General features: G+C 40.2%; 3 protein-coding genes and 2 long non-coding RNA genes across 16 annotated transcripts; 1 reads left to right on the plus strand and 4 right to left on the minus strand.

Annotated features, from left to right (window-relative positions):
- Positions 1-16,300: 16,300 nt before the first annotated feature.
- EXT1 (exostosin glycosyltransferase 1) lies at positions 16,301-287,933 on the minus strand. Its single transcript, XM_044780760.2, has 11 exons — positions 286,146-287,933; positions 51,462-51,555; positions 49,796-49,903; positions 44,703-44,822; positions 37,263-37,395; positions 34,861-34,979; positions 33,666-33,761; positions 28,743-28,832; positions 22,549-22,709; positions 20,167-20,338; positions 16,301-16,840 (listed from the first exon to the last, which is right to left on the minus strand). Exons 1-11 carry the CDS (start codon positions 287,105-287,107, stop codon positions 16,655-16,657), a joined length of 2,241 nt encoding a protein of 746 aa, XP_044636695.1. The 5' UTR covers positions 287,108-287,933; the 3' UTR covers positions 16,301-16,654.
- A 63,916-nt stretch (positions 287,934-351,849) lies between these two features.
- Positions 351,850-735,776, minus strand: SAMD12 (sterile alpha motif domain containing 12). Of its 4 annotated transcripts, none has more exons than XR_011493306.1 (6): positions 735,638-735,776; positions 696,602-696,780; positions 565,744-565,873; positions 517,434-517,574; positions 484,997-485,273; positions 351,850-359,933 (listed from the first exon to the last, which is right to left on the minus strand). XR_011493306.1 is itself a non-coding variant. In XM_070481510.1 (6 exons), exons 1-6 carry the CDS (start codon positions 735,648-735,650, stop codon positions 359,873-359,875), a joined length of 675 nt encoding a protein of 224 aa, XP_070337611.1. In that variant the 5' UTR covers positions 735,651-735,776; the 3' UTR covers positions 351,850-359,872. The 4 variants fall into 4 exon arrangements, 2 of the variants coding, with proteins under 2 accessions (XP_070337611.1, XP_014684248.1); XR_011493305.1 differs by lacking the exon at positions 484,997-485,273 and adding an exon at positions 504,250-504,503; XM_070481510.1 differs by lacking the exon at positions 484,997-485,273 and adding an exon at positions 473,435-473,585.
- Positions 735,777-735,827: 51 nt separating this feature from the next.
- Positions 735,828-967,503, plus strand: LOC106823216 (uncharacterized). Of its 9 annotated transcripts, none has more exons than XR_011493315.1 (8): positions 735,828-735,933; positions 826,003-826,140; positions 843,875-844,010; positions 870,894-871,036; positions 931,998-932,069; positions 952,130-952,168; positions 953,138-953,381; positions 961,442-967,503. It is a non-coding gene; the product is annotated as an uncharacterized lncRNA (long non-coding RNA). The 9 variants fall into 9 exon arrangements; XR_011493307.1 differs by lacking the exon at positions 735,828-735,933 and adding an exon at positions 735,951-736,087; XR_011493310.1 differs by lacking the exons at positions 735,828-735,933; positions 870,894-871,036 and adding exons at positions 735,951-736,087; positions 877,224-877,361.
- Positions 967,504-990,863: 23,360 nt separating this feature from the next.
- Positions 990,864-1,017,981, minus strand: TNFRSF11B (TNF receptor superfamily member 11b). The gene is made up of 5 exons (XM_014867701.3): positions 1,017,765-1,017,981; positions 999,566-999,935; positions 995,729-995,920; positions 993,826-994,050; positions 990,864-992,081 (listed from the first exon to the last, which is right to left on the minus strand). The coding sequence occupies exons 1-5, from the start codon at positions 1,017,792-1,017,794 to the stop codon at positions 991,693-991,695; spliced, it is 1,206 nt and encodes a 401-aa protein (XP_014723187.2). The 5' UTR covers positions 1,017,795-1,017,981; the 3' UTR covers positions 990,864-991,692.
- Positions 1,017,982-1,041,205: 23,224 nt separating this feature from the next.
- Positions 1,041,206-1,088,957, minus strand: LOC139039855 (uncharacterized). The gene is made up of 5 exons (XR_011493061.1): positions 1,088,804-1,088,957; positions 1,083,083-1,083,212; positions 1,080,230-1,080,335; positions 1,055,243-1,055,346; positions 1,041,206-1,041,654 (listed from the first exon to the last, which is right to left on the minus strand). It is a non-coding gene; the product is annotated as an uncharacterized lncRNA (long non-coding RNA).
- Between the last annotated feature and the right edge of the window lie 38,368 nt (positions 1,088,958-1,127,325).

A 1,127,325-nucleotide genomic window follows, 5' to 3' on the forward strand; every position in this document is an offset into this window, starting at 1 on the left:
CAGAATATTGTGCTTACCTCATTAAGTTCTCCTTTCCTCAAAGTCTAGGACCCTCAAGTCCAGCCTCCCTTGAAAGCTCTCCCATTTCTTCAAATAGATTTTTTTGTGCTTTTCTGCTCATTCTTTTTTTTTTTGCTGAGGAAGATTGTCCTGAGCTAACATCTGCTGCCAATCTTCCTCCTTTTGCTCGAGGAAGATTCACCCTGAGCTAACGTCTGTGCCAATCTTCCCCTATTTTGTATGTGGGTCACCACCACAGAATGGCTGCTGACAAGTGGTGTAAGTCTGTGTCCAAGAACTGAATCTGAGCCGCCAAAGTGGAGCATGCTGAATTAACCAGGCCACGGAGCCAGCCCCCTTTTCTAGTTAGTCTTGATGGTAGGTTTGGTCCACTGCAAGCTACACCACCAAAGACAGAAATGGAAGTCCATAGCCTTTGATTTGAATTATGTGCCCTGACTCACCTCTTATACCACTGTAGGTTCTGTTCCTGATTGTCCTATTCTCTTACCTTGTGACGTATTTTCATCATATGGAATTTTCTTGGCCTTTTACCCACTCTCCAGTTTTGACATGGACCATGATGCCCCTAGTCTGCTAGGACCATGATATTCCTTGTCCTTGGTGTGGACACTATCTATGCTTCTTCTGGCCTCCCTAGACAAATATGCTGCCAGAAGACGTCTTGTCCCAAGCCTTACATTAAGATAGAGCTTCTTTTATACCTCACCCTGGTTTGTGGAGCAGGACCAGGGTATAAGTCACTGTCAGTGTCCTTCACAGCCCACCCATGGCAGCAGACCACGGTGAAATATGTCCCAGAGCAATCTAGAAGTCTGTGTTCTGGTCTCATACGCTGATTCATAATTCATTGCATGGTTTTAGGTTTCTGCTTTGCATACCAACTACAAAAATAGGAAAAAAACTAACCTCTCTAATAGTAATAAATTGTTTCTTTTAAAAAAAACCCATCCATACTCACCCCTTCCTCTCTCCCGAGTACAGTAATTTTTGTTCCAGGTTGCTAAATATATCAGCTGATGAACCACCACCCATCTGGTGGTATAAAGAGGAAAGTAAATGTCAAAAACAGAAGAGGCAAAAGGGCCTCAGCTTCCTGCTTCACCTGTTAGTGTTCTTTCCTGAGTGCTAGGCTTGCCAAGATTGATGTTAGATGCAGCCTCAGAGCTCTTCTGCATTAACGGAAAGCAATGGAGTCTCAGGTAAGAAAATCTTTCCTTAGTGACACCTCCTGCAGCCAGATCTAGTTAATGTGTGTGTGCGTGTACATCTGTGTGTACTAGTAGTGTGGCAGATGAGAAAGGACTTTATAATAGTTTTAATTTTTGCAGTTTAAGGACTTTTTCTAGAAGAGGATGAGATAGTCAAGTGTTAGTCCCTACTGATAGGCACTTCACAAACAATTTTTGAATGAATAAATGTGAATAAATGAATCACTAGTGGAGCCATGCATGCCTTCTTTAACGGAAACCAAAAAACAAAACGAAACAAAAGACCAGCTCTTCTAAGACTAACATGGAAGGGAGACCCTCAAGCTGGGGAATGGGAGAGAGAAGAAAGTATCCATTTTAACCTTCTGACCTCCTTATAGATTCTGCCCTTGACTCCTCAGAGCACAGCAGAAACAAGGGCCAGTATGTTTAAAAATTATTTTACTAAAGTTGGAGGATAACAAAAGAAAAATGCAAGAAGCATGAGATTAGATATTCTGATGGGCAAGACACAGCGTCCTCTCTGTGCTCAAAAGTTAAGTTCCATTAACACATAATCCTCAGGAAAAAAAATGCTTCCAGCTACCTACTCTGCTTCCATGTTTCAGAGGGTATATTTAACCATCCCTACCTAAATGTCCCTTCCTAAGCCTTCCAAATTCTTCCAAGTTATTCAAGCAACAAATATTCATTGAGTGTGAACTCTGGGTCAGGCACTATCTAATTACCGGTACACAAAATGACGAAGATATTCTCCTTGCCCTCGTTCATCTCCCTACCTTGTGCCAGACAGGCACCTAAACAGAAAACTCCAGCATAATGTGGAATGTGCTGTGAAAAACTATGCACAGGATGCTATGGTAGACAGGTGAGGGAACCTAATACACTTTGGGAAGGGGACTGGGAGAATGGATCAGCAATTCTGGAGGAAGTAGTGGCTGAGTTCACTCTTGAAGAATCATTGAAAAATTACCTAGTACAGGTATGGGATGGAAAGAAAATAGAATTCATGCAGGAGAGACAGCATGAACAAAGCTAAGGAGGCTGAAAACAGCAACACATATACAGGTAGAAATAAAGAGTTCACTGTCGCAAAAAAAAAAAAAAAAAAATAGAGGAAGCTTAGAAGGACACAAGAGGCTCACGGGTGAGAGCAGGGGAGACCCAGCAAACCATGTAGAGGAGTTTGAACTTAATCACCCAGGCAATGGAGGATCATTGAGTGGTTATAGGCAACAGAGAGATGTGATCAGACATGTTTAGATGAACCACTCCACATAATTTTTGTTTGGTATATATGCATTTCTCTAAGAAACTGGCCCACAGCATTCATCAGATTCTGAAAGGCACAAATGACCCAAAAGAACTAGGAGACCTCATATAGGAAATAATTCTAAATGTGACCATGTATCAAAATGTCTAGTCATATTTTAAAATATTGACAGATGGTAGGACTCACCCCGGCTTATAGAGTCAAACTCTGGTCATAGGCTTAAAAACATATATGTATATATATATATATATATATATATCTCCTTTAGCGGTGCTGATAGGCAGATAAGTTCAGGAACCATTGGTCAGGACCAAGAGAGCTAGACTCTCACTCTTGCCTAGCAAGGACTCACCCACACGGCTTCTATGTTCTGTCTCTTTTTGTTTACTCATATCATAAATGACCTTATCCCTCAAGTGAGGTCCTAACTTCACATAACAATGTGGCTTAACTCTTGAAGATTACAATAGAATAATCATAACTGAATGAGGTAATCCCAATTTTCATGCAAGAGCCATGACCCACCCTGAATAATGTAGTGGGGTAATTCTCCTAGATGACCTGTGACCCATGCTAACTTAGCTTTGGGGTGGCCATCTTGAGAATATTTTTTAGCCTCCGTGTAGAATGCCTAAGGTATTTGCCTAAATAACATGAGGACAGTTGTTTTCGTAATTAAAGATTCAGTGATATACTGCAGATTTGTTGCCTTTAAGCAGCTTGAAGCTTTATTTTTATAGACACTACAAGTTGATGGGTGAGGACAAAGGGGCCTCAGAATAAAGTATTTAGACAATGTTATGCAAAAAATAGCTGAAGGAATTTGTTCCTGCCAATATCTAGAAGCTATAAATAAGGAGTTAGGGAATGAGAGGAAGAAACTAGTGTGCAATGCTTCTGAGATATGCTTGGCTTAAAGAGACTTCTTTTCTCAAAAAAGTTGGAAACAGATTGGTTGTAGATCTGATATTCAGTGAAAAATCTAAATGTTCTCTTCCTTAACTAAGGATGAGGGTGGAATACCATACCCCTTTATTGGAAAAACTAGGTCAGATTACATCCATTCATAGATAGTCTAAGCTGAGCTAGGCAGAGGGTTTGGGATCATGAAGCAAAACAAATTAATTAGTCACTGATAATTTTCCACATCTGTCAAAAATACAAAATGTTTACCATGCCATAGCCCTGGCCTCTCGTCCCATCTTCAGAAGCACACATCATGGTCATGCAGGAAATTGTTTCTACCAAGTGGTTCTGCAGCATGAATCATATTCTTGGTAACATCTACACACTGGTTGATCCTTTGACTCAGAGTGACTTGAATTTAGAAGTACGTTCATTTTCCCAGCGAGAATCCTCAGGCCAATGAACTCAACCTCATTTTAGGACCACAGGTAATTGATAATTTTCATTAACCTCAGGCACTCCCACCACTTTGGATAGCAAAAAGTAAGCAGAAGATTTTGTAGGATTTGACATGCTATATTTAATGGAAAGGTCATATAAACTAGAGGATGAAATGTTCTTGCCAAATTGAAATCCAATATTTGGAAAGACCACTTAAGAAACATGGCTGTCTTATTTAGTAAGTGGTGGCGGGGTGGGGGGTGAGGGGGAGGCCGGTTCTTTGTGCTGTAACTTTCTCTGGCTTTAAGGATTTAGGAAGGTGTTTCTTATCCAGTGGAGTTCTAGAAGTCCATGGATAGCCTTCAAAGAGTCCATGAAACTCTTTTATAGTGTATCAAATATTGTGTGCATGTAGCTTATGTATATCCCTGGGCCAGAGATCACAGCTTTGATTGAATCTCGAAGGCGTCTGAGACCCAAAAAAGCTGAAAAACAATTGCATTAGCATCCCATTGTAGCATAAAGCCTACATTCCTAAGGTCCAAATGTCTCACTATGGGGCACCCACTCTTCTTTTAGGAAAGGTGCTGCTTTGTCTTCTCATTGACTGGTATTTGACATCCCCATTAGCTAGGTTTGGAATATTTACATCTTATTTTAAAATATTTTCAAAACTGTGTATCTTTTGTTGCTGGTGAATTTGCATATTCTTAAACATTTTAAAAATTGAGGTATAAATAATGTACAATAAAATGCACAGATGTTAATTGTTTAATTCCTTGGCTTTTGTTGATGACACACTACCCTTCCAAATCAACATGTAGAAAGATTTCCGTTAACCTAGGTAGTTCATTCTGCTTTCTAGTTATTTCTCATCTCTACTCCAACCCAGAGACAACTGCTCTTCTTATTTTTATCACCAAATATTAGTTTTGCCTATTTAAAAATTCATAAAAATATTTTCCTAATGAAAATATTTTTTTTTGAGGAACAGGGCTTTTACGTTTGACAAAGACCAGTTTTTCTTTCCTTTATGATTGGTAATTTTTTTTAATCCTAAGAAGTTTTTGCTTACTCTAAGGCCAAGTTCAGGAAGATAGTCTCCAACCTTTTCTTAAATAGCATTACTTTTGGTTGAACTTGTTTTTTTTCCCAGCTTCATTGAAATGTAATTGACAGGGGCCGGACCCGTGGCCAAGTGGTTAAGTTCATGTGCTCTGCTTCGGCAGCCCAGGGTTTCTTAGGTTAGGATCCTGAGCGTGGACCTAGCACCGCTCATCAAGCCATGCTGAGGCAGTGTCCCACATGCCACAACTAGAAGGACCCACAACTAAAAATGTATACAACTATGTACCAGGGAACTTTGGGGAGAAGAAGGAAAAATAAAATCTTTAAAAAAAAAAAAGAAATGTAATTGACATATAACATTGTGTAAGTTTAAGGTGTATAACACAATGATTTGATATATGTATATATTGTAAAACGATTACCACAATAAGGTTAAACATATCAATCACTTCACAAAGTTACAATTTTTTTTTTATGAGAACTTCTAAGATCTACTGCCTAGCACCTTCCAAATATACAATATAGAATTGTTAACTATAGTCACTATGCTTTACTGTACATCCTCTGAACTTATTCATCTTATAACTGGAAGTTTTTACCTTTGACTTCTTTCACCAATTTCCCCACCCTGCACCTCCATGCCGCCAGCCCCTGGTACCATCATTCTGCTCTCTGTTTCTATGAGTTCAATTTTTTTAGATTCCACATATAAGTGAGATCATACAGTATTTGTCTTTCTCTGACTTATTTCCTTTAGCATAATATCCTCAAGTTTCATCCATGTTGTCGCAAATGACAGGATTTCCTTCTTTTATAAGGCTGAATAACATTCCGTTGTGTGTGTGTTACCTTGTCTTTATCTATTCATCTGTTGATGAGCAGCTAAGTTGTTTCCATCTCTTGGCTATTGTAAATAATGCTGCAGTGAACATGGCGGGGGCGGGGGGTGATGTGAAGAGATCTCTTCAAGATAGTGATTTCATTTCCTTTGGATATATAACTAGAAGTGAGATTGCTGGATTATATCATAGCTCTATTTTTTAATGTTTTGAGGAATCTTCATACTGTTTTCTGTAGTGGCTATACCAATTTACATTCTTGCCAACAGTGTGCCAAGGTTCCCTTTGCTCCACAGTCTAGGCAATATTTGTTATCTCTGGTCTTTTTGATAATAGCCATCATAACAGGTGTGAGGTGCTGTCTCATTCCATAGGTTGCCTTTTCCTTTTGTTGATAGGTTTTCTTTTTTTGTTTGTTTGTTTTTGCTGTGCAGAAGCTTTTTACTTTGATGTACTCCCACTCTTTTATTTTTGCTTTTGTTGCTTGTGTTTTTTGGTGTCCTCTCCAAAAAATCACTGCCAAGACCAATATCAAGGAGCTTTTCCCCTATGTTTTCTTCTAGTTTTATCTATGAACTTTTTTCTCTTCATCATGGGTACATTTTTCTGTTTCTTTGCATGTCTCATAATTTTTTATTGTATGCCAGACATTGTGCATAAAATAATAGTGGGACTGAAGTAAATAATATTGGCCCCAGAAAGTATCATGCCTCTTCTGTTAGGCTGCTAGTGTAAAGGCTAAATCAGTCTGATCTGTAATAGAGCTGGGTTTGGGCTTCATTGCAGCTTTAGATTCTGTTCGCCATTGGCTTCAAATATTTGAGGATGGAGAGAAGATTTTCCCTTCAATGAGCTTTGGATGTGAGTACCAACACCACCAAACTCGGAAGATATCTCTGTGCTTTCCAGTCCAACTTCCTGCTTTCCAAGTTCCATGAGATTGCTCTATGCTTTAAAACTCAGCTGCCAGATTTTTAGGGAACTGAGAAATTCCCTTTGCTTTTCTTCCCGCAGCTCTCCTCAGTTCAGGAGACCTGTTTCTCTCCAGGCTGCTGCATGGGCCCCAACCTTCAGAGAAATGCTATATTGTACTTGATGAAAGTCCTGTGCACCTCAGGGCATCTATCTCAGCTCTCCTGCCCTGCCCTCAGTTGTCAGTAAGCCACTGCCTTGCCTTTGATGAAGGCCCTATGCACCTTGAGGGACTCTCCCAGCTTTCATGCCCTGCTTCACCTTGTGATTGATGAAGGTCCCATGAAGCTCATCAGTGAATCTTGAAGGGGTCTCTTCAAGATTCACTTCAGAGGGCTCTCTCTCAGCTTTCCTACTCTTCCCCTGACCTTGGGTGGGTCACTGCCTTGCACTGTTTTGGTCCTCTACATCTCAGGATGGACAGGATTCTCTCAGTGTTCCTGCCCTTCTCTCAGACATTCCTGGACCACTGCCTTCCACCCAGTGAAGATCCAGTGTGCCTCAAGGAGATATCTCTCAGTCCTCCTGTCCTGCATCCAGGATTCAGTATCCTGTTGTATATACTTGGTGAATATCTCATGGGAAAGAATTAGCAGGTGGCTGTGGATCAATGAAACTGGGTCACCTAGGAATCTGAATCCTTCATGCCAGCCCACACATGGCTGCTAAAAGTTTATTAGCAGTTCACCTGGTTTCTCCTTACTCCACTCTCTGATGGAGTAACATTCTGGCATTGCTAGGGATGAAAGCAGGCATGGGATACTCCTCCTAAGTGTAGCTTATCAGACTTGTACTCATTGTAAAGATGAGAGTGATAATCTCCAGTTCTACATCCTAACCAGAAATGGGAGTCAATTTTTCCATTTCAAAAGCCTTTAGAGCAGGATCTTTCCTAAAGATTTTGAAAAGAACATGCTTTTTGCTACCCTATGCAGTGTCTCTGCTAAGTGCAGTAGAATCACATATGACCCACGATTCCAGTGTTATGCACTGAAACTTTTGCATTAGGAAGAAAGCAAATAGGATTCAAGGGAACTATTACTATTATTAATATTATTTACTTACTTTTTTCTGGGAGTACTTACCTTTAGCCAGGCAGTCATCCTGAGCCATGTCAAACTGAACCAACCAAATCTTTGTGTTATGATGATGTCTTTCATATAGACCTAGGCTCTCACTTTTCCTTCTGCTATATACTTTTAGAAGAGGGTGTTTGAGTTCATGTCCCTCTGTAAGTAGTGCACTTTCAATCTTTTTTTTTTTTTGGCTGAGGAAGATTTGCCCTGAACTAACATCCATTGCCAATTTTCCTCTTCTTGCTTGAGGAGGATTCGCCCTGAGCTAACATCTGTGCCACCTTTCAATCTTTTTTGTTAGTTGCTACTTACTTTAAAAAAAAATTTTTTTTTTAAAGATTGACACCTGAGCTAACATCTCTTGCCAATCTTCTTTTTTTTCCTTTTTTTCTTCTTCTCCCGAAAGTCCCCCAATACTTAGTTGTATATTCTAGTGTATATCCTTCTAGGTGAGCTATGTGGGATGCCGTCTCAGCATGGCTTGATGACCAGTGCTAGGTCTGTGCCCAGGATCCAAACTAGAGAAACCCTGGGCCGCCAGGAAGAAGAGCACGTGAACTTTACCACTCAGCCACGGGTCCGGCCCCCCTACTTATTTCTTAGATCTCACCTAAATGAATATCTTCTATGAAGTTCCCCCAAAACATGCTAAACACCTATCCTTCAACACTTCCAGCCTTGCTATACTGTTAGTATAATCTTTACTGCATTCCATTATGCACACAATGCTAGAGGAAAAATGGTACCTTCTTCCTACAAGTGCCAAGAGATGATCTATAATTGAGTCTCAATGACCTGCTAGGATACATAACTCCTCTGGAGTCAGGATGAGCAGTGGGGTCAACATCATACAAATCATAGGACCGAAGAGGGAAAGAGGGGTGCATTCCCCTTAGGAAGAACAGCCACTGTTGGTGGAGAAGAGGCATTAGCTGCTAAGGAGGATGATGTTTAAAATGCTTTTATTAAAACTTAATTCATATGGATATTACCAGAAGGAAGAAGAAAATATTTGAGAGGGAAGATTCATTTTACTCTTTATTTCAACCTAAAGACAGGACATAAGGGACATGTTACCTAGAAAAAATTTTCCGACATCCAAGAAGAGGGTTAAGACAAGTAAATTAGTTCGTCCAGGGGAAGGATATCCAACTTTTTTTTCTTACCACTGAAGGTCAGCCTTGTTAATTTTGCCTCCAAGGACCCCAACTTTTTAAAACATTTTGGCTGTGAAATTGCAACTATGATATTTTCTAGATAGCTTTTTATTGGGTAAGTTGAAATTTTCTTTCAATAGGCATTATAATATATTGAAGTATCTTGTGAATATGCAGCAAAAGCCCTTAAAATGTTTATAACATTTGACCTGCCAATTTCCTGCTTATGATTTATTCTAAGATCACGGTCACAGACGTGAACAAAGATTTATCTTCAGGAATATTTACCAGAGCATGGATCACATTGCTCAAATGTTGATTACAATATCCACCACACAATTATGAGAAATTTTAAAATGTCTAAATATCTAACAGTTAGGAATTGAGTAAAGAAAATATGGAATAGCTGTACAATAGAGTACTATATGATCATTAAAATTTGATTGTTCAAAATGATTTAATGACATGGAAATACTTTCACTATATATTAAATTTTAAAAAAGTAGTTATAAAAAGCCATGTATGTATAGATCTTTGGGGAGCCGTTAAAATAGCTTCTAAGTTTCCCTCTTCGTAGCTTAACTTTTTTTTTCTACCCTAAAATGGGATAATCTGATGCTCTCTGATTAAAGACACATTTTAGGCTTGTTGTACAAGTAGTTTTAGCCAAGGAAATCAGGTTATTTGCAGTTCAGTTTGGAACAGAAATTCCAACTTGGCAAATAATTTACATATTGGCAAGAGCACATTTTCTTTCTTAATATAATTGAAGCCACCAGAAAAGAAACAATAATAATTGGCACCCAAACTTCATTTTAGTCCTGAGCTATCTCAACTATACTCCATTAAGTGAGAATGAGAAACAGACCATTCCTCAAAGCAGTTCAGTCAGGAAATAAAAAAGCGACTTCGCATAATCTCTGCAGCTGGATTACCCATTCCTGAATGCTAAGATGATTTCACGCCGATAGGCATTAAAACACAACCGTAATTGAAAACAAGAGGAGTCTGTGACACTAGAAAGACCACAGTTTAATCTGGGTCAGTATTAATCACCTAAATGTTAAACTAAGAATGTTTCCTCTTTAACAAGGGAAAGATTCTTAAAATAAACCATTTTGGCAAAATATTAACTACTAATAATAGGTAAGAGTTACATACTTATTATCATGTACTGGGTACTATTTTAAGAACCTTATATTTGTTAACTCATTTAATCCTCATGAGAACCCTATGAGGCGTAGACCAGTACTATTCTGAGGAAACTGAGGCACAAAGAGGGCTAGTAATTTCTATAAGGTCACAGAACTACCAAGAGGCAAAATCAGGATTCAAACCCGGGTAGTTGTGTTCCAAAGACTGTGACTGTGACCAGCACACTTAGACAGTTTGTCTGAGTGAGGTCAAAAGCAAATAAAAACCTTGCATCCACTCCACTCTATCTTCTAAAGCACAGTTGAGCCTCAAACAATAGGCAACCTAACCTCATTCTTCCCCCCTACATTTTGACTTCCTGCAAATCAGAGAGACTGTACAATATTGGGGGCGGGGGGCAACGTAGAGTGACTCCGGTGTCCACAAATAACTTCTAGCCTTCTCTTGTCGTGAGTAGACTTGGTGGAAATGCTCAGACTATAAAGCCACACCATCTTTTATTTATAAAGTAGGTTTGCTCAAGGTATTTTTGCATGCTATCACATTCATCGACACTGCGAGGTAGGGTTGGACCGAATTTAAAAGTTGCTTCTCCAACGAGACTTCTCATTTGTCCTCACACTTGGGAGTGATCCTATCATCAGTCACACAGTGGGGCCAGATTTTACAAGTAGCACTGTCACAGCCATGTTCTGGTTTGGAACCTAGGACTTGACAAATTCCTTTCTGAGACTCCTCTGATGACTTGCCCTAGACTTGCCTTGTCTGACCTCACACTGACTTCCCTCTTTCTTGCTTGGGGACATGGAATAGGATTTTTTTCATCTTTATTCCCTCAGCTGCACCTAGCACAGTGCTCAGTACTATGCAGTAGCTGTTCAGAAACTATTTGTCAATAAATATTTTTGTCACCATTTTACAGATGGACAAACTGAAATAGAGAAACTTGATGGAAGTCATAAAACAAATCAACACCTGCAAATGCAATGTGGCATTTGCTGCCCTGCAGATATGTGAAGTTGGTGACTGATGTCCTTTCTCTAAAAATATCCAAAGAAAGAGGGTAGAAACAGAGATGTGGCAGAGAGGCCACTGGAAAGGGGAGAGAAAAGAGGAGAATAAGAAGGAACTTCATTACTGTCATAAAACAGTACTACAGTGGTCCTGGATCAGGGGCCCGCATTTACACCTGGAACCATTTATAAATCCTTTTGAGAAACGTCAGTCTAATAAATGGTTCCCCAGCCAGGAACTCATGAGCTCTACGCAGTAGTTGAAACCAAAGCGGGTAATGGCCACAGCTGTCAGGCTCCAGATGCTCTGGGGCCTGGCGCTGCCACGTTGTCCCAGCGTCTGTGTGGAGGAACACTGTGAACTGGGCAAATCACCACCGTTCACCCTGGTCTGCTTCCAAGAGCACCAGCTGTATCTGGCCTGGAAGGTGGCTCTTGCTGGCAGCCCCTTGTTCCCCATGAGGCTGGGCGTTGGGCTGCAGCCAGGCTGTGGGAGTTGGACCTCCACCCAGCACACAGGGCCCAACCTCATCTACCTATCTCCCCCAGAATCTCCACACAAGCTTTGTGTTCCCCCAGCACACCAAATCCTCCTGAGAAATGACATCTTTCTGTAGTCAACAGAAAAGATGGAAGGAAAACCACACAGATGAAAAGTCATGTCATTTATTAATAATTTCTTTTTTTTTCTTCTATAAATTGGAAGGAAAAAGTCTTTGGTGACACTCTCTATAAAACAATCTATCTTGGATGGCAAAACCCAGACATAGAGTTACACAGGTCAGTGAAGTAAATCAAGACCTATGGCTTCATATTCTCACAGGCTCTCTCTCACACTTCAGGGCTTAATTGCACTAAGTCATTAAGAGTCTATAACAAATGGGGAACACACTTCAGAAAAGACCTGTGGTGATACTACAAAAACATTGGCAACATATTAGAAAACTGGCCCAAATGTACATCGTATACAAAATAAGGTATCCTTTTTTTTTCCTTTACAATTTGCCACTTAAAATAGTTCCAGTTTTTGATGTCTTCCTTCTACCCCCTCAACATATCCTATACATATTTTCTCTCAAAATAAATATACAAGGTTCATTACATGGTAACCAGGTCATTTGCATGGCCCTAATTTTAGTAATAATTACAACAGAAAGGAAAGGGACGTATTCCCAGGGAAGGGCAGAGAACTATTGCAGAAATCAAACAGCCTCTGAGGCCTAAAAGGCAAAGCATTACAAAAATACAACGACTGAAAGGCTATCTTGACTTGATTTTAAACAAGGGTGAGACCATGCTCTTCTGAGGGCTTTCTGGATGGATGCCACTGTCTCTTGTTCCAGAGGATACTAGAGCCTTCTTCACCTATTTAATTGGCAATGAAAGTCCCAGATTTGGGTAGCTCATCTAGGCTTCTCATATGGAACTCAAATTAGTGAGAACTACAGATAGTCTCTGCTAAGCAAAAGTCACGGAAATAAAATCCTTTGATTTTTGGAAAGGGCAAAGATGGTTTCCAGGAGTCATCTTCATTACTGAGATTATGTTGCAAATAGCAGTTCTTCTATCCAGGGCTTCTGGACAGTGTTACTGCAGTGATGGGAGAGACTATGTTGTACTCAGAACGCTTTATCCCATTTTTTTTTAAAGCGGACTTGGAGTCAAGGAATAATCTGTCTACATGCTGAAGCTCTAAGACAGAGGACAAGTTTAGCACAGTCTGATATTAATGTTTATTGACTGAGAACTCAAGTCTAAACAACTTTGTCCCCATCAAGCATGCCTGAGAAAATGAGGCTGGGAGTAAAAGAACTTTCTTGGTTAAATAGGCCAAGAATGACAAGGCCATCGGAAAGGTTCTTGTCATTTAGTTGCTGCAAATGCAAACTAAGTAAATGAAAGCAGCAACTGATGTCCTGATGCGCAGGCTGCACGATGATCACATTAACTATTAGCAGGTGGGGACATTTTTATTTGAGAGGTCATGGTAAGAACTGGTACTTTTTAAAATTGGAGCTCTGAGATCTGAGGGAACATAAGACACTTTCAGGTCTGGGAAGTTTGCCTCCGCTTTTGAATCCATAATTCAGTTTGTCCAGCAAGAGTCTTATTCAGATTCCACCCTGGCAGGCTCTCTGCCTTCTCCCTGCTCCCGCCCTTTAAACAAGTTTGATTAAAATTTCATTAGTTCTTAAATCAAGAGCTTTTTTTTTTTAAAAACAGTATATAGGTCTATTCACATTCATTCATCTCACCCCTGATTAACTTAAAGTTCAGTAACCTTTATGAAAGGCCACTGGCATAACATTCCTTCAAGCAACCAGGTGTCCAGAACCACTAAAATAAAGGCTAACATAGCCTACTGTAAATGAAAAACAAAAATCACTCCCAAAGGAAAACTGAAGGAAGCAACCGAGATTGATCCTTCTTTGAGCACCATTGGTAACGAGAAGAAATTAAACTGGAACACACATAAGATTCCAGGTACGAGAGGTTTCACTTTCTTCTGAAGCATCCTGCTGGAAAGTGTGCTGATAGGTCCAAGTAGACCCACCCAGCTATGTGATCTTTTGTGACATGACTACAGTGATTATTTCATGGATTCTTTACAGCTTCACTTTTGGTTGTTTTCAACAAAGGTGATGTTTCACGTATATGTAAACTTGATTTGATATTTGTAAGCCTTTTTTTAAATACATACATAAGTCAGCTTAAAAAAATTATTTTTAAGATCACGCGTCTTAACGTGGAGCCAGAAAAAGATGTTGTGTGGAAATCATAACCGGCTGAGTCCTCCCAGGAGTTTCTGCATGTAATTTATTACGTGGTTGGCACTGCACTCTCTGGTTTTGGTTTCTTCCCAATTCATACTGGCCCACTTAGGGACCCCTGGTTATCATTAAAGTTGACTGAGAGAGAACTCCTGACATCCTACAGAGATGGCTATGATTTGTCAACTTGCTGCAGTGAAATATAACTCTTGCCTAAGTGAATTAAAATTACATCTTACTGCTGGGCCTCACTGATTTGCTAAGCATTGTTTAATTCCCAGCTGTATGTTCCAAATGGGAAAAGAACATACTAGCTAGCATCCCAAAGAGCTTTCCTCAGAGAAGAAGACAAAATGAAACCACGGAGGTTTAAAGTGACTGAAAAGTGTGTCAGATCCTGTTCTCATTTATAATGACTATCTTTTCTTTCAATGTCACTTACATTGTTTGTGGAGACTATGCCCTGCGAGCTTTGTGACAGGTAAATCTGGCAAAGTAGTTCCTTGAATCCATTCATGGGACCGACTGGTACAATTAGGGACACTGCTCTGCAAGCCAAGAAGACAACATAAGTTTCAAGTTGGCTTGGGGTCATTGAACAAAAGATTGCACTCATTTTTGCAAAGGAGAAAGACACAAGAATCATTTGGCAGGCCTAAAAAATTAAACACAAATTTACAAAGGCCAGATGAATAAGGATTAATTGCTAACCCTTTAAGTCACTGAGAGCTGCAGCTTCAACGGCATGAAACCTATCAGACAGGGCATTTCAAAGAAAGCAACAGGGGCAAGTACCATCGACACAAGAATTATTTTTCAACAAATACAGAAGAGAAAGTCACATCCATTTAGGAGAAAATGTCATATGTTTGAGAGTGTGCTAAGGCTGGGTCAAATTGGATGAGAGATTTAGGGAGCTATTCTGAGGCACAAGGCTGCAGAAAAGCCCCTCTTTCACTGAATTTCAATTCCCTGGGCACCAGTCACAACACGGCATCTGGACATGTGGGTGCTGGTCATCGCTCTGTCATTAGGTAGCATATTGAGTCACCTCCCTAGACCACTGCAAAACACCTAGTTGCACTCCTGTCTACAGCGCCCTCCCTCCTTACACTATCACTGCAAGTTCCTTCTCTTCCAGAGGTCTACAAAGCAAAGATGAGTTAAAGTCTCCTGGATTTATGGTTTCTGCTCACCTAAGCCAGGCACTTGAAGTTATTTGAACATAATTCTGGAATGGAATTTTCTTCTAAACCAACCCTGGAAATAAATTTATGAGATATATGAGAGTTTAGGGGGAAAAAAACAACAGTGCTTCTTGATGATTCAGCACGAGAGGTGGGAGGACCCAATAATGTCTTTCTCTTCTCTATTCTCTCTTGCTTCTTCCAAGTAGAAGAAAGCATTCAATATGAGAAGTCTCCATCTTTTATTACGGAATTAAGAGATATAGATTTTTTTCAGTTAATACTTGTAGTTTTACAATAATCAGAAGCTCAAAGCAGCATTTGCTGAGATAGAAATGTTTTTTAACAATAGGCACAACTAAACTTCTCCACAGATTTACAAATTAAAATGAAATAGGAGAGTATTCACATTTGTTTCTGATTATCTTGTTTTCCAGATTCTTCCTCAAAGCAATGTTTGACCAAAAATGGTGTCAGGGTCCCAATGGTGAGAGATACCCCCAGTTACTTCTCAGCAATCCTCATGTTTGATGGTGAGAATGGATACATTATTACTTTTTTCTGAATACAGAAGCTTCTGAAACTTGAGGTTTTCACAAACATGAAAGAGCTTGTCTTGTAAATAATGTTCCCCCAATATACTCATTCTTCCTTTGCCTCTAAACCAAAGCTTTCCCCAGCTCTAAGCAGAAGTATGTCAACAGTTGAATGTCTTATCTAGCCCACACTCCTAAAAACCATTGGGCTATTGTTGTGGATCAATCTTTCCATCTCCCTAATATGCTGGGGGATTGTCTGAATGATTTCTTTTGCAAACTGAACATTTCTTAATTATACTAGTGTTTTCTTGGTACTAACTCCCCCCACCCCCCCAATGAAGAAGGTTATCATACTTACATATCCCAAACATAATGTTTTCAGTTAGAACTGCCTACCCAGAAGTCATAATACTTTCTCTCATGCAGCGACATTTTAGAGACAAAAGTTCAAGTGGATCTGCAAAATCAAAGTGGAAAACAATTTGCACTGGCAAGGCTGAAGAATGAACTTGCCTTTACTTATGCTCAGTTATGTCTTGACACTGGGTCAAGTGACTTGTGTTTTCCATGGAGCCTGAGCTTTTGTAACTGCAGGAAACCCTGCATGACCAATGGCAATGATGTTCGTGGGAAGAGGAGTAGCAGCTTTGAAATAGTCACAACCAACACAATTTTGATTAAAGAAAGAACTCTGGTTTTTAATAGTTTTGATCATTAAAAAAGTTTAAACCTGCATAGCAATCATTTCAAAAATAATTATTTAATGTTCCATAATTAAACTGTACACAACCTAGTCTTGGGACATAGAAGCCAGTGAGGTGAGTTTGGAGCAGTCCCGTGCGGTCCCAGGAGCCAGGAGTCGAGTTCTCATTGGCCTTTTCTTGTTTTTTGTCATTCTGTCCATCTAAGTTTATTTGGATACTTGGCACAATCTGGCCCCGCTGCTGAGCGGATCTGCACTGGGAAGAGAGAGCAGCTTGACCCCTGTCCCTTCTCGCTTCCCCTCCCCCACTTGGCTGGATTCCTCAAAGTCGCTCAATGTCTCGGTATTTCTTCCTCAGAATAGAGACCTGGTCTTTAAAGAGGACGGGGTCGAGCCTCATCTGAGAGTGGATCAGCGGCATGTAGCCAAACCAGCTGGCAAACGTATTCATGCAGCTCTGTCGCTGGGCAAAGTGGTCCGGGTCGGCCCAGCGGGAAGCCCGAGAGGTCTGGGGAAAAGGAAAGAGACATGGAAGATGATGAGAAAAATGTAAGATGAGATGGAGACACTGCGGAAACCAAGTCAGACTCACGGGCGCGCAGCAGAGCCTGGCGTCTGGCCTGGGTACCAAGCTTCCCCATCCATGTGCCTGGGGAAAATGCAAGCACTGATCCTGGTTTTCAGCTTCACTAGAAGGTTTTCCCAAGATATGCTACGTTCCTCAGTGCTAAAAACACACAAATAAAGATCTATATTGACTAATTCTCTGGTCAGTGAATGACTTACCAATTGAACCTCAATTACCGTGCTCACTAAATACAAAACTTCTGTTTGCACTTGGGATCAAAGACTATGGCTAACAGTGTGTTTGTGGTTTCGACGATGGTTCTCTAAAACCTTCTTGTTTACTTGGTTGATTCTGGGTAAGTAGAAAAGATGGCTACCATCTCTTTAGCTCTCTGTGTTGCCCCTAAGATTGGTTAAATATGTTTAGACCATGTAAATGACTGACACGGATTTAGAAGAAAGCCTTAAATGACTTGAGTGCTGAAATTTAAATAGACCAACTAAGCATAATGTCTTTAAAACCATGTTTTTATGAAACAAGAAAAGGTGGGCTGCCCAATTATGGGGGGAAACCCACAAATTCATTTATGTCGTTAGGCAACTATCAAATGATGTATATGGATGTGTGTTTGTGTTCAATGTGCTGGCATCCTCACGTGTTGTTAGAAAATACTTTCATAGGAAGGTACATTTTACTGTGAGAATCACTCACAGTCACTTTAAAACCACAAGTGTCAACATACTTGAAAGTAATCATTGAAGGTAAATACAAATGTCAAGTTACCTTTGAGCAGCAGGATAATAAACAAAATACTATTTGTAAAGTGTTTTCATGAAGCTCATTTGAGCCTCACACAACCTGGTCAAGTTATCAACTCAGGTAATAACATCCTCATAGTAGAGAGGAAGTAGGTTCAGGGAAGTTAAAATTATTTGTTCAAGGCTAGAAAGGGGCAGAACTCAGGCTCCATTCTTTACCATTTATGCTAGGAGAACTCTGCTGGGTAAATCAGAGAAAGTATCAAATGAAGCCGACCACTTGAGTTCATATCAGAGCAGATGGTCCCAAATGTATCTCACTTTGTTCCTAAGTTGGTATGGGTTTGCAGGCCATTTCTGACTGGCCCACTCATTCCCAAACAGCCAGACCCCCACATCTAGGCAAGTGCTCACAAATGCAAATGGTAATACTGTCAGAGCTCAAGCTCATTCTTATTCCCTCTTACAAATGAAAAAAACAAAAAAAGCCCACTGAATCATTTGAGTAGCTCTTTTGCCTCTAGATTTTAACATTTACTTGGGTCAACCAACCTATTGGAGAAGATATCTTTCCTGTGTAATAAAAGCATAATCTTAGAGCATGACATCCATTTACTTCATCAGTCATACAAACATTCAATAAACAAAAGTGTACGATGGGTAGAAGGGGGCAAATATGGTACATATCTAACTAGATACATCTAGTTAGACCTAAGGCTAAATTTAGATTTGTCCCAAAAGATGTATAAAATTATTTCTAGAAATATGGGTTTGGTAGAAATAGATAAATCTATGAAAAGGGCATAGCACCAACCCCTAAGAAATTATGTTATTAGAGTTCCACTTCTAATTAGTACATAACCTCAGAGAAGTTATCAGACTGTCTGAGCTAACAATATTAAAGGAATGCGGTGTCCTTAAATGAGATAATATACATGAAAATGCCTGGACACACGGTAGACAATATATCTTGCTTGAATTTGAACAGCCTTTTGGCCTTAAAGATTAAAAATTCTTGTAAAGCCTCTCACCTGTTCTCTTAGTAGTTGGAGGGAAATAGAATTTTCCACTAGACTGTTTGCTCACTAAGGACAGCAGCTTTGTCATGACCTGTACCTAGAACAGTGCTTTAATAACTTGTAGGTGTTCAGTAAAAATGGAATTATAAAATTTTATAAACTTAAAATCCTGCAAATTTGTTGCTCTTACTAAATTTAGTGAATGCAAAACCATCAATTGTGTTAACATGAGGCCGGGCTAAGTTTTCCTTTGCAAAAGCTAGATTTGCATATGATTTTCAATAACTGTTAGAGCAAGGTACATGGAAACCCCCAGACAAGTGAACTGATACAACCAAATTAAAGTATGTCTTTTCAGGTTGACTGAAGTCCTGTTGGATGCTCCATGACTTAACTTGGGTAGATCTAAATGGTCTTAAGGTTTTTGCTTTCTAACATGTAGTGCTGGGCTCTGTCCAAGATGAATAAAGGTAGATGAGCTTCAGCATATCCAGATCGTCCTGGGAATGGGACCCTGGGGTGTAGAAGAACAAGCAGTGGGAAGAAGAGAGCCTAGGCTTCAACTCCTAGTTCTCTAAGATTGGGAAACTTGTAGCGATACGCTTAAATTCTCTGGGTCTTAGTGTTCTTACTTGTAAAAGGAGAAAGTTGGAATTACATTTCCCTACAAGTATCTTTAGTACTAAACTTTTTTTTTTTAAGATTTTATTTTTTTTCCTTTTTCTCCCCAAAGCCCCCCAGTACATAGTTGTATAGTCTTCTTTGTTGTGGGTCCTGCTAGTTGTGGCATGTGGGACGCTGCCTCAGCGTGGTCTGATGAGCAGCGCCATGTCCGCGCCCAGGATTCGAACCAATGAAACACTGGGCCGCCTGCAGCGGAGCACGCGAACTTAACCACTCGGCCATGGGGCCAGCCCCTAGTGCTAAACTTTTATGACTCAAAACAATATTTCTTTTATAAAATCTCTTTTACATGTTATCTCAACCCTCTGAGGTAGATTTCACCATTTCCATTTTAAAGAGGAGCCAATGAGTTTCAGAGGGTAACTGACTTGCCTACAGCTCATAAATGCTGGTTCTAGAACTGAAAATCAAGCATTGTGACTGCTGGTTTGCCATCATGATGTTCATCCAACTCCAGAGCAACCACTAGAAAGCTGTGTTGAGAGTATTATTAACTATTCATTAAAAAATCACCTACAATAAACTTACATAAATTCTTTGTAGGTCTTTAACTCTAGAGAAGATATGTCTTTCTCATGCCAACTTGTAGGTTATATGAGAGCTTTTATATTCTTGACATAAAGATACCCTTGACTTCCGTCTTCCCAATTATCTATGTGCCAACCGTACGCTCGCTCAGAGCTTTCAGATGCGGTTTTTCTCTGATATCTCCTCATTATGCTTCCTAGAGGAGCAGTGAGTCCTCATTACCTCGGACTGAACCACCCGTCAGCAAAGCAGTGGAGGAGGATTGTCCTGCCCTTACCTGTCCCATCATTGTCTCCTTATACTGCTTCTTCTGGGTCACTTTGATTGGAGGCAATTTTGTCACAGCAGACACCAGGAAATTCATGAGAATGTCCTCACAGTTGGCCAGTTGGTCCACCATGTTCTTCAGGCTGGCTGGCAGGTAATGGGTATACAGGTAGTGATAATATCTGTAAAAACCAAAGACAGGTTTCACAGGAACCCATCATTAGATTATGACAGGGGATCTTCTTTGACAGAAAACACATACCTACTCTCTGAATCCCTAAACATATCATGGATGAGGATGATGAGAGCTATCACATATGGTACTTATTATGTGCCAGATAATGTTCGAAAGTGCTTTACAAGAAATGCTTTATGTAATCCTCATAAGGAACCTATCATATAGGTACTGTTATTATCCCTGTTTTACAGATAAGAAGACAAGGTACAGGGATACACATGGATGCAGATATTGCCTGCCCAGCCTAACTTTAATATCAGGCTGGTTGGTTAGAAACTGAATCCTTAGATGGCAGGAGAAGTTACTTCCACATGATCTATATATCATTACAAGCAGCTTTACAATTTTAATTCTTGGCTTAATCAGAACTGCATTCAATATTCTCCCATAACCCTGAGTGCAACAATACCCTTTTCTATTTTTGTGGCCTATAAACCATATTTTCAACACTATTAGAGCAAAACCCTAATTAATCTGGTAGTCAATCATTTTGGAGAACCCACAATTAATCTGAATTATTTCTTACCCTACTACTCTTTTTGGAAGTACATATAGCATATATTTACAGGAAAATCATTTGAATGAATCAGATTCTTTGAGTGGTAGTGGCAGGGGGAAAGGGAACAATGAACTTTCAAGAGGTGGAATCTTAAGATCAAGATTCCGTCAGCCTAAATGCTTATACCTTGTGCATTTCCAGCTCTATCCCTGAGATGTCAAGATTCTCTATTCTTTACTAAAAAGACTAGGTTAAGATTGGTGTGTTCACCTTACTAAGGCAGAACAGTGGGGATTTCATTAATAATTTTGTCAGGAACGTTAAATATCTACACTCACTAGTTTGGCAATCTTACCCAAGTCCTCTGGCTATAAAGACCAAAAATATGCACACGACTCCCAGATTTGTATCTCCAACCCTGACCTTTTTCAACTTACACTTTAGGATATCTTAGTATGCTCAAAATGGAACTTCTGTATTTTCTTTAACATGGATTCCATCTACAGCTTTCCCCATCTCTGTTGATGGCTAGCTACTCTACCCTTCTGGTTCTACAGGTCAAAAAACTTAGACTCATCAAACTCTGTATTCAATCTGTCAGGACATCATGCTGGAGCATCTTCAAAATATGCCACAATCTGTTTACTACTTACCACCTCCACTGCTTACTTTCTGGTCCCAGGCTCCCTCATCTCTTGCCTAGATAATGCCAATCAACTCCTAATAGGTCTCCCTGCTTCTACCCTGGCCCCCTTTATAGTCTATCCTTAACAGAGCATCCTGAGTGGACGCCTAAAACATAAGAAAGATGTCTCTGCTCAAACCCCTGCACTGGCTACCCACATCACTTAAAGAAAAGTCAAGTCCTCATGATGGACAGCAAGGTCCTACATCTGGGCTCCCATGACCTCTCTCACCTACTTTCCATTCACTCCACTCTAGTCACATTGCTCTTCTTGAGATTTCTCCAACATTCTGCCTCAGGGCATTTATTGTGGCTGTTCCCTATGCCATACCACTCTCCCTACACATATTCTCCTGGCTGACTTCCTCTCCTCCTTGAAGACTCTGCCCAGATCTTACCTGCTCCAGGAGGATCACCCTGGCCACCCTCTATCCTGCCCCTTCTCCATCTTTAGCACCTCTGATCCTTTACCCTGTTAATGTTCGAATAGTTTTATTGTTTTCTTCTACTTTGTCTTTTTGCTATATAACTCATCTCCTTAACACATTATAAAATTATTATGTATATTGTGTTTCCCCTTGTTAGAATACAAGACCTGCATGAGTAGGAAATTTTTCTGTTTTACTCAATGGTAAATCCAAGCACTTAGAGCAGTGCCTGGGAGAGAGGTACTCAAGAATTTTGTTGTTATTCTAAACATTCAGTTTCTCATACACCCCTGAGTATGCCTTCACACTTCAGACTAATTGAAGATGTTAAACTACCATAATTTCTGGAAATGCAATAAGCCAAGAGGTTTCATTGGTTTCAAAGACACATGTTGGCCACATTGACAAAACCTAAAAAGGAATGCAAACTAATTTTCGTTAATGTTAACAAGATTTAGCCCAAGTTCCTATTTATGCAGTAGCCAGAAATGAATATAAGGAGCTACAGAAAAATCTAGAGGCGAGACGTCTCGATTCCTCACTTGTGGTAAATAGCAGCTCCTGTCAACACCATGGAGTAGTCGTTTGTCCACTTGGACGTGTATCCCCATCGCTCCTTAGAGTTATCCCAGAAATGGCTGCGTGCGGGGTACCCCACAATCCTCTCAGGGAAGCTCTGCCACACGGTGAAGGCAAAATCTACCTGCAGGCAGAACACAAGCCAAACAAGCAATCAACAGTGTTAACAAACGTCGACAAAACATTACCTTCCCCCTGCTAATCCATAATACAAAATCCCGGCACTGTTGCGAAACATTAATTCCACGTATTCATCAGCAAATTAAACTGACTGCTTGACATTTTGCCCCATAATTATGCACATTTTAATGTTTTCTGTTAAAGAGACTTCAGATTAGGGGGGAAATGCAAGAAGGAAAAAAACCCATTTGCTGATATGTCCTTTAGAAATCTGGTCTGTTCAAGCTAAAAGTAAGTCAGAAAAGCAGTTGCTTCCCCCCCCCCGCCCCGCCCCTTGACCCCCGAGGTGCACGTGATCCCTGAGTCACGTGAGGCATACGCACATCTGTTTTATAAACGGGAGCAGATTTCCTATAGACGTCCAGAGTATGAATATACAGCAGACATCATAACAGCACACAGCAAAGGCACAGTGACTAAAATAAGAGCATCTTCTTACAAGCAAGAGAAAAGATGTTTCAAAAGCACACAAGTTGTCACAGGAATACAGAGCAGATATCATACGGAAATAATAACGCAGGCCTCTCATGTTTGAAGACGCACAGAGCAGGGGAAACCACAAAAAGCAGCCATAGCAAAAAATTACCAAGAATAAGTGGGAACAAGGCCACGTGAAGCCACAGGATTATTTTAAAGAACATGCAGCTAAATGAGGTTCCAGGGCTTATAATACCCCAAGCAGGTACTTCTGAACCTGCTATAAACTAACATTTGTAATTAGCAAAGACTCTGTTTGCAAAGGTGTAAGCTCATTTCTGATTTTCTTTGATTATTTGATGAATGATACTATATACTACATAGAAAGTAAAAATAATAACAGTAACAGCAAACAATCATATAATGCTCATAATCGTGTAATGCTGATAATGTGACAGGCATGGTTATAGGTATGTATACATTTTAACTCATTTATGCTGTTCAGTAGGTAATTTTCTACTCTCCAATTCAGAGAGGTAAGCTAAGGCATATGGAAGTTCAAATGTGGTATGTCCATATAACGGAGTATTATTCAGCTATGAAAAGGAATGAAGCACTGGTACATGCTACAACATGGACAAACTGTGAAATTACTTGAACCACAGCAGTAAGTGGCAGAGCCAAGATCTGAACCCAGGCCACCGCGTTTCAGATTTGGTGTGTACTATCATCATAGGCTCCCTTTTAGGTGTGTCGCTCCAGTGTTAAAAGCAATTGATCTCTTATACAGGTTACACATTCACCCTCCCACCTGTGCCTATCTCTTCTTGATAAGCATCTCAGATGGAAATTTCATTTGTTCCACGAATATTTCAAGTCCTGGCACTGTGGCAGTGGCTGGGGGACTGAGGGATGCTGGCCAAGTCCAATTCCTGCCCTCTCAGAGGATCAAAAGCAGAGCAAATAACCATTCATAATAACCAAAAAGTGAAAACAACCCCATCAACTGACAGATAAACCAAATGTGGTATATCCATACAATGGAATATTATTCAACTGTAAAAAGGAACGAAGCACTGATATGCACTACAACATGGACAAACTTTGACAACCTTATGCTGAGTGCAAGAAGCCACACAAAAGGCCACATAGTGTGTGATTCCATTTATATGAAACGTCCATAATAAGTAAATCCCTAAAGACAGAAAACAGATGGATAGTTCCAAAGGCTAGGGAGTAACTTCCTTTTTGGGTGATAAAAACGTTTTAGAATTAAGATAGAGATAATGGGCAATGACTGCACAGCATTGTGAATGAACTAAACGCCACTGAATTATACACTTTAAAATGGTTAACTTTATGTTATATGAATTTTACCTCAATTTAAAAAAAAGGCAAAGCAAGTAAGCCTAGATCACTATTTCCCAAGCTTTTACCATATAGGTAACATCATCCCTGCTTATGCCACATTCCCATACCACACATTCAATGACTTTTTTCTTTAAATTGCCTATTCCTTTTTTTTTTAAATTAGCCTCATTCCAGGTAAACCTGGTGGTGAAACCCTAGGTGTGACTGCTGGCTATATTATTTTCTACCAAACATTAAGGTAAATATATAATTGTTAAAATGAAATATGCTTGACACGAACCATGCAGGACTCTTTAATGTGCACAAACCATCTTTTTTTGTTTTTTTTTTGAGGAAGATCAGCCCTGAGCTAACATCCACTGCCAATCCTCCTCTTTTTGCTGAGTAAGACTGGCCCTGAGCTCACATCCATGCCCGTCTTCCTCTATTTTATATGTGGGATGCCCACCACAGCATGGCTTGCCAAGCGGTGCCATGTCCGCACCTGGGATCTGAACTGGTGAACCCCGGATCGCTGAAGTGGAACGTGCACACTTAACAGCTGCACCACTGGGCTGGCCTACAAACCACGTTTTGAGAAACACTGGTTTAGGTGATCTGTAAGGGTCCTTTTATCTCCATATTCTTTGGGCTTAGTCAGAATTCACTATTTTTATAAACAGTCACAAATTCAAATTTTTATGAAAGTTTATTTTGGTGCCCTATTTCAATAAAATAAAACCTTAACAATATAGCTTGTTCCCCTAAACTATAACATCCAGGGTGGGGAAAAGTTGGATGGTGGAGCCTGTATAAAGAAAGGTTGGTGGGGGTGGGGGCTGGCCCAGTGGTGTACTGGTTAAGTTCGTGTGCCCCGCTTTGTCGGCCTGGGGTTCATGGGTTCGGATCCCAGGTGAGGACCTGTGCACCGCTCATCAGGCCATGCTGTGGTGGTGTCCCACATGCCAGGTGGAGGAAGATCGGCACAGATGTTGGCTTGGGGACAATCTTCCTCAGGCAAGAGGAGGAGGATTGGTAACAGATGTTAACTAAGGGCCAATCTTCCTTGCCAAAAAAAAAAAAAACAAAACGGAAGCTTGGCGGGGAGTGAGGCATCTCAAAGTTAAAAGACAGCAGGGGAGAGGACAGTATTTGACAGAAAATTGAAATCAGGTCACCATAACCTGCACATCATCCCTGGTGTTCAATACTAACGGCGCTAACTGACGGGATAGTATATTATACAGACGTTGTCAAAGAATCAGCCTGCCTGTCAGCACTCTTTGGGGTTTTCCATTATTCTTTGAAAAGGAAACACATGCCCTGGCAACTACTATAGAACCCAATGGGGTGTTTTCATCACATGAATTTCTTACTATCTCAAAGCTGTTTCAAGTCATTTCAAAAGAACTCAAAAGTAAATTCAGATAAAACTATGATTCTTGTGATAGTTCTGCTTTCATGCAGATCATTAACACATCAAAGAAGGCAAAGGTCAGCTCACAGGTCTTTTCTCTTAAAAACCAACATCTGTTTTCTTTTGAGAATTTGCAGCAACTCAGATAAATGTAAATAACTATAAACCAACTATATCTAATACCCTTTAGAGGATGCTGCTTAAAAACCTATCCTTAATACTACAGAGAGACATTTAAACAAGCTAAGAATCCTTAGAGAGGAAATAAAATGAACCAACATCTATTCACCTAAAAAAAGAGAAATGAGAAGTCCTTGTCCTGGACCTTTTGAGGCAACACAGCCACTCCACTATCAGCAGGCAAAAGTAAACCAGACTGCCAGTCTCTTAAATTTACATATCATTTCCAACCCACATTAACTTCTAATTACTTCACATACAACACATGTTCCTCCCAGCATGCACTGAGTGGCTGGAATTGCTATTCTTTGAAAGGAAATTCACCAGCACATGCATATATCATAGCAGCTGAAAGTTATTTCATCATGGGGCAGGGAAAAACAACTCCTAGAGTGAGACTAATTGTCTTGTGCCCAGGGGAAGATAAAAGCTGAGTCAATAGTTCGGGTCATAGGACAATGATTTAGGTATCTGCTGTACTTGTCACAACCATATGTTCCACCATGGCAATGTGCTGTTTTTCCTGTGTTTGTCCTTCAAGAGCCACTCTCCAATCTTCTTGCCATGCTCTGTGCCCTGGGATGATGGCATCCTATGGACGGCACAACCTGGTCCTCCTTGCTGGCTGGTGGTTGATGGGGGAGTTGCCAGCAGGAAAATGGAGGTGAGACAGAGACAGAGGTCAGGGTATTTCTTCCCTGCCCCCTCCCAGCTTTGGCACCAGTTGTCACATCCCTCCATGATCACAGCTCTTGTGGGGTAGTCTCTTCTTCCTGGTTCCATCTCTCAGGGACTCCGGAAACACTCTTTCCTTCCCCCGCTCCTTCAGGCCTCGTGGTGGGAGCTGCTTTCTGCTCGTGCTCCTCTCCAGGTGCCTCACCATCTCTGCGGGGTCCTTTAACCCCACCTAACTCTCTAAATAATTCCTTCATATGAATCACTTGATTTGAATGTTGTTTGCTGCCATGACTCTGAAAGCTACAGGCAGGAATTGTGTAATCGAAGTACCCGGCACGGGGACCAGAACAAAGAAATCTCTCAATAAATACTTGTTGAATGAGTGTGCTCTGGGGATGCCAGCTTCCCTTGCAGGAAGCAGCAGAAAAATGCACGCTGGAGTGTCCCACACCCTGTATTCCATAGCTGTCTTTCCCTTTGAACATTGAACGTGTCTTCTCCCCTCCCAGCCCTTTCTCCTGCCCACTTACACATGACACAATTGGCCGTCTGTTCACACTTTAATCCCCTCAGCATGCATCCTTCCAATCATTCATTCACCAAGTATTTATAGAGCTTGGGCTAAACAGAAAGCATTTCACCAAAGTGAGGCCCAGGACATTGTGTCCTGGGGTTATTTAGGTTGCCCTTGCACATAATATCTGTTCAACTCCATTTGATGGAAATTGGAAGCATCTATGGAATTTCAAGAAAGAGACACTAACACAGCTAGCCTAGTTTAACACCGAGTCCTGGCTCTGTGGGCAGCAGGCCATTAGAATCAGACTGGCATCCAGGAAAGTGCATGCTGGTAAGTGCTGATATTCAAATTGAAAAGAAAATGATTAATTATAAAAAGGAAAAAAGAAAGGGAAAAGTATAAGTAGTTAAGTCTCCATGCTTTTTGGCAGCTATGATTAATAATGCATTTCTGATACACTACATTTTTTGTTTCTCTTGATGAGGAAGATTGGCCCTGAGCTAACATCTGTGCCAATCTCCCCCTATTTTGCATGTGGGATGCTGCCACAGCATGGCTTGATGAGTGGTGTGTAGGTCTGTGCCTGGGATCTGAACTTGCAAACCCTGGGCTGCCAAAGCAGAGCATGATAACTTAACCACTATGCCACCAGGCCGGCCCCATACACTACATTTTTATCTAACTGACTTTTGTCCCCTCTATGGTTTAAAATAAGGTCTCAGAGATCAATACTCATTCGAGTTGTAAAAATTGGTTTTCTATCATATCCATCTTTCCTCTTCTCTCTCTCCTCCTCACACATTCTCTGTGCAATCTTATTTTTGGCACAAAAACCCGATCCTCTGAAATAGCAGGATCTCCATCTCAGCCTTGAAGTGAAATCGTTCGCTCTTGTGGGGGTGAAAGAGAATGAGCACTTCAAATCGAGACAGAAAAGCTGCCTTTAGAACCCAGAATAGTTTTCCCTAACAAAGGCAATACACACCTGCACAGGCGTTAGGGTAACTGTTAGGGGAAGGGTGGGCTGCTGGCTCTGGACAGGGTGGTCTCAAGACACTGCTAAACAGGTGTCTCCCCCCCCCCCCCACCCCTCCGCCTTGTTTCTTGTGCACACCTGCCTGCAGCCATGGTGTTTAAAAACAAAAAAGGAGGGCAGGCAGGAGGGGAGAGGTGAGGCACAGCCATACAAATGAGGAGCCAATCAGCAGAGAAAACAAAGGGGAAAGGCCCTCGTGAGCGTGCCAGGTGGTGGCTGGGTGCTACCAGGAACTGGGTTGATTAAAACCGACTCTGCAGGAATTTCTGAAAAATGTTTTCGACTTGGCCAAGGAAAGAGCAAAAGAGGCGCTGGATCCTTGGGGTTTGGGGCAACGGTGTGAAGAGGCCACTGCCCGCTCCTCAGGTGTGGTGCTTACCTCCGTGGTTGAAAGCACGGTGTCCTCGTCGAGGCTGAGCACTGCATCTGTGACGATGTTGTCATAGGGCAGAAAACGGCTGCTCATGACCTGGGAGTAAGGAAACAGCAAGCAGGAGGGAGGGAGGGAATTAGGGAAAAGAGAGGTAACTTGAGAGTCTTGTTTTCAGGAAAATTCCCCATCCTCACTTTCAGAAAGAATGTTCTACCCTCATGTCACTCCTCATTAAAGACTTCCTTATCCCATCAGTGCAGATTCATTTGTTCCACAATTACTGGGCACCTACTGTATACAGACACCTTGCTAGTGAAAGGGAGTACAAAGGTAAATGAGAGACGTTCTTTGTCTTGGAGGAGTTCATAGTCTGCGGAGAGACCCATATGCAGGTGATCAGTGCCAGCTGGATATGCAAAATGCCAGGATTCAGAGGATGCAGCAAGCAGCTGCTGGGAAGAGCAGGTGAAGGGCTCATGGCAGTGACAAGCAGGACCTCGATGGACAGGAACTCACCAGGTACAAATAGAAATGAGGCATAACCGTCAGAGGGCTCAGTGGATGCAAAGGCACAGAGGAGAGACCCAGCACTCTGAGGCCAGGAAAGAGCAGATGGGTGGAGCAGTGAGTCCAAGTTGGGACACACACCACTGAAAGGCCAGGTCATTGTAGGAGGTGTGCAGACACACACTTAAAAATTCTCCTATTTATTTATTTTAGCACAGATTAGAAAAAAATATATGTACCTATTAGTAGCTTTAGCAATAAAAAGTTGTAGTGATTTAAAAATAATTCTATTAAAATGTAAAGTAAGCTTATTTAAAGAGATATAGTAAATAAACAATTGCACATGTGGTCCATGGGTTTAGGACAATTGTGCCGATAGTATATGAATAAAGTATGGGCGACTCCAGGATAAGGCATGGTAAGGTATGTGTATGTATGTGTGTGTGTGTGTGTGTGAACGGTGAGGGCTTTGGGGACAAGGAGATCAGTCAGAAAAAGCGACACTGGAGAGACTGCTCTGTGACGGTCACAGCATAAACCTTTGTTTTGAATGTACCATAGAACAATTAACCATGAGAATGACGATATTAGAATAACTAATATTTTTTAAAGATTTACTAGGTGCCAGGAAATGTTCCGAGTTCTTCATGTACAACATCTTGCTTCATCTTTATGACACCCTCATTTGAGAGGTGAAAAAACTAAAGCACAGAGAGGTTAAGTGTCCTGCTCAAGATGGACCCACCAGCCTTTCACCTCGGATGGTGTGGTTCTATAGAGCACCTCAGCGACTATGCTGTTCCTGTCTCAGGTTTGAAAAGGACCTCAAAAGTGAATTTGGGGCACATACAGCAATCTCACATTCACCACCTTCTTCTGGAAGTTATAGTAACAGTTGTGACACCCTCTCTAAATTCACACTTGGAGACCAAGAGAAAGGACACAATTGCCATCAATTCTCAAGACACAAAGGCCAGGGAATGAAGCAGTTGGATACTGGAGACAAAGAACAAAGGGTGACACTTAACCTGGCTGCCAAGGGTATGCTGTCCACAAATTTGAATCCCCCCTACCCCACGGCCCCAAAGAAGCCCAAGCTATATTTACATCAAGAAGCCAACTCATTGGTAAGCTTCATCTCAGATTCGGTTTATATGCATGTGAAGCTACTGGAGGGCATATGACATTAAACGACAGAAGTGTCCACTCTAACCCATCTCTGGGAGCTCAAGGGATGTATCTGCAGCATAAATGGCTCCAGAGTCTGTTCTTACACATCTGTCAACTGGGTCAAGCGTTTTTTTTTCTTTCTCAGGCTTTCAAAATAAAATAAAATACAAAGCGATCAGCAACCCCACATCCACAGTGCTCGGAAATCTCAGCCTGAAGCAATTCTCCTGATGCTGTTTACATGTCCACCGACTAACACAGAAACCATTAGCTGCCAGCTTAGCAATGCCCTGACCTTTCCTTGTTAAGCCTACAGGGGAGAGCTGCAAAGACAAGGCCTATAAATTCAAGATAGAATTTCTCAGCCAAAGCTGCAAACACATCAATTTTAAATTCAGGGCTAGACATGGAGATTTAAAATGGGGAATGAAGAGGACATATGGTTTCTTCCCCATCATGGACCCAACCACTGGTTTTAAAAGGATCCATTTCCTTTTTCTGAACCTGCTTTATTCACAGAGGTTAAGAGCCCATAAGCCAGCCACTTCCAAATTATGGTGTAGAAACCAGAAGCTCTCTTTCAAATACCTTGCCACAGCTACACGGCAAAAATGGAATGGATTAGCATGAAAGGAACCAATGAGTACACAGTCAATCCTGAGTGATTTGGGTTCTCCTCGTTAGTTCATCCAAGAAATATTTAGCTACCATGTACCAGCCCAGTCCCTTCTAGAATTAACACACATGACTAGAAAATGACCAAGACTCAAGAAGTTTACTGCCTAATGGGGAAGATAAGAAATTATAATGAGCACAACAAGAGTTAACATTTATCAAGCAGCTACCATGTGCAGCCACACTTCTAAGTACATTTACATGTATAGTATTATATCGTTTGATCCTTTTAGCTACTCTATAAGTTAGGTATTATGACTGCTTCCATTTACTGAAGGGAGGATTGAGGCACGGAGAGTTAAATAACTTGCCTTAGGCCACACAAAAGTAAGTCTGACTCTAGAGCCCAGAACGCAAATCATAAACATTACAATGGCTCCCAGAAGAGCAGTGGACTTTATTGAACCCTTGCTGTACAAGAGGCACAGGGCTAAGCAGCTGTTCTGCAGTAACTCATTTGATCCTCACTATGGGCCCAAGTCTTAGCCCAGGGTCCCTAGAATACAGAGTCTGAAGAAAGACTTAAGAGTAAATGCTTTACTAGGCAAGGCAATCCCAGGGCAGTAAGAGTGAGGGAAAAGGAACCACGTGGTGCACTGGAATCAGTGGCCGAGGTGGAGGCTAGGACAGAACAAATGGCCAGAAGCCTGGTGATACATATGGCTGGGAGAATCTGAGATATCTTATAACACACATCCGATAAAGCCCATGTGAAAGATATGATTGTTATCATCATCATCTTGGAAATAAAGAAACTGGGTCTAGTTGCTGAGGGTAAAAATATAAAATCAATGAGTCTGTGCATAAAAATGCAATACTAAATACAGAAGTTAGAATGCCTCCCAGTGAGTCAATCAGACTCTATGCTTTTTGAATATCCTGACATATTCAAAGAAAGACTTATCTCCTAGAAGGAGATCTAGTCACCTATGAAGCACAAAAATCAAAGAATCTCAAAGTTCAAAGTTAACAGCATCCATCTGAGCATTGTCAGGGCCATAGGCATTGGAATTGGGGAGACAGATGTAAGGGGCTATAGGCAGGAGATTTTTGTGTGCCAGTCCGTTTTGTGAAACCATACCTATGGTGAGATGGGTTCATAAGGGTAAGTAAGATTGATGCCTGGAGGCAGGTGATTATTCTAATTCCCACCTTTTCTCATCAAAAGCTTACCAAGCAGCTCTCTGATATAACCATGTTGCTTGACTCCAGCTGTAAGAAGGCCATCACTGTAGTTGTCATATTCCCTACTGTGTTCCGACACGTTGCACAGTGCCCAGCACATTGTAGACACTCATACATTGGAACTGACTAGATAACACACTGATTATCTTGTCCACGTGACAGTTGCAATTCTCATTGCACCATATTGAACCCTATGAAATTGCCAGTTTTAGCAAGACAAATGATGACTTCAAAAGGTTCAACCTAATCAATTGATACTTTTTGTTTGGGCTCAAAGATGTTTTACTTAGTGTGAGACAACCTCTCATGACCTAACTCCCTGGGGACTGACAAAAGAAGTCTCTTAGATGACATGGCTTTGTCAATCTCAGTTTCATTTAGTAGCAACTGATTTCTTCACAATGGATAAGATCTACAAGAAAGCAACAAGCAGAAGCTAGAGAAAACAGAACTTACCTCTGGCTTCCAAAAGTAGAAGACATTTCAAAGAGGAGGTAGTATGTGAACAGGGGCTTAAAGAATGTATGGGAAGTTTGAGAACAGAGACAAAAAGGTGAGCACGGGTGGTCAAGACATACAGCAAATGGGAAAGACAAAAATTAGAGGACGGAAGGGACACAGTACAAGTCAGATAACTGTGACTGATTAAATTTGGTCAGAGGACAGGGTCTGGAGTGGAAAGCAATGAGAGAGAAGATTGGGAAGGCCAGCTAAGGCCAGATTAAACAGGGACTCAAGTGCCAATTTAAGGGATTAGTAAACAGATTCACTGAAGGGCCATGAGACGATTAAGAAGATCATTCAGTTCTAGGCAAAATGAATTGGGGAATGGAAGCGGGGGGCTGGTGAGGCAGTACTCATGAGAATCTCTGATGGAGATACCCAAACAAAATTAAGGTGAAAATATCCTTTTTAAGATAAATGTGAGGATGAACCACTAGCCTGAAAGACACAACTAATCCAGATTAATCAGCTAAGCAAACTCCATGCATCACACCACCATCACCAGCCTCATCTTCATCCTCATCATTTATGGAAAGACCACTGTTGCCAGCCCCCGAACTCATTTAATCCTACTAGCAACCCTATGAGGTATGTATCATTGTTTCGACTTTGGAGATGAGGAAACTGAAGCTCAGAGGAGGAAAGTATATACAGGGTCACAAATCTCCTAAAAGTTAGTGTTGGGACTCCGATTTCCCTGATCTGAAAGCCTATGGCTGACAAAGCTGAGAACCTTCACAGAGAGGCACAGTTTTAGAAAATACAGTCCAGGGCTAGCAGCTTCCATGAGCAGGAGAAAGACAACTAGAGCCAACACCCCATGTTGTGCCCTATGGAAAAACGAAGATTCTGCAGTCATTCTATATTTAGGTCCCCTTCAAGTCCTACCTTGTTTTCTCCTTCAATGACGATGACAGGCACAGCAGTGGCAGGCCAGCGGTGTTTGGCTGGTAGGGGCTTGTCACAATTCCATAGAACTATGATCTGAAAGGGACAGGGGATCATTAGATGGTCTGGTAAGGCTGGATTGATAGGGGCCTCCAACCCAATGTTTCTTCCCTCAGAGAAGATGGAGATTAAGCACAGCAGAATGGCAGACATCAAAACTGAATTTTAAAGTGAGTCCACCCCACACAATCTTCAGAATCTGATCACTTCAACAACTAGAGACAGAGGACAAAAAGAGTAAGCTAAAAAATTACATCAAGGGGGTAGGAGAAAGCTGGGGAGAAAAGAAGTTATTTCAGGGTTGCTGGATCTTAATAAAGTAGTGTCCTAAATTCTGATACCTTATGATGATGAGTGAGATAACAACACTGATCAAATTAAATAAAAATGTATATCGAACATCTGAACATCTGCTATGAACTGCGCTACACCAGGCAATGTGGGAGAAAAAGAGAATTCAAGATAGAACTAGCACGAGCTCATGTTTTGAATTATCCAGAATAGCTGCTGATTTTATGTGACTTTATTATTTCCGATAAATAAGTTTATTTCAAAAATGCATACTTCCACATTATTTCTTTCCTTGTTTGTAAACCTTATAGAAACTAATTTACAAATCAGAAAAACCACTGTTAAGAGTATGGAAGTGACACCGATTTGGAAAATATGTTACCGTAGATATAATCTTCTGCTATCAATTTTATAATTAGTCATGGCGGCAGTGAAAGAAAAGCTGATGCCTCTTGACACCACCAAGATTGTTTCTTCTATTGAAACTTAGTTTTATAGGTCCTCCCAGGGGCATTTCTGATGTTACTTTATAACTCTAACATTTAAAAACAAAATAATGCACTTATAAATCCTTTAAAGAATGTGTTGGAGAATATATGTATTTTTAACCTACCCCAGTGCAAAGATCTCTTTGTAACCCACCCCTTATCTGCGCCAGATTTTACTTCTAAGAACCTCTAAGTTGATGAAAAGGGCGTAACAAGGCATGACAAATGAAAGGGGAGTAACGGGGCATGACGGTAGATGGGTCCCGGGGAGTGAAGCGTGCAGCAGGTAAGGAGTGGGAATCTCAGGTCCACTGAGCTGGAGGAGGCAGGTGCGGCTCTGGCCACCCCCCACTCACCTGGGCACAGTACTGGGATTTGGCTGCAGCCACGAGAAGTTTCAACACTGGCTGGGACTGAGAGACCAGCGGGGTCACCGCATGAATGACTGCAGTGAATTTGGAAGGGGGCTTTAAACCTGAAACAGAAAGGGGAGAGGAGCCTAATGAAGCACTGAAAAACAAGACTTAGAAAATTACTCCTCCTTGCTCCATTGCCTCACCCTGGAGCTAATGCTCCCGTCTAGCATATTTTTCCTTCGCCTCTGATGTCCTGACAGAACAAAAACAAGGTGAAAAGCTGCTAGTTAACTGCTGCCTTCGTCTAGAGACTTCGATAATTTACAGCTGAACGTCCATTTCCAGGTTCTTACTTTGATATCCTTTTCCTCCCTTGGGGATGTATCTTTGATCTCCCTTCTGCTTTTTAGGTACCCACAGTGTAAATACACACACACACACACACCACTCATCACTCTCAACTCAAGAAAAGTCTACTCCAGTCACTCACATCTCAGGATGTTAGGTTTAAGTAAATGCGCTCTCTCCCAGGGTGTTTGCATATGTCTTCTTCGTAATTACGTAGTTAAGAGGGTTTTGCCTGATCAGCACTATTTCACATAATAACTGGCAAGTGGTAAAGGTTAAAAGAACAGCATCCAGAGCAAGACTGCGTAGGTTTGAGTCCCAGTTTTACCACTTAGTGGTGGTGGGATCTTGGAAAAATTACTTAACTCTGTGTTTCCAAAGCCATGAAATGGAGCTGATAGTCACAGTAGCAAACTTGCAGGGTAACAGAATTCAATTAAAGGACTTAATGCACGCAAAGCACTTCGAACAGGACCTAGCAAATAATAAGTGCTCCATATGAGTTCGCTGTTATCAGCACCACCACCACCACCACCATCATCATCGTCTTCATCAACTTGAAGAGGAAGCCTCTATACTCCCAAGAACCTCTTCTTTCAGGAGCAGTGACGTCGCTGAGAGAAAAAGTATGTGAGGCAGGCTTCTGCCAACTGTGTGCTCTGAAGTCCTATGCAGAAAGGTGTCATAAACGTGCAAAACAACCCCCGTCACCAAAGAGAAAGAAGGAGAGGGTTTCTCCCTCAGATGAGCTTTCCCATAAGAACTCACTAAGAATTTGGAGCCAGTTTAAAAAGCCTTTTCAAATTTCATTAGTTTGGACCCACTAATTTTGCATTTTAGTAGCTTAAATCCAAACAGGAGACGGCAGGGACATTCAAGGTGAGCTTTGACATTAACGGGACAGAGGTAAGAATCAGACAATATACATTAAAGAATTACACAAATGTTTTGCAGAGCAAATTATATCATCCAATTAGTACTTTAATTGCATGTTAGAAAGAAGCTAACTTTCCCGCTATCTAGACACACATTCAAGATTTTGTCAAGTAAGAATAATAAGTATGATGGTGGGGCTCCCTTTTTAACAGTGAAGACAAGTCACTGTTGTTAGATTTTCCTGTAATAGTTTAAGAAGCATCATTTACACACTTCTAATGTGCTAACTCCAAAAATCTTAATACTCTTTAAAAAATACATAGAAATTGTATCAAATACTGCCTTACTCTGAAAATTACTAAATTCTAAATGTATTTAGTGAACCCAGTGCGGACCGTTCACTGATTTTGATATGGTCCTCATAACACGTTTGGTTTGGATTAAAGGGTTCTTGACCAGTGGTTGATACTTCAGGCCATGAATCTGAATTTCTTTAAGTTTCATCTTATCAGCTAAATATGTACAACTCAAAAAAGGGTGAAGAAGTTATTGGAGACTATCAGCATTGGGTGGAAAGTCTAGAGTCTTCTTGCCATGTCAACTGGAATCTCTGCTTGAGAGTGGAGACCGTATCTCACGTGACTTTTTATTTCTACCACCTAGCATGGTGCTAACATAGCACATAAGAGGAGCACAAGAAATGTTGAACGAGTGATAAATTTGTCCCTTGTCATATATTCTTAAATCTTTCACCTTTCCCTTTATTAATTCAGTTTTTCTTTGGTACAAGATAGAGAAGTTGGGATTGTGGAAAAATATAAAAAATTAGAGATCTTGTAGCTCCATTTTATCTATGATGCGACTTAAAACCACAGCCAACCCATTCTCATGTTCAAAATGATCCAGAATTTGGGAAGCCTATTTCTCAAAAAGAAATAACTCTACTATATATAAAGTGTAGCTGTTCAGATAAGAAGGAAGTTTTTCCAGTTTTCAATGCTCTGCTGGATTTATAATTCCTGACCTTGATACACTGTTTATGACAGGGCTCTAGAAAGCAATCTCCAATGCAGGCTGTTAGGAACACCCTGCTATAGAATAGAAAAATCAAGGGACCTTAATTATGGACAAGATCTGGAGAGTAAAAAAGGGTAGCTCCCCGGAAGGAGCTCACTTACCTAAATTAGCATAGTAGTAAGGAAAATCTCCCAGATAAGATGAATACTGTGGTAGTACGAACAATCCTCCAGGATGTTTGTTCCATATTAAACTGTTACGTGATATGTGCTTGAATATTCTGTCCTGAATAATCTGGAAAACAAAAATGTAACACATGCTGAGGATGAGACCCTGATGGTATTTGACAAGGATCATGCTCAGTCCAAATTGGAGGGATAATGACACTCAAAGTAGTGACTCTACCCCCAATTCCTCACTGATAAAAATGTGTGAGACACAAAGAGAGTAACAGAGCAATGGAAAAGCGTGAGACAGAGAAAGAGACGAATTAGAGCTAATCAAATTTCCTAACGAAACTTCAGTTTAACCATAAATTCTATCTTATCTTTTCATAATAATAAGTCCATGTTGATTTCACAGTAGAGTGTGTGGACCAATTTCCTTGATGGTTGAGCATCTAGCAGTGGTTCTAGATAGACATTGGGAAGATCTGTTCTCATTGCACAGAGATGTCCATGTGGACCCTGAGCTGGCAGCATATTGAAGGCATGACACATTCTAGAAGGTGTTGAGGTTTTGATCTGTTTCTCTAATTCGGGAGACAGATTTATATGCTTGTCATAGTTCCTTTCAAAGTCAGTGGTAGGACTTTGGGGATTGGTTAGCCAAAGTTTTCTATATTTCATCTCAAAAAGTAGTGAGTTAACAATTGTTCAAAACATCCTACATAACAAGACAAGAACTATGGCTTAGGAAGACTATTAATAACCAGGCTAGTTCATTAGTTTCTTTGGACTTTGGGACCTTGCAGATCATTAAATTCTACATTTAGAGTCAAACATTTTCCCATCCTGAATCATTTGTCAGATGAATATGATTAGTTCACTGTGCAGATTTCTCTCTGTGACTTTCAAACTCCTGTAATTAGACCATCCACTCATTAAGATATGATTTGGCAAATAATTAACTTGATACAGAATTTCATGTTTTTAGCAATGGTTTTTTTCCCTGTACCTAAAAAAAAGAAAAAGCCTGCATATGTAAAGAGATTAAAGAGCTAAATCATCATTTTCCAGGTCCCCATTTAATGCAATGTGATTTTAAGTACAGACTATTTTAAATGGAGTTTTATTATTTGCTAAGGTTATTAACACTCTCATCTCATCCCACATGGAGACTAGACGAGTAATAAAGTGAGCTACATTTATCTTTGCAAACCTTATCATGTTTATATTTCTTAATGAGAGAGAAGAAAGGAGGCAAGGAGGAAATTCAGAAGAACTCAAATATCTTAGTTCAATGATCTCTGCATTTTATCTGTCCCCCAGATCGAAACTGCTAATTTTATATGGCTGGGCAGAGGTTTCTAATTTGGTAGAGATTTTAGGAATCTAGCTAAAATGTTAATGTTTACTCCTTGTGGTACAACAGAGATGTATTAAAATGCTGCTATCCAGGCATTAATTATGAGAAAATTGTCATGGTTGTGAAAAGGTTTTACATGGCTAGGAATTTCAATTCAGACACCATTTATCCCAGCTTTTATTATTTGCACCTTCCAAATCTACTGTCTACTTATTTTCTTTGATAGTTTTTCACTTAGATTCTCTCTCTTTTTGCTTTCCAAATTTATGTAGGTTCCAGTATGTGGTCACTTAAATAAGTTTGGTATTAAGACATAGAATAAATTGACAATAGGTAGCATCATAAATCTGATCCACATACAAATGACATGGAACTCAGAAATGTTACAAAATGGGCCACCATTCACTTTGGGTTTCTGGGTGGTATGCTTCTCATTGTCATAGACTCCTTCTGGTTCAGTATCACAACATTGTTATCTTTTCGAATTCAAGGATATGGTAAGTTACAGTACTCTGAAATACCAATAAGCATTTTATACTCTCTTCAAACGGATCTTGACAGGAAGATATCAGCAAAGGTATAAGAGCAATTGCAAATGTAGATTTTAACCTGGGTCAAGCAGTTTGCCACTTTTATGTCTCCCTTTCCTCATTGGTAACGAAACAATGAAATATCACATTAATTATAACAGCCTCTCAGAATTTGTTAGGAACAACTGCCTAAGTTTTCATAGTTTTTAAGACTTGATTTTCTTGTCTGTGAAAAAAATCTCGTTCCTGTATTCATTTTCTAGGCATATATTTTTCCCTTTTTTCACTGCTATAATATCATAGATAATATATATTATAGATATCTTCCCATGTTATTAATAGCATTCAGAGTTTACTTATCCTAAATGAGCAACAATAGTGCAATTTTTTTCCATGCAAAGCAATGAACATACTCATGAATAAAATTTTTCCACATTTAAGATTGATTCTTTAGGACTTTGTCAAAGAGTATGAACACTTTTAAGGCTGTTCATATGTATTGCCAAATGTGTTGTTTTTTTTCTTTTTGGTGAGAAAGATTTGCCCTGAGGTAACATCCATTGCCAATCTTTCTCTTTTTTTGCTTGAGGAAGATTAGCCCTGAGCTAACATCTGTGCCAATCCTCCTCTATTTTGTATGTGGGATGCCTCCACAGCATGGCTGATGAGTGGAGCAGGATCCAAACCTGTGAACCTGGGCCACCAAAGCAGAGTGTGCAGAACTTTAACCACTCGGCCATGGGACTGGCCCCCACCAAATATCTTTTTAAAAGGTTTATAACAACTTGTCTTCTCAAAAGTTTGAAAGAGTATGGATCTCATTCCACCAGACAGAAAGGTCATTTTGTCCCTCTTCTAACGTCCAATTCTGCCTATTGCTACCCTGAACAGCTCCCATGATCCTTTCAGGGCACTTAGTGCTCACTCTTTATTGTTGTAGAACAAGACATTACATTTAGAAGTTGGACATTTCTTTGGCTATAAAGAAAATCAATACATACACACAAACACATGCACACACATAATACAAGATTTTTTTCATTATTGCTCCAAAAAGAATCCTTAATAAGGATAATATTTCTTAACGTGAAATTCAAAGGGAAGAATCCCTCCTTATTTTTCTTTTTTCTGTGCCATCCTTTTTTTAAATAATGGACTATTGGTTATAGTCATTGTATGTGGCCCTGACTTGGTCTTTAGACCAATGCAATGTTGCCTAATACATGCAGTGCCACCATATGCCACTTTGTTTCAAGGAAAAGCAATTTTCTATTTCCATTATCTCATTGATTTTAAAGTTTCATTGTACAACAGCATCAGCAATATCATGGTTTGAGTGTGCATGGTTAAATAACTGAAGAGAAAAATGGAGAATGAATACTTCATAAAACTCCACGAAAAATGTGCTTTCCAAGCTATCATTAGCTGTTTTCATATATTATTACAATCTCACACACTTTTCTTTTGCTCACCTTGATTCTGACTGAGCTCCTATGGTTCAATCCTCAGTGCCAGGTTACTGTCGTGCAATATTCTGACAAATAATGGAATCCATGAAGGAACACTGTCTTTGCAGTGTTTTATCACCGTCCTATCATTACTTCTCTATTTGCACAAAAAAACTAAGCTCCAAAGAGCGTAGCTCTTATTAAATAGTTCTTTAACTTCAAGATGCAGAATTAGGAAATCTCAATCAGATTGGAAATACTAGGTGAATCCCAAATATGATAGAGTGCACCACAATGGAATGTACCAATACCTGACCCTGGCATTGGAGAGAAGGATGAGGCATCCTGTTTTCAATTGTGTCTAAGCATGCCCTACAACTCTAAGGCTCATAATCTCCAAAGACCAAGTAAGCCCCTACCATGGCCTAGAATCTGGCAAGTAAGGAAGAAAGAGTGTGAGTGTAGAGCATCCCAAAAGCAAGGGATCCTCAAATTTACGTTGTTGAAGGGTAATTCTGAATTGTCTTCATGTCTTGGGAGCACCAGCAGGGACTGAATGACCTATATCATCTAGTTAAGTGCGTGTTTTTGAGATGTGATATTTAAATCGTTCTTATAAACACATTGGCTTTGTTTATTTGCGTATGTTGATGGCATTTTCTGCCATTTTCTCTGTTTTTTTTTTATTTATGTTGAATTCTGGGGTAATCTGAGTTCTGAATTAAAAAGGGAAACTGGATGGTATCTCTCATGCAATCAGGTTGAGAGGTCAAATTGGTACAATCCAATCTTGAAACTATATAAAGGAGATTTGACAGTTGCTATAAATTTGAATGAAGTATATGGTTTGTAGTGTTTTCCAAACAACTGTGTCACTAAAGAATTGAATATCTTAAATCTGAAGGGAAGAAGGCCTTTCCAGGCAGAGCGATGAAAACAGCTTGATTTAAGATCCTATTCTGATGAATACAACACATCCAACTGTTATTACAGGGTAATTGAGCACTGCTAACTTAACAAGCAAGAGACCAGATCTGTGTACCAAACCACACTCAAAAGAAATGTAATTAATGAGATACTATCTTTCACCTGGCAAATTAGTAAAGTTGTGTATGTGTGTGTTTTAATTATGATCCTTAAGGCTGACAAGAATGCAGCAAGACAGGGTCTCCCCCAGACAGCTTGTGCGAGTCTAGACTGATACACCCTTTTGAAGAGTAATTTGGCGATACATATCATGAGCCTTAGAAATGCCTAGACCGTTTGGCTGAGTAATCCCAGTTCAAAGACTCTATCCTAAAGAAATAGAAACATTGTCTAAGCTTCATGTAGGAAATCATCACTTAGATAAAGACTTCTATTTCTATATCTATGACAAATAATTAGAAACAACAGTAATAGTCAACAATAGCAGATTGGTTAAATGATAGAGGTTCATGAAAGGTTGGTGTACAGGGTAAAATAAAAGAAAACACGTGGTCTGGGTATATTAAAGTAGACAACCAATAATGCAGGATTAAAAGATCAAAAACAGACCCTAAGATGCATAAAAGTGGCATGTGAAAACAGTCAGGAAAGAAAAACCTATGAAATGTATTGGGAAAACTACACAACAATTTGTCAAAAAAAAAGGTTTAGATTTTTCAACACAGATTATATATAAAAGTAAACTGGATTAAATAGCTAAATGAGAAAATTAACCATGAAAGTACTAGAAAAATCTAAGTAAATGTGTGTGTATGAATAAAATTATGGGTCGAAAAGTCCTTTCTACACAGATGAAAAGATTGCACAATCTAAACAAAATTGAAAAGCATACCACAAATTGAGGGAAAATATTTGCAATAAGTGAGTCAAAGGGATAATATTTTTAACATAATAAGCTCTTAAAAATTTATGACAAAAAGCGTGACAACACTGTGGCCATTTCTATTTCTTTCTTTGTGAGTTGCGGAAGCAAGAAATATATGAAAAATATTCATTCATACTAATATCCTAAGCAATATAAAATAAGAAAATAATGGTTTATCATGTAAAAGACATCATGCTCAATACTGGTGAAAGAGAAAAAAAAAACCTTAACAGGTCCTGTCATATAAGTTGGAGGAATTATAAATTAGTTCAATTCTATTGGAGGAAAATGGACAATTTATATTAGAAATCTTCATATTTGGCATATTCTTTGAAGCAGGACTTCGAATTCAAGGAATTTATCCTAAGGAAGTAATCTTGAACCCTCACAACAATTTGGCTCGCAGGCTATTTGCTTTGATGACGGGAATAAAAATGAAAAACCAGAAACAACAGTAATATCCCCAAAGTGGAGATTACTTTAAAAAAATTAAGTGATATCATAAGTGGAATATTATATAGTCATTAAAATAATTGTAGAAAAAAATCTAATAACATGAGAAAATATTGACAATATATTATTAAGCAGAAAAAACAGGTTATAGACTAAGTACAGAAAGACTCCTTTTTAAACTAGAAATAACAACATATTTACAAATTTGCCTAGAAAAAAACTAATATAGATGTATTGTGTGTGTGTGTGTATATATATATCAATAGTGATTTTGCATGGGTAGATTATATTATATTTTTATGCTTTAAGTATTTTCCATTATTTTCTAAAATGAATATACACGTCTCTGATAAAAAGCACTCATTCCAAAAGGCAAAAAAAAAAATGACATTCAACTTTCCTTAAGAAGGGCTAGGAAGGGTCTTGGATGGAGGACAGGATGGAAGAAAAGAAAGGTGTAGAATCTGTTACATATTCACTCTATTGCACATTCAAATCTGCTGCTATGAACAAAAGTGAAAACTCAATCAATTTTAATTGAGAAGAATGCTTTTGGAGGAGGAAGAGGAGTTTGCTTGAAATAAGGAAGCCCTTGGAAGCCATTCAGATCCTGCTGCCTTCATTGGCGGGTCTGGGTCGTAAATAGCCCTTTTCACTTAGTTCCAGGATAAAAACAATGTGCACTGTTCATGAGAGGACAGGCCAGCTAGAACATGCCCCCAGGCGAGAGCAGGACCAGGTGAGGCTTAGGGTAGGTAAATGCCCCAGTAGGCCTGGGGCATGGCCAGCATTGACCCTGATACCCAGGATGTCAAGAAAACTGCGATGTGGACAAAACCCAGTGACTTCAGTTTTCTTGGCTTTACTCAGACTTCTCAGTGTATGCTCCAAATTAGATTAGCTTTTGGAGCAGTAATCACTTTTCCAAAGCAAATACTCCAAAAGTGAGGCCACAAATGTCTCCACCTCATCATGCGCACATGCAGAATCACCTCAACGCTGTGCTTCACCAGAGCACCTCTGCTCTCCTTCTTGCAAGCCTGTAATTCATGAGTGTGCAGTTTCCTAAATCTTTTCTTAGCTTTTTGTGCTACTTTGCTGTAGCCTCAGGCCATTGCTATCTGCTCCACTTCCAAAGGTTTTAATGATCTCCATGCTCCCTTTCCTTTTTCCTTCTTGCCTTAAAAAAGCAACTTGAAGATGGGCACCTCTTTCCCTGGAAGATTTTCTGATTTCATAAACTTTAACAATTTCTGCACCAGATAGGTATAATCCGGATATCCTTCTTAACTCATCCTTGCAACAGTAATGCTGGTTGAGTTGCACATGTCTTGAGAATTAATTTTGCTGTCCCTCAATGCCATTGGACTATGGTGTCCAGGAAACTAGTCATGTTTTTAGAGTGGTAGAAGATTTTCCCCTACTTGGTCACTATCTATTTTCTAAATGGGCTCTAGAAATATGTCTTCAAAGGATGCCACTGAGTGTGAATGACAGGAGGGCTGTCATTAGCCACATGTTCCTGAAATGATGTAAGACAGAGCCGATCTCTGTGTCAAGGAGTATTATTTCTCTCCACGTCAATTTTCCTCTGTGGAGTTTGTCAGGAATGGAAGTATTTGCTTAGGTATGGCAGAGCAGGTAAAAGGGGTTTAACTGACATATCCAAGTACTGAAAATTCAGTTTTGCCCCATTAGACCAATTATACATCACCAGCAGCAAAACAAAAGGCTGAGAGAAGTGCATAAAGGACCATTATTCAAGACCAACAGCCAAGTGGTCTCACTTACCTCTAGTGTAGTTAATACAATCTTCTCAACTGAAGAAAAATAAGCCTCCCACAAGAATTGTGTCTGCTGTCTAAGTGCTAGGATTTTATCCTGATGAATAGACCTGATTGTAGAAGGAATCTGTAACACAAGGGAAACACATCATAACTGTAACTGGAAAACAATGAGATGCCGTTTGATAGAAATAACTCACTTGGGTTAGGCTTTTATTCTTCGTAGCATTCAGCTTGGAGCACACAGATCTACTAAAAACCACCAAGCCCTACGTTGAAATGCCTGTAAGAGGTGTCAGGTACAAACAGCACTTACTGCGAAGCAGCTTTAATGACTTTTAATGCACGAAAGTTAGAGTTCACCTCTAAGATTTGGTAGCAGCTCATCAGTTGCCTGGGGTATTCTTATAGTAGCAATTGCTGTTTTCCCCTCTTAGCGTCCCACAGATTCTCAATCCTGCATATGGAGAATCAAATTTCACAGAGAAAGAGCTACAGACCTTGGGGAAAGGCTGAAAGACATCATGCCCCAAGCACTTGTAAGATATGCCATGCCAGGGACCACACATTATCTACAAAAGGGCTTTTTAGGGAATGTCTCTGAGCCTCTCCCTTAAATCTGAAGCTGGGGTTAGTCATTTCTATGTGCACATCCCTCCTGCCTCACCCCAAGAGTTTTCCTGCTCCCCAGACCTCTCTCTCTGGCTCCAGCCCTTACCCCAATCTAACTCAATCTGTCAAACATCACACGTTTAGCCATCACTGCTCTCTACCAGGCTATATAATATTAAAGGAGGGATCTATGTCTTATCCTGCTACACTAAAATGTGTAGGCTGGGGGAGTAGCTTTTATATAGTTGTTATTCAAGAAATAAGAGCTGAATTCAACATAGCCATCTGAAGCCACCATAGGGATATCATTATCTTTACTAGCAATATATCTTAACGGTTAAGCACAAAGACACAAGTGTTAGACCAAGGTGGGATTCTTGGCTCCACCATTTACTAGTTCTGCTTCTTTGGACAAGTGACTCGATCTCTCAAAGATTCCATTTCCTCATTTACAAAGTGGGGATACAGTACTAACATCTTAAGGTCATAATGAAGATCATATAAGTACTTAGCAGCACCTAGAACATGGGATGCTTAATTAATATAGCAATTATTATTACTACTACTATTATTATTGATATAAGGGTGATGATATTCAAAGTTGGACCAATTGTGTAACATCTACGTGTGAACCTGCTTGGGTCTGGAGCTCTGAAATGTGCTTCCTGGTTTCTGGTGAGTTTCCTGGGTTTGCTCCCTATCTTCACCTGGAGTTCAAGGTCTATTTCATTTATGGAGTCTACACTCTTAGGGGAAATTCTTTGTGATTAGCAAGTGCCCTTTTGTGTTCACCTCTTTCTGCATGCTTGCCTCCCTATGTGTAACTAATCAGAGAGACATGGGGGCCCGGGCTGAACCAGGAATGCTCTTCGAGCTGCTTTAATAACCAAGTTACCCATGGCATTGTGACTAAGACTACATCTGAATTTCTACTGCAGGGGAAGAAGGTGGTAGCACATTTTTTGAATCAAGACTACTCTTAGAAGGTGGAATGAAACTGCTTCACAGTAAGAACAGAAGGACAAGCTCACTTGCTTTGGCAATGTCCTAAAGCAGATACTAAATCTGTGCCCCAAAGTGTGTATCTGGATGCCCAACACTGAAGAAACATGGAGGCAACAGGTGAAGGAGAAACACTGGCAGGCAAACAGCCTGAAACCAGAGCTCAAGGTCAAATAGGAGGAAAATACCCCTGGAGAAGGTAGAGAAACCATTCATATCATGGATCCCTGAGTAGTAAAAGAAAATTTATTTTTATTTACTCCCTGAGAAAATTACCTAGATTGCCAAAGCAAGCCTAGAAAAAAATTATCCTGTTCAATTTTCATAATCATGCCCTCTTCTAAATGTCAATGGTATTTTCTAAGAGTCATATAGGTTGACTTCACTGTTTTTATCATGGTCACAAGAAACCAATTCATTAGAAAAATGCTGAAAGCTATCATCACCATGCCATCTCCAGAAAAAAGAATAGGCTATGCTTATGAAAGGAGAAAGGGAACATCATAGATTAACCTACCAACACGTTCCCCTCTCTTATATAAGCCACATCTTGATGTTACTACATCAACTAAAATATATTCTACCTGTTTGGGCGTATGATGTTAAGTGTCTGACGGCACTCTGCAAAGTGCTCTGGAAGATAATTCCAATTGACTGAAAAGACAGAGTTCCAAGTTTTCATGGCATTTGGCTATTGGTTATTAATCTGCTTGTCCTGAGAGACAGGTACGGGAAAGTGATAAATTAATTCCAATTTGGCCGGATTGTTCAAAGTTGCAGAACTCAATGAAGTCTTAATAAAAGGTCATGTATGGTACCAAAACTAATGGAATCTACCAAAATAGACGTAGGAAAGCAACATTAAGCTCTCTTAGTGACACGATGACAAGAATATATGCAAATAAAAACATCAGAGTTGTTCTAAAACAGGAAATGAAAAACTGTAACATAACAAAAACATCTCCCAGAGCAGACATTTGGGCTCAGTGCCAGCTCTTTTAAAACCACTGTCAACGACAGTGCAGTCGCTGTTCAATATGCAGGCAGCTGTGCAGAGAGAGACAGCAGATGAGAGAGGAAAATCCCAGCAAGTCTGCATGGGTGTAGAATGAAAATCAAAATCTTTAGAGTCAAGCCAAAAAGTTGCTTCAGAAGGTGAAATGCCATCAACTTTGGTGAAAGGGTAAAAGGTGGACAACCACAATTAAGCCTCCTGGAATGCTCTCCATCTCCAAGACAGACTCAACTTGTGCACATCAAACTCCCAGGAACGTTGGTACGTACAGGGAGAAATTATGGCTCATGTTTTTTATTCCCTTTATTTTCCAAATTTCCTTTAATGAACATGCATTATTTTTAAAAAATCATAAAAGGAAGAGAAATGGCAACATGGAAAAGAACCACATGTATTACTTTTGCGTGGCCTTTCATGAGCAAATGTTTTAGGAACACCCCATCTCTGCATGCGGAGGACTCTGCTAGATCATGGATTCCTCTTTTGCTTCTGAGGTGCCAGGGGCCACAGAGATTACAGACCTGAGTAGCAGACAGAAGCAATGTTTTGGGAGCTGCGTTGGCTTGGCCTGCCTAATGCACAGGGCTGTCAGTTATACATATTTCACCTGTTACTTTACAGAGTGCCACCTTACTTCCCCAGTTAGCTAGCACACTGGCCAGCAGCGCAGAAGCAGAATCAAGAAGAGTTAGAAACTCGATTTTCTGGATATCAAAAAAAGCAAGGACATTAAAAATATTATTCTACAAATATCTGTGGCAGTTCAAGATAAAGTACATAATGCCACGAAAGAAAAACGTTAAAGTATTCCATAATTTTATACAGAGAACAGATTGCTGGTTACCAGAGTGGAAGGGGAATAGGGAGAGGGCGAAAGGGGTAAAGAGGTACATGTGATGTGTACAGTGACGGCTGGAAACTAGACCTTTGGTGGTGAACATGATGTAGTCTATACAGAAGTCAAAATATAATAATATAATTATACACAAATACAATGATATAAAAATATAATGATGCACATCTGATGTATATAATGTTATAAACCAATGTTACCTCAATAAAAAATAAATATTAAAATATTCTATAATTTTAGAAAAAGGAGCATTGCAATTTATGTTGATCCTAAATCATTATTGCACAAAGGGGCTTTAGAAATCCTTAGTGACTGACCATTTCTGTCCTCGGATTTCTCTGTAAGTATCCCCCTACCCAGGCAGCCTGGAGAAGTTCAAACTTTTATTAGGCACCCTTGTCAAGGACTGGTTGACTATGTATGTGTGAATTTATTTCTGGGCTCTCCATTCTGTTCCATTGGTCTATGTGTCTGTCTTTTTGCCAGTACTGTACTGTTTTGTTGACTGTAGCTTCATAATACATTTTGAAATCAGGAAGTATGATGCCTCCAGCTTTGTTCTTTCTCGAGATTGACTTGGTTATTCAGGGTCTTCTGTGGCTCCATATAAATTTTAGGATTGTTTAAAATTTCTATTTCTGTAAAAAATGACAGTGGGATTTTGCTAGGGATTGTATTGAATCTGTAGACAACTTTGGGTAATATGGACATTTCAACAATATCCAGTCTTAATTCTGCAACACAGGACAACATGGATGAACCTTGAGCAGATTATGCTAAGTGAAATAACGAGTCACAGAAAGACAAATGCTGCATGATTCCACTTACATGAGGTACATGAGTGGAATCATGGTTGCCAGGGGCTGGGAGAATGGGAAAATGAGGACTTACTCAACGGGCATAAAGTTTGAGTTAAGCAAGATGAACAAGCTCTGGAGATCTGCTGTACAGCATTGTACCGATAGTCAACAATAACGTATTGTACCTTTCAAAATTTAAGAGAGTAGATCTCATAAGTGTTCTTACCACAATAAAATAAACCGTTAAAAAAAAGAAATCCAAGTGGCCAACAATAGATTTAAAAAAAACATTTTTCCTTAAAGGCTGCTCTTTTAAATATACATCTTAACGATAACACTCGCTCAGACACCCAGACTCGATCATTTGAGCCATGATAACACTAATTATAAGAATCAACCCTAAAAAAAAGAATCAACCCTAGAGACCTCTCTCTTTCGGAAAATTAATCTCAAGGCAAATAGAGAAACCGGGGAAAGGAATATGAAGTGGCAGGATGGTACAAAAATTCTCTGGTATCATTCCTAAAAATTCTAGATATTGAAAGGGATGGATATACACCTCTTTCTCACCACCAAAGTTCATGTCCTTTACCTGCAACTTCTCCTTTTCCGAATATATTCCGTGGACCTGGGCAGATTTTGTGTTGGAAAGTGAACAATGTCATATTAAATGACTTCATATTCACCATGACACAGGCAATTTTCTCCTGATAAAATTTCTTTTATAGAGCTGACCTTTTGGATTCATCTTCTTTGAAAGTTTGGACGGGGGCAGCAATAATCCACTGATGTGTTGAAGGCCACAGCCCCTCCCTTACCTGTAATAACAATCTCTCATCGCCTATGACGGCAGCTTGGTTCCAATTAATCACTTCAGAGAATGGCAACTCCCATCCATTGCTGAGCATCACAGGGACACAGGCAGCCTGTGCAAAGAAAGGGGACTTCATGAGTGTGAGGAAAGTGGCATCAGGAACCGTTCCAATCAGGGTGATATCTGTATAAATTCAAATTCTGGCATTTCTTAAGTTGCATGGATCTGACTGCTTAGGCCAGAAGGGAAGTAAGCTTTTATGAGTTATCAAGTCCACATGAAGACTGTACGTATCCAGCCAAGGTTTTAATATTTGCAAGTCTTGCCCTAGAATGCTAAAACCCCATTTCTATTCTAGTTCATGGTTTGGCTGACCCTTACTTTCATGGAGAAGATTGGCCTCACTGGAGAAGTTTTATTGATGTAAGAAAATCATTCACCAACAAAATCCTAGCATAAAACCAACCGTGAAAATAAACAGTTTTGTCAACGTAACTGCTTCAAGCCCCCTTGCAAGTGGTTTCCCCCGATGTCATGAGCCACAAAGAGCAGAATGTGGCTTGGCATTCCTGATAAAGCATTTTGTGGACTTCACTATTAGGGCTGCTCACCTTTCTCTTGCTGTGCAAACATCTGAACCAGAAGTGTGTTCCCTTCAGTGTGGAAGGATCCCAACCACTGTTGTACCAATTTACTACCTGCACGGTGATCTACCAGCCAATAAACACCAGGCTAATGACAAAATTCTGGTTCCAAATAACTCATAATCCAAACCAGAGGATAATTTGCTCCACGCAACATCCCAAGAGGCTACAAGAACATTAGTGAAGGTATGCTTCACAGAACACACAGAACAGACTGGAAAAGACTTTCAAGAGAAGGAAGCGCTTCTGCTGGAGGACATGACAGAAGGATGGAAGTTAGGAAGCACCATGTCAAAAGCACAGATTCAGGCAAGGTGCAGAGAACAGAGGAGGAAAGAACAGAGCAGCCATGGGACAAGAAGTGGAGGAAGAGAGAGGTTGAGAGCATGCTTTCTCACAATCAAGGGAGGCCGGTTGCAACTTCCAGGTGGAAACGTGGACATCTGTCTCAACAGGTGGAGGCATTTCTGCAGAGTGAGGTTAATGAGCGGAGAGACTCCCGCGCAGGCCCTGGAGCTGCAGCCGGTCCCCTAACTACAGAGCCTCCGAATAGCTGGGCCAAATGAGTAGCACCACCCTGTTGGGCATCACTCTCAGTATTTAGAGGAACTGAGTGAAGACTGAGAGGGAGGACAGGACAGACAATTTTGCTTTTGGTAAGTCCCACCAATAAGCCATTTTCATTGCTCTTGAGACTGGCTTCCAGAAGAAGGGCAGAATCTCTGGGAGAAGCCCCGCTAGGCTGCCTGGCTGGCACTCAGCTCTGACCTGTGTTTGCAAACATGTCCCTAAAGAATCCATCGTCCCTTTCTCATGTCAGAAGGCAGGGAGGGAATCCCAATCCCCCACTTATAAAAAATGCTGCCAAAAAAAAAATGTTGCAGATCTTCTTGCAAAAACATATTTCAGTTGTTCAAGGCAAACCACACATTCTCTTTAGATCCCAGGCGAAGAGGAAAGGTTCAACCCACCCAGTCTGACTTCAGTCCTCAGCCCTGTTCTGGGAGGGGTTTCAGGGTCTCTTACCTGCAGAGCCTCCAGGAACCTGAAGGACCCAAGCCTGCGACCACGAGGAACCAGACAGAAAGTGGCATTGTGCAGCATTTCCCGATAATCATACCTAGAAGGAGAGGAGGAGCCATCAGCAATTGAAGACCCATTAGGAACTCGGGGGGTGAATGAACAGCTGGGGGTGCACAGCTGCCTGAAATTACCCAGAGCAATTCAGGAAATACACCAGGCGTGCAGTTTTCACTTTTCCAATTTGGGGTGGGAGGTTGTTGCGTGAAGAAGAAGTGTGAACCTTCAGGTTGGACAAAGCAATTAGGGTCCTTTGCAAACTGTACATAAAAGACAAGTCTGATGGTCCCAGTAACAATTTGGCTTGCCAAGCCTTTCCTTCCAAAATCAGATTTTTATGTCTTGATGAAATGTATTGTCTCCAGAAGTTTAAAACACAAATCACTGCTAGTTATTCTTTTTAAATGTCATGTCATTCAGCAAAACTAAGACTGTTGTTTCCCACCCCACAAAGCCATGCTATTAAAATCTACTCAAGAAACCTCCATTACAAGCAAAAAACAACATTTATTTTCTCCTTCAAGCTGGAGTTTCTACATTTAACCAAGAACATTCAGTTACCCCAGACAAATACTCCTGTATAAAAATGGTTGACGTGACTTAACAGGGGAAAAGGAGCTGAGACAGAAGGAGCTAGCGTAAGAAATGGGGAAAGAGGACTAACAAAAGAAAAAATAATAGTGGGGGTGTGGAAAACTGGGCTGCGAAGAGATGATTGTTTCTCTTACTCAAATACCACTTAATGGTCTTCCATTGCTTTTGCACTTGAAAAAATGCAAAACAGAACGTGAGTGTCACCTGTCTTTTTATGCTGGTGAAGGGCAGGAAAGATGACAAGCATTCCGTTTTGTTTAGGCTACCGCTTTAAAAGTGTTTCCACAAACACATTCCTGAACGCGCAGTTTCAAGTTCATTACGAGTTTAAGAAAACTTGGGAAACTAGAGATGGCTCGTGTCCTGTGAGGGCCCAGATTCTCAGAGCTAAGATGAAATCACTCTCATTTTTCAAGAGTTTCCGATGCTCAGCAGACAGGTGTGACTTTGACAGTAGCATATGTCACCAGCATTTTCTGACTCTAATAGTCTAATTTAATCATAGCCCGAAGGCACTGGAATCTTCCCTCCTCTTTTGGGATACTGATATATACATTTATATTTTTAAAGTCCACATCTATTTTTATATTCTCATACAAACTAGGCATATGGGAGTAAGCCAATTTTCAATTATAAACCCGTCATTAAGAAGAGACATCATGCAAAGGACCATTTGCTTAAACAAGCGTGTACAACTAATTTGCACAAGAAAAGGTCACCGTGAATGGATTAAGATTATCTCCATTGAGAGTAAAATAAAAACCCTTGCTGCATTAATTAAACCGCAAAAGAGACTTCAAAGTAGAAAGGATTTTTCAGAGGTCTCAAATTTAGCTAAATAAAAAATATTAAATTATGATGGTATTGGCTTCTCTTTTCCTCACCAAACACAGGGAAATAATCGACAAGTGTCTTCAAGTTCAACTGTTGATAATGTCTGAATCTCTACCTAATTCATGGAGAAGAGGGAAATGTGTACACACACGCAAATATAAGTATAAAGTTTAAACTGAAATTTTTTAAATATAAAAAGGTCAAATATACTTCAGACTACAGCAAAGTTTAATAAGTGCCCAGAATAGAAACCCCTGAGGGACTAGCACAGAAGGTCCAACATCCTCATCATTAGGCTGCTAAAAATGTAAAACCCTATTAAGGTTCTGGCTTGTAACAAGTTTCAAAGTTGCCAGTTGCAGAATTTACTTTACGGAAGGAGTAGAAGGAGAGGAAAGGCAGAAAACTGAAAAATTCAAATGACAGTTATTCTAGGGTGTTGATTTCTAAGTGTTTGTACAGGAGTATTTGCTGAGGCAGCGAATAAAGCTTACACGATTGAAGCTTGCGTTCATTCACAGACAGGTAACAGGACATGAGGGACAAGCATTGTCACAGGAATCAGCAGCCCACTAGCTAGCTGTGAGATTAGGAACAAAACTCATGAGCTTTCTGGGCCTCAGTTTCCTCATCTGCAAAACGAGCCAGTTGGGCTAGATGAGTAACAACCGTTAGAACGTTCCATTATTCTTTGTTATTTTTTAGGTAAGAAAGAAGAATGTCCTTTGAGAATATCCCACTGCTCCAAAGGTTTCCATAACCATTGTGTGTATATATATTTGGTATTTGGCTATCTGCTCATATGTACACATGTATGTTTAATGTGTATTCATATAGACACAAAGACACCTGCAGAACACACAGACACGTAACTTAAAACAATGCTTTTCAGATTTCTAACCATGCTTAGCTCATGAACCAGCCTCTCTTTTGGGCTCTAGTGACAGTGAGCCTAGGAATCACTAATGTGTTATAACTGAAGAAGTAATGATGCCCCGCGAAGGGGACAATCTTTCTATTTGGACCTCATAGGTGTTTGGTACCCTCCCAATGAGCTCTTCTGTGGACCCACCTCTCCATTTCAATGATCTCACACCTCCCACATCTACCTCCTTCCGGATGCTTAAGCTCATTTATTCAGTCATTCTTTCAAGAAATTCTATGTTCCGGGCACTGTTCTAGTCCTGCAGATGTAGTACAGGGAAGATCTTCCCCTAGTTGCTGGACCTACCAAAGAATCATCTGATAACTAGAGAAGGCTGATGAGAACTTAAGGTGTAAAATCTCCTGGGGGTATCTGCATCACAAAGTACACTATGGAAGGCTGACTCTCCAGAACGACCCAGTAGGGAACTCTGTGGACACTCTCTACAGCAAATCAACAATCTAACTGGTAAAAATGATAAAAAACATTCATTTAAAGTTTCTGGAAATTGTCCTAAGGGCATAATGACAAATGGGAAAACATTTGTTCAAGAAAATCTACCAAATCTCAGCAAGAACAGTGAGCGTCTGTGGCATTTGAGCCATGACCCCTACCAGCTCTGCCTTATGGAAGCTCGACCCCCAGTGAGTACAGTCAAGAAGGCTGTGCCCCTCTCCCACCAGCTCCCACCAAGAAAGTGAAAAGACAACCCACAGAAAGGAGAAAATATTTTCAAATCATAAATCTGATAAAGGACTTTTATCCAGAATATATAAAGAACTCTTATGACTCAAGAATCAAAAGACAAATAATCCAATTTTAAAACAGGCAAAGGATTTGAATAGATATTGTTCCACAGAAAATACGTAAAATACCAGTAAGCACATGAAAGGATACTCAACATCATTAGTCATTAGGGAAATGCATATCAAAACTATGAGATAACACTTTACACCTACTAGCATGGCTATAATTAAAAGGACAGATGATAACAGGTGCTGATGAGGCTGCAGAGATTGCTGGTGGGAAGGTAAAATATATTGCTGGTGGGAAGGTAAAATGGTGCGGCCACATCGGAAAACAGTTTAGCAGTTTCTTCTAAAACTAAAAATGGGCTTCGCATGTGACCCAGCAATTGTACTCTTGGGCATTTATCCCAGAGAAATGAAAACTTATTTTCACGCAGAAACTTGTCCATGAATGTTCATAGCAGTGTTATTCTTAATAGCTCCAAACTGGAAACTATCCAAATGTCCTTCAGTGGGTGAATGAGTCAACAAACGGTGGTACATCTATAGCCTAGAATACTTCTCAGCAATAAAATGAACTATTGACACATACAACATGTTTAAGGAAAGTATGCTAAGTGAAAAAGCCAATCTCAAAAGACTATATACCGCATTATTCCATTTACGTAGCATTCATGAAACAACATAACTATTGGGATGGACAATAGATTAGTGGTTAGGGATGGGGGAGAAAGATAGGGAGATGACAGGTCAAGTAAGGGGGATAATCTTTTTAAAGGGCCTAATTCTTATCTTAGTCCCTTTATAGTAACTTACATTACCTAAGTTTAGAAATGTAAATTACATCAAAATCATAAACTTCTTAAAAATAAGAGATAACTAACACATGATATCTTAAGCAAGAAAATAAGTAGATCAGGGAGGCAACCAATCTCAGATACTTAGACCTTTAATTAATAAGTGGTTGTGTTACCTTTTTCAGATGGGCATTAAGGTCCCTATTGCATAGGTGATGACCCAGAAGATAGAACAGTTTTCATAAACGACTACAAAGAGAAATGCAATAAAAATGACCCGACCCTGAATTTAACCTAGAAATCAGTACCACTCTATGGCCATAATAATTTTCTCCTTAAAGTTGTACTGCATAATGTATGGAATACACCCCATTTAAAATGAGCCATGTAATAATGCATAATTGAAGTCCTTCCTCTCCATATGAAACACATTTCTGCTGGCTGCGATTCAGTGCAACCCGGGAAGAGGCAGGCAGTGTGGCATAGTGCAGTGGTCCTCAAAGTGGATGCTCTCAGCCAGAAGCATCATCAGCATCATCCGGGAGCTCGGTGGAAATGGGAATTCTCAGCCTCAGCTAGACCTGCTGAATCAGAACTCTTGGGAAAGGGCCCAGAATCCTGTGTTTTAACAAGCCCTCCAGGTAATTATGATGCACCCTAAATTCTGAGAACCATTGGCATGGTAGTTAAGAGCTTAGCAATTAAGAGCTTACTGGTTAAGCAACTTTAGACACAGCCAAACCTGGGTTCGAATTTCAGCTTTGCTATTTACAACCTGAGTGATTTTAGGAAAGTTATTTAATTTGTCTAAATCTTAGTTTCCTGGTTGGCAAATGGAGATAATCCTTCCACTGTGAGCATTAAATGATACAACTTAACTAACACACAGCTACTTTATAAGCAATCCATAAATAGTAGCTATTATCATTATGGCTGAAGGAAGCAACAGAATATAACGGAAAATACAGCTGATCTGAAGTTAGAAAACCTGAGTTGAGGAATGTGGGTTCTGGATCTACCACTTTCTGTGTGACTCTATGCAAACTGTTTAAGTTCTCTGTGCCTCCACGTTGTGAAGATTAAATGAGATCATGTCTATGCAGCATAAACTGCAATGCACCAGGCAATTGCAAGTTATTGCGGTAAATTTTATCAGGACGAGAGGAATAAAAACATTTAAAAAATGTAACGATAAAAAATAGACAAAGACAGAGCCAGGGAGAAATGTGGAGCAGCCTCTTTAAAATAAAATGAAAATAGAAGCTGTGAATTACAACGGAACAGCAGCTTCTAACTGAAAGGCTTCTGCCTTATTATCAGAAGCTACACAGACAAGGACGTTGCTGGTGCTGTGTGCCCATAGGTCCTCCCCTGGTTCCCACCATTCCTCTGTAGCATGCACTTTCGCCACGGGAGCTGTGTTTCGTTAATCAAAAAGGATAGGGAAAAAGCAAGTAATCCAGCCTCTCATCTCTGTAGCCAAACAGTTCTACTCTCCCCTTGATGTTGTTACAGTTTGTCTCATGAATTTATTTATAAAGTAACTTAATATCTACAGCTGATCTGTTCCCTCCAGCCCCCATCCTCATAAGTACTTAATCTTCTTTGCTTACACCCAGGTTCGAAATACATCCCTTAAGAAAAACAACGTATGACTGTTGTAGTTCCATAAAGTGCACTGGGATAAGAGAAATAAAATTAACATCTTTGAGCACTTCCTCTGCTTTTTTTCATTCATTCAACAAACATTAGTTGAAGGATGATCATGTGTAAGGTACTATTCAAGGTAATGACAGTCCAGTGAAAAGGCAGATGTGTTGTCAAATAATTACTATTAAGTGAGGGAAGTGGTAGGTTGCGGCCTGAGGTGGGAGTTATGCAGAGAAGAGAAACGACAGCCACAACTTGGCTTTGGTGGGGAGAGTGAGAAGCAATGATTTCTCTGGCGGAAAGAATGACTCTGAGCTAAAAATCAAAGGAGAAGCAAGAATCAGCCTAGCAAAGGGCTAAGAGGAGGCGATGGAGATTTCTGGAAGTAGAGACCGCACAGCAGGAGCAAAGGCACCAAGGTGAGAGAAATCCCCCACAGTTTGGGGAGGGGGAGGCAGGGAGGAGGTGAGGTCCCACTGGGAAGACTTTGTGTGATATCTCCTGGAGCTCAGACACGATCTTGTGCGGGTGGTCATGAGTCACTGACGGGCTCAAGCAGAAGAATGACATGTTACCAGTGGAATCCTCAGGACTCAGTATAACCCAAATTCACAGGTGAGCGCTGAGTTCAGCAAGTCCAATAACCTTGCCAAGGTAGGTCACAGCTATGGAGTCACCTGGGCTCCAGCTCCAGGCGTTCCGATTCCAAAAGGCCTTTGCTTTCCACTACATCATGCTGCCTCCTCAGTCAGCCCACACAAACGCCGTGTCTGCAAATAATATTCCTTACAGAGTGAAGTCCTAAGCAGTTCATCTAGTTTCAAGCATTAGCAACAAATGGCTACCATTTAAAAGGACCCTCCCTCCTACTCAAAACTGCCCCACGTCACACGGGGAGTTCAGTCCAAGATGGTGCTCTGTTATGTACTACTCATGTTGCCTTAGACCCTTTCTTGGCCTTTACAGATTTAACACACAAAATTTCAATTATTTTTGAGAAAACTGCATAATATCTAACAGTATGCAACTGGCTCAAGGCACAGCTTTGAACTGAGAAACATGAGTGGGGGCCAATCTTTTAGCTGGAAAAGGGTCCAGCTGGCCACTATACTACGTCTATTTGTTGTCTTGTAAGCACACATCCAGAAAAGTATAGTCCCCTCTGGTGTTTGAGAATTCACAGGATCCACTGAGCCTCAGTTTCATCATGTCACCTGCTCACACAGTCTTTGTGCACTTGAATGAGCTACTATACGTTCCAGGGTCAGGTAAACGCAGGTGAGCTACACAGTGTGTGGTGCTGGGCTCTGGGCATGGCTGACCACATTGGCTGCGGCCTCGGGGACACTCAGTGCCGCCAGCGGGAAGGCACTTGCTCTGGGGAGGTGGTGCGATTCCTCACACAGGCGATTCTTTGCCTCGAGCACTGCCTGTTGCTAGAAACTCCAGGGCACCTAGTCACGCCAAGCATTAGGAATTTATTTCTTTGTGATGCTTCTCAGAATGACACCGCCGAGCCCAAGCTGTCCACTGCAGATGGCAATGCTGGGCTACAACCAGCAATAGGTATTTGTATTCACCCTTTCACACTTCTTGGCTGTCCACAGAAGATCATCTCCTTTTTATGCCCATTTAAAATCCATTTCCATACAGGGAAGGGAGAGAGGTAACATTTCATGGGCTCTGGCTGGGGCATGAGGCCCCAAAGGAGGCCCTGACTCTGGCACACACATTATTTCATTGAAGTTTCACAGTCACAGCGGGAGTAGACACGGTTATTCCTGCCTTTCACAGGGAAAAAGAGAGAGTCGGAAAGATACTTGGAGTCAAATATCCCGTCTGAACACACTGGATCATAATCCCATGTCGTGTCTAAACTCCCCCACCACATCTCTACCCTAAACAGCTACCGACAGCTCAGAACTTTAAACACATTAAACCTGGACCAGGTGGCCATCACCGCCTGCATATATTAATGAAAACAATATGAACCACATGCACCTCATCCTTCAACAGGGGTAAAAGGCCATCTCGGTTCCCGCTCATTAAGTAGCAGCTCGATGGTTAATACGTAAAAGAGGGTGATAAAAATATGATAACCATTAATGATAACAATTATAATAATGATAAGCCCCCCACTGATTACATGTTTCCTGTGGGCGGGGCAACAATCTGTGCACATTATTGCACTTTATGTCTACAGCCACACCTGAAATGGCCCCATTTTACAGATGATGAAGTAGAGTACTCAAGGTTTTGTGGGGCTTGTACAAGGAGGGCAGGATCCACAATGCACTCCGCCGTCTCTCAGAGCTGCCTAGGAGGAAGAAGCAACATGCGGCCAGCAAAGGTGAAAACGAAAGATTTTTAATACATTGTGCCAGATGACACCAATCTCAGGAAGCTGACTGAAGGAGGCGAGGTTTTGAGCATCACCTTTTGTGCTCAGCAATACCAAATTTCAAACTACTCTGACATAAATGCAATTCCAAGACACGTGGCTCTAAATTCTCTGGTTAGAATAAAGCACTTCTGAAAATGCTAAATAAAGGGCCACCTGGTTACAGGGGGAAAGAGAAGGGAGTGACAATAAAAGAGCCAGCAGCAACAATGACCTCAGGTGGATAAATGGGTCCACAAGAGGTCTACCAAGGTCTTGGCAGTGGGAGCTATCTGTCCGTGACAGGCCCAAGGGCAACTGGGGAGCCCAAGGTCATTATTTTACCGTTAACCTTTCACCAGGCTCTACGCCAAGAACCCTGGCCAAGTGGAGGAGGGCCAGGAAGCGTCAACTGAAGCTGAGAAGACCAGCACAGGGGCCAGCAGCAAGGAGCCTCTGTCCTCGATGGCAACTCCTCCTCAGGGAGAGACCGAGTCCCAGGGAGCAGGCTGTGGCTGGAGCACTTCTCCCCAACACACCTGTTCCTTCCTCTGTTTCACTCCCACTCCTGGAGGAAGCCCTATCTGATCCCTGAGTCCTGGCCAGAGACCCTCTTGTTGCTCACACAGCATCCGGGCTGATCTGTCTATGGCTCAGTCTGTATTAAGTTGTCTATTTTCTTGTTTTCCTTCCACTGGACTCCAGGAGATAGGACCACATCCTACTTTCGGTTGAACTAGCACCTACCACAGGGCCTGGCCTACAGGAGACGCTCAAAAAATAGTTACGAAATGGATGAAAAGTGCTCAACGTCCACTGATTTGCCTTTAGGTATATAGGAACCGTGAAAGCAATAGAGAGACAAAGAAGAGAGGCCAGCCCCTCACTGTAACACTATCTACTTCATGTCCGGCTCTTGATGACGCCAGGTCTTCCTACGATGCTTGCCACTCCTGTGTTTAGGCTGAGCCCAATTAAAGAATGAAAAATAGTGTCTTATTTTTTTGTCTTCCTTTTGTACATATTCTATCCTTTCTTCTCTATCTTTATTTCTAAAGACCTGGTAGCCTGTCAAAAATTTCATCTCTCTCTGTACACTGATGAGGGTGGGAAATTGTTTCACCAGCCCTGATAAATAGCATTATTTGCAAATCAAGTTAAATGTATGCACAGCGCTTTTCAAACTGAAACTTCTCCTGGCCTCCTTCTCTGTCTGAGCAGAAGAAAACAACACTGTGGAACCTCCTCCTGGCTTCTGTAATGATAAGCACTGCGTTGGTCCAAAGGCAATGATTCCCCATCCCCCAAAGATAACTGGGCTCAACCCAACGTTCTGACCACTTTCCTGCTTGAGCCAAGACATTCTTTCCTGTCCAGCCAGCCTTGGTCAGCCCTGGGGTTAGGAGGATGTTTGGAATTCCTGCTAGGCTGTTCTCGTCACCAGAGCAGGCACTGCGCAGGGGCTGTCCGGTGGCAAATCTGACATGCCCTGCATTCTTTGTCAGCGCTTAAGCCTTTCGTCTGGTCCTTGCACTTAAGTGATTATAAAATACCTTGGGAATCCAATTACAGTTAATGAAATGACGGCTGGTTCAGCTAACCTCCCCTCCCCCTCTCCTCTCCTATTTTCGCCATTCCTGGGGTCCACCTACTGACTTTGACCATCAGGGCCAGCTCACTCCCGGGCCTTTTGCACTGAACAAGCAAATGAGACTACAGAACTCTGTGTAAGTGGAGACGGTGCCTCCTCAAGAAATTATAGGACAGCAACAGACTGTGAAAGCTACATGAAGCTAGCTGTCTATAGAAAGTTTAATCTTTCCCATCTGGGTATGTGAATGTAAAAATGTATAGGCGCGTATGTGTATCCATGGGACATAAAAATTTGTGTTATGGTTAACGATCTGACACCACATATTGATTTACCAGATCACCCTTCCATGAAGGTTTGGTCACTGGAGATTGGGAAGGTCCATGAGTCTAGATTCTGCCATTTCCTTTGGGAGAAGCACAACAATGCCCCATGGGAGAGACTCTGTGAAGCTATGAGTCACCTCTCCCTCCTCCTCTGGCTGGCTCTGCTCAGCACAGTTCCCTGTGAGAAGCAGCTAAGGAGCCAGCCAACTCCTAGACGGCCTCATTTTGGGAAGAGGCTGTGGGACAGACAGAAAATTTCAGCATCTGCAAAGGGGAGAGGTAGACCAGGTGGCCCTTAAGATGCCTCCAGACCCTGGTATCTGCTCCCTGGACAGATGAATACCAAGCAGCTCCTCTGTGCCAGGTAGCACAGTGAGCACTGAAGAAACAAAGATGCAGAGACCTAAGTGGTATATTTCCATGGGAACCAGAGTATCCTCCCGCCCCCCTTTCCTGTTTTACTCCTCCTTTGGGTCTCCACCTGAGCCCGGCAACAAGAAACATACTCGGGTTCATATTAGTTTCAGGCCAGAATAGGTTCAATCTTACATGTTCAATCCACTCTCCATAGAGCAACCAAAGATACCTTAATATGTTCACTCCCAGGCCGAAAACCCTCCAACAGCTCCTCATGGCACTTAAAATGATATTCACACTCCTCACTCTGGCCGACAGGGCTCCATGACAACTGGCCTCTGCCCACAGCTCCAACTGCCCCTCTCCTCACTCACCATCTATAGCTATACCGTCCTTCTTTCAATTCTTCGACACACCACACTCATTATCATTTCCTGGACTTGTACTCGCCATGCCCTCTGCCTGGAACATTCTTATCCCAGATCTACCTCTAGAGGCATATCAGCATTCAGACAAACAGTCCTTCCTCAGACAGGCCCTCATGGACCAGCCTGTGTTCCTGGCACTCCCTGTTCCATTGCTCTGTTTCATCTCTGTCCTAGGATTTACCACTGTCTGAATTCACAGATACATTTGTTTTACGGGCTTACTGTCTTTCTTCCTAAATATAATGGAAACTTCATGAGAGCAAGAACTTACCTGTTTTTATTCACCACTGTGATCCCAGTCCCTAGACCTCTGCCTGGACCATAGTAACCTTTTAAGAAATATTTGTTGAATGAATGTTAGATCTCCTTCTCATTCCTCAGGGAATACTACCTATGAGGTCATAAAGTGTCCAAGTTGCTGACCATGTTCACGAGGATAATTCATAGGACAGATTTCTAAAAAAACATAGAGAAAAGAAGTTCCTTTTCCTTTTTGTTTTACACAACATCAGCCTTATTTCTCGGTTAATGTTAAGATTCATCAACGTCTCCAAATGCCATCTGCTATGAAAGCAAGATCTCATTAAAAATGTCTTTAGAAAAAACAAATTTTTTAAAGAATGTGTTTAACAGGTGTTTATGTAAAGCGATAGGATGAAACCTGCACAAAATCAAATCTAGAAACTACAGTTTCTGGTCTTGACTTTGTCATTACTGTTTGATTTTAAGTAGGGCACTTCAGTTCTGAATCCATGCTCATTCACAAAATGGAACAATCAGACTCATCCTGCCCATCTAACAAGGTCTACTGGGGATCTAACAAGACAGTGTGCATGAAAGCATTATGCAAACTAAAGCACTTATGACTATTAGGAAGGACCAGGCAAGCATTTTCTTGGAATGGTCTCCGTACAGATGAAGCTTAAAGAAGAAGATGTCAAAGGCTTAGCATTGTTTTTTTCTCTTTTTTCTGAGACCCAAATCCATCCACTACTTCAGAAGTACAGATCATTTTCCAAAAGATGCATCTGGAATAGCTAATTTTACCAAAGCCAATGATTAAACACACACAATCCTGTGGGGCTGAAAGGCCGGCCACGATTTCCAGTTTTCCACTGTGTTAGTCTTCAGCTATTAACCAACCAATCAGTCTGTTTTCAGGGTATGAATTTGTAATGAAGATGGCTCAGAAGTCTTGGCTACAGGGTCCTTAAAGAGAGAGCAGTTCTGTCACATGGAACATCTTGTTGCTTGATTTCCATTAAGGTATCTTGGCTTTTAAATAAACTGTCAAGTAAAACTTGGCATCAAAACAGAAAGTGAGTAACTTCCTTTGTAGAGGAGCTGACAGCTCAGCTGTGTGTCACACAGATAGCTGCTAAGAGTCAGCTCCAGAGGCGATTGCATCCTCTCTGGACAGGAGCCGGTCCCACAAACAGCCTTCCTCGGGATTCCGCCTTCCTAGAGATTAAGTCTCAGCAAAATTGAGGGAAGATCTTTATGGAAAGGTAAGCTGGCAACACCAATCAAACATATCTCTCTCCACAAGTGTTGGTTTTGGAATTATAAAAGTTTTGGAGGTGCGAAAACATAATTGGAAAACTTTTTTTCCCTGCTTAAAGGGCTAATTGATTTCACAGGTGTTTAATTATCATTTGCCGTGAGATAATACCTTGTAGTGCCATAAAAAATGGATTTAATTTTCGAGTGCTTGCAAAACCATTGCCAAAGCCAAGTTAGAACTAAAGCTAGATAATTATTCTATAAATCAAACACACTGCCTCCTTTCTTTGAAATTTTTAATACTTGGGGATAATGATATCTGACAACCTTGAAACTAACATGAAAAAGACTTTCCTGCCAAGTGCCAAGAGGCAACCATTGGAGCATTTCAGGCAGTTTGGTTCATTAAAGGTGACTCAGGCAGCCTCGGGACCTCGTCTGCGGACTTCCAAAACATGCCAAGGGTAAGGGCATTGGTGTGTGTCAAGATACAGTATTCTCCACCAAGATCAAATGGTCACACATCCAATAACGTCCACAGAACAACAGAAATGAAACCCAAACCACCCGTAGCACAAAAAACTGCCTGAAAACAACTGTTACTCTCTGAGCCCAAACTAGGAGGCCTGGAATGTGGAAAGTGGAGGTTTTTCAACTTGATCCGTGAATACTTTCCTATCGGATGCTTAAGGCACAACACTTGTGCTTTCTGTAATAACAAGGGAGAGAAATCATGAAATCAAAAAAATGTTAACAGCTGGAAGGCACCACAAAGATCGACCAGTCCAAACACCCCAGATGAAAAAACCAAAGCCAGGAGAGGTCAAGTAACTTGCCCAAGATACCACCACCGGGGCAGAAGCAAGATAAAAAGGATAGTTCTGAGCAAACAGAGAAAAGAAGAGACAGCTTGAAAACAGATTTGGAGTCCCATTCTCATCCAAAATCTAAAAATAAAAGAAGAAATTTTTTAAAAGGCAAAAAAAAGGAGAGATTTCATTTGGTGGAGAGGAGTGGCTATTTCTTCAACAGAGCCCAGTTTCCGTGGAAGTGTGAAGCTGCCTTAAATAACTGGGGGTTTTCGCTGGTGCCACGTTTCAGATTTTTTTTTTTTCTCCAACTTTTATTCAGAAGCTGCTGAAGTCATAACATGTTCCATTAGATTAAGTATGCTTAAATGATTTAAGAAAGCAGGGCAATCTGGCTGGGCACACATACACACTGTCAGCATTATTTAATTTATTTAATGCCTGTGTACAGAGGGTGCACACCCTCCAAATCACAGCACGACATGGATTTTCAGGCAGTTCAAACTGGCCTTTACAGTACTGGTTGAGGGGTTATAAAGCAAGATTTAGTATAATTGGTGCCATTCCTGGACACTGTGTTTGTCATTACAGTAAAAATCTGAGCTAAAGGCATGTGGGCAGAAAGGGCAGAAGAAAACGTGGGTCCCAGTATAGTCTGAAAGGGATAGGCTGGACAAGTATTCATAGGTACGGGCTTGGGATTGCAATGGAAACTCCTGCAACCAATAAACCTGGTGATAATAATTGCAGCTAACATTTATTGTGAGCTTATAACATGCCTAACCCTCTGAAAAGCATTTTATGTCTGTCTGGCCATTTGATCTTCCAACAACCCTATGAGGTAGATAACATTATGTCTCCTACTTCATAGAAGAAGAAATAGAGGATTATATCTAATTTGTCTAAATTCACTTAAAAGCAGGCAGATGGGATTTGAACTCAGGCATTCTGACTGTAGGGCCCAAATTATTACACAGTATACACACTGCATCCCTTCTATAATGCTTCTTGGTGATGGCCATGGACTAGCTAAGTGAGCTCTGTCTTGAAGGACACCATGAGAACCACTATGGAAGCTACTAGTAGGACTGATCTACGGTTTTTTAGCCAGAGATACAGCTAGCACTACCTCAGGTCTTTGATCTGGCTCTGAATTAGAGAAGATATCCTTCCCGAAGTCAGGCCCCATCTAAAGTCTTATTCCTAGGTCCTGGGGAGCAGGCAGAGAAGGTGAGAAACTAATGGCTGTTCATTTGCCATATTTTACCCCAGACAGGATCACTTTTGGAACATAGAAACCTCAAGACTTCTTCCTAAGAATTTATATAAATTTTACTTTCCCAATCCTCTGTGGTGCCTTTGGACCAAGACCCACAAGATGCTTTTCAGCTACCTAATAAGCTTGTGTAGAGCCCCTGCTGTGTGTGCACATGAACAGGATAGGGAAGAGACAAAAAGTAAATACTATAGGTGACAATGACATTTCATTCATTCACTCACTTATTCATCCATCCACCTATCTACCAATAATACTTGTGAACCTGTGAAGAACCAGGCAGGCTATTGTCAGGAGCAGGGTATACATGGTGAGCAAAATCCTCCTCCTCATCATGTTTGTTTACCTTACGGAATTGACAGTCTTGTTTGGGAGACTGATATTAAATAATTAACCATAATAAAATCAACAACTGTGGTGAGTGTTCCAAGGAAAGACTAATGCTTCTATCGGAGCGGATGGAAGCGGAATTTGATATAGTCAGCAGGAGGGGATTAAGCTGAGCGCTGAAAGATCCGTAAGGGTCAAGCAGGACTGGGGACGAAGATGAAGAACTGCAGGGTTGACAGCAAACCATCAAAGGTCATCAAGAAATTTAAAATACATTTGGGCAAGCAAAATACACACACCACAACTAGTCGTCTCAACAAGTCAGAAACATCTTGCTGTGCTGTAGAATAAATCCATAGGATGTTATGGAAAACAAAGTCTGGGGCTTCCTTCTGCCTGGAAGAACGAGTGTGATTAAAGACTGGATATCTGGAGAGATATGCACTTTCTGTTAAACACGTTGACTGTACTACCCCATTCTAGATTCTACACACCTGCTCAGAGCTCACGGGCAGCAGACCTTAACCCACATTACAGAAGGGAAAGCTGTGGCAGAAAAGAGCCTTGACAACTTGATTCGAGTTAGTGAAAGATACTGAGGATTGCTCCTGCTCATTTTACCTCGTCCTCCCCCAGGACCTGTCAACCCACCTATTTCAGCATTTATTTATGAGCCCCGTTTTCTGTTGCCGCCAAATTCAACAGGTTCTGTAGAGATGGTGCTGAGGCCCTAAATAATCATATTTTCACAGTAATTAAAAGCCAAATTCCCCAACTCCCTAAATGCTACAAGCAGCTTGAATGCCTGTATTTTGCCCTAACATTGAGCATCTCTAGGGTGAAGGAAAATCGTGAGAGAACAGACTGAAATGACTTAATTGTAGAAAGAGGCAGCCTCACAGCGTAGTGGAAATGGACGGAGAGGAAACAGAAGCCAGAGCTTCTCGAGCAGCCCCTGCTCCTGCCCATCCTCAGGTCCTGACTGCTGAGGGCCTGACCCGGGTCCCACAGGCCCAGAGAGGCCTTGGGAAAGCATCCTTCTGCCACAGCGATGAGTCCTTCCCGCTGACTTTAATAGTCCTTAAGGTGCGAGGTGAAAGAGGAAATTTCAGTTATTAGGGCACTAGTTTGGATTGCAACCAGGAACAAAAGAAAAGCCACAACTGGGGTTCGCCAGCAAAGACACCATTTTCATCCATCTGCTTCCCAGACTAATTTAGGGATTACAGGACCTACCCAAACCTCCAACCCAGCAAAATAAAGATCGTATTGTGAGGCCAGACCAGAGACAACCACTGCCACCTGTATCTTTAAAGGTGCTAATCCCTTGAAAAAAAAATTGGAAAAAAGCTGGGAAAAAACTCTATATGTATATTTAAACATCACAAAATATAGTTTCCATTTTTTTAAATCAAAGTCCTTCCAAGAATGAGAAAACTGATGTAAAAATCCAAGGAAAGGCTTAAAATAAAATAGAAAATAACACCTTCACATGCAGAAATAATGATAATGCTAAAACCACCGCTGCAGTTTCCAGCACACTCCTATGCTGAGCACTGTGCTATTGGACACAGACTATCACAATCTAAACCTCACAATCCAGGATGCTACTCTCATCCCCATTCTGCAACTTAACATGGAGGCAGACAGAAGTCCGAAAATCTGCCCAGAGTTATACAGCTAGTGAGGAAGGACAATTAGAATCCAAAAGTGGTCGGTCTGAACCTGAAGTCTGAGAACGTGCCGGACTTCGGGGCATTTTGTACAGGCAGCTTCTGATGTCTTAAAAGAAAGTGACACAGGTGAGATCTTGCAAAGCTTCGAGCACTGAAAATATTTTGGTGCTCACTCCAATGGGTACTTCAAATAAAGTACTAACTGTCACATCCAGAATTTACATGGAGGCAGCCATTAAAATGGCTTATTTCTAGGTTATTCTGATTGCTGCCTTCTGGATAAGTTAATGCATTCATAGTCTGGCTTTCTCTCTCTCTCATCCCCTTTCTGAAAGGGTGCTAGGCCCAGGCTCAGTTGTCTGAAATCATCCTGAACAAAGAAAAACCAAACTAAGTTGCAGGTCCATTCACTTACTTGTCACTGTGAAATCCTCTAGTCGTAAATAACTCAGTGATCAGACGTATAAACACAAAACCCAGCTACTCATTCAAAACCTTCCCCTTGGGAGGCTGAGTGGAGACTGCAGAATAATAGTGAAGAATAAGTTAGCAACTACTTAATTTTTTAAAAAAAGAGAAAAACCCTACAACTGAGAGTGAGTGGCCTTCGAACTTAAACTGAATTAAGACAGTTGCGTGTTCTTCTTGCTTCTTGTGATGTGGAAATTGGGGGGAGGTGGTGTGAGAGGAGACTCTTTTGGGTGATATGTTAGATGAGTCCTTGCAAAGTAGCAGAAGTTAAAGCCACAAAATACCCACCTGAATCCACAGTCAGACATCTGCATCCCAATGCAACAGCAGCAGCAAAGCATCAGGATGTCAGAAGTGCTGCCCGCTTAGCTCTCAGACCACAGGCCTGCTGGGCATCCTTTGCTAAGTCTACTTACAAGCTAATTCATAATTTACACAAGGTATCTAGGCATGGAAGCTAAGACATAAAACATTTATTGACAAAGGGACCGGTTTGTCATTTTGAAATAATTATGTTTCTTTAAGCAAACCGGCAAATTGCACCTTCTCCAATTTCCTTATTGAGCCTTACAGGCAATTTCAGTCCTGATTTTTTGGGTGTGTGCATGAAAGGAGAGCAAGGAGACTCTATTTTCTCCCTGGAACTTTTATCTTACAAACCCACAATCTCTAAAGGAAGACTGAAAACCGGTGTGATGCCACATCTCCTTGAGGTATCCTGCAGCGAAGGGATTTCCTCAATGCTGCAAATTTGGGCAACATAATGTACACAGGGAACAACTAAATAGAGAACACTGACGTTCAACTGCAGATTTTAACCTGTGCGCACGAGACTGAAGCTCTGACTTCAAACTGCAAAGCCCACACGACAGAATGTGTGCAACCCTGATGAAAATTTAGATACTCGAGATGGCCAAAACGTGTGCTCCGTAAGCAAACGACGCTTTACGGTTTACTTTGTTGCCAGCAGGATAATGATGTATGATGGAAACCCCAGGCACAGTCTCCAGTGCTTTGTTTTTTTTTTCAAAGATTGGCACCCGAGCTAACAACTCTTGCCAATCTTCTTTTTTGTTTTTTCTGCTTTTTCTCCCCAAATACCCCCAGTACATAGTTGTATATTTTAGTTGTGGGTCCTTCTAGTTGTGGCATGTGGGACGCCACCTCAACATGGCCTAATGAGAGGCGCCATGTCTGTGCCCAGGATCCGAACCGTGAAACCCTGGGCCGCCGAAGCGGAGCGCACAGACTTGACCACTGGGCCAGGGGGCCGGCCTGTCCGCTGCTTTTAAACAGACAGGATGCCCAGCGTTAATTGCACAGGGTATTACCATCATTAAGAATGTAGCCACCCAATTCAACCAGTAGATGGGGCACATCCACATGGCAAGTGTGCCCATGGAACTCACTTGGTGAGAAAGGAGAACAGATCTGCTTCCTCCTCCTTAGCTCCCATGCAGTCAGAAAGATACCAAATGGGAAGGCAGGGGGAGTACATATCTCATCTCTAAAAGAGGCATTGGATTATTTACCTGACTTCTCTTTCACTCCTATTACAATGTAAATAAGAGGGGGTGGAAACTAGTGGGATGGTGGTAGGTGATTAGAGTTGGCCAGCTCAGAAGAAAACAGTGTATTGCCCATACCACTTTGAATACACTCGTAAAGAGCATCATTCATTCATTTAGTCACTCACCCACTTTGGACCAACATTTACCGAGTGCCTACCATATGCTGGCACCGCGCTGGGCTGGATGCTAGATCTACAATGGGGACTCACACAGAGAGGAGAGGTGCTCCGGGGAGTTCATCATCTCTTGTGGGAAACGGAGCCTGAAGAAATGGAAACGCAAGTCCTATGTGGCTACAAATCCTGATGGGGCTAAAGAAAGGTGCTGGTGGTCAGGGAGGCCCCCTGTGAAGATGCAACAGTGAGACTGGGCCTGAGAGCTGAAGAGCAGCCAGCCTCCTAAAGGAGAATGTGAGAACAATTCAGGGAGCGGGAACCATTTGTGCAGAGCCCCAGTTGGAACATCGCTGATACACTCAACCAACAAGGGAAACCAAGTCAGCCCCGGTAGTGGTGGTGAAGGTGGAAGTGTTGGTAGAGGAAGGATGGTGAGTGATATGGCCCAGATCATTTGGCTCACAGGGTAGGAGGTGTCCCTGGCTTTGAGGCATACTCATACACTCCAGGGAAAGCACACACACACAATTATACAGACCTTCACTGTCCAGGTGCTATTTTAAATCCCTTACATATGGAAACTTCATTCAATTCTCAAAATAACCCTAAAAAGTAAGTACTATTACTATCACCCCATTTTTAGAGATGAGGAAACAGAGGCACAGAGAGGTTAAGTGACTTGCCCACGGTCACACAGCTAATATGTGGCAGAGCCCAGATTGGAACACCAGTGGTCTGACCTCAAAGTGTAGGCTCTTAGCTTCTATACTCTAACAATTCTCAGAAGCATCATTTTATTTCACTATTACTGTGTGTATTTTGCTGTGAGTATGATAACTCTAGGCTTTCTTTTTTTGCATTTTGGTTTTATTTTGGTTTTGGTAGCAGAGAGGACGGATGTGGCCCAAATAAGAAATCTACAATTTGGCATTGAATACAAGGCTAGACAGACATATCATATGTCCTCATAATCAAGCACGATTGTGTACCCCGACTCTTGCCAGACACAAGCTTCCTCATGAGTCTGGGTTCTGTACACGGGCTCCCCAAAGGACTGTAAATCAGCACGCTAGGTATCTCCACGAAGTTTCGAACAGATGTTCACCCTGTGCTTACCCTCCCAGGCTCCAGATCCTGGCTCCTTCCTCCTTCAGACCCTCAAATCACGCTTCAGACAAGTCAGCAATGCAGGCTGAGGAAGGAGGTAGAAAGGAGCAGACCTAGTGCAGTTCTTCGAGAAGCCCTGGAGAACCCAGTGGCATTTCATATATGCATATAAGGAGCCCTAAGCCCAGTCAGCATAAATCACTGCCAGCCTTTGCTACCTGGATACAATTTTCCAAAAGACGAAGTTGTTTTACAAGTTGCAGAAAAAGTGTCTGCTGCCAGTTGGGCTGGGTCCACAACAATGTATTCCAACGTCTTCCATAGGTAACAAGTTGCATAGAATTTTACTACACTGACATAGCAGCAAGACAACTCCATACCTACCCCATCTTCTCAAAAGGGAGAGGAGTAATGCTGAAAAACGGATTCCAGCAAAATGTGGAAAAGTCCTTAAGTACCTGTTCCAAACCAACTGCAAAACTGGAAAAATCAGAAATTAAGAAAAATAACAATTCCATTCTTTCCCAGAGCAAGGAATGGGTTTACATGTTTCTCTTTCTCCCCAAAGTATCCTTGACATTATCTAGTAATTTATGCACATGGATGACAAGAAACCTCAGAGGACGCGCTCTGCCATCAAGCCCCACGTGTTTTCTTGACAGCGAATCTCCATCTTTCTCCCTTTTCTCCAAAGGTCCACAGACTTTTCAAAAAGTAGCAGTTGGGGTTCCTCTTATGAATGTCCTGCCTCTAACGTTCACTCATCCGCCTAAAAGATGAAGTACCATGACAGAAGCCCAGATGAACATCTGAGGCCCAGAATGAGTGCTTGAGATGTGCTGGTGGAGCCCATGCAAACAGGCACTGATTTTGTTAGAATCCCTTGTAAATTTCACTTCCTATTTATTTGACTTTTCATAGAGGCTGGGGGGCTCCCGTCAAACCTGCCTCACCCTCAAATAGCAAGAAACAGGAGCCTGTCCTTCGGTGGCGTCTAGGCCTTGGGATTACAGAACGAGAAACATCAAGTGGGCTTACTTAGAAATTACTCACATATGCTTTGTACTTATGGAAACTTTCTCTGTTTTCTTCATCCCTCTTGGACCCCAGGGGGCTGGAGTATTTCACACTCCTTGTTCCCTATGTACCACCTTCTATAGACAGAGATAATTATGGGTAGGATTATTTATTTCTGACTGTCAAAACTCACAGCAAGGCTTATTAGGAGCAGGTATTCCATATTTGTCCCATCGAGAGATGACGGCACAAATCGTATAAATCGTGTAAATAACCAGGTGTCTGCACACACTGAACGTCTAGAAATGCATTTGGGCTGACGAATGTTTACACTGTGTTATACTGCTTGAATTTACCCTCGGTTGGGGAGAAGTGGGGATGGGCAACGTCACAATAAAGCAAGACGGTATTACTGCTCATCATTCCACGGAAGCTTCCCTTCCTCACCTAAAACCCAAATGCACAGAAAGTTAAGCCATTTAAAAATGAAAATTATTAAAAACATGTTATTTAATTATAAGATATAATTTTCAAATAAGTAGAGACCTTATCTCAAGGATAGCTGATATCCACTCAGGTACAGGGAGGTTAAGTGGTTGCCCAAGGTCACACAGCTTGTGAGGAGCACAGCCAGGATTCAGCCCAGCTCCAGGGCTCAAACTTAACAGCTACAAAGTGCCACTGCTTGTAGAGTCAGTTGACAGTCGACGGAACAGATCATTTACAAAATGGAGGGACTGTATGAATCCCACCCACCCCTTAGAAAAACCTAGAGAATCAACTGAGCCCAGGCGTGGTCAGGGCTTGGTAAGGCCAGCCTTCAAGTGGAAAGGGTAATTCTTTATTCAGGAACCAGCTATCGCTCAAAGTTACACGAATGTATGTTTTTATCTTTTTTGGGGGTATCCCTCAATAGGACATGATTAGCCATTCTAGATGATTCTGTGGGCTGGTAGAAAATTTTGTGGGTTGGTACACATCTTTCTCAAACTATTTCTAGGCTGGATGAATCTTTGTCTAGGAATCTGTTTCCCTGGCCTTCCAAAAGCTGAAGTGCATTTTGCTTGGTTCACAGATAACTCCCCTTCTTACTACCCTTGGCAAGGAAACCAAGTCTGAAAACGCAAATGACCCTGAAAATGTCCCAAGGACATTCGGTGGATTTTCCTTATCTCTCATCCACTCCTTCTTTTAAAAAGAAAGCTCCAGAAATTTATAGCCCAGGAAGATGGGTGGGGAAAAATGGTGCTATTTAAATGCAAAATCACTCCAGCAGGTAGTGTGTGTGTGTGCACGCGCGTGTGTGTGTGTGTGTGTGTGTGTGTGTGTGTGTGTGTACTGCATTGTGGTGATGAGGGGGGTAGGAGGAGAGTTGAAAGAAGGGGGTGGATGGAAGGTGGAAGGAAATGTGCATCTCTGTGGGCAATTCAATTTTTGGTTGTTCCATGGAGACAAACCAGTTAGCATGGATTGTCCAGGTGTTTTGTATGAACTGGCTACCTGCCCATTGTGAACTGGAATGGGATTAAGCAGCTCATTCCAAACACCCCGCCAAACAGCAAATGGTCACATGATACTGATTTTCAGTCACCAAAACCCTGGCCGGATCAGAGACTTGGAGGGAAAAAGCTTGCTAACCTCCCAACAATCTTTAGACTTTGATTCCTTCAAACTCAGCCACTTCCCCGAAACACATCTTTTTCTCCCCTCCTCCCTTTGTAGATTTTGCTTTTTAAAAAGCTCTCTTGCTAACTGGAAGGCTGCAAGTTCTTCTGAACATAAACATACCCATCAACCAACCAACCCAGCAATCACCAATTTGTGTGCTCTGGCATATAGGTTTGCTGGTCCCCCATACTTGCAGGCTTCAAAGTCCCGTGGTGAAATACATGACCACCCAATTTGCAAGTTTCATTCAACCCAAGGTTCTAGAACCAGCCACCTCTGAAAGAGAAGTCCTGAGAAGCTTGGGCTCAATATCGAGGGATTCTGCACATGACCAATGCCATTAGGTCTTTTAATTATTTGTCTCAACTTCGTATAACTGGCCTTTTCTCTTGTTCCACATACCAAGTCCATACTGTACATTCCAGGCTCGAGAACTTGGCTCCGGGGACCACCACTAGCTAACAGTATCTTTGCCCACACTCTTCTCCAGGCAAATGGTGCCCTCCACCCACCAGGGTGAACCACCTCGTGGGAAAGAGCCCAAGATGGATTTCAGCCCCAAGTATACGTGGCATTCCTGTGGGTTCTTACAGTGGATAATTGCTGCTTTCCTTCTCAGCATCCATATCCCCTCTGGGGAGCTACCCAGTCCCTTTGGCATGCATGGGATTGATCCCCACTCCTAGCCTTAGGGGCAGAATGTGATCTAAGCGTAAGTCATGGGGGTCACAATTTTTCAGGTATGGTGCTAGGAATCCTTTAAGCCAATCTGGCCGCTTCCTGTCGTCAGGTTCTTTTACTCAATGTTGGCAGTGTCTGCAATAGAGGTAGGAAGAACGCATCCTCGCTACCAAGTGGTATGTTACAACGAAAATATGTCTTCGAACAAATTCTGGAGTCCTGCCAAAATCCTAGCCCAGGAAGCAGGGCCTGATACCAATGTCACACTGTGTTAAAACTGACGGTAAGTAGCTGAGTGCTTTCTCGAAAGTTCTGCTCCTAGACTTCCTCCACTCCCCGGCCCGGGGGCCCTCAGGATCTCCCCAGAGCCAAGGGCCTACCAAAAATCTCACTTCTTGCACAACTCTGTGTTCCCCGCCGTGTATATTCTGCCTGGCAGGCTGGATTTCCTGCCTGCACCTGCAGGCTCCACCCAGCGTCTGCCCCACTCCAGTGGGTAAGGCTTTTCTCCAGGCGTAGGTCCTCCCATCTGCTCCGTGAACCCCAATTAACCTGTCCATGCCGGCCCGCACATTCAGAATGGGGAAGAACTGTAATGAAAGGAACCCAATGGCCAATCCATAGTATTCAAATAGGAATTCCAATAGGTGAAGCAGCTCGATTTCGCCCATAAACAGCTATTTGTCTCTTCAACCCAGAGGACTGGACGGACAAGCTGTAAGTTCATGTCTGAGTCAGGGTTGGCTAAAGGGCAATTCAAGCCGCAGAGACAGGATGCAGGGGAATGTTCTGGTCTCAAGTGTATGATGAAGGCAATTATCAGAAACTTTGAAATCCTCCAAAACATCTATCTCCCACTCGTAAACCATGCCTGGAAATTCAAATAAAACAAAGTCAGTCAATTTCCTTTTTTCTGGCAATATTGGCTCTTACTGAGTGACAGCATAGCAGGAACAGAGTCCATTTTCAATATAACATTTCATTTTACCGTATTCCTATCTTAACGTCAAACGTGAAAACCACCAGCATGTAGGTTTCTGATTTAAAAATAATCCTATTTGATTAAGCTCCATTTTAACGGATTCTGTTTGGAAAAGGAAGGTAGAGTTTAAATTCTTTTGCCATAAATATTCATTTTCCCTCACATTCAAATATATATACATATATATTTCTCCTTGAAATAAGGCTATGCTAGGTGACTAGTGCTTTTAATAATGTGGTTCTGAGAAAAATCAAATCAAATATAATAATCCTTTAGACTATGAACTAATTTTTTAAGATTTAGGAAAAAACCCATTTAGCATGGGAGATAAAGCTAGAAAATAGTACGAGGTGACATTGTTACCCCTACTGCAAGAAGCAATGGTCTTCAAGCTTGAACCACCACTGCTTTCACACGAGAATATCATCTCTGTACTCTTAAGACTTTGTCTCTTACTTTTAAAAAAAAATCAGATTTAGGAAATAAAAAAATTTTGTTTAAAAATGATCCAACTATTTATAAATTATTTCTGTGATGGCTCACTTTTCTTAACATATAAGTAAAACTAAAACTGAAGCAATTAATTGTGACAATGACATCTCTCTCAAATCTCAGGGTAAAATGAGATGTACAGTCCCATTAAAAATCCATCTTGGACCCCTAATTTTCCTGTATGATTTTCCAGGTGTGGCTCTCTTTTATTCGAACATCTGAGAATTGCGATGTCTGGGCATCTGCTCACAGTCCACATTTGCTGTCTGTTCTTTGCCAGGGACTTTTCTAGGCATAGGTGACACAAAGGTGTCCTCTGAGAGCTGACAATCGATGTAACAACTAGGCTTCAAATAGAACGAGGAAGGAGAGGGGTGGTGTCGATACATTCATATCTTGGATACACCATTTGTTTCAAATTCTAGCACACTGCCCAACAGTCTATACCAGCTCCCTTAGAGTGGCTCTGCTAACAGTGAGTTCATAATCATGGACTTGTGGCTAATTTATAATCAGTCTTTAACTCTACATCTATTTTCCTGTCACGGAACTTGCTCCAGAATGGGCTGCCTCTTCCCATTGCAAGTGCTAGGAAATATAAACCAATCTTACCATTCCATCAAGCACAGAGATTGGGAGTCTGCTGAAAGTAGGGACTGTCATTCTATTTTGCGTCCAGCATCCATCTAGGACCCAATGGGTGTACCATAAATGCTTCATGAAAAAAATGAAGGAAGGAGTAAGATGGAATCTACTTCAATGTTGATCCAATCAGAAACATCATGTTAGTATTATAAGCAGTATTTACGGGAATGCCAACTAAGTTTCCAGTCTACAGAAGAGTAAAGCTATAGAGAAAAAAAAAGAGGGAAAAGGACAAATACTGGCTGCTTTTGAACTCCAAGGCCTGAGCTCAAGCTTTGGCTTTTTTATGGTATTTTCATACGTATTGCCTATGTCTTACAGAAGTATTTAAAAGCATCCCCTATAACTACCTTTCTTTAGTTGTAACTAGATCCCTGTATGGTTTCCTGACATAATCAAGAAAGAATCAACTCTATTAGCACTTTGATTAATTGACAGTACAGTTATTTGAAAAGGATGGTACCTTCTGAGCATGTCCCTGTAATAATTCACTCCAAGGCAGAAATGTAGTTTTCCTGCTTTGTGCATAAATGCACATATCAGAATGCTCTGGCACCAACAACAGGATCAAGTGACAGAACTCTTCCTTCCGAGGGCTCAGTGAGAGGCCTTCATCCTCCGCTCTGTGAGGGGCTTTTGCACACATCTGTTTCAGCTAAGTCCCCCAGAGATGTCTAAAATCTAATTAACCAATTAATTTGCAAATATATTCTAATTTATTCAAGGCAGATTTGGGGGGTGTTAAATCATCTGACAGTGAACCATATGCAGTACACAAGAGCAGGACCTCACTGAGAACCCAAAGGTTACCCCCATGCAAGAAGGACTGCCTACTCTGGCCCACAGAAATTTCTATCCCCTAATGAGAAAATGAGTTGGCATTTCCTCCCTCCTGATTAGGTTGTATATGCTTTGGCAAAGCAGTGCTAAATGCAATTGTGAAGGCAGAGGGGAGAGAAAGCCCACTTAAGCATGTTTCCTAAAAGTGCTTCCACAGGGTCCCCTGGAGTAGGGCTGGGATGGGCATGGTTGCCTGGGGCCAAGAAACTGGAGAAAAAGGATATGACCATGTGTTTGTCTTAATCTGTTTTCCCGGGGTGGGAGAAGGGAAGTTTAACTTACAGGAAAAGTATGCTCTGTCATGGTGGGAACTAGGAACTGTTGTTAATTTGCATGCAGAACTCTGTTCTATAACAAAGCAGCCACAGCAGGTAACATTGTTTACTCCAACAATCAAGTTGTAATTTACTGAATTTGTGGATTAAAAAAAAAAGATAGGATGTTCTTAATTGCTACATTGCAACATTTTATTCAGCTCAATGACTGTATAGCTTCAGATAAGACTTGAGAATAACACTATCAAATGTTACGAGGATTACCTAATTTATAAAATGAAGAGTATCTCAGTGCACATTTTGTTACCTAAAAATACGGAGTGTGGATTTTAATATGTTTACCATGAGATGTTTGGATAGCTGCTAATTGTTCAGCATTAAAAGAAAAGCTGAATTTTGTTATTAGTATCTTATTCAAAAGATAATTTATTATTTTAATATTAGCAATATGGAAAAGAAATGACAATATCATACGATGGATGCAGTCTGACATCTAATTTCTATAACATAAATTCTTTCACTATTCACTTAATTTCTAAGATCGCTAAACCCGTGTAAATCAAATACTGAGGCAGAGAAAAAACTGAAAGGAAATGTATGTCCAGCTTAGGGTTGAGGAAGCCAAGGTGGAATTTTGTATAATACATTCTGAATTTTCTACAAAGATTAGGAAGAAGTTAAAAAGAGAAGGTTTCATAGTTCTTACAGTAAATACTTGAGTTGATCAGTTCAAAATAGTCTCCTAAAGGAGGAATTTACGAACGTGAAACTCTTTCTGAAGGTAAAACCATAATTTCCACGGAAACTGGCAGGGGCTGAGGAACTGGAGAAAATGAGCACGCACAGTTAAGATCAATATTGACCTAACTCTCACTTGTAAGAAGAGAACTAAAGTGATATCTATAGGCATGCATGCTGGCAGGACTCAGACAGAGTCATTTCTGACATTCACACAGGTAACAGTTCAGCAATACTCAAAAGGGATTCCTTTGGCATTTCCGGTTTGTTTAGAATGCCACCAAAACATAGCACACTACCACAGTCTTCCTCCACCTTGAATGACAGGTGACGAGGCAAATTTAAAGTTACAAGGTGGCCTGGGGAATTTCTCAGGTATCTCCTTTGTCCGAGAAACCTCAATCCTCTTCATCCTTGTCAACTTCAGCATTAGTTTAAGTGTAAATCTGTAGGTGAGTAAATTTGGATATAATGGTCCGGCTAGCTTGCTCTGTGAGAAATTCCTAAATTTTAAAAAATCATTCCTTTTTAACATAGAAATGACCAGAGAGGTGCAGAATGGTTTTGGTAAAATATTTTATAATGCACGATTGTGAATGGATACATATTGTCAAATTTGTTTGACAATTTAGTTTTTCAATGCTTTCCCCACTATATCTTTAAAATAACAACCCTATCCCTTTTCCCTCAGTTATTCTGGGTAATGAGCTAAATGAGGTATCATAGAGTCCCAACAACAGATATGCTAACTTTCTTACTCATGTGTCCAAAAAGTGTAGGCAGCACTTCAATGACAACATGAACTTCAAAAGGTGGCTCATCCAAATGGATTCTAATACTGATGCTTGCAGAAATGAGTAAATATAGTCCTTTTCCATCTTCCTTAGCATCAAATCACAGATACAGATGACTGCATTTTAAAAGTTACTTTACTCAGTTTTAAACATTCCTTTATTTCCTGAATTCCTTCTTTCCAATGGTCCATTAGGAGACCCTACAGTAAGGTTAGCCAGCTATTCTCTTTTCTACACATATAAGCTGCAAGAGGGAAATATTTTAAACTGTAGCTTGAGGAAAAAATATTAAGATGTTGGTCACGTCTTCCATGGATGAGACATCTAAAGACACTGTGAACAGGAATGGTGGTACTCTCCTCTATGCTTTGATATTCAGGCTGGGTACCACCTGCCTAGGATGATCGGCTAAAGGTAGGGGACTGAGAAGGAAGAAGCCTCAGTATCTGTCCTTTCCAGCCTCTTGTTTCTAAAGCAACAGCTACGATTTCAGAGCCCTCACTGCTAATTTCACATGCAAAACTGTTTTGGGCCCTGTTCCAACTGTGTTCTAGTGACTTGTCAGGGTCACTCTTTATTTGCAATATCTCCAGGATGCTTAAGCGAGCAAAATAATCAGTTGTCAAGTTCCACCTTTGGGGGAGAGGAGTTGAGGGAAAGGGAAAAAAGGACAGACAGGGAAGAATATCATGGGAAACTGAGAAACCATGATCAAGACCCAGGATTCGGGTTTCCTGCTCAACAAACACCCGCTGGCCCTTCTTCGGACATAAGCAGCGGACGGTGGCCGAGGGCTCTGCTGCAGCAGATAGAATCAGGCCCTAAATTCAAACCTCCCAGGTAGTGAAAAGGGCAATTGGCAAGTATAGAGAGATGCTAAAGACTATCAGCATCTAACTGAATCTTTCTTTAGAATATAAATAAAACTATTAAATTCACACCACCAATATTCTGCGCACCTATTGGTGCACTAAGCTAGATGCCCACCATGCACAGATGAATTAATATCCATACCTGGCCTAGAGGAGCAAGGAGTCTCACCACAACAATAAAGAATGATAAGTACTATATGCTGGAAGTGTACTCAGAGCGGATCTCTCAGGGCACAGAGAGAGAAAAGTGTCTAATTCATGAGGGGCGTATCCAGAGGAAGTCACACTTGAAATGAGTTTTAAAGAATGATAGGAGTATTGAGACAGAGGAAAGAGGAATACACATGTGCAGAGAAACTGTGGAAGAAGAGAATGCAAGAAGAACACATGAAAAGTGGAAACTTTGTAACAGAAACAGGCAGAAGCACAGAGCAATTTATTTCAGAAACAGGCAAATTCATTTGAAAAGATACTAGACCCTGGACCCACAGGCAAGGGATGGAGTCTTATAAAACTGCCTTTGAAAAATATCCCACACATGTAGACCAATGGGAATTTTGAGAAGTGCATTTCATTCCTTGTTCCTAAAATAGAGTTTGGATTATTTGCCACTTCTTTAAAAGAATTTCCTACCTGACAGTAGAAGTAAGGGCATAGGGCAAATAAATTAATTAACTGATTAAAAAAAGAAAAAAAAGGATGTGGTTTATGGTGAAGCATCTAATTCCAAAAGATCTTAACATTTGGAACTTTCTGAGTCTCTTTCCTGATATGGCATCCAACAGGTAGTAAAATACCAAACTACAGACACAAAAGTAAACAAGTACTAGTCACCAGTAACTGGAGATTCACATATCTGCTTGTCATCCATTCTTCACTCAACAAACATTTACTGAGCATGTATGAAGTCCCAGGCACTGTTCTAGGTATTAGAATGACAGCAATAAACAATAACAACAACAAACGTAAAGAAACGTCACAAGCAAACATCCACAGAGACTGGAGCTCCTAGGCTGTGGGGAAAAGAATGGCATTAAAATAAGAAAACTATATGGCCAGTCAGGCGTCTACGTTTCTATACATAGAGCCCTCTGCATGTGCCTCAAACTCACCAAGACTCTGGGCAGGTCACAGAGGCTCGATTTAGCCAGCCCTAATGACTGAGGGTAGAGAAGGTCCTGGATCTTAATTACAGAGCCTCTTTTGCACGCTGTTCTCCTTTCAGTGGCTTCACCTTTGCCCAGCACAGACTTCAATGTTTGCAATAACCAGAGGCCAGTGTAGCTGAAATGGCTAGGCCTCTGCTGGCCTCATAAGGGAAGGTCAGTGAATTAATGAGGAACAAAATGGAGGGCTTCAAAGTTGGACCCACTGCCCCAAGAAAAGTCCCAGGGAGGGGAGAGGAAGGAAGTCACGGCCAACTCCATACAAAACCTCCACAGGAAATGGAGCGCCTCCCTGGCCAGATTCTATAAAACCAAGACTTGTTCCCACTGTAGCACAACTATAGCGAAGCTGAGGTGAGAAAAAATAATTAGGTCCCAAATCTGCATTAAAACATTTTTGCAAGATTTTGTTCTTGAAGTGGAGAACTGTTCCCACAAGGTCTATTTTTAACCGTTTTATTTTAAAGAGACTAGAAAACCTCTTCATGTTGAAATTTCTCAGTGGGAAATTTTACAGTAATGTTACTTAAAACCAGCCTAACGGTGACAAAGCAGAGGAAATGAGTGAATGCGCTAAATCCTTGGAAATACAGCCAGCCCCTCCCCCTCAAATCAGGGGCATGGCTCAGAGAGGCCATAGATACAGTATGAGGGCATGTTTTATTGCTGATCCAATTCGGTTATTGGAATACTGAAGTCAAGCAGAATCTCAAATTTTGGGAAAGTATTAGTTCATAATCAAAAATTTTTTTCAACTACAAGTTTTAACTTCTTTCCCCAAAATGAGGCCAAGGCAATATTTCAAATAATTGATGACATCTTGGTTATAATAAACTGAGGTTGTGACTCCTGGGGATTTAAACTGTAGTGTCAATTAATTTAATTAAGAGAAATAAATATTCAACCTGTCTCCTAGAATCAGATTTTCTATTAGAGGCACCGAAACATAATTAAGGAATATGATTATCTCAACTATATACTTCACTAACATCAAATCAAAAGAGAAGCCCATTCAAATAAATGGCATAGGTCATTCACTCACCAAATATCTCGTGAGCATCAGTTGTGTGCCAGGCACTTGAGATACAGCATTGAAAACAAACTTCTGCCCACATGGAGGCTTTATTCTAATCTGTTGTTAAATATACAAACAATGCTCTAGAAACTAGCTATCTACTTTAAGGATGGCCAAGTCACTTGTAATTCACTTTAAAGTGTCTAGCAGGGCTAATTTGAGGAGAATAAGGGAAGGGAAAGGAGACAACACCATGAATCAGTGCAGACAGAAAAATTCATTGTTCTAAACGCAATTGGCTCAAAGCCCCCACTGCCTCCCACAGTCACACAAGCCCAGGTTTCCAATCCTTCGATGACTCCATTCTAGAACCAGAGAACTATGAACAGGTATTAGAGTGCGACAGGGGTGGCACGCCAGTCGGCTTGGCTAAGCCATGCTGTAGTAACAAACGACCCCAGCATCTAGATTAATGGCTTTCAACAGCATGACCATTGTGGATCGGCTGTGGTTTCTGCTCACATCTTCACTGTGGGACCCAGACTATATGGGACCCAGACTATAGGGCAGCTTGCCCCTGGGACATTACTGACTTCAGGGCAGATGGAACAGAGAGAATGGCAGAGCCATTCAATGGCTCTTAAAGTGTTGCCTCATAAGTGGCACAGGTGACTTGAGTTCACATTCCATTGGCCAAAGCAGGTAACACAGCTAGAGGTCAACAGGGCAAGAATATATTATTATCCCACAGGCAGGAGTGGCGAACAAAACAATCAACGATGGGTAGGTTGTAGCATTCATCAGAGTGCAGCTGACTACCAAAAAAGATCTAGAACATATTTCCAGCCCTTCAATTTTCCCAAACTTGTGATTATTATTAAATTGTGACTGAATCTTCTGAAGGGAAATAACTCTCACATCATAATTCCTCACCAGACCAGAAGCACAAAGGATGTAGAATGAAACAAAAACAGAGCCCGGAGAAGTTGCAGGAGACTAATTTTTCCTTCTGTGGTTAGATGTCAGGCAATTTCTTTTCCCCCTCAATCATTCCTTTCCACATGAAGGAAAAGGAACTCAAGAAATTGCACTGTGGAAAACTGCATTTTACTTTGCAGCTAGTAAATTTTTCCTGAGACCCACATGACACTTTACGCTGCCAGGTGGAAGGAGGCAGGCTGGGGAAGCACAAACTCCTTAAATTTTTGTTCTGCAGCAATTAAATGGAATTATGATATGGGAAAGACACTTAGCAATTCAAAGGGTATCCTAGGCCTTCCAGTTTCTTAACAACATGCTGAGGAATAAACTTCAGTATTCAGCCACAGCTGTTGGTACCCAGCGTTAATATTTTTGATGCTGATTTCAGTTACTGTAAGGCTCGGCAATGGTGATTCTATGACACTAGACATCTAGTAAACACAGGTTGTCTTTTTTTTTTAACTCTGAAAGTGAGAATGAGCAAGTGTAAGAGCACGTGCAACCTAGAGCTAAGGAATATTTCATGATTTTTCCCAAAAAACACAAAGGAGAACTGTAAATAGCTCAGTTCAGTCTCCGGTCAATCCTGAAAAGATCTGGTCCTAAAAAAGATCTAAGGTGGGATTCTTTTAGCCGTTTTGGAAACAGAGAGCATACCACCTATGATTAAAACTGTGTAAGCCATATAGGTTTTTGGTGGACAATTCTTCCAGCTTTTCTATATGTTTGAAAATTTAGACATAAAATGTTAGGGGAAAAATTGTAAGTAAGTTCAGAACTGAATCAGTCTTTGATCTCTAGGAGCAAACACTCTCCATGTACAATCATGAATGAAATTCCCTTGCCATTTAGGAATTTTTGATAACTCCTATAACCTAAACAACTAACACTACTCTACTAGCAAGTTTGGCCCCATGCATGTATTCATAATGTATGCAGCTATTCATCCCAAGGGCATTTTAAGTCACAACGTGTACCCAGGACTATGCTTATCAGTTCCAGATTCACTTGCCAAAAGTCAAAACGCCTAGCGACCAAAATCGATGAATGGCTAGTTCACCAAAGACAGCATACTGAATGAATAATTTTCTGCATTCAGCAAATTTAAGAGCAACTTGTTTCTTTAAACTATTTATGGAGTTTGCAGTAGTTTTTATATGATGAGATGGGGTGATCTTAAAAATTTTAGGAGATTTCTGAAGGTAGTGACAAGTTTCTATCTTGTCTTCATAGCATTAAAGGAATGGTCAATTCATCAAAAGCTACAGATGACTTCGTTTTCTTGTAAATGTTTAATATCTAGAAAACATATTCCATAATTATAACCATAATTCGTAATGAGTCAGCAAAAACTATATATATAATTAAACATATATTGTTTTGTTTTGACTCCTATGTGAATCTTTTTGTTTGTTGGTTTTATTGCCATTTTAACCTCTTAGGAATCTTTTATATTACAAACCTAAAAGCTTTTAAATTCTGCATTTTTCTTGTTTTGAATTAGATGAGGTGTTTAGAAACATACCTTCCTTATAAAATACAGTCACCTAGCAGAAATTAAATGCAGGTTACTAGAATGCGTTATGCTCAACAAGGGCAAGAATATTATGGTCTAGTTCAGGGGTGGTAAACTATGGGTCACACATTACCTGTTTTTATATATCAAGTTTCATTAGAACACAGCCAATATTCACTCATATACTGCTATGGCTGCTACTGTGCAAAAAAAAATATATATATATGTGGCAGAGTTGAATAGCTGCAACAGAAACAGTGAGGCCTGCAAAGCCTAAAATATTTACTATCCGGCACTTCAAAGAAAAAGTTTGCAACTGCTGGTCTATTTCATTACTGTCTCCACAGCTCCTGGAGCAATGTCTTGCTAATTTGGAAGGTTACATAAATACTAGCTGAATAAATGGATTAATGAATGACTCTTGGTTTTTAACGTTGGCTGGCCAGCATTTGCCACTCATTTCAATGTTCACTGTTCCATAACTTCATGGGCTGCTGAGGGGTACTGGTTCTTCATGACGACATAGAAGTTAAGGCAAGATGAGTCAACTGGTAGAGCAAACCACTTCTGTGGTTCCAGGACAGAGGCCAACATTAATGCAGTCAACTGGTTTGTAGCAAAGTAGAAACCAACCCACACTTCTGCAAAGAGTATACTGGGGCACTCCAAACACAACTCAGCTGGTCGGGCTCTAAAAACCCAAGTCACTGCTGTCTGTCCTTAAAAAAAGAAAAGAAAATATAGGTTGGCCAATATTTCTTTCCCCTTCTGAAGGCTGGCAGTGATTTTGTGGTTGAAGTGATGAGCTACCCTGAAAAGAAGGAAACCACAAACCACTCCCATTGCTCCTCCCAAACTACAGTTGCTGCTGCACACAACAAATTACATGTCTTCTTCCAGAAATTCCTGGGATTATCCTGGCATAAAGTAGCTCCCCGAAACGTTATTCTGTGAGAAATACTACTAAGAAGTCAAGCAGTGATAAATCTAATGGGAATTTTTTGCCAGTTAACACTTACCACAAGACTAAAGCCTATTAAGGAAAGTATAACCAGACAAAACCAAGTGAGTCGGATTTTTACTGTTGTTATTTAGTTTATTTTAAATGGCAAGTGGTAGGTTTGTTTGTTGGTTGGGGAGAGGAGATGTCTAGCAGCATGCTTTAATTTCCTATCTTCTCAGTGTCACTGCTATTAAGACCCTGCTATCAATACGCAGTTCTACCAATTCTCAATTAGCCTCAGTAAAATCGCCAGGGTAGAATAAAGACATGCATCATTACTTTCCAGCTTTAGAGATGCCGTAAGTCAACTCATTTCCTCCATAGCAAAGTCACTCAATCAGTACTTGGTGCCTATCACTGTGCTAGGTGCTCTGGGTATAGAAATATAGTACGGCATTTGACTGCTGTTTAAAGAGGTTTTGCTGTTTGGGAGAAAGAAAGGCTTAAGCCCATGAAGTATCAAGGATTAAAAAAAGAAAGCAATGAAGATAAAATATTATACCACCATTAAGTGGAGGGTTCTAACTCAATTAACCCACCCCAGAGATACACATGTTGTCCTCAGTCAAAAATAAAAAGGGTCATTGGTATGACTTTGAATTTTCCTTTTAAGTACTGCAACATTTCAAAGTGGTCCTGGACACCCAATATTTGGAAAAAAAATAAAGCAACTTTTAAGGTTTCATCTGTTCAGCATTATCTCCTGGTCAACTTCTACTTTCTTTATAAACTTCTTTTTGGCCTCTGTGCTACAATTCCTGTGATTACAACCCAATTCCAAATAATTTCAGGAACTGCTCTTCACCCGACAATGCTTATCCTTATTGCCCCTGGATGGTGCAGCCTGCGAAAGCAACAATAAAGGCCCATCAAAATCATCACAGCTATGAAATACCCATTGGCAATTCCAAAAGGTTGGTGCTAACTCTTGAGTCAATTCAGGCTTTCTTCTAAAGGCACTTCTATTGATACCACTTCTCTTTCTGGCTTTCTGAGATCTCTTGTTAGCTTCATAGTACACAACTAGACAAACCCAAACTAGAGCTGTCATCAGAAAAGTTCCCCAGCTGGGCTGGCCCCGTAGCATAGTGGTTAAGTTCACACACTCTACTTCGGCGGCCCGGGATTCACGGGTTCAGATCCCAGGTGTGGACCTACACACTGCTTGTCAAGCCATGTGGTGGTGGCATCCCACACACAAAATAGAGGAAGATTGGCACAGATGTTAGCTCAGGGAAAATCTTCCCCATCAAAAAGAGAAAAGTCCCCCAGCTAAGCAATAGTTGCAATGGTGTGTACCCCAGAGAGGCCTTTTGGAGGGGTAGGAAGTTATGCAAGTGCCTTTGTGTGGCTGTCTTTTCAGAGACCACAGATCAGCTGGAATGTAGGCCAGACATCACTTTAACAGCATTAGCAGATAAACTGCAGTCAGACTCGAATATACATTTAAAATTTTGAATTACACAGGGTAGTTTCTCTGTAAGAAGACATCAAAGTTTTCATGCCATAAAGGTGCAAATCTGCTTCTGTCTTCACCTCTGTGAGCTTTTCACCCTCTCCCCCAGCTTCTGATCAGAACTGGGGATTTGGAGAGGCTTGGAGAGAGGAAGGAAATCTTTTCTGTGTGTCTTCAAAGAGACTCAGGATCTTCGCTTATGGAAGTTGAGGTTAATAAGTGACTCTAATTGAAAGATGACCATACACTTGAAACAACAAGATTCTGCTCTGAAAATTCTTTAAATCTCTTTAAACTTGAAAAGAATAAAACTAAATATTATCATACCTCCCTCTCACTTCTCCACCCAATTCCTTGGCATCTGTTGTCTTCCTGCCGTCTAATATGGAGCAAAGAGGTGTCTTACATTCCCAAGAGTCCCCAAAGACAAATGAAGGGGGAAAGGGCTTAGCAAATGCCCCCAGGGTGTCAATGCTCGGTAAAGAGTGAAATCAGCCACAAGTCAAGTCTACCCACTGCACCCTACCCCCGCCTGCTCAGCTGTTGGCATTCGCACCCACTTGGAGGTGGCAGAGGCAGATGAGTATTTTTCCTAGATGTGATCATGAATGACAAATGTACAAGGTGGGCAGTCAGCCTCATACCACCTGTGTTAAGCAAGTCTTTTTATTCTGATGCTTGAGACATCCAGGGCTTTGCAGACTGGAAAAACTGTCCCTCCCAGGGCTAGCTAATTCCTACAGATAGTAAACAGATTGAGTGTGTCTTTCATACGCAAACCAACCGGTCCAGAGCCCACAGCCCCAAACACCTTCCCAATCAGGTTCTTATGCTTCATGCATGCCACTACTCCCTTGCCCTAATCACTCCAGGGTCAGGTACCAGACAACTAGAGATAGTCCCTATGCTCTGGAGTCTGCTGAAATTATTCAAATTAGCCAATCCTAAACATGCTTATTTGGCCTCACCCTTTCCTTCCCACAGAAACCACAATAAAGACTCTTGTCCAGGTGTTCCCCTCACTCCCTCTGCCTCCTGACCAACCCAGGTGCTTCCCCATGTGGCCCTGAATGGCACGGCATGCCCTCTCCCCTTGGGTACTGTAACAAACTAATGTTTCCTATAGCAACCATCTCCTGATCTGTCAGCTTCACCATACCTGATTAATAACAAAACCTGCCTTTTAAAACACCACCCAAGGATGAACAGCCACTTACTACAGTAAACGCACACAGCAAATTCACAAACACATTCATATTACGGTTGCGTCATTCATATATCACAGTCTGCACACGTTCCATTAACAGCATGCTGGAGATGGCCCCTGCCCCCCAAATTCTTTTCTATTCTCTCTATTGGACTGAAATTCCACTAATTCCTAAATATTCACCTGCTGGGTTGTTTTAGTAAACATACACTTAGGGGTTTGTCCAAGAAGGGGGTGGGTGTGGAACCAGGCTATATGCTGCATGACTAATAAAGAAACTTGCCATTAGGTCCACTCTCTCTCCGGCTTTTTGTAGCAACAACATAGCTCAATTTCCCTTGATTAGTACAAGGATTTGGATTCACTTTTCAAAAAGTGCTAATCAGCTTTAGCTTAAATGGATCGAAATGCAACATAAAAGTGGCTTCCCAACTAATACAGGTCTGCTGAGTTTTTTTCCCCCTGAGTGCTACATTAGAGGTGAATTTAAAAACACAGCTACAAATAGTTGTTTATTTTGAAAACATCCAGCTACCATACACTATCGAAGTACAGAGAAGAGTGTCGAGACATAGCCTATGCATCAGTGCACCAATATATTCTTCAGGATGCAGACTTAGCTGATTGAATGACCCTTTTCTAACTCATTTCAATACAGGTGGCATTATCCACTAAAGAACAAACCCAATAAATCAACACTCATCTTAAATGCATTCCTCCCAAGCGCTGTGTATACATGTAAAAGTAAATATTTTAAGTAAATATTAAAAGATGGAAACTTGCCTAGAGATTTACATGTAAATTAAACAGCAAAATCTAATTGTTATATTAAGTCAACGTTCTTAATGTCTAAAATCTCAAGTTGTTCTAGCAATATTGACATTAGTATCAGAGGCGGCGGAGAAAGGAACCCTAAAATAGATTTTTCTGAAAAGGAAAAGGAATAGAGAAGAAAAAAATCTAGATTGATCAACTCTGAGATACAGTTATGAAGATGCATGTCAACGCCTCCAAAGGTTCAAAAGGGTGACATACCAGGAAGAGGGAAAACAATCCATTTCTTGGCTCAAAATGTCGCTAGAATTCTTGACAAGACTCTTACCCCAACCAACTTGTCCCATCGAGACTTTCCTTCCTGTCCTGCCTCTGTGTTTCTGATAGCCATTCACATATTCTGAGCAAGTTCGGGGCTTCTCTTTAGTGGCTACATTATCAAAGAATTCACTCATTTTTCACCTGCCTCATGCTTCACTCTAATCCAGGTGTGTATACTTGGGGCCTTCCCAATTCCACCACCTCCCTGAAAGACAGAAGTTCTGTTGTCTTTGCCAGTGAACATTAGCCCTTTGGTCTTTAATCTAGCACCGGTAGGAGATGCTAGGGAATGGTGGGATGGGCTTAGAATTCTGAGTCCTTTGGATATGGTTTCAAATACCCATTAAAAGTTGTGTGGCTGTGTACAGATTCAACTGTGTGACCTCCAAGTCTCAGTTTTCGTGTTTATATGATGGATCTAATAATACACATCTCATGAGGTTGTTATTAGCCATGAATAAGATGATATATTTGTTAAATACCTGGCACATAATATAGAGATTAAAAAATGACAACTACATTATATGTAAAATTATACCTTGTCAGTGAGCTGGCCTCAGACTAAAGTTCTTTTGATGTTTCAGCAATTAAATCCTGTTGGGTGTAGTACAAAATGGATCACCTTATACTGCACTGAACTCAGTCTCATGGTGAATGCCAGCGACTAACCAGACTTTCAGTGTGAGTTTCTCCCCATCTTAGTGTGAGCTCTAACAGAAATACTACCCAAGTGACTTGTCAGTCAATCTGATTCCACAAATACTTGGTCGCTACCTATTGTGCCCTACATACAAAAATGAGTGTGAACATTCCTACTCTCAGACAAAGTAGCTAGGTTCTTGACTTAGTAAACATATACTAAACCAATTTGCCAGCACTACTGGACACGTGTGACTGATTCACCTACAAATTGGCTGAGCACAAAAAATGTCAAATTCCAAAGGAAAGGTACACCTTAGAGATAGAAACTAGGTATTTTACCCAGTCAATGGGTAAGACCCTGCAGAAACTCCTAGATTTCTGCCTTTGCTCTGTCTTCTTCTTCTGTGCTAACCAAGCCAGTTAGGTTCATTTCACTCATCAGTTTCAGAAGGTGGGCTTCTTACCTGCTATAAGGTGGTGCTTAAATGGGCAAATTATTCAAGGGATTCAGCCTTCCTAGTTAGAAACTCTGTATAATGTAAGCTAGAGGTTAAAAATCTTAGGATCAAAAAAAATACTTAGAATCTGAAGTTAGATTGCCAGAGCTTGAATCCCAACTTTGCAACTTCCTAGCTTGTGACGACTTTGGGCATGCTAATTAATCTCTGTGCCTCAACTGCACATCTATAAAATAGGAATGAAATAAATCATGGGAAGCATGCCACCAATAATACAATGTTTGCTTACCAGTTCGACCAAGAAAGCTTTCTTTTTATGAAAAGTGATCACCTGTCTTACCTTTGTCATATATAACAAACATCGTTATGTTTATTTTCCAGGCCATACCTCAGTTTTCTAAGACATCTATTGGCTAATAATTCTTTAGACAGATCTATCTGTTCATTCAGAATGATATTTATGTGACTCTGAGATATTTCTTTATCCTGCCTCTACTAAGAAAGACTATGCCATATCCAATCTTCCAAAACATACTGTAAGGACTTACCGCCAAGCAAAATATGTTTTCAGGAATATCTCCAATCCCTTTATTATCCCTTTCATTCAATAGTTTCTCTTTTTCTCAATACTTATCTGACTTCTCTGTTTAATCAAATATCTACAATTTGAAGGGTCCTTGTCAAAAAATTGATAACAATAAGGCTATTCTATTTAAATATAATGCCTTTTTTCAGAATACTTATTTTTAAGAACACATTAAAGGTGAAGATTTTGCAGACTTGCGCTACCTAGACAAACATATGAAGTTAGTACAAATACACGCCAAGTCACTTTCACAAAGGTTATCACTTTATGCTGTAACGAACTGTCTCCAGATTATGGAGATAATAAAAATAACAGATGATACAATAATAGATTAAATAATACAATTACATTCATATAGATTCATGATCCTTGTAGATGGAGATAGCAGGAGTCTCAGACCTTCAAAATTAGTTGCTTAACAGCTTGGGAAATAGGCTGAATAAAGTAATATGATATTTCTCATTCTGCAAAATCCTGAAGGCCATCACCACACATAGTCACACTACTATAGATAAACGTAGAAAGGCAATATGGGTTAATTAAGGGTCTTGTAAACAGTCTAGAGAAAAGTGAGTACTTGCTGGACCCCCAGGTATCTCACTATTCTCTATTCTCAGGTCGTAGCTAAATGCCCTTGAACTAGGCTTCTAGGGAACCCAGCAGCTGGTATATGTCTTTACAGTGGACTCTGTTTGGGTTCCCTATTTCTCTGCTTATCCAAGCTCCATCTTTCTATCAGGGCGTGTTGAAGTCCCACCTCCTTCCCTTTGCCTTCTTGACTGCCTAGGCTCCTGATAACACCCGTTTAAATTCTGGTAACCTCAGTTGTCAATTAGCACTTACCTTCTGGTCCCTTAACTAGTAAGTCAGACTGTATTCAAATCTTAGCCTGCCAAAGCTCCTGCTCTTTCCACTATTAATGAACCAACCTTTTTCCCTGAGGCAAAAACCTAATCTGTTCACGTGGTCAATGCAAACACTGTTCCTAGCCTTGATGCTGGCTCACCGGAGCTCCAGTAGTCCCAAGATAGAAGGTGTAATTTCTGGGAAAGGTCCTTTAAGGGAGGGGCCCTCCTCCATCCCTAGATGGAATGCAGTTGTGATAGCTGGAGCTAGGGCAGCTATCCTGGATCTCAAGGTGGAAGCTATGTGTTTAATAAATAAAGGGGAGCAACAAAACAAAATGAACCTGGGTCTCGAAAGATCAGGGAGCCTCCTTATCAGCCTTGAAGTTGCCAACATCTAGGTAATTGAGAAACAAACGTCTATCTTGTTTGAGCCACTATTTCCTTGACTTTGGTCTTACATTTGCCTGAGGTTATGGGTAATAAACTTCTGAGATTAAACCCTTAGGAGGCAGGGCATTGTTGACTCTACAACTGACAGCACCCTGAGAGCTCCATAAAAATGAAGCGAGTGTAAGTACCAGTGAGGCTCAGCCAGCATAGTGAAGCTTAGATTAAACGAGGTATTCCCAGGTCTGGGTCTTTCGCTTATTCATTTAATAACAATAGTTGTTCATGCCCACCAATGAAGCTGAAGGTGTGAACAATTTCAAGGTAACACGTCCTCCAATCTCCCATCCTGTTGTGTAATATCCAAAAGTTCTACCTAAGGCACTCAACTTTTGCTTTTTACAGAGATATTCTTGTCGTTTCACTGCAGCCACTATTGCAAAACCTACTGCCTTTAAGTTGAAAGAGGACTAGACATAAGAGAGGGCAGTTATTTCTTCCTCTTGTACCCAAGGAGCTACTCTAAGCTACTCCCAATGCCAGGCTGCACACTGCAGTCTGACTTCACATACACAACCCCTCCCATTCCCACATACTCCATCAAGCTTCTCAGGGGGATGGAGTTCCTTGGTGTTTATTCTTAAGCCATTTATTTGCCCATAAGGGCCAAATCGTAGTAAAAAATTTCCAACAGCACCATCTTTCCTGAGCTTTGTACACAAGTACACCCAAAAGCCCTACTTTCTTTTGAAAATAGGTCACCTCTCCTAATTAGAGTCAGCTTTGCTAATAAAGATTACAAGGAGGCATTACAAGCAACATTGCAGAAGGCTGCACTCAGGCAGGTCAGTAGGGGTTTTCCTAAACATTTTGATTACAACTTTAACCGCTCTAAAACACATGTAAAAGTCCTATCATTAAATTTAAACAGCCTGATGATATGCTGAACAAGACTAGGAGAACGGCAAATAAATTGCTATAATCTGCCATACTGTCACTTACCCTGCTCTTCAGCAGATGTAATTGACTAATAGGATAATAAGGTGGCAGTTTACAAATCTGAAAGCTACACTCCTTTGTTGGAAATGCCCTTGAGGGAAAAAAAAGGCTTCAAGTCAGGAAGACAGAGTGGGTGTGATCCACATCATCGCCCTGGATTCAATATATTTAAATGTGCTTCTCCTATGAAGTCAGAAGAAGTCAATGAGCCCTCCCGTACATGAGGGCAGCACTAGATGCCAGGGTTTCTTCAGCTTTTGATTAGTTCTGACATAGAAAATACTCAGAAGGGCTTTCCTCATCCCCAGGGACCCGGACTGAAGGCATTGTCCTAAGTGAGTGAGAGACAGGAGAGGCCTTCTTAGCATGACTTCATGGATGGCAGAGGCTGACCCTTGACAGTGGCCTCTGTTTCCAGTTTAACCATCTCCTGAGCTTTCGACACCCAGAGGAAGATTACAACCACCCCAAACTACACAGTCCACTGCTAGGTGTGGCCTCAGGACTTGTCAGCAAGGTCCTAGGAAAATGTCCAAAGTAAATGATCTTACAAGGATGCTTATGATGTGAGGATTCTGGCCAGCCAAAGCCAGCTTAAATCTGGTAAGATTCCTTCTCCTCCTCCAGCTCCTCCTCCTGTTTGGAGAATATGTATCAACTGGGAAACTAGTGAGGAAGAGGAGTGTTGGAAGATGACCTTGGACTATACCACCTTGTCACAGGAGGGGATACAAATACTACTGTGAGTGAGATGGGAGGCCACTGAGGATTTTGAGCAGAGGAGGGGTAAGAACTGTCTTATCTTTTGAAAGGATTCCCTGGCGGCTGCTACGTGGAGAAGAACGTGTAGTGGGGCAAAGGTGGGAGGCAGAAGCACAGAAAATGTTAGGAGGCTGTTCTGGTCTGAATGTCTGTGGCCCCTCTAAATTCTTGAAGTCCTAGTGCCCAAAGAGATGGTAATAGGAGGTGGGGTCTTTGGGAGGTGATTAGGTCATGAAGGCAGAGGCCCCATGAATGAAATTAATGCCCTTACAAAAGAGGCCCAAGGGAGCTCCCTAGCCCTTCCTGCCACGTGAGGACACAGCAAGAAGTCTGTGACCCAGAGGAGGGCTCTTACCTGACCGTGCTGACACCCTGATCTCAGACTTCCAGCCTCTAGAACTCTGAGAAATAAGTGTTTGTTGTTAATAAGCCACCGGGTCTATCGTTTTTTGCTACAGTGTTCCGAATGGACTAAGAGGCTATTGCAATGGACAGGCGAGAGGTGACCACGGCTTGGATATGGGAGGAAGCCATGGCTGGTAAGAATGGTAAGAAGTGGCTGAATTCTGGATGTCGCCTAAACCTACAACAAACAGGATGTTCCAGTGAGTTGGACGTGGTTTATGAGAGAAAGAAAGAAGTCAAGGGCAACACCAAGGCTTTTGGCCTGAGCAATTAAGAAAGGACTTGCTTTTTACTGAGATGGGAAGACTCCAGAAGTAGCACATTCGGGAGGATGCCCAGGGAGAAATCAAGAGCTGGGTTTTGGACGGGTTATCTCAAAATATCTTACAAGCCTCTTTGTTTAAAACTGTGCTCACTGTTCCCTTTCTGAATATTCCTGAAAAATTATCTAACATTATAACCACATTTACATACACACATATGTATCTCTATAAACATATGTGTGTATATATGTATATATTTATACGTATGTATATGTATACACATGTGTGTATATTGAAAGTGAGAATAGATTGATGGATGGATGTCATACTCTTCTTTCCTCTTTCTTTGAGCCAGTCATTTCTTTCAGAACAAAAATGACTAGAATATGCCATCTTTCTTAACCAAGTGAACTCTCTGCTACATAAATAACTAAAAGAGTGTAAGTATAATTAAGTAAAAGGAAAAACATTAGCATTTTCTAATCTATCAAGCGAGGCAGAGAAAAGCCATTTGGACAGAAGCAACGGTCTCCGACAACAGCCAAAGCCACTCTGTTAATGCCACGAGCTTAGACCAACCTGTTCCAGGCCAAGACCATATGGGAAGCTTACGGGGAGAATGGCACGAAGAAACAAAAGGTCCAAGGACCCTCTGAGGATTGCTGGGTGAAAATGGAATTTGGGCAGTGAGGCAAAAAGCATTCAGGCTGACCCCCGTGGGGGGCAGCAACACAAATGCAAGATATTTGCACTCAAGCAAGCCAATAAACCCCTAGTGGTGCCTAACATCTGAGCCTGTCCCTAATCCCAGGTGCCTTCTGCTATCCACACTTGGAAGTGGTGAAACACTTGCTATCCTTGCTGTACTTCTGGTTCACATTTACTGAGACCAGACAGTGATCAGAACAGTGAACACGCCTTGTAATATTTCCCTCCATGGCAGTCCTGTTGGAGTCACATATGAGGCTGGCGGTAAGGTGAGCCAGGCCACTGATTGCAGCACAAGGTTCCTGATTCCATCTCTATTTCACAATGCTGTTAAAATTAACAGAATCAGTCCAGAGCGTAGACAACAAAGATAGAAACTTATTTGTATTTACATTCCTAATATTGCTTTCTCCTTTCACCCCCACCTTTAATTCCTTTTTAAGTAATACAGGAGAGATATGTCCCTATTGGGGATGAATTTAAAGAGAGTATGACTTAGTTATGCCACATCCTTCCCACCATGACCAGGGCCCTGTTTGAAAGCAGAGAATGGACAGTGAATGTGCCTTTTCCCAAGACTGCCACCTCTGTCACTTGTAGTTAGAGAGATTTGAGCTGATCCTGACTGTGGCAAATCAAATGCATTATAAGAAACATGCTCCAAATGATACTGCCTCCTTGATTATAATGTCCAATCTAATCCTGGCACCGCATCTGGGGAGATGAGAGGACAGCAAAGGGAAATGACAAGAAGTGATAGAGAAAGGAGCTAAAAATAAAAGTAGAAATGTGTAGGTATAAGAGTTTAACTGAATATAAACAAGCTGATTGGGTCAAGCATCAACTGGTGAATACAATGTCTAGAAGCTTCATGGGCTCACTGGATCGAATTGGCAACACCTCTGGATGGGTGAACTAATCCACTGTCAATAGGAAATCTTAGATGACACGCTCCAAATGGTTATAAACCAAGGAAGGCTGTGAAGTTGCAGGCAGTTATTTGATAGCGTCCTGGCTTGCTTGGGCTAAGCTCTAATAGAATCTACGTGGGGGTTGATCTGCAATTTGGGGAAAGCACTCGACAATCCAAAAATATCAGATATTGTCTACGGACCGAAACCAATCATGACGACATGAGTTATAAAAAGGCTTTTATGTCTTGCATAACAAATATTATAATAACTGCTATCATTTATTGGGCACCTGCCCTGACCAGGCATTAGGCTAGGGCAGAAAGAAGGAAGATAATCTGACTGGCATAGCAAATAATCATATTATAAAACATAGAAGACCCAGCAGAGTCCACTCACAGCCAGAACCATAAGTAGTTTCAAGCACTCAAAAATCAAACAGTAAACAACTTCACGCAAGACTGAAGGGAAGTCATTAAGACCCATCCAGGTCTAAGTGTTATATGAAAATGTTAGTGTCGTTAATTACCTTCCAATAATAATTCAAATTACAGAAAATAATGAGAATGTTTACCCACCAGACTAATAGGGACTGATATTTTGAAGTCTACCAGAATAACCTAGGCAACAAGAAATGTTCTTATTCTCTGACATCTGGCTGCTTTCTTTGGTTTTTATTCCTTTCCTGCCGACGCACTTCAAACGTTTCATGCTGGAAACACTAATCAGGTTCTTGTTTGCCGAAGTCAGTCACACTCCTTTTGTCCTAGTGCCTCCACTTGCACCCAAAGTAATGATCATTACCTGTTACACACACACCTTTAGGAATCCACCATCATCCCCAAACATGGATGTTTACTTCTATACTGGCCCTGTCTTAAAGATCACATGGGTTTCTGGAAGACATATAAATGGCACTGAGTAAAACAGTAAGATTTTAAAATGTGAAGAGGGTTATGCATTTATTTATATTTTATGTGGAACATCATGGAAATTGAGAATGTTTCTTGGGTTTTACTTGTACTTACACAGAAAATACATATTTCAAGGAAATCATGTTCGTGCACACATATGAATGTATGTGCATGTGCACACACAATCAATAAGAGTTTATGTTTTTTGTAAAATATATGAAGAACTCACACAGCTCAACAACGAAAAATCAAACAACGCGATTAAAAAATGGCCAGGGGACATGAACAGACATTTCTCCAAAGAAGATATACGGATGGCCAATAGACATATGAAAAGATGCTCATCATCACTAATCATCAGGGAAATGCAAATCAAAACTACACTAAGATATCACCTTACACCTGTTAGAATGGCAAAAATATCCAAAACCAAGAGTGACAAATGTTGGAGAGGCTGTGGAGAAAAAGGAACCCTCATACACTGTTGGTGGGAATGCAAACTGGTGCAGCCACTATGGAAAACAGTATGGAGATTTCTCAAAAAGTTAAAAATAGAAATACCTTATGACCCAGCCATCCCACTACTGGGTATCTATCCTAAGAACCTGAAATCAGCAATGCCAAAAGTCCCATGCACCCCTATGTTCATCGCAGCATTATTCACAATAGCCAAGATGTGGAACCAACCTAAGTGCCCAGCAACTGATGATTGGATAAAGAAGATATGGTATATATATACAATGGAATACTACTCAGCCATAAAAAAGGACAAAGTCGTCCCATTCACAACAACATGGATGGACCTTGAGGGTATTATGTTGAGTGAAATAAGCCAGACAGAGAAGGACGAACTCTGTATGACTCCACTCATAGGTGGTAGTTAACATACAGACAAAAAGAACTGATTGGTGGTTACCAAGGGAAAGCGGGGGTGGGGGGAGGGCACAAAGGGTGAAGTGGTGTACCTTCAACATGACTAACAATAATGTACAACTGAAATTTCACAAGGTTGTTAACTATCATAATCTTAATTTAAAAAAAAAAAAAGAAATACCATAAAAAAAAAACTTGCACCAAAAACTCCACCAATTACCCTATTATGCAAATAATCATCTCTCATATTATAAAGTCTTCCTATTACTGTATTAACTTCTAAGGATCCTTACTGCAAACAATCGTATACACACAACTCTCTCACACATACTTTGCTGCTAAGTTCAGATACAGAGAAGGAGTTAAAAATCGGTCAAAAAGAAAACAAAAAACGCTGGGGAAATGGCAGGGAGTGTATGTGGAGCAAAAGGAGAAAGCCAGCTGGTTAGCTGGCCTTTTAAAAGGTATCAGGGAATTAGGCTCAAGGCCATTAATCCTACAGTTTTCACTCCTCTGCCAGCTCTCACTGCTTACATTACCAAGCCATCATCCAGATTAAAAACGGGTTTCCACAAGGGTTTCTGTTTCCCCAGGAACCCTCCTTTCCACCCTCCCCACCTGGTGCCACCTCACACTGCAGCAGAGTGGAAGCCAAAAGAAAAATATTAAAATCAAAGGAGGCTTTAGGGATTGGGGGACGTGGCTGGACAGAGGTTCTTATCTAAGCCTTAGCACAATATTCTTTCTTCAAAGTCTTCTTAATTACATTTGGAGAAAGAACAGGGGACAAACAGAATAGCTGCCTTCTACATTCGCTGCCCTCAAATGAAGGGTTCACTTGCACAGGTTTTATCCTCAGGGGAGAATGATCAACTTCGGGGCTCAACTTCTTCCCTCCACTGGTCCCAACCCATGGCTCCTGCCCCATCATCTTCAAGGACGGTGTTCAGTATCCTCCCTGCTCTAAGAGTGTCCCCAGCTATTCTGGCCACAGAATTTCCCTGCTGCACAACTATGTTATATTTTTCAACTGGAAAGAATACAACGCTAAGGCTGTGTTTCTATAATGCCAAAGCAGCAGCCAGTTAAAAACTGGGTAATTCGACCAGAACTAGTTGTTCTCTCCCTACTGGACAAAACTAGCTGCATGCAGCTTTTTCACCTGTAATCTACAGCCTGTTGAGAGCCCCCTCCCCCCAATATACAAAGGAGAATATTAAACCATATCCAGCAGGGCACAGAGCATGCACGTGGCCCACTTGAGTGGAGGTGATTTCAAAAATTGTCAGGTCGTCAGGTAACAGGGTGTAGTAGTGATCTTATAGCTAAAGGACAAACGAAGGGCCTGTTTTCCTCATAGAATGGAAGCTCCAAGGTAAGTTCATCTTTGCTGAGGGCCTACCATGTGCCAGAATTCAGGCTAGACACTCACTGTTTCTATATTACTTCAGTGAACACTTGTAACAAAGAATCTGTAAAGTCGAATTGGTTAGGAACTCGAGCTCTGGATGTAAAGCAAGCCTTGGTTTAAACCCCACATCCGCCGCCTTCCAAGGATGTCATCTTGGCCGCTCACCTGGCATTTTTAAGCCTCAAGTTCACTCCTCTTTGAATGCAAGAACCTACCTCCTAGGGTGGTTGTAAGAATAATGTGGAGCATAGGGCTTGGCAGATACGGTGTGCTTTTTAAACGGTTATTGTTGTTGTACCCATTTTATAGATGAAAAGTAAAGTCATTTGCCCAGGAGGCAAAGCCAGGAATGGGCTCCCTAATTTGTCTTGACTCTGAAGCATATGCTCTTTCCACAAATTCCTCTTGTCTCTCTGTGAATCCACACCATATGGAAAGAGATCAAGAGTAGGTATCTAGGCTCTTTTACAACCAAAGCTTCAAATTAGCCACATACACCCTCGGGGCTTCCAGGATCCCATATCAGAGTCTCCACTTTAATTTCCTTCCTCTCAGAAGTAACGTATGGTGAGCCAGTGCTTTGGAGGAAGGGCGTGTCTGTGGGATCCCAGGCACACTGTCCCAGACAAGGCCATCTTGGGGATGTTCTGAACATTCACTCTTTTTCCCAGTTTCAGTCTTGCAAGTTTGGTGAATAGAAGGGGTGAGGGATTTTAAAGCCACGGAAATGGTGAATTAGATAGAGGTGGCTCAGAAATACAGTCTGTTTTAACAGAAACATGGTGTTCTCACATTTTTAAGTGTGATTTTAATCATGTCTTTGTGATTCAGCTATTGTTAAATTATACCTCTATGACAAGGTGAATTCTAACTTCCTCCCCAACTGCCACCTTTGTCGGGTTTGTAAAATGCATGAACTGCTGAGGACCACACAAAGCTTTGTAAGCTAGAACATTAAACATCCTGAAAAGCACACTACTGGTCTTTCCAGGCAGAGCTGGACATAAGGGAGAGGAAAAAAAAAAAAAACCCACAAACGCAAGCAGGGATTCCAATTCTGTTTGTTATCTAGCAGCAATTTATTTATGGTAGATGGTTCCCACATTACCTACTAAACTCAGACTGCAGAAGAAAAATAAAAATGAATGAACACGGCTCTCCCAAGCTCAGAAAATGATACCAGTCAGGTCAGTAAACAGTTAGGAAACTACAGTTTTGCCAATTCCTGATTTGTTTTGATTCAAAAAACTGGCCCCAAAATGCTTTCTTTTTCTATCCTCCAAATATGTAGGTGGAGAAAAACGAAGTGATTGATAATAAAGTATTCACTATTATAACAAAAATAGTGCAATTTGAATAAGAGGCCATTTACTCTATTTTTTTTTTTTTTTAAGATTTTATTTTTTCCTTTTTCTCTCCAATGCCCCCCGGTACATAGTTGTGTATTCTTCGTTGTGGGTTCTTCTAGTTGTGGCATGTGGGACGCTGCCTCAGCGTGGTCTGATGAGCAGTGCTATGTCCGCGCCCAGGATTCGAACCAACGAAACACTGGGCTGCCTGCAGCGGAGCGCACGAACTTAACCACTCGGCCACGGGGCCAGCCCCCTCTATTTTTTTAATACAGTTATTCCATATGGATAAATACACGTTTACACTGGAGAGAAGATGGTCTTCAGAATAAGCACCTAGTAGGATGAAATTTACACTCTGTCTAAACACATACACACTTATTTTAAACCGACAGTGGGACATGTTGTGCTCACATGGGCAAACTCTAGAAAAGCAAGTTTTTTCAAGAATAGTTTTATAACTGGAGAAGATGGCAGAAATACAATTTTCTAATACTAGCTTTAAGATTTTGGAAAACACAATAGAAAAGTGACCTGTTTTAATGATAAAGCATTTATAATCTATCTTCCTCTCCTTAAGAGCTCAGTCTCAGCCTATCACTGGAAAGGAGAGAAATGTGTGTGTATAAATAATTAGGCAATCTCAAAATGAGTCTGCAGCTGCTCTGAGATGAGCGCACTGACAAAGTCACAATGACAGCTTGCTAACGTGTTCACAGGACATCAGTTTCTCTTAAAAGTTGCTTTCGAAAGGATCAGCTGGGTTCCTACCGGGTTAAAACACAAGCATTCTGAGGCAGCTTGTGTTCAACAGCTACATAAATCTATTAATCCAATCTAGAGGGATGGGGGAGACCAAAGATTATGTCTCCAAGGCAATGTATGCCCGTGTTTTGAAGAAGCAGCAAGATAAATGCAACCAAAGTAAAATCAAAGCTTATCAGCTGTCAGGGTTTTGTAGTTGATGCCACTTTTTGAGGCTGGAGAATTAGGAAAGTGCACGTCTGAGGAAAATGGTTCTCTATATGTGGCAATTTGAGCACAGAACACGATATGTCAGAATATCTCACCTTGCACTATGTGCACTCAGAAGCATTGGTCTAAATTCAGACTGGAGTTACATGAAGAAGAGATTCCTCTAATACACTGGTGAGGTTAGATCAGCCCCAGCAAAACTGATGGAGCTCCCACTTCATGCTAGGTGTTGGGCTAAAAGATGGAGGCACCAAGACAACTACAGGAAGATCTTTGCCTTCAGAGGGTTTGAGTCTTCGTAGGGTAAGCGAACACATAAGCAGTTCATTTTGACACAATGTAGTGGGTGCTTTAAGAGAAGTGCTCCATGGGAGCACGAGGAGGAGGAAAGTCCTCCCTGAAGATGAGGAAAGATGGCTGAGACGACACCCAAGTTGGGTGTTGGTCTCCAAGCACCCAGCAAAGCAGAACAACGATGTTTGCTAAGGCAACATGAGCACTGTCACTCTCCAAAGGCATGGGATTTAATACATTTTGTACACTTTTCACATATAAAACTCACATGAGGAAGCTCTTTGTTTTTAAAAGCAAGTTCAAAACAACTGTATTGTATTGTTACTATCTGGCAGAGAATAGTTGGGCGTGGTTGCTTACTGAGTTCATTCCAATTCAAGATTGAGGATGGCTGGATATGGAGCTGAGCATCATGGCTGATGCCATGAAATTCATTATTGGAGGCTTGTGTTCACCACAAGTCTAATTCTGGAGTAGGCGTCCATTCTACCCTGCAATCACTCCCGTTACTGACACACAGGGCAAACTACCATATATTGCTCAATTGCAGCTGCCAAACTGAGTGAACTCAACTCCTTTGGCTTGGAATCAGCAGAGGCCTAGGGTTAGCTGGAGACTCAACCTCCACAACACAGTCTGCCGTTCCTAAGCCCTCTTATCTCCCAACTCTTGTGTGATTCACTTTCAGTAATGGTATATTTGAAAGCTCCTAGAACTAGCAGTAAGGAAAAGTAGAAAAGGGAAAGTTCCCATCAGTAAACCAGTGGCTACCATTTATTGGTAGTTACTTTTCCTCAAGTAATCATTACTTTGGAAGTAGGTAATACCATCATTGGATTTACTGATGAGGTTCAGAGGTTAAGTAACATGCTCAGGGACATACAGCTAATGAGCAGAACATCTATGGTTCAAGCACAGGTCTGCTTGACCCGAAAGCCTACTATGCCATCAAAAGCATTCTCTGATTCCTATCGAGGTAGACTGTGTAGCAGAGAGGACCAATAAGAAGCCCCAGTGAAGCCAGAATTCTGATCAAATGAGATCTGGCAGTGATGAGTACAACATTTTCCAGAGTAATACTTGGCAAGACCAAAGCACTGACTTTTAGAATACTTGGCCACTCATTGTTAGGATAATTAGCTCCCTGGCACCTGTACTGCTTCCCAGCCAAACAAAGCAGAAAAACATATCAAGAAAACAATACAATGGACTGCTCCAGCCTCCAGGAACCCTGGGCAAAGAGGAGAGAGGACGCCTGTGGGTGAAACAATACATTACGCATCTTCTCCCATTCATTATTTCCTTTCTCCTCTATTACCAAAAGGAGCTGCTTAGTTCTTGATTTAGCACCCATATCCTTAAAGAGAGTCCTTCTTGTTGTCAGACATGGAGATGGGAATTACCAATTCACTCAACAATCTGGGTGCGGAATTTTTCTTTCACCCCTTAGGTGCTCCTTGATTTTCCCATCAAATCTCTAACTTAATAAAGGGAAGTTTGTTTTTATTCCACAACAAGAGATGTGAACCAGGATCTGTGTATATTACTACCGAGCTACACAATCTTCATTGTCATAAATCATTCATTCATTTCATCTGTATTTATTAAGCCCTTAATATTCATACGACACTGTGTTTGTTGAGAGCTACGCCTATCACCAAGGAAGCATAAGACCATGCATCTTTCCTTGTGGCTATTCACCTATTTGAGAAGTGTTTTATTACGTTCAGCTATATTTGAAGGCTCAAACTAAGGAGAAGTGGAGGTAGGAAGTTGCCAAAGCAAAAACTCCAAGACTCCTGAAGATGCTCAGGAAAGGAACAGGAGAAAGGGAGGGGTGTTAATTTAGCTCCACGGATTTCCCAGACATTCACAGAACACACTCCCTCGAGTAGCCAAAACTCCCTAATGAGTGATAGGAGGAAAGAACACATTCTCATTTTCCACTTTAAAACTTCTCTGTTTATTATGAATATATTAGAGCATTTTATATATTTCCCAAAGTGTCAGATCACCCCCAAATTAGAATTGACTCTTTAAAAAATTAAAAATCATTTTCAATCCCCAATGACCTATACTAAAACTCCCATTTCCTCCTCCTTGTTGAGACTGCTGCTTGCAGAGAATTTAGTCCTACAACTTGACACAGACGGTCTTTACCAAAGTATCAAATTAAATGGCGTCTCTAATCAAGAATCTAAGGACAGGCTCAAACCCAACATGTTAGAATTCCTGGGTTTGTAAAGGCATGAAAGGAATTAAAAATAATAAAGCAGACTCTCACTCAAAAAGGCTCAAACTGTAAGAGTTGTTCTAATGGCAGAAGTTGGAAATAGGCAAATTCTTGGACGCCCTTCTCTTGCACTTCATTTGTATCAATGCAAAGGGCATGCACAATATTTCCTAAGTACATGGGGTACTCCAGGGACAGGAATTGACCTGACGTTCTTAAAATTTGTTTTTTAATTAACTAGAACACAAAGAAATCTGATTTATCTGTCGTTAATCTCTTCGGGAACTTCTGGTGCTGCTAAGAAAACCAGTTGGAGCAGCGTCAAGCCAACAGTGTTACTAAACAAGGCAGCAAAGATCAGCTCTTACTGAGATCTGGAAACGGGAGAACAGCTTCTCAAAATATGACTTTGTCCTATTTCCAGGAGTGCAATTATCTAGAATCAAAGTTCTTCTTCAAAAAAAGAAAGAGAAGAGAAGAAGCAGTTCCTACAACAAACCTGGCGTGTCTATGCCCTTCTTCGTTAATTTAGTTTTATTTTTAAGCATGCAAACTTATGTTTAGCAAAGAGTGAAGGTAAAAGCAGGCAGCTATGGTGTATTTAAGGAAAAATGGAAGAGTGTAAGGAAATCTACCATTTACTGGGTTACTTATAACTTTGTGTAAGTCACTCAACCTGTCTGAACTTCACTTTTCTGTGTATTTGTGTATGTTGTGTAAATTGAGTATATTTGTGAAGACTGAAATGAGTGTATTCTTTAAAAAATCACAGTGCTTGATACATTCTAGGTAGAAGATAAATGTTAGAATGTGACTTGAAGTAGAATTAACTCAGCACTCAAGATTCCTGTCACTTCTCATGTTCATTATAACCCAAGTGATTCCCAGAAGACGGACACTTCAGGGCATTGTCCCTTCCACCGCAACTGGCAGCTTCACGGATGGAGGTCCTCGAGACAAAGTTCCGTGATCAAGAAGCCCAAGGGAACATGTCAGCCTGGAGGAAATGGGGAAAAAACAGGCGGGGAAGAGGGGAATAGGAGAGAAAGAAAGAAAGAAAGAAAGGAGTATTCAGAGAAAGAGAGAGAAAAAGAAAAAAGTATGCAGAAAAAAACTACTCTACGGTTAGTTTCCACTCACTTAAGTCAGAGAAATAAAAGTAAGTTCCTCTAGGTAGAGGTTACAAAGGGTATGTTCATTTTGTGAAAACTCTTCAAGGTGTACACTCATGATTTGTGGATTCTTTGTATGCATATTATGCTTCAATAAAAACGCTTACTTTAAATATCTTTCAAAGAAAACCTACGAAAACATTCTATCTCTAGCTCTGGGCAAAGGAGAAATTAAATCAAAAAGGCCCATAAATATATCACTTAACTCAAGCGTACTTCTAAAGAACTCCTGTGAAAAGAAGCCAGAATTCAAGTGCAAGAGACTAGGTTCCAACCTAGTTCTGCTAGCTGCCCTTGGGCAAGTTATTTTTGAGCCCAGGTCTTCTCTTCTGTGTAATGGAGCTAACGAGTTCCTTAAAGAGGCAGGTAGGTATGAATGGGTCGCATTTCCCCTCCCTATTCCTACTCCACTCTGAAAAATCTTCAAGGTCAGAGTCTAGACCAAGTCGTGTCATCTTAATCTGGTGCCTGGCACCTGGTGTGCAGCTTCATAATCTTTGCTGAACAAAAGACGGTGATTGATAACCAGTTTCTTACCTTCTAAGGACCTATGATCTAGAACAGAGTAGCAGGAAGAAAAAGACCATGAAAACAATTTATGTCCAAGGCCCTCTACTAGCTTGTGGCTCCCATTTTCACCCAACCACAAACAATGTCTCCAAATAGGCTAGTGGCTCACATTCCTCTGAAAAGGCCACACTGCTTTCTGTTTGCCTACACAAACCCTCTCTCCCTGCAGGAGTGGCTTCTCCTATGTCATTCTTTAGCATCCCTGATTCTCCGATTCTCCTGACTCTTGGCCTGTTATTCTCTGCTTCCTAATTCTTACAGCATTTCCCTGCCTTCCATGTCTTGTCTAATACAGTCGTGCGTCACTTAATGATGGGGATACGTTTTGAGAAATGTCGTCAGGCAATTTCGTTGTTGTGCGCACGTCTTAGAGCATACTTACAAAATCTAGATGGTATAGCCTACTACACACCTAGGCGATACGGTACAAATCTTATGGGACCACCAGCTTATAGGTGGTCTGACAATGGTTGAAATGTTGTTACTCGGCACCTGACTGTACTTCAATTTAACTTTGCATATTTGTTTTCTTTACAGTAGGTAGCACATAGTAAGAGCTCGACAAATATTTAACTTTGATTGGCCTAATTGTTGGACTTGATTTAATTCTTGGATTACTGGTTCAGAACCCATCTAAATACTGGTTTATACTAAGTCACTGCTCAATCAGTCTCTAGTAAGAGGACTATATAAACCAGTAATGGCAAAACACAAGACACGTGAATCCAAACACATGATGGATGCCTGTGGCAGACATGAGTAATAAATTTCTTTCCCATTGAATTCCAAAGTCCTTAGAATCCTCAACACAGCAGTCCAGGAAGACTCTACCAACCAATCTGAGTTGCCATCAGTCAAAATCCACCATCCCCAGGAATAAATATCCTCCCAAATGACAGCTCTCCAAGACTTTATAACCTCAGAGCACATTTCCAAAATCTGTCCTAACACATGAACTGTTTCCTACATAATTCCTCTAAGCACATTCATATCTTGTGTGTTAAACTTCTTACATCTGACTGGTGTACCTCAAAAGCAAAAAAAAAAAAAAAAAAAAATGATGTACACAACGGGCACCTGAAAAATTAGCAAATAAAAAATGTTTTTACAGGGGAAATACTTGTCTCCTTGGGAAAGATGAACGTGTTTTATATCTATTTTAAGGAGGATGATAGTGACACTGGCAGGTGTCAGATCTACAAGATCAGAAGGCAGAGGTCATGTCATACAGGCCTTACCCCACCCCAGAAGACCCATCCTATATTGTTTAGCCAATACAGAGCTGTTGTTTTTCAAAATTTGAGGAATTCCAAAAAACAAACAAGAGAAGACAGATGTTTGTTTTATCACATCTCACTCACCCTCACAATTATGATGGCCTAGACCACGCCTGACCCTATACATTCACCCATAAACAGCCTTGAATTCTCAGTAAAGGACAAAGCATTGCTCACATAATTCCTTCTTGACATCCTCCTCTCCCTGCCCCCTGCATCCCCCAACCATTCTCAGATCAAGCAAGCCTTCCTCAGCAAAGCAAATACTGCCACAGAGGCAAGTCCACCAATATCCAGATTCTTGCCAAACACAAGCAGGTGACAATGACTGCTCAGCATTTTAACAGCTAAGTCAATCAGCCTATCTAAGAGTCTAGCAATTTTCCCCCTCAACAATCCCTTTCCACCCTCACCCCTGTTTTTCAGAGCTTTCGAACCTTTTACAATGCTTGCTCTTGTTGTCTAAAATTGGAGTTGTGTGCAAATGGAGGAAGAATCCACGAAGCCTCTGTCTATCTGTTTCAGGATGAAGCCCATTGCTGGCCAGTGTTTCCTGCGCATCCTTTCACTTTTGTTGTTAGTGGGAACACCATTACCTTAAAATAACATTCTGTAATCACTTACTGCTGAGCACACTGGTGCTTTCAGCAGTGACACTTAAAAATTAAAAGCTCTATTAATTATTAATAATGGAAAATGAGATACTCTGAATGAGGAATATCCTCTTGCTTTGCTGTTTTTAGTAGCCACCAGTTCTGCCATATTATGTAGAATTAATAAAATGTGCTGAGGAGTTTACTGTCATACTACACTTAACTTGGTAAGAACCCATCCTAGGTCTTCCTGATTAAATTTACTCTTTTAAAACAAATGAACTGGTAAGTGTTTATCCACTGTTAGGAATCTCTCACTTTTTAAAGCAACCTATAAAGTTTGGTGATCAGCCTGTTAGTAAGTACAGGTATTTATAAGCCTATAAAATACACCAGCCGCATATGGGTTTTTTACAATTGAATAGTAAGATAGCATTGACTGTAAAACATTTTGGAAGAAGGCAAACGCCTACTTCCTCATCATGTGTAACATCAAGGGACAATCTATGAACACAGATTACATTTCTCTTTCTCGAGTAAGGTCTAAACTTTAAAGAAACGACTTACTGGCTCATTTTAGCCAAATATAACATTTTCACTAATTTAGGCAACATTCATTGGGTATCTACTAAACACTGTGCACCAAAAAGTCTCTTGAAGCAAAGAAATGTTGTCAATAATATAGAATTAAGGGAAATGATATTTGTTCCGTTAAGAGAACTATTTTCCGAAACTGAAAAAACAAAATTAATGAAACTTAAAACTGCTGTATCTCTCTTAAAAATCAGGGTCTAAAACATTCATTTTTCAATAGGGTCAGGCAATGATAAACACTTAGAACTAGTCAGGTAAAGGAAATTGTAGCCTAAACAGATATTTACTGCCCCCAATTCAGAAATAGCTAAGTTGGTGACAGAGAGTAGAGCAATATCCAGGCTCCTGGGTCCATATCTGGCCCTTCTTTCCAAGGCCGCTCAGTCTAAGTTCACTTGTTTTGTCAACTTGAAATAAATACAAAAGAAAATGGGAACAACAACAAAAAGACTTTTCGGAATTTACTCATCATCCATACGTTTCTCTAAATCAAACACATGTGACTCCTGCTGGCCCGAAAACAGGATCCAATACATTTATGTCTGTAATTTTTTAAAGACTGGCTTACCTCTTATTTCCTACTACCTGACCTCTTTGACCACCAGTCTTCTCATTTGTAAAATGGACTGACACCATTATAAAGATAACATGGTAGAAGTGAATTTTTTTTCTTGTAAATGAAAAGGATAGTTTTATACTTCTAATTGCATCTGAACGGCCTGATTTGGCATTTCTTAATGTCTTGCTTGAGAACAGTCACAATTACATATGTTTTGTTCATTTCTAGACACGACAGCAGGTTTATCTATAGCAGCCTCCATAAATCGTGCTAAATGAGTTGGCTAGGTAAACTTTATTTAAAAAAAAAAAATTACACAACGAAAGTCTGCCCAGCTCTCAAATAAAAGGGTCTCCATTCAGATCTAACAATATCCAGTGTAGCCGAGGGCGGGGCCCAAGCCCAAGGAAAGGAAGCTGCTGCCTTTTGGTTTCAGGCTGGTGCATGGAAGGATCAATGCACATCTTGTGCTTTTGATCTGCTGGTAAAGCCCTTTCACAGCCCAGAGAATGCGACTCCTATGACAATGGAGTAAGAATGGAGCTGTCAAAAGTAATGGAAATGTGTTTAAACCATGGCATTTTATTATCCTTTGAGGACTAATTCTACTCCAAATGTTTGGGAAAGGGGCATCCTATAACACCTGGGGGCGGGGGACCAGTTCTCAATGAAGAGGACACACCAAAAAGCCTAGCAGCAAAGCTGACATTAATTTAAATGCCTTTGAAATGTTCCTCTTTTCTGCTATCTATCCCTTACGCTATTCAAGTTAAAGAGAAAAAAGGGAGAGGCAGCTTTAACAAAGGCCCAATTAAGGTCTCAAGCACCACGTAACCTCCAATAATTTCTCGTTGACTGGGTGACTCAGGAAAGATTTCTTTTCAAATGCTTCATGAGAAAGGTAAGGACAGATTTCCTCTTCTTCTAACCATCGCTCTCAGAAAATGTACTCACTCAGTCAATATATTTATGGAGCTCCTCCTTGGATGCCAGGCGTGGTTCTGGGCCTCGGGATACAGTCACGTGCAAGGTAAGGTCCCTAATCTCCCGAAGCTCACATTCTACTGGGGGATAGAAACAACAAACAAGCAAGGGGTCCTCTCCAAAAGGCAGAGGTGAGGGGAAGAAAGCAAACCAGGGCACAGTGATTGACAGTGACATGGACGCACCCATATTAGAAAGGATGGCCAAGGAAGGCCTGTCCTTGAACGTTGGCGTTGAGGCCAAAATGGCCAGAGGATGGAAGTAGCCCTGTGAAGATTAGGTGGAGGGTGATACAGGTTGAGGAAACCACAAAACCAAGGGCCTTGAGGCGGAAGGTAAGAATGAGCTTAGGATGTTTCAGGAGGAAAAAAGGCCACGACTAGAAAACAATGAGGAGGGTGGAGAAACAGTGGAGATGAGGTGGGGAGGCAGGTTGAGGCTAGGTCTCTGAAGGCCTCGTAGATCACGGTAAAGGACTAGATTTAATGCCAAGTGTGATAGGAAAACTTCGGAGGTGTTAAGGAAGGTTTTTAATATAAGGACAATGCCTAGCCTTCCTTAACCTTTAGAGTTCATCTCCAGCTTTGGGGAAGAGGGCCGTGTTTGTGATCATGCCTGTACAGATAAAAAGGTTCCCACATGCCAACAAATGGAGGCTGGGTTCTCCCTTAACCATCACACTCTATGTGTCCCTGACATGTCCCTTCACTCTTCTGTCTTTGGTTTCCTGACGGACAAGAAAGGGTGGTTGGAGAAGACTGCCAGAAGTTCTGTTGCTTATTCTTTCAGAGATTATTAAGCTTCTCAACATTTAATCACTAGTCAAACCCTGGAATTTACTGCAGATAGAAATTCCTACCACTTAATATGCCATCCATTGAAAATGTCTTATATTGGGATGCTAAATGGAAAAATATAACTATAGTACAATAATGTTAACTATAAAACAAATTAGAGATAAGGACTGAAAAGGAGTATTAAAATGAATGATTACTGCCAATGTCATGAGAGAGAAGACTGAGGACCGTCACAGATTGGAGAAGTTTAAGGACACATGAAGACTAAATGGAATGTGGGATCCTGGGTTGGACTCTACAACAGAAAGAGATGCGATGAAAAAAGCTGATGGAACCCAAATAAAGTCTGTAGTTTAATTAATAGTATTGTATGAATGCTAATTTCTTAGTGTGAATAATTATACTACGGTTATGTAATATGTTAACTTTAGGGAAAGTTGGGTGAAGGGTATAAAGGAACTAACTACGCTATTTTTGGAAGTTTTCTGTAAGTATAAAATTTTTTCAAATAAAAGTTTAAGGAGGAAAGGCTGACTTGCCATCATATAATTGTCATGGATTTATATCTCTTAAAAACATATTTTTTATTTCTTCTGTTTATAACTTTATGGCGTTAATTTCAAAAGAAAACAATCACAATTGATGCCCTATTCATTTGCTACCATTAATTACTCATCACCACTTCTCAGATCATTTCCCTGTCCTGGAAACTTATAAAAGAATTAATGTACAGAATGTCCAGGATGGGGCCTAATATGCTTTCCCCATGAAGAACACAGTCTGCATTCCATTTCCTCTAAGGAAGGTGTTGCCACAGTGAATTCAGCGCCTCCTGCCAGACTGGCAATAGAGGCGCCATCATTTTCACAAGCCCCTGTGAGACGACACAAGCAAAGGCAGAGGGGGTCAAGATGGACCGCTGATGAAGACAAACATCACTCTCCAAAGAAAGAGAAATCAGAACAAGAGTGTATTGCACTAATTGGCCATCTTCTCCCATGATGCACTTGTCTACAATGGCAGGTTCTCTTTCCTCTGCACAACTCCAGGGAAGATGGCCCACCTGGTGTGCGCTTGGACCACAGCTTACAAACACAACAAGCTCTCCCTGAGAGCCTGAGTTGGCTGTAAACACATCCACTTCTGCTTTCTTGCTGCTTGGAACTGCAGCCCGGCAAGAGACACACTGAATTATTGGGACAGCGAGAGAGAAAAATCAGGAAATAAAGAGAGGGAGGAAGAAGAATCAGTGGGGAAAAGGAAATGAAATGAACTGAGAACAAATTATGTGAGTCTCTCTCTCTGCTGCGTATATATTATCCAGTTTAACCACCGCAACCGCGTCGTGTCATTGTCTTCATTTTACACATGAGTTGACTGAGGTTTAGAAAAGTCTAGCAATGTGACCAAGCGTTTTTGACCCGACCTTGAGAACTCTTTCTACAAGGTCATGGCAGATCCACAAGATCCTGGACTAGCGAGACAATGTAGTCAACTAGTGTTGTGTGTGTGTGTCTAAGAAATAGCTTTGCTGTTAGGTGCTACTGGTACATGTCCTGAAACCACCAACAGGCCCTTGAGGCCGAAATCTGTGAGATATCAGGCTACAGGGACGATGATACCAGAAAGGATTAAGGTAGAGGTTAGATTCTGGAATCAAACTGCCCAAGGCTGATTTCTGACTCAGACTCACTGGCTGAGTGACTGGCAAAATCATTTGTTCTCTCCAAGCTTCATCTTCCTTATCTCTACAATGGGCATAATATTAGTACTTGCCTCTGGGTGTGAGTGGGTGCTTAGTCCAGGGCCTGGCACACAGGAAGTTGTTTAGAACTATTAAGTAAGTTCCCGCGTGATTACATTTCCCCAGCTATCTAATTATACCAATGGGAGGAAAGGATCACAGATGAGCTGAGCCCCAAATGAGCCTTAGACACAGGCCAAGGCTTCCTATCTCCTGGTATACTGTGGGGCATCTGGAAAGCATGTTCCACTAGTCATCAAAAGAAAGCAGAAACTCTAAACATGATTGCTCCAACCACAATAACCTGAGAGATGAAACTTACTCGGTCTGAATGGCCTGTTCAGACTCCATATCTATGAGTAACTGCATCTAAATACCACAAACGAAGCACTTAGGAGGGGCAAAAGTCTGCAGCCGACCATTAACCAAAAGCAACCAACAACTTGACAGCCCTAACCAAATCAAGAGCAAGAGCAAATGGGCACCCTCTCAGGAAGGAAATCTGCCTTCAGGAGAAGGCAAATGGTGGGTCCAAATTTTACATTTCTCATAGACTTTTTTGGAGAGCTTGTAAAAAGCATTCTCTTTAACATCTGTTTCCTCTTTGCAACTCAGTAAAGAGTGCCAGGTTCCAGGACACCCAGAGCCCCTCCCTCAGCTTTCAGTTCGATCTGAGCTGGCCAGCCACAAATATGGTTTTAATACCACATCATTACACCTTGTTTTAGTACTCAGTTTGATGTCTTATACAGAGCAAGCACTCAGTAAATATTTGTGGATTTCGCTAATAGAATTATTTTTTCAAAATATTGACAATCTGCAGTACCAGCATACTTTCCCAAAGGGAGCTACAAGGGTTTGGTTATTTTTAGGACACCCCTATAGAAATGCAGAAGAAAGAAAACAGAGAAGAGGAGAAGGAGGAAGAAGGGGACTGGGGGAAGCAGAGAGGAAGGAGGGAGAGAGGGAGGCGAAGAGGGGAAAGAAGAGGAGAGGGAAGGAAAGGGAAGGAGAGGAGGTGGAAGATGAGGAGCAGGAGGAGGAGGAAGAGGAAGAGAAAAAGAAGAAAGAAGACAAGAGAGCCGTGCGGGGGTTTTTTTTGTGTTTTTTTTGAGGAAGATTAGTCCTGAGCTAACATCTGCCACCAATCCTCCTCTTTTTGCTGAGGAAGACTGGCCCTGAGCTAACATCTGTGCCATCTTCCTCTACTTTATATGTGGGACACCTACCACAGCATGGCGTGCCAAGTGGTGCCATGTCCGCACCCGGGATCCAAACCAGCGAACCCAGGGCCGCTTAAGCCGAACATGCGAACTTAACCGCTGTGCCACTGGGCCAGCCCTGAGAGCTGTTTTTTAAACACGTGAAGAAACAAAGACTATGAAGACAAATAGAGACACAACAGGCTCTCTCTGATCAACAGTGGCACCACATTTCAAGGGAGAGAGAAAGACCAAAACTAGGATCCCTTCCCTGGGAAAAGTTCTGCCCTCCACCAGAGCACACTACAGAATCTCATGGAAAACTTGCCAGGGCTACACACGGCCACCATTAGAGGTAACCTCAACAATTTTCAAGTCCAGAGATTTCCCCTTTAAAATTTTATATTTTGGGACCTAAGCAGGGGGCAGGGAAACTTTCACTTTTTACTTTAATCTTTTCCTTACTCTTTTATTTCCTTTATTTATTTCAATGAGCAAGTACTCATTTTGTGTTTAAAAAAATAAATTAAAATTGTGTATTTAAAAAAAGCATTAAAAAGGAAAAACAATCTACCTTCAGGGCTGGAAGAGATCTTGAAAATGATTCATTTCAGTGGACACATTTACTGAGGAGAAAACGGGTCTTAAGAGAGACCAAGCTTGGGCTAGAATGCAGGCCTCCTAATCTTGGACTCTGTTCTTTCAGCTTCTGGCACCCACCACACTGACACACAGCACTGAGCAGCAGAGGCCAAGGTGGAGCCGCAGAGTGTAATGAGTTTATTCTGGCTAGACTGGATCCTGACCCCAACTAGTGGATCATCTATCACAGTACAACACGGCCACCAGCAAACACATAAATATGGTGTCTCGAAGTCAAGGCCAATCTTAAGAAAAATTCCTTCCCCAAATTTATATAAACATCTGGAAACTTACTCTATTGCTAATAACATTGGGCAGGCTGTCATGGGAAAACGATGAGATAGGTTTCAGATAATTGAAACCACAGCATAAGAACTAAGGGAGAGAAGAATAAGCTGGTAATGGGACAATCGAGCATTTGTTAGAAGGTATCAGGCAGTCCAAGGGAACCTTTGCCCCCAGGAGGGTCTTGGTCCACCCTGTTGGCTGGCCCCTCGCCAGGAGTTAACATCAAACCACAGGGAATGCCTTAGTAACTACAGCTTGGGCTCACTTCCAGTCCTGGGGGCCTCAGTGCAGGATGGCATTTCAAGGATCTCTCTCTGTTGCTTCAACCAATCCCGGGACTCTGGGCAAAATCCTCCCCATGTGGAGGATCCTCTTGGCTATTGCCATGAGTTGAGCATAAAATCAAGAGTGGAGACTTTCTTCACCCAACAGCCCCTTTTCTAGAGAACACCAAAGGGATTCTTACCTGGCCTGGCCCTAACCTGGTTCCCAGCCAATTTATACATATCAAAGCCAACAATATATCAAATCACTATTTCAGATAAAGCCTGAAATATTCTACTTTAGTTGAAAGTAAAAACTTAAAACTATAAAGCAGGGATGTTGTGGGCTGTGTGAAAGCCAGTTTTATAGCAGACAACCACCGTCTTTTGTGGATTTCTTTGATAGAAATTGCTTTTTGGGCATTTCGGGTTTTTTTATGGAAAAGACATTATTCTGGAGGGACTAAATGATACTACGTCTTGACACAGAAAAGTTATTTATACATAAATTACAGTAACTTTATCCATGTTAATGAGGCTGTCATCCTCTCGTGTGATTTACTGCAATCTTGTAATAGAAAAGCTTCATTTCCTTGACACCTGGGTGGTAATGGGACTGATAATTTCATGCTGCAAATGTTTTCTCCTCTCTTCTACTGGAAGTGCGTAAAAATCTAGAGTGCATTTTTAGGTCAGAGTAATTCTGATACCTGTCTCCAGGGCCCAGAGCACCAGCACACACACACACAGAGCTACATGCATTACCCAGGAAACCCAGCGAGGCCTCCTTTTTCTGTTTCTTTGAGAGATTTATAGTTCTCAGGATAGAGGCCTGCACTTGTTCAATAATTTCGTTTTTGGAATGACAATGTATACATAATTAAGATGGTAGGAGAAGGTAGAGAGAAGTTTGAAATGACTGAGAATTCAAGTCGGAAATTGGCGCTTTTAACAAAAAATTCAGATTTCTAAATTTTATTAACAATGCTCTTGAAGAAAAAGCTATTTCAGAGCATAATGGATAAGAGGGAATACAAATAATTCAAGAGCACCTAATGAAATCATTTTCTTCTCTATGGATATTACCAAAATAGTAATATTAGTAATAGTATTGATAGGAAGGAAACAAAAGGAAAAGAGGTAAAGGATTTTCATAAGCTATCACAGTGTAAAGACATCTTTTCATAAGTAGCTTCCTACTGCTAGTCTTTTTAAATCTTCATCCTAATACTCATAAGAAAATCTAAAAACCCACTTATGCTTCTTTAATGTTTTCATTGTTAATATGCTTTCATAAAATTCTCATTCCAAATTTTTTAGGGGAATGGTCTAATACTCATTTGCCAGTTAATAGGCTAGCCTCAAAGACTCCAAGCTCTCCTGGGACCCGGCATGATTAGCACATTCGCACATTCTCGAGTGCAGATAACACTGATGTCCCTTCTGTCTGTCCAGTAGAATGGTCTCGGCAGGTAGAGAAGACAGAACAGGCGATGAGAGAGTGCCTGGACAAGCAATCATACAGTTCATCCCAGAGGTATTCGCTTGTGGCGTTGGTAAACAGGACCTACATTCCCTCATTGCTCTTCACTCACTCCTTCATTGTCACTCACGGATGTAGCCTTTACCGAGTGCCTAACATGTGCTCTAGGCCCTTGCAAAGACGCACAGATGACTACAGCTTGGTCAGCACACTGTGGAGGGCCTGGCAGCAAGGATCCTGCCACAGTGAACGTTAACATGGGGAGTCCTGTGCCCTCTCCAGGGATGCTACTTAAGCCACCAGTCACTGCTGCTATCTGCCAAATGACTTCCTTTGTGAGCTCCAAAGGTTCCTATAACACAGCTTTAAACAATATGAGATGGTGGAACAAAAGAGACATCACTACACTAAATGTGAAGTTGGTAGTTCCTATTTCCCAGCAATGCTGCTTTGTAAGGTTTATATTATACTCAATTTTTGAAAATTATACAGCATGTTTTTTATTCAACGATAGTGAGCTTCTGCCCTGTACCAGGCACCATACCAGGTCCTATGAGTAACATTAGGGAATACGACGGTTCCTGCCCCAAAGGAGCTCCATCTATCTTCACCTTGAAATATGGTCCGCCCTTCGCAAGTAAGGACCACACTGCACAGGTGTAATGAATGTGCTAGTCTCCAGCGATGGCCTCCACCAATTCCTCCCTTCCCTGAATGCTTATGCTCCTTCTCCCTCGAGAGGTGAAGTCTATTTCCCCTCTTCTTGAATCTGGGCTGGCCTTGTGACTTGTTCTAACTAGCAGAATTCTGCAGATGTGATGGTCTGTTTTAAGTGTAGCCCTTAAGTGGCCTGACACTTCTGCCTTTGCTCTCTAGGAATCTGCCTCTTGGGATCCAGCCGCCATGTTGTAAAGCAGTCCCAATTCTCCTGCTAGAGAGAAAGGCTGCATGGAGGCACCTCAGCCGAACTGCCACTTGAATGCAGCCACATGAGTGACTCCAGGTGACACCACGTGGAGTGGATGAACAAGCAGTCAATGCACAGGATTCTGAAAAATTATAAGTTGTTGTTTTAAGCTACTATGTTGAGGAGCATCTTATTACTCATACGAATAATCACTGACACGATGCGTTAGGTACATTGTAGGAGTAGAATGTGAGAACAAGATCCAAGGACCAGTTCCTCTAAGTGAACCATCTAAAATTCTTGAGGGGAAAAAAAAATATCCACATGTTTGCTAAATTCAATATAGGCTTATTTCTACTGTGGAGGAGACCCTTGTTTTTGTCCTGCATGTTGTTGGAGGACTAAGAATGCATCTTTATAGAAAAATAATAAAATAGGAGAACTTCTCCATGCTTTCATACTTATGAAAGTGAAAATTAAGTTGACAGCTGACTCTTAAAGAGATAACTCTTTAATAAATATTTCAAGTCCAAATTCCAAATTACGTTAAAATGGCTCACTCTATGTTAGTTAGAAGGTTGGCTAATGTGATATTTTATAAACAATGAATGTAGGTTTTAAATATTTACTACATATTAAGAAGTGTTTCTAAACCCTGGTTTATTTTTCTCAGATTAGTATGAGGCAAAATCACTCCAAAAATATTGACAGTTGATATGGGGGCGGTGATGAGAGGGAAGAGAAGGAACTGGGAAGTTGAGATGAAAGGGCGAAGGAGAGAGAATGAGAAAATAGAAGAGGGAAAAATAAAATTTCTGGTTTTTTTTAACAGCATCAATAGTGAGATTTTAACAGCAAAAGTATTCAATTAGTAACACATTTCTAAATCTTAGTCTAGAGTGTTCTTTTACCGCATTATCTCCTAAGCACGGGCAGCATTTTCACTTAAAGAAAACATGATGGAAAATAATCACACAAAATCCCCCGGGAAGTAAGAGGCACTGTTCCTCTCTTATTCGTTCCTGCAGTTCGTGTTTACAGCGTGTCTTTATACATCCAAAATGCCTGCACAATCATTCATCAGCGAATGAGACTCTTTCCAAATGCCTGGGGAAGTAGGTCAGTGTTATCATCTTAGAGATGACTTGAGGGAGGAGGAAACAGACCTATGGCTCTTAAGATAACTTATCCACAGCTGTCCCCAGATCACAGATGAGATGGAAAACTTGGAACAAATTTCTATCTTCAAATTTGTAGAACACAGGATTACAGTAACAGGTCATCCCTTAACATTTTACATCAATAAGGTGATGTCTATTTTTCTCTCTCTGTTTTAAAAATGCACTTACAGCTTATAAAGTAACATCCTGGTAGGGGTGCATTTCCTGACTGTAATGACTCGTACAGTCTTCAGGCAAAGCCCAGGAACCTGCAACTCCTCTGGCCAGCATCATTAACAACAAGGGAGCAGCTACTCAAGAGGCCCCACTACTTTCCTAATAAATACGAATAGGTGTTCCTTTTATCTGAGGATCCTAGTGCACCTTACAGATATTACTCGTTAAGTCTCACGAGGCCTCTCAGAGACAGACCCAACGAGACACACAAAGCGGCACCCCGCTCACCAAAGGGAGAAAACAACTAGTTCCTATACTTGATAGAGTAACAGCCATTTTACTGGAGGGCATCATTATGAACATTACCTAGAAATCTCTAATCTGGATGCTTTCTTCTGAGCATCACTCCCTCGCTGGCAAAATGAGAATAATAACACCCATTCAGCCAACTTCACAGGGTTGGAGTGAAGATCAAATGGAGGAACAAATGGAAAGGTGCTGAGTGAACTCCGATGTCCATACAAATAAAAGGCATTATTTCTCTTATCTAAACCAAACCTGGATTTAAGGCAGAAAATGCTGTCTCCGAACACTGTGCCCCAGGCAGGGAGCCTTTCCTCCAAACAGCTTGGGCATTATTTATACAAATGCAAATTTGATTTCTCTGTCTGTGATCACACGCCAATAGGGTACAGGAGAAGATGAAGAAGAGAAAGCAAAATGAGAGTCAGAGCGTACAGACACAACAATTATCCTTGATTGTGATGTTTGCATATATTTGACATTCAAAAAATTTTTTCATCTGCTTGGAAAACATTCACGATAAAAGAAATAGAACTACACACTCAAACTCCGCATAGGATTATGTCGCTTTACTGGGATTTGTCTTTTTTTTTTTCACCCCAGTTACAAAAATTGCAGCTTCAAAAGTTTCACTTAAATCCTTGTGAGAACAGCAAACGTTCAATTGCCAATTGGATTTGCTGCTGGAGGAGATAATCCACTGTGGTTCAGAGGCAGCAGCTCTTAGAAAGGACATGTCTTCTCAAAACTGTCATAGGTTACCTGAACCCCACAGCCCTTAGCACTTCCAGGGTCAACATTCCTTCTGGCAATTCCCAAGGGTCTCCCTTCTTAAAGAAGAAAGGGGATGCCCCCATCCATGTGAAGAGGTCAATTGATTTTATCTCTCAAGGTCTAATGTAAAAGAAACCTGGTAATTTGCTTTAAAATATATACAGTACTTTCCCAAGAGTTGAAAGTTTAATGAGAAACTAGCAGTAGAAGTCAGAACCCAAAAGAACAGAGGGGCAAGTTGCTGTGTTACTAGAGTTGGTTGGGAGACAACATTAGTTTCATTGAGAAACTTCTGCTAAGTAATTTTCCATGAGCATGAAAGTTATGGTGGACATCTGTCATCTTTTTGACTTCCTAATAACTGATTCTCCTTTTCTATGGTTGAGGAATTCTCCACTGTGAGAGTCTGGGGTAGGGGTGGGAGCAGGTTGAGGGGCAGTGTTTGCCTCTCATTATAGAAGTAGACAAAGGTCAGCTTCTCTCTCCCCTTGACCCCCTTGCCCACATAGGGTCAGACATGGAACCTAACCATGGAACCAATCAGACACAGTGTTCAGGATCCAGTTGTGGCACTGCCCAGCCCCCAGTCTATCTGTGCTGTTCCTGAGCAGGACCCTGTCAGGGTTCCAACCGCTATTTCCAGCCTAGTCCTAACCATCCTGTCAGTACTGTGAACTGTCCAATATTCCTCAGTAATTTCTTTACCTAGTGAATTCAGCCAAAGTCAGTTTCTATTGTTTGCTGCAAAGAACATGCACTGGACTTAACACAGGATAAACAGGCAACATTTTCTAATGCTAATGCTAGACGGGACTTAGGATTATCAGTATGTTTAACTGACTTAGAGAAGCAACAAGGAGTATAACGATGACCCTCTTCTCTGCTCCCTCCCTCAAGTATGATCTGGAATAAAACTCTACTCAACTGGTAGTTGTAGCATGAAGCACCCCATTGAGAACGACTCTGATGCTGTATCTTGGAATGAGCTCACCAATGAGTCAGTGTTAGGGGCGACACAGGAGGTAGAAGGACAACACAGGGACATGTATTCGCCATCACTGATGTACTGGAGAGGACTCCCAGATTGGGAGTTAAAAACAGCTGGGTTCTGGTCCCAACGCTGCCTAGCTTGTACTTAAAGGAGGCCTTTGGATCGGAGGAACTGACGACACGTGGGAACATGGTAGGTTGTATTGCTAACAGAAACTGAAAGGAAATGATCTGTTTTCACCTTTAAGCAACATCTTTCCAGATCTTCTGAGCACAAAGGCAGTCAGCAGTTACCAGTAATTACTGTCCTATGTGGGTACCACTGACCTCACACTGGCCTCCTTGGTTACATCATGTGCTTCAGAGAAAAATAACTATCACTACAGGACAACACAGAGTAAGCAGAATATCCAGAGAAATAGTGCCTTCTAAACAACAGACTTAGAGGGAAGTGGGGGAGGGTGAAGGAGAAATCTGGTCCAATATGGTTTGAAAGGACATAAAACCTAACCCAAGTCTGATAAAGATTAGGTGAAATTAACATCCCTTTATTCTGCATATTGGAGTCTGCTAGTTCAAAGGGGATTGTATATTATAGATAGGCGGTATTAATAGAGTAGACAAGTAAATGGCTCTTGAAATATATACAACTTTTGAAACATAATGGGCTCACTATAGGATGCCCAAAACTCTGCCACTCTGCATTTCCCTAATAAATTAAAACTCACAAGTATGTGTTCTGTTAATTTTGGCTCTTCAGTGATTTTCAATATAAACATAGAGCTATGTTTCCATGGAGGAAAATATCCCAAAAGATAGATCTGAAAGCTTTTAAGTGGGAAGGGATTATATTAATGCCATCCCAATGCCACAGTGGAAATCTTTAGACTAGAAATGAGAATGCATTTGGAATGTTTTATAAATACAATGTCACTCCCCCTCACCCATGGTATATATTCTATGGCTTTCCCCCTGTGATAGGAGAAGGCAGTAAGAGCTTTGAGGACAGGAGCTGTGTCTGTCTTATTTGTCATTCTTTCCACAGCATTTAGTATAGTCCTTGGCATATAAGGCTTGAAAGAATGAATGGATCAACGAACCAAAAAAATTTAAAAAGCCAAACTTATTATTACAGGGGAAACTTAGTATATTCCAGAGTTAGAGCAGAAGTCTGCAGTGAAAAGTATCTTGCTCTCAAAAGCCTGCAGACAAATGGTGCCGTAACCTGCCACCATTCCCCAAGCCTTTTCCAGTTATGGAAAGCACAGGACTCCAGGTCTATGAGAATATAGCTGAAGTAATTTGGGCTTAAAAACAAGAAATTGCTTTCATCCCTAGTATCTTGCAACAGCCATTTCACACATTGTCTGTTTTAGCTTCTTCATTTTAAAGCTAAGGAAACTGAGACCCAGAAGGTTAAGTGATCTCAACAGCGCTCTTCTCTCTCCAGCATGTTGACCCTCTGCTCTAAGGGGAACTGTGAGCCTCTTCACAGGAGCATAGTCTATAACCTCAGTACAATCCCAACGCAACTGTCATGGCAAACTCTGACCTTGTTCTTTAGATCACTAGGGTGGTAGAACTTCTCTTTTTCTCTATCCCGTTCCCTCCTCTTGTACTCAAAATATTTCAGACAGATTTATTGGCCCCTAAATGGATCTACGCTGACCACTGCTTTACAGCCTGTGAGCCTAGGAGTAAGGACTCAGTTGAGTGTCTTTTAAGACAGACGAGGTAAAATCCCAGATAGGGCCTCCTCTTCAATGCCCAACTAACCGACTGCTCTTCAGACAAGATTCCCCTTCTTTCTTTACACCATTCCATCAGTCAGGCTTTGTCATGAATGCAGGGAGCCATGGCTAGGTGCAGGGATGTGGTTGTGGTGCCTGAGAACTGAGTCCATAAGAAGTCATTAATTGCCAAAATTACCGAGTAAATTCAAAGGACCTAAATGCATTGGCTCATCAAGACAATGCTTCTAGGAAATTGGGGTGAGGGGTGGGGCAGGGTCACTGAAGCCAAAGCCACAATATAAGAGGTCAAGCAGAACAAGGCAAGGTAAGAGGGTGGACAGTTCACCTCCATGGGTTTCGAAGGTCCATACCCAACAAACAAAACTTATAGAAAAGGCTTTGCTATAAACATCTTTATGTACCTTCTATTTGGATGGATTTCTAAATTTTCCTAGAGAGTCCAGGTTATTGAAAATAACTGCAATGTTGATGTCTCTTGGTTAAAGACCTGCCAAACATTCTAGAAGAAAACTAGCAACTAAAGCCCTGAATGTCACAACGTATTTCATCAATCTCCCCTCAGAGGTTTTACCAACACTCGAAATTCCAGCTGTTTATATGTGCAATTTATGGCTCCTTCAGCGAGCCCTCTTTTGGGTTCTCTGCCACGTGGGATATGCACAGTAATAACTATCCCCTGTAAGAAAACCATTCAGTTAAAATACCACACAGAATAAATGCAGAATTATGAACCCTGCAAGCCTGTACAATTCACTCACTGATTTTCTCAGCTCCACCTCAGCTGGCTATCATCTTTCATGAAGTCCCAACTAGCAACAAAAATACTGATTTGTGTTGCATCAAAAAGGTTTAAAACAAAACAAAAACATCTCACTGTTTTAGGACTCTTCCCTTGCACCTCACCAAACAGCCCATCTTGGTTCCCACAAACACCTTCGTCAACGTTACCCTGACTTCATTCACCTCATTCAGCAAACACATCACGCCAGTTATCTGGCTGAGGGAAATCAGACACTGAGTAAGCTGTAGTCCCTCTCTCAAGGAGTTTACACTCTTAGAAGATGGGCCTAGGGGACAGTGTCTTTTAAAATAGTAATCACAGTAATAATAACAAAAATAATAACACAGTGTCCAACAGTAATGTACCCACTTAATCTGCTTACGAAATAGGAAGATACTTCTGTCTTCAGTCAGATTCATTTGCAGGTAAGGCTGGCTTCACAAACACATAACCCATGCAGTGACACAGGAACCCTGCACTGCTGTGTCTTGAAATTCTTAATTTTTGAACAAGGGGCCTGCATTTTCACTTTGTGCTAGACGGTAAATGATGTAGTTGGTCCTGCTTGCAAGCTAAAACCTGCAAGTATTAGTGTCACTGGCTTATGAACAATCCCTTTCCTATCAGCCACCGTGGTCAAATGAGACTCCTAGACGCAGAATAGGGAATGTTACTTGTTCAGTATAGGCTTGAGTTGAAAAGTCAACTTCCTCCTTATTGAACAGGCCTGATATGAATGCTGATACTGATCTTCACTAGGTAAGCACATCCCTTATCATAAATATCATAGACCTTTGGAGTTGATAGAGAACATCTAGGTCAACAGCCTCATTTTGCAGGTGAAGAATCTAGACATTTGGGTGACTCACCAAAGAATGAACAGTTAGTTCCTGGAAGATAGGATAAAACCAAGGTCATTGCTCTTTCAACTACTTTAAGTTCCATTTGATGAGCTAAATGAACCAGGGCAGGAGTTTGTCTGGCTCCTGACTGTAAATCAGACCTCTGCACAGTGTCTGGCACACTGTCGGCATAGAGTAAATATTTGGTTGAATGCATGCATGAAGGAATAAATGCACAAACAAAAAAGGCAATAAAATAAATTATATCTCACTAGACACAGGATCTTAAACTTCTGATGTTTTGTTGACTTAAACTTTCTCAAAAATCTTCGGATTTCTTTTTAATCTTTCAAGGAAGAAATGCCTACCGGAAAACATCAAACAGGGATTGCAAAATAACAAAGATGATAATAAGAACAATAACATTTATTTAGAACACAACAATTGAGGGAGGCTGAGAGATCTTGCTGGCAACTGGCTCAGATCTCACATCCAACAGAAATTGGTCATAACAAGTCTCCCTGCCTGGTAACCCTGGAATGTGTGAAACCTCAGGCCAGGGCCTGTGTGTCTGTCAGACATGACCAGAGATGCATGTACTCAGAGCCTGCAGGGTCTCTTCATACATCTGCCAATATTTCAAAAACAAAAAGATTAAACCAATGCATTACAGAGTAGGAATTTTTTTAAAGAGAAAAGTAAAAGTGAGGGCATTCCTTTATGGAACAAGTACTTGTGACACAGACTAAAATGAGCATGAAAGGCCCAGGACTTTAAGTTTTGCTCCCATCAAAACAACCCAAATCCAAAGGCAAACTGAAAATTGAAATAACTGAGCCAAGTTGATTAAATAAGGCTCCTTTATGGTAGATCACTTGAGCTGACCGAGAGCCCCTTCTGATCTTCGGCTTTGTCAAGTCGGGGGCTAATGGAGGCATACAATTCATAAGTCTTTGGGAGGAGGAAATGAGTTCATAGATGCACAGTGCAAGGAAGAGCGATAAGTATCCAGTGAGTGCTCAATAAGTGTCATCTGTTTATGGGTTAAGCCTGACCAAGTTGTGTTCTCTATTGTGGTGCCTGCAATGCTGAGCTCAAGATAAAGCTATTCCAAGGAAGGAAAAGAAACACATGTGCGGCGAAGACACTACACACAAGCTCAAAAAACGATGATCTACAGGCAGCTGGCCTACACATAGAAAGCATCACATTCTCTCTGTACTTCCCCCATCACTTCGTGTACAAATATGAGTATGAGTACCTACTCCATGCAATGCAATGTGAAAGACACAGGGGACACAACAATAAACAAACACATCCTCACCCCATTGTCCTGCTCACAGATTAGCAAGAAAGGCAGTTCTTAGACACAGAGTGGGAGCTTAATATTTGTTGTATAAATGAACTGATGGAAAATAATGACCAAAAAAATCAAAGAATTATAAGCAGGCTCAATAGATTTTTCTGGTAAGTCACCATGCCAGACTCCCCAGAACTATTCCCTATTAGGGTCACAGGGGATAGGTTGAAGCAGTGTGCCAAAGATGAGTATCCTTCCAGCAATTCCTAATTGCAAAGCTTGCACAGCCATATTAACATGCTTCTCTCAACATGGGTCTATATCTGTAACTGTGTGTTTGATAGGAGCGTGGAAGAACTGGTCAAATGGGTGATCTTGTCATTAATCAAGAAGTGCAAGACTATCTGTCACTCACTGTCACCCCCACCAGTGGGCCAGTCAACATCTTCCTTGAGATTCTCATGCACTGAGAGGAAGAGAAGAGGTATCAAATGAAATTTTGGTGTGTGGGGGACTCATGAGTGACAACCATTATTTCTCCCCAGGCTATAAAGACAGATTTAGTCAATTGAATGCAAATTAATTCTTTTATCCATATATCCAAAAGAGTAGGCCATTTACCCACACATCAAGGTGTCAAAGACCACATGGTCTTCATTTGGAGAATTGGCAGACTTATCCTTGAATACGCACATCTGGTCCACCCCCTACCCCAAAAATCATTTCTAAAAATGTCATCCATTAGGGCTGGAGGATGTGGGAGAGGAGAAGAGAATGTGATGGCAAAATGTCTATCGAGTTTTAAATATAAAGCAACATGACAAGCTGACAAAGTCTTCTCCAACAGCCAAGCAGACTGATACATAGATAGTCTCTTGGACACACATCACAGAAGAGGCATGATTAGGAACAAGGCAGACTGAGATATTAGGAATTGATAGATCTCTATAATTTATAAGCTACATTGATATGTGTGCATGAAGGAGGGAGGGAATGAGGAAGAGAAGGAATGTGTGAAGGGGGAGGGTGGGAGGGAGAGGGGGAAAAAACTACACTCCTAGGGGTAGATAGTAGTTAGATATTAAGATGACTGTTTTACCAAGTTTATCAGTCATCAAGAGATCAAAAATAAAAAGACATGGAGAGGCAGAAGATATCTATTTTGAAAAATATGCTTCCAAAGGGGCCTGACCCCAGATATACCAGTGAAGAACAGCCACACACTGCAAAATCCCATTCTTTATCATACCTATTCCTTTATGGGGACATCGTAGCTGTAACTGTATTCACCCCTCAGTGTCTCTCTTGGGGCTCAAGTCAGACCCCAAAGCTTTGTATTTATCCCATGTGAGTCCTAGATTTTTGACCACTTGAATGCCCTGTAGCTAGTTTGTAAACTAGAGTGGCGACTCTCAACCTTAAGTAATGATGGACTCCATTTGAAGAAGAAAATGCCCATGTGGAAAATGCATTAAGCAAATGCATTTACTTAAATTATTTTTACTGAAATGTTACTCCTTATGCACAAATACAAAATTTTTAAAGACAAAGAAATTTACATTATTTTAATTTGAAATTAGATTACTTTGCTAAAACTCATTGGTCTATATTGAATTTTACAGTAGAAAACTAGAGCTCTGGGCAGGTTCTAGATTGACGGTTTTTTGTGCTTTAACTTCCATTTACGTAAGCAGGTCGAACAAAAAGTTATTAGGAACTTCAAAGTTTTGTTTGTAGGTTCAGGATAATCACACTTCGACTTAACCAAATGTAGACCAGGGAGCAATCCCTTCATGCTGACTTTTCTGAGCAGTCACTTGGGTAAATCTGAAAAGGTGTTTTGTTCAAATGAAGATAAGGCTAGTTTTGAGGAATTGAAAGCTGCCTTAAATGGTATCTAATCCAATTACTGAGGGGGGGGGGGAGCTACAGCACACAACTGCTACGATTACTTCTAACAAATGTGGCAAACAGACATGTAAAAATGGAATTCTACCAGCAATATACCTCGGTACTGACTGTCTGGCCCAGGTTCTTGAGTCTGCATGCCCACACCTCAATGTCGAGGATGGCTCACTTCCCTGGCCCCTTTTACTATTCAAACTACTATAAAAATCTTCCTACATGAAGTGTGCTGTGACTTCCTTCAATTTGGCACAAGCCAACTGCAAAACCAAACACAAATAGTTAGGAAATCCACAGCTTTGCCCAGTCCTAGGATCTTCAAGATGACCCAGAAAATGCCTTTTTGACTGTTCTTAAGATTATGATCAAAATGAAAACATAAAATGAAAGAGAACTTGGATTCACATCTGCGAACACCAAAATCCAGGTTGTGGGACTCAGAGCTGGCAGCAAGGGCACGGCAGCACAGGGAGGCTGACTAATTTGTTCAAAGACACTCAGTAGGAACGTAAAATGAATACTCCTAACACTCTTCCCCCCTTGCTCACTCAACTCCAGCCACGCTGGCCTTCTTACTGTTCCTTGAAAACACCAAGCTCTCACCTGCCTCAGGGCCTTTGCACTGGCTATTCTTGCTCAGTGGCCTTCCTCAACTTCACAAGAGTAGCACCATGCTACACTCACTTTTCACCTCAAAAGTCCCCCTCACAGAGGCCTCCTGGCCTTAGTAGATCCAGTCACTTTGTAGCATACCATAAACCTATTTTGATTCTCTAGATCATCACTCTGGGATATTTTAATCTAAGCATTAGCTAGTTTTTTTAATTCTTTGTCTACTAGAATGTAAGCCCCATGATAACTGAGTCCTTCTTGGGTTTATTTACAGCTGTGTCCCACATGTGCCTAGACCAGCCTTGGCCCATTATAAGTAATCAATAAACACTTACTGAATGAACAAATGAAGCAAAGAAGAAATGCAAGGCACAGGGCATAGAAAGATGATACAGTTGTCCTTTCTGCTCAACTCTGTCTACTACCCGCATTCTGAATGTGTTACATCACACTCCTCTTCCACTTTGTTTTCAAACGACCAAGTCCAGACTCCTGATCACAAGCTCGGTGGGGTCCCGCCACCAGGCCTTGCTCTACCTGAAGCTGCCCTCTTCACAGTGCACCAGACCCTCGGCTTCTGGCTCCAGCTCTGGGACCCTCCGCCACAGTCCTGCCAGCAAAACTTCCTCTCCTGTCTCCGATTCTGGACAAAAGTTACCTCCCCATCAGGGACAGTCCGCGCCTTCTCCTTCAGCAGGCATTGCTTCTGCACAATGTTTTGTAACCCCTTCAATCTGGGCCACACCTGGATATTTTCAGAACCGCCCCCTCCACACACACACACACAGAGCAGGATCAAGGAGAGCTTGTCACGGTTTTGTTCTCCATCTGTTTCCCCAGAGTGCTTAGCAGTAAACATCTTAAATGAAAGAAAAGGCCTGTTACTTGCCTTCAGGAAGAGAAAGGAAGGGCGCCAGGAAGGCAGAGGGATACAGTGGTACACAGTTGGCTTTATAAGAGAATAGGAGGGCAGGCAAGCCCCTGGGCCTCTAGCAAGGAGAGATGGGTGAGTCTGGGGAGGTGCTGGGGGTGTGAATTGGCCCCCAGGGCTTCAGCAGAGACCAGGAAGTGATTTCTCATTAAGCTTTAGTGTGGAAGCTCTGGGGGCAATGCCCGCTGGGGAAATTCCCTCTGAGGAATGTCACACTCCATTTCCCTTGCTTCTCATCTTGATGACCCTCTCTGCTTTCCTCTGTCTCTTCAAAGGGCCCCTGCCTTTCAGCTTCTGGCTATAGCAAGAAAGCTGGAATGCAGCAACTTCACGGGGAGCCAGCCAGCTGGGCGCTCAGGAAACGCAGAACTGTTCACACCTCCGGCTCCCTCCACAGGGCGAAAGGTACCTGGATCAAGCACTGTGGTGCAGGACTGCATACTTCTGTTTATTTATTTTCTAAAAGCACAGAACCTTTTCCTCCACAAAAATGGTATGTTGAAACTCAAGATACAAAACCAATTAAGAGCAGAGGTTGGGAGTCTCAAAGCCATTCCAGCCCTTTCTCCCTAAATTGATCCCAGACATGCATCTATCCCAGAGCATCCTTAGGATTCAGCAGAACACAGCTCAAAGAGCATCGTTAGGAAGAAAGCTTATGTGCTTCATTATCAAAACAGATCTGGGCTCGAAAATCTTCTCTGTTGCTCACTAAACTCTCTGCCTCCATTTCTTTATCTCTAAAATGAGACCTGTAAACTTCTAGGATTGTGGTGAGAATTAAATGGTAATGGGGTTAAACAGGCCGACCACCCATGATGGCTCTCAAGAAAGCATGGCGGCTATAGGGGCAGAGAGCCAACACCATCATTGCCATGGTTAGGCTCCCATTTCTACTCCCCCATTCTTCTGTCCCTCAGACCTAAATGTTTTTTCTGCACAAAAATCTTGTTTAGCCACCTATCACTCTTAGAACTCCACGGCATCCAAACTATATTTTCTTGAATGTCCCAATGCAAACACGTACTTCTGTAACTCATAGCTTTATTTTATATTTTTTTAAACTTTAATGGTCTCTTAGCACAGAAAGTCACAGGTACAGACAGGACCTGGGTTGTCAAAATACTAGGTTGTAAACCTTAAAGGCAGGTGTAATATTTAATCAACGCCAACCTCTACAGCACACGCTATGTTCAGAGCTCCCTGTTTCCGGTTTATAGAAGAACACCAGGCACAGGCGAATGAATGAAACGGCTTTTATAACATCTTACCGCAGTCGGCAGAAGGGCTAAGGTAAGACGGGGGTTGTTCCTTCTTCAATTCAGTTCATCACCCCACAAAACCTGCATTTGGAAAACTTGGCACCCATATTTGCTCAAGTAGAATGGCGGTCTGACTTGGCAACATAATCCCACTGAGACCGGTGCAAAGGAAACACAATGGGTGGCTGGTTGGTGGGGGGAGGGGCTTATGCCCACAACAGCATTCTCCTCACAAACAAAAACCTTCCACACTGGCAATTCCTTGCGTGGCTTCGGGTAGGTGAGGGCCGAAGCCTGTTCTTAGTCAATGCCTCCAATGGGCTGTCGATCTACAATCCCCAAACCCCACTCTCACAGATACCACGTGAATCTACTTGGGATTTCTCACATCCCAAGCACCTCGTCAGTCAAATAAACCTCCACTGGTCAAGAAATACGGAGGCAGCTGCCATTTTTCCTCCACCAATTAAATGTCACTAAAAACAACCAAATCTAGAGAAAAGCAAAAGAATCACAGAGAAGTCAACCTAGAATCCTGACATTTGGGACTGGTGATTTACAAACAAAACACAACAAGAAACACCACTTTAGGACTGTCTACCTTCTCAATTCTTTTTATGTGAGATAAATTTTCCTTACTGTTTCAACTGTTTGGAGTTAGACAGCCTCTTACGTGTGGCCCAAAGCATTCTGATGCGCTCACTCAATCCAGCGCCTGCCACATAAGAGATCAATAAACAGCGCCATTACTGTAGCTATTATTACTATCTTCCTCCACCTACTCATCCACTGCCTTCCCCCATTACAACTTCCTCCGCCCAACATCCCCCAAAAACACCTCATTTAGCTAATCAAAAACCTTTTTTAAATTTATGCTTGTCTGGCATTTTTTCCCAGTGGCTGTGTGTACTTAATATGATTAACAGCTTTAGTCATTAAACAATGTTTTCTTTAAGAGGATTGCACGAGATTACCCTCAGGGTCTTGGGCTGAAATCATTGCACAGACAACTTGTACACAGCCGAGGTAGGGAATGGAAGTTCATCATAATGTAACAGCTTCACTCAGTACTTAATATAATGGACGACACAACCCATAAAAATATTCTTCCTAAACTAATCAAATCATTAAAATGTCAGCTTCCACGCAGACACTCTACAGCGCTCATGCCACTGGCCCAGATTCAATTCAAATGGAATCTTGCTGAATCGTCCTGATTTATGAAGCCTGTGTTTCTTCATAGGCCCCCTTGCCATTGCTCAACTCTGCTTGCCTGAATATAGCCATCCCAGCAAGCAAGTAAACTGGCTAGAGGCCAGAAGCCAGGACACAAAGCGAGCTCTTGTCAGGGGTTTCCTCATTAGCTGTTCATGCACAATAAAGACTGTAAGGTTTTTCCCTGTATTCAATGAGCTTCAGAGCCTTTTCCCATTTGTTTAAGATCTGAGGCTGGGAAGAAAAATAACTCTTATGCACTATGTGCTAGAGTGAGCGCTGGATTCAGAGAGAGAGAGACAGTATGAGAGAGAGAGAGACAGAGAGAGAGACAGAGAGAGACAGAGAGAGAGACAGAGAGAGTGTGTGTGTGTGTACACATTGGCTTGCGGTCTATAGTTTATTAACAGAGCCTGATTATGACAATTGCTTCCTGTGGCTCAGTAATCAGCCTGGTATTTCTCAAGGCACTCTATTGAAACACTGCTTACTCTAATCATAGATTGCCTGAATATTCTCTGAAACAAAACCGATCAAAATAAACAGCTAGTTTTGTGGTCCTTCCCTTCTGGAATTACAGTATCAGAAGCCTCAGGAGGAAACATCTCTCTTGCCCCACACCAACCCAAACTCTATGCTTTGCATTTGTCCATTCTCTCTATGGACATCCAAAATAACTTCCAGAATGTGGTGCTGTCCAGTGTGGTAATCCTCAGTCACGCAGGGCTGCTTAAATTTAAATTAATTGAAATTAAACAAATAAAAAATTCAGTCTCTTAGTCAAACTAGCCACATTTCGAGTGCTCAGTGGCTCCACGTGACTTGCAGCTGGTGCACTGGATGGTGCAGACTAAGGAGTGTGCCAATCCCTAAAAATCCCCAACCTGTTAAAGGAGGTATAGTGATAATTATTTTTATTTTGCAATAAGATAAATTTGGACCCAATGCCCACTAGCATTCTTTAACATAAATGCATGTTAACATATGAACACAAAAAGGTAATTCAAGGTCTACACATCAAAGAAATTCAGGAAATATTTATTGAGGACTCACTATCCACAAGGTACTGGACCCCAGCCTATCTTCACAGCTTCACCTCCCACGGAAACCCATCGAGCATTCATCGACACATCCCAAGTCCAGACCACTTGCTAATTCCCAAATAAATTATACCTTCACTTTTTTTTTTTTTCCAGGGTGTTTCTTCCTACTGGCAGCCTCTCTCGCCGGTGAAAAGTCAAGGCCTCATTCAAACGCCACCTAGTCTATGGACCCCTCCGAAAAAATTGGCCCGTCAATAATAACATTCATATTAATAGCTAACATTTATCAATCGTGCCAGGCTAAATACTTTACACGGATAGTCTTATTTAATCCTCACAAACAACCCTCTGAGGTAAGTACCGTTGTTATTTCCATTTGACAGATGGAAAAAAAAGAAGCCAAGACAATTGTTACTTGCCCACAGTCCTACAGCTAATACATAACAGAGCTGGGATTTGACTTCAGGGCCCTCTAACTTCAGAGACTAACTTCTTAACCAATGCCCTACACACTTCTTTTCCAGAGGCGCATAACCCATTGTTCCTTTGCTTACTGCAAGTGTGTACGTATCTGTCTCAATCCCATCTCCTTCCCTGGATTATAAATTCCTTGAATGCAAAGACCATATCTTATCCATTTTTTCCCTCACCCAACACACAATAAATAGAAAACAAGGAGTAAAAGATTGTTGAGTATTATTTACAATAGCCAAGACGTGGAACCAGCCTACATGCCCAGAAACTGATGATTGGATAAAGAAGATGTGGTATATATACACAATGGACTACTACTCAGCCATAAAAAAAGACAAAATTGGCCCATTCACAACAACGTGGATGGACCTCGAGGGTATTATGTTAAGCAAAATAAGCCAGTCAGAGAAAGACGAACTCTATATGACTCCACTCATAGGTGGAAGTTAGTATATTGATAAGGAGATCTGATCGGTGGTTACTAGGGAAAAGGGGGGGTGGAGGGAGGGCACAGAGGGGGAGGTGGTGTACCCACAACATGACTAACAAAAATGTACAACTGAAATCTCACAAGGTTGTAATCTATCATAACATTAATAAAAAAAAAATAATTACTTAAATCAATGACACACACACACACACAAAAAGATTGTTGAGTAAGCGAATGAATGAATGAGTGAATGTATGAATGTTTCCATTTGACTGTTAGATTACAACTGCAACTTTCAGAATCTATTTCTAGACCAACTACAAAATGGCAGCCCTTTTCAATTGCCAGAAATGATTCTTGGGTTTGCCAAAGATGTCTCAACTGTCCTCTCAACAATTTTCACTGTTGTAGCAATAAGCCATGACATTGAATGACACAAGCCAGGATTTACCAACTACCAGATTCTGAGGGGCAGCCAGAGTGTCATCCAAGAAGAGATGCTTGTTTCAACTCATCTTCCTGGGGCCCAGCCCATGCCAGCATCAGATGACTGCCTGGGCTGATTGGTGATAAAGTAGGGTGACATTCATGGGGCAGGTGGAAGAACATGCTAGCCCAGGAGAAAAACCTAGATAGGGTTGTACAGCCTCAATGGCTATAGAATTCTGGGGAAAAAGGGGCAGCAACCTGAGGTATCATTCCTGAAGAGCCCCCAAATCAGGAAGTCGTGGAAGAATATTCCATTGGGGCCAAGGCGCTAGGCAAACTGCAAGAAGGTTCCAGCTCATTTCAATTCAAAGGACCTTTACTAAATATAAATAGCTACATAGGGACAGTCCTGGGGTCTGGGGAGTAGCTATTTAAGGTCCATTAAAACATATCATGCCCTCAAGAAGAAACTTACTAGTCTAGCAGAGAGCCTGAAATTAATCCAATTCCACAGTAAGACAAGGTAGATCTTGATAAGAAAGAGCAGAGCCAATAACATCATTAATTCAGAATTAATTAATGGGGTAGAGAAAAATTCACACAAGTGGAACCTGTCTGGGTCTTGAAGGATCAGTAGGAGTTCGGATGGTGGGTACCATAGAAACTGCTGGTCTCCTGCCCAGTTCCCCCATACTGGGCCAGTGCAGTCATCCCCCAGTGTGCTGAGTGTTGGCTGCTAATGTCTCCAGAGAACTGCCCTGGTAGGTGGGGCTACAAGTGCCAACTGTAGGGGAAATGCCTGGTGCTTACCTCCCCAACCCAGAGGGCAGCCGGCAGCCTAGATGGATATGGAGGTTAAAGGCCAGCCTTCTGGCCTCAGTGGGACAACTCTGTGAGGCCATTATGCTGCAGAGCTTCTTGGGCCATGGTTAGTCTTCAAGTGAACCCACAGCTTTCCCCAGCTTCTGGCCCTGCCCTATCCTGCTTCCTTCTTGCCTTTACTGGTTTCCATAAAGAATATTCTCTCGATAAATCACTTGCATGAGAATCCCCATCTCAGCCCCTGCCTTTGGGGAACCCTACCTATGACAGTGGGCAAGATGGGGAGCAGCACCCAAGGAAGAGAGACGGTCATGTACAAGAGGTCCAGGCATGGATGTCACGGATGTCAGCTCATGGATTCACTAGACCATCTGATGAATACGGTCGATTTATCAAATGCCATGTTAAGATGTTTGGAGTTTTATTAGGTAGTCAATGCAAAGCCACTAGAAAGTTTTACAGGAAGAGAGGGAAATCAGAATTTCTAACCTGCAAAATCTGGAATCTGGAACTCAGCTAATATTACCTACGGAGGAGAGAGAAGACCTCGGGCTCGGCTCGTCATTTAAAAAACTGCTGGTCTAGGCAAACTCTAGTAAGGCTGGATCTAGGACAGTGACAATGGGACCAGGAAAGAGGTTGGATGCAAAAGGGGCAGCTGGAGAAACAGCAACACGCCTTGCCAACTAGTCACTACAGCGGCAAACCAAGTCCTTTGCCACACACGGTTAAGAAAGGGCTGATCGTAAATGAACCTTTTTTAGCCCAAATCCCATACATGCCTCCTAAGAGGGTTGGCACAGAAGGCCTCTGTTCTTATACATTTCACACCCTCGTACTAAATCCTTCATTATCCCAGAATGGGTCCTTCAGAAAGCTTCCAACACAAAACTCACTGTCCCTTTTCTTCAAGCGACCACTCATTTTCTAATGAAACACAGGGGAGAAATCACAACTTCAAGCCTAACGCCATCCAATTTACAACATACTAGAGAATGTCAAAGTGGCTGAGCAGTCCTCGCCCCCTCCCACCATGTCACTCCACACTGTTAATGCCACCACTGTCACTACCCACTGGTTCTGCTTGCCATTTACTCTGCCAGGCACTGTGCTAATTCCACAATCCGATGTCTATACATTCGCTACATATTAGCATCCTATTTCCAGATGGGACAACTGAGGCTCACAGAAAGTAAATAAATCATCCAAGGGGCCAGGATACAACCACAGGGGGAACTGCGTCCAAAGCCCATGATCTTTCCGCCACCTCAGGCTGCCTCCTTAATGTCCAAACTCATTAATTTTAACACAGAGGACACAGTGATCTATTAAACCCCAATTCCCACCTCTTTAAACTCAGCTCAAGGTTCACTCCTTCTGTTAAGTCTTGGCCCCAAATGAATCGCATCTTTCTCTGCATGCCGTCTGGACCCTTGTGCACGGACCGTAATCACACCACCTCTATTCTTGAGGCATTCATTTACCATAACTCTTCTGGGTGTCTCCCCTCTGAGACTGTAACAGCCCAGGGCAGAGGCCCCAGAGCCTAGCACAGTGGCTGGTATAAGCAAATGATAAGGAAACTTCCACAGTCAAAAATCCACCAAGTTCTGCAGATATAACAACATTTACATTTGAGAAAAAGTCAGACGGCCTGGGGTCTACTTCTAGCCCTGGCACATAACAGTCACTGTAACACGAGGTCACTGGGTTAGAAGCTCTCCAGTGATTAAAAAGATCCTTTCCAATCTCTAGTCGACATACACATTTATGCTTAAACAAGATAGTTCAGATCTAATTTTCCAGCAGCTCTCTTAAATGTGTATTTGTGAAAATATTCATGCAGAAGCCCTAAGCAGTTTAACTAGAAAGCGTAACTATGTTCTTCTTTTCTGAGTATTTTCTAAAGAAGAATTTATTTAGGCAATTTTTTAAAATGGTTTTGTTTAAATCTTTAATGTAAACAGGACATTCTACCCTGAACCATCCAGACTGAAACTACAAATACCCTGACACTAGATTGTAACCGTTTCGCAGCTATAGCTCCCTCTGGCTCCATCTTTACTAAAAGGTACAGGGCTAGAACCATAATGTCCTAATGAGTAACTGACTGTCTAATCAGTAACTGTCTCCTCCCAAATACACCAGTTGAGTACACATAACTACAGTATTGAACTATTCACTTAGAAGCAAACCCTCTTTACGGCAACCAATCCCTAAACAGCCCCCAAAGTACAGCCTCCTATTGGTAAAGACCCAAGGAGTCGCTGTACCTGAGCTTTCTTTTTCTCCTGCTTCTGGAGGATCATACTGTGCCCAGGATATTATCTATCCTGGCAGATCATCACCTTGTCATCAGAAAATTCTGCCAGGATTTAGAACCAACAATGAGATAATAGATTGAATATGTAAAGAGTTCCTATAAGAAAAAGAGAGGCATCATAATAGAAAATTAGGTAAAGGACATCAGCAGGCACTTCACAAAAGAAAAAATGTCTATGGTCAATAAACATATGAAAAGATCTGCAACCTCACTAGTAATCACAAATGTGCAAGTTAAAGCAAGGTACCTTTTTCAGTCCAACAAATTGGCAAGAATTTTTTTGTTCTTAAGAAAATTACCTGATACTGGCAAGGTTGGGGGTAAAAAGACCCATATAAACTGCTGGTAAGAAAGTGAACTGGGCGGTCCTTTGTGGAGAGCAGTTTGACTATTTATCCTTGGAAATACCCAAGGAGGTGTGTAAAGAAATGGCTATGTTCATTATAATCACAGAACCGACTATAACAATGCATACTGCAAACAACCAAATGGCCAGCAATAAGGAATTTGATAAATGAATGATAGATCATCTATCCCAAGGAATACTACATAGCCATACACAAAAATTATGTTTATAGAAGTGTATTTACTAGAATGGAAAATTACCTATAGTAGACTGTCGGGTGAAAGAAGCATGTCTTTCATATTCTTTTTTGCATATTCTTGCAAAAGAAAGTACGTATGTGTGTGCGCACTTGTACAGTGCATGTATCTGTATATGGGCACATAGATCACAATCAACGGGAATATCTGAGAGGTGGAATTATGAGTGATTTGTATTTTTACCACTTAAATTGATTACATGCGTAATAAGGTGTATATTTTGTTTCTGATTTGCCATGTGAAATAACCTTCTCTGGGCCAGGAGGTGGTAGCTAGGGCATGATAACCCCATCGCGTTTGACAGTCAGCTGGTGCTTAGCCCTCTGTCTCCTTGTGTCACCCTGCTCTGGTTGCAGGGTACCCCATGCCAGGGCCCCAGCAGGTACCCCGGCAAACCTCATCAAGCTGTATGGCTTCACCCCCACTGTCTGTTCCTTAGGTGACTGTCTCCTTATCTACTGGCTGTTCAGTTCCAATTACCTTTCTCAGAAACTCTCCTCATGTCTAATGGATTTAAGGGCGATCAGGAGGGTGCACTGGCTTTTAGTCAGTTGACCTTCCCCAATTCTACCTTTAACTATAGGAAAGGAGATGGATGCATGGAAGATAATGCCCCCGAGGCAGTATGCTGCCCAGAACTCAGTTACTTTTAGCTGTTCTCTTGCTACTCTTCAGAGCAAATGATTTGGTTTTCTTTCCTACTGGATGAATGTGAAAAAGTGAAAATTCATTAGATAACAGCTTTGCTCTGCTACAACTAAACCATGCACACAGGACTATACTTAAAAGTGACACACATGATAGGTTTTAAGACAGAACCATTCCATGACTTTTAAGTTGGAAAAACTCAGATCATAGTCAGAATGCCTACTAAGGATGAATATACATATTAAGAAAACGAGCAATTTTTATTACTGATACTATTTCTATTGTTAAATCTACTCCCCCCAAATCAAAGTACAAGTATTGATTTTTTAAATAATGAAAATAATATTGCCATAACTTACTGAGCACTTCCATGGACGAGGCCTATGAAAGGGCTATAAAATAGATTTACTGTTCCCACTTGATTGAAGAGGAAACTGAGGCTCAGAGAGGTTAAGTAACCGAGACACACAATTAGCAAGTTAGGAACTGATGCCCGAGCTCCCAATCCCTGTATAGCACCCTTCCTTATTCAAACCATCAGGCCCTGCCTCTGTGAGGCTCCATTTTAGCACTTAGAGACCCTGGAGATTTGCCCAGGCTGGACTCCCTGGAACCCCTCAGAGGCCATTTGGACAGAGGGGGCCAAGTTTAATGGATCTGGGGGACCCTGCCTTCTTCTTGTAGATGGTGGACTTTCCCATGAGTTTCTAGAGTTACAGAATATCTGACAAGAGTCTGTAAGATTCCTGTGCTATGTTCGAGGAAACTGTAATCTAATATAAAAAAGTATGATGGAGGTTTACAGGGTGTTCATTTTAACCTGGACTTGTTTATGAGGCACATTTGACTTTTCCATCTCAGTTTCCCCTTCGGTGTTAAAACCTGAGTAAGGATTTTTCGCTTTACATTAGTGCTGTGAGTGAGAACCAACAAAAGGGAATGCAAAGTGCTTGGCGCACTAGAAAGTCCTACATAAATGCCGTGTGGTGCTCTATCCCGGCACCCTCCGGGCCTGTTCCTGAAGCCGGTCACACAGAAGGGAGGTACAGACAGGCCAGGGCCTGCTGAGACTCAGCCAGGAAGTTGAACAACCCGCAGGAGCCAGCATGTAACTTGGGGTGGTGAGGAAAGCAGAAGAAAAGCTTCGTCAACAAATGGAGCAGATCCTTGGCATGAGGACCAGGATCAGGCTTGCAGGCTTGTTTCAGCAAACAACAGGCACTGATCCAGAGGAGGGTGGGGGGGCCTATGGCTTCTTAATGATTAACTTCTGGTGTTCCCATGTAGACTTCACCATTGACCCTTGGGCCATCTGGCACTGTCCTGAGGGATTTTCCACCATCCTCTTTGGGGAAAGTGAAACTTACATTGGGAAATGAAAAAGAATTGACTTCTGGCTCCTGGTTGAGAACGCTTCCTTCTTCCTTCTTCCTTCTTCCACAATTGCTTCATCAGCATTTCACAGAGGAAACTGTGGATGACTGAGGCCAGTTTCATGACATTTATGGGACGTATTTTGGAGATGTACACTGGCTACATGAGCCAAGAACTGTTATAAAGGAACCTCCTAAGTTTTAAGCAGAGATCTGTACTGTCTTGTTTCAAGGCACCATGATAAGTTATTAATTCCACTTAGGATTTGAGAGGAAAGGGCTGACATGACTATACACAAATGTGCTTAATCCACATACACTAGGAAATAAGTCACTCTTGTATCCAAGTTACAGAGGGGTAAAATGTTCTGTATTTCAGTGGCCTAAAGATCTAGCACTTGGTTCAGGGTTCAAATACATAAATTATACTTGACATTTATCCAAAGTCATCTTTTACTTTTTAATTTCTTTTCAGATAACGCTTATATGAAAAATACATAACTGCATCTTATTTTCAGGGATCAACTACTGTGAATTAAACTCGATCACCTCTACCTAAAAGGAAAAATTGCTTGTACAGCAAATTGTCTTGGGAAAGCACAAATCATCACAAAGTTCTGACACTTTCCGGAAGTTGATGACACTTCCCCCACAAACAACCCCATGGGGTTCACTTTGGGATCCTCCCCAAAGCAGACAATGTTAGGTTCCTGGGTAGGAAACTCAAAAGTTAACTTGCAACAATGGGAGATTAGTGTCTTGATCATTAACTTAAATCGTGTTCTTGCCTACTATGCAGGAAGCATCGCCCGAAGAACAATCGATAAACAGGGAGTGATTGCCCTCATTCTTAAGGAGCTCAAAGTCAACTGGGGGATCAAGATGAACCAGCAAAAACAAGGACACAACCCTCCTGGAAGCATTAAAACAGAGTGTAAGTAATTATACCTGAGTAATTAGCCTAAAGTAGTACCAGGAAGGCAGAAATGGTCTTAGTTTCACTTCGGAGGTCAGCCAAAGTCCCCATTCCTCCCTTCCAGGGCCTCTCATTTGAAGAGGGCTTTTCCCAGCCGCCATCAGTAGAACAAACACTTGGAGGCTATTTTTTTTGTCCCCCGTGATGGTTGAGGGAATACCTCCATCAGCTACCTCCCTCATTCCGTAATCAATCAACCAGCACTCTGAGATCTTGGGGAGGCATGCATTTTATTTATGGCCCACCTGCTTCCAAAAAGGATTTAAGGTAGCTTACAAGAAACACTCATATACTCAGGGCAACTTTTTAAAAAAGAGATACCTAAATACGTATATGGTAGAAGATAGAGAAGAATGCTCTGAACTGGTGACAAATAGGTTGGTCTTGCTAGGAAGCACTAAATTCGGCTGTGAGCATTCTGGCAGCCACAGTGAGGTGGGAGAAAGCAAAGTCATTCTAACTCTCCCCACCTAAAAAAAAAAAGCGAGAAAGCAACTTTAGTTAATCTTAAATGACAGAGAACAAAGTCAACAAATGTCCACATTGCTCAAACAGGAGCTTTGAATTCCTATGTTTTGGGATCAGGGACTCCAGTAAGAAGTCTAAGGAAAGTTCTAGACCTTTTCCTCACATAAACTCACAATCATATAATTTTGCATATACTCTCAGGGTTCCACGAACCTAGACTAAATACTTGCTATGGGAATTCTCTGTAAAGCTTAAATTCACATGAGGAATCCTGAATATTTATTCTTCACTGAATGCATAAAAGGCTACTAGTTGAAGCCAGACATCCTGGAGTAACCCCATGAATATAGCTTCTTCCACCTGCCATGTTCAGCCAGCAATGGCTTGTAACCATAAATCAGAATCGTTCCGCTTGAAAGGAGCTTTAGAAAAATCCTAGTAATTTGTCTTGATCTTGTGTTTTTACCTTCTTTATCTGGGGACCTGCTTGCACTCATATGCCGAGATATTTTCCCTGTTTAATCTACTTGTGCTTTTGAGTTGTAGGTTTTGAATTCTTGGCTTTCACATACTCTGCATCTTAAATTCTCCTAATTTACTGTGTAATTACAACACCCATGCACATTTGTTCTCAATTAATAGAGACAAATTATTCCCCAGTGGAAGACAACTCTATTCCAACTTGGAACTGGAAGGGCGGATAGGCCTGAATTTTAAATGTTGCTGTCTAACGACACTAATATTCTTTGTTGAGTGTGTTTAAGAGATAGGTTAATGTATCTTTGGGATACAAATATCCCAAACTCTCATTCTCACCCTCAGAACCAGATGATTCTGCAAATTCCCAATCAATTTTTCTAATCCTTATTATCATAAACATATCAGCAATTTGTTTATAAGATCATCCTCAGAAGAAAGAAAAAATTCAGTTTTAAAAAAAAAAGCAGTTGAGGGGCTGGCTCCGTGGCCGAGTGGTTAAGTTCACGTGCTCCGCTTCAGTGGCCCAGGGTTTTGCCGGTTTGGATCCTGGGTGCAGACAAGCCACCGCTCATCAGGCCATGCTGAGGCAGCATCCCACATGCCACAATTAGAAGGACGCACAACTAAAAATATACAACTATGTACCGGGGGCTTTGGGGAGAAAAAGGAAAAGAAAATCTTTAAAAAAAAAAAAAAAAGCAGTTGAAACTGGCTAACATTTAGATTGAATAACAAACATCCACTTGAAGTCAATGGATCCATCATAAGCCTACACACTCAAAGCTTTAGAAATATTTGAAAGCATTAGAAAAATCACAGTAGGGGCTCGCCCGTGGCATAGTGGTTAAGTTCCACACGCTCTGCTTCAGCAGCCTGGGTTCGGTCAGTTCAGCTCCCAGGCACAGACCTGCATCACTCGTCAGCCAGGCTGTGGTGGCGACACACATATAAGGTGGAGGAAGACTGGCACAGATGTTAGCTCAGGGCTAATCTTCCTCAAGCAAAAAAAGAGAAAGATTGGCAACAGATGGTAGCTCAGGGCTGATCTTCCTCACCAAAAAAAATAAGAAAAGAAAAAGAAGAAAAATCACAGTGGACCAAAAAGATAGCTGACATTTATAATTTGCAGGTAAATCTGAAATTTAACGTCAGCAACTTTTTTGTAAATTATGAATATATGAATGACACAAGTAGCAAGGTAGAAAAATTAAAACATTTGGAAGTTATTCTTTCAGGCTTGCTTACGAGCCGTTTGTGAAAAAAATTACAAAATAAATGGATTCAGATTACAGCTCAACTATTTTATACATAAATAATAATATGATAAAGTCCCCAATAATATAAAACAGGAAGTAGGTTATGTGGTAAAAATTTCACCCTGGGCAGAAAGAGACCTTTTACTAATTAAGACTTTTGGGGGGATGTTTAGAAAAGGAAAGAGAATAGGTAACAGTCACTTATTCTTGAGGATCTGCTAATCTGAGAAACTGTGCTAAATACTGTACTTAAAATACTTCTTTTAAGCACAACATCAATCCCACACGGGAAATGAGATTATATCCATTTTGTAGACAAAGTAACTGGGGCTCAGAGAGGGGAGACTAGGCGGCATCTGAATATCCTTCGAAAATTACTACCAAGGAAATCTCTAGTAGGATCCATAAAATCTACGACACGTCCTTGGAGAGGCCACAGACCTTCCAACCGGCAGGTAATTCACATCACGGATTCTAAGCCGGCTGGTTGCAACAGCCAAATAGGGGTTTACACTGAGACTTTGTTCAGGGTTCAACACACTTTAATTATATCAGATAACGCCTGCTGTTCCCATTTTTCCTAGAAATAGGGTATGAGTCCAATTCCTGTTTACTTAAGCTTCTGCCACAATGAACCTTTACTTTGTCAAAATATGACAACACAATGGCTAAATGAAAGTGGCCATAATAGGAAGAAAAGCTGTGTTTGTGCCAGCATCATGGTCAAATTCGAACCATCCCTTTGGGGCTTACATCAGCTTAACCTGATAGAACCAGGGAGGAGCACAGTGGGGTAAGAAACGGGATGAAAAGACAGGCATAGGAAGAGGCTAAAAATCAGTATATTGGAACATCAAATGGATGGCCTAGGAATTGTGCTCAAAGATAACATTCAAATTCACCTTGATTGGTTTAGTGGAAACCAGCCCAGAGCTTTAACTAGACTGAGCATAGCCCCTTATCATTTGTTTAATAGAGGATTTTATTGGCTCTCTACACTGTATCCATGGAGAAACAAAAATGAAAAAAGAAAAAATGTGGGTTTCTTTACTTTTAAACAAAGGGTGCAATTTGTATTTGGGGGGACAGGGCAGGGAGCCTTATTGAATTTTGGACCTTAATTAGGATAAGGGTAATGAAATCAACGTCAGAAATAAGAGCATCAATATACATGAAGAGATGGTTCCTAGTTGAAAAACCCAATCCTATTTGAGATCATTTCCTTACGGAAACCTTCCCTGAGAGTTAATAAGTTCGTCTGTAAATGCGGAAAGTGGGAGGAGAGGTAACATTTTCAAGCACGATTAGGACCAAAATTTCTTTTAAGGGAAGAGCCGAAATTCCTTGGTAACCCCGAGTCAGTAAGAATGGAAATCTTTCTAAAATGATTTGCATATTTCCCTACTTAAAGCAGCCCTCCTTCACTAGTCACTCTTCCAGATGTTATACAAAGCCTATTTATGACAACCTGTGTCTCCAGACAAACTGACAGCAGTGCAGGGGGCCTCCTGTTTTTGTGTTTCTCAAAAGAAATGTCATCCTTTATAATCCGTGACGACAAGCACCTATTGTGACATGTAAATCTGACTGATTCTTTTCTTCTTTTGTTTGTTCATTCATAGGCACTGGACCCTTGGAAATATGGGGAAGAATGAGCCCAGACTGCCCTCGCTGCCGATACCTACTGCGGGTGGAAAAAGTCAAACAACAAGAACCAGTGAAGTTATAACTGTAACAGAGGTATGTGCAAATGGCTACATACAAGCCATTCTTCGGCCTACTCCTGACTTTTGAAAATTATGCTCTTTATACAAACCACTTCCTCTGCTGACAGCACACTTAATAGTCAACTTGGGCTGCATCAGAGGTCTGCAAAATACAGCCCAGGGCCAAATCTGGTCTGCTGCCTGTTTTGGTAGAGCCTGCAAGCTAAGAATAATTTTTATATTTTTAAATGGTTGGAAAAAACTTAAAAAAAAAAAAGAATATATGAAATTCAAATTTCAGTGTTCATAAATAGTTTCATTGGAACGCAGCCACACTCACTCGTTTAAGTATTATCTATGGCCATTTTCACACTACAGTGGCAGAACTGAATAGTTATGACAGAGACCATCTGGCTCACAAAACCAAACACACTTACTATGTGGCTTATTAAAGGAAAAAGTTTGCCAACCCCTGGTCTAGATGGCTTGGACCCTATCTAAGATAAGAGTAAATTAAATCATTATCAGAAATTATTAGCATAACACATAAAAACATGGCTCCCAATGGCTTCCGAAGTGGCTTTTTTGGGGACCATCCTAGGACAATTACTCTCAAATCAGTCTTTAAGAATCCTTTTGTTGATGTCGTTAAATACACATAACCACATTCCGTCTTTGTGAAGTAGCACATGCATTAGTTGTACAGGTAATAAAGTATGAACTACTAAAATGTGATTTAATTACAAAATTAGCGTCCTATTACCTTTAAAATAGAGTTGGTTCACTTGTTCAATGCCTACTCAGCAAACACAGAGCAAGTACTTCATTCTAGGAACTCTGCTAAAGAGTGGAGATGGAAAGATGAGGACGACAGCATTCCTTAAAGGAATCTATAATATAGCAGGAAAACAAAAATCAACTCTCAAAAAATGTGGGTGAGAAGACATTCCATAACAAAGCCTCAGCATCCTCTCCCCCCACCTTCAACTCTGCATTGGCTTCAATGCACAGTAAGCCATGGAAGCTGGCTCTGTGTGCACCAGAGGTTCATCAATTTTATAGTAACGGAAAGGTTATTCATTGACTGACACACTGCAAGCCATATTTAGCAAATGACTGAATGAGATAGTTAGAAAACCAAGTATGTAGTCGTTTTACTATGACCAAGGATGTGTATTTTAATTAATTTGCCTTCTTTCTTTTCACCCACTTTCCCCACTGTGCCCCAGATAACAATTCCTTCCATGGTTTCTCAAGCCTTCCAGCAATTTAGGAGACTATTATCTTATTCCGAGCTCTAACCCAGCTGGCCCCTCAGCTGTCACTTAGCTAAGCTATACAAATCTATGTATTCCTGCTTTAATCCATCCTCATAAAACCATGCAGCATAACTGTGCCTGGGTCCCCAGATGATGGGAGAAACAGTCATTCTGCTCCCATGATTCAGTGAATGGTTTTTTCCAGTACTGTGAACCCCAATAAAGCTCACAGCCTAATCAACGCTCTGAGTCCTCTCTCAGTTGCTCTGCTCTCTCTGCTCCTCCTAGCTCATTTCTATCAGGCAGGGCCATGCTTCTGGTGACGATGCCATCCTGAAAGTCTCAAGTGCTTATGGCTCAATGTGCCAAATGACCAGTCACAAATTATCAAGACCTAATGCCACCTTTGCCTCCAGGTCGTCATGCAGCCATGTGGTTGGGTCATTCCAAAAACTGTTTTATCAACTCTCTCAGTTTTTTAATCTAACATTTATTATAAGACCAATGGATTTCAGTGCTTTCAATATTGTAATAATAGTAGCTACCATTTATTGACTATTTATTATGTGCCTGGCACTCTCTTAGGTGCTTTATATGTATTAATTCAGCTGATTCTCACACTAATTCCATTAAGGACTATCATCATCCTCATTTTACAACTGCGGAAACAGTTGTAAAGATATTTGTACGTTGTAAAGATGTGAAGCTGTGGTAAGAATCTTGATTATCACTCCAACATCCATTTCTGGCCTCGGTCCTCCCTTCTAGAAGAATCTCCACTGTGTATCTTCTCTCCTCCCAGGGCCATTGGCTTCAAGGAAGACTAACCCCAGCTCCAGCTCTGACTCCTCATCAGAGGACGGCTCCTGTCATGGTGCTGTCCTCCTGCTCGCCAGGGACTGAAGCTGAGAGGAAGTCTGCTCAGGCATTCCAGGGAAGGTCTCCCTGCTCCTAAGAGGAGACTTCCTCTAGAAGTTGCCCTGCCCTGATGTGATGAAAAGAATCAGCTCGGGACCAATACTGGTGTGCTGAGATGGCAGAGCGGAAAGGTGTGAAGTACCTGGAATCTCATGGATGTGCCTGAGCCACGGAATGAACCAACTCTGAAGTTGTCCCACCACTGTCGTCCTGGTTAGGTAGATTAATATACGTCTTTGCAAAATGAACAGAATGGAGGTTCAAACCCAGGCCTGAATCTGAAGGCTTACTTTAAATCTCACCAGTGCTCAGCAGGGTTACAATTCAAAATCTTATTACTGTTCTGCAAACTCTGCATCTGTGAAGTACTTCAAACAAATGTTCTACCAATAGCATACCACCACCCAACCTGGCCTCCCCTAGAATAATGTTCCATCCCAATGTATTCTGGGCATGACTAGTTCTCTCATTATCATAAACAATACTCAAAGAAGACGGAATCTTAAAATAACAACAAAAGCAGCAAATTTAAAAGGTAACCACAATGATTTTAGAATATCTGCTGTTTGTTTATAGATAATCTGAACCTCCTGCATCTCTTTTAAGGAAGATTTTTAATAAATAATGACATACAGCAAAAGGTCCCAAAGTGACAAGTATGGACTTTTTAAAAATAGCAAAACAAAAAGTAAAAATAGTTATTTCCTTACTACTGTTGGAAGACCCAACTCCCATCCTACGAGCAGGCACAAATGATCCCAAGGAAGTATTTTAAAACAGAGAAAGGCTGCCTTTGCTTGGCCACCTTAAGATTCTAAAGTGGGAGGCAATGGGCATTCCAAGCCAGGTTTCCTTACCACTGGGCATGTACCCTCGGTGAGGGAAGAGAAGACAGAAAGAGGAGGGCTTGTGGGTAGAAACACTGCACAGCAGGCTCACAATCCCCACCTCCATGGGGAAGGCATCTTTGGCTGGGAGCTGGAAAGCTTTCTGCCAAATTCAATCCTACAACCAAGGCACTTTCTCCCACGGTAAACGAAGTGGCAAGTTTGAAACACGCTGTTTCACTTTTCCTGGGCTGTAACAACACAGTCATAATTTCCTTTATAACCTGAACTATCTGAGAGTTCTGGAAAGTGGTTCTCCTCGCTTTGTGCCTCAGTGACAACGCTGTGTTAATAGTCACACAGAGTTACACACAAACCAAGGGAAAGAGTCTTAAAAGTGCAGAGAAACCATAGCAAATATGAAAAGCAGAAAATCCCACGTGTGAATGTTCTAAGAGTATTCTGCATCACCTCATTATTGCTGATGTTTTTCAAAGACTACGAAGACAGCAAGATCAAAGCAGGGAATTGGTTAAATGCATTACTTCTGACGAAGTTGCAAACTATTCAACCAGCAAAACAGTGCCACTAAATTAAACTGTCTAAAGAGATGCCAGGGCCTTTAATAAACAGCCAATAATTCTTTGAATGCCAATGAGTTTGTGCTGCCCCCTGCCCAGAGCAAAAAGGCTGCTCTTCATCAGCTGCAGGTCATTCCCAATGGGGCCTTAAATGGTAGGCACACCCTGAAATAGAAAACGAGAAGGTCTTGGCACGGGCCTGGCCCTGCCCTGAAGAAGACACTTCCACTCGCCCGGCCTCAGTTTCTCACCTAGAAGATGAGGGACCCAATACACTTTTACCAATCCATGAGTCTGCACTATCACCAAAGTTGTGGAACGAAAAATCCAAACTTTTATTAGAAGGGAAAAGAGAACAAGTTCTTAATAGGTACTGTGCAATGTTCTAATCAGGACTGTGTCTTACTGTAAAATTGTGCCTGCAGACCCCTAATCTTAACTGAAAAGGATTGGGGATTTGACAGAAACGTGTGTGTGTGTGTGTGTGGAGGTTGGTATAGAAATGCAAACTCCTCAAGGTCCCCCCAAATTAAGTCTTCAATACAACAAAACCCTGTCCCGCTTACGCCCTCAGAGCAAAGGTATGAGACATTTTAATAGCTCACCGCAGACTTTCAAGGAATGTGAGCATATTTGTACTTGCTTTTATTTTTTAATGGAGGCTTTGGGGGTGGAGGGAGTGTAAAAAGTTCATTCTTTCCCTTCTCTCTTTGCCCAGTCTCCAAAGCAGATAAAAATGCTCATTTCCAGCTCAAAGTTGAAAGCATATCAGTGCAGTTGAAGATACTTCCCTCTCTTGACATGGGCCTCCTTAGAGAATCGTCATTAGATACTGAAGTGATCTACCTTAACCAACCATTTCATCAGCTCACTGTGAAAATAAGACTGGTAAAGGCTGAACTCAGTGGTTCTTTTAGAAAGGGAGGGAAAGAGACAGCTTCTAATTCCTTTAACAAAACCAAACAACACCTCAAGAGCTCTTGTTAGTAAGTCTTCTTAATAGGTGCACTTTATTTTCAAAGGTTTAGGGGCGAATTGAAATGGGGACTAAGTTAAAGAAGAAGAGGAATCCCTCTAGGATTTTCCCAAGCACTAAGTTCTGTGTGAGCAATATTCCAATCTCTGGATGTTAAAGGACACAGGAGAACAAGAGTTGAGAAAAAGTAAGAAATACTACTAGAATGTGTGGTTAGGGTTCCGGAAATGAAATCTACAGAGAAATGTCATCACAGTTCTATATAGGACCCTAAACATTCTATAAAAACTTAACTTCTGAAAAGAACCAAACTTGTGTCAAGTGTGTCCCTCACACTTGAATTTAACACAGATCACCACCTCCCCTCCCCAACAGTTAGGTAGGGGAGAAACATTCACACTGAATCCACATAGAAATCAAAACAAAACTCAGTCACCAAAATATTCTCTGAATCAAATCTACACTAATAACTGATGTTTCTTTCTATTTAAGTCGTTCATTCTAATATAATTATTAGGCTGCTTATTTGCTTTCTAAACTAAAATGACAATACAATAATTAACTAAACTCAATAATCTTCGAGTCCGTTGGTTAGCAAATATTTATTGAGCATTTAACTACGTACCCATAGGCACCACTTTTATAGTCCCTGGAAGTAGAAGTGGACCCTTTTTTCAACTCACCCAGTCAAAAAGAAGTAATTTACTAAAGTTTAAATTATTCCATTAAAAACAGATTCAAAGATCTATTTTTTTCCTAAATACACCATTTCTCTCCACAAGTCTTGTGCTTACCATCTCTGGCTTCTCATTCCCATTTATTCTACATGGATGTTTCTACTCTGAAGCCACTGAGAACCAGCAATAGGATGGGTTTCTCTGCATTGATTCCATTACTGCCCTTTAACAAAGCATCTAGCTCTAACTACACAATCTGCGGCAGCCTACCAGCTAAAGGGCCCTAGAGATGAACTCTAAGACCTAACATTCCACCCTTCCAATCAGCATCACTTTAGAACTGGGAAATTGCAACAGGCTGTGCCTGGAGGGAGGGAATGCGGATGGTTTAAGAACAGCTAGTACTGGGAACGTTGTAGTCACTGGGGCAAACCGGCAAGGGACAGGTCATTTTCCTGTAGGAGACAGACAACTCTCACACCTGGCACACAAGGCCTGCCCAGGCTCCTGCCTCCTTCCCTGGCCTCACCTCTGCCCATCACTGCCTTGTGCATGGTGCCTCCATCATTCTGCTCTGCTTCGATGTTTTTCATCTTTCTGTGCGTTTGCTAGCTAGTGCTCTTTACCAGAATTGCCCTCGAGCTATAACCATGGCTGGTAGGAGTAAATGTAACTAAGGCAGTTAGCTGTAACTAAGGCAGTTAGCTGCGCCATCCTCATCCTCTCCACCACTGTCATCATCATCACCTGCTTGATGCAGGTGCCAGATAAACACCTTCCATTATCTTACTTAACCTCCCAGCCACTCTCCGTGATAACTATTCATTATCCCCAGTTCATAGGTAGGAACACTAGAGGTCATAGAGAGTAAGGGAAAGAACGAGACTGAACCCATGTTTGTCTGATTCCAGAGCCCAAGCTCATAATGAATGCATCTTAATGTTTCTTCATAATACAGTTGTCCATACCACACTGAATCAGGCATTGAAGCCTGGAGTTAGAGGTAAGGAATACACATTGAAGGAGGCCAGACGTCTAAGTTCACATCGCACCTCTGGCCTAGAAGCCCATTTTTGCTATTTACTTTCTCTATAACCATGGTTAATTTACTTTACATCTCAAAGCTTCAAAGAGACCTCACAAGATTGTTATGACCATTAAATAGAACATTAGATTTAGCACAGTGAGTACACATAATAAATACCCAATAAAATATAAAATATAAGCTATGGATTTATCTTCAAATTGAATAAAATTTGCATTTTTCATGGTAAAACAATACTATTTTGTACAAGTAATCTAAATGCACCCCCTCCAACATTTTACCCCCACTATGCCTTGCTTTCTTACAAAAACTTACAAAAAGCTCCAAACCTAAAGGACTCTCCCAGTTTTTACTCACCTAAACCAAACACAAATTATTCACCACCACCATCACCTCATCTTAGAGGTACTCAACTGAGAATAGACTGAAAAAGAACTCAGATAAATGAATGAAACTTAGGAAACACAGTGCACTTCCCTTGTACACAATTATAAGTACATGGATTTGTGCAGTGAGGAACTCTGACCATGAAAATAAATAGAGAAAAATGTGAAGGCAGGTGTGCAAAACTAAAAGTGTTTAATTACAATTTGGTTTCAACTGAATCGACTGCCTAAGGCAGCCATCTTGAGGAAGTGATAATGAGCATCCTCGATACCGAGCCGAGCCGACAGAGGATGTTTAAGCAGTGAAATTAGACATTTAATTTTGGATACTGCTACTTATGAGAAGCCTGGGGCAAATTATGCGAGTGTTGGTGCACTAAAGGGCTACAAAGAAGCCTTTGTTTTTCAAATAATAACAAAGAAGAATTCCACAGTGGTGAAATATGCCGAGACATTCTACACTCCGCCCTTACCCTGTGATTCTAGAAGCAAGAAAAGGAAACCGAGAGAGGTGCAATACTCTGCTCAACATTCACATACTTTGTTGTTTTTCTTTTAATGGTGAAATGGTCTCAACAGCATTTGCTTTCATATTAAGGAGATTCTGACCAAATTTCAGGGCATTTACTTGTCCAAAGCATCTCTAGATTTTGAAGCAGATGTCAAAGAAGGAGCATATGGAATGGAGGAGGACAGGGGGAGAACCCCAGCATACAGGCCTGAGGATAAATAGTTATCTCTGACATTAATCACTGACTTGAATATGCCTCACAATTAAGATTTATAATGAATTTAAGCAAACCCAGCGTATAGAAATCCGGATGTACCAAAATAATCATTATGCGGTGAGTTGACACTTTATGAGTCTATACCTGTGAATTCCTACAAGCTTTTAAAATGAGTTTTTCAACCTGGATGCTATTTGCAAACATGCAACTTACACACACTTATTTCAAGAATTCACAGGGTGGGCCCTGTGGCCAAGCATTTGGGTTCACGTGCTCCACTCTGGTGGCCTAGGGTTCACAGGTTCGGATCCCGGGTGCAGACCTACACACTGCTCATCAAGCCATGCTGTGGCGGCACTCCACACAGAGGAACTAGAGTGGCTTATAACTAGGATATACAACTATGTGCTTGGAATTTGGGGAGAAAAAAAAACAGGGAGATTGGCAACAGATGTTAGCTCAGGGCCAATCTTCCAATCTTCCTCACCAAAAAAAAGGTTACCTTACAAAAAAAAGTTGCATACAAAATGAGTTTCAGCTGTATTCTGTTGAGGACAAATATCCTTGAAGAAAATAAGCATTGGCCTTGCACCTGAAAGATAGTTCTCAGGCGAGCATCCAAGAGAAACTGAGGTCCCTACAACAAGGCGCACCTGTAACAGGATCTTTACGTGGCAGGCTGAGCTGCTGCTGCCTTGAAACGTGGTGCATAAACCACTCTTTCCCTTGTGATCACCTTGCACAGAATCACAGATCTCATAGTTGAATGGGGTCTTCGAGAACTCCCAACTCTCTGCGTGAACTACGAATTCCCCACTAAACATCCTTCATACGTTAGTGATGCAATACCTCTTTGGTAAATGAGGCCCGAGATATTAATTAGGAATGATCTGTGCAAGGGAAAAAACTGGCAAGGCAATCAATTCCTTCTTTCCGTTGCCTTAAATTTTGTCCATTTCTATAGCGCCACCCCAAAGTGCTCATTTGTCAGTTTTGGTCGCCGGTTTTTCCCTCATTCAGTTACCAGGTAATCTTGGTCAGGGGATCAGCTTCCTGAATTGAAAGAACGGCCACCTCATGGTACAAGAATGCCCTGCAGGCTACACAGTGGCTGTAGTAAGCCATTATCCATTTGGAATACTCTTCTTTCTAGGAATCTACGCTATAAAAAGCAGAGACTGCTTATGTTGCTTCTGTAAATGTGGCTCATCAAATTTAGCCACTGCTAACTACTTTATTCCTAAGAGTATGATGTGTGTGGCTGTTTATCCCAAACATAAACTGCTTTTATTAAATGCAACCCACCTCCCCTCCCAGCCCCTGGGGAGTCAGCTTCATTTGATGAAAGTTTCAATAATTTTGACTCAATGATTATGCTGATTAAAGCTGGTGAAAACTATAAAATATGTAATAGTAATTTTAAGCACAAACCATTGTGCATTCTCAAAGAACTTGCTTTGGGGAATTACAGTGTTTTTTTTTAATCTTTTGTTTACTTATATACTTTAAATATTTCCCCTCTATCCTTTTAATTTACATTATCGTTGAAGATAGCAATGCAAAGCAGATAAGCTTCCGTCTAGACAACCCCTCCCAGCTGATCTGAAATCCAGAATTAGTAGAATTCCAATGAAGTGCTTATAATTCTTGTCTGCTAAGTTTTTATAAGGATCGCCTGAGGTCAACTACCACATTGACTTCTGGGGTCCTGCATGTGAAAAAGAAAGAAAAAGTAACTGCCATAATCACAATTCATGGAGAAGGTAGAACTTTTGGTACCAGGAAAATAAGCAATTGTCCAGTGGGGGCAACAAGAAGAGAGTCAAAGCTGGTTCTATAAAATGCCAATGACTGAGACTGGGAGACTGAGTTTCAGAGACCTGTGCTATGATCACAGCAAACACTGCCATGTACACTGAATTTTATCTTTTCTTCCGACGCCCTTCCCAAGGTGTGTATGTGTGGTAGTTTTGCGGGGTGGGGGAAAAGAGGTGAATTCACAAAATATGATTTGCAGAGTACTTTGCCTTCTGGTTTAATTCTTCTTTCCAAATGCCATCACAGGAGGCAAAGGGCACCTTAAGAATCCCGACAACCTCCATTCAAGAGGAGCGTGAATTTCCCACAAATAGAAGTCTTTGTTTTACTCCTGGTTACATTCCAGGTGCCTAGGAGAATGTCTCCTAGCACCTTGCAGGCATTCAGTAAGTATTTGTTGGATAAATGAATGAAGCAAAAGGGAGAATCAGAAATAAATGATTTCACCATAATTTACTCTCAGTATTCGTCTTATTGAGCTTGAGATATGAAGTGTTTGAGAGTTCGCTTGACCATGGAAAGATACAGTCGGCATATCCTCTGGAACTTGAGGATAAAGATAAAAAACAGTCTAAATGACGTGCTGTCTTTCTTCAGTCTTGAGTACAGAATGATTTCGTAGTGCGTTACAAATTTTCTGGTGCCCTGAGCATCAGTCATCAGCATTAGAATATTAAAGATCAGATGGGTGGATTGCTACTGTTCAATTAACAACCTGGAGCCAAATTAGTGCTGCCAATTCGAGGACTCCCTCAGTGGCAGAGCACCAAATATCTCCATTTAATTCTTTGATGGATACAGCAAAAACAGGGAAAATTAACTTCAAAGACCACCAAAAATGATGCTGTCATATTGGGGTTAGAAGCCTCTGGTTAAACAGTTTCAGGGTCTTGGAGATAGATACCATGCAATTCAGAAGACGATACACAAACCTTAGAACTTAAAGGATAGTTTTCTGATACATATGAAATCTTTTTCTTCCTCTTCCCTTCCAGTTATTCTTGATCAAGTCGCATAAAAACTGTGAAAGCACCAGCACATTGCCAGCTATGTAACAGGCTCAATAAATATTACTCAATGAATCTCTTGAACTTTTTCTCTAATACCCCAAAATAAGCTACTTTTTTAGAATTAGAAAAAAAGAAGAACTTTCTGTCACTAGTCAATTTTTAACCCTAAGTATGTGTTAACTATTCACACAGATGGTTCAGATATGAGGAGTAACTAGAAACTTCTCCCACTGTGAACAAAAAGGGCAATGTGCAGATTTCCTGTTGGAGGAATAACCAAGAAAAGTATTTCTTGTTCCTCAAGGGCAGGTCAGTAGTAGGAAAATCTTCACAGAAATCACCTATTTTGCTAACCAAATCATCACGAACAGGTATATCTCATAATTTAATTCTCTTTAAAAGGTAAAAGGTAATGATCCAATGAGTGACACTGAAAATTGGCCACATCAGCACCGTTGTAAACCTCACATCATCCTCATATCACAGTTCCACAAAACAGCATCCAACTTCAACAGAGAACGAGATCTCTACCTTACATATATTATATGACTGTTCAGAGCTCCAAAGTTTAAAACTTTTCCCCCTTATCAGACTATTTTTAGTCAGCCATAGCTGACTTGATAACATCTAATGTTAATTTATCACTAGTCTACCATAAACATGTCTGCCTAAGCACTTTATATACATTATCTCATCTAATCTTTAAAACAAGGTCTGTTATATTAACACCCCCTTTTTGCCGATAAAGAAACTGAGGGTCAGAGAGGTTAAGAAACAAGGAGGAGGTCATGCAACTAGTAAACACGGGGACTGGGTTTCAACTCCAGGATTTGTTTGATTTCTGACGTCAGGCTTTTGACTGCTCTCGTATATCAGGGCTAACATACACCTTTCCTTTCTTACATGAGATGTCTATTCTTTCCTGTATTTAATCAAATCTGAAATAAACCAACTCCACTGCTATCTAAATGCAAACAAATTATTCTTCATTTTCATCAAGGGAAAGAGTAAAACAATACTTTTTCTGTAAGACTAAGGATATTACCCACTGATAATTTTGACGATAAAATCTATTTTTCTTTTCCCTATCTCTTTTTCATTTTTCAATCTTAAACAGTTCACTTTGTCTCTTAAATAAGGTGTTCTACTGCTATTGGGAAACCAATTTTCTCTCAAGACTTTATTGCAATATTATCAGGAAACTGACTACTTAAACAGCAGGTAATCTTTTATTTCATGCATAATTACCATGCGCTATATTTTGATTTGATCCTAATGGCCCTAAGTACATTTTAAACAAACCCTCAACCTGCCCAAATGAAAAACATTTTGCTTCCTCTGTTGCACTTGTGTGGCAATGATAATTAACACATCTTGGGAAATTCGAGCTACATCTGATTAAATCATAACACACCATAAAGGTCTTTACAAATAATCCTTTGAAGAATCCAGCTGAGAAAATCATGAAAAGAAGAATTATGAGAAAGAAAGCTCATTAAAGTTTTGCGCCTGGCACTTAAAGGTGACCCTATCAAGGTGAGTGTTTTGAATTCAGGTAACTTTCCCAGAATGCACCTGAATGTCTGTGGGAGGAGGGCTGCCTGGATGACCAGCTCTTCACTCACACACTCCACATCTCTGTTCAGTAACCAGTTCCTATTATTATGTCTGTTTGGGCCAACAGCCAAGGAAATGCTGCCCTTTCCTCAGACCAAAAACTTAAGAAGCGGTCATTAAATTGAAAAAAAATAAAAAATCCTTTCAGAAGAGGAGACATCTTCAGACTTCCATGATTAAAATTTCAACTTGGGAGAATATATTTAAAATGGGAACATTATAAAATATGGATATGAACTGAACAAACCAAATTTCGGGAAAAAAAAAAATCAAACCCAGAAATTAAGCCTAGCTGTTCCTTCCAAAGGTCAAAAGTCAATGAGAATGAGCATTTAGATAATTCAGCACAACCACCCCCTTCAATAATGGAACTACTACTGTGATTGTTCTTGCTAATAAAAATAATAGTCATTGCACCTGTCATTTATTGAGTGCTTACTCATGCATTCTGCTACTTAATCTTTACAACATGGCTGAGACTTCCTACTAACTCATAGAAGAGAAAACTAAGGTGTCCTGGAGTTAAGCAACTTGCCCAAGATCACGGAAGGAGCAAGAATCATCACTGGGGTTCAAACTCAAGCCCACCTCATCCCAAAGTGCATATTCCTAATTAAACCCTACCCATTCTGCCTTATGTAAAGCAATAAATATCTGAGTATAAACGATCTATTGTATACAGCTCTCTCTGTTCAGTAATCTGGATGGAGTGTCAGTGTAATACCAAGCACAGAAAGCACTCAAGAGTAGAGTTGAAAGACTAAATATGTATCTCTTCTCGTACCCAAAACTATTTATTAAGCAAAAATAAGTTCTATACCATGATGACGTATAAAGGAAAAAAAAGCAAAAAGCAGGCCGATTCCAAAGTGTTTGCCATCTTTATTGGGAAGATAAGACTTCCACAAATGAAATAATTAAGGCAACAAATCAAAGCAGCCACATCTATTACTAAAGGCCTTGAGGCAGGGTCCGGGCCTTCCATGAGGAGCCCCGTTACTGGGAACCCAAAGCAAAAATACGAACAAGCAGGATTTGGTCTCTTCCCCCTCGACCGCCACCCAAGAAGCATCTTTCACACTATTTTATGAGTCATCGTAAATGATAAACAAATAAAGTGAACCAGGAATTTGTTTCTTAACTGAATTGAACAGTTTTCCAAAGCAATCTCTACTACCCTTTGTTTCTCCAACATTGTATAGCAATCAGTGTGTTCAGCCTTACCAACTAAAAATGCCAACCACAGTGTGAGATCCTCCGTATTACAAACAGTGAAATGCCTCACGTTAAAATATGCACATGGATCCCAGAGATGCACTTTCTTACTGTTGAGGCCGCAGTGAAATTCTGCTTAATCTTAATGGAACTGTTTCAAGGTAGAGTTTAAGAAATCCCCTCCAAATACTGAAAGATCCACAAAAATCTTGCATAAATTATGCATGTTTGCCAGGCCCCTCCTCTCATGTTGCAGCAGATCCGGGCTGTATGGGGCGCGGGGTGTGTGTGTGTGTGTGTGTATGGTGTGTGCCTGTGTGTGAGATGGAAACCCTTTTAGCTAGCTTATTGAATCTTTCCACCTCCTACAGAGAACTTTGAAGAAATGCACTGTTTTTTTCAACATTCAAATGAGTGTGAATCAGAACAGTCGTTCTCACAGGACTCATCTTTTATGTTGAGTGGAGGGTCACTGACAGGATTGAAATGGATCCAAGTTTCCTTGATTAGCTGATTTTAAAAGGCTGGAGGCAGCAAGCTACAGCGTGGAGAGAGGAAAATGGGTTCTAGTCTCCGCTCTACCACAAATAAGCCATGAGAATTTTAACAAGTTACCTAAACCCTCTAAACCAGTTTCCTTTTATGTAAAAGAAGGAGAAAAAAACAGATGCTCTTTGGGTGGAATTCACAAACTGGCAGCTTGCAGACGTATTAGTTTAGTCACCCCTATCCCCAAGACCTTTTTTATATTGGAGCTCTCTAAAGAGGTTATATTGCATGGCTCTCAAATATAGTGCACAAGAGAACCTCCCAGAGAGCTTATACCTGGGCCCCACTCCCAGAACTTATGATGTAGTTGGTCTGAGGCTGGCCCCAGGAATTCGCATTTCAACAAGGACCCCAAGTGATGTCAAGGTATGTGGTTGACGGACTACACTTTGAGAAACAGAGGTTTAGTTGAAATTCTTGGTGATCTGGGTGCTCACATCATGATTTAGCAATTAGAAGCTTGACTGAGATGGATCCCAAATTCCTTGCAAATCTTAGCTACATGAACCGAGAACACATATGAGAAAGAGTGCGCATGTAAGAGAGCGCCCATAGCGGATTATCCTTGGAGAATAAGGGTTCCAATTCTGCCACTTTCTCTTACTTATAGGCAATGTAATCCTGGGTAATCTCAGTTCTTCCACCTAGAAAAATAAAAGCAGTAAGGATTAACTCACAGGATGCTAGGAAGGATGAGAAACCTAGGGGGATTCTCTAGTGTGGTTCTTAGTACAGACAAGGTCCTCAAGTCCTGTCATGTCCTCTTTTGCCTCTTCTCTACAGAGGTACAACAGGAAGCCGGCCAGCCAGGAAGCCCCAGCCCCCTAGCTTGCCTCTCAGGCCCTCCCCTATGCAGTCTTGCCCTCAGCTTCCCGAAACAGCAAAATGATCTTAATTTGTCTCGTTTGGAAAGGGAGTGGCCTGCAACCACCTGCCCTTATTTCAAACCAGACCACTTCACTCACTATAGAAATCCAAAGGAAAAACCATCTATTACATCTCTCCCACAGCACTATCTATCTCCCCTGCCCCCAGCGTCCGAGCAGCTGGGGCAAATTCCTGGAGTGGAAAATATGTGATAAACTTTGGCCAACCTGTAAGACACAGCAGGGGCTAAAATCACAAAATAGTTACTGATGCATCTTCCCTGATCAAAATCATGCCATGGCGCTTACTTCTCAGGGTTAAGGGGACCACAGAAACCTGAAGGGAGAAAGGCAGTTTTAAGGATAAATTAGAGAAACAGTCTATTTATAGCCAAAGGACATTACTCTTTGAGTTTTATATATTAATGAAGATTAAATTCAAAGTTTATAAACTCATCATGATTATTAATGATTTAGCTGCAAGGAAGTAAAGAAGCCATTCAAAGTAACATTAGTGATGAAGAGCTAAAGATGCTTAGCATCCCTCCCCCTCCCCCCACAAATAAAACCATTGAATGAATGGGGGGGTCATGTAAATTAGAGATGCCTAATATTCACCTGGGTTTGACTCTTTTTGCAAATGCTATCCTCTGTCTTGATTTTTTCCAAAACGATGTTCTTGAGGTCTGTGCCAATGTGTTCAGGATTACCAAGAGGACCATCCATAACATATGACAATTTGAACAACAGAAAAATGACATTGAGTTTGGCACTAGCAGAGGTTCCTGAATTTCCAGAGGGCAGCTGAAGAATCCATTGTGCGATACGCAATTATTTTATAACCTCTGCCCATTCATTTTACAGAGCAATAAACATCGTAGAGGAATATTTACTGTTTTCTACTTGAAAAGCAGATTTGTGGCAAGGGTGCTGGGCACAAATAAAATTACTAAGTAATAGGTAGACCTAGGAAAGGTCAATTGCTGGAGGAGGATATATGAAACCACTCGCGCTCAGATGGTAGGAAGAGGTGAAGAGGCGTCAGGAGTGCGACTTCATTATATTCTAAGTGCCTTTTTTCCATTCCAGGGGGCGAAAAAGCATACTCTCACAAAACACACACATGTACACATATTACGGTGAAAAATGCAAAGTCAGATACCAGTAACTTTTCTTCAATGGTTTCCATACGTCTCACCAGAAGCCAAAGAAAGAGTCTGAAAACCAAGAACAGACCCATTTTGATGTTGCCTTAAGGCTGAACAATATTTTCAGACACTGACTATGTGGTGGTGGCTGTGGAACTTGTAGAACCACTGTAAAATATTTTATTTTTGTGAGAAATTAAGTGCTGGTGCTTCTATGCTGAAGTGTGAAATCTCTCTGGATACTCCTCTTTGATCCATGTAGACATCCTCATGAAACAATGAACTGATGGTCACACATGATACAAGATAAAATGACAGGAGAGTGGAAGTCATCAGTAAGTCCCACCTCTTCCACTGCAACTGCTATAATGCAAACCCTCTTGGCTCTGTGGGCATTGGTTGACCGTCATCGTGGTTCTAACCAAAACTGTATGAGAATATGTAATGTGTGTAGATAAAGTGATGAAAACTCTGGCAACCTTTGGGATCTCCATCCCCAAATGTGTTGATGGCTATTTGCAAATTAACAGCTGTCATGCTAGTCTAATATGGGGCCTTTACACCCTAAAGAAAGTGTCTATAAATATATCTGAAAGAAAGACACCAGCAAAAACTGATTTCAGGGCCTGATTACTCAGAAGTACATGGTGTATGTGTTTCTGTTTAAGCCACACTAAAGATAACAATTCACATGAACTATTAGAACAGTGGAAATAAATAAGTGACTCATTAGGACTCTAAGTAAGCTTTTAGACCATGGAGACCAGCCCCAAGTATTTAGTCCCTCATTAAATTAAGCCTTTACATAAGGTGAAAAGTTTATCATTCTTCCCGTCCCCTCCGACCTCACTGGGTTGTAAAACTAATCCCATCTTCAAAAATAACTAGGATTGATGAAGTACATGGGAAATAAGAGATAAGATCTACATTGACAGTAGGAAGGCTTTTGGTTTATTTTTGTTTACATGTCATAGGAGTCAATGAACTAAGAAAAGGTCAACTCAAGATATACAGCTGGAGGCAAGACATTTAACTGATTGTTGTCTGAGCTAGGCCAGCTTTCTTAACTCTCCAGATTCCACCTCCTGCCTTGTCAGAGCCCTCTTCTCTGCTCTCTTACCCTCCATCCCCATCTGCTCCACGGATGTGCCTTTCTGTTTGCCCCAATCGGGCTGATACCACAGAAGATCATCACTGGATTTTGCTTTTGATTCTCCAGGCTGTCTCTCAGATGATCCTTGTTTCCATGGCATACAAGCCAGTTTAACCAATCCAGGGCTAGTCATAATATTATAAGAATAGAGTTCTTCCTCAAAAAGCACTTGGGCTTGCTACAAGTCACATCCACTGTCTCTTGCCGTATAAAATGACCCAATTTTAATGTACAATCTCTAAAATAGAAAGTTGGTTGAAAGCCAAGTCTTTAGGAAATTGAACCTCAACCCTACGAGGGTACAGACTTATTCCAATGCTAAGTGCTTTTTGCACACAACTGGCCTTTTGGAATTGATTTCTGAGTTCTCAGGCACACACAAGCTTTTGAATGTTCTCAATAGTGGTAAGGCGTAACCTTCTGGAGACAGACTGTATTTCTTTGGAACGAGCCGAAAGTGTTCAGAAGACAAATCTGGTGAGTATCCAGCTGGGGAATACCATTTGGGTCAAAGCTATAAAGTATTAAGAGTGATTTTCTGGTGTGGTTTGAAAATTAGCTCTGAAAGTCATTCCAAAAGAGGCGCTCCAGGAATGTATATAGCAAAAGCACCATCAATGGAATAAAAAATGTTTTATCTCCTAAATTGGCTACTAGATGGATAATACTATTTCATGCCTCCATTCCTTTAAATATGCTGTTTGGTCTCTTTGCCTGGAGTACAAGTTCCTCACCCCTATCGTATCTCCCAAAATATCTAAATTTTTATCTTCCTTCAAAATCTATTCCTCCAAGAAGCCTTCTCAGAGTCTGCAGTCTGACTCACACGCCCTTCCTCCATGCTCCCATGGCCCCACCCTCTCCATCCACCTCCTCTCCCCCACATCCTCCCACTCTCCCATCCTCCCTCTAAGATGCAGGGCAATATCTGAAGGTCATTTAAAACACTGGTTTTCTTTTCTGCCCCCTACTACCAAACTGTCAGCTCCTTGCACATAATGGCTATATTTTACAGTGCTTGACAGACTGATGGCTTCATACAGTGTTTCATAAACGCTTGTTGCCCAAATAAATCCATTTGAAAAATTATCCTCCTCCCTTTAGTTTTAGTTTTACCTCACATAAGTTGGCAAACTTGTCATCTGTAGCTCAACGTCAACCCAGGAATAATTTTATAAGAAAGACTCTGACAAGGTTGACCCTGGACCCACATGTCATTATTTTTCAAAAATAATCTGAATGCTGGAAGAGAAAGAAGGCTAATACAGAAAAGCGTAACATGAGCTTTAACAAGTGGGCTAGGACTTAAAACAAACAAACAAAGCTGAATTTGTGTTGAAAAGTTACCAACTTGGAGAAATAGTTTCTCCAAGAGTAACAAAAATATTCAGACCTGAATTAGAGCTATTTCTCAACTCATGGAAAAAGGTACCCCATAAAGCTTACTATAAAGCATAGTTCTCAATATCAAATTCAATCTCTCCCATTACAAATCTCATATGAATAACCTACTACTCAGCAATTCCCCTTGTGGCTCTGTAAGCAACAGAAATCAGTGTTTGTTTCTGTCAACAGATATGTACAAGAATGTTTATAGAAGCTTTGTTCATAAATAGCCCAAAGTGAAAACAACCAGAACGTTCATCACAGTAGTAATGAGTAAACACACCGTGTCATATTCATACAATGGAATACTGCTCAGCAAGAACAAAGAACCAAGACAGATAAACACAACCTCCTGGATGAGTCTCACAGACATAACGTTGAGTTATGGAAGTTAGACCCAAAAGAGTACATACATCCAGTATGGTTTCTTTTTTTATGAACTCTAAAACCAGACAGAAGAATGTACTGACAGAGAATGCACTGGGGATATTATAGGGTGCTGGAAATGTTCTACATCTTGAAACTGATGGTAATTACATGGATATCTGCATGCACAAATTTCATAAGGTTGTTCACTTAGCATTCGGTACTTTATGTAAGTTTATACTTCAATGAAAGTTTAAATTTAACAAACTCAAAGGGGAGAATTTAATCCTAAAATAGAGCAGCAGAATCAGAAGGGCTGGAGGTGAAGAGGGAGTTGATGAGCGATCCTAGTGGAGTTAGGGAGAGAGAGAGATAGGGACCCTCTTGGATGGGCTAAGGAGTGACAACAAAAAAGATGCTGTCAGGGCATTGGTATCCCCGAAGGGAGAGTGGCGCTGGATATTGAGTTTCTAGTCTTTGCATCCCTGGACACAGTGAGCAGAATCTTTTGGAACTGATCACTTCAGAAATTCGTTGTTACATAGTGCATTAAAGTTTATGATGACTCTTAATCCTAAGACTTTTCATAGAGATTGTCATATATCCAAGTGTCCCATCAGTAGGGACACCAAGTGGTATGGCAAAGTAGTAAAAGAAAGTGCTAGTAGGAAAAGAAATTGCCTGATGCTACAATGGAGTTAGAATGAGTTAATAAATTTAGGAGGTAAAGATAATATGGGGCTCACAGTAGACCACATGCCATTTTACATCTCTAAACCTGATACAAAGAACACATATAAAATGGGCAAGGAGGGACTGGCCTGGTGGCGGACCTACACACTGCTCATCAAGCCATGCTGTGGTGGCATCCCACATAGAAGAACTAGAAGGACTTACAACTAGGATATACAACTATGTACTAGGGCTTTGAGGAGGGAAAAAAAAAAAAAGAGGAAGATGGGTAACAGACATTAGCTCAGGGCCAATCTTCCTCACCAAAAAAAGGGGGGGAGGGGCAAGGAACACAGACAGTAGAAGGGGTAGAATATCTTTGCATGAAATGAAACACTGGTTAGTCCCTCAGTTGAGTTTTTGGGTCCTCTCAATCGTTGCCTGGCCTTGTCCATATGGGGGATTAGATGAGAAGGCATGAGATCCATGTAAATACCTCCATACTCAATATCCAAGACCAGTAGTTTGGCAGGAACATAATAAAGGATACAAATTTAAGGACCCAAACACTAAAGTTAGCTACTAGGTTTTCTTTCTCCAGCAATCTTAGAGAGCTACATAAGAGGAGCTATGCGTAACCCAGGCATTTAACAAAGGAGTAAATGAAGAAATAGGCAGAGCTTATATGGGTTTCATTTCAAGGAAAAGAATTCCTGACCACAATATTTAACAGTGAAGTTGCCTTAACTCAGCGTCTAGGATCTTTAAAGGAGTATCTGTTCGGATGAAGGCAAACCCAATATCCACTCTCTCCATGATGTGTAGGAGCCTCTTTGCTGATGAAAGGTGTAGGTGCTATGTGATAAACGGAAATTTATACCTTGCTTCATGGGTAACGTTGCCAGATTTAGTCAACAACAATACAGGATGCTCACTGAAATGTGAATGTCTGGCAACCCTTCGCTTACTTATTTCTGAACGACCACATCTGGCTCTAACTAAAACCACATCATTATGCTATTTTACACATACACTTATTCTAAATGGTTACAAAATAAAAACTGAGTAATGAGCTAATGACTTTTTCCCATCCCCTTCCTTTAGCCAGTACATCACCCCTTTGGAATTTTAATGCAAATACTAGGACACAGAAGAATCTAGAGGTCACATTCAACTATGTAAAAGTACTTCTTATCTGAAATTTTCACCCTAAAAATCACAATTTATCTCAACTAATGGGAAAAAAAAAACCCCAACTGGGTTATGTTTCTATATGAGGATATGGTGGGGTGGAGTGGGGAGAGATCTCCTCCTCCAGATGACATATATAGGAATAATAAACTAAACATTCCCAGGATAGTCAAGAAGGGTTTATCTTTCTTCAAATGTGTCTCAGTTGCATGACTCACACTTTTAGTTTTGACCTATTGGTACTTGCTTGAAAGTAGTGATTACCACCAGAAAAAAGAGTCTCTGGCAAGGCTTGGTTTGGTTTGGGGTATACCCACACTCCCGTGACTGATCTAGAAATAACACGAACAACCACAGATGGTAACAGAGTGGTGTGCAACTGACAAAGCCACTTCATGTTCGATGTTTCTTCTCATTTGATTTTCCCTCCAACCTGTGATGGAGGTGAGACAGGTGTTGATGTTCCCACGTTACACATGAAGAAAGAGAAGACAGAGCAGAAGGGTTACTTATATTAGGTTCTGCTGCTGGTAACCAGCAGAACTCAGCATGGACTTCAAGAGACATGCTTTTCCCGCCATCTCATGTTACAGCCCCCCAGGCCTGGACCCAAAAGGAAGATATTACTGTGTTGGGTTAACCAGATTTAGTCTCCATGATCCTCATCTACCATTTATTTCTGTCTTCATTACTGATTACAAGCACATATTTTTATGATAATTTTGCGGGGGAGGGCAGTCATGGTAAGGCAGGTAGCAAAAGTTCTAGAATTGAGTCTGATGCCAGAAGAATATCAAAAAAGAGAAAAACATACTCTAGACAATGGAAGAGCCCAGAGCATCACAGTAGACAGATACTGAAAAAAGGAATAACAAAAACATGACAAAGACAGCTCCCCTCCACAGTTTAATAACTAGACCAGGCAATATAGAGTTAACACGCAATGCATAACTCCACAAAAAAATATTCCACATTTGGACCCCTAATCTCTACATTTGAATGGATAAAGTGACTCTTTTCATCTTTCTAAAGCTCTGTAATAGAACAGAGGCCATGGAGAAACATACATACAAAACATTTATTTGGACCACTGTACCTTTAATGAGAGACATACAAAAGCTAGAAAATAAATTCCCACTTAACTAAATTGTTTCATTATATGTCTGCTTCCCAATATTTGCCCCCAGAGCCCCATGGGTTAACACAGGTGTTTTCAATGATGTATTGGGACCGAAGTCTTTAGTGCGAAGCTTGTAGACAATGGCCGAGGCAGCAAAGCTGTAATGAAGAGACCTCCATGATGCAAATGACTGTGGTTTTCTGTCTAAGAAAGCTTGGGATGCATCAATGCTCCCTATCAAGGTCCCGAGGCTTCAAGATGCTCTGCACAGAATTCTAGATCACTGGATTCTGGCAAAGACCAATCAACTTTCTCACAAGCCCATTATCACTTTCCCTGAGATGACAGAACACAGAGGAAGGAGGCAGGGCAAAGGGGAAAAAATGGCCTGAGCATCATCCTAGTCCTTCCTCTGCTCTGCCCAGTCCCCAGCACGCAATCCATCACCAAGTCTGCTGAGTCTTCCTCCAAAGTATGGCTCCAATCCATCCCCATCGACCAGCTCCACTGTCACCTCACCTCCCTGCCTCTCTCCTTCCCCTCCACCGTCCATTCTTCAGAAAAGCAGAGATTTTTTTTTTTAACTTTTTTTTTACTTTTAATTAAGATTACGATCGTTTACAACCTTATCAAATTTCAGTGGTACATTATAGTCCGTCATGTTGTAGGTGTACCACTTCACCCTTTGTGCCCACCCCCCACCACCCCTTTCCCCTGGTAACCACCAATCAGTTCTCTTGTCTGCATGTTTAACTTCCACCTACGAGTGGAGTCATACAGAGTTCGTCTTTCTCTATCTGGCTTATTTCACTTAACATAGTACCCTCAAGGTCCATCCATGTTGTTGTGAATGGGACGATTTTATCCTTTTTTATGGCTGAGTAGTATTCCATTGTATATACCATATCTTCTTTATCCAATCATCAGCTGATGGGCACTTAGGTTGCTTCCATGGACACAGATTTTTTAAATGTACAACAGAGCATGGCACTCCCTTGCTGTATAACCTTCAGTGGCTCTCTTGCCCCCTGACACTAAACCAAAACCTCTTTGAAGAACATGTGCAATGAAGTCCACCTCTCCAATCCCATCTGGTGACACCCTCCTAGTGCGCACCATCCCAGTCACAGCAGCCTTCCTGGAGTTCTTTGACTATACATACCTTCCTGCCTCAGATTTTGCATATGTTCTCTTCCATCTGGAATATTCTTCCCCTACCTCTTCAAAGGCTGATTTCTCCTGAATTCCTGTCTCTGCCCAAATTCCATCTCCTCAGAGAAGCCTCCTCTGATCGCCATATCTTAGTGTCACTGTGCCCCCTCCATGGCCTGCCCCTAGCAGGCCTATTTGTATCACAATACCCTGTAAGTTTCTTCCATGTCACATTTCTAATTTCTAATGATGAAGTTACAGTGTACAATGATGATATTTAAATTCCAATTTAAAATAATTGGTATTTTCTCTCTCACAGGAGAGCAGAAGCTCCAAGGAAGCAGAGAGAGTGTTATTTTTCACCAGTATCGCACTGAGAACTAGCCCAGTTCCTGGCACATGGTGAATCCCCCCAAATTTTAGACATCCTAAGCCAGACACTGAGCACCGATTTCATTTTAGAAGAGACCATCAGAGATGGGGATTTTTTAACCAACACACACAATTAATCCCACTGCTAAAACCTTCATTACAAACTGGACATACTGCCTTTCGGTCAGTCTCATCTGTTTTTCCCCATTGGGCCCTCTGCCAGCTTAATATATGGAAATCCCACTTGGAAAGTTTGATAAAGAACAACTGTTCTCGTGACGTTTTTCCTGTCATCTGGGTTCTAACCCAGTGGTCTGTGTTTGAACCCAGATGGTCTTTCATGAAGGAAGGTTTGTTTGTTCGGGCGGGTTTTTTCCAGGGTGAGTTCTTAAGCGGAAACTTCGCTCTAGTTTTCCAACACTGTTTTCACAGCAGCTGGAGGACAGAGGCTGCTGTCCTCTCTCTTGTAAACAAAAAGGCCAAACCGCAATCCCCAGCCGGCAGGACAAACACACACTCCTGCTGGGAGGGCAGCCCCATGCGGCGTGTGCACGGTGGCGGTGGTGGCCCAGGGAGCAGTTGTCTGCTTTCCTATTACTACGCTGTCATTCATGCAAAAGCCAGGCCATGAATGCATCAGTGGTTTCCTTTCAAAAGGCCCATTTTCATGAGTTTATTGACTGCACTCACACAGCCTCTTGTGCAAAGATGCTTCGCTCAAGTCTAAGGAAAGAGACCTCATTTACGCACATCCACTTTAAAATTTGCCTGAATAGAAAAACGTCTGTGGACATCACGATATTCATCAAAGGCTATCTCTTTATACAAAACCAGCAACACTGCGAATTTCAAATGCTTTATGCACTTTTTTTCTTTTTTAAGACTATCAACTCCAACTCAACTAACTCAGAAACTACAGTGTTCAGACCGGAGGAGAGCTGAAACTAATCTTTGTACTGTCTATGAAGGAAGGATTGCTAAGCAAATTATAATGCGTGAATAAGGTTGTGCCAAGAATAGACAAAACACTTGGCAGAAACTATTTTAGATCTCCTCTTGTACTTTGGAGCTACCCATTAATTTATAAACAGTTGATCTACTAATTACCAAAACTTTTAATTTATTCAATTAACCAGGACCTGAAGGAACATGCGACTGACACGGAACTTGATCCCAGTGGCTGTGTATATTGGCTACTCATACCTGAAAGAAGTACATTCTTTCAGAAACCAGACTGCATCTTGTTTTTAAAAGTTAAGATTTCTTTCTTCAGATTGAATCTGAATGAGATTCCCCTCTGTATTAATCTTCTATTGCTGCTGTAATAAATTACCATAAACATACAGGGTTAAAATAACACCACTGATTAGCACATAGTTCTGTAGGTCAGAAATCTGGGCATGACTGGTGTCTCTGCTCGAGGTCTCGCAAGGTGTCAGCCGGGCTACATTCTCATCTGGAGGCGGGGATCTTCTTCCAAGCACAGACGGCTGTGGCAGAATTCAGTTCCTCGTGGTTATAGGACTGAGGTCCCCATTTCTTTGCCGGCCATCAGTCAGGGGCCACTCTCAGATACTAGAGGCCACCTGCATTTCTTGTTACATCCCCCATACCTCCCACCCCCAATCTTCAAAGCCAGCCACAGAGAAGCTCCCTCAGGCAGAATCCCTCTCCTGGGGTAAATCTTATCCTGCGGAAGTGTCCAGTCCCTTTGTAAGGGCTCATCTGATTAGGTCAGATCCACTCAAGACAATTTCCCTATCTTAAGGTCAACTATTTAGGACCTTAATTATATCTATAAAAATCTTTCCAGAGCAGCACCTACATTAATGTTTGATTAGATAAGTAGGATAAGATGTGTGTAGACCATGGTGTGGAAATCTTGGGGGCATTTTAGAGTTTTGCTTACCAGCAGTTATTCAAAATTAATGATGCTTTTCACAAGACAAAAACAAATTTAAATTTGCTCCCCAGCCAGCACCATTCTCCTGCTCTTGTCTTAAATGTTCTTGACACTTCATAAAGGCCAATAAAATACTTTTATTTGAAGACTCTCCCCTCCCCATCAAACGAGATTTGTAGTCTCCTTGAAGGCAGCTAACAAGGCCCGTCTTTCTTTTCCATTCTCCCCATAAGTGACACCAGGCAGGGCAGGGAAGAAGGAGTGATGAATATTGGCTTTAAATATTACAATAAGAAATATCAGAAAACCGTAAATATCAAGATGCAAACTCAGTAACCCCAATGTCACATGCATGTTCTAAGCATCAACAAGCACTTACAATACTCTCTCTTCCCCTCAAAAAAATGGATGCAGCCCTACTACAAACAAGTTCAATAGTACAGGCATTAACAAACTAAACACCATTTTAAGGACCTTTTGGGGCAATCTAATGATTTAATGGATGTGCGTGTTTATTGCAAAGGGCTACAGAAATAGATGTTTTCAGAGTTAACAATAATATTTAAGGAGAGGTCTTTTTCTTAGTCATGATTACATACCCTGCCTGGTCCTCCATGCTCTGAATTTGTCTCTCTTGCCTTGTTCTGTTTATGTTTACGGTGTCTGTCTGTCTTCTCTAGCTCCCTTCCTATTGTAATTTTCAGAGTATGGGAAACTCAAAAAACCACTCTTCACCATGCAAAGGATACTTACTGAGTCCCTACTATGTGCCAGGACTGTTCTAGGTGCTAAGGCTAGATTAATTAGCATACTAGAGAATAACTCTACTTTTCTGGAGCCTGCATTCTAGTGGGAAAGACAAACAACAAGCAAGTGGTGATGAGGAAAAATCAGGCAGGGGTGGTGGCAGCAGGGGTGGCAATCAAGGTATGCCTCTCAGATGACTGACTTTGCGCAAAAAGGGCAGGTGTGAAGAAGGATGTAGATATCTTGCGGAAAAGTGGTCCAGACAGAAGCCCTAAGGCCGGAATGTTGGAAGAGTGTTTGAAAGGAGGAAGAAGCCATAAGAGGCTGAAGCAGAATGAGCTGAACAAGCAGCAGGGTGAGGAGAGAGGCCTGGAGCAGTGTGAGCCACATCATGTAGATGAGAAGCCAGGTTTTGAACAGATGAATACCGTGACCTGGCTTAACACACAAAAAAGAACATTCCGACGGGGTGGAGGGAGGGAGGCTGAACAGGATTTGAAAGAGTGTCTGGTAAGGAGCTGAAAGAGATAAGGAGCTTATTGGAAGTTGGCTGGGTGAATCTCTTTGGCAATCAAAAAAAAAAGTTTGTTTTAACTCCTTCTACCACCTCAAAAATTATCAAGAACCAGAAAAGCCTGGAACTGGCCCAGGATAGCTACCCAAGAAGTTGTAACATACTTGAGAATGGATGAATGAGTTCCCATAGCTCTGACTCTCCACACACAGTGGTGAGGAAAGGTCGTCAAGATGGTTGGCTCTGAGAAAGATCTGCCCACTTGCCTGGCTCCCCAAGAATTAGGAAGAAACTCTGTAACAACTCTTAACAATATTTGAACATTGCACCACTGAACCAAGGAAGTAACCACCACAACAAAAAAACCCATCCTTACCAAATCAAATCTTTGGGGACCAGTCTGATAATTTTGGAATGTTAACCAAGCCTGTGCTCACTCAGCCTGTCAGCTCTCAAAGGCACAAGTCACATATCTCTCTCCAAAATTCCCTTGTGCTCTGCACACAGGTGCCTTTCAGTGCCCCCTCCCATGGTATCAGGGAGAATGCCTCTAGTGGCACTGAGCTTGCCTGTTAACGCCTTGTAATCAGTCCCTAAATTAGGGAGGACTTCCCAGCGCTTTGCACAGGCACAAGACAATATTTGCAAATCTCTCTATTCACGGAGTTCTCTAGAACGGAACCCCTGGCAATAGAAAGTGTTGCTGGTGTGGCAAAACAGCCCAAAGAAAAGAAGCATTACAATTTCATCTGCATGCTCAGTGTAATCTAAATTAAAGACATCTTCTGCCTTTGAGGAAATGGGGAAAAAATTAAGAGGTCATTGGAAGGAAAATGTTGGAAAAACTTTAGCTGAAAAATTGAAGAAATAAACTCCATTCATTTGAGTTACTTTTTCTAACTTTAGAAACCATATAAAGATGAAGTGATGGGAATGTAGCCACATTGATTCTATTTGTTTTATTTAAGTCAAAATTTATGCTACCATGAGATGACATCAATTGCTGGCTCCTTGGCTAATTTATCATTTTTATGATTGAAACAAATCTAAAATGTTAGAGTCAATGCACAAATCACGTTCCTATAATATTGGAGTAAGTTACAGCGTTGATTGTTTTCCCGCCTATTCTTCCTCAGTGTGGACAATGTAATTTGACATTGTGTCCTTATTTCAGGGATTTTGGCCTGCAGATTTCTTCTTTTACAGAAACCTACTGTACTCTTGCCTTGTTGAAAAAGGAAAAGTGGTGGCTCCAGAGGGTTAGGCTATTCCTTTAACAGATACACTAAATATTTGATTACTGTTTGTAACCCTAAGAATTCTGATGAAAATAAGAAGGAACTGATGAACAGTCAAGAGTTGATATTCCAGACCCACTCCAGGAATAAAAGGGTATCACGGGCTTTCTGTGATGCCTACTAATCCTACAATCAGGTACATACGTACAACACACACACACACGCTTTGCTCAAAGCCTCCTCTTTCTGCTCTTGATGCAAGGTCTAGAAACTGGCCTTTCTCTTTGTCCTGGACTCCTCTTTTCTACAAAGTTCAATCTTTCTGGTGTCCTGTCTCACCTCAAAAATGCCTTTCTTTAACTCTCCTTTTAGAGAGAATAACTTTAGGACTAAAAATATCACTGAAGCCCATTAAGCCAGAGCAGAGTGGAAGTAGTCTCTCCACGGCCACGCTTCTCCAGCATGTGTGTTCAATACCAGCCCTTCAACAGAGAGAGGAAACTCCAATTAATGATGAGATAAAAGTTCTAGAGAAAGTTGTTCATTGATGATAGGCTCATTTTCTGAAAACGTGCCAGAAAACTTGATGAGTTCTTATTATAAACAGCCTGTAAAATGCATACCAACACCATGGAAACATTTGGCAAGAGGTTAACGGGACAATTAGTCTTAATTCTTGAGGATGCGAAAAAACCAAACTTGCAAATGTTTAGTGTGAAAGACCATTACATTTTAAAATGACTTTTTAATAAAGATTAGGCTTTGGCTTTTCAAGGTGGTCACAGCTCCAGTGAAGTTTAAGCTAACAAAACTGCTTTTGAAAGGCAATTGTGAGCCGGTTTGGGGCACAAGTAGCCCTTTTTTCAAGGTTCAGAAACTGAGATGCAAGGATAAAATGTTAGCAGGAACTTCTCCCCACCCATCCCATTCTAAATCATATTCTCTAATGAACTTAAAAGTCTACAACATATTGAAAATCTCTCTCCACCTTAAGGTACGTGTGAGGTCAGTTCTTCAGCAAATTCCTCCCGGGAGTTGGAAGCAATGGGAACCCGAAAGAAGAAGGTGCTATGAATGGAATGATTGATTTTTATCTTCAAACCTGCTTGGGCTGGTCCTATTTTGATGGCCAACTTTTCTCGGACACTAAGCTGGAATCACTAGGAAGAAAAAAAATACTTTCAGTGACCTCCAGACATCGGGAAAACCCCAGATTCCTCTCTTCTCACAGCCTCCCAAGAAGCAGATGGACGGGAAGGAGGACCGGGGGAAACCAAGGCGTTCACCCCACACAGATGCTGGCCCGTCAGCAGAAAATGTTCCAGGTACTGGCCCGGGATAGTACATGCATCTTGTGGGACGCAGAGCAGCGGAGCAGGTAAAAGGTTATGAGGGAAGCAAAGCCACACGATGGAGCCTGATTTACCAAACTGAATGAAGCAGAACATTCCTTAAAATAACTTAGGGTGGACGCTCAAGTCAAAATCAGCCAACTCCCAGCCTTTAATGGAAGTTAAAGCTCAATTTAAAACTATTCTGTATTTAACTTGCTATTTTTTACATAACAGGAGGTCACCCAGTGGTCAAATTTAGAAGATTCACTCATGTAATATCGCTACATTAGGGAGGATGGAGATGACAGATGATGGACAAGGGAATCTGGGTTCAAATACTGGCTCTGTAATCAGTATTTGAGGAAAGTGTTTAAATCCTCGATGCCTCAGTTTACCCACTGATAAGACAAGTATATTATTAGGATCTCTCACTTGGTTATGGCATGTAAAACACTGAGCAGCATCTCATAAGAAACCTATCGCAAATATTAGCAACTATTATGACTCCAAAAACGAAATTAAATTTTCTAAATGAGAGGTTCTCAAAATTTAGCATGTACAAGGCTTGCCTAGGTAGCTCATCAGAAAGTGCAGGTTCCTGGGCCCAGCTGAAGGGTTCTGATTCAGCAGATCAGGGGTAAGGCCAGGAGCCTGCAGGTTTAACAATGATCTCGGGTACGTCTGCTGCAGAGGATACACAGACCACATGTTGAGATCCACTGCTCTAAGGGGTAAGCACAGCCACAGTAGCTGCTAGGCACTGCAAGAAGGCAGGACTGACCAGGCAGAGGGAGGGCAACAGTGGAGGCCTGTGGCTGCCCTCCGCCCTATCCCAGCTGCTCACTTCCGGCCCCCCGCCGCATCAGGAGCAGGCCCTGCAGAGGTGGCAGCAGCGACAGCAGCATCTGCCTCTTCCCATGCAGCAGACCAGGCAAGGAAAGCAGCTGCTGCCTCCTGATGCCAAACGCCAAGCTGGTCCCTGTGGACAGAGGAGCACAGACTCCTGCTGGTCCGACTCAGAGGCCACACAGAGATAGGACAAGGGTTCTGCCCCCAAAACCAGGGTGAGCTGCTTGTTCTTGCATAACTATTTAAATAAGAACTAAAAGATACATGCATTTTTAACCACAACACTGTGAGTAAGTTTACTATTATCTCCCTTTTACAGAGGGGGAAAAATGAAAGTTTTAAAGAGAAGTTAAATAACATTGCCAAGCCACAGCAAGTTCCACTGGATCTATCTCGAAAATATAGCCGAATCCTACCTCCCCGGGCTCCCACCTAGCTCTAACTAGTATCACTAGGGTCGAGTACATCAAAAGGCTCTAAAGGGATCTCCCTACTTCCACTCCCCTTCCCCAGTCTTATTTATTTACATTTGTTTATTTCCGCTCCCATGTTTATTGTCTGTCCGCCTCCACTAGATTATGCTCTCTTTGAGAACAAAGACACTTAACTGTCCAGTTCATTCCTGTGGCCCCAGACCTCATAATGGAGTACTCATTCAATACTTCTTTATAACTGACTCCAAAGCCTATTATTCTGTTCGTTAACCACTTCTATCATGAGAAGTACTACTTGCAGTAGCCCTGTTGAGCATCATTTACAAACTGCCAAGTCACCCACTCAACCACTCAAAAGAGAAAAGCCCAGAACAGGAAGTCAGCTTGCAGCATCAATAGTCATCCCTCTGGGTGAGATGTTATCTACTTGCATTTGCTGTCAGTGCCCAAGAACAACGGACGCCATGCCCTGCCTGAAGATGCCTGATGTTTTCCCACCTACAGAGCTCATGTGAAAGCAAACCCATTTGCTCAGGTGAAAAATAGAAAAAAATCAAATGACTCCTCAGAAGCCAGGTTGGGTCTCCCTCTCTTTCTGTAGAGGAAGTTTTCTTTTTCTGCCCTTGAAGACAGTAACAATTGAGAAAAGGAGAGCGATTCTGTTTCAAAGACTCCAGATAAGAAACAACTGGCTTCATTTTAAACAAATTCCAGAGAACGGAGACCACCTGACAGCTGGGCACAGCATCTATCACACCAGATTTAACAAAAAAAAGTTGAAGGAAAAGCAGACTCCTCAGATGAGGAGACATCTTGACACAGTCCAGCTCCCTAGAAAGTGAGTGTTTATACATAGTCACCTAAATATATGCTTTCCCTGAGAGCAACATACCCAGTAGCCACTTGTACCTATTCCAGTGGCTATTGCCACAACACTGAGATCAGTGAGCGTGAGTTGGATCCACAGATCCAGTGCTGGAGGATGGAGTTTCTATTTGTGTTGACTGCCCACAATCTGATTTCCTGGAGGTCTCGGGCATATTCATTACCTTACTTGCATTCAGCAGAATCTCTCCCTTTTTCATCTCCTATTTTGTGGGGAGACGGGACTCGAGTAACTGCCCAGTTTAAGTTGTTCTGGACACCATGAATCGCATGGAGAAAAACTCTGGAAATCATTTCAGAGGCCCTTTTTCATCCAACCTGCAACATGAAGGTGGCCCTCAGGTGTTGAAAGGCTCTACAGGTGATGACAAATAATAACCACCCCTCCGGCACAAAGGTCCATCCCAGGCCGGCTGCTCGACTCACACCCTTTCCAATCTTCATACTGAACATATGCAAATGGTGTTGATTTTGCCTGCTTTATAGATGGGAAAACCAAGGCCCCAGGAGGCTAAACAACCTTCTGAAGGTCCATACACAGGATAGAAGAAGGTTTCAAACTCAGTTCTTCCAGGCCCCAAAGTCTTCAATGTACAGACAAGTTCTTCAAATATTATCTTATTAAGACTCACTAAATCTTGAGACTAATAAAGAGATGGGCTGGGCCCGAGCCAGAAGACCACCATCAGGGTCAACAGCCTAGCCCACCTCCCCCCACCCAATGTGACCCTCGCCGTTCATTTCAGGAGACAGATGTAAGCTCTGGCTTGCCTGTCATTCCTGCTTGGAAAGAAAGGTTTGTGGCTGGCATAAAACTTTTGGCAAAGCCAAGTATCTCCCCTATAAAACACACTGGCAGCTGCCGATAGGGGCTCCTCCCTTCTCCGGAGTTTCATCTCCTCACTTCACTTCTGTGAACAGTGGCTAAGGTAAATATGGCTGAGGTCTCTTAGGAAGAAAAGTCTTAGGTAAGCGCAAAGAAGAATTATTGCCCCAACTTCAGAAGCCTCCCAAACACATTATAAACTCTTCCTTATGCTATTGTAAATATTAAGGTTTGCATTAAACATTCAGGAGAGCTGCTCTGGGTACATAATTAGGGAAAGCAAATATTTGGTCAAATAAGCCTCAATGGGACCTCCTCTTTTCGACTAGCTAAAAAAATGTTTTAAGCAGATGGAGATAGGACACAAAGGCTTCGCCCCATATCTTCCCCTAGCCCTGAATATGAATCCTCCACTCCTCAGAGACCCATGAATCTTCTTAACAAAGAAGAAGCTTCCAGACTCATCCATTGGCCCTGCATTTTCTCCGAGCTTCCCCCTCCCTGGCAGAGGGGCTGTTGACACTCTTCACAGAGTCCTTTGCAGACCCTCTCTCTTCCAACAAGACAATCTATCAGCACAAGCCAACACCGGGGACATGGAGATGCCTCTCACTCCACAGCAGTGGGCTGTAATAACAATGTGACTGGGGGAGCCTAGAAGGACACGGAAACAGACAGCTGTAGACCTGGTGTCTATGAGTCTCTTCTTTGCAAGATTCTTTCTTGTCTCACAATGGTGACACTGTCAAGCAGAAAACCACCACTTTTTGCTACTTTACTGTCATCTCCCAAAGCTCAATATTTCAACTTCACAGACAGCATCTTGCTGATTTCACTTCTGTCGTGTGGCAAAACTCTTCCTTCCAACCAGGAGGGCATGCCAAGATCAGAAACTAAATTACGTTTATTCTTTGGAGACAGATGTTTTCTGCTGATAACCTGTTGAACAATTTTGAGAGAGGAAGAAGAAAGAAGAGGAGGAGGAAAGATTCCACTTTCATTTTGGCATTTCTTTCTGTTCCCCTCTTTTAGTAACTCGCTTGATTAAATGAACAGGGTGCTATGATCTGCTTTGTGTGTCTCCTGCTGGCTGATCAAGTCATATAAAAAAAGACTTGGAGAAATAAGTATGTGCACATTCATACACATATCTGTGTGAAGATCAAAAAAGAACAGAGTGAATTATCATGGATGGAGGAAACACCAGCCTTTCTCCAACTATGAGAACTAAACCTGACCACTCAGAAAGCCAACAGCAAAGGCACAGTAGTAGCAGAGGTACAGTCTCACCCTTTCCCATGAGAAGGAAGAAAAAGCTCCATTCAGGCCTTTGGTGCAGGTGCCTACTGGTTGTTACAGCTCTGGGCGAGAGAGGCTTACACTGTCCAAAGAACACACCTGTGCCTCTGGCCTGTAGGGTGTGCAATCTAGCCGGGGCAGCCCAGATGTTTATGTCCTTGAAGAGTTAAAACTAACAATGCAAACGCAGCAAAGGAAAGTTCAGACTCAAAGCACAAAGGCAGATTTTAAACTCTGCAGAAAGCCAGAAGGAGGACAGATTCATTGCCTATAACAGACCTTCAGTTTATCATCTCCTGTGGCAGAAAATGTCATTGCTTAAACCAGTATTTCCCAGAGCATGTTTCATAGCACAACACCAGGAAGTCTAAGGGGTCTGTTTAGATCAAAGCTACTTGGCACCAATGCCTCCTCTGGAGACTCACCATCCATATTAGCATCTTTATGGCTGAGAAATGCTTCAGAAAGGAAATCTACATAATTGCAATTAACTTGGCCTCCTCAAACTTCTGTGACTACTGAATCCACTAACACCTTGGTTATCTTACAGAGAACATGATAGGAAAAAATGAGTGTCTTGGCTAGCCTGATGGCCTTTTTTCAGTTCTGTTCCTCTTCATTCCCATCTCAGCCTGCCAGTATGCCAATGGTACCCCCAGTCATTTGCTTCTTTCCATAGGCTGCTGCTATAGGACAGAAATGACTCCTGAGTTAAAATACTGTTAAAACATTAGAGAGCAAAGTTCTTACAATCACCTCAGCAAATACCATTTCTTTTTTTGTTTTTTTGTGAGGCAGATTGGCCCTGAGCTAAGATCTGTGCCAATCTTCCTCTATATTGTATGTGGAATGCTGCCACAGCATGGCTTGATGGGCGGTGTGTAGGTCCACGCCTGGGATCCAAACCTGCAAACCTCAGGCCACTGAGGTGCATGAACTTACCCACTACATCAGCGGCCGGCCCCAGCAAATACCATTTCCAAAAACAGATCCTACCTCTGTGTTGCCCAATGGGGTAGTCACTAGCCCGATGTGGTTATTTAAATTTCAATTTAATTTACTTTAAGAATTGAGCTTCTCAGTTGCACTAGCCACATTTCAAGTACTCAATATCCATAGGTGGCTAATGGTTACCATGCACATTTAGAACATTTCATCATTGCGGAATGTTCTACTGGAGACTGCTGCTCTAGAAGGACAAACGTATCATCGGCTTCAAAGTAAAGCAGCAGACTTTGAAAATCTTCATTGAAAGGACTCTGCATTAGACTTCTGAAGACCTGTATTTGAAAGAAACGACTGAACCAAACCCAGCCCCATCCCTGGATCAACAAGCTGTTTTAGTCTATCTAGATCCATGGAGCGAGCAAGTCTAATTTGCTAGAGAAAATGCTCCTTTTACAGTATCTTGTACATCTGGCAGCGACGGAGATATTTCTAACTCAGTTGACAGTCAGATGCAATCAGATACAGCCAGAGCATTTTTCTATCAGTTTAATAAGAACATGCAGCAGACGGTCTGAATCCCAAATCTGAACACCAACATCAGCTGTTTGGACGTTCATGTCCAATTAAGCGGATTCTGCACAGCATTAAGAAATAGTCACAGGTCCAGAAAAACACTATGCAGAAGAGGTGACAGGGAAGAATGGTCCAAGACCTGTGGCCAGGGTAAGAGGCCCTTGGAGAGGCTGCCTTTACCCAATCTTGGGTTCTCACTATCACTTCTGCCCTTCCACCCACTTAAATATTTCACGCTTATTTTTGAGATCTTAAAAATAGATGGAGCTTTTATTCTCGTCAATCAGCACAGCTAATGGTTTTCCACACCCCAGCACTTTTTGACATCAGACTCTAACCCACTCTAGCTCAGTTCCCCAGCAGGGGCCAATCAATATTTGTTTTCAATGCTGACCATGTATTCAGGCATCTTTGTTCCTCTCTCAGAGCCAGATCTTCTTTAGCAAAGCCAGCATGGTACGAGGATTCTCTAATCCAATCCATGTTTCCTGCTGACAGCCAACTTGTCTGTAATTCATCAATGATATCCCCTTGGGCTATGGATTTTTCTGGATTGGCGACCCGCTGGGTGTGCGGCTGGTTCTCAATATGCATGGTGTGGGTGGGGACACACATGCAAAATGAAGGATGTGGTTGGTAGGGTAACTGCACAGTTTTCTTTCTTGAACAAGTAGTGTAGAGTTGAGGCGTCCCCAGGAAAAGTTTAGCTTTGTGCCTTTCTGACTTTGAATATACCTACCCTTTTGCCTAAATTACTTGTCTCTCTCTGGCAAACTCCTTAGTCAGTCTAGTCTGACTTTAAGATCCAATTTGCGTGTTTCTTCTTCAAAGAGACTCCTATGTGTTTGAGCTCATCGTCTCTTCTCTACTTTCTACATATTATCATGGCACATACCATGTTGCCTTAGAAGTACCTATGCATGCCTTCCCCCCTCATCTACCCCTTCCACTTCATTATAAGGTTCATTACTCTCAACTGCCATCCTCTAAGTAACTGGATGCCAGGTACAGAGTAGGTACTCAATGTCTACTGAATGAATGAAGGAAGGAACTGGTTACCTGGAACACCTATGGCAAATTATATTTTCCAGAAATGACTATAGCAATATTTCTAGTCCTAATGCTCTTCCAGAACCTTGCCACTTGTCATCAATAAATGGAGTCTATTGTCCCTCCTCTTGAACCTGGATGGGACTTCGTAATTGCCTTGATGAATATAACATGGTGGAAGCAACATTGTCTACTCCAACGCTAGGTCCCTTGGCTCCTCCTCTAAAGAAACTCACCCTTGGAACCCAGCCACCATATGATGAGGAAGAGCAGGCCCACATGGAGAGGTCACATAGAGGTGTTCCAAAGGAGAGAGCCCCAACTAAATTCTCAACTAGTGGTGAGTGGCTACCATACTGGGCAATGCAAACCTATAACCTAGCTATGTGAATAAGCCTTCAGATTTGTACTGTCCAATATGGTAGTCACTAGCCACTAGTGGTTATTTAAATCCAAATTAATTAAATTAAAAATTCAGTTCCATAACTGCACTAGCCATATTTCAGTTGCTCAACAGCCATGCGTGGCTTCTGGCTGCCATATTGGACAGTGCAGATATAGAATATTTTCATCATCACAGAAAGTTCTATTAGACAGCACTGTTTCAGATGATTCCAGCCCTAGGCTTTGAGCTCTTCAGCTGAGGCCCCATACATCACAGAGCAAAGACAAGTCATCTCTGCTCTGTCTTCATGCTTGACCCACAGAATCCATCAACATAACAAACGGCTGTTTATGCCAGTAAATTTTGGAGTAATTTGTGAAGTAGTCATAGCAACTGAGAAAACAATTTTACGTATTAGAATTTCTGAGACCCTTTGCGAAACTGCATTATTCCTACATTCCTTAAAGCAGGACCGGAAAGGGGGAAAAGAAAAGCAACAGGCAAAGGGTAACTAGTCATTGTTGGAAGAACTTATTGTAACACAACTGAACGCTCAATCTTTGTCACTGACCCTTAGCCCAACCTGGGCAGAGAAGTTAACATTTTATGGGAGAAGCAGCTAAAATTTCCACCAGTACCTTTGCTGGGTACAGACCAGTAGAAGACCATGTTCACTCTGGAAAACTTCTCTATGGTCTCATCCTGCTCTTGCACAGTGAGAGATAAGATGCTGAAATGCCATCAGCTTGTTCTCTGTGTCACACCCACGCTTCCTTTTATGTTGGCAGTCTTTAAACAGGGGATGCCATCTGAAGGAAACAGCGCCCCTCTCAAAATCTTCCACTGCAGTGCAGCTCAATAGTTATGGGAGAGACAAAGTCCACTTCTGCTTGTCTATATAATTTAAGTGGTGATCTTAGAAGTTAGGCACTGGCCCTCCCCTGTGTGTATGGTGGTCATTTTGTGTTTGTTTTTTCCAAATCGGCATAACACACTGGGAAGAGAAAATTCCAAACTTTCTATATGACCAACTGGGATACACTGACATATACTTCTATTTATACTCCTACCTATGTTCAGGAAGGATTCACAGTTATTTACAATAAATGCACAGATACAATAAAGCCAAAATCATTAATAAAGACCAAGTTTGACAAACTTTTTCAGTAAAGGGCCTGGGCCATAGTGTGCTGACCCCTGACTAAAAATCAAGTGGTTAATGCCAATAACTCAAACAGAAGTTGCTTTTGGAAAGAGATCAAGAAAAATAAAAACAAACTGGCTGAACTGACATTCACATTTTCCATCACTTGGTAGAGGCACGGGCTCTGGCCTTTGTCGGAAAGCATTAGCTCAGATTAGCTTACTCTGATTATTTTTTATAAGTTAATAAGCACAACTTCTGTTCCACTAATAACCCAATGCACATAGAGACACAAAACTACACAACTTTTTCCCTTCATGTCTCAAGTATGTCAGAAAGAAAATAGTTGGCTTGGATAGTTACCGGATTAATCAACCGTCCTCTCTTTTTGCTGGAAACCAAGGAAACAGATCACACAACCTAAGAGTCAGGTGAGAGCTTTGACAGGTGGGATCTGAGGCCAAGCCAACGTCCTCGCTTCACAGATGACAAAACCAGGAGCACATGGTTTTACCCAAAGGCACATGCTGACCCATTCATGCGTGTGATCATCCCAGCCTGATGCTTTTTTCATGACATCCTAGTGGTCTGTGTGGTCACACAGGATCCAAAGTCCCAAAGCAATGTATAGCCCACAGTTCCACACTCTTCCAGTTCTTTCTCACAGTTAAAGCTTGTGCCCTCCACAGACGACTGTTCTCAAGATTCAAACCTAGAATAAAAAAGAAATCCCTAACAGTGGTTCTCCTCTTTCCTCCCAAGGAACTCCGCGAGATGTAGGCTCTCACCAGTGAGTATTCCCAAGTGGCACAGAATCATCCCTCTGACCTTGGTTTTCCTCTCTGAGCCATTCAGAAGCCATTTCACATACTGCCAAGGGGGAACTCTTCTAGAAGGCTGTTCAAGTGACACATAGACTGCAGTCTTCGGATGCCCTGCCTTGTAAAGTGCATCCTTTATTATTACTCAGTTTGGCCTCCTCGACTGTCTCAACAGGTGTGGGGGATCAGAATTTGCCACTCCAAAATGTGTCTCTTTGGCTTGACTATTTTTAAGGCCAAAAGACTCTGAAAGAAACTTTGACCTTCCCCCTAACTGCCTAAAAGAATTCAAGACAGAAGGCCTGTCCCATCGCCTTAGATACCTCTGGGTATTGGTAGGCTGGGAGGGTCCTTGCTAAGCACATTTTTATCAGGTCTCTCAGGTCACACTGTCTATAGATGGCTCAGGAAACACTTGCTTATCATTGCTTTTCCATCTCCAAGTAAACTGCTTTCCTCCCCTTTGAAGTCCCAAGCACTACCTCCAACATCCTCCTTCGTCTCTAGCTTAAAATGGTATTAAAGGTGGTGGCTTTGACCATTTCGGCGAGTTACTCAGTTTTCCTGGTTTTCTCCCATGTATACATGTTATAAAGCTTTGTTTGATTTTCTCCCATTATTCTGTCTCATGTCAATTTAATTCTTAGACAGGCCAGAAGGACCTAGAGGATAACGGAATTGTCTTCCTGCCCTACACAAGAAATGATAAACTTTTCCCTTAACAAGCTAAGAAGCATCCGTTGGCCAGGATGCATGCTTTTCACTCCCTCTCCATCTCCATCCCCTTGCCCTGAACCACTATGTTTAACACAAGCTCTGGTTTATGTGGGCTCACCTTTGCTCCCCAAAGAGCTCCCAGGAGCCCCTATGCCCAGTGAAGTCGTGCTGATTGCACAGCCCTTCCCTGTAGTATCCTCTGTGCCTGGCAGTGTTATGCTTTTGCAGAAGGGTCTTCTTTGAGAGAGGGAACCCACTGCCATTCAAGCATATGGGCAAGTTCTGCATTTTCAGGGAGGGAGTTTGTTTCTGTTGGTAGACTCGTGCTGACCACACAGACAAGAAAGCAGAAATATGAAAGTGCTCTGTGCCCATCACATGGATAAAAGACGCTGAATATGGGTGAAGACTTCTAGGTCTCTGTTACAAAAGGCTAACTCATATAACCCCAAATGAGTCAGAATGAGCCCATTTTTGTGAAGCTGAAACAGAAAGATTATAGGCACAGAAGTCAGTAGTACATTCAAATTCTAATTCGACTACTTACTAACTGGGTGGCCTTGCCAAAATTAGCTAACCTTTCTTCCTTTGTAAAAGGAAGGTAATCCCACTAACACCCCAGGGTTCTGAGAAAGGAGAGAACATATGTCTTGTATGACGCAATCTCCGGGACATAGCAGGCCCTAGGTAAATGTTAATTCACTTTTTCCTCGTCCTTTCAGAAATTCTGGAATGAGAGGCTGCTACTTAGAAAACCAGCTAGATTTTAAATCAGAATGTAAAGAACCAACAGTAACAGAACAGTACCATCATTTATAAAGTGGGTTGTTCTAATTTAGTGTTTCACAGAATCATTTATAAATAATGGAATGCCTTACTTTAGGGTTGAAAACAACCAGATTCTGCACTAAAAATCCCCCATTACCTGAAACAACAAAAATTTAATCAAACAATACCCAACTAACAAACAAGTCAATATTTAATTCCGATTTTAAACGGGGCAATTCTGGTTAAACTGATATGAGAGACTTCACAATTTAACTCCTCCACGTCAATCATCTAGAAACTAGAATTGCAGAAACCACGGTGGTCACGAGGATTTGAACTCCCACCCTGACTCCCCTTCTTAACCCAGACACACTGTCCATCATCTTCGTAGATTCATTAAATGTGATTAAACAATAGAATCCAAGTGGTTAGAAAAACACATGAATTTCAAATTGTGTGAGACTCACCCAAACCTGATCCTCAATGCTATTTCAAATCCGAAATGAAAGGACTGTCTCACTCGGGGGGGCCCACTAATTTTTACTCCTCTGGGCCTTTTAGTCTGGATTCCTTGCTCCAGCCCCTCCTTCCTCATTTGATAGTTCACAAAAATCGTACTTTTTGTACACTTTAGGAAGAAATATTCTTTAAAAACTTCATAATTTTTTTTTTATTTTCCACAGCCAAAACATAAACCTCAGAGCTGAGCTTCAAGCTAAAAGGAGATTTTCACCACACAGTTCTTAAATATATATATATATATATATATATATAATTATAGAGTTTGATTTTTTTTCCTGAATAATGTACCTCTGTCATTCCTTATGCATCCAAGAACATGCAAAGTGTGCTTATATTTCATCCAATGTTATAAAAATTTCTCCTGTCTTTCCTTCGTTCAATACTAAATTATACTTAGAAAGAAAAGAAAATTACAAATAGGTTTGTGTGTATAAAGATAGATGATAGATGGATAGATGGATGGATGGATGGATGGATGGATGGATGAATGGATCAGCATTAGGACACAGGAACTGCTACATCTCACTCAGGCAAAACCTTGCAGTGAACTTGCAAGTACCTACAGAGGTTTCAAAATGAACAACCCCTACCCGCCTTGAGAAAGGCGAAGTCAAAAAATGCACAGCATCACGCACACGTCTCAAAACCTTTCTACCAAGAACAAAGAAGCCAAAGTTCTGAGAGACACATGGGACACCCAAAGCTACAAGTTTTGGTTCCATGTGCACACCTGTCCGTGGAAACGAAAGTGGCCTGAGGTGATCTCTTGTTTTCCTGGCTCAGAGGCCGTGTCTTAGCTGGTGTAGCCAGGCACTGTTTAACTTCTTATTGGTCAATAACATGCCCCAGCAAGCAATAAATACGCCCTGACCCTGCAGCTGCCCTTTAGCACTACATGCATCACTGATCTTACGGGTCACTGGGAAACAGCCAATCTGAATAAAATTAAGCAGAGGCCAAGTGCCATTTTCCAAAGCTTTCTTATAATTCCTTCGTAACTGTAACTAGAAACAGAGCACTTGACAAATCATCATAGCACGGATGTTGGAGTTAGATTATTATCTTCGTGAAAGGGAGGGAGGAGGGGAAGGGAGAGAGGTAGAAGGAGACCGACTGAGACTGCAGATACACAAAGAAAGTGATCTGACCCATAGATAGCAAAATCTCCCAGTCGATAAAATTTAAACTGGAAGTTCAGCATACCCTAGAGAAGGGGATCTGAAAGGATGGGTTAAGGAGGGAGAAATCATTCCCCACAGTAATTCATGTTTTCTTCATTCAATAATAAAAATGCGTTTCATTCATAAAACACCTACAGTTAAACATACAACGAGCTTGTTCCTGGGAGGACCCTGCCAGGTAAGTAATACACCAGACAACTGAGCATTATTACACCTGTGGGGGGCCAGCCCAGTGGCATAGTGGTTAAGTTCACATGCTCAGCTTTGGTGGCCTGGGGTTTTTGTGCATGGACCTACACACTGCTCATCAAGCCATGCTGAGGCAGCATCCCACATATAAAATAGGGGAAGACTGGCACAGATGTTAGCTCAGGGCCAGTTTTCCAAACCAAAAAAAAAAAGAAAGAAAGAAAGAAAGAGAAACCTTTGGCATTTAGTAGGATATCATCTCATATACTGATTTTCTAAATTCTCTACTGTACATCCACCCCATCATTTAAAAAACAATTCAGCATGGAGCCCCCATATCCTGGTTTATTTTTAGGAAATGAACATGATCTACTCTACCAATAAAAATATATATTATGAAATATACAAAAACCAAAAGAACAAAATTAAGATGCAATAATATTTGAAAATAAATTTTTGTATTTATTAACAGTAAAAAAATTTAGTGAAAACTAAGTGATAGAACATGCTTCATTATTTGTATACTCCGTTTATATCTCATAAGCCAATGACTCAAAGATCAGCTTTGACATTCAGGGTTTTTTCCCCAACACTTGGAATTAATAAGAATTAACGTATATAAGAAAGCTACCAAAGACATGTGAATCTAAACAGAACAAGTGCATTTGGGGCTATTTTTAAATAACTATGACCAAAGTTATAAATCCCATCCACCAGTTTCACAGAAAAGGATCTAGTGAAATTCACTAATATATTGCTACTTTTCTAATGTCTCTCAGCGGTTCTTGCAAACTTAGAAGAAACTGGATTTTTATATTTTTAACAAATTAATTTTAAAAAGAAAACTACTGAGATTCTTGTTGGAAGATTTTTAGACAAAATAAAATACTCATTTTCCGGTGCTGTTTTAAAGTGAGAAGATAGGGGTCAAGATAGTGGTTAAGTTCTTGTGCTCCCCTTTGGCGGCACAGGGTTTCGCTGGTTCGGATCCTGGGCACGGACATGGCACCACTCATCAGGCCATGCTGAGGCAGTGTCCCACATAGCACAACCATCAGAAGGACCTGCAACTAGAATATACAACTATGTACTGAAGGGGCTTTGGGGAGAAGAAGAAGGAAAAAAAAAGAAGATTGACAACAGATGTTAGCTCAGGTGCCAATCTTTAAAAAAAATAAATAAAGTGAGAAGATACAGTTTTTTGGGGGGTGGGAAGCATACATTACATTTAGCAACAAAATCTAACAATGGACATATAGCCAAATAAACTATCATTTCTCCCTAGCATGAATTCCATTCAAAAAGAATCATTTTTAATGCACCTTTAACTGTCATCTTTACATTGAAGAGATTTAAATTAAAACTGTGTATGTTTTCTCAAGTTGCAACCAGCCACTAAGAAATGAGATTTTTTAAATTCCCAAACCTTCTTGAAATGTTTGTGGGAATCTGGACTCCTTAAGAGTCAAAATGATAGAAGAAAAGAAATAGAAAGGAAAAATATCAGTTCCCTTAAAAGCCAGCTAGATGCATCACAAGCTCAAAGATTCCACCAATCATATCTACAAGCTCAAAAAAAAAAAACTTCAGTTTTTTTTATTTGATTGCCAGCAAATTTTATTTGCCCCATAACCAAACATATGTTCCCGTCAAAATACACATTACTCCACTTTGATTTCAATTTAAACATTGCTCAATGTGAAATACACCAACCCACTAGTTACTAACTTTTTGAAGAAAAATCCCACAGAAAAACAAAATTCATTTGAAATTGACCTCCAGCATAGCTTAATAATACACTTCATTTTCACATTTATTTACTTCAAAGCATATTTTCATGTTTTATGTACTTATCTATATTTTTGCTTTTAGCACAAAGAACAGAAAAGTAAGATTACCACGGCATTCCAATATGTTAACAAAATTTGGAATGAACTGTGGATCAAACCTTGGGCACTGAGACTCTTCAGGGCCCTTTAAGGAACAGTTTGAAAAGGTTCCGTGAAGTTTGAATAGTTAGGCTAGAAGTCCCTCAAAGAAGAGGAATAGAACGCACAACCTCCCAAATAGCAGAGGCAAAAAAAGAGTGAGAAACCCACAGCAATCCTAAGGAGAACAAACTACATATTTTACTGATTTTTTTTTCCCATCTTCCTCAATTAGAATGTAATCGCTACCAAGAGAGGAATTCACATGCACACGTGTGTACATGTATGTTTGTGTGTGCATGCATGCGTGTGCATGCATGTGTGTTGTACTACTGAATCTCCAGGACCTGGACACATAGAAGGTAAATAAAAATGTATTGACTGAATCGGCAAATGCTGGCAAAAAAAGAGAGGGTGGGAAGAAATAGAGAAAAAAATGAAACTGTCTTTGGCTGATGGGGGAGGAACGCTGACACTCTAAATCTTTCAGCCATTCAAGGGCGCAAACTGAACTTAGAGCACAGTGTGAATGTCCAGCTAAACTCAGTCCGCCGCTCAATCTTTCTATCACTTTGGCAACCACTTGCAATCACTATTCTTGGTCCCTGCATCTGGGGTTTCGGTTCCTCAGTCCTCTAACCACCATGACTGTGAACTCCCCTTACATCACAAACCCAGGAAATTCCTTTTCATTTAATCTCAAGCAAGGCACCCCCCTGCCTGGATGCAATTAGTTTACCCACCCTCTCCAAGTAATAGGCAATCTGCATTATTTATTGGCCTTCAGATACGCTGATGATTTTAGGCAACAATAGCACCTAAGGAGTTAGGGTAAACTATTTGATTTACAGGATCTGAAACCAGAATTTCTCATTCAGAATAATACTGAGAGCTGCTGCCACTTACTGAACACCTCCTAGGCCACCGTGCTCCTCAGGGCATTGACGAAATTATTATCCCCACACAGATCCTGAACGACAATATTATTTTCCCACTTTTACGTGGGAGTGGAGGAGACAAAGCCCTGAAATAAAAGTGATTTGCACAAGATGCTAGAGCCAGGGAGTGGCAGTCAGAACTCAAGATCAAAGCCCGTGCTGCTCCCCAAGGACACCTGTCTTTTGACAGCCAGGGGTTTGTGTGCAGGTGGCTGTCCCCGCCTCACAGACCATCAGGCACTTAATAATGCTTCTTGTGGTGGAAGTGTATCCCAGCGTCAGCAGCTGGACAGGCCACTGGGGATTAGTCTAACGCCCTCACGTTAGGGCTTAGGAAAGGGAGCCCCAGTGGGTGCCCCTTTATAGCGTCTGTGCCCACCTGTCCCTTGGCTCTAGAATCCAAGCTCTGTCTGCTGCAACAGGGCAAATCAGGAATTGGCATCTCAACAATGATAAGAACAGCAGCCGCAGCAGCCAATTCCTATGCACTGTTTCGTATGTGTCAGGCTCTGTCCTGGGTATTTTTCACAGGTAACAACTCATTGAACTTCACAACAACTCTATGGCATACGAAAATGTTATTCTCTCGGCCTTACAGAGGAGAACACTGAGGCAACAGGCAGTCATATCAATTAATCCTCTAAGGTCACACGAACGTGTAAGTGACAGAGCCAGGACTTAAACCTGGCAGGCTGGTTCTGAGTCCAGGATCCTCACCACTATACTTATTGTCTTTTGAGATAACAGGCCCTCTGGGCACATTTTCTTCTGAACTATGTGTAAGCGAAGATTGCAGGCTGATTGCAAACTCTCCAACAGGCCAAGGACCATCCAGGAAAACCTTACACCCTGTGTTTCTTTATTCATGGCAGAACCTCTACCTTACGTTTTTAATGGCTAATACATAGCACTAATTAATAGCCTCCAAAGATCACTATACAATGGCTTACAACAGGTCTCCATCAAGCAGCCATCTCTACCTGATATCACACAACACAACATCCCTTTTACTCTATAGGTGAGAATGCAGTTAAGATAATGTTAACATGTACTTATTGCGGTGTAGCCTTTATAAAGGTGCTTAAATTCTTTCAGGTGTATACAATGAGGTTCCCCATCGAAGTTTACAGAGCTCTGGAAAGCAATTTGTTACCCCTCTTAACATCTCTCCTACTTTTTCACCGTGCTCTACAGCTCCCAGACCAGTTAGTGCCTTGCAAGGAATGAGTCTCCTACAAGTTGTCTGCTTGACCCCAGGAACTTTCCACCAGTTCTGAAACAATGTCAACAATGGGGGTCCCTCCACCTTTCCTGCTTCTGTTTGGAATCAAATATGTTAGAATCATTAACATCGTGGCTGCAAAGAAACTGAGAATTCATATAGGTCTCTGTAGTTTGAGTACAACGAAAAAGATGTAGTGTCTGGATTCAGAAAAGCTGAGACCGGATGCTAGCTCTATTCTTTTGGTATGCACCTCCTTTTTCAGAGCTGTACCAAGTTTTGGTTTGCTCATTTGTAAAACGCATATAATACTTTACCAATCTCTAGCAATACTTTGAGGGTCAAATAAAATAATAATGGGAGACAACTGCAGTTCAGTGGAAAAAATATTAGAATAAAGTCAGATGATCTGAGTGCAAGTGTCACGTCATCCCAACCCAGTTCAACATGCAAACTGGGCTGATGTCATTTAACCTCTCAGTCTCATTTTCATCATTTGCGAAAAATGCTTTTCATTTTAAGAGTTGCTTTAGGGAGACAACAGACTTGAACCCAGTTCTCCTCAAGCCAAGCCAATATCATTTAGACTACAGGGTGGCCGTGACTTTAGTGGTCTAACTAGAGAGTACACGCCCCATTAAAGGGGCATCCCCCATATGGCTCCGGAAGGCTGTTGCGACATAGAAATGCAAGCCCAGGGCTGTCAGGCCTTCTAAGTTTTCCACCTAAGCACTGAATCCAGATTTTCATGTAAAATTTCCCAATTGTTACAGTTGGCAATTAATTCCATTTTTTTTTTAGTGTTTGATGGCCCTAAAAACATGTCTGCAGACAAGTCACATAAGGATAGCTGCATCCCCTAATGGTAACAATGGACAGTTATAAGAGTCCTGAATCCCCTCAGGGAATCTTCAATGTCTTTGATAACTTGGATTAAAATTGAGCCCCACCCAAGTAAGCACCCCCATGTAAATCAATACACACAAAAGTTTGCCAACAGTTTCATGGAGCTGCACAAACCCCTCCAAGACCCTCCATGCCCCCCAGCCCAGGATATCCTTTATTCCAGGATTCTGAATCTTGCCAAAACAATCTACAGCAGAAAAGCCAGACAACAGGACTCCCCCTTCTTATTCTTAAAAGTAAGGTCTCAAACGAATAAAGAATAAAATAATTATAGAGAAGCATCCATTTTAGAAAAACACTAGCAAGAAGGCCTCATGTTTTAAGATTTACATTTTAAAGCATAACTAACTCGTCACTGAGCCCTCAAATTGACCTGGCAAAATGAATTTGTAATTTGATCAAATTAGTTGAACTTAATTTGCCCAGGCTCCTTTTCTAAGAGGTGCAAAGCATCCAGAGACAGAATGAGCCAACCACAGTGGGCTTTAGAATCAGCCAGTCCTCCTGTCCCAGGTGGGGCCCTCACTCCTCAACCGTTCCCCAGAAGCCTCAGTTTCCCACCCAGGAACAATGCTAAGAAGATCTATCGTGCAAGGGTTAGTGAAATTGAATCATGTACAGAAAGTGCGTGACTGAACATCTGCGGTGGTTGTCATTTTGTTGTTGTATTAATTACGAAGTAAGCTAGTTCATTTTTGTTGAACCCATAACAGTCAGTGCTGCAGAGATTTTTATTATTTATTATTATTATTATTACTTTACATTTATTTAGGTAGTCACAGATAATACATTCAACATGGTTCAAAAAAATATCAAAGTATAGTAGAAAAACATCAGAGAAATGCAAATAAAACTACACGAAGATACCACCTTACGCCTGTTAAAATGGCTATAATCAATAAGACTAAAAATAACAAATATTGGAGATAGTGTAGAGAGAAGGGAACCCTCATACACTGCTGGTGGGAAGGCAAACTTGTGCAGTCACTATGGAAAACAGCATGCAGATTTCTCAAAAAACTAAAAATAGAACTACCATATGACCCAGCTATGCCACTACTGGGTATCTACCCAAACAATTTGAAATCAACAATCCAAAGTAACACGTGCACTCCTATGTTCATTGCAGCACTATTCACAATAGCCAAGACATGGAAGCAACCCAAGTGCCCATTGACCGATGATTGGATAAAGATATATATATGATATATATATACAATGGAATACTACTCAGCTAGAAAAAAAAGACAAATTCCTCCCATTTGCAATAACATGGAAGGAAGGAATTATGCTAAGTGAAATAAGCCAGTCTGAGAAAGACAAACACCAGATGATTTCACTCATATGTGGAATATGAACAAACACATGGACAAAGAAAACAGTTCAGTGGTTACCAAGGGAAGGGGCGTGGGGGGTGGGGACAGGGGATGAAGGGGAGCACGCATGTGGTGACATTCAAGAAATATTGTACAACTGAAATCTCACATTGATGTAAACTATTATGAACTCAATAATAATAATAATAAAAAAAAAGTGTAGTAGAAAAAAATTCCTTCCCACCGTAGTCTCTCATCTGCCAGTCTGGCTCAGTCCCACTAGAGATATCACTACCAATGGTCTCTTGGGTATTATAAAATATATCATCTTACTCCAATCAACCCCATAGACAATTATAGTATGCTATACTCTATGGACAGACTTCCTTGTTTTCACTTACTATATCTTGGAGTTTTTTTATATTAACACCTGAAAATATTCAATAATATTTTTTTATGGCTACAGTATTCCATGGTATGAATGAAGCATTACATGTTTAATTACATACACACTGAACAGGTTGTTTCCAATCTTCTGTTACTGAAAACAAAGTGTAGTAAAAAAAATTCTGGTCAAGTTACTTAATTTCTTCCTGCTTCAATTGCCTTATCTGTAAATGAAGAAACTATTAGTCCTGCCTCACAGGATCGTTTCAAGAATGAAATGAGTTTAAAACACGTAAAACCCTTTGTTCCTGAAACTAGGTAGGTGCTCAGCAAGTGTCAGGTGTGATTATTTATTATTGATTACATAGGTTATCTCATACCTATGTAAGTATATCTCTAGGATAAATTCCAAGTAGTGGAACTTCCAGAACATTTAAAGGGAAATGGAGAAAGAGTGTTAATGGCGGAAATCCCAGAAGATTGGGGAAATCAACATGTGGTAGCCGTTGGCTTCAGCACCAAGGGAGAGAGACCGAAGGTGCCCCAGGGGCCACAGCACAATAGTGACTTCAGAAGTTTGCAAATCCTTTCTGGGGAAAGTGGCTTCTAAACAGCTTTGGAAAATAACCGCATCTCGCAGATTATAATACTCTTCTCTGTTGTTCTAATAAACCACCAAAGTGTCCAGGAAACGCCAAATTCTTGGCAGCCAAACAACATTTCCCAGATTACCTGTCAATCCTGGAAGAAACATCAAAACCTTGGCCAAGATCACATATCCCTATTTTCAGGTCTGGAAAATGAGGCCATAGGAGATGCATGGCTCTGGTCCACAGAGGGTAATTCAAGAAAAGGACGTGGAGAAAGAGACTGGGTCAAAACAAGTAATGACCAGATACCAGCCAATGTTTGCAGGCTCTGTAATGGCAAGGAATGTTGCGTACACCAACACTGGGTCTGCTTCTGCCTGCGCCAAAAGTGTATTCAGTACAAAGCAAAGAGGGGAAGAGGCTGCTGAGGGTATCAAGCTGTAGGAGGAGGCCCAGAGTTATGGACAGGTTTAAGAGCTGGTGAAGGCAAATCCACGAGCAGTAGAAGCTGTAAGAGGGATGAGAAGTTAGAACAATCTTTGCCCTTCATTGTCTTCATTTGCCTATCAAAAGATGGATGCTAGGACTTACAGTTGGCAGGATCCATGTATATTTCAGACTTGTTGGTTTACTCTCCCCCCATCCCCACCTCTACTTCACCGCTCCCCAAATCTCAGCAAAATAACAAGGGAAAACAGCACTTAAACCGCCAACTGGGAAGAATTCCAACTGTCGCTGTTTACCAAAAAACCAGCATAAATTTTACTTGAATGTGTTACACTGACCTCCCGAAATCCATCTCACCTATTTAAAAAGAGAAGCTTTAGAGCAGTTACTACTGATATTAGCATTCAGGACTGTCAGGAGCGTATTTACAGAGCACATCAGTTTGCAGGGAGCCTTCCATTACCTTGGGCTGAAGGCATCAATTCTCACGGGCTACAGAGTGGCCCAAGCGTTATCACGGGCTCTATGGAAGCTCATGAAAGTTTTAAGAACTGTCTCAGCTCACATCTCACTCTTTCTCACCCCATCCTATCTCAGGCTTCAGGTTCTCTTTTTGCTAGAAGCTACTTCCGTGGCAGACTCTCATGGTGCCAAGGTTTACAGTAACACCCTGACGGGAGAGTAAAGTTAATGAAAGCTTTCTGTGGGGTAATTCAATTCTATCCAGTAATACGATGCTAGGAGGACAACCATAGAGAGAGGGAGAGAAGAGTGGTAAGGAAAACTGAGAGCCATAAAGGTGCACAAAAGAAAATTTATTTGCCATGGGGGAAAGACTTATCTGTCCGGCTATGGCTATTTGTCCACTCAAGTGTAGCAACCACCTCACCACAAGAAAGCATTATGCTCAGATCTCATCTCCTCAGAGAGGCCCTCCCTGGTCACTGTAGCAAAGGCCCTCAGATGCCTTTTTGCTGCCTGATTTTTCTTCAAGATGATACCTGACATTAAAAGTATAGTAAAGACCCACCAAAGGATCTATCAGTCAACAACAGACCACATACACATCAGTGGTCCCATCAGATTAGTACCATAGAGCCTACGCGTGTAGTAGGCTATACCATCTAGGTTTGTGTAAGTACACTCCATGATGTTCGCACAACGACGAAATCACCTAAGGACGCATTTCTCAGAACACATCCATCATTAAGCAACGCATGACTATACACTCCACCTGCTGCTTTGTCTATTAACCATCTCTCTGCCTAGAATGGAAGTGGCAGAGGGGCAGGAATCGTGTCTGTCCCCTTAACACTTGATCCCCAGTGCCTTAAAGAGTGCCTGGAATAGAGCAGGCACCCATTAAATATTTCTGTTATAGACACTAATGAATGAATAGCTGGAATTAAGCAATGGCTATTTTTTCATTTTAAAAATTGCCTATAAAGTGAGATTTCTATAAATCAAAATCCCTTTCCCACTAGTATATTATGATGTAGAGAAAGGGAAAAAAAGGGATTGAGCAAATACTGGGTCTGAGTCAGCATGGCTGGCATTTTATATACAACATTTCACTTGGAATATATAATATTCCAAGGACTCTCTGAGATCACTGTTACTAATGTTATTTCAGATTAGGAAAACTGAGGTTCTGAGAAGCTAAGACAACTTACTACAAATCACATATGTGAAAGGTGATCATTTCTGATTTGTTTGACTCAAAAATTCCCTGCACCTCTCATTTCCCACTTTTCCCCTTTTCTGGCTCAAAAGGCTTTCCATTACATTTCAAAGGATCAGACTTCCCTCTGCCATGGGTCTGTGACACATAGTTAATATTCACTTAAAGACAAATTCTGAACTGCATCTTTGATCTCACTATTTCAAGGAATCCTTTTAATCACTTAGAAACGGGAAGAGCCTGTTTTTATAAGTGATTCTAGAAGGGAGGACATTTGTCACAGTCAGAATAAGAGAGAAGACAAGAGAACATCAGAAGCAGCTGGCCCCGGAGCCAAGGAAGATGCTCACTCATGCAACAGCAGGAGCACAAGGGACCAGCGCATCAACAGACTTGCTCTTGGTCTCCACGCTTCCTCTCCACACAGCAAGGATTACCACCACGGACATGTTTCTCTTCTTTCAAGTGCTTCGTTATCATTTACTCATAAAGGGAAACGCCTAGATGTAAGCTTCCAAAAGCTATTGCCAAAAGCAGGGAACCTTTCTTTAAGTGCATGCCAGATGCCAGTTTTAAGTCCAAGGCAATTCTGCAGTCGTCAAGAGTCAAGATGGCTTGCTGGAAGCTGCCATTTCACACAGAAGACATAGGACAGGGTATCCTCTGGGTCAAGGTCTAATTCCTGAAGAAGTCACTGCGGCTTCCCAGTTTGGTATTAAAAGGTGCTTCTGGCATGATCCTGTTCCTGGGAAGCTACTCTGCCCCAAACCAGAGGGAGTAAGCTGCTGATGCCTGCAAGCACAGTCCTGATTCCTTCCTAGCATACTGGGGCAGAGCCCACAAAATCCTTCAGGGCTGGGGGCCTTCTGAGACCAGAGGGCACAATACTACAAGGCCGCTTGACATGGCGGTCTCCAGCGCAAGGGCTGTGCCCAGTTAGAAGGCTTTAGCATTTGTGGCAGCCCAGGGCAATGAAGAACAGGCTTTAGGGTAGAGACACCTGGCTGGAATTCCAGCTCTGCACGTCCCTGCTCTCAGACCTGGGGCTGTGTACATCACTTCTCTATCAGCTTCCAGAGCTTCCAACTGGGGGTGATAATAATTACTACCTCACAGGGGAGCCATGAATGATGCAGGCAAATTGCCTGGCACCTATTAGGCATGCAATCTAACATTAACCAAAAAATAATTACTCTTTTTCTCACAAAAATTTTATTCCAGGAGGTTTTTTTTTTTTTAACTCACCCTTATTGCTCTGACTCTAAGCATACCCCAAATAAAAACCTTCTTCTAAATCTTCTGTGGTGGAGTAGTGGCCTGATTCTTTCTATCGTCGCTAAGAAGGTACTTGACTCTGGCTCTTATACTTGTCTCTAAAATTAACAAATGAAAATATCATGCTATGGAGGAAGAAAGTGTGAGCTACGTCTATGGGTTCACTGATTTGAGACAGACCCTATTTTCCGCTGAGCTATGCTTTACCTACCTAAGAATAGACGACTAGGCTAGACAAGCCATTCGCTCTCACGCCAGAGGTGGGGGATTTGGCAGGGTGGGGAGGAGACACCTGAGAGTAAGACAGAATGTGGCACTCAGAAAGAAGGAGGGAATGGACTTGGAGTCAGAAGTCAGGAGGGTATAATCCTACAGCCTGAAACCCACTGGGCATATATAGGGTTGCCACAATTAGCACATAAAAATGGAGGATGCCCAGTTAAATGTGAATTTCAGATTTTTTAGTATAAGTATATGCTACTAATTTTTAAAAGTATAAGTACAGCCCACGAAATTTTTAATATAAATATGCCCCAAATACTTCATGAGCCATACTACAAATATTCATTGTTTATCTGAAATTCAAATTTAACTGAGCACATTGTATTTTATCGGACAATTCAAGCCATGTAAAGATCTTAAGTCTACCTGATGTACTAAAAAGATCATGGATTTTGGAGTTCAAGAGACCTATGTGTGAATCTCAGCATGACCACAAACTAAATGTGTAATCTTTGCAAGTTACTTGAACTCCCTGACTCTCACTTTCCGTATCTGTAAACAGTGATGATAACACCTCACAGAGCTGTTCCACAGGGTAAATAAAATAAAGATTATGATAATAACTATGAACATTGCCACTGCTCCACTTATTAAGGGATCAACAAACGTTAGTCTTTGCTCTTTGAGCCTCAAATACTCCCCATCTATAAAATGGGATTAAAAGTATTGGTAATCGGATTCAAATATATTTTCCGGTAAGAATAATACTTTACTCTTCCTCCCACAGATCTCCTGGGAAATCTCAAGAATTTCTTTTCTTTGGGTTGGCAAAATACCCCCTCTCCCACTCAAAAAAGTAATCTTTGGTCTGCCTGGTTGTGATAAATGTATTTGATGGGAAATCGTCTTGACTTTCCTCTCAAGAGTTCACATACTCTCCCCCTCACATCCCCTAAACCAGCATTTCTTTAAAATGTGGTCTGAGGAAGTCACATTAGAACCACCAGTGGTTGCAAGGGACTTTCTGGGCCCCAACCGCAGTCCCATCAAATGAGAGTTTCTGGGGTGGGGCCCAGAAAGCATCCTTCCTAACAAACTTCCTGGGTGATGCTTCAGCAGACTGAAGTTTGGATACCATCACCCAAAACCTTCAACCCCAAGCCCAGCAGCTACACAGGCAGACTCATCTTTCCCCAAGTTAATGCCTTCAAGGAAAATAAATGGGCCCTGAAGATTCTGTGAGGGAGGGGAACAGCAAATTCCAGAGTGATACAGGAATGGAAGTTTCAAAGCTTTTATATGAAGAAGAGATCAGCTCATCTAACACTCTGTTTTGGAGCATTTGTGTCAAATTGACATTCCAATTTCAAGACCGTACATAAAACCCCATTCAATTATTTAGCACTGTACAGATTTTACATAACTCCTGAAGTTACTGACTCAATTCATTTTCCTTCAAAGTACAAGACAGATTAATCTAAAATGAATTAAGACAGGCAACCAGAAGTAATGTTACCATGGCCAGAAAACAGTCTTTAAACTACTGGATCAGTAAGCTGCTTAGGATCCTCGAGAGCACCAGATGCCACAACTGCTCAACAATCGTATGCTCTCAAGCCAAGGATTTAGAAACCATGTTTGTCCACAATAACAAAAACTCAACAGAAGGGGTAATGTTTGACTCAAGGTTTTACTTTACTATTAAGTATCACTTCTTCCCCAAAACAGAGAGAGGATGAAGATGACTCAGGTCATATTCATACTCATATAATATTTCAAGTTACATCAAAATGTATAAACGTCTCCACAATTCTGTAATGTAACACTTCCAAAGATTTTTAAAAATATTTCTGGGGCCAGCCCAGTGGCATAGTGGTTGAATTTGTGCGCTCCACTTCAGTGGCCTAAGGTTCACATCCTGGGCACAGACCTACACACCAGTCATTAAGCCATGCTGTGGTGGCATCCCACATACAAAAATAAAAGAAGACTGGTACAGATGTTAGCTCAGCGTCAATCTTCCACACCAAAAAAAAAAAAAGACAAAGAAAAAAATCTAAAACACTCTAAATTATCCCTGACATCAGGTTGTTTAGAGGCCAGCAGAGAATTAAAACAAAGAAACAATTATGAAGTATGCTAAAAACTATTACAATGAGGGAGTTCCTGTGTCAAAAGAGATATCGAAGCCAGACGTTGGAGAAAGGAACATCACAGAAGACTTCCCAGAGAAGGTGACATCTAAACCAAGAAGGAGGGAAACCTAGATGTTTTGAGTTGACTTGTATCCCCCATGAAAATATCATGAAACCCTGACCCCCTTACTTCAGAATGTGATCTTGTTTGGAAATAGGGTTGTTAGAGATATAACTCATTAAAATGAGGTCATACTAGAGTAGGCTGGGGCCTTTGATCCAATATGCCTGGAGTCCTCATAAGAAGAAGAAAGAGACACAGAGAGGAGAATACCATGTGAAGACAGAGAGAGACACACAGACACAGAGGGAATACAATGAGGTGAAGGTAGCGGCTAAGACTTTAGTTATGCTGCCCCAAACCATAGCTGGGACTATGAGACAGTTGAAGAGGCCTCGAAAGAAGCCTAGAGCCTTCAGAGAGAACAGAGCCCTGCCAGCCCCTTAAGTTTGGAATTTTAGCCTCCAGATCTGTGAGAAAACAAATCTCTGTTGTTCAAAGCCATGCAGCTTGTGGTACTCTGTTACAGCAGCCCTAGGAATCCAATACCATAGGAGCGAGCCCAAGGGGATGAGATCCTGGCAAGGATGAGCAACAAGGGAAGACGTGGACGTGAAAGAGAGCCAGTCTTCGTTCCAAGCAAGCACAGGGATTCAGTCTGGGGAGGGGTGGGGGAAGGGGACAGCGGCTGGAGGGCACCGACCCTGCTGCAGTAAAGGGCATCTTCTGCTCTGTGTCATGCCAACCAGAACACTCAACGCTAAGGAGCTAAACCCAACCTCCAGCAGAGCGAACAAGAAGCAAGAAAATGCTCCCAGGAAGAAGTAACCTACAACTAAAAACACATCATGACGGAAGCATGTTCTCAAAAATCATCAATATTTACTGCTTGTAGAAAACAAACCAAGTTTTCAACACAATCACCAAACTTGAGGTTAGTGACTAGAAGAGATACAAGCAGCCTTTTGGGGTTCTGCTTCTTCATCTGGGTGTTGGTTACACAGAGGAGTTCACTTTGTGAAAAATCATCAAGCTGAGGGCTTATGAACTTCTCTGTATGCATGGTACGTTTATAAAATTTCCAATGAAAGAGAGAAAACGCAACATTTAGTATCTTGTTACCCCAGACAGACTGGTGCAATCAAATTTCCAAGGATAAGATGTCCATCGTCTTGAATTTAAAATACTTCTATTGGGGCTGGCCCCGTGGCGCAGTGGTTAATTTCACACGTTTTGCTTCGGTGGCCCAGGGTTCGCTGGTTCGGATCCCAGGTGTGGACATGGCACTGCTTGGCACGCCATGCTGTAGAAGGCGTCCCACATATAAAGCAGAGGAAGATGGGCACAGATGTTAGCTCAGGGCCAGTCTTCCTCAGCAAAAAGAGGAGGACTGGCGGCAGATGTTAGCTCAGGGCTAATCTTCCTCAAATAAATAAATAAATAAAGTACTTCTGTCCATTTGTCTGCTTGAATCCAAATCTGATCATCTTAGGATGAATTTTAAACCTCCAAGACATAACAAAATAAAATCTACCTCATTCTCCTTACACATTATCCTCTTTTGTAGGCTAATTAAAGAGCATGTCTCGGCTGGCCTGGGTTAATAGAATACTACTTCATATTTAAACAACAGATCTCACTTCTGAAAGGTTTTGTCTCTTGCAAAACCTCAGGTTTTATATGCAATGGAAGAGATATTCGATGCTTGTTTTTACCTGTGTTGCTAAAGTAAACAGTAATAAAGCCAGAATCGGGCCTTCAGCAAAGCTGGGGTAGGGATTCAAAGACACAGGACTCTGCCTCTGTATCCCCACTCACCTGGCTGGCATGCAAACACTCTCACCCGTGGTTTAGAAAGGGGATAAAAAATACTTAAAATGGGTGTGCAGTCTAAGGAACAAAACAGGTATCAGATAGAAAACGTCCTAATTGGAAGATTACATTTCTGCTTATAACCCCAAAATGGCTTTTGAAAATTACCAAAGCAACTAAATCTGCACAATCTTAATTTAAAGCAGCATAATTTGAGACTGCGAGCAACCTAATTGCCAGCTAAGCAACAGTTCCCAACCGTAATTGGCTTCACACAACCCTGCACACAATCGTGTACACACATGCCTGACCACCGGACGTGGAAGGCATCTGGACAGAACGCAGGGCTGCCAAAAGAATCTTTGGAAGAATGCAACAAAAGGAACGAGCTCTCGCACAGTATTTTCCATGCACTGGCTCAGAGCAATTTCACTTTCCAGAATGCTCCCCTGAAATGTCAAGAAGGAAATGAGTGGTGTTCCTTGCACAAGGATTTTTTGTCTTGCAACCAATTCCCACACTTCTTAGAAATTCTCAACAACCTATAGCAGAACATTGTGATATATACACACCAACAAAGACAAATCTATACGAATATGTTATGAGTTGAAGTGTGTGTGTGTGTGTGTGTGTGTGCATGTGTCCCCGCAAATTCATGTTGACGTTTCAACCCCAGTACCTCAGAACGTAATCTTATTTGGAACTAAGTTTATTGCAAAGAAACCTGTTGTAGTTAAGTCAGGATGAGGTCATACTGGAACAGGACAGGCTCCTAATCAATGACTGGTGTCCTCATAAGAAGGGGAAGTTTGGCTACACATACATAAAGTAAGAAAACTATGTGAAGATGAAGACAGAGATTGGGGCGATGCTTCTCCAATTCCCACACTAAACCACCGGAAGCCATGAGAGAGGCATGGAACTGATTCTCTCTCATAGCTCACAGAAGGAAGCAACACTGCCAAAACCTTGATCTTGGCCTTCTAGCCTCCAGAACTGTGAGGTTTGTGTTATTCAAGGCATCAAGTTTATGGACTTTGCTATGGCAGCCCTAACAAACGAATATAGTGCATATACAGCAAATGTTGAACTAAAAAGCTTGTGTCCTATTGGTATGTGCATGGACAGAGTCACCGACCAGTGAATAACCTTAAATTACTAACCCCTTGGTTGTCTGATTTGCAATAGTTGTGGGGATGTGAGGTTAATCACAGGACTGGGAAATTCTGACTCACAATCCCAAAAGGCTGAAGTTCCAAATTTTGTCACACAGCCCTGAATTCACTCCAGCTCTGGGAAACCTCAAACCCCAAAGAGAAACATGATCTGGTTTTCTCTCTCCTCCTTCCAATTCAGATGCAGGTATAATTTAATAATAGTGCCCTGCTTCCCAAGTGCAATTAAAAACGGCCTTCGTTACTCCTCTGAATGAGTGTGTTTTATAATGCTGCAATCTATGGTTCAATAAAAAAGCAACTATTGCACCTATCACAGCAAAGCTGTAAAAAATGATCAATGGGCTTTTGGTAGCTCCAGAGGCAGAGAGGAAAAAAAAAAAACTTAAAGAAATATACACAAAATAACTTGGTGCAATGTGAGTGGCTTTAGAAATCCACAGTTGTTCATTTCTGAAATCTTCGACTTCTCTAAATTTAATTGAATCCTTTCCCTTCCATTTAGGAAGGAATAAGGTCAGGCAGTACCAAAAAAGGAGGTGGAAATGGGAGAAATTGACTCAAACTTTTATCCACAGGGAGACCGAAGTCTCGAACACATGTAACTCTAAGGAGTCCTCTGAACTGTTAGACTCAAAAAAGTGTGTGTGTGCATGCACGCATGAGTGTGGGGGCTGTGTGTGTGTGTGTGTGTGCGTGTGGCAAGAGAGGGAGAAAAAGAGAGAGAGGAAGAAAGAGAATGTGAATCAGAGACAAGCTTGTCAGAACAGGAATAATGATTAATATGAGTAATCCAGCAGTAAATTGTTAGCAGGACCACAGGTAAATGGTGGGTTCAGGGTCTACTGTGGAAAAAATTCACTTCCTGTGACTGTTCATCTCACATCATCTCGACCCAGAAAAGGAATCCTTAAATCTTCATAGGAACGGTCTTCTCCCAGGCCCAACGTCTCCAGAGTCTTTGCCTTTCTTTTCCCAACATCCCCAACCATCCTAACGCAGTGATTCGAACAGAATGAAGATTTCTGTGTGCCATGCACTATTTTAAACACTTGAGATGTGTTAAATATTGTCGGCACTCCCTTTTTATGGTTGCAAAGTTAAATAACTGCCTAAAGTTACCTACCTCCTTAGTAAGTGGTGGAGCCAGGATTTGAACCCAGGCACCCAGGTTTCAGATTCCGCTGTCTTCACCACCAACAATGCTGCATTCTAATAAACAGTGGTTGAATAACCAAAAGCAATATAGCCAATGCATGAGGAATACTTGTTATAGTATCCTATACTTCGTATAGGAATACTTCTTAAAATAAGTCTCACGTTTCAGACCCCTGACTGGTCCAACATGGAAGAGAGATCCCAGCAATGTCAGTCGGCCGTCCTCATTATCCATTTGGGGGTTATTCATAGTCTCCACTTTGCTTTTACCTTTATTGGCATTTCTCAATTTAATGCCCTTCCAACAGCTTCAGAAAAAAAAACTTGTTTTGTTTTTATAAAGGAAGAGAAACTAAAATCTATATTTTGGGCTTTATTAGTAATCCTTATAAAAATGCTGGTCTGGAGAGAATTTTAATAAAATTTCACCTGGAAATGATCAACAGATGCAATCGACCCATCTGCTCTGAGTTCCTACAGCACATAAAATGCAAACAGTTCGCTCCGACACTATTAGAGTTCACTCTGACACTATTAGAGTCTATTTACAAATTTCTCCCTTTGCTAGAATCAGAAAGAGACAGCTCGTGTCTTTTCTCTACACAATGTTGCTTTTAACTTTGGTGCTACATTTCGATCCAGACCTAGTTATTGATGTATGTGTTCAAGGTAGAGGTGGTTTTAAAAGCATGGGGTAAAATCAGAACTATTTTTAATTGTGTTATCTAAAACACACTACAGATGCTAGGATAATCTTCTCTAAAACAATGCTTAGTGTATTATCTAATCAAAGACGCAAATATAGAGCTTTTTCAAATATTCAGCTACCCAGCATTAGACAAAGGGAAGAGTGCAACTAATCCTTGCTGTCATAGTCGTCTTTGATTAAAACGCGGCATATGCCCTTCAGCATTAAGCACTGTCTGAGGTTATTTCAGGACTGGCCCTGATCGAATAGTATTATATTATGGGTTAGCATGGCTGAGGGGAAAGAGGCCTGGAACTGTGCGTCATGGAGTCTGTGTGTTCTTCACCCCTCACTTGGCTATCTCGGTGACCTTCCAACAAGCGCCTTAGCCTCTCTCAACCACAGCTCCCTATAAAACCAAGACAATAATACCTACTCTCCTTCTGACTTTAAGGAGTGGTTACACAGATCAAATAAAACGATATATGTAGAAAGTCCTTCGCAAAATGTTTCAGCATCAAAGTTATTACCGAGCCGTGTGGGGAAGACAGAGTTAAACCAAATCTACATCCTTTAATATGGCTTAACTTTTCAGTGATAAACTGCTGTACGTTTTACAGCTTCCAGTATATTTTGTATATTAGAACAATATTTATGAGTTCATTTCAAAGCTTTCTAATTTCAGTTAGACTCGGCGGAAAGCTAACACATTAAAATTTTTCTATAAATCATTTATTGTACAAATATGAACTTTTATTAAAAAAATTTTAAAAAGACGGAAGCCTTAATTGGTCAGGACTGCCTAACAATACGCTTTGGGTTGCTTCTATGAACATATTTTTCATATGGCAGGCAGCTGATAATTATTACAAAGGTTTTTGTAATACAAATCCAAAACAAAGATATTGCAACGGTTTTCTTATGACCACTAAAATATGAGATCTTTAGGTTTCTCTCCCCAAAGTCTTAGGAAACTACTTCCAACCTGAAAATCCTCACTGGGTTAAGTCATTTGGTAGCTAAGTTAAAAGATATATGTATTTAATCTCTCTTTTGGACTAAACATTTAGCTAATAATTGTCAGGAAGGTTTTGACGTTAAAAATTTATGACTCAAATAAAACTTTTCTGCAGAAGTTCAGGTACTGAGCTATAAGCACTGTAAAATGGACACTTCTGGAAGATGGCCAATTTTAGGAACATAAAAATTGTTACTCTGGGTCATACCAGAAGTCTAGTTCGCACCAGACTTTATGTCTGACAATAGCATCGAAAGTACATTTTGTAGAACGGAATCATTTCTCTATGAGATGATGCACTCCAATGAGAGGAATGTTATCTGGCTGTTTCTAACTCATCCTTGAGAAGCCATCATTGGGCTTTGCCTAGAACACTCTTGAACACACAGCCCTGGCATTTCAGACCTAACAGTTACTTGGAATAATGAGCTCAAAATGCTTGTTATCCTCTGGGCAAAGACATTCCATTTCCCCTTACTTGAGCTAAAATTACCTCCTTCTAGCTTAAAGAGGTGCCTTTGTTCCACCATTCTGGGATTTGGTGAGCAAGTCCACATTCCACCTCCTTACACCCTACATATTGCCCTTCATCTTACAACTCTCAAGTCCTAATCTTTTTTCTCTTTACTTTATCTGGAATCCACAATATCCTCTTGATCGTTTAAGTTGCTCTAATCAACCTATTTTAATGAATGGAGAGAGAGATTTGCTTTTCCACCTGAAATAAAATAGAAACTTGGCTAAAACCAATAAGCTTCCCCACTCACAAAATTCCAGGTAAACTGACCATCAATGAAACCCCAGTCACAGCTTTCATATTAGGTACAGATTATGTCACCTAAGAGCAATAACTTGTTTGGTGTCTTTGAAGCTGATATATATAAATATATAATGGGAAAAACAAAAAGAAAGAAGAATGGGCAGATATATAAAAAAGGATAAATTCTCAACTTCCCTTAGGATTAACTTCCAAGGCTAACTCAACAATGTCTATAATTGTTGCTCATTATTTCAATAATTTCAAAGATTTATTACTTTCTGGAATGCAGCCGGGCAGATTAAAAGAAACAACCAATTACTTTTCATGACTAAAAGAAAGTGTGTCCTATCATTTATGGAGGTACTCGCCTGGGGAAATCAGTGAGGGTCAAATATTTTGAACCCTGGAACATTCACAGCATAAGGCTTGGCACCCAGGCATATTTTGATATGTGAGCACTTTATCAAAAGTCAAACGCCAAATGAATGAAGGGTAGGAAAAGAGAGACAGGTGGATAGAGGATTTCAGTCTGTCGCTTCCATCTGGTGTCATAAACCAAGTCATAAACCACACAAAATTTCCAGGCAAGGTCTCACTATTTCCTGGAAAATAACCAATTGTTACGTAAGTATTTGCAATGTTTCATAAGAGAGCAAAATAGTTTCATTACTCAGGATGAATTAGGGTAAAGCTGGCTTTTGCATTAGCTAAGGAAAAAGGAAGTTTGTGGAGAATACCGTAAACAAGGAGAAAGAAACAACTTACTTAAGAGAGACTGAACTATTTTTAAACACTTCAAATACAGTAACATTACTGGTATACAAACTCTGGGCTAATTATAAGTCAAGAATTCTTATTAAGAAGGAATGTTCCTGGCCACTGGCAATTAAGTATGGTGTTGCCACATTCAACACAATGGAAAATAGCAAAAAAATACACCTTCCCTGGCTCTACTTAGAAGAAAGCTCAGTCAGCAGAAGGGGAGCTTCAAAATAGGAATGGCTCGACTCCCTTGGCCATTTTTGATGCAAGAATTAGACTGATGGAAATGTAAACTGACTCCCAGGCTACAAGGAAAATGTGGGGATCATCAACTAAATCCTCAGCCTTCAAAAATGAATGAGCACCAAGTCCAGAGGCTGAGACATTCCTAAAAATTCAGCGTCCCACCCCTGCCCCAAACTCTCCCTGTTTTTTCTTTCCTTTTTTAGAGGCAACAGATTAAAACTGAAGAGTTAGATGAAAAAATTAAAAAGAAAAAAAGTGATGGCAAATTCAGGAGAAAAAGTGGCTGCAGCAGTAAGTAACACCTATCTCCAGCTCCTTATTAGGAGCAAGGCTGGAGCAAAGACACAGAGCTGTTCATTACTGATAATGTCAGTTCCAGAATTAGCAACGCCATTTCTTCCTTTCCTTCTGCCTGTTTGTTCATTGTCACATTTCAGCTCCACACCGCACATTGAGCCCTTCACTTGTGCCAGATGCTGGGCACACAGATATCTGACATGGATCTTGCCTTCAGCAGACGAGAAGCCTAGCAGTCACTCGCTTTCCCCTTCCCCTTATCTCCAATTTACCCCTTATTATCTTCTGGATGCCTCATGGAGAGAAGATGACGTGGGAGAAATTTGAAAATAAAAATAGGGGATACTTATATTTCAAAAACTAAACCACAGTGGGAACAGAACAGAGCAAGAAAAGAGAGAAAGTATAAGCTCTGTATGCTAACACCAGACGTAACAGCCAAGGTTCTTCTTGACAGTGCTTCTGCTCGACCTTTCTAGGAGGGCTGACTTCTTAGGAACCAGTCAGAAACAACAACAAAAAAATGTCTAGAGTCTACAAATACAACATGTGTTTGGACACTACAGCACAGCTGTTTTCCAAAGGCAGCATTTCCCCCCTACCCAAACGAAGCTTCCACATCACGCAGCCATTCACCGCGCAGTCATCCATTTACTTTTCTTCATTCATTCATCCATTCATTCAACTATTACCTATGGAGCCCCCACCACATTCCAGGCAATGCACATGCTCTACGGATAAAAGGGTTTAAAAATGAAAAGAAAATCAAAGCAAGGTTTCTGTCCTAATGGAACTTATAGTTTAGTAGAAGGGGAAAGACGCTATTTAAATAATGCCACAAATAGAGAATTTGCAAACTGTGATAAATGCTGTAAATGAACAGTCCAAGAAACTACAGCAGGGTAACTGGTCTAGTATGAAGAGCCAGGGAAGGCTTCTGTCTGAGGACCCAACAGAAGAACAGGGAGCAGGCGTGGAGAACTGAGGAGGAGAGGAAGAATGGTGACAGTCGAGGCTGGAGGGTCAGAGGGGAACCCATATCACATGAGACGCGTCCACCCCATAGGATCTAGTAAGACTGTCTCCCATCCAAATAGCAGGAGGGAGATGTTAGACACTGATGTGTTTTAAACAGTAGAGTCAGAAGTCCAGATTTATGAGTTCAAACCATATCTTGGATTTTGTACATGTGTGTGTGTTTCTATGTATGTGTGTGAGTGAATTCTTATATATGCATGGAAAATCTCTAGAAAGATACAAAAGAAACTGATATTAGTGGTTGACTCTATGAAAGGGAGCTGAAAAACTACAAGGCAGAAGGAGAAGAGAGACTTCAGTGTCACTGTACCCTGGAGAGAGAGTGGCAAGGAAAAGGAGTCAGTTGCTATAAAAAATTGTTGCTGAATTAGAAAGATGCACAGGACTGAGGTTGCAAAATACAACACAACCCTACGTGTTAAAGAACCAGCTCCATTCCTGGCTGATTTCTGCTGGCTTGACTATAAGGAGAACTCCAAAGCGCCGGGGCAGTCTTCTAGGTTGTAAAAGCAGCCAAAGACCTGGAGAGCTGGCATTCCAGCCAAAGAATGTTGGCTTGTAGAATAAAAACAAAAACAAAACAAACCACACCAGGTTTGAGATAACGAAAAGAGCTTGATACTATCGAAGCAAGCCCCATTCAGATGTACCTTGAAAGACTGCTGAAGGGAAAGCTTAGAAACTTTCTCCAAAGTGCTACTTTCAACTGCTTTCACCATCTGGACTAGAAAAGGCCCAAACAAGCAGAATAGAAGGCCCAGTAAATGCAGGCGCAAGACTGTAAAAGGAGAGCGAGGAGACCAGTTTGCAAGGTCAGCAAGTCGCTGAGCGGCCTAATGATGGGGGCTGTGAAGCCCAGGCAAAGAAGTTTTGGGCACAGAAAAAAAGAATGTGGTGAAGGAGCTTTGTTGTTTTTCTTTTTTTCTCTTCCATTTTTTTTTCCAGAAATACCACTTCAATCAAAGTTTTGACAATTATGAAACATGTCAGCTGATAGTGAGAATTCATCAAATATGCCATAAATGACAAGAAATGAGAAGTCGAATCCTGAAATTGGATGGGCTTCAAAAGTCCCTGACAATCACTGCCATAAATCATCCATACACATCAATCTTTAGCGAGAGGTGGCTTTGCAGACGGCACACAGGCAAGACAAAAGCTCATGCAGAAAAGGAGTGCCACACTCTGGATGGGAAAGGATGGCACTCTATTCTCAGGACTGTGTATTGAGTTACAGAGGTTGGGGGCCAGTTACGCAGAGGTACCACCTACCATCATCACCATAATGAAAGTACAAGGAGGTCAATCTCCACCTGCACAAGAGACACAAGGGCCAAAGTCAAGCCCTCAGCATCCTCAGTATTCAGTTGAGAAAGGAGAGAAAATAGCATGGCCATGGCATTTATTTCATTAGAATCCCAAGGTGAAAAGCTTGGGTTATTATTTTTTATTTACTCAGTCTGTGGTATAATACTGATAAAGAGTAAAAAAGGTAACAATTTCTACTCTTTTCTCTTTCACTCCCTACTTTACTTCTTTTAATACAGTTAAACATAACAAATCTGTGTTCCAGTGACAGGTTTTTAATATAAACTGTCAAATTTTCAAAAGGATAAAACGAATTTCTGAGATCTCTTCTTGAGATAATCAAAATATTCATCATCCTCCTCATTTTGAAGAGGATGACCCATGTTAAGCCGCTAGGGAAAAAATCCCTTGAAGAATAGTAATTAGTTGATTTCCATTTGATTTCCAGCTGGGCCACAAATGCTGTTACAGTCAACTTAATTATGTCTTGGGTCTTTTATTTTGGGGGGCAAAAATGGTGCTAGCTACTAGAGACATAGTCAGTCACTGATCCCCCGGATTGTTTGGGCCACGTCTAACACCATCAACAATCCATCAGTCACACATTCTGGACAGTGCCTCTTTCAAGCCCAAGCAGTTCCATTCAGAGAGCAGGATCTTTTTGGGCATCAGGTTGTCCAAAGTAATGACCCAATGCACAGCCACAGGAACCAGGGTTACCAAAGAAGGCACTTCCAGCCCTGAAGAATGGCTCATAAATTGACTTTTTAATTAAAAAAAAATTTTTTTAAGAGAGAAACTACAAACGCTACTCAGCGTTGGTGTTTTGAAAGAAGGTCAAGTACAGAGCATAGTTTTACAGTGATGCGTCCCCTGGGTCCCTTTGTCTCATCAGGACATTAAGAAAGGGCAGGTATCCAGGTTCCTCATGTTTAAAGAGTGCTTTCAAGTTTACAAAGTGGTTTCTCACATCACATTATCTCATTTAATGCTCCTAACAGTCCTAAAGCAACAGCTACATTCTAGAAATGTGGAAGAAACTGAGGGTCAATGAATTGAACGGATCTGGCTCAGGGGCATTCATTCAGCTAAGAGCCAGAGCCAGACTCAAGCCCGAACCTTCTGACAATCCCCATCTCTCTCTCTCTACAAGCACTTGTTGGGTTTTTTTTAAAGATTGGCATCTGAGCTAACATCTGTTGCAAATCTTCTTTTTTCTTCTCCTTCTTCTCCCCAAAGCCCCCCAGTACATAGTTGTATATTCTAGTTGCAGGTCCTTCTATTGTGCTATGTGGGACACCACCTCAGCATGGCCTGATGAGCAGTGCCATGTCCGTGCCAGGACCCAAACTGGCGAAATCCTGGGCGACCAAAGTGGAGCGTGGGCAAACAACCCCTCGGCCATGGGGCCAGCCCCTACAAGCACTTGCTTTGAGTATCAACTTATATGAAATGAGGATCCAGAAGGCAAGCAGAGTCCTTTCTGACCATACAAGGTTTGCACTGAGCCGGAACCTTCCGGGAAGCACCTGCCATTGCACTCTGAGCGCTCAGCAAATTATCTAAAGAAACATCCCATGTCTTCAATTTCCAATCACCCTTATTTAGTCCCCTAAATTTCCCAAGGCATTATCACCACTCTGATCAGTTCTCACTCATTTAAACGTAGCTGAACGACTGGCAAAATGGCAAAGGCTGGATTTGCAGCCACTTCCCAGTTCCCTTCCTGGTTGTCTTGGGAATTATTACCTTCTATTAGTGTAATCTTGGAGTTTACAGTTATCAACAATAAGCAATTATCAACACATATTAGCAAGGCTATTTGATGCTTGAGCTTACTTTTCCATTAATAGAAACGCTTCTGTTTCTAAATGAATTACAGTGGGAATTAATGGTTGCCAAAATGAGTTTTCACCTAGAAGTGAAAGTTTTACAACCAATTATGCAGTAATGGGAGAGTAAGCAAGAGAGTTGTGGCCCCAACTCTCAAAGGGCCTTGTGGTGAGGACAATATTTGAAACAAGGAAAGCCTACAACACCGGACAGATGGTGGAGGCCCCGATGCTTGGGCCTCTCAAGCAGCCACTCTCTTCCCAGAGCTACCAACACTCCACTGGTGGCCCAGAGCCACGACAGAGGAAGGGCAATGATGCACCTGACCTCAAGGTAAAAGAAATTCTTTATAAAGGCACACTTTCGGGTTAATTGGGAGAGCACCAAATATCTCCAGAAGATTGATGCATGAGAGAATTCTCAATGGAAATTCGAACATGCTTCATTCACCAAATGCTGTGCTTTTTACAGAATCAGGAATCTGCCTACTTTATTTAGGTGGGTGTCTGAAAACCTGGTGTTTTCCAATTTTCTTAAATGAAACAAAGGCAATTAAAATATGTATATTTCCCTATATACATATCTGGTTGGTGGATGAATCAACTATAAGAATAAAAAATAAAAAGAAAGGTAAAGCATAAAGCAATATGTTATACCGTAAGATACACTCACTGTAATATAGCTATATATCAATGTTCATTAAAAATCAAAATACGTCCATGCCTAGTTGGATAGACGGCATGTGCTGGGCAATATACAAAGAACTATATGTACCCAGCTTAAGAGTTTAAAATAAGAAACTTTTATAGAGATGCATTTGTAGATACAACATTTATGAATATGAAAAATAAAACTTAGAAGGAATCCTCTTCTAAGGGCCATGACATGTACAGATAATATGTGATTCGAAATGTGGAGTCAGAGAGAGCTGGAGGCAAATCTGAGCTCCTTTCTGTGAGTTGTAAGACCACGGCAGAATAACTGACTTCTCCAAGAGTCAGCCTCCCCACCTCACAAGTGAAGATCTTGACAGCTTGATGGTGCTAACCTCCTGTGTTGTACCACATGGCACAAAGTAAATGCTTGATAAATCTTACTGATTATTCATCTGTGGATAAACCTGAGTGGAACGTGACAAGCCAAGCAGCCAGTAGTGGTATTCCTTAGCATGTCAATGTGCCTAACTGAGAGTCGACGTCTTTGCTCTTCTCTACTTGCTATTGACAAGTGCCACCCAGCACGATCTTCTGCAAGCTAGAGACCTCAGAGCAGAGGCAAGTCGCTGGCATATTCCTTATTGATTCTGAGCACAAATATTTTCCCAGAAGTATTTGTTTGCTCTCCCCCAGGTTAAATTACAAGTTCAACCCAACTCTTGAAACACATTATTTAAACTTCACTAAATAGTTCCATGCCTCATACAATGTGGGTGGCCTAAATTCTGCACCCTGTCAAAACTTAAGAACGATATTTATCCAGAAAATTCCCAGGGATATTTCCTCACGAAAGTTGCCAAAGTATTTCTCTCTCAGCCTGATAATGATCAGATTTAAATCCATGGTTTTCTCTCTGAGACTCTTCGAAGCTCTCCCTCATTCCACCACCCTCAAATAAAATAACCACAGAGCGGTTCAAGCAGCTAAAAGATTTTGTGAGAAGGGTTTTCTTCTGCTCTGTATTTTCCCATACAAACAAAAGCTAAGATATAAAAGCCAACCTGGGCAGGGCAGAGTCAAGAGGCTGAGAGAAAATGAGAAAAGAAACACGGGAGTGACACACAAATAGCAGGATTCCGAAAAGAAAAGTGTTTATACCATACAAACAATAATTAAACCACCTGGAGCATGTATTCTCTTATCAGAAATATCCTCAAGATCCCAGGTCTATAGTTTAGAAAGAGAAATTAGAGGGTTCTCTGGTCTTGGCTTCTGTTTCTAGAGAGTGTAATTCCTCTTTCCTCCTCTCCTTTCCCAAAGTAAAAGGGAGGGCAGGGGCTGGCACAGTGGCATAGTGGTTAAGTTTGTGCACTCTGCTTTGGCAGCCCAGGGTTCGCGGGTTCAGATCCCAGGCATGGACCTACACACAGCTCATCAAGCCATGCTGTGGCGGTGTCCCACATACAAAACAGAGGAAGACTGGCACAGATGTTAGCTCAGGGCCAATCTTCCTCACCAAAAAAAAAAAGTGGGGGCGGGGGCAGGGGATGAAAACACTGAAGAAGGAACAAAAAGGGATACCTGACCCACTCTCACTCTTAAATTTTTTTTTTAATTTTTTTATTGTGGTCTAAATAGTTTATAACCTTGTGAAATTTCAGTTGTACATTAATATTTGTCAAACATCATATAAATGTACCCCTGCATCCCTTGTGCCCACCCTCCCCCACCCCTTTCCCCTGGTAACGACTAAATTGTTCTCTTTGTCTGCAAGTTTGTTTGTATTTCACATACGTCTCACCCTTAAATTTTTAAAGGTGATCAAATTCTTCCCTTCTCACCACTGGAATTTGCACCCAGGAAGCAAGATGCATCTTCTCCTGGCTCTCCATCCTCAAATGATGCAGAGGGCACAGCAGCGAGCGCTGCTCGGTAGGAATGTGAATGGATGCAGCGGGAACAACGTGCAGCCTGGCTGAGAGCGGGAAGGTGGTGATGAACCAGGCAGGGCCTGCCCAGTCTAAATGGGGCACAGTGCGAGGAGGAAACAGCTGCTGCTCAGCTCCAGCTAAGTGCTGTTGAGTACGAACATGGGCCTCGAGTTGCCACAGCTTACAATTCTTCATTCAATAAAAGACAGAAATTTAGATATTTTTTTTTTTGCATGTGAAAAATCTCAAAGTCAGCAACTAATTCAAAATTAAAAGGGTTCTGAGCCAATAAAACTCTCCTATGGGCAGCTAGTCTTTGACTTTGAACTACAGTGTCCACTGCCCATTGACTAACTCATCTCCATCTGACCTCTCAGGTGTAAACAAGAGTTTATTTTTCATCCCTCTCCATACCTGACCCTCGAAGAGATACTAAGAGTCTGTCTCACATAAGATTAAATTCTTCTTCCTTTTTCTTTCTTTCTTTTTTCACATAGTTATCTTTTTTTTTTTTTTTTTGGTAGTGGTGAGAATGCTTGAGATCTATTCTCAGCAAATTTCAAGTGTACAATATAGCATTATTAACTATAGTCACCACGCTGAACACTAGATTGCCCAGAACTTACTCATCTTACAAGTGAAAGTTTGTACCCTTTGACCTATATCTCCACATTTCTCCACCTCCAGCCCCTGACAACCACAGTTCTGTTTTCTGTTTCTACGAGTATGCCTTTTTTAGATTCCATATATAAGTGATACCATAAAGTATTTGTCTTTCTCTATCTGGCTTATTTCACTTAGCACAATGCCCTCAAGTTTCATCCATGTTATTGCAAATTACAAGATTTCCTTCTTTTTCATGGCTGAATAATATTCCATTGTATATACACAATACATTTTCTTTATCCAGTCATCCCTTGACGGACACTTAGGTGATTTCCAGATCTTTGCTATTGTGAGTCATGCTGCAGTGACCACGGAAGTGCAGATAATCTCTTTGAGAAACTAATTTCATTTCCTTTGGATATATACCCAAAAGTGGGATTGCTGAATATGGTAGTTCTATTTTTTTACTTTTTTTTTTGGTGAGGAAGATTGGTCCTGAGCTAACATCTGTGCCAATCCTCCTCCACTTTGTATGCAGGATGCCACCACAGCATGGCTTGATGAGCGGTGTATAGGTCCACGCCCAGGATCAGAACCCGCGAACACCAGGCTGCCGAAGCAGAGCGCACCAACTTAACCACTACGCCACCAGGCCAGCCTTTCTATTTTTAACTTTCTAAGGAACCTCTATTCTGTTTTTCGTAGTGGCTACACCAATTTATATTCTCACCAACAATGCACAAGGTTTCCCTTTTCTTAAGGTTAAACTTCAACGTGAACTTTGACACTTCTGATTCAGTTGTGTGCTGAAGGTGACTGTTCAATTTCCAGGACTTTTACACAAGGTGGTTGATGTGATATTGGTAGCTTTAAATTGGCCATGATGGGCCTATTTACACCACAGAAACTGGCAACAGTACAAATTAGGGCTGCTCCCCAACCCTACAGCCAACTGTTAACGTTTACTAGCGTACCACCTTTTATGATTTCTTTCTAAGGTGCCACAGCGTTTAAAGGACTGGCTGAGCGACTAGGTGGAGAATAAAATAAAAGTGCCAAGTTCAATGGAATACTTACATTAAATTAAGTAAACTGTTGGGTTTCCTTTCATTCAGTGGTCGTCAAAGTGTAGTCAGCAGCAGTAACATCTCCTAGGAACTTTTTCAAGAATTGTCAGGCCCCACCTTAGACCTAGTGAATCAGAAATTTGGGGGCGAGGCCCAGCAACCTATTGTAAGAAGCCCTCCAAGTGACGGTGACACACACTCAAGTTTGAGAACCACTGCTTTAGGACAATACAGATTTGTTGGAGGGTCCGTGTGAATTTTCATGACTCTCTAATAATCTGGTATCTTTAAAATCCCAACAAAGCTTCACGGTGCCTTTCTCAGCAAGTGAGAATTGAACTTTTAAGCTAAACTGAAATTTTATCCTGAGGTGTAGAATGTAATTAATAACCAGGCATCAGGGGTAAAACTTGCTCTCAAGCAAAAATTCTATGTACACTTCGTCCAACTTCAAGCTCTTTAATTATGAAACTTAGCACTTGGAAAAAGGGCAGCACAATTTCAGTTTACAGCTTATTACAAGAACATCTAAGGCAGGAGTTGCTACCCATCCGGCTGTCAAGAGTCCTTCCAGAGGTGAAGGCACTTCAGGTATCTGTGCCCACTGCAATTCACCAAATACCTGCGCCCTCCCTGGTCTCTCACACCAGTCCAGTCTACGTATCTGTAAAGCCTGTCCGGCTGCTGTAGTATTTGAGCTTGAGACCCTTGCTTTCAGAAAGACTGTCCTAATCCTTGTGCTATTTGTGAATTCAGTGTTTCTTTCCTGTTGTCCAGTGCTCAGAAATCTTTTGTAACATAAAGAATTGTTAAAATGGAGTTGGTAATAATACAACATGATATGGACCAAAACCCAGGTTTTTGTGTCAAAAAACATTACCAAAATGTGTATATTCAGATTCAGGGCACGACTTCTGCCTCTAAGTAACTCGTCCTAACATTTCAGTTTCTGACTTATTGAAAGAAAAGTTTGGATAGCCACAACGTATTGGGTTGCTCTTCTAAATAGCGCATTTTTAAAGAAGCGCCTCATCAGGTACTTTGTTAATTCTTGATACAGTTTTTGGAAGTGACCTAGTTTAATTTCAAATCCCAATGGAATCTTGCTGTGGGTGATTCGGAGACAATCCCCTAGGTACTATCAGTTTTTTATAGGAAGCTTTGGATCAGGGACATGTTTCCTTGGTTACCAGAATCACAAGCACATGTGCCATTTCAAACACTTCCTTCCAGCTATCTTAAGACAACATTTCTGGAAACTGAGCAGAGTCTATCTTCTTCTCAACGAGAAAAGTGATAAAGGCCGATAACATCCCTTCAAGTTTTAGATTGTGGACTCTTTATTCGAGGCTACATTTTTAGGCACAGAAACAACAGCAGCTGTGACAATGATGGAAAAGCAAAACGGCATTTAGATCACACAGATATTAATGTGACAGTGCCTCGGCCTCACGTGCACATCTGAAGACACAGAGCTCCTGATGGCCTATAGCATCAGGAAAGGGAGTAGCACCAGCCAGAATTCTCGCTTGCTACGTTCCTGATGTGGTCTACATGGCCAGGCTGCTGTGACATTTAGGATGACTACCAATTCAAATAGGGGACTGTGCCCAAGGACCTCTCTGATTCTACTCTCACCACAGGCTGCAGAGGCAAGAGAGATAATTACGCCAAGGGCCAAAGCATGGCACTCATCATAGTCTATTTGGACACAGGGGCTCAACTCGTCACTGGGAGAGCAAGGATTCAGTTGTCACCAGAAAAGCAGGAATAAAAACCACCGCCCAGGGCGGCCCAGTGGCGCAGGGGTTAAGTGCGCACATGCCGCTTTGGTGGCCGGGGTTCGCCATTTCGAATCCGGCGTGTGGACATGGCACTGCTTGGCCACCCACGCTGTGGTAGGCATCCCACATAGAAAGTAGAGAAAGATGGGCACAGATGTTAGCTCAGGGCCAGTCTTCCTCAGCAAAAAGAGGAGGATTGGCAGCAGTGTTAACTCAAAGCTAATCTTCCTCAAAAAAAAAAAAAAGAAACCACAGCCCATACGTATTAGCAGCAAAAGGTGGGTTTATAAAGCTAAAAAGCTTTAAATTTTCAATTAAAAAGCTAAATTAGAAATTATAAACTGCTCCATACACACTGGGAAACATGGTTTCTGACAATATCTTAGTATTATGTTAAAATAGAGTATTACAAAGGGTCTTAACAGAAACAGAGCATGAAATTTTTTGGCAAGCAGAGAAAGGAAAGGGAATGGACATTTTTTGAATACCGACCCTGGGCAGGTTAGAACTGTGCTTGGGCTTTTCATCCAGAGTGTAACTTAATCCTCAAACTATCCTGTGCAGTGCGTGTTGCTCTCCTAGCTGCAAACAGAAGGCTGAAGCTAGGAGGTGGTGAGTCACCTCCAGAGCCCGTGCGTGGCCGCTGGGAAGCCACCCCAGGCCTGAAGCCATCAGAAGTCAGCGCGCTTTCCAAAACCACACTATTTGAATCTGCCACAAATCCACGTACAAATAACACAGCTATTTTATATTTTAAAAATGTTTGCCCTTTTTTAAGTTCAAACCTTTTAAACTAGGATACCATGCTTGTCATTTCCTTCTAATCTAGAATATTTAGAGGAATAAATGAAAAAAAAATTTATTTTCAAACACAAAATTTCCCCCAGAAGACAAATGAATGCTTTCAGATATAACTTCTATGAATTCGATTCAAATACACACACATACCTCCAGTATCAAAAATCCCAAACTCATAATAGTCACAGATTTTTAGTGGTATATTTAAAAATTATCCTCCTCACCAGGCACTATGCTACTATATTTTATAAATAAGGATACACGGTGAACACATTAAGCTCTCTAGTCCTGAAAGACGAGTTCTGGGAGCTGCTCTGAGGAACAAGGGTTCCATCGTCCAATGAGTTTGGGAAATTCAGGAATTAAAGACCACTAAAGAGGCTTTTAAACGTGAAAAGAAAAAAAAAAAAGGTATCCTCCTCAGAAACATGATTTCTCTCACCACATAGCCATGAGAACCTCCATACTGGGAATCTAAATTGAAACATTTCTTTAAATTCATAAATATTGTGTATTTGGACTTTTTCCAAGTTAAAATTTAAAAAACGTTGACATGATGGCTCCTTTAGGAATTTTCTACTTTTTCCTGTATGAGAAGTTAAATATGATGAATTCATACAAGAATAGATTCTCTGTGACCTGTGAAGATAACTTCCTCATCCCTCTTCCACTGTTGCCATCTAAATGTGGTCCCTGATCTCAAACAAAAACACTGCAGCATTTATGACCGATTTTACTTTTGTGTCTCTTCACTCCCTTTCTCTGTATCTCGGGGGTTTTTTTTCATTTTCTGTGGCTTCCAAACCTATATTCCTAAATTCCAACTCAAATTCCACTTTTCCATTTCCAGCTGGCTAATAGACATCTTCATACATACATCCCCCTGGGCACTTCAGAATTGACACGTCCCCAACCATATTATCTTGCACCAGATTCCTAGCGTGCTTAATGACACCACTATCCAGCCAGAAACCCAGAGGTCCCTCTGATTCCCTTCACCTCTTTTGCTTTCCCATGCCCTATCCATCCTACCATCTAAATCTCTCTCAGCTCCTCTCTTTGTCTGCATCCTCCCTTGCCTCAATTCAGAGCCTCATTCATCCCCTGCCTGGGACATAGACATTGCATGATAACTTATCTCTAAGTTTGGGCCTTTCCCACTACATTCCATCATACCCACTGTCAGAGCTATAATTTTAAATCACTCATCTGATTCACCAAACATTTTACAATAGTAATTTCAATTGAGTTGGGCAGGGTTAGAATTATGGGAAAATTTCTCTTGGGGGATCCATTCATTCTTTAGTGTTTCCATTTTTAATGGACACATATTACTTTTGTGATCGTCCACAAGGAAAAAAAAATGTACACATTGAATAAGGTCACAGCACTGGGCCCACAATGAAGTTAAAACTCATTAGCCTTGAACACAAGGCCCTTCCTCATGTGTCCCAGCCTTTATCTTCCCCACCCTCACCACCCACACCCTTGAGTCACACAGAACCACTCCCCTTTTCCAATGCTCTTTCGAACCTGCAAGACTTTGCCAACTCTGTTCCCCAGACCTGCAGCACCCTTCTAAGTGAACTTTTATCTTATTCCTCTTTCCTTATCTTCCTGTGTGTCCCAAATTTGCTTTATCACAAGAATCACCAGAGGCCAGCGGCACACACCAGACTGAGTCAGTCAAAATCTCTAGAGAAGAAAGCTTGCAATCTGAATTTTGTTTCCCAGGTGATGTTTATATTCAAGCAAGAGAAGGACACATTGGCTTTAAAAACGCTCAAGAGAAAGTGAAAAAGTAAATTTATATTGCTATCTCAGCATCCTTTTACAGGTCAGATTTTCCAACTTTATGATCAATGTATATGCCTCTTCAGAATTTTCTCCAGAATAATCTGAGTAAAATGCCTGCGTGAAATCAACTAGTCCCCGCTGACCCTCGAGATATATAAGTGCGCGTTATACAAAGGCATGAGAGGCAGGCCATGAGCTCGCACATGTGTACACACATGAACACACGTACACGCACAGCTAAAGACACCAATGTCGCCGTCAAGTACCATTTTCCGTACAATTTTCAGATGAGAAGATTCTTTACAGCATTCCCCTCTTATGACAACCAGAACAGAGAAATCCAGGTTTATTTTCTGTTACACACGTACATACTTTAAGGATTTGACTGCTTCTAGACAGCACACACTTGCATTATTGAGTATGCTCTATCCAGGTTTACACATTAGTTTAACAATAAATATGAGTTCTCCACTGAAAATTGAAAGATTGCAAATCTATCCTCTTCTCTATGACCAACTGACTAAATATCCTTGGATGAGTTAGTTTTCAATCTCTCAATTTTCTTCCTTTGAACCAATTCTAGATCTCTCCTTGTATGAGGAAGAGATTTTACAGAAGTAAAAATAGGCTAGAAAAGAAGAATTTGAATTCTGGGTCCCAAAAATATTTTGTTTTAAAGCAGGAAACAGAGAGACATCCTAACAGTATTTAAAACAGATAATATGTTAAAAGACAATATGCTAATGACAAATTATAAAAAGAACAATTTACATGGGAGGCTTATTTGCTCCCTTCATGGATTAAATATAAATTCAATTGACGTCAACAGCTATTATTTGCATACCTGGAGAGTGCTGCTTCCTCTGTGCCGGGCACTGTGCGCGATGCCCAGGCAGAGGCCGAATCAGCACGTCAGGCAAGTGAAATGAAACTTAAGCGGTCACCAAGTCCAGCCACTCTCTGTGTGTTTGACTGTTTCAACAAAGCCTCCAGGCCTTCTCTTTGCTATTAGCGAAGCCCGGCAGTTTTACTTTTAATTTAGAAACAGTTCAGATCAGCCACGGCCCCTTCTTCCAAAGCTCTATGCATTGAGCAGCCATAAACCGGACACCTAACACTAATAATAGCACTTACCGTTTGCTGAGCACTGACTTGCCCTGGGACCCTGTGCTCGTCTTTGTTCCTTTTAACAACTCTGCACAGCAGATATTACTTCTCCCATTTGCTGAGAAGTAATCTAAGGAGCGAAGGTGAGATTTGAAGTTGGCGCTGGCTCATTTTAAACCATAATTTTTTGTCTTGGTCCATTCAGGCTCCAAAAACAGAATGCCATCAGTTGGGTGGCTTACCACAACAAAAATTGACTTCTTCCTGGTTCATAGCCAGCCCAGCAGTCTCCTCCTCCTCGGTGTGTTTTCACATGGCAGAAAAGGAGAGAGCTCTCTGGGGTCTCTTTTAAAGGGCACTAATCCCATTCAGGAGGGCTCCACCCTCATGACCTAATCACCTTGCAAAGGCCCCACCTCCTAATACCATCACACTGGGGTTTAGGTTGCAGCGTGAATTTTGGGGAGACACAAACATTCAGTTTATAGCACTGTTCACCAAACTATACTGAAAAGACCCTAATAAACCCACCCAGGCACTGCTCCCTCCATTCCAGAAAAGGATCCTCTGCATACTGACCATGACCTGATCATGACCCTCCCCACTTATCCTCTCCTCTTTCATCAGGACCATTTGTGTCTTTCATAGAACGTATTGTCTGAAACGATCTTAATTTATCAAAGTCTCTCTCTTCTCTCACACATCCTGCCCCTCCAAGAAGAACGCAGGCAGCGATTTTGAACTTCTAGTTCACGCCACTATATCCTACCCCATAAAACAGCAGGCTCAATAACTATTCGTAAGGATGAATGAAGAACTCAAGTTTTGTGGCATCATCTAATTCTGAACAGTGGAAGCACATTTTTTAAAAAACGTATGCTAGGCTAGATATGCCCAGATAATTTAGTCGCTAATTCTTTCTTTTACTCCAAGTTTAAGCCCATATTCTGTTTCAAGAATACAGAACCAGGAAGTACAATGAAAAACCTGCCAACTACTGACATCAAGTCAAAACACCAGAAAAATGAGAACTTCTGAAGAAAATGCTGATGAACTGTTTTCACTGAACATCCTAACAGGCACCAATAAGTCACATGAATTATGAGAGAAAATAAAAGGGTTTGAACTTCCTTCAGCTGGGCCAGTGAGATGGGATACTGATGGAGCAGGCTTGATGGTTGTCACCAAAAAATAAAGGAACACACAAACCAAACCAAACCATTAGAGTAGAAAGGCAGATAACAGCTAAGTCCATGGTAGCATGTGCACTGTGCATTTTCATCCTGAAGTGTGTCTACATTTCAAAACTTCTGTGAAGGCACAACTCAAGAAACATACAGTCCTGCAATGTTGAAATTGCTATTTAACGAAGAAGCTTTCTGGCTCATAAAAATCTCAAAAGAGAAGTAGAAAGAACCAATGTTTGACCTCTGGGACTTTCCTTCCCATTATGGTGAGAAGCCAGATTTTGGTGTATTTTTTAAAACATTATTTTTAACAAATTGCTCTATAGTTCATAAAAACCTGCTGGCCTAATTACCAGTCCTCAAACCACAGATTCACCCCTGTAGCAACTCTCTCTTCCTACAAGTGTTTTTGTTCCTCCGAGATGGGAATCCCCAGTATAATTAAAGTGATGGATGGTTGTAGGAAACCATCTGTAAGCATCCTTATGGAGCTATCTTTTGGTTACCTTGGGAGATGAGGGTGGGAGGAGAAGCTGGGCATAGTTGTTTGGGTTACTGATTATTTCAAACATCTTTCCCTCACTACCTCCTTCTCTCTGTCTATGTTTTTGCCTTGCTTCCATAAACTGGATACCAAGCCTACTGACCCAATGCCATGTTGGACTCTATCAATGGAAGTTTCCTTTATGTTTCCTTCAAGAACACCCATGCTACAGCTGGAACAAGGCAGAAAGTGGTGTTGTTCTTCCAGTTCCAAGGACCACAGATAAGCCTGTGAGGCAGCCATCCAAAATTCCTCTCTTCTCTCCTCTAGGCTCCTGCAGCTTCTATTAAAGCACTTACCACATTCTGCCCTATTTGCATGAGTTTTATCTTCTCCAGCACACTATGAGCTTCCTGGGGCAAAGAATCTGCTTATATTTCTCACGGCACAGAAGACAAGGCCTTAGAAAATGTGCATGGAATGAACTGTCCTTGTTTAATAAGGAGCAGCAGCAATCGCGCCTATGAGTTCTATCAGCTGAGTCACTAAATTCCAACTCTAGGGTCAGTCCAGACTCAGGCCTGACCTAGATCCCAGGACAGGGGGGTCATGCTCTAAGCTAGAAGTTCCTTAATCTGTCAGTTTTGGAGTTGGGTTGTAGGGGACCCAATTCTCATGCAAAGCAAGCATTGGGAGGAGATCGAATTAGGAGAAGTGTACACAAACAATGTTGCCAATGTATGAAATACAAAGCTATTTCTAAACGTTATGTAACTTGCCACAAATTTTTTATCCACAACAAATTAGATAATGACCAGAAGCATCTGTGTGGGGCATTCCACAACTTAAACATTAAAAAGGAGTCTTCATGTCTGAAAAACACTGGGCTTTCCTCCTCTCGGGATCAGGAAGGTGATATAATGCAAGGTGAGGAATCCAGATTTTGAAATCATACAGTCCTGATTTCTCCAGCTTCCACACAGAACCAGTATGACTCAGCCAAATAATGACTGCACTTGATGAAACCATTCAAAACCCAGCACCTAGCATGTGCCAGGCACCTTTCTAGGCATGGGAGATACAGCAGGGAAGAAAAGAGACAAGAGCCCTGCCTCAAAGCAATGGGTAAGGATAACAATAGTACCTCTCTCATTGGGACACTCTAAGAATTCCATACCAAGTATTGGAGGGGCAGCCCTTGGAACAGTGTCTAGCACCGTGAATCATGCCCCTCAATAAATGAGAGCTGTTATTTAAGGCAGAGAATGTCAGTTCCTGCAAGCTGGAGAAAGCATGCTGGATGCATTTTTTTTTTCTTGAGGAAGATTAGCCCTGAGCTAACATCTGACGCCAATCCTCCTCTTTTTTTCTGCTGAGAAAGACTGGCCCTCTTCCTCTACTTTATATGTGGGATGCCTGCCACAGCATGGCTTGCCAAGCAGTACGTGGGTCTGCACCCAGGACCAAAGTGGCGAACCCCGGGCCACTGAAGTGGAACATGCAAACTTAACCGCTGCACCACCGGGCCAGTCCCTGGCTGCATTTTTTTTTTAAAGGAAGGATACATTGGCTATCACATCTGTCACCCACTGAACCCAGGCCAGGTGAGGTGATCCAGCCGGCTGCATGCATGAGGCCCCTCCTCTCTGCTTTTCCCCAGTGTTTGCCCTGTTGAAGAAGTTCTTCTCCCCATTAAGGGAGGGGACACCCATGTGGTCTTTGATACTTAAAGCACAAGGAAGGATTCCAGGAAATCTAATTGTTGCCACTGCATCAAAGAATGTCAAGAAGTCACCTGCAATGTCACTCTGGGTGTGTGTATCAATCACCCGTTTCATGAGCCTTCTACTCCAATCCCAGAGGTCTGGCGAGAATTCCCCGAACCCGCCTTCTTCTTTAATTCCTCCATATCTTTGCCTGACTATTCCTCTTGCTAGGCATGCCCTTCCCTGTTCCCCTTGCCTGGTATACCTGATTTAATTCCACCCATCCTTAGAGACCAAGTTCATATACTATCACGTCTGAAGTCCTCTTCCCTTTGAAATAGACAGCTGGACTCTCACCCCTGCCATCTGAACCCTTATCACAGCCTCCATCTACTGAATTATTTTCACTTATTTCATGTCCATTCTGTCATAAGACTACTCTGCTTACATGGCCAATACCAAATTTAGGGCAACAGGCCCCCCTCAAATATTCCTTTCATTCATTTATTCAGAAAATATTTATTGAGCTCTGACCCTATGGCACACTCGGTTTCAATATGCCGGGTACACAACAATGAACCCAGCAGCCCAAATGCCTGCTCTGTGGGGCTGCCGCCCTCGTGGAGGAACTGCTCCTCACCTTTCTTTCCCAACACTCTTCTGGCCAGATCATCCTGACCCCCCACAACAAGAATTCCAGGCACAGGTAGCAGTTGTGTGTGGCATGTGTTCATGAATAAATAAATCCCCTTCATTTTTAGGTTCTTTGAAGTGTGAAGCAAAACCAAATGCCTAAAGTCATTATTGTCCTCATGGGCTGTCACCCCAAAGTTCCACCCTCGACATCACTGCCCTGGAGATTCGGTGCCTTGTTTTTAAAATGAGGAGACGCTTTATCCACCCAAAATCAAGCCTGATGCTTGTGGGGAACAGAGCGTCAGGAAAGAAGATCAAGAAGGAACAGAGCATTAGGAAAGAGATCCTCCCGGCCAAGGTAAACTACACTAGCAAGGCCCCCAACCAGTTTCTTCTCCATGAAGCTTCCGCTGGCTAACACCATCTGATATGACTTTTTGCTCACACTGAATTCCCTCGGCACCTTTGCACAACCCATCTGCGTCCCATGAACACGCACTCATTTATATGCTGCCTTAGTGTTGTGCCTGGCTGTGCCATGTATTTACGTATTTCTCTTCGAAGTCCACAGCAAACTCCAGGACTACTGAAACTCCCTCGGCAGTCGCAACACCTCACACAGTGTGAACACACAGCAGGCACTCAATAAATGCTTGTTACGATTCATTTCTAGAAAAAACTTTTCACCTTTACACCTCTTTAATTGGAGGGGGTGGGGAGCCCAAATCTACGCCAAAAAATGGGTGAAAGTGTAACTCACTTCCAGGAAGGGAATGACACAAAATTTCCAAGAAGAAAAGCCATCCAAAGAATAAACAATATTGGTCATCTGGAGTTTTCCATGACCTCATCAACTTTTTCTGGGCTGTTAAAAGCCAAGTACATAACTAGTTTACATCTATTCATTGTGCAGACTTGTGATCTTAAATCGTCCTTCAAAAATCTTGCCTTGCTGATCTCTCCTTCTCACTTTAAAATGACTGCCATCAAACATCAGGGTTACTGTATAACGCAGACTGAAATGGACCGTTGTTTTTTTGACTTAGCTAACATTTTCTGTACCTTTACTTTGTGCTGGCCACTATGAAAAACGACTTATATGATCTCATTTAATATCAGAATGCCCCCATGAAGCTGGGTCTTCTATTGATCGTTTTACAGCTGATAGAACACAGAGAAGTAAGTCGCACAGCTAAGAACTGGCCAATCAAACCAAGAGCTGCTGCCCCCACGGCCCACATACTACGCCAGGAATCAGAAAACTACGGCCTGAGGGCCAAATCCAGCCCACCACGTGTTTTTGTAAACAAAGTTTTATTAGAACACATCAAAGCTCATTTGTTTACATACTGTCTATGGCTGCTTTCACATTACAACAGCAGAGTTGAGTAGTTGTGACAGAGACCGTATGGGCCACGAAGCCTAAAATATTTACTATCTGGCACTTCACAGAAAAAGTTTGCCAACCCCTGGTCCAGGCTACACTGGCAAAGATAAATGTTTGAGTGTTAGCAATCTCCTAAAAGTCTCAACATATCGTACACAAAGTATACAGCTTGCGACAAAAATGAAAGCTTTCCAATGACCTTAAAAATCTAGAGTGGGAACAGTCTTTGCGAGTCATCTGCCTTCTGTTTCTGAATTATAAGCTGAGCCTGGCATTAGTAAATGCCTCATTACTCTAACTCCCATTTAGAAATAAATATACTCAGGATATTAGAAGTATTTATTGCCTGCAGAAATGTCTGGTAATAAAGAAACTGCCCCATCGGTCAAACAGCAATAGGAGATTTATCGATTTCCTATGCAAAGTATTATACTTAGATCTAAACAAACTAGGGGAAGAAAGCACAAGTTCAACATAAAGGACAGATGGGATGGAAGTAGTGGTGTGAACCTTTCTTCCTTCAAGCTCTTAAGCCAGCGGAAGTTAGATACAGAGAGATTCTACATTATCCCCAAATGTGCAATCACAGCATGTACATAACAACGCAGAACGTGGCACTGCTCTGCTTATGATGAAGTTTGCAATGTAACTTAGCCCAGAACCAAATCCATCATCCTTTTCCCATTAACAATCAGCCTCTCCTCCTGTGTTGTTCATCTGTGAATGTCACCACTGAGACTAGAAGCTCAGTCACACTCTCTCCTGCATCCACCATGCACAATACTTATCTGAGTCTTTGCTCCAAAAGCCTTCTCCTCTTTTCATTTCTGCAGCCTTCAACCTAGTTAAGGCCTTCATTCTCTCTGGCTTAGATATTTCTTTTTTTTTAGTCAAGCCAGGGTCTTTGGCTCCCATTGCATGTCACCGTAGTTCCTGCTGGATACCACAGATATCTTCTAGAAGTGTGTCTGGTTTCCCATTCAAGCACCTTCCTGACTCCTCACTGGCTACCAAATTAAGGAAAATTCTTGACCCTGTGAATTCAAGAAATAGATAAAGCCCAGTAACCTATGACTCATGCTTTAGGCCCAGCCGTGTAAGCTGAATGGGCTTAAAGCCATACACAGGCCTGCTGGAAAGCTTAAAGCAATACACAGAAGCTGGCCGCTCACACTGACTGAGCCTTCACCCTGGGCCTGGTTAGCTGTGTGTACTCCACAGGCTCTAACCGACTCTCACCTCCCATCAAAGGACTGGTATGTCCACTGTGCCAAGGAGGGCATGGAGACCCAGAGGGCTAAGTGGTGAGGCAGGAATTCAAGCCAAGGCTGCGGCCTGCAGAAGCTACCCTCCACACCACTTCCCCCTGCCTCTGCCACCTCTGACTTCCTCAATACTTTATACTCTTCTGAAGTGACTTTTAGAAAATTAAACCTAGAATTATACTTATATTTCCCTTCCAAAATTGTAAACTCCTGGAGGGCAGTGGTCTAGTTTTATTAATCTGTAAATCTCCTCAAATACCCAGCCTGGTACCCAGCTGGAGCTAAAGGAAGAACAAAGGGATATTCTCTCCTCCAGGAAGTAGAATAGGGGAATGAAAAAGAAAAGAGTGCTCAGAAAATCCATCAACACAATACCCCCAAGAGGTCCTTCTTTGTGGTTTGTTTATACTCCAACATACATTCACCAGGACTTCCTGAAAATAATTTTGAGGAAACAAAGACCATGAAAAATTAGCTGCCAGATTTGGAATGGTAAGTTTCTGTGGAGAAGGGGTAGGAACTAAAGGAATGGCCACAGAGAGCCACTAGATTTCCTAAGGAGAGTAATTCATTCTACTCCAAAAACGGGGTAAAGCCGCCACTCTCAGCCCTGGCTGCACATTAGAAGCGCCGAGGGAAGTCTGAAAAATCCTAAGAGCCAGGCCAATCTCAGACCAAGTAAATCCACCTCTCTGGGGGTGGGCCCAGGTGTCTGAGGTTTTTAAAGCTTCTCAGGGGTTCCCAATGCACAGCCAAAGTAAAAAGTGCTGGAGTCAAGGGGACTTGCTTAGGAATCCTGGCTCCACTACTCATTATGTGACCTTGAGCAAGATATTCCCCACGCATCCTCTTTCTTCAGTCCCGAACAATCCCTCACAAGCTACATGACCTCAGCTCTTTAAATGGGAATTCCCTTTAAAATCAGAATCCTAATAGTACCTAACCTTTCCAGCGTTATTTTCAGCACTGAATGAGGACACATCAAAGTTCTTAGAACAGTCAGCACATAGAAAGCACCCAAAAAACATTAGCCATTTTTATCATCTGTTGCCAATCTTCCCCTTTTCTTTTTTTTCCTCCCCAAAGCCTCAGTACATAGTTGCATATCCTTGTTGCAAGTCATTCTAGTTCCTCCATGTGGGACCCATCACAGCATGGCTTGATGAGTGCTGTGTAGGTCCGTGCCCAGGATCCAAACCAGTGAACCACAGCCCGCTGAAGCAAAGCATGCAAATTTAACCACTCAGCCACAGGGCTGGCCCCTAAGCGACACTCTCTTTTCTCATTCTTACACCCCACTCACAGTTATCCCTGAATCCCTGGTCTAACTGGAGGGGCTTCAGGATAGAGAAACCTAGGTCCCTAACATTCACCTAGGGTTGCCAGATAAAATACAGGGACATACTCAACATCAAAAAATTATTCGCTGTTTCTCTGAAATTCTAATTCACCTGGCCACCCTGTATTCTTGTTAAATCTTGCAACCCTACATTCACCTGTCATTTAAATTTAGGCTAAAATTGAGGAGGGGAGGCAGAGTGTAGTCCATGTGGCAGGAAAAAAATGTCAGTACCTGGGACCTTTACGGCTTTGCTGTCTGGTGGCCAAAAGGCATGTTACTACAATTTATAAGCAACCAGCCAGCCCCCCAACACAGGGCAAGTCAGTGCATTGTTCGGACGAACAAAACACAGGAGGAAACCATTCAGAGGCAAAGGAGGGCAAGAAGGGAGAAAGCTTTCCTGAGCTGACCCCTCTATTTTGCAGTCACTTATCTGATTCATAAATCAAGTGAACTGTAGATTTGAACAGAAACCCTTGCCTCCTGGTGGAACATGCTGCAACCATCCCACAGGGCAAAAGCTTAACTATAAATTATTCAGCCCTATAAATGATGCAGTACCAAACCCCAAAGCCACGTGATGGACTTTGAGCGTTCTATGCCATACAGGTCTCTAAGGTGTCATGTGTTTCACGTTTTATTTTGTTTAAACCCTCCCTTTACAAAAAAAGCTAAGTTTATTTTACTTTGTCAAAGCAATGTTTTCCATTAGAAGAAAGGCAGAAAAAACAGACCCGTCAGGAGAACAACTTTCTTGAAACCCATTTCACAAGGTATTTATTCTGAATTCCCAGAGCAAGGTGCCCAGGGTGCGGGGCGGGGGGGAGGGATGTTAAATTCTGAACTATGTCCACTATAATAAGTGTATATGTGTAAAAAACTGAAGATTAAAACACTACAGAAGAAGTTAAGAAGCATTAAGAGCCAACGAGTCAGCTAGTTCTGTAAGAATTGAACTAAATCGGCCACTAGATTGTTCATTGATTATCACAAACAGCAAAAGCCCTCCTGCAAAGGCATGTTTTTCAGTTCACTTGGCTAATCCCTTCTGAACAAGGATCCAAAGAATGAATATTATTTATCCAATGGCAAGCTGCACAATTAATCACACCCAAGGTCCATGCCGGCTGCCAAACACTATCCATAAAATAATTCCAGACTATCATCATAAGCCAACAAGAACTAAAGCTCTGTTACCCATCCCCCCAAAAGAAATCCCAAGTCACAAAAGGTTTAAAATGATACCCCCCACATCCCTTTACAGCCAACTAATTAAGACTAGTAGGCCACATGAAAATATTTTTAAAAGAGGAGAAAGATAGGAAGGTAGAAGCTAATTTTTTTAACTGCAAAGAAAGCAAAAGACCCAATGGGCAAAGCGTTCATCAATCTGGGCAAAATTCACAGTAAAACCCAAACTGTAATGGCCATATAGCATCAGCATCGCCCCCGGTGTACTTAGGTGAGTTACCACCTATACTAATAGTCTAAATTAGTTTGAAACAATCTGATTAGATTCTTTTTTTCCTACAAATGGTAGAAACTAACTCATTTTACTGGACAAGCAGCAGTTTCAGACAGCGGCCTACGGGATCCAGAAGCCGGTGTTGGCAGAGTTCCGACTCCGCAAGGTGGCTAATAATACACGGTTCAGAGACAGCACAAAGGGAAAGGAGGCCAGGAGGACAAGAAATGCCCCATTCATGATGCCCCGCATCCCTGGCACAGTCTATTTGAATGCTGCTCTTATGAGGCTGCCAGCTTTGAAAGTAAAAAAGAGGAAAAAAATATGTGTAACTTAAGTCGGAAAGAAGGGAGCTCTCTGTTTGCCGTGCTCGCTAAGAGACAGAGGAAGACATTGCCAAAGAACCTTCATCCTCACGCCGAGAAGCTTTTTCTTTCTTTTTGGCCTCTGGATATGCGGTTTAGAAAGCGACCACATCGGCTTAACAAGAAGCGTGTTAACAGGAAAAAAACACAGGCCTGCAGGTGGCGGTGACCACATGATGGCAGGGGGCTCCCTCGCTATCCACCGGAGAGACACTCAGCACAGGGCTCAGAATGTCACGTGTGCAACTCTCTGCCAGAGGTCAACGCTCTACGTTACTCTCACCGAGCAGTTTCTCTGAAGTTCCACCGACTGGATGTTGCCCAGCGTGCTTTTCTCTCACTCAAGGTCAAGACCAATTCTATATACCCATTCACCTCAAGGTAAAATGACATTTCGCTGCCCTTACAGGGCTGAACGCCACCAGTTTTGTGGAGGAAAGAAAGACACTGAATAAAGGAAGGAGGAGGGTGGGAGTGAGAAATGAGTCTCTAACTCTTTAGCTACTGCCAGGCTTGGAAAAGGGTATTTTCTGCTACAGTTCTGTTTAACAGGAGACCTGAAGCAAGAAAATGAACTTGCAATATTGATAACACCGACAGAGTAAGAGACAAACATTTAACTGAGTGCCAAGGAGGCATGCATAGATAGATAGGTATAGATATAGATGACAGATTATTCCACTTCATGCATACATATAGAATATATAAAGTATTATAAAATAAAATAGTACACATATATAGGCTTTACTTCATTATCTCATTTCATCCTCACCAAAACCTTCTGAAGTAAAACAATCTGTCATCATTTTACCTTGGAGGGAAAGACACATGGACTCCATAACGCCTTACTCGAAAGCTTGTGCTCCCTCTTACTCATGGTTCTCCATTTTCAATCTGCCTCCACACTAGGGGTGGGCAAACTTTTCTGTGAAGAGCCAGACAGTAAAACTTCTAGGCTTTCTGACCAAAAGATCTCAGTTGCAAGGACTCGAGTCTACCACAGCAGGGAGAGATCGGCCAGAGACAACAAGCACGTGCAGGAACAGGCCTGGGTGCCAATAAAACTTTATTTATGGACAATTACATGTGAATTTCATATAATTTTCCCACGCCACAAAACATTTTTCTCCTCTTGATCGCTTTAATCATTTAAAAATGTGAAAGCCATTCGTAGCCCGCAGGCCATAGTTTGCCAGCCCTGCTCTACAGCATTCATAGATAACACCTTGATTAATTTGGGAGGGGAGGAAAGAGGAAAAGACATTATAAGGCTCTAAGAAGTAGATGGGAAATTGAGGGAAGGTGTCCTGTGTTGTTTAATGCTGGTTAAAACCTCATCCCCACATCACGACAGGCTAAGTGTCTTCTCCATCACACCGCACAGAAGGAATGTAAAAAGAATCCCTGCCATTGACACTGGCAGAGAAAGAATAACCCCCACATGCAGATATAGTTATGTTAATTAAAATGAACTTAATTCACATATTAGCATACAATTTTGAAATTCACCGCTTTTTCTTAATCTCTGAAGCATCCCATAAATTCAGTTTGCTCCCTGGGCACAATCACCTCTCAGCTATTCTGGAGGGAAAAGAAGACTGAATAAAACCAGTTGAAAATCACAAAAGTAGGAGATGATTTGATGGGGCAAGAAAAACAAAGTAGAGAGAAGGCAGGCTTTGGCCAGAGATTAGTAAGATATATTCCAAGTTGGCAACGACAGGCTGATTTCCTAATTTTAGAGTGCGGAGTTCACTTACCAACTAATCAATGTATTTTCTCCCATGATTCTTCCCAAACACAGAGTGCTGGCTAGTTGCTGCGGGTAAACCCAGTCAGCTATAAACACTACACTAGCAGTATCAAGTAAGATCAATCATGCACTAAATTGCTCCTGAAAATATACTGTCTCTTCTGGCTTTATTTCTCCACATGGCTGGCCTGCTATTTTCTGCTATGCATTCCCAACATAGAGTGTAACCACATTTCGAAGTCAGACATGGCTTTGCCATTGGCCTTTGGAAAGGGGGTTGCCATGCGGCGTGCTTCCTGAAAAGTAAATGTATGCTCCGAGGTGGGAGCATTTCAAAGTGTCAGAAACAGCTTTGAGAGGAATAGAGGAACTGATCCTAGAAGCTGGGAGTCTTTGCCCTCTTAAGGTCTTTCCAGATCAAGGTCATAAGTGAATCATATCAACCAACCCTTACCATTGTCCACCTTTAACAATGGGAAGGGAAGTTTCAAATGAACATGATTAATGCTACTCCCTACAACTCAGAAACTAAGGTACCACAAAACACTGTCCAGGAGGTAATATCATGGGTCTTTATCTTTAGTCAACGAGCTTGAAATGTTTAGGAAAGACTGTCCAAAACATCCTCAGGACATTTCCTCGTAATATTTGTATTCCGATTTTTTAAATCTGGGTACTTTTATTTTTTCAAACCAATAAGTCTGAATGACAAGAGAAGGACAAACATCTTGCCTTTATTTCAGTGTCTGCTATTCCAGTTTTTTTGTTTTGAATTACCTGTATTTCTATTGTTTTTCTCATTTGAATCAGCTCTAACCCCAATAAATTCAGCAAGAATATCAAATAAACTGAATTGTTGGGACGATTTTACATACTTTTAAGACAACTTGACTAATGGAAGCATTGTGCTCACAGAATGATATGTTTTAGGCCACAGGACCTGCTTCAACTCTTCGAGGTAAATTAAAAAAAGCTTTAAACCCTGTTTAATATGTACCTCTCCAAAGGAACTACTGGGCCAAATGATTCTCACTTTGTTTTGGAACATTTCAAATGATGCTCCACAGCAGTTTTGATTCATGAGGTTAAGTGAGTAAAGAAAGTTAATGATAAGAAGCAAATGTTATTAAATAGCCTTGATTTAGGATAGAGGAGGCCCATGTGTGTGTAGCAAAAGCAACACAAGAGCTCAAAAATCATCTGCCTTCCCAGGACAATCGCCATAGCACTAGGGCACCTCCTTTGTGTGTCTGGAATCTGAGGAATTTGGGAGAGAATCCTAGCCTGTTGCAGAGTTGGGGAATCCTTCTTTGAATTGGGACACAATGGGCCAGCTGCCACTCATGACCTTGATAAGCCACTGCATCCGTCATTCTGCCAGGCTCTACGTCGCTCTCGCTGTTGCTGGGGTGGTGGGGAGGAAATTCTCATTTGTTGAAGCCTGACACATCCCTAAGAGCATTTCCTAATCAGCCTCTAAAACAAGTGTGTTGTAAAAGCAGCAGAAGGCTTTGCTTGGAAAATGGTCACAGAAGACAATCTGGCTATTACACGAGGTCTCCAGCGTCACTGAAAAGTCCTGGTGGCATGGAGGTCCTTTGGGAACCCTTTCATGGTCTGCTTTGTGTCTGGGATGGTCTTTCTTCACTGCTGAGAAGACAGAGATTTCTCTGAGGCCAAGGCCACTCTCAGAAGTTCCTTTCCAGCACACAGCCACTCATTCGATGACAGCCGAGTCATGCTCTTGACATCATTTTTCTACTTTGCTCAAGTTCACCTGATTCTTACACCATAACACAAGGACCTCTCCGTGGGCCCAGGGAAGACGTTTCAGCTTGAGGACAAAGTACCATTTTCCACATTTATCTCAATACCTTTGTTTCAGACTAATTTTTTCACAGGTCTTTTCAAGAGATGGCACTTTAAAAATCAACTCAAGATGGCCAGAAACAGGAAGACTCCCTTCTCTTCCTCTATACGGCTGTCAAAGTCTTGAGTAAAGGATTACGCGCTAAGCTGTTTTCTTTAAAAACAAATAATTAATGGTTCCCGTTACAACTTCATTTATTTATTCTCACAACAGCCCTATTGGTAGGTAGTATTATTGCTCCCATTTTACAGATAAGGGAACTGAAGTACAAACAGGTTATTTGCCAAAGGCCACAGAACTTGCAAGTAGTGATGCCAGGCGCTGAAGCATTCTGGCTCCTGATCAGTGTTCTGAACCACTCTACTTCTGCTCAATCTCTACAACTAGAACAGTTTATCCCATTATTGTAAACAAGCTCCAATCCTTTCTCCCCTCCAACATGGAAAAGAAAATATCTTCTTCAGGAAAGCTTGCTCTAACCACTAGAGCAGTGGTCCTCAGTGGCGCCCCCAGGGGACACTTGGCAGTCTGGAGGTATTCTTCACTGTCATGATTAGAGATGGGTGGGGGCTACTGGCATCTAGTGGGTAGAGGCCAGGGGTGTTGCTAAACATCCTACAATGTACACAGCAGCTCTCCATAACAAAGACTTGTCCAGACCAAAATGTCGGTAATGCCAAATAGTCAGGCAAGTACCCACATGACACAGGTCTTCCTCCCTCCACTCCTTTTCTCCACCATTGCCTTCAAGGCTATTGACTATTGGCACCCAAAACTATGTAGGAAACCATCTTGCCTAGCAAGTAGGCTTTCTTACCCTCCCCTACCTGAGCTTCTCCCCTACCATAAAAAAAAAAAAATGATTTACGTAGTCCTATCTCAGCACTTGTACTCAGCTTATTCCACTTCATCTAACTCCTGCACAGGTTTCAAAAGCTATGTCAAGTGAAGTTTTGCCTGAGAAGACCAGCCCACAGCCACTACTTCCTCCCCCTAGAACCGGTGCCTCAGTTTTGAGGTTGAAATGCAGCACCAGCTCACACAGTTCATAATAATGATCGCTGCCACGACATTCCTACCATGTGTCCCACACTTTGACCAAGCATTTGATATATATTATCACGAGTCCTGAAAAGAATCCTGAAATAAAGATACTGTTATCTCCATTTTCCCCACAACAAAACTGAAGCCAAGAGAAGTTAAGAGAGTTCAAAGGCTTCAGCCTAAGGAAGTAGGAGAGCCAGGTCTCAAGTCCACATCCAACTAACTCCAAAGCCAAGGCTCTTCCTGAATGGGGCCCACCACCAGGCAGGAGTAAGCTCATGTCCCACACCCCCAGACCCCCTCACCCGAATTCTCCCAAAGTGCGTACCAGAATGTTCAATAAACACCCACTGATGGATTGATCTGACAATAACAATCACTCTGGGGTCCAGAGGTCACTCTGTGAATGAGGTTCCCACAGCACGAATTTCTCTTTTATGACCCGCACACATAAAAGCATCATTATCTCTGCTTTCTCCTATTGCATATATATTTTTAAGAGCTTTATGGAAGTATAATTGACATACAATCAACTACACATATTTAAATTGTACTTTGATAAGTTTGACATATATACATACTCACGAAACCATCTCCAAAATCAAGTTAATGATATATCTATTCCCCTTGAAAGTTTCTTCACGGTTCTCTTTGACCAACCCCCCCCCCCACGCCCAACCATTCCCAGGCAACCACTGATCTCCTTTTTGTCATTGTAAATTAATTTGCATTTCTCAGAATTTTATATAAATGGCATCAGAGAGCATATATACTCTTTTTCCCTCTGGCTTCCTTCATTCAGCATACTATTTTGAGACTCATCCATGATCGTGTATGTCAATAGTTCATTCTCTCCTATTGCTGGATATTCTTCCACTGTAGCGATATGCCACAATCTAGCCATCCAAACATTGAGGGACATTTGTGTTGTTTCTAGGTTAGCAAATAAAGTTGCTATGAAGGTTCACGTACAAGTCACCATTCTCTTTTAAATTCATCTGCATCCAAAGAAAAATTTTGCCAGACCATAAAATTGTGTTAAGTTTTGAATCCTTTTTCAAAAGAAAGAAATGGAGATGACAAACAAAACCTTGCTCTCTTATTGAGAGCATGTTGCAGAAAGGGCTAGGAGGATGTTCTTCCAGGACGGATGGTCCGTCCTGGAAAACACAGGGTTATTATAAAGATTGCATACGTTGTAAACCTTCATACGGTTATTGTAAAGATTAAATAATGATGATAATCCACACACAATCATAACCCTGTGCCCAACTGTAGAAGTGTTCAACAAATATGGGATATGATTACTGTTAATATAAACATCTATTGTGAAAAATGACTAAACCTTATTATGCTTGCAAACAGAAATTCCTATTTTTTCTGCCAAATTTCTCTATATTGATTTTACCTTAAGTGATCACTCTACCATTTCAAAATCAGACAGCCAACAAATCACAATCTAACAAGTGCTCCTCAAAGCTTTTTCAACCTTGCCTCCTTTGGGAAAAAAAAAAGTTACTAAAAATCTCAGAAGAAGTGACACATTGTGCCTAAAAACACATCAAATGTAAGCTTTCCCTCCAGGTCTAATAGGACAGAACTAGTGAGAACATGTTGCAACCTTTCAACTAGCAGCTCACAGTGAGTCACCTGATTATTCATTCATCAGAGAGAAGGAAATGAATGGATTCCGTGAAACCCAACTAGTTTCCAGGAAGCCTGTGATAAATACTCTTTTCACACTGGTCTACTTATCCTGCCCCCCGATCTTCCTGGCCCCTAACATCCACCCCTTGTACCTGCACACGTGCAGACACGTCTGCAAGGGAAGTGTTCAGAAGAGAAGCAATCGGCCCCAGGTGAAGAAGAAACAGGCTCTGTAATTTGAGCCTGGGTGACCATCTGCGAGGAAGGCCAAGAAGGGATCCTGCACTGGGCGGTCTGGCCCAGACAGACAGTAGGCTTCCCACAAAGAGATGATAGGCATGCTAACTAGACATTGATGTAATCCGAAGAACGGTAGGGCAGGGTAGATTGTTCCACTAAAGAAGAGAGCCTGGGGGGGAACTTTGTGTGACTTTCCAACCTTGGCTGGGAACGAAGTGCCTGGTGGGCTTGGCAAGCGTAGCTGGAGAGCTCAGGAGGCCAACTCAGTCAGCCTGGAGAACAGCTCCTCAGGAAGAGCCAACTATGCCCTGTTACCAAACAGCCCTGGAGGTGTGACTTAGTTTCCCAAAAACGGGCCTGGGATGTGGAGCAGGAACATCCTCAAGGATGCTCTTCTTTCTGATTACAGTAACGAGAAGGCTGCAGGATAGCTTACTGTGGACGTGGTGGACAGGCCAGTCTCTTTTCCCAGTACGTCTCCACCCCAAATCCTTGCCTCCTCTAAACAGCCTTTCCCAACCCCTCTGACTAGATCCCCAATTCAGGACACCATTTAAGTCCCCTCAGAGCATTTACCACAGTAATTAATGTGTATATTTATTTGTATAACCATTTGATTACTGTCTATTCCCTAGCTATACTACAAGCCCCAACAAGGCTGTCTTTTTGCGCAGTCAGCCCAAGGCCTGACACACGTCATAGGTGCTCAGTAAATATGTACTGAACTAATGAATGTGATGGGCTGAATTCACGAGTGTTCAAGCTCCATTCTTTTGTTCTGCACCTGGGCCATAACTAGTAGCCAGTCTTCCCATTGAGTACCTAGGATGGCCAAGCACCCAGGTCAGTGCCTAGCACAGGGAGGAGTTCTATAAATGTCTGCTTTCTTAAAAAAAAATCTAAGATCATCTGCACCTGAGCCAACTGCTATCTCTACCCAGAATGTTTAGTTGTTTCAGGAGAATATTCCTTGACGACAATATATCTCTCAACACTTCTATACCACATAACTCCCCCACCCAGAGATACACAGACATAAATACACACCGGAAACATCCAATACAAGGAGGAAAAATGGAGTGGAGTTTGGTCAGTTTTGTGGCAAGGAAAACTTACGAAAAAGCATCTACCAAATTGGGAGTTGGTGATAAGAAAGAGTTTAGTTGCAGCTATAGGAAATAAGGAGGAGAAAAACCTGTTTCTGTGTTCTAGGACTTCCAAATTAATGTTCCAAGCTTTAAAAGTAATGTACCTTATCTGGTTCAGCAGTCATGCTACCTACCGGTCAAGTAGGAGAAGTAGCAAATATTTCCATAAAAAGTTGAAGTATCACCTAAAAGAAGCAGACACTTTGCCAACTTTAGCTATAAACTTACAAATGTGTTTCCCTTCACCACAAAGATTTAACGCTCTAAGAACAACTCTGTAGTCAGGCAAAGGGTGGATAAATTAGGGAGCAAGAGTTCTTACTTATCCTAGCATCTCCTCAGCTGAAGAGAAACCAATCATCTCACTAAATGGTTGAAAACAGGCAGACATCTACAACAGTTTTGAGTTTATCTTGTGTGAGAATTTCTAGAACTAAGATTTCTTTCTAAGGAGGATTACTATATCTACCTGATACAGAATACTTTTAACATAAGACGGTCAGAAACCCACAAAATTTTTCACTGGAAAGTTTTTGATGTATGTGTATATATAGAGAGATTAGATAAATATACTGTATATAAATTCAAATAGATAAAAATATAGATCTATATATATGGATCAATATGAATAGATATAGATATATAAGGCTAATGGATGGATGAATGAATTACTTGATTGACAGACAGACAGATTGTCAGGTAGACAAAACTACAAGGTAGGAGATTTACACAGGTGGGGTCCAAGGCAAAATTTAATTCAGCTTCCCTCAACCCGACCTCCAGAGTTTCCGTCTTTCTCCTCTCTGCTTCTCTGCATGATATGGTCCCAAATATCCCTCTTTCCTTCAACCCATAGGGCCAAAATTTTCCAGGAAGAAAGATCAGATAAAATAATTAACCTTAATATTCATGTAAATAGCTGATAAAATGCTGGGAGGATCCTAAACAGAAAAACACCTCCTTTGGCCTAGCCAAGGCAGAAGTCCCAAACACTGTTATTTCAGTCCCATGCTTCAGAGTGGGAAGAAGTCTTTCAAGAGGCAGAGGAGAGAATCCAGTAGTTCTCAGGAGCACAGTTCCAAGGATGTAGTCAGTCTTATTCATAGAGTAAGCTGATGGTACATACTACTGCCAACTTGGTTAGCTGGGAACTCCCATTTAATAGAATACCCTTCCCCAGTTGGTCCAGTTACAGCTGGCCCTATGAGGTGCTGGTGTGAGATTTGGAAAGTAGAAGTGAAGCCTAGTCCATTACTCTCAGAAGGTCGATGGACAGATGGAAAGTGAAGTTTAGTCCATCACTCTCAGAAGGTCGATGCACAGATGGAAGGTGCCTGATGGGTCCCCACTTGTCCTTACACCTCTGCTCTGACACCCCTTCTTCCCAATTAATGGCCCTGCTGACCAGCAGTGGCCCCAGCCCACCACTAGACACATGGCTGCAGACTGTAGAGATGGGAACTACTCAGACACAGAGGCAATGGCTTTTGGAGACCTGTCATGTGCTTCCCCTTGTGGTCCCTTTTTGGTGGCCTCCAGGTGGAACTTTCTCTAATTCTCTGATTCCTCCCACAAGACTTTCTCTTCCCCAGCTCGTCTCATATTTGACAATGGGCTCATTTCTATAATAAATCCCTTAATCCCATAACACTCACCATGATTCTGCTTCTTTGACTAAAACTTGGCTGAAAAATAGGATAATACAGAGAAAACACCTCAGTCCATAGCTTCTGTGCATTCTACCGATCCACTTATGAAATCACTTGCAACCTCATGCAACTGGACACAAGAGCCAAAAAACTGTTCATTAAAGAACATGTTTCTACAGTCCCACACATATGACCCATCTACGCACTAGAAGCACATTGAACCCCTACAGATCTTCATGGCAAACATTACTGTCATTGCAGACGGCTCTCTACCATGCACCCAGCACTCCAAGACTGCTAAGTTTCCAATAAAGAGCAAGATGAACAAACTCTTGAATAATGATGAATACGTGACTTCCTTCTGATGAGTTATGTTCTTACCCAAAAGATAAAATAAATCTTTCCCAGATTCCATTTAGTCAAGTACCAATAAGTCCATGTATCAACATGCCAGTGGTCACAAACTGGGTTCCTGCAAGCTGATTCTGGCCCACAGCTATGTCTGTTTTGGCCCTCAGACTTTTTCAAATGTTTGAATTGATTCCAATTTTTGAAAAGTGGGAGATTTCCCCTAAAATTCCACATTTCCAACTTCTCCTGAAAGATCTGATCATCTTGCCCCCTCCTACTCCAGCCCCACTTTCCTGCATGCCAACCATTCAGTTCCCACTCTGCACTCTATTCACAATACCTGCTTGGCTCCTGAGAACATTCAAGATTGCAACTACCAACCTGTACTCTTAGGAAGCCAGTGCCCAGGGGCCTCTGAGGCTCAGAGAGGTAGCCTTTATGCGATGTTCATGTTTCCTTGACTGTTTGACCCTAGGATGTTTCTTAGCTGGTGACCTGTGATTTTGAGGTCTCTGCTGGCAAGAGCCATTTACATTTGGGGTTTCTTGAAATGCCTACATTTTCCAGGTCACAGTGTAGCACAGCTCTCATATTAAAAGAGAGGCAATTAAGAAGAGGTACATACCTTGAGCAATTAAGTGGCTGTATCAACATGTCCAAGAACAAGCTGTAACACCACCAGTTCGGCTGCTCCAGGTAAAAACCACACCATCAGAGCCTGTGGAGCACGTCTACTACTCTTCCCCGAGGAGAGCAGGCTGAGGAAAATATATATCCCTGCTTTCTATTAGTAAAAATACTTTCTAGTTTCATTTTCTCTTTCTTTACATCATGAGGTAAGAGGAAAAGCAGAAATGGCTGCGCAATGGACGCTCTCAAGCGAAAAGTGATTTGCAGGCAAGAAGCCTGACCGTGAAAGGAGGAAGCAGCATTATTATAGAAACACACAGAGACGCCACAAAAAGGCCGTTTCTGACAGCTGTGGCCGGGGGACTAGGAGCAAGCTACTCCCCTCCTCACTGCCCTGGTCTGCTCATCTAAAATCAGTCATTCTAAGAGCACTGTAGTGAGAATGAATTAAACACTGCACACAAAGCAGTTGGCAGAGGGGCTGGCACACACATTCCATAAAAGCTCAAATTACTGTTATTGTTTTATTATTATCAACAAAGACAATTCATGCCAAAACTAAAAACACATTCAACCGAAACAGGGAAGGGGATTCCTCTGGCAGACACTCCAGTGAAAGGCAGACACTGTAAATCGAGAGTCTCCAAGCTGGGGGATGTATGTGATGCAGTGTGGACTTTGTTTATTTTTGGTTTGGTTCAAGTGTAACCAACAAATACATTACCTAGAAAATGTGCTAATAAAATTGTCCATCTGGGTAGAACCATAGTGTGGCTCACTAGACACCTAAAACCATTTTATAACCCACAAGGCTCAATATCCCAAGCTTTCTACCCAAACATTAAAACATAAAATAAGGTAAATTCCCCCATGACTGGCTCAGCACACCCTGGGGTGGGGGCGTAGGATGGGCTGGGTCTCCGGGGGTACTTTGACGAGCACTGTGTTCAGCTTGAACCACAAGTCATCTGAAAGGGAGCAAGCGAAGGAGAATACTTCTATGTTTAGTTGGTCCGCCAAATAACATGCCAAGATTTTAAGAGCACAGGCTGATTTCTAGCAAAAAGCCCAATAAACTGCGAGTTGTTCATCTTCGCAGAAAATTTGTAGATCAAATAATATTTCCATTCTGTCTCCCTCAAGATAAATTAATAGCAAGGACATTATCTCCATTTTACAGGACAAGAATCTGAGTAAGTCAAATGATAAAATGCTTTGACTGGATTTTAAAATTTCAAAACTCCAAAGTATTATACCTCGATAAGGGAAGAAACTGCACAGGAAAGTTGGAAAGGGAAAATGGCTTGTAATGGCAGAGGGTGAATCAAAAAACAAAAATGACACCAATTGTCAGGTAGCATTCATTCATTTTTAGAGATTAACTGAAGGGACATTACACACATTCAATGACTTTTTCCCTAACTTGCTGGTCATTATGGTCTCTGCATGTCAATAATCCTTCCCCAGTTGACAGATTGAATGACGAGATCATTTGGTGCCTGCTAAACAACACTGAAGGGTTCATTCACTGACTTGCTCAGTATTTAGGCAGAGGCCTACAATGTGTCAAACCTTGGTTAGCCTAAGGTCCAAAGATGAATGAACCATATCCTAGTGAGGGTGGCAGACTTGTAGACACAGACTTCACAAAACAGGGAGCTTCATGCTTCACAAAAGGCTTGCTCAAGGGCTCAGGAGGCGGAGGAGAAACTGACCTGACCCGGCCAGTCTTACCCGGGGCTTTATCCCAAGACTCAACAAAGTGAGGACATTTGATCTAAGTCTACATAAATCAACGGAATGTTACCAGAAGGTGGAAGGAGGGGATTTTCAGGGCATTCTTACCAGCCCAGTGATGTAAGACACTCATGAGTAATAGAAGTAAGGATGACCTGGGAAGAATGATTAAAGCCAATTTAGGAAGAACTATGCCTCGAAGCTTGATTTTTTTTGCCTGCAGGAAAGGAGCCAATACAGAAAGCCTTTAAACAAGAAATTGGCCAAAGTGGACCCGTGTTTCAGAAAGAGCAGTTCTATGTGTGGACTGAAGAAAGCAAGTATGCTAGACTATTTGTCAAAAATAAGAATGTCCAATTTACTCTGCTTAACATCTTTCTGTTACTTACTCATCCCCTCCACCCCTCAACCACCCCATAACTATTACTAGGTCATTAAAAATTCATAAACTCAAAATCATATGGATGCCTCGTTTTCCGGAGCATGAAGGGTGCAAGTCGGAAAAGCAGAGGCAGAAAATGTCTCATCTCTACTTGAAAGGAAAAACTAAATGCAAACTTTTTGACAGATGATGGCTTCTACAGCATTTTTGTTGTTTTGTTTTTTATTTAACTTGAGTTACTTTTAAAACTTGCCATCACTTACAGGCACAGATTAGCTGGAAATTCTTTTTTTTAAAAAAAAACGACTAAAGACAGTAGAGATTAAGCAACTGGCAGTTATCGTAAAAAAAATTCAAGTTCCCTTTTAAGACAAAAAAGTGCATATCTGCTTAGTAACTATAGTGCTAATCAAGGCAATCACACATCATTCAAAATGAGCACAAACCCGTATTTTCCATGGCAGTTCATCTCGGGGTTTTTGTATGAAAGGTGTGCACTTCAACAAGGCTTGCAATGTTCACTGAAAGCAGCTACTTAGTCATTTTTCTACCTCTCACAAAAGTGGATGAGGCATTTTCCTAAGCTTTCTGGAAATGCTGATCACACAATCAGGGTTTGGACAGTGTTGAAACATGAAACCGGTGTGACCACTAAGTTCACTACATTTGCTGACGTTCCTCCCACATGTAGACGTTTTGATCATTTCCATCTTGAAAACAAATTGCTTCACTTCTCTGTGGGAATACGGAGGGGTCCTTCCAACAGTGACAGACTGAAAACCCTCTCACGAATAACCCTGCGGTATTCGCGACAAGTTCTGGCCTTCAGTTTGCAACTGGATTCACCTGTGAGATCACAAACCAAATTCAGGAGACTGGCTGAAGGTTTTACTTGAAGTCTTAACTTTTCAGTTCTTACATTACTATTATTACATAGAGACAAACATCATATACTTATTAATACAAGAGCTATCCACTTTTAAATATTCTTTTAAATATGCCCCCAGAGGGAATCTTTGAACAGTCTCTCCCTTCCCCAGGAGCCAGCAGATAATATTCCAGAGTCTCTCTAAAGCGGACACAAAAACAGATCAAGTGAGAAACTAAATGGGAGCAAGAAACAGACCAGAAAAACCAGGAACACCATGATTTCACAAAGTTGTGTCAAAAAATGTGTCAATTCTCTTTTTCTCCTCTGGCTTCAAATCAGAAAATGTTTAAGGCTTTTAATTCAGAGGCTTTCCCAAATGAATCTAAGAATCTGGTACCTGTTGTACCACGGCATACTGTGTTATAGCGTTCAGGAAAAAAATAATAACCTCTACATTTGAACTGACACTTTGGGAATTTGCTAAAGAAAGAGTAGTTTTGTGTAAAGATTTTTTTTTTCCTTTTTCTCCCCAAGTCCCCCCAGTACACAGTTGTATATTTTAGTTGTGGGTCCTTCTGGTTGTGGCATGTGGGATGCTGCCTCAGCATGGCCCAATGAGAGGTGCAATGTCCACGCCCAGGATCCAAACCAGCGAAACCCTGGGCCCTTGCAGCAGAGTGCGCGAACTTAACTACTCGGCCATGGGGCCGGCCCCAAGAAAGAGTAGTTTTAATCACTCATTTTGCAAACCAAGCACAATCAAAGAAATATTTCTAAGAATTCGAGCTTATTTGTATGTAGAAAAAAATATGGACATAAAATTTCGTAAGTGGGCATTTTTTAATACTCTTCTTGGCCCAATTCTTTCAATTGGATAGTGGGGCTGCAGTGCTTGCTCTGTCACTAAGTATCTGCCTGACCTTGAGCATGGGACAGAAATCTCTCTTGGTCTCAGTGGTCACATTTGGAAAGAGAGTTCATAAGAAGGAGGCGAGAAGAAACTGGACTCAAAGATTCTATAGAACATTCCAGTTCTAACAGGTAACTGTTCTGAACTGTCTTAAAAGTTTTTCTCCCCTAGCCACCACATCTGTTTGAAAATTAGGTAATTTTATAGATATGTGTTAGATGAAGCTAAACTTGCTGAAGTAAAAAGAAAAGAGTTAAAACCTCATGCTTTGCCACCCAATATGCATTTGACAAATGTCTGCTCATAAATGATGAAACCAAATGAGAAAAAGAAAGCTGCCATCTCTAAGTCTTGGGTAGAATTTTTGCATCATGGCCTTGATAATCCTCTCGCTAAATGCATGCCCTTGAGAAGTCCCCTCCCTCACCAACTCCGGGTTTAGCCAGGTGACTTGCTTTGACCAAAAGAATGTAGTGGAAATGACAGTGCGAGACCCAAGTCTAAACCACCAGAAGCCTTGCTGTTTCCACTAATGCCATCTTGAGACCCTGCTGCCACGTGAAGAAGTCTGAGCTAACCTGCCAGGGACGTCGTCCCCTGGAGCACACACCCCCCACCAGCAGAGCATCCGGAACACGTGTTCATTAAACAGCGGTTCTTACGTAGATAAATATACCTTGCACTAGCTGGAAGGAGCAAGGAGTGTGAAGTAACACAAGAGAATGAGAGAGGGCACGCTAGCAGGATGGAGCAATGTTCATTGGCTGGGCAATGTTCATTGGCTGGCTGACTGCTTTGCTTGGGAGACCTGCTGTTCTCTGCTCTTGCCCAGTGAACTCTGCGGTGTGGACACAGCACATAACTGACCCTAGCTTTAAAGTGGATCATGCACACCACAGCCGAGGAAATCGAACCGAGACAAAGGGGTTTCATCCCAGACCAAAGCAGCAGTCAGATCAATATTAATTGGAAATTAGGGGAATGATCCTTCCCCAATTATGAAAATGGCAAAGCAACAGTCCAGAGATATTATCTCAGCCAGGATAAGGCCAGTTAAATGCTGGTTGGTTTTTAGAAATTGCACATTAAATCAGAGACCTTATCTTGACACAGGCTACTTCCGCTAAAATCTCTTTTAGCTTGCTAACATTTGTGTTGATCCACAATTCACAAACACCAGACCGTAAGCGTTGCAGGGCTGGATCAACCGAGTAGCAACTATTAAAGGGAAGTAAATCATTTATTTCCTCACTGTAGAAGGTGAGCTTAAGTCACCATCTACAAGAAGTAGCCACCGACGCCTGTTTTCAGAGCATTTGCTGTAACAGTAACAACAATTGCAACTACAACTTTCTGACTGCCTGAGCTGGGCCCCGCTATGGATTCAGATCTTCAGAAACACACACTCCTTTAATCTCCATAGTGATTTTCAGTGGAGATATTATCATTCCTATTTTGCAGTTAAGCAAATTGGTTCAGCAAGGTTGCATGGCCACAGAGCTTACGTACACCAGCGCTGCGCCTAGAACTCGGGTCTGGCTGACTTGAAAGTCCAAATTCTTAACAATTCTTCAAACGATGTGCTGCCCCTCTTCTTGGCATCTTGAAAGAAGGCTCAAAAATGTAGATACACTTCTAAAATCTTACTTGTCTTGAAAAAAGATTACATCAGGTTTTTTATCTACATGTTAAATAGTCTGGCTAATGTAGTAACATTAAAGACAAATAAAAACCAGAATTGATAAACTTGCGTGACACAGTATCTGAATAAATACTGCCTCTTGGTTTAGTTAGCAAGAATGTGTTGCAAAAAACACTTTATTCCAAGTGCACATGCCTGATACAACAAACACTCAAAACAAGTTTTTAAATAATCTTTACTAGTAAACATTTTTGATATTCACTGGACAAGAGATTTGTCTCAGATTTCCTAGAAGAGTTGTCTTCATTACCGCTATTACTGTTGTTTTCCTGCTAACTGAGAAGCCCTACAGCTTGTACTCCTGCCCTCTTGGGACAATGCCACCAAGTGAACAAAGCCAAGCTAACCTGCTGGATAGGCCTTCTCCTCGGGTACTCCTCCCCTCCCCCAAGCACAGTGTCTGGCTCATAGCAGGTGTTCATTAAACGGCAGTTCTTATATAGACAAACAGCTTGGACTAGCTGGAAGAAGCAAGTAGTGCGAAGTAACAAAAGAATGAAAAAGGACACACCAGCAGGATGGAAACAAGCCACCTGGATCTTTCTACTTGCCCACGACTTGTCTTTGTCAGTATTACATAGCAGAGGTTAACTTCCCAGATGTAATACTTTTATACTAAGTGAGGCAACAACCTGTCAATTTTAGCTGAAGCTTTCTTCAAATAGAACCAAAGGGCACGCTCATACCAGGCACTCTGGCCGGGTCCCGTCACCAAGAGCTGCCTGCCAAGGTGATTCTTGCCCAGCACCCTGTCTGCCCCTGCTTTGTTATTCTGATTCCATTTACTCTTCTCTAGACTGGGGATCTCAGAACCTCTGCTGGAGGCCAACCTGAAAAGCTAATATCCTCTCCCACTTGAAAATCATAAAATTCTCCAGGTTAGCTCAAAAGAAAGCAAAAAGTACACGTTGGCAAAATCCAATGGTAAAGTGTGCATTTGGAAGGACTATAGGTTTAGAGTTAGTGGAGAGAGACAGGGAGAGAGGTGTTACAGAAATCAAACAAACACCAAGAAAGGACATCTGGATGGCCAACTTTACCTCCCACAAACAACTTCACATGAAGACTTGAAAGATACTTCGCAGCAACGTCATGGGCATTTGCAAGGGTTTTTTAAATCTACTACTCTGCACCATGCACAGTACGATGAAATGATTCATGATAAGACCCAGGAAGAAAGCCTACCTCTCGTAATAATCTAATAATACAATGGTCTTTCCGCACAGGTTAGCCATGATCCAGGCCCACAACCAAGGTTTGTACTATGTTAGCTTTTTTAATTCTGACAAGAACTTTAGGAACTAGATGGTATCCTTCCACATCCATTTTACCCACTGAGAATGAAATGTAATCATTTTATATTGTCACTGTTGTCAACCGTAGGTATATCTGATTATATGAAGTTTAAAGCAATCATAAAAATTTTGGATTGTTTTTAAATTTCAGTAAATTTGATTTATACAGAAATGTAACGCTAATGGCATACTTTTACTCCAGGTATATACTTTTGAAAATTTTTATTTTATTTACTTCACTTTTTTCTGATAGTCCCAGGATTTGTAAAGCACATCATAAATTTGTATATGTGTTTGTGTGCATCATAAATAAATGCAAGCATACACACACACACACACACACACTCCTAGAGTAAGCATTACAGCTATTTCAAAAAATATCTCTTAAAACATTGGAAATTCTCCATGTCTCTTAGAATTTCTGTTTATGTAATCAATCCCCTCAAATCAATTAGTGTTTGGCATAAGAATTGTTTAAAGTTAATGTGCATTAAAATTACTTTTCTATTAGGAATCTCAGAAGGCCAAATTAACTGGGGATGACCCAAGAATTTGAAAAATCAAAAGTGAAAAATAACTGATTTAAGAAAAATTAAAACTGATCTCTGTAGAAAGCCATACCATCTGGGAAAAGATTCAGTTTTTGGACTCCAGTATCAATAAAAATATAAACAGTCTCTTAAACTTTCGGAGTTAAGTTCAAACAAACTCTTTTATGACTGCTAAGTGCAAATTCTTAGGAATTATATTTTATCATGTACAAATAATATATTGGAATCACATTACATCAATACAATTTGAACAGCACCTATCAATACATTTAAGCACAGAGGAAAGAGACAGAGGAGGAACTTTCTAAAAATCTCCCTTAACATAAACTAAGTTGAAATTACTGTAAATGGAGCCTAAGTTTAACTGTTCTCTCCCACCCAGCTAGAAAGGATCTCAGGAGGTCCAAGCACTAAAAAGGGGATAAAATATTTTACATAAAATATCCAATGCACATAGAAAACCATATAAAATATTAAGGATGTAATTTGAATGTTCCTGAAGCTGTTTTAAAACCTCCATTTGTGATCTGACCCTTTCAGACTAAACGCTCATTTATTTGTTTTGAAGCAGCTTTTATGAACAAAACAGCCTCTCATTTCAGTCATCTAAGTGGGTGTAGTAAACATAGTTAAGCTGCGAAAGTAAGAATTTAAATAAATAAAAATAGCGTCAATACAAAGCTACTTCAGTCTGCAAATGATTCCGTCATTCAATTTCTGTAAATTGGCAGGTACTGCATTTTGCAGTGTCTGTCAGCATTCCCATCCTTAAGACTGAATAAATAACTGAAGAATAAATAATTGTGCCAGCGCTTAGTCTCAGGGGCCATTTCTATAAATTGCCATCTAATAATAATAACTTCCTTGTGGCAATGTATTAATATGGGGTAAAATTACATAGTTCGTTGTTTGCGTTGACACTGTGATGGTACAAAGTCCTTTACTATTGTCTGGAATACAAGGCAGGGGTAACGATACGGTGAGTTTTTACTGTTAAAATCTCCACAACAGAAAGAGATAGCTTTGTTTGCTCATTTTCCAAAGAAAATAAGTCAGGCAGTGGCCGTTCCGTCACAAATGGCAGAGGGTAAGGCTATGAAAAGGACTGTTTTGATTAAGAAACGATGAGTGAAGCTAAGAATAAGTCCATTGGAAAATGATACCACTTCCGCTTCCTTCAGGAACTCTTCTGATCCCTGTCCTGTTCCGTCCTTCCATCCATGCATTCCACAAATATTCCACAAAGGCCTCACGTTGAACTTGGTTCTAGGATTTAAAAACTTATCAAGACAGACATATTCCTTTTCTGTACAGTTGTAACAAGTCTCTTTGGGTGGAGAAGGTGACAATGATATTCTTATCATTACTTGAAGAAACAACAGTTTTCATTCACTGAGCATCTACTGCAGAGAAGGCACTTAAATCCTTAAGACAGTCCAGCCTCATTTACAATTTACAAGTGCACAGGCCCATCACAGCAAAAAGAAGGAGTTCATCAGAGCTCACTTTGGGTGGGCATTAGCCCCCCACCTTGATTTCCTCATCTGTAAAATGGAGAAAGGAAGTATATCCACCTCAGAGGTATGTGGTGGCTTCAGTCAAGGTCTTAGACCAGTCCCCCAACAGAGAGCTGGTACTCAGAAAATGTTAACTACTATCATTGCTCAAGAAAGCAAGAAAAGATCAATGATAGTGAACAGCCTTGGAACGGAGGCGAGAGAACTGCATAAAACGGTTCTGAATCCCATTGAAGACATTAGAAATGTGGTAAGAGAGTCATTTTTCCCAATCCATAACACCTCCAATCTGCTCTACATAATTTAGCATTTAATTACATACTGCCTTACACTGCTCCCTAATTGTCTGACCCAGCAAGACTCCAGTTGACTCCAAGGGAGAGACCTCTTTTGTTTCTCTCCCTCCTCCCTAGTCCTCTGAGACCAGACCCTCAGCACTGTTGACTTAACATCAATTAATATTTGCGATGAAAGTCTTACTTACAGAAAAAGAGATGAACTCAAAAGCAATGGGAAATTGGTTTATTCTAGAGACGGTTCTGGCTACACATAGTTTCTGTTCTTCCAGCCTAATCACACCAACATCTGTTCACAGGTGTGTTGGGATTTTAGCAAGACATTTGACAAGATCTTTCCAGTCAGCCTTATGGCATGATAAAGAAACAGAGAGAAAAGCACTGTTGGTGGAAACTCTTACCCAAAGGGACCTACTAATGGGACTATGTCAACTCAAGACAGGTAGGTCTACAGAGATGCACCAAAGGGCTCAGACCTGTTAGTGCTCTGTCAACATAGCCATCAAAGACATGGGTGATATGCTTATCAAATCAGAGGGAAGCCTGAAGCTGAAAAGGAGTGACCTAATAGACTTCAGGGACAGGAGCCAAAATTATCTTATCAGCTGGAATTTGGGGCCAAATGCATTAAGAAGAAATTTAATATAAACCTATGTAAAAGCTGACCTCTGGTCCACCTAACAGGAGAGAGGAGGATATGTTTAATTAGTAGCCCATGGAGAACTCTTTCCAAGACTTTAGTTGATTATAACTACACTATGAATTAGTGAGATAAGGTTACTCACAAGCTAACTAATTCAATTTTAGGTTACCCGAAGAGAAATAAAACAACACTCCCATCAATTAAGCACACTGTGGTAGGCGTTCATCAGAGACAGATAAGCACTTACGAAGGATCTAGTAAAAATAACTCAGTCAGAGAGAGGGAACCACTCACATCCAAGGCCTGTCATGTTTTTCTAGCTTTTGCAGATGAATAAGTTCCCAGAAGGTAAATCTTACTCGTGTTCCCATTCAGTTCTTTCAACAGCCATGTGTACTCGTCTGGTGAGGATACTGAACTCACCAGGTAACAATTACCACTAATGTCCTCAGTGGAAGGCAAACAGGATGATTCTAGAGGAGCCGAGGGGCAGACTAACACAGGCTCCTACAGAATTAGTTTGGTGACTTTCCGTAAACCGCAGCCTATTTTTTTCACTCTTTCCTATAAGAAATAACCCCTTGTCTTCCCAAAATAAATTTGACTTACCCCCAGGCCTGGTTCCACTACTAGATTTACAATAAATTTCACTTGGAAGATGAAAAGGAATGTTACATATCTTTTAGGACACTTTGCTGCGATGTGACAAGTGTGTGCAATTAAAGGCAGGAGGAGGCACAGAGAGTTTTCATGGTTCTAAGCAGGGGAAGTGGGAGAGGTATGGAGACCAGTGGAAGTGCCAGCAGAATTCCCTGCATTCTGGATCAGCAAGAAATATTACCTTTGAGGTTTTATTAAATGTGCTTAGTGGGTAAAATCACATCAACCGGAACTAAGATGAAAGTCTGATCCAACAGGTAGAAGAGGGAATGCGGAGGACACATGGAGAAAGGGAAAAGCCAAAAAGCGAAAGTCTGAAGCCAATAAAGAAAAATACAAGTTCCTACTCCTTAGCTCTGTGTTGAATCCAGGCAAAAAGAAAGCTATATTTGCACATGTAAAAGATAAACGGAATCTAGCTCAGTAGCTGTAACATTACTCCATTCTACAATTAATAAATAAAAAAGATTTAGAACTCACATGAATTTTTGAGAACACACGGAGGAATTTCAGAAAAGTGAGTAAATGTGTATAGCAATATTAATTATAATATGTAGCTAATATTTCTTGAGCAACTACTATAGCCAAATACTGTTAAACATTTTGTATGGATTTCTCCACCTTATTCCTCTAAATTCCTTTAGGGCAGGGACCCGGAAATCCCGCATTCAAGCAGGGTTGACTTCACGAGGAGGGTGAGGGGGCTCCATCTCCCTAAACTCCCCTTCAGTTCACGACTTAACTCTTCAGTTCCCTCTGATCCTCACCTTTAGGATGCTCTCACTCGGCTGGCCCAGGAGCAGACAGAGCATAAAGGAAAAGAGAAAAGCCCGGATGGGGGTGGGGGAGACAGAAACGGGGAAATTCCTTAAGTCAATGCTGGGGCGAAGGGAAGGAGGGAAGAAAGAAGGGAGATGGTCTACGCCACCAGTGGGAAAAGCGCATTTTTCTGAGACAACCACCAAAGTTCAGAGGTTGCTCAAGCCACGGTAAACCTTTCAGCGTCTTCGAAAGTCACTTTCTGTCCCAGACATTCACCCTTTTTGCTGTTGCAAAGAGAAAGGGACCAGCGACCCGTGAAGTGTCAGGAATGCATCCGAGGGAGCCCCAGCGAAGTTGCAGAGCAGCTATTGTGCTTCCGTGAAGTTCAAAGGAAAGGCCGTCCGGGCGCCTGGGGGGCGGCCGGGCTGCGGCGCGGGCGGGGGGCGCGGGAGACCCGGGAAGGCAGAGCCCCACGCGCGGCGGTCCGCGCGCCACCGGGGCCACCGCGCCACCGGCCCGCGTCTCCAGCAAGGAGGGGAGACCGAAAGAGAGGGCTCAGGAGGAAACGGTGCAGAAAAAGAAAAAAAAAAAAAAAAACCTTGCCTTTGGGTCACGCTTGGAATTGAGAGGGCCTGGCGCCGCTTTGGGATCGGGCCAGGGGTGCGGGGCTGAGATATTCACACTTCTAGCGCGCTGAGGGCGGGGGAGGGGGAGAAAAAGAAAACAAACTGTCCTTGTCATTAAATATTCATGACAGCAGCTTTGCTAAGGCTAAGGGAAAGCATAGAAATCCCTTTACAACTGTGTTAAAGGCAAAGAAAGATGGATGAGGGTCACAGCACGCTCTAGGGCAAATTGAGAGGAATATGAAAATCTGGACCACAGGAGGTTTGGGTCTCAGGGAGAGGAGAGCTGGCTACTGGTTCCGTTTAGATCCACTCCAGTAGGTGTGGGTACCAATCCCATTCATTTCCAGTGACTACAATAAAACACTGCTTGTAAGTGGATCTTCAATGACCCCACACTCCTACAGGACATTTTTTCTCCTAAAAGTTTTTTTTCCCTTAAGTATAATGGCATGGTTAACGTTTGACAGATGTTACTGTTCTAAGTCATGCGTAAGCTCAGGTCGGAATTCTTGAAACAGATCATCTATCTTGACCAAGAAAACGGACATCCAATAATCTTGGATCTGAGGCATCTTTCCAGTGGCATCTGCAAGAAGATCTTTCAGAAAGGGTCCAAAGTCTTGGGCTCTGAGAGACCAGGCTGTGCAGTGTTTGCATCTGACAAAGGACAGAGCCAGGGAATTCTAACAGCAAGGCTTGGCTTGACCCAAAAAGCCTCTGTACTTTCAGGAATCTTGGTTGTGTTGTGTCAACGCATCTCCTAGTTCAGCTGCACAAAAGGAAGAGAGGCTGACCTAGGGAAGTGTCAGGAAGACACTGGGGAGCACAGAAGTGTTTGTAATAAGGGGATACTGTATACTAGATAATGTTACTAAGGACACAAGTTTCTCATTATTTAAACAAAGAAATAAGTTCCTTTGGAAGAAGGAGTTGTTATTTTTACTCTAGGGGGTAATGATGCTGTTTTCTTTTACATTTTATATACTGAAAAGAGAAAACAAATACACCAAGGATATGCTTTAGGTTGGGGGCAGATTTATATATCCCCACTTATATATTTATGGCTCATGGGAGAGGGAAGCATATCCCTGAAACAAAACCAAACATCATTCCAAAAGACCCTCACAGAAAAGTCACCAGTTGATAATATAAGAATTATGTGATCTCAAAGTCTCCCAAACAAAGTTGGCTGCTTTAAAGGTAAATATAAGGTATCCTCTCTGATAAGGTTTCAAGGACAACTTTCACTTTCCCCTTTACATTCCCATTCTAGGTGGGAAAGGGAATGGTGCCCATTGTGGAGTTTTGAACACTGTCCACTGTGTACTTTCATTCCAGAGAATTTAGATATGATTAGCTGCTTTGGATGAATTGGTTTTTTTTTTTAATATTTTTTGGTGAAGAAGATTGGCCCTGAGCTAACAGCTATTGCCAATCTTCTTCTTTTTTTTTTTTTCCCTCCCCCAAAGCCCCAGTACATAGTTGTATATTCCAGTTGTAAGTCATTCTAGTTCTTCTACGTGGGACACCGCCACAGCATGGCTTGGTGAGTGGTGCATAGGTCCGCACCCAGGATCCAAACTGGCAAACCCTGGGCAGCTGAAGCAGAGCACAAGAACTTAACCACTTAGCCATGGGGCCGGCCACCTGGATGAATTTTAACAACAAATGTAAACGTTAAAAAGTTTTCAGTGTGTCCTCCTCTCTCTGTTACTCTCAAAGTCTTTGTATGCACCTCCAATATCACTCAGTAATTATTCCTCCTACGAATGTGTCTGTCTGGGCCCCACTCCCCATAGTGCACCCTCCATCTTTGAGCTCTTAGAGGCCAAGGCTATGTTATTCACCATCATGCCCAGGAATAGTTTGGGTGACTTGTAGATTCCTCCAAGAGGCCCTATGTCTGGCACAAAGTAAGTAAGTACTTGGTAAACAAAAATGAGCTACTATATTACAAAGAAGTGTCTGTTGAATCAACATGGAATGGAATTTTTAGAAGAAGGAGATGACTTCCTTTTAGAAAAATCAATTATTTACTGAAATTATTTTTATCTTGCATTTAGATTACAGAATTGACTATGCAACCAAATGGAAATTATACAGTAATTTTTGTTTGACTTCATATAGGCAAGAAATCAAAAATTAGTAATAGGAAAATAAAAACAGAATAATAACAATAAAAGATTTCATATAGATTTCACTTTTGGGTTGTTCTTATTAAAATGTTTGGAAAGCAACGGTCCAATTTTCCCCCTTTTGAAATTAGAGAGAAGGAAAGGATGAAATTCAGTTTCCAGACAGAATATTCAATTAAGGAAACAACACAGAAAAGCCCAAGGTGTTGCAGTTAAATAAACAGGTTCATTTTTCTTGCAAAAAGTGCATTTTAGATTTTGTTTTGAAAAATAATGTAAACAAATGATTCCTACAATGTCCATAATTCCTAGGAGGCAATAAACTGTCTTTCAAGGTAGTATGCAAGGAATGCGAGGGTTCTGCTGTCCATGAAAAGGTCACCATGGCGTGGTTAGCTTCCGGCTTCAGGCATTCTCCAGCCTTCCACCACCAGGCTTTGCACAAAGCCCAGGGATCCAGCTGGGGGCTTCCCTACTGAAGATTCAGCTGAGACCACTCTGTGCAAATTCCCACCAAACAGGGGCAAAATGCATATTTGAACCAAAGAAGAAAAACCATATACGCCAGCCATGGCATTGTAGATGGGTCTTCATAAACTTTTATAGCAATAATAATGAGTTCTTACTACTGTTCCAGACTCTATCCTGGGAGATCCTTAAAAGCAGGCTTACCTTGTTGTATTTAATCATTGTGGCCTCAGCAGAGGCCTGGCATAGGGAAAGGGCTCAATAATTTTCGTAGAATGAATGAACAAACAAAAGAAATAACGAAATCAAGCAAAAGACTTAGGTCTTCATTATTCTGAAAAACAATAAAACCAGAATTAACATAGGGACTCTAGTAATAAATAGCAACAAAGCGATAATAAATTTACTTCACAATTCAAAAAAAACAGAGCCACCTTTCCATCTAGTATTCCTTCTAGGTCCACACTAAAGAAAATGTTTCTTATATTTTTATTAATAACCCAGCCCTCTCACATTAGCTACAATTAAAATCTGTACCTACAGACTATATTCTGATTTCATTTGTGGTTTCTTAAAAAATTAGAGAGAACATTTATAAATACCCAAATGCTTCTATCATAAATTGAATGTTCGTTTTATATACTACTGGCAGCATATTTATAGACTATTTTTAACAGTAATCATATTTTACATTTCTTTATAGTTTTATCGCTCAAGAGTGCCTCCCTAGACACTATGATCTAGTCTTGCTCATTTTTTAAAACAAAATTTGTTCTATCTTTTAAGTCATTTTGACCCTACAGGTTCTCCTTCCAACCCTTTTTTTATATAACTTACTATTTATCTGTTGAAGAATGAGGGGCATTTGACTAGATTTTCAATTTTTTTTTTTTAAGATTTTATTTTTTCCTTTTCCTCCCAAAGCCCCCCAGTACATAGCTATGTAGTTTTAGTTGTGGGTTCTTCTAGTAGTGGCATGTGGGATGCCACCTGAGCGTGGCCTGATGAGCGGTGCCATGTCTGCATCCAGGATCCGTACCAGCAAAACCCTGGGCCGATGAAGCAGAGCGCGTGAACTTAACCACTCGGCCACGGGGCCGACCCCTAGATTTTTAATTTTTTTTTTTTTTTTTTTAAAGATTGGCACCTGGGCTAACAACTGTTGCCAATCTTCTTTTTTTTTTTGTCCCCCCCGCTTTATTTCCCACAACCCCCAGTACATAGTTGTATATCTTAGTTGCAGATCCTTCTAGTTGTGGGACATGGGACGCCGCCTCAACGTGGCCTGACGAGCGGTGTCATGTCCGCGCCCAGGATCCAAACCCTGGGCCGCCGCAGCGGAGAGCACGCACTTAACCACTCAGCCACGGAGCCGTCCCCCCTAGATTTTTAATTTTTAAATGTCAATAATAAGCCTTCCTAGGACAAGACCATTTTAGAAAAAGTCTCAGCCCCAAAGGTCATTATGAAAGACGTTTTACATAATAGATGTGTAAGTCATCTTTCTAAACATGAAGGGTGAATAAAGAAATAAAGGTGAACAGGTAGTGGCCTCTGGTGAGCATACATATCACCTAACATCATGATGGAAAGATTCAAATCACTCCTATTCATAAATAGGGAAACACTGAGTAATGGACGTGTTTAGTTAAAAAAGAAATTTAAGAATAGGAAAAGCAAACCTGATACATCTCCATGTGCACAGAAAAAAACAACTCTCGAGTGAAGGACAAACTAAAACACAGATTAGACTTTGAGAAAACAAAGAATGGTCAATGGATTTAATTCAATATTAAGAAGCTACTACAAAAATTTGCTGCCAAAACAAGAAGGAAGATTTTAAATTCCATTAAAAGAGAAGTTATGCTAAAAGTATACACACTTACTGATTCGTGTTTTTGCTATAAAAATGTTACTAAAAACATGTCCCTCATCGTTAAGATTTTCCATGAGTAAAATTAACCCTATTAGATATACTGAAGAATCAGGGGACTATTCAAGTCATCATAAAAAAACTTTCATCAAATCCAATTTTGCACAGGAAAAATAATTTTAAGGATGTTAAAAGCAACATACTTTTTTTTGTTTTACAAAAAACAAAAAGCAATCAACTATAGTCCAAATAAACAGAGCAAAGGAAAGATACTAATTTTTCCACCGTATCCACCAGTCTGACTTCCCTCTGTGCCTTAAGAGTATTAATTCCTTGAAAACTTTTTGGAAAAGCACAGAATTCCTTTTGATGTCAAAAACACAGAAAGTTCAAAGGTTAGCCTGCCACTCAACATTATGACTCCTCAAAAATGTGAACAGGAAACCCCTTTCTAAACTTACCCATACAAGGTATTGCAATCCCAAAGAGAGAGCCAGGCATTGTTTCGCCCGCTGGTGTTTTCGTTCTTTGCTTAAGGATTTATTCAGAAGGGGGACAATGCCTACCTCATCACCAAGGAGAAACATTCTTTCACATACAAAGAATCTCAGCCACTTCTTCCAACACTTTCCCCCCTACTAATTACTTTCTCAACATTCTGTAAGGCTAAGAGTCTAGTCAAGTTGAATAGCCCCGGATTTAGCCCACATTATATTCTATCGTGTACTTCACAGTCCTCCAAAAATTAAAAAAGAAAAGATAAAAAACCATGAGCCACATTGGGGGTGGGGGGGATACAACAAGATTCATGTGGAAATAAAAAATTACCTCAGTAGAAATGAACAGAAATGACTAATTATATAAAAATAGTTTCATTTACAAAAGGTTACCAGGGCATATAAACTCAGGGAAGCCAGGTTTTGGCAGAAAGTGATTCATTCACTTATTCAATGAAAAGTCACTATGGCTTCCAGGCACCCTGCTTGGCACTGGATGAAAAGATGAAAGTGGTCCCTGTCCCCACAGAGCTCAGTGTAATAGGAAAGAGAGACCCCTAAACAGAGGATCGTAACAAAATGATAATACTGCACCATAATGGCTAGGAGAAGAAACAAAACCAGGGGGCTATGAACCCCAAAGAGAGGGGCCTCTGACCCAGTATGGATGGATGGAGGAAGGTAAAAAGCACTTTCTCAGAGGTGGTGCTATAGCTGAATCTTGAAAGAGATAAAAGTGAGCAAAAAATTAGGTGGGGGGTGACAAATGTGGCAAATGATGCACCAGGCCGCAGAAATAGCAAATGCTGTGATCCGCAGTGGAAATAAGAATATCAGTGTCTATTCGTTAGAGATCTCGGATAGTCACAAAACAATGCAGAAAACTGTATGGAGGACACCTCTGCTAGTTCAAATCATCTGTGCTTCCTGAGTTGTTCAGCTGACAAATGCCACTTGCCTGTTATCAATGAGAACTTCACACCATCCTGAAATTGGATCAAGTACATGTTTCCTTGAAGTACAATACAGGTCATACACTTTTTAAACACTGGGACTTCTTCTATTATCTAACACTATTTTTTAGATTCAATATATCAAGTTTGGAAGCTAACAGATGAATTAAGTAAATAATTGCCTTTTCTTTAATCTTCCCATAAATTAGATCTAGCCATCAGCAAAACACACTGAAGTTCCCTTGAAGAAGGTATGATGGACACTGAAATATTGGTTTTTAAGAGAGACTGGTTTTAATAAAAAACTCGCCCTTTTTTATCACCTGGAGTTTAAATGGGGTTCTGCAGGCGCCGGGCACAATCGTAAAGTATGAATTTTTCTCTGAAGGTAGTTCTTTTAAAACTCAGACAATAATCATGCCTTCAAAAGTGCAGGGATTTTTGCCACCAAAAGAACCTGAGCCATGGAGAACTCAAAACTACATTCTTAAATATATAAAAATCATACCTCATATATAATAATAGGGGGTGGAGGTATTGAGGCCAAATAGAAAAGTTCATACAATCTCTATGAGCTGTGTAATGCCCAGGAAAATGAGGCAGAATTCTTATCCTTTACAAAATGCAGAAAGAACAATCCCATACGATGGCAGGTGCCCCGGTCCAATGGGAAGCCATAAGATTTGGATTCTAATTCTGGTTATTCCGCTGAGTAACACATCTCTCTGGGTCTCAGCTTCCTCACAGTCTTACTCTTCAATAGACAGATAAGATCGCTCTTTTTTTTTTAGGTCCTAAAATTAAATTGATAATAAAACTAGTTAAGATTTAGGGGGGCCTTATCTTGTGCCAGGCACTGTGCTAAATGACTTCCATTCAGAATCTCATTTAATCTCACAGAGCAACTATAATAAGACGGATACTAAAATCCCCATTTTGCGGATGAGGAAATGGGGACTTAGATAGCTAAGTGAAATGAACAAAGATGCCAGGACAGAATCTCCACTACACTGTTCGAGCCTTGAAGTTCTCACTAGGTCATGCAGGTAATCAGATTCCAACTGATATTTAAAACGCTTCGTTTTCCAAAGAAAGGAACATTTTTGCAGTTTTTCATACAAGATCACCAAATGCGAATTCGGCATTCTTTTCGAATAAAAAGATGCAAAATTTTTTATGCAAAATTTTCCACAAGACTCACCTCGTAGAAACTTCCCAAGTAGAAGCAGGTTTTTTCTCGATAGGTATCAGCTTATAAAGTCAGGAGTGCTTTGGAATACAGTGCCAGAGCACCCCCTTAGGATCCCCTAATTTCATTTCCAATGTCTACAGATGAGAACAGATGTCTGGAGGCCTTTCCTTCCATAAGGTCTGTTCATCAGAGAATCAGCCCCCGGAGAAGGGAGCCAGAGAGCCGGCATCTAAGTATCGGTCCCTCTTCCCTGGCAGTCTCCCTGGTCTTTGCACCTCTCCTTTCCTCCTGGAAAATACTGACGAGTCCCAGGAGGAGAAAGACGACGGAAAGGGGCTTGCAAAGAAATCGCCACTGTCATTTAATGAATAGACACTGGAGTGCTTTTAATAGCGCCATTTAATTGTACAGTCGCATTTTCCGCAGAAGCCCTCCTACCACTAATGTATTAACAATCTCTTACCCTGCCCTGGGGGACTCCAACTGCTCCATTTTCTCCTCTTTCAACCTAACCCCTACACAACTTGCCTTCCTCTTAACACTGTCACAAAAGCTGAGAACAAAACAAAAAATTACAGGATGTTAGCCAGGTGCTACTTAGGTGTATTAAATTGTGGCATTTAACTTGCAGGGGAAGGGGAGAGAAGGGGGGTTCCTGTAAAAGAAGAGTGTGATTAAGAGCATAAAAATGATACAGCACTGCAGCCACAATTGTGGGACAAGAAATGCTAATTTTCAGTTATTTAAAAACCATAACATCATCGAGTCCATTATAGAGAAGTGACAGCCACATATGACCTCAGACGAAGACAAGTGGAGGGCTGTTCTCCCCTAAGATAACATGACAGGCCCAAAATAGCAAAATGTATTAAAAATAGTAGATGTCTTAACTGCAGCTTAGTGTGTCCAGGGGCGTGTTTACTTCTAAACCTTCACATCACGCACCATGAAACAATGCAAAAAGGACAATTCTCATGTGCTAAGTCTCACTGTTGTCCTAAGAAGCATTGTTCTTCGCACCTGGAAAAAAGATACGTTTCTAAAACTAGATGCCATGAGAGAACATCTTAAGATTATAACTGGAAACCTTTTGACTTTATTATTTGGAAAATTCTAAATCTGTTTTCCAATAATATCTATCTGCTCTTTCTCAATCATACCAATGTGAATAAAACTCTCCAGAAACAAAACCATTATCAAGTCATAGTTAAGACCAAGGAATGCTAAAACAAGGATATTTTATCAGATGCCTACAATTTCTTTTAGCAAGAAAAGGATGGGCTAATTTAAAAAACTGTGGGTGTCAATATTCTCTTCAAGAGAAAATCTCCAAAATTACAGATAATGCAACCCAACACCATTTGGGGTTAAATGTAATTACATACTGAGCTGACCACATTTTTAAAAATCCAACTTCAACTAACTTCCTCACAAGTCGCCCCTTTCCATATCACCAATGATATCTTTGCTGGTCTTGCCAACTTCATTTTCATTTCCCTCATTCATGCTAAAGTTCTTCTGAAATTGAAAACAGAGAAGAAAGAATTAAGTTTGAGAGAAAGAAATCTGAAACCTCACAAGAGCGAGGCTAGCACTAATAATTAAACTTCTCTTTCAATCAGTTTCTCAATCTGTGTTACCAGGATACGCCATGGAGTATGGTACTTACGGCTCTAGGGATTTTTATATCTCCCGGAGCTGATGGACAAGACCAATCAATAAGAGGACCGGTGGGATTTGGGGGATGGAGAGATAGACTTTCCCCCTTATTTTAAGCATATAATTTGATAAAATTTCTTCTTGGGATAAAACAATGCTGAATTTGAGTAATCCAAGAACCAAGTTTGAAATTTAGACTTTTGAATGAGCCTGGAACACAAAAAGCACTTAATAAATGCATATTCAATAAATGAATGAATAAATCTACAGAACGGTCCTCTCCACAATTAAAGAACATTTATGGAGAACACTGTACTATTTAATACTCTCCATCTAGTCCCCACTGCTCCTATTAGCTGTTATGAATATATCTTCTTATAATGTGGCCAATCACCCACCAGTCACCATAAGAGTTTAATGATCCTGGTTGTCAAAGCCAGCCTGGCCTTAATCCATACTCTGAACAGTATAAAGAATTCAAGAACTAAATCTTAGTATGATTAGACAGACAGGTCTTCTGCCTGTGCCCTGGTTGATGCCACACACCTCTCTTCCTAACCTAAACTAGTTTAATTGGCTCCTAAAGAGCCTCTCTCAGTCTGATGCCCTCACTGCCCAGCACATAGCGAACTCAGCAGAGGTTTTCTAAACTCAGGAATCGAGCACTAGTTTTTGTCCAATGTGTCTCAGTTAGAAAAGAGTGAAAGAGAACACTGTCACACGAGCCTGCTTAGTCCTCGCTGCCGCCTTATCTGTGACCTAAGAATCCTATTAAGGTGGACCCTGAGGAACATACCCATTAGTTTGGGGAGAAAGTTGAAGAAATAAACAAATGACAGGGCTTATCACCCAAGTTCTCCCAAACTGAATGAAGATTCAAGATCCCTGGCTGGGACCTTCATGAGAACCTAGACCCAGGGAATTGTAAGGTTTAGAGAGGAAAGACGTAAAGAACTTTTCTGAGCTAGAATAAACAGGACTTGCTGAAGTGACTATGTTCTAGATGTTACCCCTCTGGTCCATTGTAAGCCCGCTCCTTGGAATTATCACAGAGCACAAAGTCTACCTGCCATGGCCCGAATGTCTGTGCCCCCTCAAATTCATATATTGAAACCTAACCCCTAAAGTGATGAGATTAGGAGGGAGGGCCTCTGGGAGGTGATTAGGCCAGGAGGTTAGAACCCTCATGAATGGGATTAGTGCTCTTATAAAAGAGACCCCTTCTGAAATCCCTTGTCCTTTCCACCATGTGAGGACACAGCGCGAAGTAGGCAGTCTGCCACCCAAAAGACGGGCTTCACCAGAACCCAACTATGATCTTGGAGTTCTAGCCTCCAGAACTCTGAGAAATATATTCCTGGTGTTTATAAGCGGCCCAGTCTGTGGTATTTTGTTACAGCCGCCCAAACGGACTGAGACGCTACCACAGTACTTGTCGTGATGCATCTTGCTCAGGCTTGGTTGTGTGCATATCCATTCTCCTCACTGGACTGCAGGGGCTCAGATCTTCATTCAGCAGTTCAACAACCAAGCGAGAAACCAAGCTGGGCATGTTCTGGAATTCTCTCATTGTCAGGCCTGCCTGACGGAGCATCAGGATCAGTAGTGAAACCTTCAAGAAACAGATGTCCAGAGCCCAGCTCCTCGAGATGCTGAGTCCATGCACATCAGGGTTTTGAAAAGTCCCTGGATGATTCTGAAAGCACAGCCCAGGCTGAAAGCTAGGGTGTGAAGTCAGGGACGCATCCAGGTTTCAGAGCCCCATCTGAGGTGGGATCAAATCCTTACTCTGCCTTATTCCTTGAGTGACTCTGGGCAAGTCATTTAACAAGTCTAAGCCTCACTCTCCTGTAAAACGGAGATCAGCCTAATGGATACCAAGTGGAGCTTTTGCAAGGATTAGATGCCATAGTGTGTGTTAAGCACAGTACCTTCCTGATACACAGTTGTGCTTAATACATGTCAGTATTTAGGCCGGGGGTCCCAAGCCCAGTGCCCTATACAACGCATACTGTGCCACAACAGATGTTGATTGAAAGGACCTGGGGATAAGACTTGACTGCTAAGGAGATATGGATGTTTCAATTGTTAAGCATTACTTATCATCAGCTAGTACCCCTCATGCAACGATCTTGTAACAAATTGGTGAAAGGTTAAGGGAAAATGTTTAGAAAGACGTGAGTATATTGAACATATATCTTTAAGTTAACAAAACAAAGTTTGGATGTCAAGTTTATACAGAATGGAGACAAGGATGCTGAGGCCATTAAAATAACCTATTTGCTGAAGCATTCCTGACTGCTCTCTCTCCCATGGGAACAACGGGATCAAAGGTGAGGAAAAAGAGTAACACCTTCAGAGTTCTGCCACTATTGTATATTGTCATGTTTTTATTAAAGTAACGAACCATAGCTTAACTGTGATGGACAATATTTTGAGTGTCATCAGAAGTTTCACCAGAGAGTGTTTCCTTTAGATTTATGGCATTTAAAGGAATTTTCTTTTCTTTCATTTCTTTTTTTGTTGGTATTCTTATGTGAGAACATATTACATTCAAAGCCTAGTGGAAGACAACATCATTTCTACATAAGTCACTGGGGAAAAATAATTCACTCAATAGACATTCACTTTACTGTAAACTGTAATGGATTCATCTATTATATGATAGGGAAACAGGAGCCACATGCTCACATACACTTATCTATCCTTCATTACTCTCGTGCGTGACTTCACTTAGGCAAAAAGCAGTGTTTTCACTCAAAGAAAATGAATCCTGTTTTCTTGCAGAGCATTTAAAAAGGAAACCTTCATCCATTCTGCATTTTCACAGCCAACAAATTCTGTGTCACTGTGTATCCTCCCTGATAATCTATTTTAAAGGAACATTTCAAGCACCAGAAAAATAAAAGAATGATATCCCTCAGATGAATCTGACTTGTAAACAAGGAAAGCTATTAAGCGCTTAGTGTTTTTGGTCTCTCTATCATAAACACTATAAATAATCTTCGAATATATAGCTCATCTGGTTCTACTCAGTGAAACTTCATTTTTCAGTGAGGAGAAGCACAATATCTGGCAAATTCTCGGGCACCCAACTCTCCTCTCTTGAAAAAAATAAAATAAAAAGTGGGAGGAAGGAGGTTGTCAATCAGATAAAATAGAGTCTGAGAACTTTAGCACTCTTGTATAAGGGTTATGTATTGTCCATCATTTATATGGCCAGTTATTGTTATCAATTGCCTAAAATTTTATGAAAGCACGCCGTCGAATTTTTTTCACACCACCAGTATTTTCATGGAGCTGGGAGCCTCTTTAGGTAAACCATTTTAGGAGGAAGAGTACAGAAATAATCCACCCTGAAAATGCCTTCTATTGTAAGCACCTGGCATAAAGTTATTGTGTCCAGTGATTTCATAACGTGGCCTTCTATATATAAAGGAAATGCTCTGAACCCTGAAGACTAATTGCACATCCCCAGACTTCCCCTTTCAAGAGAGCTTTTTAATTGGGCACTTTAAGTTGCCAAGTATGTTCAAAAATGGTATTTCAAATAAGCATGCAGAGTGACTGCCGATCTAGAATTGGAATATTCAGCCTCCCTTTGGATGAGGAACTGATGCTCTTATTTTAAGCTATTCATTCTCCAATAGATGACAACATGGAGGGAGAACCAAGCATCTACATCTATTTAATTGAGCTTGCATTCACAATAATATGAATGTTTCAGTAGAATGTCAATGCAAAAAGATAATGGAAAAAGGGGTTAGACGTCTAAAATTAGAAATCACTACCCAAACTGGATATAAATATTAGCTATACATACCTTTACTTCCTATAAGCAATTAGTTTAATAGTAGACAGGATGGGCTATCTATTTAGAGGCTTAATTCTGTGTTAGACTCAGTTATTTCTGAAGCCTGCCTTCCCCAGTAAAACCCTGTGCTTTGATTCAAAGAAAAGGGTCGATATCGCATAGAAGACGCTGCAACATCACACAACCACATAAAACTGTCATCGTGAAATACCGCACTGCATGATTTTGTTCCTGCTTCTTTTATTCTTGCAGCAATGGACACACAACCTCAGAGGATGAATTTGCCACTTCAAGGCTCGTGCCTAGCGCTGGATAGAAACAATAAAAACAGTCTGCGGAACAGGAGCCCCCAGGGATGCAGGCACCGCCATCCAATCTGATGGCAAATCCACTTCTGAATTAATAATTTTTATACTTCCCACATTCTGATTTTTTCCCTTTTTTTGGGTCAGATGAGAGTATGCCTCCATTCCTAGAAAGGAGCCCAACCCTGAAATTGAATCCAATGCTACAAAACCATTCAGCAAATTTACTTTGTCACATATTCACATACTAAAGCTGAAACCTTAGCTTTAGAAGATAAGTACAGTTTCCAGAATAATTATCAGTCATAGGAAGGCATCTTTAACCAAAGATCAGGAGGTGTACAAACCGTATAAAAATGTAGATAAAAGTTTGATGTGTATTTTTCTGCAAGGAGGTTTTAGAATCCAGAGCAGTCTGTGATCTAAAAAAATTCAAAAACTGACTGTAAAATTGTTTCTTTAACTATGGGAAAAAAGTCATGAAGAAAGCTATAGTGATTTTAGAATATAAAACAGGAAGTACATATTTTCCTTCAATCTAACGTGTCTACGTAGAAGGAATGTGATGGCAAATTCTTATCATGTACACTGTAATGGAGAAAAAAGTTGTTTAATAAAAGATAAGTTGGATTCGTGCATGTAATTTAGGAAGTTTCTGTTGTTATTGTTGTTATGTATTGATGTACAAAGAGATTCTTTATTGTATGAGTAGAATTTAAAAACTGGTAAAAACAAGCCCATTCTCAGGCTTATAAAACAAGCCTTCACAGATAATTATGTTTTATTACTCTTCATTTTATGGGGATTGTGTTATATAAAACAAATACCAGATGCCTATTTGTTTTATTCATTTCAGGGAAAAAAAAAATTCTACAAGTACCTCTGTGAATAGAACTGCTTTTAATTAAACGCAATGCACAATGAGCACATAAAAATTAATACTGTTTGAAGCCAGCAGGTAGAAAGTAAATATATCAAACAGCAACTACAGAATACCCCTAACCCTCCCAGCTGAGCAGAGAGAACATTGCCAGGGTTATTGCTCAGGAGCTGAAATCGGCAAGAGACACTCAAACAAGGTCATTCATAGATTCGTTTGGGGTAAATTAAGGCCAATGTGCACAGAAATACAAAACCTGGAGGTGAAGGAAAAAAAAAAATCAACATGTTTTAATGACAGTTGTATTAAACTCGACTCACATTAGCCCTCCTTTATGAAATCAGGCAGGTCCACTCTGACCCATTTGGGTAAAGTTGTTGAGATGGAATGAACCAGGTTCATTTCTACTACATCAGAAAAAAACGCAAAGTGATTGCTGGCCTGGTTCCGACTTAATCTGCAAACACTTACCACAGAAGGACATGTTGAAGAGTGGCTGCTACCTGATTAATACAGCCATGCTTAAAAAAAAAAAAATGTGGGGGGAAACAGAAAAAAGAACAGTCAAACTAAAATTTGACAGTTTCTTCCTGACCCCAAAGAAATAAATCATATCTGTTCAACTGTCAGTTCTAATCAGAAAGTGAAAATTCAGCATGCAGCATTTTAGTCCCACAATAAGAAAAATGCGGTATCCTTTTTTACTTTTTTTTTCCCTTTGCTTCTGTTTTCTTGTTTGTTTTCAATCAAATCATAGCAAGACCCACTCTCCACCCTGGTCCTAAACGTTGATATCATCTAGCCAGTTATGATTTGCACTCACTGGTGTCAAGACAGAAAATAAGCAGAGATTTTGAAAGCACTGTGTGAAACGTCATGAAACAGCTTGCAACTCTATCTCCCAACCAACTTTCCACAAACGATATCAACGAACCTTTTCCAAACCACACTTATGTAAGGGGTCACACCCCAACTTCTACCATCCACAATTCTGAATCTCAGAGTAGCCCCGATTCGTGGAACACTTTCATTGATTCTGTTACATGAGACTGATAATCTTTTTGTTAGTGGACATTGGTCTTTAGGCTAAATGGAAAAAATAAATTGTGTATTAATTTTATAATAAAAAAGCAATTAAAATCCTAAGACTTTTTTAGCCTTTAAAATAGATTTTTAAACAGGGGTGGACAAATGAGGAAATAAAGCATTTAAACTAGTCATCCCTCCCCTCAAGAAAAGTCATTTTGCTAAAAAAATACTTAGCGGGCCAGCCCGTGGCATAGTGGTTAAATTCATGCACTCTGCTTTGGCAGCCCAGGGATTGCAGGTTCAGATCCTGGGTGACCTATACTCCGTTCGTCAAGCCATGCTGTGGTGGCATCCCACATACAAAAATAGAGGAAGATTGGCACAGATGTTAGCCCAGGGGCAATCTTCCTCAAGCAAAAAGAGGAAGATTGGCAATAGATGTTAGCTCGGGGCCAATCTTCCTCACCAAAAACAAAAGAAAAAACTTAGGCTACTGCTTGTTCTCAGACCAAGAACTGGGGGTGAATAAACAGAAAGACATAGTGTGATCAGGAGTCCAGTGCCACATTGAACACTTTATTGTAATCTAACCCCAAGGATTGTTTTCAAAACAGAATAACCTATAGCTGTTAAATTGAGGGAGACAAAAAAAAAGATCTATATGTACTGACATGGGACAATGCATGATGTATAGTTAATTGATTCGAAAAAGAAATTACCAAAGAGGAGATAAATATATAATGATCCTATTTTCAAGAAGAGAAACAAAATGCTATGTGCCTAGAAAGAAAGAAATATACACTCCACTGTTAAAGGTGGTAACGGGGGGTGTATTATAGGTCACTTTCACTTTCTGTAATGTTGAACTTTGAACCATGCTCAAGTATTACTTCTGCAATCTGGATTTAAAAAAAATTTTTTTTGCCCCCAAAACATTCACCAGACTTTGTTTTATGCTATAACGCTTGAGTGGCTTTATCTTAAAAGTTAAATGTGAAATAGAGCTTCTGAGATGAGAACCCTTATGAGCCAGAACAGCTTGACTTGAACGGCAGTAGGAGGCTTGGAGTAGGATAAGGGAGAGCGAGGGGACAGGAAGAGTGTGAGCGCGTGTGTGCAAGTGCCTGCACGTGAACACAAGCCTTCACAGGAAGGAGGGAGGGTTACTGAAAAGAGTAACTAAAAGGAAGAAGTAGGGTAGGGTGAGGTGACTCAGACTGGCGAGAGGGCTTTCGGGAACAGCCACAAAAAAGTGCTTCTGATGGTCCCTTGATAAGGCTGGAGAGTACCTAGGAGAGAGACATGCGTAAAACGCATCCTTGTCAGCGGTGGTGGGAGGTGCCAGGCTGAGGCTAGACTGTGGGAAACCATGTCCCCAGTGGATGAGGCCACAGAATTGTACCCCTGTGCCTCCTGTGGATGGTTTATGACATGGGATTAGAGTTCAGGAAAGCTGACTGCACCACAGATGGCTGGCTGAGCGTGGCACGCTGGTGCCCCATTCATCAGCAGACAGTGGGGACAGAGGTTCTGGTTCCAACGGCACAGTGGGTCCCTTCATTGGAGGGGGGCAGTTGAAGCACCAAGGGAATGAGCAGAAGGTTCTTCTGTCGTGGAGAGGCCTGGAGAGTTCCACCACAATTCTCTTCAACGCCTTCACTCTCTCAGCCTGCTCCCCAGAAGGAAGCAACAGAAACTGTACCTGGCCAAAAACTGAGGCCCGTCTTAGACAATACAATGCAGTTCAAGTTCCATAATGCAAGCTTTTAGGGATACTACAGAACTATGGCCGAGAACCTACTTGTAGCTAAAATGACAATCAAGGGCTCAAGTTATTTCAAAGCTGCAAACCATCATCTGATTTTGAGGAATCTCTAATTTCACTCCTACTGTGTAGAACCTCAAGGTGGGGTTAGAGGGATAGAGGATTCTTCTAAACTTTTTCTTTGGTTTGGTGAGGAAGATTGTCACCGAGCTAACATCTGTGCCCATCTTCCTCTATTTGGTATGTGGGACACCACCACAGCGTGGCTTGATGAGCGGTGTGTAGGTCTGCGCTGGGGATCCAAACCTGCAACTCCCAGGCTGCCGAAGCAGAGCACATGAACTTAACCACGACACTACCAGGTTGGCCTCAAAACTTATTTTTCTATACAACATCCCCTTTGGGTTGTTTAATTTTGTAAACAAAATTAAAGAATTCAAATAATTCAGTTTCAAAAGTCTTTCTCCATTAAGAGGCCACCATGACCAAAAGACACTCATTCAACAAGCATTTCTTGAGGATCTGCTATGTGCCCAGCACTGTGAATGCCAGCAAAACAGATTCAAAACAAACACACGAGTCTTGAGACAAGAGTTACCAATTTGAGTCCAAGTAGAATATAAAGTGTGAAACATCCAAGTAACTTTGTGATTAAAAGATATTTGGAGGCAAATCATAGCAAGAAAGGGCCCATCAGTTGCCTTTTCCCATCATGAAAGGAGGTGCTGCATAGTTTGATCCGAACATTTTTTTTGGTCTGGCCCCCTTGATCTATTTCTGACAAAGACATACACTGAAGAAAACTACAAAGAAGATGAAAATTTCCACAGTATGCCACAGTGTTACCTCCATCTGTTTTGGTCCAGGAATTTCTAGACTAAGAAAGGACTACAAAGAGCTCATCAAGTACAGTAACATTTAAGTAAGCACCTGTCAGGCAAACTCCTGCAGTGGGGGGTGAACTTGACATACAGAGGAGGATGAACCAGCTTGACCTGGGAAGGTGTATAAACGTAGGAAGACAAAAACTAAATAATTATAAGGCAAGGCAGAATGATCTAAGGTTTAAAACTGCCCTGAATCTACATTCTAGAATTTCTCGGGACCCTGAATGACAGAACATAAGGAGGACCTTAAGCCTGCAGGCCCAGACCCCATACATTTTAGAGGATGGGAGAACAGAGCAGGGAGAAGAGTCCCTCCGCACATGTTGGAAACAAACCCTGAGGCTACCACCTCACCTGCTGTGTGGACAGAGAAATGCTTAATGGAGGCTTCTGCTGATCAGGTGGGTGATAAGCACGGAATGCCGGGGGCTGAAGGGCAGGCCAAAAGGCCTGCTGATTTATGGTCCGCTATTTACACCCCCAAGGGGAACTCAAGTGACAGGCTTCAAATGGTAGGTCTTACACCATGTCCTGAATAGGTGTGAACTGGGAAACTTCCCAGGCCACCGACCCGGAATTCCAAAAGTGAGTATTTTAGACCTTCACAGACATGTCTAAAAAGTCCAATTAATTCACCGCATCTAATTAAATGAGTTCGTTGGAAATATCTTGCTGCTGCCTGAATCTACAAGTCAATTTACTGAGAAGAGGAAGGGCAATTTTTATTTTGTGGAGAAGAGATGAGAGAATTTTGGAACAAGGAGAAGGGGACCAAAAAAGCAGTACTTTTAAAAACAGCACCTCGGGGGACGGCCCCATGGTCCAGTGGTTAAGTTCGCACGCTCTGCTTTGCACGGCCCGGGGTTCGTTGGGTCGGATCCTGGGTGCAGACCTACACACTGCTCAGCAGGCCATGCTGTGGAGACATCCCACATAGAAGAACTAGAAGGGCTTACAACTAGGCTACACAACTATGTACTGGGGCTTTGGGGAGAAAAAAATAAAAGAGGAAAATTGGTAACAGATGTTAGCTCAGGGCCAGTCTTCCTCACCCAAAATTTAAAAAGCATACCTTAAAGAAAAATAGCACCTTGATTCTTGGTAGAAAATAATATCTGACACTTGACCAAGAAACATTCTCAGAAAAAAACAATCTGGATTTTGAATATTTACTCCACATACAAATACAGCCCTATAGTCACTAGTGTATGTAAAATGCAAACCTGCTTCCTGTGTGGAATCAAGCAATCAAATGTGAGATGAGGGCATGAAGGTCTCACTTTACTTCTACTTAGTAAATTATTCCCGAGTCTCTTTTTCAAAAGCTGATGTTAGAGAACATTCTATAAGATTCTGCGGTTTACAACAAGGATATAATCCTGTTCTAACATGCTTTTTTTTGGATGTGGTGAATATCCAAGGGACAGGGTTTGACCCATGCTGTACCCCAGTCACTGCAACGCCTGCTACAGGGTGGAATCGAGTAGGAATCAGATCGTGTTGGATTTGGTGGCAGAAATGGTATTACAGAAAAGCTCTAACAACGGGTTTGTTCATAACGGCAGCTGTGTCTCCTGGGAGAAAGAATGAAAATATACATTACGATGTATCTGAACCCTCCCAGATCCTCAAAACCCAGGGTAAAATTGGCCCCCTAATGTTCACCTTGACACTGTTATAAGTTTATCATCAGGGATAAGCACACACTGCTTAAACTTAGCTCGCAGAAATGGTGCAAAGGTCTGGGTTCTGTTGCTGCTGATAATGGCAACTTAAAGGAAAAGTCGTCAATTGTTAATAGCCATGCAAATTGTTGAAAGCAGAAAGTTATTCATTGTTATTGCTCCCTGACTTGCTAAATACCCCATCATGATGGGATGGCTCCTTCGGCTATCTGAATTGCTAGAGAAGAAAAAATAGTTTTATCTTCTCCATCTCCCATGGATTTATCTCAGAAAGTCATTTCAAGGGATCCCATTGGCACATCTGCCACCATTTTAATGCTTTTTTTCTAGAGGCAGAAACAAAAAGCCCCACGTGATTGCTCAGCTTCACAGACAGGTGGGAAACATAACACTTTTGTAAAAGGAGAATTATTTTTAAAGACATAAATTCATAATGATTTGCACCCTTGGCTGAACAACTTCCGGGAAATGAAAATCTGTATTTTGGCAACAGTTACAACAGGTGGTTGGAATTCTGGGCACTTGCCAAACCACCTTGATCTTCTCTGACTGGCAAGCGGCTGTATCATATTACACACTGCAATTATAATGAGCTGTAAACAGGTCAAATGAAAGAAATGCAATGAAAACAATGATAAACACACACAAACGGTAAGCCTGAAATTATACAAGTCTAACGTGGTTTAACGGAACAGGTTCAGGACAGTAACAATGGTTATTGATTGAGTGCTTACTATGTTACAAGCACTCTTCTAAGCACATTACATGTAATATCACTCATTTAATTCTCACAGTACAACTCTATGAACTAGGAATTATTATTATCCCCATTTTACAAATGAAGAAACGGAAGCAGAGTAGTAAGCTGCCCAAGGTTTCACAGCTAGTGGCAGAACAGCCATTCAAATTGAAGCCACTAGTTCCCAGAGCGCGTGTACACAACCTCCATGCCATCCTTGGCTGGAAGTCAAGAGATATGTGTTTCATTCCCCATTCTGTCACAACCAGCTACACGACCTTGGGCAAGCTGCCCAACTTCCCTGGATCTCTATTTCCTTATCTATATAATGTAGGAGTTACACTAGATCTTTAAGATCACTTCCATGATCTTAGTGCTCTTCCCTGCAGACAAAACTATCTGACACCATGAAAGCATGATTGAACTTTGTTCCTCTCCTCAGACAAACATATGACAGACATACAGACATATGCATGTGTGTACAGAACTGATGGCCCCAAGCAGTGATGAGCTCATAGGTCTCTGTGCAGGAAAACCAGACAAGGGAAACTGAGGCCCAAGGAGGCACCCCCCTAGAATATATACTTCATACTTTGAATTTAAGGGTGCTCACTTCTGAGCTTATTTTCATAGAAACTTAAGATTCATTTTGACAGCATTATTTACAATAACCAAGCTGTGGAGACAACCTAAGTGTCCATCAATGGATGAATGGATAAAGAAAATGTGGTGTGCATATACATATAATGGAATACTATTCAGCCTTAAAAAAGAAAAAGATCGTGCCATTGGGGACAACACGCCTGGCCCTTGAGGGCATTATGCTAAGTGAAATAAGTGAGACAGAGAAAAACAAATACTGTATGATCTCACTTATATGTGGAATCTAAAAAAAACCCACACTCATAGAGACAGAGAAGAGACTGGTGGTTGTCAGAGGTGGGGGGTGGGTGAAATGGGTGAGGGTGGTCAAAGGTATAAACTTCCAGTTATAAGATGACTAAGCCCTGAGGACGTAATGTACAGCATGGTGTCTGGAGTTAATAATGCTGTATTGTATATCTGAAAGTTGCTACGTCAGTAAATCTTAAAAATTCTCATCACAAGAAAAAAATCTGTAATGATGTGTGGTGATGGATATTAACTAAACTTACTGTGGTAATCATTTCACTATATATAGACATAAAATCCATATACCTCAAACTAATACAATGTTATATGTCAATTATATCTCAATAAAAAAAATTTATTTTGATATTTAATCCTTTTTGCTTTCTTTTATCCTACTTGAGTTACTCCTTAGATATGTCCACATCTAAAATAAGTGCAGAAAAATACTACTCCATCTTTTAACTATACTAAACATCGAGGTACTTAAATTTTATCTGAACATAAAACACTGTTCAATTTTTTTAAAAGCATGTAATATAACTCTACAATCTAAACACAGAAAACATTATACATTTCTACTCTTTGAATCAATAAAAGGCTGTCCCACATTTACAGGTTTGCAACGTTACACTTGCATACCTAAAAATGCAGTTATCATAAAAGGTGTCGCTTAAAAGTAGCTTTTTTAATGCAGTGTGAATTTTAAAGGAGCATGTAGCATATAAGACATGGTGTTTTCAAGAAAAATTTATTCTCTGCCTCTCAGTAAAGCAAAAGCATTTCAGTATTAGATTCCCTCTGATTAGAGTTTCAGACTGGTTCAGATATACAGACCTAGAAACCATTTTGGAAAATAACCATACCAAGCTTTATGAAAACATAAAACGTAATTCATACCTAATCAAGTGTCATATGATTCCCACCAAATCTGAATCGATTTTTAAGACCTAGTAAGAAGGCAAGTAATTGTGGTACAACACATCCTCTATTTTTTCTATACATTGTCAGAACTTTTATGCAATATCCCATATGATTCCACAAGCTACATAAACAAGACAGGAGATTTTAAACACAGGAAATGGAGGCCAGTAGGAGAAACGACTGCACACCTTTCCTGTGCTTTTTTTCCCCTTTGCTTTTTAATTAAATGATAAATCTCAATATGAATTCATTAGAAGCCTGATAGCTCAATTAAGCACCATGTCACTATATATCCTGGGGCTATTTTTTAATGTTAGTTAACAGAGTTTGGACATAACCTGAGAAAAACTGTAAGCCAAAAGTTAAATTCAACCCACCATTTGGGAGAAAAATTGCAATTAAGGGGGAACAAAAAGTCCCAATATCTACAGACTGTTAAAATTAAATGATAAAAAGACCACAATGGTTTCTCCTGTAGCAATAAATTCTTCAGATCTGTAGTATGCCGCAAACCCCTCAGTTCATTTTAATTGCTTTCACTGACACGCACGTCCAACAGAACAGTAAGAAAAAAGAAAAAGAAAGAAACTACCTTGGGGAAAAATAAAGTTTATTGGAAGAAACATTCCATTTGAAAACAAAAAGAAACTCTGGGTGAATCAGCATATGATCCAACAGAACTTGCAGGAGGCATGGGAAGGCCTGTGCTGTAAACCAGAGAGTGCCATCTACAGAATCCGTACTTTGAATTTATGGTCAACAGTGGCAACATTTCCATTGGTTAAATAAATGTGATTTTTTTTTTCATTTATCCAACAAAAACCGTGTGCCTAGTATGGGTCGGTCAGGCATGGTGCTAGGCTGTGAAGGACCAACAGTGAGTGAGCTCAATGTCACTTTCCCAAGGACGACTTCCTTCCCCTCCACATTTAGACTGCAAAACCCTCCCTCACTCCCACGCTTACTGTGCATTCAAATCACCTAGTGAGCTTTATAAAAACCTGGAACTTCATCGCTAGAGAGTCTGGCCAGGATCAGGACCTGGGTTCTTTGAGAAGCTCCCTAGGAGAGACCCACTGCCCTAACTCCTTTCCGTCTATCCTTCACAGCATCTAGCACCTTTTAACATATGACATAACTGGTATGGTATCAGCCTCCATCCACTAGACGGTGAGCATCTTGAGGGCAGGGACGTGTGTCTGTTTGGTTTACTGTTGAATCCCCAGTGCCTGCATACAGTAGGTGTTCAATAAGTATCTGTTGGTAAATTAATGAAAAACCAACATGAATCCTCCCCTCAGGGCCTGTACAATCTACTGGGGAGAGAGAAAAACAAACAGTTGACCACAGCTGTGGCAAGTATTAAATGTTCTATCAGAGCACACACCAGGAGAATTTGACCGAGTCTGAGGCATCAAGCAAGAGACTCTGGAAAAAGTAAGATGGAGCGGGAGGGCAGCTTTCCAAGAAAGAGAGAAGAGGGCGTACGGGGAGTGGAAGAAGGAGGAGGACCGTGGCTCTGCCATGGGGCCAGGGATGGAGAGGCAGGCAGAGCAGGACAAATGCCAACTTGATTTCATGTGAATGAACTATGAGAGAAGCATCAAAGGCGAGTTCAAGTAGGGTGGTGGCGTGGTCATATTTTTTATTAGCAGTGCTGTGGATGATTTCCACCAATCTGTCAGGGTGCTAGAATGTATACAGGAAGTGTGAAATCCATTTTATACCTCCATCCATCAGTTCCCATCCTGGGCACCCCTAGGAATGTGGAAACAGCAGGCTATAGATGTGCCCCAAACATACCTGCCAGGGCAACCCCTACGCGACAGACTAGATGTCCTCTCACCCCCTTATGGGCACCTCCCTTCTCCAATCCCCAACCTCCATATTCCACACCTTGGGCAGGCAGGCCAGCCCCAGCCCAAGGCAACTGTGTTTACCTGAGCCCACAGCCCATGTCATTGGGGGCACTAGTCAACCAAGAATAGCTAGCACCACAGGCCCACACCACAATACCAGAAAGCTTTTCATTTATTCTAACTCTAAAGTACTGCTATGTGTCATAAACCCCAGAAATACAGGTTAGCAACAAACACCAGAACTCCAACGCTAACTCAAAGGAGACCCCACGTACCCAGAGCCCTTGGAGAACTTGCTAAGCTGGGTAGACAAGTTTTCAAATGGACAGCTTATTTCTCAGGAACACCAAAATATTTTTATTTTAACCACAGGGGTTAAAAAAGTTATAAAATGCATTACTTGTTCCTCTACTTTCTTAAACAAAGGACAGTGTACACAAGTGATGGCTCATGGTCAACACTGTACCATGGTGTAGTTCATCAAATATTTACAGAAACTCTGGTTGGTGTCAGGCACGGTGCGCAGTGCTGGTACTTACAGGCACACTCCTGAGGAGTCTGTAGGACACACTCTCGGGCACTGGGCCAGCTGTTCTTAAATTGCAATGCCTCTTTACTTCTTCTAGGCGTTACATCTTATATTTCCTGGCCTGCTTCCTTCCTTTGGGTTGCCAGCTGTCCCTTCTTCCCAGATCTGTCTGCAAGAAACCCCCTCTCTTTAAATTTATTGCTTCTAATCTACTGTGGGCTGAGAAACCAGATTACCAAACTGTTGAGAACTGTCTGTTTAAAGGAAGATTAAATAAATTCTAGGTGAGAAACCCAAGTGATACTCTATAAATCAACCACACTATTGTTTGTGAGTGTGTGGTCTTGATGACATCAGTTCCAGCTGTGCAGAAGCAGTACGGTGCCCCGGGAAAGAACACAGGTTTAGAAGTCAGATGGCCTCGGGTCACATCCTAGGTGTGTGTTCTCAGGCACGTCACTTTTAAAGATTGTTTGCCTTGGTTTTGCATCTAAAATACGTATCTTCCTGCTAGGGTGGACACAAAGATTGAAGAAGATACTGTCCATTACCAGGCACACGCTATACTCTCAAGAAATATTAGTTGCCATTGCTATTATCATCATCATCAACTGGGCTCAAATATGTCAGTGCCAACAGGATATGGCTTTAACAGTGCCTGCCACAGCCAACTTCCCCTAACCACAGTCCCCTGTTCCAGGAAGCAACTTCAGACTGTTCTTTGCAAGAGGATGGCCACCAATTAAATCAAGAATGGTGACAGGGCAATCTTTTAACTGATGAGGTCACCACCAACGCCTAAGAGGTGGCCTAATATGAATGGCTCTCCCCAGAAGGAGTAATGATCACCAGTAAAGCCAATCAGGCTTGGATGAGGGCCTGAATGAGGGAATTCAGGAAAGACTGGCCAGTAGCTGGCAGATACACCCAGGGACAGACATGCTAGCCAAGGAATACATGAAGGCCCAGAGAGGGAAGAAAGGAGCCAATCCCAGGTATTATGCTGGGTCCTGAGAACTTACTGGAGCAGTTCCACTTCAGTTTCTGTCCCACGTCCCCTGCCAATCTATCCTGTGACTGAAGGTGGGCTGAGTGATTTTCTGCTCTTCACAATTAAATGGCCTGCGGAACCAGCCCAGGGAGGTTACTGAGTAGCTAAGCTCCATTCAGACAAGGTACCCCTCCGAATGTCACCCTCAACTGGTGAGGGCGTGCAAGTCAACCGCAAAAGGGAGAGCCTGCATTCTTAGAGCAGTCAAACAGGGAACTTGGAGGACATGAAACCAAGGCAGTGCCTGACTGCCCCAGAGACCCCCTCCACCTCTCCCACCCCTGCCCCATGCCACCTGCAAGCTCTAGCTTGAACGCCCGGTGGAGGTCTTTCCACAGCCCACACAAGCAATGGCTGGGCTACCAGGGCACCTACCACAATTTCCTGGGGATTAAGTATCAAGGAAGAGATGAGCAGAATTATTTCTATGCCTTAGTTAAGAAGAGCCAAGTTATGAAACTAAGTGAACCTCTGTGGTTGATTAGAAAATAGCAGGAAGATGGTTTTTAATCATACCAACACCTTGGAGAGCACATTAGCATTTACAAGGTATGTTCCCACACTCTGCCTCATTTGAACCTCTTGATGACCCTGTGAGGTGAGTATTATGATCCCCACTTGCAGAGGTGGAAACTGAGGCTGAGAAGTCAAGCACCCAGTCCACGCATCTGCGTGGGTCAGCCACTTCCCTGGTCCAGGGTCACAGTCTGTCTTCTAAAGGGCTTCCCGGAAGAACAAGGGTACATAAACCAAGTGTATCCCCACAAACCTCATTGCTGTTCAAAGCAATTGCGATGCCAAGAAAGCCCTGAACACAACTAGGCATAAACTGTCGGCTCACTCTGTTTCCTGTCTCGGTTTTAAACACTTCGAATAGGGCCCCATTTGCACTTAGAATCCCAGACCTTACCTGGATGCCCAGAGATAAAGCCACCGGCCCCAGTTCACCTCCAAGGTACCACGGAGTCAACAACCAAAGAGACATTAGAAACGAGAGCCTTGATTAACAGACACAGCTAGCCACAAACCATGACATCCACCCAGGTTAGGCCTGGGGATTCTGACATCCCAGGAAAGGCTGACCAGCGCAGACAGCAGAAGTGTGAGGGCACCTGCTCAGCAAGAGAGGTTCTGGGCTTGAGCAAAAACAAAACTTCAAAGGGAAGAGAAGCTGTGGGAGCTTTGAAGACCCCCTATAGGACCAATTAACACCTACAAATGTTTATCTAAGCAGTCACTTAATGACGGCTGTTTCACTAAATGGGTGCTCAGACTCACCTTAAAAATACCTACTCTTCCAAAAGGGATTGTGGAGGGGTGGTGGGGGGCGGAGAGGAAGTTCTGTGTTGTTTGCTGACAGAGAAAACAAGAAGAAAACAAATATTCAATACGGTAAAATTCATCACAGACTTCCTTATAATAAAAAGAAGATGGGAAACAAGGGAAACCCCTAAGTAAGAAAATGTAAATAGTTAAATAAACTATGGTACAGCTATGAGTTAGAAAAAAAATCATGCAGCTATTAAAAATCCTATTTTAATAGGATTCTCCTATTTACTAGAACAGGAAAATGCCCTGGAGTAATGTGAAGAAAAAAGCAATGTAGAAAAATATATATAAAGTCTGACTTTGACTTTGTATAACTGACAGACATGAATGGTCAAGAGTTAGTTTTGCTCACGGCAGCAGCCCCAGCTGCTTCAACACCTATGTGTCTGGCACAAACAAGGCATTTTTGAAAAATGTGCTGAATTCATCATTTACTTACTATTAATTAAATAATAATAGACATATGTATACAAGGTACTTGGATATGCAGAGAGAGAATGATATTATCATAGAGGCATATATGGGTGGTGTAACAGGCTGATGACCCTGAAGTTTAGTAACAGTGGTTAGTTCTTACAATGGAGATTAGAGAAGAAATTCATTTTCATCTTCATATCTTCTGTATTTTCCCACAAGTGCTGTGTATAACTTTCCTAATTTTTCAAGTGCCATTTTTCTTTAGGGAGCCTAAGGACCTGGGAGCAGTAGCGTGGTACTCTCCAGGAAACTAGCCCATTCGGTCAGAAAGGGAATCTTCCATAAACAAATAAACAAACAGATAAGGAGAACAGATTGGTGGTTACCAGAAGGAAAGGGGGTTGGGGGAGGGTGAAAAGGCTAAAGGGGCACATACGTATGAGGATGGATGGAAACTAGACTTTTGGTGCAGTCTATACAGAAGTCAAAACATAATGATGTATACCTAAAATTTACACAATGCTAGAAACCACCTCAATAAAAGAAAAAAGAAAAAAAAAGGAAAGAAATGGAATATTCCAATGGGTCTCCCATTTCTACTGGATCACACTGCCTAGCTGGGGCAATAGTCACTCCAGTCTCCATGTCACTCTTCACTTACAATACAGAGGCAAGCCCAGCAGGGTGCTATCAGCGAGGGCAAAGGTCACACAGTTCCTTCCTCACTTTTCTTAGGAGAGAATTCAAAGCAGAATCTATGTAGACAAAGTTACAATGTTCCTTGAATGGCAGAGTTCAATGCTTTTAGAGCCATCTTTATCGCATCTCTGAGCCCATTTTTTTCTTGGGAAACATGTTTTTAAAGGAAAGCAGGGGGAACAAAAGATCTGACAGACAAACATCTGAGTCACACTAACCCCACTAATAACTAATATGTAAACAGGCAGAAATTTTGTTTGATTGTTTAAAGTCATAACGTTTTGTAGAGGAAAGAGAATGGTGTTTGGAACCCAAGACCCCTCGTTAGATCACCACCAATTATTCACTAGATCTGACTCTGGGCTCCTTGACTGTCTCGGAGACTGCATTCTAATCTGTAAAATGGGCATTTAAGCCATCTTACACTGTTGCTGAAAGGCTTAAATGAGCTAATAAAGGTAAATTCAAATAACAGGCACTCAACAAATCTTCCAGTTTTGAGGGACTCCCTGTTTACTCAAGGCACCTGGTCACAGGTGGAAGAGTTTTAAGTAAAAACAATTAGTCATTAAGCTCACGGAAGCACGAGCTCCCATGTTCACGTCTGAACAGGGAACGTGTTCAGGGGACTGCAGAATCCAGTGACCACTTAGCCTGACCTGGTTCCTTCTGACCAGGCCGTGCTGAAAAGTGAACGTAACGAGGCAGCAGCAGGCCTGGGTGAAAAGAAGAGAAGCAGGAACTAGAAACCCCGGGCGGTAGTCTCGGTTCAGCTCCTTCAGGCTGTGCAGCCTTGGACAAACCAGCTCACCACCACTGGTCTCAGTTTACACACCTGTGAAATGGCCTGAATCTTAAGATACCTTGCAAGACGGCTGTGAGCGAAGCAGCCAGGCCCTATCAGGCACAACCTTTGGTGTGACATTAGCGTACTCAAGGTCATTGTTGGTAGGTGTTTCTAGCACTGTGCTCTGCGGAGGCCCCTCTGTGGGCCCTCTGACAAAGAGAACAATCACCACCTGAGGGTGTGACCTCTCCCCTCTTGCCAAGTCTGTGCCTTCCAAAATTGCTGTCACAGTCAGGGGGACCAAAGGTGGCCTCCCACAGGTGGGGCCTGCCCAAGCCTTAGTAGCAAGCCATTCCCTGAATGACAAAATCCTGCAGGCTTCCAGCTGAGGTTACAGGTTCCAGTCTAAACCATCATTTGTTGAACGGGACTCAATCAAAATGGAAACGTCCCCAGAAAGAGCACGAACACCTCAACCTGTATTCAGGGACTCCTAGCAAATAAGGCTCTCAAGTGCTCTCTCTCCAGAAAGCAAGTTCAGATGGAGGTGAGAAAGGGGGCAGCAGAGAGATCTAGAAGCTCAGTGTAAGAAGACACACTTGCCAACTTCATAATTTTGCATGCGAAATGCACATAATTGTGAGTGTATGTGTTGTTTTTTTCTTGCAAAGTTTGTCTAAAGACATCCTCAGCTTCCCAAAGGATTCCAAGAGAAATGCCATGAGAAACACCATCAATAAGGATCTAGCGGCTAGAGAACTTTCAAGTGTGTCTGTAACTGAAGACGGAAGACTGCAGGTCAAGAGGAGAAAGTCAGAAGGCCTGCATTCTAGGGCCACCCTTGCCACCAACCAGCTTTCTGACCTTAAGCAAATCCCTTGACTATTCTGTCTCTCTAAAGATGAGGATGTTGGAAGCACAACGATCACTTAGCTTCAACACCCTGAAAAATACCAGGATTGTAAGGTTCAGCTTCAACAAACACAGGAAAAGATGTCAAGAAGGCCTGCACAGAATCCTGCCTGTTCCCAGAAGAGCTGCTTAAAATATTCGCCACTGCTTTCCTTGGAGGGGTCAAAGATAGAAGCCACCTCTCATTTCCTTCTCTTTCTTCTATTTCAGAAAGCCAAATTTGAAGTTTCACAATAATGCCCTTTGAAGGGATTTGAACCATGAAGTTCACGCAAAAGTACAGTAATTCTGTAAGGATGCATAAGAAGCTCAAAGGATGTAAAATAGAAAGAATTTCTCTAAAGCCTCATTACAACTCTTCTAATCACTGTAGCGACTTATTTTAGCCGGTGTCATCTACATCTGCTAATATATGTAACTGATGAAAATTAATTACGGGTGTCATAAAAATAGATGTTTTCATATAATCTTGGAAGTCTGGGTCAAAATGACTGCTCTTTTACGAGAGAAAAGTATTATCCTTCATTCTATGTAGCTCTTCTCTACCTTTACTAAGAAATGTCTGATTTTCACCAAAGTGCAGGTGAGATGGAAGTCCACAATTATTCAGCACCAAATCTTTATTGTCACATAAGGCTAAATTTCACTGAAAGCAATTTTTTTCAGTTGCTTCACTTGTACATATTCTATAGGAGCCTAACTCGCCATGATACCATAAATTTTCAATCTACTTATCAAAGCCCACAAGTCCAAAGCAAACTTATATGTGGTTGTTCACAGCAGCAAATTAAATTGAAGCCTTTTCATAGGCACTTGCTAATAAAGAAGAGAAGGAGGGCCGGCCCAGAGGTGCAGCCGTTAAATTTGCACATTCTGCTTTGGCAGCCCGGGGTTCACTGGTTCGGATCCCGGGTACAGACCTACACACTGCTTGTCGAGCCACGCTGTGGCAGGCATCCCACAAATAAAGTAGAGGAAGATGGGCATGGATGTTAGCTCAAGGCCAGTCTTCCTCAGCAAAAAGAGAAGGATTGGTGGCAGACATTGGCTCAGGGCTAATCTTCCTCCAAAAAAAAAAAAAGAGAAGTATATGAAAATTGATGGCGTTTTTACAAGTCATTACCAAATGAATGTTTAGAGCACCCCTGATGCAGTCTAAATCCCACTCCACAAAAGGATAAACTAATGTTCAAGGTTATGCATCAAAAGTCACATGAGGAATCGGTATGAAGTCAGACTTAGATGACTTCTGTAGCCGTAACTCCCCTATCACTCCCTCTCTGAAGCCATGGAGAGATCAGCACTTGATCTGAGGAGTCCTGCAATCTCACATATGCAGGACCGACTGATAGAAAACATCAGTACAAGTAGAACAGGAGTTGCTGTCACTCCAGAGCACAACACGCATTGCTCACTAGACACAATTGTTCTCACCACATTTCAGGCTGCTTCTTCATCTTCATGCGTTCCAAAGGCAACAGTGAAAGGCAGTAATGTCTGCAAGCATCACTTCTCAAAGATAAAGAGTTCTGATAACCCAATGAGAGAAATGAGTTAAAACTCTGAGTAGACAAGACTAATGGATATTAGCAGATATTAGACAAGACTAATGTTCTGCAGCACCATCCTGTCCTATTAAACAAGGTCAGAGCTGGAATACGCAAAAGGGGAACAGGGAGAAAATCCAGAAGGGACTCTGCTAAAGAAATCCCTGCTCAGGAGAAAGAGTAAACTTGCTCTCCCAACTAAATGTCACTTTTCCAATGAGACCCAATCCTGAGGGCCTGACCCCTTGTGGTCTTTAAACATAAACCAAAACAAGGGTGTGGGTGTCAGATTTCCCGGCCCAATCACAAAGAGGTCAAAAATTAGTTAATTAGCAAAAATTCAAGTTTCTAGGAAACCAACCCCTCCTTCCTTCAGTGCCAATCTCTAGAGAAAGCTTCAGCAGAGAACGTAGACATTTAATTATTTTGCGGGGAATAAGAGGGTCAAGAAGATATGATCGTTTACTGGACTGAGGCTGTTTCCCACATAAATGTATAATTCAAACCGCCTAAGGTGAGATCTCAGCTCCAGCTCCTCCAGAAGAATGAGGACCACCATGATCCTTCTACAAAATTCGGTGAGACTGTTTAGAAGATACTGAGAGGTTAGCTTCCTCTCCAGTTACTCCCCTATAAGCCAGACAAAGAAATTCCTGAAGGGCTATAAGCACTTTTTTCTTACAAGCTCCCACAGGAATAGGTCAATATAAATGTCTTGTAAACAAAGCAGTCCATTACTAACCATAGTTTGTTTCTTTTGTGAGAACATTTTAATCCATTGCAACTGCACCCAACATTCATCCATAGCTGCCCCTGAAGAAGAGTAAAATAGAGATTCATGACTGACCCTAGCCTCCGGCTTTTCCTCTGCTTGAAAATCAAGAGGGGCTGGGGGCTGGGGAATCCAAGTGTTTGATACTTTCTTCTTCGCTGTCTATGATCCAGCAGAGGAGGACTTTAATTTCCCTTCCAATCACTGCTACAGAGGCTGAGCGTGTGAGGAGTCCACAGACCACAATCAAACCCTTCACTGCCGGGCTGCTTTCCCACCATACCCCTTCCTCTTCAATCAGGTTTGCGAAGTGTTTTGCCTATTCTGCATTTCATGAATCAATTGCAAAATCTGCCAACCTCTGCCAGTTCCTCTTGTACTCAGCCGAGAGGTGCCCGTTCCTTCCCCGGGTAGCACAAGGCTGCTCTGGTTTTTAACTGGCGTAAGTGGAAATGCACTGTAGGAGCTCACTAACTCTTTCACAGCCAGAGGTAAGTCAGAGCGTGGGGCACCCACCCCATCTACTAGGAAACTGACCCACCCAGCTCAGGGTAAAGCAGATTCCTGGAAACTAGTTTTGATCCCAAATCCAGTGTGTCAGTTACTGTCACTGGGAAAGCAAAGGAAGGAGAAGGGCTACAAAGTATCCAACTCAGTTACTTAGCAACAGGACAAAACTTGCCTCACTACAGAGGGTAAGGAGGCATCTCAGGCCCATTCAAAGAGTAACAGTCTCCAATTTACATGCAAATAGACAAAAACAAAAGGGAAAGGGGAATCTACATTAGCAACTGGAGTTTACAGCAGTGGGGCTAAGGCCCAGATTTTAAAAACAGCTTCTCCTCGAAGGATCCAGGATATATACAGACAAACAAATATACATGAATGAATGAATGAACGAATGCAAGATCACAGGCCCCAAGAATTTACAGTCCCCCTTCATAAAAGTGAGTGCCATGAGGGAGAGGGCGTAGACAAACACAGAAAGTTTAGTAGCTAAAATTACACTTCCATTGCTAACACAAATTTAAGGATTACAGAAAGATGGCAATTGGAGGCTGGGAAAATTCCAGGGAAAGCAGTTCTCTCTGCTCGTGAGAAAAGCAAATAAAGCATCAATCTTGGGCGAAGGTCTCCAGGCTGAGGGTGGACTCAGAGCCTTGCCGGGTCCCTACACCCCCACACAAACACCCTCCTGCACCCACGAGTGAAGCAGTTTCCAAACTTGGATCAAATCCACACCTCTCACAAGAGACACATGGCCCTGAAGGTTTTCCAAGCAAGAGAGAGACACTGTCGCTGTCGCCTACTTAGCCCAGGAAAGTGCTCCAGGCTTTTCCATTTGCCCAAGAAGCTCAAACTTTTGGTCCCCAGCTCCTAGCCAACACCTGAACCAGGTTGCTCAGTCCCAGGCTCCGAACAGGAAGAAACAGGACAGAGGGCTCCTCTGCCCCACCCCCATCCCCCAACCTCACACCTGGACGAAGGTGGACAGGGCCCAGGGCTGCCCGGCAAAGGCCCCATCAGCCGAGCCACTTACTTCTCATACTCGGTGTTGTCTCTGTCACAGCGAGAATCCTTGTGCTTTTGCCAGTCTTTGCCATGCTTGCAGGTGGTGAGGAGCAGTACGTCCTCCCCGTTATGGACGTGATATAAGGCATTCCTGGTGTCTGACCCTATCCCTGTCAGGTACCTCTTCCCCTTGAATACCAGCATGTACTTCCTGAGAGGAGGGATGGTGTTAAACTTCAAAAACCCCCTCTCCCCTCCTGTCCTGGGATGATCTTTAGAAAAGAGGGGAATAGAAACGTCAAAGTTGGGTCGGAAGTTTTCAGTACTGATGCTGGCTTTGGCCAGCATCGCCTGGCCAATGTCAAACCCCACGTCCTCGGTGTAGTCAGGCCAAGTGCCGGAATATAAATTAAAAATTAAATGATTCCTACCATTGTTCCACAAGTGGAGACTCTGCACTTTGGATCTCAAATTGTGCACATACTGAGGTGACAACTGGTCTCTGTCTAAAGTATCCAGACTGAGGACAAAGAGGCACGCCTGGCTGGGGTCCGAGGTGTAGAACCTGGAGCCCTCGATGGCCGCTAGAATGTTTTGGTAACTTTCGGCGATTTTCTCCCCTTTTTGCTGCGGGTATACGTAGACTTTGAAGCCGTTTTTCTTGCAAAGGGTGAAATCGAAGCAGGACTCCATGCGGCACTTCTTGCCTTTGTAGATGCTCGAGTTGGCATCTCGCTTCTGCCGGGGGGAAATGTGCACGGTGGAATCCTCGTTTTCCAATTGATCCCAAGGAACGAAGGGGCGCAGAGCGTCCGGGAAGCGGGGCCAGAAATGATCCGGACTCGGGTGGTGCAAGCCATTCCGACCGCTGTGCTCTCCTCTCCGGCTGTGGCTCCTCGATGCCCTAAACTGCAAGCCTCCGAAATAAAACAAAAGGGCGAGACAAGAGCCAGCTGAGAGCAGGATGAAATAGCGTTTTTTGGCCTGCATGTGTCCTGCCTGGGTCAAGAGGATTGTAAATAAACACAAGAATCACCCAAGTTTCCCAATCAACACTTTCAGCTCCAGTCCGCCATCTTCCCGCCTGTAAAGACTTCAAACTCTCCGCTCCCACCTTCTCTGGATGCCTTTCCCCAAGCCGTGGACTGATCCAGCGCATGTGGGCGATTTCTTTAACTTTCTCCCCTTCGGTCTTTCATCTTTGGGTTGCACAATGGACGGGAGAGAGCGGGGCTGAATATTTCGCACCCAGGGCGGGCAAGCAGCGGACTGTAATTTTCTTGCATGCAACAAGACGAAGGAAAAGAAAGAGAGGGGGGAAAAAAGCTCCCGATGCCCAATCAATGGCAAGACGAAGTGATTTCCTTGCCTCTCCGATTCCTCTCGGCAGCGTGGAAAACGAGCCCCGGGAAAGCAACTTCAACTCATCCACACTCGCGTGCAGAGCACTCCGGTTCCAACAAGTCAGCCGATCCCCGGGTTCAGCCGGCTAGTGCATCTTGCAGCTGGGGCGCCGTAACCTCACAAATCCCTGCATCTCTCTTTATTCCCTTCTGCAGCGGCTCCAAGACTCCGGCTGTGTTTACTCCTGCGCTCGCGGGGCCGGCCCCCGGGACGCGCGGCGGCCCGGCTGGAGGCGGCGGCGGCGGCGGCGCTGGGTGACGGCGGCGGCGCGTCCTCCCCGCGGGCAGTGCCGGCCCCGAGCGGCGCTTCGCAGGCCCCCGCGCGATCGCTGCCGACCGCCGCGTTCGGTCGCCGAATGTTACCCGGTTCTGAATGTTACACTTACACATTCCATTCCCGACACGACAGCGCTGACCTCATCCATCCACGCAGCCCGCGCTGCCATTGGCCGAGCGTCACGTCCGGGGGGGGCGGTGCTTCCGCTGCGCCCATTCATAACCCCCGGCCGCCGGCCGAGGCGCCGGCGCGGCGCGGGGGGCGCGGGGACGCGGGGAGCGCGGGGACGCGGGGAGCGCGGGCATCCCGGGGCTCGTGGGCCACTGCAGGCGGAGCGGGGGGTGGCCCCTTAAGAGCCCCGCGGCCCCTGGGCGCGCCCGGCGGGGACCCCGGCCTGGGCAGCACCGCCCCCTGTCCCCGCGCCGGGAACTAGCGCCGCCCAGAGGCGCGCGTGGCGCCGGGGGAACCGGGCACCGGCCGGCGCTCCCGGGCCTCGCCGCTCGGGCTGCCCCGGGCGCCCTCGAGAATCCTGTCTCGTCGGCTGCCCGCCGGGAACGCCTCCCCGAGCAGGCGGCAGGCAGTGTGCGGATGGAGCAGTGAGGCGAGCCCGAGGGATGGGGGAGGAAAGACAGACTTCACAGAAGGCCACCGCAGACCAGAAGGATGCCTCTCCCCGCCCACCTTTGGCCCTCTGAGGCCCAATAATTTTATTTAAACAAGTCCCTTATTCCTTACACAGCCCATCTCTTTTTTTCTTCCCCCCAAAGGACTCCCCAATTCCCAAGAATAAAGAGGAAATATTGGAATCAATAGGGATTGTTACAATTCTCCATGGCTGTCTCTGTGTGCTGAGAGAAGACGCCTATCGTAAATGCTCATATCTACGTGTACATCCCTTCCTCGCTTGCTGCAGCCCCTTCATCTATCTGTTCCGTAGAAAGCCTCCAAGAGATCCAATCACGGTGGAGAAAAGAGATTTTCTAATGGCTGAGGCGAAATTGGTTCATTTAAGCTGGTCAAGCTTGTCCCAGTCCCTAAAGTGATGATATTCCCATTTTGTGGTGGTTTTTAAGGAGAGGTCTCTTAGGGATGGATGACTAGTAGAACTGCCAGCTGTCCCAGCTGTAGAAGGGAAATTTGAGGCAGGAAGTGACTTTAGTTACCATTAGCAAGATAGTTGGTCCTTCCTTCAACTGCCCTCACACACCCCAGCCCCGAGCTCCTGCTATCTATCCTGGGAACTTCTTTGGACAACTCAGCTGAAGACCTCCAGTTCCTCTGAAGGTCCTCCAGGACCACAAAATAGTGCTGGCTTCCAAACAGTATTTCTGGTCAAAGCCCAGCTCCCTGACCTCAGAGCCTGGATTCGGCTCTACAGAGATCATCTCCCACCCTCCTCTCTAGCTGGAGTCACAGGGGCTGGCCAAGCTGGACAACCAGTTGCCTAGGACAGCAAGCTGTTTAGTGATTGTTTATTATGGGAGTGAGTGAGAGCTACGGACAGACACTTCCCAGCCTCCCTCAGGCTGCAGAAAACTCCAGCAGGGTGTGTACTAAGGGCAAGGTTAACAAGGCAGGGTGACATGATCAATGGAAAATCTTACACGTTTGTTGTTTCAGATCTGTTTTAATAAAGGGGGGAAGGGGCGTGGGTGGGACATTACTGTACATTCCTAAAGCCTCTCCCTGTTTCTGCCCTCCAGAGATGAGGTAGCTTTTCCAGATTTGACTTGTACCCCCTGCACAATTTGGAGAGGCCTGAGACAGAAATGAGGATTCAGTCATCTTCCAAATATGATGACAACGATGCAGATAAATGCAGTGATGGAAACCACATGTGACCCAGGGCTCGCCCCGCCCCCCCCCCCCCATCCCGGGTGGCTCAGAGCAGCCGTCTATGGCAGGGCTGGGCCCTGTGGGAGTTGGGGCTGTGGATTGGAGCCTCTCTGTATCCTACCAGTTGTCCTGGGTGACCTCAGGGGGAGCCAGCGACTGTCCTTGCTCTTTTGGGTTCTCTTCCTGCTTTGGCGCCTGTTTCTTGCCTTGCCTAACCCACTGCTGATTCCGTCCTCCTATGCCCCAGGGTTACCGGCCCTACTGTCACATTCCATAGTGGTGTATATTGTGGGAAAAACTTTGGTACTGAAAATTAGAGAAAACTTGGATTCAGACCCCATTTACAAGTGCCTTGGGCATGTGGCTTAATATCACTGAACCTCGGTTCCTCATTGAAAAACTCAGAATACTTTTCTTGCCAACCTTTTTGAATTTGTAAACTGTAAATTACTCTACATGTGGTAATATTTTTTTGCCCAAGTTCCTCATTTCAAAATCCAGCTGGAGTCTAACGTAGCCCCTACAATGGCGTCATCATTGCATCTCCCTCTGTTTTATTTTCTTCCTAGCCCTTCTCATTAGCTGAAGTCTTTTCTTTGTTCATTTACTGTCCGTATGTCTTCACAGTCAGAGGAGCTCCCTGGGAGCAGGCGCACTATCTTTCTTCCTCCTGAATCCCCAACGCCCGGGATGGTTCCTGGAACGTAGGTGGAGCTCAATCACTGATTCAAATGATAAATTAGTTATGAAAATGTGACTTCACCACAGCTCTTAAACATGCTGAAAAAGAAAGACCCACATGGCAGTCTCTCAAAGCAGGACTGAGTCTCTTGTTCAAGGTGGAAATATAACTAACCAGGAATATCTTAACAGAGTGCAAGTCAGTCCATCATAAATCCTTTAAGAATGTATGTCAGATTGTGTAATTCCTCTGGTCAAAGCCCTCAAGGGATCTCTGAATCTCTGAGCCAAAGCCCTTACAATGATCTAGAAGGTCTCGCAGGATCTTCCCTGTCTCCCACCTCTCCTTGCCAGACCCTTCTCACCTGATTTCCTGCCAATAACTCTCTCCCTCCATCCCAATCTACTCACTCTTCTCCAGCTATGCTGCTTTCCTTGCTGTTTCTCATACACGACAAACATGTCCCTGCCTCAGGGCATTTGCACATGCTCACCTGTGCCAGTCTGCCCCCAGTATCCACAGGACATGCTCCCTCACTTCCTTTAAGTCTCTTCTCAAATGCCGTATTACTGTTGAGGCTGCCTTTGACCACTATAAATAAAATAGCAATCCCTTGCCTATTTTCCTATCTCCTCACCCTGCTTTGTTTTTTTCCTTTACACTGATCAACATCTGATATACTCTATATTGACTTGTGAATGTATCATTTCTCTGTGACATCTCCAATGTGGTCTTCTTGTTGCCAGCTATCTCTCCAGCACCTACAACACTGCCTGTCACTAAATAAGTATTTGTTTAGCTAGTTAATTAAATTTGATCCCATTGTCTGTAGAGACAAATAGAAAATATTCAAGGCTGGAATTCTGTTATCACTCGCACACACACACAAAGCTAAAGTTATCCCAGTGATTCAAGCCTGCTTAATTTCCTTTTCTAGGAGTAATTCTTCCCCAGGGCTGATTAAAGACCTGAAAACAGCATGGCCCCCGGGAAACCCAGAAGATGTTGATTCTCATCTTGGCTCTGCTGCTTCCTCTATAACCTTGAGCGAGTCACGTCACGCCCTAAGCGGTGGGTTCTCATTGGTAAAATCGGGAGTAACTGTACTATAATGCATATCACGTTCTGCTCATTGGGTTACCGTGAGAATCAAATGAGAACAAATGGACAATAGATGAGAAAGCCCTTTGCAGCCCAGAGGGTACATGGCAAACGTAAGATTTGATCATCACCCTCTTGGTCAAATATGGACACAAGTGCATGAGATCATGGTTGCAAGTCCACAGCATTACATGCATGAAGCATCACCCCCCAAACACACAGCAGTTTCCAGATGCTTCACACACTCTGGAATGGTCATTGACTATTGTAAACAGGAAAAGGAAAGAAGAAGAACTCGCTAATGGACAAAAAGCAAAGAAGAACTTTTTTTTGTATATGAAGCACCAAAAGCACAAATGCTTTTCAGGAATCTACAATTATATTTGCTGTAGGAAAAAATAATTGATTGACTCCAAGATGTGAAAACAAATTAAAATATTGAAATCAATAAATGTTTAAATTCTCTAAAACGTAACTTTAGGTTGACTGGCAAGGCAATCCAATCGTTGTAAAGTTACACCTGATTTTTACTTGCCATGGACACATTTTAATGTTTTGGTGATCTGTGATGGGGTCTCTAACAGGAAGCATTCCTGGCTCTTCGAGAGGTTGGGAAACTGCTGGGTATATGCTGACTGGTTGTAGGAGGTGGGAAAAGACAGGCAGGCCAAGGAAAATTGGGGCATCATGGAGGAGTGGCGAGATTCCCAGCCAGGAACCAAGAGCCCAGTTTCCAGTTCCTTCTCTGTGGGAACTCAGGGAAACCTGGAGCGCGTTGTTCCTGAACGCCAGGCCTTGAGGGTTTCATCAGAAATGCAGGGAGGGCCTTGGTGCTACCGTTCCAGCTGAAACAGTCCAGGATGCTCTGTGTAGACCAAGCCAGTAGAGGAGGGGAGGAGCTTGGGAGGCAGGAAGCGGGAACTCCACTGAGAAGGGAGGGAATCCTGGAGGGGAAGCCAGCGGCTCTATCAGGCCTCCGCAGGGCAGTGTAGCTAAGCAGGGAAACTAACCTAACCAAGGGTGAAACATGGATGTGTCAAATCCCGAGCCAGGTGCTTCCCACGCATTGTCTCTGCAACCCTGACCCTCACCAGGTTTCTAGGACACGAGTACTCTCCTGATGCCATGTTGCAAATGAGGAGACCAGAACTCAATCCTCAGAAGGGGCTCTGGGCAAGTCATTCATTTTTTTTTTTTTTTTTTTTTGAGGAAGATTAGCCCTGAGCTAACATCTGCTGCCAATCCTCCTCTTTTTGCTGAGGAAGACTGGCCCTGAGCTAACATCCATGCCCATCTTCCTCTACTTTCTATGTGGGACGCCTACCACAGCATGGCGTGCCAAACGGTGCCATGTCCACACCCGGGATCTGAACCGGCGAACCTGGGGCCGCAGAAGCAGAATGTGCGCACTTAACCGCTGCACCGCCGGGCGGGCCCCCATTCATTCATTTCTTGAGTGAATATTTAGTGAGCAGCTACTCGATGTGAGGCCTGGGGCCAGATACTCTAATTGTCATAGTCCTTTGTCATTTACAAAACACTTTGATGAGAAGAATTTTGCTTGAGTGTCACCAGAACCCTGTGAATTAGGAAGAGAATATTATCCCTATTTTACTAATGAGAAAAGAAGGCTCTAGTTCGGGCTTTCTTAGCCTGGGCACCGTGGACATTGTGCTCAGCATAATTCTTTGTGGCAGGGGCTGGCCTGTGCACTGCAGGATGTTTGGCCACATGCCTGGCCTCCACCTCTTAGGTACCATTAGCCCTCCCCTCTCCCATCTGCATCCCGAGTGACACCAAAGATGTCTCCAGACATTGCTAAATCTCCCAAGGAGACAAAATCACCCCTGGTTGAGACCCACTAATCGAGTTAAATGACTTTCCCAAGGCCAGCTGATTTTCAAGTGGAGAATTCAGAATTGGACGCTCATCTTCTGACTCCGTGCCAGGCTGTGCAACAACACTGCAGCCTCCGTCGGAGAATCGAATCCCGCTGCCTCTGCAAGACAGGCCGATCAGAACGCCCCAGAGGCCTTAATTCAAGAAGCCTTTACTGAGAACTTGGTATGTGAAAGAACTTATTCTAGGCACTCAGGATCCATGGTATAAAAGACAGATCAGGTGTCTGCTCTCATTCTAATGGAGGAGATAATAAAATAAGTGAAGAAATAAGCAAGATAATTTCAGATAGTTCTACAGGGAAATTAAAAAGATAGTGGCATAGATTGGGTTGAGGAAGGGCAGGGGGGCTCACTTTAAAAAGGATGGTCAGGGGACGGGCCCGGTGGCACAGCGGTTAAGTTTGCACGTTCTCCTTTGGTGGCCCGGGGTTCACTTCTTCGGATCCTGGGTGCAGACATGGCACCGCTTGTCAAGCCATGCTGTGGCAGATGTCCCACATATGAAATAGAGGAAGATGGGCACAGATGTTAGCTCAGGGCCAGTCTTCCTCAGCAAAAAGAGGAGGATTGGTAGCAGATGTTAACTCAGGGCTAATCTTCCTCAAAAAAAAAAAAAAGAAAAAGATGGTCGGAGGCCTGCCGGGTGGTGTAGTGGTTAAGTTCACATGCTCTGCTTTGGCAGCCCAAGGTGTGCAGGTTCGGATCCGAGGTGCAGACCTACACACCCCTCATCAAGCCATGCTGTGGTGGTGTCCCACATACAAAAAGAGGAAGATGGGCACAGTTGTTAGCTCAGGGCCAATCTTCCTCAACCCAAAAAAAAAAAAAAAAAAAATGGATGGTCAGTGAAGGTCCAAGGTCTGGCCAGTACCAAGGTCCTGAGGCAGAAGTGAATTTGAAGAATTAGAAGAGTGGTTTTCAAACTTCAACAGGCATCAGAATCACTTAACAGCTTGATTAAAACACAGATTGCTGGGACCCACCCTCAGAGCTGCTGATTCAGTAAATCTGGGGTGTGACCCAAGAATCTGCATTTCTAACAACTTCCTAGGCAATGCTGATGCTGCAGATCCGGGGACCACACTTTGAGAACCACTGAGTTAGAGTGTCAGCAAAAAAGCTACTATTTCTGGAGTGTGCCAAGTGTGGAGAAGAGGGGCAGGAGATGAGCTCAGGGCCTGCAGCGTGCCCTGGCACTGCAGGCCAGGTGAGGGGTGGGGATTTTATTTTCATGGGGTGAATAGGCCTTGGAGGGCTTTAAACGGGGGAGTGATATGATCCGATTTGCATTTTTAACAGCTTCCCCTAGCAGACAGTAGGGCACAAGTAGAAGCGGGTAGTCAAGTTTATATATCTAGCACATATTTTTTTTTTTTTTTGAGGAAGATTAGCCCTGAGCTAACATCTACTACCAATCCTCCTCTTTTTTTTTTTTTTTTCTGAGGAAGACTGGCCCTGAATTAACATCCATGCCCATCTTCCTCCACTTTATATGTGGGACACCTACCACAGCATGGCTTGCCAAGCAGTGCCATGTCTGCACCTGGGATCTGAACCGGCGAACCCAGGGCCACCAAAGCGGAACGTGTGAACTTAACCACTGTGCCACCGGGCCGGCCCATAGCACCTATTTTTGAAAGTCTTTATTCTTTACATTAACAACTGTTGTAAGCCAGGTTAGCAAGCCAGGAAGAGAAGAGGAACTTCAAATCCTGTTTTCCTGATATGGAAACTATGACAATCAGAGTCAAACCAATAAGCCCTAGTCACTGGACAGTTAGCCTGTGATTGCTAATTAAGCAAGGGGGCTTGACTTAGTATTTATCAAAACGGCACATTTAAACTGAGAATTCTTTCTATGATGGTAACTCAAGTGCTTGGCATAGTCTGTCATACATATTTATATTTAGCTGTGTCTTTCATGTGTATTTTACAACTAGGAGCTGGCTGCTATTTGCACAGGACATCCTCTTGTTGGTGAGTGTTTTCTGAGGGACAAATGGTGACAAAGAAATTGCCCTTATGGAAGTCTGGATGCCATCCTGGGAGTCTTATAAAAGTTTTACTGACCCCTGCTGGACGACACAGGTGTTCGACCCTGCTTGATTGTTTCTGTTTTCTCTAGACTTTCATTCCTTTAAGGACGCATGTGCCACACAGCCCAAACCCCAGGAGGAGAAATAGACATAGAAAGAAATAATCCCAAGAAAACAGGCTCTGTGGTATAATTTACAAGAGGAAGACATGGCTAAATTTGTGTGGGTCTCTATTAACATTTGTAGGTCCGTTCATAGATGAGGACTTGAGAGAAAAACAGAAATGGAAATGTCAACTATCGGCGATGGTGAAATCAGAGGTCACCCACAATTTGAGCCAATTTTTCCCATTACATTGTAATGCTTTTTATTATGCAATGGTCTGTCAACGATCCTTTGACATTTTTTTTTCTTTTTTAACCTCTGATAGCCAGTAGAATCAAGTTTGTCTTATATTCTGTCAACTGAACATTTTTTATCACTTGGCCCTTCTATGCTACGATGGTACAATAATTACTGACGCTCAGAATGATAACTGTGAGAGCCTGTAGGATTGTAACATACCTGCCAGCTCGCTTGTGGGAGGTTAAGTCATGTCCAGTCCTATTTCAGTGATTTAAATACATTTTGTGATTGTCAAACTCACTTAAAATTGGTGATCCATGTCTAGTATATGGGTGACTTGTTATTAGCATGGTGATAAGATGGACTACAGAGCTAGTTATCCGAATGATCTCTGCGTGCTCCAAAGTTGTTTCTTTGGTCACATTTCCTCTATGTCTATGAATCCTGGATTCTTGAGGTCTTCAGAGGAAGTCTCCAGGTCAGTTTCAGGGAGGCTGTAGCCTTCCTAAATAGGTAAAAATGCACGGGCACAGCTACAAAAGTCTGCATGACTGGGGACTCCCCTTTGGCCTACATAAGCCATCCTTCTGAAAACTTTCAATCTACCCAAACTTACAATCTACCTTCAGATTATAACCTATACATGACTTTAGGTCCACCCCGATATAGAAACCTCCCAGCGATTCTGCCTCAACTTCATTCTCTTCAGACTCTTGGATTCTTCATTTCCCAGAGACTGACCGCATTGTGGAAGTGCAGACAGCTCAGGGACTATAAGGAAAAGGTGAGAAGAAGCATAAATGTAAAAGAAAGGGAATAAACATATAATATTTAAATCTATTTTGACATATTTATATGTAAATTTCAGCATAGGCTTTGTCTCTCTGAAAATTTGAATATTCAAATGTCACGAAAGCAGACTAAAAATATACATTCTGGTTTTAAGTAAGCCTTGAGAAGGGAATTGCCCACAGAAGCATAATTCACAATTTCCCTAATTGTTCTCCCCTACTGATTTTAGCCTGTGTTAACCTACCCTTGCTGTTGGTGCAATAACTCCTCAGCACACGGGAAAAATGCAAACTTTTGTCCAGTTTAAGACTGGACAAGCTTGGTTCCTTTCTTGTTCTTTTAGGCCTGTGGAGACCTGTTTTTACTGGGAACCCCTAGTCAAAGATTGCTCTAGGCACAATGCAGACAGGCCTCACTGCTTTGTAACACTTCCCCTCCCCGCTACTTGTGGTCACCCCCTCTCCTAAACAACTTCTCCATCTAAGCTCAGATCTGACCTGTCACCCCCCTTGGCTTGTCTGATCTTGGAATTCCTTGCAACAGGAACTGCCAATTGCTGTAAATTACTCGCTGCCTTGACAAGGAGAATGCTAATCCTTTGGGACTTGGGCAGTGACCACCAAACTTGTTTTTGAGGGTGAGAGCGCTCTCATCAATTGGAGGTGGTAGGACATTCTATTGTAGTCCTGACCCCCTTTCTTGCAAACAACATGGGACCCCTGGGTGGAGAAGGGGCCACCACGAATGAGCTACCGTCCCGCCATAGCACAGTTCGCATGTTCATGGATATTGTCTCCTGGGTGCAGCCTTGAGAAACCTTCTGATATTTCCCTGTCTGATCTGGTGTTCTAGTGTCATATAGTTGTCCAACTGTGTACACTTCTGTTCGTGCAGAATATTTACTTAATGAACTGCATTCCATTGCAGGCAGGAGAGCAGAGTGGTTAGACACAAGACCTTTGGGGTCTGACCACCCGGGTTCAGTCGTGCTTCTACACCAGACTGGCTGTGACTTTAGGCAAGTTAATTAGGGGCTCTAAGCCTCAGTTTCCCCATCTGCCTCCCTCAAGATGATAATAACTACTGCAGATGTGTATGAAATAATGCATGTAAAACACTTAATTCAGTGCCAAGCCCATGAGAAGAAGTACCTAGTAAATGTTCAATAGGATAATGGCCTCCCATTCGCCCATCTCTTCCCAACTCCCTAGCAGCCCCTTAGAGTTAAAGTGACTTGGTTTCACATTCTGTTTCTTTAGCAAGTTTGTCTTCCAGAATTTGAATTAATGTCCTTCATGATTAAGATTGACATTTCAGCAAATCACGCTGAACTGTTACAGTGGCTGTGAAAGGATGTGTTCATTCATTCATTTATCCATCCAATAACAAATATTTATTGAATGCCTACTATGTCCCAGGGAGTGCGCTGGGCACTGGGAATGCACCATATGAGTAAAACAGACCAAGTGTTAGCCCTTAGAGACTAGGAAGCCTGCTCAGGGAGGTGATGGTAAACAGGAAAATAAAGTGCCAAATTCTAATGCTGCAGGAGTGGAGGGCAGAAGCTTCTGTGAGAAGGAACAGCAGATGCCAACACTCGAAGCCCAGGTAAACTAGGCTGCCTGATCTAGGAGCAGAAAACAGGGCCAAGTGGCTGGAGCCTAGTGAATAAGACACCCAGGTCCTGCATTAAGGCAGCTCCTGCCTAAAGATGCTGTTGGTAATGATAGGTTTCCAGTTTGCCATATAAAAAAGAAGCGATGGAGACTCAGAACAACTGAGGTGAGGTGTTGGGGGGAATAAAGCCCTTACCTTCTTTTCCAACCCTCCACCCACCCCATTTAATACGCCTCTCCTTAATGCCTTCATCCATGATAAAATTGACACCTGCTGGGCTCCAGAAGTCAACCCCAGCACCTTTAATTCATTACTGTGTTTATTCTTTTATATGCCCATCTCCCCTCTGGGACAATAGTCCCAGGAAAAGTGTACTATATCTTATTAATCTTTGTAACTCCAGCATCTAGCACGATGCCTCACCCTTAGTTGGTGCCCTATAAATGTTTGTTGAATGAATGAATCGTCACTAAATTTATTGTACTGGCTGTTGCCAGGCAATATGCTAAGTGCTTTAAATATATTAACTCAACTAATCCTCTTTACATGACCTAAAAGTTTATGCTGTTGTTGGTGACATTTTACAGAAGAAATGAAGGCACAGAGAAGTTAAGCAACGCATTCAAGCTCTTACAGTGGAAGTCGTTGAGCTAGGATTTGAACCCAGGTAGTCTTAAAAGCCCTGGCTCTTAACTTAGTCACAGCAGTGCTTCTCAAACGACCGTGCATGAAAATCACCTGGAGAGCATGTTAAAATACGTATTCCAGGGCTCCGCTTGCAGAGTTTTTGATCCATTGCTGCATAACAAATTAACACAAAATTAGAGGTTTACAACAACAAACTTTTGTCATCTCCCAGGTCCTGTGAATCAGTAATCTGGGCACAGCTTACTTGGGTTCTCTGGCTCAGAGTCTTTCACAAGGCTCCAATCAACATGTCATTTCAAGTCTTGACTGGGGGAGATCTAATTCCATGCTCACTCACGTGGCTGTTGGTGGACCTCAGGACTTAGCTGGGTATTGGCCCAAGACGTCAGTTCCTTGGCACGTAGGCCCTCCCCAAAAGGCTGTTCACCTGGCAGCTGGTTTCCCTCGTAGCATGTAAGTGAGTGAAAGAGAGAGTGCATCCAAGAGGGTGGCAAAGTCTTTTTGTAACCTCATCTCAGAAGTGACATCCATCACTTTTGCCTAGTCTTAGAGATTGCCTACCACAGTAGCGTGGGGTGGGACCTAAGAATTTGTATTTCTAACAAGCTTTCAAGTGATGCTGCTGCTGCCAGTAGTGGCCCACGCTTTGAGTAGCGCCAGTACACTAGACTGGAAGAATGGAAGGAAAAAAGGGAGGGAAGGTGGGAAGAAAGAAGGAAGGAAGAAAATGAGCAGACCAATGAACACCTGTCCTTGCCTGGACGATATATTACATTTAGATGGGGCCTTTCTCCGCCCTGGCCAGTCCTCACTGCCACCTGTAGCCCCAAGGCTCCTGTCAAAAATTGTCAAGACGGTGACTATGAACCTAGGAAACCAGATGTCCACTGTGTCACTCCTTGGAAAACGATGGCCTGACCTGAAGTGGATACATCCTGTCTTTCACTTCCCACAAGTCTTACCTGCAGAGGATGTAAAACATTTCCCTGACAGCCAAAAACCTTGCCCAGGGAGTTACAGTGTCACAGAGCCAAGAGGGATAATTTTGACAGATTCTCTTTCTTACTCCCTGCTTTAAGAAGGTCTAGTGAGAGGAATGAGGCTTAACTCCACTGGGATCTTTAAGAGCCTGACTGATGAGTGACTGCCACATTTAACCAGATTTGCTCTTCCTGCCTAAATTAAACAGGACTCTCCAGTTGGTCTTCCCTCAGAGTAACTTCTCTGCCTTGGCTTCCTCCCCACTGGCTGTGTTTGAGCCCCTGCTGCCTGGAGGGGGAGGGGGTGAGCTCCGGAATGCTGGCCCCAGCTCTCATTGGCAACTCAAGAAACTTCGTGCAGCACACTGCCCCTTCCCGATCTGGAAGGAGGAGTGTTTGCTGGAACTGAACAGCTGCTCAGGGTGCAGGGAGGCGAATGTTACTAAATATATGTTCTTATTGTACATTGGTGTGTCAAGAAAAATTCTCTCTCCTTGTTCTTCACTTGGATGTTCTTTAAAAAAAAAAAACTCCTTACCCAAGCACAGTGTACCTCTCCACTCCTGCCCCTGACTGAAGAATCCAATTGCAGCCTAATTTATTTTTCTCCTCACACCCTTAAAATAAATGCCCTCTTGTCACATTCTGACAGCTTCTGGTGCATTCTACCACTCCCACTACACACACCGCTTGGGTCTCTGAGTCTCTTAGCCTTTCAGGCTTGTTTTCAACACCAGCCTTTCTCCGGGTGGAACTCAGGGAATGTACTTGAGATCGCCAGGGAAGAACTCTCTTTAAAATGCAGGCAAATGATTATGGCACTAATGCCTTCTGTCATTTCTGTCTAAATCATAAATCAATTTCTAGAAAACTGTAAACATATTATAAGTATTATATGTGTGTGTGTATAGTATATGAGTGTGTATATAGCATATGTGTGTGTATGCAGAAGTATGGCCTTAAATCAGATCGTCACTGTTACGTTGATTGAGACGTTTCTATTAGGAAGCTAGGTTACTGATTTGAATGTCGCACTGAGGTCCTTCCCTTGATTGAAAAGAAAGTGGCTTGTACCACTTGGCCTTTTAAGGAATTGATTTTCAAATTTATAAGATCGAGGCTGCTAAATATCCTCTTAGCCACCAATATGGAATTAACCTAGCCCTACGATTATTCCCTTCAAGACAATCCTTACCTCCCCTTTCCTTTACTCACATTGGAATCCAGAATTCTCCTACCCCAGCCTATAATGATATGCAATAAATTTTTGTTGAGTGAATGGCTAAATGAACAAACCCATATTCTCAAGAAAAGCTAATTAAGATAAAATTGAGTAGATACGTTGTCTAAGCCAAGTCCGGCTTTAAGACAAACTGGTTTATTGAAATCTGACCACAAATGGATCGCTTCAGCAATGATTATGAAAGCTATAGGAGGAATCTGTATTGAGTGAAAGCCTGCCCTTATTAAATTCCCTCTGTGTGAAGGTGATCACTTCATCTGGTGTGGCAACTCCCTTGTCCATGCTCCTGTAGCAATGCTGCTCCCATCTTATTTCAATTGTTAATTTATATCCTAGAAGTCTCAGAAGGACCGTTAACTTCGTAAGGAAAGGACGATCTATTTTTCACCTCTATTTCCTGGATACCTAGCGTGGCGCCTGACACGCTGTTACAGGCTCATTAAATTTTATGTTGAATGAATGAATGAAGGAGTAGATGAATCCCTAATTTGATGTAATGCAAATTTACTAAGAGGTTTGGGAAGAGAGAAGAAAATTGTTAAGTTAAAGGGTTGGAAACAAATACCACCTGAAAATCGATCAGCCAGATAAATCATCTTTGAAATGATGCAGGCCAATAGGAAAATGGGACTCTCTTTACAATAAGTTGATTTTCACTTATTTCTCAGCGCTGCTTATAATCCGTGAAAGGAGGCACACATTTAGAGTGGCTGTATCATTTCTGTAAGCTCTTTGGCCTTATTCTCAATAGGTTTACTACTAGCTGGGGCTCAATTTCAAGACGAAATCTCTCACCCAAGTATTCAGTTTATTTGACTCTAGGAAGAGGTCATTAACTGTCCCAGAGTGAGTGTCCCCACAATAACAAAGTGGCTCCCTGGTCAAGAAACCAACATCAAGCTCTACATCCCAGCCCTCTTCTTGGCTCTGCCCCAAGTCTCCTGAGGTGGCAGGGCTTGGATGCAAGCTGCCAAGGCCCAAGGCTGTGTGTGCATGTGTGTCTGCTCTGGCTTCACGGCCAATATCATCAGTAAACTATTTCCCACTTTAAACCTTTTAAAATAAAAGTTTTTCTTGTTGGAGACAAGAAAAGATGAAATTTACTATAAAACTTTACTGCCAAAGAAAACCAGTTTTACCCTTTAGAAGCTGGAATGATTGTTTCCTCCAATAACCCTGAAGTCTGAGAGCGATCTAGCAACATTGATATCACACATGGTCAAGAGAGAAGAGGCAATCTTCTCCCTCTCGCTACTACAGGTATGTGGCTAGCCAACCACCATGTGAACACAACTTCCTTGGCAGAAGGAATCTATATTTCTATATATCTCTGGATCTCCTGGAGGGACTACTTTCGGTGTCCTACAGTCAAACGATACATGATATATTTTTTTGAGTTTCTAATTTGGTGACTGAAATGAAAAGAGCAAACTTTATAAAACAGATTAACAAAATATGATAACAGCGAAGAGTTATATTTTTTCTTTCTCAGGCTGGTCTTTGAAGCAAGTAACAGCACACTCAAACTCAAAGTGGCTTAAAGGACATGTCTTATCATTGGCTTTTCACTTAACAGGTGGTCTAGACCTTGGCATTGGTTGGTGAAGCAGGTCAGCTATATCAAGAAGAATCCAGGTTTCCCCAGCTTCCCATTTTGCTATCTTTAATGTGTCAGTGATGTCTGTAATAATGCTACAATACGGCACACCAGCTCCAGGCACCTTGTCCTCACATACTCCCACACAAAAGCAGGAATAAAGAGAAGTTATAGCAGCTTCTGTTTGTGCTGCTCCCTTTCTTATTAAATAGGAAAATTGTTCCAGAATGTCCCCCAGCATTCCCCTTATATTTCATTGACCAGAAGTGGGTCACATGGCTACCGGTCATCAGCAAAAGAGAATACAATGACCATGATTGGCTGTATTAGTCTGGGTTCTCCAAAGAAACAGAACCAATAAGATATGTACGTATATATATAAAACATATACAGTTGTGTGCCACATAATGCTTCGATCAACAACAGGCTGCACGTATGATGGTGGTTCCCTAGATTAATACCACACAGCCTAAGTGTGTAGTAAGCTACACCATCTAGGTTTGTGTAAGTACACTCTATGCTGTTCGCACAATGATGAAATCACCTAACGATGCATTTCTCAGAACATATCCCCGCTGTTAAGCAATACATGACTGTATATATTGTCTGTATATTGGAGTCAAACGTAGTTTTTAATCCTAGGAGCGTTAGTAGAAAGATTCACTTAGGCATATTTTCATTACCAAAACTAGAGTGTATGTTTGGATGGTTGCAGAATGTGACCACCTGTCAGGTCAACGAGTATTTATCGTGTGTTTTGCGGGTGAGAGAGGATACCTGTCATGCCTAGTATATATCACATGAATTAACCCAAGCCATACAATTTTATCTGAATAATTTCAACTTTGACAGAATTATTTTCATTACTTATTATATTTTCTCCTTTTTATCTTTTTATTTCTCTCCAAGATTTCTTATGAGTATTAAAATATGATCATGTAAGTCAGGCACCCAGCTCAGTGCCCCATGCAGAAGGTACTCAATAAATGATATTTTCCTTTCCTTTTCTGCTTTTATAGGATGTTACAGCTAACAAAGCATTTTCACATCCACCATTTATTTGGTCTTAACCCCGACCAGGAAGCCGCATACTCTACATCCATTCTATGCATGAGGAAGTATTCAAATTTAGCTCGCCACACCTATTTCCGGTTTCAGATTATGAATTATTTCAAGACAAATACCTTCCCTATGTTTCTTTCTATCAACTAGCTCAACATGTCAGGGTTCAATAAATGCCATAATGGCAACAGTGAGAACTTTTTTCCCTACTGAAATCCACCTTAAAGGGGGTTCTGGTTGTTTTTTTGCCTCCAGAAGTTTTGCTGCTGATAGAAAAAGACGAAGTACCCTCTCTAAGGTGAATTTATGGAATGACTGTCTGCCCGTAAAAAATTATTCTCCAGCTTGGAGCAATTAAAATGGTCTCTCTCCTCTCCAAATTAATGTAATTAATACTATAGTCTTGGTTGTTTATCATGTCTTGATAATATCACAAGGGAATGAAAATATTGGCTCTTTTATTCCTTTAAATAGCTGAGATGAAACTGTTCGAGCTCTGATGTTACAACAGCTGTTTCTCATGTCCCGGAATATAACTGGTTGGTACTGAGGTTACTAAATTGTGAGAAATTGACTTTGGTTTTATGCTTGCCTACTTTTGGTGGAGGAAAAGATGGGAAACGTTAGCTTTCTCTTGTAATGAAAAGGCAAACCCTTCCCCAGTGAAATGGCAGCTTCTGGGCCTCATCTGTATAATTTTCTTTACCAGCCCACTGTCTCTGGGTTAGCTGCATAACACGGCTGGGAAAGCAGGACCATTCTAGCTTCCCTCCTAATTAGCTCTCAAGCCAACACAGCTGGCTGAAATGCATCAGGGCTTTCCCATGAGGGCCTCTTCCTGGAAGTCACTGTAAAGTGGTCTGGTCTCCAATGGCAAATTCAACAGGGGATTGGAGACCATAATTATCCCAAATATTTGGAGAAGGGAGACTCTTTTATCTCGATATCTTTATCGCTAAGGGCAGTTGTTCTCTAAGTGTTGTCCCTGGATCAGCACCATCGGGGTCACCATGGAACTAGTTAGATATGCAGATTCTCAGGCCCGCTCCAGACCTATTGAATCAGAAATTCCGGAAAGGGGCGGATCCAGCAATCTATAGCTTAATAGGCTCTCCTTGTGATTCTGATACACACTAAAATTTGGGACCCCCCTGGCTTAGGGTATAACTAGGCTTTCTTTGTTTGTGGTAACCCACTACCAGCTTCTCTCTTGCTTAACCTCCATTAGTCTCTCAAGGAATAGAGCCCAGGGCAAGTGCACACCCCTTGAGACCAGCCTCCTCAGAGCAAGTGAGCTCCCTCCCTCAGTGCTGCTCTCTCTTCCTTGCTCATTTCTGCAGTCCTGGGGCTCTGCCTCTCCATCTTTAAGTGTGCTTGAATCATACGGCGATCCTGTTAAAATGCACATTCTGACTTAGCATGTCTAGAGGGGGGCCTGAGGTTTTGCATTTCTCAGAAGCTCCCAGATGCTGCTGCTCCTGCTGGTCCAGAGACCATACAGAAATGACTGGAGAAGTGACTGGAAGAGTTGGCAGTCTAATTGTGAAAGAGTTGGCAGTCTAATTTTGAAACCAAGTACACGTCGGAAAAAACTACAAACAATTCTAAAGGACTTGCCAGTTGGTCAGTCCAAAATGAGAGAACTAAACAATGAGTATTCTAAGGGTTTATCAGCTTGGGCCTTGACGGGACTTGGACAGGACTCTTTCCATCGCTGGATTGTTCTCTCATCTCTGCTTTCTTCCTCCTCGTGTTCCCAGTGACCCTCACTCTTCCTTCCCCATCTCCTCCCACACAACACCCTCCTCCTTCCTTTCCTTCCCATTCCCCTCCCCCCCCAACTTTGTTCACCTGTCTGCTCCTTTCAGTCTGAAGCAGCCTCCTTTGTTGATGCTCACATCATTTCTCATGAACTGAAAAGCCAGAACCAATCCCAAAACTTTGGAGCAGGTCTAGTGGGAAAGTCACAAGGTGGACTTTCAGGAGAAGACCTAACTTTACCACCTAGAGAAGTTTTTTCCAGTTGCAAATCCAGATGCTCACCATTGAGTTCTGATTTCCCTGGCATTCTCCAGGCAATGAGCTACAGCTCCGCCATCCTCTAAGCTCTCTCCTTAGATCGGAAAGAAAGCAAGTGTGTGTTGGATTTTTTCCAGCAGCTTCCAGACTGGCAAGTTTCCTTCAACCTTTGAAAACTAGTTTCAGATTTCCCTCTGAGGAAAGCTGATGGTATGCACAGCTGATATCTTTGCTCCCCTAACCCAGCTGCAGATGTGTAAATTGGAGAAGGGGGAGTCACTTTGATGTCTACTGTGAAATAATGGCAGCAGACTTTAGGAAATGTGGAAAATAAAGCAAAAGTGTGGTCAGTCAGCAGGGAAAAAAACCCCAAGGCTTCCTGGGAGGGCAAATTCCTAGACGGTTTCTTTCTGCCGCCTCTCCTTCCTCCATTTCTTTGGTAAAAGGACTTCTTCTTCCATCAGAATCTACATCCTCATTGCCCAGTAGTGCTTGTAAACACCCTATAGACCTTGAGTTACATGGTTGGGAAGAAGGCTATGAGCTTAAATTGAAGAACCGAGGTTTTCCTTCTGTGTGCCATGTCCTTAACGCTCTATAAGTTAACGCAGTACCATCTGACGAATATTGAGAATGCACACGAAGGGTGTTGCAGAAGTAGTAGAAAGCTTTTCTCTTGCCCATAAGAGCCAACTTTTTTTTCTTTTCTTTTTGTGGAGCTAAGATTAGAGGGGAAAATTAAATATCAACATTAGGCAGAATGAGTCAACAAGAAGAGGTATGGCACAGGCATCTGCTTGGAGTGCAGGAATCAGGGACAAGGTGAGAATGGAGGTGAAACCTGATTTGGGCCTTAAAGGACAAGGAAGGAGGCAGCATGGAGTAGTGATGGGAGCAGGGTTCTTAGAATATGGATCCTGTCTACCCCTTAGTGAATGAGTCACTTTGGGCAGGTGTAGTCAGGGAATATCCGAGTGAGATAGTGTATAGTGACATGGGTCAGGACATAGAAACCACTCGAGGTATTTCAGGAAGAATAGGATTTAAAATAGGGAAACAAGTGGTTATGAAATTATAGGAAGTATGGCAGGAACTGAACACAGGGGGCACCACTAGGCTTCACGGCTTCTCTTGCAGCTGCCACTCCCAGTTCAGGAGGCTGCAGGAAACCACTTTCACCATCACAGCTGCCCCACAACCTCAAATCTGGTTCCCAGACCAGCTTCCCTGGTCACTGAAAAAGCTCCCATTTGATGAGATGTGCATCGGCCAAACCACCTGGAGGAAGAATGGTCCTCCTCCTGTCCACTTTCCAATCTCACGAGAGTTCATTTCATTGGCGGATCCTACATTACATCCAGACTTAACAGCTAGGAAAGACTGGGTAATGTAGTTTTTATCTTTCTGGACCATGTAATAGAAAGCAAAGTGGAGTTAGAGGTGGGAGAAATGGATGCTAACCATCTCTAGTATAAGTATCAAGCGCAGTGCACAGAATCAAGAAGTGTTACTTTGTGTCAGAGGAACAAGTCATGTTGGGTGAAGTCAGTCCAGAGATTGGTGTCAGGGTTTTGGCAGATAACAGAAAAACAGTTCCTTTAAGCTGAAGGGAACTCCAGTGATCGAGGGAAAGGACTATCATAAGACTCTGGCAAGGAAGGAAACATCACTGCATATTTCTCCCATTTATCCAATGGAAACTAACAATGGGTTCCATTCTGTCCGGCTGGGATAGTGAAGATAATACCGCAGCTTGCTCATACACTGAAGCTGGACCCCATTTCTTCCTTCTGCTTATCCACCAAAAGGCAGAGGCCCATTTTCCATTAGCTCTCATTCAGACTCTATCAGCTAGGACCTTCCCCTTCTCGCTCAACCCCCTAGGGTGATAAGCACATTTTCCAGCAGCTCTGGAGTCACGGCTGCTTACAGAGGCTGTGCCAACCCAAACAAGTCCAGCTGGAAGGCGCTGCCTCCAAGCCTTCTTCCCTCTTCCGTCCCCCCTCCTCCAGGCTGAAACCACAGGGGCTTTGGAGCTTCATGACCAGCAGACATGAGCTAAAACAAGAGAAGCAACTCTCACTTCCCTGGGGAGGAGCACAGAGCTGTTAGAACGGTCCCAGTCCTATTCTTTCAAAAACACAGGCATCTTTGAAAATGGCACAGTTGAAGTGGAAGAATAGACAAGACACAATACTATAAAACTGAGGTGTAGCCAAAATGTTTTTTCTCTTCCACCTTAACATGCCCTCCACAAAATCGAGGAATTTTTCTGTCTTAGGTATTGCCGTGTTTTCTCTGTGCCTAGAACAGTGTCTGGAATGTAATAGGTAATGACGCTTTTTTTTTTCTTTTTGCTTGAGGAAGATTGTCGCTGACCTAACATCTGTGCCAATCTTCCTCCATTTTATGTGGGGTGCTGCCACAGTGTGGCTTGACTAGCAGTGCTAGGTCCATGCCCGGGATCTGAACCTGTGAACCCCAGGCTGCCGAAGTGGAGTGCGTGAACCCAACCACTACACCACACCACCAGGCTGGCCCTAGGCAATGACTTTTTTTTGAGATGGAAGGCATTGTGTCACAGAGAAGTTGGCAGTCAGCAAATATTTTGGCACTCAGCATTTGCTACCCTACATCTGTAGCCTCTTTAGCAGTTTGGTTGTGCCACGTGGGTAGTTCTGGCCAGTAGGCTGTGAGTGGAAGTGACATGTGTCAATTCTAGGCCAGGGCAGCTAAAAGCTCTGAGCTTTCTCCATCTTCTCTTCCTTCTCTGCAGCAACCTTGGAAACCATGTCTTGATTCACATACAGAAGAACCCTGGACCTCTGAGTTTTTGGAGGCCTCCCCCTGTTTCATTGATCTGCATCGGGTCTGATATGAGTGAGAAATAAAGTTGGGCTAACTCACTAAGATTTCAGGATACATCTGTTATTGCAGCATAGCCTAGACTATCCTGACTAATAAACATTGAGTCATTCACACATTAATTCAACAGACATTTATTGAGAACTCCAGACTGTCAGTCACAGGGGCAAGAGTAAATTTAGAGATTGGCATAAAAGATGAGAAGCTATAGAAGCAAATTCTAAGAGACTGTGAAATTCAAGAGACATTGTCAAGACTTTCCTGACTCAGGTTTTACGAAAGTCTTGGGATTTCAGTAGCTATTTGTATAAAGGAACAGATAGACTTAGTAATTTGAGACTGCCATATGCTTACAGAAGACTCAAAAATGAAAACAACGACTTACATCTTTATTTGCTTTACATTTTACAAAGGCTGTCACACGCACGATCTCATTAGATTCTTCTCCATAATCCCCTGAGGACCGGTTAGGTATTATTGCTCCCATTTTACCATGGTGGAATCTGAAGCTTAGGCAGATGAGTGCCGCATAGCTCATTAGTGACAGAATCCAGTCTCCAAACAAGGTCTTCAGTTTTGAAGCTGATGTCCTATATACCAAGCTGCCTCTCAACAGCCTGATGTTTAACTTTCCATGACGCAAAAATACAAGCACAGAAACCGAGATACAGGTTAAAGGGAAAGGGATGAGATAGCTCAAAGAACTCTGGTGAATAGTTTTGACATAAAGAGTAAGAAATTTAGTTCTGATCCAGTGAGTAATAGAAGCCATATGGATGGTAAATGAAGCATCTTCATACTTAATTTATCTTTGCTATGCCACCTGACTCCATGACAATTATTAGGATGTAAGGAAGGAAGAAAGACCAGATTTGGACTTTGAGATCGAGAAAAACAAACCTGAGGAAAAGGATAAAGGAGAGCTAGGAAGAATCAAGGTCTTAGCCATCCCTCGTGACTGTTTCTGGAAAATTTTGGAAAATGTTCTCTCCCAGGGACAGTTTTCAATGCTTGTGTTCTAGGATGACAATGCCAGGGCATTGTAACATGAAACAATACCTTCTTAGACTTAGCAGCTGATAGCCACACAAATCTTGTAGCTCCAGCTAAAGAGCCTCACTATATTTTTGGAGGTTTTAGGGCCACATAAAATCCTTGGCACTTGATTAGGAAAGTTTTTCCAATCAGTCTCAGAGGGGGCTATCCGTCTCTCCCAGGTCCTTGAAACTCTTGTCTCCACTGCCAAAATTAACAAATGTTAGGAGCAGACTCTGACTATTTCGCAATGTATAAACCATGAACTGAAATGGCATTAACCTTTTAAGAAACAATCTCAGCATTAATTTTGCCTCCAAATCCTACTTATATCTCTATGCAGAGTCTATTTCTCCAACTTTGCTTATATTCTCTCTAGAAATTCCCTCTTGCCTTATGTCATCTAACTTCTCTCAATCTTTCAAACCCTACCTCAAATATCTCTTCTTCTGGGAAGCTTCCCCCAACCATCTCTACCCCTTCAGACCATGCATTTATCCATTCAATTTATATCTATTGAGTGCTCGATTTATGGAGAAATTGTGCCTGTCACTGGAAACACAATGGTAAGTGGTTAGCTTGGATCCATGGGCTAGCTTCCAGTGTAGCAGACCAGAGTATTTGCTTCCTGCCCTCTGCTCCTACAGCAAAATCAAGTACTCCCACATTGGCCCTTGTAACACACTGTTGACATGAACACTTGGCTACCTTTGCACAGGTGAGTTCTTTGATGGAAGAGACCGTTCATGTCTTGTACATTTCTGATCCATGCAGTGCCAGGCAGAGGAGTGGGCTGCTTGATGAATATCTATTGATGTATATAAGTGACTAATATTATCCTGTGTGATACAGCTCGTAGGGGAAAGAGAAAGAGAGAGAAGAGGAGAGTGAGGGGAGGGGAGACTTGGTCTGCCTAGATCACAGACCCAGAAATTTGTTAGAATGATGAATGATGAATAGCCCATCACAGGCGTGGGCCAGTGCCTGCTTATGGCCAATCTATGATGTTGAACCTCTTCTGGTTGGATAACTTAGCTTATACTACCTGTTTAAGCTTACCCACGGATATGACTCTATGAAACTCCTGATATTAAGAAAAAGTGAATTCCCAAAAGTTGACTTTGAGTTATGTTTTTTAGGGGCACAGTCAAGAACTGTGATTATCTGTACATCTCATTTTGGGAATCATCTAGATTGTGCAAAACCAACAGACACACAGTACCTAAAATTTCATATCCTTTTCCTTTTAGGTAAATGTGTTTTGCAGAATTTTTTACTTGCAGAATTAGTTATATAGGACCCCTAGGCAACCTACATGCATTTTTTCACAAATATAAAAAACATTTGACTACAGAATTGTGATTATTTTTAAAGACAGAAGAGGACTTTGGGGTTAAACCTATTCCAAACCCCCATTTCACACATAAGGAAACTAGAGAATAAATAACCTAAATGACTCACCAAAAATCATACACTCGATTGGTATCAGAGGTTGAACTGAAATGGAGAACTCATGATGCCCACTGTGCCTTTTACCCCACATCACAGCGCCCTACGTTAGTGGGCAGCACCTGCTGGCAAAGCAGGCTGTGGCAGCCTCCCTCCGTCTGTAATTAGGAATACCCAGGCTGATGGAGTTCAGGGGTGTTCTTCTAGAAATGTGGAGTATAGACCTCAGAGAATCCACAGCAAGCAGGGTTCAAACCAAACCTTAATCTCCAAGTTTCTGGGAAAGGGAAAGGCGAGAGTGTGTCAAACAGAGGAAAGAATGTAGAGTCTGGAAAATGAGACGATGTTCTAAAGGGCTATGGGACACAGAAGGCAGGAACACACAGGGAGGACCAAGGTCTAGGCAGAGCCGCTTCCTGGATCCCCGGTGTAGGTTAGAGCACCTTGTTTATATCCTCTTGGGTTAGTTTCCTGTGGCTGCTATAAGAAATTATCACAAACTTGCTGGCTTAAAACAACAGCAGTATATTCTCTGACAGTTCTGGAGGCCAGAAATCCAAAATCAAGGTGTCAGCAGGGCCCATTTAGGGCGTACCCAGGTAACCCAGGGTTGTCTTCATCTCAAGATCCTTAACTTAATCACATTTGCAAAGACCCTTTTGTCCAAATAAGGACATATTCACAGGCTCCAGGGACTTGAAATGGATATCTTTCGAGACGGAGACAGTTTTTGGTCTACCACACCCCTTTGCTTCTATCTTCATTGCACATATTCATTATTTGGGTCATTATTTTTGATAACACCCATCCTCACTGTGAGGGTAGGAGGACATAAGCCTCATCTGCTTTATTCTCTCATGCTTCCAAAGCATCTACCATAGTGCCTGGGACATAGTGGACATTTGGTAAATGTTTGGGGAATAAAAAGGAAGGAAGGAAGGAAGAAAAAAAGTAAGAAGAGGGAGGGGTGAGCAAAGGATGGAGGGAAGACAGAAGGTGGGAGGTCAGGGGAGGGAAGGAGAGAATGAGAGTGAAAGCAAAGAGAGAGAAAGGAGAGGAGAGGAAATATTACCACTTTGAATTCTTATGAGAGGGGGTTAAAGGTGAGGAGAACAAGCATGAGTTTTAGAAAGTGAAGGTCACAATTAGTAAGTGATGGAGCTTGTATTTCAACTGAGGTATTCAAAATCCATGTGCTTTCCAGTACAATACAGCCCTTGCAGGTGCTGGGGGTTAGGTTAGGGTGGGAGGGATGGGGTACAGAGAAATGCATGGTGTGCTTGCCCTCATGGAGGTTACGATTCAGTGGGAGAGCCAGCTAGCTGGATACTTCATACAGATGGTAGTGTGGCAAGTACCAAATAAATAGAGCCCAGATTTTGAAAGATTTTTAATGCCTTGAATTTTGTCCTACAAAGCAACATTTAGATGAGATTTCCAGGAATAAGCTGTAACATTTAAAATTTGCTATTTTGATAGCAAATAACAATTTTATAGCTATTGTGTAATTTCAAGTATAAATATCTATTATGACTCCTACTCAACTACATTAGCCCATGGGATTATCCTAAGGGGTAAATTATATATTTGGCATAAATCCAGCCATTGGAAAATACCCACTTGAAAATGCACAATTATGTCATTCTTCAATGCATTTCATAAGTGAGTCTCAAATCAGAATACTCTTAATGTTGACCAGCATCTGTGAATTATATAAGATCAAGACATCATTCAGTGTTGAACGTTATCTTGGGCATTTATTCATTCATTCATTCCACAGTTATTCATTGAGATCCTATTGTGTGTTGTTCTGGGAGCTGAAGATACAATTTGAATGAGAATTTGACCCTTACTTCAAAGAGCTCATAGTCTGTGTTAATCGGGTTAACCAGAAAGCAGATGCAGGAACAAATTTGGGAGTGCAAGAGGTTTATTGGAGAGTAACACCATGAAAGGGTGAGAAAGCAAGATTGGGCATGGAAATCCTTTATATCAAAAAGCAGATATGACATCTGTGAAAGGAAAGAGGAAGGAAGCACGATGAGGCAGACAGAGCCTCCGACCACCATGTAGGTCTGGCAAAGTCTCAGCCAACTCAAAGATTTCCCACTAAAGGAGTCCTGAGCTGGCCCTAGTACCACCATTATGCTCAGTCATTGGCTGTGGCTGCCTGAAAGGATCATGGCCTCAGCTTGAGAGCTGAGGCAGATCTCGAAGGCATTAACAGCTGGAGGCTGTCAGCTAACTGCACTCCTTGCAGTTAAATACCAAGTTCCTTCCTGAAGGGAGACCAAAGTGACACAACCCCATGACTGCCACATAGTGTGATCAGGAAGAAGGCAAATAAACAGACAATTTAAATCCAGGAAGGGTAATGACAGGGTGCAATGGGAGCTTAAAGATGGAGCACCAAACTCAGGCTTGGGGACAGGAAAACTTCCAAGAAGGTGTAGTATTTAAGATGAAGCCAGGACTGTAAGTAGGAGTTAGTCAAATGAAGGGGGTAGGGATAGGTAGCTTGTTCAAGGCAAGGAAACAGGATGCACAGAACCCTGTGGGAGAGAAAGCATGGCCCATTTCAGGGAATGGCAAGACCGAGAGTATAATTTTAGTATCAAGTTGGAGGGAGATAGTAGCAAGACAGAAGCTAGAGAAGTAAATGGGGATAAACAATGAAGAGTCTGTACACCATACTAAGGAATTTGGGCAGCATAACCACGTGCAAAGTGGTCTGAGATTTGAGCATGCAGTTATCAACATTTTTTTCCCATCAGTAGAGAATTCCAAAGATTTCATGTTCCAATTCTCTGTATTTATTTAGACACTAATGATCCTTTTGAAAAGGCAACCCATGAGGAAGAATGTAATTCATTATCACCCATTGTCATTTTGTTCAATATTTTCACCCAAGGCCACCTAGTCCGCTCTCACTAAGAGAAAAATCACAGGACTGATGGATTTGGGTGGGAGAGATTGAGAAGCTTAGAGCCATGGATCTCTCAGAGGCATCAGACCAAGGCATCAAAGCAAGAATCTGAAGAACTATTCTGGGTTCCCCGTATCAGGAAAGGGGCGGAGAAGAGCCAAGAACGTGTTTGCCTACTTCTAATTTACAGAGCAATGTGTTTAAAAATGAGCCCTGAGATTTCACCTCTATGATTCCACTCTGAGGAATAACCACAAACTTAAAGTTTTATAATGATTGCTGATGACATTAATGGCTAACATCTCGTCGTTGTCAGCCACTACCATGCTAATTGCTTCACGCTTGGTTTTCTACAACGCTCAGAGCAAACATATTGTATCCAAGAAGTCGGAACCATCAATTATGCCCATTTTCCTATCAGACAATTAAAGCTGAGAGAGGTTAACATGCCTGAGGTCACATGGTTAATATGCACAAAGAAGTTAAACAAAACATTATTTTAAGAAATTATAAACAATCTAAAGGGAAGCTATTAAATAAATTTTGGTGTGTGTTTATAAATAAATAGTAAGTAGTTATTAGGAAGATGTTTCCAAATTCTTTAATGATATTAACAAATATTTATGGTATGATTTTTATTGAAAAAAGTGGAATGCAAAATTGTACATGCAACATGAACTTCTTTTTAAAAAACAGCTTCACTGAGGTATAATCTGCATACCATAAAATTTACCAATTTTAAGTGTACAATTTAATGATTTTTGGAAAATCTACGGAATTATGCAAACCGTTACTACAATCCAGTTTTAGAGTATTTCCATCATCATTCTCCCCAAAATCTCCCTCATGCCTGTTTGCAGTTGATCCCATTCTTACCTCCAGCAACACTCAACTCTAAAATACTTTCATTCTCTACAGATTTGCCTTTTCTGGATAGTTATATAGATGCAACCACATAATATGTGACCACTCACATCTGGCTTCTTTCAATTAGCATAATGTTCTTGAAATTTATCCATGTTGTAGCATGAATCACAGTTTGTCACTTTTCTGTGCTGAATAGTATTCCATTGATGGTCACGACACATCTTACTTATCCATTCACCAGTTGAGGGACATTTGGACTGTTTTTACCCTTTGGCTGTTATGAATCATGCTGCTGTGAACATTTGTGTGCAAGTCTTTGTGTGGACATATGTTTTCCTTTTCTTTTTTTGAGTAGATGCCTCAGTGTGGAATTGCTCAGTAACATGGTAAATGGATGTTTAACTTTTTAAGAAAGCACAAACTGGTTTTCAAAGTGGGTGTCCCATTTTATATTCCCACCAGCAATTCATGAGGATTCCAGTTTCTCCACATCCTCCCCAATACTTGTAACTGTGTGTGTTTTTATTATAGCCATTCTAGTAGATGTGAAATGATAGCTCCTTGTGATTTTAATTGGCATTTACCTAAAAACTAACAGTGTTGAACATTTTTTAATAAGTTTATTTGCCGTCTACATATCTTCAAATCTTTTGCTAATTTTTATTGAGTTGCTTGTTTTCTTATAATAGAATTTTGAGCGTTCTGTATATCTTGTGTGTACAAGCCCTTTATCAGGTATGTGATTTGCCAATATTTTCTCTGTTTGTGGCCTCACTTTTCCGTCTCTTACCACAGTCTTTCAAAGAGCATAATTTCTCAATTTTAATGAAGTACAATATAACAGTTTTTTCTTCTATGGATTGTACTTTTGGTGTCTTGACTAAGAAATCTCTGCCTAATCTGTAGTTGCAAAGATTTTCTCCTATGTTTTAGAAGTTTCATAGTTTTAAGTTTTGCATATAGATCCATGATCTATTTTTAGTTAATTTATTTTTTATATATAATGTGAGGTATGGACTGAAGTTCCTTATTTTTTATTTCTTTTTTTTGCATATTGACAGCCAATTTTTCCAGCCTCACTTGTTAAAAAGACTGTTACTCTCGTATGAATCACCTTTGCACCTTTGTTGCATATCAGTTCACCATATACATACAGGTATAGACTCTCTATTCTGAACCACTGATCTACTTGTCCCTTTGGCCACCAACACCATGATGTCTTGATGCCTTTATCCCAGTGATTCTCAGCCAGAAGTGATTTTGCTCCTCCAGGAAATTGCACTCTTGCTTGACTTTTCTCCCTTTCCCATCCTACTTTCTCCACTCTCTTCCTGGTTTGTCCTGGCAGCACAACTTAATAAATCATCCACACTAATTCCTTATCTATGAGTCTTTGTGTGGGGAGCCTAACCTACGATATGAAAGCAGTATAGTCCCTGGAACATTGTTAGTACTCAATAATGTTAGCTATTATTACTATTGTTGCTGTTAATTTTCCTCACCTCATTTTTTGGGAGGACCCTTTTACAAAAGAGAGAATTATGTCAGTTGCAGCTTTCTTTTGGGCAGGCTATAACCTTATGGTAGTATTTAACCATCTTAGTATAATATTTATACTTAGTAATTAACGAAATATAATGCTATCTTTGATTGGTATTATAAGAATGGTGTGTGTTCATTTAACTACCTAATGTGTCTCTTTTTTCTTTAACTTTTGAAATCACAAATCTAGGTTTAACAGATCATAGTCTCAGCAAAAAAAATTAATAATAATCATCCACAACCTGGAGTGATTGTGGCAAGGACAAAATACAGATTAAGACTTTGAGGTATCAAAAATCAGTGCCAAAGATACAGGATGGAGAGCTGAAGGGGAGGCTGGGGAATCCAAGAAGAGCATAGAACCTCTGTAACTATTCAATGGAAGCTAATTCAGCCCTGAGGTGTCTGATCTGGCATCTTCTCAAAGACTCAAGAATAAAGAGATTACACTTAGCACCAGTTCAAACATAAAGACCATGTCCAATTTTGGTTTTACAACTCAGAAGAGATATAACGAAGTAGAAAAGGGTTCAGAAAAGAGCAGAGACACAGTCAAATAATCAGGAAATTGGACCTCTGAGGGAAGGTTAAATGAGTTTGGGATGTTTACCCAGAGAAAGAAAGGCCAAAGGTCTACTTAATACCTGTCTTCAAGACTTGAAAGTTGTATCTGACCAAATATTCTCCATCTCCAGAAAACAAAACTAACCATGTGCCTTCCACCTAAAAAAGTAAAGAATTTAAGACATATGATAGGATAGGAAACTGAGATTCAAAATAGCAAGCATTTCTTAATTCAGGAGTAATTAAGGTTTGCAAAAGTCCACCACCGGTCGTGGAATTTCTGTACCTAGTAATCTGTAAAACACAGACACAATGCCATTCGTGATCAGAAGTGGATGTATTTTAAATGGTGGCTAAAAATCCATGAAGGGTCACATCATTAATGTGAAGAGAGCTTCTATCCTCAGTTGTTGTTGCGGTGGCTGCTGTTCAGACCAGCATCTGACATGCTGGGGGCGACACCAGTCTCTCAACTCTACGCTGGCTGAAGAGAGTTGGTAAGGGAGCTGAGAGGATCAGCACCCATAACCATATTTTTCACTTGCTGGCTATATCAGTTAGTTTTCACTCTGTAACAAAACACACCAAAACTCAGTGGCATAAAATAATAATTTTTTTCCTCATGTGGGCTTGAGTGGCTTGGCTTTATGATGTGGCTGCTGGATTGGCTCTATTTCATGAATGTTCACTGTACAACTTGAGTCAAGAGGAGACAGTGACCCAGGGGAAAGCTCTTCTAATGTTGATGAGTGAGCAAGCAAGCCTGACTGCACAGGCACCTTTCAGGCCCTTGCTGGCATCATGTCTACTAACATCTCATTGGTTAAACTCAAAGTCAAGAGAAGGGAAAGTACACTCCATCTTTTGTGGGAGGCATGGCAAAGCTACACGGCAAAGGGGGTGGATACAGAGAAGAGTGAAGAATTGAGGTCAATATCTACCTCCTGCAGAGAGAGGAAAGGTCCATTTACTCAGACCTGAAAGTGTTGGCAATAAGGTGCTGCTTGTTATCAGAATGGTTCATGCAGGTGTGTTCTTGCTTGCATTGGCTGAACTAAGCTTGATTTCCCATGGTGGCCATAGAAATGACCTTACCCTTGGAGACTGCTTTAGAAGGGGATAACTAAAGGCCAGGCTATGAGCCAATGATTACTCTAGGCTAAAGTGACCTCTCTTCCTTTCCCCTTCCTCCATATGCCACCAAGGCAAAAATTCATTTTCCTCCTACATTTTTAATCTGAACTAATGATATACCAACCTACCTAGTCTCCGATTCTGAAACCTGACCTTTACCCTTGATCCCTCCTCTTTCTTCATCCCCTCATTCAATTTGTTTTAAGTCTCTTTAGTCTACATCTGAAATGACACCCTCTTGCCCACTCTCTCTGCTACCTTCCTCAGTGGGGTCCCCCTTGCCTCTCACTGGGATTACCGCAATGACCCTAACTGGTCTGCCTGCCCCTGTCCCTCACCTCCCTAGTCCGTCCACTACATTCCAGTCAATCTCCTTTGGAAAAAACAAATTATATCATGCCAAGCATGCTTAAGCAACAGTCAAAGTATAGATATTTTTTAAAAGGAAAAACCCTAAAATCTTTATCATGGCATTCAAGGACCTCCAAAATCTTGCTCCCTTTTCAGCATCGTCTCATCTCAACCCACCCGTACTCCAATCATGCTGGGCTACACATTCTTCAAACATGCCCCTCACTTCAATAAAGTATTGTATATGTCCCTGCTATTCCCTATGTTTGGAATGCCCTTCCATAGATTCTCTGCCAGACAAAACTTTCTAATCATTATCAGCAAACATCACTGTTCTTTCAGAATTAATCATTCTGGGGCTGGCCCCACGGCCGAGTGGTTAAGTTCATGCACTCCGCTTTGGCGGCCCAGGGTTTCACCGGTTCAGATCCTGGGCACGGACCTAGCACCACCCATCAAGCCATGCTGAGGCAGCATTCCACATGCCACAACTAGAAGGACCTACAACTAGAATATACAACTAGGTACTGGGGGTTTTGGGGAGAAGAAGGAAAAGACTGGCAAAAGATGTTAGCTCAGGGCCAATCTTTAAACAACAACAAAAAGAATCATTCTCAGGGCCAGCCCAGTGGCGTAGAGGTTAAGTTCACATGCTCTGCTTTGGTGGCCCAGGGTTCGCCAGTTTGGATCCTGGATGCAGACATGGTACCGCTTGTCAAGCCATGCTGTGGCAATCATCCTACATATGAAATAGAGGAAGGTGGGCACGGATGTTAGCTAAGGGCCAGTCTTCCTCAGCAAAAAGAGGAGGATTGGTGACAGATGTTAGCTCAGGGCTAATCTTCCTCAAAGGGGGGGGGGGGAGAAAAGAATCATTCTCTCCTCTGTGTTCCCATGGTACTTTGTTCATCATGTTATCACAGTGCAGCCCTCACATAAACGTGCATGTACTGATTACTCACAGAAACCCCAGGAAGAAAGAAGAGCATCAATAACTCTTGCACAATGCAGAAAACTTTTCAGAACTTACTTAGTCTGGAAGCTCTTCTTTCCCTTCTGAAGATCCAGGGTGTTCTATAGAACCCCTTGCACCTCTAAATTTCAGTATAGACAAGGAATCTATGCAGCTGTAACAGAGTGCAATGCAGAGCAGGCATTGGAGGATAGTGAGCATCCTGTGGTCCAGCACTGTACACATTTATGCAATAGCAAATTAGGAACAATAGTAGCTTAGGGTATAGTGAAATATCTCGTGAAGACTTAAAACCTGAACCTTGAGAGCAATGACAGAAAAAGAGAATGATAATTCTCTGTAATAGTATATCAGCCATGGAATAAAAAAGCAAGCAAATGGCCTAAAATGGGACCAGTTTTGGACACCAAAGGGACTGAGCAGACAGACATAGAACCTGGAGATAAGCTGAGAAAAACTAGACCCCATCCTGATGTTGACATCCCTTTGGGTGACACTGTTAGCAAGACTGCTCACACTGTAATTAAATTTTAGTTAGCTCTGCATATTAGTTATGTCTTCATTATTAAACTTTAATGCTGTATATATATGTATAATCAATGTGCATATATTTATTTATTAGTATCTATTTAGTGTATTACATCGAATCTATTTTAAGTCATGGGTTCAATTAGGCTATTTAATCCTTTCATTGTTTTTATTAAGTCCTGGGTAGAAAACTCTGTTGAATTTTCCAAAGTTAGAATGGACCCAACTCTAAATTAAAATAACAATCTAATGGTCAGAGCATGCACAGACACTACATCATTACAGGATGGGGAGGCTGAAGAACATGATCCCTTTTTGGGTGGGCCACAGGTAATGATAGTTCCTAATACAGTATCTCAAACTTCTTTGTGGTTCTACTCAGTTGTGAGCTGCATGACCAGGCGTCATATGGTACCCACTGTAGAACCTCGCGCTGTGTCTGGCTCACCGTAGGTACTCAGTCAGTGCTCACTGATCTAAGTTGCTTTGGCACCAGAAGGATGCCCACTGCTGCACCTTGGTCTGGACTGCAAATGAATGTGCCTTAAGGAGAGTGATGCTAGGCTGCTCCCTGGACAAGAGCCTCAGGGTGTTCCTGTGTTGCTAGGCCTAGTGAATGGAGCATGGGGTGGGGAGGGGAGCCATGGCAGAGACTTCATTACTTTTTCACAACACACCTTAGCACATTTCTAGTCTGTCCAGCTTCCAGGAGGATGAATAATTAAAAGGAAATGGTACGTGTCCGAATCAGCAGTGTCCATGCACACAGAGTCGAATAAGGTGAAGCAACCAGAATTTTTATTCTGGTCTTAGATATTCTTTCCCTTCTCATTCTTTAGTTAATCCACCTAGCTGAGTGAAATTATGTGTCACAAGGAGAAGTAAATCCAAGTATTTCTATCCAGTACCAAATTCTGTTTGTATCATAAAGCACACCTTTCTTTCATACTATGCAGCATTAATACATGATTTACTTTTGGGCTTATGTAATGAATAATCTCCAAATCACTATCAGTGTGAAAATTTGGCCTAATATCATGTGCTCGGATCCAAATGTCTTCCAGCCAACTTGCTTTAAGATGTTAGTGCCATTTGCTGTGGGTGGAAGGAGGGAGTTGCGATTTCCTTTGTGTTTCAGAGAAACTCTGGATACCAAGGCTCCACGTGGGCCAGAGCCCTGGATGTTTTGAAAGAGCTCTATGCATGCCTAAATCTAAGAAAACCCTTGTACTCAGTATTTTTTAAAAAGCTGAAAGTAAATTAAAAACAAATACTACTGTATTTATCAATTCCTGTGATTCTCAGGCTATTCAGATTTTGAGGATATAATTCCATTTAGTAAGCAGTTACTGGACACCCACTACGTACAAAGGCACTGTGCTAGACATTCATGGTAATACAGAGATAAAGTTACACATAGAAAAGGGAGGGCATCTATACAAACCTATAAAATATGGCAAAATGCTGGGGGAAGAGACGCAAGATGCTTTGCTCCAGGGTTCTGAGTACAGTGACAGAACACCCAGATGGAGGGAAGGAGCAAAGACTCAAACAGCCGTTGGTCATCCGCTCTTTGTAGTCTTCAATATTTGACACGAATAAATGAATGAATCAATGATGTCTTTTGTCAGATATACTGTGAAGGATCAGTGATGGTTTTTGACCTATGGAAATGGGGAGAGGAAGCCATTCCAGGCAGAGGAAAAAAATATAGGCAATGACACAGCAGCAAGAAAATTTACCGTAACACGGGGGGAAACAAATGGTTTTGTATGATCTGAAGAGGTTTACATAGAGTAGGAGTGGCTAAGGTACATTGAAGCCATGCTTTGTCGGGAGTAAAATTCAAGACAAGAAACTTATATATAATTCAGAGGTAGCAATCAAAATTGGGAAATGATATGATTTGAATAGGGCTTCAGGAAGATGAATGTATCCTTGTAGCGAAGCACATGGCTTTGGGCCAGAGAGATGTGGGTCCAATATTAGTCCCATCAATTATAAACTGAATGAACATTTGCATGTAACTTAATGCTCTGAACCTCAGATTCCTCATCAGTAAAAGGGAGAAAATAAGTCCATCTTGAAGGTGCAAATCCATGGACGTGAAGAACACCAACTCCAGAATACTGATTACCTCAAGGGAAAGAAAGTAGGAAATGGGTCTGGGGAGGGGGTACAAAGGAAACCTCAGCTTCTACTGACGTAAATAGGGCAAAAGGTTAACACTGTCAGTTCTAGTTGTTGAGAACATTTATATTACTTTCAACTTTTCTAAATATTTGAAATATTTCACAAATAAAAAAAAACAAGCACAACTTACAGTCATGGTTGCTGGACTTAATATTTATCAAGTGTGTGATGCAGGCCCTGGCACATAGCAGGTTTTCATAAATGAAAGCTATTTCATGGTTGTTATTACAATTTACAATGAGGATAGTGGAATAGAAAATATAGGATGAAAGAGAAATGGCAGAATAAAATTATAGGGCATGGAAGTCTTCCACTTATAGACAAGATGGAATAAGAGGGACTAGATTTGTCTTCCCACTTAAAACAACTGAAAAGTGGACAAGTGCATGAAACAAAGTTTTTCAAGAAAGTGGACATCAGACAATGAAGGGCACTGTTCTTGGAAGGATGGGAAACAAATGAGGGGAGGTCTATGACTGCCCCAGGTTACTGCTTGGAGAGAGTTTCCAGGCCTTGAAGCAGTAAAGCAAACTCAGGTGGATCCCAGCGGTTTCCCTGAGTTGAGGAGACAAAGATGAAGAGTCCAGGGAGGCCAAGTTCCCAAGCCCCTAAAGTTTGCATGGGAGAATACATGAGAAGAAAGAGCTGCACAGAGAGCAGACCGGGTCTGTAGAGGATATCCCTTGCAGCTTTCAGCTAATGATCAGCACCTGCATGGAAGGAAACTACCCAAGGCTGGGAAAGGAACCAGCTGAAAGGATTAGAGGAAACAGCTCTTAAGATCTCACACAGGGGCAGGAAGATTGTGGCCTCACACCAGTAAGAAAAGAAAATGTGGTAATTAACAAGGCATAAAGTAGAGTTCACTCAGCCCTCGATACCCGCGGTTCCACATCCGCGAATACGGGTCCGGTGGCGGGGGCTGCTAAGGGACTTGAGCCTTGCAAATTTTGATATCTGCAGGGGCTCCTGGAACTAGTCCTCCGTGGATACCAAGGATTGACTGTACTAGTGGGAAAACTAATTCTGGACTAAGCGCTGCTCTGGTTTTGGCTAACAGAACCTTATAGCAAGACCCAAAAGAATCAACGTGTTTCCAGTTTCCAAGTAGCTTAACCATATTCCAGAACAAAGCTCACAAATATTGACAGAAATATAAAAATATACACAGCCCAACAAGATAAAACTCACAATATTTAGGGATTAATCTAACAAAAGATAAGTAATACTTGTGTACTGAAAACTATAAAACATTGCTGAGGTTAATTTAAGTGGACTTGAAAAATGGAAAGATACATACTATGCCCATGAATATGAAGCATTGATATTTTAATTTATCCATTTTCTCCAAATTGATCTATAGATTAAATGTACTCCCAGTCAAAATCCGTAAAATTTGTATGGAAACACAACGGACCTAGAAGAGCCAATTCAGTTTTCAGAATGAGGCAGAAACTTTACACTTCCTGATCTCAAAACTTATCATGAAGCTACAGTAATCAGGAAAGTGTCATATTGACATCACTGTGGACAAATTGATCAGTGGTCCAAAATAGAGAGTCCGGAAACCAAAGTAGAGAAACCCACATAGACATGTCAACTGATTTCAACAGAGAAAGAGTTTCTTTGTTTTTTTTTAAATTGGCACCTGAGCTAACAACTGTGGCCAATCTTTTTTTTTTTTTTTTTTTTGCTTTATCTCCCCAAATCCCCCCTGGTACATAGTTGTGTATCTTAGTTGCAGGTCCTTCTAGTTGTGTCATATGGGACACCGCCTCAATGTGGCCTGACGAGCGGTGCCATGTCTGTACCCAGGATCCGAACCAGGGAAACCCTGGGCTGCTGCAGTGGAGTGTGTGAACTTAACCACTCGGCCACGGGGCCGGCCCCAGAACAGAGAAAGAATTTCATTAGACTTTCCAACAAATGGTGTGGAACAATTCACTATCCACATGCAAAAGGAAAAATAGGAATTTCTATCTGTGTCTCCAGCCATATACAAAAATTCACTGAAAATAGATCATAGACCTTAATGTGAAGCCTATAACTATACAACTTCTGGAAGGAAACAGAGGAGAAAATCTTTGTCACCTTGGATGATACAACACCAAATGCATCATTTATATAAGAAAAAATAAATAAATTGGATTTCATCAAAATGATTGGGCTTCCTTTCAAAAGACACTGTGAACATAATGAAAAGACAAGTCATAGATTGGGAGAAAGTATTTGCAGATCACATATCTGGCAAAGGGCTTGTATCCAGGATATATATATATAAAGAGCTCTTAAAAATGCAATAATAATAATTTATTATTAATTATTATTAATTTGTTTAATAAGTAAATTAACATTTTAGCAAAAGATTTAAACAGATGCTTCACGAAAGAACACAAAAGGCTAGTAATCACAAGAAAAGAACAATATCATCCTAAAAATTACAAAATAGCCTTTAGTGATGGAAAGCAGATAGTGGCTGCCCGGGAAGAGGAGGGCAGGGACAGTGGGGAAGGAGAGCCTGAGGCAACTATTAAGGACTATGGTTAAGTTCACTATCTTTTGTGTTTCATAGATGTATGCATATGTCAAAATTGATCAAATTATGCCCTTTAGGTGCACTTTATTGTATGCCAACCACATGTCAGTAAAGGCGTTAGCATAATTATAGGGAATGTGCTCTTTTTTGGGGGGGGAGGACATTACACTTTTATTTATTTATTTATTTTTATTGAGGTCATATTGATTTATAACATTGTGCAAATTCAGGTGTACATTATTATATATCAGTTTCTGTATAGACTGCATTGTGCTCACCACCAATAGACTAGTTTTTTCTGTCACCATACCCATGCATATGTGCCCTTTTACTTCTTTCACCCACTCCCCCTACCTCCTTCCCCTCTGGTAACCACTAACCTGTTCTCTTTATCCATGTGTTTATCTTCTACATATGAGTGAAATCATACAGTGTTTGTCTTTCTCTGTCTGGCTTATTTTGCTTCACATCGTACCCTCAAGGTCCATCCATGTTGTTGCAAATGAGACGATTTTGTCCTTTTTAATGGCTGAGTAGTATTCCATTGTATATACATACCGTGTCTTCTTTATCCATTCATTGGTTGATGGGCACTTGGGTTGCTTCCATGTCTTAGTTATTGTGACTATTGCTGCGACGAACATAGGGGTGCATAAATCTCTTTGTATTGTTAATTTCATGTTCTTTGGATAAATACTCAGCAGTGGAATAGCTGGATTGTATGGTATTTCTATTTTTAATTTTTTGAGAACTCTCCATACTGTTTTCCATAGTGGCTGCACCAGTTTGCATTCACGCCAGCAGTGTATGAGGGCTGCCTTTTCTCTAAATCCTCTCCAACATTTGTTATTTATTGTCTTATTAATTATAGCCACTCTGACAGATGTAAGGCGATATCTCATTGTAATTTTGATTTGCATTTCCCTAATAATTAGTGATATTGAACATCTTTTCATGTGCTTGTTGGCCATCTGTATATCTTCTTTGGAAAAATGTCTGCTAATATCCTCTGGTGGATTCTCTAGGGTTTTCTATACATAGAATCATGTTGTCAGCAAGCAGTGAGAGTTTTACTTCTCCTTTCTGATTTTGATAACTTTTATTTCTTTTTCTTGCTTAACTTCTATGGCCAAAACCTCCAGTACTATGTTGAATAGCAGCGGTGAAAGTGGGCACCCTTGTGTTATTTCTGTTCTCAGAGGGATGGCTTTCAGTTTTCACCATTATATATGATGTCAGCTGTGGGTTTTTCATATATGGCCTTTATTACGTTGAGGTACTTTTCTTCTTTCCTACTTCTATTTTATTGATTTATTCTATACCCATTTCCTTCTATACCCATTCATAAATGGATGTTGGGTCTCGTCAAATGCTTTGCCAGCATCTAGTGAGATGATCCTGTGATTTTTATTCCTTATTTTGTTAATGCGGTGTATTGTATTGTTTGATTTGTGGCTGTTGAACCATCCCTGCATCTCTGGTTTAAATCCCACTTGATAGTATGTATGATCCTTTTAATATATTGCTGTATTTGATTTGCTAATATTTTGTTGAGGATTTTTACATCTATGTTCATCAGCAATATTGGCCTGTAGTTTTACTCTTTTGTGTTGTCCTTATCTGGTTTTGGTATCAGGGTGATTTGACCTCATAGAATGAGTTAGGAAGTATTCTGTCTTCTCCAATTTTTTGGAATAGTTTGAGAAGGATAGGTGTTAAATCTTTAAATCTTCTTTGAATGTTTGGTAGAATTCTCCAGAGAAGCCATCTGGTCCTAGACTTTTGTTTTGAGGGAAGTTTTTTTTTTTTTTTTGAAAGATTGGCACCTGAGCTAACAACCATTGCCAAGCTTCCTTTTTTTTCTTTTTTTGTGCTTTTTCTCCCCAAATCCCCCCAGTACCTAGTTGTATATTTTAGTTGTGGGTACTTCTAGTTGTGGTATGTGGGATGCTGCCTCAACGTGGCCTGATGAGTGGTGTCATGTCCACGCCCAGGAGCTGAACTGGTGAAACCCTGGGCCACCACAGCGGAACATGCAAACTTAACCACTCAGCCACAGGGCTGGCCCCTTGAGGGCAATTTTTGATTGCTGTTTCAATCTCGTTACTTGTGATTGGTCTATTCAGATTCTCTATTTCTTTTTGATTCAGTTTTGGGAGATTATATGAGTCTAAGAATTTATCCAATTCTTCTAGGTTACCCAATTCATTGGCATATAGTTTTTCATAGTATTCTCTCATAATCCCTTGTATTTCTGTGGTATCTATTGTAATTTCTCCTCTTTAATTTTTAATTTTATTTATTTCAGCCTTCTCTCTTTTTTCTTGGTGAAGGTGGCTAAGAGTTTGTCAATTTTGTTTATCTTCTCAAAGAACCAGCTTTTAGTTTCATTGATCCTTTCTATTGTTTTTAAGGTCTCTATTTCCTTTACTTCTGCTCTAATTTTTATTATTTCCTTCCTTCTACTGACTTTGGGCTTTGTTGGTTCTTCTTTTTCTAGTTCTGTTAGATGTAGTTTAAGGTTACTTATTTGAGATTTTTCTTGTTTGTTGAGGTAGGCCTGTATTGCCATAAAATTTCCTCTTAGCACCACTTTTGCTGTGTCACATAAGAGTTGGTATGTGATGTTTTCATTTTCATTTGTCTCCAGGTACTTTTTGATTTCTCCTTTGACTTATTCATTGATCCAATGGTTGTTTAGTAACATTCTGTTTAGCCTCTACATATTTGTGACTTTCCCAGCTTTATTCTTGCAGTTGATTTCTAGTTTCATAGCATCATGGTTGGAAAAGATGCTTGATATGATTTCAATCTTCTTAAATGTATTGAGGCTTACCTTGTCTCCCAACATATGGTCTATCTTTGAGAAGGTTCCATGTGAACTTGAGAAGAATGTCTATTCTGCTGGTTTTGGATGGAATGTTCTATATATATCTATTAAGTCCATCTGGCCCAGTATTTCATTTAAGGCCACTATTTCCTTATTGACTTTCTGTCTGGATGATCTATCCATTGATGTGAGTGGGGTGTTGAGGTCCCCTAATATTATTGTGTTGCTGTCAAGTTATCCCCTTAGGACGGTTAATAGTTGCTTTATATACTTTGGCGCTCCTGTGTTGTGTGTATTTATTAATAAGTGTTACATTCTCTTGGTGGAATGTCCCTTTTGTCATTATATACTGCCTCTCATTGTCTTTTTTTATCTTGAAGTCTGCTTTGTCTGGTATAAGTATGGCAACACCTGCTTTCTTTTACTTGCCATTTGTTTGGAGTATCATCTTCCATCCCTTCACTCTGAGCTTATGTTTGTCTTTAGAGCTGAGATGTGTTTCCTGGAGGCAGCATATTGTTGGGTCTTGTTTTCTAATCCACTCAGCCACTCTGTGTTTTTTGATTGTAGAGTCCAATCCATTTACATTTAGAGTGATTATTGATATATAAGGGCTTAATACAGCCATTTTATCTCTTGTTTTCCAGTTGTTCTATAGTTCCATTGTTTCTTTTCCCTTGTATTTCTGATTGCCATTTCAGTTTGGTGGTTTTCTGTAATAGTATTCTCAGTTTTCTCTTTATTTATGATTTGTGCCTCTGCTCTGGCTTTTTGTTTAGTGGTTACCATGAGGTTTGTATAAGAGATCTTATAGATAAGATAGTCCATTTTCTGATAGGCTCTTATCTCTGTTAGGCTAAGCAGGTTCCATCCCTTTCCTCTTGCCCTTCTGAGTTATTGTTGTCACAAATTATTCTTCTTTGTGTTGTGATTTTGCGACTAGATTGAAGTGTTTATAGTTATTTTTGATGCTTTCCTTCCCTTTATCTTCTTTGTTATAATTGTTTATTAACCTATTGTGATATAGGGCTGCAATTTTCTGATTCTATCTATTAATCTCCTTGCTCAAGGTTTCATAAAGCTTTGTCTTTTAGTTTCAGATGCGAGGGCTTCTTTCAACATTTTTTTAAGGCAGGCCTAGTGGCGATGAACCCCCTCAGCTTTTGTTTATCTGGGGAAGCTTTTATTTCTCCATCATATATGAAGGATAGTTTCTCTGGATAGAGTATTCTTGACTGAATGTTTTTGTCTTTGAGTATTTTGAATATATCATTCCATTCTTTCCCAGCCTGTAAGTTTTCTGCTGAAGAATCCACTGAAAGCCTGATAGGGATTCCTTTGTAGTGTATTTTCTTCTGCCTTGCTGCCCTTAATATTTTCTTTGTGGTTGACTTTTGCCAGTTTTAATATTATGTGCCTTGGAGAAGGTCTTTTTACACTGATTAATTAGAATTTTATTGGCTTCATGTAAGTCCAATTTCTCCCCCAGGTTTGGGAAATTCTCAGCTATTATTTCTTTGAACAAGCTCTCTGCTCCTTTATCCTTCCCTTCTCCCTCTATAATACCTATAATCCTTATGTTGCTTTTCCTAACTGAGTTGGGTATTTCTCAAAGAATTTCTTCATTTTTAAAAAATCTTAGTTCTCTCTCCTCCTCTACCTGAAGCATTTTGATCCTGTAAATCACTAATTCTGTCCTCCATGACATCAGCTCTGTTTTTTATGGTTTCTAGATTATTTATTATCTCATTAGTTGTGTTCTTCATCTCCAGAATTTCTGTTTGGTATTTTTTTTTAGAGCTTCAATCTCTTTGGTGAAGAATTCCTTCTGCTCATTAATTTTATTCCTGAGCTCATTGAACTCTCTCAGTTTTCCTGTAACTTCTTGAGTTTCTTTATGACAACCATTTTGAATTCTCTGTCATTTAGACTGTAAATTTCTGTGACTTCAGGGTTGGTTTCTGGAGACTTGTCATTTTCCTTTTATGCTGAATTGTTACTGTAGTTCTTCATGGTGTTTCATGAATTGATCCTTTGCCTGCACTTTTGTGGTAGTATCAGGTTGCAGATTCCACCTGACACCACTGTGGGGAGAGGCAGGAGTTGTGTTTTTTCTTTTTTTATAGGTTTTTTTATCTTTCCCTTTTCTCCCCAAAGCCCCCTGGTACATAGTTGTATATTTTTAGTTGTGGGTCCTTCTAGTTGTGGTATGTGGGATGCTGCCTCAGCAGACTTGATGAGCAGTGCCATGTCTGCGCCTAGGATCCAAACTGGTGAAACTCTGGGCTGCCAAAGAGAGCATGCAAACTTAACCACTCGGCCACGGGGCTGGCCTCAGGAGTTGTGTCTTTTGATCCTGCCCTGTCTGCTGGTAGGGCTGCTCTGCATTTGCACTGCCTGGCCACAGCAGCTTGGCAGGTCATGCACACATGCACAGGGGAGGGCTTTGTGCTCTGCCAGCAGATTGCTCTCGTACAGGTGGGACTGCTGTGCTTGTAACAGGACTGGCCAAGCTGCTGCACTAGGCAGGAGAGGAGGGACATTTTCTTTCACACACAGGGTGGCTCTGTGCTTGCGGGGTGGCTTGGCTGAACCACTGTGCTTGGTGGGCAGAGCTCCCTCAGGGGGCCTGAGCCACCACCACTTACTGGAGAGCATTCCCACAGGTGGGGCTACTGTGGCACAGTGGGCGCTAGCACTCTGAAAGCGTTTGCACACGGGCCGAGCTGCCGTGTCTCCTCTTACAGTTGTGCTGGCCACTGTATGAGGACCCACAACCTGGATGGTTGCCGCTGGGGAAGGGGAGGGATCTGCTCACACAGTTCCACTGCTTTCCAGGGATCCAGTCGACCCACCTTCAGATGTATGGCTGTGTGGATCTCTCAGGCATCCTATTGTGCTGTGTAGGGAATCTTCTGTTGGTTAATGAATATCTGTTTAGCTGTAAATTAGAAAGGAGAGAAAGAGGGAACAACTTACTCTGCCATGATGCTGACATCTATAGGGAATGTGCTTTTATTGGTAGGAAAGGAAGAAACCAAAGATGACTCCAAGATAATGTCAAGGTTTCAGCTTTGGGTGACTGACGAATATGGTGGTTCTATAAAAGAGATCAGAGAGGAGAAGAAACAGACTGGTAGAGGATAATGATGAGTTCATTTTGGGACATGTTGATTTTGACATCCTGATGGAACATTCAGGTGGAAATGTCCAACAGACAGGTGTAATCCAGGCCTAGACTTTTCGAGAGGCATGGGCTGCAGATAAGGATGGTGGAGACCCCTTTACAAAAGTGATTATTGGATTCGTGCAAATGGATGAGATTTCTAAGGGGAGATGAAAGTGCATGGAACTTTGATGAATTTCTATAACTATGGGGGTAGAGGATGAGAAAAGAGTAAAAGTGATGTGGAAGCAATGGTTGGTAAGGTAGGAAATGCAGTATTGAGGGAGGTGACATATTCAAGCATGAAAAGGTTTCAAAGATTAAAAGGTAACCAGTATCAACTACATCATTAAAGTTGAAGAGGATGATGATTGAGAAAAACGTAGTAGGTTATTAATTATCTGAGCTTAAAAAACAAAAACAGGCCAGCTCAGTGGCATAGTGGTTAAGTTTGCATGCTCTGCTTCGGTGGCCAGGGGTTCATGCGTTCAGATCCCGGGCATGGAACTATGCACCACTTGTGAAGCCATGCCATGGTGGTGTCCCACATACAAAATAGAGGAAGATTGCCACAGAGGTTAGCTCAGCGACAGCCTTCCTCAAGCAAAAAGAGGAAGATTGGCAACAGATGTTAGCTCAGGTCCAATCTTCCTCACCAAAAAAGCAAAAATAAAAACAAAAATCCTGCCTCAGTAAGATATTAGAGACTAAAGCCTGATTTTGAGGAGTTAAATATTGAATGAATTTAAATAAACAGGCATACATAACCTCTTGTATTATTTTTTAATTTTTTTTAAAGATTTTTTTTATTTCATTCCTTTTTCCCCCCAAAGCCCCCCAGTACATAATTGTATGTTCTTCGTTGTGGGTCCTTCTAGTTGTGGCATGTGGGACGCTGCCTCAGTGTGGTTTGATGAGCAGTGCCATGCTCGCACCCAGGATTCAAACCAACGAAACACTGGGCCGCCTGCAGCGGAGCACGCGAACTTAACCACTCGGCCACGGGGCCAGCCCCTCTCCTGTATTATTTTTTAATAATATAGGTGACAAGGGAGTTTGTGGGGATAGAGGGTCAACGAGAGTATTTTCTTTGAGAATTTAGATAAAGCGAGTATGTTTTTAGAAGGGGAGAAAGCAACAGAAGGAGAAGTTGTAGATACAAGCCAAGACAAGTTATGACACGGTGGCTCTCATACTTGGCTACACATTAGAAGCACCTAGGGGAGATCTAAAGAAATATTGATACTTTGTGAGTCCAATCAGAATCTCTGGTTGGAGCAAAATCTGGGGGGGGGGGGCTTCAATTTTCTCAAAACAGGGAGCAAGAGTATCAGAGGAGATGTGATAAGGGGAAAGCGTTTCCCCTTCCAACGTTACATAGCCACTCTTGCCATAGGAAGCAAATGGCTCTTCATGTAAGGAGGAGGAGGAGGAGGAGGAGGAGGAGGAGAGAGAGCAGTAAGAAGAGGATGGAGAGGAGGAACTCCTTCCTCCATTTTTTGATGTTTGTTATGGTCAGGAGACGCTTTCTATAGCTTTTATTCCCTTGGCTTCCACTTATAATTATTATTTGGGGTCAAGGTCAATGGGGAAAATGTGAGCCCTTCAAAAAGAAAACGTAATTTTGAAGCATCTTCTCTTGTCCTTTCTCTGGATTTTGAAGGTCATGCTAGCCAGTTTCTCTCCAGCTGTAACAAAGTTAGAGCGGTCAGGGAGGCCCAGCCCTCCACAGCACTGTCAAGGGTCACCCCAAGCATAAAACCGTGCAGCCCAACACCAATGCCTTGTCTCCAGCCTGAAGAGGGTCAGGCTCTATTGTTCTGTCCTAAAGACTCCAACTTACTGTACATTTTATGTTCTTCTCTTTGGTTTTGGTTGATTTTTAAGCTCTCCCAACACCGTAATGTGATATTGTTTGCTGTGGCTGGTGACTGGCTGTCTTGTAGAGATGCAGAATGGTATGGGGAAAGAGCATGGGCTTTGACCGAGACAGACTGGGGCTCAAGAGTGAGTTCTACTTCTTACATACTGTGGGCAAGTGCTTTAACGTCTCTGAGCCTAGTTCTGGGTCTTTATCTATAAAATAGAAATAAATAATGCCTATTGTTGTGTTTGTGCATACATGAAATTAAAGACTTTCTATCTATCATCTATCTATCTATCTATCTATCTATCTATCTATCTATCTATCTATCTACCTACCTACCTATCTATCTATCTATCTACCTACCTACCTATCTATCTATCTATCTATCTATCTATCTACCTATCTATCTAATCTATCACTTAATGGAAGATCTGAAGCATAGTGGCATTGTCAGTACAAAGCAAATGCTAGCTGTTATTAGGATCCTCTTTCATGCTTTTAAATTTACTTATAATCTTTTAGACCTGTAACTCTCAAAATGTGCTCCCTAAATCAGAAGCATCAATATCTCCTGGGAACATGTTAGAAATGTAAATTATACTGCTCAGCCCTTCTGGGTCAGAAACTCTGAGGGTGGGACCCAGTGATCTGTGCTTTGCTAAGTTCTCCAGGTAATTCTGATGCACGCCAAAATATGAGACCCACTATTGTAGATTACTGGGCTTGCTGAAGTAAGTGAGTAATGATGGAGGGCTTTTTCTTGTGTTTCAATTCTTGGCTGTGTTGAGATAGCTCAGGTTTCCACCTTGTAGAACCAGCAATAGGTACCCCTTATAGGACACACTACACTACATCATTCTTTATTATTTAGCTGCCATGATTGAGTGCTCGTTTTAGGCCAGGCATAGGTTTTAATGGCAGGCCTTGCTATTTAATGCCTTGTGTTATTCTCTGATCATTTCATTTTCATCACCTATATTTCTAAACCAATTTCTCTGCTCTCTGAGGGCAGGAAGGCAGAGTCTCACACAACACTTGCATATATTATGCCAAATACATTCTTGCCACTTGCTAACTAACTGATGGGGCCTGATAGCCTTTTCATCTTTTTCAGAAATGAGAAAGCTCTGAATAATGAATCAACATTTTTTCTTTTTACTTTTATGGTTTGAAACCTGATAATAAGTGACACAGTTGAGTCCAGTTGGTTTCTAACCTTTTATCCTCCCCACCTTCCTCCTAAACCCTTGGTTTCTACTTTCCTTTGCATTTGTCCTTGAAACATGTCCGCTAGTGTAGCATCTTGGCTTCTGGATTGGTACGTTGGGTTTCTCAACTTCATCTGATTTCAGTTCCATGCAATAAATAATAGCCGTTTTAGCTAGAGTTTTAGCTATGAATAGCTGCTCTCCTCATAACTTCATCTTATATTTATTGCCTAAAATGATAGATTGAAAGTCATCACCTAGCAACTGGCACATTTTTCTCTTGTGGTCTAGTTCCTTGTAATGATTGACTATCGCTATTGCTTACCTTGTTCGTCCTGGTCAAAAATGGATATAACGGGTCTATAAATAGAGGCCCATTTACATACTCTTAAGATTATCAGTGCAACTTACTGAAATGAGTTCATTTGTTCAAAATACTTTGTCTATCAATCTATTTCTCACATCCTCAAAAGGAGTAGCTGATTCAAGCCTATCTAGGATTTAATACTCAGGGTCCTTTATGCGTTCTGTTATCTCAAGCCCCAGATCGCCTGTTGGAGACTGGCTTTTGTGTCTCTGTGAAGAAAGCAACTAAAAACTTAAAGCAGGAAAGAACACAAAAATTTTTATATCGCTTCATGTTCATTCCTCACATAGTGCTCTGTCACAAAAAATTAATGCTTTGTACTTTAAAAGAGCCTTTCATCCAAAAACCTCAAAGAACTTTATAAATAAGTAAGCATGATTATCCACATTTACAGGTTGGGAATGGTGCACAAAGCTCTTAAAAGTGCATTGTGCATCATTGCCAAACTCAGGAAGAAGCTCATTTTAATTAAATGCACATCAAATTAGTTGATTTGGTATTTTAAAATATGTATACTAGGTTCCTCTAGGCCTTAACGGACCATGGATATTAACAAAATTACAATTTAATGGTAAGCCCAAATTTCTCTGGTTCTTCCCTCCTTCTACAAAATTCAAGACCTCAGCTTGCTACAGAGCCCCCTGTGTGTACCTGAGTGTTCCCAGGGGACATCCCTTCTGTGCTTATGAACTGTCCATTCCTGCTGGGCCTCCTCTGCTTCGCTGAGCATCAGTTTCCGACCAGGTGGTGGAATATAGTTCTCTCCCAACGTCCTGCCAGACACCTTCACAAAGTTAGCCGTGCCCCATAGGTGCCCAAGTTGCACAGTGCCCAGCGACCTGCAGTGACTTAGGAGAGAAGGCCCTCTTCCCTTTGTGTCGTATTCTGTTAGGAGGCAGTCAAAGGCAGAGCATCGTGAGCTCTCGTGTTTTGTAAGTGACTTTTCCTTTCAAGGGAAACAGTTCCTTCCCTTCTTACTTTTCCCCATGGAGTGTTGGGCTCAGAGATATGGCCTGATGATGAACATCACATTGGACTCCGAACTTTCTATCTTAAGTGGTCTTGTCTGATGCTGAGGTTCTGTGAAATCTTTATGTTCAACAGGAGAACCCCAAAGTCTGATTGTATCAGGCCAGGTGCTGAAGAATAGACTGCTTTTCTCTTCCTCATGGATCAGCCTCCCAGAGCCCACACTAGGGTGGATGTGGAGAGGGAAAGCATGGTATCTAGCACAGAACCTCAACATCAGACAAGGCCACTGTGTGACCAGGATGGATCAAGACAGCAAGACCACTCTGTAATCACGTCGGAACACAGATGAAACCATGAACACTGTCTAACCACAAAAATGGCCAATCATTTTAACTAGAAGAGTAGTGTGCTATCAGGAAGTGGTGACAATTCTATGATTGGGTCTCTGAATAAATCTTATCTAGAATGAGGGAGAAATGAGGTGTGGCTAAAGCTGTAATTGGTAAAGAAGCTGCTTTCACCCTGCTTCCTGACAGCATCCAACCTAGAGCGAATCTTCCTTCTTCAGCCCTTCCCCAAATTACCACCACCAGCCCAAATCCTAGAAATAACTCCTTTCTAACATCCCTCTACTGAGCCTCCCCAAGGTTGTCTATGGTGTGCATTCTTGTCCACTATAATGAGCAATAAACCCAATTGTTCAACTACAGCTGCGTTCCTGGAGGTCATTGGACAGAGCATTGACGCCTAAGCGGATACAACAATGGGCTGCCTTGCGCTCTGGCATACTGTTGAGTTTGGCCAATGGGAAGAACCAGAAGAAGACGGAGGGTAAGAGGAGAATGTTTTCAGGGTATTTATTCCCTCCTCGTCCTCCCTCCAGCAACCAGTGTCTTCTCTTTCCACTTTCCAGTGACCACTCAGGCTCCCCTGTGTTATTAGGTCTGAGATACTGCACCAGAATGTGTTGATTTCCCTAAATTCTGACTACACCTTTGTGTTTAGTCTTTTAATTCAAAGCTCTTCAACCATCCAGTTTGAGAGTGCTGTGGATTTCTTGCTGGGACAGAAGTTTTCTTACTGGATTGCCTCAGTACACTCTGACCTTAGGATGTGTCCTTCCCAAGATGTATTTCAGTCTTCTTGCAAATAGACCTCTGGCCTGCCTGCTTCACCAGTTTCCCAGGAACATCCCAGATAGGGCAGAATCAAACTTTGACAAGTTATTCCTTTTGGCTGCCCCATCAAGCTTAATTAATAGATTTAGGAAAGACCTTCAGAAATTATTAAATTTCAAGATCAGCTGACTGGCAGGTCTTTCCTCTCCTCCTTCTGAGTGCAATGTCAGAAAACTGAATACCGGTTGTGGAAATCAAGTTCCGGAGGGAAACATCTAGGATTATGAAGACATATGTACGTAGAATAAAAACATTTTTACTATAAAGAAAATACAAAGAATATCAGGCAAATACATCAATAGCTCTAGCCATGGATCACCTAAGAGAACATCCTTAATTAACACATTAAAAAATGTTTAGCATTTTAACACTTTTATTTTCTTTTAAAACCAGTCACAGTCTGATTATAAAGCCCAGGGAACACAGTGGATAAATTTCCTTCCATGGATGCTCCCCCACAAGGAAATCCTGGCGGTCTATTTTAGGTTTTAGCACAATCTTTGCTCTCCTTGTGACTTAGTTTGGCTTTATTATTATTTTATTAGAAATGATACACTTTCTTTTTAAATATGTGATTTTGAAAAGCTTTCCTGCAGATGCAATTGTTTCAAAATTACATGTTGGGGCTAAATTTCTTTGTCCCTGTGGGAATACATCTTCACTCCTATAATGTAAGCGAATATGAAAATAAGATTTGCTTAAAGGAAATTGTTTTATAGCCATGCTTCAGGCACATGTGGAGTCCATCAGGCAGCCCCACCAATTTTTTTTTTTTTTTTTTGAGGAAGATTAGCCCAGAGCTAACTACTGCCAGTCCTCCTCTTTTTGCTGAGGAAGCCCTGCCCTGAGCTAACATCCGTGCCCATCTTCCTCTACTTTATATGTGGGACGCCTACCACAGCATGGCTTGACAGGCGGTGCCATGTCTGCACCCAGGATTTGAACCGGCCAACCCTGGGCCGCCAAGAAGAGGAACGTGTGAACTTTAACCGCTGGGCCACCGGGCCAGCCCCAGCCCCACCAATCTTATTAGCAGACTCCTGTGACCCCAAGGGCTCTTTCAGGGTGACCTAAGGATACTTCTAGAAGGTTTTAGAAGAGGGAATATGTACAGTTTCTGAAACATTTTAATTGTAACTTTTTTAAAAAAAAGGACAGGGAAGACAACAGAGGAATTTCCTACTTCTATGTGTTACCTCCCAGAACCAGCTTTATTTCAAATAAATACATACATTATGTAGTTTAAATAAACACATATATTATGGAGTATTTTTAATAAATGCTTAATATTATGGGGATGGAAAATTTTGCCTGAATTTAAGGATTAAACATGGTGCCTTCAAGGAAATGTCAGGTTTGTAGTGGGCTGCTTTGGGTCATGCTCTCAGACCCTAAGGGAATATTTGGACTTATATCTGCCATCAGGCAGTATGGACAAGTTATTCCCACTATACAGAGGGTGATCAGTTCATCGGAGATTTGGAAATGCACAAATGGCTCATTAGCTGTGTGGTGCAAGTTATTTAACCCCTCTAAGCCACAATTTCCTGATCTGGGGAAACAATGTACGCTGAAATCATAGAGTTCTTGTAAAGAATAAATGCTGTACACACTTACAGAGCTTAGCAAAGTTCTGGGCCATATATGCTAGCTATTATTATTCTTTTAATTGTTGCAGATGTATTAGCTTAATATTTTGAATTGCAAATTAATATCCCTTCTAAACTTAGGAGGAGGTTTAAAGTCACCTATAAGAGGTCATATTCTATGGGTCTCCACATACTTTGAAAATTCTTTTTTCTAGGAACACATCAGATATTTTGCAAACAATGAAATGGATCAATTTAATTAGTTGTAACTTTTAGAGGAGTACGTAAGGCATGATAATGTAAAACTAAACCCAACCCTTACATTTCCGGTTAATTGATTTTGACAAGGATGCCAAGACAATTCAGTGGGGGAAAGTTGTCTTTTAAACAAATGGTTCTGAGACAAATAAATATCCACATGCAAGACAATGAAGTTGGACTCCTACCTCACGCCATACACAAAAATGAACTCAAAATGGATCATAGACCTTAATGGAATTGCTAAAACCATGAAAGTCTTTGAAGATAAAATAAGAGTGAATCTTTGTAACGTTAGGTTAGGCAACATTTTCTTGGATAGGATGGCTATGAAATAATAGAAAATATATTTATTGGTCTCTGTCCACCGTTCCTGGCACAGAGCTTCTAAAACTTTTGTAATTTTCTAAGTGATAAGCGCACTAGGAACATCTTTTGTTCTAATGTTTGGTCTTTGACCCTGGTTCCTGACCCAGAGCTCCTAAATCCCTTGGAATTTCCCTGGTGACAGGAGCATCTTTTGTTCTAATGAAGCAATGCTTGGTGGGCTCCTGGATAGGGGCTGGTCACCAGAAAGAACAAGCCATGATTAGGAGCCTGGAACTTTCAGCCCCATCATCCATTCTCCAGGGAGGGGAGAGGGGGAAATTGAATTAAGGATGAATCATGCCCATTTGATGAAGCCTACAAAAAATCTCAAAAATATGGGGTTTGGAGAACTTCCAGGTTGGTGAACACATCCTTGTACCAGGAGAGTGACATACCCAACTCCACAGGGACAGAAGCTCCCATGCTAGGAACTCTTCCAGACTTTGCCCTGAGTATCTCTTCATCTGACTTTTCATCTGTATCCTTTATCATATGCTTTTATAATAAACCAGCAAACATTAAGTAAATGCTTCTCTGAGTTCTGTGAGGCACTCTAACAAATTAGTTGAACTCTAGGAGAGGGTCATGGGAATCTCTGATGTATAGCCAATTGGTCAGAAACACAGCTAACAACCTGAACTTGCAAGCATCTGAAGTAGGGGCAGTCTTGTGGGACTGAGCCGTTAGCCTGAGGGATCTGATGTTATCTCTGGGTAGATGATGTCAGAATTGAGTTGAATTGTAGGACACCCAGCTGGTGTCGGAGAATTGTTGGGTGTGGAAAAAAATCTCTCACACATCTGGTGTCAGGAATGTTGTGAGTATGGTAGTAGTGTGAGAGTAAAGGAGAAAAACACAGAAGGAAGAGCGAGTTTTTCCCACTCAACAATGAAAGCCCAAGTGACAAAAGAAAAAATAGATAAATTAGACTACACCAAAATTTAAAACTTTTGTGCTGCAAATGATACAATCAAGAAAGTAAAAAGGCTTAGCACAGAAAGGCTAAGACAAGGGCTTAGACAGAATGAGGGAAAACAGTTGCAAATCATATATCCGATAAGGGACTTGTATCCAAGATATGTAAAGAACTCATACAACTCTATGAAAAGACAAATAATCAAATTAAAAAATGGTCAAAGGATATGAATAGACGTTTCTCCAAAGAAGATATACATATGACCAATAAGCACATGAAAATATGCTTAACATTATTATTCATTATGGAAATGAAAATCAAAACCACAGTGAGATACTAGGATGGCTATAATCAAAAAGTTGCACAATAACAAGTGTTGCTGAGGATATGGAGCAATTGCAACTCTCACACCTTGTTGATGGGAATGTAAAATGGTTCAGCCACTTTGGAAAACAGCTGGTAGGTCCTCAAAAACTTTAACACGGTAACTATATTACCATATGACCCAGCAATTCCAGTCCTTGATAAATACCCGAGAAATAAAAACATATATCTCCATAAAAACTTGTAGATAAATGTTTATTACAGCATTATTCATAATAGTCAAAGATAGAAACAACCCAAATATCCATCAACTGATGAATGGATAAACAAAGTGTTGTATATTCATATGATGGAATATTATTTGGCAGTACAAAGGAATGAAATACCAACACATGCTACAATATGGATGAATCTTGAAAACATTATGCTAAGCGAAAGAAACCAGTCACAAAATACCACATATTGTATGACTTCACTCATATGGAATGTCCAGCACAGGCATCTACAGAGACAGAAAGTAGATTACTGGTTGCCATGGGCTGGGAGTAGAGGAGGGGTGCAGGGAATGCGGAGTGACTGCTAATGGGTACAGAGTTTCTCTCTGTGGGTGAACATTGAACTCAAAACATCTTGAATGTAGACTTTATAGTCAGTTTCCTCAGCATAGGTTTCTAAAACATAAAGCATATATTTGAAAGTTGCATTGGTTTAGTTTAACAATGTATTTATAGCAGTCAAAGTCTGCAAGCCTGTTTGAGCAAACTGGAGACCTGTGGACATTCGAATGGGAATGTAATTACCTGAGTTGAACCCTGATCAAAAGGCATTCTAGTCTAACTAGAAGGTGCTATTGGATTTTTTTAAAGTGACAGCTCCTAGGAATCAGACTTTCTGTTCCTTGCATAAGATAAGAATGATGCTTTTTGACCAGCCCTGTTTTCCTATTGGGCAAGACACTATCGACTCCTGGTCAACTTCCTGAGTGAACAACAATATTCCTTGCAATGGTAGAAATTTCTTTTCAGCTTTTGCCTTCCATTCAAGTATTGGTTGAGGCAGGGCTCTGTGTAGCTTACAAGGTGTTAGGGATTGTCAGGATTCAATGTTAGAGCTCTAGGCCACCCACTGTAATGGGTTGACTGTCTATATGGAGGTAGAAGTGCAAAAGGGCAAGCTGGTGGATTAAGGGACAAAAGCATCTGACTTAAGAGACCCAGAGGCTTAGCTGGAAACCAGCTCCCCTAAAACCTCCATCTGAACGACAAGATAATATGTCATTGTACGTTACAAGGCTCTATCTTGTAGACAACGAATCTGTTTTCTTTTATGTGATGGACTACAAATACATATACATATATATGCTACATATTCTTATGTATATGTGTATATGTATATATATGAGCATGTAACTCATTTGGTAATTAAAAATGCTGCCTGTTAGAAAACTGTAATATTTTTAGGTGGTTCGCCATGTAGTGAAAAGAACAAATTATTCTGAGTCAGAAAAGCAGTGTTCTAATCTTGGTTCTGCCAGTTAAAAGTGCTGGACGTTGGGGAAGTGATGTGATCCTTTCTGTGTTTTGGCCCCCTCCTCTCTCAATAGGCTAACAATTTTGCCTGTTTTGCAGAACTGATCTGAGGGTTCACTCTGCCAAAGTTCACCACAGTGCCTTTGTAAAGTGAAAAGGGGCCTCACCATTATCTTTGTTGTGTGTGGACACATCCAGTGTTCCCACTGAGACTGAAATCTCTCTGGTTTTGTAGCTCCACAGGGCTGAGGGTGGACACTCAGGTCAGATTTGCTGATTTTTAAATTGTTCGGGGGTCCTTTGGATGCTGAGGGTTAGAGATTTTCAAGGCACCTTTCCCTGACTCATCCCTAAAGAGGTTAGGGCATGTCATGAGTCAAGGGTATCTGGATGGGTCATTTTTCATTCATTTAACACTATTAATTGAGGGCCACTTTGGTCTAGGTGTTTGGGATAAAGTGGTTTATGAGCCTGACGAAAACTCTGCTCCCAGGAGATTACATTCCAGTGGAAGAAGATCCAATGGTCAGTGAAACAAATTAATACTTGATTTCAGAGAATTGTAGGTGCCCTGGAGAAAATAAGCCAAGACAAAAGGATAGAAAGTGGAGACTCTTTTTTAAATTTTTCTTTTGAACAATTTCAAATGTACAGAAAAGTTGAAATAACAGTATGCAATGAACACCCATTTTCTCATCGCCTAAATCCACCAATTACTAACATGATGCCACATTGCTTACTTTCCCTCCTCTGTGTGTGCATGTCTTTATATGTATGTATATACACATGTGGATTCTTGTTGAACCATTTAGAGTAAATTATAGACACCATGAAACTTTCTCTCTAAATAGTCCAGCAAGTGTTTCCCAAGAATAGGATATTTACCTGTATAACCACAATGCCATTATGACTCAAAAAGTTTAGTAGTATAAAATAACATTATTTACTATGGAGTGAAGTTCAAATTTTCCTCAGTTGCCCCTCCCCAGCAAATCCTTTATAGCTGTTTTTGTTGTAGTTGATTGTTTGTGTGGGAGAGTGGTTACCTGTGCAATGAAAAAAGACTTCTCCACATACGTGGAATTTGAGGAAAAACCAGACTGTTGAGAAAGAAATGGTTATATGATGATCTGGTGCACAGGCCTTCTAAGCATGGAGAACAGCAAGGCAGGCAGGCCCTTTCAGAAGCCTGGGTGGCAGATACTCGTGCAAGTTTACATGCTCCCATCTGCTGTGGCCACATTGCCAAACATGTTCTCGAAACTCCTCAACACTGTGCCTAAACTGAATTAAAACTTTCATAACCTGAAAACCTGAAGCCATCACACGGTGGCCCTTCCTGTCAACCAGCAGCTTAGTTGTGGCCATCCAAGTGTGTGCAGGCACTTCTATGAATATTTTCTTACATATATTTTCATCTTATTATTTTATAAAAGTAAATGGAAAATGAAACAATAAATGTTCTGAGACTAAAGTTAAGATGTGTAAGCACCATAAGCTTAACATAGTTAAATTGAATTGATGTTGTTAATAACGTCAAAAGTGGTAAATCTTATTTCAAGCCAAACTACTCTGTGTTTAACTGAGAAGGAAAAGAAGAAAAATTAAAGATCATACATACACTTCTAGAAATACATAGTAAAAGATTCCTGAAAGAGTGGGAGCAGTTAAGAATTACATACTAAGTTTTAGCTCTTTTGGAACAAAGTGCCTTCTAAAAGAGCCTACTGTATGATTTTTCAAACATTAAGATTTGTTTCACATTTCTCCTATTGAATTAGGGTAATTAATGCTAACTGCCCCAGCAGACAAATCCTGAAATCTTGGCTTACACAATAAAATTCTATTTCTTGCTCATGTAAAAAGTCTCATGCGGTGGGGCATCTCTCCTTGTAGCCTCACCTTTTGGCATATGTGGCCTCCAAAGTGGCCTTGGATGTTTGGAAGAGAAAGACAGAAGCAGGACTCTGGCTGCTCACTGCTTCTGCCCAGGGTGTTGGGAGCGTATCATCACTTCTGTTGACACTTCATAGGTGTCAGCCAGTCTCATGGCTGCACAATGTAGGGGAGTACTTGGGATAATTGGTAAGAGTCAGTGGTCCCCACAAAGATATTACAGGTAAAAGTAGGGGACCCTTCAGGGACCTGCTGTAGTTGGCCATGATGCTAAGTGTAGTGTTTGGAGTAGAAGAAAGAATTTAAAAGCATTGTCTTCTCTTAGCACTCTCTTCTGGAAAGCTTCCTTTTTCTCGGCCTCAGGTCTCCTCCCTACCTTTTGAGAACCAAGTCCTTACTAGATAGGACCCAGGTGACAGAGGCCTGATGCCAACCACTTAAGTCAAGTTCTAGTTTAGGCCACAAGAGGCAAAAGAGGGTGTTTATGGTTCACAGTCTGACTTGTGCCGATATGGGTCTAGGTAAGAGTTTTCAATCAAAACCGTGTACTAATAAGGCATAGACTTATCTGGATTATTCCTCATGCTCTCACATTCCTGCAACAGCCCAAGGCCATGAGGCGGCATGTGGAGAGTCCAGACTGGCATCTACCATCACAGCCTGCTGTTGTCACTGAAGACGAGAATTCAAATCACGTGAAGAGCTAAATTCAGAAACACAGCTCACAGCTTCAAAGCACAATGGCTTTGGAGGTTTAGCTCAGTACCTGGCAGCCTGGAGGCTCTCTCTCAGCTGGACTCAGCTCTGGGCAGCCCTACAGACTGGGCAGTAGCAATCATATCAGCCTGCTTCTCCATGGCTCTCGAGGGCAAGGCAGGGTGCAGAAATGGCCCTCTGGACAGGGTGCTAGCCAGCTTTGTAAGCCTACTGTGTTCTGAAGCTATTCCTCTTTCCCCTTGGATCACTCAAGGAACTAGAGTATCTGTTCCTTTCTCACTCATGGGGGAGTGAGACCGTTACGGGGAGAGGCTGGCCAGAAATTCTTACTGCACACACTTGCTTTTGTGGCAGCTGAAAAATATATGACCGAGGTACAATTGGTAACAGACAAAGGTTTGGAGTCATACAGACCTAAATAGTAGAGATATTTAATACTCACAATTATCCATGTGCACACCAAACCCTTCCCATCCCCCCGCTGCAAGTCATTTCCTAACTATCTTGCAGTTAGGCAGAGCCATGTGACTCATTCGGGCTAGTGAGCCATGGCTGTGTGTCTGGCTTCTCTCTTCCTCTGTTTTATGGGCCTGGAATCCAGGTCTTCCAGATACTAGAAACTTCACTGTCAGCCTTAGTCCCTGAGCACTGTGGGGAGCAGAGTCCTTCACTCCCCCAACCTGAGTTGGGCATGAAAGATAAGTAAGAACGTTTTGGTGCAGCAAGCTATTAACATTTCATGTTTTATTTCTGGTTACCACAGCATAATCAAACCTACTATGACTAATGTAGGAATCACATCTTGGCCCTGACATTTGCAACCTTTGGCCTCCATTTTCTCATCTGTAAAGTGGGGATAAAAATACCTACTGCAGAGACTGTCTGGTATTTTTGTCTGCCCTGCGTTCTCCCTCTGGGCAATGCTCTTCATCCTTTAACTCCGTGAGTTCTTTGTGGTGCTGTCAATCCAGGATCTCACTTGCTCTGCCATGGGCCAACCAATTAGAGGGCCCCATACTCTTGGACACACTGACTGTGCCAAGGGGTGGGCAAGTGATCCCAAAATGGCTCATCAGCAACTCCTTTCAGGACTGGCTTGGATGTTGTAAGACAGTGGCCCTTTCTGTGTCAGCCTGGAGCAGTGAGATGCCGCTTTCCCACTCAGAGAAGAGAGCAGATACTGAGTGGAGAGTGGAAACTGAAAGAGCCACATGTTCCATGTGGCCCTGGAATTTTCAATACATCATCCAATAAATCTGTCTCTCTCTCTTCTCTTTTTCCTTAAGGTAGTTTGAGATGGGCTTTAGTCACTTGCAAGTGAAAGGGTCCTGACCAACGTCCCTACCTTGGAGAGTTATTGTAAGGATTAAATCAAACAATGCATTGATGTGTTTGTCACATCACAGATGCTCCAAACACGATTACTATTATGACTGAGGTTGGTCGCTAGGGGACCCTAGTCATGAGCATATCGTCTTGCTTATTCCTTAGTCTCAATCCTCTAGGTAGCCTTTAGATTTGATGAGATCATAAACTGAGATCACATAATTTTGGGGCCCACAGAATTTTTTCCAGTTGGTTGCACATAGTTGTGGTGCCCTTTGCTGCCTTGGAGGGACATGAAAATCTTTCTTGCATCTCCTGTAGGGACGCTGTCTACTGCTTTACTCAGGGGCCCACCTAGAAAGACGCATTAAGAGTTTTCTCAGACTTATGTGGGAAAGAAAACTTGACTTTCCCCAAGGCAGTACTTCTCCAACTTTTTCACCCACGTCATCAGAGAAGACTGAACTCATACTCCCAGGGGTTTGTGGCATAGTCTTACGCACATTTAGCACAACAACTTCTGTTTTATGTTAAAAATTCATGTGACTTATGTATTCTTCTCCACTAGACATCCATGTTTATTTTTATGGATGTTGTAAATCACTGTGATTGCCTCCCAAGTTGACATGAAATTTATGGCTCCTCTTTAATAATGATGGCCAAAGTATATAGGCTACAACCTACATCCTTGTCTTGATCTTCTAATTGTGCTATCATTTCTTTGATCCTGATTTTAATTTATTTATAGCTTTCCATTTTACAGTATATTTTCTTGTGAATTGCCTCAACTACTTTGTGGAAATAAATGGGCTATGAGTAAGTAAAAGCCTTCATACAAACATAAAAAAACAGAATTGACAAGCTTGAAACGATACCATATGAGGACACAGGATGTGTACTTGGTTTCCTTCTAACAGACATCTTACCTCCAACCTCAGCTGAATTGAAGAACACATTGAACAAAAAGAAGGTGCTTAAAATTTTAACAGAAATGGCACAAAAAAAGGCATAGTTAATTTTGTTGTTATTCCCAGAAAATCAAAAGTCCTAATTTGAAGAGAATACATTAATACTGATTTTGGAGGACAGATGTTGGAATCAGCATTTGAAAGAGTAGGTCTATTTGCTTCCTTTTTTACCAAAGGCAATAAAGAAAAATATTTTTGTTAACAGAAGTTCTCATTATATTTTCAACGTCATATATTGGGACAGAAACTGTGCAATAGCAATATCTTCACTATTCACATCCAAAACCTAGTTAGCTAGGCCTTTGGACTCACTTAGAAGCAGTGAGAAGAGTGAAAATGTAGAATGAGAGCCACAAATTTGATGCCTGTTTACTTACCTGTCTGCCCTCCTGAAAAACATTCTCCATGAGGACTGGACCTTGTCTGCACAATTTCCTGTTGTATTCTCAGGGCCTAGCATGGTACTACCCACCGGAGGCATTCAGTGACTACTTGTGGAATGAATCATGACCATCTCCCCTCTTCCTGTGAGAGAAACTTTGCTGTGAACTCAGGGCTAAGTCTTTGCTGGCTCCATGTCTTCTGCTATCATCTCTTCACCAATTAAATTCTGTGCTATTACTTAAGGCAAGAATTTTTAAAATGGGATGCCGTTCAGAAAGTCCCCACTGAAAATGTATGTAAAGACTTGTGTGTTGGGTACATCTTTGGACAAGAGCATCTATAGGCTTTCAGGAGGGTTTTCAAAGTACTCGTGATCTTGAAGAGGTCAAGGACAACTGATGCAAAGGATTAGTTGTCTGGCATAGTAGCAAGTGTATAATACATGCTCAATAAACGTGTATAGTCCAATGGCTAAATTTTGTGTTTCCCAGTCAGATATAGCTGAATGAGCTGTGTGATCTGGCCTAAAAATTTAATCTCTTTAAATCTTAACTTCTTCACCTGTGAAATGAGACTAATAATATCTAATATAATATTGTGAGGATTACATGAGGCAACGTAAAGAATTCTAGACCCATCGCAAGCACTCAGTTAATGTAGTTATTGTTTTTGTTGAAATCCATTAAATTGCATTTCAGACACCATTATCACATACTCGTCAGGACCGAGTCTCAGAACAATTCTTGTTTTTCAAAATAAAATAAAATATATTAAAAAACCAAAAACATTATTCTATTTTCATGCAGCAGCATCACTGAATCATTCTGCAACGTAATAGAGACAAATTCAAAGGGACAACAAAGGCAGGGATTCATCTGTCTTGTCCGGGATCAGAGGGGAAGTCAACCTGACCGAAAGGGAATCAGGTCTTTGAAACTCTTCCAGTCTCTTCCTCCTTCGCCCCCCACCCCAATCTCCATCACTGTGTGCACAAGCACACATGCATGCACGCATACCAACACACCTTAGAAATATCATCTCTCGGGAGTTAGTGGGAATCTTTATGAGTCCTTCTTTAAAATATAGTTCTCAATTCAGCCTCTCTCTCTCTCTCCCTTAATTTAATTTTTGAATAGAGCATCATCAAAGGAAAAATACCAAAAGTGTCAAGTTTTATACCACTTGTTCTTTTTTTCAAATTCTTTGAATGACTTCTTTTTTCCCCAGCTCCATTGTATGCAAGAATAAAAGGCAACATCTGTTCATATTGGTGAAGTTACTAACTATGGGTCTATAAGCTTGTGTGATTGCTCAAATTGTGATCCAAGTTCTTGTTTCCTTTGAAATCTTCCATAACACTTGTGAGACAAACACATGTTAAATAAAAAGTCTTCCATAATCTTTAAGAAGGAAAATTAGGTACAGTGGAGTGGAGCTTCTGGATTTTTTAACGTATGCTTACTGCGCATTTAAAGCAAAATTGGAGGTAAGGTGGCGCAAAGTTATGATTTGGCTTAAAATATTATGCTTCAAAGACATACTGGAGTCCAGCTATTCCAAACTCCTAATATTCCAAGATAGAACATTAAACTCCAGAGGTGTGTGAGCCTTGGCCAAAGTCACACTACTGTTTTCCCCTCTCTCATCCATGGCTGGTGGCAGGGTTAGGATGTGATGAGCTCACAGGGTTGACAGTGTAGTAGCTGCTTCATAATTAGTCAACAGAAATTAGCAAATTGGTTTTTAGCCCACTTTCTGCCCCTAAGCCCTCATCACCTTCTAGGGAGCCCATCTTTTGCACCACTTACTTCCTGAGGGGTTTTGTACTCATCTGGTTGAGATAACATATTGCCAAGCTAATAGTTGGCTTAGAACAGCATTTCCAAAAGTACTTGTTCTCTGGGCTGTTGGTATTCTCTGGGGGAAAATAGTTGATGCTTGAATAAATTTTGAAAATGCTGTACTAAACAAATAGATTATTTCCCACAAGTCTTCTCAGAGCCTTTAATATCCTAATGTGCATGATGCGTCTCTAGGAGTTCGATAAGTACATACATCATATTGTCAGAGCTTACTTGACATGGAAGATTCTTGCATCTCTCCCCACTCCCAGCATCTGAGAATGAGTGGGGTTTATGTTATTATCCTTCCAGAGATATTTGCATTTTAATAAGAAATTTAATTTCCTTCTTACAGAAGAAATTATTTGTTGACTTCCTTATCGCTCTTTGTAAGATCTTTAAGGGCAGGAAAAATGTCATTCATCTCTGAGTCACCAAGACTTAGCTCTAAACCATGCACAGTTCCTGGCACATAGAACAAACAGCACAAGATTGCAATCCATCTGTGATTGTTAAACGAATAAACAAAAAAGACCTGGAGGCCTGTAAGGCTTACTTTCTGGAGGTAGAACTTGAGCCATGAGTGGCAATCACATTAACCTGCTGTGACTCACCTTTTGATCATCTATTCTACAGTCTGGGGCAAGACTTACTAAGAAGAATTGATAAAGAAAATTATTAAGAAAAAATATTGTATTATCACGTCCCTTTCTCTCTCTTGCTCACTAAAGAAAAGCTAGTGCTTACTCACTTATGTGAGGCAGAATCAGAGCAACAGGTATAGAAAAGCAGAGCTGGAGAAGCCAAAATAGGAAAATTACACGGAAAATGGCTGGCATTTAGAAGAGAAGCATAGAAATGGAAGGAAAGAGGGTGTTGAGGGAGATGAGAACCAGAAAAGTCTAGTGGCTGGGAGAGTTCTGGTTGGGAGTTGAGAGGGGCAGAGGCAGAAAGATTTGGGGTAAGGAAGGGAAGCAGCTGCCTTGGGTGCATAATGAGGATGGCATAGACGGGAACGAGGAGTTTGAAGCTATTTTCTGTGTAACACACACCCACCCTCACACGTTCTACTTTGGAAGTTCCAGGAGGAACAAAGTAAAATCTGGAAATATTTTCATACATATTTTTATTCCCCTCTTGGACTTCCCTCTACAGACTGGGCAATGAGAGATTTCATAATATTTGAGTTACTACCAAAAGGACAGAGGTATGCAAGGAAAATAGGACCCTGGCAAGTTTTCCATTTCTCATGAGAATGGACAATCCTCACTTGTGAAACAACTGTATACAGTTCTCATTATCCACTCCCACCTTACAACTCCCCAGTGCTACACAAAAACAGAAGAACGTGGTGGCCTTCAGTAAACCTTATTTTTTAGTTGATTTTTCAATAGACGCACAAAAAATCATGAAAGGTAATGGAAAGCTATTTTACAATGTGCATATTTACATGCCATAAAATAGATTTCTGTGAAAGATAAGCTACTGACAATCCTAATGATTTCATAATCACCATAAGAAACCTCAACTGGCGACAGCTTTCTCTGGCACAAAATATCTAACACTGCAGTGTACATTTACTAGGTCTCACAGAGGGATTTTATAAGATTCTGAATAAGCTTAGGTCAACAAATAATTTTGGTGGCTTCGACTGAGCTTCTCATGACATCACTGTCCTTGATCCAAAAATGGCTACCGTGTTCATCCTGGAAAGTATGAGTTCCCAAAACACTGAGATGGTAGGATATCTCTTTGTACTGGCAATGTGGTATCTAGGGGAATCTGCCTACTTCTGGCTTGCGTTACCCAAAGCTACCTAGGCCCGTTACTATCTAAAGCTTTCACTTACCTCTGAAAACACACCTGTCATTAGTTTTTATTACTCTGAGTTAGTTTGCTCAATGAAGTACTAGTAGGGGTTGCTAGGCTCAGTAGGAAGGAGGAGAGTAAGCTGGAAAGGACGTGGCACCAAGTTTAATTCAGTTCACCTAAAATCTGTTGAGCAATTATTTTGTGCCAAGAGATGGGGATACAAATACAAATAATACGAGTGTCCTACCTTACAGAGAGGAAAAAGAAAGAAGGAGAGGGTACAAAGGACTCAAAGAGAGAGATTGAGATGGGACAGAAAAAGGGAGAGAGACAGAGATGAGATAGAAGGAAAGGAAGGTAAGGCAGAGAAAGGCATCAACCAGGCACACAGAGGAGGAACAGCTAAAGTAAAGGCAGATAACTGAAAGGGGGAAAGGAAGAAAATGGTAAGAGAAAGAGACAAAAAGAAGAGACAGAATGGTCAGAAATGATCCAAGAAAGGTCAAAGAGAATACTGGACTTGGGGGCTCAAGTTTTACAGCTTTTAAAGTGGTTAACTGACAAAAAGCTTACCCCATTTTCCATGTTCTTCATCTGCATAAATAGAAAGTGGGAGACATTGTGCTTTTAGAGTTATAAGGTGTGTAGACAGATTTAGAAGGTTTATACACGGAGTCAGTAAGCTAACCTAAAAGGTTATCACAGGCTTTGCTTTTGGAAACCTTTTCTGGGAAACAAACAAACCAACCAACCCAGATTCACAGTAAACATGTAATAAAAAAGGCAAAGGATGTTTCCTTTTTTGTTTTTAAATGCAATTATAAGGACCTTTTCCTTTCTGGGAAAGAAGTGTTTCTTGAGTACAAGTTGAGGCAATTCATTATATTCAGTAAAGTCATCGTGGCTCTAAGTACTCATTAGGATGTCTCCTTGAGAAAAGGAAGGGTGAAAATGGTAGTTTAGAGCAGACAAATGGTCTGTTGTTGATATTTGGTGCATCATATTATTCAGTGGATTTTTTAATTTGAGAAAAATTTTTGGCATCTTCTAAACATGTAGCTGAGAGTGGAGTATATCCAGATGTTTGCTGAGCTACAGAATTGGCTGTGCCAGATCTGTTTGGAACAACTGGTTTCTAATCCCAGATCTCTTGGGCTGGTGTTATTTGAAGGTCGGTATCTCTATTGATAAAATACAGATAGCTTGGACTGTGTCACCAACTGGGAGAGATGGAGATAGAGGAGCTGGGAAATGCCATCAATCGTGCTATTATAAGCACTTAAGACTCTCTGGGGTGAGAGCAAATTGGTGGGCCAAGATCTGTTGTCCCACCTTTTTCCAGGGTGTTACCATATCTGCAGATGAAGAGAATTGTGTCTTTCCCCCAGCTGTGCTCAACACTAAAGAGTTCAACAGTAATAGCAATTATGCTGGTGGGATTTGGTGCTGGGGGAATTCTGTGTGCTGGGAGCTGGAGGGAGGCCACCAATTCATTTCACATATATTATTTCTCCAGGAAACACAGCATAATTGAGGACAATTTTCCACCATGAATTGCATCATTAGCTAACACAGGGAAAGTGAAATGCTGTTAACTTTTCTTTTTCTTCTGCAAAGCTGATGAGCTGAAGACAATAGAAATGAAAAGTTTAATGTAATTTTTTTCCAAGGATATATGTTGAAAATCAGAATCAAAACTCTTTTACACGGTAATAGAAATCCCACATTTTAATACATCGCCATGCACATAGGGAATCAAGTAATGCTGAATACAAAATAGTCAAATATACAAAATGATAAAGCAGATTTTCCAGCCTGACAGAGATCATGCTCACAGATACAAGGGGGCAAAAATCTGTACAGTTTCATTTCTATCAATTTAAAAAGAATCATGCCCCCCAACTCTTTTGGAGGACAACCCCAAACAGGAGGAGACATTATAAGAAAATATAAAGGAGACCCGAAGAGAACTGGCGAGTTGATAGCTGCTTAAGATATGGAAATTGGTGGTTCAAAATTGTGGTGCACAATAATTCTTACGTTTAGAGAAAAAGTTTCTAAACATCATATGCCCTGGGAACCCAGGGAACTAAATGAACTTCTGACAGAAAAGGCACTCATCGCGCCATGTAACTTGCTCGTGCCCTCCTATGTCTAGTCCTGGGAGTTTTTCTAGGGTGCATAGAGAAAAAACCACCGTTGTGGGTAATGAGTAAGGAAAATACTTCTTTAATTAACCACTCTTAAGGGACTAAGAGAATTCAGACTGCTGGTTTAACTACTCACTTAAGGAAGCTATAAAAACCTCTACCGTCTACATAGGCTTTTGTGTTACAAAATGTGCTTTTATAGCCATGTTTGTTAGTGTTTGTAAAACAGTGAATCAGTTTTTTTTTCATCAAATTCTTTTCCTTCATAGGCTATTGAGAACACTGGTTTTCTACTCATATCGTGTGATTTTTCTTCCTCTTTCTTTCCTAGAATACTAATATACAGTAGCACATCAAGAAAGTTGAATGTGGCTCTCCGCGTCCTGTGACTCTCAAGTTGTCAACTTCATACTTTCATTGGTCTTCTCCAACCCCACGGTTGGCAGCCTTTGTTGGCACTATGCCAAGCCTGAGACGCTCCCTCTGGGCTACGTGACAGGACTCTAAACCTCTGGGAGGTGGAGAAGTGGAGATAAACGTGTGCCTTGGCCTTGGGCTCTGCAGATCAGCCCACATACACGAGAAAAAGCATGTGTGTGCGTGCAAAATGCTGACTGTAACTTTCTTATCATTCTTTTACTTTTTTAAATCCCAGAATGGAGTCCCAGTAATAACAGCTATGAGAAGGAGGCATAAAGTAAGGGAAGGGGCTCATTGACTCAAGCCCGTAGCCCGCCTCACCATGATAATTACACAGATTATTTTGGTGGTACAGGACAGCTTCTCCCTTTGGCTCATTTTAGTCTCCAAACAACCCTGTCTGCTAAGGTTGCATCCCAAACAGATGAGCAAAGGCCCAAAGAGATGAGTGATTTCTACTGAAGTCAAGTATTCTTCAATTCAAAACATCTTCTTCCCCTTTATCAGAATGGTGCGTTTCCACAAAGTCCTAAAAATAACTCAAGTATACAAACCACAAGAGATCAATATTTTCTTTTCTCAGGTACTTTTTACTGAGCATATGTAACTTTGTTACAATATTGATCTTTTCTAAAATTTTGTGTACAGCTATTTAATTTAGTGCCCAATGATATTAAATAGTCGGATTAACTGGAACTACAGTTGTATGATTTAGTGACACAAGAGTTTTGGTGGAATTAGTTTCAAAACATTTGTGCTGGCTTGGCTTTTCAGCAGACTAGTTGCTTCTGTGCCAGTCATGACTGAGACTTACAGGGCAAAGTCAAGAACCGTGCATTATTCAGCTCTTTGCAATGTGAACTTCTTTCATGAGCTAAACTGTGGTCTCCCCAAACATGGCCTTGTAAGGATAGCATGTTTCTATTGGTGGAGGAAAGGTAGTGGTGGAGAAATCATTCAGAGCCCCAAAAAGTCTTCAAGTTGCCTATGTGTGAGTTTAAGCAAGTGGAACCCCAACTACCCGCAGTGGGGGCCAATGCTCATCGAAGAGGCTACCCCTTCTCTTTCTGGTGATTTGAGGTGCATTACAATTAAAAAAACCCAATGTTTCCAGTGTTCAAACATGAATACCCACCTCCTCATTCTCTTTTAAGGTTTCCACCTATAGACAGGGGCCTTTTGTTGTGAAGAAGAACCTGGTTATACACTTCAAAACCTCTGCAGCTGGTACGTGGGGAAACATATTCTTGGTCTTCTCTCAAACGCATTGCATGGGAACTAGGCATAGGAATTGTCAAAAGCTGCCACAGAGTTAGCAGGCAGCTCCCAATGCAAATACATAACTGTGGTAAAAAAAAAAAAAATAGTGGAAATAAAGAATTAGAATTTATTTAGGAATCATATAGTCAAGGCCCATGGTAGTGTTCAATCCAAGTCATATTTGTGAATTATGCTTGAGCAGGGAGTCTTAGAGCTTCAAAAAGTGTCTTCGTGGTATTTGTGTTATTGTAAAGGGAGGCCAGGCTAAGCTCTGGGGTGATGGGAGAAGACCACCATCGGCTTGTGGAACCAGACGTGTTAACCACCAGATGCATTGAACGGCGGGCAATTTTTTCTTCAAGCTTATGTCACAAAATCAGTTCCCCCACCCTGAGAGAAATAATGATCTAATAAGAATCTCTTATTTTAGAATTTTTCTTATTTTAGAATTTTTTTCAGAGCAAAGCATTTGAATACATTTTTATAGGATTACGGGGAGGGCGGGGTGCTGGTGATTACAATCGCACAGACCTGTGCGCTCTTATATGTCAATCCAGTTTAGAATTCCACGTTTAGTACCTGTGTGTGTGCCAATGTGGCAAAGCCAGGTGAAAGCAGCCTGCTTATTTCCCTTGATTCAAACGATTGAAATTTAAAAGGCTATAAACAATGCAGAAGGCAACCAGCAGAGTCTTCGGTGTCTTAAATGTTTTAGGTATTATATCTCCAACATAGGATTAATTTAACAGTCTCCTTGTTGTTCATGTTAGTAGGGCTGTTTCTAGGCAAAAAGGCCTGGGTTTAAGAGCCTTTCTAAGACCTGCAAATGTGCGAGGTTTGGAAAACAACAACAACAATTAAACAAATGAAATCCCCAAACCATTGGCTCCAAAATATGAATATTATATAATCAGAAATAATGTCTAAAGAGCTACAACACTTAATATTGTCAACCAGTCAACCGCAATTCAATGCAAATCATATGGTTACTTCAAATTTTACTAAGTGTATGTTGTTGGTACCTTCTAGTGCTTGATATAATTGGGGAAGGGAGGCTCTGAAGGAAGGATGCTTGGGGCTCTTCAAGGTTTTAAAATAGCCCTATTTGGCAAATGAAACTCCAGAGGTACAAAGCCGCTTACACCCATTTTCTGCTATTCTGTGGAAGTCGTTTCTCAGTCTTGGTGCTGTTGGGCAGGAGGTCTAAACATGGCCCCCGTACTCATTGGCACTATCCCTTTATATTTGTCATGGATGAATTTCACCCTCAAACTTTTAGATCTTAGAAACAGGGCCCTCCCCCTCGGCCTAGAATTTTCCCTGCAGGGCCAAGGTGATGAGCAGAAGAAAACCAGTACTGATACTATTCCTCCAGCCACCTTCCCGGAAGAGACTCTCCAGGAAAGGATCTCTTTTGTTCTTCTTCTTAAGGAACGGCAGAACCTCCTTGTGCACCTGGACAACTTTTCCTCAAGCTTCCCACAGGTGGTGAGCTTTCAAAAGAATGCTCCCTGTCTCCCCACTAGAGGAAGTCACTGGAGCAAAATAATGGAAACGCGGCCCTCTTTGACCTTGAAGTTGTGCAGCGGTGCCAGAAGACATGCACATTGATAAAGCAGAATTCATAAGATAGTTCTCTGGTGACAGGATTAGATGCAGATCTAAGGAGACTAAAGAGCAGGACCAGCTTGTCTTTGAAAGAGAGTCCGCAGCTGTGCCCTGAGCAGAGGCGTCTCCTGGTCTGTGCTCCTTCATGATCTCATGGGCTCCGTTTTGATTAGTGGTGCTGACCAGTCACTCCCTGGAGATGCCCATCCATGTCCCACTGCTGTTTGGGCAGCAAGCTTTCACCAAGATCCAGCTTAAGAAGGATTTATTAGTCGGTACTGGGGAAAGAAGGTTATGGCTGTTTTTCTGTTTGAGTTCTTTATAGAAGATTTGAAATCTACCCACAGAACTATGCGAAAAGAAGAAAGAGATTGAAAGACAAAATCCCCCACAAAACAAAAAAGTGGGGTGGTGGGGGCTGTGGGAGAGAGGAATAAAAACCGCCTTTAAGGCATAAAGAAATCTATGTCATTTTCAAAGATTAGATTTTTTAAAAAGAGATTACGACAGCTTTAGGTCTAGTTGTCAAGTAACAAAATTACTCTAAAGAACGTAGAGGAAAGCATCACAAAGAATGAAGCTGCTAATGCACTGGAAAGAGGAGGTTTTGGTAAAACTAGAGTGCTAAGGGGGTCTTGAAAACTTTTCTTACAGGAGACTTTTATTGTTCCTATCCAAAATCAATTATGTGACATTTGCAGACAAAGAAAGCATTTGCAAGTAACAAGAGGGCAAATCCATTAGAGGTTTTTATCCTTCGTTTATATTCTCATGGAAGGTTGATATTCCTTTTCCCCTTGAATGTTAAAAATGGCAGAAATCCCTCAGAACTAAGGACTATTAGCTTCTGTGTGGGCAACTGAGAAGGGACTCTGGAGAGAAGCCTGGGCTGTTTACCCGTGGTCTGGAGGTAGAAGTCAAATGTGCAGTTACACACCTCACAGAGCCTGAGCAGGGATCTGAAGCCATTACCCACAGAGAAAGCTGACGGGGTCCCTACCCCCTAGGTATGTCTTAAACCACTGGAGTGATTTGCTTTTCACCCTAGCAGAACCACCACCGCTCTGCATGTTTAATTCAGTTCTGGAGCTGGAACAAGCTAATCCCCTTGGCGTCCCAGAGAGTCAGATAATTATTCATTTCTGTTCATTCCCAAGAGCGCCCTTCCTGTACAAGTAGGGGTGTCCGCCTTTTAATAAAAGGTGTAGCACAGGTTTAAGGAAAAGGAAAAGTCAAACATCAACAGTGTACAGCCGTCAGACATCAAAATATTTATCCCTTACCTCCCCCGTGTCCCGCCTCCTACTGAACAGAACTCACCACAGCCATTTCTGAACTTATGGGAGGTAAAATTTCCTACAAACATCTTGGGAAGAAGGTACAGCACAGCATGGAGGAACCATGGGTAATTGTGGACCAACATGTAGCAAAGAATCCCGAGGCTGTGAACGAAGTCATTTCTCCATTTTGCTGGTTTAGCTCCTCACGGCTCAGATTTTATGCCACCATGTTTCCAAAACTATCCCCCAAAATGATTTCAAACAGAAGTCGACAGTTTGGAAAACAGTAGCAGTTCATATGCAAATATGTGGTACGTGCCAGGAATTAAGGCATTTTTAGAGAAGCCATCTTCAACTGGGCTCTTCCATTGTTTTCGTTTTTGCCTTCTCCCATCTCCATCTTCACCCATTAACTTTTAATAATTTTCCAGCACTCTTTCGACTCAAGAAAAAAAAAAAAGAAAAAAAGCTAGGAAACTTTCCTATTTAATTGTTCAGGATGTATTTTGCAAAAGCCAAAGTGAGTAAGGATGAGCCACCATCATTTAACGGACATCTGCACCATTGGGAAACTGGTGGGAAAACACCAGTTTCCCAAGGGTGTTAGCAGTAGTCGCAGAATGTCCCTTGCTAGGTCAATTAATTCCCAGCTCCAATATCTCAGCACCTGCCAGTAGTTCTTTTGGCTTCATCAGGCCCAATTCTGCATCCCCAGGACAAATTATAGAAATGGAACTTCAGAGAATCCAGCATAATGAGGAATGGTTGCGTCTATATGAAGAATGGGAACATAGGCAATCAGGGTGGATATCAAGGGAAGCAACTGAAAGCTGCTTTGGGAAGCTCTTACCAGCTAAATCTAGGTGCTGGAAGGGCTGATCGTACATGGAGGGTGCCAATATGTGGCCTGATGCTGTCTATACCTCTTCCTCCCCTGCCCACTTCCTCAAAGGACCCGCCTGCTGCCATGTGCATTTTCCCAGGTTTCTCAGGCTGGGGGCGGATGATGTCTGAATTCAGTTTTCACTGTGGAAAAGGTGGGGTGGGGATAGTGTCTGGGAGGAGGAGATACTGTTTCATAAAGGCAAGGAGAGTCCGCCTTGCACACTGTCGTTGCCCCAGCATAAAATTTGGCTCATAGTAGGTGCTCAAAGAACGCTTGCTGAGTAAAGGAAGGAACGAAAGATGAGGAAGCCCTGCAGTTAGAATTGAAACTCGGGCCGTGGGCCGTAGAGACCGGGATGTTATGTCCAGGGGCACTGGCAGCCAGGGTTTGGCCTCCTAATTCTGGATTAGTAAAGGGTTATGGTCTGCGAGGGCTTCATGGGCCTGGTGCTGACCCACTGAAGGGCCAGATCTTGGCGGTGACTGAAACTTCTCTGAGTTCCCTCTTGGAAGCCTGGTTCTGTGACACCACAGGCCTACAGGCTTGAGTCATCCTGCCGGGTGGCTCACCCGAATCACATGTGGGTCTCTCTCCCCTTCCTGGTCAGCTTTCCAAACCTCAGGCATGGGCGTTTCTTCAATGGGCTATGCATTTCCTGAGACCCCCCCCCAGAGGAGGCAAGATGTGGGGAGAGTAGACAATGAGTGTGTGTCTGGAGACTCCCTAAAATGTCAAGCTTGCTTGTGCTGGCAGGGTCCCAGAGTTGTTACGTGTATTTCAAGAAAAGCCTCTGATGCCTATCAGTCCCTGGCTGAGGTCATGGGCACACAGAACACACTTTGCTGAGTTTTTGATTCAGCCAACTTCATATTTTCAGGAAAAAAAAAAATGCTAAAGCATTATGTAAGGTCAGTCAATATGGACATTTCTCTAATGCCTAAAGATAAGCAATAACTGGACTGACCAGTTTCCCAGGACTGTGCTTTGTTGTAAAACATAGTATAAAAAATAATTAGTTGTGGGTATAATCCCAGAAAGGATTAAAAGGGACTAGTAGGTTCTCTACCGAGGAAGGAGTCTAATGTGGGATTGAACACTTTCTGTTTCTAGGCATGAAGGGGGTTACTTGGTGTTTTTTCCCTCCAGAGTTGTGACTTCAACTTGACTTAGAGAGTTTTCCAAAGTCTTAAAGTTGGACCACACAGGAAAACTGCATTCTGCTGTCCTTACCATCAACCCAGCATGGTCTTAGATTAAAAGAAGGCCACCCCTTTTATTTTCTTTGAAATAACTCTTATACAGAATGAGAGAATACGGACCTTGGCCAAATACAAGCCCCCTGTGTGTTCCAGTATTGGTAGGTGCGTGTGCTAAGTTGTGCCTAGGTACGCAGAACCAAGACCTAAGATATTACCATCAGCAGGCCCACTTCTAGTTCCCTTCGGGGCTACAAGTAACCCAGTCGTTCAGTAAAGTGTCAAGAGGTTAAGTCTAACAGTACTGTGGCCATATTTACACCATCTACCACAAACGACTGGGGATATGTTTGTCTTGGACAGACAAGATTTGCAAAAGAAAAAAGAAAATACTTATTTCCTCACATGTACCGAACGTGCTGATTCTTTTCAGTGTAGTGTTCTCATATAAAGTGCTTAAGAGTTGGACAGAATACCTTGAGACATCATAACTAACATAATCGAGACATGTTTACATTCCTACCAGGGCATAACATGGTGAACACTTCCACTGAGATTGCAGAACTGCTGTGATTTTTTCCTAACACATCATGCCATCTGCACACATAATAAAATAATCCAGTAGTTGCCATGCTAAAATAGGACTTCTAGTGAAGGGCACAGACAGCTCCCCAAAGGGAGCTTGAGTTATGCACAGTGATGAAAACTGGAAGCAATTTTCCAGCTAATGGTCTGCCAATGACCACTTGGAATGAGTTGGCACTGTATATTATGCACCTCATTTCAAAATCCACACAAACTAAGATTTTCCAAAGCCCATCATCTTGACTGAGTGGGTGTTTTTTCAGTTAATCTGGTTAATCTGTCAATGCTCCAAGGATATCTTCTGGCAGTGCCACGAGTAAGTCTTTCTGTGAGGAACAGGCCATGTTCATATCAACTGGCAGGACAGCAGCTTGAAAGGCTAACCACGTTTATGGAGAACCCTCGGTTGAGGCTGAAAGAGGAAAAAGGGGAAAACATGGTGAGTTATTTCTTTATGTTCCTAGAGACCGATATGCAGCAATTATCCTGTTCAACCAAACCCTACCATCCTTAGGTCCAAGAGAAAGCTCTAGCAGAGATAATGGTCACTCAACTCCAGGACGAATCTATGGCAGCCTGTGCTCTTGGAATGTCCTTCCACCGTTCGGCAGATTGTAGAAGACATCCATCTCAGGGACAGGCGAAGTTGCCTGGAAGTGAGGGCAAAACCAGGTCTCTGGAATTGGCAGGCTGTCAGGGCTGTGGTTTGGGAAACCCTTTCATATAGCACGGGGTTTCATGCATTTACTTGATCTGGAGCAAGATCAGATTGGGAATGGAGTGAAGGCATTTTGGCGGGGAGATTTCATTCATCAGGAAGCTTTCTTGGGATAAAACCTAGAAGGAAATATTGGAAGCAGGAAGGCTGAAGCTCCTGAGTTTGCCAGGTGAAAAGTCAGATTGGCTGAGCAGGTTAGGGACTAGCTAGAGAAAGTCATTAACATCTGACCAGAGATTAAACTACTTGAATTGCAGCCCTGTTTTTGACATTGGAAATGCTGGTGAAAACACATATTCCCGAATTTTCTAATTTTTTATTTTCTAATTTTCCCATGATTTTATCTGGTTATTCCCTGCAGTTCCTTACACACAGGTCTTCATTTCTTCATTACTTAGTTAATATAGCAGCACAACTGAATATTTTGCTCAGAAAAATATCAGTATTGGCTTTATTTAGCACACAAAGTTATCGGGCAATGGAGAGAGAAGGACAGCAAGAGTTCCCGATGTTTGAAAAGAGCCTACCTACGTTTTAAAACTGGCTTTTCAAAACATGAGAGAATGCATAATTTATAAGCAAATGTTTGATTAAAACTTGCTATTTTTGAGAAAATGCAAAAACAAAAGGTACTACTTGAGCATATTAAATATAAAATAATACTAATGATAATGTTGTAATGAAAGTAGAATACTAATATATTGCTGATGGCATTATAAACTGGAAAAATAATGTCAATTTATTTAAAAACTACTAAGAATTCACATTCCTTGACTCAGTGTTCCCATTCTAGGAGTGTATCTTAAGAAAATAATCTAAAAAAATGAAAGAAGCCATATGTACAAATATGTAACCTAGAGGTAACTTATAATAGTGGAAAAATTGGAAAACAACCAATCTCCTATTGTTGAAAATTTAGTTTAAGTAAACTATAGTGCATTAACAAGATGGATGATTACATGGCCATTAAAGAAATAATTATGATGATTATGGTAAACAGTTATGACATACTACAATATAAAACTTACACACATGCATAGAGAAGAACTGTAAGTGAAATGGTGAAGGTGCTAAGGATTTTTATTATTGTTGTCACAGTATTCTGCAAAACAACAATAAAAATTAGGCTCACAAAGGTGCAGATTTGACCCATAAGTATTGACTGACTAAAGCATCCAGGATTATTTTCATTCGTTAATGCTACCTTGAAAATACATACTTTACAATTTAATTAAGAGAGTACATTCTAGTATTATCAGAGGAAGGATAGAAACCTACATGAGTAAAAATCTTCTGTCCAGGTCAACCCGCAAAGGAGTAGTATAGCCTGGAATAACGATACAGATTTGTAGGAGCCTGACAGTACACCATCCTTGATACTTATGCTAAAATATGCTCTGGAAAATGTGTGACCTTGGAAAAGTACTACTAAGACTAACCTATAAAATAAAATTTAAAAGTGAATAATGATAATAAAGCATGAACTCCAATTAATTATTATACTTTGGATCCCGAGTCAGGAGTAGATAACTAGGTTTATCGCAGTTGCTACTTCTCCAAATAACCATGTTTTCCACATGAGCCTCTCACAGCTGATGGAAAGGGGGTGTGTCTAATTTTAGCATATAATAACACACAATCATGGACATAAGCTGAGCCTATTATACTTTAAAGCTCTTTCACCAGTGGTTCCCAATATACCTCTTAGGATAGGTAGAATTATCTGCATTTTATGGATAAGGAAATAAGAGCCAGAGGTATTATTTGCCCAAGTTCATACTGCTAGTGAGGATCAAATCTGTACTCAGACTTAGGAGTGTCCCACTCCAGTCACATGCAGGAGTGACAGGGACAAATATATAAAGTATAAGTATTCAGAGCCTTTCCCATTCTCCCATCTTCTAAGTAGGATTCTTTCTTTATCCATAAGCCCCATCGGCAAAAGGAAGGGCCCTGCTGGGCAGGGAAGAAAACTAGAGGCTAAATTAATTCATGTTAGAAAGACAGAGATATTGGAAAAAGCAGAGAGATACTCCTACAAGACAGGAATGCACACAGAAGTAGAAACCACAGAGAGACAAGCTGGGGATTTAGGGAGTGACAGGAGATTTGGGGTGATGGCTGCCAAATGAGTGGGACCTTTAGAATAGGGATGGCCACAGAGAAGAGTATGCTATGACATCACTCCTTCTGGACCATCTTTCCATGGAATCACGAAAGAAGACATTCATTGTTCTTTGATGCTTTCGTGGGGAGTTGTCTTTCATTTGAATGTGTCAGCACGTTGAGTTGGGCTTTATGTAGGAACAACAGGCCCCCATTTGCTCAGGTTGTATGTGCAAGATATGTGACTAGAGTAAGACTTGAACCATCATCTTTCTATCACAGATGCATACGTAGTGATGGGTTCTGCTATCACCACTTTGCTAGAGATTTCTATCTGCAATAGGAATCGTGTCTTCAGGTATACAAAAGCGACATGAAGTCAAAATGTAAAATGGCATCTTGCATTGGATAGCTCTGGCTCTTTAAAGGGAGAACTGTGTGATGTTTGAGATGGTACATTTTTGGAGCTCCATTCTCTAGGCTTCAGCCATCCCAAACTCCTTCTAGCTCCTCATAGGCACTGGTTATTCACAGCCTTTGCCCAACCTTTTCTAGGATGCCTTCTTTGTACATCCTCTAACATTAGTGAACACCTACCCCTCCAAGACCATCTCATGTGTCACATTCAATGTGAATCCTTCTCTCCCTCCAGATATAGCTCACAACTTCCCCCGATATGCCAGCCTAGCATCTCAAACCTTTACCATCAAACCCACCATGAACACTTTGTTTTAACATATCCATCTGTCCTCCTAAATTTTTAGAGGGTGGTGCCATGTCTTATTGTTGTGTCTTCCTAATGCAAAGTGCAGTGCCAGGTATGCAGAAAGTCTTAATAAATAGTTGTGAAATCAATGAAGAAAGGAATGATGTTGGAGAAGGAGAGTTTTTTTCAGCTTAATTCAATACCTAATTTTACAACAGATTCTATCTTGTAGCTCAGGTCTGCATATGGAGAAGGGGATTGCTCCAGTCTCTTTCTCCATGTCTAAGGACTATTCAAGGAATATGTGCATCCTGGACTGGCCATGTATGGACCTGCAGCTAACAAAGAGTAAAGGGCTCTTTCTCACATCTCTGTTTAACAGGTCAACATTACCAGTTTAGGTATTCTGGGAACTAATCATCTCTTTAGTCCAATGGCTTCAGGGTTTGGGATGAGTGGAGAAGAATTAGAGTCCAGTGATTAAGAGGATGGCTCTGGAATCAGGAGGATCTAGGATAACAACCCAAGCTCACCACTTACCAGCTACATGATGTTGAAAGCACGAATTTCTCCAAACCTTAATTTCTTCATCTTTAAAATGCTGATTATGATCCCCACCTTACTGAGTTGCTGTGACGATAAAATGAGCTCACAGAAAAAGCACTTTGCATGATGTTTGGCAAATGGTACCTATCTTTAAATGATGGCTACTATTTATGATTATTATTGACACAAATTCCCAAAGTTCCTCAGAGAAACTAGACATACAAACAAATCAATATTCTAACGTCACAGCTGGGGGCCAGGAAAAAGGAACAATCTGTTTGGAGGTCAAGCCTTTTCACCCTCCAAGAGACAGATAACACTTTTCTTGCCTGCCAAGGCCACAGTCAACACACTCTGGCTTCCACTCTCCCCAGATTAGTCCAGACACTAACAGACAGTTCATGATAAGGAGAGTTCACTTCAAAGGCAGGAAAGGGCTGGCCTGGGAGGAGATGGCCAACCTGACAGAGGTTTCATGAACAGCTCTGGGATGAAGTATGTCCAGCTCCATCTTTCCCTACTCCAGCAGCAAAGGGCTGAAGAGATTAGTGTGTTTGGGGAAGAAGAAAAGATATTGTGTGCAAGCAGCCCCACCTCTCATGGGCTGAAGGTAAGAAATGAGATTGCATCCCTTATAAAATACTGTTTAGTATCTTCCATTCAAAAAGGGCTGTATATTCTACCTGAAAGTGTTTTTCACGTGACTCGTGACTTGAGCTTGAGGACTTTAGTGTGGGCCTGAACTGTACTTTGACATGAGACAATTTAAATGTGAGATGAAGATTCCAAAGGCGTGAGATCCACAGTTGCCCCACATAACAGCCAATAATAAACAGAACTAACATTTAGTTAGCAGCTACAATGGGCCAACTAAGGTTTTTATGGGCAGTTACTCTTTGAATCCCCACTGCCATCTTTAAGGCCTGAATGGCATCATCCTCATAACATATCTGGAAAACAAACATGCCAGGTTCATTAACTTGTCACAGCCACACTGCTAGAATGCATAGAGCGGAGACTAGAACGCAGATCTGTACTCCCCACAATGCTTTCCTGACTCAGTAAGAAACGTGTTAGGAAAGCAAATTCCTTAACTCCAACAGGAATGCAGGAGAGAAAGCAAGTAGCTGTGTTTGTATAAAAGAATGCTCAGCAAATGTGAATCCTATACAAAAAGTATCATAAATAAGAGGATTGACCTAGAGAAAGTTAGCACATTTTTATTTAACAGTCTAAAATGTTTATAGCAGTGGTTCTCAACTGGGTGCAGTTTTGCCCCCTAAGGGACATCTGGCAATGTTAGGAGACATTTTTGGTTGTCATGACTTTGGGGGTACTACTGGCATCTACTGGACAGAGGTCACGGACCCTGCTAAACATCCTAAAATGCACAGGACAGCCCCCCACATCAAAGAATTATCCAGCTCAAAATGTCAATAGTGCTGAGGTTGGTTTAGAGGATACAGGTCCTTGTTTATCTTCTATTCCTGGCTGTGAGCCAAATATATCACTCCCAAAATAGGCCAAGATAAAAACCAACTTAAGTGTGCCTCTTGTGTGTTCAGGAAATAAGGCTAATTTCAAACCTCACTCCCCTCTTCTATTCATCATTTGCTCATTTTATTTGATTTTATATTCAATGTAATCAAAACCTCCAATACTAAATCATTTCTAACTTTTAGAACCCTCACAGGCATACCATTATAAGAATCAAGATTGGATGATTTAAACAGGTATGCTCAATTAATTAATTAGCATGTATGGGAGAAGTTAGGAGATGAAAGAAGGACAAAGGAGGATTTATGTGGCAATAAAACTAAGCTCTGCCATTAGCCCTTTGGTGGGAGAAGCCACATGCTTTCTCAGTTGCACTGGTTTCATTTCTGCGACTATCTGTCCACCCATAGTTTGGGGGTGTGTTCCCCCCATTGCCACCTCTGAGAATATGATTAAGAAATCAACTCCAGCCTCTGACTGCATGAAGATAAAGGCCAGAATCTCCGGGTAGATGATATCAGGATGGCAGAAGACCTGGGTTAAGGGCAATAAAATAGATGATGCATACAAACTAGCCTGTAACTTCTCATAACCCCCGGTAAACTGGAAACCACAATGACTTTGTGCTGGTTACTTTTATGTGTCAACTTCACTGGGCTACCAGGGGACAGATATTTGGTTAAACGTTATTCTGGGTGTGTCTGTGAAGGTGTTTCTGGATGAGATTAACATTTGAGTCAGTAGAGTGAGTAAAGCAGACCGCCCTCCCTAATGTGAGTGATCCCATCCAATAACCTGAAAGCCTGAGCAGAACAAAAGGCTGAGTAAGGGAGAATTTGCACTCTCTGCCTGTTTCTGAGTTGGGACATCGATCTTCTCCTGCCTTGGGACTTGTACTCTGACTTGGACTGGAACTTACACTATCAGCTCTCCTGGGTCTCAAGCTTGCAAATCTTGGGCCTTCTTAGCCTCCATAATGGTGTGGGCCAGTTCCTTACAGTAATTCTCTATCTATCATCTCTCTTTCTTGCACGTTGTTCTCTATCAATAGAGAGAGAAAGATATAGATATAGATATAGATTTATAGACATATCTCCTATTGGAGAACCAATTTCTCCTATTGGTTCTGTTTCTCTGGAGAACCCTGAGTCTATAGACAACAATGACCACAACAGTAGGCACTATCATTAACTAAGTACTTACCACACACCTAGCATGATGCTAAGAACCTGTGTCTATTTTGGAGCAACCTGAGGAGGTAGATACCATAACCTCACTCCACAGATGAATAAAATCAGGCTTAGAGAGAAAAATGACCTAACATAGGCTGCAGCCTTTAGGCCAGTCTGTGGCCCTTGATCTGGTTATGACAGATCAGGGCCTGTTGATTCCAGCAGTGCTGAGGAGGAAATTTGAGGTTGCAAGGCCCCTGGGAACGTTTTCAGGCAATCATTTATTCCTAGATGGGATAGGGAGGCCTTGGCCTCCATCCCCATCCTCCAAGCCCTTGGTTTTATCATTTCAATTAGAATGTGACTGGCTTCTGATACTATAAGAGGAGTCTTTCTGAAGTTGGCTTTGCACTCTGCATTGGCTTGGTTGCCTTCTCTCTCTAGGGAGTCTGAGGGTTCACGAGATGAGTGAAGCTGGACCACCAAACACACACACACTGAGTGAGAGAGAAAAAATATGCACTTGTGTGCAAGCTGTCCCTTTCCTTTTCCTCAGCCCCAGGGGAAAAACCAATGACACTGTATTTGTCCCCTTACTGTTCTACCACAAGTAAAGCTGCTCGTCTACACTATGAGGCTCAAAACCTCTGAGAAATTGACTCTGGTTCCTGTGGGTTAAACTAGTCTCTGGATTCTAGGGTTTTAAGAACTCTGACATTTCAAACTGAAGTCCTTAAACGTGACTACATCAGGCTCATCTCAAGGAGCTTTCTAAGATTTTTATTTTGTCCAGCCTCTCTCCATTTCCACTGACTCAGAACGTCCAGCGGGAGGTCTGGAAATATCTATGTTTAACAAGTGGCTTGGTGATTCTCATGAAGCCAGCTTGGCACAAATCCATGGAAGCACCAACGTCTTTTCCTCAGTACTTAAATAATAGTTATTTGTCCTTCATACAGGGAAAAGTGTTTAGATGGTGGGGAAATTTGGTTTATAGTTTTGTTCGCTTTAGATAATAAAACACCAAGAATCCTGGATATAATACAGTACAGTGATCCAAATATTGGGTTTTACAGTGGGGCAGACAGGAGTGGCAAGACCCGAGCAAGCTATCCAACCCATTCAAAGTCCTAGGGACTTAGGTATGTTCCATCAACCCAGTATTATTTAGTTTCTACAGGCTGATTCATGCATCAATCAATCAAGCAAGTAATCGACATTTATTCCATTGAGCACTTACTAAAATGCCCAACATTGCCTTGGGGGTGCAGGGCCTGGGGGGTTTCATATCTGTATATTGCACTTATCATACTATATTAGAATCACCTGATGATGTCTGTCTACAGACTAATGCTTCTCAAACTTTACTGTACTTAGAAATCCCCTGGAGAGCTTGGTAAAGCACAGATTTTGGGCCCCAAGTGGAAAGAATCTAATTAAGTAGGCCTGGAGCAGTTCTGTGAATTTGCATTTCTAACAAGCTTGCAGGGGACACCGATATTGCTAGTCTGAGGACCACTCTTTAAGCACCACTGTTCCTAACCCCAAGCTTCTTTGCCAAAGAGTATGTCTTATTCTCTCTTTCTGCAGTGTGTAGTAGAACGCCTGGAATATCAAAGGTGCTCTTGAAATGTTTGTTGAATGAATGAATGACTGTATGGTGAAAGCTACATGAATGAGGTTAGCCGTTTCTTAAAGTAAGGGCAGAACTTGTCTGGGGGCCATAGTATTGTTCTCCAACGAGATGGTTTAGGAATTTCAGTGTATGCAAGTATCTGAACTCCATAAGTTCTCTGTGATATTTCAGGACATCTATCGACTTCAGTCTCTGGGCATGATTTCCCCAGGAAAATGGCAAAACCTAACCCAGCTTTATGGCCATCTTGAACCAAAAACCTGCTGACAATAGCGGCTACCACCCTGAGGCACATTAATATGAGATCATGCATTTCTGGGAGAAAAGTATCATCAGGCCAGATGCTCTCAGCAGGGATGCGTTTGTACATCCAGTTAGAGATAACCCAGTGATTCCAGTCTCTGCACTGGACAGAGGAAAGCATCTCAAGTTGTTAAATTCCAACAGCCACTCTAAAAGCCCACAGAACGTTCCAGAAGAAAACTCTGTCCACCAGCACGAACAGCAATGAATCTCATGAGAAAGCATGAAAGTTTAATCTAAGTTGCCACTGAAATTCCCCTCCATCTCCTGAATGTCAGGCTGGCAGGCAGAGTATATTCTGAGAGATCGTTTCCTAATGTCTCTCCCTGCTTCTGTACCCCGCCTCACTGAGTCACAGAGCATGGTGCCCTTCCTGTTTGTCAACTGCATGAATAAGTCAAGTTCCTTTTCCTTTTTTTTTTTAAGTTCATCTATTCCCCTCTTTGTCTTTCTCTCTATTTAATCTTATTTTCATCCCAAAGGCCTCTCTGTTGACCAACCCAATAGCTTCTTCATTTGAAAACGTTCAAGATTTGCTTGTTTAGAAAAAACATATTCAAAAAAATTCACCAGATCCTGCAGCTTTTACAAGAGAAAGAGAAAAAGCACACTTTAAGGAGCTTCTCCTTTTGTATGTCAAATCTCAAAAGGCTAAAGTGTCTCTTTTTGAAATAATGTTGTATAAAGCTAAATAAAAGAACAAATAATGCTGATAACAATGATGGATGTCACTGTATAGAATCTTAGAGTGGAAGGGTATTTTTGAACAGTGCTTCTTAAATTTTAATGTGCATATGAGTCACCTAGACATCTTGTTAGAATGCAGATCACACAAGCCTAACAAGCTCTCAGGTGATACCAAAGCTGCTGGTCTGTGGACCACATTTTGAGCAGCAAGGCCTTTGAGTTCCTTAATCTAGAGCAGCACTGTCCAATGGAGCTTTCTGCAATGACAGAAATGTTCTATATCTGCTTTATCCAATATGGCAGCCATTAGCCACATGTGGCCATTGAGCTCTTGATATGTGGCCAGTGCCTGGAGGAAATTAATTTGACATTTTATTAAATTTTAATTCATTTAAATTTAAATGGTCACATGTGCCTAGTAGCTTTATAGATAGCGGCTTTGTAGAGTAGAAAACCAGGACTGAGAGATTTAGTAAAAGTTTCAGAAAGAAGAAATCTAAAAAGCGAGGTGCAGCCACAAATCCTCTCGCCCATATTGTAAATTTATTCTGATTCCCACCCTCGCCCTGCCTGCTTTCTGTAGGGAGGGATCAAGGCTTTCCCCGTACTCCATCATGTTCCCAGAATCACTCTATAAACAAAATAGTAATTAGGAAAGACTTTATAAACATTCTGAAGTACAGAAGATTGTCTCATTTAAATAAACCCTTTTGAGTTGGCAAAACCAAGGAAGAATTCTTAAGAGAAATAGTTCTTTTGGTACAGGCCCTTTCATCTCGGGGTATGTCCAGCAGGATTCTGAAGACAGGCCCCAAGGTTATTTCTTTGCTGCGGGTTCCAGGCCTTTAGCCTGGAACCCAGGATCAAATGCAAACAGTCTAGACATTGTAGAAAAGTTCAAAAGGAAAAAGAGCTCCGTTCAAGTTGAGTTCCCCTAAATGAGAAAATGCTGAGGGTAGGGGAAGGCTAGAGTTGAGTTTCGTCTAAACTGCATTCGTCCGCTCTCTCAGCAGGTTATAGTCTATATTACAGTCAACAAGGTGTGGGGATCTTTCCTGGGCTGGTGAGTACTAATTTCCATTGAGGAAAAGGTTATGAGGCTTGGATGTCTTAATGATAACAGATAATTTCTCTGTGTTGGCAGAGCTACAGAGCACGCTGCGATGAAACTGTGTGAATTGGGCTATTTCTTTTGTGTACAGTTTCCCCTTAAAGAATCCACTTGGCATGAGTTGCAAACCTGCTTGGGGACCCTTGTGATTAATTGCTTGAACTGGCTGGTGGCCATCAGCAGGATCTTGCAATTTACCAAGTTCTACACAGAATTATGAAACTGAAGGTTTAATGGGATTTTGGGTAATAGAGCCCAGATGTCCAAGACTATGATGTTGGAAATTACACTGCTTGCAAGGCTGCGGGGGCTTAAACCATATTTATTTCTTGCTTAGTAGATTTCCCTGTTCCCATCTTTATGTCATCTTGGACCAGTCGAATGCTAAGGCCCTCATCTTCACATACTGTATCTAGAGAAGCCATTCACATACACACACCTGTGGCCAATGGCCTGGAGATACGGGAACTCCCTACTTTCCTGCCCAGGCTCTGGGGATTATCTTTCTGCCAAGACTATGGTAATTCACATCCCTACCACCCCCTTGCCACTATGGAGCACTTAACTTCCACATTGCTTTCACATATTCAATTGCATTTTACTCTGTCAGCATCCAGGAGAAATGGGCTGGGACAGGTATTATTATCTCCATTTTGTTGAGGAAACCAAGCTACACAGAAGGGAAGGGATAATAACAGTTAACATTTGTGGGATCCTTACATGCCAAGAAGTATTGTTCCCATGGGGTTTCCATGCATCATTTCCTTTAAGCCTCATAACAGCTTCGAGGTTGATACATTATCAGCTCCACTTTGAAACGCAGAAAATGTAGGCACACAGAGGTTGGATCACCCCTGATGGAGCTGGATGGAAACTGGTACTCTGGTTCTTAGTTACAATGTGTTGCCGCCTCCCTAAGGAAGTATCGTCAGCATCACAGACAAGATCTGGAGTCTGTTGTTGCTAATGCAGCATTCATTTTACATTATTTGCAAGATGGACACATTTTTCTCATGAGAAACCCACTATACCCTATTTCCTGCTCTCTTTCCGAGCAAGCTGCCTCCTGAGTGTTCTGAGGAGAGGAGGGAGATTCTGTTTAATGGCATCCCATTTGAAAAAAATACTTGGCCTTATATTCCAGAGCCTTTATTGTCATACTTCAGCCTATCCTTCCAGCCTTACGCACTCTGCATCCAGACACGATAACTGACGGAATTTGTCCCATATTGTCCTTCCTTTGTTCATACAGTCCTTGCTTCCTTCCTCATCCTCCTGCCCAGATTCTCCCCTTCCTACAAGGCCAGCTCACAGGCCACTTCAAGAAGGCTTCACACATTCCCACAAATCCTATCTCTCCCTGTTCTCAACCTCTGAATAATTTTGTTGAATGAATGGATGAACAAATAAACACCACTTCTTTATTGCTGTACCTGGCACTATGTGAAACATTGGGGATATAAAGATGAATAGCAAATAGCCTTTGCCACTGCCCTCAGGAAGCTCCCAGGCTACTGAGAGATATGCACACAGAAAATGCCCTGCCCCCTATTCCAGAAGGGCAAGATTTCAAGGGAGCAGAGTGAAGGGGGGTGCTCGTCGCTGTTTATAGATATGGCTGGGAATTCTGCCCAAGCCTCATCCCCTCTCCTAGTTAGGGAAACTTCATGTATGAAGGGTGTGTATTTTATGTATCTTTATACAGCCCTGGAGCACTCAGCATCGTCTCTAAGCTGAGCAAATATATGGTAAATAATGAAGGACCGTAGTAGCAGTGATAAAGTCTCTCTCACTGCGGTAGGGGTGGTCTAGGAGTCTTTGCTTTGCCCATCTCTTTGGTGGAAATGCAGAAGAGGGAGGTAGGCTCTTGCTGTTGTCCACTGTGGCCTCGCAATGGTGCTGGCTCAAAAGGAGATGGGGAAAGGAAAGTCCTGGTGTTTCCTTAGGGTCAGCGAGCAGCAGTGGCCCACACCATAGCTCTCTTCTGTAAGGGGCCAAGGAATGTTTAATGTGGTGCCTTAAAATTATAGCTCAGGCAAGTTTTCCCAGTACCTACTCCTGTCCCCAATGGTTGAGAGATATTTATTTTAAATTATTCCCATTTCAGAGCAGTTACTCTCACTATTTAGCATTATGTGGCTCCTTATAAAACTCTCTGCACCAAAACTCTCTGCTTTTTTATTAGTTACTCTTCTCAATAGGATTGTGAGGGAATCCTGGGCAGTGGCGCAGATCCATGAAAAGCTTGCCCTCTAGAGAGTTCAAGTTTGGTTTTGGGAGACTATTACCGCACAGCGTTCATACCCTTCCACAACCACCGACCTATGTTGCTCTACAATTTTAAGGAATCAGTGTGGGATAACAGAAATAATGGGTTCTTCCACCACTTGCTAGTTTTGAGACTGGTCAAGTGAACCTAACCTCTCTGAGCCACAGCTTCCTCATCTGTAAGAGGAATGCATGCATACTTTGCAGGTGTATTTGTGAGAACTACTATTTCTCATTGAATCCAAGATGCAATTTGTTCAAATGTACCACCACTAAGAAAGGAAAAGAAACCCTCACTGCTAATTAAACTATGACACAATGCTTTTTTGATAGTCCTGGACAAGGCACAATATTAGCCTTTCATTGCTTTCAGATTTCTTTCATCTATTCTGAAGAACCTGGAATTTCTCTGCCTTTAGGTACAAGTGCCCTGTACGACAGGCAATCCTTTTGCACACATCCCAGTCATAAAACCCAACACACCTTCATCTACTTGTGGTATCTTCCTAGTTTAGGTAGCGTAAAGCTCGTGATTGCTGCTTCACAAAAATATATGAAATTGAGGTCATTTCTCCAATGTAAAACATCTGCCTCACTAAATGGTGCTCCATTTCCGTGACTTTCGGTATACAAGATAGATTTTGCTTCAACGCCAAATTATAGTGTAATATTACTGAAGATATTTTTAAATAGCAATTAAACTCAACAGGTGAGGTACTAATAGTATATATAACTTCAGCGAAGTGATGAAAATATGATCACAGCCAAATTCATGCATGCAAGACCACCAATGACCTATATGCCTTATTTTAAAATGTACAATTCAGAAATGTTAAATGTGAAAAAAACTGCATCTCAGATGCAAAGAAATATATTAAATGAAAGAGCATATATTATGGGTCTTGCACCCAACAGATGCCCAACAACTCTCAGATTCCTTCCCATTTAATAAAGGAGAATGGTGAATCTCGAAAGAGTGCAGGGAGGCGGGATCTCCTATTTTTGCAAAGAGATAAAATACTGGCTTTAAATCTCATTCTTGTTGGGATAAAATTTAGACTTCAGAAACCACAAAACAATGAATGATCCCCATGGAAATCAAAGTATTTTCCCATACACTATGTGAGAGATGGCTGTAAATTCTTGGTCACAGCCCCTCTCCTTACCTCCCATTGACAGGTGGGGGTCTTTTTTCCTACTCCCTTGAATCTGAGCCAAGCCCATGACTGCCTGTTTTGTCAAAGAGAATATGGCAGAAGGGGCATTGGGCCAGTTCTGGGCCTAATCTTCAGGATGACTGGAAACTTCTGCTTCTTCCTCCTTAGAACACAGTGGCCATGCTATGAGTAAGCCAAGGAGCTACATGGAGAGGCCCACATGGAGAAGTGAGGATCAAAGGTGACAACCCAGCTGAACAACCAGTTAACTGCCTGAATTAACTTGACAGCCATTTGAGTGTGCCATCTTGGATGTGGATCTCCCAGCTCCAGCTGATAGCATGTGGGAAAAAAGAAGAGCCTCTGCTGAGCCTTGCCCAAATTGCAAAATCGTAACCAAACAATGCCTGTTATTGTTTTGAGCCTCTAAAATATGAGGCAGTTTATTAGGCAGCAATAAATAACCAAAATTCACTACCTTGTTAATTTTCACAGATGCCCTGAGCAAGACCTATTCTAGAACTCAATGAGCAGAACTTGGAACTGAATCTAGATCTTCTGATTTCTGGTCTGAGGCCCTTGCATAATTATTCTACACCCTGGAGTTACTAGGGGATAAGCAGGGCTTGCTGGGCTCCTACTGTCTTATTCTTTAGCTCTCATCTGACTGTATGATGAGAGAGGTCTAGGCCAAGTCTGGTGGGTTCAGGAAAGAAAGAGAGAATTTAAAAAGCTTTCAGGAGGGGAAATGTTTCAGTATCACACACGCATCCACAAGGTCTTAAACTTTACTTGGAATCTGAGAGTAGAGTTCATGAATTAGATGCAAATGTGCTTATGATACTCCCAAGCTTTTCCAGATATCCAGTGGTGGCCCCAAGGAATAATATCCTAGTGGGAATAAGCAAGAGTTGCTGGGGATTCATTCATCTCAGTCATGGATTATTCAGAATAAAATCCCAAGAAGACATAGGTTACCTTGTTGACAAAATACAACACAGGGAGTGGAATCAGTCACGTCCTTGTGACAGAAAGGCTTAATATAGAGACAGAAATCTGGCTGACCACATGTCACTTTAGACAGCAACCAAGTATATTTCACATTGTTGTTCACTTTCTATGCCAGGGTGTCAAGATCTTTTGCTTTGATATCTATCAGCCTGTGTGCCGAGGCTATGGTTTCTGCAGCATGTTAGAGCTGACAGTAAGAGTGTGTGCCCTTGGTGGAGACATCCATGTCTAAAGAGGCAATGCTGTCAAGGATTTCATCCTGTAGTGCGATGTTCAGCTAAAGAGGCTTAAGGAGACAGATCTTTGCCTCAGAGAAACTCCAAATATCACTGAAGCAGGGAGCATTTTAATAGGCATATATACAGGATGCTATATACCATTGGTATGGATTTTAGAGGCCTGGTGTTTAATTTATTTTGAAAATCAAGACGGGAAGGGAAAGCAAACTTAGTGTTGAATTCAATACAGATAGCTGTTGTTTATCTTTGCTTTAAAGCCATAGCACTCATGAAATTGTAATTCTTTCCCACGACTTGCTGGCTGATGACAAAGCTCCCATTTCTTAACAAAATCAGCAGTGTATGAGACAGTGCTGTATAGGACATGGATGTAATAAACTAGAAGAGGAAAAGAAAGTGCAGTGGAACAATGGCCGGAGGTGGAGGTTGGATAGAACCACTGCTCAGATGAAAAGTTAAATGAAGGGGTCAGCTGTTACTACAGTTTTTAGATGTTGTTAGTGCCACTGAGTCAAGTCCACCTCCTATAGCGACTCTGTGTACAGCAGAGTGGAACCTCGCTTGGTCTTTTTTGTGCCATCCTCTCATTGGCCATCTGGAGCCATATCAGACAATGTTCTGCTGCTATTCATAGGGTGTTCACAGCCAATGTTTTCCCAAGTGGGTGGCCAGGTCTTTCTTCCTGGTCTGTCTTAGTCTGGAAGTGCCACTGAAACCTGTCCACCATGGGTGACCCTGGTATTTGAAATCCTGGTAACACAGCTTTCAGCATCACAGCAACAGGCAGCTGCCACAGTACGACAACTGACAGACAGGAGGTATAGTTCCTTGACCATGAAATGAGCCCATGCCATGGCGGGAGAGTGCCCAATCTTAACCACTACACCATCAAGGCTGGTTGTTAGATGTAAGGAGAATTTATTTGAAGCATTAAATTAAAAAAAAAAAATCTGAGTAAGAGTGGTCAAGCTAGAGGAATATAACTTCTCTAGACAAGAAAAAAATCTATTTCTGCTATTATAAATTTTTTTTTTTTATAAACCAAGTTATAGCCCATCTCCTCTATTTCAAAAGCTAGGCTCTGGCAATTGCAACGATCTGGAAGAGGTGCTGGCAAACTATAACACCTATAAGGCAAATCCAGCCCATCACTTGTTTTTGTAAATAAAGTTTTATTGGAACACAGCCACACCCATTCATTTCTATATTGTCTATGGCTGCTTTCGAATGACAATGGAAGAGTTAAGTTGTTGCTACAGAGATCATATGACCCACAAAGCCTAAAATATTTACTCTGTGGCTCTTCACAAAAAAAACGTTTGCCGACTTCTGACGTAGGATACTGAAATAAATCTAAATGTCAGGAAAAAGGCTTTAAGAAGTTTATATATTGCAAGGAAAACAGCTGTTAACAAGTGCTCTCTACTCCACGGATAGGCATGAAGGATCCTTCCCTCCTCACTCGGAATAAGTTCTGTGAAGGACAGAAGCAGCAAGGACCTATACAGATAGTACAACTCGTGGTAGTTGGTAGAGGACTGAAGAAACAAAAAGAGTACTGGATTGCAGCAGCCTGGAGCCATTTACCATAGGGGCATGTGTACCATAGCATAATTAAGCAACTGATTGTACAATGAGAGATTTAAAAAGCCTATTTAGGTGCTTAAAAGAGTAAGTTTCAGTAATCTGGAAAACTCTTAAGTAATGGAGCTTATTCTGAACATTTCTTGAAAAATAAAATGTCAGCCATGTATAAATGTGCTGAGACTTCAGGAAAGCACTGATATGACTGTGTGCATAACACGTATACACAAATGTTCCTTCACTACACACTCCTCTATGTTACTTTTTCCTTTCCAGTCTCTAGTCCCAGCACCCATCTCTCAGCCCTTTACAACAGACCTTACCTGGTCTCTCTCTACTCTTTTGCTCTAATTTATTCAAAACACTCTTACCAGATTCATCTCCCTAAAGACACTACCTGTCCAAATGATTATCCACTATGGGCAAGAGATTGTGCTAGACTCTGAGGGAGATTCAGAGCTGAGTAAGGGAGTTTTTGCCCACAAAGTGCTTAAAATACTAGGAAGGAAAGACAATGTACTTATAGAAAGACACTTAACAATAGAAAGTATTAGTTGATACAGAATAAAACAGCAGTGATCGCTGTTGCATAGATGGGTCCTGAAGACGGTAGAATTTGAATCAGGCCTTGAAAGAAAGGAGAAAAGAGGGGAAAGGGCATTTTAGGAAGTTAGTGATGTCCATCTCCATACAAAGACCTCCTGAGGCTCCACATTCCTTGCAAGATGAATTCCAATGCATAAGGCTGCATCTGAGGCTCTCTATAATCTCTACCCAACCATCCACACCCTCCACAATATCCCTCATAAATAAACTCTCTCCTGATTACCCTCAGTACCTTCCTGATTGAGTTTTGGGCATGCTATTCCTAATATCTAGAAAAGCTTTCTGTTCCCTTGTGCTTATCCCAACTCTACCTATTACTTGAGGTCCAGCTTCTCCACAGGGCCTCACCATGGGGCTGTACTCCAGTGGTTGGTCATGTGTGGTCCTACTGTGCACAACCAGCATGCAGCTCACACCAAATACAGCTCACAGCCCAAGTTCTACGACACCAAAGTTGGTCCGCCCCCAATTGGACAACAGCATCAACTACAGGCTTGGATATTAAATCGCTATGAGAGCCTAAATGCTTATTCTCAAATTACTTACTCCATTGTAGATCAGTAATAAATGGTTCACAGCCTGGCATTGGTCTGCAGTCCACTTTAAATAGCATTGCTCTACACTAACTTCATCTCTTCTCATGAATCTTTAAAGCACTTATTATCCATGTTAGGGGCTGAAAACTGGTGGTCTGTTTGAATTAATTAATTTGCATTAATTGCTAACATTTAAAATTGGAAGACTTATGCTTTGAAAAATTGGCCGTTATGGCATCATTGTCCCACATTCTCAAATGGCGATAATCGGCTGGAGCTGAGCAGAGCTGCCTCTTTAGACACGGCATGAACCTTCCAGTTCTCCCAGTCCTCATCACACTTCCTACTATTTTCTCAGACCTGCTCAGCTCGCTTCACTTTTACTTGTGCTTGCCTGCACCCTGTAGGCATTTGTGTTGGCCACACTGGTCTATGATGTGCATTTTGCCACTTTAATTATATTATTACATACTCTAATTGCTTGCTGTACGTTTGTCTTGTGCTCACATCTAGATGCAAATTCCTGGAGGGGAAGAGTCTCTGCTCTGTATTCTCAGTCTCTCTCAGTAGATATCACAGTGCTATGCACATAACAGGCAGGTGCTTAATAAATGCCTTTTAAATAACTGAATGAAGAAATATCTATTCTGCTAGGTTATAAATCTAAAGTACAAACCCTAAATCAAATATACAAAGAAAAATTTTGTTAACACTCTGGTGGATTAACAGCAGCTCCCAATTCTTTGACATCTCTTCCCACTGAGAGATGGGGGTCTAATTCCCCTCTTCGTGAGTCCAGGTTGGCCTGTGGCTGCTTTGACCAGTGGAGAATGGTAGAATGATCTTATGCCAGTTCTGGGCCCGGCTGGTAAGAGGACAGGCAGCTTCCACTTGGTCTGTTGAGAGGTCTGACTACCCCGCAGGGGAGACCATGGAGAGAGGCCTGGAGAATGTATGGAGGACGAGGGCCCAGCAGAGCCAAGTCTTCCAGCCATCCCTGCCAAAGCACCAGGAATGTGAGTAACGCTGTCTAGGGCCAGCCCTGCCACCAGCTGAATCCCACATAGGAACCACATTCACTGCCATGTGAAGCTGAAAAGTTGCCAGGCTGAGCTCTGCCTCAACTCCCAATCCTCAAAATTGTGAGATATAATACAATGGTCGTTGTTTTAAGCCACTAAGTTTTGGGAGTAGTCTGTTACACAGCAATGAATAAATGAAACAGACTTTATCTCCAAATTTCCACTGTTTACCTGAATGGCATCCTTAGTATCAACATTCAAGTCTTTATTTATCCTTTTAAAGTTAAGGCATACGTGGAAATAATGCTATTCTGGCATTCTAGGTAAATGGTTGAGGCTGCTCATGGAGGGAGGGCCCGACCTGGGAGGCCTGCCTCTAAGGCCGAGAGAATCAGTGTCTCTTGGTACACAGGCCAGTGTGAGGGGGCACTTTGGTTATGCATAATTCCATTGTCACATCCTTCAGTAATGAAAATGGTGAGCAATATCTTGTTCTCTACGGCCTTTCTGCTGGGATATTAATTTTTTATTTTATATCTTACAAAGATATCCACCTACTATTTTGATCTACATAAATAATCTGGCCATGACTCTATACTTTATGACTTTGTTTCTCTATTAGGTTGTGGAATATGAAATTTGATAATCTCTAAGAAACGTTTCATTTCAGTTGCCAGATCATAGAAATCCACAGATCCTTAAGAAGGGTACATTTTTAATAAAAGCTTGCCTTCTTCTGTTTTCAGTCAATCACTATATTTCTCTTCTACCATTCTTATCATGTTATAAAATCAGTTTCTCAAAGAACTGTTCTCAACTATTCTCATGTGTTTCTCAATTTCCTCTTGCAAACGCTGGGTACCAACTGGCAATAATCATGATTCAAGCTCCGTTAGCAGAGAAACAAGACCTAGACTTGGCCAAGGTTAGAAAGTAATGGACACAGAGTTGACAGTTACTTCACCCATTCCTGATGCTTTACCCCCATTAAACAAACAGATCAAAGTCTTCCCAAGGAATACCTTTCCCATATTTTCATATGGCCACTTTGTAATCATTTAACCAGGGATTGTGCAAATCATAAAAACCTGTCCTTTTGCCAGAGGTTTATAAAGCCGGAGGGCTAGGGGGACATAGTGTACATAGAAAAGAGAAGACACATGGTAGAATACGACCATAGAAAGACCTCTGGAATTATTTACACAGGATTTATTAAAAAAAAAAACAGGAGAGAAAAATTCTTGAAGTTAAATTAAGGAGAAAGGAGTGCTCATGAGAAATTGGAGACTCATGGTGAAAAGAAACGGTAAATGAACAAAATATTTTTATCTCCTCTATTATGTATTCATGGTCCCACTCTATGCAGTGAAATAAATTTAAATTCAAACCTACATTAATTAAAACAATCTCTGCCCACAAGTGGTTCACAATCTGGCAGGGGAGGAGGTAGAAAGAGACAGTAACTATCTATATGCCAATGGAAGAAGTGCTATATGAGTGGTATGGAAAACGTGTTAGAAAACATAAGGAAATATTAATTACATCCAGGGAGTGGGAAGGGGGATTAAGCTGAGTCCGAAGTGTGAGCACACTATCCTCCTGTATAGCTAGAGGAACTGCATTTCTGGAAGAGAGTTTTGCTTAAACCAAGATGTGGAAGAAGGAAGGTGCAGAGCTGTTTCTGGAATGGCAAGATGTGAAAAAAATATCAGATATGGCTTAGTCATAGGATGAGTTAATTGAGTGAGAGGTGGAGGAGAAACAAGGTTGCAGTGACTTGCAACCTAATCTAACATTTGGAGCCAGATCATGAAGAGACATGTATACCAGGCTGATGGGTTTGGATTTTATCATGTAGGCAATGGGCAGTTAGGAACATTTCAAAGCAGAGGGTGTGCCATGATCATATTCACGGTTTAGAATTATCACTCTGTACTGGTACTGCCGGAAGGGGGATCACGTATTTGCCTTTGAAGCAATTGTCATAGATGCCCTTTTACATTTGTTGGAGTGATTATTTGATTACTAGTAATTAGAGAAAACATGAAAACAAGGGCCATGCTTGCTTTTGCTCAGAACAGTCTCTCCAGCACCGAGCACAGTGCCTGGTATAGAGCAGAGGTTCAAAGATGATTTGTTGAATGAATCAAACTGTTGAATATTAGTGTGGCCCAAGCAAGAGATGATGAAGGCCTGAATCAAGGCAGAACCCACGACAACAGGTAATAGAGAAGAGCTTTGATCGACATTTCAAAAAGGAAAATCCTGGATTAACTCTAAGAACCATGGCAGGAGAAAGGAGGGATGTTCAAGGGGGACTCCACAGCTTCTAAAGTGAGTGATTGGGGGAAAGACAGTTATCAAAGAAGCAGGAGGATGAGGGGTGGCTTTTCCTGAGAGGGGAAGGTAAGGAATTTGGTTTTTGACATGTATTTGAGAAGCCTACAGGACATCCAGGAGGAGATATCATGTGGATTGAGATTTGAGAAGCCAGAGGATCTTGGATTTGGGCATTGTCATTTACCAGCTATGTGACCTGGGGCATGTCATTAGCTTCTCTCAACTCATGCTTCAATTTATAAAATAGAGGTAATAAGAATCTCTGCCATAACTAACTCAGGATGATTTCATAATAATCTAAAATTTAAAAATGCATGAGAAAGTATACAGAGCTTTATGAAAACTTGTAGTTATTATTATTATCATTGCCTTGAAAGATTTTAGTGCATCCCTTAATAGAGCATGGTACTGGTCAACTCAAGCTCATAGGTTTAATGCATATGGGCCACCTGACTTACAATCACAAATAAGTCCCTCACTTTTGCCCAGTAGCCTTGAGATTGGGTGTGACAGTAGAGTAACCAAGGCACATCATCAGAAGTAGAAAAATTTCTCTCCCTATGTCTTCTCCTGAGAGTGACATATTCCATTTTGAACAGAATGAGGAGATATTAATATGAGGATTAGGAGGTGTGTTCTCTTGCCGGTGATGAGAAAACAATTCACTCTCAAATATTCTCTTCACAGAGTCTGGAGTCTTCCCTCTTTTCAGAAAGCCAAACAAAATCTCTTATCTTAACATAACCTCACTTCTTAAAGTTGTCAATTTTTCTTCAGCCGCCATCCAGGATTTCACCCCTACACATCAGGCCCATGGATTCAATGCCTGATTCAGGCGGAGGTGAGTCACTCCCATGCTACCTCCTGAGGCATCTGGATTTTCCTTAGAAGATACCTACCTGCTGAGCACCCAAGAGCTGAAACTATCTCAGTATTTTGACTTTAGGTCAGTTCTGAGGTTCTGTAAGAGTCTGGTAGATAGGAACAGAAAAGGGTCTCAATTCAGATGACTGATTTCCTTAAAACCAAACACTCCAGCAACCCTGCCCTGACCTGGAGGCAGACGGGTTGGAGACAGTCTTCTATGAGAGACTGGCTCCTGTCCTCAAAATGAGCCTAAGCATGGATTCCTTGCGGGATGGAAAAGCTGAGTTTCTGAGGACAATCAATAGGGCTATATCTTTTGCCTGTCTCAAGTTCTTTGGATGTGATATAAAAACAATAATGTGCCTGGGAATGAACTCATAAACAGTTATCCATTTTATAGCATAATAAAAGTGCGGCAAGATTGAATTGGGATTTAGGCAAAGAATTGGGCTGAGGGTAAGAAGATCAGGTTTTTCTTGCCAACTTGCTCACTGTGTTATCTTTAGTAAATTGCCAGGTGGCTCTTGACCTCAGTTTTTCCACCAGTGAAACAGGCATAGATGTGGGACGGCACAGTAAGTAAACAGGTAATGATAACATTTGCCATGTATAGTGAAGGCTTGCTACATGCTAGGCTCTGTTCTTGAGCTTGGGATATAAATAGAACAGAAAATACAAATGAATAGAACATATGAATGAATAGAACAGGAAAAAAATTCTTGCATTCGTGGAAGTTGTATTCTAGTGAGAGGAGAGACAATAAACACTATAGATAAGAAGTAAATTATCTTGTATGTTGGAAGTTGATAGAAGCTATATTAAAGGAGAACATACAGAGCAGGTAAGGTGGGTCTGGAGCATGAGAGTGGGTGGGGAGGACAGTGCAGGCTCTGGACAGGTCTGGATTCTAACTTTGGCTAATGACTCCCCTCATTTATAACATAAATAATAATGTCCTCAGGTCCTAGGTTGTGATGACTCAATGAATTAAGGGAAGAAAAAGCACTTAGCACTCAAATGTTATACTATTATATTTATTGTCTAATCAGAAATTCTTTGACTCCAAAATCATGATTCTCAGATAAAAGGTGCTAGAGCAACAAAGGACATTATTTTAAAATTGCAAAGAAAACCAAGGATATAGTTTAGTCCAGGTGGTTTGCTTCAAGATATGGCCAATTATGGGAACAACCACCATGACTGCTGAAACAGGAAGACCCCTAATATTCACACACGACAGACATCTGCAGCCTACAGTTTTAGATCCAGGAATACAAAACCAAAGCAAACCAAACAAATAAAAGGAATTTATAAATTTTATAACAAAGCTTTTTAATTTTATAACAACTCTCCAGAGGCTGGCTCTTTGGAAAGTGACACACCTGAACAATAACCAGAAAAGGCAAAATTGCCTCCTCTGGGTACTGGCGTTAACAGATTTGATTTTTTTCTTTTTCATGCCAGGAACAGAGAGCTTCTGGCAGAGGTGTGAATTTCAGTGCATCATTTGCAGAACTGCTGACCTCTGTGGGAAATGTTTAAGTCCTTTGATGTCATTTATTGTTGAGCAAACAGTATTTCTGGCACTAAAAACATTTTGGGTTTATATCTGTTTCCATCAATCTTTATTCAATGACATTATCATTGCTCACCTATTACAGATATTTCTCAACTGAGATTTCTTGAAAGGGCAGAGGGCTGGAGAGAGTGTATGTTGAAATGACCAAAAGATTTTGTTGTTTCCCTCCTTCTCTTTGCTAATAGAGGTCATAAAGTCACCCATGGGAGAAGACTTTTTTATGAGAAAATAGTAAAAGTAGTGCTCCCTAGTTGTCTTCTTGTATTAGGTGAATGCTACACACCGTGAGGCTGATGCTACCAACTGTGCCTCACTCATTCATTCACCATATGCTGAGTGTGATGTTCTGGGTGCAGTGCTGGGTAAGCACAGGCATAAAAACTAGGAGCTCACAAATCCAGGGACGGCCTTCTGCCTCTGAACATGAGGCTGGGCTGTCCAGAATGTAAAAGAAGGTCACTCCATTAACTTGACAGAGAACTTGGTCTAGCTTCCCAAATGCTGCTGGGAAAGTTATGCTACCAAGGCTTTCGGAGTCCGCTGGCTCCCAGAGAGGGTCTGGGAGCGATCTGGGAGGGAGTGGGCTTGGTGCCATGCTGGGGGCGGCAGGATCATTAAGTTCACTAACTGCTTGCAGGGGAGTAGGGCTAATGGGCCAGAACCTTTATGGAGCTTAGTGTTCAGGAGTTCGATTAAGTCCCCCAAAGAGCATGGTAAGTGATTTAGGCAAGTTTATTTCAACTGAGCAAAACTTTTGGAAGGGCCTCCTGAGGAGCAAGTTGGGCCAGATGTGGAAGGATGAGGGTAAAAGAGTCCCCATCTTCAAAGAGGTTACAGTTCAAGTCATACCGCTGGACAGGCAGGTGCAGTGGGGGTATTTGGAGCTTGACCTGGAGCTCACTAAAACACGGAAGTGGCTCCGCAAGAACACAGGACGAGACTGAGGCTCAGAGAAGGGAAGTAACTTGGCCAAGGATGCAGTGAATTACAGCCTGTTTAGTCCCCAGAGTAGCTTCAATCACCTCTTCAGGCTTTTTAGGAACTGAGTCTCAGATACGTTGCTGACTCAGCCAACTTTCTGGGTCAGGGGATTCACATGTATGCAGTAGGAAGACAGACTTCACACACATTGAGTGCCAGGATTCAAATCCTGGCTATCTGGAGGCTGCTATTTCTATTACACTGCTGCCTGGGATAAGCTGTTTCCCTTTGGGGTGTACTGAAGAGTCACAACAAATAAATAGTTCAGCAATGGAATTTCTAGCAGAATATGGATAATTAATTATGGTAGAAGATCTAAACCAGAAGCATCATAAGGATTCTATCTTTATCAGAAAGTCAAGAAAGCCCGCCATTGACAGCAAGTTGGCTTCTTGTATATTTGTTTAAATCCCAAGCTTAAAAGAACTTCTGTCCATCCATTCATCCATCCAATCATTCAACCGACATTTATGGGGAGGTCCACTATTTACTATATGCTATGCACTGTGTAAGATGTGGGGGATACAATGATAAGTATATACAAGGAAAGTCTCCGTGGGAAGGGCAATCTTGTAAAAAAAACTTAGAATCTAGTGAAATCCATATCATAGCTGACATAGAAGCAAAGTCCTATGGATTCAGAGAGGGACAGGGTAGTAGGTCAGCTTGGGGGAATCAAGAACTTCCAGGGACAGTAACATGTAAGTTGAGGATGAGATCTGCTTAGAGGAACACGGCAGCTTTGAATGTGCACATATGTGTATGTGTATGTGTGTGTGTGTAAAAACTGAGCAATAGTGAGAGAGTGAATGAGGGGAACTTTCCAGAAACACTGGCAACATTAGTTGTGGAGGACACTGGACTAGGAACTAGAAGATGGGCTTTCCTCTTGGGCCTGGCACAACATGGGAGCAGGACACTGGGCAAGTCACTCTGCCTTTCCAAGACTCACTTCCCTCATTTATTAGACAAGAATATTGATATATGGTTTACCTCTTACTTATAGGGATGTGATTGGACATGTTATGGGGCTTTAAGAAGAATATTTTATTAATACAAAGTATTATGATTATAAATGAATTTGTCCTCTCCCTTCCCCAATGGTCCCTCACCATACAAGGACAGGTCCCAACCCCAAGGGAAAGAAAAGTGACCCACGGCTAACAAATAAGGCTTAGGAAAGATGTATCTCCTGTACAACGTCCAGATCTTTTTCTCCCTGACTTTTGTATGTCTTCCCAAAGTCCACACCTTACCTTATTATTAACTAGGCTCATTATTCTTTTTATATTTGGTCTTTTCTCCTCCTCCTTTCTAACTTCACACCAGACTTTTAGACCTACTCTTCCCACTTCCCCAGGCACCATTTTCATTATTTTTGCTTTTATGGTGTTGACTGTGATAACTAAACGCTGAAAATCTACAACAAACTCGGGGAGCTTAATTGGTTAATTTGGGGTGGGCTCTGACTCCCAACTAAGCACATCAGGATGAAAGCATCAGAAAGTGAACTCCCACATCCTCTCTCTGCTTTCCCCTTCATTACAGACACTAGCACATCTAGGGTTCCCCTACGGGAAGACTTCCCTGGAATAAACAATACACACAGCTGCCCTATGATGCCCAGTAATGATGGCCATCTGAAGTTCAGAGCTGAAGCCCAATTGTCTACATTTATTGCATCAGATGCTTCAATCTCTACCAGGTATGGGGTGCAGAATATTACACCTCCTCCTGGGATGTAATCTGTCTGTGAGAGGAGAAATATGAATCTGCCATGTGGGAAAGGGATTTTAAAAACAAGAAAACAGAGGGCAACTGGCCTGGAAAGGAGTGTTTTGTAATGGTTGCTTTGACATACCTGGAAAGCTGCTTAGGAGGCGGTGGCAAAGTAAAAGGAGTAGGAGGTAACAATGATAACGGCAGCCTACGCTTAATGAGGGCTTACTACAGGCCAGGCACGACACTAAGTGCTTTATTTGGACTACTCATTTAGTCCTCACATCAACCCTATGACATAGATACCATTCTTGTCACGGTTTTAGAGATGAGGAATGAAGAGGCTACGTGACTTGCCTAAGATGGAAGTAGGATTCTAACCCAGAGAGAAATATGAGACACACGGTTTCCTAGACTGGCTACACATCAGGATCTTTAGGGGAGCTATTCAAACTCTTGATTCCTAAACAACTCAGAGGATATACTGAGGCAGAATTGCTAAAGATGCTTCCCCGGTAGTTCTGATGTACAGCCAGGTTTAAGCACCTCTTGAGGTATGAGCTGAAGGCACAGATCCAGTGCCAACATGGGGATAGTGCAGGGAGCCACATTTCAGTTCAATGGCAGAGATGTTTCTAACAGCCAGGGATGATCAAGATGGCAGGTGCTGCTTTGGGCACGAGTGTGCTTCCTATTAAGGGGACTGGAAGATCTCTTTGTACAATATAAATATGGTGATGTTTAAGTCACTTCCAATCTCAATAGTCTATGATTTCCAATCACTCTTTCATTCAACTCATACTCACTGAGTATAAACTACGTGCTGGGTTCTGTGCCAGGCACTGTCACTCTATAGTGAACATGGAAGACAGTTAGCTAAGGCAATCACGATTTTCACCTGCCTCTCTGACCACTGGCAGTTTGCAGTTTTTTAATTTGCAGTAGCTGTGAGAAGGCGGTTCTGTCCCACAGCTCCGAATATGCTAAGGGGATGTCAAGTTTTTTCACTCATTGATTCATTTATTTATTTAGCAACTATTTATTGATTGGCTGTGTGTTAGATGGTACTTATCTACCATAATTTGTGCTCTCCCTTCCATATACTTTTTACTAGGAGGAGCTTCCTAGCCAAGGACTACATGTCCCAGCACCCCTTGCAATTAGGTGTGGCTGCGTGACTCAGTTCTTGCCAATAGAATGTGAACAGTGATGTACACACCTCTAGACCTGGTCCATAAAAGTCTCCCATGAGGCACTGCCTTACATTCTTTTCCCTTTTGGCTGGATGAATGGAGAAAATCTCTAGGGAGACTTTGAAAGCCACTTCTTGATGATGGCAGAGCCTCTGTTGGCCTGGGTTGCTGAATGATTACATGGATGAGGGCCATCCTGCCTACCTGTCAAACTTGCCTAGTACTGTTATCCATACAAGAAATAAAAGTCTATCGTGTTGGAGCTTTTATATACTTTTTTGGTTGATGTGTTATAGCAGTTAGCCTACCTTCCTATATGAGGTAAACAAGGCAGACCTTGTTCTGTGTCTCAGAGCTTGCAGCTGCTTTGGGGAGATGAATTGCAATCAAGCTTGTGACAACATAAGCTTCCCACAGTAGCACATAATGGGGACATCTAAACCATCATCCTGTGGGATCACAGAAATGCCACCCAAGTTGAGACCTACAGGGTAAACCAGAGTTCATCAGAGGGGAGAGAGGAAGGGCATTCATTCTCATCAGGGCAAAGCCTGGGACAAGGAAGAGCATGGGGTGTTTGAGGAAATGGTACAGGTTCAGTAGGGCTGGAGTGAGGTTAGAGGGCAAAGTTGAGGAGTGGTAAAGGATGCTGCTGGAGGTTTCAGATCATCTGTCAGATCAGCAGAGGAAAAGGAGAGTCTTACATCCCTCTTAGAATACTGGGCTCAGAGGCCCCAACTTCATCGGAGGAATACCTTCAGCGACAGACGTGCTGTTCTGCATAGTTCCCCTTTCTCTGTCTCAAAGTGTGTATTGGAGGTGAGAAAGGGAGGCAAAGAGAAAGAGGAGGAAGAAAGTTGAATCAGTCATTTTTGAACTGAGTCATATCAGAGAGCCAACAGAGGGTGTTGGCTCTCAGGGTGTCACCAGCCAAGGCTGGATGAAGGCCATGGCGCCTGGAGATTTGTGCAGTGGGATCACCAGCTCTGGCAGGCTTAACAGAAATGAAGAGTACCAGCCCAATTCCAGTTTAAACAGACAATATTGAAACCCTGCCAGGAAGAAAGTGAACAACATTTTGCAAACTTTAATAACAGCTCAGAGAAACCGATCAGAGCATTTGGCTTTGCCGTGCACTATCGCTTAGCTGGACCCATGTAATAGCAGAGAGGAATGAAACTATTTTTATTTTCATTCCCGGAGAATAATATTTTTCTTCTTCCCTAACGGGGAGGAATTTAGTGAAGTCTAAATGTATTTGTTTTGTTCCTTATTTCAACTTCTCTATAAATCGCCCATAGGGCTTTGGCACCTACTGCTAAGGTAGTCAGTTTATTGCCTGAAATATCTTCTCTTCTTGGAAATTGTATTCTAGAAGCTTTCTTTGGCTGAAATCTTAATTTGTAGCTTTGATGTCCTACTTGCCAGGCCCTGACCGTGAGAATTAGGTAGAAGGTTTTGGATATAATGAGCAGTGGGAGAGTTCCATGTGTTATGTCTCTCTGGGACAAAGGAAGTCCAGGATCCAGTTTCCTGGATCCACACAGTAGAAAGAGCATGAGACAGTTCTGGGATCTGAAATGGGACCAAATCCCAGATCTACCACCTATGAACTGGGTAACTTGGAAGAAGTGGTGTGAGTGCTCTGGGCCTCAATTTTCTCTCATCTGTAAAATGAGGACATCCTTGGTAAGTTGTAAAGATTGGATAAGGTAAGTTGTATCAGGTGTCTCAGATAGTATCCACCTTTTAGGAGAATCCTATGAGTTGACATTTCCCTTCCTCTTCTTCCTAAAGGCTGAGAGAAGAGGTTGTGGAGGCTTGGACAGCAGCACAAAAACTTGTTTCCAGGTTAGCATATGGTGAGGATAACTCCTTATTCCCAGCCCCATGAATGGGAAAGCTCCACATAACACTTTATCAGTCCTGCCAAAACAGGCAGATCAGGGGGCTAATGTGGGTTTGTTAGATGTTAGGGAGCTTCCTGCAAGGGAGAGGGGTATCTGAAGAGCCCAAAGGACGAGGCAGACCCAAGCAAATAGGAGCCTTCAAAAACAGCGGCTGCCAACTAGTTATTAATAGAACTGGGTCCTTTGGCAGAGTCGCTCAAATTTGGCTCAAGTTTAGGACAAGTGAAATGCTTTGGCCTCACTTTGGGAATAATGTTAAATGAAAGATGGAATGAGATCTTTTTACCTTAGGCAGGTAAATATTTTCCAAACAAAACAGAAATAGGAAAAAATTGGCAGGAAGGAGGTAGGAGAGAATTCTTTTTCTTTAGGTAGGAGTGGTGGTTCCCCAGTTGTTTTTGGCAAGGAGTTTGTACACGAAAGGGATTGCAAACTTCTTTCTCATTCATTATCTCTGCTGGGATTCTATCTGCTTAAAAGGCCTTCTCTGACTACCCCTCTTCCCAAAGAAGGCATTGTCCATCTCCTAACCTTGCTTTATGCTCATCATAACGTTTAGTATCATCTGAAATTACACATGTTGATTTGCTTTTGTGTTCACAACTTGTCTTGCCCAGTGGAATGCACCTGTGATGATGGGGATTACCTCTCGCTTGCTACTGTAACCCTAGTGCACAATGCTGATCCAGCGCTCAGGAAATATTCATTGAATGAAGCAATGAACAAAATAATATACGTTGTATATAGCGATTGCTGTCTTTACTTTTAGAGGTTAGGAGGATGATTAAGTAAAAACAAAATTTAATTATCGCTATAAAAGAAGACATTAAAAATAGATCATTTCCCAGCAAATATAGCTATTTTTTTCTTGATCTATAAGTACTTTTAAAAGTGGAATTGATTTTTGTCCACTTTTTCTTACATAAGTATCCTCAAAAAGTTCAATGTTTGGCCAATGAATTCCAAGTTACATTTAGATAAATATGCTTATATTTTAGAATTTCATCCCATTTCCCGGTATCCAGAAGGTATTATCCAAATAAGCTGTCATTTCTATCATCATTTATCTTAAAGTCTGCTCAATTATCTCAGATGGATAAACCTTACATTTTAGGGTAAGATGTCACTTTCAGTCATTAACAAATAATGTACGTATTACAAAACACTTTAAGTAAATATGATTACTATAAATGTATTTTTTCAGACGTGTAGTTGTGTCCACAGGGTTTAAACATTTTGATAAAGGAAGAATGGTTTTTCATCAGGCAATCAACTGTGAGTCTCACTACAAAGTGAAAGGGATCTTAGCAGCGGGAACTGGTACAGCTTCATAAGATGCTTTACATTTCAGAGTCAAATTCCTTCTGCTCTCAGTGTTTGGGGTCCTATCTGAAGAGTCGATGGGGGAGGCACACAGAAAAAGGACAACCCTGCATGGCAGTGAGTGTCAGGACAGTCCACCTGGGAAACAGGCAAATAAACATCCAGAATTCACAACTCATTTGCGACTCTCTCCATTCTTTGTAAGGTGTTATGTGTTGAGTTTTTCTGTCTCTGACTCTCATTCCCTCTTTACTGTTCTGCCTGTGCTGGGAAGACGATGTAACAGGAATTGCAAACCTTTGATGCTGGAGCATGCATTTTCTGCCATGGATGATATGACCTGCTATAAACGCATCCCTTTCAGCCACTGTAAATGGGACAGTAATAGTAACTACTTCTAGGGTTGTTTGAGATGGAATAAGCTGATGGGTTAGTGCCAGGCACTTACTAAGTCCTCAACCAATGAATCTTAGCAGTTATGAAAAGCTCTGTTTAGTGACTATTTCATACCCTTAAGTATGTGGACACTTAGGAATTGTGATTCCTCCACAAATTCTACATTGCAATGATGTTTGTTTTATTAAACTATTGAAACAGAAAAGCCCCACTAAACAGCAGCATCTCATTTTCGTGCGAGTCCTAGCAAAGACTAGAGAAGTCGGCAGCCATGCGCCTTCATGGCATTAAAGCAATTATACCCTGCATTATTAAACTCCGTGGTATCCAGTTCAACTTGCAAAACAATAAGAATTAAATACAGCCCAAATAGTAGCACTTTTTCTCATCCGTGAAAGAGTGGTATTCAACAATGAAGCTCTCTAGCTAAATTACCAAGTGCGAGGCCTAAATTTAGGATGGGGCAATTCTGAAACAGTTGATTACTGCATCTAAGATTATGGGTGTGCTTGTGAACTGTTGAAACTGACGAAATAGATATAAAATGGTGGATTATTACAGACACAATTATGGGAGAAACCTTGCCTGGGCTGCCTGGAATGGTTCTGCATTGCTATACGGGAAGATTATTGACTAGCGATTACAACTTGTGCCTACAAAAGGCACCCCGAATAATATTCATCTTCAATAAGACCTTTGATATAGGGAATGAATAGGACAATTTATTTCATTATCAAATTTGACCCTTAAGATGAAAAGACATGTTTTAGGAAATTAAAACCCTCCCCTACACTTCACTTGGATGAAAACAACAACAACAACAACAACAACAACAAACAATGGTGGTTCACAGCACAGAACCACTAGGGAGACAAGGCAAAGTGATGCTGCAACACAGAAATTTACCTTCTCGGTTTCTAATCAGTTCCTGAGAAGGCCGGAAGGCAGAGCAAATTAGTATTTGTGCTTTGGCATAAGACAGATGCTCCAGCTCTGCCACCTTTGAGCTGTGTCTTTTCAGCCAGTTTCTCCTCTTCCCTAAGCCTTGCTCTCTCCATCTGTAAACCAAGGATGGCAGTCATAGGAACTTTTTCCCAGGGTTGCTGTGAGGCTCTGGGTTAAATGAGGATATGAATTATCCCATTCTATCCATGCAATATCTCCACTGTAAATGCTCCATAAATGGTAGCCATTTTCCATCATTCTATTTTGCCTCTGCAACTCAAAAACTTTGTGACCTTGGGCAAATTATTTAACTTCTAGGTGCAGCTGTTTTCTCACATGGAAAAAAGAGAATGAGTAATGACTGTGTCTACCTGACCCAACCGTGGGAGGAATGAATGAATGAAGTATAGTGTGCTTATCAGACAGACGGTAAGCCTTCTATGTGTTAGCTGCTATTATTATTATTACCACAACCACTGCAACTATTTTATGAATCAATCAAGTCTATGATTGAGGATCGGGGGGAGCAACCCTCCCTGGGTTGCGGTCCTGAGAGCTATGTCTTGTCAAACTGATGATAGGGTAGGAGGCTTGGACTTGCTGTTCCTCTCTCCAGCTGTGGTGTCCTAGAAGACTTGTCCACGGTCTGTCGGTATGCCAAGATGAACTACCTGACGTTACATCACAGTGCCACTCAGAGCCTCTCTCTATGGGAGAAACTGGGGGGAGGAAGAAAGAGGCAGAGGCTGGAAACTGTTTGCTCAGGCCTCTCAGTTTTGTAGGGCCTTGATTGGGACTTTCGATGTTATTGTCCAATAAATTATTTTTTTGTCATTAAAATCACACAGATATAACAATTAAATGTCAACATTTAAAAAAAACAGAAAAATATTGATAACTGTGTTTTGGTTTTGTTCTGTTTTCCTTCTCTCTCTTTCTCTCTTCCTCCCTTCCCTCCTTCCCTCTGTTCCAATATATTGGGAGCTTCAAAGAACAGAAGTGGCCAAGGCCTTTCTCAAACTCTAACAGAGCTGGATACCACCTTCTCTACCAAAGTTCTCTTAGACCAGGATTTGAGCTGCCTGCATCTGTGATTTGTCAAAAAAAAAAAAAAAAAACCGTCAGAAAACTACATAGTAAACACGTGAGCTCTCCAGTGAGACACACATTAGTTCAAACTCAAGCTGGACAACTACTAGCTTAAGCTTGTGTTTCATCATCTGTAACACGGAGGTCATAACAATACCTCACTCACAGGACCACTGAGAGGGTTACAGGAGATCACGCACCCAACATTTTAGCAGTATTGGGTATATACAGCACAGGATCCTACACGGTAGCCAATATTATTCACTTCATGTTTTAGCATTCCAGTATCAGAAAGTCAGTACTGTAGCTAGCCAGGATTTTCCTCTTTTTTTTTATTGTGATAAAATATACATCACATAAAATTTACCATTTTAATCATTTTTAAGTGTACTGTCCATTGGTATTAAGTACATTCACATGGTTGTGCAGCCATCATTTCCTCTTATTTTGTGAATAAGGCCCCTGAGACTCTGAATCATATCTTGTGACTTGCCCAAAGTCACACTGAGTCTTGGATGCTATATCGTTCACCCTTTCAGAGTTCCCTAGAATTTGAAAGGATTTCTTCTTCCTCTCATGTGGACTCAAGTCTTGGAATGAGAAGTAAAGTTGTAGATAAAATTACAGCATTCGTTTAGTCAACATATTTATTCCATAAATATTTATTGAGCATCTACCATGGAAAGGACACATACGAGAAATCTGGCAAAGAGAATCTCAGTTATTCCTTACAACAGCCATCTTGGTATTTGGTTGATATCATTTTTTCATTTTATAAATGAGACCATGAAGGTCCAGAAAGGGTTGGTAACTTACCCAAGGACACACAGTAAACAGTGGAGATGGGGTTCAATACAAGGGGAATATGACTTCAAGAGATTTTGGGTGAATCTAGCACCAGAGCTTGTGAAGATTTTTTAGGGATAAGATTTTCTGTTTTCCTTGAGCCACAACAACACGATACCAGTATGGTGGAGCAGATCTTTTGTTACCACGGGAAAAAGAAACCAACTCCTCTGTGAACTACAGGTACCTGAAGTGGTTGAGGAATTAGGTCTCAAGCTTATAGACTGAGAATATTGTTGAATTATCACACCAGAGTGTTCTTATGTCTCAGGGATGGGAATGTTGATGGTGGTGGTGATGATGATGATGCTGGTGAGGAAGACAATGCTGATAACTACCAAGCATGAAGTAACTACTACATACCAGGTTCTGTATTAGGTATATTCATTCATGTAATGTTTGCTAGGCATCTTCTCTCATTTAGGTACTGGGAATACAGTAGTAAGACAGATACACAAGATTCCTATTCTCATGGAACTTACAATCTAATGAGCAATGAGGATGTTAACCAAATAATTGGATATGTTATCTTGAGTCTCAAAACAACCCTATGAGGTTGGAATGATGACAAAAATAACAAAAATGACCAATACCCTTTTATTTACTGAGCACCTACTATGTGCCAGACACTCTTCCAGGTGCTTTACATACAAAGTCTATTGTTCTAAGATGACAAACCCTCAATGAACCTTAGTTTCTTCATAACAAAGACAGCACAGATGGGTTTGTCTTACACCCCATATTTTCTACCATATTCTGCTGTCTTGGGCTAAGCCCTGGCTTCATTTTCTATCTAGACCATTTGTTGCTTCCATGCTAGGTTTGGATCCCAACATCTGAGGCCAGAACACAAAAGAGTTTTGGTGCTCACCTTCTATTGGCCACCAGGTCTCTTTAGGTGACAACATCTTTTTTTCTTCTATCAAACATAAGAGGAAGCACAGAACCCCAGCCAGACCACTGGCTATGAACTGCTTCATGGGGGCTCTGCAGAAACCAGGGGTCCTCATCTTCTTCACTCTAAAGAGCCCTGGATGAGATATCACTTTCATAGGGCTAGGCTTTCCTAGGGCATGGATAATTAGGCCTGACCTTGGTCATTCTTTTGTATGAGTCAGGGATATCTCCACTTCCCTGAAAAACTATACAAGATGGCGATAAATTCATATAATAACAATAATATCTAAAACTTGTGTAGCTTATTTCAGCTTACACAGCACTTTCTCATAGGTTGTCTCAGTCGATCCTCATAACAATCTGGTAGGATAGCTTTATTTTACAGGCCAAACTCTCAAGGAGCCCTGTAGAGATGCCCCTACGGCAAGTAGCTGAGGTCTCCTGCCAACAGGCACATGAGTGATGTTGGAAGCAGATCATCTAGCTCTGGTCAAGTCTTGAGAGACTGCAGCCCTGGTTGACACCTTGACTTCAACTTCATGAGCACCTTTGAGCCAGAAACATCCAACTAAGCCACTCCTGGATTTGTAACTCTCATAAGCGATAATAACGTTTGATGTTTCAACAGCTAAACTTTGAGGTAATTTGTTACGCAGCAATGGAGAACTAATACAAATTGTGAAAGCTCAGAAATTCATATGTGGAGTCAGACAGTTCTGGATTTGCATTCCAGTTTTGCCTGTTATTAGCTTTGTAACCTTGGGCAACTCATACTACCTCTCTAAGCCTCAATTTTCTCATCTGCAAAATGGAGATAATAATAGTGCTTATGTTCTAGGTTTTTTGTCCCCCAGAGTAAATGAAATGATGCTTGTTAAAAACAGTGCTTGGCACAGAGTAGGCAGTTAGCATTTGGAAGCTATAATTATTATTGCTATTACAATCTTTTTAGCTCATTTGGCAAATATTTGAAATACAGATTCTTCTAGAAGTACCAACTATAAGACTTGCTCAATTGGATTATGCAAAAGGAATCTTTTTACGAGAAAGACATGCTCAGTCAGAGAACACAGGTTTCGCCTGCTATTGCCTGTGGTGCTGGAGGACATGCCAAGATTAAAAAGCCCTAACCAACCAGCAGCCAACTGAGCTTTCTCTGTGTCCACAAAATGCTGATCAGCATTTTGTAATGTAACTACAATTACACTGAAGAATGAATCCTCCATCACTCCATCATTCATCACCTCTTCCTCCACCAGCAGGAGCCGAGAGCCTGGCTTCACCTTCCCCTACAATCACCTGACCTCTAGCTCATTAGTCCCATCCCTGGGATAGCATTCATTGATTTTTAGGGGCCAGAGTCCAATATTTCTCTCGAATCTGTCCTTCGTAGGGTCTGCACTGAGGTCAAAATGAACCACATACTCATTTTCTGGAGGACATTTTCTGACGTGAGAGTGATTAGAAAGTTTCTCCTACTTCCCATTCTTCATACCCAGGTTTCTGTTCTTCTTGGCCCAATAGTTCATTCCATCTCTGTAATTTAAGGGCAGCTTTGGAAGAAGGCTCACCTTGGAGACCATAATTTACCTGCAGTCACCACATTCAGAACAGGACTCACTAAGGAAATTTATCTCCCACAACAGTGTTCAAACAGGTGAGTGACCCCTTCCCACGCTGGCACCTCTGCCCTTTTTGAGAAAACCATTTGGTTCACTTCTTAGACCAAACTGATAGGTCAATCCAGACTTATTAAAACATATGTTTTGATGTGACTATCTCATCACATGATGAACAACTTCCTCATGGAGATGATTGTACTTTGTTGGAAATAATCCTGACTCTTAATAAGCCCCATGGGGATTTGCCTGGGGACAAGAGACTTGATTGTTGATCTTGGCTTGGCCATCGATTAGCTATGTGAACTTGTGCAGGTCACTACAGCTCTCTGAGACAATTCAGTTTCCTCATTCACAAAATGGGGAGAATACTACCTGCTTCACCTAGTTTTCAGGGCTTTTATAAAGATCAAATGAGATGATATCAACAAAAGTGCTCTGAAAACAATAATTTAAATACCTTCAATTTGTATACACATTTCAGTGTAACAAGAAACTCTACAATAAATAAACCAGGTTTAACCAGGCAGCACCCCCCAAGCCCCCCACACACCCAATACAAAACCAAACAATGACATTTGAAAGATATGTGCCATAAGAATAAATCAAACTGTATGGACCAAAAATATTAAGAATTTATGTTTGGCAAAAAACACTACAGAAAGAAAGTTAACATAAAGATGACAGATTGTCAAAACATAGGCAATGTTGAAAACCTTAAAGTAGGTATTATCTTGAATCTGCAAGAAAGTCAGACAGATAAACAGAAAAAGAGGGAGGAAACCTCCCATCCTAAATAATTTAAAGGGTTTGGGCAGTCTATAATCTTAAGATGGGGAAATCTAACTGGCTTTAAGAAGCATATGAAGCTATACCCAAACTCCCTCATTATCAGAAAATGCAAGTCAAAACAGTCAGATTCTACTTTATATACATCAGATTGACCAAAATCAGAAATCTGGAGAATGCCACCCTCTTTGGAGGGAATACACACTGGTTTACCCATATGGACTGTAACCTGACAGCACTTGGTGAAATTAGACACAAAGGTGCTCTATGACCCAGGAATCTCCCAGTGGTTCCTGGTCTAGAGCAGTTAAATTCTTCCCAGGTCTTGTATGAGGCAGCCCAAGTGTATGTAACTAGGGTAGCAGCTAAGTAAAATGTGATGGAAGGCTAGGCAGCAATTAGAACTATGGACTAGAGATATATATATATATATATAGCGCAAGACGGATAGAGTTCAAAAACAGTGTTGAGTGAAAAAAAAAGAAACTATGCAGTCTAGAATACACTATCATTTATATGGGTTACAAACATTCACACTTAATAGTATGTATTAACAATATGTCAAACACACTAGTGTTTTTGTTTAAGTGGTTGGAGATGGGAAATGAAATTGGAAAAAAGAAAGAAGAAGAAAAGCCCAGAAGAGTCCCTTGAAAGAGATAAAAACATTGTGTGTCACAAACCAAGTAGTACTGTAACTCCACTCTGTGCATCTGAGGTCCAAAAAGAAAACCTGTGGGGGCCGGCCCCGTGGCAAGTGGTTAAGTTCGTGCTCTCCGCTTTGGCGGCCCAGGGTTTCACTGGTTCGGATCCTGGGCGTGGACATGGCACCGTGCATCAAGCCATGCTCAGGCAGTATCCCACATGCCACAACTAGAAGGACCCACAACTAAAAATATACAACTATGTTCCAGGGGGCTTTGGGGAGAAAAAGGAAAAACAAAATCTTTAAAAAAAAAAAAAAAGAAAGAAAGAAAACTTGCATATACAGTGTATTCATTTTGTAAAAACTATATACCCAGGTGTTATGTCTGAAAAAGCAAAAGCATTTGTGATGAAATACTAACAGTGGTTATTTTTGGGTGCTAGAATGGGATGTGACCCTTATTTCCTTCTTTTGCATATCTGTATATTCTAGATTTTCTATAATGGACATACGTTCCTTTTGTTCAAAGGAAAACAACTTTACTCAAAAATCCTAAAGATATGTGTCATATTTTTCTATCTTTGTAACCTGTACACACGCTCACAGTGTGGGACTTTGAAGCCCTGTGTCCCTGAAAGATGACTTCAAGTCCTCGTTTCTGGTTGTGTGTCTCATAAAAATGGAGAGGTATAAAACTTTAAAGGGTTGAGCCTTTGGCAGTCATCTTTGGCAAAAGAAAGAATTCTGCATGAAGAGAAAGAAAACGGCATCCTAGAGCAATGATTTTCTTTTGTTGGCTCCCCTAAGAAACTCAAGAGTATATGGTTGAGAAACATTGTCTCTAAGAGCTGCTAGGGGTTACGGTTGGAAAGGCAGTTAGTGTATAGTGTATACATGATGTATAGTGTATGGCTAGGACTAATCCTGTTAGGATTTGTAAAATTAAGCAGATTCATCATGCTAAGATATTTGATGGGGCTGGTAAATCAACGAATGAGTTATTGATAATTTTGATTAGTGGGTGAGATTTTCAGATGTTGATCATTAGTGTTCTTATAGTTGAAATGTAACGATGGTTTTTCATGTCACTGGTCCTAGTTAAATTCCATGTGAGAATAATGATGACATATATCATATTTAAGTACTATTTTTGTGATTGGTTTTGTAGATTTTTCTTCAAAACTTTCTCCTATATATGGTGGATTATGGTTGATGGTAAGTGGTGGAATTGGTGGCGGTATTGTGATGAATTTTAGTGGAGTCTTTTTAGGTTCGATAGTTTAAAAAATTTGTTTGGGGGAAATATTAGTAATTTTTGGTTATTCAACAGCTATGGCTACTGAGCAGTTCTTTTTAACCCTGTTAGGAATCCATTAGCCAGGAACACAAAATATCTGCCCTTCTCCCATTTAGGCATCAAATAATGCCAGTGACTTGATTCTCAATCACTGGGATGTTGGCACATTTGCAGCCCTTTCCTTGGGGTGGCCCTTTCTGTATATTTTTGCAGGAAAAACAATCCATTCACATTTATATATGAGATGAATGTGTTATTAATAACGATTATAAATAGCTGACATGAGAACTCCTCTGAGCGAGGGAACTATCTTTGCTTGATAAAATTTTTTGATGAGCTCTCCACTGTGAAGGAGACTAGTAGTCAAAACCACAAAAACTGATAATCAAATGCCCTGAATGAGAGAGTGAGAGAAGTTTGTTTTGTTCCAAAAGGAAAGTGGAGCAAAAACTAGGAAAGGGAGAAGAAGGAGAACAGAGAGAGGAACCAAGAGGCAGTAGAAAGGTCTGAAGGAATAACCAGGTAATAGCCCTGTGTGGGGTTTTATACACAAGGATGTCCAATGATTAATCTGAAGTTGCTTAGGTCTACAAACAAGTTCTCTTCCCTGGCACAATTCTAAGTAAAGTTTACTTTTGGAAATAGGAGATGAGGCTGAGTTTTATATCAAGGAGGCAGCATGTGGAGAAGCAAGAGCCCAAAGTTAGAGGAACCCTGAGGACACTTAAAACTCCTTAGAACCCCCACCAGTCCTGACTTTCACATCCATCCTATCTAGATCTTCAGAGCAACCACAGCTGGCAAGCTGTTTATTTTATGCTTCACCAGGAAAACAAAACCAAGGCACGACAAAGTAGGCAGATAACTGCCTTTTTGGGAACTGGACAAGCTACCAAAGATTGCTGAGTCTCAAGTTCCTGTGCCTAGACACTGTGAGGCCAGACTAGCTTTTAGAAGAGCTTCTCCAGTAATAGTGAGCTTCTTCAACAGCTGGATCAACTGAAGATTGGAAATAATTATGCTGAAAATATTACATATACCAATAATGTACTCCAGATGCTACAGAGAAGTGACATTGATTGACCAGGTACTGTCCCAGCCATGTTTACATAGCTCATCTTATTTAACCCTTATTATAACCTTGGGAGATGAGTATTATTAGCTCCATTTTGCACAAAAGGGGGCTGAGCTCAGAGAGATTAAATCACTTGCCCAACATTTCATAGAGTTAAGAAGTGATAGTACCAGGATCTGACCCAGACCTGTTTGCAAAGTCTAGTCTCTTTCTACTCTGTTACACTCTTTCTTTTGAAGGAACAATCAAAAGATATATAGCAGCTGCCTTCAGTGAATTTTTAATACAAAAGGACTGACTGACAACCCATTCTCTTTTGATGTTCCCATCATTTCTGGTGATATGTTCGTGCATTTATCACAGAATCTTGAACTTGTAAGGGAAGCTTTGGTGAGCTTTCTGGAATTGGGGTGGGGGGGTGGGGTTTAAGATGAATTTTGAGGGAGAAAAGATAACCCAGGATAAAGGAAATGGGAACCTTCTTTAGGCAGAAGAATTCATACAATGAACGGGTGACAAGTAGCCGTAGGAGGCAGCCAGCATGGAGGGGGAATCTGCTCAGCTAAAGTGGGGAGCATGGATAAAGGTGGGCATGGATACAGATAGGTTTTCCAGTGCCAGGCAGGCTTAGTTCCCTTCAGCTATGCAAATATGTATTGTTCATCTATTCTGCACATATCAAGCACTATGCTGCATGCTGGGAACCTGCAGACAAATAAGGCAGGGGATGCATGACCATTAACTTGGTCTGATTGGAAAGCATAGTGGATATTTTTGGTGGCCTCCAAAGTATCCTTTATCTCTTCCTTCTTCCTACAAGGACCTGAACTATTCAGCCACAGGGTCTCAGCTGATCATCACACTCCTCTTTTTTTTTGCACTCATGACTAGTTAGGGATGGGCGCTAGTCTTTCACTGAATGCATCAGTGAAAGCTCAGAGTTTTCATCTGCTCGTGAGGAGAAGAGAAATTCTTTCTTCCTACCCAGATACCAATGAAAAAACTTGTGCTAGGAGCTGTGGTAATCATTCCGATACCATGAGGGACTAGTCTGAGGGTAAAGCCAGGAAGACAGCGTCAAAAGAAGTACAGAAAAATGAAGCACAATGACTTCATTAACTTCTGAATCAAACTACACCTGAAGCCTGATACCTCTTTTCATTTATGTGAACCAATATATTCCATTTTGAGTTGGATTTTCTGTAACATGCAGCAAAAACATAATCATTTAAGGAAGTATAAAAACAGATCATTCTAAATTATAAGGTGAGTGGTATAATAAAAATATGAACAGAGTGATATGGAACTTTCGAAGAGAGTCACAGACCCCAACTCTGGGACAGAGGGAAGCATTTCTAAGGAAATGGTGATTTAACTGAGCATTGAAGAATGAACTAGTTAGGTGAGGAAGGAGTTTCAGGTAGAGGGAACAGCATGAGTACATGCACAAAGGCAGGAACTATACAATATTTGTGAGGAACTTCAAAGAATTTGGTATTACTAGATAATAAAGTGCGAAGGCTGCAGAGGAGTTTGGGTTTCACTGGGTAGGGGAAAAGGAGACAAGATTTTAGGCAGGAGAGTGATGTGTCCAGATATACATATGGCTGTAAAACAGGGGATACAATTAAAGGAGACAGGGAGCTTGGTTAGGGGGGATTAATTCATTCACACTCACTCGCTCACTTTGCCAAATGGTGCTAGGCACTCACATACAATGAATGATAATTATGGAAACAGACATAGTCCTTGCCCTTGAGGTGCTTACAGTTGGTTGAAATTATTGTGGAAGTTCAGGTAAAGAGGTGGGAAAAGGCAGAATGAGACAGTCTCCGGAGAAAGAGTGGTAGGAACATTTCACCAATGGAAGACGTGAAATATCTATATAGTAGGAAGTGTGCTTTAGTTGCCCTCAATAGAGCCTAACTCCAAATGATCAATTGTTTTCCTACACCAAAAGCTACTATTCCACTTCTGCTCCTAATACAGGGATCACATGGTATGATTTCCACAATGAATATTTCTATCTTTATTATCCCACATGGAATCCTATTCTTACTCTTGGCTACTCTTGTATGAATACTGGCTCTGATTATGGAGAGACAAAAGGACTGTTAGCCTGAGGTCAGACTGGTGGCCAATGCAGATGGATTGGTGGTGGCTGCAAGAAGGGTGGTGTTGACAAGAATGTTAAGATTACTCGGACTGATTTTTGATGGCTGACATGGGCGCGGGCAATGTGCAATCAAGACCATATATTTGCTAGCCTAGTATTAGCCTGCTGCTTGTTTTGGCCACTATCTGACAAAATGATATGAGTAGGTGACTTTATTTTTTTAAACATCAGAAGATGTACACCCTCTTCTGAAAACACAAGTGCAACAAATGGAAGCCAATTAAAATATGATCAGTGCTGACAAAAAGCCCCTGAAAGTTTTCTTATTAAAACATTCTCTTAACTTAACATACACTTCTCCAAATACTCAACTCACTAAAACAAATCCATTTTAAGATAAATACAGCTATAAGCACCTCTTTATTCATGAGAATCTGCTCATGCTCAAGGACCATCCACTGAATGGAACTGTGCCTATTGTCAAAATACTACTTGGATTGACAATTATTTCATTTTCTTAAATAAAAAGGAATGCACATACACACACAATTTTCTTTAGCTGCAGTTTCTGTCCTCATAAATTATTTTAGATTTCCTATACAACAGCATGTTCTAACAGATTCTGTATTTTAGAAAGCCAGAAAGGTAACTCTAATGATAGATAACGTCTCCCTAACAAAAGATATGTAGTAATTCTAGGATTTCTGTGTATTGTCTCTAAGATAGCAGGCTCCCTTTGCTCTTGCTGTAAACAGCAGCTACAGTTCCTTAGAATTATCTAAGATGAGATGTAAACTTTAAATAGGATTATTTCTCAACTCTATTAAGAACATCTGATGGAGTCATGGGGTGGGGGCAGGGGGGTAAGGCGTTAGAGGCCCAGTGTGCTGTTGGCCTTATCACTAAATGGGTGACAGGGAACAGGCAGCAGCCTCTAAGTTAACGAGGGTGATTCCACAGTCCAGGTTCTGGGGTGGGGGACTCGATGGGAAGCTGGAGGATAAGCTAAGCCATTCTCCCCCTTTGTCGTAAGCTGAGTTTCTGGCCTTTGGGACAGAAGGGACAGCCACTCAGGCTGAGCAGGAATCACACAAGGAGAGTGATTGGTGCTGTAGGCAGACACGGCAGAGAGGGCCAGCACACCACCTAATTGTCCAGTCCCTGGGATGCGTAGGAGGCTGAGGGCAGGCAGAAACAGCATGGAGTTAGAGCACTCTGTGTTGGAATCCCGGCTCATTAAATACCAGCTCACTACCGTAAGCAAGTTATTTAAACTCTCTGAGCATCACTTTCCTAATACTTAGAATGGGAAAAACAAGAGGGTGACATAAGGATGAAACAGAATATTTTATATCAAGTAGCTGAAACAGTATTTCCCATGTAAATGGGAACAAGCTAAACGTGTTCAGTTTGGTAAATACCCGCAAATACTCCAAGGCTTAGACTATGAAACATTGGGCAGGTAAAACATCAAGATCAAAAGTCAGTCAATAAACTGCTAAGCTGGGCTAAGTTCTAGAGAGTCAAAGACAAGGGTCTGTCCTCCACAGTCCTATCAAATTTACCATGTGCCAAGCACTGTTGTAAGTACTTCTCAGTCAATCCTAGCAACATTGTTATTATTATTGCCATTTAAAATGCACAAAACTTAAGATGTACAGAGGTTAAGTAACTTGCCTGAGGCTGCAGAGCTTAACCCTGGAGCAACACTACCTCCTATGACCGCTGCAGTCATAGATATGTGCACAGACCCAGTATGGAATGGTCAAGTGCTGGCGGGTGAGTGGCAGAAATTTGGAAAGACTTCATGGGGGAAGTGCTCTAGGATCATTCTTTAAAACCTTTCGGTTTGAACTTAAAATTACACCTTATTTGGGTGTATTTTGTAGTAGTGGTTAAAGAAGTTGGGCCGCCACATATAACACAGAGGGGCAGCAGGTATCTCAGGTGACGGCAGGGTCTCCCACTGCTGCAAGCGGGGCATCAAAGCCAGCCCTGCTTTGGTTATAACTAAGGTGATTATCTGGTTTGAAATGAGGTGGCAGAGGTAATCTTGTCCCTGAAGTTTTCTTGTCTGCCTGGTGCCCGCTAGATCTTCTCACACCCACCCCTTCTCTGTGAGCACTGAAAACCTTTTTGCTTTTTGGTTACTCCTGCTTTAGAAGTGCTACCCCCAACTACTTCTTTCTTGGAATGGAAATTTAATCTTCAAAACTGTTCTGCACTGCTGGCCCAAGAATTAAAAGCAAGCACCTTCAACGGGGAAAATTAAATTTATTTGATATACCTGTACATGTATAAAATTGGATCCAGAGCCCATTTGGTTCGCAGGCTCACACAAAATGCTTTTAGCTATATTCTGTTCCTAATACCTAATTCGCAGTTGAAAGGGGGCCGACCTCAAAGACCTTGTCTCGTTCTGATCCCACGCAAGGTGATCATTAGCCGGGAGCAGGCGTCATTTTCCGTTAGAGCTTCTCCCCATGCGTGCAGGGGACAAATCGACAGCTGAGGTGCCTACCTTGGGGAACTGAATATTCAGTTGACTGAATTTTCATTAAAAAAAAAGAGAAAGAGATACCCAGGGGAAAGATACTTCAATTAGAAATATCTATATTTCATTTTACGCTCCCCTTTCTGAAGCTTCCAAGTCACGCTCTGCCTGGGTGCCGCAGAGGGCAGAACCCGAGGTTGGCATTTGCATATATCTCGGCTTTAAGAAGAGGCTAAATGAAATAAGATTTGTCCTTCTTGAATTGTCTCCATGTTCTGCAACTTAGCTCCTACGGAAACTGTAGTTGTGTTTTCTTCCCTACATTCATTTAGGACACAGATGGGGAGAAATGAAGAAGGAATGGGACTGGATCAGGGTGCTGGCTGTCATGCTGCTTTTGCTGACCCTTGGAGGACCAGGATGGAGACAGGGGTGCTCACATAGAGAGGGGCTGATTCTGGTCTGATTCCCTCCTGTTACAAGTAAGGTCTTACCGCATGGTCCAGAAAGGCTGGATTACTTGTCCCAGGTCCCAGCTTGCTATGGGCAGAGTTGAGAGAACCCCGTCTTTTTTCCTTGGCCTGAGCAGCGCTCCTTTATCTTGGCAGCGGCCATCCACGCTCCCCGTCCAGCTCAGCACCCCTTCCTGCTGCCTTTATTTGCTTTTTTCTAGTTTTGCACCTTCTCTTTTCTCCTCTAGCTTTTCTCCTTTCTCTTTCTTCTGCCCTCTCCTTTTTCTCACTTGTCTTCTCTTTTTTTACTTTTTCCTCTCTCTTTTCTCTATATTCCTCCCTCTTCCACATTCGCTCCCTCTGCCCACTCTATCCTCTCTCCTCTCTTCCTTTCATGTACCAAATTTTGATTGACTGCCTATTATGGCAACTGTCCTGAGCACTGGGAACACACTGGTGGCTCAAGTAGCACCTGCACAGAGCTGGAGACTGTGTCAGGCCTTCAGAGGCATAACGCAAGTCCCACCTTTGTCCACTGTTGGGCCCTGGCTGCTCTGCCAGTCCCCGCAGCAATCCCGGGCCTGTGGGAATTCCTGTGGAATATGCCAGTGGGGTGAGCAGAGTGTGGTAGCACTGCTGAGAAGCGAAGAGGGACCCCATATAGTGAGAAGCTGAGCTGAGCACAGGCACCTCATGGACACCTTCGATGGGGAGAGCTGGCAGCCCATCAGGGAGGTAGGAGAGCCTCTGGCCAACGTAGCTGCTTTAGTGAGAGATGGGACACTGCCTGGATAGTTCCCTGTGAACCGACTACAGATAACACACATCCAAACGTACCCAATCTTTTGTGTTTGTCAAAACTAAGTAGAGTTGGTTGCGGTTGGTATTTGAATGAGAAAACTGGTGCTGTTAGCTCTCCCTGTCATGGATGTGCAATCTCGGGTAAGTCACGGGTGAGGGTTAACTTTATGTGTCACCTTGAAGGGGCCACAGGATGCCCAGGTATTTGGTTAAACACTATTTCTGGGTGTGTCAGTGAGGATGTTTCTGGATGAGATTAACATTTGAGTCAGTAGACTGAGTAAAGCAGAGTGCCCTCTCCAGTGTGAGTGGGCCTCATCCAACCCACTGAAGGCCTGAAAAGAATAAGAGACTGAGTAAGAAAGAATTCTCTCTTTCTGCCTGACTGTCTTCGAGCTGGGACATCAGCCTTCTCCTGCCCTCAGACTCAGACTTGGACTGAAATCTATACCATCGGCTCTCCTGGGTCTCCAGCTGGCCAACTGCAGATCTTGAACTTCTCAGCCTTCATAACTCTGTGAGTCAATTCCTTATAGCGAATCTCTCTCTCTCTATCCTATGGGTTCTGTTCCTCTGCAGAACCTAGACTAACACGTGTCTAGTTCTAAGTTACAGAACCAGTTTTCTCAATGCCAAAACTGGAATAGTGGCAAGACATATTTTGCACCATTTCTGTGCAAATGGTTAAATAAATTACCTATAGTAAATTATCATAAACTATAATGTCCTTTATTATTATTTTAAAATAGAACGTCCTACTTTTTTTTTTGTCTTTATGAGGCTATATTATATATCCTCTGTATCTCATGGTCTAGCAAGTTGCCTTGTAAACAGTAGGTCCCCAATTTGCCTCTGGCATCATTGCCAGTGACAGCAGGCATTTTGGGAAGCTTATGTTCCTGATGTTGCTGCTGCTACGACGAGGACATGTGGTGGTGTCGCATTCTCTGGGCCTCACATAATCTCTGATGTTTAACATGTGTTCAATTAGTTAAATGGACAAATAAATTAACCAAGTAACCTATCCCTCAATGAAGGCTAGGCTCCAGAAAAGGAAGATAATCTGACCAACGGATGTAACACCAACAGGCAATAGAGAGGTGATATATGTGAAATCAAAACCCACTTATTCTTAATTTCAAAATATTTTTCAGGTACCTGCTATACACCAAGAAGAAAATGCCCAGAATGGGAAATATAACACTTGGGCTTGCAGTGTAAAACTATCCTTTCTGTTAAAAAATTCTTACGTTTCAATCTTGTTGAAAGGTTTTATCGTAGCCAAGAAAGTTGTCTCAAACACTTTTTAGAAATAGGTGAAGTTTAAATGACAATGACAACCACCACCAGAACAATAATAATGCTTAAACCATAGTCTCCTGCAAGTAATATAGATCCCATCTTTGTGAAAATTGGCCACATCTGTTGTGGGCAAAAGATGAAAGATGTAGAGGAGGGTGGTGGGAGTGGGGGCTAGAAACCACTTATTTTAGAATAGAACTTAAGTTTTGAAAAGTCATTCTAGAGTCAATCCCTTGAATGTCAAGCATTAGGCCGCAGTGAATGTTCCCACCCTGGGGTCTTTCAGGCCGGGGTTGACAGGAGGGTGAAGAACAGTTGCAGAAATGGCAATGATGTAACATTCAATCTTCCCAATTGCCTTTATCTGTGCTGCAGCCTCCTTGTTGGAAACAAGAAAGTTCCAGAGTATGATTCATGCCACATGGAGAGAGACAGTGAGCTATGTTGGAAGAGATTTAAGTAATACCCCCTATGTCATCATCTGTCTTGCCACTCCAGGCTCTTTGGAGACAGTAATTAATAACATGTATCTAAATTGTTTCCATTCTCTCTGTCCTGGGGCCTCCCTCCTTTCTCCCCCAACCCCCATTTCTTCCCAAGACATATGAGTCATGAGAGGCCTTCTGCTTCCTACATGATCACACCACATGACAAGCCTTTCAAACATACCAGTGCCCACTGCATGGCCGTGCTATTCCTCAAACTTACCACCACACAGCCTGAGACTTGTCTTTACTTAGTCTCCTCGGCCTGAGTCTTTCCATCTTTCTATGGCCCCTCTCTTGCTCTGAGATTCACTCTTTGTTCCTCTCTCAGATTGATTTCAGATGCTATGATTGATGATTCTGTTGTTAGTTTCCTCTCTACTTGCTCATCCCCTCTCCCAAACGGATGTCTCCTGGTGAGGTCCCCATAGATCAGGTATTTCTATACCTTCCCTTTGGTTTCTCACATTTCTTCCTCAATGCCTTCCCCAAATGTTCTCTCAATCCTAATTATCACAATGGGCTTCCATTTTGTTGAGTCGATGCCTTTGGAATCTTGACACCTGCACAAACTTTAAATTAAAAAGCTCACAGAATCACCTTCAAATTGATGGCTTAAGCTGCATCATTGTGATGAAACCAGTACAGATGGGGGAGAGGACTACAGAAGGAGGGAAGATTAAATACACCTGAATCTAAAAAGAGCCAGGTGTGTGCCTTCTCCTTTATGTCGTCTTCCTAAGAAATATAATTTGTGCTACATTCCCACTGTAGAAAAAACATTTAGCTTACAAAGAAAGAAAAATAATAAAATGAAGTGACCCTAAATCCTATCTTCCGGAGACAGCTATTGTTAACATTTTAGTATCTACTTTTTCAGAATTTTTCTGGATGTAATGGATACAGAATAAATAAGTAACTGTATACATATACATGTACAAATATATTTACTTATTTTACTCAAAACTTTTTCTTTATAACTAGTGTAAACGTGTGGTTAGCCTACAAGTTACAAATAGGTTATGTTTTAATAACTTCTTTTCACATTTGCTATGACAAGACATTTCCTCATTGAAATAGTGCTATTCCTGGTGTTTCATTTCCTAAGCTAGACCTCAAAAGTTAATTTAACCTATGAAGCATAAGAACTTTATCTAGTATAAAATGGACAAACGGAAAACCTGTTTTCCAATTTTAATTCTGCCAATCTCAAAAAAAACCCCAGTATAGGTCAAGTTTCAGTCCAAAGTGTGTAAGACTAATGGGTATGAAGCCTCCATTTTCCCATCTTTAAGACAAAGATAATTCACATCTCAAAGGCTTGTAAAAAGTCTTTTAAATCACATATATGAAAATGGCCAGTCTTCTATTTTCCCATTTTAAAATCAAGATAATAATTCATATCCCAAAGGCCTGTAAAAATTCTCTTAAATCACATATATAAAAATTGCCAGCACCTAGCAAGTACTCAATAAGTAATTACAAATGGGCAGCAGGACCTCCTTCACTCAATATATTTGCATAGGAGATGTTCCTTTTAGCCACAGAACCTACTGTTTAATGAGTCTTTTAGGATAACTTGGATTCAAGCAGATTACAAGAATTCAACCCCAAATTTAGCAGCTCCACTCCTCCCACCTTTGTCTAAGCCCCCTCGTCCCTCATGTCCTGATAGATTACTAATCCTGAGCCCTGCCTGAGCTGGACGCATCTCATACCACTCATACTCCAGACACAGTGGCCTCAAGAAATTGCCGCAGACCCTGTGTAATCATCTCATTAGAAAAGGCATTCAGAACCATTGACTGCTGCTCTTTGTTATGAATGTAGACAAAACAAAGCTAAGTACCCACCAAGTTCCAAAGCCACTCCATGCAATTCCTGCTCTGTTCTGGGAAGACTAAATGCCAGAGAAGTGGTATCTTTCACCCACAGCAGCCCATGATTTAACTGGACACCTTCTGCCAGAAAGATGGTCAAAAGTCACTATAATAAAAAGAACCATTAACCCAGCCCAATTAACCAGTGACCTATTTGAAATGTCAAGACTGTAGAACCCAAGAGACACACAGAAATCTTTTCTGACAAATGCTGCCTTTTTGAAAATACAAATAGTTGATTACCATGTTCTAAGAATTTCTTTATCTTTCAAGGACTGGCTATTTTCTTGACTCTCATCAGGTCAGATTGTCTTGATATCCTCAAGAGAACTCCTCACATGAAATGACTATTTGAGATCTGCAAGTACAAGTCACAGCATCCCTGGGTTCATTCAGTTCAGGAGGTACTCAGAGGGGAGCAGGGATTCTGGGCCAAACCCTGAGGGTGATCTTGCTACCAGCATGCTCTCAGGTTTCACACTCCCAGGTGGAAATTGGTCAGTCTCGGCCTCCTTTCTCAAGGAGGACTGGCTGGTCCAGAATCACCATCTGGAAACCCATCCCCCATGGGAACTGTTGAGACCAGTCATGACCTTGAGAAAATGCAGTTAGTCAAATGCCATTCTTCTCCTAGTGTTCAGAGTCCTACTGGACACTGATCCTTTTTTAAATTATGTATGGAGCCATTTTTAAATGGAATGCTTTCCTCTGACCTTGCACACCATTCAGGTAAGTGTTCCCTTCCAGGCTGCTTTATTCTGGTGTAAGGGATTATTTCTTATTACAGTAGACAGAAATAGCCTGTCAACCTGGACAAGCAGGCTGTTAGAGATACCTGAGATTCCACCCACTGGTGTCAGGCAGACGCTGAGACTCTTGACCTTTCTTCCTGCCCAACGACAGACACAAACATTTGCAATGGAGGAAATAGGAGGTGAGTGTGTCCTGTGAGCTGGAATCTACTGGGCCATTCCCCACCTGCGAATTTAAAAGACACTGCAGCAGAACAGGGAGCAGGTTGATGGTTAGCCATTTTATTTTTCCTCCTCTGGGATTATTACAGTTCTCTCTTTATCTGTAACATGAAAGATTAGTCTGTGCTTTCATTACAAACCACTTTCCTCATCTGGATTTTTGAAGTCCTTATCTTTGGCTTGCTACACCTTACCTGAGTTTTTTCACACTGACAATTGGGAAGTGAGGTTATATTCCTGTTATTCATTCACGTGTTTCCTTCCACGAACATTTTTTGAGGCCTACTATGTGCCTGGCACCATGGCACGATAGGAGGTGCTAACACCTTAGACTTATTTTACTTAAAATATCAAAGAACATCTTATTGGCTTACATTATACCAGGGTTTGTGTAGCCTCATAGATGATATAAATAATATATTACCCTCTCATATAATTTCTAAATGGAAGCAGGAGGAGGAGAGTGGTGAGAAAATAAAAGACTAAGTGTCTTCTGAAATGTTTGTACCCAATTGGAAAGCATGTTTGAACTATTATCAGACATTTTATCCCTCTCTTATTTCATCCTAAATCAAGGACATAGGAAAGTTGAGGTGGGTAATATCATACAGTCAAGTTATAATAATCATGATGACACCGCACTTACCTGGCAGATGTCCCTAAGAGAAGAGTTGAGAACTGAGAAATAAGAAGGCCTGTGCATGGCTCAAATAAACCAAGTCCATCTGCCAGGCTCCTGTACACCCAAACTCAGAAACGTTGATTCTCATTACAGATGCATTCTATAAAAGCTGGCTAACCACTTTTTAAACCCTCAGCAGATTAGAAATAGCAAATCACTACACTTCAATGCTTACAGGAAAGTGACAGCTGTCAGCCTCACAGGGAGAGAGGGAGGGAAAATAAAAAGAATGAAATGTAGACACAAGGTCTACAAAAATATAGCAGACCAGGGATGCAGGCAAGTAATTCTAACATGTCTTAAAGCTGTTATGATTGTTACAGACGGTATTCTTTTTTTTTTTTTTTTTTTTTTAAAGATTTTATTTTTTCATTTTTCTCCCCAAGGCCCCCCGGTACATAGTTGTGTATTCTTCGTTGTGGGTTCTTCTAGTTGTGGCATGTGGGACGCTGCCTCAGCGTGGTCTGACGAGCAGTGCCATGTCCGCGCCCAGGATTCGAACTAACGAAACACTGGGCCGCCTGCAGCGGAGCGCACGAACTTAACCACTCGGCCACGGGGCCAGCCCCTACAGACGGTATTCTAGTGTAGCAATCCAGAAGCCATGTTTAACAGGCCAGGGATGTGACCAACATATTTTAAAAGATTTCCATCTAGAATGGTTAAGAATGTTTAATACAGTGCTTCTCAACCAGGAGACGATTTTGCTCTCTAGGGGACAGCTGGTAAAGTATGGAGACAGTTTTGGTGGTCACAAGGGGTTGTGGGGATGGGGGGGCAGAGGCCAGGGATGCTGCAAAACATCCTACAATGCAAGCACAGTCCCTTACAACAGAGAAGTATTCTGGCCCAAAATATGCATAGTGCTGAGACTCAGAAACTCTAATTTAATGGAACACAATTATTTGAAAAACTCACTATGTAGCCCCTCTCAGTGGCTACTCATGTGGGAGAAGGTGGCATCAGTGCATCTTATCTGTCAAGTTCTTTATATCTGTCAAGGCACCTTTGATCTTCACAATAATCTTACGAGATAGCTGAGGGAGAGAGCGCAACTTCCACTTTATTGACAGGAGAGCTGGGAAACAGAAGGCTAAACGATGTTTCCAGTGATGAATAGATGTCCTGACCCTCATCTTGTGCTTGCTTCACAAAACCAGCGTTCTTTAGATCTACTTATTTCTAGAATAAAAAGGAAGACTCAAAATAGTACCACTTGCCAATATATGTCAAAATTAATTTTAATAAATTAAAACAAAGTTGTGGAACTTAGGCTTTTGTCTCGACAATTCTCTTGTTCACTTTGTTCATTCATTCTCCAAAGGGCCACTGAGCACTAACATGTGCCAATCACTATTCTAGTAGTGAACAAAAAAAAAGGACATCTCTCATGAGGCTTGCAGGTCCGAAGTATCTTACACTGTTTACTAAACATGTTGCGGCAACTCTGGATCATATTCTTCAACAATCCAAACAAAGCCTCATAAAATCCCAAATCCTTTCTCTGTGTGCCATGTTCCTTATGCTGGAGTGAGGTTGATGATTTCTAAACAAGCTTTGGATATTTGTGTGATTTATATACTTGTCTTTTCCTCTGCCCCATGACATTCCTCCTTCTTCCCCTGTCATCCGGAAAACTCATACACATTCTTTGAGATCAAGAATATATGTTCACTAATGCCAGAGCTGGCAGCTTTGCCACTTGGGCTCTATTACTTGTAAATATCAGTAAAATATTAATTACTATAGGTATTAAAGTATATCTGCTTGTGCATCAGTCTTCTACTATTAGACAGAGTATCTTGAGGAAGGTCATAGCTGTACTGGATGCTTCCCTTTGCCTTTTCCAGCTCCTTCTCTACTCTGCTTTGTGCCTTGGGAGGCTGACTTCTGTGAACTGTACCAATGGGCTCTCTTTCCCTCTGGCAGGAGTTTCAGAAGGCAGAGAGGAATGACCTTGGAGTTTATCCTCTTTGGCTAACTCCCTGGCAGGCCATCCTGAATTGGTTGAAGCTTACTGCATGAGGCCCATGGCTTCATCTCCCAGGGCTGACCTACTCATACTAGCTTCTCTCCAGGTTCCAGGACTCACTCCTTCCCCTTGTTCATTTGAGCCAAGGGATGGTAATGGCTCCCCACTGTCATGATGCCTAGGGCACTGTACCATCCCTTGTGACTTTATCTAAACCCAGTCCATACATTGGCAATGAGCCTCTTTTTGAAACTCTCCTCAAATTAGAGAATTTAAGTGAACCATTTCCCTGCTTTTACAATCGTCGTATTCATTTTACTATTCCAGTGTCTAACAATGCACCTGGTCCAAAGAAGATGGTGAATAAATGTTTGCTAAAAGTGTAAATGAATAAATGCAGATGTTACAAAAAAAATTTTACTCAGTCTTAGAATTTTTCATTTGTCAAAAAAGCTGCTCTCATCAAAGGCTTTGATTTCCTCAGAAGTATAGTAAATTATTTTTTTGAACCCAACTAGACACAGTGCCACTTACTAGCACTGCTGTTCTTTGTCATTTTCAACTTTACAGAAAACAGAAATAAGGTGACGCCTGTACTTTCCCTGGAGCATCCAACGATTCTTCTCCTGAATTCTTCCTTACTCACCTTAAACACAAAACAAAATCAAAGCACAAAACTTCTGTCCTAACCAAGCCCTGGTCAGAAAACTCCCACCTCGGAGGATGTACATAATGACAGCTGGGTAGACAAGAGAGGGAAAAAGTAAATACAACAAGCCTCCCACATTTCAGCTAAAGTTTTCACCCAAAGTGAACATGACACATTAAATGAGCATCAGCCTCAAAGACCTTATTTTGCAGCGTCGTTGGTAGCTATGTTTTCTAAGTTAGTGAATGCCAGCTGTTAACGTGAAAATTGGTTTCAACTTAACTTGGCAACCAAGAAAACACATTATTTTTTTTGTAGCTATTACCATCCGCAGTTAGCACTTTCCCATGCTGTCAGTGACTTGTAGAGTTAATAATAATTGTAGCTACTGACCATTTATAAAGTTTTTCTAAGAGGTGACAGGCGCCATACTGACAACTTTTTAAAGATGATCTTCATGACAAAACTACAAGGTAGGTATTAGTCCTGCCATTCTACAGAGGGCCAAACTGAGCCTGGGGGAGGCCACGTGCAGAGGTGGGATTTGAATCCATGTCTGCTGACTCAGAAGCCACAGGCTGGAAACTGCCCTTCTCTCATCAATAACTGCTCACCCCTAGTAGAAAAGAGACATGTGGATCCACAGGAACTTTTGAATTTTCAATCCATTCTATATCAGTTCTTTTGGTGTGGAAGTGTTTGACTTTCAGTCCGCAGGGAGACCAAGTCAGTTCGTTCTGAGAGTGGGTTTGAGATGATGCCAAAGAAGAAGGTAAAGAGAAAACGGAATAACAAAAAAAGAAACTTTACAAAGTTTCAAAGGTAAAGTGCTTTCTACATGGTAACAAAACACCATTTTTATTTCTGTTAATTGTCTAAGAAGCTTCCCTACTAAGAGATAGAAAGCTCGAGGCCCATGCTAACTTGCCTGGCTCTTTAAATGTGACCCAGGACCTAATATATTACAAAGAAACTACAACGCAGAACAGATGAAACAGCATAAAGCAGATGCAGACCTGAAGTCTAAATAGAGACGAACAGTTCTTCAGTTAACAACAAGAAAATGAAGTGGCGGCACAGACAACATGGAAAAGAAGCAGTTTACAGTGCAGAGAAGTTACTGGGAAATGCACAGATTATCACAATTGAACGGAGCAAAAAATTTATTTCGTGGCATTTGAAGTGACATCCCCTTATGCCTTCCTGGGGTACAAAATAGGCTTCCGTGTAATACTCAGGAGGAGAGCTAAAGGAAATTTGAAGACTTTAAGGCCATATGTAGGTAATAATGGTTAGAAACAAACTACCCAGAGTTTCAATGGACCTCTAGCAGAGAGCTCAACTATTATGAGCATTTTTTATACCAGGAGGAGGCACCCAAATAATCTTAACCGAAGATCAGAGGAAGAAGGGATGTTATTTCTCCTGACAAGTTTAACTAGTTTTATTTTTATAATTTTAAAACTTTTCCTTTATAGACATTTCCAAACATATACAAAAGTAGTGAGAATGGGACCATCAATCTACATTAACCATCATTCAGTTTCAACAAACATCAACGTCTGCCACTCGTTTCATTTCTTATTCCCTCTCTACTTATTTTTCTTGGTATTTTAAACCAGGTTTGATAAAATGCTTTTTCCTAGTCTCTCTGTTTCTAAAACGTGCCTACTTCTTACAGTTGATGCTGGGAAGAAAAGCTGTAAGACATTAAGCATAGAATCCTGCAAAACGGACGTATTCAATAAATGTTCATTTTAATTCTTAGGTGTAGACATAAAGAAACAATGGTAGAGGGTATGGAAAGATGAGAATTTCACTGTCAAATATGGTGGCAGAACAAAATGGGACAGGAACATTAGGTACTTTTAGGGATCTGGTCTTGTTTTAAGTATCAGCTTTTGGGAAATGTGAAACTTCAGACATATTTAACAGAAGTTAAGTAACAGAATTCTGTTCCAAGGCACGGAGGCATGTGTCTCAGAAAAAAATCTATTAGTGACTCAATCCACATGTTTAAGGACTGGCTTTTTATTCACATAATTGTCTTAAATGCCACCAAAAATGAAAAAAAAAAAAAAAAAAAAGACGTTGCTAGCTTCTAGGAAGTTAAGACTTTCATGGTGAAGGCAGAGCAACTACAGGTGAAAGACTCCAGCAAAGATAAAGAGGACCATATGGGAAAATACGAGAATTTTATATGTAAGTGCTTAGGAGATGCTGAATCATTGGTCCTGCTCAGAGGCCACACCGGCAGGTGGAAAGCAGTTGGTCCTGCCCGTGAGGTGGTCAAGATGGAAACGGGGATGGTGTTCTCAGTCAAGGTGCTGACAGTAAAGGCATAAACAGTCCTTAAAAGGCTTGCAAAAGTGCAAATGCATGGACCACTCTTCTCCTAAGCCTGAGATGGTTTTAATCATGTAACTTGAGACTTCCTTTACTTTTTGAAAGCTAGAGCCATATTCTGTTGCAACTGAAAATAGTGCTACATTCTGTTGTTTCTTAACATAAGTTTAAGTTTTATTTTTGGTTTAAGTCCAACTTTCTTAGTCTGTTTCTTAAGAACACCTGCAAAAATCAACACAATCTTCTAGTTAACTCTCTATCCATAAGGAAAACAGTTCCTGGGTAACCACCCCTGTACCTTTTGTTCTATCGGAGCCTTTACCACCCATTGTGTCTTTGAAATATCAACACTGACACATCCTACTTTGCCTTCTGTCCCTCCCAACTTCTACTAAAGGATATGCTCGAGGATATGCTGGACTTCTGGGCATCTTTTACTAAATTTTCCACCCTAAAATGTGTCCTCGTGTTTCAATTTAATGACATGATTCATCACGTCTTGGACAGTCTTTTGGTTTTTAAAGCCAAAAAGGGAAGACACAATTGTTTTTACAGCAAACATTCTGCAAGCCCTGGTGACCCGTCACAAAATCTTCAGGATACTCACAGCTGGTTGTCTTCTCCGGTTAGGACAACCGCTAGAGTGAAGATAAGATTGCTGCCATATGCACAAGAGTGAAATAGGTAAAGGCAGAAGGCTTGGGGAAGAAAATGGAGTCAATGTACCAGAGTGAGAACTGGAATCTCTCACTGGGACATGCGAACCTGCATTGTTTTACTTGTGTTCGCAGAGCAATTCTGAGGCACACTCAAGTTTACGTTCCCCTCAGCTGCTTCTACCTGGTTGGAGAATTGATGGAGAAGGGAATGATGATGAAATGTTGTAGACCTGGCAGTTCTGCAAGGAGAAGACTTAAATTGAGACATTACCATCCTTCGTAGAATAGAAAGGACCACCGCCAGAGTAAGGTTAATTCAACAAGTATCTTCCTATGACCTCCACTATAGTGCTCTTCGCATGGCACTGAAAGTTTTATTATCCTGCAAAGGGCAGGGCTCACGTAATGTTGCTTGGTTATTTCCACTGGTGATTACCTGAGGGAGTGGAAATGGACTGCCAGAGGCATTTTCATAATGAGAACATCTTGAATCCAGTTTTCCCAGCACTATCATCACTACTAAGCTTGCTAAGTATTCCCAACTCTCCCTAGGACTTGTACATCTTCAAAATGTCCACAACTGGCTAATTGATTAGGGCTTGGCCAGACAGCTCCAGGTGGCTAATTGGTAAAGCAATATCTCAGAGAGGATTCATCTTTAATTATGGGCATTTGACATCTTTATGTAGGTTTTATGAGATATTGAACACATTTTCAGTAGACAACTATTGAAGCCATATGGCAGCCTTGAATATGTAGAACAAATTGGTCATAATGAAGCATTTTTGATTTATTTATTTTAGCATGGCAAGATGTACTGTTGAGGGCAATTTTTACAAGTTGAGGCTAGAAATTCAGGAATATGGGCAACAGAGAAGACATTCTTTAAGTACTGCTTCAGGATGATGGAGGATCCAAGGGCGGACAGAGTCCAAATAGCACAGAAAGAAAGAGATCCAGAACCAATTCTCCAGATTCCAAGAGGAAAGTTAAAGATATAAAACAGTGCATTGACTGTGTGTCCTTGTTTTCACCCAATAAGTCAGCTGGAACTAGAGTTTCTCTCTTTGGATCCATTCAGTCATTTAATTCAATACTTATTTAGAATCTATTAGTATGGCAAGTAATATGGATCAGATTCATAACAGGTTCATAGATACTTAAGCAGAACATGAATGGGCATCAGGGACTCTGTAATTCTCCTAAAGTGTAGTAAAATCTGTATATAGGAATCTTTCTGAAGAGCAGGTCCACAGCTTTAATGAGATAAAAAGCCTCAAGATTAAACAAAGGTTATGAACTACAGAGCTCCATATCCAAGACTGTAAAACAAACAAAGTCAGACACTAAGGTAAGTGGGCAGTGATGTCTCCTCCCTACCCAGCCTTTCAGTAAAAGACATATACCCTGTTTATTCTGAAGAAGGTAGGTAAGCAGACTCCCTAAACTCCAGAGGATTTTCTAAGTCCTATGATGCCACGATTCTCAGATAATAATTTTTACTATCTGTAAGATAAAAAAATGTCCTAAGGAAATACAACCAAAAGTGGAAGCTAAACAAAAGCAGTTAAAAATGAGATATGCTGAGAAGGCTGAGGCCATCCAGTTCCTATGATTCCTAAGCTAGGGTACATCATTTCATCAGCTTGAGACAAAGGCATCACTTCAACAGCATGTGGACGGAGGGGGTTGCTAGGAAAGAGACAGAGATGGGAACACCCTCTGTTCCTCTTCACCTCTGACTGTTGAGACACACTCACTAATTCGGCTTTCAGCATAGATTTCCCTTTTATTTTTATTAGCCAGTTTGAAATCAACTTTAAATCCAAGATAACCAGGCCTAAGTTTAAAGAATTGAATAGCTCTACAAGATTTGCTACAAAAAACATTCTATGATATCCCTCTTTCCTCTCTCTAACTATCCCCTCCCTCAAGTGACTATTTTGGCATTTACCTCCATACCTCTAAATGATCTACTTATATTGCTACTTTAAAAAAAAAAAATGTCAAACTTTCAAAAAATCAATTTCCCGCTCTGAAGACAGAGGACTTGACTTTCCTTCCTCCCTCTGCTTCCATGGTACGTGTTCTCCTTCCCATCCCCCCCATTCCAATACAGCAATTTTCATTAAATCAATATTCAGTGTTTATATTATCATATTACTTAAGTGTATCCAACACTGAGCATGGAGAAAACCACCATCACAATTCCTTTCCTGCATGACTATTGTTTTCCCAGGAGGTAATAGCTGTCTTTTTAAAAAAAAAATTTGTTTGGCTTTCTAAATACTTATCATTAACTCAGCCCCAAACTCTTCACCAGTTGTCTAAATACTTTCTCAAGATGTTCCATACTTCAAGTAGCAATTTCATCTTGCTAGAGACATCTCTCCTGGAGCCTTGCTCTCAACTGTGCCTGGTGTACCCCATCCCCAGAGACTATTTCACTCTCTTCAGGAATAAAAGCTTCAGTCATTGGCCAGGGTTGGGGCGTGGCAGTCTCCTGACTATAAGGAGTGGGAGAGGGGATCTGGAATCTGATTGTTTCTCAAACTTTCCAATGATCTTATTTGAGCCGGATATTAATATCTTGGGTCTGCTAATGTATTTACCATGTGTCCATCTGCTTTCCAGCTTCCAAAATTTGTGTACTGTTATCTTCCCTTTCGTTTCCCATGTCTTGAAGGATTTATGCCCTTAACATTTTCCTTTGCTGTTGTTTTTCTGGAGTTTTTCAGTTGGGAATAAATGTAGAAGTGTGTATCCAATCTGCTTTCACTGTTTTTGAAAGTGTTTTAGAAATCAATATCACAGAAGCCCAGGCAAATATTTAGGCATTTCATCAACGGCAACTTATTAGACAATAACCAATATATGCTTATCTGTAACTTATAAGTGAAGAAAATGAGGCCCATTCAGCTTCAAGTATGTCATTTACTAGATTGTTATAAACACTGAACACCTTAGGCCCCAGTCCCCTTTTCACTTAACTTTCTTAATTTTAGGCTTCTGTAGAGCATTGCCTTCTTGATAGTCTATGGCTGCTTTCAGGTCCCAAATTCCTGAGAATTGCCTCAGTCAATCAATACCTCTGTCATGCTCTATTACAGCTGATCAATATGGACAAGGATGCAACGAGGTGGAAGCAAGATGTTTTATTCAATCAAGTTTTTGGTCTCTTTTACTGACCCTAATACTTCGGTAGTGTTTGCAAAACTTCTCTACTCCACTCATCTAGTTTGTTTTATTCCAGCACAAACTGTTTGTATAAAAACACCTGCATATCTTCTCTTTCATAGTTTCAGACTGAGTCCATCAGCATGAACAGATTTGGATCTTTGACTCATCTCCATCTCTGTTTGTATGATTTTGGGTAAATAATTACCACTATCGGCATCTCTCATCTGTGTAATGGAGTTGTTGAGGCTCACAAACTGGTATTCCATGGGTCAATTGTGGGCAGCAGACATATTTAGTGTGTTTGGCACAATAACAAAATTTTTTGGAATGTGATTGGCTTTAGTGGTGGCAGGGCGAGTGGAAAGTACTCCACAGTTTTCTGCAGTAATCACTACTTCCTACTATGGTAACATAGGTTGCTATAATTTGTGGCCACGAATTCCTATGAATTTTCCACTTCCTAAATGTATTTGAGTTTTTTTGCACAATGACTATTCTTTCATACCCCCTTTAGCCTCCTTTGAGTTTAAGGACACAGCAAATAACATTAGCCAAAGTACCCTAGAATCCAGATGGTTGGTGGGAGAATTAGACTAGCTGTGTAACTACCTAAAACCAGAAGGAGAATGTTACTAAGTAACCTTTCTCTCCTTCTACGTGTTTGTGTATTTTTCTTTGATCAATGCCCCCAAACTGGCTGACTCCTCTTTCTATATATTTCAATTTCCTGAGTGGACATTAGTGTCGGCAATATCATCACCACCCACTTTCCTTTCTCCTATCTCACTCTATATTTTTGTCCTATTTAGATTGTAAATTCCAAGAGGGTAGGATGGTCTTGTTTGAGTTTTCATCTTTCTTTTCTAAATGTTTATTTGGGTTACAATTTTTGCATTGTGTATACAGTATGCTGAATGGAAACATTCCTCATTTTTATTTGGTCTTTTTTCGAAAGGTTAGGGAGTCACAAAACACACTGTGTGCTGAATTTTAGTACTTTTCAGAGCTCAGCCATTAAAAGGAAAATGAATGACACAGATATAAGACAGTCTTTTCTGGCAATCTCCTCTGCACATCCTTGACTGCTCTCTAGATCATACACTTAATCTTATAATCCAAAAGACAAGAACAGTGACGTATATCCTAGATTACAGAGAGAAAGAACACATAACAAAAACAGAGAACAAACAAGGATAAAGAAGAGATAAGACAAAATATTTATGCCGTGAGCAGACCAAGGGGGAATTGCATCAGTTGAATATAATTATTGGGTAAGTGGGGGTCACGGGATTTTCAAATTTAAACCAAATGGAGCAGGGGTAAATTATCACATCCCTTATTATTAGACTGGAAAGCCATGAGTCATTGGAATTCTGAGAACTGCTTGAAAGCAAGGAAAGAGAGTGAAGGAGAGAGGGAGTGGAACAAAAATAATTTTTGAGTATGTCATATGTCATCTGTGTAGTAGCAGCTTTTGTATGTTACCTCACTGAAGTTTACTTAACGGAAAGGACCTGTGATGACTGACTGCACAAAGTAGATGGTCAGTTAATCAGCCTGAAAGATGAGGAAGATACAGCTCAGAGTTAAGGATACTAGGAAAGCGAAGCCCTCTGGGATGTTCCTTTGATGAACTTCGAGATACCAAGTGATGATAACTGTGAAACGGATGACAAATCATGGCCTTAAAGGAATCCAGTAAACATTCAGGAACCTCCAGACAGTGAACTGTAATAGGCAATGCAGATACACAGATGGGAAAATAAAGAACCTGACTCAAGGAATGTGTCCCGTGGAAATAGGACTGAGCATCACGGAAATGGGTACAGTCCTGGAAGGAGGGACAGTTGCCTCTAGGAGATCATAATCAGAGGGAAATGAACAAGCCTGGGTCCATGATCCTAAGAGTGGCTGTGATGTATTCGATGTCTACTTTGTGCCCAACATTTTCCTGGAACTCTAGGCAAGCTACTTCATTTCATAACAACAATCAATAATAGTTAACATTTATTCAGTACTTACTAAATTCCAGGCTGATATCATTTTGCTTAATTCTCACCCCCGTGGTATGGGGAAGGCATTACATTTTCTGCTTTGTAGATGAGGAAGTACCTTAAGGAAGATAAGGAATTTGCAAAGGACTGAGTGAACATGTAGTTATGAATGCTGCATGACATGGACCAATGGTTATAAGAAGTGAAAGTGTGGATTTAGAAGAATGTGAAGGAAAATAAAACAAAGAATTTGGCCACAGACCAAATAGGCACAAAGAACAATATGTAAATGATTATTCTGTGAGGTTTCTGATGCAAGACATTGGCAATTTCCTAGAATGGATGCCTTGGATGGGGAAACAGGACAATATATCAGGGAAGAATATGTATTCCATCCACATTCATGACCATCTTTTGTTTTGTTTTATACATTATGAAATAGCATACTGACAATACAAAATGTAGAGTCTAACTAATAATAATAAACAACTGTGTATCCATTAGCAGCTTAAGATACAGAAAATTATACAAAACCCTTCCCTGATCCCAACCCCCATGTTTCCCTAAGATGTAACCAAGATTCTGAATTTTATGTTAACCATTTCCTTACTTTTCTTTATATTTTACATATGCATGTATTTCAAAATATATATTAAAATTTGCCTGTTTAGGAACTTTATGTAACTTCATAGAAATAGAATGACACTGCATACGTCCTCTTCTGTGATTAGCTTCTTTGTTCAACACCATTCATCCAAGTGGACACATAAAAAATGTCCATTTGTCTTCCCACTGTTTAGGAGGCCGCTATACGAAGACGCCATAATTGATTTATCCATTCTAAGTCAAAGGATAACTGGGTATTTTCCAGTTTTCTGCTATCAAAATCAAAGCTGCTCTGAACATTCTGGTGCATGTCTCCTGGTACACAAGCTATTCATCCTCTAGGCCATGTTTTTCTAGACTAGAACTTTCAAAATTATGTTGAAAGAAGTAGTGAACTAGCATCCTCATTTTGTTCCTGATTTTAAAAATATGTCACCATTGAATATGATACTCCCTAAGTTTTTTCCAGCTATTCCTTATCAGGTTAAGAAAGTTCCATTCTATTCCTAGTTTGCTAAGAATTTTTATCATGAATGGTTGTAGAATTTTATTGAATGATTTCTGGGCATGTATTGAGATGACATACGGTTTCTTCCTCTAATCCAGTTGACATGACAAATTACATTAAATAATTTTCTAATAAGGAACTAACCTTGCTTCCAAGGATAAACCCAAATTTATGATATTTCATTTTAAAATCCATTGCTTAATTTGCTTTGCTTCTTTTTTAAACTTGTTAATGTTCTAGATATTTGAATGGCTTGTAATTTTATTTTCTTATGCTGTCTGTACCAAGTTTTGGATCCAAGGTTAATATTGGCTTTGTAGACTAAGTTTGGGAATATTGCCTGTTTTTCTATTGTCTAAGAGAGTTTATGTATTTTGGAATTGAATATTTGGCATAACTCATATGCAAGACCTTCTGGTCTAGTGTTTTCCAGTAGAAAAAAATTTAATTACCGATATAATTTCTTTCATGGTTATAGGACCATTCAGATTTTCTACTTTTCTCAAAGTAGTTTTGATAATTCACATGTATTTTTAGAATGTCCCTTTTACCCAAACTTTCAAATTTATCTGCATAGTTTATAATTTTTTTTTTTTTTTGGTGAGGAAGATTTGCCCTGAGCTAATGTCTCTGCCAATCTTCCTCTATTTCGTATGTGGGACACTAACACAGCATGGCTTGACGAGCAGTGTGTAGGTCTGTGCCCAAGATCTGAACCCATGAACCCTAGGGCCACTGAAGTGGAGTGTGCGAACTTAACCACTACACCACTGGGCCAGCCCCAGTAGTTTATAATTTTGCCTTATTATCTGATTAACTTCTTGTGCATTTGTAATTATAGACTGCTTTATGTCCTTTATGTTATTTATTTGTGTAATTTCATTTTTTGGTGATCAATCTTAATTCATTATTTTTTTCAAACAATGGACTTTGGATGTTGGTGATCCTCTATTTTTATTTTATTAGTTTCTGTTATCTTAATTTTTTCCCCCATTACCTGTGGTTTTACTCTGCTCCTCTTCTTCTAAATTTTTCAATTGATGATTAGCTCACTACATTTTTTTCTAATATAAGCATTCAAGGCTATAAATATCTCTTTATAAAGTACTACTTTAGCTTTATCTCACATATTTTAAGTAGTATTTATATTTTCATTTAATTTCCATATTTTCCATCATGGTTTATTCTTTGGCCCAGAGATTATGTAAAGGTGAATTTTTAAATTTCCATATGTATGCATTTATATTTTAATAACTGATTTGTTTATATTCTGGGTGACAAAAAGAGTTCTTTAACATTTGTTGATACTTGCTTTATACTCTGGAACATGATTCATTTTTATAAATTTTCTGTTTCTCATGACGGAATTTCTACTCTCCAATTGCTTGAACGGTGTTCTGCACATGTCCTTGAGGTCAAGCTTATTTATTGTGTGCTCCAGTTTTCTACAGTCTACTGAAAACCACAAGTAAAAATTTCCTACTGTGATGTGGAGTTGTATCTTTCTCATCGTAATTCTGTTAATTTGTCTTTAATATTTGAAGCTATACTATTCATTACATACAAATTAAACATTATTACAGTTTGTGCAGTGTTAACTTTTAAGAAATTTCAGCATACCTCTTTAGCATATTACTCTTTGCCTTTATTTTATTTTTGTTTGATACTGTTGTTATACTAATGAAGGCTTTCTTTAGGTTAACGTTCACCTGGAATACCTTTTTCTAACCTTTCAATCATTCTGCATCTCTTATAAATAATATACAGCTGGATTTTGTTTTGTCTTATGGTGTGTGTGTGTTTTAATATAGTTTGATAATCTTCGTCTTTTAATATGGAAAGATAACACAGTTGCATTGATGTTGGTTACTGAAATGTTTAGATTCATTTCTACAATTTTATTTTGTGGTATCTGTTCCACGTTTTCTATATTGCTTCTATTAACACTTTTCTTTCCTGATTTCTTGAGAATGTTTTTGAAGTTTTTCTTTCTCCTCAGTTTTGCTTCTACAAGCTTAGAAATTATAGACTACATGCACCCTCCATCACTCGGAGTCATGAAAAGCAAGTCTTCCATGGCGTGGATTTTTTCTTTCTTAATTCACCTACTAAAAATGTCACCTTTTGGGCTCCTGATTTTTTGGCTTTTTGTGAAGAACGTCTGATTCCGGGTGCTGCTTTAACTCCCGTCCATCTCTCTCCCACTTTGTGGATAGCTCTAAAACCTAGACCACAAAGTGCCAGCTCCAGGATTTGCTTACCCCTGTGAAGTAGAGCTTCCTGGATTTTGCTCGAATTTGACCATTCTCCTTTATATCTCTATATCTATTTATCTATCATCTAGCATGCTTAAGTGCAAACTGGGAGGGTTTTTTCTAAACATCTGGTCATTCATCTTGCTAGAAATGGAAGATCATGCTTTGGTTCTGATGCAATCATTTCCTTACGTAGTTTTGATAGGTTTATGCAGGCCTGGGACAAAAGTGAAAAAAGTAATCTATTTGATTTGTATGCCTCCTGCAAAATTTGCAGAATTCTCCTCTCAGATGATATTCTGCAGGAATCAAGGAAACAAAAGGGATTAACCCTAGTAAAGTATTTTCCTTCCACTAGGTGTATTATTTTCATATACTCACTTTATTTAATCCTTATAACAACTTCATGAGATAGTACTCTCATTTTACAGATGAGGTACCCGAGACCACATTTTGAGGTTATTAAATTACTGAATTGGGATTCAAACTCTTGTCTATCTAATTCCATAGTCTACACCCTTTATTCTGAATTATGCTGCCTTTTCTCAAATAGAGAGATCTGAGGGATTCTTTTCAGAGCCGGTATGAACAATCCTGGTTAGTCTTTCACTGGTAATTTTCATAGCAAACATGCAGCCATTTACCCAGCACTGGTTAGAGGTCTGCTAATTGCTAGCACTCATTCTGTTAGCAAGCATGGTTTTATCAACTCCAGAAAGAGTCTAGATTGTGGGAAAACATAAACAGTGATAACATAAATAAATGCTTTCAAAGAAAACCTTTGTTTGGGTCCTAATGTCAAGCAATTTTTATTTTTAATTGTTGGTTTTACTTTTGACCAAATATCTCATATTTAACACTCTGTAAACCTCTGAGAGTAATTAAGCCTTCCATAAAATCTCCTGATTTTGGTTCACATACTAAATCTCCTAAAATACATGTTATCTGTTTATCCAAGAGACCATGTAGCCCTGCGGGCCACGTCTAAACAGTTATTGAAGGCCACCTTGCCAAGTCTAATGGATGACCAAAGATCGCCTTGGATAAGCTAATCTTATTTTATTTCTGTGCTTTATCACTGTGGAACTTAACACAGAAAAGACTTGAGGAAAAGACTCCCTTTCCCTGTCTTTCCACATGTCCCCCTTTCCCTAGCTGAACTTGAATGTGTAAAGTGGATCCAAGAGAGCTCCAGCATCTGGGCAGCTTAGAGAACAAACCATAAAGACGGCATATGGGCCCATTTTCAATGGTCATTGGCTGCCTCACTAGTGGGACATAACCATTTCTGCTCAAAACCAGGTTGGAAGCAACACAGCCAGTGATAGCTCACTCTCAAGCCATCTGAGAAGGGGTTAGAGTGAGGGATCACTATACTTCAGAGGTCAGTGATCACAAATGCAAAACCCAGTCAGGCAAGTTTTCTATCCTGAGGCTTCATACATGATCAAAGAGATCAATACGGCAGCATAAAGTTATGTGAAGGGAAGTGAAGGTGCATTATTTCCATTATATGCAGGCATGTGTACTTGCAAAGCAGCTCATAAGATGTTGTCATATCCCAGGTTACAAAAGGCTCCAAGTCCTTCTTTGTGCAAAGTTTGCCTCAAAATACAATTTAGAGAAAAAAAGTATTAACATGCTCTTCCAGTGGGTGTCCCTAGGTCTGTTATTAAAATGAAATGGGTGTGTTTACATAATCTGGGCATTCAGGGGAAAAATGACATAATTCTGTGTAATTTTCCCCAAAGAGTTGAAATTGAACAAAAATCAACTGCACATCTGGGTCTGGGGCTGCTTCAGCCTCTGATGCAAAAATGAAGATGAATTCCAAGTGATCAAAAAGCCAAAAATGCTCACCCCTGACAATTTTTTCCCTCCTTGGAATGGAAAGCATAACAACTGTTTTTCTGATATGTGAATTACAATCAGCTAGCGTTAGTTTTATTATTTTTAAGATCTTCTACTGATCAGACCAGTAGTCTTTTATTACTAATTGAATACACATGAAAAGAAAAATGTCCTTTCTGTGCTTTTAACTGGAATGAAAATCTAGATCAAACTGGGGTGTGCCCTTGTGTATTTTAATATTAGGCAATAATCATACATTGCCATCTTCTCATTAATGTTTATGATTAACATTAACAAGAAATGATTATATGAGAAGTGATGCAAACACTGCATCTTCTTACACTTGATTTAAATCCCCCAATTTCTTGTTCACATTTGAATTATGCTTTGAACTGTAGCCAAGACTATAGCTGTCAGCAGATACAGAGCTGAAATAGTTAATTCTCCCACCATTTCCTTGTTTTGACACTGTGGGGTAGATTGTCAGTGCTTTATATACATAACAGGGAGTGAATAAAACGTCTATTTTAACACTGTCATTTGGACATGCACATTTAATGCATTTTGCTTTTTTCCATGTAGCACAATCCTACTCCCTGTGCCTCTGAGATTTCTATGCTTCTTTTGGGGGCAGCTAAGGGGAGGTGAACAGCTTGGCCCTATGAGAGTCACTTCACCAAAGACGTAGTCGGTTAAGCAGACAACTTGAGCACAGACAACAACACATTCACATACAAGAACACACAGGTCTGACTTTGGCAAATTTCTTGTCTGCAAATGATTCCCTCCTAACATACCACTGAGATTCAGAATTGACCTTTGCACTTTCTCCCCACTTGCACAAGGGACTGGGCCATTTTGTCATTTTAGTGGTGGTGATGGGGGAAGCATAATAAATGCTTGTAGGCTTTATTCTGTTGCCAGTGCTCAGAGAAATCTTAAAATCAATAGCCATAACATTTTCTTTAGCAGAACAAGGAATTCCAAAAGCAAATCCCCATGTAAATGACAGCACAATGTGCTCATTCTTAGTCAAAATATACTTTTTAGTTCCAGTTGTTATGGTGCCATAACAAATGCAAAACATTCCCCAGGTGCCATTTTGTAGCCAAGCAACTTGGAGAGGAGCTTGGTCCGTCCCTCAAAGCAAAGTGAGCTCCCCTCCCATCAGCCACATTGCCCACTCTCTGCTACAAGGGCAGGATAAATCTGAGTTTAGATAGACTCAAGGGCAAAATGATCACTGTTGATACCTCCAGGGTGATTCTGTATTGCAGCCCTCAATAGAAACACGGCAAAGGTGGCCTGGACGCTGTAGAGAGTATTTACTGACCTGGAGGGGGCTGTGACTGGACTATCAAGCTTAGGAGAAATAACAAATTGTAGGTCTGCTTCCAAAAGCAAGCTCCAAGCAGCAGCAAAAGGGTAAGAAGAGGCTCAAGCATTCTTCAGAAATGAGAAGAAACCGGTTTGAGCCTAGCTTCTAGGGAACACACATAAATCATGACAGGAGGTTATTTTCTCATTAGACAACCGTTTGAGACTTATCTCAACTATTACTACATATGTACTGTACCCCAAGCACTTTGGTGGGAAAGGGTCTCTAGAAATAAGAGTTCCTAATAATTGCAGGCTTTAACTGTCAGAAATGTACTCTGGGTCCTCAAGCAGAAATTGCAAGGCTGCCCTCCTTTGTCCTATGTTAATGATCACATCCTAAGCACAGTCTTAGCAGCACTTTATGTTTACATGGACACCCTATATTATTAAAACTCATTCATGTATTCTCTAAACACAATTTCAGAAATAGTGTTAGTAGGGCAAATATCATAATTTGTCTTTAACAAATATGGGAACTGAGGCACAGATTTTCCTAAGGTCAAGGAATTAGGTTATTCTAGAACTGAAAGGGTCCTGTGAGAACTCATTTTGGCCTCTAATTTCACAGATTAGGAAACAGAGGATGAGAAAGATCACATGATGAGTTAGGAAGAGAGAAAGAACTGAGATCCTACGAAGACTTGGAATCAAGTGCTCTTTTAAAATATAGCATCACATACACCTAGAGAGGAGGCCCCCTTCCTTTAAGGGTTTTCCTCTGTGCAGTGGCTGTAGGCCTAGGAATGCAAATGCTATGAGCAGGGACTCCTTCTGTCTTGCTCACCATTTCATTGTCAGCTCCTAGCACAGAACCCACTCTGTGATAGCTACATAATAAATGTTAGAGGAATCAATGAATGCCTTCTAATAGATACTAGGCATTTTTAGGAACAGACTGCTGACATTTGGCATAAAGTGACAATCTCTAGACCAGAGAGGAAAGAGGATATGTCATCTACATGCCAGTTGTCTCTGTAAATGACATGATTCGTCTAGAAGTAGCTTAGAAACCTGCCTTGGGTTGGAGGGGGTCCTGAATTAGGCCTTCTGGCAAGCTGGTAGAGGGCTGAGTAACCTTAGTTATGGTGGCCTTAAATGTAGACACCCTACTGAGTATGAGTCCAGGGATGATTAAAAACCCTTCTCTAATTTCTAAACCAATATCTCCTCTACTCTCCCTAAAATCTGCTCATAATCCATTTTTCTACAATAAAGGCTATGGTTCTCATCAGGCGGTCATTTCAAACTACATCTCCTCTCCCACCATCTAGGTATATAAAGCCACTGTTACATACAGGAGTTGCATCCTTCCTGTGCTTTGGGCAGAAATGAGGTCAATACTACTGGAGACTTTAATGATCTCTCTTTTAAGGCAAGTTCTTTGGAGAAGGGGGTGAGCAGTTGGAGGTGAGTAGTGTCAGATGGTAACAGCTTAATTTGCCTTGGTTGCAGTTCATCAGGTTCTTTCACTTCTATTTTCTTATCTGACCATCATGACCCTACGATGTAAGTAAAAACGATATTTCCTTTTTTCAGAGAGGAAATCAAGGTTTGGAGTGGCTACATCACATGCTCAAGGTCAAACATCTGGGAAAACCTGAACTCAGATTTTCTAATTCCAAGTCCATTGTTCTTCCCAATTTTCTAAGGACATGAGGTCTAAGCAGGTGGAGGCTCTCTCTTCCTTTGATCTCTCCTACATAAACTAATGCAGGTTGTCCGCTAAGCAGGTTGAAAGCTGGGCTCCAGCAGCTATTTCTTCTATGGTCCTAAGAACTTCCGATCTAAAGAAAGGGAAACTTCTCCATAAAACCAATCTGTCAGTCTCCTGCAATTTATTTCTCTTGCTTTTGAAACATAGAATATTTTGCTCTAAGCTTATAGAAATTGTTGAAGTTGAAATTCCAATTAACCCCAGCAGTAAGTGCTGTAACTATAGGGGAGTTTTTATTCTTTATGAAATGAGAATGAACCTCAAATGTTATTGGAATTTGCTGAAACTGGACAGGGATCAGGAATTGGATGCTTCAGTTGACCCAGTTGTTCACTCTAGAAATTCATGGATGAGGTGCAGGTTTTCAAAGCAAATATGACTATTTTTATCATGCAGGCTGTTCTCATTAGCTGTGGTTCCCCGCAATATTTTCGTTTTATTTTTACATCAGCCAGATATATTTTTAATTTTTTGTCTTTTTCACTTAAGCCCAAATTAGGCATCAGGTAGAAGGCGCTGGACAACTGCTCTCATGGATTAAATAAATAAACAACAAAAATTCCAAAGAGCCTAGACATATCATGAATAAAATCTAGTTCTGAGTGTGGCTGCATGTGCAATTTCACTTTATCTTGATATTTGGCTAGGACCCACGAAGAAAAACACATAGCACTCCTTCTCTAGTGCATGACGTTTAGAGGAATTGTTGTCTTTTGGTAAAAAGAAGACATTCCTTTCCAAACTCACGTAGAACTTAGTCCTGATGTGTTAATGGCACTTTTTGGGACATCAATCAACAAATTTGTATATGGTTTGAGCCCCTATCACACCAGGCATACAAGAGATATAAAATCCAAAGAAGAGATGCTTATTCTCTAGGTATTTGTGGGCTAGTTTTGGAAGGGTAGATTCATGGCCCAAATGTTCTTCTCACAGACTCTATAAGTGGCCTTGTTATCTTCGTCTAATTAGCCATACCCATTTCGAACTGGCACATGAGATGAAGTCCACTGGCCATACGTGAACTAATATATGAGACAAAGCCAAAAACAAGAGTAAGAACAACCAAGTGCTGAATTTTAGAGAAGGGAGGTACATCTTAGGTTCCAGCGATGAGCCTTCTGTAAAGAGGAAGGGTTTCCACTGCGTCTTGTTAGTATGGCGAGAACTTGGGAGAAATGGAGGGAAAAGAATGAATAAAGACTCCAAAGAGCAAATGTATGGATAGAGGAGGTGAATACAGAATATGAACACAGGCTAGGGTTGGAGAGTGGGGTTCTAATCTCATTATCTGGGAGTTCCATTCAGAAACTTTCCCTATTATGGTATGTTTCCATTCATAAGTCCTAAGCGTGAAGACACAGTGGTTTCTGGTCTAAAGATGCCCGAAGGCATCCTTAAGTTAAATGTATCACATTCTGGAAGGTGTGTGAGCCATTTTCAAAGAACAAAGATGACTCTGAGTCATAGCTTTTGTGTCAATAAAATGGGTGACTTTGAAAGACTACCAAATCCATCAAGCTCATTAAACGAAGCCATACCAAATATACTCCTTTGGATTCATTATGGGAAACCTTGATGGTCACTTTTTTGCCCCCCTTTATGATAAAATGAAGAAAGCTCCAGGTTTCTTGAACTTCTTTGAGAGAGAGAAAACAATAAGCCAATCTCTTTGTCTTTTACTGTTTGGGTGTGTACCTGGCTTGAGGCAGAACTGGGTAGGATGATCTCATAACTTTCCTTCAAGCAATATGATTCTATAAATTTTCACAATGAATTGGACAAGAATCAGCATATCCTGTTTTGAACATCTGCACAATTAGATTGACAAGTGAATGATTCTGATTGCCTGATGTATCCCTCCTTCCCGCCAAACTTTATCCAAAAGGAGCATGAAATGGGCTCTCTTACTCTTTCTATCTAGACAAAAACGTAATATCAAGACTGACTGGAGGTGATGCTGTAAAATTCATTAAATTCTCTTGCAATTGCCAGAGGTGGCATATGTAGACTCAGCATCATTGTTTCATAGAAAATAGGCTATAGGAGAATCTTGGAGAAGTAGTGGATGAAAATCCATCTGTTGCTGGAAACTACATGATCTCAGGCAGATAAATAACCTGGCCAAAGTTTCTTCTAATTTCCGTGTGGGTGCTCAAGGCTGTGCTGTGTGGTGGCACATCCTGTTATATTCAGGAAGGTTCCTCCTGATTTCTGATTCAATTTCTCTGCTCTCAGCTATGTTTGCTCAGGAATGGTCATAGGAAAGGCCTGGAATATTAGTCTCAAGGGAGGATTTCCAGCCTGGATCTCCTAAATCTGAGTGGTTTGTAAATCCACTTTGCCCAATTGCACAGTGGGTGCTCATGAGTCTTGAATTAACTTTCCATGAGAGATCTGAGAGTCCTCATATTACAGTGATCATATAAACTTTGGGGAGGATACAGGGATTTATTTTTAAGCAGGTAAGCAGAAAAAGGCAAACAACCCATATAGCAGCTTGGAAGTTTGCTGTATTTAATGAAGTATGAATGTTGCCATTAAAAAATAAGGAACTAATGGTATTTTCTCAGGCCACTGTGTCATCAGCAGATTTCCCTAAAAACCTTTTCCTCATTCTACTGCCATTCCTTCAAAAAAACCCTACTAATTTGGAATGGCATGTTTGAAAAACTGTCCTGCCACAGATAATGCTGCATAGTGGAAATGGACACAGGCTTTGGAGACAACAGGGCTTAGTTTCTTTTTAATGCTGTGACAGTAGGCAATTTGCTTCAGTTCAGTCATTCTTGGCTTTCTCATCTGTAAGCTGGGAATAATAATTTACCAATTTCACAGAGTTATTGCAGAGACTGAATGGGACCTAGTCCAGTATCTGGCACAGGGTGGATTTCCAATAATTGGTAGCTATTACTGTTATAAAAGTCTGACCCTGTGAGAACTTTTGTTTGATACTTGAAGAAAGACACGGCATGGTTGGTTGTATAACTGCGGCACTTGAGTTTGGTGGGTGTGGGTGAGCACATGTTAGAAAGCTGTGTTGGACTCTTCTGTCCGAGATGTAGTTAGGGATGGCAATTTTCTTGTCTTTGTTTGGGCCTGTTCATCTCTGAATGTGGTTTGTTTCCTGTTTCTCATCAATCCCTCTTCTGAAACCCATCCAACCTTCTTTTTCTTTCCAGTATCTGTAAGAAAAATAATAAAGGCTAACACTACCACTCCCTTACCCTATTGAGATGAGAACATTTTCTTTCATTACCCTTGAGGCGATGTGTCACAAGCTGGCGGTGCTCTCCTGCTCCTTTTAACTGGGAAGCCAGGGTGTTGGGACCAGGAAGCCATGAGTATGAAGTGGTTAGATTCAAGGAGAAGGGAAGAAAGCATGACAGTCAGCTGGATTTGTGGCTCTTGATCAAAACCTATGCACCAGAAGAATTGGGTAGTTCCATTGAGAATGGTAAGGGAAGTTTGGAGAAGTCAGATTAAGGATCTACAGTCTAAGTGTTCATCATAGCATCTACATTTAGAATCACAATTTGGCTTCTCTGATGAGTATTCCATCTGAAATCACCAATCTATACCTACCATATTGAATAGAGGTAGGACGGTAACCTGACCCCATGTACCCGAAAGAGCTCACTCAAGTCCTTGCTCTAGCAGTTACTATCTCTATGACCCCACTAATTCTTTTCTCAGCTGTAATACTGAGTTGTTTAGGATTGATTAAGATAACATATGTGAAGCACCCTGTGTGTGGAATATAAGACATGATCAGCAAACTTAGTACCTGGAACCAAGAAACTAAGGAAGAATGTTCTCTAAACCAACAACAAAACGAAAAATGAGAAGTCAGAGCAAAGAGCCAAGGACAAAACAAAGAAATAGTTTGCTGATGAAAGCAGTTGGGATAGTGCTGGGAGTTAGAGGGAAACCCTGAACTTGATGTTCATCATCTCCACCTCCTGACAGAAACAGCTGGTGCCCAGTTTGCACTAACCTGGATAACTCACCAGATTAGTAAAGAGAAGACTGGGAGAAGGGACACTTACCGAGACACATCTGTAGGGACTTTCTCATTGTTTAAAGCTTTGGTTTTCTGTTATTGTTATTTACTTTTTGTTTGTTTGTCTTCCTTGTTGTCCTAGGGAGATACTGGCAAAGCATGGACATTCATGAAATTATGAATGGGTCAGCTTTCACGAATTTGCTGGTTCATGGGAAAGCCCCTAATTATATGGCCTGGACAGTCATACATTCTATCACGCTTAACCTGGCCTTGGCCCATAAGGATAGGAAAATAACACGGAAAACTTCTGCTTTTCTGGATTGTTTAATTCAAATCCTGTGTTCTTGGTAGATACAAGTCTGCCATTGAAAACAACACTGTCACTAGACTCCATGGACCAACTGTCTTGAAGGCCAAGCTTGGGCCTCTGAGCAGTAAATTTCCCTATCACAAAAATTACAATGGAAATGATGATAAGTGATGATAGTAATAGCTACTAACTATGATGCCAGTTTCTGTGCTAAAAATTTTATAGACATTATCTTTAATCCTCAAAACAATGCTGCAAGGTAGATATTATTATCCTCATTTTACAAATGCAAAAATTGAGGCTTAGAAACATGAACGTGTAAAGGTCATGGTGTCTAGCAGTGCTGAAATGAAATTCAGGTCCATGGGACAATAAAGTTTTTTTATGCCATCTGTCTGCCAGGACCTTCAGAAAGTCAGATCTTTTCAAAGTCAAGGAAATTCAGATTCTCCTTGCCTTGGACTCTCTTTGCCACCAATTTGTTTTTCCTTCTGGAACTGAAACTTGCAACCACTGGGGACTAGGGCTCTAAGGCAGTGATTTCAGATTTCTTGAAGACCATGATAAACTACAATTAGTTCATAATAATTAGCAAGACACAAATGCTTCTTAAAAAAGCATCCATTCACTTAAAATGATTTTTAATTTTATAATGACTTGTACATAATTATAGCAGAACAGAGCTATTTAGTTAGAAAAAAATGACTTCAAAGATGAGAGCCCATTTAGTGTTTATTTGCTCTGGAGTTCTAATTACTTTGAAAACTACCAAAACTTCATATATGATTACTGACAGCATTCAATAACAGCTTTGAGGGACGCTGAACCAATCTTTTTTTTTCAGCCCCATTAACATGGGGAAAATAAGTAATAAATGATAAATACCAGGGGCACGTATCCACTATGTCATTACTTTCCCGCTCTGTTGCCAGTTCAGGCCTCCTGAACTAGAAAAATGAAAAAAAACAAACGTCTTCCTGGTCATTTTCAAAATGAGACCAACAAAACAAGACCAGCGAGGAACACTAAACATGGTATTGTTTTTCTGTAATATATTAGCTAATCCTGGTAGCTTCAATTCTGTTTCATTACATTTCCAATACGTGCATACATCAATTCATCTTCTTTTTTCCCATAGTTAAGATTTATGCACTTTATTAATCACCTTGTGACAGTCATCTCAGCAGTTTCATTTAGCAGAGTAAACCAGTCAAACCCCGTCAGACTTCTGGAGATGTCACATGGCAAACTTTGGATTCCTGGCAACTTGAATTACTCTTGCCAATATGAGATTTTTTCACAGCGATCCATCTTAGGGCCATCTAATATATCACATCTGCCTCTGCTCTTTTCCTAATTGATAAGTTGAAAGAGAGACACCCGCTAGATCTTGCAAATGTCCCCCTGAAGCAGCTTCAGGATAGAGGTTTCTTGGCAGAAGGTGCTCAAAATGGCAGGCAGTTAAGTGTTCTGGTTTCCAAATGTACAGTAATTGAATGACATGAAGGGCCTGTGTGGATTCAGTGAAGAGCTTTGATAAGCAACAGCAACCTTCTATGCATTCAGTATGTGCTCAGGTGGCCTAAAGCTGACGTTGCCACGTGTCATGGACCAGTCATTCCTTATGGCTTCTTAGCTTACAGTAGTGCTAACCATATTCAGGGGCTGCTGACATTTTCTAAGTTGTTGCCACTGATTCTAACTCTTGGTCGCATTATTTTTTATGTGTTATTATCTCTTTTCTGATGCCAACTCTATTCTTCTCAAAGTTCTGAAAGGACACAGTTCTAAACATACTTAGTATGGGCTCAAATAATTTCAAATATTCTTTATTAAGCCCCTAACAGTGCATCTGAGTTACTGGCCAGCCTGCTTTGAGATATGGAATACCGAATTCAATTCCAAATGTAGCTATAATCAGAAAGAAGCAACATCACTCACTTATTCACCTAAGAGAGGTGTCTTCTGATTTAGGTCTTACCTGTTTATATGATCAAATAGAAAGGTTGGGGGGGGGCACTTTTCACACTAAAAGTCTCAAATAAGGAAGATTCAATGATTTGTAAGCTCTTAACAATGGGTCAGTCAAGTAGAAATTATGGCCCTTACATAACAGCATGGCACATGGACCACAAAAATAAAAAATGACCAGCTTGATATTAAGAAAATTTAATGAGAAATCTAGAGAAGAAAATGGGTTACTATACTGCTTTTTGTACAGCCTTTCAAATGCAGTTGCATTTCCAAAGCCTTGGAATTAATAGCACTCAAAACTCACCCTCACAAGTTTATAAAGTGGCAGTGTGGTTTAGCAAAGGGAGTACTAGGCTAAAAATTCAGAGACCTGTATTCTAGCCTTGATCTCGTACCAAACTGTGCAGTCTTAGGCTGAGTCATCAAACCTACCACACAATAAAGGGGCTGGAATAGATAGCAGTTCCCAACCAGTGGCCCTTAAAGATGGCAGTAGGCGTCCTTGCACTATTTTTGCTTTTCAGAAAAAGCCTAACAGGAATCATACATGTACCCATAACAAGATTAGACTGGATAATCAAAATGTCACATTTATTTGCTTTCTGTTTAAATTACATTAACTGAAAGAGACAACACTAGTTATTTCATGCTAATCCAGTACTCTAATTGGAGAATCATGTTTTTACTTAGTAGGAAATCAAGTTAATTGCTACTTAAAGTGAAAATTGTAAAGAGACTCTTCCAAAAAAGTAAAACTCATAGGGAAAAACAAGTTTTAAATGGAAACTTGGTGGTGGCCAGTTTAGAAATGGTTTCACAAAAATCCCTCTCAGCTCAGGATTTCTATTATTACAAATCTGTAGATGTATTAAAAAAATTCTTGGGGCTGGCCCCGTGGCCGAGTGGTTAAGTTCGCGCGCTCCGCTGCAGGCGGCCCAGTGTTTCGTTAGTTCGAATCCTGGGCGCGGACATGGCACTGCTCATCAGACCACGCTGAGGCAGCGTCCCACATGCCACAACTAGAAGAACCCACAATGAAGAATACACAACTATGTACCGGGGGGGCTTTGGGGAGAAAAAGGAAAAAATAAAATCTTTAAAAAAAAAAAAAAAAAAATTCTTTAGCTCTTTTCCAGTGTCTTTTGACTTTCAGAGTAGGAACAGTTTTTATTTCCCAAACCCATGGCTTTATACAACCCCTTTCCCATTCAATTCTGTATATATATCCGCAGAGAGAACATTTTAACCAAACCTCACAATTTCCTTGGCTTACACACTCCCTGCTTCACTGGCCTAATTATTTTAATAAGCAGCTTAACTGAAATGCTGGCTTACATTTATATTTCAACTTAACCATGTACAGTTCCTAGTACAATGAAAACCTTGAAAGTCTTTCCTGTTTGTCAGTGTTTCACTGTGCCCGTTAGGAACACTAATAAATAAAGTAATGTCACTTTCTCTCTATACATACATCTTTTCTTTCCTTTTTTCTTTTTCTCTTTTTTTCAGATTAACAATGCAAAAAAAAGATCTCAAAGTTTTTATCATTTTGCTGTCTGGATGAAGAGAAAAGAGGAGTCCCCATCGAGGCCTGTGGGAGATCTGAGACCCAGTGGATGAAAATGAAAACCCAGGAGCCTTCCTGGGTCGGCCATCCAGCCCAGGGGGCTTGGGCACTCCCATTCTGTTTGTTCTCAGCATTCAGCAAACAATTTTCTCAAAGGAGGCAAAAACAGGAAGTGGAAAAAAGAATGACATGGAAAGTTACTTACTAATCATAGTCCCTAGGGAATGGAAAACAGAATTCCCCTTATGGTCTAATTATTCTTTGGTATCTTTAACGAAACCAAATCATGAGAGTTTCCAGTGTCTGGCTGCTGTTTCAGAGGCCTGATTTCCATGTGTCCTTGGCTCTGAGAGGAAATATTTACTAACTTCCTGATGTTTCTTTATTATCACCTATTACCATTTACTTCCCAGAAAATTCTCTGTCATTTTTCTAACATTCAAGGAAATAGCTAAAAGAACATAAAAGATCTGCATACACTGTCATGTGTTTCTGCTTGCTTGAAACCACAATAGCATGACTTCAGAATTTGGTATCAGGTCAACACAGAGCAGCTGACTCTTTGGTGACAACTTTCTAGACACACAGCAGTGGATCCTAAGCCCGCCCCTGCTTTACCAGGCTAAAGTGAATACACAAGCCTCTCTTCATCCATGCTCCTGCATATGGGTCTATAAAAGCAGAAAAATGCTACAGGGTGATGCTTTAGAAACTGAATTCTCCTGCCTATTATAAACTGCTACATGCCAGAACCAGAGGATTTTGGTAAATCTAATAAAACACATTCTGGAATCCTTGGATCAAAAGCCGTATTTATGGATTCAAAGAAAAACAGCAACAATATAATAATAGCTACTTCTATTCTGCACTACTATTTGACCAGGCTAGACTTTAATCTTCATTCCATTTAAAAACACAAGAAACAAAACCCTTCCAAATTGGCCATTATTTCATTTTACTTATGCAGCATTTGCAGCTCAGAAATGTTAAGCAGTTTCCCCAAGACCACACAGGTGCTGAGGGCAGAGGCCAGCTGAATGTTTTCCAGGTACATTAAGGATTATCCAGATCTGTTCTCCTCAAGTTACACTCGAGATGCTGAGATTTAGAGGCAAAAGGTAAAATAGTGTTTGAAGTGTTAAGACTATGGATTTATATACTGTCAACTTTGATGATTCATGATAACTTAAGGAAATGTTACTTTGATGGTTAGCTTCCTGTGGGCCAGAAAAATGTCTGCTTTTCTCACTTTAACGGTGGCAGAGACTAGGCATTTAATCAATATTGGTGAATGAAAAGACAATATATAAAATTGAAAACGGAAAATATGTAAGTCAACTTATATTTGGTTTTGAAATACACGGTTTTCCTCAGTAGATTTATCTTCTTAGGAAATCATATCTTCTTTGGGAATACCATAGCTGGTTTGCCTTTTTTCTTTTTTAATACTGGTGAAAATCAGAGCTGGATGTATGCTGCTAGAAGCCAGCTAAAGAGGTGAAATGCAAAATACCCCCAACGTGCAGTCAGTGCTAGGTCCCAACTTATGATATTCTCTACCCATGGGGCACAAAGCTGGTTCCTTCAAGCAATCCCAACTCCCTTTAGAGCCATTCTATTGGCAAACTCAGGTTCTCAATGATGGATGAGACGTGGCAGGGAGAGGTGAATGGGCATGGAACGCCAGTGGGAGAAATGATGTGCCCCTCACTAGGTCTCTGAAATAAGCCAGCTCCATCAGACCATTCTCACATTCAACTTCTTTGCCATTGAAGGCACAAGTCAAAGGTAATACTAAACCTAGACAGCACAACCTAATCAGTTTAAGAGAACTGGCCCCAAATTTGGGGTATCCTTGCTTCTCAATCTGAGGGCAGCCTGCTCTCATGTCAGACACGTCTGCCTGTCAGGTTAGGTGGGGAAAATGCTCGCTCAGCAATGAGGCATGAGCTGACATTTGGGGACACGAGCAGAGCCTGTCGTGCAACGTTGGAGAGAAAAGCTCTTCCTTCCGGACTGACAGCCAGGAATGCCATTTTCTTGTTCGATGAATGCAAATCTTCTCATTTCTACCCAAAAGCTCTGGAGCCCAGCTGTACATCCTGAATCTCTCCTGGGTTGAGCAGGCTGAAAAGACTGACACAGGTTTAACAAACATGATCAACTGAGGCGTGCACTATCGTCGGCAAATGGAACATAAAGTTAATTGTTTCACTAGCGGAAGAAGAGCCGCAGAGGCTTTCTTCACCAGCAGAGCTGGGCGTGCTTCAGGCACCCCGAAGCTCAGCTGAAATTACCAGCAGTTATATGTCAGGAGGGCCTGTTTCTGAAAGCTTTTTTCCAATGCGACATTAATAATTTATGAATAGGCCCGTATACAAAACCGTATTTGTAAGAGGGACCAAGGGGTGGGATAAACAGGAACTTGACTTCTTAATAAAAGCAGAGGATGAAAATGACAAAAAATACCCAAATTCAACAACAAAAAACCCTTGTGGGTAATATGTGGAGTGTAAGTATTGTATCTACCATTAAAAATCAGAAACAAAAAGAGTCATGTAGGGTCATGCAACAAAAGGTGACACTTTGTAACTTCTTTCTCCTGTGATCTGCTCTCTGAAAATCCAGTTGGTTCTGAGTACATTAATCTGATTAAAGGGAGTTTTTACAATTGTTTAGGCTCATCTAGCTAAGGAAGACTGGAATGCATTCTATTCTGCCTTGTGTATTGTCAACAGAATTCTCAGCAAAGTCTGCAGTGCAGAAACTTTATTATGTAATTACGTGAGAGGGAAAGGGGGAGAACTCAGCTTTACTTTGCAGTTTTGGTAGTTAGAAAGAAGAAAACTTTTTTTTTTTTTTTTTACTTGAAAACTGGGAAAACAGGGCACGTCAGTCATCAAGACACAGAAGGAATGGAGTTTGTCTAGGTCAGTTTTTGGCATACTGATTCCCTTAGACATCTCCATCAATTAGATACAATATAACATGAAATAAAAAGAGAATTGGATTCCTCTAATCAGCTGAATTACAAAGTCAGAGCTCTAAGTTATTGCTGTGTTGTTTGAGCAGCAAATTTTTGGTGGAAGGATATTTTTATTTTTATGCATTCATTTAATCTCTGTATTTATACGCTTTTCTAATAGCCATCAGAAAAATGCTGTGACCAAATATATGTTGTAATTCAATATATATAGATCACATTTTCATCATTCTAAATCTCAGAGACGCTTTGAAGCTCTGAAATAACCAATACTCCACTTATTTGAAAATAAAAACATGTCCAAAATGCACAATCAAACTCTAAATATCAATAGATAATTCCACATATGAAAGTACCAGATGCTAAAAACCCAATTTAGTATTGTAAATCCACAGCAATTTTTATTAAGTGAAAACCTAAATAAGAAAATATACACAAAATCCTAGCACACAAAGGACTGCTTAGTAATAATTATGGTAATCCCAGTAGTCCTTTATTGAGCACTTACTAAGCAGATCATATCAGGATGGGCGCTAAGGGGATCCATTGAAATATATGACCAAGTTCTTGCTCTTAATGAACTCAAAATATTGGTAATAAAAAGAAAGAGGAAAAGGAAATGACCTTAGCTGAGTGTTTCCCTATGGGCCAGATGTTAAACAAAGAGCTACACACCTGTTTTATACTCACAATAAACCTATCAGGTAGGCATTACCAAGCCCACACTGATGCCAAGGGTCAATGTATTTATCTCACCTCATATAGTGAAGAGCTGCAAAGACCTTCTCTCCAGTTTCATCTCTCACCACTCTCCACGCCCTCTCTGTGCTTCCCAACACTCATTTTTTTCCTCCGTTTCTCCAGTGCACAGTGCCCTTATTTTTTGTCTTTGAATTTGTGTTCAAAATATTCCCTCTGCCTTCAGATGCAGTTCAAATATCCCTTCTTTGAGCACTCGGCCAGGGCTGCCTGTTATATGTCTGGCGCTTAACAAAATCTGTAATTCCCTACTTATTCGTAGGAACATTTGATTAATGTTTCTCTCTCTTTCACTAGACTGTAAATTCCCTGAGGACACAGCCATCATGTGTTATACTCCTCACATATCTCTAGCATTCATCCAGCAGAGCAGGACAGCGGGCTACGAGGTCCCAACGTTCATGTTACCAACAAAAACAACAAATCAACAACTGCAAACAGATGAAAATAGCTCTAGGAAAGCTAAGGACTACAATGAAGAAGAAGTAATAACTGTGGACCTCAAAAGTGGAGGAAGGCTACATCGAAAAGCATGGGAGACATTTTACCTGCACGATTCCATTCCCCAGTCCAGAGCAGCTTGGCATCAAGAGGAATCCCCTTGTATGGAATTCACCCCAGAGGGAAAAGGAGAACAGCAGAACCCCAGAAATTTTTGTCACCACTGTGGACATCTGAAGTCTTTGTGACTGAGGACCCCCCCAGTCTTCAGCAATGCTAAACCCAGCTGATGGAGCTGCCTGGAGTCTCTGCCGCTGCACGTCCTCCCCAGGGTTGGAGCTGTTGCTGAGGTGAGACCTACTCCTGAGGGCCGGAGTCACTGCTGGGTCCCTCTCTCCAGGATTGGGATGCTATAGCACCTCATCATCTATGAGGACCAGACCTGCTGCTACACTGTGCCTCACCCCCTGGGTCTGGATGCAGGGCTTTGACCTGCCATCACCTGGATGTGCTGTTGTTGCTCTGAGCTCTGCTCCCTGAGGCCTGAGTCTGGGCAGTGATCCACCATCACTGAGACCAAGCTGCTGCTGCTCTGCAACCCACACCCTGGTCCTGAGTGAGGGTTTTAACATTTCATCACTGGGCCATGTGGCTGCTTTATGTGCTGCCCTCTGTGTCTTGAATCACAGATATGACTTATCATCACCAGGGCTGAGTTGCTGCTGCTCTGCATCTTGCTCCCTGGGAACTGAGTAAGGATTTTGATCTGCCATCCATGGGGTACACTCCTGCATCCCCCTTGGCTCAGGCCACTGCTGCACCTTGAGATGTCTGGGTCCATGCTGCTGCTGTGTACCACTCCACCTTCTCTGGGGCTCAAGTCACTATGTGAGCCCCAAAACTCAGAACCCAGTTCTGTGGGTGATATGCCCATACTCACAACTCAGACACCAGTGCCATCACTGCAGCAAGTGCACCTGTGCTCCAGGCCCCAGGACATGTGCTAGTTCCATGTGTCCCTGAGCCCAAGACTCCAGTGATGCTACCATTCTGTGTGTGAACATGCCAGACTTGGTGCCAAGAGGGACCTCCTTGGCTAGCACTTGCACCCATGAAGAAAAGGAGAACAGGAGGACCCTAGCAGCCTTTTCCACTGAGGACCTCAAGAGCCCTACCTGTTACTGCCACCACAGACAGGCACAAGATGCCCACAGCCTTGGCCACCCAGGACCCCTGCAGTCTTCACCAAAATTAAACTCAGCTTCATGGAGGCTATGCCTCTGTGCCCTCCCTGGAACCAGAGATGATGCACCCTACAGGTAGCCAGTGCCTTCACAGCCCACCTTCAGGAGAAAAGCTGCTCCCTATGAAGGCAGTCTGAAAAGGCTGGAAGAGGTATGGCTCCTTCAAATGCTCAGACATCAATGCAAAGACAAATGCAAAACACAAAACAGCAAGGAAATATGATACTGCCAAAAGAACATAACAGTTTTCCACTAACTGACCCCAAAGAAATAGAGATCTTGGAGTTACCTGAAAAATAATTAAAAATAATTATTTTAAGGAAGCTCAGTGAAGTTCAAGAGAACACAGACAACTTAATGAACTAATGAAAATAATGTGTGAACAAAATGAGTTCAACAAAGAGATAGAAACGATTAAAAAAAAAAAAAGAGCCAAACGAATTCTGGAGTTGAAGAATACAATGAACGAAATGAAAAATGCAATAGAGAGCTTCAACAACAGAGTTGATCAAGCAGAAGAAAGAATCTGTGAACTCAAAGACATCTCTCCTGAAATTATCCAGTTAGAGGGAAAAAAAGAAATAAGAATGAGAAAGAATGGAGGAAGCCTACATAAATGATGTGACATCATCAAGTAAAACAATATTCACATTATGGGAGTCTCAGAAGGAGAGGATAGAGAGAAAAGGGCAGAAAACTTATGTAAAGAAATAATGCCTGAAAACTTCTCAAATCTGAGGAGAGACATGGACATTCAGGTTGATGAGGCTCAAAGTTCTCCAAACAGGTTAAACACGAAGGAATCTTCACCAATATATATTATAATCAAACTCTCAAAAAAGACAGAGAGAATTTTGAAAGCAGCAAGAGAAAAAAAGACTCATTATGTACTAGAGAACCCTGATAAAGTTATCAGCATATTTCTCAGTAGAAACCTTGCACTCCAGGAGAGAGTGGGATAATACATTCAAAGTGCTCAAAGAAAAAAAAAAAAACTGCCAATCATGTATACTTTACCCAGAATAGTTGTCCTTCAGAAGTGAAAGAGAGATGAAGACTTTCCCAGACAAAAAAAAGCTGAGGAAATTTATCACTAGACCTGCCTTACAGGAAATGCTAAAGGGAGTTCTTCAAACTGAAAGGAAAGGATGTTAATTAGTAACATGAAAACATGTGAAAGTATAAAATTCACCGTAAAGTAAATATATAGGCAAATTCAAAATACTTTAATACAATGGTGGCATATAAATCACTTTGAACTCTAACATGAAGGTTAAAAGACAAATGGTATTGGAAAACTGAATATCCACATGCAAAAAATGAAATTGGACCTCTATCTTACACCACTCACAAAAATGAACTCAAAATGGATAAATGACATAAATATAAGACCAGAAATCATAAACTCTTACAAGAAAATAGACGGAAAAAGTTCCTTCACACCTTTCTTGGCAATGATATTTTGGGTAACATGCCATAAGCAAAGAGAACAGAAGCTAAAGTAAACAAGCAGGACTACACCAAACTAAAAAGTTGCTGAACAACCCAGAAAACAATGAATTGAAGAGGCAACCTATGGAATGGTAGAAAATACTTGCAAATCATAAATCTGATAAGGGGTTAATAGCCTAAATATATAAGGAACTCATACAACTCAATAGCAAAAAAAACCCCAAATAATCTAATTAAAAATGCACAATGGACCTAAATAGATATTTGTCCAAAGATGACATACAAATGGTCAAAAGGTACATGAATATGTGCTCAATATTAGTAACCATTAGGGAAATGCAAATCAAAAGCACAAGGAGATATCACCTCACACCTGTTAGGATGGATATTATCAAAAGATAGGAGATAAGTGTTGGCAAGGATGTGCAGAAAAGGGAACTCTGGTGCACTGTTGGTGGGAATGTAAATTGGTGCAGGTATTATGGAAAACAGTATGGAGGTTCCTTGAAAAGTTTAAAATTTAAAATACCATACAACCCAGCAATCCTACTCTTGGGAATATATCAGAAAGAAATGAAATCAGTATCTTGAAGAGATATCTGCACTCTATTTTCATTACTGCATTATTCACAACAGCCAAGATATGGACACAACCTAAGTGTCTATTGATGGGTGAATGGATAAAGAAAATGTGGTATATATACACAACGGAATATTATTCAGCCATAAAAAAGAAGGAAATCTTGCTATTTGTGACAACAAGGATGAAACTGGAGTGCAATATGTTAAGTGAAATAAGCCAGACAGAGAAAGACAAATACTGCACGGTATCACTTATGTGGAATCTGAAAAAAAGTCAAACTCATATAAACAGAAAGTAGAAGAGTGGTTGCCAGGAGCTAGGTGGCATGGAAATGTGGAGATGTAGATCAAAGGGCACAAACTTTCAATTGTAAGATAAATAATTTCTGAGGATCTAATGTGAAGCATGGTCATCATAGTTAATAATACTGTATTGTATACTTGAACTTTGCCGAGATTCAATTATTTGACAAGTATTTGTTGACCACCTAGTTTGTGCTAGGAATCCTTCCAGGTGCCTGGGATACAACAATGAGTAAAACAGACAAAAATCCTTAGGATGAATAACATTCTAGTAAAAAATATGCTCAGTCCACAATCTTGATCGAATTTCTAAGTGTCTGCTATGTATAAGGCTGTGTGTATAAGGTTGCATGACATGCTGACATGCAGACTAATAAGCAACTTTTAATTAATAGAAATATATGAAGTCTGTCTATGAAATAATGAGGCAGATGTAGTGAGAAGCCTTCCATAAAGGATATACTCAAATGACTGTGATGCTTTTCAAGAGCCAGGCATTTACTCTGTTCATATTCTCGTGGCTCCACATTTAACTGGGATGTCTTTTTGACAGTTGCTTTCACGGATGGTTTAGGAGCCACCAAAAAACCCCACAAAAAACTGAGGTTATCATCATGCAGTTGCTCTGCAATTTGTCCCTAACTTGATGATATAACTGATGCTAAGAGTATCCAAAAGAATGTCACTGGGACCCTGATGGTCATTCAAAAAGAATAGTTCTCCAAATGTTGAAGCCATAGCCATGTCACCGGTATAAGGACACCACCTTTTAAAGTGACTAATTTCACAGGGACAGCATATATTGGATGTACAAGCTTTGGTATGTTCATTTAAAAAGTCAAACGAAGAAATAAAAACGGCCAGTAAATCAGATAAGAAAGAAATTCAACCTTATCAGCAAAGTAAATACGAATTAAAATTGCATGTCATTTTAAACATAATTAGAAAATATTTAAAAGGAAAAAGAAATACCTATTTTGTAGAGGCTTTTACAGGAAGGGAACTATTTTACATTCTTGATGTGAGGGTAAATTGTTATAAATTTTCAGAAGGGCAGTTTGTTCATATGGGTATATAACACGAATTGTTTAAAACATTCACATACATGTTTGAGTGCAAAATTGTGCTTTACTTGGGAAAAAATAATTTTTCTAAGATGATGTTTATCTTTAATCGTAGTGATATATAGACAGAAAAAATCAAATGCAGTGCTTACAATGGAAAACAGCATTCACCTGCCCATTTCTGCTCATCCTAGTGAACTTCTTGTCAGACATAACCCATGACCATTTGCAGAAATTCAAAACAAACAAGCAAGAGTAGAAATGCTAATGACAAATTAGAAGCAGGATCAAATAGACTGACGTGAGAATAAAACACTGTGACCAAAATGACATAAAAACCTTAAAAAACGGGGAACTTTGAAAACATAAAGATTGAAATGTGGTAGAGCCAATGGATATGAAGACTTAGCAAGCTGTAATCAATGTGGAGGACCCATAACATGTGAAAGGTGTTACAACCGTGAACACTGCCAAATGTGAAAACATGAATTAAATATATGAAAAGCCGTGATGGAAGTTCTCTGGACCCACTGACTAAAACACTTTCTATATTATTAAAATGCTCACAGGGGGGCATGTCATTCAAAGCTAAAAGCTACAGACACAAAAGCTACTCAGCCATTGTCTGCCCGTAAATGGACCCAGCATGAATCACTGACTGATATTTAATCACAGATACCTACGAGACGCTTCAAAAGCCAGAATACCGGACTCATTAACTATTGTATCTTAGAACAATGAGATTGTTCATTTGTTTATAATAAATATATACATAAACTGCATTAATATTTTATTAAAGCTTTTAAGGCCTGCTAGAATGGCTGATGTCATTAAAGATATTTTATTTTTTAACTAGTTTTTAAATTATAAAGCTCATGGACATAAGTGATCTATACAGATGGTTACAGAATGAAAAAGTAAATGTTTTCCTTTTCCATGTTTCTACTATACTTCCCAGACATGACGATTGCCTCTAGTTCCTTATGTTATTCTTAGAGAAATTCTCTACAGGTAGAGAGTCCTTGACCTGTACTTTAGGAACCTTTCTTTTAAAACAGGTATCTTACTTAATAAGCTGTCACAAACGAGGCAAAGACAACATGCTTAGAAAAGGACAGTGGAAACAGAAAATAAGTCCAACAATAAAATAAGCATATATACAAATGCCGGAATACTGTTAAGCTCTTCACAATATTTTCTACTACCATACGGTTGGGCATTTTTGTTGGAGTGGAGTAAAAGGGCAAAAGACCAAAGGGAGAAAAATTAAACTGGTATATTTTTCATGGAAGCCAAGGAGGAGAATTTGTATGGCTTCCAGGAAAGAATAGGGAACCTTCTCAGTTGTTCACTCTCCCTGAATTTCTCTGGTCACATCTCATAATGAGAATGGTAGCACCCAGAATCTGTAGCCACATACATCTATTCCTTTGCTCATTAATTTATTTATGATATATTTATTATCTCCTCAATAATGTGTGACATTAGCTCTGATTTCAAAGAGCGTACAACAGAGCTGGAGAAAACAAGACAAGCATACGTGAAACATTTGGAGAATAACAGGAGATGGTATATAAAAAGAAATAAACTGAGTATAATTAAGTGCCAGCTTGCATGGTGCCATGAGCAACACTTAATTAAATTCAGGCCATAATCCATGTCCTGGTTCTAATAAAAGAATCTCCTACAATTTCTTACTTTCCACTGTAACTAATATCTGGAGTTCAGTCCAGAAATGAAGTTTAGCGATGACTATATTTCCATTCTCAAAAAGGAAATCCATTGTTCTTGAAATGTGTATATGTATTTGTGTTTAAAAATATCCATCTAGTTTTTTGCAGGAGGGGAGTAGATTTGATTGTACTTAGTGATTGATTCTTCAAATTTAATACCTATGGGAAAGGAGGTCATAGGATCATAAAATCAGAGACAGAAGGCTGAGAAATCAGTAAGGCCAACCCCTCGCCTCCAGGTAGGATGAAACTTCTGACGGATTACCTAGCCAAGTGCTTATGGTGACATTATTGTATACCTTTTCTTCCCGCATTTCCTGAATCAACGTACAAGCAGGCATCTGGTACTGGAGCAACATAAGGCCATATGTGATGTTCACTCATACAAAATGCCTGGAAGCAAACTAAGTTAAACATATGGCTTTAAATTTACAAATGAAGACTCACCCATCATCAAAGACCCAGAATGCTCACCACCATGACAAATAAAAGAACTTATGAGGGATATCTGTTTTCATTTGCGTATCACCCCCTTCAACACAAACAAGCAAGAGAAAGGCATGTGTGCATTTCCTGGACTTGATCTGGAGTATGCAACACATTTTATGAAGGGATTAAAGGGTCTGAGGTCTCTTAGACAAGGAGATGTTATGCCAAGTTCAAGTTAGAACCAACTTACACTGTACAGTCTTCAAAAGAATAATACTTATGCATTATGCCAAAGCCATAAACGTTACTGAAGGTTCTTAAAACAATTATATGCAAATGACAAAATAGAAGACAGCTCTGGAAATGGAATCCTGTGGCTATACTCCCAACACTGTATGTTTTCTTTTTCCAGGAGAAAGAACATGCAGCTTACACTCCATCACCTCACATATCTGATTGGAGGAGACATTAACAGGAGAGGTTCTTTTTTATTTTTTTAGAATTCTATGATTAACAAACGAGAAAGAGGAAACAGAATCCTCCTATGTGTTCAGTGTTGGAGTACCTTCTAGGATCTCAAAAAGTAAGCTTCTTTTCCTTACAATTTTGACCTTTTCTATTTAGCAGAGGTTGATTTTTTCTTTTCTGTCTGTGTTTCTAATGGAGCTTGAAATTAACACGGCTTTTTGTTTACCTCCTAATTTGTGTGTCGCCATCATCAATGTTGTCAGCACAGTTCTGGGAATAGGGTTTGTTTACTGCTTCTGTTGAGCCAGCAAATGGAGAAATGCAGAAAAGACTGTTCTGCTCATCCCATTCCAGTTTAGATTCTCCTTCCATTCACAGAAATGGCCTTCACGAAACAGCCAATGACCTTCTTGGGTGCAAAAACCAACAACCATCTTCAGCGTTTGTCCTCGATGACATTTCTGGGCTGCTTTTGATATAGCTCAGTTTATCCTGACCCCTTACGCTCTTTCTTAACAGGGGTCCCAGAAACTGAACCTTTCCCTAGTTAACGCCATTCTTGAAAGGATCCCTTGTAGGCTTTCTGGGTTCTCGCCTCTTCTCCTACGCCTTTGTGAGAGTACCTATTCCAAGTCTTCAGATGCTCCCTATATAGAGGTGATACCACTTTTACCTGGATGCTTCTTACTTTGCCTTTGCATTCTGAGTTATGCTTCATGACCATATCAAGTTCAGTGTGGGAAAGGGGGAAGTAATATTTCCCCCAGAAAGTGTTACTGAAATTTCACAACAAATCTTGGAAACAGAGTTTTGGTTTCAGTTTTTAAGTCTTCCTGGTCTTTTGATCCCACTGTTTTGTCAGCATCTATTAGTCAACATTCAACATTCACCTTCTCCATAAAGAGTTCTGCAATCAGTAAATACATTTGGGAAGCAAAAGGATCCTTTTTATTTTTATGCTGTACCTTTTAAAAAATTTACTATTTTAATTTTATTTTTTAATTTTTTAAGATTAAAAAAATTTTTTTTTTGAGGAATATTAGCCCTGAGCTAACATCTGCCACCAATCCTCCTCTTTTTGCTGAGGAAGTCTGGCCCTGAGCTAACGTCCATGCCCATCTTCCTCTACTTTATATGTGGGACGCCTACCACAGCATGGCTTGCCAAGTGGTACCCTGTCTGCACCTGGGATCCAAACAGACGAACCCCAGGCCACTGAAGTGGAATGTGCACACTTAACTGCTATGCCACCAGGCTGGCCCCCAAATTTACTATTTTTAAATGTAAAATTCAGTGGCACTGAGTACATTGACAATGTTGTACAACCATCGCCACTATACACTTCCAGAACATTTTAATCATCCCAAATAGAAACTTTGTACCTATTAAATAACAACTGTCCACTGTCCCCAAATTCCCAGCCACAAGTAACCTCTATTCTACTTTCTGTCTCCATGAACTTGCCTATTCTAGGTACCTTATATAAGTGGAATCATGCAATATTTGTTCTTTTGTGTCTGGCTTTTTTCACTTGCCATAATATTTTCAAAGTTCATCCATGTTTTAGCATGTGTCAATATTTCACTCCTTTTTGTGGCTGAATAATATTCCATTATGTGTATATACTACATTTTGTTTCTTCATTCATTTTTTGAGGCATATCTGGGTCATTTCTACTTTTTGGCTATTGTGAACAATGCTGCTATGAACATTGATGCACAAGGATCTGGTTGAATCCTTGCTTTCAACAGACAGACCCTCTTTTTTGCTTTGTAAGTTTTTCTACTTCATCCAGAAATAATATCTAGCAAAGTCTGAATTACTAGTAATTTATCCTGGTCCACAAGTTGGGTTTGGGTGCTGCTCCAGGCACCTGTTTGCTTTTCATTTCTTTGCCTGTTCTGTTTGCATAAAACTAAATTTCCAGACTCCTCTGACCTCTGGCTTCCAGGTGGTTTTAGCCAATGTGAGGCTCTAGAAGACAGAGGGGCAGAAGAAGGGAAAGGCCAGCATATTTCTTCCTCTATCACTTTGCTTCTGGTGGCATCTTGGGCAGTGGCTACATCTCCTCCTGACTCCAGCTCCCACCAGAAGACCCTACTGGGGTTCCAAGTTCTGCCAGGCAACTTTGACCTCTAAGCTTTGCCTCCTCCTTTGTTTCTGTAGCCCCGGGGAAGATAGAAGCTTCCCACTGTTGCTAACCTCTGGGTGGCCTTATTTTCACACCTTGAATATTCAGCTCTTCTATTGCTTGTGCTGCCAATTCCCCTCATTGAATTCCCTCTTCTAAATACACCTGGGGTGGTTTACGGATTTCTGACTGGAACCTGACTGATAACCATTCTGTTTGGAAAAAGTCCAAAGTTTCTCAGGATACAGAACCTATGGCAATGACTCCTGGCTGTCCTCAATGTATCATCCATTTAATAGGATATTTAGCAGTCATGCCATTTTCAAGCTTCTCTTGCAGTTTGATGTGGCCATGTGAACAAGTTCTGGCCAAAGCGACACAACCAGAATTGCTGCATGGCAGATTCTAAACTTTCTTTAAAAGTTTGCTGTTCCATACTCTCTGCTTCTTCTTCTCCATGGTTTGGAGCATGGACACGACAACTGGAGTCCCATGGTGGAACAAGAGGATATGGGCCACATTCTGAGGAGAGCAGGACCAAAAGCTGGAAGGAGCCTCAGTCCTTGAGAACTTTGTGGAGTAAAACCACTGCCCCAGCCCTGCTCTGCCTACCCCTGACATTTCACATGAGAAGCAAATAAAGTTCTCTTTTGTCCATGCTGTTATTTTGAGTCTCTATTTATTGTAGCCAGTCTGAATCCTAACAAATTCAGGACCCAAATCATGAGCTCTATGTCTGTCCTGGACCGCTGATGAATTTTCTTATACCTTTCCTTACTAAATTAAAGCAAGATCCTTGATCTTCTGATCTTATTCTAAATTCTGGCCTCCTCCTGTTTATACTCAGAATTGACTTATTCTCATCTACAAAGCTTTCAAAGAGCTTTATTCCTTTTAACAGCTTCTGCTTTGCTTATTAAGTTTTCCCTGAAAGGGGGGTAAAATTCAGCTACTCACCAAGCCCATTTCCAACCTAGAAAATGATTAGAGTTTGGATATTAGAAAATTTTTAATTAAAAGCCTGGGAACATTGTTCCTCAGGTATTAATAAAGCCAGTAAAATGGAGAATCAGTGTGGCTGAACACCACAAGACAGACCGTTGGTGTCCTGGTCTGACAGTGCCTCTTCACAGAGCTGATGGGCTGTAACTGCACCTAATGGCTGCCAAGCACAGATAAATCTCACCTATACTTTACCCAAGTGGGCGTCAATTAGAAATATGGACTGCTAGGATGGTGATTCTCAAACTTTATTGTGCATGAAAATGACTTGGGGGAACTTGTCTGAAATGAAGATTCCCACCCTTCGGCTCGTGATTTAGTTAGCCTAGGCTGGGGGCCGTGAACCTGCCGGTTAAAAAGGACCCCAGGTACCTCTAAAGCACATGGTCTATGGACCACACTATCAGAGACTGCTCCTGGGGAATTCCTGAAAGCTATAAAGCAGCCATAGGTGGAGAGAGCTGTCATCAGCTGGGGGAGGGGCTGGAGAACATTAACTGATGTCTATTATATCCCAGAGAATCTGCTAGGTATTTTCTAGACATCATCTTAGTTTACACTTACAATAACTTGCATAACTATTATTGTTACCCTTTTTTACAGTGAGCAACCCCAGGTTCAGAGAAATTAAGTAACTTACCTAAAGTTACAAAGTGGCTTCAAAGCCAGGTGTGTGTGTGCTGGATATATTCTATTTATTTCTCTAGTTTTCTTCTGCACCTTTGCCCATCATGCTCTGTACTCATAGATATTGACCAGTACCAAGCTCTCTGGCTTCCGGTTGGTTTGGGTCCTGCCAATGGGAAGTGCTGGGAGAAGACTGGGGGCGGGACAGCGAGGTCAGGGTATTGACTCACCTAGCCTCCCTCACTGTAGGTCTCCACGGCTGCATTCTTTGACTAAAGGTCACAGCTCTTGTCAGTGGCTCTTGCCACGTGATTGTCTCCTCCCAGGTTCCTGCAACTCTTCCCTCTTCTTGCCCCTTGAGGCCTAGGGCTGATCCTTGGTGACTTTCTTCCCTTTCTCCCTAACCAGGAAGAGGTAGTATGCTAACCCTTTTCTTTCCCTACAGTCTGCCAATGATACTGTATATACAGTCATTTCTTTATTAAGCTCTCTTCCAAATCACCCCATTTCAGTGTTACATCTGTTTCCTGCCAGGAATCTGATTGATACAATCTGCTTGGCTCCAAAGTCTCCCTCTTTGGATTGTTCTAAATTGCCTACCCCTCTCCTCTGGAGGTGGTGATGGTGATGATGATGATGAGGGCAACAATGATGACACTGGCTGAGTACTTACTATATGCAAGGCGTCGTGCTGAGTGCTTTACCACAACTACCCTATGTATTAGGCACTGTTTCACCTCCGTTTTACAGAGGGAAAAAATGAAGTTCAGTGAGACTAAGTAATTGAACCCAGCGTAGCCAGTGAAGGGCGGTGCCGAGATATGTGAGCAATATTTACTCTTTCGACCAGGCGTCTATGCTCTCATGCATTATTTCCCCCACTAAAAGTGTGTGGACAAGATTCATAAAAATAAAGATATTGAAAAGTCTGTATCACTTATTGTTCAGATTTGTATAAATGTATTTCAGTTCAAAAGGGAATATGTCGCTTTGTGATATTTTTCTTTCCATGTACTGTCTCCAGCACAACTCCGTTCAGACCCTTCCACAGCACATGTGGTGAGTTGTAATGGCTAACACGCCGTTAGCCTCTCCCTGTATTCCTCTGCATCCTGCTTATCACACCATCAGATAAATGCTCCTAAAATCCATTCTGACTATGGTCACATCTCTGGAAATTATCAATATAATTCAAGGATTACTGCTAGAATAGGCCAAAATCCTAGGTGACACAAAGACTTTAAGATCTTTTTTGATTCCCAAATTATTTTTCTAGGCTTGAGTATAACTAGGCCCCTATAAAACGAGATAGTCCCCTATCAAACTGTATTCACGATTAAGCCATAATCCTTGAACATGTCTTGTGCCTGTAACCTAGAAGCCTTTTCTTATGGAGTTCTGTTTGCTTAGAATTCTGCTCCCTCTCAACAATCCCAGGAAGGCATCCCTGATCACCTTCACTCAGCTCTTGGGCCTCTGATGTTACTTCCATATTTACTGTCCTGCCTTAGCACAATTTACGCCTATGCTTAAGGATACTAATTGTGCTCTTAATAACCAAGTCCTTTCTATGCTCCTGACACTTAGTAGAGCCCTGTATCCATCGAACAAAACAGACCTGTTCCTTTCACTCATGGAATTTGTTCTCTGGTGGCAGGGACCACTGAAGGTACTTAAATAATTTTGAAGGAAAGAAGATCTTCAAAGCTTCTCCTACTTTCCTTAAAGAAAACTGAATCTCTACACCCAAGATGTTTGTTATCACTTCCAGGAAAGGGAACAAGAGGCACTAACATTTTGCCCATGCTGTTTCTTCTGCTTGGATGGTTTTCTTCTACCTATATGCTTCATTAGTTTCTAGCCATCCTTCAACCCCAACTACTGCCCCTCTAGTTAACTAAAATCACCCCCTCCTCTGTGCTGCCTGCTTACTTTGTATAGTCTCCTGTTATTCTACTTAAGCCTCAGTCCTAATATTGTCGATTTACCTGCTTGTCTGTCTCCATAATGACAGGTATGTGGAATTTCTATTCCACTCTGCTTCTGGGGTGCCTCATTGTGCTGCAGAGGCTGTAAAGCTAAAGTTCTACATTTTCCAGGCTCCCTTGTAGCTAGACTGTAAGTTCAGCAAATTGGATACTCTTTCACGAGATCTGGATAAAGGAAGCGAGGTGGAGGCTGCACATCCCCAGCTGTGGAGACACGGCGTTTTTCTGCGGCAGAGCTACTAGGAATAGCCATTACTCTAAGGTACCCAGAGGCAGTTGCAATAATGGGGCTCCCTGATCCCTGGATCACAGCAAAGGCAACGTGCCTCTGAATTCAATGATTTCCCTGAATCTCCACCTTCCACAGTGAGGCAAAGAAAGTCCTCACAAGGTCAGAAGGGTGGTCTTGTTTGGGAGTCATTTCTAGAATTCCAGCAGAGAGCTTGGACTTCCTCTAGCCTTTCCAACAATTTTGTAAGCATCTAATTCCCTATATTAAATACTTTCTGCTTAAAACAGCTAGAAAGGCTTCTAATTCCTGTACTTGAGCCCTGACTGATATCCCTACTAGATAGAGTTTGTTGAGGGCAGGGTCTGTATCTTTTTATCCTGTGTCTAGAATAGTGTCTGTTACATAGTAGAAAAATTTTGATGCATGTCACAAGGGTAAGCATTTTACTAGTCCAATGATGCACTAAATATTCTCTAACTCATTTAATTCTCATATAAATAGGAATAATTTGCCTCATTTTACAATTAGGCTCAGAGAGGTTTAGCAAATTTCTCAAAGAATCTGATACAGGACCTGATGTCTATTGCCAGATTCAAAGTCAGCTTTGCAGTCTCCAAAATCCTTGCTCGTTAAAGGAATTTAAGAAGAAAACCCAGAAAATATATGACCGATTGTCTTATTGATTCATTGAAAACCTTACTATAGAGTGGAAAAAGTTGACTCTTGAGGGTAAGTAAGGATTACATTCTTAAAATAGTCTGTTTCCTACTATGTATTAGATATTGCAGGGGGCTGGTTCAGTGCCATAGTGGTTAAGTTTGCATGCTCTGCTTCAGCAGCCCAGGGTTCAGAGCTTCGGATCCTGGGTGTGGACCTATGCACTGCTCATCAAGCCATGCTGTAGCAGCGTTCCACACACAACATAGAGGAAAGATGGGCACAGATGTTAACTCAGGGCCAATCTGCCTCAGCAAAAAGAGGAAGACTGGCAACAGATGTTAGCTCAGGGCCAATCTGCCTCACCAAAAAAAAAAAAAAAAAAAAGATATTGCAGTAAGTGGTCTAGAGGGTTCCTTGGAATATTAACTCGCCCTCATGTCTTTGCAATTATAGACACAAAGTGGTCAATAGAATGTTTGTGTGCAAACTAATGTGTGTCTGCAGCTCTTTTGTAAGGAACTGCCTTTAGCGTAAACTAAAGGAATTCAAGGCCTTTTGGGGTCTTCCAGTTCCTAGTCGAAGAATAACACAGAGAATTCCCAAGGCATTGAACTGGAGGACCAAAAGTGGCATTCTTAAAACAAAGAGAATCCGTAAGAATTTCTTACTCCCATTGCAGTAATTCTTAAGTAAGCAGACAGCACATTTGTCTCTTCTCACTTAAAGTTTTGCCACTAGACTGATGTGTCAGAGTTTTAATGCCATATAATTCTACATTCTGTAAATTAAAACAGCATGGCATACTGGCTAGGAACAGAATATTTTACATTTCATTATATCTGCTGTAACTGTACCTCAGCTAGGTTCTGATTTTTCCTACTACGCAAGACATCTTTCAAATACATTCCAAATTTCGCTTATTATAAGAAGTGACACAGCAAGGTGTGATATCACAGACAATAAACCTAGAGAAACTGGATGTGGAGGCTACCCTGTCTTCCCCTGGATTATGGAACAACCCACCAGGGATACCTAGAGTGCAAGAGGAAAAACACAACCTGCTTTGGGTTGTATACAATCTAGAACAAAAGTCAGCAAACTATGGCCTGTGGGCCAAATATGGCCCACCACCTGTTTTTATAAATAAAGTTTTATTGGAACACTGTCAAACACACATTCACTTATATTTTGTCTATGGCTCCCCTCCTGCTACAAAAGCAGAGTTGAGTAGTGGCAACAGAAACTGTCTGGCCCACAAAGCACAAAATGTTTACTATGTAGCCCTTTGTAAAGGCTGTAGAAAAAGTGTGCCGACCCATTTTAGAACATTTCTGTTAGATGTAGTTATGCTGGACTCCTCTCAGAGTTTCAAATTCACCTGAGGCAGATCTAGGTGACTGAAAAATAAGACATGAATTCTGAGGCTCCTGGGCGCTTGGAAACAATGCAGGGGCCTCAGGCCTGAGGAAGTCTCCCAGAAGACATCCTTCTTTTTGGTTTTCTTAGTTGGTTTATCTTTCTCCTCCTGCCTCTGCCCTGGGATCTTCCCTTTGTGGAACTCTGCTTTTCTGAGCTCTTTATCTTCTCTCCCTGGGAGAGTCACTTCTTCACATGATTTCAAACATTCACCTCCGTGTTTTTGACCACAAGGCTTTTTTCTCTAGTTAATTCCATTTGATACCTATAATCATATGCCCTACAGTGTGTTAATCATTTTTGCTCTTATATGATACTCTTACCTCAAACTTAATATATCCAAAAGGTAATCAATTATCTGTCTTCTCCCCAGTGTTCTGCTTGTACTACCATCCTATGATTCTTCTTCTATTTGGGCTAGAAACCAGGTGGCCTCTTCAATCTCATTTACCTTAGAAATGGCCTCCAATATGATATTTCCTCTTCATTCCTGGAATTACTACTCTTTTACAAACTTTTACCTCTCATGTCTGGATTATTTTAATAATCATTTAGAGGGCTCTCCCTTTCCCCACACACCTCTCTTAGATTAATCTCCATTAATTGCTACTGTCATCATGTCATACACCTGCCTCAAATTCTAGGCTGTTGATTTGCTCCTGCATCAAATACAAGTACCCTCTGACAGTCAAAGTTGTTGCTACTGTCTCTCCACCTGACCTTCCCTCCTTGTTTCTTACTGCTCTACGTGATGCCCCTCTCTGAGTGCATCAGCATTTCATAATGAAACCTCTAGGATCTAGTCTGTGTTACTTTTCTCTTAACGGCCTTCCTTGTCCCTTCCCCGTCTCAGATCCTTACCATCCTTCAAGGCCCAGATCAAGTCTCACCTCATGAATATTTGCATGGCCCCTTCACCGTCACTCTTATTCTGTTCTCTAAGCTCTTACAACCTTTATAACATTTAATTATATATTGTTTCAGAATATTGTTTAACGTGGGCTAGACTTTTCTCCTCTTGGTTAAATGTGTATATACCTTCTTTCCATAACTATTCTTACCCCCCTAAAATGACCATCTCCAACTACAGCTTCTATTAAACCATTTGTAGAGTGAAGATCCATGTAGGGCACGCTCTATGTATTTTCTTTACATATTATATCTAATACAACAACCTTTATGGTAAAACTTTAATTAAAGGATAGAATGGGTGAAATTAAGTTCAGAAATGTTAAATAACATGTCCAAGGTGACATACCCAGTATGAATCAGAGCTAAGTTCCAAGGCCAGGCTAACTTCAAAACTCCTGCTCTTTCCAGACTCAACTCAAAGATAAGACAGAGAATGAGCACAGGGAAACTTAGTTACTTTCGTTTGGTATTAAATGAAATAACAGTATTCCCATATTACCACTAAGGAATCTTATCCTTTCTTAAGATGACAACCAAATTGGTGGGAGACAACCACGGAGAGAAAAAATTTAGAATTTGCAACCACAAAGAGTAGATTATATCATACATATCTCAAAATTATAATTTTCACTTTATCAAGAGCCATTGGTACAAAACCATTAATGGAGGTATTTAAGAGGTTTCCCCTCGTTGCACGTCTCCGTTGGGTTTTAAGAGAGAGATTTTCTATTACAAACATTCACACACCCAAACTAGAAATCGATGTAGAACGTAGACCACTTTATGCCTCTACATTGACATATTAGTTCAAAACACTGATGGCATGCAGGTGTGAGAGCAGCAGGGAGGGAAATTAGACAATCTGCTGGTAATTTTCTAATTTACAAGTTGAGAGAAGGTATTCTGGCTTTTCTTCTATTTCCCTACTTGGCCAAGTACAAGCCAACAGCTGAGGTGGTAGTTATGGAATTCCTCCAAGATGTAACTGTGAGACTTGCCGATCTTTTCTCCTTCTTTCCTGCAGATGCCTAGCTGCAGTGACTCTATTGGCAATCTGAAAGTGTCCATGTTTATCAAGAAGTACATGGAAATTAATGAAGAATTCATTCTTTTTCTCTAAGAAAGCATGTTATATTGGGACCACGTGGGATAGCAGGCAGGACGTACAATAAGTGATTTGAAAGAGCAATATGGTTCCTCCAGGGAGAAGGCGGTGGCTGGGGACAGGAGTGAAGCAGGGAGGTCAGTATACGAAACTTTGAAGGAACATCTCTCGTAACCTTCTTAATTGCATTTTCTTCTAAATCTCAAACAGTCACCTCTGATTTATATGATTTGATGAGAACAAATGCTCAAATTTATAAAGGTTTTCACTCCTGATAGTAATTTAGTAATTATCTAGGTTTCCAGTGTGGTTTATTGTTTTTTGACTACTATAGGAATAAATAAATAGAGCTTATAAATATAAATACATAAATAAAGGTTCCTACGGAGGTGATTTTGCCTTTAATCTTGCTAAAACAAATGTAAAAGAAGGTGTAATTCCAAAAATCTTCAAACGTTTCTATTCCAGCTCTCACTATCCCCAATAACTTCAAATTAAGTGGCAGGAACAGATAAAGGCTTGACATCTTCTATCTATTTTTCTCTGTATCTGCTATACCATTTTAATTCCATAGAATTCTATAGAAATTCTACAGAACAAAATAAAATAGAAATACCATTTTTAATGTAGGATGAAGTGACTCTATTGCCAATGGAAACACAAAGATATACAATATACCAGATTTCTTTTTTTAATTTTATTTTGAAATAATTGTCAGTTTAGAGGAAACTGTAGAAAAATGTACAGAGAGGTCCTGTGTGCCCTTCACTCAGCATTCCTCAATGCTAACATTTTATATAACTATAGTACAATATAAAAACTAGGAAGCTGACATTGGTATAATCCATCAGTTTTACAAGCACTTGTGTGTGTGTAGTTCTGTGAAATGTTATCATATGTGGGCTTTGTGTAACTGCTACCACAATCAAGATACAGAGCTGTACCATCACCACAGGGCTCCCTTGTGCTTCACCTTTATGGCCCACGCCTACCCCTACTCACCAACCCTAACCCCTGGCAACCACTAATTTGTCTTTCATATCTATAAGTTTGTTATTTCAAGAGTGTTATGTATATAGAATTATAGAGTATATAACCTTTTGAAATTGGCTTTTTTTCACTCAGCATAATTCTTTTGAGATCTATCCAACTTGTTGCCACGTATCCTTAGTTTGTTCCTTTTTTTTTTTTTTGCATTTTTTTTTAAAAGATTTTATTTTTTCCTTTTTCTCCCCAAAGCCCCCGGGTACATAGTTGTGTATTCTTCGTTGTGGGTTCTTCTAGTTGTGGCATGTGGGACGCTGCCTCAGCGTGGTCTGATGAGCAGTGCCATGTCCGCGCCCAGGATTCGAACCAACGAAACACTGGGCCGCCTGCTGCGGAGTGCGCGAACTTAACCACTCGGCCACGGGGCCAGCCCCCTTAGTTTGTTCCTTTTTATTGATAACTAGTATGCTATGGATGGATGTACCACAATTTGCTTAACCTTACACCCAGTATGGGATATATAGTTTCCAGTCTTTGGCTATTACAAATAAAGCTGTTATGAACATCAGTACATAGATTTTTACACAAACATGTTTTCATTCCTCTGAGATAAACATCTGACAACTTTCCTTCTTTCCCTTTCTTTTTTTTTTTTTTAAAGCTTCAGTGCATGGTTGTGTATCCCAGTTGTTAGTTTTTGGTTTTGCCTTTTTTCAATTCGCTATGTTAGCTGCCACCACAGTGTGACAACTGACAGATGGGTGATGTGGTTCCATGACCAGGAAATGAACCCGGGCCGAGGCAGTCAGAGCTCTGAATCTTAAGCACTAAACCATAAGGGCTGGTTTGAACAGCTTTCTTTCTTAAAAGAAAGAAACTTAAAAACCTTTAGATGTCTTAATTCTGTTTTAAGCAGTAAGTAGAATAAAGTTGGATTAATTCAATGTACATATTGATTCAACGTCTCCTTCTCCACATTTAAGAGCATAACTATATGTTATTCAGTCTCTCAGAGAGATTCTTTCCCTCTGTTTTCTGACCAGAAGCTTAAAAAGGTTGGCTTAGGGGCCAGCCCCGTGGCTGAGTGGTTAAGTTCGCGCGCTCCGCTTTGGGCGGCCTGGGGTTTCGCTGGTTCGGATCCTGGGTGTGGACATGGCACCGCTCATCAGGCCACGCTGAGGCGGCGTCCCACATGCCACAACTAGAAGGACCCACAACTAAAATATACAACTATGTACTGGGGGGATTTGGGGAGAAAAAGCAGAAAAAAAAAAAGAGCAGGCACAGTATTTGAAAATACTTACATTCGGTGTTTTCTTTTAAAAAAAAAAAAAAAGGTTGGCTTAGTGCTTCATTCTTAGGGAGAAGGAACCACTGCTGTTTGCTCTTTGTGGATGCTACTAATTTCCCAACTATTTTTTTGTAGCTTGGAACATTGGCTCTTCTTAAAAAAAAAACAAAAGAAGGGCAAGTGTACAAAGTCCTATTCCTGTCTTCAAAGTCTAAAACTCTGGTGCCTAGAGAAAAGACAAACTTAACCACATGATCAAAATGTCATGTCTGTATAGCTCTGCTTACATACTTCACCCTTGAAATTACAGGCTATTCCTGTAATTTGCATAGATAATTTCCCCCAGATCTCCTAAACTCCTGAGTTTAGTGAGAGATTCATCATTCCACCCTGTGGAAAGATTTGTGGGGTGAAGCACGTTTTCTGAGTCAAGAATGAGCCACGGACTTGTGCTCTGAGTTGGGCACTGACAATGGGATCCTTGGGGGGGTGGCGAGGGGTTATGATTATATAGACTTGTTGCTCCTCTGTGGGTCCTTGGGAGATTTGGATAAATGTTTTAAAATAGCTGTTTTGGAGTGAGCCTTATTGTACCTTAAATGCCATCAGAAAAATCCTTTCAGAAGCCTCCCATTAGAGATGGTGTTGGAAAAGGAAAAGTGAACCTCCCAGCTATGGAGGAAGGGACAAGGAAGGAAGAACTGCTGGAGGCCAGGGAGGAGCAGCCACCACTGCTGGAGCTGTTGGATTCCTCCAGGTGGGGGCAGTGGCCACTGAGAGGTATTATTACCAGGGTTCACCCCCAGAGCTGCAGCCCCAACATCAGAATAAAGAGGTCTACCTGCTTAGAGATTTCTGGTATCACCTTTTCGGTGAGTTACCCTCGAAATGCTGGGACAGGTGTGGGAGGGCCAAATTTCAAAAGTAAAATGAAGGTACTGTCATGGCCAACTTATTTTTCTGCCTAATAATGCAAAACACAAGCAAAAATTCTAGAACTAGTTAACATGATGTTAGAATGAAATTTTCCTTGAAGACAACAGACGCCACATAACAAAGGGAGATGCCATATACCTTGCACTGTATGTGCAAGGTTTGCAAAAAAGGTGTGAAAATCAGTTCTATTATTTTTACCCTTCAATCAGATCAAGAGCATATAAAGGTTGGGAGATTGTGTTTAAAGATTTTTTTAAAAGACAGAAGATACCAAGTGTGGGTGAGGATGTGGAACAACCAGATCTCTCATATACTCCTGGAGGCAGTGGTAGTTGGTACAACCACTGTTGAGACACTGGAAGAATCCACTGAAGTGGAACGTACATGTATAGCCTGAACTGCGTCCCCCTAAAATTTATATGTTGAAGTTATAGCCCTCAGTACCTCAGAATTTCCCCATATTTGGAGACAGGATCTTAAAGAGGTAATTAAGATAAAATGAAGTCATTAGGGTGACTGGTGTCCTTAGAAGAGGAAATTTGGACACAGAGACACACAGAAGGAAGACCATGTGAGGACACAGGGAGAAGATGGCCTCTATAAGACAAGGAGAGAGGCCTCAGAAGAAACCAACCCTACTGATACCTTGATCTCAGACTTCTAACTTCCAGAACTGAGAGAAAATAAATGTCTGCTGTTTAAGCCAGCCAGTCTGTGGTACTTTGCTATGGCGGCCCTAGCAAACTAATACAATATACCTGCCCTATGGCTCAACAAATCCCTCCTAGTATATACTAATGTGTAGTTATGTTTACCCAAAGACATGTCTAGTAACATTCAGAGCAGCACTTTCTACAGAGTAGCCCCAAACTGGAAACTACCCGAATGCCCGTCAACTACAGAATCCATAAATAAATTGTGATATGTTTACATGTTGAATAATTTAGAGCCATTAGAATAAACAACATGGATGAACAAAAAGCTGCAGACTTGGGACCAGGCCCATGGCCTAGTGATTAAGTTCAGTACACTCTACTTTGGCAGCCCAGGTTCGGTTCCCAGGTGCAAACATACACCACTCGACAGCAGCCATGCTGTGGTCGTGACCCACATACCGGCACAGATGTTAGCTCAGGGTGAATTTTCCTCAGCAACAAAACCCCCAAAAAACCCAAAACTGCAGATGACACACAGACAAATCTCCCAAGTATCATGTTGAAGGAAAGAAGTCAGACACAAAGAGTATGTAGTGTATGGTTCCATTTACATAATGAACAAGAACAGATGATACTATTCTTCACTATTAGAATTTAGAATAGTGTTTACCCTTTGCACAGGCAGGGAGAGGGTAGTGCCTGGAAGGGAGCAACAAGGAGGGCTTCCGGGATACTAGCTATGTTCTATTTCTTGATCTGGGTGCTAGTTTCATAGGTGTGTTCAATCTGTGAAAATCCAGTGAGCTGTACAGTTAATATACATATACTGTTTTTGTATTATACTTCAATGAAAAAGTTTTAGAAGGAGGTTTTCTATAAAGAAAGCTGGGCACGAGTCCCTGACATCCTAATTTGCGTCTATTTGCTTGAGGAGGAGAGAAGGGAGGCATGGAGGGGCTACTCCCTCATCCCAAGTTCAGTGGGGAGACTTCGAGGGAACTCTCAAACAACCTGACATGTGTCTCCGGGAGCTTGGGGCACAAAGTGAGACATCGAAAGAGCCAGAACCAGCGGCTGGCTAACTGCTCCGGTGGCAGGCAAACAAAAGATTCTAATGCTAGGGACAGTCAGCCCTCATTTGTCAGGGCAAGGACTACACAATCATTTCCTGGGATCAGATCTGGGCCATCCCACACAAGAGAGCTGGTTGGGGAGGAGCTAAGGCCTCCCTAAGAAGGCCACTTAAAAGGGGAAAATGCAACTCAAGCCAAGAAGCTGATGCATTGCTAGAACACTGTGGGCTAAAGAAAAATAAAGTTGTAGAAGGACACAGATACTGTTGCTCTCCTCAAGGGAACCACAGGTGAGCCATCTCCAGAACGGGGGTGGTGAGGTGGTGGTGGTGTCTGGAAGAACACATCTAAGGGTAAACACTTGTCAGCCCTCAAGGTGAGGCCGGCTTATGACAGTATTTGTCAAGTAAGAAATTTCCTGACCCGCCTGCCTCCCTCACCCTGCTCTAATCAGGAAAAGGTTAGAAACTGCTAGTTAGCAAGGAAAGAAGTTCTACTTGACACTGAGCAGAGGAATGTGGCCTGTTTTTCAACATGTTCCACACTGAGAAAGAGAAGAAAACCATTAAACTTTGAATATTAAGTCATAAATTAGCCATGAGACTCCTGGCAAAAGTTTTGGCCTGGGGAAGGATAGTTAAAATCATAGAGCAATTCTCAAGGGTTTATAAATTATTATTATATTCATAAAACTTATACCTAAAAGGTTGACACCTCTCCCAGTAATACATGTCATTCTTGGGACAGATCAACCCCACTTCCTCAATGATGCAGACCCATAGGAACTGTTTATTTAGTAGATGTAGGGGTGAGGCAGGGGGAGCAACTGAGGGCAGCCCTGAAGTTTTCAGCTTGGGTGATAAGAAGAGAGTGATGTCAATAATCAACACGTGGATGCAGGACAAAAGAGCAGGGTTGGTGGCTGAGGCAATTGATGAGCTCAACTTCAATGCGCTGAGTTTGGGATGCCTCTGGGCCTTAAAGGTGAAAACTTTCTTTGCACAGCTAGGAATTTAGGAATGAAGCTTAGAAGAACTAGCTGGGATTACTGAGTAGCCTGCAAAGACACTGAAAAGTAGGTACAGGAAAAAAAAGGGTGATTTTCCTGAAGCTGAAGCAAGAGAGAGTCACTTGAAGAAAAATGGGATCAAGAGCGGTAAAATTCTACAGATGTCAGGGAAAAGAGATGCTCAAAAGAATTCATTTAACTTGGGAGGATTGAGTGATCTTAGAGCAACCATCTTGTGAAAACAAGTTGGGGGTGAAAGCCAGGAAACAGTGAACTGTGGAACAAAGGAGATGTGAGGAAGTACAGACAATCCATATGGACTATTCTAGAAATCTGGTGATGTAGGGAAGAAAGGTGGAAGTTTAAACATAGAAAAGGTTAAGGAAAGGGATCTTTACTTTTTTGGTGCTGTGGACTCCTTTGGCAGTTTGGTGAAGGAAGCCCATGAACTCCTTCTCAAGAATGTTTTTAAATGCATAAAGAAAAATATATACGATTACAAAATAAAAAAGTTATACTGATAAACCCTTAAGAGTTTCAAAAATGTGTGACAGAACAATACATGTGTTTCTTTATCAATGCGTTAAATAATAGGATTTATTGGCAGGAATAATAACTACTGTAATTTGAAAGTAGTGATGAGTGCAAATGATATTTCAAGATATCTTCAACAACTGTTATGTGATTAAAAATGACCTGTGATGCTAGTGACAAAGTCACATGAAGTGCTTAGAAAAAGTACTGAGGTTTTGTACCTACATTTATAATAGTAGAAAGAAATGTTAAATTTCAGGAAAAAGTTGATTAAAATATATTCTAATATAATGTATATCCTACAGGAAATATTATATATATAGATATGTATACATGCATATATGTACATACATATCTCTCTATATATCTCTCTGTATCTCTATCTCCAAATTCATCTGCCCCACTGAATTCTATCCGTGGTTCCCTTGGAGAAGGAAGAGGTCCAGAGATCACAGGTTAAGAACCTTTTGCTAAGGGAAGAAAGATCTTTCTTTTTAGAGGAGAGAAAAATTGCTTACTGGACCAAGGGGGAGGATTTGAGTCTTGTTCTGGTTGTATGACTGTATAACCCAGTGGGGTAGGGGTGAACTCTGGAGCTAGACTCCTTGAGTTTAAATCCTGGCCCTCCTGTTTATCAGCTACGTGACGTTACGCAAGTTACTTAACCATCTAATCTTTATGCCTCAATTGCCTTAACTCTAAAACGGGGATGATAATAGTAACCCACCTCATAGGTTTTTGCAAGGGTTATCTTCTTGACCACTTTCTACTCACTCGGTATCCCATGGGACACCTTCAGTTCTCTGAATGTGCCACATTCTTCCTCACTTAGAACCAGTGCTCACACTGTGCTTTTTGGTCTGGAAGTCTCTCCCCACTATTCTTAGCATAACTGACTCCTTCGTATCCTTTGGGACTCAGCTTAACTATTACTTCCTCAGAAATGCTTTCCTAGAAGCCATCTATGAAATGGGTCTGCCACCATTATTCTCTCTCTTAGCATCCTTTGTCACAGTTTGTCATTGTTTTGTTAGTTGTTATTGTTTATGATGAGCTCCATGATGGCTGCAGTTGTGTCCGTCTTGATCCTCTCTGTAGCCCTACGCCTACCACATAACAAGCTCTCCATAAATATTCATTAAATGAGCCATTGGTAGGGAACAACGGAAGATACAAGGGAGATCCCTGGCTATATTCATGCCTGTGGACTGTGTGTCTACATCAACTTTCGACATGGGTATGGATTTTATTAGTCAGTTCTCAGTCTTGTCATGGAGCTTGTGGAAAGCCAAACACACTGCTCACATTAAAATGTTGACAAGGTAGCATTTGGCCTTTCCTCAAGCACTAGGAGCACCCCCTTTCTGGTCCGGACTGAACCAAGTAAACCAATACAAGAATTCATATTCTAGGCTGTGCTATGAGAGTTCATGTTCATGTTCGTAGCCAGCGCTAGATATCCACGGGTAATGCTTCCACCAAGCCAGGACTTTGCTATCATTCCATTTCCAGGCAACTCAAAGTAATGGAGGAGATAATGATCTAGCATTCAGGAGCCTGACTTCTTGTTCTGATTGTTCATGTTTAACTGGCTGATCTTAAGCAGGTCAGCCTCTTTGAGCCTTAGTTTTTTCATCTTACAAATGGTAATTTAAATACATCTGCTGTGGCAGAGAGTGCTGGCTATCTACCAAAATTCATTCTTCCCTTCACCCTGAGTACAAGACTAGACTACAATTCCAAACTTCCCTTGAGGCTGATGTAGTTATGTGATTAAGTTTTTCCAACAGAATTTAAGCACAAGTGATGTTTGTAACCTCTGTTTACTGGCTCAAGGCCCTTTATGTTCAGGTTAGAATGGCAAGGACTGGAGCAGTCTCAAAATTGGTATATTAAAGATGGCAGAGCTGCTGCCAGCCTGAGCCCCTAAATGACTATGTGGAACAGTCATCCACTGACTTGCAACCTCCAGCGAGAACTGTTAAATAACAGAGAACTAAGCCACTAACTTTTTGGAACCTATTTGTTACAGCAGCTAACGTTTCTCTGACTAATACAATATCCTATCTACTTTACAGAATTGTGAGAGAGAGCATTTGTAACGTATGGGAAGGAGCTTTGGGAGCTACCAAGTGCTACAAAAATTTATCACCATTATTATTTTTTTCCAGCCTTTTTGAGATATAATTGACATATAACATTGTCTAAGTTTAAGGTGTACAATGTGATGATTTGACACACGTATGTTGTGAATCATTTTACTAATAAAGAGAAAACAAGTACATATCACAGTGCCTGACACACAGTGTATATTTATTTGTTGAATGAATAAATGAATATCTTGCTGATAAAAAGCTTGAGGTTAAAAAAAAAAAATTGGCAAGATATCTGTTTGCTCAGAGAACCCTTAACTGATTCACTTGAGCTCGTACAAGTAAAGCAAAAACCTCCTGGATATCTGCTCCCTTCAAGAAGATTCTTGCTTTAACATTTTTTCCATCAAAAATAAATTAAAAAATATTAAAGAACATTTTGAAAACAGAAAAACATACCTTTAATCTCATCACCCAAATAAAGCTCTTTCATTTTTATGCATTACCTTCAAACTTATATCTACACACGTCTATTTTTTATAGTTGTAAATCTGTTTCTTCTTATTTTTAAAATAAATTTTAATTTGTACTCAATAAGAAAGCACAGGCTTGGTAATTCTCCAGAAGTGATTCCAACAAAGAACCACCTAATACTTCTAACAGTTCCAATCTAATTTTGCCAAGGGGTTCCATTCTTATTAAAAAGCAGACCAGGGAGAAGATGTGATTTTCCTAAGAAAGTACACAGTGGTGTTCTCACTACAATTAGGGTGACCAACATTACAAATGTCACAATCTTTCCACTCTCTATTTAAGAGCTATCTTGTGGGTCTTACAAAAATTACATAGAGAGTAAATGAGTGCATATGGATCTTATTCAAGGATATAAATTAAATGATTAATTCAACAAATATTTATTGAGCGCCCACTATGTGTCAAGCAGAATGTGGACCATAATAAATAAGACACAATCTCTCACCTAGAAAAGGTTAAAGTAGGGATGAAAGACAAGATGACATATTTCAGTTAGCTGAGAGGAGGGGCGAGGCCAGGGGTGGTACTTCTAGGAAACGAGTCCTGTTGTTTGGCTGGAAGGTAGGGAGGTAAAGAGGTAGAAAGAGATCCAGGCTCTATAGGCATGTGGACCAGGATGAATGGAAGCAAGAAGAGCATGACAGTCATGGGACTGCAAGTTATTCTACTGGACTGGACATTAACAGAGCATACTGGGGGTGATGGATGAGAAAAGAGAAGTATGCAGAGGTCAGATTATGAAGAGTGGATAAGCTTCGGCAGAGCAGTGATGGTGTTTGCTAGGCACTGCCTAGGACAGCACCTGGCACACGGGCACTCAATCTGTATTTGTAGGATGAATTCACCCACACCATGCTACACAGTTGATCCATTACTGGTCATAGTGATTGTCTTCTGGTGTAAAGGAAGAGTATACACAGCTGGGAAGGGACAGCTACTTCCTTCTCTCCAGAGACTGCATCCATAATGGCACTTATTGTCACCCTGGTTATACCGCATGACCACTGCTTGCATCTCAATACAGGGGCGCTGCTTTATTCTTGTTGTCCTGAACGGCCTACAGCTAAATATTAGGGGTCAGGCACACTGAACCCTAATCTGAGAAATGCCCCCTTACCTCAATTTCATTATATAATGGCATCAAGAATGCCACAAATGTAGTTTCTCAGGACACGCTTGCAAATAAAATGTACCAATGCCATTTCCAACTCCCAATTCTAGAAACAGAGAATCGGGGTGGGTGGGGAGAGATGTGAGGGAGTCGCAGAAGAAACAAGCGGAGGGGTTGAGATGAAAGGCTGCGAAGACTTCTAACTGTCGCTTTATCCTTGATTCTAGTCTTCTCTCTTTTGAAACTACTTTTAGTTGAAATTGAGCATCAATGATGTAAAAGTACCAGAGGTCTTCTCTCTAGAGAGATGAGTGGATGAATAAACCAGATCTAGCAATACTGAATAATTTGGAGGCAAAACCAGATTTGACTCACAATGGTCCAGCAGGGTGGCTTACTTTGGAAACATTTTGCCACGGTTCTGCTGGGCACACCACAAATGCACAGTGCTGGTTGACTCCACGGGGGGAGTGCGTGGATTCAGCTGCTGAAGACTGACGTGAAATTAAAGAGAGAATGAAATGTGTGATCTTATTTAATCACACCTGGTGCTTCAAGTTCTCAATAACAGCACCCTGCTCCACTGTGTCAAATTGGAGAGAGACCTAAATGAATTATAGCTGGAGGATGGATTTACTCTCTAATGCCTGCCAATCCATTGCAGGGATCTAAGATGCAAATGACAACTGAGTTTTCCTCATAAAGAATTTGGGAGAAATTATCCTTGGACCTGGATCAGCATAAAATTACCATAAACTGAGGGGTAAGAAGTGAAATATCACCTCCTAAAAGAGGCCCAAAACTCAGGGTCCCAGATTAGGGGGTGGCTTGGGAAAGATTATGAATTTTAATACCCAAAGTATATTTCAGGTCATACTCTACTTCTGTTCTGATGACTGAGTGCGTGATTTATGCTGCTTTAGATTTCCAGGAGAATGACAGGTACCAAGCAGAGGGAAAAAGAACTATTTCAGCCTATTTAGGAATGTATCAAATATTAGGGAGGAGTTTAAACATCTATAAATCTGTACTGGAATTTATATTTAGTAGAGATCACGCCCCCTCCCTCTGCTCCCCTTGCTAAGGAGTTGTACTTTGTGGCATCTGGGGGTTTACAATGAGCATCAAACACAATGTAATTCTGCAGAACCTGTGCATTTTTCCCCCAATAATCAGATACTTTATGGCAATGAAGTCCTAAAGGAGAGCAAGGTGCTTCATCCAATGTAAAAATGGTTACTGTGGTTAAATGTTCCATTCCTCTGGGGTGGGAGGGATGCCTTCTACATGATTCCATTTAGCAGCAGAAAATCAAAGCTTAGGTATAATTAACTTAACATAGCCAGCTTTACATCACGTTTACAATGAAGTAAATCAAAGATAAAAACAACTAGACAATAGCTATTTGCTCCCTTCCATAGAGGAACAGTGCAGTGGCCTGCAAACATACACATGAGCGATCCCCAAAGATGACTGCTAGTTCAGAGAGGATTTGTTTCAAGAGATTGACTCGGTGAAAGGAATCATGTAAGGAATACATTAACGGACTGCCCAGAATTCTGATATAACCAACTCTCAGAAGCATGGGATTTCATACATATTTTTTTAAACAACTTCCTAAAAACAATCCTTACTCCCAATGATCCAGGTAACCAAAAGTTCTCCTGGTTTCTTTCTTGCTTTTGAAAATCCAGAGTGTGTTAGCCATCTCGGTAGCACTTGTACCCCAGTTGACTGTGGTCCTCTGATCTCCTAAGACTGGAGGGCTCCTGAGGGCAGAAAACCTGGCTTGTTCGTCTTTATCATCCATTTCCAAGTATTTGACATAGTACTTCCATGCCACTAGTACTCAACAAATAGGTACCATTCATCACCCCAGGTGGCATTACTCTGGAGAGTAATCAGTCATTTCCTAGCGTATGAAACAACAATGGATAAATGTCAGAGGAAGTAGGGGGAGGAAAATGGCAGGCAATCAAATGAAGTGGCATTGAAATTAATTTTCTGATACTAAAAAAAGATCTACTAAATGGGCCCTTTATAGTCACTGAATGAGAATCTATAAAAATAAAATATTGATTTAAAATAAAGGCCCATCCATTTTGCCATGTGGTATATTTCTTTGTCCCTAGAAGAGCTTAAGCAGACTTTAGGGTTCATGGCCTCAACCTTTTGCTGGCAGGAGGGCAGGCAAGTCTGACTTGCAAGGGTGGACTGAGGCAAGATCCATGGAGGTTGCATTGGGATTCTGACATCTCTTATCCAGAAGACAAACTGTTCAACTTGACAAGTTGTGAATGCCAGGGATGTCTTTTCTTTTTCTTTAAAGTTTATTTATTTATTTAATTATTTTTTGAGGAAGATTAGCCCTGACCTAACATCCGCCACCAATCCTCCTCTTTTTTTCCTGAGGAAGACTGGCTCTGGGCTAACATTCATGCCCATCTTCCTGTACTTTATATTCGGGATGCCTATCACAGCATGGCTTGACAAGCAGTGTGTAGGTCTGCACCTGGGATCCGAACTAGCGAATCCTGGGCCACTAAAGCAGAACATGCAAATTTAACTGTTGTCCCACTGGGCTGGCCCCAGGGATGTCTTTTAAGGTTTGCCAGATCAACTTTCAGTTTTCAAAATGTAGACTAAGAGTGACATATTTTCATCTATTTAGAGTGTTACAGGGGCTGGCCCTGTGGCCCAGTGGTTAAGTTCGCGCACTCTGCTTCAGTGGCCCAGGGTTTCACCGGTTTGGATCCTGGGCACAGACATGGCACTGCTCATCAAGCCACGCTGAGGTGGCATCCCACATGCCACAATTAGAAGGACCCACAAGTGAAAATACACAACTATGTACCAGGGGGCTTTGGGGAGAAAAAGGAAAAATAAAATCATAAAAAAAAAAAAAGAGTCTTACAGATATTATATAAGTGAATCTATAACAATGTAACAGGTAATTAGTATATATTAATTATTCCCAATTATATTTTGGCTCAGAAATAAGCCAGTCTTCTCTCTTCACCCTTTTTTTAGTAGACAAAGCAATGGATATGAACATGCCTCCCTCTTGTTGAAACCCTGCAGAGACTGGCCCTTACTTTTAGGATAAAACCCAAATCCTGGTCTTCATGGCTTACACACCTTGGCAGGATGTGTTGCTCTTCATCTTTGGCCACCATCCACCTGCTTCGCTATGCCCTTATGCTAATTTCTTTAGTTTACCAAGTCCTTCCAGCCTTTGGGCTCTTCCTACAGGCTGCTCCTCTCCTGTATTGTTGTTCTCCCTGCTTCTTTGCTTGATTAACTTGCTTATTAACTCAGGTTCATATTTTTGGTCCCTTCCTTAAGAAATCCTTTCCCTGACCCTGTAGTCTGGGTTCCCCCTTAGATACTATCACATAGTAACTTCTTCACAACTGTCATTTAATAGCTATCTGTGCAATTCCTTCTTTAATGCCTATATCCCATTCTATATTTTAAGTGTCACAACAGCAGGGAAAAAATATGTGTGTCACTGCTGTGTCCTCAGCACCCATACTGAGCACATAACAGGTGCTCTATCAATATTTGTTGAATGATTGAAAGTACCTTTCAACTTGAGTTGACCATGGACTTGAAGCATCAGGCATTGTGATGTAGTGGAGAGTGGGCACACTTTGGACTCTGTCTGAAGTGAGCTTCTGTCTTTGGCAGCAAGAGGGACAAGTCACTTCAGCTCGTCGAGCCTCACTGTCTTCATCTGTAAGCATAACAGCACTAACTCCACCGCTGAAGAAAATGTATGGACAAGGTGCTGCCTGAGAACGATGCTCTGCATTGTTCAGGGTCATACTACTAGTAATACTGCCTTGTGAATAACTCTAGCCATTCTTGCTCTGTTTCTGGGGGAAAGTCTCATGTGAAAGCAAGCTTCCCACCTTCCTGCTTTCAGAAATCCAAAAAGAAGCAGGAATAGGGAAAAGCCTCTCCTCATGGCTGAACCAGGTTGCCTAACAAAGCCATTTAACGAGACATCTATAAACCTGCATTTGATACCATGGAGACGGCCTCAAAGTGAGGAAAGACATACAAGTGCTCATCCTGAGAGTGGAACACAGTTGTTCGGGGTCTTCCAACTGACTGTTTGACTCTTTTGTTCAACTTTGTTTCTAATATTTGTCCATACTTATGCATATGAATATTAGGGTTTGCATTGCATTGTACAATACACCACAATTTATTAACCACAACTGCAAATGGATATTGGGCTTATCCAATATTCCAGTTTTTGTCTGTTACTTGCCTTTCTTACAGACTTACTCTGACATCTAGGGGAGAGGTTCTTACCATGAGGGTTGAGGTCTGAAGGCAAACTCAGTCTACAGGAAGTAGAGGGACTCACTAATATGCGACAATGTGGAGTATGCCTTGTCGTGAAGAAATACGCATGGCCCAACCACAGAGACCTCCTGTGAAGGTGGGGAGTTTTCTCTAATACGATTGTCGCCAATGTGGTCATTCCTAAAGAAACACGACAAACATTTTGGAACTAGACAGGATACTGCTCCAACTCACGTAAGTTCTATTCAACTTACTTCACACTAGGTTCATGGAACAGTGGGCAGGGTGAAGCGTACCCAAGATATGGAGAGATGGTCTTGATACAAGAATTCTCAGACATGTGAAAAATGCTGAGTACGGCAAAGTTCCACTGCTGGGTCTACCCATGAAACTGGCTCTTTAGGCTGCTGAATGACAAAACTTATTATGTAAATGCATATCACATAGTCCTCAAATTAAGAGTGCCTGGGAATGCAGAGAAGTCACCATTGAAGAGTGAGTTATCAAAGAGGCCCCAAAGAAGGAATAAAAACAGTTCCTCACACAAATTATAAATATAAACACAAGGAAATAAACATAACATATAAAAGAGAAAAGAATGGTATACTTTGGAAAAGATTTGCTGCAAGAGAAAGACAAAAGTTTAAGAGAGTAACTACTTTATATTCTCAAGGCAATTACTCAAAACACAAACTTGCTAAAAGAGAGGTAATGAGGCAACAAACAGAGATAAAAAGGGGTTTTATGTAAAGGATACAAGAAAGCAAATAATTCCATTGCAGAATTTGAAAGTGCATGAAAAGCAGTAAAGGGGAGAATCAGCCCTGAATTATATGGAATTAGTGAAACACGACAGTGGTTCCCAAACCTAGATGATCACCAGAAATACGGGGGAGATATTTAAAATATACATTCCTAAGGGAAAATATAGGAGATTCTGATTCAGTGGGTCTTGGGTGAGGCTAAGATGTCTGTATTTACAAAAATTCTTTGAAGTGATTCTAAAATTTAATCTGGTTTAGAAACTATTAAGATGAGTGCAAATTTGAGACAACCAAGCAGAGTTCAGAGGGATAAAACAGGCAAGTGAAAATGATTAAAGAGGAAAAGACGGATTAGAATCACAGACAGAGCATATGTAGCATATGCATAACCAGAGTGAGGAAGCAATCGGTCCCAATGCAACAGAACCCATTTCAAAAACGTATATGGAGGGGCCGGCCTGGTGGCACAGTAGTTAAGTTCACGCACTCTGCTTCAGTGGCCTGGAATTTGTGGGTTTGTATCTTGGGTGCAGACCCACACGCTGCTAATCAAGCCATTATATAGAAGCATCCCACATAGAAGAACTAGAAGGACCTACAAGTAGGATATACAACTATGCACTGGGGCTTTGGGGAGGAAAAAAAAAAAAAAAGATGTTGCCAGATGTTAGCTCAGGGCCAATCTTCCTGACCAAAAAGTATTAAAAAAAAACACCTCTGTATATTGAAGAAAAATTCCCCTGAAACGAAAAAAAAAAATCTCTATTTTAAAAATTTTTCTTGAAGACTTTGTGAAAATGATGAACATTTAGATCCACTGGATATTAAGTCTGTAAAAAAGAATCTTCCCAAAACCCAGGAAAAAGAAATAGATCCGATATAAAAGAAAAAGATGCCAGTGGACTTTGTCTATGCGGTTTTCAGGGAGAATGGTTATGCTATGATTCCCAAATTCTATTATCTGCTCAAGCTGCCAGTAATAAGTGAAGTCAATCAGAAGACATTTTCAGCTGAGAAAGGGCTCTAGAAAATAGATGTCCTCTATCGTAACTGAGATTAACCAACAATATGGAAATTGAGGAATGCAAATATTGTTAAACAGCATTGTTTCTAAGAAGAATGTAAAGGATATTCTTGAGACAAGAAAGTCCCATTATACAAGAACCCACAATTTAACTATTACAGACTGGGACAAAAACGTCAAAGTAGAATAATAAAAACTGGGAGGGAGTGGTGGTGTGTGTGGGGAGTGGGAGGAAGGAAAGCGTGGTCATTCTTCATGTTTACATAGCAATGAGTCAATAGATATTGTTTCATTCTTGATGCTAATAATTTGAGATACATAGATTTAGATCATAGGTTTTAAACATGTGTCAATATTATTTAAAAATTTCATGGTAACTATCAGAGGAACTTAAAACAAGTACCATATCTACCAAATTCTTGGAGTAGAATGGAGAACGGGGAAGAAATCAAAGAAAAATTCAGATCACATAGCAAAATTAGCCCTTGGCCCTTTAGAAAAAGAGGGAACAAAGGAAACAAAAAAACTTAGAAAGTCAAACGCAAACTAACAGAACAGAATAAGAAAATAATCAGTTTTTGTAAATATACATACTTATGAAAGTCTGGAAGGATATGTACCAAAATGTTCACAGCCATTTCTGCATGGGGGGTTTAGACTAAGTGTAATCTTTTTCTTTTTGGCACAACTACTTTTATGGCAGTGATCACATATTACATATGTGATTGAAAATAAAACATGAACCTAAAATTCCTCTTTATTCATCTGAATGAACACTGATCACGAAGCAGCTCATTAAAACTAGAAATGACCAGCATAGCTGCAATGGCTGAGATTGGCATTTGCCGTGATTATGCAACTTGTTTCCCTAATTTGACTCATTTCCCCAAACAGGATGCACAGGTGGCGTTCATTTATTTAGTCACAACACTAATTACTCGTTACAATTGAGCTCTTCCCTGGTTTTCTCAACATAACCATTGCAACGGTAGGAAAGTGCCCTTGGGTGATTGCTTGTGTATGTGTGTGCAGAAGGGGTGGGACCTTGGCTTACAGCCAAATGAGTCTGGGTCCTCTGCTGCAGGGTCAGCTCCTGTAAGGTTTGGAGGGTATACTGCTGACATTTCAGTCCCTCAGCACCACACACTTCTATCTACACTTCAGTCTCAGCCTTCATAATGGCCCCCACCACAAACCTCAAACTCCAGCCACAGGAGAAAGTCATTTCTTGAATCCTGCTGCCATGCCTGGAATGCTTTGCCTTGATCAGTTTCAGTTCTGGAGTCCCCTGCTCCCTGACCTCTCACCTTCCCACTTCCATGGGGAGTTAAGGACCCCTTCTAGTGTCCATGGCACCCTCTGCCTATCTCGTTATTTATCTCATGTTGTGTTGTGACTGCTTAGTCATCTGTCTTGTCAAGGAAATGCCTGTCTCGCCAGGAAAACCTGGAATTCTTGCTGGCAGGGAATGTATGGTATTTGCCTTCCAGCATTAGCACAGTGTCTGAAAAGTAGAAGACACTCAAGAGCTAGTTATGCGTGGAGGGCTTCTCTGAGCTGATTCACTTCAGCTCCAAGCCCCTCCTTCCAAGCTGTGCAAAGGTGGGATTTTTATACAACAAAATAAGTTGGTAAGAACTCAATGGCAAGTTTGCTGTGCTCTGTGGCTCTAACCTCATCAAAGATCCCAGCCACCTTGTGCTTTCTTCTTATCTGCCACCTACATGAAGTCCCACCACTGTCTGGCAAGAAGCTAAGACCAAGCTTGTTCAGCTTTCTGAACATGATCCCAGGTGTGTTGCTACTGAAAGAGAAAGGATGTTCACAAATACCTCATGTTGATGTCGAAGATTCCCCAGCTGAACAATTACCGCACCCACCCCTATCTTTTAGAATATGAACAAGCCATGATTCTTTTGTTTAACCAATTTACAAGTGAAGGACAAAAGGAGTGCCTTATTTTCAGGACATATCAGGAGAGCATTAAATACAGTAAGACTTGACTTAGAGTAAATAAAGCATGAGAGTCACTAGTTGCTCACGAGACACACTAAAGAACTGGGCTTTATGTACTTCATTCTCCTCCTGTCTCCTCTCTGATCACTGGCCTTCTCAACCTCTACCATATAACCTCCACTCCAACCACCCTGGACTCAGGGTCCAAATAGCCCAGCACCATGCCTTTGTGTGTGTGTCCCATCCCTTCATGCCCACCCCACAAACAATCATCATCTTTCAAGATTGTTTCCCAAATGCCACCTCTTCTGCAAAGCACTCTCTAATTACTTTATCCATAATTAGAAATATAAACACAGTACGGGGCAGCTATTAGTACTATGTCACTGTATTAGAATTTATCTGTTTATACATCTCCATTTATGTATTTATTCAACAGCTAGATATTGAGCATGAGGCATGAGTTGAGCCCTTTGAGGACCTGGCCTGTGTCTGTCATCCCTACGACCCTATCCACCAGCACTGCACCTGGCATAGGCTATGCACACAATATCTCTTTGGTGCATGAAAAAATGATGGAAGGATAAAGCCCAGCTCTTTGATATTCAAGAATGACTATGCTCATTTTATAGTAGACAGATGCCGCACTTTTATTTAAGATATGTAGGGAAGATACCACAATTTCTTTCTTTTTTTTTTATTTAGGGAAGATACCACAATTTGTTTTTTTTAAAATAGATTATTCTTAAATTCTTCTCAAATCTAATTTGAGTCATATCTTTCATAATTCAAGCCTCCTCTCAATTCTCTCTTGCTTTGAAATGACAAAATGTAGCCTTTCATATGTTTGAAAATTATTCTAAAATTTTTTCAGCTAATCCCAACTTCCAAAAAATGTGGTGTTGAGAATCTCAATTAACTTTATTCTTCTCATGGGGGCGAGTTTTTGAATCTTGCTCTCTTTTTACCATATTTCCTCCTGTGGACTATTGAAGGCCTTTGCGTCACGTCACAGTCGTAGGGTCACAGCTTCCCAGCCCTGATGACGGCACAGCAGTGGTTAGAAGAGAAACTTCCCAGATCTAACAGGAGCGCACAGCCACTGCCTCAAAGGCCCTTTACCAACCACATAACATTCCTGATGTGGCTCACCTAGGACCCCTATTGTCTTGTCTATTTGTGTCCAGGCTTTCCCTCCTCTTCCATTTGTGCATGTGACTTTAGGGCGCTTCACTATGGCCATGTTTTCCCACTTTCCTAACATACAAGGGGTTTGAGGTTGGTTTTCCAAGGAATTGTCTTCCTGTACTATTTGGGGGGCTGGCCACAAACCACTATTGTCCTAAGTCCCAAGAATAATGTCAAAGAGTATGTGGAAAAAGGTTTTCAGGAACAACTAACTATCCCTCAACTTAGTGTATTATGGGTTGAAATACAACCCCCCAAACTTCATATATTGAAGTTCTAATTCCTAGCAAGTCAGAATGTGACCTCACTTGGTGTTACAGATGTAATTACATCTATAAGATGTAAGATGAAGTCAAATTGGATTAGCCTGGGCCCCAAATCCAATGTGACTAGTATCCTTATAAAAAGGGGAAAAGTGGGCACAAACACACTCGGGGGTGAATGCCTTGTGAAGACTGCAGTTATGGTGCCATACAAGAAACTACCAGAAGCTGGAGAGAGGCCTGGAACAGACCATTCCCTAGTGCCTTCACATGGAACATGGCCCCGTCGACACCTTGATCTCGGGCTTCTGCTATCCGCCACTGTGAGACGATACATTTCTGTTGTTCTAAGCTACCCTGTTTGCGGTATCCTGTTCAGGCAGTCCTAGTAAGGTAACACAGTGTGATATACTGAATGCTTTCTCACTTTATCTTGCTATTCTGAAGGTGGCAAGCCAGCTTCCCTTTGAAGTTTGTGCCAAGTCTTCCAGTTACATCATGCTATCTACTACCTTACGGAATGATTAGACATTTGATACTGCCCCTCCGCAGTGACCTGGAGAACACTAAGAATGCAATAGGAGGGTATCAGGTTAGGTAAAGAGGAGAAGACAAATAACATGTCTTCTTTGTGCCAAGTGCTTCCCACGTCTCTCTTCACTCCTGAAAACCACCTAGTGATGTAAGTCGGCTGCTGTTTATTCGCACATTACAAATTAGTTAAGATGTGGGAGGATCAGTAATCTGCTGACAATCACATAGCCAGAGTGATAGCAAAGACATTTGAATCCAGCTTTGTGTGACTCCAAGATTATCCTTTTGGGGAAAGTATTTAAACATCAGAATAGGTTACCAAAGAAAGCTGGCTACTATCATTTTCTTCAGAGCTTAAAAACAGGCACATTGTTATCTTTTATGGATAGGTTATGCATTGTTTTACCTGAAGTCAGGAGCATGGGCCATACAATCTTTCAAAGTTCCTTTTGGGCCTATGATTTTTATGATTATAGAATAGGCTTTGTGAATTGAGGAAGAAAGAGCCTTACGCTTCAGGAATTTTATCCATGTAGTCCTCATTTTATATTAAAGGACAAGATTATGCAACCAAGAGGGTCCCTAGTAATTGCTGGATTGGGACCAGCAATCCATGTCACATGCCAGTTCTGCTTTTATACTCCAGTGTCTCTTCCATGCTCTGGGTCCCAAGGTATTGAGTGAATTCAGACCGCTTGGAAGCAGGGAGCCCAAGCATGCTGTCTTGACATGCTTTCTTTAACCTTATGTCACTTTCTGCAGGTTAGGCAATAAAACTTTTATTCACTTCATAACATAATGCCTACCTAAAGACAGGAGTCTAAGGCCGTGAGAGTCTAGACTGAAATACCCTGAGATCACCAGGGGTAGTGGACCACACAGGAACCACTGCTAACAGCTAAGAGCAATGCGCAAGTAATCTAGATCAAAGACAGGTGGCAAAACTTAAAAGGATAGAAACAAAAATTAGCAAGTAAGTTATGTTTTCATGAAGATATAAGTTCCTCCCCCTGGGAAAGCGGATGTCTTCAGCCAGAATTGGATGAAGCGCACAGTCAGTGCCATATTACATGCTAGCTAATCACCGCTTACTATTGATAGTTTCTGCAGCTGAGGGTTAGTTTTAATAATACCTTTTATTTTTATAATTTTACCTAATTACCAAGACAGTGAGTTTATGTTTACTTTGGATTCCAATGTTGAAATGATGAAAAGGCTAATTTCTAAAGAAGAAAATGACCCTTATAAAGATGACATTTTCTCTTCCGAATGTTAAGATGCTGACAAAGTTTTAAATTGTGAGGAAAAGAGAAGTTTGGTTGCTGTTGTTGCTTTTAACTTTTCTTAGAGGATTTCTACTTCAAGGAGCTCTGAGTCTGTTGAAGGAACAAAGCAAATTAACCACTGGTTGAGTATTTCCTTACTTGGTAAACAGAAAGTCATTTCCACCTGTGGGGCTTGGCCTCCCTGGGCTGGAACACAGCTCTGCTGCTTGGAAATTGACAAAACAGCCCAGCATTGCTCCCTAACAACTTTCTGACATCCCTATGGTCTTGCTATTTAACATAAACAAAAAGAAATCTTTCGAAACCCGAAAGCATTTTAATCAACAATCTGTAGAACGTTGATCATATCAATATATTGACCCTGACACTCAGTATCACTGGGAGAATAAAGAACAAGAAGACACTTATCTTTAAGATTAAACAAAAGTCTTTGCTTCCCCTCTGTCCGGCTTCACAAAGTCCTCAATTATTTAAAAAAAAAAAACCAACAGAGGGAGAAAATGCACAAGCTGACACTTTGCCAAACATACCTGGGGAGGTAAAAAGATAATTCGTTAAAAGCGCGTATGGGACAGGCAGATTTAAAATCAGGGCTTTCCTCACATCTCTTTTAAAAAACAAAACAAAACTCTGGTGTTTGCCCTGAACCTCTCAGCCCTAGCCGCTGCTTTGAGGAGTGATGTTGATTGAGCGGCCTCACTGCTGTTTCTGCAGTCTGTTCAAGCACAGCCTGATGGAATGATGCGTCAGTGATTCTGCTCTTGCTCTTCTGATGGGTCCCTGAGGGTGCTTCTGAGTAAGCGTGCCTTGCCTCCCACAGCTCTGATGGGATGTGTGCCCCTTCCTCCTTCTCATGCACTAAACCTCCGCAGGGGGAGGTTGCCTCTTCTGGGTAGGTGGGTTGCAGACCCCCGCCCCATTCTGGGCTCCTCCAAGGCATGTTTTCATGTAGCTTGTTATTTCTTCTGGGTATGGGTGTGAACAATGACTAGACACAGATGAAACGGTGTTTCTGAATAAAAGAATGTGCTACCCAGGAGGCGTAACTGGCATTTAATTTGCTGCCTGTGTTCCATAGACTGTGAGCTCCTCGAGGGCAAAGATTGAGCCTCATTTGTCTTTGTAGTCTCGGTGACTAACACACATTCATTTGTTCATTCATTTATTCAACAAATATTTACTGAGAGCTGAAGGTACAAGATGAGAAAGGCACAGGCTTTCACAAAGAATTAGACATTTCCTTTGCCCCACAGGCTGGACTGCCATGGAATAAATACACTTTATAATACCAGATACATGAATACACACTCAAAATACTGTAAATAATACAAAAGCTGAGCTATCTTACTCATAGACTCATCGAATGTCAAAGATGAATGGGACCTGCTTTTATAGATAAGGCTGCTGATTCTCAGAAAGAGCTGACCACTCCTGATCTTGTGCTCTCTTCACCTTGAACAAGGTGGCCCATGGAAGATAAAGTACTTCAAGTGGAAATTTCCATTGCTTTGTTTCCTTTCTCCCCTCACAACCTAATTTTGTCATATATATAAAAAATTCTATTTTTAATATATTAATTCCCAAAGGTTTACATAATTCAAGAATCTATAGACCACGGTTTAAATAAAGATTGTGAACCCAAATTTTTACAGGAGCCAGGATGTAAATAATTTAAGTAACAAAGCCAGGGGAAAGAAGGGGGTCAGAATAGAGCAAACGGGAAGCACATGCTCTTGTTTCAGGCATCGACTCCAAATTTTCAGCTTAAAGCAATCATTTTATTTTGCTTATGCTTTTGTGGGTTAGGAATTCATGAAGGGCTCAGCTGGATGGTTCATCTCTGATCTATGTGATGTCCCCTCATGGGGATGGAGGATCCACTTCCAAGATGGCTTCCTCAGTCATGTGTGTGGTACCTGGGTGCTCCTTGACCTTCGGTCTTTCTCCACCTGGTATCTCTTCTTCTAGGACCGTTTCATGTGATGGGCTTTTCACAGCATGGTGGTCTCAGAGTAGCTGCACTTCTTACATGGTGGTTTATTTCCCTGAGCAAGTGTCCTAAGAGTCAGGAAGTAGATGCTGCCAGTTTAAGGCCTGGGTCCCGAAACTGGCATAGCATCACCTCTGCCATATTTTACGGGCCAGAGAAGTCACTAAGACTTCAAGGGGAGGATACCTGACCCCACCTCTCAATAAGATGAGTGCTAAAGAATTTACAAACATCTTTAATGTGCCACAAGTCTGTTTCAGAGAGCAGACACTAGGTACCAGGTTGTTGCATTGTGGGCTGTGGGCCAGTCTGAAACAGTTTGAGTTTTTAAAATAGAAGATGCAAGTTTATATTTAAAAATGCGATCTCTTCTGATCCTTAAATCTTAGCAACCAATTCAAATTTTCTGAAAAACTGTGTGTGCCAGAGACGCATATTTGCAGATACTACCTATGCCCACTCGTGTATATCCTTTGCTTTCAGCACTAAACCAAATTCTCATAAAGGAATTTTAAGAAAATACTGACACGCATTTGGAAATATTTTGCCTATGGCTGAAAATGAAGATCTTAAGAGCGTTTCACCATCTTTGACAATAGATTTTTATTGAAAACACACCAGTAGGTAAATGAGAGATCTTTTTATATAACTCTATCATGATCCACAAGAGAACACTGAATGTCTCCTATTCTGAGAACTCCCTTTCCCCATTTCTATCCTGGGCGAATCACAGTCTGATGAAGAGTAGAATGATCTTCACTTCTTGCTGAGTTTCACTGAGAACTAGAAATACAAGATGATGCGGGAGGTACTGACTTAAAGCCCCAGAGGAAAGAAAAAGAGAAGCCCAGAAACTAAGAATCACTGACATAAACAGCCCCAACTCCCCATTAGTAGTTCTTAAACATTAGTGACCAAATCACCTTCTAAATCAGAAGAACTAGAGAATGTTCCAAGACAGCATTTTGAATCAATACTCTAGATGATTCTGAGGTAGGTGGCCCCAGAACCACACTGCTGGTACTCAATTACAGGAACAAGCTTTTGAAAGAGAGCAAGACTGGGCACAGCTATAGCACGAATCATGCCTGCCTCTTTTATGAGTTGGTGGTAGCTGTGGTGGTCATGCAGGAGAAGAATGTATCCAGTGGGCTCCATTTCCCTGACTCCGTGTAGAAAACGTGCTAGGAGATATGGTTTCTAGCCCTGATTTGCGTTAGCTAGCTACTTGAGCTGAGGGAAGTAATTACCCTTTTCATGGTCTGTTTCCTCTTCTGTAAGATGAGAAGGGTGGGCCTAGGTTTCAACAATGGCAAGCACAACCGTCCACATTCTGTGCTCGAGGTGGACCCTGCTCAGTCACAGATCCATGCTTTCTGCTAAGGCCTGGCCTTACAGTCCTCGACTCAGCTACTTCCAACAGACCAGAGTTAACGTTTGGGTTGAAACCAATTTTCCAGCCCTGGTGGGGGATCTCTATGGCCTCTTCCTGCTTGTGTGGCTATATTATGGTTTTGGAGTGAAAGTCAGGTGGAAAGAAATCATGAAAGGTAGCTTTGGGGGGCAGAAAATAGTTTTGGGGACAGGATGTCTACAGAAATGGCAACAGGAAATCTGAGAACAGTGGGGATCTCAAACAGTCAGCCAGCCAGTCTCAGGGCCAGTTATCATGGCAATGGAGGTCTTGGTGAATCCCAGCAGCTATACCCCAGGACAATCAGCAGGAGGGGCAGGGCTGGGATTCGGGTCAGCAAAATCATCGGTCGGCACATACAAGAATCCAGGAGCGAGTGCCTCCTTGTTTTGCACCAGGCACCTCACTTACCTCACCCTAGTCCTGGCCCTGAGGAGGGGTATCAGTGCGATGGAGTTGCAAGCTTGCTGCAAAGTTGTCATCTCTACAATAGACCCCTTGGGTGGAGTGGGAGCAGGCTGTGTAGAAGGGGAAATGCAGACAGATCGGGCCAGACAAGGCCAGGACTTCCATGGATTTGATTTCCTGAAGAGCATTTAATGTAAAGGGCAAAGTCTTCAGATCTGTGTTGGGTTAGCTGTGCAACTTGGTCAAGCTACTTAATCTCTTTAAGCCTCAGTTTTTCAATCTGTAAAAGAGAAATAAGAACACCTTCTTGGCAGGGATGTTGTGAAGAGAATGTATATATGGCACCTGGCCCATAGTATTTGGTCATTACATGGAAATTCTTTCCTTCTTTCTAGACTCCATTCTGCCTTGAGTGACTGTCAGGAAATGAAGCAAGCTGGGGATAGCAACCTTCATACCAAAAATGGATGTGGAAATCCACGTCCTTGTGCAGAGGAAGATTGGCAGGTCTTTACATGCATTGTTGACTTTCTGACTCACAATTGCTTTCTCTTTTAACTCCTCCCATCCTGCTCAGGTTGGACCTAATGTGGGAAGGTCTTGTGCTCTCCTCACCTTGAGCAAGGTGGCCCATGGAAGATAAAGTCCTTTAAGTGGAAATTTCCATTGCTCTCTGTTTCCCTTCCGCCTTCACAGCCTAATTTTGTCATATTAAAAAAAATTCTGACAATATAATGCCAGGATCTTGCCCACGAGGAAAAATCTCCCAGTACTTCCCTGAGGCCCAAGTTCTAGGAAAAAATATTACAAACTCTGTGTCATAGGCCTGCTTAGTAAGAATTATCGCTTCCATTTACTTAAGTGATTCAGACATGCTTGGCCCAGTGCTAGGCACTTATAAATATTATCTAAGTCTCCCCTACAACCTTGTAAGAAGTAGACAGGACTATTCCCAGTTTCCAGATGAGCAAATAGAGGCTAATGTGGCTCAGAAACTGTAGAAATGGAATGGGAACCAGATCTTTTCCTAAGTTCTTAACCACTGTTTACTACTGAACATTCATCACTCTGAAAAATGTAAAAAACCTAAGAGAAGTTCATTGCTCTCAGGGAGTTTAGACATTCAGAAAAGAATCAGCACCAGCATGTGAAAAAGAAGAGTGTAACATGGTGTGTAGCAGTTCAACTAGACAATGAGCTCCTCGGGGGCAGGGACTTAGTTTCATTCTTTTTTATATCCTTATTTTCTAGTGCCCTGAGTGGCTCCTAGTAGAAGCTCAATCAGTGTGTGTTGGATGTAGGCGTGAATAAAATAAGTTCTAAGGTATATGCTACAGAGAAAGAGATTGGTAAAAATTCAAGGTCCAGGGAGGTCCCTAGGAGTACAATGGAGACGGTCAGCTTCATGGAGGAGAGAGTGAGACGTGAGCTGGGATGCAGAGAGGGTGAAAAGAGCAAAGAGGATAGAAGAGTCACACAAATGGAGGCTCGATGCAGCATAAGCATGGGGTACTGAGACAGTGAGGAGGACAAAGCGTTTAGAGAAATTGTGCACCAGTCAGCTTGGCAAGGAGCCAGCCAAACCAACTAGAAACTGGTGGGTTTTTGGTGTAAGACTGTCCATTATGTGGAAACAGGTCAAAGAACAAGGTCAAAGGAAACAGCATAGGCTGGTCTAGACATATAATGTAGGGAAGCAAACTGGAGCAGACTGGATTTCAGGAAGCACAGTTCCCCACCCATGGTAGAGGATATGCAAATATAACTTTTGGCAGCTGTGAAAAACACAGGAGGAAGACAAGTCAGCCACGAAGAATGCAGGAGGAGGAGGACCAGAAGAGGTGCTTGGAGGAACACACGCTGGGGCTGATCACCCTCTCCATTTGGTTATTCATGAACCATAGCAGCCTACCTGCTCCCAGGAGACCCCTGGTGCATCTGTTTATTCCGTAAAACAAACTCAGGGAAATCATACTTACTAACAGAAAAGTCACAGCCTCAGTCACGAGGCTCAAAAAGCCATAAAGTCCCTTTAGTAGGGCTGTCTAACTAGATATATTAAAAATTTCATATATACATATGCAGTTTAATTTATTTTCATAAAAATGCTAATATAATTTTATGTACATTTATGTAAATAATTTTATCCTGGGCTAAAGAGCTAAGTCTAAAAATGGAAGAATATAAAAGATGGCTCTACGGTGAGGCTATCAGTTCCATCCTCACCCTTCCCACCCAATTGTTCCAAAAGAATAATGAAATTGTACCAGTCAGTTCCACTCTGTCATGGTATATTAATCTATGTGTCGCAGACAGGAAGAAAATCATTACTTGATAATGACCTCCACATGGGCCCCAGGAACACTAACATTTCTCACCAAGAAGCCCAGAGTGGTGATGTGGGGTGATCTCTGCCTCTGACTTTTGGAATTGAACAGCTCAACTGTCTGCTGCAGAACCCACACTGTCTGCTGCAGAGCCCCAGTGACCATGAGATGTTAAAAGGCGTTGTGAGGAAAAGGATTTTCTGATTGTGATGGAAGTCCCTAAGACCTTCCCCAGGTTTGGTGATTTACTAGGAGAACCAACAGGTCACAGCACATAGTTGCAGTCCCGGATAAGATTATTATTACAGCAAAAGGATACAGAGCAAGCTCAGTGAAGGGAAAGGCACATGGGGTGAAATCCAGAAGAAACCAGGCACAAGCTTCTAAGCCTCCTCTCCCAATGGAGTACACAGGGTGCGTTTAACTTCTCCAGCAAAGAGTGGTGACAACATGTGTGAAATGCTGTCTACCAGGGAAGCTCATTAGAGACTCACTGCCCAGAGTTTTTATCAGGGGCTGGTCACATAGGCATCTGCTGCCTAGCAGGTACCAAAATTCCAGACTCCCAGAAGGAAAGCAGGTGTTCAGCATAAATGACATTATTTGTATGAACAATTTAGGTACATGAGCCATTCTGAACAGGGAGTGGTGGGAACTCTCCTAAAACCCAAGTTTCCAGACACCAGCAAGGGCCAACCTTGCAGGCAGGACCTTCTAAGAAAATCAGTCTCAGGTTTGCTATGTTAACCTTTTTCTATACAATGGTCTACTAAGTCTAGAAAACCCTGTATACCATGGCTACCTTTTGGAGAGTAATAATGCACATTAGCATATTAAAGGCTTTGAGAAGTACTATAGTATACAAGTTTTTTTACCCTACATTTCCCAAACCTATTTGATCATTATCCTTTTTCTAAAAATAAAATATAATACTTATTACATCCTTTTGGCTACTAGCATTCCACAGAATACAGTTTGGGAAATCCCAGACTAAGTGTATGAGCCTGCATCACTTCTCTGGCCTCAGCTTTTACCATTTATTAAATACACTAACGACAAGAGTTAGCACATATATTGCTCTTACTGTGTGTTAAGTGTGTTTTATACAATAACTCAACAAAATAAGAGGACGGACTAGGTACCCTTTAAGAACTGTAACACAGCACAGTGGGGGTTATGAGTACAGACAGTGAACTAGACCACCTGAGCTAGTTTCCTGGCTTTTCCAGTTATCAGCTATGTGACAACTTTCTTAATTGGTATGCCTCAGTTTCCTCATCTGTAAAATGTGAACAGTGCTTAATACACTAAGTGCTACAAATGTGCTTGTTAATTTTTTTTGTTTAAGTAAATAAAGTTCTTTCTAGGTTGAGCAGTTTTGATCCCTTACTCTAAGCCAGAAATCATAGCAAGGCACAGACCACAGACTCTTGAGAGTGGCATCAGAGATGATGGGATGGTCAGACGATGGTGGCCTGAGGGTACCAGAACGGCTTCAGGTGGAGTTTGCTCCAGGTCACAGGATACCTCGACACCCAAGGCCTGTCAGAGCCAGGACCCACTCCAGGGAGTAAACACAGACTGTCACACGCCAGGAGGCACTATTAATTTCCTGGGAGTCTAGGACTGAGGCCAACAACAGAAGTGATCTGCTTTTGACTGTAAATAGAGCAAGACTCTAAACTGCCTTCAATTAAACCTGGCAATTTTATCCATATGCTCAGAGAAAGGCACCTCGCAAGAAAATCCCCTCTGAATCAAGACTCATACAGATCTACGTGGCAGAAAAAAGAACAGGGAAAGATGCCAAATTGAAAAATGACAAACTGCCACCAGGAGAAAGCCAATTTTTAATATGCCTTAACACTTTTTCTTTATCCCTTCTCAAGCCATCTCCAGTTGAGGAATGTTCTCTATAACTGAATAATCCTTCATCGAGATATATGAAGAGTCAGCAGTGTCATCCTGGGAAATGAAGGACAGTGATATATTTTGTAGCATGTAGATACAGGTAGGTGTAAAAAGTGTGTGGGAGAAGACCCCTCAGTGCACTAGGGTGTGCTGAAACAGTCGCTTGAATGAAGAATTTTTAAAGGGCTTGGTGAAGAAATTACTTTGATATCTTCTTGAGACAATTCTAGGTTTGTCACATCCATAATGGCTCTCACAGATAATTCCTTGTGGCCATTTTCCTAGGATCATTTCTTCTTTGAAGTCAGGATCTAGAACATTCCATATACTTTCATAGTATGCTATCTATTCTGAACTAACAATGAGCTGGGTGCTTAGCAGGCAGTATATGCTCAATAAATTTGTTGAATAAATGAAGGCCTTTGTTCACAGATCCTTCCACTTTAAATGTCCAACATTTGCCTCCTTACCTAGCAACATCTCATGCATCAAAGCCTGTCTCCTGTCTGACAGTACCAATTCTCACAGGATATCGCACTTTGTGGATAATAATAACAACTAATATTGTGGGAGCCCTGACTTTGTTCCTTGCACTGCTCCAAGACCTTTACATGAATCAACTCTTTTATTCCATACGATCATCTGTGAGGTAGATCCTTTTACTCCATTCACTTTTACCAGGGCAGGACAAAGAAGCTCAGAGAAGAAAACAACTTGCCCAAGGTTCCATAGCTAGGAAGTAGCAGGTGCCTCTTGCTAGATGTCTCAACCCTACTATCATAGTATTTATCACATCATGTTGTGGTTTATCATGGTCTAACCATTCACTGGTCCATGTCAGTGTGAGCCTGGGAACTCTCTGTGATGGGGCAGGGGTGTTACTCATGTAATTCCTCAATCAATCAATAGAACAGACTGAATAAACCATGACAGCACAACTCAAACACTGAAAACACAAAACCAAGGGTTTTGTAGTCAGGCAGATCTGGGCTGAGTTTCAGCTTCTTTAAACCCTAACCTTATGACATTGACCACGTTATTTTAATCTCTCAGAGCATCAATTCCCTCTCTATAAAGTGGGAATTACAGAACCGACTTCATGGTGTTTTTTGTGAAAACTAAATGAGTTAAAGAACATGAAGCGCCTAGCACAGAGCTTAATCAATACTAACACACTCATTTGAAGGTTTGACAGCCCTAATGCCTAAGATTTGCCTGAGGTTTACGGGGTGTCCGCCAAATGTCTACTAGATGAATGAATACATATATGTCTCAATTTGGGGATCCAATGCAATAAAACCCACGCAGAAAGGCTAGTTGTATTTTGGTGGCCTCAAAATGGATCCTCTTATATCCAGGATGCAAGCTTCATAAAATAAGCATAGGGTGGTGTCTAGACCACAGCATAGCAGATTCTTAAATGTGGTACCAAACAGCCACCTTCACTATGGGAAGCCTGCCTGCCTCTTACAGGCTAGTCCTTTACTGTTCCACTGTTTTTCTCGGTGTCATTTCAAGTTCTGATATTTTATTTCACTTCCTTTCATCACATCTCATCATCTCCTTGACATATCTCTGTGACAATCTCTCAAGTCAAGAACACAAAACTGCTTGCTTTCTTGCCTTGGAGAAAAGAAGTCTTCAAAACTCACTTTTTCCATGACTCCATCTTTATGCTTCTTCCTCTAAATATTAATGCAAAAAAAAGATGTAAATTTGGTAAATTGATATCTATGTCATTTACTAGGTACAACAAAGGCATCAGCTACATAAGAACTAGGGTTCACACCTTTTAGGGTTTCTGACCACCTCACAATGGCCACAGTGGATGTCTCTGGGCAGTGAGGGAGCTACATGACAACTTGCCACTGGCTCTTATTGACTGGATCAAGGCTGGGCCAGTCAGAATTCCTGTCTAGGGAATATAGAATTAGAATGGGTGAGGGCAGAAATTAGGATTGGGAGCAGCAAGATGAGAAACTGAGAGAGCATTTGAGAGGGTTCTGAGGGTTCTAGTCACAGTCGGTAAACTTGAAAGAGGCAGGGAGTCATCATCTGCCATTCTGTGTCTTGAGTCGCAGAGATACTGTGTATATAGAATGAAGTAGATAGAGAGAAAAGGAAAAACAAGAGAAAAATAGAGCAGACTAACGTTTGGATTCTTGCTGGCTTTCCCAGTTCTACTTCTTCCTGAGGTCTTGCTGCCTCTTTGCTCTGCAGCCCTGCCAGAGACCTCCTTTGTATGTGCATTAGGAATACCCTACAAAGCCCAGTTGTCTTGCTGAAGCCACCTTCAGATTTCTGTTCTTTGCAACCACAAGAATCCTAAGTTACCCAATGACAAAACTATCATTACAATTAGGGTTGTCGACAATAATCCTTATGTGCATTTAAAGCTGTGCACATTTACAAACTGCTTATTGTTATTAATATCTGCTACAAGCCAGTACCAGAGTAACGCTGCTGAAGCAGCCATCCAAGAACTAATAATTGGGTAGCAGCTGGAGGTTAAAAAGCAAGCCAGGGAGGGAGTGGATTTACTGAAATGAAAACTAATATGAGAAGTCATCAAATCACTGGCGATGATTCCGTTTACAAGAGTCCATCAAGGTCGGTTGACTGTACATCAGTAAGACAGTAGGGGGAAATGTTTTTCTATTAGGAAAGAATAAAACAACGAGACAGATGGATTGCTGTTTTTAAGATGAAGATCACAAGAGCACAAAAAACTGGCTATGCTTAGATGGTTCAGAAAAAAAAAAGACTACTGTCTCCATGGTTCCTAAGAAATATGGTTCATTCTTACAGATGCCAATAAAGCATTATGCAACTGTCAGTTTAATAATGAAAGTGCCACCAAAGATTCATATATAACAGAGAGCAAATGTAATAGACAATGGGGAAAGGTGGTTGGTGGGGATCTGAATTAACTAACCATGTTTGAGGAAATAATTGAGGCAGCAAAAAAATCAATAGGAAATCAGGCCATTCTCTGGGACTTAAGGGTTTCTCGGTGGAATATTTTAAAAGAAGAGCACTTTATTGACTCATCCCATTTTTAATGCACTAAGAAATGTAGCTCAGGTGCCTGCTGTCACCCTAGAAATGGGTACACAATGAGACTTATGCTAACTGTGGAATTAGTGAATGACGAATGAAAAGGAAGTTGGTCACACACCTCTCTCTGCTCAATTTGCCCCTGCAGATCTATCCTGCAGATACAGGAAGAACAATAGAAACACTGTTCCAGCTCAGAAAAATACAGCAATTACGTTGCTTTAGAAAATTTGGAAAACCCAAGACAGTGCAAAGAAGAAAATAAAAAGCACCCTTAAATCACCATCCAGAGATACCACTGTTAACATTTTGGTGTGTTTCTTTCCTGTTTTCTTTTTTTCCTGGCAGTGTGAATAATATACACTTATATTTTACTGTATATACACTATTTAAAAATAACAGTTTGATCTTCCTGTATATACTGCTTTTACATTCTTCTCTTCACTTAATATCTAGTGAGGATTTTCTCGTCATTGCATATAATTTCAATGCTGAATATTCAGTTGTATGTTTTTCTCACAATTTAACCCAAATAATAGATATGTATATGGTTTTCATTTTACTATTTGCTATGGACTAAATGTTTGTGTCTTCCCAAAATTCATATGCTGAAGCCTTAATCCTCAGTGTGGTGGATTTACCTTTGGGAGGTCATTAGGTCATGAGGGTGGAGCCCTCAAGAATAGGATTAGTGCCCTTACAAAATGAGATAGAAGATAGCTCGCTTTCTCTCTTTGCACCACGTGAGAATCCAGCAAGGAGGCAACTGTCTGTAAAACAAGAGAGCATTCTCTCCAAGAACCAAATCAACTAGACCCTTGATCTTGGACTTCCCAGCCTCCAGAACTGTGAGAAATAACTTTATGTTGTTTAAGCTCCCCACTCTATGGTACACTCATTCCTTGGTATCCATGGGGGTTGGTTCCAGGGCTCCTGAGAATACCAAAATCCATGGATGCTCAAGTCCCTTAGTTGAATCCACGGCTATGGAACCCGTGGGTATGGAGGGCCCACTGCATTTTTGTTACAGCAGCCTTAACTAAGACACTTTTTTTAAACATTAAAAAAAGGTAGCCGTTCGTTTCCACTTCCTTTCCCTGCCGCTTCCCCACAAGCCATTCTTGCCTTTTCTCTCCAGCTCTGCTGTGGGAAGTTGACCCCCAAGGACTGCATTAGCTGTGATCCCTTGCTGACTAGCTTCTGGTTGTGTTCATCTAGTGAGAGGCACCAGTAGGAGGCGATAGGCAAGAGGTTTAGTTACTCTTCTCTTGTTCCCTTGGATCTTGTTCCCTACTTGGATCTGATGGTTCTGGCACTGGCTACATCTCTCTGCAATGGTTCCTCCGGTCAGCTGATCCCTCTTTCCAGGGCTCCGGCTCTCTGCCAACTCTGTTAACACAGTCCCTCCCCTTGCTCCCTCCAGCTTCTGCAGCTGCTAGTCCTGGGTGACTCAACAACCCTTGTGGATTCCTTTAACCTCTGTTAAGTAATTGCTTCTTTAGATTCCCATCTGATTTGTACTAAAAATTTCAATGAATAAATTTGTACATTACACGGTATAACTCTGTGGAAATCACTGAGTTATAAAAATGATCAATAAAATCAACACTATGTAACCCCTATTCCAAATAATGGGAGGCATAATGCAGGTAAATACTCATACCAAATTTGTGAAATAGAGGAATGGTCTGGATTCTGGAAACTTCTTCCCCGACATTTTCAGAAAGTCTCACTCACCTAATTTCCCTCAATTCTCTACCCTTTGTAACATTCACAAACCACACACGTTTTCCCTTTCCTAGCAGCCTTTGCTCATGCTATTACCCTAGATGGAGTGGTCCTCTAGTTTCCTCCCTACTTCTAAGCTCGGGCTGAAGTCCCATTTCCTTCCTGAATTCCTGGAGCCCACAAAACCCTCTCTCCTTAGAATTACTGGAGCTGTGCTGTTCAACGTGGTAGACAGTAACCACATGTCTACTTAAATTTAAACTAAAATTCAATTATAAATTCATTCCCTTAGTCACACTAATGGCATTTCAAGTGCTCAATAGCTATGTGTGGCTAGAGGCTACTGTACCAAATAGTGCAGATCTACAATATTTCTGTCATTTCAGAAAGTTCTGGACAGAGCTGTTCTAGAGCACTTAATTATGTATAACTCCAATGAAGATTCAGTCACAAATACTCTTGTATTGTTCTATAGTTTCAGAGTCAAGAAATAACAAGGAAGAGCCTGTCTTCCTTCTGAGTCCAAACAGTGCTGGGCACACAGGAAAAACTTGGTCAACACATGTGCTGACTTGTGTCATGACCATGACTATTTCTCAGTAGAAAGTTAAAACACAAAAAACTATTAATAATTGAAGGAGGGGTAGAGCAAGGGTATAGAATGGGCAATTTGGACGTAGTGATGGTAGAGATTTTTCTAGTCCCACAATAATAAAGGCAAAAACTGTGTCCTATACGACATCCACCTTATGTACTCATAAAGAACCTATCTAAAACATTAGGAATGATTCTTTAACAAGCTACATATCCTGATCAAATGAAATTGTCAAAAGGACCCAAATGCACAGCTACATATATAAGCTTCCATACTAACCTCTAGACTTGTTCACAGACAACAAAAAACTGTCTTTAGGTATTGGCACACTTTTGACTGTGATTCTGGTTGACAAAGAAACTGGCCTGTGTCAGAAGCAATTTAATGGAAGTGATAAAGCTATACATCCTATACAATGCCCTCTCTCATATCTCACTGGCTTGAGATGATTGCAGAACTTTAACAAAAATTCACTGTTTGACTTATTGTAATAGCCTTATAAAATATATATTTCAGCCTTATACTAATCTCCGGAAAGAATATGTTCTTAGATGTGGATCCACTTTCTAGCTACCATTTATTCAGATATGTGTTAATAATCATGTTGCAAAAATCTCTCTTTTAATCCTCATAGCAACTCTGTGAGCTAGGTATTTTTGTTCTCATTTTACAGCAGAGAAAACTGACTCTCAGAGACGATATGTCCTTTGCCTAAGGTTAAACAGGTGGTGAGGGATGGAGCTGGGAAAACAACTTAGATTCTTTGACTCTGAGGATCCTGCTTTGGGTCACTCTGTGATAGTTTATCCTAATTTATCAACAAAAGCAATGCTGGGAATGGGGAGCTGGTGCAGGATTGGGCACGAGATACAGCCTCACAATGTCGTTTTATGATCTCTCTCTTCACGATGGCGTCTTGTCCCTCTCAAGGCCTTTTCTGGCATTCATTTGAAGAAACCTCCATCAGGAGAGACTTGTGACCAGCACAAACACTGATGGCGGTGCAGTGAAGGAAGCACAACAGGACACTTGGAGCCTCTAGCTCTCTCAGTTGACATAAAACAAGACCTAATGTGAGTAAAGGTCAGGAATGCATAGTGGTCAAGTGACTGCACCATCCCCATGGCATACGTGACACATATATTTTGATGATTCCTAAATTTACGTGTTCTGTGCTGATCCCTCAATGGAGCTCCATACTCAGAATCTAACTGCTTTCAGAAATGTTTCAAAGGGGGCTCAAACTTAACATGGTGCAAACAGACCTCCTCATTTCCCAGTCAAGCCTCTGCCTTGCCCTCCTCCTCCAGGCTCGTCCTCAGCACAGGTTCCTCATATAGGTAGCGGCTCAGGCCAGGAAGCTGGACTCACATTTTTTTTTTTCCCAAGTAATTTTACTGGGATTATAATGGTTTATAACATTGTGCGATTTTGGGTGTACATTATTGTTTATCAATTCCTGAATATACTTCATCGTGCTCACCCTCAGTAGTCCAATTTTTATCCATCACCATACATATGTGCCCCTTTACCCCTTTCCCCCACCCTCCCCAACCCCCTTCCTCTCTGGTAACCACTAATCTGTTCTCTTTATCCATGTATTTGTTGTTTTTCACATATGAGTGAAATCATGCAGTATTTGTCTTTCTCTGTCTGGCTTATTTTGCTTAATATCATACCCTCAAAGTCCATCCATGTTGTTGCAAATGGAATTATTTTATCCTTTTTATGGCTGAGTAGTATTTCATTGTGTGTGTGTGTACATATATCACATCTTTTTTATCTATTCAGCTATAGGTGGGCACTTGGGTTGCTTCCACATCTTGGCTATTGTGAGTAATGCTGCAATGAATATAGGGGCAGATAAATCTCTCTGGATCATTAATTTCAAGTTCTTTGGATAAATATCCAGTAGTGGGATAGCTGGATCTGATGGCATTTCTATTTTTAATTTTTTGGAAATTAAATATTAAATTAATAAATTTAAATTAAATTAATAAAATTAAAATATTTTTAATTTTCAAGTATGGAAATCTCCATAGTGTTTTCCATAGTGGCTGCACCAGTTTGCATTCCCTCCAGCAGTATATGCAGGTTCCCTTTTCTCCACATCCTCTCCAACATTTGTTGTTTTTTGTCTTGGTAATTATAACCATCCTGACTGGTGTAATGTGATATCTCATTGCAGTTTTGATTTGCATTTCCCTAATAATTAGTGATGTTGAGCATCATTTCACATTGTCTGTTGGCCATCTGTATATCTTCCTTGGAAAAATGTCTGTTCATATCCTTTGTCCATTTTTTTATTGGGTTGTTTTTTTTGTTGTTGAGTTCTATGAGTCCTTTACAGAGATCAATCACTTGTCTGATAAATGAGTTGCAAATATTTTCTCCCAGTTGGTGAGTTGTCTTTCCATTTTGTTCATGTTTCTTTGCTTTGCAGAAGCTTTTTAGCCTCATGTAGTCCCATTTGTTAACTTTTTCTTTTGTTTCCCTTACCCGGGTAGACATAGTATTTGACAAGATGTAGCTAATCTGATGTAAAAGAGTGTGTTGCCTCTATTTTCTTCTAGGAGTTTTATGGTTTCAGGTCCTACATTCAAATCTTTAATCCATTTAGAGTTAACTTTTGTGTATGGTGCAAGATAATGGTCTACTTTCATTCTTTTGCATGGAGCTGTCCAGTTTTCCCAACACCATTTATTGAAGAGACTTCCCTTTCTCCACCGTATGTTCTTGGCTCCTTTGTCAAAGATTAACTGTCCACAGATATGTGTTTTTATTTCTGGGCTTTCAATTCTGATCCATTGATCTATTTGTCTATTTTTGTGCCAGTACCCTGCTGTTTTAATTACTATAGTTTTGTAGTATCTTTTGAAGTCAGAGATTGTGATGCCTCCAGCTTTGTGCTTTTTTCTCAGGATTGCTTTAGCTATTCGGGGCCTTTTGCTGTTCCATAAAAATTTTTGGATTCTTTTATTTCTGTTAGGAATGTCATTGGGATTTTGATAGGGATTGCACTGAATCTGTAGATTGCTTTAGGTAGTATGGACATTTTAACTATGTTTATTCTTCAGACCCATGAACATGGAATCTCTTTCAATTTCTTGATATCTTCTTCAATTTCTTTCAATAATTGTCTTATAGTTTTCAGTGTGAAGGTCCTTCACCTCTTTGGTTAAGTTTTTCCCTAGCTTTTTATTCTTTTTGTTGTGATTGTAAATGGGGTTGTATTCTTGATTTCTCTTTCTGCTAGTTCATTGTTAGTGTGTAGGAATGCAACTGATTTTTTTAAATTGATTTTGTATCCTGCAACTTTGCTGTAGTTGTTGATTATTTCTAATAGTTTTCTGGTGGATTCTTTAGAGTTTCCTATATATAGAATCATGTTACCTGCAAATAGTGAAGGTTTCGCTTCTTCCTTTCCAGTTTGGATTACTTTTATTTCTTTTTCTTGCCTAATTGCTCTGGCCAATACCTCCAGTATTATGTTGAATAGGAGTGGCAAGAGTGGGCACCCTTGTCTTGTTCCTGTTCTCAGAGGGATGACTTTCAGTTTTTCACCATTAAGTATGATGTTGGCTGTGGGTTTGTCATATATGGTCTTTATTATGTTGAGGTATTTTCCTTCTATACCCATTTTATTGAGTTTTTATCATAAATGGATGTTGGCTCTTGTCAAATGCTTTCTCTGCATCTATTGAGATGACAATGTGATTCTTATTCCTCATTTTGCTAACGTGGTGTTATCATATTGACTGATTTGCGGACGCTGAACCATCCCTGCTGGACTCACTCTTGATCTCCCTCTCCAGCCACATCCAATCCATCATCAAGGCTTTTTGATTCTGCCAGCAAACAGATTTGTCCCCATTTAGTTCAGCGGCCACCACCCTAGTTCTAACCATCATCTGTTCTCACCTGGATATCTTCAAAAGTCACTGTCTGGCCTCCCCAGTTCCACCCCTGCCCTTATCCAATCTATTCTCCACAGAGCTGCCAGCGAGATCTTTAAAGATATAAATGAGATCTCATTACTTCTCTGCTTAAAATCCTTTAATGGCCTCTCATTACACTTACTGAGACCCTACCCTATTCCAAATCCTTAATGTGGCCTCAAGGCTCTGCAGAATCTGGCCCTTGCTGTGTCCAGGTCACATGACTCTCCCGTGAGCTCTGTGGTCCAACCTGTGGTCCTTGTTCAGTTCCTAGATAATGCTAAACTCTTCTGTGCCTCCTAGCTTAGCACATGCTTTTCCAACTGCCTGCTTACTCCTCCCCTCCTCTTCACCTGGCAACTCTCATTTCTCCTTGTTATCACTTAAATGTCACTGTTATTCTCCAGTCTAAATTAGAGCCTCTCTTTGCATTTTATATTTTTCCTTCATTACCCTTCACACAGCTTTACAGTATATATAAGCATATCTCATTTCCTGTTGGTAGGACCCCAGAAAGGGAGGTAGTAACTGAACTGTGCTGCAGAGGACGGTGCACTATAGCTCCTAGAGAGCTCCCTGGTATTGAACAATGGTGGCCACCCTTCTAAAACTCATGAAGTCTCACATGCCTCTCACCACAGACTTTTCCAACCACCAATGGCCAGGTTCATGATATTCATGTTGGTTTTCATTAGGTCCAGACTCCTAATTCCTATTTATCTTTATCCTCTTCTTCATAGAAAGCAAATTTGAAATCTTGAAAGCAAATTTGAGTCTCTATAGAACTTGAATTTTCACATCTGTAATTATATACTTCTTTTAGTTTCTTTGCTGCAGGTCCAACAGTCTCCTCCTTGCATGCCTTTTCTTCCTGCCATTATAGTCAAAACTGGTCACTAGATGACAATAAATGTCAGGAAGAGAGGCCAAAGCAGGAAGCGCAATTAACTTAGAATACTAAGAAAGACAGCTGATTGGCTGAACATGGTGGAGAGTAGTTTACTGATGCTCATGAACTCAAAGTGGACACTAAGTGTGCTGTACCAGCCCACTGGCTGAGAGACTATGGAGTATTCAGAGAATGGATAAAATATAGGTTAACACACACTATGTTGGATAGTTACAGGTCTAAAACAACTTATGAATAGGACAGACTCTGTGGAATATAAGTAATAATTATTTTAATTATGTTTACTGTTACAGCACTTAGTATCTACCAGGAGCTATTTATAGGACAAGGAAACTCAAGTACTGGCAGTTCCTAACCCCAGTGCTGGGTTAACCCAAGGGACCAATTGACTACCAGTGCAACTGTCTCTCACAATAGAAACTGCGAAGCCGTCATAATTTTAGCCCTTATTATGATGCAGAGAAGAAAACAAAGGGTGACTTATTTAAAGACTATAATTGTGCCTTTTTATGGAGTAACTCATTAAGCTGTTGGAAACAAGTTTCAAGCCCTTTAAATCCAGTTTGTCTCCAGACCAGTTAAGGTAACAACACAACAAAACAGGTGGAGTCAACAGCCTGTGTGTACTACAGAGGGGAAAATGGTGATGTGTGTATGAGGGACCCAGGTTTTTTTTAGCACATCACTTCAGAGCTGCTCTTTGTACCCACAGGATTTTGCCACAGAGAGTGGGTGACTAAGGAGCTCATATCTGTGGTTGTGAGATCACCAGAAAGTCTAAATAAAAGTCTACCCATGCCAGGTAGGCATCAGTACCCATTTCTACCAATAAGAGAGAGAATTGCTTTAACTGCACTTTTTTTCCTGAAAAGAATTCAAGGTAACATTTATCCTCTCAGAATGTGTTTTGGAAAAGCAGAGAGGAACTCCTAAGAACCAATGCGTCAGCCTTCTGGAAAGGGAACACAATTTGCTTGTGCCCAAAAGACTTTGGTGAATCTTCGCAGCTAGCCTACTTGTCAATTTCAAGGATTGCATCATTTATCACTAAGTCCCAATACCCAGCCTGACACACAGTGGGTACTTGATAAAAGTGGTTGAATGAGTGAATGAATAAGTATGTTTATTTCATTTTAATATCCTAAAGCACTTACAATGCTAGATACAGACCATACTCAATAAGTAATCCTTCAAAAAATCTGAACGTAAAGATTGGGTAGAATTTAAAGTTTGTACCATCAGTTAGCATTTTGAAGAGGCAAAGACACACAGGCAGTTAAAATATTACCTTCGACACTTCTTAGAGTCCTAAGGGACCGCAGCGATGCGTATTCCTCACTTTCCTGCTCCAGCACACACAGGCGCATGCGTGTGCACAAATCTACTCAAGCATGTATCCCGCTATGTGCCTAGATAACACCTACACACAAAAACAACCATTCGCACATTTGTTAAGCACAACTTTGTTTATACGGTACTTTTACAGGGAGGGGTAATCATTTGTAAGCCTTTTAAACTGATGTAAGAGACATTTTTGAGTTCATTCTGTGAGTAAATGTGATGGGCCCAAGTCCCTGCTAAGAAATTGAAGCCTGGAGAACTGGATAAATAAGTATAAATGAATTCATTTGACTGAGTGACATTTTCATTTAATTAAAGCAGAAAATCAGCTCTAAAACAAATGATTACCCCTGACGAAGCAGCAGAAACTGGTCCTTAATTAATAAATTTCTAATAGTTCTTCCACAGGCTGAGAGGAGTCGTTAGTGAAGAAGTACATTGGGGAGGGTGAGGAGAAGCCAGGGAGAAGAGGAGAAAGGGAGAGGAAGCACAAAGGATAATGCACATTTAAACTTTCAGAAATAGAAAGGAAATTAGAGGCCATTTATTTTTGCCTTAATACACGTCAAATCCTGCTAAACCAAAATTATTATAGTAAAACTCTTTGTGTAACAAAACAAATATCCAAGCCTCAGGAGAGGATAAATTAATTTAAAAAATACAAAATAATTTTAAATCAATGAAATTTGTTCTGCTATTCTTTCACCTCTTCCTCCCTTCCGTGGTGTGGTCTGAACTTTAGGGACACAAATGACAAAAGAAAAAATCAAATTTCCTGATACTTAGAAGTAGGGATAAATACTCACATATGTAGTTTACGATAAAGGTGAACCATGACAACCAACCAATGTGATAGAAATGGATGAACTGAAAAGTGCAGCCAGTATTTCTTATATATTTTCAGACTCTTGATATACGACCCTCATCAATGTTTAATAGTTTTTAGTGCTAAACGTTCGTTTTGTTTCTCTAATATAACTTGGAAAGAGTGAGCCTACCGATGTATAAATCAAAGCCACATCACCTCTTACATAGCAGACACTTGAAACCTTTGAGGTCATTGTTAATAATTTTCTGTGCACTCATTTATGCCAAATCAATTTCATTTAAATCAATTAAAATGGCAACTAGCAAAATTTCCCATCATTGATCTAACAAGATTAAGATTACTCAGGATATTTGGGGACATCGGGAAATGCTAGGCTGGCATCTCTGCTTCATTATGATGTCAAATTGGGAGATAAACAAATTTGAATTCTTAGTGCCCCAATATCTCAGGTATGCAGAAGATGGCTCAGCAAAACCACACATGCCCCGTTTCTAGCAGTCCCAAAAAATGGAAAATGGAGGCTGGAGAGTGATAACTATGTGTGATAAGCAAGCTATTAAGATAAATCTTTTATTTGAATGGTCTCAAGCATTAATTTTTAAAAGTGCATCAGCATTGTTTTTTATGAAAGAAAAACATGTATCTTTGAAAGAAGAGAGACTTCCCAGAAGGCAGGTAGGTTGGAAGGAAAGAACATTGGTTTTGGGGACAACTAGTTATCCCACCCATAGTGATGGTAAATTTTATGTGTCAACTTGACTGGGCCATGAAGTGCCCAAATATTCACCCAAACGTTATTTTGGGGGTGTTTTTGGATGACATTAACATCTGAATTGGTAGACAGAGTAAAGCAGGTGGACCTCTCCAATGTGGGTGGGCCTCATGCAATCAGTTGAAGGCCTGTATAGAACAAAGAGGCTGATCCTCCCTCCAATAAAAGAGAACCCCTCTGCCTGAGTGCCCTGAGCTGGGACATTGTTGTTTTCCTGTCTTCGAACTTGAACTGCAACATCAACTCTTGGGTTTTCAGCCTAGAACTACACCTTTGGCTCTCCGGCTTGCTGACTACAGATCTTGGGATTTCCCAGCCTCCAGAATTATGTGAGTCAATTCCTTATAATAAATCTCTTTGTCTCTCTCTCTATTCACATATATACCTCCTATTTAATATTAGAGATCTTTCTCCTATGGGGACTCTTTCTTTGGAGAGCCCTAACGCACCCACTTGTTAACCGCATGACCTTGAACAGGTACTGCAGCTCTCTGGGCCTCAGGTTCATTCGCTGTAGAGGAGGTTCAGGATATCTATCTTGCAAAAGTCTTCTGTGGACTAAACATGGAATTTAAAATGCCAAATGTGCAATAGGTGCACAATTAACATTAGCTCCAGACTTCCCTTTTGTGATAAACTGGAGAAGATATGGTAACCTGTGCCTCGGTACAGAAATAAAAACAGTATCTAATGAGAATGTTAGATATCAATGATTTAAAAAATGGCTGCCAGGGGCTGGCCCGTGGCCCAGTGGTTAAGGCTCCCCATGCTGCACTTTAGCGGCCCGGGTTTGCAGTTCTTATCTCAGGTGCAGACCTACTCCACTCATCAGCCATGCTGTGGAGGCATCCTGCGTACTAAGTAGAGGAAGACCGGCATGAATGTTAGCTCAGGGCTAATCTTCCTCCAGCAAAAAAAAAAAAGAGGAAGACTGGCAATAGCTGTTAGCTCAGGGGGACTCTTCGTCACCAAAAAAAAAAAAAAAAAAAAAAAAGGGCTGCCATAGTTCATGAACCCTGATGGTTTCAAATATGAATCTCCAAACTGTTCTTTGCAGGGTTGAAGCAAGGACTTTTCTTTCTCTTCTTCCTCCCTTCTATCTTTATAGGACCTCCTGTAAAGCTACCAGGACAGCTTTGCCTTTACACCTGCCACACACAGGAAATGGTGGAGGCTCTATGTAAACTACCTTCTTTTTTTTTCTTTCTGCTTTATCTCCCCAGATCCCCCCTGTACACGGTTGTATATCTTAGTTGCATGTCCTTCTAGTTGTGGGATGTAAACTACCTTCTTTATTGTCCTCTGTGCCCAAAAGAACTTGTTTCATTTTGCCTGGGGAAATAGGAGGGGTGGGACATTGTCTCCTGCGGACTATGGAGGAAGGGCTACTTTCTTAGATCTGTGGACATCACCTGGTGATGAGTGTAAGATGGGCTCCATTCTGACTTGGGCTTTAAGAGGAGATACTCTCAGATGCCCCAAGGGCGGAAGTTTTCCTCTGAATTCACCTGGTCTTGACAAGAAACTCATTCAGGCCAAGGGGAGTTGTACTCTGATACTATGAAAGGGCTGAGTGCCTGGTGTATTGTGTGTGTTGAACCCACACAGTGCTGGGCAGTGAGCCTCAAGCTTTCATGTGCATAAAAATCATCTGGGGTGAAGCTGTGAGAAAAATACCAGTGCCTGGGATGGAGAGTCCTATTCCACAGGTTCTGGGGTAAGGTCCAAAAATCTACAGTTTTGAAGAAGAATGTCCAGAAAATTCTACTGCAGGGATGTCATGGATTTGGGGGAGAGTAATGTGGTGAAGAGGAGTGAAGGATGCTACTTTACCACCTTCTTACTTACTGTTTCTTAAGCCATCACCACGGGTTGCCTAATCTTGAGTTGACTTCTCTCCACACCCACTTGCCACCACCTTCATTCAGGTTGTCATCACCTCCTGCATAGATTAATGCAAGAGCCTTCTAACTGGATGTCTGGCCTTCTGTCTTGTCCTTCTTTGGTGCATCTTCTCGTCTTTTGTTATACAAATCTGATCACCATAGTCTCTGGTTCAAAACCTTCAGTGGCTCCCCACTGTCTGAAGAAACTCTAAATTCCTTAAGGAGGGTAAACAAACAAGGCATTCACTTTACCAGTGGGTCCCTCCCTCACCTTTCCAGCTTTACTTCCTGCTGCTTCCCCTCCCTTCTCACTCACTCTTGACCCTCTAACCATACTAGCCTTCCTCATATTCCTGAAAGGCATCAAGCTTCCTCCTCAACCTTGGCCTCAGAACAGGCTGTTCCCTCCAACTGGGACATTTCCCCAAGCCCCACCTGCCCTGATTAAGGCCGCTTCCTCTTTTAGATCTCAACTTCCTGAGGGAGATTTTCCTGATCCCTTGGAGTCATAGTTACCTTGCTCTCCAAAGCACAATTAACATCCCCTTTCACATCATTCACCATGTTACTATGATTCCTTGTCTGATGAGTATCTTCCCCATTAAAATGTAAAAGCCACGTATCTCAGAACCACTCTATCATGCTTACTGGATTTCCCCAACACCCAGTAAAGGCTTGACACACCACAGGCACTCAGTAAATACACAACTTTTTTTAGTAAATACATTTTTATAGCATGGGATACCTCTCCAAGGCTCTTATCATCTTGGCAATTTTATATTTGCTTGATGACTAAGAGAAAATAAACATACTCTGCTAACTATAACATCTGGCTCAGTTCAGAGGTGACTTACTCTTCTTGGCACATTCCTTCTAGATCAAATGCATACATGATCTTAGAACTACTTTTACTTCTGTCATTCCTCATGTCTCTTTCACTTGACTTCAAGGGCAAGGACTGTCACATTCATCCCTGCATCCTTAACACGTAGTATATAGTGCTGAGTACATGGAAGGATCTCAATAAATGTTTTTTGGATGAATGACTGTGTAATTGATACTATAAAGGGATAAACAAAAAAAGGGGATAGTAAGAATGGATGGGTTATTCCAGAGAAGAACAGAAGATTTTACTTGGCTGGGACAAAAGGCTTGGCCATTCACAGTGTAGTCTATACATGTGGTGCTTTCTGGAATTGGCATGTAACTTAGATGCAAGGAAATGAACACCTACATTGTGTGAAACTTTACTCCAGAAACTGAGAACTGGTGGCCGCAAAGAAAAAGGCCACAGAGAAAGTAGATAATATATAATACCAGGGACTGAAATTGTAAAGCACATAGATGGCATATTTCTCTCTTGCTTCTCAGAAAAGCCAAAGCAGCTCAATGCATCCCTGAAGGTGCTTTGATTTTCTTTCATCAGGTCCACATGTCATTGTCCTAGTACAATTGCCTTCTAAGAAGCCCATAGGAGATCTGAACACCACAGAGCCAAGACTCCAGGGTCCAGACCTACCCAGAAGAAATGAACCAATGTCAGCTGTGGAAAAGCCATATATCATCTTTCTTCAGTGCCATATTTGTCATTCAAGATCCTTCAAATCCACAGTCAAACCACAAGGTCAAGGTGACCTAACAGTGTAATCTCATGGCCACCTTGAATTGTCCAAACAAGAGACATCACATGTATTATTTATTTCATCTACAACATTTCAATGCACAGGGAACAATGGTAAGGAATTTTGAGGCTGGTGATTTCTGCAGAGGCAGACGTGAAGCATTTGTAGTCTTTGGGGTTCCCTAAAGGTTACTCTTTGCCATGCAAAAAATGCCATTAAACTTTGAGTTGTGAAGTAATGACAAGGATATATGTTTGATAGAATATGTCCAAGTTAGAAAAATAATGTATGAATACTTCCACCATATGCTGGTTAGAGAGACCATCAGGGGTACTCAGAACAGGCAGATATTTTTCTACCATAAAGAATGGAACAGACAAGAAGCAAGGGTCCATTTATAGCCTCACTTCAAAAAAAACACCTACTTGAATGAACTGGCCATAATGGACTCCCAGAATGAAAATGAAATACAAGTGGATGATAGGTAGGGTGTATGTGTCACAATGCTAACTCCTACTGATAAGCTGACGTGAACATAAGAATTCCCTAAAGAAGTCTGTGTTTAGGCCTCTAAATATAGAGCTCACACCAATGAGAATTTCTCTGAAGGCTCAAAGACTTAATAAAATTAGAACTATTCTTGATCACAAAATTTGTGTAACAGGGTATGAAGATTTTGAAATGTGTTGGGGAAATTTCAAGAAAGTAGTTTAAGGAAATGCTATCTTGGAGGCAACTGGGAAGGGACATGTGGTTGAAAGGACATAATGAAACAACAGAATGAAGAAGTGGTAATGAAAGATCCCAATTACAGAAGAATAATCTGCAAAAAATTCTGTAAAATTACTGATTAAACATTCTCATCCACCATGAGCCCCTGGGCAATTAACTGGGTTTTAGGAGAAACGGTTCACTTCACAGGCATTTGATAGTGTCACTCAGGAGAACATTTAAGTATTGGAAATATTAGGTAAAACAACTCAAGGTAGGTGGGTGGCTTATAGATTTCAGAGCTCTTGCCAAAGGTGTGTATATACTTAAGAGCCCTCGCCATTGTCCTCACTGGTCAAGCCAATAAAAAAAGATCACAAGAGAACAAAACAGATTCTGGATGATGTTGCTCAAGGAGAAAGATTACCCAAAATGGCTTTATAGCTACTCTTATTTTTAATTATGAATCCATAAAAAAGTGATATTGCATTCACTGCTTTGAGAATATTATATTGAAAATGAAATAGAGTTAGTAACTAGGAGAAAAGGGCAATAATTAAATTTAAATCAGGAAAAACAGAGGATCCACTCTCTGTTGGGCACTGCACTAGGATGTGGGAGTACAAAACAAAATCAGAGGACAACTGAGGTTGCCCATGATCTACAGGGGAGATGGAGAGACACCGTGCCCCATGCCTTTGTAGAGGTGCCTCCTTCTACCTCATGTCACCCCTTGCCGTTTTGTCAAAACTTTTATTCTTCAAGATCTAGTTCATGTATTATGCCTTTGGCACGTCTTCCTTTATCCCACCTACTCCCAGGTGAGGCTAAGTTCCAGTTCTGTGCGATCACTACATATCTGTGCATCTTTGTAATGCACCTGCCCTCAGTGCTAAATTGGGTGCGCCTTTTTGTCCCTAGTACCTACCACTGAGCCTCATGCTCATTGGATGAAAGAACAAATGGATACTTGTGTAATGAATAGAACTTTATTAATATGAAAAAAGTGTTTAGTAATGCAGAAGAGGGAATGATTGGTTCTGCCTGAAAGAGGAGGTGAGATGATACCTCACCAAGGTTAGGTCCTTTCATGAGTTTTATTATGCCATATTCATAACAACTCTGTGAAATAGATCCTATCCCCATTTTTACAACTGAGGAATCTTAATTTCTGACAAGTGACTTGCCCAAAGGTAATACCTCTATGAAATGTCCAGAATGGCTTTCTACGGAATGCTAAAGAGTTTGGATTTTATTCTGTAGGCAATTGGGAGCCATCAAATGTTTTAAGGAGGGAAATCATGTGGTCAGAAATATATTTAACTTACCTGTGATAAAAGAAGTAGGAAGTTAATTAAAGAGGAATGAATGGGGCAGATCAGAGACTAGAGATCAAATACTAACTAGGAGGGTGTTCCAATGGCCTACATAGAAGCTAAAGACGGATGAATTAAGAAAGGCAAGAGTGGTGATGAGGCACGCAAAGACTGGAAACCCATTTTACCAGCTGAATTCAGAGGATTTGGTCACTGATTGGTGAGGGGAAAAGAGTAATCACAGGTGACTTTGAGCCTCTACATTAGGTGATGGAGTGAGTAACGGCATTACTAGCCTTGAGAAGAAACACAGAGGGAAGAATAGGCTGGGGAGATGGTGAGAAAGACAATGGGGTTAATTTGGGATGTTTTTAATTTGAGATGTCAATGGAATATTCAGGAGCCCACATCTTTTAGGGAGACTAAAATGAGGATCCGAAGCTTCAGAGAGGTCTAAGATGTATTTGAGAGTCACTATGAAGAAGGGGGTGGTGAAAGCAATGGGAATGGATGAGATTCTCCAGAAAGTATGCAAAATGAGAAGATCTAAGTGCACCACTCCCAGTGGGCATCAACATTTGGGAAGAGGTAGAGGAAGGCAGCTTGCCACCAGCCTGAGAAGGAGAGAGTAGGAAGAAAAGAGGAGAACCAAGAGAGTCATTATCATGCTCATGAAAATAGATAAGTACCAGGGAGGAGGAGCTCAAGGTGATCCAACGACGAGGTAGAAGAGCCAAGTATGAGGAGAACTGATATGTGAACACCACGTCTATAATACTCATGGCACAATTAAAGACACGAAGGACCCTGGAAATTCAAATAGTGTAATTTGAGAGATATGAGAAAAGGCCATCAGACAGACCTCCCATAAGCATAAAGGGAATCTGACTGGCTCATGTTTTCTTTCCCAGGAACTGGAAGCGTTACTAGATTTTCTTCCTCAGAAGAGAGATAAAGGAAGTATTTCTCAGTGACAATTGGGGAAAGCCATATCCTAGTGCCTGGTATCTAGATGCTAAGAAAATTTTTATCAGATTAATGAGTGAACTGTAAACAAGTGTGACCTGAACTTACTTTGAGACAATTTACTACAAACTCTCAGGAAAGCAGTGGCCTCTTAAAATGATGGTGGCTCCAAGAAGCACTAGGTGGGACTTCTACAAAGACACAGTAATTTTCAGATAACCTCCAATATTTTTATATGTATTAAAGCCTCTAATACTGTTATTCTGCTTTTATAATCTTAAGAACACTGGCCTGGCAGTTTCTTATAAAGTTAAACATATACTTACGATACAACCCTGCAATTCCACTTCTAGGTACTTATCCAATGAAACAAAAACTGATGTTTATACAAAAATCTGTATGTGAATGCTTAGTGTAGCTTTATTAATATTTGCCCAAACTGGAAACAACCCAGATGTCCCTCAACTGGCGAAGGGATAAACTATGGTATATCCATCCAATCAAAACTAAGCAATGAAAATGAACGAAACAGCAATACACACCACAGCATTGACAAGTCTCAGTGCGTTACAGTAAGGAAAAGAAGCCAGACTCTACGATTCCATTTACACGACATTCTCGAAAGGGCAAAACTAAAGGGATAGAAAACATATCAGTGGCTGCCAGAGGCTGGGGGTAATGAGAGGGGTTGACAATAAAGGGGTATCATGAAGAGTATTTTTTGAAGTAATGGAACTTTTATATCTTGACTGTGGTGGTGGTTACACAACTGTGTGCATTTGTCAAAACTTGCAGAACTGTACACTAAAAATGGTGAATTTTACTACATGTCAATTATATCGTAATGAAAAACAATGAGAAAAAAGAATTCTGGTCTGAGAATTAGGAGAATTGGGATCTAGTTTCAGTTATGCCACCAACTAGTTCTGTAACCATGGACTATCCTCTAATCCTCTTTGGGTCTTGGTGCCGAAATCTGTAAATAAGATTGGAAGATTTCTCAAAGAGTCTGTTGCTGTGTTCTATAAAGACTTCCTTCTTCAAGCAAGGTGGTGGGCAAGATGGCCAATTTCAATTCAGATGGCCTACTTGAGTTGCTGAAGTATCATTGCGGGGGTGACTGGACTAAAATACACATGGTCTGTACACATGGTTCTGAAAAGTCTTCTTGGATTGCGAAGTAGTGTTTCTAATTTGTGTCATTTCAAAAGATGGATCTTTAGGAAGGTCCATCTGGTCATGCAATTCTCAACTAAAATTTGACATATATATTTGGACAATGTAGAAAAAGTCCTTCGGGAAACACTAATGTTTAATGAGCTATAACTGGCTTTGGTAAACAGTCATGCTCTTCTTTTTTCATTTTGTAGGCACTAACTAAAAAGGCTTTTGAAATGTAGGTATTTACTATCTTCATCTGCCTTATACTCCAGTGGGGATACTGCTCTCTATGCATGAATTTATCCAATCCTCATTGTTGCTGTTAAATCTTTACACTATACATGTATTTGTAGCTAAGAAAGACATTGAAAACGACACCCTAGGAGTGGCTCCATACTGTAGTGTCCCTGGGGTTGAGTGAAGCATTTACAGCTCAAAAGAGAAGATATTAAGAAAAGAAACAATAACCTTGGTGATAATGATGTCAAAAATTTACATCTTTGACTTTGTAAAGTAGGGGTCCACAAACTACGGCCCAACAATTGTGTTCATAAATAAAGTTTTATTGGTACACTGCTACTCCCAATTCATTTAAGATTGTCTGTGGCTACTTTCGCACCGTATGGCCTGCAAAGACTAAAATACTTACTATCTGGCCCTTTACAGAAAATGTCTGTCTGCCATGAACTATGCTATGTGGTTTCCACACAAAATCTCATTTAATCATCTTAGTACTGCCATGAAATAGGAATTATTATCCCCACTTGACAGATCAGAGGTGGTGAAGTATAATGAATAAAAGTCTATTGTGGAGTCAGACAGACCTGCACTATGCTTTTTACCAGTTGTCTGACTTTGGGTCTGTTACTTAAATTCTCCATCCTCAGTTTCCCTATATGTAAACTGGGGCTAACAACAGTACTGATCGTGGTAGGGTAAATGTCAGGAGTTGACATGACAATCAGTACAGTGCCTTGTATATAGTACAGTTTTCTTTTTTTTGGTGAGGAAGAGTGTCCCTGAGCCAACATCTATGCCAGTCTTCCTCTATTTTGTATGGGGGATGCTGCCTCAGCATGGCTTGATGAGTGGTGTGTAGGTCCATGCCTGGGATCCAAACCCGTGAAACCTGGGCCACCAAAGTGGAGCACATGAACTTAATCATTATGCCCCTGGGCTGGCCCTTGTATATGGTACACATTTAATACTCATCAGCTATGTGAGAAATAGTCAGCTTTCAGTATCCCTGGGGTATTTTTTTTCCTAGAAATACGGTCCATTAATGAAAAGCTAAGGAAGCCCCTCATACGCAGGATTATGGATTAATTTGAAGGATCCCAAAATAGTTTGCATCACTGCTGTGTGTTACATAAGGCACCTTTTTCCCTGTCTCTCATAAATCAAGCAGAAGGAAAGTGTAATAATGACGTTTCCAGCTCTGTACTACATTTCCCAAGAGACAATTGGAGGTGCCCTGACAGGGCTGTTTCCTGCAGGAAAGTGCAAACAAGCAAGCCCACCAGACCACCACCCTTGCTGCTCTATGGATGGTTCACAGAAGACACAAAAGGCTACGTGGAGGAAGGAAACACTTCAAAGGCACCAAGGGGAACAAAATTAAAGCAGGGCCAAACATTGATTGATTATGTTGCCTGCAAATGTCAGGTGGTTACCGGGCCATTGTAAATGAAGGCCAAGAGAAATCAGAGACCAGGATTTCACCTGAAGGACAGTTCTGGCTTTAGATGATGATGAGCTGTTTCAGGATTTTGGTCACGATTCATTGACAGTGCCAATAAACTGATATATTCACTATACATTCATTATACACATTTTTAAAATGCCTTATAGTTTTTGTCTGTTGATCAGCATCCAGAAGGAGAAGAACAAGTGAAAGGAGGCAAAGACCTCATCTTCCTTGTGTTCAGATAACCCACAGTAGCCAGGACCAGCTCTGAGGTCCATCTATCACCATTTTGGCCCTATTCCTGTCCTGGGAACTCCTGACCAACTGGGTGAAAATGACTGGTGCAGAATTAAAAGCTTAAGACAAATTTTAAAACAGCAACCAAAAGGTATAAAAGTAGGCTTAATTATCTATTATTTTATTTACTCTAGAAACACAGTAGAATAAGCTTTCATTCAGATGGGTGTACCTAATTTCGAAGTCTGATTACATACTGATGCAACTGATTTGATGTGGGTGTGTTTAATTTCTACATCAAAAAGAATATTGTTTCCTTGAGAGAAAATCTTTAGAGTCCATTCATTTGTTTTATTTTGGGGTTGATTTCCAAGTTTGTGGCAGGTTCTTTTGGATGCCTCCAGTGAGGGCAAGTTTGCCCCTTTTTTTTTTTTTTTTAAGATTTTATTTTTCCTTTTTCTCCCCAAAGCCCCCAGGTACATAGCTGTGTACTCTCAGTTGTGGGTCCTTCCAGCCATGGCATGTGGGACGCCACCTCAGCATGGCCTGATGAGCGGTGCCATGTCTGCACCCAGGATCCGAACAGGCAAAAACCTGGGCGAGGAATCAGAGTGCGCGAACTTAACTGCTCAGCCACAGGGCTGGCGCCCAAGATCGCCTCTTTTGAGGGTAGCTTTCTTCTTTGGAAATGGTAGCGCAATTTAGCTCTAGATCTTGTAAATAAAGTAGGTCATCAAGCATAGTAAAAACATGGTGGGTCAAAAATAAAGCTTGAAACAAACCCAGTTAAAAAACAAGTAAAAGATCTGAATAGATGTTTTTCCAAAGAAGATATACAATCAGCGGATAAACACGTGAAAAGGTGCTCAACATCATTAGCCATCAGGGAACTGTAAATCAAAATCACAATGAGATACCACTTCACACATACTAGAATGGTTATAATCAAAAAGACAGACAATAACAAATGTTGGCAAAGATGTGGAGAAACTGCAACCTTTACACATGGCTTGTGGAAATGTAAAATGATACACCTGCTTTGGAACAGTCTGGAAGCTCCTTAACAGTTACACGTGGAGTTATCATATGACTCAGCAATTCCACTCCTAAGTATACACCCAAGAGAACTGAAAACAGGTCTACACAAAAACTTACACGCAAATGATCAAAACAGCATTATTACAATAGTCAAGATTCAGAAACAACCCATATGTTCATCAACAGATAAATGGATAAATAAAACGTGGTACATTCATACAATGGAATATTATCTGGCAACTAAAAAAAATGAAATACTCACACATGCTTACAACATGGGTGAACCTTAAGAACATTATTCTAAGTGACAGTAGCCAACTGCAAAAGACCACATATCGAACGATTCCATTTACAAGAAATGTCCGGAATAGGCAAATAGACGGAAAGTAGATTAGTGGCTTCCAGGGCTGGTGACTGGGGGGTGATGGGCGGAAATAGAGAATGACCGATAATGGGTAACAGGTTTCTTTTTGGAGTGATGAAGATGTTTTAAAATTAATTGTGGTGACAGTTGCATAACTCTGACTATACTAAAAATCATGGAATTGTACCCTTTAAGTGGGTCAATTATGTGTTATCTGAATTATATCTCAACAAAGATATCATAAAAAATAAGGCTTGGTTTTCAAATTAATAAGGTCGATTTAATTTTATGGCTTCTATTACTGATAGCTAACCATGTTCTGTACTTATTGTCACACTGCACTGAGTGATTTATATATTTTAGTTCATTTAATTCTTACAACATCCCTATGAGGTGAGTAGATTTATTGATCTCCCTTTCAGAGATTAGGAAATCAGAATGCAGAAAGATTAAGTAACTTCCTTAAAATAATACAGTGATAACTGTTGGGGCCGAGATTTAAAATTCAGGCTTGTCTGATGCTAAAATTCACTTTCTCCTTGTTTCATTAAAAATTTTATTTTAATAGTTATTATCCTTACATACTTCAAAATTTGAAGTGACATGAAAGGCATACATCCTCTTTCCACCCATCTTCTTCCCTCTCCTACAGGTGCTGGTGGCCTTAGCTTCTTGTGCACCTTCCAGCATTTCCTTACGTAAACAAAGCACATACGATGTACATTATTTCTCCCTCTTCCATTCAGATGAAGCAGCCCCTGCACCTTGTTCTTCACCTTGCTTTCTTCACTTCACATGGCAGCTCAGACATCCTTCCATATTACTATTCCTCGTTCTTGTGTTCATAGCTCCAGAGTACTCCAGTGCCTGCATGCGCCATCATCTATTGAGCTGCCCCCCTAAAGATGGACACTTAGATTCTTTCTAAACTTTTGCTATTCAAACAATGAAAGCTTATGTTTTGAAATCGCCTCCAAAGGCAAGAAGGAAACACAGAAGAAATTTAATCATTTGTGAAATCAATCCCTTTCCTCAAAAATTGGCTACTTTGAAGGCAATAACCCTCATTTAAATGTATTAAGTGGGAAATATTTGTTAAAAACAAACAAACTAATTGGATTACACAAGAGTCACAGTCCCATGTGGGCTGGTGAGGATATTCTATCTCTAGAGACTAGAGGTGCAAATGACACTCTTTAAGAGGGAAGCTCAGAGACTTGCAAAAACTAACATTCTAAGACCTTTATTTATACTTATTTGGTATATTATTTCCACTGATTAATATCTGTAGAGATGAGGAATCAAATATTCCATACTGAATCACATATCACCCTTATGGCGAATTTCTATATGACATATATGTTGAGCCAGTCAGTTCACTTGGGTAGAATGGATTTCCAATTCTTATTATAGTAAACCTAGACCCAAAATATTTTAAAGCCACCCCAGCTGTCTTTAGAACTTCTATTATCCATCATAAAAATAACTTGTCAGGTTTTTGTTTCATTTTTTTAAAAAGAAACCATCACTTCAATAAGGCTATGGATTTTCCAAAGGCTGCCAATATGAAATGAGTTTGAACATTAACATGTAAAGGACGAGCAATAAAAAAGGTAATATGAGTGCAGACAAAATATCCAAGAGCTAGAAAACATGATCTCTTCTAAAGGGAACAGAATGAAAGAATTCAAAATGCACAGCTTTTCAAAGCTAAAGAAAGTGACAACAACTGAACTGAAAAGGCTGAACTTAGCATTACCTTCCCAGAACACAAACGTATATTTAGCTTAATAGACTTGAGTACTATCTCAGGAAAAATCTTATATATTATGCATCTAGGGCAATGAAAGCTGTAGAAAATGATTTTGCAAAGCAAACACTGTGCGGGCTGACAGTAGCAGAGGAAAGAGTCTAAGGCACATGTGATGAGTTTGGGTCTCATTTTCTATATATCATCACAGGAGGAAAACAAAAGAGCGGAGGAAACCTCGGACTCTAAATAAAACCTGGCAGAACGATGCTTGTGGTTGAAACTTAAAAAACGTGTACGTATTTTCTGATTATAACCATAATGTGGATTTACACCGGAAAATATAGAAAAATACAAAGAACACAATTTAAATCACCCACGATCCCAACAACCCAGAGAGAACCATTATCAAACTATCAGCATATTCATTTGCAGCCCCTTTTCTATGTACCTATAAAAATATGTTCTTTTTACAAAATTGGGATCATATTATAAATAAAATTTTATACACGCATACATTTTATACATATTATAAATTAAATTTTATAAATAAAATTTATACCTGTTTTCTCTACTTCCTAAGTACTTCTTGAGTACTTTCCCATGTTGTCATATATTCTTTGCAGATGTAATCCAATGACGGCCTTATATTGGATCTTACGAATTTAAGCAGAATTATGATTCTTTCCATATTGCTGGACCTCTAGGTTGTTCGTTATTTTTCAGTTTTATAAATAGCACTGCAGTGGACTTTCTTGTAATAAATCTTTGGATCTCTACTTACTTCTTAAGAGAAACTTAGAAGAATACCAGATTCAAATTTAAATTACTCAGTGTACCTGAACCTATAAATTTACCATTGGAAATCTCTGGAGACAAAATGCAAATAATACATATCAAACAAACAATACTATTTTCATACCACTTGCACTCTATATTTATCCTTCTAGAGCTGTCATCTTTCAGGCGGTGCATTACCTCCTCTAGGCAAATGGACTATTACTGGTTAATCTAAATGCAATAACATGAAACTTGGCTGACCTAGTTTCCTCAGTATCAGTATGCAAGCAATTACAACATTCTACAGATTGAAAAATACCCAAGGATCTCAAAAATATATATTTTATCATCCTTTCATTTCAAATGATGTACAATGGGCATTAAAGTAAAATAAAGGGTTATAGCCAATGGAGGTTGGTAGCAACCAAATCTTATGTAGATATACAAAGTTATATAGAGTGTAATTTAAGGTTTTCTTCAAATTCCAGCTTTATTTTGTCACTTCCATAGTTACAAGGCTCTTAAATGCTCTTGACATATTGACGTCATTAATGATTCTTGTTTAGAATTATATTGTCTTAATATTCCAGTCTTAAATTTCCTACAGTCTACTTTAAAAAAAGATTCTATTTTCAAGATGCTAAATAGTGTTCTCACAATCTCTAATGTGTCTGTGTGTGTGTGTGTGTGTATACATACATATAGATCCAGACACACATTTCTAAAATGTTTCTCCCATTAGTCAGTGGGAAAAGTCAGTGAAAAGCAAATTAAAACAAAACAAAACAAAAATCCCACTTACATCACTGGTCATATGAACTACGGAATCACTCAAATTCAAAGGCCCCCTCAGAACTGGTGGTCAGACTAGGACAGCTTGTGCTGCACTGTACAGTTGTGCAGACTACACACTGTACAACTCTAGGGGGTGCGATCATATCCTGATCTACGTGACTGGTACACTCTGGGGTTGTGCAGGGCACAACCTATATAGCTGTATGTGATGACCTTGAAATTAGCTCAGATAATTCTTTCTGCTAATCTACTACTTATTTGTGCATCCTTCCCCCTAGTGAACTATGAAAAAGAGAAATTTCAGGAGGAACATGGCCTTTAAATCTGTATTTTTTTTTTTTTTTAAAGATTGGCATCTGGGCTAACAACTGTTGCCAATCTTTTTTTTTCTTTTCTGCTTTATCTCCTCAAACCCCCCTGTACACAGTTGTATATCTTAGTTGCACATCCTTCTAGTTGTGGGATGTGGGACGCCGCCTCACCGTGGCCTCACGAGCGGTGCCATGTCCGCGCCCAGGATCTGAACCCTGTGCCGCGGCAGCAGAGCACGCGAACTTAACCACTCAGCCACGGAGCTGGCCCCTGTATGTTTTTTTTTAAAGAAGCAAATTCTGCAGAAAACAATAACAGTTTCTTCCTGGCCCCTGTTTGTTGTGAGGGTAAGGGTTTCTTTCCTCCCATCTCCCCTTCCATCCACCCACTAGGAAGCAGCGGGATACCTTGTGTGAGTAACTGCAGGTTTCTGACTTCTTCTCGCACCTTCAGCTGGAGCACCTGCTGTAAGATGTGCTGCCGGAGGTTCTCCTGGGCAATCCCCATTCGTTCAAGCTTTTTGTCAGTAAGTCTCAGCAGGGCTCGCCCTGCAGGGTTTCAAAAAATAAAAGGAAAAGCAAATGAACAATGCCTGGAAAAGAATTTCTATCTTAGTCTCTTGGCTAATCCTGCCATAACAGAAGTTCCCATCTAAACACAGACACTTGAGAATAGAGGGTCCTACATTATTCTTGCTGATAGGAATGGATAATATGGGTGAAGAAAATCCACAAATTTAAAGAAGAACCCCAATTTTTATCTAATATTACTGATCCCCAACAGACTCACACATTGAGTTAAACAAAACAGCAATTTTTTTTTGGTGAGGAAGAGTTGCCCTGAGCTAACATCTGTTGCCAATCTTCCTTATTTTTTTTGGTTAAGGAAAATTAGCCCTGTGCTAACATCTGGGCCAATCTTCTTCTACTTTGCTTGTGGGATGCCGCCACAGGGTGGCTGCTAAGTGGTGTAGGTCCACATCTGGGATCAGAACACATGAACCCCGGGCTGCTGAAGCGGAACGTGCGAACTTAACCACTACACCACAGGGCTGGCCTCTAAAACAGCAAAATTTTAACCTGGGTATTTGGGTTACAGATTGCAGGTTTCCATAGAAACAATGCTCTTCACTGGGTGATGGATTCTGAGGCTGGCCCATAGGAGCCCGTGTCACTGACAACCCAACTGAAGACCTGGATGCTCTCACTCTGGTTCTAGAGAAATTCTGGCAACATTAAACCTTGTTTACAACAACGTTTCTGTGAAACATGCATTTCAAGTGCCAGTTTTAATCTGCAGGCATTCAACAATGCTGCTGCTCCCCTGGTGCTGGGCTGAAGTTCCATCTCTAGCTGGTGGGAGATATGCCTTAATCCCAAACCAAAGGCAAGGGTTCCAGCAGGGCAGAGGGTGACAGGAGCAGCGTGAGCGAGGGCTTCTAAAGACTGCAAAACAAGAGCCTTGGGGTGAGTGCCGACAGTGTGCAGACACCCTGGGCAGCCTGGCATGGCCTCCTTTCAGCACCTTGCTCTCCCTAGAAGGTCTGCATGATTCCCTTGCTACTCTGGTTTCCATCAAATTCCCAAATTCTCCCCTCTCTGTGCTTGCCCTGAAATAAGCATTCGTCCATTGTGAGAGTTTAGCGCAAGAAATAAAGGGAACGATGGTGGTTAAACGTCCATTGCATTAACCTGTACTCTCTCTCCCTCAACACCTCCAGTCAGCACACCTACAGATCTTTCCTCATTTCGACTGATGAAGAATAAACAGAGTTTGGGTATATTAGCACACACATTTCAGAAAATAAATGCTCTACCTCCTCAAAAAAGGAACCCGACAGCCAGAAGGTAGGGTTAACGGGCATTAGGGGAGGCTATGTGGCCTGTGACCAGAGACAGGTGAGTGGGGAGAAGCAGTTAGGAGTGATCTGTGCTGTTCACTCCTCTCTTTTACCTCCCTTTACCCCTTGCCCAATGTACCAGTCAGAATAAGTCAGGTTACATACTGTCGTAATGAACAACCCTAAAATACCACAGTGGCTACAACAAAGTTTATTTCCTGCTTATTCCACACCTTGACTGCAAGGCCATCCCTGTTGAATATTGCTGATCACTGTACCAGAGGTAAAAGAGAAGGTTCTAGAACGTCTCATACCATCAATGAAATGCTCAACCTAGAGCCATTTATAAATCATTGGCCAGACTAATCACATGGACCTTCCCACCCACAAAGGGGCCATGTACAAATTCTGCTTCCAACGTGTGCCAGGAAGGTGATGAGGGGAAGAGAAATATTTGATGGGTGGCACTGATGAGAACCACCACAATATAGACTTGGCTTTGGACCAGGGCCTGGCAAGAAAGTGAGTTCAGGCATGTGTGCATGTTTGCAGTGGTGGGTGGTGGTCTGAAGCTTTGGTAAAATCTGCATCTGGAAGAGGATAGAGAAGTAGTGGGAGGGGAATGCTAGGTAGCTATCGCTGAGGCTTGGCAGCACCAGGCAGATCATGGTGGTCATGAGAAAGGAATAAAATGACAAACACAGACTCAAGTAGTTCTGATTATCTTCTGTGACAGGCAGAAAAATGCCCCTCTCTCCAAAGATGTCCAGGTCCTCATCTCTGGAACCTGTCAATTTGCTATCTTATATGACAAGAGGGACCTTACATATGTGATTACATTAAGGATCTTGAGATGGGAGATTATCTGGCATTATCCAGGTGGGTCCAATCTAATCACATGGGTCCTTATAAGGGAAAGAGGGAGACAGGACAGCCAGAGAGAGAGAGAGATATGACAATGGAAGCAGAAGTTGGAGTGATGTGACAGTGACCAAGGAATTCAGGCTTCCAGAAGCTGGAAAGGACAAGGGAATGGATTATCTCCCATACCCTCCAGAGGGAATGCAGCTCTACCAACACCTTGATTTTAGCCCCATAAGACCCATTTTGGACTTCTGACTGCCACAACTGTCAGACAATAAATGTGTGTCGTTTTAAGCCACTAAGTTTGTGGTAATTTGTTACAGTAGCGATTGACCTTGTGACTGGAACTCGAAGTTTGTAAGAAGTCAACAGAAAGCCGTTAGACTTCCTTTTTTTTCCCTTTCCTAATTTCTGGATGGTAGCATACTCAAAAATAGAAAGCAGGGGGAGAGCTAAGGAGTGGTGAGCCTGTGTCCACCCCAGGCTTCCAGGACAGCCCTGCCTTCAAATGTTCTGCCCACTGTCAGACCTTGGTCCTGAAGTTTCACTCAGAAAACAGAGAATGGGACTTGGGTATCATTTATGTGGATGATCGGCCTCTAAATAATAGCCATCTCTCTCTCTATACATGCCCTCAAATTAACAAATACTGCATAAAAAACTCACTCAAACTCAGATGATCTAAATCCCTCCCAACAGCTCCATCATCACCCTCCCTGCTCTCTGTTCCCCATTATTTGGGCTGTGGTTTCACAAGCCGTGACATTCAGCAGCCAGAGCTGCCGAGGCGTTGGTAAGACACATGGGAGCTTTGGTCCTGAGAAGCTGGCTGGTCTGACACTGGAGCACAGAGCTAGTAAATCAGAGTCAGGGTTTTATTCCAGTGCACAGGGCTCAATTTTTCTATTTGATGGCCTCCTGAAAACTTCTAGCCTCAGCTTTTCCGTTAATGACCTGACTGGTCAAAGTGTGGATCCATAAGCTCTATCAGAATGTTATCTCCTACTTGGGTGGGTTAACAGCATCAGATCTGAATGTACAAGTTACCAAACGCTATCAGTTAGAAAAGTCCTGCATTCTAGACTGTGTGGTACAAACAATTGAAGCTATAAACATCTCACATATTAAATACTCAGCCGTTCAAACTGTTTTATCCAAATCCTGAAAATTTAGACATTGTTGTTGTTACAATTATTTCCATTTTGTAGAAAGGAAAATTGAAAAGTTCAAGGGCATATAAAACATGAGAACTTTTCCTAATTCTTCCCACCATACCTTCCGTTGTGCTTTATCTTCCTCGGTAGGAAAGCAAAAGGCTCAGACTATAGGAAGATAAGGGGCAAACTGTGCAGAAGAATTTCCTGATAAAATAACTTCTAGAAAAATCATGATCTACACACTGAGGATCTTATGAACAAAATCTGATTCACTATCTTCCTTGGATGGTTTCCACAGCACCACCCAGATCTGCGGTTCTGAAAACTCTTCACAACAATTAGATCGTTTCCAGGAGCAAATGTCCCATCCATCTCGTATCCCACAACCTCCTGCTGACCACGAAGTAAAGCAGTGTCCAAATCAGTGTGGTGCCGCTTTTGATGCAGGTATCAGGGAAGTGATAAGTAGTCAATCATCAGTCGCAAGAGAATTGCTACTTTTTGTTGCTTATCATAAAAATCCAATTGTTGATTCAACAAACATTTATTGAGCACTCACTTTACCCCTGTCAATTGTTATTCACCTTGTGTATAATGACGAACAAGACACACAGGTCACTCCTGGAGCTTTCAGACTGACAAGGAAGGCAGCCAATGACAAATGGTTACAGATGTGTGACAAGTCCTAAGAAAGGGCAAAGATGGGAGCCCAGAACTGGGCAACCTAACCTACCCCTAGTCTGAGCACTGGGAAGCTGTCATTGAGTAAGGGACATGTAAGCCAGGACTGAAGGAGTAAGTAAGAGCTAGTCAGACAAGGACTACTGGATAAAGCAAAGACTTTGTAAAGAGTCCAGTAACCATGTGGATGAAGGGGGAGGCCGCCATTGCAGACAGAAACTAGAGGGGCGCTGCGATGGCTTTTACGTTCCCTGCCTCTTCCCACAAGAGTGCCTTGGCCACCTTGCTCACAAGTCAGCTGCCTACATATGGAGGGACCAAGGAGGGAAAAATCAACTCAATCTCAAAAAAGCACCACAAACTAGATTTCCTGATATCCCAAACTGATTATAAATGGTACTAAGGTGACCCAGGCTGCTGGGTCCTTCACAGACTCAGATTCCTGGAGTTGGAAGAAGCCTAAAGTCCTTCACATGGATCATACTCTGACCTTTCACTTCCTTCCTTTATCATATATTTACTGAGCACCATTTACACGCCTGACACTACTCTGGGTGCTGGGGCTATGAAGACAAGTAGAGCCTTCTGTCTTCAGGAAGCTTACCATTTAGTGTAAGAGGCAGGTGATAGACAAATAAACTGACATATAGGGGCAGACAGCGACCCCTTCTGGAAAGATGGGGATATTGCAGTTTGAGAAAAGGCCTCTGAAGAGGTGACATTTGGAAGTGCCAAGGGAATTAGAGACGTGGCAGGAAAGCTAGTGTCACTAGGCAGAGTAGGGAAGATAAGAGAATGATAAGAAATGAGGTCCAAAAGAAGGCAAGAGCCACATCATACAGTACCTCCTAGGCCTTGGTGAGGACTTTGGAATTTATTCTAAAGTGGAAAATTTTGAGCAAGCGATGACTTGGGCGTGATCTCATGTATTAAAAGAATCCCTCTGGTCACTCTGTGGAGAATGGATCGGCAGTGGGGAGGTAAGGAGTAATGGAAAGAGTCAGCATTCTACCTTAGCCGTCGAAATAGGAAGTGATAGTTCCTTGGACTAGGGTGGAGGTGAAGAAGTAGTAAGAAGTAAGATCTAGTAGAATTCAGATTACAATACCTAGAAGTGGGGCATGAAAGAGAGGCAGACATAAGAGGTGACTCAGGTTTTCAACCTGAGCCACCAATGGCTGGGGGTACCATTTCAGTGCAGGAAGCTGAGTCACCACTCCAAGAGAGGATGTGATAGAGGGAGGAAATCATGGTAGTGTTACCTGCTGGTAGTGTTAGCTTTCTTTGGAGAGCACTTGAGATCTGGAGAAGTAATGGAAAGGACAGAAATAAATACAGGACAATTAGAATACTCTTTCTCCCCCAAAGTGCTTTCATTACTTCAACACTCTCCTCAAATCCCAAAGCTCTGAGTTGACTTGGGGTAAACTGAGCATAGCCATACCCTGGTGGACTTCAGAGAAATAAGAGGGGATCTTACGACCCAAGCTCTGAACGGCTTAGCCCCAACAGTTGTCTTTGGTGCTAAAAATGTTTCCCAGGACCCCTTATAGAAGTTCAAGCAGGGCAATATTCCATGAGGAAGTTCACTCAGCAGAAACATGGATCTGATGCTCTGCTAACAATCTTGGTCACTGTACTGTCCCTGCTTATCCCCATTTCAAGAAAGCCCATCATGGTGTAGGTGAGTAAAAATGATATGAACCAAGAGTAATTTGCTTTCAAGAGTTAATCATTTGCAAATTTTGGTATTTTAATTATTATTTCTTAGAAATGATTCAGAATACACCTTAAATCCAACTGCACATTTCTCTATGTTTGATGCATCTGGACAACCTGCTTAACCAATTACACCAGAGGCCACAAACTCAAATGTTGTCAGGATAACATAACCATGTGACATGAACTGCTCTAAGAGACAACTGGGATTAGGTGGACCACCGTGGACTGGACAGTATGTTTTTCCTAAAATTATCAATTCCAACTCATTTTTGCTATGCTAGAATACAGGCCAAGTGCCGCTACTTCTTCTATTTTTAAACTAAGAACTGAAAATCCAGAAGTTTTATGAAATCTCCCAATTTAAAATTTGCCCATTTTTTTCCCCATACTATGAGAGCCAAACAAATCATGCATATGGGTCACATTTGGCTCATAAGTTACCACTTTCAATATGTGACTTTTAACCCTCCCCCCACCACGGCCCTCCCACTTGCAATGGAAAGTGATTCAGGCAGCCTCACCTGTAGGGTTTCAACTGACTCATGGAATGGACTTCAAGTTCTATGACTCCATCTGTACAGCCTGATCTAAAGTAACAGCTAACCGACACCAACGGTAGTTGAAGACTAGTCTGAACTAGTCCTCTACATGTGCACTGCAAATCCATCTTCCTAAGTAACTCCCAGCCCAAGGCCCGATTTCTCAAAGATGATTGCAAATCACCAGTACCAGAGCCTACAAGGACTCTGAGGTCAGCCAACCCATTGCCTCATTTCCTGGCAAGAATGTGCGCAAAACTTTCCAACGCCAATAAGTCTCCTCTCACTTCTACCTGAGAGCATAGCCCACTGTAAAGCCGGGTCACTCACTTGGTTACACTCAAAATGATCAGCAGTTAACTGAAGGTCCCTTCTCTGTGCCAAGGAAGAGAAGGGTTAACGGCCATTTTACACTGTGGTAACTGTAGTAGTTTACCATACTGATGAGAACTGTATATTGATTTTTTTAAATATCAGTCTTGGGCAAAAAGACTGTTTTAGACAATCTAGTTTTTTGGTTGGATACAAGGAGGTACTGATGATGTTAATATAAGGAAACTGGAATAATCTTAATTCTCACTTGAAATATAAATTCAGAAAAATTACATTACAGTGCTTTCAAATAGAGTGAAAATGTGGCCCTGCACTATTTTTTAGCACTTCAAGAAAGAATACCCAGCTCAACAGTAAATTAAAGGCTAGATCCTTTTACCTTGTTGGTAGTACATAGAGTTACCAAATCCCCTCCAAATATTAATTTAAGAAAACCCTAAAACATTTTGTGTGGGGATTCTGTTTTAGTCCTTGGGAAGACTCAGTAATTACTTCCCTTGCACCTCAGAGCAGACTTTTCAAGCAAAGTAGTCTAGTACCAACATAACAGAGACTATAGCTGAAGATTTATGGTATCATAAACAACCTTCAAGGTCTTTTTTGTTTTTGATGGGTAGACCAAAGCTCTTGGTACGTTTGCTTTTATTTGTCAGCATTTGTATGCATTGTTTTGGGATTCTCTGTTAATCGAGTGTCACCAGGTGAGCAACCCACCATGTATTAGACATCTCTTAAAATTAATTACCAAGAAGTGTGTGAGATGTCTATTGACAAGCCTCCTTCTCCCCACTCTGTATTCTACTCATGGCCACGACAGTCAAACACGTACAGTGTTCACATCCCAAAGACAGGCACTGTGCATGCTGGCTTCTACACGTGAATTAATTTGAACTAGTGATATATTGCCAAAGTAATGTTTAAAAAAAAAGTTTTACAGCTACTTCAACTTTCTCTTCCTGATATCTAAGGATTTGTTTTTCCTTAAACTTTAAATATTTAACTTTATTAGCATTTAGTAGAAAAATTAATGAGTATTGTCCCAGTTCTGGATACATTCAGGAAAAGAGATGGAAACAGTGCTCCTGCCTTCAGGGAGCTGAAAAATGACCTGCAGATGTGGATCAGCAAGCACGAAACAGCCTAAAAGCAATTACATGATAAAACCCGCAGCAGTGATCATGAGGACCGTGAGAGCTATCAGGAAAGCTTTGGTAAGAAGAAACAGGTCTTGGGTTTGGAGTTGAAAGCCAGGCCTGGATTAACCAGATATCTGCTACATGGTTACTATTGTGACGACTCCCCTCTCTAGGCTTGAGTTGCTTCTCTTGTAAATTGGGGATGATATGATACCCTCTCTCCCACGTTGTGCTGATTGAGTACTCAATGCAGTAAGAAAACTGGAAAGTATTGTTGCCTTTTTTAGGAAAGAGAGCTAAAGAAAGGTAAGGGCCCATCCAAGATCTTTGGGGAGTGGTACAGCTCACTCCAAAACTGTGATGGGGGCACCCAAAGGGACGGCATCCTGATGGTGACTGGGAATCCTTTTTCTGGAGCAAAGAGCAAAAAGAAAATTCTACTTATTACACACCAAATTTCAAAAGTCATCGACACGATATGCAAGTAGAGTGGAATTTATCTGCTTAATTTTGTCTATTTTGGCACTAGTTACATTTGAGGCTGGATAATTCTTTGCTGTGGAGGCTGCCCTGTGCATCGTAGGATGTTTTGCAGCATCCCTGGCCTCTACCTGCTAGATGCCAGTGACACCTATTCTAGTTGTGTCAACCAAAAACATCTCCAGATTTTTACCAAATGTCTGCTGGAGGGCAAAATCATGCCTGGTTGAGAACCATTGATCTAGATGTTTGCTGCCAACTAACTGATTCTCAAAGTGCTAATCCAAGAGACAAAGAAATCCTCAGCAGCAGAGGTTCAAGGGACTCAGGTGGGAGAGGAGGCAAACCAACACAAAATTTACTTTTGGGAAAAGCACCTACTATGTGTCAGGTCCCTTCCAAACCATTGTGCCATTTAGTCCACAAAGCACCCTGGGAAGCATTCTTATTTACACTGTAAAGATGAGGAAACTGATGTTCATGGAGATACAGCGCCAAAGCACATAAGTAGCAGAACAGGGATTCCAACTCAGTTTACAAGTAAAATTTGCATGCATGTGATCTTGAAACGTCTCAAAGCATATCACCATAGCACTTCAAGTGAGGTTTAACTTATGGGACCTTATGAATAAAAGAGTAATGGAGGTTGGCTAAAGTTTCTCTGTTTGATAAGTGACAAAAAGTAGAGAGAACCAGGACTGTAAACATTGATTGACTGTTTGGCATTGCTTCAGTGCTGAAGAGACAATAAAAACATCTACATGTTCTCTTCTGTCCTCCAAAAGGGGGTAAAAATAAACTTATCAAGCTTGAAGTCCAAAATTTGATGTCAATAGGTTATACCACTAACGGTTATGTTGGAATATGATAAATGACATGAACAGATGCTCTTCAGGGTTTCATTTATCTATGCCTCCATACATGTTCCCCCTTCTAATACCTTCCCTGCCTTCTTGCCTGATGGGCTTCAAGAGTTGGCTTAGGTCTTACCTTCTCAGCAAGTCCTTCCTGACTCCCCTCAGAACCTACAGTAAAATATAAGGTGGTACGGATCTCTATTTTAAGACAAAGGTGTATCTTTTCATTTATATTTTCTCAACACCCAGGAAACTGCTTAATAAACTAGTGAAATAATATTTGGACAGTGTTAAAGTGAACTTTGTCAAGGGAAACCCAAGTTAGAGGATGTGGTAGATCCTAAGATTAACAGTCCCATCTTGCATTTTCATGTATGTTTGAATTGACCGGTTTTACCACGTCAGTAGTTCCAATACATTGACTTTGCAAAAAGACTTGCAGGCTTGCAACAGTGGTCTACTAGTCCAGGCTAATGATGGTGCTAATGATTGTGGGACTTGAGACATAGATGGATGACAGCTTCATTCTCTTGATTCTTTCATCCCAGAGATTCTAATGCTGGAGCAGGAGGAGGGTGGGAAGAACAGAATGAGAGGAGAAGGGAGGGAGCTCATGCCGTGTTGAGTTAGATCACTCCTGAAGAGCGTCAGCACAAGGGGAAGGGGACACTCAATGGCCCAGACAGCATGGACAATGGCTTTATGATGGTTAAGGGCACAGCCCATGGGGTCAGATGCTTGGGTGCGAATCACATCTCCACCACTTACCTGACATGCCACTTTAAGCAAGTTACTTAACCTGATTTAAGCCTTCATTTTCCCATTTTATCAGTGGGCATGGTAACAGAACGTCTGTCACAGGAATATTTATAAAGAATAAATGAGATGATACATGAAAGCACTTAGCACAGTGCCTAGCACATAAGCTTTCAGTATAAGTTAGTGATGGATGATGACAGTGATCAGTCCTAAGATTGAGGACTAGCCACAGGTAAGTCTCTAAACAGCAGTGTGGCCCCTTTGTTCCCACAGGTGAAATGAACAGCACATCCATGCTAATTTATATTTACAAACATCAATGCCTACGTCGTAGCTCACCCCTTTACTCACTGTTACTCTCAACCTCTGCTTGAGGGTTCAGGTCACTTAGCTGTCCTTAATTTCCCTTTTTATAATTCCATTACTATAGGATGTGTATCTCAGATATTTAAAGTAACCTCAAATTGGACTCTTTCTAAAGAACTCTAAGTTGCAACGAGAAATTTCAAGAATTACTTGCGAAGAAAGGAAAGCAATGCCAACTTGGGTTTTCTATAAAACTACACTAGGGCCAGTATTCTGGGACCAAAATGCCATGTACAAGGGTTCTCCAACCTCAAAAAGGCTCAAACCATTGTGGTAAGTAACACTTTGTTCACTGTGGGTACAAATAAAGACACACTATAATCAATCATAGACTCTATAATCGATCATAAATGATAATAAAAATGGACCCAGGGTAAGTTGGGGGAAAAAAGAGGAAGTTGAAATGAAAAGTGAGATTCTTTGGTATGATCTTTTCTTTTGACTTAGATTTGGCTATAAAATATTTCAGTTCAATACGAGTTCATTCATTCTTCTAGAAATAATGTAATTAATAACTTACACTTTAATCACGTATTTTTCTTTTTTTTGGAAAAGGACCTGAACTCACAGTAGAAAGCTTGGTACCTCCATACCCTAGTCCTATGAGCTTGAATAGCTTACTTAATGTCACTGAGTCACAGTTTCCCCACTTGTAAAATGGCAATAACAATTTTAGTCATTTGGAGTTTTCTAAGCGAAAGTTAAATTAGGTAGCAAATTTGAAAGTGCCCAGCATAGTACGTGACTCAATTCATTTCTTTCAAATTAAACATACAGATTACATAAAGGTGTGCCTTCTATGTGCTTCTATCATTACTCTTACTATATTATAATAAAACCATGAATTTGTTCACACGCCTGTCTTCCCTTCTAAATAAACCCTGTACTCTTTATGAAGACAATGGGGGTTTCATTTAATTGAGTAACTCCAGTGCTCAGCAGTTGGTAGATGAGTTAAAGTTTCATTAAAGTTTTGCTGAATGAATGAATGGCCCTGTGAGAAAGGGATAAGAAATGGTGTCATGCCCATTTTAAAGATAAGAAAATTGGCCCAGAAAAGTGAAGGGACTTGCCCAAAGTCACGTGGCTAGTAATTAGCAGAGCAAAGACGAGAACCAAGATACCTGATTTAAATTCATGCTGCCTCTATTTAGAAGGCAGGATGCCTACTTAGTTCAGTATTCATTTAACAAACAATTACTGACCTTCTATGTGCCAGACATGAGGCTGGGTGCCGGGTATGAGCAGTGAATACAATCCATATGGTCTCTGTGCTGACAGAGGTGCAGTTTAGTGAGGGAAGCACATACTAAAAGAAAATACCCAAATAAATACATAATTTCCATAAAGAAAAAAGAACAAAACACTCTTCATGAAAAGAATAGGGGAAAACAGGTTAAATTGAGGTATGGGGAAAGCAAATTTGAAAAAGGAACGTTTAGGCTAAAATCTGGAGGATGAGAAAGACAGATGAGAGAAAAATTGAAAGAGTTTTGAGGAAGAAAAACACGTACGCAAACGTTCTGTGTAAAATATTACTTTCAGTGAAGGCAAGAAGGCCAGTGAGGTGGGCTTGTAGGAAGGAAGGCCACTGGCTTGAGATGAGGATGGAGGGGCAGACAAGGGCAAGATCGTTCACGGTGTTGGAGGCAAGACCAAGGATCTCGTTATTTACTCCACGTGCAATGGGAAGTCAGTATAGAGCTTTAAGCAGGGCAGTGACACGGTGCAACTTATATTTTAAAATTCTCCCTCTGGCTTCCTGTAAAAAATAGTCTCAGTTGAGGATCTAAGTGATGTTTGGAAGCAGAGAAACTAGTTATGAGACTGTAACTTGTTGAGCCAACAGATGATGGCGGCTTCTACTAGAAAGGTGGCAATGAAAAGATGTGCAGAGGGGAGATGTTTTGCATGTAGAATCAAAGGATTTGGTGATAGATTAGGTATTTGAGGCAAGATAGAACGGATGACAAGAATAATCCTTATTATTCTTGCTTGGGCAATAAAAGAGTGCAATTGCTGACATGGGGAATACTGAGCAAGCAAGTTGAGGGAAAAGATCAATACTTCTGGCTAGGACATGCAAGAAATCTGAACTGCCTATGAGATATTCACTAGAAATATAAAGTGGGCATATAGGTACAGGCTGGGGGTCCAAGAAGTCAGGTCTTGAGTTTAGCTTGGTAGCCACCATCACGGAGTTTACACACAAACCCATGCTCAAGGAGAAAGGGAGCATGAAGAAAGGAGAGGTCCTTGGACTGGCCCCTTGAAGAAATCTAGCAATGAATGGGTACCTCAGGGAGAAGACCAAAAGGGATGCTGCTCAGGAGTGGCTGGAAACATGGAAGGAAATCTGGGAGAATGAGGTGTCAGAAGGAACATGGGTTCAAGAAAGACAAGAGGCCAGCTGTGCTGAATGCTGAGAAGCCTAACAGATGAGGTCACTAGAACATACCTGGCATTGCAAGGTCCTTGAGGCATAGAAAATATCAGTACATAAATTGGGTGAAGAGTGAAGAGTCTAACACTTCAGAACATTCAATCACTGAGTTTTCATCCTGGGTTAGATATCTTTTGTTTGACCCAACAGACAAAGGTAAAGGAGTTACATGGAAAAGGATCCATAAACCTTTGACATTATCATTATTATTACCAATAAAAACATCAAGAACAATTTATTTGACAGTTGTGAAGGGCTGGGTGTAACTGTGAACAACTTCTCATTCTTTAATTTATTTTTTTGGACAGCCCTCTGGACAGGTTCAATTATTATCCTTGTTTTAAAAATGAGGAAAATGGGGCTTGAGAATTTTTGTGACTATGATCACATAGATAGCAAAGGGCAGTGGAATTCTGAATGACTATTTTTCCAATTCCAAAGCTCATCTTCTCCACTCATTCTGCTGCCTGGCCATTCGCTGCATACAACTGAACTTTCAAAAAAGATGTTTAAAAAATGTCTATCCCTCATTAGAGGGGTTGCTGCATAGTAGACATCAATAAATGGTTGATGGAAGGGTGGGAAAGAAGGAAAAAATAGAGGGAGGAAGACCAGAAGAAAGTAGAGACCAGATAACTTAGGCCAAATCAATTGCCAAGAATAGTTGGTTCTACTAATGGCTACAGACTTTATGCTGAGCCACTCAGATGCCCCTGAAGGACTAAAGAACTCCTCAGCTGCTGTGCGTGAGTGTTGCCTGCTGACCACTCTCAGCTGTCGACTTTTCTTTTCACCTGGACTAAAAAGAGCCAACTTGCCCAAAGTCATGCCCCTCTTCCTGAGAGCAGGCTGCATCCAGTGACTGGTGGATGGGGGGCAGGGAGAAGGTATAAAGATCCAGCCCCCCAGGTACCCTTGAGACAACTCCAAAATCAATCTCAGCTCAGAGCTAGGGTTGGCTGAGGTCTTGTCATGACTGAATCACAGCCCAACTTCTCCCTCTGCCCAGTCCTGCTTCTTTTACTTCCCTAACAGGTGTGGAACCTGAAAACACCACCCAATTAACTTCTAGCATGCAGATCTCCCCGTCTGAGCTTGCTTTCTGGGGAACCCAAACTCTGAAAGGGTTTCAGAGGGCAAAGGAGTGCCCAATCAATTCTCTGACATAAACATGGTGTGTTGCCTGTGGCGATTTTAAAACAGCCCTGGTGGCTTCACTGTGCCATCCAGCACGCTTCTGGGTCACCTACCTCCATAGTTAGCAGGTGTGTGTGCAGGGAATGAAAATGAATTTTAATAGTGACCTCTGCAATACATAGTTAGTGAGATAAATCTGCTACTAAAAATTCTGTGTACATCATCTATTAACTTTATAAGTGCGCCCCATTTTCCATAAAACACTGTGAGCACTATGCAATCATAGCACACTATGTATCTGAACACTATGTAAATCATAAACACATATGCATACACATACACACATTTTCAGACACACATAAACATTTATGTATAATCTATCTTACTGTCATATGCCAGGCACTGTGATAAATGCTTGACATGAATTATCTCAAAAGATTCTCACAGATAAGCACAATTATGTCTCTCATTTTTCAGATGAGAAAATTAAGCCCAGAGAGGTTAAAGATCCTAACAAAGACCTCCCACCTACAAGATTTGATGCTTTGGATCAAATCTGGGACCACCAGACTTCAAACTCTATATTTTTAATCACTACACCACAATGAACATTAATTTGAGCAAATTTCTTATAAAAATCTGTGAATTTGCCAAGAGAATAACAAAGACAAAGTGAGACTTACTGATCCTTCATTTCACAAATTTAGGTTTTGTATCATAGGTTTCCTTAAATCAGGAGACACCTGGATACACAAATAAGTCAAAGTCACAAACCACCAAACCAGAGAGAAATGTGGCATTGTCCTTTACCCCTTGCATAAGCTGAATCTTCTCAACAAAGTGAGCTTGCTTTTACAATACAAATGTTTTCCTTTGTCTGCAGAGTAATGGAGCATAGCAGAATACATGCCTTCAGCTACAATATCTGTAAATCAACACACACTCCACCATGTCGTGACTGTGAGAACATCCACCCTCACAAGCCAGGAGACAGCCTCTGTCAAAGGAAGGGCTGATTCCAACGAATACTGATCAGCCACTAAAAGCAGAACTGAGACTGAGAAAACATCTTATAACTGATAAACATATTTCTATCATAACATCAATAGCTTGGATTCAGTTAAAACTACATTGGGTAAATTAAATCTTCTACATAAAGATATCAGCTGTTACAGCTTCACTATTACAGTGAAAACTAGCTTCAAAATGGGTCTAAACTGACGAATTAGATAACACCATCTTCAGAAATGACTTTATACAATTGTTAGCTCTAAAACCATAAATCTCTACTTGAATATCAAATTTCTATTGGTTTGGGTTGCATTTCCCAGGGCCATATCAACCCAATCCAAGCCACCGGACCATTTTTGCATCTTGCTTCTAAAAAAAGAACGTAAGTGTTTGCAGTGAATTTTCCTAAAGTTCTTCCTTAATCACGGAGAGCTATGAAAACTAGACACAGCTGAAAACTTGAATTTATAATGTTTCTTTCAGATTTTCTTTGATAGTAAAGCAAGGGTATTCCAGGTTTCTTTTTGCCTTAGGTCCTGTGTATTTTCTGGATTGGATTAAATACATCTTTGGATTGTAATTAAAATACCCAAACATTAAAAATTCGCAAGGACACAGAAGTCAGGCCCTATGAGAATTCACCTCTCAAATAAGCTAAGTCGTAAGATTCATTGCTGGGATCACAGGCACAAACATAAAACTTTTGAAGATCCTGGGATTGCTCAACTGTCTACCAAATGTGCTTCTACATTTAACCTTGAGATTTTATTTTCAGAATGTCGTTTCATCACTTATAAATGTATCCACATGATTTTTCAATCCAACTTTTAAGATGAAAGTAAGCCTTTCATGAACATGATTTACATTTCCTTTATTTGTTCCTTATAAATTATATTTTAAGCTCAATATTCAAATTTATGAAGCTCCATTTCCTTGTTTTTCCATGAGAAAAAAGGCACATGCTTCCAAGATTAGATTCTAAACAATCCATTGCATTTAATTATGAAAACCTATGCAACACAGGGAAGTTGGAGGAGAAGAAAATCATAGGCCTACAAAAAGAAATAATTCAGTATTACAAAATCATTGAAATTAGAGATGGAAAAGGCTTATCAGGTCATCTATCAAAGAACGTACAGGCACTTGACACCCAGATTTAATATGCCAGAGACGTTGGGTCACCCGAGGTGCCTCTAATCTTTTGATACAGTGGAGAAACTAAAAAAGAACACTTAAGGAGCAGAGCCCTTAATCAAAGGCAAGTCCTCATAGATCAAAATATCAGAAAGAAATATGTAAGATGCAGAGGAGAGGCAAATGGAGAAGTAACACTGAAACATCAAGGAGATAAAACTTTATTTGAAAGTTTTCTAGCTAGAGATGCAAGTCAGGAATGATATCCAGGCTGACAACAGTGTCCAGGGATTGGGGTTTATGAGGGAACTGTTACAGCCAGAAAAGGCAGAGGGGTCAAAGGCTGAAGGATCTTATTGTGTGTAAAACCCCAACCTTTCATCTATGGAATGTAACCTAACCCTTGGAAAGCTCCTGCCCTGTTTTTCTTCTAGTAAAGAGCAAGGGCTAAACATTCTTCTGAGTGTGTGTGTTGGGGAGGGAGGAGATTTGGGAGTAGGAGCTGGGCTGATAAAGCAAAAACATAAAGGAGCAGATGCTGGCATCTACCCAGATAATCAGAGCAGAATTATCCAAAAACTTTAAGCAGCTTCAGATTTCACATGACCTTTGATAACACAAATCTTTTGTAGGGCATGGTCTTGTTGATCTTTCATTGTTTTTCTTCGTCGAAAAAAAAAAAAATACCTGACACTGGTAACTAATTGCTACAAGCCTCCTAAAAAAGAGAAGCCTGCCAGAATACATAGTGAAATGGGGCAAAAAGAACTTGCTGCCGAACAATCTCTAAAATTTATCAGAATCCCCGTCAAAAGTCCACCCACACACCCTGCACTGTGAATTGGGTACAAGGCTTCTCTCCTGATTTATTGCGTCTCCACACAAACACTGAGGCTAGCATCTGCCCTTGGAGGGAATGCTGCATCTTCATGTCAGCCTGCCAATCCCTTTAATGCAACTGTAAGAATTCAAGAGGATTTGTTCATTTTAAGCAGGTTGCTGTTGCAACTGGGCTAAGGAAAACAAAGATAAAGAGAGAAAATGTGCCCTAACCTGTTGAGCAAACTGGACTACAACTCTCACTGGAAATGGAGAATAAAGTCTGCTATATTTTTATAAATATTACATATAATATAATCTGTGTGTGTCTGATGGGATATTTTTTTGTTAGTTGAGATGCAATATAGCAGAACAGTTAGGAGTAGGTTTCTTTTTTCTCACAATATGTACATATATCAAAACATCAAGTCATACAGCTTAAATATATTGCCATGTGTCACTTAATGATAGGGATACATTCGGAGAAAAGAAATGTGTCATTAGGCAATTTTGTTGTTGTGCGAACATCATAGAGTGTACATATACAAACCTAGATGGTATAGCCTACTACACACTTAGGCAATATGGTCCTAATCTATGGGATCACCATTGTATACGTGGTCTGTCATTGACTGAAACATCATTATGTGGTACATGACTGTATACAATTTTTGTTTGCCAATTATACCTTAATAAAGATGGAAAAGAAAAAAAGAGTTCTGGAGTCAGATTGCCTGTGTTTAAAGCTGTTTCACTTATTTGGTTGGTAAATTTGAACAATATTTTAAGTTCCTTTATCTTCAGTTTCCACACATGTCAAAAAAAAGTGAAGTTAATAATAGTATTTATTTAATAAGGTTGCCATGAGGATGACAATTGAGATGATATACATATACACTTAGTACCTGCCACACTGGAGGGACCTAATAAGAGCTGCCATATTATATAAAAAACAGCAAAAATTTTTTAAAAAGAAGTTGGGAATATTTGGAGAAAATAACTTTAATGGGTCAACTTTACAGACTGGCATCTGACAGGCCTACCATGACATAATTAAGTGCACCATGAGAAATACATCAGAGGGAGGGGAGGCTCTGAGGAGGTAGATGAACAGAACTGTCTTCTTAAAAGAAGAATCTGTAACTTGAATTCAGGAAGCCATGGGGAGATCAATGACAAAAATGTTTCCAGGCCTTTGGAATACAGACAATATATTGCATTTGGTCTCCAGCAGTACGATAGGCCTCAGTGTGATGTGTTTTGTTTGTTTGTTCGATTTTTGGCATTTATTCTGCTTGGTGTTCTCTGAACTTCTCAGATCTGTGGTTTGGTGCCTGTACTAATTTGGAAAATTTTCAGTCTCCCAAAGAAAATTCAAATATTTCCTCAATCTCATTCTCTCTGTCCTCTCCTTCTGGAATTCCAACTACTGGTATGTTAGATCATCTGATATCAAGGGTGGCAGATATTTTCTGAGGCTGTCCTGATTTCAGAGTACCTCAGTTGTTAGCCTGGAAATACAGTCACTACACACTTAACCCAGTGTTTCTTAGTTGCCATTTGAGGTTTCTGTGATTCAAATATGTATGTAGTGGTGCACATAAAACTTCAAGGTCCATAAGAGTTACTAAGAGAGTCTGGTATACATGCAGAATTCAGGGATGAAAATTCTGATTCAGTGGATCAGGGAGGAGACCTGGAGTAGGTATACCTACCAAGGACCCTGGATAAGGCTGAGGCAGGTGATCTGGGGTTATATTCAGAGAAACATCAGCTCAACAAATCCCTTACTATTTCCTACTTGCGGCACTCAAATAAGCCCCGTAACATTAACAGCCCTCTGCCTGAACCTATACTGTCCTTTATTCATCTTTAAACTGTCTTACTTTAGTTCAAGAAGGAACTGTTCTTACAGCTTTCCAAGAATGGCTAAAATCAAAAGCACTGACCAAGATGAAGTGTTGGCAGGGATGTGGAAGAACTTGGATTTTCATGAACTGCTGGTCAAAGTATAAACTGGAATAATCACTTCTGAATACTTTGGAGTATCTATTAAGCTGAACATACATATGACCCAGAAATTCCATTCCTGGGTAAGGAAAAATGCTTCTTTCCACTAAAATATATGTACAATAATGTTCATAGCAGCATTATTCAAAATAGTCCCAAATTGGAAATCATCCAATGTCCCTCAGCAATGGAATAGAGAAACTAGGAGATATTCATGTAATGAAATATCATTCAACAATGAAAAAATCAAAGACTATAGTTATACTCAACAATATGGATGAATTTCACAAAGAAAATATTGAATGAAGAAAGCCAGACATAAAAGAAGTTAAAAAGAAATAAAAATAAATAAATAAATCCAATCTATGGTGGTAGAGGGCAGAATAGTGGTCAACACTGAAGATAATCAGCTGGGAAGAGGCACAAGGCAACTCTACTGGGATGGTATGATGGTAGAAACATTCTATGTCATGAGCTGAGTGAGGTTTACATGACTATGTGCACATACATAAAAATTATTGAGCTTTAAATTTAAGATTTCCATTGTTTATTATATGTCAGTTACATCCGGAAAAAAAAAAGAAAGAAGAAAGCAGGGGAGAGTAGGAGGGAGAGAGAAAGAAAAGATAAACCACTTTGTCCTAGAATTTGAAAACCGGGAAAACAAATTTGAAAGCCCTTTGTCCTTGCCACTAATGATGTCATAGATTTTATAACGTTCTTCCTTAGCCATCATGTTCCCAGAGAAAAAAAGAAATTCTAGATGGAGAAGATATTTCCTGTTAGTAAATATTAACAATCGATGGAAATCACATGTGCAAACAGATAACAAGGAAAATCTTGTTGACTTCTTTTTGGTTCTCTCTCTAAGGTCAGTCACAAAAAATATTTTCCATGGATAAATACAACAAGGTTCAATGACTTCAGGAGGCTGGAGAATGTTGGTTTAACTAGGTTACATAAACTGGATTGAACCAGATTTAAATATTTCCCTCTGATGAGAAAAGAGTCTTAAAGAAGAAAAATACACAAGGCCTTGCCTGAAATGCCGGGCTCCAATATTTCTTATGAGGCAGTTTGGTTAAAATAAACAGGACTCGTTCTTAAAAGAAAATAAATCACAAAAATGATAAAAAAACTCTGAGGGGGAAAATGTTGACAGTAGAAGAGGGAAGTCAGCCCTATATTTTTGCATTCATTAAGCCAGGAAGGACAACACGTGGACAAAAATCTCAACTGCATTTTTTAATTTTAATTATTTTTTTAATAACCAACTAAGGCTCTCTTCTGCCTTGCCTCCTCGACAAATGTCACTGGAGAGACAGACAATGATGTGAGTCTCGGTGAATGTTGGCAACAGTTTCCTATTGTTGCTTCCAGATTATTACTCTATTCTCATAGAAGAGATCTTTTCCCTTTGCTGTTTGTGCCGTCCTCCAATTGCATCTTACCATTTTTGTTATCATCCGCCTTCTCAGTTATTCATGCAAATCCCTTGAGGAATATGGCACCTGGATCACAGACTCACTTTTGCCTCAAATCCTACTCTCTACCATACAAATGAATCTATTATCCAACTATTACTCTACTTTAACAACTCACCCTCATAACCATACCCTAGACTTTGTCAACAATGGGAATTATTCGAGCTCTTAAAGTTTAAACTTCATCCTTAACCTCTCCTCTACCCAGTTGTGCTCTCACTCCAGCTCTTCCTGTCCTTCAACCTTAAGCACACTCAGGTCTTTGTACCTGCCTTTTCCCCACATCTGTAAATTCCCATCTGAGATCACTTTCTCATTCCAATCCTATACTCAATTGCATACTAGACTCCCTGGACAATATCCTCAGATTTAGTGTTCCTTGTACTAACACTGCAAAAGACCAGCTAAACATCAAAGAGTGATCAAAGATGCCTTCTCAACCTACACACTACTGGAGAAAAGGTACACCAGTGTGTGGACTACTGCCACTACAAGCTAAGTCATGGTCTGCAATCTCACCTGGACCTCAGACCTGCCCAACAGTTTTTTCTGTGAATCTCTTCTCAATTCTGCACTGTTGCTATTCCGGATTGCCAAGTATCCCTCCTCCCTTTCTAACCACTACCCATCATCACTGCTAGAGAGAAGTGTTCTGCTTTGCAGAGAAACCTAGGGGTTGGCAGAAGAGAACTCTCTTAATTTTCTGCTCTAACACCAACCAATAGACTCTGCTTTGGGAAGGAGGCAGACAGAGCAGTCACGTTTTCACCTTCCACTTTCCTCAAAAGGATTGTGAAAAAAACCAAAGTAGTCTATTATCTTGTTTTTTTCCAACTTAATATGCTGTTTTGTAGCAACTTTATTCCATGAAGTATCATTCTTATTGAATTTGCTGTGGTAACTGCTTTTAGTTTTGAAAGCTCCATTATTTGCTGATTTAAAAGAAAGTCTACTTATTTAATCACCAAGAATTCTCTTATTTCAAATAAAGATCAAAAGGCCATTGCAGCTCAAAGAAATGTAGGTAAAGCCTCTGAGTAAGAATTTTTAAAATTTAATCCCAACATGGTTATTGATTCTCTATATGGCCTTTAACAAGAAATTTCAACTCAATATGATTTAGTTCTCCCATTAAAAAGAACAAAAAAGATATTAATACTGCTAACTCAACTCAGCTAATTGTTGAAGGAAATTAAATGATTTATGACCCTGTTATGAAATGTAGAAGCCAAAACATCAAGATGAAGTTACAATTGGGAAGGGTATGGAAGGGAGGAAAAATTGTTAATCTTCATTGATACAGAAAGTTAATTTTTCAAATCAGCCTCCAGTGGGATGCATTTCATAGGAAAATAAGTCCTAATCTTCCACAATGTTTTGACTGGATCACTGGGGAGATGAGTTGTTCAGAACAACGGAGATTTCTATAATTTTCTTTTTGTTACAGATATAGCAATTTTATTCTTCATTCAATTAACATTGAGAGCCTACTTTGTGTCAGACATTCTTTTTTTTTTTTTAACTAACACGACATATATTTATTCAAAGTCTTCTATATCAATTGCTTTCATTACGGTGTGTTTGCACCCTGGGTTGGGGGGGGGGGAAGGCGCCAGGTAGCTCATTAGGGTGTGGTTTAGACTACATATTCATATTTATTTTTTTATCTAAAAAGATAAGAACCCAGGGGCTGGCCCGGTGGCGCACAGGTTAAGTTTGTAAGCTCCACTTTGGTAGTCTGGGGTTCACCAGTTTGGATCCCGGACGTAGACCTATGTACTGCTTATCAAGCCATGCTGTGGCAGGTGTCTCACATATAAAGCAGAGGAAGATGGGCACAGATGTTAGCTCAGGGCCAATCTTCCTCAGCAAAAAGAGGAGGATTGGTGGCAGATATTAGCTGAGGACTAACCTTCCTCAAAACAAAAAAGAAGAACCCATGACTTGGAAGGTCATGGTGTATCTAAAGTATTCCTAAGAGAAAAGTGAGAATTCCATAGGCTTGAGGGATAGTAGCACTGCCCACACTCACTGGTCTATGATCAAAGTACTGGGACATATACTATTTACATGTGCCAGGTTAAATGGATTTGTAGCTTATAACATTTAGTTTCAACTAAATTAACTTACATAAAATAGACAAGCAAGTTAAAACAGTTCTTGAAAACCAATAAAATGGTGAAACTAGCACTTTTTACTCCAATGAAAACACTTAATTAGCTGCACTATAAGGTAAAAGCAACAATAATACACCAGTCTAACAAGAAAACTGGCACTTGAATTCAAAATTATCAAGAAAAATTAATTTAAATATGCACTTATATTCACTATTGTTAACTACGAATGTCATCTGAAGTATATCTTTTTGCCTTGAAATGTTAGCTAGTGATAATATAATACAAAGTAACCATAATTAGATATTTAAGAATATTTTATATTTGTCTTTACTGGATCTGATTTTATTTTCCAGTTTATAGTTAACATAATCATGAGGCTATTTATTAACTACATATATAAGTATTTACACATGTTGGACATATGTGTTCAAAATTGTTTTACTCAGTGAGATGTGTGATAAAATCATGAGGTTATTTATAAAGTCTATATATAGGTCACCTATACATATTGGGCATATGTTGAAAAGTGTTTTACATTGGGATGTGTGATTAAAAAAATTGGAAATGGATGAAAGTGCGTCTTTGGGAAATGAAGGTTGAAAGATAGTTGTGCTGTGTTTGATTGAATCCAAAGGAGTATGGATACTCCAAGCTCATATTCAAATCTTTCCACAAGGGCTATCAAAATTTCTCATATGGAACATTACCTGCATTAATGGTCCATACGGTAGTTTCAAAGTGCAGACTTGAATACTTTAACACTCCTCTCATTAACAGGTAAGGAGTATGTCCTCTCCTCTTGGATCTGGGAGGGTTTGTATCTATTTTGACCAGTAGACTTTACTGTCAATAAAGGCCAGTTACCATCTTCCTCGCACTTGAGATGCTTGTTATTCTATGGAGGAAGCTACCTGTCATGTAAGTTCATCTATCCCAAGACAACCATGTTGGAGAGGCTATGTGTAGGTGAATGGTTCAGGCTGAGCCAAATCTTCTGAGCCATATATGTAAGTGATGCCATTTTGGACCTTTTGGACCAGGCTACCTGCCAGGGAAATACCAGTGAACGATTTCAGTTGACATTATAAAATGAAGAATTATCCAGCAGAGCCTTGCCCAAATTCCTTGAACACAAGATCTCTGAGACGATAAAATGGCTCTTTTTTAAGCCCACAAAATTGGGGGTTCTTTGTCACGTAGCAAGAGATAACTGTAACAGAACTTGTTACCAGAAGTGAGGTGCTAATATAACAAAAAATTAAACAGGTGGCATTGCTTTTGAGACTAGGTAGTGGACAAAAGAAAGACCCTGAGGTCTTTTCACTTTCAGCAAGGCAAGTGAAAAAAAATGTTATTGGAAAGTGAGGAAAATATTGTTGGAAGCTGGAGGTAATGATACCCTTATTACATAGTGGTGGAAATTTTAGAAAAACTGTTGCCTGCAGTATTTTGTAAAACTTAAAATGTACTAATAAATTGAAAAACCTAGCTAAGGAAACTTACAGCAGAATGTCAAGTTTCAATTGGTTTAACTGTGGTTCACAAGTTACAGATAAAGGGAGACGAGCTAAAAAAGGAAATATGCAGTTTCAAGCATAATTTAGAGAAAATATAAAGGAGCCAGGACTTGTTTAGTTCAAAAATAAAACTATTTCTCATCTCCCATGTCTCTCAGCAGAACATTAGCAAAGTAAGAAAGGGTATAAAGGCAAAGATAAAATCCAGGATTTTGCAAGGAAGATGTGGTCTCACAGTAAATATGAGCTAGAGTGTGGCTACAAAATCACTTCTTAATACCTTAGAAGATTTAATGCAGAGTATCATAGATCCTTTCAGTAAAACAAAACAACAACAACAAAATAAGCATCATAAGGATCTTAAGAGTGTCCCTTACAGATTCTCTTTGTTAAACAATAGGGCTTCTAAAAATTTTAAGGGCATTGTCGCACAGCAGTCTCACAGGAGACCCAGGATAGAGCAGGGCATATTTCAAAGACTTTCATGCATGTGACATTTGTCTAGTAGAGTGAATTTCACTAAGATTTCTAGAAAACCCACAATGTTTTTAAGAGAATTGTATTGGCAGAATACACTGTCAGCTTGGACTGAAAAGCTCAGATAAAAAGAATTTTGCACTCTTCAAAATTCTATGAGCTGGAAATAAGCTGAGACAACTACTTACCTATAGTCATAGGCTATTTCTGTGGAAAAGGAAAAATGACTCAAAGTGTACATCAGGGGTTGGCAAATTACAGCCTATGGGCCAAATGCACGTGGTAGCCTGATTTTCTATGTCCACTGAGCTAAGAATGTTTTTACATTTTTAATGGATTGTTAAAAAAAGAATAAAATTCAACAAAGACTATATGTGGCAAGCAAGACTAAATATTTACTATCTGGCCCTTTACAGAAAAGGTTTACTGACGTTTACATAGATGGTGAAGCCAAGAAACATGGAGACTCATGTGCAGGGAGCAATAATGGGCCTTTATCATGAAATTGGCAGTGTGGCCCTTGCTATATTTCAGAATTGACATGGACTTGTGTCACTTGAGGTTAACCTATCCTGTTCCATCATTTTATGTTGGAGTGCAGATAACTAGTCTCTTTTGTTTACTGATCTTCAGGTCAAAAGGAATCATACTCAAGGAATGGCACCTGAGGTATGAGCATCATCTGCATCTGAACTTGATACCACAAGGGGATGTGTCTTTGAGTGGGTAGGTCTTATGTGGGATTGGGTACAATTCAAACATTGGAAAAATGTAAACAATTTGTTGCTTGTGGAATGACCATGGTGGTTTCAAAACATGTCCATAAATTCTTTTATATTCCTCCCATAAAGAGGTAGGGTCTGTATCCTGTCTCCTGGAATCTGGGAGGGCTTCTGTCTGCTTTGACCTATAGAGTACAGCAGAGCTTACTGCATGAATTCCAAAACTAAGTCAGATAAGGCCATGCAGTTTCTGCCTAGTTCTTTATTTCTCTTTTTTTGAGGAAGATTAGCCCTGACCTAATTACTGCCAATCCTCCTCTTTTCGCTGAGGAAGACTGGCCCTGAGCTAACATCCATGCCCATCTTCCTCTACTTTATATGTGGGACACCTGCCACAGCACGGCTTTTGCCAAGTGGTGCCATGTCTGCACCTGGGATCTAAACCAGCAAACCCCAGGCCACCAAGAAGTGGAACGTGCGCACTTAACCGCTGCGCCACCGAGCTGGCACCTGCCTAGTTCTTCTGGGAGGCTGGCATCTGGGGAAAGTGTACACTGTGAATGGATTTTGATTACCCTAAGACCCCACCAAGCTGGAGTGGAGCGCAGCCACTCTTAACACCCAGCTGAGTCCAGACTTTTAGCCAACACACCAGACATGTGAGTGAAGTTGTCTTGTACCATCCAGACTAGCCCATCTCTCAGCCGAGTACCACTAATGTCATGAAGATCAAAAGAATAGCTCAGCCAAGCCCTTCCTGAATTCCTGACCCACAGAATCTGTGAGATATAATAAAAGGTGGATGTTTTCAGCAACTAACTTTTGGAGTACTTTGTTATGCAGCCACAACAGTGCATTACATATATGTAGGATATACTCTATGCTGGAGCGGGCTGAGTGCATGGACCCAGCTACATGACTTGCTTTGGTCAATGGAATGTTAGCAAATGTGACACAAGCAGAAGATTGAGTACCACTTGCAAGATGGGGGTTCTTTTCTCTTGCACCGCTACATTGCTATGAGAAGGTATTCCTGGGCCAGCCTGCCGGCAGGTGAGACACATGTCAGCAGAGCAGAGGTCCCAGTTGTTCCCATCATCCCAGTCAAGTCTGTCCTATTCAAACAAAAAGCTGGCTGGCTCACAGACAAGGGAATGAGCCCAGCCAAGACCAGAAGGACCACTAATCAGATCTAGCCTAAATCACCAGACCGTGAACTTGTGAGCGAAAAAATATTATTTTAAGCCGTTAATTTGGACAGTATGTACGTATGTTATGTACCTTTTGTAGCACCAGATAATCCATACAATGAGGATTTTTATTTCAAGGCACGTCCTAATAAAAAAAACCCTTTGTTTCTAATTATACAGTTTTGTGCACTGTCCCTAATACACTTGGCATATTCAATCTATTATTTTTTCTTGTGATTCCCTTTCCTTCCAGAATGCCCTTTGCCCTCTTTCTGCCTCTCTTTAATCTTGCATTTGCTTAACAGCCTAGCTTAAATTCTGTAACCTCAGAATCAACCTAGATCACTCTATCCCACAATAGCGTCACATCTGGATCCCTGTAGAATTCACTGTCTGTACCATCTTCTTGATCATTAACCGTTTATTGCTTTGAGATGCCACTTAACTTACTTTTGTGTTTCATTTCTTCCTATCTATATTTTAAGTTCTCTGAAGGGCAGTATGTTGTGTCATAATGCTTATCACCCTTCAACTCAGCCTCTTCAGGACATAGCCCAGCTTCACACATATAATAGGTGTTAAATAAATACAGGAAGAAATCAAAGAACAAGCCATAGGTTTGACAGGGTCTTAGACAGGTAGAGACAACAGAATAACACTTTAGAACAATGCTTATAGTCATTTTTTATCACTGCAAATTTGAAATAATAATAGAACTCTTTGTGGAAGATAATTGAGCAATTTGGTGCAGGGTCAGGGGATGGGAGGGAAATCTGCTGAAATCCTGAATATTTTCAGCGAATCAGTCTTTTTGGATAAAAAGGTATTAAACAATGGCTTTCAGGATTGTCTATTTGCCAAATGAGTGGTCATAATGGCATAGCTGTATTTCCCAACTTGGAGTTTTCGTGAGTCATTAATAAACTGTGCAACATTTACCAGGTGTTTGGTTAAAGCAGGCTTACACAAAGAGTTTGCAAATATTTATATTGCACTGAAATCCTCCCACTGTATTTAGAATTAAAACAGAAGAATCACTTTCCTTTAAAAGATTGTATTTCTCACGAAAGGTCGTTATATTTCCAAGAGTCATAAAGAGAGGTGTTACTCTGTATCTTCTCTTTGTCTTAACTTCTCCCCCAGGGAAATTACCTCCAAGGATAACAGAGAGGCTAAATTAGAGCAAATAATCACCTGCCAAAATCCACATTTTAGTGACATTGTACCATATCTGACATTTTTCTTTAAAAACAAAAAAACGAGCAATAGGAAAGAATCTTTCAACGTCTGTTGGAAAAAAAATAAAGTCTTCTTCACACCCAACCCATCTCAGTTTTGACTGCAAATAGAAGTTAAGCACAGTTATTAATTTATCTTTCCTCTTACTTTTGAAAAAGGAGCCTCAGTAGGACTTAACCAGTCCTTACAGTCAGACATTAAAAATGAAGATAATTATATATTCCACAGTGAATTAATTGACTAGTGTTGATGGGACAGGGCTTGGAGGTGGGGGAGGGAATGCCTCCTGAGGTCTATTAAAGGATGAGAAAATCCCTTTCATAATAACCATAAAAAACTGGCAGTGTGTATATGGCATTATGAAATGACAGGTTTGAATAACCCTAACCACAAAGGATGCTCTAATTAAAAGTACATGTCTGAGGCCCAATTTCCATTGCTTTCTGGACCTGGTGGGGGACAGTGACTGGACTGACCACTCCCCTGACCATACAGTGGGACACCTAACAGTGAAGCTGATTAATTGACATGCAAGTACAACTTGCTAGAATTTTTTAAAAGATTGTAACTGGCTGTCACCGCCCTCATGTCAATTAAAACAGTAAAACTTGCATATCAAAGGGAGACCCCTACCAGGACGAAATGGATGGATAAGGAGGCACCCACAGAAAGTCCAAGTTGAACCTCAGAGGTGAGTGCACTACAGTTAGCTTGTGTGAAAGCTCCCCCTTGAGGAGCTCAAAACAACTACAAAACTACATCGCCAGCTTGTGTCCTTGAGGAGAAAAAGCTAAGCACTCCTTTAGGACAAAGGAAAAAAAATCCTTCACAAACATTTTTGCCACAGACTATTTTAAAAAATTTTCTTTTCCTTTTTTTGGCCTCCATCCAACATATTTTACTATTTAACTGGTATCTCTAACATGCAATAAGACATATAAAATAAACTACACCGCCATGCGTGTTCTGTCTGTCACCAGCCAGGACTCATCTTCTTCAACAAAACCGAGGAAAAACCACTGTAAGAAAATAAAGATAACCCTGTTCTAAGGTATTACTTTTTTCTGTGTAGATTGCGACCAGTAATTAGTTGCTTTATGTTCTGAGAATGATGAGGGAAAAAAGACATTTCTTGACAAAAGGTTGCAATTAATTGGAAAAAATTTTATTTGGCTGAATGAGAATTTGGAGATTCTCGCTTTTGTTCAAGATGAGTGCACCATAAAGCTGACTCTTATTGAGGTTTTAAAAGAATCAGGAGATTTCATTCTAGTCTAGGGTCTTCATTAACTATTCTCCTCTAAAATAAACAGGCTTCCTTTAGCAAGTATGTTTTAAGAATGAGCTATTCAATCTGCCCACATAAGTCAAATAAGCAAATCTCCAGGGCACATTCCACTCGCAGAAGTGGCAACTTGCAAGTTGGGATCTGCCCATTTTGTGCTAGAACTGAAGAGAAGGCTTCATGAGACTAGCAGTGCCTGAGGCCCCCGATGACTCAAACGGATTTTCCATTAAAGATGTCTCAATATTCTCATTTATCTGGGGCGGGTTTCCCCCTTTTCCTTTAAAGTTTTTGGAGACATTTTCCTCAGCACAATGAAGAATAGACATCAGTTCTCAGTGTTAAACAGAATACGGTCTTCTTTCTATCAAATCAGGGAAGCTTGGTTCCAATAATAGTTTAATAGTTCCTACTACAGTGGAACCAAAGACAATTTGCGGTATGTACCGTCCATCTAACTCACAGTATGATGGTATTAAATCCTGGATATAGGGAAAGACAGAGAAAATATTGTAGGAAGTGATGAGCTTCATAATTATATTATTATTAACTATATTAACTATTATTAACCATAATTATAATAAGTTAATCAGACTGGGGAAGAATTTAGGCTAAGAGGTATTATTTTTTATTTCAGGGCAGATTACTCAAATTCTGGCAAAGGATAACCAATGACACTACATTTTTACTAGCATATCTCTAATATCCCCTAGGGAGTCAGCAGGAATCAAGGAAATCTTTAAACTTGGGCAGAATCAAATAACAAAGACTTGGTTGCATCTAAAATAACACTTAGCTTGTTGAACTGAATGTTACAGCTGACAAATTCCAGATGGAAGGAATTGTCCGAGGTGAAGACCAAACCATTCAGTGGTGTACAATTTCATTCACTGGGGCTTCATTAGCCTGACCAGTACTACCCGTGATAACCAGCACAATGGAATCACAGGGTAATCCTTAAACCCCATTTAATTAATTTATCCAAGCTAATTTCTCCCTGAGTATCTCCATCTCTTTTCTTTCATCCATCAAATACTTAACATCTATAATTATTTGAAGAGTAATATATGGATATTATTTGTGAGTATATAATACAAAAATCTGATTTTGATGATTCAATCAACACTGCACATTTTGATTTTTCAAAGTGTTCCCAAATTATCAAGTTTTTTTCATTTGACCAATCTTGGAAAAATCTGCAGCAGATAAAAGTTTTTAAACATCATCCTGGTTTTGGATTTTTAAAAACGGAGCAAACGAAGTTAGGTTAATGAAGCAATGCAGTAAACACATGTGTTTGCACTAAAGAACATAATCTCCCAGGAGTGACAGTGAATTCCTTCTTTAAAGAAGGAGCCCAAGCTCCTTTTAAAGCTTCTCTGTGCCTCCATTCTGCTAGCGCTGGCCATCTAGTAATTGCTCAGCAAATGTTTATTGAGTAAATTAATGAGGGCTAATTTAAAGATAATTGAACAATTAGGAGGTAATGAATGATTTGTAAATTAGCAAGTTATAATAAATTACAAATTATCTAACCAGTAAATAGTTAAACTTCAATAGAGATGATAAAATATTCAGTAAGTAAATAAATTACTAGAATAAAAAAGGAAGATCCTCCTAAAAATTAAAGGTCCAAACTACAGAATATTTGCAATGGAAGGAAATGTTATTGTTTTCAAACACTGTAAGAAATAAAGGGGTACTGAAACAAAATTAGATAAATTAGTGAGCAGTGCAATTCACCGTGCCGTCTTGCATAATAACCTATTATTAACAAAGATTTCTTTAATATTCAACTGCTAAATACCCAATTTAGAATCTTACTGTTAAAACATACTTGGGAGGTTTTTATTCAAACTGCATTGTTTTGCAGATGAGAAATGCAAACCCCATTTCAGATGCATGACCTGACCAAGTTTACTTGGTGTGTGCATAGCTGGCCTTTTTTCAATTGATGTGTTCTTTTCTTTCATCCCCTCTGCCTGTCATTAACTCAATCCCTATTTCTTTAGTGCTACTATGTGTCATTTTTGTGTGCTAGGCCAATTATTTTGAATTAAGAGGTAGTGGGTCCCAAATAAATGAGGGTACATTTGTAACACTTATCCTTTTAAACTATGAAGTTTCAAAGATATGCACTACACTATCGATTACCTCTGAACCTGACCTGGTTTCACCCTTAGTGGTATATGCAACAATTGTTTCTATTGATACTGCTTCCAAGAAGCAGAGCAGATCTGTGTGTATATTTGATTTATTTCCTAGTCTTTCTCTTTAAACGCGCTAAGAAAATCCTTAAATTTGTGCAGCCAGAGGTGATAAAGAGGGAGGAATATAACTACAAAAAATTTCAAAAGAAAGCCAGCCAGTTTCTTGAACAATAATTTCAGTATTAAATGATCTTGAATGACCATGCTTGGGATATATACATCATTCTAGAGTTCTGAATCTCCTAAGACAATCTTCTTCTCCTTGGTGTCAAAAATATAGTTTGCATGTTCTATAGCATAGAACAGCATAGAATGTTTTCTAAGAGCCATATATGACTGTGCTAAGAATTAACAAGAGCAAAGTGATGGGAGTAAGAAAGGCCAAAGTTGCCTTGGAAGGAAGCAAAAAATGTAGCCTTAGGCGTCAGAGGAGCTGAGTACTGCCATCTACTGGCTGTGCTGTTTGGGCCAATTTTCTTAACTTTTAAGAGCTTTAGATTCCCCATCTGAAAAGAGATTCACACTAATGTTATATCAACAGGGTTCCAAGGTTAGATAGCGTGTGTGAAATATCACTTTACAAATTTCAAATGTGATACAATATCAGCAGGAAATTTCTTATGAGTAACAAAATACATAAGATTCTCGGGACATCCTCAGAATAGTTAACTGGATGCTTTCAGGAAATTGTTTAGAGAAATGAAGCAGCCTTCCTTTTACATTCTACAGCAGCACTTTTGGCCATATCCAGACATCACTGAATCCTTTACTCTGTAGCTGTCTACATTTGCTAGGAGAGAGACTAGTCTTTGACTTGAACTTAAAGGGAGCATGTTTTGCAAAAACAGAAGTAACTATGTCTTGTCCTCCTTTTTCTACTGGCTCAGCTGATCATCACTGGGAAATTTACTACCAAATGGCAGATTTGGGGTTAAGATCCTTCCAGAATGACTATGGCAGTCCCACATTTCCCCCACTCTAGATACGCCTCACCATCCTCTGAAAGATTTGTAAAGAAGGACACTGTGGCAACATGCGACCTTTTGCAAGTGCTCACAGTATGGTCTCCCCGGAAGGAATTCTAATGTCCTCCTGTCTTGTGTCACCTGCTGCGTACCAACCACTGGGGAAAGACTGAAAATTTAATGAATTTAAGAAAAGCTGTGCAAGCCTCTCTTCTGGAGGAGCCTTGGGCAAAAGGGAAGCAGACAGAAAGAAAACATTCAAAGAAATTACACTGCCCCCAAGGGTGGCATCTATAGAGGACAATGACAGGATTTGAAGATGTATTATTTTTCCAATGCCCATTTACCTAAGGGGCTGGTTTCACTACTGTTGCTGGCCACAACTATGGCAAAGGGAAAGGAATCTGATCAATATCAGAGATACAAATGCTAGAGAAAGAAAACTGTGACTCTCACGACTGAGGGCTATTGATATGAAGATTAAGGGACTTGGGGGTGCTATGTTTTACACGTGCCTGTGTATGTATGTGTCTGTTACAGTATGAGGTAGAAGAATTCAGAATATAACTAAGAACGTAGGATGGGAATAGTTGGGGAAGAGAGGGACGGGTGTTGAATGGAGAAGCATGTGGGACCGGACACACAATTTATCTGCAAAGTGGATTTATACAACATCCAGGGAATAACTAGTAACAGCCAAAGAAAATACTTTGCATTCAACAACTGGCATAGAAATGCATTTGCCATATATTTTTAAGCGGAAAAGAGAAAGCTATGCCACTCCTAAGGTGGGATACCATTCTTATAAATCAGTATGTACAGAGACAACAATTTGAAAGGATGTACGTTGAAATGTTTGTACCAGTGATTGTTCCTGGATGTTGAAGTAGAAGGGAATTTTACACATTTGTGTGTGTATATATATATTTTCTAACTTTTTCTCATTGAATATAAAAAAGAAAAAAAATCCATGTTTTTAAAAACTATGACTCAATTTCTTTTATAACCATCTCTGAGAAAACATTATTTGGGCAGAGGGAGAAAGAAATTAGAATAGGGGCCTGCAAACTACAGCCTGTGTGCCAAATCTGGCCTGTGGCCCACTTCTATAAATAAAGTTTTATTGGAACACAGCCACCTCATTCATTTACAAGCTACACAGGCAGAGCTCAGCAGTTGTGACCTGCAAAGATCATAGGACCTGAAAAGTCAAATGGCCCTATCTGGCTCTTTACAAAAAAAGCTTGCCAATCTCTGAGTTTGAAGAATCCTTCCCCTGATATTGCATTATCCATTGCATCTTACTAGCTCTGTGAGCTTGGGGAAGTCAACCTCTGTGTCTCAGTATCCCCATACGTAAAGAGAAGGATAACTCATCTTAGAGTTGTTTTGAGGATTAAATGAGTTAATGCATAAAAACTGCTAAACACTGTGCCTGGCATATAAGGAAACTCTAAAACACATTATTCTAATTCTTATCTAATTGCTTTAAATAAGATACATTGTTCCACTACTACATTAAATCTAGTGAAACTGCCATTTTTGTTGGTCAAAATTGTTCAATACTGGAAATTTTACACAGTTCAACATAACCATACTTAAGCCATTCACTGTTCTCATTTGTCCTGTGTAAACTGTAATCTCTGAGATAGTATCAATCTCATTAAGGCAGTTTGTGGCTAGCTAATTTGTCATGAAGGGCTAGAAATCAAAATCTAGCATTGTTGTACCCAAATCCAGACATCTGGATGTCTGAAACAATAATGCTATATTTGTATTACTCTTTGTTACCTGTGAAACGCAGGCAAATTAGCACTAAATGTACCTATGTTGTGACAGATTGTATTCCTGCCCTGTTGCCCTCAACAGAAGCTTTTCAGACAAAGGATATTCTTTCTACCCTACAAAATAACACCTGTCTCTTGAATTTTGGTGGGCCCAGCGAGCTTCCACAACACTGTGACAATCACTCTTGGTGCTGAGCAGAGATCCAGACAGAGCCTGCCAAAATATCCCTGGGAAGAACTGCCTGAAGCGAGTCTGGGACTCTGGACCCGGCAAAATTTCAAGAGTCTGTCATTCAAGTACACTTAAAGATGGCATTTGGGGGCTTAGTACAGATCCAAAATAGGAGTTCTTTAAAAAAGTAAAATGGAGCTTCTCCAAGAATGAGACAGGAAGACAGACTTGAACATCAGTACAATGTAATTATAAGAAGCTGCAGATAAGAGAGTATAGGATGAGCTTCATGAAAAGGAGGCAAATCAGGAAACTGGGGGACTAATCAAAGTATTCTTATCAACAGAAATGAAGAAATGCTTTAAGTTCAATGCTCAGCCTATCAAAGGAAGAACAAACTCAATTTAATCCAATCAACACTTATTAAAGGTCTATTTTATGCCAGACACTGGGTTAACACAGCTAGAGATAGTAAGATAAATCAGACGCTATTTCTTCCCTAGAGGAGTTTCTGGGCTGGTGGAAGGGAGATAAACATGTAACCAAATAACAATATAACGTGATAAGTGTTATAATGTTAACAATAATAGCTGTCATTCATTCATTGCAAAAAATGTAAAGAAAATACAGAATGGAAAAATTAAGTCTGCCTGGAAAGGCCCAGAGAGAGAAGGGAAGAGAGAAATAATTTGACTTAGCCCTTGAAAATTACTAAAAGTTCACAAGGTAAACTATGTTGGGGCAAGAATGAGAGTGGTCTGCACTTTGGGATAGGACGGGCATGAGGAATGGCCAAAAACGGACCTAAGGACTGTTTATGAAGGGCCTTACATGCCAAACTTAAGAATCTGGACTTTATCTAATAGACAATAAGTCTTTTCAAGCTGGAAGTGACTTGGTCGAGTCTGATTTAAAAAGAAAAAAGAATAGATGCTTTCCTAGAGAGGCATGAAATAGAACCACAGAAGATTGTTCCGGGGAGAGTCTACGAAAACCTAGACCAGTAAGAATAGAAAGCAGGGATGTGTACAGGATACTGCATGTTTTCCAAGTGAAAAGCACAAGTAGAGGCAGAATGTCTGAAGAACCAGAAGCAAGGGAAAAGCAGATGAGCCAAATTCTGGTGTGGGAGCAGGGAGGGCCAGATAGGCAGAGAGAAGAGCACAGGTTAGGGTATTAGCTTTGGGAGAGAGAACATCTTTTGCTCAGAGACAGAAAGGAAGTAGGTAAGGAGGGGTATAAATACAAATAATATTGCAGGGAGAGATGTTAAGGAAATTCATCATCATTGGTGTCTACTCTCAGAATAATGAAAGCAGAGAGAGATGGGGGCTTTGTGGAAAGGCAGCTAGGTATGAAACTGCCGTTGCAGACTGAGAAAGGGAAAGGCTAGAAATAGCGAAAAAAACTATCCAATAGCTTCATGATCCACCTGGGCCAACAACTCAGACATTGGCACTCTCTCTCATCCACACAGTTAGTTGATTTTTTCCAAGAGTTTTGAGCTTGTCACCTCACTCATCATTAACAATGCTATGACACTGACATTGAATGACACCTAAGAGAGGAAAATCTATTTCCGTAGCCTGACACTCAAAGCCTTCTCTAATGTAGCTCTCAATCTACTCTTCTGATCTATCTCTGCCTCCATCACTGATTCCTTCCTCAGGGTTCATAAACCCAAATGCTTTCAGGCTCAGAAAGGTGACACAAGTGTGAGAAGAGGCAGGGTATGAGGCAATAGGGAGTGGTGTGGTCCATGGCTCAAAAAGCTGTTACATTTTCCTTTGAAATTCTCTACGGGTCAAACAAAATATTTAAGTACAACTCGATATTTTAAGGACTTTCTTTTCCAAAATTTTATGCAGGACAAATTCAGCCTCCTGCAAGCAGAGTTCCTAATCAACCAAACTCACAGATATGAGTTCCTTCTCACATCTTCTACAGTACTTACCCTATGTTTATTTTCTGAGTTACTCATACTTGTAAGATGCTATTTTTCATATCATAGAGGTCAAAACATGAGGTTTGGATTCAGACAATCCTGGGTTAAAACCTTGACTTTGCCTCTTTTAGGCTTGTATGACATAAGACAAGATATCTAAGTTTTCTGAGTCTCATTTTCCTCATTTGTAAAATGAGCATAATAATATTACCTTACAGGGTTGTGAAGATAAAATTAAATAATATATATATATGTGCAAAATTCTTGTTGGAGTGCCTGGCATGTAACCACTCAATAAATAATTTAAAAAATATATGGTTTCCCCAACATTGATAATTTCCCTAAGGGCAAGAACCAAATCTTCTGAATTCTTTATATTCTGAGTTACTAGAGAAATATCTTGGGAGTATGCGATCCTAAGTATATGTTTGGGACATAAGCTGATGTTTATTTACAATAATTATTACTACTCAAAAATGCATTGAGCAAAGCAAAATTTTGGTGGGCTGGGGAAACTGAAGCTGACTGATGGGTTTTAGGGGCCTAATTAGAGAACTGAGATACTCTTAACAATGAAACAAAAACCACACACACACACATATATGTATGCATACACACATACATATACATGTACAGATACACACACACACATTTATATTATTCTTTACCATTTGCAAAGTAATTTTTATACTGTCTTTTGCTTCTCACAAATCTCTGTATGGATTCCATACAACGGCAGGCCAATAATAACTGATACCAATTTTGTAAGGTACACATTATCATAATTATATTTCAGAGAAAGTGAAACTGAGTCTCAGAGAGGTTAAAGAGACTTGGCCAAGGTCACACACAGTGAATGACCAGCGGAGGGGCCTCCATTCTAGGTCCCCGCCATGCATGCTTTCTCTAAGCTTTCATAACCATCTAAGATATGAAGCCTGCCAAGAGCAATTACACACTTAACAGTCACATTACCCTAAAGTTAACATAGGAATTGAAAAATACATCTAATGAGACTCTGAATGAGGAACATGAAAGTCCGAACACAATGGCCTAGACTGTCACTGGCCAAAATCTCTTGAGGACAGTAGTAGTTCATCAAATCAGTGCCACAGGATCTTAATCAATCCCATGTGTGGGCTTCAGTTTCCTCATCAATAACATATGGCATCACGCTCATCACCATAAACTATGCCATTTGAAGGAAGAGAGTCGTCGGTCCACTTAGCTGATTGCCTGTAAAAGGGCATCATTTCCAGGCCCTCAAATAGACTGTGAAGACAGAGGTTCTGCCCATGCAACCTGGGGCTCTATAAAGATGGGGAATCTGACTCGACGAGAAGACAGTACATGGTACATTAATATTCAAACAGGGATTGGGAGCAAAACCAAGGGGAGGGGATCTCTAATTTTGCAATCTGACTTCAGTACTTCCCAAGAACACACAAAAACAAAATAGTATGACAGAGTAATTAACAGAGTCTTCAGTTAAAAAAAAAAAAAAAAAAAAAAAAATCAAATGGATATAGCAGCTAAAAAAGCAAACAGGGACTTATTAAAAGAGATTGTGCTTACTCAACTGAATTTCTCGGATAGGGTGAAAAGCTCAGGGTTCAAAGCAAGCAGCAAAGGAAGTAAGACTTTTGGTCATATTTGATTTAGTATCACGCGACACTCTCATAGGGGAGTAGAAAAGTGGAATAAAGAGGAGGAAAAGCTGGTTGAAAGTAAGGAAGTATGAGATTGAGTTTGTGGCTATGAAATCCTCTTTCTGCTCCTGGAATTTGGCGTGGAAAAAAATGCTTACTAAAAGGGTCTTGTCCACTCCAGGCCCCCACTCTGATTACTTTGATGTGAGGCAACTTGCTGGACTTTTCCTAAGAATGAGTCTGCTATCCTCCCATAGCAGTGTGACCTACCTTTTAACATTTTCTGATAATGTAAGAAATTGTGTGCCCTTGTGCAACTCAGTTTAGCTCTGGGCCTCTGTTTATTTACGTGAGTAACAGGAGACGGGGGAGGTTCTTTCCAGTCTTACATCACAGAACCCCCGGTGTCCCACATTTCTATCCCACTACAGGTTGCACAGTGTGTGGCCCATAGTGGTGCCCATTAAATGCTTATCAATTCACCAAACACAGACCCATGTTGACGACGATAGGTAACATTTATTGAGCCCCGACAATGTGCCAGGCACCGCTCTACGGATTTTCCAGATTTTAACTTCTCTGATATCCCAACAAGCCTGTGCAGTAGGTCCACCTGATGTTAAGTGCTCAGCAACTGTACTTACCTTGAGTTGCCCACTGAACTCTCAACCTCGCTTCATCTGTAACAGCTTGCAAGATTGCGATCTGGTAATTTGCTAGCACTGAACAGTTCCAGGCACAGTTCTAGGTACATGACAGGCATCCTCTCATCACATACACACAGTTCTCAGCAGCTCCTCTTGTTCAGAAAGCCTCCAAGAGACAACAGGCATTATTAAAGATGTCAGGGGCTTTCTAAAGCATAGTTACAACTTTGATAAGAGTTTTCCTCCTGCTGGCATTGCCTTTCTGAGCTCTCAGAAGCCAGTGGCTGGGTCTGCTCTCTGGGGCTGGCTGGGAAAAGACAATAGGGTGTCTGGGAAGTGAGAGGAGTACTGGATAAGGGTTCAGAAAGCTGGTTCCTGATGTGGCTCTCCATTTCCTGGCCACGGGACCTAGGCAAACCTTCCCCTTCAGTCTCAGTTTCCCAAACTACAAAACATACAAAAGCAGAGAGGGGAGGGGTAAAATATCCCAAAAAACCTTGAATCAGGTAGCTGTAAGAATCCTCCCACCTGTAAGTGTAGTCTTGATTGTAATAATTCTACAGTGGGCAGTCAGTTAATAGAAGAGCAGTGTATGGGGTATATTTAAGTCTATGCTATTGGTTAAAAAAAGGATCTTCCTTCTGTTGTAGTTCTCTATCTATAAAACAACACATAGTTCATTGGGTGGCAACTTCCATTCTCATCCTGTCAAATATCATCACTAATAATAAATTCTGTATTTAAGATATCGATGTGTCTCCTTAGAGCAGTAGTTTCCTCATGCTAGTCTACAAAGTAGACTGTGTTCTTAGTAGCAGTTCTGTGATGAAAATGGGAGAGAGAAAAATAATTGTATGCTTTTCTTAAAGTAAAATTTATTCCATTTTTAAATTGTGAGGTTTTTTTGTTAAAATTTCTTTGGTTTGTAAAATGGTCGTGAGGGTAGCTTTTAATTTAAAATATTAATTCATAAAATACGAAGGTGGTAACTATATGCCATTGTGAAAATATTTTCTGAAATTTAACTTATCTGTGAAATCCAGAAGTTTTGGATGCAGTAGTGTAGGCTCAGATGAGCAGAATCCCAATAACACAAGCAAGTTGTTCTCCTTTTATCAGGGGTAATCTTCCAACAACTGGTAAAACTATGCACCTTTTTTGTAAGAATGTTCTGCTATCTTCAGATTGTTCTTCCAGTGAAAAATGCACAAAGTAGATTTTTAAACTCAATCGCTGCCTCTATATATAACAGATAAATGAATATAAAACCACATCCATCCATCCATCCATCCATCTACCATCTTTAATCTAAATGATCCTATAGCCAGTATGGAAAGATGGAGGGTGACATTTACACTTTTTCCTTTTAAAAACAAGATGCTATTTTAGAAAATTTGGAAAGCACACAAGTTTTTAAAAACCAACTTTACTGAGAGATAATTTACATACAATAAATTTCACACATTTGAACTGCCAAGTAGATAACTTTTGGGAAAGACATAAAGTATTTTCATCACCACAGAAAGTCCCTTCTGTGTCTGGTGAGATGACCATATGACTTTCTTCATTTATTTTCAAAAACTGAATCAACCTTCCATTCCTATGCACACATGGCCATGATGTAATATCCTTTTTGTCTATCGCTAGATTCAATTCGCTTGTATTTTGTCCAGGTTTTTAGGTTTATATTCATGAATGATATTGGTCTATACCATACCACGTGTCAGGGTTACTCTGGTCTCACAAAATGAGTTTGGAAGTGCTTCTCTTTTCTTTTATTTCCTGAAAGAATTTGTGTAAGTTTGGCTGCTAATACTTGACTGTTTTAATTCACTGGGAAAGCCTGTGCTTGGAGTTTTCTTTGTGGGAGCTGATTAAAAGTTTAATTTATCAAGAGATATGTGTTTTATTTAGATTTCCTAGCTTTCTTCAGTCAGTTTTGTTAAGTTATGGCTTCTAAGGAAATTGTCAATTTCATCTAAGTTGTTAAGTTTATTGGGATAAACTTGTTCATAATATTCTATTATCTTCTAATGATGTAGAAAATTTAGTGATATCCCCACTTTCTTTCCAGATACTGTCTCTTTTCCTTTACAGTCTAGCTAGCCATTTATTACTTTTGTTGATCTTTTCAAAGAACCACATGTTCTTGTATGTTTTTTGTCTCATTGATTTCAGTTCTTACTTTGTGATTAATGTGTTCTTCCTTTTCTAACTTCTTAAGTTGAAAATTTAATTCATTGATTTCAAGAATTTCTTCTTTCTAATATAGCATTTAACACTATAATTTTCCTCTAAGTTCAACTGCAGCTGCACCACACAAATGTTTAAAAAATTACGTTTCTATTATCATTCAGTTTAAAATATTTTCTAATTTCTCTTGTGACTTTTTCTTCACTCATGTGGTTACTTGGATGAGTGTTAAGCTCCTAATTATTTGGGACTTTTTTGATATCTTGTGAAGGGGAACAAAATTTGCCATCCCAAAATGTGTCTCTTTAACATGATCATTACTTTAGGCTGATTATTTTTAAGAAACAAAAGACTCAAAGTTCTTCTTGTCATCTGCCCCTAACTACCTAAAAGAATTCAGATAATAAAACCCCTTCAGGAAGGGAGCTATCACCATAGCATAACATGAACTATATGATAGGCAGGGAAAAACCTAGAAAAGTCTGTTTGTTAGACTCCCTCCTGTGCCCCATTGTTTCTGTGTGGCCAAGTGGTCCTTTTCACTACCTGTGAACTATCTTTTTTCTCTTTAAAACTCCTGACTCTCCTCACCCCCAACATTCTCTTTTGTCTTTAGCTGAGGATGGTATCTAAAGTGAAGACTTTGGCCATTTTGGTGAGTTACTTGGTTTTCCTGGGTTTCTCCCATGTAGACATGTTATTAAACTTTCGTTTTTCTCCTGTTAATCTGTCCTTTATTACAGGGAGTATCTCAGCCAAGAACTCCAGAAGGTTAGAGGGAAAATTATTTTCCTCCCCAACATTTGTTAATGATTTCTAATTTAATTCTGTTGTGCTCAGAGAACGCACCCTGTAAGACTTCAGTTTTCTGAAATTCATTGAGACTTTCTTATGGCCTGGCATCTAGTATATCATGGTGACTAACTCTCATGAACTTGAAGAAAGTGTGTATTCTGAAGCTGTTGGTTGTAGTACTCTCCCTGGTATGAGGTGGTGGCTATGTAATTTTAAATAAATGAATTAACTATGATTTAGCAAATAAGTGAAAAGTATAGAGAGGGATTAATTAAGGGGCTGAAATGAAACTATTTAGAGAGAAAGGAAGAAGCCAGTGTAGCTAGATTGAAGATGACAGAATGACTATAAGGAAGCAAATATCCAGAGAAAATAGGAGATGTCTGGTTAAAGTAGAGGCAGAAAAGGTTACCTGTAGAAGGGAACAGCGCATGTCTTCTGAGACAAGAGGAAGGAGCAGATAGATGGAGTAGAAGGTAAAAATTTTTAGGGAAATCCTATCAGTATAAAACTTCTCCGTGTGTCAGGAGGAGGACATCTAGCGATGAAGAGGGAACTTGGCAGGAGGCATTTTGGGATATCCAGTCAACAGTCTACTGGGATGAAGGAAAGGACTGGGAGATGGCACCATGGCTCCATGAGGCCTGGCAGCAAGAATCTGTACTGGGAACGGTCATCAGAGCTTTCTTCAGAAAAGGTTTCTAATCTGGAAACCTAAACAAGACCTTGGAGGGGGTTTCAGTTAAACCTCAACAGAACTCTCTATAATTAATATTTTCAACTAGCAACTTAATATGACAAGTCCTACAACAGATCCTGTCCCGGGAGCCAAAGGATGGGTTACGTAATCCAGATGAGAACTGAGAAAGGTTTTCTGTAGGAGGAGGCATCCAAACTAAAGCCTGAAGGGGAAGTTTGATTATCCAGGTAAGTGAGTGGGTTTGAGCATGACAGAAGAGAGCATGGCATCTGAAAGCTATGCAAAGCAGGCCTGCAGCTTAGAGCAGGAGGGAGTAAGGAAAACCAAACACTATAACCACCACCAGCATCACCACCACAATCCAAAATCTTGGACCAAAAAAATGTTGCTTTTAAAAAATTATGAAATTCTCACCCCTGGAGGTGTTCAAGCAAAGGTTGGCTGGCCACATAGCAGGGATGTTGGCAAGGATACCTGGGGAGACATTTGGCTGAACTGGTAGAGGGACAATCACTCCCCACTCTTCCTATTCCCTTACGGAAGGACTTGCCTGGCTAATACTCCTGGCCTCTCTCCTGTCCTCTATTTGGTGCCTTTGGCAGCAGGAAATGGGCTTGCTCAGCCCAGTCTTATGTTCTGTCCTTGCCCGTGACTTGTGTGCCTGATGCAGTCTACCACATAGTAGAAAGAGTAGTGCCCAGGTGTGCCAGTGACCACAATGCCTAATTTAGAAAGAAAATACTCTTAGCAAATCAGTTTGTCTGAAGACCTAAATGACATTCTCCAGAAAGCTTTATGAGGCATGAAGCTGATATTTTGATCTCCATTTATACTTCTCATTCAAAGAGCTATTTTTTATCAATGCCATGAAAACTTGGATGACACCTAAAATCCTTTCCAATATTCACAAGTCTACTATCCTGCATCATCAGGACAACCAAGTTCAGCATCCTCAGGTTAAGGATGCTGAGGAGTATAAAGGTGACGTTAGTAAGCTTTCTATCAAAGGGGGTTAAAAATGAAGAATAAATGCTATTGGAAAATTAACTTACGGGAAACAACTCATGCCCTGATGATGTCAAAACTTTGCAGATATAAAATCTTGTCAAAGTTCAATAAAAAACATGCAGAACAGTTCATACAAACGAGAAATGTAACAAAATACAAAGATATAGAAAAGTAGAACACAATATCCAGTGGGAAAACTACAATAAAGACAAAAAAAATGTACACACGAGGCAGTGTGGTAGTTAAATATGCACACACTTTCTGTGGCTATCCTGGATTCTACAAAGCAGTATTCTCACAGGTACATCCCATAAAGTAATTATTCCACTTCTTTTGACACTCGTTAACTACACACCCCACTGGTCTCCATGGGTAACTCTAACCATGATAAAAGACTAGGAAGACAAGAGCGAAAGATAAAGGGGTGGAACAGCTCAGAGAAATTAGCACTGAAAGGAACAATGTTAGCAAATGCACAGGGCCACAATCCAAAGGTCTGGAAAAGATAAAGAAGTTTTCCTTTTCTTCAATAGCCTCAGCCAAATGGCCAAATTTCAGGGCGCTGCATCTCAGCAGAATATTTTGCAAGGGGGAATGAGGTACAAGTGGGCAGTGGTTGAAGCACAAAAAGGACCAGCAGCATTCACCTATTTTGTAGGAGACCATTGAGAAATACGACAAGTCAATTCTGACCATTTCAGGGGAGACTCACATGATAACTCTTTATTGCTGCAGAACTCTAGATATCTAAAGGATTCCCAGTGCTGTTCCATGAAGCAGACTATATGAAAACCTTTTACATATTCAAAATAGCTTTTAAAAATATTTTGTATTCTGGGGAGCACTAAGTGCTTCACCCATGAAAATAAGTCTTTAAAGTTGGTAGGGAAAGAACCCTTTACAGATGGAGGACCTGACGCTGAAGGAGGTGAGCTGACTGCAGGAACCACCACAGGAAGACTATCAGGCACAGCCAGGGGCTGAAATGGCCTCCAACTTGCAAAGATTGTTAACTGTGCATAAAAGAGAATCTGAGAGTCGCCTGTGAGCTTACACCTGGCCCCAGCAGAGCTTGCTCGTCAGCATTCCAAGCTGGACCTCAGAAAGCTGGGGAAGCAATTTTGCAAGCACAGGAAAATAGACAAATTTCTTTCCTTCAAGCCTAATCTGATGATTTAAATCTATCTATCCTAATGCCTCTCAGGTGTTCTAACCATCTTATGCCTTTTAAGAGCACTTCTGCAGGGAGTTAACACTAGTAGCTTCTCTTCTGATTACACACATCTGCCACAAAATAGCAGGTGCCTTCTAGACACAATGAATTTCTAACAGGAAATTTGCAAAAGGTTTTGAAAGCTGGTGGGTTAAAACATATCTCAGGTTTTCTCAGACTTTGGGGAAAGAGGCAGGAAAGTTTGTTTACAACTTAACATCCTTCAAACAAAGGCATCAGGAAAATGTTAATCTCGTGGAATTTCTGGCTGAAAGATAAATTAAAAAAATTAAACAACCACCAAGGTTAAAGGGTAATTTTCAAAAAAGGTTAAAATCACGCCTCTCATCAAATACAAAAATGAACACTTTTTTTTTATTTAACTCATTAATGAGAATAATGTAAGATATGACAATCAGCTCAAAGGAGAATTCAAACAGCAGGCACCTTTATAGATCTGGAAGAATAAAACACATGTTTAAATGGGAGGCAAAACTCACCTTTTCCACTGTGCCTAGGTAAGTCAACTGAACCTCTGTGGGACAGAATTTACACATCTACACCAAGAATTATTTTGTATTACTATCAGTTATCTACAACATACAGAGTTACAAAAAAGCTCTGAAGGATCAGAATCAGATAACCCAGAATGTTGTGCTATTGATGATGCATGGTTTTCCATGGAAGCACAATGTTTTCCCTATACAGATCACTGACCATCTTATTTATTGCTGCATTCCCAAAACCTGGTACAGGGTAAATGCTCCATAAATATTTGTTAAGTGGATAAATGTCTACTGCATATCAGGCATTAAGCTAGGCCCTTCACATGCATCATCCCATTTAATCTTCCCAACAACCCTTTAAGATAAAGATTATTCTCATTTCACTGATGAGAAACTAACTTGTGTGGTGTTGTCCAGCTATTATTACTTGTCAAAGACTGGAGGTGAGGACCAGAGGGGAGACGCTGACTCAGGTCTATGATCAGACAGCCCATATTCTTTGTCTTCTTCTTTCCATTTAATATATGTCCTTTTTATTTACCATCACTGTACCATCTGCCTCTAAATTAGGGGATTGTTTGTATGTTACATTGATATAATATGCTTCCTTGATGAGCATGATATTGGAGATCCTTACTTTAAGAAAAATAAATGAACAGCAGTATTCAAGAGAATCTAAGCATAAATGAGAGACACAAGAACATCCTTATTGTAGCCTTGCAGAGAAACACAGGGTATTTACCAGCCCACTTTGCCGTCCCCCACTTAGATGGTCATTTCCCAATTTTTAGGATAAGATAGATGTTTTCACAGAAATCAGAACAGCACTTAGGAAAACAGTGGCAGCTAACATTCAATACTTGCTTACTATGACCGTAAACTACTCTCACAGCAACAGTAGGAGGTGGGTATTATCATCTCCTTTTTACAGGTAAAGAAAGCCGAAGCATACCGAGTAACCTGCACAAAATCACACAGCTAAGTTGCAGCTCTGGGCTTTGACTTGGCACTTGTAACCACTGCCCTGCCCTCACCCTAAGTCACTCTACTGCCTGCACAGGGTGTTGAGGTTTGCTCCTTCATCATGTCTTGATTTTTCCAAACCTCCTTGCCCTGTTTATCACAGCCTCCAAGGGGACCAGGATGCCCAAAGTTTCTAGCATCCTAGGGCTTGTAACTGCAGGCTGGCTTAAGTCCTGAAATCTATTTTCTGGCCACTTGGCACTTGTGATCATTTGAGTACTTTACATTCACCCTTGGATAGGCAGGGGCCAGAAAACAGGGGAGAACAGCGGGCTTCTGAGGCCTCAGATTGGTGAAGTCAAAAAGACGTGGGCCAAATGTTAATCCAAAATCACTCTCTCTGTTCTCTAAGTTCCCAAATAATTCCCTGCTGTCTTTTCTTGCCAGGAAACAGGCTGCCCTTAGAATGAAGTAGTGGTAGGTATGCTTCTAGACACCTCCAGATGAGTCTTGACATGTAAGGTGCAATGCTGGCATGTAGATGGTGTCAATAAATGGTCCTCTTGGCGGTTTTCTTACATTATTTCATTTAATCTTCACAATAACTCTGAGGCAGGTATTATCATTGTCTCTATTTTGGAGATGAGGAAGTCAAGTTAAATAACTTGCTCAGCTTAAGCAGCTTGCCCGAGATCCCAAGAAGGTTGCAATTTACCAACACCAGCAATGTCTCATGGAGACCAAGTGTGCTACCAAAAGCAATATGACAGCTGTTTGAAACCCCCTTTCCTCATGTCACTTAGCAGAAAGCCTTGGGAAGTAGTACCATTTACTCCATAAGCATTGAAGCATGAGATCTTTATTTCTGCGGGGCGTAATGCTCACCCTCTTCAAACCATTATAAATGCTCACCCTTCCCTCAAGGGTATCTCATAACTCTCATCCCTAATAAAAGATAACACTACTTTCAAATAAGATCATGAGAAAGGCTTTGCCATTACTATCACCCAGGCATTAAGAAACATTAAGCAGACACTATCCAATGAAGGCTACCGTAATCAACGAAATGGTTACTGATTGATTACTTTTCGGGGTGAAATGACTGACTCTGTATAGAATTTTCTTATATTCTTACGGGAGGGACTAAGAAAAAAACCTAGACACTTAGAATCTAAGCTAAGTAATGACACTGCCTTCAGGATTTCAGGAATTTCATCCAAAAGGGCCATTATCTGTAGTTGGAATCAGAAAGAAAGGGCAGTAAAGACCATTTTAATACTTAAATTAGGAGGATTTCATTCTGTTAACTCAGCTTGAGATGCACTTGAGTGTGTTCCTTATATATTTAAACATTACCAACTCGGTCAGCAGGAATCTATGATAATCTAGTTCAGTGTTTTTTTAAACATTATTTAGTATTAGAACCCTTTTATCCAAATCAAGTTGCCTGTACAATTTGAATATGTAAAACAGACATAAAAGGAGTGGCTTTGGTCGACATACTCATCTCAACCCAAATCTTGCCCCTTTAGCAGCCTCTAGTGCACCCAAGGGCTCCATGGAACACACTTTGAAAATCACCCATGAAGTCCTGCCCTAAGGAGGTGTGGTCTTGCCCAGATCTGAAAGCTACAGAGTAAGTACTGAACTGCAAAAATAAATACTTTCAGCTTAACGTGCTCCTTTTCAAAGTAACAGGGTGAATAGAATATAGAGAGATTAATCACAATTTCTAAAGATAGAAAGTATGAGTTTAAAAAGAGGCTTGGCATCTAGAGTGCTGAGCTACTCAAGAGCAAGTCACTTTCCCACTAGAGTATCAGTTTTCTCTTAGAAGAAAATGAAGACTCTGGAATAGAATCAGGACTTTACACTTTTCCCACTGAAGCACAGTTTTGGTGCACAGAGCAGGTTCTTCAGTCCTATCTTTCAACACAGCATTTGCAAAGGAGGAGAGAGGGAGGAATGCTAACCACACATAAGCAGAATCTCAGGGCAGCAGGGCGGGTGAAGTCTGGAAAAGACCCCCTTCCTCTGACGGGCTCCCACGGTGGACCCATCCACTCCCTGATGCCCATCCCATCCTCCAATTGAGAGATTTGATCCTAAGGCCTTTTACATATAGTTCATTACACTGTCATCTTTTCTGCTTCCAAGTGCTTCCACAGATAATACTCAAAGCTCCTTGGTCTAAATGGAGTCTTAATTTGTGCTTTGAAGGTATTCATTTTAGGGGCAGTGGGTTAATATTAGTATATTCACCTCATAATTTTCCTATTCAGAAATCTTTTCTACTTAGAACATCCACCTACTGATCCTGTAACCAAGTTACTCTGAAAGACTTCCTCCCTTTCTTTCCTCTAGGATTGGTACACTCTTATTTTCTCTAGAATCTCCTAACCCCTTACCCTGATTCCCACATACTTCTCTACTGGACTCTCAAAATCGATGCTTCTCTATGATAACCATTTATGCTTGTTAAGGAGCATGGCTCACATGGTTCTGGAATTTATCATCCCTTTTAAAGTAAACTCAGGGCAGAAAATTTCAGCAGGATGATGCTGTTTCATGGTAAGGGTATGGGAAAGGCCATGGTGATGGGAACGTGAGAGGGAGTGAAATATTTTGGATACTGCATACTTTACCAGTTATGTCATGCTGTTTGAATGACTCGCTGTAGATCTGATACTGATTTGGACAATGTTTCTTCAACCACTTGCAGACATCCTGCTGAGTCCACAGAGCCACAGGTTTTGACAGCTTCACCGTAGCTGACTACAAATAAAGAACGAAAATAAGGTCTGTTAACGCCAGCCCCATGCCTAGAAAAGCACTACTGTTAGAAGTCCTAGAGTAGGGTGAAGGCTACAAGTTGGATTCCCTGAAGATAAATGTCTGGCTCTTATCCTCTCCCTCATTCTGCAGACCTTCTCCACACCCCTGAAAACAAGAAAACGTCGAGCTGGAGAAGGCCATGAAAACCACACTCATTCTCAAGTTGTCATCTCTCCTGGGAAAAACTCCCCAGGAAGTAGAGAGTTCATCAGAAAACACTAACAACAAGACAATGCAGTTGCTAAGCAATTAATTAAATTTTAGGGAAGAAATAGCTGCTCCCAAGTGGCCTTTCTCTGTATTCCAAGAAAGTGTCCATTTCTTGTTGTCCTCTGGTATCTCTAGGGCCCAGTACAACTGGGCCCAGCAGGTGCTAATAGTTCATTTAGGAATGACTGTTACAGGATTTAGACACCTGCATCCTGAGAAGCGCAAGTCAGCCTGGGGGCTCTGGACTTAGGCTGGTCCTGTAAAGTCTAGGAATTAGTTATGCCACAGAGGGGAAGCAAAAAGTCAATTCTCCCAGCATGTGGGGAATGGTAATAAGATAATAGGGTAGCTAGACTTCATGCAGAAACCAACTAGCCAAGGCCTCTTATTGCTCACTGGATCTTTCAGGGAGGTGTTTTCGCAAAATAAAACAAAACATAGAGGTGCACAGGACCCAGCCTTTGACAGATGGCAGGTTACAAATACATTCATTCATTAACAAGCACCAGCTCTGTGCTAGATGCTGGTCTTCCTCATGGATCCCAGGAATTTGGTTGAGGCAGATAAAAGCTATAACTTTTATCATTCTCAATCAGTGTTTGCCAACAAAGTAGGATCATAATATTGATAGCTCTTTAAAGGATGCTGCCAAAAGGTGAACAGATCTGGCCTTAAATATCACTGACCTTTTCACTAGGGATCATTCTCTTTCAATCTTTCAGATTAAAGCAAAAGGGAGAACCTCAGTTTTTCATGAGCGTGATTTAACATCTTTCTAACATCTGCTAACATGTTTTTTTGACAAAGAGAGGGCTCACTTCGGCCTCAGAACCTTTATCGGAAAGCGATAGATCTAACATCTAACAACTGTCTTGTTTTATTATATTTAAGGTTGCTTTTATTTTATGGCAAACTAATTATGGAGAAAAATAAGTTTTATTTTTGGTAGTAATAGATAGTTTGCTTTTAAAAAATTTGAATAACAGGCTAATTTAAAGAAAAAAATTAAGATAATAGGACAGATGGTAACAAGATAATAGTAAAACTAGTGGAAGTGATACGTATGTGATTCGAGTTTAGAAAACAGTGCTCAGGTGTTATTTTTTATTGGTCTATTTCCACTTGTATGATTCTTTGGGCCATCACTTACAAAATAGTCACAAACACTAGTACTTAATCACTTTTTACTTTGTGATCAGGTAACTTTTTCCTTTCACTCTTATGAAGTATGGTACATTACACTTTCCAAAAATGATTTTATGTGTGTACATATATACACATACATACATATCTGCTTTGTGTTCATTGTGACTGGCCTTCTTCCACTGATATTTGGGGTTGATATTCCCTCCCCTTGAATTTCAGCAGGGTCTGTGATGGTACTGGCCAATAGAGTCCAAGAGAATTGATGCTATCTATGTCACTTCTGAGGCTAGGTTATTAAAAAGATACAGCTTATGCCTAGCTCACTCTCTCTGGCACTCACCTTTGCAACCCAACCACTATATTGTGAGGAAGCCCAGATCATGTGTAGGAGTTTTGGCTAATGCCACAGCTAAGTTCTCAGCTAACAGCCACCACCAATCCCACCAACCATCAGAAAACAAGTAAATAAGCTTCAGATGATTCTAGCCACCAGCCTTTGAATCTTCCAGCTGAGGCCCCCAGACACCATGATGCAGAGACAAACCATCCCCACTGTGCCTCAGGTGAACTCCTGACCCATATAATCCACAAGCATCGTAAACAGTTGTCTCCCACCACTAAGTTTTGGGGCAATTTGTTTTGCAACCCCATAACTGGAACACTAAGTTATATGCTCAGTGAGGATAGAACTGTTACATCTGTGCTCCTCAGAGTGCCCTGCATTTAACAGATGCTCTATGCAACCACAATGAATAAGGGAATGAATTAATGAAATGAAACCATTCTCACTGAGTCTGGGCTCACAGATCTGCTTTACTATTTATTTAATCAGCAGTGAATTTCAAGTCTGGTCTTTGCTGATCTCCACCCACTGTGTGTTGTGCTCTCATGGCTCCTAATCAAACTTGTCAGCCTCTTCCTTCCACCCTACATCCTTGAGTCAGGCTGCCAGTCATCTTCCCTCTAACCTCTGTGTGCAACCATATCAATTGCTTTCTTCATTTTATGAGAGAGGAGGACCTCTGGCATAGATGATACAAGCCAGTAAATCTTTTGTTATTTAGTTTTCCCCTTTTTGCCTGTTATCACCCTCCTTTCCTTTGCATGATTAGGAAGCTAGACTTTTGGCTCTTTTAGCTGGAAATGCACTTTCCACCAGGTTTCACAAGTCAGCACCTCTGAATCTGTCTCCTTCCTGCTCTAAAAATTTTCCTTCAGATGAGTTGAATGAGTTCAAAGCTGACACATCATTACCCTGAAACCCCTCGCAAGTTTCTTGCAAGTGAAGCTAATCACATCTTTTAGAAAATCCCCATAAACCAGTCACAGAGGCTGTAAATCAGGAAGGGAAAGGAAAGAGGATAAAGCTGCTTATACATCAATATACTAAACTTCCTGGAAGGTCATTCTTTACCTTGCTCATTTCCTAGGAAACAGAGCTCTCTCAGCACCAAGACAAACCCATTCAAATGGAGATTCGGGGGAGCTTAACCCAAACATGCGAAGTCAACTTGTCACTGAAAACTAATTTCCCTAGTAACTCAAAGGAGGTTTCAAAAGCACTTAGTTTCTCAAAGTTGTTTTTTAGTTATGTTAAGAGATGCAATCATCAACCACCCTGAACCAGTCCAAACCCCATTACAAGAGTGACAGCTGTGCAGACAGGCTGAGCTTTGTCTAAAAGTTACCTTTGCTTCATTTTAATGCTAAGATTTCCACCCCAGGAGGAGCTTAAGCCTTATTACCATAAGATGTGACACATGTGGAAGCATGTTTTCAAACTGCACCTGTGTGAACGATTACCCACCTCTATGTGTGATGAGGAAACTTCCCTTTTGAATATTCATTCCCCATCGAAAATAAAAGGCTCCTGCTTTCCCCTTGCTTAGAGAGCCACGGCTTTGGAAGTGATTCCCCTGGACTCCTCATTTGCTGCAAATAAATTTTACTTTGTGTGACAACTACTTCTGGTGAAGGCTTTGATTTCAACTCATCAAGAAGCAAACCCATTTTGGTTTGGTAACAAACTTAGAATGCATCCTCACCAGCCCACCATGCATGCTTTTGTTATAAATTTCCTTTCATCATAATTAAGGTGTTCTGAGGCTAACACTCAAGGAGCTGCTTCACTTTTCCTTCAGAATACACTCTAAGCAGTAATTTGTATCACTTGCTTGAACAGCAGAAAACTCAACGCTTTAGGCAGATTTTTCAGACTGTATGACCCTACAGGGATATGTCTCCATGTAAACCAGTATAATAAAATTGGGAGAGATAAAGATTTCTACCATTTATAAGCACTGTTTGTCTCTTCTTAATCAGATAGTGATACAAGTACTGGTCCCATTTATCAGTTGATTCTTAGCCTTGGCTTTATTATGAAATTTTTCTTAGTTTGCTACACATTAACTTGCTAATATCCATAGTGATTCCAGTTCCCCCAGTCTGCTGCTGCTTTTTGGATTCTCAGATCAGACTTTCATTTGTTCTGCCTGAACTTGTCTTTGTGTAGCACCCCAGCTCAACCTCACTTACTTTTCCTTCTATCATGATACCCTCACACCCAACAGCCATCAAGTTTTGGGAGTGAATGCTATAACCTGATCCTCTAAAGAGTTTTAACTTTATTTCTATGTGCAATTTGGAACAAGTATATGTTAAATTTACATAAATCTTTTTATCATATTGTTCCAGTGGGAGGTGCAGAGTTATCAAATTTTAACAGCTCCACCATGTTATTTCAACCACCTTCCTTTTCTCTGCAACCCAACACTCACACCTCTCTTTATACTCAACTCTAGATGAAAATTTTCTCTAACATGCTGTGTGGGTTTTTTTTTCCACAGTAGGAGCCTAAAACAAAATAATAACAGTTTATCAAAGAGATAGTATTTCATATTCATTAAAAACAATAAACTAATAAAAAAAAATCCTGCCCAAAGGAAAACATTAAAAAAAAACATTTGCCCCAGTTCTCTTTCTCCATGTTTGGGTACATCATTCTCTGGATTTACACCCTGAAGACAATTTTGGTTTGTTTTGTTGCCCTGAAAGAGGCCCGAGGCAGTTTGTTATCTTAACCCCTACATACTGTGACACTGAGTAGAATTCCAGGCATTTCTTTTCTGAAGTGGTTCTTGCCTTTCTATAGATAACCTGAAAGCACATTTCTAAAGCCTTTAATTTCTATTTCACGGGAAGATCTCACTTTATGCAAAAGACACATCGGGAAGGGTTGTTTGCAAATTCTTATTTTTTAAAAAAATGATTCCTATTTTAATTTAACCATATACAATAATTTCAGCTATGTTTTATAGTAACTTTTGATTTATATTTAACTGGAAAGAACTCAAGTTTTAAGTTAACATAAACTTGAAGATTTTCTGCTAGGTAATAAAAAACTCCACAGAAGTTTTCATATTGAAAGACTATATTACGAACTGCTTTTAAAGTTAAGTTTTATTTTGTAATTCAATTATCCGTTAACTGTTTTGCAATCTAAATTCCCTTTTAATTTACTGGGGTTGGATTTATAAGAGACTACCACAACTTTAAGCTCCCAATGGCTGTACAAACTCTTAACTAGGTAAGCTTGCCTGAGGCCCAGCGGGTTGACTGTGAAAAAATAGAGAATGCATTGATTGTTTATATCCACTGGCAGGATATAGTGAGCTTTATGACCAATTATCAGAAAATAGTAAACATACTTACAAGCATCTCATTTTATAATCAAGTATTTGCAAGTTCTAAACCTTGCCTCCTTCCCTTATCATCCCACATTGTCTTTTCCTTAGTTCCAGAGTCCTCTCTTTTATTGGCTTCCACTGTATATTCTTACTCAAGATTGGAGGAAGAATGGAGAAAAGGGGAAGAAGAAGAAGGGAGGAGGGGGAGGAAAAACACACATACAACAAACCACTGACGTCTACTTTGGCAGCTTTTGATGTTCGTTCACCCAAAAGGGGGCCTCTAAATATCAGGAAGGATGGGCTGGTTCACAGAATACTTGGCAGTTGAATTCATTAAAATTTTTTAATGAAATAATATTTATTTAGCCCAAGTGACAATAGAAGGTGTTAAAGGTAAATACAGAAGCTTACAGAGTTGTGAACAAAACTTAGCTCTTTTAATATTGAGAAGACTAGGTTTTCTTAAGTAATCAAGGACATGATAAAGACAATGTGAAGCACAGCACATAATTTTAGTAAGACACAAAACCTTTGCTGTCTAGACAGATTACCCAAAAAGTTAAAAAACATTTCAATCTCTTATCAAGAGGTCAACTGACTAATAAAACTTTGTCCTTTAAACAGAGAGAAAACAATTCTAATTTTGTACCAGTGTACTTTTGATATTAAATTTTAAAAAAATTAAATAATTCCATTCCAATCTTAACCAGTTAGACCGCACCTAAAATTCCTTTCCCGATTCCCTTTCCAAAATGTTCTACTTTTTTTTAGGCCCATTAGAGTTCTGTCCTATTATACAAATCTTGCCATTACGACAACATAAATTAGTTAATTTCTAAATACTAATAATGCCCTCTTCTTTCATCTTAACTCCTTCATGGGAAGAGGTGGTTAGAAAAATTTTAAAAGCTACCTCTTCTATTGTATTCTGTTTCCAGGGTTGCTTATGAGATCCACTTGGTCATTCCTGGGTTTGGACCAAAATATCTTAGGATGAATGAAGCTATTAAACTTCATGCCTCCCAAAGAGAAGAGATTTCACAGCTAGAAAGTTTCCAGGTAAAAGTTGAACACATTTCCTCTTGCACGAATGAAAGATAAATATATGTAATGTTATTTCCCATTTTCTCATCTTTACCTACTGCTTTAATATCACCTGGATCAGTTCATGCTTCCTAATTTGTAATGTTCATCTCTTCTGAGCAGTTGAGCACCCCTAAGTAGTGGTAACAGGTAAGCAACATTAGTAATTTTTCCAAGTACACAATGTGGTATTATTAGTTTCTTCAACTGTTCTTCATATGACATCTATTTTAGATCTATTACTTTCCAGTCTCCTCCACAGGGCATTGTAGCTTATTAATATTTCCTTCAAAAGCCAGTGTCCTAAATGTACTGATTACAAAAGTGAAATATATTATTGAACCCTAAACCTTTATTATTACTGAGTTACATCATTGGCTCGTACCGAACTTAGAGAAAATCCAAAGCTTTGAGTCTTCAAATTAATTTCAGTAAAACTAGGGCTCTCTTATCTTGAAAGTAGATTTTAATGAATCTCAATTATATTTTGCAGGTTTGAATCCATCATATGAGATCCTTATTAACCAATGTATTGCTTGTTCTATATTTGCACTATCCATAGTAAACAAAAGCTCTTTGATGTCTTCAATAACTTTTAAGAGTACAAGAGGGTCCTGGGACTAAGTTTGAGAACCACTGTTTTAAGACATCATTGTGGTGGCGTCATTAAAAGAAAAAAGGAAAAGACAAATTTGGCCTGATATAATTTTTTTCCTTAATTTGTCCATATCCAAGTTTAGCGATGGCCTTTTTTTATTCCTAAATGCTCAGAACCACAAACTCAAAGAAATGGAAAGTTTGAAAGAATCTAAATGGTCAGTGGGTTCAAGTTTAAAGCTAAGACAAGAATCTGATCCACTTTAAAACATGTAAAATGGTGGTTAGTAAACCTGCACCACAATAAATATACCAGGGTGTGTGCGCACATGTGTAAACAACTTTACTTGGATAAATAAAGATAAAATCTTAAGCCCCAAATTGAAAATAATTATTTTTTTCTCTTTTTTTTTTTCTTTTGGAGGTACACAAAATTTGGGAAAACGATGATCTAGATTTAAGGCTTTCCCTGAAAATTCACAGCATCAGAAAATGCATCCTGTGAAACAGGCCATTCCATTGCTAATAAACTCTAATGTTTAAAATAGTCTTTTGTATTGAAGACAAAATCAGATTTCCATCATTTTTCTGATTCTTGAGTCCCACCTTTGGTGCGATGCCAGATAAATCTCACCACCCACTGCAGTGATTTCCATTTCACACATCACATTGGTGCTCTCCATTGGGTCTCATGCCCTTTTTTTTTAAAATTTTTAACATATATGTAAATATATGCTGATAAATCCCAAATTATCTCCAGCCCAGTCTTCTCTCCAAACTAAAGAATCATGTGCACAACTGATGACTTCACAGTTCTATTTGCATATGTAGTAAACATTTCAAATTCAACATGCCCAAAACTGACCTCCTGTTTTTTCTCTGAAAACTGCCTTCTACATCTCATTTGGGAGAAACTCCGTACTTCCTGTTGGTGAAGCCCCAAATCTTGAATTCGTCATAGATTCCTCTCTTTCTCTAGCATTCCACATCTAATCTACTGGGAAAACCTGAGGGGTCTACCTTCAAATATATGCAGACTCCAATCTCTTTTGCTCACCAACATTGCTACAATCCTGATGAGAAACACTATCGTGTCACACCTAGATTACTTCAGCTGGGTACCTCCTGAACCTAATTCTGCTTCTCTCTTGCCCTTATTTTAAATCTTTAAAATGGCTTACCATGCCTCAAGCAATCTAGATACCTTCACCGTTCTTTCTGTAATACATTCTGCTCCCACTATACTAGCCTTCTTGCTGTTGCTCACAAATGCCAACCATACCCACTTCTTATTTTGCCTGGAGTGTTCTCTCAGAAACCTACATGTCTAATTTCCTCACTTCCTTCAAGTCTTTGCTCAAATCTTACCTCCTCAGTAAGTCCTATCCTGTCTCCCTTTTAAAATGCAACACTCCTCCCTCTGGCGCTTTCGATTCCCATTACCTTGTTCCACTGCTTCCTTCTCCATAGCAAGTATCATTTAATACACTAACACTTCATTCATTTTGTCTATTGTTTATTATCTGTCTCTTCCAACTGGCTTGTGACCTCCACAAGGGTAGGAATCTTTCTTATTTTGCGAAAAATTCCAAACTTTAGAACAGCGCCTGGCACACAGCAGGCACTCAACAGTGAATGAATGAAAGAACTGTCTGGTCTATCCTTATATATCACAGATCCTATATCCTTGAGTGTCAGAAAACTGCTTCTAGTCCAAGTTGTGCTCTTAACATTCCTAGGTTGAAACTAAAACAGCTTTTCCTCCCATTAGATTTCTCTTATATTGAGCTAAAAATGAGCGATATTCTAGCACTATAATTCTTAGCAAGATAACTTACATTTCTGATCCTCAATTTTTTCATTTCTGAATGACACAGAGAGTGATGTAATGAAACAAGCTTTGGCATTTGGAATCACCCAGACCTGGACTGGAGGCCAGCTCTGGCATTCACTAGCACCGTGATCTTGGGCAGGTCGCTGAACCATTCTAAATGTGTTCCTCAAAACACTGGAAATAATACCTACCTTGTCAATTGTGGAAGGATTAGAAATGGTTTATCTAAAGCACTTTAGTAGTGCCTGCCATATCCTATGTGTTCAGGAAAGTATCCCTTCGTATCTCTTGAATGGCATTAATACGCTCTCCCAATGCTGGATTCCCAAGCCTGACTTGGGTAAGCAATAGCGCAGCAGAAACAGGAAGTCTGTGGAGTCCAGCTGACTGGAGATGAGTGGCAGGCATTCTGACATGATGTTAGGTGTGATGAGCTAAGACCCAAAGAAAAACAGCTGATAAGAAAGAAGGAAGATTAAAAGGCACCAGTGGACAAGGTAGGCATAGGAACTGGAAGAAAAGATGGAAAAAGGGAAGTAAATGGAAAGAGAAAGGTACCAAATGAGGAGAGGCACAGGGATGCTCCTCATTCAGGTTGGGCTTTGCTGCAACTACACAACATTCAGCCATGGCACTGGGTTCCCTCCGACTCAGAGTCTGCTCTTCTTTGTCTTCAGGGACAGTCATGCACAAAGTGTCCTAATGCCACACCACAGATACAGCCCGGATTCCCCAGCCACCTGATGGAGCTATTTATAAAGGTGCACCATCCAGATGTGTAGACTCTACTGCTCACAAGCTGTGAATCGGATGCTTGCATGGAACGCTGGTAAAATCTGCTCTCTCTCAAATGCACACTGCTGGGCATCAAAATTTCTAAGAGTAAAACCTCATAGAGGGAATAAACAGACGTGCCCAGGCAGTCAAGAGAAAACAAGATGTCTCTGGCATCCCGGTGGCCTGGATATCAAGGCCTGCTTTTCCTATCAGCCCAGATTGTTGTGCCTGTCAAGAGAAATACGGAGGGAGAGGATCACACTGTACTTTGTGTCTGCTCTTCCTTAGCACAGCAGGGAAATCCATCACTCATCTGCCCAGATGAGCAGAACCTACGGGAGATGCTATGCGTGCAAGGCACAAAGGCGCACATGCGCTCTGAGCATGTACCTTAAGGGAATACCCTGTGCAAGTGTTGGATGAATGAAAGCATGACAAAAGCATAAAGGAAAACAAATATGAACCATAAAAATGGTTACTGATCATCATCATTACATACTTCTATGACAATTCCTTCGGAATAACAACATGGTAGGTTGTTAACAAAAATGGCCTCAGTGCTGGCCAGCCCTAGTGGCCTAGTGGTTAAGCTCTGCAGAGGCCCAGGTGTGGTTCCCAGGTGTGGACCTACATTACCACTCTGTTAGTGGCCATGCCGTGCTGGTAGTCCCCCTACTAAAAAATAGAGGAAGACTGGCACGGATGTTAGCTCCGGGTAACTCTTCCTCAGCGAAAAATAAAACAAAACAAAAAAAGCCCTTAGTGCAAATTACACTCTGCAACACCAGGAGGTCCTTCAGCCATAAGGTGGCATCTATTTCTACATGTTTTGAGTCTGGGAGTGGGGCAAAAGAATAAAAGAACAACAGGGTGGTGAGGATGGGCCAGGTCTGAGCTGAGTTCTCAAGAGGCCTTTCTTTCATGTGGTACACTCTTTCTTGCCCCTCTGAAATCACTATGAGAACATGCCTGGTCAAGTCTGCCCCAATCATGCTTGGGAATGTGGCAGAAGAGCTTATTAATGCCATTCCAGACGTAATATTAGATACAATTTTGTAACACAGCCTATGGAAAGAATTGTTTTGAGTACTTTAGATAAATCATTTTTAATCATCTCAACAACCTACAAAGTAGTTATTACTTCCAGTTTACAGAGAAGCAGGCTTAGAGAGGCGAAGTGACTCATCCAAGGCCACACTGCTAGTGAATTCAAACTCCATGCTCACTTCCTGATCTCACTCTGGTTTGATGGACATAAGGGAAAAGAAGATGTGAGCTATCTTACTGAGGTTCCCAGTGCCAGATTGAATCCTTACTTGAATCAATTAAGATAAATCTGATCAAGATTAACCCTGCCTTTGTTCGAATCCAGGTACGCTAAGGGTAGAGCTGGGGCTGGCACCAGTCATCTGACCCCTAGTCCAGGGCTCTTTCCACTCTCCTTATTGTGACAAGAGGCACATTTTCTGCACTGTAGAGTAGGACAGTGCTGATATCTGTCTCTCAATTACATCACCACTAAAGTATGAATAGAACCACCTTCTCTGCCCACCTTACAAAGTTGTTGTGAAGATCAAACAAAATAATAAAAAGACTGAGTGTTTACTTTGGATGGTTTTACAGAAAAGAAAGGGCTGATGGGTCTTGCCAAGTTGGGGCCACCATGCTGTTAGCACTCAGGGGAAAAAAGAAAAAAGTATTAAGAAAATGTTGCTGCAATTGAATTTAGCAAGGGCAGGGTAGGGACTCCAGGGTTGGGAGACCCCTAAACTCTAGAATCTGTTAAGATAGGGGTCAGCCTGTGCAAAGCTTCCAATAGTAGAGTTCTTGGGCATTAAAAGTTAAGCCTGTATGGACAGCCACTCCCCAGCTGCACGATTTGTTGGTGGCAAAACAATTTGTCCACATGTTCAATTCAGGCAAATGACAACTTAATTCAGTGGGTGCTGTTATGGGCTGAATGTTTGCATCTATCCAAAACATCTGTGTTGAAGCTCTAACCCCCCCAACGTGACTCTATTTGGAAATAGGGCCTTTATGAGAGTAATTAAGGTTAACTGAGGTTATAAGGTGGGATCTTGATCTGATAGGATTAATGTTCTTACATAAGAAGAGACACCAGACAGCTCTTTGTCTCTCTCCCCACCATGTGAGGACACAGCAAGAAGGCAGCCTTCTGCAAGCCAAGAAGAGAGCTCTCGCCAGAACCCAACCACGCTGGCACCCTGAGCTCAGACTTCCAGCCTCTAGAACTGTGAGAAAGAAATTTCTGTTGTTGAAGCCACTCAGTTTATGGAGTTTTGTTATGGCAGTCCAAGCTGACTAATGCTGGGACAAACTCCAGTTCAGATAAACTGATCAACTCAGACAAAATACTCTGACAATCTGAGATAGAGCTTTGAAATCTCACTACACACATACAATAGGGAAGAGAACAAAATAGAGGTGAGATGAATTTTATGAGATAACAGAAAAAACAGTTTTCATATTAATTTACATTAACTTTTAAAATACTGACTTTTACAAATTAAAGAAAATTTTAGCTAGGATTTCTCTCATTAACACAATTACCTTTACTTTAATAAACTGTTTGTCCAGAATCCATGTCCATGTACACGTTTTTAAGGCCATATCCCCGTCTGAACAAAAAATTATGTATCCTTAGTTGCTTAACAATGTAAGTAATTTTTATGCTTCTATCATCATCCTATTTTTAATTTTGTTGCTACATGCTTTTTTTAGAAAAAGTTATACAAAAGGGCTTATAGTGAAAAACCCCAGTCTTCTGTCCCATCTCTTCTCACTGGAAACTATTATTTCTTTGAAGTAGAACACACATACGCACACACGGTTTAATTCAAATATTTCCCTTCTCTAACTCCAGCTGCAATTTCCAGGGGCGACCTCTTAATGGTTTCTATTTTCAGTGCCTTTAATTTATCAGACTTAGAGAATTACCTGCAGATACCCTGGTGAGAATGATCAGGAATTAACACACATATGATAGCTTCCTTCTCTCCTCTCTTTGGTTTGCTCTTGGTATTGTTAACTTTAGTTCTTAATTGGTTATTTTTTCAACCTTAAACAATATACTTAAATCTATGTGATTTTCCAAATAAGGACTTGTTTTTATTTTTTCTATACTTGTTAATTTCCTTCTTTTTATGTTTTCTATACTTGTTCATCTCTTCCAAGTCCCACTTTCTGTCATCCACAGTATTTTTATATTTTCAAGGTTAATAGCACATGTTTTCTGTCCTACACCCTCTGATCTGATCTGCCATGTTATGACTGCAGATTGATTCGAAGTTAATCAATAAGCAGCATTTGCCTTATTGTGACTGTGTAAATACTGTTCAGATGCTGGGACAATTCGATTGGTTTGGATTATTTTTTCTTACACCACAGTCTCAGCAGTCCAATGTCATATCCGCTGAAAATCTCAAAGAAGTTTCCCAACAGGAAAATCAAAAAGATTTTCTTTTATTATATGCCAGCAGTTGCTTAAATTCGTGCCACAATTTACTTTGCTTTCCCTACATATCATCTGTATCTTTCTTCTACATTAGGGGTCAACAAAATATGGCCCCATGGGCCAAATCAAGTCCATTACCTATTTTTTTATGGTCCACAAGCTAATTAATAACGATTTTTATACTTTTAAATGGTAGGAAAAAATCAAAAGAAGAATAACATTTTATGAAGTGTAAAAATTATGTGCAACTCATGTTTATAAAGTTTTATTGGCAAAGCCAGAGCAAATGATTGTGACAGAGATGGAATGGCTTGCAAAGCTGAAAATAGTTACTCTCTGGCTCTTAGAAAAGTTTGCCAACCCCTGTTCTACATGGTGGGAGATTTTTCTCAATTTCGTCTGGCAAATCATCCACTAAATTTTAAAATTTCAAAAGTTGCATTTTAATTTCCACGGGCTGTCTTATTCTCTGATGCGTTCTTTTTTTTTTTTCTTTTCACAGCATTCAGGACTTTTTTTTTTTTAATGGATGCATTTTTAAATGGATGCAATATGTTTTAGAATTTCTTTGAGGATGCTGGAGTTTTAAAAGGAGGGTTTTATTTTTCAAAAGTTCTCTTTGTGCATATTTGACTTTATCTGTAGGTTTCCTACAAATATCTGGTTTATATCTTTGTCTCTTAATTAAAAAAAAAAAAAAGGAGGCAATGGAGACCAGACCTGGATTTCTGTATATTTGCACTGGGCTTGTTGCCTGAGTGGCCTCTTACTCAGAATGCTTCCCAAATGCCACAATGAATATGACATCACTCTGGAGCACTCATACCAACACAATACGCTTCAATTCATCTGACACTTAAAAAAAGAGAACTTTTTTTTTGCTTGAAGCATAATTACTGGCTATTGGGCTTTCTTCCTACAAGCAAAAAGGGGCAAGGAAAAGACTTTAACATTTCTTTACTTATTCCCTGTTTTATGTCCTGTTTCTCACTCCTGTCCCCAAGTTTAAAGCCTCTTTGACATTTTACGGTCAAAGACATCGGTATCTCCTCTCCCTTCCATTCTCATTGTTATTGCCATCTTATGTTTATATTCCTTTATTATTTTTAAATGGTACTCAGTGGGAAGAGAATAGACATCTGTGCTCACTTTGTCATCTCGTGTGTGTAATCTCCACATTTACTCATTTTTAAAAATTGTTATTGTGACATATTTTATCCATACAAAAGATGTCTACATACATGTCCACATACGCTTGCATTCTACTTAAAAGCTAATAATTTAAGGATTCCCATATTAGTAGACATTTATACATTTTCCAGGTTTTGCCACTATATATTTGGAAACCCTTAAGCTCCCTCTCCTCACTTCTACTTCCAGCTTCTGTCCCATTTCTCTGTCCTCTTCACAGAAACACATCTAAAAAGAACTATCTGAAGTTAGAATCTGTTTCAGCACCTTGTGCTGTCACTCTGTCAGGTTTCCCTCCTATTCTTCCAATAAACATGCTCTTGTCACAGCCACTGAGGTATTCAGGTTGCTAATTCCAACATCACTTCTTCCAATATCACACTTTCCTTCATGTGGCCTCTTGGTAGCATCTGACACAAGGGGACACACTTTGTTCTTGAAATATTTTCTCCTCCTGCTTCTGTACATCTCACTCTGATGATTTTCTTTCTAACTCACTAGCTACTCCTCCTCTTTTTGCCTGCTTCTCCTATGATTGACCCCTAAATGGTATGCTTTGGGGTTTGGCCCTGGAACCTCTTCCATTCTCTATCTGCACTCTCTCCTGTGGTAATTTCAAGCCCCATAGGCTTTAAATATTGTCACTAAGTCAATCACACTCAAGTTTATACTTCCCCCTCAGTCCGTCTCTTTAACTTTGACTCATTTATACAGGCTGTCTACTTGATATTTCACTTGCACATCCAATAGGACTTTCAAACTTACCATGTCCGAAACAGGATTCATGATTTCCCTCAACTCTGTTCTTCCAATCAATGTTTCCACATCTTGCTAGATACTGACCAAGGCCCAGTAATCATCCTCTCTTTTCTCATTTTCCATCACCCCATCCCTAACATACAAATACATACAATCCATACCAGCACTGTCAAGTCTGAATGGAGAACATGGGCAAGATCCATGCACTCACCTCCACCTTTACTCCTTCCCACCCAAGTTCAAAAGGTAACCACTTCTCACTGAGACACTGTCAATAATCTCCTCTCCATATTCCAACTTCCATGTTTGCCACTTATAACCTATTGTCCACAGCTCAATCAGAGTACACCTCTAAATATCCAAATCTGATGGGGTCCCTCCGTGTCTTCTCCTTGCACTTATAATATAAGCCAAACTCCATCCTCCAGCCTGCAAGACGCTCTCTTAGTGCATCTCCAACTCTTCTTTGTCTTGGTCTCGAAGTACCAAGTCCAAGACACTGTCGTTTTCTTTCTGTTCCTGCAACACACAGAGCCCATTCCTACTTTAGGGCGAGTCATGGAAGGCTGCTCTTCTGGTGAGATGATCTCAAGACTAGCTTTGGTTTGTCATTCAGATCTCAGTTTAAATGTTATTTCCTCAGGGCTGTCTTCCTTGACCATCAGATCGTAACTAATCCCCAAGACATTTGTAATGCATTATAACCCTATTGTATCTGATAGTTTTTCATTTATTTGTTTATTCCCATTAACAATACTCCCCACTGGAAAGGTAAATTCATTACAACAGGTGACCCTATATTGACACATCATTATTACCCGAAGTCCGTAGTTTACACTAGGGTTCATTCTTGGTGTTGCACATTCTAAGGGTTTCCACAAATTTATAATGATAGGTATCTACCATTATGGTATCATAAAACAGTTTTGCTGCCCTAAAAACCCTCTTTGCTTAGTCTCTTCATCCCTCCCTTCTCCCTAATCCCTGGCAACCACTGATATTTTTACTGCATCCAAAATTTTGGCTTTTCCATAGGGTCACATAATTGAAATGATATAGTATATAGCCTTTTCAGATTGGCTTCTTTTACTTAGAAATATGCCCTTAAGTTTCATTCATGTCTTTTCATGCTTGATAGCTTTTTTTTAAGCAATGAATAATTTTACATTGCCTGAATGCACCAATTTTTTAAATCCATTTACCTACTGAAGGACATCTTGTTTGCTTCCAAGTATGGGCAATTATGAATAAAGCTGCTATAAACATCTGTGCAGGTTATCATGTGGACATAAGTTTTCACCCCTTTGGGAAAACTGGATCACAAGGTAAGAGCATCTTTAGTTTTGTAAGAAACTGCCAAACTGTCTTTCAAAGCGGCTGTATCATTTTTCATTTCCACCAGCAACAAACAGAGTTCCTGTTGCTCCACATCCTTGTCAGCACTTGGTGTTGTCAGTGTTCAGGATTTTGGGCATTCTAATAGGTAAATAGTGGTATCCCCTTATTGTTTTAATTTTCAATTCCCTGATGACATATGATGTGGAGCATCTTTTCATATGCTTATGAATATATTCATCTGTATATCTTCTTTACTGAGGTGTCTGAACTGTTTGTTTTCTTATTGTTGAGTTTTAAGAGTTCTTGTATATTTTCAACAACAGGCCTTTATTAGATATGTCTTTTGCAAATATTTTCTCCCAGATTGCAGCTTGTCTTTTCATTCTATTGATAGCATTTTTCACAGAGCAGAAATTTTTAATTTTAATGCAATCCAGCGTATCAATTACTTCTTACAAGGATCCTGCCTTTATCCATGTCATATCTAAAAAGTAATCAGCAAACCCAGGACCATATAGATTTTATCCTATGTTATCTTCTAGGAGTTTTATAGTTTTGAATTTTATATTTAGATTTGTGATCTCTTTGAGTTAATTTTTGTGAAGGGTGTAAAGTCTGAGGCCAGATTCATTTGTCGACATGTGGATGTCCGGTTCTTCTAGTATCATTTGTTGAGGAAACTGTCTTTTCCCCATTGTTTTGCCTTTCCTTCTTTGGCAATGATCAGTTTATATTTATGTGGGTCTACTTTCTGGGCTCACTATTCTGATCATCGTCATGGTGTTTAATTCTTTTTATACATTGCTGAGTTCAATTTACTAATACTGTGTTGAGGATTTTGGCATCTATGTTTGTGAGAGATACTGGTCTGTAGTTTTCTTTTATCTGGTTTTGGTATTAAGGTAATGCTTGTCTCACAGAATGACTTAGGAAGTATGCCCCCCTGCTTTTATCCTGTGAAAGACTGCAGAGAATTGATATAATTTCTTCCTTAAATGTTTGATAGAATTCACATCGAACTCATCTGAGCTCAGGGCTTTCTGTTTTGGAAGGTTAATTATTGATTCAATTTCTTTAAGAGATATAGGCCTACTCAGATTGTCTATTTCTTCTTGTATGAGTTTCGGCAAATTGTGTCTTTCAAGGAATCGGTCCACTTCATGTAGGTTGTAAAATTCATGGGCAAGGTTATAAAATTTATGGGAAAGAATACTATTCATAGAACTCTATTATTATTGCATTAATGTCCATGGGATCTGTAGTAATGTCTCCTATTTCATTTCTGATATTAGTAATTTGTGTCCTTTCTTTTTCTTCATTAGCCTAGCTAGGGGCTTATCAATTTTATTGATCTTTTAAGTGAATCAGCTTTTGGTTTCACTGATTTTCTCTATTGATTTCTTGTTTTCAGTTTCATTGATTTCTCCCCTAATTTTTATTATTTCTTTTCTTCTGCTTACTTTGGATTTTCTCTTCTTTTTCTACTTTCCTAAGGCGAACGTTCAGATGACTGATTTTAGATTTTTCTTCTTTTCTAATATAGGCATTCAGTAATATATGCTAAAATTTCCCTCTAAGACCTACTTTCATCTCATATTACAAATTTTGATAAGTTACACTTCTATTTTCATTTAGTTCAAAACATTTAGTTTATCTTGAGATTTCTTTTTTGACCTACGTGTTATGTAGAAGTGTGTCATTTAATCTCCAAATATTTTGAGATTTTCCAAATATCTTTCTGTTATTGATTTCTAGGTTTATTCTATGGTGGTCTAAGAGCATATATTGTATAATTTCTATTCTTTTAAATTTTGTTGAGGTGTGTTTCATGGCCCAGAATGTGGTCTATCTTGTTTAATGTTCCATGTGAGCCTGTGAAGAATATATATTCTGCTGTTCTTGAATTAAGTAGTCTATATGTGTCCATCATATCCAGTTGACTGATGCTGTTGCTGAGTTCAACTATGTCCTTATGTTCTTGCTGGATCTCCTCATTTCTGATAGAGAGGTGTTGAAATCTCCAGCTATAATAGTGGATTCATGAATTTGTCTTGGCAGTTCTATCAGTTTTTCCTGATATGTTGTGACACTCTTTTGTTAGGTGCATATACATTAAGGATTCTGATGTTTTCTTGGAAAACTGACCCCTTTATCATTATATAATGTCCCCCTTTATCCCTGATGACTTTGCTTGCTCTCAAGTCTGCTCTGTCTGAAGTTAAGACAGGTATTAGGTATTCCTGTTTCCTTTTGATTAGTGTCGGCATGGTTTATCTTTTCCCATTCATTTACTTTTAATCTATACATGTCTTTATATTTAACATGGGTTTCTTGTAGACAACTTATAGTTGAGTCTTGTTTTTTGATTCCCTCTGAGAAATTATGTATTTTAATTGGTGCATTTAGACCACTGACATTCAAAGTGATTACTGATATAGCCAGATTCATATGCACCATATTTGTTCCTGTTTTCTATTCACTGCCTTTGTTCTTTGTTCCTATTTGTCTTCCATGCATTTTCTGACATAATTGGTTTTAACTGAGTATTTTGTATAATTTTTTCTCTTCTTTATTAGCATATCAGTTATACTCTCTTTCTTTTTGACATTTTTTAGTGGTCCTTTAGAGTTTGCAATATACATTTACAAGTAATCCAAGTCCACTTTCAAATAACACCATACTGCTTCATGGGCAGTGCAAGTACCTTATGACAACAAAATAATCCTTATTCCTTCTTCCCCTCCCATGTATAATTGCTGTCATTCTGTTCTACTTATACGTAAGTATATATATAAATATGAACACATAATTGAATACACTGTTGCATTTATTATTTTGAACAAATTGTTATTTGTTAGCTCAATTAAGAACAAGAAAAATAGGAGAAGATAATGTCAGCACCATGGCAGAGTAAGTTCTCCTGGTAATCTCTCCCCTCCGACATACAATAAAAAGGACATTCATACTCCAACAGAGGACATACAAACAGAACACAAAAAACATCAGAGAGACCCACGCAGCCATATGATGGTGGGTAGAGAGGCTGGAGCCCCCCTCACAGGAGGTGGAGCAAGGTAAGAGAAAACTTTGCTCCCTCCCCTAAAGACTGTGATCTGGGAATGTGGGAGGCCTCCGAGAGGGAAGAAATGGGGGAGGGAACGTTCATTTGCAGGAACATCAAGGATCCCAGGTTGGCCCTTGCAGCCTAGAGGGAAGCCCTCTACAAGGGAGAAATCTTTTGCAGGGTGTGACCTTATCAAGCCAACACCCCAGGAGAGCAGATAGTGAGAGCAGAGCAAGAAAACCCTGATAACATGCAGGAGAAGGCACCCTCCCCCCACCCGCCCAGTGTGGATCCAGTGCCTGGGATCTCAGCTGAAGGCAGAGGGCTCAGAATACATGGCTCTTGATGCCCACCCAATAGTGACAGGCAGTAACTATGACCAAATAATGCCAGGATGTGAAAACACAGAGCCACTCCCTCTAGCAATATCAAACATTATATTAGATCTCCGGACCAGAAAGGAAATGACAAGTACCCAGAAATCAGTGATGAGAACACAGAAATTAGTAATCTAAATGACAAATAATTCAAAATAGCTATCATCAAAAAACTTAACAAACTAAAAGGTAGAGAAACAATTCAACAAGTTCAGGAGCTACTTCACAAAAGAGATTGAAACTATAAAGAAGAATCAATCAGAAATATTAGAGATGAAAGACACAATGGAAGAAATAAAACAAAATATGGACTCTCTGAATGCTCGAGTGGACATCATAGGGGAGCGTATCAGCATACTTGAAGATAGATAAGTTGAAATGCTCCAGATAGAGGAGGAGAGAGAACTAAGACTAAAAAGAAATGAAGAAAGCCTCTGGGAAATAGCCAACTCAATGAGGAAATGCAACATAAGAATTATAGATATTCAAGAAGGCGAAGAGAAGGAGAATGGAGCAGAAAGCTTGTTCAAAGAAATAAAAGCAGAGAGCTTCCCAAAGCTAGGGAAGGAGATGGAAATACATGTGGAAGAAGTTATCGGATCTCCTAAATATGTTAACGTAAAGACCTACTGCAAGGCATATAATAGTGAAAATGGCAAAAGTGACTGACAAAGAAAGAATACTAAGGGCAGGAAGGCAGAAGAAAATAACCTACAAAGGAACCCTTATCAGGCTTTCAGCAGATTTCTCTGCAGAAACCTTACAGGCTAGGAGAGACTGGAATGACATATTCAAATCTTTGAAGGACCACAATTCTCAGCCAAGAATACTCAATCCAGTGGAAATATCCTTTAGATATGATGGAGAAATAAAAACTTTCCCAGACAAACATAAGCTAAGGGAGTTCACAGCCATGAGATGCCACCACCACCCCCACCATGGAATCTTCAAGAAGGCCCTCATATCTGATAAAAAAAAAAATGGGAGAAAGGGGTTACAAATCATGGAGTAAGGAGATAAATAGGTAGACAGAATCAGAGTAGGATAGCAAATACTCAAATATAGCATTAAAGACAAAGGGAAGGAAAACACCAAAAACAAAGATAATCTTGTCATTTTAACCAGAAACTCATAACACAAGATGGAATGAGATGTGAGAAAAACAACTTAGAAGGGAAAGAGGAAAGGGATTGAATTGGTTTGGTCTAAGGAAATAAGAGGCCATCAGAAAAGGGACTACGTTATCCAAGAGATTTCAAATACAAACCTCATGGTAACAGAACAGAGACACAAATAATAAATAAGGAGAAAACAAAGAAACACACTATAAAAAACTATATAACTCAATTGATAGACCAAAATACACAGGATGAGAAATGAAGGAAATTCAGGAGAACCAGAAAATGAGTGATAAAATGGCAGCATTAAGCCCTCATACATCGATAATCACCCTAAACATAAATGGATTGAATTCTCCAATAAAAAGACACAGAGTGGTAAGATGGATAAAAGAACAAGATCCAACAATATGCTGCCTCTAGGAAACACATCTCAGCTCTAAAGACAAACACATGTTCAGAGTGAAGGGATAGAAGATGATACTCCAAGCTAACGGCAAACAAAAGAAAGCAGGTGTTGCAATACTTATATCAGACAAAGTAGAATTCAAGATAAGACATGTAAAGAGAGACAAAGGGGTGCAGTATATAAGGATCAAAGGGCCATCACATCAAGAAGAAATAACACTTATAAATATCTATGCACCCAACACAGGAGCACCAAAGTTCATAAAGCAACTATTAACAAACCTAAAATAAGACATTAATAATAACACAATAATAGTAGGGAACTTCAACCCTCCGCTAACATCAATGGATAGACCATCCAGACAGAAAACCAACAAGGAAACAGTGGAATTAAATGAAAAGCTAGACCAGTTGGACTTATATAGACATATAGAGAACATTCCATCAAAAAACAGCAGAATACACATTCTTCTCACATGTGCAGAAAACATTCTCAAGAATAGACCATATGTTGGGAAACAAGGCAAGGCTCAATAAATTTAAGAAGATTGAAATAACAACAAACAACTCCGATCACAATGCTATAAAGCTAGAAATTAATTACAAGAAAAAAAGCTGAGAAAGGGACAAAGATGTAGAGACTAAACAACATGCTATTGAACAAGCAATGGATCACCGGAGAAATTAAAAGGGGAAATCAAAAAATATCTGGAGACAAATGAAAATGATACCATACCATGCCAACTCATATGGGATGCAGCAAAAGCCATATTAAGAGGGAAATTCATTGTAATACAGGCTCACCTTAACAAACAAGAAAAATTCCAAATAAGCAATCTCAAACTACACCTAACTTAATTAGAAAAAGAAGAACAAACAAAGCCCAAAGTCAGCAGAAGGAGAGAAATCATAAAAATCAGAGCAGAAATAAATGCTATTGAAACAAAAAAGGCAGTAGAAAGGATCAATGAAATAAAGAGCTGATTCTTTGAGAAGATAAATAAAATTGACAAACCCCTAGCCAGACTTACAAAGAAAAAAAGAGAGAAAGCTCAGATAAACAAAATTAGAAATGAAAGAGGAGAAATAACAGACATCACAAAAATAAAACAGATTATAAGAGAATACTACGAAAAACTATATGCCAAAAAAATGGACAATCTAGAGGGAATGGATAAATTCTTAGACTCTCAAGAAGAAATAAAGAATCTTTACAGACCAATCACAAATAAAGAGATTGAAACAGTAATCAAAAGCATACCAAAGAATAAAAGCCCAGGCCCTGACAGCTTCCCTGGGTAATTCTACCAAACTTTCAAAGAAGATTTAATACCTATCCTTCTCAAGCTATTCCAAAAAACTAGGGAAGATGGAACGCTTCCTAACACATTCTACAAGGCCAACAACACTGATACCAAAGCCTGACAAGGACAACACAAAAAAGGAAAACTACAGGCCAATATTGTTGATGAACATAGATGCAAAAATCGTCAACAAAATATTGGCAACTTGAATACAGCAATACATCAAAAAGATCATACATCATGATCAAGTGGGATTCATACCAGCGACACGGGGAAGGTTCAACATCCGCAAATCAATCAATGTGATACCACCACATCAAGAAAATGAGAAATGAAAACCACATGATCATCTCAATAGATGCAGAGAAAGAATTTGACAAGATCCAACAGCCATTTATGATAAAAACTCTTAACAAAATGGGGATAGAAGGAAATTATCTCAACATAATAAAGGCCATATATGACAAAGCCACAGCCAACATCATACTCAATGGGGAAACACTGAATGCCACCCCTCTGAAACAGGAAAAAGACAAAGATGTCCTCTATCACCACTCTTGTTCAACACAGTACTGGAGGTTTTGGCCAGAGCAATTAGGCAAGAGAAAGGAATAAAAGGAATCCAAATAGGGAGTGGAGAAGTGAAACTCTCACTGTCTGCAGATGACATGATCTTATATATAGAAAACCCAAAAACATCCAGTGGAAACCTATTAGAAATAATTAACAACTACAGTAAAATTGCAGGGTATAAAATCAACTTAAAAAATCAGTTGCACTTCTGTACTCTAACAACAAACTTACAGAAAGAGAACTCAAGAATAAAATCCCATTTACAACCGCAACAAAAAGAATAAAGTACCTAGGAACAAATTTAACTAAGGATGTGAAGGACTTATACAATGAAAACTACAGGACATTATTGAAAGAACTAGATAATGACATACAGGGATGGAAAGAGATTCCATGCACATGGATTGGAAGAATAAACATAGTTAAAAGGTCCACTCTACCCAAAGCAATCCACAGATTCAATGCAATCTCAATCAGAATCCCAATGACATTCTTCATGGAAACAGAACAAAGAATCCTAAAATTCATATTGGGCAACTAAAGACCCCAAATTGCTAAAGCAATCCAGACAAAAAAGAACAAAGCTGGAGGCATCACAATCCCTGACTTTAAAATGTACTACAAAGCCATAGTGATCAAAATAGCATGGTACTGGTATAACAACAGACACACAGATCAATGGAACAGAACTGAAAGCCCAGAAATAAAACCACACATATACGGACAGCTAATCTTTGACAAAGGTGCCAAGAACACACAATGGAGAAAAGACAGTCTCTTCAATAAACGCTGTTGGGAAAACTGGACAGCCACATGCAAAAGAATGAAAGTAGACCATTATCTCATGTCATACACAAAAATAAACTCAAAATGGATCAAAGACTTGAAGATAAGTCCTGAAACCATAAAACTCCTGGAAGATAATATAGGTAGCACACTCTTTGACATCCAATTTAAAAGGATCTTTTTGAAAACCACGTCTTCTCAGACAAGGGAAACAACAAAAAAAAATAAACAAGTGGGAGTTCATCACACTAAAGAGCTTCTGAAAGGCAAAAGAAACGAGGATCAAAACAAAAAGACAACCCACCAGTTGGGAGAGAATATTTGCAAATCATATATCTAATAAGGGGTTAGTCTCCATAATATATAAGGAGCTCACCCAACTGAACAGTAAAAAACCAGAGCCACCAAAAAATGGGCAGAGGATATGAACAGACATTTTTCCAAAGACGATATACAGATGGCCAATAAGCACATGAAAAGATGTTCAACATCACTAATCATCAGGGAAATGCAAATCAAAACTACACTAAGATACCACCTCACGCCTGTTAAAATTGGCTATAAACACTAAGACTGAAAATAACAAATGTTGGAGAGGGTATGGAGAAAAGGGAACCCTCATACACTGCTGGTGGGAATGCTAAGTGGTGCAGCCACTAGGGAAAACCATATGCAGATTCCTCAAAAAACTAAAAATAGAACTACCATATGACCCAGCTATCCCACTACTGTTATCCAAAATAACATATGTACCCCTATGTTCATGGTAGCACTATTCACAATAGCCAAGACATGGAAACAATCCAAGTGCCCATCAACTGATGATTGGATAAAGAAGATGTGGTACATATATACAATGGAATACTACTCAGCCATAAAAAAAGACAAAATCATCCCATTTGCAACAACATGGATGGACCTGGAGGGAATTATGCTAAGCGAAATAAGCCAGACTGAGAAAGACAAAGACGAGATGATTTCACTCATATATGGAAGATAAACAAACACACGGACAAAGGAAACAGTTCAGTGGTTACCAGGGGAAGGGGGGTGAGGGGTGGGCAAGGTGAAGGGGAGCACTTATATGTTGACAGACAAGAAATAATGTACAAGTGAAATTTCACAATCATGTAAACTATTATGAACTCAAAAAATTTTTTTTTAAATGTTGAGCAAAAATAAGTTACAAAAGACTCAAATTATATGACTCCATAACAAAAAAAAGAGAAAAGAATAAGAAAAGTAGAAGTTTTTCTTTCACTTTCACTTATTCCTTCTCTGATGTTCTTCTTTTCTTTGTGCAGATATGAGTTTCTGACCTATTTCATTTTCCTTCTCTTTAAAGAACTGCTAACATTTCCTGCAATGCAGGTCTACTGGCAACAAATACCCTCAATTTCTGTTTGTCTGAAAAAGTCTTTATTTCTCCTTCTTTTTTGAGGATAATTTTGTGGGGTACAGAACTCTAGACTGGTGAGGTCTTTTTTTTATTTCACTCCACTCTCTTCTTGCCTGCATAGTTTCCGAGAAGAAGTCAGATGTAACTCTTCTCTTTGTTCTTATACAGGTCAGAGTTTTTTTCCTCTGGGTTCTTTCAGGACTTTTTCTTTATCTTTAATGTTTTGTAGTTTGAATATGATATGTTTAGGTGTAGTTTTTTGGCATGTATCCTGAGGGTTCTCTGATCTTCTTGGATCTGTGGTTTCATGGATGACTTTAATTTGAGGAAATTCTCAGTCATTTCAAAGATTTCCTCTGTTCATTTCTCGTTCTTCTTCTGATATTACATACATGTTACACCTTTTGTAGTTGTCCCAATGTTCTTGGATATTCTGTTCTTTTTTTTCCCCCAATTTTCTTTTATGTTTTTCAGTTTTGAAGATTTCTATCGAGAAATCCTTGAGCATAGAGATTCCTTCCTCAGCTGTGTCTAGTCCACTAATAAGTCCATCAAAGGCATTCTTCATTTCTGTCACAGTTTTTTTTTTTTTTATCTCTACAATTTCTTTTTGGTTCTTTCTTAGAATTCTCATCTCTCCACTTACATTGCCCATCTGTCACTGCATGTTGTCTACTTTATCCATTAGAGCTCCTAGCATATCAATCATAATAGTTTTAAATTTCTCGTTTGATAATTCCAACATCCCTATCATGTCTGAGTCTGGCTCTGAAGGTTTTTTAGTCTCTTCAAAGTATTTTTTGCCTTTTAGTATGTCTTATAGTTTTTTTCTTGATAGTCAGATATGATGTAATGGGTTAATGTTATAAATAGGTCTTTGGTAATGTGGTGGTAAGGTGTAGGGGGAGGGGAAGTATTCTATAGTCCTAGGATTAGGGCTCAGTCTTTCAATAAGGCTATGCCTCTACACTGTGAACTTCATACATGCTTCTCAGTTCCCCCCACCTCCCTTAGGCCCCCTCTTTTAGGTAGAAGAGGATAGCTCGAGTGGGCTGCAGTTGGGTATTTCCCTTCTTCCAGGTCAGTGAGGCTCTGAAAATAACCCAGCAGGATAGGCTGTAGTCAATGGTTTTTCCGGAGGGCAAAACTTGTTAAGAAGAACAGAATTCTCTCTTGTATTTCAAAATGGTTTCTTTCCCCTTCCCTCTGTCAGATGCACAAGGAGATTGGTCTCTGACATTCACTGTGTGAGCATAGTAGAGCTCCAAGAGGTAAATTCACAAAAGTATGGTGTCCCCTAGTGATTGGGTCCCCCTGAAATTTTTCTCTCTCAGAGTTGTCCACGTTGAACCTCCAGTAATTCATCAATTATAGTTCAGGTTTTCCTAGCCCAGCACTGGGCTGCCATGGAGGTTTCTGTTCTGCTACATTGTGATTCTCTATATTCACCTGTTGGTCTCTCCAATTTTGGGGGCAGAAGTTTGCTCTATAACCTCACTTCTCTTACAGATCTAAGGAGAGTTGTTCATTTCTCAGTTTGTTTAGTTTTTTACTTGTTAGTATGGAGTGGTGACTTCCAAGTTTCTCACATGCTCGACCAGAAACCAAAAGTCCTCCTTATGTCTCTTCTTGTCCCAATTTGACAGTAGAGCAAGGTTTTGGTGTGAGACACTTAGAAGCAATGAAGCAAACCTGAAAAGCTCAGGAGCAGTCTTGTATACCTGAATGCGAAAATAGTGAGGGTTCTTCCTTGTCTGATTCATTCAAACATATTTACCAGATACTTGTTCAATGTCTAACATTGTAGTAGGTGAGGTGTATTGAGCACTGGAAAACACAGAAGAGGTCTTTTCTTCACTGTACACTTCATATTCATAAGTATAAGCCCAACAGACCAAGAGATATAAATAAGAGAGGCTACATGATGTCGTGAACAGGCACTCAAACCTGACTGCTCAAACTAAATTCCAGGGACCTGGGTTTGCTTCTTGGGTTTTCCATTTGCTAGCTACTTAACTGTAAGTAGGTAACTTACCTCTGCTTCACCATACAGGAAAAGGGGATAACATATTTATCTCATAGGTTTTCTATGATGATTTGATTAGAAAATAAACATAGAACATGTCATTTAGTCCTTGACATTAATGATAATTAATAAATGGTAGTGTCTGCCATTATTGCTATTTTATTATCACTTCTCCTGCTGCTACAGCTGCTACTCCCACTATTGTTACTACTTATTGTTACTGAAGAACTGTGGGTCAGATGGAAATCAGGGCTAAAACATTTTTAGACACATTCATTGACAGCTACATAATAAACCAGATTAGTTATTTTCCAATGGCATAATTGACCCAGACCCATAGGAAGGCAAAAATACAAAGGATTTGGTGGTTGCCATTTTATAGCCGTTTTTCAGAAAACAGCATGAAAAGATAAGAAACATGGCATCATATCCTGGTCATGTCTTAGATTCAGGCATGAAGCTGGCACTTCTCATTCACAAAAGAAATCTCAGCGTTCTCTCTGATTGGCCACAAATACCCAATTGAACACGAATCACAGATCCCAATCAGTACACACACCTGGCCAAGAAAAGCAATTTCATTTGCTCAGTCTTTCTTTCAATATGTCTTGTTTTTTTGGCATATGTGGCTGACTGACCTTCTCTAGCAAGGATCATTCAGGGCCATAAATAGAAATCTGGATTCTCACTAAGCAATGCTCACTTGGCTCATGAATGTTATTTGTGGGAATGAAATCCGGGATCCTACGGAAGAGCTTAACAAATCCAAAACAAGAAAAACTCTCCCATTCAACAAGCATCATCCAGAGTCTGTGGGAATGAATAATGACACTGAGAGATACACCACAAATGCAGTTTCCCTACTTAACTAAAATTGCATTCCCCCACAGGTCATTATTGAAAATCTTCTTTCACATTTCCATTTTTTCTCTGTTTATTCCCTTTTAATAAGCTCCTGCTTTTCATTTTTTTTAATTTCATTCCCATTTTTTTCCTTGAATTAATGCTGATTGTTAAATTAAAAAACCTTCATTCTCTGCCTCTGCATGCACATTATTTTCCTTTTCTATTCTGGGGTCTAATTCTATCTTTTAGCCATTTGGCATTCTGAGCAGGTGTAAAAAGAGGCTGGAGGTTCAAAGGTACCTTCTGAATTTCTTGACCTCTTTGATTTGAAAGCACGTTACCTTAATAATAAAAATATCTGGGTTACACATTTGATATACAGACCAGAGGGAATTGAGTACAGGACATTTTTATGATCCTTCAAAGAAAAGCCCAGAAAAGGATTCCAAACTAATTTTCCACTGATTCTCTGTTCCTCCATTACATTATTTTTTCTGTACCTTTTATACATCAGCAGAGCCCTTCAGAGTCATTTGAGATTATTGATTATGAAGCAGCAAAAATCTCTTACAGTGCAAGCAGGGTGATTCTGGCCTCTCTTTCAGCTACCCTTTCAGTCATATTATTTCTACTCATCAAATGTATTTTATTCCATAATTCTTTTTAGAGTCAAACTATTTTCCAAGTTACCATCACTCATTGAAAAGTGACCATATAAAAAGATTAAAATCTGTAGATATAATGTGCCCGACACTTAATTTCATGCTCTGTTTGCCCCATTGTTCAAAGCAAATAGTAGTTAAGTCTCCAGCTATGTGTGTATATGTGTATATGTGTGTGTGTGTGTGTGTGTGTGTGTGTTCAGTTCACGGCTCCAGCTTTTACAATTTAATATATTGCTCTTTTTAAAAAACCCACTACACAGGAAAGGTGTCAAATAATAATTTATGATCTATCACATTAGCTTTGCAGTTTCTGCTTGCAAACTGTTCTGATTTCCATGGCTAACATATTCAGCAGCACTTCTACATTTTTCTTTATTTTCTACTTTAAATAAGTCAACTGTATGTCCAGATGATGAAGCACTGGACAGAAGGGCAGCACTGAAAGCACGGAAAATACCTCTGACTATTATAATTCAAATTATTGAAAACTCACTTAAAACAAGCACAGAATTATGAACAACTACAGATGACTGTTTTTTGTCAGGTCACACAAAGGTTTTTAAATCTACAGAATAAGTGGCCCCTGTTAACTCTCAGAAGTTTAAAAGAAGAAAGCTTAAATATGAAGAATTTTTAATATCAAGCAGAAGGAAAATGGCTAAATTTTCTATAGAATAATTAGAAGATTCATTCATTTACGAAATATTTAACCAAGTGTCCATTACACGCAAGACACTATGGGATGGACTGGTGAGAAAGAACAAAAAGATACCTGCCCACCCATGGCTTACGTTCTACTATAAGAGACAGACACTAAAGAAGTCATAGTCAAATGGAAACAAGTGCCATGAAGACAAGAAAGCTGGGCGAGGAGAGAGCCTGGGACCAGGACAGAGGAGAAGAGCACTGTGAGGAAATGGCTGTTTCAGATGGGGTGGTCAGGTTAATTTCCTATCACCACTAGTTACTAAAAGAACTCTGAAACAAGTTGGAGGTATTTTGAAAAAAATTAACATATATAAACCTCAGCATGAGAACATGAAAATTAAAAATTGTCATGACACTGATTTTATTGAAAAGCTTCTACTTTTCAACAGAAATGTATTTTCCAGTAATAACACGGCCTCCAATCTGCTCCAAATTCTCATAGGATAATTGCCCCTCACAAATGCTCCATCTCCATTACTCTCTTTCTTCCATGAATTTTGATTTACATCATGCTATAACCACCTAATTACATTGTCCAATAAGCACAGATGACACTTTACTGTTTGATGGGCTGGGTATAAAAACAGAAACTAACAATCAACCATCCACCATTAAATGGAGGAAAGACATTCATTCACTTCATATATCCAACATTTATTATGTACTTACTGTATGCCAGGTACTATGCTATCTGCTGGGGACACAAAGATGAAAAATCAGGACTTGAGGCCAAGGGTTTCAAAAGAGACAGAACCGAGAGAAAGATAATTTGGCAAGAGAAACCAGAACATTGAGAGAGCTGGAAGATTTTTAAGAAAGGAACACTACCGATGAAGTAGTGTACAGGAGGATGGGAGAAGAGATGAGGTAGACTAGGGATGGTGTAGCCATGAACAGTGATGCAGCTCTCTCCCCACATATAGTAGGGATGCCTGCATGCACACACACATATATTCTCTCAAACTGTGCTAGGCTGGGTGGTGGGGAAGCAAGAAAGAAAGAGACCCACTTCTATGGTTCTCTCTGGCAAACCTGAGTACCCAACATAGCTTCCCAGCTTCATCACTCATCATTTCCCCAGAACTATTTCTCTAGCCACATAAACAACTGCCCCTTTTATGCTTCTGTGCTCCTGTGCATAATGTTTTATCTTGCTAGAATATCACTTCCACCATCTCTGTCTGAAGAATTCCTGCACATCTTTCAAGCCCCAAATAAAATATAACCTCATCTGGAGGATTTCCCCAATTCCCCTCTGTCTTGTTCCCCTAGTTTTTGGTAACATTCTCCAGTTACCAAACAGTCTCCAGTCCCTTTCCCAGTGAGGCTTAATTATTTGTCTAATTATCTGCTCCCACATAGAACCATGAACATTTCAAGGGTACTGACAATTCTATCCATCATTTTTACCCTTCACAGCTCCAACACAAGGTCTGCCAATAGCAGTGTGTTGATTACATAAATAATTGCTTTTATATAATTTGTTATTCCAACAGTCATTTAACAAAGGGTCAGATACCCTAGACAGAAGACGTTATACTATGAATGTTCTAATTAGATTTTTAAAACTTTACATGGTAATTCTTGAATGCATTCGCAGTGAAACAATTCAAATAATACAGAGTTATAAAGAGCCACACACCTTTTCATATTATTTTCCCAATTTATTCTTCTCAGCAGGGGTAGCAACTATCATCACTTTGAGGTATAGCTTTGTGGACATTTTCTTTCCTATGTATTTCACATGTATATACATAAAATAGGAATATATAGTTTTCTATGAGGCCTGCCCACCCCTACAAATGAGACAGTACCATATGGATTGCTTTTCAATTTGTTTTTACTCAATAGAGTGTAGAGCTATTTTCCACCCTAAATCATATAGATTCACTTGATTATTTCCAACTGCTGCCTAGTGTTCACTAACAGAGACACGCAAAGGAAAACCAAGATTGAGTTTTTATTCAACAAGTAGGCAAGCATTGAAAAGACTAATAGCATCCAGTGGGAAATTTGCTCTTAGACTCATTTTGCCTTTCTGAAGTACAAATTAATGTTGTTCTAGAAGTTTACAATATGCAGGTCCACTTCAAGGTCTCTATCCTAAAGAAATACAGATATACATATGTAAAAGAGCACATACAGGTGCATTACTATGAAATTTGCGATAGTGAAAACTTGGAAACATCTTAAATATCTATAAGGGTTTAATAAATTGTGGAATACCTGCATTTTATCCTGTCATTCTTGGGTACATGGTATTAAACGGATCTAACTGGTCCCACGTTTACTCTGGTCCCATGTCTGCCCTTTCTTAAGGCTGATTTCAAATCTCTCTCACTTCTAATATTTTCAAATACTGCAATTCAGGACTCTGTGCACATCTGATAATGGGCTTCCTTTAAAGACATTACTTATTTCCAGAGATTGTAATAGCCTTGTCTTGCTTCTCTTCCTACACAAAGTGAAGGATATGGTTATTCTGGTAAACTTGTACAAGGCTCTCCTTCATTCCGACACCAAACTAGAATTTGCCAAGACAATAGTTTTTGTATTATTAATAATTGGCATGTGTTGAAAGTTAACCCACCATTTACAGTTGTGGAGGGGACAGTGATAAAACAGGAAGACACACCACTCAGTTTCACACATACTCGATACCCTGAGTGTGGCAACCATAGATTATTAAAAAAGAAACAAGCAGAATGTTTGTACGTTTGCCTGTCCATCCATCCATCCATTCATCCACCTGCTGGCTAGATTGTTTCAGGGAAATATGGATCAAACAGAACCCTCCATACAATCAAATAAGAAAGAAGAGAGAAAAGAAAGAAAGAAACCAAATCTGACACCATGGCTGAAAATAAGGACATTGAGAAATGAGGACAATTTACAAAATCAAAAGCAAAGAGGCCTAACACTAAGTACCAATCACTTGGAAATGCAAAAGGCAATTGCTGGTTATCCCTAGATGCTAAGATAAAAGGTTAAGTCTCATAAGAAATAAACGAAAAGGGGAGGAAAGTGCGGAGTCCAAATAGAATCTTTAGTTGGTATAGGGAATGGACGGCTCCTACCCAGACCAAGAAACTGGAACTTCACAGGTGGTGGGAGAAGACTAGGACCTTGAACCTAGACAGAATCTCAGAGCAGAGGCAGACCCAGCTGTAGGCAGGGGGGAGAAGCACAGACAGGCAGGGCCAGCACAGGTGCTAGGTGTACGGCAAGAGACAGTGGCTCAGGCAGGCACTAACAGGAGGTGCAGAATAAAGAGGTGGATTTATCCAGGAGTCACAGAGAGCAATGGCACACGTGAAAGCCAGTGTCATGTGGGAAGGCGAGCAGGTGGTGAGTGGGCAGGAGAAGGCAGGGCTCCCACTGCCTGGCAAAGGCTCAGAGAAAGAATATGGACTCTGGGAGGGTAGGCCAGGAATCAAGACAGGGCACCCTGATCTTGCAAGAACTGAAGGACAAATAGGAGAATCTGGCCAAGGGGGACAGAATAGGAATCCCATTTATTACCAGTACCAGATTGTAATGTGGGGCTGTGTCACTGCCACAAAGATCAAGCCCAAAGCAGCACCAGTGGTAAGACCTGATTCCTGAGGAGGGTTCTTTAAATTCCCACTGATTAATGACCACTAATCACCCCACACCCTTGGCCTGGGATAGAACCCTTAATGTGGGGTCAAATGGCTTCAGCTGTGGGCATCAGAGGGCTTCCAGGGCAAGGGGCCAGGCAAGTCATCATACTCAATTACTGCATTTGGCAGGAGGAGGAGGGAAAAGTGTGGTTTTGGCAACACTGCTGGAATTATAAGGCCTTAATTAGATTACTGGATCAACCTCTGACCAACAATGAATGTCCTTGGGGAGGTCGTTTAATCTCTCCGTGAGACTACATCTGAGTTTCCACATCTAAAATAATGAAAATAATATTTCAGAGGCAGTGTACAGGAGAAGCCGTAAACAGCAACAGTGTTGCTAAAAGGATTAGGATTTCAGCTGATCCTTCAATTATATACTTCCCTTCACCCTCTGGCCTTGCAAAAAATAAAGGAAAGCTGGGAGAAATCCCCTTCAATAACCATTGCAAAGAAATACACTTGCTTTGTATTTATGATAGGTGATGGAGTTAACTTTTCTGAACCTAAATTGGTTGTGTTGCAAAATAGTATAATATGACTGAGCCGTTTATCTTGAGGAAACATGCAAATGAGAAAAAGCAGGGACAAAGCGACTTTGTACTTCTAATAAGCCATGAAAGTTGGATCAGAACCACTACAGAGAATACTTCAAAGAAAATACGGCTCCAGAAGAACGGTATTAAAGGCTGACCATAGTTAGAACTAGTGAAAGAATCAGATTAGGTAGAGAGCCGTTTATATTTGGGAAAGTGCTATTAATTTGGACTCTAACCAGTGGAATGTTGACTATTTAGCGAAGAATAAAAGGCTTCTCCCAAAAGTTTCCAAAGGCAAGAAGGAACAAAGAAAGTCCTTTGAAAGTGGAGTAAAGGATACATAGAAACAATTCCATCTGATATTATTTGGCTTCTTTATTTTGAGCTAATACAGTGCCTTTTAAAGGCTCCTAGTGGGCTGCCCTTCTAAGCTGTGGAGACGAGATTTGCAAATGGCATTAGCTAAAACTGGAGCTAATAAGAATCAATTGTAAATGGAGAATATTAGACACTCAAAGATTTATCCCACCACAAGAAATAGCCTGGAAACACCCCCAAGACCTGTTGTGATAACCTGGAGTTTCCCCAGGAGACTACAAACAGAAAGTAATGAATGTTCTGCTTTGTTGTGTTGTCTTAATAGAATGGTCTGGTCTTTATGGAGTTAAAGCAGAGGCTAAGCGCATGGTTTTCAATGGCTCTGGTACTACCCAGTGGAGAGGGTTCCCCCTGCCAGCAGGGGAGAGGGTTCCCTTCACCCATAGCTGCAACCCTGGATGAAAATAAAGATGACTTGGAGAGTTTAAAAAAAAGCAATGTCTGAGATCCACCCCAATCAAATTAAATTGGAATTTCTGGGGGGCAGACTTAGAAGGAATGATTCTATTCACAGCCAGGGTTGAGAATTAATATATACCTGCAGATGCGTGAGTGGAACTCATAAAAGTTGATGGCTTTCTAATATGATTACTCAGCTTCCTATGCACTGGTACCATGATTAATAAGCAACCTTCTCATGGTTATTTGATTTTCTAGGTTGACTCTTTCATAGAGGCTAAAGGAAGGTGATCAGCTGACCCAACACATCTGTCTGCTTGCCAGTTACAGTTCTTATTTCAAACCAATAAAAGGGACTTCTCATTTGTCAATTGTCTTCTTTCTATTCCAAAAACTCCTACAGAATCTGTTTAACTAGAAAGGAAGGGATATACATGGCTTCAGACACATACAAAGCAAAGGATAAGACCTGGATTCCTCAAGACTCTCTCAGACGCCGCTTTCAGGAGAGGTACAGAACAGCCTCATCTCTGTAACAGAACTTTAAAGGCACTTACATTTCAAAGGAATAAATAATTTCTATGTTTTTATTATGGCAAAATAATTACATACAAACAAGATCTGAGGCATACGTTCTTGACTGCCTTGGTCTTTTGAACCTAGGGTAACTAAAATCCCTGTTTGCCTGGGACCAAGGAGGTTCCTGATAGCTGGGATTTTGAGTTTTAAAACTGAGACAGTTGTGTGGAAACTATTCTTTAGGGGGTTCTTGGGACTCAAGACTCAGAGTGTTGATCCAGAACAAGCTGGTTACCCTATGCACATCCCTAGTTTTCTAAGTTAGGTCTACTTTATACAAGAGGTTTCATTGATCACCAACTGGTAACATAAGGGAAACAAGCAGATTAGAGGAGGAATTAAGATGTTCTCAATCTCACGTCTCAACACTTCAACACCAAGAATGAGAAACCAGCAAACACACCATTGCACAGCTCAGAGTTAAAACCAAGCACAGTGCTTCTACAGATGAAATCTCAATATAGGACTGAAAACAGTCAAGTTCAGGCATTGACAATGTGAAAAGAATAAACAGGAGTCTCAGCACTGGTCTGGGAGCTTGGAGAGCAAAGGGAGGTCTTGGACCGGGCAAGGCACTGGTTCTAGGTCACAGGATCAGAAGCCAAGACAACCCTGGAGCCATATGGCCATAGCAATAACATTTAGCCTATAACTTAACTTACATTTACAAAGATCACATAATCTAATCAGAACTCTATGGAATAAATCCAATTACTATCTTCATTTTATGTATGAGAAAACTGAAGCTGTAGGTATGGGTTTTATACACTTTTGTATTTCCTCCATGTCCAGCCCATGGTAGGCACACAATAAATCACACAAAAATATTAACCACACAAAAAACTTTCAGTGTGGGAAGTATCTTAAAGGACAATTTAATAAAAATCTTTTGCTTTTTCAAGTATTCTGCAAAACGGCTGACATCTATTTAAGCATGTCCGTAACTGACCATCCTTTACAAATTATTTAAAATAAAGATAACAAGGGAGAAGGATTCAGATTAATATTATTAACCCAACACTCAAGTAAAGTGAAACTACAAATGATATGTTCTGGCTAGCAGTAATAGGGAGAGAGAGAATAAAAAAAAAAAATGGGAGTGTGTGTGCTAGGAAGGAAAATTAAACTGAAAATTAGATTCTCTGCCCACAAATTTTGACAAAACTTAAAGGAAATTAATCAACCACTTTATGCTGTTGTGCTGATCACAGAAGGGCTCTGACTCCACTTGACATAAGCAAATAAAGATGGTAACACTTGACATGTAATTCTTGGCTCATTTAATTGGATTGCTTCACAAACCATTTTCAGTAATCAATGATTCCTAGTAGGAATCACAAAAGAAGATACCAAGCTGTTGGGAACAGAAAATGACAGGACTGCATTTTCTTGAGTCATCTATTCAGAAACAATGGGCCAATCTTCAAATGCTTTTGTCCCTGGCTATACTTCCTTGTCCATATGGCTACTTCTGGGGCCCTTTGAATCCCTATAACCAATGACAGCCTGGGGATTCCACTACATGGAAATGTCTACTATATGGAACAGTTTATATAAAGGCTTATTACTATTTTTATTATTGTTCTTGTTGTTTTATGTTTCAAATGCTGTGCCTGCCTTTACTGTAAAGTGAGGATCTCTGATCCAGGTTCAGTTAGAAAAGTGGTAATGCCATCTCTTGTGCTCCCCTGCAGAGGAACACGTGGCCATGTTCTTTGCTGCAATGCAGACTCAGTAAAAAGTAGTTAATATCATGACCTATAGAGACTGCAGCCTCTTACCTTACAGGCTTATTGGACATCCAATCTAGGACAGCCTTGGGCTCAGCAGCTGCGATCCAGTTTGGAGCCTGGCACAGTTTAAACACGCTAGATGGTAAGGATCTGTTTGAATCCTGCCCATCAATTATGGTCTGAGACAAAAATACAGAGTGGATGGTTCTCAATCTATTTATGACAGGGTCAACCTATTTATGATTCAGGGCTGCTACTTACACTACCCATTCAAGTCACCAAAACACTCTTCCAATTTGAAAGCCCAAAAGACCTTAAGGAGATCACAAGACTTGTGTCTTTCTAAGCCAAATAGATGCATAAGGATGGGGACCCATGGGGCACCAGGCTGCAGTTCACTTTATCCGTTCAGTGGGAGAGATCGAGACCTGCTACAAGGTACCACCTCTTTCTCCTTCAGTAATCCCATTCCTGTAAACCATAATTCTTTGCAGCAAGTAACAAGAGAGTCTGAGAATGGTACAAATGTGGAAATCATTGAACAATAACATATGGCAGAGTACCCTAGCACAAGAAGTATGTACACACACACACCCCCTCCCCCATACACATGCCCCAGGCCTGACTCCTAACAATAAGAAATGGTAGTGGATGGTGGGCAAACAGCTGCAGCAAGCAAACCAAAAAGTATATCATCATGATCTTTGGCAGTCTCCAGGCAGTAACATGAACTAGCAAGGAGGGATGGATTTTTGCCAGCCGTCTCTGAAAACCAACCCGTCTTCACATGCTCACAAAACACCCACCCCTAATGGCAGCAGAATCCTCCTTAAAAATGCCAGAGTGTCTTTCAACCACCCTGCTATTATTTCCATTGGTTCATAATGCCTTCAGAAAATAACACACTGCAAAGAGAGATCCAGTGAGGCATGTGGTGCCTCACAGGGCTTTGTTGATATGAAATAATGTTCTATTTCTAATATGAAAGCTTTCAGTGGGTTGAAAGTTGGTTTTATAACCTTCTTGTCCCCTTCTCTGCTCACCTGAGAAGTGCCTGGCAGAATGCTGGACACAGAGCAGTTCAGATGAATTGAACAGAAATGGAGTTTCTTGATGGCAACAGCCTAGATTTTTTACTCCAGTTCCAACTCTATCACTGAACATTTTACAAACACTAGTCCCTAAGAGAGGAATATACAGGACTTTTGGTAGCCTAACCATGGGTGTATAATTCTTGTCACTGTGCAGAGAAGTGAGGTACAAACAGCAAGGGCCGAGCTGAGGAGACAAAGCAAAGTGGCTTAACTTGCCGCGTGACTAATGAGATGCAAAGTAAAAGTTTTAATCCAAACAGTGAGAGACTGCAGCTCCACCACACCATACAGGATTTCGCTGGATGTTAAGTTTCCCATCACAGTCACCTCTCTCTGCCTTCCTCTACACTGTTTTTTCTGCCCGGAATGTCACAGCACAGCACGTTTCTACCCATCTCCTAGGCAGGCCTATACTCACTCTTCTGTCCTCCCACCACACAGCAGCCAGAAGTCCTCTCGCCTTCCTCTGATCTTTAAATCTGCCCGTGCCATCCAGATGCCCTGGGCGTTTACTGCCTTGCTGTATCTGTCTGATCCACAAAAGAGGGTAAAATCCTGTGGGGTGGCTATCATTACTTTTCTCCAAATCTCACTTGGCAGGATTTTCAGAACTCTATGAGGTTTCAGTGTTATTTCCGCCCTTTCATAAATGGGGGGAAAAAAGAGAAGTTCATGGAGATTCATTTTGCTCACTCTGACACACTCTTGGTTCCACTTCCCTTGTGGACAGCTGGGCAAAAGTAACTAAAACTGAAGTACATACACCCATCCTTTACCCCTCCATGTAGGGAACTCGCCCACAAGTATACACACATGCACAGATAGGCATGTGCTACGATTTTTATATTTTTATTGTCCCATTAATTGTAATTGAAGTTACACTGCAACCAAGCCAAATGTCCAGGGACAGGGAAATGCTTTAATAAATGATGATAAATACATAGAATGGACTACTCTTCATGAGTTGAAAAGAGAGAGAGAGAGAGGAACGAAATCTGCTGACATCAGCATTTCTCAGAGCTGAGAACAGTAAATATTTGTTGAATGAATGAATAAATGTCCAAGAAATACTGGATGTGAGAAAGGAAATCACAAAACACTATATGTAGTGACTCCACTTATGCTAAAAATCTATTTACACACACGCAGTAAACACTAGAAAAGGGGTAGTGATGGGGGTGATTTACTTTTCACTCCATATTTTACCCTTTACTGTAAACAATGGGTTTATGTTCACGTATTACTTAGGCAATCACACAAATTAATATGGGAAAAGATAGATACCCTCGTCTTGATCGCCTAGATGTTAGGTTGCACAGTAAGATTTGGACCTAGGCTTAGCTGCTTTGGAAGCCGCCTCCCTCCTTAAGCTTTCTCTTCTTGTAGTGGAAGGAGGGGCCTTGGAGTGGGCAGACCCAGGTTTTGGCTCTATCAGCCCTGACCTGAGCACCTTAGTTGAATCACCCAACCTTTGGAAAGTTTGTATCTAATTATTTAGCCAGAAAGTAGGAATGCTGTCTATCCTCCAAGGTAACTCTAAGAATAAATAAGATCATGCATGCAATAGCTCCTTAAAAACCATAAAGCACTAGCCAAATGCAGAAGATACAATTTATCATTGTGATTATTACTCCCATAAAGCAATAACACAGTGTCTCACACAGATAAGGCACATAACATAAATTAGAAAAATGAATGACTCTATTAGAATATGGGATGTAGTCCTCTGCATTAGCTACCTCCAAAGAGTTCTTTTAGCCTTTCAAGAATATCTCATTGGGAAAAAATAAAAATGAAAAGGTCTGAATCCCTATTTCATCTGATGGAAGATGCCACTGATTTTAAGACATACATTTATTTTATGTACCGCCAAGACAGAAAAGGAAAGATGCTAAATAAACTATGTCACACAATGATGCCTGATTTTGGAAATGTGAAAATGTGAAGAGAATGTGCGTTTAAGAATCTATGACATACAGTAGTTAAATGAAAGGCTTTGGGCAAATTAGCTGATCAATTATACATTGTGTCTCTCAAATGAAATTACTAATTTAATAACAAAGCATGGTTTGCTCATACCAGTGATGTTTTACAGTGCCTTTTCCCCTTTGGATGTGCTGGCCACAGCATTTTTTTCATGTTTTAAAAATGATAGAGAATAGATAATTACTAGTGAATGCTGACCTTTTCCTTATTACGAGTAATTATGCTATTAAAAGCATCATTTGGACCTCAATTTGGTATACAAATTATTCAATTACCTAGTCTGCAGTTGTAAGGTCTTTTAGCAGCCACCATTTTGGGCGGGAGCAGAAAGACAGTCCTGATCATGAAGCAACTTCATCTTACAGTATATTGCAGAAATTTTAGTGGCATCAAAATAGTATTAAAGTAGTGACTAAAGCAATAATTTCATTGAAATGCTTCATGGCACCAAATTATAACCAATATGTCACCACTAAAAACATTTGCAAAAAGAAATCTGATAAAAATTCCTTTACAAAGCCAAAAGTGAAACGTTGTTAAAAAATAAAACTAGAGTTAGACAAAAATAACTCTCCTTAAAATGTTCAGTTTTAGTGTCCACACAACTTGCCTCTGGTTCCCTGTATCTATTTGCTGCTTTTGTTTTGTTGTTTGCAGTGATGATCATGGCGGTGACGGTGGTGGAGACAATGGTGATGGTGATGACAGTAGACATCCAGGTACCCAGTATCTTCCCCAAAGCAGAGCAGTAGACCTATCTAAAGGATCTCTATTGCATAAAGGCTGTGGGGAATGTATAGACAGAAAACCCAAACTGAGTCTGAATCCCAGTTTCATTCCTTACAGCTGTAGCATCATTGGAAAATCACTGCCTTGATTTCCTTTCCTAGTCTCATTTCTGTAAAATGTGAATAATAATACAAAGCACCTTTCAGATTGTTGTAAAGATTGGTGATTAGTCTCAAGAGCCTGTCACAGATGAGTTTCAGTAAATGGGAAGAAAAGGGAGAATTACCGTACTTATTCTGTGGTTTTCCATTAGAATGTTCTAATAGAAGAAAGTAGCTGATGATAGTAAAAACGCCTAGTATAACTTTCTGACTCAGAATAGAAAGGAGATTTAAAAAATTTTTGCAAATTCCAATCTTATCCACAACTATTGTCTTACAGTGGATTGGACAGGCCCCCCCCTCCCACCCCCAAAAAAGCAAACTTTCTCATTTTCCTGACCTCTATACATTGCTCTCTTGCTTCTAGTGGGAAGGTAGCAATGGAAGGCATCAGTAGGAGATGAGAGGGTGGGGGAAGGGAGAGGACAGGGCCTCTTGCTCCTTGCTTGCTTCTGAGCCTTCTGCCTGGCAGTAGCTCATCCCTTCCCTCTGACCTCTACCAGATGGCCTCTAGACATCTGTGGCTTCAGCTCTGAACTAGATAGACTCTGTCACATTGTTGCCTCCTTGTGCCCCTTCAAGTTCCCTGCTATAGCTACCCCTCCCCATCCCTTACCATGCCCTGTTGGTTTTCTAAACTCTACCAATACCTCTTAGTCCCTTCTTTAACATTTATTTGCAAAAATCCTAGTTGAGTACACCATCTATTTCCTGCCTTATTGATAGAGAATCCAAAAAGAGAACGTTCTGTCCACTCGTTCTGTACTTAACACCCTGCAGTCCCACAGCCCTGATTTTATAGATGAGGAAACTCAAAATGTTTTAAAAGTGACTATGTTTTCAATTCTTTGATTTGCCACCTCCTTGGCTCTGTCATTCCCCTGGTTCACACCTTCCAGACGAAACCCAAATTCCTGATCAAGACATATGAGACCCTTCATGATCTAGCTGGTCCTTCTCTCTCCAATTCAATCTCTCACTCCTCCCTCACTTGCACCCTACATGCTAACTAACCATACCAAACCATCTGTGCTTCTCAAACTCGTCTCCCTCAGATCTTCATACACAGGTCTTAACACATGTGGGTTCTTCACCTGGAAGGCATTGCTCTCATTTCTCTTTTTAGCTAACCCCTGCTTATTGTGCAAGACATGGCTGGCACAGCATACCTTCTAGAATTCTTCCCATCACCCCCCACCAAGTCTCCCTACTCATACACAACTGCACATTTCTATCCAAACACAATACAAATGTGTGACGAAGCTGTTGACTGACTTATATCCCTACCCAAGATTACTACCCACTTGAGAGTAGCAGTGTATTTTTATTCTCAGCCTAACAACAAAATCATCATTGTCATCATCACCATCATCCAACAAACTCCTAGCAGTGCTTATTACGTGCCAAATATTGTTCTTAGTGCTTTTGATATATTAATTCATTTACTGCTCCCATCAACCCAATGATACAGATGCTAATTTCACCCCCATTTTATAGATGTGAGGAAGAGGCATAGAATGATTAAGTAAGTTGACTCGATCATAAAACTAGTAAGCTGCAGAGCCAGTTCTGAAATCCAGGCAGTCTAGCTCTGGTCTGCACTCTTAACCTCCGTGCTCTATTACCTCTTAGGGGCACTTAATTAACCTTTGTTGGATTATTTAATAAATGCTAGTGGGCTTACTAGATGTCAAATTGGATATCAGGGAAGCAAAAAAGAGGAAGATATGGCTAAGTCTGGTTATAGAAGACTTTTGGGAAAATTCCATTTGAGGCTTGAGATACACTAACATCACCATATGATTTTCCCCCTTCTCATGAGAAGCCGATGGGATCCAATTATTCAATGTTCTCCAGCAAGGCACTGCTAGGATCTTCCCTTCCTAGCAGGCCCATCCCAGAAGACTAACTGAATCTGCAACAAGGTGTGCAGGAGCAATGCAATGTTTACAAATTTCCTGTGAAAACTCCTTCCCCTTTGTAGAGATCATTTCTTTAAGTATGAAACGTCTGCCACTTGGTATCCAAAATGGAATGCAAAGGCTATACCTGGGAGTCACTATTAAGCCCTGTCCCAGAGCATCAACAAAACTGACATCACCAGTGGTCCATAGTTCTGGACCTGGGTATAGTGAGAAAAGAGGAGTCAAAACATCTTCCCACACTGGAACGATCACCCACTGTGGACGGCACAGTCTCAGCTGCATGTTGCAGGTGTGCCCTCTGCCATCTGCCCCAAAGCTTGGGTAAAGTGATGCAGTTCTCACGGCCTGGACCATGCAGAAAAGCGAAGATTCTCACCTCGATGCAGAGGGCAGTGTGAGGACTTTCTGAGTTTTGCCAGGCACCCTACTTATTTAGGGAATAAAGGGAGAATAAATATGTTTTGTATGTTTTCTGTCCTTTGGTGCCTGAAATTTTCATCTTACGGTGATAAAGAATCCAAGGAGAGTCTAGCCCAGAGAGGCAACACATCTTTAATTCTGCCAAATTCTCCAACAGTTCCAAAGCTCCCATACTGCCATTCAGTCTACATGGCTGGTATCATCACATGAATATACGAGAGACAAATGGAAATCAAGGGGAGGGCCTTCCAAGTGGTAGGGAAAGAGACTAGAGATGCCTGGCATTGTTTCCATCCCAATTCAACAAATCTGAACAGGTGGCTCTAGGAACAAGACAATACTAGGCATGTTCTTGAAATTACTAAAAATAAATACTGAAATTATTTCATGCCCTCATTCGCATTCTGGCAGCTCCAAATATCAGAAGATTTCTGCCAAGAAACCTTAATGCTCAGAAAATGGCATTTGTTCCTCTGGCTCTAGTGGTTCTCTGCCAGCTCTTGAGCAATGCTCAATGCTCCTTCCCAACTGCTGGCAAGAGCACAGATGCAAGTCTTTCAGAGAAGCTGTCATCAACTGGTTCCCACCCAGACACATCACTTCCTGTACCTGCACACTAAGCAGGTCTCTCTCATCATCAGGATGAGTTACAGCCCCGGAGTGGAGCACAGTCTGATTCTGTGGGCTGTTTGATGCCCAATTCATGATGGCTACTTCATCATCTTCAAAGAGCAACTCCTGTTTGCTCTCTGAGACACAGCCAAACAGAGTTAGCAGCTCATAAACGATCCTTTGCTGTAATACAACCCAGAGATATTTAACTCAAATTATTTACTTTTTTCATTTCTGTATTTGGAGCTAGTGTCTTTCTTATTTTTTAATATTTTGCTTTTATATGAAAGACTAAGATGATCCTTTGGTTTGAATACCAGTTGAAAGGTTGTAAGCTCCAAGGAACATTGGGAACAGGATACACACAGGGACTTATTCCCAGGCCAATTCTACAGTATTGGCTGCAGGATCTAAAATTCTGACAGGGAAGCTGTTAATGTTACCTACTAGGATAGAAGAGGTCAAGTCCTTTGACTTATAATGCCCAGCAGTGACATATTAAGGGAAGCAGGAAAGGGAAGTGGAAGAAATGGGGTCTTGGGAGACATAGAAAGTTCTGAACATTGGCTCCACCATTTGTAGCTGTGTGGCCTCTTAGCTTCAGTTCCCTCAAACTGTGACTCAGAGATGATACTATCTACCAAGTGAGAACTAACTGAGATAGTATTTAGAAAGCACCTGGAATAATATAGTAGCCCCTACTTTGTCAGACCACCTCTCTATAATTATTCTAGAGTAGAAAAGAACCATACAGTATTCTAAGCATAGCATCACATAGATAACAATTCCTCAAAAACCTAAGAACCTAGGAAGAATTAATATATGTTCAATAATATTGCCTGCCTGACCCTATACCTTGAGTCCTCAATATATCGTCATTCTTATTCTAGTCACAATCCAGTTACTTAAATATAAATCCTTTTATATCACATTAATTTAACAAACAATTTTTTTTTAAAGAGGGAGTCAGCTCAATGACTACCAGAAAATTAATTCCTTTGAGCCTTAGATAATTAGCATGATGGCTCGGCTAACGTATTTTCTTCTAGCAGGGTGTTCCCCTTAAAGGAAAGCATTGTTCCCTTTCAGTCAGGACTGAAGGAGAGCCCTGAACTGTCAGCTTTAACTGCAGAGCCATCAACCATCCAAAGACAGAGAGGAAAACACAGCGACCCAGGGAAGAGCCGGCAGGGCTTCGTGGAGAGCAATCTCATTTCCTTGAGCCACAAAGTAACAAGCCTGGTGTATAAACCCAAAAAAGGGAGGGAGTATACATGGATTTTATTCAAAACACTTAGAAGGAACTTTTCCAATAGTAACTAATCCTCATGGCAACTCTAAGAGGTATCAGAATTATTCCCATTTTCATGGTTGTAGCAACTAAGGCCCAAAGAAGTTAACTTACCATCACACAGCTGGCAAAGGGCAGAACCAGATTCCAACCGAGGCCTAAGTCTGGCCCGAGAATCCCTGTGGTTAACCACCACCCTGGGCTGCCTCTCCACGTCAGTTCTGTGCGAGTGTCTTCCTAATTATCAGCTGCTTGGGGCAGTTTGTGCCATCATTGGTCTCTGCCACATGGATCTACTTTTCATGATCCTGACTGTCTTTCCCCAGCAGGGAGTGGGAGCTCCAGGACCTCATTAGAGAAGGGCTGACACTCCATTACTTGATATTAAGTCACCCAAGCAATGACAATATGTCATAGTTACTTAAAGCCAGTGTCAGCACATTCCTATGCCACACCTGGGACACCAATTTCAAGACAAATGGATTTGGTAGATTGCTTTCCCTCTGTCACTTAATGAGCAGTTAACACTCAATACACCTGTAGTTCCTTTGGTCAGTCTGTGCACTGGCCCTCCATTTCCCTCAGAGTAAAAGCCAAGTCCCTACAGTAGACCACAGGCCTTTCACAATTTGCCTCTCCATTATCTCACTGATCACATCTCCTACCAATCATCTAGCTCACTCACCTTTAACCACACTGGCCTCTCTGCCCTTCCTCTAACTTGCTAGGCACACTGTGCCTCAGGATCTTTGCACTGGCTGCTCTTCTCATCTGGAATGTTCTTCCCCAATATCTTCATAGCTCACTCTTGTTCATATATTTGCTCAAATGTTACCTTCTCAGTGAAACCTTCTCTGACAAGGAGTCCACCCACCAGCAATCCCTCCCTTTACTCTTTTGTCCCCCCATTATACTCACCATCTTCTTGTATAATTTCTCCCAAAAAGTAAGCTCTGCAAGGGCGAATATTTTTGTTATTTGTGTTCACTGCTGCATCCCTAGACACTATCACAACACCTCTTACTCTGGAATTGTGCAAATTCTCTCTTGAAAACAGTGCAAAGAAAAGGAAGGTGGGAGAGAGAAGTATAAACCCAATACCAGCATCATTTTTGGAGTCAATAGGCAAGGTTCTTAAAGAACATGACCACCACCCAAACACAAACATACAAACAAAAAACTTTAAAAACGAAGGAAAAACTTGTTAGTGCCATCAAGTCAATTCCAACTCCTAGCCCACCCATGCACAGCAGAGCTGAACCCTGACTTTTTGCGCCATCCTCTCCCCTTCCAGCGCTGTATCAGACAATGCTCCATTGTTATTCATAGGGTTTTCACGAGCAATTTTTTCCAAAGTGGGCAGCCGGGTCCTTCTTCCTAGTCTGTCTTAGACTGAAAGCTTGGCAGAAAGCTGTCCACCATGGGTGACCCCGCTGGTATTTGAAAGACTTGTGGCATAGCTTTCGGCAACACGCAGCCACCACAGTATGACAACAGACAGACGGGTGGTGCGGGTCCCTGACCAGGAAATGAATCCCTAGCTGTGGTGGCGAGAGTGTCAAACTTTAACCACTAGACCACTGAAGAAAAAACTCAGTATATACACTTTTGGAAACTTCAGCTTCAGGTAATTTAATGATTCTCTAGACAAAGAGAAGCAAGTGGTTCTCTCTCCCAGGCCCACCTCAGTAGGAGGGGATGCTGTACTTGATTATTGAGGCCCGTGGACTTAGGCAGCATGCACACCGCATGCCTTCAATAGGAGACAGCAGCATATGACCACAGCAAACACTTTCTGACATATCTCACCACATGTCAGGCAGTATGTTAGGACCCAGTGATGCAAACATGAAGAGCCAAGTAAATCAATCATTAAAATAACCCAGTGTGTTAAATACTATAATAGAGGAATGAACTGTTGCAATAGCTCCTTGTCCCCCGGTGTTGGCTTGGGCCCCCTCCAAAGCAGTATCTACAGAAGCAACCAGAATGAGTCAAAAATTGAAATCAGAAAATGCAAGCCTTCGGGCATCTCACTGACTTCCACCACACTTCAGACCTACATCCTTGTTGCAGGCTGCAAGGCTCCGTGCGATCGCCTGGTCTGCCTGTCACTCAGGTCTCATTCTTGGTACCCTCCTCTAAGCTCACCGGGGTCCAGCTGTGCTGGCCCTCTTCAGAGCCATGGCCTCCACACCTCCCTGAGAACAGTTCGCTCTACTAGTCATGGCCTTCCTCATCTTCTTTCTCTCCAAATCTTGGTAGGATTTCTTTTCACCTTTCAAGTCTCAGTTTAAATATCACTTCTTTAGAGCAACATTCCTTAATTACACAATTTAAAGTAGGTTCCTACTGTCATTCATTCAGAGCACTCTGCTTTTTCCCTTCCTAGCCTTTACAGTAAAAGTTCCATGAAAACATGAGCTATCTCTACTTGGTTGACCATTTGTACACTTAATGACTCACACTGTTTTCAGCACATAGCAGGAGTCCGAAAAAAATATATATATATGTATTTGTCGAACAGCTGGCTCAGTGGTTGGTTTGGTTGGAAGGAAGGAAGAGAGGGAGAGGGAGAGTGGAAGAAACAGGTTTTAGGAGATAAAGGAATGCTAAGAAAGAACCAAATAATTCTCCACAGGGATGAGAAAATGTGACCCTAACAGGCTTTACAGATGAAGATCGTTTTGATCTGTTTTTAGCAAAGATTTGAAGTCAAAGACTTAGCCAGCCCTGTGCTAAGATGCTACTGGGGGCACAGAAGGGAATTAAAAATGGCTGATCACAATCCCTGCCCTCAATGATCACATAAATGTGTGGACAAGACTGACTTACACAAATTGGGGGAAGATAGCAGTGGCACAATAAAGGGTTATATTACATGTAATAAAGCTCCACAATATATGGCTCAGAGAATAAATCACATAGACAGCCAGAAAGAGGAGAGACATGAGGAGGTTCCACAGAAGAAGCAGAACCTGCTGTGTGTCTTGGAAGACATTTACAGATGTGCTTACTCTGAGCTGGGTGATGTTCCAAGAGCCTTACATATATTAACTCACTTAATTCTTCCAACAACCCCATGAGGTAGATTACAGTTATTATCTCCATTTTACAAACGAGATAGGATTACATAGCCAATTACTGGAAGAGCAAGGATTTAAGTTCAGTCAGTCTTGCCCCTCAAAGAAGGATGCCCGATGACATTGGTTAAATGACCATCCATTATTTTCATTCCACCAAAATGATCATGAGTAGAGTATCTTCTTAATTCAATAGGGGCAGGATCCCATAACTTCAAAGACACAAAATGAGCTTTTAATGCAGAAAATAGGACCTTTGATACAAGATGATGATAGTCACTCTCCAAAAACAAGCACTGTCAGTTATTTCAATATTCTCCCTAAAGTAACAGAGACGTTTTGAGGCAAAGCCCTATTTTAACCTATCACAATTTCCTTTACTTCATTTTACTGAATGGCTACCAAATGAAAGGATAAGGAAAACAGGTATATGTTTTATTGCTTGCTTTAAAGCTGTCCCAGGATCAGTAACTCAGGACACCCACGTCTATAATAAAGACATTCTGATACTTTTGCAACAAAACTATTCCAGAAGTGGTCTAAGAAGGACCACCCTGAAAGCCTGCTCTGATGGGAACAGGGTTTTCCCTGGCTTTTTGAGTATTACTCCCAGGGAAGCCACAGTGAAGAGAAAGTAAATACATTTCACATTTGGTAAAATTGGCAATTAGAGGGCAGTGCAGCTGAGTATTTTTAAAGTATCCGACCTTTGCCATCTATCTCAAACTAAAAAAATTTCAGGTACAAATATAATCATGCTAGTTTTATGCAGAATATGATGAGCTTCATGAATAAATTATTAGAGAGACATAGAAGAGGTATAAGGGCATTAAACAAAATTATTTAATAAAGTAATAATCATGTCAGAAAGCATATCAGCTATTTGTAATAATCAAGACAATAACTGGGAATGTCTGAAGTTAAAAGAGAAACCATCAGCAACATCTTAGTAATTCACTGCACTTGACATTTTAAGGAGGCACTATTTTGCATTAACATGTACTCTTTATGGAGAAACATACCACTTAAATTTGTAAATTGCAAAAGACCTTATAAGAACCTACTCTTAAATCACTTTCTACATTTATTGCTCTGCTTGTGTCATCTAATTCGGTCATTTACAATTTGCTTTAACAAATAAAAGCTTTTGTCAAACACTCAAGTCTTGCCATATTGAGACCCAGATTGCCATCTAGTGAATGTCATTATAACATTTTATTTAATAGTCAGTGGCCAGTTTCGATTTTCTGTCTCAATGATGAAATTTGATTACTACAAATCATATCTAGATCATTAATATTAACAAGTTTCTTAAATACCTAATAATATCTATATACAACAAATAAAAATTACTTATACTCTTGAAGAGAATGCATAATTAACAGATGATGTTAAAGAAACTTACATTGTTGAGGGCCTTCTAAGGGCCAGATACTGTACCAGAATCTTTCACATACTGCCTCTTGCTTAATTTTTTAAATAACCCCATATTGTAATTCCTACCCTCATTTCACAAATGAGAAAACCAAGGCTCAGGGAGATGGGCCTGCAGAAGATCGCCAGATAGATTCAAAGCCAGATTCATTCACTTAGCAAATATATACTGAGTGGTAACTCTGTATCAAGTATTATTCTCAGCACTGAAATAGAAAACTAAACAGACAGCTTGCCTAGCTTCGTGGAAGTTCATTCTCGTGGGGTTAAACAGACAATAAAAAGTTATCATATAATACAATGTTATACTATGATAAGTGCTATGAGGAGACACAGTAGGGTAAGGGGAGAGGGAGGAAGTGGGGTTGGGAGACTCCATCTGAAAAGGGAGCACATGAGCAGAGACCTCAATGAAGTAAGTCACATGGATGAAGTGGTCATGTGAATATCCAAAGCATATGTGTAGATGTGTTAGCCAACTAGACTTTGAATTGATCTATGATATTCTTTCTATGACAAGTAAATTACACATGCAGTATTGATATAACTTGATTGTTCAAATACCACTCTCTCCTTATAAAGCAGCACAACACATTAGTTGAGATTCTCTTGAAAAATCAACAGCTAATGTCTCCTGGGGAGCCTTGCCTCTCCCTGTCTGTTAACACATTTATCAACCCTTGAGTGTTCTACTCTCAGAAGGGGGGCCAAAGATAGCCAGAGAAAAATAATCAGGCTTTGTCTTTGAAAGGGTTGTTACAAAGCCTGAAATGTCACTTCTTTCTCTCCTTCTCTTTGAATCCTTCATTTAACAAGTATATATAGAATATCTTCTCTGGGCATTGGAAATATGGAGATCAAGGAATCCAGACAATGCTCCCTAGTCCTACAGGACTTTCACACTAATGGATCTCCCAATGATGTTTATGGTGGCCCTGGCCCCACTGCTTAGAATATGCTCCTGGTTTGTCTACAATTGCACCATCATGATCTCTATATCCAAGTCATAGCTTTTCACTTGAACTTTTCCTCTGGTATGAGCTGTTTCACCAGCATGATTTCTATGGTACATTGGTTAACCTATACACAGGATCAGCAGTAAGGAGACAGATGGAGTGGCTCCCTATCAGATGGGACTGAAAGACCCATGGGCCCAAGATATCCACTAACATTAAGTAAGTAGACCAGATGGCCTGGTTTTGCAAACACCTCCTTGCCCCAGACCTCCTCTTTCACCATATCAGTACTCCTGGGAGAGGTAACACATTAAACCAATTCACACTAAGCTGCAATAAATTTTCTCCTGCAAATAGTAGAGGTGGGGGATGTGGAGAAGGAGGAAGAAAAAACTAAGTTGACTGATTGGATGAGGAGAGAAGACAGAGAGGACAGAGGAACCAGAAGAAAGTTTAACCTACCTTAATTCTACAGCTCTCCTGAGGAGAAAGTTCATGATACAGATTTTCTCTTTCCTCCTAATCCTTTTTCTTTTTTTTTTTCTTTTTTACTTTACTGTGGGTTATGATCTTTGTGTTATAGAATTCAGTAGGCAATATACATATGTGCATATATATTTGATATATATATGCATATTTGGTATATACATATATTTAATATACACATATATTTGTTTGTATACATATTGTAAACCAAATAATTTTGCCTTGGGCTAGTCAATGTTCACGGAATTTTATGGGCAATTCCAGCAGCTAGCAGGCATAAATAATTTTGGGTTTTGGTTTTTTTTAATTGACCAATATCATTTAAATTATCTAATACTGGTATGGTAAATCCAAATACAGTTGGCTGGTTTCTATCCTCAGTTTCCTCATCTGTGAAACAATACCTGTATCATGGAGTCTCTATGGGATGGAATTAAACAATGCTTTATCAGGCAGGAAGCAGATGGCACAAAGGGGAAAATGAAGAGAATTTAATGAAGGTAATTGTGATAGGCAGAATAATGACCCCCAAAGATGCTGACATTCTAACCCCTGGAACCTGTGAATATGTCACCTTACATGGCAAAAGGAACGTTACTAGGTTGATTAAGGTTCAGGACTTTGAGATAAAGAAATAATCCTAAATTATCTGAGTGGCCCAATCTTAAAAGTGAAAGAAGGTGAAAAAAGAGGAAGTCAGAGAGATATGACATGAGGATTCAACCCACTGTTGGCTATAAAGATGGAGGAAGGGGCCATGAGAAAAAGAATACGGGTGACCTCTAGAAGCTAGAAAAGATAACAGATTCTTTCCTAGGGCCTCCAGAAAGGAATGCAGCCCAGCCAACACCCTGATTTTAGTCTCGTGAGACCTACATCAAACTTCCAATATACAAAATTGTAAGAGAATAAATTTGTGTTGTTTTAAGGCACAGAGTTTGTAGTAATTTGTCATGGAAGCAACAGAAGATTAACGTAGTAAGTAGTATTGACAAAGGTGCAGGAAGGTTTAATGGAACAAATAAGAGGAGGGGAAGCACCTTTGCACCAGCAATGGTAGAAGGCAGATAACCCCTCAAAGCCTGAAGGGGAAGGGCAGAGAGCTGCTATTAGGGCCTGGAGAGAGCTGTAGCCAAAGGAGAGATGCTGCCTGACAGTGAGCCATGGCTTCAGGTAGCAGAACGCAGCCACGTTGACCCACAGCCCAGTGTGGAAAGAATGGAGAAATAAATACTCCAACCTTGCTCTCCTGCTGCCCTTTGGTCTCCTGTTGGTATTTCCCAAATGGAAGTCAGAGGGCAAGGGGGTCCGGGTGATGTGGTCCTACCAGGGTATGAGTAAGGCAAAGATAGGTGACACTGGATCTAGAAAGGCAATGGAAGCACAAGTGTATAAAGAGGACCTGGTACAGAGCTGGTACATGGTAGGCTTTCCACCTAGGGAACCCCATCACCACCTTGGGATGTTAGTGGCTCTAGGTTTTTGCTATTGTCGTTTTCCAGCCTTTCTATACAACCGTGCTGCAGCACATTATATGAAACTTGAGTGCTAACATTCTCTGGGAAATGTATCCAATTCAAAAGACTACAAGCTTTGTGAAAGGGAGTTTAGGGGAAGGCGTGCTAAGTTTAATGAGTAAGCAGAGAACAAGGACCAGAATGGGTTAGAAAACAATACAGACCATGCCCCAGCACGCATCAAGGATACCGTCACCTATTTCAGAGTTTCTCTAGACACATAACATTTAAAGTAGTCAGGCTTCTGCTATTTAGGCTGGGTGGCCAACAATGTGGTAGTTTAGCAAAAGGAAGAACTCCAGGTCTAGATGCCTCGTGTGGCTTCTGGGAGGACTGAAAGGAAGGAATGAAGTTTTACTGTGCTTTAACCTAATATGTATTATGCATTGTGCTAAGCACTTTCATAAATATTGTTTTATTCTAGGTTCCAAATGACCTTTTGAGATAGGTATCATTGGTCCCTCTTTTGAGAAACGGAAAATGAAACTCAGAGGTGAAAAATAACTTGGTCAGAGCTAGTGTGTGATAGAACCGGGATTTGACCCCAATTCTTCCTTTTCCTTCTTGTTGGATTGTTCCCTTTATCATTACATAGTGCCCTTCTCCGACTTTTGTTTTAAAGTCTATTTTGTCTGATACAAGTATTGCTACCCCTGCTTTCTTTTCTTTGCCATTTGCATGGAGTATCTTTTTCCATCCTTTCACTTTCAGTTTGTGAGTGTCTTTAGGTCTGAAGCGTGTCTCTTGTATGCAGTATACATATGGGTCTTGTTTTTTTTTTTATCCAATCAGCCACCCTACGCCTCTTGATTGGAGCATTTAGTCCATTGACATTTCAAGTAGCTATTGATAAATATGTATTCATTGTCATTTTGTTACTTTTTTTTTCCTGAGTGTTTTAGTAGTTCTTCTCTGTTCCTTTCTTCTTCTCTTGCTCTCTTCCCTTGTGGTTTGTTAGCTTTCTTTAGTAATATGTTTGGTTTCTTTCCTCTTACTTACTTGTTTACTTATTGTATGTGTCTGATTTTTGATTACCATGAGGATCCTGTATAATATTCTATGTATATATTGAGTTGATAGTCTCTTTAGCTTGACCTCTTTCTAAATGGTCTGCTTCTTTACTCCCCTCCCATATTTTATATTTTTGAAATCATATCTGATCTCTTGTTTTGTGTGAGTCTATCCATTGCCCTCTTATCATTGAAATATGTAATTTTAGTACTTTTGTCTTTTAACCTTCATATTATCTTCACAGGTGGTTGATCTGCTACCTTTACTATATTTTTGCCTTTACCCGTGATTTTATTGCCTCTTCTTGTTTTTTTAAAAAATAATTTTCTCATCCCTATTTGTGGTCTTCTCTTTCTCACTTAAGTCCTTTCAGCATTTCTTGTAGAATTGGTTTCTTGGTGATAAACTCCTTTAATTTTTGCTTGTCTGGGAAGTTCTTTATCTCTCCTTCCATTCTGAATGATAACTTTGCTGGATAGAGTATTCTTGGCTGTAGGTTTTTTTCTTTTCAGTACTTTAAATATGTCATGCCCCTCTCTTCTAGCCTGTAGGGTTTCAGCTGAGAAGTCTGCCGATAACCTGTGGGTTTTCCTTTGTATGTCACTTGTTGCCTTTCTCTTGCCACTTTTAGGATTCTCTCTTTATCTTTACTTCTTCACATTTTGATTAGAATGTGTCTTGATGTGGGCCTCTCTGGGCTTATCTTGTTTGGTGCTCTCTATGCTTCCTGTACTTGGATGTCTGTTTCCTTCCTTATGTTAGAAAAGTTTTCAGCTATTATTTCTTCAAACAGATTCTCTGCCCCTTTGTCTCTCTCTTCTTCTTCTGGGATACCTATAATAGGAATATTAGTGCACTTGATATTGTCCCAGAGCTCCCTTAGACTGTTCTCCTTCCATCTAATTCTTTTTTCAATTATCTGTCCAGCTTGGGTGATTTCCTCTAGTCTTTTGTCCACCTTGCTGATCCATTCTTCTGTATCATCTACTCTGCTATTGAGTCCCTCTAGTGAATTTTTCATTTCCAGAACTGTACTCTTCATTTCGAATTGGTTCTTTTTTATATTTTCCAATTCTTTGTTGACATTCTCACTGGGTTCATCCAGTCTTCTCCAAATATCAGTGAGCATCCTTGTGAGTTTTGTTTGAACTCTTTGTCAGGTAGGTTGCTTATTTCTGTTTCATTTAGTTCTTTTTCTGGGGTTTTGTCCTGTTCCCTTGCTTGGAATGTATTCCTTTGTCTCCTCATTATGCCTCTTTCTCTGTGCTTATTTCTATGTATTAGGTGAGTCAGCTATGTCTCCTGATCTTGGAGAAGTGGCCTTATGTAAGAGATGCCTTTTCAGGCCAGGCAGTGTGCTTCCCTCTTCTCACCAGTCCAAATGATCCAGGAGTGTCCCCTGTTTGGGCTACTTGTGTCCTGCTGTGGCAGGGTTGCTCTTGACTGCAGGTAACCAGGGAGTCTCATCTTTCCCTCCCTGGCTGGCTATTTATAAATCTGGTTTAGGGAGCCTCAGCACCATTGGCTACAAGGAATAACAGAACATTCCTGTTGCAGTTTTTCTGCTAATTGGGTAGGTACCCAGTATAGCTGGTTGCTAGGTTCGGGGGCTTAGAGTTGCTGTAGGCCTCAGGCCTGCAAGGCTGTTGTCAGCTGTCTTAGAATTGCAGCTGAGTGGGGCTGGCCCTAGGCACTGGAGCACCCAAGTGTCTCAGGCTTTGGTAGGTGGGGCTGATACTCTTTGTGGCTGTTTGTGAAGCACAGGTCTTCTGCCACTGATAAGCCCCACCCCCCACAGGTCCACAGGCACCATCAACACAGTCCTGGCCTGTGCACACTTCCTGACCCTCTGGAGCATACTCTGTCACCCCACTGCAGAGGCCCCCACCTCTCCACCAACACTCCCCACAGTTCACCTGGTCCTCACACAGGCCCTGCCCCACAGAGGCAGACCCTCTTGCCAGCCAGTAGAGGATCAAGGAACCAGTCTATGCAGGCAACAAGTAGCCTGAGGGCTTGCTGTTGGGTGGGGCCAGTCCTTGGGGTGGGCTGCCTGCTCTGGCTGAACTGGATTAAATCTGCGCTCTAGCGCGTGTTGCAGACCCCTGGGCTAACAGGCCAGGGGAAGAACTTCAATGGCATCTGTCAGGCTGTCAGCATGCCTGGACTAGGTGACAACGATGGTCACCACCAAGATCTCAGTCTCTGGAGAGGTCTCATCTCTCACCGAGATCCACCCAGAGCCTACCAGGTGAGTCTCTTTTCACCAAAGGACTGTGAAGCCTTCTTTCTGGTGATTTTAGGTTGCTCTGTGAGACGGGGGAATTTGTTCATGGGCCATTTAAGAGCTGAGTTTTTTACAGCTTTCATCAGATAGCTTTTGGGGTATCCCCATTGCAGTTAATAGCCAGCAAAGCCAGATAGTAGGATGCTCATCTCAGTTGTGCTGAGTCTGAAGGATGTTTATAGCAGTAACAAGCCCCCTGCTCAGGGCCCCACTCCTCCAGGGAGGGCTGCATACCTTAGGGTGGTTCCTACCCTGCCGGCTGTGAATCTCTGCAGCTCACGAAGGTGAATTTTTTTCTCTCCAGAAGGAATTTCTGCCTCTTACACCTCAGTCAGGGTTCTTTTTATCAAGTTTTCAGTTTTCTCTCCAGGGTAATTTTTCCAAAAATAGTTGTAACCTGGTTGTGTTCGTGGGAGAAGGTGAGTTCAGAGTCTGCTTACGTCGCCATCTTGATCAATCCTTCCTTTTCCAAGTCCACTTTCCCATCCATTATAGCACGGTCCAGCATGGCCCCAAATCACGGCTTCATGACTTGAGAGACAGACCTATCAAATGCAGTGTGCTTTTCTACTCCTGTAATCTGATTAATCTCACCAATGGGCTATACTTAATATAATCCGTTGTTACCCTGCAACACAAAGATATTCACTGTGAAGTTCAACCATGTGGTTAGGGAATTAAAATGGAAGTATGCTTACTTCTATGAGTAAGCCTGGTAAGAGTGGGTTTCTGGCCTCAAAGGCATCAAGTCAGCACGTAAATAAAATAGCAAGACTATAAAATGTGGATTCATAATCACTATCAATAATGATTTCTTTTACCCCAACACATTTTATTCCATGGAATACAGTTAATAAGGCATGTATTACATACATGCTTCATTCATTCATTCATTTTACTATTATTTTTTAAATGACAGTGCATGGTCTAAAATGCTTGAAGATGAGTGCTTTACACAATACGTCTAATGAAAATGCTGGACAACACTCCAAGGGGATTCAGAATCACAATACAGAATTAATTTTATTTTTTAACGTTTTTATTGAGGTATACAAGCAGTTAAGTACACTGAGCTTAAGTGTACAATGCAATGATTTTTTTTTGCATATGTATTCACTATGCAGTCGCAACTTAGATCAAGGCACTGGAAATTTCCATCACCCCAGAAGGTTTCCTCTCATGTCCCTTGGCAACTTGACACACAATCCCTTCCCCTCAACCCCACCCCCAGGGTAACTGCTATTCTGGTGGTCCCTCCATCTCTCAGTTTTATCTTCTTTTGAACTGCACATAAATGAGACCATACAGTATGCCTTCTTCTCTGCCTAGTTTCTTTGGCTGGGCACAGTCTGTGAGATTTATTCATATTGTTACATGTATCAGTAGTTCATTCATTTTTAATACTGCGTAGAAACTAGACCAACATTGGTTTTAGTTTTTTCTCCCTTCTCCTATTGGTGGACACCTAGGTTGTTTTCAGTTTGAGTAAAGCTGCTATGACATTCTTGTACAAGTCTTTGTTTGGTCACGTCTTCATTTCTCTTCGGCAAACATCTAGGAGTGGAATTGCGAAGTCACAGGGTAGCTGTTTGCTTAACTTTACAAAAAAATAAAAATAAACTAAAAAGACCTGCCTAACAGTTTTCTGAAGAGGTTATATCAATTTACACTGTAGCAACAACATGTGAGAGACGCAGGTGCTCCACACCTGGCCAGACCCTAGTACTGGAAGTTGTTTCAATTGTAGACATTCTGGTGAGGATGACATGGTATCTCAGTTTGTTTTTAATTTGTCTTACTCTGATTAGTAATGATGCTGAGCTTTTTCATGTGTTTATTGCCATTTCAATATCCCCTTTGGTGAAGTGCTTGTTCAAATCTTTTGACCATTTTTAATTGGGGTGTTTGTCTTTTTTCTCACTCATTATAGAACTCCTTTATAAACTCTGCATACAAGTCCTTTGCTAGAATTATGTCTTGCAAATATCTCCACCTAATCTGTGGCTTATCTCCTCATTCTACTGTCTTTTGATGATCAGAAGTTCTTAATTTTAATGACACCAGTTTACCATTCTTGCTTATGATTAGTGTCTTATTTCAGAAATCTTTGTCCACCCCAAGGTCACGAAGATATTCCCTTTCAGTAGAATTTTTAAATGACTCTGGTAGAAGAGACCTTCAAATGCCAGCAATTTTAGTCTCTCACCTCCTACCAAGTTTCCTCTAAACCAACTAAGACAGATGAGTTTCTTCCCCTTTAAAGATCTCTAGAGAAACCACCTTGACAAATCTCCTTCAGCAATCTGTTCCGGTGCTTTAAAACCATTCCTATCAGGATGTATTTTTCTTTGTATTGACTGGAAATTACAATCCTGTTCATGTGATGGATTTATAATGCCTTTAATTTTCACATTAAAAACTAATTTAAAATATTTTTAGCTCATAATGTTCTTCTGTTCCAAGTACAGTTGGTATAATGGCTTTTGTTTTATTGGTTTTTGTTAGCTTTTCCTTTTGTTTGATACACTGAAAAGAAATAATATGATTTAACTGTTCAAAACAACTATGCAGATTGTTGGTTATTATTAGGATATTGAGGACCTGATAGACACTAGGGTGGGGATGGGAGAGAAAGAAGTCAGTTCTGTTCTAGTGAAAAATCCCTAGAGAATTCAGGTTAATATAGGGGAGGAATGGTGTCTTTGCATACCACCACTGCACAGATGCTGCCTAGGTTTTCTCCTTGCAGACAGAAAAAGTCTTTATTGAGTAAAATGTGTTAAGTCCTTACTAGCTGGGCATTTTTTAAATAAGGAGTCTGATGTTGTTGACACAGCAAATCATTATCATATGTTAACATTTTGCAGCTATTCAGAGATGAGAGTCATGCAACTTTCCTATTTAAGATGCCAATCAACTTTGCTCAATATTAACTGGAGGAGGGGAAACCCATTTACTGAGATTTGGTTCCCATGTTCTTGGCAATTAGTTTATAATAGTTGATCATGTCTATCATTTTCCTATACCTTAAACCAGCCATTTGCAGAAAGTGAAAGCAAAAACCACAAAATGTTATTCATGTTAATGAAAGATTGCTTCATTTTTATCATCTTCCTCTCTGAGGGGCAAGGAGACAAAAGAGAAAGCAAAATATAGGAAAGTGGATGAAACTTTATGTTCAGGAATCACAACGAAGCCAGGATGATATTTTAAAAATGTAAATCTGACTGTGTGTGTTAGGATTAGCTTCATCTAGCACTAACAAAACATTTCAATGATACTTTCTCTTTTCTCTTCCCTTTCTCCCTTTTCCTCTCTCTCATCAAAGTCTGGAGGTTTGCAACTCAGGACTGCTGCGTAAGCTTTTCTCCATGAAGTGCTGAGGATCTGACCCTAGGGTGTCATTCTCAAGGTCCAAGGCTACATCCAAGTTCCTGGAAGTAGGCAGGTGCAGGAAATGAAGAAGGTGCGCATACTCCAGGTCTCTCCTAGAGGAGGTCAGCAGAAACTGAGAAAGAACACTTCCATTTGCATCTCCTTGGCCAGAACTTAGCCACATGGCCACACAAAGCTGCTCGTTATGCTAGGAAATGAAGGCGCTACTTTGGGCAGCCATGACCAGCTAAAACTTGTTTTAATATCAGTGAAAAGAAGAATGAACACAGGGAAACTCGGCAGCCTCTGCTACATGAATCACGTCATTCTACAAAGTAAAACAATGGGAACATCTTCACATTGCCACAGGATAGATACCAAAGCCCTTTAATAGACTCTACAAGATTCTTCACTGGCTCCTGGCTGCCTCTGCTCTGTGCATCATCTTCCATCACGCTCCCCATGTTTCTCCATGCTCCACTCATCCTGGACCTTCTTCAGTTTCTTGGAGAAGTGAGTTCTTTCTCACTTTCCAAGTTCTTAGGAAACTGTTTTTTCCCTCTTTGCCTCTTCAACTTCACCAAAGTCACTCTTCCACATACTTAAAGAGTCTGCTTAAATCTCATTTCTCTCAGGACAGTAATGTTTCTTGAATGTTTTCCCTTGCTTTAATGCTCCCGTGTCACTATATCAAAAGGCTTATCCCACAAGCCATTTCTTATTTAATGTCTTTCTCACTCATTCAACTGCAAGATCCAGGAAGACAGGGACCTCATATATTTTGTTCAATAATTGCATTCCTGGTACCTAGCACAGTAATTTCATTTTTCTTTAGGGAAAATTTACATATAGTAAAATGTATATACCTTAAGAATACAATTTGACAAATTTTGAGAAGTGTTTCTGCCCATGTAACAAAACTCCAAATACAGAACGCTTCCCTCCCCCCAAGAAATTCCCTCATGTCCTCTCGCAACCAATCCCCACCCCTTATAGCAAATTGTATTTTATTTTCTATCACCATAGACTGCTTTTGCTGTTTTTGCACTTCATATAAATGGAATCATACAGTATATATGCTTTTGGGTCTGGTTTCTTTCACTCAACACAATGTCCATAAGACTCAATCACATTGCTGTGTGTACAAGTAATTTGTTCTATTTTAATGCTGCAGAGAATTCCATTGTATAAATATACTACTGTTTGTTGATCCATTCTCTTGTAGATGGATGTTTGAGTTGTTTAATGAACAAAATTGCGATGAGTATTCATGCACAAGTATTTGTGTGGCCATGTGTTTTCATTTCTTTTGGAAATACTTAAGAGAGGAATTTCTGAGTCACTGGGCAAGTATATACTTAACTTCACGTTTACTGTATGTTTAAGTTTGAGGAGCTGCCAACACTTTTCCAAAAGTGGTTGCAACATCCTATATTCCCACTCCCACTGTAGGAGGCTTCTGGTTGTTGCACATTCTCACTGTTGGCATTGCCGATCTTTTTAAAGTTTTAGTTATTCTAGGGGTATGAAGTAGTATCTCATTGGGTTCTAATTAATATTTCCCTAATGACGCTGTATACATTTTCATGTGCTTATTGTCCATTCTGATACCTACTTTTGTGAAGTGTCTGTTCAAGTCTTTGCCAATTTAAAAAGTCGGGTTGATTTTTTTATTGATTTGTATGACTTTTCTTTATATATTCAAAGTACAAGTCATTTGTCAGATATATGTATTGCACATATTCCTCTTAGTCTGTGAAACACGGTGTTTAACAGTAAGAATTTAATAAATTTATTTTGAGTTAAGTTGGAAGAAATAGAAGTTACTTGATTGGGGGGGGCGGTATTAGGGATTGGGGTTTGAGATTAGTTCATTTGAATGAGCCAGCCTGGGCCCATGCCACCTCCATTTGCTGTCATGCTCTCTCTGCTGTTTTGACATCTACTCGTAGATGACTGACACTTTCTGTATACCTCTTCAGTTATTTCACTTGTATTATCACAGGGGGCCCAGTGTATCCCTAAGTTATTTGTGAAGAGAAACATACTTTTCCTTACCTTACAAAAATACGTAACATGATGCTGGACTTAAAGAGGGAACTTGAGGAATACTGTGAATTAACCCGTTCTGGTGAGGTCTTCCGAGCCTAGTATGTTCAGGTTATGATGTATAAATTATATATGGAAGCTAATATTCTAGCCTTACATTACAACAATTGGTTTATTCATCTAAATATTTACAAAAATTAGTTTAGAAAAATTTATTTACTTTTGACAAAAATTGTATATTTCAGATGTGTAATGTGATGTTTTGATATATGTATACCTTATGAAATGATTACCACAATCAAACTAATTAACATATCTATCACCTCCCTTAGTTAACATTTTTTGGTGTGTGTGTGGTAAGAGCACTTGAGATCTATTCTCTTCAAGTATACAATGCATTATTACTACATATAGTCACCATGCTAAACATTAGTCTCCAGAACTTATTCATCCTACAACTGAAAGTCTGTACCCTTTGATCAATCAATATCTCTCCTTTTCATCCACCCCTCAGCTTCTGGTAACCACCATTCTACCCTCCGTTATTATGAGTTTGACATTTTTCTTTTTTTTTTTGGTGAGGTAGATATGCCCTGAGCTAACATCTGTTGCCAATCTTCCTCTTTTTGCTTGAGGAAGATTGCCCCTGAGCTAACATCTCTGCCAATATTCCTCTCTATTTCATATGCGAGACACTGCCACAGCATGGCTTGATGAGTAGTGTGTAGGTCCACACCCAGAATCCAAACTCATGACCTGGGCTGCTGAAGCACACAAACTTAACCACTATGCCACTGGGCCAGCCCCACCCCCCCCCTTTTTTTTTTTGTTAGAGTCCACAAATAAGTGAGATCATGCAATACTTGTCTTTCTGTGTCTGGCTTATTTCATGGAGCATAATGTCCTCCAGGTTCATTCATGTTGTCATAAATAGAAGGATTTCCTTCTTTTTAAAGGTTGATATTCCAGTGTGTGTGTATGTATGTACATATCACATTTTCTTTATCCATTCATCTGTTGATGGACACTAAGATTGTTTCTATATCTTGGTTACTATGAATAATGCTGCAATAAACATGGGAGTGCAGATACCTCATTGAGATAGCGATTTTATTTCCTTTGGATATATACCACAAAGTGGGATGGCTGGATCAAAAATTACTTTCTTAAACATACCAAGAGCCAGAAAAAGAGTGATGTGTATCACACCTTAAAAACTCCAATCATAGGCTAGCTTAAGATACTACATTCAAATGCAATTTAGTGGAGAAGACATCTATGTATACCCGCATATTCCAGAATAGCCTACAATAGAGCAAAGGAAATATACACTGAAGACCTGAATAACTTCAGCTGGAAGGCCCACCACCAGCGATTTGTTAGAAGTCATTGCACCTCATGTTGTACTGGCCTGAAGATTTATGCTGACAAGAGTTCAGAAAATACTATTTTAAGCAGAAAATTAAGCACATTTGCTAACAAGCTGATCAAGGGAGAAACACTGGGGTCATCTTTGAAGTCTCCCTCTCCTTCATGCATGTACCAGTTAATCACCAAGTGCCATAGGTACTAAATTTCTCTCAAATGATTACCGTTTTCCAACCCCACTGATACTCTCTTACTTCAGACCTCCATCAGCTTCCACCGGCAAAAGCCTCTAAACATTCTTTTTCTAGCCTCTTTTTGCTTCTGCTCATTTCCCACAATTCTATTAAACAAAGCCCAGGTCCTAGTATGTTAAAGAAGCTCTTCATCATCTGCCTCTACTGCAAGATAACAGGCCCCCAAAGATGTCCACATTCTAATCCTCGAAACCTGTGAATGCATTACCTTCCACGGCAAAAGGGACTCTGCAGGCACTTAGGGATGAAGCTGAAAAGAAGATTATTCTGGACTATCCAAGTGAGTCCGATGGAATCACAAGAGTGTTTTTCAGGAGGCAGAAGCATCAGAGTAGATGACATTTGAAGATGCTATGCTGCTGGATCTGAAGATGATGGAAGGGGCCATGAGTTAAGGGATATGGGTGTCCTTTAGAATCTGGCAAAGACAAAAGAAATGGATTCTTCCCTAGAGCCTTTAGAAGGAATACAGCCTTGGCAATATCTTGACTTTAGCTCATAAGACCTATTTTGAACTTCTGACCTCCACAACTGTAAGATAAATTTGTGTTGTTTAAGCTACTCTATTTGTGGCAATTTATTACAGCAACAACAGGAAATTAATACAATAGCTTCACTTGCCTGCACTTTATAAACACCAGCTGTAGCTTTGTGCTAAATGTGTCATGTACTTTCATGAAATTGCATTCAAAGTTGTTGCATGTTTGGAACACAAGGTCTATGAAGGCAGTCCTTTTTGCCTGCGCTGAAGTACATACTCAAAAGTATTTGTTGAATTAATCAGTGAAGGACTTCAGGCCTCAACAAATGATGTTTCCTTGGTCTTGAACAACCTTCTCTTATTCATCTGGTTAATTCCCACTCAATCAAATGTATTGACTATGTTTCCAGTTTTCCTCAAGGCCAGTCTATTGGGCTTCTCCAGCACCATTCATCTCTTTATCTTTATTTGTAATTATTTGTATACACATCTGACTACTCTACAAGTTTGTGAGGGCAAAAGCCAGTTCCCTCCTCTAGTTCACACAAAGCATGGTGTAATAAACGTCTGATGAACGAATGCCTTGTACATACCCCAAATCATGTACAGTGAGAACAGGAGTTACCCAGGTCTGCAGTCTCCCATCTGGGTCATTGTAAGTAAGTTACATAAACTTCCCTAAACTCAGTTTCCATATCCATAGGCTGGGGATATGACAGTACATACATTATGGAGTTGTTGTAAGAATCACACAAGAAAATGCTCAGAAAGCATGTGGCACAAGTACCAGATACACAGTAAGTTCAAGGTAAATGTTAGTTGTCGTCATCCTTGTCACAGAAGATGTTAGAGAATCCAGGGTGAGCTTAGGCAATGATAAGTCGAATTGGAAGAGAACAAAACATGTCAACTGGGGTCATCAGCTTGTCATGGGATGTATGTGCCCCATCAATATAGGAAAGATTTGGGTCCAGGGCATCGCAAGTCTCAGAACTCCAAATTCCAAAGCTTTTAGGAAGTGTAATATTTCATATCCTCTCACAGTCTAAAGAATGGTTCCAAATATATTGACTCTGTAAAACACTTTTGTCCTTCAAGTTCAGCTGTATGATTTTTACATGATCACCTCAGCTAAAAAATAAATATGTACATAATGACCAGTTGAAAACTAGTAATAATTTCAAGAAAGCTCATAATCCTCAAAGATAATATAATCTTCACAGCTATAATAAAGACGATAATCTTCAAAGATGTGTAAGGTTTTCTGATGAGTTATTTATCTAACCTTTTTATCTGTCTACATTGGTTAAGAGAATGGGACATGAATCTGGCTGCCTGGGTGAAAGGCAGAGTCACTGATACTTCTCGGTGTCTCATTTCTTTTTCTGTAAAATGGGGATAATGATAATACTTACCTCCTAGGGTTTTAGTAAGGATTACTTGAGATAAGACATACAAAATGACTTAGGAAAGTGCCTGATACATTCAGGTGCTCAGTAAATGGCAGCTATTACTATTAATAATCATTATGTTTTGAAATAATACAATTTGTAATATCAAGGGTATCATACAGGCCATCTACTTTGGACTTAAGAGAAGAGAAAAATGTTTATAGGGATCCCAAGCACTTGGGAATATTTACTCAAAAAAAGATGCCTTTTTGAGGATCTATACACTTAAGGCTTTAAAAGTTTTCAGATATGTAAAAAAGCCTGAACTGAATGTAAGAATTCTGATAAGAAATGCTAATGAACTATAAAATGTTAGAGGAGACATCAATTAAAGTTAAAGACCAAAATGAAATTTTCAAAGACAGAAACAGATGGAGAATATGAAAGAAAGGGAGAAAGTCAGGAAGCAGGAAGAATAAAACAACATAGGACTAATTAAACAGAAGAACTAGAAGCAGATAATTAACGAACTGAAATAAGGTGGAGAATGTGCTACAACAGTGCATAGCACAGTGAACATGGACACCAGCCCCAGGCCTGGCATGCTTCTGATTCCAGCTGAGACAAAGGATCCCTCACTTTGAAAGGTGTTTTGCAATCCATCTAATGCACAGAAACAGTCTCTGTTTAAGGACCCTATTTACACAGTTATATGCTGTTCCCTTAAACACAGGCCAATTAGCATGATACATAAAAGATGGAGAAGAATAAGATTGTGTTTCCAATGAAACATAAAATAAAAAAGTCGGTAATACACTAACGTGTTTTATTTAAGATCGACTAGATCAGCATGTTATATCTGTAACATTTATTACCTCACAACACCCCTAGAGGTACATGTATAGCTCCAAGCACATCACCAAATCAGGCTGGGAAATTCTCCTCTGAACCTCAAATAACGTCACTACTTCATCCCTTTCTTCTTCTTCTAAAACCTACAATGCTCGCTGGTTAGTGGTAATACAGATATTCTACCCAAACTAAATTCCTATGAAAAGGTCAGTGCTCATACCTTGAATCCCCATGGCTTATAGTATATAACGTGGAAAATATGAAAGTTAATAGAAATAGAAATATTGCTAAGATATATCTTGATAGAAAGAACGTAGCCATAAAACTTACTTTAAAATAGAAGTGTTTCTTCATTCATTGAACAAATATAGATAGGGCACCTAATAGGTGTGAGGTATATGGTAGAAATGGTTGCTATAACCAGGGGAGAGGCAGACACGACATCTTCCCTCAGAGAAAACAGAGTCTTGTACTATGAAGTGTTTCAGGTATATGCTTTACCATCCTGCCGAGCTCATCTTTCATACCCTCACTTTCCAGTGAATACATGCTGGCTTACATGCATAAGGATTTGATGGAGGCTGTGCCCGTCAGGATAGGCTAGGTTATGCTGCTGTAATAACTCCCAAATATGAATGACTTAATAAAAATTTATTTCTTGTTTATTTTATGTCCAACATAGGGGCTTGACTCATCCTAGTGACTCAGGGACCCAGGCTGATAGAGGCCTCATCGAGACAACAGCTTCCATGATGGCCAAAGGCAGGATAAGGGACCATTTGGTCTCAAATTGATAATTAAATGCTCCAACCTGAAAGTGACATCCATCCCCTCCACTCACATCTCTCTGCCCAGAACCAGTCAACTATGTAGAGACCAGAAGGAGAGGAGGACCAAATATTGTTAATTAGAACTAATGATTACCACAGTGGTTTACTATAAGGAATAAGAGGAAGTGTGGAAATGTGGAAAGGACAATTAACTTGATCTATTCCCAGCTCCAAGATTTAGTAGCCACATGCCCACAAAGTCATTTACCCTCCCCAAGCCAAAGTTATACGGCAATACTTCTCCTGCCTACCTCAGATGTTGGATCTACAGCTTCAGGGCAGCAAGGGTAAATGAAAATGCTCTGAAAACCTAAACATGCACTAGAAATGTAAAACAGTGATGAATATAAGTTGTACATATTCAAGGAGGACATCGTTGGCCAGGACTAGAGAAAAACTAATAAAAAGTGGAGGCTCCCAAAACATCAGTGTGGATAAAAGCACAAATAATTTATGAATCTTGGCCCCTGACTCCAAGACTGCTGAGTTGAAGGCCAAGAGCTTCAAGCATTTCTTCTTTTGGGTAATGAAAAAATTAAAGGGTGCTGACCTCCTTCACCTCTGAGTCTCTTCAAAAGAATCAACAAGGTTGTCAGATGTAGCCAGCACCAGATAAGACTGTCCTTAATATAGCTCCAAGATCCTCCATGCTGAGACAACCAACTGCTCCTTTATGCTGTCTCTCTCTCACCACATGCATCCTCTCCACCCACATCAGAGTACAGTCATGCATCGCTTAATGATGGGGACACATTCTGAGAAACGCATTGTTAGGTGATTTTGCCATTGTGTGAACATCATAGTGTTCTTACACAAACCTAGGCGGTATAGCCTACTACACACCTAGGCTATATGGTACGAATCTTATGGGACCACCATTGTTTGTGGTCCATCGTTGACCAAAACATTATGTGGTGCATGACTGTAAATGCTGATCTGGGCCCCAGGAAACCTTTCATGCCTCTAAGTTTTGCTGTTGTCCTGGAACTCCCCCTCCAGCTTCTCCTTCCACATCAATCTTTCTCAAATGTGATTAGAAAAACACCTGGAACACAGGGATGTGGGTTCCTTCCTGCAAAGCCATTCCCGCTTCTTTTAGTTAAAAGCAATTGTTCCTTCCTCTGTGGTCAGAACACAAACATTTTACCTTGTTTTCGTATTCATTTCATTCTCGCTTGGATTCGTTATTGATATTCTTGTCTCCCCCACTCTATTAGAGAGTGCTAGAAGCCAGAGAGAGTGTCTGATCACTCACCTCATTGTCCATCACTGTCAGCATGGTGGTCTGTATAAAACAGACACCAACAGAAATGGGACAGATGGAATGCCTCTCTAGCCACTTTCCCATCATTTCCATTTTCTCGTGTCCTTCTCCAATGGCCTCTGAATGATTAGGATTTGGTACTTTACAGCCAATCTAGCATGAGCTGTTTTCTCCATGTGAACCTTTTGTTTACCTATTCTTTCTCCACCCAAACTTTAAAAACTGCCAGTTTCATGTTGCATTCTCCCAACGTCTTGCTTCTACAAAACTAGCTGCTCACCACAATTGCCTGGGAAGTTTTCTAAAATATATACAGATTTCTCTTCCCCACAAGACCTATTAAAGCATCATTTTGTGGATGTGGCCTGGGAATCTATCCAGCTTGGACATCAGCCCTCTGAGTGACATTTCGAAAGCACCTTTCCAATATATATTTATGGGTGATAATGGGTTACACTTATAGACTACAAGTTTATTAGCAGAAACTTTTACTGTTTAGTCCAGGGCAGTGCTTCCAAAACTAACCACGCACATGAATCACCTGGGGATCTTGTTAAAATGCAGATTCCGACTCAATAAGTCTGGGGTGGGGTCAAAGCTTAGCATTTCTAACCAACTTCCAGGCTGCTGGAGTATAGACCACACTTTGAGTGGCAAGGCTACACTTTTAACTGTTTTGTTAGTTCGCTTATTAGGGAGCTATTTTAAAACAATATCTTCTAGGGACTGTATTATAACAGACAGAGGTGGTATTTCAGTAGCTTGAACATACAAATAAGTTCAAATTTGTAACATCTCTTTATAATAAAGTCAGTCAATTCAAAAGGCTGGTGAGTCTGTTTTGATGAATACAAAATTTGAAATCTTGGTTTATCTAAGACAAATGCATATCAGCATTAGTAGTTTATTTTTGCTTGTTATTTCCTGATGAATGTCCCGATTCATAGAGATCAAAAAAAAAAAAAAAGAATGAATCATTTCCAATTATTTAGCAGCTTGCCTTACAATCTTAGGTTAGATGTCAATGAAACAAATGACAGGAAAAGCTTTTCTCTAATAGCCCTGCACAAGTCAGGGCAAGTTGAAGCACCAATGGTCTCCAGTATATTCAAATCTGGAATACATTGAAGGGCACACTTTCATTACAGTTTTCAGTGAGTAAAAATGTATACAAACCTGAATTCAAAGCAAATATCTATTGAACTCCTGAACCCCCTCTGCAATTTGGAGGAAGACATCTTAAAAGCCACTCCTTGATCCTTAATTTTGTAGGCTTTTCCAGCATGCAGAGGATGATTCTGAAAACAGTAAGGGCTAAGAACAGCATCACTAAGGGATTCTCAAAAGATAAAGTGAGAGTAGCATGATTGTCCAATTCTCAACAGCAGGCCGAGTATGTAGGCTTCGTTTCCAGGAAGTTTCAGGATAGATTTTTTTTTCTCCCTCTCTCATTGAAGTTCACGCCAAAAGAATACATTTGTCAGAATAAGCCGCTAATGTGACAAGCACTATAAATAACCACACGGAGCAGAGAATGCCTGTGTGTGTGTGAGGCAGAGATATTAAAAGCATCAAGGTAACAATTTTTTATGTTCAATGGATGGTTCTGCCTCAACATTAAAGGGCTTGGTGGCTTTTAATGATGAAAGAATTATGCAAACATTAAAAAACAATTTTATATAATTATTTGGAGTTTGCTTTCATTTTACAAACAACAATTTAAAATAAATCCATTAATGCTGTCTGTGGGGATTTCTTGCAAGTAAAAGAAAATGTATCATGCACTGCAATTTGGCTTAACACTAGAAAAGAGTGCATTATGAAAGGAAATTAAGAAACTTAAGTGATTATTTCTGTAGCTGGGACTGGGTCTTTAAAAGGCAAGGTGCTTTCATGGAAAAGTATGAGAGTCATCTATTAATTTAACTAACTTCATGAAAAGGATAAATGTGCTCAGGGCTCCCTTTCCACTAGCCAACACCACTTCTAAGGCTCATCATGCCAGGCCCTTCTTCCGATCGTCTACAGAACTTCCAGTAATGCCAAAATTCATCCTTAAAGCATAAAGAGTCCACGGAAAGTTGGCCATTTGTTTCAAGATTATGTTGCCTTTCATCATTTCTGAGGAAACTGAGGAGACTGTTTGGAGACTAAACATTGAATCAGAAACCAAGTTCCACCTGGTGGCAGAAGGAAGCATCACAACACTGCCGCCATCTCTCTCCTCTCTCCTTCCCTCTTGTCAGTCCTCCTCCATAATGATCACCTCTTTTTCTGCCCCAGGGAAAATCCAATTAAAACAAACATCTAAAGCAAAAACAAAAGAAAAATTAATCGAATCACAAAATGGTTGCCTGAGGTGATTCTATAGAGTCTGAAAGGAGCAGTAACACTAATTTTGCAAGTTGGCCATACAGGGTGGAGATCATACCCCAAACCTCCTCATTTAACTATCTTTTTGGGATGTCCCAAAGCCAAAGTCCTCAGCAACAGTTTCTTGGATTACCCATCCCCTAGAAATAGCCTATGTCACACGGTTTCCTTGGCTTACCCCATCCCTGCCACCATCTAAGTCAACCGTTCCCTTGCCTCTTATTCTCTGGTCTTTTCCTGTCAGCATATTATGAAATTCATATGCACTATGCCCTCATCTATATCCCGAGGCCATAGCTGAGTGGGAAGGAAAGGTTAATATCTACAAAGCAGTCCTGCATGAGCCTCTTCAGCCCACAGCAAAACAGCACACTCCTGTCTGTGCCCAGATAACAGCAATACAGTAATAACGAATAGACTCTCTTTACTGAAAACACACTTAGTGCTAGGTCTGACTAACCCTCAAAACAACCCTACAAAGTTCACCACAAGTGCAAGGTGACCTGGCTATTAATCGTTCTCTCTAGTCTCTGCACAAATATACAGCTGGTGAGACCATACGGTGGATGTGCCTTTGATTTTCTATCTCTAAAAGGTTTATGCTGACCTGGGAAAACTCAGTGCTTAGCAGAGGGCATACTGGGTTGAATGGTGGCCCCCAAAAGCTATGCCCATGTCCGAATCCCCAGAACCAGTGAGTGTGAACTTTCTTGAAAAAAGGATCAGTGCAGATCTAATTGAGGATCTTGAGATGATAAGACCGTCCTGGATTATTTAGGTGGGCTCTAAATCCAATGACAAGTGTCCTCATAGGAGAAAGGTACAGGGAGACTTGAGATACACAGAAGAGAGGAAGACACATACATACACAGACACAGAAGAAAAGACAACATGAAGACAGAGCAGAGAGAAATGTGGCCACAAGCCAAGGAATGCTAACAGGTGCCAGAAGCTAGGAGAAACAGGGGACAGGTTCTTCCCTAGAGCTTTCAGAGGGAGTGCAGCACTCTGTCAGTTTCTCTGAGTAAGATTTCAGACTTCTGGCATCCAGAACTGCAAGAGAATAAGTTTCTGTTGTTTTAAGCTACCCGGTTTGTGGTAATTTGTTACAATTGGCACAAAAAACTAATAAAGAAGGTATACGTGAGCTTCCTCTCTCTGAATGACTCTTTCCAGTTCCAACCCCTGTCTCGCCTGGCACTAGTTGGAATAGGGTGACACAGGGTTAGAATCTGAGATTGGATATGGTGAGCAGGAACAGAGGCTGAGCAAGTCTCAGGGCCCACCTCATTCTGAAGTTATTTAGACTTGACTAGCCTTGGCAACTGGTGCTACTGGCTTCTCCAATATTCATCCTCTCCTTCTTTCTTATGAACAGAACTGTAATTTTTTTCAGCGCAGCAATGTGCAAACTACACTTCCCAGGATCCTTTGCCACTAACCACAAGATTGAGTTCTAGTCCAAGAGAGAGAGGTGCAAGTGGTTAGGCTTGCCTCCAGGAAAACCATTTTTAAAGGGGGCAGACTCTTCTGGCACTTGCATTTGGCCTTTGAGTCTTATCCCTCTTCCTACCTGGCATGCAAATATGCTGACTAGAACCGAAACCATGAAGAGAAAAAGCCTTATGATAAGGAAGGCAGAAGAGAAAGGCAGAGGGAGCCTGTGACGTTGAAGATATGGTACATCTGTGAGTAAGTCATGCACTGCATACTCTGGACTTCATAACGTGAGAAAAGTCAACCATGTCTTGAGCCGCTGCTTAACTGGGCTTTTTGTAACTCACAGCCAGATACTAGTATGTCCATCAGCTTAGAAAAACAGAATGTTCTTTGTGCACTCACTCAATTACTAGAGCTCTCAACATCAGGATTTGAGGTGAAGTCACAGCCAAAAATGATGCATTACTTTGCTCTCCATTTTGCAGTTACTGGAATATCTTCCTCAGGCCCCCGAACAGAATTTGAGTATTCCTTGGTTCCTTGGCCTTATCATCCATTAGCACCTCAATCTCATTGTTATCCCTAGAAAGAAACTTTCAGTAAAAGTTAGCTTTCTTGCTTACTGCTCCAGTCACTAACGCAGTGTCCATACCCATGGTCACACCTATGGTCTAGGTAGAGAACACTGGTCCCTATATACTAGCGGGATGGAACCAGAGAAGGCAACATGAGGTAGACGAAGCTCCAGCTTTGAAAGCTGACACCTTGTCGATCCCAGAAATTTCCTGAACTCCTAACTCTTTATCTACTCCTGATTATTTCTATCCACTAATCAGTGACTTAGCTTTATCTTTTTTTAATATCTTGATTACCAAGAAACTTAATAATCAAGAAACTTAATAACTTACTCATTTTTTATGTCCTTCAGTACTTAAGAACTTTGAATTCTTACTTTGGCTTTGGTCTCTAATAAAACATCTCCTGAACCCAAATTTAGGTCAGACTACAGATCATTTTGGAGGGGCCCATTCCCTCTAGGCAAATCCTGCCTGATTTTCCAAGTCTTCCATGTATCTGCATTATTTCCCAATTTTTCATGGGAAAAGGGAAACTGGGATAAGATCAACCTGCCACTAAGTCAACAATGTTTACAAGATTTAGAAAAAGCTACACAATCTCTTGGTCTGAGTTTTCTAAAACCATAAATGGATGAAATAAGCCCTCAGTAATGACTTGAAGCATCAAGAGTCATGTGTACTTGATACTGTCACTAATGCTCGCTGACAGGCACTAGGGTCACATTCCTCTGATAGTTTCCTAGACCAACACTATTTACAAAAAAATTAGTCACAGTCAATTTAGAAAACATGTGCCTTTAACTTAGCCCACCTAAAAAATGGCTTCTATTTCTTGATGATTACATAGGTGTGGTGGAAAGTGTGACCAGCTGGATAATACAGAAGTTCAGAGCTATTCAGGAAGCTTCAGCCATTGGATTGCTGCCACATATCATCTGCCACCATGAAGCCGTGTGTGGGGGGGTGAGGCTTCATTCGCAGGTGGTTATAAATGAGCTGGCCATGCACCCCTCCAAAAGATGAGAATGAGAATCCATTTTTCATGGCTCAGAGACCAAACTTTTGAACATGAAGCATTCCAGGTCCTAGATAATCAGTCTAGCTATAACCAACTTCATTTTTCCCAGTCTTCCCTCACATTGCTGTATTTCACAAATTCTACAATGCAGCCACACTGAACACCTCACTGGTATCTTATCCTTGCTCATCTCTGTAGCTCTGCTTGTGTAACTCCCTCCCCCTAGGAAGTCGTCCCTACCTGTTCAAACATTACTCATTTTATTCAAGGCTCAGGTCAAATGCCACATCATCCTCTAAGTCTTCTAGGTTAGAGGTGATCTCTCTCTCTTCTGAACTCCACCTTGTATTAAATTATGACCATGTGAATACATGTCCTGTCTTAAATACTAGATTGTAAACTCCTTGAAGGTGTAACAAGACAAGATCTACTACAGAGCACATTTTGAAGGCTTGCCTGATGCCAAGTACGGTACAATAATCATCTCATTTACTCCCTATCATTCCTATTTTTTAGATGAAAAAATAGGTTTAGAAAGGCTACGTGATTTGCCCAAGGTTCCAGAGCCAATTGGGATTTGAATTCTGAACTACAAGACCAATAGTTAATTATGTATTAGCTACTGTATAGAATATAGACCTAGACCTAGAAACAAGTGGAAAATAACCTAAACGTCTCTCTAATTTATGAGAGAAGTATTCTCTAAGGCCAGATCTTATTTTCTCTCAAAAGGAGAGTGAAGCCTGCTTGGTTGAACAAGCGCCCCAACAAAATAATCTTCCCTCTCTTACGAATTAATGAATTCAAGATTAAAGCAGACTTCTCCCAAAGGTGTTTCGTATTTTTGCCATCTATAAAGTCACCATTTTCACAACTAATAACAAACTGTGATTTGTTAATGCCATTTCAATTTATCTATGATTTCTGCATGTCTAATAAGATGAAGGAAGAATGACATCTCCACGTCATCTTATATTCTGACTTCAACGTCACTTGCACAATCACGACATATCTGTACTAGTTTTTTGTATTTTGGGCAGGAGGTTGAGTCTTGTCATTATTGTTAAATACGGGGGGAGTTCTGGGCACACAGCAAGTGCTCACTCAATACACACTGTCTTGTTTGCAACCAAATCCCTGTGAGCAGTCAGAAATGTGGGCATGACAGAGGTAGAGATACGAATGAAAGGGATGAATGTATTTTCTCCAAACTCATTTTATTCTTCAACTTTGAACATAATTCCAGACCCAGGCAACATTAAAAATGGAACTTTAATGTTACAACATGATTGAAAGTCTGGCATCATACCGAAGCAAGGGATCAAATTGCTTATGAAATCTGCTCTGTAATAACATTTCATATTCTTAATAATGCTCTGGTCTAAATATTGACAGTAAGTTGCCACTTGGGAGGCAAAAGGATGGTAAAAAATATACCAAGAATATTAGCCTTCTTCCCCTAAGGTTTAATAATTGGTATTAAAAAAAAAAAGCATTACTTTCTTGGGTGATTCTGAATTGATTTTCAATGAAGGTGCAAAAGATGACAAATCTACTGAAATGTGCATCTGTGTGTTTGTATCCAGTAAGTACCAAACAATTACAGTAAAACTTTAAAATTCTGGTGTGAATGGATTTTGCCAACTATCCAAAATTTAATAATATTTAACCCTCAAGGATTGACTTATAGCCAAAACAGTCACCTTGTCTATCCTGATGAAACCCCCAGGCTAGACCGAGTGGTGGTTGGAGCAAGGAGTGGGAGTGGGCCTGGCTGGCTGGGACCTGAAGTGCAGCAAAATAGCAGGAGGGTTTCAGAAACCACTTCCCCAAGAAACAGAAATTTTATTGTTTCTTCATGAAACTGGCTTTGACTATTTGACGGCAGGAATGGCTATATCTATACACATTCTGGTTTTGAAATGGCCCTACTTCTGAAATGCAGAAGTATACAGTTTGGTAAAAATCCTAGACACAATATCCCCCAAACTCAAAATTGAACATTACATAAAAACACGTGCACACATACACACACAACCCTTCTCTGACAACTTTTGTATCATGAAGTCCAGATTATGTTTCGTTTGTTTTCTAATTAAAATGTAACATCATGAACAGCTTTAAGTTAATTTATATGTAATTTAAATATTTAATTTCTTTGATTTCTCTTCTTCCCATATGTCCTAAATATCTAACAATGACTATTGTCTTAGATTATAAATCTTGATGGAAAGGTGATATCTATATAATAATGCATTATTGTACCTTAAAGTGTAACATTATACATAAAGTGTAACAAACTATTTCAATAATAGTGAATAATATTGATATTTAAAGATGATAATATTGAGGATGAGAGTTATCTGTGCAAGCTAAAGTAGTTACACACACACACGCATCTATATAAATATACGGATGCTCCTCAAATTATGATGGGGTTTTCCCAATAAACCCACCGTAAGTTGAAAACATCCTAAGTCAAAAATGCATTTAACACACCCAACCTCCGAGTATCAGAGCTTAGCGTAGCCGACCTTAAACGTGCTCAGAACACTTCCAATAGCCTACAGTTGGGCAAAATCATCTAACACAAAGCCTATTTTATGATAGATCATTGAATATCTCATGTAATTTATTAAATACTGTACTGAAAGTGAAAAACGGGATGGCTGCATGGGTACAGAATGGTTCTAAGTGTATTGGTTGTTGACCCTTGTGATCGCACAGCTGACTGGGAGCTGCGGCTCTCTGCCGCTGCCCAGCATCATGAGAGTATCTGACTGAACATCGCTAGCCTGGGAAAAGATCATAACTCAAAATTAAAAGTACAGTTTCTACTGAATGCATGCATATTGCTTTCCCACTATTGTAAAGTCAAAAAATCATTGTCAAACTATTGTTAAGTTGAGGACCACCTGTACACAATTCTTTCCACACTTGCATCATTTCAATGGGAAAGCTTCCCATAAATGTGTGTTGGGCCAGTACTTTCCAATCATCAGTAATCTTTATAACAGCGGTTCTCAATTTTCACTTTACAGAAGAATCCCCTGGGAAGCTTGGTAATCACCACTCTCCCCATCTAAAAAAATTGTGCCTCACTTGGCTTAGGGTAGGGCCCAGGGACCTTCAGTGACAAGCATGTCATGTGATCTTGATGCACACCACACTGAGAAACAAGGAGGTATTTCACTGACTGACTGTTCAGTACCACAATCCTTTTAAAAACAAAAGGAACTCTACATATTTATGGAGGTTTCTTTTATAATATTCCATTACTGCCTATGAAGTAGGGTGATAATTTCATTTATATAACTCAAGCTTGAACTTCTAGGAGGAGGCATTCATATGATAAATCAAATGAAAGCACCCTCTCCCCTCATCATACAGGGTATACTTTGCTTGGCCATAGTCAGTGGACAAGGGGACATCATGTGTTAGAAAGTGGCACCTACTGGTCAAGTTTAGATATTACAGCCTAGCTCTACCTGGCATTAAATGCCCCAAACCTCTCCAACTACTCCAAAAAAAAAAAAAAAAAAGGGACAGGGGAGCACTATTTATTCATTTAACAGTTCTTTATAGAGTTCCTAAGGCTTGGGTCAATAGTTAAAAACGCTAATAACTCACAATGTTCAGTAGACAGAATGCATTTCCTCCAAGCAAAGAAAGTGTGAATGCGGTTACTTTTCTACTGATTTTAAAACTACTAAAGCTTGAAGTTCCTCAGGAAATCCAAGTTAAAAGGTATTAACAACACTGCTGTCATTTAAAAAATAAATTGACTGTGACAGTTTGGGATATTATATTTTTCTTCACAAAGAACCTATTGGAATTCAAAAATTACTTTGCTTATCATTGACAACTCATCTAGAACGGCAGAAGGAAATTGAACTGTTAACAAAAGAGATGTCTTAGTGCAGTAAATTCACCAAATTAGAAAAGAATAAATAAATAAATACAAAAACTGAAAGGTGGAGAGATTAATTTAATTTGGTCATTTCCCTGGAAAGCACTCAGAATAATGGGAATAGGAAGGCGGAAAAAAGATCGATTCTTATTTAGAGGAACTGACAGCAATTAAAATTGAAATGTTCATATGAAAGAGAAAACCGTTGAAAACTGTAGGTGATTTGACAATTCCACTTTTCCCCCTACAGTTTACGGTGTTATTTTAGGCAACATAATATGCAGTGTCTAGCAGGTCAATTGACAAATTTAGAAATCTCTCAATGTTAAAAAATAGTGCTTGAATAGACGTTTTGTGGATTGGAAAATCTGGGTAGATTTGATAATGCAAACTTCAGAGCAATGTTTGCTGAACCTCTACTGTGTCAATTATCATGGCGGGGCCCTAGCAACGCTATAGTTCCAGTTGAAGAGCCACTCTCTTTCTTAAAGCTCTATATTCAAGCTTCTATAGCAAGCTCTAAAGTAAAGGGAAAAAAATTTTTTTTTAATATTTCTTAACACAATGCAACACAAAATCCACAACAGAATGAAGGTTTGCACTGAGCTTTACAATGCCATATAGATCAGCTACTAGGAAATTAAACAGACACGATTTGGTTGTTGTCAAATCATTTCCCATTGTCATGATTTTAGAAGTAGCCATTTATTTTGTAAAAGTACACAACAGGGACACTTCCACATCTGCACCGAACACAGCACTGGCCTTTGCAAAAACTTGTTATTTTTCAGACTGACTGACCAACAAATCAAACTTGCCCTTTGTTTATCATTGCAATCTGAGCCTCCAATGCTAAATAATAAGCTAGTAAGTAAATGAATAAATGAATCAGCAGTTGGATTTTTCTAAGAGAGAAGAATGGAGCATTTGGTGGGCATTTTTTGCCATCCAACTCTGCATCCATTCCCTTTCATCCGGAAATAGGATCTACGTTTTCCTTGGGGGCACCTAACACTTCCAGGTCCACATTTCATTTGGGCAAATGAATACAATCAGAGTGGTTCCTTCACTCTAAAGACTTCGGTAGGAACTTCCAGGAAAGAGACATTTGTCTACCGGACTGGAGGTTGGGAATTGCCACATGCAGAAATCTTGCAGGAGAGGAAAGCAAAAAACACAAAACAGAACTAAAAGATGGGATACATGACACTATGTGAGCCCTGGATCTGCCATGCCAGAGCTACGATCAGCTTTTTCGATGTTGTGAACAAATAAATATCTACCCCATTATTTGACTGATTGAAGAAAATAGTTTAGCTTTCTATCACTCACAACTGAACAAATCCTAGAGAACTCAAACACATATCAGCTTGCATTGAAACAGGGCCATATCAGACACTCAATAAACAGTATTCTTATGAGACCAGAACAAAGGGAGGGAAAATCACCAGACTGTTGTCAGACGCACTGAGTTTTTCATTTCAGTGCTTAAACCCTTAGCATGGCACTCAGAGTTCTCCATGATCTAGTCCCAGTCACTTTTCCAATGAAACTGCCCAGAACAATCTTCCCTCATTTCTAAGATCCATCTCTACTAATCTGCTGGCCATATCCAACCATAACTTGCCCTTCTGTGCCTCTTGATATGCTAATGTCATTCTCTTGGCTTGGGATGCACCCCTCTCTCACGTCTTCTGCACTGTCCAGGCTAGACTATCCCTCAAAGCCAAATTCAAACATCATCTCCTACATGAAACTTCTTCCAAGTCTTCCAACCAGTTGTAATTATTCCTTCCTCTGCAATGTTCTTGCGCATATCAAGTAAAACACGTGAAGAACATTTTGTACACTGTTGGAGGCTATCCAAAGTTCAGTTAATTTTAATATTATTAAGCACTTGTATCATTTTCCCTTGTAGTTATGCCATATGTATATCTCCTTCGCTAGACTTGGAACACCTTGAAGGCAAAGACCATCTTTACTTCTCCACAGCAAAGTCAACTGTCTTGGCATAGTAAATACTAACAAATAGTTTTCATGTATTTCAAACATGCACTAGTCATTTGAGTTTTCCCTTGCAAAACCAGAGCCCATAAAAACTAAATAATCTGCCAATCCCAAATGCAGCTAACCCAAACAGAGGAGATTTAAATATTTTATAAATAAAATATATAAATACCCCAGTAAAGATGAATAGAGTTGCAAATTTAAAGGAAAAGGAGTTTACATCCTTAATAGATGAATACATCTATTAAGAAATATTAAAGTCAGAGAATACAGGAAAAGCTGTGGGGATTATAAATGGTCAACACGGCTCACAGGGTACATGTTAGGCTGTAAAATTATAACTACTCTGTTAAGATGTTTCTAAAAACAGCTCCCCCTACCCACAAACACATGTACCCTACAACAAACAAACCGTGAAAATAAATATTCCTATATATGTGCTACAGTAAAGACCAGGTCAAACACAGAGGCCGCTAAAAGAAGGACAGGATTTTGTTGCTCCAGAGAGAAAAGAAGAGAATGCCTCTAAGGCAAATAATTCAGTTGGGACAGCTGGGAGAAGGGGAAGTTTGGGGGATATAGTGGTGACAGAGCCCCTGGGCAAAACCCACAAATTCGGCTGCCTAGAGGGGCTAGACAGGTAATGTGAATGAGCAGAGAAGGCCAAAAGGAGAGAAAATAAAGCTCTAAGATCAACACTAAATGGCACTTGCCTGTAGTCTTTGAGGAGTAAACGAGCAGCGGTGAAAATCACGGCTAATGCAAAAAGAATGCCCCTCCTCCAGGGAGCCTCCACCACTCCATTCCAGCCTATTATTTCTATGTGGGGATTCAGGTCCAAAGTTTCCAGAAAATCTGAGTTTCTAAGAATCACCTAAAATTCCTATTTTAAGTGAAAATTTCCATTATTAATGCTGGCAACTAGCATAAGTAAAATGTTTCAAGTACTAGGCAGGCCAGGTAAACACACCTGTTGGCTGAACTTCAAATTTATAACAGTGTTTGAGGCCAGTGAGCTTCCCTACTCACCCACATTTAAAGCTATTTTTTAACTTCCCATGCTACTTTCTAATGGTTGACCATGGAGTGCACTAAAATGAGTTGTGGGACCATAGTAGGAATTTTAAACCTGTATGCAGTGCTGTTTGCTTACAAAGCACTTTCTTACGCATTCTCTCAATTCTCCTCAGAGCAGCTGTGGAGAAAGGCATTATTCCCATTTTCAGATCGACTTTACAGCAGGCTCTGGAGGAGGCAGAAGGGAGTCCCATGAGTCATTCGTTTCCTCACTGCCATTAATTCATAGCAAATATTTATTGAGCACCATCTATGAGGCAGGCATCCTCATGCTGTCACTGTCTTCATGGCTGCAGGACAAGGAGGACTAACACACTGTCAAAGACGTATTCATTCTCCAGTTGTCTATAACGTGTTTAACGTGGCTCACAAAGTGTTCAGGTTGTAGACCATCTGTGAGTCATTGTGCTCTTTGCACATGAAATATTTATTCAATATAATATAATTAAATACAGACAACCACAGGTTATATTAGATGCATACCTGGAGCTAGTTGTAGTATGATAAAGATTAAGATCAATTTAAGAGAGAAAAACCTGAAAGTTGGGAAAATAGCATTACTAAATTAGTCTGTGTTTGTACATTGAGGAAAGACCACCTACATTTAATGTCAGCCCCTTCGTAGAGCAGCCAGATACAGTCGGCCCTCGGTATCCGCAGGTTCTGCATCCACGGATTCAACCAATCACGGATTGTAAACCATACACGATCCATGATTGGTTGAATCCATGGGTATGGAACCCATGGATACAGAGAGCCAACAAAGAGACTTGAGCATCCACGGCTTATGGTATTTGCAGAGGGTCCTGGAACAAATTCCCCACGGATACTGAGGGACGACTGTAGTATGGGAGCAGAAGCCAAAAGTCCCAGAATCTAACATACTCAGGCAGTGCTCAGTAAGGATGTGTGGACAGGTCTGCTGATGAAGCCCTGTTCATTTTGGTTCTCCCTTCTTGAGACCTTCCTCCTTGACAAGTCCCTCTTCCCATCCCAGCATTTCTTACTTCCCGCCCCCCTCCCCAATTCTGGTGTGTGAAACCTCAATCCCTTCTCACTTACTCTAGCCAGCAGTCACCAACTGGTGAGGCCCAAACCCTGCCCATAGAGGGTTTTTGTTTAACCAGCATGGTGCTTTGAACACCTTTACTCAAGACTTGGACTCTTCAGTACACCAAAGGCCTCGCCCCTCCTTCTAGTAGCCCTGCTGGCCCCTGAAGATACTTACAAAATCCTACTCTGGGTGCTCTCCTTAGAAAGGATTTGCAGTTCTGAAATTCTGTTCTCATAAAGGGTGAGCCACAGAGACAGATGTGACAACTGTGGTTCCCAACAGCCTCCTCCAATTCCCCATCCAGGCTGGAGCCATGACTTTGCTAAGAGAGCTCTTTGAGGCCCTTGGGAAAAGTTCAAATACAGAGCAATTCATGTTTCTGCAGCCGCCTGCTCCTTGATCTTTTAAAAAATTATTCCGGTAAGAACATTAAATATGAGATCTACTCTCTTCACAGATTTTAAGTGCACAACACAGTATTGTTAATTATGGGCATACTGTTGTACAGCAGATCTCTAGAACTTATCCATCTTGCTTAACTGAAACTTTATATCCACACCTGTGGAAAGCAATTCCCCATTTCCCCTTCCCGCAACCTGTGGCAACCACCTATTTACTCTCTGTTTGTAAGAGTTTGACTACTTTATTTTTTTCAAGATTGGCACCTGAGCTAACAACTGTGGCCTATCTTTTTTTTTTTCCTGCTTTTTCTCCCCAAATCCCCCCAGTACATAGCTGTATATTTTAGCTGTGGGTCCTTCTAGTTGTGGCATGTGGGAGGCCACCTCAACATGGCCTAACGAGCGGTGCCATGTCCACACCCAGGATCCAAACCCTGGGCCACCGAAGCAGAGCGCTGGAACTTAACCACTCAGCCACGGGGCTGGCCCCGAGTTTGACTATTTTAGATACCTCATATAAGTGAGATTATGCAGTATTTGTCCTTCTGTGACTGGCTTATTTCATTTAGCATAATGTCCTCCAGGGTCATATTGTTGACGCATATGGCAGGATTTCTTTCTTTTTTAAGGCTGAATAATATGTATACTTTGCCACTGACTTCTCCAAACTTTTGTTATCTCTGTCACATAGTTATTGGTTCTTGCCCTCTATCTCGTGGGTACTATTTACATAGTTTATATCGTAGTATTATGTTCTGGTTTAACAGCACTTTACAATTGCTTTTGAACTATTTTTTTAAGGTTGGTTTTGGCTGTTCTCATGTCATCTCAATTTTGTATAAATGTTTTATCTTGTTTACAACATGCTGCTCACATTAAACATACACAGTTACTCAGTGCAGGGACTCTTAGGAGCTCTGGGAATACAGAAAACTGTCCTTGGTACAGCAGGGCAGCTTGATTCCTAACAGAGTGCAGAAATTTCTATTTCTCTGTCTTTGGACCATGAATGTTCTGGTTTCCAACCGTCTTTTCCTGTTGACTCATTTTTCCTTAAATCTAATTCATGGCTCTTTGCTATCATTGAACTTTTATTTGTTTGTTTCAGCCAAACTATTGATATTTTAACAGGATTTGTGCAAAGGCTATATTTCTACATGTTCCAAATTCCAAGACAGTTCCAAGACAATCTAGAACTGTCTTTTTAGGCTGACTCTTATTTTCCTTATATGGGTGAATACCCCACACACAAATAATCAGTGGGGGAAGAAACCATTTTAATTTCTGAATGATTCCTAGCTCAAAATGGGTGTTAGACATACTAGTAGCCCAAGAGAAAAAAGGAATTGGGGGAAAAAAAGGCAAGATAATCTAAAGTGATTCCAAACAAATATGAACCCAAACTATTCGAGTGCACAGACAGATGCCACTGCATGGTGGTTATATCAGTGTCCTGGAGTCAGGTTCAGGGTCAATCACAGCTCTACCACTTACTCAGCTGCTTGACTGGGAAAATTACTTAACTGGTGCTCTACACCTTAATTTCCTCATTTGCAAAATGGATATAGTAACAGTACATCCCCCTAGGGCTATAGAGCCGATTAAAGGTTATAATGCTAATAGCTAACAATAGTTCTTGGTACATGGTAAGTGACTGAGCAATGTTTAACAAATGGAAGAGAGGTTTATCACACTCATAAGGGCAACCTATAGGAATTCCAATGATGTATCATCCAGGTGCTTATAGAGCACAGGATTATTAACAAAACCCCAGGGACCATGGCGTCTGCTGGTGCCTGCCCATCAGGAGGATGTGATGTGTCACATAAAAGATCAGAATCAGTCACACACACATTAGGTGGTTTCCAAAGGCACCAGAGATTTGTAGATTGTTATAAAATCAACCAGTATTCACTGGTAATTTCTTAGCTTTTGAATGGGTGAGTTTGTAAGAATTATTTCAGTTACAACTCAATCCACTCTAAATTAGCTTATGCCTGCCTGCCCATCCACCCTCAGAATGGGTTGGGGAGGAAGATGATTAACTCAACACATGACTGGGAAATGTTATCTTCATTCATGATCGAATTTGGGGCTTTTAACAATGCCACTCAGGTTCTGTTTCTCTCCCTCTCCCACTCTCCAAAAAGCAAAGATGGTCAACAGCAGCTTAGACTCACTCCCTACCAGCCTGGCAACCCCAAGGAAAAAGGGAGAGTTGTCTTTCAGTAGCTCTGGCAAAAAAAGGTCCTATATGGATTTCTAATTGACCTAGCTTGAGTCACATGCCTACCTCTGAACTAATTACTGTGGCCAGAGAGATAAGAAAGGACTAGGCAAAAGTAACACACCCACCACTATGGGTAGAGGGCAGACAATTGGCTCCACCAAATTACATGGAATGGGTTCCCCATAAGATTGGGGGCCTGTGTTACCGTAGGAATGGGGGGAGAAGGGTGATGGACAGATAAGCCAAGAGAAGTCCCTTTCAAAGGGAAACACAGGAAAAGTATCATCCGCAAAGCAAGAACTCTGATGGAGAAATAACAAAGCAGATGTCACTCCCCAGCTAAAATCCACATCCTGTTAGCTGTGGAGCCAACACTTGCATCTTGATAAATTAGAAAATAGTCACTTTTACCCCATCCCTACTTCCAATATTCCCCCACTTCCCCCATGCCTAAAAAGGTTATAGAATGACAAAGACTGATATTTAGTGCTGTATGTCAGGCATTTAGCAAATGTTCTAAGTTATCAATCAACTTTTGTTGTGCTAAACTGGGGGTAGAGGGAAATCGCTCAGTGGTACAGGAGCCTCAGTCACCCTTCCCAGCCCTTACTACACAACATGTATAGGACACTCCTTAGAATAGTTAAGTTTTTTCATACCCTACTGTACCATCATCATGCTGAGCATCTCTGACCTCCTGAAGAACAGCATAAGGAAGTGTGTTCCACACATTGTTAAGTACCACCAGGTCTTCATCAGGCTGCTGAGCTGGGATGCACATTCTTGGCATGCTCACTGTGTCTTTTTATTTTGGTACTCCCAATGTCAGGCATGAGGGCCTGGTACACAGCATGGGCTCAATAACTGTTTGTGAAAAGAAAAGAATGTGCTCTTAAAGAAGGGAAATGTGGAAAGCAAGGGCTTAAGATGGCAGCTTCATACAAGGAAGCTAGATTTAAGAGGCAGGGGATATGGGAATGCAGAAAAGCACGAGCAGAGGGAAATAAAAGTCAACAGCTGTTGGGACTCAGGTCCAACCTGATTTATACTAACAGACAAGCACACTCAACCTGTGGGAAAGAAAGAAACTCAACTCCAGGATGGCAAGGATCTGTCTCCTCCTCGAGTAGACTCTCAGTGCGCAAACACCTTTCCCAAGTCCTGCTGTCTGAGTGTTAGGAGATCTGTGGTTCTCTACACATCCCTAAGCTAATCTCCCACTCCCACCAAATTCTAGGGCATCCTCCAGCAAAATCTCACACATAACAGGAGCCACCATTTACTGAGTACCTACTAGATAACAGGGATTTTGGCAGGCACTTGACATCTTCAATTAACCATTAATAAAAAAAGTCTAAATGGCTAAAACTTAAGAATGAGCCTAAGTTGTATCAGCATTTCAATGCAAGTCTGGCTAACATCCTTACATTCTTTCCCCTGCATAGAAATCTAAAGTCTTCTGGGGCTATTTTCCCAACTAATGTAGCGCAATATATTTATGCCCATTCTAAAGTACACGGAGCACAGTTTTATTCTTTTTGATGATTTGATTCTTTTGATGATATATAGAGGCACAGTGGCTGTACTTTTGCTTTCAAGTATCATACAATATTTGATGATTGCATCTCTGAGTTGAGGGATGCTGATGCAAATCAGGTATGCATCCCTAATCTGGCTCTGCCCAAAGATGGCCTGCTTTACTGTATGACCTTAATGAACACGTTGCAATTATGATAAGAAGAAAGAGGGTCATATATTGTCTAAGGTTGTATACTTTTAAAATTAGGACTTGCTTTTACTGGTCACAACTAAATAAAGTGATTTAACATCTAGTTCGTGCATTCCAGATAATTTGAATAAAGCCACAGCAACATTGTTTGTGCTTGAGCTATTGGAGTACACTGAAGTTCAGAACACTGAAAAAGATGTAATAATTATGTTGGTGCTTCTATGAGTTATAATTGCCTCTTGTATGATTACTGATAATTTCAGGTAATTGTCAGCAATATGAAAGAGCTTTTTGTGGTCCCACACTAAATATTCTCTAGGGAAGGTGTTACAGAGATGAGACGGGAGTTGCGGAAGGTGAAGGTGAGCATTCCTAGGATAATTTGCTTGTTTTATTCCCTAAAATAAACACATTGCTAGAATCTAAATGATTTAATTACCTCATATGACAACCATATGCTGAAACGCAACACCAGCTTTTGGCAAAGAAGAAAAAGTGTATGCAAAAATATCTTTCCATCTTCAAATTCCTGACTTTTCAGAAAATGTAGTCAATTTAAATCATTTGGAGGCCTACCTGAACATTTTTACAAGTGAAATATCGGAACTGGCAGGCATGGAGAGAGATCACACTGCACGGGTGTGAGATACTTCAAAACATGGCTATTAGCACTGTCGGGGAAAGAAAAAGTACCCTCACACAATGCAAGCTGATTTTCTTCCACACTGTTAGGATGAGGATAGAGGGAGTGAAAAAAGATAATTTTAAAATATAAATGCTCAGTGGAATCTATATACTGATGTTCAGTCCAGGGAACTTATACGAATTGACTGTTTCTGAAAACACAGACCCTACGGTATTTGTGAAGATACAGGCTGTTGATGGTAAAATATTAAGAGATAAAGGACTAGATACCCAGGAAAAGTAGTCAGAAAACCAGGTGGCTGTTTCTTTTCTGGAAGATTCATCAATAAGATGTCTAAAGACAATCACTTACATTTTTGCTTTATCCAAATATCAAAAGGTCAGAGTGGCTCAATTTATTATTTCTTATACAAACTTTTTTCATTGATTTAGAAAGGAGAAGAGCAAAAAGATAGTAAAACTCCAATCAGCCTGAGAGAAAGGTTAAAGCCATCCTTTTTTATATCCATTCTGCGTAGTGATCCATAAAAAATAATTAGGACAAGGGTAAACCTATTATGTAGCACAGATTCACCATCAGTTTTGTCAATCTGTATTTGCTCAGGCACTAAAGGTTTGTTGGATTCTGTGTAGATATATAATTAAAATGTATATTAAATATATATGTACAGATTTATTTTCCTTCACCTCTCATCTAGTCTTTAAGAATGCCTGACTTTTTTTCCTTTTAGTCTGAACTAGCATCATTGTGCATGCTGATCTAAAAATTGTAGAGTTTTCCCCTACTCCATTTTATTTGTTGTACTGTCCAATTTTTCACACATTTCCAAACATCCATCATGCAGCTGTTCTCTCTACCCAGCCCTCACTGTCTGTCACATTTCCCTTGATCCTCCCTTTGAGCTAAGCCCCTTTAACATCGGCTGCCATGTCTATTTCCTTCATCCCTTTGCTGAGCAGAAGTGGCTGAGCACAGAGTCTCTAACTCTCAGATGCAGGACACACTAGGCAAAGGATTCTGTGTTAGAGACCTGTCAGAGCTAGCCTGAAGGAGGGCACATTTGAAATCATTTATCTTACTGAGAGGTAAGTGTTCACTGTCATTCATTCTTCCATTCCCACTTTTACTTTTCACAGGACTTCCATATTTATTCTCCAGCCGCCTGAATATTTGACAATGTTACTGCTGATAGTGTTATACTACCAGCTACACACACGTATGGCTGAAGTGACGGATGAGTGACCTTCAGCACTTTCTTTGCTTTTACACACATTCAGGCTTCACCCAAGACTGCGCTGCACTGAAGATCTCTATCCAGGTCCTTATTTTCCTTAATGGTAACAATAATGCCAAAAATTTATTAGGCTTCTTTCTTCCCAGGTAGTTAAATGTCATATCCTTGTCGCTGCCTCATTTTGTTGGCATTCAGCCAGACTCAGAAGCTATAGAGCTAATGCCGAAGAGAAGCTTTCCCCCTTTGGTGGGGGGTGGGGTTCTTTTTTTTGCCTAGTTTTTCTAATTCACCTTGGATTACTCAATAGGGAATCTTAAAGTGACTTGCTATACTTACATGTTAACGAAAATGCATTGTCCAGGGAAGTACTAGTTAATGAGATCTATAACCGACATGGTAATCAACACACTACAATTTGCCCATTATTCCCCAAATTGTGAGCTCTTGGGGGTGAGAATTGTGTTTTCTCTTAACTCTGTCATGTTTACAGTGTTCAGCACTGTGGTGGCTGCTCAGTAAATAATTATTGATTGACTGTCTGAGTGACAGAGAGAGAAAGGGAGAAGGATAGAGGGAAAGAGAGAGGGAAAGGAAGGCGAGAAAGCATAAGAGAGATCTGAAGAGTTAGAGGGAACCCAGACACATACCCAACTATTTCAGCTTACATTGTAGAGGCCACACCTAACAGCCTGGTGGGTAGAGAAAGGTGTTTTCAGCAGCACTTGTGGAGACTTAGGCATATCAATACCAGGTTCACAGTAACTTAAAAACCCATGTACCAAACTCAATGACAAATGAATGCCCACGCCCTAAGACTGACACAAAGTTAGTTACTAAATAATCATCTTTCACGTGAGCTTTAATGAAGTTTCCGTCAAAGAGAAACAGAAAGGTATCATTTCAGGAGACACTTTTCCACAAAGTTGCTATGGACTTTTAATCTATTTGTGACAATTCGAGATTAAAGAATTTAATATCAAGCTTAATTGTAAGCCTTGTCAGCAGAGCTTTCCTGATTTGTTACATTGAGAAATGAATGTATCATCAGGCGAAACAAATCTGAACAAAACTGACACAGCTTAATGGAATAAACAGTTTTTAAAGATTTTTTTTTCTTTATAAGAATTTAAAAAACAAAATCAAGACATTGCATGGCTCCTGAGGACATGAGCAAGTAGCCATGAGAAGGCCATTCAAGACAGATTATTCTGGTGTAAACATATTTTATACATACCCACACGATGGATTTTGTTTTAGATCTCTCTACTTAATAAAATACACAGTGTTCCTAGCTGTTTTGGTCCTTGGAGGTTATTCCGATATTTGATATTTCTCTAGCTGAAAATGCAATTTTATCTGGCTTTGCAAAATACACCCTTTTGATATATATCTAACTCATAAAATATATTTTATACGTGAAAATAGTTGGCCCACTTGAGCCAAAAAGGTCGGTATAACATGTGTGCGCTGTGATATACAAAAGTTTTAAAATTAGCTGTGGGAGCCACAAACCTTTCAGAGACTGCTGACTCAGAGCATGGTTTATTGAAGACTTCGGGGAGGGGGTGGGGCATGCTCCCTCCACCTTTCATGGAAATGGAAGTTAGTATTGGCCTGTGGACGAAAAGATACAAGTCCAGTGAAAGGGCCAGACTTCGAACACTCCATCAAACTGAAAGTAGGCACCAAATGTCAGGGTGGCTGAAACACAGGCAATTTAGAACCGGTTCTCATCACCTACCATAACGGTGTGCAGGTTTCCCCCTCTTCATTGTCATCAGATTTATCCTCATAAAACATATATGTAATCATAGATGAGTCCCAGTGTTTAGAGAATAAAGCCAGACTGCTTACATGGATATCTGCCTAACAAAACCCCAACCTTATATAAATTCAGCTCTGTCTACTCAATACCTACAGCTGCCCAGCTGAATAAGACTACAGAATAATACACAACCGTGGTGACTGGTCTTCCCTAAAATTCAAGGACAGTAACTCAAGAGGACCTTACTTCTCCAGGGCATCTCCATTATGTGTCCCTGATTCACTAACTCACCCACTCTCCTCCTCTCCATCCTCACTGTTGAATGGAAACTCCAATTCTTTTGTGTGTGTTTTTTGGTGAGGAAGATTCACCCTGAGCTAACAACTGTTGCCAATCTTCCTCTTTTTTTTTTTTTTTTTTTTTGCTTGAGGAAGATTGTCCCTGAGCTAACATTTGTGCCAATCTTCCATCTATTTTGCATGTGGTGGACACCACCACAGCAAGGCTTGATGAGTGCCATGTAGGTCTGTGCCTGGGATCCAAACCCACGAACCCCAGGCCACTGAAGTGGAGCACATGAATTTAACCACTAAGCCACTGGGCTGGCCCTCTAATTCTTATTTCTAAGAAAAGAGGAGCCAGCAGAACAGAGCTCCCCAATCTTCCCCCCATAATCCCACCATCCTTGTCTTGGGGCCCACCTACTTTGCTTTCTCTCTTCTAACTCTGGGTCTTCCTATTTGAAATCAAGGCATCCATTTGTACACTAGACCCCACACCCTCATGCCTACTTCAGGACGTCACTTCAGCACACGTCCATTCTTATCCCACGTCCTCAACTTCCCCCTCTCTACTGGATCATTCTCATCATCATATAAACACCTTTTTCTATCTCCACCCCCACGCTCCCATGTCCCCATACCCCCACACACCTCCTTCTAGCTCCTACTCCATTTCTCTTTCCCTCTTTTAGAGTAAAAAGCCTCAAAAGCACTATTACTTTTGTTCTCCAAATCCTCTGGGCCCATTCTCTCCTGAACCCACTGCTACCAGGCTTTTTACCCTCATCTCTCCACTGAGACAGGTCTTTAGGGTCACCAATGACTGATTCCACATTGCCAAATCCTATGGTCAATTCTCAGTCATCGTATTTGACACATCAGGAACACATGCTTCTACCATCCCTCCTGGAAACACTTTCTTGTTTTAGCATCCAGGACAGGACTCACCTCCCCTTCCTTCCTATCTCACTGGTTGCTCCTTCTCTGACTCCTTACTCCTTCCTTCTAGTTTCCCTGATTTCTAAATATAGGATGCCCCAGCATTCAGTCCCTGCTGCTCTTCTCTATCCCTTCTCTCCTTCTAAGGGAACTGGCCCAGGCTGAACGTTTCAAATACCACTTATACACTAATGTCTCCCAAATTTGTACCTGCAGCCTGGACTTCTCCCCTGAACTTCAGACTCATCTACCTAAGCTGCCTGCTCAACATCTCCAAAGAAAAATGTCTAAAAGAGAATCCCTGATTTCCATCCTCACACGACAACCCTATTCCTCCTGCAGCTCTCTGATTCAGTTAACAACAGCTGTGACCTTCCAGTTGCTCAGGCCAAAAAGCTTGAGTCAATCCTAACTTCCCCTTATTGCTTGTGCACACACCCACATGCAGTCCACCATTGAAACACGTTGGCTCTATCTTCAAAATGTATCAAGTATCTGACCGCTTCTCACCATTACTACTCCCACACTGGTCCAGCACTCTGTCTCCCCTGGATTATTACAACAGCTTCCTAAGTGGTACCCCTGCTTCCCTCTTGCTCCCCTACTGTCTATTCTCAACACAGCAGCCAGTGTTACTGATCCTTTGTAAATAAGTCAGGGTATAGCAAAACCCAATGATGCTTTTACTATCTCACTCAAAGTAAAAGCAAAAATGCTCACAATCGCCTCCCAGGCTTTATATGAGCTCCAACCCCCACCCAGTTCTCTAACTTGTCTCTTATCACTCTATTCATTTTCTTTCTGCTCAAGCCACAAAGGCTCCTTGCTGTTTTTCCAGAACATCAAGCACATTCTCTGTCAAGGTACCAGGTTCCCACTGTTGGGATGCTTTTCCCCAGACATCCACTTGGTTAGCTCCTGCATTCCCTTCAGGCTACCTTGTCAGAGAGGCCTGCCCTGGCTACCCTATATTATTTCCCCATCCTGCCCTACACATCCTTTTCCCTTTACCCTGCTTTATAATACTTTTCTATGGCAATTGTCACCATTTCACATTATACATTTACTTGCTTGTTCACCAATTAAAATTCTTACTAGAATGTAAGCTCCATTAGGAGAGACAATGTCTATTTTGTACTCATCTGTGTTCCCAGCACCCAAAGCAGTGCCTAGCCATAGGAAAGTTAAATAAATATTAGTTGAATGAAAGAATGCCTTCAAAGTTCATTGGTTGCTTCTAACACTGTGTTCCAGTCCTACCAAATGGTACCTTTCCCAGTGATCCTACATTTTTACCTTCCAGGGACTCCATTATGCTCTTCTCTGTCACTGAAACACTTGCCCTACCTCTTTGTCCAATGGATGGATAACCTGAAATGTCTGTGACGGTTCACAAATATCTCGGAAACCTTCCACGCTTCTCCCAATCTCTTCTGTACTCCCAGAGAAGTTCACTACAACACACCTCTATCTATGAAGTTAGGTTCATAAAGGCATAACCCTACTCCATAGATAGAGGACAGAGTGGACAAACATTTGCTCTGAGCCACGGCTTGGTTGACATCAGTGAAAGTTCCGAAATTAGAAGTTTATAAATATTGAATCATCTAATTACATTTATTGTAATTATTTTACTTCTTTGTGTCCTTCACAAGACTGAATACAGGGACCAAGTCTTATTTGCCCTAGGGCTGGCAAAATTTGAGCATGTGTGTGGAGATTAAATGAATACTATCAATAGATAATAAATAACATTTACTGGAAGCTTATTAGCATCCTATTATTTTACACAGATTACCTCATTTAAGCCTCTGAAAAACAACACGAGGTAGGAATTATGAACTTCCTTTACATCTGTGGAACCCAAGGCTTGGACAGGTGAAGCAATTTTGCCCAAGGTGACACAATGGCAACGGCAGGGCCTGGGATTGAACTGTTTAACCTCAACCATCTGGCTGATGATATGTTGTCTCAGAAGGGTTGCCAAGAAGATTAGGGAAGGTTCCCCATCTGGCTACAGATCAGAATCACTTGAGATGCTTGATAAATTGCCAAGTCTTTGGTTTCACCCATAGAAATTGTTTTGGTCACTCTGGGATGAAGCCCAGAGATCTATAGTTTAACAGGCATCACAGGTGATTTTTTGATGCAGCCAATTCACTGACCAGGTGTAACCAACAGGAAATAGCACATCAAATAGGGAGATTAGGAGGAATCTAAGGGTGGGACTAGTTCTAAAGGTGCCGGTAGGGATGAGGTGGAGTAGAAGAGCAGCAGGGAGCTGTCCATACCTGAGACCGGAAGGGACAAGGTGAGGGAGCAGTTGCCAGAAGGTTGCAGAGTTGCTATAGCTACAAGAGAAGATAGCCTGGCAGGAGCTCAAACATTCAGTCAAGGCCAAAGGCAACCAGAAGCCAGAGAGCAAGAGAGCCTCAATACAGTCCATACAGGATAACCTTCTGAGTTCTGGAGCAAAGTGGAGAAAGGGAGGGGAATACTGATCTGGAGGGCTAAAAGGAAAACATTCTGTATGCGGGCATTTGACAATCAGTTCCCTATGGAAAGAAACATCAGAGCAGTAATTGCACTGGGAGTATCAGACAAACCTGTGATGACACCCAAATGTCTTCCCCAAATGCATCCTTCACTTGCAGCTCCAAACCCGCACAACCACCTGCCTGCTGAATATTTTTATGTCCCACAGACAGGACATGCCCACAGTGAACACGCTTCCCCATCACGTGGAACCTGCTCATCCTCCTGCATTCCTACTCAATGATCAGAAGCCCCTTTCACCCCCAGAATCTCGAGATTCATCTGTAACTCTTCCCTCTCCTTCCCTTCCAGTCAGTTGATTGCAAATCCTCCTTTATTCTCCCTACTTGATATCTCAGATCCTTCCCCATCTCTTCTGTCTCATGCCACTGCCGTTGCTTGAGGCCACATTGTCTCTGTCTAGATCATTGCAGGAGCCTCATAATTGGTCTCCCTCTTCAAAGCCATCACTTTAGAGCTGCTGAAGCATTCGTTTCAAAATGCAAATCTGAGCATGTTTCTCCCAGACTTAGCATCCTACAGTAGCCCCCACAGCAGACAGGTAAACTGCAGACACCAACTGTGAATGCAACCTATTTCCTTATATCCATCTCTTGATGACTTTGCTAATGGAGAGGAAAAACTATTATTTTTGTATATTTACCATGGACCAAGCCTTTGTTAATTCTAGTACTTTTAATCTATCATGCCCTTTTCTAGGCCATACAATTTTATAATAAGCAAAGATGACATGATTGTATTCTTTTGTCTATTTATACCAATTTTTTCTACATTTTTGACATTTTACTTTTTTTTCCTTACTACATTAGCATCTCCAAAACAATGTTGAATAATAATGGTGATAGGAGCCATGCTTCTCTAGCTCCTGATTTTAACTGAAATTATGAGAGTGCTTTGCCATTTAAGACAATGTTAGTCACTGTTTTTTTCTTTTTTGGTAAACAGCCTTTACTATATTTATGAAGTTCCCACCTATTCCTACATAACATTGAATTTGTTCAATTAGGAATACCCGCTGAAGTTTAGGAAATGCCTTCTGAAGCATTTTAATACATTACTTTTTCTTTAATTTGTTATAGAAATGAATTATACTGATGGATTTTCAGACACAGGATCTCTTTCCATTCCTGGAAGAAGGTAACTTGGTCATAGCACATTATTCATTGACATGATGCTAAACTATTTTATATTCATAATCATATGATATTGGTCTGTAGTTTTTGTTCCTTAACTATTTTTATTGTTTTGCTATTAACATCATGCCATCTTCCTTTATAGTTTGCATAGTGCAGATCACTAGGATTAACTGCTTTCTGATGTGTAGAGAACATAGTTGTACATGGTCTGATTCCTGTGACTTTTAAATGGTAGACCTTTAGTCATGTTTCTAATAACTTCTATGCTAGTTTATGCAAAACTTCTTCTTTTTCCCAAGTGAATGAATATATAATTTTTCTGGTTTAAATATACTTAATTTGGGGGGCCGGCACCATGGCTGAGTGGTTAAAGTCCCAAGTACTCCACTTTGGTGGCCTGGGGTTTGTGGGTTTGGATCCCAGGTGAGGACCTACTCCACTCATTGGCCATGCTGTGGAGGCATCCCACATACAAAGTAGAGGAAGACCAGCACAGGCGTTAGCTCAGGGAAGATCTTCCTCATACACACAAAAAATAACAAATATATTTAATTTTGAATATATATCCAGTAAAATTAATTCTTTTTGGCATAAAGGTCTATGAGTTTTGACCAATGCAGAGTCATGTACCCACCACGACAGGGGCCTGTCTTACCGTGTCCTCTGGTCAGAAAAGTGGGGCTATCTGAATTTTAGACAGCCCACCCTTTCCTGGTCCTCTTGCCAGAAATAGGGAGTTTCTCTCTTCGGTTGTGGCCCTGGACCCTCTGCACAGCTCAGTATCTGGTGCCACCCTCAGGTTCCAGCCAGGGATGAAAGAGGACAAAACCAGGAACCTCAATACTGTACCAGTATCTTCAGGTTTTGACTTCTCTCCCAGCCTGTCTGTGTTGTTTACTCTTCAGAGGCCTCACGTTGTTGCTTTTGGTACTCTGTCCAGAACTTACAGCTGTCATCACTGGGAGAAATGCGCTTGGCGGGGTTCTCCATCTGGACCAGCACCAGAACTGACTTATAATTTCCTTCGGGCACTCAAGTTTACTGTCACAAGGGTTTATATTGTATTCTCTTATAGGTCTTTTAATTTGTCCTCTATCTATGGTTTTATCTCCTTTCTTGTTCCTAATTATATACATTTTTGCTGTCTCTCTTTCTCAACTACAGTCAAGAAGAGGTTATCAGCTTTACTGGTCTTTTCAAAGAATCAGATTTTGGACTCACTTAACTTTTATACAAGTCATTATTTTCTGTTTCAACAATTTCAGCCCTTATCTTTTAATACTTCTTTTTTCCTAAATGTTTTATTTTTGTGTCCTTGTTCTACATTCCTAAGATACATTTTAAGTTTCTTTATTTTACTTTTTAAATATTGATGTTTAAGGCAATACATCTCCTGAGTTCAGCTTTTGGTATTTCCCACAGATTTTGGTATAAAATTTTCTCCTTTCAATTGCTTTTTAGACAGTTTGTAATTGAAGTTTTGACTTCTATTTTGATCCAAGGATAATTTAGTAGAATTTTATTAACACATAATTAAGACTTTCTTGGTCATCACTTTAGTACTGATCTCTTTTTAAAATTATTTTTAGTTACTAGATTATGATTAGAGAAAATGGCCTATGAAAACTTAGGGCTAAGAACATAATCAATTCTTGGAACTATTCCACAGACAAACAAAAATACACATACTTTTCCCTTTCATAGAATTCAAAGTTAAACATATTCAATTTTGTTTATTAAAACACACAGTTTGCCTGGATCTGGGTGATCCTGAAAGATATACAGCAAGATCACACTAAAATTTTACTAATATCATGTTCCCTTTGCATTTTAATAAGTTTTGCTTTATATTTTTTCGTCCAATATGATGTATTTATGTTTATAAATAATATATCTTCTTTTATATTGTGCCTATAATAATGTCCTTATTTATCTTCTTCAGTGCTTTTAACCTTAAATTCCCATAAGTTCGATATTAAAATTATAACCTCTATTTTTCTTGCCATCTCTTTGCACATTCCTGTAATTTAAACCATTTTTTATCTCTTTGATTTAAAAGAACTTCATGTTGTTGGGTTTTAGTGGAATCTGTATAAAATAAGGGAATTTGTCATGTTCATAATAATAAGCAACTGAAATACTTATTCTTTGTATTTTCCATTGTTTTTTACTTTATTTTGCTATTTTCTTTTTTTATTTTCCTTGTTTTTCTTGGCTTGATCAAGTCACTGTTGACGGCCTCTCCCACCTGCGCCCCAGTTAATTTCTAAGTTCTGCTTTTCTTGAGATAATTAGGAAAAATTGAACATGGCCTTAGTATTAGATAGCCTTAAGGTATTGTTATTAATTTTGTTAGGTATAACAACAGTATTGTGGCTATGCATTTTTTTTAAAAAAAACGAAGTCCTCATCTATTATAGATACAAGATGGAATATTTTCCAATGAAATGATAGGATGCCTTTGTTTACAATACCCCATTGTTGGGGGTGGGGTGGGGGGACATTGGGGTAACATACAAAACTAGGTTTGTTTAAACTGAGCGTTGGGTACCTGGGAGTCCATTAAAGCATTTTTTACTATTTTGTGTATATTTGAAAATTTCATAATAAAAAGTTAAGGGAAAAGAATATTTTTTATTTATACAAAGGCCAAAGGCTTTTTTTCTTGTTACTGAACCTCCTAAATGTTCATATCATGGTTTTCATTAATGTTACTGGAGGTCTCCTCCTGAACTTCCATAGCACCAGTTCAGGAGTCAGCAAACTGTTTTCTGTAAAGGGTCAGACAGTAAATATTTCAGGATTTGTGGGTTAAGAGGCAAAATTAGGGATATTATGTAAGTACACATATAACAAGAAAGAAAAATAGATTTCCATAAATTCTTCACTAGCTCAATTCAAAATCTAATAGCAACAACTGAGTATAATTTTTGTAATACAAGTCTAAGGTCTCCTAATGAGAAGAATGGAGTCTTTTTTTGGATGGGTAACATTTTACGTAATTGGGGTTCAAGGTTAGTGTTCCCAATCATCATGGTAGAAATACGGCCTCTTCCTCCTATAACGCCTTTCTTTGCTTCTCGGAAATACAGTGATCTTTTCTCCTGGGAATGTGTTGCCTGTGTCTTTCTTTCATCACTTAAATACTGAACTCAGTGTTGAAGAACTTTCCGTTTAGGGAAACAGATTAAGAGCATAGGCTCAGAGGTAAGACTTTCTGGGTTTGAATTCCAGCTAAATGACACATTAGCCCCACCCACCTATCTAGAAGCTTCAGTTGTCTCTTCTACAAAATGACTACTAATACCTCTTTCACAGGATTGTCATAAAGATTAATTAAGCTGATAAATGCAGAGATTTAGAAGAATGCATGACACATTGTAAAGCATTTGAAACATTTTTTTCAACGTTTTTAGCTGGCAGGCCATATAAAAACAGGTGGTTGGGCCACATTTGGTCCATGGACTGTAGTTTGCCAACCTCTGCAGGAATTGCTACCTATTCTGGCTGTTCTGCATATCTTTCCTCTCCCTGGCTTCTAGGCCCCTTTTAGGTTATTTTCCTTTGCCCATTCATGACTTGTTTACCCCTGGGGCTCAGGTCCAGCTGTGGAGACCCTTTAAGCACTAATCTGGTAAGAGGCAGGAGGCACAGTGGAGCTACGGATCAGCAATGGCCAGGTTGGCAGTTGCCATTCCCAAACGTGGTGGACATTTCCACTGTTCACCAATATACAGTTCCCTCTATCTCTAGCATAGAAAGGATTACACTCCCCCCAACCCCCAAAGTTTTGTGCACTTGTGTGACTTGTGCTGTCCAATGAATATGAGAAAAAATGACATGTGTCACTTCTGGATGAAAACATTTAAAGGTCAGTGTACAATTATTCATCTTTCTTTCCTTCTGCTATGGTGACTATTGACTTTCCAGATGGTCGAGCCTCAATCAGCCTGGGTCCTGGAGGCAGAGACCTCAGATAACAGGCAACTGACATATAAAATGAAAAATAAAGAAATGTTTCCTATATTTTTGTCACTGAGGTTGAGGGATTTTCATTTCCACAGATTAAACTGAGCCTACCAGGACTAATATACCATCACAAGGAATTGAATTTCCTTCTTGGATGCCTCAGCCAAAAAAGTTGGCATTCTCCTGCTCATACGGGAAGGAAAGACTGAACCTCTGAATTCTCATTCCTCATTGCAGCTCTTCAGGGGTTGGGGGTCCTCCAAGAGCCACTGTCAGGGCTGGCACTGCCCTTAATCCCAGGGTTGACAGCACTCTGCAGATCAAGCTCTCTCCAGGAAGTGAGGCATCCTGACACTCCCTGAGGGCTCTCTCCCACTACACCCTAGGCTTGAGTTGGCTCCTGGCTTGGGCCTGGGTTCTGGACTCCAGTAAATCCACCCCACCCCCCTCCACCCCAGATGCTCCTGTCTAACCCATAACGACTCCACTCAGGACAGATGGAAGGCAATTAGGCTGGAATTAGGAAGGAGGGCAGCAGGGACCTGATTCTATGCCACTATTTTCCCAGGCAAATTCCAAGGTAGAGCTTACAAAGTTGTTCCAGTCTGGCTCTCGTCTTCTCTCTAGCATCATCTTTCTCAGCTTTCCATTCATTTCACTCCAGGCTTCTGCCATAAAATCTGCTATGCATTGTTTGTCTTCCTTACTATAGTAATGCTGTTATCTTACTCCTTCTACCTACTCACCTCCAGCCCCTTCCCACAAACTTATCAGCATTATTCTCAGTTCCGTGTCCTTCCTAAGTACTTCTACACTACTGTATACCTTCAATATGTGAATGTTTATGCTGTGCTATCCTCAACCGTTTACTTTACAGCCCTAGACCTTGCACAGTGTCTAGCCCAAGAATGAACACACATTGTCTTTCATCTCTTTGCAACTCTCAAAGCTAGCCCCGAAGACACAGGAAAATAAGACAAGTAAATAGATAAGCAGAAAGGAAGAAAGGACATGGATGAAATGATGGATTTGTTCTGCTTGGGAGAGGAGAAAAAAAAATGATCAGAAATGAAGCCAACTAAAGAAAATGAACAACTTAATAAGTAACACGTCCACGGTGAAGTGATGCAGGAATGCTGGAAGTCTGCAGTAACACATAGGCAATCTATGTTTATGAACTGCATGCTTGTCCTCTGAAAAAACGAGTCAAGGCAGCTTCAAACAAAAGGCACAGGTACAAAATAACTTTAAAATAAGGGTAAAAAGAAAAGAGCCAATTCAAAAAAGGGAATGGGCAGACAGAAGGGACTAACTGTCCCAGAAACCCTTGGGTAAAGTGTACAATAGTTTAACAGGAGTAAGTTGGATTATAAAGAGTATCAGTCTGCATCAAGTGCTGATACCACAATGGGAAAAGGATGCTCTGATTCTCAGAAATGGCACATCCAGGTCTAAACATTACTAGCGTGGATACACCAATCCAAATCACTGCTGGATGTATCTGTGAATCTGTCTTATCTTCAAGGTAGATTGGAAGGTCCTTACAGATAAGTGCTCCCCAGGACACAGAGTAAGCACCAATTCAATGTTTATTATTTCATACAATTCTTATTCATTCTAGCCTATTATTAAAAGAAGAAACACACTAATACGTATCAAGGACATACTATGTGCCAAGCATTGTCCTAAGTGTTTTGCATTTAATACTTTACCCTTACATTATCACCATTTAAAAAATACTTACTTTATGTTTCAGAAGAAACAAGTTAATAAGAGCTTCACCTAAAATAGTTGAATAATACAATAAAATGGGAACGTGTGACTACCAGCCTTCACCCATACCTCTGAACATTCCACAAAGGCCACCATGGTCAAATTTGGTGTGTTCCTTCTTGTCCTTTTTCCATACATCTACATATATGAACATAAAGGCAAGTACCTTTTAAATAACTGGATCATACTATATTTTGATTCTAATTCATTTTTTTTCATTTAACAAAAGGTCTTGGGGAGCTATTTCCATATTATTCATGGGTCTACCTCTTTCTTTTAAATCTCTGCATAATATTCCATGGAATGAATATACCATGATTGATTTGGCTACCCCCTTATTATGGGCATTAGTATGTTTCCAATTTTTCACTCAAATACCATAATTTAACTACTCTCCTATTGATAAAGGTTGTTTATAATTTTTCTCTACAACAAAATATTCTGAAATAAGAATCCCTGTACGTAGATTATTGTACACAATTGAAGAATTCTTGATGGGTTCCTAGAAGTGGAATTGCTGAGTGAAAGTGTATACACATTTTATATCTTGGAATTAATGCCAAAATAACATAAACAGAAGTTTTACTAAAGAATTTTCCATTAATAGTGCATGAAAGTGCACATTATTCCACTTTACTTGATTTTTTATTTTTGTTAATGGTAAGCAAAGGAATCTTTTTTTAAAAAGATGAATTTTTTGATTAATGATGAAGTTGAGTCTTTCTATAAGTTTATTGTGATATAAAAATTTCTTCTCTGAATTGCCTATTTATTCCCTTTAGCCTATTTACCTACTTGATAGTTTGTTTTACTGATTTGTTGTGAATATTTGTTTTACTGAACATGCTACGGATATTAATTCAATGTTTGCTATATATGTCACAAATATCTTCTCCCATGATGTCACCTATCTTTAACTACATTCATAGTGACTATGTATTTAGAAGTATTTAATTTTATGATGCTCAAGAAAGCCTTTCTCCTACATTGCCTTCTAAAATTTTTAAAGCTTTAGTTTATCACATGAGCTCTTTAACCCATCTAGAATTTATTTTCGTGTATGGTATAACGTAAGGCATCTATTTCTGTTTTCTTTCTTTCTCCTGAAATGTCATTATCTCCATTTTGCCAATGACAAAACTAAAACTCAGAAAGGTTAAGGAACTTGCCTGATATTTCAAAGACAGCAAGCGGCCCAAAGGGGATGTAAACCTATCTGACCCTTTCTACCAAACCAAGCAATTTCCCAAAAGTAATGCATGATACACTCCGCCTTAAAACATCATTACAATCAATACAAACAGCCTAAAAATGTCACTCACGTCTGCCGCACTGCTTAAGCAGTGAGAGCCGCCTCGGCATTGCTGATCATATAGAGATATACCTGCCACGATCTGCTTTGCATTTGCTCAGAGATAGAATCACGAAGTCCAGGAATAGAATTTCATTATTATTCAGTACCAACTAGCTGCTTTCACGAAAATGACGATGGCTCAATTGACACTTTCTCAAAAGACAATTCTCTGTGTTCTTGGCTGGCGTGGAACCCAAGTGATAACAACCACAGAAGAACAGAAGGATTGACATTCTACCCAAGACCAGGAGGCTGAACTATTCTGACTCCAGCTACAATTACCAATGCCCAGCAAATCCTGTCCTGAGGCAAGCTACATGGAGGCTTGGCTTTAGTACTTTTCACCTCATCTATCTAATGGGCCCCACAATAAACACCATGGAATTGTCTTCCTAGTTTACAATGAACTTCTTTGTGTCTGGGAATGTTCCCCATATTGCCCAACCTAGGGCCAGAAGATCCTGGGGAAGATGCTGACGGCCGCCATGTTTGTGTGACAGGTGATTTACCAAGGGTAGACCACTAACTCACACTGGGCCAATCTCTCTCTACCAAAATGTAGAGCTGGAAATGAGGGAACCATGTCAGCCTCATCAAATGGCTGGAACTGGACAGCATAAACTCAGGAGCTGCTGGGGGCCATGTGCTGCCACCTGGTCTGGGAAGCTGAGAAACCAGCTGCAGAGAAAAGATGGAGTGTCATACACAGAGAAGCAGAGACAAGAGCTAGAGAAAGAACACTAAGTTTCTAAAGACTTTCTGGTTGAGATCATTCATTCATTCAACAAATACTTACTGAGCACCTAGTATGTGCCAGATGTCATTTAGATGACTGAGAACTAGAAGATCTACTTCACTGTTACAATAAATTCCCCTTTTTCGCTTAAGCTAACAGCAGCAGTTTCTATTTCTTGGAAACAGAGACCTATAACTAATACAAGCCCACAAACGCAAGAATCCTTTATCTGTGGCATGTTATATACTCTCAACTGTTCCAGATGCTGGCTCCATTTATTAGGCACTCAGCCTATCTACCTTGTATCATGACTCATTTTATAAGCCTTTTCCATCACCCTAAGATGACTCCAAGTTCTTCCAGGATACTGGTTCTCAACTACCATGACACAGGTCCCCAGTGTACTGTGCTCAGTGATGAGGTATATCATTAGCAATTTTTAAATTATAATGAAGTGCTCAAGTAGGCTAGTGCCTTACGATTGTGTCCTCGCTTCCCCAGAGCAGATTCAAGGTCATCTGTAATAGCGTCATCCTCACTTGCATTCCCATACCCTTTCTTAGTGGAAGAGAAATTTGATATGGCCAGCATGCAGGGAATTGTGCATAACCCCAGGTGTGTATACAACGTATGTTAGTTATGTGAAAATCATCCCTACTCTTTGTCAAGGTAGATGGAAAGTTAAGAATCACAGACTGTGCCATTCACGGAATTCTAAACATACCATAGTTCAAAAAACTGCTGTTGTTGCTCCCACAGCTATTGCTCTCTGCTCCTTAAGGCTGCACCATTACAATTGTCCATAGACAAAGTGCCCACAGGTACTCTAGGCCTTAGCCCTTGAAAAAATTTATCTCAAGCTGGAATATATGCAAAGGTGGGGTAAAGACAAATAATGACGTCAAACACGGGTAAAGGCACTGTAACTAACATGGTCCTTTTTGGTTGCATCCCTCTCTGATGGGAAATGCCTCTCCCTCAGCCCATAGGATCCTGATTGGTCTAGAGGTGGGAATGTGACGGAAGCGGGCCCATCAGGAACCTTTTTCAAAATCTGAAATGATAGAACCAGCCCATCTTGTTCTATAATTTTTTCTTAAATTTCAACTTCTTAACCTTATCAAATCTTCTTAAATTTCAGCTAGTAGAATCCTGTAAGCCTGGAGCTACAACCACCTGTCTTTCCCAGAGAATGAAGTCAATTTCGAGAAACTACCACATAGCAGCATGTTAAATACTCACCTGCATTGTTTCATTAAATCCTTAAGACCCAGGGAAGTAGACGGCTATTCAGCCCACTTTTCTGATGAGCAAACTAGGCCTCTAAGTTTAAGTCCCTCTCCAAAGTTATGGAATCAGCAAAGAGAAGAGCAGAGATTTTAGTCCATGTCTCTCTGGCTCGCTCTTCCAAGTAGGTCTATGTTTTATACAAATTTGTAGCCAATCTGAGCTACTAGATTATAAATTCCTTATAGACAAATTCCAAACGTTAAATATTTTTATGCTGTTTTATAGTTTACCCATGACTAAACCCCCCCCCGACACACACACACATTTCAGTAACTGATAAACTGCCAGACACATACAAAGTACACAAAGGTACTAACTGATCAAGTTGATAAATGTGTTAACTCATGATGATTTTGAGTATTTTGGTTCTTAAACATCGGAGTGCCAAACATCTTACTGGTGATAAACCAAAGAAAGTTAAGGTAAGCAGGCAATAATAGAGGGTGGGCATAAGTCCTTTAGAAAGGGGCATTCTATTTTACTCCATGCAAGGAAGAAAGAACTATGAAGCCAGTGAGAAACAGGATACTCTACCTGCATGGATAATAAGTATCAGGGACTTCCAGACAATATCACGATTAAAAAAAAAAATTCTCTACTAAAATGATACTCTCTTTGAGATGGGTAAAGATAATTAGATCATCTCATTCTCAGTGGAAAAATAAACACATCTATTTCCTTTAATTTTCCAAACAGTATTTGTTTTTAAAATTAAATTGCTTTACAAATAATTAAATGTTTTAGGTGTAAATTAAAATACCCATAATATTTGCTACAAATATAAATTAGTACTTAAAATATTGTACTAAAGAAAGAGTACAATCTTAGATATACCTTTTAAAGTCTGGTTTCTAATGGTTCTAGGAGCATTTGGAGAAGGAGGCAGCACTTGGATTTCAACTTCCAACATCACTTCATGGGAAAACAGAGTTGTCCCAGGTCTTCCAGAATTAGGAAACCACAGAAAAAGGAAAGGCAATTTTATAACAATTAATTTTAGGAGGTTACTTATAGCTGGGTCCAAGTGAAAGTTAATTTCCGAGCATATACACATTAGGTAATGTCAGGCTGCCTGTAAATACCATTAAAAACAAAATGCATTTTATTTTTATGATGAGGAATGATTTGCTGTTCAGGGACAAAGTAGTCTTGGGTGCAATATATAAAACAGAACCATGGACTTCCCAAGGTTGTCTGTATTTTCCTTTCTGCCTACTCTCCTCTCTTGCATCCAATATTATCCCTAGCCTACACCTAAATACCCAGGCATCTTTGCACTACATTAGGGAAATGGAAGACAAAGACAGACAGGAAAAAAAAGGGAATGAAAGAAGTGAAGGAGGGAGGCGGGGAGGGGCTAAAGGATAGAAAGGAAAGAAAAGAGAGAGGGCCATCTAACGCACAGCATGCAACCACAGTGAATAATACCGTATTATATACTTAAAAGTTGTGAAGAGAGTGGATCTTACATGTTCTCACCACAAAAAAAGAAATGGTAATTATGTGACAGGATGGAGGTATTGAGCTAACCCTAAAGTGATAATCATTTTGCAATATACAAATGTATCAAATCAACACATTGTACACCTTAAACTTATACAATGATATATGTCAATTATAGCTCAATAAAGCTGGGGGAAAATACTGTATACTTAAAGCTGCTAAGAGAATAGATCTCAAATGTTCTCACCACACACAAAAATGTAACTATGTGAAGCAATGAATGTGTTAACTAACCTTAGTGTGGTAGCCATTTCACGATATATACGTATATCAAATCATATTGTACATCTTAAACTTACACAATGTTATATATCATTTATATATTAATAAAGCTAAAAAATGAAATATAATAAATTATTATTTTTAAAAAGAGGGAAGGCAGATGAAAGTAGGGAAAAGAGGAGAAGAATTAAATAGCTTAAGAATAAAGGGGAAAAGGGCTATCCTTGTAGTCCTAGCAAAAAAAAAAAGTTAAGACAGGGAATCTAAATGGTCTGTTCTATGCTAGGGCCCTGTGGACTTGCTGCTTGGATCCTGCCTACTCACTCTGGACATTCCCAAGAGCCTATTCATTCAGTCCTAAGCTCACCTTCCCACTCTCACGATGCCAACTATACCGTTATGTATACAACTTCCAAATTTCTTATCTGTACCGCTAATCCATCTCTTGGTCTCTCATTCTGAGTCTCTAATCGCCGGTCAGATATCTCCCTTTAGAAGAGCTACCTTCATTTCAAACCCTAATGAGATCAAACAAAAACTCACCTATTCCTTTAGCCAGCTTTCTTTTCCCATACCCCTATTTCAGTTCATGGTAGAAATCTCAGGGATCTTGACTCCACATTCTTCAATAATTAAGACTCTTTCTTCATAACATATTTGCATCCCTTCATTCCTTTCCATCCCTTCTGATAACATTCAAAATCTTAGGTAATCATGAATTTCTAGAATAGTCTTCATATTCATCTTTCATCACTTTACTTTCAGCAACTCCTCATTCCAAACCACTGAGGCTACATGAATCTTACCAAAATATCATTTTTACTCTACCAGTCTTCTGTTCAGAAAAATCTTTTGGGGCTCCCTCTTGTATAGAACAGAATCTAAGCTCTTGTGTCTTAGGTCTTTCACCATCTGTTCCCAACCTACCTTTCCCATCTCACTAAGAAACCCTCTATGACCTAAGCTAGTCCACCAGCTCTTCTCCAAATAGCAATGCTCATTCTCACCTTTTTCCAGTCATATATTCACATTTAATCATCAGTTACATGATATGGTAGGGGCACAAAAAATAGGTCATATTTTACTTTCATAATTATACTACAATACTTAAAGTGGAAACTATTATACAATGTTTACAGGTATATTTGACCAGAGACAGATTAGTTCCAAGGGTGAGAGGACCTAAGAGAAGCAAAGAAACAAAGAGGAATCTCTTCTCTGAGTCCTTGGTTAAGGAGAGCAGTCTTTCAGAAAAACCTCAGGAAAGGTGCTGAAGGATCAAAGTATGCATCGTAGAGCCAGAAGCAGCAGCAGCTTGGGAGTGGGTGAGAGCACACAAGAGGTGTCTGCCTCCAGGGTTTCCAGGCTAAGAGTCATACTAACCTAAAACCAAGAGCAGGCAAATCAGAAGGGCTTCCTGGAGTTGGGTTTTCTAAGCTCATGATGTTTAGATTGGTTGGGATTGAAAGTCAGTCAAGGAGGGTAGAGACTTGCTCTGGGGATTTCACCCCAGCCCACACACCATGAAAAATCAAATTGAAACTAAAGTACTTAATGTATAGCATCCAATACCAAGGGAATGAGAACAACCTCATAGAGAGACAGTCAAGAACCAACATGAGCAGAGGTATCTGCCTTCCTCCCTCTTGCCAACCCTCATTCCTTGCTACCAGTGGGCAGAGGCCAGTGCTAGCTCTCACCTCACTACTCCACTGCTTCCTCACCGTATCCTGCAACTCTGGCCCCCACACTTTCTATTCACTCACTAATTTTGGAAATATTAAGGAGAAAGGATGGGGAAAGAAGTTAGATCGACTGAGAACATGCCTTGTGCCAGGCAGTGCACTACGTGCTTCCACATATAAAGAGATAAGGAAGGAAGAAAGCAAATATAAAAAGGTGGAGCAGTGACTGGATGTAGAATGTAAGCCAACAGTAGAAGAACGAGGGCACTGATTCTCAAACTGTTTCATGCTAGCTGCGACAGAACTCCCTAGGGCGAATGACAAATGCAGATGCCCAGGCCTTTATATTTATATTTATTTTTGTTCACATAAATGTTAATCAATAGACCTGAGCTGAGGCTCAAAACTATATAATATATATATACCCACTTACCTGTATATGCATGTGTGTATATACACATATACACATCTACATATAAATACACATTTTTAAATAAGCAGTCTAGGCAATTCTAAATACCACAGAGGTGTTGTGCATACTCTGAATGAGGGTATCTGACACTTAATCTAGACCCCATACTCTGTCCTAGATAGAGGAGAGAGAAAGAGCCACCATAATTCTATGACTCTTTATGCACCCAAGATATGCCACTATTTTAGGTATCACTAAGAAAGAAAACACACGGTCAATTAAACCATGATATGCAAGCAGTTGTAAGATGCCTCTCAATTTCAGAAATGTTAAAAGGTTTAAAAAATGCACATTTCAGAATTGATGAAATACGCTTAACATGTGTTAAACACCCACTATGGTCAGGGTTAATCTATGGTTATATGCCTGGCAAGTGAGATTAACTTCCTCAAATTACATAGCTAGTAAAACACCAAACTCAGATTGTTCCTAATTCCAAAGACAGGGCTCTTTATTATACTGTGTCCAACCTCAGCCCAAGTATTGCCTTCCTTGACCCCACAGAGCTCACATGAGCAGTCTAGCGTCAGGAATGGAACTCAACCTCTGCTGTATACCTCTCCACAGAATAGACGGAATACATGGGAAACATCTAGAACGAGGCTTGGCACAAAGCAAGCTCTCGACAAATGCCATCATCTCTTCTGGCACACAGCTTGCAGTGCAGTGAGGGAACTGCTACCAACTGTGAGGAGAGGGCAGCACAGGGCGCTGTCAGAGAATACAACAAGGGGATGAACACACGCCTTAAGTGGTCAGGGAAGACTCCCGGACTAAGCAACCTTTAAGATGAGACTTTAACAATGATGAGTAGCACTGAGCTATCAAAGCAAGAGGTGGAATGTGGAGAGGTCTCTGTAAACCCCAGCCCTGATGGGGAGAGAAGAGCCCTGCCCTCCTCTGCTCTCAACCAGAGCAACACTGCATCCAGCAATTCTTCCAGCAGCCCACACCTACTCTGTCCAAATGATTCCCACCAGCCTCCAAGGTGTCCAGGTGAGGCCCACCGGGAGGGAAAGCAAACTTAAATCTGGCAGGCCGTCAAGGGAACAGATGAACAGATCTGCTTGCAGGGCAGACAGCAATAGAGCAATAAATTAGCCCTGTAAAATACTTCAAATTTAAATGTGTGATCTCTTTCTACAGAGGACTCTTTAAAGAAGGCAAATGAAATTACAATGTTGAACTAACTGGCAAGGCCCTCTGCAATCCCACCCCCATCCCTCCATTTAGGCAGCTCAACTTGTAACACACTCGGGAGTGGCTTTATTATCCAAGGTGATGATGTCAGCCTCGGCAGATCTGCAATATGGGGTGGGACAGAAGGAACGCATTACACAGACGCAGTGGGAACCCAGCCCAGCAAGCTCTTGGCGCCTGGAACAGAACAGAAGGCCACATCACTTTGCTTTATAGTAGGCTCCCAGCAAACACAGAACCAAACTCAGGCATTTAAATAGGCATCCAAAGTTTTCCCTCATCCAAGATCATTGAAAATCATTTTTCTTCTCTTTCCCTTTTTTTAAATAACAAAATCCATATTGAAAAAGAATGTTACAGGGTAGGCAGACTTTTGCTTGAGACTTGTTCAGGAGTAAAGAAACAGAAGCCCCAAGCCAGGTAACAGGTAAGCGCAGAGATGGCAAATAGTCCAAAATCTAATCCATATATACTGAAAGATTAGCTCAGGCTTGTCACCCAGAACTGGGGAGAAAGCTGAAAAACAACATCTACAGACACTTCCTAGGTAGCTGGCTCTGGACACCTATTCCCCGTACCTGGAATGCCCATCCCCATTGGTCAGTCAGGTCAAGAAGGACTGCTGTTAGGCTTTCCCTGGTGTCCCCATGGCTGAGTTAGTCTCTCTCCTCTGTGTTATCCCAAACCTAGTCACTGGTGTATACCTCCATTACTGCAGATATGATACAGATATAATTAATCATTTACACTTCTGACGCCCTACTAGATTGCAAGCCACCAAGGGCCAACGCCACATCCCATTCACCCAAGGATCCTCGCCCCTGGCACAGAACCCAGCAGGTTGTACTCAGCACAGGTGGAGCAAAATGTTAGATGAACAAGTGTCTACACTGCTGTCTGCTAAGAGAACTGGGGTCTTTATGGGTCTCTTGAAGGCACATCAAGTTAGATTCAAGTTTCAAAAGCAAATCAAGTTAGATTAGTAGATTAATATAGTCAATAGCCCAAGCTTCGTTCATTGCTAATGTTCCTCCATGTCAGTGTAAAACATGTGTTTTAATATTTTTCTTTAAAATGACTCCCTTTGTTAGTTTTCATCTTGTCCTAAGAAATAATAGCCAGGAAGCCACGATTTTGTGTCCAATTATATTTTGTTCAAATACACAAAACACTAAATTATTAAACACTGTTCATCTGTATACTATGCTCCATTCTTTCAGCTTGTAGTAATAGAGTGGTACATGTACCCCATTTTAAGAAATCCTGGATTAGTAAATACTCAAGCTGAAAAGGTCATTAGAGATTGCCAAGCCCAAACCGTTCATAAACAGATAAGGGAACCCAGGTTTAGGAGATTCTATTTCTTTCTCAATTGATGAAATCAGTGAGTGGTAGAGATTGGATAAACATCCAGAGCCCAGCTTCCACTTTACTGTTTTTGCTCTGACAACTAGAACAAATACAAGAAAGATAAAAGCTTTCAAATGTCTACAACGTTATTGCAAATATTTTCAAGATACTTTAAAATATACCCTTTTAATTAAAAAGACTGAAAGAAAGCAGAACAAGTTCTGGTGGGGTAATGGATATATTATTTTTTCTCCTTCCTAGTTTCCTAATAACTTAGAATGTGGTCACAGTACTTTTATAATGAAAAAAAATATGTACCATCTGTGATGATTAACTGTATGTGTCAGCTGAGCTAGGCTATGGGGCCCAGTTGTTTGGTCAAATACTAGTCTAGATGTTACTGTGAAGGTTTTTTTTTTTTAACATTCAATCAGTTGACTTTATGTAAAGCAGATAATTCTCTGTGATGGTTAATTTATGTGTCAGCTTGACCGGGCCATGGGTGCCCAGATATTTGGTCAAACATTATTCCTGGTGTTTCTGTGAGGATGTTTCTGGATAAGATTAACATTTGAACCAGCAGACAGATTAAAGCAGATTGCCCTCACAAATGTGGGCAACCAGCTGTCTCATCCAACGAGGTGAAGCCTGAAGAGAACAAAAAAGCTGACTCTCTCATGAGTAAGGGGCAACCTTTTCCCCCTGAATGCTTTGAGCTGGGACATCAGTCTTTTCCCACCTCTGGACTCAAACTGAAACATTGGCACTTCTTGGGTGTTGAGCTTGTCAGCTTTTGGACTGGAACTACACCATTGGCCTTCTTGGGTCTCCAGTTTGTTGACTGGAGATATTCTGGGACTTCTCAGCCTCCACAACTGTGTGAGCCAATTGGTTCTGTTTCTTTGGAGAATCCTGACTAATATACCCTCCATGATGTAGGTGGGCCTCCTCCAATCAGTTGAAGGCCTTAAGAGCAAAGACTGAAGTTTCCCAAAGAAGAATAAATTCTGCCTCAAAACTTTTAAACCCTGCCTGAGTTTCCAGTCGGCCAGCCTACCCTGTGAATCTTGGACTTGCCAGTCCCCACAATCACAGGAGCCAATTCCTTCATCAGTCTCTAGAGACAGGGACACAAACAGACATTTAGACACAGAGGGAGACGAGCATCTATACATCCTATTGGTTCTATTTCTCTGGAGAACTCTGACTAACACACCATATTTTTCCATGTTTGTGCATTTGCAGGAGGGGGGGTGGGTTACACCTAAAGATGGTCAAACAGGGATTTAGGGGAAAAAAATAAGGAGTAATTCAACAACTGCAAAAGAGCTAACATTCATCTGTTGTTTGTTAACACGGCAAATGTGAGAATAAAGCAAAATAAGCAACACACAGAGTAGTGCCACAAATCAAATAATTACAAATTAGTTTCCATTACAACTTTCTCAGGGCACATACTGAAGAATTCCTTTCCTGATGTTGTTTATCTTTACACTTGATTTCCATTCTCTGTTTTGTTTCAATCACTAATAAAACAACTAAGACTCTTATTCAAGTTTCACAGTTTGCTTACGGTATTTTTTTTTCCTCTTTTGAGTGGGTGCCAGAAAAAACATAATAAATTCATTTCCCTAAAACAAAAGTATTCTTCTTCTTCATTCCTTCCCTCCCCCGCCCTTCGAAGCCACCCAGATTTCTTCTGGAGCATCACTTTGTATTACTGATATACAACAAGCTCGTCTTCCTCCACATTATCACAGGGACACCAGATATAAAGGCTTTTGTAAATGAATCAAAAAAGAAAATGAATTCTAGAGCCCACGTTGACAACCAAATCAATATTCAAAAATATTAACGTCATAAAATTTAAATAAGAAGTCTCTTCTACTCTGCAAATCAGCACATTGTACATCTCTTCATTTCCACTAAATAACAGATAGTGCCAAGGAAGTGCAGACCCGTTCTGGCTCTGCCATGTGTTTATCATTCCATTTCCTGAACAGAGAAACAAACCATAAGAAAATGTTTATTATACTGCAAGTAGCCCAACCACAACCAATGAAGAGCCCCTTTCTCACAGCAACATGAAACTGGGTAAGGAGTGTGGCTGGATCTTTGAGTACGGTATCAACTCACTACTTAGTAAAGTGATTTTGAAATGATTTTTGGGGCTCAATTACCAATCCCTGGTATTTGGTGATTTCCAGGGAGTACTCTAATCATTAGTTATGTTTAACTAAACTGGCTTAGGAAAAGGAAAAGGAAGAAGAAATCACATTCTAGAAAATACCAGGGTAAAATAATTATGGACACTGCACTGAGCAAAAGGTATGGAATTTAGATTTGGAGTCCTCACTCTTGTGCCTCATTTGTATTCTCATGTTTAAGATGGAGCGAACAGCAACCTACCTACCAATTGCTTACAGCGAAATGTTCAAGATTTAAATGAAAAACAATTCCGGTTAGGGTATGATCTTTTTTATATTCTCAAAGACCCAACATTCACCCCTTTACATTCTAGAGCTGAAAATATCACTCTCATGCCCCTGAGCTTGGTCTTCTAGAATTGCTGATAAGGCCACGATGAGGTGAAGGAAGTTTCAGAATGTTCTGTGCCATTCATCAGGACCCAGGTGGCAGAAATGGCCAAGACTCCCTAGTAAACATCATCCCTGAGTCAGAATATTTAGGCATCCCAATGCCCTACCTTTGCCAACTGGTGAATGACATGCATATGTGAGTTCCTTTGGCTACCGTGAACTCCAAGAATCTTTGAATTGCAACTGTCAAAATAACTTACTAGATTCTGGAAATAACATTAACAAGTATAAAGGCGCTAACATCCAGGGATGACAGAGACACACAGAGTTTGTCCTCAAACTCACAATCTAGTGACAGAAACATAGTAACTATGATAACTATGACATAAGTGACATAATAGAGGAACTGGCAAAATACTTAGAGAAAACACAGGAAGATTCATTTTGATTGGGGTAGATCAGAGCAGCTTTCATGGAGAATGAGAGTATCTGAAATGTCTTCACTGATGAGCACATCACAGCAGGCAGAGAACAGCACTACTCTCCAAGGACACGTCGTGAGTAAAACTACAGAATATCTCGACACCTAACCTGAGTCCTAGTGGTATACAGACTTTTTCACATAGCTGGTATATGTATGTGTCTTTGTAGTTTCACTCAGATTTGTCAAATCTTGAAAATGTCTAATTGTACTCCAAATCTTTGAAAAACAGAAACAGAAAAATTTCAAACACAGTCCAAGCACCTTTATAAAACCTGTTCCCCTCCCTCGCTTCCTCCAAGATTACCCCACCTCTAGAAATAACATCCTAATACTATTGTTTCTAAGCTCTAGCATGTTCTTATAACTTCTATTTATATATACCCATAAGTAATATTTTTTACCTTAACAATCTCATGCAGCATCTATATTATTCTACAATTTGATTGTCACTCACTTCTATGAGACCTACCCATTTTGAGTCAGATAATTCTAGCCCAATCATTTTAACTAATGTTTAGTACTCCTTGTAAGAACACAACACAATTCATTTATCTGGTCTTCTACTCATGGACATTTAGGTTGTGTCTTATTTTCGTATTATAAACAATCCTATAATTAACATTTCTGTAAACATCTTTTTTCACATATCATAGAGTTTTTCTATGCAAAGACGTAAGATGCAATCTGTAGGTTACAGCATGTGCACCTTTAATTTTGCTACCTGTAGTTTAGCAATGGACAAATAGAATGTGTATTCTTTAATTGTTGGTCCAAGGTTTTAACTTTGTCTACCAGATCAAGCTTCTTCATTGTATTGTTCATATCTTCTATATTCTTTCTAACACTGGCCCACTTAAGGTCTCAATTACTAAGAAAAAGAAGCTAAAACTTTCTTCTATGATGGTGAATTTGTCATTTTCTCCATTTGATTTCTTTAAACATTTTGAGGCTATTAGGTGCGTGCAACTTTAAAATTACTACACCTTACTAGTGAATTGTCCCTTCTATCATTATATAGCTACAAGAACGACTGCCAGACCATTCACAATCTTTGGGGGATTGCTGTAAATGGGGTGTCCCAAGTGGGCATTCCTTTTGATGTAACTGCATTAGTCCAAGTGGAACTGTCCACCAGGCAGCTGAAAACGAAGAAGGCCTCAGGAGAGAAGTCAGGCCTGGAGATAAGGATCTGGCAAGTCATCTGCCTAGACACTGCCAAGGGGGAATGGTAAACAGACCAGAAAGAGGCTGATGACAGACTTGGAAATCACTATATTTGGGGATTAAAGAAAAACAAGAGGTCATTAAAATAAAAAGAAGGAAAGTCAGAGAGAGACAGAAAACCAGGTGACAGCAGTATTACATAGACCAAGAGAAGAGTGGGTTTCCAAAAACAAAACAGGAATTGATCAACAAAGTCAAACACTGCAGAGAAGTGCCTAAGAATGAGCAGTGAGGACAGGGGCGCAATGGTGGAAAAGTACAACTAATTACTGACTTCAGAGACTATAGCTTTAGGAGGGCAGCCACAGATGAAATTGAAGGAGATGAAAGAGTAAGTGTGGGTCATGCAATAAATACAGGGAGTATATACAAATTATTCCTTGGATATATTTGTTTAGGACCAAAAGGAAGGATCTTTAAAAATTAGGGTAGTAGTCGAAGGAAAGCAGATTTCTTTTGTTCCTTTTGAAGTAACTGCAGTAGGTCCAAGTGGAACTGTCCACCAGGTAGCTGAAAATGACGGATGATGATTCAGGAGAGAAGCAAGCCCTGGAGATAAGGATCTGGTGGTCAGCTCCATAGACACTGCCAAGGAGGAAAATGGTAAAACAGACAAGAAAAGGGCTGATGACAATCTTGGAAATCACTGTATTTGAGGAATAAAGTGACGTTAAAAAATAAAACAAAAATGTTGTAATTGTGGTTGATTTAAAGATAGAGGATGCTTGTACGCATGTTTAACAGCAATATTTTATAGAAAGAAAAAATACAAGAAGCAGGATATAGCTAAGGGAGTCAGTCACTCCCAGAGAACACAAGAGAAGATGAGTTCAAAAATAAGCAGGCTTTCACAAGGTTGGTGGTGAGTTCACTAGTGTTAATTTTACTATTAGCCATAGAGACATATATCCTGTGCTATTGTCTATATATCAAATATTACATATATTTTTTCAAAAAGTAAGTGGAGATATATGCACGAGCCTGGGAATCACTTTTAACAGCAGCTGGAGATGTCAGTCCCTTCTCATTCCATTCTCAGCTGTAGCCATCACCATCCATGCCCGGAGCATAAAGCTGAAAGCAATTGCCTGTTCTGCCCTAACCAGGATGTGGCTGTAAGGAGACCTTCTCCAGGAGGAAGGTGGAGAAACCCTTACAATGCTGAAAATAACCAACCCAAACAGAACTTGAATTTTCTCCTATTTTTCTTCCCTGAGTGAAAGAAAATCTAAGAAATGATCTATGAACAAAGAAAGCTTCCTCCCCACAAACATCCTGGATTAAGTATTAAAGTCCCAAGAAAGAAAAGCTATGATGGAGTGATAAACAGACTGAGAGCAAAAGCTCTGACTCCTGCTTGCATTTCTGTAACTTACTTCCTGCAGCCTTCTGCAAGTCATTCTTTGCCCATCAATTTTCTCACCAGTAAAATGAGAAGGTTCAATTAGAAGATTCCTTATGTCCATTCCAATTGTAATCAGTCCCTTCCCCTACATTCTCTGTGATTTTTCATCAAAGCACACAAGGCTTCTACTTCCTGAAAAATAGCTGCAAATCTCGGGGCTCCACTGAGGGCCATTCTCAACAAAATGGCGGAGTTGGCTAGGAAGCGCCATGACTCACAGCAGTGCACTAATAAGCACTGCTGTAAATAACTTCATTGCGCTAAACCCCAGATGTTGCCGATAAATATTAGCTAAGGAAGCCCAAGAGGGAAAGGGGTCATTCAAGGAGAAGCATTTGTGTCTCAGAAAGTCACTGTGCAAATGGTAAGAGATACAGCTCAGATTTGCATTCAGGAGGGAAAAATAGGTCAGCTTCTCCAAAACAAAATAATTGCTCAAGTAGATTAAACCACACACAAATGACACCAGAAAAATAACACTCATCTCTAACTTTTAAGCCCAATGATTTAGACTCGTTACATGTGCTTAGCACTCAAGTGATACATTCTAGAAGAAAACATGAGGACATGAAAGGAAATCGCAGCATCATTATGAGATAGAAACAGCAGCTAATTGCTGTCAACTACATACAAACACAAAATAGGCACTAGGGAGATGCATGCCTCAGAATGTCCTGACATTGGTGACAATCACTGGGACCCAGGAGAAAAGCTTTAAAATCTTCAAGTAACAACTTAATTTTAGTTCAGAGTAAAAAGAGTACTGATAGTCTCCATCTGTTAAAAACAAAGTCATGATCAATACCAATTTTTGAGTAATACTCAAGCACATCCATCTTTGTCAAGGGTTGCACTTGGCCTGAAGTTCAACAAGATGCCTACTTGTGAGGAGCTTAAGTTTTGAGTAAGCATTATTGTATGGTTTCCAGATGACATCTGGATTAATCTGGTTAGGCTAGGCTTATGGTGCAGTAACAAACATCCGTCAAAATCTTGGGACACAATGAAAGTTTCTTTCTTGCTTATACAAAGTCAGCTACAAGTCAGCTCTTGGGCAGCTGTCCTCCATGAATGGAGACTTGGTGATCAAAGTTCCTTTGACTTTGTGCTCTGCCATCTGAACATGTAGTCACCACACTCCTCAAAAAGAAAGAGGGAGCTGGAAGTTTGCACCAGCGTTCTTGTTGTCCTAGCCTGTTAGTACAGCATGTCACTTTCTCTCACAGGCCATCGTCTAGAACTAGTCATTCTGGGAGATTGGGAAGTGCAGTCTTCCATGAGCCCAGGAGAGAAGTAGATACTGGTGAACACAAGTGACATCTATCGTGACAGCATGAGTGAAAAATAAATACACCCTCACATCCCAATGGAAAATTTTGTTGTTGTTAGTGTTGAGTTGATTCCAACTCCTACAACCTTGTGTACAGCAGTGCAGAACTCTGCCCAGTCTTTTTACGCCACCCTTTCATTGTCCATCTGGTGTTATATAAGACCATGCTCCCTGCTATTCACAGGGTTTTCATGGCCAATTTTTTCAGAAGTGGGTGGCCAGGTCCTTCTTTCTAAGTCTGTCTTAGTCTGGAAGCTCCACTGAAACCTGTCTACCATGGGTGGCCCTGCTGGTATTTGAAATACCGATGGCATGGCCTTCAGCATCACAGCAACACACAGCTACCATAGTACGACAACTGAGAGACAGGTGGTGTGGTTCCCTGACTGGGAAATGAACCCAGGCTGTGGCAGTGAGAGTGCCGAATCTGTTGAGGGCTGGCTCAATAGAAAATTAATAAGCTTTGAAGCCTAAAAACTCCATCAGCTGCTCATCCCAACAACCCTACTCTTCCCCTTTTCTGACTGCTCATGCAATGCACTGGCCTCTTTTCACTAGATGTGTAAAACAGTTAACAGTAGGCAAGCATGAATGGGAGCAGGGGTGGTGGTCAAAAATTAGACTGAAAAGGTTAGGATGAGCTATTTCTATCCAAGTACTTTCATGCTGGGCCTTTACACTCCAAACTGAACAGTCTAGCCCTTAGGCTCATCAAAGTCCAATGATGACAGGGCAGAGATAACAAGAATCATCAAAGTAGTAGCAGAGGCTGGGGAAAAAAAGGGATACCACCTCCTAGAGGTGAGGACCCATGGAAAATCCCTTGGTTTCTACACACTGTGTCACACACATGCACCCCAGTGTGACAGATGTGACCTCTAATCTATATCTGTAACTGAGACCTCCCTTGGAAACCTGGATTCACAAGTTTAATGGCTTACTTGACATTTTCTCTTGGATGTAGCTCAGAAATCATAAAATTAACATGGTCAAAATGAAACTTGTGATTTTGCCCCAAACCTTCCTCTGCTAATGCCCTCTCTTGTCATTTTCCCCCATCTCACTAAGCAACACCAATGTCCAGTTAGCTGCTACAACCAGAAACTTAGGAGTAATCCTTGATTCCTCCCTTTGTCTCATGGGTTACACATAATTACATCTTACCACTTCTATCTTCAAAATAAACTTCAAGTTACCCACTTGTCTCCATTTCTATTGATAAATATTTAGGTTTCATTTCAAAAACATCCTTTCTCCCCTTCCTCCTTCCCTCCTGTCTTCTCTACTCCATCTTTATTTTCTATCTCAATTTCTCAGACCTCGGTTTGTTTCCTTCCAAATACATATTAGAATTTACATCATAGTACATGTTTGGGACCCAGTTTCCACTGGTGTCTTGTTCACTAGAGCATCAGGGGTCTAATAGATACTTTGAACTTAGAACAAGTGCATATTTAAGGAAATAAGAGACATTTTCACTAAATGTAAGAGACTTAGCTATCCCTTTATAGGGTCACGAACTAAACTGCTTATATCAGCCTATCAGGAAACATCATGAGTGAAGAGAGCCAGCCACAGACAGAACCAAACTGGAAAAACTCCTCATTTAAAAGCAGCAGCTGCTGGCAACTCCAGCTGGTACAAGTTTAGGTTTATCATTTCCAGATTTTTTAATTTTTCAAAAGAAGTGGAAAATCTGGAGCTTTTAAATGAAGAATTTCTGGGGTTTTCCACTGTGGAAGATTAATTTAAATGTCAAGTTGGTGTGGGCAAACAAAACTTGCTGGTGGACCCCATATGGCTACAGGCAGTCAATTTGAAACCTTGGCTTAAAAAAAAAATATTCTCCAATCTATCTTGCTAAAATGTTCTCTAAGAATAATGACAATATTAAGAATAACAATAGTAGCAAACTTACGTTGTGCTTACTATATGCCAGGAGCCATTTTAGGCACTGCATATGTAAACCCAATGCTGCTAACAACAACCCATTGAGGTCAATACTATGATTATCTCTACTGGGCAGATGAAGGCACTGTGGCAGAGAGACGTCAAGAAATTAGCCCCAGGTGATGCAGCCAGTCTGTGGCAGAGCAGGGATCAGAACTCAGGCCCCAGGGTCTGTGCTCTTGACTATGTAATTGCAAGATAAATCAAAATAGCAAAATTACCTATCCTTTATAAAATCATTCTTCCTGGTAAATTCAAGCTTTGATGTCTTCCTCTCTTCTGTGTCTAGCCATCTCTAAGAGGTTACCACTACGCAGCTTGTATAGGGTTAACCCTTCTTTTTGTCTATATAGAACATAAAAAAAGGCTGATATCAGATTTTCCCAAAAAAACAAGATTACACAATGTACAAGTTAGACATGTGAACATTTAGAAGGTAAACTGCTTAATTATATAAAGAACAAGGAGGCACCAAGCTCAGTTTTGGTTGTGGCATTCGGCCAAAAATCTGCTATTAGGATTTGGCTTCAGCCTTGGTTTCTGGCAAGCCAAATAGTCAAACGCCATTTCAATTATATTTTTGGCAACCTTGAACTTGTGTTCAATTAATGATTATTTGATCATACAGATTATTTACATATCTGATCATCACAGCACTATTAGTAACACAAACAGGGATGTTTTTTGAGTTCACTGTTGTCGTATGAAAATTCCCTTTCCAATAAAAGTTAGCATTCTAGATGTAACTTAGAGTGAAATTCTCCTAATTTGCTTTATATAGTAAAAGTCTATCAGTGAGCTGAAGATTAAATGTACACTGATTGTTAAAAGAATTCATTTAAACAAAGAGTTGAACCCCTAGGACATACCAGGCAGGGTCGTGAGTCTTATGGATATGTCACTGAACAAAACATGACCCTGCCTTCGCAGAGTTTACACTCCGGTGGATGATCACGTAAAGTAATACACATAATAAATAAGGAAATGATACACTGTTTTAGAAAGTGATGAGTATGTAGGGTGGGAGAGGCAGTGAGAAGAACAGAAAAGAGCCAGGGAGTCAGGGCAGTGAGAAAGAGTTCATTATTTAAATAGAATAGCTCACATAAGCCTCTGTGAGGTGGTTATGCTGGAGTGAAGATTTGAAGGACAAGAAGAAGTGCACCTTGTGCATCCTGAGGAAAGGGAATTGCAGGATGAGGAACAGCCAATGAAAAGGCCCCAAGGTGGGAAGATGACTGGTTTAATACAGGAGCAGCCTGAGCATGTAGAAGTGCAGTAGCAGATGACATGAGTGACTTGCCAGGGGACTGATCTTGCAGGACCTGCTGAACCACTGAAAGGACTTTGGCTTTTCATTTGAGGAAAATGGGGAGAGATTAGAGGAGTCTGAGCAGAGGAACGACATGATCTGCCCGGGACGTTAACAAGATCATCCTGGCTGCTAAATTGAGAATCATGTTTCACAAGGAATATTGTGAAAACACTGCTCAAAAAAAAAAAAAAAAAAAAAAAAAGAAAACCACAAGGGATAGCAACAAAATTAAGCTTGATTTTGAGAATTTTAAAAACCATCTTCTTCAAGTACAGCCCAAAGCTTTAGTTTATGGGATTGTTTCAATGAAATTGCCTCATGACCTTCAAAGCAAGACGGCAAGCCCAAGGGTTGAAGTCTTTACTTCAGTCAGTTATTACCAGAGAGGAAAAATGCTTAATGACATGGGGGGAATATCCCCATTAGCATGACCCTGTAGTGGCAGAGCTTGACAAAAATGTACATTGATCCTTCACTGACTTCAGTTGAGAGAGAGCATATTTTAAGTATCATAAATGTGCAATACAAAAATCATGGGAGCTGATGGCTCTGAGAAATTATTACCACTGCACTACAATGCCAATTTTAAAAAAGTCTGCTTGGTATAATTTTAATTAAGTTGTAATAGGCATTCTTATTAATATTTCAAGTTTATTCTTGCATGCCAGACATTCATTCTATGATGGTGATATTCAACTTCAGCCAAATAATGATTTAGCACTCAGCCATTTGGCCAAAATGCATATTTGGTATATGTCATTAACCAAATGTTTGTGTCCCCTCCCAAACTCGTATGTTGAAGCTCTAACCCCCAATGCAATGGTATTTGGAGATAAGGCCTTCGGGGGATAATAAGGTTTAGATGAGGTCATGAGGGTGGGGCCCCTTGGCGAGACTAGTGTCCTTTTAAGAAAAGGAAGAGAGACCAGAGTTCACTCTCTCCCCACCATGCGAGGATGCAGCCAGAAGGTTACCATCTACAAGCCAGGAAGAGGGGCCTCCCTGGGAACCAAATTGGCTGGCACTTTGATCTTGGACTTCCCAGCCTCCAGAACTGTGAGAAATACAAGTTTATTGTTTATGCCACCTAGTCCATGGCATTTTGTCATAGCAGCCCAAGCAGACTATGATAGGATATATCGAAGGTTTCCTGCAAAAGCAACATTTGAAAACTTTCTAATTTGTAAAGCCCTGGATATAAAGTTTTAGCTACTGTTTGGTACCTAGTGATCTGATTTTCAACTTGAGTCATGAGTTCCTAATCATTTAAGGAGAAGCTGCTACTTCCCATTTCCTTCAAGTTTTGACTTCAAGGAGATGGGGTGAAAATCAGGGTAGTCAGCTGATGCTTATACTGAGGACCCTGAAGAGAGTGTAGGTGGGAGTGAAGGAAACTTGCCATCTAGAATCTTGGCCAGTTCTGGAGGTAGCAGAGAGATCACTGGGTCCTGATCTGGGAGTTAAAGATTCTTTATCTAGGTGAAGTTTGGAATGCCTGCCACAAATTGCAAACAGGTATTTCCCTAGTCTTAGAGAAAACCTGACTTTTGGAGGATGCAGTGTAAGAGAGTGGCTATGTATATATCCCTTGCTCACCCTGTGGGCGATGTCGCATAAGCACCCACCAGTCCAGAAAAGCATTTCTCTGACATGGTCAACCATTATAGGACCAAGAAAATTTATCTTTCTGCTCAGTTGTAAAGAGGTTAAAGATAATGAAATAACTACGAGGCAAAAGAGAGACAGATCCAGAGGCAAGGGACTTCTGTGTCACACCAACTGACTTATTTATCAAAAATGCATTCTTTATTATGTGCTGGACACTGTAACAGGCACTGATGTTACAGCAGTGAACAAGACAGACAAGATTACTGCTCTAAGGAGTTTAAATTTTATTGAAGAGACAGAAAAGAAACAGGATGACTTCAGACAGGCAGAAGTTCTATGAAGGACATCAAACGGTGATGTCAGACAGTGTGACTGGGCGAGTAACTTAGGGTGGTCAGGACTCTGGAAAGGCACATTTGAGCTGGGACCTAAATGACAGGGAACCAGCCATGCAATGATCAAGGGGGAAATCATGATAGGCAGATGAGATGGCAAGTATCTATGCTCTCAACAGAGAATGACCCTGGTATATGCAAGAAACAGAAAGACAAATACGCCTGGAGCTCAGACAACCAGACGACAGCCGAGGCAAGGCTGGGAAGGCAAGCAGGATCCAAATGTCTTAGGTTCTTATCAATCATGATAACGAATCTGGATTTTCACTTTCAGTGCAATGAAAAGCCATTGAGGATGTTAAGCAGGAGAGTGGCATCCTCTGATTCAAGACTGCTGTGTGGAGAATGGATCGCAGGAGGGCAAGAGGGAAATGGAAGCCAGTTAAGAGGCTACTGTTGTGGTCCAAGGGAGAAGAGATGGTCAGGTAGACCCGTGTGATGGTAGCGGAGGTGGAATGTGCACGGATTTCAGAATATGAACTGAGGATAGAATGAAGGAACATGATGTGTTGATGGAATAATCCATCTCTGAATAACAGAATTGCCTATGCCATTTGCATTTTTTTTAACATAATGGAATACTCTTTTCCAATTCAATCATTATTACAAAATCTTTCTCCTTCTCAATCTATGATTGATATCAGGGCAGTTTTAAATGATTTATTACTTATTACAATTTTTTTTTTCCTTTACAACTATAAACTTTTGGCAACTTGTATCCAAATAGAACATAAGCTGTGGCCATTTGTATATTTATAGAGAAGAAAAGAAAGTGGGTTATCTCTTTAAAATGATTTGAAGTATCCCTTCCACCTTCACCTCTCTCCTCACAGTTTTCCATACTACTGGGTGTGCATTGTCTAAAGCTGAGCTCTCCAGCTCCTCCCATCAGCTGAGACACACGGAGCAGTAAAGATGCACATATCTAAGTAAGAGCTCCACCACTTAACTGTCTCAAGGAAAGGCGTCCACTTCCTCAAAGTCACATAGGGATAGCAACACTCAACATGCAAAGCCATTTACTCTCTAGCCCTTTACACTAAAAGTTTACAAACCCCTGTTCTAAATGGTCACCTGAGTCCAAGTAGTCATAGTTCAACAGCAACTACAGTGTAAGATATTAGGGAAAGCAAAACAAAGATTTACTAGAAAAACTTACTAAACAATACGCATTTTATAAAGAAGATCTTTTAGCATTTGTGTGCATAGAGAAAGAAGGTGAAACTGTACATGCTTTGAGATGATGTGCATTTGTTAAACTACAATGCCCCTCATTAGGAACTGTCATCAGCCCTCCAGCTATGGGTGTGGCCAAAGGTCAAATTCCGCTTTCTTCCACCACCCTCTGCTGTTCATCTTAGATCTCATACTTCTCCATGTGGTTCTGCTTTATCTGCTTCCTGAGTTCTTCACTTGGCTGGGTTGACCAGGGCTCTTAGCTACCTCTAGGCTTTTCCAATGTCACTCATCAAGGGCTGGGAGACTTTTCATCATCAGAACTACAGAATACTCGCACTGTTGTCATAAGTGCCACCTATGTTTATCTCCTTCTTGGGTATACGTTGTCTATTTGCCTTTATATAGATGCACACAATTCTGAAATATCACAATCAATTCTGACTGTTAGGATTCTTTAACTGTGGCCATGGTTGAGAACATACTGATCTTCAGAATTTCAAGCTGGAAAAGAAAAGCATTTGGGCCAAGTGCTAGCCGACAAACCCTCCCTAGAACTCACATGCCCTTTCTTCCAGAGGCCTATCTTTGCTGTGTCAAAACTGCCGATGGAACTGTAACTGCCCCTGATCTACCCACTGTTAGGGGCTCCATCTCCCCCGAACACCGCCTTCCATTTTGCATCCTCAAATGGCACACACGACAGTCATGGCAACCAGAAAAGTACCATAGAACAAATGGCTCCAAGTACTTGTTGTTTTGCACAGATTTGTCAGCACAGAAGAGCAGAAAGCACTGGCGATGTGTTAGAAGACCACGTTTTAGTCTAGACTGAGTCACTACTAGCCTCAAGATCTTGGAGAAGCCATTCAATTTCATCTGAGTCTGAGTTCCCTCACCTATAAAGTAAATTAGGTAGACAAATGCTCCTCAAGATTTCTTCATTGTTGCTTATACCGTAATCTATGACTCAAATACACCCTTTTTACTGTCACAACTCTTCAGAGCTCAACACTTTAGCAATAAACGTTTACCTTTTCCAATACGGGTTTACTGTAGTTTCTTCTGACATCTTTCCAAGTGCCCAGTGTATGTGTACTGGGGCCCTGGAACTCACATAGCATGACGTCATTCTGGCTTGCCTCTCTTGTTCTGACCCTTCTGGCAATTCTTAACTAAGTATGTGCTCATTGTGTTTCCCATGCATTATGTCCTTTCACATCATTGGTGACACTATATTGGGTTGGCAGCTTCTTTTGGAGACACTCTTGCTCTCCGAGCCAAGAAATACACATAGCCAAGAATTAGATCATTCTATCCCCCAAATTGCCACAGACCTTCTCAGAGGCAGCTGAGCAATGTAATTTGATCAAGGTTAAGTACAATCCACCCTTCGTCTTTTAACCCAAGTCAAAATTCTTTTAGCTTTCTGTTTTAATCCCAGATTAATGCTTCCTGCTTGCTGTTAGAAATGTCCACCAACTGCCCTCCAGTCAACTCTCATTTATCTGCCTGTGGCTTATCCAAAGCACCAGGCTTTTTCCTCCTCCTGCCTCCAGCAGTAAGTTCCAGGCCAGCTCCTTTAACTCTGTGCCAAAGAAATACAAACTAAATCTAATATTAACCTAATGAGAAAAGGCTATGTGCTGCCAAAGACTCACATAATGCATCCCAAAGCCAAACACAGGCAATTATTCACTGTTTTAGATGCTGGCATTGCTTCTCCCTTATATAATACAGCAATCAAGATTTTCCGTGTTTCTCTGAGGAATAAAAAATACAGGCAGTGTTTTAACCTCTTCTGCCGAGTTGGCCAGATTCTCAGTCTAACACATTATATTTTCTTTTCAAATAAATAAATCATTTGTACATTTAATGTTAAGAGAATATAAAACCCTAGATTTGGAGTCATTAGACTCAGATTTGAATTCCATGTTGCTCTAGTTGTTAGCCAGAAACTAAGTTTTGGCAAGTCATTTAAATTCTTTGTTTTTTCAGCTGCAAAATGAGGATACACGTTTTATAAATAACAGGTTTGGGGCAGTCATGCAAAAATGAGGGACACTCAAAAAGCCACCAAGACTCTTGATTATCACTGACTCACCACTTTATAGGCTCTGGCGAACTGGCATTGCTGGCAAGGAAAAGTAAGAATTAACCTTTGAAACCCTTATTTTACAGGCATAAAAACACAGAAAAGGGAAGTTTCCTTAAGTTTCTAGTTTCCCAATGCCATGTTTGGGACACCTGTGAGGACACATCCCAGAATTCCAAGATGGGGAACAGCCAAGATACTGCCTGCTGAAGAACTGATCTTATTCCACAGCCAGAGTTGCCACAGAAACTCAAATTCCAACCAGACCATTTAGGAATATCACTTTCAGAACAGACTCCTGTGTCAACATTTTTCCTATGACTGAAGTACATATCCTTCGAGGCCTAAGGACAAGGGTCAGAGAAAATGTTAACACAATTCCATTTTTTCATCTTACATCCTATACCCAGAGATCTTCAATGGCTTCCCACAGATCAGAGCAGCGAGGTCCAACAGAACTTTCTGTGATGTTCTATGTCTGTGCTATCCAAAACAGTGGCCCCTAGACACATGTGGCAACTGACCACTTGAAATTTGACTGGTTTGACCAAGGAAATGCGTTTTTTTCATTTTATTTAATTTTAATAAATTTAAATAGCCACACACAGCTACTGGCTACCATATTGAACAGTGCAGAAAATAAATCCACACTCCTCGTTCTAGTATTCACATCCTATACAACTTGGCTCCAAACTACTGTTCCCACCAGTTTCCACAACACAAACCCTGACACTAAGAAGACTGCTACTGAGCACACCCGAGGATGTCTGCTGCCAAAACTTGACTCAAGGGACTTAGACTTCATTGCTAAGGGCACCTTCCATTCTTATTGCTGCGTATTTGAATTTTATCGATATTTGACCACACGGGTGAAGTTCTCTCTCTATTGGAATACCCTCTCCCGCAGCCCCATCCCTACTGCTCTATGAGGAAAGGATTAATTAACCTCAGGCCTAGGCCTGTCCCGGAAGGACCTCAGTGTCTCACAGGGCTGCTTCCTTGGAAAATATTATGTGGAACTACAATTCGTCTGCAGGAGCTGTGAGTTGGCCCTGGGCCTCCATGACTAGAATGGTAAAAACAGACTAGTGGGAAACAGAGGCTGTGCTTTCTCTGCATCAAGAAGACTCATCCTCACCTTGGCTCTCATCTGAGGCAGTTGTACATGCTCCTGTGTGGGTGAGGCGGCAAAAGAAGCTGTGTACCTTCATAACTTCTGCGCCCCATGATGAGATGAAAATGCTATATACCTACTATCTCTCTTGCCTTGTATCCACCTGCAAAGCTGAGTTAACGCAGTTATTTGTGTCTTGAACTTGTAACTGCAGCTGTGATACGGCATGCACACTCTCTGGATTCCCAGGTGCTCATAAGCATTTAGGATTTACATTGGTAAATATCTTTTGCTGATCCACTTTTCAAATGGATCCATTTTTTTTCCCCAACTAGACTGAATGCTGCCCATATTAAGGCTTAAAAATGAGCTTGGTTTTCTATTGGTTTCTCTTTGGTCTATAAGAGCTGGAGGCAACTTGTGGCACCAACAACTCCTTCCGGAATTAGGGTTCTAGTCTTTTGAGGAATTAGGGCAGGGGGTCCCAAGATCACATTCTAAGAGAGAAGCAAAAAGGATGATTTTTCCAAGAATGGAGAGAGAGGGAGAGAGAGAAATTTTTAAATTATGAAAGCAATACAAATTTCTGTCAAGATGGCATCAAGGAAGAGAAATCACTAGGCGTGAGAAACCCACAGCAATGAAGAGCATGCAGCTCACTGGGCCTGTTGGAAATGTGGAAGAGATGCTGCGCTGAGGGATAGGTTTTAAAGCTCAACATGGCTGGACTCAAGGTGGAAGATCCCAGAGCCATGACAGGGAGCTGGAACCAGGTTCCCAGTGTGACATCCACAAACAGGAAAGTGCATATGGGGACCCTTGATTTGCATAGTCAGTCAGTAACAAAGAGATAGAATGTCAAATTGAAATACAATGGAACTCCTGGTCAAAGCTGTTCCATCCTAAGAGGTTCAGGAAGAGAGAAATGCAAAAACACTCCATCAGTGCTCACTTCAGCAGCACATGTACTAAAAAAGGCAACTCATCAAATGGCCTCCACAACCCAAGACACACACAGTCCCCAAGGTAACTCTTTCCCTTGGCAAATAACCTACCAGCAAGAATCAGAAACCATGGGAGGACATACGGCACCCTAAAAGGCAGAATACCGACTCAACAGGAAAAGGTACAGTTGACCTACTGTAATAGTTAAAAGTTAATAGGGCAATCTGAAAAGGGCTTTAAAATAAATATGCTTAAAAGAATGCATATCTTTGTCCAAAAACTCAAAACAGAAGTGGAGAAAGAGAAAGTTTCCCCCATAACTTCAACTCCAGGTATAAACTGCCGCTCAAACTGTGGAGTAAATTCTTCCAGACTCAGTAGTGCGCTTATACAAAGACATTTTTACATGAATAGGAACATGCTACACATGCTGTGACTTGCCTTTCTCCTCCCCTCCCCACGTAAAAATATTATCACACTCATTTTCCTGCATAAATACTGCTATAGACTGAAGGTCTGTGTTCCCCTAAAATTCATATGTTGAAACCTAACCCCAATGTGAGGGTATTAGGAGGTAGGGCCTTTGGGAGGTGCTTAGGTCATGAGGGTGAAGTCCTCACGGATAGGATTAGTGCCCTCATAAAAGAGACTCCAGAGTGCTCCTTTGCCCTTTCCACCATGTGAGGACACAGTGAGAAGATAGCCATCTACAAACCAGGAGGCAGACACTCATCAGACACCAAGGTGGGCAGCATCTTGATCTTTAAGTTCCAGATGCCTCCAGAATTGTGAGAAATAAATTTCTATTGCTTACAAGCTACCCAGTCTATAGTATTTTGTTACAGCAGCTTGAACACTAAGATAAGCACACATAGGTCTCCCCCACCCTTATAAGGGGAAAATTCTATTCCATTGCAAAAATACACATTGTTTCTTTAGCTAGTGCTCTAGGAATAGACATTTAGGCTGTTTCCAAGGTTTTCATATTACAAACAGTGATAGAGAGACCATTCTTCTGCAGCCATCTGTGCACATCTGGATGGTTATTTCCTTAGGACAAGTTCCTAGAGAGGAAATTATTGGCTAAAAATTACATACATTTCAAATTTTGATAATTACTATCAGACTGTCCTCCCAGAAAGCTGTCGAAATTTACATTACTGAGTGGCTTTCAATGCATGCATCTCTAGCCAGAGGTTTTTTTAGTAAGTTTCGAGTAGGTCAAGTTACCAGAGATTCAATTATTTATCCCCCAAAACAGATGTTACAACTCCAATAACCCTCTAAATACAACAGAAGAGAATATCTAAATGTGTCTGTCCATGCATACAACTAGTTCACATTGTCTGTGGTACAAAAACTTCAGGGTATGTGATCCTGCGAGCCTGCAGTAAGTCCTGCATGAAAAATGCCATCAAGCCTTCCATGAAAAAAATGAATAAATACTTTGTCTAAGCTTTAGTAAAGCCTCTAGTCTGTTCACTCCTAAATATGATGTCAATGTGAAAACTCTCAGAATCACCTTTTCAACCCCATTTGTTTGGGAGTTTTGTTGTGGATGATCTAGATAAACTCAAATGAATCTGGTTTCCAATACGGGGTCTATTCCTGAGGAAAAGTTCTTTCTAGACTACTACATTCTCAGTGAAGTATGTTGTCAGCAAAGCAAATACAAAATGATCCAGAGGCAAAGGCAAGTGCTACCAACATGAAAATTCAGGATTTACTAAAATACCATATATTCCAAATGATTCAGAAGTCATCAAATTGTATCAGGTTTGAATCAAACTTTTTATATTACCCATCTGTTTTGCAAATAAAAGATAATTGGGAAATGTTTTAAGTTGAATTAAAATCAGACAAATATCAATAATTAATTTTTCTTTTTCTCCACTCTAATTTTTAATATTTTAAGCATCCTGTTGAAAAGATCCTACTCAGACAAAGTCTATTTATCTCACTAGTTAAAGAAGACCCTTAAGACTTTTTCCCCTTACTCTTTCAAGATGCCTGTGCAGTATCAGAGATTGATGAGGTTTAGATGTCATAATAGGGCTCCCTTATTTCCAACTCTGCTCACAAACCAAACTTCAGCGATCATCAACCAAATTCCTGTGGGGTGCAATTTCTCTCAGCTAAAATACCTAGTGCAAATATTTGCAATATCTTTTTTTTGTTAATCATTCTCCACTCCTGTAACACACACACACACACACACACACACACACACACATAAGGTCATCAGCTTTAATTATCCACACTAAAGAAGGGAAGCAACAATGGTAACTATTCAAAACTGTCTATAAAGCAGTGGCCAGCCTGTGGCACAGTGGTTAAGTTCACACTCTCTTCTTTGGTGGCCCGAGGTTCACTGGTTCGGATCCCGGGTGTGGACCTACACACCACTTGGCAAGCCATGCTGTGGTAGGCGTCCCACATATAAAGTAGAGGAAGATGGGCATGGATGTTAGCTCAAGGCCAGTCTTTCTCAGCAAAAATGAGGAGGATTGGCAGTGGATGTTAGCTCAGGGCTAATCTTCCTCAAACAAACAAAAAAGCTGTAGATAAAGCAGAAAAATTCACATTTGATTTTGAAAGCCATTTTTTTGGGGGGAGGGAGGTGGTTACTGCATGACAGCAAAGTGACCTTTCCACTGAATATTTTTCTTGGGTGATTACAACATTTGCTTTCCCAGGCATGCATATATGCATTGACTCAAACATTTGAAAGGAAATTCCCTTGCAGGGAATGAACAAGGGGGAAACCAATGCCATATGAAGACTAGTTCTCTCAATAATATGAACATCTTCAACATTTTCCCCCATAGTGATGGACATCTTCACTGATTGCAGACAAAAATATGTATAGTTCTAATTACACTGTGGAAAGCCTTTAAAAGAGGTTGTCCTTACTAAAGAATCATCTACCCTCCAACTCCCAGTTTACCAAGGTGTGTTTTGTACCTACATCTAGGCTAAAGACTAAAAAGAACAAAATATCCTTCAATAAAACAGAACAATTATATCTTTCATTAATTAGGGTCCTGTTTACCATTGTTCACCTCACAGAATTGTCATGGGGACACAACAAACCAGTACATCAAGAGTCTTTCAAACAGTACCTGGAATATATGTATATATTTAACAAAATGTCAGTTGTTATTAACAGTGTTTGTCAGCAAAAGCCCCTCATCCTCACACAGCCAACTGGGACTTTTACAAAATTCCCACATGCACAGTATTGTTTCATCTGCTCAACATGATTGGGAAGGTAGTTTTTATGATACCCATTCTATAGAGGAAGAATTTGAGGCTTAGGAAGTCACATGATTTTCCCAATATCATAAAGTGATCAATCTGAGCCTGGCAAACAAACCTTTCAACTTTAAGACCAAGGAGTTTTTCTCCAGAGCCCCTTCTATACCATATTCAGAGCCTCATGCAACGAGACTGACCACAAATGTGTTTCAATTCCACTCTAAAGGGGACATAGCCAATATTTCCCTTTATTATTACCCATCATCAAGGAGCAGCCTTCATTTAACTGAAGATGCAATGGTAATTAGTAAAAGCACTATCAGTTCTCCTCTGAGGCTGGACCACAAAATATCAATGCTGCAGCTTCAGACTCTCTTTAATTCATTGGATTATCACCTACCTTAGCTGTCTCAGCTTCTGCCTGAAGTCGCTTGGGGGTTCCTTTTTGGTCAAGCACCTTCTGGAAATTTTTGCTTTTAATGGATTGAGATTCAACACCTTCACCTTCAATTTGCAGTTTAATACCTTCGGCACAGGCAGGGTGATCAATACCCCGTGGATTCAAGCCGCAGTGGAGAGCTAAGAAAGAGGAAAAAACATAACTCAGAAAACAAATCATATAAACAAGGTGTCCAAGAGAGACAATATTTCATGTGGCCTAAGTGGGAAGAAAGGAGGCATTTGCCAGTTGAGTGGTGGTGTCATAACTATGGGAAATAATATGGTGAAGAGGGAGCATGGTATAGTGGGAAACCCTGAGCTTTGAAGTCAGAAAGACTTACGTGCAAATCCAGAAACCATCAGTTCCAAGTTGTCTGACCTTGAGCGAGTTACTAAACCCCACATCACAGACGAGAATACCAAATCAGGCAACTTTGCTAGTGCCTCCTGCAGTTTAGCTTATCTCTCTGCCTCCATCTGGAAAAGTGCTCAGTCCCTCCTTCTTCTGAATATTCTCTAGTCTTCAAGTATCCACTCAAATCTACTTCTTGCATTCATTCAACAAATATTTCTTGAGCACTTACTATGTGTCATCCCTGGGTTAGATACTGGAAAGGTGGGTTTATATATGACAGGTGTTACCCTTAAAGAACTCACAATCCAATAGAAGAGGCAGACAAAGGAATTAGTGATTTTTTAAAACAGTTATTACTGCTATACGGACAAGAAGGAAAGATCACAGGGAAGGGTTCAAGGGAGTTAAGCCTACTGGCTTCTGATTTTTCATATCTTACTCTCTCCACATCCACTAACGTGAACACTCCCACAAATAAAATCTAAAGTCTATTTTCTGAGGATATGTATTCATTCAACAAATACCTACCGAATCTCTCCTACATACCCATTATCATCAAAGAAATAGTGTATGTTATAGGGACCATACATTCCACCTATATGACCTCCACGAACCACCAGCTGTGTATACGTGTGTGTGTATGCACACGTAGCACATATGTGTGTTTTGAAGTCTCCAGTAGTAAATTATCTCACCTTCCCATGACCCTGACTCTTCAAATTTAGTTAAACTCCCATCTTTATTCCCTTCCCTTTGGCCTCAGAGGATTTAAGGCCAGAACTTTAATCCCCTCCCATCTCCCTTATAACTTTACTTCATCGATAATCTCCTTTTACCCAACATCTTCAGTTTTCCCCTTTGTCAGCATTCTTTCCCTTCAACCAACTCCTGTGATTATAAATTCTTCCCTTTACTCAGCACCCCATCCAGGTCAGGTTTCCTCTTCTCTTTACCAGGCTTCTGAAAGAATATTTTACATCTGAGAGATGAAGGAAGGCTTCTCAGAAGAAGTGAGTAAGGTGTTCTTTTTCCACTCTCCACACCCTCCTTAACAGGTACCATTCATTCCCATCACTTTTGATACAATCAATCCGCTGGTGACTCTCAAATTTTAGCTCCAGCCTAGGTAGACCTCTCTTATGAGCTTCAGACATAAGTAAAACTGTTACTCAACATCCTAATTTCAATGTATCATAGATATCTCAAATGTATTCAAAACTGAACCTTTTTTATACCAAAAAAAAGTTGCCTTTTCCAGTCTTCTCCAGTTACTCACACAGAAACTGGAGTCATCTTTGACATCCCTCTCTCCTTGATTCACCACATCCCTTCCATCTAATTCCAGATCCAGAAGTTCTATATCCAAAATGCTGCTCAAACCCACCTACTTCACTCCATCTCCACTGCCATCCCCCTGGTCCAAGCTACCCACTTCTCTCACCCAGACTGCTGACTAGCCCAAGTGCTCTTCCTCCCTTGACCCCCAAAACCCCATTAAAAAATGTATAGGTCAGCTTGTGAGATTCTTCTGCTTAAAACTTTCTAATGGCTTCATTTTACACCTAGATCATTCAAAAATCTTTAACATGGCCAACAAGCCCCTACATTATCTATCCCCTTTCTACCTTTCCAATTTCATCTCCCACCATGTTATCCCTTGTTCACTCCATTCTGACCACACACTTCCTTGAGCACACCACGTTCTTTCACAGCTCCTGGACTTTGCTCATAATGTTTCTTTGCCTGAAATGTACTTTCCCACGCTTCACCTAACTGCTATTCATCCTTCAGGTTACGGCTTAAATACCATTTCTTCAGATATGCCTTCCCTTAATCCTCTTCCTCACCACCCCCACCTGCCCCTATCCCATGTTAGATCACGTGCCTGGAACAGTATTCAGCAAATTTTGTATGAATGGTCTTAAACAGATTTGTACAAAGGCCCACGTGCATATGACCTTATTTATACCATTTCACGTGGAAATTATCTGAATTTCTCTTCAAGTGTCTACGCTTCCTAAAAACCAAAGACCAGCCTATTTCATGGTGCATAGTAGGGACTCAAACATGTATTAGTTCCTGCCTCCTCCCCCAGGCTTTGGGCTGGATCTCAAATAGTCTTCATGAAAAACTGTGAGACAATTATATTCATTTCACAGACAAAGGAAATGAGGCTCTAAGAGTTATAGTTACAAAAAGTCACACAGGTGTCTGCTGAAGGTCAGAAAGAATATGTATCATTTAGGATGCAGATGATTTCAAGTTTCAGATGAACAAACCCAAATGAATTAAACAGTAAGGGAAATTATTAGCTTTCAGAACAGGAAGCACAGTAATGGTAAAAAGGTCAGAGTTAACTGATTTCCCAGCTCAACAGTGTCATCAAGGACTCCAATATTTTTTTCCATCTCTCCATTCTGCTATCCATAACATCACTTTTATCCTAAGCCTGAGTTCCCTCATGGCACCCAGATCTACAAGCTCTGGTTCTCACCTAGCAACAGAGACAGCTTGGTTGACTATGGTTCTCTTTCCCCAAGTCCTCCTCCAAACTTTCATCTTTTCTCATTGGACCAAAGTGAATCACACACCCGTTAGTGAACTAAAACCCTGGCAGTGCAGATAGGGCTACCTTTAAACCAGCTGACCTTCAGCTAAGGTAAATTCCCCAAACCACATTGCTGCTACTCAACAAGCCAAGAGCAGAGTGAATGCTGGAGAATCAACCACAATGCCCAATTCAGGCAGTGGCAGAAAGAGAACAAAACCTATGAGAGCATGAAGCTAATTACTGTTAACATCAATCAGCTTCCCCATCTCCAAAGAATAGCCTACTTACAAAGAATATTCAATTAAATGTACTAAAATTGTGATTATTAAAAAAAAGGTGTGCTTGCATAGGGAGCTGGGGGATTGGCATGGGACAGATTTAGACAGTAATGAGGAAAAGAGAAATGTATAACTTTGATCTTTCTCTCCAGCATGATCTTTGGATGCTTCCTGCCTTGAAACTCACAGCCTAGGAAAACCACTGAGCTGCTGATAGCTCCCAGTATCTCCTGTTCTCTTCCTCCATTACCTCCCCACCCAGTCAGACTCTTGTACTTCCTTCACCCTTGCTCATGCTGGTCCCTCCTCCTAGAAAGAGGCTCTACTCCACCCGAATCCTACTTCCTTCTTTGGAAAGCTGACTCCTCCTCAGCCCACATGTCAGTTCAGACCTCTTCATAAAGCCTTCTAGGAGTCTCTGGCTACCAGAGTAAGAACCTTTGGCTATACTCCCTCCATGAATGTAGCACCCTGATACTTCATCTTCTTACAGTATTGAGGATGTCTACCTGATTGATCTGTCTGCCTCGCCTACCACAACTGCAAGCTCCTTGAGGCAGGCTCCACCCCTTATACATCTCCATGATCTCCACTCCCAAGTCCAGAACTGGCACATAATAGGCATCTAAGAAACATTTGTTCAGCTGCTGAATGAACCAGCAACCTCCTCTCTTTACACGATCATGCCTTAAATCAAAAGGAAACTATTCTCTGCTAGTAAATACCTAGCATTCAAAATGTAAGATATCTATAAACATGAGGTGGAAAATGGTGCTTTGACTTTCGACGCACATACCCTTCTTCTTCATACAAATATTTTAATCCTCCATAGCTGTTCCCTCTTTGCCTGCAAACCCAGAAGTTGATTTAGGTTTTGTGCTTCGGTTTATTTATTTAAAACCATTTCTGACAGGCTTTGCTTTGTTTTCCCTGAAATTTCATGTCCCTAATATTTACAAATCAAGCAACTTTCAAATGGCCTCTTACAAGCTGTGACCTCCATTTCTTTGCACATCTTGTAAAAGGTGTCCCTGTTTGCTTTCTCCTTTCTGTCCTCATCACTGCCCTTTCTTGTTTCCACTAAAGTTATTTACTCAATTTAATGGGCTAGCAGTTCACAGGTTGGCTTCAAGACCCTCTTCATATTTCCCTGACCTCCCTGACCACTCGTGTCTTATGGATTTCTAGTTATTAAACTGACACTGTGGGCTGCTTGTGGTCTTTACCTCAAGTGCTGCCACTGTCACCTTAATATTAATGTTGCTCATTCTGAGTTCTTCAAAATGAAGAGTTAAAAACCAAAACAGATTTCACAAATACTGCTCTTTTTAAAAGTTAACAGGAAAATATTTCACTGCAAATGCACAAATTTTAGCACTGTTTTGAGATGCCATTTTGAAAGCACCATCTCTTTTTCATGTGCAAAACCCTACTCCCTGTACATTGCTGGTGGGAATGTAAGATGGTGCAGCTGCTGTGGAAAACTGTATAGCAATTCCTCAAAAAAATTAAACAGAGAATTACCATATGATGCCGAATTCAACAAAAGAATTGAAAGCAGGGGCTCAAACAGATATTTGTACGTCCATGTTCACAGCAGCATTATTCACAATAGCCAAAAGGCAGAAACAACCCCAGGGTCCATTGATGGATGAATGGATAAACCAAATGTGGTATATACACACAATGGAATATTATTCAGTCTTAACAAGGAATGAAGTTCTGATACCTGCTACAACATGGATGAACCTTGAAGACAATTATCCTAAGTCAAATAAGCCAACACAAAAGGACAAATATTGTTACGATTCCATTTGTATCAGGTAGAGTAGTCAAATTTATAGAAATCAAAAGTAGAACAGTGGTTACCAGGGGCTGGAGGAGAGGCAAATGGGGAATTATTGCTTAGTACAGAATTTCATTTTGGGATGATGAAAAAGTTCTGCAGATGGATAGTGCTGATGGTTACGCAACAACAGGAATATACCTAATGCCACTGAATCATACACTTAAAATGGTTAAAATGATCAATTTTATGTTATATACATATTTTACAATAAAACTTAAAAACAAAAACCAAAACTCTCATTTTTTCCTCCTCCTGGCTCCAAAAATGGAAAGAGAAGTTCTAAAAACATTTTCTTTATTCAAAGGTTTGAGTTTCTTTTTCAATAATTTCATGGTGATTTTTAGCCATAAGATGATTTTCTATTTTTTTTTTTTTAAAAAGGACAATAATGACAGATCAATAGTATCAGATTACTTTAGAATTTTCCTGGAAAGGGCATGTTCTCCAAAACGGGCCCCAGCCCATTGACTGGCAGAAGAGGTGCTGCAATTGCTGGAAGTGAGCCTGGGGCCTCCTGAACCTGACCTTTGAGAGATCCCACTCTGATGTGACTTAGGTCACAGTCACAGACTATTCAGAAGTGCCAGGCCTCATTCTATCTACCCAAGATGATGCGAGAAGAGCTGAGCAATGTGCTGGGCTGCATTCATTCACAAAAACAAGTATATTTTACTTGTCAAGAAGTCGCCCAGCTTCCCAGTCCTTCCAATCCCCACCCACATCCACTCTCCCTGTAGTGAAACAAGGGACAGAGACTCGTTCAAGTTGAATGTTCCCTTCTTCTGAGCTAGGCCATGAACAGAGGCTGTGCAAATACTCCCAATAGCCCATTAGGCTTCTCTGGCTCCTGCACCAAGGGGACCTCCACTACCATCAGGCAGAAACCGCTGGCAGCTCCTGAGATGTTTTGTGCTTCTCTACTTTGACAGAACTGATCTTTTGACATAATACACTCTTCCTTTCCCTCATTTATTAAACACTCTTTTCTTTCAGGAAATATTAAATGCTCTCTTCTTTCCACTATGAAGCTTTAACTGATTTTGTACCCATTATATCCTAAGCAATGTTGACAATCTCTTTTTCTTATTAGAAGATATGTTCTCTGTGTGTGTGTACATCATGCATTGCAAATATTTATCAACATGTTTGCCTAGTCTCTGACTAGGAGGCCCTTGAAATAAGTGACTCCTCCTCATTGAGCTTTACAAACCAGAGCCTAGCCCATGGTTAATCTACAGTGAGTGCTCAATCACTGTTTACAGAGTAAGCAGAGGTACGATGGAAACATCCTGAGTCAATCCTACTCACCACCATTCCCTTCTTATGAGTAACTCACATCCCTGTTTTTCAAAAGAGCACATAAAAGCTACTTCCAACCTAACTGTGTAATTCACCAAAAATATGTTAAGTCAAATATGTAGAGCTGTCCTGAAACTGATTTACTTGACTGCCTTTAGAACAGAGGCAGTCTTGTTCATCTGTGTGCCTGCAAAGACTGAACAGTTACACATAGTCAGCACCCAGTAAACGTTGCTAATGAACGAACAACCTTAGAAACAAATACACTCCAATCCCCATCATTAGCTATTAGAATCGAGACGGACTGTATACAGTTCCTGTATATGTCTTGCTTCTAGCTAGAGATGAAGTTCCTGAAGGACAGGGCTCTTGTTTCATATCTCTCTCATATGTAATATACACATAGCAGACACTCTCCAAATACGGGTTTAATTAATGGATATATATTCTAGATTCAAATTCAGCAGAGCACCACCCTCTAGAAGTAATCTCAGAATCACAAAAGGCCTCTCTTTGCACCAGACACTTTAAGTCAGCTAAACATTCCCAACACTCTCCTCCTTGCCACCTTCTGCAATATGGCTACAAAGAAAATACTCAGTTTCCCAGCCTCCCTTGCAGCTACAAATGGCTGTGGACAGATTCCTGTCTAGGAGACCTAAGCAGAAGTTTAATGCACAAAGAGACAGTTCTGGAACTGACAAAGGAGAATAGATATTAAGACCACCCTTCCCCTCCACCTTGAAAGCAGATGTGATATCTATAGCTGCTAGGGATGTTCTGTGACCATAGGGCTGCAGACATGAGAAAGCCAAGAGGCCAAGAGCCACATTGGCTCTGCCATCATTGGGCTACTCACACTATGTTCTTACCTGCCTACCTCTGGACTCGATGCTAAATGAGAAAAATAATCCCTTATCTATTAAGCCATGGTGAATCAGGTCTTCTATAACTGTCAGATAAAACATTCCAAACTAACACACAATTCCATTTTAACCTCTTCCTTAAGGAGAAGAAAATAAAACAACTGAAAGCCCAACCAGAATGTTTTGCTTGGGTTTCATTACTCCCATTATGACTTAGAAAGCTGTATAACTACAGTAATATCTTACCAAGGAAGATGTACATTAAGAACACATGCTGTTATCAAGAACACTTATCGGAAGTATCATCAATCCAGATGACACTGTGAAAAGCTGAAGGCAAAACTCTCTTACTTACCTGGAGGCCTTTGGTGCCCAGAAATGTGCTTAGATGACTCATAAAAACCCTTTGCATGAATGAATGGGAATGTGTTCACAGGTGTTAGATCACTAATGTTTTAACACAAAAATACATCGTGTACCAGAAACTATGTCTCAGGAACACAGGACTGGGTTAAGCTAGTGGACATGGAGCACAATGTTTCCTTGGGCAAAGGAACCTATCCAGCAGACATCTTCTAGGGCAGGGGTCAGCAAACTATGGTCCATGGGCCAAGCCCAGCCCACCACCTGTTTTCACATGGCTTATGAGTCAAGAATGGTTTTTACATTTTTAAATGGTTGGAAAAATAAAAAATATTTTGTGATCTCTGAGAATTATATGAAATTCAAATGCTAACATCCATAAATACAGTTTTATTGGAACACATGCTTATTTATGTATATGTTGTGTACGGCTGCTTTTGTGCTACAATGGCAGAGTAAGTAGTTGTGACAGAGACCACATGGCCTGTAAAGACTAAAATATTTCCTAGCTGACCCTTTACAAAAAAGTCTGCTGGCCCCTGTTCCAGAGTAGAGTCCAAGAACCCCAGCCACCTCCACGCTAACAATATCAAGGAAGAACTCATGGGTCTTTGAGCAACTAGCTTCCGATTATTCTGCACTCCCAAGCAATTTAAATGAGATAAATTATGTTTGACTTTAAGATTTGGGTCAGGCTACGAGGAGACAGAATATGACTTCCAAACCTCTCCTTAGTCAGCTAATGGAGTCCTTTTCTTACTATCAAAAAGAACACAGTTAAAAACACAAATTTCCAGATGGGCAACTTGGAGGCATTAAAAGATGACATGCCCACTCCCAGCAAGTCTGTAACTTAGTAGTCATAGATGGCTCCCCTGTTCCAAACAAGAAGAGGCTGGAGAGGAAGAAGGCACTTTGCCAACGAGAAGAAACGGGAAGAAATAACATGGAACGTGAAAAGTTAGACCCAAAAAACACACTCTATCATCCTCAAAAGTTTGCCCAATGGTATCCCTGACAACTATCGTGTGGCCACCAGAGCTGGGCCTGGATGACTTCTCTTCCAGCTAGATATTTAGACTACATGCAGCTGTGTCAGGACACTGCCTCCTCCGAGCTGCAGGAGGCACATCACTCTGGCTCATGTGTCTACGGAGATGATTTCATCTTTGTAAAAGAGTTTGTCATAAGAGAACCTCGTTCCCCAAAGGCTACTTAAATGTAATGACCACAGTGAATGTTTACCCTTCCTACCCATGATATCTGGACTAGACAATCTAAATACAGCAAAAATTAAAATAATGTTTAACTTACATATTTCAGCATCAGTAGAGTGGGGAAAGGCTTTGGACAATCTCTCTCCAAGGCATGCAAACATTAACTCTTCTTATTCATGAAGAAAATACAAAGGCAGATACCCTCAGAGGTTCTATGAAGCTTTAGACCGAGGATGCAAACACCAGATTGAGAGAGAGAGGTGGTCTACACTGCTGACTTTAAAATATTTTTAATCATGATACTATAAGAAACAGATTTCGTATTGTGAATCAGTGCCCAAACATATATATATCCATGTATACAAATTAGAGTTATTATGAAAAAATACATTCTTTTACTACAGGTCATCTCATTTTTTCTTATTTTTTAAAAATAAAACAGTGCCTCTTGAATGCTTCTGAGAAGATAGACTAGACATACTTTTCTCAATTCATCCTGGTAGGAAAAAATAGAAACCCTGGACATTATACATAAGAGAAACATAAGATGACTTTGAAAGGTAGAGAGAAGATAGACCATCTAGGGACTTTCAGACTCAAGAAATGACATGGGAGAAAGTTCCTCAGGCTTTATTTTTGCCTAATATACTCCAGACTTGGAGCTGAAGAAGCCCACAACATAGAAATAGCCTAGGGTACAGACAAAAAATAAGACAACAAAAGCCTGATTTATCTAGTCAAAGGACCATGAAAGAAACAGCCTAGCAAGACAGAAAACTTTTAGACAACAACCCTTCTACTCAAACATCACAGAAAAAATGTGACCCAACCACCCATTCCAGCAAAGGCTGAGCGGAGAGCGTAGACTCCCATCCTCTTCGGGCTGTAATAATGTACCCCAAAACTCCAAAGGGAATGGTATCCAAGAAAGCCAAGTAGGGAGCCCAGACTTTTCATCTCTGTCGACTGGTAACGAGGCCACCTTTCCACCCCTGCAATGTTAGTTGAGTTGACGCCGAGATGCTGGACTTCCACACCCACCAGACAATAAGAAGCAGCCCCTCCTTCCCAGGGGGTGGAGGGTGTCAAAGGAAACCTGGTGGTGAGTCAGGAGGTTCACCATCACTCAGTGAATAAAGAGGCTCCACTTCCCAGGAATCAACTGAGGCAGAGTGGGGAACCTGGATTTCTAACTTCAGCTGGACAAAGTCGTGTTAAAGAAAGCCAGCTAAACTAGAAGGTTTAAATAAGATCCAGAGACTCATAATATAAAATAAAAATATCCAAGTTTCAATAAAAAAAAATCACTCATAACCAAGAACCGGGAGGATCTCAAACTAAATAAGAAAAGACAACCAATAGCTGCCAACACCAAAGATGACAGAGACGTCAGAAATATCTGACAAAGATTTTATAGCAGCCGTGATAAAAGCGCTTCAATGACTAATTATACCTGACACAAACAAAAAAATAAAATAGAAAGCTTAAGCCAAGAAATAGAAAGTCACAGCAAAGGAATGGAAGACACAAAGAACCACCAAATGGAAACGTTAGAAGTGGAAAATATAGTTACCCAAATAAAAGGCTCAGTAGATGGGCTCAACAACAGAATGGAAACTAAAGATGATTTAATCAGAAAGGGTAGAGGAAACTTTCTTGGAAATGTTCTACATCTTGCTTTGTTTACATGATACTACACATGTATCAAAACTCAGTGAACTGAACACTTAACATATGTGCTTTTTATTGTAAATACAATCTAAAAAAATGAAAAACAGAATTAAATACAGACACTAGATATACTTTATTTTTAGAAAGGGTTTACAAATGATTTTTTAATTATGTGTTTTTATTCCTATCCCTCTTCCCCACTCAACACACAGCTACACAGAGATTCAAGTCCAAGCTGTACCACCTTCTTGCCACATATATTTAAGCATGGACAAGTTATACTACCTCTCTTCGGCAAAATGGCAATACTAGCAATACCTTATTACATATCCTCACATTGTTATCACGTTGATAAAGTGAGACAGCACATATAGAACACCTGGCACCTACCATATGTTTAATGAACATCAATCCATCATTTTTATCCTACTGCCCTCCTCCATCACAATGGAGGACCACTTGGCCTTAACATTTTAAAAATTATTAAATAAAGAAAATGGTAACTGTGTAATTTTAAAGGAAAAACATAGTACAAACTTGAAAAGTGGCAACCCTAAAAGAAAAGAGCAAACTAAAGTGAAATTCAGTAAAAAGAAAGAAAAGTCAGAAGGAAAAAAGAACGGCTTTTCAAAGATACAAAGAACCTTGGTGAGGAATGAGGTTATAAATAAAGATAAAAGCAAATACCTGCACCTTGTAACATCTTTTCTGCTGGTGAGCTGATGGCATTCTCTGTCAAACCAAGATAATGAAAAAAAGGTGACTCTAATTGTTTGGAAAGTCTTTACATATTACAATCTGCTATTTCAGAAAAGGAGGACAAAGAAGTACAGAATTAACATATATGGAAGACTATCCTTTATCACTAAGGTATTACATATTAGAAGGAGGGAATTAGATATTAGAAGGAGGCAAAGACAGATGCTAAGCAACGTGTTTAAGGCTACTCTGAAAATAGCAAAGTGGAAATGAAAACAAGAATTCTTCCATATCACATACATATTGTTCCCACCACACCATGCTTCTCTGCAAAATAAGAGGTGTTTTTCTCTACAGCTTAACCATCGCTTAGTCAGTAAAATTATGGGCTTTGGAGTCAAATAAATCTGGCTCCTCCATTGACCAGCTGTGTGGCCTCGGGCAAGTTACTTAGCTTTACATTAGGGCTGTCTTACTATAAAATTTGAATAATCATGGGGCTGGCCCCGTGGCCGAGTGGTTAAGTCTGTGCGCTCCGCTGCAGGCGGCCCAGTGTTTCGTTGGTTCAAATCCTGGGCACGGACATGGCACTGCTCATCAAGCCACGCTGAGGCGGCATCCCACATGCTACAACTAGAAGGACCCACAACGAAGAATATACAACTATGTACTGGGGCGCTTTGGGGAGAAAAAGGAAAAAATAAAATCTTTAAAAAAAAATTTGAATAATCATAACTTCTTTATACTGCATTAGAAGAATTAAATGAAATGTATTTAAAGTGTTTAGTCAATGCCTGGCACCCAGTAAGTGCCCAACAAATGGTAACCATTGCTGTAATCATTACTTCCTTTGCTCCTGTTAATATCATCTTGATATTGATTTCTTCAAAAGGAAATACCTTGACTCTTGGTATACACATCTGCATGCACATGCACACATGGCTCCACTAAAAGAAAAGAAGCGACTGGTCAGTATGGTTAGGGAAGGTAGAGGGGGACAAAAGGTCAGGTAAAGGCTTCAGAGAAGAAAAAGAGAAGCTTAAAATTCTCTTGAAAGGGTTCTCCTGGCAACTAAGGAAAAAAAATAATATCTCAGGCAGAAACATAAGTTATCTGTCAAATCACAGAAACGTGAAAGAGGCTTGACTGGTTCCAGCTGACTTGACGAATGTCAGTGTTCCCCTTCCCCAAGGGGGTGGAGCGAGGTCATCTTAACACGCAATTTTGTTTGCTCGCTCTCTCCGTTCATAGTAACACTCAGACGAAAGGAACGCTCAAGTTTAACTAGCCCCATCCCTTGTTTCACTTGATGTTCACAAATGCATATATGATATATACGTGTGTATATACATCTTTATATGTGTGTATATACACATAAATCAAAGATCATATTATCTAAAAGGAGCTGTAATGACGGAGGAAATGGACAGATCTTAATTTATAGGTTGAGAATCAGCATTTTTAAAACTTGTGACCTGAGGACTGAAAGTAGCTCGAAGGTCAATGGAACCATTGATAGGTATACAACTTGCTAAAGACTCATTAGTAAGAAAAAAATGCTTTTTAAATTTCTCAAACTTTTTAAGAAACTTGATCAGATGCCATCCAACTTGGCAAAAAAAATCGCAGGTCAATACACCTCAATGCACCTCAGTCAATCCTCTGAAGCCACAGTGTCCAACATGGGAGCCAATAGCTACAAGTGGCTAATTTAAATTAATTATTTTTAAATACAATTTGAAATTTAGTCAAATCGGCCACATTTCAATTGCTCAACAGACACACGTGGCTGTGGCTACCTGTGGACAGTATAGATTACTGAAAATTTTCATCATCACAGAAAGTTCTACTGGGTAGCACAACTTTAAAAGAATATCAGTGTCTTCCTTCTCAATGTTCAAGTCAATTTGTGACTTTAACAAGAATTGAGAAAACATGAATTTGAAGTCAGAAATTTCTTCTATATTTCTTGTTTTTAGTGATCTTAAGCATATCTCCATTTTAGACAAAAGAAAAAAATTAAGTATAATGCCAAAATTGGGGATTATACGAAATTTTTGCTCTCTTAGAATGAACAGCCCTGTAACCTATTGCTGTGCCCTACACATTTCAGATATGCTTTTATAAACGTAAGTGACTTCCTGTTTGGTTATTTTAGACAACTGTCAGATCTCTGAATAATCTATCCCCCAGTCTGATTGCTTCTGTGTCACAAATCACAACGATTTTTGTTGTTGTTGTTATAAGTTTTTAGAGACCCAAGATTATCTCTGAGGGAGATAGAGAAATTGAGATTCAGAGATAAACCAGCTCTGGCAAAACTCACAATCTACTAAAATAGTGCCTTCCAAATGTCTACCCGGAGAGGAGAGAGATGTGATGAAAATTTCATTTGTCCTTAGTGAAACGAAAAAAAAAGAAAAAGATAGCCTTGTGAGTTTTCCATTGGCCAAATGTTCTCAGAGTAAAGGCCTGTCTTTTATTCTGATATTGTCTTCCCTGCATTTTTTGGTGTTAACTGCCCATCTTTTATGACATTAGATAAGAGGTGATGAGTGTATCTGTGTGTATCTGGGCACATGAGTTTTGATGCTAGCAAAAGAAAAATGGCATAGAAACTATGAGCGTCCCCATTTTTAAAAAATTACTTGTCTATGAAAGCTAAACGTTTGAGTACTTCTATGCTATTGATGAATAAAAAACAGGCCAATCGTTATCTGCAGATAATATGGGGGGTAAGGGAGGGTGGGAATAAGAGCTGCAGAGAAAGTAATGATGAGAGGCTTCAAAACTTGAGAAAGGAAACCATTACTTCCAAGGCAGAAAAATCAGGCAAGACTTCATAGGACCTTGTAGTTCAGATAGGTTTTGAAGAAAAAGTCGGATTTGCATCCATAGATCAGGGGAAGATGTCCAAGCAGAAGGACCAATTTAAACAAAGGTACAGCTTAGGAAAGTTTGGAACATTTACAAGGATGAACAAGTCATTTGGAATCTAATGTACATAAACAGAAATTGTGGACATGAGACAGGAGGATAATCTGGGATCAGAATACAATGAGCGTGTGCGGTCTTTGGTATTAGGATAAGAAGTCTGTAACATTTTTCACTAAACAATTGGAAAGTCAATAAATGTTTCGAGCAGAGAGAAACTTAGCCAATGTTGTGCTTCAGTAATATGGTTATGACAATATTCATCTGTTGATATGTGAGCATCCTTTAAGATGCAGTTTAAGCCTCATTAAAACCTTTTCCCCTCGTCCAACACATTCCTACATTCCATAATCTGAACTCCCAAAGCATTTATCTATACTAACTAGGGCAGTATGTTACCACTTCAAGTCGCCACCACAAACTTTGGCATCCAGTAAATCATGTTATTAAGTACCAATATAATTACCTGTGTCTCTTTAAATACTGGGCCCACAGTAGGGGCTAATGACTGTACAAACCAACACTATGTCCCACGGCCCTTATGCTCCCATCCATGAGTCCTACAGCTGAGCACTGGTGGGTGTGCATCCTGCGGACATCTTAATCACATACATATACATGGTTCTAAGGGACAACCAAGGAAACAAAACCACAAGTAAATGGCAGAGCACAATTGGGTATTTGAGAAAGGATTTATATCCCTACTTAGCTTTTCAAACTAGATAATGCTTCTGAAATATTTTACCAGTTTCCTCATTGGTCTAGATCTTCTTGGCTTGTATACAAAAACAAAAACAATTCTAAGGAATACACTCTGAAAGATTAGCAATTCATTTTATGGTGGTGTAAATTATTTCTAAAGATGCTTCTAGTCAGTTCTCAATATGACAGCCATTAAAACATTGTAAACACCAACTGTTACAATCTAAATCTCTCCTTAAGATTAGGGAGAAGGGAGAAAAATCAACTACATAAAGCTCAGATTAGAGAAAGTCTATCAATCCAACCATTTGCTGCTATCAAAAGCCATGAGGAAGATGGCACCACTCTAAGTTCATGTTTTCAAATTTCAGCTGAATCCTCAAGCTTGCCCTGTCTTCCATCTTCAACCAGCCCACTTACTTCCCCCATAAGTCTATTAATGTGCTCAAGTCTAGCCCTATATGATAATCCTCCCCCAACTCTGTTGATCACTTAACAAACTACTCCCCTCTTTTTCCCTTCCCTACAGTAAGACTGTTAACAATGCATTATTATTTATAGTATAGGCAGCCCTAGGTAGGCACTATACTAAGCACTTTGCATACTAGGGTAGATCAAATTACTATTTGATAAATATTCACTCCCCTTCCCTTGGAGTAGAGTATGTGTCCCTATATGATCCAGCTATTCCACTTCTGGGTATTTATCCAAAGAACATGAAACCACTAATTCAAAAAGATATCTGCATCCCTGTGTTCGTTGCAGCATTATTCACAATAGCCAAGACTTGGAAGCAACCCAAGTGCCCACCCAACGGATGAATGGATAAAGATGTGGTGGATATGTATATATATATATATATATACATACACAATGGAAGACTATTCAGCCGTAAAAAAGACAAAATCGTGCCATTTGTGACAACATGGATGGATCTTGAGGGTATTAATGCTAAGCTAAATAAATCAGACAAAGACAAATATCATATGATTTCACTCGTATGTGGAAGATAAACACATAGAGAAGAACAGATTGGTGGTTACCAGAGGGGGAGGGTGACAGGGGTAAAGGGGCACATATGTATGGTGACAGATAAAAACTAGACTATTGGTGGTGAACATGATGCAGTCTACACAGAAGCTGAAATAGTGTACACCTGAAATTTATACAATGTTATAAGCCAGAGTATGTGTCCCTATACAATGACCTTGACTTTGGCCTTGGCCTTGAGAGTTAATTTGGCCAATGGATGTGAGTGGACGAGATGTGAGCAGTAGTTAAACATGCTTACGCAGTTTAGTTTGGCTTGTTACACACTTACGATAACCAGGAAAAGAGCATGCCCTGGGGCTCTTGCCCCTTCAGCCTGGCCCCCAGAATGAGACACACAGAGCAGAGCTGACCTCAACCTAAAGTCTGGAACCAAGCCCAGCCTCTCTTGGCAGAGAGGCGGAGAGAACCGGAGAGGGCAGCAGATGCCAGATCCACAGGAGGCTGCAAGCCATGACAGGATTTTTTTTTCTTTATCCTAAGGCCAATGGAGTACCTTTGGGATGCAGCTTCTAGGGAAAGTCTTCTCCATTCCATCCAGATGCTGTTTAGGGTCCCTTTAAATCCTTCAGAGCCCCATTGCACTGTTATAGAAGCATGTACTACAATACAATTATTGCTTACGCATTTACCACACCACCAATGCTGACTTCTCCCCACAATGGTCACAATGGTCAAAATAATCTGAGCTAAAGACAGTAGTGACTAAACTCTGGTAATGTCAGTGAGAATTTAGAGGAACAGATGTTTGAATTGATGGGTCTTACCCCTTTGAACACATGACCTCAACATATCAGAAACAGGGTAAGAGGAAAGACATCCAAAGTCAGGGGAGCAGTCCACAATAGCCATGCCCTTCTCAGGGCAGATCCTGAATTCTTGCTCTGCAGGCAGAACTGAATCTGGGAAGCAGCTGGTGCAAGAGGCGGTGGCTCTGCCAGCTGATACTAAAATAAATCAGAGAGTAATAGGCCTTTATCAGCCATAAACCCTCTGCCCCCATTTGCATGGCTGCCTCCTTGTTATTCAAGCCTCCACTCAAACATTACCTCCTCAGGGAGGACATTCCTGACCACATCATCTAAGTAGCTTCCCAGGCAAACACCACCCCCTCATTCTGTTTTGAGTCCCTACATGGTACCTGGTACTCTGATATTGAATGGCCTATGTGTTTACTGTCTGCTTCCTCCAACAAACACTGTTAGTTCTGAGAGGAAGGGGCCTTGCCTGTGTCATTCATTTTTACAACCATAGCACAGTGCCTGGCACATGGGCACTCAGTAAATAATCGCTAAATTAATGAACAAATGGGAATGCAATGCCCCTGTTCTTTTATATACATCCTTCTCTCCAGTATTTGTTTTCCTCTGCAAGGCTGCTTCAGATGTTCCTGTTTAGGAAGATATTTGGAGTCCTACAAACTTATGCAAGGTTTAATGTATGTGTGTCTTTGTATTTTTCTGGGTAAAGGAACCCCAGCTTTCATAAGAGAACCAAAGGATTCATATCTATTATGGGTTGAATTGTGTCCCCTCAAAATTCATATGTTGAGGTCTTAACCCCCAACATGACTGTATTTGGAGATGGGGCCTTTAAAGAGGCAATGAAGGTTAAACGAGGCCAAAAGGGTGGGCCCTAATTCAATAAGTCTGGTGTTCTTATAAGAGGAAGAGACAGCAGGGATGTATGCACACAGAGAAAAGGCCATCTACAAGCCAAGGAGAGAGGTCACAAGAGAAGCCAAACCCGCCAACACCTTGATCTTGGGCTTCTAGCATCCAGAACTATGAGGAAACAAACTTGCTCAAGTCACCTAGTCTGTGGTATTTTGTTATGTGTGGCAACCCTAGGAATCTAATATCCTTGTAAAGTTAAGAACTCCTGTAAGAAACTACCATTTATTTGAGCACCTAGATAGGCTGGATTCCTTACATATGTCACCTCATTTATTCCTCCCAACAATCCTGCTGGGGGAATAGGATTGTTCCCATTCCACAGATGAAGAAACTGAAGCTTAAAGGGGTTAAGCTATTTACCCAAGTTCACTGAACTCGTATATGAAGTCAGGACCTAAACCCAGTCAATAGGTCATCTTGGCTGCACATTAGAATCACCTGGAGAACTTGTAAAATTGCTCATACCTGGCCAACCAGAAGAGATCCCAAGTTAATTGGCCCTCAAAGAGTCCAGGAATCTAGTAATTCTACTGACTAACTGGAATTAAGAACCACTGACTAAGGCAACCACAATCCCCAAAACTTGGGATACTCTGATTGCTGGCCTCCCCAGGTACGGAAGGCAACTGCTATTGCTTCTGACTGCCAAAGGGCTCTTGCTCATGGTATGCTCAGTGAATCTTGGTTGTTTTGTTCCAGTCCACCTCCATTCACCTTGCTTCCACAACAATGGGGGATAAAGTCTTCTCCCATTCGCAGTCCTTATGGTTCAGGTGGGATCACACCCCTAACTCCAGGGCTTAAGCATGTGATCTGGCCCTAAGCCGATTAGCACATTCCATTATCCCTTATCACACGACCTATGCTATCCAAGTAGAGAGACTTCTACACCTTGAGTGGAATTACTAGGAAAACGTTTGTTCTCTTTCCTGCCAGATGTGAGCCCAGAAGGATGTGAAGCAGGAATGGCTACAGCAGCCTTGACCTCTCAAGATAAAAGCTTCCACGTGAATAGGGCCAACGCAGCAGCAGAAGAGGCAACAGAAAGAAATGGAGTCCAGGTGACACAACTAGAAACCTGGATTAAATCTTTTGCAAGGCTAGATCTACAGCTAGGCTCCTTGGTTAGGTGAGCCAACACACAGCCTCTTTGTACTTACGCTGGTTGGGTTGGGTTTTCTGAGATTTGCAATTCATAGGGCATGGGTCATGTCAAACACCATGTCATGTTTTATGACTAGAAGGCTCTTCAGATGTCGGTCAAGTACAGCGGTTTTCTAACCATGTGTGTTAGGTAAGGAATTTGGCCTTCATTCTGAGTTCAGCAGGGTGCCCCTGAAGGATTTTAAGCAAGCAAATTGGTGTTAAAATTTTTCTTTTAATTATTCTTTATTCTGTAGAGAGTACATTTGAGAGGCTCAAAACCAGAGTCAGAAAAAGTTTAGACGCTCTTAGGTTCTCCAGGTGAAAAGACACGAAGTCCTAAGTTAGGACAAAGGTAGTGAAGATGACAGAGGGAAACGAGTTTGCAAGTCATTTAGATCAGGGGTTGACCAACTTTCTCTACAAAGGGCCAGATAGTAAATACAAAGCTTTGCAGACCATACAGTTTGTCACAATTACCCAACTCTGCCTCTATAGTACAAAAACAGCCATAAACAATACATAAACTAACGAGCATAACTATGTTTCAATAAAACTTTGTTTACAGAAACAGGTGGTCGCTTGCCAGCCCCTGACTTAGAGAGTAAAATAGTCAGACTTGGTCATTGACTGGATGTGAGGGAGGAGGGAAATGAAGAGTCAAAGTAACTGCTAGGTTTTTGGATCTTCATGTTCTCAGCATTTGGTCCCAGATCATAAATTCACTGAGTCACTGAATGTTAGAGGAGGACAGAAACTTGTTAAAATTATATAGATCAAAAGCCTCATTTTATTGGTGATGATATTGAGGGCAGGTGCTTCTGAGGTGGCAACTAGTTAGCAGCTCAGGCAGGACCAAAATTTCTAACTCTGGTTTCGGCATTGCCTCTTGTTTCAGCAGTGCCTCTATTTCACTACGTTCTCTCTTCTGTGCCTCTAGATAAAAAGATTTCTCTCTCTGCCTTGAGACCACCACATTACAAGTAATAATGATTATTGTATATTTAACAAATATTACTAGACATCTATAATGTGTCCTAGGACCACTGAGAGACTGTCTCCCACAGAGAAACCTTAAAGTCTTTTCTTTGTTATACACATTTCCCCCAAACCATTTTTTGCGCTTTTTTTTAGATCTGATTTTTTTTTAAGTGGTTGTGAAATATACATCATACTTCTTCGCTCTAAGGATTATTCACTTTCTAATCTGTATAATGTTTTATTTTATAAGCATATAGAGAATTTATTCAAGCCAAGAACTAAAGCACAGCTTATTCAGCCTCATGACAAGGAAAGAATAAATCACAGACATGCATTATCAGAATATAATCACAGTCAACTCCAATTGAAGACCAAAAATCTTACTAAAAGGCAAGCAAAATGCCTTAGGACTGCTACGCAAAACCAAAAACCATACAAAGAGAAAAAGGCTAGAAGAAAATATGCCAAATACTAATAGTGGCTGTCTTTTGAAGCTGGGTCCGTGGATAATTTTCTTCTTTCTAAAGGGTATATATAATAAGCATGTAATTATAATTATTTTAAAAGGTTAATTTAAAAGGTAGGGAAATGTTGCTATGTTGCATTTTTTTTTAATTCTTGAATTTCTAGGAGTATCTTGCCCCAGGATATTAGCAGAATATATTAAATTATGTAAAAATTTTAAAAACCTTAGGTTTACAACAAACTATGTTTTCAGCTCTAAATAGCCGATATAGCTTTATAAATGGATAAATTATTTTTGTCTTCATGCCTAGTGAATAACTCTTCTTTAAGTATTTCCAGACACCATATCCTCCTCACTATTATCTTATTTTCCAGTACAGCTCCCTTTTCTCTCATCTCCTGACAAATAAACCCAACATGGTTGGCTGACTTGAGTCATAACTCAAGTCAAGTCAACATAACTCAACTTGATCATAAGTTCAAGTTTCTCCTTACAATTATCTTTAAAGACGGTTGCCTCATTCTAATAAGGAGAGAATTCTTAGTGCTGTGATCTTGCTCTCTTCTCATTTCTTTCAGGGGATCTTGACCCCACTGATCCTCCCTGAGAATGGATCCTTCCAAAGAATGGGATCCCAGATGTCAAAATGGAGGACAAAGGCAATGTCACAGAGCAATACCATTGGCTATGCCAACAGCTAAGTCCTTTTGGTTTGAAAGTTGGCTCTTCCAAAAAGGTCTGCTCAGCATTATCAAGCTCTCACCCCCATTCCCACTTCAATGATGAAGGACCACTGGGTAGATGCAGAGGGAAAGAGACGAGAGAAAGCTGGTTGGGATGGAAAGAGGCAGCTGTGGGTGTCCCTTGGGGAGATCTCTCCATTCTAAGTTCAAAACAACTCAGTCAGCAGAAAGTAGTAGATGGGAAAGTCTCTAAGAGGCAGTCAGCAAAATGTATGCTTAAATCAAGATAAAAAATACCGCAATGTGAATGCACAGGTACATGCAAGTTCCTAAGAGGGCCAATTATGTACCCCAAGCAGACTTTTTCCAGTCAACTCCAGTGCAACCTCAATAATAACTCTCAATCCCAAATATAAAGAAATATACTCTTTCCTCAAGAAGTTCTATAAACAGAAAACCTCTCTTTTGGGGTTGAATCTATTTTGGTTTCTATGACTGTTTTTATCAAGTCTGAGTGTGTACACATGTACTACGGCACTAGAATGGGAGTTAGAAAATTGACTATGCACCAGGTATTTTTCCAAGCAATCAACTACATCCGTGAAAAAACAGATGAAGAATATAATTGTAGTGGAGGGAAATTCCTTGTTAAAAGAGTCATCTTCAGAAATGAGAATTCCTAGTAAATCTTCATATAGAGTAGATGTAATTTTCTTTCTACATGTAACTTAGAAACAATACAATGAAATATACCCAGACATTGAACCTTATCCGGAAGTTAATGAGTGGAGAAGGGCATAGACTCTGGAATCAGACTTTGGGGTTCAAATAATGGGTCTTCTCTGAGTAATTCACCAACCCGATAAAAAAGACCTAAACATTCTGACATAAGAAGACTCCCTCCCTCGTCCTAAAAACATCCAGCCAGTTCATCTTACAATGAAAACCACGATTGACAGGCCCCAGGCATACACAGAGAGCTTTCAGATTTTTTTTAAAGTGGGCCACTCAACTATGAGCAGAGAGCCTAATATCTACAAACACTTGAAGAAAATATCTAACATGAAGGGGACCATAATGAACAAATAGAAAAAAAGGCAACTTAGAAGAAATAAAGGCAACTTGGACAGCAAAGTAAACTTCAATTGAAATATAAAAATGTTAGCATTAATATCCTCAATGAAATATGAAAAGATATTGCATCCATATTTATAGGATGCTATAAAAATTTCAGAAAACCAAAAGAAATCTCTTGAAAAATTAAAAATGATAGTAGAAATCATAAATGCCATAGAAGCTTGAAAGATAAAATTAATCTACCAGAAAACAAAAAGAACAGAGATGTGAAATAGGAAACAGACTTCAAAAATAAGAACCAGTCCGGGAAATTTATCATCTCAAAAACAGCAGCTGGAGAAATAAAGAACAGAACAAATTGGATAAAAGGAAATCAAATAAATAATTCAAAAATAATTCCCAGAAATGAATGACATGAGTCTCCATTTTGAAAGATCACTAACTACACAATACAGTGGATAAAAATAAGAGTCACAACACGGCATATTCTCATAAAGTTTCTCAACACTTGGGATAAAGATTAAATAATTTCAAGAAGAAAAATGTATTATTTCGTACAAATGATCAAAAATCAGAATGGCTTCAGGTTTCTCAGAAACAAGACTAGAAACTGGAAGATATTAGATGCTTCAAAATTGTGAGGGAAGATAATCTCCCACTTACTTTTTAAAATTTAATCAAGTTATCAATTAAGTACAAGGGTAAATACTTTTTTCAGATGTGCAAGTTCTCAAAAGTATGCTTCCCATGCACCTTTTCTCAGGAGGTAACTGGAGGACATGCTCCACTAAAACCAAAGTGAAAGGGTAAGAGGAAGACCCAGGATCCTAGAAGAGGGAATCTAACAGAAACACATCAAGAAAGGCACTCCAAGGACTGATGTAAGACGAAATCCAAACACAACTTCTCTGAATCAAGTGTAGAGACCTATTTGAAACAAGTCAGAATTCTTTGGGAAAAATTTCTTCAGTGAGAAGAAGCTGACAGAATACCTAGTGTACGAATGTATTGGGAGGAGATTTAACCAACAGAGAAACTTTTCGTTTGAATTAGTGATGTTTATAGAAGACTAAGCAAACAACATTATAAAGGATTTTTTTTTAAAGACAATGACTAATTTTTCAATAACGTTCACATATAACAAAAATAAAATTTAAGTTTCTAAAGTTCTTATCATACTTTCTGGCATATAATAAGTACTCAATAAATTCGGCCATGATTATAATGATGACTTCAACTACACAGGCATACTGCAGGCTTCACTCCCAACTTCTTTTACTAAGCAGTCTCAGACAAATTAACTACCCAAAGCCTGTTTCCTCATATACAAATTGGGAATAAATATAATGTACTAGGCATTAGACAGAATAATATACAGTAAACATTTAATAAATGGCACAGAATATTTATCTATACTTGTATATAAAATTTTTGGGTATATGTTTCACTTGAAAAATGAAATCTTAATTTAGAAATATTAACATTAAGAAGTCATAGATACATAGTGGCTGAATATAAGAAATGCAGTGTTTCTGAATGTTTACTTAAAGATTTTAAAACATTAAGAATAAAAATGGCTGAACAGCCTCCACAGTATAAAGAAAAAAAAAAATCAATGAAACATTAGAATGACCAGATAGACTAGGAGACCAATGTGAAACTCCAAAAGAAAAAGATAGGTAGAAAACCTTGCTAAGAGAATATATTAAAGAGTAGAATAAAATGCCATGGCAATAATCAAATAAAAGTAGTGCATGGGAATCATCAATAAGTTGTAATAAAGGTGGACAAGCTTACCTCAAGAAGTGTGTTACACGGCAAAAGAAACCATCAACAAAATGAAAAGACAACCTACCAATTGGGAGAAGAAATTTGCAAATCATATATCCCCTAAATGGGTTAATATCCAAAATACATGAAGAACTCATACAACTCAACAACAAAAGAACAAAGAACTCTTTTAAAAAAATAGGCAGAGGATGTGAACAGACATTTTTCCAAAGAAGATGTACAGGTGGCAAACAGGCACATGAACAGACGTTCAACATCACTAATTATTAGGAAAAGACAAATCAAAACCATGAGATATCACATCACAGCCATCAGAATGGCAATCATCAAAAAGACAAGAAATAATAAGTGCTGGAAAGGATGCGGGGAAAAGGGAACCGCCTTGTACACTGCTGGTGGGAATGTAAACCGGTGCAGCCACTATGGAAAACAGCATGGAGATTCTTCAAAAAATTAAAAATAGAACTACCATATAACCCAGATATTTCACTTCTGGGTATTTATCCAAAGAATATGAAAACACTAATTTGAAAAGATGTATGTGCCCCTATGTTCATTGTAGCCTTATTCATAATAACCAAGACTTGGAAACAATCTAAGTGCCCACTGATGGATGAATAGATAAAGAAGATATGGTGTGTATATACACACACACACACACACACACACACACACACTGGAATACTACTCAGCCATAAAAAAGATGAAATCTGGCCATCTGCAACAACATGGATGGATCTTGATGGTGTTATGCTAAGCAAAGTCAGTCGGTCAGAGAAAGACAAACACCATATGATTTCACTCAAATGTGGAAGATAAACAAACATAGATCCAGAGAACAGACTGGTGGTTACCAGTGGGGAAGCGGGGAGGGAGAGGGCAAAAGGGGTAAAGTGGCACATGTGTATGGCGACAGATGGCAACTAAACTTTTGGCAGTGTACACAATGCAGTCTATACAGAAACTGATATATAATAACGTACACCTGAAATGTTATAAACCAATGTTACCTCAATAAAAAGAAAAAAGAAATGTGTTATAACTCTGAGTTCTACAATTAACTTGGATCCTGTCCTCGTGTCACACAGACTTCTCATTCCATCTAACACAGACAAACCTTTCATTATAAAAGGTGTTTTCTATGCCTCTGATCCCAACAACGACCATCAACAAGTCACAGTGATAGAACTGACAGAATGGGACGATATCTTCTGAAACTTGGACAATTACTTGTTGTCCTCTCAAGAGCTTTCATCGTTGCCCTTATAGGTGCTGATCTAAGGAGAATGAGTTTGCTCATTACGCTTACACACATTTACAAAAAAAAAAAGAAGAAGAAAGGAGGGGAAGAATAAATAAAATGCATTAATATTTTAACAACAACTAAACAACTATTAATATTTGCTAGAATGATTTATGTTATTCCAAGTACAGTGAGTAACTTACATAAAGCCCAGAAAGAAATATGAAGCTTCCCCGGGGGGATCTCCAGATCAGAAGGGCTGACTTGCTTAGTAGCAACAGAGTAGACAGTGAAGTCATCTGAACTTGGGCTGGAATTCCTACTCCATCATTTACCAGCTGGTGACCTTGGGGAAATGATTTAATCTCTCTGGGCCTTAATTTTTTTCATGGAGGAAATGGAGATAATATTAATAACCATCTCATAGGATTATCGTGAACATGTAGGATACTCAAAATAAACAACACCCAGTATGGCCTGGACCCCAAGCCATCAGAATAGTCACTGGCTATCAATGCCAGTATAGCTGCATCAGGGCATACTGGCTGAAGAACCATCCCAGCTGCCAATATCAGCGAATGCTTAATAAATGTTAGCCATTGCTATTCTTATTTGTGTTTCTATGATTTTTTCTTTCTATGGTGAATACGAAGGATTTTCATATCCAGAAAAAATATTTTTAAATATTGCTTTATAACTATTCAGAAGATATGGTTATGGAGAGTCAACAAAATCCTGGGAGAGAAAAAAAAAGGAATTTATCACCCGAACCAAGGATTAGGCACCCCCAAAGAAGTACATGCCCTCAGGCCCCACCCTGGTTGCCTTCATCCATAATTTAAGAAAAACTCTTGATCTCTTTTAAGAAAATCCCAACTTGCAAATCTCTTAAAAGTAGGCACTGTACCTTCCCTTCCAATCATGGCAGCAATGATAGAAGCCATAATAAAATGACTCAAGACACCAAGTTCTAAATCTCATGAGTTATGTGATCTTGGGCAAGGGAGCCTGCACGTCCTTATTTATGAAACGGAACAAGAGTGCCTGTTCCAGCTGCCAATGGATCAGCTGTGGCTCAAATGAGAAACTGTACTTTGGAAAGCAAAGAGTGCTGTGTAAAGCCAGAGCGGTATGATTTCAATAATGGCCTTGGGGTGAGCCCCAGAAAACACGCGGTGCCAAAGCTACCAGCTATTGAGTTTCAATTAAGAAACCCTGGCCAGGCAAAGCAGGTCAGAGGCAGGCTGGCGCTTCATGGAGTTGTACAGTGGCACTTAGCAAGCAATAGAGTGAGCATCAGCCAGGGAAAATCACTCTCCCTTACCATTAGAATCAGGGACAATGGCCTCAGCACCCTGGAAACCTAAATTTTAAGGCCTTTAAAAGCAGGAGGGGGGCAGGAGACAGCAGAAGGAAATGGAGATCATGTTCTTGTCTTGGCAAAATTGTGAAGTTGGCCAAGTTTATTTCAGCATCTTCCTCACCTTTCCTTTCTGACGTTACCCGTATATGCTGTTATTTTCCTGAAAATCCAAAGGGAGGCTGTAGGATCAAAATGCCCTCTTGGTACCTGCTGGTACCAGCTGACCTATGCACCCAACCCCTGCTCCACAGGCAAGCACCCATGAAGGACTGACCTCTCCAGAAAATGGCTCATGTTCCGAAAATTATACCCTCCCCCAACACATGAGAATTAGAATTCCTCCTATTTCATCCCTGACCTACCTGGAGTTAGTTATTACAAAATAAACTAACTCACAAGAAATTCCCAATGGCCGACTTATTCTTATAGGTCATCCTTTAATAGTCTCATTTTTACAGAAAATTCTGAAGAAGATATTGTCCTAATCCAGTAGTCCCCAAAGTATCCTAACTAGGAAACTGGATGAACATCTTTTGTTTTTTTAATCAAATTTCAGCTCTACCACTTACTAGCTGAGTAACTATGGGCAAGTTACTTAACCTCTCTGTGCCCATTCCATTGTTTATAGATAGGGTTGATGTGAAGACTAATGAGTTAATATATGATAAGCAGTTAGAACAGTGCCTATTATGTAGTACAGGTATTAATTTTTAATAATTATGTATTTATTTGGCAGTTACAACAATCCTTCTCTGCACCACACACCACCCACGCCTTCCAGAAAGAACAGTACCTTCTCCAAGAGATAATACATCTAAATTCCCAATGGCCCCTGCTCCTTTGCACTTGTTTCCCATCTAGGTAAGGTCCTTCATCTTAGTACTTTCAACTCCTCACCAAGTTTACAACTGCTTTGACCTTGATCTCTCTCTTGCTGTAACTATTTCTCCCTTCTTCCACTTTGATACATTTCCTTCTTTCCGTTACTAGACATTTGCATCAAGGGTAGCTTCCTCAACATCCATTTAATCCTTGAACTATTAAAAAATGGATTTTCCTCCCCAATTCGTCAGAATGCCCCTTACTACATGCCGAACCCATGGGCACTTCCTAATACACCCTCACTGGCTGGCTGCGCATCAGGTGGTGCCGAGGGACTCCACTCTGAAATGGTCCCCTACCACCACTGGCTGCTTCCTCCTGTCTCCACCCCTTAAACACTGCAGCAGTCTGGCAGTCACACTCGTCTCACACAAGACCTCCTCTCTCACCCACCTATTCTCTTGCCTTAGACATGTTCGGAGAAGGATGTGAGAAGTACAACATGTGAACAAATGAAAGAAAGACCTTCAAGGTGGGAAGAATATCACAAAGACAGGAGGTATTCAAGGTGCACTGTGAGCCAGTGAACAGCCAGGCTCCTTGAAGATCAGGAAAGATTCCTAAGGGAAAGGGATGGGAAATCAGCCCGGAGCAGGAATGCGGTGACGTTCTCTGAGGGGCCCTGACTGCTGAGGGGTCTGCATTTGATTTGGTGGGCAGTGGAGAGCTCCTGAAGAGGTGGCAGCAATTATGCATCTGCCACATCCTATAACTAAACAATCCCAAACTCTATCTTTTTTTCCTATGAAGTTTCTCACATCTGCTCCTCTCCGTTCCTTTCACCCGCCTTATCTTATTACTACATTACTTCAGCTGCCTTGTTTTTTCACTCTCCAGGCTGTGACCAAACTTTCCATAGCAGTTAGTCCATTCTTTTTAAAAAGAAATACCTACAAGGACTTCTCATAGGGAGTCCAGGGCAGTGGGAGGGCCATTACGATGGGCATGGGAGCTCCCCCGACTGAGAGCAGAGCCCTACATGGCCTACCCTGCCCACACGCCCTGCCCGAGCCCTGACTCGACTGTAAGCCCCACGAAGGGAAGGTGCATAGCCTTAGATCCTTTAAAGGCCAGTGCCATTCACAGTGGGGGCTTATTGCACTGTGATAATAATGAATACTTATTATCCAAATAAAACAGAAATGCACACTAATTGTGCTGGGCATCCAAGTGAATTTGGAAGGCAACATGGGGAAGCAACAACAAAACCCCAAAGATCTGGGGCTCCTTACAAAGAAAGAAACAAAATTGTACAGAGTCAATATCAACAGAAACATCTTGTTAGAGATTTGATCCAAAAAACCTGAAGAATTTTCCCTGTTGTAGAACCCAAATAAGTTATATTTTATTATGTTTTTTTTTCTTAAATTACCAATGTTTCCAAAAGATACCTAGTAAACCAGAATCAAACTGCCAAATTTGAACAAAACCAGAAAGCAACACAGGACAATGAAAATGAAAGGACTCTAAAATACGGCAAATTTGGCAACAAAGCCCAGTTCTGCCACCAATTGGCTGTGTAGCCTTGGAGAAAGTACTTACCATCTCTGGATGTAAAGTCTCTCCACTATTGGATGGGAAAACAACCTATCCCACTGCATTATGAAAACTCATGTTTAAAGAGTGGACCTCAAAAGCCTGGCTGAGAGTAAGCACAAAATAACATTAATTCTCCTGCTTACTCAACAAATAGTTGTGTGCCTTCTGTGTGGCCAGACACGGTTGTAGGCACTGGAGATCTATCAGAGAATAAAAAGTCAAGTGCATGTTCTCATAAAACTGATTCATCCTCAGCCCCTGTGAGAACAGAATGAAAGCCCCAGTCCCTTTCCCCATGAAAAATACACATAATGTCCCTGTACAAATTGTGCACACAGCTGGAAGGGGATCAAGGATCCTATGAAACCTTCAGTCCCCTCTTGTGATCTTAGCTTAAGAACCCTGACCCTATGTCAGTGTCTCCCAAATATGTTTTTTAAGAATGACTCAGGGCACATGTTCCATTCAGGGTCTCATTTCTGATTTACCAAAACATACCACCCAAGGGAGGGGAGTAGGAGTGTGGATGTTATCAAGCGCACCGGGAGAATCTCATCGTTAAGGAAACACAACCTAAGCAGATTGTGTAACCTAACCTCACTCCCCAGCACACCTGCTTTCCCAAGCTTACCCACCACATTATAGGACTATAAATCAAACCCCACCAGCACCCGGCACATATTAGGTGCTCAATAAGTATTTGTGAATGTGAAAAGAAGAATATTCCACTTCTAAGCTAAAGTAAATGCTATACCCACATAAGGTTCCCAGATGCCTTTAATACCAAATGTCAATCCTACAGTTTATCCAGGTAGAAATATACATTAAACAACCACAATGTGCAAAAACTAAGTTTTCTCAGAAAGCAGAAAAGAAACAGAAAGCAAGGGGTATCAGAAAGCACTACATCTGGAGCTGCTCTCAGAGACAGGAGAATAAAAGAGGGTGGTGACCCAGCCAAGGCCAGGGGTGGGATGTCCCGCCCCCATTTCTTGGCCACTGATTGCTCTCTCCTCCACCTATAAACCCCTGCTCATCAAGGGGACAATAAAACTCCAGACAAAATCAAGTGCAAAGTACATCTACTGAAGCCTGGTTAACATCATATTTTCACCTCCATGTAATGCACAGGCACATTCTCAAAAAAAAAAGACAACAAACCTTGAATTGACATTTTACAACCTCAAATACCTCAAATACCAGAGTTAAGGTAACTATGTATCTAGGAGTTCTGTAGCAATCCTAAATCCTAAATACAAATATTCCATCCTATGGTCTTACAGACCAGTGGGAAATCCTGGAAATCCTAGTGTGTTCACATCCAAATTATACCTCCAAGACGCTCCTGCCTTTGGAAGCAATTCTGCTGTCAGCCCCTATCCCCAATTTGTGGCTGAGTAAAATGTGGTCTTTGCAGGTGAACCAGGCACTGTTCCCACTGTATAAAGGGACAACTGATGAAAGACCCAATTCTAAATCAGAAATGCACAGGGCTGCAACACAAGACTGGCCCCCTGTCATCCTCAAAATCTAAATCACACTAGAAACAGTCAACTAACCTTTTCTTAGGCTTCACAAAATGGAGTCCATAACTCTCCTTGGCAGGCAAGGCCAGCTCCTTTCAGGGAGAGGTAAGTTTCTCCCCGACTCTAGTTAAATTCACCTTCTGTGGCCTCTCAAACACAATCTTTCCTTTCCCAGCGTCACGCCCTTCCTAATTTTCTCCAAAGGTAAGCTCTCCCTCATCTAGGCTGCTTTCCTTATCTGACTGCTTTTCCACAACAACAACAACATCATCTAGAACTTGATGACAAATTCTTTTGTTACTTCTTAGTATAAAAGGGAAGTTAATAGTTTTCTTTCGGATGCAAAACCAGCAGCATTTCCGGGCTATCCCCTTGCTTGAACTCTGGACTAACCTGGAAACCAGGGTGCCTATTTGCTATAGCTGTACTGCATGCTCTTCTATGATGCAGCTCAAGGAAGCCACTTCTGGAAAGCTGTTTCCTTCTAATGCCATCAAACTGCTTGCATAGTCCTCACTACTAGAATTCTCTTATTCTTGTGAGGTCCTTGTTATCAGCAGATGAGTAATCCAGAGAAACAAAATCCAAATTGAGGAAAATATGTATGAGGCACAGTAACTCTAGAAAACAGTTTGGTAGTTTCTTATAAAGTTAAAACACACTTACTATATGACTCAAAAATCCCACTCCTAGCCATTCATATAAGAGGAATAAACTTATGTTACAAAAAAACCTGTATGCTACTGTTTACAGCGGTTTATTCATCCTTAGCAAGAACTGGAGACAATCTAAGTGTACTTTAATTGGTAAGTGCATAAACCGTGGAATATCCATTCAAAGGAATACTACTCAGCAGTTAAAAGGACTGAACTATTGCTCCATGCAACAACATGGATGAATCTCAAATGCATTACATTAAGTGAAAGAAGCCAGATTCAAATGGCAACACAGTGGATGATATCATTTATATAACATTCTGGAAAAGGCAAAAGTATAGGAACAGAATTCAGAGCAGTGGTTGTCAGGGACTGTGGGTGGGGTGAAAGATAACTACAAAGGGCACAAGGAAACTTTTTGGGGTGTAGGAATTGAACTTGATTGTGGTGGTGGCTAAAAGACTGAATACACTGTATACATTTGTCAAAACTCCAGGAACCACAAAAGATGCAAGTACTTTACTGTATATAAATTATACCTAAATAACCCATATTTTAAATTTTTAAAATACTAATATAGAACAGAGAGAGAGAAGACCTGAAATAGGGACTCAAGTTTCAAAATGAACAGTGAAATGATTTGAATGATACTTTATCTTGAAAAGAGGAACTGAGAAGTTTATCTCCTATTTAACCAAATTTAGATTACAATCGTAAATACATGTAAATTCTTGGAAGCAAAAAAAATCCACTTTTTGTTATATAACTCTGCAACAAGATTTACGGCAGCAAGACAAAATAGTTTTCATTTCACGTTTGACTTTTCATAGCCCATTTATAAAGGAGATCATTTTTTCCCCCAAAATATCTCAGGGCATCACTTTTCAAAGACTTCTCTTAATCCTTAGATGGTCCCAATATTTTTCTTTGATGCCTATCAAGTCAGCATTTTAGGTCGATTTTCTCCTCTTTAATGGTTACTGGTATAACTCAGCCAGATCTTAATTGAGCCATGGCTGTATGATTCCATCAGTTTTCCAATGTCACTTTCATAGAATCCATGGAATTTTTCTATTGCAAGATCTGAAACTTCTCTTTGCAATCAATTTATATATATATCGTTTGCTTGAGTGATTATCAGACCATCAGAGAGAACCCAGTCCAAAAAATTGTGGGTGTTCAGTGGCAAGTAAATTTTTAGTAGGGAAAAATTATTTAAGTGATGAGTCCTTAGTGAATATACTCATGACAACTTTTATGTCCCTCTGTTGCCTCATAACCACAGGGAATCAGATAATGAATAAATCAAATAATACATTTAAAAGTGAGGATGCCTTATATTTTACCAATTACCTTTTGTTAGTCTTATCCCAACTCTGAGAACCTACATTCCTTCATTGAGCTCCTACTATTCTATCAGACACTATATCACCACGGAGTCATAAAAATGGCTTAGATGCTTTCTTAACTGTGGTAGGGAGACAAGGAGAGACAGCATCATAGCCATCAGCCATCACCTTGTCTAACATTTGCTAAGTGTTTATTGAGCAACTACCCGAATGGGTCTTAAGAGCTTTATTGATACTAATTTAACCCTCTCAACATGCCTATGAGGTCATTACAATTAATATCCCCATTTGATAGATGAGCAAAGGAGCCTCAGAGCTGTTCAGTGAATTGCCCAAGCCCACACGGCAGGTCCTGGGCTGAGCTGGGGTTCACACCCAGTCTGGCTATAGAGCTTGTACATTTAAAGACAGCACTGCGAGTACTACAGCCCCCACAGTGAGACAGGAGCAGGCCTGAGCCCATTCTGTGCTCCAGCTCTTCAGGTCAGCTGTAGCTCTGAGGTCCACAAACATCTGTCAAATCACAGAAGACTTGGGATTTGCTGGACAGAATATCACCAAACACCTTCTACAGCAGGAAGGGCAGCCGAGGAGCAAAGAAACTCAACTTGCCAGGTGGCTCCTCCCAGCCCCAATGCCCTTGGAAAAAGGCTGTAAAGGCAGTGAGGCGGCCACCCGTCACCCGACAGCTGCCACCCCTTCATGCTCTTCACTGGGGGAGGCGAGCCGTACAAGCAGCTTCTTGCACCCACACTTTAGAAAAAATCAGACTAAATATAGCCAACTTTGCTCTCATGAGCCAGCTCGGAGCTGGCAGTGCTGCTCCATTCCACTTCAGAAAATCGGGGAGGAATCAGCTTGATTTACAGGAGAGCAGCTCTCCTTGCTTGCTCCTGTGGTTCCAAAAGGACCATAGGCAAGACCCCACTGGGCTGTGGGGAGTGCTGAAGGGTTGGCCATGCAGATAATAGAGCCTGTAGGAAAAGGAACGTATCAAACACGACTTAGGAGCATCCGCATTCACTTTCCTGCCCATAAAGGGCTAAACAACCACACCACCAGGACTTGGGGGAAAAATCCATCAGGTAGCACATATTCTACATATACCACTGTTTTATGCCCTTCCCCCCATTCTCCACCCATCAATATCCTACTCAAAAGTTCACTCAAATGTTACTCCCTTGGTGAGGCCATCCCCATCCAGCTCAGAACTAAATGCTCCCCTTGTTCTCAGACCTCCCACATTATGCTGCTTGTATTTTTATTTAGCACTTATATCACTCAGCCTAATCTGCTTCTCTGACTCTGTCACCAAAGTGGAGGCGGGTAGGGCACAGTGGCCTAAAGTCCCTTTTTATTAGGCTCCCCACCAAATCTAGTAGCGTTGCTTGTACACAGTCAGTACTCTACTGCTTGTCAACAGAAAATGCAAAGCCTGCCTGAATGCTCATGAAGGAGTTTGCAATTTCCCCTCTTTCTCCTAATCAAGTGCACAACACCTGACACTCACTCCCCAGAGTTCAGGCACAGCTTCAGATCCCTGGCTGCCCCTCCTGTAACGTGTCACCACAGCATTTTCTGTGACTCAGCTTTTCAGAACTCAGCTATACCAGCAAAGGTTCTAGACAATCTCCTCTTATTAGCACCAGCCTGTGCTTTGAGACAAAATGAGAAAGAAAGGGTGGGCTGAAAGGAATTAGTAAGGGCTGGCCCAGGCAACTCAATAGCGAGATTAGACTGAAGCCCTGTCTGAACTGGTCGAGAGGTCCCGAGGAGGAAAAGATGGGAGTGGCAGGAACCACTGCCACAGCAAGTTTAGAAGGAGGGTTTGAGGCCCCGCTTCTTGCTCACAGTCACTGGACAGGAAATTTCAACGATGGGCTTCTATTCATGACTCTCATGTCCTAAAACAGAGTGATTAATAGAAGCTGCTGGTGCAGGAAAATCAGATCTCATGGGGTGGAGATCAAAATAAAAATCAGAAAAAGGAAAAAAAGACCCTTGACGATCAGTGAAATGGAGGAGAATCAGGCAGCAGTTATTTGAACAACAACACTGTGATGCTGCACAGATAAGTACCTGTTAGGGAAACCCGTCCACAGTCCCACTGCTTTTACATCTACTCTGTAGTTGAACACAGTTGGGAGTGCTCCTTGTGGGTGTATGGGGGTTCCTGTGGAAATCAGAAGCACTCATAATCCTTCATCGGTCTTCCATTCACTCACTTGTTCGTTCAACAAGCTTCATGCAGGGTCTACCAGGCGCCAGGCAGAGGACACAGTGCCTCCCCTCAGAAAGCACCACCAAGGAGAAGTGCACATAAATGGTGTTCTCAACAAGGAAATATAGTTGGAAAAATGGAGAAGTGGACATAAGTTAGCAGCAAGAGATCCACCGTCCTCCTTGCTCCATGTGTCATACGAGGGGGAATCCATGAGAATGGAACTTCTGGTCTCTCTCCACTCTCTCATGGGCTCTCCTCCAGAGAGGAGAAGACAACAATTGACATGCAAGTCTGTGAAAGGGAACAAAGCATAGGCAGCTCCTCCTCCCTCCCTTTGGGTCCCATCCGCCTGCTGGAGAAGCCCATACTCCTCTCTGCTCTCCAGTCTGTCAGCTTTACAGAGGCAGGCACTCCTATGAGGGGTGAGCTCACCACTGGGGCACAGTATTAGCAAGTCTACTTTATCATCCAACTCTAAGGCAGATGAAATAACCCAAGTTGCCTCGGTATAAAGAAGACGTTCTTATCTCCCATTGTGATTCATTGTGCCTCAGTCCTGAATGTGAAGAGTGCAGAGTCATCATTTATGACTACTCTTTGCTACAAGCATTTGACTATCTCGTTTGCCCTTTTTCCTAGCCGCTGTTATTATTACTTATCCTTACAATATTTTGGCGATGGGCAGTTTTTTCACTCTTTTGCAGGAAAATAACCCACAGAACCTGAGCATTGAGTGACTTATCAGAGGCCATTTGATAAGTCAACTTGTTCACTGAGGATGGGAAACTCAAATTCCCTAACACACACGTCATTTACAGCACAGCATCTTCCATTTGAAATCTTTGGAGGTACGGGGTGCAGAATATTGGAAATCACTTTTCTGCATGTAAAAGGGGCTATTCTATCAGATCTGGAATAAAAACACTATGTACAATGTTCACCCATCCCACTTTTCTTATATAGCTCTGAGGCTGAAGCAAGGAAAAGAATTGTATACAAGGAGTAGGAAAACCCTTCTCTTTCTTTGGGGCATTTATAGCTCATTCATGAAACAATTACTGTGCTCCTCCAAGTGCCAGAAACCAATCTTGGAATAAACAGATGAATATAACACTGTCCCTGATGAATCCACTTTTTTCCTCTCCTGTAGAATATTGCAACCCATTTCTGCTAGAAATGTTATCTCAATGGACACAACTGTCTACACAGCATATCCATGGAGAATGGATTACTCTGTGGTTTCTGCATGCTACCTCCTCTCTAGCGGTCCTAGTTCTCAGGCTATTTGGAATAATTTATTACAATGCAATCATTTTTCAAAAAGACAATAGATGCCAATATAATCCCAATCTGAATGCAGATCAAAATGTGTTCCATGTCTGGAAGTACAACTCTAAGCTGACCAGCTGCCCATAAACGCAAGGCATGGGGCACAACCAGGCTAGGAAATAGAAACTGGATGTTGTAATTAAACACAGAGAAGGAAACATGACCCAGGGTAGCCATAAAACAATAAAAAACACCACCTCTTTTTCATCTTAAACTCAAGGCTAAAGGTTCAGCAAAATGAATGAGCTCCCTGCTTGCTCTTGACACTTTTACAAGTTCAAGCTTACTTAAGAAAACAGTTTACACGTCATAAAAACCTTCTAATTTGTTACTAATTAGACAGACTGGCATGAAGAAGTGAAAATCCAGGATACAAAATATGTGCCCAAAGGATAGGAGGAGTAAAATAACATTTTCTTAGGATCCATGCTTCAGGCACTCTTCGATAAGTCCTTTCTTTTATTTAATCCTCATAACCTTCCTGGGACATAAATGGTAGTGTGCCCATTTTTTCCAGATGTGGAAACTAAATCTCAGATGTTAAATAACATGTATTATATTTCCTATTCCTGTTCCACTGGCAAAATTCCTTATTCTCTGAATCAGTGCTTCCCACTAAGCTGAGGGAAACTGGTCGTTACTTGGTCTTGGGTTGGGAACTTGTATGCAATGGCCACACACTGCAGGATGTTCCGTATCCCTTGCCCCAAGTGCACAAAATACCAATATCAGCCACCAGCAGCAATTCCTACAGATCTCAAACAGACCCTAGAGGGACAATGTCCCCCTCAGTTGAGACTCACTGCTCTAGAAGAATCTTTGAGCATCAGGACAAAAGACTGAAGAGAGGATCACTTTCTTTAAAAGTCTCCCCTACCTTCAAATTTCTCAAAAATCCCTTATTTTATCACATTTGGGCTCCTAAGAAAGCCCCACGCATCCTCATGGAGTCAATTATGAAAGCTCCATGAATTTATTTCCCACTCATTCTATGAGCATTTATTGAGTACCTATATAGGTCAGGTACTGCACTATTGGCTTAGAAAATAATGTCAAAGAGTACATGGTCCTCCCTCTCAAGGGGCTATAGTCTTATAGTCTAGTGAGAGACAGATTAGGGATGGTATGTGGTAGGAGAGATGGAAGCCCAGGTGCTCAGGAAAGTTAGTGCTCTCCCACAGACCGCGGCAGGGCCCTGGGAAGGCAGAGGGAAGGGAGGGCTGCGACAAGTTCCCAGAGAAGTGAAGTCTTCTCTGAGCCTGGAAAGACCAAGTGAGAATAGCCAGGAAGGACTCCATTCAGGCCAAGAAAACTTGCATTGCAAAGACCAGAGATTGGGGGGAAATATGATTCCTAAGTTTAAAATACTCCCTGCATTCTTCAAGTTGAGACCTCACTGTGATTCAAGCTCAGGATCTCCTGTTTATTAGACAAGGAACATGAACCAATAAGTCACTAGAAAATGAAATAAGTTCTCCCCAGTCCATGCGTGCTTCCTTCCAAAACCCTTGTTTTCGTAAGGTCTGGCTGCACTGGTATAATAACCCATCAGACAAGAAACGTGACTAATTCTATACTTCTTTCAGTGAGCAGGAAATTGTTTTCAAGTACATTGTGGACTGGCAACCAATGGGAGTGCCCCTCACTTGGGGACACAGAAGAGTAGGGAAGAGGAGAGATGATAATCAGTGTCATCTGAGGGGTGAGGTAGAAGGCTGCCAGGGGGTCAACTTCTCCTTGACCTCAAGCTCAGGATGAACTTTACCTTGGTTATTTCTTTCATCTTGTCTCACTTATCAACTATAACAATGCAAAAAGATGGCTTCTCACCCTATTACTACGTTTGCACAGAAAACTTAGAAAAGTCTTTGGTTATTTGGTTTTTCAAAGCCATATATGAGATATATATATATATATATATATAAAATTGAAAAGCCAAATATATATAAATAAATAAATAGATTAAATACAGATAGAAAGATGTGGCCAGCTGAAGATCTTTGAACCTGAGCGAGCCCAAAGGCAATAGTTTCCTGAGTTAATGGGTCCTAAGCATGTGACTGGGTTGTTGCTACTTCAGGTTCAGCAGTTAAAGAGAGAGCAAGAGTTTCTCTCACCCAGGACAGGGAGGGGAGAGGGAAGCAAGCAAGCCCTTGTGGCTCCTTGCCTCCAGCCTACAAGGAACAGGCTCATTTCCCTTTGGCAAGGAGCCTCATGCAGCTGGCAGGCTTGCCCTCTTTTTCCTAACCCCGTTCCCCTCTGACCTGAACCACACTCAGGAACTATAATTCTGTAGGTGAACGCAGGTTCCCCTTTAGTGCCGCGATCATTTCGTCATTCGAGCACCGGCTGACTTCTAATTTGACATCACAAATAGGTCTAGTCCACTTATTTTCTTCCCGAAAAGCTACCCTCAGCAAAAAAAAAAAAAAAAAAAAAAAAAAAGGTGTTCCAAGCTAAGAGAACTTGAAAAGCAAACTCAGATTCCTCACAAATGGCCCGTCTCTGCTTTCAACCAGGAAGTTCAAAGGAGGCAGGATCCTAGAGCCAAAACTGCAAAGCCAAAGGCCAAAATTATACTAGGAAAGAGGAAGGTGTTCTTCAAAGAAAAGGATTCTCCCAAATCCAAGAGATTAGTTGTCCTTTTTTTCCCTGGGCTGATTGCATTTCGTTTCTGTAAACTTTGTTAACACCGGGAGGGCTGTATAAACGGGGACAGGTGTAGGGACACCTCCACCCTCTGGGTACATCTGCTGCCACCCCTGCTGGGTGCACACGACGAGGGCCCTCGACCCAATCGCAGTCCATGCTTGCCGATGACGCACCTGGCGGGGGTCCTCTCCCACGTGCAGGGGGCAAAGCGAGCATCCCCAGCGCCGTGGCCGCCCAGCCGGCCCCGGTGGGAGGGGGAAGCGAAAAGGGCACCTCGGGGCTGAGACCTCAGGCTGATCTCTCCGGCTTTCCCCCCATTTCCAGCACATCGTTTAGCATTAGGGACACTCTTCGTCTCCAACCCTAAAGTCCTGCGCACCTACATGTCTTTCCAAAGCAAGTGAATACAGCGCCTACTGGCCTTTGGTGGCTCAGGTGAGTGCCAAGAGGTGTAGGAGGAAAGGGCCCGCTCGCCACCACCCGATTTCCTCTCCTCCCCACGTTCCCTGAGATTCATCAGGGATGTGTGTATTGGGGTGCGCGGGTTAAGAGGGAGCTTAAAATGCCCAAGCGTCCCTTACCTTCCACAGCCATTCTCTCAGAGCTTCCCTAACGCATGCATAATTTTCTTGGCCGAGGTACTCCTCCTGTACCGCGCTCCCCCCTCCTCGCGCTTTCTCCTAAATATTCTGCGCTCATCAGGACCAACCTGCCGCGGTCACGCAAAACGAGGCTACCGGCTGCCGGCTCGGCGCAAGGCGGCCTGGGAAATGTAGTTCCCTCCCTTCGCTTCGACCCGGGAGAGCACCCCGAGTCGTCCGCGGGGCGCGGCCCTGCTTCCTCCCTAGGACAGCAGCTCCGGCTTCAGCTGGCCCAGGTAGAGCAATCCCTCCCGGGGGGCTCTCATGAGCGGATCCGGGCACCCCGGGAGGTGGCGGGGACTACCTTTCCCAAGATGCCGTGCTCTGGGTTTCGTTCGGCGCTAAGAGTAGAGACCCGTGATTGAGATCTTCCCCGTCAATTAGAAGAGGGTGAGCACCTGGCAGGGGTCGTGTGGGAGGCAGGAGGCGGCCGGGTTTGTGGTGTGATCTTCTGGGTTTTTCGCTGGCCTGCTTGGCCACCCATTTAGTGAGGAGAGCAGAGCCGCTGGCCGGCTGTGGTTCTCCGCTGGGCCAGAGAGCCGCTGCACAGGGTGCGGTTGAAACTTGTTCCTCTGCGCCCTGGGATGTGTGGGGTTTAGGAGAATCCCGCCAGCTGCTCCAGCTGACTTCTGATCCTCCAGGCGGTTCGGGTGGCTAAACACTTAGCATAGTGGTTGGGGGTGGCTTAAAAATCCCGAACAAGCATCATCCCCAAGGGGTTATTAGGAACAAAATCTAGGAATCAGGATTCTACCTGAGGATGTCAGGTGATGGAAGCTTGTCTGGCTTCCAAGGTAGGAGGCTTTCGGCTTGCCTGGCCTGGAAACCCGTTGGCGGTCTGTGATAGGACCTAATAATTAACAGCGCCTAAGAATTAGTGTTCTTTCAACTTTTGAACCTGTGTCCTGGCTCCAGGTGCTGGAGGGTGCTATAAGCTGACGGGAAAAAGAGAGTCACGTGGAGGGCAATAGAAATACAGAGCCGGTAAATACTGATGAAAATGAAGTACCCGAACTTTATTTTCCCTGCGTGTGGAAATACAGATGCAATTAGGGCTGGTAGAGATAAGGGAATGGCCTTGGGAACAAATCTGACTCAGGACTGCGTTTAGACTTTTGAAGGCCTTGAGCTTGGAAATGCATATGGTGCCACTTCCACCCAGCCCCCAGCTTTTCTGCTCCCTCCCCTATAAATAAATTTTTTAAAACTATTCTGTAAAGGAGATCTAAGGAAATATAAAGATGTGATTCTTCCCATCATAACTACTTAGATTTTCTTTCTTGGTCTTAAATTTTTTTTTGTTTTACAAAACAGCTTTGTTTCTGAGTGTGTACGTGCACACTTACTTTTCTGGCCACTAAGTACATGCTTACCCTCTTATTGGGTAATATGGCTGAGTCTGCGTACTTTTAGAAATACCTGTGAGTAGCCATTAAATGCCTTTGGGGATACTTGAACTCTGAGTCCTTTGAGCTGTGTACCAATGAAAGCCAAGGCATCTATCTGTGGTCTAGTAGAGAGAGACATGTTCAGTGAGACACCATTGCCATGGGTAAAAGAATTTTTCCAACCTAATATGCAACCGAGCATTCCAAAATCTGGAAGGAACTGAAATGCAGGTGCTTCCTTCCCACTTCAAACATATAGAATCACAAAGCACTGTCTTTCCTTAGATTGAGTGAATGGAAAAGAAAGCCGGGGGAGATGATATCAGTGGTTCTCAACCTTGTCTGTGCATCAGCCTTTTACAAACACACATTCCTAATCCCGTCCTAGTCTCACAGAATCAGAATTTCTGAGAGTTTGAGTAGGGGCACTTAAGTCTTAAAAAAAAAACCCGCAAGTGATTCTAATCTGCAGCCAAGGTGAAAACTATTGGTGTATTTTCAAGCTTTTAAGGATCCCGGTGACATTAAAATGTAAGAGTCACTGAAATCCTTTTTTTTTTTTTGAGGAAGATCTGCTGCCAATTCTTCTCTTTTTGCTGAGGAAGATTAGCCCTGAGCTAACATCTGTACCCATCTTCCTCCATATTTTATATGTGGGACGCCTGTCACAGCTTGGCTTGATAAGTGGTGCATAGGTCTGCTTGTGGGACCCCAACCGGTAAACCCTGGTCCACCAAAGTGGAGTGTGCAAACTTAACCGCTGCACCACAGGGCCAGACCATGAACTCCATTTTTAATTTAAAAAACTTAATTTCAGAGCAAGTCTTTAAGATCTTCCCCAACTGATGTGCATTGCAGTTGGAGTTCATTTTTAGTATAAATATAAATAAGACGTGAATGAAATATTAGTTTAACCATATAAAATAGCCAACATTTAACCTTTTTTTAACCTATAAACAGAGCAATTTCATGTGGTTCATCCTAATAGAGAAGCAATAGTTAAGCAGGAATTTTCAATTCTGGCTGAATATTAGAATCACCTGGGAAGCTTTGAAAACAGTTCCCACTAGAATGGCCAAAAGAAAAAGAAAATACCAATTCTTGGCAAGATTGTGGGAAAGTAGGGACTCATATATACTGCTGGTGTTGTGAAAATTAATAAACCACTTTGGAAAACAACTTGGCATATTTAGCTGAATATATGCTTATCCGGTGACCCAGGAGTTTCACTCCTGCATGTATAACAAACAGATATGCATACACATCTTATCCAAAAGACATATACAGGAATGCTCCTGGCTGCAGTATTTGTAATACCTTCAAACTGCAAACAACCCAAATGTTCCTCAACAATAGATTAGTCAAATGAACTGTGGTATAAGCAAACCATTCTATATAGCAGGGGTCAGCAATCTATGGCCCATGGGCCACATATGGCCCCCTGCCTATCTTTGTGTGGCTCAGGAGTTAAGAATGGTTTTTACATTTTAAAATAGTTGGGGAAAAAAATCAAAAGAAGAATAATATTTTGTAACACATGAAAATTATGTAGAAGTACCTACATAATATCCTCAATTTTGTTTTTTGGCCTGCAAAGCCTACAATATTTTCTCTCTGGCTCTTTATAGAAAAAAGCTTTTTCAAACCCTACTATAAAGTAATGAGAATGAATGAATTACAACTGCATGCAACCACACGGATGAACTATATGCATTATTTATCTGTTGCTGGTAACTGATCACCCCAAAATTTAGTGGCTTAAAATAACACCCTTTTGTCATCTCAGTTTCTGTAGGACAGAAATTTGGGCACAGCTTAGCTGGGAACTCTGCCTCAGGATCTTTTAGAGGCTGAAATCAAGGTGTTGGCTGGGCTGAAGTCATCCAAAGGCTCAACCAGGGAGGGATCAGCTTCCCAGCTCACATAGATGTTGGCAGAATTCAGTTTCTCTCAGGCTGTTGGCCAGAGGGCCTCAGTTCTTTGCTGGCTGTTGGCCAGAGGCCGTCCTCAGTACTTTGCCACAAGGGCCTGTCCAACATGGCAGCCTGCTTCATCAAAGCATGCAAGCCAAGAAGGCAATAGAACCTGCTAGCAAGATGGAAGTCACAACCTTTTGTTACCTAATCATGGAAGTGCCAGCCCCTCATGTTGCCATATTCTATTCATGTCTCAATGTTAGATGCAAGTTACTCAAGGGGATGCCATGCATACCAGGAGGTCGGATCACTGGGGGCCATCTTAGAGGCTGCCTACCACAAGCAGAATCTTGAACAAAAAAAGCCAGATGAAAAGACATACATATTGTGTGATTCCATTTAGATAAAGTTAAAAAAAACAGTCAAAAGTGAAATATGGCATTGGAAGTCAGGAGAGTGGTTCCCCCTAGTGTGTGTGGGGTTAAAGGGAGGGAGTAATTAGTTACTGGAAGGAAGCCCCATGAAGGCTTCTTGGGTGCTGGAGATATTCTGATTCGTGATTTGCATGCTGTTTATACATTTGTGTACTGTTTGTGAAAATTTATGGAGCTGTGTGTGTATGATTTGTGGAAGTGTGTGTTTGTGTGTGTGTGGGAGATACTCCAACGAAAAGTGTAAAAAGGAATATATGCTTAGATTCAGTCAAATAAGATAACTGACCCATTATCAACCACTCTTTGATTATCTATGCCTTCTCTTTCTCTTTCTTTGCCACAAAAAGTGACAGTTCCATTCCATTTATCAAGTATGTTTTGAGGACCTTCTATGTGCCAGGCACTTGTCTAGATGCTTCTGATATATGATAGGCTGAATTTCTAGAAACGCCCCTCAAGATTCCGTACCATAATCCCCTGAATCTGTGAATGTGATCAGACATACCTCCTGTGATTATGTTATGTTAGGCACAGTTGACCTTAAAAAAGGAAAATTGTTCAGGTGAGCTGAATCTAGTCAGCTAGGAAAGAGAACTTTCTCCAGCTGGTAGAGAAAGAGGATGGTGGAAGAGGAACTCAGAGGGATTCCAGGCATGAAAAAGATTCAATGCACGGATTGCTCTTTTGGAGATAGAGAGGGCCACGTGAGGAGGGATGCAGGCAGCTCCTGGCAAACAGCCAGCAAGGAAACAGGGCCCTGGGTCCTAGAGCTCTAAGGAACTGGATTCTGCCAACAACCTGAATGAGGCTGGCTATAGATTCTCTCCCAGAGACTTCAGATAAGAGTCCAACCCAGCTGACACCTTGAATTACATCTTGTAAAACCTGAGTAGAGAAGCCAGGGGAGCCCACTCAGACCTCTGAGCTACAGAACTGTGAGCTAATAAATGAATATTGTTTTAAGGTGCTAAATTTGTTTATGTTTTCATTTGTTTGTTTTGTTATGTGGCAATAGAAATTAATACAGGGCACATCTTGTACAAAGCAGACAGTTATCTTGGCCTTATTTTTGTGGGTGGAGACAGTTAAAAAAAATAATGATAATATTAATAGTACCAATGCTGACAAAGTGAATCAGAATCTCTGGAGGTAGGAGTCCCACCTCCAGCATTTTTTTCTTTTTTTGAGTACTTCAGAAGATTCTAATCTGTAGTTTCTATTGAGCATGCTCCTTAAAGGGATAGAGACCAAAATGCCTGGATAGGAAGTAAAGAGGAGACCTGTTCGACATTCCTCTCTGTTGCATGCTCTATTAACCTGTCACTATATTGTCCCGTCTTCTTGTGACATACGTCTTGAATGAGGGCTTCTCTTCCATTCCCTCTGCTCCCGTGCTGGAAGAGTCTGACCAGGGTTTCATTTAGATAGCGCCAGTGCCCCCGCTGGTTCCAAGGGGACCAGGATGGACTCTGGTCTTGCTCACCTTTGGTGTTCCAGCCACTAGCACTGTGTCTAGCACATAATACTTAATACAGGTATTGCGTGTTTGTAAATAATGACTGACTGGAGCGCATGAATAGACTACTAATTGTAATTGTCTGTATTTTTCCCAATGAAATTACAAGTTAATATTTTGTTTTTGTTTGTTTTAATGTCCCCTACTCTTAGAAGTAGACATTTTAATCAATCAAAAATCACTTAGAGACAAGTTAATCTAAGCTCCTTCATTTCACAGCAAAGGCAGAAAAGCTTAAAGGTTTGCCCAGGTCATGCCATGGCCAAACTGTCTAGAAACCAGATCCAAGCCAAGGCATTTTTTGCCAGGAGCGGAGTGGGTGGGCAGATTTTGGTTGCTCTAGGCTCAGCTTGGTTTGGTGGCTTAGCTTTAGGTCGAAGAGGCTGGGGCAGTTCTGCTCCTCCCAGCAGGTTTGTGAGTAGGCTGGGGTAGCTCTGCCACAGGCTGAAGGGGCAGCAGCCACCTGGGGAAGCCATTCTCCTAGTAGTGGCAGAAGAGCAAGGGGGCAACAGGGAGCATGAAAGACTTTTCAGGCCTGGCTCAGCACTAGGGCACTTTCACTTCATCCTCTATGCCATTCCTCAAAGCAAGTCGCATGGCCAACCTTCAGGTCAAGGCATAAGGAAAGATACTCTGCCCATGAAGAAGCCGTGGCAAGATGTGATTGCAGCAAAGGATGAGGAATGGAGCGAATTATTCAATCTCTACTATGACTGTGTGTTAGTTTCCCATGGCTGCCATAACAAAGTACTGCAAGCTGGGTGGTTTAAAACAACAAAAATGTATTCTTGCAAAGGCCTGGAGACTAGAAGACTGAAATGAAGTTGTTGGCAGGGCCATACTTCCTCTGAATTCCCTAGAGAAAGAATCCTCTCTTGCCTCTTCCTAGTTTCTAGTATTTGCTGGCAATCTTTGGGGTTCCTTGGCTTGTAGCTACATCACTCCAGTCTCTGCCTCTGTCATCACATGGTCTTCTTCCTCATGAGTATGTCTCTGTCTCTAAATCTCTCCTCCTTAAGAGGACACCAGTCATTGGATTTAGGGCCCATCCTAATCCAGTATGACTTCACCTAATCCAGAGTGGGTTTAACCAACTCAGTGAGTAATAAGAATATAGTTCTAAGGAATTCAGGTTCTACTTGCCTCATGGATCAGTGGAGTTGATAGAGCACGTGAGTTTTCATTTTCTGTAGGTGTGAGAAAGAGGGGAGGGGTCATAAAGGCTGACACCTAAGTCTGGCATGAGCTACACTGGGAAGAAAGTGAGAAAATGTAGGCAAGGTGCTTTGCACTGTGTTCAGTACATTTATGGAAATGATTAATACCAAAGGCCTATTGCTGACTCCACAGTTCTGTCTTCAACCAGTTCTGGAAAAGAATGACTGTGGGACAACCCGTGGCTGTATGTGCAGAACTAAGAAAGAAAACGTGCCACAACTGAATACAGCGTTTCAGGCATGGGGCATAGGAAGTTAATTTACTAGTGAAATCGTATATAATGCACAACTAAATTTGACAAAAGGAAGTCAGGCTTAGATGGGGTTAGATTTTCAAGTAAAAGTGTAGAGTAAAAATCAGGAATGGTCAACTTTGTCCTTGAAAGTGTCTTATATTGCCTTTGAAATATAGGAGTAGTTTTATATATACAATCCTGTAGAATAATTCCCTAGCACTCCCAAATCAGAGAACATATAGAAAAGATTATAAGGAAAGCCTTTATGCAAATATCTGTATATTCAAAACATTCTTTCTTTAAAATAATCAAATTCCTAGTTCTGAATGGGAGGATAGATAGACAGTTCTGGACTCTAATACCTTAATATACTATTTGGTTTTGTAAGGATTAAATAAAAAAATTAAAGCTCCATTTTGGAGTAGAGGTAGTTCTCTAAAGAAATGGGAGGTTTTTTCAATAGATTTAACCTACATATATGAATCAAACACTAATGGAGTGCTTATGATTTGCCAGAAATTCTTCTAAGTGCCTTAAAAACGCCCAGGCATTCTGGCTTTGTAAGCCATGTGCTTAACCACTATACTATGCCACCTTTCTAATTTTTCACGTATTGTGTTTCCACCATATGCAATTTTAGAGAATGGCAGACCAAAGTCAAAACATGGAGCTGGATACACTGATATCAGGTGTGGATCTAAAGGAGCCCCCTCCTTGTAACAGAAATGTGGATACCACCTCTGCAGCCTTTTCTTTTTTTAGGAAGCTGTATGCTTTCTTATTTTTTCCAGGGGTAGAAAAAACAGCATATTATGTTGTTGCAAAAGGAAAGAATGGGGTTGAGCCCTCATTGTTAAAGACGAGAAATGTCCCTCAGTTGTCAGAAAGTAAGAGTTGGGGGAATTCATGCAGTTGGAGCTGGATAAAAGGCACTGCAGGTGCCGATGACAGATTACTGTCCTCATAAACCTGAAGGTGTGATCTAGGGCTCAATCCTAATGTCTGCCAAACTCAAAGAAGTTAAAGAATAATGGGACATAGGAGATGATTTAGATTGCACCTGGGAGACAAAGAATGCAGCACACCCAAGATGTGCCTTGTGAGATAAGGTGAGCATTAGCATAGTGCAACCCCAGGTTTTGCCTTCTACTTGCCTTTTTGCAGCCTCTGGTAACTGTTAGAGAGGAATTTGGCATTTGAAATTTATTTCTTTGAGGCATAGTTTTATTCAGTGATCCTAAAAGCTGGAAATGTGAATTTTATGGGAGTGGGGAAATTGTCTGTTCATTTTTGCCCCACAGTTGTAAATCCTAGTTGGGTAGTACCTGTTAGATGTCTTAAGTGATGCAGTGTATGTTTTTTTAAGATGATCTCTGTCTTCCTCATACAACTCTTCTGTCAACCCTTGGGTGTCCTTCATTCTCTTCTCCTGGGCTGATCTCAGGAAAGAAAACAAACCCAATCACAAAGCCCTCCCAAGGCCCTAGTTCGTTATGGTGCTGCCTTATGTGTGCTGTAGATATTGTTGACTCTGCCTTTGGAGGCACAGTGATGGAGTAAACATACTCTGGACCCTGGAAACATAAGAGATCTGAGTCTGAAGTCTGCCTCTCACCACTATCACTTGAGTGAACTGAAACAAAGTAACAAGTCTGGCCTTGGTTTTCTTATTTATAAAATGGATAACAAAATATCCCTCTCAAGGGCTTTTTGAGGATAAGTTATCTACCTATCTAATAAATTAACCCACAATACTTAGTGTTTTAAAATAGTAAACATTTACCATCTCATGCAATTTCTGTGGTTTAGATCTGAGAGCAGCTTAGCTGAGTGGTTTTGGCTCAGAGTCTCCCACGAGGTTGCAGTCATGATGTCGGCCAGGGCTGCAGTCATCTGAAGGCTTACCTGGGGCTGGAGGATCCACTCCTATGGTGGCTCACTCACACAGTTGGCAAGTGAGTGTTGGCTATTGGCAGGAAGCCTCAGTGCCTTGCAACGTGGACCTCTTCATGGGACTGCTGGCTTGTCCTCGCAAAGCTACAGCTGGCTTCCCCCAGAGAGAGTGATCCAAGAGAGCAAGGAGGAAGGCACAATGCCTTTTGTGACCTTGTCTCAAGAATCATACATCCCCACTTCTGCCTATTCTACTTGCTAGAAGCAGGCCACTTAGTCTAGCCTATAGTCAAGGGGAGGGGAATAAGGCTCTGATTTTTGAAGGGAGTGTATAAGAATTTGTGGACATATTTTAAATCATGATAAGAGGTAGCATAAGTAAAATCCTTGGAAAAAAATAAGTGTTCAGTAAATAAATGCAACTATTATTTGAAGGCTTAAGTAATATCTTGTTTTACTCCATTGCTCCAGTACTTAGCACAGTGCTTGGTGCATACCAACCATCATAAATAATGAGCTAATGTTTATTAAATAATAAGCTAAATTTGTTGCTTACCTTGTGTTAAGGTGTTGTGCTAAGCATTTTTGATGGAAAGCTCATTTCATTCTCACAATAACCCTGGGAATAGATACTGCTCCATTATCCCAATTTTACAGATGGGAAAACTGAGGTCTGCACAAAGAAGTTAGGCAATTTGCTGGATGTTAACCTGTGGAAGAGCATGATAGAGCCAGGACTTGGTCTCAAATAGTCAACTAGGACAGAGCTTTTGACCTGCACACTATGGGTCTTCCCACACATCAAGGCCTCTAAAATAATTCATGTGATATATTCCCTCCTTTGAAACTTATTTGTCCTGGAATATTTGAGAGTAGAAGAAAATGATACTTAAATTGTGAAGTCTGTATCTTGAGGCATATCTCTCAGATGTAGTATACCCCAAAAATTCTCAGCCAAAATTTCACAATGTGAAGCATAGGAATTCCTCTCCTACGCTCTCCCTTTCTCTACTATTGGATAAAACACTCCCATAGCCTTCTACTTTCTTTTGTTCTGCACTTTAGGTTTCTCCTTGAAACTTTGATGTTTGAAGGTCCTAAGGCTAAATATAAGTTTGAAAACTACTGAACTAGATGATCTTAAAGGTTACTTTCTGCTCTAAAGTTTTATGATGATGTGAGTTTTCCTTCTTCCTGCTTCCTCATACTTATAGAAATTAGTGACAAGTCTGGTCAATTTGTTCTCAACAGTTATTTTCTTGACTCCTTTTCTCATCCCTTAGCCACCATCTTCATTCTACACTTGATGAGGACTGGAACTGAAATACTGTAGCAGTCCCTTAACAAGAGTCACCTCTCCAGTCATTCTTACTTCCAAATTATCTTGTGTCCAATGACTACAGAAATCTCCAAGAATGTCCTCATTGGTTATGACAACCTATTGTTAAAATAAAACCCTTCTGTGGAGGCTCTGTAGTAGTCTTCATACAGGTTACCACAAATATTAGTACATATTAATAGTTTTTGGAGAATACAGTCTTAAAATAAGTTAAATTTTCTCAACTACTAGAATTTCCAGGAGACTTTGATATGCTAATGTGCAATGTGAATCTTCCTGAGGGAGAGAGAAAGTAACCCAAGAGGTTTGCTCTCTTGGGCTTATTGTGGACAAGCACAGGTGTCGTGTCATGAAATTCTCTTCGGTTGTCTACTTGAAACCTGTTCTTATCACTGTGCCTGTTCCCTGACACTTCCCACTTGTTGATGAGCCCCTACTCACTGTACTGTACCTCAACAGGTGAAAGTCCAGAAAGCCATTCCTCAGCAGACTGTTGCTGTATTTCTCTTTCACTGCCCAACCCTCAGCCTCCCCAGAGTCACCAAGATATGTGTGACTCAGAACATCAAGATATGTGTGTGCAGGTGTATGTATATGTAACTTTTTTTTACTGAAGGACTGTGTAATGTTAAAAGGGAATTGGCCCACAGCAGATTTTGGGGGTAGACAGACTACTCTGTATGATACTATAATGGTGGATATACGTCATTATACATTTGTCCAAACCCGTAGAATATACAACACCAAGAGTGAACTCTAACGTAAACTATGGACTTTGAGTGATAATGATGTGTCAATATAGTTTATCACTTATAGCAAATGCACTGCTCTGGTGGGGGACGTTGATAATGGGGGATGCTATGGGTGTGTGGGAGCAGGGAGTATATGAGAATTCTCTGTGCCTTCTGCTCAATTTTGCTAAAGCTTAAGGAATTCCTATGCTTTACATTGTGAAATTTTGGCTGGGAATTTTTAGAGTCTGAAACTGCTCTAAAAAATAAAGTCTATTTTAAAAAGAAGAAAATTTGAAAGCCAAGTACTAAATATAACTTCCTCAAGGTTCAAAAGTGTGTGAGTGTGTGTGTGTGTTGACTAAGCCAACCCTTCACTAGATGGATTGTTTCTGAGCACATCTACAGTTTCTAATCTGATTTTCCTGTTCCTGGTTTTGCTCCTCTGTCCAAGAGAGCCTTAGCTTCTAGACTTCCCCAATGAGATTCCATTCATGTTCTGGAACACCACAACTCCTACCCATTGGATACTTCCAGGATCCATTGTGATTCCCCTTATTAAGACACACCTCTAAGTCCAAGTCATTGAGTCCAGGGTAGCATCCATGATTTTTATTTGGGCAATCAGTGATTTTCTTCTGATAACCCAAAGAGCTCCAGAATGGTATGGGGCAGGGATCCGGTGCTCCAAGTCTTACAGCGTCATTGAGGTGTGCTTGTATCCTCCAAGGCAGATCTCTTTGGAGGTTTCCCTAAAGATACACCTTAAAAAAAACCACTATCAGATCTGTTAGAACAGCACATAGCTCACCCTAAAGTTATTTTAATTCTCAGGGAGAGCACAGTCCCTCTAAACCCCAGTGAAAAGCAAAGTATTTCCTAACTATTTTGTAATTTGCAGTATAACTTTTTCTTCCTTTAAAAGTAGTAAATTTCATTGTTATGAAGAGTAATATTGCTTTCCTTCGATGTTTTTAGCCTGTATCACTTTAGACTTGATGGATAAAGAAAGGAGCCATATGCCTCCTGAAGACTGCTCCCTTAGTCGTATAAAGAGAACATTTGAGGGACCATTCAAGCAAGAAAGTAGTCAGGCCCTACAAAGGGAAACATGAATAATACAAGTTTTCTCCTCTGAGAGTTGTCTTTAGAGGCATTTATCTACTTTTTTTTGTGTATGTCAAGTACATTTTTAGCACCGACTATGTGCCACGTACTATGTTGTGTGGTGGGGAGGGTTTTAGATTGGATTCCCTGGAAATAGACTCTGAGATGGAGAATTGTGAATTGTGTGCAGAAGGTTTATTGGGGAATATTCTTGGGAGATGCACCTGAAAGGATGTGAAGGTGGCAGGATTGGGCAGGGAGAAAAGCAGATGCTCACTGTGTTTGCAGCTGAGGCCTAGTCCAGTCCTACCAGGAGCTCTGGAGCTGAGATAATCCTTTAGAGTTGTCCCAAAGAGGCAAGGAGGCTAGGCCTTTGTATGCCCATAACACCCAGTCATTGGTGCCCCAGTGTCCCTGAGAGGAGCTGTAACCACGGGCAAGGCAGTTTTTTGCAACCTAAGACAATGCCCAGCAAGAGACATGGCTTTGAGCCCTCAGTAATCAAATCAATATCCCCAGGAGCTGGGAGATAGGAAGAAATAAATCTGTGTGAGAACAGCACATTCACTATTGGGATATAGCAGGAACAAGGATCCATTCATGCCCTCAAGGAGTTGAGAGTCTAATTGATGAGCTATTGTAGCAGATAAGTAAGTAGCAGAGGGTAGTAAGCAAAGTGAAGACACAGAGCAAGAGCATCTAGCCCAGTTAGGGGTCCTGAGGAGGATTCCCAAAGGAGGTGATGGCAATGATGAGATAAGGAATTAGGTATGTGAAGGCAGTGGGTATGGAAACTGTTAAAGAGTAAAAGTCTCCCAGGTGGAGGGAACAGCATGTGCAAAGGGTGAGAAGGTGCCAAGGCGGGGGTTGGGTGGGGGGGGGGCGGGGATGTTACATAGTTAGGAATGGCTGGAGTGGCTGGAATGGAAAGTGCAACAGAAGTGATGCAATGTGAGGCAAAGGAACACCTGGACCTGAAATAGCAAGGACACTAGGTCCAGGGGATTTTATCCTGTTTATCCTGAAGATCACAGTTTCCGCAGGGAGGTACATGATAAAATTTGCACTTCAGGAAGGTCATTTTGGCTGCAGTGTGGAGAAAGGAATCAAGATAAAAGAGCGAGTCAGGGGGCCCGTATGAGTGACTATATGACAGCTAGTTCGTTAGTTTCCAGTGAGAAATGATAGTGACTTAAAATGGAGGCACGTCAGGTGGCATGGAGAGAAATGGATGGATTTGGGAGATATTAAGGAGGCAGCATCCATAAGACTTGACTGATTGGATATGGGTCTTTAGGGAAAAAGAGGAGTCAACCTCAGATTTGTCTTTGAGCCGGAGCAGGCTGACAGGAGTGTGAAGGATGGAACTGACAGCGTGAGACTGAAACAAGGGAACCAATTAGAGCCATGATAGAGAGCATATTTTTTTACAGGGACCCATTCAGGAAAAAAAAAAAAAAAGTTTATGACCATACTCATTTTATTCTAATGAAAATAACATTACAGAATTCTAGGAAAATAATATTTATATTCCTTTAACTTAAATTACCTTTGTTAGAAGAATGCCAGTGAGAAAATTGCTTTTAGCCAATTAAATATTAACATCTGGGCCAGGTTTAGACATAGCATCGTGGAGACAGCTTGTCATTTTTTGGTACCTGTTTGTCTGGTGCTTTGGACCTCACAAAGAACATTCTAGAGTAGGTTCTTTTGTTTATCTTTGATGTAACCCTGCAGGTAGGAATTATTACATTTCCAAAATACGGAAGCAGAAATAGAGGCTCAGAGAAGTGAAATGACTTCACTTCCTAAGTGGCAAAGTTGAGTGTAGAATGTTTATTTCATTCACTGCAGTGTTTCCTGAGGTTGCAGCCACTGTTTGCAGGCATCACACAGAGATGAAATCAATGTGCCTGCTGCCTGCTCCTTCAGCAACCTGAGCCTCTTCTCTGCTGGCTGTAGGATTGTCCATCTGCTTAGAAGCAAAGAAGCTTTCAGGGAATGCCCTGTTACCATGGTGCCCTGACACTGCCTATGTGCCCTGAAGGTGCTGGCCACCTGAGCATTCTTGCTATCTGAACACATTCAGGCCACTTCTGGGGCCCTGCCCTGGGCCATCCTATCAGACACACTTTGGCTTTGTTTTACTGGGAGCATAGGAGCTGAGAGAGCCAGAAGTAGTTTGTCCAGATGTAGATCCCTGTGCTTTGTAGGTCTGAAAACTGTCCAACCAAGTTGAATTTGGTGTCTGGGTTGTATGTTGTAGCTAAATGAACTAAATGTAGCTAAAAGAGCCCTCCTCCCCATATCAGTGAGACTGTAACCTCCAGGGTCAGATGACTCTGCCCTTAAGTAGAGCAAGGGTGAAGACTGTAGGAAAGGGGAGGGGAGGGGAGAGGAGGAGAGGAGAGGGATCTGTTCTGAAACTCCCCCTTCAGATTGCAGCCCTTGGCCACACAATGGCCTCCTTCTTGGCAGGCACTTCCAGTGTCAGGTTTTCAAATACAGTGAGAAAACAGCTTGTTTCTTAATCTGGCAATTTAGAAATAAAAGATATAATTAAATATGATTACAGATAAGCTTAGAAATAGATTTTCTGAATATAAGCACACACAGGTACAAATCTCTGCATTTCAGGTTTATTCATTAGTCTCTTCACAAGCATTTTGTAGCCTTTTTTCCCCCAGCTTCATTGAGGTATGATTGACATATAACATTGTATAAGTTTAAGGTGTACAATGTGTTGATTTGATACACTTACTTATTACAAAATGATTATCATCATAGCTTTAGCTAACACCTCCATCATGTCACATAATTACCATTTCTTTTTTGTGGTGAGAATATTTAAGATTTACTCTCTTTGCAACATTCAGTATATAGTATAGTGTTATTAATTATAGTCACCATGTTGTACATTAGATCCTTAGCACTTACTTGTCCTGTAACTGGAAGTCTGACCAACATCTCCCCATTTCCCCCATCTCCCCAGCCCTTGGTAACCACTGTTTACTCTCTGTTTCTATGAGTTCAGCGATTCCACATATACGTGATATTATACAATATTTGTCTCTCTCTGTCTGACTTCTTTCACTTAGCATAATATCCTCAAAGTCTATCCATGTTGTAGCCAATGAAAGGATTTCCTTCTTTCTCGTGGCTGAATAATAGTCCATTTTATATGTACAAGCATACATTGTATTATTGCATTTTGCTTTATTGTGCTTCACAGATACTGCATTTTTTATAAATTGAAGGTTTGCGGCAACCTGTTGTGGAAGTGTATCAGCACCATTTTCCTAACAGCGTTTGCTCACTTCGTCTCCCTGTGTCATATTTTGGTCATTCTCACAATATTTCAAACTTTTTCATTATTATTTTATTTTTTATGGTGATCTGTGATTAGTGATCTTTGATGTTACTGTTGTAATTGTTTTGGGGACCCACAAACTGTGCCCATATAAAACAGTGAACTTAATCAATGTGTTGTGTGTGTTCTGACTGCTCCACTGATCAGCCATTCCCCCATCTCTCTTTCCCTCTCCTTAGGCCTCCTCATTCCCTGAGTCACAACAATATTAAAATTAGGCCAATGAATAGCCCTACAATGGCCTATAAGTGTTTAAAGAGTCACACGTCTCTCTAAATCAAATCTAGAAATGATTAAGCTTAGTGAGGAAGGCATGTGAAAAGCCAAGATAAGCCGAAAGCTAGGCCCCTTGCACCAAACAGCCAAATTGTGAATGCAAAGGAAAAGTTCTTGAAGGAAATTACAAGTGCTACTCCACTGAATACACGAATGGTAAGAAAGTGAAAAGCCTTATCGCTGATATGGAGAAAGTTTTAGTGGTCTAGATAGAAGATCAAATCAGCCACAACATTCCCTTAAGCCAAAGCTTAATCCCAAATGAGGATCTAACTCTCTTCAATTGTGTGAAGGCTGAGAGAGGTGAGGAAGCTGCAGAAGAAAAGTTTGAAGTGCGCAGAGGTTGGTTCGTGAGGTTTAAGGAAAGAAGCCGTCTCCGTAACATAAAAGTGCAAGGGGAAGCAGCAAGTTCTGGTATAGAAGATGCAGCAAGTAGTCCAGGAGATCTAGCTCAGATAATTAATGAAGGTGGTTACACTAAATAGGAGATTTTCAGTGTAGATGAAACAGCCTTATATTGGAAGAAGATGCCATCTAGGACTTTCATAGGTAGAAATGAGAAGTCAGTGCCTAGTTTCAAAGCTTCAAAGGACAGGCTGATTCTCTTGTTAGGAGCTAATGCAGCTGGTGACTCTAAGCTGAAGCCAGTGCTCACTTAGCATTCTGAAAATCCAAGGGCCCTTAAGAATTATACTAAATCTACTCTGCCTGTGCTCTGTAAATGGAACAACAGAGGATGACAGCACATATGTTTACAACATAGTTTACTGAATCTTTTAAGCCCGCTGTTGAGACTTACTCCTCAGAAAAAAAGATTCCTTTCAAAATATTACTGCTCACTGACAATGCACTTGGTCACCTACAAGCTCTCTGATGGAGGTGTACAATGAGCTTAATGTTGTTTTCGTGCCTGCTAACACAACATCCATTCTGCAGCCCATGGATCAAGGAGTAATTTCCATTTTTAAGTCCTGTTATTTAAGAAATACATTTCAGGCTGGCCCAGTGGCATAGCAGGTAAGTTTGCATGTTCTGCTTCAGCAGCCTGGGGTTCGCTGCTTCAGATCCCGGGTGCAGACCTACACACCACTTGGCAAGCGATGCTGTGGTGGGCGTCCCACATATAAAGTGGAGGAAGATGAGCACGGATGTTAACTCAGGACCAGTGTTCCTCAGCAAAAAGAAGAGGATTGGTGGCAGACGTTAGCTCAGGGCTAGTCTTCCTTAAAATATATATATATATGTACATATGTATATATACATTTCATAAGGCTGTAGCTTCCATACATAGTGATTCCTCTGATGGATCTGGACAAAGTAGGCTGAAAACCTTTTGGAAAGGGAAGAAAGGAACGTCACCATTCTAGATGCCATTAAGAACATTCGTAATTCATGGAAAGAGGTCAGAATATCAACATTAACAGGAGTTTGGAAGAAACTGACTCCAACCCTCAGGGATGACTTTGAGGGTTCAAGGCTTCAGGGGAGGAAGTAACTGCAGATGTGGTAGAAATAGCAAGAGAACTAGAATTAGAAGTGGATCCTGAAGATAGGACTGAATTGCTGCCATCTCATGATAAAACTTTTAACAGATAAGATGTTGTTTCATGTGGATGAGCAAAGAAAGTGGTTTCTGGAGATGCAAACTACTCCTGGTGAAGATACTGTGAAAATTGTTGAAATGACAACAAAGGATTTGGAATATTGCATAAACTTGGCTGATAAAGCAACAGCAGGGTTTGAGAGGATCCAATTTTGATAAAGTTCTACTGTGGGTAAAATGCTGTGAAACAGCATCTCATACTACAAAGAATCCTTTGTGAAAGGATAAGTTAATCAATGCAGCAAACTTCATTGTGGTCTTGTTTTAAGAAATTGCCACAGCCACCCCAGCCTTCAGCAACCACCACCCTGATCGGTCAGCAGCCAGCAACGTCAAGGCAAGATCATCCACCAGCAAAATGATTAAGACTCACTGAAGGCTCAGATGATGTTTAGCATTTTTTTACAATAAAGTACTTTTTAACTAAGGTACGTACATTTTATTTTGTACACAATGCTATTGCACCCTTAATAACAGTATAGTGTAAACATAACTTTTATATGCACTGGGAAACCAAAAAAAAAATTGTGTGACTGACTTTATTGCAATATTCGCTTTATGGTAGTTGTCTGGAACTGAACCCCGCAATATCTCTAAGGCATGCTTGTGCGTATATATACCACATCTTCTTTGTCCACTCAACTGTTGACAAACTCTTAGGTTGTTTCCATATCTTGACTATTGTGAATAATGCTGCAATGGACATGGAAAAGCACTTCATGGTCTTGATTGTCATGGGTGGTTAGTACAAAGTTATGGTTTTTGACATCTTCCTTACCACGTTCTCCTCTGAAGCCTGCCTCTATCCTGGGCTGCCTTATCTGCTTCTGAGTCCCATGATATGTCTCTGAAATAACCATTGAACTAAGCAGGGAACTTCCCTCAGTGTTATAAATACCAGTTATAGGGAGTTGCAGAATGCCTATAATTTTAGTTGCAAAAGTAGTAGTAATAATATAAACAGCCACCATTTATTGAACATTTACTATTAAACTCTGAGCTACATGCTTTCCACACACTAACTCAACATGTTGGGATTCAATTACATTATGATATGTTTTTTGCAACTTTTATAGCAACAGTTTAGCCATTGCCACACCTTCTCTTTTTTTCACTGCCTTTATGTAGTTCTCTGAATTGTGCCCTCTGTGCAGGACTCAAAGTGCAGACCTTGCACCATTGTCTACACCCTGTGTGAAATAGGAAGGATGCCTCTTCTTACTCTTTTACACTTTTCACGTGGGTGCATGAAAATGCATTGCCTTCCAGTTTACTTTCTCCCATGCTGCTCCTGCTCTTGAGACTCCCTTCTCTCTCCCTAGAATCTTCCCCAAGGACATGTCTCAGGCCAAGCAATCTTCTAAAGGCAGCATTTCTCAATGATGTTCCCCTCTGACGCATTCCTATGGGTATAGGCTCATTTTGACAAAACCCTCAACTAAGAAGCTGTCTCATATAGCTGTAGAGGAGATGAGACAGGCTGCAGATGACACATGATTTCCAGCACAGCCCAATGACACCTCTCCCACTCTGCTCTTTAGGCATATACAGCCCTATAATTGGAATAACTTTGAGTGCATTGTAATTTGTTTATTTTAAAATCAGGTTGCTATGAATCTTATTCCACAAACACGAGTGCAACAAATTGCCACACGTGTATGTAGAAAAGCCTACAGAAGCCATGAGAAAAAACTACTGGAAATAATAAATGAGTTCATCAAGGTCATAGGATACAAGATCGATTTAGAAAAATCAATTGTAATTTTGTATACTGGCAATGAGCAATCTGAAAATGAAATTTAGAAAACAATTCCATTCACAATAACACCAAAAAAGAATAAAGTACTTAGGAATAAATTTAACAAAAGAAGTGCAAGACCTGTACACTGAAAATTACAAAACATTGGTGACAAAAATTAAAGATCTAAATAAATGGAGAGAGATTCTGTATTTGTGAATTGGAAAATTTAATTCCCCTCAATCACTGTCAAAATACCAGCAGGTATCCTTGCTAGAGCCTCTGTTCTGCCCTCGAGAGAGGCTGTGTGCTCCCCTGGGCCATCCCATTAGCCACAAGCTGGGCCAGAGTTGGTTTCTCCTGACGCAGATCTTTGTGCTTTGTAAAGGTTGGAAAGTTTCTATTGAAATTGGTTTCCCATTTATATGTTATAGCCAAATGAACTAAATGTCACTAAATGAGGCCCCTGTACATCCTCAGTGAGCAGACATTGTAACTATCCAGGATGAGAGGGGCTCATTGACTAACCACATGAAAGGACAAGCCACTGACTGGCTTGAGAAAAACTTTGTAAATCATATATCTCATTAAGAACTTATGTTTAGAATATATAAAAAACTCTTGCACCTCAGTAGTAAAACAAACAATCCAATTAATACATGGGCACAATACTTGAATAAACTTTTCACTAGAGAAAATATATGAAGGGCTAATAAGTACATGAAAAGACGCTCAACATCGTTAGTCAATAGGGACATGCAAATTAAAACCACAATGACATACCACTTCCTGTGCACTATGTGCACAATGCACTTTAGTAAAATAGAAACAAAAACAAGTATTGGGGAGGATGTGGAGAAGCTGGAATTCTCACACACTGCCGGTAAGGGCAGAAAATGGTGCAATCACTTTGGAAAACAGGTTTTCATTTTCTTAAAGAGCTACCATATGACCCAGCAATTCCACACCTGTTTATCTACCCAAGAAAAATGAAAATATGTACATCAAAAGACTTTTAGGGGCTGGCCCTGTGGCTGAGTGGTTAAGTTTGCGTGCTCCGCTTTGGTGGCCCAGGGTTTCGCTGGTTCGCATCCTGGGCACGGACATGGCACCACTCATCAGGCCATGCTGATGCAGCATCCCATATAGCACAACCAGAGGAACTCACAACTAGAATATACAACTATGTACCTGGCGGCTTTGGGGAGAAGAAAAAAAAAAGAAGAAGAAGAAGAAGATTGGCAACAGTTGTTAGCTCAGGTGCCAGTCTTAGAAAAAAAAGACTTTTAAATGAATGCTCATAGTATTTTGATAACACAAAAGCCACAAACTAAATCTAAATGTCCATCAATGTGTGAAAGCGTAAACAAAATGTAGTATTTCATATATTGGAATACTCTTCAGTAATAAAAATAATTGAACTACTTATATATGCCACCACAGGGATGAACCTCAAGAATATCATGCTAAGTGCAGGAATCCAGAAACAAAAGATTATGTATTGTGTAATTCTCTCTATATGAAATATCCAGAAGAGGCAAATCTATAGAGATGTAAAGCAGATCAGAGGCTGCCTGGGGCTGGGACTAGGGGCAGGAATTGACTGTAAACAGGCAGAGGAGTGGGGAGGAGGGGGTTCCGGGGGACTTGTTGGGTGATGAAATGTTTTAGAACTGGATTGTGGTGATATTTGCCCATCTGTATTAATTTCCTAAAACTGATTGACTTCTACCCTTACACTAGGTTAATTTTATTAATCTTATAACTCAATATAGCTGTTAAGTAAAAATATCCAGCACAGAATAGAGAATGAAAGGTACAGATGAAGCCAGTTTGACAATATATTCATAATTCTTGAGGCTGGACAATGGGTAATGAGAGCTCATTATACTTTTCCTTTTCATCCCTTGTGTATGTTTGAAATTGTTATAATAGCAATTAAAAGGAAATTATAAAAAAGAGAATGTCATACTTCTTTATTTCTTTAAATGAAATGAAATCCGCCTCACAATGTTTATATGACAAGACTGGAAGAAAATTCAATCTCAGTTATTATAGAGGCCCCTTAATATGCTTACTCAACAATCGGGGACACTCATGTGGTGCTCCAAAAAGTCTTCACGCCAACGAGTCATGGTGATATGACCATCATCTAGTATGAAGGATCTTTAGGAAGAAGTCAGAATGTTGCATTTATGTCAAGGCTGGAGCAGGAATTTTTCCTGAGGCCGTTGCACCCCTGTAGGCCAGTCTCCCTAGGTCCCCTCTGGACACAGGATCCTGGGCAGTCGCTCCCCTCTGAGTCCTGGTCCATTTATTCCCAAGGAAGGGTGTGACTTTTTGACACTAGGGTGAAGCACGGACCTACATAGTCTTCTCAGTCATGGGAGTAACTTCCCCAGGCTCATTCCAGCTCTCTTATCTTAACCTTTTCCCTGAATTTTGGCTTCCACAACGACCAGGAAAGGAATTCACCTTGCAGCCACTTATTTAGGTTGTGCTAGTGCACTTGAGATATGGAGTCAAAAAATATTCTTTCATTTTAATGTGTATATGTAAAATACAGAGAAAAACACCCAAGGAATTCTCATCTTTTCAAATTCGCCTTCAGCACGCAAGCCTTAGTGCGTTCACTCATGTAATCATTCATAAGACAACCATTTATTGAGCCCCTCCAAGTAATGCTGGGCACCATTTGAGGCACAGGAAATGCAGCTCTGAAGAAAGGTCACAAAAGCTCTGCTTTTATGCAGCTTGGACACTAATGCTTATGTTTTCAAACATTAAGTGCATATGAATTACATGGAGATATTGTTAAAATGTAGATTCTGCTTCCCTAGGTCTGTATGCTGCTTGAGATCTGCATTTCTAACAAACTCCCATGTGACGACAATGCTGCTGGTGTACAAAACATGCTTTGAATTGCAAGGTTCTACGGTGGAAAATGGGAAAATTTTGGAAAACACAAAAGTCAATCATTCACAATTTTCCGTACTGAATTATTTGCAACATGTTTCTCGTCTGTGCTGAGGGATGGTCGCTGACATGCTCTGCTCTGAGAGACCCCACACTTGTCACTTGGCCCCCAAGTAAATTATTTCTCTGTCTTGCCGTGGAGACCACTCTGGCCAAGCAGCCTACACGGGACACACCCGTCTCACAGCTGCAATGTCTGTCCGTACCCAGAGGCTTCTCTCATTGATTCACAGGTCAGGACTTGTGTGTCAGCCTTTCCTTCAGGATTTGATCCTGTTTTGCACTTCAAAGGCCCACCTGGCAGGTATCAAAGGTGTGTCTAGATCCTTGGAGCTGAACTTGAGCTTTTTCTGGTCTTATATTTTAACTCTTTACTGCTCACCACTTCTAGGGTATCGTATTAATAGGGAGAGAATGAGAAAAAAATGAAAAAAAGCACCCTTGTGTTTTGCTGATTTTTTATATACGTTGTTTTCCCTGGAAAGCAACCTCTTTGTGTTTGTGTGATTCTTGCACAAAGCGGGTTAATTCTATGCAGGCCTTGTGGCTGTGGCTCAAAATTGCAGACAGTTCTAAACAGCCAGGTGGCTCAGGAATTTGCCCAGCTACCGCCAGGAATGTTGGAAGATTGTGCAAACTTACAGGAGTTCTGCTTCTAGGAATCCATTCTAATGAAGTCACTGGAAAGTAGACGAAGTATCTGTAAGAAGAAGTTTATCACAGCATCATTATAATAGTAAACACTTAGGGGAAAAAGTCTTTAAATATCTGTATTAGTTTCCTGTTGCTGCTGTAACAAATTACTTCAAATTTAGTGACTTTAAATAACACAAAATGTATTCTCTTACAGTTCTAGGGGTCAGAAGCCTGAAATTGATTTTGCTGGGCTAAGGTCAAGGTGTCAGGGCTGGTTCATTCTGGGGTCTCTGAGGGGATAGTTGTTCTCTTGCCTTTTTCAGCTCTATGAGCCACCCACATTCCTTTGCTTGTGGCCCCCTTCGAAGCCCATGACTTCAACCTCTGCTGTTATCACATTGCTTTCTCCTCTTTGACTCCTCCTTTGTCCCTTTATTAAGGCCTATTGTGATAACATCCGGCCCACCTGGATGAAGCTAGCTCTGGTGGTCTAGTGGTTGAGATTCAGAGCTTTCACCACCACAGCCCGGGTTCATTTCCCAGTCAGGAAACCACACCGTCTGTCGGTTGTCATACTGTGATGGCTGTGTGTTACTATGAGGCTGAAAGTTATGACATTGGTATTTCAAATACCAGCAGGGTCACACATGGTGGACAGGTTTCAATGGGGCTTCCAGTCTAAGATAGACCAGGAAGAAGGATCTAACCACCCATTTCTGAAAAAATTGACCATGAAAACCCAGAGGATTGTCTGATACAGCACCAGAAGGTGAGAGGATGGTACAAAATGACCAGGCAGGGTTCTGCTCTGCTGTACACAGGGTCACTAGGAGTTGGAATTGACTTGACAGCACTAAAAACAACAAAACAAACAAACATATGGATAATCCAGGATAATATCCCCATTTTTAAATCCTAGTCTCTTAAGATTAAGATCCTTAACTTAATCACACCACAAAGCCTCTTTCCCCATATAAAGTAACATTCACAGTTTCTGAGGATTAGGATGCGCACATATTTGGGGGACCACCATTCAGTTTACCACAATAACAAACCAGAGGAAGTGGTTAATTGGGTTATATTTATTCAATGGAATGTTATGCAACTGTCAAATCTCTTGAGTAGCATTTAATGGAAACAGAAAGTTATCATAATTCATTCAACATTTGTTCACCAAGTCTAACGTTACGTGCCCGGCCCTATTCTGAGCACTGGAGATATAAGCTGAGAGAAGGCCCAGATCTCTTGCATCTTATGTCCTAGCAGAGGAGATGGACAGTAAACAAGTAAGCAAATTAGTGAACAGGGTAATTTCAACTAGTGATAAGTGTTAGGAAGCAAATGAGGGTGGGTGGGTGGGTTGGATGAAGGGTGACCTTGCATAGGGAATCAAGGAGGGCTCTCTGAAGCAGTTACATTTCCACTAAGACTTGATGAAGAGAAGGAACCAGCCATGTGCAGACCAGAGGGCAGAACCTTCTAGGCAGAAGGGAAAGCAAGGGCAAGACCTTTCTTGAGGCAGGCAGGACGTTGGTGTCGTCTAAGGACCAAGACCAGTGTGGCTGGGCACAGTGAACAAGAATAGTAGGGCAGGGAGGCATGAGGAAAGATGCTGTAGGCCAGCAGGCAGCAGATACTGCTGGTTGCTCACCCTAACATCCCATCTCTCTTCTTTCTTCCAGAGGCGACCAGGTTAGTGTGGAGCACCAATGTGTACAATTAAAACATTGGTTCTCCTGGTATCTCTTGCTTCTGGAGTAGGGGGCTAGGGGGATTGTGACACTGTCCATGCCAATAAAGATGTTTGAAGAAATCAGTGTATGGAGGAGGCTTCTAGGAGATTCTCACAAAAGTGACAGACTCTGCAGCTTATCTCCTTGGACTTTTGACTTTTGCCCCTTAACCCCTCTCTTCTCTTTCTCTCTGGAGCACAGAAAAGATCCTGGATATGGAGCAGTGCCTTGCAACCAAAAGATTGAGAGCTTTAGGCTAAGGATTTTGGAGCAGGAAGATAAAAGTCACCTGGGACCTCGAGGGCCTCATGCAGCTGGTACACTCATTCTAGGATACCCGCCTTCACATTCTTGTTTGTTCAGGCGACTCTAACCAGGGTTCCATGACATGAATTGGAATTCAATTCCTAAATAATAAATATAGTAAGAAATTTATATTTTGTTCTGTGTGTAATTAGAAATCATCAAAGGGTTTTAAGCAGGAGAGCAGTATGGTCTGATTTATATTTGCAACAAATGACGCTATCTGCTCCATGGAGACCAGACTGCAGGTCCTACTGGGGACCTCGAGTAAATGATCGTTTCAGTACTTCAGGAGAGAGAGGATGCTAGCTTAGACTAGGGTTATAGTAGTGAAGGTGGGGAGATAGAATTTGAATGTATTTGATTATAAAGTTAAAGGAAAGAAACAAAACTGTATATACAGTAAGATAATAGTAGCCAACATTTATTGAGTATCTGTTATGTGCCAGACAAAGGTCTAACTACATTACATATACTCACTCACTCATTTAATCCTTACACTAGTTGTGTGAAGCAGGCATTATTTTAATCTGCATTTTACAGATAAGAAAACTAAGGAGTAAAAAGTTTAAGTAGTTTTTGAGTAAGTGAGGGAGGATGCCTTCCTCTGTGTGTGTGTGTGTGTGTGTGTGTGTGGGAGGGAGGTTCTGGGTGTGTAGATAGGAGGATAGAGAGAGAGGCATCCTAGGAAAAAAGCTAGAAGGAAATATATCAAATATTTTAGAAGTGTTATGTGTGAGCAATAGGAATACATGCAATTTTTCTTCTTTATACTTCTCTTATTTCCCAATATTTCTATGGTGAACATGTGCTACTTTTATATACAGGAGAATAATTAATATATAAAAGATATTGTGGTTTAGAATTGTGGTGTTTAACAATAGATTTAATATTATGTTAGCTGTTTTTAAGCAAAGGGAGAAAGGGCCACAGTATAGTTATCAGGGCCAAGATGGAAATCACACCAAGCTGGGCTGTGGAAATTAAGTCATGGAGCAGGTTAAGTCCATAGACCTCTAGGGCATAATTATGGCTTCCTAATCCTAGCCTAGTCATCTGTCCACTAATTGGTGATGTCTTCTGGGAATAGTCCTATTCAAATAACCAAACTTTACAGCTTTTCTAAACCCTGGCATTGTAGAAAAGCAACTTTTTAGCACAGAGTCTGCCTATTCAAATGTGCTCCCACTATCTGGATTCTGTATGCCAACTTGGCTTTCTTTGAAGAATTTCCCTTGTCCAACATGACATCATTTAGTTTATTTATGTTGGAGAACTCACAGGGAAATACTACACCTGTGTTATATATGTGTGTGTGTGTGGATATAAATTGCGGAACAACACATCATGAGAAGGAGAATTCGCTTATCACATTCCCAGTCCTCAGAGCTGTTCATAGGTAGACCACATCAACCACTCCTATGCACCCTTTGCCAGAGTCAGCAAATGAGGAGATGGCAGTCAAAATCCAACTGGGGAGTGGAGGACCCTAAAACAACCTTTTAGACTCCAAATCCTGAAAGTGTGAGGAGCTGCTTTTTAAAAATCTAGATTCTAATCTCTGTGCAGGCAGTGAACATTTATTTCATTTCTTAGACCAGCCCAATCTCTCTATCCTCAAACTCCTTCACATGTCTACGATTGTTCAGTTCTTAGTACTAAACCTTGTACTTCAATAGCATGGATATATTAGAAGAAAAAGATGTAACATAAATGTATCAAAAACAGAAAACAAGAGATTGTAAAATAATGGATTCAAAACTCAGAGTGAACAAAATGCTAATATTGTGCATTAATATACATATATTTTTTATTAAGGAGAGGAGAACATTGGAGTATGTGCTCCTTGTTTTTACATAGAAAATTTGAAGGAGGTAAAATCTATGATCTATTAAAAAGCTTATATTAAAAACTAAGGAGAAAAGTCTAAATAAACCACATTTCATTCTTTAAAAATAGCTCTCTGTTTCATTACATTTTCTACCATCTCTAAGATTTGACCAATTCATAAATGAAGGTAGACATCAGATTATGTAGTCAAATTACATGGATTGTCAGTGGGGAAGAAAATGATGGTGAAGAAATAGTGTTCATTATACAATCAAGAAACATGGAAAAGATTAGCATAGAGAGACTTTAGGAGAAGAGTTGACTGAGGACCAGAGAGAGTTTTGTGTTGTTTTTTTTTATTTTAAAACAGATATAGGAGCTTAGATTAAGCTACATGACAATACCAGTGTTTGGATAAAACAAAGAGAACAGATTTCAGTTGAGCAAGGCACTCCTTCCTAAATGGACTAATTCTGATAAATCACCAAGACGTGAAGCTGCTAGATTCTAGACAATGAATTTATACAAAAGGAAACAAAGCCCCATAGACATTTTTATTGTAGATGCTCTCACTATGTCCGTACCAAGCTATAAAACAAGCGAAGAACTGAGCATAATTACAGCCTCTCTCAACAGAGCAAGGAGAATTGGTTTGAGAAACACGCCATTGTAACTCATTGCACCAGGGGGTTCTTGCAGCAGGACCATAAATCAGGTTCAAAGGCAAGAACCATATGCATGCTGTGCAAAGCCTTGGGTCTGGTTCATAGACATTAGATTGGGTTCTCTCCTGTAGGCAATGGAAGAATGATCCTAAGTCCTGAGACTGGTGATTTGGGATGTGATCTTAGCTCTCACATGATGCAGGGGTGCCTTGGGGAAGTCCGTCAGCTTCTCTGAGCCGATCTCCTCATTCATAAAATACAGCGTTGTGACTGTGTGAACTGTAGGGACCTTTCCAACTTGAGGATTCTGATTCTTTCTCTTTCCTCTAGAATATTAACTTGTATTCTTTACCCCAACTTCAGGGCAGTATTGTAAAGTTTAATTGCTGAGAAATGAAAAAGAAAATCCAAATGTTAGAAAAGAGGCTTGCAACCTGCTGATCCCTGGTGTGATGGATTATTGTTGTCAAATATTTCACTTTCCTTCCTTGAAGAACCCCTTCTTATGTGAGATTTATATGTGTCTGACCTGTTGAACTCAGGAGTGGCTGTGTAGACATGCTTTACTTAGTGGAATACCGATGGAAGTAACACATGTCACGTCCAAGATGAACATTTTAGATTTGTCGTGTCTCCTCTCTCTGTTATCATGGCCATAGATATATCAAAGATAGAGGATGTTAGGTCAGCCTGAGTCTGAAATGACCAATATTGGGAGCAGTTGATGATCATGCACTGTGAGCAAAAAATAAAGCTTTCTTTTAAGCTACTGCAATTTTGGGGATCATTTGTTACTGCAGCAAACCCTAGCCTTTTTTGACCCATATACCTACATTCTAGGAATGGCCAACTGTGAAAAGAAAATCTGATGTCTTGCCTATGATTTCAACAGAAAAACAGAATTCCAAACTTTCGTATTAAGAGGTGTCTCTCTTTTCTCTGATCTTCATTTAAGCACTATCATTCATTTATATATAATTCATATATGATTTATCCATGTAACCTACATGTGATTTTTATGTATAAATTCTCTGCTGAGGCCTGTAACAGGTAGCCTAGTGCAGGCACTAGGCTCTGGAAGACTTGAGCAATTTAGTTTCCATTTAGTCTGTGATGCATTTAATATTTTTTCCCATGGGCAAGGGCTGCCTCTGTGCCTTTTACTTATTTTTCCAACAAATATTTTTTGAGCACCTACTAAGTAACTGATAAGCACTGGAGATAGAAGAGTGAAAAGATAAGCCTGGTCCCTTAACTTGACTGTGTTGTATCTTCCAGTAGCCTCGAGGAGACAGGACACTGACAAATGCTATGCTAGGGAATGCATAGAACATTATGAGAGCACTTACAGTGAGTGTTCTAAATCAGAGCTTTGGCACTGAGGAAGGCTTTCTAGAGGACGTGGTGTCTAATCCAAGTCCTGAAGAGTGAATAGTAATTAAACAGGAGAATTATGAGTGTATGTGTGTCTGTAGGGCTTGGAAACATAGGTTGAAGAATTAAGCGTGGTAGCAGTATACTGGTAAAGAATGTTCCGGAAGAGGAAACCACACATGTGAAAGACCAGTGGTGAGTCCAGACAGCAGATATCAAGGGAAGCATTATCTGGAAAGGAAGAAGCCAGAACATGTAGGAACTTCTAAGTCATATCCAGGACTCTGGATTGGATCTTAAGAATCAATGGAGAATCACTAAAGGGTTTGAAGGAAGATGTTTCCTCTGCCTCGAATGCCCTCCCCACCCAACCCTCCATACTCCTCATCTAATCCATTCAACAACATTTTCCTCTTTAAGAATCAGATTGAACTCTATGGAACCTTCCCAGGCAGATATATCTCCTTCCTCTCTAACTTATAACATACGTATATATATGAGGAAGACCCTTGAGGGCAGGGTCTTGTCTTTTCATCTGTGTATCCTTAGTGACTCTCAGAGTTCTCGGTTCATGGCAGACACTCTATAAATGTGGCAGAAAGGCTGAGCAGAAGGAAGGGATCCTTGAGAGGAAACAGTATGTAAGGAAATTTAGCCACTCATACAGGGCAACCAGATTCCTCCCAATGGTCTGAGGCCTTGACAACAAGGAATATTGGTTTTTGAGGAATCTCAGAATGATCCTATTCACTTGGCAGGGAAACCTAGACACTAAAACTTGCCACCACCCCTCCCTCTGAGGAGTGTCAGGCCAGCTGGGGTTTACCTGTCTCTTCTAATTCTCTGAACCAGTTGCCATGGTTGGGAATATCCGTCTAGGCTCCTGCTTCGACCCAGGCTGGCTCAGGTGTGCAGGCAGCACCATGGCTTTAGAAGTAACAGACCTGAAGATACGCATTAGCTCCGCCATTTACTACCTATGTAGGGTAGGCAGAATTCTAAGATGACCCTCAGTGTCCCACACCCTGTTTAATATCTCCACCCCCACCTGAGTGTGAGTGGAACCAGTGAATATGATTGATACCATTGTTGCAGTTAGGTTACTAACCAGTTGACTTTGAGTTAACCAAAGAGGAGATTATGCTGGGTGGGCCTGACTGGCCCGGGAGCAAACAGCCAAGTTGCGAACTGCCTATAGGAATCACGTGGCGAGGAAGTGTGTGACCTCTACTAGTTGAAATGAATTCTGCCAATAACCAGGGAGCTTGGATGAGGCCTGGAAGCCTCAGGTAAGAATCCTAGCACTAGCCAACTTCTTGATGTCAGCCTGTGAGACCTGAGCAGAGGACCCAGCTAACTCATACCTGGACTCTTGACTCATGGAAACTATAAGATAAGACAATTGTGTTGGTTTAAGCTGGCAAGATTGTGGTAATTTGTTTTGCAACAAGAACATAGCAGTGGAAAACTAATATACTGTCTGACTGTGTGCCTTTGTAAAGTTACCTACCTTCTCTGAACCTTATTTTCATCATCTGAGAAGTGAGCATGATAATCATATCCCCACATGGACTATTGTTGAAATCAATTAAGATAATATAAGCAGAGCATGCAGTAGTTTCTGAAAATGGATTAATTACCCCCTTCCTTGCCTCAGCATCACCATCTATGCCAGTGGCTTTTCTGGAACATTCTGCCCTGGTTGTCCCTTCAAGAGCCAGCACAGGGATCAGGCTGCCACAGATGTCATTTTCCCAGCAGCCTGTCCAAGGGCCAGTGTTCTGATGAAAATTCCTATTGTAATGCATAACCATCAGAGTCCAGAACGAAATTGCTTTGGGAGCCTTTGTGTGATTAACATTTCGGCTGTTTATGGAGTCTTTGCCCTATCATTTCCTGTTTTAAAAAATTAATGTGCTGGTTTCCTTGTTATTAAAAACCAAGAAGGGGAAGTTCAGCTGGAGCACAAAGAAATAGTTCTACATGAGCCAAACAAAAGTTTCTGAGTAGGGAGGCTGTTCTGAAGACCTCTTTTTTATTCAGATGCACTTTTAATCTCTACAACTTTCTCTTTTGTTGTCGTTCCTCTGCAACCCCAGTTCCTTGCTCACTGTCCATCCCACCCCTGAATTTGAATGAGATAAAAGATATTTAGTCAAGAGTATTGGGACTTTTCAACAGTGCCAATGGTACTGTGTATGGCAGTATTGTGAAACCCACTGAATCTGAGTTTTAGAATCAGAAGGGACTTTGTAGGCCGTGTAGCTCTACTCTCTCATTTTACAGCTGAGAAAACTGAGATTTGGAGGTTTAATTGCCCAAGGAGACACAGCTAATTAGTGACTACATTCGTTTTCTCTGAAGGAGAGCAGATCTCCTGATACATTTTCCTCAAGTGTTTGAATCGATTGCTTTTATTTTTATATGTATAGAAGTTTAAAAACTGCTTCTTCCATATAAGGATCAAATGCTTGCCTCTTCATGATACGCCTCAGTGCAGACACCATCATGGACCTTAACGATCTGTTGACCTGGACCACCTGACCTATCGCAGGGACTAGAAGACTTCCTTAAGCCAGATAGAAAGACCTAGTTCAGTAAGAAGGAAAGATTTAGGTTAGATTTAAGGGGCAGAAATATCTCAGTTGCAAAAACTAACTCTCAAGTGGGACTGAGAAATAATGTTCCTTAGGGATCATCAGTGAGGCTGCAGATTTATGTATCCATCAGATGGATTTCGTCATTAGATACTTGGTCTCACTCTTTTTCCCATGTCTACTATCCCAATATATTTCTGATGACTGGTATTTATATGTTGGAACAGTCCAGGCTCCCTTTTTCCAAGAGGAAAAAAAAAATTCTGTTCTAGAGCCTAATCAACCTGAAATTGTAATAAAGCTTTTGGCTGGATGAAGCATTTACTATATGTGCAGAAAAGTTAACATAGCAGATCTGGGACTGCTATCCTTAGGAAGTCCTGCTTGCAATGTGGGTCCTGGCTGGCATCTGTGAACTTGAATGATAAACAGTTCCCTATACTGATATAAAATGGCCTCTCACTGGTCAGAGTGGCCCTCTGCGCCTAAACTGTTTGTAGAAACAATATCATTCATGCTGAACACCTGCTTTCCTCCTGGGATCCTGGAATTTTGGTACATGCCAGGCAATGAGTGCCTAGCTCCCAATAATAACTTTGATCACTGAGTCTCCAGTGAGCTTCTGTGATAGACAATATTTCATACGTGTTGTTAACAGCCCATTACTAGAGGAATTAAGCATGTGCTGTATGACTCCACTAGGATAGATATCTTGGAAGCTTGTACTTGGTTTCTTCAGGACTTCGCCCTATGCGCATTTCCCTTTGTTGATTTTGCTTTACATGCTTTCACTGTAATAAATCTTAGCTATGAGCACAACTATATACTGAGTCATGTAATTCCTCCTAGCTAATCATCAAACCTGGAGCTGGGCTTGAGACTTCTTCTATTCCTTAGAAGGACTGTATTTATTTTATTTTCTGAGAGGCCTCCCTGGCACTGCTAAAGCAGCAGGCTCTGGCTTCAGGGATCCCGAGTTCAAGGGCCGATATGAAGAAAGACAATCTACTCTAAAATATTTGAATACAATGTCATGCTTCTTTTCGACCCATCATTTACCACTGCTTTGCCTATCCATGTCTTTCCAGATCCCATATGTTTTCTCTTTTAATTTTCTACTTTACTTTCTCCTTCCTATTCTCCATTTTCTGTGGTTCTCTCTTATCTTAACATCTTGGGTTGTGAACTTCGTGAGACCAGAGACTATAAAATATCAGGGTTAGCAGGAAAAAACAAATTTAGTGCCTGGAGACTCTACTTTTGTGCTCATAAATTTTATTATTTGTCTTCTAATTCAAGGAAATTATTTAAATATTTCTGCCCCTCACTTTTCTAATCTAATAAATGGTTATATTACCTGCTAATGTTACCTGTCTACCTGGCAAAGTTACAGAGGGGATCAAATGAGATCACTTTTTGTGTAAGAATTTCAACAATTTGAGCCACCTAGAAGTGTTGTGACTTAGTATTTTCCTGGAGCTCTGCACAAGTGGATTACGTGAGAAATATATGCTCTTGAGATGTGGACCTGCTTTCCCTTGATTGATAAAATGACAGAGAAGACATGATAAAGATTCTCGATGAGGAAGGGCCATAGACATAGTTAGCCCTGAGAAAAAGAAGATTAAAAGAAGGTTTGATTATTGACGTCAAGTATTTGAAGGACAGCCATCAGGAAGAAACAATAGAATCATTCTGTGTGACTCCACAGCAGAGAGTTAGGACTAATGGGAAAAAGCAGAGGAAGAAGAGGAAAGACTTGGCTGAGGCATTGGGAGAGGGTTAGCAGGAGAAACTGGTCATTGAAGCTGTTTAAGATCAGGCTGAATAAGATCTTGCATGTTGCACAAGAATTAAACATGGGATTGATGAATGAACTTCTTTTGTGACCCACCCCCACAATTTTTGCTCTAGTGCTCTCTGTGCTATTATTTATTGAATCTTTTTCTTTAAATGATTCACTCATTTTTCATGAGATAAAAAAACTATATTTTATACATTTGATGTTTTTGTTAGTTTTTGTAATGTACATTAAAATGCAAAGAATACTGTAAAAAACTTACATCTGTCAGTAAACCTGAAGCTACATGTCTTCCAAACCTGATATTCCATGGAAATTCTTAAGCCAAATGAAAGGCAAGAACAAAAGCACAACTAGAGCCCTGGTTCCTGATTTCTATTCCTGTGACCACTTTGACCATTTGGCATCACAAAGTCTTTCCTGAAGAAAAAGATGCTGCTTAGTTTGTGGAGCTGAGAGCGTCACCTTGCCTCTCCTCAAGGAGGACCAATCACGCATTTGCTCATCACTCACTCACAACCTGCCAGGACAAGTGCAAATCAGGACTGAAGCAAACTGGGATATGTAGTAGTCCTACGTTTCCCTCACTGTTGCTGTCCTGGTTTCTCACCTCCCAAGCAAAGCATCAGCACTTAATTCTTGACTCCAGCTCTATTTTGTAGGGACACAAGCCAAGACCTTCCTTTGTCTCACATGCATACTTGGTCTGCAGAAATTGTAATCCTGCCCCCATGACCATAGTTGATTAGAGCAGAGGAGGACACCTGACCCAAGAGGGATCCGTTTTCTTCCTGCTGGAATTTGGAATTTCAACCTAGAGACAATAGATAGTTTGCTAGGGCTGTTGTAACAAAGTACCACAAACTGGGGGGCCACAGAGGAGGAGAGGTAAATAGTTTGTTCCAGGGTCTGAGCAAAAAGCAGGTTGAAATTATATATTCAATGAAGATTAAACAGTGGCTAAAATAGAGGAAACCATACTCCAAACATCTCAAATAATATAGTCAGCAGGAGCAAATGCCTGAAGCAACTGACCTTTATTAACGGAGGCTGTAGCCAGATGCAGAAATTTTATAATACCTATTGATATCTTAAGTGTACCTTAGGTATGTTGTATAGTGTATTTTACTTAATGGAGAAATTAAAGCCATGTTTTTTTTTTTTAAAGATTTTATTTTTTCCTTTTTTCTCCCCAAAGCCCCCCAGTACATAGTTGTATATTCTTCGTTGTGGGTCCTTCTAGTTGTGGCATGTGGGACGCTGCCTCAGCGTGGTTTGATGAGCAGTGCCATGTCCGCGCCCAGGATTCGAACCAACGAAACACTGGGCCGCCTGCAGCGGAGCGCATGAACTTAACCACTCAGCCACGGGGCCAGCCCCGAAAGCCATGTTTTTTTTTTTTTTTTTAATATTTTATTTTTCCCTTTTTCTCCCCAAAGCCCCCCAGTACATAGTTGTATATTTCTCATTGTGGGTTCTTCTAGTTGTGGTATGTGGGACGCTGCCTCAGCGTGGTTTGATGAGCAGTGCCATGTCCGCGCCCAGGATTCGAACCAACGAAACACTGGGCCGCCTGCAGCGGAGCGCGCGAACTTAACCACTCGGCCACGGGGCCAGCCCCAACGAAAGCCATGTTTAATGCTTGAAAACAGCTTGATCAGAGAGAAGTACGTCCTTAAACTCAGGGCCGATTTAAGATCTTTGCAGGTCCTGGATTCTCTTACTTTTGGAGGCCCACACCATACGAAATATATTTTCATAAGAGAAGTGATACATTTTAACTTAAGATATAACTGTCAAGATTTAATTGTCATTGAAGAGTTAAGAGAAGGATGCATTCTGTATTATATAATAATAACATTTGTTAATTCCTGTTTTGCAATTTTCTTTTCCTATTTTAAAGCCAGTACATTTTTGTTGCATTTTGTTTTGTGGATTTTGAAAATTTATAGACTTTAGGCATGGTGCTTTTGGTGCCTAATGGAAGAGTTTGCATCTTAATCTTTAAAAAAATTTTAATCATTCTATAATTACATTTTTCTTAACAACTGCAAAACATAATTAAGAATTAGTATAGTCTTTAAACTGCTGCAATATTTGCTCTCAGGAAGAGAAGCATCTAGAAATAAACCTATCTTTCCACAAACATGAGAAGTAGTTCAGTATTTAAAAAGCTACTCTTAATAGCCTCTGAAACAAAAAATAATTTCTCATTTTAAAGAATACTTTATTAAAAGTGCAACTAGACAAGTCACATTTCATAATTAGCCATCTTACGTGAGCATTAATGTATCTTATTCAAAATCAACATGTGTTCAGGAGCACAGCATACAATCAGCCTACTTATGTAGTATCTGCATTGTTGACATTAAATAAACCAAAATGAACCGCTTCCATGATAGGGAAATAAGAAGAAAATGACTAAGTACAGTTATGGATTACATTTCCTGCTTAAAAATAAAATGCAATTAAAAATATTGCCATTTGCAAACATCTCGACTTCCCCCAAATTAGGTTTCCTTTAAAAGAATGGACTTATCATTACTCAGAAGGACGTGCTCAACCAGTTCAATACAATTGCATATGACAAATCTCACAACATTTGTCAGGGCAGCTGAGGATCTAGACTGTGAATTTTCTCCCCTCTCAGACCTACTATAACATTTGTGTTTCATTCAGCTCATGACTGGATACCATCTTGTATTATTTTCCAACTGCTTTCTGTCTGACCCTTCAGGAATGGTAAGCTTCTTGAAGGAGCATCTAGCAGCTTATGTCTGAGTTAGCAAAGAACCCTATTGAGCGGAAGCATGGATGCTGTGAGTTTTTCTCTATACATTATCAGGTATTTGCCTTGTCTTTAATAGCTCAGGCGGCCATAACAGCTCAGGTTCTTTCAAGCCTGCTAGCCTATATTCAAGTAGTCTGAATCTGTACTTATTGATCTGACTTGAATTAATTCTCCTTTTTTCTCAATCCGTCAATGAATCAATCAACCAACAAATATTGGTTGAACTCCAACTACGTTCAAAGTACTATATTCTCAAAGAGCGAAAGCATCTGTATAATTCAGCAAAAAAGGGACTGAATTGAATAAATGCAAATTTAAAGTCTAAAATTTGGAGACATTAAAAACAATAATATTCTGTGCTGGTGAATGTAATGTGATGTAAGAGGAGGTATGTATTCTCACATGTAGCTATGTATTGTATGATCTTTATAAAAATTGATAATATTTATCAAAAGCCCTGCAACTTTTCCCAAGAGGCAGCTTGGAGCAGTATTTAGGAGCATTTCCTTGAGATCAAAGCTCAGTTCCCCAACATACTCATAGTGTGACTTTCAGAAATTATTTAATCTCACTGCCTCAGTTTCAAGATAACAGTAGTACTTACCCATTATAAGGATAAAATGAGTCAATTTTATTAAAGTTAAGAACAGTGTTTGCAAATATGTGATAAATAGGCTTCTAAAATATCTTTTTTGGTTCTTTTTGAGGAAGATTAGCCCTGAGCTAACATCTACCACCAATCCTCCTCTTTTTTGCTGAGGAAGACTGGCCATGAGCTAACGTCTGTGCCCATCTTCCTCCACTTTATATGTGGGACGCCTGCCACAGCATGGCTTGTCAAGCAGTGCTGGGTCCACACCTGGGATCTGAACTGGCAAACCCTGGGCCACCAAAGCAGAACATGCGAACTTAACCACTGTGTCACCTGGCTGGCCCCCTAAAATATCTTTTGACACAATATTTGTACTTGGAGAAACCTTGAGGAAATAGTCAGAGATTGGAGTAAGGATCTGGGTGTAAGTATTAAAAATTAAATACATCTTAAATGTCAAACAAGGTAGAAATGGTTAAATTTATTGAGGTATATCCACATTAGAGAGTATTATGCAGCCAATAAAAAATTAGATTTTCAAAGAATATAAGAATAGAGAAATTCTCAGATATAAGGTTACATTTTTAAAAGCAGTATACAAAGCTGCTCATGTATATTATGATCCTAATGCTGTTAGAAGGCACATAGGAAAAGTTTTGGAAAGAAATATCAAAATATTAATGGTGATTATCTCAGGGTAGCAAAATTAGGAATGATTTTTTATATTGTTCTTTCTCTTTTTTATAGTTTCAAAATTTTACACAAACACATACTTTTATTCTAATGTTTAGAAAAAAGTCAGGAAAAATATATATTAAAAAAGTAACACAGGGAAAGGAAAGGGGTAATCAAAGAATTATATTCCCTAACTTTTTTTTTTTCCTGAGCTGCTGGATAAACATGCAGAATGGAAACCTTGAATAACTTCAAAGAATAGGAATTTTTAAAGCAAGAAATAGTTTTAAGTTCTAATTAACTGAAGAATATCTTTTTAATAAATAGCATTTTATATATGTATATATATATATATATATCTCCCCTTCCTCCCTTTAAAAGGAGAAGCTTACATGGTGAATCATGCTCTGGCCAGGAGGTGATGAAGCAAAGCTGATGAGTTTTGGAGAAACTCAGCAATAGCTCAAGTTGGCAGACCAGTAGGAACCAAAGCCAAGTTTCAGGGGGGAAAAAACCACCCGATGACAGACTGATGATCTTAGGAGTCGGTAAAGTAATTTGCAAAGGCTAAATGTTATTGCAAATCTGACAACTGGAGCTACCAAAACTCACTCCATCATCTGCCAGCTAAGTGACAGAGTCCCCTTGTAGGACGGGGGTGGGGAGGGGAGTCACTTATTCTACCCAACAAACTCCCTTGCCTTGAAGAGTGAGTTATGAGCTCAAATCCCCAAGTTTCTTAATGAAAATGTACTTTCAAATGCTTTGAAAATTTTCCTCCTGTCATTGCCTGGCTTGGAGGAAGACGTAGGCCTTCGTGGTGGGTGTCAAAGGAATATTTACTGCCTAGGTGGTTCTTACCTGGCTTTGCTTAAAATAATAAGAAATGAAAAAAGGTGCTCTGAATACATGTAAACTTGCCCACTGAATCAAAGAACACGTAGAAGCAGCTTGGTAGCGAACATAATAATTACCAATTGAAATGGCTGAGGTGTATTTCTTTCTCATTTTTACAGTAGCTTTGTGCCTGTAGTCCAGGGACCCTAGAGAAAGTTACATAGGAAGACGTTAAGGTTATAGACATATTCTTTAAATAGGAGATAGGCACAAGATACATGCTCAGCCACTTTTAAAAAGAAAGTGATAATTGTAATTCATCCGAAAGGAAGCATTCTTAATTTATAGCCTTTAAAGGAAACTGTCTTTATTATACTGCAGAGTATTCTAAGTGTGTATCATGGCTAATATTTTATGCATACATTTTTTCAGTTGAAGGCATTTGCCATAATTCAGTTTTAACAAACTCTGTTCTCAGCTGTAACTCAGAGCATGACATATATCCGTTGTCCAGCTATAAATCTATGGTTGTTATTATACTTTTATGAATCTTATTCATCCAGAAAGCATTATCTCTGCAACTTTAATTAAGGAGTTAGGAATTTCCCCATTTGAATTCCTAGCATTCTGCGCACTTTATTGCATCTTCCCCCATGAGCCCCAAGTGAGATATTTGGATTACAGATCCTTAGAAGAATAAAATCCATAAGCTCTAAATCAGGGATGTGTAAGTGGATTTGATCCAGCTTTAGAATTGACTTTGATGGTTCAAATTGCATTGAGTCTCCTAGGATTGGATCAATCATTAATATCTAACTTTTTAAACCCGCAGTTTTTGGTATTTGTTGGTATCAGGATATTAAGATGTGGTCTCTTGTTGTTTGCTTTATTTCTGGGAAGCCCTCCAGTGTCTTACTTGGGTTCTACTAAAGCTAAGATTCTGTTTGACTCAAGTTAATAGGACAGAATCAGGTACAAAGCAGAGAGCAATCTACGTATGACCTGTCACATTAGATGTTGTTACTTTTAATAGAGTGAGGTCATGAATATTTATTTGTGATTGTGTACAGGTGATTTTACACAAATACGTAAAAATTATACATCTCTGATTGCCACTGTAGCTTTAGGTTGGCTGCATATTTAGATAGCTTGCATTCCCACCTCAGTCCCTGTTTCCCACTTGAATGCTACAAATACACATAGCATAATAATAACAACACTATCTCTTAAATACTAGCCCTGGTCTAAGGGTTTTACATAAGTTAACCCATTGAATGCTCATGGGTTAACTAACCAGTGAAGTCATTACTATGATTATTCTCATTTTACAGATGAGAAAACTGAGGCAATGAGAGGTTAAGCAACTTGCCCAAGATGACAGAGTCAGACATGGAAGAGCTGTGAAAATGAGCCCAAGCAGGTGTGGCTCCGGAATTTATGATCTTAAGCATTCTGCTATGCTGCCTGAACTAATATAACTGTCAGCACACAGTTATTGAGCGTTTTTAACCAGTACTGCTCTATCCTATCAGGGAAGAGAAAATGTTTAAGACTGTGTCCTTGACCCCAGGGAGGTTGCGGTCATGTCGTGAGACAGGAAATGCACTCAGGGAAAACTCAAGGAGCATATGTCACATTAATGACATTTATTGGATGATTGCTCTGTGTCAGCTGCCATACTAATAATTAAATCTGTGTAACCGCGGAAAGCACTATTTCTATCTTGGTTTTACAAGAGAGGAATCTGGAAATAAGTAATTGAAGTTGCACAGCTACTAAGTAGCAGAACTGAGATTTGAACCTAGGCAGTCAGAATCCAGAGCCCTTGCCCTTAGGCATTGTGTTCTACTGGATGTGAACCGTCTTCAAATGTATGTGGCAGATAGGAGAAGAATGCTATTAGAGCTTAGTGAGGTAGTGAGGAAATTCCAGTTAATCAGTTACTTAGCTAACTAATTAATTTAATATTTAATGGTTATCTTCATCGTCTCCAGCTGTGTTGAAATGCTTTTGGCTCTCTGAATTCAGTACGTTCTCTTGTTTCCTGATCTCTGCACATTCCCTGCCAAGAGTGTCCTTCATGCCCTGCCTCCCCTAATGCCAACCCACCCACCAAATTTACCACCATACCACCTCTACTACCTCCACCGCCACCATTGAGCGGCTAATTCCCATTCTCCCTTCAGGTCTCAGCTTGAATCCCAAAGCCTCTGGGAAGCCTTTCCGCCCCTCCAAGACTTGGGTGGGTGCAGTCACATGTAACCCCACCCCATCATAGCACCTACTACACTGTGGCATGTTGCAGCTTTCCTTGTCTATCCGTCCACTTCATGCTCTGCTCTCCTGCACCTCTCTCCCAACCAATACGCCCTCACCCCTCTCGCCCCCCGATAATAGTCTCTGAGCTTCTTGAGTGCAAGAACTGGGTCTTCCTTCCTCTGTTGAATTGTAAGCTTCTAACACAATGCCTGACACATAACACACGATTTATAAATATTTTTTGGATGAGTGACTGAGTTCTATGTGCCAGGCACTGTGCACATTAAACACTTATTATGTGACAGCATTGACTAAACATTTATTTTCATGATCTCAATGAATTCTCATAATAGTTCTCTCAGATATCTGTTATTATTTCCATTTTACAGATGAGAGAAGTGTCAGTACCCTCGGGTACAGCCACTCAGTTTCTTAAGTGATTCAGGACTTTAAAGGCTCAGGACATTAAATAACATGCTCAAGATCAGATGGTTAGTAAATGGGGAGTCGGAATTAGAAAGCAAGTCTGTGTGACCTTCATCTGTACTGCAAATGAGCCAGTAGTTGCAATACAGGTTCTAAAAGGCCTAATGTCTTTCTAAGAAGGCACACAGATGATGCAAAGGAGTCAGCTCATCTCTGTGGTTGGTGGGGAAGACAGCAGGATCATCAAAGGGAGGTGATGCATAGACTTGATCTTGAAGGATAAGTCTGAGTTGGTTTGGGTGAGAACAAAGAGAGGGAACAGCAGGTGCTAAAATCATGAGCTGTGAGATCCCAGTCTCTTCCTTCAGAGAGTGGTGAGGAGTCTTTGATAACCCGAGCACAGGGAGTGGGGGAGAAGCAGCCAAGGGTACTTGGATTAGAGCAGAAGGAGCAGAAGCAACCTAGTGCAAGGGAGGAACAGGCAGGACTGGAGCAGAGACAAAAGAATGCATCCACCTTAACTGGAAGAGGTTGAGTGTGACTTTCTAGGAAAAGAGTGTCATTATCAAACCGTGGAAGGGATGTTAAGTTAATGTGAAGTCAAGTGGGAAATCAATTGGCAGATAGAGGGAAATTCCACCTCCATACTGCGTGAGAAATAAGAGTCCAAAGCCTTTCACTTTGTTAGCAACTCTTCAAATCACATGCCATAGGTGGTTAAGTGGAGACCTGAAAGTGTGGAAGAGTAATCATAAAGTACTTTAGACATGCCTTCTCTTTCTTCTCATTCTCTTCTAGCAATGCTGGCTGTTTTATGTACTGTTTGTGTATTGTATTTGTTATTGTTATTATTTATATGCTAGGCACTGCATTACATGCATTCTTTTATTTGTTTGTTTTGTTTAGTCCTTCCACTATGAAGAGTGTTATTGTCTCCATTTTCTAGATAAGAGAATGAAAGATCAGAGAGACTAAGTGACTGGTCCAATCTCACAGCTAGTAAATAACAGCAAAGAATTAACTCTTGTGTATGTGACATCAAAATCCATGATCTTAACCAATATCACAGAGATTAAAATAATAACTATCAAATACTCATGCCTTCTCTGAGGAAGCTTTTATGTAGATAATGCACAACAAATGGGAGAAGATATTTTTTCTGTCTAGTCATTTAGTCCATTAATTCTGAAAGAGTAAAAGATTCATCTAACATTCACTTGCTGTATGTTCTGCAGCAGTTTCTTCCCTCTGTTTTCCTCTGCCTCATTTTCTCATTCCACATTTAGAAAACATGAGATTTTTTGATGATTTTTCTTGGTTATTAGAAATTCTCTTTTAGAATCTTAGATTTCTCCTTCAAGTCACAGTTAGAATCTGTGAGAACAACTTCATGAAAGAGCTTTAAAAATAAATGTGTGGTGCATTGCACTCTCAGTCTCCTTTTAATGAGAAATGGACAGGTTATTATGCTATTACAGGGTACATCCTATTTTTGGAAGCCATCTTAAGCTGTTCAGGATAATGTATCTCTACACTGCATCAGCCTCTTTGTTCCATAGATGCTATTTTTTAGAGTTTTATGAACAGCAAATAGCTCCTTAGGAGAACATTGTAATCGCTCAATCTGGATTTTCCAGCAGTCTTAGTATAAGGATGATAAAATGCCCATGGGACAGTGGCAATTTGAAAAGGATGATTAACTCCAGATTTCCCATCCTTGGGACATTATGAATGCCTGGATCAAGGTCTGATGTGTTCCAGATGATGTTCAAAGATGTACAAACATGCAGGTTTCCATTATGAGAAAGACTGGAACAAAAGAGTACATTATTCATTCATTTAATCAACCAACAAATATATAGTTATGCCTGCTCTGTATCAGGCATTGTTCAAGGTGCCAAGAATACTACAAAGTCCCTACCCTCAAGGTGTTTACATCCTCTTCGAGAAGACAGGCATTAAATAAATAAATATATGACATTCTATGAGGAAAAATAAGGCAGAATAAGGGGATTAGGAGTAATATGAATTGGACATGCTATTTTGTGTAAAATGAGCAGGAAAAGCCCTCTCTAAGGTTTTGTCTCAGCAGAGACTGTAAGGAATTGATGGCGCAAAATGTGCAGGTATCAGGGGAAGAGGGTTTCAGGCAATCCTGGCAAAGTCCCTCGACTAGGACTATGTTTAAGGTGGAGCATCATGGATGCCCTTGTGGCTGGAACAGAGTGAGTAAGGGAGAGAGTGATAGGAGACTTCATCAGGAAGATGCACGTATGAGGCGGAGGAAGGTTGGGGTACAGACCATCTAGCCTCATATAAGCCCTGGTGAAGAATTTAGATTTTATGCTGTGTGGACTGAGAAATCACTGTAAGGATTTGAGCAGAAGAGTGACATGATCTGACTTACCTTTTTAAAGGCTCCCTCTGCTTACTCTGTGTAGAATAGGTGTAGGGGGCAAAAGTGGAGGCAAGGAAGCCATAGGTAGGAGGCTGTGTTAGTCCAGGCAAGAGATAATGCTACTTGGACCAGGGTAGTTGTGGTAGAGATGGCAAGTTGAGGAGCAAATTCTGGATATTTAAAAGGAAGAGCTGACAGAATTTGCTAATAGATCGAATATGAGAGAAAGAGAGGAATCAAGAACTTTTACCTGCGTACCTAGAAGAATGGAGGTGTTATTTTTTATTTATTTATTTTTTTTTTGAGGAAGGTTAGCCCTGAGCTAACTACTACCAGTCCTCCTCTTTTTTCTGAGGAAGCCTGGCCCTGAGCTAACATCATGCCCATCTTCCTCTACTTTATATGTGGGACGCCTACCACAGCATGGCGTGCCAAGCGGTGCCATGTCCTCACCAGGGGTCTGAACCAGCGAACCCCTGGGCCGCCGAGAAGCGGAGCATGCGAACTTAACTGCTGCGCCATCGGGCCGGCCCCTGGAGGTGTTATTTAGGGAGATAGAAAAGATTTGAGGAGAAACAGACTGAGGAGCTTGGAGTATTATCTCCTTTTTGGACATGTTCAGTGTGAGATGCATGGTTGAACTCCTCATGGAGTTGTAGAGGAGGCATTTAGCTAGTGAGTCTGGGGTTCAGAGAGGAGGTCTGGGCTGAAGATTTTAATTTGGGAGTCATGAGCCTGTAGCTAATACATGAGACTAGATAAAATCAACTAGGCAAGTGTTGGCAGGAAAATAAATTCTTGACTGGTCCCTTTACAGGGTTCAGCTCTGTGATCAACTTGGTACAAAATCTCCCATATGTTGTTTCATCCCATCCTTTCAGAGGATGCAATGCTCTCACGCTTTTTCTAAAGTGATTTAAAGTTAAGTGCCACTCAGGCTAACTCCAGGTTTTGTTTTAAAGTTCTTAGAGACTTAACAGAGAGTGACAAAGCAGAGGGTATACTTTGAACAGCAACAGAGCAATTCTGAGCAGCTTTCCTGCTCTACTTGTTATGAAATAAATCAGTGTGGCCCAATGACATGGTGGTACATTCAGAATGCCCAAACCTCCCAAATATCTACCAGTGTCACAGTGTGCTTCTGGAATCTTCTCAGTGGCAATGGTAACTACTGGTCAGGTCCTGGAGCCATTTTGCCTTTTAGTATATGACTTCATCCTAAATGTATATTTAGTAAAGCAGAGGCGTGAAAGGAAGAGAGTTGTGAATACTCCAGCTGGAGGTGATGGGGAAGGCAAGTAAGGTAATGCAGAGTGAACCACACTCTGAAAGTAAGTAGTGGCTATGTGCCTATTTCTCTGTAACTCTTATGCATGAACAAAAGATGTTGTATTGATTGTGAAGGGAACACACAAACTATTTCTACATGAAGCCCCATAAATGGAATCTGTTGTGACATGGATGAGATTCAGAGTGTTTGATTCAGTATGATGGTGAGATAAAGATACAGAGAGGGGGTCGGCCCATGGCCGAGTGGTTAAGTTGGTGCTCCAGTTTGGCAGCTCAGGGTTTCTCTGGCTTGGATCCTGGGTGCAGATTTAGTACTGCTCATCAGGCCATGCTGAGGCAGTGTCCCACATAGCACAACTAGAAGAACCTACAGCTAGAATATACAACTATGTACTGGCGGGCTTTGGGGAGAAGAAAAAGAAAAAAAAAAGATTGGCAGCAGATTTAGCTCAGGTACCAATCTTAGAAAAAAATAAAGATACAGTGAGAAGGTATATCCACTGGGCTGGTGCAGGTCCATGCAGCACAGAGAGCTGCCAGAGGTTGGATGGTCTAGCCAGGCGGGTATATAGAGGGCATGTAGACAAATAATGGTAAATGGTCATGCAGTTGAAGGATGGCATCAGGTTATAAAGGTGCTCTGACTACACCAAAGCCTGGCAAAGGAGCACAAGAAGAACAAAACTGCAGGAGTCAAAACTGGGAGGTCTAGCCATTCATGGATGTAAGTAACCGGCCACAAGCCTGGGCCAGGGCCAGGACTCTGGTTTTAGGACATGGGGAATGGAGACCCACAGCCATCAGAACAGACCCATAAGAGCCATTTGACTTTGGCCTTATGTTTACTTACAACCTCAAATTTAGAATTTTGACTTTATCTCTTGTATCAGGGTTGCAGCAGGAAATAGATGACACTCTCAAATTGCTTAATTTTTGAAGAGCTCAGTGAAAGGACTATTTCCAAAGTGTTGTCCACGTGTAGAGAAACCACAAGAGATAGTGTTCAGTACCCTGGAGCTGGTAACAGTGGGCAACTGTTACCATCCCTAGGTCTGAAGGGATGCAGTGGGGAGTTGTAAGCAAAACGTGGAGCCAGAGAAGCTGTGTGGAGCAGACAACTTCGTATGAGCTATGATCATAGGTTGAGGTAGGCAGCAAGCCCATGGTGACCCCGCAGGGTGGGAGCTAAGGAATGTATTTCTGACCCCATCTCATCACTCCGCCAACCTCCTGCAACTTCTCCCTGATGCGTAACGCACTAAGAAGCCAAGGGCAAGGGGGCATGTTGAGTCGTCCATACACAGCCAGTCTCAGTATAGAGTAGGCTAGAGGGGTGAAGAGTAGACCTGCCATCACACAGATCATCATCATCACACATCATCCAACACATCTCCTGATGAGGACACAGGTAACACTACTGTACTACAGGCCCAGGTACAGTGATCAGACTAGAGAGTCCCATTCCTGACACATTTCTTGTACTATATTTTGAATTGATTTTAAAAATTAATTCTATAATTTTCTTGTGACTAACACAATAATATTGTGTTAAACATTTTGCATGTTAAAAACATCAGTTTTTTCAAAGTAAACATTTAAAGAATAGCACAGTTTTAAAACTTTTTTGGAATTTTGTGTGTGTGCACATGCACGCACATGCATGCTCATATCTGTATTACTTTTTAAATGTTTGCGAGGCCAGATCTTTTTTAAGCATGAGGGCAACGTTGGGTCCAAGCCTCAGAGAGACTGGCTTCCTGACTTGGTTTTCAAGCAGATGATCAAGTGCAGAAGAACAAGGCAGGAATCGTTTGTTAGGACAGAGAAGATGGGGGTCTTGGTTGAAAGGCCATGTATCAAAACTGAGTCAAAGGGCCAAAGGCAGGCTAGAGTTAAGCTGCCTCAAAGTTTGATCTTCAGTCCTGAAATAGAACTCTTTAAATGCCCTGATGAAGAATCGAATTGGTTATAGGGCCTGGAGAGTAAAGCCGAGTCTGGAGGAGACCAAGTAGCTCCAAGTACAGGTGACAGAAAGGATAAGGACTCAGAATGAAGCAAGTGCTCACAGAAGCAATTGACATCGCTACCCTTTTTTCCAAAGGTAGCTGCTTCTAGCTGTTTGCTCACCTGTGCATATGGTGCTATCCTGATAGGAGGAAAATCAGATTTTTCTTAATTGCATGCCAGTTTACTTAGCCTGACCACAAAATTGGAACCTCCTGGAGCAAGTTGAATTACGTACTGGGTAAAGCTGGTAGAAACTAGAAGTTTTATTTAAAAGCTGAGTTATCCAATACAGTGATTTCCAGAAGTTTAAATGATCTTAAAAGTATGGAGCTCGAATCCCTTTGTAAGACCTTCTGTGATATCTTTGACTTTGCATAGCATTTAAAGGAAGACAGCTGTGATATTAAAACAGAATACATAGATGGTAGGTGCACAGCAAATATTAAGGATTTTTTCATAAGTTCTCTTGCATTATATTAGCAGAGAGCAGCAGAATAAATCATATTTTTTTCCCTGAATTTGTCCCAAGTGATTATTGCCTAAATTTGACTGTAATGCTATGGCTTGGTAAAATGCTTAATTTTACCAGAATTAAATCTTACTACTTTTTCTGCCTCCATAATTGTTGAGATTATAACCCTAAATAATTATCAAAAATAATTTAACTTTAAACTAAAATATATAAAATTTAAAATGTTCCTTAGTACACAATTATATTGTGAAAGATACTATGACAATGCTGTCTCACTTTCAGTAAAATATGTCCAGAATGCTGATTTTATTAATTTACATGAACTTTCAGATGATGGAATACGTAGGCTGTTTTTGCACTGAGAAATTAAAGGACCAATTTAGATAATTGTAATTTAAGTACTTAAGCATTTTTTAAATAATATCCAGACAATTGACGTCAAAGGGAGGCTTTGATCTGAATTTGAATTCTTTAATTATCTAGGTATCTTAGTTTTTAACTTTATTCTGTGAATGTACGCATGTAGTCAAAACATACTTCTAATATTTTACTAAAATGTATTATTTCTCAATTTTACCATGCTTTTTGAGAAAACAAATATGTTAACGTAAGCGAAGAGCAGGAAATATAAATCATTTATGACCTCATAATCTGGAAATAACAACTATAAGCATGTACGTATATAATAGTTTATAGTTTTTAATGTGAAATATCAAAAAAAGACCATTCTTACAGATTTAAGAAAACATAAGTATATATATAAAAATATGACCATACTTATACAGAGTTATTAATAGAGAATGATTTAATTACAATTCATGCATCTCTTAGTGGCTGCACATTGGGTTAAAAGTTTTCTTTTAATTTGATTCCGATTTCTGATATTTCAAATGATTTATTTAAACTAAATTGCTTGATTTTTGATAATCCCCAATTAGCTGTAATTAATCTCAGAAAATTCTAGGATCTCAGGGTAAAAGCAGACTTTGAAAGTAATCTGCTTGACTCCTAATTCTGATGCCAGATCTCTTCTTCAATATTTCTGCTTGTGTTTATGGATCCTGGACTTGATGGTTTTTATTAACAAAAGACTCACCTTTGGGGGGGGCGGATTTTACCTCTTGAAATAATTTTGACTGCTTGAAAATATTTCCTTATGATGTTTTACAATCTGTCTCTATTTGGTCTCTCGCCCTCAGAAGCATCAGAGAAAGTCTCATCCCTCTTCTGAATGACGGCAACCCAACCACAAAATTAAACACAGCCATAAATTCCTCCTAGCCTCTCAGCTCCTTTCCCGTGTTTCCTCTTCTTTAGCATAAATGCTACAGAATTTCTCTTAGGCCCTCTTTATAGTTCAGTCTCAGAATACCTGACAAACTCTGTTGGAAACAACAGATAACTTTAGTCTATTATTATAGAAACTATCAGGTTCGTGAAGGAGTATTATTTAAATTAGATACAAATTTGTCGTGAAAAATAATTATAATATTTATTTTTCCTAGAGAGATAAAATTCAATGAATTGTTATGTTGAAATTGGGCAATGTAATTTGCAATATTTATCTTTCAGTGATGTTTTATTGGGCTACTAAAGCTCATACTTAATTCAATAAATTGGATTTTTTAAAGGCCTATTTAGATTCACTTGGAATATTTATGGACCACCAGCAATTGGACACGGGATAATCCTGAAATTCTTCGCTCCTTAACTATCCAGCATATTACTAATGCAATATATAATTTCACAAATTATCTAGTACCAGTATCTGGCTCTTTGAATACATTGCCTTTAAAAGCAAAAAGCTCCAAATCTACGTACTTAATTATACAGTACTATCATTTCTATCCCTAATTCCTTAATCAAAACAGTCATTAGCAATGCAAATAATAAAGGAAATTGGATTATGAAGAAAATAAAGATTAGTGACTCTACAATCAGATAGCTGGTTTTAGAAAGTCAAGTTGAAATTAGGCTCTATTTTATTATTCAAATAAATAATGTAACTACCTTGTTATAAACCTTTTCAATTTTAAGGATAAAGCACTAAGTATTCTTGTTTCCTTTGATGTCAATTTTGCATGAAATCCATGGGTAGCAAGGGATTAAAGGATTGTGCATTTTCACAGAATGAGCTATAACATGTTGACTCACTCACATCAGGGACAATGCTTTTTGGGATGTCATTTGCAAAACTGAGTTTTCCTCTTTTCAATCAAAGGTATTTCTTTCTAGGTCCCAAGTTTTGAATGGTTGTGTGACTGGAGTCCTTGGAGTTGTTTTATTTTAACTATTTAATTGAAAGCAATGCTATTCATCCGAACATGGGTTCCAAGTAATTCACTGAGAAGAAGCAAGGCGATACTTGAGAGAACTATAAATAAAATTAATTAAGGTTCCTACCAAGGCAAAGATTAACAAAGGGGCCTATGTGAGCTCCCACCTCCAAGATAGTCTTACTCTGTGCCCTGAAGGCTGGTTAAATTCACTGGGCCTGTGTCTGCATAATGCAAAAAGCATCTCTGTTATTTAGTTTTCTAGATTGTACATATTAGGTGTATAAATATTAATAAAAAATTTCTGCCCTTAAATATTACATGTCACAGTTAATATTCTGCACTCTTTGTCTAGATATCTGCTTTTCAATATTTGCTGTTAGAACTTTATTAATAAATTTGAAGCTTGTTTTTTCCCTATGTGCGAATTTTATGTGGAACACTATGTTCAAACTACAAGAGAAAAAAAATACGGGCCATTTATTGAAGGAAGATGGAAATGTAGCATGTGCCCTACAGTTTTAGCAATATAAGACATTACTGAGATAAATGTTATCTTAGACACGATATGCTTCATCTTGTGTTTAACATAGCAGAGGAATGTTTCACTGTCTCGTGGGGCCACAGAGGTTCCCTATTATTGAGGAGCTAGCACAACAAGATATCAAGGATGCTCAAGAGGAGCTTCCTGCGTTGGTGGGAGACTTGATGGCAGTGACTCTCAACTTGGCTGTCCATTGCAACCCCCTTGGGAACCTTACAAAATTCTAATATCTGGGTCCTAGCCTCAGGGATTCTGATTTGATTGATCTGGTAAGGTTTGGGCATTGGGAATTTTAAAAGCTTCTCAGGTGTTGCTAATGTGCAGACACAATTGAGAACAGCTGTTCTAAAATCACTTCTAACCAAGATTAGAGATCTCTTCTAATCTGATTCTATAATTTTAAAATCTAATCTAGTTCAATGATTTTTAAAGCTATGCTCTCTAAAAAACCCCTAGACATGCAAAATAATCTACAAAAGAGATTTCGTGGTGACATAAACTTGGGAAATGTTACATATAATCCCCTAGGAGAAATTCAATCCACCTTGACATGTTAAAGATAATGGTAAAGAAACTTGTCTTATCTAGGGTTTCCTCAAATTTTTAACCAGGATACTCATTTTTTTATAACAGATATTAGATCCCATGACACTGGCATTTACGTTCTACACATTGGTTATACTGCTTTGTGTTTTGTTTATTTGTTTCTGAACTCTGTGTTTAAAAAAGGAAATTCCACATCAGTTGCTTATCTGTACATTGCACCACAAAATGGGCTAAGTGCTTGTTGGTCACATGGTCTTGTATTGCTCATTATTATATCTGTGTGGCTGTTGCATAAAGAGCATGTTGGGATGAACCTCAGTGGAGATACCTTTTCTCTGGGGCTAGTCCCTTTGGACCTGGTGTTTATTAATGCAAAGGGCCTGTTATTAAGGCCATCTGTCTTTAGTGCCCTTCGTGACAACAAGAAGGAAAGGGCTACCAGTCTTGTTTGAAAGTTACCATCTTACCAGTTAAAGGCTCCTTTCATTGACTCTCTCTGCAGCTTTAGTCATGAATTCCTTGTCTCAAAATGCTTTTCTTTGTCTGAAAATGTCTTAAAATCTGGAAGACATTATGGAATATGTTTCTTTAGCAGAGAAGAGAGCTGGAAGATTTGAGATTATTGTGGAGAATGGAGTGATCAAGTTGTTAGAGGTATAACCAAGAAAGGGAGTTTTACTCACAAATGAGAGTCAGATTGAGGGGATAGTAAATTGGCCTTGAGGCTGGAGAAGGCAGTAGACATGTCATTTATCATTTCTCCTTGGGTAGAAATGAAGATGTGACTAGAATACACAGCGAAAAGCAAAGCTACCCGTGCTGTTTACTTCACATCTCAGGTGTTGTCTTATTTGCTTTCCTGGCAGTGTGCTGACCTGGCCTCCCCTGCACTCATTTTATTTCCTTGGCTTCTGTAACTGGTACACTCATTGTTTTTCTCATATGGCTTTAACTGCTCCTTCTGGTCTCTCCAGGCTGATGGAGACACTCTTGCTCTTTGCTCTCATGGTGGCCTGTGCCCACTTACTTCCATTATGGTAGTGGCTCCAGGTAATGAAAACCAGATTATTTTTCTCTTAACTAGAGTTTCTTTGTATTAAATACATACCTAAATAATGTAAATTTATATTTACTCTCATATCCTTAAGACATCATTTATATCTCCCCAGATCATGGCAGACACTTAACAGGGCATCAACAAATGTTTGTTAAACTAAACTAATTTTTGATCCCATAAGTAGTTAAGAACTCCAATAGGGAAATGGAGTCAAGGTCAGCAAGAAACACCACCAAAAGGAATAGTGACTTGTGTTTCTAATGTACACATGCCTTTTGTCACTTAAAAAGATCATTCTTTTTGATTATAGAACTGATGAATATTTGTTGTAGAAGATTTTAAAAATAAAGGATGAAATAAAGAACATAAAAGCAATGTACAACTCCACCTTCCAAAAATAACCATTGTAAATAGTTCTGAGTATTTCCTTTCAGATCTTTTTCTATGCATAGGTAGGGATCTATCTACCTATCTAAATTATACTTACAAGAGCATTTGGATCATACTGAAAAAAATGATTTTGTATCCTCTTTCATTCAATGTTATATTCTTTCATTTGACAAATATTTAGAGTGCTTAATATCATGTCCCAGGCACTATTTTAAGTTCTAGGCATACATTAGTGAACAGTATCTTTAGTGTTTTCCTGAAAACTTGATTTTTAATGACTTACTAATGTTTCATAGTTTAGGTTAACTATATCCGTTTAACAAATTCCTGACTATTGTTGTTACCATTTCACACTATTCTTAGTAATCCTGTAACAAGTACCCCAATTCATAAATCTTTGTGTTCTTCTCTGATCACTCATTTAAGATAGACAGGAACTTATTGGATTATAAAGCATAAACTTTTTAAAAAGTTGTTTAGAGGGACTTCTGTGGAAAGTTGTAATAATTTATAAATCCTGCCCCCCAGTAGTGTATGAGAACACCTATCCTGCCACCCTCACTGGTATTAACTTGTACTTTCCTTATTAAATATATTTGTCCACCTATATGTTGCCTCATATTAGATTATTTGTTCTAGTATGTCTAATGTTCACATTCTTATAAAAATATGTAATCTTTATTTTTCCATTAATGTTTATTGATTTTCACTGAATATGACCATTCAGAAAATACAGACTTTAAAGAAAACCCTGAAAAACCTATATTTAAGGATTTTCTTTTGAGGATCCAAGTTGTATTTTAGCCTCCTGGCAAAGGTCCTGGGGTTTTCAAAATGGTTTCTTGCTAGCTGCTTTCCTTGCTGAACGTATTCACTTCAGGTGCTCACATTTAGTAGCGGTACATTAAGCAAGGCAGATGTTCGGTGAAAGTCGTGTCCTTCAAAGAGGAGTAACTGCATCCCAGAGGCTCCCTTTGAGTGCAAAACCTTCTCTGAGACCCAGCATAGTAATTTATTGGGAGAATCCCATCACATCAGTCTCTTCATGAAAAAAGAATCCCGCTTAACCTGCATCAACATGTCTGACAGTACTGCCCATTGTGGAATGCCGTCTCTGTTTTTAGACGTATTAATGGAAAAGGTCTAGGTGTTGTCACAAAGAACAGTTTTCATCCCAATTACTAATTAATCAAATGCTCAAATTTCTGAAGGCAAATTATCAATTTATTGAAAGGAAGGCACATCCAAGGACAAGAAATGCCATTCATCAGGGATTTCTAAGTGTTAAGACAATGCAATCTAAATGGAATACTATTTAGTTTAATTAAAGAAAATAAAAAATAACTGTGTATTCTCCATCTATGAGGGTCACCATGTTGAGGTTGCAATAAGAAATTAAGGGGAGTTCGCTGGTCTCAAGAGTGAAACGTCTGCTTTTGGTACAAGAGGTGTGGCTAGTTTTGAGTGGTTTTCAGTCTAGCTTTACGGCCTCTTCTTATGTCCTCTTTTCTTCCCATAGTTTGCTTCTTTGCTTCCCATAAACACATACCCCTTGGAATTTATATAACTTGTTTTTTCTGTTGCTTCTATATTGCAGTTCAGAAGTCAAATAGCAGAACTACATAGAACAGGGTTTCTCAACCTTGGCACCATTGGATGGATAGTTCTTTGTTGAGAAGGGCTGTCCGGTGCACTGTAGAGTGTTTAGCAGATTCATGGCCTCTGCCCACTAGATGCCAGTAACACCTCTCTCTCCTAGTCGTGACAACAGAAAACATTTCTAGATATTGCCAAATGTCTTTTGGGAGGCAAAATTGCTCCTGGTTGAGAACCATTAGAGTAAATGTGGCCCGGTTTTCCTTAAGGATCCTCTGCTTCACCTCTTGGCAAGCCACATTCCATTGTCCACACAATAACCCTACTCGTCTGTCCTAAAAATAGCATCTTGTCATCTCTCTACTTAGGACGTTCCAATGGCTTCTCATGGCACTGCAATAAAACCTGAACTCCTTACAGCATCCTTTAAGGCCCTCCGTAATCTTGCCCTAGCCCACTCTCTGACCTCATAGGCTACCCCACTTCCCACCCTCACTCTTCTACGTTTATCCTGGTCAAAGTTACCACCTCAAGGAGGCCTTTCCTGCTCACCTATGAGCGCAGCCTCTCCCTGCTTCCAATCACTCTACTGTATCATCTGTTTTATTTTCTCTGTAAGCACTTATTGCAACCTGAGATTCCCTGGTACCTTCATTTGCTTCCTAGTTTATTGTCTTTTCCCAAGCACAGCAGAATGCAAGCTCTGTTAGTGCAAAGGGCATTTCTGTTTTGCCTAGGATAAACCTAGTACTTTATAGGTGCTCAAAAAATATACTATGAATGAATGAATAAATAAATGGGTACAAATCGGCAGAGGTAGTGACTTGGTATATGTATTTTCTCTTTTTCCATATTCATATTTAACTACTCAGTAATATTTCAAATAGTCAAACAGGTACAGAGAACAGTGTAAGCATCCTTATGTATCTACTATCCAAACAATGTGATCTTGAGGTGCAAAGGATGAAGTGTACCATTATGTATTTGACAGAATTGGTGTGCGTGTTTATAAATATATATATACGATATTTTACAAACAGATCATCAAGTCTTCTTCCATCTATATGAAGCAACCTTTATGTGTTAAGTATTCATAAAGGGTGGAATGGTGAAAAGAGTAAGATTTATTTCCCACCGTCGAGGGGTTCACAGCCTGACAGGTGGGTAGGCATGGACAGGAGACCATTCAAGATAGTCTGATAAGTGCTTCAATGTGAAATGTAGCATCAGGGGCTAGGGCAGCATTTAAGAGAAAATCTGGAACAGACGGGAGCCAGAATCTATGCGATGGAAATCAGGGAAGCCTGACTTGGAGCGTTTGATGTGTTTCGGTAGAGAAACCCTCACATGGTTAGAGAAGGGAGTATGCTTGTGTACCCTGCCCCATTAAGTGAGGAGTAGCTGCTGGCACTTGGCTGTGCTGCATGACCCCAGGAGCCTCCAGATTTGGAAGGCCTTTGGTTTCTTCCCTTCTTTTGCTTTCCATTTTTGCCTTGATATATGTGCAACTCCTGGAGTTCCCTACTTCCAAAAAACCTTATGAACCAGTGTGAAAAAAATTTAATTTGGGGAACTTCCAAACATTTTGTGGATTGCCATCGACTGCTTTTTCACTGCAGTGGCTAGGCAAATATGGACTATCTAATGGTAATATAATATTGATATTCTGCCCTCAGTGATGGGTCCAGGATAAATATTATGCCTAAACATTTCCTTTCATTTTTGAGTATTGCACTATTTAAGGGGTGGGGGCAGTGGTATTTTCAGGTATTTTCCATGATTCCAAAAAATGTGACTAGGGTATTGAAGTGTGGTTAACTAATGGGAATCCTATAAGAGTATTTTTAAAAAAACATTTTTGGGAGAGAGTTTGAGACCTAGTAAGTCCAGCTCATTAGTTTTTCAGTTGAGTAGTTTCTCAATGTGGTTTAATCCATTGGGATTTTCATGGAACAGCAAACAGGACAGTGAAGATTCTTGTAATTATTACATTGCAGTATGATGCAAGAACTCAAAAGGTAAATACCTCTCAGATTAATTTAATATATGAGAGGCAGTTCATGCTCTTCTTGATTTCAGGGGCGGGCAGAAGCTATGCAGAGTTTCTCCGGTTACGTTTCCTGTGTGATTTCAGAGAAGTCAAAGTCATTCAGATGTTGTTAATTTGGGAGGACAGACAGAGATAGGAACTCACACAGAAATAGTTGAGAGTTTCCCACTCCTTCTCTGAAGATGACTGGGTAATCATCCTGAAAATAAGACTCTTTCCTCTCCTCTTATTCTGCTTAAAATTTGAACCCCTCCCCCTGCTTTTTTTCCCCCTGCAGCTCTGTGCATCTAGTGGTGTACTGGGATGTTTTTTGTGGTCTTTGCTTTTGTTGCTGTTTGTTAAATTTGTGCAGGGTTTTCTTAAACTGCCCTTAGGATACCGTGTCTCCCCCACAGGCAAAGTAGTCACACTCTCTTCACAAGGCTGGGGTAGGCAGTCAGCAATAAGGAACTTCTCTTCTTCCCCAGGGATTACAGATATCCGCTTTCTAGTCTGTTCCTGACCCTGTGGACACAAATGTCAAAATCCGTATTGCTGGTGGCATTTGAAATGGTATAGGCACAGTTCAGGAAGCATAAATGTTTACCCATTAATCACTCTGGGCCACCAGTCAAAATATTTTCTCTGCAAAAATGCCTTTCCTATTTTGTACCAATTAATATTGGATGGAACTCAAGAGTCACAGTTAATCTGTGGCAAAGCTTTTATTTACTGTCAGGCATGCAGACATGAAAAATGTTCAATGCAATATTTTAATTAATAAAAATATGCTGAGAAGTGTACTTTTCTGAAGTAGATTTTTATTACACTTCATTACATTTCCAAATTTAATGGACACATATATTATGTCCTGTCACCATGGGAACCACATCAAGACAGGCTTTTTATAGGCTGTTGGATGTAGTTATAAAACTCTCACAAAGACAAAATTGTTTCTTGTAAGTTTAAAAGAAGCTCTGCTCATTTACAGTATGTATGATTTACTGCAGAGCTTGAGGCAATGGAGAAGGTCTTTATTTGATTTAGAGACTAACACTTCTTTTTATGAAGCTCTTAAGTTTTAATTATTTCAGGTCTATATTTATGAAGATATAACTTGGCTTATTATGAAAGTAAATTTAAAAAAATGCCAACTTTGTGTAACATGAAAAAGATGAAATTCTTTTTTATAACTATTTAAAAAGCAAAACGCTTCTGAAAACAAAAATTTCCAAACATGCATAGAAGTCGGAACCACATATCCAGCTTTAATAACCATCAACACTATCTGTACTTATTTATCCCCCTGCCACCACCACTTTTATGTTTGGAGTATTTTAAAGAAAATCTCAGACATTATATCATTTTACTATCAAATACTTTAGTACGCATCTTAAAAAGGAAAAGGGGGTGGGCTGGCCTGGTAGTGTAGTGGTTGGGTTTGTGCCCTCTGTTTCTGTGGCCCTGGGTTTGTGGGTTCGGATCCCAGGCATGGACCTACACACCTCTCATCAAGCTATGCCGTGGCTGTGTCCCACATACAAAATGAAGGAAGATTGGCACAGATGTTAGCTCAGGGCCAATCGTCCTCACCTAAAAAAAAAGGAAAGGAGCAAGAAAAAGGACTACATAGGGAACAGCTTTCTATATTCAGTAAAAAATATCAGAAAACAGTAAAACAGAACAGAGACCAAACACATAGATCATATCAACAGACATACAGGCTTACGTCACTTATTAAAAAGGAAAAAAAAAAAAGGATTTTCAGATTGCCCAAAAAGCAAAATCTTGCTCTCTACTGTTTAAAAGGGACATACCTAAAATTAAATGATTTTGAAGATTAAAAATAAAAGAGTAGGAAACTGCAATTAAAAAAGGCAAAGTTCGGGGCCAGCCCCATGGCCGAGTGGTTAAGTTTGCCTGCTCCACTGCAGCGACCCAGGGTTTCGCCAGTTCGGATCCTGGGTGCAGACATGGCACCGCTCGTCAGACCATGTTGAGGCAGCGTCCCACATGCCACAACTAGAAGGACCTGCAACTAAGATAGACAACTATATATGGGGGGGATTTGGGGAGATAAAGCAGGAAAAAAGAAGAAAAAGAAGATTGGCAACAGTTGTTAGCTCAGGTGCCAATCTTTAAAATAAAAAGCAAAGTTCTTGATACAGGCAAGACAGAATTAAAGCCTAAAATACTAAAATAGATAAAGAAGTTATTTTCTTTCTTTCTTTTTTTTTTTTAAAGATTTTATTTTTTCCTTTTTCTCCCCAAAGCCCCCGGTACATAGTTGTCTATTCTTCGTTGTGGGTTCTTCTAGTTGTGGCATGTGGGACGCTGCCTCAGCGTGGTTTGATGAGCAGTGCCATGTCCGCGCCCAGGATTCGAACCAACGAAACACTGGGCCGCCTGCAGCAGAGCGCGCGAACTTAACCACTCGGCCACGGGGCCCGCCCCAATAAAGAAGTTATTTTCTAATACTAAAGGCTGAAAATGACAAAGAAGATGCAAAAGTTATTATTGTTATTATCTATTCCTCTAATAACACAGCAACACAGCAATAACAAAGCCGAAACTACTAGAGGTGCGAAATAGAGACACACTAATAATAGGAGATTTTAACATACTTAACACAATCCTGGGAAAATCAGAGGATAAAACACCAATAAGGATAGAGAAACTTCAACTAACATAACCAATAAGGTGGAGCTAATAACTGTATTGAAATCTGAACCCTGATAATAAAAAGTTTTACCTTATTATAAAAGGCATTATTTTATTGTATGGTACTTTGTTTTCCCATGAGAGTCTAAGAAACTGAAATTAGTAGATGCTGATGGGGGAAAAAGTCATAAAGAGTTTGAACCCTGGCTTAACGTTCTGTAGCGCTTTCAAAGTTTCAAAATGTGTTCACTTTTTCTACTCAAAATTTTTTATTCATTTTCCATGTTCCATTCACATGGCCTGGCCATCCCAAACAGGGATTCATTCTAGCCATTTGTGATTTTCCGTATTAAAAGTAAGCGTTGGTACTGATTTTTACATTAGACAGAGCTTGAAATATTTTCCTCAAAGCTTTCCCATTTTAACCTGCAAAGCACTATCTGGTTTAGCCTCATATGAGCTTTCTGCCTTTTTCAACGTGCCAGGAGAGCAGTGTGAGAAACAGGGAGCTTTCTTTTCTTTTCTTTTCTTTTTTTTTTTGAGGAAGATTAGCCCTGAGCTAACTGCTGCCAATCCTCTTCTTTTTGCTGAGGAAGACTGGCCTTAAGGTAACATCCATGCCCATCTTCCTCTATTTTATACATGGGACACCTACCACAGCATGGCTTTTACCAATCAGTGCCATGTCCACAGCCAGGATCTGAACCAGTGAACCCTGGGCCGCTGAGAAGTAGAATGTGTGCACTTAACCGCTGTGCCACCGGGCCAGCCCCGGGTGGCTTGCTTTCCATCAGTCACAGCCCATGCCTCACAAGTGCACCGGGCTTCTTAGTTAAACAGACAGAGAAATGCAGTTCTTTTTAAACCAAATGAAGGATTAACCTGTTTCTTAGGGGGACTACTTCCCTTCTTAGTTCAAAGACTCTCCCTCCCTCAGGGGAAATGACATTTAGGATGGAGTTTTTATAGTATAATTTTCCTAGGAATGTAGCATCTGTTTAAACGTCCTACCTGTAGGATTTTTCAGATCCCTAAGGTGTAGCATTTTCTTTTCCTCCCAGATTTCCTCAGATGAATTGAATATAAGTGAGTGATAGGGAGCCTGGTTATATCACAGCAGCCAGTATTGTCTGTAATGGGGTCACAATTGGGGACTAGCAATCTATAAAATGGTAAAAAACTGTTGTGGGAAATGCATAGGAATTCAAAGTCACTTTACTTCAGTGGCTGGCTGCTCTGCTGGCTTGGCAATTCTTCATTTGCTTACTTTCCTGTTTTTTTATTTGTTTGTTTTGTTTTGTTGTATTACCTGGGGCTTGTGATCTGCTGCAAGTGAAATTTGCAAGTACAGCAAAGTAGCTATGAATGTGGATTTTTCGAGTCAAATTGTTCTGGAAATTAGAACCACTTACTACAATGTGATCATTGCAATGCACTTAAATTCTCTGAGCTTCACATTTATCACCTGTAGCATGGGAAATATAGTAATAATATCCACTTAATGGAGTTGCTGTGAGCATTCAATGGAAGAATTTTTGTGAAATGCTTAGCCCGGCCCTTACATACATTAAGCATTTTGTTGATGTTGGAAGCTTCACTGATAATAACTATAATATTGTAATAATTAATATTTAATGTTAAAGGTGTTTGAAGACAATGAGAAACTCCTGTGTGTGGCTGGAAGTGAAAATGAGGCTCTAAAAAATTTGTTTTATCTTTAATTGTGGTAAACAACACATAACGAAATTTACCATCTTAACCATTTGTAAGTGTACAATTCAGTAGTGCTCGGTACATTCACATTCTTGTACAACAGAGCTCCAGAACTTTTCCATTTTGAAAAACTGAAACTTCATATCCATTAAATAAGGCTTTAAAAAGCAAATTATTTTTTTAAGAACAATTTTAGGTTTACAAAAAAATTGCAAAGATAGTACAGAGAATTTCCATATATCTCACACCCAGTTTCCCATTATTAACATCTAACGTAAGTATGGTGTATTTGCTACAATTAGTGATACTGATATGTTATTATTAATGAAAGTCCATATTTATTCAAATTTCCTTAGTGTTTACTTAGCATTGCTTTTTCTCCTCCAAGAGCTCATCCAGGGTTCAACATTACATTTAGTTGTCTGTCTCTTTAGGTTCCTCTTGGCTGTGACAGTTTCTCAAATTTTCTTTGTTTTTGATGACTTTGACACTTTTGAGGAGTATTCATTAGGTATTTTGTAGAATGCTCTTTATTTGGGATTTATCTGATGTTTTCCTCATAATTAAACTCAGGTTCCAGCACATACTATCAATATGATATCCCTGTTGATATTGACCGGGATCACCTGCTAGGTTACTGTTCGCCAGAATTCTCCAGTGTAAAGTTACAAATATTTTAATTTGCAATTCCCTGATAACAAATAATGTTGAGTATCTTTTCACATACTTAGTTACCTTCTGTAATATCTTTTTTGGTGAAATGTCTGTTCAGATCTTCTGTCCATTTTTAATGTTGCACTGTTTGATTTCTTGCTGTTGAGTTTTAAGAATTCTTTGTATATTTTGGATACAAGTTCTTTATCAGATATGTGTTTTCCAAATGTTTTCTCCCAGGTCTCTAGCTTGCCTTTCACCCTCTTAACAATGTCTTACACAGAGCAGAAGTTTTTAATTTTAATAAAAAGCCCAACGTGTTAATTTTTTCTCTCGTGGATCATGCTTTTAGTGTTGTGTCAAAAACTCACCACCCAACAAGTTCCCATAGACATTCTGTTTTGCTCTTTTGTAGCAGTTTTGTAGTTTTGCATTTTACATGTAGGTCTACAACCCATTTTGAGTTAATTTTTGTGAAAGGTGAAAGATCTGTGTGTATAGGTTCTTTCTTTTTTCATATGACATTCCATTGTTCTAGCACCATTTTTGAAAAGGCTGTCTTTTTTCCACTGCGTTACTTTTGTTCCTTTAGTTGTGCTCATTTAGTTCAAAATACTTTTTCATTTCTCTTGTAACTTCTTTGATCTATGTGTTATTTGGAAGTGTGTTGTTTAATCTCCAAATAGTTGGGGATTTTCTAGCTATCTTTCTATTATTGACTTCTAGTTTAATTCCATTGTGGGATGAGAACATACTTTATATGAGATTTCTATTCTTTTAATTTGTTAAGATGTGTTTTATGGCCCAGATATGGTATATCTTGGTGAATATGAAATTTTTTTTTTTAAAAACTGGCACCTGAGCTAACAACTGTTGCCAATCTTTTTTTTGTTTTTTTTCTGCTTTATCTCCCCAAATGCCCCTGGTACATAGTTGTATATCATAGTTGCAGGTCCCTCTAGTTGTGGCATGTGGGATGCCGCCTCAACGTGGCCTGACGAGTGGTGCCATGTCCACGCCCAGGATGCGAACCAGGGAAACCCTGGGCCGCTGCAACGGAGTATGCAAACTCAACCACTTGGCCACGGGCCAGCCCCCTGAATATTAAATTTTTAAATGATTTTCTTTAACTAGCTCATTACTTGTATCTCCTAATAGAAAAATACACTTACAGAAGACTTTCACTATTTAAAGACTTGTTGGGGGAAAAAATCTCTTTATTAGTCTGAAACCCTCTGACGAGTGTCTCCTTTCTTCAGTTGGAACAATTAGTATTGTAACAGGAGTTTTGATGGTGGTATTCATCATTATTGTAGTGGAAGCAGCAGCATATATTGACACCTTCTATGTTCCAAGCACTGTGCTTTTCCTCTGTGATCTCAGTTCTCATTATGACCCTCTAGGATGAGTGCCATTAATACATCTTCATGCTGAAGGGATGAGGAAATCAGGACAGAGAGCCGTGAAACTTGCCTGGTCACCTATCAGACAAGTGTCAGAGCTGAATGTGAACCCTGCTCAGTCTGACACTTGGGTGCACTTGCTCCGCTGTTGCCTTGGCACTTTCTTTGACATTATCACTGCTTAAAATATCATATTCATGATTGTAAGGTTCTGTTTCTTTAACGTCACCTCTTAAAACTTCCTTTTAAAATTTACTGAGTAGTATTTGATCACCTAATAACTGTCAGGCCCTAGAGCTAAAATAATGAGCAAACCAGACACGGTCCTGCCATAAAGAAGCTTACAGTACAATAAGGAAGAGGAATCTATCAAACTACGTGAAACGAATGTGGAATTATGTAATGTTGTAACAGTGCATGGAACTGGTTGGACTTGATACGATGTAAACAGGAAATGATTCATCTTTTTCTGTTTCTGCCTTTAAACATGCTTTGATAGACTTCCTTCCTTATGCTAAGAAGGTATCTTTGGCATGTCCCAGAATTTTTTAATGGAAATTTTTCTAGAGATTATTTTAGATTTACGTACAGTCATAAGAAATACTACAGGGAGAGCCCATGTACTCTTTACCCGGTTTCCCGTAATGTTGACATGGTACAAAACTATAGCACAATATTTCAAATAGGATGTTTACATTGATAAAATCCACTGACCTTATTCATAATTGCTCAGTTTTACTTGTGTTCATTTATGTGCACATGTGTGTATATGTGCATATTTGTGATTTCATTCTATATAATTTTATCTCACATGTAGGTTCGTGTATCTACCACCACAGTCAAGATACTGAACAGTTTCTTCACTACAAGGATACCTTATGTTACCCTCTTATAACAACGTCCACTTTCCTACCTGTTTCCCCTGTCCATCTCTAACCATGAATGGCACGAATTTGGTCTCCATTTCTAAAATTTAGTCCTTTCAAAATGTTATAGAAATGAAATCACATAATGTGTAACTATTTGGGATTGACTTTTTTCACTCATGATAATTTTCTTGAGATTCCTCCAAGTTGTTACTTGTAACAGTAGTTTGTTCCTGTGTATTATGGAGTAGTGTTCCATGGTATAGATGTACCACAATTTGTTTAACCGTTAACCTGTTGAAGATATGTAGCCTGTTTCCAGTTTTTGGCTATTATGAATAAAACTGGAATAAACATTTGTGAATTTGTTTAGGTGTAAACGTAGTTTTCATTTCTCTAAGATGAATGCCCAAGTGTGCAATGGCTGCATTGTGTGGTAATTGTATGTTTAGTTTTTTAAGAAACTGCCATACTGTTTCTAGAGTGGCTGTACCATCTTACATCCCTATCAGCAAAGTATGAGAGATCTAGTTTCCCCTCCTTCTTGCCAGCATTTAGTGCTATCACTATTTTTTATTTTATCCATTCTGACAGATGTGTAGTGGTAGCTCTTTGTGGTCTTAATTTGCATTTTTCTGTTGTCTAGCAGTGTTGACTGTGACTAGAGTTCAGAAAGTGAGGGTGTGTCAAGAACTGTGGTGGGTCTGAGATTTTGTTCCATATGTACACAAAAAACTTAGCCTGCCACCATTTTATGGATGCTGACAGAAGACTCCAGGATCAGAGACAAAAGACTATTACTCTGAGCCAGCCCAGTGATGTAGCGGTTAAGTTCATACCTTCTGCCTCTGCCGCCCAGGGTTCGCTGGTTTGGATCCCAGGTGTGGACCTACACACTGCTTGTCAAGACATGCTGTGACAGGCATCCCGCATAAAGTAGAGGAAGATGGGCACAGATGTTAGCTCAGGGCCAATCTTCCTCAAAAAAAAAAAAAAGAGAGAGAGAGAGAGAAAAGACTCTATTACTCATGACATAGCAAGTAGCAGGAGCTTCATATTTACATCAGTTCCACATGCCCCGCCCCCCCATCACCAAAGTCTCACATAGGTAATGTGGAGAGACCCAGGTAGAGCTGAACACACAGTGAGTTTGTGTCACCATTTCTTTGAGAATCCAAATCTTTAAAAATGAGAAACATGCTTGCCTGACCTTTGGTCTGGAGTGAGATATTATCTGTATTATATTGGACAGTAAGCAAATCTGCCTTCTGCTCCAGAGGGAGACACTACCTATAAGTTCCAGGACAGTTCTCTATCTAATCACCCTTGAAAAGATAGTCTGGAGCAAAAGGGCAGTTCATATCTCTCTTGCAAGAAGTGCAGAAACTTGAGAGACCCGTAGAGAATTGTCTCCTGACACGATGCAGCAAGATGAAACTGTGGAGTTAGATAAGGGCCAGACCATGCAAGTCTTGTAGGCCATGATAGGGATTCTCCTCCCCATCTATCCTATGCACAGTGGAGCACTACTAAAGGGTTTAAGCTGAGGTAGCCTGGTGAGCATTGGGTATATAGTCCATCCAATACCAAATTACCTGCGGCTGCTCTGAATCTCGGGGCGCACCTGCCTCTGAGCCTTTGCAAGTAAGGTTCCCTCTGCCTGGGACATTCTTTCCCCTGCTTTTCTTTCCTAAATGCCGAATGATCTCCTGTGTATCCTTTAAGACCCAGTTCCAGCCTTCATCTCTAATACTTGGCCACTTTGCTTATCCAATTCCGTGATCTCTCCCACCTTCTGTATCAGATTAGGTGATCTAGTTTTTAGGCATCTTACAAAATCCTACTTTTTGTTCCTTACTTTTGTGTCCCAGTGAGCAAAAGGCCCCCTGCATACCATGGGAAACTGCCGGATAAAGTTTGTCTCTCACCAGTTCCGCCCTCATGGATGAGAAAGGACCAACAACTTCTGGCTCTAGATTTCACCTGCTTTGTGTGAGCAGGACTCTTACCTTAGTTGTCACACAAAGTACCATTTTAGGAAGCTTCCTGACAGCTCTTTTTCCATTGACAAGGAGGATGTTCAGGTGGGAGAGTGGGAAGGGGAGCCGGGGAGGAAAAGAAGAGGAATCGTTCAAGGGTTCAGTTCTTAGTTAGACTCCAGCTCTTTTTAATTCAAAACTTGTACGGGTGATAACTCAACCAAAGTAAATCAAAAAACCCACACAAAACCCTACCTGCGTTTGTTTTCATGGACATTGTCAGAAACAGCCAACATTTTATACTTCATGTCTTTATCAGAAATATTTCATTTTACTCTATTCCTTCATTTCCTTCTACATCTGCATTCTTCAAATGGATGCAGCACTGTTTGGTTGGCTAAAACTATAAAATTTAATGTCTGCATATGGGTAGTGCCTGTATCCATAACTTTACCCTCATTTTCATCAAGGCCTTGAGAGGAAGAAGGAAAATCTAGGAGTATTGAAACATATAAATACCCATCCTTGTCAGAACCTTCCAGGCATATTCCTTCAACGAGGCAACTAATTTTCAGTCCAGGTGACTATATTCATCTCTAAGCCAATTCAAATCAATTTAACAAATAGAATTTTATGAGATTTTGTCACAAGCTTCACCAAAGGCCAATTATGAAACATCTACTTCGTTTCCTTCAGTCATTGATTTTCTAATTTGTTGGCAAAAATCTATGACTTCAGTCTAATGTGATATTTTCTTTGTAGGCCCATCTTATCTTTTGCTTACGATCCCATTGTGTGCTAACTGTTTAAAGATTTTTCATCTTATTATATTTGTTTCATTATCTTGCTAAGGTAGAGTTTCTGAATTACAAAAGCTGGCTCAGCCGTTCTTACCTGCTCTGTGGGATAATACCACATCTGTTTTCCTCTAATCTCATGGTGTGTCTTGAGTACTTTGTTTAAAGACAATTATAAACAATTCAATAGATGTTTGCTAATTTTCTTATTCTGTTAGGATGCATATCATCCAGACCAAGTGTTTATGTTCACATTTACGCTAAGTACTCCCCACCTGCATTTTGCCAATACTTATTTTCCAGTCTCTCCATTATTCTTATTGTGCAAGTTTATTTTTCTAATTTGACTTGGTAAACAGGAGTTGAAAAATGACTACAATCATTCAGCTAAGTTTAGAGTCATAGCAAGTTAGTAGTCTATCTTTTTATTAGCAGACCTGTCTTCTGTATAGTTTATATCTCCCCTGGTATATTTATTTAATGCTTTTGTAAATTCCATTTCCTTTTCTTTCTCTCTTAGTAGTGTTCATTTTATTCTGGATTTTTGCTCACATGATCAATTCTGGCCACACTGTCTAACAGAGCAGGTATTTTTCCTCTTTCTTTTGCTGTCCCTCTCTGTGGGACCATAAAGCAAATTATAGACATTAATTTTTATGATGTGGAGACCAAAGTTAAAGAAAACTGTCGATAAGAATTACACAAATTACTATAATCATTTGCCTTGAGAAGAACTTAAACTTTTAAATGTGGCACCTTTAATCCTGTCTGCAAGTATGAAAAATCTTCACTTGGCACAAATTGGGAATTGTAGGAAATCGCTGTGGCATTTAATATGTTAAATAAGAGAAGTGAGATAAAAATGAAAGGGAGGAAATTAATCTACATGTAGATATCATGACTGACACAGTTAGGCACTGTGATCAAAAAGTTAGAAAGTATGCCACATGACAAAGGCCTTGAGAATTGGTTTCTAACAAAAATAGTAATTAAGAGAGTCTCAATGTCTAGAGTCTTTCTTTGAAAAAAAAAAAACCTCAACAATTGTACACAAGATCTCATGTTTTTCAAAATGAGGCTGATAAAGGTGGAGGATTACCCAAGGGGACCACACACACTTCCATACAAATAAGGTAACCATGGCTAACAGAGAACGATTGGCCAGTCTTTCATCTGGTGGTGGTTAGGCTTGGTCTTCCTCCCAGAACGTTGCATTTTGGGTATGTGAATATGGCTGTCTGGTCAGAAAGCTGCCAGCAGTCCAGTTTGGCTGAAGTGCAGAGCATAAAAGTAAGCTCAAGGGCCTTAAATACCTGTCTACTTAACTGGGGACCCATTGAGAACCATTCAACATATTGAATGGGAGCATCATGTGGTCAGAGATACCAAAGCTTTCTCGAACCATGTTCTCAAACAAGTAGAGTTTTGGGTTCCTGAATCAGTCAGAGTTCAATCAGAGAAGCAGTGTCACCAGGGTATACACACACACACACACATTTGTTTCAAGGATTTGGCCATATGAAATGGGGGGAGCTGGTTAAATATTCTTCTAATGCTATTTTCTTTGCATCTGCTACAGGAGCTTGAATTCCACAGGTCAGGCAATCCTGAAGGAAGATGAATGTAAAGTAGGGTCAGGCAAGATCAAGCTGGAACCCACAAGCATGAATTGGAGGCCACAAGGATGAACTGAAGCCTGTCTCTGTTGTTGCCTCTGGTCTTGGTGGTCTGAGTGCTCTACAGAAGCCAAGACCCTTTGTCATAGGGTGAAACATACACACCCAGTCCAGGAGTCAAAGATGCTTCTGATAAAGAACCTGGCTCTATTTTTGTTGTTACTACTGATAGCTTTCAAGCCCCACCACTCTCCCTTCCCCTATGCCCCACATCTGGGCAGGCTGATAAGAAAACCTGGATGCTCCCTCCTTTGGCACTTGTGGGAAGTTCAAATCCCATAAGTCCCAGCCTGCGTGTATCACTCCAGCCCCACCCTCTAACCACCATAAAACCCCAAGCCAATTTCATTTCTCTGCTTTCTCTCAAGGCATTTTCCACCTGGTTGAGAGCCTGCCTTGCTCTCCCCAGAAAACCTCGTTATGTAAGTAATAGACTCTTCATTCTCTCGTGGTGCATACAGTGTCATCCGTCTCACTGAGCCAGAGTTATGTATGGGAGGATCCGTCCCACCTCTGTGGCGTGACCACAACAAGGTTGGAGGATCCAGGGAAAGGAGGAGCAGTTGAGGGCCAAGCCACTACATCCTGGCAATAAGATGATCAGCAACAATGTATATGAGCTATGAAAGGACTGCCCTCCAGATCTCCTGTCCGAATTTCCCTTGTATTGTAACCTAACCTGAAACACACAGGAAAAGGAATTTGGAGAAATGTTGGTCAGCAAAGCCAACTAAACACATTACAAAGCCACTATAGCTCCTCTTTGATTTCTTCCTTTTTTTTAATATCCATAATCATTTAGTAACTGATGTAACTCAATACATGATTTATAGTTCTCAGCATCTCCTTTTTTTCCCTTAAATGAGTTATTATTGAAGCATTTAGCGTGATGCCTTGCACATGCATAACACATAAAAGTTAGCTATTATTATTCTATTGTCACAGAATATGATATGATTTCATTATCATTTTGTAAGGCCGACCTTTCTCATCAGTTACTAAAGAAGGCTCTTGACTTTTCTGGCCTTGACATCCTCTGAAGATAGAGTTCAGAAAATGTGGACAGAATTTGCACCCATGACAAATCTGGTGTGCTGCTGTGGTGCTACTGCAGAGAAAAAGGACTCTGATTCCTAACGGAGGCAGATTTCCAGTGCAAGGAGTCCGTGGGACCAGGCATCCACTTTAAACTTTAAGTGTGTTTTTTGTGGGATGTATAAATCTGTGAGTTTATTACACTCTCCTTCACCCCTTTTTTTCCAGAATTAAAAACATATTTTATTATATGTACAGCTCTTATTTTTCTTAAGTCCTTCATCCCTTTTTAACTCAGCCCTTGGTTCTCCTTTTCGCCCTCTATTCTGGTTTCTGGTACAAGACTTACTGTGCTTTGGGTTCTATTTTAAAGTATCCAGGTCTATTAATTTTCTCAAGTACATTTCAAGAGCAAAACTAGAAACTTGGAAAAGAGAAAGTAATGTGCAGAGAGTTTAATGAAATACTGACAGGAAAAGAATTCCTTTTTCTCGTTGTTTTACTATAGAAAGCGCGTCGAACAATATGGAGAAATACGAGTGTTTATTTGTAAGGGGATCTCTGAGATGCAGGTTGGGTCCCAGGAAAGCAGACTCTGAGATGGAGATCAGCATTTGGGGCTTTTATTAGGGAGTGCTCTTGGGATCAACCTGTGGAAGGAAAGAGAAAGAAGCAGGACTGTGAGAGGGAGAGGTCAGGCTGAGATGCAGTGTCAAGAGAAGCCTCAGACATCTCTAAGGGGAGTTCTGAAGATGACGTGACCCTGCAGAAATGCCCCTAGTTGAGGTGAGAGTGCTGATCCTTTGTAGGCCTGTGATAATCAGTCATTGGATGTGGGCTGTTCTGGAATTGGGAAGAGGTGTGTGACCTTGGGTGAGTTCTCTCTTCCAGCTAAGGCAATCCCTGGAAGGGGCCGATAGCTGACAACTGTCTGCCAACAGCATTCCCAGCAACTGGGGGACTAAGACCATCACTCCTGATGAGGAATCTGGACGATGGACCACAGTATCCTACACAGTCTGAAAGGAGTGCTTATGGAGGGACAATTTTTTAGAAATGCTGTTTTGCTATCCTATTATGGAATATTCTCTAACACAGTATCCAGTACCTACACCATTAGTGGTTAAGGGAATAAAACCATAATAAAAGCTGCCTTTAATATTTTTTTATGAGTCTCATGGTCAATTTCACATTTCTTCCTATAATGTCTTTATATCATAGTCTTATAGCCATGTCAGTATGTTACCTTGAAAATTGATGAAAAAAACATGACTTCTGTAGGCTCTGACCTGAGGGAGTGACCGTTTTCTGCTCACTCGTACCCATGCTTCTTTCTGATCCCTGTCAGGTTCAGATGAGCTAAGTGGATCCCCAGAGCCTAAACAGAGGAGAGGAAAATGACTAAAGTAATATTGCGTCTGCCCAGCCACCTTGATCTGGTTTTTCTCCTCTCTGCTCTGCACCCTGCAAGGCTGAGCCTTAGGGACATTTCCCCACCTCCCTTTCTGGCTGGCTTCTCATTGGGTTCAGGCAATGGGAAACAAAGACGAAGGAAATGGGCATGTGAAAGGCGAAAAAGGTTGTGGAGTTTCTTCCCTGCTGCTTCCACATGCCAGTGCTGCTTCTTAAACAGTAACAGCACCCTGTGATTGCAACCCCAGCCTGGGGGTCCCTCCCGTAGATTCAAAACTCCCACTAGTTCAACTCTAAACTTGGGCCGCCACAAGTGGCCATTATTTTCTTCAATTTTTTTAAACCATCAATAGCTTCGTTACTATCCATATTTCCCAGGAGATCTGCTCCCAGAAACCTGGTCAATTAGATGTCCATGTCACTCAGAATCAAAACAACACCTGTGAATTTTTATACTATACCAGATACTCATATTTCCTAATTACTGTCTGTTGTTCAAGGGTGTTAGAGATAAACCTATGTGGTGTAAAGGGTTGGCTGTGGATCCTGAGGCAACAGTTTATCATCATTAGCAGAGCTGAAAAAGCAGGTACCAAGAAAACTTGGCAGGTCTGCAAAATTAGCGAGGATGCCTGCCAAGCGCAGGCACTCTGACTTCAGCACACCTTTCTCTAGGCTGCCTGGGGCCAATTCTCTCACAGTTTGTACAGGTCCTGGCCTCCCTCTCCCAGGCAACTTTCTTCACCACTGTTTGTTTCCTCATAACAGCTGTTATTATTTAGTGACAGAGTGACTGATTAGGAAGAACAGACACTAGAGGTGATGTTAGTGACTCCTTTCTCCCCGTCTAACCCACGACAGAGAAGCCAGCACTATGTTTCCAAATTTCTGAGTTCTCTTGAACTGGAAGAGTTAAGAGCTTTTAAGGCTTGGGTCTTTTCAGGATGATTAACTGTGGGTTTCTCAGTGGAGAAGGAGGAGGAGGCCGCTGCGTGGATGGGCAGATTTAGTGACCTCTGAGACTAAACCTGTGGTCCAGGCCCTGCTGGGTCCCAGCGGGGAGAAGGAGGATGTGGAAGCAGAGTCTGAGGAGCTAACACATAGGAGATGCCTCTCTGAGCTTGTCCATGGCATCCGTGCTTGGGAGGACGAACTGAAATACTGAGTAAGCCAAACATACCCCAACAGTGGTAATATACCAACAGTGGTAATAATGAGGGAGGAATTTAGACAGACTTTGTTTATTTATTTTAATGCATAGAGGAAAAATCTGCCCTTTGCATATTAAAACTGTAGTTTTCTGGCTATCATTTTTTTAATACTAAATAGATTGATTTGAAGAACAGATCAAGAAAATGATAATATGGGTAGTCCCTAAATGTGTGACTGCCTAAAGTAGGGAAATATTGAGTAGCCCAAGGGGCAACAACCACTGAGACCTGGACCCCTTTCCAATATTTCTGCACAAATTCTTGGGGTTCTTTTATAATCCCATGGGGCCAAACATTTACTGAAATTGAATTTCTTTCCAACCACGTAGGTGGAGACTTATATTTAGAATTTGATTTAGAAAAATAAAGCAGGTGTCCTGGATAGGTTATGTGTTCTTCAGTCAATTTCCTCTGCCCTCTCTCAGTCTGGTGCTGTGGCCTGAATGGCCACATCAATAGGCTGTCATGCTCTCTGGCTTTAAGTGAGTTCACCCAGGGCCAGATTGAGGGTGAAAGGAGTGAGGTCCTCAGGGCGTTGTGATGGCCTCCTTAAACTACAAGTCCCCAATAGGAGTCAAGATGGTAGAGAGTGAGGCTGCCATATTTATGCTCCACCCCTCCTCCCTGGGTTGCCAAGGGTTGGTTGTGTTCCTCCACTGAGGCAATGCTTCCTATCAGGCAGACCTCTCCATACAGCTCTTCCAAGTTTCCCTTAGCATGACCCTCTTACTCCTTTGAGTGTGTATGTAGGGTGGGGACAGGGGCCAGGAAGAAGGACCTGGAGGTATAGCTGGCTCCCTGCCTTTGGTAGACCTAGGGTACTATACCATTCCTTGTTATTACCCTGGAGGACTCCACTATTTCTCATTACTACCCTGGAGTACTGCATGATTCCCTTTAGGGGACTAAATTCTGCCCACACATTTGTAAACAGTCCCTTTAGTAAAGTTTCCCCTTTACCTATAGGAATGTGTCTCTCTTTCTTGCTAGGACCCAAAGTGATACAGCATGTAACTTGTCTTCATTCCTAGAGCTGTGATCTAAAATTCAACTCTTTTACATTTAAGAAATGAAATAATTTCCTTAATATTTACCTTCCCCGGTAGTTTTCTGGCTCCCTTAGTAGGCAGAGCCACTGTCTGAGTTGTCACCAGTGTGTCTGCAGAGCCTAGCAACATTCTCAGCATATAATAGATGCTCAATAAATACTTGTTGACTGATTTATGATCTCAGCAAAATCTAGGCCACAATTTCCCCATATAAGAAAAAAATCAAAGATTATTGGATACATGTCTGTAAGAATAAAATTCTTGCAATAGAGGAATAGACTGAGCAAAGGTAGGTGAATTTGTCCTCTGTCCTTGCCTCTATAATATATCATGGATTTCTCTGAGCCCTTTAATTTTTTCTTTGTTGTTTCTTGGCTGTAAACACCCCTGTTTGGTGGATATGGCAAAACAGCTTCCAGTAAGCAAACTTCAGGAAAAGAAAGAAAAAGCATAATAAGTACAGCACATGCTTATTTCTCCTTAATTGCTTGATCTTCCATCTGTTGGTCTGGGATAATATTGATAAAGGAGTTAAAGTCATCGCACCATCTCCTGAATCAAATGAAAACAGTCATTCTCAAATTACAGAGTATGACATTTTTATGTTTTGCAACATGAAGAGGAGAGAGCATTTAATTTATTTTAATGTGGTTAATTTGAAGCTAGATTAGATCATCTAGTTAACTCATAGGTTCTTGGCTTTTAAGACCAAATGTGTAGCATGTCATTTTCACAGTGGCAGTTGCTGCTGTTAATATCATCTTACATCTAATCCAGTAGGAAGTTAACCTTGAATACCAAACACAAAATCCATAAACTAAAAGCTAGAACTAACAGCATTTCGGCCAGAGTCACTCTTAAATAAGAGGCAGCTACACAGCTAAAGTAAACATAGCTTTGATGCTTGAATATTTCTATTCATTTTCATATATGGAAAATGGCTTTTATTTTAAAGTCTAGTTACTTTCTCATGAAGAGTAGAGGGAATGATAGAAAAGCTCAAAAATAAATAAAACCAACACTGGAGGTCAGTACTTGAGACAATTTGTATGGTGTCTGGGGAAATGGAATGGCTTCTCTCCATGCTGAGATGAGACAAAATGACATTTTCAGTTGGGTTTGGATGCTTTCTCTGGTGGTAAGTCCTTGCTTCTCTAGGGAGGGGAAGCTTTGAACCACTAAACCAGATTTAGAGGTGAAAATAAGCCATGACAAACAATTGCAATTTTCCACTGTAGTTTAGACTGTATGATGGAAAATGAAATTGGGCAAATAAAATATTTCAGTGGCTTAGAATTTTGACACTCCTGAAGACTTCAGTATTTGAAGACTAGGGTAGGAACACGTGAAGTTCAATTTCCTTTTTAAATGATTCTGAAAGCGCTTTAAAAATACTTCAGGTACTTACTGAGTAGACGTTTGATTTTAAATTTGCACACAACCACAATTCTGTTTACCAAACTCGAGTTTCAATTGAAGCTCAAGCAGTGATAGATGGTTTTCAGAAGGTCACCAGGTCCCTCGGAAGTCTGAGGTCTGCCTTCTATCCGTGGTTAATTTTCACCTCCTCAATCCTTCCACTCCCACCACTGCCCTTAATCTTATTCTGGAAGTATCTGTTTTCCTCTGACTAAAATTGTTAAAAGTATCGTTTAACGGAGTCCAGACTAATCATGGAATGAATATGTAGTACATTTTAATTCACCTTGCCTATCTTCTAGATATCCTCAGATAATTGTTCTAGATTATTTGTGTTTCCTGCAGGCTAGTTTTATTACAGGCTACTTTCGACGATATTTTAATTATTGACTATTTTTATTGCATACTTTAAAAAGTCACTGAAATTTGTCTTCTGTATTTAGCTCATCTCTAATTCTTCATTTTTTTTTTTAAAGCTGTTTCATTTAACATCCTCTTCATTTTCAAGCCCAATCATATAAAGTTCTCTGTGATCCACCTTTTACAGATAGGAAAAATAAGATTTTTAAGCTGAGTCTGTACCTGTCCATACTAGAACAGGATATAGTTAAAGAATTTAAGTGTGAAAAGACTTTTCAGCTGAGTAGCAGGAATCTGAATGCAGGCATCAGTATTTGTTCTTTAAATATGGCAAGTTGAATTGGTTATATGGCTCTGAGAGCGGAGGAAAGGTTTTGAAAAGATAAACAAGACGGGATCATACAGGAAGACTTTTATGCTGTAGAAAAAGTATCTGTGTATTACACTTTGCCCAGAAGCTCTTCTTTCTTGCTAAAAGCATGGCATCAGAATCAATTGCCCTTCCCAGTGTGTTCACAGAAGAGACTAGAATGTCAGGACATCTTAAGATGAAGATAGAACCATGTCATCTCTAGTCCCAAGAGTCACAACATATTGATGAAATGGGGATCAGAGTTACAGTCTATTGAATGATATCTTGTGTAAGTCAGTGTGGCAACTCGTCAAAGCTCCCACAATGGATAACAAGCCCACCGAGAAAAGGGAACCAGTGAGCTTCCTGGCTGGCAGTTGTGTAGTCAGGGGCACAATTCCCTGGAGAAATATGAAGCCTAAAATCTACTCCAAAGGAAAAATGGCCAAGGAGGAAGCCCAGACTTAACCTATAGAAGGGAGTTGATTGATGCAAAAGGATACTCAAGTTAAAGTAGAATGAAAGAAAGCCAGCCTAGCTGAGATCAACATATTTCAAAGATCACATAAAAAGGTTTGCAATCATTTGGATTACAAAGAGAAAAGTGGCCTTCACTTGGCAAAAACACAGGAAGACACGGATTAGAAAGGTGAAAGCAGCAGGCACAGGGTTTGGGATGGAAATTGTGTTTACCTTAACCAGAGTTGAGAAAACCAGGGGCCATCAGATAAATAGCAACAAACCCCGTCTTAGAGACAATCCTTCCCACAAGAGAAGAGGACAGAAACAGTGAAGATGAAGATAGAGGTTACAGGCTAACGGGCATTATTCAGCCCTGGCAGGGAGAGATTAAACAAGACATTCACGTGGGGAAAGGGCTTGGTGATATGCATACTGAGAATAGTAGGCAGTCTGGTTTGTGTCTGGCCTCCAGGCAGCTTTCATTCATCCTGCTCTGTATTTAAAAATTTATTACTTGATAACATTTTAAAAAACAAAAGATTTCACATAGGTCAAAATTTCTAGCTTTTGAAAAATGAGAAGATCTGCAAATCTGTGCACAAATTCCTGCAGAACAACAATTCTGTGGAGTTGAGTAGCAGCCATGCTCTTTAGATAGAGCCTGCCCTCACCAGTTCACCAAAATGCCCCTCCCCACGTCCCACCCCATGCCCGCGTCACTCACTTACCTTAGCTGCTTGGCCTCTGTAGACGTCTGAGTTGGTGAAGGAAACTCTGGCCTATCATGAGTATGACAAAGCCTGTATGTCCTTTGTCTAGAGTGGTTTATGTGTGTGTGTATTCATTTTTATACATTACAAACATTTACCAAACATCTGTTATGCACTGAACTAAATACAATGAGAGACCCAAAGACAGAAAACCTAGACTTTGCTTTCACAGAAGTTATGCTCTTGTAGGAACTATACCACACACATACATTGTTTATGTGCAAGCTGTAGCATGATGTAAGCTAAAGCACAGATAGCTAAAGGGTCATGGGGACTCAGAGCTTGATGAGACCACTTCAATCTGAGGGAACGTCAAAAAAGGCTTCATTAAACAGGAGGTATTTTTCTAAATTAGTGGCTTTATTTTTCAATGCCTCAAGGACTTAAGAACTTCCTACAGGTTGTGGTTAATGTAGACACACTTGATCCCGGGTAAATTCCATTGATATAATTATGATCCCTCGGCAAGACCCTTCTTGCTTGAGTAGGTCAGAATTCTAGTTGCAAAGCGGTTCACTTGACCCTGACTTTGGCATACACATCTTCGTACACAAAGTAAATGCATCTTGGATTGCTGAGTGGGTTTTACTCTATTACATTCTTTTTAATGAACTGCATGTTAAAATTTTGTTTAGGATCCATTTGCAGCCCAGTGAGAGACCCTCCCCTTGACTGGGGCGGTCATGTTCTTTGACAATGATAGCAGTAGTCAATAAAATGTTGAACTGTTTTGCCTTGTCAATGACTGCTAGGAAAAAAAAACCATGGGCCCATGGTAAATTTGATTCAAAGCCAGGCTGAAGTCACTTCCTCTAGTCCCATTTAGGCTCATCTCTTTACTCAGTATTTTCTTTTGCTCTTCTCTTGTTTTCATAATTAGGTGTGGGTTTGAGAAATGTGGGTGGTATAGTGGGAGAGGTGTTGTCCATAAGCCAAAATCGCAGATAATCCAACATCCTGTCACTATGTTTTAAAATCATTTCATAGTAACAGAATGGCTTTCCTGCTTGTATTGGCATTGGGGCAATTTTTAATGAGCTTACGCTTCTGAAAGTATTTGAGTTTAGGGAGGGCAAATGACTCTTCCACTCCCTTCTCCTACGCCTGTGGTAGAGTTTAGTCACGCTGAGCCTACACTCAGCTTGACTGAGTTTAGTCACTCAGAGCCTTCTGAACATGGCACCCGAGCAGGGACTAATCACTAATCAGACTAATCACTCAGGTGCAGATGAAGCTGTTCATCTTCCCTGCAGAGCTGATGGAGAAGGAAGGCAGTCCGAGATGGAATAGTACTGTGAGTGGGGTCATTCATTGAATGTACCATGTGCCACCCCCTGGCTGGGCATTTCACGAAAATTCTCCCTCAATCCCCACTTATTATCATTCTTATTTTAGAGATGGCAAACTGGCTGTTAAACCAAGCTAAATTACTGGAGTCTGGGGGCAGAGAGAAACAGTTAGCTCTTTCCTAGTAGGCATTAACAGAGAATCAACGAATTGAAGAGAACTCCAAAGGCCCTCCTGACCCTTTAACCTTCCCATTAGGCCTGAGGAGCTCCCAGCCTCATTCAGCAGCAGCAGCACAGTTCAGTTCTGTCGTTTTTCGGGGCCAGGTCTGAGACGGGCACTAAGATCGTGTCCTGTCTCCCCAGTGCCTACTGTGTCTGACACACCTCAGGTCCTCAGTGGACAACTCATGTGCTAGAGTGAAGGAATGCTTCTCGTCCAGTGATGCTTCTCCCATTCATATGCTGAGGGATATTTGTAAGGAGTCACTGTCATCTCTATAATGCAGTAGAGACTCCTCTCTTTAAAGAAATGTTTATTTTTTTTTCTGATCTCAAAAGTAATATATGCTCATTGTAGAATTATAGAACATTATGGAAAAACTGAAACTATAAAAGAATAAAGAAATTTAGCTTGCTGTTAAAAAGTAACCAAGCATGTCTATATGCACTTTCATGGAAGATATCCATGATAAATTTTTGAGTGATAAAAAGTGAGTTTTAGAACATTAAGTATGTTCTGAATGTAATTCTAACGTGACTCCATTTCCCTAACATACAGTAAATGTGAATTTGCCTAGGAAAACATCTAAAAGGACATATACCAATACATTCTTGGGTTGAGTGAATCAGTGATGCAGAGTGGAATATGTGAGGGGCCTTTACTTGCATCTTTATATGCTCTTAGATTTTAATCATAATTATTATGTTCTACTTTTATAGTTACAAAATAATTTTTTAATTATAATTTTACAATTAAATAAAGCAACATTAATCTCTGGCATCAGAGATAACCAATGGTAAGAAATTGTTATCTTTTCTTCTGATCTTTAAAAAAAATTGGATAGCGGCTGGCCTGGCGGCCTGGTGGTTAAGTTCCTGTGCTCTACTTCCGCAGCCGGGGGTTCACAGGTTTGGATCCCAGGTATGGATCTAGCACTGCTTGTCAAGCCATGCTGTGGCGGCATCCCACATAAAATAGAGGAAGGTTGGCACAGATGTTAGCTCAAGGTCAATCTTCCTCACACACACACAAACACAAATTGGATCAAACTATAGAAAGATTGTTGTTTCAACTTTTTTTCTCTTGCTATATCTTGAGTACTTTCACGTGATGTTAAATATGCCTTAAAACATTATTTTTGATTATTTAATGTTTCATTATTTGAATTTTTCATGATTTAGCTATCCTTCAGGTATAGAACGTTGAGACTGTTTCCAGATTTTCTCAATAATAAAAAGAGCCTCCATAAATATTCTTGTATAGATGTCTTTGTTTGCATCTTTATTTCATTAGGTAAGATTTCTAGAAGTGGAATTACTGGGTCAAAGAATATGAAGATTTTTGATATGCATTGCTGTGGACCCTCATGGCTGGGAATGCTAAGCTTAGTGGCCCCAGATTTTGTGTCATACGACTGTAGGGGAGGAAAAAGTTTTCCTCAACCCTCTTAGGATCCCTGGCTGAATCTGAAAATTAAACTGACAAATACAGAATAACAGAAGAAAAGTATACAAATTTCATTAAAATTTTTGCATGCACATGGGAAACTTGACAAGAGAATGAAGACCCAAAGAAATGACCAGAGCAGGGAGCTTTTATAGCTTTTAGACAATAAATTTGTGAGGAATTGACAAAACAAAGGGGTTTAGGGCTAGGTGTAGTAAGTGGTAAAGAAGTAACTAGGAATGTTACCACACAAAATTGGGGTTCTGTGCTGATGCACATAAACAAACTGATTAATTATGGCATCAGCCTTTGGGGGGAGAAATCAGCCTTTATTCCCAAGATCGATCTGCAGGGAGATGGAGGTCATGTGCCCGCTCAGATTTGTCTCCCCGATTCAGGATTTGGGACAAAATTTAAGAAGTTAGGGACAACAGGCTGGCATGTGGAAATGCTGGTGGGACAGATTTTGATTGGTGGGCTTCAAGTATTTATGGTAAGGCTTTAAGTATTTATGACAGGGTTCCAAACATTTTTGATGAGATGGGGAAGGAATTTTAATACTGGATCTTTCTGAATGAGGGACCCCTTGCTTCTGATAAGAGTCTGACTTTCGAGTTCTGGTCATGTCCCTGTTCTTGGGTTCCGTGGGGAGGAGGATCTTTAGTTCTGAGGTCATTTCAGGTCACAATTTCTTCTTTTACACATGCTCTGGCTACGTGACTTTGCAGTTTTTCTGAAAGACAATTCTTAATCACTCTGTCCACAAGGGATGGGTTCGCTTGAACTAGTCCTGGAGGGCCTGCGATTACAGAAAGTTAAGGGTTAGTTTAACTAGGTTTGTACAGATTTCTCTGCCCCAAATTCTCTGTCTCTGGTGATAAGAATGTCTTCCCTCCTTCTTGTGCAGGGAGGGTACCTTTTACATGGGAGGTTTGTCTCCTGCTTTCAGAAGGGCAAAGGAAGGTCAGAGTGTTCTTCTTGCACTAGCTGTTTTTAAGTGCCTTTAATTCAAAATAATCAATATGCCAAAGTGTCATATTTTGGGGTGACATGTTCTGTGACCCTTCAGTAGACGCATAAGATGGCATGCCTGCAGACGGGCTATCATTATATACTTCCCATAGGACTGGGTGTGTGAAGGCCAACCATTGCTACATCATCTGGCCTCACAGGAGGGATACCACGCTGGGGATGATGGAAAAGTTCTCATCAAGAACCCTGAAGTGTGTCCTTAATAGCAGTGTGGTCTTGATGCTGGAGGTACAAAGACAGAATTTCTACTTTGATCTTCCTATGACCTGGCCGGACCCATTTTCCTGAATCTCTTAACTAGTCTTCTGTTAGACTAAAGATTCTTCTGTTTATTTAAAAAAGTTTCCTAACCACTTTACATTTTTCACCATCTGTTTTTCAAAAGCTTTGTCAGCATTGTCATTTTAAAACCAGCTCTGCCATTTGGTAAGAATATTATTTAGTATTTCAATACTTGCTGGATTATATATGAGGTTGAAGTTTTATACATATGCTTATTGATAATTGATATTTCCAAGAGTTGAGTATTTAAGCTCTTTGTTTTCTCACTGGAGATTTTTCTTACTGATCTATAAGAACTAATTATATATCATAGATACTTGTCTTTTGTCTGTTGTAAACATTGCAATTATTTTGTTTTAATGATTGTCTATTGATTTTATTTACAATGTTTCATGATATATGGAAATTTAAATTTTTATGTAACAAATTCTATTAAAATGTTCCTTTGTGCTTTCAGCTTTTATGCTTCTAAAGTCTCTCTCTGTCAATATCCACTACATAATCTTTTTTCTCTGGGTCTTGCTTATTTTTCACATTTCACTCTATAATCTACTTGGATTTCATTTTGATGTATGTGTGAGACGAGTATCTAACTTGACATATTTTCCCCAAAATAATCCACTTCCTCACTTCCAACCATCTACCCCATTGCCCAGGGAGCTGGATCACAAGTATAGATAATTAATTGAAAAGGAAGAAGTACTCTCAAAAGACCACCTCTCGTAGTGCCCACCATGCTAGAAAAGGGGTGCCCACTTTGCTTTTGTCCTTCAGAATCACTTCATACACCACTGAGTTTTCTGAAAAGAAAGTTTTTCAGGCTGCCCTGAGTCATAATTAATTCTAGACCATAAATAGTGGTACTTGTCTTCTTTATGATTCTGACTATTATTTTTCTGGTATAAGATATGATATTTTTTGTTTTGTTTTAATTCCAATAGTCACTCATGATACTCTTTTCAAAAGAGGTGGATAAAATTGACTTCCAGCTTCCCCTGTGCCCTGGAATAGAAGCCATGCTTTCGTGATAAATTGCACAGAAAAAAGGCAGCAGGAGTTGCTTGAACCGAAATGAGAGTGGCTTCTGGCTCCGCTTCAGTGACTTTGTTCCACATTTCTTTCTGAACTCTCAGACAAAAGCGATAATGAGAGTTTAAGCTCCAGACTTGTGCCATCAGCTATTTATTTTCCTTAGACTATTTTAATTCCTATGGGGCATCAATTTCAGCCACTAGGAACAGCACTTTCATGGTGGTTTTCCCTGGGGTGGAAGTAATCAGAGGGTAAAAATCCAAGGTTTGCTGTATATTCCAGCTATGATCCAGTGTGTTTTCATCATTTTGAAATGACTAAAGGTGCAAGGAAAGCTTAATGGGAGTGAGATGAAGGATAGAAAGAAGGTATTCTTCAATTTACTGCAACTCAACCATTCTTATAACATAATATTTATGATCCTTGTGGACGCTGCTCCTCTGATTTTTCCATTTCTCTGGATTCTCCTCTGCTTCACTGTAGAGGCCTGGCATGTGCACCGTGGTTCAAGCTATTAGACTTTAGCAAAGTTGTGTGTGTGTTGCCCACAAATGTGGAACCCATAAGAACTGAGGATTCCTTCAGTGGCATCCTTCCTTGAAGTAGGTAAAGAGTAGTTTGGTCAGAGGGAGTGGTGAGGGCCAACAGTAATGCTTTTCTAACTCTTTTTAAAGTATTAAGACTATTTTTCCAAAGTGTTATAAAAATAACACTTTTAGTTACTACACGAGGCTTGGGATACAGATAATACCATATTTACTTATTTGTTAAGCCAAATCAAATCTGGCTCCCGCTTATTCTTGCCAATATTGATGGAAAGTCCACGCTTTCTCCTGCTTTCTCTGCTGTCCTGGCTCCCTGCCGTGGCCTCACAATTTGTCAGGGGTGGCTGGTTTCTGCCGGCCCCACTTCCTTTTTTTCCATCTCAGCCACAAAGCATCTTTGCTGAGGTTTCTGAGGCTGTGTGCTTCACACCAGGTCCTGACAAGCACCCTGTTGCCAGCCCCTGATGAGGACTGCCTTGCCTCAGAGAGGCGGTGCTTCGAGAAGCCCATCTTCCATCATCCTTTTATTCAAGTCCAGGGGATTCTATATCTCACAGGAGTCTGGAAGCTTCTTTTGCCAATCTTCAAGACATAAAGACTCCATCTCTTTCCTCTTTAGGTGTTTCGACTTAGTTTCAACATTGCCTAGAACTTTGAACTTCAGACATCTCCTTAGGAGATTTCATTAGGTTAATCTCCTCTCCAGGCTCTTGGTAGGGGATGGTAATGGGAATGGAGGAAGAGCTAGCAAAAAGGCCTTTTTTCTTACAACCTGGAGCATTGGGAAGTATAGACCTAGGGAATAGGGCCTGGGCAGTCTCCTGAGATGTGTGACTAATAAATTTTTTGTTTCTCTATAATAGATTATCTGTGATAAAAAAAAAAAAGCCCCAATTTATTTTTTTTAAGTACGTCATACTATTATATTAAATTTTCAACAAATCACCATGCTGAACTGTCATGACATGTGGACTGCTAATATGCACAACAGACATAATTGGACATGCTGCGGTATAAGTGGAATGGGGGCTTGAAGCCCTTCCCACCCATTGTTCTCTCAACGTTTCAAGGGTTTCTGATCTACCTTGAGGAGCCCAGGAGGGTCCATGGATCTCAATTTAAAAAATATTACTCTGGGGGCCGGCCCCATGGCCTAGTGGTTAATTTCAGTATGCTCCGCTTCAGTGGCCTGGGTTCATGGGTTCAGATTCCATGCGTGGACCTACAGCACTTGTCACTGTGGCAGCTCACATACAAAATAGAGGGAGGTTGGCACAAATGTTAGTAGCTCAGGGCCAATCTTCCTCAGCCAAAAAAAAAAAAAAACCATAAAAAACACTATTACTCTGACATGAAGATAACTTCTCTTCACATCCACACAGACCTATTAAGACATTTTGACCTATAAGAATAGTTAAAGAGGGGCAGATCCAACACACACTAGCCACCTTGGGTGCCCTTTGTAACGTGGTACTGTGGAATATTTTAGACAGTAGAAGGATTCATCTAGAGCGTCCGCTTTCTAAATAACACCCACAAAGAATAAGGATGTCCTCTGAAGCATTTTAGTTTTCCTTAACAGAAGCACATACCTTCTGTAGTGTACTTTCTGTACATCAGGCTGAGTTTATGTCCAATAACTGAAATTTATAGAGTACTTACCATGTGCCAGGCACTTTCAAACACATCATATATAGTATTAATTTATTTTTACTTATAAATACTTATATGTGCCGGGTATTGGTCTAAGAACTTAATGAACATTAACTCATCCAGTCTTCAAAAGAAACCTCTACATAAATACTATTATTCGTCCCCATTTTCCAGATGAGGAAATTAAGGCACAGAGAGGTGAGGCAAATTACTCAAAGTCACACATGTAGCCAGTGGCGGAGTTAGGATGAGAAGAGCGACCTCTGGCTCCAGAGTTAAGATTCTTTACCTCTCTACTATGTTATCCCATGACACAAAGCTGTTCATTTAGTCCTCCCTGGGAGGCAGGTAATGAAGCTCCATTTTACAGATGGTGACACTGAGGCCCAATACATTTAATTAATTTGCGTAAAATCATACTACTGCTAAGGGACAAATTGTGAATTCAGCCCAGGTATTCAGAGTCCATAGCCTGTCTGAATGGCAGTAATTGAATCTTCAAAAGGTCAATTTGCCAAGATCATGCTGCTGGTAAGGGCAGACCCCAGAAGCACACCTTGATTTGTCACCCTTTAATGTCAATGAATATATAATAAAGTATGAGTTTATGTAAATATGTTAGAAACCTATTTAAAATATTTTCCCCGTTTGTAAGCAATAATGATAATATGAATGATGAGCATGTTAAAATTGGAAATATTTTGAATTAAAATAACTTTTAGAGCTTTCTAATGGTATTTGGGTACCATTTTCCCCTTTGTTATTTCCTCTCCCTAACTGGCCTCTTTTGGTCCAGGTCTGTGGCACACCATGTCCTTGGAAAGGAAGAAAGAAAAGCTCAGCAGATGAGAAGAGTTAGAGTAGGTTTAGGCTGTAGTGCTTCTGAGATACTGAAAGAACAATTGGCATCTGAAATAGTTATATTTTTCCTTTGAGCCCGAGAGATGGGGAAAAGCAGCAGCATATTCAACGTAGACTTTAAGCAAAGGAATTGAGGCAAAAATACCAGGTGATCATGGCCAAACGGTCCTGATTTGCTGAGAATTAAAAACTGGAAGGGACGATAAACAGTTTGAGAGTGGTTTAGACCTAGGCATGGAAATGAGGCTCTATCTTGTCTGACAAATCTATTTGATTGACAGTTATTCCTGGAGAATTAGGTGGAGACAGATTCAGAGGCCAAGTCCACACTTAATAAGAAAGAGTCCTGTGATTGCTTACCAATGGCTGCCAAGTTTCTGGAAGGTGAAGGAGGTAAAAAAGATACCACACACTCACCATTCTCTGATTTAGAATGTGGCTTCTTACAGGAGTAAAGAAAAGATCTTTTCTGAGATGAGACTGAATAAGATCATAATGTCCCAGAAAGATCAAGACTTTCTAGTGCTGGCTCTCCCCACTCCACATTCCTAATATCTGCTTGGTTGATGAGCAGTAGTTGAAGATGAGATTAAAATTGTTTTAATTCATCTGACACGTTAACTTAGTAGCATTATTTTCAATTCTATAAAGACCATAGACTGATGTCTTGTGAATTCAAACACACGGGGTCAGAAACACAAGCTCTTCTTTGAGGAAACTTGCTTATTGCTGAAAGACATTAGTGAGTAAGGGATGTAGGTTTCATGGTGCATAAATTACTCCCTGCTCATAAACTAGGTCCTTGCGGAGTTTCATTAATCCTTTCATGTCACTCCTGTACTGTTTATTCTTTCTAGATATCTCAGTAAAGAGTAAGCTAGTATATTAATTTTTATTTATTTCACACATATTTTTAGTTCCTACTACGTGCAAAGAACTGTTGATTGGTTTGTCCGTAAAATCATGAGACATGAGTTACACTTATGAGGAGCTTACTCTCTAGTTGGGAAACAAGGGTGACACAAATGGAAACCTAAACAATATAAGCAGCAATGTAGAAAAATCACCATGTAAATAACATGGGTAGTAAGACCTGTAGGAGTCCAGTAGGGACTTGGGTGCTTAGGAAATGCTTCTCAATGAAGATAAAAATGAAACATCGATAAGAATGCAATAGAGAGAAATAAGGAAAAGTACATTTCTATTTGAGTTGGGATGGGAAGAGGGTTTTGTGTTGGGAAATAGGGGAAGATTTAGAAAGTCTGGTGCCTTCTGGCAATTTTTGGATATGTTCAGGGCTAAATAGAGTCCACGGCTCTGTGGAAGTTCAAAACTCTTCTAGTGTCTTAGGGTTAACTCTGAAGATCTCATTTCCCTTGAAGCACATCCCTAAAACTTATCCTGATGATAGCTCGTGCTTCAGGATTTCCTCAAATCAGCATTTCTTCAAACTGCTTTAAAGTATGCCAATACTTTAGATATTAGATTTTCTGTTTTGAGAAACCAGTGCTAGCCATAGTTTTCTTTTTAACATGCATTATAAATAGGTCAGAAGGAAAATACTAATATATAAATATGTATAGTTTCCATTTTTATGTAACAATATATATTCATATAAAGAATGTCATTAAGTTGCAGAAGAGACCACCTAATGTATGAATGCCTGATGTTCAAATTTTTTTATGGGTTGCATTTACCAATTTGAGAATTGTGTTGACGTATGTTGTCTGTCTACTGGTTGCTGGACTGTTATGTATCTTGTTTTACAATGTAGATACATACTTGTGATAGTTGTTTATTGACTATTAAACATTTATACTGCACCAACTTGTTCCCATGCATCTCTTGCTAATAGAAGGTATCTTTATATGGAAATTAGAACATACTCATTCTCAAACTGTTTTAAATTGAAACAGCCAGAAGTAAGAATACTTCAATGTAAAGATAGCAGTTAGGATCTTCAATTTCTTTAGAAAATAGGAACTGGACTCTCTGTGTCTAGTTAGCTATTTTTAGAGCAATATTATTCAAGAATATCAAAATATTTTAGAACATATCATTCTTTCCTTTGAAAATGTACCTGCGTAGAACAAAATTTTCATACTATTTGTCAGTTAGTAACAGACTTGGTGCTACTCCTGACAGGAGAATTTGGCCTATCAGTAGTTTTCCTCATATTAAAAAAATACGTCACCTATAGCCCCACTCCCTGTGTGTACCTGGAATCTATGAATTGAACTTATTTTGAAAAAGGATCTTGCAGATGTAATTAATCTTAAGATCTTAAGATGAGGTTACACTGGATTTAGGATGAGCCCTAAATCCAATGACATGTATCCTTATAAGAAGAAGAGATGACACAAAGAAACAGAGAGAAGTATGTCTTCCATATGAAGACGCAGGCAGAGACCTAAGTTATGCAGACTTAAACCAAGGAACACGAAGGGTTGCCAGCAGCCGCTAGAAGCTAGGAGAGAGGCATGGATTCTCCATCAGAGCCTCTAGAGGGAACTAACCCTGCCAACACCTTGATTTTGGATATCTGGTCTCCAGAACTCTCAGAGAATTAATTTCTGTTGTTTTAAACCACCAAGTTTGTGGTAATATCTTACAGCAGCCCTAGGAAACCAGTATCGCCTATTCCTTCCTTTCTTCCTCCCTTTCCTTTTTTCTTCCTTCCTTCCTTCTTTTCTTATCTCATTCATTCACTCAACAAACTTTGAGTGCCTACTATGTGATAGGCAGTGGGCTAGAGAAATTAGGGATATAACAATAATAAAAAGACACAAGAATATTGTTTTAAAAACATTTTGCTTTATGATACTATTTTGGGGGTGTACAAGGTCTTTCTTAGCTTTTTCTTACGGTGAGTCCTTGTGGCCTCTTCTGCATTTACATCGGCATCTGAACATGTTCCCGCCAGAAGTCATTTGACATGTGAGTGCTAACTTACTTGACTTTACTTGTGTCAAGTGTTCTGAAAAAGTCATATTGGTTCTCGAGTACGAATCATCCTCCCCACTGAAGGCGTTGGCTAGCCTTGGGAGTGAGTGCCTTTCTCTGCACCCACCATGATGCTCTCCAAGCTCGCAGGGCTCTCATGGTCCAGGACCACCTACTGTGGCCCCATGTCAGGGTTTACCTTCTCCCATTTGGCCTCATCTTAGAATTCCTTGCATCTCCCTTCCCCACCAAAACTTCTATTTCCTCAGCTACCATGCTCTTTGGATCTTCCAGCTAACCAAATAAAATCCAAACTTCTTATCATGGCTTACAAGCACTAAATTATCTGGGTTACGTCTCCTACTATCCCCCTCCTTGCTCACTAGGCTTCAGATGCACTGCTTTCCTTGATGTTCCTCCAAGATTCCAATTGTGCTCCTGCTTCAGCGAGTTTATACTTGCTTCTTTTCTGCCAGGAAGCCTCTTCTTGAGACAATCTCACGGCTCATTCTCTCACTTCATTCAAGCCTCTGCTTAAATATTACCTCTTCAGAGAGAACTCTGACCACCCCATTCCCTATGCTCCTTTATCCGTCCTCATTGCACTTACCATTACCTTAGATTAAAGCATATATTTATTGATGTGGTTATTGTGACCTACAATGACCTAGAATGTGTTTTTTATCTGCTGCATTTCCAGCCCCTAGAGCTGCAGAGGGCACATAGTAGGCATTCAATAAATATTTGTGAGTGAATGAATGAAGTGAGAACAGGCTAATGTGATGAAACAGTGGAATCCCAGGACACCTGTTGTCCCTCTGTGGTAACATAGTTGCATTGTAGTAGTGTCTTCCTGGTGACTTCTTCTTAATCTACATCACAACTAGCATTTACAGTTTGCAAAGCTTTTTTGAAAGTCCAAATACCACATTGCTCAAAACAACCCCATTTTTAAAGCTGAGGAAATTGATATGCAGTGAGGCCAAGAGACTTAGCAGCTTAGGTCTCACAACTAGTTAATGACAGAGCTGAAATTCAAACCTTGGTTTCCAGATTTCAAGTCCAGGCATCAAAAGCAGCAATGGCCACAATGACAGCAAGTAACAAAAAGCTTCTACTATGATGGGGAAGTTCTTAAAGGGGAAGTTGCTATACTGTGCAGAGGGGGGTTATGGGTAGTATTTCATGTGATGGTGGTCTGGTTATCACTAAGTCCACCATACAGGGGCTCATTTATTTCTTCAATGCTTAAAATATATCCCTAATGGTTGGGCACGAGTGCTTTTGCCTTTTGGGGTTGATGATGTCACTGCATCGTCCACGGGCATATTTGCCATCATGGCGCTGTCTTGCTCATGGACAAGAAGAGCAGCAGCAGCCCACATGAATGACAGCAGCAGCTAACATCCATTGACCAGAGACTTCGCATCCCTTTCTTCTAATCCTTACAACCACCCCAAGATATTACTTTATGCATCTTTATAAGTGAGAAAAAAGACCTGGAGAGATTGGTGACTTTTTCAAAATCATAATATCAAAGCAGCATCGCTAATATTTTAATCCCAGTCTAATGCTAAGGCTGGACTCCATACCCTGTGTTAAAATTTTGATCCTTTAGAAATAGACTCAGTGCTGGTCACTGCAGATTCTGGTACAATACAAATATTTATACCAACAGGCCTTGACAACTACAGTTGCATATTCAATGGCAAAATTTTTCACAGTCTGTACCTGGACATGCACACTTCATGTTTCATGAGTATTTCTTAAAGTTCTTCTTATAAGTAAAATTTGGGGTGCTGGGCTGCAAAAAGGTAAAGCATTTGCCAATTTGTAGATTAAAATTCTCTTATTTTTTTCCCCAGTTGCAAAAAAGGTGAAATCTTGTTGAGTATCTGTAGGTTTCAGAGAATGAATATATTTTGGCCTAAAATATATCATAGTTGGATAAAACTTATCCAGAGAAATGTTTTGATTTTTATTGTTGCTCAGATTCTGTCTGTTCACATCAGATAGGGGACTTAAGCCATTTATAATTAGATCCTTGATCCTGTTACTGGATCTTGGCAAACTTAGATGAGGCGGTGAAAAATAAGCCTTCATTTATGGTAGAACAGCCTTTGCATAAATGGGAAGAGGAGCCTGATCAAACAGAAACTGAGAGCATCAGAGAGAGATTCAATAATGAGGAGCTGGGGGTGCAGCAATACACGTCTTGTTTATTAGGTGATATTTGTGTATTCCATTTTAAAAACAAAGCAACAGGAATTGAAGCCTAGCTAGCTGCCAAGCCATGTTTCCAGGGGCAATGATCATTATTTTGGTTGCCAACCATACCAATCTTGAGGAACAATGCACAGATTATATTAATATCATACCTGAGGAAGAGCAGAATGAGTGTTTCTTACATCCTCTCCTCTTTGTCCTCACAACCCACGCTGATCCACTTCTTTCTTTATTTTTATTAACTCGTATAAAATATTCCTAATTTCATGGAATCATTTGATTGAGTTACAGAGAATCAAAATAAATTATCATATATTACTTATGACTCTTGACCTAGACTTTCTACTGTATTTTCACACAAAAAAATATAGCAAATCTTATACCAATTTTTTTTTTAGGGTAAATTTTATCCTGGAGGTACGAAGTACAGGGATAGTAGAAATGAGACAAGTTCTATGTAATTTCTGAGGTTCTTCTTTCCTTTTCTAGCTTGAACAACCTTGAATTTGAGTTTTTTTGTGTGTGTTACTATAGGTACCCTCTGTAACTAAGACGCAAGGCATATCAAACCAATGAGATCAAACAAGACCAGAGATGGACTTGGTTATTAGACTGTTAGGTTACTACAGTCAGGACTTTCTATTTAGTTCTTTGAGGTCTTGGAAATCAGCTTGGTCTTTTGAAGGTATGGCTTTAGGAAATGGAGAATGTCCAACTGTTTCCAGAAGCAAAAGTGAAAGACTTAGACCAGAGCTGTCCAATAAAACTTTCTGCAATGATGGAATGTTCGATATCTGTGCTCTTCCACTACAATAGCTGCTAATTACACGTGCTTATTGAGCATTTGAAGTGTGGCTAGTGTGACTGAGGAACTGAATTTTTAATTTGACAGAACTTATTTAAGTTTAAATGTAAATAGCTATGTTTGTGGCTAGTGGCTCCTGTTAGTGCGGATTTAGATTGCCATCATTCCCATGAACATGTATGCTCTAAGATGAATAATTGGAATTCTCACACCTAAATTAAGTGTGAAATGGTCAAATTTACTTTTTGCAAATGAAGATGCATATCATGGAGGCAGTTTGATGAAAACTATAAGTCTAGTTCTTTGCAGGACCCCGGGATGAGTCTGTTATCCAAGTTGTCTTCATTTTCATCTAGGTTGGTGAGTATGTGAGTCTCTATGTGATTGTGATTTCTGGGATACTATGGCAATTTGCTACTAGAAACTCTCCTACACTGAAATTTACTTGCATCCAAAATTTTTAATCAATAAGCTACACTCTTATCTGTTTTTTTAATCCTTTCACATAATGATTATATCCTGTGACTTACCCCAAAAGTTTTCCACAGAAAACAAGTAAACAACCTTCTCAAGATTAAAGTTTTTCAAATAAAAGGAAGATATTGCTGTTTGTCAACAAATAGAAATTCTATGTGTTAGTCATTAGGGCTTCCCAGTTCCCTCCCTTCTGGTTCAGTAATACTTCCAAGCCCTGCTATGCTCAGGTGGAATTGTGTGACCATTCTGGCCAATGAGTCACGAGAAGAAGCTATGCATGCCACTTTCACGTCAAGCATTTAACTGCTGATGCAAGGCACTTTGGAGCTCTTTTTTATTTGGCATGGCTACTGGCAATGTTCAAAATGGTGCCTGTTCTATCAACTTGGGACCCTGATGACTAAGACAAGCAGAGACATCTTGGCAACTTGCACTGGACATATACTATGGTAAAGAAATAAATCTTTGATATTCCAAGCCAGCAGAATGTAACATATCTAATTGCAGAGCTAAAGCAGGGAATGTGAATAGAAGATAGATGTCGGTCAAAAAAGCAACAGAACTCAGAGAGGGATGAATTAGCTTGAAGTTGAATTCAACTGATCTCATGTTTGTCAACAGCCTGCATGACACTGGATGAGGACATCCAGAAAGCTTGGAAACTTCTGTGAATAAGGCAATTTGTAAAGCCCTGGATGAAATACTTTCTAAACAAATATCAGCGCAGTTTTTATTTGTAGAGTAAAAAAAGTTGCTGAGTGTCAATGATGGGGCCCAGCACCTTCAAAATAAATTGTTCCCTCGTTTAAGGGCCATGTGGAGGATGCCTTGATCTGTGGCCAAGATCAACTGAAGAGAGGATGCTGGACTGGCAGAGTTATGTTTTGATGTGCAGTTGTCAATTCTGAAGAGTAACCTGAGCAATGGAAAGAAGACAAACAGCTGGAGGTAAGATGCTGGCAAAGATATGCATTTAATTTCGTGTGATTACCATTTCTCACCCTGAAGCTTAAGCTTGAAATTTGTGTAACAATCCTCTATTGGTAAATCTAATAGTCTCTAAGGTCATATGCTGATAATATCAGGTTCTTTTTGTCTTAAACCCCAGTTTCATTAATATGACCTCTTAAAGGAATCACTTAAATTATTCTTTTCAATAAGAAAACTCAAAAAAATCATTTTGTACCACATTCAGTTCTTCAGGTCCAATATACTCTTAGTAATTAATTACTATCAATAATGATAATTAATAATAATAAATTATTAATATTAATTACTAGGACACTATTACTAACAGTGCCAATTATAACAACAAAAATAATAATAATAGAAATTATTGGCTCCTATTTTAATGCTCTTTCTATTTCCCTGGTACTGTAGTAAATGTTATATATGAATTACCTCATTTAATCCTAGTGATGCTCTGATTTATATTTTAAAGAAGAGGAAATTGTCTCTGAAAGTTCAGACAACTTGCTGCAGGACCAGAAGCTGGCAAGTGGTAGAGCTCCTATTTGAAGTTGTGGCTGTATGAATCCAAAGACTATGTTCTCAATTCTATGTATTACACTGCTTTTTAGGGTTAAGGTTTAGAGTATCAACTTAAATATGATGTGTACCTTGATTGTGTTTAGTTAAACGTTTTACATAAGGGTATCACAAATTAAAAATAATTGAGATATGGTGTCAAGATGGCAGCGTAGGTGGACTCTGAGCTCACCTCCTCCCCTGGACACAACAAATTTACAAGTACTCTTGGAACAATTACCCCTGAGAGGGAATTAAGAACTGGATAAAAAGAACCCCCACAACAAGGGACAGTGCTAACTGAGGTGGAAGAGGCATAAATTCCTTTCTTGAGAGAAAAATGCCACCTTTTAGCCATGGCACTTCATGGTCAGCTGGGAGCCATCCTAAGGTATGAAGCCTTTCCTGGATGAGTGAGGGATTTGAGCAGGAGAGTGTTACCACAATAAGCAGCTTTTGGACTCAGCACAACAGAGACAAGGGTAATAATATCTGGCTTTTCTGGCTATTAAGTATGATATGGAATACCCCCAGGAAAGCTATTGGACTTAAGGGGGAAAAAGTCCTGCTCTTAAAGGGCCCAGGCACAAATTCACCCATTTCAGAAAGCAACCTAAAATCACCAGAAAGAAAGGTGCACAGTCCTTTGGTGAAAAGAGACTGACTTGATGGGTTCTGAGTGCATCTCAGGGAGAGGTGACACCTCTCATGGGTCTGAGACATTGGCAGTAGCCATTGCTGTGACCTAAGACAGACATACTGTCACAGATGCTGGCAGACATCATTGGTGTACTTCCCCTGACCTGTTAGCCCAGGGGTCTGCCTCACATGATATAGCACCAATTTAATCCAGCTCAGCCAGGGCAGGCAGGTTGCCCTAAGGACTGGCCCTACCCAACAGCCCAATGACAAGCCCTTAGGCAACTTGTGGGCCCACATAAGTAGGGTGCCTGGAAACTCTGCAGCTGGGCAAGTGGGTCCACCTCTGTGGGACAGGTCATGTGCATGTGGGATAGATCTGCATTGATGAAGTGTGTGGGACCTCTGCAGTGGGGTGACTGGGTCTGCTTCAGTGGGTTGGGGTGTGCCCATGGGGCAGGACTGTGTTGATGAGGTGTGTGACCCTGTGGGCAGTGTGGCTTGTCAGCTGAGAAGACTTGTGCTTCTCAAATAGCCACATAGAGGATCAGCCCAACCTTCCAAAGCCTGAAACTTTTGGGTGCTCCCAATCCTGGGACTGGACCCAATCAGCTGCAATCCTGGGAGAGCTGACAACGGCTTTGCAGGCCAGAGTCCTAGAGCAAATGTAAGCCCCTGAGCCTAGCAACCAGTCACACTGGGAGCCTACTCACTTAACAGAAAAACTGCAACAGGAATTTGCTATTAGACCTTGCAGCCAACTGTGCTGGAAGTCCCCACACCTGATAGTGGTTGAAGGGACCATAACAGTCACACATAGCTGAGCATTACACTCAGCTGGCCAGGGGTACAGCCTAGCCTCCCAGGAACCTCCAGCAAGAGCAGCCCTGCTACAACAGAAGGACACAGGTAGTCCATACAAGGGACACTCCTGGAACATTTGGAACTGGTGATGAGAGGGAAGCACACTGCTGGGCATCATAAGGCATTTCTTACATAAGGCCACCTCTCCAAAATTGGGAGACATAGCTGACCTACCTAATACATAGATATAAGTACAGGGAAAGAGGCAAAATGGGAAGACAAAGGAATAAGTTCCAAGTAAGGTAAGAGGATTAAACCACAGGAAAAGAACTAAACAAAACAGAGATAAACAGTCTACCTGACAAAGAGTACAAACTAATAGTCATAAGGATACTCACTGATCTTGGGAGAAGAATGGATGAACTCAGTAAGAACTTCAACAAAGAAGTGGAAAATATAAAGATGAACCAATTGGAAATGAAGAATACAATAGTTGAAATGAAAAATTCACTAGAGGGACTCAATAGCAGAGTAGATGATACAGAAGAATGGATCATCAAGCTGGATGAAAGACTAGAAGAAATCATCCAAGCTGAACAGATAAAAGAAAAAGAATTAAAAAGAATGAGGACAGTCTAAGGGAACTCTGGACAACATCAAGTGCACTAACATCCATATTATAGGTGTCCCTGAAGGAGAAGAGAGAGACAAAGGGGCAGAGAATCTATTTGAAGAAATAATAGCTGAAAACTTTCCTAACATAAGGAAAGAAACAGACATCCAGGTATAGGAATCACAGCGAGCACCAAACAAGATAAATCCAAAGAGGACCACACTAAGACACATTATAAGTGAAATGTCAAGCATCAAAGATAAAGAGAGAATCCTAAAAGCTGCAAGAGAAAGGCAACAAGTTACATACAAAGGAAACCCAATAAGGCTATCAGCTGAAAACTTACAGCTTTCTTCTCGGCAGAAACCTTACAGGCTAGGAGTGGCATGATATACTTAAAGTGCTAAAAGGAAAATACCTACAGCCAAGAATACTCTACCCAGCAATGTTATCATTCAGAATGGAAGGAGAGATAAAGAGTTTCCTAGACAAGCAAAAACTAAAGGCAAGAAACTAGCCTTATAAGAAATGCTAAAGGGACTTATTTAAGTGGAAAAGAGAAGACCATGAATAGGAAAAAGAGAATTATCAAAACAAACAAGCAATAAAATCACTGGTAAAGGCAAATATACAGTAAAGGTAGTAGATCAATTACCTGGGAAGCTAATATGAAGGTCAAAAGACAAAAGTACTAACATTGTCTATTTACACAATAGGATGGTAACAGATACACACACACAAGAGGTTAGAGATGATATCAAAAACATAAAATGTGGGAGGAGGGGAGTAAAAGAGTAGAGCTTTTAGCATGAGATAATGCTAAAGAGACCATCAACTTAATATAGATTGCTATATATGTAGGTTATTATATATGAACCTCATGGTAATCACAAACCAGAAACCTATAATGAATACTCAAAAAATTAACAGAAAGGAACCCAAACATAATAATAAAGAAAGCCATCTAACCACAAGGGAAGAAAGCAAGAGAAGAAGAAAAGAACAGAGAAGAACTACTAAAACACCCAGAAAAAAAGTAACAAAATGGCAATAAGTACATTCTTATCAATAGCTACTTTAAATGTCAATGGACTGAATGCTCCAATCAAAAGCCATAGGGTGGCTGGTTGGATAAAAAAAAAACCCCAAGACTCATATATGTGCTGTGCTTAAGAGATACATTGCAGATCTAAAGACACTCACAAACTGAAAGTGAAGGGATGGAAGAAGATACTCCCAGCAAATGTCAGTGAAAATAAATCTGGAGTAGCAATACTTACATCAGAAAAAAATAGACTTTAAAACAAAAACTGTAACAAGAGACAAAGAAGGGCACTACATAATGATAAAAGGAACAATTCAACAAGAGGATATAACACTTGCAAATATCTATGCACCCAACATAGGGGCACCTAAATATATAAAGCAATTATTAACAGACATAAAAAGAGGAATAGACAGTAATACAATAATAGTGGGGGACTTTAACACTCCACTTACACCAATGGATAGATCATCCAAACAGAAGATCAAAAAGGAAACATTGGCCTTAAATAACACATTAGACCAGATGGACTTAGTAGATATATACAGAACATTCCGTCCAAAAACTGCAGAGTACACATTCGTTTCAAACGCACATGGAACATTCTCAAAGATAGACCATGTATTAGGCCACAAAACAAGTCTCAATAAATTTAGGAAGATTGAAATAACACCAAGCATCTTTTCTGACCTCAACAGTATGAAACTAGAAATCAACTACAGGAAGAAAATTGGAAAAGCCAGAGATATGTGGAGATTAAACAAAATGCTACTGAACAATCATTGGGTCAATGAAGAAATCAAAGGAGAAGTAAAAAAATACCTAGAGACAGGGGCCAGCCAGGTGGCGCAGTGGTTAAGTTTGCACATTCCGCTTTGGCAGCCTGGGGTTGGCTGGTTCAGATCCTGGGTGCAGACCTCACTGCTTGTCAAGTCATGCTGTGGCAGGCATCCTACATATAATGTAGAGGAAGATGGGCACAGATGTTAGCTCAGGGCCAGTCTTCCTCAGCAAAAAGAAGAGGATTGGCAGCAGATGTTAGCTTGGGCTAATCTTCTTCTTCCTCAAAAAATACCTAGAGAAAATGAAACTGAAAATACAATATGCCCAAATTTATGGGATACAACAAAAGCAATTCTAAGAGGGAAGTTTATAGCAATACAGACCTCTCTCAACAAACAAGGAAAATCTCAAACAACCTAACAATGCACCTAAAGGAACTGGAAAAAGAACAAACCAAGCCCCAAATCAGTAGAAGCAGGAACTAATAAAAATCAGAGTAGAAATAAATGAAATAGAGACTTAAAAAAATAGAAAAAATCAATGAAAAGAAGAGCTTGTTCTTTGAAAAGATAAGGAAAATTGGCAAACCTTAGCTAGACTCACCAAGAAAAAAAGAGAGAAGACTCAAAGAAATAAAATCAGAAATGAAAGAGGAGAAATTACAATGGACACCTCAAAATACAAAAAGATTATAACAGAATAATATGATAAGCTGTACACCAACAAATTGGATAATCTAGAAGAAATGGATAAATTCTTAGAAGCATACAGCCTTCCAAAACTGAATCAAGAAGAAATAGAGAATTAAAATAGACCAATCACCAGTAACGAGATTGAAACAGTAATCAAAACCTCCCCAAGAACAAAAGTCCAGAACCAGATGGCTTCCCTGGTGAATTCCACCAAACATTCAAAGAGGACTTAACACCAATCCTTCTCAAACTCTTCCAAAAAATTGATAAGGAGGGGAAGCTTCCTAATGCATTCTGTGAAGCCAACATTACCCTGATACCAAAACCAGGCAAGGACAACACAAAAAAAGAAAATTACAGGCCAATATCACTGATGAACATCAACGCAAAAATCCTTAACAAAATACTAGCAAATCAAATACAGTCATACATTAAAGAGATCATACATCATGATCAAGTAGGATTTATTCGAGTGATGCAGGGATGGTTCAACATCTATAAATCAATCATCCACATTAACAAAATGAAGAATAAAAATCACATGATAATCTCAATAGATGCAGAGAAAGCATTTGACCAGAAACAGCATCCATTTATGATAAAAACTCTGAATAAATTGGGTATAGAAGGAAAATAGTTCAATATAATAAAGGCCATATATGACAAACTCACAGGAAATATCATTCTCAATGGAGAAAAACTGAAAGCTATCCCTCTAAGAACAGGAACCAGACAAGGATGCCCACTTTCACCACTCTTATTTAACATAGTGTTGGAAGTGCTAGCCAGAGCAATCAGGCAAGAAAAAGAAATAAAAGGGATCCAAATTGGAAAGGAAGAAGTGAAACTGTCACTATTTGCAGATGACATGATTTTATACGTAGAAAACCCTAAAGAATCCACCAAAAACCTTTTAGGAATAATAAATGAATATGGTAAAGTTGCAGGATACAAAATCAACATACAAAAATCAGTTGCATTTCTATACACTAATAACAAAGTAGCAGAAAGAGAAATTAAGAATATAGTCCCATTTACAATTGCAACAAAAAGAATAAAATACCTAGGAATAAATTTAACCAAGGAGGTGAAAGATCTGTATACTGAAAAACTATAAAACATTGTTGAAAGAAATTGAAGAAGACACACAGAAATGGAAAGATATTCCATGCTCTTGGATTGGAAGAATTAACATAGTTAAAATGTCCATACTTCCTAAAGCAATTTACAGATTCAGTGCAATGTGTATCAAAGTTCCAATGACATTTTTCACAGAAATCGAACAAAGAATCCTAAAATTTATATGGAACAGCAAAAGACCCCAAATAAACAAAGGGATCCTGAGAAAAAATAACAAAGCTGGTGGTATCATACTCCCTGATTTCAAAATATTCTACAAGGCTATAGTAATCAAAGCAGCATGGTACTGGCACAAAACAGACCCACAGATCAATGGAACAGGATCGAGAGCCCAGAAATAAACCCACACATCTATGGACAGCTAATTTTCGACAAGGGAGCCCAGAACATACAATGGAGAAAGGAGAGTCTCTTCAATAATTGTGTTGGGAAAACAGGACAGCCACATGTAAAAGAATGAAAGTAGACCGTTATCTTACACCAGACACAAAAATTAACTCAGAATGGATTGAGGACTTGAATATATGACCTGAAACCGTGAAACTTCTAGGAGAAAATGTAGGCAATATGCTCTTTGACATTGGTCTTAGCAGCATATTTTCAAGTAGCATGTCTGACCAGACAAGGGAAACAAAAGAAAAAATAAACAAATGGGACTACATCAAACTAAAAATCTTCTGCACAGCAAAGGAAACCATCAACAAAATGAAAAGGCAACCCAACAATTGGGAGAAGATACTTGAAAACCATATACCTGATAAGGGGTTAATATCCAAACATATAAAGAATTCATACATCTTAACAACAAAATAACTAACAACCCAATTAAAAAATGGGCAAAAAATCTAAACAGAAATTTCTCCAAGGAAGATATACAGATGGCCAACAGGTACATGAAAAGATGTTCAATATCACTAATTATCAGGGAAATGCAAATCAAAACTACAATGAGATATCACCTCACTCCCATCAGAATGGCTATAATTAACAAGACAGGAAATAACAAGTGTTGGAGAGGATGTGGAGAGAAGGGAACTCTCATACACTGCTGGTGGGAGTGCAAACTGGTGCAGCCACTATGGGAAACAGTATGGAGATTTCTCAGAAAATTAAGAATAGATCTACCATATGATCCACTTATTCCACTGCTGGGTATTTATACAAGAATGTGAAAATGTGAATGTGTAACGATATATGCACCCCTAAGTTTATTGCCGCATTATTCACAATAGCCAAGACTTGGAAGCAACCTAGGTGCCCATCAAGGGGCAAATGGTTAAAGGAGATGTGGTATATATACACAATGGGATACTCCTCAGGCATAAAAATGATGAAATCTTGCTATTTGTGACAATACGGATGGACTTTGAGGGTATTATGCTAAGCAAAATAAGTCAGAGGGAGAAAGTCAAATATCATATGATCTCACTCATAAACAGAAGATAAAATCAACAACAAACAAACACATAGGGACAGAGATCGGATTGGTGGTTACCAGAGGGGTTCAGAGGAGGAAGGAAGGCAAAAGGAGTGATTAGGCACATGTGTGTGGTGATGGACTGTAATTAGTTTTTGGATGGTGAACATGATGTAATCTACACAGAAATCAAAATATAATGATATACACCTGAAATTTATATCATGTTATAAACCAATGGTACTGCCATGAAAAAGTAATTGAGAAGGTAATTTTAAATAAAAAAGTAAATTTCTGGACCTTATTGTCAGATGAATTCTCTGTTATCATAAAAAGGTATAATGTTTAAAGAAAATGTTTATGCCAAAATACAAATCATGAACCTAGGTTATGGAATAATTTTTTTATATGTGAAGGAATGCCAAGGCCACAGTTTATCCCATGTTCACATGTGCAACCTTTGTCGAGGAGGCCTGCATGGGTTAGACCAGGGGTGGGCCTACCTGGAAATTTCTACTGCTTCATGTGCCTTTCTTGATTCGCATATAATAGATTAACAGACAGGTAAACTGCTTTCTTGCATTGCCTCTGGGCACTTATGAGACTAGGCAAGTTTCTATACCTTCCTGGATCTTTCATTTTACTCGTTTATAAAATGCAGGAGTGGGTTTAGCTGACTAGCTCATTCCAGTGCTGATATTCTCTTGTGTCTCTCCCTTATATCCTGACATCACAGAACTTCTGCTTGACTTATATCTGGGTTCATGGATGGGCCAGCCAAGAATTTTTGTGGGGTACCAATTCACGAAAGGTATATGGTGGATTTATGTTGTGTCAATGTAGCTAATCTGGAACTACAGTTCCCAGAATTCCCTTCCCTGTATCGCTCCGGGCTGGGGTGAATCACAAAAGGCATTCTGCACAAGATTTGGAAGGTGGAAGTGAAGCAATAGTGATAGTCTTTGTATCTTCAGGAGGTTGATGTACGGTATGAAGTGCTGTTGCGGCTCATGTGTGTTGTTGTTGATCTGCCTGCACACCTTGCCAGCGTGCGGCAGCTTCAGCCAGACAACCTCTTTCAGTTTTCCTGACTCCTGGGTCAGGTATAGATTTAGCTCCATGACAAAGGGCAGAAGCTTCTTCTTCATATTATTCCCATCATCGAAGTTGGAAGCTCAGAGGCGGTAAGAGTCTGATGCAGATTCTTGTCCATCCTCCTGCGTTCCAGCCCATTCCTGCAGGGTTCCTTCTGAGCTGGCTTCTCCCACTTCACGTCCTTCTTCCAGTCCCAGATGCCAGACTGGCTGACTTCCCTAGCTGCAGAAACCAAAACTCAATAGATTCTTTAATCCACAATAATCTAAGATCAATCCCTATAATAAAGCCCTTATTATATAAATCTCCTAGTGCTTCTGCCTCTCCGATCTAACCCTGACTAAGACAGGTTGCTAAAACAGCTCAGGGAAGATAATTAGATGGAGAGAATAGAATCTAGCAGAATTCTTATCAGAGAAATAGTGTATGTGATTTGAAGTGATTTTTGTTAAGCCATTTGGGGGACTGTTTAATGGGAAAACTGGAGGAACAATCAGTATTTACTAAGTTACCTTTTAAGAAGGGGGGGTTGGTCTATTGCAGTTCAGGGTTTTTTTTTTTTCTTCTGAATGGGGACGCAAGTTAGGTGGCCAAGACCTTGCTTGGGAGGCAACAGAGAATGAGGACGATACTAGTGTTGCCACTACCCTCTTTCCTCATGCAGAGCTCAGAATCATCTCTAAACCCATATTAAAACCTATTTTAAGGATATCAACATGGGACTTCCAAATTATTAGGCTACCTGAGGCTACTTCATGTCTTGATGTGGCTCTGAAAGCCATATGCTATTTCTACTCCACCAATGCCCTAAGCTATGTGAAGACTTTTCAAAAATGGCACCTTCTGCAGCCATCAACAAACAGAATTCCCCACTGTTTTTGGAGTGTTAGAATGAGCAGTCAACCCTACGTGCCAGTAAACCACCCTAAAGCAGCTGTTATCATTTCAGACAAATCATAAAGTCTCTTCATGAGTTTGTTAAGGCACACTTGGTATGGAGTTTGGATTTTCTTCTCTGGGTTACCACTGAAGGTTTATATTTTAGAAATATCATTCCAACTGCGCTGTTGGGAATTGAAGATGGAGGGGCAAGAGTGGAAACTGGGACCATTTAGCACGTGATGGCTGTAGTTCACAAGGGAGATAACAGCAGACCAGACTAAGCTGGTCACTGTGCGTGTGGAGAGATGTAAGCAGAGGTGAATTTTGAGATAATGCTGCCAAGACATGGAGATGGACTGGATGTGAATGGGGCATAGAGCTTGCAGGATGGCTCCATGAGTTTGGGAGTCAAACAACTGAGCAGATGTGTGGCCATTTCCTAAGATGAGGAAGCCTGGGGGAGAAACGGGCTTTAGGGATGGGAGATGTCATATTTACATAAGTGTAAAAATACGGTATTTGTTATATACCTTCAGTTCTACAAAATTTGAAATGTTTGAATTCCCATGGCCTTTAATGAAGAAATTAATGTTAACAGCAAACAGTGCCTTCAGTGTTGAATGTGTTGCTTCTGCAATGAATAAGGTCCTTTCAAGAACCTTAGTTTTATTCCACCATCAGGGGTGTACTCTATGGGAAATTCTTCCCTGTGGTTGTCTATTCACAATTATACAAGGTCCCATTCTTTGACATGAAAATAAGTGGCATCACCCACTGAAGTCAGCCATAGGAATTTGGCTTTTGTTGCCACGAATTGTGCGGTTCCACAAATCCAGAAGATAAGAGTTGGAAAAAAAGAGTCAGGACTGAGTGAAAAGAGCCTGGCTCTGATTTCAAGGGCGCGCTTATGTAAACATATCTTAAGCATGATTCTTCTTCTTAAACATTGGAGAATGGCTTTTATAATGAGAAAAAAATTCCCACAACCCCCAAATGGCAGTGCTTATGTTTCACTCATTTGGATTCTAAGAACCAAAATCTTTTCCTTTAAGAGGGAAAGAGGTCATAGTAATTGTCAGTACCTTAAAGAAGATACTCAACCTGTTGCTGGTTTTAATGTCAGCGCATAACAGGCTTCACAAGCTAGGACCTCCTTGCCTGAGTCGATGAGGTTTGCCCTCTAGCTTTATGATAATGGGTTCCGCCTTGCTGAGGAGGTTGGTAGCTGGTAATCCCACTTCCTCACTGTATTTAGCACTTGGAAGTCTGCCATAAACGAATTTTCTACTCTTCTTCAGCTTTTCCGGTGTAAAGATTTTTTTTTTTTTTTTGGTGCTGAAGATGGACAAGGTTTATGAAAACACTTGTTTTTCATTCCTTCAGAGAAAGCTTCTTTTTTTTTCCTGCAACAAATGTCATCTGATTATTTGCCACAGAGCGCCGGTGGTGCATACTGTAATGTCAGGCCCTCGCCAGCAGATGGCAGTCACACCACACTGCACTTCGGCATTAGGCGAAGCTTTAGAGCCCCAGGCGTTTGTCCTGTTCGCAGAGGGAGGGTCTGACGCGCTCAGTGCCTTGGCGGGAGGGGTAGCTTGTATGGAGACTAATTCCGGGGAATCCACTACATAAATCTATGAATTTGGCCTTGAATCCTAAGATATACTTAGTTGGAAAAGGAAACAAAACTGAGTAAAAGAAAGAAAAAAAGAAAAAAACTCCTTAAATAAATCTGTCAAAATGAGCTATGAGGTGAACATCCCAAGGTCTTGCGCTTACTCTGGGCTTTGTTTCACTGATACCTGAATCAATATCATCATAGTCGAGAAGCTGGCATGAAAGCATAATGGCTGAGAGAAGAAGCCTGGGAACATCTGCAAATGTCTTTTATTTTCAGGAGGATTAACTGAGTTCCAGGTGGCTGGACAGGGTGGGGAAAAATAGCAGAAACTCAGACGTAAAATTAGACATCTTAGAAGAACTTTTCTTTCTTCTGTAGAGAAGGTGTTTCCAAAGGAATTTGTTATAGGAAGAAGGATTTTCTCCAGCTAACAGGGAGACGTTGCATGTATTGCTGTCACTTCAGCTTCCACTTCATCATGCTTTCCTGAATTTCTGCCACCACAAGCCAGCTGGTTTTAGTCACTCTTCCTTTCCCACCACTTAAGTGGTCGGGCTTTGGGACAGGTGCAGGAGTTACGTGGCATTAAGAGGACATTCCTATTTCTCCACCCGCAATGTGGTTTCTGTGTCTGAGTAAGAGGCACATTATTTTTATTGGCTTATACTGTTGTGTAAATTTCAGGTGTACATTATTATATTTCATTTTCTGTATAGACTACATCGTGTTCACCACCAATAGTCCAGTTTTCGTGCGTCACCATACATACGAAAAGGCACATTTTATCTCTGCTTATGTTAGGTTTGGTTTTTTGAGTGTGTCTCCCCAGGAATGGTGTGGGAACAGAGTTCTGTTTAAGGAAAGTGACCACAGTCCATTGTTAGGGAGAAGCTTTGCGTCTCATTGAACTGGATTACATAGGTCAGGAATTTCTTTTTCCAGAGAACTTAGTGAAACTAGGACTGTTGTTTCTGACTCAACTTTTTAAGGAGATCCTGGAATACACAGTAACTGAACTATCCACAAAATTGTGATGAAAAGCTTTCATGTTTAAGCATAAAGACGTCAGTAGAGGCATTAGCAGCTTCCTAGTTCTGTTGCCTTTTCTGTGTCTGTTGAGGGTTTGCTCATTTTCCATTCCAGTAAGTGGAGAGTTACATGATCATCCCTCTGTATCTGAGCAGGGGTTGGATATACAATCCACCTGGGGTACAGACAATCAGGGGTGCATTTCCCATAGAGAATTTAAAAAACATAACAACTCTGACTAAATGTTGGTCTGCTTTAAATTATCACCCAGCCGTTCTTAAGCATTATCAGTGAGAAAAAAATCTTTTTCTGGCCTAATTTCCAAATATTTGCCACGATTGCAGCTGAGTTTCAATAACATATAGGCATGCTTCAAATTAGCACATTTAAATCACCTCTTTAATAAACATTGGGTTCTCTGTGAAAGTAAATTCAGAGAACTCCCAGCTATGTGGTTAGCCTTCGACACCACATGGACTTAGCTACCAAGTTCATTTCCAGAGGAAGTTCCTAATGGTTCAAAATCCTTGAAGCTTGTTTCTGGGGTAGTTTTTATATTTCTAACTCCCATGGTGCTCTATATTCCTGAATATAAATGGTACATTTGAAATAAGCAAAGATAGCTGTATGTGATTTTTTTTCTGAATTATATTTTTCCTGGTGTGAAGAAACCTGACATCAAAATATTTGCGAACAGCCAGAATCAGTTTAATGATGTACTGAAAATAGCAAGCTTCAAACTTGTTTTTTGAAGGCTGGTGTCCAGAAATGGTGGAAAAGGCGATTAACCATGCAAAATGTTAGGAATTGGACATTTACTTAGAAAAATTAATCAAATTAGAAGAAAAGTACCCAGAGAAACCAAAGATGCTCATCTTACATCGTTGGAGAAATAACAAGGCAATGTTTGAATGTCCTGATCATTTTCACCAAGATCTGGACACTAGTTCTAAAGCAGAAGAAGAAAAACTTAGAAGTTTTTACTAAATGTATTAGAAATTTAAGATGAATTTCTAGTGAAAGTATTTTAGTGGAACTTTTTTGACGGTGAAAAAATTTGAAGGTAACTAGAATTGATAACGAAGAAACAAAGACATAGAAACTTCTGAACTTTATTATAAAATGGAAGTTTTATGCAACTTTGCTAGGCTTATACTTAATTTAAGGGCTTTCTTAGTTGTTTGTATATCTGTTGCTTCATGTGAAAGAAACTTTATGACATTGAAATTAATAAAAAATTGCTCTTCCATCAACTATCAGTCAACACAGATTGACAAAAAAAGTCTATTGTCTATTGAAAATAAATATTTGAAGAAAAATAACTTCGACAAAATCATTGACAAATTTGTAGAACATAAGGCTAGAAAAACAAAAACTATAATTTTGTTGTTCATGACTACAATAGAGCAATATGTAGGTATATGTTTTTCCCCTTTAAAAAAATACAGCAATACAGTTAAAATCATTAATCCATTATCCTTTTTTATGTTGTCATATTGATCTTAATTTTATTTTAAAAAATTTGATATAATACATTAAAAGTTCTATAACATAAAAATTTACTCTTCTTCTGTTTTCTGATCATTGTTTTTTCATTTCATGTCATGTTACTCAAAATAATTTTCTCATATGGAGGAAGAGGATGTGAAAAATGATCCTCTGAATGGTCAATATCCTGGGTAGGACATGCTGGCCATATTTATTGGTCACAGTAGGCTATGCTGCAGTAACAAAGAAACTCTGAAATCTTGATGGCTTAGCCCAGTTAAAATTTGTGGCCTACTAGCACAAAGTCAAATAAAGAAGTTCCTAATTGGCTGGCAATTCTTGGTAATTTTCTGCAAGTGGAGACTCAGGGATGCACCATCTTGAGCCTCTGTTACATTGTTGCTTCACAGTTGCCCTGGTACCATCCAGCTAGCAGATGGACAAGATGATATGGAAGATGAAAGAATGTTGAAGATTAGGAGGGCTATTTTATGAACAGGACTAGAAATAGCACACATCACTCTTGTCTGCATTCAGTTGGCCAAACCCAGCCTTTTGGTACCAACTTAAAAGCAAAGAAGGCTGGGAAATATAGTCTTCCTGTGTGACAAGGAAGAGGGAACAGGATTGGTGAGCATCTCGTCAACTCTGTCGATCATCTGTGTTCAAGCTGCTATTCCTGCATCTTTCTACCATTGCAGTTGCTTGTTAAATGGTGGCTCTGCAGTCTCTTCCTGTTCCCAGCCATGCAAGAGAGTGCAATTCAACAGCTAATGGTTTTCAAACCAGGCAAGTGAACTGCTCTTTTTCAAATGAAATATTCTATGCGAGCCTGTGTATTAAAAACAGATAAACATATAGCTGTTCTGGTCAGAGTAGGGATGAGCAGTCAGAAACCTTCTTTAATTTGTCTTTTCATTAACTCACACATGCTTCCCCTCCCTGTCCACCCCAGCCATTCCTGGGGCCCTAAGTCACCTTTCTGTAATTCCTGGGCTCTGATTAAGAGAAGTTGAAAAGCACTGCAGTCGGCAAAGTAGGACCATTGACGCGTTTGGACAGGGAGTGTTGTTTAGAGAGATTAAAGTTCAAACTCTGGCATGTAGGCCTGCCACAGCCTACCCAATACTTTTAACTTTATCTTATTCAAGTCTACTTAATGTTCTTTAAAAGTTTCCTACTCATTTCAACCTTTGTGTCCACCTATGCAAACTTATTCTTTTTGGTGAGGAAGATTGGCCCTGAGCTAACATCTGTTGCCAATCTTCCCTTCTTTGCTTGAGGAAGATTGTTGCTGAGCTAACGTCTGTGCCAATCTTCCTCTACTTTATGTGAGATGCCGCCACAGCATGGCTTGATGAGCGGCACTAAGTCTGCACCCAGGATCTGAACCTGTGAACCCTGGGCTGATGAAGTGGAGCAGGCCACGGGGCTGGCCCCCATATATGCAAACTTTTCACATTGATTTTAATATTGAACTCGTTTTTATTCATTTAGCCTTGAGTGCCAGGCATTAGTGTACCATGATAGAGACTCTGACCTCAGGGGAAAGAATTCTTATAAAAGTAAATGAAAAACTCTAATTACAGAGTCGAATATACAATGCAATATTAATAATGTGGAAAGAACTTCTTTCTCTATATGTAAAGATATATGTCGAGTCTCTTGTGTATTTGTCTAACCCCTTGGGTGATCTCAAGGCCCTCCAAGAGCAATCAAGCCAAGAGGCTGCCTTACTTTCCAGGAACACAAGGCGATCCTCAGAAGCCACCATCGCAGGGGAAGGAGCTTTCTTCCAGTTCTGGGGTTTCCCCCCAGGCAAGGAAGGCCACTGGGCATAGCAGGCATGACAACATGGACATTAGAATATTTAGTATATTTGCGCTGACTGACCAAGGCGGACCTGTATACTGTGCATGCAGGCTGAAAGTCTGTTTTATTTATAAACCAAGACTAAACCTCTGTGATCTTACATTTGTGAGTCCCTCAACTTCTCTCCCAATCCTCCCCACTGCTACCATGGCACTGGGCAGAACCAGCTAAAGCTGGTCTGCTCCACTCAATTTACTGTTGAATTCATTTGCATGGGGCTTTTCTCCTCTTGACATCACTGACCCGGGGCAGAGGTTCGTAACCTTGCTGCTCAGTTGCAGAGCCGACCTAGTTTCAGCTTTTTAGAGACCTTCGCCTCGTTTGGCCTGGACCCAAAACATTTCTATCTTATCACATTCTTAGGATTCCAGGAAGGTGAACATAGCTCCCCAAAGAATTTACACACATCATAGTTAAACTATTTCCAACTTCACATTTTTATTTACTTGAAATTCTTTTCCCCTGGAACAAGCCTGAAATTGCTAATTCAATTAGTATTACACATAGTTCTGATCACTTTGCACACATTAGATACAACTATCCACACTCTTGTCAGAACAAGGTATGGACAAAACACCCTTGTGCAAACATGAATTTTATCACATGCTTTTTTTCTACATATAATAACATCATATAAATTTTGTCCTTTTTGCTATTAATGTGGTAAATAACATTGACTGATTTTCAAAATGTTAAACTAAACTTCCATTCCTAAAATAAACCCAATTTTGTTGTGTTGTATGATCTTTATAGATCAATGCCTTTTGTACTACCTTAATAAGTGAAATGACCAGGTTTATTTATTTTTATTGTAATGTTCTGTCTGGTTTGTTATCAAGTTTATTCTGCTCATGTAAAATGAATCAGAAAGTGTTTGCTTGCTTTCCTGTTCTCTGTAAGATTTTTATGTAAGATTGGTGTAATTTCTTGCTTAAATATTTGCTGTAATTCTCAACGGTTCCGTTTAGAGAGAGTCTTTTCGGTTTAGCATGGAAAGATTTTTAATTATGGTTTCAATTTCTTTAACAGATATAAAATTATTCTGATCTATGTCAGATAAATAATATTTGGGACATGCTTATACTAAAAAATTATCTATTGTTTATCTGAGATTCAGATTTAATTGCATCCTGTATTTTTCTGGCAACCCCATAATGTCCTCATTATATTTTGAATGTCTCAATGAGTAATGATTGTCCCCTGTCATCTCGATTAGTAGTTATTTGTGCTTTTTCTCTCTCTTTTTTCTTGATTAGTCTCACTAGAGGCTTATCAATTTAATTAGTTTTTCAAAGAACTAACCTGTGGGTTTTCATTGTCTTTACTGTATGTTTTCAATCCCATTAATTTCTACTTCCATTTATTTTTTTCCTTTTTCTTGTTTAGCATTTAGTTTATTCCTTAACTTCTTGAGATGGATGAACTGATCTTTGATTTTGAGGTTTTTTTCTTTTCTATTATGTATAGGAATATAAATTTCCTCTGTGCATGATTTTAACCAGTTCTCACAGAGTCATTCTCAGGGACTTGGGTTTGATTTCGCAGGTGATAAGGAACTATTAGTTTTATGCACGGGAGTGACAGCTTTATATTTGCTTTTTTGATGTGTGCCATTGGCTGTGGTGTGAAAGAGGTAGTTGAGGGAGGCAGAAGACTCGAAATGGAAGAGCACGTGGGTGAGGACAGAATATTTAGGGGCAGCCTTCAGGAAAGGGGCAGCCGAAGGACACAGAATCACCATTGTTAGAGAGAAGGGACAGTCAGAGAAGAAGGATCCTCTGCTTCATACTGGGTTACAGAGTTGAGGCCAAAGAGACTAGATGGAAGAAATTTCTTTCAGTTCTGTATTTTGTAGTCATGTTTCTGCTTAAGATTTTTAGCTAGATTTTGTATATTGGCGTGTATATACATATATATGTGTGTGTGTGTATATTTATGAATATATATGTGTATGTATATATATCATATTAGAGTACATAACAAGCCTCTAAAACAAAGAATGCATTTCACACCTGTTTTATATGTGATTACACAGCACACCAGTACTGTGGCTTCTCAGGCACGGCTAAACCACCTGAGACCTTCAGGCCAAAGATTCCATTGACCTGGACTCTCCAGGGACAGCTTCAAGCATTGGCCATCCTCAAGTCTTCCTAGGTTGGCCCGTCAGGGTAAGTCATGGACTTGAAGCCACTCCACTCCCTGGGCTATCACTTTGTCTTTTTTGTTGATCCGATTTAGTGAAGTGGATGCTATCCAAAATGTTTTTAGCAACTTGGTGAAAGATAGCTTATAAGTAAATGTCAGTTTTCATTTTAGTTGTAGATGATAATAGATAAAGTGTTACCTAATTTGAACCAGAATAGTTGAATGGAACTCAAAGCAAGTCAGATTCTGTAATGACTTTTTTCATTGTAAGAGAAAAAGATTGGCTAGGAATAAAATTCAGTGGTTTATTTGTGGATGAGGCATTCCATCTTTAACTGGGGTAAACTAAATTATTTTTTCATGCAAAGTGATACATCTGTATCTTTGTTGAATGGCCATCTTTAGAAACCAGCAAAGTTTCAAGCATCAAGAGGAATAGAACCTAGTGATTCTCCAAGAGTGAACTGAGACTTATAAACGGGCCATTGTCCTACCAAATTCCGGTGTTCTAAAGGTCTCACCACTGTCTCTTTCCTGGCATGTTCTGAAGAAGCCCATGGTTTGTTTTCTTTTCTCCATTCGTTCTCTAGACTCGCCATGTGAAGAGTTGCTCAGCTAACATGTCTGTGGGAAGGGAAAAAAATGTCCTCTTCAAACGAATCAGTTTTTGTGGTTACAAATTTCGGTGTTTGGGTAGACATTGGCCAATTTCTTCTGAAATCTGAAAACTTCCTTGAATTCCCACCATTGTGTTAATTCACTGGAAGTTGACGTCTTTAAAAAGCTGTGGCCAAAAAAAAAAAAAATGCTTTTAAAACCACATAACACCATCACTATATGACATATCATGGTTCAAGTTTCAACGACAGGGAGTAGCTTCTTTAGATTTAATGTTAAGATGTGGGTTTGGGTGTGAATTACAAGATAAAGAAATAGATACTTTCCTTGTCCATAATTAGTTGCAACTCCTTATTGTGTTTAAAATCAAGACAAACAAACAAACAAATCTACGTTCACTTTGACTATCCCTTTGTGTTAATTGTAAATTTTCTTGTCAAGGACTTAGTAGAAGAAATAAAATAGGGACTAGTAGAATTATTGATCTGCCTGTGATGGTGTCACTGTACTGATTTGCTGTCTCATTTTTCAGTGAGAAATCTCTCTGTCCATGGGTCACTGGGGATGGAACCTTAGAGATTTGTTCATGAGCAAACTACCCTGATGATGGGGGAAGATATGCAACTGTCCATCTATTCATCTAAAATGTCTTGATGTTCAGATGGAGATAGAGATGAATAAGGTGAAATATCTGCCCTTACAAAGCCCCAGACAAATGGGAAATAAAGTCATATGTGCTAATAATAGGCCATGTATGGAATATAGTGGATTCAATGGGAATAGATAGGGAGGAGACAAATAGCACAGGGTGTTGGTGAAATAAAGAGGGTCTGGACCAGGGTAGTAGCAGTGGTGATGAACAGGAAGAGGCAGATTAAACGGTTTTTAGGAAAATCACAGCAGTTCAGAGTTTGGCTTTGAGTTCTGGTATCCTGGTACTACTACTTTCTAGCTTCTTAGTTGGATCACTCGTGCAGTCCAAGTTTTGTAAATTCTCTGAATCTTGGCTTTCTTGTTTGTAAAATGGGATAATAGTACCTACCTCATAGGGTCATTGTGTGGATTAAATGAGTTAATTTGAGAAAATTAGTATCCAGTACTTGAAACATAGTAATTCAATACATTTGGCTATTGTCTTAGTCAGGGTTCTCCAGAGAAACAGAACCAATAGGATATATATTATCCTATTTATTACAAGGAATTGGCTTACACAAAAATGGAGGCTGAAAAGTCCCATTGTCTGCCATCTACAAGATGGACACCCAGGAGAGCTGGTGGTGTAGTTCCAGTCTAAGTCTAAAGGCCTGAGAACCAGGAGAACTAATTGTATAAGTTCCAGTCCAAGTGCAGAAGACTGATGTCCAAGCTTGAAAACAGTCAGAGAGAGCAAATTCTCCCCAGCTTCACCTGTGTTCTATTCAGGTCTCCAATAGATTGGAGGTGGCCACCCACCTTGGGGAGGGCCATCTGCTTTACTCAGTCTACCTATTCAAATGTTAATCTCATCCAGAAACACCTCCATGGACACACGTAGGATAGTGTTTAACCAGATATCTGGGCACCCCATGGCCCAGTCAAGTTGACATATAAAATTAACTGTCCCAGCTATTATAATTACTATCAGTATTGGAACTTGGGTGAGATGTCATGTAGTGTAGTTGAACTTGTGTGAGGTTTTAAGCCAGGTAGCCTTTCATTTAAATCCCCTTACTGCCTTATACTATCTGCAAGACTTTGGTCAAGTTGCTTAATATTTCTGAGCCTCAATTTCATCATCTGTGAAAATGGGATTATAGTAGCTATTTTGTGGGACTCTTTTCAATGAAATGGATCCAAGTATGAAAAGAATAGGGCCCCACATCAAAATTCAGTAAAGGATTGCTACCGTTCTTGGGGGCTGAGAGAGAAAGAGATGTTTAGAATGATATCCTTAAAATTTAAAGTGAGTTAATAGCTGGATAGTCATGATACACAGAGAATTTGGAGGAAGAGCAGGCTTGTTTAAAGAAAACAAAAAGTGACTTTGATTCTAATCATGGATGAGGATGTCTGGTGCCTCTGCTAGGATGTAAGGATATGGCTCTCAGAAGGGATCCAGGCCTGGGGATTTAGCTTTGTGTATCGGCAGCATATAAATTGTATCTGATTCCATGGATATGGATTGGATTTTCCAGGAGGGGAAAAGATCCAAGTTTAGAATCTTGGAAAACATAGGGGAATAATGGAGGAAAAGAAGTCCATGACTGAGACTGGGCTAAAGTAATAGTGTTAGGAGGAACCCAGCCAAGAGGGCTATCATGCCTACTGAGAGGTGAGATTTGTGCTCACAAAGATGAACAAGTGGCCGAATGTCAAAGGGGAGAAAACAGAAAGCAGTGCTTGCTGGATATGGCCATATGGAGGGCATCTGGTGATTTTCACCTTAGCAGTTTCTGTGGAGCAATGTGGACAGGAGACAGATTGCAGGAGATTGAGAAGAGAATGGGAGCGAGGAGGTGAGGATGTGGGAAGTATGGGCCAGGCTTAAACATGACTCCTAATACTCCATACCATCAAGCCAATGATGTGGCTTCGACGGACTGGACCTCCTGGAAAGATAGGAAGTTTGTGAGTGTTTGTGATCCAGTGGATAGTGATATCAAGTGAACTGGACTTAGCACTTAGAGGAGCACCTGGTTCGTTGCAAGTGCTCAATCAATGTTAGCTACCAGTGGAAACATTATCAACCACCTGCTGTATTGCCTTTTATGTGTACTCTCAGCCACTGCAGGGAACAATTGACCTCAGAGTTTGGTGACGGGTGGGAAAAATGAGGAAACTGGCCAAATGAATACATCTATATACATCAAATCAGAACAATTTGCTTGAGCATTGCCTGGCAATAATAACATCCTCCATCTTTACACCCTACTCCTGAAAGCTACATTCTTCTTTTCTAAAATGTCCACCTCTACCTTCACACTCCAAAAAGGGTCATTGGTACTATTTTCAACAAGCTTGAACCTATGTAAAAATGTTAGGATACATCTTGAAAGATGGCTCTTTTCCTTCCACCTCAGGCCCCTCATTTTAGATGTCTCACTATATTAGACACAAGCTCACATAGACTTATTGTATACTTGTAACTCATATAATATTTTTATCATATTATAAGTCTGCTAAGGATATAGACACTCTCAGGTGTTGTTAAATTGCTCTAACCAAACTTTTCCAGAAAAATTACGCACGTATTCCTTGACGCAAGCAATCCCATTTTGGGAACTATATCCTACAGATAGAAATAGCCACGAAAATGCAAAGCTGTAGTGAATGATATTTCTTATATTATTTGTAGTGGAAGTAGAATTGGAAAAAGCCTGAATATCTATGAATAGGAGGAAAGTTCCAAAACCATCTATTTGGAAACAAGCTGTAGTGAACACAGTAAGGAATGAAATGATACTTAGCAAGATGTGGATGGATAATCTTCACTTTGGAGTTCAAGGGCTCCAGCAGTACTCTTTCTCTATGATGGATTTGAGAAATTGGTATCGCCACCTGTCATTAAGTGTAGTCACTCCTAAAGGGTCTCTGGACCCTCACTTGTGCATCTAATTTGATCACTGTGTGGGGTGACACATCAGGAAGTTCACACGTTGGCAGGGATTAGCTTATTAATTTTATTTAGCCAACGTTATTTAATGAAATTAATAAATATTAATATTAATAACAGTATTGTGTTAATAAATTATTAATATAGTTATTAACTAATATTAATAATGGAATGAATAGTTAATTTCATTAACCACCTGAAAAAGCAGGGCATGGAGGAATGGTATTCAGACAGCTAAGTATTGATCAGATGGTAGTTATGGAAAAGGGGTACTGGAAAGATCCCAAAATTACAGTAGTGCCCTGTTCTGGTGGAATTCTTCTGTAGGAAGTGGGTTGAACGAAGTATTGGAAGGTCACTGGTGCTCTCAGAATATAGGAAAAAGGACTGGAGAAGCATGGAAAAGACTTATAGAGGCCCTCATAACCTGGAGGGAGATCAGCCAGCTTAGGCAATGAGAATTGGGAGAAGGAAAGAAGAGAGAGGGTAATAAAGGTGACAAAGAGAGAAGTTGGTACAGGGTGTGCGTGGGCAGCCAAATCTGTGAGATATTTGAGCAAGTAATAGATGATCCAGGAAGATGATGAATGCCAGGAGGTGATGAAAGACTAGAAGGGACTTGGGAGGTCACTGAAAACAAATGTGCCTAATTTGAAGTTTACTTAGCATTGGCCTTGCTTGTATTTAGTCTCTTCCACCAGCCAAGTGAATTCCTATGGGTAATTTATAATGTGGGAAAGCATGAATTAACATCTTCATTTACATAGTCATCTTTCATAAGCAAGATGTCTTAAGCATCCAAAGGGCTTAGTGTATCCAGTGTGTGCATAATAGCTTCAAATGATATATTTGGATCTCTCCCTGTGAGATGTTTTGTTCTCCTTTGCCAAAACAGAGCTTCTTGAGTGAAGGAAAAGAAATACTGCCTATCAGAAAGTCATAGTAAAAATATAAGGGGCACAAGAAGTCAGTGTTGTAACAAGGATGAAAGACCAACAGGAGGACAAGAAAACCTAGTTTTGATTTGAGATGGCATGAAGTAGCTTTGACATCTTATGTCAGTCATTCAAATTCTTTAAGACTTTGTTATATCATCTGTAGGATGAGGACATCTATGATTTCTGTGGTCTTGTGTGATACACAATTCTATTAGGCAAAGGATTCTTTTGAAACTGAAGAACATGGTCATAATGGGAGGGAGCAGTGGGAAATGAAGATACAGACTTCAAAATCATGGAAGATTACTAGGTAAGAATTGAAGTGTGAAGTCTCATTTATTTGGGTTCCAGTTCTGGCTTTACCATATATTAGCAGATGAGCTTGGGAAAGTTTCTCTGTGCTTATTTCCCCATAAATAAGACTGAGAATAATAAAAGGTATCCATGTGGTGAGTATTAAATGAGATAACACGTGTTAAATGCTTAACGATACCCGATAACCTAGAAGTGCTTAGAATGTGGTAGAAAATGAAGTGAAACACTTCTGGCCATTTAAAAGTCATGCTTTTCTTTCTTTTTTTTTTTAGTTATGTTTTTTTTTTCCCTCCAGATGGAAAAAAAAGGGTTGTGAGCATCTTGGCAATAAAAACACAAGTAAATATGGTAGTGATTTCGCAATAAACAGTAAACATGCCAATTCACAGCAGGAAGGAAGGAAGGAAGAATCAAGAGTTGAGTAAACAAAAGAGGAATACTCAGACAGGGAACTAGCCAGCTCAATGGCTAAAAATACTATGGGATTGTCAAAGAAATTGAGTTGTTCCTTGGGTCAATTTATAAAACAGAGTACATTTCCCTTCATGCCTGTTCTGTAGTGACCCCATGGTCTTTCCACTTCCAGGACTGTCCTGTTTTTCTAGTCTCATTGGGGCTACTGATGGAGCTCTGTGGAAGTTTTTCTCTTGAGTGTCTTGATTGAGAGATGACCTAGACTGTCATCACCTTCGCCACATGCTACCTCAAGTTCAAAGTCCTGTTAGTTAACAACACCTGTACCTTTCTAGCCTTCTTATGGACTGATACCAAGAGATGATTAAATTCTTCCATCTGAAGTATTTAACTTAATATGAAAAAAGTGAAAGCTTCAGAAAGGGGCAATGGTGTATTTGCATAAAAACTTTGGACATGGCAATAAGTGATCAACCAATGTTTTGGCCAAATTAGACAAGCAACCAGTACTTACAGATTGTCTTCTGTGTGTTGAAATAAGCCATGATCCTTGCCCACGATGAGCTTAGAGTCCAGCAGTGATGCACAGGAAGGGGTGTTTGGAAGGAAAGAGTGATCTAATGGTGACAAGTTGAGATAATTGACATAAATTCCTATCTTCCAGAAGTTCACAAGCTGATGAGAGGGACAGAAGTGGAAGGACACTAATTCTATGGTGTAAAGCTTACAAGTACTGGTACAACTGGGCAGAATGGAGGAAGTGGATATTCAGAAGAAACCTACTGGAAAGATATACTGTGTGTCCATGGGAAGCAGGTGGAGGATGTCTGGACAAGTTTGAAAATCTTATTAGAATATTGGGAGAGAAGATTGGGTACCAAGGTGGAGTCAAATTTCTTTCTCTTGTTTCAACAACTAATTTTTATTTCCAATTAGTAGGATAGGCCATGTGGTTTTTGGATTTTGCCTAATTCTCCTGGTAAAGTATTTGGTTAAAATTAGTTAGCATGAGTAAAATGATGAGGGCATGACACAAAAGCATCCAAAAATTTTCTGGGCTCAAAATATATCCAGAAAAATTCTATTCAAAATGGTGTTTTTCATGGCCACATTATTCTATCATCATTTACTGTCTTGGACTACTGGTCTGGCCTTCCACTTTGACCTTGGGTCATCTCCTTCTACGCAAAGGATCATAGGCACAGAATGAGGTGGCTCCATTGTCTGAGGCTCCAGGAGTGTCTCTGAATGAGCCATCACATGTGGGTACACACGAAGGAACAGGGAGGAGAGGAAAGCCCTGCCTTTTCGGTAAAAGGCACATTTGATCTTTCCTAACCACAGCAAAGGACAAGGCAGGTTTCCTGGAAGAATCAAGGGAGGGAGAAGGAAAATTAGAAGGCTTCATCTGAAAAGTTGGGGCTAGGCTTGAATTCCTAATTGCCACAGGTCTTTTCCAAGAAGCATGTCTGTCTGTGGTATACCAGCCTTCAGCTGGGTGGCTCCTGGATCATGTCTCCTTAGTCAACCCAGCTGATGGCACCAGCACCATCAGCTTCCTTCCAGGAATGTAGTGCCCATCCTCTCTGGTTTTCTGTTGAGTTGGTCTGGCCCTACTTAAGAGGAAAATAATTGGTATTCTTTACTCCTGTGTTGGGCAGTAATTTCCCTTTGAGCCACCCTCCACGTCAGGGCCAGCCCTCTGCCAAATTATGCAGTAGACAGCTGGTTTTTAGCATTCCCTTTTTTCCCCCTGGTGCCCACCACTCCCCCTATCCTTCTCCCCTGTCTCAATTTTGGAGATGCTCATGTTTTCCTATGACTGTCAGGATAACTGCGTCCTCATTGCTGTGGTACCTTCAGTCAGCCAGCAAACATTCCTTCCTTTTGGAATTGTCAATTTGCTTTAAAAGTTACCAGTTCTTTGTCTCATTCTACCATGTGCCAGACATTATGTCAGATGCCATGGGTACAACACTAAACAAGACATGGTTCCTATGCTTATGGAGCACACAGCTTTGTGAGACAGATGGGCAAGAGTATCCAGTATCACAACAAAGATGCAAAGGCATGAGACAGCATAGAACATTGCAAGAAATGTCACTATGGCAGAGCATGGAAGGCCCCTAAGGGCATGCTGGGATTTGTTCTGGAAAGAACACTGAGCAAGTGTGCTGGAAAGATGGAGATGAGTGTGAGCTTAATCCTGAGGGCTTTGGGAGACACAAAGGAAAGTTATGCGAGAAGGTGACAAGATCAGATTTGTAATTTAGAAAAGTCTTTCTTTTAAGTAAAGTCAGGGAGTAAGACCACCTAGTTTATATCAGAAATCTGAATGAGAGCTGGGGTGGCCTAGACTGAAACAGTGGCAGTGTGGATAGAGAAGAAGGGACAGATTTGAGAGGTACTTAGAAAATAGAAATTGCACGTTTGGGTGATTGTTTATGCCATTGTTTGAGGGAGAACATGAGAGAGATGGAGGATTCTGACGAAGCCCAGGGCATGATGGAGCCTTCCCAGAGATGTGGAATGCACGAAGTAGAATTGATTGATGACTCTTATCTTGATGGTGGAGGGTGTGGATAACACTTAGCCCAAACTCAAAAATTTATTAACCAGTTCATATGTTCCTTTCTCCCAAAAGGGTGTCTGACCGGTTTCATCAAGATAAAATACATCTCTTTTTTATTACACCCTTAAAGTATTTTGATAATGCTAGCAGTTTTAGAGACCATGATAGATCAATTGAAGAAATGTCCTTCTTTTGGTTGGAGGGTGTGGTGAGACAGGGTATGGAGCTACTTAGAATCAATTTGCATAATTTGGACCTCTGGTAATTGTGTTGACATGTGGTCCTGCCCTCCCTGCACGCTTAATTTTTCTCTCAATTTTAAAAATTCTCTAATTTCTGTCCTCTTTAGTTTTTAATTCATTCTTTTTATCGCTTCCTGTTCCAGCATTGCCAAAACCCTCCGGTAGCACTGGCTACAGCACAAGAGACCCCCCCAGCTCTGCTTATCTGTAGTCTAAAAGGAAAGGAATGAACATTTCTTTCCCTGGACTCAGGATTCAGAGAATCTCTAGTGTTACCACAGAAGACATTTTGGGAAAGAGGTGATTACTGAACCCAGTAAGCATTCCCAAATCCTTGGTATTTCCCAGAGACACAAGCTCAATATTGTTGATTGAGTCTAGGGAAGCAAGATTACTTGGGAAATAAGAAAAATGTCTTAATGTTAAAAAGCTCCATGTCCCCTGGTTTCTTTGTTTCTATCAGTGCAGCTCTTAAATATTCATTCTCTGTCTCCCCTATTTCTTGACCTATGGGTATTAAGTGAAAACCTTAAGTTCCCCATTCTCCTTCTCCCACAAGAGTTATGTTTTGTCAGGATGTAAGGGAAGAGAAAGAGCAGTGGACTCTTCCCAGGAGTCAAAGAAGGAATAGAATGGATATGAATAGAAAAATGTTTAATAAAGAACATGGAACCAGAAATCTTGCAATTTTTGTAGCTTAAACATAATAGGCAAATACTTCCACTGTATATATGATCAGGCATCTAGCTACCTCGTGCCTTTTATCATGTGGTGAGAAAGAACACATCTACTTGTTATGCAATGTGGACCTAGGAAGTGGTTTTGGATTGGTTTTGGCTTCTTTGAGATGGTTTTGGATAAGATTTTGTTATGAAAGCTAAACACAAGTTATGATTGCATGCTCTAAGAATGCCCCATATTCATTGGTTGTTCCGTCCCCTACACCCACACTGAAATCCTGTAGGGCAATTGATGTCAGAGACAATTTAGAAAGAAAAGGATAAGAGTTAGCTACTGAAAAATATGGAAATGGCTTTGGGTCTTGATTCTGTGGATGAGCAATGCAATTGCTACGTTAATGGGCAACATTCAGTTGCACTTGGCAGAGGCACATACCTTGGATGACTATCCAAGTGACATGCCAGGACCCCAGCAAATTAAATGACATAATAGAGGGTAAGCATAGACAGGAGAGGTCACAAGACATTCCAATGGAGTTAAAGATAGGGGAGAGATGTCACATTTGCTAACTCCCATTTTCCCTCCTAGATTGAAAAACAGTGAATCACTTGATGGTTACATAGAATTATAAAATTCAATAACCAACAATAATTAGAAATTTTCTGGGAGAAAGAGGAAGGCATATTCATTTGAGAATTTTGTAGAAATCCTTTGTTCTTCTTAAATTCTACCTGAATTACCATGACAATAAACCAATGACTGATGTTCTTGAGAGCAATGATCATATAGTTTCAAGTTTGTATTGTCAGCAACCAAGACAGTTTCTAGTATATAAAAGGTGCTCAATAAATGTCTGTTGGCTGAATGAATATGTGGTAGAATGACTGCATTTATACATAGACATTCACATATCACTTTCATAATATTTACATTATGATACCTACAGTAATGTAAACTTTGTCTACCCATTATCTCTAACCAAAAGTCAGCAAAGTTTTTCTATAAAGGGCCAGATAGCAAAATATTTAAACTTTTCAGGTTGAGAGGTAAAATTGAGAATATTGTGTAGGTGCTTGTATAACATGAGGGAAAATAATTTTCCCTGATGAAATTAAAAATATAATAATGGGGGGCCGGCCCGGGGGTGTAGTGGTTAAGGTCGTCTGCTCCACTTCAGCAGCCCAGGGTTCACAGATTTGGATCCTGGCACAGACCTAGGATGGCTCATCAAGCCAACGTTTTGACGTCCCACATAAAATAGAGGAAGATTGGCAGATATTAGGTCAGCCACAATCCTCCTCAAGCAAAAAGAGGAATACTCGGAACAGATGTCAGCTTAGGGCCAAACTTCCTCACACACACACAAAAATAGTAATAATAATAGTAATCAAGCACATTTTTTTGTAATGGAATGAGAAGAATGGAATACCTTTTGGGGGATAAAATTTCATTTAATTGGGTTTGATGTCCCCTATCATCAGAATATTTTGCAAATGTTCATCTGTTAATGCTGAAGTATAATGAGATTTTAATTATTTCATTTAGAGTTTGAATTTCATATAACTTTTGCATGTCCCTAAATATCATTTTGCCTTTTGATTTTTTTCTACCACTTCAAAATGTAAAAGGCGTTCTTAGCTCTCAGGCCATGCAAACACAGGTGGTGGATTGGAATTGGCTCATGGGTGGCACTTTGCTGACCACTGATCTATACCTACTGGTTCTGAAAAACATTCAATTTATTTATTTATTTTTGAAACTGTCATGGGAAGAAAGTTGAACTTAAAAATTTGCATCTAATTACATTATTTGCAATATCCACATACTGGGAAAGTCCCTACATTTAGAGTTTTTCTCTGTTTTGAAAAAAATCCTTTCATATGAATATTAGTCTAAGAACCACCCCCCACCCCCAAAAAGTTACTTCAGTATCCTCTTGGTTAATTTGATGGCTTCACTCCTAAACTGAGTATGATTCTTAGCAAAATTGGGCTAGAGGACAAGGTCTTACAAGAACTTCCTCTCCCTGGGCTAAAAATACAATGACGAAGACAGAACCCTAAGGAACTGCCAAGTCTACTAGATGCCCAAATTTGAAGTTATTTTTTTCACCTTGTTCTCTAGGTCGGAAATGCTTGAAATGCTTCTGTGTCTTGTAAGACTTGCTCCCCGCTGTCACTTCCAGGCTGTCTCTCTTCCTTCCTCTCTGAAAACCCCAGATTCTTTGAAGCGCATGTCATTGACTTCCTTATGCATTACCCTTCCTTGTGGCTCTCATATCTCTACCTCCAAATATCTTCTTCTCTTTCATTATCTTCACCTCCTGGCCTCCTCTGTTTCCCTGTAAATCACCACATGGGATAATGGTGAAGGGCACAGAATCTGGAATCAGACTGATTTAAAAAAGCCTGACATCACTTACTAGCTGCTCTCTGTCTCTTTAACTACAAAATGGGTGTGAAAATAGTACCTACCTTGTAAGGACATTGTGAAGGTTAAATGAGATTAAAACAAAATAATTGCTTAGAAGAGTGTCTGTCATTGTGAACATCCAGTATATTCAGAACCTTCACCACCATTTAAACATAAAGTAGTAAGTACTTAATATAAATACAGATAGTACTCAATGCTAGTATTTATTGAATGCTTACTATATGCTAGGCACCATTGAAAGCACTTTATATATATGAACTTATGTAGGTTTTACAATAGATCTATGAATTGGTTTATATTATTATCCTCCTTTTTTAGATGAAACAGGGGCCTATAGATGTAAAGTACCTTGTCCAAGATCACCAGTCAGTAAGTGGAGGGAGCCGGGAAGTGGCTGGTCCGTCCTACAAGCTAGCCTCTCAGCTCCTTGACCTCTTTAGCTTCAACTATCTTTTCTTCTATCCTAGTTCAGCCATCTTGTCATCATCAATAGTTAGACCACTTCCAAAATTTTAATTTCAAATCTCTACTCTCTGACCATCTTCTGTTTACCTCCTATATTTTTAGTTTACTTCCTTTAGTATTCCCAAAATGTTCTCTGAGTTTATTCAAACTTTCACCCCATTTACCTTACTTCTCTTCTTACTCAGCCTAGAAATTTTGTGATCTAGTCCTATAACACTCCCGTGAAAACAGTCTTGACTCCTTTGCTCCATTCTCTTCTCCACTGTCCTACCTATCTGGCAAAATCCCAACCCCAACCAAACTAAATTATCCCATAACTCTGTGCTGATGCTATAACAGTCAAAATATACTGAAAATCTGAACTCTTCTAAGCTGCCCCAAAATACTTCTCTAGTAAAAGCACTTTGTCACTCTCAGAGACTCTCACTTATCCTCTCTCCCCAATTTCAAACATCCCCTCTTCATCTGCCTACTCTCTTCATAACCTTGAAGCTTACTTTATAGAGAAAATAGATACATTTGGATGCGAACTACCTTATCAGGTAACAATTCAACCAACCTTTCAGCATGTGTACTCAACTTCTGAATTTCTCACCTTATTAAAAGATTTGACTTATATTTGTCATTAAGACCAAACCCTCTACTAATGTCTTAGATTCCTCCTCATCTCATTTTTTCTACAATTGTCACATTTCCCACATTAATTTCTTTCCCATTTTAGGATCATTCATCTTGACAGACAAAAATGCTACAAAATCGCCTAAACAAAACTAAAATCAACCTTAAACTTCTTTGACCCTATATCCTCCTTTATTCAAACCCATTTATTTCTTTGGAAACTAATGCATTTATCTTCTCCCTTTACATCAAAACCCCTTAAAAATATTCTTTGTGCTTACTCTCTTTACTTAGTCCTCCTCTTTCTCCCTGCAATTGCATTAACAGAACTTTTAATTCCACCCTCCGCTGAAATTGTCTTTATAAAACTGGGAGCACATTCTGTTGATTGTTTATCCCAAAGATATTTCCATCCTTTTTTTCCCTCTTATTCTTCCTCCTCCCCTTCCTTTTCCTCTTCTTTCTTCCTCTTATTCTCTGCCTCCTCCTTCTTCCTTTTCTCTTTGTCTTCTTCTACTCCTTCTTTTAGTTGAATCTTTTATTATATTTGGGCATTTCTCATGTGATAAGGGAAGACAAACAAACCTTTTCCCAGTCCTTGAGATGTGAACTGTAATTGACCTAAGCAAAAAAAAAAAAAGTCATTCTGTTTTTCTTGCCAATGACTGGTTGAGACTTTAGTTTAAGACCAATGTAGGTCAATGAGTTTTGAATAAAAGTCTGGTGGGAGCATATCTGGGAACTTCCTAATACAGAGAGAAGGATAGAAGAAAAAACTTCCTTTTTTGGATGTGGTCATGTCCATATGAGGTTTTGAAGGTATATAGTCATGGGAAGACATTGTCCATACTTTGAGGATGGAAGAAAAACAAGATGGAAAATATCTTGTAGTGTTGGAAAGTATCTGGAAAATATTGGTAGTGTCGTTGACCCTCTGAATTAAAGAACCTTGGAAGAGCCCAGGGTCAAGACCTATTGATATGTGAGATAACCAGCTACATATTGTTTAAAATAATCTGTTGGTTCTCTGTAGCTTGTAGCAAAAGGAATAATGATCCAGACTTCTCTATCCTTGTTTGTTCGATCGCTTGTATTTGGTAGCATTTGTCATTGTTGACCTCTCCCTTTTTCCTACAACACTTTTCTTTAGGCTTTTGTGACTCACAATCCCTTTCTTTTCCTACTGCCTAACACAATATACCTTGAGTGATTTACTGTCTGCTGTTTCTTCACCAGCACTCTGAATTTTGGTGTGACATGGAACTCTATCTTTGTCTTTCTTGGTTTCTTTATCTGCAGTGTCTCCCTAAAGAATTCATCCATTGCGATGTTATCTAGAAGCTGAGAACTCTCACCCTTATATCTCCAGTCCCAATCCCCTTCCTGACTTGCAAACTCATATACCTAAATGCCTAACGTAGCATCTCTACTTGGATATCTAATAAGGATACTAATCACAACATGGGCAAAACAGAACTATCTCCCCCACCTGCCTACTATATCTGCTCTCTTATAAGATTTTGCTGTCTCAGTAAATGTGATTGTCATACAACCTGTTGTACAGACCCAAACATCTAGGATTTTAGGGGTTTTGTTACTTTATTTTCTTTGTAATCTATGTGCAACCCTGTAGGCTTTTCTCCAAAATATACCCTGAGTCCAACTACAATTCACTTTTCTCACTGCCAAAACTTGAGTTCAAGCCTCTGTCATCTCTTGCCTATTCTTCCACGATGGCCTCCAGCCTCACAGATCTCCATGCCTCACTTGTGCCCCCTCTTCAGAGTCATCGTTCTGAAATATGAATCAGATTGTGTCACTTCCCAGTTAAAACTATCCAACAACTTTCCTATTAAAAATGTCAAACTCCTGGCTTTGGCCTACCAAGCCCTACAGGGTCCAGATCTTGCTCACTTCTCAAACCTCTTCTCATATTTCTCAACCCAGCTACTGAGATCCCGCTGCTTCCTTCTCAGGGTCTTTGAACTCCATCTCCTTTCTCGTTGGAACAATCTTCCCCTATTTCTCTTTCCCACCCCTCACCTCTCACCTCACCCAGATCTCTGCATGGCTGCCTTTGTCTTGTAATTCAGGACTGAACACACGCATCTCCTTCTAGAGTGATCTTCTCTGACAACACTAGATAACCCAGCATCCACATTCACTTATTGTCACATTTTCCTATTTTAACTTCTTCATGGTATATATTAAAACATAAATTACCTGTTTATTCGTTTTATGTAAATGTTGGTCTGTTTTCCCCTTGAACATGTAAGCTCCTCAGATGGAGGACTCTGCCTTGTTTAACTGTATCCTTGGTGTCAGTTTGTATTTGGAGTCTCTAGATCTGATTCAAATCTTCACTGTTAGTTGCCAGGACTCCAGCTCTGCTGAGACCGTAAGTGTCCATTGTTTTCTTTGCTTCCGGGGATCACTCATCCAGCTGAACTCAAGGTAAATCTAGGTGCTAATGACTTTACCATTTTTATGTGGGAGGATCTTTCTACATCCTTTTCCATCTACTTTTCTTTGGAAATAGAAGATATTTGGAAAGCACAAAAACTTTGAAGCTGGTTGTATATAGGTTTGAAAATCAACCCTGGTGTTAGGCAAATACCTTCATCTCTCTTAGTCTTAGTTTCTTCTTATGTAAAATGGTGATAATCTTCCCTGCTTTTCAGAGTTTTATCTTATGTGATAAATAAGCAAACTTCACTGCATAAAGATAGTGATCAATCAATATCATTGCTATTATTCTTTCTTAATTTGTTTTATCTCTGTAATTATCTTAAGAGTATGGATGCCAGAGGGATTAGTCTTTGATCCAATCTGTGGACGTCAAGTTCCTTTGGCATCAGCTAGTCCTATGAGATGCTGTCCATCGTCCTTCTAGCGATAGATTACTCTGAACAACCTTCTCTTCCTAGAGTTGGAAACAGATACAGATAAAAACATAATGAATTTAGAGAGAACTGAGTGCAGTCCTGACTACTTGTTTGTTGGGCAAAACACTCACACTTTAATTTCTTTTAATTAGTTAATTTTTATTTTCCTCATCTGCATATTGAGAATAATATTTGTAGGCTCTACATCATGATTTTTGGGGTGGACGTGTCTGAGTTTGTCTTATGAGGATTGTCTCCAATTCTCCTGGATCTCCCTCCCAATTCTGCTCCCATTGCTTGTCATCCATATGGTTTTTTGGGGAATAGAGAGAATTCAGTGGCCCAGCGGGAGAGGCAGTATAAACAGAACTTTTTTTCACCAGGATTTTTTGAATTGGTAAGTGCAAAGAGAGTATCTCTCCAGGACCAGACATTTTAAAGATATAAATCTTTGGAGCTTTTGTTGGTAGCCCAGTTTCCTGCCAAAAGGAAACAACTTGTCTGCCATAAGAGGGAATAAAAGATACATGCAAAGAAGACAAGAGAGGAGAGATATAGAGAAAGACTTGGTAGATTTTAAGATGCTGGTTCTAAGCATTCCTAAGGTCCTGCTGAATCTGTGACCTGTGTTCAGTCTGCTTATTTAATCTTCTTTGGAATTTTTTAGTCAAACTTTACCCATTTTTGTCTAAATGAGTTGGAGTCCTATTTCTGATGCTTACAAACAGAGCATCCAAAAACCAATCCAGCCTTGTGGCCTTTTGTAAATTATGTGCCCTCTCTGAACCTTGGTTTCCTTAACTATAAAGGGCACAATACTTACTTTCATTTAAACACCTAGCGTGGTGTCTGGTACATGGTGGGTGATTCATATTAGGTAACTGTTATTATTATTAACTCTGTACTCCTGTTAGTGATAGGATCTCTCTGATCCACTCACCTTCTCTCTCCCAGTCTGCCTTGTGAACAGGCCTCTGAGGGAAAGCAAACCGAATGGTATGCAAGAAGTACCATGAAGCAGAAAGTATTTCTTACAGAGACTTCTGGAAAGCTCTCATGATAGTCTAGGAGATTAAGGCAATTTGGAATCGATGAGTAATGAGAAGAGAGACTAACAAGACTGACATGGTCAGAATTTCTTAAAGAGTTCTAACTAGTCTGTCTCCAAGGTACCAATTTAATAATCTTGGTCACTTTTCAAATAAAACTTCTGATTGCTATCCTGAAAGCAGCAATTTTTCTTCTTATTTAATATATGCCATTAACAGAAGTAGTGGGAGTCAGAAAATGAGGTAAATAATACAAAACAGAGTAAGAGTTATGAGCCAGCTGTTCTAGAGGTGAGAAAGATAAACATTGACCCACTTCCTCCTCCCCCATATGTAAGAAAGGAAGAAATCAAGTTAAGATAAAAGTGTTAGTCTCCATGTAATATAAGCAACCAATCTGTGCTTTTTGAAAAGTTAATAAACTTTATTTTTTAGAGCAGTTTTAGATTCACAGCAAAGTTGAGCAGAAAGTACAGAGAGTTCCCATATTCTTTCTGGACCTCTCCCCCACACATGACCTCCCCCATTATCAACAACTCACACCAGAGTGACATATTTGTTACAATCTTCCTTCACTTAGTAATATGCGTTTAAGTTTCTTCCATGTCTTTTCATGACTTGGTAGTTCATTTCTTTTTAGCTCTATATAATATTCCATTGTCTGGGTACAGCACAGTTGATGCACTTTTCTACTGAAGGACATCGTGGTTGCTTCCAAATTTTAGCAATTATGAATAAAGCTACCATAAACATCCATGGGCTGGTTTGTATGGACGTAACTTTTATATTCATTTGGGTAAATGTCAAGAATCATGACTGCTGGATTGTATGGGAAGAGTATGTTTAGTTTTATAAGAAGCTGCCAAACTATTTCCCAAAGTGATGGTACCATTTTTCCTTCCCATCAGCAATGGATACGAGTTCCTGTTGCTCCACATCCTCACCAGCATTTGGTGTTGTCTCTGTTACAGATTTTGGCCATTCTCATAGGTATGCAATGGTATCTGGTTGTTTTAATTTGTATTTCCCTGGTGACATATGATGTGGAGCATCTTTTCATATGCTTATTTACCATCTGTATATCTTGTTTGATGGAATGTCTGCTCAGATCTTTCACCCATTTTTTAAATCTGATTGTTTGTTTTCATCCTGTTGAGTTTTAAGAGTTTTTGTATTTTGGATAACAATATTTTATAAGATGTGTCTTTTGCAAATATTTTCTTAGTCTGTGGCTTATCTTCTTATTTTCTTGAGACTGTCTTTCTAGTCCATGTTGTTGAAATTGGAAAAATAGCTATTTATTTTGACATACTAGTGTACCTCAGGTTTAAGAACATCTCAAGGCCATGTGTTATCTTCATCACTGCTCCATCATTCACCTCTGCTTCTATGGACAACAACTGCCTACGGACCTACTCATGCAATCCAGACAGTCACCTCAGCTATTACTGTCTCTTTCCTTCAACATAGTTGCCAAAATTAGAGTAGGCAGAAATATTCTTATGATGATATGCAATATAGCCTTAAGTGACATCAAACAGGACTAAGTTCTAGCACCTGTTTTTTAAATTTTATCAACATAGTATAAGTATGAAATGAATTGACTTTATCTCCTCCTACTGCAACAAAGAGACATACAAGTGTCTTCCTTTATGCTGATAACCTTGACATATTCTCTAAGAGTTAACTTAAGAAGCAATATGAGTCAATTGGCATCTTACTTCCATTAGGAGCAAGTCAGCATAAAATTCTGTAAAGCAAGAAAATCATTGTATTTGGTAGACATTCAATTTTAAATATCCTGAGGCAACAAGTCAATTTATTATGCCTTTTGTAGGGATTCAATCACTCTCGGCCCACAAGTGGATTTATTCTCTTATTCAGGCATGCATTTTGCTCCTAATTCATCGTGATGGCTCCCGAGGATCTAGTCCTTAAAATGAGATGTTTGCTATTTTATGTATTGATGTTCTTTTTATAGGTGAGGCCAACAGCTGGCCACACACCACACACACAAACATATGCATGAACATGCTCATACACACACTGCTATAAGATAAAACTTAAGCAAGACTACTCTTTTATTTCATGTTTCCTGGTTCTGAACTGTGGGATTTCAAACACATGCTTGAAAGGATCAAACCTCTGCTCTGAAAAAAAGTGTTCACTTTATTGTTAGACCTCGTTGCTGCTCTCTGGCACTAACCGTTATAATTAAATTGTAATGCATGACATATTTCCATTTTTGCCTCAGCTGCCAGGAAACAGAAAACTATTCTTTGCCTGTGATAGGAATTGATTATTTTACTTGACCCCACTTGACAAGCCTCTATGTCCTTTGAATAAGTTTTTAAATTGCTATTTATTATATTCAGCAGTGTTTGATTTCTAAGCAATTTAAATGATTTTTTGAGAAATTCCAATACATTTCAATAACTTCTTTCAGCAGAAATTTATTGAGTATTGTGCATGTTATTAAGTTATTGTTGCTCAACTTCCAAGCCACCCTTCTGTACTCAGCTTTGTGATGCTGGCTGGGGCTGGAACTGTGCAAACCACACTGTGGCTTGGCCAGTTGGCTTCATGTTAGGCTCTGCCAATAGGGAGCAATAGAGAAAGAGACTGCAAGGCTTGAAGAGAAGGGATATTATCTTTCCTCCCAGCTTCTCAGGGACTTCCTTTCTGCTTTCTGTTCCCAGTAGGATTGCCTAATAAATACTTCTTCACCCCATGGAACTTTTTCCTTCTTGTAGCAACAGCTAGATCCAACATTCATTTGGTTCTTCCAACATGAACAGAGCCCATTTCATCTGACTTACCATCTTGCCAGCCTCAGCCGGCAGCAGTCCCTCTTCAAAGATCTGGGTCCGAAGCCCACCAGGTCACTCATTGGAGCTCAGACATTAGCCTTGGAGAGCCCCCTCCTCAGAGCCGAGTTTCAGTTCTGCAAGGACCCTCTGGGTTTCTAAGATTTAATAATTCCAACATCTTCCTTGTTCCCCTAGCCTAGACAGAGGTAGTTGCTTCCTACAGCTGTTACTTTTGAGATACTTGAGTCTTCTCTTTGTATGCTTCCAGGCACCTAGTTAACAACTTTATAATAGTTTACACTTCTTTAAATTAAATTCCCTCTCATCAAATAACTGGTGTGGTTTCTGATTCCTAGTTGGCTCCTCATTAATTCAGGTATTTAACATGGACCAGGCATAGTTCGAAGTGCAAGAGAACAGTCATGGCCCAAATAAATCCATGGCCTTCATAGAATTGATCTTGTTGTAGGGTTAAACAAGCAGCATGCATAAATATGTATTATGATAAGTGATTCTTTTTCATTAGTCTAAAAAACAAAAGCCAGGTATGTGGGAAGAGAGTGACCAAGGTGGCCAGAAGGGGCTGTGGTTGTATAATGATCTCTCTGGGCAGGTGACATTTGAGCAGATTTGAAGGAAGTATGGGATCAAATTATGCAGCTTTGTGGAACAGGAGTGTTTTAGGCAGAGAGAATAGGAAGTCTCAAGGTACTGGAGGTGAAGCATGCTTGCTATAGTCAGAGAACGGGAAGACCCAGGCAAAGGGCGCAAGTGGGAAAGTGGTAGGAGATGAGAGCAGAGAGGTAGGAAGACCAGGTCCTGCAGGGCCCTGGGAGCCATGGTAAGGATTCTGACTTTTCAACAAAGTGAAATGGTAAGCCACTGGAAGAGTTTTGAATATAGGGAGCACAAGCAAGTCTTCAATGATCAAAACTTTATTGAGTATCTACTTTGTGCTAGGCACTGATCTAAATGCAAATATTATAGCAGAGAACAAAACTAGTTTATTCCTGCCTTTCTGGTGATGGAGACAGACGAGAAACTCCTAAGTCAATATAGAATATGTCAGATGTTAAGTGCTATGGAGAAAAGTGAGCAGGGTCAAGGTGTAGGGAGTACCCAGAGGAGAAGAGCCTGAAGGAAGCCAGGGAAGGTAAGAAGGCCAGTTAGGAGGCAGTTGTGATACTCTGAGCAGGAGTTGATAGTGGCTTGGACCATAATGGGGATGTGTAAAAAATGTGGTCAGTTTCTGGAGATATTTCATATATAGGGATGATGAGATTTTCTGATGACTTATATGGCTCCCCATTGCTCTTAGAATAAAGTACAGATCCTGATCATGGCCTACAAGATTTTACATGATCTTGTCTCTGCTTACACTTCTAACCTCCTCTTTCCCCTGGCTTCCCCATTGTATGTTCTCTTCTTTCACTCTACTCAAATTTACTAGTTACCTAAAAGAGCCATGCCGCTACTGGCAGCTGGTCATTTGCACATGCCAGTCTCTCTTAAGACCTTATTTACCTGAATAAGCTCCTTCTCCTCCACCTTCAGGCCCCAGCTTACATGTCCTCTATTCTCAGAAGCCTTCCTTCTTTTCTGGAAATTAGGTTAGGTGTCTCTCCTATGAGCCTGACCCCAAGGCTTACTCGATCTTCTACAGCTAATCAGACATCCAAAAAGCTGTGCACACTCTTCTTGTAATCAAAACTCTCAGTTGTTTAGTGCCATCATTAACTATGTTTTACCTTCAGAGCTCTTGGTTGGGGGAAGAGTTGAGGAAGGATCTCTTTAGACCACAAACACAAAGGTACAGGACCCAAAGCAATAGAGATGCTTGGCAGTCGTCATACCATCCAATGAATACTTGGTGTAGATGCTCTTCAGTGTGTTCATATTTAGAAACAACTTTTTACTAATGAAGAATAATTTCATAAATCACTGAATTTTTTGGGGGGAACCTAATGTTTTGCCACCATGGCTTTAATTTGCCCTCATTTTCTCAAGATTTTAATTTATTATATTCACTTATTTTAATGCTTTGTTTTACTTCTTGGCTGTGAAGATACGACTGTTAATCAGCAGCTCATAGTGCACTGTAGAAAGAGCTATTGCTTCTTCTATTAAACAGCATACAAAATAAATCACATGCTCATTTTCCGAAATATGGAGCGAATTTCTTCAAACGTTGGAAACACTCCATTTCCATGAAATAAATCTCCCCAGACTGGTAAATTCCCTGAGATTATCATAGCAGACTTGTTAAGTCGAACTGAGAAAGGATTTCCATTTTGAGAGAATACTGCTTTTGGCAGCCAGAGGAGCTTTCTGTAGACATCTTTTTGAGAATGGGATAACTCATCTGAATTCATCATAGCCAGAAATAAAGATTCTTGGTGTCTGATGTAGGTGCATTACCGGAAGGATGGTAAGTCTGGCTTAGTAATACTTGCAAAAATTGTTTATGGTTGGCACTCCCAATGTGTTTTAAAGAAACTTTTTTCACATTTGGTTAAATGTTTCTGTCTTTTCATTATTTATTTGAAGTCTGCCTTCAAAATGCTCAAAGTAAGGTTGTTGTTGGACAGACCTCTATCTGAAATCCAGGAAATAGTTTTCACTTTGGCTTCAGTTAGAATCCACATCATGTATATTAATACAATTTTCTCATTCTAAACTACTTTTTGTTTCTCAGTTGCAGCCAGGATTTTATTAGCATGTTTAAACCAATAAATCCTCATCTTTCCTGGAGTGAGCTAATTGTGTTCTATAATGAAGAGGTCTGAACTTCATTTGTCAAATATACGTTTGCACGCAGCCCACCTCATTGAAAGGAGACCAGCTTAAGGAGGAAGAGTGTCTTTTCAAAGACCTATGTTGAATGAGTACTTCAAAAGAATCTTTCCTTACTAATGACATTGTAAACAACTTAATTCGGTAAATGTCATTTTTTGCTGGATGTATGCAAGCTCTTCCTACTAATATTTACAAATCTACTTCATGATATGCCATTTTCTGTTGGTTAGAATGCTCATCTTACCCACAACATTCTGTTATATGAAAAATACATAGTCATTAACTTGTTTTATTACTTCCCCTGAGAATGACCTTTCTGTTCTTTGCTTGGCTAAATCCTCTGCCCCTTTCAATCCAGCTAAAATCTCACCTTGCAACCTTACCTAATTTTGGCAGAATGTTGTGTAGATCATGGAGCTTCCACTACTAAGTGTATTGTGTACTCTAAGTCGAGTCAATACAGACAAATATTTCCTGGATGTCAAAGATTTGTCCACCTAGAAGAATTACTTTAATTTATTATTATCTTAATAGAAATTGCAGGCAGTGGGATAAGTTTTGTTTATTTGTTTGCTTTTACAACTCTGAGATGTGTTGTAGGGACATCGGTTGCTTTGGCCTTTCCAGAAGCCTTGTATCTTTATCCAGGTAACAGCACTCTGACGTACCTTGAGATTCCTTCCAGTGATGCCTCCAGGTGTGGACATATAATTGATCAGAGTAACTGAGGTTAAGTCCTAACCTCTTGTTAAAACTGTTGCCAACTGTCTTCATTGCATTGGACTTGGGGCTGTGAGGATGTTATCCTTGAGTTCTGGTGGCCATCATGATGGGAAAGCGTACTTAAAAATTAAGTCATTTCGGGGGCCAGCCCGGTGGCGCAGGAGTTAAGTTCCCACGTTCTGCTTCTTGCTGGCCCGGGGCTCGTGGGTTCGGATCCCAGGTGTGGACATGGCACCACTTGGCAAAAGCCATGCTGTGCTAGGCGTCCCATGTATAAAGCAGAGGAAGATGGGCATGGATGTTAGCTCAGGGCCAGTCTTCCTCAGCAAAAAGAGGAGGATTGGCAATAGTTAGCTCAGGGCTAATCTTCCTCAAAAAAAAAAAAGGAAAAGATTGTCATTTCAGAAGAAACAAGGTATATGGGAGAGATTACTTCCTGACAAAATTGAGCACCTGAATCCAGGTATACCAGAAGCTAGAGACTCCTGGGTTTTCAAGTTACGTGGTAAATATATTTCTTGCATTTTTATGTATGCCTTTTTTTTTGCTTAAGCAAATTTAGGTTAAATTTGTTTTCTTTTGTTTGCTGAGGAAGATTCACCCTGAGCTAACATTCATGCCAATCTTCCTCTATTTTTTAGTTTGTGGGCTGCTGGCACAGCATGGCTGCTAACAGAGGGGTGTATGTCCACACCCAGGAACCAAACCCGGGCTGCTGAAGTGGAGCACGCTGAACTTAACCACTAGGCCAAGTGGGGCTGGCCCCTAGGTTGAGTTTTTCATACTTGCAATTGAAAGAGCTCTGAATAAATGTATTAGTCCTAATTCTATAGATGAGGAAATTAAGCTGAGAGAGGTTCAGAAAAAACTGCACAGCTAATAACAAATGAAACTGTAATTGGCAGTCAGGTATATCTGACTCGGTGGTCCATTCTCTCTCTGCTCTACCATACTGCATTACAGTTTTCTGGAATGTTTTGGCTGGTATGTTTTGGCACCTATGCTGATATGTTTGGGCTGCTCGAAAAATTTTTATTTATTTATTTTTTGGTGGATAAAGGCCATGACTTGCAGTTGTATCATTTTCTATTAGTATTTTGGAGGAAGAGAATATGAGGGACACAGAAACACTTGTGTTCTGGGTATTTATAATAGAAGCTCCGTTAATACTCATTGAGATTTCCAGTGATTAACATTCATCATATGTGGTCTTTGGGTTTAAAGCACCTTGGTTGAAGTCAAAGCCATTCTTGTTCGTAGAAAGACCTGCTAGACTTTGAGTCTGTGTTACTCCAGTGTCTCATGTCCGCAATCCCTATCTCCATCAATTTGCGTTATTTTCAGAAACACAAACAAAGAATGAGTTAGACCATCACAAGGACATTCATATTGGGAATACTGGGACATTTATGACTACTCCTAGGCTGGATCAGAGACAAGTTTTCAAGAAACATCAGAATTTCATTCCTGGAACTGTCACTGCATTTCTGGGTAGCCTTGGGCGTAATTATATTCCTAGGTTTCTCCAAAGGGAAGATAATAGAGGTAGGAGAGGAATGACCAAACAGCGCCAAATGAATAAATTCATTCTTTGTAGTGTTAAGTACTGCATTCCCATTTTCTTGAAATTACCGTAAACTCACAATCCGGATTTCAGAGAGAGACTTGAAATTTCAAAAATAGCCCTTTCATTTATAGCTAGAAGAACAAAAACAAAAACCAAACAAATAGAAAACAGGCTTGGTGCACATACAACACTCCAGGCAGGTGGACCATTCTGGTCTATGTCATTTACTGAGACCTAATTAGCTAGGCTGCCTTGGTGGCATTTTCAGAAAGGAAACTGAAGTCCTCTGCCTGTAAATGTCTCCATTAGCTCAGTGTGTGTGTTTTCATTGGCCTTTGGAGAAGACTCTGGGTCTATTATGGTTTTGTTGATGGCTAACAGTATTCTTGGCGCTGAATGAGATATAGAAGAAGGCACAGGATCCGCCCAAGGCGCTTGCAACCTAAGTCAGTAAAACAAATAATTCACTATTAGTTTTGACCTTGCTGGAAATTGGGCTTAAATATCAGTGGTGCTAAATTCCAGAATATTTCTATTTATGCCCCTTTGGGATGGGCAGGAATGACATTGTGGAGCAACTGTATTGCCTGGTATTCTTCCTTTCTTCCATTTTTAGCATGTCCGTCTTTCTTCCATACTCCAAGGCTTTTTCCATGGCTGAGTTAACCACATACGTGGTCTCCCAGCATCCATTTGTTTTGATGTAATATTTGCCTTCACTTTAGTCCATGATAGTCAAATCTCATTTATATCCACCTACTGCAGGTGGTAGAAAAAAGTATTGAACCAGATAAACCCTAAATAATTGTTTTTATGTGGGAACAAATGTTTTTTCCTGTATATAATTACGTGACCATCTATGGAATTTCAAATAAAATAGTGAATTTTGAGTGTGAAGACCCAGCTAACCAGCAGTTGAAAAACTGTGCAACATCCTCTGCCCATGTAGTTTTTTTCCGTATTGGTAAAGAAGGAAAATATTACGCCTCAGACTCCCTGGTATTCATACATTTGGGAAGGATAGGTGAAGTAGATGTGGTGGGGGAAGGTGGAGAATGACGGCTGGGGAAGAGCCTGGAAAAGGGAGGCAAGAAATACATAATTTGAAAGGCCATTTTTACGGATGGGCTGAGGCTTTTGCCAAATGGAAGCCTGTATGAGAAAAAATAAATAGAGCTGTAGAGCTGTTTAAGAGTTAAGCAAGCTGTTGATCTTGCCTCTAGTCCATACATAACTCCTGCTGTACTAGGTCTGATGCATAAAGCTAATTGAAATCTACTGGTAAAGACCATCAGCATCAGTGAAAACAGAGGGACTACTGCTGCATGCAATAGCATGGGTGACTCTGACAACCATATGTTGAGCAGAAGAAGCCAGACACAAGAGACTAGACACTGATTAATTCCATTTAAGCAAAGTTAAAAAAAACAAGCAAATTAGTCTGTGGTGTTAGGACTCCATATAGGGTGGCCCTTGGAGGGGTGATGACTGAAAGAAGGGGTGACAGGGGTGCTCTGGGCTATTTGAAATGTTCTATTTCTTGATTGAGGGGATGGTTATATGGGTATACCCCATTTGTGAAAATTTATCAAGCTGTATACTTGTAATTTGGGTATTTTTCTCTATATATTTTATACTTAATTAAAAAATATTACTTAACAATTGCTAATGTCTATTAGAGAGATGTTTGTATGCATGTATGTTATGGGGCCATTAAAAACTGCTGACTAACTGTATTTGCTTGTTTTTTCAAATTAGTAGCTGACTGACATTTGATTTCTGGGAGATATTTGTTAAGTAAATAATTTCTGGTTACAAAAAAGGAGCCAGTGGGTTTTGGATGGTAGCCTAACGGATACCTAGGTATTTATGAGTCGGTATGTACCCTCATCACAATCAAAGGCAGTTAAACTAAGAACAGGGTACTGTTAGTGTACTGAATGTGGGATCAGGAGGAGAGTTGTGGGGCTAGATTATGGCAGTTTCACAGAAGATAAAGAAAAATGATCTTTACTCAGTTCTTCCTCAGATCCTGAAATGTGTGGCAGCTACTGTCATCAGAGGTTGTCACCCTCCTTCACTCCATAACCCACTTCTGACCAGCATGTCTAGGAGGAGAACTTGTTCACTCTCTTCCCCAGCAGAGACATTTTTTCTCTCTCTCTGTCTCTCTCTCTCTATTTCACAGGAGGGGAGTAGACTTCTGAAAGAATATGGTTGACCTTGTTATACAAGAGATCAGAGAGAGAAGAAATACAAGAGAGAATGAGAAGGAAAAGGAGGAGGGAAAGAAAAAGGAAAAGTGGAATAAACCAAGAGAGATGTGTCAAGGTAATTTAGAGGTTGTAATCTTCAAAGAAAGACCTATTAATAATGACAAAATGGCAAGATCTTCACACTGTCCTATTTAAGAAAAATGTTTAAAATATACTTACTATATGCTAGAAACTGCCTCCATGCTATATGCCCAATATAATTCCACTTAATTTTACTTTTGTAGATGATAAAATTGAGGAATCAGGAGGATTTTGAACACAGGATGTCACACTACAGTCTAAACCTTCCTTGTTCACTAAGCTAAACCCTCATATTTGGAGCCTACTGAATGAGAAGAATAATGCAATGTGTTGAATGCCTACAACACCTCAAGGACCTTTTTTTCATCTTTTACTTTTTAAAATTTTATTGTAGTAATAACACTTAACATGAGATCTACCTTTCTAAAAAATTGTTAATTGTAGACTACATTATTGTTGACTATAGGTATAATGCTGTATAGCAGGTCTCTAGAGCTTATTAATCTTGCTTGATTGGAACTTTATGCACACTGATTAGTAACTCCTCATTTCTCTCTCCCCCTAGACCGTGGTAACCACAATTCCACTCTTTGATTCTATGAATTTGACTATTTTAGATACCTCACATAAATGGAATCATGCTGTATTTACCTGTGACTGGCTTATTTCACTTAGCATAGTGTCCCAAAGTTCACTTACGTTGCCACATATTCCAGAATTTCATTGTTTAAAAGGCTGAATAATATTTCATCATGTGTATATACCAGATTTTCCTTATCCATTCATCTGTCGATGGACATTTAGGTTATTTCCACATCTTGGCTATTGTGAATAATGCTGCAATGAACATAGTTGTGTTAATATCTTTTTGAGACCCTGATTTCAATTCTTTTGACTAAATACCCAAGGGTGGGATTACTGGATCATATGGTAGCTCTATTTTTACTTTTTTGAGCAACTCACATACTGTTTTCCATAGTGGCTGCACCATTTTGCATTCCTACAACAGTGTACAAGGGTTCCAATTTCTCCACTTATACGTTTGTCCTCACCAACATATTTCAGCTTAAATAATTTGTTTTTGTTCTCTCTGGTCAACACATGCATGTGGCTAAGACTGGTTATCTGTGCCCATTTCTATCTGTTACTTGTCGTTGGCTGTGACCTTATCATTTGGGGTTCCAATGAAGGACGGCCTGGAGCTGGACTGGACCGCATGGAGCCACTCCAGGCCACATGGACCCTCTGGCCACTCTGGTCTGGACTCATTCCTCCTCCCACCAGGACTTATAAGGAACTGAGCCAGCTCCCAAGGGTAAAGATAGGTCACTAGGCAGATGACCATGTACCTTTAACTGCTGACCCTGATTTGTGTGTACTGGCTTTGAGGCAGGATTCTTGTGGCTTCTTTTTACTCTGAGTTTATATTTAAGCAAAGATTAGATTTGCTGTGTGCCTCTCACTTACACATGAAAGGTTGGGTGTACATCATTGGGTAGTATCCCACAAAACCAATGGGCTATAGAAGTCAATTGTGCCCTGTATAAGTGATCAACTTGGGCAATCAAACATTTGAGTGATAAAAATGACTAGAAATTTTGTAAAGGTCAATTTCAGGATATTGACAAGTGTTTGAGCAGCCTTTGCTTGCAAGTATTATGCTAGGTAATTTGGGGGATACAGAGGTGTGCTATCAAAGTCTGGAGTGATGAAAACAACTGGGATCAGGCTGTGCAGTACTGTACTGAAAACCAAGCCTGCGCTGACTGAAGGTAATTAGGAAAAGGAGCTACCAATGGGCAAATGCTAAGATGAGAGAGACGGCCACTTCACAGTGCAGTAAAATGATCTTTCCTTCTGTCTATATGAGTGATCACTTCTACATATTTACAAAACAGATGCAATGATTATTGGTGGTTTGTGTAGAGTATGTCTTCGTTGGCCAAATAAGTTAGGGAATGCCAGCTTAAGAAAAATGTATACAGGTTTCTCTCCCGTAGGACCTTTCCAAACTTTTTGTATGCTAATTTTAAAGCTCTAAGGCAGAGCTGAACTTTCTGCTTTCCCACATTTTGCACTTTGAAAACATTTTCATATGCGACATCTTCTGGAACTAGTCTTTGGAAAGACTAGAAACAATGGTTTAACATTTTCCAAGTCATATGCCTCTCATTTCATGTTGTCTTTCTGTTTAGGTCTGGAGGAGAAAATCTAGGCAGTATAATTTAGTGGAAAAGTGACCAGAGAGTAGCCCAAGACCTGGGCTCATCACTCAAGCCTGTTTTGGTTTCACCTTCTATGAAAATAAATTCTTTCCTACTGTCCTCAACAAAGTGAGCCTACTTGAGACTCATTGACCCAGAGACTGCGTTGGCCAAAGGATTTCCGGTTTCCCAAGTCAGGGAACAAATCCAGCCATAAATCCTTTAAATGCAATCCCAATATGCATTTTCCTTTTCTTTTCTCAAAATATTCAGCTCTGAGCCCTTACTTTGTGGCTCATTTTGTGTTTGTCCAAGGCAACCCAAAGAAATGGAGTTAGTCAGTGATAGAAAGGTCCGAAAGGGATGCATCAGTTCAAGTCTCCTGTTTTACAGACAAGGAATCTGAACTTTGGAGTTTGACTTTCCCTTGGATTATAGTGCCAGTCAGTGTGAGGGACGGTAAGGAAATTAAGGTCACCTGACTCAGTCTATGCCACTTCCTATAGCGGTGTACAGAGACCCTAGGATCACCCTGAGGTTTGAGTCCCTTGACAAAAGATTAATCTAGGGGAAATGCCAGGGAAATTCCTCAGTTTCACCCAGATCCTCTTGCTCTTCTCAGAAGCAGTAATTCTCAACTTAAATATTGTTGCTCTTATATCTTGGGGAAAACTGTTCAACACAAGCGATTGAGGCTTAAAAACTCCATTGGTCTGTTAGGGATTTATCTAACTCTGTCCCAGAACTACAAAAAAAAAAGAATCCCCCCAAAACAACACAAAAAATCCTATTAACAGATTCTAGATGCTGTTATATCAAGGGTCCCGGGAAATGATTGAGTTTAACACTTGAGGGCTACAGAATGAGAGCTAGGGTAAATGCATGGTGTTGCTAAACCTCAGGCAATTTAACTGTGGCTGCCAAGGCATCCACAGAAAGACTTTTTCAATTGGTATATTTATACTTTCTTTACTTAGTATTGATTCTAAATAAGGATAAAACCCATCCTTGATGGGAAGCCTATGAGTAAGAACAGATGAATTAAAGTTTGTTTTATCTTCCCACTTTCCTTTCGCTGTAGCCAAAAAAAGCCTTCCCTTTGGAGGCAAACGGGATGTGTTCTAGAGGCAGCAGCCACTGCCTTCAGAACAACTGCATGATGAAGTGGTAGAAGAGGCTAGAGCAAGAGGAATGTTGGGTTCTGGTGCAGGTCCAGGGCTTCCTAAACCTTTTGTCTGTAAAACTGGGGGAAATAGACCATCTTAAAGGTCCACAGGTCTCCAAACTTCCCCTGCTCCCTGTTGTATATTGATGCAAGGGGATATCATATTCTAAACTCTATATTCTTCTTAAAACACCTGCTTTGGGGCCACCAATAAAGCAAGTTCTCTCTCTCTTTTAGGTGTTGCAACAGACTGACTTCACTGTAGATATTTACTCATTGATTATTTGTGGACTTGAGAATAATCTCTGGGTAGTTTGCTTAATGGCAGAAAATGAGTGGACAGAATGAGTGACCAAAGTATGATTGTTTAGCTATTAGCTGCTCATGGTTGTGTGAGTGGGAACAGACTTTGGAAATACAGAAGTTTTAGTTCTGGAAAATTCTAGCTGAAAAATGTCAGGCAAGTTATTAAGTCGGTTTGTATCTCAGTTTTCTTCTCTCTAAAATGGACATAATAATCACCTTGCTGTTCTTTGTCAGAGTAAAATGAGCTAACATATTCAAAGAGCCCAATATAATGCTTATTATGTGATGGGTAATAAATATAAGCTGTTATCAATAAAAATCACATAGGAATTTTATCTTTTTGTCGTTTTCTTGGTGTTTTCACAGAGTCTGGAAAACTATATCTGTTTCAAAAGTGTTCGTTGAATAAAGAAATAACTCCCTTGACATATTTTAAATTCCTATTATCCCTATAGAGCTGTCATAAAATTTCATATAATGCTACTAAATGAATTGAGAATAGAATTGTTTGATAAGGTAAGCAGAGGTATGATGATATGATATTACAATGTTCTAGACTATTTAATTTATTCACCAAAGTAGCAGCTCCATGGGGCAACACTTGGGATATATTTATTCAATCGGATCTATCTTGAGAATTTTCTGTGCACTGCCTTCTGTACTTGGAGGACAGCAATGGTCAGCAAGAGAGGTCATAATGATGGACAATCAATAATTATGCCTGGGCCTGGACATAGGGTTGTAGATGGATGATTTAACACAAGCCATAGCAACAATAATCTTATGAGGTAGACAGTAGTATTGTCCTCACTTTACAAAAATGAAAATGAATCCCAGAGAGACAGAATAACTAGTCCAAGTTTATAGAGGTGTAAGAGGCGGGCACTGTATTCAAACCCCGGCACTCCGACTCTCCAAGTCCGCTGTTACTACTCTGCCATGTGAGATTTCGTCCTTTAGGAAATTTACACTCTAATCAAATAAAGTCAATCAATGCAATGTAAGACATGCTCCAATCCAAGGAACACTTAGGTGATTTGGAGCACTTGGGAGGTACTATCTGAAAAGCAATTGATTTGCTAGGCTTTCTGCCTTTTTTCCCCCCAGCTACTTCCTCACTTATACTTGAAAGTTTCTTGATGGGTTATTGATGGGTTTTCCCCTCCCTTTCTCATAGAACTGCTGTGATTCATTTAGCTGGAGGTTTCAACTGAGAGGGAAAGTACCAGCCTTTGGTCATGTTTACTCACTGGCTGTCTATGGGGGTTACGTGTGGTCATCCAAAGACATCAAACACTCCATTGTATTCAGAACAATGCTGCTGCTGGCCTGTGAGAAGGAACTAGATAACCCCTCTGCTATCTCTAGTTTCTCTGATACAGTTCTGCAAACAGTGCAGCAGCTATTCTCATAAAACCTCCTACATGAACTTTGATTCTTTCGAGGGTGGCTCTGGAAAAACCAAGGAGAGAAGATAGAATTAGTATAGCAGTAGCTGGCTGGCCAGGTTTATTCAGATCCTACATGTACAACAGCATTTCTAGGAGCCATTAGGATCCTAAGGAGAAAGAACAATCAAAAATAGGTGTCTTTCTCTCACCTGCCTGATACGAAATTTGACATTGCCCCATTAGAGTGGCCCATATTAGATTCTTTATAGACAAGAGCTTTCTCTGGATTAAGGTTTTTGGTTTTCTATTGCATTGATTTATTAGTACCTTATCTTAGGGGCTGCTTACTTGATTAATTAATGCGTTCACATCTGATTGTCACTTGGCAGAGAGACTGTGAGTGAGTAGGGTTCTGATACAGAGAGATGTGGGGGAGGAGTCTGCAGGATGGGTGGAGACAAGCCAAAGCATGCCAGAAGGCATTGAGAACCAAGGGAAGAACATCTTTCATAGTTGGGAAGAAAGGGAGTTGGGAAATAACAAGGCAAATTCCCTTTTACCTTAGCCTGGTCCAACTGTCTTGCTTACAAATATTACTTCCATTCATTCATTCATTCTTCATTTATTTAGTTAACTCTTCTCCAGACACAGTACAAGGCAAATCACCAAAAAGATTACAAAGTGGAGGGAAACTCAGTCCCTCCTTCAAGTTCACAATCTAAGAAGGGACATATGTGTGCACAATTAGGACTGCAGAGGGCCTGGTTTTAGAAGGGATGTGTGCGCACAGTGGCATAGAGCCATGAAACTTAGGTCCTTTTTATCTGGGTCCTGAGAAAGTGCAATAGAAGATGGAGGGGCAGGTGTGGCTTGGACTCATGGTGAAACTTCTCCAGTTCACCTCCTCATTGGTGGAGTTGACTTACATGGGGGTACTTGCCCACAGCCTGGGGAAACCTGCCAGCAGCACCTTGACCTTGTGTAAGCTGTTTTGCTGAGTAAATCTGGCCAAGGCAGGGGTGTGCACGTAGATAATGAGAATGCTAACAATTACAGCTAGCAGTTTTTTTGTACTTTTTATGTGCCAGACGCCATAATAGAATACTTAATGATCTTGGCAACCCTATAAGTACTCTTATTATTCCCATTTTACAGATAAGGAAACTGATGCTAAGGGAGGTTAAGTATTAGGCCCAAGGACACACAAGTTAAGTGGCAGAGCTGGGATTTCCTTCAGCAGTTCAACTTTACCTCCTAAGCCTGAATAAGGATATCCAGCACTTCCTAACAGAGGTAAGTGGAGTCTCCTTTGCAAGTACCTCTAAGAGCATTCATGCTAGGGATCCAGAAGGGTCTGTGGGAGTGCTAACTGTTGGAAAGGGAAGCACATACCCTCCGGGGATAGTAGTGGTCTTTGGTTTTAGGGGAGAGGAGAAGCCAAATGAGACCAACTTTGGTATAGGTAGTGGTTAGGAGCAGGTGTGCGGTGAGAACAAGGGGTAATGGCGTCTTCCCAGTGATCCAAGAAACTGACTTTCATGTCCTACTTTTTTGAAGATGCAGTGTAGTGATGTTCTCTGAGCCTAAGGTCTCTGCTCAGCTGGACAGGGATGACTGTCCTCATTTTAATCTTCAAAGCCAACATCACTATCAATTGAATAGGAAAACGGTAGCAATTTTTCCTTCAATGGATAGTTTAAACAAATATTTTTGTTTTGTCTGTGGGAAACTATAATAAAACAGAACTAGCCTTCCAAACACAGGTTGCACTGTATAATTAGGTAGGTAAACATGGCTGTAGAAGTTGAACTGCACGAACCTTGAACCAACAGCAGAGAAAAGAAGATGATAGTTATCTATTGGTGAGGATATAATTCTGACAGTGGCCAAAGGAACAATGTTTCCTTGATGATAGCTTTACCCTCAAACTTTGGTAAAAATGTGACTTCGTATACTGCCCTGAAAGAGCGTGTTTTCAGTTGAAGATGGTCAGTATTCATTTTGGCTTTTGACATCAGTACTAGAAGGTACTGATGTAAAACCTCTTATTCATTTAAGTTTTCTAAAGTATTGCCTTGATTTTAGACAGAAAAGAAGCACAAGTGAGGGTACGAAACAGAAGCCTAACTCTGAATGCTCTGTACACAGGATTTGGGCCTTTCTTCGAAATGAGGGAGTGTCTGAAAAAATATGATCCCTTTTCATGCTGTGTAACCCCCAGCCTTTTTAGTGAACTGAGTTGTAGAGTATCCATTCAAGCCAGGTTTCTCCTGGGTGCTTTTGCCCTGTTGAACTCTGTAGTCATCCTGTCAATCATTTTGTGTGTTTTATATAGTTGGCATGGGAACTATGAAAATAATGCTGCAGTATATCCTTGCACAAATATCTTTAAACATTGGCAAGTAGACCTATAGGAAAGAAACGGAAAGGTGAGATGTGTTTTTGGATTTGATGAACACTATGAGATTAGATTTCAAAAAAGGCTCTGTTTGCTCTCCTACATAGCGTGCATGAAAGTATCCATTTTCTTGCACTGCCACTCTTACCAACATCAGATATTATCTTTTTTTTATTTTTATTTTTTGGTGAGGAAGATTGGCCCTGAGTTAACCTCTGTTGCAATCTTCCTCTAGTTTGTATGTGAGATGCTGCCACAGCATGGCTTGATGAGTGGTGTGCAGGTCCGTGCCCAGGATACAAACCCGCAAACCCTGTGCTGCCAAAACGGAGCATGCAAACTTAGTGACTACACCACTGGGCCAGCCCCCAGATATTATCTTTTTAATTTTTGTAAATCTGATGGGTGACAAATGGCATCTTAGTGTCATGTTAATTATTTCCATTTCCTCAGTTACCACAAGTCAAATATCTTTTAACGTTTATTGGTGATTTATTCTCTTCTGTTTTTGAACTGTCTGTTCAAACCCTTTGTGGATTTTCCTAATGGTTTTGTTACACTATTCTTAGAGATTTGTAAGAGCTTTTAACATTATGAGTATTGATTTTATTTTATTTTATTTTATTTTATTTATTTATTTTTTTTTAAAGATTTTATTTTTTCCTTTTTCTCCCCAAAGCCCCCCGGTACATAGTTGTGTATTCTTCGTTGTGGGTTCTTCTAGTTGTGGCATGTGGGACGCTGCCTCAGCGTGGTCTGATGAGCAGTGCCATGTCCGCGCCCAGGATTCGAACTAACGAAACACTGGGCCGCCTGCTGCGGAGTGCGCGAACTTAACCACTCAGCCACGGGGCCAGCCCCATTGATTTTATTTTTTGTAAATATTTTTTCCCCCGTTCCTTGTTTTCTGAAGATCTTTATGATGTCTTTCAAAGTATCTAAGTTGAAAGATTTAGGTAGTAAAATCTACCATTCTTTGTATTTATGTCCTTTGAGTTTTATATGTTGCTTAGAAAAACTTTCATATATATATGGTTTATAGTTTTTTCTAGTGCTTTATGTTCATAATTCAGGTCATAATTTATTAATAGTCTTATTAACATCTATTTCTTTCTCATACTTTTTAAAACTTTTTTATGCATTTGAGTCTTAAATTTGTGTATATAATGAAATATATAGCTTATTTCTTCCAAATAGATTTCTAATTTTTTCCAACTACATTTTGAGTAGCATGTATTTTGACTTTCAGATTGACGTGCCACCTTTATCACATAATAAATTCTTATATATGTTCATTTCCAGACTTTTATATTCTGTTCCAATTTATTTGTCTATTCTTGATCCAGTCACCACAATGTTTTAATAACCATAACTTTATATTTTGATTTGGTCCACTGTGGGTTTTTTTGATATAGTTTCTTAGCTATTCTTGGACAAATACTCTTTGGGTTAACTGTAAGAGGGGGTAGTAAATGGCCATTTAAAAAGTCTCAATGGAGTTTTGATTGAAACCAGATAGCATATGTAGACCTACTAGAGAAAAGAGAGTCATTTGTGCAAGCAAGGGCGTCTGCTCACACAGGATGTCTGCCGGTATATTGTCAAGAACTGGTACCTCTAAAATGTTTGAGTTGCTCAGCACACTCCCAAAGTTAACACTGAAGAAAAATTCTCTTACCTCTCTTAAAGAATGTTAAGTCCAAACTCTGCCTCATTTTATCTACAAAATAAAACTAAGATCCTGGTATGTCTGCAGGTTGTGGGACTATCATTTGAGAAACTTTGCTGTCTGGCTCTAGAAGTGATTCGCAATGGGACATCTGCATGATGTCAAAGTATTTGACAAATTCTGGAAACCTGGGGCTAGATTCCTTAGATTAGATTCATCATATCTTCAATGAAGACCAATTTTATTGGATTGTACAGCTTTTATCTAAGGCTATGCAAACACGATTCCAAGAGCGCCCCCCAATTCAGCTAATTTTCACTCAGGAAAACTATTAGTAACTTTCAACAAAAAGACTTACAAATATGTTATTTGACATTATATACACCAAATTATTAGAGAAATTAATAAACTTTTCACTTTTTCTTTTCATACTTTCCTTCCTTCCAACAAGGCCTTAATTTATTTTCAAAAGATTGGAGAACATTGATAACATTCTCCAACATGTAGTTTTTACTTATTGTAACATTGTGACTCTTACAAATTGCAAGCAATCTAAATGTTCAAACAACTTAGGTAAATAAATTTTTGTATATCCATAAAGCATTATATTATATAGCATTTTGAAGCAATGAGAGATTTTATATGTAAGGGCATGAAAGGTTTAAGATATATTACTGACTAGAGCTGAATCAATCTGCAGGACAACATATATAATATAATCCACTTTTGTGTAAACTAATTGGTTTATTAAACACACACAGACATACCTAAAGAAATATGAAAAAAAAATCACTGAATTTTGGACTTGGGAAGTATAAAATTATAATTCTACCTTATAAGTATTTATATCATTTAAAATTTTTAATGTGAGCATATATGTTTTATAGACAAACAAAAAAGATTTTAATTTTGGAAAATGCCATTTTTTAGCTTGATGATCTTACTTCCTATAATAATCTTTCTCATTATCATAAATTATCGGGGTTGACTATGGCTCAGAAATCTTATGTTTTCTTTCATTACAACACTATCTGTAGATATAATTCAGGAGTATTAGCATTATCACAATTCCTTGAACTGAGTGCCAGCCACAGAACCCAGTATGTACATTGCCTCGTTTAATCCTCAGAACATTCCTTTGGGCTAGATAATATCCCCATTCTACAGAGAAGCAAAACTGAATTTTAGAGAGATTAAGTTACTTGCCAAAGTCCTTCAGCCAATTAGTCAGCATCCTAAGGAGTCAAACTTTAATCTCTGATCCCAACCATGGCCTCCCCACTATCCTACAAAACAATTTCCATATGGAAATTAATAAACACAAACTGGAGAGACTTCTCAGAATTCAAGGCCACAAATTTCCCATATTTCTTTTGTAGGTTAACTTAGTAGGGCTGCCAAACCATCAGAATGGATAAAGTGCATAGTAAAGATACCGTGGAAAACCACTATTTGCTTAAGTCTGTAGCCTTCAGATCTGTTCTCTCGGTGAAAAAAGCTAACACTAACCAGCATTGTCTTTCCTTAGGGAGTGTATTAGTTTGCTAGGGCTGCCATAATAAAGTACTACAAATTAGGGGGCCTAAACAACAGAAATGTGTTGTCTCACAGTTCTGGAGGCTAGAAGTCCAAGATCAAGGAATTGGCAGGGTTGCTTCCTTTTGAGAACTGTGGTAGACAATCAGTTGCCTCTCTCCTAGCTTTTGGTGGTCTGCTGACAGTCTTTGGGGTTCCTTGGCTTTTAGAAGCATCACTCTGATCTCTATCTTCATCTTCACATGCTGCCCTCCCTGTGTTGCTGTCTGTAACCAAATTTCCCCTTTTTATAAGGACGCCAGTCACATTGGATTAGGGTCCCACCCTACTCCGGTATGGCCTCATCTTAACTAATTACATTTGCAATGACCATATTTCTGAATAAAGGCACATTCTGAGATATGGGGGTTAGGACTTCAACATATGAATTTCAGGGGACAAAATTAAGCCTATAACAGAATGTGACTTTCTTCTCCCTGAGGCTGAGGAGCATGCTACAGAATCCTCTCTTCACATTCATGAGCCAAATGTCCTTTTGCATCCCTGTCTGTGGGTGAGAGCATCACGGTTCTGCACAAATTATTCTTCAATATTCTTCTCTGTTTTCCTTCATTATTTAGACACTTTGAGGAGACATTTGACTTTAGCTTCTTGTTCATACTGCAGTCTTCTCTTAGGCAACCTGGTGCTGGCTTTCTATGGTTGCTTGGAAGGTGCTGTGCATTTTAAGTTAGTTTACCAGGCTTGGGAAGTAAAATAACTTCATTTTTCAAAACCACCCCATTCCTAATTTGGAGGAAATGGAGACCTCTGTATGCAAAGAATTACTCTTACTGGGGCTTCATACATTTCTGAGGCAGGACCCTCATCTTAAAAACTTACAATGTCAAACCTGTACACTTTTTTCCCCCTGAGTTGCAACCTCCTAGAGTAACATAGAAAAGAGCTAGAAGCTTTGATTGGAATTAGCACTAGTCATTAATTTCTTCTACCTAGACAAAAAACCCATGAATTTCAGATCAAGTTTTATGCTTAGAGGTAGCTGTGGGGGTGTATAAAAAGACCATGGTGGCAGACACCACAAATCTCCTGCATATTCGTTCTCTCTGCTTCCAATAATATAACCTGGTTTTCCTCAGAGAAGCAACAGTCTCCATTTACCTCTACAGAATTCCTTATAGCTATGCCTGGCCTGGCCACATGGCCTGGTTTTGGCCAAAGAAATGTAAGCAGAAATCTACTGGATAGAGCTTTGGGAAGAGCTATAGTTTTCTTTTTTGCTTTTATCTCCAACTGTGGCACTATCATTCTCCTGGTTGTAATGTGCTTGATCTACCTTCATCTGAATTGTAAGCAGAAAGATGAGGGGAGGACAAAGGGCTCCAGCTACATGCAGCTAAGAAAGCTAGGAAGAGCCTTAGTCTTTAAGGAGTTTCATGATAGCTACTCCAGCCCTCGACTACCCTCCTCTGGAGCTTATTGCATGAGAAAAACTCTTATTTGGTTAATATGCTATAACTGGATTTTTGACACATGCAGTTGAGTTCAAGCCTGATTTATACATCAGCCATCTCTGGCTTCTCTCTAAAGGTGAGCAGTTGATTCATGTTGAACAATATAGTGCCCCGAGCCTGAAAACACTTCTGCTGTTTCCAGGAGCAGCTCCTATCAGTGAGATCTCACTATGAAGGTGACTACTGCTATGGCTTCCAACTGATAGCAACGATGACAGCCCCTTAAGAAATCTGCCCTCAGCAGCTGCTCTGGGAAGCAGTGGATCTTTGAATTTCTCATTAATGCTGTAGTGTCTCCAGCAGATTCCAGGCAGATGCTGGGCCCACCCATTACAGGGTCAGCTCAAGGTGTTTTGTCAAGAACTCTTGGAGAGCATGTTCCTTTTGAGTTCTCTACTATGTTAGTCAGATAGCACATAGGTCTTTCAAAGAAAAACTATCCTGGGGAACTTCCTGAAAGCTCTCTGGAATTGGTCCAAGAAAATAAGGCTATATAATCTCATGTGCTGTCATAATTTTAGTGTTTATCAAGCCTATTTTACATTTTCTTTAACCCACCCCATATCTCCTAACCCGTGTAAGTGGGGACTCATAGCTCTTAGATGTAAACCCCTTTTCTGGAGCATTAACAATTAGTGACATTTGATCACTGATGGACCACATGTACAGTGGTGGTCCCATAAGATTAGTACCATATAGCCTAGGTGTGCAGTAGGCTATACCATCTAGATTTGTGTAAATACACTCTATGATGTTTGCACAACAACGAAATCACCTAACAACACATTTCTCAGAACATATCCGCATTGGTAAGTGACACATGACTGTAGTAGACTTGACAAGAAGCCCATGTTCTTCTTAATAGGTATCCCTTGAGATATAAGAACATGATTGCCAGGGGCTGTGGGAAGGAGGAATTGGGTGTGACTATTGATGGTCCTGAGGTAGTAGCGCCATCGAATATGGCTATAAAATATTGCCAGTGAAAGTTTTATTTCTACTTTCTTACTATTCAACTTCTTAATCCATGGATCTTGAGAAGTTAGTTTATTTGATCAGAATTTGAGTTTAAATTTTTTTGAAAATGAAGAAAATGCCCAAAGGGCAAGGTTTCTATTATTGTCATGAGTTTCCTAAATTATAGGACATTCAGAGAAAGTGTGATAACTTTGTGAAATTGGCTACTAGATTATGTTTTATTCATCTCTGAATTCCAAATACTTGCCTGACATGATCTCGATGATCAATAACTCTCTTGAAAGGGACTATTTCTATTCATCATAATGGCAAACTTCAGATGCTCTTTGAAATAACCTCCCTCCAACCTACCTCTTCTCCCAAATTAAGTGATTTGACAAGGTCTCTTGCGTTTTTAATTGGACAGCTGGGGCTAGAACCAAAGTCTTGTATCTTCTAGACTGGTGTCATCCTTTGATCTTCATTCAGATCATCAAAACCCAGCATTGTTAAAACAACATTTTATTTAATGCCAAAAAGTGCTTCAGGATCATGGATACTCCTGATGACAAACCAGATCTCAAGTTTGGAAGTTCATGGAAATAAAAATTCGAGAATGGGACTATATATTGGTAGTTTGTGGCTTAGAATTTAGTATTTTTATGTTGACTTCTTTATATTAACTGAATTTCCATGACTCTGTCCCCTTGGATTGCAGTTGTAATTATGTAGCAGTTAACATCTTCTCTGGGCCCAGCACATCCCATAATTAGCTGTGTTCTCTCCACAGCGTATGACTCAACCCCATGTGGTTCTTCTATATCAAAGGCGGGGTGGCCAGATTTTTTTAACCACAATACTTGAGCATGTAGTGGCAGATGGCTGCACAACCCAAGTGCATCGGGTCCTTTTGAAGAACAACCTCACCAAAAACAAGCAAACAAACAAACAAAACCAGACCCTGAGATTTATTTTTAAAATAAGGAAAGAACTTTCTTGGGGATGTTTCCAAACACTGCATCATTTTAAAAGAAAAGCATGTCTTTTTTTTTTTTTTTTGGAAGAACTAAAATAGAAATAAATGAGTTAGAACTTTGAGGTCAGCCTTGATCAGGAAGGAGAGCACTTCCTGGTCTCTAATCAGAGGTCTACAGAGGTTTATTTGGTTGAGCTAGGGCATTGGGTATAATGTAGTATGTAGTGGGAAGAACATGTACTTGGGGTCAGGAGATCTAATTTCTTGTCTTTGCTCTGCTGCTAATTAGGTATCTGAAGCTTTCTGAGCTTTGGGGAACTCAATTCCTTCTATCTGAGATCATTTATGAAAAACCCCTATTATAAATGCATGGTCTTATATTATTAGACCAGCTGAAAAATAGAGCATCTCAGGCTCCCTTCCGCACATATACATTAATCAACACCTACTTGTGAAGCACCCTAGAGAAGGAAAGACTCAGTAGCTGCCCTGGTAAACTTATTACAGGCTTAGTGAAATGCGTCATCAGAGAATTCCTTATTATATTAGTAATAACACATCAGAATGGAGAGTGTTTTATTCACCAGAATTTCATAGGGGAAAACAACTATATTTGTTGGGAAAAGCACTTAGAATGGAAGGCTGGACCCAACTGGCATACATATGAGCTTTAGTGCTCTGTACTACTTAAGGGAACAGATTTTCTTGCCACTGCTCAGAGGGAGGGTACAGGAAAACAGGGAAAAGGAAAAGAGGGGACAGGGCTAGCATGAGGGTAGGGATGCTACATGATGTGCAAGGTGACACTGCCTCGTAACCCTCAAATATTGAATATTCTTAAAAATTCATAAATGCTGGTGTATGTATGTGTGAAGATGGGAAGAGATAATTAGAGAGAGAAGCTGTGAAGTGATCCTATTTTACACTCACACTCATTCTGAGTGATATCGAGCTCGAGTATTGGAATGAGGAGGCAGAGAGAGATAAGAGAAAACCAATCTTGAGGACTGGCAGGAATATTATGAAGCTCTCAATTTCCGGTCGGTGGAATTAGACTTAAGATCAAAGTCAACAGATCTTTAAAAGGTATTTATAACTTAAATACACCAGCTAATACCTATGATTTGTGCATTTTCCACATTCCAGGTCCTGTGCCAAATGCTTGATGTGTGTTTCCTACATACATACATACATGCAAGGATTATTCCTTTTAGTCTTTACACCAGCCCTGTGAAGTGGGTATTGTTAGCTCAGTTTCACACATGGAGAAACTGAGACTCAGCGAGGTTACATAAATTGTCCAAAGACACACAGTTATGAAGTAAAATCTAGATTCCAAATATGCTTGAAAATTGATTTATTAATTATTCATTAATATAAAAATGTGTTGAGCACTTTATCTACTAGACATCAAAGGGTGTACAAAGATGATTCTAAAGTAAATCTTGCCAGAGTGTATTTATTTTATGATCTAACTGGAAGACAGAGCTATGTTATCAAGACAATATAAGGCATAGGCCATGTGAGAGGTGTAAAGGCTGGCAATTTCAGAGGAGTCAAAGATCTAATTCCACCCTCTCCCACCCTCCCCAGATGTAGTCCGAGTCCTTTTATCTTGTACTGAAGAATACCAAACTTATATTCTAGATGTGACCCAAAGTCGGATGTTCTCTTTTCTGGTGTCATCAGTCATGACAAGGACTGGATTCTACCTCTTCATTATTTTCAATAGTTTTGACAGTCTCTATTGAAAATCCTTGAGATTGTGGGCTGTGGTCATTTCAGAAAGCACACTGCATTTGCTCCTGTACATTCCCCATTCAACATTTTTCGTCTCTTCGAGCTCCCTCCCTAGGTTCTTGTTTTTCTTTCGTCTGCCACATTCTTCCTCCTTACCTCTTGGGTGGCATCTCTCTCTCCTCTGGCTACCACCTCTACACATTCCCTCCCAAATCCTGCTCTGGAGAGATCTTAAGGAAATATTTTCCCAGCAAAGCAGATCTCTTTAAGGGAGGAATTTCTTGTCTTGTTGCTGATAAATTCTTCTTCATGTTGAAATATCTTTCGTGAATTTAGAGACCCACTTGAGCCTTCCTTTCCTCAATTGTTCTCTACTTTCTGAGGCTTGTCCAAGATCTCCACTCTCCAACACTCTTCGTTGATCTCAACCATCATGATGTCCTATTGCTCATTAGCTCACCAGTTTCCCTACACATTGAATAGGAGTATTTCGATAGTATGGAACTCATATCAGCCAAATATTTCATGTACAACTTTCATAAAAGATCTAGAGGGAGAAGTGATTAATGGCAATTAGGGGTGGCCTAGAGGTTGTCATTTGATTTTCCCTATTTCATCTATTCTAAAGTAAAGTTCACTTTCCAGAGGAAAAGAGGGCCCTTTCTTAATACATTGATATGATACCATAAAAACAATTTCATATGTTGGAGCTAGTACTGGCTCTGAAGTCAGAGAGACTGTATGAATCCCAGCTCTGCAGCTTACAGTTAGTTCTCTGACCTGGGCAAAATTATACTGGACCAGTCTCAGTCTCAGTTTCCTCATCTGGAAATTGGGATGATAAAACTGTCTGTACTTCATAAAGTTATTGTAAGGGTCAAGTACGATAAATGTGTATCTAGACCACAGTAGGTACTCAATAAATAGAGGAAGTTAGGTACATTGGGAATCTAAAGCATGTTCATTAGGAAAGCAACTCTTGCAAAAACGTAAAAATTCTCAAATTCACACATTCTCTTTGACCTTCTCACACCAACATTAGAAGGAGATGCATGGGTTGGCTATCCTTTGATTTAATCTAGTTATAATCCTGTAGATATATAATAGGAGTGTTCATAATTGAATTACAAAGTCAGCCAACTTAGAGAAGCCTAGGTTTGGCATTCATAGCTGAATAAAACATCGTACTTCGGAGTCTAGGTTTCGCATGTCTGCAATTCATTTCCTGAGAAGCCATCCAACTATGTGATTTTCCGTAGCTTCAGGCTTTGCTATTTAGCGAAGGACCTTGTTGGGCTTGTCATCAGTTCTGGCAGCTTCTGGCACAGGTGACTGTACACGGCTGGGGTAAGGACAGAATGTAGGTGGGGGCTTTCCAAATCCAGGGGAGAAGATTCTTCGTAATAACAAAGTGGATATATAGTTTCTCTGCGATATGAGACCTTTGTGAGGAAGTAGGGGGTCCACAAAGAGAGTGTGCTGAAAAGCTTAAGAATAATGATTGAATTTAATAAAAATTTCATGTGCAGTAAAGCTCCACATTCATCTTTGGGTTTTACATGGGAGACTACAAGGCAAAACCCTTTGAACCAAATTTCTAACTTATTGGCATGAGATACCTGGTATCTTACATGAAAAGGATAAGAAAAGTTTGTGAAGGAATAAGTAACTGCTGCCATTTATTGAGCAATTATTATGTTCCTCCTAAATTATAAAAAGTATTCTTATTTATTTATTTATTTATTTATTTATTTATTTATTTTTTGAGGAAGATTAGCCCTGAGCTAACATCTGCTGCCAATCCTCCTCTTTTTGCTGAGGAAGACTGGCCCTGAGCTAACATCCATACCCATCTTCCTCTACTTTATATGTGGGATGCCTGCCACAGCATGGCTTGACAAGCGGTGCCACGTCCGCACCCGGGATCTGAACCAGAGACCCCCGGGCCGCCAAAGCGGAATGTGCACACTTAACTGCTGCGCCACCAGGCTGGCCCCCAAAAAAGTAGATATTCTTAGTTTCCATTTTACAGATGAAGATTGTGAGGTTTAGTGATATTAAATGATTTGCCCAAGGTTCAAGAACTAAGGAGTTACTTCCAAGAATTCATCAGTTCAACAATTTCTTTCCATCTAAAAATATACACTAAGAATTGGTTAGTGATATCGTTAAACTTTATTTCATCCTGTTTCAAAAGACATTTTACCAGTGCCTTATATGTAGGACTGCTTAAATATGAAAGAATCCAGTTAGAAAGGCATGAGGACTACTTAACTTTTTCTGTACAACAGAGTAGCCAGTCAAGATAGTTTCTTAAATCCCTTTCTATGGAAAAAAATATTTTTGATTCTACAAAATCCAATACCTCTGAAAGGACAGGGCAATACTAATGAAATATATTCAGTCCTAGAATACTGGGAAGTCTTAAACAGATTCAAGGGGAAGATAACACCATCCAATCTGATCTAGGTTTTAGAATTTAGCTTTCTTCAGGGTGTGAAATCTCGTCTTTGTATACTTCAAAGTACTCATCACAGTCTTAGCAAAGAATGTGCCTTCAGTGAAATTTTATTGAAATAATAGTATTTAGACATTTCAAACACCTGGGAAAGTCTTGTTTCCATGTCTTTTATGATTAAAGCATTTTTTCAGGGGCTGGCCTGGTGGCGCAGCGGTTAAGTTTGCACGTTCTGCTTCTCGGCAGCCTGGGGTTTGCCGTTTCGGATCCCGGGTGAGGACATGGCACCACTTGGCATGACATGCTGTGGTAGGCGTCCCACATATAAAGTAGAGGAAGATGGGCACGGATGTTAGCTCAAGGCCAGCCTTCCTCAGAAAAAAAGAGGAGGACTGGCAGTATTAGCTCAGGGCTAATCTTCCTCAAAAAAAAAATAGTAGTTTTTCACAAAATAAACCAATAAACATGAAACAGAGCAAGGATAAACTCCCCTCAAACCTATGACATAGGCCAATTAATTAGGGAAAGTGAGATTATGGTTATTTGACATTTTACTGTATTAAAACATGGGAACTCACATTATTGACTGACGACCATTTAGCAAGATTTTCTATAGATTAACTCCTTTTCTGCGGTGGTTATTCACATTTTATTGGCAAAGAAATGGAGGGTGAGTGATATGTAATAAAAAGTGCCTAAAAATATACAGTGAGTTTAATAGATGAGCAAAATTTAAATCCTCGTACTTAAATGACTAGATTGACTCTGAACCCTATTCCTTTCAGTATACCATACCCTCTCCTAGTACTGAATATCAGTCCTGAAGTTTAGGATAGCTTTGTCTTACAGAGGTTGATCACAGGTACAAGAATAATCCCTGAGAGGTATCTGAACCAGCAGCCTCAGCTGCACATAAGAGCTTTTTTTTATATTATTTTTTTTATTGAGTTATTGATAGGTTACAATCTTGTGAAATTTCAATTGTACATTAATGTTTGTCAGTCATGTTGTAGGTGCACCACTTCACCCTTTGTGCCCACCCCCCACCCCACCTTTCCCCTGGTATCCACTAAACTGTTCTTGGTCCATAGTTTTAAATTCCTCATATGAGTGGAGTCATACACAGATTATCCTTCTCTAACTGGCTTATTTCACTTAACATAATTCCCTCAAGGTCCATCCATGTTATTGCAAATGGAATGATTTAGTTCTGTTTTGCAGCTGAGTAGTATTCCATTGTATATATGTACCACATCTTCTTTATCCATTCGTCTGTTGATGGGCACTTAGGTTGCTTCCACGTCTTGGCTATTGTAAACAGTGCTGAAATAAACATTGGGGTGCACAGGACTTTTGGGATTGCTGACTTCAGGTTCTTTGGATAAATACCCAGTAGTGGGATGGCTGGATCGTATGGTAGTTCTATTTTTAGTTTTTTGAGGAATCTCCATACTGTTTTCCATAGTAGCTGCACCAGTTTGCATTCCCACCAGCAGTGTATGAGGGTTCCTTTTTCTACGCAACCTCTCCAACATTTGTTACTATTAGTTTTAGATATTTTTGTCATTCTAACGGGTGTAAGGTGATATCTTAGTGTAGTTTTGATTTGCATTTCCCTGATGATCAGCGATGATGAGCATCTTTTCATGTGCCTATTGGCCATCAGTATATCTTCTTTGGAGAAATGTCTGTTCATGTCTCCAGCCCATTTTTTGATTGGGTTGTTTGATGTTTTGTGGTTGAGTTGCAAGAGTTCTTTATATATTAAGGATATTAAGCCTTTGTCAGATATATGACTTGCAAATATTTTTTCCCAGTTAGTGGGTTGTTTTTTTGTTTCAATCCTGTTTTCATTTGCCTTGAAGAAGCTCTTTAGTCTGATGAAGTCCCATTTGTTTATTCTTTCTATTGTTTCCCTTCTCTGAGAAGGCATGGTGTCCGAAAAGATCCTTTTAATACTGATGTCAAAGAGTGTACTGCCTACGTTTTCTTCCAGAAGCCTTATGGTTTCAGGTCTCACCTTTAGGTCTTTAATCCATTTTGAGTTTATTTTGGTGAATGGTGAAAAAGAATGGTCAATTTTCATTCTTTTACATGTGGCTTTCCAGTTTTCCCAGCACCATTTGTTGAAAAGACTTTCTTTTCTCCATTGTATGCCCTCAGCTCCTTTGTCAAAGATAAGCTGTCCATAGATGTGTGGTTTTATTTCTGGACTTTCAATTCTGTTCCATTGATCTGTGCACCTGTTTTTGTCCCAGTACCATGCTGTTTTGATTACTTTAGCTTTGTAGTAAGTTTTGAAGTCAGGGATTGTGATGCCTCCCGTTTTGTTCTTTTTTCTCAGGATTCCTTTAGAAATTCGGGGTCTTTTGTTGCCCCATATGAATTTTAGGATTCTTTGTTCTAATTCTGTAAAGAGTGTCATTGGGATTCTGATTGGGATGGCGTTGAATCTGTAGATTGCTTTAGGTAGAACGGGCATTTTAACTATGTTTATTCTTCCAATCCATGTACATGGAATGTCTTTCCATCTCCTTATGTCGTCATCCAATTCTCTCAGAAAGGCCTTGTAATTTTCATTATATAGGTCCTTCACTTCCTTAGTTAAATTTACCCCAAGGTATTTTATTCTTTTTGTTGTGATTGTGAGTGGTATTGTATTCTTGAGTTCTTTTTCTGTTGGTTCATTACTGGAGTATAGAAATGCTACTGATTTATGCAAATTGATTTTATACCCTGCAACTTTGCTGTAGTTGTTGATTACTTCTAACAGTTTTCCAATGGATTCTTTGGGGTTTCTATATATAAGATCATGTCGTCTGCAAACAGCGAGAGTTTCACTTCTTCCCTCCCTATTTGGATCCCTTTTATTCCTTTTTCTTGCCTGATTGCTCTGGCCAGGACCTCCAGTACTATGTTAAATAAGAGTGGTGATAGAGGGCATCCTTGTCTCATTCCTGTTTTCAGGGGGATGGGGTTCAGTTTTTGCCCATTGAGTATGATGTTGGCTATGGGTTTGTCATATGTCGCCTTTATTATGTTGAGGTAGTTTCCTTCTATGCCCGTTTTGTTCAGAGTTTTTATCATAAATGGCTGTTGGATCTTGTCAAATGCCTTCTCTGCATCAATTGAGATGATCATGTGGTTTTTATTCCTCAGTTTGTTGATGTGGTGTATCACGTTGATTGATTTGCGGATGTTGAACCATCCCTGTGTTCCTGGTATGAATCCCACCTGATCCTGATGTATGATTCTTTTGATGAATTGCTGAATTCTGGTTGCCAAAGTTTTGTTTAGAATTTTTGCATCTATGTTCATCAGTGATATTGGCCTGTAGTTCTCTTTTTTCGTGGTGTCCTTGTCAGGTTTGGGATCAGCGTGATGTTGGCCTCATAGAATGTGTTAGGAAGTGTTCCATCTTCCCTAATTTTTTGGAATAGCTTGAAAAGGATAGGTATTAAATCCTCTCTGAAAGTTTGGTAGAATTCCCCAGGAAAGCCATCTGGTCCTGGGGTTTTATTCTTTGGGATGTTTTTGATTACTGTTTCAATCTCTTTCCTTGTGATTGGTCTGTTCAAATTGTCTGCCTCTTCTTGAGTGAGCTTTGGGAGATTGTAGGAGTCCAAGAATTTATCCATTTCCTCTAGGTTATCCATTCTGTTGGCATATAGTTTTTTGTAGTATTCTCTTATAATCTGTTGTATTTCTGCAGAGTCTGTTGTTATTTCTCCTCGCTCATTTCTGATTTTGTTTATTGGAGCTTTCTCCCTTTTTTTCTTTGTAAGTCTGGCTAGTGGTTTGTCAATTTTATTTATCTTCTCAAAAAACCAGCTCTTTGTCTCATTGATCCTTTCTACTGCCTTTTTCATTTCAATAGTATTTATTTCTGCTCTGATTTTTATTATTTCTCTCCTTCTGCTGACTTTGGGATTCATTTGTTCTTTTTTCTCTAGTTCAGTTAGGTGTGCTTTAAGATTGCTTATTTGGGATTTTTCTTGTTTGTTAAGATGTGCCTGTATTGCGATGAATTTTCCTCTTAATACAGCTTTTGCTGTATCCCCTATGAGTTGGTATGGCATGCTATCATTTTCATTTGTTTCCGGGTATTTTTTTATTTCTTCTTTAATTTCTTCAATGATCCATTGCTTGTTCAGTAGTGTGTTGTTTAGTCTCCACATCTTTGTGCCTTTCTCAGCTTTTTTCTTGTAATTAATTTCTAGCCTTATAGCACTATGATCTGAGAAGATGCTTGTTATTATTTCAATTTTTTTAAATTTGTAGAGGCTTGCCTTGTTTCCCAACATATGGTCTATCCTAGAGAATGTTCCATGTGCACTTGAGAAGAATGTGTATTCAGCTCCTTCAGGGTCGAGTGATCTATATATGTCTGTTAAGTCCAATTGTTTTAGTTTTTCATTCAGCTCCACTATTTCCTTGTTGATTTTCTGTCTGGATGATCTGTCCCTTGATGTGAGTGGGATGTTGAGGTCCCCTACTATTATTGTGTTGTTTTTAACATCTTCCTTTAGGTCTGTTAATAGTTGCTTTATGAATCTTGGTGCTCCTGTGTTGGGTGCATAGATATTTATAAGCGTTATTTCTTCTTGATGAAGTGTCCCTTTGATCATTATATATTGTCCCTCTGTGTCTCTCTTTACCTGTCTTATTTTGGAATCCACTTGGTCTGATATGAGAATCGCAACACCTGCCTTTTTTTCCTTGCTATTTGCTTAAAGTATTGTCCTCCACCCCTTCACCCTGAGTCTGTGTTTGTCCTTGGGGCTGAGGTGTGTTTCCTGGAGGCAACAAATTGTTGGATCTTGTTCTTTAATCCATTTTGCCACTCTGCATCTTTTTATTGGAGAGTTCAATCCATTCACATTGAGAGTGATTATTGATGCATGTGGACTTAATGCTGTCAATCTGTCACTCATTATCTTGTTTTCCTGTGTTTCTTTTCCTGTGTGCTTTAGACTACCCATTTAATACTGCAATTTCTTATGCTGGGTTTCTTAGATTTTTCCTTATCTATGATTTGTGACTCTGTTTTGTACTTTATTTTAGTGTCTACCTTGAAGTTTGTATTTAGAATCTCGTGTATAATATAGTCTATTCTCTGGTGGTCTCTTACTTACTTGACCAATACTGATTTAGACCCTTTGCTCTTCCCCTCCTAAATAATTATTTTCATTTTTTATTCCAACTCGTCTTATTAATTTGTAGTTAGAGTGCTAAGATCATCCTTGTTTTGGTAGTTTCCTTATTTTTACCCTAATGCTATAGTTGAATATTTGCTATCCTGTTCTGGTTCTATCCATCGGTCTCCCTAGTCTGTGGATTGTGTCCCCTTTCTCCCTTTTTTCTTTTTTCAAGTATGAGAGCCTTCTTGAGGATTTCTTGTAATGGAGGGCTTTTAGTTACTAATTCCCTTAACTTTTGTTTGTCTGGAAAAGATTTAATTTCTCCCTCATATCTGAAGGAAATTCTTGCTGGATAGAGTATTCTTGGCTGAAGGTTTTTATCCTTTAAAGCTTTGAATATATCACTCCATTCTCTCCTAGCTTGTAGGGTTTCTGTAGAGAAATCTGCTGACAGTCTGATAGGGGCTCCTTTATAGGTTATTCTCTTTTTTTTTCTTACTTCCCTGAGTATTCTTTCCTTATCATCCCTATTTGCCAATTTTACTATTATGTGCCTTGCAATGGGTCTTTTTACATTGACAAATCTAGGAGATCTAAAACCCTCCTCTACACACATTTCTCCATTGATCCCTAGATTTGGGAAGTTCTCTTCAATAATTTCGTTAAGCACACTTTCTGCTCCATTTTCCTTTTCCATATTCTCGGGAATTCCTATAATCCTTATGTTCTTACTCCTCATTGAATCCATTATCTCTCGGAGATTTTCCTCACTTTTTTTAATTCTTAGTTCTCTTTCTTCCTCTGTCTGGCGCCATTCAGCCTGTCTGTCCTCGATTATGCTGATTTGCTCCTCTATGTTGTCTACACGGGCATTCAGGGAATCCGTATTCTGTTTTATCTGGTCCATTGTGTTTTTCATCTCAAGTAATTCTGTTTGATTCTTCTTTATGATTTCAATCTCTTTTGTGAAGTAACTCCAGAACTCAGCTTGTTTCTCTATCTTTCTCTCTACCTCATTGAGTTTTTTGATTATAGCTGCTCTGAATTCATTATCACTTAGTTTACCTAATTCCAAGTCCTCAGGACTTAATTCTGTGTTTTTATTGTTTTCCTTCTGGTCTGGGGCTTTTATAAATTGCTGGATGGTAGAGGAGCGGTTTTTTCACATGGTGGTAGAATTCGGTTGCAGTTACAGCCTGTCGCCACTAGATGGGGGTCGAGAGCGGCGTGTTAGCTCTCCACCTTGGGGCAAGATGGCTGCGCCCACTGGCTTTGCTGGGGGGGAGGGGCTGTTACTCACACGGGCGGTCTGGGTTCAGATCAGTTCTGCTCTCTGGTCTCCCAAGGCTCTTGATTTATAGGGTCCCCGTGGATGGAAGCTTTCCCCCCTGTCAGCGGGTCTCCACTGAATCAGCGGCAGGAGTCCTGGATGATCCCCTCGTCGCGCAGCCCCTCCCCCACTCCTTCCCGACCGGGGCGCAGCAATTGCAGACTCTAGGGGAGGGAGCGATGTTCTCTCCTACCGTTCCAGCGCCTCCAAAGGGGTAAAACTAGGTTTATGATCTCCGCCTTCTTGGTATTGTAGGTCTCTAACGAGCTGGCATTATGTTTCTTCTCTGAAATTCAGTTCTTCCAATCTTTTGTTGTATTTTGGAGGGGAGAGAATCCCAGGTCAGCTCACCCTGCCATTTTGCTCCACCCACCTCCTGCACATAAGAGCTTTTTAGAAATTCGGAATTTGTTCACCACCAAAAGTCTAGTCACCATCCATCACTGTTCAAATGTCCCCATTTGATGTAATCTATACAGAAGTTGAAATATAATGATGTACACATGACATTTATATAATGTTTTAAACCAGTGTTACCTCAATTTAAAAAAAAAGAGGGCCTGGCCCGATGGCTGAGTGGTTAAATTTCTGCATGCTCTACTTTGGTGGCCTGGGATAACAATTTGGATCCCAGGTGGGAGTCTACTCAACTTGCTAGCCATGCTGTGGAGATATCCCACATACAAAATAGAGGAAGACTGGCACAGATGTTAGCTCAAAGCTGGTCTTCCTCAGCAAAAAAAAAAAAAAAAGAAAGAAAGAAAGAAAGAAAGAAAGAAAGAAATTCAGTATCTTGGAATTCACTCCCTCTCTACTGCATTAGAGTCTACTTTTCACATGCTCTCTCCATGATTTGTATGTAGATTAGTGTTTTGGAAGCACTGTGCTAGAAGTTATGACCCCTGGTCTCACAAGGTGTTTTAGAGGATAGAACGAGATTCTGCCTTTTCAAATAGGCCTTTTTCCATTCTTGGTAGTGAACAATATTTTAACTGTCATGATTTCTGTCAGGAATATGGCAGAATATCAAAAATTTGTGCTTTGGAATCATCCACTAATTTATTCTGCCAGATCGCTTTCACGTTATCAGTGCTGAGGAAATTAAGCCTCGACAGGAGAGTTTCTCACTGGAGGCACAGACCTTCACAATCTTTCATGTAGAGGTTGAAGCAGATGGGCCTGGACATAGATATTATGCATTCTGATAGCGAAGCGGCAATCTTTCATGAGCTGCCCTGGAGCAAAACGGGAAGAGTTCTGTGTTAATTTTTTAATGTCTTTTTAATTAAAAGTGTCAAGCTGTAGTCCCTGAGTTTCACTGAGAGAACTGGATTCTTCTCTGTTATCATCTTTGAAATGAAAGCCAATTGAAGAAGCCATTTATTTTTCTTAGTCTTTGTTCCTGGTGTCCTTGTTTCTAGTTGTCTCATTTTTGGTGCATTTCAAGGTGAAACCCAGTTATCATTATTTGTAACATTCAAGTTTGCATTTGAATTCATCTTGGAACAAAAAATACCCACCTTTATCAATCAGTCATGGGCACAGTAATGCCGCATAATAGAACAAAACGTCTATGGCATTCAACAATAGCCATTTTTTTCTCACACCATGTCTGTGGAAGTGGGGGCTTGGCTCACCTAGAAGGAGCTCGGTTAGGGCAGCTACCTGCTGGGACTCTGGTGCATGAGTTTCTCATCCTCTTCCTGGAACCTGCAGGCTGGTCCTGCTCTTCTCTTGGAGATGGTGAAGTCAAGAAAGCAAGCATAACCATACAAGGCTTCTGATTGCCTGGTATCAGGACTGAACACCACTGTCACCATTGCTTTGTTCTGTTGACCAAAGCAAGCCACGTGGCCAAACCTAAACTTAGAGGGCAAGGAAATTTACTCTTCTTCATTTATGGGAAGAGCTGCATAATCACATAGCAAGGGGTGTGGATAGAAGGAGAGGTGAAGAACGTGGGCCATGACTACAATCTATATAACCTACCACATGGCGTGTTTTGTTTTCCTGGGATTTGTGTAATTCAACAACTCTTAGCCTCCTATTTCTGATAACAATAGGCATTGTGATGTATGTAACATGATGGATATTGCATGGTTTCTTTCAAGATGTCAAAGTGTTAGGGGTCTACCTAACACTTTGAGCTCAATTTATTCCCAGTCTTTCTTCATGATCATTGTTAATGTGACATTATAGACAAAAAATTACAAAATCATTTTAATTGCCCGGTATTATGGATTTTTTCCTTGCCCGATAATATAGCCTTTCAGAGATGGTCAAATCACATTGAGGAGAATTGCTGAATGTAAATAGTGGTGAATAATTCAAACACTGGTTTTGAATGTATAGAGAAATAAGTTCAAGATGGGGAATCCAAAGAATTCTTCTATATATTAATAGTATTAAAATCCTACTTTTGAACAACTCTTTCAGATTCTAAAACAACACTGTTTAATTTTCTACCTGAAGTTTGATATGAAGAAAATGTTTTCCACAGTTTTGGCAAAAGACTGGCTTAAGGATAAAGCAAGATGATTGTCTTAGGTGCTATAATTTAAGGTCCCTTATCCCACTACCTCCCGTCCTGCCCACAGTGTCTAAAATTTCATAGTTAGAGAGTTATTCTTTGGGCTAAGATTTTATTGATTTTTAAGACATTTATCATGTATCGTTTTATTCTGTTTCCCCAGTTCAGGTGGAAGATGGAAAAATCAGTTGTCAAAACATCAACTTCCAAGGAGGCCAACCTTTTACATAATTTTTCACTTTAGCTACCCTTGTCTTATCCTCCTTATCCCAGAGTGGGTTACTGCCTTTTATAACTAAGGGTCTCATTAAAAATTATAGCTAAACAAAACAGTAATTTTTCCTTAGGATGAATTCTATTCCTTTCCTAGAATTGTACCTTGTGGGATTACTGTGAGGATTAAGTGGATTAACACATGCAAACCACTTAGGCGAGTGCCGGACACAAAGTATATCATTCCTAATAATATTTTGCCATAGCATCTGCATCACTTTATCGCATTTATTGTTAGGTTGTCTTTTCTTGTTAGGTAGAAGTTTTTTGAAATACCTAGAAAAATTCACAGCAAATAATATGTGCTAAATATTTATTAATAGAATGAATTTGTTGGGCATTCATTATGTGTCAGAACCATGCAAGGCATTAGGTATGCAAAAATAAAAATTAGCTATTAATTGTTATTAGCTGCCCTGGAGGAGGGAATAATTTATGAGAAAAGACACACTCTACACAAATCATAAAATATAATATGAAAATGGATAGAATAGAGGAATATAAAGAGTAGTATGGGGGACTAGAAGCAAGAAAAGCACTCAAATGACCCCATGGCCTGGGTCTAGAGTCTCCAATTTATTTGGTCTGAGATGGGCCTGAGAATTTGCATTTCTAAAAGTTCCCAGATGATGCTGATGATGCTGGTCTCGAGAGCACACTTGAGAACCAGGAGGAATGGGGAGGTAACACTATAAATAGAGTCAGTTCTCGGAACTCTGTCATCATGGTGGGGAGAGAGAAGTACAAACACTGAAAGAGGTGGAAAGGCCCCTGTCACATAAGGTACTTCACATTTATTCTCTTATACTCCCCCAGCAATGTTATGAGGTAGGTATATTATGCAGGGTAGTGTCTAGGCTCTGCTGCTGGTAAAAATAAGCCATGAAATCTCAGGATTTAAAAGACGCAGACACACACACACACGCAAATGGTTTATTTTCACTTATGCACATGTCCTGTGCAGGTGGATGGGGCTCTACTCTACATAGTCACTTAGGGACTGTAGTGGATGCTGTGGACCACCACCCATAGGGATTAGATACCCAATCCCCTCAGCTGTTGGGACTTGCTACCAGCTGAAGACAGCTGCCATGCCTGAGGTCACATTCACTCCCTAAGGGCAGTGCACCTCCAATTCTTGGACAATGTGGGAAATAAAGGCCTGGTCCACTTGAAGGAGGGTGGGACAACTCTGAAGAGCCATTTCAGCTCTAGAACTTGATTGGATTGAACTAATTTAAACCTAGACTTCTGTAGGATCCTGTACTAGTCCACATTCCCCAGGAAACAGACTGACATTTTTGTTCAGGAAGTTTATTGGACAGTGCTCTAGGAGCCAATATCTGGAGGGAGTGAAGAAAGTAGGACTGGGCAGAGGCTATGATTGGATTTAGAGTCTGGAGCTGAGCTGGGTGCCTACGCCTAGCAGGGAGGCTTAGCTCAGAAGCAGTGGCTTGGCTCCAGCAGTGACGGCTCACCACATCATGCACGAACAGCAGGACCTATGGATGAGAATCATGGGCTCTGCTTTGGCTGGCTGAATCTTTGGAGAGCCACATTGGCATTCTCCATGGACTTCACTGTGCTCTTCACTGATCAGAAATTAATTACAACATCGGTGTCATCTGGGGGAAGTTTTTTGAAGTAGATCATCTAGGTTCTGCCCAATAAATCAATCTGTAGCTCAGACTCATCAGATTTGAGTATCCTGTTTCAATCTAGGCAATGCATTGTTTCAGATGCCCACTGAGAGACAGAATCCCACAGAGAAGAGGCTGACTGGGATAATGAAAACACTTCAAATGAAGATGCATAGCCTAGAAAGGAGACACAACTTAGGAGAATCTGATCATCTTCTCAAATGTTGAGACTCCTGTGAGAGAGGGTATCAACTCACTGTGGCTCACTTCAAGAACAGCCTTTAGCTACATGTATAATCCCAAATAGGCTAGGGATAGTGTCTGTCACAATTACACTGTATCCCCAGGGCCTGGCATAGTATCTTAAACAAAAGAAACTGAATAAATGTTACATGGGTTCAATTTTAACTCAACGGAATGAAGGTCTGCATGCTTAGGACTCTCTCTAAAACAATGGAATAGGCTGCCTTATAAGCTAAGTCAAGACCTCATCATTGAGAGAGCCTAAATGTAGGTGGGATGACTTTTTCTCAGCAAGGGATAATGCAAGATCAAATTCTTGCTCTGGATGGGCAGTTGGATTTTTAAGACTTCTTTCAGTTTTAAAATACTTAATATTTTAAGGATAGAAGATGACTATTCCTTGTGGAAAGAAATTCCAAAGGGCCAGGTGGCTAATGCACACAGAAGTTTTGAATTTTCTACTTTTACTGAATTACCATAGAGATTCCAAAAACAAGTTGAAGGAAGTCACATTTACTCTGTGACATTCAACTTAAAACATCAATTTTTAATATACCAATTATTTTCCTGCACTCAAAGGTAGTTTCTTGGTGAAGACCACAGGATCCCCAGAACCTCTGGACATGTAGTGATAGAAGGTTTAGATCCAAGGATGCTTCCTGTTTTCATGCACCCAGTACCTCAAGCTAGCATTAAGGAGTTAAATCCTTTATACTGTAATTCAGGATAATGGAATAGGAGCAGAAATTATGGTGTCAGCTCTGTAGGGTAGGAAAGTATGATCTCTAAATTCAAGAACCGTAGTTAACTTTGAGGATTTGAAGAAAGCTTGTATAAATTATATGAAGAAAATGAATACTTGTACAAAATTTTACAAACATGGACCTCTTAAAACCCATTCATGAATTAAGAACCATGGGATAAAGATGGAGATGTTTAGATGCCTTCTAGGTTTTCCGCTTTAGAGCACAGAAAGCTACCCTCATCCCTGATGTCCTATAAGAAAATAATTTATAGAGATATGACTCCTTGCATTTATGATGTCCAAGGAGAGAAAAGTGATCTGGTTCAGAATCATACAAGATGAGTAGGGTACTGATGGTTCATTTATGAGCTGGATATATTAAAGCAAGTCAGACTTTAGCTTACAATTACAATACTTCATCATAGATGTTATTGATTAACACTTGGTCTTTGGAATACTTGTCTGCTCGAGTTATATTTCAAAGTCCTTCCAGTTGTGGTACTCTGCATAGTGGTTGAACATCAGGTCTATTTGACCTGATTGGTGGGCAATGATAGACCTGTCCATTGGAAGATGTGTCAAGCCAAAATGGATGCATGTCTGAAATTACTACCAATATGGTAGGCAATTCAGCAATTTCTGGATGCACGCACCAGCTAATAGAGAGAAGGCAAAATGTGACCTGGGAAGCTCTGTGGAAAGTGAAAATGGCTTGGCTTTGGGGACAGAAAGATCTGGGTTTGAATTCAGATCTTTCACCACTTGTTAACTATACGATCTTAGGTCAGTTATTTAGTTATACTGAGCCTCAGATACTTCATCCATTGAATGGGGCTGAGAGTACCAATTTCGTGGTTCTGTTGTGATAGTGCATGTAAATCACTTAGCTTCTGGTTTGGTACTAAGAAGGTGCTCCATCTTAGTTTTGCCCTCCTTTCACATAGGACACATACTAGATTAAGTATTATCCGATAATAGATGAGTTTCTTTAATTGAAAGAGCGTCAAGAAGATCTATATTAGACAGCCTCTATAAGAGGAGCACCCTGCAGGGAATAATAAGATACCAGGAGGAGGAGGCAGTAGGATAAAAGAAACTAAGTTAGCCGGAGGGGACAGGGAGGTGAAGTTCACCTCCCCAGTGATTCTTTTCTCCTGGTCCAGTCCTAAGCTTTGCTCATATCTCTTCAAGATCTACGTAATTCCAACTCTTCACTTTCCCAACTGGACACTTCACATTGGTCCAGAAGGAATGAAGTTGAAACCTAACTGATTCCCCACATTTTTTGCTTTATCTGCAGTAATCTTTGCCTCAACCAGGAAAAAGAGTAAGAATGCCGAGTTGGTTACACACAGAGGAGAGGTGTGTAAACCTCTCTTTGGAGGAGTTTTAGAGAATTGGGAATACAATTGTAGGAAGGAATTCTACATTTTTCTAGGCTAGCATTGACAATTTGGGCTGGATAATTCTTTGAGGCTGTCCTGTGCATCCTACAGGAGCATATTGAGCCGCATCGCTGTTCTCTACCCACTAGATGCCAGTAGTCCCCCCTGCTCCTGAGTCATGACAACCAAAAATGTCTCCAGACATTGTCAAATGTTCCCTGGGGAGGAAAATTGCCCCCAGTTGCGAACCAGTATTGTAGTCTAACCTTTTATCCAATAAATGGCTATTCCCTTCATGGCTTTTTACTTTCAAATTAACCTCTGGCTCAATATCCAGATATTTTTACCTTTATTTATATTGCATAGATGTTTAACTAGAAACATGAGGATGAGGAAAGGCACATTTAAATCGTGGTCAGCTAGAATTTTAGTAAAGCAAGACTTTGAGCTAGAAATCTTAAGAGAATCCACTGTTTTCTTTTCAGGTGGATTTTGAAGTTAAAACCTGAATCTTTAAGGGTATTTTTGATGTTCTATTGGCTAGAGATTTAGGAGATTAGACAATAAATTTTAGATTCTCCTGCCCCCTTTAATTTGACCTGTGACAAGCTAACTTTGGCCTCTGAGAGTAGGGCTAATCTCTCGATAGTGATTAATGGCCTCTGAAATGTGCCTCTGCCACTCCATGGAGACTGAGAATAATGTTGTTTTCTGAATCACGTCTGCAGGAGCATTTCAGACAGGAATGCAGTGAGAAATGCATTTAGAGCATCTCGCACTATGTCTAGAATGGTACTAATGAACATTGGCTATTATTATCATTTTTCTCACCATCACTGCCCTGGTTAAACTGCTAATCCACTTATAGTTAAACTGTAAGTCTTTGGTTGCTTGTTTGTCTGTTTTAGTTTTTGTCTTTTTGAATGATAACTTCATACCTTACGTTAGGTTATAACAGTGAATTTATTTCTAGTAATTTAGTTAGTAATGCAAATGTAAAAGCTTTATGTGCTTCCATCCAGTTCACAAAAATTATGAGTACACTGAATAAGTACTTGGAAATTAAATAGTCAAGACCCAGAAGGTATTTCTTATGTCTTCTCAATGTCCTCCAAGGACAAGTAGCAGATTTTAGCAGGGGTGAAGAGATAAAAAATAGAAAGTCATCATTGCTAATTGCCAGAACAATCCCAGGTGTCTCTGTGAGCATCAGGGCGAAAATAATTTCTTTTAAAGCAGCCCCGAGGGAAGCTCATGGGCTATGATAGCCGGAATCTCATCTGAACCCATGTTTTGCTCTGTAAGAAGGACTCTATCTTCTTTGACTCCCTGGATTACTCTGCTAGATGCTGAGGCATTGTTCTGGGGAATTAGGGCGTTGGATTAGAGATAGCAGAACCAGGTGCTAAGAGAGTGTTATAACTGATTCTTAAACGGGGTAGATATTGTGAGCCCTGAGGCTACATTGCTGACTGAAGGGTCTGGTGAGGAAATCTGGATGCTGAAGTCCTTTCCTCTGGAGCTAATTAAGGGAGGAAGTGAGTTGTGGACAGGGAGAGGGACGGGGGAGGAAAACACACAAAACTGGCTATGTGTACTTATCCAGGACACAAGTAGGGTTTGCCTGAGGCTGTAACTGTTGGTGGGTTAGCAGTTTAGCTGGGGCAATGCTGGCGATAAACATAATGATAATCACAATTAGAGCCAACATTCCTTAGCAAGTACCCTGCTGGACCCAGTGCCAGGGGCTCTACATACGTTCTGTCATTTCACCCTCAGGCATCCTGTGAGGACTGTTATTAACCTTCATTTTGCCAGTGAGTAAACAGCAAGATAGGAACATGAAGAACTTTGTTCCAGTGGTGTAATTGAGTTTCAAAGCCAAGTGGAAGCCAGTGCTCTTAACCACTTCTCTGTACTGTATATCTCAAGATGTGGAACGTAGACTCAGGATGGGGGTCAAAAGGCCAGAATGGCCAGATCAATACTAGCAGAGAAGCATCATGGAAACGCTCCCCAGAGGCCTGTGGCAAGTCATTTCTGAGGAAACCAGAGGCAAATGGGGTTTTTGTGTTCTCGTGGGAACTCTGTATTCTGAAGACTGGCAGAATAAACAAAAGAATACCCTTTTTCTATACAAACATGTCTAGTGACCTGATATTGTAAAATTTAGCCAGTCTGGTTTGAATAGGATAATATTTAACACCAGACTCAAACCCACCCCTTACTGAAACGCTCCATGGCTCAGTTTCCTCCAGGCCTAAAACTATCTATTCTTCCCTCATATCTTCTGTCTGGAGCTGGGAGAATGGTTCGTGGGATCATATTGGTGAGAAATTCTTTGATTCACTTTGGGAAAATTATGCAGCTACATAATGTAATAATCTGATTTATGCTACCTAGAAAGAGTTAAATGAAGAAGAAAATTAAATGATCATGGGCCTAAGTAGATGATTTACGAGTAAAGCCTACAAAAAGTAAAAGTTCTAACGACAACAAAATCCCTATGAATGTTGCAATGGGAGAAAAATGATGTAGGTTGGTACAAAGCCTTCTAGGTAAGATTAACAGGCTGAAGTTGAAAAGAAAACAATTTTGTCCCTTAGGACAAGTATCAAGACATTCAGATTAATAATATACCGAGTACTTTTATAGAGAACTTTATACCCTCCAATTCTAGAGGGATTGAAAACAAAATACGGCAACATACAACATATTTGGAGGTAAAGAGGATGGAGGTGGTAGAATATAGTGATTAATGCTTTGGGGACCTTCAGAGACAAGATCATTGACTGCTAAGATTAATGGCCAATACAGTTTTTGTGACTCTACTGCTCAAACTTAGAATGTACTAAAACATGCATTGAGTTAGAATGCCTCTTTCAGACCATCTACGATGTGTAGACTCACATATTAGCAGTATTTAATCTTAGACAGATGAGATAAAATATTTCCATAACACAAACTCTACTGAGTGTGGGGCAATTCTGTGCCAGTGTTCAGAGAAAGTATAAACTGTGTAACTCTCTTCATGGAAATAGTACAGCAATAGTAGACAGAAACTCTTGGGCTGGGTCATGTTATAGCAAGGAGACAAGGGGCCCAGTGTCTTGAATAGTATTTCTGCCCTGCATGTAACTTGACGTCAAAACTTACAGGGAATTATGACTTTAAAAAAAGGTGAGTGTTGAAAATGGAAGCAGTCAGTTATCATGTGGCAAGGTGGAAGAGATGGTCAAAAAATAAATAAAAATAAGTGTTGGTTCTTTTGAGTCATCTTGAAAGGATTCATTTCATTACAACAACAATCTATTGAGAAGAGACTCTGTGCATGGTACTTTTCTAGAAACTGAGAAGGGAGCAATGTGAATATCACTGGGTGCTCACAGTCTAGTGCAAATGACACAAATCAACATTAAAAGTGATCCTTGAGTAAAAGGCAGGGTAGAACAGTCATATAAATGGGAGCTATAAATAGGAGGAGGGGATAAGAAGAAATTCATATGAAATGAGATAATTTAGGATTAATCTTCAAATTCCTCAGGTGGTGAGCGATAGCAAGCAAAAAGGGATTTATGATTAAAAAATTTCCCAAATTAATTTGCAAGATAAGTAGACCTGCCTTGTTTTAGCAATTAGCATGACAGAAATACTCTCTAACTTACTTTTGATTGTGTTTTGGCATAGGTGTAAGACATAAATGGGCAAGTTTATATATATATATATATATATATATATATGCAGTATTTTTCACATTAGAATAGTGAATGGTTTTAAGAACGCTAATGGATAAATCATGCACACATATATAGAGACTTAGGGTCAAAAAGACCTGGGTTTCAGCTCCAAATCTGCTACTTTCTAGCTGTGTAACTTTGGACATTTAATGTTTTTAAATATCACCTTTCTTCTCTGCGAAATGGAGACAATCATGAGGTGTGTGTATGTGAAATTCTTAGACACAAGCTAAGATGGAACATTGTGTAAAAGGAATAATTGGGTAAGATTTAGTGTGATGAAACCAGGACTGGAGTGTCAGCAGTGATATGCTGTAAAGGTTTAACAATCATATTTTTGGGGAAAAAAGCCCTGATGTATAATGTTTGCCAATTCCCATGGTGTAAATACTCCCACCATGGTTCATTTCAAAATAACAGCATGACGTCACTGAATGTAGAGTTAAAGTTGATGTGCATAATTGGCTCTTATTCACTGGCGAAAACCAGGTTCAGCAAACCACTGGATGTCAGTGTTTCAGTGTAATGGAATTTAAAACTAAATAAGCCTATTGGGAAAATAAACTGCTGACAATTTGGATTTTCTTGTCTGGATCATTGTGCAGGAATACACCCTGAAGGAACTGTTAACTCTCCTGGGAAGAGGTTAATTCAGTAACAGGAAATAAGTTAGTCCATGTAACATGGAAGGAAGATTTTCCTTCTCTCTGGGGCTGGTGAGCAGGTAGACTTAGGCTGTAAACTGGGAAGTTGCATAGACTATTTCAGGTGGTGTGGGAAAGCTAGTCTTTGCAATATGGAGATAAGCTGGAACCAGGCAGCGAATTGTGCCAGCTGATCTTAGGTCTCTGAGACTGGTTTGTGCCCATGAGCTTTTAAGAGTAGAGATTTTAGGGCCAGCCCGGTGGCACAGTGGTTAAGATCACACATTCTACTTTGGCAGCCCAGGGTTCGCTGGTTTGCACCCCTAGTGTGGACCTATGCACTGCTTGGCAAGCCATGCTCTGACAGGCGTCCCACATATAAAGTAGAGGAAGATGAGCATGGATGTTAGCTCAGGGCCAGTCTTCCTCAACAAAAAGATGAGGATTGGCCACAGCAGTTAGCTCAGGGCTAATCTTCCTCAAAAAAACAAATACATATTCATCTGTATAAATATACAATTATTTAACCAATTTTCTGTTTGTCCTAATAGTTAGTTCTATAAAATTTATGCATACGTCTTCACACACTTATCCAATTATTTTCCTGCGATAATTTTTTAGAAATGTAACTATTAAGTTAGAGTGCACATAATTTAAGGATTTTATTTCCTTCTGGAAAATTGCCTTTCCATGAGCTATGTATGAGACTGCTAGTTGCTCCACATCTTTGCCAACACCCGGTCAATGACAATTTAGCGCTCAATCATCCTATATGATAGAACTGACGATTTAGAGCAGAAGTTTTAGAATGGCTAATTGAATTGAGTATTAAGATTGTTACTAATTTAACGTTTTAAATGAATGCTTAAAATAAAAAAAACTATGAAGCGCCTACATGCTCTGTACTTAAGATAACTTCACCGAAGTTGTACAACCTCAAGAGGTGAGTTTGTTATTGTCCAAGATAACAATGAACAAACCATCTGTGAGACAGACTAACTTGCTTATATTTACACAGCTAGTTAAAGACAACTTGGTCTGCCTGATTCCTAAGCTCTGATTTTTCTGCATAGCCCACTATCTCCTGCAGGTTATCCTAAACCTCAAAATATTATAGTATGAAAGTAAAGTCAACACAGAAAAAGATTTGATGAATATCAGTTGAGGCTGCTGCTATCTGAAGTGTTAGTGGGAATCACCCCTGTGTCTTTCTCTATGACTTGTTAAACTTTCCCCATCTTACCTGTTAACCCTTTCCCCAAAGGAAATCATCGCTTGCGTGAATGCTCACTGGCAAGAACAAAAATGCCAGGCCCTAAATAATTAAAGCCAAGAGCATATCACTCCTAATGTGACATTAGGCTCACATAGAGAGGCAAAGACATTTCTTTTTCTACTTATTTTTTTGCCTCATCTCAGCAGTGACTAAAAAGACCTTGCAGCATTTCTTTGACAGATCTTTCTAAGAAGGGGGTTTGAGGAGTAGGAGATCATCCTTTCTCTGCCGGAGTCTGCTGAGTTGCAGTCCTCATGGTGGCATCTTCCGTGATTGGGGTGAGCAATAGGAGAGTAGTGACATAGTGGCCTGATGTCTCCAGGCAGAAGATGGCAGAGGTTGTCCCCTATTCTGGTGGCCTGCACATGCATGGAAGAAGTCCAGCTAAGGGAGCTGAAGATTGATGCCTATGTTGACTGCAGGGTGTCACCAAAGTACAGAGTATGGGGACGGAGGGGACCAGATAGCAGTAGCAATGGAATGGACACCCAAGTTGGGGGCCTACGCCATTGGGGAAAGGGGTCAGTTTACAAGAAATCCAAAGAAAGCATGCATCAATATTAGCATTTTTGAGACATTCACCTAAGTTGCCTTTTCTATCCCTTCCCGCTCCATGACTGGGAGCGGATGAAGGATCTGCTCATCCAGGGGAGAGGATGAAGAACAGCTCTGTTAACATACTTAAAGCATTGTAACTTTTCGAAGTTGTCTGATAAATCACTTGATAGCCCTGAATTTGCTGAAAGCACTGTAGACGTAGTTGCAGTCAAAAGGAATGGGTGTGAGTGGGCGCAGTCAAGTGGAGTGTGCTCAAGAACAAATTATTTCATTTATAGAAATAGTTTCACCACTGTACATTAGGACTTGTCTACTACTCTAACTGTAAAATATCTGATCAGTTACAGGTGCAACGGTAACATCTCAATACTAAATTTAGTAAGAGCGAAGCGATCCCATGTTATTTTATGCAAGACACTGAAGTAGGTGATTAGGGAGTAATTGAAGACATGAGTCAAATCTTGGTTATGCCAGGTGACTTTTCTTTAAGAATTGGCTTTATGATTCAAATGCTAGCTTGAAAATGTTCTTTTTTGCCACAGTTTCATCAGTGTACCAATTTCTGTATTACAATAGATGCTTTTGGGAAACGAAAGGGGCCTCAGATCTTATAGCAGTGATTGGGACAAAACTTTATTGAACGAGCATCAGCTAAAACCATAACTTTACCCACAATACAATATTTGAAGGAAGACAGGAAGTTTCATAATCTTCCACTCCACGGCACACACTAAATTTGATTCTATTCATAGAAGAGGTAGAAAAATAGAGAGGAAGATGTGCTATTTACGGAATCCTAACAAGCAGAGGATTCCTGCCTAAAGAGAGGCAGTTTGGTTTAGCAAATTTACAGACAAGTTTTAACATGTAACACTCTCAGGTCATCTAAAGCCTATGCTACTTGTCCAACTTACCTAAGTTTTGAGAAAGTGTATTTATTTCCATGTGTTTTTATAGGTATGAATTCACGATAACCTTTGGAGATGAGAGAAGTCCATTTTTTTTTTCTTGCATCTAATTAAATCTTGGCCCAAATTCTCATTCATCAGGGCAAAAAGAAATTCCATCCCATTGTTTTGGAGGTGAGGAGGAAGAAATAGGTGAGAAGTGGATTGAGGGTATTTTTTATCTCTGGATCATATATTGATCCAGGAGAAGTACAACTAGCTGCAGAAATTGTGTAACTGGTCCTTATTTCATGGTGCCTGGCATGAGGGGAAATTGTCACTGTTGTCACCTCCTACATGTAGGGCAGAATGAAGCAAACACTCTGCTCTTGGGACTTAAGGGGCTTAATATCCCAATGAGGAAAATGAGACTCACATACATGTAACTAGATAATGTAATTAACTGGATAATCAAGTATAAGGGCTTTAGGAGTGCAAAAGTTAACTGCTTCTGGAAGGGCCGATTAGATGGGATTGGGCAAGTCAGGCCGGTGGCTTGGGGAAAGGTTATTGTTCGTTTTGAGGCAGGATGCTGTGGTACATTATTTGTTCTCCTGTAGTGAATGAGAGGCCGGTTTTCCCTTCCGTATCCTAAGAATGCAGACAGACATTCCCATTCTAACAGAGGCTGGGCTTCCGTGTCTCAGGAGTTCATCTGCAGATTTGTCTTCAGACCAGGAAACAGAATTTTCCAGGCCTCCAGGAGCAATTAACTCCTCCTTTCCAGGCTTGTATTCTTTTATTAGTTGTGGAGGCTCATCAAAGGAGAGAGGAGAGAGGCTGGTACTGGGCGTTGAAAAGGCCCAGGGGCAGATGAGTTAGCTTCTCAAGACCAGGAAGAGATTGGGGTTTCGAGTGGAAGAGCTGGCCCCTGCTCACCTGCAGTGTTCTGGATGGGGGATTCCTGCAGGTGCTGCAGAGGTGGCTCTGAGCCCTTGAAAGCAACAGCAGGGTCAGTGAAGACAACTGCTGTGAAGGTCACCTCTGATCTTGTCCTCCTTCCCTTCCATGACCTGGCGGGTGTCAGAAACGGCACATCTGAACTTCTACATGCACATGCCTCGGAATGGAAAGACCAGAGCCTGTCGTCTCATATGCCTTTCCTGGCAGACTCTGCCATGGGAGGTAGACTATTATTGCTGACAAGAAGGAAGGAGAAAGTCCTGCCTACATCCAACTTAATCATAATTTCACCATTTACATCCCAGCAGTGTCTCACTCTGCAATTTCAGAGACGCCAAGGAGGGTTGAGGCTCAGATCAATGGCTCCTATATTGCCAACAGCTGAATGGGCATTGCCAAACCAGCTAGATCTATATTTGAAAAAGGGGAAAAAGATGATATAAAAGTTCTCAGAACAATAAAATGAGTCCATTTTAAATACAGCTTCTGGGAATTATTCATAAACAGCTTCGGAAATCCAGAGGATTTTAGACACAAATGGAGATTTAGAGGGAGGCTGGATTGTCCTCTGTCCATTATCTTCAGCTGCCGCCTCCATTCATAAATGGAAAACTATAAAGAGGCAGATGTCAGTGAGACAGTCAGGCAATAACCAGTTTATTCACAATTGTAAGGCTCCAAAGAGAATTGCTAAAACCTAAGGCATCCTTTCATTCAGGTAGAAAGTTTTCAGAATGAAGTGGAAAATCAAAACTCTCTTTGAAGAAATTAGATTTGAGGATTCGAAGTAAAAGTGGACTAGCTATTTCTCAGAGCTGAGAAGATGGCTTACAGTTAGCATGCTGTGACCAAGGCCAGGGCACCAGGGAGGAACTTGGTTTGATGTCCACGGCCCCAAAGGTGGGGATTGGCTGATACCTCAATTTCTGCTTTTACACATACTAATCTCATTGGGTTCTAAGCTGAGAGAAAACTCCAGCCTAGATGAAAGAAGCACCTTTAACTATGTCTAGTCATCCCCATTTTGATTGAACATGGTTCTGTCTCCTTGGTCCTGAATCTTGACACACTTGGAATCATCTGGATAACTTTTAATTTTGCATTCCAAACCACTTAATCTCTAGCATTAGGACCCAGGTATCAGGGCTGGGTGACTCCAATGTGAGGGGGCATTTGAAACCAAATACTAGCTTGTCCCACTTTTCTCCAATATCATCACTTGTACCTTCTAGAATCCCATAGAATCCCAGCCCAGAATGACTACCAACTATTCTAATGAGAATTTTTGCCAGGTATCCATATCACTTTTTAAAAATAGAAAAAGACTGATGAAAAGATACAACATATTGGGAGTGGTAAGTGGAAACTGTGTACTTTCTGCTCAGTTTTGCTATGAAACTAAAAGTGTTCTAGAAAATAAAGTCTATAAAATAAATTTTTAAAAACCTTCAAAACCTTGGTAATCAATTTGAGCTGCTATAACAGAAATACCACAGACTGGGGTGGCTTATAAACAACAGAAATTTATTTCTCACAGTTCTAGTGGCTGGGAAGTCCAAGATCAAGGCCCTAGCAGATTTGATGTCTGCCAAGGACCTGTCTCCTAGATGGCTGTCTTTTCTCACGTGGTGGAAGGTGTGAGGGATCTCTCTGGGCTCTGTTTTATCAGGGCACTAATCCCATTCATGAGGGCTGCGACCTCAGGAGCTAATCACCTCCCACAGGCCCCACCTCCTAATACCATCACCTTGGGGGTTAGAATTTCAATAAGTGAATTTTGGAGGGACATAAGCATTCAGTCCACTGCATTCCACCCCTGCTCCCCACCCCCCAAATTCATATCCTTCTCACATGCAAATGCATTCATTCCATCTCAATAGCCCCAAAAGTCTTAACTCTCTTTCCAGCATCAACTCAAAAGTCTAAAGTCTGAAGTCTCATCTAAACATCATCTAAATCAGATATGGGTGAGACTAGAGGTACAATTCATCTGAGGCAAATCCCCTTCGAGCTGCCAGCCCAAGAAATCAAACAGGTTAGGAGCTTTCAAAATACAATGATGGATCAGGCACAGGGCAGATATTTGCATTCCAAAAGGTAAAAATAGGAAAGAAGGAAGATGTGACAAATCTCTAGCAAGTCCAAAACCTTAACGTTTGAGAATAGTTTTCTTTGCCTCTGTGATCTGCTCTTCAGCCCACTGGAGCAGAGTTCCTGCCTTCCAGACCCACTGGGGCAAATGTTCCGCCCCTTTAGCTTTGCTGGGCAGGAGTTAGGTCCCCAAGGCTCCAGGTGGTCCTGCCCCCACAGCTTTGGGAGACCCTGTTCCCATGGTTTTGCTGGGGACAAACCACACCACAGTTCTCACAGGTTGGAGTCCTGTGCCTGTGGCTCTCCTGGATTGGAAACACATGTTGGTGGCTCCACTGTTTTGGGGTCAGGGGGTTGACCCTGCCCCCAGGATCTACTGGGCATTGCCTGTTGGGGGCTTTCTGTGATAGGCTCCATGCCCCCCACAGTTTTCTGCCTGAGTGGCTTGCCTGTGGCTCTGAGCAGCTCCATCCTTCCAAATCTGGGTGGAGGTAGTCAGGTCTCCCAGGCTCCTGCACTATGCACACCTGCAGAGAGAGTGTGGGATGCCAAAATCTGCTGCTTGTGCCCTCCAGAGGGGTGGCTACCATGGCTTCTGCTGCACTGGGGTCGCCAGAGCCACACCTGGGTGTCCAAGGAGCCTGGCACTGGAGTACGGCGAGTGGAGTCCCTGATGTGAGGCAACACCTACACAGGGCAAGTGCCCCGAGGTAGTGCAGGCACCAGCGGCTCCTCCTTTGAAATTGTTCTGATGATCTTTGGATCACCTTGAGGAGAAGGGGGGTCATTCTTCCATTGTCTGGAACAATAGCTCCCGGTTTCTGTTTAGAAGGCTGACTAATCTCTTTATCAGATGATCTTTTGGCCACACCCTGGAAGTTATCTCTCAAACAGACCTTCTCATTTTTACAATATGGATAGGCCGAAAATGTTCCATATCTTTAAGTTTCACTTCCTTTCTGATTACCAATCCCATTTTTAAGTAATTTCTCTCTTCTCCCGTTTTATAATGAGCATTTAAGAGGAACCAGGCTGCTCCTTCAACCCTTTCCTTAGATATTTCCTCAGCCAAATACACAATTTCATCACTTGCTTCTCTGTGCAAGTTCCACCTTCCACAAAACACTAGGACACAAAGCCAATTCAGCCAAGGTCTTGGCACTTTATAACAAGGTTCGCCTTTCCTTCCAATAACAATAAGTGACTTTGGAACTTCCACGTTTCCAATAACTTGTTCCTTGTTTCCATCTGACACTTCATCAGAATGGCCTTTGCCATCCGTATTTCTACCAACATTCTGCTCCAAATTACTTAGGTATTCTCTAAGAAGACTGAAGCTTTTTCTACAGCTCACCTCTTTTCTTTCTGGATGCTCACCAAAATCTCTCTTAATGGGCTATTCAAAGCAATGTAGGTTTTTACAAGAGTGAATCTCAAAACTCTTCCAGCCTCTACTCAGTAACCAGTTCCAAAGCCACGTCCATATTTTTGGGTATTTGTTATAGCATCACCTCACTTTAGGTACCAATTTCTGTCCTAGTCACTTGGGATTGCTATAACAGACAGGTTGACTGCCCTCATGACAAAATCATCTCTCAAAGGTTCCACCTCCTGATACGATCACCTTGAGAGTTAGGAATCAAAATATGAGTTTTGGGGGGACATAAACATTCAGTCCATTGCAAAACCAAAAGATAAGGAATAGAAATAGATGGGTTTACTAATATTAATCTTGCCTTAGTGTTTGTTAGAGGTGCAGCTCAAGAGAAATCAGCCATGTGTCCTCCAACTCAGCTCAGTGGCATCTCTCCGTCTTTACCGCTTTACCTATAGTTTATTCACCAGCCAACTCAGGTTAGTTCTACATGCAGGAGAAACTCAGCCCAACTGATTGCAGCTCGTATGTACCTTCTAATATCTGGAAACAAGGTTCTTCTCTCTTTCAACATTAACCCTGTCACGGGCCACCCGTTAAGTCCCTCTCTCCTGTCTGAATCTGCTTCCAGCCTTCATTTGCTGAGCCCAGATGACTTGCTTACTCTCAGGCCAAAGGGCCAGCTCACCTCACCTGGACCAGGTTAGTAGTTCCAGCCAGGCTGAGGTACTTAGGTGCTCTAAAACAGCTCATTTCTGTCACCTAGCCACAACAGGTATGAGATATGACAATGACATTTACTCGTAAAGTAAGAAATACTGCCCATATTTGGGAAATCAGTGGTACCCATTTATACTATATGCTGTGGATATTCAACTCTATGACTGAAACTGAATGGGAGAATATTTCAATATGGAAGCCTGACTTTGGCTTTTCCCCCGCTTTTTCTGCATTGGAAGGATGGAAAAAACATTTCTCTTCACCTTCAGGGAAAGTTTAAACTTTAAGCTCTTCCTGCCCTCAAGGAAAAAGGAACCCAGATTTTTCAGTTGCTAATGATTCTGATTTTGGGTTTAATGAGCCATAAAGCTTTAATGTAGAAAAAACCCCCACAAACAGAGGAGAATGCCTGGGGCAAGAAAAAGAGAGAGAAAGTGCCTCATGCAAAACTTGAATAGAGAAAGGGCTTTTCCTCAGATTAAAACAGGTCAAAGCACAGAGGGGAATTAGACCAGGGAATGGACCAGGTTAGCTGAAGAGCTCTCCCTCAAGCTTCGGGACACCCAGGAGCCCCCACGATGAAGAGGGGCCCTGCATATTAGGTGAGGGCGATGGGGTTGGTGAATAAATCCGACTGTACTTTGCCAAGTGGCGATACAGCTGAACTAACCCCTGAGCTGGGCCATGGTTTATGGCACACAATTTGGTCGGTTCTTTCAGTAAACAGCAGCCTTTGGTGATTGGAAGTAGATGGAGGCTCACACCTTCTACCCCCACTTGTTTGCTACCAAGTGTTATGTCTTAATGAAAGCAAGATTCGAGAACAAGGCTCAGAAACAATGACTTTGCATGAAAGGTTTAATCCAAGATGAACAAATAAGAGCCTGCTGGTAAAATAAGTTCATCTTCTTGTGTATTTGGCGATAAGGTCTTTACAGAGGTCAAGTGAATTAAAATGAGGCCCTTCGGGTGGGCCCTAATTCAATCTGACTGGTGTCCTTAGAAAAAGAGGAGATTGGGACATACAAAGAGACAGTGCAGAGAGGAATGGCCGTGTGAGGACACAGGGAGAAGACAGTCAAGGGGAGAGGTCTCAGGAGAAAACAAACCTGCTAACACCTTGATCTTAGACTTCCAGTCTCCCAGACTGTGAAGAAATAAATTTCTGTTCCTTAAGCCACCGAGTTTGTGGTGTTTTGTTATGGCAGCCTTAGCAAACTAACACAATTTGAAAATTCTACAGGCAGCTTGTTTAATTTGTTTTTTTGAAGTGCATATATTCAAGTGTGAGTCTTGTGGCGAGTATAACGTTGCTCCTCCTAACATTTGCTGGATACGTCTTGCTGAACCAGAATCCTTTTCCTTTGAAGGATCACGAACCTTGATGGGAGAATATTTCTTCTCTATCCATTCCTTTCCATGAGAAGGAATGTTCCACTAAACAGTCCTGCTGCCTTAGGCTCCCTCATTCCCTTTCTCTCTCCCCCAGAAGTGGAGTGAGTTATTTTGAGGTAAATTTGGGAGGGGAACTGGCTATGAGTATCTCAGCCACTTGTTTCTTCATTGTCATGGAAGGCAGTATGCCCTCAGAAAGCATGTGTTCTGGTCTGCAACTCTGTGCCCTTCATTATACTAGGGAACCCTGACTTGGGGAGGCCATGATTATCCAGTGCTGTTTGTGACAGAGTGGGTAAAAGGAAGCCCACTGTTACTGCACAACTTTCCCAGTTACCTACTGCTGTGTGACAAACTAGCCTAAAGCTTAGTGGTTTTAAAACAATAATAATTTCATTAAGGTCATAATTTTGTGGGTCAAAAATTTGGGCAGGACACAGCAAGGATGACGTATATCTGTTCTGCAATGACTAGAGCCTTACTTAGGTTGGTTCAAATTGCTACATTTGGCTCAGCTGGCTTTACTGGAGCCATGTATCATGGGCCTTAATTCTAACCATCAGCTGGGTTCCTCAGTTTTTCTCCACATCACATCAACATGGGCCAGAATGTCCAAGATTTTCACGGACATATTTCTGCATGGGCTGGGCTGGCAGAAACAGCTAGGGCTACTAGGCATCTCTCCCACTCCAGATGGACAGTCTACAAGGTTGGCTTGGGCTTCCTCACATTATGGTGGTCTCAGAGTAGATGGACGTCTTATATGGTGGCTAGATTTTCCCAGAGTGAGCATTCCAAGAGGCCAAGTGGAAGTTGCAAGGCTTCTTCTAGCCTAGTCTCAAGAGTGGCGCAGCATCACTTCTGATGTATTCTATTGGTTACAAGTGGTTCACAGGGCCGGGCAAGACTTAATAGATAAGGAATGGCTACCCAAGGATGTTAATACTAAGAGATGGCTAAAAAAGTGGTGGTGGTGGTGGGAGTGTCTTTTGTAGAAACTAGCCACCACAAAGCTTAAGCTGTATACTTACATTGGTAATTAAGGTGCTACAGGCATGTCCATCTGTCTTACTCTTCTGTTTTACTTTCTGTTTGGTTCAGAGTTCAGGACAGGAAAAGCGAAATGTTTTTTCTTGACCTTCCCATATATCAGCAACGGCTATCATCTGTCCTTGCAATATGGCTTGTATCCGAAATATTCTAATTATAGACAACATTCAAAAGTGCTCTGCTTGCATGCAAATAAGAGGATGTAAATAGATGCTTGCGTATTGGGATGCTATCTAACATCCAGCTTAGCCATCCAGCTAAGCTGCTCTGAATTCCTATGAATTCACATAACATAGAGATAATACATAAACTATGAGTTAATACATGTTTGTTGTTTGAGGCCACCAAATTTTGGGTTAAATTTTTATGCAGTTGTAGATAACTAACACAACATATATATATGTACTTTTTTCATATTTTCCATTTTACTCTATGTTAATTATTTTAATTTGATTTTTTCTTTTACTCCTTTTTATATTTGCAGCTTGTTAATTTTGGATCTGTACTACGCTTTGCTAATGTACTAATGGTTCCCTTCTCTTTCCTGGTAGTTAAAATCAAGTCTATTATTTCTCTATTAATATTAATTTTAATTCAAAAACCCCTCACCAAGTGCGCTATTCCTCTACCGCTTCCCTCCACCTTCCATGCACCACTTAGGGTCTCTCACGAGGTTCGGCTATCGGCAGGAGCTGAAGTCATCTGAAGGCTTGAAGCAGGCCAGAGGATTCACTTTCAAGATGGTTCATTCCCATGGCTGTTGGCTGGAGCCTCGGTTCTTCACCTAGCCTTCAGAGCAGCCCTCTACAACTAGAATGCCATTTGAGCCTCTGTTTCCTGCCTGATCTGACTAGAAGATTAGCTCATCCAATGATCAGAATATTTGTTTTATTTGTGAAGGGGTGAACTTTTCGGACATGGTATTCTTTGGGGTTCTTAAAAGTTGAAGTGATGCTGGGAATTCATTGAGTTGAGAAATACAGAGCGTGTGACTATTTTGGTTCCTGATTGCTAATAAATGGTTGTATGGTTATTTTCATTTAAACATGCAATCTGATATCAAGATTTTGAGAAATAGACATTTAGTTCTTATTCACCTTTAAGCTTTGGAAATTATTAATATTAATTTGAAAAACACAGGCAATGGTAAAAATAACACAATGAATATGAAATAGTTGTTTACTCTCAAACACCCCAAATAATTACAAATATCATTCTAAATGGTCAAATATTAAAACCATTTCAATTAAAACTAAAGCAAAATTTTTGGAAAATAAATTATAAAAATATTTCTTTTTACTGATAAAAAATATGTAACTAGAAAATCAACAAGATTGCAGTACATTAGTAAGAATTAATAAAAAAAATTAGGTAAAATGACTGGATATAATATAAATATATAAAAAAGCACTGGGTTTTCTCTACAATAATGGTAACCAGAAATAAAATTAGGAAAATATTTCATTTATAATGGTGGCAAAAATGAGAAAGCACTTAGAAATGAATTTAAGAAGAAAAGTTTCTGAACTTAATAGGTAAATTTAATATGAAACATAGGAAAAAATTTAGTTTTTATTGAAAGACATAAATCAATATTTATGCAATTAGAAAGACATACCATATTTTTAGATGGTAATATTTAATAAATAAAATATCAATTCTCCCAAAATAATATGAATTCCAATTATAATTGTAAGAAGCGTTTTTGAGAATTTCATAAAGGATGTTCTTAGGGAAGAATAAGTAAGATAGCCAAGAAATGGATGAAAAAGAAATATCGTGATAAGGATATAGCCTTGCCAGACATAGAAGGTGCTGTAGAACTTTGGTGTTTCAATAGATAAATAGGTCATTGGAGCAAAATAGTGAATCAAAAAGTAACTCTAGTATTTATGAATTCTTAACATATAATACAATTGGCACTTTATTCATTGGGGGAAAAGACAGTTTATTTAACACAGTTGACATTTATTTCATCTGGAAGAAAATGAAGTGGGATTGCCATCTCAGACCATGTATGAAAATAAATTCCAGCTGGATTAAAGACTTAAATGTACATTTTTAAAAAAAGAAATGAAAAAAGAATCTTAGAAGAAAATCTAGGGAGTTGCACTTACTGCCTAGGTGTGGTAGAGAATTTTTTAACCAGCATGGAAGATCCAGAAACTATAAAAGACAGACACATTTAGGGGTAGGCCTGGTGGCGTGGTGGTTATGTTCGTGTGCTCTGCCTCAGGAGCCTGGGGTTCGTAGGTTCGGATCCCGGGCATGGACATGCTCACTGCTTATCAAGCCATGCTGTGGCAGGTGGCCCATGTATAAAGTAGAGGAAGATGGACACAGACGTTAGCTCAGGGCCAGTCTTCCTTAGCAAAAAGAGGAGGATTGGTGGCAGATGTTAGCTCAGGGCTAATCTTCCTAAAAACAAACAAACAAACAAGACAGACACATTTAAACATATAGAAATATGGCAGAAGATACCAAAGTCAATGGATACATGATAGATTTATAAAAATGTATTTGCAAGACAAATTCAAATAGTTTAAAATCTATAGAATACAAAGGAAATATAAGATTCAAACTGACACGAAAACATACCTTGATAGAATTGTGGACAAAGGATGTAAATAGGAAATTCTTAAAAACGAAAAGCCTTGTGATAAAATCCTTAAACTCACAGTTAATAGACTGATTCTGAAGATAGGAAAGAAGAGGAAAGTGAAGAGAAATAAAAAATAAAATTAAGGGAAAAATAAATACTGAATAAAAATTTCTCAGAATGTTTTTGCTTTTGTTTTTGTTTTGGTGAAGAAGATTACCACCGAACTTACATACGTGCCAATCTTCCTCTATTTTGTATGTGGGATGCCACTTTAGCATAGCTTGATGAGCGATATGTAGGTCTGTGCCCAGGATTCGAACCTGTGAACCCCAGGCTGCCAAAGTGGAATGTAAGAACTTAACCACTATGCAACCAGGCCGGCTCCTCAGAATGTTTCATATGAAACTGTGTGCACAAAATTTTCAATGTATGTGAGTATCTGTATAAAGTCTTTAGAAAATAGATCAAGTTAGATCTATGTCTACTAGTACTGGATATCTTAAATATACATATATATAAATGAGTGAAGAAAACCTGTGTTTTATGGGATTGTGTATACTATAATTCTATTTTTTTTTGAACAATAACAAGAATAAAAGTCCTATGGATGTGCTTATATGCATGTGTAAATTTGTTGGAGAGATGGTTAGGAAGGATACACACCAATCTTGTTACTTTGTGTGTGTGTGTGTGTGTGTGGTGGTAGTGGTGGTTGTGGTGTTGAGAGTGGTGGCAGCCAGCAGATTTGCTTATCTGTTCTTTTGTAGTGTTGTTTTTACCCATTACAAGAATATTTTACCCTGGATATTTGAAAAAGATCAAATACTGAAAACATATATATATATATATATATATATTTATATTTCAGTTTCCTGTGCTATGTTAAAATAATAGGTAAGTATTTATGAAAAATGGAATTCTAAATCACTGTTTAAGGCAAAAATTGAGTATAGGCAGAATGACTCTAGAAACTCCTTATATCACTCACAAAGTACATAATACTCGATTTTCAGCATACAAACCCATAAAATACTTTGCACATTAAAGTTTACAAAGGAAACATCCAAAGGAGGAACAAAGGAAAATCTCTTTGCATGTAACCACTCTGTTCTAACATAACCATCGGCACCGTGGGGTGGGGAGGGATGAGTGTAGAATTCTAGAGTATTCCTTCTTGCCTGTAGAGTTTACTCCATTCAGGTTTAATATCAAGTCTCTAAACCATAAGACATTAATTTATTGTGAGGATAAAAATAAATAGTAGTCAAATTGCATTTTTACTATAGCTCAGGTTCTAAGGTTACTCCACAAGTTATATGACCTTGATGGCTTTATATAATTATGTTAAGTGACAGCTCCAATTTAGCTGACGATCAAATGAAATCTGCCTATACATTAGGCTGTTGGATTAAAAATCTCCATTTCACAAAATGGAAACCAATTCAGAGGCTTTAAAGTAACTTATGTAAGGAAACATCGGGAGAAAGGAGCACAGGAGAATTTGATTCCATGCCTGCCAGAAACCTAAGCCCAGCCTGTATGGTTCTCCACCTGTGTTGACCTGCAGTGGAAAGTCAAGAGAAACCTGGCAAAGCAACTCACAAATCCACCAATCCAGCAGGTCAAGGAACAGAAGATAGAGAGGCAGAGAAGGCAGAGGGCTTACGTTTGTGTTTCTGGGGGTGCATGTGGATTGGGGGTGGGGTGTTCATGTAGGATAAGTATATGGAAGAGGTGAGAGGAAGTTGACTTGGCACAGGGAAATCTAATTGGCTTGGGAGTGAGAATTGTGGGGGACTTAAAAACTGCAGTGGCCACCAACTAGTAATTTGCACTTCATCCTACCTTTATTTCTTGTCCAAAGGGAGGAAAAAGGCCTTGAAGAACAGGAGTAGGAGGGAGAAGAAAGGAAGAGCTGGTGGGAGGTTAAGGCTAGGTTGGTTTCCTTCCTGACCTCACCCACATTCTCCCACTCTTCCTGTCTGCACCCAGGTGCTGCCCAGGCAGAGGCTGCTAAGGAGAGCTGGGTTACAAGGAGGAAACTGGAGACTTACAGTGGAACACAAGCTCCAGGGAAACTCTTAGGGAATCTGTGGCTGGGATTCCCTGGTAAGCAGTTGTCCCTTCCTTGCCATTCTATTGCGTTATAGGGTCAGCAACGGGAGCCTCCTATTTGGTAGGTGTCCCTTAAAGGGTAAGTGAGTGAGTGAGTAACAGTATGACCGTAATCTTATTTGCCTTGCAGGATATGGATGTTTGTGACTCTGTAGTTCTCTGATTCTCTGAACACCAATCGGTGTCCAACAATTCAATATCATTCTGACAGTAACTACCCGGGGTTAACGTCAGACTTCACAGGTTTAAAGGCTCATTCCCAAAGACTGTTCCCACTTTAGATGCCAACAGCAAGTATCAGATCCCAGGTAACCCCCACTTCTGTCTGACTTGCTTACAAATTCAAGGCTTCCCACAACCCCCTTTTCAGGTTCAATAATTCCCTAGAACGACTCACAGAACTAAGGAAAGCACTTTACATACTATTACTGGCTTATTATAAGCAATACAACTCAGGAAGAGCCAAATGGAAGAGACGCACAGGGCAAGGGAAGGGGGGAGGGGCATGGAGCTTCCATGCCCTTTCTGGATATGCCACCCTCTCAGCACTTTGATGTGTTCACCCACCTGGACGCTCTCGGAATTCCATTGTTTGGAGTTTTTATGGAGGTTTAATTTTTAGGCATGATTGATTGAATCATTGGCCTTTGGTGATTGAACTCCATCTCTAGCACCTCTTCTCTCCCCAGAGATCAAGGGGTGGTACTGAAAGCTCCAACCTTCTTATCATGCCTTGATCTTTCTGGGGAGCAGCTCCCATCCTGAAGCTATCTAGAAGCCCTCAAGAGTCATCTTAATAACATAAACTCAGATATGGTTTTGTTACCAAAATCAAAAGACACTCCTATCACTCAGGGAATTCCAAGGGTTTAGGAGCTCTGTGCCAGGAGCTGGGGACAAAGACCAAATATATATTTCCCATTGTACCACAATGACATATTTTGATATTAAAAATTGAACTTCTTTTGGGGGGGTGACTTTTCTTTGTTACATTGGAATAAATCATTTAGCTCATTCTAGGGGTAATCTGATATGTCCCCCAGCCCCCCTCAAAAACAGGAATTATTCTTCTGAATAAAAGCCCTTTCACCCTAAAGAAAGAGCCAACATTCCCTGTATTTGTTTTCTAGGGCTCATGTAACAAAGCACCTTAAACTCCTGTAGCTCAAATAACAAAACTTTATCGTTTCACAGTTCGGGAGGCTAGAAGTCCTGAATCAAGGTATTGACAGGGTTGGTTTCTTCTGAGGGCTGTGAGGGAAAGATCTCTTCCAGGCCCTCTCTCCAGGGCTTATACATGCCCTGTTCTTTGTGTCTTCTTGTCATCTTTGTCTTCCCTCTCTGCTTATTTCTGTGCCCAAATTTCCCCTTTTTATGAGAACAACTGTCATATTGGACAGCCCACCTTAATGACCTCACTTTTACTTGACTAGCTCTACAAAGCACCTATCTCTAAGATCTTGGATGTTAGGACTTTAACATATGAATTTGCAGGGGGACACAATTCAACCCATAAAACCTTGTTTGCTAGTGGTTTGGCTCCTCATGTGAGACAAACACTTTCCGAATCGGTCACCAAGTGCTATTATGAGGGATTTTGTGTGGATGCATAAATGAGACTTCTTATGGACTAAATATTTGTATCCATATAGAGTGTGAACACTCTGAAAAGAAAGCACCATAAATTATCTCTTTCACTGGAAAGTCCCTCCTTGGACACATGAAATTGCCTAGCCTTGTTATCCTATTCTCGGCTCTATGTCCCTTTCGTCCAACCGGCACAGTTTGAGACTTCATCCTCCCACATCCCCTGTTGTTTGCAGACATTGATTTGGCTCTAGTGTTTTTCATCAATCCCACCCACATTTCCAGGATATATTGGAACAGAGTAACTCAGCGGTGCATTTCCAAAACTCTGATATCTTCCATTCTGGAATACAGATTTGTTCTGTTCAATTTCTCTGTTATGTTTAGAAACAATGGTTTGTTTGTTTCCAATGGCCAGGCCACATTCCAATGCAGCCAAATCAGAATTTCTGAAAGTAGGACCCTGATTTTTTAAGCTCCCCAGGTGATCCTACAACAAAGAGTCAAAATCACTGATCTAGGAAAGCAACGTGAGGAATAGCTGGAGAGGGGCAGGCTTTGATATGCCAAATACAAGACATGTGTACATTTCCCAAAATCAACCATTATGTCTCAAAGACAGTATAGTCTTGATATATAGCATGACAAAGAAATATTTTCCTGATTACAAAATAATTTAAACAATTGTCTCTGGCCACAGTGGACATAACATCTTAACTCATCATGAAAAGAAGTTCTAGTTACTTGCATTTCTGATTATAGACTGTACCTTGATGGCTTTTTGGCGCATAAAAAGAAAACCAAGTTGAGGAGTAGATACCCTTCATTCTACCCTTAGCTGCACAAGAAATTTGCTAAGGTTTTAAAATGAAAATCTTTCCATTACTTTTTTTTTTCTTGGCCGTTTAAAACTTACTTTCGAATCAAATTATACATTTACATAGTTTAAAGGGCTAAGTCATTCTGGAATTATTTATTAGGAAAACAGCACCTTCATACTCCTCATCTCATTTCCTTCTCCCACAGTAAAACATTTTTAGCCTTTGTTGCTGCTTTTACTGAGCACTGCTTTGTAAATTTCAGCTTGTTTTGTCATCTTGCCCTCTCCTAACTGAGCCCTGGACTCTACATTTGTCACATGTTTGTGAGGTGATGGATTTATTAAGTTGAGTGACTTGGTGTCAAATTTTGATCATAGTTTTCATTTGCTGTGATGCATTGTGTTTCTTGTGAGTGTTCTCACATAAACTTTTAGTTTTCCTTTTATCTTCCTATTTTTCTTCTAGTTTCTTTGTTTGGATCTTGTGCTACTTTCTTTAAAAAAAATATTAAGGGAAAATTCACGGAATATGAAACTGACCACTTTGAAGTTTACAATTCAATAACATTTAGTACAGTCACAATACTGTGTAGCCAGTATGACTTGACTATCTAGTTCCAAAACATTTTCATTATCCCAAAAGGAAACCCTTTACCCACTAAGCAGTCTCATTACTTCTTGGTAAGATCAAATACTTATTGTATTAGTTATCTATTGCTGTGTAACAAATGACTCTGAAACATAGCAGCTTAAATCAGTAATCATTTATTATCTCATAGTTTCTAGGGGGTCAGAAATCCACACACAGCTTAGACTTCAGCTCAGAGTTTCTCACAGGCTATAATCATAGTGTGAGGGGATATAGTCATGTCAAGGCTTGACTGGAGGAGGGTCGATTTCCAAGTTCACTCACATAGTTGTTGGCAGGGTTCAGTTCTGTGCAGTCTGTTGGACTGAAGGCTTCAGTTCTGTGCTGTTTGGGGCCAGAGGCCCAACTCAGTTCCTTGACATGTAGGCCTCTCCACAGAGAAGCTCATTCATCACAGCTGGCTCCATCAGAGCAAGAAAGTAAGAAAATAATAGAGGACTCTGAGAAAGAGAGAGAGAAACAGGGAGAGAGACACAGAGAAATATCCAGTGAGATAGAAGTCAGTCTTTTTCTAACCAATCTGAAAGTGTCATCCGATCACTTTTGCTGTATTCCATTTGTTAGAAGCAATCACTAGGTCCAGCTCACACTCAAGTGAAGGGGACTACACAAGGACATGAGTTACCACCATGCTGAGAGGTGGGGATCATTGAGGGCCATCTCAGAGGCAGCCAACCATGCTTTGGTGTGGCTCTCTCCAGGTATTTTCTGTTTGGCAATGTGAGGATCTATTATCCAATTTTGAGTAGTCTTTGGTAATTAAAGGGTGATTTTGCCTTACCCACCACACGTCTAAAAGAATTTGCATTAATTTATAGGAAAGAAAACTTATACAGGCAAAACTCATAACAATGAAGACAGAACAAAATAAAAATTTTAATATATATCCCTTGCACATGAAAAAGGCAGGCAGACAGAGTTGAATAATTATCATAATCCTGTGCCCAAATATATATATTTACAAATTCATATTCTACATACTAAGTATGGAACAAAATTATATTGATAAGTAAGAAAGGGGAAGATAATGTTGGCTGCAGCTACTAAGGAGGGAGAAAACTAAAAAGATGTTACCTACAGGAGAATGAATGGTGAGATTTAAAACATATTCTTTAAACAACAAGAATCAGACAATTTGCAACATGAAGAGAATATTTTGTGAGCTTTGGCAGCTATTTCAAGAACTGCCAAAGAAGAGGACTCTGATGTCTTTGTGTTTCCCTGGGGGCAGAGGTACCTCACGGTGAAGTTTCTTGAAGCTCTAGGTTTTGTGTCCTGGATCCCCCCTCTAACTAGCTATGGAACTTAGAGCAAGGTACTTAAGATTTTTAAGTCTCCACTTCGCTCTATGTAAACCGTGATAATCATAGTATACATCCCAGAGTTGATAGAATGATAAGCTAAGTAGAAGTCCAGACACAGATTCAATTACATTTACTTATATTGAACTAGGGTTAAGGGATGGAAACATTGAGGGGGTAGGTTTTGCCTTAACACTGAGAAGAATCATCACAATTTAGAGCAGGAGCTGGCAAACTATGGTGGGTGGGATTTTGCCCATGGCCTGTTTTTATTTCTTCTAGTTTTATTGAGAAATAGTTGACATGCATCACTGTATAAGTTTAAGGTATACAGCATGACAGTTTGATTTGCATATATTGTGAAATGATTACCACAATAGGTTTAGTTAACATCCATCATCTCGTGTAGATACAATAAAAAGAAAAGAAAAAAAATTTCTCCTTGTGACAAAAACTCTTAGGATCCACTCTCTTAACAACTTTCCTATATATCATACAGTGGTGTTAACTATAGTTGTCATGTTATACATTACACCCCTAGTGCTTGTTTAGCTAATAACTGGAAGTTAGTACTTTTTGACCACCTTCCTCCAATTTCCCCACCCCTGTCTCTGGTAGCCACAAATTTGACCTCTTTTTCTATGAGTTTGGTTGCTTTTCTTTTTTAGATTTCACATGTAGGTGACATCATACAATAGTTGTCTTTCTCTCTCTGACTTATTTCACTTAGAATAATGCCTCCAGGATCAAACCATGGATTTCCTCATTTTTTGTGTCTGAATAATATTCCATTGTATATATATATATATACCATAATTCTTTTATCCACTCATCCATCATTGGACACTTAGGTTGTTTCCATGTCTTGGCTATTATAAATAATACTGCTATGATCATGGGGGTACAGATATCTTTTCGAGTTAGTGTTTTTGTTTCCTTTGGTTATATTCCCAGAAGTGGAATTGCTGGATCATTTGGTAGTTCTATTCTGAATTTCTTGAGGAAACGCCATATTGTTTTCATGGCCTTGTATTTTATGAACTGTGTCTTAGTCAGTTTGAGCGGCTATAACAGAATACCATAGACTGGGTGGCTTAAATGATGCACATCTATTTGTCACATTTCTGGAATCTGAGAAGTTGAGATGAAGGTGCCAGCAGATCTGGTGTCTGGTGAGGGCCCACTGCCTGGTTTGCAGATGGCTGTCTTCTTGAACATGGCTGAGAGACACAGAGAGGAAGCAAGCTCTCTAGTGTCTCTTTTTAGGAGGGCACAGTACCATTCATGAAGGATCCACCTTCATGACTTAATTACCTCCCAAATGCCCCATCTCCAGTGATCAGTGCGTTGGAGGTTCAGATTTAAACATATGAATTTTGGGGAGACACAAACATTCAATCCATAGGGGATTACGAATGAAGAATGATTTTTATACTTTCAGAGGGTTATGTGTGTGGCCCACAAAGCCAAAAGTCTTTAATGTCTGCCCCTTTACCAAAAGAAGTTTGCCCACCCCTGGAAAGCTTTCTCAAAATGGGATGTCATCTTGCACAGTAAGTGAGTTTCTCGTGCTTAAGATTTTCTTAAATGTACTTAAGAAGGAAATAGAGTAACTCTTCAATGATAGTATAGAAAGAATTCACACTCGAGAAGACAACTGAAGAACTCTGAAGTCCTCTTCAACTGTAAGATTCTATCAACTTTTGGCTGCCCATTCCATATTTTGAGGGCTCTGGTTTTTAGAAAATTCCTCTTTATGTTGAGAAACTGTTTCTTAATAAATTCTATCCATGGCTGTTCTTCTCTGCCCTTCATCCTTTGTTGCTATGTGTTTTAGAGTGGTTGTCAGAAGGATGTTTGCAGCATTGAGGCCTAGGCCATTTCTGATGTCTTGATACTAGATTACTCCATATTTTATTGTAAAGTGTTGGACTGCCATAATATTGATAATAGCGAAAGGATAAAGGGAGGTAAGAAGCCAAACTTCCTGTTAATAGTAAGAAAAGTAACTTAAGAAAGGAAATGTTGGCTTGGTCTTATTTAGATTTTCACCCTGACAGACGGTACCAAGACATGTAATGATAATAATAAATATTTATTAACCATCTATGTGCAAGGCACAGGATACATATGTACAATTTATATATATATATATAAAATCTCATTGAATCCTCACAAAAATTGAATCCTCCCCCTAAAAATATCCAATTGCCTCATTTTACATGTTTTCCCCCTTTAAGCTGTGGAAAGGAGCAGTAGCCCTTGCACATTACCTTTTCTGGGTGCCTGAAACACGATCGGTATTTTTCAACATTTATTTTGGTTATCTAGCACTATGTGCATAGGGAAATGGGTTGGTATGAAATCCAACATTCTTCTTCTGCTTTGTTTGGCCAAAGAGTAACGGTTTTCAGTTCTCCAGGCAAGTGTAATGAATATTTTTTAAAGAAAATATTATCCTTGAGCTACCTGAATCTATTATGTGTGGTAAGATTCCACATTCCTTTCCGTCTGTTTTTCTTGTCCGAGAATTTGGCTCTTCTGCATGTCTTTGTGATTCAGAAGAAAGTCTGTGTCTCTCTGCCTTTATTTTCTTTCTCTTAAAAATCATCAAAACGTAAAGAAGTTGGGTACCATGTGCGCTGGGGTTACCATTAATTCTTTCAAAAACGTGGATCTTCCAGGATCGTCACATGTACAACAGTGAAAATGACACCAATGTAAGGTGTGTGTGTAGCAATGACTTTTCCACTTTAATTTTTATGACCAGGACCTTTGAATTTGGTTAAATAACAGAGAAATTCTTGGCTTGAGGTTAGGGTCATGGAGGAAGATTGAGATGGAGGAGATTTTTAATTTTTGCAGAGATTGGTGGTAGAATGCTGATGCCTCAGTGGGAATATTTGCCCAGCAGTGAATGCAACCCTAGATGTTCTCCTTAGGCTTTGGATAAACTAGGACCTCAGCAGTCAAGGGAAGGTACATGTGACCCCAAGTCAGCTAGTTAAACTAGCTCTCCCCAAAGCTTGAATACTAAGGTGACTCTAATGATGCTGAGTCATTCTAAATGTGGCCCTGGGGAGAGGCTGCCCTTTAGTTCCTGGGGAGCTCTGGTCTCTGGGTGGCAGAGCCAACTGGGCTCATGTGTGCATGCTTTGACTTGGGGATGAGAAAAGCCTTGATTGACAGAGAAAGCAAAACTATAGGAAATGAAGGAAGTATAAGCAGATCGAAGGCACCAAAGGAAAAGGGTGTTCTGCCCAGGCAAGAAACCACACAAGTCCTGAAGCAAGTGTTGGTCACAATTGCTTGGTTTTGTTACTAATCCTCATCCTAGCCTGGGCTAGGATATGTCTTATTATTTACCTATTTATTTTAAAAAATAAAGGTCTCTACCTCACCATCTTTCTGATGTCCTTGTCTTTACGTTGCCTGTAAGGGAAGGTGATACTCCTTTATGTTTCAGTGCAATATTTTCTGTGTATCTCTGCTTTGAAGTAGATAATACCTGCTTGTGGCAACCAGAAATGAGATGTGAATAAAGAAGATTATGAGCCAATATATCCTTAAGTATTAAAATGTGTGTGAATTAAGTGTGACTGAAGATTTTGAGAGAGATGAGATCTGATTTGACTGAAAGATTGGCCCCAGCAATAGTGGAGATGAGATGGAGTTTTGCTACAGCGAATTCTTCCAGTTTCACCTTCCTTGCTTCTAATCTCCCTTGTTTTACGGCCTTGCCTCTGAGTTACAATTTATTCAGCAGACTGTTGAGCTGCCAATTTGCTTAAAGCATCTCAAGGTGTCTTTTTCAATATATTTTCTCTATCTCTCATAGCCTTCCTTCCTCTTTCCCAAGACCTCTTTGGTTAACATTTCTTCATCCGTTAACACAGAACCCTAGTATCATCTCTGTTGAATTCAGCTCAGGCTGCTCAGTGTAGGATAATTGCGTTCCTCCCAAACACTCTATGCAAATATCTGTCATTGTGTTTCCCATATGTTATTATAATTTCCTATTTATCTGTTTACCGCTTCCAACTACTCTCTGGCTTATTTTTCTTGGTGTAGAGAAAAATAGATGGTGTCAAAAGGCTATAGACTGAAATAAGCCCCTTTTCTGAACAGGACTGGTTTCAGATAAACTAGCCCATCATCACATAACTGATTCATGTCAAGTCATCTAAGAAGCCAAAGGCAAAAGGCCACACACATCCAGAATAGGCAAATCTCTAGAGACAGAAAACAGCTTAGTGGCTGCCAAGGGCTGGGGGAAGAGGGAAATGGGGAGTAATTGCTTAATGAGGATGGGGTTTCTCTTTAGGGTGATGAAAAATTCTGTAACTAGATAGCGGTAACGACTATACAACATGGTAAACATTCTTAATGCAACTGAATTGTACGCTTTTAAATGGTTGCAATGATAAGTTTTATGTTATGTGTACTTTACCACAATAAAAATAATAAAATAAAAAAGGAAAAGTAAACAAAAATACAAACAGTCAAAAAAAAAGTAGTAACACCAATTCCTGTATGTCCCTGTGTGTTCCTAAGATTTCTGATCAGAGTATCCTGAATCCTTTGCCTCCCCAGATCCTGAATCCTTGACCTTTTAGGATGCTACAAGGTGAATCCATAACTTACAGACTCTCCGCTATAATTTTCTTCTGTAACAAAGTCCTCATGATGGAAAAAAAAAAAGAGAAAGGATTTTCATACAAGGAAAATTGGATTAAATATTTTCAGTAAAAGTACTTATCAGGCATGACCAGGGACTGTTTTTCCCCCTTTATAGACATAACTGTTTTAAATTACAAAGTAATAAGAGTTATTTGCAAAAAAAAAAAAAAAAAAAGACAAGTATATAAAGTAAAAAATAAAGATCATTAAAAAAAAATCTCCTCTGACAGAGACGAAGCTACATACAATCAAAATGGGATTTTATTTCCCCTTTCTGTGCACACAAACAACATTCCCCAGCCTGTCTTGCAGTCAGAGGAAGGACTGTGTAATTGTGTTCTGGCCAATGAGTTGTTAATGGGAGTAATGTAGCTCACTTCCAAGGCTGGCTATAAAGTCCCTGAGTTGTCATCATGCTCTCTCTTTTCCTTCTGCAATGACTTTGGAGATGACCTGTTTGAGATTAAGTAGAACCACAAGTTAGGAGAAACCTGGATCCCTCTGCCACTGCTAGGAAGGTGAACTACCCAGGAAAGCCAGGCAATGTGCATAAGATCATGACATGAATGAAAGAAAACCTATATTGTTATTGCATTAAACTGAAATTCAGGTCTTATTTGTATTCATAACATAACCTCTCCTAGTCTGATTCATTTACTTCTCAATCTTACTTAACAGCGGTAACTAAATGTGTATACAATTTTTCAATCTAAGTATAAAATATTTCCATGTCAAGTCTTCTTCCTATTCCTTTAAGGTAGATCCCAGATGTAATTTAGGTGACCCACTTACTGGTAGGAAATTATGTTCTTTCTTAAACCAAGTGAGGGGATTCCATTCTCCTTGCTAGGCAATTGCTCAGGAATAGATACGTGATATAATTCCGGCCAAAGGGAAATGAGAGGAAGTCTAACAGATGGTTTTTTTTAACGTTATTTCCACAGGTTATGAAAAGATGGCTGTTCATCTTTTGCTCAGCGTTGTTATAAAGCCTGGATTTTTGGTTCCATACATTGGTGAGTGGAGTTATTGTGAGAGCAAAGTTTATATGCAAAGTAGAAGGAAGAGATGGTCATAAACTTTGTCCTTTATGATGTCATTTAGCCAATAAATTAACCAGCACTTTTCCCATTAAATTTTTGGCACACACGATAATAAAACTTTCTTATTTTTTTAGCCACTTTGAAATGTTTTTCTGTTACTTGCAGCCAAAAGCATCCTAAGACATTGGTATTTAAATTGTTATCAATGATTTTAATATTTCAAATACAATTGCAGCAAATATTCTTGTACATTTATCATTGATCATGTCCATAATTCTTTCTGTAGTTGTATTTCTGGGTCAAAGAGTATAAGCATATAAATTTTTTACAGATAATGCCAGGTTTCTCTCACCAAATATTACCTTCCCTTTGGCTTTTAAGTTTGTCAATCTGGATATTATCAATCTATTTAATTTTGCCAATCCAATGGGCAAAATAATATCTCATGGTTTTACTTTGTATTTCTTTTGTTATTAATTGAGTTGAACATGTCATGTGCTTAGTGGCTATTTATAGGGCTTTTCTAAGTTGCCTATCAAATCTTTTGACCTTTCTTCCATTGACATTTGTATTTTTCTTATTGATTAATAAGAGCTTTTAATAAAAATAGGGCTATTAACCTTTGCATTGTAAATATTTTCCTCTGGTCTGTTGTTTATTTCTGCCTTTGCTTGTAACACCTGTTCCCACATAGGAATATAATATTTTTATCTTATCACTTTCCTCACTCTTAAATTGAATGCCTTCCAAATTTTTGTATCTTAAAATCCCAGGTGTTGTTCCTCTAAGGGGTATTTTCAAAGACCGAGAAATCTTTAAAGTGCAGATAATCCAAATTTTAAATGATTGAGGAGATTTAGAGAGCTAAAGTATATGGACATGTACTTCTTAAATTACTTCTAAAGATAAATGATTTTCCTGGAAGGGCATTTGAAAGAAGGGGAATGTATTTTTGTTGAGTATTTGCTGTGGGCCAGGCATTATGCTAGGTGCTTGACATGTGACTTTTTTTTCAGTTTTAATCCTAATGACAATTCTATAAGTTGGTTTTTATTATTACTATTTCAAGAGAAGCAAGGGGAATAGCTTGCCCATGGTCACATAGCCAATAAAGAGTAGGTCTGTGTAATGAATCTAGATCTTCTTGGCTTCATAACACTGCCCTTAATCAAGGTGCTGTACCATCTCTGAAAGACACAGATACCGGGTAAATATGTAAAACAAATAAAGTTTGTATTTCCCCCCTTCACACTTCTCTTTATGGTGCTCTTTCTTTTATCCAGGAGTTAGAAATTAAAAACCACGTCTATGTGACTCTAACACTATTCTTTTTTCACTGTGCTGTGATGTCTTCCCTTGAGCTTAAAGAGAAAAATGGGACATTTAAATTTTTTTCGTTCTTTTAATCAAGCCTTATTCATCTACAAAACTGAATCAAATCACCGACATTATCAGGAAAACATTTCATGATGTTTGTGGGCTAGATGCATATGTTTTTGGAGACACTGATCAATCCGGTGATGCCTTTGTCTCATTTATCACCAGGGCCTATTTGTTAGGGACTTACCTTACTGAATCCCTCCTTGTTTGAACAGCCACTTCCTCCTGTCTCAGCTGGCTGTCGTTGATGTCTAGGACTGTCTGGTATTATTTTTAAGATGAGAGTGTGGGAAGAAAAGAGGAAATGTGTCTGCGTATTGCACCCACCTCTGATTCAGGAGAACTTTTCTGCTTCTGAATTTTGAGATGTACTCTATCAGAGGTTTAAGTCTCTTTGCCTACTAATCCCAATGTGAATAAACACTCAGAATAGCCAAAATAAAAGAACCTTTAATTCGAAGACTAAAAAGCCTTGAAAATAAGATCTGGAAAAACCCTTCCCAAAGATCCTAATCTCAAGAGCTGCCAATTTTTTTTATACCCTAGCAAAGCAGGTGGGGAGTCAGGAGTCTAGATTTCTACTCTTTATTCTGTCACTTACTTGCTGAATGGCATTGAGCAAGTCACTTAAATGCCCAGGGTAATGTTTTCACCACACATAAAGTGGAGGCATTGAAGCAGCGTGTCCTCAAGATCGTTTCTGTTGTTCAGTCCCAGGTTAGAACACCAGAGAAGCACCAGGCAAAATCAGAAAGTTGCCAGAGTTGGTCTTACACGCTTGATCTTCCCTTCACATTCTTTTTTTCTCCTCTGAGCACTCTACCCAGTAGATGCATGAAGGTCTTAGGGTCTCTGCTTCTGGGTTCCTTTGTTCCAGTTTTCTCAAACTTTATCTCTTGTTCCAAAACCTTTCATATTTACAGTCTCCTAAGGCCTTTCTCCTTGGTGTGAAAATGATCTATGAATCCACGCTAATCAGTTAATGGGTTACTTCTTCTTAGTACCTTGCTTGCATTCTAGTAAGGACTTTCAATAAACAGAATATATTTATTCCAAAAAAGTGACCGCAAAAATGAAAATTACAGGCCCTTTGGTGGGCCAGTGGGAAAGGTTGAGGGTGGGAATGGTTACAGGAGTCTTCTCAGAAATCACTAGGTAACAGCCACTGGGTTTGCTTTGTTGAACAGAACATAAATGCATTATGTCAGCTGATTCCTAGGGCCCCATTGGAGAGTAGGGCCTAAGGAAACTGGCCGTGTCACTGTAGCCTTTCTCTTAACATCAAAACCCTTAAGCTTTCATCGTTGCTTATACAGACATATTCTTTTCCTGAATAGAATTTTGAGTTCTCTGTGGTGGAGATTTGGGCATTTTACTTCTTTTTTATGCTCCATGGTGCCTAGCATAGGCTGGGAATGTAGCATCGCTTAATGAATACTTCCTGACATGTCATCTTTCTGGAAAAGAAACCAAAACAGTTATGTAGTTGTTACTTCATTTTTCTGGGATAAAGCAGCTTTTGAAACTATTAATAGCATCAGTATCTTTATTTTGCAGAGGCAGGAAAACAAAGAAGCTTTAATGACTTGTCTTATGTCACAACTAGAGAGTGTGACAGAGTTTGGATTAGAATTAAATTTCGACAAGTAGCTAAAGCAGAAAACAGGAGAAGGATCATCTCTTCTGTAATTGTTCTGCCAGCCCTTCTGCCCTCATGAACAGGTGTTGAGCAAAAGGAGAGAAAAGAGAAATGTCTGAGAGTGTGGGCTGGTTTCATAGGAGAGTTGGAACATGATAGATGGTAGTTATGCTGGCTGTTGGTTTAATAGAGGAGATAAAATGGTGGGCTTTGGGTGGCACTTAAATATGCCATCCAGGGTCTTATCTGCTTACCTAAGAAACCCTTTTTATGTGTCACCATCTCAGATTTTGAATTGGAAGACTCAAAGTCAGCCCCAAACCTGCCACTTGCTACCTGAGAACTCTTTGGAAAGGTACAAGGTAAAGATTCCTAAGCTATTTCTGTTGCCTACAAGACACTACATTATGGGGCTCCTGACTACCTCTGTTCCAGCCCCATGGTCCACCTTGCCATTCCCTCACCAAACCAAGAATGTTCCTGTCTCAGGGCCTTTGCACTTGCTATTCCTTCTTTTTTGCTCTTCCTTCAGAGAGCTGCATGGCTGGTCCCTCACTTCACTTAGATTTCTGCACCTTATTAGTGGCCTTGACCTTTCCTGATAATCCAATCTAAAATATTGTCTCTGTGTTATTGCATGTAAAACAATAATAATAGCCCTACTTTCCTATCCTTGAAGAGTCAATATATGTGAAAGATTTTAGTAAACTTTAAGGTGCTACGCAAATATAAAGAATTTTGGTTCTTTTTATAACTCTGAGAGACCTGTAAGAAATCTACTAAGGGCTTTAAATTTAAATATTGACCAAATTTTTTTCTAAATTGGATTGACCTTTTGAAAAAATTTCATTGATTTTTTTCCTCCACATTTTAGGGATTACAGTCATGATATATATGATGACTAATAGATATATAGAGAATGACTAATATATATATCTGGAGAAGAACAATGATCTGTTCATTGGTCCTGGTTTTCAATTTCCTTAGTCTTTAATTCAATCAAGTCAAATTCATGAGTCCAGCTATCTTTGAGAATGAGGGAATTTTTCCAATTTAATAGTAGCTGGTAAGTCAGGAGGAAGAACTCTTTTTAGGCAGAAGATGGTAAGCTTCACTTCAGACACAGCAACTGTGACATACTGGTGTAATTTCCATATGAAAATCTCTAATGGGCTGTTGGATATTAGCAACTGGTGGGGCAGGAAGAAGTTAGCAAGTGTTATTTATTGGGTTTCATCTGAATGGACGTACTAGGGTTAAATGTGAAAACTGGCCATTCCTGAGTGCAAGTTCAATATTCAAACAGCAACTTTGAAGGACACAGTAGTGGTAAGTGCTTACTATATGCTAGAATCATGCTTTGTGTTTTTCATACATTCTTTCATTTAATTCTTATAAAAATGTTATAAGTAAGTGCTAACCTTTTCACCATTTTTAGTTGAGGTGACCAAGGTTTAATGAAATAAATTAATTTGCAGAATCTCAGAGAGTTACTGAGACTAGGAATTGGAATTCAAACCCAAGTTTGTGTAACTTGAAAGTTAAAGTGTTCCATCACTGTATTAGATTGTATAGCACATAATTTATGCAATAAAAATGAAACATATATTCTCAGCAGGAAGTCTGTCCCCTTGTAATGCATTATATGAGAAGCCCGTGAAGTCCCTGAAATAACTCCAGTTTCTCAGTTACTTGGCTCTGTCAGAGTAGAGTCCAGTATGACACGCAAAGGGACATTTCATATTTCCTACTTATACGTTAGGTATTCCAACATGTGCTTTAGGAAAACTCTATCCTTCTTTTCTTAAAGTGCTAGTGTGATTGCCTGTGACACAGGCTTTTGTGTAGAGTTCACTTTTATCTCTGTATGTATAGGGATATGTATTATATGAGTTTTTGTATCTCCTGGAAAGAAATATAATGTGCGTATTATAACTAAGCCAAAATAGTTCCTGGTATGAAAGCAAAGAATGATGAATGAAACCTAGTGTGATTTGCCTATAATTGTGCTCCTCTGTGTCTGTCTTATGTCTTTTCCTTCATTTCATTCCAAACAGGTCAAACACAGAACAAATAGCCATGCTAAATCATGCTAAATAATTCAACACAGCACTTGCGGATGGTTTGTGAGTTATGTGTATTAAAGATGATGGTAATCTTGGTAGGGAGGAGAAAGGCCAGAGAGCTTCCACATGTTCAGGAAATGTGTTTAGACATGCATTTATATTCTTTGCTTTGTTTCTTTTGAAGATTTAGTTTCTTTCAAGCTTTTATGAGTGTATTATGGGAGGAGGCGGCACATGACCCTTTTTCCATTTTCTGTATTAGATACTCAGGGGACAGTTACCACACTGAAAAGTTTAGCAGTAGGGGAGGTGCTGGGGGTATACAGGGGCACTGGGGCTTCAAAACAAACCCACACGGAGGAGGGAGAGATTCAAGGAATGGTGCTAGAAATCCTCAGAGGCCAGCAGCAATAGGCAAGACATGAGCTGGGGGCCGCCCTTGCACTTGGCTAGGATTTACCGCCAAGTCTCCAGTTCTTGGCAGCTAAGACTGCCAAGAATAAAGCAATTTTGAGTCACTAGTTAGATTATCATGATGGAGATGGAGACCCAGAGAGAAGTAGAAAGAAGTGCAGTTTTTAGAACCAAGGCAGGAGGGCAGGGCTGGGAGCTACAGGTGCTAATTTCTCAGTCTTTAGCTGGAGTGGTTTAAAGTCCTTCCCGTCCTCTGTCAGCACCGTTCAAAAGATCAATGAGACCACTTCTGTAGGTGGGGTCAAATAGATCCAGGCACAAAGTGCAATTTCTTACTCTGTGGTTTGTGTTTTGCTGCACCTTCAGTGATCAAACCATATGCAATGATATAGACTTAGACTAGCAATGCAATGGATTAATACTGGGCAACAGAGCGATTGGGTGAGTTGCCGAGTTTATAATAAATATATACAAATGAACAAATGTTTATCCAACTCATAATTATCTTTATCGTGAGGGTCCCAGTAAGAAACAGATGGCACATTCATTTACAAAAGGGGTAATTGAAAAAAGTTTAATAGATTATTGACAAGGGTGTAGGCAGGGAAGGAAAACCCACCACAGGATGATGGAGCACCCTGTGGCTAGTAACAGTGGGGAGTCATTACCATCCATAGGCCTGAAAGGATGGGAGCTGAGAACAGAAACCACTTACACCCACACAGTTTACAGTCTACATTAACATGACTTTGTTATTTCAGGCAACTCATGCCCAGGAAGATGAAATTTCAAAGAACTTTATTGCTTGTTTCAGGAACTTCCTGAAAGTCCATTCATCTCAATGCCATACTACTTAGCTTATCTTCACTTGAGTAAATATACCCTTCTCAGGATAACAGATAGCTCAAGCAAGCTTATTAAGAAATTATTCTTTAACTCACCTGGAAACTCTGTCTTGCTGTATCCACCAATCCTGGACTATTCTATCATGAGCTTTGCCCAATCCTAAACAAACCTTCACTTTGAAAAATCCACCTTAAACCAGACCTTCAAAACATCATATATTTTCTGACTTTGCTCTCCCTCCTGCAAGTCGCTGCTAAGATTCTGTCGAGGGAGGCATCGGTCTTCCTGTGAGAAGCAAAAAACTCAGCTTTGCTTTATCAGCAGATGATTTTGCTAACGTTTTCTGGAGCCAGCATTTGACAGAGCAGTTACTGGAAACTGGGACAAATGCTATAGCTGTAGGAGATGACCACTCAACAGGAGCCATGGCCTCCATAGTAGAGGAATGCAGCCTTTATTGGCCAGGTCAGGGATAGGCCTGGGAGTAAATACCCAGTGTCACTCAGCTCTCACCCTTTGGTATGCAACTGATGTCTCCCCTTGTTTACATCCAACTGGAAACAAGAAGGCATAGAAGCTCTGGGCGCAACCTCTAGATTCAGAGCGGTATAGCCAAGAGTAAAACACAGATCTGGAGAGAAAAATCAGACTCTCCAGCACACCGTGACCAGAACTAAAAATCAACACAAACCCCAAAATGAGGAAAATCCTTAAACATTTAGATCTGCAAAAGTTGACCTAGAAAAACTGGACTTCCTAGAAATACAGTGAAGTAACATTTTAAAAACTGATTTTAAGTTCTAAAACAAGTTGAAAATCACGTAGAGTGAAAGTTACCCTGGAAAATCCCTAAATTGCCCATAAATATACAGTACAAAGATTCTTGGTACAGTACAGTAATATGTACGTATAACTGGATAACATATGCAACATGTAATTACAAAGAAGGCCCATAATCAGCAAGTAAATAATTCAAGTGTTTTGCAACATTTCCACAATTTTGTGACAATTCCAAATTCCTGGCTTAGCATTATCATTATTTTCTGCATTAGACTTTAATAATTTTTCCCATTTTGGTGAGTGTTTCTCTAAGGCCTTCAAGTAATTCTTTTATTTAAAAAAAGGTAAAACTTTATTTTGAAATAATTTCTAATTTAAAGAAAAGTTTCACGAAATTACAAAGAACAACAATATACTTCATACAGACTTGCTTTTTTTGACTATTTTGCCATATTTGCTTCTTTATTCTCTCACTGTGCATACACACACACACACACACACACACACACGGCTTTTTGCTGAACCATTTGAGAGAAGTTTGCCCACACCATGATTTTTTATCACAATACTTCAGTGTGTATTTCCCAAGAACAAGGGTATTTTCTTACATAATCACAGTCTAGTCATCAAATTCAGGAAATTTAATTTTGCTACACTGATTTTATATGATGTATAGTCCGTTTCCTGTTTCATCGGTTATCCCAATAATATCATTCATAGCGATTTTTCTTCGAGTACAGAATGCAGTCCAGAATCGTGTATTGTACTTAGTTATCATGTTTCTTCAGTCTTATTTAATTTAGGGTGGTTTCTTATCCTTTATTGTCTTTCCTGACCTTGATATTTTTGAAGATTACAGGCCAGTTATTATACAGACGGTCCTACAATTTGGTTTACCTAGTGTTTCTTCATAGTATGATTCTGGTTATGTATTTTTTGGTGTGATTGCTAAATAAATGATGTTATGTGCTTCTTAGGTTATCACACCTGTAGGCACATCATATCTGTTTGCCCTTTATTCATGATGTTAATTTTTATCCCTTGGTTAAGGTATTGTTTTGTTTGTCCAGTGTATAGTAAATTGTAGTTTTTGTAAATTATAATGTGTAGGGAGATATTTTGAGACTATGTTAATAACCTGTTTCTCATCGACATCCTCCCCTTCTCTCTCTCCCACCAAGTTAATTCCTTAATTTCTTCTTGGAATGATCCCTACTCAATTTTGTCCTCACCATGTATAAAACCTGTTAATGTTTGGAAATCCCTTGGGGGTGGATTTGAGAAATCACTGAAACTCTTAGATTTATTTTAATTTTTGGCCAAGCTGATAGAATTCATGTAAATTAAATGTGGGTCTGATGAAGCTCTATTATAATTACCATAAAAGAAAAGTCTTACAGGTAGAGACTTTAATCGGTTGCATTTGACATGAACAAAATGACTGGCCAATAAATCAGATGTTCAGTGTACGGTTTACAGGAAAATGATCCTGATGAATATAATTTCAATAAAGTAAACATAAAAATGTTTTAACTGTGCTGAACAGGAAATTCAATAATATATTAAATTGGCCTAATGATATTTGCTCCGTAAAGTGCTTGCTTGACAAAAATTTTTCAGTGGTGTTATAATTCGGAATAAAATGTTTACATTCATAAGCATGGACCCCCAGATATCCATAGCACCAAGAAAGTGGGTGAAAATTTCAGGGCAAGGCAGTAGAGCTGGGTGTTTTAGCACATGAATGTTGGAGCCAGGACTCTAAGATGTGACTACCGGCAAGTTACTTAATCTTTGCCTCAATTGCTCTATCTGTAAAATGAGAAAATAATAATATACAACATTATATGATTGTGATGAGGACTGAAAGATTTAACACATATAAAATGCTGAGAATAATGCTGGCACACAGTCAATCTCAGTAAGAATTACCATCCTCATCACCACCATTGTCATCATCTTCACCTCTCTGCTGTATCTTTCCAGCATGGGGAAAGGGGATATTTTAAGGCTAGGAACCTCATCCCACCTGAAACTAATTGACAAAGAGAGAAAACAATGCAGGATATTGCCTATTATTGTTTGATAGCAATGGTAATGCTGAGACAACTGGTAAACTGAGTAAAGTAGCACTATAGATGTTCCTTGGCAAAGGTCACTAAAAGAGTTGTCTTTAAAATGTTTAGAATATTCCTCTCAGTTGAGACTTCATCCCTGGAAACATCATTTTAAAACCATTGCTACAATTATAGCTGTCAAGCTGTCAGTTTTAATGCCAATGGCATGCTATGCGTTTAAACCAAATTATCTCATTTAATCCCAGCAACAACTCTATAGGAGAGATATTATTATCAGCCTTATCTTATTAAGAAAGAAACAGGTTTTGAGAAGCTACAACGTGTGCTCAGGTTCACGGATCTAGGAACAGGCAGAACCAGAATATGAAGCCTGGTATGAAAAGTCGAGTACTGATCCACTCTGCCATACTACTTTCTGGAAACATACCCTCTTCTCTGTCATATTGCTGTCACTGCACTTTGCATCGACTTTGCTTGTAATAGATTTGTGGTTCTTCAGATCTATTTGTTTTAGTAAATGATGTTGGTTTGCCAACTTCATTAATCAGAATTCTAGAAGAAAAGGAGATATTGTACATATAAGAATAATTTAAGAAAATGTCATACAGAAGCTCTATACCAGGATGAACCAGGGGAGGCTACTGCTGGAATCTGGAGAGAGCTGCAGCCCCGTGACAGGGGCCATCTGAGAGGCCTGCTCCAGAGGAACACACCCCGCTAAACTGCTGTCCTGTTGGGAGAGAGTGGGGGTAATAACATCTCAACCTCTCTCTCCTCCCATTATCTGATCTCATGTTGGTACTTCCTACTGGCCAAATCCAACTGGCAGCCAGAGGGCAAGGGAACACAGGTGACACGATTGGTGGAGGTCATTCTCCCTGGGCACAGGTTAAGGCTGAGATGAGCAGACAGTAAACCTGGAGGGAGAAATGGAGACTTTCTGTCACACTAAGCATGCTTGATATATTATTCTAAATTATGATCACTTAGTACAATATTAGTAAAGAAAAATGAACAATTCAAGAAAAAAATGTAAATATAAGTAAATCACAAATTGCGTACTCTTCTAAGTGTGAGAGGGAAAAAAGGTTTTTCATTAAGAGGACATTCTGAAGGTAATGCTATAGTGTGGGTAGGTAGAAGGTAAAATGTCCAAATGTTTTCAGGAGTCTTCTGCAAGTTGATGAGTGGCTGTAATTGCATTTTAAAGAGTCTGGCAAACCTTGCAAATTTGCCTCTTTGCTTTCAAATTGGCTCCCCATTTTGGTGCCAATGGAGTTTTCTAGATGGGTGTGAGCTCAGCTCTGGTTTCTGAATGGTTCACGGCCCTCTGGGCCCCTTACGATGTTTCTTTCGACACCCCACTTGCTGTTTCTCTACTGCACATCATCTGCTGGGGAATCACACTCTCGTCCTTTCTACTCATGTGTCCTGTCTTGTGTGTAAGGAATCTGCTTGGCAGGATTTCATTTATGTGAAGGAAATCGAATATGAGTATTAACAAGTTTTCTTCTCTTACTCATTTAGAAGACTGGTCATACACCTTCATTTTAGTGTGGTATCTGCTACCCTTCATTTTAGTTTCCTGCTTTCTTGCTCCCAAAGTCTACTTCTGAATTGGGGCTTTTTCTGCTCTTGCCTGGCAGTACATAGTAAAGTGAACACATTTTTGGTCATGCCCTAAATGGCCATGGGGCTGAGCCCAACCCAGAGAAAGCCTCATAGGCTGAAAACTGAAACCCATTCATTATTTGCAAAGCTCTGTATTTTCTCATCTCAATCAAAGAGGTATAGTTTATGCACTGTGTAAATCCTTTCCAGCAATGCCTTTAACTTAAGTCATATATCCAAGTGGGGAGGAGTTCCCAGAGCTTATTAAAAAAAAGCGGGGGGCCGGCCTGGTGGCACAGCGGTTAAGTGCCCACGTTCCGCTTTGGTGGCCCGGGGTTCGCTGGTTTGGACCCCAGATGTGGACATGGCACCGCTTGGCAAGCCATGCTGTGGTAGGCATCCCACATATAAAGTAGAGGAAGATGGACATGGATGTTAGCTCAGGGCCAGTCTTCCTCAGAAAAAAAGAGGAGGATTGGCAGCAGTTAGCTCAGGGCTAATCTTCGTGACAAAACAAAACAAAAGGAATTTATGAATTTAAAAATTAAAATAAAATAGAAAGATGCTCCTAAAGCTGTGTTGAGGCAGGAAGAAGAAAGGCTCGGGGTTTTCTATTATGATATATTTCTTCAAAATTCACCATGTTCCAGTTTCTCTCATTTTAATTTTTCCAATGATTGAAGCACTTTGTTTAGGGCAAAGAAAAACAAATCGATAGAGAATTACTTAACTAGGAAATGCAAATCAATAGCAACTTCCTTATGCAGGAACTTTTTGGTCTGAAATGTTTGGCAATATGCTATTTGTTCTAAAACTGTGGCTTTAATAAGTGATAGCTTAAAGTGATGCTATTTACATATCGAAGCACTGTACAATAATCTTACATTTATCTCAGGGCACAACCAACTAGCACTTTTTCATGCATTCTATACCTATGATAAAGAGAAAATATGAGAGTGAGCAACTCAAATCAGAATAGCAGTAAAAAGGACAGTTTCTAGTATGAGTTAATACATAATTCATGTTTAACCCAAATGTCCAATATTTTCTATTAAATCTCTGATGAGAATTGATTTGTATAATGATCATTCAGAACTGTGAGTGGCTTTTGAATGAAAAAGTAAGATTGTTTTGTGTTTGCTCTTGCTTTTATTTTGGCATTCTATAACTTGCTATGACAAGAAAACAAAAACGTTGAGCCAGGAAAATTAATTATTTTAGTAACTGCTGTTAACTGTTAGAGAAAAAAACATTGTCCTGGAAATGGACCCTTAGTTTATGATCCTTCATCTCCCACTTATTAGCTGTTCAGCATTGAGCAAATCGCTTATCTAGTGCTTGTTTTGTCTTCCCAGATTCTTCGAGGCACAGATCCTTTCCTGTGCTGTGTGCCTATGGTTGCCCCCATGTTTTTGTAAGACTCTACTCCTATAACAGCAGTTGACTTGGACTCAACTGGACCAGTTAAGATCCTTCCCCAGGATTTGGCTTGACCCAGAGAAAGCATCTCTGCAGTGGTTGAAGTTCTATGATGTGTAACTTACGAACTGTCAGTAGCCATGTTTTCCTGCCAATGAAGAATGCTGGTCTACAGTGAGAGAGAATAAAGCCAACATGCAGAAAGAAACAGAGGCAGAAACAAGCCTGGTGAGGTTCATTTCTCTGGTTCCAGTTGTCCCTGATGCCCCGCTGCTTCCCTGCATTTCCAGAATCTGGGTCATTCAACTCTTACTTGGCTTTTGCTTTTTCAGGTGGATTTTATCTTGTCCAGTTCTGGTTAGAATATTAACCCTCCACTTTCATAAGCCACACCTGAAGCCCTGTATGTAATTTTATGTTAATTTTTTTAAAAGATGGCTCTCAAAATCATGTAAGTTTAATACCACCATAACCCTGGATCACTTTTCATCTTAACTAATACAATTTAACTTCTCTGATTTTCAGTTGACTCATTTATAAAAGTAGGGAATTAATCTTAAATGTCACTAAAATTCTGTGACTCTACTAAGTATAAAGTGTAACTTCCCTTCATGTTCCATTCATTTTTACAACCATTGGGAAATGGCTCCTTTTGTTCAAACTTACACTAAGATTGTAATGAGGTACCATTGATTAGTAACAGGAAGAATTTTAGGAGGAAGTGACCAGGAGAACTGGAAACTTGAGGGGATTTCAGGTAAAATTCTACCTCTCATTACCCCTCTGGAACAGACAAAGGGTCTCAATATTGAAGTGACAATTGCTGAAATGAAAATTCTAGGTATTATACGTGGGGGATTTTTTTCATTAAAATATCATACTTCCTCCCTGGTGATTAGATGGTACTTGGAAGTTTTGTGGTTTAGTGTCTGATTCTTTCTTTGGCATTTTTTCCCATTTCATTCATTTTAACATTAAAAATATAACTCTTTTCAGATGTATTAAATATACTGTAAATAGTTTGCTATCAGAAAAGCTTTTACTATGAAGTGATGAAAATTTTTACCATTGTTTTTTGTTGCTGCCATCCAGCTGTCAGACACTGAATCCTTGTCATATGGTTCTGGCTGACTCGTAGCTTCTTACTTTTCTTGGTGCATAATGCATCTCAACATTTTCTGGTTCTAAAGGGAATTACAGTTTTTCCATTGGTATGATTATGGCTTCATTCACTTTTAAGGAAGAACTTAGAGTTACAAGGTGGTAGTTAGCAAAAGATTTTTAACTTTAGAGAATCAACAATAGTTGATATAGAGGGTAATAAAATGTAGCTTCAATTGGATATGAGTTTTTATTATTCTCATTGCTGTGTCCAGTATCAAAATCACAAGATGAGTTCTGTATTCAGAATGGGAGTTAACTAGGGCCAATTTTATGTATGTATGAAGTTGGCCAAGGTTAAGATTAACTGATAGAAATGGTCACTAAGAATCCAAAGTCAGTGGTGGAAAATGTCTGCCTAACCCTAGATGTCATGACTTGGACTTAGAAGGACTGGAGGGGAAAATGGAGAATGGTTGGTATTCAGAAACAAGAGAGATCTACAAAGATAGCACAGGCAATAATGAAGCCCCAACCAGTAGCATATGTGGCATTTTTATTTTGGAGGTCGGGGGGACAGGTTGTGACCCAAAGATCTGTCAGTGCTTGTAAGGTAGAGAATCTAATAGACAGTAGAACAAAATAGCCATTTGATGTAGGGTACAATAGATGGAAGGCCAAGAAGAAGGGCTCTGACTTCCAGGAGGAGAGAGTCATGTAGGGAGGGGTGGGGTCCTGGGCACCTGAGCTGGCTGAGTATCTCAGTACTAGAAGACTAGGGTTGAGCAGCTAGAAGCCACTCCAGGGCCAGTGTTGATCTTCCTTCCAAGTCATTGTTTGCACACAGGTGTCAGATCTGCAAATGTAATCATACTCATTCCCAGTTTAAACATTTTAATGACTTCCATTGCCGCAATTCCTTAGCGCAACCCAAAAAGTCTTTCTTGAGCTGAGTTATACCTTTCCTACCAGCCTTATTGCCCATTCTCTATATTCCAATACATCAAGCTATTGCAATCCCAAAAGGGCAGCTCTACTTCATGCATACTCTTTTTGCATATGCTGTTACCTCTAACTGTAAGATTTTTACCTTGAAAAATCTTACTTGTCCTCCAAGTCTTAACTCGAGCAGTAGTTCCTTTATGAAGACTGCCTTACTCATTCTCCTAGTTGAGTTGATTCCTACTGTCCTTGTACATTCTCAAATTATAGTAATATTGTACCGTGCTGAAATTTTACTAGATTTTACAAGATTCTCTCTTGTAGTAGAAAGATCATCTCATTGTGGATAGATTCCATGTGTTATTCATAACTCTAATCTTTAATGTTGTATCCTGCCCTTATTGGGCCCTCAATGCTTATTGAATGAGTAACAAGACGAATTATCAGTGAATGAATCTGGAGCATCAGGGGGAGGTTTGAGACAAAATAAATAAAGATTTGGTTACAGAAAATAGAGGAGAGGGGCCAGCTCCGTGGCCGAGTGATTAAGTTTGCCCGCTCCGGTACGGCGGCCCAGGGTTCGGATCCTGGGCGCGGACATGGCACTGCTCGTCAGGCCACGTTGAGGCAGCATCCCACATCCCACAACTAGAAGGACCTGCAACTAAGATATACAACTGTGTACAGGGGTGGGTTGGGGAGATAAAGCAGAAAAAAAAAAAAGATTGGCAACAGTTGTTAGCCCAGGTGCCAATCTTTAAAAAAAAAAAAAAAAATAGAGGAGAAAGTCACAATGTGCTCACCATCAAGGACTTTTGCTAAGCTCTTGAGTATAGGCCTCCATAACTTCCTTCAAGCTAGAGAGAGGATTATTTTCAGATGCAAAGGCAAAATCAAACTTATTTATATGTCTGGAATTAAGTAAGAGCAAAGACATAGGTTAGACAAATGCAGAAAAAGAAAACCTATAAGCCTGATAAGCCAACTTTCAGAAATGCAAGCTTCTCTTTACTTGAAGAAACACCAGGGGGTAGAGAGAACCCGGGCTTTTGGAATTATGCAGAACTTGGTTCACAGTCATTTGTTAGGTGTGAGATGTTGGACAAAACATTTTACTTCTCTGAGCCTCAGTTTCCCTGATTTTAAAATACAGATAATAATACTAACCATACAGGGTTTGAGAGAATTAATTGACATTATCAAGTGCAAACATGATGGCTTGGGCTTCAGAAATGTTTGTTCTCTCCTTATATGCCAAACTCCAACTACTTACTGGCTCTTTTCTGACCTCTCAGAATTGTTTTGAGAAAAAAATCAGGTCATCAATTAAAAATACCCATCAAAAGTGGTACACAAAGCAAAGTTTTAAATCTTGAACATCAGCTACTAAGAATAGTGACATCACCTAGATATTGCCAAATATTGAATATACTTGGAATATTAGCCATAAATATTCATAAATATATACATAAATATAAGTTATTGTGTATGATTTTAAAGTGTGTGACTAATAACTTCAGTAACATGGATAAAGTTATATGAAGATACTAAATCTCAGGGAAATAGTTTGCTAGTAAATTATTTTATCCTCAGTACACAACTAGAGGCCTTAAATAGAATAGATTTAACCTTTGTGGAGCATTATGGAGACCGTTGCAGCAATAATAGCTTAGTCAAAGGCATTGTCTTTCTTCTGAGAAATGAAAGGTGCTTTGCCCAATTATCTTCCCAATTTTTCCTACTCTAATAACCTCACCCCGTGTTTCTGTCAGAGCTTGATCAGAGAGACACAACCTCTCTGAAATAGACATTAATATCTAAATAAAGGATTTATTATGGTGGCTTGGCCTTACACAGCCATGGGACATGGTTAAATCATTATGTGAAGTGTTTTCTTCTAGTCTGATGGTGGAGATGGAAATCCACAGAGCAGGCAGTTGAGAGGGAGGATGGATGTGCAGTGAGGGAAGTGAGCACAAATGGGAACCTGCAAAGCTGATGGAGCCCATAAGGACAGGCTGAAATCCATGACAGTCTCTCCCTGCCTTTACAACTGCAACACCCACGATAGGGGTATCCTGCAGGGAAGCTAGTGCCCTTCATGGAGCTAAAGCTGCGCCTAGCACAGGGGTCAGAGAAGTCAAGCAAGGATCCGGCAGGAGCTGCAGCAAGTATGGGGGGATGCTACCCCAGGGTGGTGAGCCAACAATGAGCAGCAAAGTGTGTAAGCTGCAAGGAGCCTCATTGCCTGCTTTGACCCTCTGAATGCAAGAAAGAATGTGGCTGATACTTCATGCTAACCAGAAGCTATGTAGGGAAGGGAATTTTGAGAAACTTTGTTCCAGTTGAGCTAAATTAACATAATATAAATCCACCGCATTGTGAATGATCGTGCAAAATTCCATCTCGGTACCTTTTATTTTTCATAACCTAACTTGTTCTCAAATACATCCTTGAGATAAAATTCTCTTCCCAGATATCCTGACTCTCCTTGCCAAAATTGAGCTCTATTTGCTATTCAATGGATAAATGAATTCAACTCACTGTATCAATTTTCCAGGGCAATGTTTAACTTTTGTTTCATAATGAGTTCCTAGAACTAGTAATCACACTCAACCCACACTGTCTAGCAGGAATTTGTTTAAAATGAATTCTGGTTTAATGGTTTTTCCATACTACCCTGTAATGCAGTCCTTGCTTTCTTCCTCATTTCTCTTGCAGCTAGATCTTTCATTTTACAAATGTAGACAAATCTGTATTATACTGAAAACCTGAAATGGATTAGTGAGGTATCCTGGATATTGGAAAATGAATTTATTGTTTAAAATGAAAGTAATTTGTCCTGGTTCAGTTTTGAAGAGGAATACAGAAAGTCCTGCCATTAGCAATAATTTATTCATTTGTATACAGATTTAATAAGTCTTTACTTTAAACTTGGCTTTCATATGGAGATTATAAAGGGCTTTGTCAGGTTTGCAAATAGAGTTTGAAAGCTTAACGTTGACATTCATCACACTGCTGTTCCCTCTTCTTCCTACTTCTACATGATAGAAGCAGGAGCTGAAGGCACAGGAACTGGTGCATTAGCAGATGGGAGGTCATGAAAAGTTGATGAGATGAGGGACCAAAGAGAAGAGAGATGGATCCCAAGTCCTAAAATCATTATGATATAACATCTCTAGGCCAAATGAGTACTGTAGCTTTCTACAGAAGGTAAGAACCTCCTGCAAAACAGCGCACCAAAATTGATGGACAACTGTTGGTGGGAGGATGGGCCAATCTTCTGTACTCTTGGCAGAAACTCCTCCAGGAGGAGGAAAAAGACAGAGAGCGCATCAAGAAGCTCTGGAAGCAGGGGAAAAGGAAGAGTTCTGATGCAGCATCTGGGAAACTCTGATTCTTGGAGATGGGAAGTAAGGATCAGGCCAGCACTTATACAGGGGAAAGGTAAGGAAGCAGCTGTGGCTGGTAGTGTTCCCAAAGGACCTCAGACTCATCTACATACACCCTCTCAAACCACTTCACCATCACCAAGGCAAAGCCTGGCAAGATAGCCTGGACCCATCATATACAGGTCATCTTCAGGCTAATCTATACACCTCTAATTCGCCCTTGATGCCATTTTGTCCAGATCTTGACTGTACAAAGTCTCTTTAGTTGGAATAAGGAACATGAGAAATAGATGATATGGTGTGAGAAGTTAGCAATTTATTTGAAATACTGTTAATTTAACTTATTTTTATTTTGCTACATACTTTGAAGCTTTAGCATGCCCTCAAAGTATCTGCTGCATTTGACTAACTCATTTTGATAACCTTAAAGAAGACTATATCCACTCTTATTTAAGGTGTAGAATTACTTCTTACAACAAACCTTTATTATAGTTAGTTAGTTAGCAAAAAATATAGCAGAAGAGTGATGGGATTATAAATACTCGTGTCATAAAGAAAAGGAGTGTACACAAAAACTTTCAGTTCCTAGATCACAGAAATGCCAAGATTTAATAGCTCAGCAAAAAATAGACCCTTAGTAAATACTAGCCAACCTGATGCAGGATGATAAAGTCAAAATATTATGGGCTGTGATCGACCGATGATTGGATAAAGAAGATGTGGTGTGTATATATATATATATATACATACACAATGGAATATATATATACAATGGAATAATATATATATACAATGGAATACTACTCAGTCAGAAAAAAAAGACAAATTCATCCCATTTGCAATAACATGGAAGGACCCAGAGGGAATTATGCTAAGCGAAATAAGCCAGTCTGAGAAGCACAAACACCAGATGATTTCACTCATATGTGGAATATAAACAAGTACTGGGACAAAGAAAACAGTTCAGTGGTTACCAGGGGAAGGGAGGTGGGGGGGCACAGGGGGTGAAGGGGAGCACTTGCGTGATGACAGCCAAGAAATATTGTACAACTGAAATCTCACATTGATGTAAACTATTATGAACTCAATAAAAAAAGACGATGATGGGCTTTGGAACAGAAAGCCTTTGGTTTGAATTTAAGCTCTACTACTTAGCAGCTATGTGACTTTTGTAAAAACTATTTGCCATCTGTAAAGCCAAGTTTTATCACTTGTAAAATGATGATAAAAAAATACAACCCTCTCTGGGTTATTGTAAAGAGTAGATGAGATAACATAGCCAACATATCCAGCACCTTACTTGGGTTAAATGGCAACATCTGTTGCTAAAGACCAGTTTTCCTAAGAATTTCCGCCCCCCTCTCTACCCGCCAATCTCATTTGTTTGGGTCATAACTCTGTAATTGAGATACAATTGACGGTGGGAGGTTCCCAGGGAACTAACCAAATACAAGTGTTCCCAAATAGTTAATCCACTTAGATAAAATATTTGAGTAATTTTTTGTTATTTCGTTGAGAGGTGGATCTTGCATATTTGACACAAGTGTGAACGATAGAAACCTAATGAGCCTTTTCTCATCAGAAGGCTCTCTCTATCTCCAAACAAAATGTATTGGTGAAGAGTCAATTATTTTCATGCTTTCTTGGCCAATCTTTGAGATGATCAGTTAGTAACAGGAGTGATAATTAGACTATTGAAAGTATCATTCCATTTTCTACCCATGGAAATCCTGCTACTTTATTAGTAAGACATAGGCTGGAGCAGAAACACTGATCAAAAAATTTGTGCCTTCAGATTAATTTAGATATATTCACATGCATTTGATTAAAGTAGGAGTTCTTGTCCTTCTAGATAAACTTGTTAATTCATTGAGTGGAATCTGATCTATCTTCCTTAGTGAAGAGAAATTGGATCATTTGCAAAGGACACAGTAGAGACCAGAGCCCCACATTTGTTTTAATCTCTGGTGATATACTGTGCTGCAACTGAGAAAATGCCTCAGCTTTATTTTCTGGAGTGGGTTTGATATTTACCAACCTAATGCTGATTTAATATGGGAGTAAGATGAAAGTGAGGAATGGAAAATATTCTCAGAGGAAGCTGAAAAAGAAAACAGAAGAGAATTCAGTTTTGATATATGGCCATTAGCTACCATTAATGAATCTATTCAATTGATGAGGGACCACTGTTTAATTACCTGCATTACTGTAGGAATAGAATTTGAGGGGGCGGCTCCTTCATCCCCCTCTTACTTCAGAGCTTATGACTTCTCCAAAAATTCATATTCCTTTAGTCTTAGAGAAAGGTTGGTATTAAATGATAAAGGCAATGATAATCCTTAGACCCATCTCTTTCCTTTTCTAGGATTTATCCACTCGGTACAGGATGAGAATAAGGAGTGAGGTAAATATACTTACATATAAATTCAAATTTACAAACACTTTTTTTTTTTGAGTGTGTACTATCTGTCAGGCACCAACTTAGGTACCAGATAAGAAGAGACGAATAAGTTATCATTTCTGTTCTTAGGGATCTCAGAGTTTAATAGGAGAAAAAGATGATTTGTCACAGAAACCAATGAACTTAGAGCTATGTCTTAGATTTCCTAAAAGCATGGCCCGAGATGGGAGCTCTTATACAGGGGATTAACTGATGGAGTGTTTCTGGAAGAAAACTGCAAGGAAGTGAGGGAAGCAGATTCGAGCAGGGGAAGAAGCTAAGAGATGTGGGTTCAGCTAACTCTGGCCTCAGCCTGATCTGTAGGGGAGCTCTGGAGGGTAAAGAACACCACAGACTCATCCCACCCTGAGTCAAGAGGCTGAGCCTGTACCTTTGAATCATCCAATCGTTTGATGAGAGCTCTCCTCCTAGGCATTTCTAGACTCCTGTTGTCCAAAGACAATTCTCTGGAGGAAGGTAACTATGGGCCATTAGCAGCCAAGACTCACAGCAGCTAGGAGGTAAATGCACTGGCTCCGTAAAGGCAGCCAGAGTAAGGCAGCATCTGCTCCTGGGTACGAAGATGAATATAACATGGCTTTATACCCAGTAAGTCAGTCATCGTGTATACTGACGTTAAATAAACTACAATACAGTGTGACAGGTATAACCATAAGTTTGTACAAGATGGCATGCATGGGAGAGTGATTACCTGATTACATGTTCGTTGGCACTTTATCTCATTGCACAAAATACTGGAGGTATTTTTTTAAATAGCTTTATCTTTCTGGTGGTAAAGAGTATGGTCATGGAAGTCTCTTCAGAGAAGGTGATAACTGAGGTAGATTTACAAGGAATAGGCTTTGTGAATGTGTTACTGTCACCCAGGGAAGTCCCTAAAACATTTTCCATGTCTAATGCTTTGTTTTCAAGGTGTGCTTGCTTGTAGGAACCAAGGCAGAACATTGCCAGATGGCCAAACCACAAGACCAATCCAAACCAAAAGGTCCAATATGGCAATGGAGTGCTGTGTGCAATAGAAAATGTGTGCAAAAGGTGCTGTGTGCAAGAAGGAAAGGTCTGAACATGACCCCAAATGCCCACACCAGAGTGATGATGCAGAGAGCTCCCCGCCTTCACATCCCACAGGAACCCTGCTCACCTTCCCTTTGAGAAGGTACTTTACAGCATGAGCTCTACCTCCTCCATTCGTTGATCAATGAATAACGTTTCTGCTCTGCTATTCCCAACCCCAGTCTCCTTCTATTGGTGCCAGCAGCTCAGGGCAAAAGGGCCCACTTGCGGGTCACTAGTCCCTTAGGGCTCATTAACAATACAGGTGAATGGGGAATTATTAGGAGTGCAATGCCTAATCCATGACACTAAATTAAATCTCAGTGGGAATTCTTTATCAACTCTGTGGCCATTCTATCCCATAATAGTATAGTTAAGCATTTATATATAGATAATAGTATAATATAATATGTAACATATATTTATATTTTATATGATATATACAAAATATATATTAAGTGAGATTTTAAGAAAAGAGTAAGATGGGGTTTGAAGGAAACAGGCCATTTGTAATCCAATGATAAAAGGCTTTCCACAATAGCAAGCACGTGGATGATTATATTTTCTTTTGGAACTAGGAAGGAAGCTATCAATATGAATCTAGTGCTAACAACGTGAGTCAAGATTTGTTGAGAGATATAGATACATTTTTGTTTAATAATGGACTTGGCCTGTCAAGTTAAATTATTGAGGTGTGTTTTCATAAAACATTTTTCTAAAGGTCGTCTACAATATCCAGTGGTATTTTCCTTGAAGTCTACATTGTTTAATTTGATACATCTTGGAAGTCATGTTGGCTGTAGGCTTGTAGATCCTCCAGGGAAAACAGACCTAGCCCAGAACTGAGAACGTCTCTAATTGGTTCCAGGTTTTCATTTCTTGTCATGTACTCCTCCAGAGTTTATTTAGTTCTGCTGGTAATAAATAAAAGTTATGTTTCAGCATACTTATCTGATATACTACCTGCTCAAATATCCATGTTTTAAGAACACAATAGAATTAAGCAAGATTTCTTTGTGTGTGTGGCTTAGTTTCAGCTTCTATGGTTTTCTTATTCATTTTAAATCCTGGAATCTAGTGCTTGGCTTAGAGATTGAAAAACTGGCAGGCCATTTACTTAATTGTGTTCATTGTTTATCTCTTGTGATTTTCATATTTCATATGCTTTTTTAATGGTCTTCCTAATATTTTCCTGTAATTTTCTTGTAACTTGTAACCCAAAATATATGTGCTATTTAAACACAAAAGGAGAAGAGAAAGGAAACTTTCCATGACCTTCTACGTTTGCTTATCTTTCTTTTCCTGTGAACATTTAAAAATATTGCTTGTATATCTAACATTCTATTTAAGAAACAAAATTATATTGTCTAAGTGTTATGTTCGTTCCTCGATGCTTGGTAGTTTGAGGGGTAGATGACCTTAAAGAGAGGAAATTTCTTATGAAGAGAAATGTAAGGGGAGAGAATAAAGGAAACACAAATATGTACACACTCAAACACACACATGCACACACACAGACACACGCATGAGTAAATGACTCTGGGACAAAATGCCCTGATTTAAGTAGTATTTGGAGCTTGCCGTCAACAGGAATTTTACTTTGACAAAGGCTTCTGGAGCAGAGCTACATTATGAGGTATTGACAATTTATGTCTTTCTGAATTTTGTTGTTCTTACTTATTCTTTCCCGAGACAAGGGAATACATCAGGTCTTATTTAAATATGATAAGGATGGGCAGGCATAGAAAAATCGATCCTTTTATTTGCATAATTTCTGTCCTTTTATTTGCATGCTTCCCCTAGAGGTAAGTGAATAGTCTAAATTTGGGGAGCTATGCCTTTCAAGGCTGTGTCTCTGTAGGCAAAGTGGAAAGTTTGAATTAAGAGTCTGAGTAATTTATGAGAGAGGGTAGAAAGAACGCTTAGAAAGAAATTTTATCTTAGCCAAATTGGCTATTAAAGAAAACCCTAATTAACCTACTCAGATATACACTTATGTCCATTTCACTGATGATGCTTAGACTCAATTTTGTGGCCTCTACGGCAATAATTCCTCTGTGGTTCCAATTAAATTAAATCAGACTAGGCCTTGAAATGTCCTGCTTCCCTTTTGTATCTCCATATTTTGGTTTTGAATAGGAGAAAGAAGGCATTTGGAGGTGCTTTTATTTCTCTTCGTTAGTAATGTCATCCTATATTGGTTATCCATGGTTGGTTTAGTTTTTTAGGGATACTTAACAGCTTTTAAAGCTCTTTCCGGCAGTAGCACCCTGATTTTCCTTTAGTGAACATCTCCTCTTTTGCTCTCAGTCCATGTGGTTTGCGTAAGACAGTACTCCCTTCCTACCCCCTCACACATCCCAGTTCCTTGAGGAGGTCCTATGACCCAGGCCAACAACCAAAACAGCTCATCCTCATCACCAGGATGGACACAGGATCTGAAGCTTGGCCAAACCATAGATATTCCCATCCTTGCAATTAGATTATTCAATTAATATTTTCTTCGGGGGATAATGGGGATTTCTCTTTCCTCTTGGTTTTAATTCAAAAGTCTTTATAAACTGAACAGCCGATGAAAAGACATTTTCTCAATCTCATTCTGATATTAGAAAAATAATGTGTCAGGAGCCATCATCACTACATTTGGTTCATCATCTAATATAATTTCCACAATAACTCTCTGAAGTAGGTACTCCTATGATCCCCATTTATACATGAGAAGCTGAAACTTAGAAGTATTTAAGTATCTTTTTGAAGGTCACATAAATGATAGTCTACTTAGTCTGACCTGAAACTTGTGCTCATAATCACTACACATTATTTGTAGGCATTCTAGTGAGCAGAAAGAAAGCCCTACGTTTAATATTTTTGCAATATCAAATGAAGGAGAAGTGGGGGAAAGTATGCTACAGAGAATCACAGAATCAGAGGGACCTTAGTCTATCAGCTACTAGAGATCAATATCTGAGCATCTCGAAGTGGTGCAGAGGTGGGTAACACTCAATTAAGCTGAATCCTGATCAAGTACCTGCCAACCTAAATCTGTAACTTGAGGCAGCCTGGGGGCATCATACCACCTTCAGTGTGAGGGCCATAATCTAGAGTATTCTGAAGTTTGCTAGAATGAATGAAGTAATGAATCTGACTTGGTACCCAGTCGATTCGTATATTTGTTCATTTGTTAATTTATTTATTCAATCTTTTATCCTTTCAATTTTTACTGAGCATCTGCTAAGTACCAGGTATTAGATGCCTACAATATATCAAGATATCTGCTCTCAAGAAACTGTTGATCTAGAACAGCAGATAGATGAGTTAAAAAGAAATTATAATGAAGCAATAAGTGTTCAACAATTTTAGTAATTAAAAAAATAAAGAAAGAAAAGAAATTATAATAGGGCAGATTTAGTGACTGGACCTGTCTTGGAACGTACAGTTGAGCCAAGGAAGATGCCTCTAATATTTACTTTTATTAATTTTATTTATTTAATTATGGATAAATTTAATTCTGGAAATGTTCCCAGATACGTTTCCCTGCTGAGGAACGTAACAGTTTTAGAAATAGCAATCTTCTCCTCTTTAAGCAGACAGGAAACCATCTAAACTCTTCAGTTGCTCTGTGAGAAGCTACATTAAAAGGATTTTATGCTGACTTGTGATATAATTGGGAAAAATACGTGGATTTCAATTCAACTTAACTGCTTACTCGATATATCATATTGTGCAACTTATTTAGCATCTCGAGCCTAAGTTTCTTTAACTGTAACGTGGGGATGGATATGTAAATTTTAAATGAATTTGTAAGTATGAAGTGCACCTCACATTAGTATTCACTTGCTCAACAAATGTAGGTCTTTTTGCTTCCATGGCTCCACAGTTTCCTTTTTCTCATTTATCAAAATGGGGTAATAATGCTTCATTCAATGAGAGAATATATGTAAAGAAATGATTGGCACATGGTAGGTGCTCAATAAGTATCAAAATCTCCTGGCTTTTCTCTTACATTCTTAAAAATATAAATGGATTTCTGTCTTCACTGGCAAAAACATTTCTCTGATGAATTCTAAGAAGGAAAAATTCTATATATCTGAAATAATTATATTCTTGACTCAGGGTCAATTATAGCTCTCCTCTTTGCCTGGAAAGACACAATAGAAACTTAAAGTAGGAGGCTGACCACAAATATATACAATGTATAATGGAAATAGGCAAGACTTCAGGAAGGATGATCTATGTGTATACCCCAATGGTTTGATTAATATTATCCTAATCTTATCAAAATTAAAAAAATACTTTGGAATTGTAGACAATGCAAGGAAAACCATTCCCTTATCTGTACTATGGAAAAAGTAATTTAGAATTGAATTTTTGTTCATTGAACACATAGATTGTTGTAATATTGGGTCCAAACCTTGAGGTTGATAGTCTCATTATATACAAATCCTCTCCCTGCTGAAAAGTAGTTTTCTACTCTAAGTCCATTCTATTTTCATTTATGCTGGAATGATGAATAACGCAGTGCAATTGCTTATTTTTCTGACTTAATGCTAGCATAGGAGCTCTTCTCTAGAATAATATGCAATTAAAATTCACTGTGGCAGAAGTGGGTTGTGGAACTGGTCAAAAAGGATAAACTCCCAACCCACCTTGTGATTGTTTTAGTAGATTTCCAGGTGTTACTTTGAATGATCTCAACCATGCATTTCAGGGAATGATGGAGGCACAATTTCATACCCATAACTCCTTGGCTGCTGTTGAATATGGCTTTATTTTTCATTTGGTGGGCTGGAACATCCCCAGAGATTATAGAAAAGGCAGCCTTTTGCAGTTTATAAGCACGGCTCTGTTAGGATTGAGTAATAATAGCATGGACTCTGATTTCTTTATAGTCATTTTTATTTCTAATTCAAGGTACAAATTATTCATCATTACACTTGGAAGCAGAGGCGGAATGGCTCTTGTTAAAAGTTAAAGTATGAACAGTACCAATAAGGATGATTGAATCTACACATTTAAATCTGCTTCTGTTTGATTTTTTTTCCAAATAGGCATTAAGCCCCTACTATATGCAAAAGAGTATGCTCAGGGCATATATGTTGAATTAAGTCTGTCAATATCCGCTATTCAGATTGGTCCACCAACATTGAGTAGAATCTCCCAATATCATGAAGTTACACAATTCAACTAGTCATGGATAACTTTGATTTCCTTCTTGTGTTTTAGAGCCATCTTACATTCTCCCAGAATATATTTGCTTAAGTAAAAGCTCATTTTGTGAGGAAAATCTCCCGTTAAGTTTGCAAGAGTATATCAAAGAACCAGAAAGGAATGTTTTCTGTTTAGCCAGCCTCTTTCTTTCCTAGCAGGATGATCTAAAATTGGCTAGTGTGGCAGGCATATTCTAAGGTCTCCCAATGATCCCTGCCTCCTGGATTCATACCCCTTGCAATCCCTTTCCATTGAATGTGGACTTGCCTAGTGACTTGCTAAGGAATAGCAAGAATAGGGAAAAGATGATGGGATGTCACTTCCGTAGTTAGGTTGCATAAAATTATGTCATCCATCTTGCTAGCAGATTCTCTCTGTTGCCTTCTCAATTTGCATACTGCCATGTGTGTGGCAAGGAACTGAGGTACACTTCTAGCAAATAGCCAGCTGAGAACAGAAGCCCTCAGTCCAATAACCCTTGACAAACTGAACTGTGCCAACAGGCCTGTGAGCTTGGAAGTGGATCCTTTCGCAGTCAAGCTTTCAGAGGGGAGCACAGCCCCTGCCAACCCATTGACTGAGGCCTGTGAGAGACCTCAAAACAGACAATTCAGCAAAGCTATGCCTGAATTTCTTAACCACAGAAACCGTGAGATAATAAATGTGTGTTGTTTTAAGCTACTAAATTAGTGGTGATTTGTAATGTGACAATAGATAACATGAAAAGATGCTCAACATCATTAATTATAAGGGAAATGCAAATCAAAACCGTAATGAGATATCACCTCACATCTGTTAGAATGACTTCTATCAAAAAGACAAGAGATCACCATTGTTGGCAAGGATGCAGAGAAAAGTGAACCCTAGCATACTGTTGATGGGAGTGTAAATTGGTACAGCCGTTATGGAAAACAGTATAAAGGTTCCTCAAAAAGTTAAAAGTAGAAGTACCATATGATCCAACAGTCCTACTTCTGGTTATTTATCCAGAAGAATTGAAATCAAGATCTCAAAGAGATATTTGCATTCCCATGTTTATTGCAGCACTAGTCACAAGAGTCAACATGTGGAAACAACCTAAATGTCCATTGGCAAATGAGTGGATAAAGAATACGTGGTATACACATACAATGGAATATTATTCAGCCTTAAAAAAGAAGAAAATCCTGCAATATGAAACAACATAGATGAACCTGGAGGCCATAATGCTAAGTGAAACAAGACAGCCACAGAAGGACAAATACTTTATGATTCTACTTACACCAGATATCTAAAACACCCAAGCTCATAGAAGCGCGGAGTAGAATATTGGTTGCCAGTGGTTAGAGGAGGGGAGACAGGGAGTTATTGTTCAATGGGAAAAATGTTTCAATTATACAAGATGAATAAGTTCCAGAGATCTGCTGTACCACATTGTGCCTATAGTTAGCAGTACCATATTGGACACTTAAAATTTTGTTAAGAGGGTAGATCTCATGTTAAATGTTTTTACTACCAAAAAAAAAGCATATTTTCAAGGGGGAATCATTTGTGGGGGTAAATGGAACTTACTCCCGCTGGGGAGCAATAGAATATTTTATGTGCAGAACAAACACCTCAGCTGTTTCACCGAGGGAATGAGGTAGCTCTGTGGTTATCTGTGCATTCCCCAGTTATTCATTGATTGAGGCCTCTGGGGGAAGATGAGGGGTATTAACTCCCCCAGAACTTTCGGCTTTGCCCACATGTGAACAGCAGGTGTTTCCTGGTGAGAGGAAACCTCAGGCAACAAGTCAAAGATGCTGGCACTTGGAAGCTGGGCTGAGCATGCAAGGGCGTGGTTAAGTGCTGAAGGCATGTAGGAAGGATATCAACGGTATCCACTACATCTTAGGTATGACTCTTACTGCATTTTGCAAAAGAGGAAACCGAGCAAGGAGCCGTAGACGCCTTGCCAGTTCTCTCAAATTTTTCTGGTGCAGAGCTGGGATTAAAAACCCAAAGAGAATGTGAACTAACACTTATCCTATGGGATCGTTGCGAGGATTAAATATGCTTTAAAGGTACCTAGCAAGAAGTGAGCACACAGTAGGTAACAGGTATTCCATAACTGTCATTCTCTCATGTGCCTGGAGTTTTCCTATAAGAGACTGGACAGCATGGTACATAAAAGACCAGGGGTTGGGGACCTGTGTCCTAATTTCAGCAATACTAACAAATAGCAATTATTTGGAACACTGTGCTAAATCTACTCATTTCTTTGTGCTATGGTAAAAGGAAAGAGGTAGAAAAAGTTACTGTTCTTCCTCTTTAAATGTAATTTTAATGATATAAGAAAATAGTACGCTTACTTAAAAATCTCAAAATTAACAAAATATTGTGACACAAATTTGTTTAGATGACTGTTAGCATTTTTGTTCCCTTCCTTTTTATCTCTTTCACATACACGTTTTTACCTAGTTGTTATCATAGTTTATGCACATTCCTGTATGCGACATTTTGATGTACATCAATCATTACCAAATTTTTAAAAGTTTTTCTGTCTGACAGATGAAAAGAGTGCTTCAGTGTAAATTCTCTTACTAGTAAGCGTGAATACTTTTGCATTTGTTTAAGGGCCATTGTTATTTTCTTTCTTTATCAAAATGCATTTTTCATTGAATTAGACAGCATTCCCAGGTAAGAATTCAGCCCAGTTGACAACTTGCTTTCAGCCTGTGAGACTGAGCCGGGAACCCGACTACACCGTGTGGGACTTCTGATCTACAGAACAACGAGAGAAGAAATGATGTTTTAAACTGCTAAGTTTGTGTTAATTCATTGCACTGCAATAGGAAAGTAGTGCATCCATGTTTCTATATAACTTTCATATTTATTTTTACCATCATCACAGACAAAGCCATCATTTGCACCTGACATATTTAACCAAATTTCCTTACAGTTGGACATTTAAGTTACCTTTTTTTTTTTTTTCAGGAAGATTAGCCCTGAGCTAACTACTGCCAATCCTCCTCTTTTTGCTGAGGAAGACTGGCCCTGAGCGAACATCCATGCCCATCTTCCTCTGCTTTATACGTGGGACGCCTACCACAGCATGGCCTGCCAAGTGGTGCCGTGTCCGTACATGGGATCCAAACTGGCGAACCCCGGGCCACCGAAGCAGAACGTGTGCACTTAACTGCTGCGCCACTGGGCTGGCCCCTTAAGTTGCTTTTAATTGTTTGATATAAATACTGCAGTGCGTGAACATTTTTATCATTTATTGTTTACTTTATTTGCTTTTATATTGAACAGAACATATATAATACTTGTTTCAAAATTCAAATGTACAAAATGGTAAATAAACAGTGAAGAACTTTCTTCTCACTTCTATGTCTTGGCTATATACTTTCCCAAGCCCCAAACAATTCAAGTCTTAAGTTATTTTGAATCTTCCCAGAGATACTTTGTCTAAATGATAGCATACCATAGCCACTGTTCTGTACCTTGCATTTTCACTAAACAATATTTCTTAAAAAGATTGTTCAGTATCAGCATCTAAAAAATTATCCTATGGCTGAATAACATTCTATTGTATAAATGTACTATAATTTTTGGATTGATGGGATATAGAGTTTTTTGGAATTTTGTTCCTGGTCATTATGGACAAGAGAATATGGACTAAACTCACTTTAAGGAAATCAGAAAAGCCAGATAAGTGTTTCTTTAAGAAAGATGCCCATCAGAAGATAGTAGAGAGTTAAGAGGAGAGAGTGGAATTACTTGGTGAGGAGCTGAGAGGAATGGAAACCCAGGGCTGTGAGCCCAGCATTTGAGGCTGTTTTTCACCTGGGCAATGAGAAGGCTTGAGAAGGACTTTGTGACAGCCTCGTGGAGCTAAGAGGAGTCACGGACCATCCAAAGGAGGGCAGCCCTGGTGACTCCCTGGACTTTGGGCTGGAAATGCAAAGGGATGAACCCTAGAAGTAAGAATTAATCTCAAGTGACATGGCATCAAAAGGGACTGGACACATCCTCTTAATTCCTGAAATTGCATTGAGATCATTCAAGATTGCTAATAGCTCTTGGTGGGAGCAAGTGTAAATCTTCTCTGGAGAAGATAACAACATCCTTGGCTTCCCATTATTTTTAGAAAGAATTTTACAAAGTCCCAACCACCAAAACTAACCAAACCAAACAACAAGCATACGAAGAGACATGACAACTTGAAGAAAAATTGATACAAACAACAGACACATATTCACAGGGAACCCAGAAATTCAGAGACCAACTTGAAAGTAAGCATTGTTACAATGCCCAAGGCAATAAGGAAGAGAAAAAAATTTCAGTGGACAATTGCAAACAATACTCTTCCAATCTTTTGCTCTTACAAATAAGGCAGTAGTGAATATACTTGTGCAAGTGTATTTGTAGAAGGAATGTGTAGACGTGGTCTTTCTGTGTCAAAAATAAATGCAATTGTAATTTGGATAGCTACTGATAAATTGTCCTACCTAGAGATGTCACCAATTTACATTCCCACCAGCTATGTGGGAAAGTGGCTGTTTCCCTATCCTCTTGACAACCCATCTGTTAACCAATTTTTAAAGTATTTTCTAATATGATCGGTGAAAATGGTATCTCAGTGTAATTTTCATTTGCTTTTGTCTTCTAGCAAGGTTGAATGTAACTGCATATGTTCCAGGGCTATTTTTTTTTTCTGTAAATCTCCTTTGAATTTTCCTTTGGATTGTTGATCTTTTTTTAATGATTAGGGAAATTAGCCCTTGTTTTCTAAGATATAAATTACAAATGTTTTTCTGATTTCCCCTTGAGATTATTGATTTTGGTTATTGTGGGTTTTGCCCTGCCAAAATGTTTTATTGTCAAATTTTCATGGTGGTTATTTCATTACTTCTGGTTTTTATGTCATGTTTGGGATGACCTTTGCCATTCAGACTACGTATCAAAAATTGCCACCGTGATTTCTTCTTGCACTTTGAGTTTTATTTTTAAATCATATTATTGATCCAAGTAGACTTTTCTTCCAGATGGCTGTCCAGTTCTTAAGATACCATTTACTGAATAATCCTTCTGTCCTTCACTGATTTCCAATGCCACCTTTATCATATACTTAATCTCCACATGCGTTTGGGACTATTTTTTGAGTTATGTTTTGTTCTTTGGATCTGTCTATTCATGTGTCTATAATATATTTTATAAAGTATTTCGTTTTGTAGAGATGTTTTAGAATTACTTTGGATATTCTTATTGATTCTTTTATATTGACTTGAAATCAGCTTTTGTTTCCCAAATAAACCAGTTGGTATTGTTAGTAAAATTACACTAAATTTATATGTCGATTTGGAAAGAATTGACATCTTTGCAATGTTAATTCTTTCCATCTGAGATCACTGTATGCCTTGCCTTTTGTTCAAGTCTGCTTTTCGGCTCTCAGAAGAATTTTAGAGTTCTTTATCTAGATCTTAAACACTACTGATAAGTTTTCTAAGTTTCTTTTTTTTTATTGAGTTAATGATAGGTTACAATCTTGTGAAATTTCAGTTGTACATTAATGTTTGTCATTCGTGTTGTAGGTGCACCACTTCACCCTTTGTGCCCACCCCCCACCCCACCTTTCCCCTGGTATCCACTAAACTGTTCTCTTAGTCCATAATTTTAAATTCCTCATATGAGTGGAGTCATACACAGATTATCCTTCTCTAACTGGCTTATTTCACTTAACATAATTCCCTCAAGGTCCATCCATGTTATTGCAAATGGAATGATTTAGTTCTGTTTTGCAACTGAGTAGTATTCCATTGTATATATGTACCACATCTTCTTTATCCATTCGTCTGTTGATGGGCACTTAGGTTGCTTCCATGTCTTGGCTATTGTAAATAATGCTGCAATGAACATTGGGGTGCATAGGACTTTTGGGATTGCTGACTTCAAGCTCTTTGGATAAATACCCAGTAGTGGGATGGCTGGATCGTATGGTAGTTCTATTTTTAATTTTTTGAGGAATCTCCATACTGTTTTCCATAGTGGCTGCACCAGTTTGCATTCCCACCAGCAGTGTATGAGGGTTCCTTTTTCTCCACAACCTCTCCAACATTTGTTACTATTAGTTTCAGATATTTTGTCATTCTAATGGGTGTAAGGTGATATCTTAGTGTAGTTTTGATTTGCATTTCCCTGATGATCAGCGATGATGAGCATCTTTTCATGTGCCTATTGGCCATCCGTATATCTTCTTTGGAGAAATGTCTGTTCATGTCTCCAGCCCATTTTTTGATTGGGTTGTTTGATGTTTTGTTGTTGAGTTGCGAGAGTTCTTTATATATTATGGATATTAAGCCTTTGTCAGATATATGACTTGCAAATATTTTTTCCCAGTTAGTGGGTTGTTTTTTTGTTTCAATCCTGTTTTCATTTGCCTTGAAGAAGCTCTTTAGTCTGATGAAGTCCCATTTGTTTATTCTTTCTATTGTTTCCCTTCTCTGAGAAGGCATGGTGTCTGAAAAGATCCTTTTAATACTGATGTGAAAGAGTGTACTGCCTACGTTTTCTTCCAAAAGCCTTATGGTTTCAGGCCTCACCTTTAGGTCTTTGATCCATTTTGAGTTTATTTTGGTGAATGGTGAAAAAGAATGGTCAATTTTCATTCTTTTACATGTGGCTTTCCAGTTTTCCCAGCACCATTTGTTGAAAAGACTTTCTTTTCTTCATTGTATGCCCTCAGCTCCTTTGTCAAAGATAAGCTGTCCATAGATGTGTGGTTTTATTTCTGGGCTTTCAATTCTGTTCCATTGATCTGTGCACCTGTTTTTGTACCAGTACCATGCTGTTTTGATTACTGTAGCTTTGTAGTAAGTTTTGAAGTCAGGGATTGTGATGCCTCCCATTTTGTTCTTTTTTCTCAGGATTCCTTTAGAAATTCGGGGTCTTTTGTTGCCCTATATGAATTTTAGGATTCTTTGTTCTTATTCTGTAAAGAATGTCATTGGGATTCTGAATGGGATGGCGTTGAATCTGTAGATTGCTTTAGGTAGAACGGACATTTTAACTATGTTTATTCTTCCAATCCATGTACATGGAATGTCTTTCCATCTCCTTATGTCGTCATCCAATTCTCTCAGAAAGGCCTTGTAATTTTCATTATATAGGTCCTTCACTTCCTTAGTTAAATTTACCCCAAGGTATTTTATTCTTTTTGTTGCGATTGTGAATGGTATTGTGTTCTTGAGTTCTTTTTCTGTTAGTTCGTTATTGGAGTATAGAAATGCTACTGATTTATGCAAATTGATTTTGTACCCTGCAACTTTGCTGTAGTTGTTGATTACTTCTAACAGTTTTCCAATGGATTCTTTGGGGTTTCTATATATAAGATCATGTCGTCTGCAAACAGCGAGAGTTTCACTTCTTCCCTCCCTATTTGGATTCCCTTTATTCTTTTTTCTTGCCTGATTGCTCTGGCCAGGACCTCCAGTACTATGTTAAATAAGAGTGGTGATAGAGGGCATCCTTGTCTCGTTCCTGTTTTCAGGGGGATGGGGTTCAGTTTTTGCCCATTGAGTATGATGTTGGCTATGGGTTTGTTGTATATGGCCTTTATTATGTTGAGGTAGTTTCCTTCTATGCCCATTTTGTTCAGAGTTTTTATCATAAATGGCTGTTGGATCTTGTCAAATGCCTTCTCTGCATCTATTGAGATGATCATGTGGTTTTTATTCCTCAGTTTGTTGATGTGGTGTATCATGTTGATTGATTTGCGGATGTTGAACCATCCCTGTGTCCCTGGTATGAATCCCACCTGATCATGATGTATGATCCTTTTGATGAATTGCTGAATTCTGGTTGCCAAAATTTTGTTTAGAATTCTTGCATCTGTGTTCATCAGTGATCTTGGCCTGTAGTTCTCATTTTTCGTGGTGTCCTTGTCAGGTTTTGGTATCAGCGTGATGTTGGCCTCATAGAATGTGTTAGGAAGTGTTCCATCTTCCCTAATTTTTTGGAATAGCTTGAAAAGGATAGGTATTAAATCCTCTCTGAAAGTTTGGTAGAATTCCCCAGGAAAGCCATCTGGTCCTGGGGTTTTATTCTTTGGGATGTTTTTGATTGCTGTTTCAATCTCTTTCCTTGTGATTGGTCTGTTCAAATTGTCTGCCTCTTCTTGAGTGAGCTTTGGGAGATTGTAGGAGTCCAAGAATTTATCCATTTCCTCTAGGTTATCCATTCTGTTGGCATATAGTTTTTCATAGTATTCTCTTATAATCCATTGTATTTCTGCAGAGTCTGTTGTTATTTCTCCTCTTTCATCTCTTGATTTTGTTTATTTGAGCTTTCTCCCTCTTTTTATTTGTAAGTCTGGCTAGTGGTTTGTCAATTTTATTTATCTTCTCAAAAAACCAGCTCTTTGTCTCATTGATCCTTTCTACTGCCTTTTTCATTTCAATAGTATTTATTTCTGCTCTGATTTTTATTATTTCTCTCCTTCTGCTGACTTTGGGCTTTATTTGTTCTTTTTTCTCTAGTTCAGTTAGGTATAGTTTAAGATTGCTTATTTGGGGTTTTTCTTGTTTGTTAAGATGTGCCTGTATTGCGATGAATTTTCCTCTTAATACAGCTTTTGCTGTATCCCATATGAGTTGGTATGGCATGCTATCATTTTCATTTGCTTCCAGGTATTTTTTGATTTCTTCTTTAATTTCTTCAATTATCCATTGCTTGTTCAGTAGTGTGTTGTTTAGTCTCCCCATCTTTGTGCCTTTCTCAGCTTTTTTCTTGTGATTAATTTCTAGCCTAAGTTTCTTTTTTTCCATTGTGGATGGAGTCATTGTTCTTTATAACAACAAACTAGTGTTCATTCTATTCAGGATATTAATTTATAGGCTATTAATTTATAGATATGAAATTTATGGCCAACTTTCTTGCCAAATTTATTTGTTCTTTGTAATAAAAAATTACAAAAAAATTTTAAAAATTGGATAAATTCTTTTTCAGTTAATTCTCTTTGGTTTTTCAAATATGCAATAAAATAATAAATATTCCTGCTTTTTAATTTTTGTCCTTTTCTTTCTTTTGCTTAACTATGTTGGGTTATATCTCCAGAATTAAAGTTAAATGGCACTGTTAATCATTATTTATAAATGACAAAAATGGAGCCACTGGTTCAAGTAAAGTAAATCTTTTGTTATTTTGGTGAGAAAGGAACCCTATGGTTTTAATTTATATTAATTTTATTTCTAGAAAGTTTTAATATTGTTTGTTCTTTTCATTTTTTTTTCTTTTGGACCTCCAATATAGGGTTTTGAATTGATCATCCTGCTTAATTCATGAAACATTATCATATATGGGCCATGGGAGCTCCCTCTTATTTTTTAAAATTTGCTTATTCCCATTTATCACTTTATTCCATATTTCTCTCGCCTTCCCACCACAGGTTACCATCATCATGTATTTAACATGAGGTGCTTTGTTTTTGGTTGTATACATTATTGCAAAATATGTTTTGCATGCATGTATTATTAATTTACATAAATGATTTTGTGTTTATGTGTTTCACTAACTACTACATTTCTAAGACCCATCATCTGATCTGTGAAAATATGATCTGTAGCTTCTATTGCCATACTAAACTTCCTGGGGTGGAAGCAGTGTATTTTACCTATTCATGCTTTAACTGAGGGACACTCAGGTTGCCTCTAACTCCCTGCCAAATTCTCTTACTTGCCCCCATGGAGACTGTGTGAGAATTTCTTTGGATTATTCACTCAGGATCTTGGGTTCTATGATATATTCACATACAGACAGTAATGCCAGATGGCTCTTCAGAATGGCGTCACCAGTCTGTACTCCTATCAATAGAGCATGAAAGCTCTTATTCTCCCACAATCCCTACCAATGCCTGTATGAAAGGGTTTCTATATGCTGATTCCCTGCATTTTAATTTCTCCTGTGTAACGAATTTTCATATATTTTTCTGAGTTTTCATTTTTTAATATATCCTATATATTCTGTATAAAAAAGATATACCAATTTCATATTGTCAGTAGGCAGGATTCTTAATATGTTATTTACATTTGGGAGATCTGTGAGGTTCCTTCAAGCACCACAATTTTGTGATTTAAAAAAAATTCTAGGGGCCGGCCCTATGGCAAATTGGTTAAGTTTGCGCACTCTGCTTTGGTGGCCCAGGGTTTCACCAGTTCAGATCCTGGGTAGAGACATGGCACCGCTCATCAGGCCATGCTGAGGCGGTGTCCCACATGCCACAACTGGTAGGACCCACAACTAAAAAATATGCAACTATGTACTTGGGAGATTTGGGGAGAAAAAGCAGAAAAATGAAAAAGAAGAAGATTGGCAACAGTTGTTAGCTCAGGTACCAATCTTTAAAAATAAAACATTCTAAAAAGATTATTTACATCACGATTCTGTACTTTTCGTAAGAGGGATTTACTTATAATTTTCGCAAAAGCTGCCTGTCTAAATACGACAGAGAAGTATCCAAAAATTCTAAAAAAAAAACGAGTATAGGGGTGAGGAGGGAGCAGGAAGCCAATGTAGGCATAGCAATCATTTCATAAATATATTTACTCACTCATTTAATAAACATCTACTAAACTTATTATGTGCTGGCTGCTATAATAAATGTTGATGATACAGAAATGAGTAAGACAGTCACCTCCCTTAAAAAACACATGTCCAGTGGAGGAGAGAGGCATGTAAAAACAGGTAAATTGCAAGTATAATTACAGAAACATTAGCAAAGCACAGAGAAAGAGGATTCTTCCATTTTATGACTCAGATTTTCTCATGTTAAATTAATGTGTTTATTATATTGATGACACATTTTCAGAGTCATATTAGGGGAGAAAGACAGAAAAAATAAAGATGAATCCATTGATTGTTGGATTCAGTCAACAAACATTTACTGAATGACTCATTTTGTAACTGTGCCACATGTCAGGAATATACAAGTGAGCAAATGTTAAATGATAACTTTCAAAGGACAAAAAATTCTTGTCTGATTTTAAAACTGTCAGGAGCAATAGTTTACTATGATTCGTATAGCACAGAGATCCAGAAGGTTTAACATACTCCTTAGTCATCTATGTTGAACGTCAGAGCATACAATATGTGTGCACGTATGGGAGTAAGCACTTCACTTTTCTGGTTGTGACTACATAATGCTAATTCCATCTTGTTTTACTAAGAATGAACAAAGATGCATTAAAAATAAGAAATATTTCCATAAGGCAGGTGGTTCTGCTTGCATGGATAGTGACTGGGAGCTCTTCAGGATGTCCTTAGGCAGTGACATAATGAATAAAGTCAGTTCTCTTGAGTAATCTTCCACGACTAGCCTAGGCAGAGGGACATCTTCCAAGTGCGGGAGCTGGGCTCATGCAGATTTAATGGTATGTGACAGCAGAGCATAGGTTGGTTATGAAAAGTCCATGAAGAATCCTAAAAGCTAGAGGTGATGTAGATTTTCAAATTAGATATAGTCATTTTATTTCTAAGGCAACAGTGAGCTCCTTTGAAGCCCACAGATTCTAGGGAAGAGCAATGTTGGACTGTTCTTTCTTTAAATCTCCATGAGGAAATACATGGGACACTGAGGTTGCCTGTCATCGTCCATTATACTCTTCCTTCATTATGTAGCAGCCCAAGGTTTGTGACTGACTGCATCCCTAAATCAATGGGATAATCCTATCCTCCTTACCATAGTGATTGGTCTATTGGCAACCAGAGAGGGTTGCATGGAGGAAGAGAATGAACTGGACTTTGAAGACAGAGTAGAATTTTGAGAAGTAGAGAGTAAATCACAGGTAAAAGTGAAGAAACAAGCTTATGAAAGGTTTGTTCAGTAACTGTGAGCAGATCTTTTGACTAGAGCAAAAAGGTTATACTGTCTTTTATATCCCAGAGCCACCCAGGTGATTAAACTCAATTCTTCAATTCAGTAAGCAAATATTGAATGGTGCATGGTATTATACTAAGTAATAGACAGTCTTCAGAAGAAGTTGCCTTAAAGTTGAGCAACCCCACTACATAAACCCATTGATTTTAGAACTAAAAAGGCCTAAGACATAATCTAGCATAATCCATTCATTTTCAAGTACAGAAACTGAGGCCCAGATAGCTTAAGTCAATGAGAGCAGCAATGCATGCAGGGAAAAGTACAAGTTGTAAGAGTCATTTAAATTCTCTTACTTTAATTTCTATCACTGGAAAAATGGCAGTAGTAGCACAAGAAGCTGTTGTTACAGTTTAGGGAGATAGTATATGCAAAGCACTAGGCACAAAATAGACACTAAATATTTTCCTTCATTTTCTTTCTTCCCTTTATTGATAGTAACACAGTAACTCTATGGAAGAGTTACACAGTAACTCTATGGAAGAGTTAGGAATAACTCTACTTTGACTCTCAAGAGAGCTTCCTCCTGCACAGTACAGAAGTCCATCATTAGAAATCCCATGAGAAGGAAGCACAAAGGTCTTCAACTTTCTCTAAAAGGGAGCGGCTAACTTCACAAACTATTATCTTGTTTTCTTATGCATGTACCAAGCTCTTTCTCTTCTCTAGACCCATGAACATCTTGATTCCTAATCCCCACCCCTGCAGGAATATTTTCCTTCCTCCTTTCCGTCTTTCCAAATCCTCTCATTTCCTCGTTCAGACTGACTGTCCTTAAACACTTATTGAGCACTTATTATATGGCAGGTACTGGGAGAAGATTTGAGATTATAGCACCAAAGGGAATAGTCCTGCCTTCAGGGACTCTAGCTGGAGCATAGTTAAGTTGGAGCACACAAACAGACTGGAAAGTTACAGGATAATGTTGTAGAGTTATGGGCACGACATCTTGGGAACATCGGGTGAGACCTAGTCTGCCTGAAAGGTCTCTGCCATTATTCTACCCTAGTTACACATGCATCACGTTCTTCTCTGCCTCGTATTATACATAGAGATGGGCACACACAATTGAGCCTATAAGTGTGTATACTCCTTCCTATCATTGTAGTGATGCCAGGGTCTGGGCAGGTATAAGATGTATCCAGCCAGAAAAGACCAAGGCAATCCAATCAAATAGAACATGTCAAGGAGGTACCTCAGGTTTATCTAGAAAAGCAATGGGTCATGCCCAGGGGTAGACGATGAATAATTCCTTTACTAACAAACTTTACTAAGGGCCTACTGCAGAGTTTCTAAATTTTGGTTGCATGTCAGAATTATCTGGGGAGCATTTGGGAAATATAGATGCCTGGATCCTATCCTACATCTATGGAAGCAGGATTTTTGGGGATGAAACACAGGCATATGGATTTTTAAGTGACATATGGTGGATTCTGATGATTAATTAGCAGAGGTTGGGAAGTACTGGTCTATTTTGTGCCAAACATTTGCAGAACACTGAGAATACAGACATGAATAAAACACAACGAGTCTTATTTCTGCCTTAGAAGACAAGTCTCTGTCCTAGAAAAATTGACAGGCAGAGGGGAGAGACAGGCAAACAAAGATGTACAATCAACCAGAGATCTTAGATAGAGATAGGTACAAAGTGACATTGGAACACAGAGATGGGAAGGTCCAACTTGCTCTTGTGAAGAGGAGGAAGCATTTTAGAGGATGTCATGTTTGAGATGAGATGTAAAAGATGCAGAGGAGTTTCCCAAGTGACAGGGTCTGGAAGGACGTCCCAAGCCTAGGACTGAGCCTCGCGATCACACAGGGCTTAGCCAGCAGGTCCATGATCCAGGAGAGAAGCCTGAGTGAGGAGGATGAGAGCATTTACAGCCTGGGGCCGGGCTCTTTGGTGTGTCTGAGATGGAGACTGTGATGCTGCTCAGTTGCATCACTGATTTATAGCTTATTCATATACCATATTTATTTCTTTCCACCAGACATTTACCGGGTGCCCTTGTATCTAGGAGACAGTCATAAACAGAATTTGCAATGGAAATACACTAGAGGGGCAATGATTCCCTCAAATTAGAAACCAAAGAAAAGCTGCCTGAGAAAGATGATGCTGAGGTGAGTCTAAAGAATTAAATAGAGTTATCATAAAAGGCGGGAAGGGCAGAAAGGGACAGAGTCGTTCTGCAAGTGCAAGACATGAGAGTGAGTGCTGCACATTCCAGGACCTTCAGGTTCAGCGAGGCTGGAGCAAAGCATTGGGGGAGAGATGGGAAGATGATAAGGCTCTGGAGGAAGGTGTGCGCCAAGCTGTTCAAAGGCTTCGTGTGCTCTGCCGGGGTCTGGACTTCACCTAGTCTGCATTGGGGAACCCAGCTTCCTTTAGTCAGGGCGCTGACGGGGTCTGATTTACTTTCCTGAAAGGTCCTTCTGAGCATGTGTATATTCCCCAACAGAATTGTAAGCATGCTTTCAACAGGGATCATATCTTGAGTTTTTGTTTTTTGTATCATCAACATTGCTTAGCAGAGTAAGGGACACATGTTGAAAGGTCAGTAGTCAACGGCCTTATGAACTGATTGAGAGGCACAAATCCAGACTCAAGTTAATGTTGTAATATGGACACTATGTCCTGTGTGGTGCCTGATATTTAGAGATCTCAAACAATCCTAAACTGTGCTTCTTAACTTGAACAAACACCTCGATCACCTGAGGATCTTGCCAAAATGGAGATTCTGACTTATTGCGTCTTTGGTGGACCCTGAGAGTATGTATTTCTAACAAACTTCCAGGTGCTGCTGCTGATTCGGATTTCCATATTTTAAGTGGCAGGGATCTTAAAATTTGGTTGCATGATTTGGAAAAATTCTCGTGTCAGGGTCATCTATGAACTGTGGAACTTTCCACAGGGATTGTGGAAATGTAGAGGCTTCAGTTTGAGAGACAAAACTCTTTGGCTAAGACTCCATACAGCTCCTTTGGGACTGATTCTGAAGGCAATGGCATATCTTTGGGACCCCTTCCGTAGACACTGATATTATTTGCCTTTAAGGGAATTTCTGCTGCTGCTGCTCGTTTCTTCTTTTTGCTGCCAAGTATTGAGTTCCACAAGAAAATTCATTAGTAACAGTGAGGTTGATAACAGAACATCAGAAAAAGCCAGAGGGCTCTAAAAACAGCATGCTAGCAGCATGTAATTTGTTTAGGCCTATGTAGAATAGAGTCTTTTCTCGGGAATCTTCAAGTTTGGAATTTTGATTATGGGCCACTTTGTAATTTCTTAATATTTTCCTCTTTTTCTCTATTCACTTTAACATACTTATTGTCATATAATGGTAAGCTGCATGTCCCTCATGCCTTACTAGCTGGTAGGCATAAAGACAGCCACATTGGTTAGGCTGAAGTCCACTGATGTGGTGTGGCTCATTACTATGATCAGGAGCTTGGTCTTCATTCTGAGGTTCCCTGGCCTCTCTAGTGCTCTGAGAGAGGCCCCAGGCCACATTTCCCATTGTCCCCAATGTTAATGTGGGGTGTTGCCTGCACTTTTCTCATCATTTAGCCATGGACCCACAATGGCTGCTCCATTTCAGACAGCTACCCATGACATCGCCAGTCTCCTTCGCATCCACTCCCTGTGTGGGTGTAGCCATGGCTCTCTTGAACCAAAGCTGCCACCCCCTTCTGACCCTAAACTGGGCTGTAGTTCAGGGTAGCAAGGAAGAGAATTGTCTCTGGAGACAGAATGCCGCATATCAAATCAGTGTGATTTGGGTAAGTTATTTAACCCCTCTAAACTTTAGATTTTTTACCTATAAAATGAGGTTAACTAGAGTTTTGTAATCTCAAGATTGTTGAGAAAATAAGGTAATCCATTTAAGCTCCTAACAGTTCATTCCTGACACATAGAAAATGCTCAATAAATGTTAACTATTACCCTCACTGCTTTTCATGACAATGGTTTTGGCCTAGGCAAGCTTCACGTTTATATCACCACGACACAGCTGAGACCAGTTAAAAGGTTTCCTTGACATGGCTGATGGCTCAGGGATAAAAGAAGGGGATTAAAGTCAGGAGGAAGTACACCTGTTATTTAATATGGAGACTCTCAGACATGACAGTCCCACATGTATTCTTCTGGGGTTCCTCTCAGGGCCTCCTTGCATGCCTACATGACCGTCTGTCTATGTCAGAAGACATTTTTTTCTTCACGTCAAAGGAACATCCTTGAACTGTGGAGACTCCTTTGAGTCCAGGATCAGAGATAAGTTTTGCCATCCTGGGGTCCATTTCCTTTTCCAGTGTCAGCTCCTTCTCTGGGTTATTGTCAGTGGGAATCTCCACTTCTCTGAAAGAGAGCCTTCCTCTTACTCAGGTGTGACCTTACCTTGGAATGAAGGCCAAAGTCTCTTTCCCCTTCCCAATCTTGCTCCAGGTTTCACTCTCTTTCCTCTGTGCAGAGGATAACTGAACTCTCAGCTCAATTCATACTCAATCTCTATTCAGGCTCATAAGAGAGAGCCTCTAATCGTCATCATCACCATCATCATCATCTAATTTTTCTCATGTTTTCCTTGCCCCACTGCCTCTAAAATGATCTTTCTAAAATATGCTTCTTCTTATTTCACTTCCTGCTTAAAGTCACGTGTTGCCTCCCCCACCCCCACCCCTGGCACTTAGGGGACAAAATTCATATTAGTACAATAGGCTTTTTCTATGTGTTGGTCTTTCTTCCTGAGATGCCCTTTGCTTCTTTGTTTTCTCAGAAAACATCTGTTCAGCCTTCATGGTCCAGCTCAAATCTGACTTCCTATGAGGATTCTTTCTAGAACCTAGCTGGCACCCCATATCCCCAGACATCATCCAGGCTTCCTATTCCAGGCCCCCATGACACTCTGCACATTATGCCATCACATTGCAATACATAATAATTCGCTTCCAGTTCTGCCTTCTCTCTTTAAACTGAGCTCCATGAGAGAGGATGCTGTATTTTATTAATCGTAGTGTCTCCAGTGTCTAGCACAGTATGTAGTCACAGGAGCAGCCAGTGGATGAACTAATATTTACCTTGCATTTCATTTGCTCTTTCCTCTGATCCTTACTATAGGTCTGTGAGATAAGGAGAGCAAGTATTCTGTAATCACTGCTTTAGATACAAGAAAAGGAGGTTCTGATAGTCCATAGTCACTCCTTCAGTTGAGTGAGGGAAGAAGGAAGTAAACTCAGAATGAGTTCTTTGGACTTTAATTCCAATGCCCCTTTCACTACTTTTTATTGCTTCCTTTTGACAGAAGCTAAACCCCGGTAGGAAAATGATAAAATCTCAAGGAAGGTAAGACACGGGCCAAAGAAGACTGAGGGGAGATGGTGACATCTGAGAAACCACAGCTGCAGAATTACTAGGACTCACAGCTTAAGCCATTAGATGTGATGAGAACTATGGTGCGTACTGTTGTCTACCTTTTACACCTAAGGGAAGATGCTCTTTGACTAAAATAAGGTGTGTATGGGAATGCGGGTGGGGAGAAACAAAACCAGATTACCCTTAAAACCTGGTCTCAAGTACCAGCTCACAGAGCGCCATCCTTCTCGGCAGCCCTCCGGATTACTCTAAGAGACGGTGGATAATTTTATAAAAGTCTTGAATGGCTGCTAAGAGTCCTTTTTAGAGCTGAAAGCAAAACAAACAAACACGAAGTCCTACAGAGCCGAGAATAAGCTCCAGTGAGAGTGAGAGCAGTGGAAATAGTTACTGGGATGGACAAGGAGATCACAATGTACCTTGTTACAAACCCCATGAGCCTTGTCACCTCACCCACTTGCAAGTCCTGTGGGCAGTCTGAGCTTGGCGGGGGTGGGGGGTGTGTACAGGGGAGACGCCAGGACGGGAGGGCTCAGGGCTATTTCAGACGCAAGGCCAACATCTACGGAGACCTTGAGTTATGTCACTGAAACTGTCTGGACTTTAGGCTCCTTATGCCAAATGCGGTTTCCAGAAAAAGGATCTGCCGCACACTTGGAAGTGCATCAACCAAAAGTCGTCTCGTCGTTTTTGTGCATGAGATCTTTTCATTTGTGATGAGCATATTATTTTGCTTAATTATGGGCTTTGAGGAGACGGCATAGAGCAGCGGAAAGCATGAGCTCTGGAGTCAGAGAGACCTGGGTCTGAATCATGGCTCTCCCGTCCACCAGCTGTGGGGCACGGCCCAGCGGGCCTCAGTCTCCTTAGACGAGAAGTGAGAATAATCTTGTAACAATTATCTATCTAGTAGTTGCTAGGATTCGATAGTTAATGCATGTCAAGAATCTTGTGTTGTTCTGTTATTCAGATATTTAATAATCAGAAGCTATTATTAGTAAAGCATCTGACAACACAATAGCATTTGGCAAAGGAGATTTTACTTTCACTCCAGAAGTATGTATTTAGTGGTATGTCTTATATATTGATTTATATGTCACTGTTTTTTGTTTGCAAAATACTGTTTTTCTTAAATTTCCATTTCCCAGTGGAACTTGCTGTCCTTCAGTATCAAAATACCTCCCGATGTTCACCTTTCTTGGGAAGTTTTCTTAAACAGAGCCTTACTGGTACCCTACTGATGCTGATTTTCAGCACCTTGACAATTTGTTCTAAATACTTTTTGTTTATTTTGTAATCATCTATGCCGTGATTAATTATACTTTTCTTAAGGAAGGGGTGCATCCAGAAAGGAGATAACATCAGAAGCCTTTATCTCCACCACTCAGTCACTCACCACCTAAGACTTGACTCTTCTTCTTTAGTGAGGGGATAATATTTGACCTATGTATCCACAAAGGTTTGGGGTTTTTTTCTGAAAAAAAAAATCAGGAAGATCCTAAGTGGGAAAGGATTTTATAAATCATCAAAGATATGTAAATGCAAGTTATGACATTATTTTTGCTATAGGAAAATGTGGCAGCGGATAGGAAAGTTCTTTGTGCAGTGGCCACCTGCCTAACACTGTTGACTGGCTGGTGTTTGATGCCTGGGAGTCACCTTGAGGTTACTTAGAGCTTCTCTTTGCCACCACATATGAGGAGATTGGGCAACTTTCTTGAGTAATTTTCTCCTCTGACTCACATTTCTTGCAGTCCCCTTAGTGACCTGTGTGGTACCCAGGGTGAACAAGGAATTTCCTCTCTGGAGTTGTTTAAGGAATAGCCCCAACCTTTCAGCTTAGTCTTTTTTTATGCCTCTTCCAATACTACCTACCTGAATAGCCACAGAACAAATCTGTGCTGCTGCTGGATACAGGTTTGCTTAAATGTGTTTTGGGTCCATACTCTGGGAAGGGCACAGAATCTCCACTCCTCTAAGGAGATTCTGTCCAAGGATACGCATCTCTCCTTGATGACCAAGTTGGGATGGAAGAGCATAGTTAATACATGGCATGAGTGCCAACAAGTGGTCAAGAGATACCTTTTAGGTGTACTTGACCATCTTTCTTTTCTTACTTTCTTATTTTCCCTTTACTATACTCTCTCTCGACCCGCCGTGGCATTCCCAGGATAAGTCGTTAGTTTCATTAGAAGTACTCAGAATGCAACAGTTGTAGACATTTGGTCCAGCTCTAAGATTCTCATCCCTTGCTGCATATTGTAATTACCTGGAAAGCTGAAAGATACTGATGCCTGGACTCCAACTGAGTTAATGTCTCTGGGGAGTGGGCCCTGGGCCTGACGTTTTTAAAAAGCTTCCGAAATGATTCTAATGTGCATCCAAGCTATGCTAGTTGAAGAGATGTGGAAAGTGAAGATATGACAAAACTATTCTAAAAATAAAATAAAATAAGATTTATGGCTCAAAGAACTGCAATCATGTGGTTTGGCCACATTGCTTGTTTCCTATCCATCAAATAAAAAGTGTTTTTTGAGAACCTCAGAAAGAAGCATTGGTTATGCCCAGGCTAAGCTTCCAGGTGAGTTTCAAAGATAAGGTGAATGGCCATGAAATGCTTTTAGAGTTAATATTGATTGGGAGCATACTCTGAGCCATGTGCTACAATAAACACTTTATGTACATAATATCATTTAATCTTCTCAACAACTTTATGAGGCATTATTATTCTTCCTAGTTTACAAATGAAGAAACAGAGGCACCAAGTGATTGCTCAAATAGCTCAAAATCCACTACTAGTTAGAAGTGGGGCCAAGAGATTTGAATACAGGCATTTTAACTGTGGACCCTTCCTTTGAATCATCATATGATACCTTCTTTCTACATTGACAGATAAGACGAAAATACAGAAATTTACCAGAGCAGTGGTTTTCAATTTGGGCTGCATATTAGAATCCTCAGGGCAGATTTGTAAGAATTCCTTCGCTCAGGTCATACACTGAACCAATTTAATCCATGTCTCTCAAGAATGGAACCCTGACATCAATAGTTTTTAAAGTACCCCAGGTGACTCCAATGTGCAGACAAGATTGCAGACTACAGGATTAGAGGCACGAGAATAACACAGGTGAGACTCATCAGGGAAAGCTTCATAGGTAAGATTTTACCCGAACTTAGCATGAGACAGGATAATGTCCTCCCACCACCAATAATCTCTGGGACCTCTGAACGTGTTACGTTATATGACAAAGGGGCAGTAAGGGTGCAGGTGGAATTAAGGTTGTTAATCAGCTGACCTTGAAACGGAGAATTAGCTGGGATTATCCAGGTGGGCTCAATGTAATCACCTGGGTCATTAATAGTGGAAGAAGCCGGCGGAAGAAGAGGAACCAGAGAGATGGCAGCATGAGTAGGACTCTGCCCAGTGTTGCTGGCTTTGAAGACGGAGAACGAACGTAAGGAATGCAGCTGGCCTCTAGAAGATGGAAAAGACGAGGAAACAGGCTCTGCCCCAGAACATTCAGAATGGATACAGCTTGCCACCACCTTGAATTTAGCCTACTGAGACTCATTTTGGACTTCTGATCTGCAGAACTGTAAGAAAATAAATTTGTATTATTTAAGCCACTGTTCATAGTAATTTGTTTCAAGAGCAATAGAAAATTAACAAAGTGCCTTAAAAAGGAAAGATTTAAAGAAATGTGTCATAAGAGTGAAAAATACCCATTTCACTGCAGATTAGGTTTTCTGTGTTTAATCACGTATGTAGTGAACGCCTTACATCCCTGCCCTATGCAGCACCTCTATAATGTAGGCGTTTGTAGCTTGCAGTTGAGCAAGGATTCAAACCCAAACCTTCTGAACTCCAGAATCAGTACTCACTCCAATTACCATACTGTGTGCTTGTCCACCTTACAAAGATCGTTTGGGACTCGGGTAGTTTTTCTGATATCCCTTGAGCAAAAGGCAGGGAAGCATGATGTTGCAAGGGACTTTATGGCACAGAGAAAAAGGATTCTCCTACAAGCTGCTTAGACAAGCAAATTATTGCTAATTACTGGGGTGTTTAAGGAGATTGATCTTATAGTTGTGTGCAAGAAGGATTGAAGTAGATGAAGCAGGGTCAGGCAGATCAGTCAGGAAGTTGGACAACAACTTCAGCTTCTGAGGATTTGAACTCTGAATGGCAGTGGGAGTGGGAGTGCAGAGGAGAGGATAAATCTGGGAAACCTGGAGAAGAAAATCAACCCAAAGGAAATTATCCTACTTGAGAAGGGCAAAGGAAAGGCAGAGTCCCAGACAACTCCAGGTTTTCAGGTCTGGCAGGCTGGACGGGTAGTTGGTGGTGCCCTTGACAGAAGTGAGTATACTAGAAAGGGGAATAAGTTTGGAGACTGAGATTGGATAGGGCGGTGGTGTTATAATAAAGAATTTGACTATCCTTGTTCCTGGAAGGGAGACTTTAAATCTCTGGACTATCCCAAGTGATAAAGAAGGTCTTTTTTATGCTAATTATATGACTCGGGGTAGGCCCCTAGGTAATTTTACCTTGGGGGTTGGGCATGGGAAAGACCAACCATGCTGAATAGTGTTGGGACTTTGAATGACCTTGACTTATAGGGCACAGAAGAGGGCTGGAAATTGAGTTCAATCAATTGTGTTCATGTAATGAAACTCCAACAAAAACTCGGGATAATGGAGCTTCTTGACTGGTGAATACGTTATTGATGTGGTGGGAGAATGATGCATCTGATTCCACAGGGAAAAGGCACAGAATCTCCGTGTCCAGGGCCCTCTCAGATCTTGCCTGTAGGAGCATCCTTTATGACAAAACTATAATCATAAATATAGTACTTTCCTGAGTTCTGAGTCATTCCAACGAATTATTGGACCTTAGGGGGTTGTGGGAATCCCCTTTATGTAGCAAATCTGTCAGAAGTGTGGGTGGCTTGGGGACCCCTAAAATTTGCGGCTGGTGGCTGGCCTCCGAAATGAGGCCAGTCTTGTGGCAGACTTTACCCTTAACGTATGACGTCTGTGCTAACACTGGCTAGTCAGTCAGAATTGAATTTCTGTTCATCTAGTTGGGGTGGAAACAGAATAGGTGGACACTTACATGACTTAAATATCTGTCTGTGGGCCAAATTCAGAATTGTGTGAAACGAGTTTTGCCTCAACACTAGAGCAAAAAGAAAATGCAAGGAACATTAAACACAACTTTCAAATGCCCGCTTCTTGGTTCTTAATTGACTACTCTCTGACTTCCCCAATGTCTTTGGACCAGTGTGATAGAATAAAATATCAGAGGTTTTAAAAACAAAGTGGAGTTCAAATTCTATCTGTTACTTACTTGCTATGAATTAGTGGATATATAACGTTTTCTTTTTGGTGCTATGGCCCTTTATCTTTAAAAGGGAAACATTAAGGCCTAATTTGTAAAGCTGTTAATAGAATGAACATAAAAAGCTAAGATCTTGGCACATGACAGATGCTCAATGGATGTTATTTTCTACTGTCCTTTAAGATTATTTCCAGTTGGAATGATTCTTTCTGAGAGAGATTTTCTTTTATCCAGATTCCTCAAAAGGAAGTCAAAGTGATTGATGTGTCTTCACTGAATACTCAACGAACTGTCTGACTTTGAGGGGATGTGCTGACTTAACTTCTCAAGTGTCAGTGGCTGTTAGAGAGTTTTGTCTTAAAGAGGGCCTTGCTATAATTGAAAAATTCACAATCTCTGCTATGCATGTGAAGGGAGAGCATCCCTACAGTGCTTGCAAGTGCTTGGAGCTACAGTTGTCACAAACCATCTGAGCTGCAGACGCACTGTGTTCATACTCAGAATAGCACCATTGTCACTGGTACACCATAAGCTTCAATGACTCACCCAGGGAGGCCCAGAAAGTCTGTGGCCCAGAATGAAAGCCAGGCCTGTGGATACCTCCTTCTTGCCTTAATTCCCTTCTCTTGACTTGCCTCTCTTCCATTTTGTGGAGAAGTAGTTACGCCCTGAATCAAATAACCAGCATAGTTTTCTGGAGGAATGCTCCTTTATCATTTTCCTCAAAGTGATCACATGAAATGGCTGGGAACCATCCATTGAATGAATTTCTCTCTTGTGAAGGAATAAATTTTAAAAAACACTTATTTACTATGTCAAGTACCGTAATAGAAACTTATATGGGATGTCCAAATAAGCTTGTGAGGTTTTATCCTGTTGACTGTGCAGACAAGGAGGCTGAGCCCCTAAGCAATCACACTATTTAGAAGAGACAGGATTGAAATCAGGTGTGTCTCACTCCAAAGCCCTTTTTCCTTTACCAAAGGTTTGGTAACCCATGTGAGCCTGCTTCTGGGAAAGACGGCTACTTATTTCTAGGTGGAATGTGCTCTTACTTTTCTTTTATTCCCAGACCACATCAGATTGTATTTTTTCTAGAAGATTTATTATGACATTCTCTACTCTTTAAATGTGGCTTAGTCAACAGAGCCTATTTTCAAATAATTAGGAAAAGATATAGTGCTAGTTACACCCAACGGCAGGTCTGCTGGCTTTATGGGTCTTTTTTTTTAATACCTAGTCTCAACTTTACGGTTTGGGTTTAAACAGAAATTTATTCTGGAGGCTTTAGCAAAGCTTGCTTCTTTTGCCATCTCTTCTTCGTAAGCAAATCCTGGATGCTTTCCTTGCCACGAGTACTTAAGGGCAGAGTACATCTTGTTACCATCCAAGGCAGATCCTTTTGAGTGGCATATTCTCCTGGCTGGAGGGGAAAAATCAGATCCAAACTCCACAAAAAGCAGATGGAATTTTCCATACAAAACCATCACTCTTGGATTCCTGGCTAGTGGATTTCTGTTTTTCAGAATTGTGACTTTTTCTCTTGACTCTTGCTGTCATCCTATCTCAGGAGGGATGTTTGGTGTCTCAAGCTTAAATTCAAAGGTGTATTGAGGATAGATCATTGGTAGGATGTGTAAGACTTGGGATAACTGTGACTAGATCAGGCAAACATTGCACCCAGTCTAAGTAGTAGGTAGTAATACAGGTCCCAGTAAAGGGATAGTAGGTATCGGGGAAGTCAGCTGCTAGGGCTGTTAGGATTTAGTGAAATGATGATGATATAATAAGTCAGTCAGGGAGAGTCAGCTAACTGGGTTGTTGAGATTTAATGAGGTGAAGTCTGTAATGGCCTTACCTATAGGGCTATGCTCCTAGCTAGTTCTCAATAAAGGGCATTTACTGTGAGTACCAGGGTCAACATAGAAGCAATAGCAAATCAGACGATGAATCAGTCACATACTGGCTTTTGGCTGTATGGAACATGGTTTTCTAAGAACCTAAATGGGCCCAGAGTCTGGAGCTAATAGAAAAGCATTTAATGAATGATAGTGATTATCCTTATTGCTGCTGTTATTATTACCATTAACATCAGCATCAACGGAGAGAGTTAAACTGTCTGGTGATAAGTGCAATGATAGCTACGTGCACAGTGTAATTAAATGCACTCAAAAAGGGAAAGCTAGTTGCTCCCCATCTTCATTAAGAGAAGTACAAAGTTAAACTACAAGAGTCTTAGTAGGACTGAGGAGCTCTGAGTTCTGCTACCAGCTCTACAATTTAATTTCCCACAGCCTCATTTGGATCCTCAAGGATTAGATACAATAGTATTTCCCAAAATTGCTCAATAAGAATTCCACCACCCCACTCCTGACCCATGGAATCAAAATCTTGGATGGGTGCTAGGAAGGTGCATTTTGAACAACATCCCAAATGATGCTTATGATTAAGTACGTTTGATAAACACTGGGCTAGAACAATCTTTAAAGGCCACCTGCCCTAAAATTTCAAGCAAGTAGGAGTTTCTCTTTAAGAAACCATTTTTTCCCCATCTCAATTTTAGAGTGAGAGCTATTAAGGCTTAGAATTGGGTTCCATTGGCTCTGTGTGTGTGTGTGTGTGTGTGTGGTGAGGGGAAATCACTATAGCCATAAGATATTTTAAAAATGCTTAAATCCCAAGTCATCACTCTAAGATGGTTTAGGAATGGCTGGACCAAGGCAGGAAAGACGAACAGATGACCTCATGTTGTCTCTCAGAAACTGATGATTCCACAGGAATGACACAGGTTTTATGCATGATCTGCCATGTTTACCTCCTCTTGTCTGAAGTCTGTGAGTCATGAAAAACCAAAATTGCTATAGAAATGTCAATTTGGAAGACGTCTCTGTTTTAGTTAGAAGGATTTTTGTGGAAATATGACTTAAGCTTTTGTGTCTCAAAAGATGAGGTGGATTTCCCTGGGAAAAGACTCAAGAAAACCCAAGGAAATGGGAGATTTATTTTGTATTAAATACTTGGAAAAAGACAGGAATCTCGATCCATTAGTCATAACTAAATGCCCAGGATGGCGTTCCTCCTCTGATGACTCTTCTGGAAAGATTAATGGTTCTTGAATGAATGTGACCTTTCCTTTCCACTCTGGGCTCCCACCTCCAGTCTGAGTTGTCTATTTACCTCATGGCTGTACTGTTCTAATAGTTAACTGTTCTGGTTTAATTGTATCTAGCCTATTGCTGTTCCTATGTATTCTATACACTCCTGCCAGAATAATCTTCTAAATTCTGCTTTGCAAACACCAATACCTTTCTTAAAACTTCAATGTCTCCTATCGTGTTTATAGGAAATATTATAAAATTAAGATTCTCAGGTGGATAGGACCTCACAATCATCAGTTAGTTCCTCAAATCCAAACATCATTGTCTGGCATTCAAGGACCTCTTATTTACTCCACGTATTAGTCAGGACTCTTATTTATGAATGACGGATACTGACTTGGGTGAGAGGGGAAGGTCAATAGTTCACAAAACTAAATAACATCGACAAGAAGGAAAGATGTGGCTAGAACCAGGGGCTTGAACATCATCAGGGTTCTTTGCCTGTCTTTCTTCCTAGTTCTTTCTGCTATCTTCCTTTCTCTGTGGCCTCTGGCAGCTTTAGGTTCACACCTTTACAGCTTTTCATTGGACAGAAAAAAAGTCCTCTTTAAATAATTTCAAATGCACGACCCTAAGGAAGATCTCTGCTTGAATGCCTTGGGTTAGACATGGGGAAAGGTTGGGGTGGGAAGAAAGAGAGGCTATTAATATCAGCCCCCATTGGAACCACATGGTTGAGTTGGAGATGGAGTGGGAGAGAACAGTTACCTAAAGGAAGGAGGTGCTTACCAAACTGAAATGAAGAGTATGGGTGAATAAAGCAATTAGTTTTATCTCTCACACCCCATAGTGTGTTAGTAATAAATGTCTACAAGCTTATTTTATGCTAATCCTTGAATTTTTATATAAACCACATGTGTCTAGTCAATGTTTCCTCAACATATTGTGCACATGTTAGCCTCTATGGCTTTTCCAATAAGATCCCTTAAAATATCCAACCTATTTCTCGCTGACTAGATGTATCCACAAGGCCCAGCTGAAGTTACCGCTGCTTGGCCTGCCCTGGGCTTCAGAGATGACTGCGCCACGTTTATACAATTCAATTAGCACTAAGTTCATACTGTCTGGTATTAGCAACTACTCTTTCATGTGTATATCCTGTCTCCCCAGCTAGATTATAACCATCTTCAGAACAGATGTATTTAAACTCATTTACAGAGATAATTGCTGCTGGCTATTATTATGGTTAAATCCCTGTTTTATGTTTCCTAGATGTGGGGAGAGAGAAATTTGGAAAACAACAAGAAAGTCAAGGAATTAGAGCATGGTTGTATTCAATTTCAACAATCATAATTATACTAGTTGAACTAACAGCCACTGTTATGAACTTTGATCAAGGGAAGAGAATAGTAAAAGTTCAACCCTCAAATCGAGTTTGGGCATCAGTTTAGGAAACATCTCCAAAGGTGCTAAGTGTTTTGGAAAGGAGCTGCTCCAGGGCTATCGATCTCTCCATGGATGAAGAAGAGTATAGAGTTCTGTTCTTAAACCTCTCCATTTCTCTAACACTCATCTCTACACCTGTGCATGAACACCTTTCTGTTTGACAGGGGTGGTTTCACAAACAGCAAACTAAAACAACCTGAGACTACGCTTCTGAAAGTCGTGATGATTTGTCACCATATCCCTGGCTTAGAACTGGTTATAAAGTACATTATATTGAGTACTCTACTTGGCACCCCAAAAATATGTTTTCAATGAATTAGATTTCCAGCATATGAATAAAATGCTGAAGATAGTCTATTGAATAAGATGCTTAATAAAATAGGCAAAATAGAAAATCACAGTTATATAAATAAAAACTTCATAGAATATTTATGACAAGTCTAGAATAAGGATTTCAAAAGTGTTTCTTGATTTTAGATCCTAAATCCTTTACTTCGTAGTACTAACATCAAAAACACTTTACAACTTGTGTAGGTTTCTAGATGGACAAGAGGAGACAGTGGGTCTGGACTCGTGAGGATAGACTTAACTCCTATCTAATCTTTCACATCAAGTCTTCAAACAACAAAATTGACTGATAAATTCTGGCTTCTGCCTGGGAAGAATATATCGAGCTGGATGATGTAGAGACCTAGAGAAAGCAATGCTCCCAAACATGACAAAATGGAACCAAACTAAGTTCAAATTCGTGACTTAAGAAAAAAAAAAAACAAACAAACAATTGGATGTACCACACCAAGCATAAACCATAATGTAAACTACAGACTTTGGGTGATGATGTGTCAGTGTGGGTTCACTAATTGTAACAAATGCACACTCTAGTGGGAGACGTTGATAATGGGGGAGGCTATGCATGTGTGGGGATGGAGGTATAGGGGAAATCCAAGTACCTTCCTCTCAATTTTTCTGTGAACCTACAACTACTCTTAAGTAGTCTTAATTTAAAACAAGAGGCTGGCCCAGTGGCATAGTGGTTAAGTTTGTGGGCTCTGCTTCAGCGGCCCTAGGCTCACGAGTTCAGATCCCAGGTGCGGACCTATACACCATTCACCAAGCCATGCTGTGGCGGCGTCCCACATACAAAGTAGACGAGAACTGGCACAGATGTTACCTCAGGGACAATCTTCCTCAAGCAAAAAGAAGAAGATTGGCAACAGATGTTAGCTTGGGGCCAATCTTCTTCACCAAAAAAAACCAAAAAAAGTCTTAAAACAAACAAGCAAAGATTCATTGGAGATGTGAGGTCACAGAACAAATATCTGGCCCCAAATCTGAGAAGAGACAGTGATTCCAGGGAGAGAGGGTATATAGCTATGTGCTTACCTGGGATAGGTGAAACGGACACTGGTAAGAGCTCAACTAGGATAGCTGAAAAATTGATGAAGGCTGTGTGTGGGCTAGTAAAACAGTGTGAAACTTGGTGCTGCAGAAACTGGGGGAGTCTGCACCCTTTTTGTTGGTTCACAACCTCAGGAGCTTCCTGGGTGAAATCTGAAACTGGCCCCTGTACAAGGAGGCCAGGGAGAGACTGAAGGAGGCCGACCACCCCAGATTGGTAGGCGGAAGGTTAATAAGCAAGAAAACTTATTTGCTTGTAAGAGGCTTGTCCTGGGCGGCAGCAACAGAAGTGGATCTCCGCACCCGCCCGCCAGGATCTTAAAAGTTTATATAGAGGCCTTAACTGGGTTCAGTCACATATTCCGTCCAGATGGTCTCAACACACATTGCTTTCTCAAGGCTACATTCTTGAATGGCTCCCACTGTGGCAACGGTGGGCAGAATGTACATTCCAAGGACAGGGGTGGGGGTGAGGGGCTTCTGATTGCCTGGGTCCAGCTCTGGGTCAGTCGGTAAGCACGTCCCCCTGGAGACCAGCTCCAACACTTTCACAGGCTTTTTCTCCATGAACTCCATTGAGCACTCACCAAATAGACCAGAAAGAACATAAGATCTTGGAGGGAGGGGCAGTAGCCCTAGGAGGGCAAGACACCGCACCCAGAAGAACAAAAGCATTAATCTGGGGGGGAAAGGGGCAACACTGCTGCCTTTAGGATATTGGTGAACACATTGCAGCTGAGGAAAGGGAACAGGAGGGGGAAAGGGGATTCTTGGGGTGAGGGGCAGGATTAAGTGTTGAACCCACAACTGCAGAAAGGGGACTTGAGAGGCCTCACACCCCCCGGGGACACAAGTATGCCTGTAAGACCAGGTGTCAGAGCACCAGAGACTGTACCTCCTACCTCCTACCTCCTACCATGAGGTGAAGAAGTTTCAAATGACAAGTAAGAGCAACATACTGCTGGGGGAGGGGTGGGAGGGGAACAAGAATGTGCAAAGAGAACCTCTTTGAGGCCCAACTCAAAGGGAATACCTACAACTCACAAACAGTCATTGGTCTGATACACATCCACCACCCAGGACAAGCTCTCTATAGGAATCGAAACCTGTGATGCACTGACAATAACCATAACCAAAAAAAAAAAAAAAAAATCACAAAACCAGTCCACTTACTAACTAGATTAATGCAAAGCTTTCCATTAAAGTTCTCACAGAAGGAAAGTCATGCCCATAACCAGGTATAACAACTTTCTACTTGAGTTTCTACTGACCTACACAATATATTTTGCTTTTAACAAAAATTATGAATCATAAAAAAAGGCAAGAAAAAATTGCATATTCCCAAGTGACAGTAATCATCAGAACTAATTTTAAGACATTATAAAGTGACAATAATTAAGACAGTATGGTACTGGAGAAAGGATAGACTTATAGATTAATGGAACAGAAAAGAGAGTCCAGAAATATAACCACACAAATATTATCAACTGATTTTTGACAAAGATGCAAAGGCAACTAAATGGAGAAATGCTAGTCTTGTTTTTTTGGGTATTTTTTGCCCTGTGCTAACATCCATGCCAATCTTCCTCTCTCTCTTAGTATGTGGGCCACTGGCACAGCATGGCCGCTAACACAGTGGTGTAGGTCTGCACCCAGGAACCAAACCTGGGCGGCTGAAGTAGAGCATGACAAACTTAACCACTAGGCCACTGGGCCTGGCCCAGAAATGCTAGTTTTTAACAAATTCCATTGGAACAACTGGATGATCATATGCCCAAGAAAAAGGAGTTTAACATGTATCTCACATCTTATATAAAAATTATCTCAGTTATCAAGCTTAATATCAATAGTAATTAGTCATGCTGGTATCATTTGCCCCTGATATGACATGACGAGAAGTGTCATTGCCTATGTGATTTTCTTCCCCCAAATCCATAACCAGTCTATTTGTGAGAAAACATAAGACAGACTGAAATTGAGGCATACTATCTTTTCGATGGTTCTGTACATCTAAAATTGTTTCGAAATTAAAAGTTTAAAAAAAAGATGTGGAGTTACGTGCTATATCTCCCTTGGAGGAGAAGCTTGAGGAGCAGAAGGGATGTCAATCAAACTAGCATTTGAATGATTTACACTTGATACCATTAATTTTCAAACTTCTCTTAGACTTAGCTAAGTGTGTAGACCATTTCCTGTTCTGCAATTAGGAACTTGGGTGCAAGAACTGGTGCTTCTGAAGGGAAACTTGCAGGCTTAGTTAACTCCTGTCCTCCTGCTTAAATCCTCAGCACTTAATTTCCACAATTTTTTTTTACTTCAAGTATTGCAAGGTTGGAATTCTGACTCTCCAGGTTTGAGCCTCTTGACTTCAACTCTGCTTTTTATTTCCCCAGATCTGTGAGTGTGTGTGATGTTTACCTGGATCTACCCTTCTGTCAAAGTGGCCATAACTGATCTGATTTCACCAAGGTAGGGTTGATCTGTGCCAACACTACATCCTAAATCATAGTAAAGTGAGAGAAAAGAGGAACATAGACTGTGAAAGAATGGGATACAGTGGACCCTGTTCACGATGACATCCCCTTCTTGGGAATCGCAACTGATAAGCGAAGACAGACCCTCACTGGCCACATCTTTACACCAGTCCCAATCTAGGACAGTCAGAGTTTCTCTCCTAGGAATTTGAAATTTTGAACTAGAAGATACAAAAATGCAAGACCAAAAGATAGTGTAGGAACTTCGGCCCAGAGTTCTCTTAATTCTTCCATTTCTGAGGCATGGATATAACCAGTATTAGTTTCCTGTGTCTGTTGTAGAAAATTTCCACAAGCTGGGTGGCTTAAAACAACAAGAAAGGAATTCTCTTAGTTCTGGAGGCTAGAATCCAAAATCAAGATGTCAGCAGGGCTGTACTCCCTACAGAGTCTCTAGGGGAGAACCTTTTCCTTGCCCCTCCTAGCTTCCTTGGCTTATGGCTATGTCACTCCCATCTCTGTCTCTGTCTTCACATCGTCTTCTCCTCGTCTGTCCCCTCTGTGGATCTCTTATAAAGACACTTGTCATTGGATTTGCAGCCCACCTGATATCCAGGATGAGTTCCACATCTCAAGATCCTCCGCTTAATTATATCTGCAAAGACCCTTTTTCTAAAAAAAGGCAACATTCACAGGTTCTGGGGATTATGATGTGAACCTGTTTTGGGGGGACCACCATTCAACCAAATACATCACCCTTCCAATCATTTTTTTTTAAGACTAAGTAGTGCCAGTTGATTATTTTCAACCAGAAGAACTTACATAGTTTGGTCTCTAGATTCTAGTGGCAGCAATTATGAGTGGTTTGTACCATCAGTATACTAAGCGTGACTTCAGAAGTTCTCCAATTTTAGTGTAATGTGAATTACTTTGGTAGCGCTGACCCCATGGCCTACTGGTTAAGTTCAGCACCCTCTGTTTCGGCAGCCTGGGTTTAGTTCCTGGGGGCAGACCTACATCACTCGTTGGTGGTCGTGCTGTGGCAATGACCCACATACAAAACAGAGGAAGATTGGTACAGATGTTAGCTCAGAGCGAATCTTCCTCAGCAAAAAAAGAGGGAGATTGGCAACAGATGTTAGCTCAGGGCAAATCTTCCTCAGCAGAAAAAAAAAAAAAGAATAACGTTGGAACTTGTTAAAAATGCAAGTTACTGCCCTCCTCCCCAAAGTTTCTCAATAAATTCATCTAGGAATCTGCATTTTTAACAATTCCCAGATGGTCCTGATGATAAAAGAAGAGGGAAAATTGTCAAAGCTCAGATTCATTAATGTCCCATTCAAATAAAAGCAAGAGGAAAAGCAATGAAAAATAATTTGAAAACTTTAATGATGTTATCTATATAGTAAAAACATAAAATCTTTTAAATAAGGTACATTCAATTTCTCAGAGCATCTAATATTCAGATAATTTATATTTCATACACTTTCCAACATTAAACAATTGACTAAATAATGCATTTTCTATGAAATGATATTACAGCTTATACAGGTAAAATTATATTACAAAAACACTCCACACAGGAAGAATGGCAGTAGCTATTAAGAAATGCTACACACTTTCCATTAAAAAATATATTTTCTCTCTTTCATTTGTCATAATAATAAACAGAATATATATTTTTTCTTTCTAATATTAACTCTTACACAATTTCCCTTTAGGATGATAATATGTACAAACCTTATATCTAAATGAATATAAATAGCAAATACTATAATAGTGTTACAGATATATTAGTAACTTTTACAGAAAAAAAAATATGGCTTTCTAATAAAAGCCTCTAGCACAGCTGAAATCTCAAAGCTATTTAAATTGGACATTCCCATATTTAGCAAGGCACAATGGAGTCTAGTTTCTTAGTTCCAGTTGAATTACTGCAAGCAGTAATAAGGGAAAATATAGTCAGTAGATATTGGACCAGATCTGTCAGTTGGATAAACTATTCGGGGTTTATTGAACTTTGGGGGGGAGATGTTCTTTCTCCACAGCATAGTTTCTTTTCATGCCCTGTGGCCAAATCCAGTCCTTTGTGATGGGAAAGAAATCTTTGTACCCGCTCAAGTGCCTGAGAAACAGTTTATTCATCCATCGGATCTGGTCCATCGTGAGGAAACAGCCCAATGACCATTTCCGGTTATAAGCAGCTTATTTTTACTGATTGGACCTGGTTCCCTATCATTTCTAAAAAGAGCTTCTGATACAATCTGTACATCGTGAAGCTGTGAAGGAATCTGATGATCTTCTTCAGACTCTGGGTGACAGTTTTGGGAAAGTGGTACGTCTTCAAGTGCTTTAGTGCGTGCATTAGGCCCTTCAGGGTGTCTTGGTCGCCATTTTTTATTCTCCACAGGCTGAGCAGCTTCAGGATCTGCTCACTGGATTTGCATGCCTTCACTGTTTTCTCAATGTCTTCTGTTGTGACTTTCTTCCCCGGCAAGCTTTCCATCAAGCGGCGAAGCTGCTCGAAGGTGAGGTTTGCATGCCCGATGTGCCGCTGCACGCTGCTTTCACAGAGGTCTATATCTGCATAAAGCAAAAGCCCAAAGAGACGTTCACATCGTGGATATTCTTCTAGTGCCACCAGAAAACTACCCTGAGGCAAAGGGTGCTCCCAGAGTTTCATAACTTTATTTTAAGGATAACCTTTTCCTTTCTTTGGAGAGCTTAAGTTATGCCAGTTATTTCTGAGAACTGAGATAATATTATTTTGCGTTATAAAAGGATAATATGCTTTATATATTCTAGGCATCCAATAAAACTTTGTGAAAAGCCATAATTTTGAAAATTAACAGTAGAAAATTACAGACATATCACTCCAAGTTTTCTAAGAAAAGTTCGAGAAATTAAAACCATAATATTTCAGAAAAACAAAGCAATCAAGTTAGTTATTTTATAAATTTCATTAGTTGATATCTGACATATGTGCTATTTGAAAAGAGTTAGCAACTAGACTTTAACAAATAGCGCCAGAGGATTACCACCACGGAGGAGGAGATCTGAAAACCCAATAATATGAGGCCAAAGAATGCGAGGATACATGCAGCCTAGAGAATATTTCAGTAATGAGCTAGGACATAAACGCAAGAGGGAGTAACTAACGTTTTTGTTAATGACGTGAGTCATTTAGTATCTGTGAGCCCTAAGGCAAGTCAGTTCATCTTTCTGGGCTGAAATGTCTTCATTTATAAAATAGGGATTTGGTTCCTTCTGATTCTAACAGTCTCTGATTCTCTACTTCCCTTTCTTTTTGCTTCGGGGCTAATTACACTTTCAAAGAATACGTGTTGTTTGCCAAAAACAGAAGAAAAGTTTACTCTTTGCACAAGTGAAAGCATTCAGCTGTCAAAGATGTTAATCTCCCAAAATCTGTTGCCTTGGTTTCAGATGGTTGAGGCTTTTAGAGTAGTGTAGAACTCCTCAGTCATTTAACTTCAAGTGAAGAGCAGAATGGATTTCTTACTGACACTGTCTGCTTAATTATACAAACCCTCCTTCATTGTTTCTGACATGTCCTCCCATTGCTAAATGAAGTCAGAACTCTTTCCACCGTATATCCTAAAGCTTACGGTCCACACTGGATGAAACTTACTTCTCCCCTTTGGATTCTCTCCCATAATAACACACACACACGCTCACCCATAGTTTCTAAAGAAGATTCTTTATAAACCTTTGAAATATGAGACTACTTGGTTTTAACTAGCCCTTTTCTCCAAGAAGCCTGAACACTTTACAGGGCTTATCTCAGTAATCCTCACAACATATGCTATTAAAATGGTAATTTTAAAATAGGCTGTGTTGTGAGGATTAATGAGAGGATATCTGTAAGACACTTAGAGGCTCTCTGGAGAGAACTGCCAAATAAATACAACAGAGTTTCTCAGTGGAAATGCAAGGTTAGGATCCAAAGTGGTTAAAGAACTTCTAGGTAGGCCAGAGAGGACACTCATAAAACTGCTACGGGATTGAGAGGTGGATTCCTGAGGTCCAGTCCTGTATTTGAAATGTATTGGCTCTTCTTGTAGAGTGTTCAATACACTTTAAAAAGAAATTGGTGGGGAGGAGTGGAGGAGGTGAGAATAAAACCTTGCATGACTGCTCTAGGAATAGCGTCTACACTATCACTTGGCAAAAGCTTTTCAGTCCAACAATAATTCCAAAAGGAAAATATCACCCACACAACTAAAAAGATACATAGTCTTGTTTCCTGTTCTGTGATAAATGAGTGTCTTTAATTTTTGATCAACTTGTTTATTTCAGGTTGCCATACCTTGAATGATCTTCTTGACCATATCTTGGTCTTTGTTTTGATGTTTCCATAACTTGAGCAGCTGGAAAGTTTGCTCTTGTGAGCTGTGTCGCCGTTTGATCCTCTCTATGCTCTCTGCATTTACTTTGGTGCCAGGCAAACTGTCTACCAGGATGCTGAGCCAATTAGGGGTAAACTTGGTAGGAACAGCAAACCTGAAGAATGCCTCCTCACACAGGGTGACATCTAAAGGAAGGTGGGAAAACCAAGAAGATTTACTCAACAACTGCATTCGTGGAAGTCTATTGGACAAAAATCAAAATTAAAAACCAACATAATTGAGTTTTCCAAGATATAATATGCTAAGAGGCAAAGTTTGAATAAATTTTGGTCTGGTTTAGTCTGTTGGTTGGTCTTAGTGGTAGACTGCCAACCCAACAGGGCTTATGTTCTTTCTAATAGTTCTTTAAGGGGAATTTTTGGAGGAAAGGTTAATAAATGTCTAATAAGAATGTAATATTGCTATAAATTACAGCAAAAATTCTATGATTTAATATAAATGTTAATATTCTGCTAAGGATTTACCTAGTGCTCACAGTATACTTCAAGATCAGTGTCAAAACAAATAATCATTGCCTTTAAAGGAGCTTAAAAAGTAATCTGGAATGGTATATTATTTTTTGCACATATACAAACACATAGTTTACCTTTGGGAACAAGGATGGATATAGACATATAAGCATACATTAAGTGGTAAAATAATCACATACAAAAAACATGTCATTTGGAAAAGAGGTACAATGGCCTGAGTGTCTGCATAGGTTGGCATATCCCAGGGATTAAGAATTTGTCTTCAGATTCATCAGGACTGGGTGTGAATCCTGGCTCTGCCATTCATTGCCTATAGTGAACTTGAGCAACCTTCACAATGTTTTTGTAAATATTAAAGTCTTTATAGCAAAATACTTGGCATATAGTAAGTCCTCAGTGAATGATAAAAACAAAGTTAAAAATGAATTAAGTAAAGAAAATGTTAAAGTCAGAAGTCACTCCTCTCACTATACCATCCCTCATTCCATTTTTTAGATAAGAAAGCAGAAAGGCTAAATGATTTTTCTAAGATTTCGATTACATGGTGAAAAAATGTTGGAACTGGGTTGGAATCTTAAATCTCCCAACCCACATTACTCTGCTTCATATACTGTCTGTTGTACAAAAAGATGTTTGGGGAGAGTCAAGCTGGTTCATGACTTTGCTTTGTTACATGCTAAAATACAGATCATCCTTGGTGTGGTAAATCCTTGGTAGAAGGTCTCAGATTACTCTAGTGGTAGGAGTGACAGGGTGAGGACACCAACCTGATTAGGGTCACTGCCAACATGGGATGCATTCAGATAACTTGAGCTTGGAGCTAGCGACTCTTCTTGAATAAAGAGTTTAAGACAACCAGAGGAACTTGGCACTTAGCAGTAGATGCAGTAATACCATAGGTAACAAAGTCAGTTTTGCATTTCTAACTTGTCATCAGTTTATGTCACTATGCTTCTTAGTTGCCAATTTATACTTTGGCTAATACTATAAATATTCTTTAAAGTGATACAAATGCATAACTAAAAACATTCTACACTTTGGACTTTGATAATTTGGCCTCAGATATAATCTTTCCAACCCCCCCCTTTCCCCATGGGAAAGATTTGATTTAAGTGTAAAAGGGAGAAAGTCAGGCTTGGGAGTGTGATCTGTGAAAGGACGAGGACTTTTTCAAGGATTTTGAGTCGTGGCTTTAGCAACAATATGCAGAGAATAGTCTTAGTTGGTTAAAATTCAAGAAAGGGAAAAGATGGGTTTGACTAAGAAGATGGCCAGAGGGTCTTGTATTCAACTCAGAGGTGGTACAAAGGCTGATAGCTTGAGATATAATTACCTATTCCACATTTCTGAGTTGATTCACTGCTTCCAGAACATATATTGTCATGCGTTGAATTTCCTTTCTGAGTTAGAAGGAGACCAAATGCACTGCAATTTGTGTGTTTTCTACAGGGTGCTTTAGATGACGTCTCATTCGAGAAGAATCCATCTGGACATCTTTTGCAAACTGTATTTCGCTCCGGGGTTCCTACAGAAAATACCAAGCAAGTTAGCACCTTCTTCCCAAAGACTTTCATGACAAATACACGCCTAACACAGTTTTGCAAAGACTTTTCACTCGGTTTTTACTGCTACTATAACAGTGCACAAAACTTCAGCCATTTTCATTTTTCACTTCATTAGACAGAGAGAACAAAATGTCTACAGTTAGCCCCTTAGGCAGGCTCCACTCCTTGTAATACAAACACAAATTTGTTCTGCTGTTACCTACAAAACATTCACAAAACGTGAGAGGAAAGGAAAGAAGGGTAGGCTGTTCATTAGTCCTGCCTGGGCTGAAGTGTCAGTAAGGTCTTGCTGTCAACCATATTCTTCCCACAATTATTCTTGGAAAATCACGAAGATAACTGCTGTGTAACTGCTGTCCTATCACTCTTGGAGATCAGTACCCATGGTGTGCTGCATCGTTAAATTCCAATCAGTTCCTACTGAAGTTCTCTCTTTCCTGAAGCCTAATTGTGAAACAACTCATAAGTGTGCTAACCTTGAGAAGTAAAAATTTACAACATTATAATAAACTTTTGAAGGTGGCAATAAAGTTAGCCACTGACTCAGAAGGGTAAGCTGCAGTTTAAGTTCCATAGTAAATGGAAGATGATATACCGTTTGCTTAAACTGTTGAGTTTTAAAAGAGCACAGTCGTTAAAATTTCAAGGAAGGGTGACTGCAGGATGTTTTATTTCATGGTGGAAAGATACTTGATAAATTTGGAGAAATCATTGGTAGGAAAACTTGAACCAGTCAACAACTAAGGATGCTATTAAAAATAAATACCTTCAAACTGTTGACTCTATTCGTGGGATGGAGCATAGATCACAGTATATTTGCATATGAAAATACCTCCATCTAGTGTAAGCTGGTTGAACAGATTTAGACTTCAATATTCAAATACAGCATTTACAGGCCAGTTCTGGCTTATGCAAGATAACAAATACAAAAGGGACAAATGAAAGCTACAGAAAGTTAATAAACTTCATTTATTAAAAATTCAAACCTCCCAACTCATTGTATCAAAACCAGAGGGGAAAAAAGAGCAAAATGATTTGGTTCTACTTTCAACTCTTGCGTCTTCTAAGGGAATTGATGGTGCATTGAACAGAAAAATGACAAAAGGTTGGAAGAAAAAAAGAAGAAGGGGGAAACGACAGGCCTGATACTTTCACATATTATATGCCATTTCTAGTGTTGCAGTGACAACATCTTAGGAACCACCTTACAAAGAGGTCTATTTTTTTAAGTACTTTCTTACTATCCCCCTCTCCTTAAATGGTATCCAACTCCACACCGAATTCTACAAGATAAGCAGAGGTATTTAGGGGGGTATTCCACAGTATTTGTTCATTACTAATATTTTGGGAATAAGTGGACTTGTCTCCCTTTACCAACTGCCACCTGTTCTGGAAAGAGAACTTCACAAAGAGAAATCTTGTCCTTCAGATACACACTGGTGGGTGGGGTCTTCTCACACATCCTAATGAGAAAGTCATAGGCACGAGACAGTCTTTCAGGTAATTTAGCCTTTGCAGTTCTTTAACAAAAGGAATCGAAGAATGACAGAAGTAAAGCTTCTTAATATATTTGGAGGCTTTACATAATGACCTTTCTAAACAGGACTTCCCTGTTTCACAGTTGATAGAACTGAAAAAAAAAAGATTTCTCTGCCTAAGTAAATGATATTGCCTTATTAGTATCAGGGGAAACATAAAAAGTACCACCTGGCAGGCAAAATGTGAAATATCATAATGATGAGAGGAGTTCTGCCTTACAAGTGAGCATGTCACCATGTGAGCCAGAAGTAATGACATTGGCATCATAGGACTGACAAATAGAATGAAGTAAGTAAAATATCAAGAGGAAACAATCTGACCTCAACAACAAAAAGGAATGATTATTAAATGCTTTTTAGAATAACACCGCATAGGCCTTCCTTTTCTTTGGGCTGGAAACCTCTTATTTTCCATGAGAAACTACTCTGTGGGTTTTTAGGGAGGGAGAGGTAAATAAGCCCCGTGGTGGCAGCACAGAATAAAATGTGTACCTTTGTCCTAAGTCTTCTGGCTGCCTGCTTAATTCATTCTACAGACAGATTTTCATTCTTATGGGAGAAACATCCTTGCTATTTCCATTATTTTTCAAAACTTTCTAGTTTCCAACCTGCATAGTTCCTGCTTAACTAATTTTTCTACATATACAACATACAGAATTGAATTAAATGAATTTGTTTTTGTTGGGTGGACTTTGCCCCACTACTACTTGGCTTAGGACTAGAATCCCAAAGTACCATCCAATAAAAGCTAGGAAGTGTCACCAATTTCTCCCTCAAATACACCTATGAGGGACATTTTTAGGGACACATGCAATTTCCACCTTCTGTGATTAATTTTATAAGATTCACAATTTAGGAAACTTAATAGACTTCAATTTTTGAATATATTTCCTTTGTATGCCTTTAAACTTATAGTATTTGTCGTCTCGTAATTTAGACCCTGTATAACACAACTTCTGAAAGTTAAAATAGTTACAAACAATTAGCACCCTCTAAACCAGTAGCTCTCCACCATGGGTGATTTTGTCATCCAGGGGACATTTGGCAATGTCTGGAGACATTTTTGGTTGTCACAGCTGGAGGAGGAGTGCTATTGGCATGTTTTGGCTAGAGACCAGAGATGCCGCTAAACACTCTGCAATGCACAGGACAGCTGGCCACAAAAAGAATTATCCAGCCAAAATGTCAATAGCGCTGAAGCTGAGAAACACTGCTTCAAACTGAGGAATCAGAATCTGTACTGATTACTACTTCCTCCAGCAAAGTAAGTGAATACTCTTAATTTTCCGAAGCCACAAGAGGATACAGACTACATTGAAGCTTCGTGAATGTGGTAGAAAAAAATGCGGGTTGCAGCTTTAAACGATTCAATGTCCACTGGCCTTAACCTATCTGTTCAAAACGCAAAAAAGAGAAAGTACTTTGTTTACAGACAGGTACTCACTCTTGGCTTGACAATGTGTTTTGTCTAAGATAAAGAATAAGCTCATTGAAGAGGTGCTGCTGCAGTCTATGCTCCCAGATACTCAACTCCCATGCCAAAGGGAGAACTAGCTTCATTTTTAATAATGAAATGCATTTCCCCAACCATTCTCATTTTTTACATAATTAATTATAACTTCTCATTGTGAGCACTCCAGAGCCTCATTAATATCAACATAATTAGTCTCTTGGTATCCATTAACATTTCTGATGTTTGTCAAAAAGCACTGCAGTTTGAAGCTGTCCATGCTGACGTGACACATTGAGGGATATATTAACTATAAACATTGCAACTCAGAGCGTGTCCCTTTAAAACAGAGCAATCCATCATGCATCCCATTAGAGAGCCATTTGCTTTATTTGAGATTTGTCACTGAATTGCTCCGTGGTGGCAAAGAATTCCTCTGAGAAATGGTCCTTTGGCAGCAATCCAGACACATAGTACTTACCTAGTAGGTTCCATTACCTTTGCAATTTGCTATCCTGTAATGTCATGAAGACAAAAGTGTTCCCTTAAACTTTCAGTACTGCCTGACTTTGTATGAGCCTAATTAATTTCGCCAGACGTTGAGCGCTGATACGTACCAACTTGCAGCACCCCGAATCCAGGGGGACAGCTCCGGTGCTTCAAGCAGAACTCAAGCTCAAGGTAGCGCCCTCCCTCACATTCGCACACGCGGTTGTGGGTGCGACTGCACTCCTGCTTGACATACTGCAGCTCTTTGCACACCGGGGTGCAGTACAGACACTCGTCACTGCTGTGCCAGGTGTCTGTGTAGTAGTGGTCAGGACAAGGGGCACACACTGTCTTCCGCCTTGCTGTACAGTGCTGTTTTAGGAAGGTGCCAGGAGGACATTTGTCACACATCAGCTGACGAGAGGTTTCTGGGTCATAATGAAGGTACTTTGGAGGAAAGGTTTCCTGGGTGGTCCATTTAATGGAGAGATCCAGGAACTAGGAAGAGAAAGGGAAATAGTGGTGTGTTACCATGGAAACAGGGTGGTTCTTCTGTGCAAAGGCATCATTAGACACAAAAGTCCTTTACGACCTGAAGCCTCATTCTCTTCCTGCCTATTGAGCTATACCATAAAGTAAATTTAGAAGCCCTAATTCTTGCCTCTAGTTGCTTAATCTCAAAGACTAAGATGGCAATGGCAGCAAACATGTTAAGTAAATCTGGTTCATAGATGACTGGAGTGGAAAGCTCATCAGAATAGATATTATTATACTTAGATGCACCGCTAAATAACCCATGTGGCCTAAATGATGCTTTATCTCTTTGGGCTTCAGATTATCTCTAGATTAGTGAGTTGGATGAACGAGTGGTTCTCAGAACAGCTACACCAGAGTCACCTAGACTCCTTCATAAAATGGAGATTCCTGAGATTCGCATCCCCAACCATTCTGACTCCACGGGTGTGGAGTTGGGGCTGGGGATTTAGACTCCTCCTGAAGTGATTCCGAGGTGTGGAGTCCATCCTCGATGATTCTTCTTTCATTTGTTCACTTGACAATAGTTATTGAACCCTTAAAATGTGCCAGGCTCTGTTCTTGGTAATTGGGATACAGCTGTGAATAAAACAGTCAAGAAACCCTGCTCTTGTGGAGTTTACAATCCAATTGGAGGAGTAAGAAAATAAGTAACAAACTGCAGATAAACTATATGTTAGAAGGTAAGTGTGGTGAAAAATGAGCAAGTAAAAGAGATTGGAAACATGGAGAGGAAGGTGGAGAGATTACAATCTTTAAATGGGATGGTCAAATAGCCATATTTAGGACTAGATGATATCTCTCTCTTAGTTTTCCCATTCTAAGACATAATGATTTCACACATATAGTGAAGAGTTGGCGATTACATCAACAGTCATTCTGATCATTCATTCATGCCACAGATATGCATTGAATGCCTACCAGGAATATACTGGTAAGTAAGACATGATGCCTGTCCCCATGGAGTTTGCAATCCACTGGAAAATTCCTAGAATTTTAAGATGGCTATTTCATTCAGAGACATCATATGGTGCAATATTAAATGACCACCTCTCTTCAGGTTAATTGGGAAAAACTTCAGGGAGCAGGAAGGGGTTCAGAAGTTTCCACACATAATGACAGAAAGATGTCTGCAGCAGGAGAAAGAAGATTTCAAGGACAAGGGTGCTGCTCAGGAGGGCAGCTCCAACAGGGTATTCAATCTTGTAGTCTAGATCTCAAAAGGTCTCAAGGGAACACTGAAGTAGTTCTTCGTACTACTTACAAGAAACACACATTCGGAAGACACAGCGTTGTTTGTGTGTAGGGGGTGGTTTGTTTGGTTTTTATTGTTTGTTTTTGGTACAAGGATCAACACTGACTATTTTCAGGCTTCGGGGAGGTGGCAGGCCAAACACAATAATTTTTTCCAAACTCTCTTCTTTGCAGAACTCAGGAAATCTCACAGAAACCCCTTGACCTGGGAAAAGCATACCAAGCTAGGGAAACAGCGCTCCCTTTTGAATTAGGAGTGACAAAGGTAAAGAATGGCCTTCTTCATAAGCATTTGGGCATTTTAATCTAAGTAACTTCATTCATTTCTCATTGGAACATGACAAGCGTCAGGGCTACCTGGACCTAATAGGAGCTGATAAACCAGAAGAAAAGAACAAAATCTCTCACCTAGGGCCATAGAGATTTTAAGCGAGAGCGATTTTCAGAGTGCTGGGATGTAAAGGACTCCTAAGCAACAAACAGTAGCATACAGTGCAAAGTCAGGGCTCTTTCGAAGCTCTCTTCAGGACCTCCTCATGACCTAAGGGTTTCTGGGGAATGTATGTCCTTGAATTTCCCTGGGGCTTTTTATTGGCTCAGTTGGAGTGAGTCGACATTAGGCAGAAAGAAATGGGCCAATAGTGGGCGAAAGCTCTGGTTTGGTCTGGATCTTTCAGAAATACATAGAATCTATTTATTCAATCAACACACATATATTGAGCACCCAATGGGCACCAGGCACTGTAGAAGGAACTTAGCTTATGGTGGTATGCAAGAAAGGTCCTTGACTTCAAGTTGTTCAGTCTAGTGAGGAGGAAGAAAGCAGAGAAGTAAAAAAAATAGATAACTACAAATAACGATCAATGTTTTGAAGGAAACAAAGCAAGATTGAAGTGACTTTGTTGATACCTGGTCATTTAAATATATTACGCTACATCTTTCAAGGTCCCTTGTGTAAATTGGCTCAAATATTTCTAAAATCTTCCATGCTAAGGAATTAAGTTTTCCTGACGCAATTTGCAAAGCCACATGAAAGTAATGAGAAATGCTTTTTTCTCTTGTTAACTTTTGATTCCCTTAAAAGCCACTTTTGAGGGTTCTGTTGCTTTCAAGAGGCCTAGCTCAGGGGTCCAGAGGAATACCTTTGTCTCGTGTGGTACTGCTGAGTGAGCCCCATCCTGGTAGAGTTAGCAGACCTGAGACTCCCCATAGCCCAACTTCCCATCTTTCCCCCTTTCCCATTTCAATGTGGTTCAGTTGTGCCCATTTATTCATCAGCTGACTCTTTTCTCCCTTACCAAGAAGTGATGAGGATGGGATGGGAAAACCCCACAGATGGTGCTTCTGTTCCTCACTAGAAGGAGCCACACAAATACAAGATCTGACCAAGAATGCTGATGCAATTTGTATTTTTCTAGGCAATTGGACATGACACTGTTGGTTTTCTGAAACCATGTTTTGGAAATGAGTTGCCATTTCTTCAAAATACAGGGAAGTGGAGGTGAAAGGAATCCACAGAGAAAAAAATAAATAAGGTTGACTTAAGGATTAGAGAGCAATTATATTAGTGAAGGTTATTTCCCTAAGGCCACTGCATGGAATTATCATATATATTTTTAAAAAGCGGAAAGACTTGAGAATCTGCAGACTTGTTTTCAACAAGTTCTACTGAGCCTTGGTGTTTTATTTGAAAATTTTCCACTTTGGTAAAAAGACAGAACTCTGTGTGGCCAAAATTGGATGTTTAGGTCTCAATTTTTGGTTAGCCCCAATTCCTGCACAGAATTTCTGGAACCAGTTACTGGATAGAGGATGGGCAAGATTAACAGAGCTCTTTATCACAGTTTTCTCTCTTACTTTCTTCTGCATTTCCTGGAAAAGCAATGAAAAAGATGCCATAGGAGGACAGATCATCTTAACATTGGCGCTATCTCCTTTGCCAGATGATAATAATTAAAACCTAATAAGAGTTCAAAAATAAATTTCTGTGTAAGATGCATAACCACTGATGAACATCTGCAGAAACCAGGACAGGCGTATAGGTATGTCTGCAGAGCATAAAGTGCTTTCTATAGAAGAAGACACTCTGTTTTTGGTGTTTTAAGCTTGACTTTTAAAGAAAAATTAAATGGAATTTTCTCTTCATTTTTTCTTTCTTCCTCCTCCCATTCCCAATCTGTCCATCCTTTGATGTAGACCTCTTGTGCTTGAAGAGAATCCAAAAGCCTTCCAACCCAGCACTTCCCACCAGTCCAGGAAATCTTCCTGAATCCCCCAGGCCTCTTTTCTTGAAAGGACAGTCAAGGCTCCACCTCTAATAGCTTTGTTCTTCTCCTTACCTTCCATTTTTAATGTTGGGCAACGTTAAAGAATTTTCTATTTCAAACCCAACCATCTTTCCTCATCAAATGTTAGCAGATGATGGTTGTGGGTGAAGGTGGTGAGTGGGTTGAAATAGTTGTTCTCTAAAGCCTTTTCTAGCTCTACCATTGTAAAATTCTGTAGTTTGACAGAGTTTAATTAGCCAATGAACTTGAAAATAAATGTCTTGCTCTTAACTTCCTTCCTACTTCCTTGGTCCACTATTTTACTTGTGAAACCCCTTTTTAATGCAGAATTCTCTTCACCAATCTCCACTTTCCAGATTCAACCATGCCTTCCATTCCTTCTGTAAAACCAGCTGATGCCCCAGGACCTTGAATTCTCAATTATGCCTTCTCCTCTAGATGGCCTCTCCTATCAGCTCTTACCAGTGGAGTTGCCTGCTTAACAAAAGTCAGTTGTATGTTTGCTGCTGAATCTGTTTATGCTTGTTGTATATATGTATCATATATACTGTAGTTGTAACTATAGTTTGGTAATCCAATTAAACATTATGTGAGCCAATAAACATGGGTGTGAAAAAAAGAATTATATTTTCTGTGAAAAGTAAATTGAATGCTTTGGGGACAACTTGATAAAGATGAGCCAACAAAACCCAAAATACAAAAAACCCTACCATAGAATTTGGAGTAGCTGAGACATTTGTAAAAACAAAATGGGGAAAACATCTAGAACGATTGTATAATCAATTTGTTTCATAAAAGTCTTTAAATTCCAAAACTGAAATGGATGGGCAAAACATTATAGATAACAGCTTTGTAAGAAAAACAGCATGGGACTCCAGTTAGAAAACACAGATTCCAAGAAAGGCCTTGACCAGATCTCAAAATACAGGTGCATGAGTGTTTATTTAAATGTTTTAGACCAAAATAAAATATTTAAGGTATATATTTATAATTCTTATTATTAAATGCTTTAACTGATTTTTCAATTAATCACCTAACTCATAGTCCCAAACATAAAATTTCTAATAAAAATTCCCCATACTTAAGAAGTATAATGACATGGTAATGTTACGTGCAGGCAGCAAAAATAGGCAATATGAAGATGGAATCCGTTTTGTCTATTCCGTTCTAACATACACAAATTAATTCCTACTCTGTGCCAGGCAGTGGACTAAAAAATAATCTTTATAATATTTTGGTTTGTACCTACTTTAGGATGTTTTACCATCATCATCATTAAGTCTCCATTGGCTACAAAAATGAGTCTTGGAATAAGAAATTAACTGTCCCAGGTCACACTAATTAGTGGACGTGGAGTTCAAACCCAGAGCATGTGCCATAGAATACTATTTTTTGGCCAAATCCTTTAACATATTTGTTAAATATTTGATAAATATCAAATACTCTCACTTATGCTAAAGCCTTTATGCATGGTCTAAAAGTAAGCCCTAAAGTGCTAACTTTTCATTCAGACTCAAGAGATCACAAAAGTTAGATCAACCAAAGCCTTCCCAAAGCCCAGATGAACCAATGTTGGCTTTTCTTTCTTTGTGCTAAGACAAGCTCTTTTTTTTCTTTTCTTTTGCTCAGGAAGATTCGCCCTGAGCTAACACTTGTGCCAATCTTCCTCTATTTGGTACATGGGTTGTCACCTCAGCATGGCTGAAAAATGGTGTAGGTTTGAGCTCAGGATCTGAACCCGCTAACCAGGGCCACTGAAGCATAGCATGCTGAACTTAACCACTACGCCACAGTGCCGGCCCCTAAGACTAGCTCTTGTCCAGAGCTACTGCAGTGGAAATTTCTCAGATGATACGTGATTTGACTACAGCATTCTCCTGGTGTACGCTTCTTCCTTAAAGGACAAAAGAAGAATACATTTCCTCTGGCAAGTTTATTTTTGCATTATGCAATGCAGCCAATCCCATACTAATAGGCTTGCTCTCTGGTATGCAGAACCATGAGTGACCCAGTGGGTTTCCGTTTATGGAAAATTCATTAAAAGGAGCCCACACAAAGCTTGAAATAACTACTTGGTTTGGGAGTTCCTTTTGTGATCCCTCGTCATGATCTTTGCCGCAGAGAACTATTTGAGGAATATCCAGAGTTAGCTAAACTTCTGGTCAGTTTGGAAACCAGGCCATTTTACAGTTCATCTTAGCCAAGAAAGGAAACATTCAGGATATATACATGGTGAATTTCCTAAAGATCTCTTGTAAACTATAAAGCTTATTAAAAAAAACTATTTTCCTATGAAAGTTAGTTTCTTTGATTTTCTGTAGTCTTACAATGTAGTAGCTCCTTCTCTTTTTCCTCCATTCCTTAATTCATTCATTCAGCAAACACTTATTGAAACAACTACTATGATCTGGAAATACTGCTAAGTGATGGAGTTGTATAAGTTAATGTTCCTTTTTCATAAGAACCTTCACCTTAAAGCCCCGCCTGATGTAAAATACTCATAAATCACTGCAAAACAAATGGAGGCAGAAGAGAGGAGAAAGGGGATCAAGACAAGACTCAACAGAGAAACAAGTCAGAAAAGATGAGAGGATGAAGTTAGACACTGGTAATGGAGGAGAGGAACGATACGATATGGTGGCTGATTGCATGGGGAGGGGTTACTAGGAAGAGCAAGTGAAGAACATGTCCATGAATTCCAACTGTTAGGTAGGTGGTGTTGCCATTTATTACTGACAGCAGGAGGAGGAGACAGTTATGAAGAAAGACAGCGAATTTAGTCTAGAACATCTTCCAACTATGAGACTTAGGTGATGATGTCTAGTAGACAACTTGATATACGTATTGGGAATTCAGCCCAGAAATGTAGCCAAAGATGCAGCTTTCAGGGTTATGAGCACATAAATGGCTCTAGAAGCAGAAAGGTTGGATGGAATTACCCAAGGATATTGCATACAAGTAAAAAGAGATTAAAATGCTAACCTTTGAGACATAAATACTTGCAAGATGAGATGAAAAAGAAAAGGTAAAAAAAGTAGGGCTATCACAGAAAGTTTCAAGAAGAGCACTAAATGGATAATGAATAGTAAGTTCTAAAAAGTGTACAGCTTGGCAATTAGATCAACGTGAATTAACAAGAGCACTTTCAGCTGGGAACTTGTATACTAGGGTTCCAAAGTTGGTTCGACCACCAGCTTAGTAACCCTTGGCCACCATCTTACCTCTAAAATGAGAATAATCCTTATTTTATCTATCCCTGTACAATTGCCATATTTCACATAAGCAAAGGGATATAAATAAACTTGGTAAAGAATAAAGTTCCAGACAAGTAAAGTGATTATCACATATGCTAATTACACAGGAGGTGTACATTTTGAATCAGACTCATTTTTGGTGACATTTTGAAGTTTCTTGCTCTGTAATATACCTAAAATGTGCCATAAGTTGATTACCCTGTTCTTAATTGTTTCCAGAAAAAGCGTCTCTAACTTGTTTTAAAATCAAGTTTTCAGTATCTTCCTAAATGGTATCATTTTCATGGTCTAGGTCAGATTGTTTCAAGACAGTTCCATGGGTTTGCCTAGAGGATCCAGATAGAAAAGTATTTGTCCCCATAACCCTTAAATGCTTACCATGATGTCTTATACATATCAAGTATCCAATATATATAATTTAATTTTATGCAATTCAATAGATATATTGAATACCTACTATGTGTAATTAGGATTACTGGTGACTACATAGATGCAGATAAATATCTACCATGTAAAGAAGAAATGTGCAAGGACAAGCACAAAATCTGTAATTTTCTCATCTACAAAACAATAGTGATGACAGAATTTGCCTAAAGGAAGATTCTTCTAAAGTGTCTTTCATCTTGCATGGCATTTTGCATATTGTTCCATTCATATTTAGCTTCCATTTTAGAGGTGAAGGTGTGAAAGAAACAGGTAGTTCATTTGAGAAAGGTTTATCGACTGCTGCCAGTTCCCCCCCTGAGGGTCTACCATGGCTTAATAATTTGCACAATAGCCAGTTTTTTGGCTGAGGATTATGTCTCTAGGTAAGGAAGTCAGAGCAAATGAATTAAATGTGTTCATCTCTACAGAACCGATTTGCTGCCAACAGCTTTTGCTAGGCAAAGAGGGGAAAGGAAACACAAGCAATTATGATTTATTAGATGAATCACTGGGCCAACTGCTACACTATTTTGCTTCCCTTGGGGCTGAAGAACTGTCTCTGGGTAAAATGTAACTTTAAATGTGACTTTTTTGTTCCCTTCAGAAGTTTCCTTTAGTTGTTCAAAGGCTTTTAAATGAATTAGCGGCACCTTGTTGACGTTTGGAATTAACCAGAATTGTCAGGGCAGATTGCTTATGATGCTTTTGCTGCTTCAGAGGAGTTTTACGGACAATTAACATTTGATACATTAACAAATAAATGAAAAAAGTCTCTGAGAAAAAAGAACTTGCAATACAGGTAAACACTTCAAACTTTCCAAGGAAGATACATAGAAATCTCTCATATGTTGGCTCCCAGATTTTAATATTTCTTCTCTTGGGTTTCTATTAACCACCAGATTTGAGAGATAACATCAATTCTGAAAACTTCAACCCAACAGAAGGGCTGGTTGCAATTTTCCTTATAATTATGTCCATTAGGGCCCACTTGACAAACACAAGGACAGCACCACTACCTCCAAGTTTCCCAGCTACAGTTCCTTGCATTTGGGCTAAGAATCGGCACTACATTTTAGTATGTTGACATTTCTGAACATTAATTTTTTTTTATTAAGGTTATAAAAGTTAACATCCTTGTGAAATTACAGTTGTACATTATTATTAGTCATGTTGTAGGTACACCACTTCACCCCTAGTGCCCAATTTTTAAATTCCATTTTATTTCTACAGCGCTTTTCTTCGAAGATAATACATTGCTTACACCATCTTATGAATCTCTTTTGGTTGCTAATGACCTGGCTTGAAGCCCAGTCAATATATAGTTAAGGGCAGCTAGTGAGAGAAAGTTAGAAAAGAAAAGCCATGGTGGTTATGAAATGGAATAGAAACTAGAGCTAGAAACAGAATAAAACAGCATCTGAGTTAAATATGTAGACATTTACTGTGTGCCTACAACCTGGGAAACATCATACTAGAAGCCCCGGGTGAGATGGTGAATAAGAACAGCTTATGTTATAATATTATTATATTGTAGACTCTATACTAAGCCTTTTCTTCACATGCTATTATCATCCCTTCCCTTCAACCACCTATGAGGAGATAGGATTATCCCCATTTTATAGATGAAGAAATTGAGTCTCAGAGAAGTTGAGTGACTTGTCAAAGGTCACGGAGCTAGTGCACATTCGAGCTGGGATTCAAATCCAATCCTGTCTGAATCTAAGCCTTAACAACTGACTCTTCCTCTGGGGACTTGTCTTATGAAAGAGATAGGCATATAAATGATCAATTACAATACAATGTAAAATTCAATAAGATCTTTTATGTATCCATCTAATCCATCTATCTATCCATCTCCCTATCTATCTGTCCATCCATTCATCCATCCATCTACCTTGGTGAATAAATTCTTCTCCCTTTCCTGTCCTGAAATGCAGTAGTGCCCACAGCCTCTCTGGAAGATGGGCCTGTGAGATTAAGCAATCAGTTGCACTTTATACTAAGCAGTAGCTTCTCCGTAAAGGACCCCCTTCAATTTGCTCTCCTTCATTTTCTGCCTTACTCTTCTTTCACTCACTCTTGCTTCCCCAGGATTGTACTTGCACTTTCTAATAAGGTACTAAAGCATAAGTGTTTGCCACACGCTCTGTTTCCTAATGATTCTGGGCTTAGAACTCATGTCGAGTAAGGAGGCCAGGGCATTTAATTTCAACAGATAAAAACATGGTGACCCCCTAGAGCTGCAGGGAGAGCTGAAAAAAGGATAAAAATACATTGGCATCAATTTGCCAAGGGTTTGACCCTCCTGAGCCCCATCCTGGGGCATTCTTAACCCCAGCAGAGTTCTCTGGGTTGAAGGTACCCACAGAGGCTTTGCTCTGATTTATGGATATTTTTCACTGGACTCAGCTACTAGATATAAGCTCCTATAGGGCATAAAGAACTTCTCAGCTAGGTAACCTTAGGGAAAACTACTGCTCTGAACTTCTTCCTCTTCTGTAAAACAGATACTCATCTCTGTGTCACAGGAGTTTTGTGAAAAGTTAAGTGAAATATTAGGGGTGGCTTTCATTAACAATACAGATTCTAAGAATGATTAGTGTCTTTCTGTTTTATGGTTTCCTCCTTTTAGCTTAGCTTAAGTGGGTAGAAATTGTTCTGATGAAAGATGAAGACAAATGAAACCCTACAAAGGAAGGGTCCACTGGAAGTGATGAAGAGAAAAACCTGATCCCTGATTCCTTACTCTCAAAGAATAGGGTGCTTGATTTAGAGTCTACTGTTAAGTATCTGTTGACCTTCCCATTTTGCAGCCCAGCTAAGCTTTTATGTAATCTCAGTTCCCTAAATTTTGAATTTTCAGCAGAATAAAGAAGAGGTCCTTCCTCATGAATCCTTTAACAATACTTTTGATGAAGAAGGAGATTAAATCGATAATCTAAAATCACAGATTTTGGTCATCTGTGATTTTTAAAGGCTCTTTGCAGTTACTGCCCCTCAATGACCAGAGATATAACCAGGGTTTGGCTGCTGTATCACTCAGGACTTCTGGGTTTTATGCTGTGCTAATTATTATCAATTTCACAATCTCAGTGGCTTAAAAATAACAAAGGTTTATTGCTCACTAATGCTACAGTCCCTAGTGAGTCCACTGAAGGCTGTTGGCTTTGTCCTCTGTCCAGGACCTAGGATGATGCAGCAGCTAATATCTGGAACATGGCTGGTTTGTTGTGGAGGAGGGAAAAAGAAAAAAAAGTTGGGGGGATCATTTATTGATAATTAAGTGTTTTAATTTGGAAGTAACCTATCATTTAACTCACAAGTCATTGGCCACAACTATTCACCTTCTCTGCCCCCCTTCCTCACTAGACGGAGGCTGGGAAGTATAATCTTACCATGTTTCTGGAAGGGAGGAGAATTGAGAACAATTTACAAGCAGTGTTAACAACTACATCCTCAGTCAATAAACATCACTCACATTTCTAGATGACCTTTATTTTAGCACAACTAATTGAATTTTTTTCTTTTTACTGAATATTAAAAGAAGAGACAGGGAACAGAGAGTGTGGGAGCAGAGGTTTCCGTCGATTAGTCTACTGTAGTATTCAAGTATAATATTTAATAGTCATGCCACCCTACCCATTATCATGCTTATTCTGCCCGAAGGTTTGACATTTATTCCAAAGAGCCGTGTGCAGTTGTCAACTACTTCCTTGTGAAGACAAATTCAAAGAAAATTCTGTTCAATGAGTCTAAGGAGATTGCAAGTGACCATAATTATACCTCTTTAGTGAGTCCTGAGGGAACGTCTTGGACCTGGCTTCTAACTAAATGGACTATGAAAAATACGCATTTCTTACCCATACTAGTTAAAGACAAGAAGGCCTTGTTTCAGGATGAGAAAAAGAGTTTTTGATTTAAAAGAATAATCTGTGATCCTAAAACCAGTAAGTCTCACCACTTAAAAGTAGGTGACATTTCAACAGCTGCTTCCTCTTGGGATCCCATTGACTTACAATTTCTTACACATGAAATCAGTTGAAAAGAAGAAACTTTGACAACTGCAACAAAATAGACTTTTTATAAACATTCCTTTAGGATAATTTTTTCATAGGTAAATAAGTCCATTTAATTTTTGCACATTTGGAATAGTAAATGGTATATAAATCTTTTTTTAATTCATTTTTAAATGACAAAAACTAAAAACTAAAGCAGACTTTCCAACACATCACCTAGCCCAACAGCCCTACGTTACAGATAATTAGAGTAAGACTCAGAGAAGTGGAGTCACTGACTGGACCCCAGAGTCTAAGGCAAAACTGAGAAATTAGACCCCTTGCCTCTTGTCTCCTTTTGCAGAGGACTTACTGCCACCATAACCCACAACTGAATTCCTAAATTACGTTTAATTCATGAGCGCTGTTGGTGCCAACTGATGGTGGGGGGAGCTTTCTAAAGATTAGGCTCCTGGTATCCATATTTTCTAAGAACAAAAGAAATAGTTTTTTTGAACAAGAAAGTAACATGACATGGCAAAGGAATTGAGGTTTTCGGATCAAAGACCAGAGAAGAAAATTCAATTTACCAAAGGCAGTAACAAAGCTTAGATGAATTGCTGTCTTGTTTTAAACCTAAATTCATCTTGACACCTATTTTACAGTTGATCATTTAAGAGGCTTTTATAGAAAATGCTTCCAAGGTACAGACTAAATTGAACTGAAAATCCTAAGGCTACTCTTTTTTTTTTTAATGGAAGATGCTTCAAGGAAATTAAACAATGTTTTCACAGTATTAAAACTATAATTTTAGAGAGATGAACTTTCAAGAAATCACAATAAGAAAGTAACAAATCAAGGCTATTAGGAGCACATTACTTTTTTAGAAGGGCTCCAGGAATGCCATTTCATTTCCTCCTGCATCCTCTATCCATTTATGGTCTGGCTGATTCAGGTGCTTCTGAGAAATTGGGGGTGAAAAAAATCTACCCAAGCACCTGGGAAGTTATGTCACCTTGTAGTTGGGAGAAACCATTTTAGTGTGTTTGTAGACTGTCCTGGCCTTTAGAACATTAATTTAGAGAGGCCAGGTAAATGTCAGAGGGAGCGGGTCCCACACAGCTTCTTACCTAATGGTTGTAACACTATTTTTATCCCTTACAACTGTCTAAAAGGATTCCTTTTTTAGACTTTCTATGCTAGTTACCCCAAAATATTCTGTGGTAGTGAGTTCCAAAAACTAATTACATGTCACATAAAAATACTGTCCTTGTATCTATTTCAAGTTGGCTATACCTCACTCTTTCTTCTTGCATAGATAGTTTACAGATGTTGCTAGGATTTCCGATTCACTAGTTCCTGCTATTGTGGGTTGCTAAGTTTTATTTTGATTTTTGTTTTCTTTTCTAAACATGGCTGCTATTACTGTTCATATTTGCATTTTGTTTACCAGACCATCAGTATCAGAAATGTGCTCTGGGCTGCTTCCCTCTCTCCTCTCTTGCTGTGTGAAATCATCCTTCCTTAGGGTTTTAAAAGCTCACTCTACACTGATGACCTAGATTTTTTATCTCCAGCCCAGGTTCCTGCCCACCAAACTTTTGTTGAATCCAAATGTCTACTCGACATCTCCACTGGCATATTTTACAAACTATAAAATTTATCAAACCAAAAGAGGACACTTTATGCCCAAACCAACCAGATGGGAAGGTCAGAAACTGGGTTCAGCTGAGCTTAGGTAAAGCCTCCAACAGTCAATTCTATGAATCTGGTTCATTTTCGTTGCTCGCTTAAGAACGAGCCTTCATGAAGGTATTGATATGAATCATTATAATAAAATTGTACAAATGAATCTTTAAAATATTCATCAGGTGGGTAGGGTACTATATTTTGATATAATAAAACCACCATTAGAATGTTAAACCTCTGGCAGTGAGCCACATCCTGTTGGAACATTCATGGAAACTACTGGTAGACTATACAACACTCTAGCAAATCTCACCATAGTTCCTTTGACTCAGCAAACACACATTTAACGTCAGGCATTGGGGAAACCTGGGGGCTACAAATGTGAGTAAGATGAAAATCTATGTTTGCAAAGAACTCATACTTTGTCTACCACCAGGGTGATGCTATCCTCTAGAAGCTCTGGAAATTTGTGGTGGATTCCTCTTGTCACAATGACTGTGTGCTGCAAGATGTCCTGAATGATCAAGAATAATCTCATGTCATGCACACTTTTCAAATGTCTTGGTCACAACTGATATAAGTGATCTAAGTAGACAAACCTAATATATCCTAACTCCACTTTATAGCTACACAGAGTGGTTTTTGCATGATTTTTATACATAGTGAATTTCCAGGAATTTAACAACATAAAATTTGATAGAATATTATACTTTGCTTTTTTTTTTAAAACGTTAGCAAGATTTGTTCACCATTTCCAAAAATCAAAGCCAACCCCCATCATGGTTTTGAACCCAAATGGGACCCACGTGTTCCTGTCTTTGTTCCTAGCAGACTGTTCATGGCAATTTTACATAAAGATGCTAAGATATCACGACCTTGTTAAGTCTTCTGGTGAAGCTTATTTTATTGTAAATTCCTTTCCTTTCGTTTCTCCTTTATGGTATAGTTATGCCAGTACATTGATTTTTAAAAATTAGGTGTGTAGGTAAAATGTATGTACTCTAATTTTCATTTAAGAAGAGCAAGGGAGTTGTAACAAGGGATTTATTATAAAAGTGCATGGAAGAAGTCTGATATGATTGAGAACTACTGCCCCACAGCGTAAAACATACAAACACACTGATAATTTGGGCACCTCTGTTCCATAGTAGCAACACATAAGAGGCAGCCAAGCATCATTGGTCAAGGCTTTGAATAACACAACCATAAATTTTTTATAAGAAGATTACTCTTTCTCTTCAATATATTTCCCAGTCCTCTTTTTTTGACTGCAAAGGAGAAACTGAGGCTAAACGAAATGCTATGGGTTAACGAGATGCTAAAGGAAATAATGCTCTTCACAGAAAGCTTTCTTGAAAAGGGAACATGCAGGCAGCAGGGCTGAGGGTTGCTGAGAGCAAAACCCAGCAGACAAATCGGAGGATAGGAAAGCAGGAAAATTTGTGTGTTTAGTGCCCTTTTGATAGACACTGCCTTAGCTCTCCTTCCAGAACTAAGTGGATAAAACATCTGGCACAGAATGCTTTCTTCCTTAACCAATGGAATTTGACAACTGTGGTGTTAGCCTAAGAAGTAAAGTTAGGGATCAGATTGACATTAGGAACGGTGCTGAAGGTTGCTAGGTGACAGAGGCAGGGAAGGTTGCAAGGAAAAGGGATCAGGACTGTTCTGGACTGAGTACATGTCAGATTGTCTTAGAAACTAGAGTCATTATTCTATTAAAATAAATAAATAAGCAAATAAAAAGGCTAGACAAATACATACACGCAAGCACTGAGGGAGAGGAGAGAAACCAAAATAAACAACAAAACAACAAAAAGTCAGAAAGAGAATCCTAAAGGAAGACAGACATGACAGGGAGTTTTCTTAAGAAGAAACATCTGCTATTCCCGCTTCTTCACCCCCACCCCCACCCCAAGTCGTAGTATCATCACATTAATTCAGAGCTTAGCTTTGAGAAGGCCAATGGACGGTTCTGGCACTCTATGATGGGAAGTTTCAGCCGCCAGTTAAAATTTGGGCCTAGAACAGGATGTTCTCAGTGTATCTGGAGACTCCCGGGCAACCAGGAAAGAAATGACGTGGTGGTGTGACTTCTTCACCTTGCAGGGCAGGTCTCTGCTTAACTACATTAGTCAGCATTCCAGAAAGCCCATGACTGTGGCATTAGTATTAACGATGACACCCCCTCACTGCTTGCCCACCAGCATATCCTCTGCTCTCAGAAAAAGAGTCTAGAATTCCACTTTGCCACAGAATTTTACCTTCTCCCACTTCTTAGCTCCAGGACACCTTGATTTTACGTGCAATGATGAAACCTTCTACTCCTCCTTCAAGGTAATAGTCAGTGGCCATCTCTCCCTCCTTCGAGCATCATCAGCACTTTGTTTACATAATTTACTTGGTTCTGGATTGTCCTACAGTTATCTGCGAGCATAATGCTAGAAGCTAGCGTTAACATGCAGCAGGAACTTTATGTAGTTATCTTGCATGAGACCGTATCATTATCTCTATTTTATAGAAGAGAAAACTAAAACTCAAAAGAGACCACTTGGCCGTGGTCATTTTTCAAGTAAGTGGTGGTCCTGGAATTTGAATTTTGGTCCAACTGATAACTACCGCACTGCAGCTTCCTTTATAAGGGCCCGGAGGGCAGAACCTTTTATATTCCCAGACGCCCAGTGCTCCCCTTTGTTACTCTCATTATACAAACAATCACTTATCCAATATCTGCCTTCTTCATCAGGCCGTGAGGTCCATGAGGACAAGAATGGGGTCCATCTTGTTTTCCACTCTGTCCCAGTACCCAGCGGGATGCCTCATACAAAGGACGAATACCTGTAATGCTTCCAGTTCCTGGAACTGTACCTTAGTATTTACAAAAGAGCATTGGGACTCTGTGTCTAAGTACAAAGTGTCCATCTCCAATCATTTATAAAATAAAGTCAATCTCAGAAATCACAGAAAGGGAAAGAGAAATCTTTCCTATTTGAGTGTTTACTATGTTCAAGACACATATAAAGTCTTCTCCTTTGATAATGCTGTCATCCACAATTAGTTATCTACACACATATCTACCTCCCTATATAGACCACATATCAAAACATTGTCTGTTTATTATTTAGGAGCACTTGTTATTAGGTACATACATTATTTAGCAGAAATCCTGAAATTTAAAAGTCTCAGATAATAAATCTTTGACAGATTTTAAGTCTTTGACAGAATACAAAGGATGAGGAAGAATAAAGTGTACCCATATTAATAGCAAAATTATTTATACTAGCCAAACTTGAGAATGATTAAATCAATTGTGGCATATGTAGAGAATGGAGTATAATACAGCAATGAAAATGGACGAACTATGGTACATCCAACAGTGAAGATGATCTCACAAAAGAAGCTTAAGTGAAAGTAACTAGACACAGAAAAGTGCAAAAAGTGCATTTATATAAAGTCTAAATACAAGCAAAACTCATCCATGGTGTTAGAAGTCAGAATATTGATTACTCTGGCTATGGACATAGTAGTCATAGCAAGTGAGCCCTGGAAGATGCTGGGGTGCTGGGAATGTAGTATTTCTTGATCTGAGTGTTAGCTCACAAGTGTTCACTTCAAGAAACTTCATTAGGCACTTAGGATTTGTGCAACTCTCTGGGTTATGTTTTAATAAAGTTTACTTTTTAGAAAGTTCTTCCTAGTATCCATATTGGTGGAGTTATTTTATATGTTATTTATATATATGTAATGGTAGATAAGATCAGTATACTTACGTGTGGACTCCTGCCCAACCCACCTTTTCTTTAGTGACTTTGCTATTTATTTACCTATTTACGCTTGTGTATCCTGAGAACTAACTGGAAGACCTCCTGGCTAGGAAGTCTTCTATTCACCATTTGTGGGTTGGGCATTGAAATTCAAGCATTTACTCCAACACGTTCAAAACACATATGTGGCTTAAATATGGGTTTTCCTATCCTTTTGTGAATGTTTGACTCATACCTCAAGGTATTCCACACTCTAGTGACATAAAGGAAACAAGTCATTGGCAATAGAATAATCTACATACAAATCTTAATAACTTGGTCAAAAAACTAAATAAAAAAGCTAAGCGAAGTCACTGTTTCCTTTTTCTTCCAAATAATATGTTAAAAATAACTCAGCCTATTTAGTGCTGAACTTCAACTATTTGATTATATTTTAGAACATAATTAACATTAACCCACCAATATTTTCCACAGTATATTGAAGTTAAGAACTGGAATAACCCACTTTAATAATAAAATTTTATCAAGAAGTTAAATTACACAGTTAACAAGTGTGTGTGTTTGTGTGTGTGTGTGTGTATGATCTCTTCTCTGGTGTTAATTATTCAAAATTTCCCATAACATTTGCTTAAGTTGGGAATGAGCCTAATGATGTATCATATACGCACTACATCCCAATTTTATTCTAATTATAATAATTTTAAGAAGACTGATATCTCCTCCCAACTTACTCTGAATCTAAGGGACCACTTTATTGCTAATAATAATTATATCCAAGTTAACTAAGCAAAGATGGTATGAACTACATGAGAGTGTTAATCTGAGATGAAGAGAGGCAGTAAATAAAACGAATAAAAATCATTCCAACAAAAAAGGTCTAGAGCGCCTCTCTCTTCTGCAGGAACCCAGCACAAACTTTCCAGTGTAAAGGGATACCCTAGGAGAAGCACAATTAGCTTGAAAGAGATCTCCTGTTCCAACGTGACCTCAAATCTTTCCTGGAAGAGCGAGTAAATTGAGCTTTGTCGCCATGAAGCCGCGGGGAGGTCCGAAGAGCGGCGAGCAGGCAGCCTCCCCAGGCGCCCGGGGCACCAGCGCCGGCGACCCGGGGCCAGGGACTTACCACGAGCGCGCAGCACAGCAGCTTGTTCATTGTGGTCCCCGGGAAACCTCAGGCGCTCGGAGGCGGCGGCGCGGCGGCTGGGCGAGCGCTACGGTGCGTCTCCGCAGCCCGTGCACTCATCACGTTATATATAGCGTCCGGGCAACAGGAAGTATCGGCTTGGCTTTGATCATTCATTCCCTATCTGGACCAAACTTTGCACCTTTCTTTTTTAGGAACCTTGGGCGGGAGCGGTGGGGGGTGAGAAATGCTCCGGGGTTAACGCTTTCAATGCCAGGGAGGCAAGAATCGCCAGGAGAGGTGGGGACTTGGGGGGTGGGGCGAGGATGTCTGGCCCATGGGAGGGGAAAAAAAAAAAAAAAAGCAACTGGGCTGCGGAACAAGGCGGCTGCTGTCTCCGCGCGGCTCTGAGGTTTCCCAGCCCCTTCCCGCCAGCGGCCGGCCTCCTGGCAGCCGCGACCGGCGGTGGGAGGGCTGGGCGCACGCTGGGCAGCCGCTGCGCCCGGCTCCTCCACCCTGAGCGTCCGGGCGCAGCCTGGAGTGCGTCCCAGACACTTTATACCCCTCTGCCCCCTTCTCTGCAGATTCTGAGAGCTCGAGTAACAAGCCTTCTCATTTATGCAGGGCATTGTCTCAGAGCGCTTTACGGGGAGCACTTTGCAATCATTAATCTCCAAGGTTACACAGACTCTGTAGAAGTAGGACCTTCTCTAACTTTTGGCTGTTTGGTTCAAAAGCCCGTGCTTTTTCCCATTCACGTCTTGTTGTCTGGGAGAGTTAGCGCCAGAGAGAATCAGCAGAGGAAAAACTGAAAACCTTGTAGGCTGTCGGAAACTTTGGCCGCTGTTTTCTTTACCAACACCATCGTCATCAAAGGACGATTGGTACCTTAGTGTCCTACATACTGAACTCCTGGAACCACTGCCCCCAAGCTGCTGACTAAAGTTTGGTGCTTTGCATAAAGGGTTCTTGCTTTCCCCATCCACTCCCGCGAGTCTGAAAGTTGGACCCGATTACTTCTGAAGTCTAGTCCCATTCCGAGGTCGTGCAGTTCACCACTTAGTTCTCCGAACTCTCTGCTTACAGATGCTGAAAAGGTCACTGCGGAGCCAGCTTCTCTATTAGGGCCAAGTGTTTGGTTACATGTCTCTTGAAAAGGGCAAATTCTGCTCTTCAGCAGAGTTCGAGGATGGAAGGTGAAGAGAGAGGACAGGGGCCTCCTGGGGGGCAAGTATTGCCAACAGGGATCAGAGCAAGGAGGTCAGCTCTTCCCCTCGGACTTTGAATTACAGAAGACAAAGGGTCTTATTCATCTTTGTCTCTCCAGTACCAGAACATAACAGCTTGGTGGTTTCTTAAGTGAACCAGTGAATAAATGAAGGTCGGCGAGTGAGGACAAAATTGTAGGACCCCAGACCCGCTCTTTTGAACTTCAGTTTTGACGTCTACAACCCGAGCTAGTAGCACTTAGACTTGAGTAAATCCAAATGTTAACAGTAAAGCACTATATAAATGGCAGCATTATCGTTTTTTTAGGGTTCTGTTTGTCTAGGATGTTATTTGAAGACATTTTTCTTGAAATATAGTATAATGTCAATATGCGGGAGTCAAACCTTAGAGAAAACTGAGCAAGAATTGAGGGACCTGCCCGTGGTGAGTGGTTAAGTTCCCAAGCTCCGCTTGGGCAGCCCGGGGTTTCACTGGTTTGGATCCTGGGTGCGGACATGGCATTGCTCATCAGGCCGCCATGAGGCAGCGTCCCACATGCCACAACTAGAAGGACCCACAACTAAAATATACAACTACGTACTGGGGGGGATTCGGGGAGAAAAAGCAGAAAAAAAAAAAAAGGAAATAATTGAGTCCTGGCAGTGTTAACCCTGGGAAAGTTTCATGTCTCGCTAAGCCTCAGTTTCCTCGTCTGTAAGATAAAAATATCGATATTACAGAAATGTGGAAGGGAGCAAATAAAAGCATTTTTTGAGAGTGTTACATAAATGAGGTTGATCACTAATTGCGAGCATTAAATAAAGTAATGCATGTAAGACAACTGAGCACAGTGCCTGGCCTGTAGGAAATATTCACTAAATTATAGCTATGGCTGTTCAAGGGGAGTCCCTAAGATTCTGGTCTTCAAGGCCAGACACCTAGATTTGAAGCGCAGATCTACCACATCCTAGCTCTGTGACCTCAGGCAAGTTTTACGTAACCTATTTGTGTTTCTGTTTGGTTTCTTTATCTGTATAATGATAATAATAATTGTACCTACCTCAGAGGATTGTAAAGGTTATTATGAGAATTAAATTAGATAAAACATGTAAAACACTCAGAATAGTGCCTAGCACACAGTAAGTGCTCATTAACTGCTAGCTGTTATTATTATTCTCATCTGAGGTTTTCATATGGACATTTATATGAGCACAAATGAGTCTGGATTATAAGCTCCTGAGGGCAGGAATCCTGTTTTTTTTTCCTATGGTATTCCCAGAAGCTTTTAGCTCAGTGTCTGGCTCCCTGGCACTATTCGATAAATAATAGCAGTAGTGGTGGTGGTGGTTGGCGTGTGTAGTGTATGTAGAGGGGTGAATTAGCCATAATCTTGAGAAAAGTTGGGACACCGTTTATCTAGAGTCACAAAATAGACTGTGTATTGACTGTGGATCTTGGGGCCATTTATTAATCACCCTCTTACAGGAAACAGACACTGTGAGTTATCGGTCATTTCATTTGTTATATTCCTGGAGCAATCTGGCTGATCCCCCGGGGTCTTCCGCTGTGACCCGCTACTGTGGGCAGCAGGCCCTGAACACTGTAAGGCCAGAGTTCATCTGAAGCTTGAATTGGAATGGGCCCAGGGGTTTGGGACTGAATTGAAAGGGGGACATTTGAACACTAACTTGGCAGACTACATTCATCTTCCTGTGTCAGATCCTTCACTGGCAGAGGCCATCAGTGACATTAAAGGGAGTGCCTGGTAAATTTAACCTTATGTTTCTGGGCACCAGATATGTGTCATGCTGACTTTCTAAATGACACCTAGTTAGATAACCCTCATCTTCTCTTCCTTGAGCCCTTTTGAATTAGACCCCATGTTGAACACATTTTCACTGCCCATATTTCTGGTTGTCTCTACCCGCATTTCAGCCACTCCTAAGGCTTAGAGAAGTGGTGCCTGAATATCAGGATTTCCCATAGGGAAAACACTTCATCTCCTTAGCACGGCAGCAAAGCACCTGCTGCAGAAGACCATTTATAATCATCGTCATAATGGAAATGAATGAAACTCAGGACAGGAATTGATTTAGGTCATTTGGGAGACAAGGTGTCCAGTGGGCTCTGAAGTGCCTGATCGAGTGTCTAGAATATCTTAGACCTAAGCTCCCTCACCTGAAAATTGGAAACACTAGTTCTGAGGTTATGTATGTGAAAGGTTATTAACTCGAAGAACAAGAATATATTCCTTGCTATTTCATTGTTATTAAAACATATCTTTCTCTGATTTCATAAGAGAAGGAAAAGAGGAGAAATATCATGCAGCTAACCTATTGATTTTCTTTTATTTTATTGTTTGCCAATTTCTCCATCAACAAACATAACTTCAACTGTATTAATATTCTAGACAAAAGCTGTTTGATTTTTAAGATGTCGTAGGCTATGTACAGACATGGATGAATGCTTTCTTTAAAAAAAAAATGTATAGAAAGGCAAGGTTGTGGAGCCGAAGCACTTTCTGATTGAGTAAGTCACCAGTTGCTCAAGGATCTGCTGGAAAGTGTTGGACCAGGGTGATTGGGGCTAGTTATGGTTCCCCACTCGATGGTAGTGTGACTCCAGCATTGTCACTCATCCACTAAAGTAGGCCTTCCATTGAAAACTGGCAATAATCAAACAATCACACCAATACATAAATATGAACAGGACTGCGTGCTACATGGAAAAAAAGTCATAGTAGGAGCACCTGACCCAGTGTGATTTTAAACCAGACCTCCATAAAATGAATGTGTTAAGTAGTGGTGAAAAGATAGTGTAGGAGGGAGAGCCCTTGGGCAGGGAGGATAGGGCGTCAGCAGACCTCAAGATGGAAGGAAGCAGGGTGTGATTTCAAGGAACTAGAAGAAGCCCAGTGTGGGTGGAGCACAGACAGCAAGGCATTGCATAGATCAAGAGGCTAGAGAGGTGAGTGGACTGTGGTCAGGCTGCAAAGTATAATTCATTCTAGTCTTTCTCCAAAGGACCATAGGAAAAACTGGAGTGTGTTAAGCGTGAGAGTGACATGATCATTATAGCTTCTATGGGGTGGAAATTCTCTGAACTTCACCCTGCCAACCTCTCAGGGTTCTAGGTCCAAACAGACATGCAAGAGAAAGCCCTCTTAGACTAAAAATTACAGCAAAAATGCAAAAGTATGTTTATTAGCTTAACTACTTTACTGTTAACACATATGGTAAAATTCCAAATGGTATTAACATGTCTTTAAGGGAGGGTAAATCTCCATTTCACCTCAGACCTCCACTGCGCCTCTACAAAAAAGACTACTGCTAGTGATTCTTGTGTGATCATTCAGAAAGAGTTTGTCACAAACTAACACAAGTTTATCGTTAGACATCCTGTTGTTCCATGCAAAGGAGCATATGCTATAGTGCTCCAAAGGTTGCTTTTGCCACTTTACATTGTTTCTGTTCCATACCAACATTGTGTCTGAGGTCTTCCAAAGAGAGAGCTTAATGCACGGAGTTGGTTACACCAGTTACAGAATCGCTGGGACGTCAAACAGAGAATGATGAGGCAACCAAGGGATGAGCAGCAGCATAAAGCTCTTACCTCCCCTAACTTGAACACTCAAAGAGAAGAGCTGGGGGCCTGGCTCACCAGGAGGAAGCTGGAACCACAGTGGCTCTGTCCAGTGGCATCTGAGCTCCTAGGAGACAGAGTTGCTATCAGAATCATTGGCTTTAAATCTCCCGCCAGAGCTTTCCATTAGCCAACCACAGACAGACGCCAGCAGACATGGGAACCTGGGAGTGCAGTGGGTGTTGGTGGGCTTTCCTGTGATGCTGAGAAGAATGAGGAGCTATGGATGGTCTGTGGGGGCAAACAGAACAAGGACTAGCAAAACATATATGGAAAAGTCTTGTCCCTTTTCACTGTTGCATGATATCCTAATGTATAAATATATTATTTATTTAATCAGTACTGTACTGATGAACAATTCAACTGTTTCTAGTATTTTTCCTATTACAAACAATGTGTCAATGAGCATCCTTATGCATACATCTTTGCACACTTAGGTGAATGGAGTGTTTCAGGATAAATTCTTTGAAATGTAATTTCTGGGACAAAGGTATCCATGTTTTACATTTTGGTAGGTATTGCCAATTGTCTCCCAGAAATTTTACTATTCTTAATATTGATCTTACTGCTTTTGGGGAGGATAACTAAAATCAGTTAATACCACTCCCTGTGACCCATGTCACATAGTATCGGAAGGAGGACTGCAGTCTTTGAGTGGCAAGTCTGGTCTTTCAAACTTAGACCTCTGGAGACAGCTGCTTCATTCACGCTTCAGAGCTTAGCAACTGCCATCGGCCCTTCGAGAGCAGTGGAATGTGTCTTAGTCAGCTTGGGCTGCCGCATCAAAATGACATAGACTGGGTGGCTTTAACAACAGATGTGTTTTCTCACAGTTCTGGAGGCTAGAAATCTGAGACCAGGGTGCCAGCTTCTGGTGAGGCCTCTCTTCCTGGCTTGTAGGTGGCCACCATCTCGCTGTGTGCTCACATGACCTCTTCTTTGTGTGTGTTTGGATCTCTTTCTCTCCCTCTTCTAATAAGGCCACCCACCCTATTGAATTAGGACTCCACCCTTATGACCTTGTTTAACCTTAATTACCTCCCAAAACCTCTGTCTCTGAATACAGTCACATTGGGGGTTAGGACTTCAACATATGAATTCGGGAGGCAGGAGGGGACACAATTCAATTGGTAGCAGTATAGTTCTACCATCCTCTTTTAGGACTCATAATCTCTTGCTTAATTTTCCAGGGAATTTAGGCTTTTAAAAGATGTACTACCTAGTGCTCGATAAATGTTATGGATATATAATTATAATGTCACTCTTTTTCTCTCTCTCACATTTCTTTTTTCTTCCCTTTCTGGACTCCCTTGCTTCAAACTAATAAAATAGGCTGCATAGTTCAGGGAGTTCCAATTGATGCCTACATCGCCTTCTAAAATGCATCACCCATTTACAGGTTCTAACGTCTCTGACTGGATGAGGTTGGCAAGCTACTAGCAGGGAGGAAATCTTGCGCATTCTTTGATAAAGGCTTTTAATCAGTTCAATTACATTAAATAGCGTATTATACCCTGCCCACCTGAGCAGAGGAAGACATGGGTCAAGCTTTCTGCACGTGCAACACACATCACAATTTTCTCTTTGAAATTTCTGTCAAGGATTGTGCCAAGTTCATCACACCTGTAGGTGGGGAAGTTGGGGAAAAGGAAGAAAAATCTCAACAGACCATGACAGAGTGTCTGTTGTTCTCTGCAGCCAGAGGAAGAGACATAACTCCTTGCATATAAACACTTTGACTGTCTGCTAATCGCTCCAGTCACTTCAGCTGGGGTTTCCTGAAACTCAGATACCCATCTAATGACTACTCAGTCCCAAGAAACTGGTTCCTTAACTAAACAGGAAGCATATCCCAAACACTCACCTGGAGGCTTCTGAACAAATGAATGTTTCTATCAGAAGGGTGCTAGAGAATCCTGCATGCCCCACTCAGAGCACATCTTCAAAGCTCCTTCAGGAAATATGGTCATCTGTAGTGTTAATTCAAAGAATCTCCCCTCCCCCGCCCGATGCATTCTGCACCTGGCTAACGAAAATATGGTAGATAAGAACCCTTAGAACTATTCTCTTAATAGTCACTTAGGTACTTCTATCTGGGAAACTCCCCTCCTTTAACTAAAACAAACCTTTAGAACAAAGATTTTGATGAGATAGTTTTCAGGGAAACCAGTCTGCGAGAATTGCTTTCTAAAACAAGAGTTTGCCTATAAAAGGGTTAGCCTAAAGGAGCATCTTTAGGTGAATATTAAACTAAAGAGGGGAATGAAGTTATTTAATATTAAGCTGAAGTGGTAGCATTAACAAAGCCAAGAAAGAAAGTCTGTTTCAATACAAATAATTTGTCATTCATTTATTCAACAAATATTTACTTATTACCTAGTAGGTGCCAGACACTGTACCCCTGATATAGACAGAAATAGGCCCCACACTTCTGAAGCTTATAGTCAGGTTGGGGAGAAACAATAATGAAGTAAACCAAGAAGTAAACTCTTCAGATGGTGATAAGACAATTTCAGAGAGTGATAAGACAGGTGAAGTCCATAATAGAGCTTAGTATAACGGTGTGTGGCTAAGAAGGGGCTACTTTAGCTGAGCTTCTTAGTGAAGGGCTCTCTGAAGAAGCAACTTCTGACTGGACAATGGAATGATGATGATGCTGACCATGCCAGGAAGTGGGGTCAGAGCCTTCCAGGTAGATGGAAGAACAAATGTGGTTACCCAGATAAAAAATGACAGTGAGGTTACAGCTAAGAGAATAAGAAGGAGATTTAAATCATATGTCGCCAGAGAGGTGGGCAGGGACCAGGCAGTGTCTACAGGGAAGGGACTTGGCAATTTAGTTGAAGCACAGTGGGAAGCCACTGGCATGCCTTAAGATGCGGATGAAGTGATTTGACATATATGCAAAAGGATCACTTTTGGTAGTAGTAATATGGCTAGAGCAGAAGCAGGAAGACCACAGGAAGCAGGAAGGTAATTGTCACCAGGACAACCAACATCAAACCCTCAGGTTCTGAGAAGCAGAAGAGTGAGTCTTAGCTCCATCATTTATATCCAAGTGTCTCTGGTCAAATCACTTAGTTTCTCTGAGCCTCTGAGTTTCATAGTCTGTAAAATGGATATTCTAGTTACCTAATGAAGCTGTAACTACTTCATAAGGATACTAGGAGAATCAGATAATATATGTGGAAGAGTTCATTATTCCTGAAGCACAGTAAATTTCCATTACTACTAATAAAGTATATTTCCTTGGATCCTACGTTTGAAGTTAGTGCCCAACATGTCAGAAGGATATAAGAGAACTAAATGGTAAAATAAGCAGATATACAAAAAGAAGCATTTATGTTAAGTACATATGAACTTTTACTTTTTTTAGTTTCTACATATTTTTCTGGATACTTGAGGTTTATTGTTCCCAAAAGTAATGATAATAATAATAAAATTTTGAATGCCTACAATTTCTAAGATACCGGGCTAAGTGTCATATTGATTAACTTCCATGAAATAGATACTACTATCCTTCCCATTTTACTAAAAAAGAGGACTGGGGCTCAGAGAGGTCAAATAACTTTCACAAGATCAACAGCTGTTGAATGCATTTGAGTCCAGACATTCTAATTCCAGAGTCTGTGCTTTTAACTGCTAGCTCTGCTGCTTATAATAAATTTGAGGGTTTTCTCAAACTAGAAGTCAATTTTGTCCTACAGAAAGATTAGGTATTTGATATATCTTGGTAGTAGCCAAAGGTTAAAAGTAGGTGAGTGTTAGCTTCTTTTCTTAGGTCAAACTCTGCTATATGAACAAATATTTATTAGCAAGCAGACCCCAAATGTATGTACAATGTGAGCTTATACTTTATGAGCTCACAGCTCTCATCAAATCTTTGGTCTTCTGAACACAATTTACATTATAGGTTGACCTGAAACGAATGTGACAATAGCCAGTGGCAGAAAGCAGCAACAATGCCTCTGTCAGGCAAACAGGTGTTCCAAGAATCAGAGGCAGAATACAGGACAATTCAGGGATACAACATAAGGCACTGATCCTAAAAATATTTCATTCCTAAGTATTTTATCATTTCTGATGCTATTGTAAATGGGACTGCTTTCTTAAATTTCTCTTTCAGATCATTGTTTGTATATAGAAATGCAAGTGAGTTTTGCATGTTGATTTTATATCCTGAAACTTTACTGAATTCGTTTATTAGTTCTAACAGATTTTTGGTGTAGTCTTTAGGGTTTTCTATATAAAAGATCACATCATCTGCAAACAGAGATCATTTTACTTCTTCCTTTCCAATTTGGATGCTTTTATTTCTTTTTCGTGATGGATTGTTGTGGCTAGGACTTGCAGTACAATGTTAAATAAAAGTGGTGAGAGTGGGCATTCTTGTCTTGTTCCTGATCTTAGAGGAAAGGCTTTTAACTTTTCACTGTTGAGTATGGCAACTGAAACCACAGAAATACATCAGAGAGGATCATAAGAAACTACTATAAACAACTATATGGCAACAAACTAGACAAGCTAGAAGAAATGGAAAAATTCTTAGAAACATACAACCCACCAAAACTAAATCAAGAAGAAGTAGAAAATATAAACAGACCAATTATTAGTAAGGAGATTGAATTAGTAATCAAAAATCTCCCAATGGACAGAAGTACAGAACCAGATGGCTTCACGGGTGAATTCTACCAAACATTTAAAGAACTAATACACGTCCTTCTCAAACTCTTCCAAAAAATTAAAGAGAAAAGGAACACTTCCAAACTCATTTCATGAGTCTACCGTTACCCTGATACCAAAGCCAGACAAAGACACTTACAAAAAAAGAAAATTATAGGCCAATATCCCTGATGAACACAGATGCAAAAATCCTCAACAAAATACTAGCAAACCACATTCAACAGCACATTAAAAGGGTCACACACCATAATCAAGTGAGATTTATCCCTGGGATGCAAGGATGGTTCTACATATGCAAATCAATAAATGTGATACACCACATTAACAGAACAAAGGATGAAAATTATAGGATCATCTCAATAGATGCAGAAAAAGCATTTGACAAAACTCAATATTCTTTCAAGCAAAAAATCTCTCAACAAATTAGGTGTAGAAGGAATGTACCTCAACATAATAAAGGCCATATATGACAAACTCATAGCTAACATTATACTTATTGATCATAAAAATAAAGGGCAAAGAATTGGCTACATTCTGTGTTCCTATAAGGGTGTAGAGGGTATTAAAATACTTTAGTCTGGTGTTCATCTAATATTTTTTCTTTATTGCCCCCAAAAGAGAAAACTTTAAGTTAATTTAACTTAAGGAGAGAAATTAAATATTAAGGCATAATATTTTTTCAGGTGGGGTTGTGTTTTGGAGGGCCGTGAAACCCTTGCAATATCTCAGACTTTTTTTCACCCCATCCCTCTCAAACAAATTTTGCCCACTTGCGGGATATATCTCTCCCATTGAGAGTGCATGCTTTAGTCAATCTCGTTCCTTTAAGACCCATCATTTCACCAATGAGAGCCCATTTTACCACCATTCACCTCTTGGAAAGTGGGACTCCTGATTAAGTCAACTGTCTCCCTATAGAGGGTAGCTTAACCTAACTAATGTGTTCATAACATCACACTATGCTGAAATATTTAAAAGTAAATGACAGACATAATAACAGGAATCCAGAACAAGAGAGTGGACAGAGAAAAGAGTTGTGTACAGGGAATAGTTCAGACCACAGTAGGAGAGAAAAGATGGGGTTTGGCTCTGGAGGAATATAAACAATGTGTAAATGAAAAGCAGCCCAAATTCTGTCACTACAGTTCCTCTCAGGTATGTGAAATGGCCTTTGAAGGTTCCTATTTCTGTAAGCGCCACATGGCAGTCAGTGAGAATTAGGCAGATGAGAGCAGTGGAACCTGAGAACAGTCAAGGGCACCTTTTGGGTCCTAGTAGGAAGGACATTATTTATGCCATGATTTCTTCTCTCAAAAGACGTTGCTTCTGCTGGGAGGAGTTCCAGTAGAGGCAAAGGCATGCTTGCATTCCTAAACTAGACCAAGTGGAAGGCTTTTACGGTGTGGGACCAAAGGCTGGGCCTAGAAATGATAACTTAGTGGTTTTAACTACAGCTGATATGCAGCAGGAATGCTTACTTGGCAAGAGAAAGCCTCACAGTTGGGGCTTTCAAGTTCTTGAAAGCTGTGGATCACCTGCCCAGAAAAAGTATGTAGGCTCACACAAATTCTGCAATCCATTTCAGAAGGTTCCTGGCCTATGACTCCAGTAGGGAAATTGATCTGGAATATGATGAAACTTTTTGCTGCTCAGCTTTAAAGAGATGTTTGTACCTTGGTGAATAATATGGTTGTATCATCATTTGTCACATTTCTATATTTATATTTTCTGGGTTCTTGTCCAGGATACCCGTCTCGAAATTTCAATGTTATACAAATGAGCGTTGTTTTCTCCTCGCTAGTGCATCATTATACTAACCAAGTCTATAAATGGGCTCGCCCTTTGAAATTGTGTACTCTCAGAACAGCTCAGATCTCAGGGCAGCTGATTCTGCTTGGCAGGTGTGGGATGTGTGATTGAGTCATTCTAGAATCTCAAAGAGATATTTGTTAGAGGGAACAGCACACAGAGACTGATTCAGTAGCTCCTTGGGTTCCAAACAGCCTGGTACTTACCACAGTCGACATTTGAAGGAAACTCCGCTGCTTCTGTAGTGGTTATCAAAAATGTAGAGGAGATGAAAGGAATACAAAAGCAGAAGTTCCAATGGGCAGACACAGTGGGAGGTGTGGAAGAGGGAGTTTTTTGTGGCCTGTTTTAAAACACTCATTTAAGATAAGGCTTAGGTAGCATGGGATGAAGAGCTGGCAGTTTAGCAGCAGATGTGGTCAAGTCCGTTGGGGCCCTTTTAGACTAAAAACAATAGAGCAGAGTGTAGCTCTGCCTCTGAAGCTGGGCTGCTTGCCTTTGAACCCTTGTTGCCGTGTTCCGTGTCCTTTCATCTCTCTGTGTCTCTGTGTCTACATCTATACAATGGACAAGCTACTAAGAGTATTCACTTCCAAGGCTTCTTCTGAGTATTCAGTGGGAAAATACATGCAAGGCACTTAGAACAATGCCTGGCAAGCAGTAAGCTCAGTGCCTATCTGTGCTCAAATTCACTGATACATTGCTTTAGAATGATCATACCTTGTGCTGTGTGGTCACGGCTGTCTGGGCCATTGAATAGAGAGATTTTATTGTTTCAAAGAATTTTCACGCTACAGTTACTACCTATTTAAAAGTATGAACTAGATATTCAAAGGAGAAAATCTCTGGCCACCATAGCAGTCAAATCAACTGGGACACAAGAGTCCATTAGTGCCTGTCATGTGTTTGGTCCTGCACAAAGCACTGAAGAAACCTACTGGAGGTGGATGTCCACACGTCTTCCTTGACTTCCATGAGTTTCTTATCTGGTCTCTTAATCAGAGTTTGGCCTACACAGTTATACATGCTTCTTAAAAAGTTACAGAAAAGAAGTGATGCAGGATGTCAGGAGGTATAACGATGTTAAGTATGGTATAAAATATTGAGGAGTTTAGCGGGCAGGAAGGATGCATTTGAAATGGGATAAAGTATACCTGTAAAGGCTTCTTGAAAGACAAGGACTTTGAAAAATTAGCAGGCCTTTGAGAGGGAGATTCGAGAAGAAAATGGATTCCAGGCAGGAAAAATAAGGCCATTGAAGGCCCAGAGGTGGGAATGGAGTGGAGTGTGTGTGTTGGTGGTGGTGGTGTTAGAAGAAGGGGTGCTGAAGAATGCACGGTCCCAGCAGAAGAAAACTGAACAGCACAGGTGAGAGAAGACCTTGTCATTGATGCTAAAGCTGCAGAGAAGGAAGAGGCTGAAGGAAAAGGGTGGATGATCTTGAGTGCTGAGTGCTGCTGTTATTTTATGGGCAGTGGAGGCTCAAAAGGTTTTTGAGCATGATTAGAACTGTGCTTAAGGCACCATTTGTAAACCACTTCATTCTTTTCAAAGTACTTTTTCATACTTTTTTTTGTTTTGTCGTTAGAGCAAGGCAGTGCGATACATAAAGGAGCCATTATTTGCCTCCTTTTTGCTTCATATTTGCCTGGGCATGCCATACACATTGCAGATAAAGCAGAAAGATCAAGAAATTGTCCTGCTCATGCCCAGAGAAGGATTAGGAGGAAGAGGATGGGATGATATGGACCACCTGTGGACCACTCTGCAAAGCTACTGGTTTGGAAGCAAGTCTACTTTTGTTCCAAACTGTGTCAAAAGTTTAATGAGAATGATGGCCTTATTCATAAAGTGTATCCATATTGTCATGATATCTTTAATATACCTATTATATTATAATTTAAGTCCTGAGACAAAAATCCAACATTTGTACACTGCTTTTAAATCAACGTAACATCATTTTATCATTTAATCATTTGACTTTCCCAGTAACTGACAGATAGATAGGTTAAAACGTGATTGATATTTCTATTATGACAAAACTAGCACTCAGAGAGGACCAGTGGCCAGTCAGAGGTGGCACAGTTAGCAAGAGATGGACTCAAAATCAAAGCAAGAACTTGAACTCTAGATTCTTTCAAAACTTCCATAGTCCATCATATTTTGCCAGCTGTTTCCGCTTAACTCAGTTAAAGCCATTATCCATCATTAGACAGTAAGCTTCTGTAGACTAAAGGGTATTTTCGGCTGTTACTAGAACTTTTCCTTGCCTGATTATTTGAGGCCTGTGGGTGGATGCCAAGATGGAAGACTACAAGTGGCTCATCTGAAACGGGGGCTGGACCTCTCTGCATGACACAGAAACTGGTCACCAGCATCAAGTGACTCTGCCATGGTTGACTTGGCTATGAGACATGTTACACTTTGTTGATTTTTTGGCCTGCCCTTCTCTCCTCCCATCTTCTACTCCCTTCACTCCCAGGCCAGAGGAGCTGGAGAATCTGACACCGGAGCTCTACCTTTTCTGGCTGGTTACCCATCTGTGTCAAAGTGGTATTGGCTTTGGCGCCCCAGTGGCTGGACTCAAGACCATTCTTCGGCAGCTGAGATGATTTCTTTCTGATGGATTCTTGACCTAGGAAGCCAGAAGAAGGTTATTTTTGCTTAGAGAGACCTCACAATTTCAATGATGAGTTTGGTTTTGGACATTTTTTAATGTCCTACTCAGTCCTTAAGAAATGAAAAGGGCTAGGTCATTTTCAAAGAAGTGACTTTGCAGGTTGGCATGTCAACGAGTGGGCCTGCAGCTGAGCTCATGCTCTCCAAGGCATATTTGTCCAAGATGAGGCAGAGAAACCAATAACCCCCCTGTTGTTTTGCATTACCTAAAAGCCAACCCCCCCACGGGGCAGAGGTGGATGTAGATTTTGGCATTCACACAAAAATGTTGAGAAACATTTGCAGCCTCTTTAGAACCTTGCAAAGTTAACAGTTTACCATGAGAAGGGACTGCTGGAGTGGCACATCCAAATTGAACTGAAAGGAGTAACTGCCTGTGGTGGAGATTAAGTAGTGTGATAGGGGAAAGCCCAAGATGAGTCCTGCCCTATGCATTCCATGGGATATCCTTGTGTATTCCAAACAGCAGGAATCTTCTCCTCTGAAACTATTGCCACTTAGCACTAAAGAAGTTTTGTTGAGTGAATGAATGGCTGCCCAGTGCATTCATCACTAAGACTTTAATGAAAACTTTACCATTCCCCAGAAGGCCCTTTGATGAATACATTTGTTCTTACATTCGATCAACAAATATTATAAAAATCTTCTAGACATCAAGCACTGTACTATGGTTATGATGGATATGACTAAGTCAGGGTTCACACGCTTGAGGAGCTTATCATCTAGTAGGGAGGACAGATAAGTGACAAATTGAAACAAGGTGAAAATGATGAGCACAGAATGCTGTGGAAGTTTATAGTGGGAGAAAAAAGTCCAGAACTGGCAAATCAAGGAGAGGGTCCAACGGTTAAAATAAACAAACAAACAGGAAATCAACTAGAAATCAATTCAGGAGTTACAGATAAAATGATAAAAGTAATGAAAACTACCATTTATTGAATATCCATTAAGTTTAAGGCCTTTTACATACATTGTTTCAAATATCCCATTTTATAATACCCATTTTCCAAATTAGGAAACTGAGACTCAAAAACTCACTTGAGTCCACACAACAAAAGATTGCCAGGGCTGAAGTTAGGATATATCTACCACTAAAGTTACTAAATACCTTGTGACTACAAGGTTGGTCATTAATTAATATTTCAATTTTTTACCCACTTCTGTGATATTCCACTATCCCCCCATATCTAATTCCAACCTAATTCTTTCATTAACTCAAGGCACTCTCTCTTTACGCATCTTGCCTACCTTATTTTTCACTGTAACACTTGTCACAATCTAACATACAATATGCTATATTTCATCAATTCTAAGATCTCCTTTTCATATTTTTGCATCTCTAAAGTTAGGATACATCAAAACATTAATGGCATGGTAAAGTTTGTGATGTCTTTTTCTTTGTTTATACATAAAAGTAACAGTGCATTTTCAAATTGATGGCGTCTGAAATTCCTTAAATAGGCAGTATTTTGCTGATGTTATATTGCTTATTATGTGTCTTCCTCCATTAGAATATAAGCTTTGAGAGGGTAGGGTTTCTGTCTGTCTTTTTCGTCCTTGTTCTCCCATCACTTGGAATGTTGTTGAATAAATTAATGATTGATTAGATATAGACAGTCTATTACATATCAGTAGCTCTGCGAAGTGCTAGATATAGACTGAGAAATAAAATAGATGTGGTCCTTGCTCTCCTGGAAGAGATGCAAATTAAACAAACAAATAAATACATAAATAAATGTTCAATATTATGTTAAGAGTTGGGAGAAGTGAAAACATTGAAGATACCATGCAAAGAATAAATGGGATAGTTTCTAAATTTAGGTTGTAAAGTCACGGTGGCCCTCTCCAAGCTGATATCAGAAGGGTGAAGGCAATAAATCCAAGAATCCAGACTACTGTGCATCCTGACACATACAATAGGCAATCTTAACCATCCCAGTCCACAATGTTTTCTCCCCATTTGCAACAATCTATGGCACTTATTGTATTTGCATGCACTTTTAGTTATATTTTTGCAGATATCCTTTCTATCCACCTGGATTACAAATGCATTCATCCTTCTGGTAGAACAGAAGGAGCGCTGGATGAGGAGACAATCAGCCTGGGTAGTACTTCTAGCTTTGCACCTCCTTTACAAATTGAGGAAGTTATACGAACTCTCCAGACCTTAGTACCCTTACCTATAAAATTAGGAGATTATATCTGAGAATCTCTAAGGTGTCACTGAGCTTCAACATTTAAATTTTGTAATTAGCAACCCATTTTAACAAACAGTTATTGAGGAGCTACGACATGCTAGGCTGCTAAACTTTCTGCAGGACACTGGAGGAATTAAGACGAAATAACGAAGACACAATCCATTTATTTAAGGTGTTTATGATCTTAAGGAGGAGACTGATACATTGATGACTTCAGTATAACGCAGCAGATAATTTCTTTTGCTTCTGAACTTTCAACGACTGTCATTGTCTTTCCTAGGTGTGAGCAACGTTTACCCTTTAGTAAAGGCATTTAACTCTTCCTGCCACCAACAGATGGGTCAAGTGGTCACATCAACTAGACACAGCTGTATCGGATTTGAGGGCTAATGGACAAGATGGAGCTTTGAGAACCTAAGCTGTTTGTAGAAAAAGAAGCCTCTGTATGCCAGGGTAACATGGGAATTGGAAGAAAGGGTCACTTTGCTCCACCTGAGTGGGGATGAGAGTTGGGGTGCTGTGGGGTGGGGCAAAGATGCTATTAAGGCAAGTTTTGTAGGGCGTTGATGTCTCAGTTGAATTTTGAAGGAAGAAGGAGCATTAAGCAGGTATACCAGTTGGCATACCTTCGACTACAAAATATAGACTACCCAGCTGAAGATAGCTTCCATAGGAAGTACAATCATTATTCCACATAATATGAAGTACAGAGCAGAGAAATTCCAGATTTAGTTCGATCGCTCAAAATGTCATTGAAGACTCAAGCTCTTTCTACTTTTCTGCTCTATTTTCCTCAGAATACTGGTTTTTGTTCTTAAGCTTTTCCCCTTATGATTGCAAGATGGCTGCCAAATGCCTTGGCATAGTATTTTAAGCAACTGGATAAAAAATAGCTGAAAGGGGATAACTTTTCTCAAAATCCTTTTTATCAAAGCAAAGAACCACATTTCCCCCACTTTCCACCCCAGTCTCAGCCGATTTCCTTTCAGGTCCCAGTGGCCATGACTGGGCCACATGTTGATGCTCTAATGCAAAGGAGGCTGAGAAAGTATGTACCTGGCATTTTCAGTCTCCATATTAGATGGCAGATTGTGTCTGCTGGGAGGAAGTGTGTGTGTGAAGCGGAGAAGCGGTGAATGGTGTGGTTGCTGGGTAAGCCTCCAACACTGTCTTCAAAACAGGAAAAGAAGGAGTGGGGAGTTAATAATGGATCTCATGCTCAGGCCCTGGCACAATCTTTTGCTTTCTGAATTGTAGGCATTCAATTGATATTTGTTGATTGTGAGATCATTGTCATAGAAATAGAAAATCAATGTCAGGTCAGGGAAGTGAGTAGTAAAATCAGTTATTCTTTCCAGCCATGACTGGCCGAAAAAATTTTAATTTTGTCACTTGAATTGGTGACTGTTGATATTTCTACTGGGTGGCTAAACTAAAATACTAACTCAACATCAGGAGAGGTAGTGGTGGTGTTTTTTTTAAAACCATGTCTAATTTGGCAACAGTTACATAATCTAAAAGCAAATCAGGGAAAAATCTGAGTTCAATGGAAAAAGACCAGATCCTAGGAAATGAAAGTTTACTAAAAACACCGTGTGTGGGATTCTAATGAAAAAAACAGAGTGTAAGATGGTCCTGGGGCTATGGAAAAAATTTAGTACGTCCTACTAAAGTACTTAGTGTCTATTGGTTACACATGGAAACCCACAACGAGGAAGCAGAAGAGGGCACCAAATTAGTCCATTTTTAAAATCAACTATATATCCAAAGCAGATGTTAACATTTTTTTAAAACTTTCTTTGCCTTTCTCACAAGTACAGACAAAACAGAAAGCCAAAAAGTTGTCTTCTGACTATAATAAAAACAACAACAAAAAGGATATTACACAGCGACTGAAAGAAGACATGAGTCATTGTGTTGGAGGGGTGTGAATTATTTTAAATAATTCATATGAAATAATACAGAGAGACTTCGAAATCAGATTGAGCATGTTGCAGCACACTCCACTGATCCTTTGAAATGACTTCTTTCCATGTCTTTTTAAGCCTGTTAAATCCTTTCACAGAATTGTGAGAGGTTGTCTGGAAAATGGAAAATGTTCGAGATGAGTTAAAGGTATGGGGTCATTTCCCACTGCTCTTTCTTCGATGAGATTGCTCCATTTTTAAGTCACTGGGGCTATTTAACTCCAACCACAATGTATTTTCAGTGTTGTTTTCATCTGGAGTTTTATTCCTTTGCTGCACTCCGCTCTACTTTTCTTCTCACGAATGCAAAGGCATGCCATAACTCAGGAAAAGAGGCCACAGAGGACCATAGGTGGTTGACTCCTCTTTAAATATTTCAAATATCATAGAGTTTGCTGTGATGTGTCAAGCCAGGTACCACTTTCTGCTGTAAATTTTTCTTTCCACTTGGACTAGATTCACAGACTTCTTGGAGTTATTATATGCTTTTGTTGATCCACTTTCTAAGGCCACTTGGGAGTTCCAAGATTCCTCCAAGTCCTTGAAGGTGATGATGTGATGTCTCCGCTTCTTTCAGCACCTCATAAGACCTGGTGCAGTGATTCTTCCTTAGGAGTCTATGTTAGAGTTATATAGGGAGCTTTTACCTGCACACAAGTGTCTGCTTGCCTTGGCACGCAAAACCAGAGTCTCTAGGGTTGGGCTTGCCAAATATACCTGGAAATGCTTCTTTGAGCTATTCTGATGGATAGGTGTGGTTCAAACCATTAGTCTGTTGGAAATCATAAATTTACTCTCAAAAAAGAAAACAAACAAAGAAACAAAAGAAATAGAAAGAAAAAAAAGTCTGCATAGGCCATTCCTGCATCTGATTACTACGATACCTAACCAGTGTGGTAATACTAGGAACTGGAGTGGTATAATGGTTAAGAGACCAAGTTCCTGGATTCAAATTTCTACTCTACTGTGTGACCTCCATCAAATTAAGTAGCTACTCTATGCTTCAGTTTACTCATCTGTGTAATGGGTATGATGATAATGCCTGCAGTAATTTTGGGATTAAATAATGTGCTAAATATAAGATTAAAAATTTATAACGTATTTGCTGATAGACTGGCATAAAGCAATTATCTAAGGTCAATTGTTATTATCCCACACTGCTCAGAGGCTCAGATTGTAGTCATAAAGTATTTTTGATAAAAAAATGCAAAAGTGAATGATTGTAAATAAGGGCATTTTATTTGATAGGCAGAATATTTAAAAATCTGAGATCCATAGTGGGATTTTGTTTGGGTCCTTGGTATTATGAATGTTGGGTCCATATTTTAATTAACAATTATATGAGCATTGAGAATGCCAGAGTCCCTTTTAACAGCATTTGTAAAACCCTAAGGTATCATAAAATGACATCTAGAAATCACTGGCTTGGGTAACTAAGGATGGTGTTATTTCCTGCAGACCAGGAATGCTTTGGGCTGCCCTATCCAATAAGATTAAGAATGCATTAAGGGCCAGCCCCGATGGCCTAGTGGTTGAAGTTTGGGGCACTCCACTTTGGTGACCCAGTAGGTCAGTAGCTGTGCTACGGTGGTGGCTCATGTACAAGAACTAGAAGGACTTACAACTAAAATATACAACTATGTACTGGGGCTTTGGGGGGCAAAAAAAAGAGAGAGAGAGAGAGAGAAAGGAAGATTGGCAACGGATGTTAGCTCAGGGTGAATCTTTGCCAGCAAAAAAAAATATATATTATGAATTAAAAAAAAGAAGAATGCATTTAGTGTATTAATAAGAATGCATAAGAAAACGGAAATTCTTAAAATGATATTATTCCATAGAGATATTTGAAAACAAGCATTCAGTAGTCATCATAAATAAAATCGGACATTTCTTGTAGCACTTTATTTTGTGCTTTAGAGCTTTTTTTTTTTAAATTATGAAAGGAAGTTGGGCACAGTAATCTAGTCAGTGCTTGGGAGTCTCCCACGGTTCTTAGCCTGGTCCTGAGCCTCTTCTGGGGATGTGTGAATATGATGTGAGTGACTTTTTAACACTATCTTCTCATAGTGATAGTATTTTGGGGTGGAGTTAGTAGAAATGTTGTAACAAAAATCTTTGCTTTTACCCCCAAATGTACAACATAGACATTAAGGCATCTGGTTCATTCAACAGAGAAGAATCATCTGACACAAACTTCTCTTTCAGCAACTCTGATTTACCATTGTACAGCTTTGTTAGCTTGGTTTGTAATATACTGTAAGCTCCACAGACACAGGACCAGATGCTCGCCGCAGTTCCTAGCATCAGCATCAGCAATGAGAGCATTCCAGAATTTTAGAATTGAAAGGAGTCTTATGGTGGGCCAAATATGATCCCCCAAAGATGTCCACATCCTAATGCCCAGAAGCTGTGAATACCTTAACCTTACGTAGTAAAAGGGACCTTGCAGACCTGATTAAATTAAGGGCCTTGAGATGAAGAGATTATCCTCGATTGTCAGGTGGGCTCAATCTAATCACAAGGAGCCTTATAAGAGGGAGGCAAGAGGATCAAGGTCAATAGAAGGAATTTGACAATGTAAGCAGAGATTGGAGTAATGGGGCCATGAGCCAAGGAACACTAGCAGCTTCTACATGCTGGTAGAAGCAAGAAACTGATTCTCCCCTGGAGTCTCCAAAAAGAATCAGCCTGATGATACATTGATTTTAGCCCCATAAGACTCATTTTGAACTATGTAATAATAAATCTTTGGGGTTTTTAAAAAGCCACTAATCTGTGATAATACATTACAACAAAAATAGGCAACTAATACAGACCTCTTAGATTATCAAATTCAATCCTCTTTATTTTTTTTTGAGGAAGATTAGCCCTGAGCTAACATCCACCACCAATCCTCCTCTTTTTAACTTTTGCTGAGGAAGATTGGTCCTGAGCTAACATCTGTGCCCATCTTCCTCTACTTTATATGTGGGACACCTGCCACAGCATGGTTTGATAAGTGGTGGGTAGATCTGTGCCCGGGATCTGAACCAGCGAACCCCAGGCCACCAAAGCAGAACGTGTAAACTTAACTGCTATGCCACCGGGCCGGCCTCTTCTTATTTTTGATTGAGTGATAGAAGGTCCAGAGAACTTGGTTATTCATTTATTCATTCATTCAACAACAATTTACTGAGCTGCTAACATCTGCTGTGCACTGTTAGCAGTAAGCATATGATCCATTCTATGCCTTTCTGAACCTTTCTCCCAGGACCCTGGGGACCAGAATCTGAAGTGGAGAGACACCCAGAAGAAAGATATTTGGAGTTGATGAATTCTGATGGTGGTACACCTGATCCCCAGAGCTACAGTCTTTCCATTCCTTCCAGAGGCTTAGTAATTTGCTTTTCTTTTGATATTTTGAGACACCTAGGTCCTTATGATAAATTCCTTCATTTGTGCAAGTTGGCTAGAGTGGGTTCCTGTGGCTGTTACACCCACTCTAGTAAATTATCTAAATAGTCAGTTGATAGCATCCTCTGGTCCCTCTAAAGTTTGTGATGGTGTTTTAGATCAACAATTTATTTTTAGCAAGATCATCGTATTCCACAGAAATAGTCTGCAGATCATTAGCCAACTGATGTTTACCCCAACAAGCTAAGTCCACAGCCTAATTGCAGCATTTGGGAAATATTTTTCTCTGTCTAAGCGGAAAGAAAAATGTGAGCCACACACTGAATTTGCAATCCTCTGATATCTGAGCTGCTAAAATCTGTTATGGAAAGAATAGTTTTGTTATAAATATGAATTTCATAAAATTTCCATGAATATTATCTACCATCAGCAACTAAGAAAATTGCCTTTGCTGGCTAACTTCTAAAACATAGCCTCAAAAAGGGTGATGGCAGATCTTTAATGCCTTAAATAAGTAGCTGTCATTCTGTTTAAGGAGTAGCAAGTTCTTCTAATAAAGAGAAAGGATAAGTCAGAGAGCGGAGGCACTGCCTGTATGGGCACAAGTCTATGAGGTTTGGCTGAATGATTTCAAGCACAGATCCTTGATGAATCTGGTCCTAGACACCCTTGAGACATCATTGTGTCTCCTCATACAGAACTTGCCAGACTCCAACGACAGCAAGGTTCAACAGATTGGTTTAGTGATTGAAGTTGCTCCACTATTTGATTTTCTTGATCAACTCAGTTAAGCACACTATGCCTTGAGATCCTTGACTAAAACATAGGACCACTAATAGTGTCTACATTCTAGCTGAATTATAAGGTTTAAATGAACTAAAACGTGGATGGTAGTCATAGAGATGTTCATAAACATTCTGATTCTCTTCTTCTTCTAGACAAGATTGAACATTCTCACCCATTTTGGAATGTGGTGGCCAAGCGACTGACTTTGGCCAACAAAATATGAGCAGAACTGACACCTGTCACTTCTGGGAGGAAGTCTGTAAGAGCCAGTGTTAGATTCACCGTCTCCTTGTCTGCCTTAGCAACATCGGTGGTCCAGATAGTGACTTCTCCATCCACCGGGTCCTAGAGTGAGGGTAATGCGATGCTGAGCCCCTAGCTGACCTGAAATAAATCTTTGTTGTTTTAAGCCACTGGTATGTTTTAGAGCTGTTTACATCTACCACATAAGCTAGCCTGCCTAGAATTCCATGGAAAGCATTTAACACCTAGTAACCTGTCAGTCTGGATGAGTGGTGAGGTCACAGGGGTGATTAATTTACTCACTTAACCAAAGCTTACTGATCATCATCTCTATGCCACACACAGTGAATTCCACGGTGAGGGGGCAGATAGAGTCCCTGACTTCATGGAGGTCACAATTATGCTGAGCCTGCTACCATTCCCAAACTGAGGTTAGCAATCAGAAAAGTTTCACATCCCTGCAGGAGAGGAAAATCGATGAAGCTGGGTGGGCCAAAACTCTTCATACAACAACAGAAGGGCAAAGAATAGTTATTCCTTACAAAACCCAGAGATCTAATGGGGACAGTGGGTTGATGTAGGTTCTGGGCATACCCCAAGATGTGATTCCTGCCTAGCTGTGGCCCCATTCTTGATGTTTCTTCTCTGAGTTCCCTGACTCAGTGTGTTACTACTGCAACCAATAAAATGGCCTTCTTTTATGGAACTCATTCCTAGTTCACTCACATGAATTCATACCCTGCCTTGCCCCTGCTAACCCAGGAGATCAAAACAAAACCAAATGTTTACCACCTTGATGTACCATCTGTCTACGCTGGTGTGTTAGACCCACCTGAGCTACAGCCTTAGGACAACTTTCTGAAGAAGCTGAGAAGCAACAAATCAAAGGGCTATTTACTTCACTCTCTTTCTGGAAATCAATGGCATTTGGTGAAGCATGATGACCATCCTCCCTGGGTTCCTGGCAGAGGGGCTGAGCTCTGTGATGTGGGGTCTCTCTTCCCTGGGGTGGGAAGGCAGAGGTCTCTGTTGCAGTTTTGTCTGCTCCCACATGAGAAGGAGTGCTGGTGGTGTTGGACTTTGAAAATCAGGGCAGGGCATCCTTTCATGTTGAATCCAGCGGTGCGCAGTCTAGGCCAGGCAGAGATGCCCCAGGCTTGGCTGCTACTGGGCAGAGTGCTCTGGGGCTTCCAGGTTTTCTCCTTGGCACCTCACAGAGAAGGAGAGAGAAGTTCTCTAGGAGAGTTGGTGATCAGCTTCTTCTTCATGCCCAGGAAAACTCTGAAATGAAACATACAGTTTTTCTGTGTTCTTGGTGTAACATTAAGCAGGATTGATGATTTAGGGAGAAAAACACATTGGCTTGGGATTCATGCTGCTTCAGTACAAATCCTGGTCTTGCCACTTACAAAACATGTGATTTAGGGTGAACTGTTTGTTCTCTCTGAGTCTCGGTTTTCTTACCCATAAAATGATAATATTAACATCTATTTTACAGGTGGCATTCAAAGAATTAAATGAGATAATATGTATTAAGCATTTAGCAGTGTCTGGGGCGTATTGTATCCTCAATATACGTTGGTGCCTTTTCCTTTTTCCTTTTAAAGCAGGGATGACTAAGTACTTGCTTTTATATCTTTGGGAGATCATTAGAAAGCATTGTGGCTTTTTGTATTGTACAATGTCTTTCACATGCATCATAATTTTTTATCCTCCCAATAACTTTATGAGCAAGTACTATTATGCTCATGTCATAGATAAAGAAACAGAGACTCAAAGAGATCAAGCAATTTGATCAATGATCACAAAGACATTACTTGTCATCGGTATGCCTTGCACTCAAGTCATTAGACCCAGAACCCCTTCTCTTTTTAGTCTTTGCTTTTTCTTTGAGATTCGGTGGGGTCTGACATTGTAGTCGCCAAAGATCAAGCCAGGTGAACACTGTCTTTGTCTACTAGTCTTCCTATTCCCACTGCCATTAGAAACACCTTGATCTAAGGTCAGCCCAGGCATGATGAGCCTTCATTGAGGAAGGAGGAGTTGTGTAAATGTTAGGTTGAGGGTGGCCCCCTTATTCTTTAAGACTGGGACACCACATTTTAATTCTGGTAGGGTCTCAGACAGGCAATCAAAAAGAGAAAAAGTGTACCTGCTATCTTTCCATCCCTCATCCCCAAACCCCACCTCCATCCCAGGGATGCTGATCTGCGTGGGCTACACCCCTTCTTGCAGTGTCACTGCTGGATGGTTGGGTTTCTCTACTGAAGGTTACTGCTTGTCTCAAGGTATTATCATTTTCTTCTGAGTTCCTTTAATCATGCTGTCTCCTCATTTTAGGGGGCCTAGAAGTGGTACCAGTCTCAGGATACTGTACACTCTTGTAAATTTTGCCTTATTAAACCTTCCTCAATTTGGCCTAATTTCCCGACAGGACCCTGAGTGACACAAGAGGTGGCTCCAAATGGTGCTAGGAAAATGTACCTTAAAAAATGGTAGATTATGGCTGTCAATATCAATTTCCTTACCCATCACCAAACCAAAGTCCTTAATTGCACAGTTGAAAAAACAGGACTGTTTTTCTCTTTTGTAAACTTAACTGCTATGCCACTGGGCCGGCCTCTTCTTATTTTTGATTGAGTGATAGAAGATCCAGAGAACTTGGTTATTCATTTATTCATTCATTCAACAACTGAGCTGCTAACATCTGCTGTGCACTGTTAGCAGTAAGCATATGATCCATTCTATGCCTTTCTGAACCTTTCTCCCAGGACCCTGGGGACCAGAATCTGAAGTGGAGAGACACCCAGAAGATATATGGGTATGCCAAAGGGTAACTTTGGCAGTATTTTAATTTGGTTTTCCCTATACAAGAAAACAGTTGGGATCCGGTGATGTGGACATAGTAAGTAATTTTTGATAGAGCTGAATCTCAAAAAACAGCCTAGCTGAACTTCAGAGGCAGTAAAATGTAATTGTCTTAGTCTACTTGGGCTACCATTAGAAAATACCATGGATTGGCTGGCTTAAACAACAGGACTTTATTTCCTCACAGCTTTGGACACTAGAAGTCCAAGATGAAGGTGCCCTCAGGGTTGGGTTGTGATGAGAGCTCTCTTCTTGGGTTGCAGATGGCCACTTTTTTGCTGTGTCCTCATATGGCAGAGAGAACAAGCTCTGGTGTCTCTTCCTCTTCTTATAAGGCCACTAATCCCATCATAGGAGCTTTACTCTCATGATCTCATCTAAAGCTAATAACCTCCCAAAGGTTTCACCTCCTAGCGCCCTCACATTGCGGGTCAGGGCTTTGACAAATGAATTCTGGGGGGACACAAACCCTTGGTCCATTACAATAATGTAGTGAGAGCAGAGGAGTCAGATTTCCTGGGTTAAAAAATCTCACTTCTATGACTTGCTAAATATCTGGCCCCGAACAATTTACTAAATCTCTTTGGACTTCAATTTCATCTTTTAAAAAATAGATTTTGCCTAATGAAGCTATTATAAGAATTAAATAAGTTAATATACCCATAAGACATTCCTGAAGATGGATGTCTATGTGTGAGATACCTCAGGAATGCAAGAAAGTAAACGAAAATATTGGAATTGCTCTGAGTTATTGAAAGGACCACACAACATTCCTTTAAAGTGACATGGAAACTACACACTTTGTTCATATGCTGAAGATCATACAGTATTGCTTCACAAAAAAGAAAATACATTTCATAAGTTTTTCTGAAATAGTTTCATATATATTTGTCCGCCTCTCATCTCCTAGTGACCTCTGTCAGAGAAATGCAACATCTCCAGGGAAGTTCTTGGTGCCTTATTCAGTAAGTAAACAGCAGCGTGTCACCCACATGTTACAATAAAAATTCTCAAAGCGGATTGCATCAGGAGCTTCGAGATACCTCTGTCCCATGCTCCCACTGAAACCGGACTTCCAACCTCCATTATCTCAGAATTGATTCCTACTTTACTGCCTCCCACTCTTACATCTCATCCCCTCATTTGTATTGGTAAAACTGAATGGATTGGCTTCCTACTAATGCCGTTTATGTGTCTCCCTCCTACTCTGTCCTCACAAAGTAGCACCCTGTTGGTGATTTGCAGTTTTTTATTTATCCCTTAGTGGCCATATTTTCTTGAGTAGAAAAAATTATGTTGGGCTTATAACCAAATGTTTGATTCTGCCATTCATTTATATGTTTATATTCCTTTCCCACCCAGCCCAGCCAGAAGTTGGAAGGAGCCAGAGACTCTCAGTAATGGAATTTTAGGGCTTCTTGGTAGCTTCTCCTGGTTTTACTCAATCCTTGGCCCTCAGAGAGTCAAGTAAAGAGCTACTTCTATGCTTTGCTTTCCTTTTTTACCCTCCGGGGTGGAGGGTATCTGCTGTTACTATCTCCCAAGGAGAATGTGAGGATGAGTCATGTGATTTCCAAATCTGTATACTCAATTTCCCCTGAACTCGAGATTTATCATCATCTACTTGGAAGTGTCTAATAGGCATCTCAAACTTGGCAAATCCAAGAAACAACTCTTATTTCTAACATGTATCCTCTTTGTCTCCCAAAAAATGTCAAAAACAAGACAAAATAAAACGAAAAACAGTAAAACCTCTTTTCTTCTAGCCCTCTCTAGTTCAGTAAATAATAACTTGAGTTGCTCTAGCTAAAAATCTTGGCACCATCCTTGACTTCTCTCTTTCTCTCATAGTCCGCATTCAATACACAACAAAACTGTGAGCTCTGCCTTCAGAATCTGTCTACTTCCCAGCATGGTCAATAGTGAAGCTCTACTTCAGGTTACTGATGCCTCTCACTTGGGTTACAACTCTAGCTTCCTAACTGTTTTCTCCCAGATTTCACCCTTATTCCCTGTATTAGTTATCTAAAGATGGATAACAAATCACCAAAATACTTTGTGGCTTAACACAACATACATTTATTATCTAACAGTTTCTGTAGGTCAGGGGTCTGAGCAAAGCTTATCTGTGTCTTCTGCTTCAGGGACTCAAATAAGACTGAAATCAAGGTGTGACCCAGGGCTAAGGTCTCATCTGAAGGTATGACTGGGGAAAGGTCACTTCTGAGCTCATATGATTGTAGACAAAGTTCAGTTCCTCATGGGCTATTGGACAGAGGATCTGAGTCCCTTGTTGGTGATTGGCAAGAGGCCAAACTTCTTTGCCATGTGGGCTTCTCCAACATGGTTTCTTACTTCATCACAGTGTGCAAGTCAAGAAAGCAATAGAGAGAGTCTGCTAATCATGGAAGCTACAATTTTGTATAATCTAATCATAGAAGCAATATCCCTTCACTGTTACCATATTATATTGGTTAAAAGCAAGTCACAGATCCTGTCCACACTCGAGGGGTGGGAATTACACAAGAGCATGAATACCAAGAGGCAGGAATTATTGAGTGCCATCTGAGAAGTTGCCTACTGCATTCTCCTATAGTTTATTTTTCGTGCAGTGGTCAGAGAGATTCTTTAAAGCATGAATCAGCATTTCATGCCTCTATTCCAAATCTTCCAGGTGTTTCCTATTTAACTCATACTAGACTCCAAATTCTTCACCATGGCCTTGCACCGTCTGCATGTCATCTTAAGCCACTCTCCCTCACTCACGCTGGTCCAGATGTACTGACTCCCTTCTGCTTCCTCAAACTCACCCAGCGCTGTCCTATTTCTGGGTTTTTGCACTGTGATTTACTCTGCCTGGAGCTCTTTTGTTCCAGATATATAACTTTGGCTTCACTTAATTCAGGCTTTTGCTCCTGTGTCATTTTTTTAGAGAGACCTTTCTGGACCATGCTATCTAAAACAGCAATTCCTTTATTGCTTTCTGCTCTTTATCTTTCTTTATTTTTACTCTCAATACTACTTTTCAACCACATAAAATATTATATACCACATTTCATTGTCTGTTTTTAACCACTAAAATTAAAGGTCCATGGAGTAAAGACTTTGTCTATTTTGTCATGCATATATATAAAATGACCTATTTGATAGAATAAAGGGGAAGTTTGTTAGGAAAAATGCAAGCACTACAGAAGGAGAAAAAAGAGAGTACTGATTTCTTCTAATAATTATCCTGTAATCATCCAAAAGAGGAAACCAAAGTACTATGTTCTGATCACTAGAGAGAGGTGTATCTTCCTTTAATTAAGATGAGCGTTCCTTCAAGGACATTCAGTTCCCTTTACTGCTATCTCATCAAGCAACTTTCTATCACTAACTCAGTTTTCTAATTACCTTGTTCCTAGGAAAGGCTGTGAATAGAGGGCTATTGGGCATAAGCGTTCTGATCACTACAGTTGTTGATTCTCACTGTTCTTAATACCTCCCTTAGTAATTCGTAAAGTGACATTACTGTTTATAAGGCAGCATTAGAGCCCAAATTTAGGTAAACTCACAGAATCAACGTTAAGAACCTGGAAAGTCAAGGACTCAGCTCTCCACTGTGATCTTCCTCTCCCCAACATGGCGGGAGCCTTGATGCAATGCATCAGGAAAACTTACCCAACCTTTCCCACTGCTGTCATCTGGTATTCCAGAAGGCATATACATTTTGAGAATGGTTAGATTCAAGATTCAAGTTTAGATGCAGCAATTGCAGATCCCCAAAATTAACCTCAATGAGCTTAAGGTTTATAGTTTGCTGCTGGGAAAAAAGGGAGACATTTCTGTGGCATTGACCACAAAGTTTACTTTTAATGGACAGATTTTCATTTGCAGCAAAACAAAATAAAAATGCAAAGGATATTTTTCTCTCAGTAGCTACCTAATAAAGCGTAAACTGGCCAACGTCCATGCCCTGCAGTGTGTTCCAGAAACACAAACAGGAAGTTAACATTTCCATAGCAATAACAATTCTGTAATAAAAGCTGAGGAGAAACAATAAAACAGAAGGTCAGGATAAAGGCAATTTACATTTTATTAACATCCTAACACTACATCAGCATAGATTTTAAATATTAAAATGGAGTCAAAGTATAGTTAGAAGAGCATTTGTACTCAAATATTTTTTCATTTTTAGGCACAGCTTTGCTCCGGTCTTGTAGTAAGGTGTAAACTTATATAACATTTCCAAATTCCCTCAACTTGTGAATTCTACCACATCATCTCATGGATAATTTTGCCCAAGCAAGTCTCTCTATTTCTGGTGGAAATGTTCTTTTCAAAGAAAAGCCGTTTGATTCATTGTGTTGTTTGTTTGCTCATATGCACTCCATTATTGTGAGACACTATACACTCTAATGAGCATAATGAAGACAGTGATTTGAAGCAAGTCAAACAAATTCTTCAGACATTCCTAGTAAGCCAACAGGGTGACAGATTGTCCTCTGGGCATGGACATAACCAGTAACTGGTAAGCTTTCCTCAATTGCCCAGTACTTGAATCTTTCTTTTCCAAACTGTTAAACATTCCTTCCCTCTAACTATGGAAGATGGAGTTGATTTCCTAAGAGAGTAATAAGATACTTCAACATTGTAGAGAGGAAGGATGAACTGAATGCCAAGGAGAGAGAAAAGGGGACATTCCCAGGTTGAGATGAGTGACCAGGAGATGACGAACCAGTGTTAAGGACAAAAGGGGAAGAAGAGGGAGTTCAGTTCCATAAACCATGAATTTGTGATTATGACCTTGAAATGAGCAAGATTCCATGGCCTTCTGTCCTTGTCAGATGATGGGCTTATAAGACAAAGAAAGTTGCTAACAATTGGGACACTGCTTTAAAAAATTGGAAAGCCTCTCATTGTGAGAGAATCTATCTTTCCTCAATTCTCTTTTGTTGTTTAAGGAATATATATCCAGTTTCTAAAAATGATTGTAAATGCCTTAATAGTAGTTGCTAAGCCTTCGACCCCTTTAAAAAGATCAAAGTAAATAAAATCTAAGTAAATTCTTGTCCCAAGGACGACTCTTCATCCTTGTTTATTTTCCCACTTCTGCTGTACTGAAATGTAATTTTAATGTGGCATATTGACACTGATTTTGAACATTAGTTGCAACTATATACGTTGCAGTTTACACATAATCCGGAGAAAAATAACTCCTTGTAAATCTATGTCCTAGACCTGGAGTGTCCTCACTTAGCTGCGTTGACAAGTGTGTTTTAATATGTCACAGTGCTGATGAGATTGAAGAATAGTCTCCTCAACTTAAATAAATGCAAGCCTGATAGCCAAAGAAAGAGTAACATGACCTTTCTTTGACTCTAGTTGTGATAAATTTATGTATTCATACTTAAAATAGACAAATTACTTTTCTTAACATAGTCCTAAGAGGGTTAAATACTAGCAAATACTATCTGAGTCTCAAAGTCCTGTAATTTAGTATACTGAGCACTTACAGGAAATTGGGTAAGAAATTGTGTAAATGGAATACTGCCCTCTTATGGTTCCACAAATCCTTCTAGGACCAAACATAAAATCCCAGTCTCTAGTTAGGGCAATTAATAGAAGAATTTAAGAAGTGGAGGGACCTAAAAAATTTAGCCCACACTTTGATGTTACAGATTACAAAATAGAGTTGCACAGAGGCAACTCATTCCAGGTTCATATATCTAGGTAACATAGAGCGAAGAATAGAAGCCAGTCCATTACTTTTCCCATTCTAAAGCATATTTGAATAGAATTTTAATTTCTGGTTTCATAATTCAGATCTTTCAAGGGAAATCATAAAACCTCAATTCTATCCAAGGAATTTGTAACAAGATTAATTATACTAAATCAATATGATGTCAAAACTCCTCAAATGTTAGAGGACTTCAGCATTGTATCAAATCAGAGAATTTGGAAAGTTCTCAAATATCAAACTAAAAAATTTCCAGTTTCCAGGACATTTTACTTATATTCTCCCAGATCATTCTTATTTATCATCCAAGGAGTCACAGAACGGGTTGAAAATTTATCCAACACATGAAAGTCTGTCAAACATTGGATACAAGCAATTTTTTTCTAAAAAACTTCCATCTCTTCCACGATAACCATTTGCATTTTTATTTGTTCCCAGACTATTACTTTTATTTGATTCAGCTTTATCGAGGTATAATATGCATTCGGTAAAATGCATACATTTTAGTGTACAGTTGAATGAGTTTTGATAAATGTCTGCATTCATGAAACTACCATCAGAATCAAGATATAGAATATACGCAACACCCAAGAAAGTTTCTTTGTTCCTGATCTCAGTCAATCTCCCCACTCTGGACCCAAGTAACCATTTATCTGTTTTCTGTCCAAGCTATAAAGATTAAATTTGCTTTCTATAGACCTTCGTATATAAGAAATTATAAAGCAAGTACTCTTTTATGTCTGGTTCTTTCATTCAGCCTAACAGTTTTGAGATTCATCGTTGTTCTGTGTATCAGTGGTTTGCTCCTGTTTATTTCTGATTTGTATTCCATAGTACAGATGTTCCACAATATTTATCTTCCCACTAGCTATTGGATATTTGGGTTGTTTCTAGTTTTCTGATTATTATGAAAAAACGCTGCTGTGAAAATTCATGTAAAAGTCATTGAGTGGTAATATGCTTTTTGTTTCTCTTAGGTAAATATCTAGAAATACCTTTGCTGGTCATATGATTAAGTGTATGTTTAACTTTATAAGACACTACTAAAGTGTCTTCCAAAGTGACTGTGTGACTTTACATTTCCACCAGAAATATATGAGAGCTCCAGTTACTTCAAAATCTTGGCATCACTTAGCATTATAATATTTTTAGTTTTAGCTATTCTAATGTTTGGTAGGGACATCTCATTTCAGCAAGGGTTTTAATTTGCATTTATCTGATGACTAACAACGTAGAACCTCTTTTCACGTGCCTAGTAACCATTCAGATATCTTTTGTGACGTATCTGGCCAAATCTTTCGCCCATTTAAAAACATTTGGATTTGCCATTTATAACTGAGTTGTAAGTAGTGTTTACGTGTTCTAGATGTCGCTTCTTTGTTAGCTATATGTATTGTCAATATTTTCTCCCAGCCTGTGGCTTGGCTTTTCGTTTTCTTAAGGATGGTTATGAAGCCCCATGTGCTATAGATTGAAAGTTTATGTTCCCTCCAAGTTCATATGTTGAAATTGCAATCCCTAAAGTGATACTATTAAGAGGTGGGGACTTGAGGAGGTGATTGAGGCTCCCTGGAGGGCAATCTTTTATAAGAGATTAGTACCCTTATAAAAGAGGCCCAAAAAACTCTCTTGCCCCTTCCACGATGTGAGGACACCTTAAGATGATGTGATCTATGAGAAAATGGGTTCCTATTTGACAACAATCTGTCAGTGCCATGGTCTTAAACTTCCCAGACTCCAGAACTGTGAGAAATAAATGTTTACTGTTTGTTATGATATTTTTGTTACAGCAGCCAAGATGAAGTAAGACACCATGCTCTTGTTTTAAGTACTATAACCTTCCTCTCACTGATCAGTATCCTGTTTAAAGATATCATTTGGTTATTGAGCCTTTCAAAATGTGACTCTCATAAATGACCACAGTCCTAGTAGGTATTCCTTCTTTTTTAAAAAATCATAAGCATATTATTTAATTACAGAAATATGGATGTAAAACTCAAGAACAGGGACTGCTTAATGGGTATTGGGTTTTCGTTGGGAGTGGAGAAAATGTTTTGGAACTAGATAGCAGTTATGGATGTACAACAGAGTGAATCAACTAAATATAACACTGAATTGTACAATTTAAAATGGCTAATTTTATGTTATGTGAATTTTACCTTAATTTAAAAAAAAAAGAAAAGAAATAGGGGAAGAGAGGAGTGTACCTCATTCAATCTCTGAAAGAAAAGTGAGATTGCTTATGGAACAGTTCCTGGAGAGTGGGGAAAAAAAGACCCACACTTAGATATATATGTTCTAAGTAGAACTTTAGAACTCCGTAAATAAAGAGAACAGTCTAAAAGTTTCCAGAGTGAAAAATAGAGAACTTACAAAGCAACAAGAAAGATTGATAAGAGACTCCTCATTTAAAAAACTGATTCGAGAAAACATTTAAGCAATATCTGCAAAATGCTGAGGAAAAAAGATTATGAGACTTGAATTTTATGCCCAAACCAACTATCATTCATGTGAATGGCAAAATAAAGACAGATGTAGATACGCCTGGCCTTAGGACATTTATCACTCCAAATTCTATCTGAAAGGTTTATTAAAGTTATATTTCAACCAACTTTTTTAAAAACTTAGAAGCTGTATTTTATCAAAAGCATTGATAAGCAAAAAGATGGTAAAACTTTTTGTTAAGAATAAGTAGTCCTGGGGCTGGCCCCGTGGCCGAGTGGTTAAGTTCGCGCGCTCCGCTGCAGGCGGCCCAGTGTTTCGTCGGTTCGAATCCTGGGCGCGGACATGGCACTGCTCGTCAGACCACGCTGAGGCAGCGTCCCACATGCCACAACTAGAGGAACCCACAACGAAGAATACACAACTATGTACCAGGGGGCTTTGGGGAGAAAAAGGAAAAAATAAAAATCTTTAAAAAAAAAAAAAATTTCTAAAAAAAAAAAAAGAATAAGTAGTCCTCTGGTTTCAGCTCCAACAGGTACAGCTAAGTGAGCATTCCTGCTCTTATAACAAGAAAAAGCTGGACAAACTCAAAATCAACAAATTTTCTTGGACTCATCAGAGAACTGGGGTCACATGGCAAACCATAACATCCAAATCTGGAGAGATGGTGTGTCCAGAGACAGCTGAGATCCACTGACCTGAAGCAGAAACTGCTGGAGCCATAAACTGGAATACTTAATGGTAATTTTGACACACTGTTGGAGGCTGGCTGTGGACTAGCATGAGAGTGAAGCCTTCTCCATACCGAAGGCCTACTCTCCAGAAGACAGGTCTTTGCCAGAGAGCAATTCTGAAAGCTTATCCCAGCTGAGAGTAGGGAATTCTTTCCCACTTTAGCCCCCTCCAGCCTTCTTGTCTTACTAAGTGAGAAAAACATAGTCAACAGGGGTCAGGCTTCAAGGAAATAAACTGTAAATGAGGCAGCCAGGGAAAGGAGTAGGAGACAGGAGAGGGAAAGCAATGCTACTAGAGAAACACTTGTGAAGGTCACTGCCCTAAGACACAGACCCACTAAAAGACCAACATCTATTTGTAAGATTATAGAAAATTCCTCCTCCTCCTCCCACACATTATCACCACACCAGCAGGGCTCCAGCACAATAGTAGATTACAGCTGAAAGAGCCGCAAGACTCAGACTCTCCCCAGGGAGGAGTGCATAGGAAAACTCCGAGTCAAGAGGGGATGTAACAGCAAGGACACTAGAGGACTATGGAGCCTCTGATGCCTATAGTTACAATAAATATGAAATATACCACAACTCCCAGCAAAATTAACATAAGTCCTCACACTAAAGGCCTATTTACCTCTGTTCCTATCACCCAATAGAGGATGTCTGGTTTTCAACAGAAAATTACAAGGCATACCAAAGGCAAGAAAATAGCAGTCTGAAGAGAGATAAAGCAATCATCAGAAACAGACTCAGGTATGACATAGATATTGAATTATCACACAGAAAATTTTAAATAACTGTAATATGGTAAAGGCTCTAATGAAATAAGTGGACAGTGTGCAAGAAGAGGTAGGCATCATAAGCAGAGAGTGAGGTACTCTAAGAAAGAACCAAATGGAAAGGCTGGAAATCAAAAACAATGGAACAGAAGTGAAGAATGGCTTTGACGGGCTCATTGGTAGATTGGACATGGCTAATGAAGGGATTGGTCAACTTGAAAGCAGGTTAATAGAAATTTCTCAAACTGAAATACGAAGAGACAAGAATGAACAAAACAGACCAGAAAATCCAAAACTGTGAGACAATAAATAGCAAAATGTGTAACATAATTACATAATTGGAATACTAGAAGGATAAGAAAAAGAGAATGAAGCAGAAGAGGTATTTGAAGTAATAATGCTCAAGTGCTTTCCAAAATTAGTGACACCAAATCAGAGATCCAGGAAGCTTAGAAAATACCAAGCAGGACAGACATCAAAAAACCCCACAAGTGGGCATAAAATATTCAAACTGCAGGACACCAAAGACAAAGAGAAAATATTGGAAGAACAAATAAAATCATAATCTTGAAAATGCTCAGATCAAATCAATGTGGTAGTAGTATTTGGTGAATGGATGAAAGTAGGTAAAATTTTTCTTTAAGGGGGTAGGCGATATATACAGATTAACTCTAGATGGTAATAAATTTCATATACTGTATATATAAATACTGTAAAACTGTAAGAATATAAACTTGGGAGTTTGAAATGGAACATATAACTTCCAAATCACTAGAAGAAAAAAATAGATAAAAGACAAAACCTTATCAACAAACTGTTACGTCTATACTAAAGAATTTGTGGTCATTAAAAAGAACAAAATAGATGTATATTCACTGAAACCAAAATATCTTATCCCATATTGTCCAATAAAAAACTGTGTGTGTGTATATATATATATATATGTATGTATATACATACACACAAAAAAAGCTGAGACGTATATATCTCGAAGAAGAGAAAGGGACTTGAATTAGGGAAGAGAGAAGGAAGTTTTTTTTCTTGCTGTGTTGTTTAACCTATATATACAAATGTATATGTATATTCATTTACAGCTTATGTAATTTGAAAATGATTTTTAAAACCTATAAGCCTCTCTGAATACATTATGTCTTAATATTGAAGAAAGAAGGATGGATTTGAATTTCTCATTCTTCTTTGCAAATGGAATGGCAAAATTAAGACAGAGAAATATGTAAAAATAAAAATTATTTCTCTCCACAAAACCTTCAAATGTCATGTTAGGAGATAGAGCTTCAAAGGGAAAAAATTTGTTCCTGGAACACAATTTTTTATTTAAACACAGTTTTCATTTTGAAGAGAAAACAAATGGGTGCAATATGACCCCTCTGGCCTTATGCCCGCTCATGTACCACAAGTGCCGTAGGAAACCATGAAAGGAACCACATCAAGGCAAATGAGACCACTGAGAACTTCAAGGAAATCATGTCAGCCATGCATGATTTATCCGTGGACCTTTGTTAGAAAAAGCAAGCTGAGTGACCCAGAGCTAATGGGAAAAGTCGTCAAGTTAGAAGTCATCTTTTGAAATGACATGAAGGAACAGCAATCTAAAAAGTCTGGAAATGCCATCAATTTCCTAGACTTGGGACTTTCTTTTAGGGCATAAAAAAAAAGCATAATGCTGTTCAGTGTACTTAAAGGCATTATTATCCTCGGAAGCTGGACAACCTTTTATTCTCTCCGTTCAACCTAAGAAAGAAGTTTTTAATTAGTTTGTTTTTATTTTTACACATTAACACATAATAAATACACAATCTTTTGCGCATTTAAAATATTTCTGGAACTTCACATATATCATTTATAATCTGTAAGTCAGTGTTGTGCAGTGCGTGAAGACACTGGGCTGTAAAGCCACACCGCCTAGGCTGGCACCCCAGCTGTACCACTTCCTGCCAATGTGACATTTGTCAACTTGAGACAAGCTGTCTTGGTTACCTCAACTTGAGAACGATAAACTAGTACACATTTCACCAACTTGCTGTGATGATTCAATGAGATACAATAAGCAAATTTTTCACAATCCTCCCTGGTGCAAATGAACACCAACAAAGAATAGCTATTAAAATCCTTATATCAACCCATGAAGTAGAACCATAGGCCATGCATAAGGATGCTGAAACCTTGAGAGGGAAAGTAACTGGCCTAAGATTTGACAAATGGTGGATGGAAATGGTGGAGACAGAATACAAATCCCGTAGAGTCTGACTACAAAACCTTTGCTCGAAGCACTCGTTAAAATAGATCATTTTGTAACCTTTTCGTACCACAGTCTTTTGCCTTTACTCTTGGATGTAAACTCCAGGAAGCCAGGAACAACTGTATCTTCTACTTCTTGTAGGTTTTCTTGTATGGCCCCCAGTTCAGTGCCCTGGAAATACATGACAAAATTGCTGAAAGAGAGGAAATCGACATTTATAAAGCATTTAAGAAATGTCTGCCAAGAACAAGGGCCAGATACTGAAATAAATTATATTTATATTTAATCTTTACAACACTCTCAAGAGGCAGGTGTCAAAATCTCTGTTTTACACATGTTGCCTAGAGGATGAATTTTTCTTTCTTCAGACTATACGTTCTCCTTGTGGAAGGCCCACAGTCATTGAGAGCAGGATTTTAAAACTGCTACTTACTGAAGCATGTGATTTTGAGTTATTAAACTTCTCTGAGTTTCATCTGTAAAATGCAAATAATGAATACAGCTTATATCGATGGATAAAGCCCCCTACTAGAATCATAGTAAGTAGACAGTAAATGTTAGTTACTATTATTATTGTTGTTGTTAGCACTATTAACATGAGTTTCAATAGCATCAGATGAGTGAAAAGACCTTAACTAAATTTTAGCCTGACTGCCAGTGTTTCCTTAAACTGAGAAATATCCTCTCTAAAATGGAAAGGTTTTGGAGGTTAATTATACAGGTAATTGCATCAGTTTAAACAACTCCACTGGACAGTACTTGTCCAAAATAATCATTGGTTCAGTAAAACAGTTGGTCGAAGTTTTAAATAAAACTGTAAAAATATTACTTCCTGACAGGAGTGTGGCCTGAAGTTTATAGGAATAGACAGCACGTGATGTGCTGATAGAAACCTGTGTGCGACAAGCATTTCTTCTCAAGCTAAAGGATCTGAGACCTCAAAAAGGACTATACAGCCAAACCTATGGAGATTTGATCATTTAGTGATTGCACTTCAGAAGTTCAAAATCGCTTGGGGAGGAAGAACTTCACACATACTAATTTTATCTCATTCTACTTTTAGAAACTATGATAAACTACTATTTTTTTTTTTCCTGAGGAAGATCCACCCTGAGCTAACATCTGTTGCCAATTGTCCTCTTTGTGCTGGAGGAGGATTCGCCCTGAGCTAACATCTGTGCCAATCTTCCTCTATTTTGTGTGTGGGTCACTGCCACAGCATGGCCCCCAAAGAGTGGTGTAGGTCTGCGCCCAGGAACCAAACCCCAGGCTGCCAAAGCAGAGCTCACCAAACTTAACCAGTAGGCCACAGGGTCAGCCCCTGATAAACTACCTTTTATCCAGAATTATCAGTAAGTGGAGAGTGCTAGTTATAATCAAATAATATTTATCAAATGTCCTAAATTAATTAAAAGCTAGAATATTCATATCAAACATTTTACTGTAAATAGTATACATAACCTGAAACTTTCAGTGAATAAAATGTTTTCTTTGATTGTTTTGAAACCACTTTAGAATCTTAGAGTGTCCTAGTATTATCATTATGAACCTTAATTGTTATGATAACATAAATTTCAGCACAAAGTAAGGAAGAGTTTTTCAGAGAGAGAGCAATTGCAAGCTGGAATGGGCCATGCTGGAATTCTGTGGGTCCCTTTGCAGGGAGATTCAAACAAAGGCTGCAGGATTGCTAGCCTAGAAGTTTGCAAAAAAGATGTTCACATAGGATGAAGAGTCCAGAATTGATGTTGCCCAAAGCTGATTATATTTTTGTCCTAGGGCTGCCGTGACAAAGTGGCACAGACTGGGTGGCTTAAGCAACAGAAACTTATTTTCTCCAGTCCAAGATCAAGGTAATGTCAGGGTTGATTTTTTCTGAGACCTCACTCTTTGGTTTGTAGATGGTCATCTACTCCCTGTGCCTTCACACGGTCTTCCCTCTGTATGTGTCTGTGTCTCAATCTGCTCTTTTCATAAGGACAGCAGTCATATTGGATTAGGGCCCACCGTAATGATCTCATTTAACCTTAAATACTTCTTTAAAGACCCTATCTCCAAATAGTCACATTATGAGCTATGGGGGGTTAGGACTTCCACACATGAATGGGGCTGGTGGGCACAATTCCGTCTCTAATGCTGGTTTTGCAGGAGAATCACTTGGGGTCCTGGTTAAAGATTCAGAATTTCTCGGCTCCACTATTGAAGATTGATTCATTAGGTCAAGGGGGTTGCATTTGTGACAATTGTCTAATAGTTAGGACGTGTTCTTTCGCAAGTGGCATAAGATCTACCTCAAGCTGGCTCAGTCAAAATAGAGACTTTGTTGCTCACGCTACTGAACATTTCAAGAACACGGTTTTAGGAGGACCTTGGTCAAGAGCCTAAATGATACTATAACATTATACTATAGTATACATGATACTTTAACAGCCCAGATTCTCTTTTTACATTACTTCCATCTGCTTTCTCAGAGTTGCCTCATTTCTCTGTTTCCTTGTGGTTGCAAGATAGCTTGACACAGCCCCTATGTCTTCTGAGGTTCATTTTCAGTGGAGTTGGGGGTAAATCTGGTTAACCTTTTACCTGTGAAGTGGCAAAAAGAATGTTAAGTGGATCCTAAGTGGCAAAATAAAGAAGGCATAAAAACAGGTGAATTTCTGTGCTTTTGGGTAAGGTTGTCAGGTGACCTAATACAAGACACAGAGCGTATGATTTTACAAGGTATAATTCAAAGTTTACTTTAGCAATAGAGTGATAATACTGAGAGTGTTTAGTTAGTGCTTTCTCTGGTAGCCTCTAGGCTGAGTGCTTCTCAGGTATCTTTATGTGCACATTAGGTGCAATTATTATCACCATTGTACCGACATGGAAAGTAAGTCTCCCAGAGGCTATCACTTGCCCAAGATTGCAGAGCTAGCAAAGGAGGCAAAGCTGGGATTTACATCTCAGCACTTTGGTTTTAAAGTTCCTACTTCTAAATGTCTTTTTTTGCTGCCTCATTAACATATAACTATCAGAGTTAGCTCTCTCTCTTTTTTAAAAAAACGTTACTTTTAAAAAGTTAATTAGGGCCAGCCCTGTGGCCTAGTGGTTAAGTTCAGTACACTCTGCTTTGGCAGTCCAGGTTCATTTACCAGGTGCAAATTTACACCACTTGGCAGCAGCCGTGCTGTGGCAGCAACCCACACACAAAATAGAGGAAGGTTGGCACAGATGTTAGCTCAGGACAAATCCTCCTTAAGCAAAAAGAAGAAGATTGGCAACAGATGTTAGCTCAGGGTGAATCTTCTTCAGCAAAAAAGAAAGAAGAAAGAAAAAAAGAATAATTAAATTAAAATTAATTAACTGAATTTCTTTTCCTTGTAATTTTTTTCCTTAAGTTTTATTGAGATATAATTGGCATACAACACTGTACAATTCTAATAACTTGACTCACATATGTTGCAAAATGATTACCACAATCAGTTTAGTTACCATCCGTCAGCTCATATAGATACAAAAAAATGTTTTTTTCCTTATGATGAATACTTTTAGGATCAGTTCTCTTAGCAACTTTCAAATATACCATAAAGCCATGTCAACTATAGTCATCACGTTGTATAGTACATCCCAGAGTTAGTGTCTTTAGCAGCGCTGAACTCCTTCAATTTCAATAGTTTGATAGGACAGTAATGTCGAGGATGAAAGGAAAACACTGTTCTTTATTATAATTATCTACCTGAACTGGAAAGACCGCTTGACCGACTTTATTTTGCAAAGTCGTCTTCCAGACTCAAGTATACAATGGTCACTATATCTCACAGCACCGACCACAGGAGTCTTCACAAAGTGACGACTTATTCATTCAATCCAACGTGGGCAAAAGGAAAAAAAGAGTCCAAAAATGCTTCTTTATCCCCTACTGAAGCTATGCATCCTACCTGATGACTAGGTCACCTGACAACCTTACCAACTAGCAGACTGTGAAGCCTAAGAAACAGTGTTACAAAGCCAGTGTGTGTTGTCCTTACTCAGCTAAGTACATTTGTTTAACTACCAAAGGGCAGCAAAGGTGTCTGGTAGGTCTTTCCCTGGAATTCGAGCTGGATGCCTTTCTCCTATTGCTGAGAAAATGCATATAAATGCCTGAGCCAGTTTAGTGGTCTTTACCCAAAATAGCTTGGCCTTTTGACTCACCCAGGCTGCCAGTAAATTCTGTTGTTTTTTTTTTTCCCTCTCCACAGATATGCTAAATCTAGTAACATCACGTCAGTGCATTCCGAATTGGATGCAACACTGAATTTGCTTTAGTTTGGGAATCCTTGTTATCAGTTCATATGTTGTATCAGAGAACATTGGAACGAGAAGAATCTGGCAGATATTCGATATGCAGCCCAGCCTCATAGATCTATAGATAAGGAAACAGAAGCCCAGACAGGTTAAATGACCCATACAAGGCCACACTGCTGGTAAGTGGCAGACCCAAAATAACTCTGGGCTACTGATGCGTGAGGCAGTCTATTTTCTGCCAGAGTCTCAGCAGGAGGTTTCATGGGTGGGATATGTCAGGTCCCCTCAAAAGTAGTTTGGATGAGTGATGGCAAGGTATGAGTCCCGGCTGCCACTGTATTTACAGAATTTTCATTTTGCCATGTGCTGCTTTAGCAAAAAGGAGTGTTTGGGAATCAAATGATGCAAAACTTTGGAAAGCAAATGGATATTTTAATGCTCAAACTTGGCCGTGGGTGGCTTTCTTAACAAGGAAGAAGACAATTCCCATCAGCAAGTTGCTCTGAGATCTTTCACAGCACCTGAGGCGTTCCTGTGGCTTTTCGGAGGGCTCGCACCTCCCTGGTGGACCGAGTCCACTGCTTTGTGCAAGGAAATGAGACTAGCAGCCTCCCATCACCTGCAATCAAAACCTCTGTGTTTCTCTCCATACATATTCATTTTGATACAGATCTTCCTTTTCCTCTCTTGGGTCTTCCTATCATCTGCTTGGATTTCAGGATACATTTTTTGTTGTGTTTTGTTACTAACCGAGAAAGATATGAATTATTTCTATTTTAATTCAATTTGATAGACCTGTCTATTATGTGAAGGTAGAATCTGCAGTTAAAAAATAAAACTTGGTCACACCAAAGAAGACAAGTATGCCTTTGCTGAGTAGATATTAAATGTCTCTTTAAACAAACATCCTTAATATAACTAAAATCTGTATAATAAACATTCCAATTTTTTTTTAAAGTAATTCGGGGATGGATCATGGAGCAGCATTTATTGTGCGTGCACATTTTGCAGGTGAGGAAACTGAGCCTCAGAAAATAAGGAACGTGGGCAAGTCTGCAAAGCTAGGAAATAATACACAAGGCTCACCAGATCTTTCTATTTTGCTTGACAATCAGCCTCTGCTGACTTGACTGTCAAATGCTTGACTTCAGGAATAGGAAAATAAAAATCTGGTGCAAGTTGTCTTCAAATTCATTGTGTCCCTTTGCTCTTTCTAAAGCCTTGGGAGGAAACTAGATGTCATTGTCCCCATTTTAAGAATGGCTGTCTGAACTTCAGAGAACTTAGTTGACTTACCCAAAGTTGCCCACCCAAAAGTAACTGATGGGGGACTCAAAGCAAGGTCTTATAAGTCTAGGGTGAAGAGGATTTGGTATGTGGGGGTCAAGAGACCCAGGTGCAAGTTCTAGCTATTCATTCTATTTATTTGAAGTGCCTCCTAGACAGTACTTAAATCTGTGATTCAGTTTCTAGCCATCTGCTAAATGAGCATAAAAATAACACCCTGTTGCCAACTTGTTTACTCAATGAAACAATAAATCTAAAATGCCCTTTAAGACTAAAAAGTAATTTATAAACATTATAAGCAAAACAATTATTAAAAGTAATAACTTTTAAAACTCAAGAGTTCTTACTTTAAAACAAGTAAAAAAAGTTATTAGGCCTATGATGTGAATGTGGAAATTCTCTTTTGCTAATAAAGATTGTTGACTTTTTTACCAACTTGATCCTCATAGAAGGATATCCATTTAAGTATTTTGGCCATTTTCTCTTCTAATTTGATAACTTGTAAGAGAATAGAAACACTCAGCTTCTTCCTTCCAGGATATCAGTATAAGTTGTACTGATGGAAATGCGCCTTAAGCAGGTTTCTAGATTCTGATTATTAATGTAGTTTATTTTCTAGTCTTTTTTTCTTCTGTTCTTTCTAACAATTTAGGGCCTATCTAAGAGAGGAAAAATATTATGTAGATGAGTAAAAGATGACATTTTTGAAAGAATAAAAGAGGCAGATTTTTAAAGGAGTCTCTGCATTTGATACATGAGATTATGCTCATTTATCAGCAAAAATCCCCTTGAGGAAATCAAAGCAATACCTCTCTAAGAGGCAATTGCATCTTCAAACCAAACATAATCAAATTATGTATTAAGCACTTGCTTTTAAAATGATTTTTTAACTGGGTTAATACCTTCCATACAGTTTTCCTGCATTGAAATTTGCAATTAATTTTAAAAGACAAGGTGAATGCATTTGAAACAATTAAAGAACAAAATGGAGTACATTTTTTATTTTAATTACTCTCCACTGCATTTCATAATGAAATGCCTCGATGGAATTGGTCTTCCTTCTTCCTGCGAGGTGATATCTTTAACCAAAATGACCTAGGAGCTATTGAGGGTCTGCAGGAGGAACAAATACTTATTAAGCACCAATACTGTGTGAGGCACTTTTAATCCTCTTGATGACTCTGCGAATTAGACTTCAGTGTCCTTGTTTTTAGATGAGAAAATGGATTTAAAGTATTTATGCTTCAAATGACATAGCGAGGTGGTGATGACCTAGCTCTGAGTGATTCTGAGAAGTTCTTTATTCACTGCCTTATAGAGAAATCTCTTTGTAGAGTGCTCTTTTGCCATAGTCCTTTCTCCTTTGTTGGTCATGCTTTACAACTGGTGAGTGTTTGGGCATCTTATGCCCTATGGAAACTGTCGAGTGTTAATGGACCAGGTTTCACGGTATGTAAAGTTATATACAGTAGACTAAAGAGCAGATAAGTGAGCTTCTCTGTCAAAGGGTGTTAACAAAACCTTTTAGAGGGCAGTAAAATAGAGGTATTGGTGTTAACAAGTGAAAAACAACCTGTTTGGTTTCATATAAAAAAATTAGTTCATCATAAACTCTACTGAGGCAACAGCACTAAGGACTAACAGTGTTTAGTAGATCAGCAATCAAGAGCTGCATTCCAGGTGTGAGTTTACCAATTACAGGCCATGTGACTTTGGACAAGTCAATTAACATATTTTCACCTATAAAATAAAAATTACCGTCTTCCTGCAACCTCACAAGGTTGACTTAAAGACATTGTATATGAAAAGTGTTTACATCCCTACAAAACAGTATCAATTTAGAAGGAATATGTTAAGTTTGCCTTTGACCTATGACATGTTCCCCAAAGGGGGTAAATATTTCAATTATTCCCAATATGGATAGACTTAACCTCTATGTATGTATTTAATAACTAACACCTACTTTAAGCTTCTATTCATTTGGCTTCATTCCTATGTAAAATTAAGGGCATGGAGGGCTTTTGGACATGTGTGGTGGAGCCATGAAACCACCTCCTTGACCTAACAAAGAGCTTAATGCTTCAAGCACTGTGCTGGGAAAGCTCATGAATAGAAGTTCTTGAAATGTCCAGTGATTTTTATAATCTTGTGCATGTAATCTTGGGATGAAAATTTAAGGATTTGCTTGAATTAATTGTGTTTTCCCAAGTAATGACCCATCCTTAATATAACTAATATTTATTGTTGTGTTAGCATTTATTGAGTGTTTCCTATTTGCCAGGCACTATGCTAAGTGTTTTGGATGTTATCATTTAATTTTCATAAGAACTCCAGACATTAAGTAATGTTATCACTTGAGTCATAAATACGTTAAGTAATTTTCCCAAGGTCACACAGTAAGATATACATGAGATATATACAAGACTATCAAAATGGTTGCATTTTTGCCATTCATTTCTTTATTCATTAAGATTAATTGAAGCACTCCGTTTGAGGAAGGTGGGTGTTGGGAGGCATTTGAAGCCATAGGAATAGATAGAATCACTTCAGGAAGAGTGTAACTAGAAAATAGATAATGGCTGAGGACAGAGCCCTAGAAGTTTCCTATAGTTAGAGGTCTGATAAAGAGAAGGATCCAGGAAAGGAGATTAAGGAAGAGTGTCCCATAAGAAGAAAGGAAAAACACATAAATATGGTCTCAAAAGCTTAGCAAATGACATTAAGAGAAGTGAGTGGTCAGATTTCTTGAATCCTACTGAGATGTTGGACAAGGTGAGGCTAGAAAATTGACCATTGACTTTAGAAAGACGTGAGATGTTGGTGACCCTGATAAAAATGATTTCGGTTAATGACTTTTCAATTACCGTGAGGAAAGATAGAATGTAATGAGTATAGAGAGTTCTTTAATGGATTTTGTTGTGAAAGGGAGCAGGTATTGAAATAATAACTGGAAAGGGTTATACAGTCTTTTTTAAAGATGGGTATTAAAGCAAATCTGTGGGCAAATAGGCATGATCCCGTGCAGAGGAAGAGAATAATATTTTACTAAATATCAGTAAATAGTAAAGACAGGAATAGAGCTGGTCTCCAGAGAACTTACTTGAAAGCAGGGACTCCCATTCCATAAAAACAGGGAGAAAGGCAGAGTTTGCTGAGGCAAATGAAAGGTGCTGGTATTGGAGATGAGAAAATGAAATTGTTCTTTTCTGAATATATATATTTTTCTGGGAATTATCCTGCAATGTTTTTGGCTGAGAACGAGAGGAGAAGAAAGGTTAGTTCTCTGAAAAGGGTGGTACGGTAGAGAGTGAGGAAATAAATTTTCTGGAGAAGTGTGGTACGATTATCAGACATAGCAGAGAGTTGATTTGAGACTTGTCGTCCTAAGTTTGAAGTGAGGTCCATTAGCACACTTGTGTGCTTTTTTTCCAGCATCTCAGCAACTCAGGTGTAGGCACAGAGCAAGTCGATAGTTGAGTTGAACTAAGCTTGGGTTTCACTAGGCAAAAATGGCAGAGTAAGGAAGTCTTTTGGTGTTCTGATCATCAGTTCCAATGTGTGTGCGTGTGGGCTTCCCCACACTAACAAGCAATTCTTAGACACCAACAAAGTGTCCCAAGAATTCAACTCACTTCTGGTACCAGCTACCGGAGGTAGCATCAGATTCTACAGGTAGAGGGCTCCATCCCAAAAGACTGCCCTCCACTTCAGACACCAACTGCAAGACCAGTTTGTTACCTGTGCTTCTGAACAACTGACTGGCTACAAATTGGAGGCATCAATGACCCTTCCAATGCAGAATGCCAATCACAATTGCAGTTTGTTACCTGTACTTCTGACCAACTGGCAATAAATCAGGGGTTCCCACAACTCATTCCTTGGGTTCAATTAATTTGCTAGAACAGCTCACAAAACTCAGAAAACCAATTTATTCACTAGATTATTGATTTATCACAAAGAACATTAAAGGATATGAATCAACAGCCAGATTAAGAGATACATAGGGCAAAGTCCCTAACGAAGGAGCTTCTGTCCTTGTGGAGTTTGGGGCCCAGCACAGTGGGACTTGGAAGAGTTCTGGCTCCTCAACCCGGAAGCTCTGTGAACCCCCTCCGTTTGGGTTTTTATGGAGGCTTCATTACATGGCCAAGATTGATTAACTCACAGGCCGTTGGTGATTGATTCAACCTCTAGCCTCCCTCCCCTCCACAGAAATCCAGAGATGGTACGGACAGTTCCAACTCTTTTCATGATTTGTTCCCTCGCAACAAGCTCCAATCCTTAGGCACTTTCCAGAAGTCACCTTCACTAACATAACCCCAATTGTGGCGGAAAAGGGCTTGTTATGAATAGCGAGACACACATTTCAGCTTTATGGCTCTGAAGTGTTTTCAGAAACTGAGGACAAGAGATCAAATATTATTATAGTATTAACAAAAGATGCTCCCATTGCTCTTATTTCTCAGGAAATTTTCAAGAGTTTTAGGAGCTGTGAGACAGGAACTATGGATGATGACCAAATATATATGAGAAATGCATTTTGGTCATCTGAATGAGCAGATGTGTATGTTTCTTATAAATCACAATATTGCAGTGGGGGAGAGGGAAAGGAGAGTTAAGAGTGTTTGCAAGGGAGTGACTACGTTTCTGAACATGGGATCGCAGGAAAAGGAGCACCAAGAAGGTAGGATATGGTGATGGATATTAGAAAAAAAAAAAGTGATAGAGAAAGGCATGGAAATCTGGATGAGTTTACGGAATTGCTTAATTGGGTGTATTAAGAGTAAGTGAACTGGAATAATAGGACATTTCCAAAATAGCCCAGTTATCAGGCAGAATGGGTGTTCATATGAGCGGGTTGTTGAGATCACTTAGAGGCCAAGGTGATGAATACATGAAAATGTTGAGCTCATTAAGGATGATGGCAGGAAATGTGGTGGAGAGGAAGACACTGGGCCTGGTGGTGAAGTCAACCATGAATTCAGGGGAGTGATGGAGACCACAGCCAGTTCACATGAAATTCAAATGTGTGAATTCACATAGGACACAAGGTGTTAACAAAAGAGTGGAGGAGTAATGGTCTGGACGTCATTGTGATGGTGGGGAGAACCCTGCAAACCCTGAGCCTTAGTGAATATGGGAGAATCAAGAGCTTCCTTGTGAATGGGCTACAGGGTACAGGCATCCAAGGGTAGAATCAGATCTTACTGAAATCAGAATGCATAGGATGCATTAGGCGATGAAGTTGTGGATTTTAATAATTGAATTTGAAATTTTGGTAACATAGTAGAAAAGTTTAGAAAGGAGATGAGGAGTAGGAAATTGAAAGAAGGGAGAGAAAGCACAAACTGACGAGAGTACAGTAAAGGAAATAAAGATGAAGTCTGATGATTAGCAAATGGTGTCCTGAAGCAAGGTAGGTTAAATTTTGCCTGAATGCTAAAGCCCAATAGCGCTGTTGTAAATCGGAGAAGGGAGAAGGTCTCTCATGATTTAGCTACTGCCTTGACAGAAATCCCTGGTTCTGGCCATAGCGAAACTGTTGCATAGAGATAGTGGACTGTAGTGGTCCAAAGTAAGGGACCAAGTGCCATGTCATGACACAGCAGCAAAAGGGAAGCAGCGACTGCAGTAGGCTTATAAATGGGTGCTCAAAAAATACTTGTGAACTGAACAAGTGCTCCCTGACTGGTAGGCCTTACAAAGCTTATTGATTATTTGAATTTCTCTAACTCTAAACCTGGTTCTCTATTCCACTTTTACCAGGCACCAGGCAAAACAGTAATTCTATAAGTAGTTAAGAGTTATTTAATATTATGTTTTATGTATTTGTTTACAAATTTGAAGGAGGAAGTAAAGTTAACCACTTATAGTTTTTAAAAATGGAAACTTACAGGGCCGGCAGCAGTTAAGTACCCACGTTCTGCTTCTCGGCGGCCCGGGGTTTGCCAATTCTGATCCCGGGTGCAGACATGGCACCGCTTGGCAAAAGCCGTGCTGTGGTAGGCGTCCCACATACAAAGTAGAGGAAGCTAACACGGATGTTAGCTCAGGGCCAGTCTTCCTCATCAAAAAGAGGAGGACTGGCAATAGTTAGCTCAGGGCTAATCTTCCTCAAAAAAAAAAACGAGAGAGAAAAATATATTAAATAATTTGTTCTCAAAAGGAATTGAACAACCGTGGGTTGGGTCAGGACTCATCTGTTAAACAGATTTAACCATTACTTAATGGACTAGAATAAATAGGATCATGTAGACCAGATTTTCTGGATGATGGCATTTTATTTACAATGCTTGAATGTTCTGTTCTACTGATCGAATGCCTTGAAGACTCTATAAGTGTTTATCTGGTCAATTACCTTGCTTTACAAAGGAATCCCATTAAAAGGGTGGGTGGAATTTACCCAGGTAGACTAGAAAACAGGAATCACGTAGTATTTGGCCAAAGCTTTGTTGAAATAATTGGCCAAAACGTACTATCTGGCTAGTATAGAAAAGTGAAGCCAGAAATAGATTAATGGTTTTAGATTAGGCACAGAGAGGAGATTGAGGAACCAGCAATTTTCATGATGTTGAGAAAAAGATTCAATTAAATTAGGTCCAGGAATAATAAGCAGCTGTCGTTAGAGGGGAAATTCAAAAAAGGGAATTGGGTCAGTTCTGAGGAATTAAGTCTCATGAGGGTGGGAATCCAGGTGAGTAGCATAAATCATTGAAGACAGCTATGAACATCATTTCAAAGCCCTGGGCTCTTGAACTCATCTACACCTGGCTTTGATTTCCTACTCTGCCACTTAGTAACTGAGTAACCTTGGACAAGTCAGGGTAAGAAAGTTCTTTACATAATCATGTTTGATTTAATTTTCTCTTCATTGACTTAGTTCCAACTGAATTTGTACTTTGCAAAGAGAAATATTCTGGCTGAATATCATAACTAGTTTTAGGAACTGAAATGTATAGGTAAATATTTGGGAAGAACTCTTTGTGTGACCAATTATAATAGAGAGAAGTCTAAGTCTTTACCAGATGATATTTTTCAACTGCTTTTTGTAAATCTTCTAAGTCAGATGACTTTAAGATCATGCTTAACAAGAAAGCTGTATTTCAATGTGACTTGAAGATTCAATGTCAGGAACCGTATAAATGGAGATTGTGTGCAGAATAAATTACACTCTGTATCAGGTTCTAGTTCACTGTTTTTTAAGTCTCCTCTGAAATACTTGGTTGGGCCCTGAATGGTACAACTGTTTTCAGAAACAACTTCTTTTTGATACAGTCTTAACAGGTGAATACTTTCTGATGTCATCATCACAAAATGATTTCAGCATAAGCAGAATTAATCCGTGATTGGCATCACTGAGCATAGGATGAATTAACTGGATGCGCATTTTATAGAAGGATGCTTGGAAAGCAGTGTGGGATGATTTAGAGAGATCTGGAAATTTTATCATCTCTCTTCTTATTTGATCTTGGTTGTGCCACTTAACCCATATCCTTATCCCTAAAATTAGGATAATAATCCAAGCAAGTTGCCCAGGTTCTCTATACTCTTTTCACATCTCAACACACATAGAAAATTGTAGTATTCACCTAGCTCACTGAAACAAATGGATGAGGCCAGAGGAAACTAGCTAGGGGTTCTCAACTATGCTAAGCTGGCTAGCCTCCCTGAGGAGATCAATATATCAGCATATTTATAATGAGGATGACCATACGATTTATCATGCAGATATGGACACTTCTGAGAGTGAAATTTGGCATGATAATAATAATACTGGGATTGGCATATAAGGCACAAACTGGAATTTTACTAGGCAAACCGGGACATGTGTCTAACCTAACTATAACCCATCCTCATCAAGTGGCATAGTTTTTGGGATGCTCTAGACTCAAACAATACCTGATATATTAAGCACTCAAAAGTGGTTAGCTGTTGTTGTTATTTACAGGAAATCTAAGTGCGGAGAACTGTTTTGACCCCTAGGGAAATAGTTTCCTCCAAATGAGGCACTAGTTCAGCAGTGATGTCCACCATCTATTCTAGCTACTCCAACTATAGGATTAAGGAAAAAACCCCAACAACTATGACCCCATGAATCCTAAGTCACCTTCGCTAGTGTCATGGGCTTATATTGCTTCAATTTCAATCTTCCCCCTTTTCTCTTAGAGCTTCCCAGAACCACCCTGGGGAGAACCCCATGATTGAGCAGCAATCTTTCTGAGGCTGTTGTTTTTATTTCTCTCAGCATACCACCTGTATGCTACTAATTCCCACTCTATCCAGCCCAGGTCTCTTTCTTGAGCTCCACATGGATATTCTCAAATCACTCCTGAATATATACATCCAAATTTCCGACCGATTCTCCAAACTCTACCTGCCCAAAGTGAACTCTGTAGCCAAGCCTTCACTCACACTAGCCAACTTTTTCCTAGTCTGTTTCTAACTTGTGTATGACACAATCAAGTCACCCAATTTCTCACCTCAGAGTAATCCTAGATTCCTCTCTCTCCTATACTCTCCTTGGATAACTCAAACCCAGTCAATTGACTCTTTCTCCAAAATAGCTTTTGAGTGAGCCTTTTCTCTATATTCTTACTGCCTGGATTTTAACTATCATCACATCTCAGGATTTTACTGAAAATAGTCTTATTTGTTGGTCTTTTTACTGCTAGTTTCAACACCTTTCACACTGCCTACAAACTTGTCTTTATTGTTCTAACGTGCAAATATGAGCATATATTTTCCATGCTCAAAATCCTTCAAAGACATCTACTAAGGGATGAAATCTGAAATAACTTTCATCACATAGAAATATCCTTGGCATCGGGCCTCTGTGTAAGTGTCAAGCCTAATTTTGCTCAATCTTTTCCACATTATACTGCCTCAGATATTTCTGGTGTACCATGTCAAATCTCCAACGCTATCTCTTATTTCAATAACGGTCGTGTTACCATGACCAGTTCTATGTATAACTTATCTGGCTTCACTCAGGTGCATTCTGAAAATGCCTCACCTGTCCTGAAGCCACATAATTCATCTTTCCCTGGGGCATATCTGTCATCAAAACATGGGTCTCTCTGACGAAGCCTTTCACCATCAAACTTGGACAACCCAAAAGGGTGGGAGGTTCACACACATGGAACCACCTTGGTGTACAGGGTGGGTAAAAGCCTGGGCCAACAGTTCAGATATATTTTATAGACCTCTTTCTATTGCATGGAGGTTTGAACACGTGTCGCATGTACCAACTCAACAATTCACATTTATTTATTTTTCTCTCTTTTCCTTTTTTACTCCCTCTTTCCATAATTCTTGATTCAAGAGATTACTTCCCAAATAAATTACCTTTGTGTAAGCCTTTGACTGAAGCTGCTTTCAAAGAAATATGAAAGACTGCAGTTACTAGGAATGTTCATATAAAACAGGCTCTTGTGATGCAATTTTAAAGCTGGATTACTCATAGATCAGAAAGGAATAAAACTCTTATTACTCTTAGGAAGTGGGTGGTAATAATCTTTGGCATGCAGTAGCATGCTTATAGCTTAAATAATAACTATTAAGCTATATAGCTCAATAATTATTAAGACTATCAGATTAGATTGTGCTGAAGTATGTGTGGCAGGGAAATTGGGTTATGTGGTAACTCGAGCATTTGATTGGCATAGAGCTCTCTTAATCATGAAGATTCCTCTTCATATCACACTGTTTTGGATATTTCTGTAGAGTTGGACCTTGAGAGCATCAAGTAGCCAGAAATATAAATATTCCTGTAAGAGACATGTGAGCCAGAGCCAGAGGATAAGAAATGAACTTCACAAAGATTGAGTACTGCCACATTAATGAATATTTTGGTGTTGGTGCATTATATTGACAATAGTTTAAAAAGACTGCTGCCACAACACAGACCAAGTATAGGTATTCCTAAATGAGATTGGTCGAAAATCCTCCCAGTGGACAGAGTTGTGAGTAAAACACTTATTTTGCTCAAATGTGTGGAGGGAGAACTGGCTTGAGGTATGAATTTGTTTGGATTTGTGGCCTTTAGAAAATAGCTTGTCTATTGGTCAGGAACTTAGAATGAGTAAGATAAGAAGGGCAAAAAGGAAGTCTGTGTAGGTTTCATATTGATGGACCTATGGTAGTAGACACAAACCATGAAAAGAGTGTGAACCAGAGAAGAGATACTCAATAATAATTGGAGAAGATGACAGTCAGCCTCACTTTATGACAGCCCAATGCTGGCACAATGGGCTCATGAATTAAGTGGCCACAGTGGCAGAGATGGAGGCTATATGCCTGGACTCAATAACATGGGATGCCTCTTTCCAAGGCTGATCTAGGTACTGCTATGGCTAAATACCCAATCTGTAAGCAGCAGAGATCAGTGTTGAGCCCTTGTAATCGTACTCTCTCTCAATGAAACCAGTCAGTCACTTAGTGGCCAGTCGATTACATCAAACTTCTTCTACGGTGGAGGGAGAGATGATTTATCCTTGCTGGCATTGTTATATGGAAAGATATGGGTTTTCCTTTTCTGTCTGCAGTGCCATCACCAGCACCACAATGTGGGGGCTTATACAGTTCCTGAAATACCATCGTAGTCATGAAAACTACTTGACTTATTATACAGCCCACCATCAAGAAGCAACTGACGTAACAGAATAGTGGACAGGCTTATTAAAAACTCAATTAATGTACCAGCTTGGTAATATTGAACTTAGAGTTGCAGCACTATCTTCAGAGCAGAGTAAATGCTCAGAGTCAATGGTCAAAAGATGGTGCTGGATCCCTAATACGTAAAATACATAGATTCATGAACCAAGGGGTTTACGTAAAATTAGGCACTCTTATCAACACTGTCTGAGACCCACTTGTAAAATTTTGTGCTTAACCTCTGCTGGACTTGAGGTCCTGTTTTCATGAAGAGATAACCTCCAAAGGAAGAGTTCCACTCTATTGGAAGCTAGGACTACCATTTAGTCACTCTGGATTCTTCATACTAGTGGACCCACAAGCAAGGAAATGATTACAGTACCACTGTGGGTAATTGATCATGATTGTCAGGAGGAGAAGGGTTGCTGCTATGTGTTGGAGAGGAATAAGTCAGGGAATTCACTTGGAAATGTCTTGCTAGTTCTACACCCAGTGAAAATGGTGACTGGGCAAGGATAACAACCATGACTTGACAAAGGCATGAGTCCAAAGCCCCCAGGATTGAAGTTCCAGGCCATCTCACTAGGTAAGCAGCCTAGACCACTAGCGAAGATTACTAGACCAGCCAAAGTGCTAGCTAAGGAAGAAGAAAATATTAAATGGGTAATGTATTAGTCTTCTTGGGCTGCCATAACAAAACACCATAGATCGGATGGCTTAAACAACAGAAATTTATTTCTAACAGTTCCGGAAGCTGAGAAGTCCAAGATCAAGGTGCTGACTGATTTGGTTTCTGGTGGGAGCTCTTTTCCTGGCTTGCAAATGGCATCCTTCTTGCTGTGTGTTCACATGGCCTTTCCTTGACTACTTTGTAAAGGCTCTATGTCGAAATACAGTCACATTGAGGGCTAGGGCATCAATGTGTGAATTTTGGGGGGACACAAACATTCACTCCATAATAGGTAGTGTAGGAGCGAGAGAATGAATTTGAAATATGTGCCTCAGGACCAGGTATAGCAGGAGGAACTGGAGCTAGTCCCACCAGTCCACTTTTAATAACTGGCTAGCACTTTGAAGGGGACTTGGTGATGAATCAGACTAATGGAAGGCACAAATGGATGTAAGAAGTGTAAGAGGTGGATGGTACTGGAAGCAGATGATGTTGGATATCTCTTGTGTGCAACTTCAAATTCTCTTAGAGCAGTTTGAGACACATTTCATAAGCGACCAATAATGACTCTCAGGCTCAAGCAACAGTTGCCTGTATCAGGGCCAGCTAGACAACGCATGCTTATAGAGGCTTATCTCCCTTTTCTGTTTCACTTTCCCCTGTCCATCGTGTCTGCTTTTTGTGGTCACTTTCCAAATACACTATCTTCACTTAAGAGTTTGTCTCAGGAACTGTTTTGGAGGAAACTCTGTCTAAGACATCCACTTTAAACAACCTTACCAAAATAATTACAGCAAAGGGACTGACACATGGTGTGAACCCAATAAATATTTATATAGTGTATGCTGCTCTCTGGATGTAACAAGCTCTTTCTGGATCTTTGGCTCTGTCTGGATCTTTGCTCAGGAATTTCTTTTTATCCCAGTACCTCCATCAGATTTATCACCTGTAAAATTTCTGCTCATTTTTCAAATCTTAATTTGTTTGTAACTCTACTATGTAAACTCCCCTGAGTTCCAAAAGGAAATATAATGCAATTTGTTCACCAAACAATTTGATTTCTGGAAGTACTGAAAGAATACATTTCCCAGTCAGCATTGCATGTAGCTGGGACAATGCGACTGAGTTCCAGCCAGGGAAATGTGGGCAGAGATGATATAAGTGATTTACAGCCCTAGCCATAAAATTATATGCATCAATTTCCATCCTCCATCTATCTCTGTCTATGCAGTTAGAAGTGAAGGATTAAAGATGGCAAAACTATAAGACGGAGCAGCCTGGTTTCTGGTTCATCACTTGGAGGCGAGTTGTCCATGAATATCAACAAACCACATTAGACTTTACTTGAGTGAAAAATAAACATTCTTTGTGTTAAGCCACTGAGATGTCAGGCTTTCTTTCCACATCAGGGTAGCCTAACATATCATAACTAACATACCCAAGACAGAATAGGATTCCTCTATGTTCCTCCTGGACTCCAGATGTAACTATATTAAATAAATGAATATTTAATTCTAATTGTCGCATTTCATTTCCACTCCTTTGACTGTAACTTCTTTAGATTTCCCAATGCTGGTACTATATTACATATTTATTGATCAGATAGATGGATGGGGAAGGACATATAAAATTATTTTGTTGGATTTTAGGACAAAAATGTTTAGAAATTATTGGGGGATATATTTTGATTGACCAGGAAAGAGAAACTTTCTAAAAATTCCAGCCATGGAACAATGGTAAAGGGCTGCTAGAGGCGATGAGAAATTTATTTCTGGGGGTCTTAGTTGGCCTGGAATTAAAAGACCATTTGTCCAGGGGCTGGCCCTGTGGCCGAGTGGTTAAGTTCGCGCGCTCCGCTGCAGGCGGCCCAGTGTTTCGTTAGTTCGAATCCTGGGCGCGGACATGGCACTGCTCATCAGACCACGCTGAGGCAGCGTCCCACATGCCACAGCTAGAAGAACCCACAACGAAGAATACACAACTATGTACCGGGGGGCTTTGGGGAGAAAAAGGAAAAAATAAAATCTTTAAAAAAAAAAAAAAAAAAAAGACCATTTGTCCAAACTGTTCAACTTACTAGTGAAGTTCAGGGAAGTCGGAGGACTTGCCCAAAGCCTAACTTAGAAATGAAGCAAAGAAAGCTTAGCTTCTTAATGCTGTCTTTGTTAAAGTTAATGATAATGACTAACCCTACAACACACAGTATGTGCTAAGGAGCTATCTAATCCTTACAACCACCTAGCAACAGGCCTGGAAGTGAAATTGAATCTCCTGTCTCTGATGCCAGTACTTTATTAAGTAAAAATTCAGAGAGACTGAGCAACCAGAACATGAAACAGTACCGATCTGAGTTCAAATCCTGATAATTCACCATGTGCCTTTTGGTTAATTACTTAATCTGGCTCAGGAAGGTTTCTCATGTATAAAAATGGGATATGATGCTCTGATAGATTTTCATGAAATTGTGTTAAACCCTGAGCCTGGTAAAAGGTTGGGATTATAATTATCATATTTATCATAATTTTAGTTATTACAAGAAATAAACATTTCTTATTCAAATCTATTATTTACATTTTACTGGAACGGTACTAAGTACATTTCAGCTATATTGCAGGTCAGAGTCTTTGGCAGCTAAGTCAAGAACATGAATCCTATGGAAAAATGCAGTTTAAGACCCAAACAACTGAATTTAAGTGAATTGTGGAACACAAGGATTTTTTTCAAACTGGGAACTCTCTGGAAAGACACTTTTATAACAAGCGTGACTCCAATTAATTTCAAGCAGTGAGTGGAGAGAGATAAGAAAGAGCTAATCTGGGAATTCAGATGACTGTGAAGGCTGGAAAGTCCCAGAACACCATCCTCTCCTTAAATTCCTAGTTCCCATATTTTGTTGGGGAAGGGTAGTATTCTTCAATCCTGGTTTCATGAAAATGAGTAATTTAGTAAATGTAGCACTATAGGATCAGGGAAGGACTAACTTGACAGAATCATCATCAAAAGGGTAAATTTTTGCTGTTGGGATTCAGCTTGTGCTTAAGTTTTGGGTCCGTGATAGCTCAAAGATCCACATTTATTTGGGGAGATGCTCCTAGAGAATAAACAGTGGGATGATCACTCCAGGAACCTGGCTGTTCAGGATGCTGGTGTGTGTCTCATGGGTGACAGTAAGACAGGTGTGTGTGATGACCTAGATTCTGACACACCTAGGTAATGAATCCTGGCTACGCCTCGTAATATCTTGTAAACTTGAGAATGTCACTTAAACCTTCCAAGCCTCAGTTTCCTCATGTGTAAAACAGTGATGATGATACCTGCCCCATCTGATCATTGTAATGATTCAATGAGAACGAATATGCATATTTTATTTAGCACAGTACCTGGCACTTAATAGGTGCTCAATAGCAGTTTCTTTCTTCCTTCCTTCCTTCCATTAAGCAAGAGTAAAGAGACATGACTGAAATTAGCAAATACAATTAGCAAACTCATTGAGTACTAACTTGGAAGTATTGAACACAAGCGCATACACTGTTCCAATTTTCTTTTAGGCAGGCGGGTGCCTTTCATACCCTGATCTCTTCTTCTTCTCCTCCCCAAAGCCCCCCCAGTACATAGTTGTATATTCTAGTTGTGATTGCCTCTGGTTGTGCTGTATGGGACGCCACCTCAGCATGGCCTGATGAGCGGTGCCATGCCAACATGCTCCTGCCAACATTTGCCCATAAAATTCACCTTTGAGATTCACTTTGATAAAACCCCACAGACAGAGACAGGTGAGGGAGGGAGGACAGGACCACTGGCTCAGACCCTCCTGTGCAAATCCCCTTCCCTCCGTGATGGATTGTGTGGGAAGTTAGAATAAAGCCTACAGACGTGACAGATTCGTAGGCACAGCACAAATGGGGGTCTGCCTTTTGTTTCCTGCTCCATTCCTTTGGGAAGCTGGGTAAATCACCACTGATCTGCTTATCTGGGGATTAAGGATTAGAGTCACTTCAAGAAGACTGTGCTTTGGCTCCTGATGGTTGGAAAGCGGTTTAACAACTTAGAAATGAAGCAAAGAAAGCTCAGCTTCTTAATGCTGTCTTTACTGAAGTTAACGATAATAACTAACCCTAGAACACACAGTATGTGCTGAGTTATCTAATCCTTACAACCACCTTATGATCTAGGCATACTATCATTCTACCTTTCACACATGAAGAAACTGAGGCACAAAAAGTCCAAGCAACGTGTTCAAGGACACAATACTAGGGAGTGGTGGAGTCAAAATCAAAATCCAAAAAATGTGACTCCAGAGACTTTGAGCTTCACCATTATGTTCTACCGCCAAGTTCTTTTTTTTTCAAGCACCACCACATGGGATGGTATTCTTTTTTTTTTTTAAAGATTGGCACATGAGCTAACATCTGTTGCCAATTTTCCTTTTTTTTCCCTTTCTTCTTCTTCTCTCCAAAGCCCCCAGTACGTAGTTGTATATTCTAGTCGTGAGTGCCTCTGGCTGTGGCATGTGGGATGCCGCCTCACCATGACCTGATGAGCGGTGCCATGTCCACGCCTAGGATCCAAGCCAGCAAAACCCTGGGCCGCCGAAGTGGAGTGTGCGAACTTAACCACTGGGCCACGGGCCGGCCCCAACTTCTGAGTTCTTTTAGCAACTCTTCATTAAAAGACAATGCCTCACAAGAAAATGCCTTGCATTCTTTTGAGGAACTTTTGAGGCATATTTTACTTTCAGTGAAGTCTTATTTGGCTTCACAGAGAGTAAAAAATACCAATTATTTCACAAGATGCTGGCCTCATTAAAAAAACATTATTTTCATTTTATAGCTATATATTTTTCTTCTACAGGTTTTTTTTTTTTGAACCTATATAAACCCCATAGAAGAGATGCCTTCTATATGAGGGGTGAGAACCCCAGAGGTATGTATATGGCAAGCCACTGAGAGGTATGCACAGGGCAAGACACTCGGGTACAAAATAAGCAATACTACTTATTTCTTATTATATAGTATCTATTTATTCTGTCTCATTTTTAAAAATGTTCCCTTGTTAGTGTCTTTTAATAAATAATATATTTATTATTATAGTAGTTCTTCTATGTAATTTATAAATTAATATTGTGCCTATATTGGAGATGAATCCTCAAAATTTTTTCTTACTAATAAAGGTGAATATTCAAACAAGTTTGGAGGCCACTGTTTCAGGGACCCTAGAATTTAAGAAACTAACCTTTAATGCTTTATTGCAATGAATCAATTCCATCACTTTCACAGGATGAATTAGTCTTCAACAGACTCAGTGGATTTATGGGCAATATCAAAGTTACTTACATTTCTGAGGGATTCATTATAATACAAAATTTTGAGATTTCTAGCATAGCATCTAATGCATAATGAACTCAAAGAATATTATAGGAAGGAAGGAAGGAGAGAGAGAGGGAGGAAGGAAGGAGGGAAGGAAGGAAGAAAGGAAGGAAGGAAAGAAGGAAGGAGAGAAGGAAAGAAGAAAAGGAAAGTTGATATCTTTCTTACACAGCATTTTAAGACATCTTTAACATCACAGACTTTTACAGGGTCTTGATCTTTTCCCCACAGCAAGAAAACTTTTTGATAAGAAACACAGACTGTCCTTGGGTTCAGCATATTGGGATGTTCACCCTGAATCGAACAAATCTGGTGGTTTGGTAGGAGTTGGGGAAAACAGTTTCACAGTGCCAAGGATCTGGCACATAGCAGATACTCAATAAATGTCTCTTTAGTTAATAAAAACATATCTTACAGTTATTGTGTACTATGTTATGGGCACTGTTCTACAGGCTTTACTCATATTATTTCCTTCAGGCCTCACAGCATTGTTATGAAACAGGTTCTATTATTAACCTCATTTTACAGATGAGGAAACTGAGGCCAGAGAGGTTAAGTAACTTGCCCAAGGTCACACAGCTAGTGACAGATGTAAAATTCAAACCCATGTAATCTGGTCTCCGGGCCCTTCCTCCTAACCACTACATTATTGCTCAGGAACTCTCCATCACTTCCCTCTTCCCTATTTTTAAACTTCTTTTCCCTTTTAAGAATACCTTTGATTTTCATTTTAACATATTTATGCTGGATTTTGCAAGGTGGGGGTGGGGATTGGGTTGGGCTGTGGGAGAGTTCCCAGAATACTATGGAAAGATTAGTTAAAACAATAATACGAAGAGGATAATGAGGAACATTATCATGATAACCCGCACCTTGTTTAGCACTTCAGTTTTCAAAGTACTCAAGTATATAACTGAACATTATACTTAACATTTAACACTTCCAGAATCTTCTCAGCTAGGCCATATTTTCCCATTTCTGATAAAGGAAGAAGCTTTGATGGAGAAGGTTTAACCACAATCATAAAGCTAGCTCGAATTTGGATCATCTTATTCCTGGTCCTGTGCTCTTTAAATAATCTGTCCAACTGACACCCTTTGACAATGGGCTGTTTAGGTTGGTACTTGTTCTTAAAACGTACTAATAACAATTCCTTACATTTGTGGAGAGCCAGATTAGCAAGTAGGTTCCATACCAGCTCTTACTTATTGGTTGTAATCAACGGTGTTAAGAAGGATTCTGAGGCTGAAACTGTGGGAATGAGTGCAGTGGTTGATTTGTCGCATCTTTCACGGCGACATGTGCAGTGGTTGAGGGAACACGTCCAGCGTATTCACAAAACTTCTCACTGAGATTAGCGTTTTGGAGATTGCTCTCATATATATTGTTTCTTCCAGATACAGCTATCCTTTTAGGGATTCCACAGCACTATATTCATACTTCTGTGTTTTTAGGTTAATAATTACATAAATATCTAGTGGTTTTTTTTCTCACTCTCTTTCGAAGTCAGAGACCTCCTGTATCTTGACATTCCTTCAGTCTGACAGAAATCCTGGCACATAGCAGGACTCAGTAAATAATTATTGAACATCTTATGACTAAAAATAATTTTGTGAGAGGACCATTATCAGCTGTCAGTTTAAGAAGGCTGAGAATTCCATGAAAGCCATCTTGAGTTGGCACAGAGTTCATGAGCTTTTCTCCTGGACTATCTCCTATTCCTAAGACGTAAATGGCTTTCCTCATGATCATTGGGACTTTTCCAGGCATTGGTATGCTAGGAGGGGACCAAAGATTTCTAAAGTTGCTCCCTCTAACTGACCTACTGTACACTGTTTGGAATTAAACTGCCTGTGTTTCCTGCAAACTTCATCAGTTCCCCACAGACATGAAAAGAAATCGTTTCCACTGAGCCATTTTGCTAGGAGACCTCTACTAAAATTGTCCTGAAGAAGAAATTATTCTCAACCCCTGGGGTCACTTAGCTCCAGCCGACTTCTCCTTTTTCTTTTAATTTGTTCTACTTCACTGCCTCCTTTTTTGTGTGTTCTTGAAGGTATCGCCTTATTTATCTTGATGGTTTCTCAACTAATTGAATACAGCACCGAGCTCTTTCTCCCTTGACTCTTTTGGATGTTTCTGCTACCCCAAGGGGAAGGGTCTCCATCAGACAGCTTGGTTTTGAGATACTAGCTTATTGAAACTACTTTAAAAGTTATTGTTATTTATGAGGCTGTTCAAAGTTTCCACGTTTAGCTAAACATAGAGAATGGAGAGATACCAGTCTTAGCTCGTGGTGGTAGCATTCCTAATTTGTGGATAGGGGAATAGTTTCTGGAAACAAAAGGATAGATACATCTTGTAGCTTGATTTTTAGGTCTGTGTATATTGTCACCAAAGGGTCCTAATGTGATTTTTTTTTTTTAAAAAAAGCAAGGAATTACCTGTATTTGAAGATAAGGAACACAAAACATAAAGTCCAAATGATACAGAAACATTACATAGGAGAAAGAAGTAACTGGCTTAGACCTGAATCTTTCTTTCTGACTTGGAAAGAACTTGCTTCTGACCCCATAGTTAGCAAATATTTTCTGGTTCTTTAACACATGCACACATGTGTACACACACCCTCCCCTCCACAGAAAAGGAAAATATTCCCAAACTGCTCATAGTAGTACATATTTTGCCACTCCTTTTTGTCCATCCTCATCTACCAAATCCATTTTATGAAATACTTTCAAAAACATTTTCATCAAGGTAAGGATTTTATTTGAAAAGCTACAAAATTCTAAGAAAAGGTTCCTATTACCTTCTCCTTCTGCATACTGCCCCGTCCCCAATGACTCCCCAGGGCTCAGGATTTTCCAGGCTTCTATCTTTAGTATGCTGTATGTGTAATGAATCATAGTGTCCACCTGTAAGTGTCATAAACAGATGGTATAAATATGCTTGCATAATGTGACTCAAAACACATCTCCAGTTTTAGCTGGAGTTCAAACAATATTCACAGTTCCAAGAAACCTGTGGCTTGCAACTTCAGGGTCAGTGGGAGGAGAATACCGGAAAACTGAAAGCCCGTATTCTCTGTTGCCTGTCAGTGCAGGCTGTACGGAAGGGTCCGCCAAGCAGAAGGTGCAGTGGGAGAGGAGTGACAGGAAACCCTATTTTCCATTTGCTCTTGAAGCCAATCATTTTAAAGACTCTCAAGAAATTGGTCTCTGGAGTGGGTGGTTTCACACATGATCTTCCCTCTGCCTGGAATGTCCTTCCCTCCGTTCCACCTCTCTTGTTTTTCCCTCCTTTCATTCGTCAAGTCTCAGCTGCGAAGTGCTTTCCTGCAGGAGGTCTTCCCAGCCCACAGACCAAGTGAAGAGGTCTCTGCCTCACGCTCCGATGACACACTAGAATGGGAATCCTCTAGGGCTGGGATTGTGCTGTCTCATAGACTGATGAACGCCCAACATCGGGCACAGACAGTGCTTGGCACTTAATACATGTTATTCATTTGAAGGCCTATCCCAATGAACAAACAACTGAAAAAGCTGAACAGCCCCATTAAAATTTCAGTGTGACATTACCTGACTTCTTAAAGAGTGATAAGGATTGACTTTTGAAGAAAAAAAAAGTAAACAGATTTTTCATTGATTGTGTGAGGTTTCACTCATTCCTCAGTATGTCTCTCTCACAAGATCCAGATCAAGTGTCCTATCCTCTTCGAATCCTGTCTGACCTCCCCAGGCAGGCAGTAGCTTTCTCTTCTATGATCACACAGTGCTCACTCATAGCCTGGCTTTCTTCTTTCTTCTTTTTATTCTCTCCTAATAAGTCACTAGCTACTTAAGGTTGTGAACTGGGTCTCTGGTTCTTTGGCCTCATTCTGCTTTTCCTAAAAACTAGCATATAGCTTGGCATAGGGCTAACATTCACATTTGCTGAAATGATTGAAAGACAGAACATCTATTCATTTAACCAACATTCGATAAACATTTATGGAGAGCCCAACTGTTTACCAGCTACTGCTTTAGGTGCTTGAAATACATCAATAAAATATTTCCTACTCAAATAAACATTTGGGAGGTTTTTAACCTTTCCAAAAACTAGAGAAACAGTTTCCAGGTTTGTTTTGTAACTGTTTACCTAAGCAATGCACACAGATACCTACTACAAGTTGCTAAATATTAGGTATTGAATTCTAAGGTTGTGTTTAAGAGTCAAGTTTAGTAGCATCTCTTCAGTTATGGATGAACCTAGCACCTTGAAGACGTGTATTGAGTAATGGAAATACAAGAAGTAGCTAAGTGAGCATAGAATCTCTATGTTTACCGGGGTTACCATGGGCACATATATCAGTGAATTGGTGAGGATTCTTTTCACTTTTTCATTATAAGCAACTTAAAATGTCCTGCTTGTTAATCTTGAATCAGTACTTAAAATTGTACTTAATTAAATTTCACTTTTTAAAAAGTGCCTAGTCCTTCATAAGAAAATAATCCTCTCTTTATTATATTTAAATTAAGTTCACCTAGAAATAGATTTTTTGGATGTTTAAGCTAGAATCATTAAAAATGCACAAGAATTTCGTGCTGTGCAATCTTTATCTTTTCTAATGATGCTACTTTAGCTGAGGAATGTTTAAACAACTAGAACTTGCTCATTATCGGTCATTTTGACATCGTGAATGATGTATGGAATATAGCACTTCATATCCGTTATTATCCACTGGCACACTGCATTTCTGAGCCAGTAAGCAAAATTTTAAGGAGCAAACTTTCAGTGTTAATTGGAAAAATCAATAAACTTCTGATAGTGAATTTCACGCCTTCTATTTCCCTAATTTGAGAAGCTGCCTCCATTTAAATCCATGGTGTTAACCCCATTAATATTATTTTGTGGAAAGGCAGATGGTGACTTGTCATTCTTCTAGGCTGTAAAGGAGACATGTATCAAATTTTTGTCAGATTTATACTAACAGGGCTTAACGTTTCTTAAAGGGCTTCGTAGCACTGCAGACTTCATGAACAGGTCCTCTCGTTCATCGTAGAATGCTACTCCCTGTATAGATGAACTACAGGAGCAGTTACATCTAAGACAGGGATTCTCTGATGCCGGTTAGGGGCAGGGAATGAACATCCTCTACAATCAAAGCATAGGGGCTGGGAGGCATTACTCTTGCTGGAGCTGGTAGAGGTTGAAGACTTTCCTCTGGAGGGAAATGGAATAGGCAGTGTTTTATCCTGCCTGCATCCGCATTTCAGGTCAAGCTTTAGAGATGCTGTAAACTTGTTGAACTCCACCACCTTTTTTTGTTCTTGGGAAGACCCATCCTTAGCAAGACTGTGAAATAAAACAATGTTCATTTATGGTCCACCTTCTCTTTCCAGATCCATCAATTGCAACAAAGAGGGACATGCCTAGATCCCCTAGTAGAACTATGATTGGGATTAAATTCTGAACCCAGTTTTGAGCCTGGCTCTGTCATTTGTCAGTGGTATGACCTGGGGAAGTCAATTCACTTCCTTGAGACAATATGCTCCTCTGCACAATGCAGCCGATAACACATAACTCACAGGTTTACTGTGAGGATTATATAGGTTAATGTATGTAAAATAGGGCAGTCAACTGAGAAGCAATCTATACACTTGGTAGATAATATCATCATTACCTGTAAAGCTGGCTCTGGGACAAAAATTGGCAAGACCATTTCATGGTTGGTATTCCTCCCTCTGGCAATCATCTTGCACAAATGCCAAGATTCCTCTCAGCTCTCTCGCAGCAACATCCAAAAGTAATATCTTGATGTTTCAGGGGAAAAACAAAAATTGTAACTGTCAGATCTGTGATGGAATTGTCAAAAGTAAATTAAATCAGTTACATAAATTGTGAAGCAAGTATGGGTTCTATTTGCTCTCTGACAGTTTAAACACTGGCCTGTTTTTTTAAGGAGAGCAAATGAAAAACAAAGAGACTATAAGCACCCTCTTTTAGAGAGGCAGGCCACTCCCATGGTCAAGTAGCTGTGCCCCGTAAACCTTTTTTTTTTTGACTTGCTAAATCTGTGATGGATGAAACAGCAAAGATAGAAAAATATAGGTGAAATGTTAGCGTTACATAAAAATCATTTCAACACTAAGAAAAAGAAACTGCTCAAAGTGGGAAAGACATAAAAGAAAAATTTATCATTCATGCAGCATAATGACATTGGAAAAGGTTAGCCACTTTTTCAGACCCCACATCCAATCTCTCAGGAAATCCTGTTGGCTCTTCCTTCAAAATAGATTTAGAAAGTGACCAAGTGAGCACTTTTTACCAACTCCTCTTTGTCCACTGTTGTATGAATGACAATCACCTCTTGCCTGGATCTTTGCAGTAGCTCCCTAACTAGCTCTCCCACTGTGGCCACCTCTTCTGTCTATCCTCAACTCAGCAGTGAGAGTAATCCTTTTAAAATGTAAGTAGGGTTGTGTCGTTCTTCTGTTGAAAACTCTCCAATGGCTTCCATCCCACTCAGAGTAAACACCAAACCCTGAAAATGCCCAGGAGGCCCTCCATACCCCACTTCTATCTCTCTGACATCATCCCCTATTAGTCTTCTGTCTCTCACTCTGGATGCCTTGACCCTCCGTCTACTCAATAGTCACCTTTTGCTTGAGGGTCTTTGCACCAGCCACTTGCTCTGCTGGAGGTAGCTGCAGTAATCCATGCGCTTCCTCAGACACACACCTGGCTGTACTTTGACCTGCTTCAAGCCTTTGCTTAAATATCACTGTCTCAATAAAGCTCACCTGAAATACCTTGTTTAAAACTGCAAACAGCACCCCCACGCTTCCTGCTTCCCAATATTGCTGACCCTGCTGTATTTTTTCTTTAGCATTTATCACCATGTAAGAAACCATATAATTTATTTATTCTGCCTACTTGTTGTGTATTTTCCATCCATTTCTCCAAATATAAATTCCAAGAATGCAAGGATTTATGTCTATTCATTTCATTTGTCTATCACATTTGTAGAAAGAATAAATGGATGATATTCTTGGCCAGATACGTTTTTTATTTTCTCTTTCTTTTTTTTCCCCTCCCCAAAGCCCCAGTACGTAGTTGTATATTCTGGTTGTAAGTCCTTTTAGTTCTTCCACGTGAGCCACTGCCACAGCATGACTACTGATGAGTGGTGTGGTTCAGCACCCAGGAATTGAACCTGGGCCGCCAAAGCAAAGCATGCCAAACTTTAACCACTAGGCCATCAGGGCTGGCTCCTGATCAGATATTTTTGAAGGTGGTACTTCCAAGGAAAGCTTTAGAGAGAAGCACAAAGCCTGGCACAGAGTACTTTTGAATGGAAAAAACAAAAGAGAGTGAGTTATAAAAGAGAAATGGTGTAATAGAATTTAATGAACAGAACTAAAACTGAGATTATAAATGTTCCAAAGATTTGTTTTAAACTTCCAGTTTCTAAACATGTTAACTGCTCAGCTTAGTTCTCTCTTTGGGCTTTCTATGAAAATTGGAAAACAGTCTGGTTTTAAATTTTAGTAATGTGGAAAGAGTAGATAACATTTAGTGAAATAAAACAATGATGTTGTTTCTGTTAGAATACATCTCAATTATTAAGTCTTACAGCAAAAGCACCAGCTCATTCTGTATTCGTCTTTCAATCACCTTGTTTGATGTTAACACATTTGGTGAAAGCTGCAATTATATACCATCCTTTGGAATCAGAGGAATAGCTTTTTAAGAGGCAAAAGCAGCATTTTTGTTGCTGCTTTTGTTTTAGAAGAGTGAGTGACAGTCCTATGCTTTAGCTGCTTCTGTCCAGAGTCAGGCGATGCAGGTCAAAACCTCACATCCATGCATATTCTTCAGGACAGTCTCACTTGTCAGAAACAGACTCACATGCCAGTGTGATAAGGGCTGGAAGGTGAAAGTATGTAGTACAGTTCAGACATTAAATATACTTTGTTCTCAGTTTTTCAGGTTTCCATTCCAAGAAAGTGTTTTAAACTTTATGTTTCCATGCTTCTGTTTGGGTAGAGGGTAGTAGCATTAGTTTTTAACAAGACAAAGTTGATGGTTAACTATAGTTATTTCTCACCCATGGCTAGAATATCCTTTTATGAAGAAAGGATTCAAGAATTGGGAAAGGTGAAAGTGAAACCAACTAGGAAAAACTGTTTTTCTTATTTTTAGAGCTTCCCCAGAGATTGGGGCAGATGACATTTTACTGGTTTTCTCTAGTGGTGGGACCCCTTGTGGAGCCTAGGTTATGAGTGTGACTTTAGATGGCAATGGCTGCGTGGAGCATCTCGGGATGCCGCACACTGAGTGTCAAGGTCCAGGCCTCAGGGTAAAACCACCTCCCCAACACACACACATGCATATACACATGGACACACAAATGCATGTGCGCACACATATGCATGCACGCACATAGACACATGTCTGTAATGATATGCAGCCTCCTGCCTTTAAGAGTAGTGGGCAGAGGGTCTTCACTGAATGTTCTAGATGACATGAGACCTCCACTGCTCTTGTATGACAATAAAGTGAGGAGGTATCATACTGAAGTCTGCTTGCATTGTCTCACTTTTCCCAGAAACATGGAGGTTCAGAACAGGCCATCTGATCTACTGAAAGAGAATAATATGAAGTTCCTTGCTCCCAAATTGAGTATAATAAAAGTTAAACCTGCTACAATGGTTCAAAGAGAAACTGAGGAAGGATTTATAATTTATCAATTACAAGTTTTCACACTACTCTTTTTTAAGTCACAAGAGGTCTGGACAAGCCCATCAACACGTAATCTCTCAACCCAGTTACAGTGACCTAGGACTTTACATGGATTATTGTAACTAACAAAAAGATCCCACTTTCTGTAAGCTATTCATACAATTGCAGTAACACATATTTGCATCTGCATAGTACCATTTTAAAGAGCTTGGTCTCTAGCTCAAGTCTATGGTCTATTCCTTCCAGAATGTTGCAATACACTGTGAAGTTATGCATTTTATCTTTGCTTTCCATAGCTAAATGGAGAGAAAGTGATACTAAAGTATCCAGCGATTCAATCCATTGAGTGGAAAATCTGAAATGTTCCAGTATTCAACATTTGCTTTCAAATTTACCACAGAGATTATTTTTTAAAGTTTCAGCTGCTATTGCCTCTATTACATAATGCTCGGTATGGCACTCTGCTGAGGATAAACAAGCACAGAGAAACACCAGCATTTTAAACATGGATTCTGTGCTCTGTGGGTTCGTGGGAAACACTTTCTGTGGTTAATGCCTCTGGGCCACCCACCCCTTGTGGCCTAGGTCAGGAACTTCTTACCTGAAACAGTTCCTGGTGTTCTTCATAGTGTAATGGCAGGGCAAGATGTTAGGGGAAACTCTGGCTTCCAAAAAATCGACAGTGAGGACACATGGCACAAAGTGACTAAGCGCGCGGCTTGACCACATCACAGTGTGGGATTTGAGAATTCACTTTATGGAACCTCCAGTTCTTGAGAAAGGAGAAGATGTGATGCGAATGGGTGTTCACAGAGGCTCAGATGTTTACTTAAGATTTATTGCAAGCCGTATTACTCTAGGTTTCCTGTATGTACGCGGCAGACATGGACCCAACTCAACCTTGACAGATGGGCAACGTTAGAAAACATCAATACTCCATCCTGGTTCCTTTCAAAGTCAAGCTCCTTGACAGCAGAGTTTACAATCACTCCTCCTCTTTACATTCTAAGCTCCTATTCTTCCTGTAACACAGGAATGTAGTTTATGCCTGCATTATACCATGTCAACAAAACTCACTTAGATTGTTCAAACCTTCCCATTGCCAAAGCCATTGAACACTTTTTAGTCCTTATCTCATTTATTCTTCCTTTAGTAGTTGATGTGGTTGACTAGTTCTTGCTTTTCTCCCTTAATTTTGGCAGTACCTGGTTCAACATCTTCTCAGTTCTCTTTTTTTCATTTCAAGTATATTTTTACTGAATGACTGTTCTGCATCATGAACTAATACAAAAAGTAGAAGTTGTAACTTGTCCATTTGTGAATCATTTTTTGCAGTGCTGGACATTGCCCTGGGGTCTTTGATTTTGCAGAGCTATATAGAAAAGTGTTTAAAACCACGGCTATTACAACCAATCTGAGTTCAAATGCTAGCTCTGCCGCTTGGAGGCTATTCAGAAGGGAGTCCTCAGGGAGAAGACTCTGAAATGAAGGTTAGTTTGTAGGACGTTTATTAAGGAATGTTTTTGAGATCAACACCATGGGGGTTTGGGAAGGAATCAGGATTGGGCAAAAAGAGAAGTCGAATCAAAGCATACCTCATGGGGATGTCTAAAGCTGGGATGCGCTTTCAGAGTTATCTGAAGCTGGGGAGAGGAGGCCATGCCTTTGTAACCTGCATCAACAATCATTGGTTGTAGGCTGCCCATGGAAAGGGTGTCATGACTTTGGGCACTGTGACTCTCTTCTCCTAGCAGGGCTGAGAGCTGAGGGCTGTCAGTCAGCAGCGCTGCTAGCCATTAGGGGAATATGTTCTGATCCTGAAGGGAATCTGGGAAGAGCCTCACAGTTTCCATTAGTATAGGTCTATATCCTTGGGAAAATTATTTAATCTTTCTGTTCCTCACTTTCTACAGCTATAAAATAGAAATAATGACAGTATAAACCACATGGGTTTGTTGTAATTGCTTAAAATGATATCTGACATATAGTAAGTGAGTCCTCTGTAAAATTAGCCACCCAAGGAAGTTGCAGAAATAAGCCTGTGCTACAGGGCTAAATTCAACAGATTGGCAAACTATAACCTTGGACTCACCCTACACCCGTGCTCACATTCAATTCATAAATTCTATTGACTTGTTCTTTTAAATATCTTTCTTAGTGACTCCTTCTCCAGCCTCAACAATACTTTCCTAGTTCAAAGCCTTATTTGTTCTTGTCTGGGTTATGTCTTTGCTTCTAGTCTTTCTCCTTCCAAATAATCCTTTGTAAATAACTAATGGTCTTTTATATAAATTCAAGTCCAACCGTCATTTTACTACTTAAAATGCCATTGCCAATAAGGCAAAGTACAAGTTTCCTATCAGAGAGACAACCACTCCCTTATATGTAGCTAATTCTCCAGCAATAGCTAATTGCTTTTATTTTTTTCCTTTTTTCTCCCCAAAGACCCCCTCCCCCCCGGTACATAGTTGTATATTCTTCGTTGTGGGTCCTTCTAGTTGTGGCATGTGGGATGCCGCCTCAGCGTGGCCTGATGAGCAGTGCCATGTCAGCGCCCAGGATTCGAACCAACGAAATACTGGGCCGCCGGCTGCGGAGCGCACGGACTTAACCACTCGGCCACGGGGCCAGCCCCAATAGCTAATTACTTTTAACTCACCTTTTCCAGCTCTTGTATTCCTCTGGGACCTTAACCAACTGTTCTGTGAGTTTAACTCCTCTCCACAGCTAAAATATCTTCTCTTCTATGAAGCCTTCTCCAACTCATACATATGAGTGCATAAATGCACACAGAACTTCCTTTCTCTGCCCATGGAAAAATTACTCTCTCTCTCCTCTCTAATACCCTGTGTCCTCTGTTCAGGTCTAGATTAAAGCACTTAACATATTGTATCATAGTGTGATATGGTGAGCTCTGGAATTAGGCAGTCCTAAATTTAAGTCCTAACTCAGCTCTTATTAGTGGAGTGGCCTTGGACCAATTGCACTCTTGACTTTCTCAGCCTACCTTGGAAGGTCCATGTAAGGATTAAGTGAGAAAATGCATACAAAATGGAGAAAGTGTGTACTCAGTATTTAGTAGATACGAATATTATTGTGTTGATCTGCCTGTCTCCTCCATTTAGTGAGAGCTCCTCAAGAGAAGGAGCCTTGTCTTATACATCTTGGTTTCCTTGACATCCAGGAGAGTGTCTGGCATATTAAATGACTAATTGCTGGATACATGGGTAAGGAAAGTTTTGATGAATATCATATATCATATTGAAATTGCACAACAGTGTAAAGGACAGACTTTTGGAAAAAGTGAAATGTCAAGTGTATGACACAGAAACTTAAGGAGTTATTATCTCTATTCTAAAATGAGAATGCTTCATAATCTTCCTTTTGAAAAAATGAAAGCTGTTTCAAAGGTTAAATCATATGTGGTTGTGTCATCTCTGGTAGACAAACATTATTTTCCCCTGCTGACAGGAATAAAAATCACCATGGCTAGTTAATGGTAGTGTGATACTTGTTTATTCATTCAATAAACAGTTATTTGTTGAGCATCTACTAAAAGTTAACCATACTAGGTGCAGGTAATTAAAAGATGAACAAAGGCAAATATGGTTCCTGCTCTCATGAAGGCTACAGTCTAATTAGAGGGGATGACTGTTACAGCAGTAGGTGATGATAGTCAATGTGGTAAGACCTTTCACAGGGATGTGCAAGGTGCCATAGTACCATGTAACAGGGGCACCACCAACTAGTCTGGAGGTAGTCAAGGGAAAGAAGAGTATAGTATAGCAGTTCAGAGCACAAACTTCCAAAAGGGCTTTGTAATCCACATCAAGCCTTTAGACGTTATGCAACGGCACTTTCTAAGTTTAAGCAGGGAAGTAACATAATCAGATTTCCATTTTGTGAAGACCACTCTGACCTCTATACGAAGATTGCATTAAAAAGGCCAAAACTGAAGCCAGAAAGAGCATCTGGGAGGCTACCAGCAATCTGGACAATCAGGTCTTTAGTCTCTGAATCTGATTTCCATTCACTATTTCTTTGCCTTCCAAGGAATGAGTATTATGGTAATATGATAATAAGAAACAGGTATCATAGGTATTATGACAATAACTTTGTGATTATACAAGAAAAAACAAACAATGTAAATAACCATTCAGAAGCCACTTTCTCTACCACTCTCACTTTTCAATGGAGAAGTTTTGACTCACAAATTTAGGTATCTCACTAAGTACAATCCATGTGCTTTGGACTATCCCTTATCAAGAAGGCAATAGAAAAGAAATAGAGGATGTGTTCCCTAATTCCGAGGAACTTTTAATCCAGTTAAAGAAAATAACTAGCTCTACCTAAGTGACTTGAAACCAAAGATAAAGAATGAATATAACAGCTAATTGTGTTCCCACTACACTAGCTAAGCATTCTCCATGCCCTTGCTGATTAATGGGAAATCTTCATGGGCCCTTTAACTCTAGGCAAACCTATATAAGCTCATAGCCTGCAGTAGAGTTTCTCCAGGAAGCCTACTGTTACTATGTCTGAAGGAATTTTGTGTGTTCTCCTCAGCTATATGCATAGTTTGCAGAAATAGGGATGGAGTTGGAATATGTTCCTGTTTATCCTCCTTTAACTTCTCTCTGTGTGGGGTCCAAATTCCATTCAGATGATTAGCTGCTTGGAGCCACACATCTACCTCCTTGTCACCAGTGCAGACAATGGAATATGAAAGGCGTGAAAGTGTGAGGCCACGTGGTTGGATACCATGGAAATATTTTAATTGTGGTCATCATTCGGAAGAAGACTTTTAAGAATATCAGATATGTAGTTATTGGGCGTAATGTTTTTATTACAATAAAATGTGTTTTTAAAGCACAGGTAGTTTCCAATTTTTAACATATCATTAATAATTTAATGTTTATAAAGCAGTATTTCTTAAATGTTAAATGTTTCTAAATAAAAAAATACAGCCCACAAAGTGAAAATGTTTTAGTACTTTGTAGTGGTTTGCTCTGGAGTTTGAATCCTGCTTCTACTCTAACCATGTGAATATAAACAGATTACTATTCACCTCTGTGCCTCAATTTCCATTGCTAAGATAAAGGTAATAATAGTAGTCACCTCACTGAGGTTGTTGGGAGGATTAAACGAGTCAATACATGTAATGAGCTTAGAATAATGCTTGGCACATAAATTGTACTTATTATATTGTCATTTTGAAAGATTTTGAGAAAACATGGTCTTATCCATCAATAAATTTCCATAAAGCTATGAACATGTGAAGGCATGACTCTGGAACTAACCACATTTCATCGTAAAGACAATAACTACCCTATCCCTCACTTACACTTCTGGGTTATTATGTGGAAAAGTATTTGTAATTATTCATCCTGTATTTTATATGAAGATTTCAACATTCCACCAATGACTCTGAGATGGAAGTTGTGAGAGAGCGTTTTATCGTGTTGGGCTCTAATCATCCCAGATGGAAACCATACCTAAAGGTCAAACGGATTCTTTGGAATGAAAGATGTAGGGCGGTGCCAGTGTTGCATCATATTGCAGACCGGATTAAAGGTCTCTGGAGGTGTGGTTGCGCACACCCTGCTTTATGGTTGTGAGAACGCACTCCACAACCAACGGCACATGGAGCTTCCTCCACAATTCCATCTCTGAAATACGTAGACCCATGAAAACTCATGTGGCAACAAATGATTATCAGTCACAAGAGTCTGGAAGGTTCTCATTCATTAAAACAAATCTTTTGAGTACATACTCTGCCAGGTATTAGGATAAGCATGAAGATGCTGATAAAAAAACACCAACCCTCTAGACAAGAAAGTTCCAATTAGTGGAAGAAAGGTATAAGTAAAAAATTCCAATGCAGTATAATAATAGAGGTATGCAAAACTCACAGTAACGAGACCAGGGAAGTGAGAAGCGCTGTTAGACTCAGAGGAAGCTGTCCTCAGGTGGGTAGAATCTGAACTGAGTCTTGGAAGGACAAATAAAGTTACAATCAAACAAGATAGTGTCGTGAGAAGAGCATTTCTGTTAGAAAGAATAAAGGCCAGAAATCTTGGCATGTTTGGGGAACTGCAAGTATTTCAGTATGTCCAGGACATACAATCTGAGGTAGGGATTGATGGGAGTTGAGGGTGGAGAAGGCTTTTTGTCTTGTGTGTCTTGCTGAGGAGTTTAGACTTTATTCTGTGGACAGTTGGGCTCCTTCATGATTTTTGACAACACAGCAACACCATCTCATGTTTTGTTTTAGGAAGATCCCTCTGGAGGCAGAGTGGAAAATGAGGAGGGAGGAACAAGAGGAGATTCCTGTATCATTAAGGTGATGAATAGTGAGAATCAACATTTACGTCATTATGGTGGGAATGGAGAGAAGAGATAGATTAGACACAGATGCAGTGATAAAACTTGCAATACTAAGTCACTGATTGGCTGAAGTGTCGGATGAAAAATGAGAAAAGTAGAACTCAAAGATTACCATATTTCTGGCTTATGTAAATCAATTGGTGAACAGTGATGTCGATGGCTGGCATGGGATATGCAGTTAAAGAAGATGGCAGGTTGGGTGAAGGGCAAGACCACCTCCAGAGTGCCTTCCCATTCCTCTATGTCTTGCTGAAAACACTTGTCCTAGTTATTTAGAACTCTTTCTCCTGATCGTGTTAGAAGCTAATTCAGAAGGGTAAATAGAAGGAAGAATTATGGATAGATTTCCCTTATGTTATACTTGACTTTAATTCAACTTGCACTGAAAAGTGAGCATTTGTAGAGCGTAAACGTAATTTTTAAAGCCCACATATGTCACATTTCAGAGAATAAGACATTGATTTGGAAAGCACTGCATTAATAATAATGATAATAACTGATATTAAATGGCACATTGTGTATCAAGGACTCTGTTAAGCCCTTCACAGGCAACATTTCATTAAACCTCACAACAAATCTATGAGGCAAGTACCATTATTGTTCCAATTTTACAGATGTGGAAACTTGAGGCTTAGGGAGTTGGATCACTCACTGTTAAGAAGTTAGCCAGGATTCAAAGTGAAGTCCTCTCATGTTGTGGAAGAGCAGAGGATTGAGAATTCCGAAACCTGGTTTAGAATCCTAATTTAAGTATTTATTGGCAATGCAATAGTCACGTCACCTTTCCTCATTTGTAAAATAGAAGTTGAACGATGGGTTGCTAGGGCAGAGGGAAATTGGAAAAGTTGAAATCAAAGACCTCTGTAGCCCCTTCAAGCGTTGGCATCCTATGGTTTTAATTGGGCATAATGAAGTGTTCATTCGGGTCATGACTCTGTGCCCAAAGGGATATGGTGACTGATCCATACCATACAGTGAGAGGGCAGGCATGTTTCTGAAAGGAAGACAGACCATTGCCCAGTAAATACGATCATTGGTTTAACTCCTACGTTTATTAAAGGCCCTCCCCAAATTTCTCCTGGCTATGGTTTTATACTCAGCCTAAGGTATTATTTGGATTGTTCCCCTTTCTTTATAGGAAAAGGAGTAGGAACAGTTTCTCTGGAGGGGGAAATCTTGTTCCCGCATAAACAAAGGTCTTCTTGGTTATTGTCTGTGTTTTAAAACAATTCAGAAAGGGACTTTTTGTGATGTATTTTCTTGAATTCTGTCATCTCTCTTTTACTTTGTAGTTATGCTGCCCAAATATGGTGGAATGAAACCCTTCTAAGTAGGGATTTGGAGAGTATAAATATTTCCAGGAAAACCCACAGAAAGGGTCTTTTCAAACTGCAGATGGGGGCAGGAGAGTGGGGAGTGAAAATATCAGCAGTTTCTAACTTTGTTCTTTTACATTGAGCTTTGAACTGCTGGTTCATTTTGGCGACAGGCAACTGATTGGGGCTTTTTGGTAATTCTTTTTCTTTGGAGATGAAATAGTGGCCACTTTGGTTATTTAAAACTCTGTGATGTTAGTCCCACTCTTGGTGTTTAGAAGAAAAGACATAAACACTGAAGTCACAACAGCGGCTCTGCCACTTATTAGCTGTGTGATCCCACATAATGTTCCTGAACCACCATTTCTCATCTGTAAAACGGGAATCAAATCTTTATTTCAAAGGTTATCACAAGGTTTAAATGCAATAACATATGTAAAGTACTGAGTCCAGTGTCTGGCTGAAGTTCAGTAGATGAGAACTAAGCACATTGTTCAAAAATAGCAAAGACTAGTATTCCATGTTAACAGAAGTAATGCTAATAGTGTAGTATTCCCTGTTCATTGGGCATAACCATCTACAAAACATTTTCTCCCACCTTGCGTATTTTGCCTCTTTACAGCACACATGAGTAACAATAGCAACAGATGCTGCATCAATAAGCAAACAGAATGGAAAATAATTAACGCAATATGCTTGTGTGCTTGGAAGTTTCTATCAGAAATTACAATGCTTATGATCTGAGTTCTTCTAGAAGGCAGTTTAAGCTCAGAATGGCTTTGTATGTGCGTTAGCTATTATTTTGTGCACCTTCAGGAATATCTGCTATCTATGGCTGGTTGTGATTATTTGTGAAAAGCAGACACGGGAAGAAGAGATATGAAACTGTGCTGAATTAATAAGAGTGCCTGAGGCATGGGCAGAATATTAATACACTATGCACAAAAATGGGCTGACCCAGCTGAGTTCAGATATCAACCTAACTTTTTAAAAATTAATGTATTAAATGAACAGAATAAAAAATATCATATGAGAAGTTTTTTGTTATTTTTTTTAACTTGCAGAAGGATGGCAGGTAACAATAAGTATATGTAACAGAACTAGTAGATAATGGTGGTAATTTTCATATTTAGAGAGCGAGACGGTGTCCTTTCTTAATAAATAAGAAACTACATGAGGATGTTAATTTTCAGCGAAAAACCTTGGACCGATGCCAATAAATTCTGGGAAAAGAAAATAGTGTTATACAGATTCTTTCTCAGAGATCTTTGCTGTCCACAGAGAAACCCTTCCTGAAAAGACAATTATTTTCTTCTTGGCTCATCTTTGAGGATTGCTCGAGTAGGTCATTTTGCACCCAAAGACCACCACAAAGTTCAGAGAGGGTAGGAGGGGCCTTCCCTTTATATTCTTGGTCAACCATTCGCATTTTCCAAAAGTTAGTTGACAATTACAAGGTTTTGGGACTTCCAGTTATAATTGTATTGCAAAAATAATAAGAGAGAAAACAAGCAGAGGTTATGTTAACATGCCCCTGGTGGCTGTCAAGGACATGTGGTTCAGCCTTTGAAGTCAGTTTCAATAGATATTCATGTGAAATGAGTGGAGGAAAATGCTCCCATTTCAGGTTCTGCAAGCGATATTGTTTAATGTACGGATGTTGTTTCTTGTAAATTTGTTTTAGGGAGTTATTTTATTTCCTCTGAATGACTACTATTTTGGAAATCGGAACTCCTCTATTAAGCTAAGCAAAATAGGGGGTTGAAATTACATCTCTACTTCTATTTTTATGTTATTTAATAAAATTAATTCGGGCACATGGTTTTTTAAAAATAAAATGGACAGAGAAAGCTAAAAGAATTTGAGGTATGAACCTCCCTTCCTTAGCAACTCTTCCCAAAGGTATCCCTTTCAATATTTCTTTTTCTATATTCCAAAGCAAAGAAACCAAAACCCAAAACAAAATAAATTGTATGTGTAGATCCATTCATATGTATATTGTTTGTTTTACACAAATAGGTATACAACAGATGTATTGTAGGGCACATACTTTGATTTCTCACTTAACATATCTTGGAGACTTTTCAGCTGTATTACATACAGATCTACGGTATTCTTTTTAACATCTGCATAGCATTCTGTTGTTTGGATGTACCATAATGTGTCTAACCAGTGGTTTCTGTATCTTGTTATTATAAATTATGCTGTAGTGAACAGGGTAAATTATTTGGATAGGATTTCTAGGTCAAAGGGTAAGTGCGTTTTAAATTTGGGTAGGTACATTAATTAAGCTCCTATGAAGAGTATGTGAGAGCACTTATATTCAGCAGGTATTGTACTGTCTCTATCTGTGTGCTCTCCTCTATGCTTGGTTGAGAGTGTGGTATTAATGTTAGCAGAATGAGTAAATAAAGGATAGGAACTTGGGATACAACAAAGGTGTTATTTTAGTTAGGGTCCTAAAAGGGAACAGAAGACACACTCAAATTAGGATAACTTAAGGAAGAGCCATTTACAAAGGGACTATTTATAAAGATGCAGGTGGATATAGGGGAAACCCATGGAATCGTACAATAACCTGGAGATAGTAAATAGTGGCTGAGTTATCGCTACCCCTAAGCTATAACGCAGAGAGGAGTGAGCAGATACTGGACCTCACAAGGAGTTGTGTAAAGAAGTTTAGCTTGAGGGGAGTGGTAGCCTTACTTTGAGAGACAAAGCATCATAAGAGTCTCCTTCCTTGCACTGTTGCTGGGCTTTCCCATTGGTTTAGCCAAGCAGAAGCCAGGACACTTTCCTTCCATGGGGTCCCTACCAGCCAGCTTCACATAGAGAAGAAAAGAGTTGAAACGAGTGAAGGGTAGATCTCAAAGGGTCAAAAACTTCAAATGACCCCAACACAGAGATTATTTCTATCATCACTGATTTTAAGAGTGACCCATCTCAAACCAGATAAGGACCCATTCAACCTTTATACATATCTAGAAGCAAAGTCTGCGATTTTTTTTTGGTAAAATATTATCTTGTCCATTATCTAATTAACCTATTTTGTAAGCTCTCTGAGGAGAGGGTCTATGTCTTACTTATTCGTCACACTTTCAGCAGAACCTAGAACAGTGCCTGACACACATAAAACACTTAATAACTAGTTGTTGACTACATGTATGAATAAATAACTGTCAGAAAAAAAATTTCTTATTTCTGAGCTTGACATTTTATATTGTTATTTAAGCCAGTTTCTTCATTATTAATGAGGTATTCAGTGCTGGTGGTGGAGAATGGCTGGGCTCTAGAGCTGAAGTCATACTTAGTTCTGTTCGTCTAATGGGTTCACCTATATAGTGAGCCCCAAGTGTATGGGATTTTATTCACCCAGAGAGCATAATTGATGGGAAGAATTCCAGATGTGTAAATGGCATTCTAGGTGATGAGAGGGTTCCATTCCTGCTCTCTCCAAAGTTTTCTTTTTTTTTTGTTCCCTCCAGTTTTATTGAGGTAAAATGGACAAATAAAATTATATGTATTTAAGTGTACAGTGTGATGATTTGATATATGGTCACCACAAGCAAGTTAATGAACACGTCCATTACTCCCATAGCTGCCTGATATTGTTTGTTTCTGATGAGAACCCTTAAGACTGACTCTCTCAGTAGATTTCAAGTAGCCAATACAGCAGTATTAACTGTAGTCACCACACTGTATGTTAAACCCTCAGTTGTCAAAGTTTTCTGAATTCTAAGTTGAGCATCTTAAGCATCTATGCATTGTGTTACCTTCCTTGGTGGAGACTTCTCTTCTTTTGCTCGTGTAAATCTAGACTGTTATTCTTGAAAGTTTTCTCTGGATCCATTTAACTCTCATGCCATATAAGCAATGATCACATTGGTTTGTAACTTTTCTCAAATGACTATATTAGATATAAAATTTCATTGTCTAGTTGCCCACAGGCTTGGACCCTGTCTTTTTCATTATGGAATCCACAGATGTGGAATTTGACACATAACAGAGATTCAATAAATAGAAGTTGAATTTATTCAGGAGTTCAACATTCTTCTTCCTTTTTCTCGACTCTTCCTGACACATCCCTTGACTTTGGAGATGCAGCAAGAAAGTCAATTCTCACTCTTTTCCCCTGCTTGAACAGAAAGCATGAAAATCAACATGGTAAGATAGAATAAACTTAAGCTTTGATATGAGACTAACCTAGGCTCACATCATAGTTTTACCACTCCTAACTTGATAATCTTGAGCACTATTCAACTTCTCTGAGATTTTTGGGAGAATGTAATAGGATTACATACACACTAAAGTCACTGACATTTGATAAAATATTAGCTTTCCTTCCTCTATCACCTTCGCCTTAAGGATGTCAAAAACTGTGCTGTGGATAAAGTCAAAGGGTGGGCCAGTGGATTTAAACCAGGGATATAAGGAGTTTCTTGTAATTTTAGAAAAAGGGCGTAGCATAATGGGAATCAACATTCTTCCTTTAAACTTTCTTATCCATGGGATATGAAAACTTAATCTTAGTTATTTAACTAAATAAACAACTGAACAAAATACCATAAAAGTTTATGTACATTCACTCCCCCTTTTTCGATACAAGCTGGTATTTGAACTTGTTTTAGGAATGTCTTTGACAATGGATGTTGGTGTCTAAATGGTAATGTAACACCTGTGTGGCTCTCACTCTCATTCATTTGTGAAGTCTTGTCTTTTAGATCAATCATCAATATTTTATTCTTGAGCTGACCTGTCTACACAATTTACTAAACACCTTGGATTGTAGAGTCAGTTTTCTGATCTTATCAGATGCCTTATCTGGCCCTGCTAGCTCGCCTGCCCCTCCAATGTCTCACTCTCTCCCTCTCTCCTCATCTCCAGCCACATTAGCTTTCTTTGAGTTCTTTGCACTTTTGCATGACCATCTTAAATTAGTATTATACTTCAAGTTACAATATAAATGATTGGATATGTATAATAGAAACCATCTTACTAATAGTGTTCAACTAATCACCAAAATTTTGTTTTTAAAGACTCAAGGGTCACAGTCTGTGGCACGTATGGCCCGATCGCTTTGTCCCTGCTCACATTGACAGCCTCATCTCTCACTCTGCTCTCCCTTAAGCCTTCGCTCCAGCCGTGTAGAACCTTCTTTTGGGTGAACTAAAACCTTCTTTTTTATTCTGGAACAAGCTTTCCTTCTGCTTGGATCTCTCATGCCCCAGTTCCCAATCGCACTCACCTTCTCAGGGTCAGTTCACTTCTGCTCATCCTACAGTTTTCAATGTGAAACAGCTGCTTCTACGAAGCCTTTCCCAGCCCCTCCTGTTCACTCACCCTGCTAGGTCATCCACAGCAGCCTGCCCTTCCTCTGGATAGTGCTTCCCTATGTCACTGTAAATGCTTATTTAACTCTCTGACTCCTCCCCGAGACCATAAGACCTAAGAGGGGAGGACCTGTGTCTGTCTTATTTCTTGTTATATATCCAGTGTCTGGCTGAGTGCACGATCCACCAAATATGCTCAATAAATAATTATGGGTTAAAACTCTGAGCTAAAGACATAAGGATATTTGGGCTAAAATGGTATTAGTTTCCTTTTGCTGCTGTAACAGAGTATCACAACCCTAACAGTTTAAAACAATACAAATTTGTAATCTTACAGTTCTGGAGGTCAGAAGGCCCAAAATGGGTCTCATTAGGCTAAAATCAAGGTATTATGGGGCTGTGCTCCTTCGAGAGGCTCTGAGGGAGATTCAGTTTCCTTGCCTTTCCCAGCTTCTTGAAGCCTTGGCTTGCGGCCCTTTTCCCCATCTTCAAATCCAGCAACAATGGGACAAGTCCTTCTCATGCTGCCATCTCTCTGAATCCTTCTTCTTCTGCCTCTCTCTTTTACTTTTAAGGACCTGTGATTATATTGGATCGATTCAGATAATCCACGACAATTTTTCTATTTTAAGGTCAACTCATTAGTAACCTAAATTCCATGTGCAAGCTTAATTTCCCTTTGCCATGTAACCTAACATATTCATTGGTTCTGGAGATTAGGGCATGAGCATCTTTGGGGGCCATGATTCTGCCCATCATAAGAATATTACTATTTTACTCACCTCTCTATCTGTGAAATGAGAGGTGAAGTTAGTGGACCTCTAAGAAATCTTTTATCTCTGGACCAGGTAGTATAGATAATATTAAATTATCAAATGGATGTATTCTACTCCTTTCTTCCTGGCAAATTATGTTTGTGTATAACAACTAAGTCATGTGGCGTAATGCACAGGGAAGAAGAACACTGTTACTAACAACAACAATGGCATACTTAGTTAGGTTTTACTCTTAAATTAGTTATTATTTTGTTTTTGTTTTGAGGACGTAGCTATGGTCTTAAAATTATTGAGAGAGAAATAGATTTTTCAATTCCTTAATATCTCATTGGTACATCAAGGTAGAAGATTGAAAACTGTGCTTTATTCCAAACCACGAGAAGTGAAATTCGGGATATGATGTAAGAGATGTATCTATCACAAAGGGAAGGGGGAAAGCCCCTTCCTCCTGGTCCAGGGAGAGAGTGAAAGGTAAAAGGGAAGCATGGGGTAAAGTAGGTATGCTGTGGTTCTGCTCTCTGTTGAAATCCATAATGAGATTATCCATACAGATATGGATTATATTAGTCAGGTCCTTCACAGGAAGTTGTACATTTAAGACTTTGAGCAAAGAATGGATGAATGAACCAATTATTCAGATAGATGTGGAAAGGATTAAATGAACCAGTAAGAGATGATGAAGCCCCAAGAACTAGCAACAGAAGGGAGTAAGCTGGGTTACTGGGATTCCACAAGAGTGAGAGTTTTAACTATACACAAGAAGGTCACTCAACAGGAGTCACAGCCATTGACAGAGTAAAGAGCCACTGTCTAACTATGGCCCTGCAGGATAAGAGCAGAGGGAATACCTTGACTTCTATCTTATCCCACCTTCGGATCTCCAACTGGAGCTGCTTCCCTATTTGGCAAATTCAAACCTGAAAGCCATAGGGCAAGTAAGACTATGATATGGTCTAAAAAGGACGGTCCCTCAGGAAAAAAGAACAGAGGCCAATGGAGAATAACTAACACAGAATGAGTCCCAAATAGGCAATTGTAGTTTGTGTGCCTGGATTTAACCTGGGTGCAACTTCACATTTAATTTGGCATCAGGGCAAAGGGGCACACCAATTCTTGTCTAAGAGTCTATTTCTAGAGATCTTGGCCTCACAGATGGAGCTGAGTCTCAGTCCTAGCTTTGTCTTGCTCAAAGGCCCATGTTGTTATCAACTGCCTAATGCTAGCTCTTGTTGTTAGATGCTTGGCAGAAAATCTGTTGAAGCAGCATTTTTTTTTCCTGGTCTGATCCCCAAATGAATGGGTACCATTAATCCTGGTAAGAAAGCCCAGAGGTCTTTTTTAAATGATATTTTCTCCAGTACATCAATTCAGTAGTTAAACACTGTTGGAATGCATTTTCAAAATTTTAATGAACTGAATCAGAGACTAAAAGAATACTACCTCACAGAATTGCTAGACGCTAATGAATTTGAAATCTTAGGTTTTCTAAACTGTACTACCTGGGTTCAAATGCTCGCCTTGCCTCTTGCTATAATATGACTCTGCAAACTACTTGAATTCTTTGTACTTTATTTTCTGCACCAGTGAAATTGGGGTAAAATACATATCCTAAAAGATTATTGTTAGGATTAAATTGTTTAACACATCTGAAGTACTTATAAGAGTGCCTGGCATATACGAAAGATTAACGACTCCATAGATGTTCTTATACTTCTTAGCAAAAATATCTTCTGCTTTTATTTTTATTTTTTTATTATTTATTCTGTGCTTAACACCCGAATTTAGTAGGGAAAACAGACAAGTCAATATAGCTTGGTGCATGATGAGACAAAGGAAGCCATAGAGGTTTGGGTTATATTAATCATTATAATTTTTTGGGGTTGCCACCAATTCAGACAGATCAGACATTGGTTGGGACACAAAATAGGCAGGAGAGGGAAGAAAATTGTTAAATGGTACCTCCAGCATTTTTCATCAATATGGCAATTATTGATTATTTATGATTAATTATGCTTTCAAAGTTTTGTTTCTTTAAGGTTTTATTTAACTTTTTTTAAAGTTTTTTTTGAGGAAATAACTGATTTGCACTAGGGTAGCAGCCCAAAGACTCAGGTTCAATTGCTGGCACTCCTACTTGCTGCTTTGTGACACTGGCTCTTCCTGTCTGAGCATCAATTCCTCGTCTCTAAAAAGAACCTAGTTCACACCGTTTTTGCTGCCCTCATAAAACATCATGAGGACTAAATATGCTAAATGGATGCACCAGTAAGAGTTTAAAGAATGTAAGACTTTGTGCAAATGTAAAGAAGAGAGCTGTTACTCCATGGCATACCCTGAGATAAAAAGCTACAGTTGTTAAGGACACAGATTTTTCATTTCAGAGATACTTGTGTTTGAATCTGGCTTTGCTACTTACCTGATAGGCAAACTTGACAGAATAATTGACTTTTCTGAACCTCCTTTTCTTCATTTGTATAATGCATGATTTTGAGGATTGGTTGAGATTGTGTGTAGAAAATGCTTAGCACATTATCAAGCTTAGAACTCAATATGCTCTTTTCTTTTTTAACTATACCTTATACTGCAGCTTGAGTAGGACTGTATCACAGTAATCAAATGAAGCAATCTTACACCTAAAATTTACAACAAAGAGCCAAAACAGAAGAGAGAAACCACCCATGTTGGTATTTGTCTTCCTGGCTCAGGAACATCTTGAAATGTTAGAGTTCAGACAAGCAATGTGGAAAGACAAAACACTGCCCCAAATTGTGCCTGCAACATATGCAGAAAGAAGATAAGGCTTATCACTTATAATTTAAAAGGAGGGATTTATTAAACTAGATAAAGATCTAGAATTTATGATAAACTCCGTTTCTTATCCAACCACTTTCATGCTTTTAATAATTCACACCTCTAAAGCTACGTGGGCCATGTAATGCTCTTTTATCACCCAGGCTGTCCTTTCAGAAGACAGAGAAAAGATTGCAAGGACTTGCAGACATGCAGAAACAATAGCAGGAAGCCAGGGAATTTGCCTAAAATTGAAGATGAGTCAAATAGGAAAAGCCTTCGTAACCAAGAGCAACCAGACAGCGTCTAATGTGACTTTGCCACATAAAAGACTCTGTTGTAACTAAAAAACTACCAGTATCCTAAGCTGTAGAGTTTTGCCAAAAACACACATGAAAAAACATTTCCTGTCTGTCACTGAACTACCAAGTTGCTATAACATTATGTCTCTGGGTGTGACTTTCAATATAGATAAACAATTTTGCCTTCTTTTCAAAGATAACATTACTAACAGTTTATTCCAGACTCCAAATCTTTCCTATTTAATATTTATTGAAGTTTTATATCCTTTTCATAGTTGACCTCTACGTTTTACATATGCATATGAATACGTGTGCATGTGTGTATGTATATGTGCATGCACACACGCGTGCACGTGTTAAATGGAAATTTGGAGAGCATAGAAGTCCTAGACCATTAGAGCTGGAAGAAAACTTAATGGTGACTTAGTCCAACCCTATCCTTTAATAGACGCAAATACTGAATCGAAGAGAGAACAACGATTTGCTAAAGGTCTCACAGTTAGCAGTAGGACTTGGACCCCTAGATCTTTTTCTTTCTATTTCTTTTTACCTTTCCATGACTTAATGGCTGCCTTTCGAAATAAAAAACCAAAACAAACCATCAAGAGGTCTACCAAATAGGCAAAAATGAATACCTAAATGTACAGGGGAATTTTTACTACTATGAATGTTGAAAACACTAAAGCTTGGGAGATCACATGTCCTGCTTTGCCAAGGATAGTTCAGGTTTGCACCTGTTGTCCTGTTGTAGTAATCAATAGCCACCCATGCACCCTCACAAGTGTGTGGTTTGGAAGATAATTTATATGATCACCTTAATTAAAGCACAAGTTTCACGTTGAGTGTAAAGATCCACATTTTACTTGCAAAGAGTCTGAAGATACATTATAAAACTTGACTTCCCATAAAAAACATACAAAAACCATCACAGGAGCTTGGGGTTAAAAAAAGGAAGGTGGGTAATACTGTGTGCTTGAAAATGAGCCAGACCACATGCAATGGCCGTACTGGAGTTAACGCTTGAGCCAGAAAGACTCAAGCACATATGTGTGGCTTTGCAAGATGTCTTCAATGAGAGTTTTGATTCTGTTTGTACTTTGTTTCATTTTGTTTATGCCAAACAAAATGAAAGTAGATGAAAGAGTAATAAAGCTATGCTGTGACTGAAAAAACACAGCTGGGAGTTGAGACCAAGTTCATGTTTTAGCAAAGTGTGACTTGAGGCTAGTTGCTCTGTAATGTTGGGTCTTATCATTTCTATCATCTATAAAATAAAGGGATTGAATGATACTACCTCTGTTTCTTTTCAGCTGCAATTTTAGACTCCCATAGACTTGTTAATTAGTTTCCATAATTTTATCCTTTCTCTGGAAAATGTATTACCTACCCCTGCCTCCACCAATTTATCCACAAGTTCTTGATGATGCATCTCGATGATGATGAAATTTCCACAGAAATTTCCACAGAAATTTCAGAAAGTAAGAGAAATGAACACCACAAAGAATTTCCCCTCCTATAATTTGTGTTAGGCATTAATACAATCTAACAACACAAGGTCGGAATAATGAGAGTCCATCTCTACATCCCAGGGTCTTGAATGGGCCAGATGTCACTTTGACATCTCACATTTCTGTTTTATTAGCTCAGTGGCAAACTAAGACTCTGCCTATCTGTATGGAATGGATAAAATGTGGCATGGCCAATTGGCTCACTTCGCTCAATTCTGCTTTTTCCCCCAATTGGTTCAGACCACGGCCCAGCAGCTCATGTTGGCAATAGAGAAAGCTGAAACAATGAAATTAGATATGCTATAACCCTATTTGATGGCATGAATAGACACAACTTCATTTTTCCAGCCTCAATTGCTGAGTTTTAATGAGAAGTCCAGAGGTCAATTACTTTTTGACCGACTGTATGAAGAGAAAACTGATAGCTAGGGAAAGTTGATTGTATTATTCACTCTGCACACACAGCAAATTGGTTTTCTATTTACGGAGAATGTTTTTAATTAGTGCTTGAATTGTGCATTAAAATTGGCATCTATAAATAGTTAACAGATGTGATATTTTATACCTTAAAATTCAAAACTTTTTTACTCATTTGATGAATTCTAACCCATAGCTCTCTGTTTACATGTTTGCTATTTTGGTTCTGTGTAATTCTAGAAATAACTAGTTACAGACAGTTATGGTTTAGTGAACGCAGGGAATTGCTTTAGCTAAAATTATTGTTGCTTGTTTCTAAAACTCCTACAGAATAAATCTACGGTCTTTGGAAAAGCAAAAGTTATTTCCAATGACACATACTATTTGTTGAAAATTTACGGTAGATTGACTCATGCATCTTTGCATTGTACTTAGATTAAAATACTATAGCTTTGGTTGAGGGGTAGATGTGTCAGTGGCCTCGCTGTGGCTTAATGGTTTGTTTTGATAGGACAGAGAAAGTTTACCTAATTATAGGAGGCTCACTATTGGTTCTGAAGGAGGAAAAAAGTCATCTCAACATTGATTTCTTCTGGAAATGAATCATGCAGTTGTATAACTTTTAGCACCACTGTCTGTCTCCATCTATGATCTTCTTTTTTTTCTCTTTTAGTTAATGTGAAGTTTGTCATTTCAAATAATGTCTGATGTCTGGCCCCAGGCTATTTGTAGATTTATCCTACCCAACATGTGTCACTCATCTTTGTTTAGAATCTGCAACCTTCATCCTCTTTTTATTTCATCTTTGCTGTTCCTTCATTGGTGGCTCCCTACAGATTATAATGGGCTCTCCCAGTAAGAGTATGATTAATGCTGGGTATCATAAGTCCACAGATGTACAGTAAATTGGAATTCTTGGCATCCATTTATCATCCAGATAAATATTGACTGCATCTTATTTCAACAGTTGCTTTGCCCATATTTTATAGTGGCCAACCCATCCTTTTAGTGGTACCTCTTAAAGAAACAATAGAAAGTTCAAATGATTCACCCCACATATCCATCTCTACATTGAAGATGGAGATGTCAGAATTCTTCCAAATATGAAAAAAAAGATGACTTGATTCCAAGAATTGTAATTTTTATCTTAGTCTTTCCTTATTTTTATGTAATGTTGGCCTTGTTTACCTGCTTTCAAACAGACAAATAAAAAGTGGATTCCCAAATGTTGTTGCCTATTTAGGAATCAAGTTTCTCCTCATTTAAACCTAATCCTGAGCCATAGACTATTTCCCATGGCTCCAGGGGCTAGTCAGTGGCCCCAACACGCATTAAATCATAGAATTTTCTACTTCATCTTTCTATGACGTCACCAGCATGAACTTGCATGCCAAGAACTTAGCTAAGAATGTGATATCTTCTTAGGAACAGGATTTCCTTGGGAAGTCCCTAAGTGCTGACTTTGTTCTCCTAAGTAACCAAGCACTCCTACCTTGAACTCTACTCAAAAATGTATTTTTTTGGAATATATACCAACAGATGTTAATGGGTGCCATCTCAAAAGAGATAATATATCATTATTGCAAAGGAGCGGCCACCTTCAAATGAAAGAGGATATGGATCAGTGTACAAGGTAAACACTTTGGATACATCTGAGCCTTGGTGAAATTGGTTTACCACTTTGGCTCTCTTGCCACATTGGTAATGGATCAAGCAGCCAGAAAATCATGGACTCATTTCAACTGTGGAAGTTCAGGGCGCAACTCCAAGCCAAAAGCGTGGCCATGGCCAGCTGTCTCAAGCCTCTGTGTGTACTCAGTAACCAATAGTCGTTACAACATATGCTGTGTCAAATCTAGCCATTAGCCTTCTAGATCAAGTTGGGAGAGTCCTTCTTGCATTTGGTGCACAAGCAAGAAAGTCTCAATTGAATGGTAGGGAACAGGAAGTAAAAAGGCTGAGAGACTAAAGATCAAAATGCCATCCGGACTTTCACTTTCAAGCTCTTAATTGGAGCCTATCCACCTTTGTCTCCTTATAGAACTAACTTATATGTGCAATATGTACATGCAGGTTTTCCAACATTCCCGTCCATCAGTTGAAATGGTGAAGAGTTTCCTCTCTGAAAAATGTTTATGTGCAAAAATAGGATATATTTACTCATTTAAGCATAAACCCTAAAGAAGTATTGGTTCACTTCTGTCTTAAAACTCTCCAGTTTTCCACATTTTTCTGCAGGAATATGACTGCCTAATGACAAAAACTAACAGGATAAAACAAATGGCTTTGAGTGTCCAGTATCAAGGGTGTCATGCCAATTACAGTAAAAAAAAACCAATTAATAAAAACACAGCTCTCAGCAATAATGCAAATAAATGGAAAGTCTGAATTGCCTTCTTTCAGTTAAAAAAAGAAGAATGTCAGGAAAACAAGCTTATCTCATAGATATTAGAAAAATATGATTTTCAAGTTAAATTCAACAGTTGAACAGATTGAATCTATCCCTACATGTATTTGCATCTACTACAGAATAAGAGCCATCATTCCACATGTTAAATCTCAATCTTCAATGCTCAATCATCAAGGAAAGAAATTATTCTTTAATATACTTATTTACTAAGGCACAAGAATAGTATAACAGTATTTTAAAAACAGTTTCTTTTTTAAATTGTTTTTTAACAGAGGGATTCTCAGTTCAAAGACTGAGTCTTACTTATTGCACTATCTCCTTTGATTGGGTAAGTACATGGCACAGAGTAGGTACTCATAAATTCTTGATGAATCAATGAATTTTCTTTTAACATCCATTATAGGAGCCGTATCATTTGTTCTGAAGAAGAAACAGACGCTCATCTCAGCATTGAGTGCACCTGGAGAAGAATCATGCTATAACTTCTAGCCCTGTCTCCATCAGTGATCTGAAAATTCAGTTACCTAAAGATTCACTTTTCCCCACTTTTTAGGGAATACACTACTGGTATGGCTGAAGTAGTTTTTACTAGGGGGAACAGTAGGGCTTTCAAAGCTAACGTTGAGCCTCCAAAGCTGACTGTATGTGCTCATAGTTCAGACCATCATTACTAGTCATGGAAACTTGGGCAAGCCACTTAACCTCTACATAGCTGTTTCCTAATAATAATGGTGCCTACCTACTTGGCAAGGATCTAGTTCATATATGTGAGAATTTAGTTCATACATGTAAAACACTTGTAAAAGTAAATGTTCCCCAGCACTTCATAATCTTAAATATGTTATTTTTATGAGATTACTAAAAGTAAAACATCTAATTTCACAGCTCTTGCCATTTATATATTCTAAGAATTTTCACAGTAACTGGAGACTAACTGATTTTCCCTTTAATATATTCCTGGATGTCAAGGGAAAAAGTAACTAAGAAGGTTTGTTTGGCCTCTGAAATTTTGTTTTAATTATAAACTCAAGGTTACCTATTGAAATTATCTAATGGCGGCCTGAAAGTGATATAATTTCTTCAGAAGTTAGTAAAGAGATTTTTTATCCAAGAGAATCTTATAAATCACTGGATAGAGGCTGTGAGAAACAGAATATATGCATTTATAGTCCATTAATATATATATATGTATAGTCTGATTAAATGTCTGGATGGATATTTTTCCTTAGGAAAAAATTTTATATATTTTGGTTTGGCAATTTATTTTACTTTAATAGAGCTACTACCTTTTAAAGATAACACAAATTTAAATAAAATGATTGTATGATTCTAAGACTCATGTGAAAAAACATATGTTGGAGATAAAAGGGCCAATAAACCAGTCCACATCCCAGCCACTGATGTGAAGGAATTCTTGGCCTGATGGAAGCACATCTTAGTGGTCCTGTCCCTGGGTCTACTGACTTGCTTATAGAATGGGAACTACATGGCCCAAGTTGTTTTTGCTGCTTGTGTTGGTCAGGTAGCTGTGATCTACCCATCACTCTGACAGTCTTTATTTAGTGAAGCTAGTTAATTTTTCATCCATCTAAAACATTCTGAGAAGTCTCACCACCAACAAGAAAGACTAAAATATCAATAAATACTTGGGCTAAGGATGAAATGGAGCAAAAGAGAAAATTAATTGCCTTTTAAAATGAATTAATCCTTCCTTCTGTTCTTTTTCCAAAGCTCAGTGTTTAAGGGAAACATATGTCTTTCTGAGCTATTGACTGAAATGAGTTTCCAAGTTGGAGGAGTAAGACCTGTGAAATTCAAAAAATACTTTCGTTTTCTTATGGACCTCGAGTCTGCAATAAAATAAAATGAAAAGGCTTAATTAATCAATTGTGAGAATTGAAGTAGAAATAAAAGCATGAATTATACGTAATGTTTCCACTCATTGCTCTTCCTAAATTACTGTTTTTGGTGTTACTTGGAGTACTGCAACTTTTTCTCCATTTTAGTGATGCAGTGAAAAAAGCGCTAAGATAGCAAATCAGAAGATCTGGATTCGAGTCCCCACTATTTCCCAGTCATCTGACCAAGGGTAAGTCTTTTAACCTTCCTGAGCCTCAGTTACTATATTTATAAAATGAGGTTTTCATGGGAAAAATGGAGATCATACATCTAATGAAAATGCTATCCTTGTTTTAAAATAGCGACAAAAATACACTGCTCAGGAAGCCATTGTGCAAGTCTGGGCATTGATCACAAACAAGAGTGCCTGGCGCACAGATGGGGCCAAATTTGAGTGTTCATCAATGCATGATTCAATAAACACACATACCGCAGATAAAAAATTGTAGAATTTATCACCAGCATGAGGAAAAAAGAAAAACTAAAAATGTATGTCATATTAATAGAGGCAGCAACATTACATCCATTTTGAGTAGTGATTACGTTATTTAACTTGTCAGTTTCTCAAATGCATAACATGCACACTGCTAATGCGTTGAAGCAATATGGCAAACCATAAATGTAAACATTGTCAATCTAGTGGCAGAGCATGGAAGTGCTGAGGCTAAGGACAGGCTTTGGGACTTGAATCCCAACTCTGCATCTCAATTGCTGTGTAATCTTAGACAAGTCACTTAAACACTCTGTGCCTCAGTTTTCTCCCCTGTAAAACAGTTTTATTATGGTGTATGAAGCGTCAAAATAGATAACTGAAATACCTGGTACTCGGCAAAATAAATGACATTTCTGGGGTAATTTTGTCAACCCCTAGAGCACTGATAGAAGATACACCAGGATGACAAAATTGCTTTAACTATTCCCATCTACAAGATTATCAAAATTGTTGAAGTTCCTTATTCTTAAGCAAAATTCATTTCACTTGGTGACTGCAAAATATTTTAACCAATATAGTCCTAACATCATCCCATAGTTTTAGCTAGCGCTTGCAAAGCACATGCATTTTTTATAGGAGGTCAGATGATAACCAAATTATGGTTTCTCCATAATTGGTAGCTTGGTAGCAATGCCGAGTCTTTGCATGTACTAATCTCTCACAAAAATTATGTTCAAGCCACCTGGGCATAACTCTGAGAGCTACTCACAAGTCTTGTCTGCCAGATAAGTATTTTAAGATAAAAACAACTCCTTCCATTATCTAAGGTATTATCTCATTTAATTTTTAAAGCTACCAAAGCTATTATTACTGACCTTAATTTTTAAGATCTGAACTCAAGCTCTGGTTGTGGCCCTTATTAATTATAGAAATTTATTATGTCACTTACAGTCTCTGAGTCTCCATTTCCTCACAGGATTAATGAGATTCTCAGATTAATATAAGATCTGTGGAACAAATTAGAAATAGTTGGACAAACTTATCTCTCTTCCAAGGTTAGTTGGTGACGTTTTTGTGTTTGCTCCATTTTTAGGGGACCAAAAAATAACTATTTTTACATTTTAATTTAATTGAGAGAAACGTTGTTGGGTGGTGATATTTATTATGGAAAATAAGGGCATTTTATTTTAGAAGTTATGGGGCAAATGTCATGGAAGTCACAGAAATAAGAAAGCAAAATCCTCAGCAAAATGAAAAGAAAACAAAAAAGATTTCAAAGCTTCTTGGCAGCCCAAGAAAGTGGGAGAGTGGGGAGTACCTGGGAACCAAGAAGAAAAGAGCAGAGGTAATATTCTAGAGAAAAACGTTGGGAAGCAAAGGCTTTAGAGAAGAAGGCAAAAAGGAATTCCTAGCATGTTATTGGCTAGAGAACTTTGAAGGAGAGGAATGCCTAATACTCAGTTTTAAGTTGTTGGATGTGCTCTTGAAATAATCACCCTCTGTTATCCTCAGCACTTCAGCAGAAAGATGTTACACACAACTACCTTGTGTTGGTGATGCTTCGCGGAAATCAAAGAAAAGGACTATGTTCTACTTGTAGGTGGAAGTGGTGGAGAGCTGAGAGGGGCTCCAGGAGACAGAGGCAAGAGGCTTAAAGAGACAGCAGCAACAGGTCACAGAGTGACTAGAGACTGAGAGAAGGAAAGTCCCCGAGAATTCTCAGCCATTTTAGTGAGGGCAATAAGCTGGCAAAGTTTGCAAGACGGAGACTCAGGACAATTTTACTCAAGTATTAAAGAGCCTTATGACCCCACAAAGCAGGAAAACGTGAGGACCTTCAGGTGGCTGACTTCTGGATGATGCGTTTCCTAACACGTACAGTGTGAAGAATTGTGTTTGAGGCAGTGTGCGATTGCTGTCAGTAGGTGCTTTGCAGTCAACAGTCAGGGTTCGAACCCTGACTCCACCACTTCCCTTGAAACCTTAGGTAAGTTACTAAGCCCTTCTAAAGTCAATGCCCCACTCATAAAGTGCAGATATTATATTCCTTTTAGGATTGCAGGCAATGAGAAATGAATTAAAAGTTTCTCGTATGGTGGCTTGCACACACTTGAACTTACAAAATGGGATCTATTCTTTCCTCTAGTCTTAAATTAGTCTATTGACTTGAAGTAATTTATTTTAAGGATGCAACTTGTGAATGTGACCATTCGTCATGGAAATTCTTCCATATCAATAGGTTGCAAATAGCTCATGTAAGGATGTTTATATTTTAAAAGATATGTGAAGACAGTCATATAGAAAGCAGGACAAGCAGCCACTTAGCAGAGACACCTTAGAGCTGGGACTGAAGAATAGAACACGAAACCAAAATTGAACTGAGCTCAGCGGCATGGCCCTGATATCCTAAAATTTTACCCTACATACACGTCCTCATGGCGCCCAGACACACACAGCATTACTTCTAGGAGGCCCTAAATCCTAGCTTCCATTTTCTATGATGTACTCTTGCCTTGAAATCAACATAATTAAAAATATTTTTAGCAATAAAATCCTCATTTTTAAACAAAATTGTTCCTCAGTGCTGTATACATTGTGACATGTCCTTGTATGTAAGCTTTCAGATCCTTTGAAAGAAAAAGTAACTATATGAGTAAAAGACTTCAGTATCTATGCCTGTTATGAAGTAGAAATTTCAGAGTTATTTATGGGAATTTAGAAAAGGGAGGATATTTGCTTGATTATCAAATTCAGATCTTCTCAAAAGTATGTTATGAAAATGTTCTGAGAATTACATATGATGCAGGAAACCAAAATTCGTGACGTGAAGTCTCTCAAACATAAACAGACCATTAATGAAAAGAACATATCGTTTACTAGAAACATGCTTCCCAGCAGAGCTGAAATAAATATTTATCTACATAATGCAGCAAATATTTTCCCAGGAATGGGTTATAGTCTGTGTTTCATCATTTCAACAAATGCCTGATAGTCTCTCTTAACTCCTCTGTGTTGGGTGTCAAACAAATGCAGCAGGTCAACCACATCCCCTGCAGTGTGTGTGGAAATCCTGCTGCTTCAGGCTTCTCAGAAGGAGGGGGTCAAGGAAAAGCGAGAAATACCACATACCCCGAAGAATGCTCATCCTTGACCTCTGTGTACAGTGAGGAGAGAGGCAAAGATGCCCTTTATTAACTCAACCTGTGTTTGCTGGGTGCCTATCTCACGGGAACTCAGGTACCACGAACCTTTGACCTGTCTTCTCAAGCAGAGCATGGCTCATGGTCTCCACGTTTGCAAAATGAAGAACTTAGATATAGAACATGTAAATCAGTGAAGGAATTGAAAATTGGGCCCAGGCCACTTAAATGTCAAATCATGACTACTGTTTAAACATAGTTTCTATTAAACATATTCAATTTAGTCATCTATTTGTCTTAGAGAGCAAAACGTAATTTAAAAGAGATCATGTATTTGAGCTGACTACAAAGAATAAAAAGGCCTTGTCAAAAGGAAAAAAGAAAGTGCTATAAAGTATTAATTTTCCTTTTGTGCCGCCAAAAACATCAAAGAATCTCCCAGTTACAAAATCTGAACTTTCTTCTTCTACACAGATTTGACAAGTTAACAAACTCTATTGTTTCTTTCTTTAAAATACCCTGACCGTCTTTTCATCTCACTTTCTATGCTTTCAAGATCTCATCCACTCCAATGGCTTAATTATAACCTATATGGGCTGACTTTCCAATCTATCCCTCTGGCTGAGATTTATTTAGGACCATCAGATACCTCCCCTTGAGGATTCCAGGAGGATGTTGAATTCAACATATCCAAAATTTAATTCGTCATCATTTGCCTTCCTTATCTCAGTAAATGGCACCACATCCAATTGTTCAAGCCAGGAACCTGGGAATCATCCTGACTCCTTCCTCTCTCTTACCCTCCATTTCCAAACATTAGCAAATCTTGCTACTTCCACTTTTATTTTCAATACATTTGCTTCACTCAATATCCATCTTGCTTCCAAAGCCCTGATTTGCCTTATTAAAATATTTGGTCTCTTAGCCTCCCTTGCTGCTAGCATAGGACATAAATCCTGGACAAAGAGTTGTAAGTAGATTTTACTCCAGAAATTTTCTGGGAAAGTTCTTTGAAAAGTGATGAACCAGGTGCCTTGTTTTCTCATATTTTAATCTACAACCTTTCCCTTCATCCTGCCTAGAACATAGGTACAATCTTTGAAATTGTAGCAGCCCTTTTGTGACTATGAGGAGAAAAGCCACATGTAAAATATAGTGAAGCCAGAAAGTGGAACTCTTAGCCCTGGTGACGGCATGGTATTACTGTGTTAGGATTCTCTGCCTTCAGATTTCTTATTATTCGAAAAAACAAACAAAACACCTCATATTTCATTAAGCAAGTAAGTCACTGTTGCTGGGTTTCCATTACATGAAGCTAATGAGTTTTATCTCTGACACATCTCTCATATTCTGATTTTCACTTCTAATAGCGGCATTCCCTTTCTTAAAATCATTCATGTTTTCCCACTGCCCTTAGGATATTTTCCAAACTCCTGAGCAGTATATACAATGCCCTTCAGAGTCTAGTTCTTACCTTCAACTTGAACCTCATCTATCCCATCAAGTTCCAAACTCGAGCCTCTAAATTACTTTCAGTTCCCCACACGCATCACTCTACCCCTCAACCAAGACTCCGCATATGCTGGTCTGTCTATGCAGAATATCTTCCTTTTATTCCTTCTCAACTTTGGTTGGCTAATTCCAGCATGTTTTCCAAAACCCTGCTTAGGAAACATCCCCTAAAGGAAATCTTTCTTGATCAATCAAGCTTAAGGCAGGCCGCTCTCCTCTAGGTCCTTATGACAACCAGATATCTGGTATTTATCCCTATCAGAATGGAAAGAAAAAGAGTAACATTAAGTACTTCTAAACTTCTCTATCTGCTCAAAACAATCCTGATCAATTCTTTAAGAAAAATACTGTGTTTTATGGAGTATTGTAACTCCTCGCACATTATACTACAATATCTGATAAATAATATGTAGTTGATGAATGAGTAGATGAATGAATGCCTTTCATCACACATATCTATCATTCAAACTCAAACTCCTATCATTATGTGCCTATATAATTATTCATTCTAATTTACCCAATATTATTCAAGAGATTGCTATATACAATTAATCACAGAACAAAAATCATGAAAATCAAGAACTTGCCTCTGGCTCCATTAGGGCCAGAAGGAGGTATTGGTCCCTTAGTAAGTAAAATGGTTGAGGATACCTGTGCTTTTTAGTATAATTAATTTTTGTAATTAACTTTATATTTAAATGTATTTAAATAATAAAATTTAGTTATGTATCTAAACATTTTTCTTCTCTCTTGTAATTTTCAATGATTGCTTTGACTGAAAAAAGCTTCACTTAAAGTCACTCATTAGACGCACTAAACTAATACAGATTGAACTGGAAACAACCCTGAGATTGATGACTTACTGGATCTACAAGGACTGCTTTCCAGAGTAGAGGCTAAATGAAGTTTGGCTAATTGATGATTTCCAGGCTTATAAATACTTCTCAAGAATTAAAACATCCCAAGAGTTTTAGAGTACAATTTTAATGTTAGTGGGCGCTTTTTTTTTTTTTACAGTTTTATGGAGGTAAAAATTATATACCGTACAATTAACCAATTGAAAGGGAAGGGTTGTATTTTTTAAAAAGTTATTTTATTGGGGTCACCTTGGTTTATAACATTGTGTAAATTTCAGGTGTACGTTGTTAAATTTCAGTTTCTGCATAGACTGCATTGTGTTCACCACCAAAAGTCTAGTTTCCATCCGTAACCATATGTATGTGCCCCTTTATCCCTTTCGCCCTCCCCTCCTCTTCCCCTCTGGTAACAACCAATCTGTTCTCCTAATCTATGTGTTTATTTGTTTATCTTCTACATATGAGTGAAATCACACAATATTTGTCTTTCTCTAGCTGACTTAGCATAATATCCTCAAGGTCCATCCATGTTGTCACAAATGTCACAATTTTGCCTTTTTATGGCTGAGTAGTATTCCATTCTGTGTGTGTGTGTGTGTGTGTATATATATGTATATATGTATATATATACATTTTTTTCACCCATTCATCTGTTGATGGGCACCTGGGCTGCTTTCAAGTCTTGGCTATTGTGAATAGTGCTTTGATAACATAAGGGTATACATATCTTTTCAAATTAGTGTTTCTAAGTTGGATTTTTAAATTTTATATAGTTGTGCAACCATCCCTTTAATCCAGTTTTATAACACAGCTATCACCTCCAAAAGCTCCATTTTGCCCATATGCAATCAATTCCTGCTCTCACCCTAAGCTCCAGGCAACCACTCATCTGCAAATATCTTTAGTCTTGGCTTTTCTAGAAATTTCATATAAAAGGAATCATATAATACGTAGTCGTTTGTGTCTGGTTTCTTTCACTTGGCATAATTTGGAGAAAAGGCATCGTCTATGTTGTTGAATGCATCAGTACTTTGTACCCTTTATTATTGAAAAGTATTCCATTGTATGGATGCACTGCTTGATGAACAAAATCTGTTCCCTGCTTGATGGACATTTGTATTGTTTCCAGTTGGTGACTATTATGAATAATACTGTTAAGAACTCTCATGTACAAGTATTTTTGTGGACATATGTTTTAATTTCTCTTGGGTAGATATCTAAGAGCTGAATTGCTGGATTATAGTTTAAGTTTATATTTAACATTTTAAGAAACAGCAAAACTATTTTCCAAAGTGACTGTACCATGTTACATCCCTATCCACAGTGAACGGGGGTTCCAGTTTATTACATCCTAGCCAATACTGAGGACTGCCACATTTTTTATTATTATGGCTAGTCTTGTCTGTGTGCAGCGGTATCTCACTGGAATTTAATGAGTAATGACATTGGGTGTATTTTCATACATGTATTAGGTATTTATCTTCTTTGTAGAAACGTTTGTCCAGGTATTTAGCTCATGTTTTTTATTTAGTCATTTGTATTCTTGTTATTCAGTTGATACAAGTCCTTTACTGAATATATGATTTGCAAGTATTTTCTTCCAGTCTGTGACTTGTCTGTTTATTTTCTTAATGATGTGACCTTTTATTTTTGAAGCACAAATGTTTTAAGTTTTGAAGTAGTATAATTTATCAATTTTTTATGCACCATGGTTTTGGTGTAATACCTAAGAAATTTTTACCTAACCCAAGGTCACAAAGATCTTCTTATGTTTTCTTCTATAAGTTTTATAGTTTTGTCTCTTACATTTAAGTTTTTGACCCATTTTGAGTTAATTTTTGTGTACAGTGTGGGGTATGGTTCTAAATTCATTTTTTTCATTCATTTCATTTCTATCCAATTATCCATATAGCACCGTTTGTTGAAAAGTCTGTCATTTCCCCCATTGAATTGCTTTGGTAGTTTGCCAACAATCAATTAGCTGTTAATGTGAGGATTTATTTCTGTACTCACTAGTTGGTTACATTAATCTATTAGTGTGTTTTCACACTCCACTCTATATTTGGTGCCCATAGCACCAGAAGTTGCTGGATATTTTGGCCATCCATGAGCTGGTAAAACTGCTGTTTTTGTTAACTGCGATGGGGGAGGGGTGGAATTGGCATTATGCGTAAAGGCCTCATATTTTCACTGTTGTTACACAAAGCTATGCGATCTTTTTGAGAATAAATGCCTCTGAAGTTGCTGTCTTCTTTGGGCAGTTTTCAGAGCCCTGAAATGGTTATTTTTAATAATTTTGCCTAGCTTTATGTATGATATGTGGAAGGGACGCTATGATCGCTTCACATAGTCATAGCTGGAAGTCCCTCCCCAAGACTGATTTTTAGGGAGAAGAATGTGTTTGTTGGACCTCGTCTTAGCACATCTACTCATAGGAGTTTCTTGAAACTATATTGTAAGGTAATCTCTGGAATATCTGAGTCCATATGACAATTTTAATCTACATATCTGCTCCCTCCAGAATGTCACCAAAACAGCAGTAATGGAATAAAAATAATAATAATCTACAATGATAGAGAAAATAGAAAAGAAGCAACAAAAAAGCACCTACAGATAACCCAGTGTAGTGAAGGCAAAAAGGCCCACATTAAAGCCATATTACTGAAGTTTCAGAATACAAGGTATAAAGAAATGCTCCTAAAAGCTTCCAGAGAGAGGGAAAAAAATATTCTGAACAAGCATAGAGAATTTGAATGACATCAAACTTCTCAACAGCAACATCAGAAGCTGGAAGAATATAGAAAAATATTCTTACACCTCAGGGTGAGCATTACTTTCAATCTGGGATTCTATACCCAGCCAAAATATCACACAACTTGGAAGTAGAATTATTGTATTTTCAGACATGCAAAGTCTCAACAACATATCTGCAGTTTCACTCACTTTCAGGAAACTGCTGTAGAACATGTTACAACAAAATGAGGGATGAAACCAAGGGGAAAAAAAGATATGGCTACAGGAAAAGGAGTTGTAATGCAGATTCCTAGACAATGGTGAAGACAAGTCCCAAGATAACAGTTCTACAACAAGCCTAAAGAATACCTGATCTAGATGGAGCAAGAAGCTCGAGGGTTGCAGAAGAAGTATTTTTCTGAGAAAAGCAATGGAAACTGATTGAACACCTTAGGTTTTCAACAGAGCTGACAAATAAAAAATTAGTAGTTACTATGGTATTGGTACATAAAAAGCTGTGTAAAAGAAAACAATACAATTATTTAACTTTGTGAAAACAAAATCAGTACGTACAAGAAATAAAATGTAATAATTAGAGTCATTATAATATAAACATTGAATATTGTATTAAGACAATATTATTAAATTACAAAGATAAAAAGAAAGGAAATGTGTGTGGAAGAGGATGTAGGACGAGTGATGAAAGAGAGAGAAATCTCCGTCTTCCATACTAAAGAGTCAATGAATATCTAAATTGAAAAAAATCGAATTACATCAATATAAATTTGTTATTAAAAAATATAGAGAAGATAAAAGAAGCGGCACTAAAATTATTAAAATAGTTTCCCTACGGGAGCAAGAATCAGGAACGGAGCAGGAACAGCAAAAGGCTTCTGTTTAATCTCATAAGCCTATTAAAACCATTTGATTTTTTTTTAAATATGCTTTTATAAATATGCAATTAAAATGTAAAAAATAATAAAATAATTTTGTTTGTTTGTTAGCATGTTTCTTTCTAAATATGTGAAATTTTAAAAGCCATTCTACTAATTTCTGTTTTTTACAAGCTGCATTAAATTAACTTAACCCACAGGAGAGAACTTTAATCCAATAAGAGACTTATATGAATGGACAAAAATAAAACCAAGTCCAAAGTTGAGTTATACCACTTTGTCGGGAAATTCCTTCAGGAGACAAGGTTGTCAGTTTGTTGCTATCCTGTTTTAACCAGGAAAACATTTCTGCCTTAGGATATGCTTGTTTCATATCCTGTATTTTATTTCCCTCCAGATATCATCTAAGCTGGATGCACGATAATTAAAATGCGCAAGAGGAGATGTCGCTCAGTCTCTGTCAGGCCCTAAAAACGTTTTGATGTGTCATTCCTGCCAGTAACTGTGGATGAATATCACAGAATGGTGTATTAGTTTCCTAGGGCTGCCATGACAAATTACCACAAACTTAATGGCTTAAAACAACAGAAATTTATTATCTTACAGTTCCGGAGGCCAGAAGTAGGAAATCAGGGTGTTAGCAGGGCTCAGCTACCTCTGAAGTCTAGAGGAGGGTCCTTCCTTACATCTTCTAGTCTCCGGTGGCTACAGGTGTTTCTTAGCTTGTGGCTGCATAACTTCAATCTCTGCCTCTGTCTTCACATGGCCTTCTCCTTTCGTCCCTGTGTCTCTCCTTTGGTGTCACTTCTAAGAACACTTGGCATTGGATTTAAGGCCCACCCAGCTACTCCAGGATTATTTCATCTTAATTTCCTTAGCTTAATTACATCTGCAAAGACTCTATGTGCCAAATAAGGTCACATTCACAGACTCTGGGATTAGGATGTGGACATCTCTTTTTTTTTTTTTTTGAAGTACAATTGACGTACAATATTAGTTTCAAGTGTACGTCATAGTGATTCGATGTTTCTGCACATTACAAAATGATCACCACAATAAGTCTAGTTATCATCTGTCACCATACAAAGTTATTACAATATTATTGACTATATTCCCTATTCTGTACGTTACATTACTATGACATTTATTTCATAACTGGAGGTTTGTACTTCTTAATTCCCTTCACCCATTTTGCCTGCCCTCCAATCCTTCCCCACTCTGGTAATTACCATCTTGTTCTCTGTACTTATGAGTCTCTTTCTGTTTTGTTTTGTTTATTCATTTGTTTTGTTTTTTAGATTCTGCATATAAGTGAAATGATATGGTATTTTTCTTCCTCCATCTGACTTATTTCACTTAGCATAATAACAAGTCCATCCATGTTGTTGCAAATGGCAAGATTTCATTCTTTTTTATAGCTGCATAATATTCTATTGTGCATGTGTGTGTGTATACACCACAACTTCTTTATCCATTTGTCTATCTACAGATACTTAGGTTGCTTTCATATCTTGGCTGTTGTAAATAATGCTGCAATGAACATAGAGGTGCATGTATCTCTTTGAATTCGTGTTTTTGTTTTCTTCAGATAAATACCCAGAAGTGGAATTCCCGGATCATAAGGTAGTTCTATTTTTAATTTTTTGAGAAAACTCCATACTGTTTTCCATAGGGGCTGCACCAATTTATATTCCCACAAATAGTATATGAATGTTCCCTTTTCTCCACATTCTGGCCAACATTTGTTATTTTTTCTCTTTTTTATAGTAGCCATTCTGACAGGTGTGAGGTAGGATGTCACTGTGGTTTTGATTTGCATTTCCCTGATGATTAGTGATGTCGAGCATCTTTTCACATACCTATTGGCCATCTGTATGTCTCCTTTGGAAAAACGTTTATTCAAGTCCTCCGCCCATTGTTTTTTTTTTAAGAAGAAGAAGATTAGCCCTGAGCTAACTGCTACCAATCCTCCTCTTTTTGCTGAGGAAGACTGGCCCTGAGCTAACAACCGTGCCCATCTTCCTCTACTTTATATGTGGGACACCTACCACAGCATGGCTTGCCAAGTTGTGCCATGTCCACACTCAGGATCTGAATTGGTGAACCCTGGGCAGCCAAAGCAGAATGTACGCACTTCACCGCTGCGCCACTGGGCCGGCCTGCCTCCGCCCATTTTTTAATTGGTTCTTTTTTTGATATTAAGTAGTATAAGTTTGTTATATATTTTGGCCTCTCTATTCTATTCTACTGATCTGTGTGTCTGTTGTCTTGCCAGTACCATACTGTTTTCATTACTATAGGTTTGTAGTATAGTTTGAAATCAGGGAGCATAATACCTCCAGGTTTGTTCTTTCTCAAGATTGTTTTGGTTATTCAGGGTCTCTTGTGGTTCTGTACAAATTTTAGCATTCTTAGTCCTAGTTCTACGAAAAAGGCCATTGGCATTTTGATGAGAGTAGCACTGATTCTGTAGATTGCTTTGGGTAGTATGGACAGTCTAACAATATTAATTCTTCTAGTCCATGAGCACAGAACATCTTTCCATTTGTTTGTGTTGTTTTCAGCTTCTTTCATCAGTATCTTATTGTTTCCAGAGTACAGGTGTTTCTCCTCCTTGGTTAAATTTATTCCTAGTATTTTATTCTTTTTGATGCAATTGTAAATGTGATTGGTTTTTGTTTGTTTGTTTGTTTTTGGTGAGGAAGATTGGCCCTGAGCTAACATCTGCGCCAATCTTTCTCTATTTTGTATGTGGGACACTGCCTCAGCATGGCTTGATGAGCGGTGTGTAGGTCCATGCCTGAGATCTGAACCCGCAAACCCTGGGCTGCCAAAGTGGAGCACATGAACTTAACCACTACACCACCAGGCTGGCCCCTAAATGTGATTGTTTTTTTAATTTCTCCTTCTGATAGGTCATTATTAGTGTATAGAAATGCAAGAAATTTCTGTCCATTAATTTTTTACTCTGCAACTTTACTGACTTTATTTATTAGTTCTAATAGTTTTTTGGCCAAGTCTTTAGTGTTTTCTATATATATTATGTCATTTGCAAATAGTGATAGTTTGACTTCTTTTCCAATTTGAATGACTTTTCTTTCTTTTTCTTGCCTACTTGCTGTAGGTAGGCCTTCCAATGCTATGTTGAATAAAAATTGGGAGAGTTGGCATCTCTGTCTTGGTCCTGATCTTAGATAAAAGACTATCAATTTCTCACTGTTGACTATGATGTTTGCTGTGGGTTTTTCATATATGGCCTTTAGTACATTAAGGCATGTTCCTTCTATACCCACTTTCTTGAGAATTTTATCACAAATGGATGTTGAATTTTGTCAAATGCTTTTTCTGCATCTATTAAGATGATCATATAATTTTTATCTTTCATTTTGTTAATGTGATGTATCACATTGATTGATTTGTAGATGTTGAACGATTCTTGCATCCCTGGAATAAATCCGACTTGATGGTGGTGTGTGATCCTTTTCAAATATTATTGAATTTGACTTGCTAATATTTTGTTGAGGACTTTTGCTCATCAAAACCTGATGTTCACCAGGATGTTGGCCTGTAATTTTGTTTTCTTGTGGTGTCTTTGTCTGATTTTGTAATTAGGGTAATGCTGGCCTCACAATATGAGTTTGGAAGTATTCTTTCCTCTTCAATATTTTGGAATAAATTGAGAAGGATAGCTATTAACGTTTTTTTAAACGTTTGGTAGAATTTATCTGTGAAGCCATCTGGTCCTGGACTTTTGTTTTTTGGGAGTTTTTCAATTACTGATTCAATTTCATTACTTGTAATAGGTCTATTCAGATTTTCTGTTTCTTCATGATTCAGTCTTGAAATGTTGTATGTTTCTAGGAATTTAATTTTCCTAGATTTTCCAATTTGTTGGCATATAATTTTTCATAGTAGTCTCTTATGCTCTTTTGTATTTCTGTAGTGTCAGTTGTAACTTCTCCTCTTCCATTTTTTATTTTATTTATTTGAGTCTCTCTCTTTTTTACTTGATGAGTCTGGGTAAAGCTTTATCAATTTTGTTTATTGTCTCAAAGAATCAGCTTTTAGTGTCATTGATCTTTTCTATTGTTGGTTTTTTTTTTGGTGTCTAGATCATTTATTTCCACTCTGATCTTTATTATTTCCTTTCTTCTACTAATTTGGGGCTTTGTTCTTGTTCTAGCTCCTTTAGATGTCAAGTTAGACTGTTTATTTGAGGGTTTTCTTGTTTCTTGAGGTATACCCATGTTGATATGAACTTCCCTCTTAGAACTACATTTGCTGTGTCCCGTAGATTTTGGAAAATTATGTTTCCATTTTCATTTATCTCAAGGTATTTTTAGATTTCATCTTTGATTTCTTCATTGAACCATTGTTTTTTAAGTAGAAATTTTTTTTAGTCTCCACGTATTTGTGTTTTTTCCAGTTTTTATCTTGCAATTGATTTCTAGTTTCATACCATTGGTCAGAAAAGATATTTGATATGATTTCAATATTCTTAAATTTATAGAGATTTGTTTTGTGGCCTAACATGATCTATCCTTGAGAATGTTCTACGTGCACTTGAAAAGAATGTGTATTCTGCAGTTTTTGTATGGAATGTTCTTATATGTCTAAGTCCATCTGGTCTAATATGTCATCTAAGGCCAACGTTTCTTTATTGATTTTCTGTCTGGATGATCTATCCATTGATATACATGGGGCATTAAAGTCTTCTGCTATTATTTGTATTACTGTCAATTTCTCCTTTTATGCCTGTTAAGATTTGCTTTATATATTTAGGTGCTTCTATGTTGGGTGCATATAAATATTTATGAATGTTATATCCTCTTCTTAGATTGATCCTTTTATCATTATGTAATGCCTTGCTTTGTCCTTTGTTATAGTCTTTGTTTTAAAATCTATTTTGTCTGATATGAGTATTGCTACTTCAGGTTTCTTTTTGGTTCTATTTGCACAGAATGTCTTTTTCCATCCCTTTACTTTCAGTCTGTGTGTGTCTGAGGTGAGTCTCTTGTAGGCAGCATTTTTTTTTTTTGAGGAAGATTAGCCCTGAGCTAACATCTGCTGCCAATCCTCCTCTTTTTGCTGAGGAAGACTGGCCCTGAGCTAACATCTGTGCCCATCTTCCCCTACTTTATTTGTGGGATGCCTACCACAGCATGGCCTGACAAGCAGTGTGTAGGTCCGCATCCGGGATTAGAACCAGCGAACCCTGGGGCACCGAAGTAGAATGTGCGAACTTAACCACTGCACCACCAGGCCGGCCCAATGTAGGCAGCATATAAATGGGTCTTGTTTATCCATTCATCCTCCCTATGTCTTTTGACTGCAGCATTTAGTCCATCTACATTTAAAGTAATTATTGATAGGCAGGTACTTATTGCCATTTTGTTAGTTGTTTTCTGGTTGTTTTTGTAGTTCTTCTCTGTTCCTTTCTTCTTCTCTTGGTCTCTTCCTTTGTGGTTTGATGGTTTTCTTTAGTGTTATGTTTGGGTTCCTTTCTCTTTATTTTTTGTGTATCTATTATAGGATTTTGGTTTGTGGTTACCATGAGGTTCATATATATTGACATATGTATATAGCAGTCTATTTTAAGGTGATAGTCGCTTAAGTTCGAACACACTCTAAAAGCATTACAGTTTTACTCCCCCCCCATGCATTATGCTTTTGACATCATATTTTACAAATTTTATTTTGTGTATCCCTTAACTACTTACTGCAGTTATAGCTGATTTTACAATTTTTGTCTTTTAATCTTCATACTATCTTTTTAAGTGGCTGATCCATTACCTTTACTAAATATTCACCTTGCCAAGTGAGATTTCTGTCTTTCATATATGTTCTTGTTTCTAGTTATGGTCTTTTTTCTTCTGCTTAAAGAAGACCTTTTAACATTTCTTATAAGGCTAATTTAGTGGTGATGAACATCTTAATTTTTGCTTGTCTGGGTAACTCTCCTTCAACTCTGAATGATAACTTTGCTTGGTAGAGTTTCTTAGTTGTAAGTTTTTTCCTCTAAGTACATTAATTTTATCATGCCACTCCTTTCTGGCTTGCAAAGTTTGTACTGAATAATCAGCTCATATTCTTATGGATTTTTCCTTTTATGTGACTTATTGTTTTTCTCTTGCTGTTTTAAGATTCTCTATCTTTACCTTTTGCCATTTTAATTATGATATATCTTGGTGTTCATCTCTTTGGGTTCATCTTGTTTGGGACTCTCTGTGATTCCTGGACCTAGTGTCTGTTTCCTTCTCCAAGTTAGGAAAGTTTTCAACCACTACTTTTTTGCTCTGAATAAGTTTTCTGCCTCTTTCTCTCTTCTCCTTCTGGGACACCCATAGTGTAAATGTTATTACTCTTGATGTTGTCTTAGAGGTCCCTTAAACTATCTTCATTTTTAAAAATTATTTTTTCTTTTTGCTGTTCTGATTGGCTGATTTCCATTATTTTGTCTTCCAGATTGCTGATCCATTCTCTATCATCTAATCTGCTGTTGATTCCCTCTGGTATATTTTTCATTTCAGTTATAATATTCTTTAGCTGTGATTGGTTCTTTCTTATATTTTCTAACTCTTTGTTGAAATTCTTACTGTGTTCATTCATTCTACTTCAGAGTTCAGTAAGCATCTTTATGATCATTGCTTTGAACTCTTTATCAAGTAAATTTCTTGCCTCTCTTTCATTAGGGTTTTTTTCCCCTGAGATTTCATCTTGTTCTTCCATTTGAAACAAATTCCTCTGTCTCCTCATTTTGTTTGACTTTCTGTGTTTGTTTTTATGAATTAGGTGAAAACAGCTACTTTCCTGCTCTTGAAAGAGTGGCCTTGTGTAGGAGATGGATATATCTTTTATGGGGCCACCATTGAACCCATGAGAAATGGGAAGAAGAATAACAGGGGGAAAATATCACCTGTTATTCACTTTAGTGGCATGTCACACTTGGATAAGCACAAAGCTAAGCCTGGAATTTCAATGTCTTGGGAAATGGAAGGTCAAAAATTCAGGAAAATCTGGAATTACAGAGACAATTTCATAAATCAGCCGCTGATTCTTATCTTTCTAGCTTTACCATTAACCTCATCCAATTATATACTAGCTAAAAACTTGCTTGGCTTATTGTCTATTTCAAAACAATATTTTAAAGAAAAAGCAGCATTGTCCTGTAGTTCTTCACTTTCCAGATAACAGAGAGTGAGCTCTTCTAAGTCACCATAGCAATCTTTCTGGTGGGCATTAGATATTTTTCAGACACTAAAAATAATACACTGAACATAATTTGACATCTTCCTTCTATTTATTCAATCATCTCTCAAATTTTAAAATTTATGTCATTTATTTATTCCATTCCATATTTATTGGGTTACCAAGGAACTTGTACAAAGTTTTTAAACAATAGCTGCAGGCTCACAATTTTAATCCATATACACCATCCCCTACAATGATTCACAGACAGGGTCGTATGAATACTTTCTTCACATTATTTTTCTTTTCTTCAGCAACAAGTTTCTTATAAAATTAGTCTAGACCCCCACTGCCTTACCTACCATCCCATTCAATTTTAACTGCATTCTTGTTTAAACACTGTTTAGAACCCTTAAGAAGAAGTATAGCATGTTCCTAGGTGCTGAGAGTGAGTAAGTAAGAGACATTTGGGTCAATAAAAGTGAGTGTTATTGTTATTATATTTTTTATTACTATGACTATTCAGTAATAATTTTCCCAGTGGTCATAAGACTCTACGTCACTCCCTTCCTCTTATCTTTATAAGCTCTCTCCACTAAATGGTCTCTTTCCTTTGTAAGTTTCTACTTATAAATTATTGACTCCTGACTCCCATGGCTTGCTCTCAACCTCATCTTATGCTTCTATGCACTAATTGCCACCAATGATATGTTTAAAATTTCTTGTCCTTTGGCTTTTATGACATTTTTCTACCTCTCTGATTTATTTCCTAGCCCTTCCTTCTCCTGGCCCCTGAATATAGACTCTCTCAACATTTATACTCTTGAACTTTTCTCACTCAACATTCTACCTTCATCTTTAAGCTTTATACCTATGACTCTCAAATTAAAATATCAAATTCTAGATATTTGAATCTGCATCTGCATTCCAAAATGCCTGCCTATAATCTTCATCCTGTTATTTCCCTGACCCTTAAACTCACCCAGCCTCATTATTTTTCCCTCAAAACTAGTTCTTTCCTTAACCATATTTTCTTAGTAGCAATAGTGTTTTTCCAGTCATCCAGATTGAAGCTGCAAAGTGATTTTTAAGATCACATTTCTGGGTAAATCCCAGCTAAAAATAGAGCAGACCTCTCTGGTCTATGAAAGTCCTCTTCTTTGAATATCCACCTATTTATAAGCTCCCCATATTTATCAATGAGGAATAAAGGGAAGTATAATTCCCAAGTGAGATGAGAAAAAAATCAACTCTGGAGACCAGAGTCTCCATAAGAAAGGAGAGCACAAT

Source organism: Equus asinus, chromosome 12 (genome assembly GCF_041296235.1).
Source record: "Equus asinus isolate D_3611 breed Donkey chromosome 12, EquAss-T2T_v2, whole genome shotgun sequence".
NCBI classification, from domain to species: Eukaryota; Metazoa; Chordata; class Mammalia; order Perissodactyla; family Equidae; genus Equus; species Equus asinus.

Bases quoted from the DNA above. Each gene is read 5' to 3' on its own strand.
- EXT1 (XM_044780760.2), bottom strand. From the start codon at position 287,107: ATGCAGGCCAAAAAACGCTATTTCATCCTGCTCTCAGCTGGCTCTTGT. The intron at 34,980-37,262 runs GTAAGTGAGCTC...TTTCTGTTTCAG, and splicing joins TTACTACTATGCTAATTTAG to GTTTAAAGCCCCCTTCCAAA. The intron at 33,762-34,860 runs GTGAGTGGGGGG...TGTCCCTTTCAG, and splicing joins AATCCCAGTACTGTGCCCAG to ATCATAGTTCTATGGAATTG.
- SAMD12 (XM_070481510.1), bottom strand. The intron at 517,575-565,743 runs GTAAAGTATGCA...GAAACCCTGCAG, and splicing joins CAAACAGCATGACATAACTG to GGCGAGCCCTGCTGAGACTT. The intron at 359,934-473,434 runs GTACTTTCAATC...TTCCTCTTTCAG, and splicing joins TGGTCAACTCAAGTTGAAAG to CCTCAACCGAGGGTTCTCCA.
- TNFRSF11B (XM_014867701.3), bottom strand. From the start codon at position 1,017,794: ATGAACAAGCTGCTGTGCTGCGCGCTCGTG. The intron at 999,936-1,017,764 runs GTAAGTCCCTGG...TTCTCTTCCTAG, and splicing joins TGCTGTGCTGCGCGCTCGTG to TTCCTGGATCTCTCCATTAA. The intron at 995,921-999,565 runs GTACGTATCAGC...TATTTTCTGTAG, and splicing joins ATTCGGGGTGCTGCAAGTTG to GAACCCCGGAGCGAAATACA.